At 37.7% G+C, this 1153433-nt stretch overlaps 1 protein-coding gene and 2 pseudogenes across 9 annotated transcripts; 2 read left to right on the top strand and 1 right to left on the bottom strand.

Moving 5' to 3' along the window:
• Nucleotides 1-8191: 8191 nt before the first annotated feature.
• On the top strand, nt 8192-699620 carry ROBO2 (roundabout guidance receptor 2). 9 transcript variants are annotated; one of them, XM_070406004.1, is made up of 29 exons: nt 8192-8913; nt 82642-82968; nt 501829-501986; nt 505219-505339; nt 517556-517694; nt 540771-540898; nt 545596-545607; nt 564796-564920; nt 569245-569416; nt 575117-575322; nt 580057-580138; nt 581000-581162; nt 582774-582940; nt 586062-586183; nt 596058-596289; nt 598764-598888; nt 602390-602561; nt 622546-622728; nt 634310-634352; nt 635788-635915; nt 644905-645186; nt 645608-645733; nt 650589-650745; nt 666593-666853; nt 671397-671602; nt 683696-683869; nt 691199-691471; nt 693555-693755; nt 695516-699620. In XM_070406004.1, coding segments are annotated over exons 1-29 (4548 nt in total). In that variant the 5' UTR covers nt 8192-8852; the 3' UTR covers nt 695518-699620. The 9 variants fall into 9 exon arrangements, with proteins under 9 accessions (XP_070262105.1, XP_070262107.1, XP_070262111.1 ...); XM_070406006.1 differs by having other exon boundaries at nt 693555-693661; XM_070406010.1 differs by lacking the exon at nt 691199-691471.
• A 117674-nt stretch (nt 699621-817294) lies between these two features.
• Nucleotides 817295-855233, bottom strand: LOC139002568 (nuclear prelamin A recognition factor pseudogene; annotated as a pseudogene).
• Nucleotides 855234-1090826: 235593 nt separating this feature from the next.
• LOC139002569 (zinc finger protein 830-like) lies at nt 1090827-1092923 on the top strand (annotated as a pseudogene).
• Nucleotides 1092924-1153433: the final 60510 nt, after the last annotated feature.

Genomic DNA, 1153433 nt, shown 5'->3' on the forward strand with positions numbered 1-1153433 from the left:
AATGCTTTCCACATAATAGTTGCTTTTAAAAGTTAGGTATTATTATAATATTAATCATGATTTAATATCCTGTAAAGAAATAACATTTCCATTCAAACCTTAGGCAATATTCAAAGTAACTGATTATATTTTTCAGGACAGGCTAAGTACTAAAACAAAGAATACTAAGACTTCTATAATTTCACACATTATAAGTTATTTGTTGTGCAACTCACATTCTAAAGCATTTGAGAGAGAGTGAGATAATCTGCTTTACACATTCATGCTGGGACTCATTTATTCCATCTAGCGGCTTGGTGCTTTCTACTCGAGTTGGCATTTTAATGAATGACAGAACAGTCAGAGCACTGGGATGATGTGGGAGGCATCTTACAGACCAACCTAAGTGCCTGCATTTCATTGACCAGATTCCAACATAGTCTATTCTAATACTACAAGGGAGGCTAGGAAGTTTTGCCAAGCTCTTTGTGGAAGAAAAAAAAAATGATTCTAGGTTAACATATAGCTTGTCACTGTCATCATGCTGTACACTGTCATCATTAATACACTCCAATGACCCAAGCATTGGAAACCAATTAAAATGTACAGTGTGCCAAGTTCTTTAAATGAATCATCCAAAAAACCCTTCTGAGTAGGTACTGTTACCTTTGTTTTATGGTGGTTAAGGCAGTTGGTCTGATCACACTGTAAGTAGCAGAACCAAGATTAGAACCCAGATCTACTTGATGCAGAGCTCTAGCTCTTCGTTAGTAGGCTCTATGATGTCCCCATTTAGTCACTCATTTATTTTCCCTTCTTTGGGCAGAGATAATGAAGTGAAATGCTATTCCTAGTTAGATTGGAGAAGACCAAAAATTTCCTGATGCCAAGTAAACAGTTTACTTAAGAATGTCAGATAGTCCCTAGAAATCTTTAAAACAAGTTTTCATCTTTTTAAATATAATTTAAACATGATTTAGAATGAAGGCTGAAAAATAGGTCTATAGCTTTGAGTTATAATGTCTTTTTAATGTGTGTGTTTGGTGAGGAGAAGGGAGAAACAAAATAATAGGTAAGTAATTACCTGGATTTAAGCCAACTGTAGAGACAAGATTAAATAACACACACACACACACACACACACACACACACACACACCAAAAAAACAAAACAAAACAAAAACCCTCAATGCTCATCATGTCACATAATTTTAATTGACCGTGTTTATAGCAATCAGTACTTCAAATAATCATGTTTGCCAAACTGCTGCTGAGTAGTCTTAGGAAAAAGAGAAATTAAAATATAGAGATTTGGTAAACTTTTCTCTCATTGCTAAAAACCATAATTTAATATGTTGTATATTAGATACTATGCAAATGTATTTACATTTCCTATTCCTACTGAATATAAGGAACTAGTCATTAAAATAAAGAAAGTATATTAAACATAAAAATAAGCCAATGAATGTAATAGGGAGTCTGTACAATTTGTATCATATTGTCAAAAACTGCACTAGCATTTTTCAGTCTTAACCATTTGGTCTCTATTTTTTACATTAATACTAGTACCCAGAGAACAAAGATGGCTTATTCCTATATTCCTTTTTGTTAATTAGTAGAAACTGCTTAATAGACAGATATCACCCAAATAGAAATATTTTGATATGAAGTGTTTTATATGTTATATTATCCCTTCATTTGCAGTTTGTCTATTAACTTGGATTATAATGATTTCTTCCACATATTTAATTTTATCATATAAGGTAGAAAATGTGTATTTACATTTCTCATTTTTTAAAAAATATATTTTATTGATTTTTTACAGAGAGGAAGGGAGAGAGATAGAGAGTTAGAAACATCGATGAGAGAGAAACATCGATCAGCTGCCTCCTGCACATCTCCCACTGGGGATGTGCCCACAACCCAGGCACATGTCCCTGACCGGAATCAAACCCAGGACCCTTCAGTCCGCAGGCCGACGCTCTATCCACTGAGCCAAACCGGTTTCGGCCATTTCTCATTTTTTAAACAAAATGATATTATTGAGATGCCTTCCTGGTATGTAACAACTAAAAAATTAGTATTTGTTGTACAAAGAACTTCAAGTACTCCACAGGCAGTCAAAAGTAATTTATCAGGCAGAAATAAGATCATTTGGATATTGGAAAAGAATCAGAATCTGTGCCCAAACACATTAGTTCTTCTGTATGATAGAACCATAGGCAGTTCAATCAGATTACATGTGTCCTTGGATTAATTCCACAGTATTACTGTTAGGAGGAATAAGCAACTTCTTTTTAATTTGAAGAATCCATTATTAACTATATCTAAAATGAGTCAGTGAGCAGATAAATTTCAAAATCTGGTACCTATTGATATGATGAGCCTTTCCCTGAAACTTGAACATTCCTATTTTTAAGAACAACAAAAGTTCTGTTTTGGATTTTAAAGAATAAATCTTCCTATTAGGATTATAGTTATGTGTTGCTAAAATTCAATTATACAAAGCCCAGATTAGAGCAGATGGACTTGGAATAGTTTGGAAAAGAATCAAAAGGATTTTCTTGGGTTTATGAAACTGTGTTGTAAAAATAGCAAAAAGTATATTACTTAACATCATTGAAATTAGGCTATATACTAAAATAAGAACAAGAAAAGCTTTAAATAGAGATGACGAAATAATGAGCAGAAAAAGACCGTTGGCACATATGAGGCCCAGCCTGTTTTAATTCAAGGCCACACGTATAGAGTTGCACTTGTAGAATATCTGTGTTTTTGTGAGGTTGACAACTTTGCTTATTTTTAAAAACACTTTCCCAAACTGGATGAGAGATTATCTTCCCTACCAAAGAGCTGCTTTTTAACTATGTGAGAGGTTAAGGTTTCTTTTGTTAGGATGGAGGGAGGGGGGAATGGACTTTCTCAGAATGAGGAGTACTGATGAAGAGAAAAATCTCATCAATGAATTGAGCTACCTTTATGTGTTTTTAAAAATTTCAAGTTTTAATGTATATGCACTTGAAAAAATTATGCCTAGATATTATGACTTATTATACTTTGTTATTTATTCAAAAGCTGTGTTAACTCTGAAAGTACCACTGAACTTCTCAATCAAGTTAGAAATTTTAAGAAAAAAAAATTGAATTTGATTATGTAGTCAGATTTGGATTCAAACTAATTTTAAGAAAAAAAAATCCTTTTGACCACAAGTGATGGAATTTGGCCAAAAATACTTTATTTTTGTGAAAGATTGCTACATTTTAGTCAACTTAAATCTCAGATCTCTATAAATAAAATATTTTAATAACTCCAGGTAATGTACCAAAGGTACTAATCATAGATAGGTACATTTATAGGCATACTTATTACACAGAGAAAAGTATTAAATGAATACTTGGAAATGAGTTGATTGAAATCAGATATTTAGAACATATTTCAAAAGAACAATATGCAGTTTATCTTGGCTCACTCAAATAATTTTTGGAACAAGGTGGAGTGTAATTAAAAAAAAAATAAAAAAATACCTAGGAGGGAATGACTCATCCTCCTCTGATCTGAATTTTTAATGCTTCACTTATTTTTATTGTCCTGTGTCCTTTGTAGATAATGACCCATACATTTCATCTAAATATGTTGTTATTATGGTGTTTCTAGAGTACGGTAAGGCAATCTTACTGGAAAATTCAAACTGAACAGATAATAAGTGATGATTTGGGGGATTTAAAAGATTCTTCAAGTTTGAAAACAAAAACAGATCACATATTTCTGTATATTTTGTTTTTTCAGGAGTTTCCTTAAATTGATCAATCAAAGTGATTCATTAGAGTGTTACAGTACTTTTACAATGTGGAAGATAGCCTGACATTTAGGAACATGGATTATGTGGTCAGATTTGGATTCAAAGGAAGATTGCATATTTTATTAACTTGGGTTAGATATCTAACCTCCAGTTTTCTCATCTGTACAATAGGAATAATATCAATCACATAAGGCTCTTACAGGAATCAAATGATATAATGAATTTTTTTTAAAACCAAAACAACCCCTGAAATATAGTAAGTGGTAGTAGATATTAAATTATCATGGACCAAACCTTTGATTTGCCTATATATATATATCACCTTCAGTTAAGAGAGCATGTTAGAAAGAACAAAAATGGTGGACTGGGTTGCTTGATTTATACTATATCCTTGGGGAATATGGTATGAAAAATAAATATCCAATATTGTGAAGATTGTCTTCAGATGATATTTTTTGGTTCTCCAGGAATGCCAATTCAGAAGTGTTATCATAAAGAAGACCATTTAACCACCTTCCCCAAATTAGGGTTAATTATAGTCTCTTACACACAGTCACCTTCAGATGAATTAAAATATACATTTATCTGGTAGGCACATTTTGAGCACATAATACCATTGCAAGTTTTACATAAAAGAAACTTAGATTTCCATGTACATTTCCCTATTTGGTGACTTGTTTAAAGAAGAAAACATAATTTATATTATGGAAAATATTGAAGCCAACTGCCCATTTAGTTTTCTCTTTCTTAAACCATGTGATTAGGCCATGGTGGGGCTTCACTGCTCTGAGCCATTTCTGGCCTTTTGTCTTCATGAAAACCTAAACAAAATGTTTACGCTAAAGCACTGCTAAGATTGAATTTTGAACTTCTACTACAATGTTCAGATTTTAAGGATTCTTTTAAACAGAAAAACTTAGAGTGAGAGATTCATTTCTTCCATAAACAATGCTCAAAAAAGTTTGTTCAATTTAGTTAAAAAAATACATATTTCTCTATACACATCTTATGAATCTCCCAGAAATTGTTTCCCTTGGACTTAATGTCTATATTACATTTCTGTTGACTCTTCCTAGTACTGTTATTGTTGCTGACTTAGTGTTAGAGTTTGGTCAGAATCTTAAACTATCACTTAGTATGAGATTCTTATAAAATCATAAGTTTTCCTTGAACTGATATGACATTTCATATCAAATGAGACACTTACCAATTATTTTTTGTTTATTTATTTATTTGTTTTGTTAATTCTCACCTAATGACATTCTTCCCATTGCTTTTTTACAGAGAGTGGAAGGGAGGGAGAGAGGGGGAGAAAGAGAGAAACATCCATGTGAGAGAGACACATGGATCGGAGGCCTTCAGCATGCACCCCGCTGGGCTGGGAATGGAACCTGCAATCCAGGTACATGCCCTGGACTGGGAATTGAACCTGAGACCCTCCAGGGGTGGTCCGATGCTCTAACTACTTAGAAATACCATTCAGGGCCAAAGTATTTTTAAACATCATTTATAAACTTATTTTCAAGAAAAGCATAGAACATAAACTCCAAATTATCTTTGCTATAGATATCCTGTGTAATAAAAGCATAATATGCAAATCAACTGAACGGTGGAACAACTGATGTGCACCAGGGGGCACACACTCAACACAGGAGCTGCCCACCGCCTGCAGGCCCCAGGTCAGCCAAGGCGGGTGCCAGCGGGGCCCCCCAGAATGCCCCGCCAGTTGCCCTACAGATTGGCCCTGATCTCCAGCCAGGCCTAGGGACACTACCCGTACATGAATTTTGTGCACTGGGCCTCTAGTTGTTACATAATGTAGGTAATACATGGAGAAAAGGTGGCACCAGATTGAAATCAGTGGTGTTCTTTGTTACTTTTAGTAGGTAAAGTAGGAAACTGATGATGCTTGGCCCCAAATACCAAATAAATAGTATAACCAAAGAGATGCCTCTTAAATAAACTTTTTTTGGGGGTCACTTGTCATACTCTACATAAGAACAACTGTAGTATATGAGACAGCATTTTTCTGCCCTAGGGCAACATTTGGTAGGTCGTTCTCCTCCAACCTAGTGCCCCTACTTCCTACACATAACACTTTCTGTCTCTAAGTGATTTTATAGTCAATGATTTGTTAATTTCTGCTTTACTTTATTAGGAAGACTATTTTCAGAATATTTTTAATGCACACTTCTAAGGAAATTTGACAGATAGAGATTGGGGTGTGGTGGTACATTATTTAAAGGAATAAGGTAGACTTTGTTATCCCTGGACCTAATCAGAATGTTTAAAATGAATGTTTTAACAAATTATCAGTTATTTTCCAGTATTACAGATAGATAAGAAAAATTTTAATCCACTGAATTTGGGTTTTGTTTTTGTGTTGTTTTTGAGACCATGGCATTAACTTAAACTTGGTCCTTTGAAGAAAAAATTAAGCATATGAACTTTAGTTGTTTTTTCATGGTGACAAAACAATACATTCAGGAATATTGCTGTGGAAATTCAAGTGATTTAACTTCATTCAGCACACTAATGCACGGTTTTTTGTTTTTGTTTTCCATAACCGAATAATCAAAAGTGTGGTGAAATTACTCTTAATGCTTCACAAGCAGAATGGCTTGTTTGATTCTTTTGCAGGACTGTTTCATTGCCGTAATTTTCAAGCATGCTGAGGTGTCATAAGAACTCTCCTGAGTGCTCCAAGGTAGCTGGCCATTTTTTTTTTAATACACAATATCAGGTACACAATAGGCAAGGGAGAGCTAAATTAAGTGGCAACACCAAAATGTATCCACCAAACAAAAGGTTCTTCCTCCAAGAACCTCAAAGGGCCTCATCAAAGAGAAAGTCTTTCCTAATATTGTCCAGTAGGGGGAACTAAAGACTCACCTTCTAGCATTTAGCTCAGCTCTGGGAACGGCATGAGTTCCTACAACCCGCCTTCTAATCACCAGAACCGGCATCAAACAACTACCAGGGAGCCTGTGATCACACGTGGGCCCGGCCGCACTGGCCACACCGGCGGCACCGCAGACTCTGGCATCCCTTTGATCCAACGTGTCTTTCCTCAGTCATCCCCGGTCCTGAATGGCATACACTGGGTGGGTGGGGGCAGGGTTGCCTTAATTTTCAGGGTTTTGTCATCTTTGGGCTGGAATCCGGTCTTTTTGAGCTTCTATTAGCTCGGCTGGGTTTTCAGCTTTCCCCATTTTTCGTTTTCGGATTCTTCTTTCAAGAGGTACCCTCCTTACTCTGGAGGGTAAGGGGTTTGTGTACCACCCCCCCCCCCCCCCCCCCCCCCCCGTCCCCACCACCACCGCCAAGCTCTCTGATTCCTGCTCCCATCTTAAGCGTCTTCGGTGCAACTCCCTTGCATCCCACAATCAGCATCAAACTCACCTTTCAGGGGTCAGAAGGCAACCGAGTGATAGAAGAGGCGATGCCATCCCTTCCTCCTGTGCTCCCTCCCCCCGGGGTTCCTCGAGGGGCCATAGATCTTGGCTAAAACAAGCCGGTAGAGGCTAGAGATTTCTGTACACCACCCTCCCTTTTCCTTGTACCTTTTTAATGACATAGGAAGCACCCACCCACACAACCTTTCCGCTCCAAAAGGTGGTTATATTTTGTTTCCTTTCCTCTTCGCTTGTAGCTTCCTCATTTTGCTAAAAGGTGAAGTGTACTTGTGCGATTTTAACCGGTAACGAGGCTGTGCCCTGGGTCCTGGAGGATGGAATTTTTCCAGAAAGCGCGTGCATCCCTGGCATGAGGAGAGCTGAATAATTAGGAAGGGCTTCCATGAAATCACTCACCGAGAAAATTACCTGCCCATTACGCGGGCCGCGCCGAGGAGCGGGGGCTGGAGCCCACCTATCCCTCCCGAGGCGGGAAGGAGGGGACGAGGAGGCCCAGAGAAGAGGAAGGAGTTGACCAGTGTCCGCGGCTCCGAATTTGTGAATTTCCGTCCCCCTCGGGCCCCGGGCTCCCGCGCTGGCCCCTTCCTCGGCACCGCGCGGCCGCTGGCGCCCCTGCACCGGAGGGTGGCGGAGTGTGGAGGTGGAGGGCTCACCGCACCCCTCACCCCCCGCCCCCCCGCCCGGGGGGCCGACTCCTAGCAGCTTTCATTCCTTCCCTCTCCTCCCGCCTCCTCGCTTCCCCTCCTCTAAGTCTTTCCACCGCCCGCAGCTGTAGGAGGAGGCAGACGCTGTGCTGCGGGTGGCGGGCGCGGCGGCGGCGGCGGGCGGCTGGACCGCGCGCTCCCTTTCTCCCGGCTCCGCTCCGGCTCCCGGGCTCTCCGGCCGCGCTCCGCGCCCTCCCGCAGCCGCCGGCGTTCCCAGCCGCTCCGAGGCGGCCCCGCGGGGTGGCCGCGGCCTCAGCCCTGCCCCTCCCTTCCTCCCTCCCTCCCTGCCGCCCTACCACGTAGGAGTTCACCTTCTCCACCGAGGCGTCTAGATTTCCTTTGCTTCTCTGGAAACGAGAGAGGTGGAGGGAGGCGACGCGGCTGCAAAGGAGAGGCTCGCCCAGGCGGCCCGCCTGCAAAGTGTTGCGTTGACACCTCCTGGCTGTGGAAGTTCAGGGGAAAAACTCCGGACGCGGAGCTGCTGCCCAGAAGGAGACCGGGGAGGAAACCAGTAGGCAGGCCAATGGTTTTCCGGCAGCGCGCTGGCAAGTTTGTGGAACACTTTCTAGGAATTAGATCTTCTTCCTCTCCCTTCCTCGTCCTGACTTCTGAAGAAAGAACTTGGTTTTGGATTGCAATGGAGCCCGAGGAGTGAGGGTTAGACACACTTGAATAATCCCTCCGACTGGGCTGCATTTGTGGGAATTTAGGAAGCCCGAGTGGAAATACAGCAGCCTTTGGTGCACCGTCTGTGCATTTGGATGAATCTAAATGTGCCCCATCCAGCACCGCTCCACTAAGCCCTCTCATCTTGCGATTTGCTCTCCTTGACTTTTATTAGCATCTAGGAAAGTCTGAACTTTGGACCTACCTCTTCTTTTGATACTTATTTTTGTACTTTTGCTCTCTGGGATTGGTTTCTTAAAACAATCTGGATCCTTTTTAATATGTCAAAATGAGTCGGCTGATGTTTACACAACTACTGCTCTGTGGATTTTTATATGTTCCCGTTGATGGTAAGTTAAAAATGCTTTTATCCTCCCCCACCAAAAAAAATACACTTTTCTTTCTGAGGGGGATGTGGGCTCTAAATAAAATGACTTTGTATGTTTAAGTCCCTTTTGGCCAGGTGTGGGTCTTTAGGGGGACAGTGATTTTAAGTCTTTTGTTTCTAAACAGCTGCAAGTGGAACACATTAGTAGTGCCTACTGTTGTTTTTTTAATTAATTGAGGAGTTGGGCAATAAATGATGGGATCTTAGTTTTGTTAGAAGAGAATTATTAAAGGAAATCTCTCGAAAGAGTCTAATACTGTGGTACTGCTCTGTTTGGTGTTTGTTCTTGTATCTGAACTTTGACTTAGACATTCAAGTGAAGAAAATTAGTAATGGATGTTGCACTGAAGGTTCATTGAGTTAGGAATGTGGGACGAGGTCTCTCAGGGAAAAGTGTGTATCACCTTCATGCCGGCCAGTGCCCTCCTAGTGTGAAATCAGAATGAAGAATTTAGATCATAGGGAGGAAACTGTCAAAAGGGGACTGGGCCAGACTCCAAGGGGAAACATAAGCTCCGGGCCTGCTGGGGGCAGCTCTGTCCCCTGTGGCAGACACAATGGGGATCGGAAACAGGTGCTGGCTGTGTCTCCCTCTAGGTTGAGTCAGTGTGTCAAGCAGCCAGCATTCTGCCTCTGATTCTCCTGTCTTTTGTTCAGATTTGGTTTCCTGGTACATTCTCTTTGGATGTCAGTTTCTTGTGAGAGAATTGCAAAATCCTTTTTAGGAGCTGTTTTGAATGACAAGTGGAAGTAATCATTAATATCTTTTATTGTTTGTTCAAAGAAGGAAATCCAGAGGATATTTGGTATTAACCTTCCAGGGACTTTAATTTTTACATCAATGGGAAGAATTGGTCTAAGGAGAAGACTGGAGCTTGCCACCTCCCCCTCCCGAAAATGGGGGTTATAGTACTTTAGTTTTTTAAATACTGTACTTGTAAAGAATTGGAGGTGTATTGGTCCAAACATTTGAGCCATCATAGTTGTTTGTTGCTACATAAACTTTCCTCCAGCATATGCATTGTGGACAAATTCATTATTTGGGACACTGCCTATTTTTGCCCGCCTATAGGAGCTAACTTTGTTCTTGGCAGCTGCGGATGCACAGAACCCAACATATTGGACTCAGAAAGGAAGCCTTTCTATAAAAATGAGGCAAGACAGATGAATTTACCTACTGTCAAGTGGCAGTTTTCAATCCTGGACTACATAAGTACCTTTGCCTCCCAGCGATAGTAGGCAAGGCATTCATGCGGGCACACTGCTTCTCTCTTCCCGCTTCTAAGTAGTAGATGTTTAGGAATTAATCACTGAATTATAGTGTGGCAATATCTATAGTCATATCTAATAATTCACCATGCATTTTCTTTAATACATTTCCCTCTACAATACATTTACATCTCCATTACAAAAAGTTTTACATATTTTTTCCCAAATGTGTTTGAGTATTAGGATGAGAAGATTTGGATATAAGTTTTTGGGTAATATGTTCTCATAAGACATGAATTTACATTTTTCAATACCAGAAATACATGTAAAAGCTATATATTAGACTACAGGATTATTGCCAAGTTTTATTGTTGTTGTTTCTTATTTTTTGTTTTGAATCAGTGTGTAGCTAGGAGGAATACAATTAAATTGCTCAGTGGAAGTGACAGAGGGAATCAGAAGAGCTTGGTGTTACAGAATGTAATTAATGTACCACAGTGTTTGGAGGTATATGAAACAAATGCAATTAACCAGCTCGCTGGAACAGCAGTAGCAAGACATCATTTCTCTCCTGTCCTCCCTCCCTCCTGTCCTGCCTCCCTCACTTCTTTTCCTCTCTCCCTTCTTTCCTTCTCCCCCACCCCCACCTCCCGCCTTCCCTAGGGACACATGTAGGACTTTCGTTCTGATATAATTTTATAGGATAAGGGCGGGGGGATTTGTGTCTGGCCCACAATTATGCAGCCAAATTCATAGTAACGTAGCAAAAAAATGCCTAGGGTAGAGAAATTAAAAAGGTAACATTCATTTTTTTCTATGTTAAACTAATTTTTGTATTTAGTATCTAATATGTCAAAAGCAAATAAAACTGTGGACACTTAGTGAGTTCCTATGTAAATCATACTGTTGACATTGGATTGCCTTTGGTTTACTCCAGAATGATGACAGCCTCTCCATGGGGACTGTTGGAAATTTGGGATGTAGACAACACTGCCCTCTAGGCTATTTCAACACCGGGACTGAGTGTTCACATGTATAATGAGGGAGTTGGCTGCTCGGCTCTTTAAGCTTTCTTACTCTTCCAGGATTCCAGGATTTCTATTTGCTTATTATCCTTCTTATAAGTGTGTGCTCATTCTCCCCATGAATTTCAAATTTAGAGAGGCTTGTACCATTTCAAAGATATACTGACTATCCATGTGCTAGACACAAAAATTAATTTTATTCAGTGACAAATGATACATAGATTTGCATTGAAATTTGCTTGGTGGGTTATTTATATGTGCATTTTTATGGCATGTGAAGAATGTTAGCGTTTTGCCTTCTCATAGAAGGTACATGCTAATATTTATGATTGTTCAGTATCATGTGTCTGTAGGAATCCATAGAAAATAAATATTAAGTTAGCTGATAACTACATGCAAACTTTTCTATTTGGGATGTCGATGCAGATTTTCTCATTTGATAGAGATTAATCAAATGCAGATTTTCCTTTACTATTAATAGGAGATTATGTAATGAACTTAGCCTTTGTTCTTCAGATTTTCTTTATTTTTAAATAAGGATATAGTTTCCCAGTCATTTACAGGAAACTAATATAAACCATCACAAGACTTTTAATTATATCTATATCCCATACATTCTGTCAATTCAATAATTTTATGATACTTTAATACTTGTAAAAGGATACTTTTAAAATGAGAATAGTTTTCTTATCTAAGCCTTAACTAGTTTTTTTTTCCAGTGTTGTTTCTTTTAATGAACCCCATCTCCCTGAAGGATGATGCAGATAGCTAGGTGGTGGCAAGAGGTGTTCACTTGAAGATTCTGCCCTGATTGAAGGCTTTGCCCACATGCAGCCTTAACTATTCCTAAATGGAAATGACACACATGGTATTTGGGGAGATAAAGATGATGTGTGTGCACAGTGCAGATATATAATCTCATACAGGTTTATACATTTTGCTAAAGTGCTTCTTTTAATAATAGGCTCATTATTGTAGCCATATGTAGTCCATTTCAGAACTTAAATTGCATATAAGTAACCTGAAATTTGTTCTTGGGACTCTGCAGTAATATGAGGTTTGAATTGGCTTTGTTTGAATAACCTTTGTGTCTAGGCAACATGTGGACCATAAACCAAAAGGATTTCTTAAAACATCAAAAAAGACTATCTTAAAGCAGGGGAAAAAAGTCATGGTTATACAAAGAACAATTCGGGCCATCTCATCCCTGAGCAGCCTGTATAAAATAGCATTTTGATAATGAAAATATGGATATGTAAGCACATTGAATACATTTGGATGCTTATATGATAATGAAGGGAGCTCATGTATGTGGGATGAGTGTCCAATGAAATCTGCTTCGGTAGTTCCTGCATTCTGTAGGAGATACGTTTACTTCCTATGTGCAATTTGGTTTTGAAGAGTATTTGGAAGAAAAATTTTCCTTTTACTTATTTCTTCTCCTACTCTTCCTCTTCTCCTCCTCCTTCTTTTTTGAACCTGATGTAAGGAATTATAAAAGTATTTGAAGAGTAAAGAAAATAAGTGAGGTTGTTTCTTAAATAATAATTTAGAACATCTGCATTTAAAAGAGATCTGTTAATCATGTTTTACTTTTGGGTATATCCAATTGGGTCCTCAACTTTATCATTTTTATTTTCTAATACCATATAGCTTTATGGAAACTTATTTTGTATAGATCCTATCTTTTTTCAGTTTAGACAGACAGAAGTCTACAGATTGGAGTTCAAGCAGACAATGGAAACTTATAGAGTATCATTTTATAGATTAATTTTTAAAGAAAATATTGTTATGTTTCTTATAGCATCTCCATGTATGGACCTATCAACCTAAATCAATATATTAATATTGATTTTTTTCTTCTTTTTAATTATTGACTAAAACATAAAGCCTTTTAGGGGAAATTCCCATATACTTTTTAAAATGTGCCAACAGTGTGATATATTATAATAGAGCTCTAATATAGCATTTAAAGTGTGTTCGTCTCAAAATAAATAAAGTGAAGCAATCTCACCCAAAATACATATCCGTAACTCAAAACAGCATTACTCCTAGAGAGAGAAGTAATCTAGGCCTCAAACCTTAGTGTTTTCTTCTGCATTTGCATCTAATACTTAAGATCGTTCATCCCATTGCTGATACTTCTTACATTGCCCAGTCACTGTGTGGAAGAATCTAAGTTCCATGAGTTTGGCTCTTCTACCATTGTAGTTCCAGTGCCTGGAACAGTGTTGGACACATCTGGCTGACTGTTTGACATCTTTGCATGATAGCTAATAAGAATATATCAAACTGAAGCCTGGGATAGAATCTGCTCCTTTTTCTTGTCATCTCCAGCTCAGTAAATGGCATCACTATTCCCAGAGTTTTTCATGATCCCAAACCAGGGATCATTCTTGGCTGGTACTCACAGCCCATATCCAAATTGTTAGTGAACTCTGTTGACTACAAACAAACTCAGCCAGATACTTCTTCAGCAAAATGGGTTTATTTGAGAGCAACTAGAAATTTCAATCTGGTACATGCAACCACAGTGAGGCATGTGAAAGTTCGCTAAAACAAAGAAGGGGAAATCTTTGATAGAGGGGGAAAAGGAGTTAAAAGGCCTATTACAAACAGTTTCCCTTGTTGTGCCTCATGATTGAGTTAGGGTGGGAGAGCTTCCCATTCTGGCCTCTCTACTTCACTTTAAATGAGGTTTCTGTTATTAATTTTCACAACCTTTTGAAATATATTCTGGTACCAACAATTTTATTTGTGTGTTTGTGATTTTCAAATACTTAGCAACATTGAAATAATTGTACAATGAACACTAAGGTTTTCCCACTTTCCCAGCTGGTGTGGCTTAGTAGTTGAGTGTCACAGTTCCATTCCAGTCAGGGATCATGCCTGGGTTGCAGGCTTGATCCTCTGTGTGGTGTGTGCAGGTGGCAGCCAATCAATGATTTTCTCTCATCATTAATGTTTCTATTTCTCTCTCCCTTTCTCTTCCTCTCTGAAATCAATAAAAATATATTGTACATATATTTTTAGAAAAAAGATATCCTCACCTAGATTCTACCATTATTTGACTTTACTTGATTGCCATCTATTTATCCATTTATCCAACCACTCTTTTATTGCTTTGATGCATTTTCAGATAATTAGATACCAAATGTTTCTTACTAACTCAACCACTACAATCCTGGGCAAAACCTGGATTATTACATTAGCCTGATAAATGATCATTGGTTTAATTCCTGCTTGTCCTATCCCTGCATCTTACCCCATCCCAGTTTCTTCTCTACACAGTAGCCAGAAGGACCTTGTAAAAGCATGTAAGAGCATGACAGCTCTTTGCTCTCAACTTTCTAATGGCTTCCATGCAGAACCCTTCACAACAGTCTACAAGGCAGTTCAAGTTCAAGCCCCTCTCTTCTTACCTAACCTCATCTCTTCACACTCCCTACCTAGAGCCTAGATTTAGAGCATTCTTTTTTGATGTTCTGTTTCTGACTCAGGGCTTTTGCATTTGTTCTTTCATCTACTTGAAATGCACTTCCCCAGATCTCTGCATGGCTATGTCCTTTAATTGATTTAAGAAGTCCCTACCCCAAAATCATCTCTTCAGAAATATGGGCCATCCTATCTAAAATTGCTCCCCTTACAACACTATTGGGCTGCCCCTATTACCTGTCTTAATTCTTTATAGCACTTGTCACCTCCTAGAAGTGTTAGAGTACCTGTGTGTATGTGTGTGTGTTGTGTGTACATCAACAACTGTGAAGGGATTGACATCTTATCCTACTTGCAAGCTAAGAAGTTAGACTGCCACAACTGGATGAGTGCTGGCAGGAGACATGAGATTCCTGGGTGAGAGATGATGGACTTCATTAGTCATGCCACAGCAAGCAGCATGACTTTATGTGTGTATCGATTTACCTTGACCCTGAAGTCCATTGGGGGCAATATATTGGGTCCCAAGTAGTCATAGTGGGTTAGCCTCACAGCTGAGGAACCAACCATGAGTGTGGGAACCCAGATATTTTATAATGGGAAATGAAGAAGCTTGCCTAATCTTTACCCTGGGGGAAAACATTATCTTGACTATATTGGACAGTAAAAAGTCTGCTTTCTGCTCTCAACGGGAGACTACCTCTGTTACACAAGACTGCTTGCTATATACATAGCTTTGAAAAGGTAGTTTGGAATGAAAGAGTAGTTAGTGCCTCTGCTAGCAAATCATGCAGAAACATGAGCATCCCATGGAGAATTTCACTCAGATATAGACAGAGATGTTTGTTGACTGTCTGACTCTAATACTGAGCTTCTATAGCAGGGACTTAGCTTTGTTTGTCATGTTTACCAATGTTCTAACAGTGCCTGGAGCACACGATGACACATAATAGATATTCAAATATTTGTTAAGTGTATGAAAACGTGCTTATGGAGTACTTTTGAGATGTTTGTTTTCATGCCCTACCCCAACACAGGAAACATTGTTCATTTGAACTAGGTTAATTTATAATCTGGGGTGTGTGCGTATATAAGTAGACAGGCAGAAAGTCAGACAGATAAAGAGGGTTATCAAACATGCATATTTTGACACAAAGGACATCATGATTCCTGGTGATTTAATATTCTGCCTTTCACCTGTCAGGAGGTATAGAATTGTTGATATACTTTAATATGCCTCTCTTATTCTAACCAAGAATATTTTCTATAATTGTGGTTTTCATGGTCACTCTCCCCCAGTACCCACAAACACTGCTGTGCTGTGCTGTGCTTTTTATCACACAGTTGTTGGGGTGTATGTTTTGACAGGGCGCTCCTTCAGATGATGCTAATGTGCCATGACAGGACCACTGCACTAAGGAATGCTGACTTATATGATGATATCCAGCCCAGAAACTAATACTCTTTCTACATTTAAGGCAGCTTTCCCTTTCAGCTTTAGCAACAGGTAAAACTGATTATTCTGGTACCAAGATAGAATTAAATGGCTTACTTCTAAAATTAATCTCCAAATGTATGGATCTCTAATAATTGACAACTAAGAGGAGGATTGAAAGTAGTAATTTTGCAAAACCTACCTGCTGTTGCAAACATCGTGGCCAGGCCCTGTTTATTATCACTGACAATAAAATGAGATAAACTCAGGAATTTGGCAGGTAGGACTATCGTTATAGACCTACTTTTGATTTTAAGAAAATAGCTTAAAGCAGTGGTTGGCAAACTGCGCCCCCTTGAGTGTGGCTCTTCCACAAAATACCACTTGCAGGCGCGCACATACAGTGCGATTGAAACTTCGTGGCCACACTCAAGGGGCCAAAGAGCCACATGTGGCTCTCGAGCCACAGTTTGCCGACCACTGGCTTAAAGGAATCAACTAAAAATATATTTATATTTTTAAAAACATTGAGATAAAGGTCAACATACACATTCTCTAAATTTTGCTACTTAAATATTTTCTCCCAATTACTTTATTGAGATATAATTCACATATTATACAATTTGCCCATGTGAAATTTACAAAGAAGTTTTTTTCATTGTTGTTGTTAATCCTCTCCAGAGGATATTTTTCCATTGATTTGCAGAGAATGGAAGGAAGGTGGAGAGACAAAGAGAGAGAAACATCATTGATTGGTTGCCTCCTGCACTGTCCCAACCAGGGCTGGGGAATCAAATCTGCAACCAAGGTAGTGCCCTTGACCGGAATTGAACCTGGCACCCTTCAGTCCTCTAGCCAATGCTCCATCCACTGAACCAAACCTGCTAGGGTACAAAGCAGTGGTTTAATTCATGGAGTTGTGCAGCCATCACTAGAATCTAATTTTAGAACTTTTTCATATCAAAATAAATAAATAAATAAATAAATAAAAGCCTGTATCATGTTCCTTATCTATTACCCCTTCCCAGCCCTAAAAAACCACTAGTCTATTTTCTATCTCTATAGATTTGTTTATTCTGGACATCTTATATAATAAAGCCCTAATATGCAAATCAACCGAATGGTGGAACAACTGGCAGAACCACCGGTCGCTATGATGCACACTGACTACCAGGGGGAAGATGCTAAATGCAGGAGCTGCCCCCTGGTGGACAGTGCACTCCCATAGGGGGAGAACTGCTCAGCCAGAAGTCGGGCTCACTGCTGGCAAGTACAGCAGGGGTGGTGGCGGGAGCCTCTCCTGCCTCCACTGCAGGCAAGGGGTAAGGAGCTAGGAGTCCTGCACTGTGAGAGGGCACAGGCTAGGCTGAGAGACCCCCCTCCCAGTTCACAATTTTCATGCACCAGGCCTCTTGTTTCCTATAAAGAGAATCATACAATTTTGGTCTTTTTGACTAGTTTTTTCCCCTTAATCTAATGTTTTTAAGGGTCATCCATATTCTACCATGTATCAGTGCTTCATTCCTTTTCATTGCTGAATAGTATTCCATATCACTTATCCCTTGAATTATCAGTTTATGGGTAGTTAGGTTGTTCTTAATTTTGGTTATTATAAATATTTCTGCTATGAACATTCATGTATTAATCTTTGTGTGCACATATGTTTTTATTTCTCTTGAGTGGAATTGCTAGGTCATTTGGTAATACTATGTTTAACCTTTTGTGGAACTGCAAAACTGTGTTCCAAAGTAGATGAATCATTTTACATTTCCACTTGCCAGGTATGTGGTAAATTTATTCTTTTAAATCAACTTGAAAAGAAAACATTGAATAACCTTTATGAGTTCAATGTGTTTTGTAGTGAAGTCATTTTATATAATAACTAGAGGCCTGGTGCACAAAATTTGTGCAGTGGGGGGTGTCCCTCAGCCCAGCCTGCACCCTCTCCAATCTGGGACCCCTCGGGGGATGTCCAGCTGCTGGGTTAGGCCTGATCCCTGTGGTAGTTGGACATGCCTCTCACAATCTGGCACTGTTGGCTCCCAACTGCTTGCCTACCTGCCTGCCTGATTGCCCCTAACTGCTTCTGCCTGCCAGCCGGATGACCCCCTAACCACTCCCCTACCAGCCTGATCAACGCATAACTGCTCCCCTGCCAGCCCAATCGCCCCCAACTGCCCTCCCCTGCTGGCCTGGTCGCCCCTAACTGTCCTCCCCTGCAGGTCTGGTCACCCCCAACTGCCCTCCCCTGCTGGCCTGGTCACCCCCAACTGCCCTCCCCTGCTGGCCTGATCGCCCCTAACTTCCCTCCCCTGCCGACCATCTTGTGATGAGAAGGAATTGATGTATTTCCAGCTGGCGCAAACTGGGAAGGGTCAATTCTAAATGGGTCACTTAACCTAGGCCTTCAAAGATGAATGGAGTTTTATTAGCGAGGGAGATTGGAAATTACCTTTCAGGAATAACAGGATAAATGGCATGGAGATGACAGGTATGCTAGGGGAAAGGCAAGAAGGCTAGTTTAATAGTAACATAGTTTGTTCACAGGGGAAGAAGTGTGAGATGATTATTGAAAGGCAATCAGTCAATGAACATTGCTGAACAAGTTTGAGCAAGTAATTTAATGTTTCCATGCCTCAGTGTCCTTATCTGTTAAATGGGCATGGTAACATTGTCTTTCTCATACAGTTGCTACAAGGGATAAATTAATGAAAAATATATGTATATATGTATTACACATATATAGAAATAAATTCTTATATGTAATATATCTATTCTATATGTAAATTATATATAAATACTCTGAATAGTACCAGGTACTTAATAAGCACCACTGAAATATTATTTGTCTCTATATTAATTATTAGTAGTAATTTTACTATTATTTCCTTCAGAGTATAGAAGTAAAGTTTAGAGGAATTTGGAAATCAGGTTACTTATGTATTACATGATAATTTAATTATAATTTTCATATAATCTTTCAAGCATGAGACTTCAGGTGATTGATTAAGAACTTTTGCCTCACCCTAGCTGGTTTTGCTCAGTGGATAGAGCATCGGCCTGTGGACCTAAGGGTCCCAGGTTTGATTCCAGTCAAGGGCACATGCCCGGGTTGCAGACTCAATCCCCAGTAGGGGGCATGCAGGAGGCAGCTAATCAATGATTCTCATCATTGATGTTTCTCTCTCTCTCTCCCTCTCCCTTCCTCTCTGACATCAATAAAAATATATTTTAAAAAAGAACTTTTGCCTTTTAAGGGGACTCATCTGTGGCCACACCTATGCAATTGTGACAAAAGTTCTATGACATGTGTGTTTCCATTGCATCATATGCTGGTTACAGAACAAATGGGAGTCCCAAGTGAGTGGTATTATGAATTAAAAGAGTAAAAAGAGAGGCATACTACAAATAGAAATTTGTTAACAAATAAAACAGGCTTGTTAAGTCTGAATTCTGGTTTATGTTGACTGATTTACATTTTATCAAGAATATATTTTATTTGGTGCTCTTGATATAAAGTGCCATGAAGATAAATCTTGTATAAGACAAACTTAATGGGTTCTAAGTAAACATTACTAATTTTCTAAAAATTGTATAGACTCCACTCACAATTTTTCTAGATAGTCCACTTAACTTTCTTTCATTCAATATAGACATGGAGTTTAATAATTGTTATAATTACCCATTAATAAGATTTTCATGAGTGGTTGTGTATATCAGAAAAGATAACCCAAATACAACAATATCATTGCTACTGTAGAAGGAATACCCATTAGGTGGTCAGAAGCTCTGGACTCCAATTTTAGCTTTTCTTTTTAATTAATTATATAATTTTAATCCTTATAAAAACAAACACACACAAAAACAAAAAAAGCATAAAACACTAAAATGTAAGATTTGACTGTAATCTCCAATGTCTCATTCAGCCTTAAATTCTATTGTTGTAAGTTATTTAATTAAATGTCCTATCATTGATTATTATGTTTGAGTACAGTTGAAGGAGAAAGTTTAACCTTGAAAAAATTATAGAAAACCCTAAATGTCCATCTCTGAACACAATAATTCTTCATTGTCCAATCTGCATGGGTTATATTTCTGTATTTTCTGTGGGCTTAATGACGTGAATATGGCTGACAAGCAACATTCACTAAGTCTCATGATTCACATCCACTTTCATTCATTAATGACCAATGGTGCTTATTGTTACTTTATGAATAAATGGAATTTTAAAAAAATAATACTAAGAAAATACTAGTCTTAAGCCAATGTACTTAGTTTATGGCCACTGTAACTAGAACCATATGCAACATAGCAATTTTAACTCAGGAGAGGGGGTTAATAGCCACTTTTTAATTTCTGTTGTAAAGATTGATGTGGGATTCCTTTCCCTGGTTTTTGGTCCCATGCCTTTTTGGACATGAGCTGGAGGACATGGAATATAACTCAACTGTTCCATTACACTGCTTTTCAAGTTTAAACAAGGAACACCCAGTTGAAATCATTTGGAATTTAAAGGATTTGTCCAAAGCCTGTGTGGCAGTTATAACCAACTAACATATTCATAAGATCAAAAAAGGGAGAACTTTTGACTTGTGTTTTCTTTATAAAGAAAAGGTTGTAAATCAAGGTTATAGCAGACTTTGAAAGTTTTACAATATTTATTTCCAAATATTAGCAAATGCTATGATGTAGTTAATTTGTTTAGGTGTATCTGATAATTATGGAATGTAGTTTTCAGGGTTATATTAAATTAAGGGAAATTCAGGATGAACCTAGCCAAAGACATTCTAATTTGTGTTTTATATCTTAAAACTAACTTTAATGTATTGACAAATAACAGTGTAGTTATTGAAAGCGAAGTCCTTTGTTGATTTGTTAAACTAGGGAAGGCATTTTACCTTCCCCTTCTAAAATGAGCAACAGCTGTCTGTTCTAACATACCTTTGCATAGCAACAACTTCAGGAAGAAGCCATCACCCAAACAGCAATTATGTGAACCCCTACACACGGTGCCACTGACTGTAGGAGAAACTGAGGAAGAAAAAAATGCCTGCTAACTTAACGCTCCTCAGCATCCCCCGCCCCCATGCAAAATGGACAGTGAGGAGTTACAGCAGCAATTTTCAATCTTTTAATTTCATGGCACACTTAAACTAATTACTAAAATTCTGAGGCGCACTAAAAAAACATATTTTTTGCTGATCTGACAAAAAATTGGTCTAATTTTAATTCATTCACACTAGATGGTTATTGTTATGTTGGCTGTTGTCTTTTTTTTTTTTGACAATACTGACTAAATAGTCAGGTATTGCATGAGTTAAAAATTCTTGTGGCACACTAGTTGAAAAATCACTGAGTTAAAACATTGAATTTGATGGTGTCAGAACTACTTTTTTCACTGCAGTGATAATGTCAAGAGTTAAAAACTAATAGCACCTGATTCTTGTACTTTAAAATCTTCAAGCTGTCATTTAGTTGAGATTTATAGCCTCTTTTCTTCTCACAAATGCTGTTTAATAACTTCACCATAAAAGAAGTGCTAACACATTTAACTGGCCAGTTCCTCACTGGCTATCATGAAAACATGTAGGTGATTTTGTAGCTAAGTATGTTTTTAAGTGTTTCAATCCGCCTTTGTGATTGAGAGCCTGGATCACGTCAACTTGTAATACAAAATGAAAGAAAAAAGAATGGGAAAATATGTACAACATGTAGATACAAATTTGGGGCAAAGATATGTCTTACCCCCCACACCATACACACATGGCTGTAAGATATACATAAACTTCTGAGTTGTTTGATGCCTGCCCTCCACTCACAATCCAACTGACAACTTTTATTTTAAGAAGAACATTTCCCAGGCTATGAATTATTGTACTTTTATGTTAAACTGTAACACCTGTGATGTTCATCAGTTGGGTCTTATGAAATGCTCTCCAGATTTTTGAAACACTCAGTAAATGTGTGTCATCGTGTTAAATTTAAATTCTGAGTTTGTTCAACTTTTCAGAAAGCGTTTTTATCTCTCTAAGCAGCAGCAAAATATGGCATGCAAATAAGACAGCCAGAGGATTGCTTTTATAGTCTTAGAATGCAATTCTAAGCTTTTTCAACATGGATGGTATAGGAGTTTGTGCATAATCTTTGCATTCAAAATAGTCCAGGAGGTGCAAAGTTCTGCCTGGGAGGGACACTCTCTATGAACAATAAGCAGGATGATGTTGGAAAAGTGAAAAACTGAATGTTTGAATGAAATGAATTGGACCAGCATTTTAAATTACTATATATACCAAGTAGACAAGCTAATATTTAGTTCTATGGATTGTTAACATTCACATAAAACAGAATGATTTAGCATTTACTGAATCCTTTCAATCCTAATCAATTTGGGATCAAATGCAAAAGAACATGTGTCTGGCTTTGTATGACCCCAAATTCTTCCATTTTCCTTTGAGCAGATGACATGCCTTTTTTGCTGACTGATATTGGTTGCTAGGAGAAGTGCACTGGTCTGGTCTCCTCTTGTCCAGCAGTAGAACTAAAGAGTGTATTGAGTAAGAGAAAGAGAGGCAGAACACAGTACAGGCCATGAATCATGACTTGTCTCCAGTATGTCCACCTTCCTCCCATTGCTTTTCCCTTTAAAAACTTTTGTTTTTACCAATGATGCTTTCTTTCAGCTGCTATCTATAATCCTTTTGAAGCCTGAGGGGATGAGGGTTGCTAAAGGGAGGCTGTGCTGCTAAGAGTCCACTCAGAGCAATAATAAAAGCCTTGAGAGTTATTCATGGAGCCACATTAGTGAGAAGGCCCTACCCAGTGAATAGCATCAGTCAGCTGCTTTTGAAATCGGGTGATTAATACCTTCTGTTTTTAATGGGGGGAAAAGGCAGACAAGAAAGGTCTTCATACTACTTTGGCTCTTTTGCAAATTAGCTCTTATACATTGTCAAAGCTTTTGACAAAGAACTCGCTAAATTTTCAATACCTGCAGAAGTCTTTTTTTTTTTTTAAGTGTTTCATGAACTGTTCACTGTGGTTACTGTCAGATAAAATTGAAATGGTATGAAATAACCCAAATGAACATATAAAATATTAGTTAGCCATTCTTATATTTTGGCAATATTTGTGATCACTAGGAAGCTAAAAACATGATGTTAGCGAACATATTCAAAATGTGTCTAAGCTGATCTATTTCACAGCATCCAAATCACATTTTTGTGTGTGTTTTTTAATAAAGAAACCAATTACAATACTCTTGAGATTTTAGAAAAGCATCTAATGAGAAAGTGTTAAGGGTGGCAGGTGTTTATTTCCCACGAGCACTTCGATGTAAGGGACAGTCTGTAGTTTACAAATAAGGTGTCATATATATACAGGTTTATATCTATAGTCTAGTTTAGCATAAGGAGTTAGAGATACTACATTTATAATCCCCATTACCTCATGGCATATCTTTTTTTTCTTGTTAATTTTCACCCGAGGATATTTTTCCATTGATTTTTACAGAGAGTGGGAGAGAGAGGGAAAGACAGAGAGAAACATCAATGTGAGAGAAACACATCAATTGGTTGGCTCCTGCAGGAGACCCGATCAGGGCCCAGGCCAAGGAGGAGCTTGCAACCAAGTATGGGCCCTTGACCAGAATCGAATCCGCGACCCTTTGGTCTTCAGGCCAACACTCTATCCACTGAGCCAAACCGTCTACGGCTCCTTATATCTCTTGATTACATTAGGTACTTGTCATAGTTCAAAGAAAATTTCTTAAGGTTTCAGAACCTTGTCAATCATCTGAGATGCATAGATAGAAAAACTTCCTGTTTGAAAGTTTCAAAAAATATAAGATGATGCTTTTCCATACAGCTTGTCAACATGATTCTAATGTCATCCAGGCATATTTAGATGGTAAATTAAGCTAAACCTTGGTGTTCTTTAAAATTATTCTTATTCTGCAGTTCATTTTACATTTATTTTTGATATTGCTGCCTAGTTGTCCCTCTGTCTATACCAGTGATGGCGAACCTTTCGAACTCGGCGTATCAGCATTTTGAAAAACCCTAACTTAACTCTGGTGCCGTGTCACATATAGAAATTTTTTGATATTTGCAACCATAGTAAAACAAAGACTTACATTTTTGATATTTATTTTATATATTTAAATGCCATTTAACAAAGAAAAATCAACCAAAAAATGAGTTTGCGTGTCACTTCTAACACGCGTGTCATAGGTTCGCCATCACTGGTCTATACTCATGTTCACTGAAAAGGCTTTACTATAGTCAGAATATGAGAGCAAACATTTAAAGGACTCTGCGTGAAGCCTCCTAGAACCTGTTTTTCACTATGTGGAAGTGAAATATCTCGTTAAGAGGTGGTAATACCCAAGGGCAATCAGAGATGAAAATGTAACGATTTGGTGGGTGCTGTCTAGAGATCAGCTTCAAGTGAGGTCTGATTTAACATCTTTATTAGTGATACAGCAAAGGGAACAAAATGATGAAGAAATCACCTATCCCAAAGTTAGAAATCTATCAAAATTTTTTTCTTTATACACCCGCCCCACCTCCCATGAACATAGACATAATTTATAAAAAAAAAATTAGGCAGCAAAAAATCTTAGCAGAGTAAGAACAAATGCTTTATCTGGTATATAAATGTTAACTAATTCTTCAGGGAAATAATCTGAAATCTAGATATCTAACTAGAGGGAGAAGACAGCAAAGCAATAAAACTGAAAGGGCCCAAGGGATAAAGGTGTGAGTGGGGCAAAGAGAGAATGTGATTCAGATTAGGAGTGTTATGCCCAGTTTAAAGGTCAGGAGATTTTAGTACTCATTTAGGGAGTATTGCACCAGTGACTAGAGACATCCTCTTCCAGTGAACATGGCTTAAGCACAATTGATTTTGCACTTCATTGTCAGAACATGAGAGTGGGGGCAAGATTTTGGCAGAATAGAAGCAGGAGTGAGTACAGAAATTCATTTGGAAGATACTTGTCAATTTAAAGCTAGGGAAGGGTGCACTTACTGTCTCTGTATACCTTGGCCTATACAGATGAGAAACAATATTAAGATGTACCCTATTAAACCTTTTTAAATATTAAAAGACACAATTGACAAAAATGCAACCATGTTTAAAATATTTCACCAGCCAGTTTTCATGACCGAGTCAGAAAAACTTGAAGCAATGAATTGTGTTTAGGTGTTCTTATTTCAAAAGAATTGTTGCCTTAAATTATAGGAGCTGCTTAATATAAAGTTGCATTATATTTCAAAGGAAAGGTAGTAAACAATATGAGTCTGCTAGGTAAGTTGACAAGAATTATAACAGACTCAATGGCTGAACAGGGTGCAGAACATATTCCTCTTACTACTTTCAACATTAGTGATGTCTTACTAGACATGCTTCTTTTGGGGCTATACAACTTAAGGGAAATGTGAAAAATTTGATAGTCTTTGTTCTGTAGAGAGCTCCAAAATCATAACAGGAGTAGAAAATAATACCTAAAACTGACTACATTAGTTTGAGTACTTTTTGGTGTGTTTTTCTTCTAAGTTTATTATTTGAAATAAATTATTTGTAGAGGGCAGAACAATATCCTATCATTAGATTAAAAAAATTACACTTCTTGATTTAAAACATTTTCAATTGTTTGATAGGCATTGCATGCAACTGAGAATCTGAAATTTGGTGATTATTTTATTTCCTTAATAAGAAGCCCACGAAAACAGAAAGAATGCAGAACTGCTTGCCAAGGTTCATCAATGCCATTTCATTTTGCAGGCTCCTGGGACCTCTCCGTTAGTTAGTGAAGGGAGTGTAATGCTATAGACTGGGTGTCCCAAAACTTTAAGGGCCAGATAGTGACTATTGCTGGCTTTACTGCCCATAGGCCTCCTGCTTCACAACTACTCCACTTGGCTTTTGTAGGAAGAAAGTGGCCATAAACAATATGTAAATAAATGAGCAGAGCTGTGTTTCAATAATATTTTATTTATGTACACAGAAATTTTTATTTTTATAATTTTTGTCATAAAATAGTTTTCTTTTGAACATTTTTTCTATGATTTAAAAGTGAAAAAAGGTCTTATCCATAGGTTATAAAAAGCAAGGTGTGGGCCAGATTTGGCCTGAGGGTTATAGTTGCTATAGAGTATAAAATATTGCCTTTTTATTAGAGGAGCAAAAGAAAGAATGTGCTAGGAGGGGCAAGCAACAGATGGAGCAGAAGATAGATATTCTACACCTACACTACCCCCAAATATTATTTCTCTATCAGTCTTCATCTATTCATTCAGTATACATTTAGGGTGCATCTACTATGTGCAGTTAATTGAGCTCTTTATATAAGGTCATGTAAATAAGGTCATTGTCCTCAGTGCCGCTACCATGGAGGTATTTGTGTACAGTTTGTTGAGAACATGAAAGGCTCTCTAGATAGAGCCTTGTCAGAAAACTTTATACCTGGCAGGTAACTTGAGCAGAGTTTTAAGTAGAGAAGGAATATTGTGACTGCCATTTGGACAAGTGGTTGTCGTGCTAGCTAGGCATAAGATAAAAAGGGTATTTAAGGCATGAATTTAATAGATACGGTGTTTCTGGTTGAAGTACAGGAACAGGGAGGAGATTCCTCTCTGGGAAATGGGGTTAGTGTTTCTTGAGAAAGATTCTGTCACAGAAGGAAGGCAATACAAACCCATCTAGAGGTTTTAAAGTGGGTTAATGTTATTAAAAATACAATAGGTGGCATCTATGAGGGTATCATTAAAGGCAAAAAGACCAAAGGCAGAGAAAGGCAGTTTAGGGATAAAATGGTGAGGGTATAAACAAAGGAATTGTCAGTAGATGTGAAGAGAGATAGACTAATTAAAAAACTGTAATGGAGGTAGATTTGACAGAATTGGACTTGAATTGGGAATTTCAGTTGAGTCCAGTTAAATTACTGTCAAATGTATTTGTCTTAATAATTTTTCAGACTGTCCAAGGGAAGATTTTTCTTCATGTCCTTCCTTTCTGTGTCTCTACAGTTAAAGAAATTGGCAGTTCTTTTGCCATGTGTGATTTCTTGTTTGGTGGGTATATATTTGAACTCAGCTCAAGATTTGTATATAATTTTGAAGTATGATATCAGCTTCTATATACATGTTTTCCTTTGAAAAGTTCAAACAGTACCATTTGTATGGAGAATACAGCATCTTCAACATCAAAACCAAATTCACAGAGCTTTCCAAGAGAAATCTCTACCTGTCAGTATTCAGCAAGGCCCATCTTTATATCTTGGTCACTTTATATCTGCTAAAAGAAAACGTATGGCTCAATTAATGTTGGATGAATTAAACTTACCCTTTATAGACAGGTTCTTAAATTTAGAAGCCAACACAATTTTTGTTATCTGACCCCAAATATGTTGAAGAGTAAAACCTCTTGTTGAAGTCAGAGATCTTGCTTCCTTCAGTAAAAGAAGAAATTGTTGAATGAAGGGAGGAAGCCTGAACAATGGCTCCTTAAACTAAACGTGTCCTCTGCAGAGACTCGGTGGGGAATAAGCCACTTGGCCTGAGGATTAAGCTGCAGGGGAGACTGTACAAGTGAGATTCTCTGCTTTCTGTACAAATATGTGCTTACTCCATTCCCTAGTCCTTGGACTTCTCATGTGAGAGAGTGATAGAAATAGAGCCAGTATCTCAGTAATATGAAAGTAAAGAATAAGTTAAGATAGACAGTGAGGTGATAGAGGCCAGTTCCTAGAGTTTCTAATTGGTTCTATTTTGTTAATCTTTTGTTTCTGTCATGCTTTAGGGGCACATGATTGCTAATATTTGAAAGCATATGGGCACTGTGCCATAACTCATTGCAACTGGAGACTAAGTAGTCTAACTCTGCAAAATTTGGTCAAAAATATCTATCTATATATATAAAAAGCCAGTGACTGGAACGCCTTAACGACTGGAAGGACCAGTCGCTATGATGCCCACTGTAGCCAGCGAACCAGCCCTATCAGGGGGTGGGGCGGGCTGGCCAACCTCTTGCAGCCCCTCCCCCTGGCTGGACCCACCCCCGATCGGCCCCCACCACCCCAATCAGTCCACAGCCCCTCCCCCCAGTCAGCTCCACCTGCGATCTGCCCCCCCACTCCAATCAGGGGCAGGGCCGGCCGGCCAACCACCCATGGCCCCTCCCCCAGGCCACTGGCCCCCAATTGGCCCCCCACCCCCTTTGGGGGCGGAGCCGGCTGGACCACCACCCACAGCCCCTCCCCATGGCAGGCGCCACCCCCGATCAGCCCCACGGCCCCTCCTCCCAGCCAGCTCTGCCCCCGATTGGCCCCCCATACCAATTGGGGGTGGACCTTGCCAGCCAACTTTCCATGGCCTCTTCCTCCTGCCACTGACCCCCAATCGGCCCCCCTACCCCAATCGGGGGTGGGGCCTGCCGGCCAATCACCCTCAGCTCCTCCCCTCAGCCAGCCTGACCCTGATCGGCCCCAATCAGGGCGGGCTGGCTGGCCAATCTCCCGCCATCTCCTCCTCCCGACAGGCCCAGCCCCGATCTTTCCTGAGTAGGGCCAGGCCAGCTGGACCCCACCCATGCATGAATTTGTGCACTGGGCCTCTACTATATATATATATATATATTGTATATATATACATATATATAATAATAATAATAATAAAAACATAACATGCAAATGGACCAAACTGCTGAACAGCAGAACGACCATCTGGACGACCACTATAACATGCACTGGAGCCAGGCCAGCCAAGGCAGGTACAATGCGATTGGTCAGGGGGCCCACCATCGCCCCACAATGGCCCCACAGAGGGAGGCCCAGTCCAGTGGCTGGTGGGGCAATTGATTAGGGGGGTTCTGTGATTGCCCCAAAGAGGGAGACCCAGGCTACCTTCTGTAGAGTGATCAATTGGGGGGCTCCACGATTAGTCACCCCAAAGAGGGAGGCCCAGGCCACCTATTGATGGGCTGTGGCAGGTGGGCAGGGCCTCCCTCTAGGGTGAGCAATCGCGGGGCTCCTGGACTGCGAGTGGGCGCAGACTGGGCTGAGGGACCCCTCCCCTGAGTGCATGAATTTTGTGCACTGGGCCTCTAGTCCTATATAATAAAAGGGTAATATGCAAATTGACTCTAATAGAGGAAATACCAGAATGACTGGTCACTGTGACGCTCACTGACCACCAGGGGAAGGCGCTCAATGCAGAAGCTGCCCCCTGGTGGTCAGTGAGCTTCCATAGGGGGAGCACTGCTCAGCCAGAAGCCAGCTCATGGCTGGCTAGCACAGCAGCAGTGGTGGGAGCCTCTCCTACCTCCACTGCAGCGCTAAGGATGTCGACTAACGGCTTAGGGGAGTGGGCCTAAACCATTAGTTGGACATCCCCCGAGGGATCCCAGACTGCCAGAGGGATGTCTGACTGCTAGCTTATGCCCAATCCCCTAGGGAGTAGGCCTAAGCTGGCAGGTGGACATCCCCTGAGGGGTCTCGAACTGTGAGAGGGTTCAGGCCAGGCTGAGGGACTCCCCCCACCCCACCCTGTGTTCACAATTTTTCGTGCACCAGGCCTCTAGTATACATATATTTGCTTAAAGTATACTAGTAATATATTGGTAATGAGATAAGTGTTCTAATAATTGAGTGCCTACACATTAAGTTAGAAGTTATGGAACAGAAATAACTAGATAGGCATTTGTTCTCTTTCAGGAATAACATATGTAAGATTATTCACCTGGAATTCACCCTTCTATAACTTTAATACACTACTGTATAGTTTCTTTCTTTTTTTTTTTAGATTTTCTCTTTTATTCAACTTCCACTGCTTCTTTTCACTAATATTAAACGCTTTTGCATGTAGTAACACAGAGCCCATAATATTGAAAGGGATGACCCTGAAATGAGGAGTCTTTGCATAAAGTTAATTATCCAGGTTTTGTTATTGGGTCAATAAATCATGCATAATATTAAGGAAGGGGCTTTCATTCTTATAATAGTCTTTAAACTCAGGAAGGGCTACTTTGCTATATAAGTAGAAGGACTAGAGGCATATATAAATCACTAGAAGTATAGAAAAATCTCAAAATGAATCTAGAATAAAAATATAGATAAATACAAAAGCCACAGAAAATATGGTAGAGTTATTCTACATTTTTTCCCTCTGCATCATGATTTCCTAACATGCTATCCTAGTGTGATATTTTGAGTACCTTTAATTCCATGTGAAGTTATAGTGAGTTGAAGAAAAAGTATATTTTGAGGAGTTATTTAAAAACAATGTATCTATGTATAAACTGATAAAAAGTAGGATTGGGGTGTAACATGTATGATATAAATATAAGTAAACTACATTTTTGTACCCTTAAATAGCTTCTCAAAACCAGTAGGTAACTTTATTGCACACAATCCCAATCAGTTTATTTCTGTAAATTTGTATAACTGCCAGGTCATTTTATACTTTTCCTTCTGTAATTTCAAGTTTTAAATTAATCAAAATAATGTTTATAACATGAACTTCATTTGGCAAAATGGTGACTGTTATAAAACACAACTTTTAAGAAGCATGAATGCATTAAATTAAAAAGGTAAATAGAGCAGTTGAACTGTCTTTATAACTGAGAAAATGTCACTAATAATGCCTTTAGGGAGAGGATTAGGACATATTTTGTAAGCATTAATCTCACACAAAGAGGAAAGTTTCCTTCTGTGGGAAAGCATTAGATCACAGGAAGGCCTTAACTATGTGGGTAACAACTTTGGGAAGCCACACTCAGTCTAAACAAGTTCCAACAGGACAGAGTCCTAGAAGGAGGAAAAAGGATGATAGCCACAAAGACCTACCACTTTGTTTCCCAGTATTTTCTGTAATGTAACTAAGATGGTCTTTGATTAAGTCGTCCTTTCTAGATCCATCTAAGCAAAAACTTATTCTCCCTCTCTCCTTTTTTCAAGGGAGGTGGTATTTAGCAAAGTTGATAGAGCTTATAAAGACCCAGTTTTGTTTGATGAGATTCATTAGGATTAGGCAACAAAAATGAAGATGTATATTTGTAAATAAAAGTTCCTACTGTGTATTGTTAATAGGTTAATTGATGATGTGCTTTTATTCTTAAGATGTGAATGCCATATAACATTTTAGTTAGAAGTAGGAGACACTAGTAGTCTCTCATTTCTTGAAATTACATGGGCAACTTAAAAAATTAAGGACCGGAAAATACTGGGAACGGAACATGGAAAAAATATGGTATATTTGGAGAAATTTTCACAGTTCTAAATATACAAGTAACTCAAAACTTAAAAGACGCAGTATCTCTGACAATTGTATTTTGTTGTAGACATGATAACATAAAAATAACTAGTTATTTTTTTCAAATATATTTCTTTTTTTTTTTAATTAAATCTTTATTGTTCAGATTATTACATTTGTTCCTCTTTTTTCCCCCCATAACTCCCCTCCTTCCAGCTCCCACCCCACCCTCCACCCTCACTCCCCACCCACTGTGTTCATCCATAGGTGCATGATTTTTGTCCAGTCACTTCCCGCATCTCCCACACCCCTTTCCCCCCCAAGAATAGTCAGTCCATTCCCTTTCTATGTCCCTGATTCTATTATAATCACCAGTTCATTCTGTACATCAGGTTATTTATTCACTTGATTCTTAGATTCATTTGTTGATAGATGCATGTTTGTTGTTCATAATTTGTATCTTTACCTTTTTCTTCTTCTTCCTCTTCTTAAAGGATACCTTTCAGCATTTCATATAATACTGGTTTGGCGGTGATGAACTCCTTTAGCTTTTCCTTATCTGTGAAGCTCTTTATCTGACCTTCAATTCTGAACGATAGCTTTGCTGGATAAAGTAATCTTGGTTGTAGGTTCTTGGTATTCAGCACTTTGAATATTTCTTGCCATTCCCTTCTGGCCTGCAAAGTTTCTGTTGAGAAATCAGCTGACAGTCGTATGGGTATTCCCTTGTAGGTAATTGAGCCTCTTTCTCTTGCTGCTTTTAAGATTTTCTCTTTGTCTTTTGCTCTTGGCATTTTAATGATGATGTGTCTTGGTGTGGTCCTCTTTGGATTCCTTTTGTTTGGGGTTCTCTGCGCTTCTTGGACCTGTAAGTCCATTTCTTTCTCCAGATGGGGGAAGTTTTCTGCCATTATTTCTTGAAATAGGTTTTCAATATCTTGCTGTTTCTCATCTTCTGGCACTCCAATAATTCTGATATTAGACTGCTTAAAGCTGTCCCAGAGGCTCCTTACACTATCTTCACACTTTCGGATTCTTTTTTCATTTTGCTTTTCCAATTGGGTGTTTTTTGTCGAATCTTTTGTTTGATTATTGTGCTCCTCTGGTCTGCTATTGGGTATAATATTCTTTATTTCAGTCCGTGTATGCTTACTTTCTAATTTCTTTATCGTAGCATCGAGGGTCTCATTAGTTTTCGTGAGGTTCTGCACAAATTTATGGCAAGCCCTCAAAATTGCGATTCTTAGCTCCATATCCTCCATTTCTGTCATGTTTTTTTGTCTCCGCATCTTTTATGCTTTCTTGGTGCACCCCCTTGTGGTCTCTGTGCGCAGTCTTGTTCTAGCCAAGACTTAATTGTTGTAGTTAACACTAGAGGGGTTTGACCACCAGGCCGACTGGCTATAGGAATCAGCTGTATGGAAAACGTCTGCCTTCTGGGGAGGCGCTAATCCAGCCTTTGCCTGAGGCGATTGGCAAATGGCTGTGCTCAGGGTTTGGGCGGGGCGGGATCAACAGGGCGGGCGGAGGGAGCAGTTATGGCCACGCTCAGTCCCGTTCCCAGAGGCTCTGCTTCTCAGAACCCCGGCAGCTGCTGCAAACTTCGGAGAGAAAGCTGCCCTCAGGTTCCAACTGATGCCGGATAATCCCGCTTCTCCCGTTTGAGTCTGGGTCCCTAGAGACTCGCCCGGATCTGGAGCCCAGAGTCTGAGACTCACTCCCGACAGAAAACGACAACCGCGCCCTCAGCCACCAGCCCGCTTTGCGCGCGCACCTCGGTACCTTTGTATTTTCCACACTGCGCCGCCTCTGAGCCTCGATTTGCTGTTCTCTTTCCTTCTAGTTGTAGAGTCTCTCTTCAGCCAGCCTTCCTGTGGTTCTGGGTGATGTCCGTTCAGTCTTTTAGTTGTATTTTTGAAATGGTTGTTTGCGGCAGCGGTCTCCGGTGTTTACCTACGCCGCCATCTTGGTCTCCCTCAAATATATTTCTTAATATCCTAACTTGAAACATAAAATAGTTGAGTTGAGGTCATAATTGTAATCAATAATATATGCAACATGTTTTGTAGATTAAGGAATATACATGTACCCTATGTTGATAATATATGTATATAGACACATATAAGTGTGTATAAAAACACACATAGATACACTTACATGCATGTATGCATACATACACATAAATGCTTATAATTTAGTTAAAATGTACACAACCAAGTTAAAAGGTTTTGGCACTTCTATCCTTTTGTTTTAATATTTCTATGAGTTAGTTAATAACCTGCAAGCCATCCTTTTTTGCTTTGTATTTTATAATTTTTTTTAAAGTTATGTACTTGGATTAGGATTATAATTGAATTTTGTCATTAGATTTGTCTGTGCATGTGTGTGTCTGTGTGTGTTGTTTTTATCATCAGAAAAATCAATACTTACATTTCTTCCTAACTTGATATTAAGGAAATTCTATTACAAAATCAGGAACAAGGAATATCTTCAATATCTTTTATTAAACTTTCAAATATCACCTAAATAGAATATGTGAATAAAAAACTTTGGGTATAGATGATTTTAGCTTTATAGTATATCTTTATTCATTTCCTTGAGGCAAAACTCATACGGAAATTAAAGCTACAATGCTCTAATGTTTATTTACCTGGGAAATTCCTACTGAATGTAATTAATACTCACAATAGATTTGTTATTGTGATTTAAAATATATATTGTATTTATCTTATATAGCCTGCTCCATAACATCCCCAAGGATAAGTTTACAACTCTTCTCAGGGTTAGTGAAGACCTCAAGATACCTAGTTAGTACTCTTGAAAAAGTAAAGGAAAAAGTGAATCTGTGGAATATGGCACTAAAGGATAAATTGCTGTAGTTTTTCTTTAAATTCATTTTATTTTGCTATTTCCAAGTTTATGACTTATGAGTAGTTCAGATTGTAGCACAAATGCACATTCATTTATTAATTCCTCCAAAAATATTTGTGAACATCTGTCTTGTGCTTGTAATTGTGTGGTGAACTTTCAGTTTAGTGGGAAAGATCTTTATATATAAAAGGCTAATATGCAAAGTGTCCCCTTGGGAGTTTGACCAGGAGACTGGGAGTTTGATAGTTTGCAATGACATGCCCTGACCACCAGGGGGCAGTGCGGAATGAAAGAAGGCCCTAGCTGGCAGCCAGCAGATGGCAGCCAGGGAAGGCCCTGGCCAGCAGCCAGAAGGCCCCAATCAGCCCCGATCGCCAGCCAGGCCTAGGGACCCTACCTGTGCACGAATTTTATGTACCGGGCCTCTAGTAGATAATAATCACACTGAATATATTAGTGCTCATAACTGAATTTCAGCCTTATAAAGCAAAAGTATAGGATGTCATGAATAGATTTAAAGATCTACAAAATTTAGATTGTTGGACCTGGAGGCCTGCAGAGGAAGTAATATCTAAGCTGAGGCCTGTGAGATTAGAGATAATCATCTAAGCGGGGAGGGGGATCTTGGAAGAACATTCCTGGCTGAGAGAAGGTCCTAGAAGGAGTGAGTAGGGGAGAACCTGGGGATATTTTGGGCTGAGTCCAGAGTAACCACAGACCAGTTACATTGAAACAGCTGGGAGCTGATGCTGGGTGTGTGTGTTATCATGTGGTTTTGATGTGCATGCAGGGTGATAGTGAGAATTTAAGGAATTAATACAGGAGGAAGGGCCCAAGGAATTGGAAGTCAATTGGTGAGACTGGAGCAAAGTGGGCAAAGACAGGATGAGTTAGAGATATACCTAGGAGTTCGGCAAAAATTAATGAATGAATGACAAACATGTTTCAAATATATGCTGCAGTTAGGGAAACGAATGAAAGCTATCTTTAAACACTTCTATTTCATTAAATCCCATAACTGTTTCTTCCTCTTCCTGGATTATATTTTACTTTAATTGAATTGCAATAATTTATGTATGTGCTTTATGAATCACACTTATGTGAGGCTACTTTATGTCAGAAGCAGTTTCCTCTTTCCTTGTTATTTCTTGTTGTGGACAGCAGAGAACCTAACACATAAAAAGTGTTCAATAACTAAATACAGTGGGCCACTTAATTCTGCTCTTCTTTACTTTTTGTAGACTCAGCAAAATCTGCTTTTTATCCTCCTTGGTTTATCTGAATTTATCAATAATGTGGGCAGATTCAAAATGATATATTCATCACTTCTGGAATATATATAATTTATATAATACATACTGAATTTGATTAGATTAACTCTTATCTCTATTTATGTGATTAAATCCAAGTTCTCAGTAATATTCACAATATACACTTTGTATTATAATTGTAAATTTGTTTACCTAAATAGAAGTGCAGACCTATTTTTATGTTAATTTTAAAGCCTGCAGAAAAATTAATATGTTTACATTACTGTTGTTAAGCTTTCTATTATGTAATGTCATAAAGGAAAGTGCCTGAGTTCACTGTTTTCATTTATTATCATTTTTTTAAATAGTTTATTTTATTTAAAAATTACCTTAAAAAGAGAATGTATTAAACTATGTCAGTTTACTTCTTTCAAAGAAAGGCGATTAAGGTATAAAGATTAGTTTATATAGTTCATAGGTTAGTTTATGAAGAGTTGACTATATTTTAAATATTACCTCTAAGGACAATATATTAGAACTTCATCTAAGAAAGAAGGTTAAAGTATAAAGATTAGCTTGTAAGAGTTGGTAAAATAAAAGTCAAGCATACGAAACATTAGTAGTAAAATACATTTTATATAAATTTCAATTTCATATTAACATAGTTTAATCAATTAAATGGTTGAATGCTAATGATATTTCAAAATATAATAAAATATACTTTATTCCAGAATAAAAGTACATTTGTAACAATTTAAAAAATTGCGACATAAGGACTTGAATCAGAAGCCAATTTATATAATAATAATTTGTGATTTCTCAAACAAATATTTTAATTTTTTTCCTGAGGAAAAAGGGAGGGAGGGTGAATTATTTTCTCTGAACAAATATTTGCAATAATGATTCTCCAGTGTTTTCATTTTCCATTTTTCCATAAGGTCAAAGACCACTGGACAGATATGGAGGTCTTGATAGCATTAATACTCAGCTGAAGGAAAGGAATGGGTTTTCTGGGAAGTGACCAGAATTGTGTGTTTTCCCATTTGGGGTGCAGGGGTGCTTACAATGTATTTTTTTTTCAGTGATTTAAATGCAAGGTGGATCTGTCTTAATCAAAGTCATCAAATTCATTTAGGAAAGTAACATTCAAAGTAACTACATGTAAAAGAATAATTATCACAATAATGTTTAGTATATTATCCCACTCTTTCCCTAAGGAATTTGCAGTGCTTGGCAATCATCTCATTAATTCTCAGAAGCTCTCTGGGAAGTAGTGGAGCAATAAGTCACATGTTGAAGAGACCTATTTAAAATAGGTTTATGTAGGAATAGTTGCATTCTTAATACATATAGATTGGTCAACAAAGGTTGCAACTCATTTGTATAGAATAAACATAATTTTTCATTATAAGAAATGAAAGCCCAACCAAAAAATTTCTTCAAAATTAATTATAAAAAACAAATAGCTCATAGTTTCCCTATGTATTTTCATTTAAACCTAATTAGCTGTCATTCCTATGACCTATTTTCAAAATTCCATTAAAGTCAGCAAGTAACAAGACTCTTAGTAATCTTTAGTCAGGTGTCATTTGACTATCGGTGATCAAGATTGAGAGCAACTTAAATGAGGAGCTTCAATCAATGGCCATCAACCATACTATTGATTAAACACTTTCTTACCTTAGCAATGGCCTAAATTTTAAAACATTTATTAGAAGTTGTTAATCTTAAGGCATAAGTAGAATAGTAAAATAATATCACTGTTTGCAAAATTAATTGAAAATTAATGAATGTGAAGGTAAATATATGTTTCTCTTTGAAAATAGTGCCTTATGCTATTATTGCATATACAGATGACCTTTCTACTTTGAGGTCAGAGTTCAAATTAAGCCTTAGGTCCTAAGTAAATTGAGATGAATGGTTTGGCCTTTGTCCCTGATGGAAAATAGTCCATATCACAGAATCTTCATACATCTGTTTTTGCAAAATTGCCATAATTGGCATTCTCTAGGGATTTTGTTGGCATTGAAGTTGAAGCTATTTCCTACTACATAGAAAGATTCTTGTTCAGGTCATGGGCTTTTTTAAATGTCTATAAAAAGTGGCCTAGAATTTGACCGTTCACTTTTGAAAAGGGAAAATTATGTCTTATTATAATCAATTTGGTAATTGATAATAGTAACAATCCAGTAAGCTAAGAACACCTCTGGGAAATGACAAGATAAAAAGTTGGAATAATTTTGAAGAGGCTACCTTTTTGATTTTTTTAACAGTTTTATAACTACTTTCACTGAATTATACTGAGAAAAATAAATATTACCTTTATATTTTAATAAATATTGTATTTATTATCAAATATAAATGCATAGGTATGATTTTATATGTCAAAAGAAACTGGACAATAATATAAAAATACAAACTGACAATATTAATTGCAGGAGGGGATAATACTGGTTTCAAAATCAACTTTTTGTTCCATAGTTTGCTGTGTTAATAATAAATAATCTATAATTTCTCAAAACTTTTTTTTAAAATATATTTTATTGATTTTTTACAGAGAGGAAGGGAGAGAGATAGAGAGTTAGAAACATCGATGAGAGAGAAACATCGATCAGCTGCCTCCTGCACATCTCCCACTGGGGATGTGTCTGCAACCCAGGTACATGCCCTTGACCGGAATCGAACCTCGGACCCTTCAGTCCACAGGCCGACGCTCTATCCACTGAGCCAAACCGGTTTCGGCTTCTCAAAACTTTTATTATGCACATTAACATATACCAATTTAGAAAAGTTCCTTAGCCAGAAAAATTCTGTGTCAATAAGTGTTTGTATATAGTGTCACACTGTAAATCATACAACAATGTGTATACAATAAATTAAAGGACTAAGAACAGGGAAAATAAGCAAATGTATAGACATGTATACATAAATGTTAAAGATACTCATATTTCCATTACATAGTTGAATTAATTGTGTTAATCTAGATTTTGGGGGGGAATGGTTGTTATTTTTGTTTTTAAACAGTTTTTGATGGTACAAGCAGGCAATCTAATTTGTGAGGAATGATTGCTTAGTGGTACATATTGAAAAGTTATAATAAAACATACAACAGTTACCCCCATTATCCATCCATTTACTCAAAAAAAACAAACACATTATTAGTATCCTTTCAGTAATTTAAGATATTAACACTCATGTTTGGGTTAGCAAATTTTTTAAAATTTTATTTTACAAATATTTTTATTGTTGATAGTGTTACAGATATCTCTCATTTTCTCCCCAGCCTCTACTCCCCTCAAGGTTAGCATTTTAAACTCTTCATTTTCTTTAGGTTTCAGTATCATTTTTTTAAAAAAATAATCTCTTCCCTCCCCCCTCACAACACACACACACACACACACACACACACACACACACACACACACCCCAAAGCAAAATCACAAAACAGCTTGCATTTCTTGTATGCAAAGATTTCAGGTATCATCTCTGCTTTCTTATTAATGACTACCAAGGTTGTAGTATTAGTTTAATCAAGCATCATTCCCTTTGCAAATCATACTGACTGAAGCCAGGATCCTTCTAAACATATACAAATAATAGGAGAATTTCTAGCATGGTGGGCACTAGTTCTCTCCTAAGTTGAATTATATACTCACTAAAAGTTTTTATTCTCAAACTTTTTTTTGATTTCTAATCAATATTTTATCAACCTTTTAAAACAAAGTAAAGCCAATGAAAAACTATGAGTAAAAAAAGGAAAAGTTTTATCCATATATACTAAATTTAAAATAATTAATATATGAATCTCTAAAATAAGCTACTTTTGAGTTGGATAGGAGTTATAGGCTACAAAGATATGAGATGTCATGGGATTTTTGTGAGAACATTAACCAAGGTAACACAAGGCAAGTAGAAGGATGTTTGGTATAGACTCAGTGCTGAATTAATATTTGTTTCTTCTTTTCATAACTTATTTGAGGAAGGTCATCTGTTATTTACTGAGATAGTATCTTTAACCCAAGTATATAAACCTTTAGAAAGTAGGTAGAAAAAATGAGACTTCTGTTAATATGAAATTTCTGGGAATTAATCCTACATGTCATGTTTTCATTCACAATTGCCAGATTATCTCAATTTTAATGAGATAGAAGTTGCTTCAAAACTTTTTTTCATTTTATTGACAATGACTTCACATATTAATTTGTTATCATTACTAACTTCTTACAAAGAACACCTGTTGAAGAGATATTCTTCAACTCTATAAACAAATCTAAATCTTTGATTTACTTGTGTTTCTCTTTGTGTTAATTTTCATTATGTCTTTTCTTGACACTTTTAGTTCTCACAATAATGATGTGTGCATTTGCTAAATTTTCCACAGAGATTCCATTAGCTTCGTTGTTAATGTTATGGTGTCATAACTAGAGAGACAAGGTGGTCCTGTATTGGAGTTCTATTTTTTTTTTCTCAGCCTTGGGAATACACAGGCTTCTTGGTTAGTATTTATATTAAGGGTGTGAACTTGATTTATATGAGAAAACATATTTTTATAATGAAAGAAAGCTGTCAGTCTTGTGTGTTGGAAACAAAGAGTGAAATTAAGACAGCATTGGCAAAGATGTTTCCTTCTGTTGTGCCATTATTTCCCAAGGGAAGGATAGAAGCCATTTGGTTTTGCCTCTTTAAAATGAGAATGAACAAATCACCCTATTGAGGGTAACCTTTATTTATATGAACATTGTATAGAATAAAGCATAATTGTTTCTTCCGTTGCTAATTTCTGAAACCTGTTACCATCCATCACTTAATAGTCAAGTTTAATATTCACTCTAAAAAGAAATATATGCTGAAAATACCATTTAAGTACATTATTCATTTGTGAGAGATAGAGAAAGGCATCAAAACAGCATGAGAGAAGGTAGAATTGGAAGTCAACTATGCAAATAAAGCCTTTAATGTTTTTTTGAACATTAAATTCAATATAATTCCACAGTATGATACACAACTCATTTCTACAAGCTTTTGTGTTCCTCGGTTTATCGACCACATTATTTGCTGTATAAGTGGGTACATTGCCGCCTGGTCAAAGCCAAAAATATTCACTGTCTAGCTCTTTAAAAAAACTTTGCTGACCTCTGATTTAAAATAAAGGAGGTGATACTTGTGCTCTAGTGTGTACTGTTAGACTATATACAAAAGTGATGAATTTTAAGACAGTAATGAACAAAATGTAATTTATTTAAGGGGATTGCTTAGGCGAGAAGAGGGGGGCTGAAATGGGTTTTAAACATGGTATGCACAATGATTGAAGAATGATGACACCTTGTCAGAAAAAGAAGTTGATTCATATAACAGTAATCTTCAAATATCCACTATCATGTGGGACAATTATTAGACTTACTGTATTTAATGCAAAGGTATAAAGTTGGAGTTAGATATCACCATAACCAGTATGACCATATCTCCATCCATACCTTAGTTATTTCTGCAAAGACTTTTTTTTCCAAATAAGGTCACATTTGGGATTCTGGGTGGCCATGAATTTTTTTGTGTGGGGAGGGACACCAGTCCATTCATAGAGAGCTGATATGCCCATAGAGTTGCCAGCAAGGGGATGGGGTGATACAAAAGGAAGGTAGAGAAGGCAAGGGATGGCATAGACAGGGTATTATAGATTCTGGTGAGAAGTTTAGAATATATAGCAAATCCCTTGGGGGGTTTTAAGCACACAAGTAGCATGATTAGATCTACATTTTAAAGGGGTATCTCTGGATAGTGTGTAGAGGATAGGCTGCAATGGGACAAGAGTAGAAATAAGCAGAAGCTTGTTTGGCCTGTGGATAGGAGTGCCAAGGTGCTCAGCACTAATGGGATGCGGGGCCTATTTTGGAAGACATGTTGACGGATTGGATATAAATCAAGATATTCATGAGAGGTGTGTTACAGAGTGAGGAGAAATCATGGGTGTTTGCCTTATTGTTTATTTGCTTATTTGTTTACTAGAGGCCCAGTGCATGAATTCGTGCACCTTAAAAGAAACTGTGGGCCGTGAGGCTGCGGTGGGCACTGGGGCAGGTCTCGGCCCATCCTCCACGTGCCTGCCCGGCCCCTACCGCCACGATCCCTGGTCCCCTCTCTACTGTCAGCCCCACTCTCGCCACCACCGCTGATGGTGCTGGCCCCGCTTGCACCCGCTGACAGCGCAGAACGATTGGGGCTGGCGCCATCAACCAGTACGAGCAGCGGCTGCTGCCTTGATCACCCCTCAGGAGCAGGGGGAGGTGGAGAAGCCCTCAGGGGCGATCAGGGCTGGCAGCCGCCGCTTGCACCAGCTGACGGCACCAAGTGATCAGGACCAGCACCAGGCGCTGGCAGTGGGTGCTAGCGGTAGCTCTCGCACTGGCAGCAGGTGTGAGTAGGGTCGTCGCCAGCAGCGGGTGGGAGGGGTGGCTGCCAGCTCCGATCGCCCCTCAGGAGTGGGGAGGGGGGGGGGAGAGAAACCCTGAAGGACAATTGGGACCAGCAGCCACTGCTCACACCCACTGATGGTGCCGGATGTTGGCAGTGGGTGTGAGCGCCAGGCGGTGCTGCAGCATGTGCAGGAGCAAAGAGTTGTCAGTAACCACCAAAGGCTCACCCCAATGATGGCAACCAGTGCTCCACCTTGGTCTGGTGCCCCCACTCACCTGCTCCACCACCCCGCTGCTGCCGATGCCCACCATCTTCCACACACACCCTCTGGTGGTCAGTGCGCATCATAGCGACTGGTTGTTCGGTTGTTCCACCATTTGTTCTATTTGCATATTAGTGTTCTATATATAGACTAGAGGCCCGGTGCACAAAAATTTGTGCACCCGGGGGGACGTCCCTCAGCCTGGCCTATGCCTTCTTGCAGTCTGGGACCCTTCGGAGGATGTCCACCTGCTGGCTTAGGCCTGCTTCCTGGGGGATCGGGCCCGAGCTGGCAGTCAGACATCCCTCTGGCAGCCCGGCAGCCCTCAGAGGATGTCCACTTGCCAGCGGGGAGCAGGCCTAAACTGCAGTCAGACATCCTTAGTGCTGCTGAGGAGGCGGGAGAGGCTCCCACCACCACTGCTATACTGGCAGTAGTCAGCCTGGCTTGTGGCTGAGCAGAGCTCCCCCTGTGGGAGTGCACTGACCACCAGGGGCAGCTCCTGCATTGAGCGTCTGTCCCCTGGTTGTCAGTGTGTGTCATAATGACCAGTCATTCCCAGTCATTCTGCTGGTAGGGTCAGTTTGCTTATTACCCTTTTGTTATATAGGATAGAGGCCTGGTGCATGGGTGGGGGCCAGCTGGTTTGCCCTGAAGGGTGTCCCGGATCAGGGTGGGGGTCCCGCTGGGGTGCCTGGCCAGCCTGGGTGAAGAGCTGATGGCTGTTTGCAGGCTGGTCAGGCCCCCCCAGTGGGGACCCTCACCCCATAGAGGTTTGGCCAGCCTGGGTGAGGGGCTGATGGCTGTTTTTAGGCTGGCCACACCCCCTTTAGGGTGTGGGGGGGTCCCCACTGGGGTGCCTGGCCAGTCTGAGTGAGGGGCTGAGGGCTGTTTTCAGGCTGGCCAAGCCCCCTGGTGATGGAAGCTCCTAGCCTCTCCTTTTTTTTTTTTTATTCTGGGATTTATTTACCTTCTATAATTGAAACTTTGTAGCCTTGAGAGGAGCTCAGAGCCGGCCAGGGTGGGCAGGAGGGAAGCCTCCTGCTTGCTCCAGCTCTGTGGCCATGGCCAGCTGAAAGCAGGTATCTGGGGTTTATTTACCTTCTATAATTGAAACTTTGTTGCTTTGAGTGGAGCTCAGAGCCGGCCATGGCAAGCGGGAAGCTTGGCTTCCTCCATCATTAGGGCAACCAAGCCTCCTGCTTGATCCAGCTCCATGGCTGCCGTCCGCCATATTGGTTGGGTTAATTTGCATATAATCTCTCTGATTGGCCGGTGGGCGTGGCTCAAGGTGTAGTGAAGGTACGGTCAATTTGCATGTTTGTTTTTTATTAGATTAGATAATAGTACTAGCAGACTATAGATTGTTTGGAAGCAACAGAAGGTTATACTGAAAAGAAACACTCCCACCTCACCCTGGATCCCAGTCTCTACTCTAGGAAAAAAAACAGTTAGCAGTTTTATCTACATCCTTCTGAGGATATATTTCTATGTTTTTTCCTTCTAAAATGACATGTATCTCCTACTAAACTATAGCTATTCCTTTTCCATAAAATCCAGTTAGTGATTAGGTTTCCAGACCAGAAAATATATTCTGGAAAGTATACTTTCCAGAATCACCTGTTCATTCAGTAACTATATGTCAGTATACATTAAAATAGGATGCAATTTGCCCTAGCTGGTTTTGCTCAGTTTATAGAGCATCGTCCTGTGGACTGAAGGGTCCTGGGTTTGATTCCAGTCAAGGGCCCATGCCCAGGTTGTGGGCTTGATTCCCAGTAGGGGGCATGCAGGAGGCAGCCAATCAAGATTCTTTCTCATCATTGATGTTTCTATCTCTCTCTCCCTCTCCCTTCTTCTCTGAAATCAATAAAAAATATACATATTAAAAACATAGGATTCAATTGAAGTGAAGCCAGTAGTTTTTGTATTAAGATCCTTTGTATTTTTGCATAATGAACATATGTGAAGTTGCCTAAAACTTCATAGCCTAGGCTTTCCCCCAGAAATAAGAACACCTCCTCCCCCACTTGCTAAACTCATAAATGAAAAATGAAATGGATTCTCTGATCCATTGTTCCTCCTCTCACTTTGAAATGAGTGATGGCGTTTTGGAAAGCATGGTCATTAAGCAGCTTGCCCAAGGGACAAAATGAGGCCCCAGCAGAGTCCATTTGAGGTGACGGCGAGGGTCGGTGGTGTGTGTAGATGCTCCCTTCTGAGAGCTACTGTTGTCTTTGTGCCCGTTTCAGGGTCTTTCCAGGCCGTTTAAAAAATAGTTAGGAAATCATTGGCTTCCTGTGGCAAAGGGATTTCCTAACATGAAACTGAGATCTTTGAAAATGTGAACCAGATTATGTTAGTTTCCATAGATGTTTAAAATACTTCAATGGTTTTTCTTAAATTTATGATAAACTTCTAATAATTAATATGGCCTTATACATTCCTACATAGTCGTGGCCCTTCTTACCTACTTTTAAAACATTCATTTATTCTTTTTGTTGCCCTAACTCTACCTCGGTTGATATTATTTCAGGTTTTAGAACTGTCAACCAGTGGTTGTTGGCACCAATTCAACACCAACAGGAATCCCCAATTCAGGGTGCAGTGAAGGAAACTATTAGTGCAAATCACTAGATTTTGATACAGCAGAGCTGTGAGGAGTCCCTGGGGTAAGCTCCCTCTCCAGCTAGACAGCTCTGCTCTGCTCTGGTCTGTCTGGTCTTCTCCCCTCCACTTTGTGCCCATCTGCTCCTGCTCTGCCTTGCTCTGCTCCACCTGCTTTTCTCTGCTCTGGACCAGTGAGACATCTTTGGTGTTTCAGCTCCATCCAGGGAAATAACCTTCTCCGAAAGGGAAAGTGCTTCCTGAGCCAGAGAGGAGCTTGCTTACTTAGAGAGAAGTCCCTGTCCAGTCTATAATTGGTTGTCTTCATGCATCTTGATTGGTCCAAAAGGCACTCTGATTGGTTGGTGAAGATGCTAATGAGGATATAGCTGCACAGCTCCAATTGAATGGAGAAAGTCTCAGTTCTATTGGTTGAAATACAATTCCAGGAACTCCTTTATAAGGACTGGCTCAGATTTCAGGTACACAGTGCAGGAAGGCAGTTCAGTTCAGGCTCTTCTCTAAAGTATGGCTTGTATGAGTGCAGAACCCCTGTTTAGAAACAACTACATACCAAGGCCTTTCCCATTTAAGAGAATGCCTATGTTGGATACTCTGCCAGGAATGTTCTTTCCAAATTCTTACTTTGGTGAGCTCCATTCATTTTTCAGGACTCTGCTTAAGAGTTATTTACTTAGAGAAGATTTTTTGCCAATACTCCAAATTAGGTATTCCTGTTACATTCTTCTCTATGGCATTTACATAATTGTAAACATATTTGTATATACTACATACATTTTATACCACCAATGAAATGGTAATTTCCAATGTCTCTGATTTGTTCACCAGTGTATACCCAGTGCCAATCTGTTAGTAAGTGCTCAAAGCATATATTTGTGAACAAATATATTTGATGCTAAATGTGTACTAGAGATTGTAAACATTAATAGTCCCTAAAGTTTGTGTATTTTGAGGCTGTGTCCCACATGAATCTGTTATTATTTAAGTTCTGGATTGAATTTATATTTATTTGCCATAAAAAAAAACACACACAGTGAAGTTGTTTTTTTTTTATTTTATTTTATTTTATTTTATTTTATTTTATTTTATTTTATTTTATTTTATTTTATTTTATTTTCATGGAAGAGCTGTTAGGCCATCATGATTTAATTAAATGCAATGATTACCAGAAGTCAAAAGGGAAATCATTTTTAAAAACATGATCAGGAAATGAATCTGCTAAGCTTTTATTATGTTTGTAATATTGTAGCTTTTGAGTGGTTTTGTAGATAGGTTTTGAGAAAAATGCTTAATAGATATGAAAACAATTGCCCTTTAAAATTACTTGAACAATATTTAATCCAATGGGGGTTAATAAATTGCTCAAGGGAAAGGGGTTGTAATTATATTTAATCACTATCATTAAAGATAGTCTTTAATAGGTTGGATGCTTTTAACTCAGCATTCTGAATACCAGGTAAGCATCGACCATTATTTTTCTAATGTTTACTTTGTCATGAAAAAATGAGCAGAGTGAGAGGAACAAATTTTTATTTGCTAAGAGAAAAAAAAAAGGATGCTGTTTCTGAAATCGCCTATTGGGTGAAGTAAATATGAGAGGATATATTCTTTATAATTGTTTAAAATTCATTGAAAAGATTGCTTTTCTATACAAAAGTGGGGAAAAGGTTTTAAGAGTCACATTACAGAAAACAAAGATCAATGGGACAATATGATTAATTTGAAGTTAAAGTAAGAAAGGTCTCTCATTTGTCACCCAGTGCCACTTTGCAGTAGACCTTAGCATTTCATCAAAGGCTTGCTGCTGAAGTACTTTACAGCAGTCAGCTTTCCTGGAACTGGGACCTAGGGCCTTCCTGAGTCCTCTTGGAGAGCAGAGACCCCATGATTAATCTTCTCTTCTGTCAACATGAATATTAAGTGATTTCCTCCCTAATGCATTATTAAGTTGTCTTATTTAATGTTACTTTCTGAGGACTACACCGCTTGACCCCCACACTGAGGGTGAACAGATAGGTTGTCCTGTGGGCATGGTGTTCTTTTCTTTAAATGTGAAATTATGCAGTCATGCACCTTATGCCTACTTGGAGATGATGTCCTGAAAAGATATAGAGAAAGGGAGAAAATGGAGTTTGTTAACTAGTTCATACATTTTAACTTATTTAAAATGAGTTATTTTGATAACCATTTTTGATATACTGTATATTGTTTAATGCAAATGTAAGTGTATAACATTACATAACAAATTAAAATCCTGTGTAGTACAAATGAATATATTCTCATTAGATAGGTAATGTTAATGTTTCATTTTTTCACTAGCACTATGAACTTTTATGAAATTGTAAATACAGATTTAAATGTAGCTATAGCATAAAATTCACGTATGTTCTTTTTTTTCTACAAATATTATTTTGAATGTAAAAAATTACATGTTCTGTTCTCCACAACTGTGAGGACTACTTTTAAAATGTTACAGTATCATCCTAATTTACATTCTTTCATTTTTCTTTTCTTTGATGATCATTTTTAAAATAGGTCCCACCCACCTATAACTGCTATAACTGTAGGATATATTAGAATTAGTTAGGAACACATGAGTTTTATTTTATTTTTTAATGTATCTTGTATCCTTGCAAATGTCTACTAAAGCAATTAGTTCCATTCCTGAGAGGGTTTTTGTATCTATTATATATGGAACAAATCAAGCCATACTCTTTTCTAACACATTAAGGTGTTTATTAGTTCAGCTGCTTCACTGACAGATGTTTCTTTTAGGATGAAAGAAGAACTAATAGAGCTAGTTCAGTAAAGAACACCAAAACAAAGTTATACCCTGGGCAAGTTGATGGCTTTGTCTTACTCTCTAATTTTTAGAGTAATCCTTCTTAGAGAAAGCATCACTTTTATTGTTTTTGTTCCTTCTGTGATGTGTATTAGTCACTGGAACATTACCCAGGAGTAAATATAGGATGAATGAATGAATAAATACAATTCTTTGAAGAAATAATGTTATTTTGGCACAGGATAAATGTCCCCAAGGACAGGATGAGATGATGGTGTAGCAAGCTTAACTCCAAAAAAAGTACTCCTTCTGAGTATTTAAACTGCTGTATTTTTCTTTACTCGATCTTAAGAAGAAACACCTAAAAATGTCAAAATTTGTATTTTCATCATTTTCAAATAAAGGTTGCTGTTATGTTTCCATAATACCACTTAAATTTTCAAAATTGGAAAGTTGAATACATGCAAGTCTGGCTTTTGGAAAACAAGCCACAGTAGAAGGGAGAAGTCATTTTGCTTGTGGTCAGTGAAAAATACACAGGCATATAAGTAAAAATGCATTTCTTTATGTGGTAGCATTATAATTTATATGTTAGCATTCTATATTAGCATTATAGAGTGACCAGCCAGGCTTATTAGCAGTCTTTTCTTTCCTTTATAATTTCACCTGAGATTTTTTTCTGGTGGGGGTTCATGAAGCTACAGTAAATGGAGTGCTGTGTAGAAATAGGAACACCCCAGATGAGCATACTGATGCATTTCAGAAATAAAGGAAACTGTGAACATCAGTAATATTTTAAAGTTGAGGGTATTGCTTTCCCTCTCTCATCAAGGCTGGCACTACCTGCTGAGATAATTTGAGATTCCTACTCATGTGTTAGGAGACTTTGACCTGGAGGTGAGTGGGAGGGGTGCTCTGAGATGGTCACTGTGTCAGGGTTGGGACTTATTCTCTGTTTTTTTGTTTTTTGTTTTTTTTTTAATATATTTTTATTGATTTCAGAGAGGAAAGGAGAGGGAGAGAGAGATAGAAACATCAGTGATGAGAGAGAATCATTGATTGGCCGCCTCCTGCACATCCCCCACTGGGGATCGAGCCTACAACCCAGGCATGTGCCCTTGACTGGAATTGAACCTGGGACTCTTTAGTCAGCAGGCCAACACTTTATCCATTGAGCCAAACCAGCTAGGGCTGTTTCTTTTTCTTTCTTCCTCCCTTCCTTCCTTCCGCCCGCCCGCCCTCTTTCTTTCTTTCTTTCTTTCTTTCTTTCTTTCTTTCTTTCTTTCTTTCTTTCTTCTTTCTTTTTTTCTTTCTTTCTTCTTTCTTTTTTTATCAGAACCCTTTTATGAGAATAACTAACAGAAAAAGTTACTTCCTTTTGCATTGCTATGGTAAAATATGTACTATATATTTTCTATAAGAGGAATGCTTTAACTATGTACTACTATTTTTTCTGGAAAGCTAATGGAATTTAAAATTACTTTTCTTTGTGGAGGTTAGAAAATGGCAATGGTTTGACAGCAGTTTGAAAACTCAAGCAGATTTTGTTATTTTGCAGTTTTATTTATGAGCTCACTTTATTTTTATAATTTTCTGACTGTATCATAAGATATAATATATAAATTCTATATTACTTTTCTTATAATATGGTTATTGTACCCATTTTATTGTGTTTTCTTCTGAATTCTGCTTTGTTTTATGAATGTTATAATTTTAGAGATTAAATTAGACTTAAATATAGCATAGCATATTTTAAGTTCTTAAATACTTAATATTTATTTGGGGGAATGGACACATTTCAGCACATATAGTAAAAAAGTATCTAACAAAAAGTTGTGTGTGTTTTTGCTTAAAGTTTGCTTTTCTAACCCTAGCTGGTTTGCCTCAGTGGATAGAGTTTGGCCTGCAGACTGGGTTCGATTCTGGTCAAGGGCACATGCCTGGGTTGCTGGCTGGATCCCCAGTAGGGGGTGTGCAGGAGGCAGCCAATCATGATTCTCTCTCATCACTGATGTTTCTATCTCTCTTTCCCTCTCCCTTCTTCTCTGAAATCAATAAAAATGTATTTTTAAAGTTTGCTTTTCTAAGTGATAAGAGATTTAAACCGTAAAGAAAACAAGTACAACTAGAGGGACCACCTATATTTTTTTTCAAAATGTAGCTATGTAAAATCTTTACAAATTATTGCCTTAAAAACTAAACTTCAAAAATTAATTATTTCTATTATAAATAATGTAGCAGTTTGAATCACGTATACCTCACTATCATTTACAGATAAATCTACATGAAGCATTAATAATTTGCCTTAATTAAAGCTATAGGTTTGGCATTTATAGTGAATTTTGAGTTTTGAATGCATTTGTTCTCTGAAAAAGAATTCAAAATTCTGAGCTTTTAATATTGGCTTAAAGGTTTCTGCAAACTCATAGTTATCAATACAAATTTTGTGTCGACTATCTAGGAGAGAAAACTATTTTTTTCATCTACCCTTCCTAATTCTTGGCTGGGCCTCCTTTAACAAAAGGTCAGTTGAAACAGGCTCTAAAGGAAAGGGTGGGGAAATTCAGGCAGTTAGCATGAAAGTGGAGATAAGTTCTTCCAGAATATGGAGGCAGCAAAGTAGTTCTAGACATCAAGGATTATTTCTTATTTAGAGATGGTGACATTCTTGGAAAGTAGGCTGAAATAAATCACCACTGAAATGGTATCTTATGAAGCTGCCCATTCCACTGAAGTTCTGCAACATCCCATGGTGTAAATAATACATATGTCCCTCTTTTATAATAAACCAATGACACCAAAGTAGTGACACTCAGTGTCTCTTTTTTCCTTTCTTTTCTTTTCTTTTTTCCCCCATCACCTTTTATCTTCCCTATGCCCTCTTCAACGCCCCCGCCACCGCCTCAATCACCACCCTATTGTCCATGTCCATGAGTTCTTTCTCTTTTTCTTTTTTTTTTTAACCACCCCCGCCCCACTACATTCTTCCACCAGAGCTATCTGCCTGTTCTCTATGAGTCTGTCTCTATTTTGCTTTTTAGTTTGTTCATTAGATTCCACGTCTGAGTGAAATCATATTGTACTATCTCTGACTGGCTTATTTCACTTAGGATAATGTTCTCCAGGTCTATCCATGTTGTAGTAGAGGGTAAAATTTTCTTCCTTTTTACAGCTGAGTAGTATTCTATTGTTTAAATGTACCACAACTTTTTTATCCATTCATCTACTGATTAGAGTGATTCTAAATCTTGGCTATTGTAAATAATGCTGCGATGAACACAGGGGCGCCTATATTCACTAAAGAAAGAAACTGAAGAAGATACAAATATAAATGTAAACATATACCATGTTCATGGATAGGAAGAAATAACATCATTAAAATATCCATACTACCCAAAGCAACCTACAGATTCAATATAATTATTATCAAGATGCCAATGGCATATTTCACAGAACTAGAACAAATATTCCAAAAATGTATATGGAATTACACAAGTCCCTGAATAGCAACAGTGATCTTGAGGAAGAAGAACAAATTTGGAGGTATGATGATACCTGATATCAAACTATACCACAAGGCCATAGTGAGCAAAACAGCATGGTTCTGACATAAAAACAGATATATAGATCAGAACATTGGAACAGAATAGAGAGCCCATAAAAAACCCATGCCTTTATAGTCAATTAATACTTGACAAAGGAGGTAAAAACATACCATGAGTTAAGATAGTCTAGTCAATAAATGGTATTGGAAAAACTGGACAGATACCAAAAAAAAAAAAAAAAACCGAAAGAAAGAAAGAAACTAAACGATCTTCTTACACCACACACAAGAATAAACTCAAAACGGATTGAAGACTTAATGCTAGACTTGAAACCATAAAAATCCAAGAAGGAAACATAGGCAGTAAAAGTTCAGACATTTCTTGTAGCAATATTTTTTTCTGATATATCTCTTCATGCAAGGAAAACAAAAGATAAAAATGAACAAATTGGACAACATCAAACTAAAATGTGTTTGCACATAAAAAGAAATCATCAGCAAAATGTAAAGACAACTCACTGAATAGGAGAACAAATTTGCCAATAAAAAGAATTTATAAAACTCAACACCAAAAACAAACAAACAATCCTATTAAACAATAGGCAAAGACTTGAATAGATACTCTTCCAAGAGGACATACAGATGGTCAGTAGACATATGAAAAGATGCTCAACTTACTAATTATAAGAGAGATGCAAATTAGAACCACAATGAGAGATCACCTCACACCTGTCAGAATGGTTATCATAAAAAAATCAACAAGCAGCCAGTGCTAGGAAGATGTGGAGGAAAGGGAACCCTGTGCACTGCTGATGGGAATGCAGATTGGGGCAGCCCCTGTGGAAAGCAGTATGAAGTTACCTCAGTAATTGAAAGTGGAACTGCCTTATGACTCATTCAGTTTATTGTAAAATTTAGTTTCATTGTACTGATACAAACATTTTCAAATACAAATATATGTTAAAAAACAAGAGAAAAACATAAAAATGTATTTAATATAGTTTTATGTGACACGGGGCACTTCATAAGGAAATGAAGACCCAAAAAAGCAGCTCAGCTGCAGTATTTCCAGGCTAGATACGATGAAGAGTGGAAAGTCATAGGACAAAGGGTATGAAGTAGGTGTAAGAAACTAGAAAGCTTGGCAAGGCCTGTTTGCTCCGATTCCTCTCTCTTTGTCCCTTAGTTGCGCTAAGGATGCTTCCTTCCTCTAGGAGGGCCTCTCCCACATGAGGGTTTTGTGACCTGCTTCAGGGGAGCAGGGAAAGGTGAGAAAGTCCTTCCTTGCCTACCATTTCTAAAATTTCTTCAGCTTGAAATAGTCAATATGCCAAAGTGTGCCTATTTTCAGAATATCCTGACCCCCATCAACCATTTAGAGTTGTCAGTGCTCAGGTTTTTAAGGAAGGAACTTAATTGTGGGGGGGCTTCCAAGATGATCCTGCAATAGCTCACTTAAACAACCCAGGGTTCTCTACTGATAAACATATGTCTCCAAAACAAAAATCTTCAGCAAAAATGCCACACACACAATGATCACACAGCACATGTGAAATATATACTCCTGCTTTTTGAAAAACAGGGTACAGAAATTTTCTATTACGTTTGATAACTTTGAGTACTGTGGATATGTATTACATACAAGCTATGAAATTCTTACATTCCAAAAATATAACAGAAGTTATGCTGAGGATGAAATGAAATCATTTTTGTAAAGCACCCAGTGCCTACAAATCAACAAAATATAGCTATAGCGCTCACTTCTGTTATTATTAAATGTTGTATCATTGAAAATGAGTTAATGTTTCTTAGACATGCACACATACCAGGGTACTATTCTAGGCACCAAAAATACTTAAATATTGCAATAGAAACAAGACCTATAGAGAGGTAACCAAAATTCCAGAAAATAATTGATAAAATACTTCTTTTACTCATATATACAAATTACCAGCAAGTCTGGTCAATTCTGGTTTCAATTAGGGCAGATGATTGCTAGGGTGGGGCTTGGCACCAAGATGTCACTGGTAAAATGTTAGAAATGATTGCATCAGCTGGGACTTTGATAACAAGAAAGCGGGGCCTGTGGTTTTTCCTCAAGTAGACCCTCCAATCTTATCTAAATTGTCAAATATTTTATTCTTCAGAGGAGCAGATGGTCTTTTAGTTATTATTATGTATTATATGATTATAATATAGACAGGGGTGGGCAAAGTAGATTTATAGTTCACATGGAAATAAGTCAAATAAATAACTCAATAATAAGTAATAATACAGGAATAAAATCTTTCACATACTCACGACTCCAATCTACTTTTACTCACCCTGTATTATGCTGTTATATATTTGAGGCCAGTATATATCAGGGGCCATATAGTATATGCTATATATTAGGGGCCATCATATATGAAGGGCCATTATTCGCTGTAGTAGAGATGTCGCACAGACAGGGTATTCTTTGAGATTACAGGTGGCCAGCCGCGTGTAGAATTATTCCTCCATGGTCGAGGATCTCTGCCAGTTTCTCTAACTTTCTCCTTGAAGCCAGGATTAGGAGAGTGGGCTTTTGATCAATACTTTTACAATTCTGAGACAGTTATGAGTCTCCTCGGCAGTGAAGAAAGCACATGGCTCGTCTGCTTCGGAAATGTTACTGCCCAGAAGGGAATAGCTGTTTAATCAAAGTGCCAGGGCACGAGACTCTGAACTCGTTGTGGTTGGAACTCCCTCCCTCTAATACGGCGCCTGGCGCATGGTACACAGGTGTGTATTTCAGTAATTACTGATATGATTAGGTCACTGTGTTTTCATATGAGAGCCAATTAAAAGTACTTTATAAACCATATTTTCTTTCTACTCTATAGATAGACCTTATTGCAGCACTTGAAATAATTATATTAGTACTTAGTTTACTTTTTTTTATTTTTATATTTGTTTATTTATTTATAACTAGAGGCCCGATGCATGAAATTCATGCAAGAGTAGGCCTTCCTTCCCCTGGCCGCCGGCACCGGCTTCCCTCTGGCACCTGGGACCTGGGCTTCCCTCCAGGCACCTGGTACCTGAACTTCCCTCGCAGCCCAGGCTTCATCCAGAAGGTCGTCTGAAAGCTACATGCAGTCTAATTAGCATATTATGCTTTTATTATTATATATTTTTATTTTTTAAAATTAAGAGAATTTATTGTCAACAGTCCTGCACTATAAGAAATGTGAAAGGAAATTATTCAAGTAGAAATTTGAATCTATATAAAAAAAAATTTAAAAATAAGAACACTGGAAATGAATAGATGAAAGTAAATATAAAATAATTTATTTTTATTTTTAATTATTCTAAACATAACTGACTGAAGCAAAGATAGTGCATTTCATTCTATGTTTATACCATTTGTAAAAGTAAATATGTATGACCACATCAGCACAAACAATGGGAGAAAGGCATTGGGAGTATACTTTTACTGTAGGGTCCTTACATTACAGATAACTGATATAATATTATTTGAGGGCAGAATATGATTAGTTAAATATGTATACTATGAATGCTATAGTATCCATTAAATTTTTTAAAGAGTACTTTATATCTTTTGGATATTAACCCTTTATCAGATGTATCCTTTTTTTTTTTTTAAATGAACACCATTGAGAACTTCCAATACAAAGACAACTTTGTTAACTTTTATATTTTAGCTCTCACATGTTTGCAGGGCACACTTTATCCCAGCAATGCATGTAAGCATATCATGCAGAGTAACTCATTTTCTTCTTGTAACATAGGGCAGGAGATATCACCCTTTTATACTGACATACTGAGAGGGTTAGTAATTTGCCCATGGTTATCAACTCCTAACTCCAGATCTCAAATAGGGTTCATGTTTTTTTAAAAATATATTTTATTGATTTTTTTTACAGAGAGGGAGAGGAATAGTTAGAAACATCGATGCGAGAGAAACATCGATCAGCTGAGCTGCCTCCTGCACACCCCCTATTGGGGATGTGCCCGCAGCCAAGGTACATGCCCTTGACCGGAATCGAACCTGGGACCCTTCAGTCCACAGGCCAATGCTCTATCCACTGAGCCAAACCGGTTAGGGCTTAGAGTTCATGTTTTTAATGGCCCTGCTGCACTGCCTGGTATTCACATGGGGCCCTAGAATTTGAAAAGGTGGTTTACGTGTACAATATGTTTCAACTTTAACACAGTGTGTAGAAGCAGATGTAACTTTCAGTGCACTTCATAGAGGAAATAACTGAGGCTCAGAGCATCAAATGTGACTGAGTTGAGTTCATAGATGATTGGCTTTACCCAGGGGTCAGCTGTGTGTCACTCCCTCTCTTCCTGCTGAGATGGCGAGATAGAGCAGTGTCTCCAGCCACTCCTGGGTTCACCAGTTCTACCAGTTTCCCAGGAGGCCCAGTGGCATTGCCCTCTGACTTCCACTGGGTTTCTCTGTCTAATTTACATACCCAGAGCCTCATCTTATATATCTTTAGTCAGAATTATAGAAATAGAGTCTACATTCAGTTATTTAATCCAACTGTTTACACTGTATGTTATGCTTTATGAAGGCATTTTGACATGTTCCTGGTTCATAATGTTAGTAAGAGTTACTTATTAAGCTTTCTTCATACCAGGATAGACCATGTTCTAGATGAAATGTTTTTCTAGGCTAATTTTTTCTAGTTTTCCTAATAGCAAAAGTCTTCCTGAGGCCAATTCCTTATGTGGCTACACTGAACACTTTAATATTTCTATTTATAATGCCTTGAAATTTGGAAAAATATTTAAATATATTATCAAGACACACTGTGTAAGAAGTATGGCTATAAATTAATAAAAACCAATTTCACATGACGATCACCTTCATCTCAAAGTAGTTCTATATAGTGTTTGTCTATTTGTCCTCGTCCTTTATTTATTTACATTCTTGCTAACTACTGTGTTCAGTCTGTTCATAGGAGAACATGTAAATCGTGATATTAATTAGGGATCACAGTGGAACTTCTACAGGAGTGAGTGTCAGTGCAGGCCAGGGGTTGTGCTGGGTATAGCACAAATTATGCTCCAGTGGATACATCAGAGCATAGTTCCCGAATTCAAAAGGTTATTTTAGGAGTATATTTGTTAACCAAAGTTTGGTCTCAGTATCACTTTAATGATTATACAAAAAGGTTCTAATCCCCTAGCATTCAGAGGGTAGCTTTTTAGAACAAACAATATTAAGTAATATTCTCACCCTGTGTTTGTTAACCTAAACAGGAGACAGATGGAATAGTAAGCCCCTTTGACAAATGAGCACATTTTATTCTCTTCCTGTAGTTTTCTTCTCTAGGCTTCTGGGTCCAGTGTTCCTTCCCAAGCAGTGTTATGCAAATGAACCAATTAGTGATAGATAAAATGGTCTTCCTCCCTGGCTGAGTTTGTAACTGGAAGGGCAACACCCTGAGTCACGTACCTATTCAGCAGATCCTGTAGGCCACTGCGAGGTCTGATTAGCTTGACTGGGGAAGACAATCACAGAGGCATCTGCTCTGTTAATTCTGAGAGAAAATTTACCAGATGGAGGCTGAAGATTTAAGTGATTAGAAGGTAGTAGATTGGAATACAAATTGGATTAAAAGAAATTAGATTGATATAAATCGAATTGAGTCACAACAGTTTGTGTTGTTCGTACCAAGGGGCAGTGGATTATGGGAGAAGCAGATGCTCCAATGAGATAGGAATTAATGTGGCTTTGACAGTCCATCTGCGAAGGTCTGAGTATCGAGTACATCCCTAATCTCTCTCTCCATTTATCAATGCCATGATGTTAATTAGTACTTCATTCATTAAGTTACTTACAGAAGAAAAAATTCTCACCCCCATCCCCTCTCTGCTTGAGAATTTGTTGTTCTGCCAAGAACTGGGAAGCTCCCGTTAGCTGACTAGCTGCAGTTGACCATGAGGGTAGACCCGGGTCCCTTTCCTCATGCGCCCAACTGCCTTTGACACAAGTGCGGTAAGCTTGAAAATCTGCTCATATACTTCCCTTCATAAATATATAGCTATTGGAAGTCTTGCATTACTGACTCAGCACAGTTCCAATAAAATGAGTGATTATATTAATCCAACAATTATGGTTTTTATAAGATATTTACTGGAGTTATATGCTTTGTTTAATGACTCAAATATTTGGCATTAATGTAGAGTGGTAGATTTCTCCTTAAAGAGAAAAATGTGAAATATTTTTGTACTTACAATTCTGTGACTGTGTTTGTCCCTGTGTGTGCGTGTGTGTGTGTGTGTATGTGTGTGTCTCTGTGTGTGTGGGGGGAGGGGGTTGGGGAATGTGTACTAGTTCATGAAAAATTGCAGATTACTGACTCTATGGTCCATTCTGTTGGTATATAGTGTTTGGACCTGAGTGTTAAAGAAAAAAGTTGAATAAAACAAAATTAAGAGAAACCCATCTTTTTAAATGCTTGAGCTTAGAGTGGGACTAAGACCCTTTGAAATCCAAGGGGTATTGCTTTGGGAACCTTATTATTACAGCCTTGGCCACACCAGTGAAATCCAGCATAAGGCAGCTCTGTCTTGGACCACATCCAAGGGAACTGAGCCAGGGGAGATCCAAAGGTGATCTCACCTCCAAGGCAGCCCACGGTGTGGATTCTGAGCACTGCCATACAGGAATGCCCCTGTGTATTAGTAATAATCAGGCAAATGCAACTCCTGGAGACTAAATGATGAGGTAGGCAAAAATGGAACATCGAATCCTGTGATGCAAGAAGCATATCGTTAAAGGTTGTGCCAAGTCATTCAGAAATAATCATAGTACAGGAAAATGTGGGCTGCCTGCCAGTATGCAAGCAGGAAGAATTTCTATTTTTATTATGTGGTGGAAGGCAGTGGCTTGTGCAAAAGTGTATTAAGTGTTTTAAAAAGTTTTTTTTATCAATAAAAATTCTATGGACAATGAGTTGTTTAGGCACTGTTCTTAATATAGGAATACAATCCTATATAATAAAGATGTAATATGCAAATTGACCATCACACCCTCACAGAAGATAGCTGCTCCCATGTGGTCAAAGATGGTCATCCCCATGTGGTCACAAGATGGCCGTCAAGGGAGGGCAGTTGGGGGGGGACCAGGCCTGCATTGGAGGCCAGTTGGGGGGGACCAGGCTGATAGGGGAGGGCAGTTGGGGGCAACCAGGCTGGCAGGGGAGGGCAGTTAGGGGTGACAGGAACGGCAGGCACGGTTAATAGGGGGCAAATGATCTGGCAGGGGAGCAGTTAGGCATAAATCAGGCAGGCAGGAAGAAGTGGTTAGGGGCAATCAGGCAGGCAGGCAGACAAGTGGTTGGCAGCCAGCAATCCCGGATTGTAAGAGGGATGTTTGACTGCTGGTCCTAAACCCGCAGTCGGACATCCCCTGAGGGATACCAGATTGAAGAGAGTGCAGACTGGGCTAAGTGACCCCCTTCCCCACTGCAGTGCATGAATTTCATGCACTGGGCCTCTAGTATCATATAATAAAAGCCTAATATGCAAATTGCTCCTTTGGGCGGGAGTTTGATCAACTGGAAGTTCAACCATTCGTTATGACGTGTGCTGACCACCAGGGGGTGGCATGGAACATGGCGGGCATCAGCGATGAGGTACTGGCAGCTGGCAGCAGTGGAGGCGCTACCGGCCCTGATGGGCCCCGACAAGAGTGGGACTGTGGCAGGATGGTGGAGCAGGTGAGTGGGTGGTGCCAGGCCAGGGTGGGTGTGAGCAGGGGCCCGGCTGTCCCACCAATGGCCCCACAGATGGAAACCAGCAGTGGCGGTGAGGGGTGGGGTGAGCAGGCAGTGCCAGGCCAAGGCGGGGTGCAAGGCGGAGCTGTGGGGCTGCACGGCTGGGGGCGTGAGCTAGGGCCTGATCTCCACAGGCCACCCTGAAGGACCCCTCCATGCACAAATTTTGTGCACCGGGCCTCTAGTATATGATACTATATGAGTGTCATATAGTATGACACTCCAGATCACTCCTGCTGGGGTGCTTGGCCAGCCTGGGTGAGTGGCTGATGGAAATTTGCAGGCTGGCCACAGCCCCTTCAGTGTGGGGGTCCCTGCTGGGGTGCCTGGCCAGCCTGGGTGAGGGGCTGAGGGCTGTTTGCAGGCTGGTCACACCCCCCAGCAGGGACCCTCACCCCTTGAGGGTGTGGCCAGCCTGGGTGAGGGGCTGATGGGTGTTTGCAGGCTGGCCACAGCCCCCAGCCACCCAAGCTCCCAGTGGAGGCTGGCTGGAAGCAGGTATCTGGGATTTATTTATCTTCTATAATTGAAACTTTGTTGCCTTTAGCAGAGGTCACAGCCAGCCAGGGCAGGCAGGAAGCTTGGCTTCCTCCATCACCAAGGGCAACCAAGCCTCCTGCTTGCTCCAGCTCCGTGGCTGCCATCTTGATTGGATTAATTTGCATATAGTCGCTCTGATTGGCTGGTGGGCGTGGCTTGGGTGTAGCAAAGTTACGGTCCATTTGCATGTTTCTATCTCTCTCTCTCTCTCTCTCTCTCTCTCTATATATATATATATCCTGTATATGGTATATTTATATAAATGGCCACTCTATTCCCAGGTTGACTGACCCGGGGGTTCTTCTACATCCTCTCCAGACTCCAATACTAGGATTACTTTTGTAGTCCCCCCTAATACTGGCTGAAGAATCTGATTCCCATATCTTCTACTGCAGACATAACCTGCCCTCTAGGAGCCAGGATTGAAACTGAGGTCTGTCTGAATCCAGAATCTATGAACTATCTGCTTAGGTCCTATAACACTGTGTGTGGCCTACCGTATATCTCTAGTATGCACTCTTCAATACAAGTTGACCATAATGAGAGAGTATATCAAGTTATATCTCATTCAAATTTAGAAGGGGAAAAAAGCTAAGATGTAAGCCTGGGACATAAAGTGTAAAGCAGAATTTCTCATTTCAGTAAAGAGCAATCATTTGCCTTTTGCTCTTGTAAGAGTGGTTAAATGCCACCTAAAAATAATTTAGTATTCAGGGGTCAGTCTCTTGTTCCTGTTTTGACAATTCAGTTTTCGACATAATTGTCAGTTGTCTAATTGGTGGCTGTTGTCTTCATTAAGAGCCATCAGTACATCAAGGTGGTACTTATTGAGCCTGCCAAAGTCAGACACTCTGCTCTTATTCATGCCTTTGTTTTTGTGACTTAATATCTTGTTGAGCCCCGAGGAGGATAATTAAAGAAATCACTAGGTTGTAAACTAATGACAGCAGATATACAAACACCTTATTTCTTGGTTGTTGACAGGCTTTAGACAATGGACATAATTTTGCTGCCAATTGTGTTTACGTCTTTTTGTGCATTTGAGTTCAAATTGCACATACTAGACATATAAACACTGAGGTCGGTGAATGTGTTTTAATTACATCAATGTTACCACACTTTTTTTTGGCTAATCATCTCACAAGGAATGTTCAGATATTTATTGAAGACCCCTATTTACTAGATAATATTTCTTTATTTTACATTTAAAGGCACTGATAAGCCAAATATAAAAAAATCAGCAAGATTTTATCAATGCTCGCATCATCATTTCAGGATTCATACAAGGCAGTTGTTGCACAGGTCTGTTTTCAATGTGGGCACTTTAGATAAATATATCAGGTGTAAGCTACCTCAATAAAAGGGAGCATTCTGCATCTCATTTATCCCCATGCTGTCAACATATTTTTTCACATTTTCAGTGAACTCAGAAAATGGAGAAATAGGGCCAATTTTGAATGTAGGAAGTGATGTTCTGGCACCCTTGACTGTAAATAAGTGTTTCCAAGACGTCACAGCAGCGTGAGTAAATGAGGTCTAAGTAAAGGCTGAGCCTTGGCGTGATGGTTCCGGGTTTTGTGCTTCAACATAAGACTCACGAGGCAATTTGCTTAATCCTGGCTACATAAGCTGGATGTATAAAGGCACAATTTGTAATTCAGCCTGCTGAATAAATGGATTTCTGCTGGCCAAGGGAGTGAGAAGAAGTTAGAACACTCCATGACAGTTTGAAAAAAATGTATTACTTACTTCTTTGTTTGTTTAAAGAAAAGTTGCATTTTGCTCTCTAACATCCATGTATATTTTTTTCCTAGGTATGGAGTGATGAGGGAAAGGAATTTAAACTAAATTTGGAACAGAAACTGAAACTTTTCAAATAATGATAGTGTGAAATTGAGTCTAGGGAGGGATGGAACTAACAGGCAGACATAAAGTGAAAGAAGAAAGAATCCATAGGAATCTGTTCTAAAGGGATATGAAAGAAATCAAAGAGTTAAACTGTACAACTGCAATTTTTAGTGCTAGGGACCTGAAGAAAGATGGAATTATGTTGGGAAGGAGAGAGGGATGAGGTATGGAACAAAGAGAGAGGTGATGGATCTATTTTGAGATCTATTTTGAGGTTATGACTGAACATTCAAGTGGGCACCTGATCAAGCCTAGAGCTTTCCATAACTGGAGCCACTAAACTAGAGATTTGGCTCTTGTTGTCACAGAAATAACTGGCGCACACGAGGGGATGAGTTTCCTGCGGATAGCACCGAGGAGAGCAGCAGAAGTCTAAAAGCAGACCCCTTATGGAGTCAGACATTGTTAGATTTAATTCAAACTTCTAGTTCAATAGTTTACATATAGCTCAGATATTTTTCCTTTCATGTGTTATTGAAACTTATAACAAAAATAGCAATGATTTTTATTTTTTCATGTTAACAGAAATTTTATACCTCTTAAAAACAAAACGCCGTTATTGTCTCCTTTGAAAGTAGTATACCTACATTGAATATTAAGCACACATCATTATACTTTTTAAAATTCATATTTTTTTATTTTCTTTCTTATTTTTAGTTGTAGCTTCTTTATAAAACCCAGCTTGTCAATTTCATGTTTTATGTACTTGACTGTAAAATCAACTTCCTACTTTAAAAAAATACCACCCTATTCTAAGCTATCATTATACTTGTCTATTAGGATTGCTCTAACTCTATACATTTGAATTTCCCCATTTGTCAGCATTTTCTTTCCCTTTGGCGTCATCAGAATAATTCTGTGAGTTCCACTCTTTTTGCTTGGCGACAAGAAAGCACTGCATTTTGAGAGTGGCTGGCTGGAAGTTAATTCCATGTCACATGGTAGGAACCTGGGAAAACCCTGGGATGATTGGTTCATTTGATCCCTCATCTGATAAGACTTCCAAGTAAATGAACTGAGTGGAAAATAAGTTTTATAAGTTTTTTTTAAAAAAACCTTCAGTATTTTTTTTGAGAGACCTAAGGAATTGAGTCTTTGACATATTTTAGTGAAATGTAATTCAAGCAGAAAAAGATCATTTAAAAACATTTATAGCACTTCATTTGCTGCTTTTCTCCATTCAGCAGAAAGAAAGCTCTTTTTTTTTCTCTTTGCAAACAGAATCTTTTAACTGAAAACTACACTCAGTATTTGTTGCAGAAATGATGTTATCTGGGGGTCATTTTGCTCTGAAACAGAAGACATTCCTTGAAAGCAAACTTAAAGTTGTATTAAATCATTCACGTTTTAAAGGTAATAATAGAGCCAGATAGCATAAGTAGACAGAAATGAACGCAAAATAGATCCCCAAATGAAAAGTATCCTGAAAATTAATGTAATTCATGTTCTTTATTCACTAGACTAAAGCAACTCTGATTTTCAGTCTAAATTTAGCCAACCATTTGCAGAACCTGAGGGCAGATGTCATCTCACAATTATTGCAATTTATCAAATAAAATTAAATGAAATGTATTTATTAAATCTATTAAATTATCAATTTTATTTTTATCTTAATGCCTTGCATAAAGTGAGGGCAAAATGTTAAAATTGAAATTTTTCTACAGTATCCTAAAAATTTTTAAACAGATTTAATTCCAAGTTTTAGAGCTATTTGCAGCTGATAAAATGTGGCCTCTTTTTCAGCTTATTCTGGATAAAAATCTTGTCTAAGGTGCATTTAGTGGAGTAAATATTTTTAAAATACATTTAGGTGTGTATCCTGCAAAGACCTCCACACAAATGTGATGCTGTCACTTCCGTTCAGTTTGGTCAACTGTGAAGGCCCATTCATTCTAAGCATGAAAATCAAAGACAAAACAACAAGTACAAGTTGTATTCAGCTACTTTATAAACCTCCTTTACTCTCCAAGGTACAGGGTTGAGAAAAAGAATTCCAACATATCATTATACGATATAAAGAAAACTAAATACAATATGGCCGTCCCACTATTCAAGAGAAAATCTTGTTTTTCATCTTTGGGATCCCTATACTCATCTTTGACGTGGGTCTTTATTGTAAGAAATTTAGCCTTATTTAATTTTTTCCCAAGTAATAGCCATTTTAATATATTTACTTTGCAATTTATTCTTACCTATATCCTGCCAAACCCAAGCAAAAATAAATTGGAGGAATATAAAGAACATATAATTTTACAACCTGCTTTTGTACTTAACAAAATTATGAACATGTTTCATATACATAAGTGCTTTTTACACTATAAATCCATAATTTAGAAACTTCAAAGAAAAACATGTTGCTTTAAAAGGAAAAAAATGATTTTGTTATCACTGAGTCCTTAAACTAATAGTAAAAGTTAATCTCAGACAGTGTTCTGATAATTCTCTTGTTCCTGTCATGTCATTTAACTTGTTAGGATAATGTGCCCTCACAATATCTCTTCTTATATTCTTTAATCCTTTTTCAACTTATAATGGAAAAGCAACAAAAAAAACTCGAAGCTTCCAATGTATTCATTATACATTGGTTTCAGGATTTTTAAAAGAAAAATCGTCACTATTAGTATAACCTATTTCAATAAAATATGTAGGTGGATAGAAAGAGTTTTTAAGCATCAATATTTGATTAAGTTCCAGTGAATATAATTTATGAATAATTTCTTATGCATGCATAGAGTAGTGTCTGGTATTAAAGTCCCACACATTCAATTTGTCATGAAGCACAGTAGACTCAGTCTTTAGCTGTTATAGTGTGTTTTTTTTTATAGTGTGTGTTTTTAATAAAAAGGTTAGCTACCTATTACTCTATCAACAGAATAAAAAAAGTGTATATATTCATAAATTTTTATATAATATATTGGTTGAGCACCTAGTATTGTCATCTTTGGAACTTAGAGTATGTGGCAAATCTGACTAAGTTGCAGAGTTGTTGAAAACATGAAACCTTCAGAGAAATGTAAGGTATATCATACAGAATGACTTTTACTTTGCTAGGTAGGAGCAGGCAGTAATAGAATATCACAGTAGAGAAATAGGCAGAAGCTGTATTTTGAATGGCCTACTATCGCATAAAAAGACTATCTTACAGATGGTAGGTAGTCCTTTATCCTTATAGGGTCAGAGTTCCTGTGAGTATAGTAGTAGAGGTTACACAATAAAAGAATTGTACATTATAAAGCACTAGTAGTAGTGAATATTTACTGCGTGCTCAGTGCATGGAAAAATCTCATTCAGTCATCACAGCAATATTATTGGCTTAGTACTGCTATGTTTGATAGATAAGTAAACCAAGGTGTGAAGCAGGTAAGAAATTTGCCAGCATTTGGATAATACCAATTTCAATTCACAGTGTTCTTGTTCACAAAGAATCTATTAATTGACAATGATGTAACTTATCATTTCTTAAAAAGCCCCATGCACACATGGCCACAAAATATAACATTTAATTTCTGAGGTGTTATTACTCACTTCCATTCCACATGAGCCAATCCATGGTTTAAGGATCACATTTAAAAAAAGATGAAGTACTGCAATGAGATTCATATGTTAGGTCAACTTCTTAAGTAGCTGAATGTTGATTGTAAACAAGCCTAAAATTAGTCATTGCGTGTATTACTACTTAGACATGATTGAGCTAATGTATTTGGTTCGTGGCAGTTACGATTTTTTAGCTAATGTTTTAGCCCATATTCTCTTTAAAAACTTTCTGGACTAACATTTTCAATTCTTTAAAAAAAAAATCCTTTATATATATATATATAATATATATATATATATATATATATATATATATATATATATATATTAAAAAAAAGTTTGACTACAATTGTAACTAGGGTCATTGAATCTCAATTTAACTATAAACAAACTAGAGGCCCAATGCATGGATTCGTGCACCAGTGGAGTCCCTCAGCCTGGCCTGCAGCCTCTCACAATCCGGGACCCCCTCTGGGGATGTCGGACTGCCGGTTTCGGCCCGAATCTGTGCACTAGTATGCATATAAGATTTTTGGTTACTCTCTTCCCACCCTCCCCACTTCCCTCTGAGATTCATCAGTCTGTCCCATGTTTCCATCTGCCCCCTGGTGGTCATTGTGTGTCATAGCTACTGGTCGAATGGTTGAATGGTCGCTTAGGCATATATATATCAAGAGTTCTAAGAAAATTTATCAAAAGCTAAATGTTTAGCAAAGCTTAGCACACATGTGTAAAATCCTAGTGCTGGTAGGAATGGTGTTTTGACACTGACACTGGAACCTTTGACATCTGCAGTTACTAAGATTAATGCTACTACAGTATTTTCAGAATATATTCTTTCATAAATAGAAGGTCAATATGTTTCCACTCCATTAGGAGTTTACATAAGTAGAATGCCATTTTTTAGAAATCCATTCATAATCTCTACCCAATAAATGTGGATGATTTTTAGAAAATTAAACATTGTAAAACAATTAAATGAGTTTTAAGATTGTTTTGTTTAATCATCTTTTGTAAAGCCAAATGCAGTATATCAATATATTATAAATATGGCAATAAGAAGCTCAATTTCAAAGATATCTTCCTGGAATAGAGAGTGCTTTTGTCATTATAAGGCAGATCTGCATAACCCATGAAAACTTCTGATTTGGTGGCAAATCACTCTTTAAAGAATGATTTCAACCATGGTAAGGTATAGCAAATTGATTTGAAACAGTATTGGATGAATGTCCAGGTTAATACATTGGTTCCTCACTGAAGTGTTGAAAACTGAATTTATAAAGTGGGAAATTAATTACTTATTCAAGAGGAAAAGCATCTAAAAATTTACTGGAAACCTTTCAGATTTGCAGTTTCAAAATCTCTTAGATGTTATATAGCTACTAGAGGCCCGGTGCACAAAATTTGTGCTCTTGGCGGGGGGTCCCTCAGCCTGGCCTGCACCCTCTAGCAGTCCGGGAGCCCTGGGAGGATGTCCGACTGAAGGCTTAGTGGGCCTAAGCCTTCAGTCGGACATCCTTAGCATTGCTACGGAGGCAGGAGAGGCTCCCACCATTGTCGCTGTGCTCGCCAGCTGTGAGCCTGGCTTCTGGCTGAGCGGGACTCCCCCTGTGGGAGCACACTGACCACCAGGGGGCAGCTCCTGCGTTGAATGTCTGCCCCCTGGTGGTCAGCAAGCATCATAGTGACCGGTCATTCCACCATTGGGTCATATGCATATTAGCCTTTTATTATGTAGGATACGCTGTAGATGAGGCTCCCTAGAACCATAAGAAATGCAAAAATTTCACTGTTAACTCATTCTCGAATTGCCCCCACTTAAAATCAAATTTCCCGCCCCCCCCCCCCCCCCCCCCCCCCCGCCCCATGGGGCATGTGCTGCACCTTGGGAACCACTGGGCTTGACACTCTTCCTCTCTGAGCTTCATTTCTGAATACATATGCATATACCATGGGAATTGTAATCTCTTCTCTGCCTACCTCACTGGGTTGTCATGAGGAGGTTCTGAGCTAATAAACCTAGAAATGTTTCATCCAGTAAGTGATGTCTAAATGGGAAGGGATTGTTATTTTTAAGCCCACGGGTACCCTCACAGGTAGCAGGTGCTGATTAGGGGAGGAGGGAATGATTGTTTCCTGGGACTGTAACTATGGTAGCTTGCAGCGGGTACAGCAGGCCTCGGAGGGGTGGGCTCTAGCCAGCAGCCCTGTAGTGGTGGTCGTCCCTGGAGGCGCTGGTGGGGGGCAGGGAGTTGGGGGGGGCACTAGGGGGCGGCAAGGCCAAAGGGGGAGTAACTGTCAAACCTTCCCGCTTGGCACCATTCTTTAAATTGTACGTGGCTGTTTCGCAGCTGTACCTGCTCAGGGCAGGGCTCCAATCTCCTGGAGCGGGGTGGGAGCCAGGCCAGGGTGGAGCCAGGCAGGCTAGGAGGGCGGATTTAGCCCGGCCCCCAGTGAGGTTCAATGCACTCCCTCTGTGGAGACAGCACTGCTGCTGTGGGGGGTCGGGGGGAGGGTCTGACCCTGGGGGGTGGCTCAGGCCTGCCTCCACCTGGGTCTGGAGTTGTAGGGAGGAGAGGCGTGCCCAGCCCCAGTGGAGGGGGCCCAGCAGCGGCAGGCCACGGGCCTCGGGTGCCTCAGGTGCCTCGGGGGTGCTGAAGGGTTGTCACAGGCGTGCTATTGTTGTGGGCGCCCCTGGCAGGGGGTGGTGGGGAAGAGATTGGGAGTTGGAGGTGTGGGCTGCAGCTACCCCCAAGGCTGGGTCTTCTCCCCATCCGGTCAGCCTCCCCGTCCCCCCGGGGCTGCAGGGGCTGGGATAGGGTGTCCATCCATCCCCCTGGGAGTACGGGGGCTGGGGTAGGGTGTCTGTGCAGGGGGATTGGAAGAGCTCCCCGTGGCCACTTCCTCTTTCTTCTTTGCAGTCCGGGCTCCTGCCAGGCGCTCTCCTCAGACCCCCAGGAACTTGGCTCCAGCCGCCCACCCCCTGCTGCATGTGTATCAATATGCAAAGTGGTCATTACGGGGACACTGTAACGGCAATTAGCATATTACCTCTTTATATGTATAGAGTTCCATGTGTCCATCCCTGATTTTGATTGCTTTTGGTTACTGGTTCTAACCTACCTAAAGCAGTACTGCCCCCCTGGTGGATGCTGGTATGGTCTCCTGGGCACACCTGTTCAGGTAAGGTCAGTGTCCCAGTGAAATTGATGTAGGCATCCACAAAATGAAGTATTATAAAAAGTAATTAAAACTTAGTTAATTAAGGTACTGAATAAAATAGGGGAAAAAAAGAGGGAAAGTGTGTTCAACTTTTAACATTTCAGCAACTTCTGTTAGGCTACAGAAATAAAGGTCTGAAATACAATTGTAAAATTCTGAGAAAGTAACTTTTATGAAACTGTTTTAATTACCTTCTCCTGAAGTAGTAACCTGCTCACCCTGGAAAAGGAACATCTAAATATCTTGACTAATGTTATATAATAGATAAAATATTTACTTTTAAGATCAATATCTATGCATTGCTAGTTGACTGTAAAAATATTTTTATTGACTTTTAGAGAGAAAATAAGGAAGAGGGAGAGAAAGTGAGAAAGGTCATTGTGAGAGCATAACATCGATCAGCTTCCTCCTGCACTCCCCCTACCAGGGATCAAACCCACAACCCAGGCATGTGCCCTGACCCGGAATCAAATCAATTACCTTTTGATACATGGGATGATGCTCAACCAACTGATCCGCACCAGCCAGGGCTACCAGTTGGACTTTGGTTTAAGTGATTTATAGAACTGTGTACTTTTTGGCAATGTGAATGAATTATATAGAAAATTAAGCATAAATTCCAAGTATTACATGAGCTATTTTTTAAACAAAAGCTTTTAAGTGTTAAATTTTGGAGGGTTCTCCAAGAAGGCATTTTGATAACCTTTGCTTTTGATAGTAGACACAAGACCTATCAAGGGCAAACCCTTGTAATGAACATTAATAGAAAATATGTATCTTCCAAAAATTTGCTCTTTTAAGCAAAATAAGTTAGACAGAAAAAGACAAATACTGTATTACCTCACGTATATGTGCAATATTAAAAAAAACTCATAGAAAAATGATCAGACCACTTGTGGTTATCAGCTTTGGGGATGGTGGGAGTAGAAGGGGTTGGGAGGGGGAATTGGAGGAGGAAGGTGGTCAAAGGTACATCCAGTTATAAGATCAGTAAGTTCTTTGGTTCTCTGTTTGTTTGTTTTTCTCTTTATCTATCTGTAAAATGGGGGTTTGGAACAAGAGGATTTCTGGTAGCTCAACCTTCTGTCTGTTGTGCCTGGAGGACTGGGCGATAGGGGTGCTGCTAGATGCATGTTACACAACTGGAACTTTTGGAATCAAAGCTGCCTGTTGGATAAGACACATCTTTTATATTTGTCCATTGCCTTTCATAGCATTAACCCTTTAGTTTTTTTTACATTAAAAAGCCATGTAGAAAATTGTAATAAGTAAGTAGTAATTCTAGGCCTCAATTTTGATGTCATTTCTAATTTAAACTTATTTTTAACATGGCACTGCCATGCTTCCAGAAGGAATGAGAATCTTATAAACTTTCTAAGCCATTGTCAAATTAGATAGTCTGCTGAGAGTTTCACTAAGGTTCACGTGAATGAAATAGTCTGTGTTTTCCAAACTATGGCTTTCTCACTATATCTGATTATATAATGGGACCTCTATAGGGGGAAAATGTTGTCTCACAGCCGTTTTCCGTCCCCCCTCCCTCAAAAGGAAAGTACACTAGAATATAGTCTTCATGAAAAATTCAAGGATGGAAACGTTGTAAGGACAGACTTGATGGAGTGATTGATTAGTTTCATTTTATCACAGATTATGTTAGCTCAATCATTGGTAGCAGCACTGAGAAAAAAAATTTCATGCAGAGCATTTTGAGTAGGGTTGATTTTGGTAAAATAAAAACTGGTGACAACTTTCAAACATAAGGGGAAAATTTTGGAAAGTATGTTTGTGATCGTTTGTAGGAGGGAAAAATAAGATATACTGAATGTTTACTACATGTATATATGGTGATCTGTATATATGATTCCTTTTCATCATCTAAAACAACTGATGAGACATTGGTGTTAAGATTTGTACCCGATAAAAGTGAGGCATAATATTTGTTAATGAATAACCCATATCCATTATTCCTACCAGACTGCCCTCTTCTTATTCTGACGGGTCGAGCAGCTTACATTTTTCATATTGCTCTGTGTGCCTCTCACCTGGGGGGAAGTGGGGGGAGTGATAACTTAGGGAGCTATCTGGTCACATTCAGAATTAGTGTCATAGATAATCTTCCTGGCTTAATTTTTCTAGGAGATTTTTTTGTTAAAATATACATAGTTATGATAAACTAGTTCACAGTATTTATATACATTTTTAGAAAAAGAAAAACTGACACCACCTAGATATTTTGCTGAGGGGGGGGGAGTTGAGAGGGGGCATTGTATTGCACACGGTCTCTAATTAATTGGCCAAGAATTTCTTCTGCCCTTCAAAAAATTCAGAAAAGTGTGAAGTGTATTGCTTAACTTAACCAGATATGGTTATCTAGTATGTGAATCAAAAGTAAATCTTAGTTGAAAGAAATACTACGTTCTACTGAATAATGAGACAGGAAGAGTTTACTTTGAAATGAATTATAACATTAACAAGTGTTCTTCTAGGTCAGTGGTTCTCAACCTTCTGGCCCTTTAAATATAGTTCCTCATGTTGTGACCCAACCATAAAATTATTTTCGTTGCTACTTCATAACTGTAATGTTGCTACTTTTATGAATCGTAATGTAAATATCTGATATGCAGGATGGTCTTAGGCGACCCCTGTGAAAGGGTTGTTCGACCGCCAAAGGGGTCGTGACCCACAGGTTGAGAACCACCGTTCTAGGTGCTTTATCCTCCTTAATTTTATTACTAGAGGCCCAGTGCACAAAATTTGTGCACAGGTAGGGTCCCTAGCAGCTGCCAGCTGCCGGGGGTGGGGAGGTGGATCCCTTCCCCAGGCTGTCTGCTTCTGCCACTGGCCAGAATGGTTGGCCGGACAGCCCTGCCCCCTGGTTGTACTCTTAGTCAAACACCCAGTTGAGGGGACAATTTGCATATTAGGCTTTTATTATATAGGACTAGAGGCCTGGTGCACAAAAATTTGTGCACTTGGGGGTCCCTCAGCCCAGCCTGTGCCCTCTCGCAGTCTGGGACCCCTCGGGGGATGTCCACCTGCTGGCTTAGGCCTGCTCCCCGGGGGATTGTGCCTAAGCTGGCAGTGATACATCCCTTGGGGGATGTCCACTTGTCAGCGGGCCAAAGCTGCAGTTGAACATCCATAGCACTGCTGAGGAGGCAGGAGAGGCTCCAACCATCGCCGCTGTGATGCCGTCAGCCTGGCTTGTGGCTGAGCAGAGCTCCCCTTGTGGGAATGCACTGACTACCAGGGGGCAGCTTCTGCATTGAGCATCTGCCCCCTGGTGGTCAGTGTGTGTCATAGTGACCAGTCATTCCCAGGGTCAATTTGCACATTACCGCCCTATCGGGTTTGGCTCAGTGGATAGAGCATCGGCCTCAGGCTTAACACCTCTGGCCAAGGCATTAGGCCTGGGCAAGGGACCACCAGCTCCCCACCATCGTCAACTCGGCCCCTGCTCCCTGCGATTGCCGGCTCCGCCCTAATGCCTCTCACCCAGGCATTAGGCCTAGGCAGGGGACCCACAGCTCTCCAAGGGATCTCCTGCTCCACCCCTTCCCAGGCCTAACGCCTGTGGCCAAGGCATTAGGCCTGGGCAGGGGACCCCAAGCTCCCACCATTGGCGACTTTGCCCCTGCTCCCCATGATCGCTGGCACCGCCCCTGCCCAAGCCTAACGCCTCTGGCTGAGGCATTAGGCCTGGGCCGGGGACCCCCCCAGCTGCAGCCACCCCGTGATCGCCGGCAACGCCCCTGCCCAGCTGCAGCCACCCCGCGATCTTGGGCTCCACCCCTGCCCGGGCCTAACGCCTCTGGCCGAGGCATTAGGCCAGGGCAGCAGCGACCCGCAGCTGCAGCCACCCCTGCCCAGCTCCCATCGCTGGCTCCACCCCTACTTCCCGCTATCACTGGCCAGTTTGGCAAAGGTGCCTGATTCTCCGATCATGGCTGGGGGGCCCCCCTGGCTCTTAGCTCCCCCCTGGGTTTCCGATCACTGTCAGTGGCAGGGGGCTTCTTCCGTGCGTTCCCTTTCGCCTCCCTGCATTGTGCCTACATATGCAAATTAACCGCCATCTTTGTTGGCGGTTAACCGCCATCTTGGCTGGTGATTAATTTGCATATCTCGATAATGAGCCAATGGGAAGGGTAGCGGTCGTATGCTAATTACCATGTTTCTCTTTTATTAGATTAGACTAGAGGCCCAGTGCATGAAATTCATGCACGGCACTTGGCCCTCGCAGTTGCATCAGCTTGCCTCGGCCCTTGCAGCCCTGGCTTCATCAGGAAGGTCGTCTGGAAGGATGTCTGGAAGGTCGTTCGGCTGTACAGTCTAATCAGCATATTATGCATTTATTATTAAGGAGATGTAATTGAAATGACTTTCTGAACACAAGTTTCTGTACCACTCACTGCTGATGGAAGGTTATAGCTTAATACAACTACATTTAAATACATTCACAAATTATGATTTTAAACTTCACCTCCAAATCTCTAAAATTTGAAGAGCTAGCATACTACTCAATTTGCTTTCTTATTAAATATTTTACCAAAAATCATTACAAAATCATTGGGAACCTCTGAGAAGCAGAAGTAATCCATTATGTAAATTTGGGTACTTAGAACATTAGTGGAAGATGCATCTGCAGGCAGCTGAGGAATTTCATATTTCTGTGGGATGCTTTCATCTCACCAGTCTAAGTGCATGACATGCTCATGGTGCAGCTTCTTAGACCCTTCCCCTTGTAACTTCCAATGCATCTGGTTGGTTTGAGAGACCAAGAATCTGAATTTAAAGTAATATTCCAAGTGATTCTAAGACATGTAGTCTGAGGGTCATATTTTGACAAAGAAGGAAGATATTTTCTGGCTACATTATGACAGGAGGCATTCATTTGACTCATTTTATGGAAATCAACTTAGAAGAGGGTTTAGGAATTAGCATAATGGTAATGTGTATTCTTTCTTACTCTTCCATCCATTCTTTTAAAGTGCCTGCCACCTTTTGGATTAAAGGTCTTGAGTTCTAATTCTGCTTCAACTAGCTATTCTGTTATGGACAAGTAACTTTACTATTTTATAGCTTACTTTCTTGGACAGTAAAAATAAACATTTGGATGCTCATCTTTAGAACTGTGTGACTGATTTCCATTGTCTTTTTATAAAATAGCTAAGGGCACTTGAATAAAAACAGGGCAGTTTAAAATTAAAACTGGACTATCTGATGGCCCAGTTAATAATTGAGATATAAAAAGAGGTTTACACTGTCAGCTGGGAGAAAGGATATAATTGCAGATAGTAATTTTGATACCTTGCTTAGCTTATGTGTTCATATAGGAATCCTGAATATTTATTACACAAACAATATTAAGATTGCTGTCAAAGCTTTTTTTTTTATTTTTGTTTTGTTTTGTTTTTTTCTTTTTCATCTGGAATCTGGAGAAAACAGTTTTGTAGTCTTATAAGAGGGATATAAGTTTAAAAACTGAAGTTATTAATGTAAAGTGATAAACAGGTACTCTACAGCAAGACTGGCAAACTTTTTCTGTAAAGGATCAGATAGTAGATATTACAAGCATTTTATTTTTTTATTTTTTATTTTGTTTTATTGCTTAAACTATTACAAAGAGTATTACATATGTCTCCTTTTTATTTTTTTCCCCAGTGACCTTCCCCCAGCCTCCCCTACCCACCAGTGTCTTGTGTCCATTGGTTATGCTTATATGCATGCATACGAGTCCTTCGGTTGATCTCTCACCCCCCCCCCCCCCCCCCCCCCCCCCCCCGCGCCAACCCTCCCCGGCCTTCCCGCTGTAGTTTGACAGTCTGTTTGATGCTGCTCTGCCTCTGTCTCTATTTTTGTTCATCAGTTTATAATGGTCTTTATTATCCATAAATGAGTGAGATCATGTGGTATTTTTCTTTCATTGACTGACTCATTTCACTTAGCATAATGCTCTCCAGTTCCATCCATGCTGTTGCAAATGGTAAGAATTCCTTCTTTTTTACAGTAGCATAATATTCCAAAAATTGGACAGATACATGCAAAAAAATGAAACTAGATCACCAACTTACACCATACACAAAAATAAACTCAAAATTGATAAAGGACTTAAATGTTAGATGGGAAACCATAAAAATACTAGAGGAATCCAAAGGCAACAAGATCTCAGACATATACCGAAGCAATTTCTTCACCGATACAGCTCCTAGGGCATTGGAAACTAAAGAGAAAATAAACAAATGGGACTACATCAAAATAAAAAGCTTCTTCACAGCAAAAGAAACCATCAACAAAACAACAAGAAAGCCCACTGCATGGGAGAACATATTTGCCAATGTTACCACCGATAAGGGTTTAATCTCCAACATTTATAGGGAACTCATACAACTTAACAAAAGGAAGATAAACAATCCAATAAAAAAATGGGCAAAGGACCTAAATAGACACTTTTCAAAAGAGGACATTCAGAAAGCCAAGAGACATATGAAAACATGCTCAAAGTCACTATTACAAGCATTTTAGACCACATGGGGTCTCTTTATTTTTCCCTCCTTTTCTTGTTCCTCAGTCTTCTAACATTTAAAAAATGTGAAAACATTCTTAGCTCAGGGCAAAACAGAAACTGGTCAGAGCATTGCTTCTCAGACTATAACAAGCACATGCATTCTTCAGGGGAATCTTGTCAAAATGCTGATTCTGCTTCTGCAGCTCTCGGGTTGGCCCCGCATCCTGTATTTCAAAATATGCCTTTGGGTATCCAAGCTCTTGCTGTTAAGTTGTTTGTGGGCACTTCATGTGATGGACAGCCCCCTCTACTGTTGGGATTTGAATTCCCAATGAGTTTGGTTGAAAGTTTAGCTTTTTTGTTTGTTTGTTTAACCAAATGATGGGGTTGTTTTGGTCCAATACCGTAGTAGTTTAATAATTTAGTGGTCCTTCATAATTTTATGGCCCAGAACCTCTTTGGAAATTTGATAAAAGCTACGGTGTTCCTCACCACTTCTTCATCTGGCTCACACATGAATACACATTTTTATACATAATTGCAAAGAATTCAAGGATCTACCTAAGGCCTATCCATTCTAAGCATCATTGCTTTGCTATAGTTGTGTAATTTTCCTATTTTATTCTATTTATCTTTATTGCTGAAAGTAGTACAAATGTACCCTTTTTTCCCCCATTGACTCCTTCTAGCTTGCCCCCCTCCTCCACCCCAGGCCTTCCCCACACTATTGCTGTGTTCATGGGTTATGCAAATATTCATACATGTTCTTTGGTTAATCTCTTCCCACCCACCCACCTTCCCTCTGAGATGTCTGATTTTAAAGGAGCTCATAATTAATCTCCTCACTTTGAATAACATCAAAACTTTTAGATTATAGCTTTATTTTGCTCATCTATCATCTATCTATCTATCTATCTATCTATCTATCTATCTAATCTATCAACAATCATCTGGCTAGTAAGACCTTTCAACTTTAATTTATGCCCTATGGGTAGCTATTGCTGGCCTCAAGATTAAATCGAAAATCTAAAATTATAAAAGAGGAAAATAACCTAACTGTTGGTTAGCGTAAACACAGATTGTTACAACGCCTTGTATTAAATTTGTTCACAGTGCTTTGACCATACTTTTTAAAGACTTCTTTATAGAGATATAATTCATATACCATACAGTCCACCCATTTAAAGTGTATAATATAATACTTTTTAACTTCATAGCACTGTGCAACCAACATAATCTATTTTAGAATGTTTTCATCACCCTGAGAAGATTCCCCAGTCTCCCTTCAGCCCCGACCCCATCACCCACCATAGAAAACCACTAATTTACTTTCTGCTCTAAGGATTTTCCTTCTCTGGACATTTCATAAGAATGGAATCATATAATATGTGATCTTTTGTGACTAGCTTCTTTGACTTAACATGTTTTCTAGGTTCATCTATGTTGTAGTGTTTATCAGTACTTCATTCCCATTTATTGCTGAATAATATCCCATTATGTAGATATGCATCATTTATCTATTCATAAGTTGATGGACTTTTTTTTGACTTTTTTGTTATTATCAATAATGCTGTTATGAACATTATATTGCATTCATGTACAAGTTTTTGTGTGGACATAAATAAGGTTCATTTCTCTTGGATATATACCCAGCAGTGGAATTTCTGGGTTATACATTAATTCTAAAACACTTAGAGGAACTCCAGATTATTTTCAAAAGTGGCTGCAAACATTTTATATTTCCACTAGCAATGTATGAGACTTTCAATTTTTCCACATCTCTGACAATATTTATTTTACATTTTTTCATGATTGCCATCCTAAAGTTATAAAGTATATCTCATTATGGTTTTAATTTGCATTTCTCTTATAGCTAATGATGTTGAGTATCTTTTGATGTGCTTATTGGCTATTGGGTTAGCTTTCTAGGATAAATGTCGATTTACATCATTTGTCCAACTCTACATTTGGTTACTTGTATTTTTATTTAATTATATGATTTTTAAAAATATAATCTAGATATAAATCTCCTATCAGATATATGATTTATAAATATTTTTCTTGATTCTGTGGGTTGCCTTTTCATATTTTATCTGTTTTTTTTCAAGCACAAACATACTTAAATTTGATGAAGTCCAGTTTATCTATTACTTTGTTTGCCACTTGTAATTTTGGTGTAATAACTACGGAAGTTTTCTCCAACTTGAGGTCATGAAAATTTACTCCTACAATTTCTTCTAATTGTTTGATAGTTTTACCTCTTACATTTAGGTTGTCGATGTTCTTTTGAAATTTTTATAATAATAGAAATAAAGTTAATAAAAATTATCTAAATGTGACAATACTAAAATAGTTTATATATCCTTAATAATAAAAGGGTAATATGCTAATTAGACCGGACGTCATTCCGGATGTCCTTCCTGATGAAGTTGGGGCCTAGGGAAGCCAGCCCAGGTCCCGGGTGCCTGCGGGCAGCTGGAGGAGGAAAGCAGCTCGGGTCCCGGGTGCCAGAGGAAGCTGGTGTTAGCAGCTGGGGGAAGGAAGGCCTACTTTTGCACGAATTTTCGTGCATTGGGCCTCTAGTATTATAGATAAATGAGTAAAATTCTCTGAGTTGAATGTACTAGATTCAGTTTGTCTATTTTGCCTCTTTTTCTCTTATAAGTATACTAGAGGCCCAGTGCACGAATTCATGCACGGGTGGAGTCCCTCGGCCAAGCTGGCTATTGGAGTTGATTGGGGTCATCTCCCCCATTCCAGGGGGAGGGACTGTGGGAGGTTGCCTGTGGGAGATCACTGACCACCAGGGGCCAGCTTCTGCGTTGAGCGTCTGCCCCCTGTTCAGCATGCATCATACCGACTGGTCTAGTAGTCATAATGTTCGCTTAGGCTTTTATATATATACTAGAGGCCTGGTGCATAAAATTCGTGCACAGGGGTGTGTGTCCCTCAGCACAGCCTGCACCCTTTCCAATCTGTGACATCCCTCTCACAATCCAGAACTGCTGCTTCCCAAATGCTCGCCTGCCTGCCTGCCTGATTTCCCCTAACCACTTCTGCCTGCCAGCCTGATCACCCCCTAACCACTCCCCTGCCAGCCTGATCAACGCCTAACTGCTCCCCTGCTGGCCCGATTGCCCCTAACTGCCCTCTCCTGCCAGCCTGGTCATCCCTAACTGCTCTCCCTTGCAGGCCTGATCACCCACAACTGCCCTCCCCTGCTGGCCTGATCACTCACAACTGCCCTCCCTTGCAGGCCTAGTCCCTCCCAACTGCCCTCCCCTGCTGGCCATCTTTGACCACATGGGGGCGGCTATCTTTGTATGTTAGAGTGATGGTCAATTTGCATATTACCTCTTTATTAGATAGGATATTATTTAAAATGTTATTTGATTAAGTATTAATAAGCAGAGGGGCAAATGTAGATTTGCAGTTGTGAGTATGCTAAACACTGAGTTTATTCTTGTATTTTCATAATTATTGTACTATTTTTTCATATGAACAATTGAACCTACTTTTTCCAACCCTTGTACTTAAGGTCTTACCCAGGCCTTACCCAGGCCAAGTGCTTAATAAGGTAGGGAACTACTTGATATAGTAAATAACAGTCTTATAACATGGACGATTGACTTTCTTAGTTTTAATAATAGAACAACTTTGACAGGAGAATGTAGATGACACCATATGGGAGGTTAGAGAACAAGGAAGCTATCTAAACAAGATGATTGCAGCCTACCATATGTCTAGTACATGAAAAGCAACATACAACTCTTGATGCATTTCAGGATTAGAGTCTATGGCTGTGTGTCCAGACATTTACATTTGGGAATATGCTACTATTTGCAAACTATGATTAGCCCTTTATATTTAAACTAGAGGCCCTGTGCACAAAAATTTGTGCACTCAGCGGGGGGAGGGGGGGTCCCCCAGCCCGGCCTGTGCCTTCGCGCAGTCTGGGACCCCTTGGGAGATAACAACCTGCTGGCTTAGGCCTGCTCCCGGGTGGCAGAGGGCAGGCCCAATCCCTAGGTGCAGCCCCTGGTCGGGCTCAGAGCAGGGCTGATTGGGGAGTTGGGGCTCCGCCCCCTGTCATGCACAGAGCAGAGCAGATTGGGAGGTTGTGATGCCACCCTCAGTCATGCTCAGGGTAGGGCTGATTGGGGGGTTGGGGCACCGCCCCCTGTCACACTCAAGGCAGGGTCAATGGGGAGGTTGCGGCGCCACCCCCTGTGATGCACAGAGCAGGGCCAATCAGGGGATTGGGGCGCTGCCCCCTGTCACACACAGAGCAGGGCGGTTCAGGGGGTTGGGGCGCCACCACTGTCACACTCAGGGCAGGGCTGATGGGGAGGTTATGGCTCTACCCCGTCACAGAGCAGGGCCCGTGGAGGTGGGGGGTTGGGGTGCCACCCCCTGTCACACACAGAGCAGGGCCCGTGGAAGGGGGGGGTGTTGGGGCGCCACACCCTGTCACACACAGAGCCGCAGGGCGATCAGGGGGTTTGGGCGCTGCCCCCTGTCACGCTGATCCTGGTGCTGGGAGGCATATTACCTTTTTACTATATAGGATAGAGGCCTGGGGGCTGGCTGGTTTGCCCTGAAGGGTGTCCTGGATCAGGTTGGGGGTCCCCACTGGGGTGCCTGGCCAGCCTGGATGAGGGGATGATGGCTGTTTGCAGCTGGTCACACACCCTTCAGGGTGGGGGTCCCCACTGGGGTGCCTGGCCAGTCTGGGTGAGGGGCTGAGGGCTGCTTTCAGGCTGGCAGTTTTGACTGAAGCTCCCAACCGCTCCTTTTTTTCTTTTTTTTTTTTTGTTCTGGGCCAGCTTTAGCTCTGGCTCTAGCTCTGAGGCTTCCGCTGCTGGTTTGTTTGCCGTTCTATAATCGAAACAATGTATAACTTCAGCTCTGAGATCCCGGCCTATATTTGTTACAAAGTTTCAAACTGCCAGCTCAGAGGCCTGCAAGTCAGGCGGGGAACGTTGGAGTCTGCAGTCACTGGAGCAAGCAAGCCTCATGTTCGCTTCCAGCTGCCTGGCTGCCAGCCGCCATCTTGGCTGACAGTTAATTTGCATAAGGATATGCTGATTAGGCAATGGGAAGGGTAGCGGTCGTACGTTAATTACCATTTTTCTCTTTTATTAGTGTAGACTAGAGGCCCAGTGCACGAAGGGTTCCTAGCAGCTGCCAGCTGCCAGCCAGCTACTCTCTCTCTTCCTCTGGCAGCCTGCTACCACCAGGACCTCCCTCCCTTCCCCCACCTGCCCCCTCCCCCCCACCCCCAGTAGAACTCTGTCCTTTCAGTTGAAGGGACAATTTGCATAGAGTACTATGCTTTTATTGTATAGGATACTTTGAGATATTTCTTGATTATTGCTTTTTAAAATAATTCTTATTTTTTATAGACAGCAAATTCCTCATGTGCTTTAGGACCTCAGTACTTACAATATGTGTTTTTCTATATTACTGTGTTACATGATGTACCTGTCCATATTTAAATGCTTTGGGGTTCTTTAGTACTTTTTTGTTTTTTAATTCTGACCTGTGTATGTGTGCTGTGAATTACTCTTTTGCTGTAGGTACCTAGCACTTTCAATGTATAAGTTCCTTCTTGGATCTGATGAGATTATAAATGGTAATCAGCAACCTTTAAATGTTAAATCTCTTCAGAAAAGAAAATGTTTATTTACTACCAAATTAAATTTCCTCTGTAAAAGTAAAATATTAAATTTTAATTAATATTGAATATAAATAAACACTATTGAGGAATAAATATTACTTCTGTGCATTGGGCAGAGATGTGCTAATATTAGGTGATTGGCTGGAAAATTTTAAGAACAAACTTTTAAAATCCCATATGTACATTATCATTGTCCTCAGATGTCGTTATTTCTTCCGGCATCTCCTTTGGATTTATTTTGCAGTTGCTGGTAGGACCTTTCCACAGATAATGGCCATTGGCACTTTATAAATTAAAAATATTCAAAACAATATGTTATTTAAAATATTCATTTAAAAATACCAACAGGACTTTGTCTTATTTTCCTTAGTAGCCTTACTTTCATCGCAGTCACAAGGAAATTGTTGGTACCTATCACTCTTCCTTGCTATATGGTGATATACCAAATTCTACCTAGCATTTATACCAGTGATGGTGAACCTTTTGAGCTCGGCGTGTCAGCATTTTGAAAAACCCTAACTTAACTCTGGTGCCGTGTCACATATAGAAATTTTTTGATATTTGCAACCATAGTAAAACAAAGACTTATATTTTTGATATTTATTTTATATATTTAAATGCCATTTAACAAAGAAAAATCAACCAAAAAAATGAGTTCGTGTGTCACCTCTGACACGCGTGTCATAGGTTCGCCATCACTGATATATACTAATAAAAGGCTAATTAGACCGGATGTCTTCCTGACATCCTTCCAGACAAAGCCGCAGCAGCTTCAAGGTCTGAGGGCCAGTGGTGCGGGAGAGGTAGCAGTGTGGGCCAGTCCAGCACCACGGCCCCTTTGGCAGAGGCAGCGGGAGAGGGGGCTGCACGGTCCCAGTCCCAGTGCTGACCCTTCTGCAGAGGCAGCGGCTCGGGCCTGGCCCTGGCGTCACGCCTCCACAGAGGCTGGACAGGTTGGACTTGCTGTGCCTCAACTTCCCACAGCCCCTCCCCCACCTGACCTGGCCCCAGATCGCCCCCCCCCCCCCCACCAGCGGATGGGGGCAGGGCCAGCGCTAAAAAGCGAGGGCTGAGTGCTGGCAGCTGCGGCAGCCGGCATTGGCAGCAGCAGTGGGGTGATGGGGGTGGCACCTTCCCCTGATCAGCCCTGTCACATCCCACCGAGGGAGGCCATCAGTAGGACTCCCCTGAGGGCCCCCAAACTGTGAGAGAGGGCAGGCCGGGCTGAAGGATCCCCACCCCCAGTGCACGAATTTTCATGCACTGGGCCTCTAGTTGTTTTATAATATGCCTTATATCTTTCTCTTTTTTATACTTCAGCATTATTTCTCAAGGTCAGGTTTTTTGTTTTTTTTTGTTTGTTTGTTTTGATTGTTCTCTGGAGTATTTCAACAACTCTTAACTGTCTTTTTGCCTTCGTTGCTACCAATCTTTTACACTACAGACCCTGAGTGTCTTTCTAATACACAGGTAGTCAAGGTACTGTTCCTTCAAAATCTGTTAGTCTTATAGACTAAAATTCACACTCCTTAGCATGGTATTTAAAGCCCTTTTGTCTCAGGCTCCAAGACTACCTTTTACACTCACCTACCACATCAACTTTTTCCCTGATTATGAAATGTACTGTAAATGTGGTCTAATTTCTCTCTTCTTTTGCTTATGTTGTTTCTTCAATCTGAATGCCTTTCTCTCATATTGACATATTTTTATTCTTTACAGCTTAATTTAAATGCCACTGTTTTTGGGAAGAGACTTCTTAATATGTTCTAGTTAGAGTTAACATTTTGCTTCTAATTTTTTTCAATAATGCATTTCTTGGACCTTTATGCAATACTTATTTCATTTTAACATAGTGATTTATGCTTGAGGTCCTCAGTCAGACAAAGCTGGATGTAAATCCTGCCTCTGCTGCTTATTTCCTCTACATTCTTGGGCAATCAATTTAATTTTCTAAGCTTCTTCCTTGTCTGTTAAATTGAGCTAATATTTGTACCTAATGTGTGGGTCTCTTTTTATGTTAAGTCAGATAACAGCATATCAGCATGATAAACGGTATCTATATATGTGTTCTAGGTACTTGGGCACTTGTCTTTCTTCCCAGGAGATAGTAAGCACTTCGAGGATGGGAATTAGTTTTACTTGTACCCATCCAGCCTGCTCTCTTTTGGTTTTGTTGGTCATGATTCATGGGACATTAACTATAACTTATTAGAATTAACATTAAGTTATTGTTATATTGTCTCATTGCACAAAGGAATGGGGATGACTTATGAGATACATAAAGAACAAAAGAGTGAAACAAATAAAATAGTAATAAGTGCATTTTGAATAAAGAGTTCCATTTCACCATTGTCAACCTAGATCAAACAAAAGCTATCACTAAGAAAATGTCAAAGCTTGTCTTTATTCTGTCATGTTTTTAGGATCTCGTCTTCGTCAGGAAGACTTTCCCCCACGGATTGTGGAGCACCCCTCAGATGTCATTGTTTCCAAGGGAGAGCCCACCACACTGAACTGTAAGGCAGAGGGCCGGCCAACACCCACCATCGAGTGGTATAAAGATGGTGAGCGGGTGGAGACGGACAAGGATGATCCGCGCTCCCACAGGATGCTGCTGCCCAGCGGATCCTTGTTCTTCTTGCGCATTGTGCACGGTCGCAGAAGTAAGCCTGATGAAGGAAGCTACGTTTGCGTTGCAAGAAACTATCTTGGTGAAGCAGTGAGTCGGAATGCATCTCTGGAAGTGGCATGTAAGTGAACACAACGAACTTCATAAATGGCATGCGCAGTTACTTTGATTTATTTGTAGTAAGCTTTGTTCCCATGGATGCTTAATACCCAAAGAATAAAACAATTAAAATGCTCTGCATAATTTTACTTTGTCTTCTCTAGAGAAAGCTAGTCAAAATAATGCCAAGCCAGGGTGTTGCAGTAAATTTATTTAGATCACAGCACCATGGTGATTGTTACTATATTACAGCAAGGTGGCGATGCTACTCATATTTAAAATTTGAGTTATTACTGAGAGATGTAATCAAGTACTAAAGTTGGCAGTGTTAAATGAAAAGTTTGTGTCTACCATGTCAGCAAATACAAGGGATGCATTCAATATTATACCAATTTCTGTTACCTATTTATAACTAATATACTGTATATATGTATAAATCTAAATTTTATCAGGCAATTTCTGATAAAGGAATCATTACTCTAGGCATGCCTGGAAGAACACACCAACAATAATTCCAATTATACTTTCTTTATTTAATAGAAAAGTCATCATAGAAGATATCTTATTTCTGTAGAGACAGAATGTTCATACATCAGAGGGTCTAAGTCTTGGGAATCAGCAGTAGCTAAGGATTTGCCCTGACTTTGACATTGAAAAATATATTTATTAAGCAGATAACCCAAATAACACTAGTAAATCATGATATCAATGCTTTGTAGCAATTTTTACATTAATTCCAAAACTTCATGAATTATTTTCCAGAACAAAATAAAAAATATGATAGATTTTTTTTTCTGGTTTACAGCGAGGATTTGGAATGGTAATTTAAACAGCATGATACATTTTTTTATATTATCTATTTTGAGGAAATGTTTTATCTATAATTAATTGTAAAAAAGATGGAAACAGTTGGATCTTTAAAAAGTTTGTACTTTTCAACTTTCTGCTTGTACCATAGGTCTCACAGATAAGAGAATTTAGGCATGAGTCTTATTTATATGTCTTGAAGGGTAGTGCTAAATAAGCTCATGGTCTCATGTGTGTAATTAATGTTGATATTTTTACTTACATTCTAAATTTATTATACTAGATTATAAAACTTGTGTATTTGTGTACTAAAATTCTCAACAGTATATCGCTACCTGTTATCATTACTTTTAGACATGAAAACATCTTTTAGTAAACAAAATCATACTATTTCTTATTCAGCTAACCCGATGACAGTTTTTGTTATCAAGTGTCCAGTCTTTTTTTTTTTAATTTTTTAAAAAATATATTTCTTTATTGATTTCAGAGAGGAAGGGAGAAGGAGAGAGAGAGATAGAAACATCAATGATGGGAGAGAATCACTGATGGCCTGCCTCCTGCACAGCCCTTACTGGGGATCGAACCTGCAACCCAGGCACGTGCCTGTGGCCAGAATCGAACCTGGGACCTTCAGTCCACAGGCTGACGTTCTATCCACTGAGCCAAGCCGGCCAGGGCAAGTGTCCAGTCTTTTGATTTATAGCTCATACCAGGAAATCTGGAACCCACAGATGCTTGAAATGTGTATGTCCAATAGGAACAGATTAGAAGAATCCTAAACCCGAATTTGTATTGTGAAAGACCTCAATATATGAACATTAGAACCTTAGCTAGCAATGCCATTTTGCCTGAACACCAGGTAATTTACTTTTTATAAATTATTTAAAAAAGCAGTTAAATTAAGTTTAGTGAGATTTGAAGCATACACAAAACCTTAAGGATGCAAATATTCCTAACTTCCATTTTTATTTTGAAATATCTTATTTCTGGAACTTTCCAAAAATATTGAAATAATTCAATGTCAAATTCTATTGATCTTTTTTCTACCAGCTCCCTTTATAGTAAATATAATAGGCATTATTCTCCCTTTTATAGATAAAATGAAATCTTAGTTAACTAACTGAGATTTAAACAAGTTAATGGGGAATTCAAGAAAAGATCTGGGTTCTTTTAATTTTCAGTTTTAGAAAATTGTGCCATATTTGGTAAAACTAAAATAAAATCTGGACTATTTTATACAAATAAAAAATACAAATTTTGAGTTTTTAAATTTTTTCTTTTATCTACTTAACAGCAAATAACTATTTTTATTGATGTTTAGAGAGAGAGAATGGGAGAGGGAAAGAGAAAGAAATATTGATGTGAGAGCAAAACATTAATCAGCTGCCACCTACACTCCCCTACCAGGGATCAAGCCCCTCAACCCAGACCTGTGCCTTGACTGCAAATCAAACCAGCAACCTTTCAATGCCCGGGAGAATGCCCAACCAACTGAGTTCCACCAGCCCAGGCAGCAATTAACTATTTTTAACCTTAACTAACCTTTTTTCTCAATATTAAAATTTATCAAAATTGGTCAGTCATTTTATTGTTGGGCAGATATAAGGTTATAATTTCTTTTTCAAAGCCGTAGTTTTGTTAAAATTGCTCTCAATAAACATGCATCTTGTATTTTTATTTAGTAACCTGAAGGATTGTTTTCTTTCCTAATTCCATCATTAATAATGAATCAAACTGTTTTAAGAGGAAGATTTTAAATAATGACTTTTTTCCTGTAATATGACAGTAGCTTTTTAAAAAATTTTAAATCAATGAGCTTTGAGAAATGCTAAAAATATTTCTGACCTAGAGAGGAAAACACAAGTCTTCAAAATTGAATTTAGCTAGTGAATAAAATTCTTTCTTCTAATGCCATGTCAACAGTTCATGCCATTTGAGGCAACACAAGATCAAATAGTATTCATTTATATGCATCTTTTTCGCATTAGCTCATAAGTATTCTGTCTTTCCTTGTGTTTCATAAAAAGTATTAATATGGAAATTAGGGTCAAAACATTGAGATTTTTCAATAATATTGTAACCTATGTATTTTTATAAAATGGTATAAATTATATATGTTCCTCTACCAGATTATAAAAATTCTTGATCTTCATATTTTTGAATGCCTAACATAAAGGCTCAATTTTAGAACATCATTTTTTTTTTAACATTAAAGGAACGAGTGGAAACCAAAAAACATTGTGTATTTGGAGAAATTCAGGTGGTTTGATATGAGGTTGGTGGGCAGCATAAGTTTGAAAGGTAGGCAAGTGCTGATTCATAAAATCTAGTCATTTTTGTTCTGTAAAATGAGAGACTTTGAAATGAAAGAGAAATAAAGATTGGTTTAAAGGAATGATGATTGAAATCAGAGAGGAATTATGAAGCTGCCAAATAACTCAGAAGAGGGTATATGTTAGATTTTAAACTGAAAGTAGCAGTGAAGATTAAAAGAAGCAAATAGTTTGAGTCACATTAAGAAATTATAAATCATATCACTTTATGGTCAATTTGTGAGATGATATATATGTTTGGCAGATTGACTGTATATATTGCTACCATCTCTAGGAATGGCAGCTACAGGACAAATAACTAGTAGGAACCGGAAGCTGAACTTACTTTGGCTGTGTTATTTGCCAGAACAATGACATAAGAAGGTGAAACTACCTCATGTTCCATTTTTTAAAAAAGCTTCTGGAATTGAGAAGAAAGGTCTTTCCCAGATAGAGGTCGAAGCCATGGGAGTATGTAGAAGTAGACATGATTGCCCAGGCAGGCTGTGTACCCAGTGGTTAATAAGAGCCAAGACCACTTCCACTGCCTGGAACCCCGATATTTAATGAGCAAAGGAAAGAAGTGCCGGTGCAGGAGGCTCAGAAGAGGTTTCAGAGTTTATGGGGTATCAACAGTGAAGTGACAAGAAAAGGAAGGCAATAATTTTCAGAATGAAAAGTCATTGGCAATGTAAATGCCACATGATGGTCAAGTAAAAGGTGTCTCTGGGCTCTAGGAAAATGAGGAGGTGTTGGGGTTGGAGTGCTAACTGCTACCTGTTCTTCCAAGAAATTAGCTCTGTAGTGTGTGAGGGATCTGGAGCAGGTAATTTCTTTGTGGTGGAGATTTGTGCTGTGCATTGTAGGATATTTAGCAGCATCTCTGTTGTTTGCTGAGGACCCTCCAACCCCACTATGACAACCAAAAATGTCTCCAGACACTCCCAAATTCCCTGGGGCAGGAGGGTAAGAGGACTTGAATTCAGTTAAGTATTAGAGATTTAAGTGCATCTGGCTTGTCAAAAATATATAGATAAGTAGGAAACAAACTTGTTATGACTTTAATTGTGAAATGATTAATTATAAAATTATGATTTTTTTTTTACACTCTTTGCTTCACCTTGGTTTTCATTTTTAATTTAAATCTTAGTTTCTGCTGTCTTGGCAGGTTGTATGGAAGTCCCCCTGTTCCTCAAAAAATTAAAAATGGAACTCCCATTTGACCCAATAATCCCACTTTTAAGAATATATCCCAAGAAATCAGAAACACCAATCTGAAGGATATATGCACCTCTAGGTTCATAGCAGCACAATGAACAATAGCTAAGATTTGGAAACAGCCTAAGTGCCCATCAGCAGATGAGTGGATTAAAAAACTTTGGTACATCTACACAATAGAATACTATGCTGCTGTAAAAAAGAAGGGACTCTTACCATTTGCAACAGCATGAATGGACCTGGAGAGCTTTATGCTAAATGAAATAAGCCAGTCAGAGAAAGATAAATATCACATGATCTCACTCATTTGTGGAATATAATGAACAACATAAACTGATGAACAAAAATAGATCCAGGGACATAAAAGCATCGAATAGATTGTCCAACCTCAGAGGGAAGGCGGTGGGGGGAGGGCAGTAAGAGATCAACCAAAGGACTTATATGCATGCATTGAAGCATAACCCATGGACACAGACAGTAGCGGGGGTAAGGCTATGTGCTGAAGGGTGGGAGTGGCTGGAGAGAGGCCAATGGGGGTGGGGGGAAGGAGACATATGTAATACTTTTAAACAATACAGAATTAAAAAAAAAAGAGTCCCCCTTTTCTTTACCATACTGTATTCTCATCTTTGTTTTTCTTTAGTACATACTTCAATTTTGTGTAAGGGAACAAGATAGTGGAGGAAAAAAATATACAGACCCAATCATTGTAATGTAGATTTGAATCACTTACCTCATATCTGCTTTCCCTCTTTGGTTTTTCTTTGGTGGGGGGAGGGGTTAGGGGCGGCAGGAAGCAATCCAGAAAGTACTTTTCAATAACTTGAACTGAAGGAAGGTCTCTGGCAAAAGTTTTACATATTTAAAACAGAATCGCAGGGTCCATAGTAAGGCTTGAGGCACCGAAGAAGTTAATGCAGTTTTCCAATGGGATCACCAAGAGGGCCCAAGCTTGGCTAGTGCAGATAGGATTTCAGTTTGAACCCCAGTGCGCCTGTGTTTGGAGCAGAGGGAGCACCGGGCCCACACACAGATTGTGGCCGCCTGTGATGCAGCCTGAGTCAGCGGCAGCCCCCAGAGATAGCAGCTGTAGCCCCAGGTGGTAAATATATGACAGCAGCTTGATCTATCGACCAGGGTGAAAGGGAGTTCTGGCCTAAATGAAAATTCATGAAAAATTGATGAAGTCCCAGATTATTTTTTCCGTTTTCTTTCCTCAGCACTCTTCAGAGAGAAGAGATTAAGGTGCTGCCTGCTTAGTGGCAAGGAGGTTGTGGTGTTGTGGTTCAAAGTTCAGGGGTCACATAGAAACTGATCTTTTCTTTTTCTGCTTTCCTTCTAAAGCAAAATACAAGAGTTTTTTATATTAGCTATGATTTACCTTTGCTTTGATAAAAATAAAATAAAATAAATAAGATAAAAATAAAATGGCTAAATATCTAAAAGTTGGTTTTTGATGCAACTACTAAAGAGAGGGTAGATGGGATTCATAATGTAATTGGGAACTAGAAATATATTAAATTCCATGACTGCAGGGTGATTTCTTTTCTTTTCTTTTTTTTCTTTTTGGTTTCCATGTATCAAGACTCATGTTGCAAGAAAGTCATTTAGAGAAGGAAAAGGTCTTGCATTATTTATAGGTCACAGATTGCTAGAATAGCAAAGCTATGGGACACCCTACAAACATAATGATCTTGTTTGCTTTAAATCCCAAACTAAATTGATGTTTTATCTATATCAGGAAGGGAGGTTACAAAAGTAGACTGACTTCAGTAAACAGAGGTTACAGGTGGCATTAAAAATGAACACAAAGTAAATAGTTTCTTTGATATTCCAACTTAATAAATATGTATTTTTCCTTTCTAAAAAATATTTTTAGCTATAAATGAGTGTTATACAGGGAAAAATACTTTTATGTTTCATAAAAATAAAAGGTAAATTAAATTGAAAAACAGACTGAGAGCCATGGAGAGCTTTTAAAAAATGTTTTATTGACATATAATTCATATGCCATATAATTTACCCATTTAAAGTATACAATTCAATGTTTTACAGTATATTCACAGAGTTGTTCAACTAACGCCACAATCTAATTTAGGACATTTTCTCTATCCTAAAAAAAATCCTGTACTCATTATCATTCAATTCCCATTCCCTTGGAAACTTTCCCAGTCCCAGGCAAACACTCATCTACTTTCTGTCTTTATACATTTGCCTCTTTACAAATGGAATCATATAATATATAGTTCTCTTTGACTAGTTCCTTTTCCTTAGTATAATGTTTCCAAAGATCATCCTTGTAGCATGTATCAGTACTTCTTTTCTTCATATTGCTGAATAATATTGCATTGTATGTATATAGCACATCTTATCCATGCATTCATCAGTTAATAGATATTTGGGTTGTTTCTACTTTTTTTCTACTATGAATAATGCTGCTATCAAAATTCCTAAACAAATTTTGTGTAACTATGGTTTAATTTGCAACTTTTCTTGGTTATAAATTTAGGAGTAGCTTTTCTTTGTCATAACATAATTCTATTTAACTTTTTGAGGAATTTATATGTAATTTTAAGTATAGAATAAACAGTATTTATTATTGGCATTGAATTAACTGTATCTAACTTCCCTGTCAGTGAAAAGCACCACTAAGAAACATTGACAGTGTTTGATAAAATATTATATGTTACACTACCTGTGTCATATGTCCATATCCTATATAATAAAAGGCTAATATGAAAATTGACTGAATGGCAGAACGACCGGTCACTATGACGTGCACTGACCACCAGGGGGCAGATGCTCAATTCAGGAGCTGCCCCCTGATGGTCAGTGTGATCACACAGTGGGTCACCGCTCACCCAGAAGCTGGGCTCACGGCTGGCCAGTGCAGCATCGGTGGTGGGAGCCTCTCCCACCTCCTCAGCAACACTAAGGATGTCCAACTGCAAGGAGCAGCGTAAGTCATCAGTCGGACATCCCACGAGGGCTCCCAGACTGTGAGAGGGCGCAAGCCCACCTTGAGTGCATGAATTTCATGCACCGGGCCTCTAGTTTAAAAATAAGATTAAATTACTAAAATGTAAAATAATTAACTATATGAAAATATAGAATTACCACAAAGTCTCTATTTTTTGGACCCAGTTATTTAATTCAAGTAGGTATGATTTGATGGAATAAATTCCGAAATTACGTCTACTAGAACATGTTGACTTTGGCCCCATTTAAGTTGAATAATCTTGCTGTTTTAGTCTTTACTCCATAGCATATTTTTATGTAACAAGTTTTTTTCTACTTATCTATATACTTCTGTCTTATTTTTATTTGTCCTAAAAGGAGGCAATGTTCTGACATCTCAGGAGATGATAATACCTTTCCCTAGAATAGCTAACATCACCTTTTCCTTCACAGTTTCTTATCCTTCCAAATGTCTTAGTTGTTTTTGTTTTGTTTTCTTCTTCACTTGTAATGTTTACAATAAGAAATTAATGATAAATTATAATAGAAATTGAGTTAAGTAATTTTAGGAGTGGGGAATCAGACATGTCATGACTTTCCTAAAACACATAAACATGCTAACAAATCTGTCCATTGAAATGCATACAAGATCATGAGTTGAACTGGAACTCATGGTCATAGATTTTGACCATAAAGAACATAGAAGCAACTGGCTTTTTCATGATTCCTGTAGTTGTATTTCTAAAAATTTTAAGAGAAAAATTCAGAGTTTTTGTTAGGATGAGTCAGATATACAAACAATTGTAAAAAACTTATAGCTCAAGGTACTTAGGCCACATGATGGGCTGAGTTCTGCCCTGTGAATTTCATATGTTGAAGCCCTAATCCCTAGTACCTCAGAATGTGACTGTATTTGGACACAGGTCCAAATGGTAAAATTAAAATGGTGCAATTCTAAATTTAGGTTTTAGGGTGGGCCATGATTTAACCTGACCCGTGTTCTTATAAGAGAAAGTTTGGACATATAAAGAAACAACAAGGATGCATATGCATAAAGGAAAGACACAGGGAGAAGATGGCCATCTGCAAGCCTGGGAGAGAGGTATCAGAAAAAACTAAATCTGCCAACTTTAAACATGGACTTCCAGCCTCTAGAACTGAGAGAAAATAAGTATCTTGTTTAAGCCACCTAGTCTGTGATACTTTGTTATGGCAGCCCTAGCAAGCTAGTGCAGGCTGTTAATTTTCCAATGTGAGTAACACAAAGTCATAGCTTGTGTTAAGAGGGAAGTAGATGATGAGTATCATATATTGCTTGCCCTCAGCAGATTTTGTACTTCCCTGCATCTACAATGTTGGTCTGAGGCTCTTTTAAATAAAATCTGTAAACTCAATTGAAAGCATTATAAGCCATGAATCTGTCAGCATCAAGGAATCAATCTAAAACATATTTACCTGTAAACAAAAGACCAAGTGGAAAAAATTTTGGTATTAGAAAACAGATAATCTTAGAAGATATGTATGTATTCTCATGCACACATCTGTGTTATTTGGGTTGTTTTGTGTGTATACCTTTTAATTTTGTGATACTTCATCACATTATTTTAAATACAGGCTTCTATTTTAGTCTTTACAACTGAAGATGCAAAGTTGCAATGCCTGGGGAACATGTTTGAACTTATGATCTATCCTATATAATAAAAGCCTAAGATGCAAATCGACTGAATGGGGGATGACTGATGGAAAGACCAGTCGCTATGACGCACACTGACCACCAGGGGCAGACATTCAATGCAGGAGCTGCCCCCAGCCTGCAGGCCCCAGGCCAGCCAAGGCGAGTGCCAGCAGGGGCCTCCTGGTCATCCTGCCGGTTGTCCCACAGATCAGCCCTGATTACCTGCCAGGCCTAGGGACCCTACCCATGCATGATTTTGTGCATTGGGCCTCTACTTTAAATATATATTAGGCTGAATTTTTATATCAGATTTCTGTTGATTGAATAAACTGTGTCCAATCTTTCTTAGCACAAGTCTCAAGTTACTATTCACTCAAATTAGCCTGAACTAAGTCTGATTCCAAAGAAAATACATAATGAAGTGAAATCTTGATGTTCTCTACTTTTCAAAAGATTGTTTCCAAAGACAGTATTATCCTGATCTCTGCAGACTTATAAATTCTATCCATGGAATGATAGACAAAAATATCCATAGTGTTACGAGGTGTATCAATACAAGACATTTTGAAGTTAGCTCTTGTTTTCAACTCCAGAAATCGTTTTTAGATAAAGTTAAGAATATTCAAGGTTTTGGAGGGTTTCTCATCTACAAACCTTCAATTCTATTTCAATTGGTGTATAAATAGAAATTGATTTTACTGAAAATGTACACAAGTTGACATTATTATTAGGAATTGTAATTTTGTGCTGCAATGTGTATGTTTTTCTCAAAAATTGTGTTTCAGCAAAATGACAGGTCTCCTATTTTAGTTCTTTAGTTTGAATTTGTTTCTGATAATTATAATAAACATCCTTCAATTTTTCTTGCAAGACCCCACAAGGTTTCTATAATTACATGAAGGAGTTTGTCATTATTTCATGCATAAATCTGTGTATTTGGTAAGCTCTTTGCAGGAGTGTAGAAGTGAAAAAAAAGTAGGTGAAATTTTGTATAATTCTGGAAATTTCTTTTTGTATAGAAGTTTCTAACAGCCTGTGGCTTAACTGTTGAAGGGTGAGGCTCAATTTTCTTTCCAATCTATATCATTGAAATTGTTTCTTTATTTCACTTAGGAGATGTTAAAAAGCAAAACAACACTTCCAACCACCCATTTTTTTTTAAAATTAGAAGATAGGCATACATTTCTGTCAATGGAATACACATTTAAAAAGAAAGAATCTGGGAAAGCAATATTGGGAACCTGCTTGGGGTGATTTCTGTAAACTCATTGAAGTTCTCTAGTAGTACCCTCCTGGGGCTGCTCAGACATCAATAGTTTGTTGTCTCTGGCCTTGGAAAGAAGTCAAGCAAGGATTGTAAGAGAGGCAGGTGTTTTCATGATGTGACAGATATATAGCCCCAGAACTGGTGAATGCCAACAGGATTTTTGTATGTATATTTTCTTTTGATTTTTTGTTTTTGCTGAAAGTCTACCAGCCAAAATAGCCATTTCTTCGTTGGTTGGTCTAATCCTATTATTCAATTGATCCTCAAGAGGCCAGCAAACAAGGCTGTCAGACTGGGTTATAGGCAGCAAAAAGAGTCTGATTGGCTGATGTCATTGGCCCATTCATTGACATAGCAAGTAGAGCCTGGAAATTGAGCTTAAATTGACATCTAAGAAGACAAGTACTTTTTTTTAAATCACCCATATCAGTGATGGTGAACCTATGACACACGTGTCAGAGGTGACACGCAAATTCATTTTTTTGGTTGATTTTTCTTTGTTAAAGGGCATTTAAATATATAAAATAAATATCAAAAATATAAATCTTTGTTTTACTATGGTTGCAAATATCAAAAAATTTCTACATGTGACACGGCACCAGAGTTAAGTTAGGATTTTTCAAAATGCTGACACACCGAGCTCAAAAGGTTCGCCATCACTGGCCTATATGTTTGTTTGTTTGTTTCTGAGCATCAAGGTATTTCCCAATTATAAAAGTACTTCTTAGTATTTAGAAAGGCAATCATTAAGTTTTTTTAAGTTGTCATCTAACATCGAAATCTGTACCAAAAACATTTAGGTCAGACTTTACAGTGTGTGTGTGTGTGTGTGTGTAAATATAATGTGACTATTTCCAAATATAAGTCACATTTAATATAGTTTTATATATATATATATCAAACTGCCTCACTTTCCTCCTTATTTTCTTCTTCTTGGCTTATTTACATTGAATGAGGACATTCTATGTTTTGTTCTTTAAATCAATTTAAAGTCTTTATTGGGTTTCCTAGTTATTAGGAATAAAAAGTGGCTTAAGAGATTATGCCTTCAAAGTTGCTTGTGTTATGAGTGGAAAACCCTGCAGCCTCATCAAGTGACAGCTAACCTTCTACTGTGCTGTATGGTAAGGGTCTCAGATAGGACATGCAGCAGGAGTTAGAAAGAGTGGCACCAAGTGCTTGTGGATGAATATGATTGAAAAGTGGCCGTAGGAAGCTGGAAATGAGTATAAAAGCAACAGCCTGAGACTGTGTTTGGCCAGTTTGGGGTTACATGATTATATTCATTGAATGGAGACTGTAAGTAGGGGGCCAGAGATTGGAAATGACTAGATAGACTAAGGAGCTTGCATGGTATCCTAGAAGACTGAAGGAAACCCTTCATTTTTTTTTTTATTTGGGAATGTTGCTTATAAGGTATGAAAGGATACATGATAAACACAGTGTGAGGTGTATTGGAGCATGGAAGAATGTGGAGGTAAGAGATCTATTACAAATTAAAGTATAATAGGATGAGGGTTGAGTTAATTTGATGAGTTCATCTGATATCAGAAAAAGAGGAGATGGCATGAAAAATGAAATTTATAGGAATTTAAGAAATGAATTTGTGGTTCAAGAGATGATATAAATTTAGTTTGCTATATTTTTGTACAGTACCTTCTAACTGCAAGGTACTGAACTTCAACTAGGTGCTGAGGATACCGATACTTAGAACAAGGTTGCTTAATGATATAGAGTTTCAGTTTTGCAGCATGAAAAAGTCCTTGAGATCTGTTGTTCAACATTGTGAGTATACTAAATACTATCTAACCACACACTAAAATGTTAAGATGGTATATTTTATGTTATATTTTTGACCTCAATTAAAAACAAAAAAATCCACCCATAAAACAGAGTAAGACATGACTCATAACATCAAATAGTGTTCAACAGGATGGAAAAAAATGTGGTAAGTTCTAAGGCAAGGAACAACTTACATGTAGTAGAAATTCAGAGGAATAAGAGGTTGATTCTGCCAAGGATATTGTGAAACAAGTAAAATGATTTCCGTAGATAAGGAATGAGTAATAATAATCACGGTGTTTACTAAATGCCAGGCTTCTTATGTGTTTTATACATATGGCTTATTAAATTTTTTAAATAACCCTATTACTTTCTCTGTATTGTATCTGAGGCCCAAAGAGCAATTTTTACACAGCAAGGAGAGTTAGGATTTGAACCTGGTCAGCCTTCTTCTAGAACCTGCTTTCTTAACCACTATGCTAAGAGTCCTCATAGGTTCATTTAAGTAAATGAGAAAAATCATTTCACCCTTAGAAGAAATTATTAACATTTCTTCTAGGTATTTTACCAAGAAGTAGTTATCCAATTGTATATACACAGTGAGGATGCTGGACTAGAGGAAACCTAATACTTTGTTGCGGTGCTAAAATTCTGTGATTCATGGGGTATTAAAGAAAAGAAACAACAGAGTTATCTTTTTATTTTTTTATTTAGTTATGTATTGACATTTGAGAGCTCATTAGTTTATTCAAGTAATTTGATTTTCTCTGTACAGTTCCTAGTTGTCAAATATCAGTATCAGAAAAATCCATCACTTTCAGTTCTTATTGACATGTTTCTAGGCCAAAGCAGCTTGGAGATTAAGAATCCAATTTGTAGGACAAGTCATCTGTCATCTAATAGCTAAAGATAACTTGACTAAGTTTTATGGACAGGAGTATGATAATATCAATGATACCTTTATAATAAGTTCTAGAGTTTTTTTAAATTAACTTATTTATGTGCATTATCTCATAGTATATGTATTTGTAGACATTTGCTGACTTTGATAGTTTATTTCAAAGTTCAGTACATGGTATACTTAACATTGATCAATTTGGCTTTGAAATAATAATTTATTTTTAATTTATACATGAATTAAAAGAGGAAGAATAGTCTTTCAACAAATTATACTGGGGCAATTGGATATCCATAGGCAAAATAAGTAAATAAATAAACTTTGACTTAGACCTCACACATTATACGAATATGAATTCAAAATGGGTACAGAGAGTGTTTCTCTCTCTCTCTCTCTCTCTCTCTCTCTCTCCCTCTCCCTCCCTCTCCCCCTCCCCCTCTCTCTCTCCCTCTCCCTCTCCCTCTCCCTCCCTCACTCCTTTCTGTTCTCTGAAAAGCAATGAAAAAAATATCCTCGGGTGAGGACTAACCAAAATGGGTACAGATTTAAATGTAAAGCATAAAACTATACAATTTTAGAAGACAGGAGAAATCATTGATGCCTAGGGTTTGATGAAGAGTTCTCAGACATGATGCCAGAACACAAACCAAAAAAACAAAAATATAGATATAAATTCATCAAAAAGAGAAACTTTTATTCTCTTAAGGGCACATGAAGAGATGTCAAACATCAGTCATCATGAGAGAATGCCCACTAAGACTGTGATGAGCTATCACTACTTATCTTTAGAATGGCCAGAATAAAAAAAAAGTGTCATTACCAAATGCTGGTGAGGATGTGGAGAAACTGGAACTCTCATATATTACCTATGGGACTGTACAACTGTACAGCCACTCTGGAAAAATATTGAGAGTTTCTTAAAATGCTAACTATACACTTAACATACAGTTTCATTCCTGGCAACTTATTTCAGAGAAAGGATAACTTATTTCTGCACAAAAACTTGTGTATAATTTTTAGCAGCAGTTTTATTTGTAATAGGAAAAAATGGAAATAACTACTAAGATGTCCCTCAGTTGGTGAATAGCTAAACAAACTATGCTACATCCATACTTGAAACAGTACTCCACAATAAAAATGAATGAATTCCTGACACACACAATGACTTGAATGGACCTCAAAGACATTATTCTGAGTGAAATAAAAACTATTTCAAATGGTCACACATTGTATAATTCCATTTATATAATCTTCTCAACATGACAGAATTATAACGATGGAAAACAGATTTGTGGTTGCTGAGGGTTAAAGATGCTGGGAGAGAGAGGCGTGGTTGTGACGACAAAGGGAGAGCACAGGGGTGAACTTTGTAGTGATGAAGTAGGTGTGTGTCTTTATTGTGATGGCGGTTACACAAATGTGCACATGTGATAAAATGACATAGAACTACATACACACCTTGTATCAATGTCAATTTCCTGCTTTTTGAATCGTACTATAATTACATAAGATTGTGGGAAACCTGGGTAAAGGGTACATAAGACATCTCTATATTAGCTTTACAACTTCCTATAAATCTATAATCATTTCAAAATAAAAGTTCAAACTAGTGAGCTGTCTAACTATGTTAAGTAGACATTAAAATATAAATTAAAATGTCTTATTAGGAACGGAAAAATTATTTTATACCTTCTTAATATATGTGTTTTGCTTAAATGTTGATGAATTCATATTTTTTTAAATGTCCATGATTTGTTAACATTCACTTGTTCAGATTCACAAATGCATTGCTTGAAATTCATAAGTTCAACTTGAGGTGCATTCTAAATACAGTTCTATAGATTTACCTTTTTAACTTTTGCCTCATCATTGTTTTTGAGTTTAATAATAGGCTTCTTTTTCTAAGGCAAAGGAGAGGTTAAAGTATAAGGGGAGTGGTTGTTCATGGGAGTAAAGTCTGAGTTCTCAATACATGACCTAATGAATAGGGTCCATTATATAACTCTAAAAATTATCTTACTAAACTGCAATAATAGTTCAAATTAAGAAATTAATCCAGTTTGGTTCTTTGCTGATAAAACTGTGTGTGGAATATCAGTAGTTCTGAGTATCTGTTTAATTATACCATCATACTGGAATACCACCGTAAGAGAAAGATCAAAGATTTAAGGCTGTCACAAGTAGGAAAGTGGAAGAAATTGGTATTATTGAGCTAAGAGTGATTGAAGACATTGGTATTTCTTAACAAACATATCAAGAACAGTCATGCCAAAGAGAAAACATTTTTGTTTCATGTGACCTTAGAGAAAACGAAAAGACCACTGGATAGAAGTTAGAGACTTTGTCTCAGCAGCTGAACAATTATCATGGTGTATGTGTTCTTTCTTGGGATTTTAAGAAATTATAGGCAAATCAAAACCAAGATGATGATGTAATCAGAAAGGAACCTTAGAAGTTACATACAACAATATGTTTAAGTATAGATTTGTGTTACGTTTTTCCCTTAAAGGAAAAATCAGTATCCATGCTTAATGTAATAGGTAACAAAACTTAGTACTGGTGACTTAGTCAGTTGCAAAAATAATTCTCATCACTTTCCTATTCATAAGGAATTACATAAATTGGAAATGATTTTCTTAAATTTAGTATTGTGTTTCATAAAAAGTCCTTGGAAAAATCCCATTTGTGTATATGTCTTACATGTCTTATGTTAAAATCCCTTGAGATTATAAGCAATTAAATTAATTTCATTTTGTAGTCTATCCCCTCATTTATAACATATAATTCCCCAGGACCCATATGTCCATATTCAAGAGCAGCTTGATAGAAAGGCTGATTTATTTTTGTTTTCTTCCTGGATCTGCTTTGAATATTCTTTAAAGAGGGAGAAAAATGCTGTGTTTAATATTCATATAGGATTTTATTTTAAAAGCAGCTTCTCTCAAAAGCCTATTTTTAAACAAGACCATTTAGAAAAGGGTCAACTTGCAAAATCCTTCCTAAGTACTTGTTTGGTTCTTTTGGATTGATGGATAAGCTGATAGAATCTAATCTTCAAATGTGTGTGTCTTTAATAGAGATGTAAGAATCTCAATTTACTTTGTCTTTTTCTTTTCTATCACATCATAAGGAAAATCTTTACTAATGAAGTGCCCAATGGTAATAACCCATTATATGCTAGAATCTCTCTTTATATCAGATGACATGCAAATGAACTATTCTATTTCTATGGAGATAGAGAGACAAGGAGTGATCTAGTTAATCATACTTGAGGGCTGCCATCCTTGTCTTCTGGGAAATATTATCATTATTCATTCTTATTTAAGGGTCCTTATCCTGTGCATAAGAAAATCTCTCATTCATTCCATTTGGGTTTGATGTTAATTACGGGGGCATTAATGGAAGCTTTCTCATAAGAAATGAATGCAGGATTAAGTAAGCGGGGGGAGCAAGGTTTGGCTGAATCAGTTCATCATAAAACTGTGCCTGTGGAAGCTGGCAGGTGGGAGGAACCTGAGAGACCCTCAGACCCCTTGTTGTTCAGATGTAGAAACTGAGGCTCTGAGACTTGAATTTACTTAATCAAAGCCTTCAGTTGATAAGAGGGAGTTTGACATGAGGAATGAAGGAGCCAATGTCACCAGACAGCAATGTAGGGAAAGATAGTCCTGGGAATTTCCTTTACCCGAAAGGACCAAGGTCTGGACCTTCTCTACTGTTTAAACAGTTCTGTGATTTTGGGAAAACCTTTAAACTCCGTGGGTCTGTTTTCTTGAATTTAAGGTAAGAGGAATAGACTAGATCACTTGTTCTTCAGAAAAGTGGGTCTCTAATTGAGCTAAAATAGAGGGTCAGTGTGCAATTAGTTGATGAAGTGCATTTCAATAAAGATATTCCCAACATATATATTTGACATCTAGAATCTGAAATATTTTTCACTAAAATATTTTCAGCTAACCTTGGATATCAAGTAAATTTAGTGGCAGTCTTTTTAACTGGCCTTTCCTCAGTTTGTAAATAATGCACCTGTTTTGTTTTGTTTCTTTCAATTTTTAAATATGAATTCTCGATGACAGCAGGTAATTGATAATATTGCTGGTAAAATTAGGTTTTTCCTTAATATTCTATGTTTTTTAAGGAATTAACTGATCAAATATCCATGTCTATGAAGTCCCTCATCACCTTCTCACCATATAATTAATTTTTTTTTTTTTTATTTCAAGGGGATATTCCCGTCAAAGGAAATTTTTTTTTGTTTGTTTTAAATTAGGTACATTTTAGGTCAGGATTCTGGTATCTTGAAGTTTATTGTAAGCAAGTATAATTTTCTAGTCCATAAGATGTATCTCCTTTTATTTCTCTAAAAAATGCATTAAGTAAATAAGCTAACTTTTGACATATATTTGACTTAGTGTGTGTTTTATTAGGAAAAATGTATACCTGCTACTTATCAAAATAAATTCATTCAAATTTTATAATTATGCACATAAGCAGTCATATATTAGACCAACATTACATTTCTCTTTTCTTTGAATTTAAACTACCATAATGACTACTGTATATGTCTTTTTGTTTATTGTTTTACTTTTTAAATTTTATCTTTTATTTCTATATAGTTTTTGTTATATGTTATATATTATTATTTTAGGAATGTTTAAAGCTGTAGAAGAGCAAAAAAGAAAAATCACTACCAGAAATAAACATCACTACTCTGTGTTTTTTTTTAATTGTCAGCAGTATCACTTCAATAATAGACAATCTGTGAAGTATTCAGTTTTGTTTAGAAATTAAATAAAATAAAAGATCAAAATACTACATATGCAAATAAATAGTTCTACAATTTTGTCAAATTGGATAAGCTCTAACATAATTTAAGTTTTTATTTCTTCAAAGAACATTTAGAAATCTCATAATAATGGCTTGCACATTATTCAGGAAATAGAAATAACCTATATTGCAAACATGATTATTAAGTCCTTCCAAATTCTAACATTGTGGTTTCTTGAAAGTTTTCCTATAATAGTCTTAGTGCCAAATATTTTATATTATCTCTGTAAAATAAGTTAAAATCATTAATTTTTCTGCCACAAAAATCTTGTCTTTCAGCTTCTTATTGCAGTGATACCTTTGTGAATACTAACTAGCCCTTCTTCCACCATTTCAACCAACTAACATATGTACAATAGGCCAGAGTTTCCATGGTAAAAATCAGTAAAGTGAATGTTAATTTATGGATTAACTAGACTATTATGGCCCCTTTTAAAATGTTTATTTTTTTCTTGGATGTTTAGAGATAGTTTAGTCTTTATTTCTTAAAAATATTTATTTGAATACATAGATGTATTTGGGATTAGAGAGCAAAATTACAATAGTTTTGTATTTATATGTGATGTCAGTTCTGAGAAAAATCAGTTTATTTCATCCAACTAGTTTTCCTTTACCTATACCAGAGTCTCAGTTGCAGTGACCTTTGGAGTGACTGGTGTCTTGAGTGATGTAGTTAATTAGATCTAGTGACATCATGACCCTGACCCCTTCATGGCCTGGCTCCTCTCATTCATCTTCTTAACCCCACAGGCTGAGTCAGTGTGTAGAATCAAGATTAAATAAGTGTGAATAAACAAGTTCAAGAGTATTCTGTCATGGCTGCCAGCCACACGGCAGTGGCAAATTTAGACACAGAGAACTTAATACTGTACCTGCAGGAGTCCTGCTGGAGAAATCACTACTGTTTGGGATCAGTGCAGTAATGTGGTCTACTCTTCTCAGTTTGCTCTATTCCTGGACAGTGATGGCAGTTGGCCTTTAAAATCACATAGCTGTTGGCACATTTAATGGAAGGATGGCTGATCTATCACTTACCCAATGTCACACGTTACTAAAGCTTTTATCTCATTAACAATGATTAATGTTTGTATGGAATGGGCTTGTCATGTAACTTCATATTCAGCAATTTTGAATCCCTTAGCTTAGTGGAATGCTGAAGGGTATTTCTCTTTTCAGAGGAGAGCCTTATCTGAGGGACCGAGAGAGGCCTTATTCACAAATCACTATTGCCACACGGCTTTCCCCGTTATTGGCATTTAGTGTGTTCTCTGTCATTTAACTTGGTATCTTTATATAACTGCATTTTAATTGAAACACATGAAGAGTTTGGCTTACATAGAAAATAATAGAAGAAATGCAGTAAAACTTTAAGGAATCATTTGTCTAGTACTTCTTAGCATCAGCCTAAAAGTCTTTTCTAATATGATTGCCACTTAAGTCTGTTTTCTCAAAGTGAGATATTAAAGGCTAGAGGTAAAAGATGCAGTTACTCTTTTGCCCAGGGCTGTGGTTCTTGCTTTATCTGTTCTACATTTGACAAGTTCTTCACCTTAGCCCAGGGCAGCATTTGATAAGTTGACCAGTCAGTGATTAAACATATTTATTTAGTTCAGTGGGTCAGAGCTATTGCGACAGATAGAAAATTACTGATGGATTATCAATTTTAGCACTTCTGACATCTGGCCTCAGTGTAGTCCATCATCTGAGAATTCATAACACATTTGCTTGAACAATAATATGCTCAGTTACCTGTGTGACCACAAACTGGATATTGGAAATATTTTGTCCAGAATTAATAACACAGAAGTTGCTAAAATTAGAAAAGTTCTACACCCACACTTGCAAACCTAAAACACCCAGTAGTTTACACTATTTCAGGCTGGGATGAGAATTGACTTGTATTTTAAATATGCTTTGCTGAGTTTGGTGGTGTTTTTATAATTTCCTTAACAAGCACATTTTAAAACTGATGAGATAGGTATATGAAAATACTTTGGAAATAGTATTACAGGTAAAAAGATTACTTATGTCAAAACACACTATTTAAAAATTGTAATGAATTAAAATAATGGCCCTAAATTTGTGATCTACTGAAGTTATGAAATTACCAAAATAATACCCCAACTCAACTACCTAATTTTCTACCAAGTTCTTTTGTAATTATAAATAAGACTTAAATAGGATTTATAAAAACCTTTTTTCTGTGTATTGTTACTGTCAAGTGGTTCTTTTATCCTAAGTGAATTCTAATAGTAAAGAATAAGGGCCTTGGAGCAAATGTTAATCTAACATGGAAATGTATTCTACTCCTCTGTCCATTTGACTAAAATTATTCCAATACAATTTTCTTCACCTCCTTATTTCAAACTTTTACATGAAACTTAATAATAATCTTGTGATTAGTTTTTAAGATAAACGTGAATTAGGCGAGCAGTTTGTTTTATGTTCATACTAGTGGCCCAGTGCACAAATTCATGCATCGATGGGGTCCCTCAGCTTGGCTGGTGACCTGGGCTGATCAGACAGATCAGGGCTGCTGGCCAGGGGGCGGGACTGCTGGAGGTTGGCCAGCCGCAGGAGGCTGGCTGTGGGAGCACAGTGACCACCAGGGGGCAGCTCTTGAATTAAGTGTCTGCCCCCTGGTGGTCAGTGTATTTAGGGACCGGTCAACCAGTTGAGCAGTCGATTGGTTGTAAAGGTCACTTAGGCTTTTATACATATATAGATATTTTAAAAACTGGCCACATTTGTTGAAAAATTAATAGATCATCACATATATTAAACTTTAACTTTTTTTTGCCTTTACTTTAATTGGTAAATATTTCATGTGCTTATCCTTATATCTTTATATCCCATGTGCCTAATGCCCTACTTTATAGTGATCTCACATTTCATATTTATGTGTGCTGTCATAAAAATATTCATGAAGCTGAAAATGGTTCTGAATCTTCAAAGAGCTCATTTTTCACAATAGAAATGTTATCTCTCTTCACAAAATAAAGATTGAACTCCTTGACATTATAGTTTATATTTATTTGTTAAATCCACACCAGAACTATTTGACATAAAACTGACAGGCCCTTTGGAATGTCCAGCTCTTTTATAATGTGAGATAACTTGGCAAAATTATAGGTAATAATAGGTCATTTTTATAGCTAAAGATTTCCTGATTTGTCTTAAAATTAATGACATTTCTTCTATAAATCTTGGGAAACCCCTATGTAGTTGACTGTAGCATTTAATTAGCCCATCTTTCCTTAGACAACTCTGAGTTGGCTTGGAAATTTCTTGGATGAATCGTTATGGCAGGATTCTATCTGGAATGTATATGCGTGAATCAGAAAAACTGTCATGGATATTCAGTTAAGGCACAATTGGGACATCTGAATGTGATCTGAGGAATTGTTTTGAGCAGCTACAGGGAACCCTTTTTTAACATTTCCTTAAAGAACATTCCTTCTAAGTACCAGAATATTCCACATCTGTCATTTGCTTTAGTCCTTACATATGATGCCCAGCACTTAATGCTTCTTCAGACATATTACACTGTGCCTTTTAAAATTGGGTGTACTCACTATGTGTCTATATTTTTATTAACTTAAATGACTGTTTGTCTTTCTCTTTTATTCTACATCACCTACTTCTCTCGGAAATAACATAAAAATTTTAAGTTGTAATTTCTGGCATATAAACTGTATATAAGTTGCCAGGAGCACATCAACGTATATTTCCTAATAAAACAAGAAAGTGACAGTGGAACAGTGATTTTGGATTGATGATCACATGGATCAATCAAAATTTGTAATTCTGTCTAAATGAAATGAATCAGTTTAGATGAAGATATTCATTGATATGAGGTGTGTGTTCAAGTTTCTTTGGATAAAGGACCATTTGTATCTTAGATTGCCAGGTGCTTTCAACTGTTACCTCACAGCAAGACTGAGACATTAAGCCAAGAAATGCATGTGAACATGCCTTATAAGCTATAAAGATATCTAATAATGTGAAATATGTTATTTTAATGTTGTGTGCATTTGTTGGAGCAGAGATAGTAAGAGAAAAAATACATAATGACCCATTCTTAGATGCTTCTTTGACAACAGTCTAAGACTTATGGCTATTCAGAATTCATATTGACATGTTATGATTTTTCATGTAAGAACATTAACATTGGCCAATTTTATGTACTGACATGTAATGCAAAAAGATGCCCAGGATCACAGTTTTAATAATACTGCCTTCTACATCGACCTTGTAATCATTTGAATTAGTAATTTGGAATGACTTTCATCATGGACCATTATCCCCCATAAATTATTTTAAGAATCAGTAATATTTTTCACTTTTTTACATTGTTGGATTAGTACTTTGCATCAACAATCTTGTTTTCTGCATTTAAATTTCATTACTAAAGCATGGTGATGAAAAACGAAGGTAACACGTGGATGAAAGAATGATTTATTTGAACTTGTGACATGCATTGGCACTTATTCTAATGAATCCAGCATGTACATTTCTTATAAAAATGTGAAAGATATTTTGGGAAAATATGGAAAAGAACTAAGTCAATGATGTTGATACAGTGATCTAATAACTGTACTTTGGTGATTTAAAAGGATGTAGGCACTGGGGAAATTTGGCAAAAAATAAATCTTCTAAAATGTATGCTGAAGGGATTCAAGCTAAATCACATTATAACCCTGATTTGTATAAATTCATAGTTAATTATACTATGAGTTTAATATTAACATACTAAATTGATAGTTGAAGGTTGATAGTAAAATTTTACATGTGGAGTAGCTACATGAAATATGGAAGGAAAGTTTACCTTTATTCTGTGATTTTAGGTTTAGCCAGGTATGATTATGATTTCCAGCAGTTACAAAGATAGAATTTGATGGAATAACTGGAATTACGGTGACAGCATTGACTTTGAAACAGCTAACTTTGCCAGCTAAATATATTGCCCTCCTCTGCATTCAGAATATTATACAGTTCAGCTAAACTTGAATACAGACTTAAAAAAATACCTAAGAAAAAGCAATTAAGCAATTTTGATACTGAGTTGAACAGACAGTTTAAAACTTAGAATGATAGCCATCATTGCTTGGCACATTCCTTATTCTTAGGAACCCCAAAGACTTCTGATTAATCAGTGCTTGGGCAAATTAATAGGGGAGACATTGCAGATGTTTAGCATTATTATGCCAGCATGGATATATGCTCAGGTTTTGATATTTTCCAGAGTTTTTTGATATTCTATTAGCAGAAAATTTGACCAATGTCAATTTCACTGTCTATCCATATAAGTCCTTCATTGGTTGAAATTGAGTGAGAAATGGGACATTCTGCTTTAAGTATTTTCTAGTTTACTCAGTTAAACCCCATTTCTTTGATTTGTTTTAGCCATAATATTCTGTTAAAAATCATTTTTAAGTTTTACGTTATGTATTTGTTGGAATTTTTTGGGTAATTAAAGTCTTATCAGCATAGTAATTGTGACCATTAGTTCTCATATTTTAAAACCTCAAAAATACTGTGGTAGTACAGTGAAAATTTCAGCCTTCACATAAGTTGAACACTAAATGTATTTTGGAAACTTTTTATATACCATGTCATATTCACTTTAGGCCACTGATGTTTAGGATATCATTTTCTTTTTCTCTTTGTGAGGAAATTAAATGGCAGAAATCCTTCTTTTTTACAACTGCATAGTATTCCAAGGTGTAGGAAGGGGTCAATGGGGAAAGAAAGGATATCTGTAATATTTACAACAATAAAGATAAATTTAAAAATATAAATGGAAAGTTAAATAAAAACCTTGCTCAAAGCCAGACAGCTAGCCAGAGGAGATTTTTAAATTCCTGTGTGTCAATTCAATGATCTGGATTACTTTGCACTTAAAACAATAGTTAGAGCACTTGACTAAAGGAAAATTCTTAGGATTGATCTCTTTGTGAATATGACCTGCAAGGAGCAATTCTGATTTGGTGAGAGTTTGAGGATCACAGTTTATTGAGGTGTAATTCTTTCTATGTAGATGAAGGAGGTAACTGTTCCCAATGCTGGAGTGTTTGTGAGTGTATGTGTATGTTTGTGTGTCTGTGTATGTATGTGTTTATATGTGGGAAGCAAAAGCAAAAGTTTATTCAATTATAACCTTCTCCCCGGGGCTATTTGCGTTGTAGTTACAAATAAGGACACTTTTTGTTTGTTTTGAAATTTCAGACTAGTGCCCCTTGCTACGTAATGCTGCAGATATAAACTTAGTGGCTGCCCATATGGATATATAAATGAATAAGCATTAGCCCTGGCCCAGTAGCTCAATTAGTTAGAGCATCATCCGGATATGCCAAAATTGTGGGTTCGATTTCCAGTCAGGGCACATTTGAGAATTAACTAATGAACGCATAAGTAAGTGGAACAACAAATCAATGTTTCTCCCTAAATTATTTTAAAAATGAATAAGCACTACCTAGGCAAAGAGTTGAAGTTATAATTTAATTGTCACTTGCCCTTTCCTTTAGTGTGGATTAAAATAGCAAGCACCATATACATTTTTTATAGCTTTTGTATTCAAAGAATATTTAGAAATCCACCAAGTTTGCTAATTTAAACTCAGGTTATTGCCACACCAGTACTAAACTCACAGAGAATGACCACTTGTGAAGGCTGAAGTCCAGTCAGATATCTTTTTTGCAGTGATGACAACATAAAAAATGAACCTATGATGCTTTACTCAGAGCTTCTTCCTCAGAACTATTCCACATGTGATGTTGTGGTAATATTGTGAGCAGTGAAGTATTAAAACAGTTTTGTCTTGTGTTTTTTCATTCTGACAGGCCAATGGCATAATGTTGACAAGCCATGTCTGATAGATTCAGAATTAAAAGTGCATGCCCTGTCTCTTTTCCTAGCTCGTGCCTAATGGCCTTTGAGGCAATGTGCCATTTCATTGCATCTAACATGCAGTCTTCCATAGCAAGTTTGGGAGTAGAATATAAGGGCCTTTTCTCAGGCTGCAAAGGATGGTTTGATCTAAGCCATAATACTTTGCTATTAAAGAAGAAGAATGGAGAGGAAACAGCAATAAAAACAAAGGCTAGTTCAGGATCTGAACTCTGAAAAAGTGCTTGGTTGATGAAGATATAAGCTATCTATATACAGCTTAATACTTAGTAAAACATAAATAATGCTGTAGGGCAGTAGGGGTTGTTTCTTTCTTGAATCTTCAGAGTTCAAATGGGTAGAAACCATTTTCATAGGATACCATGGAGGCCTGAACTAAATGTGGGCTATGAGTTAGAGAAGTTGAAGCCTTCTTTATTAGAGCAATATTTTTGAACTAAAAAAAAAATGAAAAAATTGAAGAAGGGAACACGGGGCATAGCAGAAAGGAAGAACCTTGTGATGACAGAAACCTGGAGTCAGGAAGAAATAGTAGTCTTTGAGGGGCTGTAAGAAGACCAGCCTTGCAGAAGCAGAGTTTATTGCATTGATTTATGAGGTCCTAGGTCAGGTGGAGCCAAGTTAACAAGAGCCAGAAATCTTAGGCAGAGAGTTTTTGGTCTATCCAGGAGGTAATATGAGTATTTTTAGAACCTTTGAAAATAGCCATGACACAATGAAATCAGTTCATTGTTTATGTTCTATGATGTAACATTTGGTGGAGTTGTAGGAATGGGTTATTGTGCAAAATAAAATTGAAATAGAAGAAACTGGAGGTGCTTGTTTGATTCTTGTGTTCACTGTTGGTAAAAGGAATATGGACTCTGGGAATAGTAGTGCAGTTACCTTTCTTTTTTCACTGTATGTTAGTCATAAAATAAGTGTATACCCAGCATATATCATATTTAAGCTATAGTTTTCATGCCCAGTTAACAGTACCAAGTTGATTATTCATTATGGATACTTACAGCTTCTAAGGACTTACCTTTCTCCTTCCTTCCCTTCCTTGATCTTTTCTCTCTTTTTATTTTCTACTAGAGGCCCGGTGCACAAAATTCATGCACTCAGGAGGGGGCGGGTCCCTCAGCCTGTCCTGTGCCTTCTCACAGTCCAGGAGCCCTCCGGAGGCTGCCGCCACCCCCGCTACACTTGCCAGTCATGAGCCTGGCTCAGGGCTTCTGGCTGAGCAGCACTCGCCCTGTGGGAGCGCACTGACCACAAGGGGACAGCCCTGGTGGTCAATGAGCATCATAGCGACTGGTCCTTCTGCTGTTTGCTCGATTTACATATTAGCCTTTTATTATATAGGATAATTATTCTCCTCCTTTCTTTTCCTTCTTTTCTTCTTTCTGTATCTCTGCCATACAGGATATTGGCATTTTAATTATTATATTATAAATATTAAACTTATATGATAAGATATCCTCATGATACAGGAATATCAGTGTTGAAAAAGGGAGAATCCAGGCACTTTTCAAATTTTTAATTTAAAGAAGGACAGGTCTCTGCTTTTATTCCTTTTCTAGTCAGTGGTTAAATGCCACCTTCATTTGTTATGAAACCTGGGATTATAATAAAATTGAGGCCAGATATCCACACTTAGTGGGAAAGCATCTTAACTGTAACAGCTATGGTCTGTCTGCAAAATGTCACAATTATGGTCACATGAGTTTTTCTGGTTCTCTAGCTCTCAGGGGGCTGTTTAGGTAGATCCAGGTGATTATGTTGAAGGAATAGATGTGCCTTTGAAATGTAAATTACTACTACTTTGACATTTCCAGGAACTTAGATGATCTATTGGTGTTGGTTTCATTAATTACTTTGCATTTAATTCGGAAATTATGCTATTGTTTTAATATGTTAATACTAGAGGCTCTCAGCCTGGCCTGTGCCCTCTTGCAATCAGGGACCCCTTGGGGGATGTAGGACTGCCAGTTTTGGCCTGATCCCCAGTTGGGCTGAAATCGGCAGTCTTATATCCCCCGAGGGATGTAGTAGTGTGCAAAGCTTCAGGTGGCCGGAGAGGTGCCCAGACACAGCGCCTGCTGCTGCCACTAGGTAACAATGCTGCCACAGAGGCGGGATAGGCTTAGGCGGGAGAGGCTCCCGCCACTGCAGCTGTGCTCGCCAGCCAGCCTTGAGCCCAGTGTCTGGCGCCCTTGGGTCAGCTGAGCGGAGCTCCTGCTGTGGGAGCACACTGACCACCATGGCGCAGCTCGTGCATTGAGCACCTGCCCCCTGGTGGTCAGTGTGTGTCATAGCAACCAGTAGACCCTTCTTTCAGTCACTTAAGCTTTTATATATATAGATGAATGCTGATTTTGGAGCTCTAGGTCTCTGTCCCTCGCTTTGTTGATATGCATTTACTTCTCTCTTTAACAGACAAAAGATTTAGAAGGGAAAGAAAACAGATACTCTTCAAGCTGCATTTGTGTGCTTATGTCATCACATATAAGATGTGATGTGAATAAATCTAAACTTTTCACTACAAGGATACATGCAAAAATATTTCGGATATAGAAAGAGTTTCCTTTGCCATAATTATAATTTTAATAACTGAATTTACCAGTTATTTTGTGTATAATAATTTTTATGAAGTTTTTCTTATGTGTAAAATGATTAGCAACTGATTTTACAGAGTGCAATTGTTAGAAACTGACATCACAGTATAAAATGTATACACTTGTCATAACAATATGCTTACATTTAGTTCATTACTACTTCTGAAGTACTACTAGTTGTTTGGCTTTCATAAGTAAAGGAAAACAGGTTAGCTAAATCTATAGCCTACAAATTCAAAACAGGTTATTATTATTTATTCAGCTCCCAGCGATTGCACACATTTGACCCTAAATGACAAAGTAAATGAAAGCTCTTTTTCAAAGTAATACAATCAGTTCAAAAAATATTGTGCTAATAAAGTTATATATTTTAATGGAAAGATTGATGGCAATCCATTTAGTTGTTACTAGGTTATTTGTGACAGACAGATGCAGAGTAACCTCATTACAGTTAGAATTGTGATGACTTGTAGCTGAAGAGAGGAATAAAGCTTTGAACTACTGTCACAGTCCATTTCAAAATGTAGTCAGAAGATGATTTAAAAGAAAATATTCCATCATTAAATATAAGTTTGTATTAGTTACCTAGCAGTATTTCTACAGAAGGAATGAAGTAATCATCTGTTTGATCTGTAATTGGCTTACTTAAAATTCAAAAATCAGATTTACAAATTGCTATTTATATAAGAGAAATGCAGAAGAAAACACTGGATTAAAAATATTATCTCTTGTGGTTTGATATTTCCAGTTCATATTTTTAGTTGTTTTGTTCTTGATCATTAAGTCTCTATTTTAGACATTTCTGCCCACAATTAACAGTTAATGATAAATATCTCATCATTTAAAAAAAATACTATTTTTATTGATTTCAGAGAGGTAGGGAGCAGGAGAGAGCGATAGAAATATCAATGATGAGAGAGAATCATTGATCAGATGCCTCTTGCACACCCCCTACTGGGCATTGAGCCCACAACCTGGGCATGTGCCCTGAACAGGAATCATACCATGACCTCCTGGTTCATAGGTTGGCTCTCAACCACTTGAGCCATGCTGGCTGGGCTATTAAGCACTTTTCGTTTGTATGTTACCCAGTAGTTTAATGTCAGCCTTTCAGCACAAGTACTCAAGGGGATTCTTATCAACATTTTAAAGTTATGTGGTGTGGGAACCATGCCAGAGTTGCCAGACAGCCAAGGCCACTCAGAGTGTGAAAGGCCCTGTTGATAGTATGTCGAATGGCCAAGTCCACTCTGAACACAGCTGCAAGCCACAGCGATCTCATGGTACGCTGTGCCCTTCTATAGCCCAATATAATTGATGTGACTATTGTCAGGAAGCCTTTGTCTGAGGAGTAATATACAGGTTACTGACCAGCTAGTCTGCTAGAGTGAAGAAGTATGCTGGAGAGAGGAGCTGAGAGCTGGTACTGCTACAGTGTAAGTTTAAGAGCTCATAGCGACCTCAGATATAGCCACCATGTTAACCAGTTAGAAAGTGCTGGGCAGGAGAGACAGGAGAAGCTGCTGAGCCAGAGAGCTCAGATACCTCTATAGTGTAAGGCAGTGAGTTTAGAGGCAGCGTGCGGCTGCTCAGATAATAGCTGTGGGTACAGAGATTAATGCTGCTTTTGTAAGAAAGATATGTATTTACCAGCTGGTGTACAGCTGCCAGTATGGACTTTGTTGTAAAGAACTGCTTTGTCTGATGGCTGTATGGCCACTGACTTCTGAATAAACACTCATTCTTATATACCCACAACTTCTTATGGCTTCTCTGTCTAAAACCCGGCGTCCAAGAATGTCCAGTCCCTAGGCAAAGGGGCTCAGACCCAATACCTGTAACTAGTGAGCAAAGAATAAAGGAGGAACTTGGACTAAGTTCCCAACAATTAATACAGTGGGCAGGGTTCGAGAAGGAACCTGCCCTGAGGTAGTCGGAATAAATTTAGAAGAATATATAGACTCAGAGCAACTCGGAGCAGCAGTGCTGTGTTGTGTTCGGGCAGAGCTTGAGCTGTCTCTGACGCCTGGTTGAGAGAAAGATGGAATATAGATGCATGATATTTTTTTTTTCTTGTGCAAGATGTTGAAATCTTTGTGGGTATATTTACTGTATATTTGATTTTGAAACTTCTTTTTCTTGATTAATTAATAATAATGTGGCAATTTTAACCTTAAGAAAGTGCTGTCTTCCTTTTATAATATTAGCACATCTCCCTAGAATTCTTTATATTTAGAAGTATCCTAAAGACATGTTTTTGTGTTAAGTGCAGTAGTCTGGTGCTATGTCTCGCACATAAACCCATTTTATTTTATCACATCTCATTTCTGTTACGATATCATGCACAGTTGTCCTTGCTTCTCTTACATCTCAGCATTTGCACTTTCTCTTATTTTTCTGCATCCTAAACTTTTCCTTGGGCTGCTTATAATCAATGTCATGTCTTTGTCACAGCTTATATTTCATTATTAATTTTAAAATTCTCTTATATTGACAGAGATACTCTTTTGGAAAAACTGCATTTAGAAAAGTAACATTTTTTATTGTTTAGATAAATTAAGTATGTGTTGGATATCTTTTATCTGCTAATATATTTAATATGATATTTCATATAAAATAGTGTCTCTACATAAAGTTGACATTTTACCTGTCCTAAAAAAATTCAAGGAAGCTTAGGATAGTGCTCCTTCTTAGGTTGTGTCATCAGTTTAGGCTAAAGTTTTGACTTGCCCAAACAAGTGAATTTAATATAAATATAAATATAAATATATAAATATAAATATAAATATAAATATAAATATAAATATATAAATAGAAATAGAAATATATAAATATAAATACAATAAAATAATAACCAGCAGAACACCAGTTAGTTGATATTGTGTTGTTCAGGTGATATGCTAAAGGTGAAGTGAAAATAAAGGTCCTTCCTTCCAATCCTAGGTATAGGTCACTTACATTGATTACCTATTAGCTATGTAATCTCAGTCAAATTATTTAACTTCTGAGTCAGTTTTTGGTTTTTACCTTCTGTTGTACTTATACATATAAAGTTATAGGTATATAAGATTGATCCATTTGTGACTCATAAAAATTGGAAATGCTTTAAAAATTATACACAGTTTTAATTCATTTAAGCAAATGATTATAGAGTACCGAATGTGTAGCAGGTTCAGGGCCAGGTGTTAGGTATATGTCATTGAATAAACCAGAAAAAGGTTATGGCTTCATAGAGGTTACTAGTATACTCTCAGTGTTTTCATATTCAGTACAGAAGCTTGAAAAATATATGAATGTGAATATACAAACATGAAATACCCAGAAGTTCACTGTTATTGATTTGTAGAAAACTATACTTTTTGAATATTTGTATGTATACATGTGTTTTGCAATTTTTTTTTCCAGACTACCATTGTAGCCTGTGTCTTCTAGCATATTTTTATCTCATAAATATTTTCCCATAATTCATTGCCATTTTTCTTGTTTTTTGAGGAAGGCCTGTAGAGATATGAACTTCCCTCTCAAGACTGCTTTCACTCTGTCCCATAGATTTTGGATTGTTGTGTTTTCATTGTCATTTGTTGCCGTGATGCTTGCACATTTTATTTCTAGTGAGGTTGAACCTTTTGTTTGGTGAATATTAGCTTATTTTCCTCTTTTTGTAAATTGCCTGTTCATGTTGTTTATGTGTTTTTCTTATTAGAGCATTATTTTTATTGACACTTGAGAGCTTGTTATAAAGTGCATCACCCTCTTTTCATGTTCCTGTTTGTATGTATATGAGAATTTTTTCATATACATTTTTATGTCGAAAAACTCTTAGTGTAACCTTTGTGATTTTTAGTGATTACTTCAAAATCTACACATAAATTGTTTTTCATTATCCTTTTACTAATATCACTTGTAGGTAAACTTCTTATGTTAACTAGTTCTATAAGAAGACATTTTTTCTTATTAAATTACCATTATTTCTTATTTGTTTTGATGCATATTATTGGAGAAGTTTTAGACACTGCTAGCAAAAAGAGAAGATGACATTAAAAGGGCTGAGATGTACAGATTCAATATATTCTTTACATGGGTATCATTTCTACCTTTCTAATTCTATTGATTTGGTGGAATGCTAGACCTACACTGAATTTTTGTTTTTTTAAAATACATTTTTATTGATTTCAGAGAGGTAGGGAGAGGGAGATAGAAACATCAATGATAAGAATCATTGATCTTCTGCCTCTTGCACACCCCCTACTGGGGATCAAGCCTGCAACCCAGGCATGTGCCCTAACCAGGAATCTAACTATAACCTCTTCTTTCATAGGTCGACACTCAACCAAACCACTGAGCAACACTGGCTGGGCTACACTGAGTCTTTGGATGAAAGATATATCCTCCCAAAACACACACACACACACACACACACACACACACCTTTTCCCCTGAGATAAGTTAGACATATCTAAACTCTCTGTCTTATTTTTTGTATTTTAGAAAGGTGGTCAATGGCTAAATATAGACAAGGTCTGTTAGCCCTCACAGTGTTTTGCTATTGTGTTATAATTGCATTTATGCTTTTAGATGAGTCTTCTTCACACCAGATCTCCACGTGTTCTACCGCTGAAATTTATCCACACCTTAAATGCTTTACTCATGTAGATTACTTTGTTGGAAACGGTTTGCATGTAAGTTTAAGAAAACTGCATTTATGATTATAGACAGGTAAAAACAACAACAAAAGTCAATGGCTAAGAGATTTAAAATCTGATGCTATTGAAACCATAAATAAGAAGGGAAGCCCTAGCGGGTTTGGCTCAGTGGATAGAGTGTTGCTTGCGGACTAAACAGTCCCAGGCTCAATTCTGGTCATGGGCACATGCCCGGGTTGCAGGCTTAGTCTCCAGTAGAGGGCATCCAGGAAGCAGCCCATTAGTGATTCTCTCTTATCATTTATGTTTCTATCTCTCTCTCACTCTACCTTTCTCTCTGAAATCAATAAAAATATTAAAAAAACAAGGAGAAATATGTAATCTTCAGAATCAATAATTATGAAAAGTAATTTGTTGATAAGCTCTAAATTCAATAAGGGTAGAGCTATATATTTCTTTAGCTTTTTTATCTATAAAAGTCCCTAAGAGAACTGTAAACTATCATTAAAATTTGTTGAATGAATATAATATAATTCCCACACTATTATCATTTATTATGAGACTAAGGAATTTAGGACCAATTCTTCAATTTCCTAAGTTTCTATTAGATTTGACCATTTAGTAAAGGAAATGTTAAATTAATTAGAAAATAGTTGCTACCACTTTTTGGTAAAATATTTGTATATTTTTGTATGTGACTGTTTTTAAAAGAATAATATTCTAACAACTGGTCAGTAAAGATAGAGAAAACATTAAATTATTAGATTATTCCCTTTGAAATCAGTTATTTAAAATAGATTATTTGAATGCATATTTTCCTTTAGAATAGACCTTATATTTCCATGGCTCATTCATAAAGTTATGACAATAACGATAAGTATATTTTAATTGTCACTTACAAAATACATATGATTTATTATAGGGTTGTGATTGTTATTCAATGTCCAAGTATTGAATGATGGTGTGTAATAATACTGGAATACTGTATGTCAGAAATTTATTGTAGTTTTAATTTCTCTGCACCAGGAGATAGAGTACTTGAATGTGTTTGGTGATTATTGACTGATAAGCAATAAAATGATCTTACGTAGAATTCAGTGGCAAATGTTTCTCCAACTCAACTCCCTCTGATTAAGATGGTCTTTTTGGTGTAATGTGTCAATTTTATCAGATTCGAATTTATCATTAAACTAGCTATAGTACTTTTAGGTCTTGAAAAGGGCTATTTCTCCCAAACTATCATCATATTCACAAATTAAATTGTGTATAACTCAGTGAAAGTTCTTATGAAAAAATACGTATTGATAACTTCCTGAGCAGTCAAAGCTACCTTTGTAAACATTAGGTGAAATAAATGAGCTATGAATCTGTGGATTTTGAAAATTTTAATTATTCTTAATAGGCTAATGGAAGTTTCCTTCCAGTCATTAAATTTCTTGATCATTACATTTTTAAGCACAGCAATCTTTGTCCTCTTGAGTATGAAAATGGCTCAAATAATTAGAAGTGCTGGAAAAATGAGGAGTACTAGCAGAAATGAAAATTCTAAACAGAGAAAATAATTCATGTAAACCATGTTAGATATGTTTATAGTATAACTGAGTTTAATTCAGAAAATACCTTTGAACATCTTTTACTAGTATATATTAGGCTGTGTGCTAGCTTGCAGGGTTACAAAATTGTATATGTGCTAGGAGAGATGAATGGATAGATGTTTATTAATCCTTTATAGAACAGTCAAGAAAGAAAGGTTGAAAGTCATGTGAAATAACAAAGAATGGAAGTATATAAATCATGTAACTTTCTGTTTTATTTTTTCTTGCAATGTACCATTGTATTTATGGCGTTATTTGGTGAAATGCATAATTGGGACTTTGCGTGGCAATTATGATTTGTATGTGCAACTTCAAATTTTTCTGAGTCACTGAGACAACAAATTCATTTAAATGAAAGTTGAAAAATAAAGGAAGATTATAAATTTTCCATTTTTGTCAGGTAATTTTTGAGGACACCGTGATGAAGCCACTTGAGAGAAAGAATTAAGAATGCACGTGTGATTTTCTAGGTAACAAAGGATTATGGAATCCAAAATGTCATATTTCTAAGCATTGCAGCATTCCTTTGTTAAAATCCTAGTACTAGCAATGAAATTTCATAGGAAATCAAATAGCAACTCTACGATCTTTGAAACCATCAAAATAAATATTGCCCTTATATTTATCAAATATTTGAAATGTAATATGTATGAGCACAATTGTATGATTAGTAAGGGAATTGTGTACATCTACTGGATTGCATGTTTTGCAAAAGTCAAAGATAAAAGCATTTTTAGTGCTCTGCTAAACTAAACAATATTGTGTCTTGGGATTTCTTTAGTTTTTATGCTTGCTCCTAACAAATATTCAACCAGATATTTTACTTGGCATATTTAAACATAATTACTAAGAAAAAGTGTACATATCCAGTTGCACATATGAACAATTTCTAAAATGGAACTATTTTCAAAGGATAATAATTTACTACTCAGCCATACTTGACTGTTATATATGTTAGAAGAGATATCACTCTCTTATTTCTTTATTTTATTCTGAGTGAAATTACTGTAAAATTCCAACCAAAGCTGTTCAGAAAAATGGAAAACAACTGAAATTTATTCAATTTTCTTTCCCCAAAGTTGCATCAGAAACACATATAGGGGAGAAATGGTAGTTCTTGTGAGAACATGCTTTAGTTATTTCCACAGTATCTTCTTCACTTTTTGTCCTTTGGAAATCCTGGAGAGTTAAAAATATAGCACACATTTAACTTTTCATCTTTCTACTACTGATTTTGGTTAAAGCATTCTTTAAAGATGAAAACATATGTGTAACTTTTAACCTACTGATCTGTTTCTCTCAGACAGCATAACAAGGTACCTTGCTCTTCAGGTGTCTGAGACTGTGGTCTCAGAAACAGGACAGGGAAACTAAAGGATGAAGGTTAATTTATGATGGAGTTCTTTCAGGAAGGGTCCATTGTTGGCCCTGGCATATGCTCTATCTACACCCTTTTGATTAAAAAGCAGCAGCTCTGCCGTGAGATATTATGAGTGTTCACATCTCTCCCTGTCAACACTTCTGAAACCTTTTCAGCACCCCATTTCTCAGTCTCTTTTTGATCAAAGCATGACCTATTCACTAAGGCTTTCATAAGATAATAATTAAATAACAAACTCTGAGGCAGAAGACAAAGGAAAAGACCGTGTAGGAGGCCACTGCTAATTTTCCTCCCAACATAATCAAATCAGTACAGCTATCCAGCCAGGACTCATAACCCTTAATAAGTCACTCTACTCGATTAAGAGAAATTGATTTTCCTCTACCGTGGATCATAGTGATTATGATAAATATGGTATCTGCCACTGCCTGCGCTCCCCCTTTGGCTGCCAGTGTCGATATGTTTGCAGGGCGGCAGGTAAACGAGCTGGAGGATGACGCGGTGTCATTAACTGCAGTTGGTATCAGCGCTTTGACAGCTGTGGAATTGAGCGGTCCCATAGATCAGCTCGAAGCCCCGCGCGGCAATTACACACTCCGGACAACACTACCAGCAGCCCTCAACGTGCAGCACTCCTGGGTCATGAGTCTTAATTGGAACCGTGAGAACAAAACGGAATTTCTTGCAATGATGGAGTTTAGTATGAAAGCTTATGTGGGAGCCAGTCAGTATCCTGGCACTTCTCCAAGAGCCTACCTTGATCCTCAGGTTATTTGAAGTCTATGCGGGTGTATCTTAGTTTTTGTGTCTCTGATCAACTCTAGATATTTTGATAAAGCAGCATCTTAATGGTGGCAGAACGTGTGGCTTATCCACCCTCTGCCCTTTCCTATTACTCACAGGGAGAATCTTGTACTGGTGGTTGTTTTAAATTTCCGTCTCTCTACTTCATGTGATAACTCTTGGTGCTCCATTTTAATATCAGTGGAGAAAAGGAAAGGACAACATTGTCTCAGAGCAGACTTATTATAACTTCTGGGAGTTTTCAATATAAACTTTCTATGGTACATAGCATGTAGAATGTTTCTGTAGTTAAAAATGCATGAAGTTAACTTGGTGCCCAAAATGTAGTTCATATAACACAATACATCGATATTAGCAACAATAATGATGTGCTTTTTACTACTTTTCCTTTTTTTCAAATATGTTGGGTTTGGAACTTTGTGTACATCATTGACTTCCAACAGCTACCTCCTATTTCTGTGTCCTACACAGGCCGTGGTATTACAGAGTGAGAAATAACAGAAAGATGTGAAAAATTAGTCTTATTTACAAATGCATTTAACTGCAAGAGACATTGAAAAGAGACCTCAGAGTTCTTTCCATAAAACTAACAGATTGATTTATTTTGATTAAAGTTTTATCTTGACTTGAGTTAGAGTTAGGGTTTTTTTTAAAAAAATTAGCTTCTTTTTTTAAATCTTTAATTCTTCATCATTAAACATCATTAAACAGTACTACTTTTCATTAGGCTACACTAAATTGTTGCTTCTTAATTATTGTTTCTTTTTATTCTAATATATTCTAATTCTATTAAGGAAAATTAGTTTAATTCATATCTTGATAAATTTTACCATTTTATATAACCAAGAAAGGACAGGAAAATATGCTTTTTTCTAGTTTTAAAAGTTCACTAGTGCCCTGACTGGTTTGGCTCAGTGGATAGAGAGTCAGCCCATGGACTCAAGGGTCCCTGGTTCCATTCTGGTTAAGGGCATGTACCTTCCTTGTGGGCTCAATCCACAGTAGGGGTCATGCAGGAGGCAGCTGATCAGTGTTCCTCTCTCATCAATGTTTCTAATTCTCTATCCCTCTCCCTTCCTCTCTGTAAAAAATCAGTAAAAATATATTTAAAACTGCACTGGTGAGTTTCACTTTATTCTGGACACCATTGCTACAGAGTCTACTGCTCTTTAAAGGAGGGAGGGGGGTAAGAGGTCAACTGAAGGACTTGTATGCATGCATATGAGCATAACCAATGGACATAAGACACTGGGGCGTAGGGGAAGCCGGGGTATTGTCAAGGGCGGGGAAAAAAAAAGACACATATGTAATACCCTTTGTAATGCTTTAAGCAATAAAAAATAAAAAAAAATAAAAAATAAAGTAACTTGACAATTATATTACTTCTTAGCATTTCCCAAGAAAAGAAAGCCATGACAATGGGATTTAATAATAGGGTCTTGTTAGGTTTGATCAAATAATTGAATTGATATCCCTCCCCTGGAAACTGACCTTTAGGCCACTTCACAATGGACATTCCCCTTCGCTTAGACCACATTCCACTTGCTAAGACCATTATCTCTCCCCTCCGGACCTGCCCCAGGATCCGGACCTGCACAGAAAGTTCTCTGCCCAGATAAAACCTGCCTAGAGTCCTTTAAAACTTCTGACTCCTCGCTTGTGGGCCAGTGCCATTTTGGGGCTCAGCCCATCTGGTTTTCCAGATGACCTAATAAATTCATAATTCTTTACCGCTTTTGGCCTTGTGTGTCCTCCTTCATTGACCCTAACAGGTATATGTAATATTGAAACTAATTTAATGTTGCTTTTAAGCTTTTTGTTAATGAAAAATAACAAATAAAATAATAATTAAAGTTGTTAAAACTCTGACTCTATTCCCACCAATTTTGAGGGGAATTCTCCTCCTGTTATCCAGGGAATTCTAACTGTACAGTCCAGTGACCACAAACAAGTCTGTGCCTGATAGCAACTTTCCAAATGGCTGTCTTTCCATAGAGTCAACGATCTATTGAGGAAATATGGAGGAGATGGACTTTGCTCAGGAATATCTGCCTCAGTTGGAAATTTAATAAATGAAATGCAACCAATATATTCAGATTAATTTCTCTCAGGCAATCCATATACCTACAGTGATCCTGTTAGAGAGGGTCCCTGCACAGCACTTCCAAGCAAAAGCAATTGAATTTAACAAAAGTTGTTTAGCATTCACAATATTCAGACACCGTAGAGAACTTGGAATACAAAGATGGCTTAGATGCCCATTTGAATCTGACATACCATCACAAGCTTTCCTTATTATCACCCCCAAATTTTCCCTTGTAATGTATAGTTTCTTAACTTTTATAGCAATGATAGATTATTGAAAGATATTATCCAGTTCTTCAGATCAGTACTATAGGCAGTTCTAGTTTCTGAAATACACAGAATCTATTAAACTATCATAACCTCTTTTCATTGTGATTCTGCTTTGTGAAAATACCATTAATTACTCATACTATCAATGATATAGTACAGTGTATTGTATCCTAGTGTCTACTGCATACTCTGAATTCATCAAACTACTCAATTCTGGTTTATATAATTTCTTCTCAATAATAATTTAGATACCATGATATTTTTAAGATGATGAGGGAATCATGAATGGAGAATTTCTTTCTGAATAAAAAAGCAACTGCCTCAGAATCCCTAGTGTATCTAGTTTAGAATATTCAAGAACATATTTTCATATTAGAGATACAGCATGCACTATGATTAGCAGGAAACAGACCAATCATTATATAAAGCAACAGATAAAAATATGTTTTAAAGCTTTAAATGAACTATGTGGAGTTAGTTTTTAAGCTCTTTTCATTGATTACCCCTTGAAATTCTGTTTTAGTTCTGAGTCAGCAGTAGAACTTATAAGATAGATGAAAATACTTGGGATGATTTTCTCTATGTTCTGCTTTAGGACAGAAACTGGCCAGAAGCAAGCAAGCAGAATGTGAAATAGCAGGAGGGACTTGGAGCCTACAGAGGCTTAGGCCAATCACAGGCTTCCACACTTAGTGAGGAGAAAAGCATAGGAATATCTAGCTAGACCATGAGGTAGCATCTGAACTGTGCTTAAAAGTATTTGTCATATGAGACTTTATTTTATTAAAGGAAAAATGCCTGGATCCTCTGAGCAGTTCTAATTTCTCAATCTATAAGAAAATATGATTGTGAGTAGAGAATAGGCAAAAAGAGCAATAGCGGAAAATGTTAAAAGTCCACTTTTAAAATATTATTGGGAGTTAATCTGAAAATTCTCAAGAGTATGGATTGGGGACAATTTGTTTCCCACTATCCCAATACAACACATACACATTACATAGATCTATATATAAATCAAATTTTCATATGAATAATTTCCTGATGTTGAAAACCGGGTTTAGACCAGAAAATCTTCTGAATATTTAATAAAATAAAAAATCTCCTTCCCTGAATTATATTTCATTAACAATTTTATTCACATTTAAAAATTATTGAATTTTAAATCCACTAATGGATTGTACTTGGAACTGTATTAAAAACCAAAACTTACCTACAGTACATTAATACTAAGCAGTCTTGCAAAAACATGTACCAACAGTTTAGGAGTTTAACAATGAAAATATGATTTACTGCCTAAAGTTTATTTTTGAATTCTGCATTACTTGAGTGATTTGGAAGTGTGTTTTATAACACAGATATGGAACCAGCTCAATAACTAGCAGTTCCTGGCTATGAAGATCAACATCCTTGTGGAACACTGCTTCCCAGTACATCAGTGTTAGTGCCACTTGGTACTTTCCAATAAAGCTTTGTGTTTTGTGTGGGCTGTGTCTTCTGCACTCAGTCTAAAAAGACCTCTCTGGTACTCAGTGTCTCTGAAGTTTGACAGCAGCTGAAGTAGCAATACCTCCTCGTCACTTTCCCCCCTCCCCCTTGTTTTGATAATTATGAGCAAAGGTCAGTCACTTTCCCATCAAGGCAAACCCTAACAACCCCACATGTCAGCGCTTAAGTTATAGATGACATACTTGTCAACTGCAAAAAAGCACACACACAAAAAAACACAGGAGTGTATCTTGACTTCTTTGTGACCAGCTGAAAATCAAAACCCTACTGAAACCAGAGGTGGGAGGGGGCTGAGGAAGGGTGGCTGTATGGCCTGCCTTTATCAATAGAGGACAATTTTAAAAAATGTAAGCTCCACAAATGGACTATTACATTCCGCTTGTTAAGCATGAACTATGAGCACCCTGCCAGAATGCAAAAGCTTATCTTAACAGCATGACCTGCAGTGCTTTAGATATACAGGCCTTTTTTGTTGTTGTTGTGGCATTTCTTTGAAAAATCACTTTTATATTTTAGATGATGATGAAATGATTAAAGCAAGGCATGAAAGGGTCAAATAATGCTCTTTTTATAACCAGATTCTGGGTGAAGTAAAAATTCTGAGACCATTATACAGATAAAGACATGGCTCAGTTTGTAAACACTGAAGGGGTAAGGAGGGAGATATGTCTTTATATTATGAAATTTGACATTATATTTCCACTGCTCAGATTGTCAGAGATTCATTTACATTTAATTATACAATATCTCTCAGGCTTCGTGGAATCAATATGCATAGAAATATGCATTATTGAGTCTTTTGGTAATGGTCCCTGAATTCGTAAACAAAGCGAATCACAGAACATCAGCAATTGAGAGCTTGTGCTTGAGTGGTCTTTGGGTATTAGAGTTCTTGCCAACATGTTAAGATTGCACACTTTTAATAGTCCCAGCACTTTAACTTAAGAGAATATAGTGTGAAGTTAAAATTTCACCCAAGGTCCCAATTTAGTACCTACTCATGGTGTGCATTCCTTTATAAATCTAACATTTTTCTAAAATTATGTGGATCCTTTTATTTCAATACTTTAAGGGGCTGTTTGAAGGAAACCTTTAGAAACTCCTCTTTTTCTTCTTAGTAGGACATAAATCCTTCTGTACAGTAAATCATTATTATCAAGTCATTATGCTGTGCACCTTAGACTTATACAGGGCTGTGTCAGTTATATCTCAGTAAAACTGAAAATGAATCATTACCTTCTCGCTTCTCACTTGTTTAAATCAAAATTTTATTTACTGCATTCCACCAGTTACGTAGTGAGTTAGCTACAGGTATGCTATGAGAGATTGTTAATGGCACTTTCAATCTCAGAATGAATGAAACTCACATTCCAAGAAAGCTATGACCCAAAGTGATAATTTAGGATTTTAAAAGAAGTGATTTAAGTATTTTCTGAAATGAACAAATCTAACCTAATCTTACAGCAAGTAATATCCCAGATTCTTAAGAACTGAAGTTTCTGTACAAATATAATTAGTTGTGGATATATAATTCTATGTTCTAAACAAATAGCACTTGCTCTTTTCTTTATACACTAAGGTACAATATATAAGCTTGTTTTATCATCAGTCATTGTCCTTAGACATATATGTCTTCAGACACAATGATATGTTTTTGGTGATACTCTTGAAGATCCTTGATTTTATTTTCTTTCTTTTCCATTGCCTGGTAGTCTAGATTCCAGTTGTTCACCACCCATGATACCCCCAGGAGGAGGTCAAAGACTGGCAAATACATAGGTGTTTTGTTACCTTTTTTATCCCCTCCACAGTTATTCATTATGGTAATGGCACTTTGTGATGTGCAATTTCTGGATTTATGACCCATTCTCGATAAGTGTGAATCCAGACTGCGTGTGCATCTTTGATAAGGTTCTAATTGAATAGTGGTGACCTTTCTGATTGTAATTCAGGGAGGAAGATTAAAAAGCAGTCCAGGAACTGACAGGTTTGGGACAATAACATATGAATTCGGCTCTGCTGGCAGGCAAGAGATGTAAGCCCTGATAAATTAGAGGCAGACCAAACAGGCTTACTGAATGATTTTTCATTTTTGCTGCATCCTTGGGTAAAATGCTATTGCAGAAATTGTGTTAACACTACTATCTACCCCCTACTTTTGTGTTGTACTACTTGTTTACTCATTGCAGAATCTATCCAATCATTCAGGTAATGTAGTATCAAAATAATTGAAGACCACATACTCAATTAAAAATACAAGGCTCCTGTTAACACCCAGGTGAATTCTTATAAATCAAAGTTGGTGAGTATTTGAGAGAGCTACCAAAACTCAGGGGGAAAAAAAACTGTCTTTCTCTCTCCTTCCATCTTTCCCTTTTTCACATAGGAATGTATTGTGTCTCGAACATATCTATGTGTATAAACACACTCAGATCCTGAGAACAGCTCTATCCAATTTTAAAGATTTAAATCAAAATTTTAAATTAAACGTAAAGATGGATTCTAGAAGAGATTCAATCTAATCAGGATACACAATTAATATTCTTGTATTTGATAAAGCCTTAAACTTTCCATGTATCTTCTACTTTGAATAGTGGAAATATACTTGCATAAACAAGTATATTTAATTATATATTTAATTAAATATCTTCACATGCAAACATATATATGTCTTCAGAGAAAGAGAGACTGAGATTTTTTCCTACAAAATAAGAATCTCTTATCCTTTGAGACAACACTGATGGACCTGGAGAATATTATGCTAAGTGAAGTAAGTCAGTCAGAGAAAGAGAAGTATCACATGATCTCACTTATGTATGGAATATAATGAGCAAAATAAACTGATGAACAAAATAGACCCAGAGACATGGAAGAGTGGAACAGACTGACAAATCTCAGAAGGAAGGGGCAGGGGGGGGGGGGAGGGTAGAGATTAACCAAAGAACTTGTGTGCATACATGTATAACCCATGGGCACAGACACTAGTGTGGTGAATGCCTAGGAGGGGCAGTGTGGGTAGAAGGGATCAATGGGGACATCTATAATACTTTCAACAATAAAGATAAATTTTAAAGTAATGCTTCTCCTGAGATATGCTAATATATGATAAACAAATCTTAAGTTTATTACTTAAGTTTATAATAAACATGTTAATAAAATAGAATTAACTTTTTGAAAATGAAAAATTGTAAAGGTTACCATGTAGCTTCGTTATGTGATTGTATAAAGTCTACCTTCTTTGTTATTGGAGCCTGCTGCTTATACACATGGAATGCAAAACACATTGTTCAAGCAGCAGGCAAGTCAGTTCCTGGGCCTCCCTACTGGGATTAATGGAAGAGGAGCTCCACACATGGCTGCCTTCAAGGAGCTCAGGGCCTATCAATTCTGCACTTGCCTTTAAAAGGAGTCCTCTGGGTTACCACAGGAGGAAGGGGAGACAACTACCTTTCCGAGGGCCTGATGTTGCTTGAATTCCAAGTTAAGCTTATGTATATGAAGAATTGTGCTCTGGCCTCACCATAACTCAGGTGTTGCTATTGGCACTGTTTACACAAGTGAGACACGTGTTTCCCAACACTTCTCACAGGGCTTGGCCCCAGCAGTCACCATATAAGTGGAAAACAAGCTGAGTAAGTCCAGGAGAAATGAAGTAACTAATCTAATGTTACACTAATTGAAACTTGGCAAAACCAGATTTGAATTTGGGCTCTGAGTATCTTAACACAAGCAAGCAAACAGGCAACAGGAAACTTCTAGCTGTATTGCTTTATGACAATTTTGCAACTCACCTCCCAGACTCCATATTTTAAAAAACAACCTTTTGAAATATACTTCATATACCATGCAATTCATTCAAAGTGTCAGATAGCACTTTATATTTTATGCCTATTATAAAATTAGCACAACACAGTGCCTCTTCTTCAGCTGTGGACTGAAGACTTACTTGATTTTAACTTAAGGAAAATAGGAGGTAAAGCATATTTTCCCCTCTTCAATTGATTAGTGAATATTTGTGATAAATTCTCCATACATAAATATTGGTATTCTTCCAGGATTTCATTAACATTCAACATTTCCTGTCATATATAATATATATATATATATATTCACTGTCTTGGTGCCCTCTTATGACAAACATTTAGGCTATTCTTAAAAGCACTTATTCACATTCCTTCTATACATCTTGCAACTCCATTTAATTCTATACTTACTGACAATTAAATATTTCTAAAAATTTACTTTCTCCATGACACTTTGCCGTCCTAAAAGCATGCTGTCTGTCAGATTAAGTTAAAAAGAGGGACCAGCCTTTAATGATTGACTTTCAATGCCCTTCATGATCTGAGCTCACATTACTTATATAATCCTTACATTTCATAATTGCTATCAGGAAATACCTTCTCTAAGGAGACCAAACTGCTTAATCTCTTACTTATGTTAATGTTTATTTATGACTCCTTGGCTTTTCTTCCTTGTTCAACCACTTTACCTTTGTTACCGGAAAGGGGACCTGGCCCTTGGCGGGTCTGCCTAGGGCCAGCTGGTAGTGTTGGGTTCTTGACTTCATGCATGAAAAATTTCACAACACAAGTACAGGTGACTATGAGGGAACATTTATTAAAGCTGGGTATGCAAAACAAGAAAGGTCTTAGCATAGAAGAAACAACAGCAGAGGCCGAGGCTGGGCTGCCATAGCTCTCCGGGAAGTCAGAGTAAAGGGGGCCTTGGGATCAGGTTCAGGGGTTAGCCTTGGATGAGCTGCTGCTGCCCATTGCTCCCCTGGTTGCAAGCCTCATGGGGTCCTTTAAGGTTTAGGATAGGCATGCCTGGGGAGGAGGGGGAAGAAGCGGGCTAAGGGAATGGATGGGGTTGCTCCCCAGAGGGAGAGCACATACTGGGCCCTTTGTCTTGAGGCTTTATATCTTTCTCACAGGCTGGAATCTTAGGGGAAGTCTCAGGGGAGAGTTTTAGCAGAATATTCATCAGTTTTCTAGATGTGCTCCTCAGGGCTATGGTCTCCACCAATTGGTCAGTGTCAGGGCAGGGGCTAGTGAGCCATTGTATCTGGTCCTGGTGTCACCCACCTGGTTTTGCAGCTTTTCTGGGTCTGGAACTGAAATACAACTGAGGCCTAGATGTTATTTCTAGGGAGGGGCCTTCTGTATCTGCTATAAATTGCTCTGTAGTTTGCTCAGCTCTCGGTCTCAGTTTTCCTATTTTGCTTATCCTAGTTTACTGGCCTGTCTTCCCTCCTTTTCCCTGACTTCATAAATATGACAGAAGATGAAAATTAAATTGTGATTCCTTTATCTAGCCATCCTGTCCCACAAATCCAGATCATATTGATCCTTTCCTCCCTTGAAATCCCATTAAATTTAGTTTTTCCCACATAATTTAACTCTTGATAATCAATGGTCCCATACATTTTTCTTATAAGTATTTCATATGTGGAAATCTTGTCTTTCTAAATTTTTTAGATTTCTTAAGAAGATGTTTAATATATTATTTCTCTTATGGCAGTTTTATCTCCAGCATGTTCTGCTTAAAATAATACATTTTAATTTTCTCTAATATATATATAAATATGCATGTACATATACACAACATCTTGTTTATAAAGCAAAAGAGTTTTAAAATGATTTATTTAAACTGTAAATTTTGAAGGAAATGTTTTTTTTATTATTTTGATAACTGATAAATTTTTATGTAATTTTTTCTTTATTGATTAAGGTATTACATATGTGTCCTTATCCTCCCATAGCCCCCCCCCCCCCCCCCCACTGCCCTCTCATGCCCTCACCCCCCTGGTGTCTGTGTCCATTGGTTAGGCTTATATGCATGCATACAAGTTCTTTGGTTGATCTCTCCCCATTACCCCCACCCTCCCCTACCTTCCCTCTGAGGTTTGACAGTCTGATCAATGCTTCTCTGACTCTGGATCTGTTTTTGTTTATCAATTTATGTTGTTCATTATATTCCATAAATGAGTGAGATCATATGATATTTATCTTTCTCTGACTGGCTTATTTTGTTTAGCATAATGATCTCCAGGTCCATCCATGCGGCTGCAAATGGTAAGAATTCCTTCTTTTTTACAGCAGCATAGTATTCCATTGTGTAGATGTACCACAGTTTTCTAATGCACTCATCTGCTGATTGGCACTTAGGCTGTTTCCAAATCTTAGCTATGGTAAATTGTGCTGCTATGAACCTAGGGGTGCATATATCTTTTCTGACTGGTGTTTCTAGCTTCTTGGGATATATTCCTAGAAGTGGGATCACTGGGTCAAATGGGAGTTCCATTTTTAGTTTTTTGAAGAAACACCATACTGTTCTCCACAGTGGCTGTACCCGTCTGCCTTCCCACCAACAGTGCACGAGGGTTCTTTTTTCTTCACATCCTCGCCAGCCCTTGTCATTTCTTGATTTGTTGATGATAGCCATTCTGACAGATGTGAGATGATACCGCATTGTCCTTTTGATTTGCAACTCTTGGATGGTTAGTGACTTTGAGCATGTTTTCATATGTCTCTTGGCCTTCCTTATGTCTTCTTTAGAAAAGTATCTATTTAGGTCCATTGCCCATTTTTTGATTGGGTTGTTTATCTTCCTTTTGTTAAGTTGTATGAGTTCCCTGTAAATGTTGGAGATTAAACCCAAGAACATACAATGGAGTCAAAAAAGTCTATTCAATAAATGGTATTGGGGAAATTGGACAGATACATGCAAAAAAAATGAAACTAGACCACCAACTTATACCATACACAAAAATAAACTCAAAATGGATAAAGGACTTAAACATAAGACGGGAAACCATAAAAATATTAGAGGAATCCACAGGCAGCAAAATCTCAGACATATGCTGAAGCAATTTCTTCACTGATACAGCTCCTAGGACAATGGAAACTAAAGAGAAAATAAACAAATGGGACTACATCAAAGTAAAACGCTTCTGCACAGCAAAAGAAACCATCAACAAAACAACAAGAAAGCCCACTGCTTGGGAGAACGTGTTTGCCAATGTTTTCACTGAAGGAAATGTTTAATTAAATTTATATTTGAGTGGACTCTACCGATGAAAAACATGGCAAGATATGTGGCACTGGCGTCCTAATATGAAGTTGTATTACTAATTTTTAGGAAGTATAAAAAGCTAACTTGTGGAAGTAAGTAGAATTTTCATTAATTCCAATATGCATGCTTTTATGATAAACTTAGATGTAATTTGGTTCTCAATTAGGGTCAGGCTTCAAATACCAGAGATAGTGTAAGCCTTTGGAGAAATTATTTATTAATGCCTTGCTCAATGAGGCATGATGATAAAAATGGCAGGAGATACTTCTCTGAGAACTTGTTTTGTCTTATTTTAATCTCTCTCAATGTAAATGTATGGACAATGATAGGAAGCAGTCCGTCGATCTGGTACATTATCTTTTGCATTTTGCTTTTAAATATTAAATGGTGATGTAAGGAGACTTGACTTGGTGTGGTGAACACACAATACTATATACAAATGACTATTGATAAATAAATTCTCTCATAAAAAGAATAAATATTAATATCTGTAATGAAGGTAGTTTGATTCAAACTGAATGAATAGGGGAAGTTTGTCTAATAGAGTTTGTAATCTTCACTATACTTATCTGCAGAGCAGTCTGGGGAACATGGGCTACTTGGGTAATGTAGAGTCTTCATTTCCCTAGGGGCTGTGGAATTCAAACAAAGCAGTTCTAAGTAAAAGAGATTCATGATCTCAACATCTAGTGAAAGAAAATAACATGAATACTGACTCTGGGGAGACATGTGTGAAAATTGAACATTTTGGCTCTAACAATTATAGATGTTTGAATTTTGAAGGATATTACTATGATTCTTGTAGCTAATTTTCTAAACTTGAGGTACTGTGTTTTAGGATATATACATTTATGTAACATAGAAATTAAAAACTTTAAATCGCTTTTGTGCTAAAATAGTGAGACACTATTTTAAAATGTTAATAGGTCATTGCTTAAATTTTATGTTTCAAAATATTCCCACATGCTCCCAAATCAGGAAGTTATAGAACCATGATGGATTTTTAAAACTAAATATTACAAGGTGATACTTTACATGGTTTAACTCCTGAAGGAAGTTAATTTTCCTTCTTTTTTCATCCATCAACTGAATTAGATAATTGATGAGGAGACTTGAAATAAATATGACATCGAGTTGTGTTAGCTTGAGTTTTGGTAGAAAAGCTGACTTCTACATGTACAGCAAGTGGCCTGACAACATTCTTAATTTCTAATTCATACTCTTTCACTGTAAATATTTAAAAACCTAGTAGCATGCTTATCCACTTGTTTATGTGTACAGTGTGGCATTATTGTTTGTTTTATGAACATTCTGACAAAGGACAGTGGTTTGAGACTTCGGGTATCTTGAGTTTCTAAGGTAACACTTTTATGCATTTATCTGTTAACAATAGTGATTAGAAAGCCCAGACTACTGCTCTTCAGGTCATCTAACAATGTGATTCCTGCTACTTAAATGTTACAGGGTAGAGAACACTAGCTCTTCTACAGGCTGCAAAGTCCCAGCCCGCACCAATGTCAGGGAGCCAGAGAAATCAAAGGGCCACCTACTGACCCTCCCTATTGTCTGGGCTTGTCTTCTTCTGTCAGCAGCGTGCCACAATCAGCAAGATACACATGTACCTCCTGCTTGCTCTGGATTTGGCAGCTCCCTGATCCCTGCACCTGTTTGCTTATACATGAGCTGTGCATGTTTGAATTTTAAACAGGTGCAGGGTGGGTGTTGCAAAAGGAAAGGGAGGGCCATGGCTGTGTCAGAAGCAGTTCATTACTGTATGCAGTAGAGCCCAAACCAGCTTATAAGGAATTGGGGAGGCATGATTAGACAGTACTGGTTGACTAAAGATGAGTTTTCTCTGTGGAAATAATTTTTCTTTTCCTTCAGGAGTTAAATCGGGGGAGGGGTCCAGTTAAAACAAGATTAATTCTCATTTTGATTATCATCAATAAGTGATATCTTCAACTACTTAGAGAATTAGAAATACTATTATGAATTGGGATACCTGGATCCTTTTTAACATTAGTTTTCTCTAAAAACATCAAATGATGTTATTGCAAAAAAGTATATATTAGGATTTATTAGACTAATATATCCAAGGAATAACACAAAAATCAGGCATGCATACAGGTTAAATACTTAACTCCTATCTATGCTTATCCAATGTACCTGTTTATATTAGGATGCTATTTACCCATCAAGAAACTTGCTGTTGGCTTTCTTTTTCACTGTTTGCTGAACAGGGGCTTATTTAGAATTTATTTCTACACTTGTTCACTAGCTGTGGCATCGGGCGTCTATTGTTTTTCAAATCAGAAGAACCAAAGCTAGTGGCTGCCTTTGGTGCTTCTTAGTTCTGTGATCCTTGGGTGGGTTATTTAGTCTGTACTTTCATCTGGAAATAGGAAGTTCTGGTGCCCACTTGAGAGAGCTCCAAATGGTAGAAATGTATTAATATTATAATCGTGTGTGTGTTTTTTTTAAACCATAATACATTAAATAACTTGTGTTAGGTAGTATTACTGTTACTATTGATGTTGTATGATTAGCCACTGTCTCCATAAGATAAAATGCTGAGTTCCATTACTAAATAAACTGTTTTTATAAGGACAAACTACTTTCAAAAACAAAGTTGTCACCATAATACTAAAAGTTTCATGGACATATTTTCTGTGTAAAGCACAGTTTTGTATTTTAAAATACTTCTGTGATATACTTTCCTATCATATATAATTGACAAAATAATGCCAGATAATAGAACTAAATGGAAATTTAATATAATACAATTGTTGATATCACACTTCATTCTAATTTTATTATGCCAAGAATTAGTGCAAAAGTTATAGAGACCGATGTTCCTTTTCTCTATGTGTTTTCAGCATTTAGTGTAACAAAAAAAAGTTGAAATAACTTAGGGAGAGTATTTAACATTTATAAATACACAGTCCTTCCCCCTACACACTTGCATGCCTAAAAGTTATGAAAGATGTTGAATTGGGGGGATTCCTTGAAAGACTTAAAGCTGTCAGCATTTTCTACCCCATGTGGTTTGAGCAAATGAGCAGCCTTGAACTTGGCCTGCAGAGTTCCAGGGCTTGGGCAGAAGGCAGTGCATCTGTGGGTCTTTGCATGACTAATTTCCTGTCAGCAAGTGATTTTATTATCATTTAAATAAGAATTTATAATAATAGCAGTAAACTTGCCAGATGGCTGAATTGGTAAATTTTAAAGAATATATATAGGTCTAAAGCACTTCTGTGCTTCCTCCTTTAATGCCTTCTCTCACTTCTCACCCCATTTGGGTTACTACTTTGGATTTGACCACTTTTATCATTGGTGTTGATTAAAAGAATTTTAATAAGTTTTTGCCTTTTTTAGCAGAGGACATACTGTGATTCATTGCTAGCTGTTCACACTGGATTGGGGAAACCCAGTATTTCCCAGGGTCTTCTGATAATCTCTGCATAAAAATCTTGTTTCTATCTCTGCTTATTAATCATTTAACAGAAAAGAAAAACTACTTCTTAGTTTTTATTCCTTGTACTAAGTTAAAATAATACCTGAAAAGAACTCCTGTGTATTCTTTTCTCATATTCTCTGTCCTCATTGAACATATTTTTAATGCAACAAAAAGTGAGGATAATCTTAAGGAGAAGTGGTTATGGATATTTCAGCTTGCACAACTTTTGCTCGAGAGTGCAGACACCATAATAATTCATATCAAATGAGATCTTAGAAAAATTAAACATCATTATGTCAAACAAATTCCCCTAAATATGAAACAAATGTTGACTGTTTCATAATATAGTTTATCGTTAAATAAATTTAATATGGAATTTTAAACTACTGATTTAGCTTAATTAAAAGGTACAATTTCCTCAATCCTGATTAAATAAAAGTGAAAGCATGTGTTGCCTCCTCTCCCTCTAAGATTTTTTTAAAGATGGAATATTTGAGAAAGTTCAGTGCTGGAGTTAATAGTTACACAACAGTGTTTCTACTGAATCCTTTTGATTTAAGGTATTAAGAGCACTGCTAACCAAAGTACATTGATTAAAAACTTGGAGACACAATATATTCTATTGATATTTTGCAAATATTGTGTAATAGTATCTAATGTAGACTAGTGACAGTGCCTGGGGATTAGTTCCTGCCTGCTCTCACTAAGCCATCCTAGTAGCTATCTCCTGCTCAGAAAACTCAACCTGCAATCTGGAAGAGCTCAGTACTTGTCGCAGAGGGTTATACCGCAGGTACTGACACAGGCCGGTTTAGGTTTATAGATGTTCGTTGGCATTAGTCAGCTTCAAACATCCCTCTCATCCAACTCACAGCCTAAACTTCCTTGTCTACCAATATCTGTGTTGGTTGCCCCAAAAGCAAACTATAGAATGATCACTCTAAGGAGAATAGATTATTGACGGTTCCATTCACTCTCGTCCCAGGTGTGATCTATATTAAATGTTTTGGAGATTATGCCTTATTCTTAAATTGCTTTCTTTTTTATTTTGTGATCCCACTGTCAATTATTTCTCTGGTTCTCACTTTCTTTTTCTCTAAATTCTGCATATTTTATTCTTAATTGTGAAATAAAAGGAAAATTGTCCAAAAAAAGCAAAGCAAAGTGTTTCCTCAGGAAAATGTCACAACTGAATAATTGTTTCATTTCATTTTTCTGTTCAGTAGATATATAATTATATATTTTTTCAGCAATATGAAATGAGAATTATACATGGAGGTAAACTCTAAATAGGGACCATAATAGTCTTTTAAAATGAAGAATTTAACGAAACCACTCTAAACTCCCCTGCTGGGCTCAGGCAAGCTGAAATTAATTCAAGAAGGCAGATAAAATTTTTAACCAGGCCAAGTGGAGATGACGGATATGACAGCTCTCAGTTAAAATGTCTTTTAGTGGCAAATGCATGCATATTAGTCAAGAGATGTGACACAACTCTCCAGTGTGAGAGAAAATGAACCAATGACCATTTGCATTGAGAACAAAAGAAAAATTCTCTATAGCAAAATGTGGAGGACAGATGAGTAACTCCAGTTTGAGATCATGTTTTTTAATCTTTAAAAACAAACCCATTGAAAGTTAACAGGGATATTTTATCTCAAGTGGTAGCCCTTTTCTTTCTTTTCTATGTATCTAATAAAACAGAAGATTTTTTATAGAATGTGTATGGCAAAGAAAGGCAGGTTGTCCTTTCATTTCCCTTTTCTGCATAGAACAACAGAAAATTGTCTGTACATAATCATACTTCAAAGACAGGCTGGAGAAACCTTATAAATTATAAACCCAGATTTATCTATAGAAAAGAAATTCTGAAATGAGACACTTTTTTTTCTTTTCCACTTCCCAAGGATAGTTTATTATGAAGCAATGCAAACAAACCAAAAATGGATGTGTTTCTATTGCAGAGTATCAAAGGCAATGAACATTATTTGGAAGCTAAGGTTGGGAGGATTTGACCATGTGAAAGGCAAGTTTAATTAACTTTAGGAACCGATGCTTCAAGACATAGTGAAAGCTGCAAGTATAATTAAGTTTGGAGTGGTATACATCTTATTTACCCAATTCAAATCAAATTGCATTATCATAACTTTGTTATTAGAAGATAAGACAATCTGTGCTAAAAGAGACACTCAAGTGTGAACCTAGAACTTACCATCCTTTTATCAAAATGAAAGAATCAACCTAGATGTGTATTAAGTCTCAAAACAGAAAAATAATTTGCAGTTTAGAAGTTAGTTGTTATTTACTTGAATAATATATTATCCTCAAAAGAGTATATAAGAACATAAAATGTTATTACAATACTTTATGAGCCAAAGTAGAATTATGCATACAAAATATTCAGTGAAGCTGAATGTGTTAAGAACAAATCACAGGTATAAAGTAATAATTTATCTGGGCTTTGGGAATAAGTGGGAATTCCTCAACAAAAGAAGATTTCAAGATTGCTCTTGTATACCAGGTTATTAAAATTTTGGATTTCTTAAAGATCAGTCCTTTCTCCTCACTGCCTATACATGCTCCCTAAGCTATTTCATCCCTACAGATGGCTTTAATGGTAACCTGGGTGCCAATTACTACCAAATGTATGTGTCTGAGGCAGACTGTTCTGTGAAGTATTTCACAAGTGTTCTTAAATGTGTCAGGGGCACTTCAAGCTCAAAATGTCCAAAATCTTACTAATGAGAGCTCTCAACACCCAATAGGATCCTCTTGAGGTACTGCTAGCCCAGGGAATGACATTCATTTAGTTATGCCTCCTTCATTCTTCCCTCTGTTAACCCCCACATCCAATCCAGAACCAAGTTCTATTGATTTTACCTTTCAAAAACATCTTTTCTAATTCCATTCTCATTTCCATCACACAGCTATCACATCTCACATGGACCACTACAATTTCTAATTTTTGTTTCCCATTATTACAATCTCAATTTACCAAAATGAAATCCGGCCATTTTCTGGATGAAATACCTTCAGTGGCTTCTCATTGTTTCAAAGAACTTACACATTGGCTGATTTCTACCTATTTTCTCATTAATATTTCATCTCCCCTTCTCTCTATGGTTTAGCCTTACATTTTAAGTTCTGGAAATTGGTCAAGCTTTCTCCTACCCACAGGCTTTGCACATCTGTATATTTTGCTTGTAATATTTTTCAATTTCATCCACACCTATGTAACTACTCGTCTTTCAGATGTCAACTAAAAGTCACACCAGGGAAGCTGCCCACCCTGTCACCCCATTTAAATTAAGTCACATATTATATACACTCAAGGCAGCATACTTCTTCCTCACATTATCAGTTCTCATAGTGGAGAACTGATATGTTTTCACATATTACTGTCATTAGTTCCATAATGACTAACTGCTTATTAAAATAATTTTTCCAAGTGTATCAGGATAGCATAATACACCAGTGATTTGAAGGGCCATTCTTTTTGTAATGAAATTGATTAGTGAATATGCCCTATACATGTTAATCATTGAATTAAAGTGCACACAAACTTACAAGTCATTGTTTTCAGTTTGGCACTGAAAGTTATGAGGTGCTGGCTGTAGCAGTAGCAACATTTTATTTTATGTGTTTAGGTATTGTGTTCTCTTCAAAATGGTCTTAAGTCTCAGAGAAAATGAAAAGAGAGAGAGAGAGAGAGAGAGAGAGAGAGAGAGAGAGAGATGAATTAAAGTTCTAATTAACTTTGCCTGGTTTTCCACTTTTTTTCCTGGCCCATTTTGACATTCACAAAAGTGTGATCAGTCACAGCCTCAGCTTGCATTCATTCCCTTTGCCAGAATGAATCCTTTGTGAATCTTTTTTTTTTTTTTAACATAATTTTATGTGGACAGCTACCTACCAACATACACTATTTTTAAACTACAACTTTGAATTGCTGTTCAGGTTGTCTTTGACTAAATATTTCTATTTTATGCTTATTTACTAGTATAAGTAAATAAGAGAAAAAGACTCATTTACTTTATTTTCCATTCCCAGCTGAGCACCAAAAAAATGCTATTTTTCTCTGTCATATATTGAAATTTGCATTCTCAAATGACATGTTTAGATGACTTTGAAGGAATTAAGCAATAGCGATTGTACCTTTTCATAGTGCATATATGTAAAATTTCTCCTTTGACATGAATCTATTCTTGGTTACCATGGAACCTCTCCCACTTAAGTTCTATTTTTTTAGTACTCCAGTATACACTCTATACTAGTGTAACATCAATACAACCCTCAGTTACATCACATTATTTAAAAATGTGCGTTTTTAACAATTTCCTTCTGTTGTTCTGCTTTTGATAACACTTCATAAGATCACTATACAACAATATTTTAGGTATATTCCTGTTACCACTGTATATATTCAGGAGAATGCATTTGTGCTGCAATTATGGCCTGTTTTCAGTGGATGGCAATTAAGAACCTTTGAAGCTGATCATGTCTAGTCCTTTGTAGTCCAGCAACAGGGTTTGCTGGTGATACTGAGAAAATGCACCAGAATAGCAATGTCTTAGAAATGTAATGTAAGCAACCTAAGTAATTTAATGTTTTCTAGGATCCATATTTAACAAAGGTAAAAAGAAATAGGTTACATTAATTTAGTATTATGTGTAAAACTATATTCAAAAATTTATATTACTATAAATGCTAGTGAGATATTTAATTCCTGTTTTTCATGCTAAGTCTTTGAAATCTAGTGCATACCCTACACTTGCAACACGTTTAATCAAACTAGCCACATTTCAATGATCAATAGCTACATGTGGCTGATGGCAACTACATAGCACATTGCTGCCTCCAGAAATTTGCTACTGAAAGTGTGCTTTTTTTTCTTTCTTTTTTTGCACTTATCTAAATTCCTTTTTTCTCTTCAATATTTTTATTTTTTAATTACAGTTGATGTACAATAGTAAATTATTTCAGGTGTACAACCTAGTTATTGGACATTTATATCTTATGAAGTGATCACCCAATAAATCTGGTACTCATCTGATACCAGATGAGTTATTACAATATTATTGGCTATGTTCCTTATACTGTACTTTACATACCCATGACTGTTAAAAGTGTGCCTCTTTAACAAAGAGAATCCACATGACCTCTATGAGCATATTAGAGGTCTAGAATATCATGCTCCACCTCAGACATCCTTGATCAGAATCTTCATTTTAACAAGATGCCCAGGTAATTTTATGCATATTAAAGATTGAAAATCATTGTTTAGAATTGTAACATTTCTAGTTTCCCAAATGTATAGGAAATTAATATAGGTATTACTCTTTGTGCTGTGGAATATTTTTTGTAACAGCTTTATTAAGATATAATTCACATACAAAACATTGACCCTTTTAAAAGTTTTTTTTTATATTTTTAGTGGTTTTTGGCATATTCAAAGTTGTGCAACCATTATTACTATCTAATTGTATAATATTTTTCTCATCCTAGAATGAATACTTATACCCATTAGCAATCACTTCCCATTCCCTTCTGGCCTAGCAGCTGGCAACCACTAATCTACTTTCTGTATGTATGGATTTATCTATTCTGGACATTTTATGTAAATGGGATCATACAATATAAGGCTTTTTTTTTTTTTTTGGTCTGGCATCTTTTGCTTAACAAAATGTTTTTAAGGTTCATTCAGGTTGTACCATGTAAGAGTACTTTATTCCTTTTTATGGCCAAATAGTATTCCCTTGCATGGATATACCACCTTTGTTTATCCATTCATCAGTTAATGGGAATTTGAGTGTTTTACCTCTTGTCTATTGTAAATTATTCTCTATTAACATTCATGTACAGGTTTTGTTTGGACATATATTTTCAATTCTGTTAGGTAAATATCTAGGAGTTGAATTACTGAGTCATATAATAATTTTATGTTTAATTTTTGAAAAAAAATGTCAAACTGTTTTAAAAAGTGGTTGCACACTTTTACAAACCTACAATTTATGAGGGTTTCAATTTCTCCATATCTTTGCCAATGCATATCCTTGTCATTCTTTTTTATTCTCACCATTATATTGGGTGCATTTGGTTTTTATTTGCATTTCCTAAGTACTAATGATATTGAACATATTTTCATGTGCTTGTTGATCAATTGTTAATCCTCTTTGGAGAAATGTTCATTCAAATCCTTTGCCAAGTGTGTAGTTGAATTATTTGTCTTCTTATTGTTGAGTTCAAAAAGTTCTTCATAAATTCTCTATGCAAATTTCGTATTAGATACATGATTTGTAATTTTTTTTAGCTGTGCATTGTCTTTTGATGGAATTATTCAAAGAAGAAAGTTTTAAATTAGAAATCTATTATCTATATACCTATCATCTATCTATCTATTTTGGCTCTTACATTTAAGCTGCAATAAATTTTGAGTTAGTTTTTGTGTATACTGTGAAGTAGGGGCCCAACAACACTCTTACACATGTGGATATTCAGTTGTGCTGGCACTATTTGTTGATAAACAATTCTGTCTCTTACTAAATTATCTTTGTACCATTGTCTAACATCAAATCAACATCAATCAAAGTATTTATTTCTGTACGCTTTGTTATATTTCATTGATCTACATGTCTGTTCTTATGCCAGGCCACTGACTTGAATAGCGTACCCTTGTAATAAATTCTGAAATTAGAAAATCTGAGTTCTCCTACTCAGTTTTTCCTTTTCAAGATTGCTTTCACTATTCTGGCTCCATCGCATTTCCATATGAATTTTCAGATTAGCTTGCCAATTTCTGTAAATATGGCAGCTGGAATTTTACAGGAATTGTGTTATATTTACTAGTATAGGTCAATTTGGAGAGTATTGCCATTTTAAAATATTGTTTTCCAGTATTCTATGAATACGGAATATTTTCCCATTTATTGAAATTTTTAAAAATTTATTTCAGTGATGTTTTTAATTTTCATCGTACAAGTCTTAGACTTCTTTTGTTAAATTTACACCTATATATTTTATTATTTCTGATGCAATTGTAAATGTAACTTTATTAACATTACTGATTATTCCATTTAATTTGCATCCTTATTTAACTTGTTTGTTACTTCTAATAGCTTCTTCTGAGTGTGTATGCTTTCCTTAAAATTTTCTATCTATAGGATAATGTTATCAGAGAGTAGGGATAACTTCACATCTTTCTTTCAGTTTCTATGCATTTTCCTAATATCTCTCTATATAAAAGGCTAATATGCAAAGTGTCCCCTTGGGAGTTTGACAGGGAGAACAGGAGTTCGATCACTTTCTATGATGTGCGCTGACCACCAGAGGGCTATGTGGAACATGGCGGGCGACCAATGGTGGTGGTAGGGTGCTGAGGGAGTGAGGGAAGGAGAAGGAGGGGAGGAACTGCATGGTGGCAGCACACAGGTTGCGAGGGAAGGAGTAGGCAGGAGGGCAGGGAACCTGATCGGCCCTGATCACTGGCCCTTCCTACGGACCCTACCCATGCATGAATTTTGTGCACTAGGCCTCTAGTTCTTTTATAATTGCCCAGGATAGACCTCCAATACAAGGTTAAATAGAACATATGAAACCAGACATTCTTGTCTTATTCCTGATCATAGGGATAAGATACTCAGTTTTTTTTACTACTAAATATGATATTAGCTGAGGAATTTTCCTACATGACCTTTATCAGGTTAGTAATGTCCTTATTTATTGAATATTTTTTAGTTTGAAGAGGTGTTGGAATTTGTCATTTTTTTTGCATTTATTACAATGATCACGTGATTATTATTTTTGTTATTTATTTTTCATTTTATTTTGCAAATAATTTTTCACAATATTATATTAGTTTAGGGTATACAACATAGTGATTATATATATATAACTTATGAAGTGATGACTCCAATAAATCTTGTACCCATGCATCATATATAGTTATTACAATATTATTAATTGTATCCCATGTGATACACTTTACATCCCCATGACTTTTTTTTTTTTTTTTTTAAATATATTTTATTGATTTTTTACAGAGAGGAAGGGAGAGAGATAGAGAGTGAGAAACATCGATGAGAGAGAAACATCGATCAGCTGCCTCCTGCACACCCCCCACTGGGGATGTGCCCGCAACCCAGGTACATGCCCTTGACCGGAATCGAACCTGGGACCCTTCAGTCCGCAGGCGGACGCTCCATCCACTGAGCCAAACCGGTTTTGGCCCCATGACTATTTTGTAACTATTAATTTGTGCTTCTTAATATCTTCTTTTTTTTTGTCACCCATTTCCTCAAATCCACTCCCATCTGGCAACAATCAAACTGTTCTTTGTGTCTATGAATTCATTTCTATTTTTTTAGTTTGTTTATTTTGTTTTTTAATTACACACATAAGTGAGATTATGTGGTATTGTCTTCCTCTGTCTGAGTTATTTCACTTAGCATAATACCCTCTAGATCCACCCATGTTGTTGCAGGTAGTTAGGTTTCACTCTTTTATGGCGGAATAATATTTTATTGTATATTTGCACTACTTCTCTTTTATTCATTCACCTTTTAATGAACAGATGGCTATTATAAATACTAGTAATGCTGCAATGAACATGTTTACAGTTGAATTGATAATGATACCATTGTAAAGAAGCTAGTTATTAATAATAGGAAAGGAGCAAAGGGAAGGCAGACATTTTAGGCATGTCATTTAGGCAGCTTCACTGGGAAGCTGCAATTCCATACTACCCAGGGAGGGAGAAGGAATTCAACAAAGATAGGTGCATGCACAGTAAAGATAGGTGACATAACAAGGGTACTTGTCTGTCAATCACATCTAGGAACAGAGATGGTTGGCAGGAATGGGCATGGCCACTGCAAAAGTGCAAACATTTGGGAATACATAATCTCCTAAAGAAATAAGTTTGCTTTCTTGGGCTCTTAGGACTCTTGCTGTTCATGGGATTCTTGCTCCTACTCTCTTGCATTTGCACATATGGCCCATGGCTATGCAGACCACACACACAGTAGACTAATGTACTGCAGTGGGGAAATACAAGCTAAGCTAGCCTGATGCTGACCTGGACCCTGCTCCAACATGGAAAGGAACCTCTGGACACTAGCTCTGATTTTAGCTCTACTGAAGCCACAACTACACTTCTATGCCTGGACTAAGGGAAATGGGACTTTGGAAACCCAGGGGTGTAATTCCATGGAAATAAAGCTTTCTACTGTATCTCACCCTCCCCTGGGGTCCTCCAGAAATGTTTATCCCAGTGTTACTCTAAGAACCCCACTTCCATGAACAACTGAGGGAAACAAACCCTTCTCCTGCACTATAACAATGTCAATTTTATTTATGACAATTGGTATCAATTGAAAATTTAATTGATCCCCAAATATTAGCTGGCTTTGCATTCCCTTTCTGGTTGAGTTGTTACATTGGAAATCCATTATTAGTTAAATCAATTGTCACAGATACCAACAATTAGAAATTCAGTGGAAAGAACGTTTTCCTATCTGTTGCAGGTTGATGTGATATATTATAACAATTGTTTCAAAAACTTTATCAATGCTTGTGCAATAAATTCTTAACATTATTAAATTCTTATAATATTGCAGGTATTTTATTTGATAGCACCTCATTTAATCTTCACACATTAGTGCCGGTGTTCGGTATCCATTTTTATTGAGTCATTAGAACTTAGAAGTATTAAGCTAACTAGTAAATAAAACCTCTAGGATTTGAATAGCGTTGTTCTGTTCTTCAATAATAATGGTTCCAAGAGTGTTGTGATTCCTACACCAGCAGTATCACTTGGGAAATTGTTAGAAATGTGAATTCTTGGACCCCACACCAGACATCCTGAATCAGAAACTCTGGGATGGAACTCAGCAAAAGATGTTTTAATAAGCTCTCCCAGATTATTCTGACGCACATTAAATACTGAAAGCCCTGCTATTATTCCTCTTCTAATAGATAGGCATAACAGGCTCTTAATATTTTTCTTATTCTTCTTTAACTCACTAATTTTTGGCCACTGAGGCAATGTTTTATTTGAACTCACAAAGCAAGAGACAACAGACTTAATAATTAGTGCCCCCAGTTATATTTATAATAGCATATACTTAAAAGGTTCAAATGTCTAAAAGTTAATTGAATGTTTTCATTGTAAAGTATATTTAGCTTCAATGTCCTGTGCTAAAAGTTTTATTTTATTTATGATGGAAGCCTAATGACAGTCCAATTCCCAAGTTGAATTGCCAAGGAGAGAAACTTATAACAAGTTTACACTTCGAGGAGAATTGTTTTGTTTTCTGTGTGGGAACAGAGCAGTTCTCTTTAGACATCTGCTCTACTTTCGCTGGAAAGGTAAAGGTAACCCTTAAGGCTGTTGGAGTGCATGTAGTGGGAACTTGTTAGCAATTAGTAATGGGTGAACAGGCTGTGCATCCCTGGTCTTTGGCAGGATGATCATGAATTGTTTTGAACATCTTTACTGCACTACATTTTAGGTGGAAACGAATTATTGCTTATGAAGATATGCATTCTATGTTCTGAAACCACAAAATGAGTTTTGGGATACAGTTTGTTTCTACATTAGACATTAACTGTATTTGATTCTGGGGGAATAATCACTGCTACTTAAATATTAAATTTCAGTGAGGATATACCTATGAAAACTCTTATGTGAGTTGTGGGAGTCAGGTGATGACAGTACACAAAGGAAATCCTGAAATGTAGCTCTTATTGCCCTTGTTATAATTCAGTTGTTTGATGTAAAAAAAAAAGTGTGGGAGAGAAACATATGAATTACAATTCAAAGTTCTCCTATGGAATTAAACTGATTCAAGTTGCCTAGCCCCTAAATGCAGTCACTGAAAGTGTAGTTCCCCTGCAGGCTGACCCAAGGGTAAAAAAAAAAAAAGAAAAAAAAAGGTTAGCAATGAACATTTTGAAGGAGATGTAAGTTGACAATGTGTGGTGTGTGAGTTGTACACATGCCAGGACCCAGTAAATGCCCAGTTCCAATGTTAGTAAAGCTTATTGCTAACCAACAGTGCTTAGTAGAACCTTTTTCAGTGAGTATTGGTCTATCCAGCTTACATGGCAATGGTCCTAGCTCTTGAAGAGTGAAGGCTATTACTTGCCCTTAAATAGCTATGATTTAGAGAGCTACCACTCAGACACTAATGTAGTTCAGTGTGTAAAAAACAGAAGGCTCACCATCCTATATAATAAAAGCCTAATATGCTAAGTGTCCCATCATCCGTTCAACCAATCAAAGCATAATATGCTAATGATATGCTAAGGCTGCTCAACCTCTTGCTATGATGTGCACTGACCAGCAGGGGGCAGATGCTCTGACTGGTAGGTTAGCTTGCTGCTAAAGTCCAGCTGATTGGGACTGAGCGAGAAGGACCGGACATAGCCCTGGAGCCCTCCTGTGGTCCCTCCCCAGCTTTTGGATTGTGCACCGGTGGGGTCCCTTGGCCTGGCCTGCACCCTCTAGCAATCCAGGACCCCTCAGGAGATGTCAGAGAGCCTGTTTCAGCCCAATCTCGCAGGCCAGGCCAAAGGACCCCACTGGTGCACAAATCCGTGCACCAGGCCTCTAGTATGAAATAAATTAATGTATGTAATTGGGGATACTGCAAGTTAAATTCTTTGTTGGAAAATGATTTACAAATTGAATACATTAATAATGAACATCATTACTAGTTTACTCTATTTTTTTACTAGTTTACTCACAGGAGGATATGTTTTTAAATTATTCTTTTGAGAGAGAGACACACACACAGAGACAGAGACAGGAAGAGAGACATCCATGAGAGAGAGAAACATTGATTGGTTGCCTTCCATATGCACCATGACCAGGGATCTAAGCTGCAACATATGCATGTGTCCTGACAGGGAATCAAACCCACAACCTTTTTGGTGTCTGGGATGGTGCTCCAACCAACTGATCCACCCAGCAGGGCACTTGTTTACTCTTGATATAAAGAATAGGGTAGAGGGATAAAAATTCATCTGTGGTTTTTGCAACCCAAGAGAGGTTTTCACATCTTAGATAATAAATACTTCTAGCAGGTATTAGCTTATAACTAGAAGTATGTGCTCAGAGACTCCCCCAGAATAGTTTGTCTTCTGACATGCTGCATTGCCCTGGGGTGGGGGGGGTGGTGGCTTAATAAAATAATGTACGTGTTCAGTGTGGAGCTGTTAAGTTATTTATTCCTCTTCTGATACTGCATGCATGAACTGCCACCGCTTGATGAATTGCTGAAGAGAATGGGAACTGACAAACAACTCTTCCTTTAGCGGTTGGTCACACTGACAGCATCAATAGGAAAACACATCATGGGTTCTAAAATGCCACATTTTCACCATTTACCCTGAATAAGACATGAAGCCCTTTACGGAAAGCTGTAGTATGTTATCATTAAGGGCCAGATGACAGAGAGAAGAGTGTGCTTTGAACTCTCTCAAGTCATCATTCTTAATTTCCATGCTCCTTAGATGGAAGGCCCACCCACATGGGCTCTGAGCAAGGCAGGGACTATTGCACCTTTTAAAACTGCATTGATAGATTGGCTTCATCAACACCCATCCTGGCTTTTGCCCATTGGGAAAGGCTCCTATCCTCATTAGGGTCCTGTAATGTCTGTGGCTGACATTGTTCTAATGCAAATAGAATGACAAAGAAGATAAGTGCCATGAAAATTTAATCCTCCATCCCCACGCCACCATCATTACCCTTTTCCTTTTAGTTATTCCCACTTCAATCTGCAGGAGGTAATGTATGCAATCTATTGGTACTTTTGCAAGATGATTACTACATTTTAGAAATGAATTTCCCAGCTATTGCACTAGGGGGGTTTTAACAGGGTCCCTGGTTTTCCTGCGAACTTGGCAGCAATCTTTGCCCAGGTCTTCCACAGTGGATCTTCACTATGGGGAATTCCTGGTTAATAGAACTTGTCTATTACTTTCCATTTCAGTGACCAACAACACTTGTGAAGTAGAGCTGGTGATTGGTTTAATGTTGTCTGGAAAATAAAAATAATGTGTGTTTACCTGTCCAAATCAAAGAATAAAAACTACTATTAAAAACGAATAATAATGTTTCTCTGTAGTCTATGACCAAACTTGGACTTTTTTTTTTTTAACCCTCACCAGAGAATATTTTTCCATTTATCTTTAGAAAGAGAGTGGAAGGGAGGGAAGGGGAGAGAGAAAGAGAAAGAGAGAGACATCAATGTGAGAGAGACACATCACCTGGTTGCCTCCCATATATGCCCCTACCAGGGGCCAGGGATTGAACCTGCAATGAAGGTATGTGCCCTTGACCAGGAATCGAACCTGGGACCGTTTGGTCCATGGGATGACACTCTAACCACTGAGCCAAACCAACCAGGGCAAACTTGGACAATTTAATAAAAATGTAAATTTAGAGTAGCTAATATAAATATATTGAAAATATAAAACTGTATAAGTTAAATAAAGCATATTTTAGAGCTTTGGAGAATTCCTACTTGGACTCAGCTGAAAAGAAAGAACCAATAGAGTATATTTCAAGTTTTCATACTTAACCCTATGTTTTATACATATTTTAAGTGTCTTTAATAGTGGATTAGATATATACATATTTTATCACCAATGATATGTTGTAGTAATTTTTTATGTCTTCTAAAATTACCCCCCATCTTTATTAATCAAGAGTTATTGGTAAGAAAAAAGAAAAGAGAGACAACATAGAGATTAAAAAGAAAAATGTAGATTTACCAGAGATGACAGATTTGTGAGTGTGTCTTTCACTTCGAATATAGATGTGGATTATACTTTCTCTGGTGATTATTCTAATAGTAATTGTGAAATACATGTATTTCAATGTCTTTTATAGAAAATGCATTTCCTAAATAAATAGAAATGTGCTTTCTCAGTGATTAGAAAAAGCCTTTCACTAATGGTAGCATTTTATATATGAAGGGGACTAAAAATTTTCAGAATTTTTAACACTTGTTTGAGACAACATTGGCATGGTTATTGTCTATAAAGCTTATCTTGGCACATTTCTTTTCTTACACACTATGAAGCTATTGAGTGAATACATTTATGTTATTATATTTACACTAGAGGCCCAGTGCATGAATTTGTGCACCAGTGGTGTCCCTCGGCCTGGACTGTGGGATCAGGCCAAAACCAGCTCTCTGACATATCCCGAGAAATCCTAGATTGCAAGAGGGCACAGGCCAGGCCGAGGGACCCCACCATTGCACGATCCACGATTGATTCTGGGGAGGGACACGGGAGGTTGGCCAGCTGGGGAGGGACTGCGGAAGAGCCCCAGGGCTTGTCAGGCCCATCTCGCTCAGTCCCAATCAGCCAGACTTCAGCAGCAAGCTAACTAACCAGTCGGAACATCTGCCCCCTGGTGGTCAATGCATGTCATAGCGAGTGGTTGAGTGGCCTTAGCATATCATTAGCATATTACACTTTGATTGGTTGAAAGGACTACTGGATGACTGGACACTTAGCATATTAAGTTGTTATTATATAGGATGCTCATGAGATATTTTTATTGGATTGATTGATTAGATGCTAGACATTTCTTTTATTAATGAAACACATTCATTTCTTAAATATGTCTCAAAAAGCTGAAGATGGTGGTACAATGAAAATAAAAGAGACATCAAGTTATTTCTTTACCTTAGTTATCTCATTGTATAAACTGATATATGTAATATAGTTCAGTAATTAGAATAAAACTGTTCAGCATATCTTTAGGCCATGCTATGCAGTTTAGATGTGGACAGTTGCTAACACATGGCACAGAAAATTATATGTGAACTACAGTTTTAGTACTGCTACTTCAAGTTGGATGCTGAGCATATAATTACTGCATTCTTGGCATGTAATTTTACAGGAGTTACTGTTTATGTTAACCTTGAAAAATACTGATACTGTAATTTTAAGCTAAAATGCAGAACTTGAATGTGAAATTATATGTCGATTTTGAATGATTTATAATGTGAGTTTGGTCTTCTGAAGAATAACTTGTTACTGTGATAACTTCCCCAATTTCCTATGGAATTAAAATATGTAAAGTGTTGTTAAAACATCCTGTGTGACTGAATAGTTAACTAGCTACATAGATATGTAAAAGGAGGGGTATCAGTGAGTTGGAAGAAGCTGTTAATTACAACCCTCTCTCCCTGTAAGTTTCATGGCTGCAATTCCCAGACAGATACAGACAATGGAGCATGACTGCACAGGACACCTCTGTCCCAGCAGCTCTCAGTTGTTTGTTTAGGTGTGAGGAAAACACATTATGACCCTAATAATAATTATGTATTTGGAATTAGATTTTTGCATTTGCAATACAAAGTTCCATCTTTCATAAAATGCAGCCTCAGCACCATTTGTATTTTGCTTCATTTGCATATGGCACCAGGACTACTCAAATATAGGCTTCATTTGAAGATGGTGATACTGTTTTTATTTGTATTTATTTTATTATTATTTTCTTATCCTCACTCAAGGATATGTTGACTGATTTTAGAGTGACAGGAAGGGAGAGAAAGAGTGAGAAACATTGATTGGTTGATTGGTTGCCCCCTTACATGCAACCTAGGTATGTGCCCTGATTGGGAATTAAACCTGCAACTTTGTGATGTACAGGATGACACTCCAAACTACTGAACCACCCAACCAGGGTAGTGACACTATTTTTAATTTAACATAGTATTATATGTTTCCAGTGACCACTCTTCAGGCAATGTTTTAACTCTTTATTAAGGACAAAGGTATATATACAGTCTTTAGTTGATATTAAAAGTAAGGCTAAAATATTATAAATTATTTTCTATTTTAGAATAGTATATCATCTTCATTTACTTTTGCATGACATGACAAAAGTAATGTAACTGAACTTTTAAAATTTAGATAATGATTTTATACCAGTTAGTTTTTGTTTTTGGAAATATATCCCAAAGATCCTATTTTTTACTCCCCTTAAGAAATCAGATTTAGAAATTAAAAATTCAATTAGAAAATTTAATAAGTTGGCTTTCATTTACTTCCATGTGTTTTCTGAAAATATATTTTCTTCTCTTTGTCTCTCTGCGGTGATCAGGAATCTTTGTTTCCCTTATGCTGTTCTTCTTCCTTTCTCTTCTCTCTTGTCCTATTCTTTGTACAAGAGAATGTTTCTTTATTGAAACATGCAGTTAGTTTTCTTTCTGGACAAGAGGTTTCCATATAATTATCAAGTTCGTAACTTCATCCAAATTACATGCAAGGTCATGGTCTGAAAATAATTCAGGGACAGAACTTGTCTATTGCAAACTTGATGGCACCAATAATGTGTCTAAAAAGGAATCTTTTTTTCTAAAAAAGATATAGATATAATTCAATCCTCCTTGAATTCAGTGTGTAAAAATTTGATAGTTAGGCTCACCAAATTTTAGCTTGGGACATTTATAAACTTTCTTAAGTCATAGCTCTTTAGTATTATAAAAGATAGGACATATAGCAGAAAAGAAATCTCTATAAAACATGACAGCTAAAAAAAGAAAGAAAAACAGCTTGAAATAAATTTTATGTCCATACCAGTAATGACGACATGATATATATTTACACTATGCTTTACTTTCACCCTGTAAGTTTCAAAATAGTTGGAAACTTAAACATATATAATTCCAATAAGAAAATGTATATTAAAATAATACATGGCTTAGAAATTATTGACCTTCACATTTAAATGTCCTCCATGCAGTGAATGAATGTAAAAGAATTGTGTTAGGGGAAAAGCCACCATTGTCTTCTGCACTTAATTAAAATAACTTTCAAACAGATAAACAACAGTGTTTCCATAGGCAGGATCCAAGAACTTCCATCTTATAGATGCCAAGTTTAGTGTCTAATGAATTCTTGAAATATTGCTAATGGAAACAGTATACAATTGCCTGTGTGTCACTTTCTCCCTGATTAAAAGCTATATGGTATAGAACATTAAAACCAATCTTATACCTATGTGAACTACATAACTTTTACTTTATAAACAGTATGCATTACCCCTTTCCTCTATTAAGCCTACAAAGGATTTAAAGCATTAGGCTAGAAGGTGTGTGTGTGTGTGTGTATGTGTGTGTGTGTGTTGGCACTAGCAGTGGGAGACACTCACAATCCTTCAAGTCAGGATTTAAGAGCATTACCTGAGAGGTTTCAGTAAAGTTGGTGTTACAAATTTTGTTTCTTTTGTATCTATGCAACAGTTTTACATTTCCCCATGTCAATGATCTCCATTAGCTTTGAAAAATACATAATTTAGATATTCTTCTTGTCATGTAAACATGCCATAGGAATAAAGAACCCCTAGATAAATTTTAAAAATGTTACTTTACATTATATGAATCATTCACACATTTCTGTGAATTAGTGTTCATGTGCTGCTGTAAGATAAATACCTGGCTGATTCTGCCAATGGCCCTGCTAATGATTTTTATTATCCTGTGGTTTGCATTGTGTTCTAGGCCACTCATTTCACAACGCTGTATGTTTTAAATCCCCATAATCATGGCAATCAAATGTACTTGCTGGCATTTTTTAGGGTTCGTTTGCTATTTTCTTTTATAGTACTCTGCCAATTTATGTTATAGCACTTACTATATTTTGAAATCATATCTGTGTGTTCATTTGCTTATTGTCTGTTTTCTCAACTTGACTGAAAATTTTATTTTTTTTCCACCAACTTACATCTAATACTTAGACATGGTCAGTACACATAATAAGAGCTCAAGAAACTTGTGTTGAATTTGCATGGTTTATAATAGTTTAACTACATACGTACAGTTATTTAAAATAAATCATCTATCTTTTAAACTTGTATTTCTGGCATAGCCCCAAATGGTTTCTTTTGAAGGATGGACAGATAGCTGGATAAATATATCCATATGCACACAGAGTTCTCTTCTCAGGATGTAACATATTTGAATCAACCAGATACTTTGTCAATTCCACATTGTACAGAAAAAGTCTGATAAAAAGAATCCACTGTAATGCAGAAACATATATAGGTAAAATGGCATGTGGATGCCAATATCCTGGTTGCAATATTGTACTATAATTCAGCAAATTGTAATCATTGGTAGAAACTAGGTAAAATGTACATGGCATCTGTATATAAAGCAGCTGGCCTGGACTTCTTAAAATCTTCTGTGCTTTGAAAGATAAAAAAAATGTTGAAAAAGTTTTAAATTAAAAAAGGGAGGTTAAACGGACACAATAATTAAAAGCAATGCATGGTACTGAATTGGATCTTCTGACAAAATAAAATTATAATGAATATGGATTGAATTTATACTATAAAAATTCTATACAGCTTGTCTAATTTAAAATTCCAAGCTATTAAAGCTCTTTTTGAAGAGCTAGCTGTCCTCACTGCCAAGCAAACTCTTTGTCTTACTCTTCACAGCCTAGTTTGGAACTTTTCTTTTTTGCCCTAAATTCCAATCTGCGGAAGGGCTATTGGAGTGGCGGTTAAATCTATATATGCATTATTTTGCTCTGTGTTTAGTTTCATAAATATATAAATGTTTTGCTGTACTCTTCAAAAGTCATTTAAGTTTCTGTGTAATATTAGGCCTTAGGAAAGTACAATAGAATAGATAAAATTAAAAATACACATTTTCTCTTGTGAAGTACATTATCATTGTTACAATAGCGGGTACTTAAAAAAAAAACACGACATATTTGCCCTTGGAACTTGGAACTTCACAAATGTGTCATATTTTTATGGAAGGCCCTATGCCACTTGCATCAGAATTATTGGAATATGGAACATTCTCTCTAATTGTCTGCCAGTAAGGACGACATAATGTTTCTCTGCATTAACTTAATTGTTCCCTGTAAAACATTAACATGGCAAAACTCTGAGCTTGTAAATGTGGGACTTGTCTTCATCTTGATCAGAGAAATGAATTTTTAATTCAAATGAGAAAAGGTAATGAGATTAAAACAGAGTCTGGAAAAGTGTAAGGTGCCAATTTGGTACTCATAAGGTTAATTACAAACATCCCCACTAAGGTATTGATTGCATCTGTTTAGTGAAGCTGAGGGTGCAGCAAACCTCGTATGGCTGGCACCCCATCATTATAACAGGGTCTCCCCAACAACCAACCTTCCAGCATTTTACTTAACATATCTTCTGCCCCCACTACACAATAAATTTACTAGCCCTGGCAGAATGGCCTTGTAACAAGAATGGGTTTTGGTTTGTCTTGTTAGTCTTGGTCTTAATAAATCTTACTATAAAGGAGAACATCATGGCTGTGTACAGTTAAAAGAAATGTCTCTATGTAATCTTTTTTTAATGGAGTTCTCGGATGTCCATGGGAAGTATTCATCTAGTTAATTACATTTGTACAGTTACAAACCTTAAAAACTAGCAGGAAGAATAGGAAATATTAAGTGTGATTTTAAATTTTCTCAGTTTTTTCATATATTTTCCTCTGGAAACCCCAACAATGGAGCTATTGGACTGGCTACATCCTTCCCACTTATGCCCATCTACACTAATAAAAGAGAAACATGGTAATTGGCGTACGACCGCTACCCTTCCCATTGGCTAATCAGCATATCCTTATGCAAATTAACTGTCAGCCAAGATGGCGGCCGGCAGCCAGGCAGCTGGAAGCGAACATGAGGCTTGCTTGCTCCAGTGACTGCGGACTCCAACGTTCCCGCCTGCCTTGCCAGCCTCTGAGCTACAACTCTAAGAAACTATGTTGCAAATATAGAAGCTAAACAAAACCCCAGAAAAAAGCTTTCAGCCAGCCAGGATCTCAGAGCTAGAGTTATACATTGTTTCGATTATAGCAGCGGAAGCCTCAGAGCTAGAGCCAGAGCTAAAGCTGGCCCAGAATAAAAAAAAAAGAAAAAGAAAAAAAGGAGTGGTTGGGAGCTTCAGTCAATTGCCAGCCTGGAAACAGCCCTCAGCTCCTCACCCAGACTGGCCAGGCACCCCAGTGGGGACCCCCACCCTGATCCAGGACACCCTTCAGGGCAAACCAGCCAGCCCCCAGGCCTCTATCCTATATAGTAAAAGGGTAATATGCCTCCCAGCACTGGGATCAGCGGAGCCGCGAGGCCTCCTGGCACCGGATCAGTGTGACAGGGGGCAGCGCCCAAACCCCCTGATCGCCCTGCGGCTCTGTGTGTGACAGGGTGTGGCGCCCCAACCCCCCCTAGCCCCCCCACAGGCCCTGCTCTGTGTGTGACAGGGTAGAGCCATAACCTCCCCATCGGCCCTGCCCTGTGTGTGACAGAGGGCGGTGCCCTAACTCCCCTATCGGCCCTACTCTGTGAGTGACAGGGGGGAGCTCCCCAACCCCCTGATTGGCCCTGCTCTGTGCGTGACAGGGTACGGAGCCCCAACCCCCTGATTGGCCCTGCAGGGTACGGAGCCCCAACCCCCCTGATGGGCCCTGCTCTGTGCAGGGGGCAGTGCCTCAACCCCCTGATTGGCTCTGCTCTGTGCATGACAGGGGGTGGCGCTGCAACCTCCCCATAGACCCTGCCTTGAGTGTGATAGGGGGCGGTGCTCCAACCCCCCAATCGGCCCTACCCTGAGCGTGACTGAGGGTGGCATTGCAACCTCCCTATCCGCCCTGCTCTGTGCATGACAGGGGGCGGAGCCCCAACTCCCCAATCAGCCCTGCTCTGAGCCCAACCAGGGGCTGCACCTAGGGATTGGGCCTGCCCTCTGCCACCCAGGAGCAGGCCTAAGCCAGCAGGTCGTTATCTCCCGAGGGGTCCCAGACTGCGAGAGGGCACAGGCCGGGGTGAGGGACCCCCCCTTTCCCCCCCGGGTGCACAAATTTTTGTGCACCGGGCCTCTAGTAGTAATATAATCATGTTACATTATATTATTATTATTATTTTTTAAACCTTTATTGTTCAGATTATTACATTTGTTCCTCTTTTTTCCCCCCATAACTCCCCTCCTTCCAGCTCCCACCCCACCCTCCACCCTCACTCCCCACCCACTGAGTTCATCCATAGGTGCATGATTTTTGTCCAGTCACTTCCCTCATCTCCCACACCCCTTTTCCCCCAAGAATAGTCAGTCCATTCCCTTTCTATGTCCCTGATTCATTATAGTCACCAGTTCATTCTGTACATCAGGTTATTTATTCACTTGATTCTTAGATTCATTTGTTGATAGATGCATATTTGTTGTTCATAATTTGTATCTTTACCTTTTTCTTCTTCTTCCTCTTCTTAAAGGATACCTTTCAGCATTTCATATAATACTGGTTTGGCAGTGATGAACTGCTTTAGTTTTTCCTTATCTGTGAAGCTCTTTATCTGACCTTCAATTCTGAATGATAGCTTTGCTGGATAAAGTAATCTTGGTTGTAGGTTCTTGGTATTCATCACTTTGAATATTTCTTGCCATTCCCTTCTGGCCTGCAAAGTTTCTGTTGAGAAATCAGCTGACAGTCGTATGGGTATTCCCTTGTAGGTAATTGAGCCTCTTTCTCTTGCTGCTTTTAAGATTTTCTCTTTGTCTTTTGCTCTTGGCATTTTAATGATGATGTGTCTTGGTGTGGTCCTCTTTGGATTCCTTTTGTTTGGGGTTCTCTGCGCTTCTTGGACCTGTAAGTCCATTTCTTTCTCCAGGTGGGGGAAGTTTTCTGCCATTATTTCTTGAAATAGGTTTTCAATATCTTGCTGTCTCTCATCTTCTGGCACTCCAATGACTCTGATATTAGTCCGCTTAAAGCTGTCCCAGAGGCTCCTTACACTATCTTCACACCTTCGGATTCTTTTTTCATTTTGCTTTTCCAATTGGGTGTTTTTTGTCGAATCTTTGTTTTGATTCTTGTGCTCCTCTGGTCTGCTATTGGGTATAATATTCTTTATTTCAGTCCGTGTATGCTTACTTTCTAATTTCTTTATCGTAGCATCGAGGGTTTCATTAGTTTTCGTGAGGCTCTGCACAAATTTATGGCAAGCCCTCAAAATTGCGATTCTTAGCTCCATATCCTCCATTTCTGTCATGTTTTTTTGTCTCCGCATCTTTTATGCTTTCTTGGTGCACCCCCTTGTGGTCTCTGTGCGCAGTCTTGTTCTAGCCAAGCCTTAATTGTTGTAGTTAACGCTAGAGGGATTTGACCACCAGGCCGACTGGCTGTGGAAATCAGCTGTGGGAAAACTTCAGTCCTCAGGGGAGGCGCTAGTCCAGCCCTTGCCTGAGGCGATTGGCAAATGGCTGTGCGCAGGGTTTGGGCGGGGCGGGCTCAACAGGGCGGGGGGAGGGAGCAGCTATGGCTGCTCTCAGTCCGTCCCCAGGGGCTCTGCCTCTCTGTCCCAGCAATCGCTGCAAACCTCGGAGGGGCCGTAGCCAGACAGTCCCGCTTCTCCCGTTTGAGTCTGGGTCCCTAGAGACTCGCCCGGATCTGTAGCCCAGAGTCTGAGACTCGCTCCTGATTGAAAACGACAATCGCGCCCTCAGCCGCCAGCCCGCTTTGCGCACGCACCCTCACCACCGCACCGCCGTACCTTTAAATTTTCCACACTGCGCCTCCGCTGAGCGTCGGAATGCTGTTGTTTTTGCTTCTAGTTGAAGAGACTCTCCTCAACCAGCCTTCCCGTGGTTCTGGTTGATGTCTGCTCCGACTTTTAGTTGTATTTTTGAAGTGGTTGTCCACGGCGGCAGTCTCCGGTGTTTACCTATGCCGCCATCTTCGATTCCTACATTATATTATTTAATTTTACTTGTTTGTCCTCTAATTAGAATGTTACATCTTTATAGCAGATACCATCAGTTTTATTTTTTGTCCAAGCACGTTGTAAGTGTATAACCCATGTTAGGGAATATAAAATAGACAACATGTCGGCTCAATCAGGCAATGACTTAATGTTTGAATGAACAAATCAGTGTAATTTCCCGCTTGCAGAGGTCCCCTTTGCTTCCTGCCCCATGGAGTACACTTGACACCTCAGGAAAGGACCATATTAGTGCTGGACAGGACAAACTTGCTTGTCTTCGCCTGCTCTCATCTATGAGGATGTTTCCTGACAAGTTTAGGTCACTGCATTTTTGTGCCATGGTTGTTTGTCTTTAAGTGCCAACAGGAAAATGGGGAGTGACAGTGCTTCCATTTCCAGTGTTCACAGGAGAAAGCTGAGCACAGAAAAAAAGATTTTCTTCCTCCATTTGTACAAAAATTTGTTTGTGTCTGTGCATATACAAATGGAAAACATTTAGCTTCCAGCTTTTAAGAAATGTGAATATATAAAATATATGTTTGCTGAGCTTATGAATGATTCTTTAGGCTATGTTACAGGTAAAGTTTATTTAACATTTTGTTAGTTTAAAAACTACACTTGGCTTTTTTTAAATGTTCCTAATGTGTTGTTTTAAACACCTATGACTAAAGTAGCCCTCTGTTTCATCTTTTTCTTCAAATTTGTCAAGCTTTAACAAACCTTTATCATTAAGTACCATGCTCTAAGTTAAGATAAATTAAAACAAGATAATAAGGCTCTGACTTGCCAACTTCATATAAATTAATTTTACTAAGTGCAGAACTAGATTTAAACTACCCAAAAGAATGTTCCCATCAATGTTAATAAACATGTCATATGATAAATAGAATTCAAGTATGTAGAATTGGAATTTTGTGAATATTTTATCTGAAAAACTTTGCTCTCTGTAAGTCAATCCTACTTAATTGTATTATTTCAGTGAAAACTTTCCTCTGTATTTATGACTAAGTGCTTGAACTAGAAACTTGCTTTAGTAGCTGCCTTGATGTTCGTCCTTTTTATTTATTTTAAAGATAAAGGTCACTCTAGGAAGGTGGTTCAGGAGTTAACTGTGTTCCAAAAGGTTAGAGATCAAAGTGGAAACAGACAAGGTTCCCTGAAAAAGGAGAGGAGTTGAGCAGGAGCCTTCCCACTGAGGTCCTCCTGGAGGCTCTGGGGGTAGGATGGGGTCTGACAGTGATGGGCTTCCCCTGACCTGTTTCTTCCTTTGTACCTAACTCCGGCCCGGAAATAGAGCAGCACAACATGCTCCCAGACTGACACCAGGAAGCGTCATAAATCAGCAAGCGAGTGTTCCAGAATGGCCCTGCAGCCACTGCCTTCCCTCCAGAGCTGACACCTGTCACCTTTTAAAGAGTGTGCATTCTCTGTCACTGTAGCTGAATCCTGCTGTGTCTTTATCCACACTCACATTCTGCCTACTAGGTATTATCGGAGTGGCTGCTTTATATTAATAAATCACTTGTCATTATAAACTAGATCATTTTTTATGTGTACCTAAAAACTTGGAATTTACATGGGTAACTTGGAATTTACATTGGGTAACAACAAAAAACAATCTGTGTGTTTCTTTTGTAAAAGAAGGTAAGCATGTAAATGTATGAACACAGACCAAATTACATGTATTTGTAATCTCTGATAAAATATTGCACTTAATGGTCTTATATTATAGCTAATACTTCAGAACATTTTACATGATAAGAATCCTTAAGAATCTGTGAGTTAGGAAAATGAGCTTTGAACATAGCCAGTGACCGTTGCCATTAAGTAAGTAACCATTAGATGTTTTTATTCTTTTAAAAATATGTTTTCTCTGTGATACACATATCACTTTAGTAGAAAGGCATGACTGAACAACCTGTATGTTAACTGGTGTTATTTTTTTCTAATATGATTGATATACAAGTACTATTGTAGAATCCCTTAGCTTTTAGAGAGGAGTTATGAAAAAATGTTTGTAAAAATTATCCAATCAAAAGGTTGTTCATCAATGCATCATTTGGATTGATTTATGACCAAAAGAGGGAAGTGTGGATAAAAAAGGGGCCACATACTAAACCTGGCAGCTCAGGGAAGGCCTGCACAGTGGACCTTATGAACTTAGAGACCTAAAGTAACCACAAAGGATGGAAATTAAAACTTTCTAACTAGACTGAGTCAGGGGCATAGCCATGTCCTAGGCTAAAATCTTCCTTGACAAACGTCAATCTTTACCTTAACTGAGCCTGTCTATTCTCTTTTTGCAACTACAATAACATGGAATATCAGGGTTATTTTATTTTTCCAAACCCCTCAGGGCACAATCACTGGGCCAGAACCCCTCATTGTTGTTGTTATTGTATTAATTGTTGACTGTTAACTATCCTATACCCACCTATGCAAAAGAAGTAATTGTTTATTCCTTTTACTTTTTATCCAATCCCAGAGGTTCCCCCACTTTGCTTTCTCCCATCTCCCTAATGTATCACCAATGGATTTCATGTAACCCCTTTAGGTCTCCTCCTTTGATTGTAATGTATAAAATAAAGTGCAAAACTGCCATTCTCTGGAGCAGTTTCTCAATCTATTGAGATTTTGCTTCCTAGCAATTGTCGTTAGTTTGGCTCAGATAAACTCATAAAATTAATTTTAAAAAATTGCAAGACACAAATCTACATGAGCTGAAATTTATGTCTCTTTAATGTTTGCTTATTGATGACACTAAAAATAAAATATCCAATACACAATGGGGATTTTCTATTCGCTCTCAAATGAATGTTTTAAATCTTATTTTGAATTCTAGTGAAGCAAACAAGGACCACAAGATGTCTGTAATTGGAGGTATTAAGTGTGAATTATAAGTGGAGGGTGGTTAAAAGGGACAGAAAAAGTCACTTTCCTATTGATTGGACTGTGGTGGGATAAATGTGTGGCTTCTGCCCTTAATGGAAGCTGATTGTTCGGGGATGTGCCAGCAAGACTGGTCGATTCTTGAGCTGTTGTTTACTGGGAAGGACAATATCAATTTTCCAGAGGCGTGATTGGTGGGATGTCAAGGCTGTCACCCTTTTCTCCTCCTCATCACTGACAGACAGCCCAGTGACAACTGCCAGCGATGGGACATTGCCTGCTTTGGTATATACACTAGAGGATATAACTGGCAAAAAAAAAAAAAAAGGAAAAAAGGAAAGCACTTCTGTAAAAAAGATATAATCAGCAGTTGTCAGGACTGGTTACCTGCTGGTATATGATGTCTGAATAGTGGCCACAGTGCATTGCCTTTACTGGTGATCTAATGTGGAACCTGGCTTTCGTGCTTAGAAAATTCATCTTGGGATAATTTTAGGGGGTAGCTTTTATTGTTGGCATTTTTTTTCTACTGGAGATTTAATATCAGAACAAAAATATTTTATCTCACTTAATTTGTTCTAATTAAAATAGGCTTTGGAGAATTCAAATGGGCTTGAAAGTAGTATTTTTTTTAATAGAAATGATCACACTTGTAGTAAGTTTCCTCATGAGTTAAGTTAACTTTTGTGACTTTTACTTCCTGGGCTCATATTACTGGCCAAAGTCCAAGTACACAAGTAATGAACTGCATTGAATATCTTTCAGAATGAGACTAATTCCATCATTTTGACAGAAATGCAACATTTAAATTGTGATATATGTTCTGAACAGGGTTTGTAGTACTTGTACATATCTACCAGATTTTGTATGAAGGCTTATCTTCCAATCTCATGGTTTCCATTCTTTCTATTCTATTGTTTAATAATTTCAAATAAGTTTAGTGAAAAAGAACAGACTTTCCAATGCTGACTTTCCGTTATAGAGAAACTAATGCCTAAATTAGTCAGACCACCTGGAGTCTCAGAATTGTCAGTTAGCTGAATTTCTTTCTCAGCAAGATACTTTTCTTTATGTTAATTCATAAATGTCATTTTAAAATTAATTACACTCAGCTTAATCATTTCATAGATTCACTATATAACATCCTGCTGGGATTTTATTGGAAAACTCCATAGTGAATATAGTTTTACATAGTCAAACTTAACATGTATTTGTTTTGTAGAAATTAGATATCTTTCTTTCCTTCAGATTTTCTTAACCTCTAAGTGAAATATATATGTGCATGCATAGATAAAAAGATTTTTGTCTGATTCTAAACACGGATAGACTGGGAATGCATTCTATGCTTGTACTCAATTATCTCATGATGGTTGCTGTCCACAGATTTGGTCACTCTAGAGATGAAAATAATTGGCATATGATATTTGGTTTTCTACATCTATGTTCCATTCGTGACTTACATCAAATGTACTTTTTGCGATAAATATTTTCTTAAATGCCATTTATAAAGGAATGGGTTATTTTAAAGGAATATAATTTATTACAGAATTTGACAAACATTAAAAATTGCAAATAATGAAATAAAAATCACCTATTATTTAGAGGAAAATGTTAACATTTTTATGTCCGTTTGTTTGAGCTTTTGTCTTAAGATTTTAAGTCTTTGTGTTCTTTTACATGTTTTCAATGAGGCTGTTTTGAGTTTGGTAAATATATAAGCAAGTCTATGATTTTGGTGGTGTCCTTTTAATTTAAATCCATAAGTTATTATACTGCCAAGTGATTACATATGGAGGTTATTTCTGACCGGGCTTGTTAAGATGGCATAGGAAAGTTATCATCAATTTCCTACCACGAACTGCTGGCTAATTGATTTTCCATTGCACTCATTAAAAATAGATACTTAGCTTTTCAGAAGATAGTTTCAGAAAACCAAGGCAGGTCCAGGTCCTCTGGGATGCCATCCACTGACCATTCCATCAGGCCTAGAATAGTGTCCCTCCTACTTGTCAGACCTGAAGTATTTATCCCAGTTCCCAGCAGATAAACATTTGCAAGGCAAATAATAAATTAGCTATTAATCAGAAGAATGTTTGTATTGATGAACTCTGAATAGAGTGGAGATGTCAGGTAGATAGACAAGGCAAGTCAACAAGGCAGAATCAATCCTTAGGAAGAGCCACCTATAATTTAGAAAATATTGGTCCATGCATTTAAAGATGTTAGAAGTTAGAAAAGCTATTTAGCAAAAGGTATAGGTCGATTTTAAAAATAGACAGCATATTAACAATTTCTATATATTTAAGCCTCCAATGTAATGACACATTATTTAGAAGTTTGATTTTTAAAATGACTGTCTGATATTTATTTTGCAAAGCAATATGTACCCTAACATTTTTACAACCCCAGGAGAGTACTCATGTTTCATAAAAAGTTCCTATGCCTTATTCCCTTTTTTCAGGTTAACAATTTGGCAAGAAGTGACCTTGGTATTTTAGTGTTCTCGCCTCCTCCACCCCCGAATTATTTGCCCTTTCACATGCACACATGTGGTGTAAAGACTCAGATTTGGAGTCTGAGAAACTTTTTTTGGCCACATAATAATCATATGATCTTGGGTAAGTTACTTAACCTTTTATGATCTTCCATTTCCTTATTTGTAAAATAGGGATAATAATCCCCATCCCAAAGAGTCTTCTTAAGCAATGAAATAATGCAACACACACACATATACTTCTATAATCTATGTATTGAACCTAACATAGGCTTAGCACTGTTATTTTTTTTTTATGTAGAAGACATGTGTAAGTAATATACATTTATTTTAAAGCATTATTTTTATTTAATAATTGAAAATTTGTATTTGGGAAAAATGAAACCAAGATGGCGGCATAGGTAAACACGGGAGTTTGCTGCCTCGAACAACCACTTCAAAAATACAACTAAAAGACGGAACGGACATCATCCAGAACCACAGGAAAGCTGGCTGAGTGGATGTTCTACAACTAGGAGGAAAGAGAAAAGCATACTGAGGCTCAGAGGAGGCGCAGTGCTGAAGTAAAATACTAAGGTTCGGAGTGCATGTGGAGCAGGCTGGAGGCTGAGGGCGCGGTTGTTTTCAATCGGGAGGGAGTCTCAGGCTCTGAGCTCCAGTTCCGGGCGAGTCTCTAAGGACCCAGACTCATACGGGAGAAGCGGGACTGTCTGGCATCGCTCAGAACCCTAGGGCAGCTTTCTCTCCGTGGGGCTTGCAGCGACTACTGGGACACTGAGAAGCAGAGCCTCTGAGGGCAAGACTGAGAGCAGCCATAATTGCTAACCCCGCCCTGTTGATCCCGTGGGACCCGCCCCGCCCAAGCCCTGCAGGGAGGCTTTTGCTGGATAGCCTCAGGCAAAGGCTAGATTAGCACCTCCCTAGAGATCCAGGAGCCAGGAAGCCCAGAGGTCAGAGTGGGACCATCCAGCTTTAAGCTCCGTGGAACCATAAAAGACACACTCAGGAGGCAGACTCAGTGAGCACCAAAGCCCCATCGAAGCAAGTCTAGCCCCAGAGAGGTGTCTCCAGCACAGAAGTTCTCCCACTGCAGACACAGCTGATTCTCACAGCCAATTGACCTGGAGGTCAATTCCTCACAGTGATAACTACAACAATCAAGGCTTAACCACAACAAGACTGTGCACAAAGCCCACAAGGGGGTGCACCAAGAGTGTCTACCTTAGGTAATTGGGACACTTAGCACAGAAAGGCACTCTATTGACACAGCGAAGCATAAAAAAATGCCGAGACAAAGAAACAGGACACAAACGACAGAATTGGAGGAAAGCAAACTGTTGGATATAGAGTTCAAAACCACACTTTTAAGGTCTTTAAAGAACTGTTTAGAAGCCCTCGAAAAGACTGGTAAGACCACCGATAAATGTAGTGAGATCCTCAGGAAATCTAATGAGACCCTCGATGTTGTGATAAAGGACCAACTAGAAATTAAGCATACACTGACTGAAATAAAGAATATTATACAGACTCCCAACAGCAGACCAGAGGGTCGCAAGGATCAAGTCAAAGATTTGAAATACGAAGAAGCAAAAAACACCCAACCGGAAAAGCAAAATGAAAAAAGAATCCGAAAATATGAAGATAGTGTAAGGATCCTCTGGGACAGCTTCAAGCGTACCAACATCCGAATTATAGGGGTGCCAGAAGATGAGAGAGAGCAAGATATTGAAAACCTATTTGAAGAAATAATGACAGAAAACTTCCCCTACCTGGTGAAAGGAATAGACTTCCAAGTCCAGGAAGCGCAGAGAACCCCAAACAAAAGGAATCCAAAGAGGACCACACCAAGACACATCATAATTAAAATGCCAAGAGCAAAAGACAAAGAGAGAATCCTAAAAGCAGCAAGAGAAAGAAAATCAGTTACCTACAAGGGAGTACCCATACGACTGTCAGCTGATTTCTCAACAGAAACTTTGCAGGCCAGAAGGGAATGGCAAGAAATATTCAAAGTGATGAATACCAAGAACCTACAACCAAGACTACTTTATCCAGCAAAGCTATCATTCAGAAGTGAAGGCCAGATAAAGAGCTTCACAGATAAGAACAAGCTAAAGGAGTTCATCACCACCAAACCAGTATTATATGAAATGCTGAAAGGTATCCTTTAAGAAGAGGAAGAAGAAGAAAAAGGTAAAGATACAAATTATGAACAACAAATACACATCTATCAACAAGTGAATCTAAAAATCAAGTGAATAAATAATCTGATGAACTGGTGATTATAATAGAATCAGGGACATAGAAAGGGAATGGACTGACTATTCTTGGGGCGGGGGGAGAAAGGGGTGTGGGGGTGAGTGAAGAGATTAGACAACAATCGTGCACCTATGGATGAGGACAGTGGGTGGGGAGTGAGGGCAGAGGGTGGGGTTGGAACTGGGTGGAGGGGAGTTATGGTGGGAAAAAAGAGTAACTAATGTAATAATCTGAACAATAAAGATTTAATTAAAAAAAAATTTGTATTTGGTTATCAATACATAGTTTATTTCTGAAGTTACTATATCTAAAGGGATTAAAAGGTCCCAAACAGGCAAGATTATCTCCCCTAATTCTCTTAAGGTTAGAAACTACAATTTTTGTTTTCTTAAGAATTGACCATAAGGAAAATTGCTCTTGATTTCAAACACCTACCATATGGCCCAGTGTCTTCCCACTGTGATACCAATGCCTTAGGCATCCTAAAAGTTAACATATGTGATACATCTTGGACTTTCCACATGTTTATCTGTTCAAGTAAAAGAAAAAAAAAATGAGACTAAATGGAATAACTATAATCCTCAGCACTGCTTTTCTAACTCTTCATTTCACAGGTTGCTCATTTTTTTTGGGTAGAAATCTGTCCCCAAGTTAGGTTTCCTAGACTCGGCAGTTTATAGAGTAGCAACACCCTTCAACAAGATATTAACTGGGTCATTGGTGTCCCATACCAATGGCTTAGTTTGACCAAGAAAATCATAATCATAATTTAAAATCATAAGACTTGTATTGTTGATTAGCATTGCCTCAAATATAGGGAACGATTAAAATGTTTTAAGGAAAAATATTTCTTTATACAATCCTGAAATTGTTAAGTTAACCCCCACTAATAGATTTAAATTGTAAAGCATTGAAGTCATCACATTTTAACTTGATTTTCAATATTATTTCCTGGGGGTTTTCATTTTATATTTTTTTATTTACTCTTGTGGATCTTCCCTCCTCCCATTCCACCTTTTCTTTCAGCCTTGGAGAAAAAATGTTAACCTGAATTTCATAAAGAAATATGAAGCTGTCATATATTAATTATCTCTGTTTCCCTGTTTAACTCAAGATTGGTCCAAATTTTTCTTCATCCTTTTTTCTTTGGTTTCTGTTTTGGTGCTTATTCTAAGACTATCATATCAAGTTATGTTTTTATTAACTCCCATTCTGTACTTTACAAATATCCATTCCTTTTGCTTCATTATTATAGACTCTTTTAAAATAGAAACATGCCCACTCTCCTCCATTCCAAACACAGTACAGTAGAGATAAGTATAAAAATCCTATAGAATTTCATAAAGAAAAGATATTCATTAAGTTTTGGGAATTAAGAAGGCTTCATAAGGACAGTGGCATATCAATATATCCTTAAATACTAGTATTTTAAAGCCTATCATAACATAGATAATGTGTCATTATGAAGTCATTTTTCATTAATACACTGTCATTATAAAGTCATTTTTAAAGTAGAACTCACTTTTAATAGCTGACTTAAAATGAGTTGCATAATTTTCTTGATTTGAATTTATAATATATATTTTTCATAACAACCCTGTGAGCTAAATTCTATTACTATTCCCATTCTACAGGTATGAAAACTGAGCCAATGAAAGATTAAATAACTTGCCTGAGGTCACACCTAGTAATAATTGTTAAAGCCATTAGTTAGTTAGAGCCAACTAACTAATAATTGTTAGTTGTCCCTAGAGTCTGTTCCTGACTACTGTACTTACTGCCCCTCCACATAGTACTGATGCCTGATGGCACCTTGGAAGGCCAAGGGAGACCTCGACCTCATCCAGGTTCTTGTCATGGCCAAAAAGTAATTTGAGAGTGTGACAGAAAATGAGCAAAGTACAGTACATTTATTAAAGTGAAAGTATGCATTGGGGAAGTGAAAGCAAGCAACCTCAGAGAAGAAGATGCATGGATGGGGTCTGACTGAAAGTTTTTGTTAATTGTGGGCAAGGGTGGGGGGAAAAGGGTCGTCCTTAGCTTCTGGTACTGGTGTGGTGACTGCCTTCCCAGCTGGTTCTTGTCCTTCCTCTCCAGATGGCGATTTTTTTTTGACCTCTCACTTATAGGAAATTGGGGAAGAGTTAGTGGGGGGAGCAGGTGGTCAGTGAAGGTCATTTCTTAGATGCTCCAGCCACGACAGAAAAGGGGAGGTTAGAGCTTGAAGTCTTTGTTCCCTATTCTAACTTTCCTGCCTCAGTACTTGCAAATATTATTAACTCTAAAGGTGTTAGCTTTGTAAGACTTCCAGATCTATTTTCAGAATTAGTTGTTTCTTTGTGGAGCATCTGAAGGGAAGTAACATGAGATAGGAACAGAAATGTAGATTGTAAATATATTGAAGAAGTTCTTAAATTTATAGACTGAAGAGTTCTGACTTTCTTTAATTAATGTGCGATGAGTAGTGATCAAAGGTTTTTAACATGAAGTGACAATATCGGATCTACATGTCAGCAAACATGATAGATTGAAGTAGAAAACATTGATTAAATTGATCATTTGGAGCTATTGAAGCAATGTGGGTGAGAAACCCTGAGACCTAAACAAGGAGGAAGACTGTGGTATGGAAAAAAGATAAATTTGTGAGAGTTGTTAAGTAGAGTTTATAGAATTTGCAAGATGGAATAGTCATAGACCTTAGAATTAAGGACAAGAGGAGGGAGATGACACCACGATTTTAAAACCATGACTGAGAAGTTAGAGAAACCATTAATGAAAAGTGGAAAAACAGGAGGAAATTCTGATTTGGTTTATACTTGACTTGGTTCATATTAAGTTTGACATTTTAATGGAAAATGCAGAGAAAGTTTTGGAAATGTCATTCTAAAAGTAGGAAGAAAACTCAGAGGCAGACATATAATCTTCAAATAGTTAAAGGATGTTGAAAGCATTTAAGTAGGTGGAATCATTAAAGAATAAAATACAGAAAAAATAAGAGAGAAGAAGACTGAAGGATTAGGCTGGTGGCACATACATTAAGGTAACAAGTAGCAGGAACAGGAGGAGGAACTAGAAAATGAGAACTCCAAAAGGTTGAATGAGACCTAGAATTTGGGGAATCAAACAGCAACAAAAAAGTTTCAAAATGCAGGAAGTGGTCAAATTTCATACACTTGAGAGCTAACTGAGAAAAAGGGTTTTTACTTCAATCAAGGTTTGTAAAGAAAGCTTTCTGGTGGTGATCACTAGACCTAGAACAATGGCAGACATAGATTCCTTGCTTAAATATGGATTAGCCAGTAAAAATACCCAATTAAATACCCATTTGGATAAATTGTCCATTTGGGTACTTTCAGGTTTATATGGAAGACAAAATGATTTTTAGACTATTTGTTCATAAACACATAATCTCTAAAATAAATTTTATGGTTCTTAATTGATTTTTTGAGTAAATGTTCAAATGTATTTAAAATTATCATGGAATTCTACAGGTAAACATGACTTGGCATACAATATTTACGTTATATACTCATTCCAGAAGCATATATTATTATAAAGAAAGACTCAAATGCACTTTTATTTTCATTTTATGAACTTATTCTTTATCACTACTGTCAAAAATGTGTGACTCTTACTAAGTTTACACATTTAAATTTAAAATAAATTTTAGATTAATAAAAATAAGTGGTTATATATCTACACATATATATATATATGTATATATATATATATTCTTTAAACACATATTTTGATTGATTTCAGACAAGAAGGGAGAGGGAGTGAGAGGTAGAAACATCAAGGATAAGTGAGAATTTTTGATCAGCTGCCTCCTGCACTCCCCACACTGGGGATTGAGCTGGCAACCCGAGCATGTGCCCTGACCAGGAATCAAACCATGACCTCCCGGTTCTTAGGCTGATGCTCAATCACTGAGCCATGCCTGCCAGGCAGTGGTTTTATATTTTTTAGGGATAACTTGCATTATTTTAAAAATATATCCCTCAGGTCTGCTCTATAAGTCAGACAGAATTTTGGTCCAGACATTATATGACATCTAATTTATTGAACTTTTGTAATTTTATTGTGTAAAACTTCTAAGTTCGAGAATGAGAGGCTAACCAAAGCCAAGAAGCAAAATTGCAAATTTGTTATGCTCCATGTATAGGACAAAACCAAGAAAAATATTAGACTCCTTATTCACAAAATATAACTTTAGAAATTTCTTTAAATAATCTACAGATAATTTGTTTTGTGAATTCATTAAGGTTTTGGCTAAACAAATATAGAAAATACCAAAAAGTAACCCAACAGATGTCAAAAGGAATCTTAATTTGAGCCACTGCATATTTGTTTACCTGCCCTTCATTTTGTATTGAGATTTGGGGTATATCTCATTAATTAGAATAAAAAAATATAAAAATGCAGCCAAAATACTTCTAATTTTGCATTTTAACAACATTTCAAGTAAAACAATTCTGAAGATTTTGTTTTATTTTGTTAATCTGGACAGACAAGTATGAAACGTATTCTTCACCTTGTCCTTTGGTTCTAAGAATCTATCGGTATAAACACCAAATTATATTTTTATATTTCATATTATCCTATCTAATAAAAGACAGACAGGGTAATTGACCGTATCTTTGCTATGCTTCCCATTGGCTAATCAGGGCGATATGCAAATTAACTTCCAAGAAAGATGGCGGTTAATTTGCATACATAGGAGCAATGATGGGAGGTGAAAGGGGAAGGACGGAAGAACGGTGATCGGAAACCCAGGTGGCAGGCAAGAGCTGGGTGGCAGGGCAAAGGCGGCCCTGGGGTTCGCCTTTGCCCCCCCCCCCCCCCCCACCCCAGCCGGTGATCAGGATCGGAAAGCTGGGCCTCAGGCAAGGCGGCCCCCCAGGACCCAGGAGCCGCCTTGCCTGTGGCCGTGATCTTGATTGGAAAGCCGGGCCGGAGGCAAGGTGGCCCCCTGGAACCCAGGAGCCCATCGATGAGGTCTGCAGGCGAAGCAGCGATCAAGCTATGAGGGGGAGGGTGGGGGGCGGAAGGAGCTATAGGTGCAGCTCTGGCCGGAAACTGAAGACTCCCGCCGTATCAAGGAGCAAAGACTGAAGGCTCCAGCCACAGCGAACACTGTGTCCAGAGCGAAGATGGTAGGCAGTGGCCAGAGTGAAGGTCTGGGTCCCGGGTGCCAGAGGAAAACTGGTGCCAGCAGCCAGGGGAAGGGAAAGCCTATTGCACAAATCTTTTCATGCAATAGGCCTCTAGTCTTTTTATAAATAATTCATATTATCTTACTATTGATGGTAGTTTTCATTTTAGCTTTTTATTTTTCTAATTAATCACTTATGTTACAAATTCTATTTATAGCCAGTAGAAGAAAGAAATGTTTCATACCTTACAAAGACCATGGGTAAAACAGTAAATATCTTTTTTCTTTATGTTTCCAATGAATTAACACAAATGGCCTCTCCACTCATAACTATGTATGTGTATGTGCAAAAGCAGATTGTTTCCACCTCACACTTCTGGCAGGCACTTCTTTGATGTTTTCTAATTCATTTACTCACCTTGTCTCTATTGAGTATCTATAATGTACCTTGTGCTCTAGGCTTTGGGGAAGACGTAGATAATAGGGACAAAGTTTTATCTTCATGGAGTTTCCATGTAAAATAGGTAGACATAATATAAACCTGTAAATCACATAAGATTTAACATTAGGTAGGGAGTAGAGTTAGAGGATAGAAAATGCTGTGGGTCAGGGCAGTATATAAGGTTGGCTCCACAGAGACAGCAGTCGGGGAAGGCTGGCCTTGAGATATGTGCTGCTTCCTCTTGCAGTAATGTATAATCCATTTTTATCTTTTCTCTCCATTGATCATTTTGTCTTGTAGAGCTGGAGTTCCCAGCATACAGATTAGGATGTGATTGCAGAAAACCTCAGAGCTCTGCCATGTAGAAATATATGTTGATACCTACACAGTTGATTTTTATTTTTTTTGGAGAAAAAGTTGCTTTTCAATAAGTTTTCCCTCAAGTCATGCTCATTAGCATTGATCTAAAAACTACAGCCAACATGACACAAAATGCATACTCACAAACTGATTTCAGTGCTTCAGGTTCAATTAAAGGCACCCCACTTTATTAAACCATGGAGGGTGTTTGCTCAAGAGAGCCAATGGAGAGAAAATTTAAAATATCTAAGGCATTAACAGTGGTTCTCAACCTTCTGGCCCTTTAAATAAAGTTCCTCATGTTGTGACCCAACCATAAAATTATTTTCGTTGCTACTTCATAACTGTAATGTTGCTACTGTTATGAATCATAATGTAAATATCTGATATGCAGGATGGTCTTAGGCGACCCCTGTGAAAGGGTCGTTCGACCTCCAAAGGGGTCGCGACCCACAGATTGAGAACCACTGCACTGATATTTCAAATAACTATTATTTTTATTCTTTGAAAAAATCTTATAACCTCCTCAATGTATATACATTTATTTGTGGCCATCTATAGTAATAAAAGCCTAGGTGGTCCTAGTGCTCTTGTGCGAGACCCTCACGTCATCACAAGATGGCCGCTACAAGATGGCTGGCAGGGGAGGGCAGTTTGGGGCTATTGGGTCAGCAAGGGAGGGCAGTTGGGGGTGATAGGGCCAGCAGGGGAGCAGTTAGGCATCAATCAGGCCAGCAAGGGAGTGGTTAGGGGGCGATCAGGCAGACAGGCAGGCAGGTGAGTGGTTAGGAGCCAACAGTCCCGGATTGTTAGAGGGACATCCCCCAAGGGGTCCCAGATATGAGAAGGTGTAGGCCGGGCTGAGGGACATGCCCCATGCATGAATTTTGTGCACCGGGCCTCTAGTCCTATCTAATAATAGACAAACATGGTAATTAACTGTACCTCCGACACGCTTCCCATTGGCTAATCAGGGCGATATGCAAATTAACTGCCAACCAAGATGGCGGTTAATTTGCAAACATAGGCGCAATCCTGGGAGGCGAAAGGGATTGGAAACCCAGGCGGCAGGCAAGAGGTGGGGGGCGGGCAAAGGCTCCAGTGATCGCATTGTAGATCGGAGGCAGAGAGAGCCCGGGTGCTGGCTGGCCTGCTTGCCCGTGATCGCCATGGTGATCGGAGGCAGAGGGAGCCCCGGCGCAGGCCAGCAGCAACCCCAGACCCCCAGGGCCTGGGGTGCCGGCTGGCCAGCTTGCCCGTGATCACCATGGCGCCCAGGCCAGGGTGCCAGCTGGCCTGCATGCCCATGATCACCAGGGCACCCTCAGCACTTCAGCACCTGAGATGCAAAGGTTGGAGATGAAATGACTTTTCCTAACCACATCTGCAAATATCCTGGGGAAGGCATCAGGAAGAGTTCACAACAACTGTCTTACTTGGCAAGGAAGAAAACAGTTGGCAGTGGAAACAGTCCCTTACACCAAAGTTAAGGTCCCTCTGAGTAAAAAAGAATATTTCCAACGTAAAGGAGGGAGCAGGCAAAAATAATAGGTTCTCATGACTTCCACTGAAGTTTGAGCATATGACAGAGTCAAAATGAACATACAAATTAAAACAGACAGTGGACATTCAAATGACCCGAATCAACTGTCACTGTTTGTCCCAATAGCAGCAGTGCTTATGTGATAATATAGTTTAACAAACATACAAAACAAGTCACATGGTAAGAGATGTTCGGCTTCTAAAATAAATTGAATATGTTTTTTAAAAATTCTCATGTCCTCCCCTCTGACTATAATTCTTAATTTTCCAATCAGAAAATTACCCCAGGTGATCCAGTAACATGTAGAACTTCAGTAACCTAACTTATTTAAAAAAAACAACAAATATCCCAACCATTTTTAAAATATTTAAATTGATATTTTAGGTTTTAAATTATAGAAGATATTTAGATCAAAATATATTTTCTGAATAGAAAATATTTCAGTTTTTGATTTAAAAAAAAGAAACATAAAAAAATATATAAGTGACACATTTTCCTAAGGAACTCTGAATTAGTACCTTTCCCTCTAACTTTCTTCAAATTAAAAGAATCTATGGAGTTCCCTATACTGCACAAGTTTTAATGAAAGAAAATAAGACTTTCTAAGAGCATCAAATACATGTTATGGTGCAAACATATACACTCCTCTCTCTCTCTCTCTCTCTTTCTCTCTAAAATATATTCTTACTGATTCAGAGAGGAAGGGAGAGGGAGAGAGATAGAAACATCAATGATGAGCCCTGGCCGGTTTGGCTCAGTGGATGGAGCGTCGGCCTGTGGACTGAAGGGTCCCAGGTTTGATTCCGGTCAAGGGCATGTACCTTGGTTGCGGGCACATCCCCAATAGGAGGTGTGCAGGAGGCAGCTGATTGATGTTTCTCTCTCATCGATGTTTCTAACTCTCTATCCCTCTCCCTTCCTCTCTGTAAAAAAAACAATAAAATATATTTAAAAAAAAAAAAAAGAAAGAAACATCAATGATGAGAGAGAATCATTGATCGGCTGCCTCCTACACGCCCCTTACTGGGGATCCAGCCCACAACCCGGGCATGTGGCCTGACCTGGAATCAAACTGTGACTTCCTGGTTCATAGGTCGATGCTAAACCACTGAGTCACACTGGCCGGGCTCAATTGTAATTTATAAATTCATTCCAAGGACATATACAGCTTGAAAAGCTTTGGAAGTAGTTTAAAAAAAACTAACTTTTAAGTAACAAGAAAATAGTTATAGAAGAAAGTTAAATTAAAAAAAAAATTTGTTTTGATTTATTCAAGAGTGGGAACATCCTCCATGAAAATGTGTACCTTGACTGTGGATGGCTGGGAGGCCTTATCACACCTTAGGAATTCAAGTGCTTTTTACAATGAAAAGAGAGTTTCATCTCATTTCTCTACCAGGGTAGATGTCTGTCAATAGAAGGTGGACATCAATAAAAGGAGCACAAGCAATGCAGAAAGTCAGCAATCTATGAATAATCCAGAACCGAGTATTTATCTCCTCTGCCACACACCCTCCCTCCCAGCCAGTGAGTAAGATAATTACTCTAAAGTCAAGCTAAGTGCTCCCCAGTCACAGTGGCCCAATGCTGACATACAAAGCATACAAATAATTCTCACTCTGGCATAAATGTGACAACTTTCTTGGAAGAAAAGCAGATACTGTAAATTTCTCAAAGTCTTCCTGAAATATTTTTTAAAGTAATTTTTACTTCTTTCGAAAAAATGCCATGGGAAACCATCTGTAATAAAATGCCCATTCTATAAAATAATTCATCTATACTAATAAAAGGGTAATATGCTAATTAGACTGGGAGACCTTCCAGATGTTCTTCTGGACAAAGCCATGGTGGCGGGGCAGAGGTAGAGGCAGTTAGAGGCCAAGAGGGGAGGGCAGTTGTGGGTGATCAGGCTGGTGGGGGGTGGGGCCTTTGGGGGTAAGCAGACCAGCAGGGGGGCCAGTTGGGGACAAGCAGGCCATCAATGGGGGTCAGTTGGAGGTGATCAGGACAGCGGGCGGGGGCAGTTTGGAGTGAGCAGGCCAGCAGGGGGACAGTTGGGGATGAGCAGGCCAGTGGGGAGGGAAAGTAGGGGCAAGCAGGCTAGCAGGCGGTGCAGTTTGGGGTGATTAAGCTGGCGGGGGGGCATTTGGGGGCAAGCAGGCCAGCAGGCAGAGTGGTTAGAGGCAATTAGGCAGGCAGGCAGGCAGGTGAGTGGTTAGGAACCAGCAGTCCTGGATTGCGAAAGGGATGTCCGACTGCCAGTTTAGGCCCAATTCCTGTAAACTGGCAGTCGGACATCCTTCGAGGGGTCCCAAATTGGAAAGGGTGCAGGCCAGGCTGAAGAACATACCCTCCCCCGTGCATGAATTTCATGCACCGGGCCACTAGTGTATATATATAAAAACCCAGTTTACATAGGATTTTTTTTTAAATTCATGATTGTATTTAACTGTTTTCTTTGATATACTTTTTAATACACAGCTATCTATTCTCTTTTATTTAGTACTTTGAGGCTATTTAGAATAACAGCAAATTTAATCTTTTTTTAAAATGTCAAATTTGAATTTATATAGAATTACTTTTGTTCTCTTGATTCCTACTCTTATTTAGACACCACACTAATGCTAGGCCTGCTTGAATGCTGATATCAATGCAGATGACTTGGGTATCTACTGGTACTTCCGAAATAATTCATTATGATGCACTTATTAGTAGTGTACTTTAGGTACATACTGACACATCACAATGTGTGGCTACTTACTATATGTACTCCTTTTATTCTTAAATTAGTTCTTCTCATTATTACTAGCTACACAATATTCCTTAGAAATACTGAACATGACAGTCTTTATTTATTTATTTTTTTTAGAGAGAGTAGAAGGGAAGCAGGAGAGAGAAAGAGAGAGAGAAGAGGAGAGGGAGGAAGGGAGGGAGGGAGGGAGAGAGAGAGAGAGAGAGAGAGAGAGAGAGAGAGAGAGAGAGAGAATAACAATGTGAGAGAGACACATTGATTGGTTGCCTCCCGCATGCCCCCGATCAGGGTTGGGGATTGAACCTACAATCCAGATATTTTTCCTTGACCGGGAATTGAACCCAAGAATACCAGACCCTTCTGTGTGGGCAGACATTCTAACTATTGAGCCATGCAGGCCAGATTGAAAGACTTTTTTTTAAACTTTTGCATAATGCAACTTCCGAGAGCTTTAATATCTAGTGACAGCCTTTGGGTGCAGTTTGTCAGTGTCCTTTCTGTCCTTCACATTAGGCTTCAAAACTCCAGGTTACTTGCTAATAAATTTTCACTTCTCAGGAGATTGAAGTCCCATAGGCAAGTTTACTTAATTATGGTGCAAAGAAAAAAAGTAAATTTAGTAGAAGATTCATATATGTATTTCCTTTTCAGTTATTTTTTTCTACATTGCCATGCAAATATTTTGTTCTTTCACATAATGTTAGGATGTGTGTAAATACATACATATACGTGTTTAACAAGATTATGTTTGGGAAAATATAATGTGCTAGATTTTTAAAATTATAAATATTTTATGTGAAGATATTAGGAACAAGGGGAATATCTAATCAAAAGTAGAGAGCAGGAAAAAAGTCACACTTACATTTGTGCAGTATCAAGATAAAAATAGAAAAGAATAGCATTAAAAAGAATAGGTTGTCATTCTTTTCTGTTGCTATCCATACCCAGTCTATCCTGTACATAAACATATAATCTTAAATCTCCCATAAGCTAAGTTCATGTGGCTTTCCATAAAAACACAAATGAGCAAAAGTAAACAAAACTGAAAAAAAAATGATTGCAGTTAATAAGGAAATATGTATGTATGTGACTATGAGAAAATGTCTTAACCACTAAGTTGGTTAAATTGTCTCTTAACAAGTTGCTGTGCTGGGTGTACTCTGTTAAGAAGATACTTTCCTTGAACTGGAGCCCATTAGTAATTAGATAAGGAAAACTGACAGTCACTGTGAGTTAGTGCTCCCATGGAATGACAGGTATTGACAGAATACTGGGCTGTGTTTGAGCTGGTGAGGGAGTCGATAAAAGCATCAGAGCTTGTTTGGAGGACCACTGCCAGCAGTGCTTTAATTTGCAGCCTGGAAAAGAGCCACAGACATTCTTCCTCCATGTTTAGTGTTGATGAGATCTAACACTTATATTTAATCTTGTTTGCCACTAAAGACACTTGTAAGTGGTAGATGCACAACAGAGAGGAAATAAAACAGGGAAGCATATTTTGTATGAACTCCACGGTGCAGCCCAAGTTTAGAAAAGTAAAATTCATTTGAATCAATGATCCAAGTGTGAAAGGAAAAATTTAACAAATAAAAATAAAAGTCAATTGAGAACAAAAGTTTTCAATGATTTTTGGGAAGAGATAAAAAGTAGAATATGTCTCTAAATTATCTACAGGAATCCTTCATACATTTTGTCATATACCATCTCAGTTGATTAAAAGAAAATGTATTTTAAAAGAAATGCTATGAAATTTATGAACACTTAGGGATGTATTATCTCTATGTAATTAGAGATCTCATTTCATGTTTCAGTATAAAAGCAAATTCTTCAATGATTTCCAGTATTTTTGAAGCTTGTTAGAAAAAAAATTATATGAATATATTATGAAGAGATAAAGAGAAATTTTAAGATAAAAATATTAATATATACTTTTATATGTAGTATCTATTTTGACCCGTAATATCTACATGTAAAATTTCCAGAAACAGTCTGGCCGGTGTGACTCAGTGGTTGAGCAGCGACCTGTGAACCAGGAGGTCACTGTTCAGTTCCCAGTCCAAGCAGGTGACCAGGTTCAGGCTAGAGCCCCAGTAGAGGCTGTGCAGGAGGCAATCGATGGATTAATGATTCCCTCTCATCATTACCATTTCTATCTCTCTCTCCCTCTCCTTTCCTCTCTGATATCAATAAAAATATTTTTAAAACATTCACTCAAACTCCTATACTTTGAAACTGACCTTTATAGAGCTCTCAAGTAAAATGATCATTGAAAAAGTGTCTCTTCTGTATCAGATGCTACTGACTTGCATTTAACTTGCCACCAGAACTCAATAGACACCATTATAAAATTTACACATAGTGACTCTGGCAGGTTAGCTCAGCTGGCTGGAGCATCCTCCTGATACTCCAGGGGTAAAGGTTCATTCCTCTGTCAGGGCACATACAAGAATCAACCAAAGAATACATAAATAAGTGGAAAATGGATCTCTCTCTCTCCCTCTCTCTCTCGCCTCACCCCTTTCTTTCTCTAAAATCAATCAATAAACTTTTAAAAAATTTGCACATAATTATTACTACAAATTCAAATAATCCCCTGCATGTGACCTTCAGTGTCTAATTAAATAAGGGTAACAAAGGGTAACATGTATTTAAATCTTACTTGGTTGCCAGCTTTGATGTTGCCCACTTGTGATAGAGGAAATGTCAGAGATAAGCTGAAGTGCCTTTTGGTTGTTCCAGGAAGTTTTCACAGCTTGGGCTTCTGTAACAAATCCACATGAAACTTGTGTTAGGCTGGATTTGATGACCTGCCGAGATTACCCGACATGCTGTGGAGATAACAACTGTTTAGGGACTGAGCTAGAGTCCATGATCCAGGAGAAGCGCACAAGGGTCTCTCTCCTAATTTCCATGTCTATCTGTTCAAGGCTGTGTGCCCCTCCAGGGAATAAATCCACCATGATTGAGAGGGTAGGTATGAATTTATTAAAATAGGACTTATTCTGCCTCATTAAGCATTTTATCTCAGCATATATTTTTAAATATATGAAATTTTTAAAAATAAAAAATAAGGTAATATTTTCTCACATATGCCTGAGATCCCTAAGTTGTGTAAAGTGGATTCCACTTTCTAAAGTCTTTTCAGAAATTAATGAGGAAAAGGAATATGATTTAACCTGATCAGTTATAACATACAATGTTTAGGTTGAAAATGCATTTCTGAGTACTGTCATTGATAAGAAGAATAATGCACAAACGTGCTGGTTTATTATTTTTTCAGAATGTATTAATAATGTTTTTCTCAACAGTTTAGTATATATAAATTGTGAAATATTTAACTATACTGAAAACATTTTAAAATGCAAAGTCCTGTGTATATTGAATAACACAGTGTTTTAGTAAGCTCAATGAAGTTGATTAAATAGAATATTTCTTAAATATAAACAATTATTAACATCCTCTTTTTGGTACAATGATTGACTTTTAAGAGAGCCTTGAGTATTTCATGAACCACAACAATCAGTGCAGCATTAGTCATATGTATCTGACTATTCTGAAAATTTTCAGTCACCTTCTGATCTTTATAGATGGTTATTTAACCCATAGAGGTTTATTACATTTCTCTAAAATGACAATTCATATTAGGCAACTTTTGTTCCTATCCTTTCTTTACAAGACTAATTAATATTAAAGTTCTGCCTATCAAGAAATTTTCAACAGCTGGGACAGAATATGTGGGCAATTAATATTGGTATCTTATACAGTACTAACAATTTATATATTCATGATGGTGGAAAAGCCAGATTAATAATTCATTCATTCATTCATTCATTCATTCAACAAAGAATGTTTGAGGGTTGACAAAGGATGTTTGAATGTGCTTGGGGTTGGGACAACAAAGATATACACAGTTCCCATTTAACGTAGACCCTGGTCCAGGAGGGGAGAAAGGCATGCAAATAAATGATTGTAGTACAGTATAGTACAGTGTGATCAACACAGTAATAGAGGTGTATACAAGCCAGAACAGGAATTCTGAAGGAGGATGTGATTAATTCTGTTTGAGGCTGGATATAGGATGGATTGAACCCAAGCCCATTCATTTGAATAAAACATGAGGAGCAATAGTCCATCTTTCTAAACTGAGTAGTTTAGCCAAAGAGAACTGCCAAACTATCAACCAACTGATGAGCCAAGAGAACTTACTAATAGACTGGGCAGGCCTAAATTCATAGTGAGCTGACAGAAGCAGGGCTTGGTGCCATTTGTACCTTTCTCCCTGAAATTGTAGTGGGTAGGTTTGCTTCACAATCTCTCCATAAAGATGAGGTGGCCTCTAGGCTGAAGCAACTTCAAAAATGGCTGTTAGTGAAGAATGTTTAGAGATGTGCATAACTAAGCTGTGGATGACTCTATCTGAAATCTACCAAATACAGCACTTTTTGTAAATTATGTCACCAAATCTGCCCTTGAATAAAAATGTTACCTAAGCATTTATAAATGTTCTGTAAGATACTCTTTCTATTCTAGGAGGTAGACAAGATAAATAAAATAAAACAAAAAGTTAAAAAACAACAACAGTTTTTCTTGATCCTGCTTCCTCCCCAAGTCATTATCACCTACCTAATCAGATTTCTGTAACTCCGTGAGCCATCAACACCAACTCATTTCTTTTCCATACTAACCTATTAAGTGTTTTCAAGACCAAAAAGCAAATGAAGAACTAAAAACCTTATTTATTCTATCTAACCTCCGAAGTTGAAATGTTCTTTTCTTTATTTACTTCCCTATCACCTTTAAAAAACTCCTGGAGACTAAGGGTCCCTTCTCACCTTCTTTACCATAGAGATTATTTCTTCAGCTGAACACATAACCAGGTAGTATATATTGTTATGGTATGCATTGTCTTCACTAAAATTCATATGTAAAGGACTAACCCCAAGTACCTCAGAATGGAACTGTATTTGGAGACAAGAGTATTTAAAAAGGTAATTGATAAGGCCATTAGGTTGAGCTCAATCTGATATAAGTGATATCTGTTTAAAAAGAAGAGATTAGAACACTGGCATGTAGAGAGGGAAGACCACATGAGGATAGAGAGAGAAGACACCCATCCTCAAGTCAAGAAGAGACACCTAAGAAGGAACCAATTCTGCCCTCACCTTGATCTCAGACTTCTAGCCTCCAGAATTGTGAGATAATACATTTACGTTGTGTAAGCCCCCAAAATATGATATTTTGTTATGGCAGTCTTACAAACCAACTCAATAGTAATGAAAGGTATTGTTTGTGTATGTTGTCACTTCAATTGCCTTAATATTTCATATAGACTAGATCTTTTTGATCACTGCTAAAACACGATGTAGATCGCCGTTCACATCATAAACACTTAAGTCATTGTTGAGTTGATTAACTTTTTTATTTTCAAGTGATATGCCATGATTCATAAAATCTTCTGTTGTTATTGCTGATTTTTATTTTGCTTTTTATCACATTAGCACACAGTGTTAAATTTTTCTCTTTTCTTCACTTGTCATATATTTCTTAGTAGGTTGCATTTGAGATTTGCTCTCTATTCCCTTATGACCCTGGACATCATTAGATCCCATTAAACTCCAACCAAACTTACAGGATAAAAATATTTATAGATATGTTTACTGAATGATGAGGAGCATGTTTATAAGATCAGGATAATGAATGAAGGCTCTGGAGATTTTCTCACTGCTGGACAACACAACCTGAGTATCCAGAGATGCTTTTGTCTAATTATGAAGTGTATGTGTTTTATTTTTATAGGTCTTGCATCAGCTTCATTTTTAAATTTTGAGATTCATGAAATGTTTTATCTTTTGAACAGAAATTCAGAACTCAAAATTCAGCCATTCCATTGACAAAACTAAGAAGCATTATCTATGTATCAAGCACCATGGGAGGCAGGAAGATGGATTAAATGTAGACTTTTCCATTAATGATCTTGCTTTCTAATAAAGAGGACATCATGTGAACATAAGGCGCTACTATAGGGTGGGGAAATATGTTATCTAGAAGTGATATACATAAAATATTCAGAGTTCAAAGGATCCCTTCTGTCTGTGGGAACCAAATAGTGATTGATGAAAGTTGGCACTTGTAGGGTGTGTTGAAAGGATGGTAGCGTTTGGGTTTGCACATGTAGAAGTTGAAAGGGAGAGGACATTTCAAGCCAATAGCATAATGTGAATGAAAACACTGGTATAAAAATACATGTACTTTCTTAGATACATTTTTTGGAAATAAAGAAAATGTTGAGATAAGTTTCCTAAACATTAGGTAACACTTTAATGTCAACATAAAGAAATTATATTATTATATAGAAAATATAAATACTTCTCTGATTTCTAAATATGGGTTTGTCATGAAAATATTCATTTTATATATACTAGTACAATGAACTTGGAGAGAGAAGCTTTAAAGGGTATTTTCAGGCTCTGCAAATAGGCAAATAAGACTGAGATTATACAGTGTTCATTTTTACATCCTTAGATTCTAGTATAATGCCTGGCACTTAGTAATTTACATAACTTACTGATTAATTAATTATAGTCATAACTATAGTTAATTGAAGTAGACATGGAAAGAGACTATAATGAGTGGAGGAGAAATTTGAAAACATACCATGCAAAACATGACAGGTTTTTTGGTGAGTTCAAGACTGCCATGGATATAGGTCTCATAAAAAAGAATGCAGGCAGGGATAAGTCCATGTAGAAGAGAAGATGTTTATTTGGGGACCTACCCTTGGAAAAATACAGTAGGCACCTGTGGTTTAGATGTAGATAAAATGGAATAGGTATCTGTTAAGAACGGTGATGACAGATTACTAAAGAGAAAATTATAAGGAGACTATTTACTATAGTAAATTATAGTAAAAGCAATTCTGTAATATTTTAAGTTCTAAATTGATTGTTTCAAAAATAAAAAGTAAACTATGTTATGTTTATATTAATTTATACATTTGTAACTGATATATATATATGTATATATATATATTCTCTTTTATCATAAAACATAGATTTACATATGATTTGACTTATTCATTTTAAAACCTAGTAAAGGATGAAGTCAGTGAATTATTAAAATGTTAAATGTATTTTCTCTGATCCAACTATAAGAGTAGTGATCACATCATAGGAATGGTATAAAGTGACTTCCAACTTCTATATTACCATAAAATAGAGGGATAATATGTTCAAATGGGGTAAATGAGTAAGAGCAGAATTTTTACAACGTCATGCATGAGAAGTTTCAGGTCTACTATGCCTTGCTTAGATATAAATTCTCTTTGACATTATGTGAATTCTTCCTTTGAATTATCAGTGTTGTGAGAGAGAGAGACAGAGAAGACAAAGATTGATTAAAGGCTTATTCACTGATATATGATTTAATCTGAAGGGGAAAAACCACCTGAGTGGGCTTGCAAACATGGGAAATTAGTGTATATGATATTTTTCCAACAAAAAGGTTAAATAATATGAAGGGAAGCACGAATATTTGTGAAAAAGAGTTACCTTTGCCCTAGAGGATTTTAAAAGCCCATTTGCATTTTATATGCAAAATGTCCTGTCTGGATTATGAAAAACATTCTGACACCTGCCTTTTAATCAGCGCCCTAAAACAAAGATGAAGAACTGGGTTTCTGGACATATGATTACATTGCTTATGGGGCTTGTCAAGAATACATATGTTTTATGTGGCATTGTCATACTTATCTAGGAATCCTTCATTAGTTGAAGACATAAAAAGGACCACTAAAAATATAATGCACAGTACTCAAACAAAGTATACTTTCTTTAGAATAAAACTGGAAATATCATTTTATTATGTTGTAAGAGAACATTTCTATTATGTTTTTTTATTCCAGAATACCTTTATTTGTAATTTATATTCATAAAATTAAAAAAATATATATGTTCTGACATTGCAAAAATGTTTTTAGGTCTATAGTCTTAATGGAGCCAAAAAGCAATTTAGAAGAAAATTATTATTTTCACCTATTTTAAGCAGTGCTTAAGTGATAGAATTTCTAGTTTAAGTACAAATATTTAAAACTTGAAGCCAGAATACTTGTGTAATCATTGTGCATATGTGTTTGTGTGTGTGTGAGAGAGAGAGAAGAAGATAAGAAGAGAGGCACTAGCTTTCTGGTTCAAAATACAGACATTTTTTTTATATAAAACACAATTTTAAAGTAAACATATTCTATCAGACAATTTTTAAAAGTGACTTGTGTTATTCTAGCTGAATTATAATATTTTCATGGATCCTAACATTCATTTGATCTAATGATATTTCTGAGAATATCATTTTCCTGGCGTGACAAATTTTGAAAATGCTTCCTCCACTGATGGACTTTGATTTGCTATTGTGAACTCTTGTAAGTAGGTATAATAGGGTTAAAATGTGGAACATCTTAAAGATTATATGGAAACTGAAGAAGCTAGTTTGATGAAACAAGAACACTGAAGATAAGATTGGTAACAAACCTTCTGAGACGTGACCATGAGGAATGATAAATGATATTTACTCATGTGTCATGATAACTGTTTTTTCAAGAAGATATCAGTGCCTTTTTTTACTGAGGGGATGGGAAAATGTATCACTTACAAGCACTCCATCACTATGACATAAAGAAATACCAAACCTTGAATATGTCAAAACAGTGCCTGTCCATCCTGCTTTTTTTCTTGAATACTGTATTTATTTTCTACATCATATCTCCAAATAAGCAGTCTTTAAAATAGATGCTTATTTTACGGTAAGATTTTAAAAACCTATTAATATATATGTGAATATATATAATATATAACAATATGATATAAAAATAAGCCTTAGATTAAAAAAGATTTGGATAGGACAGCAATATTTGTAGTTGTATCATAAGCAGAACATAAAGGCATTCATTTAAAACAAGCTAGTTGAGTTTTGTGATATTGAAATCAGTTTGAGTTATTGATGTTATCATTCTTGTCCATGTTCATTATGACTCCATGAAAAAGAGGGAGTAGTTTAGGCTGATTTAGCATTTAATTTGAAACTATATATCTGTTCTTCTGTGGTCATGAAGTATTTTACTATGGAAAATTTGACCTTATTTTTCTGGAGAATGAATGAAATTTTTGAAAAGAAGGTTCATATCTCCATTAAATATTAATTATGTTCCAAATGTTTATGAAAGACTAAAATACAATTAAACTGGACAATTAACTAAAACTTATTGGAAAATTCTAGCTATGCTAGAAAATACTCTTCGTTTGTAGTCATTTGAAATTTTTTTCAGGTTGGCATAATGTATGTGTAAAAATAGTAATCATGAATTCTGCTCTGCTGATGTTTCTCAAAATAACAAATATTGTTTCTAAGAGCTAAGTAAATATATCCTGACTTAAATGCCTCCTTTAGCATTTCTTCCAATTTATCAGATAAAAAGGGCCATGGTTTTTTTTTCCCAGACAATACATATATAACTTATTTGTAGAGAAAATAGTAAAGTACTGCTACAATCTGTGAAACACAAGCAGGATCTTGGCTGGAAGCATCCACCAAGGAAGTATTATGTTTTGCCTGAATAAGCTTTGCACTTTTTGGCTAAAGCCTTTGAAAAAAAAAAAAAAAAAGCCTTGAAATAAAATTTGGTGCTGCTGTTCTATAATAGATCTTGAAAAGACGAGATTTATTAGCGGTTAGATTATTGGACCATAAGGAATGTGAAGTCTGTACACAAAATCATTTTAGTGATGTAACTTTAAGAAACGTCTGAAATAGTAATAAGTTTGTTTTTTATATAATTTATAGTGGTGTACAAAAAGGCTAAGTTAGCCCATCTTAAAGGTGAATGGCCCCATTGGCAAGAAACATACACATAACCCTCAGAAAAATGTTTATATCTCAGAAGTACATTTGGTATAGTTGCCTCTGGAAATAGTTTAAACATCAACATTTTTAAAATACAAGCAAAAATCAAACAGCCCGGTCCAGTGTGGCTCAGTGGTTGAGCTTCAACCTATGAACCAGAGGTCACGGTTCAAATCCGGGTAAGGGCACATGCCTGGGTTGCCGGTCTTTCCCCAGTAGGGGGCATGCAGGGGGCAATGGATTGATGATTCTGTCTCATCGTTGATGTTTGATGTTTCTATCTCTCGCTCTCCCTCTCTGAAATCAATAAAATATATTTTTAAAAATATCAAAAATACAACTTCAGGATGACAAAAATAAATTAACAACCTTGCCTTTCAAATATAGACTGTTACTAGAGGCTGTACTATCACATTATACATGTCTTGGATAAATATCTAAGTTTTTATGGTCAGTTAATAGTAATATGAAGTTAAAAAAGGTAATGAAAAGTATTGTAATATGAGATGCCATGTACTAATGACTACTGGCTGACAGGTATTGTGTGTTGAGTATATTATTTCACTTAGTCCTGAAACAACCCTAACAGGCCTTGTAAAACTACTGTGAGAACAAGTCAGTGTGAGCACCTGGATTTCTGGACCTGCTGTGCCACCAGCTAGACCAGTTGAGAGCCATAAATCGAGCACAGAGCCTTAAATGTTCAGGGACTCTGCAATAGGGCTAAATACTCCTGAGGGATTTCTGTGGATCATTCAACTCTTTATAAGTGTGACCTAAGACAGATAGGAACCACGATCTCCAGAGCTATGAGGTTAATGCATTAAAAGTGCACACTATCCTGCTTTTGATATTTACCATTTGCCCTTGCTTTTCCTTTTTACCTAATAAAATTCAAGGCAGCAGGATTTTTTAACCCAAATATTCTTGAAAGCTTAATCCAATTGGGCACAGACTACAATTTATGATTTGGTTGTTAATTAGACTTAAAGAACACAGCTAATGCCTTTCCATTTAGTGAGAAAGGCCTCCGAGGACAGAACTGACCAGTATTGCTCTCCTGCTGGGAAAACACTGTGCATAAACAAGTCCCCAGGGCTTCATTACTGAGCCTTTTAGACAAACACAGAATGCTTCTTAGTTTATTTGGAAATCCTTACAATGAAGCTTTATTGTATAATAAATTTTTTGCATTGACATGTGAAAAACTTATAAAACTATGCTGGAAAGAACAATAAACATTAAAAATAGCACATTTCCTTTAAATGTAAGATGATTGTAGATAGTGCACAGAATGGTCATAAAGTGAGTATGATTCTATTTGGGGAAGCAATTTTGGGAATGAGAGGTAATATCTGAATGGAGTGGTAAACTATGCATTGAAAATGTAAGCAACTTAACATTATTTTTAAAAGTTGGGTATCTAGTTTTTGATGTTAGCATAGAAGATGTGTCACTTGGGTATGTCATTTCCTTATTCTTTTTTTAAAGATAGCTTGAAAATAAAATTTAAATGCTGGTACATCCTCAATGCAGTTATGCAGTTATTCTATCCTTAAAAGTTTATAAAAAGTATTCTGTTTTGTAAGTATATTTTAATATATTGTCCATGCTTTTTAAAAAGAGAAAGTGTATTGTCCTAAAAATTTAAAATGAAAATCCTCCAATTTGTAAAGTTGGTGGGTTCACTGATTTCTCTACTTTGCTGAGTTATCTTTATATATTTATTGGAAGCAATTTCTATATAGAATAACTAGGACTTTAAATTTTGACTGCAGCTATTTATGTTTAATTGGAATTGTAATGTTAGCAATATAATTTATCTTCCCATCAATTTGAATCACTGGGTAACTTTCTTAGTTAATAATTTTTTCAAGTATTTCTACTGGTCATATAGATAACAAATGTGGCACTCTAAAGCCAATTCTTTCTCAGTACATTTGAAGGATTTCTTCCTTCTTGATTTCCATTGTGAGTACTGCCTGGTCTGTTCATGGGAGGCCAACCTTAAAAGGGAAGCATTCTTTTAATAAAGTTTTGAATTTTCACTTTGGTAGAGTAATCAAAGCTAGAAGGAGCAGAAAATGGCTCTCAGAACAAAATTTGTGATGTCATCATTACTTCTTGACTTCAGAGAAGATGCCAGTTCCCAGGACAGAGTCCCACCAAGCTTTTAGAGAAAATTTCACAGAAATGATACTTCATGGCCCTAGCTGGTTTTGGCTCAGTGGATAGAGCCTTGATCTGTGGACTGAAGGGTCCCGGGTTCAATTCAGGTCAAGAGCACATGCCCAGGTTGCTGGCTCAATCCCCAGTGCAGGAGGCAGCCAATCAACGAGTCTCTCTCATCATTGATGTTTCTATTTCTCTCTTCCTCTCCCTACCTCTCAGAAATCAATAAAAAAATAAAAAACAAATAAATAATACTTCATGGCGTGATGGAGAGCTTATGAAGATTACCAATAGGGAAGTTTTGATGAATGTGTGGACCTTTTGATCTCAATGTATGTAAGCCAACAAAATAATTTAATAAACTAATTTCATTCATTTTGCTAATTTGATCATGACCTTGGGGTAGCAGAAGGTGAAACCAGGTCATGACCTCATCAAGGGTACATAAAATTATATTATCACCCTGGTAGTCATCCTAGAAGCCTACCCTTTGAAAGATATCTTGTTTTAAGTGATTCAAAACACTATATATATATATATATATATATATATATATATATGTATATATATATATATACATATATATATATATATATAATTTATAAAAATATATAGGGCTGGAAAAATACAAGAATAAAAGTAAAGCTCGCCGAAACCGGTTTGGCTCAGTGGATAGAGCGTCAGCCTGCGGACTGAAAGGTCCCAGGTTCGATTCCGGTCAAGGGCATATACCTGGGTTGCGGGCACATCCCCAGTGGGAGATGTGCAGGAGGCAGCTGATCGATGTTTCTCTCTCATCGATGTTTCTAACTCTCTATCTCTCTCCCTTCCTCTCTGTAAAAAATCAATAAAATATATTAAAAAAAAAAAAAAAAAAAAGTAAAGCTCACCTGCCCCACTTTTTTAAAAAGTTCTAGTTTTTAGTACAACTGTGCTCTGATTTATTTATTTGTCAAATGTTTATGTGTCTGTTTTTGTTGTTGTTTTAATGTGGACATTGGGAACCTACATTTTCAGACATTCGTTTAGTTTTGTATTGTTTGTGAGTGTGTGTGTGTGTGTGTGTGTGTCCCCAAACAGTTGTCCAAAGCCAAAGCAAAAAAAAAAAAAGCAAAGACTAACTTAAGTTATGTGAGATGAAGTCTTATAACAAATCAGTGGGCATGGAATACTGATTCTATTGCTTCACATCCAATCCAGAAAAAAACATATCTGTCATAGCTAGTTCTTGTAGTTATAATTGATAGTAAGATTAGTGGTGGCTCAATCCAGTAGATCAGTTTACAGCCTTCTTCCAGATTCTCTGGGTATATTCTCCATTTAAGATCTTTTCTTGTCATTGGCCCCATTCCCTGCTTATATCTAATTGTGCTGTGTGGTTGGACTTGGGACTCTTCATGTAAGTTCACTTGTGCCAAACTTAACATGGTAATTAGTTAACTTTAGTAATTCCTTTTTTCAGGATTTTATTTAATCTCTTATATTCTCTGATTGCTCCCCACTCTAGACTCCTTCATACATTAACATTTTCTGCTTGGATGCCTTAGGGTCATATTTAAAATTTCTTTACTGACTACAGAAAATTGAGTTAATTTATTTAACTAAATAAGGTTTTACTGAGAACTTGTTAATTGCCAAGATTATATGCTCAGAGGATAAATCATCTTTACCTTTTTTTTTACTAATCTGAAAAAAACATTCCCCCAATTTTTGGAATCAACTTAGGTTAACTTACAGTATCTCTGACTTGAGTTACTTAGAAGTTCCCATAAAATGACAGCTTTTTGAATTTTATACCAAAATTGAAAAAAGTAAGATAGGATTATTGGGTTATTAGAAACATGGCATGGAAAAAAAGGAGTAATTATAGTGTGAAGCTTGATTTGTAATATTTGATTTACATGAGAAACTCATTTTTATAGTAGTATTGTAATTTCTTAGAAATTGAATATCAGTTGACTCTTAGAAGATAGAATTTCAGAATAAAGTGACAACATTTTTAGATTTTTCATGTTGGAAATGACATTAAAGTCCTTCACCATCTCCCCCTTCCTAAATCTTAACCTATGGCATAAATGTGTGGTTTATTTCAATGACAATGTATTTAAGTAAGTTTTTTTTCACTGCATTAAAGTCAGATAAACTAGGTACTATGAAAACTATCCAGGGCCTGTCTTTTTTCCCCTGTTACTTTTGCCAAATTAGCAATTTGTCCTTGTAACTTTTTATGTTATACATATTTGACTTGTTCATGTAACAGAATAATTTCTTCTTTTTTTTTAAAAAATATATTCCATTGACTTTCTACAGAGAGGAAGGGAGAGAGACAGAGAGTTAGAAACATCGATGAGAGAGAAACATCGATCAGATGCCTCCTGCACACCTCCCACTGTGGATGTGCCCGCAACCAAGGCACATGCCCTTGACCGGAATCGAACCTGGGACCCTTCAGTCCGCAGGCCGACGCTCCATCCACTGAGCCAAACCGGCCTCGGCAACAGAATAATTTCTTATTTTAATTTCCACAAGTTCATTACTTTGGTGAGTTGGAGAGATACAGAAAGTTGATTAATGAAATGTTAAGTAAGTATTCATGAATACAGAATGAAAGTAAACTTTTTAAAAGGGACTTAAAGTTGGCTCCATACAGTTTTTTCTATCTTTCAAATGAAAGGGAAGGAAAAGATGATCAAATTCAAGAAAAAAATATACTCTGACAATAATGTCATAAAGAAAAAGGAGTAGATAAGATAAAATCATTTTAAAGATTATATCCACTTCCTTTTGGGAATTGATAAGGGAGGCATTTAAGGTTTTTGGAAACAGTATAGTTAAGAGTAACTATTTTAAATGTCACATCTATATTAATAAACTATTCTAGGCTTATTTTATAAGACAGCATTTTGGAATGAAACAGCAGCAATTATAAACTTCCAGATACAGCTTTTAATAATTGGAGATACTTGCCTTGCAAATTTCCAAAACAAACACACTTGTTATAGAAGTGCTGAAATGGATACAACCTGAATCTGTCAAGTTAACTGTCTCCCATGACTCTCTCCCCACCTACCAGGCCTCATTAAATTAATCTGAAAATAACACTATCTCTTTAAGGCTGGGGAAGTATTGTACTGATGAGCCAGGGGCGGCCCATCAATTGGCAGACCCATTGGGTGATAAATGTCCAAGGACCTCTAGGCTGACGACACATTTTTCATCATTAATCCAGCCCACTATTACCAGGGCCACTCACATCGATTTGAACTAGGGGGCATCATCTGCTGTTAAGAGGGTGATGACTCGCTAAAAATGAAGGCCTGAACTAATCAAATATATTTAGAGCCTTCCCCGGCACCTTGTTGGAGAGCCGCAGTAGCGAGCTAATAGGAAACAAAGGACAGGTAGTGCCATGATCTGCTTGTTTTTTATGGGAATGGGAGAAATCCATTGGAAAGTCTGTTATGTACTTTCAGCTGCTATACCTTGTGGCACAAATGCGTGTGTGGATTCGTCCAATGCTATCGGTACCTAAGTGTTTTATTAAAAATGTAATCATGAAACATCAGGCTATCTGGAAAAACTGAGAAACTTAACTACATAGAATCAGAATTCTCAAACACACGTATCTTTGGGATTGTTAAATAGTTTTTATATTTTTGTAAGTTGGTAATAGATTGGTTGAGAAGAAGGGTAGTATTTATTTGACTGAATTAGCAAAACTTGGTGAGGAAAAGAGCATCTCTTTTTCCCCTTGCAGAATATAATACATTTGTTTAAATTTGGATCTCTTACATTTTTATTATTTTTACCTAATAAATTAATTTAGTATGCCTTGTGATAGTTCAAGATTGTACATGCATGTTATACATAGGCATTTTACTATTTATATGTGCATCATATTCATTTTAGGTCAATCTTTTAAGATTTTAATTTATATTGATGAAAATGGCTCTCACTAAATCATAACAAGATATTCAAAAGGCAATGGTTAAGCAAACTTAAGTGCCTCAGACAAACATAGAAAAATGTGGTTTTTATTTTCTGCTTGTACCTGATAGAGCTAAATCAGGAGCAAGTAGGAAATAATTTAAATGATTAAATTTATTCATTGAACATTTTAAATTATATACTGAGACTAATAACTATATGTCTATAATAATAAAAGCATAATATGCTAATTAGACTGGATGTCCTTCCAGACGACCTTCTGGATGAAGCTGGGGCTGCCAGGGAAACCTGGTTACAGGGTGCTTGTCAGTGGCCAGAGGGAAGCCGGTGCTAGCAGCTGGGGGAAGGAAAGCCTACTTTTGAACGAATTTCGTGGATCGGGCCTCTAGTAATAGAATAAAAGGATGAAGGACAAAATTTGGAAAGAATTTGTATCAATTGAAAAAGAAGCAATAGCCCTGGCCAGTTTGGCTCAGTGGTTGAACTGTCAGCCCTTGAATTGAAGGGTGGAGGGTTCGATTCCAGTCAAGGGCATATACCTTGGTTGCAGGCTTGACCCTGGCCCCAGTCGGGGTGTGTTCAGCAGGCAACCAATTAATATGACTCTCTCACATTGATGTTTCTCTCTCTTTATCTCTCCCCCTACCTTTCATTCTCTCTAAAAATCAATGGAAAGAATATTCTTGGGTGAGGATTAAGAACAACAACAAAAAGAAAGAAACAATAGAGATCTAATAAAATTCCTTGTTATAAAGAAGAAAATAGGTGACAAGAAAGGAAAAAGACAGAGAAAAATTAACTCAAAATATCCACCTGTTCAAATAGTTCTGGTTTTCACCTACATGAAACCATTGGCTATCTCTTAAAATATTTTATGGTATCATGAAAAAAAAAATACGTAGGACAGGAAAGCTTCTACATGATTTCTCTGGAGGAAGGTCATCAACTCTATTTAAAAATTATATTTCCTGCAAGTTCCTAAGCTGAAATTTCACACTTCTCATGTTTGCCAGTTTTCATGAGGACTATATATGTAGTTATCAACTGCTTCTAGAGTTTTTGGCTGAACTTAGGTAGAAAGCTTCATTACTGAGCAACAGATGACCTGACTTTTTCTACTTTGTGATGATAGGCTGAAGTTCCTCTTAACTAGGTCTGTATGACACAGTGCCTAAAAGCAGCTGGCTATCGAAGCCTCGTGTAGGAACATAAAGAGGCTGGTTAAATATTTATGTTCTTTAAAAACCAGGTTTCACTGTGAGCTTGTTGGTTCCAGTAAAGACAAAATGAACCCAGTGAAGACAAGTTGGAAGCTAATTAGAAAATTTGCCTGGAAAAAAGGACAATTGATTTGAATACCAATTTCTGCCATCAAAAAGAGATTGAGAGTAAATCAAACATCCAAACATCCAAATGCAGAGGAAGATGAGAAGTCATTCATTTAGTTGTTTTCTAGTATGCAAAATAATGGACTGCCAAAGAGAACATTTCCCTACAGTACTCAGAGGAGATGTGGCTATGGAAGGTGGGTCAGAGAGATGCAACATTACTAGCTTTGAAGATGGAGAAAAAGGCCACCAGCCGAGTATCTCAGTTTGTTTATATTCCAGCTTCCTGGCTAGAATGCAAGAAACCCAGGGGCCAGAAGCTTGTCTTGTTCAGAGTTGTATTCCTGGCACCCAGCACAGTGCCTGCCATATAGCAAGTAGTCAACAAATATTTGAATGAATGAATGAACTAGTTTACAAATGCATCAATGCTATAGAACATGTTTTTTTTTTTTTTAATTTTGATAACCCATAAATGTAAAAGAAATCTCATGATCCCCTAGTTACATCAATTATTTAGAAATAATGTATATTCATTGTACATTAAAACAAAGGGGAAAAGCCATTGATTTTTAGTCCATATAAGCTTTCCACAAGCTAGTCAAGAAGTCCCTCTTGACTTTGACCTGCAAGGGTCTGCCATTTGTTGCATTCAGAAGTCCAGCTGAGAGGGGAAGTGACATATAGAAAGATGTACATTGTGCGCCTGTAGAGTTAGTATTCTACCCTTAGTTTGAGTTAAGGCCTCAATGTTGGACGTACCTCCTATCATCCACTAAGGTTCATTTGCTCATGGAGCTAGCATTCTACTAGGGGAGATATAGAACAAGTGCAATCCATCTTCAAAAGAATTAAAGGTTTGAGCAAGTACTGGGAAGAAATTAACAGTGTGCTGCCATAGAAAATAGCAGGGAGGCCTAGTTGGTGCAGCCAACGCTGGGGAGCAAACATGTAAACTAAAACTTGAGGATGAGATAAGGAATCATTGTCATGAAAAACCAAGGAAGAAAATTCTAGGGAGAGAGAACCACCTGCCCAATGATCCTGTGCTGAAAACGCAGCTTGGCTAATTGGTGAACGGAAAGACCAGTGAACAAACGCTAGTTATCAACTGGGAGGGTAGAAAGGCTGGCTATGTGGCTTTTGAGGAACAAGGTGAAAAGTTTTTGATTGCTCATGACTTCTTTTGGTCAGGTCCCCAAATATTTCTTAGAAAGGCATTTCATTCTAAGTATTTCATTAAAATGCACTGTATGTTCAAGTGCTTGCTCTTCAATGACTAACTTTAAATGGTCCCTACCCTCCTAAAACCCAGACTCCTGGGAAACAGATCATCACAATGCAGTTGTATACATGAAAATGACTTAGTAATCAATAGTAATGATTCCCAGAAGGATGATATTAGCTGGTGGATAAAGTGAAGTGTGAGCTCTGCTGGTGAAAGATACCTTGTAATCTCTTACAGGGTTCTTTCCTAGGTTTTCCCTCCTTGTGGTAGTACTTATTCCTTGACTCTTTCTTTAATGCATTGCTTTTCCTCTTATTTGTGTTATGTATGCGAGTTTTTTATTCTATGGTGGCTTGAATCATAAGCTGTTTGCCTATCTCTCTTAGAAACTGAGGTAGAGAATCAGTTGATCACTAGTTGGGAATCCAGTGACAGCCTTTGAACTAGCTGAAGGTTTGAGTAGGTGCAGTAAATCACCAATCTCTAAATGGTGGTGTCCAGGGAGCAGACACAAGAGTATTCAGAAAAAAAATCACAAAGGCTAATTCAGCTGTTTTCATTATAGGTTAAAAGTCAGTGATTTCTTAGTCAAAACGGTTGACCTCTTGTTCTTTAGCTGATTCATCTCCTCGCAGTGAGCTGTCAGTGATGCAGGCTATTCTTATTCTGATGGCCTCAGTCATTCTTTACATCACATATAAATAGTGCACTTATAGACATTTATGAACTGAGTGGAATATTCCATTACCTATTTTTGATTATAAAAAGTGGAAAAAGAACATGATTTAATTTATATAAATTTATATAAATTTTTAAATTTCTATATATTTACATGTATGTGTATGTGTAAGAAACGGTATGGAAAGATTCACATAAAGCTACCTACTCTCAGAAGGGGAATTTCATTTAAGTGTTATAGATTGATTTCATTTGAACAACATTATTTCAGTGATTTACAAGAGATAGTAGTAATGAAACATATACCAATAATTTGGTATATTTGTATGTGTCTGTATGACCTATGTAATATATTATAAACTAGAGGCCCAGTGCACGAAATTTGTGCATGTGGGGGGGTACCTCAGCCCGGCCTGCACCCTCTCCAATCTGGGACGCCTTGGGGGTTGTCCGACTGCCGGTTTAGGCCTGATCACACAGGGATTGGGCCTAAACCGGCAGTCGGACATCCATTTCACAATCTGGGACTGCTGGCTCCTAACCACTCACCTGCCTGCCTGCCTGTTGCCCCTAACCACTCTGCCTGCCAGCCTGATTGCCCCTACCTTGCCCCCCTACCAGCCTGTTCACCCCTAACTTGCTCCCCTGCCAGCCTGATCACCTCTAACCACCTGTGTCTCTGCCCCCAGCCTAAGCTGCAGTCTGGCCTCCCTCTGCGGGAGGCAACCGGACTGATCAGGGGAAGGCGTTGCCCCCATCACCCCAGTGCTGCTGGCCACGGCAGCTGCGAGGCCTGAGCCCAGGGCCTCGCAGCCGCCGGGGCTTATGGCTGCCTGAGCCCCAGGCCTTGCAGCCACTGTGGCTTGTCCAGATGGACGTCCTGAAGACATCTACCCTAATTAGCATATTACCCTTTTATTAGTATAGATAATCTAATTGCTGTAAGTTAAGGGCATAAAATGGAAAACATTTCAAAGATTCCAAACATGGTTACTTTGGCAGATGTCCTTAGTATTAGATCAATTTCAGAGTCACAAGAGCAATACAATAATTGCAACTTAAAAAAGAAAGATTAAATCAGTATGACTCCCTCATTGGTCATATGAAAGTTTTTGAAAATGGTGATTATATTGTGCTGTGTTCCCACTAAGTTGTCTGCTTGTGTGGTGTGAAGATGCTCCCAGTCTACATGCAGACCAGCTGTTCCTTCAATTGAAGATTTTATCAGAAGAGCTATAGTCTGCTCCTTTCTTAGTTGCAAACTAACCATGGCTTAAGAAAACACACACAATCACAATAAGAGCCTTCTTAAAAACAAAAATCCCTGAAAGCCAGTTAATTTTCTAAAAATCTATATGGTATGTTTGACATATAGAGAAGGGAAAATTTTTTCTCTTCCCATCTTAGGATCTTGTCTGGGCCACTGTAACAAAAGACAAATTAGCAAGAGAAAAGCATACAAACTTAATGCTTTATAAGACATGGGATCCTTCATAGGAAATGAAGTCCCAAAGATGTGGCAAAACCCAAGTGCTTATATGTGAAGTTAAACAAAGAGAGGAAATTATAGAAAAGTAATTCAACATATGGGGAGACCAAAACATGATAAAAGTTATTTTAACAAGGTTTGTTTGTACAGAATTCTCTTGGCCGGGACTCCCTGTCTCTGGTGATTAAGAATGTTTGTTTCCTCCTGATCATCTTTAATATGGGGATTTTATCTCCTGCTTTCAGGAAGAAAAAGGAGGTCAGAGTACCCTTCTTATACATGCTGTTTTTCAAGTGCCTTTAGCTAAAAATAACCCCTATGCCAAACTGGCATATTTTGGGGGGCCCATATGATTGAAGCATGTTGTCTCTAAATAACATGTCAAATGACAAATGAGGGTCATCCCAGTTACTACAGGCTGAGCACTCCCTTCCTCCACCGAGACCTCAGATGCCAGGCAATCCGTAATTGCAGTTACAAGTCTCTCTGCTGTAATGAGTATGTATAATATGAATGCAGTTATTACACATGCAACTTTTGTCATTGCTCCTGTTCTCCTTGTTATCTTTTCTCAAGCACCTACTAGGCGCTTGTCATAACAAATGTTATGTCATTTGCCTAATTATTTTTATAATAATCTTGAAGGTTATAGTAGTATTATCCTCATTATGCAAACTGTGGGATACCAAAGCTATAAAGATTTTAAGTAACTTACTCAAACACTTCTCATAAAATGGAACGACCTGGAGTTGAGCCCAGGTCTTTCTGGATTCTGTGCTCTTTCTATTACTTCATATTCTCTTCCTTTGTTTGGCAAGGTAATACTTCACCATTTTACCATTAGAAGTTTTATGAACATCTGCGCTTAATTTGAAATTTGATCAATGACAATTACAATTAAATTTTTCTCGTTTTTATTGTATTTTATTTATTTATTTTTTTAATTTTTTATTGCTTAAAGCATTACAAAGGGTATTACATATGTGTCCTTTTTTTTTTCCCCGCCCTTGATAATACCCCGGCTTCCCCTACCCCACAGTGTCTTATGTCCATTGGTTATGCTCATATGCATGCATACAAGTCCTTCGGTTGATCTCTTACCCCCCTCCCTCCTGCCCCCCAACCCTCCCCGGCCTTCCCGCTGTAGTTTGACAATCTGTGTGAGGCAGCTCTGCCTCTGTATCTATTATTGTTCAAAAGTTTATAATGGTCTCTATTATCCATGAATGAGTGAGATCATGTGGTATTTTTCCTTCATTGACTGGCTTATTTCACTTAGCATAATGCTCTCCAGCTCCATCCATGCCGTTGCAAATTGTAAGAGTTCCTTCTTTCTTACAGCAGCATAGTATTCCATCGTGTAGATGTACCACAGTTTTCTAATCCATTCATCTACTGATGGGCATTTAGGCTGTTTCCAGATCTTAGCTATGGTGAATTGTGCTGCTATGAACATATGGGTGCATATATCCTTTCTGATTGGTGTTTCTGGTTTCTTGGGATATATTCCTAGAAGTGGGATCACAGGGTCAAATGGGAGTTCCATTTCCAGTTTTTTGAGGAAACTCCATACTGTCTTCCATAGTGGCTGCACCAGTCTGCATTCCCACCAGCAGTGCGCAAGTGTTGCTTTTTCTCCACATCCTCTCCAGCACTTGTCGTTTGTTGATTTGTTGATGATGGCCAGTCTGACAGGTGTGAGATGGTACCTCATTGTTGTTTTGATTTGCATTTCTCGGATGATTAGTGACTTTGAGCATGTTTTCATATGTCTCTTGGCTTTCTGAGTGTCCTCTTTTGAAAGGTGTCTATTTAGATCCTTTGCCCATTTTTTGATTGGATTGTTTATCTTCTTTTTGGTAAGTTGTATGAGTTCCCTATAAATTTTGGAGATTAGGCCCTTATCAGATATGACGTTAGCAAATATGTTTTCCCACGCAGTGGGTTTTCTTGTTTTTTTGTTGATGGTTTCTTTCGCTGTGCAGAAGCTTTTTATTTTGATGTAGTCCCATTTGTTCATTTTCTCTTTAGTTTCAACTGCTCTAGGAGCTGTATCAGTGAAGAAATTGCTTCGGCATATGTCTGAGATTTTGTTGCCTTCGGATTCTTCTAGAATTTTTATGGTTTCCTGTCATACATTTAAGTCCTTTATCCATTTTGAGTTTATTTTTGTGTATGGTGTAAGTTGGTGGTCTAGTTTCATTTTCTTGCATATATCTGTCCAATTTTCCCAGCATCATTTATTGAAGATATCTTGGCTCCATTGTATGTTCTTGCCTCCTTTGTCAAATATTAATTGAGCATATTGTTTCGGGCCGATTTCTGGGTTCTCTATTCTATTCCATTGATCTATATGTCTGTTCTTGTGCCAGTACCAGGCAGTTTTGAGAACAGTGGCTTTGTAATACAGCTTGATATCTGGCATTGAGATCCCACCTACTTTCTTCTTTCTCAGGATTGCTGCAGCTATTCGGGGTCTTTTTTTATTCCAGATGAATTTTTGGAGAGTTCGTTCTAGATCTGTGAAGTATGCCGTTGGTATTTTAATGGGAAGTGCGTTGAATTTATAGATTGCTTTGGGTAGTATGGACATTTTAATGATGTTGATTCTACCAATCCATGAACACGGTATGTTCTTCGATCTGTTTATGTCTTCCTCTATCTCTTTTTTCAACGTCCTGAAGTTTTCTGAGTAGAGGTCTTTTACCTCTTTAGTTAAGCTTATTCCTAGGTAGCTTAATTTTTTTGGTGCAATGGTAAATGGGATTGTTTTTATAATCTCTCTTTCTGAAAGTTCACTATTGGTGTATAGAAATGCCTCAGATTTCTTGGCATTAATTTTGTATCCTGCTACTTTGCCAAATTCATGTATTAAGTCTAGTAGTTTTTTGACAGAGTCTCTAGGGTTTTGTATGTATGATATCATGTAGTCTGCAAATAAGGACAGTTTTACTTCCTCTTTTCCAATTTGGATACCTTTTATTTCTTCCTCTTGTCTAATTGCAGTGGCTAATACTTCCAGGACTATGTTGAACAGGAGTGATGAGAGTGGGCATCCTTGTCTTCTTCCTGTTCTTAGGGGAAATGGTGTTAGTTTTTGTCCATTGAGTATGATGTTGGCTGTGGGCCTGTCATATATGGCTCTACAAACAAGTACCTTTCAATAATAACTTTAAACGTAAATGGACTAAATGATCCAACGAAAAGACATCAAGTGGGTGAATGGATAAAAAAACATGACCCATACATTTGTTGTCTACAAGAGACCCACCTCATTAAAAGGGACTCACACAGACTGAAAGTGAAGGGATGGAAAAATATCTTCCAGGCAAATGGAAAGGAAAAGAAAGCTGGGGTAGCAATACTTATATCGGACAAAATAGGCCTCAAAGTGAAGGCCATAACCAGAGATAAGGAAGGCCACTTCATAATACTAAAGGGATCAATACAACAAGAAGATATAACCCTGGTAAACATTTATGCACCCAATGCAGGAGCACCCAAATTCATAAAAAAAATCCTGGAAGATATCAAAGGAGAGATCAACAACAATGCAATCATAGTAGGGGACTTTAATACACCACTGACGTCTCTGGATAAATCCTCTAGACAAACAATCAGCAAAGAAACAGCAATCCTAAATGACTCACTTGATCAGATGGACTTAATTGACATCTTCAGAACACTTCACCCCAAAGCTGCGGAATATACATTCTACTCAAGGGCTCATAAGACATATTCAAAAATAGACCACATATTGGGTCACAAACAAAGTCTCCCCAAATTCAAAAAGATTGAAATCCTACCAAGCATCTTCTCAGATCACGATGGCATAATATTAGAAATGAACTACAAAAAAAAACAACCCAAAATACTCAAACACTTGGAAGCTGAATAGCATGTTATTAAATATTGATTGGGTTACCAATGAGATCAAAGAAGAAATTAAAAGCATCCTGGAAACTAATGACAATGAAAACACAACAATCCAAAACCTATGGGACGTAATGAAAGCAGTCCTGAGAGGGAAGTTTATAGCTCTACAGGCCTATCTCAAAAAGCAAGAAAAAATGGTAGTAAATCATCTAACTCTACAACTCAAAGAATTAGAAAGAGAGCAACAAGAAAACCCCAGAGTGAGCAGAAGGAAAGAGATAATAAAGATTAGAGCAGAAATCAATGACATAGAGACCAAAAAGATAATACAGAAAATCAATGAAACCAAGAGCTGGTTCTTTGAAAGGATAAACAAGATTGACAAACCTCTAGCCAGGCTCACCAAGAAGCAAAGAGAGAGTACCCAAATAAACAAAATCAGAAACGATAGAGGCGAAATCACAACAGACCCCACAGAAATACAAATGATTGTTATAAAATACTATGGACAGCTCTACTCCAACAAACTAGACAACCTGGAGGAAATGGACAAATTCCTAGAAAAATACAACATTCCAAAACTCAATCAGGAAGAATCTAAAAATCTCAATAGGCCAATAACTATGGAAGAAATTGAAGCAGTCATCAAAAAGCTTCCAGCAAACAAAAGCCCAGGACCAGACGGCTTCACAGGGGAGTTTTACCAAACATTCAAGGAAGAACTAAAACCTACCCTCCTCGGACTACTACAAAAAATTCAAGAGGAAGGAACACTTCCAAGCTCATTCGATGAAGCCGGCATCACCCTAATACCAAAACCAGGTAAAGACAACACAATGAAAGAGAACTACAGGCCAATATCCCTCATGAACATAGATGCTAAAATCCTCAACAAAATCTTAGTAAATTGGATCCAGCAGTACATCAGAAAGATCATACACCATGACCAAGTAGGATTTATCCCAGGGATGCAAGGATGGTACAATATACTCAAATCAATAAGCGTGATACATCACATAAACAAATTGAAAGAAAAAAAATACATGGTCCTATCAATTGATGCAGAAAAAGCATTTGACAAAATCCAAAACCCATTTTTGATAAAAACTCTCAGCATGGTGGGAGTAGAAGGATCATACCTCTTGTTTTTAAATTATATTTATTTTGTTGCTCTTTGTGCTTCTGACATTGATTTAAATTTAACAATAGGACCTTTGAAATTTGAATAGACCAAGAAACAGGATATTAAAAGTATTTTGGAAACTAATTTTTTTAAATAGCTGAGGCTATAATCCCAATTTTTCCATCTTTAAATTCTACTTAAAAATAGGTTGGTTTACTTTGTTTTACCTGTAAATGGCATCAGAACAGAGTTTTTATTTCTGCATATCTTGGAATGTTCATATTGAAATGAGCTCATGAACATCCACTGCATTTTTTATATCTATACTAATAAAAGGGTAATATGTTAATTAGACTGGATAGACTGGCCATCTTCCGAACGTCCTTCCAAACAAAGCCATGGGGGCAGGGGCTGAGGCCGAGGCAGTTAGGGGCAATCAGGCAGGCTGGCAGAGGAGTTAGGAGCAATCAGGCAGCAGGCAGGCAAGCGGTTAGGAGCCAGCAGTCCCGGATTGCGAGAGGGATGACTGATTGCCAGTTTAGGGATGTCTAAACTGGCAGTCAGACATCCCCCGAGGGGTCCCGGATTAGAGAGGGTACAGGCCAGGCTGAGGGACCCCCTCTCCCCTGCAACCCCATGCACAAATTTCGTGCACTGGGCCTCTAGTAGAATTTATATAATTGCTGGATCTTGTTTTTGAAGTCATATGTATTATTTTCATGAAAAATCTTACTGTATTCTAAATCTACAGTAAGAAACAATATGCTATAACTTCCAACAGACTAAATATTGTTTATTTTACAAATATACCTTGATCTTTAAGAACTTACCAATTATGGATGGCCTAAGGGGTTACTAACTTAAACTTGTATATCTAGATTACTCTCAATTCTTGGGATTTAAACAAATTACATATGCAAACTATGTATAGCTAATTGAGGAATGTGTCTGATTCCCCACTTAAACTCCATTTTAATTAAAGGAATAGCCTTGATTTTGGCATGCCCAGATAGGTATGCACATATTTGGAAGTCAAAGAGAGAATCAAGAATATCAAAGATTAGCGAGAAGCTAGCTGACTATGAAATTACTGGTCGCTGGGGCTTTTTCTCTGAGTTTGAACCATATATTCTAATGGCTTTAGACACGTTTTCTACAGTGTAGATGACTTCTGCCTTGTGGCACTTTATTCTCATTTTCTCCATCCAATTATATGTCTACCTTCTGGAATAGAGGAATGTTGTCTGACTTGAAGGAAAACAAATTAGTGCTATTTTGGGAGGAATGACAGAGTCAGCAACTACTGATGTTTTAAAATATGCCTATCATGTTGTCTTATCATTAAAACTCAGGGAAGTCACTTGGGTGTTGGGGTTGCTCTGAAATATAGTTATTCCTGTCCTTCTGACTCCATTACTACTTTAAAAATGATTCTCCATAGGCAATTTGGTTTTTCTTAGTATGAGTAATGGAATCAATCATTATGTAAGAAAGCCCTCAACTTATTTCTTGACTTCCTTTCTCCCTCACTTCCTCCCTTTTTCCCTTTCTTTCTTCCCTCTCTCCTTTGCTTCCTTTCCTTCTCTACCCTCCCTCAAATCTCCATGTCCATTCCCTCTCTCTGTTTATCTCACTCTTTCTTCCTCCCTTTTATTCATTCATCAAACATTTATTTGGTCGTCTATCAGGTATTTCCTTGGGTGATTGTAGCAGCCATATGAAGTCAAATTACTCACTTTCTCAGATTCCTATGGCTGAATTTAAGTACAAGGCCTCATGGCAGGCAATTCTCAGGATGGTTTCTAGTAGAACTCTCATTCAGAGTTTCTGCAAGGCAAGAGTGATGCCTTCATCCACCGTGCCTTTTAACATGTAGGAAAATAGAATTCCAGCCCCTCATAGGCATGCAGCTGTGTTAGCTGGCAGAGGATGGTTGTGAATGCCCAGTCATGCTGCGAAGTCAGTGGGGATTTGAAAGAAGACTCATCTTCCTTTCTTGGCATTGCATAGTGTAAGGTTGTGTCCTACTGTGTCCGAAGAATCAAATGAAGCAAGTAATTTGTTTCTCTGGTTCCACATGTGCTGACAGACAGAGCATTGCACAGAGAGGTGCTGCCCTAGCTGTGTGAAGGGTTTATGCAATTTGTAGAATAATTTTACTAGAAGGTCACCTCACCCACTTTCTGATTGTGTTGATTAACAAGGTTAAGCAATCCTTAGTGCAAATATGTCATTGGAATGATAAATCACGCTCAATTCTTGGCGGTGGGATACAAACTGTTTATGGCATTTTGAGAGTTTGCACATACTTTAGGTTAAGAATTTATTTTTCCTAGAATGCTTATAATATAAAAATAAATCAGGTTTCAAATTTCCTTGGGAGGGAGAATGAAGGTAAATAAGATTGGTGTGTCACTGAGGCATCAGAAGGCAATGATAGTGCTGACACTTAAAATGTCAGCTTCAGAGTGTTTGAACATACTTGCTGTGTAAAAGTTACTGAATCAAACTTGTCTATATTTTTCAAAATGTCAAATGACAATTTATTATTTGTATATATTTAATTTTTCTCTCTTATTGCTTTATGTTTTTATTGGAAGAGGCTTTGTGACTTGTTTATGAGATATTTTGGTGATGATTGTGTTGATAGTGACAGCTGAACCTGACACTTGGCATTGATTTCGCAGCATTTTCTCATTCTCTCCCTACTGTAGCTCTGTGAGACAGGAACTATAATCAGCCCTATTTTGTAGATGAGCAAACTAAAGTACAGATGAATTAACAAATCCTTCAAGGCCATATAGCTAATAGGTGAAAGAGCAGGTCCAAGCCCTATTCTTAACCATAATTCCCAACTACTTCTGCATGAAAAAGGCAACTTCAATAAGAGAAAGGTCTCTCTCTTTCAGCTACCATCTCTCTTAGGACAAAATATGACCCCAAATTTAACCTAGCCTTTACCTTACCTCCAAAAAGTAAATAGGAGGTGAATCTCCATTACAGTAGAAAGTAAGAATAACTAACTATACTATTTAAAAAATATTGGGGTCTTTGATTCAGAGCACCCAGATTAATTCTCCAGATCTCAGTAGAGCACCTACAGATGTAGGAACAGCAACCAAGCTCAGTGATTACTCTGGTGGTTACCAATCAGTTACTCTATACTCTACCTCTGCATCTGCTTCATAACCATTAAAAAATAATGAACAGCATTTTCCTACAGCCATACTGATCTTCCCATTGCATTCAGTGTATATAATTTAAGATATCATTCTTTTTAGTATACTATTTATGTACATTATCCAAATTGCAAGAATCTTTTACTTCAGATAAATGATCTTTGAGGAAAACTATAAGATAGCTTAGAAAAAGGAGCAATTTTCTCCCCAACAAATATATGCAATAATTTTTAGAAGGTATTAATAGTAATATCTTTGTACATTTAAGTACCATATTTTCCCCTATGGAATTTATAATTTTATTTATTTTTTATTTGTTTTAAATATATTTTATTGATTTTTTTACAGAGAGGAAGGGAGAGAGATAGAGAGTTAGAAACATCGATGAGAGAGAAACATCGATCAGCTGCCTCCTGCACATCTCCTACTGGAAATGTGCCCGCAACCAAGGTACATGCCCTTGACCAGAATCGAACCTGGGACCTTTCAGTCCATAGCCCGACGCTCTATCCACTGAGCCAAACCAGTTTTGGCAAATTTATAATTTTAAAATATACATATATTTAGTCTGTATTTTAAAACATTTTAGACTGCTAGACTTCCCTTCAATTCTAATAAAAGTGGGAAAATGTTTATATTTTCCTGGGTATGCAATTTTATTTTTAAAAATCTTATTGATGTTTCAATGGTCTACCTGATAGCATTTTTTATAATTTAGTATTTTCCCCCCTCTGTAACTATGTAAATAAAAACTAAAATAATCTCCAAGGCAGATTATATTTTTCCTCCTAGAAAAATATCTAATATCAACCTGTCTAAATAGATCTTAGGTAGGGAAGTAGGAATGTGTCAAAATTCATACCAGTAGTTCAGTTGCATGTAGCCTTAAAATACCTTCATACGATGTGCTATTGGAGGTATTATTATACTTTTTAATGTATAAGCAAAATAATTACTACGATTTTACTTCAAAGATGAGTTTTAAGGAATAATAGCCTCAAACTGACTGATGAGAAGGAAAGTATTAAAATCCTATATAATAAAGAACTAATATGCTAATTAGACCAGGCGGCAGAACAACCTTCCCGATGGCCTTCCAGAATGACCAGTGGATGGAGGCACAGGGCCCCAAGGCAGCTAGGGCCGCGAGGCAGCTGGGGCTGTGAGGGCTGAGCTCCTTGCAAGAATTTCGTGCATTGGGCCTCTAGTAAACTATATACAGAAGTTCTTCTTGGATCAGGGCTATGAAGAACAAGAGTAGGGCTACAATAACAAATTACTGAAAACTGCTTGGCTTAAAACAATAGACATTTTTTTTTAACCTCTTCCATTTTTTTTAAACTAAGAGATATACAATCCAAGACCTGCTCTGTCTGAATCTTCTAGGAGAGGATCTTCCTTGTCTCTTCTAGTTTCTGGTATCTCCAAGCATTCCTTGATTTCTGGCTGCACCACTCCAACCTCTCCCTGTGCCTTCACATGACTATCTTCTCTCAGTGTCTGTACCTTCACATGGTATTCTCTGGCTATGTATCTCTCTGAGCCTTCTTTTTATAAGAACACCAGTCATGTTGCATTGAAGGTCCACCCCACTCCCCTAGGACCTCATTTTACCTTGATTACTTCTGCAAAGACCGTATTCCATATAAAGTCACATTTACAGATTACTGGGGTTTAGAACTTACTTCAACACATCTTTTAGCAGAACATAATCTAACACATAATGATGAGAATATAGATTTTTTTTCTTAAATCTTGATATTATTTCCTTTTTGGAATAAAGTAATTCTGATGCTGGGCCTGCTTTAATAAAAAGTAATTTATGTAGCAGATACTCACTTATAAGAAAACTAGAGGCCCAGTGCACAAAAATATTGCACAGGGGGGAAGTCCCTCAGCCCAGGCTGAGCCCTCTCACAATTCAGGACCCCTCAAGGGATGTTCGACTGCCGGTTTAAAGGATCTGGCCTAAACTGGCAGTCAGACACCCCTCTCGCCATCCGGGACACTGCATGCACCAGTGACCATACTTTTCATAGTAGTGAGAGGCATCTTGCTGTTGTATGGACAGCTACATTTGTTTTGCCCTGATTTTAAAAAGCAGTGCATAACATCATCCTTCTGAGGCAGTACCATTTCCCCCATCTTATGGGTGGAAAAACTGAAGCAGAGAGAAGTTAAGTAATTGGCTTTGTCACACAGTTATAGTGTCAGGATCAGGGCTGACCACAAAATGTGCAAGCCATAGTCCATTCATGTCATTGCTGCATCATCCTGATTTTTCAGTGTTAGAGTAGCCTTACCAGGTTTTAATTTTTAAATCTAAGAGACTGTTCCCAATATATAGGAATGCATGCTCATCCCCATGTAGAATAAACAGGATGTGGACAGTTTGCAGATTCTTCTGATGAATTAGGTTTAAGCAGCCACAGATCTCTTTTTCAAATACTGCAGAAGCCGCCTTCCTTGTTTAACTATGTGTGGGATGTAGCAGTTTATAAGCTATGACATAGTCACTTGCAATCCGGGACCCCTCAGAGGATGTCCGGCTGCCAGACATCCCTCTTGCAATCCAGGACACCTCGGGGGATGTAGCTGTGTGCCAAGCAGCAGGCGGCCAGGGAAATGCCGCTCATCCCGGCCACTGCGCCTGCTGATGCAGATTGGTAGCGCTGCTGAGGAGTCAGGAGAGGCTCCCGCTGCCACAGCTGTGCTTGCCAACCATGAGCCCGGCTTGTGGCTGAGAGGCGCTCCCCCTGTGGGAGTGCACTGACCACCAGGGGGCAGCTCCTGCATTGAGCGTCTGCCCCCTGGTGGTCAGTACACATCAGGGCGACTGGTCAACTGGTTGTTCTGTTTATTCTGCCGTAATGGTCACTGGGCTTTCATATATATAGATATTTAAATCATTTTTATAGTATTTTTTTGACATGGGAAATCCAAATACACAACAATATTCTTTAATTGTTACATGATTGTGCATTATTCACTAATTGGTCCCACATAAAGTATAGCACTTGTTTGGGCTATTGTTTCTTTTTTCTCCTTTCAGTAATGGATTAGTAATTTGAGGTACTCTAGCTTCTACATAACAGACTATATACTATAAACATAGAATATAGTGTAAATAATTTTATTTAAATATGGACATTATATTAAATTACTTGATTTAGTAATACAAGCTATAGTTATAGAGAACATAAGGAATGCCATTATCTATGTGTGATTTTTGTTATTAGTTAAGTCTTGGTTCTCCAATCAGAAGTCTAAGATTTAGAATGAATATAGGCTATGAAAGGATTTAAAGTGAGAGTTATTACTTTATTTCATTTTATTTAATCAGAGTCATTCTAAAATATAAACTTTATAAGATATATAAAATCCATTCAGCAGTCACACTTCATATTAAGAATCAGTTTTTACCCCAATTTCATATTAAATAAGTCAGAATTATAGTTTTTATATATTTAGAATTTTATATATGTTTATATTATGAATTTTATTTTAGGCATTTATTTTTGAATAACATATTTTTATTTTACTTTATTTTTATTGTTAAAGTATTACAGACATCCCCTTTTTTATATTTAGGTATTTAAATACAATACCCTTTCATTAATTTTGAGTTTTGCTATTGTTTACCCCTTTATTTCACTGTGGCTATCATTTTATTTTTAAAGGATTCTTAGAAATATGCCTTAGCACAGTGTAATCTAAACATCATGTTTAGATAAAGGTAAAGTTAAAAATATGAGAGTATTATTCATATTTGATATTTTTTTATGTTGTGCTCATATGAAATCCCAAATTATTTTCACTGTCCAGTGAGGAGCATATATAGCTCCCAAAATGGAAATAGAGATAAAAGTTCCAGTGATCACAAAAGGACTGCTGTTCACTTTCAGTCTGCAGCAGTTTTAAAGTGTAGCCTTGGTTAACGTGAGGCAATCGCAGTCATTGGCTATGTGTTTAAACCTCTGAATACTTTGAGTGAAGTCTATTAATGATGTGCCTTACATGCAGCTGGCATGTTAAGATCTGTGCTGCTTTTTAAAAAGTTTGGGCATTAAAGATACCTTCTCACTTCTGAGAGTTGATTTCATACACAACAGGAGCTTATGATGGATTCTCTCCCACTGTGGGAATTGTCTGAATATATGAGGGCAGCAATTGGCTCAGATGAAGAATCTTTCATGAGCTCTCTCCTGTGAAGAATAAGAATTGTATATTAGAACTAGATGATGCTGAGTTTAATTCCTGGTTTCCTTTGTGATTCTAAACCATTTGACAAGGGTCTACCTAAGGTGAACAGACTGCTTAGGGAATGTATTCAACTTTGACTTTGTCCACTCATTTCTATCTCTTAAAAAATGTATCTCATCTAGAACACTGAGCTCACTAAGAATTCAGAAGTTGTGACTGTATTGCTCTCTTAACCTATAGAACTACATTTGCTTTTGATTTTGTTTTGATATGCGTGATCAAGCTCTACATTTTATCACAGATACATTCATCAATTGCTATCATAAATTTATATTTTCTTTTTGTTTAAATGAGCATAGAGACTGAACAACGCCAACAAATACAGTTTCATAAGCTGGCCTGACAGAGAGCATGTTGATAGCTGATAATGAACAGTGTTAGAATTGTCTATGTGTTTTCATTGATTTCTGACTTGTTAAAATTTAGCTCCTTGGGATCTATTAGGCTGGACAAAGCTAATAATAATAAGCAGAAACACTATTATTATACAGCCATGAATGAGAAATCAGACTCATATTTGTTTGAAGATGGACAATGGCTTTTGGCCATGTGACTTATGAGAAAAGGATTCGCTGATTTAGTTATTTGTGTAATCTAAAATTTGAGTTTGGTGTAAGAAAACCATTCTCGCTATCACAAGTTAAAATAAATACTTTCACATAATCAAAAATCTATTTAAAAATAAAATGTTGCCTACAATACTTTTCCCAATCTCTAATCTTACATATTCATTCATTCATTCTTACAACACCTATTTATGGAAAACAAACTGTGAACAAGAAAAATATAACCTCTTCTCTCCTGCAGTTATATTCTGGAGGCAAGATAAATAAAAGAAACAAATAAGTAAACAAATACACAAACAAGAAAGTAAGGCAAAACACACTAGATAATCACAATTGTTGTAGAGAATTGAAATCTGCTGCAATCGATGTTCATTAGTCGCCATTTTAGACATGCCTGTCAGGCGAGGTCTCTCTAAAGAGGAGGTATTTGCTTGAGAGAACCATGCTGATCTCTAGAGGAAGAGCATGGTACTCCAGAGGACAATGCTAGTTTCTGGACTCACACATGTGGAAGAGTTTGGCAGACTCAGAGAAGAGAAAAAGGCCGGCGTGGTTGGTTATAGTAAGTGGAGAGAAAAATTACAGAAAACCTCTTTAGAGAGAAAGCCATGTTCAGATGACATTGGGATGTGTAAGCTATAATTAGGCAATGCAACAAGAGGCCATGTAATTTTGAGAGCCTATTTTGACTCATATATTGTTATAAAAAAATTCAAATCCATTTTTGGTAATATATATATATATATTCTAAGAAATTGATCTCACATCTTATATATGTGTGTGTTTTTTATATTTTTATTGATTTCAGAGAGGGAGAGAGAGATAGAAACATACATGATAAGAGATAACCATTTATAGGCTGCCTCCTGTGTGCCTCGGACTGGGGATGGAGCCTGCAACCTGAGCATGTACCTCCAACTGGGAATCGAACTGTGACCTCTCTGGCTCATAGTTCCATTGTCAAGCACTGAGCACACTGGCTGGGTTCACATCTTTTTTTTTGAGAGGTAGGATGGTATTATAAAGTTACTAAAGATTTGCATGAAGATATATTAATCCATTATTTATAAACAACTTTTTGAAAAACATAATTTGGTATGTTAGTTTTATGCAGCAAATATGAGTAGTGGTAATGAAAAAAAGAACTTTATATTTTTATTTTATGTTCAATAAATGTAAAACCAAATAATATATAGAAAGCATAATTATATATTTATTTGCCTTGGACAGTTTAAAAAACATTCTCTGTAGTTCATTATCAAAATGTTCATATTTTAGCCGAAACCGGTTTGGCTCAGTGGATAGAGCGTCGGCCTGCGGACTGAAAGGTCCCAGGTTCGATTCCGGTCAAGGGCATGTACCTGGGTTGCGGGCACATCCCCAGTGGGGAGTGTGCAGGAGGCAGCTGATCGATGTTTCTTTCTCGTCAATGTTTCTAACTCTCTGTCTCTCTCCCTTCCTCTCTGTAAAAAATCAATAAAATATATTTAAAAAAAATGTTCATATTTTAGTGGATTGCTGCTGCATAAAGACATATTAACTGAAGGCAAGATTGTGTAAGAGTCTCTTACTTTGGTTGTTTCATCTAATTTTCAAAAAGTTCAAGGTTTAAATAAGCAATATGATCAAAATAGCAAAAAATAGGCTTCCTAAGGCATGTACTTTACTTTGTGAGATTATTACATAATCTATTTATTCTCTGATTGATCTTTTAATAGTAGATCCAGTGGGCTGATTATGCCATATTGACAACAATTGAAGCAAATTAATATAGTGGAGAGACCACTGGTGTGAGATTTAGAGGTCTCTCTATCTGCTGATGACTAGAGAGTTGGACAGACAACATCATGTTTTTGGAGTCAGTTTCCTAATCTACAAAATGAGAGGATTAGAATAGGCAGTTACATTCAAAGTGTTGGTCCAAGGACAAATGTCAGCCTGGCCACATCAAAATCATTAAGGAAACATTCAAATACCACTAATTCCCAGATTCCAAATTTTAGAAATGATTATTATATCTAGATTTATTATACATTTATTATTTATTATATAATAATGTTATTGTTATTATATCAGGATTTTTACATAGCATCTCCGGTGATTCAGATGTTTTAGAACAGCTGTTATACATGTGTACCCATGTTTTAGAACAATTGGAATATATGACTCCTAGAAGATCTTCCTTTTAAAAAATAAAATATTTAAATTCTATGTTTCTCAAAGCTATTTCCAAGAGTCTTTACAATATAAGTTAGGCAGCATTTATGGATTTGATGCTCAGACCCTCAGGACTTTTTGCTTTGGAAATAAGTCATTCTCTGTTTCACCTTCCCCCCTGCAATTTAGAAAATGGCCTTAACTTTCACAGTGCTTAAAGAGCAATTTTGACATAGGAATTGATCTTAAATTATGTTCAAATGTTTATGTACATGGATATTCTTCACAGAATATTTTTAACATAAATTATTTTAAAATACCACAGATATTCAAAAACAATAAATTGCTCAAAATGATTTTGGTATAACAATAAAATATTAGACTGTATAGAGATTAAAAATTCAGTTCCAGAACTCTATGTTATTGACATGGAAAAATCACTATGTATTATTTAGTAAAAACTACCAAATGACATGTTTTTATGTTTGGAAGTAAAACATCAAAAATAAAATTTTACATATGCAAGGAAAAAAAGTCTATAATGTAAAATACCCAAATATTGAGTTGCTATTTCTATCATAATGAAATGGAATTATTAAATATTATTTTTGTATTGTTTAAGAACATCATATTTTTTCTCCAAATACATTTTTTTACTCTATTATTTTTAAAATGCCTCATGACAAGTGGTGAGACCAGTAGCAACAAAATCTAAAGGTTCATTTGAGACACTATGTAACTGATATCAGACCTTCAAAGACATTATCATGTCAAGGGAAAACTAGAGTATGTAAAGCTCAGAATCAGAAGTAAACATCTGCATAGGCCCCTTTCTTTTTCTACTATCAGTTTGAAGATAAGCACATGTAATGGATGGTTTGAACCAGAGTAAGCCATGCACCACTGCATGGTGAGGCTTTCTGATGCCTCCTCATCTTTTGTCGATAATTCCTTATTTTGCCCCAATTTCATGATTCGATTTTAATGGAATTATACTTGAATAGTTCAAAATTAAATGCTTAATTATGTTCAGCTTCAATTATAGGTATTAATTGATCCAAGCTTATTAGCATGACACCTGAAGGGAACCAATTACATAAAAATTATAGGAGATAGTGCTTTGGATATTACACTCACATGAGCTAACAATCTTGATAAGTTTTCTTTTATTAATTGGATTAAGTTTCACAACTTTTGGGTTCATATTGGAAACCCAGGGTTTAGGCCTAACCCTACTTTGTAAAGAAGAACAGAAGACAAAAAGTAAATTAATGTTACTGGCAAGAGTAGTTTCCTATCAAAATGAGTTAATATCTCATTATTTTGCAATTAATTATCTTGTCCATTTTGGATACATTATCAGTTCCTGATTATCAATGCCAATCATAGTTTTGAGTTGCAAAAACTATCTTTTGCAAAAAAACATATACTTTCCAGATCCTAAGAAAATTATGAGTCAGACTTAAAAGTGTAGATATCTCTGGTTAAATTGATTTGTAAGGTCAATCATTATTATGAATGCATATATTTCCCTTGTCCTTAATAGTCTGCCACTGGACTGGGCATTAAAAAGTAAGTTCTTTAAACAAGGCCCTTCATGATCCATACCTCTACCATCCTCTTCCATACTTTCTTCTTTTTTTTTTTTTTACTTTTTAAAAAATTGTTGACACTATTACAAATTTCCCCACTTTCCTTGTTTTTGCCCACCTCCATCCAGCCCCTGGGCCACCTCCCCTTTGGCATCACCACACTGTTATCTGTGTCTGTGAGTTATGCATGTATGGTTTTTGGCTAATCCCTTCACCTCCTTTCATCCAGTCCTCCCCTACCCATTCCCCTCTGACTGTTCCATGTGTACTTGCTTTTTTAACATGCCACACTCCTTCTAACACAAAAATATTTTATATGCACTTTCATTATGCTTGAAATTTTCTCATCCCTAGTTTTTTCTTATCTAATTTCTGTTTATCTTTTAGATCTCAGCTGAAACTTTACATCTCTACAAACATTCTCCCAATTATCATACTACCCTATTCTTGTCCTTTATAATTTCCCTGCAACTTGTAGTGAAACATTTATTTGGGTTTGATTAATATCTGACCTCCTCCATATATTATAAGCTCTATGACATCAAGATCAATAAATTTTTATTTAATACTCCAACACAGACTATGGCACATTGAAAGTATTTTTAAAAAATTTTTCTATTTAAAATTTTTGAAAGCAAGTGCTTATGAATAAGCTAAGTTTCACCTTCGCCATATCGTTAGTATTGCATACAACTTCTTTTTGCACCAGGTATATATGGCCCATTATTATTGATTTTCATTTATCTTTCAGCTTTTCTTCCCCCAATTTGGTTAAATAATAATTATTATTATTATTTTTTTAATTTTTTTCATTGCTTAAAGCATTACAAAGGGTATTACATATGTGTCCTTTTTTTCCCCCACCCTTGACAATACCCCGGCTTCCCCTACCCCCCAGTGTCTTATGTTCATTTGTTATGCTCATATGCATGCATACAAGTCCTTCAGTTGATCTCTTACCCCCCTCCCTCCTGCCCCCCAACCCTCCCCGGCCTTCCCGCTGCAGTTTGACAATCTGTGTGAGGCAGCTCTGCCTCTGTAACTATTATTGTTCAAAAGTTTATAATGGTCTCTATTATCCATGAATGAGTGAGATCATGTGGTATTTTTCCTTCATTGACTGGCTTATTTCACTTAGCATAATGCTCTCCAGCTCCATCCATGCCGTTGCAAATTGTAAGAGTTCCTTCTTTCTTACAGCAGCATAGTATTCCATCGTGTAGATGTACCACAGTTTTCTAATCCATTCATCTAATGATGGGCACTTAGGCTGTTTCCAGATCTTAGCTATGGTGAATTGTGCTGCTATGAACATCGGGGTGCATATATCCTTTCTGATTGGTGTTTCTGGTTTCTTGGGATATATTCCTAGAAGTGGGATCACAGGGTCAAATGGGAGTTCCATTTCCAGTTTTTTGAGGAAACTCCATACTGTCTTCCATAGTGGCTGCACCAGTCTGCATTCCCACCAGCAGTGCACAAGTGTTCCTTTTTCTCCACATCCTCTCCAGCACTTGTCGTTTGTTGATTTGTTGATGACAGCCAGTCTGACAGGTGTGAGATGGTGCCTCATTGTTGTTTTGATTTGCATCTCTCGGATGATTAGTGACTTTGAGCATGTTTTCATATGTCTCTTGGCTTTCTGAATGTCCTCTTTTGAAAGGTGTCTATTTAGATCCTTTGCCCATTTTTTGATTGGATTGTTTATCTTCTTTTTGGTAAGTTGTATGAGTTCCCTATAAATTTTGGAGATTAGGCCCTTATCAGATATGACGTTGGCAAATATGTTTTCCCACGCAGTGGGTTTTCTTGTTGTTTTGTTGATGGTTTCTTTTGTTGTGCAGAAGCTTTTTATTTTGATGTAGTCCCATTTGTTCATTTTCTCTTTAGTTTCAACTGCTCTAGGAGCTGTATCAGTGAAGAAATTGCTTCAGCATATGTCTGAGATTTTGTTGCCCTTGGATTCTTCTAGAATTTTTATGGTTTCCTGTCGTACATTTAAGTCCTTTATCCATTTTGAGTTTATTTTTGTGTATGGTGTAAGTTGTTGATGGTCTAGTTTCATTTTCTTGCATATATCTGTCCAATTTTCCCAACACCATTTATTGAAGAGACTATCTTGGCTCCATTGTAGCAATTTGGTTAAATAATTATAAGCAAACTCACTAGTCTCTATTTTATAAGTAAAATTTTTTTGAGAATCATATTGCCTATCTAAGCATACAGAGTAGCGCAAAAGTAGGTTTATAGTTGTTATATGGAAAATGATATAATAAATAATAATACAAGAATAAACTCTGTGTTTCCTGTACTCACAACTGTAAGTCTACTTTTGTCCAACCACAATTATATATATATTTTTCACAGTGGGTGCTTTCATTTAGGGGTAACAGATTTGGATAAAACCAGTTTTGAATTGTGGTTCTGGGATTCACCATTGATCATGGACTTTGAGGAAGTCATTTAGCTACTGTTATCAGTTTGCAGATTTATAAAATAGTTAAATAGTAACATTTGCCTCATGTAATCACAGAGCTATTATAAAGATCAAATTAGTGTAACATTCTAAAATTCCTTATAAATGTTAAAGAACTTTACTAATTTCAATTCATATTAAAAGTCCAAATTGTGTAGGAATTGTTTAGATCTTTAAAACTTACTTTAAAATATTTGTGAAATGTTAAGGAGTTTTAGGTTTCAATTACTTTGAGACAAATCCTTTAGTAGTATGAGAACAATGATATATCTGATCAGAAGTATAGATGGCAATTGAAAATATTCAGAACATGGCTGCAGAATTTGCTTGTATTTCTTCACAAACTGACAAATTCTCCACAAACACCAAAAATGAAGTTCAAACCTCAACTGAAAACATATAGTTTCTCCTAGAAATTTTACAATGAAAGAGTTTGTCATAATGCTATTATTTAATTCATATTATTCATTTTAACTCAGTGTTTTATGTACATTAAAATGTGTTCATTTATATGTGTCATTTCTCCATAAACCTAAAATATTGGAATAGTATCATCTCTACTATTGCAATGTAGTACAATTAGATACTTTATAGAAATTATAAATGATTCTTTAAAAAAATAAAGGCACAGATCTGTCAAGATGATTAAAGAGACATTTTCCCTAATGTTCCAGTTGGACCATGGAATCTTGCAGTGATGTATACTTAAAGTCATGTAAATTCTGAACACACTTTCATGGTAGGTGTAACTAACCTCACCTGACTAATGAAGAAAGATTAGTATCTCTTTTATCATTTAGACATTAATGAACTTTGATTCTAACACAACACAGTTACCCATTCATCTTTTTGAAAAAGATTAATTATTGTTTAACTTGCATCCTAAGTATTATTATGTAATATAATAGGAGAAATCCTATTATTTTTCTGTTACAAAAATAAATAGGTGAAGTAGTTTCATAGGAAATATAATCCAAGAGGTAGAGTCAAAAGTTAGCATTTACCATTAAGTACAATTTTTAGTAGCCTTTATGTAGGCAATGATAATGCTTTCCTATGCACCTTGGATTTTATGTGATCTAAACATTTTGGCAAGAAAAACATCAATTACATGAGTCTGCATTCTCAGCTATGTCTTCCCGTGGCTCAGGTTCCCACCTTTGAGCACACTGGTTCTGGACTTGCTCGCTCTGCCAGTGTGGCACATGCTCCCCAGTGCTCTGCAGGGCAGCACTGTATGGCTCCGTAAGCTGGAATACAGGCAATTGGACCAGCATCAAGGTAGATAAAAGGTGTTTACTCTTTTGAAGTGACTGCTATAGGGTCATTGTATGACTTGGTAGTCTTTTGTTGTATAGCCGGTAGCTTGTTACTGATCGAATGCACTGGGAGGAAGCTGAGCCTAACACCAGGATTCAGACCCGGTACATCTTTTTGTGTGTCTGTCATATCTACCTCCAGTGTCTGTCTGTCTTTCTGTCTGTCTGTCTCTCCCTGTCTTCCTCCAGACTGATCTTCTTACACATCTTCTTATAATTCATCCTACAGAATGACCCTATAATAGAAATGAAGACTGCCTAATCCATTCACCAACCCACTCAGACATGTAAAAATATGGCTGTTTGGACATGAATTATAGACTAGGAGTTACCAAAAGAAGACTATTCCTGTGAAGATAGACAATATTTGTCCAACATACTCATTTAAAAAAATGAATAGTATTCAAAATATCAATATGCTATCTTACTTTAACCTCCTGTTATAAACCCTAAGTGGAAAAAGTTATATTGATTTAAATATATCTATCTATCTACATGTAGATAGATATATTTAAGTCATTTAAAATACATACATATCCTATCTAATAATAGACAAACATGGTAATTGACTGTACCTTTGCTATGCCTCCCATTGGCTAATCAGCACAATATGCAAATTAACCATCAACAAAGATGGCGGCTAATTTGCATACTGCAGGCAGGGCGGGACAGCGCAGCCGCCACTGCAAGAGCCGCCATCCAGGCCCCTGTGTGCAACCCAGAAGCCGCTGGCCTGCCGCCAGTGATCGGATTCGATCCCGGCCACAGGCCGGCCACAGAAGCCCCAGAAGCTGCCCAGAAGCCGGTGATCTGGGGGAGATGGGGGTCCCCTGCCCAGGGCTGACACCTCTGGCCGAGGCGTCAGGCCTGGGCGGGGGGGGCGACCCGGTGATCGAAGGGTGATGGGACTCAACGCCTCTGGCCCAAGCGTCAGGTCTGGGCCAGGGTGGAGCCAGTGGTGGAGAGGTCAGGCCTGGGAGAGGGCAGAGCCGGTGATCGGGGGGAGATGGGGGTCCCCTGCCCATGCCTGAATCCTGGGCCAGAGGCGTCAGGCCTGACCTGGGGTGCAAGCTGGTGATCGGTGTGAACTACAGAGGAAACACCTTTTCTGACCACTCATTGGGTAAGCTCCCTGTATGCCACTGGTAATATTCTTAGTAACTTGGGTCATAAGAATCCAAAAAGGTGATCTAGGGGTTTTCACCACACTCCTGGAGAAAAAAAAGAAGGTCCGCTGCTGGAGGGGCTAAGAAATGTCATATCCTGCTCTAGCCAGTTTGGCTCAGTGTATAATGCCTTGGCCTGCAGATGGCAGGGTCTGGGTTCAATTTTGACCAAGGGCATGTACCTAGGTTGCAGGCTCCTCCCTGGCTGGGGCCCAGGTCAGGGCTCATGCAGGAGGCAACCAATCAAAGTGTCCCTCTCACATTGATGTTTCTCTCTGTCTTTCCCTTTCTCTTCCACATTCTCTAAAAATCAATGGAAGCATATCCTCAGGTAAGGATAAAAAAATAATAAAGAAATTATTATTATATGAAAGACACATCTTGAAAATGCCTAAAGAAAGTTGTCATTTTTTCATGCTGAAGGGAGTGGAGTCCGTGTTGATGAAAAAACCTTGCTGGCTGTGGTGACTGGCAGTGGCTGCAGCAGCGGGGTGATGGGGCTGGTGCCTTCCCCTGATCAGCCTGGTCACCTCCTACAAAGGGAGGCCAGACTGCGGCTTAGGTCCGCTCCCCAAGGGGAGCAGGGATCGGGCTTAAGCCATCACTAGGACATCCCCTGAGGGCTCCCAGTATGTGAGAGGGGGCAGGCTGGGCTGAGGGACAACCCCCCCCCCCCCCCCATGCATGAATTTCGTGCACCGGGCCCCTAGTGTGTGTGTGTATACACACACACACACACATACATATAACTGGTAAAGAAATATTCTCAATATGAACATACTGTCAGAATTTGAACATTACAGATGATTTTCAAAGTGGGAAGCACTGGGTAAGAAAAAGATGAAAGATTTTTCTAATGGGTTTTCAAAATTTTTTTAAAACATTTTTCAATATAAAGGAGTAAGAATTTTCAAGTAAAAGTGAATTAGTTTGCAAAGTAGATTTTATTTTTCTTTCAGGTGATCTTTATTAGTTTATTCTTCTCAAATTTTGTAAGGTCTTTGAAAACAGCTACTTTTAGAAACTTTAATTTTTATATAAGTGATTTACAAGTTAATATTTTTCTATTTTATTTATGAGTAATTTTCCCACTTCAATTTTTTTTCTTTATTTTAAACTGATGATGAGACAGCTTGGTGAGAGGTCCATTTGCTCCATGCAATATGCACATTTATTCTATGGGAAAATGTGTTCTACTCCTAATTTCATTTTCATCTCCCAAATAAGAAGATCCATTAAAACAGCAGACATCTGGTGTCGAAAGCACTTAAAGCTGTAGTTCCCAAGGAGTGCTTCCCTTCCTCTTTAAATATGTATGAACTGTTGTTGTGGTAATACACTTCGCCCTGTCAAAATAGAATCAAATAGAATGTATGTGTGACCTCTTCCCCTTCTATCCTGGGAAAATGATTTCCAAGATCACTGAGGTATACAATACACAGGGCCTTCTGTTTTATTCACCATCAAAGCTCTTAACTTTACACAAGCTGAAAGTTTAGGTGAATCTACTTTACTGATAGCTATACTGTTTCACTTACCAAGATGATTCTGTGACCTTTAATAGTTGGAACTATAAAGAATTAATTTTTATTGATTTCAGAGAGAAAAAGGGTTAGGGAGAGAGAGACAGAAACATCAATGATGAGAGAGAGTCGTTGATCAGCTGCCTCCTGAATGCTCCCTACTGGGGACTGAGCCCACTACCTGTGCATGTGCCCAGACCAGGAATCAAACTGTGATCCTGATTCCTGGGTTGATGTTCAACCACTGAGCAACACCAGCCAGGTATAATTTGCTTCTTTTAGGTTTAGAACCACTTTCTTCAAAATTGAGTCCTGTAGAATACTAGTGTCCATACCTGCCTGTTCTGTTCTCTGTTCCTTGATAAAAGGGCTACTGGGATAAATGTTACTGCCTCTGCCTTCTCTTATAAATTCATGATGCAAATTTGCTTGTTACACTCTCTGCATAGCTTATAGGAAGGATATCTGTTCTGTCTTGTTTCAACAGAGTTGCACAGTACATTTCACCCTTGTACATTTAAAAGAATCACTTTGGGAAACTGAGGTTTAGAATTTGTTTATATGCAGATTATATTAAGAGTCAGTACAGTATTTCATTAAAGCCACAAAAGAGAAAAACCTCATTCTGTGTTCCTTCTAAGTTTCTTTGCTTATTTGTTTACTTCTATGTGTTTATATCAAACGGATTTGGTTAGCTTGGAATTTTATTTTGTTATTTTATGAATGGCTGCATTTCCCATAATAGTCCATATATATCATGTTTATATGTGGCATCCTCACTGCTGTTCAAATATTTTAAAGGAGATAAATGTATACTTTTGCTATTGGAATTGATTTACAAGTGCACCCTTCTAAATTTGTATAAATGAGGCTGCGCCGCTTCTATGTTTGAAGATGGTCTGTTATATTTTGAGTACTTCTAACCTATGATCTTCAAAGTAGCTGCACTCTGCTTGACTACTAATTGTAAACCATATCCTCTAACACTGGTTGTTAATGTGTTTTCAACCAAAGTGGTGCCTGTGAGAAAACAGCTCCTTCACTGGAAGGAGGTTAAAGGAGTTTTGATTCTGACACAAATTTCTGAATTTCCTTCCCATGCAGTCCAAATCCAAAGACAGTGGACATGGTTTTTCCCAAACCACAGAAGTTTGAAAATCAGAACTGGAAGATAGCCTAATTAAGTAAAATATAGATTTTATAGGATACTTGGGGAAAAGATACTTGGGTGATTTAAGACTATGATGAATGGAATTCTAGGCTTACCCACTTGCTAAGAAATCTTCATTGCTTTAGAAAATGCACTAAAATATAAAGAAAAATATTTGATGTTCTTTGGATGGTAGCCTTGTAATGTTTCAATACTATTATTATGGATAGTAATGATCATTGCACCTACTCTGTATATATATATATATTGATTTCAGAGAGGAACGCAGAGAGATAGAGATAGAAACATCAATGATAAGAGAGAATCATTGATTCGCTGCCTCCTGCACGCCCCTACTGGGGACCGAGCCTGCAACCCGGGCATATGCCCTTGACTGGAATTGAACGCAGGATCTTTCAGTCTGCAGGTTGATGCTCTATCTGCTGAACCAAACCAGCTAGGGCCATTGCACCTACTCTGTTGTTGACTTAGACATGTGTGACTTCTAAAGCTTATTCTAAATTTTCTTTTATCATTTGACTGATTTTTGTGGAAAGTATTTTAAAAAGCTAAACTCCACATGAGTTTATTTACTCATTTTAGGTGTTTTCCTACTAAAATAATGTAAAGGATCTTAGTTCAAGAAACTGTAGGAGAATCCATTTGAAATTCTTGACCATCTGGATTCTAGATAACATACACTTTATATTATTAGACACTTATTTTCCCCTAGGGAAGATTCCCATGATAGTGGCCTGCAAGATTAATAAATAGCATTCGGTTACTCAAGTTTCCATAAATATAGAAAAGGTTCAAATTTATGTACAGATTTAACATAAGTAGCCTAATTCATCATTAAAGTCTCTTTTTCTTGCTTTTTATTATGATAATTTTAAATATAAACAAAATGAGAGAAAATAGCATAATGATATGACATATTACCATCACCTAGATTTTACTGTAAATAATTATTTGCTATAATTTTTATTTATCCCTCTTTTATTCACGTTGAATTATATTAAAGCATTTCATTTCAGAACTGGAGATTTCAGTAGGCATCTGACTAAATGTATATAGTCTTTTATTTACAAAATTAATGAATTTTACTGTGTGCATGTTATTTTTTTAATGGAAGATATAGAATTATTGGGGCTACTGGGCCCATATTATTTTATTCTATTGAAAACAAAGAATGGATTTTTTAAGAATATTTCCCAAGTTTTGCTTTCATTAATGTACTAGAGGCCCGGTGCACGAAATTCGTGCACTGGGGGTGGGGGCAATCCCTCAGCCCGGCCTGTGCCCTCTCACAGTCTGGGACCCCTCGCTCCTTACCGCCCGCCTGCTTGCTGCTCCCTACCACTCGGCTCGCTGCTCCTCAGTGCTGCCGCGGAGGTTCCTGCCACCTCCGCTGCACTCACCAGCCATGAGCCCGGCTTCTGGATGAGCAGCATCCCCCCTGAGGGAACTCATTGTACCTCCAGGCCCTGGTTGGTGTGGATTAGTAGTTAGAGTGTCCTCCCACGCACCAAAGGGTCATGAGTTCGATTCCAGGTGAGGGCACATATACAGGTTGTGGGTTGCTTGGGCAACTGATCAATGTTTCTCTTTCTCTTTCCCATTCCCTTCCTCTCTCTCTAGAATCAATGAAAAGAACATATCCTTAGAGGAGGACCTAAAAAGAAAAAAAAAATGCTGGTTTGGTTCAGTGGATAGTGCTTCTACAGGCAGACTGAAGGGTACCAGGTTGGATTCCAATTGAAGGCATATACCTGGGTTGCTGGCTTAATCCAGGGCCCTGGTCGGGGATTTAGCAAGAGACAACCATTTGATGTCTCTCATATAGAGCCTGTTGGGGGCATGAGTGCTGGCTGACCTCTGCGGTTGCCCCACCAGCCCCGATCTCCCCTGCCTGAGGCCCCGCCCCTCACTTCCTGATCTCAGATCAAGAGACCACAGGCACCTCAGTACCCAGTCCCCTGGGTGCCGCCATGCCTGTGGCCCCGGCCCTCCCTTTGCCATTGCAGATCAGAGGGCTGCAGGCACGGCTGCACCCTGGGGCTGCACCCGGTGCTCAGGGTGCTGCCATGCCTGCTAACCCGCCCCTCCCTTCATGATCACATATCCAGGGGCCACAGGCACGGCTTCACCCGAACCCCAGGGGCAGCCATGCCTGTGACCCCGCCCCTTACTTCCCGATCTCAGATCAGGGGACCACAGGCACCTCAGCACCAGGTACTCAGGGTGCTGCCATGCCTGCTGCCCAGACCCGCCCTTCGTGATGGCATATCCGGGGGCCACAAGCTAGTTGGCATCCCTGGCCCCTGTGGTCCTGCACGCCGGCTCTCTCTTCTTCTGATTGCCATGGCGATCACCAGCACCCCTGACAGGGGTGTCACCTGGCCTGCTGGGCTTTCTGATGGCGATCACTGGCTGCGGGGCAGGCAAAGGCAGCCCACCCCCCAGCTCTTGCCTGCCACCATTCTTCTGTCTTTCCCCTTTTGCCTCCCATCATTGTGCCTATGTATGCAAATTAGCCACCATCTTTGTTGGCAGTTAACCACCATCTTCGCTGGCAGCTAATTTGCATATGGCCCTGATTAGCCAATGGGAAGGGTAGCGTTCATATGCTAATTACCATGTTTCTCCTTTATTAGATTAGATTCTAATTCAGTCAATTTTGCATAATATATAATCCTTATGTGGCCTTATTCTATTTTTTGACAGCTTTTGGATTCTTTTGCTCAGAGAAAACTCATCTTAGTATTTGCTCAGTATGTGAATTCTTCCTAGTTTCTTTTTCCTTTTTTGTTCTTCAAAGTGCAATTTCATTAGTATATGTGCATCCATGGCAACTATTTTTTTTAATAAATTTTATAATAACTTAAATAAAGCTCTCTGTTGGTCATTTTTTATTAACCTGGTTTTTTAAAAAAATTGATTTACTAAAAATAAAGAGAGCCAGGAATATTATGTGCCTCTAAATCAATTGTGGCATGTTCACCATCAGATGATTGTGTGTAATCATGTATTAAAATGCACTTAATGGTATAAAATATTACTTATTGAAACAAAATTAACAGTTATATGCTTATAATAGTATTTAGAAAACTATAAACATTTCAAACATTCCTTCACTTTCAACAAAAGTATAATGTCTGTATGTGGTTTTATGCTAGGAAAATTTCTTCATCAGATGTTCATGATATTTAATTTAGGCCAGCATTTCTTGGGGAGTTCAGATTTTATGGATAATCATTTTAGTAGAATAGAGTAATATATTATAAGACTCTGTTAAGCAGGTGATAGTACACATTATTGTCTTTATCACCTGGAAAATTACTGACATGAAAATTTGGAGACATAATTCTATTTCATTACTTGCAAGAAATAACATAATATGAATTCTTTTAAAATGCAGTGTTATACTCATGAAAACATTGATATATGTCTAAATAAACTGCAAATTCAATTAGATGATTTTGACTGGAATAACCACTTGTTTTTATTAACAAATAAACAAACAGGAAGTAATTACTATTCTAGTAAAACAGAGTGACTCTATCACAGTGATTTTCAGCCCATGTGCCAGGGCACCCCGGTGTGCCACAATAGTTTTTAAAACATGCAATACCTGGTTATTTAGTCAAGGGTAATGACCTCTTTTCCTTAGATTGCCAAATAAAAAATGACAACAGCCAACACAACAAGCCGTCTGGTGTCAATGAATCAAAATTATACTTTTTTTTTCAAATTCGCAAAAATACAATGTACTTTTGCCGTGCTGCATGATTTTAGTAATTAGTTTATGTGTGCCATGAGATGAACAAGGTTGAAAATCATGCCCTATCAGGACTGTTCTAATGAGCATTTTCTTCCTCCTGGTCATTTTCCTCCTCCACTTCCTCCTCTTTTTTAAAATTAGTTTCATGTTTTTTCTTTAATTTTCTCATGGGCACACAGTGTTACTTTTCATTTGATAGCAGTGTTTTTCACTCCCCCTGTTTTCTTCTCCTGCTGCTCCTCGCCTTGTCTTTCTCACACACAGCTCAGAGCTGCGGTGGACTCTGGTGCCTGCACTAAAATGTCCACCGGAGGAGCAGTGTAAGGGTCGGCTGAAGTAAATCTGCCTCCACACATGCTCCTTTGTCTCCTGTACTGCCTTGATTGACACTGACAAGATTACTCACTTAAAAATGAGTGGTGCTGACAAAGTTGATTTTGCTTAAACAGCCTGAATTGTGATGCCAGTGTAATTTTATTCAACAAACTCTTGAGCATTTTATGCAATGAAAAAATGTTTACCTTAAAAACAAATTTATTTTCTATTAAAAAGCTTTAGCCCTATAACTTTCTTCTTGTAGTAATGGAAAACATAGGTTCCAGGTTTCTTTTTTTCTTTTGTAGTGAACAAAGGTAATCTCTTAATCAAAGTACTTTCTTATCAGTTATGTTTATTTTATTTTATTTTTTAAATATATTTTATTGATTTTTTACAGAGAGGAGGGGAGAGGGATAGAGAGTTAGAAACATCGATGAGAGAGAAACATCGATCAGCTGCCTCCTGCACACTCCCCACTGGGGATGTGCCCGCAACCAAGGTACATGCCCTTGATTGGAATCGAACCTGGGACCCTTGAGTCCGCAGGCCAACACTCTATCCACTGAGCCAAACCGGTTAGGGCATGTTTATTTTATTTTTAAAAATTTTTTTGAAAATCAAATTTGTTTGGGTAACGTTAGTTAATACAAGTCAGTGTCGGGTCTACAATTTTGTAATAATCAATGTAGTTTAATTAAACATAATAAAATTAAAGTAAAAATATTGACTAAAATAACAATATTTTATATATTTAAGGTAGTCATAATCCTCAGTTAAAAATTTCTTTAAAATATTCATATAAGATTCTGACATACAAGTTTGTCTGTGTGCCTTATATCTCTGATTCCATTTAGGACAGCCAAGAAAAATTATGCTAAGCGAAATAAGCCTGTCAGAGAAAGACAAGTATCACATGATCTCACTCATATGTGGAATCTAATGAAAAAAATAAGCTGATGAACAAAATAGATCCAGAGACATAGAAGCATGGAACAGACTGTTGAACCTCAGAGGGAAGGCAGGGTGGGTGGGAAGAGATCAACCAAAGACCTTGTATGCATATATGCAAAATCTATGGACACAGACAATAAGGCCTGGGGTGGGGGGGGCGCTAGAAGGGGCCAATGCGGGGGGGGGGGGGGGGGCGAGAAGTAAGGGAGCACATGTACTTTCAACAATAAAGATTTCTTTAAAAAAAAAAGAAACAAAAAAAATTGCTTCCAGTAAGCAATCATTCTAAGTAGTCATTCTGTTGATGGCTAATCCTTTGAATTGTGTGATCTCCATATTGAGAGCTGGCAATATTAAATGACCTCCATACATATATAAATAAGTTCGAAAAAAAAGCCCAGCTGGGATGGCTCAGTTGTTGAGCCTTGACCTATGAACCAGGAGGTCACGATTCAATTCCTGGTAAGGGCACATGCCTCGGTTGCAGGCTGTATCCTGAGTATGGGCGTGCAGAAGGCAACCGATCAGCGAGTCTCTCTTATCATTGATGTTTCTATCTCTCTCTCCCTCTCTCTTCCTCTCTGAAATCAATAAAAATATATTTTTAAAAGTAAGTTAAAAAATAAAACAAAAATACTTTCAAATAGATTTCACTGGCATAAATGAGTGGGAACATGATTTTCAAAAAGGTAGTTATTAAAAAACTTTTTTGTGTATATATTTGAACTTTTAAAATAAGATTCGTGTTAAATAATTAGATATTTGATCCCCTTCTGGAGCTAATGGACAGCCTAGCACAGCACATTGCTAAAGAAAGGGTAAGTTAAAGATAATATGTAACAAAGAGTTGAAGATTTGTGATACTGGTACTCTTCTTTTTAAAAAATGGCGCTCAATAATTCTGCCACAGCTAAAGTCTACATGTACAAACTAGTTTGAATATGATGTGTTTGACTGACAGGAGGATCAAGTTGAGGTGGCATGTAGGGGTAGAAGTGGGAGAGGAAACAGGTTATACTATCCACTCAAGTCAATCAAATAACCTGATTGTTCTTTCAACTTCCTCACCCTGTCATTGACTGTCAAGTCAGTCAAAATAGTGAAACTAGTTTTGCATGTATGCAGAGCTTTTTTTATGAGCTATATTACCTCACTCTTGCAAACACAGACATAACAAATATGTTATATCACACGTTGAGAACTGTACACAAATGTTAATGGGTGTGTGTAAGAGAGAAACCAGACTGAAGTTAAATCCAACACTGTATTTTGAATACTTGACAATTTATTTGACAAAGACTGAAATAATTGGTAAAGCATACAACTAAAATGCTTCTTTGCAGAAACATCCAGCAATATTTTCTCTGTGCTGTTGGATTTAAATTAGCAATAATTCCAAGATTTTATTGATAGTTTGCAATAAATAACCTGGAAAGCAGATACTGTAATTCATCAACATTTATTTATTTTTTAATTTTAAAATTTTACTTGCAAGATTAAAAATAAAATCTGAATAAAATACAGAGAGGAAAAAAATGACTTGAACCAATAATAAACTTTGTGGATGGGCCATCCCTCACCTAAGACAGGAAGATGGTAGCCACAAAAAAGATGAAAAAGTTGCAGAAGTTGATCAACTTTAGGCTTGAAATGTAGAAAGTACATGTTATGAAATGTAGAAAGTACATGCTGGTGTATAGGCCGTCTGAAGATGATCAGACTAGGTAAGGCTAAGCTGGTTATCCTTATCAACAGCTGTCCAGCCTTGAGATCTGAAATAGACTACTACGTCCTGTTCACCAAGACTGGTGTCCATTACTACAGTGGCAATAATACTGAATTGTGTGTGGTGTGTGGAAAACACTATGGAGCATGCACATGAGCTATCATTAATCCAGGTGATTCTGGTATGAGGACACATATGTAATACCTTAATAAATAAAGAAATCGAATAAGTAAAAAAATAAATAAATAAAAGCATGCCAGAGCAGAATGGTGAAAAGTAAATTATGTAAAAATTCTTTAATAAAACTGGCTAGAGCTTGTTTAAAAATAAAACAAAACAAAAAGACCTAATTATCTCTGTTCTCTTGAACAGGTGACTTTGTTGACATTCTGAGGTACAGGTTAAACTCATCAATCCAATACTAGCTGATGGGAAACAAATTTTAAAATAGTTGGACTTCTCATTTTTACTCTTCATGCAATTTGTCCAACTGACTCAATATAAATTGTATGTGCTAGGTTCACCTAGCATGCTTTGTTGATAAGCTATATGCTAAAACAATAAAATTAATCTAAGAAGTTGTTTTCACATTTGAGAACTGATTGTATGAAGTATTCATCATGGTTTCTGTAATATATTACTCTCAAATGACAGATAACAATGCAAACACACCTATCAGTTAATATAATATGTGAGTGTGCGTGTGTGTGTTATGATATTAATCCATATTATGTAACTGTGTATTGTTTGGGATTGTTTTATTAACATTATCAGATTGCTTTTCAGAAGCATCCCAGAGAAAAGCATCATACGTATTATTAAAACTATTGAATAAATAAATAAACTGAGTCTTGGGAACACTAAATGAATTGGCTATGTTGGAGAGTTAGTACATGAGTAATTAGGTAGTGGAGTCCAGTGCTTGCTGTTCGGGGCACTCCCATCCTTACCTAGTGCTGTATATCTTTATGTCTTTCAAGTGGTGTATATTTCAAACAATTAAAATCAGGAGGTTACTATCTTTCCTAACAATTTGTACTGATAATTTCCTGTGTGATAAAAATTAGATTTTCTTTTTGCTTCAGAGCTATTGTACAAGAATAAAGACATTTAATTCTGGTCTTAGTTTTAGTGGTGAAAGTATAACATATTTTTTGTAATAGTAACACTATTGAGTTACCTGGTGAATAAAAATCTTGAACTTTATTAAGTGATTCCCCCCTGGTGGGAATGTTATACTTGGCCATGTCAGAGAACTCTAAAGTTAACTGGAGTTGTCCAAGTATGACTGCTTTTTAAAATATAACAACAATATAAACAGAAATTATTCTATAAATGTAATGTTAACTTGGAATTCTTTGAGGCCAAAAGTGAATGCAATAAGGCTCACAAAAGGCAATGGGGAAAAGAAAATTAAACTGATATTAGTATAGAATTGGATATGTCAAATGGAGTATTTATTAGAGTACATTAGTTTTTACATTCATTTGCTTTTCTATTAAAAATCTTCAAGCAACTCTTAAAGTACTTATCTAAAAACTGTTTTCTTTTTAAAATTCTGCTAATGAAACAACTGAAAGGTTGGCTGCCACATAAACAATAGAGAAACTAAAGTCTCTCTGAAGCACAAGCCTTTTTAAATCAAGAAAAAACATTGACTAGTTGATTGGTAAAAAGTATTTTAGACAACAAGTTCTGGTTTTTCTTAATACTAGGCTTTTTAGAAAGTAAAATCATTCTTTTCTTTTCTTTTTGATGAAAATCATTACATTAGGTGGAGATAATGAGTAAAATATCTTTCCAAAAGTTGGCTCTGAAATATAATAGAGATATGAAACTTCTTAAAAATGGGGATATTATGGCACACTTGTATGCGAAAGAGAATGATTCAGGACTGAGGGGACACAGATGATGTGGGAGGGTAGTAACTGGAGCAGAAAATGCCTGCAATATAGGTGTTCTTGGCTCCTTGCTCTCTCTAATGCTTGTCATTCTTCTACTGCTTCTAGTTAACTCCCTCTTGCCTGGTTTCTAAAGAGCCTGCCTTCCCTCCCAAGCATTTTGCATCCTGTGGATTCTATTTCATGTTAGGGGCATAACCATTCTCTCTTTTATTCATGATCCAAGTTCTATAAGGATATTTGGCTATTCCCTTTCATTCAATATTCAGTCAAGATCTCTTTCCATTGTTACCTATAATTACTCAGTAATCAAGGCTTTTGTCATTGATGTCACATCTGTCTCCTTTTCCTATTGGAACTGAAACTTCCTTGGTTCAGGCTTTCATTACCTTTGTCTGCCTTGCTCTGATATTCATTTCTCCAATCCATTTATATACTCATACCAGATACCTTAATTAAAAGACTTCACCAACTTCAAGTTAGCTGGAAACTCCAGCATAGACTTCCTAGCATGGCAATTAACATCCTCCATGTTCTTCCCATGCACACCCCAGGTACCAGTGAGCCACACCTTCTCCCTTGTACCATTATTTTGTTTTTGTTTTTAACTACTCTCACTCTTATCCTCCCAAGTGCTGGCCCCTCCTAGTTGAAAGAATTTCTTATTTTAATCTTATAGAGTATTATTTCACTACACATTAAATTCTTCCTTGGATTTTAGATAATTATTTATAGATATTTTCTTTCCCATTCATTCCTTGAGGGTAGAGCCTAGGTAATATTTATCATTATACCACCCTAAATAGTAAGCACAATGACTAAATGAAGTATTTGTTGATTGACTAGACCATGTTAATCATGCTCTTTACCTCCAGTGTCTATACCATGGAACTCTTTATAAATATGTAAATTTTCAATTGGCTATTCCTACATACATATACTACAACTATTTAATCAGCAGGTAAAGACTCCATGTATGATTTTTGACACACCCAATCCTACCTTTCCTGACTATTCCTTGTAAAGTTATCACTGTAATTAATGGCATTGCCATCTCTCCACAGCCTAAACTAGAACATTCAGAGACACTTCAATTGATTCAATTGCTATTTGCTTGATTTTTGCAAGTTTCTGGAATCTGCTCTCTTCTTTGTCTTCTCTCTATTATTGCCAAGTTCAGGACTCACAGAACAGTAAGGGTTTCATCATCTGGCAGCCACAGCTATCTGTAAGTTTTTTTATTAACTACATTTTGTGGACCTAGAGAAAAAGATTCATTTGATGTGAATCCCAAGAAGGAATCTATCTGCTGAGATGGACACCCATGGTCAACTGAAGGCCAACATTTTATGAATAATAAGAGTCTAGTGGCCATTTGCTGAGAAGGGCTCCTCTCATACTCTATTCTGGAAAGAACTTCAGAACTCTTGGCTTTCCACACAGTGATGGATTGTTTATGGTATAAACTTTATACCTTCTGAGTCAACCATTGCAGGTACATCCTGGTTACCTCTGTAACAATGGACTGATAACTGCCCCATCAAATTTAAGTTGCACAATTTGGATACCTCATTTGTATAAAATGGACCTAATTGAGAACCTGGGTGGGTATTTTCACTATAAAAGTGGCCTCCCCTTTTACTTGGGATCACAATTTAGGTTGATACTTGAATCCATGTCTCCCAGCTGCAGGTCCTTTTACTCAAAAAATGCTTTATACTCTTTATGACAATCTAAAATTAATTTTGATTTACACTTTAAAGCCTGGTCTCTGTATTTCTCTTTTTCAGCAGTAAGTGTAGTCATATAGTGCCCCTACATTCCCTCCAGAGTTTTCATATCGGTACTTGTCTGTCTCACTGTCTTTGTGTTTATTCTCTACTTTTTTTTCCTCATAAAAAGCCTCCTTCAACAATCATATTGATAATGAGATTTATTTAGTCCTTCTTGACTTTGGAAGGGTTTTTTTTGTGTGTTTTTTTTTTTTTTTGTAAATAATATGTATGTAGATGACATTCAATAGATTATAAACTCAAAGTATTTCTTACCATTCTTTGTTTGACTTATGTTTGTTGATTTGAATGGCTTTATAATTTTCAATATACTTTTGGATTTATGCTAGAATAATATATAATTTTTAAATTGAATATAATTTATTTTAATTTAAACAATACCTTTTTATTTGCCAGCTCTGACTGCATCTGACAACTTCCAAACCCTAGTCATTATGTTTGAGACTGGTGCTCGTAATATAAAGAAATAGAATGTATTTCCTCTACTTTTATAGAAAAATTAAAAAATAAAAATATGTACTTCAAGGTCATATAATAGCTTTTACCTATCTTCATGGTCAATTTTGATCTCTGCATAGCTAATCTGATTGATTGTTACCTCATCAATTAATATGTCTGAAAATTCCAAGTCAATAATACCAGGTACAGTTCAGTAATATCAATGAGGTAAAGCCTATTTGTATTATACTTGGGATGTGATTTTAATAACATGAAAAAAATCCTTGTATTTTTTGTCTTAGGCAGTTCTGTGGGTTACAGGTACTACATCTGAAATAGTTCTGCTTTGGTAAAGGCAGTGTGATTTACAAAAGTGCACTAGTAGGCCCTTGTCTCAGAGGACAAAGGTGAAATCTGCTTCATAAGCTTTCTGTGTTACATAAGGCAAGAAACCCTGCCTGTCATTATATTCAAAAGAACATTTTCCAGTGCATGGAATGACCATATTAAGGTCTAGAAGTTAATGGGGATTTACGTATTTCAATTTTAATATAATACTAGAATAATATTTTTGAATCACTATCCCATGTTAAGTATGTATGTGCATCACTATTTTTAATAATATTTAAGAATCAAAACCAAGTCTTAAACAAGTGTTTATATGAATTTTTGTTTTAAATTATTATAAATGACCAGGTATTTACATTATTATAGAAAATTTGAGCAATTCGTTCTTACTACTTAACTGTTTTTTCAAGAAAAACAATACTTAAATGAAACTATAATTCATTTGCCTCTTAATATCTATATAGAAGACAAGATATATCTTAGTGAATCCTCAGCATATAAACACATATATAAGTTAACATTTGCAAGGTTTAAAAATATGCATACTATACTTGTGTTTCTGTTTTCAAAAATAATTTTAAAAAGCACCTTGGAATTTATAAATATTCCTGAAGAAATTCCTTGTATTTTATAGTCAAATTAGTTCGGAGTTTGTCATTTACTCCTTACAGCCTAACTGGCAAGAGGGCCATTAGCTTTCCTGGAGCTTTGGGACCTTGGGCTTTGCCTTTGGAAATTAAATATTTAATATTGCTTTGTCTGGGTCAGCTTTGAACAGGATCCTTCCTTTATTCCAGTGCAATGTCAAAATTCACAGCAGAGCAACAACTCATATTGTCTATTGAAATCAAACTTGACTCCTGTCCCCTCCCTTGTCTCACTTCTGCCCTTGGGATTGTGGCATTACCATCACAGCACCTTTATGGTTGTTGTTCATGTTAAAATGAAGTGGGATTCAGTTTCCAGAAGAGAGAAGTCAAATATTTGAGTACTAATCATACCTAAATATCTGTTATTAGTTTTAAGGCAGTGGAATTCTTTTAGTTTCAATATTATACCTTAGTCATTTAATGTGAATGGGTACAGAAAAGAATATAATTAGATGAATCACAGAGACAATCTGCTTTTTAGAGCATTCTTTTAAAGGAAAGACGCATCTATTTAAAGGTTATCTGGCCTATGAAAGGCACACTTATCCTCCAAGGAGAGAAGGGAACTTAAAAGGAATAAGATTTTTATTAATATTCTTCAATTAAATGTTGCAATCTCTTTATTCTTTTTCTTTTTGTAATTTTCATGTTGACCTATGTAAGTCCTTTGTCTGTGTAATGTTCACTCTTTCTGGGCAAGTCATCAGATGGGACAAGTTTATTGAAAAAGAAACAGAATTAAAAATTCAATGACAAAGGTTCAAATAGTGTCTATTTAGAGCTTATCTTCTTAAAGTCAGGGCTTTCATGGTTATTGGTTAGGGACTTTTGGGATTGGTTCCCTGATGCTTAGGTGGTGGATGATGTCAGCTTCAAGGGAAGAGGTGACCTTACTTTAATTTTGGAGGTTTTTGGTGATAGCATGTATTTAAGCATTGTGGATATTTTTTTTTTTTTACTGAAACATTCAAAAGTGCTGCATTTTTGTGATCGAAGTGTTTTAATTAGAAAACACAGAATAGCTCAATCAAATAAAGCAGAAGGGGCTGTTATTATGTCTTCTACCCCCACCCCCACCCCCCAAAAAATAACCAAAGGGAAAAAAAAAAGACTATCATATTTGGATAGATTATGCAATCTATTATAATAAATAATGTTTAAATAAGCTTTATTAAAAAATACAACATATCAAGGAGAAAAATATCTTACATAAAATGACTAGACATAAAAAAGAGAATAGTATAATTACTAATTTTTTAATCTCTAAAACTGAAGAAATATTATATGTAAGTCCAGCTTTAAACTCTTATAAATTCAATAATAGAATTATTAGAAAAAGACATTCATGATGTGTGTAGAATTTACCTCAATATAAAATATGAACTTGAACCAATGATACTTTAAAATATTTTAATGTAGTACCAAAAACTTGTGATATTATATACCAGCAAAAGAATCAATTCAATATATATGAAAGAGCACATCTCAGAGATTTAAGAATATTTGTTTTTAAATATTTGTATCATGATTTCTGCCAAAAATAAAATGTAATTCAGAAGCATTCATTTGGATAATTAAACTTTTTTCTGCTAGAATAATCTGGTATTAGCATTCTGTCTTTCTGATAACATTTGCCCTGAAAACAAAGTCCATTTCACTATTACCACTTCCCTTTTTTGCCATTTTAATTAAAAATAATTATGGCTTAAAATTTTCTTAGCAATTTTCTTGTAAAATTAATATATATATTTTATATAAAATTAATAAATTATATATAAAATTAATAAATTATATATAAATTAATACACATTTAATATGAAATTAATAAATTATACATATAATTAATATATATATATTTTAATGAAAAATATTCAAGTGAAAACATTTACTGTGTTTCTAAATATTTGTTTTAATTTTAATGTTAGCCATATTTTCTAATTTTCTTTTTTAGAGATATATTTCATTCAGTAGACTAAGCTACTTTTCTATTACTCATTATAATCATAATTTCTTTTTCTTTCTAAAGAAAATTTGTTTTGCTTTGGTGCTTTTCAGGCAAACAGGTCACCTTTATCAGCAACAGGTACTTTCTACCTGTGTTCAGTACCCACTATGTGCGATGCAGATGTATACCAGTGACACAGACTTTTACACTAGAATAATCCCATTTTCCCTTCTCCCTGCAGATAGAGGAGGTTGTTGATAATCTGAGAAGGTCCATAACTTGCCTAGTGTCTCTAAAAATATATACTTTTAAATTAAATTTTTATATTACTGTATTGACTTTAATATGTCTATCTGTCTATAGAAAATGGGCTACTAATCTCTACCCAGATAGAACAGGGAAAATGAGAGCTGAATGGATATGTTTAGGGAGACTATAGAATATAACTTTACACAGCTGCCCAGGCCTCAAATGAAATTGTAAGCAAACAAACACAACCAAAAATTATCACCAGGCTGTAATTTTAAATTTCATCTGTGTCACTATTTACAAATGCTCTTTGACTTTTCTTGTGTCTGATTATTAGCTGAGAGGTCAGAGATATTGACAGGTCCAAAAATTCAAATGAAAATATTTTACAAACTCGATGTAAGCATATCTTGATAGTTTTAATAAGTAAATAAAGTGCTTTAATTTTATACATAAATAGCTGTACTTTATACATATTTGATCATTTGTGTATCAACCAACATTTTATAGACAGATGCATTCACCAAGGTCTTTACTGGTTGTCACAGATAGTAACAATACAATGTCAAAGGCTCAGTGAGGTGAATTACTCAAAAAGTCCTGTGTACTTATAACTCATATTTTAACTGTGCAACTCCTTCTAAGTCTTGTGAAATAACAGCACTGTGAAAACTTTTCTTCTTTTTAAATGGTACTAGCAAAATAACGATCTTATTTTTCTAATTTTGACTCAAACCATAATGTACAAATCAAAACATATAATAATTAAAATAAGAAAATAGCCACATTTTATTTTAATTTTCTTGTTCCATTCAAATTCAGTTTTTGCTGCTTATTGATAACACTGCTTTCATTAAAATATGCATTTTATGTGCCTTTATATAGTGTGTTGGCAGAAATGGTACTAATAAGCAAACACAATAAGCACTATCCATTTGACTTTCATCAGAGTGGAGGTAAATCGTTACAGGTCCCAATTTACAGAGGAGAAAATTGGGGTACAGACTAGTTAAGTCAGGTGGCAGGCTCACACAGGAAATAAATAGTGGTTAAGCCAGTATAAAAACATCAATCTTCTGACCTCCAATTCAGGGCATTCCACAATTGCAGTATGATTAATCAATACCAGGAAACAAACTAAGTATCAAGAAAAGATCAGCCATTTGTATCAGTCTTTCCTGCATGTAGTTGGAATCCAGAATACCAAGTGCATAAGGAGTCAGTCTGTAGCTTGGCCTAGTTTAGTAGCTATTGAACAGTCTTTTCTTTATTATTATCAGGAGATTTGATGATAAACACAGATATTTTACCAAGCCCAAAATGGTGAACTACTTTGTAGATATTTTGCTAGCAGGTGGAAAATAAGCACTTTCTTTCATCAGCTTATTTTGATTTCCCTTCATTTTTAAACTAAGAGAGCCCTCAGATCCATGCTGAAATATATATATTGCCTTATGGATTGCAGTTGGCAGGCCCTGTTAGTGTTAAAGATTCACACATTTCAAGCAAGATTGGATATATTTATATTTGTGTCAGAAAAAAAAAAAAGAATCTGAGAACTTAAAATGTAACCAAAAGACAAAATCATGACATTTGATCGAAGAGATAGCAGCGACCTTCCAGGTCAAGGTTCCTTTTTGCTAAAGCTTAATTTTCTAACCAAAGTTTTGGCAAACAAAAGTAAAAATCATGGGATATATTCTATTTTAAAATCTTTGAAAAAGAAAGATACTCATGTGGATAAAGCAGTTTGGGTCTCAGGTATGGGAAGGTATTTAGTAGAGGAGGGAACATCCCCTGTTGTTATTAATGAGGCTATCTTCTCTTCGGCAGTTTACAGAGATAATTTCTCCAGTGAGTGGGAATTTCCTCTGCATCAGCTTTGCTGGATATGACATCGTATCAACAGTGATGTGGCTTGTTTATGGGAGGGTGGCATAAACAACAAATGTTCTTTTCTGAACCTGATTTCTTGTTGAACTTTAACAGAAAAGGGAGAATAAATGTAGAAGGAAGAATAGAAGAGAGTGTTTAACATGCAGCATAAAATCTAAGGCAGAGGAGAGAGTAGCTGATGGGATCTTTGCTTTTAAAAATATTAAGTTTATTACCTTTTTTTTCATAAGTAATGAAGTACCTTCAAATTGCATGTGGTCTTCAATATGGAAGGATATATAGGGCTTATTATAGTATGCCTTAACATTTCTAGATGTTATGTGTTTTGAAATAATTTAATGGAATAAAGATCATCATATGAGAAGAGAGAAAGACAGAGAATGAATGAGAACCTACTCCAACCTGTCTTAAGATATTTTTGATCAACAGACACTGAAAGAATTCTAGTTATAACAAAGCCCCTCCCTTCTTTTTTATTTGTGTTAACCTTATTTCTATTTACAGATAATGATGGTTTGTATAACACATTTCAGATTACATCTGACCATATGCAAAATATTAATTTGTTTCTAACATGAGAAATATTATTTAGAACAATAGAATCATGTTAAAATAAAACAAGCTAAGTTTTCATGCTTTAAGTCATTATTTGGGTGATGATAGTTAGCTGTACCCTGGTGCTGATTAAAGACCTATATCAGGACCATTATTCCTAAGACTTGGGAAGCCTTAGGAGCATCTGTCAGCACACCTGGTCTGGGAGAAGAGAGCCCCGCCAGAACTCCCTGGAGCTGGGCACGGAGAGTGGGGGTCCAGCTCCTCAGACATTAGTGCATGAAAGAAAGTCACCTGGCTAAACAGAGTCAATGTTCTGGATACAGTATCATGGCTTTGCCATCAGTCTCTTCAGGTTCCTTGGGCGATGCATTTGTGCTTTGTGAAATTGTGGAGTAACTGAAGGTGCACAATTCATGGTTTTTGTCATTAACATACTTGAGCTTGAACCCCACATTATCACTATTGTCAAGCTTGCAGTCTTGAACAACTGATGTAACCTCTCTGAATATCTGTTTTCTATTCTATAACACTAGGGCTAGTATTGCATCTTTTATAGGAATATTTTAATATTAAATGATGCAGTAAAAGTTCAGGATATCCCCAAAAATGCATATATACTTTAACAACTGATAGCTGTTAAATAAAAATTAAATATACTTTATTAAACACTGTTTTATAACTATTCAAAGTGTGTGTATATATTTTTGAGATACCCTATATGTTATTAACACCAAGGTAATGTCAGTTATCATTGTCATGTGGAATGGGTCATGGAGGTTTTCCCAGCATTTTCCTCAAAGCCTATTTCCTACACTACAGATGAAAGCTCCTTGAAGTTAAGAACCAGATTCTGAAATTCTGCTGTGTTGTGTGTTTTTTTTTAAAGTACAGAATATACTCATATCAAGTATTAAAATTTGGATTGCTTCTTGTTATCAAGTCTCTAAATTACTTGGAACCATAGTAGTAAAACATTGAAGAAACAATAGTGATTGCATCATTATGAAATATATAATTGGTCATGTCTTCTTTGTTTTTAATATTTTATTGAGTCCATAATATGTACTAGATACTATAAGTTATGTAAGGATAAATAAGGGCTTCTTTTCTTCATAAAGGCAACCTGGTAGAATAAAAATGTTTCTAGTTGAGGAAATTAATTAACAGATGGGAGCACAAAGTGTTTTTTAAAAATGAAGTGTTAAATAGATAACAAGACACATATTGTAAGAAATTAGAAAGAGGAGTGATAACTTATGATGGTATGTGGAAGTGGGTCAATATCAGGAAACAATAGTAAAAATCAAACCGTTGGACCTGTGTAGGATTGTAATAATTTGAGAGACAAAGACTTGAATATGAAAATGTATAGCATTCACAAAGGCAGGGATCCATAAATGTCACTGGGTTTGCCTAAGGAACTGTCAGTAGATGGATGGGGGGATGTTAAAATATAGAGTGAGAAATCTTCCATGAATCTTTTTTTCTTAATCTTATTATCAGATATTGATGGAGATGTTTTTGAAAATTTTAACTTACATACATGAGAACAAATGAATAGCTAGTTTTTTATCAAAGAAAGAAAGGACCATTGGACTAATTTTACTTAATTTATGGAGCACATATTATGTTTCCATTTTTTATGTAAAATGATGAGGATGGTGGCTAACAATAAAATGAGCCAAGTTTTATGCATGTTACATTTTAACAAGTTGGATGTCTCATTGGAATGCACTTCCTTTTTGCTCCACATTTATTTTTGGAATTTAATAAGGCGCCTGTCATATCTGCCTCAAGGCAAAAAAACATCATGGGGGAGAAATCCAAAGTACTGTCATGTCTGAGTGACATGGAGCCAATTTTATTTTATTTCCTTTTCATGGGGAGGTGGCTGAAATTAGCTGGCCTCACTTCTGAAAAGGCGTAGCTATCCCATCTGTTCTAAAGGCCTAGTGCTGGTTAACTGGTAATGACATTGCCCAGTGACATTTGTCAGGTATACTTGACTGAGGAAACCAGTGGAGGATTTTCATTAAAAAATTAATTCTGTACATTTCACTGCAAAGCTCATTCTCATGATAGATTCTGGTAGAGAGCTGCACATCTCCAGAAGTGGGTCTCATTACCTGGGAAACTTGGGAAGGTAATAACTTCTTTATTTCTTCTTTGTGCTCCCAGAGCACATAATTAACATACTGACTTATTTAGCTCAACTCTCAGAGGATGAGGCTGTGTCAATACTATGGAGATACCAGAGAAACTGTGAAACAAGTATGGTTTCTAATTTTCATGCAGTGTGAAGGAAAAACTGCCATTTGCTGTTTCTTTCTTGTAAGCTGATACTCAGTACAATGTAACTTTTAAAAATAGAACCATAATACGATAGGATATAAGTGGAACCATAATATTTTTAAAATTTACGTTAGACCTGGTATCAGAGAATTATCCTATTGCTAAGTTATTTATTAAATTGCAAATTATGCTTTAGCTGAAGAACCTGTCTGAAGCATAAGAATAAATAGTATACCATTGAATAGTATGTTGCAATAAATAAAATCAGCACTGTGGATTTTTTGCTAATTAAATCAAAGTTAAGGCCCATAGTAACTATGGGTAGTAAGTTAACATGAACTTAAAACATGTAGCTATTAGCAATGATATGTCAAACACTATGGATAGTGAACAAAGTCAATGATTTCTAGCTAGACAGCTCTTCCCTCCTTTCATTATTTGGAATTTCCTGCCTCTTGGGTAAACAGAGAAGGAGTGGTGACTCTAAACCATGTTTTAAGGAGTGTGTGCCTTCTTGGGCACAAAGAGAGACCCCTGAGCTCGTCCCTGAATCCCAGAAGATACCTGAGGAAGGATTGCGAATTGAGTTTGGTTTCCAACTACCAAGTGTATATAGGTGGATGTTGGGTCTCTAAGAAAAGGGGAAGGGAGCCACTGCAGAAAAATTTAACCCTGAGATTCTGTGGCTACACTTACTCTAATCCCAACTATATGGGCTGGATCAATACTCAGTTATATAGAAGATAATTCAGTGGTAAGGCCAATACAAGCCATTAGCTACTGAGCCAAAATGTAAGACATAAATATGAAATTTGAAATAGAATTATGAGCTCTACCCCCAAGTCAAAGATGCTCCACACTTTAGCATTTTCAATGAAATGTGAATCATGAGAGGTCAACTGTCTTTTGCCATGTTGGCACCCAGCATTTTATTTTATTTTCTGATGAAATACCAACGCAATAGTGTATAGATTTCCTAACATATCCTAAAAGCTATCATGAAAGCCATTTAGCAATTTTTTAGTAAATGATGAATTTATTTAAATAAATGGCATTTTTTTTGAGAGAACATACCTCTTGATTATAGCTGGACTTTATCTTATTTTACACAAGCTATCCCTTGGGGGCATATTTTTTCAGTCAAAGACACAAGAAGATTTATTGGCTGTTTCAAGTAGATGTTTATTTGGTTCCCCAACACTTTATTGCGTAACTGGTCATTGACAAATGTGTTGAGAGTCAAAAGAGGGAGGGGTGAACTATGTTCAATTTCATGAAATATTTAAAGGAAACTCTCCTGAAGAAAAGAAAAATGGGGCAACTTTTAAAAATGGTACTTTTAGTAAACAATTGCATTTATTATTTGAGCGGTTATCTACCAAGACACGAATCATTCTAAGCAGATTGAAGGCTTTAGTCCTTGTCTCCAGTTAAAGAGTCCATGCTTAGAACTGCTTTATTTAACTAATTATATTGCTGTGGAAATGTGTAATGCTATTCCCAAGAGCAGCTTAGAATAGCTCCCCAGCTTCGAGTCTAGCCTTTATTCCTGGAGCTAGCAAGAATAGGTTGTCATGGAGCTAAGGAAGAAATCAGGAGACTATTTATGTTTTAGGTGAGAGGGCACTGTCTTTCTTTTGTAAAATTTTGAAATCCGGCTGTGTTACTAGGCTGAGTGTTTAACAGACAGAAAATAAATACTCTGTATGCGGAGGTCGGGCCGGGGGGGGGGGGGGAGGGGGGCCTGGATCAGGTTTGTTGAGAGTGATTGAGTGATTGCATATTCATGTCCTGAATATGAGGCCAGTTATCACCTTCAATTATTGTCTCACAATGCAAAGGCTTATCTTTGTCTCTTTGGTAAGAGTAATTTTACTACTTATAGAATATTAGGGATCCAGTGCATGAATTCATGCACCTTGAAAGGAACTGTGGGCCACGAGGCTGCGGTGGGCACAGGGGTGGATCTCAGCCTATCCTCTATGCCCCTCTCCAGCCCCTCCCACCATGGCTTCCGGTCCCCTGTCTGCCTGCAGCACCGTTCCTGCTGCCGGCCGCCACTCCCACCTGCTCACAGGGCAGAGTGATTGGGGCCAGCGCCATCAGCGGGTGAGAGTGGCAGCTGCTTCCCCTATCTCCCCTCAGGAGCAGGGGGAGGTGGAGAAGCCCTCATGGGTGATCGTGGCCAGCAGCTGCCACTTGCACCCGAGTACAGCACTAAGCGATCGGTACCAGCAGTGGGTGTGAGCGCCAGGCAGGACTAAGGTGCATGGGAGCAAAGAATTTTCATGCCCTGACCTGTTTGGCTCAGTGGATAGAGCATTGGCCTGTGGACTGAAGGGTCCTAGGTTCGATTCTGGTCAAGGGCATGTACCTTGGTTGTGGGTACATCCCCAGTTGTGAGTGTGCAGGAGGCAGCTGATCGATGTTCCTTTCTCATCAATGTTTCTAACTCTCTATCCCTCTTCCTTCCTCTCTGTAAAAAATCAATAAAATGTATTTAAAAAAATAAGAATTTTCAGTAACTATCAGAGGCTTGCCCCAATGACAGTGACTGGCACCCTGCCTTGGTCTGGTGCCCCCACTCACCTGCTCCACCATCTCACCATGGCCAAAGCCCACCATGTTCTGCACATGCCCCCTAGTGGTCAGCACATGTCATAGCAACTGGTTGGTTGGTTGTGCCATTCGATCTATTTGCATATTAGGGTTTTATACTAGTATATATAGATTTGCCATACAACCAGGAATTCTAAGTAATAGACTCATCTTCTGGGACAAAAGGCACTAGGCTGACTTAGCAAATGTTTTGTGCTCACTCTTTTTCCTTTGCATTGGATTTTTTTCACCATTTTCCTTAGTGTTTTAAAGTATCCAACTGATCTTGATTTGAATCGAGATCTGTTACTTATTAACTATTTGATGTAAAGCAAGTAAAATTATGTTGTTAAATTACTAATAACACTTCCTCAAATTCTTGTGAAAGAAAAATTACTCAATAAAGTGAGTTTGGAAAATCATTTAAATATAAGTTTTTCTGGAAGGTAAGTCAATTAATTTTATTCTCATAAGTATAAATGTTCCTTTTTACACTTTATTCTCATAAGGGTAAAAATTTTAAAGGTTTTTTTAAAAAAATATATTTTATTGATTTTTTACAGAGAGGAAGGGAGAGGGATAGAGAGTTAGAAACATCAATGAGAGAGAAACATCGATCAGCTGCCTCCTGCACACCTCTTACTGGTGATGTGCCCACAACCCAGGTACATGCCCTTGACTGGAATTGAACCTGGGACCCTTTAGTCCACAGGCCGACGCTCTATCCACTGACCAGCTAGGGCTTAAAGGTTTTTTAAATTTGGATTTTTATTTTATTGAGCACTGAAAAAAAGTGTTTTTGTGGGGTTCCCCCAAAATCACTTATGGTGAAGTAGTCTGCTGTGACTTCTCTGTCATTTTTTACAATTGGTACATGGGGCCAAAACCGGTTTGGCTCAGTGTATAGAGCGTTGGCCTGCGGGCTGAAGGGTCCCAGGTTCGATTCCAGTCAAGGGCATGTACCTTGGTTGTGGGCACATCCCCAGTAGGAAGTGTGCAGGAGGCGGCTGATCGATGTTTCTCTCTCATCGATGTTTCTAGCTCTCTATCTCTCTCCCTTCCTCTCTGTAAAAAATCAATAAAATATATTTAAAAAAAAAAACAATTGATACATGGGGGAATCTCTGGGACTCTGATTGTGGGTTCTTGTCCTATGATGTTTGAAGAATAAAACTCGTGGATTAAAAGATGTTAAGCAAAGTGTAGAAGTTTATTGCAAGCATGTACAGACCCCACCCTATGGAGGGATCCCCAAAGGGGAACATCCCCCTGGAAAGGAGTCCCCAAACCTGCTCTCTCTCTAAAATGGGAAAAAAACTAGTCCTTCGGGAGTCTATTTCTATGGGTTTATAAATGCTAGCAGCTCTTTGTATGTACATACACTCTCTAATTGGACCCTTCCTTATTTTATGTCCCCCGTGCTTTCCTAATTGGTCACTTTCCCCCTTATTCCTTATATGGTATCAGTTTCAAAGTTTCAAACTCACCTGGGGCCCCCTCTTGTTCTTTCCCTTATCTTCTAACATTCCTCTGTTCTCTGTGTATGTGAGGTAAACATTCTGGGGGCTTGGAGCTGTCTCTGCCCCTCACATATGTCTTCATCTCCCATGGACTTCTCCTTCCCTAAAATTGTCTTTCCTAGTTCTAATCTCCTATCAAAATTGCTTTTGTTTCAGATGATATTTCTTTAATGTTTCTGATCTAGAGAAGAATAAGCAAAGTTTTTGCAAGTTTTACTAGAACAGGATGTTTGGTCTTCACATGGTATCTGACAATGAGCGTCATATTCAAATTACAAGTGGTATTTAGTTTCAGCTGAATAATGTCATCTATCACATAAAAGTGAGGTTGTTAATCTAAATGTTAGAAATCTCATTGTTTTATACTTTAAAACTTTATAGTTGCTCATGAACATAAACTTATGAAACCTAATTTTATACTTAATAATTCATAGCTACTTAAGTAATATAAAACAAAAAATCCTATATAATAAAAGGCTAATATGCAAATCGACCAAACAGCAGAATGACTGGTCACTATGATGTGCACTGACCACCAGGGGACAGACACTCAACACAGGAGCTGCCCCCTGGTGGTCAGTGTTCTCCCACAGGGGGAGTGCTGCTCAGCCAGAAGCCAGGCTCACAGCCAGAGAGTGCAGCAGTGGTGGTGGGAACCTCTCCTGCCTCCATAGCAGTGCTAAGGATGTCTGGGGAGTGGGCCCAAGCCATCAGTCAGACACCTCCTGAGTGCTCCTGGACTATGAGAGGGCACAGGCAGGGCTGAGGGACCCCCCTGAGTGCAAGAATTTTGTGCACCGGGCCTCTAGTTATTAATATTAGGAGTTAGAGAACGTACGCTTTTAGATTTTATACTAATAAAATTTCACAATAGATAATATAGATGTTGATGATGATAATGATGATGATGATGACAGTGATGATAGTGATGATGGTGACACCTAGGACCTATTTTCACAACATATAACTAAGAGCTGCCTGTAAAGTTTCTAAGTGCTAGATTTACTGTTTTTTTTCTCCTGGTTTTCTATGTGTAAGTTTTACTTGAGGAAACCTGCCTTTATGGAAGCATTTCAAATAATTTGTATAAAAAGAGGAAAAAAACAGTGTTATATCATAGCACACTAATATTATACATGCAGGAAGTCAGATTATAAACCTTAAATATTGCTATTTTATTTTAAAAAGTCATAAGTAAAATGACTAGTCCACTTCAAAATCACTATAATGTAGAATACCATATTAATTTTAGATGTAGAAAGGACTAGAACTGAATTCTGTCTTGTCTTTTGGTTGCTTTACTTTGTAATCTTGGTCAAATTATTTTATGTGGCATTTTAAGTCTCCTCATCTATATAACAGAGGCCTTCACACTAGTGTAGAAGATCATTCTGAGGATTTTGTCTGGTAATTGTCAAAGATGCCTGGACTGGACTGTCCCATATTAGGCTTTCAATACAATTGCAGCCTCTTTCTATTCTGTATCTTTCTACAGGTGGAAATGCCTCCTCTTTTCCCCTTCAGTATCTGGTCCTCCTTATAGCTCCTGCAGGAGGCATGGTGGAACTGGGTGCTATATGCCTAAATGCAGTGCAGCTGAGAAAAATCTATCATAATCTTAGAGGATTGTTGGTTTTAATCTTCAGGTTTACACCTTTTTAAAAATCTTTTGTTAAAAGTCAAACTAATCATAGTACAGTTTTGGACAATATTACTTAGCTGTGCACATAAAATAGTAGCTGAGGCAGACACAAGTTTTTTCTTCAGAGTCAAACATTAAAGTAATAACTGACTGGATCAGCCACTCTTTTTGATATAATCCATTGTGTAATCAATAGATGGTTGGATAGAGATGTGATACAGATATTTAGTGGATATTACTCAGCTGTAAAAGGAATTCAATCTTGTCATTTGCAACAACCTGAATAGACTTAGAAAGTATTATGCTAAAGGAAATCAGTCAGAGAAGGACAAATATATGATTTCACTTATAAATGGATTATAAAATAAAATAAATGAACAAATGAAATAAACAAACTATTTATGGTTTGTGTATACCAGGTGCCTTCTATGTACCAAGCTATGTTTTTAGCAGTCTATTTTAAGTTGATGGTTGCTTCAGTTTGAACACATTGTAAAATCACTTTTTACCCACTCTCCCAATATTTATGTTTTTGACATTATTTTCTTTACTTTTCTGTGTGTGTTTGTGTGTATTCCTTAATTTATTGTTGTAATTATACATGATCTTCATTCTTTTACCTTTTAACCTTTGTACTAGTTTTATAGTTGGTTGTGTTTCTTTTTGTCACTGAGAATTTTTTTATTATATTTATATATTTATTATATATATGTGTATATATATATTTTAATATGTTCTTATTGATTTTAGAGAGAGAGGAAGGGAGAGGAAGAGAGAGGTAGACACATAGATGAGAGAGAAAGGTCATTGATTGGCTGCCTCCTGCATGCCCCTGCTGGGGATCAAGCCCGCAACCCATGCACATGCCCTGACCATGAATCAAACTGGTGACCTCCTGGTGCATGGGTCAATGCTGCTCAACCACTGAGCCACAAGGGCTGAGCATATATTTTTTTATTCATGTGTTTTTTCTTTCCTTTTCTTCTTAAATAATTTCTTTTAATATTTCTCGTAATACTGGTTTAGTGGTAAACTTTTTAAATTTTTTCTTTTCTGGGAAACTCTTGATCTCTTCTTTGATTCTAAAAGTAATCTTAGTTGTAGGTCCTTGCTTTTTATCACTTTGTATATTTTGTGCTAATCCATTATGGCCTGCAGTTTCTGTTAAGAAATCAGCAGACAGTTTATAGGAAGTCACTTGTAGGTAACTAACTGCTTTTTTTCTTGCTCTTATTAAGATTCTCTCCTTGTCTTTAATTTTTCACATTTTATTTATTTATGTATGTATTTATTTATTTTATCGATTTTAGAGAGAGGAAGGGGGAGAAACATCAATTTGTTGTTCCACTTATTCATGCATTCATTGGTTGATTCCATATGCACCCTGACCAGTTATCAAACCCTCAACCTTGGTATGTCGGGACGATGTTCTAACTAACCAAGCTACCTAGCCAGGGCAACCTTTGACATTTTAATTATGATGTGTCTTGGTTTGGTCCCATTAAGTGTCTTGGTTTGGGCCTCTTTTGGTTCATCTTGTTTAGGACTCTCTACCATTCCTTGCTTCCAGGTAAGGCAAGTTTTCCAACATTATTATTTCAAATAGGTTTTCAGTTCTTTGCTCCCTCTCTTCTCCTTCTGGCACCCCTATGGTATGTTTCATGTGGTATGTTTCATGTTGCCCCAGAGATGCCTTACACTATTTTCACTTTTAAAAATTCTTCTTTCTTTTTACTGGTCCTATTGTATTTCCCTCCAACTTATCTTTTAAATCGCCAATTGGATCATTTGCTTTCATCTAATCTACTGTTATTTTCTCAAATGTATTCTTGATTTTAGTTATTGTATTTTTTACTTCTGACTGGTTCATTTTTATGTTTTTTATTTTTATGTTTTGTATCTCTCTGTTGAAGTTCTCATTGAGTTCATGAATTCTGCCTTCAAGTTCATTGAACAGCCCTATAACCAGTGCTTCAAACTTCGTATCTTGGAAATCGCTTATCATAATTTTGTTTAGTCCTTTTCCTGGAGTTTTGTTCTTTTTTAGTTGTGTGTTTTTTTCATTTGTTTGTTGTTGTTGTTTTTTTCATTTGGGGCATGTTTCTTTGTCTCCTCACATTGGCTGCCTCCCTGTGTTTGTTTCTATGTATTAGGTATATCTGCTATGTCTCCTGGTTTTGACAGAGTGGTCTTATGTAATAGTTGTTCTGTGAGGCCCAGTGATGCAATCTCTTTGGTCACCTAAACCAGGTGGGGCAGGAGTTTCCCTTATGTGACTTGTGTGTGACTTCTCATTATAGTTGGGCCTTGATTGCTGTTGGCACATCACTGGGTGGGACTGACTCTTTAGCTGATTGGCTGTGAGGAATGACTGTAACTATAGCAGACTAGAGGCCCAGTGCACGAATTCGTGTACAAGTGGGGTCCGGCTGGCCCGCCCCAATTGGAGGGGAGCGATTTGGTGTGGGGCTGGCCATATTGGGGTAGGGGGTGCGGTTAGGGGTGGGGCAAACAGGGGGAGGGGCTGCAGGAGGTTGACTGCACAGCCCCACCCCCTATTGGGATGGAGGGTGAGATCAGGGGCAGGCTGGCAGGGGAGGGGCTGTGGGCCTATCATGGTGGGGCGGGCTCAAGGGGGGATGGGAAGGAAGGGGCATCATTTGGCCGGCTGGCCCCGCTCTTGATCAGGGTTGGAGAGACCAATCAGGGACAGGCCCGCAGGGGTGAGGGGCCTCGAGGTTGGTCGGCTGGCCCCACCCCCGATCAGCCCGTTCGCTGGCCACAGTGGGCGTCATAGCGACCAGTCATTATGGTCATTATGGCTGTTTTGGTCGCTGGCTTTTTATATGTATAGATGAGCTTTTAGCAGAAGCTGACCCTACGGAGTGGGATTTGCTTTAGCAGGCCTTTGTGCCTGCCAAGTTCACCCTTTGGATATGTCACTTGTGGAGCTGGTTGGGTGGTACTCTGCTGTGTTCTAATGCCTGCACCATGTGTGTTGGTTCTGGGGCCTCATGGGAGGGGCTCCTGGGCAGGCCAAGTTCAGCTGTTGCCAGTGCCCAAATTGAGGCCACCTGGTGGAAACTACAAAATGACCTGCTGTTAGTTGCCAGCAATGCTGGGCTTGGAGGCACCTGGGGGAGATTCTAGGCTGCAAACTGAGTTTGGCTGCCACCAGTGCCTGGTTTGGGGCTGCTTAGCATTGCTATGGGGCACACTGAGGCCAGCCAGTGATTGTTGGGGTTTATGGACCTTTGAGAGATTTTAGGAAAGCCCACAATATCAGCTGCAACAGGTCTTTTTCACAAAAACCTACTGGAAGAGGTTCTGACAAAATGCCTGAGTTAGGGTGGGTCATTGTCTCCGGAAATCTGCAGGGCAGGGAGAATGGTGTTAGCTGAGTTAATGGAGAGCTCAGATTTGCTGCTTGCCTGTGCCTGACAACTGGGTGGGAGAAGGCTCAACAAAGAAACCGTGGTGTCTGCCAGTACTATTGTCCCTGGAGAGAGCTGCCCTTTAATCAGTCCCTCCTGCCCTTTCCCTGAAGCTAGTCCATTCAGTCCTCCCATATGTCCCTTGTGGTTTTTGAGCCACTACCCTAGCATTGGAGCTCAGAGAGAATTAGTTTGTGAGCAAATGAGTTTGTGTGTGGTCTCTTTTAAACTTAAAGAGCCTGGGTCTTCAGCAGGCCTTGGTTTCACTTATCCACTATCCCTGCTCGTTTTCACAGCCAGATGTTATGGTGCTTTTGTTTCCTGGCACTGGAACACAGGACTGGGGGGCTGGTGTGGGTCTGAGACCCTTCCCTCTTCCTGAGATTCCCCTTCTGTTTCTTAATCTCTGCACTGTGGGTATGGGACCTGCCTATTCTTTGTCTCTGCCCCTCCTACCTGTTTTGATGGTCAGCTAGTTTTCAGCTAATCTTCAGGTGGTTATCATGATGGTTGTTCAAAAATTTATTTGTAATTTTGATGTGAAGGAGGAGAGCACACCATTTATATACTCTACTATCTTAAGTGGAAGTCTTCAACTTTTTAATTTAATGAGAATATTAGGCAGATAATTGTGGTTCTTAGGAGATATTTTTAAAACACGTATTTAGAAATTAACAGTAGAAGTTCATATAAGCAAAGGAAGTATTATAAGTTAAATCAAGTACTTAAATCTACTTGTGTGGGAATAGAATTTTAAAACAAATTGAGTAGAGAAAAATGATTTATCTAAAAGTCATTCACATAAATAGCTACATAAGATAAACTGCAGATATGTTTAATATTCATTGTATAACTCTATTAAAAAATTTCCTTAAGTTTTATTTTAAAAAAAACCTAAAATCTAGTATCAAGGTATTGTGAGATGTGTGTTCTGAAATGAAACAAAAATTTCCCTGAGTAGGTATAATCAAAATCCAGTTGGGCAATGAAAATGATACAATGAGATCAGTAGGTCTGGATGAGCTTAAAATGATAGAATATTGAATTTTTTTCTTTTTTTTCCCACTGATAAATAGTAACATATATGAGAAACAGGCCAATGGCATATTCTTCCATTCTAATATTTGGGTTTTAAGAAGATTATAGTTTTTTATACATACAGATGTGGATTCTAAGCTCTAGATGCTGATATGTTAAAGCAGAAATAATGGTAATGAAATAACCTAGAACCATGAATATAAGTTGACATTTAAAAGAATCCTTATCTGCAATAGTTGAAATATATTTTTAAAATAAAAAAAGACATATAAAAGGCATAATTCTTTTTAGAATATGGGTTTTATTTATTTATTTATTTTTGCTTTATCACTATATTTAAGGAGAATGTAGCTAAGTAGTTACTTTTGATTTTGTTTGAGAGATAATGAAATATTGTTTTGTTTTTTCTTTAAAGACAATTTTCTGCTATTCTAATGAATAGTGATTGCTATATTACATCAATGTATTTATGTTTTAATTGGATCAATACAGAGGTTAATTTGTGTAATGTGATAGGTGTTTTCCAGGTAGTAAAAAGAAGATCAAACCTTTGAAGTATTTTTACAATGTAGTTAGTAATTAAAGCATTTCCTTTTTGCATTTTTGAGAGAATGATGATTTGGACCTCTTTCTCTAATTTGGGAACCTAAAATCTGAAAACTAAACCACCAAAGATTCTTATAGTCTTTGTAGGGGCCCAGTGCACAAATTCGTGCACCTTGAAAGGAATCTTGAGGCTGTGGTGGGCACAGGGGCAGGTCTCAGCCCATCATCCTCCACACCCCTGCCCAGCCTCTCCTACTGTGGCCCCCAGTCCCCTGTCTGCTGGCAGCCCCGCTCCCACCACCACCGCTTCCATCCACTGATGGCGCCAAACTATCAGGGCCAGCGCTGGGTACCAGCAGCAGGTGTGAACAGTGGCTCTGGCACTGGCAGTAGGTGCAAAGAATTTTCAGTAATCACCAGAGGCTTGCCTGATGACAGGGACCAGCACCCTGCCTTGGTCTGGTGCCCTAGCTCACATGCTCCACCATCCTGCTGCGGCCAATGCCCACCATGTTCCCTGCTCTGCCACCTCCTGCTGACATCAGCCATGTCCCGTGCATTACCCCTGGTGGTCAGTGCATGTCATAGTGACTGGTTGTTCTTTTGTTCTGCTATTCGGTCTATTTGCATATTAAGGTTTTATATATATAGACTAGAGGCTCAGTGCACGAAATTCATGCATGGGGGGGGAGGGTGATCAGGGAGGTCCCTCAGCCCGACCTCCACCCTCTCCAATTCGGGAGCCCTCAGGGGATGTGCTACTGACGGCTTGGGCCCACTCCCCGTGGCTCTCTGCTCTCTGCGGGGCCTGCCTGCTCCACACCACAGGGATGGGCAAGCAGGCCCTGCTGGGTGCTGCCTGCGGACCCCCATTGCCTGCTCGCAGGTTGCCATGGCGACTGCCCATCAGGCCCTGCTGGGTGCTGCCTGTGGGTCCCCTTGCCTCCTGGGCTCACGTTGCCGGGGTGATGCCGCCAGTGTCCTGCCCAGCCTCTATGGGCACTGCCATCTTTGTCATGGAGTGATGGTTAATTTGCATATTACTCTTTTATTAGATAGGATATGATGTTAAGGTTCAACACTTTCCAGAACTCTTAGAAAACAGAAATTTCTTTTATTTTTTAAAGTTTGCTTTTATTCATAATCTTTTTGTTGGTTGTTAAATTAGAGAGAAAAATTAAAGCAGTTCTGGAATAATATTCCTTAAAGTCCTAGTCTGTTTTAGGCACTATTTTCATTTGCTTTTATTTAACTCTTATTTTTTTTATTGAACCACCATGTCCACTTTACAGAAAAGGAAACTTATGGTCATAGGGGTTAAGTGTCAAATTCAAAGTCACCCAGCAACAAAGTGCCAAAATAAGAATAAGGTCCCAGATCTTCTGACCCGAGATCTAATGGCCTTTCCATTAAGCTTCAATTGCTAATTTTGTGTGCCTAGGGAAAGGCTATGATATCTTTTCCTAGAGAGAGAAATATATTGATCAGTAAACTTTATACTGTACTGTTAAAGCTTGAACTAGAGAAAGTTAAGAGTTTTCACTAAGATCCAAACTATTTAGGGAGGTAGAATTTAGATGAACACTGGGGAGATTAGACTTTATTTTAGTAAAAGAAACATACAAATGTGATATTACCCAGTGGCATATGAATTTGGGAAACCAAAATCTTTTTAGAGGTTTCAATTCAAATTAATTTATAAAAAAATATATTTGATTCTGAAATGATCAACTCTTGAAGCTTAATATGTGAGAGCTAATGTGTGTATATCATTAACCCAAGGATGCCACCTGATTGTCAACTGTTGATCTATATTTTATTTGTATTTAGATAATTTGTCTTTTGGTGCCAATGATCAATACTCTTGTTTGAAGTGCACCACCAGAAATGGGAAATAGTAGAGATGACAATAAAAGAAAAATGTAAAATTTTTTCTATTTTAAAATCCTAGAAATATTAAAAACTTCAATACTTAAGAGTCTAAAAGTAAAAAAAAAAAAAAAAAAAAAAAAAGCCTTTCTTAAAGGCACATGTAAATTTAAAGAAAAGTGTTGGCAAATTTGTAATAATTAATAAAACAAGTCCAGTGTAAAGCATTCCATGTTTTAAAAACGATCAACTAGTAGATGTAGTATAGACAATGAATATGGTTAAACCTTATTCTTTGGAGTTCCTAACCATGTGACCACAAATCTATACTGCCACCATGTGGTTGTATGCATATTGCAGATGTAGTGGGTAATCTCTGAAGTACTAAGAAGTAATAAATTATATCCAGCGGTAGCTAAACTCTTAATTTCTGAATCAGGAATCTAATAGTTTAGGAGAGTACAGTATACTTCTAGATTCCCCAAACTCTTACTAAAGCAAATCAGGAACCCTATAGATTTGAAGAGCAAAGCTATTTTACAGACATCACAGGATATAAGCCAGGACTAAGAGTAGGAACTAAATTTCATTTCAGATTCTTTTGTGTTCATGGTCAAACAAGCCATTCTGTTTTTAACCAGATCTTAAACACCAACACAATTTTTATCTGGAAAATACATTTAATCAATTCTGTAGAAAGCAATGAGAAAACAGGCTTGCCAAAGGAAATCCAGTGGATATGTGAGAATGGAAGTTTTCCACTTCTTCACATTTAACTGAATTCATAAAACTGACCAGCAGTATTTGTGTCTGGAGATTGATTACTTACTGTAGGTTGCAAGCCCGGTGTTGTCAGTCTTGAGGATGATTTTAAATTATCACATAAAAAATATATTTGATTCTGAAATGATCCACTATTGAAGCTCAATATGTGAGAGCTAATCTGTCTATATCATTAACACAAGCAGGCCACCTGATTGTCAACAGTTGATCTAAATTTTATTTGTATTTAGATAATTTGTCTTTTGGTGCCAATGATCGATACTCCTGTTTGAGGTACACCACCAGAAATGGGAAATAGTAGAGATGACAATAAAAGAAAAATATAAAATTCTTTCTATTTTAAAATCCTAGAAATATTAAAAACTTCTAAGTATTACCTACTTAGATTATATAATTTTATAATGTTTAAGAATGTGTAATATATCTTTGCACTAAAAGCAAGTCTGTACTAATTATAAGGTATGTAATTTGGGAAAATTATTTAATATCTTTCCCTATGTGCATGATGGGGATGATATCAGCATCATAAAAAATTCACAGAGGTTATAGGATTAAAATGATAGTGTGTTGCTCAATAAGAATGGTGTGTGTGTGTGTATGTGTGTATGTCTTTGTGTTAAAACTATAAGCAACTATTTTATTCAGCATAAACATCTTGATATCTCATATTTTTTTAACTTAATGGTGGGAGGCTTCAATGTTAGTTTAAAAACCTGTTGTCAAGTACTTTATTTGTGGAGAATACTTATGGAGAATAAAGAGGAATAAGCTAGTCCCACGAGAGCCTTTTGCTAAGAGCAGGGTATGAAACCAGGACTCTCAAGGAACACCAAAACAAACAAGTCTGAACGAGCCAGCCAGCTCTGCCTCAGTAATTTTCATTGTGCACCAGTGATTTCTCATGCAATTTTTTGAAAGTGGTCCCCAAATTATGTACTAATATGGCACTGCTAATGAAAGCCCTCTTAGAATATAACCTCATTAGATCTCACTGTTTGTTTGTTTGTTTGTTTTGTTTTGTTTTTTTTGCTAATCCACACATTCTGTCTTTCTTGCTGGACACCTGGTGGTCCCCCTCCCCTTCCTATATCTCAGCAGAGATGTAATTGCCAAGGGGTGGCACAAGGTTTCATATTACCTAGATGTGTGGCTTATGCAAACTCTTCCACTAGACTGTCATTAGTAATTAGGAGCTATCAAAACACTTAGCTCATTTACACTTGATAATCTGAAATGAGAGTCCCTGTGATCCCCAGCTTCTGTTTTTTTAGTTAAATGCACAGAATGCCCAAAGTAGACTGGGCCCTAAGCAATATCATATCAGGAAAAAGATTGGCTTTTCATTGAACAGGATGTAGCCCACAGGTTATAACAAGGCAGAACAAACAGCCCAGTGAATGGTCTTTATTGCTGAGGAGCTTGAAAGAGCAGGTGGGACTTTAGGAGCTCTTGAATACTGAGATGACTGGACCAAGCAAAATTAATTGGCAAGCTGTTGTGGGCAAATGCAGAGACCATGAAAATGGGCGTGCATTTTGGAGTTCATTAGGGGAAAAAAGTGTTTCAAACAGAATGATTGCTAGAAATAATAGCAAATTGCTATATATTGCTTGAAATAAATACAAAGTGTTAACTTTTAGAAAAGCAAACTCAGTAAAATTAAGGACAATTAAGTCTGTGTGTAAACAGTGGAAAACACTTGGTAAAACATAGTTGAACTTATATTTTAGTTTTTTTTCTTTATTGATTAAGGTATTACATATGTGTCCACACCCCCCTTTGCCCCCCAACCCCCCACTTATGTCCCTCACCCCCCCAGTGTCTGTGTCCATTGGTTAGGCTTATATGCATACATACAAGTCCTTTGGTTGATCTCTCCCCCTCCCCCTCTCTTTCCCTTACCTTCCCTCTGAGGTTTGACGGTGTGATTGATGCTTCTCTGTCTCTGGATCTGTTTTTGTTTATCAGTTTATGTTGTTCATTATATTCCATAAATGAGTGAGATCATGTGATATTTATCTTTCTCTGATTGACTTGCTTCATTTAGCATAATGCTCTCCAGTTCTATCCATGCTGTTGCAAATGGTAGGAGTTCCTTCCTTTTTACAGCAGCTTAGTATTCCATTGTGTAGATGTACCACAGATTCTAATCCACTCATCTGCTGATGGGCATTTGGGCTGTTTCCAAATCTTAGCTATTGTAAATTGGGCTGCTATGAACATAGGGTGCATATATCCTTTCTGATTGGTGTTTCTAGCTTCTTGGGATATATTCCTAGAAGTGGGATCACTGGGTCAAATGGGAGTTCCATTTTTAGTTTTTTGAGGAAACTCTATACTGTTCTCCCCAGCAGCAATTCTGAGAAAGAAGAACAAAGTAGGAGGGATCTCACTACCAGATATCAAGCTATATTACAAAGCCACTGTTCTCAAAACTGCCCGGTACTGGCACAAGGACAGACATATAGACCAATGGAATAGGATAGAGAATTCAGAAATCGATCCAAACCACTATGTTCAATTAATATTTGACAAAGGAGGCAAGAGCATACAATGGAGTCAAGACAGTCTCTTCAATAAATGGTTTTGGGAAAATTGAACAGATACATGCAAAGAAAAAATGAAACTAGACCACCAACATACACAAAAATAAACTCAAAATGGATAAAGGACTTAAACGTAAGACGGGAAACCATAAAAATCTTAGAGGAATCCACAGGCTGCAAAATCTCAGACATATGTCATAGCAATCTCTTCACCGATTCAGCTCCTAGGGCAATGGAAACTAAAGAGAAAATAAACAAATGGGACTACATCAAAATGAAGAGCTTCTGCACAGCAAAAGAAGCCATCAACAAAACAACACGAGAGACCACTGAATGGGAGAACATATTTGCCAATGTTATCTCCAATAAGGGTTTAATCTCCAACATTTACAGGGAACTCATACAACTTAACAAAAGGAAGATAAACAATCCAATCCAAAATTGGGCAAAGTACCTAAATAGATACTTTTTGTAGAGACATACAGACATACAGAAGGCCAAGAGACTTGAAAACATGCTCAAAGTCACTAATCATCCGAGAGATGCAAATCAAAACGACAATGAGCTACCATCTCACACCTGTCAGAATGGCCATCATCAACAAATCAACAAAGAACAAGTGCTAGTGAGGATGCGGAGAAATGAACTTGTATTTTCAGCAGCATGAGCTTACCATAGGATTGACTACATAACTACTGTGACTATTTGGACAGAATTCGGGATTTTAAGATTTTATAATTCCAATTTAGGACATGAGAAATCAGTAGTATAATTGAAGATATTACCAGTACTTGCAGATTATATTATTGGTTAAGACACAAATGGCACATCTTGAGAATAAATCAAGTATAATAAGGAACAATGCCATAATAATCGTTTGATAATAATATGTCAGGATAGATTATGTGAATCTTTTTTACAATAAAATGCTTTGTTATAATGCCATTTAAGCATTTCTTTGGCTGACATGTCTTGAGATGAATCTGAGGCAAGTAACTTCTATTAAGCTCTTGATAGTAAGTTTATGACAAATGTCAGAAATTTTACAACTTATTCATGAGACACATTCTATAAGTTTGCAATAATGTGCTAGCACATCAGAGGGGGCATTATGCCCTGATAAGTATGTATGAGAGGTCCCAAGGGCAGATCTCATTCAAATTCACTGTACAGATTTCAGGTGAAAATAATGCTGGAAATTTTAGGTTAACTCTTAAGTTAGAAGCAGGATCACAGCTCTTTTAAGTTATAACCTAACTAATTAGAAAATATACTTAATAACACAATGGGAGAACATGGCTACAAATGAAGTTTCAGTCTGTTACATTTTACCTACTCATATGTTCTTCCTCAATTTTCTTAACTTTAGAAGTTGAAAAAGTATTCTGATTTTCCTCAGAGAAGCAGATCATTTTAAAAGACCAAGTAAGCCGAAACCGGTTTGGCTCAGTGGATAGAGCGTCGGCCTGCGGACTGAAAGGTCCCGGGTTCGATTCCGGTCAAGGGCATGTACCTGGGTTGCAGGCACATCCCCAGTAGGAGATGTGCAGGAGGCAGCTGATCGATGTTTCTCTCTCATCGATGTTTCTAACTCTCTATCTCTCTCCCTTCCTCTCTGTAAAAAATCAATAAAATATATTTAAAAAATAAAAAATAAAAAAATAAATAAATAAAAGACCAAGTAAAAGTTTCCATTATTTCAATGTTCTCCTTGCTGAATTGCCCATGATCCTCTTCTCTAAAATTCTACCTCTGCATAAATGTCTAGCATAAATGCCTCCTCAATGACCTTCTGGCTGTAAATAAGCTAGATTTCACTTTTCAACTTCCTAAATATCATTCTTTGGGAATTTTCCCTTTTATCCATATGCAGATATTTATGTATCTAGAGATTCCCCATTCAGGTTGCCTTGAGGACAAAATGTCTTTCAGTTCATGGGTATTTTGCAAAAGCCCTTCATGACTGGCCATTGCTGCCCACTCCACCTTTACCTCTTCCATATTCTCCCATTTTATATTCCAGTTCTTTAAACAACTGGCTGAGCTCTACCAGTTCACACTCCATTTTCCTTTCTTGGGTTCTTTTTTCTCTGCCTATTCTCTTGGCTAATTCCTTCTAAGCCTTCAGTTCCCAGGTGAGGTCTCCTATGCTTTGTGGAGACCTCCTGATACTCTTCTCATATTCATGTCCGATTGAATCACCCTTCTCTGTGTTCTCAGGACATGATCTTCTGCTGTTATAGTTAGCATTTCACACACGTGTTATTGCCTGTTTCTTGTCTGTCTCTTTGAACAGAATTTCCTCTCTCCTGGAGATGAGAATCACAGGGCATATGTCAATGTTCCATAAATAGTAGGGAATAAACATATAAATTAGCTTTAGTGGAATGTAGCCACCATGAGAGTTAGGAGTTTGTTTTGTGTATTCTTTTTTAAAATTTATCTTTATTGTTGGAAGTATCACAATACTTTTTTTTTTGCCCAATGACCCTTTCTAGCCTGCACCCACCCCCCCCCACCCTAGGCCTTCACCATACTAATTTTGTATATTTTCATATCTCTGATGCTTGGAACAGTGCCCGACCCATAGTAAATCATCAATAAAATAGTTGCTACATGAAGAAACCAATAAATGAATGAAAATATTGTACATTTTAAAAAGAAAACAATTGGTTGCTAAGAGGTTGTCTCATATGCGATAATTATAGCTGAAAGGAAGTACTAAGAATTTAAATGACAAACAGATTGGTGAGAGTAAGGAGAGCTTAATATTTGGAAGGAGGTAAAATAAAGAGCAGGAACAAAAAAGGATGATTGCATATGAGCTGCATCCTTTGACAAATACACCCTTATTCGCCGAAATTTCACCTTAGCATTTCAGCAGCTGACAATAATAAAAGGAGTAAGATATATGAAAAATCACATGCCATTTCACAATCACTTCCGTGCTTTGTCTGTTTGCTCCATTGTGATGGTTCAGATGGCTCCATTTGACCCTAACCCCTAGCTGTTCCAGCCTCAGAACCAATATTTATTGCCACATATGGGCTGTGCATGGCAGCTGCAAACTCCAGATGCCAAGCTTTGGAATGTATTTTTATGGCGGCACCATCTGGGGCTCTGGCCAGCCTTCTTTATTGTCTCTTGCATGGTTATACTAATAGCTTTGCTGGGCCCTGGTGCTACCTGTGGGACATGCTGAGGGCCAGGCCATTTATGAGATTTTCTTGTCATTCTGGTTAGAATTTCCCTTTGAATGACTCTCACATACTATCAACTTATTCCTTTTTAATGTATCTGCAATGTCTTACAGAAGTAATAAAACAGGTGGTCACTGAGACTAGGAAAGAAGGGGACTGTTGTCACAACACTGACTTAGGATGTTTCTTACAGATCCGTAGCAGCCCATTTGTGGATTTGGGGAAAATATGAATATGTAATTTATTACATATATTTATTTAACACATTTATCATTGAAATGAAATACATACTTTTATCCAACCTATTGAAATACCATATTGATCTCTATTGACGTAAAAGTGGTGCACAGCACAACTAACCACCATTTTAATTTCTGTGTAATTGGGAAAAAAAGTGTTATTTCTCGGCATTCACTAGACTGAGTGATTTGAAGATTCACCTGCAAATCAGGACCATTTGTAATCCTTAAAGCTGTGATTAAAGAAATTTCTCAAAGATGAAACAGATTGATTCACTGTTTTAAATTGCAGTAAATCCATCATTTTAAATTTAGCAATATAGCACAAAGAAGATTGAGCTCAAACAATAAGCTAATGTGTTATATCCAGCAAAAGGAATTGGATCTGGGAGTTTAACGACTTACCCAAGGTCACACAGGCCATAGAGACAGAGTGGAAGCGAAGATGAGGTTGGTACAATTATTTGAAGACAGCATGACTGTCAGTAGGATCAATCACAATAATCGAGTCTCTGAAATGATGCAATGACCTAATAATTGTGTGATGCCCCCTCCACTTTCACTGCACTGACATTTGTGCTGCCCCATTGGGTAACCTCACCTTGGGTGGTGGCTTTGCGGGTAGAGACTATGGAGCAAGGCCGCAGAGCATGGCTGCAGACAGGAAACTGCATCTGTTTGACCTCTGAAACCTTGTTGTGGTATCTGGGCTTCCTGGGAATGTCACTGACAGGCTGCCACCCAGATGAATGAGGCCCAAGGTCCTAACTGGCCTGTTACATATCTGAAGAGATATTTCAGGGTGAAGAGCGTGTATGGGAAAGTAATTGATTTGAAGCTCTGCCTCTGCTCTCTATGTCTGGGGTTGAAATGGGTGCTTCATTTCCAATAAGGCCAGGTAGGGAAATAGAGACAGAACTTTCATACGTGCCAGGGCCAAAGTGGCAAATGTGTGCTTGCTGAAAACACAGGAGGTTCGCAGCGTGGAATTACAAGTTATGGAACCACTTAAGAAAATGGCTACAATTAGATACAAGGGAAGGCTGATATTGTCTCCAACGACACTTTAAATAGAAATGAGTTTGTATAGCTTTTCTCTACACTGAGAAGAGACCTTTTCAAATGATGTTTAGCCTTGGAAAGAACAAGACATACACTGTGTTGTCAATTCTCTGAGGAAATAGCATAAAAGGGAGCTTTTATTGTGGCTTAATATTTTGTTCTGGGGAATCTGCTTTTATCTATAATGATATATTTTAATAAAAAAAGTAACACGATTACTATTTATATATAGGCAGTGAAATGCTAAGATAACAGACAAATGTGGCAATAGGTGTGTGTGTGTGTGTGTGTGTGTGTGTGTGTGTGTGTGTTTGTAAAAAATTGGTTTATTGCCTCAAATGGAAGAAAGTTAGTGCAACTATGGCAAAACTTCTGGATGCTTTGTTACCTAAGGAAGACATTTCCAATTTTCACATTTAGTGTGAATGATATGGGGAAAAAGTTATAGTACTCTGAAATATCCTTGTACTGATTGACACATTCTAGATCCCCTGAAAAACAGTGTCTTAAAGTACCCACCTAGTACACCATTTCACTTTTGTACATTCTTTTTCTTGTTGGAAAGTAAATAGTTTACAAAACTATTCTGGTTGGAAACAAACATATCACCAACTAAATCATTTCATTTAGTAGCTAGAAAATATCTTTGAAGTGAAGCTCAGACAGATATTCCCAAGTGAAGCAATAGGTTATACGTAGTAGATAATGTTTAGTGAACTAAAAGCACAGCAGTGGCTGCCAATAGTTTTGTTTTGAAATCTATGTTTTGAAAATTGAAAAATGGCAACATTGTATTATTTATATTTCTAAAGATCTACAAGAGGTGAAAAAAGCAGTGTCCAAATGATCAATTGGAACCTGGTTTTTACTGCACAAAGTACTCACTAAAGGGTACTGATAGGTGTACTGAGTGTATCTTCACAATGACAAAGCTTTCTCTCCATAAAAGTCTTCAGGTGGACCTTGGTTAGACATTTTTGTAAGTAACAGATTACTGGAGGGACAAGCTTCAAGTTGAACCTGGAAATAAGCTTACTTCACTTGCGCGCGTGCGCGCACACACACACACACACACCACACACACACACAAATCCAAAATATATATATCAAAACCTCCCTAGATAATGTAATTAAAAAAATCCTGAAAGTCTCTAGGAAGTCATGAATTTGTTAGCATTGTTACTTTGCATTATAAATCAGTGTTGGAATATTATAAAATAGGCAAGTGATTACAGTAAATCTTTGAGAGAGCCAATGAGGTTGTGGATTATGATGATGATGATGATGATAAAGAATGTGATGAATGTGATGATGATAGCTAACTTTTCTATGAACTAAGTGCTACTCTAAATATTTTAGTTATTACTGCATTTAATCATCACAACAATTCTGTTATCTTCATTTTACACATACAAACACAAGACTCAATGCTTAAATATATTATCCAAGGTCACACAGTTGCTAAATGGGAAGATTCTGTTTCTTGTGTTGTAGTGGGTCTCAGTGGAACCAGTTGCAAAATGATTTGTAAGGCCATCTAATCAGGTATAGGAATGTAAAATAATGAATTATGATAGAAGTTAAATAAAAGGCCCATTCCAAACAGAGGCATGGCTTAAAGGCCAAGTTTTAAGCCATTTACCTGCCATTATAGATTTAGAATTTCTATGGAAACTATAGTCATAATTTTTTTCCTAAAAGATATTTACTAAAATTATATAAGTGGTTATAATAACAGAGGATATGTGTTTACTTATTTATGGATCCTGGTATGGGTCTAAATTGAAAATTAAAAGGTTCAGGAGCAAATTTCAGTTTGCGGCTTTATTCTTTGAATCACTAACATTGACTCTTTGATTGTTCATTGTTGGTCAGATTTATTATCAGCTTCTTTTCACACCAAACTGATTTTGTAGTAATTGCCATGTCACATGCATTTCTAGATTATCTTTTCTCTCTGCATCTGGACACTTTGAGAAAGGTTGTAATTTCTATCCTGATTTATTCTGCTTTACTCAGATTTATTCTCAGCCACCAGAGGAATGTTAACTTTCATTTTTATGATTTCCCCCCTCCATTTTGAAAAAGGCCTATGTCGTCTGGGAAGAATATGCTTTATTTTCTCAACTAGTTCCTTCTAGAGGATCCCATGCTTTTTTGTTTCTGCCATGATTGTTCATCACCATTCACATTCTCCCAGAATCATAGTTCTACACTCTGGCTATTTCTAGTAGATAGTAAGAAGAAGGCTTTTCTCTTTGTCCCTTTAATATTCTCCATTTATTTTATACTTTTATTAGTCACTGTAATATTTCCGACAAGGCTGAATAGAAAGCTGTTAAATAAATGGATATTGTCATTAAGATATTATATTTTAGTATTTAAAAATTTAAATGGCAGATAAGACAGACTAATACTACGCCAGGTATACCACTACATAAAATTTTCTTATTCCTTTTCCTTAAGAAATACCTGAAGAATTATAAAGTTGTCTGGATTGACACTTGCCTGTTAAATATTGAATGTGGTTACTTAATCTGATGGAATAAGGTATCCGTTAATAATTGTTACATCTACACAATGGAATATTATGTTGTGTTAAAAAAGAAGGAATTGTTACCATTTGCAGCAGCATGGATGGAACTGGAGAGCATTATGCTAAGTGTAATAAGCCAGTCAGAGAAAGATAAATATAACATCATCTCACTCATTTGTGGAATATAATGAACAATATAAACTGATGAACAAAAACAGATCCAGAGACAGAGAAGCATCAATCAGATCAAACCTCAGAGGGGAGGTAGGGGAGGGTGGGGGCAAGGGGGAGAGATCAACCAAAGGACTTGTATGCATGCATATAGCCTAACCAATGGACACAGACAACAGGGAGGTGAGGGCATGAGTGGGAGGGGGTAATGGGGGGATAAGAACACATACATAATACCTTAATCAGTAAAGAAAAAATAAAATAAATTTAAAAAATAATAATTGTTTTAACTCAAAAACTAATGTTTTCTAAAGTGCTCCAAAAGCTTCATTTATATTAACTGATATTTACATACCTATGACATAAAAGAAGGGTAGGCATCAAGTTATCTTCATTTTCCAATTGCAGATTCAGACAGAAGGAAATAGAGCCACTTGCCTACAGTTACAGAGTATAGCAGAGGTCTGAGTAGCAAAAGATGCTACGTTTGCTCACTGCCAATCCACTGTTTTTCCATTAGTCCCAATCCTCCTTATTCCTTAAGGTATAGACCATTAGGAAATTGTTCTTGCAGGGGGAAAACATCTGTTTTAAAATTGGATGCATTTTACAAGTTTATGTGCTTTGATATAATTTTAATAAGTGTATCAATGCCTGCTTTTCTTTATGAGAGATGATGTAAAGTGAAAAAATACACTTACAGAAATGAAATGAAAATAATAAATAAAGCTCTCTTCCATTTCCATTATTCTAAGTCATGCTCCTTGAAACTTCAATCTCAATATGATGTTAATAGAACCATTAGATATGATTCATACCATACATAAGACACTTCTATTGACAATTCCATCTTGACCAGGGGTCAATGGATCCATTACAATGCAAATCTTACTACATACTTTCCATCTAAATCAAAAGAATTTGGTCTTGTGTCCACTCTGATATGTTTCATGAACTAGATTCTAATCTCAGATGTGAAGTTCCACATCTGTGTTTCTCATACTAAATCATGCCTGTGTTTATTTGCTCTCAATTTAAAAGGTAATTAATTAACTTTTACATTGATAGACTACTTTGGAGTATTTGAAGAAATACATAGGGCTTATGGGAATCCAAATATGCCTTTTTAGTGCATATAAAAGAAAAAAGTCTTTCATGGATATGTATTTCAATTTTTTTGTATATATAAAGGTATTTTCCATATTATATAAGATATACAGAATCAGGAGATATTCCAAAAAAATACACAGAGCCAACCTTGTAAAGTATAAGAATGAACTGAGGTTTCAACTAGTTTTTCAGATAAGCTAGATAATAACTCCAGCCCAGCCTGTGTGGTTCAGTGGTTGAGCTTTGACTATGAACCAGGAGGTCACGGTTCAATTCCTGGACAGGGCACATGCCTGGGTTGTGGGTGTGCAAGAGGAAGTCAATTGATGTTTCTCTCTAGTAGATGTTTCTATCTCTCCATCTTCCTTCCTCTCTCTAAAATTAATAAAAATATATTAAAAGAAAAAAGAATAACTATGGCACAGGATTTCTTTAAAATTCCTCTTTTCCCTCATGCTATTTATTTCTAAGCTGTTCTATCTTTGTCTCTTTTTCCTATTGACCTTGGGCATCTCTCAGCGTTCCAGAAAGCGATTGGACCCTTTCCTTGATCTGCATAATCACCAAGCCTGTTTCTGGCTATATCTCAGCTGCAGAGCTGGGCTGATCTCCAGGTCGCCCTTCTCTCTTCTTTTCTTTTTAAAAAAATGTATTTGTTTATTATTTTTCATTGATGCATAATATAATATTACCTTTGTGTCAGGTATACTGCATAACAAGTTGATATTTGTATTTATTGGTAAATGATCACAATAAGTTTAGTTAACATCTGTCACCATACATAGTTGCAATTTTTTTTCTTATGATGACAACTTTTCAGATCTATACTCTTAGCAACTTTTAAATATACAACACAGTATTGTTAACTGTAGTCACCATGCTGTCCATTACATCCCCGGACTTATTTATCTTATAACTGGAAGTTCGTACTTTTTGACCTTCACCCATTTTACTAACCTTCCTCTCCACCCATCTGCATTGATAACCATCATTCTGTTTTCTGTATCTATAAATTTGTTTAATTTTAGTTTTACTTGTAAGTAAGGATATATGGTAATTGTCTTTATCTGCCTGATTTATTGCACATAGCATAACGACCTCAAAGTTCAACCATGTTATCATAAATGGCAAGATTTCCTTTTTTCTTGTGGCTGAATAGTTTTCTTAATCTATCCATCCATTGATAGAAACTTAGGTTGTTTCCATGTCTTGGCTTTTGTACATAATGCTTCAATGAATATGGGGTGGGGTGGAGATATATCTATTTTAGTTAGTGTTTCTTGTCTTCAGATAAATACCCGGAAGTGGAATTGCTGGATCGCATAGTAATTTTAATTTTTTTGAGGAAAGTCCATACTGTTTTCCATGGTGGCTGCACCCATTTACATCCAACAATGCATTTCTTTTCTCATCAGTTACTTTTCTTCTTGTACTCAACTACTGTTCCCCCCCCCCCCCCCATTTCTGCTACCTGTGAGGGCTTTTGTGCTGAGATTACAGTAGCAGAGAAGTGGTTGAAGAAGATCCTACATAGGGCTCTCTTTCTCCTAGGTCCATGATTACACAGCCCCACTATGGAAATCCCAGCTCCTCTCCATCTTCGTTTCTCCGTTTTTAGAAGATTGTGTGTGTGTCGGGGGGTGACTTTTGGACCAGGCTGAGCTGTCTATAAATCCCCGTTCTGCCTCTTCTCACTGTGTGATCATGGGCAAATCCCTTAACATTGCCTAGTCCTCATTTTGTCACCTATAAAATAGTGATAATAATTACTCACATCAGAGCATTGCCTTCTTTTCTTTTACATCCCTCCTCCCCAAAATACCTTGCTTACGTGAAAAAGTTTGGCTTTTTAAGTGTACCATCAGCCAATCACCTGGCTACAAATGGTTGAACTTTTCAAACATTGATTCTTTTTCAGAAGTGTTCACTTTTTTGGGGTGCCAAATACTATCTATCTATCTATCTATCTATCTATCTATATATATATATATTGTTTTTTCAGATATAAAAGGTATTCTCAAATGTACAACACTTTAATTTTTGTGCAAAATCACTGAAACATAAAAATATGCATTAAAACTAACAACTGAATTTACACAAAATGAATCGTAATTGAGATCTATTTTACATACCAGCATCAAAAGTTCTCTCTACATGTAAGTGGTAGTAAAACACACACACACACACACACACACACACACACACACCACACACACACACACACACACACACACACCACACACACACACACCTAGTTGCTTTAGTGCTGACAGTCTTATTTGTAAATGGACCATGTCTAAAAATGCAAAGTATTTCTTACAGAAAGTTTTCATTAGCAAGCAGCTATTGGGCATCACAGGGAAACTCAACAGAAAAATAAATAAGATAAATGAGTCTCTTGAAATGTTTCATCTTCACAGGTTGTTCCTCGTGGGCATTCAAACCTGCTTTCCCTGCACCTTAGTTACGCTGTGGGACATGTTCCATCACTCTGGAAAAGACAAATGCATATTGTAAAGAATTAGGGCCTTTATTAGTCGGTTGGCTTGATTATGGGAGGAAATTATAGTGTCGAAATGATAGGTCGCAGTATGGCACTAAAATGAACAAGAATAAATAAAACAGTTTATTTGTAAGTGGGGCTGATCCCTCTTGCTCATGCATTAGTGCCTGGCTACAGAAGAGTAGTAATTTATTGATGCAGATGGCTATGTAAAGTGCATGCAATTTGTGAGGGGGCTTGACCCTTGACTGATGGGCCATATGTTGTAAAGCCCTAGGGATGTCATTTGCCTCAGCTCTCTTCCTCTCTCTCTGTCTCTGCACCTATGGTCCTTGTTCAATCACCACATATTGAACTATAGACTTACTAACTCCCCCAACAAATCTCCAACGAATGGCTCACAAAGGACATACTTTAACCCTTTCTATAAAGCACATTATTTTGCATCATGATCACATTCAGTGAAACGAAAGATAAATATTATATAACCTGCATAGAATAAGAAAGCAAGTTGTAAAATGCCATTCTCTTCTGGGTATTCACTGTATTTGGATGCAGAAGAATTGCTTTGAGCTTGCTGAAATATATTATTATTCTACATGCTATAATTACAGCTTACTGTTATAACATTTTTTTATTTTCTTTTTTAAAAAAATAGTTCATTGATTTATAGAGAGAAAGGAAGGGAGAGGTTGAGAGAGAAACATTTATGTGGGAGTGAAACACTGATCAGCTGCCTCTTGTACGCCCCTTCTGGAGCTTAAGCCCTCAATCCAGGCATGTGCCCTGACCAGGAATCAAATCAGCAACCTTTAGGTGCATAAGATAACATCCGACCAACTGAGCCACACTGGGAAGGGCCATAATTCTTAAATACTAATGTATTTAATACAATTTTCCTAATTTTATGGTAGGAAAGTCAGTCAGTTGACCCATGCTCCTGCCCCTCACTTGGATAAAGAAGGAGAAAATGTTTTCTTTAGAATTCTGGGAGATTGTAATTTCAGGCAACAAGGATGCGTCCTTTGCTAATGCAGAGCCATACATCCTTGGCGAGACCTCTGGATATCCCCAGGCATCACCTGTCCATACAAATAGTAGTAAGAGAAGAGTTTATCTGGTTATATTCTGTGCTTGTAAAAGTAGATTTCCCATATAACAATTCATCTTCTAGATAACTTGCCATTACAGAGTTCATGATGTGTGCAAAATGTATTTTATATAATAGTTCTATCATAAATTAGGTAGGCATATAATATTTTCATTTTCACCATATTTGTTTTCCCTTTTGTATAGGTATGAAAAGAATATTTTCATAATTTTTTCTTCTAACGTATATTTTTCTCACACAACAGTGAAAATCTAGATCTTAGAGTCAACTAAAAGACAGATGAGAGGAAAGTTGCCTTATACATACAATACATGAATATTTTTTTTATTTTTGAGTCACTGATGTATCAACATGGACAAGTGATGTAGAAAAATATTAAAATATACAGAAAAGAAGTCATTGTGTTCTGTCCTAAACCCAGTAGACTTGCAGTATATAGTGCAGCCAGAAAGCAAATCAGCATAAATAAGCCATGCATCCATAATTGAGTTTCAATAATTTAAACCTAAATCCTTTAGGCTTTGATACATCCTTGTTCCACATGGGCTTTCTTTTGGATGTTTATACTCCTGGTATTCACTTAGGATTCATTTGCAAGTCACAAGTATATAGGAGGCCTAGAAACCTCTAATAAACAATCCCCTTTCAGGTTATTGTACCGTAATTTAAGGAATTCTAATGAAACATGGTTGGCAAGGGATTTTCCAAGATAGGGGAGTCAATTTATCTGCCTGTAAAAGGGACCAACATTTTAAAGCATAAATCGCCAACTTTCCTACATGTGGCAATGCACAAGGGATGGTCATCTGTAATATATATGAAATTAATAACAAGCAAGGATGAAGCACTGCTATTCTGGTTCTCATGCATTAAAAATGTCAATAGTTTTCAGAAAATGTCTTGGCAAAATAGCTTTCGCTGGCCTGTGTGATTTTTCCTCAATTAAAACTTGGCAGCTAGAATTCATCTGTGTGTTTTAAAATAATCAAAAGTTACATTGCAAATTATATTATTTTTTTGTTTCTAAAAGCCATCTCATTAAAATTTAAACATAACAACAAATGGCACATGAAACATTTCAAAATGTAAAATTATGATTTAGTTGAATGTCAGGCTTTAGGAAGTTGAAGTACCAACTATAGAGTGGATACAAATAAAGATTGAGATAGTAGTTATTTTCATTTATTCCATGTTTTATATCACCTTTCTTCTCCCAGTTCCTTATTTAGTTAAATAATGTAGCTGTAATAAGTTTGTACTTGCTAGAAAAAAAGCAACAGGATACAGAAATCAATACCATTTTCCAAATTAAACTTTTTGGCTCAGATTAAAAAGACCTGTGACAGTTGACTTTTCATTATGCTGGCCCATGAAATACCAAGTAATCTTGCTATCACCAGAGCAACACCAACCATATTCTGGTGTCATCATAGTCAGTAAGACAATGGAGTCAATTCTTCCTGTGTTTATACATTCAGCTAGAGTTTGCTTCTTAGAATTGTATGATTATCTGATGTTTATGAAGTTATAGCATTGAGCATATTAGTGTAAATACCTCAATGGTTCAAATTATTTGGCTAATACATATAAATAAGAATCCCTAATTATTGATGTTTGAAAATTGCTGTTGTCTATTTATCAGGACAAAAACTGCATAGAAGATATAAGGATAGTTACTTATGATAGAAATGACATGCAAATTTTTTAAGAAACATTTAGGTTTTATTTTCTTTTAAAAAATAGAGCTTCTATATCATAGTTATAAATGATAAAATTATTATGTTTTACCTTTTATATACGAAATATTATTTTATTAAGGCACATATAGGATACATTTTTACATTTTCAACACCCAGAATTTCACAATCTTTGTATACAAAATTAGCATTATGACAATTATTTAATACTAGAGGCCCAATGCATGAAATTTGTGCAAGAGTAGGCCTTCCTTTCCCAGGCTGTTGGCACTGGCTTTCCTCGGGCACCTGGGACCTGGGCTTCCCTCCGGCACCAGGGACCCAGGCTTCCCTTGCAGCCCTGGCTTTGTCCGGAAGGTGGTCCAGAAGGATGTTTGGAAGGACATCTGGTCTAATTAGCATATTATGCTTTTATTGTTATAGATCTTCTATTTAATATGCACAATGACTCAACAAATATTTATTGAGGGTTTACTCTGCACTAAGGGTTGGGAGATACTGTTGATTAAGATTTCCTCCTCTATCTATAAAAACTTGCAATGGAAACTACAATGATACTTACCTGAATAATTTCAACATTTCTTTGTTAATTACTAACAATAAGAAGTTTCTATAGTTGGAGGGTTTCCATAAGCAGAGGGAAATGTACTGGTAAAATTATAGTAAGGTATATGTATTTTGGAGGGTGAAATAATTAACTTGTTTTGTTTGCTTCATGTTATGTTTTAAAAACATGGCAGCACCCATGACAGAAGTGAATGTGTCAAACATTAACCTAAAGTGTATTTAAAAATAACAGCTGAAGCATGGAGGAAACATCAGCGTTGAGTGAGGAAGTAAGCATAAGCTGTGATTAGAGCCTTTGTGGCATTCTATTCTTAGCCAGTCTTTAGCTACAAAAGCACATCAGTAATTTTTATAACATTTTTATTGTTCCTGTATAAGAGATAATAAGTAGAAGAAAATAGAATAAGAAGTGAAACAAATCCAAGTACCATTCTGACTGTTCTCTGACTGTTGGTATTGAGTGCCCTATATTACATATTAACAACTGCCTTGCAGCAAATTTAGATACCCCCATGAGTCCTGACTTTGCCTTTTTCATGTTGTTTCATCATTTCAAGCTTTTTTTCCTTATGGCTAACCAACAACAGCGAGAGGGTTTAGTGCTATTCCTGAGCCTGCCTGCTTCTGTGAGTGGTGCAGAGCAGCTTCTTTGCCTGCTGTATGTCACACTGTCCTGCAGAGCACGGAAGGAAGTACTTAATTTTGAGCTTTTCATTTGGGTTAGTAACGCTGCAAACATAGCACAGGTGGCTATAATTTTACACCATCTGAGTGAAAACATTCATTTTCTTTTCCCATCAACCTGCTTGTTTTGCTGTCTCAAACTCATAGATGGGGTATTAGAGCAGTTGATATTTTAAATTGATGAACTAATTTGAAAGACTCTTTGAAAAGGAATTTAAACTTTCTAATCAAAATGTAATATTTTGGGAGGTTCTTCCTCTTTATGGCTCCTATTCTTGTCCAGACTTTTAGTTTCTCATCTGCCATATTGGTGTGTCTATTTACTCTTATTTACCTTGTTTCAAATGTTTAAATCTTTTAAAGCCTGAATTTCTATTTATTTGGTATGTCTGCTCTTTTTGAATCTTCAACTTGGCCATAATGGGTACTTTCTCTTAAGCATTATATTTGTTTTCTTCCTAAATATGCAGGTGGATAATGGAAATTTTAAAGACATGCTTGATAAGAAGCAAAATAAATCACATTTTGTAAAAATCATAATAATGACCACAAGTTATGAGATATACTGCTTAAATATTGAGAAAGAATAATTTTTAAATGACTGTTAGAACACAAAACTAGTGAGGAAAATGATCAAATTATTTAATGTACACAAGATATAATACCATTAGTGCTATATTAAAATTAATTTCACCAGCTATGATGGAGTAATGGTTCAAATTTATCCTGTCACCATAGACAACCAGACAAAATAAAGGAAGTGGTGGTTTTCAAGTATTGAATAACAGTCATTTCAAGACAGTGATGTCTGAGATAGGGGAAGCAAACAGGTGAGTCTTACATTTGTTCTAACTCTTCTTAGAGGCACCTTCTAGGCTAATATTAGAGGAAGTGGAGCCCAAACAGAGCCTGGTGGTCTCACTGAGATGACATATCTAGAATTTGCAGGGCAAAGTACTGGAGGAGAAGGAGAAGGAAGAGAGGGAGGAGGAAAAGAGGGAGGAGGAGGAGAGAAAAGAGAGGAGAAGAGAGAGAGAGAGAGAGAGAGAGAGAGAGAGAGAGAGAGAGAGAAGAGTGCATGAGCACTAGAGAATTGCAGAGATGACCCCTGACATCTTTGGCTATTGATCAGTTTATAAATGAAAGGAAAGGACTCAGTACCAGAAATCTTGGCGCTCACACAGAGCAGGAAGGGTTTATGTTCTGCCAATGGTAGGGCCTCAGAAGAGTATCACGTTATTAGTGGGGATAAATTAGCCTTACACTAATTTTATCTGAACTCTGAATTTTTCCAAACAAAGCTTAGAAACAAAATCAGAAGGGTTCAACTGACTCACTGTAACTTAGCTGCACACCACATCAAAATCTAACATTTTAAAGGAATACAACAAAAATTTAGCAAGGGTTAATGTAAAATTTAGAATGTTTATTATTCACTAAAAAAATCCCTGGCATGCAAAAAAGCAGGAAAATATGACCCATATTTAGGATAAATATCAATCATTAGAAGCAATCCTAGATATAGCAGAGATGGTAGAACTAGCAGACAGTGAAGTTAAAACAGTTATAAACAGGTTCCATATGTTCTGCAAAGTAGACAAAATATGAGCATAAGGACAGACATGGAAGGTATAACAAATATCTGTCTTGTAGAGAAGAAAATATGACTAAAATGGAAAGTACACAGAATGGGATTAGAATGTATTAGACAAAGCAAAAGTAAAGGTCATCAAACTTGAAGACTATTAAATGAAAACATTAAGCATGGAAAGAAACCAAAAATGGGGCAGAAATGAATAGAGCATCATTTTATAGGGGGACAGCCCTAACTAAGCAGTCTAGTCTATGTATAATTAGGGTCCCAGAAGCAGAGAAGGGAAAGAATGATTGAACAAATATTTGAGAAAATAATAGCTAGAAAATTTTCTAATTGACAAATTGTAGGTAGCTCAACAAAGCTAAAGAAGAATAACCATAAAGAAAACCATGCAAAGGCATATCATAATCAAATAATTTGCAACCAGTGATCAAGAATAATCTAAATCATCTATATTGACAATTTTCTGAGTTTTTCCATAAATTAAAGCTTTACTAAGAGTGTATTAATGAAGTTATTTATGACATGATTTATAGCCCTAATATATTCCTAGCTATATATTAGAATATACCTCTAGTTTCTATATCAGTGTTTGAGTAGAATAAATTGAGGTATAAAATTTTAACCCAAATTAAACACTTTTTCCAAGAAACATTTATCACACAAGTGCATATAAAATACATGCATTTCATATTCAAATTTGCATATAAAGTGTTGTGGGAAAATTAGGAAGCATATGGTCTTTTTTTATTGTCTAAGAAGCACTAAAGCCAAATAACTTGGCACGATTCTTCTGGTTTCACTCTTTAAATGGCTTTACTGTCAGGCAGATGGGGAGTGCTAGCCACTTATTAAAATTACACTGGTATATATTGTTAGAATGTTTTATATTTATTCATGAAAATAAAAATTTTAGAACTGGCATTTGAAAGTAGGAAAACCTATCTGTCATAGGGCTAAATAACAACTGTACCTGTCATTCTCAACCACTTAGAAATATGTTGCAGTGTGGATGGATGCCTAATGAATATTCTGCGATCCAGATTCATTTTAATGATGTTTTCAAAAGCTCTCTATGTTGGAACAAAAAAGAATATTAAAGGCTAGGAATTGGAAAAGATGGAGAGTATGAATTTCAAGACAGCATCTCTTCCAAATTGTTTGGGGAAAATAGTGGTGGGAAAACATTATCTTCTTAATAGATACTTTCCCCCTCTCTATAAACAATTTAAAAATTAGTACTCAAAATGGAGAGACCACAAGAATCATTTTGTACAGGGATTTTCAAACTTTTTCATCTCAAGGCACATATCAACTAATTACTAAAGTTTTGCAGCACACCAAAAATATATTTTTGCTGAACTGAAAAAAAATAGGTATAATTTTGATGTATTCACACCAGACATCTATTGTTGTGTTGGCTGTTCTCATTTTTCTTGACAATCTAAGGGAAAAGAGACCAGTGCCCCTGACTAAATAGTCAGGAATTGTGTGTATTAAAAATTCTTGCAGCACACCAGTGTGCCTTTAGTGGCATACCAGTGTGCTTTGGCACACCAGTTGAAAATCGCTGATTTTGTGGATTAATAAACTGAGTCAGATAGATGATATTAAAGTCATATGTGACACAATCCATAAACAGTAGACAGTTCAAATATTCTCTTTTAGATTAGAACAAAAGAGAGGATTGATTTAAAATTCCAGTTGGATATCTGTATTCATCCATAAGGATTTGGACTTGAAGGTATGAATTTGAAGGAGTGATGGTTAATATTATTTTATATAATTACAAATATATTGCATTGAGACAAATGTTTTTTCAATTAATTATCTAAATTACTAATACTTCTCTTAGAGTCATATTGCAGTTAGAGATGTTACAAAATCATTTCAGAAAGAACATTTTTTAAATGTAGAATTTCCTATTTGAAACATGAAAATATACCTCATAATTCAATAAATACATACCTATAACATACATACAATAATATACATACATATCAGCCTACTCATATGTAATTGACTTTGAAAACTTGATTTGTTTTAAAGACAAAACTTTTTGACAGTTTTGAGGAGACATTATATATGATGAGGCAAATTTGATAAGTGAAGTAGAAATTAAACTTTCATTCAAAAACATCATACATCAATGCCTTTTTAGATAAAACTTTAGATACAGTGTTACCATCTCATAATATCAGGAGCTTGAGTGTATGCAAAGAACTTATCAAAATATGATAAGTGATTGACTCCATAATCACTACTTTTGTGGCTAAAGATATTCCTCTCCTACTTATCTCTCCAGTAGAGTAGCTCTGAGTCTAGAGTTTATCTTTGCAATGTGTACAGCTAGTGAAGAAATAGCAAGCTTGAAAATGATTGAAATATCTTTATATTTTTATGCATCTCTTTTTTGTTATAGTTAATTCTTGTATTAAATAATAGGTTTTCTCCCCATACTTACAGTGTTGGCATTATAATTTTTATTAATATATAATCATAATAAAGTTTTATAGTATGACCCTCCCCCCCTAAAATGGTGCAAGATGTTGCCAAGTCCAGAGATTGGTATGTGGTACTGTACAAAATATGTCCTAAATTTTACTTTCTCTAACTTGGGTTGTTGATGAAACACCAGAAGTGATGTGGTGTTTGGGAGGGCTGTGTTAAAATCCATTTGTTTTTTGGAACTTTTGACTTTGTCTACATAATTCTGTTTAAGCAAATTGAAGCATTAATTCCCTAAATGGTAGCACCCATGGTTTGCCTCTTATATATGGTGCTAGGAAATACTCTATGAGTTGTGCATACATACTACCTAATGATTTACTTTTTAATTTGGATGGATTTCACAACTGATTGAGAGATCACAAAAATTCCTAAACATGCCATATAAAAGTTATGAATGCTCCTCTCCATTTTCTGTACATTAAACAATACATACTTTTCTAGGTATGTCCTCTCATATTAATAGTTAATAGATTATTTAAAAAAACAAAACACTGTGATATATACAGCATGGAGTTTCTCTGTCTTTTCCATTATTGCCCCTTAAAGAAGTTTTTTAAACATTATTTCTTAATTACTATCTAATGAACTTTTATGCTACAGATAAACTCCATATCTGTTTGCACTTTCATACATGAAAAGACTGATTTTTGTGCACTCCCCAAGAATCTGTTTTCCTGTTTGTCCCTAGGGATTGATTTTACCCAAGCTCAGAATTCATGCTGTGTCAGTATTCGGTTATCAGCTAGACTTAGGACACATTCTCATGAATGGGGATTTTTTTGGCTTTTCTTTATGTCCTCTTCTGACCTCCACCTGGAAATGCTTCAATGATTTCATCATTCAGAGAAATGCAATTTCTTTGTTTCATGAAGGATGGGAAGAAATTAGGATAAGTTAGCCCCTGCCCCACTAAACAAAGAACTTAGATTTTGATTCTCATAAATGGCATGCTTAGAATTAATATTTATTCCATGAGTGAAATACCATGTGAATCTATTGAAAAGGACATTTGGTGGACTGAAGTTGCCTGTTGTTATCAATTTCACTAGCTCATGTAGACTCCCACTCTGTTAATGATGATGTTTGTTTGCTACATACAACCTCAACTCTAGCCTCCTAATACTGTAACTGATATCTTTCTAAACCCTGTAAATTGTTGTGAGTTCAGGGATTATATTCTGAGCTGAGGTACAGTTTTAATAAGAAATACATATGATGAAAAGATACATATACCAATTTTATAGATTAAGCCAATTTATACAAAATGTTGATACATGGATGATTAGAATTTATGAATTATTATTATATATGTTGAGTTCTTACTAGAAGTCAGGTACATTGATTTTCTAATTTTATCCTCTCAGAAACCTATAAGATCAATACTTGTATCATCCTTATCTATAATAATAAAAGAGTAATATGTTAATTAGACTGGACGTCCTTCCGGACGATGCCAGGGCTCTGAGGGAAGCCTGGGTCCCAGGTGCCAGAGGGAAGCTGGTGCAGGGGGAATGAAGGCCTACTCTTGCACAAATTTTGTGGATCGAGCCTCTAGTTTAATATATAAGTAAAACCAGAGGGAGGCCCAGTGCACAAAATTTGTGTACTGGGAGGGTGTCCCTCAGCCTGGCCTGCACCCACTCCAATCTGAGACACCTCGGGGGATGTCTGACTGCAGGTTTAGGCTCAATCCCTTTGAGATCAGGCCTAAACCAGCAGTCAGACGTCCTTCTCATAATCTGGGACCACTGGCTCCCAACCGCTTGCCTGCCTGCCTGCCTGATTGCCCCTAACAGCTTCCACCTGCCAGCCTTATCACCCCCTAACCACTCCCCTGCCAGCCTGATCTACGCCTAACTGCCCGCCGCCCCTCCCCCCCCCCCCGCTGGCCCGATCGCCCCCAACTTCCCTCCCGTGCTGGCCCAATTGCCTCTAACTGCCCTCCCCTGCAGGCCTAGTCCCCCCCAACTGCCCTCCATCCCCTGCAGGCCTGGTTGCAACCAACTGCCCTCCCCTGCCAGCCTGGTCACCCCTAACTGCTCTTCTCTGCCGGCCATCTTGTGATCACATAGGAATGGCCTTCTTGTGACCACAAGGGGGTGGCCATCTTGTGACCACATGGAGATGGCCATCTTGTGCAAGAGTGTGATAGTCAATTTGCACATTACCTCTTTATTAATAGGACTTGTGGCCCGGTGCACAAAATTTGTGCACGGGGGGAGGGGTCCCTCAGCCCACCCTGCACCCTCTCCAATAGAGGACATCCCTCTCACAATCTAATACCATTGGCTCCTAACCGTTCACCTGCCTGCCTGCCTAATTACCCCTAACGGCCTCTGCCTGATTGCCCCTAACCTCTCTGCCTGCCTCCTTGATCTCCCCTAACTGCCTCTGCCTGCCTGCCTGATTACACCTAACTGTCCTCCACTGCCAGCCTGATCTCGCCCCCAACCTCCCTTCCCTGCCAGCCTGATCTCACCCAGTCTCTGTCTCTCTTTGTTTTTCTCAGCAGTCCTCCAGGACTTCCTGCTTCCCTGTCTGCCTCTTCCTCTTTCCTGGCTGGGAGGGGGCTGGGCCAGTGGGGGCCGCTCCACCCTCTGCTCGCCCTCCCTTCCATCCAGGCCTCTTCAGGCCCAGCCTGTTTTGTTTCCATCTCTCCATCCCAGTCTCTGTCTCTTTTTTTTCTCAGCAGTCCTCCAGGCCTCCTTGACTCCCTCTTCCTCTTTCCCAGCTGGGAGGGGGTAGGGCCAGTGGTCTCTGGGCAGGTGCTAACTCTATTGGTGGGGTCCTCCCAGGCCCTCAGCACACAGGGAGCCAGGCTTCCCACCATGATGCCAGTGGTGCCACCCGCTTCCTCAGGAGCCAGGCACGCTCGGAAGGCGGGATCTTCACAGAGGCCTCGCCAGAAACAGGTTGGGGAGGGCTCCTCAGGGCCAGTGGGACTGAGGGAAGTTCAGTGGAGGGGCAGGGGGAACGTGCACGCGCCATGGTCTGGGACTGTTCTGGGCAGGCATGGTTGACAGTGCACTGGGGGACATTCACACATGAGGGTGAGGGAGAGATGTACTCAGCAGATGCCTGCGCAGATCTGCAAACCCACATGGCATGGCCAGGAGGACATCAATGTGGCCCTCCATGGTGGCTGTCCCTGCAATCGTGCACCTTCTGGGCCAGGAGGCTGCACCCAGGATCAGCCAGCAGTGAGGGCAAGGGCAAGAGAGAGGGTGGTGTCTTAGAGGGGGACGCTGCCACTGCAACTGCCTCCTTGCCGGGCAGTGCTACCTCTGTCTGTGGGGTCATCCCAGGCCCTCAGCACACAGGGAGCCGGGCTGCCCACCGCGATGCCTGTGGTGCTGCCCACTTCTTCCGGAGCCAGGTGCACTCGGAGGGCGGGATCTTCACAGAGGCCTCGCAGGAAACAGGTCGGGGAGGATGTCTCAGGGTCAGTGGGACTGAGGGAAGTGTGGCGAGCCAGCAAGCGGGCCCCGCAGAGAGCAAACAGCAGGGCCTGCTTGCAGGTCATTGCGGCGACCAGGCGAGCAGGTAAGTGAGCCCTGCTGTCTGCTCTCTGCAGGGGCCCTGACAGGACTGGTGACAGGAGGGGCTGCCAGGACCGGGGACTCCAGCAGGGCTGAGGAAACTAGGCGCTGCCATCTTGTGTCTAAGGGCGCTGCCACCTTTGTGACTGAGTGATGGAGTGACGGTTAATTTGAATATTGCCCTTTTATTAGGATAATATCGGAACTGCATTTTAAACACCAGTTTTGTAACCAGACAAGCAATGGGTCCAGGCTGCCTGTCACTACTTGAGCCAATTAAGCAGAGACAGGGTTGAATCACATATTAGTGTTTATTCCAATAACTCTGGCAGTATTAGAGAGCAGCAGGTCATCCACAAAAATCTGCTCTGTCTCTCCCCATAAGCCAGCTCCTGATATTGGGTGGAATGACAAAGATTACATGGGGAAGTAGGAATATAGTCATGGAAATAGGCAAGGTGTGAGACTGGGTCTGAGAAGGGGGGCTTGGGACAGGACTCCATTATTTCGTAGACAAAATGGGCTACATGCTAACCTGACAAGCTCAGGGGAGGCCTGCATGGTGGTCTTGCAGACTCAGAGACCTAAAGTAACCACAAAGGATGGTCTGAAATGGAATTTTAACTAAAAGCAGTATGGTGGGTAGTTACATCCTAGGCCTGTATCTTCACTGACAAGGTCAACCTTTACCTTAACTGAGACTATCTGTCCTTTTGCATCTATAATAACATACCCTTGAAATTTCTGAGTAACTTGTAACTTCCCTTTTTCTGGACTCCTTGGGGCACAACCTAATGTGCCTGGGCACCAGGACAGATACCACAAATCCCTTCATTGTTATCATGTTAATTGTTCCTGCACCCACCTAAGTATGTGTCCATCATTTTACCTTTTATCCAATCCCAGGGGTTTCCTTGCTTTGTTTTCTCCCACCTCTCTAGTCTATCACCAATGGATTTCATGTAACCCACCTACATTCCTTCCTTTGATTGCAATGTATAAAAATAGATGAGAAACTGCCATTCTCTGGAGCATTATCCCAATCTATTGAGATATTGCTTCCTGGCAATTGTCTACAGTTTGGCTCAAATAAACTAAAAAAAAATTCTTTACAGGTTTGAATGTTTTTTACGTTAACAGTTTGGACAACAAGGTTGTTAATCTTTCCCTGATAGTAGGCATTTCTTGAATGGGGATGGACCACATTCCAAGGTTGACTCCCAGGTCCTAGGTTGACTCCCAGATCCCAGGGGTGTAAAACTCCAGGTTAGAATGTACTTTCTTTAATCAGAATAAAACAATCATGGTTAACAGAGCATGATTAATATTTCTTATTTTGTTTCTTATAAACTAGTGGCCTGGTGCATGAATCCATGCACATTGAAAGGAAATTAATTAGAAGAAATATTTTAATATTGTTGTTCGCCCTTTATAATAGAAGTGTCAACCAACTTCACAATTGACAATGACAGATTGAAACACACGCGTGCAATTAGCGGCAAGAGCTTTATATGTATCGCTCATGAGTGAGTCAACTTAGCCTTTTATAGATATAGAATAAACTTGCTTAATTAGGCTTTCTTTCTGATGTAGTTAAACTTTTTCCTGCCCAGTAAAGCACCCCAACTTCTCTTTCAGGTTAATTGTCAGCAACACAGCAGTAAATATCAACACAAAGCAGATTATTATTGTAGATCACACAGGGAGAACAAAGGGTAAAATATTTAACTGCAGCAGTGTTTGACTATATTCTGCACAGTGAGAAAACCTGAATTCATCTTCAAGGTCCACTATTTCTTACTTCTTTTCAGTTGGGTCAAGTTTCTAAGCTTTCTAAATCTCCGTTTTCCGGCTCATGTAAAGAAAATAGGATTCCATCGAGTCTCCTATCTACCTACTCCAGGACTTCTATGAGGATCAAATGAGATGAGGCACAGGAAAACACTTTACAGACATTTGGTTAAAGTGTAAAATGTTTCCACCTGGCTATAAAGCAAGTCGTGTTCCTGGGCTGAAGAAACTGCAAGGAGGCTAGTCATCACTAGAGAGAGGAAGCTGGGCATTGCTACTGTTTCCGGGCTGGGCTGGGCTTGGCTGTGGGCTCCATTTTGTGCCATGGGGTTTTGGCAGCGTTGGCTGTGATTTGGTGGGGTATCGTCTGGGGTGGTGGTGGGGCCTCTATCCCAGTTGGGGGAAGCCGAGTGTTGCTTTGTGGGCACCAGGTCCATGGTGCCATTTCTCTGTAAATGGCCAGTGCGTGTCATAGCAGCTTCTGCCCCCTGCTGGTCAGTGCATGTCATAGCAACTGGTCGGATGGTTGGACACTTAGCATATTGGCTATATAATATATATTAGCCAGTTCCCAATATTCTATTTCTGCACCTAACAATTTTAGCAGCTAATTTTATTGACAGTTAAAATAGAGGTTATAAAATAAAAGTTGAGCCAAAGCCGGTTTGGCTCAGTGGATGGAGCGTCGGCCTGCGGACTCAAGGGTCCTGGGTTCGATTCCGGTCAAGGGCCTGGGTTGCCGGCACATCCCCAGTGGGAGATGTGCAGGAGGCGGTTGATTGATGTTTCTCTCTCATCGATGTTTCTAGCTCTCTATCTCTCTCCCTTCCTCTCTGTAAAAATTCAATAAAATATATTAAAAAAAAAATAAATAAATAAAAATAAAATAAAAGTTGAGTAATTTATGTTGTACTTCCTATATGGTGCTCATTTACCTTCCCAGTTTTGGAGATGCTAGCAATACATAAAAACAAAATAAACACCAGTACAGTGGGGCCTTGACTCACGAGTGTCCCGACTAACGAGTTTTTTGAGATACCAGCTGTCTCTTGGCTGATTTTTTGCATTGAGTTGATAGAGTAATTTGAGTTAACGAGCTCCGTAAGGAGCTCCTTAACAGCTCGGTCTCAGAACGAGTTAAACTCGTAAGTCAAGGGCCCACTGTACTATAAAAGACAAACAAGGAACCTGACAAACTCAAACTCAGTGCTTCAGAACTGGCTGACTTGGAATTAACAACTGTCATAGTCATAAAGATGATAACAGCTGGCATAAGTTAACTACTTACTAAATCATCATTACCCTCACAGCAGCACTTCTATTTTTACTAAGGCACAGACAAACGGTTAGAGATGCTAATCATATTTCTTAGTGGAGTCTAGAGTGACCCCATTATTTTATTCTAGTGATGCTCTTGTTAACATAAGAAAACATTAAAATCTGTAAAGACTTTTTGTGAGTTTATTTGAGTCAAATTGTGGACAGTTACTGGGAAGCAGAATCTCAACATATTGGGATAATACTTGGGAGAATGGCAGCTTTTTGCCTTGTTTTATATATACAGTCAAAGGAGAAGCTGTAAGTGTGTTACATGAACTCCATTAGTGGTAGATTAGGGAGGTGGGAGAAAGTAAAGTGGGGAAACCTCTTGGATTGGAGAAAAAGTGAAATGATACATACTTCTTTTACTAGTACATAGGTGGGCACAGGATAGTTACCAGTCAACAATTAATTAAGATAACAATAACAATGGGACTCTGATGCATTGGTTGTGCCCAGAGGGGTCTGGAAAAAGGAAAGTTGCAAGTTACCCTGACATTCCACAGGTATGTTATCTTAGATGCAAGACAATAGGCTCAGTAAAGGTGGGAGTTGATCTTTGTGGGGAAGATACTGGTCTAGGACATGACTACTCACTATAAACTGCTTTTTAATTAAAAGGTTTTAATTTCAGACGATCCTTTGTGGTAACTTTAGTTCTCTGATTTTGCAAAACTGCCAAGCAGGTCTTCCTTGAGTTAGTCAGGTTAGTATGTGGCCCCTTTTCATCCACACTCTGGATTGTTTGTTGGTGTGAGTTGTGAAGGATAAATAAATAGTAACTCTGTGAAAACTGAACACATCTTACTTACCTTTTCGTTTAAAATTTTTCAGCAACTTGATGGCATTGCTTACACAGGAGACATTATGCAAATGATTTCAATGAAGTCTATGAGTTTAGTTAAGCTTGATAAAAAGTTTGTAATTAACAAATTAGCATTTGAAAAAGACATTTTGAATATGCATAGTAGAAAACTCTACTTAACTTGGGGAATGTGTTCATAATGATTATTTCAGAATTCATGCATATGCATTTTTTAACATGCAAATAGTTGAAACTTTAGTGGACTAGTCCAGAGCTGGCTAGTTTTTTTATTTTTCAATTAAATAATCAACATTATAAGTAAGCCATCAGAAATACACATTCTAAAATTTGGAGTCTTCTTTACTTATATTTTTATGTAGCATTTTCTTAAATATTAAGAACACAAAATTAAATACTTTTTTATTTATTATGACTTCAATGTGTATGAAAATAACATTAAGAAAAAAATCTTGGCATCTGCCTTTTCCCACCAAATATATGCTCTGCACTAGAACTGTGGTTAGGGCTTAATTTATTTTGTATGTTGAATTGTGCTTAGGGGTTTGTTTAGATTTTCATGTGTGACACACAGACATTCGATTACTAATGGAGAGTGAAAGAATATCCTGTATATTTGCCTCAGTGTAAAATATATTTTCTTAAGTACTTCTTTATGTAGGTCATGACCTTCCTCTGTTTAAGAGACTACTAATTCTTGATCAACTCTTACGTATGATCTCAAATTTTTAGCATTGAGGACTTTTCTCCAGTGTAACACATCTCTCTTACTGCTCTCCAGATGTTCTGTTCTCATTTGATTTCTATACAGTTTCAAATGCTTTCCATAAATGTATGATCGTTAAACTACTTTTGCCACCACCCAAATGCTTGGATGAACAAACAGTCTGCCATAAAACCTTACCCAAATTGTTTAGTCCACAATGGTACATTCCATTGCTGAATTCATATAATATTTATGATTATTTCATTATATTTACTACAAAATGGCTATATAATCAGTTATAACCAATTTAAATCTATAGCTGGTAAATATGTGAATATTTTGTCTTTGCAGCTAGAGGGGAAAAATCATTTTTTCTATTTATTTGGTCAACCCCATAAAATCTAGTACACAGCTAAGTGCAAATTTGGCTTGACTTGGCTTACTAAAAGGATTAATTTACAGGACCATTACCATTTGTAATCAAAAGGAACAGTCAGACCTATAGACTCATAAAATGAGTGAAATATATTTTTTTCTACACTAGTATGATCATAACCCTAAACTAGAAAATAAAATAATTAAGCCATCTTATGAAAGCTTCCCAATAATGATTCCATGTATTTTAGGTTCTTTTACTTGCTTTATAAGTTTATTTTGATGACTCTACTTTTTCAGTTTATTGATAATCTACCTAGTCCCCGGTACTCTTTTGGTCACTGATGACATAAAACCAATCAAAATCTATCTTGGAAAAACAGAGTAATTAAGAATCAAACAAAGGAGTGCCTAACACTAGCTCCAAGGACTAGGCAGGTGACACCTGAACATGGAAGGAATATAACCATGAGAAGTACTGTAGGCATAGGAATCAACATGCAGAGGTATAAAACAGTAAATGTCTCTGGGGAAGTCAAGTGATTATACAGCTGCCTGGATCATCAGGTGGCAGGTTAGCAAGGGCATCATGGTTTGTGCTTACCCTTTCCAGTGTACCCACCACAGAAGCAGCCATTCATTGGTGGCATACTCAACCTCACTTGATGCAGTTTTTCATTTTTCTACAAGCATGACCTCAGTGGACAGTGGCTGACTTCCAAACCTGTACTTTGTAACTTCAATTGCCCAAATTAGATTGGCTGTTTAGTTTTATTTCCAGAGAAAATTTCAATTTCCCTTTTTTCTGTTAAATCCCATACCTTGACTTTTTAAAAAAATATATATTTTCACAAAAACAAAAGAGCAAAAGGTTTTCTTATAGACAGTTTTAGTACATTTTTTTCTGACTTCAATATAACAAATTTCCAGTTGGATAATACTTCTTCTATATCTCTGTACCAGGATTGCACTTTGCTTAAATATATTTTTAAAATAAAGAAAAAATTACTAGAAATATTTTTAGAAGTGCATGTATTTTGTGAACTGTTAAAATCAACTATTGGAGTCCTCATATTTCTATTGTTTCCCTCCCCCCCCTTTTATGACTGAATTTATTTTTAAGTAACTGAATTAAAACATAAAATATAATTATTTTCATATAATGTATAAGCATGTATAGTCTGGAATATAGTTATTAGTTGATAACTGACTGGCATTATAGATGAAATTTGACTGAGTGGTCAGAAAGACATGACTTACTCCATGAGCTGCTGCCTTTAGAGCAGCGGTTCTCAACCTGTGGGTCGCGACCCCTTTGGGGGTCAAACGAGCCTTTCACAGGGGTCGCCTAAGACCATCGGAAAACACATATATAATTACATATTGTTTTGTGATTAATTACTATGCTTTAATTATATTCAATTTGTAACAATGAAAATACATCCTGCATATCAGATATTTACATTACGATTCATAACAGTAGCAAAATTACAGTTATGAAGTAGCAACAAAAATAATTTTATGGTTGGGGGTCATCACAACATGAGGAACTGTATTAAAGGGTCGCAGCATTAGGAAGGTTGAGAACCACTGCTTTAGAGACTGTACTCTTAGTCTTTAATACTTACCGTGCTTTCGTAACTATTACTATAAGTAGAGAATAGATCCAAATGAAGAGCGCAGATTTTTCTGTAAAGTAGATATACACACTTTGTAGTAAAGGTTAAGAAAAAGAAATATGGTATTCACAAAGCTATCTACAACCATTCATCCCTTATAAAATGTAAGTTTACTATCAGATAATTGAATTATTGAAGCACTTAGTAAAATACTGTAAGTATATCTACACAGATAAGGTCATAAGTTAAATAAACTTTAGTATGTTTTATTATAATCATAATTTGATCTGAATCAATGTTAGGTTCAAATCATATTATGATAAAAATTTGGGGTCTAATCAATTTGTAAATCTGCTATAAAATTAATTTTTAACTAGAGCGAATGCTTTACTAGCATATGAAAAACAGTCTTTTATATATGAAATGTAATATAAATATCTAATTTTTTGGATGTTTTTCATTAAATTATTGATGGCAGTGTAAAAAGCTATCTGCTTAACATTAATTGTTGTAAAGTTGAGAATCTAAATGACAATTATGGTGAATCGAAATATTTCCTTTATAATATTTGTAAAAACATTATCAATACAACTTCTGTATCTTAATATTTCCATCTATCCTGCAAATCATTGGTGAGATTATTTTGGTCTGCATCTAGTACAACCAGAAAAAACACACATATATAATATATGTATCTAAAAGAGAAATGAAAATATACAATTGTGTATACTGTTAAGCTGGAGAATTAAACATGATAACTCCTTTTGACCATTTAGCAGAGCATGAAAGAGCAAGAGATTCTAAACTTCATTAATTGCTCTCAGACATCATTACAGGCCACCTGCACTTGGAAGAATTTACATTGGAGCAGATGGATTACTAAATGCCATATTAAAGATTTTCAGAATGTTTGTTTTAAAACTAAACTGGACTCTAAGACAAGGACAAGCAAAGCATACAATTTTAAAGATGATGGAGCTTTTATTATTGGGATATTTTAAATATGAATAAGGGCACATTTTTATCTCTAAAATAAAAATATACACACAAAACTCTTTAAAATGATGAAACTTATGTTATTTAAATTTATAGATGACTAGAGGCCCAATGCATAAAGATTCGTGCAAGAATAGGCCTTCCTTCCCCTGGTTGCTGGCACTGCCTTTGCTCCAGCCCAGAGCCGCCTTTCTATATTCGCTCCAGACTAGAGCCGCCTTCTGCCTTTCCACGCTGCCTAGAGGCCTGGAGTGGCTGGGGCAGGGCGCTTGGCACCTGCACGTGTGCACTGCTCACAGGCCTGTCATCTTTGTTGGGTTAATTTGCATATTCACTCCTGATTGGTTGTGGGCATCACAGAGGGATGGTCAATTTACATATGTGTCTATTATTAGTATAGGTAATACATTCATGCATTTTAATTTTGTTGTGTTTATTTGGGGCTTTTGAACCTCCTTGACTGGTTTTCTTAACTAATGCCTAGATCAGTGAAATCCTTTGCCCAAAATAACAATTTTCAAAGCTCTGTTTATTGGAGCCCTTGAATTAGGATTGTTCCATAATGTCAAATAAGTGGGGAAAGGTTAAGGTTAATATTTTGTTGAGAAAACTCATTTTCGCTTGTCATTTGATTCTGGCTTACACGCTGCAATTGCATTGATAGGTCAAGTCACCTCCTGTGAAATAAGTGAAGATGGCATAAAGCTAATTAATGCTTCCGCATTCAGATAAATTATGCATTACTTTTAAAACATATTTTCTTTATTATTGCAAGTGTTTCTAAGTTTCACTGAGAATTTGCATTATGACCCTAACTGGTTTGGCTCAATGGATAGAATGTTGCCTGTGGACTAAAGGGTCCTGGGTTTGATTCCAGTCAAGGGCACATATCTTGGTTGCAGACTCCTTCCTGGCCTGGGCCCTGGTCAGGGATTGTGCAGGAGGCAACCAATTGCTGTGTTCTCTCACATCAATATTTTTCTCTGTCTTTCCCTCTCTCTTCCACTCTCTCTATAAAAACAATGGAAAAATATCCTTGGGTGAGGATTAAAAAAAACACAGAATTAGCATTATGGTTTCAACTATTGTATGAATATTCATAGGCTAAGAGTCAGCAAATTATATCTACTGGGCTGAATCTGACCTATGTTTTTGGAAACACATTTTATTGTAATACAGCCATGTCCAATAATTTCCTTGAAGTCTATGGATATTTTTGTGCTATGATGGTAGAGCCACGGAGTCATAACAGAGATCATATGGCCAAGCCAAAAATATTTACTGTCTGCCCTTTATGAGAGAAATTTACCAACCCACATATGCTAGCACATGATGTGACATTGCGCATGCTTTCTTAACCTATCTGGGAATTAGTTTTTCTCATCTGAAAAACAGGGATAATGATGGTACCTACTTCATATGCTATTTATGATGATATAAGCTTTTAGAGAAAGGCCGGACCCATAGTAAACCTAATATAAATACTACCCAGCATCAGCATCAGCATCACATTTTCTAAGGAGTAATGCTAGGCCAGACAAGATGAAAAATAGATGTTAAACTATATAACTGTGGTGCTTACATTTCCTGTCTTCAAATAATAATGTAGATAATCTGGTTTTGTACAATGATCATGGATTTGAAGGTGGGTGCCCTGAGTGTGAATGACAATTAACTCCTTACTTGATGTTTAAATAAGGCCTTTCAGTAAGTAATAAAAACTCTTGAATTCTCACTTTCTTATCTGTAAAGTAAATGATAGTAATAATAATAATCACATCTACTTATATCCTATATTATTATAAAGGACAATGAAAAAAGGAACATATAGCAGGTTAAATTGCAAGGTGCAATACAAATCAAAGTGTTCATGCCTAATTGACCTTCCCTCACTTCCATGCTTTGCACATAGGGGTAATGAGTATGTGGAAGTGTTTAGTAAAGGCGATTCAAGATTAACTCCTTGTGTTACATATTGCCACATGTGTGAACATGGATGAACTACATAAATGTAAGGAGTGAAAGAAACCAAATCCAAAAGAGCACATACATCATGGTCTCCTTTATTAAAAGTTTCTTAAATATAAAAACTAATATTTGGTGATGGAAAAGACTTAATTATTTTTATGTGTGTGTGGGGTGTGGGGAGGGTTTGAATGATAAAGATATTGTGGGGCTGGTAGTGTTATACACTTTATCTAGCTACAAATTTCGTGGGTATGTCCACTTTGTACATCTTCACTGACCCAAATAGCACTTCACTGTAGATACATTTATAAATTAAATTTAAAAATGATTACCTGAAGAATAAATGAGAGAGAGAGAGAACCAAATAAGTATAACCACTTCTGCTTTGAGAATCATAAAAAGAAACTCTTTTGTCATCTGATGTAGTCACCTCATTCTGGCACTTACACACTTACATCCACCTTTGTCTTTAGAGACCCATGCAATACACACACACACACACACACACACACACACACGGACACACACATGGACACACACTTCTACAATTATGCTTTGAATATGTGATTTTGACAGAACTGGCCTTTCATTCTCTCTATACAAGCCTTGCAACTAAACCTTTTGTGAACTGTTGAAGGCACTGTGACCTTTATGGGACTCGCAGAAAACATTCCCTCTATATCAGTCACTCTTTGTTGTGCTATTTTCCTAACTTTTGTTTTAATTTTATTTTATTTGTGTACATATCACTCGTTTTTCCAAGCTCTATGCATACATGTTCCATAAAGACAAGACCAAAAAATGTCTTAATCAAAAGCTAGGTTTATAGTGAAAATTAAATATATTTTTAAAATTAAATTTTAGTTTTAAAGGATACTGATTTTTTAATACGAAATCAAAAAGTATAATAACTGTGAAGTGAAAAATTAAGTCTCTTTCTATCCCTAACTCCTAAGCATGCCCTTCCCTTCTCAGAAGTAATGAATGTTGCTGCTTTCCTTGTTCAGACCTGCAACTTCATTCCTCTCAACCTGGTTCATAGGTTGAGAGGAATTAAGACAACTTGGAATTCTAAATTATTAATATCTGTGACCCCTATGCACATAGTTTTGTGTTTCACAAAAAAAGGTAGCTTGCTGTAGACATAGTCTTATACCATGTTTTATTGAGTGAGTCATACTGAAGCCAAAATGTGGTGGTCGGGTCTGAGTTCGTTGTCTCACAAAATCGACAAATGAATTATTGGACAAAAATGGTTAGTGGAAGCAAAATTTATAGAGAGAAGCCAGTTCTAGAAAAGGTGCAGCTGGGGTTCCAAAAGCAGGCCAGTGTCCAGAGCTTCCGTTCTACATTGCAAACGTGTGTAGTTCAGCATCCAAGACAATTAAAGTCCATTAGTCCATGTGTGGAGGCCCACATGGCCACAAGCCACGTGGGCAAAGGGGAACGAATCCCCTGCCACAGGAGAGCCAGGAACCCAGTGCTAGAGAGAGAGAGAGAGTGAGAGAGAGAGAGAGAGGAATAAGAAGGTGTGCTTCTTTGACTAGGGGTAGATACATGCTTCACTGGCTCCTGATGGGTCGTTCAAAGAATCCTGCCTTAGCAACATCCTTTGGATTGGTATATGCCTCACTGCCTTGTGATTGGTTATCTGTAAGCTGCCTGTCTTAGCAACATCCATATATTGTAAAGCTCTCAAGTCTCCCATGGGTCCTTCTTTCCCCACCCAGCTGGGTTGCCTTAGCAATTTCACCTAGCTGGGTTCAGTTCTAGGTCCTTTTGTTTGTCTCTGTGGTGCAGTCTCCAAGCTACATTCTGTCCACCTCTGCAATGCTCCACTCCACCCCTAACCCCCCGCCACCAGGGTCCTGTCCAGGACTGCCTAGCCCTTCTTTCTCCTCAATACATCTTGAAGACCTTTCATATTGACAAATAAAGTGAATTTAAAACATCAGTAAAGTTATAGAAGCACAGAAACATGAACTGATGGGACAAAGTATTTATTTTTTTAACTAAATAACTTTGCAGCACTACAAATTGCTTTCTATTTTTTTAAAATATATTTTATTGATTTTTTACAGGGAAGAAGGGAGAGGGATAGAGAGTTAGAAACATCGATGAGAGAGATCGATCAGCTGCCTCCTGCACGACCTCCAGTGGGGATGTGCCCGCAACCAAGGTACATGCCCTTGACCTGAATTGAACCTGGGACCCTAAAGTCCGCAGGCCAACGCTCTATCCCCTGAGCCAAATCTGTTCGGCAAAATTGCTTTCTTGATATAATCAGTGTAGTCTATTCTGAAAATCATTTTTATAATTTTGAAAATAACTTTAAATATATTTTTGATTGATTTCAGAGAGGAAAGAGAGGGAGCGAGAGAGAGAAACATCAATGATGAGAGAGAATCATTGATTGGCTCCACACTGGAGAGTGAGTTTGCAACCTGGGCATGTGCCCTGACCAGAATTGAACCATGACCTCCTGGTTCATAGGTTGAGATGAATTAAAACACACACACACACAAAAAAAAAACACACAACAAAAAACAAAAACAAAAAAACAAACAAAAAACCACACCAAACAAACAAACAAAACAAAAAAACCCAGACAATGTTACATACTGAACTGTGCTGAATATTATTTTTCCACTTTGTCCATGTGGTTTTCTCTTATCCTTCATATAAGTGTACTGAATAAATATTTAGTCTATTGTTCTAAAAGTCTACTTTGAAAAATATGTGAAAAATTCCTATTATTTTTTTTCTTATTTGTTTGTTGCATTCTAGCCAGGAATTTGTTTAAATTATATTTCAGAACTTTGGACCTTAGCAGATGTTGAGTAATATGCTGCTAAGACATAAGAGCAAATGGTTTCACTCTTGATTCCTTTGTACCAGTGAGAGACAACTTGGAATTCTAAACAAATTAAAAATAGAGGTTGCTGTTTATTTGGGCTCTCTCAGAAAAGAAGACTCTCTTTGACAAATCCCTCTGCTTATTAGACAAAGTGCAAAAGAATTACATCTGGAGTTCATATGCCATTGTTTTATAGAATTGATTCATCATGTAAACCCTCTACTCTTGAAATAAACCCACAAGACTTTGTTAACTAAGATGCTATATGCACACTTACACACACATTCCCTCGTACACATAAACACCCACAAATCCCTCTATGCACACATGCTTCCTTTGGAGACTTGTGCCCTAATATATGTGTGTGTGTGCAATATGAAATTGCAATATGCTTTTCCAACTGGCAGAGAATGTTTTAACATCATATTTTAATAGATTTCTGAATCCAGCTGCAGGAATTATTCTTATTCATGCAAACTGATAACTCTTTATTTTTAAAATTCAAAATACTGTTATGATACATATTCTTTTGATGAGAAAAAATTAAAGCTGGAACTATTTTTGAATCACACTATTGCCAGATACTGCAGACTTTATTTACCTTCATCAGATCTTGAAGCACATGTTATTTTTTTCACATCTTTAGACTGTCAGATTTTAAATTGTTCAATCTGTGAGAGTAAAATTTAAGGAAGCATTTAGCACATGACTGTATATGTGGGACATGGCTTTTTGTAGGGTCTTAGCTAATTGAGAAAAGCTGCTCATACTCTGCTGCCTTTAAAATTGCTTAGGATGCCATTCTAAAAGATGACTGCAATTCAGATCCTGAAGTGCTTTGATGTCGTGTTTCTTCTTTTGTAGATTGTAATCCACATGTTCAGGAGGCCTCTCCCTAGAGTATAATTTAATGTAATTGACAGTCATTGTTCCTTGAAAAGTTTGAATTAAATTAACATAAGTATGAATGAAACTGGTCAAATAACTACAGACAGACTTTATTATTATTTTTTCCTTTAGTCAGTGCCAATATTATGTACAAAATTGGTATTTGGCTATTAGATCCTCATTGAATCATTTCAAATTTGATTAAAAGTGAACATCTTGGTGTATAATAATTTAGGTTCAAGAAGAACTGTTAGGCTTCTCATATAGTTCTTGGGTTTATTGAAGAACAGGGTATTTTATGTGTGTAGTGATGAATTTTGTTCTTTCTCTTTTTATACTAGGATCAAATATAGACTGCAAAACTGATCAAGCATGTAATTGTTTTTAGAAATTGTGGGAGCTAGTTTAGATGGGAAGAATCAAACAAACAGTTGTTAGTAAAAATGTGTGTGTGGAAAGGATGCTGGTAATGGATAGGTAAGGATAAAAGTAGAGATTTATTAGTGCAGAACAAAAACATTCAAGTGGCAAACATCTCAGTAGAGTATTTGTGTGTTAAACCAACATCCTTAAAAGCATACAAGCTTTTGGAAAAAACATAATTGACATTGTTCTGAAATTTTCTTCCTGGGAGAAAGACTGGTATGAGTTTTGGGTCTTATGGTAACAACCACCACAAGGCAATTAGACTTCATTAAAGCTGTGCTTATGTAATACTAATTAACATGCCTGTTGTGCTGTTTTTTTTATTTGACCATGTGACAGCCCACAGGTCTGACACCCTCTGTGAACCAACAGCTGAAGAAATTTTCACGTGGCAGCTTTTTTACAAAATACACCCAAACAAAAATGTAATCACACTTTTCCTGAACAACTGCATTAACAGACTGTGTTACAGCAGGTCTACAATTAGTGGATTGCATTCATTTGTACTGGGGAAGAACTAAAGAGGAGTAGACACTAGTGAAGCCCATGCATACACATTGTTATGCCTTGGGTCCATAATTGAAAAGTGTAATAACACTGTATTTTAATGTCATGGAGAATATCATTTTACCAATAAAATCAGATCTAGTGAAGTTATTATTAAAAGTTAGAGGCAAAGTTGTCAATTTATTTATAGCATCATTATGGATCTCTGATAATCAGCTGAATTATTAAATGTGTGCACATTATGAATTCTGGATATTGGCAAATTTTGTTCTCGTTCTTTGTTTTTGTTGTGGGACGAGTGATACTCTGATTAAGAAAATCATATGAATCACTGGTTACACAGATTGTACAGGATGGAGACTCTAACCTCAACTAATAAATATAAAATTAGTTATGCTAAGAGGGAAGCTACTTGATACTGTGAGACAATAAATAGAGGGATCTGGCCAGATTGTGAATATAGAAAAGTTTTCCTTGGGAAGTGAAAATTAGCAGAGAACTTAAGTCAAATTGAGTCAAATTGGAGTTTAAGCAGATGGGCTGAGAAGGTTAGAGCAGTGGGCTGCACAATTTGCTGCACATCCGAAGCACCTGAGAAGTTTTGGTTTTTGTTTTAAATTACTGATGCTGGAGTCCCATTTCTGGAAAATCTTTAATTGCAAGGGGTTTGGCCAGGGCGTTGAGTTTTAGAATACTGTCAGATGACTTTAATGCGCAGCAGAGTTTGAGAACCACTGGGGAGACATTCCAGGCGACAGAAGAGGCCTGTGGGAAGGTGAAACCTGCCAAAACCTTAGCAAGGCTGGAAATGTTACTGCTCCTGGAGGGCAGAGAGAGGGGGGTCCGGAAGGGGCTTGTGCAACATGAGGTTAAAGAGCATAGGAATAAGCAACCAAGCTGCACAGGGCTTTGTAGGCACTGATACAGAGTTAAGTCTCCACTGAATAGTAAGTAATAAGAAGCCATTCAAGTCTTTTAGTAGACATGTTACCCACCTACTTTTAGCTGTTTTTCCCAGAACAGTCATGAATAAGGTTAACTTTGGTTTTCTCACATATTTGACTTGTTGACCTGTCTGAACCTTTAAATGAACAGGAGCATGCTTTTGGGTCAATGAGCAATGGAAAAACTGAAAGTTTTGTTTTCTAGTCTTAAATTGTCACAAAGCTAGAAAATGTATAAAAGATCAAGATGGTTTTGAAATAGTCATTTGTAAACCTCTAACCTTTCTTCTCTCACAGCCAACCAAGGTGAATCTGACTGGAGCTGGACTGAGGGCTGTGGCACAGATGCAGGGAAATTCTCAGAACGAATGGAACAACATTCATGGAAAATTAGAGCTTAGAATGAGTATTAGAACCTTAAAAAGTAGCACCAGGGAAAACAGAGGGCCTTAAATAACCCTTATTAGCTCAAGCATGCAAAATGATTTTCCAAAGGTCAGAGTTTGTAGATTATGCCTTTCTCCTCCAAAGCTGCGAAGGACCTCCCAAAATATCCTGTCCAAACCCCTCATCTACCAAATGAGAAAACAGAGGTTAAGGGATTTGCCAAACGAAGAAATTTTTGTGAGTTAGGCCCAGAATCCAGACTGCCTCACTCACAGACTTTTCATCTTCTCACTTTATCATGCTGCCTTCAGACCAGGGCAAAATATACCAAAAATGAGTTGCAGTGGGATATTGTTTACATTAGGCATGAAAAATTCTAATGAGGGTTGTTTGATACTGTGAAAATGCAGTGCTGAAATAGGTGTATTGTAACATTCATAGCTAAGTAATAAGCCAGCATCAGCAGAGGAGTGAATGGAACACCTTGTTTGGGATTCAGTAGACTTGAGTTCACATGGTTTTCTGTTACAAACAAATATATTATTCATTCATTCATTCATTCATTCATTTATTCAGTGAGTCAGTCATTCATCTGTGCCTCCTATGTGTATGACAGTGTGCTTGGTACTGTAGATACTGCAATACATGATTACATTTATTATTCAGTAGGAAAATCACATTTTTTGTTATTGCTCTTATTCAAGCTATGGACTCTTCTTAGAGTTTACTTGCAAAGCTTCCTTTCATATTCCAAAATGTATTCTAAGAAAAAGTTATTTAGAGAATTAATTTTGTCTATAGAACAGCTACTCAAAATTGAAGATAATCAATAGTAGTTTAAGATTCAGGCTCTAACTAGATATTTAGGCAGAGACTCAAAGAGATGGTTATCTATTCTAACTTAATTCAGTACAACGTGGGGAGCAGGAATGTAGCAGCCCAACACATCTGTTCTTTTTCCTAATTTTAAAGAGGTTATTTTTACATTAGTTTTTTGAATTTTTAATTTTCTCTCTACTGTGGTAGAAAAAATACTGATAACAGGCCAAAAGAAAAAAAAATTGTTAATAAGAGGAACTAGAAATTGTGGTACTTTAAGTCTAGCTATTTTCCCATGGATGGCATTCATTAATTTTCAAATTAACCAAATAACCTTTTATTTTTCTCTTTCTCTCTTCCTCATTTGTTTTCATTAAAATCTTAACATTTTGGATAATGGGTGCTTCAAAAAATTTTTATTGCAGAGTTCGACCATTGTGGGTAATATAATCAATTAAATTGGCAAAATGCAGTTTATGACATGATACTCAATAATGGCTCTTGTGTACTTGCATATAGTCCACATTCAGTCTTCTGTATGTACATTTGCACATATTGCTTCAAAATGATAGGATAATATAAGTATATTTTGCACAGAGATTCATGTATTTATTTATCAATTTATTCACTCATCAAATACTTAATGCGTCCCTATAACACATACAGATTTGCATATCTAAATTTACATGTGAACAAAATAAAACTGAAGTTTAGTAGGCCAGTCATTTGCAAAATAAGCATAAATAGTAAACTGAAAATTTATTTTTTGTAGCCCTTCTTGTTCTCAAAGTAATAATTAAAACTATTTCCTTTAGTTTAGAAGCCAACCTTCAAGTACTAGAACTCTCTTACTAGAGACAAAGTTAATGTACTGGTTAAACATGACTCTGGAGCTAGACTGCTCTATAATGTCACATATAGCTGTATTCTGTGTGCTCCTCAGACAAGTTACTTGACCTCTCAGAGCCTCAATTTTCTCATTAGTAAAATGAGGGTATTAACAGTACCTAACTCAGGGTGGTTGTAAAGATTGATTGAACTAATACATGTAAATTACTTAGGACAGTGCTTCGTCCATAGTGAACACTTAATTTGTTTTAATTATTTTTATTCTGATTAAAGCCTTACCTCTCTTTATTAGGCATACATAGGTATTAGGCTCAACTTTCCCACTTTCCACAGTCACTTATAAATAATTGTGAGTTGTACTAGGTAAGAAAATAAAACCAATAATTGCACTGTGTATTTGTATATATTTGACTTGCATTCTTGGACTAGAGATTCTTAAAAATTATAGTGATGTAGACACCAAATCTAGGTGATAATACTATATTCCTAAATCTCTTCTTCACCATGCCCAGCCCACTGTATTATTTTGAAAGTTTGAAAATTAACTGTAATTTCAAATTCCTATTAGAAAACATATTAACTATCCTGTAAATGATAGAAATAGAAGATTGCATTAATATTGCTAAAATATATACTTGAAGGCAGCAATACCAGCTAGCTCTGACCTTTTTTATTGAGAACATGACCCAGAAAATGGCCGAGGAAATTACATCATTTATTTCCCACCTCTGAACAGAAGTCTCAGATGCCTGTAAATTGCCATCCAATAAAGTAGACTTTATATTTTGCATAAAATCCAAATTGAGTAAGGGAATAGTTTATCTTTTCTGTTAAGACTTTTTTTTAAACCAGATCTAATAGAAAACAGCAGTAATATTTATTTTTTCATAATGAATAAAAATCCTTTAATTGTAATCCCTCCATGGCTGAGATTCATGGGACTTAATATGCTACCAAATTGCAAGATAGATCCTGCTAATTTCCTCAGACTATATTTGTTTTAGGCATAAATGGGCAACAGTACCTCCATGCCATGTTTTTCATGTTGCTACAAAGCAAAATAGGTTAAATTGCATGTACAGAGTGTCATGTCAATTTGAAATTTTGAGCCCTAGAATATGTTTGAATTCAGATCTTACAGAATGAGCACTCAGTGAATGAGCTGTCAAATGCATAACAAAAGAGAAGACAAATGAAGCTTTTTGATAAACTGTGAAGGCAAATTAACCAATCCATATGTTTGATTTCAGGATAAAGTAGAACGATTGTTTTAACATCATAGTTATTCTTATGGGAAATGTAAATATTCCATATTTATAACAGAGAAAAATATATACATTTATTCACACAATTAATATTAGAAAGCACCTACTATGTGGACGGATGAAATAATCCACATGATGGCAATTTAAATATAGGGGCAAGAGCTAGGGATAACCTGAGGTTTCCCTGAGGGCAGTGAAGGTGGCATTTTAAGATCTTTAAATGTTTTGAGAAGAATTAAATCTCAACTCCACCATTGTCAGGAGATGTAGTGCTGAGTTTTCTTTCCAAATGAAATGATGAGTGAGAGAAAATTGATGGGGATCTCTTCAGTGGAAGGGCTTTCCTTCTCAACACCGAGTAACATGTCTTCTAGGTGTCCTTAAAGTTGAAACCTATAAATATCCTACCTCATTAAGCATAAGGACCTGTCATGGACATATGCTACTAGTGTCCACTTTCCTTCAGAGATTTAGGGTGATGAGAAGATAAAGGGTCTGCTTACCAGATGGAGCTTGTCAGATTAGCAATTGGAGCAGAGTAAATATCACTGTCATATTGTTTTGTGAAGGACAAAGAACCCCATTTGTAAAATGCATGTGCATATTTAATAGTTTAAAACAAAACAGCTCAGCAGAAGGTTGGCTGGTGGTTGTACCTCGAGCTGAATGGCCATTGCCTGAAGGCACGTTCCTACTTTCCTCATAATAAGGATTAGCAACCAGTGGTTCAAGGAAGGCTGAGTCAAATAAATCTCCTGGGGCCCAGTCAGCCACGTGAAGTGAGAGTCTTTAGACAGAGCAATGAGATGACTGCTCCAGAAAGGGTTTACCATGTATATTACCACATGGGCTTTACAAGGCTGCCAGCTCTCTCAACTTAGAAAAGTCGAACATGATTTAAAAGGTTATGATACTATGAAGAGGAAAGGAGGACGATTTTCCATCCTGGAAATTTCTATTTCATTTTGTTGCACAGACTGCATCTCACAAAGTCCAATATTGTTAAATAACCGGCTTTTATCTTTAATAAGTTTTTATGGACTTTAAATTGGAAGAACCATTTGCACTTTATTTCTATTAGAAGATTCGATCTTTTCTGGTCCAATGAGGTGATAAATTTAGTATGTGTGTCTATGTATTGTGCTTAGAAGATTATTCTTACAAGGAGAGTAAATTTGTTTATTATGTGCTAGGGAGAGGATAGTAGGCAAAACTGTAGTTTTTGCAAATGCTTTTAAGTGTACAGTATTTCACACTGCAATGATCCGATGCAGTTCTCTATATTGTGTTATGTGTTTCTCTTTGGGTTTTATTAAAACTGGTCTTCAAAGAGTTTACTTTCCCAGCTTTTTGTGTCTTTGGGGGATATTTATTTACTCCATAAGAACTCTATTGGTTGCTCTCAAGGAGTTAATTTAAGCACAGTTATATTTAAAAGTTGCTCAATAAAAGTAAATGGCTGTTTTTCTTTGATTTTAAGGAGATTTTTATCTCTTGTTTTACAAGATTTGAAAAATAACTTTCAAATGCAGCTATTCAAATATACAACATCAAATTGTCAATGTGGAATTTTTAAGCACTACATTTATAAAAGAGGTAAAACAAGGGATTTCAGCTGCCCTTGCAGAAGTATTCTTCACTTAATTTCATAGAAAATCACCCTGGCTTCTTTTTTCTGAGTATGAGGCCATAAAACTGTAGTTTGCCTGCACACATATCCAGTTCCAGAATGTTCAGGCACAGCAATACGTCAGCATTATAAGCTGACACATTTGGAGATGGTATTCTCAGGTGGGTTATAAAAAGGATAGAAGAATATAGTCTGGTGTGAGTTTATGTCGGTTTCTCCCTTTATCTCCAACTCTGAAACAGTAATTTAAAACCTTTGAATGCACTCATGGTCACATGGACTTGTCAAAATCAAATTAAAGCCTATGGCACTCTTAGCCTCACGGATCACACCTTTGTTCTAAGTACAGTACCTATTTAAAAATGATCATTTGCCATAAATGCAAAAAAGGGTCACAAAAAGGGAAAGGTTAAGAAAATACTTTGAATTTTGAATAAAATTACTGTATTTCATATAAAAATCATCAAAAATTGAAAATTTCCAAATTCTTCTACATGAAATATGAAATTATCTTTATAATTTGGATGAGATGAACCTTAATATATACCTGAGTATTAATGTGTGTGTGTATATATATATATATATATATATATCCTTTATTCTGCATCAGAAACCAAAAAATTGAAGATTTTATGTAGTATATTTTTATATCAAGTAAAATCTTTATTGTTATAAAATAAATCAATAAGATATGGAAATATTTCAGGTTTAGGAAATATTGAGAACATCTCATTTTACCCTTTTCTTTTACATAGTAACAATAGAAATCCAAGAATCATTGCCATCTTATATAATAAAAGCATAATATGCAAATAGACCAAAAAGCCGATCACCAGAGCAACCATCCGGGACCATGCTATGACACCCACTGGTGCAAGGCCAGCCAAGGCAGGTGTGATGTGATTGGTTGGGGGCCCAACCATTGCCCCATCATCGCCCAGCAGAGGGAGGCCCAGGCCACCGATCAGGGGGGCCTCCCTCTGAGAGGGAAACCTGGTCCCAGGTGCTGGTGGGAAACCTGTGCCGGCATCTGGGGAAAGGAAGGCCTACACTTGGACAAATTTCTTGCATTAGGCCTGTAGTTGTAAATAAGATTCTTTCATCAAATCATAAGTTCTTGAGAAGCCAAAAGAAAAGCATTTCAGGTACTCACACATAGGATAGTTTGACATACCTTGACATGATTTATTCAGGCAAAAACAAAGCAAGGGTTTAGGTGCACTGACTTATCTACCATGAGGTGGCTCAGTTCCATCTTACTGTGAAAGAAGTCCAGCCTTTGGAGCTGCAGGCCTGCACTCAGGACCATCAGGCCAGGAAGGCCAGGACCCAGAGATGCAGAACTTTTTTGTGTCTTATTTCCCCATCTGCACTTCTGTTGTCAAGGCTTGATGGCACCTGGACCACTACCGGTGTCCTGCCTTTGGGCCAGAGTTTCCCCTTTACTATTTTATCTTCCTCTCCGAACCCCCCTCCTCCACCCCCACCAGGTAATCTATGAGAAGGGCCTGGTTGTTCTCTTGGGCAATTGGAAAGCCAGTCCTTTTTCCCTGTTGGTTTGAGGGGTAGGGAGGGAGGGGGGACGTCAATTCTCTTAGTGGGGAAATGCCACTATACCCTGGGGTGCCGGTGAAGCTACCCCTTCCTAGTTAATCAGGCTTAATGTTTAATTTCATTCGCTTCCTTCCTTTGTTAATAACTAACTAACTACCTACACTAAGAATCACTTAAATAATAATTGAAAATAAATGTTTTTTCATTTCAATTTTGAAGTTTGCTCAAATAGATTTACTACAACATTGCATTCATATATCAGTGGCCAATGGAATATTTATGTTAATATTGTATTTTAAAAGGCTCCTGTTTAAAAATTTCAAACATTCATATATTCTAATTGGATAAAAACTCACAAATCTCTCACATGGTTTGTTTTTGTTTTATATATGGAATATAATTTTATTAATACAATATATATATCCATATACACCTTTCATATTGATTGATTTTAGAGAGAGAGAAGAAGGGAGCGAGAAAAGAGAGCAACAGAGAGAGAAACATTGCTTTGTTGTTCCTCTTATTCATGCAGTCATTGGATGCTTCTTGTATGTGTCTGCAGCCTTGGCTTATGGGGAGGACGCTCTACCCAACTGAGGTACCCAACCAGGGCCCATATACACCCTTTCAAATCATTCAATGATTGGGGCAAAGCTAAGTAAATTCAAAGTTATAAAGTGTGATTATTAATATGATAAAAAATATCTCACATTAAAGAATAAAATTGTTCCTGTTCGAGTAGAGTATATGGGGTGTTATCCAAGGCGTCCCTTGAGATAAACTTATCTGTGCAGGTGTTCGGACATTAAGTAGTTGCTAGCGAAGAGGCTACTCTAAGCAAGCAGGACCGAGGGTGGACATTATCATCTGACTTATATTAATATAGTTAAGGCTGCCGGAGGAATTACGCCACACAGAATATGCAGATGCAAATCACACAGCACACTTTAGAAATCACGAGGTTCCTGGTGCCGTGGGCTCAGACTTAACAGGGTCCCTGGGGAAGAGTGGCATCCTCTGCAGGCAGGGGCGGATCCGTCTTTGGGTGGCTGGCCGTCTGGTTGGGTCGAATCAGTGGGAGGAGGGCGACCGAAGTCTCACGATTGGAGGTTCGTCTGTTCTTCTGCCATCCGGCGTGGAGCAAGACAGCGTGGAGCGTGGATCAGGAGAGGATGATCCATGTCTTAAGTCGGGGACCCGTTTTTAAGCCTGTTTTGACCCATGCAGTCCAGGTGGCTATCAGTAACATACGTCATCACACAAGTGTTAATCAGAGTGCAAGCTGGTTATCAATCACAGTGTCACTCAGAAGGTGTCTATCAGGTTTACGTACGTCATTCCTAAGGGTAGCATTCAGCTATGGTCTTATCTATATGGTGCAGCTAGGGCTTGGCCAGAGTGGTCATTCCCTGTGCTCTTTAATATTTCACACAAGTATTTCACAAAAAATATTTTTCTACATTTTCTATAACACTCATTAATTATTTTCTATTACTATAACATTATAACACTCTCTTCTTATTTCCTATCATTATCACTATTACTATGACAGTTCCTTTTATAGAAAAATCTTAGCTTCTGCTTCTGTTAAAAATAAATACATTTGGCTTGGCCAGGTGGCTCAGTTAGTCAGAGCATCATCCCATACACCAAAAAGTTTGTGGATTCGATCCGCAGTTAGACAGGTGCAGGAGGCAACCAATTGATGGTTTTCTCTCACATCTCTCTCCCTTCCTCTCTCTCTCAAATTAATTTAAAAAATACATTTTAGAAGTGCAAGGTGACACTATGGGAGGAGGTAAGTTCACTAATAGACCAATGAACTATTTATGAAAGTCAAATTGAGTTTTTAAAATAATTCATTATTTTAAGAAGATGGAAACTGAAACCAAAATTTTCAAATGCCTTTGCAATAGTTATTTAGAAACCTTTGCTTGAAAATCAAACATCATATTGATGTTGACTTGCTCCTATCAGGAGCAAAGACATCTTGTGTGAAAGACATTATGTCTGCTTTTGATGATATAGAATGTAACTTTCCATTCTAGTAATTCCTCAAAAAATGCTCAATAATGCATCCTTGCCACCTCTTCTCCAACCTCAAAATGGATACTTATCACCTTAAAATGTAACCTAACACTAGTATTATTCCTTAATATTAGAAAATTATAGATTAGAAAATATTGTCTGGAATTTAAGCCAACTATTTCTAAATAGAGTTTATTATCCTGGCTAATGGGTAGGAAACTCAAAAGCTTACATATACATCCTAATAGACCGAACTGAAGAGCACCTGCCTGGGAAGAGAAACAGAGAAGCCTGAATAACTACAGTATCTGCTTGGGAGTTTAAATAGTGCTACTCCTGGCCATTCTTGAGATAGCAGAACTTTATGGAGTATGAGAGACTAATAAAGATGATCAATGCCTGCCAACTTGGGTGACATGGGTGGAACTAGGGAATTATATAATTTTGATAATATTTAAAATGCCTATATTTGGATTCAAATGCATTATTTTATTCCATCCTGTTCAAAATTTGTAGGTAATTTGGAAATACTGTATTCTTCTCAGATTAAGAAACTCATACCTGGGAAGTGAAAATAGCTGACGATATGGCCACACAGATAGCAAGTGGATGATTTGGGATGGGATCCAACGTCTTTTTAGTTCAGTACTTTTCCACCATAAATCAGGAGGATAAGTGAACACTAGATCCTAAAAATGACTCTATTAATGCAACCCATAGACATACCTCAAAGGTAGGCAGGCATTATTTTCTGCAATAGTTGTTCTTAATCTTCATTGCAGGTTAGAATAACCTGGGGAGCTTTAAAAAAAAATCAGAGTCTCTGAGGCTGGGAACAGGCCTTCACTTTTTTTTTTTTTTTTTTTAACAAACTATCTTTTTTAAAAAAAATATATTTTATTGATTTTTTACAGAGAGGAAGGGAGAGAGATAGAGAGTTAGAAACATCGATGAGAGAGAAACATCGATCAGCTGCCTCCTGCACACTCCCTACTGGAGATGTGCCCCCAACCAAGGTACATGCCCTTGACCAGAATCGAACCTGGGACCTTTCAGTCCACAGGCCGACGCTCTATCCACTGAGCCAAACCAGTATGGCGACTTTTTTTTTTATTTCAATTTCTAGAGGGGATTAAAAACCACTGGGTTAAGAATTTGAAAATCAAAATTTGTTTTCTTTTTCTTTTATTTTTATTTATGTTCTAATATATGTTGGTGGTTTTTAGGCCATATCCTATATATTGACAACATGTAAATATATGCATGCATCATTCATATAAATACAGTTTCTGTGCTAATTATCTTTGCTAAATACAGATTTATGAGAAATGCAAAATATAAAACCAATTAAAAGAAAAAGTAGGAAAGATGCTTCTTCTGTGTTTTGTTTTTTTCAATTTTGTTTTATTTATTTACTATAGGCCCAGTGCATGAAAATTCATGCGCTGGAGTGGGGGGTCCCTCAATCTGGCCTGCCCCCTCTCACAGTCTTGGAGCCCTCAGGGGCGGGAGGCGACCTGGCGCTCAGGGGAAGGCGACACCCACCACACCTCTGCTGCTGCCACTGCCGGCAGCGCAAGCCTCAGCCGGCCCTGGTTACCTGAGCCTCAGGCAGCCACCGTCTAAGGCTTGTCTGCACCTCAGGCCCACCCTGGGCGACTGGGGACCTGAGGGTGGGTCTGGCCACACCACGCACCTGCCACCCCCCCCCTCAGGCGGAGCTGAAAGGATTGGGGGACTCCAGCGGGCTGAAGGGACTGGGTGCCGCTATCCTGTGGCTATGGGCACTGCCATCTTTGTAATGGTGTGATGGTCAATTTGCATATTCCCCTCTTTATTAGATAGGATTTTTTTTGCTAGAGTCCAGTGTTTGAATCTAGAGGGAGAGAGAAAAAAGCTTCTGTTGATTGTCTACAATGTGCCTAGTGCTTCATGCTCATTTAGAGCGACTCCTGCATCCAACTCCCCTGGAAGAAGCCACTGTATGAAAGACTCAAAATTAGGATTGCCAGATTTAGCAAATGAAAACTCAGAGTGGGACAAAAGGAGGTTTGCAGTTGTTTATAAGGAAAACAATACAATACAATAATGAATAAATAATAATACAAGAATAAACTCTAGCCCTGGCCGGTTTGGCTCACTGGATAGAGCATCAGCCTGCGGACTCAAGGGTCCCAGGTTCGATTCCGGTCAAGGGCATGTACCTTGGTTGTAAGCACATCCCCAGTAGGGGGTGTGCAGGAGGCACCTGATTGATGCTTCTCTCTCATTGATGTTTCTAACTCTCTATCCCTCTCCCTTCCTCTCTGTAAAAAATCAATAAAATATATTTTTAAAAAAAGAATAAACTCTGTTTTGCGTACTCACAACTGTAAACTAACTTTTATCCCACTCTGTATTTGTATTACATACAAATATGCTGAAAACAGCTGGCAACCCTACTCTTAAGGGCATGGCTATCAAATTAGCCTCTAGACCAGTAGTTTTAGCTTCCTTCCCAGATGAGTGAAGGCAATTTCCCTGTCTGCAAAAGACGAACTGTCATCCTTTTCATCTCCAGAGACAGAAATAGTGCCCTCCCTCTGGACAATCTAGGAAGAATCAAACATTTATATCAGCAAGAACATGTGTGTCTGCAGTTCTGTTGAAGGGTCCATAGAGAGATGATTCTGATATTTAAAGCAGTGATACTTGAAAAATATCAAGAGTAAGGCTTAGAAAGTAATGCTAAAAGTGATTTCCCTCATTCCTTAATGCAAACTCTTCCACTAGACAACTCATAGTAAATGAAAACAGGGAAAGGTGGCATCATATATTAATTACCTCTTCATCCCATTAAAAAAGTTTGAGGAAATGTTTATTTTCTATGCACTATCTATAATGGCCAATAGCTGGTTCTTCATTCAGAGTAAGCTGTTTTGTCCTGTGATTTTGATGACTAAGAGAAAAAGAATATTTCAAAGTTCTTTAATGTATCACATACCAATTTTTAAATGCACATAAATACTTCATGGCAAAATTAACTTCTCTTTGTAGGAAGCTAAATCTAAACATTAATAAAATTCAGTCCCTATTTAAAGCCTGATAATCTCTGAAAAAAGTTTTAGGTTAAGTTATATTCTCTGCATTTCTAAATAGGGCATTGCAGCCAGTTGAAAACCTATGAGAAATTTAATAGAGAAAGATATTGTTGGAGACCCTTTACAAGAGAGATGGATTTCTTTTTTGTATTTTGAAAACACTAAAGCACATAGGAGAACAAGACAAAAGTTCTAGTTCTGTTTGGAGTATACATCTCTGCACTTGAGGATATATGGTGTGTGTGGGGGAGAGGGAAGATTGGTCACTGGCTATTCATTGTGCTGTTCAGTTCAAATTCCATTCTATAGAAAGGAAAACTATGAATTTCCAGACTAAGCCATTGTGTTTTTCAGAAGAAAAGAACACTGCATCTCTTTCCATTTGAGATGTCTCAAAGTTAAATGGTATTGCAAAAATTTATATAATCTTGTTTCACCTGAAACTCATGCTCTGTTATCAGAACAATATTCAATGTCCTGAAATATAAAATAATTTAGAACAATCCCGTATTATATGAGCAAGATTTACTGTTTTAATGTCTTAGCATTTAAATATAGAATTCAATGTGGATAGTACTGATGAGCTTTAATGGGTAGGGGGGGAAAAGGTCCATAATGGATTAGGTCTGATACAGCCTTTTTGTCATGAGTGAAGAGGCTAATGTAATATAAGCACTCATGAGTAATCAGATGTCTTCTGATGACTGAATTGAAATGTCATGGCAGAAGTAATCCACCATACATTTTATTATGAATTTTTGTGGGTAGATTTAAATTCATTTTCTGACTCATTTAATTTATTTAATCAAAACAAAATCTAAGATGCATGCAAAAATCAATTTTAGTAATATGAGATTTACCCCAATGTATGTATTCATTTCTAATTTTTTTCTTTCTGTCATCAGTTGACTGAGCTGTAATTTGTGCAATTATTCTTTGCAGCTTTGTTTCTCTTTTTTTGCCAAAGGTCACACAACTATAGACAGCAAACATTTCAAACAATACTGTATAATTGTGTGTGCCTAGAAATGTCTTAGTGTTTTCAATAACCCTGATCAAATGTATCATTGACATGAATTCTCAGATTCCACAGATGAGCCATATTTTTGCACAACTGAATTTTACTAGATACAATTAGAAATACACGTGTCTATTTAATTGGCTTCTGTTTTCCTCTTTTTTCCTCTGGCCAAGGTCATCATCATCTTTGGTGAGAATGTAATTGCAGGCAATATTTGGAATCAGTAGGTCAATGACTAAGAACAAAAAGGAAAACTTATTTAATGAAAGTCCTCATATGGGGGTCATCGTGTCCATCATTGCTCCCCACAGGATACTGGAATTTAACTGGCTTCTTTTGAATAAAACCAAACTCCTTAACTTCTCAAGGTTCTTGTTTTATATTAGATGATAGGATATACTTTAATTTAGATTACAGTTCTTTTCCATTTAATTGTTCTCTAAAACTATCTCACTTTCTCATCTCTCAAAACAAATGATTCAGAATATGTTTATAGCTTTCAAATTTTACCTACCTTTAGCAGTTATTCAAATGTATGAAAACCAGTTGAAATCCAGATATTTTCTGGATTATTTCTATAACATTTGACACTATATAAATAAAACCAGGTGCAGAAATGCTTTATTTATTGAATATGTATGTACACTTTTTTCAATTTTTAAATCTATTTTTATTGAGGTATAATTGACATATAATATTATATTTAGTTTCAAGTGTACAACATAATGATTTCCTATTTGTATACACTGAGAAATGATAAGTCTAGTTCACATCAGTCATCACACATAGTTATAAAACTTTCTTTTTCCTTGTGATTAGGACTTTTAAGATCTACTTTCTTAGCAACTTTCAAACATGCAGTAGTCACTGTGCAGTAAAATACATGCCAGCGAATTATTTATTTTATAGCTGGAAGTTTGTACTTTTGATCCCGTTCAACTATTTTGCCTTCACCCCATGCTTAGGTCATTTTTAAAACAACTTGATAGTGGCTTCAGTTATGCTTTGATCCCCATTGTGTATCATAGCATTCATGTATTATTTACAAATGGTAAGACTTCATCTGAATTATCTGGAAGCATTTTATGAAGCCAAATTTATAAATGCCCTTGGAGAAATAGAAAAACTCACATTCCTGTATCTAACTCAAAACTCAAGAGAAAGTGGATTCGCTATTTTTTGTCTTACTGTTCAATTTAAACATAAACCATTATGGAATACGTAAAATATAAAACTGTACTGCTTTTAAAATTTTGAGTGAGTGTGCCTAGAAAAGTCAGATAATTCATTATTTTTGTTCTCCAGCCATAAAGTAGAAGATATTTTTTTTCTCATAAGCTGAAGAGTTTGATGACTATGTTTTTTTTTACATTAAACTATAATCGTCTTAAGTGAAAAGTACACAGTTTTTGTATTATTTGTGAGTGAAAATGTCCACAGCGAGCAAAGAGAGGAAACAACCCTTTCTCTATCATGAGAGCAAAATAGAAAACTGCACTTCAGAATTCAATGTCAACTACTCATGGAAATGATTCAGCACACACAATTTTAAAATTCAGAAATCTTCATTACTACCAAATCTGAAGTCTACGACCTTGATTCATCTTGCCTGATGGCTTTTAGAGTCGTGCTTAATTTCACAGCCGACAGTACAAAGCGTATCTTCATTTTTAAAAAATGTCTAATTGGAACCTAGCATTGTGTTTTCAATAAAAGAAAATGCCTTTTATGGGAAAATGGAATAGCTTACTCCACACACATCAAGGAAGATTAAAGGAGCAAGATAAAGTATAAGATCTGTGCATTACTTCAAGTACCAGTTTTTATTGTATCAGTCAGGATAGGTTAGCAATTCTGTAGTAACAAGCAGTCCGAACCTTTCAGTGATTTTAAAAGCAAAATAAGATTTATCACTCCTTTGGGCTACATGCCTATTGCAGGTTGTCTGGGGCCTTGCTCTGGCATAGCTATTAACTTTCCTCCACCACCCAGAGTGAAGAAATATTGACACTGTGGTGACAGTGGCATAGGCTGTTGCATCAGCATAAATGTTCTGCCTAGTAACACATGTCATATTCTCTCACAGCTCATATGCTGCAACAGGTCACTTGGCCACACAAAACTACAAAGAAGTCAGTAGGTAACCACTCACATAACTGGATGGAGGGGACAGCCAGAAACATTTGGCAAACAGTGATACTGATTAGACAGATATTAAATATGTCTCCAACCACAGTATAAACCCACTGATAGCAGCTGTATTTAGTCTAGATGCTGATTAGACTTCATATTTGAAGGATTGACCTTTTAAAAGCTGCATTTTGTATTGCCTCTTTTTCTTTACCAGGGTTCTCATCTATGTATTATTGATGTGGTGGTTTTTTTAAGGTGTTTTGTTTTGTCTCAGGTCAAAACAAACACCAGTGAGTATGACATTAGAAACTAAGCCCAACTATTACGGCATTGATTAAACAGGATTGATTTAGATTTATACATGAGAGTCAGCTATCAAAAAGCTCAGGAGTCCCAGCAACGACAACAACAACAACAACAACAAAATCACAGATATTCCAGAAAACTGGGAACTTAAACCAGCCAGAGGAATGACATTTCAATTTTTCATTTTTATCATTTTATTATTATTTTGTTAGGGTTTTTTTTCTTTTTTTTCTTTTTTCTTTGTTCTTTTTTTTTTGTTTGTTCCTTTATTTCCTACTTCTTTTCATATTATTTTTTCAACCACGTGAGCAGCAGACACGTGAGCGGCACACTCTTGTCCAGGGAGCATCAGCCCCATGAGCAGCCTGCCTCCAGCCTAAGAGCAGCAGCCTCATGTGGCCTGCCCCTGTCCAAGGAGCAGCAGCTGTGTGAGCGGCCCGCTTCCCCATCCGAGGAGGAGCAACCATGTGAGCAGTCCGACCTGTCCGAGGAGCAGCAGCCGCAAAAGCATCTTGCCCTCGTCCAAGCAGCAGCAGACGCACCAGCAGCCTGCGGAATCCAAGGAGCAGCAGTTCTGGGAGCAGCCCGCCCCCATTCGAGGAGCAGCAGCCACATGAGCAGACCGTCCACGTCCGAGGAGCAGCAGCCCTGCACAGCACATACCGGTCCGAGGAGCAGAGCCACAACAGCCTCCACCTGTCCAACAAGCAACAGCCAGGTGAGTGACATGTCCCCGTCCGAGGAGGAGCAGCCATGCGTGCAGCTCACTCCCGTCCAAAGAGCAGCAGCCTCTCAAGCAGCCCACCCCCATCCGAGGAGCAACAGACTTGCAATCAACCTGTCCAAGTCCTAAGAGCAGTAGCCCCACAAGCAGCCCATCACATCAGAGGAACAACAGCAGCGTGCAGCCAGCCTCCATCCAAAGATCAGCAGCCACGTGAACAGTCTGCCCCAGTTCAAGGAGTAGCAGCTAAGTGTGTAGCCCGCCCCCATCCAAGGAACAGCAGCCTCGTGATCAGCACACCCTCTGTCTGAGGAACAACAGCTGTGTGTGAAGCCTCCCCCCACCAGCCAGAGGAGCCACCACAGCTGTGAACAGCACCCACCAGAAGAGCTGCTGCTAACTGAGGAGCAGCTGCTACCACAACCGCCTGAGGAGCAACCACAGCCCAAGAAGCCACTGCCACCCAAGGAGCAGCCCCTGAATGACTCAACATCTAGATATGTCGGTGAGATCAAACATGGGTAGACAAAGAAACCCCCAAAAGAAAGAAAAAGAAGACTTGCCAGAAAAGCAGCTAAGTGAAACAGAAGCATTCAGCATGACAGAAAAAGAATTCAGATTAAGGGTCCTAGAATGCATAAACTGGATGGAGGAAAAAATCAACAATTTATGCAAGAAGCAAGAGGAAACGGATGAAAAAAATCAACAACTTATGTAAGAATCAAAAAGAAACGGATGAAAAAAATCAACAAATTATATAAGAACCAAGAAGAAATGAAAAGTGATATAGCTGCGATAAAAAACACCATTGAAAGTTTCAACAGTAGACTAGGAGAAGTGGAGGACCGAATTAGCGAATTAGAATACAGGGAAGCAAAACATACCCAAACTGAACTGCAATTGGAGAAAAAAATTAAAAGACAGGAGGAGAGCCTAATGGAGCTATGGGACAACATGAAATGAAACAACATAAGAATAATAGGGGTGCCAGAACAACAGAAAGAGGAACAAGGGTTAGAAAACCTATTTGAAGAAATAATATCAGAAAACTTCCTTGAGGTGGGGAAGAAAAATGTCACACAAGCACAGAGAATCCCAAACAAGGTGAACCCGAAAAGAGCCACACCAAGACACATCGTAATTACCATGGCAAATGTTCAGGACAAAGAGAGAATAGAATCTTAACCGTTTGAGTCCCAAGCAGCGTGATTGCGCTGCTGAGATTTTATGTCGAGAAAATATATGATTCGTTTGAGTCCCAGGGGGTATTGAAAAAACACTGTCGAAGAATCCCAAACAGCGCAACCGCACTTTCTCTAAATGAGTACGAAAAGATCCAAACAGGGTGATAGCGCTTGTTTTATTTTATGTCGAGAAATACCAAGCAGCGTGATTGCGCTGATTGGGACTCAAACGGTTAAAGGCTGCAAGAGAGAGACGGAAAGTTACATACAAGGGATCTCCCATTAGATTATCAAATGATTTCTCAATAGAAACACATCAGGCCAGAAAAGAATGAACGGAAATTTACAAAGTGATGCAAAGCAAAGGAATGAATCCAAGAATACTCTATCCAGCAAGGCTATCATTCAAAATTGAAGGGGAAATAAGAAGCTTCACAGACAAAAAAAGGCTAAAGGAGTTTATAACCACCAAGCCAGCAATGCAAGAAATGCTAAAGGGACTGGTGTAAAAAGAAGAAATAAAAAGCGAAGAAAGAAAACAGGCACAAAAAATAGAAATGGCTACAAACATGTACCTTTCAATAATAACTTTAAACTTAAATGGTCTAAATGCTCCAATCAAAAGACATCGTGTGGCTGAATGGATAAAAAACCATGAGCCATATATTTGCTGTCTACAAGAGACCCACCTCATTAGAAGGGACTCACACAGACTGAAAGTGAAGGGATGGAAAAATATCTTTCAGGCAAATGGAAATGAAAAAAAGCTGGGGTAGCAATACTTATATCGGACAAAATAGACCTCAAAGTGAAGGCCATAACAAGAGATAAGGAAGGCCACTTCATAATACTAAAGGGATCAATACAACAAGAGGATATAACCCTGATAAACGTATATGCACCCAATGCAGGACCACCCAAATACATAAAAAAAAATTCCTGGAAGATATCAAAGGAGAGATCGACAACAATACAATCATAGTAGGGGACTTTAATACACCACTGACATCACTGGATAAGTCCTCTAGACAAACAATCAACAAAGAAACAGCAATCCTAAATGACTCACTAGATCAGATGGACCTTATTGACATCTTCAGAACATTTCACCCCAAAGCCACGGAATATACATTCTTCTCAAGTGCTCATGGGACATTTTCAAAAATAGACCACATATTGGGTCACAAACAAAGTCTCCCCAAATTCAAGAAGATTGAAATCATACCAAGCATTTTCTCAGACCACAATGGCATAATATTAGAAATAAACTACAATAAAAACAACCCAAAAGACTCAAAAAAAAAAAGCTCAGGGTTATTTTCTTACTATTTCCTGAGATTTAACAGTTTTTGTGTTTCCAATGTCATTATACAAATATTAGAGAGAATGGACTGTGAATCATAGAATCCTAGCATCATAGGGCTGACAGGGAATTGTTAAAAATATATAATCTATTTCTTATATTCCAACAAGATTACACAGAAAACATCATATAATGAGACCACTTAGGATGGGAGGGCAGACAGAGAAACTATCTTGAAGTTGTTTTATTTAATTCATTGGACAATAAGGCTATCACATGACATTGCTGTAAGGAATTTGGCTGTATGTTGTTTTGCTAAAAATAAACTTATCTTTTAATTTTTTTGGCTATATTTTAGTAGCATATTTTTCTTTCAGAATATTTTTCCGATCAATCTACTTGGAAATTATATATTTATTTGCTTATCTCAACCATTACATTATTTTGTAAGCTCATATATATCCTGAAAATTAATAATAATAATCCTATATAATAAAAGTCTAATATGCTAAGTGTTTGGTCATCCAGTCGTCCGGTCAACCAATCAAAGTGTAATGTGCTAATGATATGCTAAGGTGGCTCAACTGCTTGCTAAGACGTGCAATGACCAACAGGGGACAGTCAACTGATCCACCAGTCACTATGATGTGCACTGACCACCAGGGAGCAGATGTTCCAACCAGTAGGTTAGCTTGCTGCTGGGGTCCAGCCAATGGGGACTGAGCAAGATGGGCCAGACATGCCCTGGAGGCCTCCCGCAGTCCCTCCCCAGCTGGTCAACCTCCCACGTCCCTCCCCGACCCCAATCGTGCACCAGTAGGGTCCCTTGGCCTGGCCTGCACCCTCTCATAATCCGGGACTCCTCAAGGGATGTTAGAGAGCCAGTTTATACCTGATCCCACTCAACACAGAAGCTTCCACCTGGTGGTCAGTGCGCTCCCACAGGGGAGCACCGCTTAGCCAGAAGCTGGACTCATGGCTGGCGAGTGCAACGGCAGTGGCAGGAGCCTCTCTCGCCTCCATGGCAGTGCACAGGATGTCCGATTGATGGCTTAGACTCCCAGTGGGGAGCAGGCCTAATCCAGCAGTCAGATATCCCTTGAGGGCTCCCAGACTGCGAGAGGGCGCAGGCTAGGTTGAGGGACCCCCCCAAGTGCACAATTTTTGTGCACCAGGCATCTAGTAATCTATATTAATAAAAGCCTAGGTGGTCCTCATGCCCTCGTGTGACACCCTCACATTGTCACAAGATGGCCCCCCTCATGTCATCACAAGATGGCCACCAGAAGATGGCCACTGCAAGGTGACCAGCAGGTGTGGGCAGTAGTGGGCAATCAGGCTGGCAAGGGAGGGCAGTTGGGGCAACCAGGCATGCAGGGGAGGGTAGTAGGGGGCAACCAGGCCTGCAGGGGAAGGCAGTTGGGGGTGACCAGGCCTGCAGGGGAGGGCAGTTAGGCATCAATCAGGCCAGTAGGGGAGCGGTTAAGGGGTGATCAGGCTGGCAGGCAGAAGCAGTTAGGGGCAATCAGGCAGGTGAGTGGTTAGGAGCCAGCAGTCCTGGATTGTGAGAGGGATGTCTGACTGCTGGTTTAGGCCTGGGGGATTGGGTCTAAACTGGCAGTCAGACATCCCTCGAGGGGTCCCAGATTGGAGATGGTGCAGGCCAGGTTGAGGGATACCCCTCCATGCACGAATTTTGTGCACCAGGTCTCTAGTAATAATAATAACAATGAAGAATGTGATACAAGGAGAAAAGTGCTAGCCCACATTATTGTGACTCATAAAGGTTACTGAGTGTCTCCAAAGCCTCAGTTTCCTTTTTTTGTAAAATGGAGAAAGCAATATGGATCTTTTACAAAGTAATACTATGAAATTTGAATTACACAAAGGACTTATTTGCAGAACAGTCTTAGCATAACTGCATAAATAAAAGCATTATAAGTGTGATTCTATATAAACAAGCATGCAATTTTAAATGAAAATTAAATTTCATTATTCAGACCACATTGATTTTTATCTGATCAAATTGCCCTCACATATTTCATTTGCAAGGTCTAAGGGCAAATGGCATTCTGTGATGAATTCTAAGAAGCGTGAGCTTTTCTTAATCAAATTCTGCAGTGTTGTGCCAAACAGTAAATACTTATGAAGTTGAATTGTTTCTCTCACCTTATCTTTGGGATGTTTAATCTAATAAAATTGTAAAATGTAAGAACTAGAAGTGAGTTTGAGTTTATGTCCTTCAATCCCTTCAGTTACATTTAAGAAAAAAGTAACTTAAGTTCAAACCAGGGCCCTACCAGTTGCACAAGTTACGTAATATTTTAAAACCCCAGTTTTCTGTAAAATAAGATGGCACCTATTTCACAAAGTTTAGTCCTAAGTTAGGTAATACATGTTAAGTGCAATGCTTAAACACAATGCCTGGGATATAGTAATCATTCTGTAAGAAGTTGGTGCTGCCACCACTAGCTAATATTCTTTTCTACATTTTATGACTGAGAAATTAATGATTGATGTTTTATTGAAATCAATGTCAAGGTAATAATAGTTATCAAATTATTGTACTTCTGATTATCAGAATTACTTTTTGTGCATTTTAGGTTCTTCTGTAAATGACAGTGGTTATTATTCATTTATCAATCTCTATCTTTTTCTATTTATAACTATGATCCATCTTCTACAGACAGGAAGAAGTTGATGATTCTGATTAGCCTGTGCTTCTTATCCAATATTATAATTAATGGAAAGTAATTAGATTTCTATTTTTCATTTTACTCTGGTCTTACCACATTCACATGTGGGTATTGGCCAAGATCATTGTGAGCTTAATTGTTCATGTGCTAGGCATTCGAAAGTCCATCCTTTGAATCTAAAGAAAGCAAAAGATGAAGCCGCAGGACTCTAAAACATTTTATACATACATTTCCTAACTATGGATAGATTAATCACTGTTATTTTATATTCTACTAGTAGCTTGGTGAAAAAATTCATGCACATTGAAAGGAAATTAATTAGAAGAAATATTTTAATATCGCTATTTGCCCTTTCTCTATAATATAAGCGTCAACCAAATTCATGATCGACAATGACAGATCAAAACACATCCATGCGATTGGCACCAGCAAGAGCTTAAGTAATATATATATATATATATATATATATATATATATAATATATATGTAATATATATATATAAGCTTGCTTAATTAGACCTGCTTTCTGATTTAGCTAAACTTTTTCCAGCTCAGTGCAGCACCCCAACTTCTCTTTCAGGTTATTGTCAGCAACACAGCAGTGAATTTCAACACTAGTAGATCAACAAAGGGTAAAATATTTAACTGCAGCAGTGTTTGACTATATTCTGTGCAGTGAGAAAACCTGAATTCATTTTCAAGGTCCAACATTTATTACTTCTTTTCAGTTGGGTCAAGTTTTTAAGCTTTCTAAATCTCCAGTTTCTGGCTCATGAAAAGAAAATAGGATTCCACCAAGTCTTCTATCTACCTACTCCAGGACTTCTATGAGGATCAAATGAGATGAGGCATGGTAAAACGCTTCAAAGACAGTTGGTTAAAGTGTGAGATGTTTGCACCTGGCTATAAAGCAAGTCGTGTTCCTGGGCTGAAGAAACTGCAAGGAGGCTAGTTGCTATGGAGAGGAAGCTGGTCGTTACTATGCGACATCATTAACAGGCACCCACAGCCACTGTTTCTGGGCTGGGCTGGGCTGGGCTGTGGGCTGCATTTTGCATCACAGGGTCCCAGCAGCATAGGCTGTGATTTGGTGGGGTATTGCTCCAGGGTGGTGGTGGGGCCTGTGTTCCACTTGAGGGAAGCCGAGTGTTGCTTTGCGGGCACCAGGTCCACAGTGCCGTTTCTCTGTAAATGGCCAGTGTGAGTCATGGCAGCTCCTGCATTGAGTTTCTGCCCCCAAGTGGTCAGTGTGCGTCATAGTGACTGGTCGGATGGTCAGACACTTAGCATATTAGCCTCTATTATATAGTATAGATATTTTAAACTTCTATGCCTGGAAATGTGGATTTTTATTTGAATCACTTCAGTCATTGATTGGGTGTACCTACAGAAATTTCCTAATTTAAGTAAGAGAAAGATTTATCTTTGGACCTACATAAAATTGCTGTAAAGGGATAACCTAATTGCCCATGCCTAGTGATAGAACAAGCATCAAATATCTATGTTGTCTAGGTCGTCAGTCATTGGGATTTATCCAATTGAGGTCTGTTCATTGGCTGGCAAGTTGGTACTACAACTGATTATTCTGTCAGTAAGACAGCTTTAATTTAAGCCGTTAAAGTGTAAAGGAAAACAGGGAGGAAAAAGACTCTCTAGCATCTTTACCCACAATCAGTAATGCCTGGGGTTGACAGTTGTTGTGAATGGCAATATTGAACATGTCTTTTCTTTTATGTGAAGTTTCAATATGAAATTATTCATATTATACTCTAGCTATGACATACTGTCTGCATTCTCCAGGTATATATGACACAGATTCAAATGGAAGTTTAGTGGCTTTAATTCACCCACTCAGATTTTCAAAAGCCCTTAGAAAATTGTTGAGAATGTTGCTTCTCCTCCCCTTCCTGTTGCTACTTAGTCTACCCCCACTGGTGGAGAACCTAAGAACTTGAAATGATAAAAAACTTGGTCAATCTATGACTGATGGCTGCAATTGTGTGCCTGGTTGATTTTTGTTGGGAATAACAGCTGAACAATTTGAAATTTATTTTACATGTAATATGACTTTACCTGCTCAAATCATAGTAGTATAATAATTGAAAAAATGTATTAAATATACATTTAATTCAATGCACTGAGTAAATAAGCTTCAAGGCATACAGCTCTGCTTTATGAAATATATTTCTAAAGGTTTTATTTTGGGATCATGCTCTCCTACTTCCTTCCCTACATGTTTTTAAACCCCTCTTTCCTCTATGGGCTTATACTGGAAGATATTTTTCATTTTGATTTTTAGCCGTTGCTAGCTGGTAATATTGGGTTTTAACATTCAATATGATTCAGAACTCTTACCTTTTTCTTAGGAGCTCTCTCTTGTCTCATTTTAAAACATGGCCTTTGGGGACTGACAGTGATTGTGACAGATGGTAAAGGAATAATGCACTTTGGTGCTGTTTCTGTCTTTGCCTCTTGATCTCTCTACACCTTCTCAAGGCACATTATAGATTTCCTTTTGCCTCTAGAGAGATGCAAATAGCAATTGCCAATTATATGGTTCTTTGTTTCTAGCTATTAGAATAAAAGGACTCTTGTTTAATGAGACATTATTATTGCATTTACTGTTAATGAAGGATACTGATTAATATTTTGACCAACTACCTGACTAGACAGAAAGGTGACTTGTTGAATCACAGGGGGAAAAAAAATATTTTTCTTTGGTGAGTTTGAAGGTATATTCCCTCTAGTGGCCAAAAATGGTATATTGCATATAGTCTATTATCTAAACATTTTTTGAAAATGTCCTTCCATTATTTATTTTTAAATGTTACCTCATAGGTACTCTCCCTCCTGGGAACAAGCCCATGCCTTCTCTGTTTCTTCTCCCTCCCCAGGCACTTTACCATTACCTTCCTCACTCCCAAGCTCTCAGGGCCCTTCCTTTACCTTCATAACTTGTTTCCTAAGGACCATTTCTTCTAGGAATTACTTCTTCTCCCAAAGAAAGAAAGACAGAAAGAAAGAAAGACAGAAAGAAAGAAAGAAAGAAAGAGAGAGAGAGAGAGAGAGAGAGAGAGAGAGAGAGAGAGAGAAAGGAAGGAAAGAAGGAAGGAAGGAAGGAAGGAAGGAAGGAAGGAAGGAAGGAAGGAAGGAAGAAAGAGAAAGAAATTACCTCATATGTGTAATTTATATATTTTATATATTAATGAATGTAGCTTGCAACTAAAATTGAGCTCCCAAAAAGAACATAGAAATCTTTTCAATTATTGAAATCATGATTTTAAGTAGACAAAGGTAATTTTTTATAACTTATATATGTGTTTGAAGGAATTAAAAAGTATAAGTATAAAGTTGGGTGATAAGTATATTTGGTATTCAGGTATATTTGAAATATCTCATAGTGAGAAAATTTTAGAGAGAGGTAATATAATTGTAGATAGTCACATTTTAAGCATTAGAACTTTTTAAAATGTATTTTTCAATTACAGCTTAGATTTAATATCATTTTGTATTACCTTCAGATATACAGCACAGTGTTTAAAATAGCATATACTTTACAAAGCATTTCCCACCAATATTTTGAGTACCCACCTACCATACATAGTTATTACAATAAGCATTTGAATATAAATGGCGCTAGAGGTAACCTGAGGGTTGTAGTTTTAGCGAGGTTATTTGTTTGCATTCATTTAGCCACTTGGAAAGTATTTATGCAATACCAAGAATGGGCTACCCTCCAGATGATGTGGAGAAAATACAAAAACAAACAAGATATGAAAGATGCCAGTGAACAGATTAATAAGCAATGAGGCAGTGCTAGTAGAACTATGAATAAAGAACTACGGGAGTATGCTAAGGACAGAGTAGTCACTGTTCTGAGGGCTGGGCAGGACAATTAAACACAAGTGGATGAAATGATTAAGATATTGGGCACGGTACAACCCTGGCCCCTGTGGCTCAGTTGGTTGAGCAGCACTGTCTGGTGTACTGGAAGGACGTGGGATCAATTCCCAGAGTGGGCACATGGTTAGGTTGTGGATTCGACCCCCCTTTGGAGGTGTATGATCTATATATCTCTCTCACATCAATTTTGTCCTTCCCCCCTCTCTAAAAAAAAATCAATAAAATGTTTTTGGTGGCAAAGTTCACACTGATTTGAAGGCACATGAAACTCTGAGGATAAGATCAGAAGAAAATCTAGCAAATTGATGACCAAGTTCTAGGCAGACATAAAAGTAAGAAAATGGGGAGGTCAGGAGATATATGAACAGTTATTTCAATAATATTTTAATTGGTTTATTAGCTATATTTTGTACATATTCTATATTTTCAAGCTTGAATATTATAGCATCTCTAATATCTTTATTATGAAACTGGTATAATTGCAGCTATAGAGTAAAATATGTATTATATAGTGTATATATATGTGTGTGTATATATATATATATATACACATATAAATTATATAAATGAAGTATATATTTTATTTTTTCTTTATTGATTAAGGTATTACATATGTGTCCTTATCCTCCTATTGCCCCCCACCCCCCTACTCATGTCCTCACCCCCCTGTTGTCTGTGTCCATTGGTTAGGCTTATATGCATGCATACAAGTCCTTTAGTTGATCTCTCCCCCTTACCCACACCCTCCCCTACCTCCTCTCTGAGGTTTGATGGTCTGATCGATGCTTCTCTGTCTCTGGATCTGTTTTGGTACATCACTTTATGTTGTTCATTATAATCGACAAATGAGTGAGATCATGTGATATTTATCTTTCTCTGACTGGCTTATTACACTTAGCATAATGCTCTCCAGGTCCATCCATGCTCTTGCAAATGGTAAGAATTCCTTCTTTTTTTACCACAGCGTAGTATTCCATTGTGTAGATGTACCACTGTGTTGTTGTTTGTGTGTGTGTGTGTGTGTGTGTGTGTGTGTGTGTGTGTGTTTTACTGTTGATTAATTTATTGTGGCCAGCAATAGATGTTGACAATGAGCATAAGTAAGTCACCCTGGATATCACTTATCAAATATATATTGAGAACTTAGTGTCCAAATCTTTAGCCAAGTGCTAGGGATACAAAGATGAATATGACCAAGCTCCTCTTCTTAGAACTCAAAATAGAGTACTTTAAGACAGGCATGAATTTGAATAATAACATAGTATAGTATTTCAAGTTCCATGTTTTTCACAGTAACAACCAGAGGCTGGGTGACTGTAGTAAAGAGAATGAGAATAATGATACACATAAGATGTTTTTGTTTCCCAAAGTAAACCTATAGAACATTTCATTTTAGTATGTTCCTGGACTGTCTCCCACATTTATTTATTTATTTATTTATTTATTTATCTTTATTTATTGATTCATTAAGGTATTACATATATGTCCTTATCCTCCCTTTACCTCCCACACCCCACTCACGTTCATGCCTTCCCCCCCCTGTTGTCTGTGTCCATTGGTTAGGCTTCTATGCATACATACAAGTCCTTTGGTTGATCTCTCCCTCTTACCCCCACCCTCCCCTACCTTCCCTGTGAGGTTTGAGCATCTAATCGATGCTTCTCTGTCTCTGGATCTGTTTTGGTACATCAGTTTATGTTGTTCGTTATAATCCACAAATGAGTGAGATTATGTGATATTTATCTTTCTTGACTGACTTATTTCACTTAGCATAATGCTCTCCATTTCCATCCATGCTGTTGCAAATGGTAGGAGTTCCTTCCTTTTTACAGCCTTGTAGTATTTCATTGTGTAGATGTACTACAGTTTTTTAAACCACTCATCTATTAAGGGCACTTAGGCTGTTTCCAAATCTTAGCTATGGTAAATTGTGCTGCTATGCACATAGGGATGCATATATCCTTTCTGATTGGTGTTTCTAGTTTCTTGGGATATATTCCTAGAAGTGGGATCACTGGGTCAAGTGGGAGTTCCACTTTTAGTTTTTTGAGGAAACTCCATATTGTTCTCCACAGTAGCTGCACCAGTCTGCATTCCCATCAGTAGTGTACGAGGGTTCCTTTTTCTCCACATCTTTGCCAGCACTTGTCATTTGTTGATTTGATGTTAGCCATTCTGATAGGTGTGAGATGGCACCGCATTGTCATTTTGATTGGCATCTCTCGGATGATTAGTGACTTTGAACATGTTTTCATATGCCTCTTGGACTTCTGTATGTCCGTATGTGTCTTCAAAAATTATCTATTTAGATCCGTTGCCCATTTTTTTGATTGTGTTGTTTATCTTCCTTTTGTTAAGTTGTTTGAGTTCCTTGTAAATATTGGAGATTAAACCCTTATCAGTGATAACATTGGCAAATATGTTCTCCCTTGCAGTGGGTTTTCTTATTGTTTTGATTATGGTTTCTTTTGCTGTACAGAAGCTTTTTATTTTGATGTAGTCCCCTTTATTTTCTCTTTAGTTTCCATTGCTCTAGGAGTTGTATCAGTCAAGATATTGCTATGACATATGTCTGAGATTTTGCTGCCTGTGGATTCCTCTAATATTTTTATGGTTTCCCGTCTTATGTTTAAGTTCTTTATCCATTTTGAGTTTATTTTTGTGTATGGTGTAAGTTGGTGGTTGAGTTTCAATTTTTTGTATGTATCTGTTCAATTTTCCCAACACCATTTATTGAAGAGACTGTCTTGACTCCATTGTATGTTCTAGCATCCTTTGTCAAATATTAATTGATCATAATGTCTTGGATCGATTTCTGGGTTCTCTGTTCTGTTCCATTGATTTATATGTCCGTTCTTGTGCCAGTACCAGTGAGTTTTGAGAACAGTGGCTTTTTAATACAGCTTGATATCTGATATTGAGATCCCTCCTACTTTGTTCTTCTTTCTCACGATTGCTGCAGCTATTTGGAGTCTTTTTAAATTCCAGATGAATTTTTGGAGAGTTCCTTCTTTGTCTGTGAAATATGCCATTGGTACTTTAATGGGGAGTGCAATGAATCTATGGGTAGTATGGATATTTTAATGATGTTGAGTCTACCAATCCATGAACATGGTATGTTCTTTCATCTGTTTATGTCTTCCTCTTTCTCTTTTTTTAGTGTTTTGTAGTTTTCTGAGTACAGGTCTTTTACCTCTTTATTTAAGTTTATTCCTAGGTATCTTAATTTTTTGGTGACATGGTAAATGGAATTGCTTTTGTAATCTCTCTTTCTGTAAGTTCACTATTGGTGTACAAATATGCCATAGATTTCTTGGCATTAATTTTTTATCCTGCTACATTGCCAAATTCATTTCTTAAGTCTAATAATTTTTTGATCAAGTCTCTAGGGTTTTCTATGTACAATATCATATCATTTGCAAATAATGACAGTTTTATGTCTTCTTTTCCAATTTGGATACCTTTTATTTCTTCTTGTCTGATTGCTATGGCTAGCACTTCCAGTACTATGTCAAACAGGAGTGGTGAAAGTGGGCATCCCTGTCTCATTCATGTTCTTAGATGAAATGGTTTTAGTTTTTGCCCATTGAGTATAATGTTGGCTGTAGGTTTGTCATATATGGCTTTTATTATGTTGAAGTATGATCCCTCTATTCCCATTTTACTGAGGGTTTTTATCAAGAAAGTGTGTTGGATTTTGTCAAATGCTTTTTCTGCATCAATTGATATGACTATGTGATTTTTATCTCCCAATTTATTTATGTGATGTATTTCGTTTACTGATTTGCAGATATTGTACCATCCTTGCATCCCGGGATAAATCTTACTTGGTCATGGTGTGTGATCTTTCTGATGTAATGCTGGATCTGATTTGCTAGACTTTTGTTGAGGATTTTGGCACCTATGTTCATGAGGGATATTGGCCTGTAATTCTCTTTCATTGTGTTGCCTTTATCTGGTTTTGGTATTAGGGTAATGCTGGCCTCATAGAATGAGCTTGGAAGTTTCCTTCCTCTTGAATTTTTTGGAATAGTCTGAAGAGGATAAGTTTTAGTTTTTTGTGTTTTTTTTGAATATTTGGTAAAACTCCCCTGTGAAGCCAGCTGGCCCCAGGCTTTTGTTTTCTGGAAACTTTTTGATGACTGGTTCAATTTGCTCCAAAGTTATTAGCCTATTGAGATTTTTAGATTCTTCCTGATTGAGTTTTGGAAGGTTGTATTTTTCTAGAAATATGTCCATTTCCTATAGATTGTCTAATTTGTTGGAATAGAGTTGTTCATAGTATTTTTACCAATCCTTTGTATTTCTCTGGGGTCTTTTGTTATTTTGCCTCTTTTATTTCTAATTTTGTTTATTTGGGTCCGCTCTTTTTGCTTCTTGGTGAGCTTGGACAGCGGTTCATTAATCTTGTTTATCCTTTCAAAGAAACAGCTCTTGGTTTCATCGATCTTTTGTTTTTTTGTTTTTTTTTGGTCTCTATGTCATTTATTTCTGCTCTGATCTTTATTATTTCCTTCCTTCTGCTCACTCTGGGCTTTTATTCTTTCTCTCTTTCTAATTCTTTAAGTAGAGTTAGATGATTTACTACCATTTTTTCTCTTTTTTTGAGGTAGGCATGTAGAACTATAAACTTCCCTCTCAGGACTGCTTTCATTGTGTCCCATAGGTTTTGGATTGTTGTGTTTTTATTGTCATTAGTTTCCAGGATGTATTTAATTTCTTCTTTGATCTCTTTGGTAACCCAATCATTGTTTTATAGCATGTAATTCAGCTTCCAAGTGTTTGAATTTTTTTGATTGTTTTTATTGTAGTTTATTTCTAATATTATGCCATTGTGGTCTGAGAAGATGCTTGATATGATTTCAATCTTCTTGAATTTGGAGAGACTGTGCCTGTGACACAATATCTGGTTGATCTTTGATAATGTCCCATGTGCACTTGAGAAGAATGTATATTCCATGGCTTTGGGGTGCAATGTTCTGAAGATGTCAATTAAGTCCATCTGATATAGTGAGTCATTTAGGATTGCTGTTTCTTTGCTGATTTTTTGTCTAGAGGATTTATCCAGTGATGTCAGTGGTGTATTAAAGTCCCCTACTATGATTGTATTGTTGTTGATCTCTCCCTTGATATCTTCCAGGAGTTTTTTTTATGTATTTGGGTGCTCCTGCATTGGGTGCATATACGTTTATCAGGGTTATATCCTCTTGTTTTATTGATCCCTTTAGTATTAGAAGTGGCCATCCTTATCTCTTGTTATGGCCTTCACTTTGAGGTCTAATTTTTCATATATAAGTATTGCTATTTCAGCTTTTTTTTTTTTCATTTCCATTTGCCTAAACGATATTTTCCTATCCCTTCACTTTCAGTTTGTGTGAGTCCCTTGTTCTGAAGTAGGTCTCTTGTAGACAGCATATATATGTGTCATTTTTTTTTTTTATCCATTCAGCCCCTCGATGTCTTTTGATTGGAGCATTTAGTCCTTTTTTATTTAAAGTTATTATTGATATGTACTTGTTTGTAGCCATTTTTATTTTTTGTGCCTGGGTTCCTTCTTTCCTTTTTATTTCTTCTTTTTACACCAGTCCCTTTAGCATTTCTTGCATTGCTGATTTGGCAGTTATAAACTCTCTTAGCCGTTTTTGTTTTTGTTTTTGTCTGTGAAGCTCCTGATTTCCCCTTCAATTTTGAATTACAGCCGTGCTGGATAAAGGAAAGTATTCTTGGATTCAGTCCCTTGCTTTGCATCATTTTGAAAGTTTCCTTCCATTTCTTTCTGGCCTGATATGTTTCTGTTGATAATCTAATGGGAGATCCCTTGCACGTAACTTCCTGTCTCTCTCTTGCAGCCTTTAAGATTCTCTCTTTGTCCTGAATGTTTGTCATTGTAATTAAGATGTGTCTTGATGTGGGATTTTCAGGTTCATCTTGTTTGGGACTCTCTATGCTTTTCTTCCCCACATCAGGGAAGTTTTCTGACATTATTTCTTCAAATAGGTTTTCTAACCCTTGTTCCTCTTCCTGTCATTCTGGCACCCCTATTATTAGTATGTTGCTTCATTTAATGTTGTCCCAAAGCTCCCTTAGGCTCTCCTCATCTCTTTTAATTTTTTTTCTCCAATTGCAGTTCAGTTTGGTTGTGTTTTGCTTTCCTGTCTTGTAATTTGCTAATTCGGTCCTCCGCTTCACCTAGTCTATTGTTGAAACTTTCCATGATGTTTTTTATTGCAGCTATATCATTCTTTATTTCGTCTTGATTCTTTCATACATTGTTGAATTTTTCATCCATCCAGGTTATGAACTGTATGACCCTTATTCTAAATTTTTTCTGACATATTGCATGTCTCTATTTCACTTAGCTGCTTTTCTGGCAATTCCTCCTTTTCTTTCCTTTGGGAATTTCTTTGTCTCACTATTTTTGCTCTCACTGAAGGATCTAGATGTTGAGTAATGCAGGGGCTGTTCCTCGGGTTGCAGCAGCTCCTCAGGTGGCAGCTGCTCCTCAGTCGTGGCAGTGGCTGTTTTTCAGTTGGCAGTGGCTCCTCTGGTGGACGCTGCTTGCAGCAGTGGTGGCTCCTCTGGCTGGCGGGGTCAGGCTGCTCGCACAGCTGCTGCTCCTCAGATGGGGACGGGCTGCTTGCACGGCTGCTGCTCCTTGGACAGGGGTGCGCTGCTGGCAGGGCTGCTGCTCCTCAGACAGGGGTGGGCTGCTCACGTGGCTGCTGCTCCTCTAATGGGGATGGGCTGCTTGTGGGGCTGCTGCTCCTTGGATGGGGGTGGGCTGCTCATGTGGCTCCGCCGCCACTCTTTGAAATGTCAGAGTAATCTTTTCCAGGTACCTCAGGACACAATCACACCTCTGGGTGGCCCGTGGTTTCCCTGCACCTTCTGCCATTTTCCCTAATGTATATATTTTATATGTATGCATGTTTGTATGTATACAATAATTACACGTATAATTACTTGCATCAAATAAAACTTCAATCTGATGTCCATAAACATATTCCCTATTCTGGAAACCATAATGCTTACCACCACATTCACATATCTAAGATCTCCATCTTCCCAGGACCATGGCCTTCAAGCCCCAAACACTTCAACCCTTCCTTACAATGTCCTCATGCTCTTGACTTTTCTTACCTGCTCTTCTGAGTTTAAACTTAATTATTTCTTACAACTGTTATCTCAAGCTCCTGATATCAAGTATCTGATGAGATCAAATATGTGATCTGAGGAGCTATGCCATGGTAAATGAGTAACACATTTGCATTTTAATCTGTGCCTTCTCACCAAATTAACTGAAAGGAATAGCTTTTCTATAAAAAATGTATCATTCAATTGAGAAAATATCAAATACTAGTAATTTTAGGATCGCTTAATCACACCAAGTGCATACTATTGAACTCTACTTGTTTATAGAACTAAACCTGTACCTGATAAATATTTGAAATACTAATAACACATTTTTTAGATAATTGAGCCATGCTATACTTTAGTCTGTTTTTATAGATGAAATTCCTGAAAATGGTTAAAAGCCTATTGTTTGTTTCATCTCACAAACACAAACACACACACACACACACACACACACACACACACACACACACACACTTTCGTTCTTTGTAAGGCTCATGTGTTAGAAAAAGGATGTTGTGAGAAGACTTGGAAGTCACTTGGTATTTTTAAGATTTGCCAAACAGCTTGAGATATTTTAAGATATTTTTGTTCCATCAAACCCCAAACATGTTTTTCCAAGTACTTTTTTTAGGTCAATTTTTATAACCATGTGTAATTTCAAGGAAATTTAACCCATATGTTTATTTCTGTTACCATATATTCAAATTGATTTATAGCACACATGTAAGTATTTCTTCTGACACTGGTGTATGAAGAGGGTGAAAGAGACTTGAGATTTGCTGTGCAGGAAAGTGCACAGTGAGACTTTAGATTAATGACCATAGGCTGTAACCCAGTTCTAACCCCAACACTCTCTTCATGATAAAAGTCACAGGGGACTGTCTTAAGTGTCAGCAAAGGATGAGATGCAGGTACTGCAGCATGTTGATGAATGTGTGTTCCTGGCATGGACTCGAAAGATGGAACTCTGAGAGGTGATTGTGTAGCACTATGGGATTGAAGCCCTTAGGTCTTCACCAACTGTGATGAAAAACTGGATCTTTGAGCAGTCATATTTATTGGAAAAATAAGACTGGGAACAGCCAGCACATTTTATTATTTTTTGTGGGCTAGAGACTATAAATGAGCTTTTTGATGGGAAGTTGAAACACTAAGTGCTACCATACTTTACAAGAATAGCAAAAAATTGAATCTTTTGAACCAGTATATGTATTACCTGTAAACTATTCTTAAAATTAAATAGAAATAGAAAATCTCTAATAAGACCTTTGGATTTAACCAATGGGCCTCCTTAAAAATAAAATATATTTGCCACAGCAAAGATGCTGAGAGTGAGAATGGATAATAGCAGACATCAGAGTCAGTGCCAAGGGGATGAAAATTATAGTGCAGTTACAATGTATGAGGACAGACATAACTATTGTTAAAAACCAAAGTGTTTAAGAAGTAAAAAGTGGTTCATAAGCATTGAAAAGCATAAGTCAGTTATTACATGTATACTGATATCTAGCTCTATACAAATTCTTATAACATTTGCAGGGAGCTATGCTCTCTGATCCTAATGTTGGGCGTACAAATAGAGAGAAAATGTCCCTGTCTCCTGAAGGGAGGATTCCCAGTGATTGAAAAGATAAACAACTTCTTGAACTCTGAGAGCTACCTTGGCTATTCTGCTTCAGGGTTGTTGGCAACATAACAGCATCTTTATGAATGTTACCTTATAGAAGGTTAGTTACACCAGGGCAGACACAATCAGGGATTTGACAACCCCAGCATGCTTTGACTGGACTGACATTTCCTTAGCAGTAACAAGCTGCCACTGTCTGGTGCCATGGGGCCCTTGGGCTTGATTTAAGAGTGCTGACATTGACTGCTTGTTATTTCATATCTTAGAGCTGTCAGGAGACAACTGATGTCAGCATAAAATTATTTGATAACTCTATGTCTTGGGCAAAATGAAAAACCTATTGATGTCTATAAAGTAGCCATCAAAGTCTTGGGATTGTGATTGATGATAATTGAGGATACAAATTCACCTGGTTGATTATTACACAATCCTTAGTTTTAAATTTGGTTTCCATAAATACCAGTTGTAACCCTCTATGGGGTCCATAGTGCTTGCATTCATTAACTATGTGCTTATGTAATCCTCACACAATTTCACAAAATAAAGAGATCCTCATTTGACAGGACAGATTACACTCCTTGAAGGCAGTGGAACGAGGAACCAAATGCAGACAGTCTGGTTCTAAGGTCCATTCTTTTACCTTGAGTGATATTACTTTTCCCATAGAACTGAAGTCTCCAGATTGATGGAGTTCTTTCATTGAGCCCCAAGTGGTTTTTCTTCATTGGTTTTAAGACAAAAAAAAATAATTGTTCATTTTATCAAAGAAAAATAACAATTGATAATCAGTGTCTCCTGATAAATACTCAATGAAAGAAAGTTAGGTAATTTTATCATCCTCATAGCTTTTCCGGAGTAGTATGTATCTAATGGAATGATTCTAATCATAAATAGAATTGGTCAATGACAATATATAGATTCATATGTTATTTTTTTTCCTTTTTTTTTGAGAATATTCAAAACTTCTAGAGTAGAAAATAATTGTGTGGAAAATTTTGTGTTTGACCCAGAATCTTAATAATGGACAAAGTAAACAATACATAATTATCTCATTTATTAATGGTAGCTCAGTTTGCCATTGTTTTTCAGATCACTTATTTTTAACCATAGTGATCTTCAAATTAACTATTTTCTAAGGAATGTGTTTCCTTGCTTCTGGAAATCACCTCTACACTCTAAAGCATTTGCATGCATAATATTTTATATGTACATTGATCTTGTTTTATGTTGTTTAAAAATATAACCATTTTATATTTTCTGATTAACCTGAACAATGACAGATGAGAATTCAGTTTCTAGAATGTATATGTGTGTGTGTGTGTATGTGTGTGTGTGTGTGTTTCTTTTTCAACCAAGTTGCAGAGCTCTGGGGGAATTCTGATCCTCTAATTCTAGCTCAGTATATAGCAATTCAAAGCATTTAGTTGTGATTAAAACAGATTGAAGGAGATAATCCCTCTGAGAAAGCAGCTTCAAAGAGTTTAGCGGAGATAAGAACACAACACAAGCTAATTCCTGCTCCTTGGTGGTGCTGGAGACATACCCCTCATTTGCTGTTTTTCTTTCTTATTGGGTTCCATTCAAATTCCTCCTTAACATGAATTCTGCTTTGAAGACTAATTTATTCTGTTTTCTAAGAGCCAACAATTAGCCTTTTGCTTTAATTGAGACAGTGAGATATACTTGACATCATACAGGAACAGAGTATACAAGTTTCCAATTTACAATTGAATCATATTTTAAAAGTCATGGGTAAGTTATAGAAAATTTGGAACTTAGGATGCCAAGTATCATAGAAGCATTGTTTTATAGGAAGATTACATATCTTGGTCAGCTCTCCAGAGTCTATTTAACCCATAATGTAGCTGAATATATTTATAACGAGTACTGTAAAAGTCTAATGTCTTTATATAATAACTAGAGGCCCAGTGCACAAAAATTTGTGCACTTGGGGGGGGAGTCTCTCAGCCCGGCCTGATGACCACCTGCTGGATTAGGCCTGCTCCCCGGGGGATTCGGCCTAAGCTGGCAGTCAGACATCCCTCTGGCAGCCCAGGAGCCCTCGGGGGATGTCCACTTGCCAGCAGGGAGCAGGCCTAAGCTGCAGTGGGACATCCTTAGCGCTGATGAGGAGGCGGGAGAGGCACCCACTACCACCGCTGTACTGGAAGCTGCCAGCCTGGCTTGTGTCTGAGCAGAGCTCCCCCTGTGGGAGCACACTGACCACCAGGGGGCAGTTCCTGTATTGAGCGTCTGCCCCCTGGTGGTCAGTGTGTGTCATAGTGACCAGTCATTCCCAGTCTTTCTGCTGTTATGGTCAATTTGCATATTATATAGGATAGAGGCCTGGTGTATGGGTGGGGGCCGGCTGGTTTGCCCTGAAGTGTGTCCTGGATCAGGGTGGGGGTCCTGCTGGGGTGCCTGGCCAGCCTGGGTGAGGGGCTGAGAGCCGTTTTCAGATTGGCCACACCCCGTTCAGGGTGGGGGGTCTCTGCTGGAGTGCCTGGCCAGCCTGGGTGAGGGGCTGAGGGTCGTTTTAAGGCTGGCCACACCCCCTTCAGGGTTGGAGGTCTTGCTGGGGTGCCTAGCCAGTCTGGGTGAGGGGCTGATGGTTGTTTTCAGGTTGGCCAAGCCCCCCAGCTGGGACCCTCACCTCATGAGAGTGTGTCCATCCTGGGTGAGGGGCTGATGGCTGTTTGCAGGCTGGCCACAGCCCCCAGCCACCCAAGCTCCCAGTTGAAGCTGGCTGGAAGCAGGTATCTGGGATTTATTTATCTTCTATAATTGAAACTTTGTTGCCTTGAGCGGAGGCCTCAGCTGGCCAGGGCAGGTGGGAAGCTTGGCTTCCTCCATTGCTGGGGCAACCAAGCCTCCTGCTTGCTCCAGCTCAGTGGCTGCCGGCTGCCATCTTGGTTTGGTTAATTTGCATATAGTTGCTCTGATTGGCTGGTGGGTGTGGCTTGGGTGTAGTGGAGGTGTGGTCAATTTGCATGTTTCTCTTTTATTAGATTAGACAGTTCAGTGAGAGTACTTGTTGCAGATCCATTATTGGAGGGAAAGACCCCTTCTTTATTTGGGAGGGCTCTCAGATTGATTTCAGTCACAATGTGTTATTCTTAAGATCAGAGAGGCAGACAGATGTGTGCCTTGTGAGTGGTGTGCTGGAGATAGGAGAAAGAAAGAGAAGTGGTTTGGGGATGATTTGTAGATTGAGGTTTTCTTTAATTCCTTACTCCTTCCCATTGCTGTAACCTCATTCTGCAAATTAAGAGCATCCCCTTGAGAATAGGAGTGATGCCTCGGGAAGGGAAGAGGGGGGGCTTGTTCCTGGACCTTGGCTGCACATGGCTCAATATTTCTGAAACTGCTGAGTAGCTACCCTTATACTTTGTATTAAAATGTAAAAAAATCAAAAACGTTCCTGTTGTTCCCACCTCTTTCTGCTTCTCTTCCTCCTTCTCTACACATCCCTTACTCCCACAACTCCCCTCCCCAAAGGCCAAAACTGACATAAGCCTTCCTCTCTGGTATACCCATAATGCCACGGTGATGAGACACATAAAAGGCCACTATAAGGACTCATTGAATTGAGTAATTAACTACATGCTTCCATTGATTTTATTAATAAAGTTTTGGCCACATTTTGAAGGGAGAATTAATCTTTTAAAACACGGAACACAGTTTGCTGTGTACATTTTATAAGCTGTAGCAACAATGTATCAACTCCTGTCCTCTAGGGCCACACTATTAAGCTGGAGCGTATTGACAGACAGCACTTAACCATATCCAAAGTTTTAATCTAACTTTTCTTATGAATCGCCTGCCAGCATGTCATCATTTTTCTGTATACCCTTTGCTATGCTATTATATGGCAGTTGATCTGCTGTTTAATTTACAGTAATGATGATGGTCTGCCATTAATAATAATGGCATATGTTAAAAATGTAATGGGGCACCTCAATGCAATAAAAGTGATAGATATATAGTTTAAAACCTTTTAACACTGCATTGCCCCTCCTAATGTTTCACAACACTTTATATTCTGGGGGAAAATGGCATAAAAATAGCATGTAAAGTGTTATTCCCACATGCTGTTCTTGGTCTTTGGCATGCCTGTTTTCTCTGTGTTTTCCAAAAATGACAAGAATGCATCCCATTTGATACATCCTGTGAAAAATTTAAGAGCATATTTGAAAACACAGAATACTGTTTTCATAAACTGCAGAAATCTGTGATAGTTTGGCAGTCATCTCAGGAACAATGCCGGAACTCAGTTCTTTATTTTTCCTTTCCCTTGAATTCTTCTGTCAAACCCACTGAATTCCTGTCTGCTGTATTGCTTTCTGATGTGTTGATCCGAATCTCCCTAAAACCATGTGTGTTAGTGCTAAACAATGTTTGGCAGTTGGATTTTCCTCATTAATTAATGATCTAATGTTGATATTGATGCAGTCTTTCTTTTAAGAATAAAAATAGTCTGAAGCTAATTCAGCATTGAGTAAATTAGAAACAGAGCTTTTAAGAAAAAGAAGAATGATGGAATGGGTAATACCAGATGTAAGACTTTTCAGACTGACACATGTGCATAAAATTCTGTTGAGAGAACAGGCAGAACTCTGGGAACTTCTGTTCCTATTTTTATTCTCCTACTCCTTGAGAATTCACTCCTTGCTGCATGGCAAAATAGAACAAATGTTTAGGTTCTGACTAATAGAATAACGTATTAACTTTTGTTTGTGTTAAGAGTGATCCCATATTCATTATGAAATATAGGGTGTCCCAAAAATGTATACACACTTTGAATAATTATTAATCCCAGTGGGTTAAATCTGAAAATAAACACCAATTGTGCCATCAGGGAAAAAAAGCGTGTATACATTTTTTGGGACTCCCTGCATAAAGATCTGACCAGGCTGCTTTTTTTGCCAACAAACAATTCCAAAAGGCAGTTTCACAATCTGGTGAAAGTCATGTTACAGTGAGTTGTGGGGTTTTGTTTGTTTGCTTGTTTGTTTTTTAGCTATTTTCTCCAGGTATTTAACCTTACTTCAGATTTTCTATTGCCCGTGCCTTTTAGTGGATCTACACTTTTCACAGTGCTTAACAGATGTGCATTCATCCATTTTTTACAGTCAATTTAAGGAGTCAAAGAGACCCCCTAATTTGTCCCTATACACTGACTGTGTTAACCAGATTATAATAAACCTCTACTGTTAGTGTCACGTGAGGGGAAGCACAATGACATAGCAATGGCAGCTAATACTTACATAATTTTTACTGTGTTTGAATGTATTATCCCATTTAAGTCTCATAGCTCTGGACTTTGAATTATGAAGGAAGGATTCATAGAGATGATGGAAGTTCAGTTAGGCTAAAGTACATGAAATTTAGCATCAAACAAACAAAATGAATCTATTCTTCACCACTTAGTAATTTTGCAATTTTTGTTTCCTTCTCTTAACATAATTTAAACCACTGGTCCCTCTACTTCACCTCCAAGTCAAAGTGTAAGGCACGTTAAAGCTACCACTTATTTGAAGTTTCAGTGTCTATACTGTGTCAGGGAATGACCTAGAACTGGGCTTGTTTTATGTCTAATAATTACTCAGCACACTGTTAAGGATCGTATTTAGAATTGAGTGGCAGTCAGTTATGATTGAGCTCAGGATTTGCAGTAATAAGCACATATACACAAATGAATAAAAGTGGAATGTGTTTAGGGGGTTATTAGAGCATCAGTTTGAAGTACAGAAATGAAAATGGAAAATTTGGTGGGAGGTCTTAGAAAGCCTTAGAAGACCAAAGAAATTTGGACTTTGATCTATTCATGTTGTAAACTTGCTGAATTTTTATTAAGATATATTTACTGAATACTGTCTCATTCCTCTTCAGTAATATTTTTTGTTTATTTTATAAAGTATTAGTGTTTTTTGTGTTAATGATTCTAAATTCTGTATGAAATAAGTAGCTATATGACATTGTTTCTCAATATTTGATTGACTTAATCCATTTAAAAAAGATAAATTGTATGGTATTCTATATGATGTGAACTCTATCACTCAGGCTGAAAACGTTAGCTGTGTCTCTGTCATTGGAGTGTGTGCAGTTGAATCTGACAAAGGCCCTAGGACATCCGGAATACACTTTCATCTAAATTTCAAAGTGTGTGGTCGATGTTTGGGGTCTGACAGAAAAAATATTAAGCCCGCTAATATGGTGATTATCTAGAGTGTTTCTTTGCTTCCCTGTACACTGCAGTGATTGCCACATAAACAGGATTTGAAGTAGAAACTTTTGAGTTTAGTGAAAGTGCCAATGTCTGTGTCTGAATTCATAAACACCGTCTTAGGAACCAGGCAATTTCTGTGTACAGCCCAGTGCCTTAGGGAGGCTGCTTAATGAGGAGATGTGAAGCCTCTTGCAGTTTATTATTGCTGACATTTTGAGGACACTTGCAGTTGCAGCTGGGTAGACTGAAGACCAATAAAACTGGTCATTTCCTTAGATGTGGTTTATGTGCCCCAGAGGTTTATATCATATTTTACCTGTAATCAAATTTCTACTTGATAGCGATAAAAATTCCTTTAGCAACTAAATTTCAAATATTTTAGGCAAAGGAAAAAAAAGACACTATTGCAAACCTGACATCTAGATTTTCTGAGATTCAAAGGATCCCAATGCTACTAGTTATTCAGCTGAATTGAAGGTTACTACCAGCTTTTACAAGCTTGAAATGGCTGCTTTTCTGAATAGATATGGTATTGTTATAGCTGTTGATATTTTTGTACTCTGTGTTTAAAAGCACAAATTACTTGAGACATTCCTACAATACAAATTGCTGTTCAGAGAACAACTCTGTAGTTGAACGAACCTCTTTATTTGTATTCATAGACATAGAATATGTATATTCACATTTGTTGCCTCATACTTTTAACTAATAAGGTAATATATTTGTTGTTGCTTTTGCTTCCATTTGAAGTTTTTCTGAGCAACTTGTATTTGTTAAAATGATGGACTAACACAAAGGTATGGTGGAAGTTGAGCCGGTGAATCTGTCCAGGTGGGAAGTGGAGATGTGGCTTCATCATCTAGCCTATTCCTCAGCCATGAGGATAGCTGTTTCAGGGATGGTGTGATATGATGAAGTGTGCAGATAAAAGTTCTGGAATTGAACTCTGTGGCCTTGGATCATGATCCCATCAGTTTCTTACTATGTATCCTTGACCTGGTTTTGTCCCCTTATTTGCCTTAACTATAAAATAAGGAGGTCCTCCCTACTCATACCTTCTTGGGTTATTGTAATGATAAAAAGAATAATATATGATTGAACCAAAAAATCTAAGGCTATAACTCGTCTAAGCTAAGGGTATTTGCAATGTGAATACCTTAGCTCTCAAGTATGGTGCAAAATTAATCATCAGTATTAGAGGCTATAATTGATATTGGCATTAGTATAGTTTCATCATCAGAAATGTGCTTGTGAAATACTAAATCAAAACAGAGGGAGAGTCTTAATGCAAATTTCACCCAGACCATGAACAACTTCCTTGTTTTAATCAGGAAATGTGTCTGATGCTTTGCTCTTCCCCATTTCTATGTGGTGTTCAGTGAAACCTACTAAATTTGTTCTCTTAGGCTCTTCATTTCCAACTGTGTATAGACTCTCTCTCCAAAAAGATAATTATTTGTCAGAATACAAAGCATGTGATTATAGTTCTGCTAGCTTAAGCCAGTTTATTATAATGTATTCAGTTGAATCTTATTTTCAGTTATATTCTAGCATCAGCCATTTTATTAGCCATGAAGAGGATATAGCTTTAGGTTGGTTGATTCAATCATGCATTCTTAGATGGCATTTTGGACACCTTAATTAAACTTGGTGGTTCCTAAATCTGCTCAGACACTTCTTCCACTGAATTCCTAACTTTAGTCTGAGAAGGGAAGCTGTCTGCTTCCATACTATTGAAAAGGTAAAAACCCTAGCTGCTACTTTTATTGCATTGATTACTATGACAGAATCCAAGGATACAAAGTGTTTAAGTGAAAAGATCAACATGAGAAAAATATATACCTATATTTTATTATAAATTGATGATTTGAATTTTAGTGCATCTTTTCATAAAAATAATTATATTTGTTATTATAATAAACAGTGACAAACTATTGTCCACATGGCTCTTGAAAATAAACCTGGCCAGGAGTTTTATCTCACATGTTCAAGTCCCACCATCACAGATGCCTAAAATGTTACGAATGTGCGTCCACTAGGTTGTTATTATCATCTGCAATCAAATATCTTATGTAAATCAAAGATTAATTTGTATAATGATTTCCCTTTCTTCAATAATGAAAACTATCATATTATTTTTTTTTAGAGTAATTACCTGTAATTTGGGATGAGGTGGACACTTTTCAGAAGTGTATACATTGGGGACAATTTCTTCTAAAGTATATATGGAAAGCATATTAATCCAGCATTGGCAATGGGAACCAGCAGGCTTCTGTCCCTTTCTACTGATGAATTCATTAAGAGTTTGCAATCTCTTAAAAAAACAAAAAAACAACTCAATCTAACATCCATTTTCCTGCCCACACCTACTACACCTTAGGGTGAATGTTCTTGGTAAAAACTAAACTACTTTTCTCCTAATACCTAGATGAACTCAGTTACCCCAGAAGAATGAAAGTTTTGACTGATAGGTAGAAAGTGATAATCTCAGAACTTTTTATTGTACTTAGATTCTACCGACAGCAAAAGAGAAAAATAAGAATATTGGAATCAAAGTGTGAAAGAATTATGACTGAAGAAGACCCTGCAAGGACAGAGGTAGAACAGACAGTGTGAGGAGGCCAAAGGAACACTTCAGCTCTGCAACTCTGCCTCAGGTGCTGTTGACCCACATGAAGCCGAACATCATCTGCAGTGACATCTTTGGTGAACCTGGCCGGATTGCCAGTGCTTAGCTTCAGGCACTAACTTTCTTTCCCCATACAATACAATCCATTAAATGTCTGCTCCCATTTTTCAGGCCTGAAGAGGGATTTTGTGAGTTTTTTGTTGTTGTTGTTTTGTTTTTAATTTGACCCAAACCCAGGATAAGATGAAGCATTAATTACCCCATTCATTCAAACATCACAAATACGCTTCCCTCCCACCCCCACTTCCACATTTCCAAGCACATACAGGGCACTGCTGAAACTTCACTTCTTCCTTAGTGTAGGACAGGATTCCTGGCAGAAGAGGCAGTAGCTCCTTGGTAGTGCTCAGGGGAGTGACAGAAACTTTTAAGCCCAGTGGGGGAAAATTGATAAAAGTGATTTTTCAGGAATTGCTTTTTGATGATGTATGTCTTAGTGAGACACAAACCTGCAGCACAGGTGGCGATTATGAAGTCCTATAAATCACATTTACTTGTGGTCCTGGAAACTCTACACATCCCATAAGAGGATTTCCTGTAGGATAGTATGGGCAAGACACATATCTATTTTGTAAAGTTATCTCTGTCATTACATTTGACATTTTCAAGTCTATGGCAGTAGGTGAGAAAGATGGACTTTTGCAAAGATACTGATCACACACAAAAAAAGGTGTTAAAACTTAAAGAAACAATACAATATTCTCTTCATAGGTTGTTTAACTACACGTATGATTAATATTAACTTACCTTATGCTTTTAGTTGCTCAAATTTTTCATGAAAAAAATTATAAAATAGAGGCCAAAATACCTATTCTTTCATCTCTCTCTATCTCTACCTCTGCTCTTTAATTTAGTTGCAAAACAAACATGATGGTATTTAGTTTTATACTGGGGTATGAAGATTTTTTACCTCTTTTTATTTGCTTAGCTTCTGTACTCCACATCCCAATCCCCCTTATAACTCACCTGCCTCCTCACTCGGTCTACACTTACTGAGTTATTGTTACACATAAACCCACTAAGTACTAGGCCATTGTCTGTTTTAGAAAAGACTGAGATGAAGGAAGAACAAAGGAAAGGTTTCACAATCACTTCTTCAGTGGTAACCGAGCCTATCTGTATGCCTGATAAGACAACATTGGCTTTAAAGTACAGACACTACAAGAGAGAAGACATACATACACCAAAGATAGACCATGCAACATCATAAGTGCTAAAATTCAGTTAATTAAAACTCATGCTTTAACGGGGAAAATGGCCTCACAAATTGTGGAAACTGTTTTAATTGAGCAGTGTGCAAGACACTGTAGAATCACAAAACAGAAGCTCTGTTAATAGTCTGTCAAGAATATGATTGACTATAAAGAATGGGGCTTCTGATGACTCATTCAGAAAGACAAGAAAGGCGTCATGGTAATGGCATTTAAGATGGGTTAATGAATGAGTAGGAATACTCCTGGTGAAAAAGAAGAGAGCCTGGCCGGTGTGTCTCAGTGGTGAGCATCGACATATGACCCAGGAGTTCACGGTTCAATTCAAGGTCAGGGCACAAGCCCAGGTTTCGGGCTCGATCCCCCGTGGGGGACATGCAGGAGGCAGCAGATCAATGATTCTCTCTCATTATTGATGTTTCTATCTCTCTCTCTCTTTTCCCCTTCCTCTCTCTGAACTCAATAAAAATATATTTTAAAAAAAGAAGAAAAAAAGAGAGGAGGATAGACAGATCCTCAAATGCAGAATTCTCTGAAGGGTCCCAGTGGGCTCTGTAGGTGAACAGAGAACCAGTCTGTCAGGAACATGGTATGCAGAGTGTGATACTGAATGAAGGGCAAAGGATCTTTTAGGTCAAGCAAAAACTTGTGGGTTTTACTCTATAAGCAACAGGAGGTCAAGGGAGAATTATTGCCAACTATTTTTCTCTGTATCACCTTTCTTCTTCTCTTCCAAACTTCCTTATTCCCTTTCTTATTTCTTTTTTCTCCTCCTCATACTTTTCCTCTGTTTTTTTTCTTTTGTTTTTAATTCAAGATGAATTTGCCTAGTAGCAGTATGGTGGATGGACTAGGATTGGGAAGACAATCCTAGTATGTGAAACAATTAGAAAAATTAGCAGTAGTTCACCAGGAGACTAATAAGGGCTTTCCATCAGAATATAGCTGACAGGGGACACAGTGCATTTACTTTGCAAACTTGGCTAACAAAAAACTTGATTTCCCTCCCTAAACCTGATATATAACAGCACTGCCTTACACAATATGGGCAGTCTGTAAGGTTTATTGCTGGCAAAAAATAATAGTGTATAAAAGCATACTTTCCATTTTGTGATAATGAATGAGTTGGTGGTACCTTTTACCAAGGTCAAACAAAAGGTGTGGAAAATGCTTATGAGGGGAAAAGAACAGACAAGTTTCACTTTTGTTTTGCTAAGTGTATGTAGCATGTCTCCAGGGCAAGATTATGTCTTTGTCCAACACATACTTGAAAATACAAGTTCTAGAAAAAGGGAAATGGTTCCCAAGAGATGAAGTTTCATCATAAGTTTATAAGGGACAAATAATTTAAAAGGGTCGATTTTATGTCTGGGAGAAAATTTTCACCTTCAGAATGAACATCAGTAGTTTCTAGCTGTTAGAATGTCAAATGCTATTTCTAAAGAGGCACTGTAATGAAAATAAATTTGAGAGCCTTACATGTCTCTTTTTATTTATTTCAAACATGAGCAGTTTACCTTTTGCATCCATAGGGCAGGCACAATTATCATAAGGTACATCACTTTGTTTCTCGGAAGGAAAAACTTTGCTATGAGAAAGATGATATCCCTTCCCCAGGAGTAGCCCCCAAAATATTAAGCTAGGAACAGGAGCCAACTCTGTTCATGCTTATGACCAAAAGGGAAATTAGAACACTTTAAAATATATATACTATTCATGTTCAAATGTTTGTGAGTTTGAACCACAAAATTCATTTTTATGCTGAAATATATTGTTACCTGAACTTAAGTTGAGTTCACAGTACTTTTTATTTTATTTTATTTATTTTTTAAAATATATTTTTTGTTGATTTCAGAGAGGAAGGGAGATGGAGAGAGAGCTAGAAACATCAATGATAAGAGATAATCATTAATCGGCTGCTTCCTTCATGCCCCGCACTGCGCATCGAGCCTGCAATGTGCCCTGACTAGGAATCGAACCCTGACTTCCTGGTTTATAGGTCAATGCTCAACCACTGAGCCACACCGGCAAGACCACAGTACTTTTTAAAAAGACTATAACAAAAAATACCTTACTTGAGATGTATTGTGCATTAATTATGTTTCCTGTGTTGTTACTTTATTTTATTTGAACTTAACAATTAACTTGTAAAATTGCATAACCTTACAAATAAACTACCCCTTTAAGATCCACACAAAATATTACATAAGAAAGAAAATTAAGCAAATTTTTTCTGAGATCACATAAGAATTTACTAATCTTGGTGCTAAATTCATTTTGTTTGGAACATGTTGCAAAAATTAGGGGAAAACAATCTTTGTATAACTTTCCAGTATGAAATAGCAGAATCTTTTATGTGAATGCATAATCAGTAAAAGGTGTTTATCCCAAATGATTTTATTAGTTAAGTTCCCATTTCCTTGCCAGAAAAACCTTCTAATGTGACCCCACAAACCAATGTAATAAAATTTGTTTTACTAAAAGATAAATCTATAAGTTTTGTTTGAGATTTAATTTCAGCGTCCTTGAAACATTCCACTGAACTTTCAGAATGCCAATAAACAATTATGGTCAGTACTATTATTCTTGGATAAAACAAATAAACTGTGGTTATTTACAATTCTTAAGCTAAGTGTTAGAGAACAGGCATCAGAGACGGAGGAGGACCTATTTGTCATGTTCAAACAAGCTAGAGCTCATAATTTATTTTGATCAGGAGGAATAAGAAAGATGTTTGGAGGAAGTATTCAACTTCAGCATTCCCACATTAGGTTTCTTCTAGTTCTCATTGTTGGGGATGTTTTTATGGAAATGCGCTTTGCTTTTTATCCACCATCTGCTCCTCCCTTGTTTTGGTCAGACCCCCACATCTGGTTGTTCTGGAATTGTTCATGAGATCTCAGACAGGATCATCATGACCTCACTAGAGTGGCTGAAAAAAGAGCAGATGAACATCAAGAAGATTAAGCTCATGTTGTTCAGATAAATGACTCTAAAGATAAAATGCAGAAAGCAAAACACATGAACATGGTTGATACAAAGCAGTGAGCCAATGTTGTGGTGATTATTTTTAAATAATTTATTATACTTTGTAAAATGAAAAGAGGGGGAAAAAGCAGGTGAAGATTTGAAAGAATCACAGAACACAACTATTGAATTAAAATATTGATTTGAACGTGCTTAAAATACCAAGTATCTGCAATTATAAGTATTCAGTATTTTTAAGTACTAATATATGAAATTATAGATCAAGAAAATTAGTACAATTAGGTGTTTGACACTAGCAAAACAATGCTGTTTTCTCTAAATTGTTGCTTTTCTATTTTAAATTATTTAAATAATTGTTTGATTCCATATTTCACTGGTATGAGAGGCTAGAATAATGAAACTATTGTATTGAAAGGATTTAATTTGGAATTGCATATCTAATAGATACAGCTCTCGAGGTGAGTCTTAGTACCGTCACAAAACATTCCTATAATTTTCCATTTTAGAAGAGTACCTGGTAGAAAGAATACCAGGTTACTTAATTATTTATAATGTTTTTACTTAATCATTCATTAGTTACTTCATCATTTATAACGTATTTACTTTTTCCTGAGGGGGATGAAGACACAGAGACAGTTTTTCTTTCCTTTGTTTTTCTGGCAAATGATTGGGGGATGGGAAGCACTAACAAACAAAACTGAAAAACTTAATGCCATTTAAAACCATTCTTTATTTTAAACATGAGTGCGGTCCATATTGTTAAAGTAGACATACCCAGAATCAGGTTAGGGTTAAAAGACAATCTACAGTTTACCTGGTAAGTGTTGACTATGATTCAATGAGCACAGGAAATTTGAATGTGAGTGCATAATCCAGATAACTTTGTCTCTATAGCTCATTTTAGTTCAAAAGATGTTGAAATGTTCAGATAATGAAGAAAAATGTGGTGAACTTGAAAATTCCAGATGTGTTTCCCTGTCCTCCTCGTGTGGAAACAACATTAAGTACTTGATCTCAAAATTATCAGAAATAGACCTTTGGAATAGTGATAATGTTTGGAATAGGAATTGTTATTGAAAACTACATTTGTGGATAACATCAGAGTGCCTCAAAGTGCAAAAAATACTCTTGGTCAGTCTAGCATTAAATGAAACGAAAGAAAAAAAACACTTTTGAGTTTTCTTGTATGTTTAGGTAGTTTTTTAACATCTGTGTAATTTTTAGGTCTGCAAAAAGAAACTGTGTGTGTGTGTGTGTGTGTGTGTGTGTGTGACCTATTCCTGCATTGCTGGCTTTAGGCATTATATTATATATTAAAGAAAGAATTGGAGAGGCAAGCAAGCAACATGCAAACATTTTCTAGGTTTATTTTTCTTTCCTCTTCTATGCATTTATTTGAAAACTGCTTATTTGCCTGAATTTGCCTTGCTGGCAAAAATTTTATACCAGATAGCTACTTTTTATTCTTGCTGCACATCATGAATAACAGCTTTATTTGATGGCAAATGAGGTACCCCAACTTGCAAGCTTTCCATAAATATATCTGAATTGTTCAATTTCCTTCTCATTGTATAATTTCCACCCTGTCCCTTTGCCTGCTGATACTCAGATAAAGATTTCATTCAAGTCATTTTTAAGACTGTCCTATGTTGCTTGCTACATAAGTGTTAAGATTGCTCAATTTCTTATTAGCTTTACAAGGACTGTACAGCTTTTAATCAGATATTTCAAAAATCATTTATTTGTAATGAGTGGTAATGAGAACAATAAAAGAATGCCTTTAGTTGTTTTTCCAAACAGTGGTATTTTATTAGCAATAGACTTAGTAATATGATGTCTGGAAGTTACTTTTCTGAAGAAAATATCTTAATGAATTATTCTGTTTCCTTTTTTTTTCATGTCTTCTATCATGGATTTGGAAACTATGATTGCTGATTGATTCCAAATGACTTGGCTCTTTGTTTCCCAATTAGGTAAGTGAATTTAATCATTTGATACTAATAGTAGTCCAGGGTTGTATTTTTAAATCACTGTTTGTTGCCAATAGGGACTATTGAGTTCTCTGGCACAATGAGGTAAAAAGTGGACATAAAAAGACAAAGCACCATTTTCAGAAATGTGTTTTAAGGTCTATTTCATTCACTGGCATAGGATACAAACTAATAAGAGTCTGTTGGGATTGTTCTTGTTCACAGGGACCATATGTTCAAATCCATTTACATCATTTTTTAGCTACCTTTTTAAAAAACAAGCTATCACATATTTCCCAGAAAGTTCCAGATCATACCAGACTAGTTATTAATCATAATACTAGTTACCTGACTATAAGAATGCATTCTATATGGTAGGTAGTGACAGTTTGACATAAAATCAGTGGCTAAGTGTTTTGTTTTTCCTAAAGGAATCTAGGCTTTAAAAAAATCAGCTTTAGACTCTGAGTTATTGTCCCTATTCAGAGCTAGAATTAGGATCAGCAAACTACAGACTGTTGGCCAAATTTGGCCAACCATGAGTTAAGAATGTTCTTTACATTTTTTAATGGATGACAAAAAAATATTAAAAAAGGATAATATTTTGTAAAATATAAAAATGATATGAAATTTAAATTTTGGTGTCCAGAAATAAAGGTTTGTTGAAATACAGTGACACTACTTTACATATTGTTTATGGTTGCTTTCCCATGCTACAACCATATGGCCCCCAAATCCTAAAATATATACTATCCAATGCTTAACAGAAAGTTTGCTGACTTTATTGCTTAAGTATCAGCATAGAAGTGGTAAATTCCCAAAGCCTCTCATTTTGAAGATATTTATAAGAACAGAAATTATGAGATATCTGGCCTTTCCTTCAGTCACAAGGGAATCTACCATATCTAAAATGACCAGATCAGAACAAATGGAAGAACAAATCTTGACTGTAGATTTATATTTTTCTGAAACAGCCCTTTACATAGTTATATTTCTTGTACCTTTTAAGCCCTAAAACATTCAACACATTAAGTTTAATTTCTTTTTACTGCCTGTGGTCATTCAAAGCCCAGTGGCTGATGGGAACTTGGGAAGTGGCCTTTTGTGGCTGATGAAGCAACAGCACCTCATATGATGAAAAATAATTTCTTCAAACTTTCAAATATTTCTCAAGGACCTGATTCACCTAAGAGAGAACTAAGATGTTATACGTTCTGAATTACATATGACAGTGTTGGAAAAGTATAATATTGATCATTGCAATCTAGCTTAGCACCTAAAACAATACAAGTAAGCATGAGTGTGACAAGTGAAAAACATTTAGCAGAATTTTTCAGATACAATGTGGAATATAAGTGGCTATATGCTTATGCTGAGTAAGACAATCTTAAAATAACTGTAAATATATTTCTAGTTCTTTTCATTATTGTATTTATCAGAAACGGATGCATTTGTAGTTTGAGACAGAAAAAAAATAAAAGAGAACAAAGAGAGAATATTCTTGGAATATTTCAAGAGAGCTCACTGTAGAAATTGCTGAATATTAAGAATATGCATTATCTTCTAGGTTTAGACCACTGGGAAATAAAGCTTCTGTGCATGTATTTGATATATAAAGACAGGTGCAGAGAAAAAAGCAAATGCACTATGGGTATTCTGGTATGGTACAATTATACAGTGTTTTCTAACCCTTTTCATGAAAATTTGACATTACTACACCTCAGCTAGACGCAGCAGGAATCACCAGGGAAAGCACAGCTGGATACTTTATTAGATTTTATGTTGTACATAAGGAGACCATGTTTTCCATTGTCAGTGTGTAAAAGGAAATGAAAGCTCTGGGCATCATTAAAGTCTCGAAAGCGTGGGCTGTGTCAGTTCTGTGCGCTCAACACCTGGATTGAAAGCGCAGTGTGAGGTCACTGGAAAACAACAGCAGACCCTCAGCTCTCCTTGGACTTTTTAGAGTTGATTTAAAAAATAAAATAGTGCATAAGTTTTAGAGGGAATTATATCTTTGTAACTGGGCAGTTACATGTATGAGAGGGAGTTTATGTATCTTCTCGATCGTGTCTTCTATATTATTGCACCTGCATTCCTCTTTGCTGCACCCTGAGGACACTCGTTGGACTCTCCATTTGCTGCTTCTAATGCTTCTAATGGAGTCACACTCTTAATGAACATTTCTCCCTGATTCAACATTTGGCCCCTTTTGTTGGATCATAATTGTTGATACCCACCCCCAAACACACTTTATTCTTGTTATGTAGTCATTGTATCCTTCTTGGTAAGTGCCTTTATGTTGGGGCACTTTATCACATATCTGTTCCAGAAAGCCCATCACTGTGTTCCTTAGACAGCATTAGTCTGCTCAGACTTCCATAACAATTACCTTAGACTGGGTGGGCTAAACAACAGAAATTTACTCTCTCACAATTCTGGAGGCTGGAAGTCTGAGATCAGGGTCGGATTTTGGTGACAGCTCTCTTTATAGCTTGCAGATGGCACCTCTCCCTGTGTCTACACACAGTCATGTCCGAGGAGGACTCTACCCCATGATCTTATTTTAAATTAACTCCTTAAAGACCTTATATCCAGATGCAGTCATATTGGGGGTTATTGCTTCAACAAATGGATTTGGAAGGAATACAATTCAGTCCATAACAAGTGCCTTTGACACAAATTGACTTATGTAAGCAAAAGGGAGGACCGGCATTTTATTTTCACATGAAGCTATAAGAGATGTTTGTCTGTATACCTTGGCTACGTGTATCTCATCCACCAGTTAGAGTATTTTTAAATCTTCATCATATGCTCATATCAAACCTAGTAAATTACAAAATGTGTTTTAAATGTTAAAGGATGTTGTTATTTTATCATCTTAAAAACATATAACAGATTGAATCCTGATTTTATTCATCATCCATGAGTCCGCTGGTTTACATATTTACCATTACATAAAGTGCCAACCATCTGCAGGGTACCAACCAAGGGACATAGGATTTAAGAATAGCCTGGCAATGCTCTGCTATTTAGGAGCTCATAGTTGGCAAGAAAGATGTTTTAGAAGCAACATTTTAGTGCTTATCATAATTGGCTATCAAAATAAAAATAAAACAGTGCCTAGAATCCTTGGCAAATTAGATACTTTCAATGGAAATAACATCTGATCATGAGGATGAATTTGCAGTTGAAAAGAAAAGGAGTAGACCCCAGGAAAAGAGGATAGAAAGTACAAAGCAAATATATGAGTAAATAAGAGCATTACCACAGTCTGAAAACCAATCTGCTGAATGAGAAGAGGACAATGAAATGGTCCTAAGTTATTTTTTTACTGAGCTTCTACTAGGTTTTCATGTTCCAGGCTATGTAGTTTTGTGTGGGGTGGCAAATAAGAATAAAATCTGTTCTTGAGGGGAATGAAACAGTTAAGTGTATAAGTGATCCAGAGTTGTAAATGCAAAGAATATAAAAATGTCTGTGATAGAGGGATATAATGATTCTCCCAGGGTGGTCAAAGAGGTGCTTCTCAGAGCACACTGAGAAAGTGATGGTTGACTTAACATTGGAATGACAAGACAGAGTCAGCCATGTAAAGATCCAAGCAAACAGAACTGTTCCTTCATACATTAAAAATGCTCTTTCTTAAAAATAACATGACATGTGGGCCTTGCTTTAAAATACTAAAGAAAAAGAGAGGGAATAAAAGAGACGAGATTATTAAGTGTGACTGGGGAGATGTGGTACTAGATCAGAAAGAAATTGGATGAGTGCTAGAAACCCCTTATATGATGCTAATTTCATGTACATTTGAAAATGTTCCCATTAAAAGATTTTTAAGTACTTTACTAATATTCTGTTTAATATTATTTCTTACTCACTAAACTTACATGAAGAAATTATGATCATTTTTTCTTGAGTGGGGATGCATTTGTTATTGATTGCATCTTGAAAAATAACCCCAAGCTTAGAAACAAACATTAATAATCAAACATTCTTTGTCCTTAACAGTTTGTATGGATCAACAATTTGGGGTTTTAACTTGGGACCCCCTCTCAAACAAACAAACAAAAACGTTGTGAGGCCCTGGCCATTGTGCTCAGTTGGTTGGAGTGTTGTCCCATGCACAGAAAGGTTTCAGGTTTGATTCTTAGTCAGGGAACACACCCGGTGGGGACATGTACAGGAGGGAACCAATCTATGTTTCTCTCATACATGGATGTTTCTCTCTCTCTCTTTCTCTCTCTCTCTCTCTCTCTCTCTCTCTCTCTCTCTCTCATCTCTTCTCTCTAAAATCAGTTAAAACATATCCTTAGGTGAGGATTTAAAAATTATAAGGTTTTACTCAAGATATCACCCAGAGCTGTGGTCATCTAAATTGGCTTGGCTGGGTGGAGGGTCAGTGTCCAAAGTGGTTTACTCATGTGACTGGCAAGTTGATCTGGCTGTTGACAGGAGGCCTCGGTTTTTCCCTTTTGGGCCTCTTCATAGGGTGTTCCTCACAACATTGAATCTGGCTTCACCTGAGGTAACCCAAAATAAAGTGAAAACAACCATGTCATTTATAAGTTAGTATTGGAAGTCACATACCCTCACTTCTATCTTATCTATTGGTCATTCAGGTCAGCAGATTTAATTTGGGAGGTGATATATAAGGATATGAATACCAAGATACAGAGATAATTGGTGGCCATCTTGGAGGCTGACTACTACAAGGATAAAGTATTTTTAGTATTTAAACAAATAATCTTGATATTGTACTGACAGAATTGACCCCCCCCCCAAAAAAAAAAAAGTCCTTGTGGTTTTCAATCTGTAACTGACATGATTATCTTTGAACTGCAATATCCATTTTGGCTTCTAGAGTACACACTTATATAATCATGTCTCCTGATCAGGAACTTAAATTAGTTTTATTTAGTGGAATAATGACATTAAGTGACTTTGTAAATCAAAAGGTCCAAATGTATGCCAAGAATAAATTATCAGTACTTTGTCCAATGTAATTGATGGTGATTATTTTCCAGTGTTCTCATCAATTCATTACTATAATAATCTTTTCAATCAGTTAAGAGTAAATTTGGTCTGTTATGTTAAAATGTTAGCCACATTATTTGCCTGTTAATGTAGGTTAAATGTTAATTATGCTGTTCTATAGTGGCTAACTTGGTACACCCTGAAAATGCACATACTATTGGTTTGTTCCTTGGTTGTCTTATATTAATGTGCCTCATTATTATTGTGCTAATTTTAATACCAATCACATCATATTCTGTGTCATTGTATCAAAACCAGCAGTCTTATAGGGCTTTCTACCAAACATGAAATACTTTTGTTTAGGAATATTTTACATGACTAAACAATTAATGATCTTCTTTAAATCTTAGCTTTCATTTGATATATTTAAAGTGTATTGTCAACATATTTTAACTATTTATAGGTCAAAGTGAAACCTCTTTTACAACAAATGCAAGTCATAATTTTAAGGTAAATGTTCATTTTAGCTTTGTACTATAATTATAGACAAGATTATGATTATTCCTTCAATTGTTCTAATAATGGAATGAAAAATCAAGTTACTTCTTGCATCTGGTTTCATTAGCTCTTATTTCACTTTTACATCAGCTATTTTTAAATGCCACTGAGCAGCATTTGGAAACTGTAGCTGCATAACACATTAACATAAACTTAAAACAACATCTATTTATTATTTCACAGTTCTGGAGGCCAGAAGTCCAGGCTCAGGTGGTTCTCTTCTCTGGTTTCACATGGTTGAAATCAAGGTGCTGACAAGACTGCATTTCTTTTTGGAGGCTCTAGGGATGAATCTACATTTCGCTCATTCAGGGTTCTGGTAGAAATCAAATACAGTTTCTTGCAGTTGCATGACTGAGCTTCTCATTTCCTTGGTGGTGGTTATTGACTAGGGTTGGGGATAAGAGGGTGGTTTAGAGGCTGCCAGCATTCATTGCCTTGTGGCCCACTTCCTCCATTTTCAAAGCCAGCAACAAGGGTCTGAGTCCCTTTCAAATTTAAAATCTCTCTGAATCCCCTTCTACTTTGTCTTTTCTGCCTTCAGGCAGAGAAAAGTCTCTCCTTTTAAAAGCTCTGTGATTAGGTTGGAGCCACCTGTGAAATCCAGGGTAACTGCCCTATTCTTAAGATCAGTTGATAAATAACCTTAATCACCTGCAGAGTCCCTCCACAGCACTGCCAGATTGGTTAGCCAGTAGGATGAAATCTTTAAGGGCTACCCTTAGAATTCTGCCTCGTACAGAGTCATTAGTTGGTTAGAAGCTTTGAGTGATACAAGGTGAGTGAGCCCCTCAGGAAAAGTTACGTTTCGGTTGAATCCTCAGCAACAGAAAGAGTCAAGGAAGATATGGAGAGAAAATCCAAGAAAAGATTGCCTTAATTCCAAGTGCACCACACAACCTTAAGTTTCATATTGAACTTATCTTATGCCTGTCAAGAACAACAGACATGGGCAGAAGACCTGAATAGACATTTCTCCAAAGAAAACATACAAATGGCCAAGAGACCATGCTCAAAGTCACTAATCACCTGAGAGGTGCACATTAAAACTACAAATAGATATCACCTGACACCTGTCAGAATGGCTATCATTAAAAAAATCAATAAACAACAAGTGCTGCCAAGGATGTGGAGAAATGGGGACCCTAGTACACTGCTGGTGGGGATGCAGACTGCTGCAGCCACTATGGAAAACAGTATGGAGTTTCCTCAAAAAAATTAAAAATGGAACTTCCATTTGATCCAGCGATCCCACTTCTGGGAATATATCCTAAAAACCCCAGAACACCAATCAGAAAGAATATATGCACACCTATGTTCATAGTAGCATTATTTGCAATAGCTAAGATTTAAAAACAGCCCAAGTGCCCATCAGTAGATGAATGGATAAAAAAAGTTGTGGGATACTATGCAGCTGTAAAAAGGAGGACTATCTTACCTTTGGGACAGCGTGGATGGACATGAAAAATATGCTAAGTGAAATAAGTCAAACTGAAAAATACAAATATCATATGATCCCACTTATTTGTGGAATCTAATAAACAAAATGAATTGACCAACAAAATAATACCTGAAGCATGGAGGCATGGAACAGACTAACATACATCGAGGTGGGGTTGGGAGGACAAGAAGAGATAAACCAAATAACTTATATACTTATATGCATAGCCCATGGACACGGGCAATAAGGTAGTGAAGACCTGGGCGGGGGGATGAGTAGGGTCTGGGAGGAGCGGGGTACAGGGAAGGAAAATAGGAGATATCTGTAATACTATTAACAATAAAAATATATTTAAAAAAAGAACAGCAGACACAACTGCAACAATTGCAATATAAATATTTTATATTTCAGAACTTTTATTAATAAGGAAACAAACATAATTTCCCCTTCCTTGCTCTTAAAAGCATTGTTGTAGCAAAATTGTTCCCATCAGCATATGATTATGGTTATTTTTCTTATTTAAAACACACACACAAAAGAACCTCTGCTTTATCGATTTCCCATTGTCTCTCCTTATCTGTCTTTCTGTCTGAAATTAATTTCTAAATTTTTCTTGAACCCACTCTAAAATCAAGCATTTCTTCTCTAGTCTTGCCACCCAAAATACCCTATTATGAACCATGGTGACTTCCACATTACTAGTCTCATGGCCATGGCTAAGTATTCACCATTTTAGACCCATAATCTATATTTGATCCAAATGATTCCTCCTGCATCCTCCATACCCACACTTTATTGATGGCTTCCAGGAAATCATCCTTACATTGTTTTTCTCCTGTCTGCCCAGGTATGCCTTCTTTGATACATATGCTTGTTCCACCTTCTTGCCTAATCCCTATATTTTGTAGTGAACTTGCTCATGTCCTTGGATCTCCTCATATTCTATCCAAATGTACTTCCTAAATGATCTGAACAGTTCTAATGGCCTAACTGCCCACTCTCTATGCTGATAATCACCACAATGACTGCTGAAACCTAGACTTCTTCCCTGAACTTCCAAACTATCAACTCAATAATTCACTTGAGATTCCAACAGGAATCTCAAAATGAACATGCTTCAAACTGAACTCCTAATACAGTTGACTCTTAACCAACACAAGTGTTATAGGTGCCAATCCCTCTGTGCAGACAAAAATTTGCCTATAGCCTGGCTGGAGTGGCTCAGTGGTTCAGCGTCAACCTATGAACTAGGAGGTCATGGTTTGATTCCTGGTTAGGGCACATGCTCAATTATGGGCTCAATCCCCAGTGTGGAGCATGCAGGAGGCAGCCAATCAATGATTCTCTCGCCATTGATGTTTCTATCCTTCTCTCTCTTTCCCTTCCTCTCTGAAATCAATAAAAAAAGGCTGCATATAATTTTGATTCCCACAAAACTTAATTAGAAATAGCCTATTGTTCACCTGAAGCCTTAACCATAATATAGTCTATTAACAGATATTTTGTATGTTATATGTATTATGTACTGCATTCTTACAATAAAGTAAGCTAGGGCAAAAAAATGTTGTAAAGAAAATCAGAAGGAAGAGTATGCATTTACAGTATTTATTGAAAGACATCTACATATAAGTGGACTCCTGCAGTTCAATTCTGTGTTGTTCAAGAATCAACTGTATTTCTATTTCCCTTCCTAAAACCTGTTCTATCTACAATTTTCTATTTAGGCCCAAGATTTTTTTATTAATTTTTTATATATTTCTCTAATTTCTTATCCAACCCACGGTGAAATCTTGTCTTTCCTATTTTCAGAATATATCCAGACTATATTCATCTCCTTTGCCACTTCCCAAGGTTAAGCAACCACTCTCACCTGAATTATGGCAAAATCCTCCTGACAAGTCTCTCTATTCTGCCCTTGCCTTCACTTGGTATATTCTCACATCAGCATCAGCACCCACCACAACTCTGACCTCTCTCCTAATAGTTTTTCCCTTACCAAGTCATCACACAATTTCTTAATTTTTCTTGCAGGTGATTCTGGTTTTTACCCCAGAGTCTATGCACTAGCTAATGGCTCTGCCTCATTAGCTTTCCAATGGATATCCATTTGGCAGCTGCACCTTTCACCAAACTTTTCTTCAAACAGCTTCTCATGGAGACCTTCCAGTGTTCCTCTAAATTTAAGTTGCCCCATCCCCACTTGACATATCATGTTCCTTTTTCCTGTGTTTTTCTCCTCCCCCTCCTCCTCCTCCCCTCCTCCTCCTTATCACTTACCTGTCATCAACCTAGACTATAAACTCCATGTGGACAGTTATTCTTGTCTGGATTTTCCCCACTACTTCAGTGCCTAGAGCAGAGCTTGGAATATAGAAGGTAGCCAGTAAATGTTTACCGGTGTGGAGGAAAAGATTAGATATGAAATTCCATTGATATATAATATATTTTGTGCTGGCTACAACCATTTGAAGTAGATAGAAAAGGTCTTATTTTCTTTATTTTCCAAATGAAAGCAATTATATGTCTTGCCCAAGGTCACAAAACTAGTTAAGTGTCAGAGATTAAACCATGACTTAACTCTCTTGACTCCTAACCTGGTTTTCTTCCCACTACAATAGGTGCTAAAAATATAGCATTGTCTGTTCTTGGGAGCTACAGTACAGTGTCCCACAAGAACCTGAAAATAAAGAAATAAGATTGTCTTCTGAGAGTCACACTATGAAATCAACATATAATGAATTAGTTATCTTAAAGGGCTAGAATTGCTTTTAAACCAAAGGGACCCTTCTTGATTAAATGGCTTGACATCTTTAAAGAAAGAAAGTTTTAATAAGAAAAGTCAGACTCAGAAGCACTTCAAAAGAATACTCAAAAGCAAATGTTAGTAAAATGCATCCAAGGGGAGGGAGCCTCATTCAGTCAGTGAACTATAAGTCTGGGCCCCTGCGTCCATGGATGAGTCAGACTCTCTTAGCTGATGCCAATGAACATTGATTCACTAACAATGTTGAACATCTCACTAACTCATTTCTCTATCTGATTCTATAATTCCCAAACAACCTTATGATTAATAATTGATTTTCCTTGCGGCTCTGCCCTTCTATAGAAGAAAGACCCTGGCAAAATGTGCTCCCTGCAAACTTGTGTTGATGTTAACTATTACTTTTTGAAAGTTAAAAGTTTGACCTTTTGGTTATGATTTGACTTCTGTGAAGTTTGCTTTTGGGAGAAAAACATGCTAATTCTACTGGTACACACATTCTGATTTATCTGCCAATTATATTCTAAGCATTTTTTTTTAAAAAGCAGATTGTAATTTCATATCTCAGTTGCCTTAACCTGATTGGAGTTGGTATTAACCTCTCAGCTGTGAAAAAAAATCAACCAGAGATTCCTTAGCCACCCTCTACTTGAAATTGCTGGGCAAGGGAAGACTCTGAAAGAGGGTCTTAATTCGAGAAGGAGGATGGCCTTTTTTGTAGGCCTTTAGCAGAAAGTGTCACCTGCAATTCAGCTACTTCAGGACTAAGAAATGAAGGAGCTCTCTCTAGTTCCACAAAGAGGGAAGAATTCCTCTTGCAGATTTAGCAGCCATTGTTTTGGCAATTTGGATGTTTATCTAAAGGGTAAGGAGTTTAATTTGTGGCTAAAGTTACCTGCAAAATGGAGTGGAGAGGAAGAGCTGCAGGGACTGGACACAATAAAGGTCCGATTAAAAATTCTGTCTTTCTGTGCTTCTAACACAAGAGAGCCAGGTTTCTTGGCCAGGTTTAAGCTAAACTCGCACTTGTCGATTTTCTGATTTACCAGCACAATTGGCCACACATCGTTTTTAATGATTACATTTATACATTTTTATATGTTTCAATAAGTTAAACTTTGGAAGCTTTTCCAATTGAAGTATTAAATAATAGCTAACAAAACATTCAGGCAAAAGATTTTATTTTTAACAAGAAAACTTACTTTCTTTTATTTGTTTGTTATGCTCCTTACTTGCCTTTATTGTAGAATATAAATCTTTGGGAAGCTTATTGTGACAGCTTCACATTTCTATTATACCATAGTCAGATCTAGAATAAATAATTAATTTTAGGGAACAAAGAGCAGCATAAACATATCAAAACATACTGGCATTGTGATTCAGTAAGAACACCTGAATTTTAGTCTTAGAGCTAAAAATATTTCTTTAAGGTCGAGGCGCCATTCAGTTATCACAAAAGTAAAAATGAGTGGTGGAAAGTGAGGAGGGAAAGTGACATGACTTTGATGGAGGGGGCATGGAATGAATTCTGATAGCAGGTGAAGGGATTAATGATGTGGAGAAGGAAGGTTATCTCCAGGCCCAACAACTAAGGCTGGAGAGAATGGAGGGGGGGGGGTGAATTGAGGATGAGTGCAGTTGAGAATATTAAGGCACTTCATAGTCATCATGGTTATTTTCCTCAAAAAGGCTGTAGAGTCATCTGTGTTTGAAATGCAAGGAGATGGAATACATAGGCATCAGGAAGGTTGCATTTATCTGCATGTAAAAAGGAGGATCATTCTAATAACCATTTTTCCTTATTAGTCTAAAGTCGTTAAGATTGAATAAGGAAGGATATGTTATGTCAATATTATAAGTAAAGAGCACAACATAATCTGGGGTCTCCAGCAGCAAAAATTGCAGGTATTAGCATTTCACACTAGTTTTTAGGGGAGCTTGTTTTAAACTAAGGCCAAAATACAGCCAGGCTTCATAATGAAAGATGTAGGCTTTTTAAAGTATTGATCTGAACCTATGGGCAAGCATAATTATAGACACATTATGGCAAGGGCTTCATTAAAATTTTTGAATCATTCTGTATTGTAGAAGTTATTCTCAAATGGGCTGTTTGACATTTTAGGTCTATGCACAGCTATGTCACCAAAATGAGAAACATCATTACAGGAAACAGTGCTATTTTCCCCCAGAATCTAAAGTGAATGACATCCTGATGGTAGAAATTGTAAGGCTATAAAGTGCTTTGTTCATTCATTTAGTAAGCCTTTAAGGAAATAGAACATTATTTTTTTAACTGAAGAAAATTATGGTATGGATTAAATAATACAGAAAAATTTAAAACTCTTCTTTTTTTAATGGACAAAATATTGGCTTTTTTCCTTACCTTATTTTTTGTGGGTTTAACATCAGTAGCATCAATGTGTCAACCAAGAAGTCATCAGTGGGAATGAAGTTATTTTGTTGAATTGATTATAGTATAGATATTGGCTGTTGTAAGTTATTTCTTTCCATGACAAGATGGCTACGTTGGGAGGTCAGGAAATGAGGATGCAGAGTATCTGAATTTAGACTGCTCATTGCATATGTTCCATCACAAATCCTTGTAAATAAAATAAATTGTGTTTTTTCTCATCATACCTATTATTTTGAGTCTTACATTACCTGTATTTGATTAGATCTCTTTGTTTATAGGTTACCAACTGAATTCTTTTCAGAACTTCTCCTTTGAATTCTGTGATGAAGGGAAAAAAATTCTTATTGGTTCAGGCTTTTTCACTGATCATTATTAATGTTTATTTTTATTTAAAATAAAAAGACTATCTTCTAAAATCCCTTTTGTGAACTCCAGGCTCAAGTGCATATTGTAGCTTTGCAGTCTCCTCTCTAAGAAATTTCTTTGACAAGGTGATATAGTTCTGAAATGTGGGACACAGACACTTTTGGGGTTCTGTTAATGACATGAAATGCTTGAACAATGACAACTGATTCAGAAAATGTGGCTTTATCGCAAGTCCTCATTTTAGGTAAAGCTTGATGGGAAGAGACCATATTTCTGGACACAGTCAAGAACCAGAAAGAGTATGGTACACTTCGGCTCAAATCCTTCTGTTTTATTTGATGTGGGTGAGGACAAAGAGGGCAAAGGAGTAAAATATTTGGTGATAGACGTGTTAATGGGGTGCCCTCTGTGTCTCATATGTTAGCAGTGGAAGTGGAGTTCTTGCTATGTCTCAAGGAAGTGAATTTCCTGATACTCACATGGGAGGATGAGTGATCTTTATTTGCATGGAATTAAACACCTAAGTTTCCAATGCCTTATTTCCCTCAGTCCCATCATGGAAAAAGTCCATTTCAGCGGGGCTGAAATTAAGGCCACTGCCCAGAGTGTCTGCTCCATATTAAAGCACAGTCCAGTCCAGTACCTGGCTAGCTTAGCTTATATCCCCATCTGGAGTCCATTGTGTGTGGGGTCTGCATAGCCATGGGCCAAGCAGCTTCTAAGGCCACATGGCTAAGGAGAGAGAGAGGGTGAGCGGACCAGTGCAGATCATAGAGCAAGAGCACCAGAGACCAAGAACAGAAAAAGAGCGAGAACACTCTTTGGGGATTAAGTATTCCCAAATGTTTGTGGGTTTACCCTGGGGTCCACCCCCAACCCCATTGTTCCCAGGCTAGACTGACAGGCAAGTGACTTCCCTACATCATCCCAACTTCACAGCACATTTGTCCATTTCCCCCTTTGTTTGATCCCTTTCCCTAGTGATCTGCAGGGATGGACTGGTGGTTCTCTAGGGAGTGTGAAGTGGCAGGTTCCTGGTGAAGCTGTCCAGATGACTATGCTCATAATGTCTAGCCTCCTCTTTGCTTTCTAGCTATCTATATAAAAGGCTAAGTGACTGATGGTCCATCCATCCGACCATCCAACCGACCATCTGACCAGTATATATGACATGCACTGGCAATTTAAAAATAAACATTGACTCATGCGTGTGTGATACATATGAAGCTCTCGCTGGCACCAATCACATATATGTGTTTTGATCTGTCATTGTTGATAATGAATTTGGTTGTTTTTGTTGACATTCAATGTGAATCACATCACGATTTATTCAACTGTCCAACTGACAGACCGGCCAGTACATATGACACACCCTGGCAATTTTAAAATAAATGTTGACTCACACATGTATGACATATATAAAGCTTTCACTGGTGCCAATCCACACACATGTTTTAATTTCATAATACTATATTATATATAATATTTTGACATGCAATTTTTTGCAGTTACATAATTACCACAAGGATCTTTCTTCTAATTAATTTCCTTTCCATGGAATATGTGCACCAGGCCACTGGTATATATAAAAGGCTAATTGACCAACTATACATATGTCTGACCAACCGACCAGCTGGTACATATGCTGTGCACTGGCAATCCTATATAATAAAAGAGTAATATGCAAATCAACTGAATGGCAGAATGACCAGAACACCCACGGCCCCTCTCCCCAGTAGGCCCTGCTCCCCAGCAGGCACCCCCACCCCAATCAGGGGCAGGGCAGGCCAGCAAACCGCCTGTGGCCCCTTGCTTAGGCTGGCCCTGCCCCCAACCGGCCCCCTGCCCCAGCCAACCCGCCCCCAATGGCCCCCATTGGAGGTGGGCCAGCTTGACACCACCAGTGCACTCAGGCACTGGGCCTCTAGTTTAAAAATAAATGTTGACTCTCACATTCGCGATACATATAAAGCTCTCACTGGCGCCAGTTGCATGTGTATGTTTCGATCTGTTGTCGTTGATCATGAATTTGGTTGTTTTTGTTGATTTGTCCCCTTCTGACATAGGCCTCCCATTTACATTAATTCGAAGACAGTTTCCTGTGATGCTAGCATTTGTGATGACTATTAATAAATCACAAGGACAAACTCTAGACAGAGTAGGAATATTCTTACCTGAACCCATTTTTGGTCAGGTATATGTTGCTTTCTCTTGAGTTTGAAGAATGTGTGATATTATTGTTAAAGTGGTAAATACTTCATCACAAGGGAAATTAGTCAAGGACTTTGAAAGTGTTTTTATTCTTAATGTGGTATACAGGAAGATATTAGAATAAGTTTAATCCATTTATCAGTCATTGTTTTTAGCAATGTTTTTATATCATGTCTTTGTTGTTGTTATATCATGTTGTTATTGTTTATTAATCAATTTATATATATTATTTTCATATACATTTTACTAATTTTCTTTTATCTCTGACACTTCTATTATAGAGAAAGGGTGAATAGTGATATTAAAATATTTCTTCTAATTAATTTCCTTTTGATATGCATGAATCCATGCACCAGGCCACTAGTTATTAATATTAATAACTAGGTAATAATGACAATAACAGAAGGAGACAACACTTTGGGTGGTGAGCAAACAATGGGATATACAGATGTTGTAAAGTTTTACAACTGAAATTTATATAATGTAATTGATCAACCAATGTTACCCCAATACATTTAATTTTTTAAAAAAAGATTGATCCCTACCCAGTTTGGCTCAGTGTATAGAGTGTCATCCTATGGAACAAATGGTCCCAGGTTTGATTCTGGTCAAGGGCATGAACCTTGGTGCCAGCTCCTCCCTGGCCTGGGCCCTGGTGAGGCACCTGCAGGAGGCAACCAATCAATGTTCTCTCTGTTTTTCCATCTCTCTTCCACTCTTTCTAAAAAAAAAAAATCAATGGAAAATATTCTCAAGTAAGGATTGACAACAACAACAAAAAAACACACAAAACAAAACAAAAAAAGTATTGGCAACATTGAAGCAAAAATAGGGAAAGTGTTTGGCATCAAATTCTTTAGTAAGCTTCAGAGTAATTATTTTATGTCTAGGGTAATTTATCATGCAAGCTTAAAAAAAATCAGTAACTGTTAACAGATTGCTGAGAACATACATTGGAAAATATTGCTTTAGATCAGTTGTTCTCAATCTCCTAATGCCGCAACCCTTTAATACAGTTCCTCATGTTGTGTTGACCCCCAACCATAAAATTATTTTCGTTGCTACTTCATAACTGTAATTTTGCTACTGTTATGAATCATAATGTAAATATCTGATATACAGGATGTATTTTCATTGTTACAAATTGAACATAATTAAAGCATAGTGATTAATCACAAAAACAATATGTAATTATATATGTGTTTTCCGATGGTCTTAGGCGACCCCTGTGAAAGGGTCATTTGACCCCCAAAGGGGTCGCGACCCACAGGTTGAGAACCGCTGCTTTAGATAATCTGAAATCTCTTCTTAGATTAAACTGTAAGCACAGAAAAATGTGTAGATGAATTTCATTCACTGTCTGTTACACTGTCTCTCTCCTGAAACTTCATGCCTGACTTGTTTTTACAGAATTGTATTTTGGAATTATGCCCTTGGGCCACATTGAGGATCATTAGAAGGAACAGCCCTGAGAAACTCATTACATTATTTATTGTAAGAATTTTTTTGAAGATGTTGTTTTCAGCATTGCCCAGTGGATACCTTGGGCAAACCCCCAGGAGAAATATATCTTCAGGATCAGTACCAAGAATAGTTTTCTTATTCCTGAGCAAGTGGTTATTTACCTCATGGACACTGAGGGTTACAAAAATGATTGTTTTCCCATTTATTGGGGACTAGAGAAATTAAGGGCACTAATACAGAATATCACTGCTTTTTTGTTCTGGTCCCACGACAGGATTTTTCTTATTTTTCTGGGTTAATTTTCCTTCTCCAAAATGCATCCATCTACTTAGTTCTGTTGGATTTGTAAACCATCTAAAACCCTCTTTAGAAAAAGGCAGAGTATAAATAAGCCAACAACCTTTATAATCTGAGTGAGACCAAGATGTGTCTGAGAAACTAAAGGCCTGGTCTTAAAGGAGGAACTTGGTTGTCACTTAAAATAGCCATATCTCCAGGGAGTCTCTTAGTGTTGAATGAAGGTGTTGTTTGAATCAGAATCCTTTGGGCCAATGCTTCTTTTCATGAGCTGGAAAATGGATATTTAGAAAGCTTAGAAACTTGACCCAACTGAAAAGAAGTAAAAAATGGTGGTAAAAGTGAAAAACTTGAAAATGACTTCTGGTTTTGTTACTGCGCAGAATATAGTCAAACACTGTTGCTGTTAAATATTTTACCCTTTATTCTCCCTGTGTGATCTACAATAATAATCTGCTTTGTGTTGATATTTACTGCTGTGTTGCTGACAATTACCTGAAAGAGAAATTGGGATGCTTCACAGGGATGGAAAAAGTTTAGCTACATCAAAAAGCAGGTCTAATTAAGCAAGTTTATTCTATCTATATAAAAGGCTAAGTTGACTTGCTCATGCACAATACATATGAAGCTCTCACTAGTGCCAATTGCACCCATGTGTTTTTATGTGCCTTTGTCAATCATGAATTTGGTTGACACTTCTATTATAGAGAGAGGTTGAATAGTGATATTAAAATATTTCTTCTAATTAATTTCCTTTCACTGTGCACGAATTCATGCACTGGGCCACTAGTTACAAATTATATGATATGTATTTCTATGAGTTTTGATAAACACATAGAATTATGTAATCATCTTCATCATCCAAAGAAAATATCTGTCACTTCAAAAATTTCATCATGTCTCTTTGGAGCCATCCCTTTCTCCCACTCCTAATTCCTGGCACTCTTGACTGTGCTTTCTGTCCCTATAGTTTTATCTTTTTCAGAATATATTTTAAATGAGGTCATACCATATGTAACCTGTAAAGTCTGACTTCTTCATTTGCTATTCATTCATACTGTTGCATGTATTGAGGGCTTTGAGCATCAAAGTGATACAAACTGCTTTATATTTTATAGAAATAACTCAATTGCTGGGATGCGAATCATAGTACCATGGTTGTTAAGAGGTAATGTAGCAGGTTAGGCAAAGGGGAAGATGATGTTCATGGGTGGCAGCAGCAGTAGAGGCCTTGAGAAATGGTTGATTGGGAAAATATTTTGAAGGTTGAACTTACAAGAGATCTAGTGATTTATGTATGAATAGGAAGGAGATCCCTGACCGGTTTGTCAGCCTGCAGAATGAAGGGTCCCAGGTTCGATTCCAGTCAAGTGCATGTACCTTGGTTGCAGGCACATCCACAGTAGGGGTGTGCAGGAGGCAGCTGATCGATGTTTCTCTCTCATCGATGTTTCTAACTCTCTATCCCTCTCCCTTCCTCTCTGTAAAAAATCAATAAAATATATTTTTTTTAAAAAAAGGAAGGAGAATTATCTACTTGGAAAAAATAAATTCATTAAAAATTTAAATATAAAAAACAAAGAAAGTTCTAAAATAATTCTTAGGAGACTTATTTAATACTAGTGTCATGGTGCACAAAATTTATGCACTTGGGGGGCATCCCTCATCCCAGCTTGCACCCTCTCACAGCCCGGGAGCCCTCAGGGGATGTCTGATTGTGACAGAAGTAGGAGAGGCTCCCACCACCACCACCACTGCACTCGCCAGCTGTGAGCCTGACTTCTGGCTGAGCAGCCCTCCCCCTGTGGGAGCACACTGACCTCCAGGGGACAGCTCTTGCATTGAGTGTCTGTCCCCTGGTGGTCATTGTGCATCATAGCAACCGGTTGTTCCACCATTTGGTTGATTTGCATATTAGCCTTCTTTTATATAGGATATCTTAGGATGAAAAATAACTTCTTAAGCATAACATAAAATAACAAAACTTAGGAAAATTTTCCAATTTAAAAAAATTGAAATTTGTATAAGTTGAAAGACACAAAGTTGTAAAACTAATGCCTGTCAGAAACTTTTGTAGCATGTATAACTAAGTATTGATATGCATGATACATCTATACATATAAAAGCCCAGCGACCGAAATGGTGGAATGACCAGAACAACCAGAACAACCAGTGGCTATGACATGCACTGTGGCAGCCAACAAGCCTGATCTGGGCCCTGATTGGGGCCCTGGCCAGCCCAGCCAGCCAACCACCTGCAGCCCCTCCCCCCCAGGATGGCCCGTCCCAATGGGCCCCCATCAGGGTGGGCTGGCTGGACCCCACCTGTGCACAAATTTGTGCACCAGGCCTGTAAAATTATATACATATGGAGAGGGAGAGAGAGAGAGAGAGAGAGAGAGAAAGAGAAAGGGAGAGAGAGAGAGAGAGAGGAGCTATGAATCTCTGAGACAAACAACCCAAAAGAAAAATGGTCAAAGCAGAAAAATAAATTACTAAAAAAATACAGTGTCCAATATACATATAAAAATATGTTTACTCTCATTACTTTTCGATTCAGCAATTCTACATTTGGGACTCCATTATATAGTAATACTTATGTATATGGACATAAATTGTTTTTTCATCAATAGGGAAATAAATTTATAAGTTTTGGCCCATTGGCACAATAAAATATTATGCAGCCATTAAAAAGAATTAGCTAAATCTCTATGGTGTCATGGAAATCCTATGTTAAATGAATAACTTGCAAAACAGTTTGTTCAACATGATTCTATTGATATCTGACTAGTGAAATTTTTGCAATTGTGTGTGTGAGAGAAATATAGATAGATAGAAAAGGGGAGGGAGGGGAGACACAGAGAATGAGAGAGACAGAGAGACAACAGAGAGAAAGAGAGAGAGAGAATAGGAAGAAGAACAAATAGATGCACACCAAACTGTTAACAGCAGTTCAGTTCCACATAAGATATGGGGTTGGGTATGATTATTAAAAAAACCTTCCACTTCTTTCTTCATCTTGACTATTTTCAAGATTTAAAATAATGCTCTTACAAACACTGCTGCAATTATTATTCTAATTTATTTACACTTGCAAATATGCATCAAGAATTTATCTCAGATATTTATCTGAAAGTGAAATTGTAGAATTTCAGATATATGTTTGTTCTCATTTACTAGATATTAACAGTGAAGAAATGCATAAACAGTTGGAATAATCATACAATGGGATTCTTTACAGCTGTTAACATAAACTAGAGGCATGTATCAATGTAGACAAAAAAATCACAAAAACATATTGAGTGAGAAAAGTCAAGCAGTCTCATAATACATTGTTTATGAACATTTTAAAGAAAACATAAATAATTTTATATAATATTTTGGAAAAATACATATTAATAAATTGTTATAATTTGCAAGAAACAATAGCATTTGACCTCAAGTGTGTGATTAATCCTGGAGGAGATGGTTATAGTTGAAGCTTTGTCTCGATAATATTTCATTCCTTGATAAATATAAAGAATATATGACATTATGTTTAATGTGTGCTAAGTCTGGATGCAATAAATGTGGTGACCTGTTACATCATTCTCTATTTTCTGAAAGTTTAAAAGTCTTCACTATTAAAGACAAAGATAGTCTGATCCATGCTTCTCTGTCTCTGGATCTGTTTCTGTTCATCAGTTTATGTTGTTCATTATCTTCCACAAATGAGTGAGATCATGTGATATTTATCTGCAATGGGGGGATAAGGACACATGTAATATCTTAATCAATAAAGAGAGAAAAAAAATCCCCCCAAAAAGACAAAGATGATTTTTTGTTTGTTATTTCTTAATTGAGATAAAGTTCACATATAACATGATATTAGTTTTATGTATGCAACATAATGACTCAATATTTCTATGTCTTGTGCAATTCTCACCACAATAAATCTTATAAACATCCATAACCATACATACTGACAAAATGTGTTATTTGTAATAAGAATTTTTAAGATCTACTCACTTAGCAACTTTCACATCCACAATACAATATTAAGTAAGTCCCATACTGCGCATTACATTCCCAGGACCTATATATTTTGTCACTGAAGTGTATACCTTTTAACCATCTTCATCTATTTTGCTCACCCTCACTGGTGACAGCCATCAATCTAAATTCTGTACCTATGAGCTTGGTTGTTTTGTTTTGTTTACTTTTTGATTTTTTTTTGTGTGTGTGTGTTTTTGTTTTGTTTTTTTGTTTGTTTTTTTTTTAGATTTTACATATAAGTGGGATCATATTTGTCTTTCTTTGTCTCACTTATTTCACTTAGCATAATGCCCTGAAGTTGTTGCAAATGGCAGGATTTCCTTCTGTTTTGTGGTTTAATAATATTTATACATATACATGTATAAATGCCCATCGTCTTTAAATTTTGCTTAGATGGGGACTAAAGAAATTGGGAATTAGTTTGAGGAAATATGATAAAGACATTGCTGAAAACTGGAGGTGAGGGGAGACATGTTTAGTGTGGAATGAGGTGATACTATTATGGAGGAGGACCAGTCTGCAAATAGACTGGTGTGTGGTGGGAAAAGCATTTCAGGGACAGTCGAGAAGGAAGATTTGAGCAATAGTGGCAAGATTTATCAGTGTGCAAAAGTACAGCCTGAGAGAAGAATGGACGCACAAAGTACAGATGCCCCTTGTAAAGGATTCCACGCTCAATGAGGTGCTTCCCTGGTTGGTCCAACAGCAAAAACTGGTCATCATTGTCAGTCTGCCCCCAGATACACCGCACCCAATGTCTCGTCCATGACCATGTAATTCAGTTCTGTCTTGGTGCAGAAGTCTAGCTTTTGGGGCTGCAGGTCTTAACCTGTGCCACCAAGCCTAGGAGGACCAGGGCCCAGAACTGCAGTGTCATCACCCCTGGCACCAATGGCTCCAGGAGTGCAGCTCAGTCTCTACTCCCAGCTGGCATCACAGTTCTTAGGTGTGTGACCGTGGGAAAGGTACTGGACTTCTCCCTGCCTCATTTCCCTATCTGAATGTCTGCTGCTCTGGCCATGTGGCTGCCACCTGGAGACAGCCTTCCTTGGGTTTAGGGAGAGAGCAGGCTTTCTTTCAAACTACTCAATCTCTTTCCTGGTTTTTCCTGGTTACCTTAGTTCCCTCTTCTATCTCATCCCTTTCCTGGACCTCCTGGGGTTTCATGACCTTATCCTATCCAGTCCTTTCCCAGTTCTTCCCAGGGCAGTCTGTTCCCCTTTTGGTCTCCATTTTGGCTCCTACCTAATAGTTCTGCTTAGTCATTTGACATCTACTGCGCATGTGCTTAGTAAAAGGGCTTCCCCCTGTGCCATTTCTCCCTTTCCTTATTCATGATCCTGGAGGCTGACCCCCCAGGATGACTGTATAGCTGCCTCTTCCTACTTAATCAGGCTGGCTTCATTTGCTCCCTTCCTTTTGTTAATAACTCATCCCCACTGTAACAATACCATTGTGATTCCTCTTGCACTATCAATACAAACCATAAATCACATTGATTGAAATATACTGTATACTAAACACTTTGCAAATGTCTCATATGCATTTTATTATTTACATACTCACAATTCTATGAATCACAGATGTAGAAACAGACCTAGATGGGTTGAGAAACTTATTTATGATCACCCAGTAATCAAGTGATGGAACCAAGATTTTAACCCACAGAATTCTGATTCCTTCCACAGCCCCAACTCTTAACCTCCACGTACTACCACAAATGCAGTTTTTCTCTTGGCTGAGGAAATGTGGAGAAGGCTGGTGCTTGCCCTAAATCAGATGAGCTATTATGAGATGAGATTGGAACATGGAAAGCAAGAGAAAAGTAGAGAGGAGGTCTAAACGAAAAACTACCTTTCCTTATGAAAAGAAAATCACCATTGAATTAAACCTCTGGAAGGTGTAAAATACTTGTATTTCCACTTTTGAACTTCTAGTTCAAGCATAAGAAAGAAACTATATTCTCAAAAAGATCCCCACTGGAAATTTTGAAGAATGAACAGGAGTATTTGTTTTAAAAGGCTGTCATAATAAAGTGCTACAAAATGGTTGGTTTAAAATAGAAATTAATTTTCTTAAAGAATTCTGGAGTCTAGAAGTCTGAAATCAAAGTTTTAGCATGGCTATGCTTCCTCTAAGACTTCCTCGTAGAATCTTTCCTTGCCTCTTTCTGGCTTCTGGTGGCAGCTTTCAAAGCTGGGGTCCTTGATTCACAGCTGTTTTCCTCCCATCCCTGCTTCCTTCTTCACCTGGCAATCTTTCCTTGTATCTTCAAATCTTTTTCTGACACTGACCGTATTAGATTAAAAGCCCACTGTACTCCACTATGACCTCATCATACTAACTACTTCGTCTACAAACCTATTTCCATATAAGGTCACATTCTGAAGCACTTGGATTTAGGGCACAATTCAACCCACAGCAACATGAAAAGAAAATAAGTCAATATTTGTAAGTCTCAGGTTTCATATTTAATCTTCGTAAAAAGCAGCATTAAAATATTAAAATAATGTTAAAATATAAGTAATTAAGGGTATATATCCACATGCATCTATATATGCTATGCTTTAAATCTGAATCGAACACCATTTAAATCATTAGAATTTATTACATACTGAAATTTTACATCTAGATAACAATCTCTTTAGAAAAGGGGAGCTTTAAAATTTCACCCTAATGAAACAAAACTGTATTACTGTCCTTCATATTCTTTGTTCACAATAGCTTGTAGTATTCAAGTCAAACAACTTACTGCATAAATAATCTTTTGGTGAAGTAAATTCTTATAGTAAGCTCACAAGACATGCAAAATCATTGCAGGAAAAACTGTTGCTGACTATGTTTTGTGTTTCTTTTTATTTAGTTGTTCCATTTGTTTTATTTTTTGTTTGTTTTCTTCTCTTGCTGAAAGACATATGGAAACAAATTGTTTTTCTCATGTTAAATGATTTGGTGGTCTTTCTCACCCTGACTTCCTGCCCCATCTTCTATAGGAAAGCAATATACAAATATCTAAATAGGAATCAAATGTTTTTGAGAAAATATGCTAAAGAAACAAGAGGACAACTGGATTTTATTCTCTATTCAGGGTCAAGTTCATTGAACTGCAAAAGCTGAAGCATCTGGGAAAAACTGCCTAGGCAGGCAGGTAGTCAGGGCTGTGAACATAATAAAAAATGCATATTTGTATCAGCTTAGAGGGCTGGGAACTATTACACACTGGTTGGAGTGTGATCAAGTGAAATTCATAATAGAGAGATTATTGTAGAACCTTCTAGCATAACAATAAAATGCAGAAAACAGATGAATCCCTGTGTCTGTCCTTTCTGGCAGAAAGCGTCTCTTTCAGAAAAACATAATTTACCTGTGCTGATTTAGAGACCTCGGATGTGCCTTTTCAGAGGACTCTGCAGTCATCTTTGTCCAGTGAGCCTTTAGAAATCAAGGATTGCCAGAGAATACCATTACCTGGAGAGCTTGCCTGTGTCGTGGGTTGCCATCAGAACTGAGACTATGGAAAAGACTACTATAAACTACTCAGAAAAATAAAAAGTTTTAAATACAGCTTTCCTAATTCAGTCCTTTATTCAGAAATAAGAGGATAGATAGGTGTTAAGTGTAGGATTGCTGCATTTGCATCAGTGCTAGGGATGGAATGCCCCAGTTTCTATATGAGAACTTAGGTAATATTCACTAGAATCCAATGGCCAGACCAACTCTTCCTTAGTCATCAACTGTAGGGAATGGGGTGTTGGTGAAGGGAAAGTGGATCAGATATTCCATTGCAAATATACTAATTTGCAAGAAATAAAAAGTAAATAAACGCTACCTAAATTTAGAAGACCTAGAAGTATTTATTTTACCCTTAAATAGCCATGACTTTGACACCTGAAGAATAGTAGTTTGGGTAAAACAAAAATTTATTGATCACATATTTTGAATTTTTTTTTTAAATGAAGGGTAGAGAGTGAGGTAGTGAGTAGATAAAAAAATATATCCATCTAGGTAATTAAAATCAATAAACTTTGTCAGGATGTATTATTATTAAAGGCTAAATATGTTGGCTTGACTTATACAGATAATGACAAGTGTCTGTATTTTATCAGTAAATTCTTTTGTGATGAATTTAGTGTAAGCTTATATACTAAGCATTGAGCATACTAGGAGCCTTTTGTGTGTGTTTTTCAAGTCATAGACAGAAAACTCTGACCTGTGATCTATTAGCTTTCATTTTAAGCTAAACATACGTGTTAAGTGATGTTTATAATCACCGAGCTTCAGGACCTCCTCCCCTAACTTGTCGCCTTATCTGTCTCCCATCTTTACTTCTCAACTTAATTCTTTGCACTTTTATTTTGCCACCTTTTATATTTTCAGAAGGATCCAAATTATAGAGACTCAGAGCTAGTGGCTAAAATATTTTTATCTGGTCCTGGCTGGTGTGGTTCAGTTGGTTAGTGTCATCTGTGCACCTAAGGGTTTCAGACCCAAGCAGGGCTTTCAATCTTATTCTAAACTAGAGGCCCGATGCATGAAATTCATGCAAGAGTAGGCCTTCCTTCTCCCGGCTGCCTGCACAAGCTTTCCTCTGGCACCCGGGACCCTGGCTTCCCTCTCAGCCCTAGCTTTGTCTGGAAGGTCACCTGGAAGGATGTCCGGTCTAATTAGCATATTATGCTTTTATTATCTACACTAATAAAAGAGAAACATGGTAATTGGCGTACGACCGCTACCCTTCCCATTGGCTAATCAGCATATCCTTATGCAAATTAACTGTCAGCCAAGATGGCGGCCGGCAGCCAGGCAGCTGGAAGCGAACATGAGGCTTGCTTGCTCCAGGGACTGCAGACTCCAACATTCTCCGCCTGACTTGCCGGCCTCTGAGTTGCAACTCTAAGAAACTATGTACTATGTTGCAAATAAGAAGCTGAAACCAGCTTTCAGCCAGCCGGGATCTCAGAGCTGAAGTTATACATTGTTTCGATTATAGAACGGCAAACAAACCAGATACGAAGCCTCAGAGCTAGAGCCAGAGCTAAAGCTGGCCCAGAATAAAATAAAAAAAAAGGAGCGGTTGGGAGCTTCAGTCAGCCTGAAAGCAGCCCTCAGCCCCTCACCCAGACTGGCCAGGCACCCCAGTGGGGACCCCCACCCTGAAGGGTGTGTGACCAGCTGCAAACAGCCATCATCCCCTCATCCAGGCTGGCCAGGCACCCCAGTGGGGACCCCCACCCTGATCCAGGACACCCTTCAGGGCAAACCAGCCGGCCCCCAGGCCTCTATCCTATATAGTAAAAGGGTAATATGCCTCCCAGCACCGGGATCAGCGTGACAGGGGGCAGCGCCCAAACCCCCTGATCGCCCTGCAGCTCTGTGTGTGACAGGGGGCTGGGCCACAACCTCTCTATCCGCCCTGCTCTGTTCGTGACAGGGGAAGGTGCCCCAACCCCCTGATGGGCCCTGCTCTGTGCGTGACAGGGGGCAGCGCCCCAACCCCCTGATTGGCCCTGCTCTGTGCGTGACAGGGGGTGGCACCACAACCTCCCCATCGACCCTGCCTTGAGTGTGACAGGGGGCGGTGCCCCAACCCCCCAATCGGCCCCACCCTGAGCATGACTGAGGGTGGCATTGCAACCTCCTGATCCGCCCTGCTCTGTGCATGACAGGGGGCAGCACCCCAACTCCCCAATCAGCCCTGCTCTGAGCCTGACCAGGGGCTGCACCTAGGGATTGGGCCTGCCCTCTGCCACCCGGGAGCAGGCCTAAGCCAGCAGGTCGTTATCTCCTGAGGGTTCCCAGACTGCAAGAGGGCACAGGCCAGGCTGAGGGACCCCCCCCCCCCCCCCCCCAGTGCACAAATTTTTGTGCACCGGGCCTCTAGTTATAGATAACAGTGAGAAGACTTTCAAAGCTCTAACAGAGTAATAAGACTTATATTTAAAGATGAGTCTAGCTGATTGAAGGAGAGATGATTAGAGTGGACTAGGTTTGTAAACCATTTTCTAGGTAGCTACTAATTTAGTTCCTGTGAAAAGATTATGATAGTCTACAACAGAGGTTGGTGGTTTTTTGTGTGTAGGGCTATATTGTAAATATTTTAGGATTTATGGCACATACAGTCTCTGTTACAACTACTCAACACTTCCATTGTAGTGAAAAAGTAATCATAGATTATATGTAAGTGAAGAAACATAGCTGTGTTCCAATAAAACCTGATTTATTAATACCAATATTGGAATTTCACATAATGTTCATGTGTCCTGGTATAATAAGTAGTCTTTTGATATTTTAAAAGCACATCAAGATGGAAAAAAAACACATCATTGGCTTTCAGACAATACAAAAACAGCACTTGTCCATGTTTTAGCTGCTGAAGATGTTTTTGTGGAGAGTAGCCTGGTTTTGAGGGCTATTCTGCAAGGAAAATTAAGAAAATGTTAATGGCTTAAGTATTAAGGTTGAGAAAGAGGTAGATGTTCAAAGGTCTTGAGTTTCTGATCTGTATAAGTAGGCAGATAAATGGTAGTGCCATTCACTGAAATAGGCAAAGAAGTTTGAAGGGAGGAATCATAAATCAGGAGACATCTTGTTTGGGCTTTTCTCATGGTTTTGAAACATCCAGATGGAGATATGAAAATGCATGAGAAAATATTTTAGCTAGCACTAAAAATGATAATCACCAGATAATACTAGGCAAGAGAAGGCTACAGGGACTGATTTCTTTTCTATAATACTTAAATCCTGAAGTCTTTTTAATATCTCTTTATTCTGGATAGGTCCTGAATTTTTTTCACCTCTCTTTTCAGGTATCCTAGTCTCATCTTTTTAATATATACATATTAAAAAAGGGTTATTCCAGTGTTTGTTTTTTTCTTTTTCTTTTCTTTTCTTTTTTTTTTTTTTGCTACAAAACTGGGCTTCGTTATTTTATTTTTATTGAGTTTATTGAGGTGAAATCCTATATAATAAAAGCATAATATGCAAATCAAAATCAACTGAACAGTGAAATGACCGGTCGGCGGGGGGGCGGCGCCAGCAAGCAGGCAGCACCAGGTCAGCCAAGGAGCATGCCAGAGGGCAGAGGGAGGGGACGATGATGGCGGGTGGTGGCAACCAGCAGCGGCAGAGGGGTGATTGGGGGGTAGGGGGCAGGGCCAACTCTGTCCTCTGATCAGCTTGCCTGGTTGCCTCCCGCAGAGGGAGGCCAGACCTCGGCTTAGGCCTGCTATCCGCAGGGAGCAGGCCTAAGCCATCAGTTAGACATCCCCTGAGGGGTTCCAGACTGCAAGAGGACACAGGCCAGGCTGAGGGACCCCCCTGAGTGCACAAATTTTTGTGCACCGGGCCTCTAGTTGGTTAATAAAATTATATAGGTTTCAGGTGTACAATTCTATAATGCATCATCTGTATATTGTATTGTGTGTTTACCACGCAAAGTCAAGTCTCCTGTCACCATTTATCCCCCCCTTACCCTCTACTACCTCCCCCAAACCTCCTTTCCCTCTGATAATCACCATACTGTTGTTCATACCTATGTTTTTTGTTTATTTGTTCTTACTTAATCCCTTCACCTTTTTCACACAGCCCCTAATCACCCTCCCTTCTAGCAGTTGCCATTCTGTTTTCTGTATGTATAACTCTGTTTCTGTTTTGGTCTTACTGCTACTCTCCAGGTTCATCCATGCTTTCACAAAAGGAAAGATTTCCTTTTTATTTTTTTTATTTTATTGTTTTGGATTTCTTCGGCTATATTCTCAAAAGTGGAATCACTGGGTCATAAGGCAGTTTCATTTATAATTTTCTAAGGAAACTATACTGTTTTCCACAGTGGCTGCAACAATCTGCATTCCCACCAAGAGTGCACAGGGTTCCCTTTTCTCCACATCATTGCCAGCACTTATTTGTTGACTTGTTGATGATACCCATTCAGACAAGTGTGAGGTGATATCTCATTGTAGCTTTTAATTTTTTTAAAAAAATTTGTATTGATTTTAAAAAGGGAGAGGGAGAGAGAGATAGAAACATCAATGATGAGAGAGAATCATTGATCGGCTGCCTCCTGTGCACCCCCTACTGAAGATCGATCTCATAACCCAGGCATCTTAATTGGATTGTTTCTTTTTTTGGTGTTGAGTATTATAAATCCTTTGTAATTTTTGTATATTCACCCTTTATCAGATGTATCATTGGTGAATATGTTCTCCCATTCAGTGGTTGTCTTCATTTTGTGGATTTCCTTTCCTGTGCAACAACTTTTTAGTTTGATGTAGTCCTCTTTGTTTACTTTTTCTTTTGTTTCCCTTGCCTGAGAAGACATAACAGAAAAAAGTATCGCTACAAGAAATTTCCAAGATTTTACTGCTTATAATTTTTCTAGGATTTTTTTTTTTTTGGTTTGGGTCTCACAAATTTATTTTTGTGTATGATGTAAGAAGGTGATCTAGCTTTGGTTTTTACATATATTTGTTCAAATTTCCCAGCACTGTTTATTGAATAGACTATCTTTTCCCCCCATTGTATGTCCTTGACTCCTTTGTCAAATATTAATTGACCATGAAGCTGTGCTTATTTCTGGGCTCTCTATTCTGGTCCATTGAGCTATATCTCTGTTTTTATGCTAATACCATGCTATTTTGTTTACTATGGTTTGTAGTATAATTTGATGTCAGTTAGAGTGATTTCTCCAAATTTATTCTTCTTTTTTAGGATTGCTGAGTCTAGCTCTGGCCTGTGTGGTTCAGTTGGTTGAGCATTGTCTCGTGTACCAAAAGGTGTCCAGTTCAATTCCTGGTCAAGACATATACCAGGTTGCGAGTTTGACCCCTGGTTGGGATGTGTATCAGACCCCACCAATTAATCTCTCTCTCTCTCTCTTTCTCTCTCTCTCATCTCTCAAATCAATAAAAACATATTTTAAAAAATGATTGATGAGGCTATTCAAGTTTTTTTTTGTGGTTCCAAATTTTTAGAATATTTGTTCTAGTTTTGTGAGATACACTATAGTATCTTGATAGCAATTTTGCTGAATCTATAGATTGCTTTGGGTTGTATGGACATTTTAATGATGTTAATTATTTCTATTTATGAACACGGTATATACTTCCACTTATTTGTATCTTCTTCAGTTTCTTTCTTCAGTGTCATATAATTTTTTGAGTACAGGCTGATCTTTTACATCCTTGGTTAAATTTATTCCTAGGATTTGTTTGTGTTTTTGAAGCATTTGTGAATGGAATTGTTTTCCTAGTTTCCCTTTCTGATAGTCCATTATAGGTGTTTAAATGTGTAATCTGTATATTCCCATTTTCTGATTCTTCCTGATTCAGCTTTGGAAGATTGAATGTTTCTACCAATTTATCCATTTTATCCAGATTGTCCAATTTGTTGGCATACTATTTTCTTACAATCCCTTGCATTTCTGTAGAGTCCGTTGTGACTTCCCCCCTTTCATTTCTGATTATATTTATTTGGGTCCTGTCTATTTTTTCTAGATGAGTTTGATTAAAGGTTTGTCAATCTTGTTTATATTTTCAAAGAAATAGCTCTTGGTTTCATTGATCTTTTGTGTTTATTTTTAGATTCTATTTTACTTACTTCTGCTCTGATATTTACTGTTTCCTTTCTTCTACTCATTCTGAGCTTTGTTGTTCATTTTCAAGTTCTTTTAGGTGTAAGGTTAGATTGGTTACTTGAGATTTTTCTTGCTTCTTGAGGTAGCCAGCAATGCTATAAATTTCCCTATTAGGACTGCTTTTGCTGTGTCCCATAGATTTTGGGCTATTGTATTCTCATTTCCATTTGCTTCAAGGTATCTTTTTATTTCTTCCTTGATCTCATTGTTAACTCAATCATTGTTTAGTAATATGTTATTTACTGCCATGTCCTTGTGTTGTTTAGTTTTCTTCTTGTGATTGATTTCTAGTTTGATACCATTGTGGTCAGCAAAGATGCTTAATATGATTCCAGGATTCTTAAATTTATTGAGATTTGTTTTGTGGCCTTAAATATGGTCTATCCTAGAAAATGTTCCATGTGCAATTGAAAAGCATGTATAATCTGCTGCTTTGGGGTGAAATGCTCTTAAGATATCAATCCAATCCATCTATTCTGGTTTGTCATTTAAGGCCACTGTTTCCTTGGTGATTTTCTGTCTGGAAGTTCTACCTGTAATTGTCAATGTGGTGTGAAAATCCCCTCCTATTGCTGTATTATTATCTATCTCTCCCTTTAGGTCCATCAAGATTTGCTTTACATATTTAGGTGCTTCCATGTTGGGTGCATAAATGTTTACAAGGATTATATTCTTTTGTTGTGTTGTTCCCTTTGTCACTATGCAGTGTACTTTTTGTTTCTGACTCTAGCCTTTGTTTTGAAGTCTGTTTTGTCAGATATATGTATTGCTACATCAGTGTTTTTTTTTCTTTTCCATTTACATGAAATACCTTTTTTCATTCCTTTACTTTTAGTCTGTGTTTTGTTCTGTGGTGGTATCTTGTAGATAGCATATATATTAGTTCTGTGTTTTTATCTGTTCACCTACTATATGTCTTTTTTTATTATTATTGATTTCAGAGAGAGAAAGGAAGAGGGAGAGACAGATAGAAACATCAATGGTGAAAGAGAATCATCAATTGGCTGTCTCTTGCATGCCGCCTACTGGGGATTGAGCCCACATCCTGGGCCTGGGCCCTGACAGGGAATTGAACCTTGATCTCCTAGTTCATGGGTCAATGCTCAACCACTGAGCCACAGCAGCCAGGCCTATGTCTTTAAAAAAAATACATATATACTTTTTATTGAATTTTTAGAAAGGGATAAGAAGGGAGAGGAAGAGAAAAAGAAACATAGATGAGAGAGGAACATCAATCGAGTGCCTCCTGTACACCCCTACTGGGGATTGAGCCCAAAAGCTGGGCATATGCCCTGACCGGTAATTGAACCAGCAACCTCTTGGTGCATGGGACAACACTCAACCAATTGAGCCACACTGTCCAGGATATACCCTATGTCTTTTGATTGAAGGTTTTAAGGCATTTACATTGAAATTGATTATTATAGGTATGCATTTATTGCCATTTGATTCACTTGACTCTGTCCCTCTTTTCTCCCTCCTCCTCCTCCTCTTCCTCCTCCTTCTTCTCCTTCTCATCTTCCTCTTTTCTTTTCTCTTCTTTTCTTTTCTCTTCTCTTCTCTTCTTTTTTCTTTTCTTTTCTTTTCTTTTCTTTTCTTTTCTTTTCTTTTCCTTCTCCTTCTCCTTCTCCTTCTCCTTCTCCTTCTCCTTCTCCTTCTCCTTCTCCTTCTCCTTCTCCTTCTCCTTCTCCTTCTCCTTCTCCTTCTCCTTCTCCTTCTCCTTCTCCTTCTCCTTCTCCTTCTCCTTCTCCTTCTCCTTCTCCTCCTCCTCCTCCTCCTCCTCCTCCTCCTCCTCCTCCTCCTCCTCCTTCTCCTTCTCCTTCTCCTTCTCCTTCTTCTTCTTCTTTCTTTCTTCTTTCTTCTTCCTTAAGCAAGCCCTTTAACATTCATTGAAATACTGGTTTGGTGGTAACAGACTTCTTTATATTTTTCTTGTCTAGGAAGCTCTTTTATTTATCTTTCAATTTTAAGTGATAGCTTTGCTGGGTACAGTAGTCTTGTCTGTAGTTCTTTGCTTTTTATCACTTTGAATATTTCATGCTAATCCCTTTTGGCCTGACATTTTTCTGTTGAGAAATGAGCTGAAAGACTTTTGAGAACTCCCTTTATGTATCTAAGTGTCTTTCTCTTGGTTTTTAAGAATCTCTCTTGTCTTCAATACTTTCCATTTTAATTATGATGTGTCTTGGTGTAGACCTCTTTGGCCCATCTTATCTGGGACTCTGCATTTCATGGACTTGTATATCCTTTTCTTTCACCAGGTTATGGAAAGTTTAGGTAATTATTTCTTCAAATAGGTTATCGATGCCTTGTTCTCTCTCTTCTCCTTCTGTTAACCCTATGATGTAGATGTGTTTACTCTTCATGTTGTCCCAAAGGTCCCTTAAACTATCCTGATTTTTTAAATTCTTTTTTTTATTGAATTGCTCTAATTGAGTGTTTGCTGTTACCTCTTCTACTGAATTTCTGATTCAAGTATCTGCTTCATCCAATCTACTGTTTATTTCTCCTAGAGTATTCTTCATCTCAGATATTTTTATTCTTCATATCTGACAGGTTCTTTTTTACAGCTTCTATGTTCTTTTTAATGCTTGCTATCTCTTTGTTGGAGTTTCTTGAGTTCTAAGCACTGTTCCCCAGCACTATTATTTGAAGTATGTACTCAATGATTCTTAATATTAGCTAGTCTGGTGCTTCCTTTGTAGTTTGCTGATCTCATAGGTGAGTTACATGTTATGTTAAATAGGTGATGCCGGGACAAAGGTTTGGTCAGGTTTTGGTCAGACTAGCCCCAGTCATCACATATAGCTACTAGTGGCATTTTATATTTCCCTTGGAATGGGCATTACCAATATATTATCATTTTCTATATGTGCTTTAAGTTGTTGAAGTTTGGAAAGTACTGATAAATAGTAAATGATAAAGTCATTAAGAATCATATCAGAAACTCTATGGATAAGGTAGTAGATATTGGAAAGAGAATCATTTTGGTGTCAGAATACTGGTTTTACCATGTACCAGCGCATATAACCTTGGGCAGTTTCTCTAACATTCAATTTACTGAGTTGTAAGAAGGGAAAAATGATGTAAAAAATAATAATTTGTTTATATTGAGATTAATGATATCCCCTTTAATTCTTTGCATAGTTTTAGGGGAAAAAAATTTTCCTCCAACAACTTAGGTCAGAGAGGACATGGACCTGCAAATTAACTGACAAATGATTATCAGGAGAAACATTTTAATTCACACTTTGCTGAGCAGCCATTTTATATACCAGAATACCCAGGGGTAACAGTTTATGTACCAGTTTGACAAAAATGATTTTGGGCTTCAGTATGGGAGGCTTTATTGGGCATTTTCATCCTGAGGCTAATGGGCAGGATGAAAGCTCCTTACTGGCTCAAAGCTTCCACAGAGGGGTGAATTCATACTGCCCAGTGCTAAGACTCAATTTTCTTTTAAGCGGGGGACTCCCTTGGAGAGGAGTTAATGGAAGCTGTATTTTCAGAAGGCTTTGATTAAGTGTAAGTAGGTTTCGTTTGTTTGTTTTCTGTAGCTGTGGTATGGTCAGATGTATTCAGTTTAAATAATCTTTATACTATTCTGATGGGTAGTTATTCCCTTCAGTGGCTACACTAAACCTTTGTCTATGTAGTTGTCTCATCCCTGCAACTAGACTGAAAGGATTGTCCTTTCTTCTTAGACTGACCCATTGCTTTGTGGAACATTCACTTTATGTAATACCTATGAGGTTCCGCAGGAAAGTTAGGCATGGAAAGGTATTCCAGACTTACTGGCTACGTGTAAAACATTCACCTGAGCACAAACAATATTCATAGTGAATTGTGAATCCACTTTTGCATTTTTGTGCTAATCTGAGGATGTTCTCATGCTAGAGGCTGGACTCAGTTAAAATGCTTTCAGTGAATTATTTTAATCAATCCAAGGACATGGATATTTGGGTAGAAGCTATGGACCAAATATTAGACAATATATTTCATTGGGGAGGAGAGAAATTAACAAAATTATAAGTATTTAAAATCTAAGGGAGTTGCAAGAACTAGAAAACTACTTCCGAGTGAGGAAAAAAATATTGTTTATTTCATTTAAAATAACAGTTCAGCCTGACACAATCAGATAATGCAGCAGTCCATATGATTATATTCTGCTATTGTTATGATACCCAAAATGAGAGTACATCAAATATGATTTGTTTCTCTTGAGCTTGTGGAAATAAACATATAATAATTTTCCTCATCCACCCATGGAACTTTAGAAATAGTTTCAGGAAACTTGTAAATTTTCTAGAATATACAATTCATCCGGTGTGGGAATTTCTGCTCAGGGTCCTTCCTCACCTTGAAACCCTAGGACTTTTCTGATTAAAATTGTATTGCCAGCTGTTGATTCTGTGCATACATTGCTCTTTGCAGTTCAAGGAATACTAGGGTGCTAAATGATCACGTTTCTGTGAGGATATGTTCCTTACAAACTACAAGCAAGAAATCTGCACACAATACTTATTGAAATGGTGATTAAACAAAGTGAAAATTAATGATTCACATGTCCATTTTCTAAGAAGATAACTGGTGTATTTCTTTTTGTCTGTATCCTTGGAGTGTAGCTTTCCTTACTCTGATTTCTTCCCCCACTTCCCACTTAATAAGTGGTGGTTGGTTTCTAATATGCACTCTGAGAATCATCTCCCAACTTGAAAATATTCATAACTCTTCATACTTTCCTTAGATGAGTAATAAAAAAAGACATTCAACATAAAATTTAAAGGTGTTGTGAAGATGCCAAGAGACATTTTCTTCATTTTACTATGGAATTATCAGGAGGAGATGAAGTCTCAACCTTTACATACAGCAATAATAATTTTCTGTGGTTCTGTGAGACACACTATGCTTAGCGATGAAACTATGTAATAAACTCGATGGTTGAAATATTACCTCCAGATTGCAGAACTTTATTCTGTTTATCTTCTCAAAGGGATTCTGCTCTCATGTTAACTCTTAAAGTGCTAAGATTTGCCAATATGTAACACTTCCAGTATATCACTTGTGTTTTTTATGTGAATATTTGACTAGTGAGCTTCATACTTTTATAAAAGTCTTTTGTAGAAATTGAAAATGAGTTTCATTTAAATTTAATATTTTCCAATTAAGAATATCCTATATAATAAAAGCATAGTATGCAAATTGTCCCCTCGACCAGAGTTCTGGGAGTTCCACCAGGGGGTGGGGGCAGAGCCGGCCTGGGGAAGGGAGGGAGGCCCTGGCCAGCAGGCGGAAGCTGATAGGGACCCTACCAGTGAATTCCATGCACTGGGCTTCTAGTTAACCTATGAAATTATAAGATACAAAAAGTGTACATTTTATGAAAAGCTTGGAGTTTCAGTGTAATCTGCCTTATCTGATAGTTCTCTTAGGGCATTCTTGACACATGTATTATGCATCACGTATCAGGAATCAACAGATTCTTTATTTATGTTTTGCTCATATTCATACTAAATTTCCACCATTATTTTTTAAGAGCAACCCTTTCTCTGTGAAATGAATTTTGTTCTTTATCATTTTAAAAAAGAATACCAAAATTAACATGTAAGAGCACATATAAAAATTTATTATTTATTGAGATATGTTTATATGTGAATGTACATGTAAGTGCTCATGTATTTGAAAACTTTGTTTGCATAATGACAGGCTTTGGAAATCTGAAGTGAGTTTGTCCCTGACATTAGGTTGAAACAAAATGAACAAAACATAGCATTGAATCTACTCATCAGTGGCCAGCAGCTACATGGAATTCCAGGGATCGTTTGCCCATTAACGAATACTCTGGATATACTAGATTCACTCTTATACTTTGCCAAATAGATTGATGTTCAATAAAAGGATTACATCAAAATACTAGATAATATGCCCACTTGAGGTACAAACTCATTTTACTTATGCCTGTGCATACATTCATATTTATGTATTCATTTTATGCTTTATTTATGTGTTATGTCCTATAACTTATGTGATAATCTTAATACATTCACCTACTTATACTTAAAATCTGAAGATCCTCCTTTCCTTCATGAACTGACCATTTGATATCACAAAAGGTTTTCAGTGCTTACTAGTGATATTAAAGACAGGTCTTTATCTTATAGTTAACAATACCCATTTTTGTGGATATATATAATCAATCTCAGTGTTCAGTGTCACAGAATACTCATGAAATCACCTTAAATTTTTTTATTAATTCAAAAAAGATGTATTTAATACTTACAGGGTATTAAAATTTTATCTTACATTGGGTTTATAGATTCTGCCTACAAGTTTCCAAGACACTGGTGACATTATGGTTTATTTTATTTTATTTTTTTAAATATATTTTAATGATTTTTTACAGAGAGGAAGGGAGAGAGATAGATAGAGAGTTAGAAACATCGATGAGAGAGAAACATCAATCAGCTGCCCCCTGCACATCTCCCACTGGGGATGTGCCCGCAACCCAGGTACATGCCCCTGACCGGAATCGAACCTGGGACCTTTCAGTCCGCAGGCTGACGCTCCATCCACTGAGCCAAACCGGTTTCGGCGACATTATGGTTTAATATATAAAAGATACAGCATATTATTCACTCAAGAAATGTAATTAGAGCAATGTTGTCTAAGGTTCCTATTTGAGAATGACCATGGCAGGGCGGGGACCAGAGTGAGGCGATTGTAGTACCTGGGATGCTGTTTTAAGGAGTCATATAAGTACCAACAGTATTGTATTCCTGGACAGTTCTGAGAGTGAGTGCCTTCTTAAAGTGAAGTGCCTATGGTGCAAAATATAATCAAAGGCTCACTCTCACAGTCTCTAGAAGACCATAGAATGAGTGTCTCTTTAAATTTTGCACACTAAGTCCTTCATCCAGGTCCTGGACTGTAGCAGGTTTTCACAAAATGTGTTCCCAAGGAGATGCTGCCACACCCTGAGTCACTGGGCTGCCTCAGCAGTAGTTCTAGGAAATAAAAAGGAACCTTGAAAATCAAGAGATAGTAATGTAAAATCTTAAGTGAGTATAGTAGAATATGTGGATATAGGCCATAACTGAGGAAGTTGCATATTTTCCTGAAAGTATGAGCTCTTTTCTGTTATCTTTCAAGGGAAAACTATCAACTATTTATGGATAGAAACAAAAGATTTTGCCAGAAGACACAGGGGAATAAAGCATCACAGTACTAATAACTGACACGAGGCAGTCACTTTTACAAGGTCGTGCTCATCACTATTCGATCCCATAGAGCTGTGCTCACCTGTGGGAATTAAGGGGTAATATGAATGCCCAATCCAATTTGTTAGGAATTTTGATATTTATTCCTTGCAAGAAGATGCTAGGCTGATTAGGTTTCCATAGATAGCCTTAAGCCAAATGAAGTATGAAATCATCTAGTTAGCAAATAGTGTAGGGTTTCTTCAGCCAAAGAAATTGTTCACTGACCTATTTATGTAGATGAAAAGATGGGCAACTGTAGTTTATAATTTGAGGTAAATGTTAGATGATACTAATATTTGAAAAAGGTCATCCACACATGGTGAAACCATTAATAATAGGCATTTAATGAATGAATTCAGGCATTTGCAGAACTACCTAAAATTCTCTGTTTGAATTGTTTTTGCATATCCAGAAAATAGTAAGGATTTTGATAGTTCTAGATAATTGTTTTGTATTCTCTAGACAGTTTCAACCTTTGTATAAGGAGCAGAATATTCATCCTGCATCACTCAGAAAACTGAGTTCACATTTTTGGTATATCTCACATTATAATAGAGTCTCTCCAGTGGTATGAATGGAGCCTGATCACCTTTCAGCACACTGATGAAAGGAATTGCTGTGTATGCAAAAATTAAGTTCTGAATTTGACCCACAAAGACATTGAAACACTTTTTTTTAAGCACTTAAACATTTTTCCATTGATTTCTTTTTTTTAGAGAGAGAGAAAAGGGGAAGGGAGAAAGAGAGAGAAACATCCATGTGAGAGTGAAATATCAGTTGCCTCCTGCACACCCTTTCTTAGTTGCCACCCTCTTCCTTATTTTGCTCCTATTTCTGAAGCTTTTATGTTGCTTTCTTCCTCTTATGGCTCATTGATGTTGGATTCCTTACAGTTTGATGTATTGGACTGTACAGTAGGCACATTCCAACTGGGTTCCTATGGAAGTCTGTGACTTAGAAATGCCAAGTCCAGCTCACTGCCATTTTTTTTTGCATGACCTATGAGTTAAGAATAGTTTTTACATGTTTGAGTGAATTAAAATAAGAATAACATTTTGGAACACATACAGATTTGATGAAAGTCAAGAGTCAGTGTTCAAAAAGTTTTTTTTTAAATATATTTTTATTGATTTCAGAGAGGAAGGGCGAGGGAGAGAGAGATAGAAACATCAATGATGAGAGAGAATCATTGATCGGCTGCCTCTTTCATTTACCCCACTGAGGATCAAGCCTGTAACCTGGGCATGTGCCCTTGACTGGAATCAAACCTGAGACCCTTTAATCCGCAGGCCAATGCTCTATCCACTAAGCCAAACCAGCTAGGGCCATAAAATATTATTGGAGCACAGACACACTCATTTATTTCTGACTTTTTTTCCCCTATAACAGCAGAGTTGAGCAGAGATAAAATTGGTAACAGATTTTATGGCCCACAAATCCTAAAATACTTGCTATCTAGATTTTTAGGGGAAAATTTTGTGGATCTCTGCGTTAATCAGTTCAGAGAAATGGGCTGGGATTGTCCTGAAAAGTTACAGCACATTTGTAGCTGCAGTGCAATTTCAGCCAGGAGGGCATTGACATGGTGTGGCAGTAACTCCTTCTATAGAGCAGATGTCCTGAGGAAGTAAAGGGGAAAAGGAGCACATAGTGTTTTGTTTTGTTTTTTGTTGTTTTTTTGCTTTATATTTATAATGGTAAACTAATCAAGAATTAAACTTCAGAATTCAAATTAATTTAACAGCTCTTAAAGGCAGTTTATGTTTCATGTTTTAAGCTTGGTGATTTCACAGGCATGATGCCATATGAGGTTGATATTGATGGTATTGATATTGATAGCATAAAGCCATTCATAAAAGTCAGCTAAAAATAGAACCATGTATGTTTCCAAATGATTATTTAACCGTTCTGATGGATGTCTTCTCTACAACTGCTTTCTTAGGCGTTATAGGATAAAGCCTACATTCTTAATCCAAGTCCATCCTCTCTGCCTCCTCTTTTCTCTTTCTGTCTCTGTCTCTCTCTTCCCTAATGTGATGAAAATATTAAAACATAAACTTTAAGAACATAGACATTGGAATCAGATGTTCTTGGTCTTCAATCCTGGCTTTCCTCATACTAAGTGTGTAAGATTGATCCGATTACTTAACAACTGTGCAGTAGACCCCTCTTTATCCATAGTTTCCCTTTTCACAGTTTCACTTATACTCTAGTTCAACCATGATCCAAAAATACCAAATTAAAATTCTCAAAAGAAAACAACAACAATTCGTAAGTTTTTAATTGTGCACCATTCTGACAGCATGACAAAATCTTGAGCTGTCCAGTTCTGTCCCACCCTTGACATGAATAATCCCTTTGTTCAGCATATCCATCCTGTATACATTACCCTCTGTTAGGCCCTCAGTAGCCGTCTTGGTTATCATATTGCAGTGCTTGTGTCAAGTAACCCTTATCATCAGAAGGTAAATAGTAGCCTAAGGCTACTTCATAGTGCCAAATTCATTCACCTCACTTCATCTCATCATGTAGGCATTGTATCATCTCACATCACAAGAAGGGTGAGTACAATACAGTAACATATTTGGAGAGAGATAACACAATCACCTGAGAGAGGGAGGAAATAAGAAAGAAAAGGAGCATTATTAAAAACTGTCAATTTATGATAGTCAATTGCAAATTGAGGAAGAATATATTAAACAGGAAAGAAATGCACAAATCAGTATTGAACTTACTAAAAGAAGCCTCTTTCCAACTCTGGGTGTGATAAGATTCCTCCTCAAATATTACATTTTAACTGCACTTCTATGCCCTTTATAGTTTGTAGGCAAGAAGGAAATAAGTGGTAGAGCCCCATTCTAAAGCTGAAAAGTATTCATCTCTCGGACAACAGAAAATATTCTCATTGTGCATAAAATATAACCATCAGTAGCAAATTTATAAAGCTAAATTGCTCACAACTACAGAATAATGGCTTCCTACAAGTTTACAAAGGAACGGTATATTATTCTTACACAAAATGTAACTTAAAGTTGAATTTTTATCTGCCTTGAATGGAAACATGCAATTCTCTCTCAATAGAGGGAATCAGTGGAGCCTTATAGGAAAATCTTGCTGGTTGCTTGTAGTTTGGGTGAAAATTGTTATCATTGGATTTGCATTAAATGCAGTTCCTTCTTCTTAAAATAGGATGATTGGCAGGGATTAAGACTTTATTACTAAAGGACTTCTGAACCAAGATTTTCATGAATAATATCTACTCCCTTGTTTATTAATGGTGTTTTTGAAGTGCATGTGCCAGTATTAACTATTGAAGTTCTCAGTTTATACGAAATGGACTTAGCATATACTTTTCCTGCTGAGCCAAACACTTATGTTAAAATCATAGATAAGAAATTAATTTGTTGTAATAAAGTCATAATTAAAATAAGACAACTCATAATTTTAGATTCTTTTTTTTAAAATTTGGAATGGACAGGGCAGTATTCATTAGAGGAAAAATTTGCAGAGATTATTCAAACCATATTTAATTATACCTTTCTCAGTACTAGTCCATCTTAGTGATTTATGTATGTATTAATGATGAATCAACTAGATGAAAATAATATTGCTTCTACAGGTCATTTTAACTTCTATTGAACTTAAATGGTTCTATGTTATTCTGTGTCCATGTATCTTTCTATCTATTCATTTTTTTAAAAAATTTTAAATGCATTTTTTATTGATAGTATTACAGGTAATACTTTCTATCTATTTAATTTGCTTACTTTTTACTTATCAAGAAAAAACTTTGGCCTTTACTTTCTGTTTATTAATGCTGTATATTCATTGTACTTGTTTCCTAGAATAGATAGAAATTATACTCCTTAGAATAATAGTATTAATAACAAAATTTAAAAAATGGGTAATGGAGCATCATGCCACGTGAATGACTTCTCTCCAGAACAACTACCTCCTGGAGAAACTGGGAACTGAAAGAAATGTATGTTTTGATTATATGTATCAGAGAAATTATGACCGCCAGCAGCTCTTAATCCAGGGAGAAAATTCATAATGTGGGTTTATCGAAAAGAAGAAGAAAGAATCACCTCCTCTATCTTGCTCTTGTCTGGGCCTGCACTTGGCATTCTCATTCTCTCTCTCTCAAGAATGGTTATATCAGACTTAGCACCAAAAGTGAGAAAAAGTTGGACTGAAAAAACAAACAATTTGAATACCTTCTTCAATATTATGAGGCCACTTGTGTGTTCAACTATTCTCTAGATGTTTTTTGTTTTGTTTTGTTTTTCTTGGCTGATTTTGGGGGCCAAATATATTTTTTAATTGTTTAAGTATTACATATAGTATTACATGTCTCCTTTTTCCCCCATTGACCGCCCCGCATCCACTCCCACCCCCCAGCACATGCCTTCACCCCACCTAGTGTCTTTGTCTATTGGTTATGCTTATATGCATACATACAAGTCCTTTGGTTGATCTCTTACACCTCCCCCGCACCTTCCCACTGAAGTTTGACAGTCTGTTTGATGCTTCTCTGTCTCTGTATCTATTTTTGTTTATCAGTTTTTTATATTCCACAAATGTTTTTGACAAAAATAAGACTAGAAGTTTGGGTTTGAATTAATCTATACTAATAAAAGGATAATATGATAATTAGACCAGGTCAACCAGCCATCTTCCAGATGTCCCTCTTCCTTCCAGACACAGTCATGGTGATGGGGGCTGAGGCAGAGGCAGAGGCAGTTAGGGACAAGATCAGGCATACAGGGGAGAGCAGTTACGGGCAAGATCAGGCTGGCAGGGAGTTAGGGGTGATCAGGCCAGCAGGGGAGGGCAGTTGGGGGCAACCAGGCCTGCAAGGGAGGGCAGTTGGGGGCGACCAGGCTGGCAGTAGAGAGTAGTTGGGGGAATTAGGCAGGCAGGTGAGTGGTTAGGATCCAGTGGTCCTGGATTGTGAGAGGTATGTCTGACTGCCCCTGAGGGGTCCCAGATTAGAGAGGGTGCAGGCCAGGCTGAGGACACCCTCCCCCCGTGCTTGAATTTCATGCACCAGGCCTCTAGTAAGGAAATAATAAGTTAGAATGACTAAAATTATTTACATGAAAGAAAGAAACTGATAGATTTTTTTAAGGAAATATTGTTCTTCAAAAAGAAATAGTTATTAAAATTTGTGTGATGTGATTGTAATGTTAGGGATTCATTTTTAATTAAGGGTCTGTTGATCTTTTTGGAGCCTTAAATAATCGTGTTGAATGGAAAATATTATCATTTAAACCATTCTATAGATTCCTGCTACATTCTCTATAAACCACTTGTTTCCCTAAAGTTTCTCTGAGTTTATTTTCTGGAAGTTTTCTGTATGGTCTGATTCTCAATTTAGTCTGACTGCTATTTTCTGTTGCTATAATAGATTTTACTCTATTGGTTTAAATGTACTTTGCTGCCAGTTGACTAATATAGTAGCTGAGATGTACTGGCAATTAGTACTAACTTTATTACTTTTTACTATAAATGTTACATATATATGTAACATTTTGTAAATTATATATATATATATATATATATATATATATATATATTCTGTTTTCTGTTCCCAATAACAATAGGATGTCTTTTTTCTTTTCTCACATTAATTTTCCTTTCTGTCATATCAAGCAGCTGTCATATAAATAATTAAGGGCAAAACATGAAAAGGATGCACTTTTTAAAAATTCTAAATGGTTATAATTTTAGCAAAGAGTAGAATTTTACCTTTAGTTCTTTCCCAGATGATGATCATGCTGATTTAAGTTTTTCTCTTCATGCTGATGACTTTACTTGTGATGACTAGCAATGTTTGGTTTAACCCTTTAATCTCTAGACCTTTGGTCTGAAGCTGTTTAAACTAGCAACATGCTTGGGTTTAAGCTATGTTAATTATAATGAAGAGTCATCAGGTATTAAATATGCAAAACATAGGTTCTTAACTGTTTTCTTGTTTTTTTCTTTAGGAACACACATTTATATGACAACAATTCCAGTGCATTTATCTAGAAACGTGGTCTGGACTGGACTGTGGTCACACCCTTTTCTTCAACTGCTCACACTCCCTCACCCCTCAGCACACAGGAATAATCACACTGCAGTGCTCTGAGGTAGCACTCAGTGAAAACAGCTGTTATTACAGTACTATCTTCTAGCCTGGGAAGCCAATTTAGACTCAAGTAGGCTATCTTGTTTCTGAAGATCCCAAGGCTCTTTGACACCCATTTTGAAGGATTCAGCCACAGTCCAGGAAATATTTCCTTAGAGTTATTACCTTATAGACACTGGTAGTGGATCCTGCTATAAATAGATACTACTGTAGAAAGCACATCAGCATTAAATAGGGATTGTTTCATTTTATAACATTTATGTACACAAACTACAATTCCTTCTGATTTTGTATCAAGGTTAAAATATCACAAGAAGAATGGTCTGTGAAAAAGCCTAGGTGTGTGGTTCCTGAAGGCCACTCTAAAGTCCCTTTTCCAGAAAGTCTTTCCCTTGTCTCCCTAGGCTGGTTGCATATCCTTGCTATGTGTACCCGGAACACTCAACATTTAACTTGCCTTAATCTTGCTGAATTTTAATTACCTGCATATTTATGCACCTCTTACTACCTCTCAGCTGCTCCACCCACATTAGACAGTGCTAGTAAATGCCTTGTAGACATATTCAGTGCTATCATACAGCTGGGCATAGAGCTGAATTGCTATAAACACATACTGAGTTTGGCTATCATAATATCCAAAGACCTCTCACTTGACAGTTCTATCATTCCATTAGTATGAAAATAACTAATAACATCCTCCTGAAAATAACCTTACTCTATGCATGAGAAAGTGTCACCCCAAGTTAATCCCTTATTCTCATTAAGCTGGGATTCCTAAACTCAGTTTACTCATTTATCAACCTAATATATTTAGGATAAAAGTTCTTGTTTACTAAAATCATAATTTTATGTAGTTATTTATGAGCTTGACCAGAAGCTGATTTTTGTATCTTATTTTTTAATTAATTATATCATATATCTATAGCCCTTTTATTTTTGAATATAAAATAAGTTGATGTGACTCAAAATTCCAAAGTATAAAACAGTAAATATTATCTTGTGAGCCCATTTAGTTCTTGTTTCCAGAATTCCTGGTTATTCCTCCTAAAATACTTGTGAATATATAAATAAATACATATATAAAAGATAAGTTAGTTTCTCCCCTTTGTTATACAAAAGTCAATATACTATATGTGTGTTGTTTTTTTACCCTTGAAATTTTTACTTAATTTATTATGGTGAACCTTCTATATCTGTACCAGAGAGTATCCTCTTTCATTTCTACAACTAGAGAAGCGTTATATGTTGCACACAAACTGAGTTTTGTTTGTTGAATTTCATTTATGGAATACAAATCTGGTAGGCATTTCCACATGTCACTTATTCCCCACGGCCATATGAGAGATACTAGATTATGATCCATGGCAAGTGAGTCTGGCCATTGTACCATGTTGTTAAAGTGACTGACGGCTATTGACTTACTGTAATTGGAGTCAGATATCTGATTTAGTTCTGTATATCCATTTCAAAAAGAAAACCCAAGATTTTGGTGTTTAATTCTTTGTGTACCTTGCCTTAACCCTTTGCCATTAGGTTGAATGGAAACAATACTTAATGTTGGTGACTAATGGCAGTAGTTCTTCAGCCTGGTGGCAAAGCAAAGCAGTTCAGAACTAATGAGATTCAATCAGGTATATGCCAGGGGTGAGGGATACTTTTTATTTTCTTTACTCTGGCTCTCTGGAGTTTTCTCTTTGTAGCACTTTAGGTGGTGTCTACGTTTCCTGGAAGAAAGCTTTATCTGTTGCATTCTTTAAATGGTGGCACCAACTAAATCTCCTTATTAGCAAAGGACTTCAGGAAGATGAATGCATCTTATGCTTTCTTTTTATGACATACATAATACGTCTTTCCTTATTGGAAGTTAGAAGGAAAATAATAGTTTTGAAAATTACCGATCTTATTTCAAATTAAAAGGTATTGAGAATTTTCTCTTCACTATGTGTTATTATAAAAGCCCTAAATATACTAACTCTTTGAGCCCCTTTGAGGTAGATAACATTATGATATTAATTTTACAGAACAAGAGAACAGGGGAGCATAGAACTTAAGAACTTGCTCCAGAAAAGAGCACAACTAGAATACAGTAGAGCCAAAATTAGAATAATAACAACAATAAACAGGAACTGTAGCTCCAGTGCCAATACTCTTTTACCACTGAACTTATGTAGCCTCTCCAATAAGGAACCTATTCCAAAAAGCTCAGTCATGTATCTACTAAGTGGAAGACTAGGGTCAGAACCCAAGTGTGACACTGAAATCTACACTGAGTGGCCAGATAATTATGACCACCTGATGTTGGTAGGCAAATTAGCTATAATTTCGCACTGAAGTTGCTAGAGGGCCAGACCACCATTATAAATAGGGAAGCAGGTTCTTTACCATGACAGTAGAAGTGATGTTTTTCTGAAGATATGGGTAAACAACTCGATTTAACAGCCTTTGAACGTGGTATGTGTGTGTGTGTGTGTGTGTGTGTGTGTGTGTGTGTGTGTATTCATGGAACAGATACAGATAAATACAGGTGTAGATCTATACTAATAATAGAGAAATGTGCAAATCATCTGGGAGGCCATCACAGTAATGGCCAAACAGCAGGCTGCTTGGGGTGACCAGGCTGGCACGGGGGTTAGTGAGGGATGACCAAATGACTGAACAGCAGGCTATGTGGGGTAACCAGGCCAGCGGGGGGCGGGTGTGGAAGTTTGGAGCGACCTGGCCTGTAGGGGGGCAGTTGGGGGTGACCAGGCCGGTGGGGTGGGGGGGGGGAAGTTGGGGGTAACCAGTCGGCAGAGGGGGGCAGTTAGGGGCTTCCAGGTCAGCAGAGGGGGGCGGTAAGGGGTGACCAGGCTAGTAGGGGGGAATTAAGGGGGAACCAGGCCAGTGGGGGGGCAGTTGGGCATGACCAGGCTGGTAGGGGGGGCAGTAAGGGGTGACCAGGCCAGCAAGGGTGGCAGATAGGGGTGATCAGGCAGGCAGGCAGGCAGGTGAGCAGTTAGGAGACAGCGGTCTCGGATTGTGAGAGGGATGTCCGACTGGGCTGAGGGGACCCCCCCCCCCCCGCATGAATTTCATGCACCGGGCCTCTAGTATAATGATAAATATAGATATAGGTAAAGATAGTTGAAATAGGTTGTGTGTTATTGATGTGAATTAATTTTCTCTTTGTCTCCATGGAACTTATCCTAGATTTTTGAACTGTTTTATTATAATCCCACATCATGCTCAACTATGTAGTTGCTTCTGCATAGATTCCTGTAAAATCTCTACCTAATATTAGTTCGATTATTGTTTCTTCTCTGAAGCCTTTTCTGGTCATACCTCTCCCAACCCACTTATGTGTCTTTTTTTTGTTGCTTAGTTAGTGTATTTACCAAACCTTTATCATTTGTGTGTGATTGCACATGTGCATCTTTTGAGTAATCTGTGGTACCTTTAAGTATAGTATAGTGACTTGATTCTGTATCTAAAATATGTAGCATGTTGTCTGGCCCCTGGTATGCCAGTCAATAAAATAACTTAAAAAGTTGATGACTCTTATGCTGTCTTAAATGTCTCACTTAATATTTTCTTAACTGTAATGAACTTGAGGCATATAAATAACTTGAGCAAATGTGATATTGTTAAAAAAATAAAATATGTAATATCTTTGTACATTCTAGATTTGGATAAAAGTTTAAAAATACCTTAGCTGGCTGTGATGGCTCAGTGGTTAAGTGTCTACCTATGAACCAGGAGTTCATGGTTTGATTGCCAGTTAGGGCACCTGCCTGGGTTGCAGGCTCCACCCCCAGTAAGGGACATGCAGGAGGAAGCTGATCAATGATTCTCTCAAAGCATTGATGTTTCTATCTCTCTCCGTCTCCCTTCCTCTCTGAAATCAATAAATATATATATATTTTTAAAAATAAAAATTATACCTCAAATGATTTTTATCTTTCATAACTATAGGTGAATGAAGCCCATTATGCCTCTAAACTCTGGTAACTGAAACCTCCACTTGACCCACTACCTCTTTTCTTCATTCCGGTGGAGCCTGTGCTTTGCTACATCAGGATCTCTCCCTGTCCTACACAACAGCCCCTCTCTGGCCTTGCTGCTCTCCAATCATCCCCTAAATGAGTCAGCTCCAGGTTCCCACTGGCTTTTCTAGGTCCCCGGAGAGGAACCCAATCTTGTGTTAACTCAGTTGTTAGCTTTCACCACCACCTCTCCCCCCCCCCCCCCCCCCCCACACACACACATACCTCTCAACCAGGCAGATAGATCCTCTGTCTCTTTATCCCCAGGGAGAAGCAGAGTTATTTGGATTGCCCTAAAACACTCAGGAAGGGCTTAATGGATAGTCTCTGGGAACACACGTTTTTTGTTTTAGCAGAAAACGTGTTTGAGCATGTGTGTGGTAGAAAAGTGAGGTTACTAATATTCAATGTATTAAACAAGAAACATTAATCCAAATAAATGCCATCAGGGAACCACCTGAATTTGAACTGTTTTTCCTATAATCAAGATCAAGCCCCCAAATCATACTTTTTAAAATAAATAATCAAATTAATGCAAATTTACTTCAGAAGCTGGAAAGCTAGCAAAGTGTTTAAATAAATGTATTTTTCTTAATTACTTTCCTATTGGAAGTATGGCAGTGACTTCATGGGATGCAGGCCAATTACCTTTCCTCTCTGTCCATTATAGGGAAGGAGGGGAATGGAGAGCTTGAGGAAAAGGTTAAAAGACAGAGGACCAAAATGAGGTATCTCGTTAAATGTAGCAACTTCATAAAAATTTTCAAATTTATGAAGAAAAATTAATACAAAAGGAGAAAAATTAAAATAATAGCGATAATAAAGATAAATTGCAGATAGTAACTTTTTAGAATTTAATAATTAATAGGAGTGCTTTATTTTCTTATAAACACTTTCTTTGAATCTTAGGCTAAAACACTCCATAGCATCCCAATTAATAAAAATAAATAAATAAAATGACCCTTTTCTTTTTCTCTCTCTTTTCCTCTCTGTTTGTTCTCATTCCCTTCTTTCCTTCCTCCCTTTCCTTCCTCCCTCCTTCCGACCCTCCCTCCCTCCCTCCTTTTCTCTTTCTCCCTCTGTCTCTCTTTCTTTCTTTCCTCCATCAGAGCTCTGGGTACTACAGAAATTATTTCAGTGATGCATCTGTGTGAAAATATATGTTTCTCTTATTCTCTCCACTGATTAATACAATTTCAAATGGAAAGTGTGATAAGCCCCAATCTTTTGGTGCAATTCCTGTATCCCTGTTCCAGCCCCAGTTTCAAAGAGAATAAGATCAGAGTGTTCTTTTTCCTTTTTCCCTTGAAAAAGAAACTGGCATTTCTCCCCATTTCTTCTTACAGCCGACATTTAGGATAATTAAAACAGAGTTCTTACATTTCCTGTTTCCATGGAATCTGTAGGTCTAAAGTTTCCAGGATGCTCTGTTAGTCCATAAAAGCATCATCAGATTTCTAGTCTCTTGAGCTTAACTTAGATCTTCAGAAATATAATGCAGGGGTCCTTTCAACAGAGAAAGTCTGCATGAAGGGCCTTTTAAATGATTGCTTCTCAACTTTCGGCATGCCTTTCATGATTTCACACTCTGACTATTTTTTGCATCTTACTGACATTTGCAGTTCCCTTGAGGCATGTATTACAGTACACACACTACTCCTGGTTAGATAATCACAAGTTTAGATATTTGTGAATGTTTAGGTTCTAAAGAAGGAAAGTGCCTTCAGGCAAACATACTTGTTAACATAATCATAGAAAATCTCAGAAAATTTCATTTGGATATATATATATATCCCTCATGATTCTTTATATTATTTATTTTTGCTATTGTTACTTTGTTTGGCTTGGGATGTCCCTTTCTGTTGATTTATTTTTAAACTAGAGTTAATATATCAGTGAAATTTTCTGACTTGTTGGAGTGAGGAAGGTGTGGAGATTATATGAAACTTGATGCTATTTTGATATTAAATTTATTTATTTTTTCTAGAGATAAATTCTATGTATTAAGAGATTTTACATTTAATTTTGTTTCCCCTTGGATAATATGCATTAAATGCCCAAGTTAAGTTTGTTCTTAATGCTTTGCCAAGAACTCAGAATTCCTGGTGGAGTCAGGTGCTTAGGGAGATACCAACAAATGAAGTCATTTTAAAGTAAAGATATTTTAGTTCTTTATCTTATTTTCTAAGGGGAGGCGTAAATGGCAAGGATGCTGATTGAATAGAAAGTTACATGTGATAAGATTTAACTTGGAAATGGATATAAAAATTAGAATTTTAGGTTAAACAGATTAGACATTTCTAACATTCCCATTTTACATTCTGATATAAATCTAAGATTGTTTTTATTAACCTTCACTTGTGAAGTCTTCTTTATTTAATCTTACATCAAACTTTATTGCATTTCAAGGCCCATTATTAGGACAGCTTAAAATTGGGCCAAAAGTTAACTAGTTTTTTGTTTAGGTTTCTAAAGGTAGTTATATTGCTTTTGATCTAGAAGCTTTTAACTCAGGAACTCTCTTCCATATTCTGCCATGGAGGAAAGGATGATGCAGCATCTATGTATGCTAACTTTACGATTTGAGATATTTTTTTCCCTTATCATTCACCCATGCTTCTTTTCATGTATTATAGAATCTTAAGTATATCATAGATGTTTATCATTTTAGTTCTTATAAACTTTCATAGACAAGCTCAAATAAAATCACTGAAAACTTTCATCTGTATGTGCTTAGGGAGGAAAGAGCTTATATTTAGAACTCTTACCTAAAAAGATTCTATCACAAATTTGAGAGGTATTCTAGAAAGAATTGGTCAATTGGCAAAAATAAAATACATTCTTCTCAGTGTTTTCACATGTAAAATGGCTGGAAAAAATCAGAACTGGTGCTACTTTTTCATATACCCTCTTTATGCATGCTGTTATGACAAATCTATGTGCCATTTGAGTGGAGATTAGTGCTACATTATTTCCCAGAGTGCTAAAACCTAAATATATATCAAGTGAAATTCTTTAAGTAAGGTATTTTTATGAAAAACAGAAATGTATTAATTAATATCTCCTAGACACTCTGATAATACTCGGTCCTCAGTGACTATGTAATGGCATACACTGAGTTATTAACCTAAGAATCTTTCTAGCAAATTCATCTCTCTTCTGATGTCACAATCTGTGGAACTTTCACTATTGTTTTATAAAATTTGTCCAAGGCTATATAAAATAGTCCTGAGGCCCATTTTCCAGATAGATAAATTGATCTACTTAAACAAGAAAATAAATATCTCTCTTCAACTATAGTTACCAATTACTCAGAAGATTATACATGTCTTAAAAGCAAAAGTAGTATATTATTCGTCTACTAGAGGCCCGGTACATGAAAATTAATGCACTGGAACGGGGGTCCCTCAGCCTGGCCGGCTCATAGTCTGGGAGCCCTCAGGGGTGGGAGGAGACCTGGCCATCAGGGGAAGGCAATGCCCCCATCACACCTCTGCTGCTGCCACTGTTGGCAGCGCAAGCCTCAGCTGGTCCTGGTTACCTGAGCCTCGGGCAGCCTTGGGCGGCTGGGGGGCTGAGGGCACGTCCGGCCACACCATGGGCCTGCCACCCCTGGCAGGGCTGAAAGGACTGGGGCACTCCGGCGGGGCTGAGGGGACTGGACGCCACCATCTTGTGGCTATGGGAGCCGCCATCTTTATGATGGTGTGATGGTCAATTTGCATATTTCATCTTTATTAGATAGGATATGGCCTTCTACCCAGTACTTTACCTGAAGCAAGTGATAATAAATGACATTTTAATACATAAACTAATGAATGAACAAATATTCTATATAATAAAAGGGTAATATGCAAAGTGACCAAATGGCAGAACTACCGGTCAGTGGGGGGTGGGGCCAGCGAGCAGGAGGTGCCAGGCCAGCAAAGGCGCATGCCAGAGGGCAGAGGGATGTGACGGCAATTGTGGGGCAGCAGTGACCAGTGGCAGAGGAGGGGTGATGGGCGTGGGCAGGGCCCGCTGCTCCCTGGCCCCGCCGTCCCCTGATAAGCCCGCCCTGATCAGCCCGCCTGGTCACCTCCTGCAGAGGGAGGCCACTGGCGGCTGCGGTGGCTTCGGGGCGATTTTGGGGTGGCTGTTCAGCACCTTCCCCAAATCAGCTCGCTGGGTTCACCTCCTGCAGAGGGAGGCCACAGGTGGCGGCTGCAGCAGCAGGGGTGGGGGAGGTGGCTGCTCTCCAGCTGGCTCCGTCTCCTGATGAGCCTGCCAGGTTGCCTCCCCTCCAGGGACCGGGCCTAAGCTGTCAGTCAGACATCCCCTGAGGGCTCCCGGACTGTGAGAAGGCGCAGGCCGGGCTGAGGGACACACCCAAGTGCATGAATTTTCATGTACAGGGCCTCTAGTAGAACTTATGAAAATCCACCGCATAATTTGCATGTTCCTTTCAGAATCATGAGCCATAGATTAGATGCAATTAAAATTTGAGTGATGAGAATTTGAGATATTGAGATGTAGAATATGATTATAGATTCCATTTATGGACATAACTTAAATAGTATCAAACTTCCTTTTTCTACCTTTATCTCTCAGATATTCCAACAATTTCAAAGATATTGGGCTTATTGAATTGTTAACCCTTTCTAAGAGATAACTTCCATTCTCTCATAAATAGAAGTGCCTACTATGTTTTGTTATAATCCGGGCTCTATGGTTTCAAATATCATTTTTTTAATTTGTTTGTTTTAACGTTTATCAGATCATCTCAGTGATTTTATTAGTACTGTGTCTTAACATTCACAATTATAATTTTAGATCTTTAGACTACCCATTGTAATGTCATCCATGTGACCTTTTAGGAAAATGCGTTTGCAGACAAGTAACGGCAAATTTTAGCAATAATTAAAGGCTAGGTAAAACCTAACTACCCACCTTGGTATATCTGAGGAAGTCCCTCCTCCAGATACCCTTTACATTCATTACATTCTATTCTTCTATGAAAATTGAGTTATGAAAGTTTTCCATTCCAGGAGATCTTTTGGATGAATCCTCAGATGAAATAGGGCACCTCTATTCACAATCCTATGAATCAGCATATGAAATTCTTACCATGTAAGAGGACTTTGCTGTATTCTCCTGTCTCAAGTAACAGTGAGGACACTGCTGCAGAGTTGACAAGATTCACTCCCAACCCCCCAAAAGTGACTAATAGAGCTTAGAACACAAGGATCCTCATTCTCAGCCCAGGTATTTCCTATCAATCTTTCTAATCCTAAACCTAAAAGTAAAATCTAACAGCAGCAGCAACAACAACAACAACATGTGAAAAAGATAAACAAAAACATAAAATCCTGTTCTAAAAAGTAAATTTGCAATGCCATTTATATCTATTATTTTAAGGGTGATGCTTATCCAGTGCTTTCTAACAACAAGCAGTATGTACTATGCTAAACATTTTACTTGCATTTTATGATTTTATCTTTATAGACACTTAAAAGTGGACATTGACATTATCCTCATTTTATAAATAAAAAATGACTTAGAAAAGTTAAATAACTTTCCCATCTTTGCACAACCAGTAGGTATCTTAACTGGAATTTATTCAATTTTTATCTGAATTCAGAGCTTGGTTTCATAGCTGAAACAATAGTGAATGTTTACCGAAGAGCTGTCTCCTCTTGAAAGAAAGAAAGAAAGAAGAAAGAAAAGTATACCATGGAAGGCTTAATTTGCTGAAGCACAAATGGGACACTTTAATATATTCAATTATAATTTATACAACAAAAAGTCTGTTATACAACTATTGGAGCAAAATTTCTTTTAGTATTATGTCAGGTACTTTTCTAGTAGTATTTGAGGGTCACAAGATGTTTTCTATAATATGGTTTCTTAACTGTTAAAACACACACACACACACACACACATACACACACACACACACTTTTCCTGTAAAGGTGCCATTCTATTGAAATGTAAAAAGATTTGGGGTTACATTCACAATTTACGTTGAACAAATGAAAATGTTTTTGAGTTCCCTTCCACCACCATCCTGCACCTCCTCCACTTGCCTTTTCTCCTCCTCCTTCTCTTCTTCCTCTGACAATTAATACCAAGTTCTAGTTTGGTCTGGGAAGAAGTGATATGTCTTGGGTACTTAATGACACACTTCAATTTGTGTCCTTTTACTATCATAGTTAATTGACTGTGAATCAGGGAGGAACTTTAAAACACCAATAAAGTCTATAAATTTGTCTTAAAGAACAATGTTCTCTAAAAGCAATTATTAAATGGAAAGAGGATTTTGGATTTTTAAGTATATAATGTAGAGCAAATTCAATTTGTAGCTGAGATCTTTTGTTTTTCAAAATTTATTTACCCACCTATCCTGGGATACAGGCTAGCAGTTCAATAGCCACTATCTCCAGGTGCCTATTTACATGCAAAGTATTTAAAATTAAGTAAAATTGAAAATTCAGATCCTCATTCGGACTAGCCACATTTTAACTGCTCAGCAGCCACATGTGGCTGGTGGCTATGTCTAGACAGCGCAGATCACAGAAAGTTCTGTTGGACCACACTGCCCAGAATATTTGGAAATTTAACAAATCAAGAAAGTCAGAGAGAATTAGAGCAATCATTCCAATATGAGAATATTCTTTTTCCTTCCTTTACTTTTTTCCTTTTTAATTTCTCTATTTGAATAATTTTAATCTTGACCTAAACCATTAACATTTTTTGATATTTCAGCAAGACCACATTGGCTTAGCCACTTTATATCCACTTCAGTGTGTGTTTATGATATCACTTGTAGAGATATGCTCCTCTAAGCCATAGAAGCACTGGGTTGTACTATTGCCTTGTGCTTCACAATGTCAAACACTATAAAGGAATAAGGAGAGGATTACAAAGTTAGAATGTTACCTGATAGTGTATACTAAATGCAATTATCTATATCTAGGACAGAGGAAGTGGGCTTGCCCAACTATCTGCCTTGGGGTTGGGCCACCTGTAGTGTAGTGACGGTTAGTGGGATGATTAAGAGTTAGGTCCTCAGGCCAGCCTCTGCACCCCTTCTTTCACACCAATTATGTAGCTCAGAATGCATCCCAGGTTTTCTATTTTACCTTATCTATAGGTAATTTGTAACTGGTCAATATCCTTCTAGAAACTCTAAAATTATTGTTTAAAAAAATTTCCCAGTTAAGTACTTTGTTTTTTTTTTCTTGGTTTATGGCATCTATATTAAATTGTATTGTTGAAACAGTAAAATACTTTACCTGTAAGTAACACTTGAACCATTTACATTTAAAGACACATGGCAATCCAGACTATGCATTATTCCTGCAATCATTACATTTAAGATACACAGTGTCTAAAAAAATTCTTACTGGGGTGATGGTCCTGGTGTTTTCAGTATCCCAACCATTCAGGAGGTCTCTCTAGTCTCAGTCTCTTGTTAGAACCTTCTCCAGTTTGCAAATAAGTCTCCTCCATTCCCAACACTTTCTGCATGGGTTCTAGTGCCTTTGGATTCCAAGGCTGCCTTCAATTAGACACTATCCTCAGAGTTTCAAGTCCAATGTATTTCCCCAAAAGATATCCATGCCACCTTCTAGAATGTTCCTTTTGGAGCCAAAAAGGAAGAGTCTGTGCTATTAGAGGAGAATATTATTCTTTTCTTCTTTATTCAGAGTACCAGGTATTATACTAGCAGTTGAGGAAGAAGCAGGTATAAGACAAAACATCTTACTAGCAAATTGCTCATAACCTCAACTACTTGTTCAAATCTGAATTTCCATTATAATTCCCTGTATTTGTATTACAATATGATATATAAATGTCAAAATGAAACACATTCCTTTTTATAAGGTGAAATGTATCTATACCTCATTGTGTTTGGACCACCTCTATCCCTTCTGAGATCTATTGCCCATATCTTTTCTAAACCCTTGAGATTTATTATTTTGGAAAACTTAATTTTAGCTAGGTCATGCATAATTAACATTTTTATCTATGGAAGAAATTACAATGTAAAATAAGAACTGTCAAAACAGTGAAAGCTAAAGAAACTTTGATGTCAAGTTGAAGGTTGGCACTTAGCTTAGAAGTATATCAATCTATTCTTTTATTCATAAGCTATATATAAAAACTAGTGATTTCTTTACTGTGGATTCTGGAAATGAGGTATTTCTAGAGTGGTATAACGTATACACTGAGTGACCAGATTATTATGACCACCTGCTGTTTATAGATAAAGTTACTAGAGGGCCAGACCATTATAAATAGAGAAGCAGTTTGTTTACCACGACAGTAGAAGTGATTTTTTTCTGAAGATATGGGTAAACAAAGCAATTTAACAGCCTTTGAACGTGGGATATATATATATATACACACACACACACTGAGTGGCCAGATTATTGTTTTTATTTATTTATTTATTTTTTATTTTGTTTTATTGCTTAAAGTATTACAAAGAGTATTACATATGTCTCCTTTCTTTCTCCCCTTGACATTCCCCTGGCCTCCCCTACCCCCCAGTGTCTTATGTCCATTGGTTATGTTTATATGCATGCATACAAGTCCTTCGGTTGATCTCTTACCCCCCCCCTCCCCCCATCCCCCAACCCTCTCCAGCCTTCCCGCTGTAGTTTGACAGTCTGTTCGATGCTGCGGCCAGATTATTATGACCACCCCATCAGTACTTTGTTGGGCCACCTTTTGCCTTCAATACTGCGGCGATTCTTCTTGGCATTGACTCTACGCGATGTTGAAAGGTGATGCGAGGAATCTGACCATGCCTGATGAATAGCACTGTCCAGTTCTGTAAGATTTGATGGTTGTGGAACCAGCTGCCTTATGGCTCTTTTAACTTCGTCCCACACATGCTCAATTCGATTGAGATCTGGTGATTGTAGGGGCCACCTAAGCAAGGTAAAGTCTCCCTCATGTTCTTGAAACCACTCCTGCACAATACGAGCACCGTGGCATGGCACATTGTCTTGTTGGAAGAAGCCATCTCCATTGGGATACGCCATCAACATGATAGGATGAACTTGATCAGCAATGATACTTAGGTATGTTGTGCTATTCAGATGTTGTTCCACATGAATTAAAGGGCCCAAATCATGCCAGGTAATCATGCCCCAAACCATAACACTGCCCCCAGAAGCTTGAAGGTTTGTACTCATGCATGTGGGGTGCATGCTTTCATGCTGTTTCCGCCAAATTCTCACTGTGCCATCTGCATGATGCAACTGGAAACGTGATTCATCGGACCACATGACTTTTTTTCCAATGCTTGACTGTCCAATATTTGTGTTCTTGTGTGAATTGAAGACGTTTTATCTTGGTAACTGCAGACAGCAAAGGTGTTTGAACAGGCCTTCTATTGTTTTGCTGATACTCGCTCCATGGATCTGAGTGCTAACAATCATCCCACGTTCAAAGGCTGTTAAATCGCGTTATTTACCCATATCTTCAGAAAAACATCACTTCTACTGTCGTGGTAAACAACCTGCTTCCCTATTTATAATGGTCTGGCCCTCTAGCTACTTCAATGCGAAATTATAGCTAATTTGCCTACAAACGTCAGGTGGTCATAATAATCTGGCCACTCAGTGTATGTTCAATAGCTATTGTTTTTGAATTACTAAAATTTCCACTTCTGGAATATATATGAAAAAACCTAATATGCACGCCTATGTTCACTGTACCATTATTTACAATAGTCAAGGTTTTTTGGAAGCAGCAGCCCAAGTGCCCATTAGTAGATTGATGGGTAAAAGAAGCTGTGGTACATTTACACAGTGAAATACTACTCAGCTATATATATATATGAAATCTTACCTCTTGCCACAGAATAGATAGACCTGGAGAGTATTATGCCAAGTGAAAAGAGCCAGTCAGTGAAAGATAAGTACCATACAATGTCACTTATGTGTGGAATGTAATGAACAAAATGAACTGGCAAACAAAATAGAAACAGAGGCATGGATACAGAGAACAGACTGGCAACTGTCAGAGAGGATAGGGATTGGGGGGCTGGGTGAAAAAAAGGTGATGGGAGTAAGCAAAAAAAAAAAAAAATGCAAGGAAAAAATAAACCTCATAGGCACAGACAACAGTATGGTGATTACCAGAGGGAAAGGAGAGTTGGGGGAGGTAGAAGAAGGTAAAATGGGATAAATGGTGATGGAAGGAGACTTGACTTTGGGTGGTGAACACACAATACAATATATGGATGATATATTATAGACTTGTACATCTGAAACCCATATAATTTTATTGACCAATGTCACCCCAATAAATTCAATTAAAATAAATAAACAAACAAAAATAATAAAAGTAAAATAAAATTCAACAAACCTGACTGTCAGATGAGCTTTAATGTCCTTCACTGTGCAAACTTTGTTTCTGTGACCCTGAGAAATTTTAATAGGGATCAATTTAACTACTGGTGACAGAATAAGCTGTAGCTGTAATCCAGTATGTGTTGTGGATTCAAATTAGTTATGAGTTGTGTTTTTCCCTCTATAGACAGAAACTTTGCTACATATACAGTGGACACAGAATACTTGCCTCTTCTGTCACTTGTTCATATTTAGCATTACCTCTCTCGCTTTCTTGTGTGGCCAATTTGAAATTACATATTATGGAGGTATTTGAAATTGTAGTAATAAATATGTGTTCTACACATTTTTAATCACTTGCCAGTCTACATTAGCCTTTTAATTATTAATAAAGTGAGATCTATTGATTTCCTCCAGTTGTTCTAACATGAATCTGACCTAATCCTGCCTCAGGCTTGAGGGATTCTGAGATGAACGGCAAATCCTTGAACTAAACATTAATTTTGCGGGATTTAAACATAGTACTATATTTTTATTCCTAAAGGAGGCTACTCCTTTGTCTTCTCGCTTCTGAATTTGCAGAAGTATTAAGAACTTCATCTATTTCATATTACATATACAAAGTAAATCTTGGACAAAACACGTTTGTGATGCCACTAAAATTTGACCTTTCTTATTGTTTTGTGCTGATACCAGTAATTTTACCTAGAATGCCCATAAGACAGGGGGTTCAGAAGACTTTAATACCATTTTTAATTTAAATTGAAACCCATTTATTAGCAGAGCTTTTTTTTTTTCTGTGTTAAGTAGAACACTATTTTTTTTTAGTTATATTTCAAAACTTCTTCAATAACACATGTGGGTTTGTTGCAAATGTTCTTTATGAAATTTCATTTTCAGTTTTCCTCTTTTCATTGACATAATATCAGTTAACAAATTTTTATTTTGTCTACCTGTATAATTTGAATGATATTTCAATTTTTCATATTAATATCTTACTTGTAAGAGTGTGTTTAACCAGGGTGGCAAGATTTGCTTTTAATTAGAAAGGTATATTTGGTCTGTTTGTCTATTTAAAAAAACACACACCACAGTTTAGAGCTTTAAAGCTGTTGCATAGCAAGAACTAAAACTTCTAGAAGACAGAGAATAAGTGCAAATGATCTATCTTATTTTATATGCTCAACTTTCATTTCTCAAGGATAGAAGAAAAATTGCCTCTCACTAGAGTATCACACAATGACTTGCATGTAAGTATATTTACAAATACATGAATTAATTTGTGAATGAATTAACTATTATATTCAATGGCAAGTTTCTCAAACAATGATGTTTGATGTTGACAGCTCTTTAGCCAAAACAGTTTCACATAGTTCAGAATATTCCTATTTTAAGAAAATTTATTATAGCTCATACTGATCAAAATGTCATCATATTATGATTAAATATATAATCATTAATTTACTATCCTACATAATAAAAGCCTAATATGCTAAGTGTCCGACCATTCATTCGACCATTCGACCAGTCACTATGACTTGCACTGACCACCAAGGGGCAGATAACCTATAGGTTAGCTTGCTGCTGATCGGGACTGGGCGAGATGGACCAGAGATGCCCTAGAGCCCTCCTGCGATCCCTCCCTGGCCCTGATCATGCACCAGTGGGGTCCCTCGGTCTGGCCTGCACCCTCTCACAACCCACGACCCCTTGGGTGATGTTGCAGAGCCGGTTTTGGCCCAATCCCCACAGGCCGGGCAGAGGAATCCCACTGGTGCATGAATCCGTGCACCAGGCCTCTAGTTTATATTTACATATAAGCTGCTAAACAGTTAAGTTGATCACTTTGGTTGTTCATTGCAATCAAATTTAGAGTTTTTATCTTTATTTTTTCAAATATATTTTCATTGATTTCAGAGAAGAAAGGAGAGGGAGAGAGAAAGAAACATCAATGATGAGAGAGAATCATTGATCAACTGCCTGCTGAATGCCCCACACTGGGGATCAAGCCTACAACCTGGGCATATGTCCTGACCGGGAATTGAACCATGACCTCATGGTTCATAGATTAATGCTCAACCATTGAGCCATGCAGGCCGGGCATGGAGTTTTTATATTAATACTAGAGGCTCAGTGCACAAAATTCATTAATGGGGGTGGGGTGGGGTTCCCTCAGCCCGGCCTGCACCCTTTTGCAATCAGGGACCCTTTGAGGGATGTCTGACTACTGGTTTAGGCCTGATCCCACAGACAATCACACATCCCTCTAGCAATCCAGGACCACTGGCTCCTAACCGCTCACCTGCCTGCCTGCCTGATCTCCCCTAACCACTCTGCATCCCTGCCTCATTGCCCCTAACCACTCTGCCTACTTCCCTGATTGCCCCTAATTGCTCACCTGCCTGCCTAATCACCCCTAACTGCTTACCTGCCTGCCTGATTGCCCCTAACTGCCTCTGCCTGCCTGCCTAATCACCCCTAACCATTCGCCTGCCCACCTCATCACCCTTAACCACTTTGCCTGCCTGCCTGATAGCTCCTAACCACTTGCCTGCCTGCCTCATCACACCTAACTACTCTGGCTGCCTGCCTAATCGCCCCTAATCACTCGCCTGCCAACCTGATTGCTCCTAACTGCTCACCTGCTTGCCTGATTGCCCCTAACTGCCTCTGCCTTGGTCCCTGCCACCACGGCTTCATCTGGAAGGACATCTGGAATGACGTCTAGAAGGTTGTTCTGCTGTCTGGTCTAATTAGCATATTACACTTTTATTATTATAGATAGTAAGCCAATAGGATATAATTTAATGTTTATATTATATAGAATATAATTATATATAAACTAAAGGCCTGGTGCACAAAAGTCATGCACTGGGGGTGGGGGGTGGTCCCTCAGCCCGGCCTGCCCCTTCTCACAGTCTGGGAGCCCTCAAGGGATGTCCTACTGATGGTTAAGCTGCAATCTGGCCTCCCTCTGCAAGAGGAGACCCTGCAATCAGGGGAAGGTGATGCCCCCATCACTCCTCTGCTGCTGCAACTGCCGGCCGCGAGGCTGCCTGAGCCTCGGCCATCGCAGCCACTGCAGCTTGCCTGAGCCTCGCCCTGGCCCTCATTGCCTGAGACTCCGGCCCTCGCAGCAACCTGAGCCATCGGTGGCGTGCCTGAACCTGGGCCGGCCCTGGGCAAGCGGCAGTGGCCATTGGGAGTGCTCACAGTTGCTGCCGCCCCTTGTGGGGAGTACAGGCCTCCCTCTGCTGGGCCCCGCCTCCCTGCCCACCAGAGCCTGCTGCGCATGCAGCCTGCTGATCTGTCATTATGTGACAGCGTCCTGACCGATTTGTATATTGCCCTATTACTAGGTAGATTATTCTGCTTATTTATTAAAATCTACAGTAGAATTTACTAAACTCAGAGTTAATTTGAGTATTTACAATTAAAAACTGAGAAATGGAAGGTTATGTTTATTTGACTCAAGTGGCAAAAAAATAACAAAATGTTGTTTTGATGTGTGCAGTCTTCCCCTATATAGTGATCCCTATAACTGCTTCTGATCCCAAATCTCAGGAAATTTGTTTTGAAGAACATAATAGTTTTTCAAAAGCAACCATGATTATAGTAACTTCAAAGAAGCAAGCATCTGTACTTTAAGATAGGCCAATGGATGCTAGCATCCGTCTTCCATGAAAAAGCAATTGTGCTTTTCCCTGCTGCCACTTAGAGGGGCTTCCTCAGGGACCTTGTTAGATGCTTTCATGTGAAGACCGTTTGACCCACTTCTGATTAGTGTGCAAGTTTTCACGGCAATGGCTGCTGGGAGGGAGATGCCTTTGGCTGGTTACCTCTCTTTTCTTGAAGTGAAAGAAAAGTCTCAATGGAATATATTAAAGATAATAAAGGAAAGAAAAGACACCAGTTAAAAGTCGGTAGAAATATTGAACTACTAATAAAAAATTCTAACATAAACATATTTCTATACCAACTGTTACGAGGATATAACAGTTTTCTATTTTGTGTTCAGAAGGGTTTTACTTCTGCATTTCTTTTTCTTGCAATATTTTAGAAATGTGTGTTTTAAGAATGCAAAGAGTCAGTGCCTCTCTAGCTCATTTTACCTTGAGTCAGTCAGTTTTCCTTTTTCTAACTGAATACTCATGCCTACATTTGAATAACACTAAAATATTAAAGTGTTTTTAAAAGTAACCAAGGAAATACCAAGAATGTTTGGATTGTTAAAATTTCTAATAATCATCAGTATAGTTTTTATAGCCTTAGATAAACTTTTCACACAACCAAATTATCTGCATGAATATCAGCAACAGTTTTGACATCAAGAGATCAACAAGGTCATAACTATATTATACCATCTTTAAAATCCAATGCCAATTTTTTAGTAATAACTATTATTCATTTTAAAACTTAAGGCACTGCTTACATAAATAGACCCAATATTTTTTTTATTTCTTGTGTTAATAGGATGCTTACATGTACAAAAGCAAACTTTGGAGAAACTAATTTATTTAATGATTTCTCTTGGTATTTTAATTCATTTGTATATATAGTAAATAGTTTACCACATAATCCAACATTTTCTCTCTTTACACTTACTCAAACATATAAGATTGCCACAGTCTAATTTTTCATTAGGATATGTAAATTTTAATGTAATTTAATACATATCACAGTACTTTCCACACATATTGTTGAAGTGCTCTTCTTTTTTATTTCTACTGCTTTATCCCTTTAAAAACTACAGCTGTTACTAGGCTCACAAAAGTGATGTTGAATAACTGCTTACTTTTTCATTCTCCCGGAGGGGTGGGAGAACAGCAGGTACCATAGTCTTATCCCAAAAAAACAGATGTTACTTTATTAAAAATTGAATGTTTTGGAAGGAGTAGAAGGAGATTTATGCTTGAGAGCAGCAAAATCAGGATAACAATATGAGATTCTCTAATTCAGATATGCAAGCTTTGCTTATATTTTATTGTCATATTTAATTTTAATCATATTTTAGATATGTGTGGACTAGCAAAATGTCCAAAGTGTAACCTGATACTAATTGTTATCATAGTTTATCAACCAACAAGTTTTTCTGGAGTTTTACTATAAAATGGCATCGGTATAAGTTCTGTAAAGAATCCAACTGTAACAGAATTTACATAATACAACCCAGTTCTTTCCTTATGAGAGTTTGTTAATAACAAGTCACTAAATTATTTAATTAGTAGAATTTTCAAAGGAATTTCATGGGTGTTTTATGATATACTAATCTACCATTTAAGTTTGTTTCACTGTAATTTTGTAGGATTATATTTTATATAGATTGATTTAACTTCTTTAAAATATGAACTCTTTTTCTCTTCAATTCATTTTGGAAGCTTGCTGAAAATTTCAACTACTAGGAAATCATTCTGCAATGTCTTAGCCTTTGGACATCCAAATAAATAATAAAATTGTGTATTTTCAAATCTAGCAATAAGGTTTAAAAATTACATCAGAAACTTTTAAAGAAAATGTTTTCCCATCTTTAATTTCATTCATCTATTCCCAAGTTAAAATTCTGAAGATTTTTGTCAGGTCTACTTTATGGGTTAGTGTTTACATTTTTACATCCTAAAGTATCATGATAGGTAGTGCTTTTTCAAATACCATTCAACCATAAAAGATTAATATTTGTAGGAAAATAATAGAGGAATGGATTAAAATTCTAATGTGAGGTAGTATGTTATTTACTTTAGATAATATTTATTTCTTGCTATGTTTCTGAGTTTTATTTTTATCTTTGAAATAATCAAATTACTAAGAGCTGCCTGGCTGGTGTGGCTCAGTGGTTGAGCATGACTCTTGGACCAAGAGTTCACAGTTTGTTACCTGGTCAGAGTATATGCCCAGGTTGCATGCTGGATCCCAGTAGAGGACATGCAGGAGGCAGCCAATCAATAATTCTCTCATCATTGTTGTTTCTATCTCTCTCTTTTTCCCTTTCCCTTCCTCTCTGACATCAATACAAAATATAAACAAAAATTACCAAGCCTACTCATCACATTCCAATGACAATGTAGTGACAAGATAACTACATGAAACACTTTGACTTTTAATATCATTAAGTATTACTATCATAGTTACTAAGGCCAGTAGAGACTAATTGAGAATGATTATGCAGAATTATTGATTTTTAATTTATTTTTAAGCACTTGTATCTACTTGCAGGTGTTGATATCTATTCAGTACTTTTCCCTCTACAATGCAAAATATCTTCTGAACACCATTCTTTTAGACTCTGCCATGATTAGATTGCTGTTGTTGAGTTTCTAGTTACAAAAGTCTGTCAACTGCCAATGAGGATAGATAGTTTAAATCTTGCAATTAGTCACTCAGCAAAAGGACAACATGCCATTTGTCTTAATATTGTCAGTTTCACTTTATATCATTAGGCAAACAAAGAAAAGGAGCACACTTGTCTGGTCAAATTATTCCATAATACTGTGGACCTACCAGTAGAACAATGTTTAGGAAGTACATCATTCTTTGAGGTTTATAGTGAAAATGAATTCATTGAGAAAGTTGTGGCAAATTTAGATTAAATATAAACATAAGTTAAAATTTCCTGGTTACAAATACTCTAAAGGCATTTGAAGGTAAGACATATCTGAACTTCAGAAAAGATCTGACTGGGTGAATACTCCCCATATTATTATAGTATCTGATTTATCAAAGGAAATATGCATAGTGTTATTATAGATATAAATCATGTATCTGGAAAAAAATTATTGGCATCTTCATCCAAAAGAGAATCTATCAATGCATAGTGGGGAACTTGTATGTGACCAAAAGGCTTATTCGTGAGACTGATCATGACCTGTTTATCTGTTGCACCCTGTCTATCAAGAGATTCTGTGAATATTTAATCTAAATGCATAAATATTTACACAATGGAAACTCTCTTATGAAATGCATTAAAACAAGTCATATCTGAGAGTAATAATCAAAGAGTTTAGTTTTTATTGAGGAGTGGAAGTACGTTCTCTATACCCATCCATCTTCAGGAGTTTCATCTCAGTATCCATTTTTATCTAGAAGTTCCTGTCCATCTTCTGGCTGACAGCCCATGTTATAGGTGAGAATACAATCAGTGACTTTGTTGTTTTAATTTATTTTTATTGAATTTATTGGTAAACAGTCAGTGAGTTTGACTAAAAAAAAAACATGAATAAGAAATCTCTTCATGTAACCCTGTGAATTTAGTAGCCACACCATTTGGCAAATATGCATGTGTTCCTTTAGGCAATGCATATATGCATCATATTTATCTATTCGTGAATGGCTATGAGTCATTCTATATTATTTTTAAAATGTTTATTAGCAATAAGTTGTGGTTTTAAATTGCATTTGTTTTTAAGACTTTTTTAACTTAATGCAAAATATAAAATTGTAGGGCTCTAAATTATCTTGGAGAAAACTGTTTCACTTTTCTAATATAATCTCTTTGTCACTTACATGTGTTTTTAAATATATTTTTCATTCTGTGGCTTACCTTTTCAGTCTTTTAAGATGTCTTTTGATTCATAGAAGTTTTAATTTTAAGTTTAATAACCTCTTGCTTTATGGTTCCCACTTTCTAAATTTTGTTTAAAAAGTCTTTCCCTACTCTTTCCCTATCATCTGTGTCCATGAGTTATGCATCTATGCATATAAGTTCTTTGTTTAATATCTTCCCACCCACCCACCCAACCCCATCTTCCCTCTCTTTAACATTTCTTTTCTGTTCAAGGTGTTCTTGTTTATTTTTCTAGTCCTTTATGGCTTTAAAATATAATTTGTCTATTATTTTCAAGGAATTAGGGTAGAAATTATGATGTAATGTATGTCCTTAGTTTGTAATTTTGATCCAACCTTCTTGTTTATAATAAAAACTAGTGACCCAGTGCACAAGTTCATGCACATTGAAAAGACATTAATTAGAAGAAATATATTAATATCATTATTCACCCTTTCTCTATAATAGGAGTGTCAACCAAATTCATGATCAACAATGACAGATCAAAACATGTGTGAGATTAGCACCAGCGAGAGCTTTATATACATAGATAAACTTGCTTAATTAGACCTGTTTTCTGATTTAGCTAATTTTTTTCCAGCCCAGTGAAGCACCCCAACTTCTCTTTCAGATAATTGTGAGCAACACAGCAGTAAATATCAACATGAAGCAGATTATTATTGTAGATCACGCAGGGAGAACAAAGGGTAAAATATTTAACTGCAGCAGTGTTTGACTATATTCTGCGCAGTGAGAAAACCTGAAGTCATTTTTAAGGTCCACTATTTCTTACTTCTTTTAGTTGGGTCAAGTTTCTAAGCTTTCTAAATCTCCGTTTTCTGGCTAATGAAAAGAAAATAGGATTCCATCGAGTCTCCTATCTACCTACTCCAGGACTGAGAAGTTAAAGTCACCATGACAGGGGGTTAGCCTGGGATGAGCTGCTACTGTCCTGGTTGCAAGTCTCCTGGGAACCCTTAGAGTGTAGGAGAAAAAGAGCAGAGATACCAGGTGTTAGAGCTTTTTCTAGCTCTGTGTTGGGTTCTAAATTTACCTGAAAAACACTTTAATTACTTATTTTCATTAATATATGCTATTTTAGAAAATTTAGGCAATTAGAACAAACAAGAAGAGAAAAAACATACAGACATGGACAGAGAGAGAGAGAGAGAGAGATATTTTAAAACATTTTAAAATCCTAGTACCAACAGAATGTTTTTAACATTCTATATAATAAAAGGCTAATATGCAAATTGTCCCCTCGGGAGTTCAACCCCTCACTATGATGCACCCTGACCACCAACGGGTGGCTCAGAATGAAGGCAGCCAGTGGAAGGAAGGCCTCTATCAGCCCTGATCGCCAGCGAGACCTGGAGACCCTACCTGTGCACAAATTTTATTCACTGGGCCTCTAGTTTAGGTTACTAGCTATCATTATATTTTCTAAGCATGTAGAATTATATAGTATAAGTATTTCATTTATATATATAATATATTTTATATATAAACTAGAGGGCAAGTGCATGAAATTCTTGCACAGATAGGGTCCCTAATCCAAGCTGGTGATCAGGGCTGATCTGTAGAGTGATTGGTGGGGTGATCAGGGGGCTCTGTTGGAACCAGCCTTGGCCAGCCTGATGCCACCCACTTGCCAGCCCTGCCCCCCACTGCCGCCGCTGATCGCCTCCCTTTGCGGGGTGACCAGCAGGGTGATTGGGGGCTCCCACTGGCACCTGCCTTGGCTGGCCTGGGGCCTGTGGGCTGGGGGCAGCTCCTGCGTTGAGCATCTGCCCCCTGGTGGTCAGTGCACATCATAGCAAGTGGTCGACCAGTTGACAGTCTGCCCCCTGGTGGTCAGTGCACATCATAGTGAGCAGTTCAGCGGCCTTAGCATATCATCAGCATATTATGCTTTGATTGGTTGAATGGATTACCAGAAGACCAGACACTTAGCATATTAGACTTTTATTATATACTAGAGGCTCAGTGCACAAAACTCATGCAAGGGGCTCAGCCATCGCAGCCATGGTGGCTTGCCTTGGCCCTCGCAGCTGCAGAGGCTTGCCTCGGCCCTCGCAGCTTCAGCTTCATCCAGACAGTCATCCGGAAGGATATCTGGAAAGACGTCGGAGGCTCATTTGGCTGTCTGGTCTAATTATCATATTACACTTTTATTATTATAGAGGAGGATTATATACATTAATATTTATTTCAATAATTGGATGACAATTCATTTTTTAAGTCAATTATATGACCTTCCCTTCACACTTAAATGGGCTTTAGACATATAAACAATCTCTTTCAACTTGGGGAAATAAAAATACAGGATTTTCAGAGAACATGCAGGAATATGCAGTTTGTTTGGGATGTAGGCAGGGAGATTAAAAAGATTGGTGTGGGAGGTTTTGATAGCAAGTTGAAGAGCTTATCTTTAATTTTTTTAACTTTGTCATTGATATTTTTCTGTTTTTGAAATTTTAAGAGATTAAGTCCAGCTGTCTATACTTTGTTTGTATTTTGTACAATGTAAGATTATCTATGCAAAAAGAATTCTTTACTTTGGTAAAGAACTTTTTCTGGGTCAAATTTATAGACAACAAGGATTTTTATTAGGCCTCTTTCTAATGACTATTAAATCCAAATCTTGTGAAATATCCTAGAGTTAACAGTGATTTTTTTTCTTCTTTCTGAAATTAATAAGACTCAAGCTCCTGTTTCAGAAACTATTAAAGATTGGATATCACATCTTAGTAGTTTGCTGTTATCAGGTGCCCTTGAGAGTGTCTGGCAAAAGACTAGTCAAATTGCTAGATTTGTTTATTTTTTATATTTCCTTTCTTCTAGTTCTCATTAGATGTAGATTTCAAGAAAATACGTAAATGAACTGTAATGCATGATTTTAGGCAGGCACTTAAACTGTCAATTGCTATAATAACCTAGTTGAATACTTTGAATGAATGATAAAGACAGTTACGTTCATTTGGCACATTTATTCCCTTGATATTTAGAGTTCCAAAGAAAAGCTCAGCAGACAGGATGCCCTCATGAAAACATACTTTGGTGAAAGATATATTTTTATTTTGGCTTTGTAATCAGGATATGTGTTATAGAAATCTCTTAGTGATTTCTTCACAATGTGTGGCTTGACAAACTAGTGTTTATTTTTCCATTGAAAATCAATAATTTAGTTGATGAATCAGGAATCTGAAACCCATGCTGTTTGGCATAAATTTCAACTTATTCCTTTTAAAGCCAAACTAAGTTTCTATGCTTCTAAATTCACCAAGGATTAAACCATATCTTAATGAGAATTTGACCATTGCTGGGGACTGAACATTTGTGCCCCCTAAAATCATATGTTGAAATCCTAACCCCACAGTGGGATGATATTTGGATGTGGGACCTTAGGGAGGCCAGTAGGTAGTGAGAGTAGAGCCATCATGATGGGATTAGTGCCCCTATAAAAATAGAAAGGAGTGCCTGGCCGGTGTGGCTCAGTGGTTGAGGATGGACCCAAGAATCAAGTGGTCCCCAGCTCAATTTCTGGTCAGGGTTGTAGGCTCGATCCCCAGCAGGGGGCGTGCAGGCGCCTGGTGATGGATGTTTCTCTTTCATCTATGTTTCCATCTCTCTATCCCCTCTCCCTTTCTCTCTCTCTCTCTCTCTCAAAACAAACAAAAAAATGGAAATATTTTTTCCTATGTGTGAAGTTACAGCAAGAAGATGCCCATTGGCATTGCCAGGAATCTGGCACCCACCAGTAGATCTGCTATTACCTTCATTATGGACTCCCCAATATTTATTCAGAACTGTGAGAAATGAATATTTGTTTTTTAAGCCACCCAGTAATTTGTTTAGCAGCCCAAACTGACTGAAACAATCATATGCATATGTTCAAAAATAAGTTTAGTTACTGGCCATGACAATGATTTACACTTATATGGTATTTAATGGTACTAAATATAGTTTATGCTTTTATGGGTATGAATACATATGATGTGTGTGTGCATGGGTGTGTATGCATATCCATATATATCCATGTATCCTTCAAATTCTTTACATCTGTCAAAAATAGAAACATGTATTTTGTCCAGAAAACTGAGTCCTAAATAACCTGCCAAAATCACATAACTCTAGGAATCAAGGTGATAAAAATGACCCCTAAGCAGCCTGACATCCATAGAGTGTACTTCCTAGGGCTGGTTTTTCCTGGGCTGGGTGGAATCAGATGGGAAAGAGAGGTAGTAGGGTAAGTGTGTGGAGAGACATGACAAGGAAAATGGTTAAGCTGTTTGAGAAAAGGATGGAATTAGAAACAGACACATTAAAATTAATTTTTATTTATTTACTAGAGGCCCGGTGCATAAAATTCATGCACTGCAGGGGTGGGGGTGGGGGTTCCCTCACCCCGGCCTGCACCCTCTTGCAGTCCAGGACCTCTCAGGGGATGTCCCCTTAAGCCGGCAGTCAGACATCCCTCTCACAGTCTGAGATCCCTCATTCTTTATCACCCGCCTACTTGCTGCTCCTTAGTGCTGCTGTGGAGGTATGAGAGGCTCCCACCACTGCCACTGCGCTATCCAGCTGTGAGCCTGGCGTCTGGCTGAGCAGCACTCCCCCTGTGGGAGCACACTGACTACCAGGGGGCAGCTCCCGTGTTGAGCGTCTGACCCCTGGTGGTCAGTGTGCATCATAGCAACTGGTCGTTCCACCAGTTGTTCTGCCATTTGGTTGATTTGCATATTAGGGTTTTATTATATAGGATTTTTTATTGTTTTTTAAATTTATTTTAATATATTTTTATTGATTTCAGCAAGGAAGGGAGAGATAGAAATATCAATGATGAGAAAGAATCATTGATTGGCTGCCTCCTGCATACCCACCACGGGGATCTAGCCTGCAACCCGGGCATGTGCCCTGACCAGTAATTGAGCCGGTCACCTCTTGGCTCCTGGGAGATGCTCAATCCCTGAGCCACACCTGGCTGAGTGAAAATAATTTTTAAATGTGACTTCTTAAAATTGTCATTTTGTGATTACTCTCACCATGTAGCTTGACTTTTGTATAAAGATTCTTTGTTTCTGGCTCAGGGTGTTATTATACATTCAAAAGGGCAGGCCTTCAAAGTGAGAGTTTAAGCTAAAAGGGGAATGTATAGGTGATGCAAATCATCAGATTCTTGGTAAATTCTGATCAGTCAGAGCTATTAAAATATTTAAGAATATCTTGAATAATTACCAATAGTTAATATTTCTGAGCTGCACTTGGTTTCTTTCCTGCAGCTTTTATTAAGGATTGATACTGTGAGATGAACCAGGGATTAGAGTGATTTTATAGGTCTTGTTCAGAAAATTCGACATCAGGCAGCAGAACCCTACAACACCATTCGATTTTTCACTTTAGATATTAAAAATTACCCAGGGCATTTTGTTCTCGTATACATATCACTTTACAAGTAATCATTTTAAAGATTTAATTTGCATATCTGTTTTAAGTGAGAAAGATCGGGTTCAACTTTTTTTTTTTTTTCTGATGAACATGCCTTTGATAAATTATTCCTGTTTTGCTTTACTATTGGTTCAAGATGCTTTTATACTGGCTAGTAGATGGCTCACTATACTCAAGAGTGAGATACATGTGGATATATTTAATTCTTACAACAGCACTATGAGGTCCATATAAAGATCTCCTTTTTCACAGATAAGGTAAAATGAGGTAGAGCCCAATTAAGTACATTTTCAAACTTCATACCTAGTGAGTGGCAAATTTCTAATTACAATTCAACATTTTTCTAAAATTTCTGTTGCTAATTCCTGTGTCTTATTCTGTTTGAAATAAGTTTTAACTCATATGAACAATTTTTATGATCTTTCTTTCCATCTCTGGGAGGATTCTTGCAAGAGTAAAATATAGAACTCTGTAAGGTTTTCTGATTGTTGTTTGGATTCTTGGTTACTTCCTCCATAAAATCTGTGGTCATTGTGGATATAAAATCAGCATAGAAGGAATTTGAATATGTCCAGAAATGTTGTGCATTTGGTTAGATTACATCTTCATAAGCCCCTGCAGTTCATTGAAAACCCAGCTTTGGGTGGATGGATTCTGAGTCTATAGTTCATGTCATTTCTACTGGCCATATACTATTTCAGAGTTGTTTAAACTATTATTTTTTTAACTTAAGAAGGGAGATTCCAATCTTTTAAAGACAAGAGGACTTTGTTTATATTTTTATAATGCCATACTTACTTATCCAGTGTCATGGAGCTTTTTATGAATCAAGTATCCTCTTCACAGCTAAGTTTTAAACTTCTTCAGGGCAAGAACAGCATATCAATCTATGAGAACAGTGGAGTTTGAATCAGACCAAAGGAACAAGCTTTTGCAATTGGCACTAGGATAGCAGACCTCAATTGCCTGGAGCAGTTCAGTGTTCCCATTTGGCACTATGCTTAAAAATGGTTGGCTTTTCACTTTGACAATTGCTAGAATAAACAACATGAGCAAGTGGGTTCATCCAGCTGAAGATGCCCAAGTACCCGTTTCTTTACAATTATGAAGAAAGAATTAGAGGATAATAACTTCTATGTACATTGAGACTGAAAAGATTTCATGTGACAGTCTCTATATACAATATCATTACTCATGGGTTTTTGTTTTTAAAATAAACGTTGGGCATGGGGAAATCATTAACAGCGAGCAAAGCCTTATGAAATACAATAGCTGATGTGTAAGTGTATGCACATAGCACCTCTATATAAACATTAACTCTGTGTATATATATATGATGTACGGAGTCAAAACAGATTTTCAGTTGTGTTTATACAAAACAGATAATTTCATGATTACATCTCTTATTCTGTGTGTCACTTATAGTATTTTTTCTTGCAGTTGTTGGACAACAAGGTTTGACATTTTAAGAGTCTACAGATGTCATAATTAAATTTAGTAATCAGTCTAGAAGTAAACACATAAATAACAAGTGATCATAAAGGTCAGCAATATGGCATGACATAAACATGGATTCCCATTGCTTACTTCTAATATAAAAAAGAAATTCTGCAGTTCAAAGCATGTCATTTTTGCACATGTTCAAATGAAATATGAAAGAAGAAAAACTTTCTCTAAATGATTAATGTAGCATTTTACAAGGACATAAGGATGTCCTTAGAATTTAATGGGGGAAGGGGGACTTACCTGGAATCAATTATGGGAAATTTGGCAAAATATAAGTAAAATATTTTTTCACTCTTCTTGTTACAATTACTTGACATGTGTTATAAGAATTTTTTTAAAGTCCCCAAAAATAAGATGAGGGTAATTTCAGGCAATGGGAATTAATTGCATTCAAAAATAGCACGACAAAAAGATATCCTCTGTTCTTGGAACCGATTTTGAAGGGCAGATTTAAATGTGTGTTGAGTAAAGCTTAAGCATGGGCATTGTTTCTGCCCTGCAATTTTCTCAGACCCACCCCAAGCAATGTTGTTTCTCACAGGTCTTGTGTTTCTTTAATCCACACACATCCACATTTGTCTCTGAGAGCAAAATTTACAGAATTGTTTGTTTACCCATCTATTCCACCAGACTAAGAGTTTCTTGAAGCAATATCCTTTGTTATAATATATCTCTGCATCCCCAGTTATTTCTGACATCTCAGGTAATTCCTGTTTCTTATACCGATAGGTCAGGACTGAGAGAACACAAAAAGTGATGGATAAGGTCTATAATTTAATTTAAAAAATAAATGAACCAATGAATATGTTAGTGCATAAATGTTGCACAGATATTGACTTATTTTCATTTAAGACTTTCCATTTTAATCACTAGAAAATGTGGAAATTGTACATTTAATAAGAATAAAATAATTTTTTAAAACATTTTTGTAAAGGAATGTAATTTATTTCCATATTACAGATGGAGTTAACAAAAAATTGAGATTTCTATAATACATTTAATATCCTCATATTATCCATACAATTAAACATTGAATAAAGGTTAAGCCTTTAGAGTAAGTGTCTGGGAGTGTTCTGCCCTAACTAAAAGTTAAAATTGCAGGTAAAATTAGGCAATGGTTAGGAATATGCAGAAACCAGCTAAAGGATTAGAGATTTGTAGGAGTTTAAGAATTAAGAGGAAAGAGGGGAAAAACACAAATGTCGTTGGAATGCAACAAATACAATTTAATGGTGCTGAGGTCAGCAAAAAGGTCCCTAGGGCCAAATCCAGCTACATCTAAAGCTGAAAATATTTACAGGAAAAGTTTTTCGAATGGCAAAAATTAAAGGTCTCTATACTTGTTATTCAATATACTGACTTTTACCTTTGAAATTAAAGTGAGAGTTAAAATGAGAGTCAAAATTTAATGAATCAATTATTTTTCTTGGTTCCTATAGAAGAGGTATGAGGCAACAGGTTTATTTTGTTATAAACATGGACTTATATTATTTCTGCTATAATATAATTTTGTATGAATAGGATTTTGACTGGAAAAGTTATGAATAGTAATAATTAATTTGATGCTAAGCATAGGTCTTGTCTTATTTCATTTATTTTCCAGGATTTTAGAATAATATTTATGTATGAGTTGAAGAGAAAAAGTATGATCGCAAGCAGTTTACACGTTTTAAGTCCTAGGGTTCAATGTCACCCCTTGTCCCTACTCCGTGCTTTTGCATTTGTAAAACCAAATCACAATTTGTAATTATTTTTTTTCTCTGGGTTATTTTATGCTTTGCAGCAGGTTGGGATCTCTGAGGGAAATGCACAGTACTGCATTTCTCAAAGTTGAAATTTTAAACTTAGCAAATATTGGAAACTTATTTCAAGTGTATGTTGCAAGGCGATGAGTTCTCAGTGATGATGCATCCTTAAGAGGAAGCAGAGAAGAAACGGCTTTATTGCTTTTAATACCTCCAAGGCCTTTTATCAACCCTGAATGGTGAAGGAACAGGAAAGGTACACATCTCTGTGGCACAGCTAAGCACAGTGCAGTGCGTGTCCACTAGTTGATCTTTGGGAGGGATTAGAGGAAATTCTTAAGGAAGACTATCATGTGCCAACAATGAGAGCTTAGATATCTTGCCATTGGCCTAAGGTCTTACCATCATTCCTGCAGCGTTTACATTTTGTAGGAGAAGTTAATTAAGGTGAAACATGAGGTAATTAGGGCTAATCCTCCTGGCCTCCTGCTGGCCTGTTGTCTCCGAGGTTATAGCCTAAACCAAACTATTTTAAGAGGGAAAAGCAGATTTTTGTAAAAGTGATGCTCATGTTATTTTTACACATGAAACTTAATCTTTCAGGCTATTATTATTTTTTAATAAGACTTTTGCTTGGAAAAGGTGTAAAAAATGATCATGCTCCTATTAAATTTTTATTTTAAATAAAAAACAAGACTATTATATTCTTACATACCTGGTCACTGACAGGATTAGGGAGTTACATTTGTTCACTTTACATGTTACAAACAGATTAAATAAATTTGTACTAATTTAAATCCTTAGTCTTGATTATGCTGGAAAGTTATGCCCTTCTTCGAAAAATTTTATTCCATATACAGATTTGCCAATGAACTATGCATTTATAAATGTACTAGAGGCCTGGTGCATGAAATTTGTGCACTGGGGGGGAATGTCCCTCAGCCCAGCCTGCACCCTCTCCAATCTGGGACCCCTCAGGGGATGATCGGCTGCCGGTTTAGTCAGACATCCCTGGCAGCCAGACATCCCTCTCACGATGCAGGACTGCTGGCTCCTAACCACTCGCCTGCCTGCCTGACTGATTGCCCCTAACTGCTACTTCCTGCCAGCCTGATCACCTCCTAACTGCTCCCCTGCAGGCCTGATTGACACCTAACTGCTCCCCTGTGGCCCGATCACCCCCAACTGCCCTCCTCTGCAGGCCTGGTTGCCCCAACTGCCCTCCCCTGCTGGCCCGATCACTCCCAACTGCCCTCCCCTGCCGGCCATCTTGTGGCTGCCATCTTGTGGCGGCCATATTGTGGTGGTCATCTTGTGGTGGCCATCTTGTGATGACGTGGAGGTGGCCATCTTGTGATGACGTGGGGGTGGCCATCATGTGATGCTGTGAGGGCGTGAGAGCCACCTAGGATTTTATTAGTATAGATAAAAGTATTTGGGTGGGGGAGGGAGAGAAATGGGGGAAAAAAAGCAAATATCTTCTCTGAACTGCATGCAGGTGTTTTATCCTTGAACATTTACCCCTTGTTATGCAATAAATAAATCTGCTAGGTAGTAACTTACACTCCTTAGAATGAATACACCTCTGTGTGTTTTAATATGTTAGTTCCATAATAAATTCTTGTGCAAGTGTGTGTGTTGTTTTTATATTTACTTTTTCAATAAAGGAAAGAATAAAAAGATTTAACACACTTGTTAAAACTCTCTAAGTTGAAAGCACTTTATAGATACCCTAGCTTTCTAATTTAGCACCCAGAATAGAGTCTGTACTCTTGCCAGAAGGCGTTTTATTAGGATGTTAAGAGTTTAGAATTGACAGAGCCCTATATTAATTAAACAGCAAGTTGCTAGTAAGCAGTCATGACATTTCTGAAGGAGGGCACTTATAGAAGGAGTAAAATCTCTTTTGTCATATTTTGTTATATCCTCTCAGGTCCCAGATTAAAACACATTCTAAAAAATTGTTATTGCCAATTTTTTGTTTGTTTTTCCAATTGCTATTAGAGTTTAAGCTTCTATTTCAACTACACTGATTTCTTCTTTTCTATGTTTTTATGTGTGCTTTAGAAGAATTGTTTGTGTTCTTTACTGCGATTAAAACCACTCCTATGGAGTAAACCAGTAAGGATTGCAGAGCAGCTATACTGCATTAAGGTGCTAATTCATATCGTCTGGTTGAGACTCTGCATCAGTTAATATTTATATTGCCAGATATGTGACCAAATCATAAACTCTTATTTAGTAGTCAATTTTAAAACCTGCAATTGTCTGAATATTACTCTTTTTTAAATGAAGGAAAAGCATCATTTTTATCCTAGGCTTTAAGACTACCCAAAGCTCATGGTAACATTGTGTTTATTTAGTGAATTTTATGTCAGTCCCTTAAAGTGGAAGTGGGTCTTTTCTTCTGCAAAATTGCAAAGAGAGCATTCACACCATGGCATTTAAGAATATATCAGATGAGATTTTCTATTGATCCCAGTGGCGAGGATGAGTGCCCGGAGAGAATAAATGAGTTGCCTTTATGAGGCTCCTTGTCATCAAGGATTTAGCTGTTTCATTTGCAGATTCCTGTAAATGTTCACCAGATTCATGACCAGTAATTTTCACTGGAGAAGGACTGGACTGTGGGTAAGCAAATGACTCTTCATCATTAATGGTTTCGAATAGCATTAAAAATGTCTGGCAGCTCAATTGATTCTGATGAAGCTTGGTGCCCAATTGCAATGTGTCTCTAGCTAATATTTCCAATCATCAGGCCAAGTAAAGGACATACACACAAATTCTGATCACATAGTTTTTCAGTATGAAGATTTAAATTGAAATCTACAGATGTTCAGTTCTAGAGAATAGCACACAAAAAATACATGTAAACTGAAATGATTCCCTATGTAATTACCTTTATATCTGTTAATTTTCACTTCCTTAATTAGGTTATATTCTAAGTGATCAGTAAATTGCATGCATTAACTAATTTACATGCCCTGTTAGAAATGGTAGCTGCCTGATGATTTTAAGTATAAGTTCCTCCTAGTGTACCAAAATTGGTTTTGAATTAACATGGAAAGCAGAAATCTTCAAAAACTCTTGAGACATGGATTAGTGGATTAATGCATCTGTCTGTGGAATCTGTTTGTCTGTATCAAAGTTTTTAGTATATGTGCTATTATTTAAATTATCTACCCTAATGCAAGGTTTCCATTTCTAAAATTAGTATTATTAGTCTTAAATTTCCATTTAGAAGTGCATTAGAAAAATGCATAGTTCATTTTCTTGGCCTGTATTTGTTCTGGTATGGGTTGACTCACAAAGATGAGTGTGCTACATACAATATACTAAAGTGTTCAGTAATGTGTAGTTTCTCATATGCACAGAGCAGAAACAAAAATAGTTAGCACCACTCCTAGGGTTCTTCTAACTCCTGTTTCCCTTTTATGGCTGTCTTCCCAGGAAAGAAATACCCTCAGGGTATTTTCATACTTGTCCAAACTCACTCCAGAGGAGTGCAAATTAATAAAAACTTTATTGAAGACAATTTAGCAACATGAGTTAAAATTATAAAATGCCTGTAGTCTTAGACCCAGCAAAAGATTCCATTTGTGTAAATGGGTATTTCAGATAAATTTGTGTCTGTGTCCAAAATAGAATTATACATTTACATTTATGCATTATAGCCTTGTTTTAAACAGCAAAAAATAGACATCAACTGAAATTGGATCAAATCAATAGGAGACTTGCTAAATAAGTATGGCATATCCTATTTTGAGCCTTAAAAAAGAATAAGGAAGACTTCTATGCATTGATACAACAAGGCTTCCAAGATAGTTTATTAAACAAGAAAAATAAGTGTGCTGAATTGCACTTTGCCACTTTAAACTATTGTTTAAAAATGGGAAAAATGAATGCATAGGTTTACAAATATGCATATCTATGCATATTAGCTCACATCTGCATAAACTGTATCTGGAAGGACACACAAGAAATTAACAATGATTGCTTATGGGGATGAGAACTGGGTGAAGCTGAAGAATAAGGCTAGGAATAAGACATTCTAAAAACATCTATAACTAGTCTATAATAAAAAAAAAGCATAATATGCTAATTAGACCTGACAGCCGAATGACCTTCCGGACGTCATTCTGGATGAAGCCGCAGAGGCGGGGGCTGAGGCAAAGGTGGTTAGGGGCAATCAGGCAGGCAAGTGAGCAGTTAGGGTGATCAGGCAGGCAGGCAGAGGGATTGGGGTGATCAGGCAGGCAGGTGAGCAGTTAGGGGTGATCAGGCAGGCAGAGTGGTTAGGGGCAATCAGGCAGGCTGGCAGAGGTGGTTAGGAGTGATCAGGAAGGCAGGCAAGTGGTTAAGGGCAATGAGGCAGGCAGGCAGAGTGGTTAGGGGTGATCAGGCGAGCAGGTGAGTGGTTAAGGGCAATGAGGCAGGCAGGCAGAGTGGTTAGGGGTGATCAGATGGGCAGGCAGGTGAGCTGTTAGGAGCCAGTGGTCCTGGATTGTGAGAGGGATGTCTGACTGATCAGGCTTAAATTGGCAGTCGGACATCCCCAGAGGGGTCCAGGATTATGGAGGGAGTGCAGGCCGGGCTGAAGGACCCCCTCCCTCGTGCACGACTTTCATGCACCGGACCTCTAGTGTTTTATAAAGATGTGGTACATATATACAATGGAATACTAGTTTGGCTCAGTGGATAGAGTGTCGTCCTGAAGACTGAAGGGTCCCAGGTTCGATTCCGGTCAAGGGCATGTACCTTGGTTGTGGGCACATCCCTAGTAGGGGGTGTGCAGTAGGCAGCTGATCGATGTTTCTCTCCCATCGATGTTTCTAACTCTCTATCCCTCTCCCTTCCTCTCTGTAAAAAATCAATAACATATATTAAGAAAAAAATAAAATAAAGGCTCTAGAGTCCCTCTCTCCTCAAGATCCACAGAATCAAACTTTGTACAGAAGAACCCACATTTCAGCACAGCTTTTCCATGAATAAATCTTCTGATCTACTGCTTCCCTGATTCCTGTTAACTGGTGAGAGTGGTTTCTCAAACCAGAAATGTCAGTTCCTGAAACACCCAAGCCCCAGGGAGTCTTTCAGCAGCCAAGCCCAGGATTCTCTGTTAAATGTCTGAAAATCTTTGAAAGAACTTAAAAGCCCCATCCTAAGGACTGATCCCAGGAATGCTTTCTTAATCTATTACCTGGGGGCTTGTCCCAGGCCCAGCTCCATACTCCTGCTTTATACCTAGCTAGCATCTGCCCTGGGGCCCTGGCTAGTGAAGTGTGTTCCTTTCCCCTGCTGGCTAAGGCCCTTTGGCTTTTGGGGCTGAGTCAATACATGTGACTACTAAAGTTTATTCATATATATATACTAGTAAATCTACATGACTTTGAACCCAGCACTTCTAAGGATATTGAGAATTCAGAAGGGAACAAAGAGACAAGAATATATTCAATGGAGCTTCCTTTCTAGAAGTGGATACAGGCAATAGACAAAACAAATAAAGAAAATATATCCTTCAGACTATCAAGTTGCATAACAAGAAAGTGGAAACAATATGTTTGTGTGTGTGCAGGGGGGTAAGGTGGTAGGGGGCAGATGAGGGGGTTACCATTTCAGATGAAGTGGCCATTTCCCAGAGAGGTGAATTTTTAGTGAAGCCCTAAATGGAATTAAAAACAAACAACAGCAAAAACTAGCTTTGTGGGAATGAGGGGTAGGGGTGGAAAGGAAATTGTTCTAGGAACAGAAAAGAGCAAGTACAAAGGTACCAAGTTAGGAAGTAGCAGGAGATTAATATGGATAGAGCAGCAAGAGCAAGGATGAGGTAGGCTAAGAAGGGTGAGTTGACTGTCAGTGGTGAGCAAAGAACAGGCCCTGAAGTCCCTGTGGGGACTTTGGCTTTTATGCTAAATGAGACCCTTAAAAGGTTTTTCAAAAACAGAAGAGACAAGATTTGTCTTACATTTGAAAAAGGATCACTCTTGCATTTAGTTGAAAATTTTCCAAATGGAGCAAAAACTGAAACAGAGGATGTTACAATGATCCAGGTGAGAGCTAAGGAGGGGGTGGCAGTGGAGGTGGAGTGAGAAGGATAAGAGTCAAGAATGACTCAACTTTTATTGGCCTAACTGGAAGAATGGAATTATTTACTGAGATGGAAAGACTGAGAGGGGTGAAGGATTTATGGGCAAGTCATATTTGACATGACTAACATCTGAAAATGGATACTTCAAGTAGGTAGTTGAGTATGTGAGTTCAAGGAAGAGGTCAGGCTTGAACTTATACTTTTGAAATATGCTAATGCATGTAGTAATTAAAGTCATGAGATTGGATAAACTAGAAATGGAGTATGTGGGGCCAAAAGAAATCCCAAGTCTGAGCTTTGAGTCACTTTATTTTTAAAGGATGAGAAGATAAGGAAGACCTTTGTTTTGTTTTGGGGGACAATATTATGTTCAGAGACTGAGTTTGTATTTGCCAGAAATTTATTTTACATGGGTTCACTCCAAGAATTTCACAAGCCAATAGCATACAAGATAATATCTTTTAATCCTATATAATAAAAGGCTAATATGCAAATCAATGGAATGGTGGAATGACCGGTCACTATGACACACACTGACCACCAGGGGGCAGATGCTCAATGCAGGAGCTGCTTCCTGGTGGTCAATGCGCTCCCATAGTGGGAGCACCACTTAGCCAGAAGCCAGGCTCATGGCTGGTGAGCACAGGGTTCCTGAACTGTGAGAGGGTGCAGATCGGCTGAGTGACACCGCCCCCCCCCCCCCCAGTGCACAAATTTCGTGCACCTGGCCTCTAGTAAACTAATAAAGATATAACATATCCCAAAGAAATGATAGATTAATGAAACTGTTACTCCAGACAAGGAGAGATAAAAAGAATAAAGTCCAAATTTAGCAGAGGTGTACATTTTCTGTGAGGTTGGTTCTCAGGAGAGTCATCTTCACCAACCGGGAATTGACTTCTAGCTGCCAGTGGAAAAACAGAAGTCTCTTCTTGCTAGGGCACATAGCTACACAATGAGGGCATTGGCCTTAGTGGGCAAGCTGATTTCCTTTCAGGGGCAACTACAACATGTAACACCCCCACTATCCCATAAGGGTAGTCTTTACCCTGCCAGGAGCTAATGCCTCGAAGGTCTTTGGAGGGTTGTCTAGATCAGCAGAAGCTTTTCCAAGATTGAAACTCTAAAGTAGTCTTTACAAACTCAGGGTTTGCAGTCCAAATGTCCCTTTGCTTTAGATGCTTCTCCAGATGTTTTCCTATTGATAAGATCCTTCTGGCATCCCCAACTGCTGAGTGCTTTTCAACCACAGCACATGAAATGATGACATCCTGACACATCTTACTTTGTTCTTATATCAAAATAACTTTACTCTTAAAAACAACTTCATTTTGTGTCATAAACAAGTAGATTTGAAATCATCACAAACTAATATGCAACAACCAGCCAAGGAGAAAACTGAGAAACACTGTTAGATAATAGGCAGAATATTGAATGTATATGTTATCCTAATATTTAAACATGGAGAAAATGTTCAACTGTGTCAGATGCTACTAAAGGGTCAAGGAAGAAGAACAACAAGAACTGACCATTGGATATGGCAATGGGGAAGTTATCATCAGTGACCACTGTAGGAGAAATTTTGCTGGAGTAGTAGTGTCAGAGGGAGTCTTTAGTCTTTATTGAAAGGTTTAAGAGAGAGTGGGAGAAGATAAATTAGAGATAGTAAGTAAGGGTGGAACTCCCAGAGTCCTGTAGTACAGAGAAGAGAGAAATGGAGAGTATCTAGAGATAGTTTCTGTCTGTTTGCTTGTTTGTTTTAAATGGGATTTAAAAACCATGTCTGCATCCTATGGGAATCCTCTAGTAAAGAGAGAAAAATTGATAATACACAAGGGAGAAGGAAATTGCAGAAGCAGTGTTCTTGAATAGGCAAGAAGAGATAGGAGATAGGCACAAGAGAAGTTGCTCTAATCTAGACACATAGCTCATGCCTTGTCATGAGAGAAGGTAAATAATGGGCCCAGATGCAGTCATATGGGTAAAGGAGGTAGATAATTATATATATTTGATTTTCATTGAGTGTAATTCATGATGCAAGATCATTTTTTCACTTGTAGAGGAACAGTGCATTGTGTTGAAAGAGAATAGATTTCCAGACAGTGTTGAGATTTCAGGGAATCTATTACATATGGCTCCTTTTATAGTCAACTGGTATAAATAGATAATTCCTTTTCCAGTTTGGTTTAATTAAACAATGATTACTAAGACCCCACCCCTGCCTTCAGGGAGCTGCCTATCTGGTAGGACAAGCCACAAGGTATGATGACAATATTTTCTAAATAAAAATCAGGACTGATCACCCCACCCATGGGCTGACAAAAGGGAAAATATTTAACATGAGGGCCATCCAGAAATATTCAGAGCATATGTTAACTATTATTGTAATTAGTATCAGATGTTTACAACCGCTGAACCAGAGAAAAATAACACTATTACAGGAAAACAGAAGAGTAAGTGCTCAACTTTGCCAGGGAAATGTTAGGGTTTTGAAAAGTACTAAAACCAAGGGAGAAGCAGGAGTTATTCCTGGAAAAGGAAATTCGTGTTGTAGGGAATGAATCTTATCCTAAGGAGTGTGGATATTATTCTATAAACATCAACAGTGACAAAATCATGTTTGAAATACAGAAAGCTAAATGATATAGTTCAGTGGAGCAGGGATTGGCCAAGATTGGAGGTCATAAAACATAGGTATCTTCTGCAACAATTCAAGAAAACATATTAAGAAAGTGACAAGGAAATGGTAATAGAGATTGAGAGGAGGTGGTAAATTCTAATATGTTTTCTTAGGGAAAGAAAAAACAGAACTTTGAGACTTACTTGGAAAGTAACAGAATGACTATGATATAATGTTTTGGATAAAATTTATAAGTTGATGTTGCTTGTCAAGATAGAAGATACTGAGGACAAGTGGTTTTGGTAAGGAAGTGGGAAAACGTGAGTTCACTATGTGCATGTTGAGTGTTAGACAATTTCAAGCAGCTGGAAAGCCTGGAATTTTTTTCTATGACATCTTTTTCTTTAGTGGACCTTGGATTCATCAATGGTGAAGAACAAATTCATTATTTAATAAGCAACATCAAGGATCCCCAATATTTTTAGTATAGGGTAACCACATTTTCTTGATCAAAGTATTTTTCTAAGTTATAAAATTTTCCAGAAATATTTTACTTTTTTTCTTTACTACATATATTCACATTTAATCAATCCATTGATTTTTTTAAAAAGCTGGAAAGATGGTTAAAAAGGAAGTGAGGAGTAATTTATCATAAAGAAAAGAAATAATCTACTTAAAGATAACATTTCCTTCCTAGGTTATGTGTCCAGTGAAAAATGCTTTGGAGTATAGTTTTAAGATTTCCAAGAACTTCATTAAAACATACATAATAAATGCATCAAGTTCCCTATTGCATTGACCAAGTAATTAATTATATACAAAGACCTTTTAATGACAGAATAAAATGCTTATTTGACCAGTCTACAAAGACCACATTGATTCTTTCTAGTCTCTGGATTTGATATGTTGTAAAACTTTAAAAGTTAGTGCATTCATTCTAACTAAAAAAATGCCATGCTATGCCATGTTTCTTGGTTTTTTTGTAGATGTTTTTCTGTTTTCTAAGTCTACTATTACTAGAGGCCCGGTGCACAAAATTCGTGCACTGGATGGGGAGGGTCCCTCAGCTCGGCCTGCGCCCTCTCACAGTCTGGGACCCCTAGAGGGATGTCTGCCTGCTGGCTTAGGCCACCCTGGGGATCAGGCTTAAGCCATCAAGTTGACATCCCTCTCACAGTCCAGGACTCTTGCAGTCCAGGATTCCTCGCTCCTTACCACCCACCTACAGCAAAGGCGGGAGTGGGTCCCACCACTGCCTCTGCACTTGCCAGCTGTGAACCCGGTTTCTGGCTGAGTGGCGCTCCCCCTGTGGAAGTGCATTGACCACCAGGGGGCAGCTCCTGAGTTGAGAATCTGTCCCCTGGTGGTCAGTGTGCATCATAGCGACCGGTCGTTCTGCCATTTGGTCAATTTGCATATTAGGGTTTTATTGTATAGGATACTATTCTCATACTCAGAAAATAGTACCAAAAGCAGGTAGATTATAACATGAATTTATTATGATTAATTTTCATTGTGAAATAATATATACTCAGTGCAACCCAACCCCCTGCTTACCCCCCAGAAACTTAGAGCTAAATTTAGTGTGTAATCATGGTAACTACCTGGGCATTAAAGTGGAATTTTTTTTTAGCAGGATAAAAGAAAGAATGAATGTACAAATTGAACTAACAAGTAATCCCTGTTGCACCTCAAGTTTTTTTAAAAAAAAAATTTATAATCTTACCTTGATCAATGTTAATAGTCCACTGAAATGAAAATTCTTATCTGAATTTCTCACCTGTGTAGAGGTGTATGAAAAGTCACAGCAGCCTTTTGACAACTCGAGTGTCTCTGAAACAATGCCACCTTGGTCTAGCATGGAATGGGTGTAGTACTTGAACAGTTTTGTTGATACTTTTTGAGTCAACATCTCATTTTGGGATCTATATTCTTATCATGACACCATACCTTTACAACTTATTAGTTATGTCCATATCCCAAAGCAAGTGTATATTTTTATTGCAGATATAAATAGTTACCTTTTAAATTATAATGCCCAGGTAGTTAGCTCAGTGGTTGAGCATTGACCTATGAACCAGGAGGTCATGGTTTGATTCCTGGTCAGGGCACATACCCAGGTTTTGGGCTCAATCCCCAGTGTGGGGCTTGCAGGAGGCAGCCAATCAATGATTCTCTCTCATCATTGATGTTTCTATCTTTCTCTCCCTTCCTCTCTGAAATCAATAAAAAATATATTAAAAAAGGAAATTTATTTTCTCTCAGTTCAGGAGGTCAAAAGTCCAAGATTAAGATTTGATTCCTTCTGGCGGCTCTAGAAGGAATGAAATTGTTCTGTGCCTACTCTTGAGAAATGACAATTTTTCAGTATTTATTGTTTTTTATTTATTTCTGAAAAGAAAGAGGTAGAGACTGTAAAGGTCTTCTAAGGCAACATAAACTCCTATGTGTGGTTTCAGTAATATCCTATCATCAAAGACCTTAAATCACACTTTGTCAGCTGACAGAGCTACACTGACCTATCTAATAGAATAATAGAAAATATTATTAACAATAGCTTTCATGTATTGAACACAAATAGGTATTTTATGTATATTATCTCATTTAATCCTCACCTTAATGGTAGTACTAGCATGATCTTAGTAGAGATAAGAAAACTGAGATATAAAAAAATGATGGTATCTGCAAACATGTACATGTGATAAGCAGAATAATAATAAAATAAATTGAACATAAGAACATATATTACTATGAAAATTTTAAAAGAAACAAATAATGCCTGGGTATTAATACTGTAATGATAGTGTGGTATGTGATAGAAGAAGTAAAACTCTGTGTTATCAGCAACAATTTGTTTTTACTTTCTTCTTCTGCCTTCTGCAACAATACCCATTACACAATATAAAAATGTTATGTGGCCATTTACTATGATAATAGAAGTAAAAGCTGTAGTAAACATATCTTTGAAATCCTACTGTTTGACATTGAAAGCTTTATTTGGTAATGTAGAGTTTAATATGAAATACCATTATAAATAAATGAATATTTGTTAAAAGGGAAATGCTCAGTATTCCTCTAAAATAACTTTATTTCCATGCTAAGACTAAAGTTGTTATGTTGCCTTGTCAGGCTGGTGTTTCTTAAACCTGATTTCCATAGGGTCTTCCTAAAAATGGTGGTTGGAGGAACAGTATAAATGTAAATAAGGTCACTGTGTCCAGCCCCACATCTTCTGAATCTAAGTCTCAGGGAACAGTCTGAGGCGACCTTTATTTTAAACAAATATCCAGGAAAATCCTTTAACACTAAACACCTAAGAACTATTGATCTAAGTTAAAAATGGGTATTTAAAATATCACTCTGCCTTAAAAAACATACACACAAAACAAAGTAAAGAGTGATCCCAGTCTGCAGTGGCTTAATAAATTTGCAGTCTAAAGAATTGTATTAGGTAAATATCTAAGGTAATTATTTTATAGCCTACTTCTTGTTAACTGAATCAATATGTTTGAAGAGTCCTTGTTTTAAAATCCTTTTTAATAAGTTTAAATATGTAAATGTATATGGTTTTATCATGTGTCTCTCAAAATTAAATCAAATGGAAAGATAGAATTTGGTCTGTCTCTTGCTATTCAGAAAGAAGCCTTCACATTTAATGGGACTGGATCTACCAATAGGGCCAAATTTCCTGGGCACATATCTTTCTAGGAGTGTCTGCTCTCATTGCTTCCCATTTAGCAGCTGTATAACTGGGAAACATCCAACAGAATGAAAGCCACCTGCTCCTCTAATGATTTCAGCCAAATGGGCGGGATTGAAGCTTTACCAAATGTGTTGTCTGTCACTCTGATTCCATCTTTAAAAAGAAATTAAACTGGTCAGATATTCATATAGAAAATATGTGCCATTAGTTAACTCCTGCTGTGCTTGAGGTTCCTTTTAAACTACCACATTCCACTGCTTTGAAGATGCCCTTCTAAAATGAAGAGTGGAGATAGTTTAGAGAGATAAGTTTGAAACTGAGGCATTCTAGATGATTTTCCTTGTTGCAGGACACATTGCTGTACTCTAAGGCTACATGACTGCCTTAGCCTACTCCGAGTAGATTTAGGTACATTTTTCCCCCATTGGCAATTTACCTTTAATGTGTGATTATATGGTCCCCAGTCAAACTAAATGTCAAACTCCTATTAGAGTTTCCAACTCACCCCTTTTCCACCCCAGTCTCTATAATTCTTTAAATAGTCTATAAGACAAGACAGTATAATATAGAAAGAAAAAAAAAATCACAGGTTTCTAATTACATAGATGTAAGGTGGAAGATGTCCTTCTCCATAATTTGCCCTGTGGGCATGCTCTTTATCCCGCTGGTGCCTTAGTTTTGTCATCTGTAATATAGAGTTATTTTGTGGATTAGATATGTCTGGGAATATTATGGGCTATTTGTTTTTATGTAAATATTTAGTATTATTTGCTTTTTAAATGTGTTATTTTTATATATTTGTGTTTTACATAATTAGCCATCGCATTGATATATACATTATGACAAACACAGAGAAGTTTCATTTTAAGTTTTCACCTAAAGCTGACCATATATAGCATCTTTATTTTCTGTCACCATTTTCAACATTATGCTGTAATATTATTTGACAGAGAATAATGCAACACCAGTATGAATGTATATGTAAGAATATTTCCATAATAATAGGGATTAATGCTTTATAAGGATTAAATCATATAATATCGTAAGAATAAGTGGGCAGAAAGTTCACAAAATTTTGCTTAATAGTTTCAAGGAAATGCTCTGTGTATGCACTTTTCTTATTGGGACTTAGGTTTTACTCTTCAAAGTGACAGAAAATGACTAGACTTCTTGTGGTGAGCACAAAATACAGTATACAGATGTCATTTTACACAGTTGTGCACCTGAAATGTATATAATGTTATTAACCAATGTTACCCAAATCAATTTAAATAATAAAAAAATGAAATAATAAACAAAGCATTGAACTAGTGAGCACCTTCAGTGAACATAATACTGTAAAAACTATCCTTTATAATAAAAGCCTAGTTGGGTTGCATGATGCCCTCGCATGACGCCCTCACACGATGGCCACCACAAGATGGCCGGCAGGGGAGAGCATTTGGGGGCAAATAGGCCAGAAGGGGAGGGCAGTTGGGGCAACCAGGCCGGTAGGGGAGCACAGTTGGGGGTGGCCAGGCCTGCAAGGGAGCAGTTAGGCATTAACCAGGCTGGCAGGGGAGTGGTTAGGGAGCGATCAGGCTGGCAGGCAGAAGCAGTTAGGGGCAATCAGGAAGGCATGCGAGTGGTTAGGAGTCAGCTATCCCAGATTGTGAGAGGGTCCCAGATTGGAGATGGTGCAGGCCAGGCTGAGGGAACACCCCCGCCCCCCATGCACAAAATTCTTGCACTGGGCCTCTAATATAGAAATAGGTTAATTGAAGTAGAAATAAAAGAGAAAAATGACAAGTAGAAATCTGTAATAATAAAAAAGTAATATGGTAATTAGACCGGACATCCTTCCAGATGACCTTCTGGATGAAGCCAGGGCTGCGAGGGAAGCCCAGGTCCCAGAGGGAAGCCAGTGCCAGCATCCAGGGGAAGGAAGACCTACTCTTGCATGAATTTTGTGCATCGGGCCTCTAGTAGAAAAATGAAAGTGGATCAGTAGGGTTTAACAATAATTCATTGGTTGTCTTATTTTAAATAGTTTAAGTAAATTTTTTATTATAATGAGCAAATATAGTATATAAACTTTAAATTGTTTTAAATTAGGAAAAGAATATTTCCTGATAAAAATATTATCTTCTTTATATATTAATTAGAGGCCTGGTGCACAAATTTGTGCACCAGTGGTGTCCCTCAGCCTGGCCTGTGGTATCGGGCTGAAACTGGTTCTCTGACATCCCCTGAGGGGTCCCAGATTGCAAGAGGGTGTAGGCCAGGCTGAGAGACCCCATCAGTGCATGACTGGGGCCGAGGAGGGACGTAGGAGGTTGGCCAACTGGGGAGGGACTGAGGGAGGGCTCCAGGGCATGTCCAGCCCATCCCACTCAGTCCCTATTGGCCGGACCCCAGCAGCAAGCTAACCTAACAGTTGATTGTCTGCCCCCTGGTGGTCAGTGCACATCATAGTGAGCAGTTGAGCAGCCTTAGCATATCATTAGCATATTACACTTAGATTGGTTGAATGGCCAACAGGACGACCAGACACTTAGCATATTAGGCTTTTATTATATAGGATGACATCAATATAGACTTCTCTAATTTGGACTTCATCCAAATTTATTTGAATGGGTTAGAAATAGTATTGTGAAAGATTAGATCAATGTGCTGATTTGTATTCTTGCATTTAATGGGCACTTTGCTTTATATTCTTCTGGGAATTTTAAATGCTGAGACAATACCATGGAAAGTACCAACATTGGCTGACTAGTAGCAAAAGTCAAGGAGCCATTTACCTAATTGCAGCATCAGTCTTAAGCACACAGTAACTGAGGTTTCATGGTATTTGTTTGAAAGTGAAATCAAACTGGTGTAGAATGAATAAAGGATTAGAAGGTGCTTATATTTGACATTTTACACCTTTCACTTCCCCACTATAACTGTTAGTGTCAAGACAACCTTTCCCAGAAATAGACATGAAGGCTAAGAAAGCATTTCTAGATAATACATACCTTTCTGCTATACAAGGTGCTATGTAGGTAGTGGTTAAACTGTTTCTGGCATAAATTGTTGCATATGGTGGGCATTCAGCACACATTTTTTTACACGTCTTTGTCATGTCCTCCTAAGATAGAAGTGTGACTCTGGAATCAATCAGTTCCCAAACTGCTGTGTCAAAAATTACAGTCAGCTCAATGATATTGAACCACAGTATTATCTAAGTAGAACTGCATTTCAAGCATGGATTAAAAATGATTATCTTAATATTTTCCTGCAACCATAGCTAATATGTTTCTTTACATTTATCTGACCTCCTCTCATTGAATTACTCCATATTTATTGCTGAAGTATGCAACACGCTTGGCCACTCACAGTGATTTGGACCTATTTTTCATGGATGTGTCAGCCTATGATTATATAATTATATGACCTTTTTATAGAAGTGTAGAAAGCTTAGGAAATAATGTGCCCTCATTTTATGAATACTCAAGTACCCTTTGAATAAAACACTTTGTTCACTTTTAGAGATCTGATATACCACTGGAAGGCAATCATTGGGTCTTTTATGTAAATTACTATTTTTCATTATTTACCAATTCCCAGTTGCACTATATATAGTGTAATTATATTCTCTGTGGCAGTCAGAATTGTACAGTCTGGAAGTTCAGTGATTAAAAAAGCATATTTCCTGGGATTAGTTGCAATATAATACTGTGCTGATGTAAATAACTTTTTTTCTATTACTTATGAGGCAAAAAATCATCAAAATGTATGGTAATTCAGAAATGAGAACCTAGCCTTTTTAACCAGTTTATGAAAAAAGGTTTTTTAACCTTACTGATGTAGTTTCTATTATGCTATTTAGATAAATTACTTTTAAAGTCTAAATCAGTTAGCATATAATTAATTATATATTTATTGAGTAGGTATTATATCCATTTCGATGACCTTATTATATAAGAAATGGACCTTTCTTGCTACAATCTTTCAAAGTAATTGAAGACATAAATGTGATATACAGAACAACAGATACTGTTAGTAAAATTTTAAATAAATGCTAAGTTGCTACCAGTTTGAAATATATGAAATTGCCCATTTTAAACTGTTATTAACCTAATATAACTACAAATATAATTTTACTTACTACCCTACTCCTCCTCTGTGCCTCTCGCCTTGTTTGTCCCTCTTCATGGAAAGTCCTCCCTGACTTTGTCTGAAGAGAATACCTGTTTTTCATCTGTACAGTCTCAGCTAGAGCACTATATGCTCTGCATATCATCCTTGAAATTCACAGGGTGAGTTAGACACTGCAGTATTAATTACACACCATTTAAAATTTAAAATACTTCAAGGTATGGATACTTCCTATAGTATGTGATTTCATATACCCTTACCCTACCTTGCTCTTCCCTGAAATGTAATTCCTCCAGAGTAGTATTATAACATATAATGGCTTAGATGTTATATAAGCCAACATATATGGCTTGAGAGTTGATACCATAACATACGTGCATCTATAGAGTTAATTGACATGATTGCCATCTAACAAGAACTAAGCAAGTGTTGAATGAATGGGTGTGTGAATCTGTTAATAATTCAGTAACAACATGTTTTGAACTGGAGTAGATCTTGTGGATTTTCTACTTATGCTCTTTATTTTACAGATGAGAAAACTGAGGCTCATAAGAATAGCTTGCTAGCATTCTTTAAGAGTTGGCTTAGAGCTGGATAGTATAAGCAAAATATTAATCATTATCTAAAATTAGGCAGATATACTGTAGTTCTTTGCTTCAATATCTGTGCCCCCAAATCTCCTATCTTATTCTATACCAACTTGATTTCCCCATCATCCCTCCTTATCCTTGAAGAATACATTTCAAGACTCCCAGTGAAAGCCTCAACCCTCAACCCTAGGATATATATATATATATATATATATATATATATATGTATATATATATATATATATATATTTGATGAAGTTTAATTAGGCACAGTAAGAGATAAACAATAACTGATAATAAAATGAAACAATTATAGAACAATTATAATAATACACTGTAATTAAAGTTAAAAAGTTTTATGAATGTGGTCTCTCTCTCTCTATTTCTCTTTCTCTCTGATAACCAAGTTAATAGACATAGGCTACTGACTAATGGGCAAGGAGCATATACAGTATGGATATGTTGGACAAAGGGATGATTCATGTCTGAGGAGCGATGGAGTGCGATGGTGTGAGATTTCATCTTGTTACTCAGAAGGGCACAAAATTTAAAACTTATTAATTGTTTATTTCTAGAATTTTCCATTTAATGTTTTTGGAAATTATCATTTAACTGTAGGTAACTGAAACCACAAAAAGACAAACCACAGATAAAGGGGGACTAATGTAGTAAGTCTGGGGTAACTCTAGGCAGCAATAATCAGTAGATTTTGTAGAACTGGGATTTAAACTGAATCTTGAGGGATGGGGAAGACTTCAAATAGGCAGAGGAAATGGGAGAATGCATGTGGAATGGTATGAGCAGAACATTGAGGATATATGCCTAAAATATGTGGAGAAGAGTGAGCAAAGAGAATATTAAATTAGTCAATGGTTGTTCTCATGTCCTTAAAAAGTATATGGTTTTAGCCATCTGATATGTACTTCATGGCTTTCTGATTTTGACTATATAATACATACATACATACATGCATACATGCATACATACTAGAGGCCCAGTGCACAAAAATTAGTGCACTTGGGGGGTCCCTCAGCCAAGCCTGTGCCCTCTCCCAGTCTGGGACCCCTCGGGGGATGACCACCTGCTGGCTTAGGCCCACTCCCTGGGGGATTGGGCCTAAGCTGGCAATCAGACATCCCTCTGGCAACCCGGGAGCCCTCAGGGAATGTTCACTTGCCAGCGGTGACCAGGGCTAAGCTGCAGCCAGGCATCCTTAGCGCTGCTAAGGAGATGGGAAAGGCTCCCACCACCACCGCAGTACTGGCAGCCGTCAGCCTGGCTTGTGGCTGAGCAGAGTTCCCCCTGTGGGAGCGCACTGACCACCAGGGGGCAGCTCCTGCATTGAGCATCTGCCCCCTGGTGGTCAGTGTGTGTCACAGTGACCAGTCATTCCCAGTCATTCTGCTGTTAGGGTCAATTTGCATATTACCCTTTTATTATATAGGAGTGCCTGGCCAGCCTGGGTGAGGAGCTGATGACTGTTTGCAGGTTGGCCACAGCCCCTTCAAGGTGGGGCTCCCCCTGGGGTGCCTGGCCAGCCTGGGTGAGGGGTTGATGGCTGTTTGCAGGCTGGCCACAGCACCTTCAGTGTGGAGGTCCCCACTGGGGTGCCTGGCCAGCATGGGTGAGGGGCTGAGAGATGTTTTCAGGCTGGCCACACCCCCTTCAGGGTGGGGGAGTCCTGCTGGGGTGCCTGGCCAGTCTGGGTGAGTGGCTGATGGCAGTTTGCAGGCTGGCCAATCCCCCCAGCGGGGACCTCACCCCATGAGGGTGTGGCCAGCCTGGGTGAGTGGCTGATGGCTGTTTGCAGGCTGGCCATAGCCCCTTCAGGGTAGGGGGTCCTGCTGGGGTGCCTGGCCAGTCTGGGTGAGGGGCTGAGGGCTGTTTTCAGGCTGGCCACACCCCCTTCAGGGTGGGGAGGGTCCTGCTGTGGTGCCTGGCCAGTCTGGGTGAGGGGCTGAGGGCTGTTTTCAGGCTGGCTAAGCCCCCCAGCGGGGACCCTCACCCCATGAGGGTGTGGCCAGTCTGGGTGAGTGGCTGAGGGCCGTTTGCAGGCTGGCCACAGCCCCTTCAGGGTAGGGGGTCCTACTGGGGTGCCTGGCCAGCCTGGGTGAGGGGCTGATGGCTATATATATATATCCTAGAGACTTTCCCATCTCAGTTGAAAAACAAATATCAATTTATAAAACTTCATTAAAAGTAAGTACAGGGTAGAAAATTAATTGTAATCTCAGATTTGGTTTACACATAAATCCATTCCTACTTTTACTAAAACAACTGGCCTTGCACACTTGGTAATATAAAGGCCTTTATTCTTCTTTTTCTTTTAATTCCTATTGTATTATTTCATCAACTTTAGAAAATATTGAGGAGGTTTAGAGAGCTTAGTTCTCCTGTATATTTCTTAGAGATGAATATGAACACTATGCATGTATGTGCTTTTGTGTGTGTGATGTCATTAGAAGGGGGCTTGTGGGGGAGTTGGTAGAAAGGAACATCCCGTTGACAGTGTAGTTTCAGGTTTGTGAGCTCTTCCCATGTACTCAGCTTTGTGCACAGCATGACATCCATAGCTAATAGAAGCTTAGAGCCATGGCTCTAACATTCTTCTAAGAAAAGTCACCAACAGATATCCTTCAAATTACATATATATACCTATCTATTAAACTCATATGCATGGTTAATAGGCTAATATTTGAGTGAAGGGCAAGTTGGTAAATGATTCGCTAATGAATCATTTTTAATTCACTTAACCATTTATTGAGTTATTGAGTGCTCACCACATGTAAGGCAACATGCTAGCTATCAGGGTTTTGATGACAAGAAAAAATAAATAAAACACAGGCATGGTCTTTGACCTTATGGAGCTTTGAATTAGGGGGGAGATAGATACAAATAATTATATAATAAATGAATCCATACATTAAAATTTGTTGAAATAATTTTTAGAAAACTAAACAGATGTAATAAAGCATTGTTTATATTTTGGAGAAGGTGGGTAGAGATGTTCTGTCTGCATGGGTAACATATAAACTGAGACCAAGGTGAAAGATGAAGACACCCATACAAATAACAGGGTGAAAATGCTAGGCAGGGAGGTAGGATTATATATGTAGTAGTCCTGGGTGAGACTTTGTAAGCTAAAAGAACTTGTGGTAGAACAGTGAGAGGAACTCATGAGTGATGGATGAGGGAAGAGACTGATGTGAGGAAGATGGGGTAGACAGGTCATGCAGATGTATGCAGACCATGCTATGGATTAAAATGTTGGGCTTTTTTTGGATAAAAAATAAACAAACATGAAAGAGTTTTATCCAGGGGAATGCATGAGTAGGTTTATATTTTTCAAAAAATATCTATGATTATCATATTGAGAATGGATTGGAGGGGAGGAAGAAAGGAGTAGGGATGGCAGTTAGGAAGCTATTTAGTTGTCCAGACAAAAAAATAATGGTGCATTGGGCTAGTGTAATGACAGTGGAAATGAAATGAGAAGATTCTAGAAAGCAATGGAAGAAAGAGCCTGATCAAGTGCTGGCTTTGTGATGTAAGGGAAAGGGATTGATCCAGGCTTATAGGTTTCTAACTTTAGCAACAGAGGAGCCATCAGCAGATATGGGGATGATTATGGCAAGCAGTTTGAGGGAGTAGAAGGAGACTCAGCTATGTATGCTTTATTTGAGGCACCTAATCATCAGTTGTGTTGACACTTCATACTGTTTAGAAATCAGGAGTGAAATGTAGATGGCATATATAGATTTGAACAATGGGAATGTATAGACAAGTTAAGTTATAAAACCCCTCTCCTTTTCTTGATCGTAAAAAGAAAAAACAAACTTTTAAATGTGTATATAATGTAATAAAAATGTGTATATATATAAAATGTAAGTGTATGCACACACACATATGCACATACTAATAGAAGGTAAAAGAATAATTGATACTATTTGGATAGGATAAAGGAAGGGAGGGAAAAAAAAAGAGAGAGGAAAATTTTGCTTTCCTGAAGAAAGCTGCATTCAAACCAACTCTAAAAATTCAAATAATTTACTAAATTAATATATTCCCCCCCAAACAAAGCTGTGTATGAATGTAAAAAGAAACTAAAAAAAATAAGAATATGAATAACTCAGCTTCCAAAGTTCATATAAGGTAAGGGTTTGAATTGAAATTATGACAAACATATTTGAACTCTGCTCTCTTAAGAGTCCTATTCCTTTCATTATTTACTAACAAACTTCACATTTTAACTTAAACCTGACCTAAAACCTTTAGAAATGTCATTGGTACAAAGAAAGTGCATGGGATAACTGGACAGGTCATACACAATGTGTGGAATATGTAGGACCAATTTGAAGGTGTGTGGAGGCATTGGAACAGTAACAAAATTAATCCTAAAAATTTCTGGATTTGGGATTAGTTAGAGTGGCTAACTCCTGCCATTGTTCATGAATGTGTATCTAATAGAAAAATTGTCAGACTACAGACTGTTTCCTACTCAAAATACAGGGCCAAATTAATAATAAAAATACCTACTTCTAGTCAAGATGGTGATAATAATAAAAATACCTACTTCCAGCCAAGAAGATTGTGATAGGTAAATGTGGTACTGGAATCCTCCCAGAACCACATCAAAATTACAACTAAACTACGGAACAACCATCATTCAGAACTGCCTAAAATCTAGCTGAACAGAAGTTCTACAACTACGAACATAAAGAAGAGGCCACATGGAGACTGGTAGGAGTGGTGGAGACACAGAGCAGGCTGCTCCCACACCCACCTGTGGCAGATAGAAATCAATCTTGGCTGCAGAGATCCCCCTTGAGGAGCAAGGGTGTCCCCGACCCACAGCAGAACCTCTGCCCAGGGTTGTAGTGCCAGGAAGAGAAGTTCCCATAACTTCTGGCTATAAAAAGGTTGTAAAAACCAGTAGGTATTGAGGCTGAGGAAGACAGGGCTTCTGGAGTCCCAGATGTTCCCCTTAAGGGGTCCACACAGGACTTACTCAGATTCCCTCCCTCTGGAGTCCAGTGCTCAAAAAGCCTCAAGGACCTTCAAGGAAGAACTGAACTCTCTGGCACCAGGGTGAGACTGGTGGGGGAGGGGGCAGCTTTCTCCCAGACAGAAGTGCTGACAGAGGTCATTGTTCCTTATTTCAGCCTTCCCAGACAGAGCTAACAGGCAGATACCCTATGAGTCTCCATTAACCTGGTTCACACTGTTTACCCCGCCCTTGTAGTTCCAACCCACCCAACTTTTGTGCCAATCCAAGATGATTTCTGTGGCTTTTTTATATGAACAACTTGTCTTGGCTCATGCTTCATACTTACCTAAAATCTCTTAAACAAGCAGCATCTGTCCTCAGCATTCCTGTTCCTCTCACTAAGTGGTCCCAGGACTGACACTAGCAGCAGCTGGCCTTGGTTTACAGCTTGGCCTCTCCTAGGCACCTCCAAGGCCAGCACAAGTAGCAGCCATCTACAGATTACTTTGTAGCTCATGTTGGGTGGCCCCCAGAAGAACACAGATGGCAGCTGACCTTGTCCTGAACCTCCTAAGAGGCCCCAGAGGCCACACAAGGGGGTGGAGAGGCTAAAGGAGTTCATCATCATCAAACCAGTATTACATGAAATGTTAAAGGGTCTTCTTTAAGAAGAAGAAAAACAAAAACTAAAAAACATGAACACTGAACAATAAAATTGCAATAGATACATATCTGTAAATTGAAATTAAAATATAAAATAAACAAACAAGCAGAACAGAAACAGACTCATAGATAAGGAGAACATTTTGATGGTTGCCAGATGGGAAGGGGGTTGAGAGGATGGGTGAAAAAATGAAGGAATGAAAAAGTGCAAATGAGTAGTTACAGAATAGTCATGGGAATGTAAAGTACAGCATAGGGAATATAGTCAATAATATTCTAATAACTATGTATGGTGTCAGATGCATATGAGATTTAATGGGATGATCACTTAGTAATTTTATAATGTCTAGTCACTGGGGTGTACAACTGGAACTCATATAATAATGTACATTGACCATAATTGAAAAATAAATTTAAAAAATAAAAAAGAATGTATTTACTAGAAAAAAATCTAGTACATATGTATTTATCATGTGCTAGGTAGTGTTGTAAGTACTTGATGTGTTATCTCTTAATCCTCACGATATCCCTGAGATGGGTGTAATTATCTCTGTTTTATCCATAAAGAAATTCAGGTGAGCTTAAACAATTTACTTAAATTCACATAGTTTTCATGTGGTAGAGCTGCAGTTTTAACTCCTGTGTGCATGAATAAATGTTTGTTGATGGAGATGAGTGTGTGAGGGAAAAATATTTTGTCTCAGAAGAAAGAAAGGCTGGAGTGGATGGCCTGCTGGCTCCCAATGGCAAAAAATGGAAAGAAAAGGAAATAACAGCAAGTTGTTAATTCATAAACCATAATTTTCACAACTGCAAGGCTTGCAGTTTCTGCACCTGGTACATTGCTGACTCATCTCACCTGAATCATTTAGTCAGCTTCATTGTGTTTGCAAGGATTGCTAATTACCTCACTGGAATAATTTCAACTATCAATAGAGAATGCAATAAATCATTAAAGATAATGGTTAATAAGGAGAAATAATTTCGACTATTCAGCTTGCATTGATCCTTGATATAAAAAGATTAATTTTATATTCTATTTTTAACCTTACAGGCAGCCATTAGCCAGTTCTTTTGGCAGTGTTGAGCTGAGCTGGTTTTTCATTAAAAATCTTGGCATTTATCTTATCATTGAATTCTTGCTGTGATGTCTCATTCCAGGAATAGAAAAATACTGTGACTTACCAAGAAAGCACAACAAGACAAATGTTACCTTTTTAATAAAAACAATCACAACATAGCTTTGAAGCACATGCAGTTTTAATGCTATTATTGGGTTTTAATTTTTTTAATCTAACCAGGTACATATACTCCTTATTAATTTAGATCAATCTATTTTCCTCTGTAGGAAGTGTGTAAAATATAATGGGAATACAGTATCAAAATTATCTGATGTGTAATACATAACATTAGAAATGTTTTATGTTTCAGGCATTCACATCACAGCTTAGATGATATTTTAGTGGTAATGTCCATTTGAATATTCTCACAACAGCGCTCAGTTTTCAAGCTTTTAATTAAGTTGTATGTTTTTGTTATGGCTGGTTAAAGTTGTATAACAAGAAATACTTATGCTTTCTAGTCATGTTAGACCACTTTACACCAGGATTATATTGTATCAAGCATAGATGCATGAAATAAAAAAATTTTAATGCAAAATTTTTCATATTAACATTATAATAAGAACAATGCATTTTGTGTCAAAATGCATATCTGTGGAAGAGAAAATTAGAATCATACTATAGAACTGTGACTTATTTTAAGACTAGAGGCCGGTGCATGAAATTCATGCAAGAGTAGGGTCCTTAGGCCTGGCCAGCGATCAGGGCTGATCAGGTTCCCCACCTTCCTACCTTCCCTCCTCCTCCTTCCCTCACTCCCTCAGTGCCCCTCCAATGCAGCTGGTCACCTGCCATGTCCCGCCTCACCCCCTGGTGGTCAGTGCACGTCATAGCAAGTGATAGAACTGTCCTGGTTGAACTCCCAAGGGGACACTTTGCATATTAGCCTTTTATATATAGAGATTGAAGCCAAATGAATAATAAATACTAATCTAAAGTTATATCAGCTAAAAAAATTTTATCTATGATAACATTTTTTTTTAAATATTTTATTGATTTTTCAGAGAGGAAGGGAGAGGGACAGAGAGTTAGAAACATCGATGAGAGAGAAACATCGATCAGCTGCCTCCTGCACACTCCCCACTGGGGATGTGCCTGCAACCAAGGTACATGCCCCTGACGGGAATCGAACCTGGGACCCTTGAGTCCGCAGGCCGATGCTCTATCCACTGAGCCAAACCTGTTAGGGCTATGATAATATTTTGATAATCTGAAAACATTAGAAACCTATATGACAAAACAACAAAGTAAATTTTTGAGTCCTATTCTATCATGAAGGAAATGGGCTATTTAAACCCAAAGTATGAATTTAAAAGTATTCTCTACTACTCTTGAGTTTGAGACAATGGAAAGTACAATGCAATCTGTTTCATATGTTTTATTTCTTCATTCACTGATTCTGGGACTAGGCCAGGAGCTACATGTATCACCACTTCATAAATGAACCTGACTTGCTTCACCAGCTTTGCCACATAATTTTTAGCTGTCATTGTGGTTCCACCTTCTACCTAAGTGGTCAGAAAGCATAGAATGGAAATGGAGAGTAGTGAACTGGTATTTCTCCCCTCTCTCAAAATTGATGGGAAATTCTTTCTATATTCAATCAAGCAATCAATAAAATTCTACTCTGGTGGAGTCTGAGGGGAATCGAATGAAGTACAGAGAACCAAATACATTGCTGTTTGTTTCTGTCCATGTATCTTTTGGTCTCAAATAATAAAAATAATTTTAAAAAGCTCATATTATTTATTGCAAAGTCACTCCCATTATTTCATGAAATTCAAGGACAGAAAGTAGCAAAGTTGAAAAACAAGGTTGTCCGTCTTCTCTAAGAAACAGTATTCTCTTTGCACCTTGTTTTCTTTGCATGTTGGTGCCTCTTTCCTCTCTCTGTGTATACACCTTACCTGTGGTTTGAAATGGCCCCATCCAAGTCATAACTTTATGGCCTCTTACCCTACAGTGCCCACTAATAACTGCTAAGTTCCCACAGTTTCTGGAGAAGGAGGGAGGGAGAAAGAGAGAGAGAGAGAGAGAGAGAGAGAGAGAGAGAGAGAGAGAACACACATCTGGACTAGCATAACAGAGCCCATAAGTGAGAGCCTTTCATGGACCATTTTGCTGTGACAATGGGCTAGATCATGTATCCAGTGAGTCTTTTAGTGGAATAGACAGTGATAGGCATATTTCATATAATCCCACCATCTATGCCTGTAAGCATGACATGGGCACTAAATGATACCCAGATATCCAAGCTAGGGTTGATTAATAGTTATGAATTAATTCTGAGAGAAAGAAGGACTTGAAGCAATTCTTGAAGGATGAGTAGAAAGTGGCACATGGGGAAGAGGACATATTAATTCAGACCAGGGAGTGTCAAGAGCAAAGGTTGTGAGGGAACTGTGCTGAATGGTGACTAAAAGAGAAAGGGAGTGGAAGGTCTATATGAAGATATTATGGGAGCTTGGAAAGGAAGATTCTGTGGAAAGCCTTGGATGATAAACTATGAAGTGCTGACTATTTATGAGGACATCTTTGAAATTTTGTTTTTATTGCTTGTGCATATCAGCCAGGAGTGACTATTAATCAGAAGTGTGCTGCAAAGGATATGAAACACATAATTTACAAATAATAATAATACCATGTATAATACTCTGCATTGGAAATCTCATATCTCGGAACGTTTTCATTGATTTTTGCCATGGAACTGTATCTTTAGCCATGGTTATAATTCAACCATGATATGCCACATGGAGCTGCATTCCACTATGCTAATTATTTCCCCCCAAAATTTGTTGTCATTAAATCTAATATATGATATACTGTTAAACTATTTTTTACTCTTATATCAGTTACATTCTCCAAACTGAAACTTTTCAGCTTCAGTACCCATTATAAATGTATATAATTTGTTAACAGACTCACAGAATACCTGAACATCTATCAGTCGGTTCTCATGACCCAGGATGAGCTGGCATTCAGCAAATAGCTTCTTAGTCTATGAGTGGTGATGGTAATCTCAATGTCAATGGAAATTTGCATGTGGGAAATATGCAAATGAATCAATGGAATTTGATTGGACATGCAAACAAGATGGAGCTAAAGGCAATTTCAAAAATCTATGCTTAGCTGAAGGAATTATGATGATGCCATGACAGAAAAGGGATGTAAAAATCTATCCATGGAGCTCCAATTGTGTAACCAATTAGCATGTGGTACTTTTATGAAAATCCATTTATTCAACAAATATCTATGGAAGAAGTAAATGCTAATGGGGGAAAAGCTAAACAGTCTACATACTCTACAGGCTAATTTTCTAATAAATTGTTGTAAGTCACTTACAGTTCAAAAATAGATGTAAATAATTATTGATTCCTACTGAATTAAGCTTCTCTTCTCAGCTTTTAGTGATGACCTTACTTGTACATTCCTCCTGAAATGGTACCCTCGCTGGACACTGAGCCATCCCGAAGAGGAATCTGTTTTGCTTCCATCCTGTGTTCCCAGCATCTAGCTCAGTATTTGGCTCATACTGTTCAATAAATGTGGGTTGCATTAAGGAATAAAGAATCTATAATTGGCTCCATAAAAGAGAAAGGTGATGAAAAGGGGCAGACTAGTTGACTTCAAGCCTTAGCCTGGCCAAGAGAAGATGGTGACCAGTGCTATATCTAGAGAGGCAATTATTATTCCTGTTAAATCGGAGGAAAGTCTGTCTGTCTATAAGGAAGTCTATAGGGAAACTTCAACAATAAAATTATGTGGTTTGGCACTGATGTTTCACTGTTCTCCCAAGTGAAAACTCCAGCAGTCATTGGATATAGAGATACCCTTAAATTCCAAACCCTGGAATTAAGAGACTTGTGTTGGACATTGATATAGCTATAAATATTTAGCTTAAACTAGGCAGAACAATTCCCTCTGCAGCATATGATATACACACAATATGCTTTCTACTTTTTTAAAAACAATTTGGAATTAAATATTTGGAATTTGTTTCAACTCTTCTGTTTTTATTCATAAATAGAGTCAGAAAAAGAACAAAGGGAATTATAAATATTCACTAGAGCAGTGGAATTTACAGAATTTTATAAGAAATGTAAGGAATGTCATTTTATATACAGGATATTTTTCATTTAAGCAAGTATAAAGTAAACTCTATATGAGGAATTCAAGATGTTGTGTTCCCAACATTCATTTGTCAATAATCTTTTGCATATAAATAATATTAGATGTAGTTTTTAGTTACTCCACACCTGTCTGCAGAACCTGGTTTACCACAGTACCTGAGTCTGTGAAGGTAATTACAGATATTATACCCCAGGGCATGACTCACTATGGTCTGTGTGCCAAGTCCAGTACACCTCTCTGAATTTTGTAAATATAATTTTATTGGAACACAGCCATGCTCACTCATTAGCGCATTCTCTATGGCTGTTTTAGGGCCACAGTGGCAAAACTAAATAGTTGCAGCAGAGATCTTTTGGCCTGAAAAGCTTATCTTTTCAGAGAAAATGTTTGCCTATCCTTGGATAGTCCTTAATGAGTCCTTAACACTACAGGGAAGTTTGTGGGGAATTTCATTCAGAGTTTTGACTCTGAAGATCAGGAATGGATCTTCCTCTACCAGAGCAGTTTGCTGGCTTATTGTGGCTTATAGCTCCCTCTTGTATATTCCTTCTTCTGGTCTGTGATTGGTACAACTTCATGGGGCAGAAATTGATTCACAAGGTGTAAGGAGGGGACTCTAGCATTACATAGAGACTTAAGAGAGTCAGGCAGTGTTACATCTTCTGTTATTTCAAGTCCATTTGAGAAGTGAGGACACGTGGCTACATTTGGGGACATTGACTTCTATTGAGGGCTAGTGATAAAGAGTAACTTACAGGACTGAATGTCCTTTGTGTCCTTCCTTCCCTCTCCTCCTCCTCCCACTGTTAGCCTCTCTGCATCTCAGATCCTGCTCATGACAGCTCTTGTGGTGAAGTCCCATGGAGCCAGTAGAGCAAAAATAGGAGAGAGGAAGAGGATATTATAAGCAACTGTGAGAAGAAGGGAGTTCCTGAACCACTAGGGCAGTGTTCTCAACCTGTGGGTCGCGACCCCTTTGGTGGTCGAACGACCCTTTCACAAGGGTCGCCTAAGACCATCCTGCATATCATATATTTACATTACGATTCATAACAGTAGCAACATTACAGTTATGAAGTAGCAACGAAAATAATTTTATGGTTGGGTCACAACATGAGGAACTGTATTTAAAGGGCCAGAAGGTTGAAAACCACTGCACTAGGGTATCTCAGTTTATTAGGTAGAAGAGATAAACATAATATAAGAATTCCCTGTCCTGTATTACACTTTCCTAAGGTATTCTGTATCATGTGTATAATTCTGTGTTATACTGGAAGTATCACTCTACATCATGACACTTACATCAGGTTTGTCATGGCCAGCTAGGGAGCTTGGCATTCTTGTGTACTGCCCTCTGAGGAGCTTCTCTCTCTCTGGCAGCTGCTCCTCCTTATTCTTAAATATAACCCTCAAAATCTAATATTTAAATGATAGAGTTCCTATATACCTAGTTGTGTGTGTTCTTTTACATCCCATTCCGATAAACTCTATAGATCAGCGGTTCTCAAACTGTGGGTCGCGACCCCTATGGCGGTCGAACGATCCTTTCACAGGGGTTGCCTAAGACCATCCTGCATATCAGATATTTACATTACAATTCATAACAGTAGCAGCATTACAGTTATGAAGTAGCAACGAAAATAATTTTATGGTTGGGTCACAACATGAGGAACTGTATTTAAAGGGCCAAAACCACTGCTCTAGACAATTACATCTACCTCATGATTTCAACTGCCTTCTATTAACTCATAACTCAATGTATAAGTCTTTGGACCTATCTTCTAAGCTTCAGACCTAGATATCCAACCGCCTACAGGAAAACATTTCCATTGGTCAACTCTTGTTCTTGTTTTTGTTTTTTATGCTACTCTTCCATCATAACCTCTCTTAGTGAATATGCCCATCATGATGAAATTTCTCAGTCCAGGAAATCCTGTGTCAATCTTGACCCTTTCCTATCCCTTATTCGCTGTATCTAATCATGGAATCCAGTAGATTTCCTCTCCTAAATATCATTATAAATCCATCTACATCTTTCTATTTACACTGCAACCATCCTAGTAAAAGTAGTGGCATTTCTCACCAAGAAAATACAACAGCTTATCACTTGGTCCACCTGAAGCCACTTTTAGCTCTAATAAGCTAGTTCTACTTGAAACTTTTTTTTTATTTCTTCAATATTTAATTATGAAAAAAATTAAACGCAGAAAGTTGAAAGAGATGAACAATAAGGTCACATATGCCAACCATCTAGATTCAAAAATTATAGTTTTATAATTAATGTTTTTTAATCATACATCTCCCTATCTCTCATTCCTCTAGTCAAACATATTATTTTTAATTGAATTTTTGGGTGACATTGGTTAATAAAATTTTATAGGTTTCAGGTATAAGATTCTACAACACATCATCTGTGTATTATATTGTGTGTTTCCACCCAAGTCAAGTCTCCTTCCATTATCATTTATCCCCTCTTCATTCTTTTTACCTCCCCAACCTCACTTCCCTCTGGCAATCACCATACTGTTCTTTGTGTCCATAACTCATGTTTTGTTTTGTTTTTTTCCTTTGCTTAATCCCTTCAAACGTTTCAATGACCTCATTTTGGGGGGCAAGGAGGTGAGTCCAATATCATTAATGTTACTTATAAGGCCCTACCTTATCCTTTTTCACATCCTCAAACATATTGTTCTTCTATCTTTGCTTATGTTGTTTCTTCTACCAAGAAGGCTCTCATTCCCTTATCTTTGGCCTAGATAATCTCCAGACACTTTTCTTTGCAGAAATGAAGTCATATCTCCAATGTGAATGTTTCGAGAATGATTAGACTTGGTGAAGTATCCAAAACTTTTCATATGCAGCTGTAATCACAATTGTAATGAAGTAAATTAGTACATATTTATGTAAAAAACTGTCATCTGTACTGAAATGTAATCGCTAGGAGGACAAGGGCTATCTACTCCTGAATTAGGGCTATGTATAATTTTATGTCCTAACACAACAACTCTATAAATATTGAAAAAATTAATCTACTGACAGACTGAATGAATGAGCTCATTTAATACATACAATCTATAATAATAAAAGTGTAATATGCTAATTAGACCAAACGTTCTTCCGGACGTCCTTCCAGAAGACCTGCATGAATCTGGGGCTGCAAGGGAACCCCGGTGCCAGCAGGAAGCCAGTGCCGGCAGCCAGGGGAAGGAATGCTTACTCTTGCACGAATTTTGTGCATCAGGCCTCTAGTCTTATATAAGATAGTTATTGATATCACCATTTATGGTAACTAAGTGAACCTGAGTTTTAAATCTAAGCTACTAGACAGTGGTTTCCAACCTGGTCCACATGCCCCACAGGGGGGCAATTTGATTTTTAAGGGGGGCAATTTGAGAATGAGTTATTAACAGTGATTTTTTTGCATTTCTTATGGTTCTAGGGGCTTCATATACAGTATATAAATATATATTGTGACATATTTATGCATTTTAGTTCTCTGTTATATGTTTTGAAGCTTTATTTGCTATTTTTTCACATCACATCATATTATTATTATTTAACAATTTCTTCCTCAGTACTTCTACTGTCCTTTTGTTCTTTGATTTTTCTGTTCATTGGATGCCATGTTTTTTTGAAACTTGTTTAGACCAAGTTAATGGCCTTTCAGGCTTCCTCCACATGAATAGGATTTCACTTTTTGAATAATAAGAATTATATGTCACAGGGGGCATCAACATTTTAGAGATGCTTAGGTGGGGCATGGCCAAAAAAAAGGTTGGGAACCACTGTACGAGACCTTGAAGCCACGCACTGCAGTACACTTCAAAGAAGGATTAGAGTTCATTTGTTCTTCTCCTTGTTTCCCATTGCCATGTATAACAAACACTTGATGAGGTCCAGCTACTCGGTCCAAGGTAAAGGAAGGACAAATCAATATGTAACAGTGTTTTGGGTGTTAAGGGTCAAATTGAATAAATTGTGTACCTTATTAACCTTACATAGGTAATGGCTTCACTGGATATTCTTTTACTTTAAGGCCACTTCACAGGGTATTATTATTTTTAATGCACTCACACATAAAATAAAGAAATGGCCTAATAATGAATACTTGATCTCCAAATCATGAAATCAATTTTAATATGCTTGAAAGATTTAATATTTTCTTAGTGCAGTGAGATTGATGAAGTCCTGCTAATGAATATATTGATGAGATTGAAGGAAAATGGGCTCAATTGTCTTTCGTCATCAGTAAGATGAACCCTGCAATACAAACTACAAAGTGGGTTAAAAAGTTAACACTCTTTTTAAAAAAAATAAGAAATGTGCATTTTTACATAGATAATAAAAAGTTATTTTCCTCAGAAAATTTAAAATTGATTTTTAACTATCTCAAAAATACTCTATGAATCTGTTTATATTTTTATAAATCAAATATTATAGACAAAAATGAACTCCTTTCCTTGATATATCAATGAGAAATATTTTATTTCAAATAATTTATTAGAAAGCTGACTAAAATGTCTTTTTAAGCCAAGTAAATACTTAAGAATGTTAAAAATAGCTGCTTTTTAAAGAAATTAATTTTTATAAAAACATTCATATTTAGAGGCAATTTTAAATACAGATATAATAGTTTCAAAAGATGTTTTCCTCCTAAAGTCTACCTATAAAGCTGTATCCCCGTGTTAACTAGCTTGAAGACAGATATTAATAGTATGCTCAATCTGTAATGCATCCGTTTAGCACTATTGATCTGCTAAAAAATGAAGGTAAACTAAGCAAAAGCCAGTTTCGATATCAAATGAATGATGTATTGATTCCATCTGACAATGCTTTGTCCACAGATCAATGTAGATGTGCAGCACAGAACAGTTAAGAATGAAACAGGGTTGGCAAAGGTCATGGAAGCAATGGGACATCCCAGATTACTGGAGACCATAAAATGAACATATCTTTAAGTTCATCTTAGAGGTGTTTATAAAGGAATTCATTAGGTTTAGAGAGCAAAAAAATTCACAGCCTAAGTTAACGACTGAAACACCATACCGGATTCATAGGAACCCCTTATAAGAAGTCAAGACTCACTTCTTAATCAAGAATGACTTTATAGTGAGTTTGTGAGATAAAGGCATTATATGAACTCAGTCTTGCTCTCATTCCACCATATCTTTTCTGTTGAAAACCTTTTTCCAATTCCATTGTCATTTTCAAATGTCCTCAGGTATATAATTCTCTGGGAACCAAAGGGCTTGTATATTTTTTGGTCGCCTTCAAGTTTTATTAGACTAGTCATACATTTTTTCAAACTGACAAGAAAATTTAATGTGGAACATGTAATGGCCTATTAATATATCTCTTGTCTTTTGTGATATTGGCTACCATCAAGTTGACTCCCTTCCAAGCAGAACCATTTCTAGAACTTATAATCCAATTAGCTCTATATAGATCTTGAACTTTTAAGTAGTTATTTATTTATTTATTTATTTATTTATTTGTTTGTTTGTTTTTTTGTTTATTTATTTAATTATATGTGAGAGAAACATTGATTGGTTGCCTCCTGCAAATGCCCCTACCAGGGCCCGGGCTGGGAAGGAGCCTGCAACCAAGGTATGTGTCCTTGACCAGAATCAAACCCTAAACTATATAGTCCCCAGGCCAACATTCTAATCACTGAGCAAACAAGGCTCGGGCTTAATTCTTCCTTTAAAGTATTTTTTCTTTATTACTTTGAGCTTATGCCTGTATTATGACTTTGGATTTAATTCTTCAATTAATGTGTATCCTACAGCTGTGCTTGGTTTTAGAGAGCCAAATGTGATTCATAATATAGTTGCTTCTTAAGTTTGAAAATCCACATTTTTATATATTACCTTCAGATTTTCTTAAGTTTCAGGTTTTAAAAAATCAAACATATCATGCTGGGTTGATGAAAAGTTGAGAGATGGAAGAAATACTTCCTAGCATAATCATAAAGTAGTAATTCATCAGATTGCCAACTCTTCCCCCTATGGAATAAAATTTAATATGCTGTAGTGAAATATATAAATATGAAAAAAATTATCATTACATAGACTTAAATACTACTTCATAGAACCAAAAAAGGCTATCTGCAGCATTATAGCTTTGGAAAAAATACCTACCACAAACTTTCTTTCTGCCCCTTCCCTAGATTTTATTTTCGAGGACCTGTTACATTTCAAGAGCAAAACTAGGTGTCAGCCTGTATCAATATTGCTACCTTTAGAAATAAAAACACTATACTTTATAAATTATTCAAATAAGCATGTCTTTGGGGCGTTTTGAAGTTTTTAATATGATCACATGTGATCTTTTGAGGTGACTCAAAAGGAACATGGAAACTAATGTATGTATAGAAATTCTGGATTTCAGAATAAAATCCTATATACTAAAACCCTAATATGCAAATTGACCTATTAGCTGAACAACCAGCAGAATGTCCAGTTGATGATGTGCACTGACCACCAGGGGGCAGATGGTCAATGCAAGAGCTGCCCCAGGTTGGGCGGTGACTGGCGGCAGTGGACATCCCCCGAGGGCTCCCAGGCTGCCAGAGGGATGTCTGGCTGCCAGCTTAGGCCCAATCCCTCAGGGAGTGGGCCTAAGCCAGCAGATGGACATCCCCCAAGGGGTCCCAGACTGTGAGAGGGCACAGGCTGGGCTGAGGGACCCTCCCTCCCGCCCCCCGAGTGCACACATTTTTGTGCACCTGGCCTCTAGTGTGGTCAATAAAAAGCCTAATTTTTCATAATGATGGCTGTAATATACCTATTAATCCATGGCTTTGTCCCTCTGATTACTTTTATATGTCGTTTTACATCTTTCTTTGTATTGAATACCAAAACTCATTGATATTGTCTAGATCTAAATAAAAGTTAGATACCAGCACTGCCTATTGACTATTCTTCAAATAAATATGACAATTTTACATTTAGAGTAATAAAGATTTCTTTTTATAATGAGCTCAGCATGATAAAGGTAAGCTTTCTTTTTATTCTATTAGAAGATAAATGATAAAAGGATAAATTCACTGAGCTATAGTAATGTAAACATTTGGCTGTTTCCTGTGTTGTCTAATTGGATAAAACGTCTTAAAATTTTCCTAAACCTCATTGCCTATATGAAATCCCAATTTTATTTGCTATTTATTCTTTCCAGCGGAAGAAGGAAAGTTTCAGCCTAGTGTACAATCTGATTCTGGTCAGTTTCTTCTGGACCCATTTTTTTATTTCCACTATTGTGAATTCTTCAGGAAACTCCCTCTTGAGAAATATTTGAGGTAGTGGGAGCAGTTGGGAGAGGAGGCCCTTGAATTGAGGTCCCAGATCCAGGAAGAGCCCTAAATTTACCTTCTTTTCTTCCCATTTTCCCCTTAACTTGCCATAAATCTTTTTATGTTTTTCAAAATCTGTGCAATTCTTTTTGGCAAAGATTTTTTTATGGAGTCTGGAAAGTCAGAGTTTAATGGAGATGACAGTGAGAGGCGTGGAGAGGTGGATTGAGGATTATTTGGCTTGTCATCCTGTCTGTGTACATGTTCTCTTTCATTCTGGGGCCTGACCCATGTGACCTTCATTGTTTAACTAGTTGATAATAGAGCAGCTCTTTCCATTTTTTTCTTTGGTTTGAGAATTGCATCCTTAAATTTAATTCAAAAAACATGTTTTGACTTCTGCTGTGCAAATCATAATGTTTTCAAGAGTGACAGGAATGTGGGTGCATATGTGTGTGTATATGCCTGCATGTGGCATAAAGTAATATATAGGATAAAGTAAAAATAGGATTACAATTGTATTAAAGAATACCAATACTTTTCATTTAACACTGTTGTAAGGCAGACCTTAAAAGCATTTTGGAGGGATTAAAAATAAGAGATACTAAAAAAATATGTATTTTTATGTATGAGTTTAAATAAGGAAAGAATTCCTATATAAAATGAGTTGCACTGCATAAGAAATCAGTATTCCAAGACATCTGTGTGAGCAAGGCCTTTGGGATCAAACTGAAGAAAAATGATCACCAGGAGTAAAAGTTTCAAGATTAATGTCCTTGGTAGAGGTTTTCAAAGTGACATTTTTTTTACTCTTGCAGAAAACTAACTTATAGTTTCTAAACTTTAAACATTAATTTTGGTGTATAAGATGAAACATACTAAAAGAATGCTACTTTATCCTACTGTTTATCAATTAAAAGAAAACACATTTTAGAATGATTATTTTTGCTGATGCTTATGAATATTTGTTTATGGGTTAAGGAAAGCTTTAAAATATTTTAAATTTGAGTTTTTATTAAAGTTTAAACACAAAACATTTTATAATTGATTTATAACTATTAGTCAAAATATGAGAATAATATAAAATTTGTAATCATGTACTGCTGCATTCTGCTTTTTCCAGTTCAAATATAGGGTATGGCCATTATGCAAGACCATCCCATAATATAAGAGATAACACTAATTTTTAAACATTTTTAAACTAATGAAAACTTTTTCAAAAGCAGAACTCAAACATATAAAATATAATCAGCCAAAACCGGTTTGGCTCAGTGGATAGAGCATCAGCCTGCGGACTGAAAGGTCCCAGGTTCGATTCCGGTCAAGGGCATGTACGTGGGTTGCGGGCACATCCCCAGTAGGAGATGTGCAGGAGGCAGCTGATCGATGTTTCTCTCTCATCGATGTTTCTGGCTCTCTGTCTCTCTCCCTTCCTCTCTGTAAAAAATCAATAAAATATATTTAAAAAAAAATAAAATATAATCAAACAGTATTTTAAACCATATGATTACAAATGTATGATAGTAAGAATCCAAAATGAATGGATATCCAAATAGTCTACAGTACAACTTCATGTTGATATGAATGTTCTGTCATTTGGTTTTGGTAAAATAACTTTAGCACTGTAATGTGTTATTATTCCATGTAGCACATATTCCTAATCGTAAACTGACCTTACCAGAGTTTAGATGGTAGCATTCTCATTTGTACCATTATACAAATGAATAAAGTTCATGGTTTTTTTTTTTTTTACAAGTGAACAAGCTTAAACAAACAAACTAAAGATCATAAAGGTAAATTACAAGCCCCTGATTCAAGATTCATGATAATATAATGTGTATGAACATCCTGTATCCACTGTCTGAAGTAGTTTTGCTAACTTTACAATACTATACACATATTAGCACTACTAAGCACTTTAATTTTACATTCAATTCTTGGGAAGAGTTTGAGACTAAGCTCTGATGGAGGTCAGTTAAAGGAGCAGTACATAGAGTGATTTTCCAATTGGGGTTTAGGGCTGTATCTTAGTGCATAATATTTTAATATACTTAAAAAATAAAATTCAAATCTAATATTGTTCAAACTGTTAGATACTTCTGTGGAATGCTAGCATTTGAGTTGATAAAGCCAGAAGAAAAATAAATGTAAATTCAAAGGTCTCATTTTTGCTTTAATAATATTTTTATAGCTCAGAACTGTTTATAGAACCATTTTCATACATTATGTTTTATAATCTTTCAAAATATTTATCAGATATATAAGCTAGGGTGGTTATTATCATTCTTTTTGTCAGAAAAGGAAACAGTTTCAGAAGAAAAATTAATTCAGCTTGACATGGATTTTTCCTCCTTTGAAATCTAAGATTTTCAAAACCTCTTTCTATAAGGTACATCATTTGCATATTTTGGTCCATGAAGTAGTCTAAGTTTCACTGTTAATATCAAAGCAGTACAGTTCCACTCAATTTTGTAATGATCAAGCACGCTCTCAGAATAATATTGGAGGATAAATATCTGTTCTTTTGGAGTTCCTTTGTTCTTTTGGAACGCCAAAAGAACAGACATTTGAATTTTATGAAATAAAAGGGCATTTTAAGAAAAAATAGCATTTTTCTCTTCATTTTTCCTCCAAAACATTTTACAATGTTCTTGTAAGACACTAATATATATATAATTTATAATTTAACACCTTAGTAATTTTTCATATTAAAATAATTTAGGTCCTCTGACTTTATTTGGAGAATCCCTCTCTCTTTTGTCCATACAGTTGTAGCCATGTCCCTGGCAGGCAAACATAGCATTAAGATAGCATGTTGGACAAAAGAAGGAATGAAGGTAATGCCATGAGTTTTTTAATACAGAGCTCCCCTCTTACACCAAATCTTAATTTCTTTCTTTAGTCCTATGTCACTGTTACCAACTTCTCAGACTTCTAAAATATTCTGTGTATAGAATCCCAGGCTGTAAACGTCTGAAATCAAAATAATATTCCTTATTATTTTCACCACTTTTCTCCTGATTATTTCTGTATTTACTTTTAGTTATTATTGTCTACACCTTCATCTTTGATTTTAGGTCTTCTATGTACTCAACATTTCCCTCTAAACTTGACATAAATTCAAGAATACAGCTGAGTAGAATTTTAATATTCCTATTTCCCCTTCCTATACATGTATTTGCATAAATTAGTTTAGGTTCATGCATTTATATACTTTATTAGAAAAACTAACCTCCTAATTAATACAGAAGATGAGGTTTTTAAGAGATTATGGGCTTTTTATGGAGCTTGATAGATCTGAGTATGTAATTATTCACTTGCTCTGATTAGGTGGATATGTGAGCATAAAACTTTCATGTTTTCAGGATGTTCTGTATACATTAACTCATGTCTCCATGCAAGCATCCTTAATAACTCCTGAGCGTTATACAACTTTCTGCCTGTTGGTGTCTATTAGTCTCCCCTTTGACAGAAACATTATATTTTGTTATGTTCAGTTAATTGAAACTAACACTTTGATACCCAGAGAAGTTTTAAGGAGGAAGAAAAAAGTGAGAGTATTCACGGGAATTTTTATTTAGCAACATTTTCTTTCCACAAACATTTGCTACTTGTATAGTAAAGTCTCTGAATGAATCAAATATAAAATCCTATTTTGGAAAGAGGTGGCTGTTACTCTTGAGAAGAGCACATCTCTTCATCTTGAGCTCTGGGAGTGAGGTAAGAGCTTTATTTAAGTTGTATAATGTACAGAGGAAGCACCTGGGTTTCATATCTGATTCGCTAGTATCTCTAGTGAGGAGTTGTCAGCTGAACCACCACCTATGTCTGCTGTGTCAGGAGATCCTTACTAAGTGCTGTGACTGAATCAGGACAGGCCCTGTCTGCCGTGCAGTGCTTTTTAATTCCCAAAACTAAGCTGCTTTGTCATTCTCATGCTTTCACTGGCATATTGCCCTTTTTTTGGCAAATAAAAATCAGTAAGTGATTGATGTGCCACACCAGCCTGATGACACCTCCTGCTGTACCGCTGGCATATTTTGCTTCTTCCTTAGATACAGCCTTTTCAAGGACTCAAATAATTGAGTGTCTTAAGAGGACTGATGTGAAAGCAGGAAGATGGGCACCTGGCTTCTGGCATCATTAGTCACTCTGCATTGATAGTGGAAAGATACATTTTCAAAATTATAATCCTTTTTTATTTAAAAAATATTTTAAAATTAAAACTATTTCAAGACCACTAGAAACCAGTTGAATGACCATAATATTCAATATTTATTTGGTTTAATGTGAGCATGTTAACTGCCCACAAAAGATTCCCCTCCCCCCAATAATTATATGTGTTGTTTCATACTCTCAACCTTAAATGTTCATACAAAAATGTTCATATATGCTACCTAAATGTGATCTTTAACCAAAACTCATAAAAGAAAAAGAAGACTCTTGTAATTGTAAATAATTTTGTAAAACAGGATTAGGTACTTCCTAAGTTTGTCCAGGAAGTCTCTCAATAAGATGAATACACAATTTAAGTACACACATAAACTTAACTTGGTAACTGGGAAGCTAGTGTTTCCATGGTAAGTTTCTTAGAAAAAATAAAGTCATGTTTTGGTTAATTAATTGCACTAGAATAGAAAGGTAACAGTTGCTTTTCAACAATTTAAAAGCATGCTTTTGCAAATTTTAAAATATCAAAACTAACTTTTCTTTGAAATATAAGCCATAGGAACATGTGAGACTATGGCTAATATACTGCACAGATAAAATAATTACTGAGGATGACGTAGTAATTGGGTCTGTAACTCCAATTACCCCAAGGCATTGACTCATGTAGACTTATGCCTTTATTCATCAGGTATGTGAGTTAAGCTTTTCTGCAGAAATAAATCCAGGGTATCTTCCCTTGAATTCAAGGATTCCACAAACTCTCCCCTCTAGAGAACCAGCAAGAAATCAGTAGGTTATTTGCTAATTCTGAGCAAAATTTGTATTGATTTTTTTCTGTCTCTCTAGTTGATGTTAATAGCATCATACTTCAGGCCACTAAATACTTTTAGCTCCATCTAATTGTCAAAGAATCACTTACTAAGACAAAATTGTGGACATCAAAGTCACACACACACACACACACACACACACACACACACGTGAAAACATACACAAAGAAAATGGTGGCACAGGCAATTAATATTCTATTGCTTCTCCATCTCCTATAGTAATATTTTCCCATGTGTATTATAGAATTAGAAACCAATAATAATTCTAAATGGTATTTATACCACTATATCACTATCTTGCCTTGTCTGATTTAATTTCTGGGCAAATATTAAGTTCTCATTTCACCCCAATGTCACTGCCACAAAAAAGCATAACAAAAAACAAATGCATGTCCAAATCTGTTCATTATGTTGTAACATTTTTTGAAGTATAATGTAAGGAGCATAATTTTTGTGGGGTTTTTTGTGTTTTTTTTTTTTGTTTAAAACAGAATGTAAAAACAGGCATTGCATATTTTTTCATGTGGTTTTTAGTAAAACCAAACTATTTCCATATATTTTCTACTATTCATTAGCAGAGTATTTTAAATTAAAGATGCATGTCAGTTCTCTGCCCTGATACACACAACCATTGCTCAATAAATTTGACTAAATTTAGTGCAATATAGCTGTGGAGGAAAACAGAAAACAATTTTTTGGATGCTCATGATAAGCTCTTACATGGGAAAAGCTAATCCTCTCATGGCCCCTAAATAGTTGTTAAAACCAATGTACCTCATCTTTGACATCTGTTTAAGCAGAATTAATCCATTTTAAATTCCAAATCATTTTCCCTGTGACAGAATGTACTAAATGAAGCAAAATGGTTTGGGGAAATGAGGAAGTGTAAACAAGCCAATTAGATGCCCTTTAAATTCATGGAGAGGAAGAGTTTTCTCAAAGAAAAGTGAGATCCAACTTTGAAAAAGGAAAACTTGCTCATCCATTGCTATTTGAAGGAATTTCCTCTAAAGTATATTGAGATTTAAATTGACACTATGCCCAGAAATCTTCCATAACAACAGCATGGTCGCTTAGCAGTATAGCTAGAGAGCCGATGAGTAGTATCTGTTCTTGTATGTAATGGGTGAGGGCACCATTAATATGTTTGATGAAGCTTGTGGTACTGAGAAACATGGTGTTCTGATTGCCATGTGTTGGAATAGTCTACATTTGTGCTTTTGTTTCTGCCCATTAATAATGATGAGGTTCTTAAGTATTATCGTTGGATTGTTAACATCTGTTAAATTCTGGGAACATAGAAAAATAAATTTTTAAAACAATGTTTTTATACACTAAACTCAAGTTTAACATGATAGACTTCACTTAGTTCTATTACTCTGCAATATAAACCAATATAGTCTGCTTATGGAATATCTGGAGAGACCAGTAGATCACAAGTGGACCTTGTAAATTATATTTTTAAAAATTGGCATCACACCTTGCTTGGGTAGGCGTTTGTATCATGGGTAGTATTCCTTTGAACTAATGAGCAGTTTTCTTTAAATTAAAAGTAAAATTGAGACCTGCTGGTTCCAAAATTAAATTTCACTAATTGAGAAGTTCTAGTGAGCAACAATACAATAAAGAAAGAGAGAATCCATGTTGTTAAACCTTTATGTTTTGGTTGTCTTATTTTTAATTATTTTTTAGTTTTTCCTATGGAAAACTGTAAGAGATAGAGAAAAGTGCCTGCAATGTTGAACTATCTAAATTGAGTATGAGAGAAATATCCTGTTGAATATAAACTCTTGCTTATTGTACATAAATATTACAAAGTGACACATTAATTTTTTAAGTGTGGTGGAGGGTTTGCGAAGATGGGTATAATAATCCTTCATCCCTATATTTATACTCCTTACAAGGTGACTTTGTCACTTCTATCAAGAGGAGGAATTCATTTATCTTGAATATGGGCTGGTCTTGTGACTTATTTTGACCAATAGAATGCACTAGAATTGATATGCTGAACCAACACCTCTTGGGGGCCCTGCTGTTTCAACATTTGACTTTTTGGAACATTGATGCTACCATGTGAAGTAGCTTGGCCTACAACAGCAATTTTCAATGGGCGTGCCACAAGAATTTTAGAACATTCACTACTTGACTATTTACTAGTAGACAGGGACACTGACCTCTAGTTTGTAAAAAACAAAACAAAAAATCCAAAAAAATGACAACAGCCAAACACGACAAAGAGCTGCCCCATGTGAAAAAATTTAAATGATAGCTTTTGGTGTGTCAGGTTCACAAAAAATATATTTTTCGGTGTGCCACAGAATTTTAGTAATTAGTTTATGTGTGCCATGAGATGGAAAAGGTTGAAAATCACTGGCCTAGACCCTTGAGGTTAAGAGGCCAAGTGGGGACAGTTACCCAATCATACAGCTATATAGCCGTCCAGTGACCACAGCCAGCACCAACTACCTAGAAATGTAGATGAGACCATCTTTGACCATCCAGCCTTATTAAAGCCCCTAAGCAAAGATCAGAAAAACCACTCAGTGAAGTTCAGCCCTCACTATTGACCTCACAACTATAAGCCAATGAAATAGTTGTTGTAAACTATTAAGTCAGCTTTTTTTAAGTCATTCAGTTTTGAGATGGTGAGGCAGCAGTAGTTAATTGATGCACATACCTCTTAAGGAAAAGGGCAGCTATTGGTAATGGTTATGTGCCTTATACCCAGTAGAGTAAGAAAATCCAATGAAATAAAATTAGTTGAAACTTTGGTTCAAAAGAATGGCAACTTCAGTGGGCAATTGGGCAACAATTAAAACCTCATCACTTACTGAACTTTAAGTCACTTCTATCCTCTGACTGAATTCTGGGCTTAAGACCAGCATTAAGTTTTTCTTCATAAAATTACTTATAGCTGACAGGGTTTTTACCTGTTTATATGCAGATGTATGTGAATATAAATCATCTGAGGAAATGTGAATAAAGTTCATCTATAATATATTTCATTTAATATGGTTATATCGTTTTATTTAAAGTACCAAATCATTTATGACTATTTAAAGATATCTATAAAATGTTAATAAGTACCCTAGCTCTCTAAAGTAAGTTTTGTGGTTTTATTGGTCATCAAATTAAATGTAAATATTTCTAAGAATATTGGGCATTCAATCATATATGTCAGTTGATTTAATAATAAAGATATAATAATAAACATACTAAGTACTATTTTATGATTGTTTTAGAATTAACATTGATTAAATATTCTATTCTGTAACTCAAAATTTATTAAAATGTATAAAAGAAAATTTGAGCTTGAAGTTCATAGCTTGTAATCACTTTTAGTGACAAGCAAATAGTTAAGATTATAAAAACAAAATAGAGGTAAGAAGGAAGAAAGGGTATATGTTTTTAATTTTCATCTTTGAATTAAAAAATTAAGGTGAATGAATTTTTATGTTGTTGGATACAGAATTAGATTGTCAAATACATTTTTAGAGAGGTGAAGAGATAATATGTGTGCTGTAAAGTTTATAAGTATTTGAAATATGTTGAAAGGGGCTTTTTCTTTATTTACCAAAAAAGTGTTAATTTTAATCATAGAGAGGACGGTTTTCATTGTTTTATTCAAAAAAGAAAGAAAGAAATCTGCATTTTTCATTAAAATCTCCATCAGCCACATTTCCATTAGAGTTCACTGAAAAAATGACTCATAAAACCAACAATTTTATGCATCAGGTGACAGGTTTTGACAGAAACAGCACTGCAGTTTTTGCGATATGCTACGTTCTGAATGCTTAAACTGTGTGATTAGGTGTGCTTTATATGACTTCCACGTGCTTAGCTAGCAAAATCTGAGTTTATTTGTACAAAATTATTCAAGTGAAAAGAATGGTGTTTTCATGTAAGGAAAGTCAGACCTCAAAGAGACCAGAGGGGATTGCTGGCCTTTTGTTAGCAGGTGAGCAGCTCTAGCTCTGCTCAGAGCAAGGCACAGACCTTCTTGGTAAGCACAACAGGCTTTTTCTTTTCAGCAGACACAAAAATAAAAATAACGAATCCCACCATTTGACTGAGTAATTGTGTTTGTTTGTTTCAGCTTCTTTTAGTTCAGCTCTAGTGAAAGAAAAATCTTCAAGTCTCCTGTGACTATATTTAAAAAAATGTTCTAAATTAGTGATGTGTGTGTCAGAGCTATTGTGTCCTCATATGAGAAATATCTGGTTGCTAATTCTAGACACTTTTCTCTGGGCATATTTTAGAATAATGGTTTTGAAGAGTAAGCTACTTTTTATTTGGAATTGAGAATCCAGTGTTAACGTGTTCAAACTGACTTTTCACACTTTGTTGTTGAATGAGACAACCCACTCCTTGTTGTGAACATGGAATATTAATCCTGTAACTTAAACTAAAATAAACCATTTTCTTGTAAGGGAAGTGAAAAGAGTACTTTCTTTAGAGAGAAAGAGCTCTTGATTTCCAACTGTAAGCTTCATGACATTAGAAAAGTCAGTTTCTGAAACTCAGAAACATAAGTCTTTGAATTGGAGATAATTTCTTGAAAAGTGATGTGGGTTTTAAAGGTTAAATACCCAGTATGGTGCTTATTGGATAATAAATATCCCCCAAATTATTATTATTTTAGAACTGGTATGTGTAATAAATTTTATTTTTTATTTCTTTGATCTCAGCAACTAACATGAAAACTTTAAATATTATTTGCGGATACTTACATATGTGATTTTTAGTTTTTCAGTATCAAAGATAACAGATTATGTATAATAAGTCTAAAGGCTTTATCTTTTAGAGGGGTTAGAGATTTCCTTGTGCTATTCATACACTGAAGCAAGGAACAGGTGAATATGCTGGAAGGAAAATACCTTTGTGTTTTTACATCTTTAGAATCGCTTTTGAAATAATAGATGGCATTCAACCTGAGTAACAAGAGAATCTATTTTTGATTCTTGTTAATTAAAACAGAGAGTATTGGGAAACATGTTGAATTCACATTTGAAATTCTACAAAGTTAAAGAGGAAGTTCCAAGCCCCATAGTTGCTTTTTATTAATTATTACATTCAGCATTGAGTTTCAATAGTTATATTATTTAGTGTAATTCTTTTTCAAAAATTCTAAAATATTTGAGAATAGTTCTGAGTCTCAGAGGACATTAGAACAGATGCCATGGAAGTGGATTTCTATATGTTCTAATTCCCAGTTATATCAACATGTTCTTCATTGGCTTGAAATTCAGTGTAGAAAACTTTTACTTACTAACATTTATAATTTCTGATTCTCTCTGTTGAGTTCCTTTGACTTTTGAAGTTTTGAAAAGATCCCTAGCTATAAAAATTAAAATTTTCAATTGCTATGTTAAAATGATCCTCCAAAGTTTACACACACACACACACACACACACACACACACACACACACAGAATCTGTCACTTCTGTTCCTACTTCTGTCCTAAATTATGATCTCATAGTGCTTTTCTCTGAACTCCTGTTTTTTACTCTCTAGGTCATATACTCTTGGCCTAATGTCCTCATGATAAGAGAGTATAGCTGTTCCAATGAAAGCCTACAGGGTCCATGTATGTTTTGGCTCAACATTGCATTCCCCAATACTAGCACAGTGCTTGCACACAATTGGGTTTTATTTACTATTTGTTAAATGGATAAATGAGAAGATCATCATAAGATCTCACTCTTTGAAATTTGAGAATTCCCTGATTCTCAGTCAAGATGTGCTAAGTCTATTTGATTTCTTTCTTCCCTCCCCCCTTATTTTGTGTCTTTCTTCCATGCTCCCTCTTTCCTCCTCCTTCTTCCTGCCTTCCATAATTCCCCCTAGAAAAACAATAGACAGCTTACTGAATTACATTTTATGGGAAAACTTTTTAAAAGTTAATTCATAGGCAAAAGAGTGAAGAAATCATCCTTGAATATCCTTCAAATCATCCATAAAGTATCATACTGATTAACAAAATCAGAATAGTGAGATGTTCACATTACATGTGGAAATGGAGACTCAGAGAATAGATTTCTAAACCCCATTTCATAGGAATAGTGTTTGAAACTGACTGAATTGTGGAAATACAGTAGAGTCTCTCTTTCTTTCTTTCTAAGTATATATAGTTAAGTTCAGATAATTTAAATGTGTTTATATTTTAATCTTATATAGTGAATATAAAGAGCACGTCTTTGGGTAAAACAGACAGATTCCTTTACTAACATGGAAAAAGTGGGCAAATATTTAGCAAGTATATATTTGAGTGGCTAGATAGTCTCATTTGCAAGGTGACAATTTAACAATATGTATCTTTAGGACTGTTTTTTAGATTAAAACAAATAATGCCTGCAAAATATTTAAAACAGTAACCAGTATATATAGTAAGTGCTTAATAAATGTTAGCTGTTATTACTAGACCCAGCTTATAGATGATAACATTAGTTTTTAAATGATTAATTTGGTAAATGTAATTTTCTGTACCCTAATACTGTTACTGGGAAATTCCGGGTGGGCTCGGGCTGCCTGTCTCTGTGTCCAATAACGAAGGCAGGGTTGACTCATTTAAAGTGTTTATTGAGAAGGCCAGCCAACCAAGAAGACAGGGTGCTTATAAGCATTCAAATTCTGTCTTACAGCAAGGTGCAGGGGACAGGATTATAAAGGGGAAGGGGCTAGTATGAGGCTCAGAATGAAATGCAACTATGTGCAGCCCTGGAGGTCCACACACTTTAACTATTGTCCTTAATCATCAGGAAATAAAATGATGTTGATGAGATGATGTTTTGACTCCTATTGGGTTGGTCTGAACATGCTTATCGGGTCTGCTTACTGGATTCACAGTTGAGTCACTTCCTTAATCGCTTTGCATAGGCCTTGAAAAGGAAACTTAAGAAAAACTTAACCCCCTATTCACATAAGTATATGTGTACTAAGATTTAAAATAATATGATTATTTTTCAGATTAGCCAGGTGCTCTATCAGATTATAAGTCCCCCTATCAATACCAAAGCATATTTTTCTATAAAAACATGAATTAATTACAAAAATAAATCGAAAAATATAGTCAGTTTGCAGAAATAGGTTTGACTATCAAGAGCACATATACAAGTCAATGTTAATTAAATTGCAGTATTCTATATTTTCCACTTCTTCAGCTCGCTCTGTGAAGTTGGTATTTCCTGAGCTCTCTTCCAGGGCCTCTTCGAAATCCTTGAGAAATGCCTTTTACTCTCATGTGGTTAGTTAATACATGGGTGCTGACATTTCCCAAGTGTTTATGTATAACCTAGCTACACAGATCTGCATATCCAAACCTACTTATATCTGACGGCTGACAGATACCTTATTCTGTGATCTCATATGTCCCAAACTACATGTACCATATTATTTATTCAATTCCTTCCTTCAAAATTTTGGAAATACTTATTAAACAAAATAAAAATATTACATTTGCTTCATAAATTATCTCCTATGTCATCTTTTTAATTCAGTAACCATTATAGAGCAGCCCCCCTGAACATTATATTAGAGTTTGGGAGTGCAGACTTTAATAAAGGATCGTTTCTCCCCAAACACTCATCTATGTGATTGACTCTGATAAATTATAATTGTAAAGGCTGGCTCTTCTTCTCATATTAAATATAAATTTCTACTCAGATCCGTTAATTGGAACTTATAATTTTACATTTGCTGACAATACTTGATGTTTATTACAGTTTTATTTATGTTATTGGATGTTGGGGCTAAAAGGAATTGGGGATAATCTAATTTGTAAAAAATGGAGGGTTTTTCCCCCCTTGTCAAACAGCTGTGCAACAAGGCATGTAAAATTTAGTTAATATTCCTGTATATTTTTGAAAATTATTAAATTTTGTAACCACAGTTTTCATTAGACTCCAAGATCATTGAGGAGAGAAACTATATCTTTTTAACTGCTATTTTCCAGGCCTCATTTGAGTACGTGGCATGGAGTTGTAATTTGACAAATATTTTATTAATTTACATCAATTAACTCTGAAAAAAAAGGCAAATAACCAGTTGATCTTTTTAACATGAGCTTCTGGGAAGAAAGAGAAGAGGAGTCACTGGGAAATGGGAAGATTTGTGATTCATATCAGGCTTCATAATTAGGCCCCTTTTTATGTAGCGGTTACTTAAAGGCAAGATGATGGGAATGTTTATATTTATCTTCTGTGCAACAGTTTATGCTATGACATCACTTTTTGTCTGTATTGGTATTACCTGTAGAGAAAATTATTAAATTCATAGTGTATCTGAGCTATAATATTTCACAACATGACATGTTGGAAGGTTGTCCTTTGAATATTTCTTTGACATTCTTCTAAGTTCATAAGACATTCCTTGACATTCTTCTAATTTTCATATACCCTTGAAAAATGTATTTGTTTATTCTACTTTTTTTCTACTCTAAGTACTTATGCTATTTATAATAATTTGTTTATATCCATTCATTTATGATAGAAGTTGACATACTGCTAATTCAGTTTGTTGGGACAAGTTATGAATCATCATGATTTGGAAAAGTTAGTTTTGCCTTGTAGTATAATCATTTCTATACTCAGGCTATACTTGTAATTTAGTCTACCATTTTCTAAGTGTGTAAAAGTGGCTTAATCCTAGGAGATGGCAAGAGAAATTGCTTGAGTAGTTTACTGTGGCTAATATAAAGAAGATTTTTTATTTTATTTTATGACTTATTGCTTAAAAAGATAAAATTATCATGGGACAACAAGGAGCAGAATGAAACTAATGCTGACCACTTGAAAACAACCAATTTAATTACCTCTAAAGTGAATTGATCTTCTATTGTCATTATCAAAACTTACATATCATTTGATTAAGGACAACATCTTTTACACCTTTGAGAATATCACTAAATAAAATTTGAAAAAAATTTTGTGTAGTTACAATCATTAATGAAAAACTTTTTAAAGTTATATTAACTAGGGGAAAGAATGTATAGAATATTCAAAAATATGACATAAAAAGATTCTTACAGTAGTTGACATTAATTAAGACAAAATGGTGAATATAAATGTAAGGGAGAGTAAAAAATCCTTTTTTCTTTTAACAAAAATGTTGGTGGTAATAGCCAATATGCCCTTTTTATTCATCTATTAACAAATATCAAATACCATCATCATGTACATGATCTCATTAGCAAAGCGATTTTCACATAATATTTCACTTTAATAGAAGGTCCTTTGAGGTAAATGGTAATGAAGGAACTTGGTCAATAAAGTGTCTCTAAATGTAGAAGGAATAGGTGAAGTAAATGCAAATGTTTATTTTCTTTCCATTTATAAAAAAGATAATATCAAGGCTGTTCATGTGTTATAGTAGAGTGACAGAGGAATTGTTCATAAAATATTATTAGTATTTCCATAACAACTCTAATTCTGAACATAGTCTTCCGTATCCTGCTTTAAATATATGGCATAATATCAGATTGTATTCTATATAGAACTACAAATAAATAGAATTCAATTGCAATTGCATGCCAACCAGAAAATAAACAATAATGTTAAAGCCATTTTGTATTACTCCTACAGTGAACTTTTTCAGTTAGACACAGTAAGCAAATTAGTCATTGAAGATCCAAAACTAAGAGTGAACAGGAGTTGCTCTCTGAGAACATGACACATAATTACACATGTTTCGTGGTGACAGGAGAAATCTCAAGGCTTGGCCCTGCTTCAAAGTCAAGAATCTTAGCTTGGTCGAGAGGGGGTAGGGGACAGTCTGGGCTGATGGGCAGACATTCACGTAAAAATATGATGTTTTCAATAAAAGCTAAAAGAGACACAACATGCTGAGTTTTGTTACAAAACTTTCATTCTGTTCCAATTAAATATCAAGTTCTAATGTACAGAAGTGAGAAATTCAGTGGCAAAACAGAAAGAAAACAAACTTTTTTATCCTGATGCCAGGCACCCAGGCAGCAATCCAGGCAGTGGATCTTAGGCACCATATGTGCTGTACTGCCCTCCCTGTGGGCACGGCTTCTTCAGCTTCACTGAAATCACTGGGTTTGTCTGAATTTTGCCAGATCCTGTTGCTTCATCTCAACATAAGATGGGTCTTCCCAAAAGCACATGTTCTCAGAAGACTCAACATCAATTGTCAAAAGGAAGGCTCAGTGTCCAGTGTCTTTTTCTGTCATTTAGTTTCCATCACAATCTAAGTGTGGTGGTGATGTGAAGTACCTTTAGGAAGTCTGCATTTAGGCACCAATTTCCCTGGCTCCCCATTGCATCTTCCTTCTGTCTTGAGAGTGACGAAGCATTATTTGTTGCTTTTTAGATAACCCTTGATTCTTGCTCCCACTTGGAGTGGAGCTTATGCTCTCCCTCCAGCCCTTTAGAGTCCAGCACACCCAGATTTGCTGCATGCGAGCAGTCTGCAGGCACGATTAGCCCCACTTGAGTAGCTCTTGATAACACCCTCTAGGAAGTCAATTAAAGATGTCAGGGGGTGGGCTGGACTGCTTTTCTTTTACTAACAGGCATTCAGAGAGTGGAAGATGGAGCTGTCAGCAGCAGGTGATTTTTAGTTCTCCAAAAACTACGAGACCCCTGAGTTCCCTTGTTTTCTTCCTCTGGCTATTTCAACTTTTTTGGTTTGTTTTCTTTATGTGATCTGGAAATAAATGACCTAGTCTCATCATTAATATTAGCAATTGCTACATAATGTTGAGAATCAGGTACTCAATCTAGTAAATGATGAAAATATTTGTTCAACAACTAAAGGAAATATAAAGAAAGAAAAAATGACTTACAAACTTGAGCCTAGTGAACATCTGATTTGAGGTGCTAATGCTTGTGTTTGAATATCTGCAGTTAAGCTAAAATTAATGATTGTTCATTAAGAATTAGGCATAAAATTGCTTGGCATTTTAGTAGCCATTCTTTGCTCCTGCTTGCTACACATTGTGATTCTTTTGCTAAAAATCTTGACCCACTTTTTGTCTGTGTTTTTACTGTGAAAAACTACCCAAAAAGTAAATAATTTTTAATTAATATAAAGCAAAATTAAAGTGTTGCAATTTTTTATCCAAATTAATTAATGTAAATATTTAAACAAAATACTGTCACAATAAATTTTATTTTCCTTAGCAAAATATTATCCTATGTAATTAAATATTACAATATTAGATTACCAAAATGATAGAGAAATTTCTACTTTTTTTTAAATCTGTGATTTTGTTATATATGTGCTTAATCAGGAGAATTATCATTGTAGGGAACTATATACTTTATAAGGGAGAATAGATAACTTGAAACATCACTGTCTATTTGATTATGCATAACCATGATAGTAACTGCTTCCTCGTTGTCATGTATGTGCTAAATGTTGAACGTGTTTTTATTGCATCCTCGTTGCTACCTGGATAATAGATACCATTATCCCATTTTGGAGGTGAAGAAGCAGAAGCTTGGTGAGATTAGATAACTTGGCCTGAACCCATAGCTAATAAGCAGTAATGTCAGGAGTTAAACTAGTCTTTCATTCACCAAAACCTGTTAGACTAACCTGCAGAGGGCAAAAAATAGCTGAAGATGCAAGGTTCTCTCTGTATTTGTAATTACAAAAATATATCCTCATAATAATTATCTCTCTCTTAGAAATAACCCATCGCCAAAATGATTATATATATTTTCTAATGTACTGTTTAAAATAAATGAGAATATCCCAGCTAGTGTGGCTCAGTGGTTGAGCATCAACCCTTGAACCAAGAGGTCACCAGTTCAATTCCCAGTCAGTGCATATGCTCAGATTGAGGGCTCAAATCCAATATGAGGCATGCAAGATACAGCCAATCAAAGATGTTTTTTTCTCACCGATGTTTCTATCTCTCTACCCCATCCCTTCCTGTCTCTCTCTAAAAATCAATAAAAATATCTTACCTAATAATAGACAAACTATTGTCTGTCCCTCTGCTATGCTCACCAGCCAATCAGGAGAGTATGCAGATTAATCCAACAAAAATGGCGGTTAATTTGCATATGTAGGCGGGAAGTGCTGAAGCGAAGACTGAAGGCTCCGGCCGGAGCAAAGGCCTGGGTCCCAGGTGCCGGAGGAAAACTGGCCGGCAGCCAGGGGGAGGGAAGGCCTATTGCATGAATCTCTTCATTCATCAGGCCTCTAGTCTATATATAAAAGCCTAAGCGACCAAACGACCAGTCACTGTGATGCGCACTGACCAACAGGGGGCAGGCGCTCAATGCAGGAGCTGCCCCCGGGTGGTCAGTGTGTTCCCACAGCTGACTGATGGGTGCCAGACTCCGTGTTCACGGCTGGCGAACACAGATGCAGTGGCGGTGAGCCTCTCCTGCCTCCACTGCAGAGCTATCAGATGGCAGGAGCAGAGGGGCCAGGATGAGTGGGAGTGGCGTGGCACCCTGTCCAGGCTCCGGTTCTTACCCGGCTGCCTGCTCCTTCGTGCACTGCTACATCCCTTGGAGGATGTCGGACTGCCAGTTTTGGCCCGATCCCAGGATCAGGCCGAAACCAGCATTCCAACATCCCCCAGGGGTCCCAGATTGTAAGAGGGCACAGGCCAGGCTGAGGGACCCCACTGGTGCACGAATCCGTGCACTAGGCCTCTAGTATTTAATATAAATGAGAATAAAAGAAACCAATGAGGATAATTTTTCCAACCTTCTGAATATATCTTGCCACATTTCTTATTACCATCTTGCCCCAGTCACTGCCATCTGGAGCCTGAACTAAAACACTAGTCTTCCTGCTTTTGCCCTTTACTCCTTTGGTGGTCTTTTGCCCACCAACCTAATTCTGTTAAAATATAAGTCAAACCATGTTCCTCCTCTCAGAATTACTTCCCTTCTCACTGTGAATACAATCCATAGTCCTTATCATGGCCCTCACCACCCTGTGTGGTCTGGCCCCTGAAGCCTCTCGGAGCACATCTCTTCTCCCTGAACGTTGCTTTCCAGTCCAGCACTAGCACTGGTGGCCTCCTATTGTTTGTCATATGTGCCAGGCGGGCTCCTGCCTTAAGGCCTTTGCACATGCTATTTCCTCTGCCTAGAACTTTCTTCCTGATTTCCATGTGGCTCACTAACTACTTTAGTAATTGAGTATCTGTTTAAGGGTCACCTTAACAGAGAACGTTCGTCCATTAGTCATCCTATTGAGATGTAAGTCACATACCATAAGAATCACTATATTTTTTAATCCTCATCCCAGGATATGCTTTTATTGATTTTTTTAGAGAGACAGCAAGGGAGAGAAAGAGAAGGAGAGAGGGAGAAAAGGAGAGAAAAATACACACACATAGATATAAAGAGAAACAATGAGCAGTTATCTCCCATACACACCCTGACCAAGACTAAACCCAATACCTTGGTAGGTGCCCTGACCAGGACTCAAGCCTGCAACCTTTGGTGTACCAGATGATGTTCCAATCAACTGAGCCACCCGGCCAGGGCAGATTCACTATTTTAAAGAAATATACAATTCAGTGGTTTTTCCTAAGGCTCCTTGAATTTTGGAGTGAAAATGTTTAGGAAGAACTTTTGCTAAGTGGAACCTGGGTACTTTGGGGCTGCAGACAGGTTAGTATGAGGCTGACCTTGAATCCAACTTCTTTCAACTATTAATTTCATTACAGAGAAAGGATCTTTTGTACATTGACAAGATGTTTATGGTTGTGTGAAAGACAAATAATATGTTAGATTAAAACAGTTGTCAATGAGATTTGCAAACATCCTATATAATAAAAGCCTAATATGCAAATTGACCTAACAGTGGAATGACCTGTGGAATGATCGGTCGCTATGATGCACACTGACCACCATGTGGCAGACGCTCATTGCAGAAGCTGCCCCCAGCTTTCAGGCCCCAGGCCAGCCTAGACGGGTGCCAGTGGGGGCCCCCCCCCACGCCCTGCTAGTCGCCCAGCAGAGGGAGATGACCAGTGACGGCAGCAGAGGGTGGGGCCGGCGAGTGGGTGGAACCAGGCCAGCCAAGGTGGGTGCCAGCAGGGGTCCCCCCATTGCCCCACTGGTCGCCCCACAGATCAGCCCTGATCGCTGGCCAGGCCTATGGACCCTACCCATGCACAAAGTTTGTGCATCGGGCTTCTAGTCCTATATAATAACAGGCTAGTATGCAAATCGACCGAACGGTGAAACAACTGGTCAATACAATGTGCACTGACCACCAGGGGGCAGACACTCAACCACTCAGCCAAAAGCTGGGCTCATGGTTGGTGAGCACAGCAACTATGGCAGGAGCCTCTCCCACCTCCGTGTCAGTCAGACATCCCCCAAGGCTCCCGGACTGTGAGAGGGCGCAGGCTGGGCTGAGGGACCCCTCCTACATGCATGAATTTTGTTCACTGGGCCTCTAGTTAAAAAATAAATGAGAATAGAAAAAAGAATGAAGCTGACTAAAGGTTTGCTTTTGCTGAAAGAAGAGATTGACTTATACATTAAGAAATAAAATAAAATAAAATAGCCTGGCTGGTGTGGCTTAGTGGTTGAGCATTGACCTATGAATCAGGAGGCCACAGTTCCATTCCTAGTCAGGGTGCATGCCTGGGCTGTAGCCTTGATCCCCAGTGTGGGGCTGTGCTGTGGGGCATGCAGGAGGCAGCCAATCAATGATTCTCTCTCACCATTGATGTTCCTATTTTTCTTTCCCTTTCCCTTCCTCTCTAAAGTAAATAAAAATATATTTAAATAAATAAATAATAACTGAAATCCTGAGACTTAAGCATACCATTAGGAAAGTTGTAGTGGTTCGTTATATAGACAGCAGTGTAACTTATTGGCAATTCACTCACTATTAGCTTTTGTTCTCTAGTTATTTTTCACTGTTTCTTTGTTATCAATGAAAAAAGCAATTCTACAGAATCAAGCTCATATCAGAGATTTATGCAAAGAAGCAAGGTTCATTATGAATTTTGAATTAAATATAGATTTAGCCTAATGTTCGAACTCACCATCTCACAGCATGATACAATAACTGTTATGATGAAGACTTTAGTTACCAAGTTAAATTATTCTTAGTATACTTTATTAGGTGGGGTTCATAAAGTGTCTTGATATGTCTAAATTTCTATCACAGCACTCTCAATTGTAGGCTCTAGATTAAAGAAAGAAAAGATCTATTTTTAAATCCTGGCTCATCCTCTTATTAACTGGATGTTATTGGAATCTTGTGAAGTCTGTCTTTTCTTTCATAAACCTACTTATCTCACAGGGTCACTGTGAGGTTCCCATTGACCTTACAGGCAAGAAATCTTGACCATTATTAGACAATGATTTATTCTATCCTACTAGACAACTGAGATATTTCAATTTACATTCAGAACATGATCTTGACATGAATTTCTAACTTTTAAAGTAATGTGAAATTTAAGTTACTTTTTAAACTTTGAAAATAAGAAACTATAACCATTTCATGGAAGATTATGTCACAATAATGCTTCTATATTCTTTACTAATAATGCATACTATATTCTTTACTAAAACAAAAGGTAAGCAAATTCTTACATATTAAGTGAAATCATTAAACTGGTTTAGGGAGCATTCTACTAAAATTTATATGCAATAATCAACTATATCCCATGTAGGTGATGACAAGAATTGAAATTCTTCACTCATCTATTCATTCAATAAATATTTACTCTGTACTTATTATATGCCAAGAATACCATTTTAGAACCTGGGGAGACAACAATAAACAAAATAAACATCATTCCCGATTTCATGGAGGAGCTAGCTTACATTCTATTGAAGGCAGATAGATAAGGAACAAATAAACAAATAAGAATAATTTCACATATTGATATGTGATGTGCATGAGGAAAATTCCAGAGAAATGTGATATGTGCAGTCTTGTTGCTTCTTTAGTTTGGGTAGTCATAGAGGGGAACCAAGAATAATGTACCTGTGAACTGAAATTTGACAGACAAGGAGAGGAAAGCCCAAAGGAAGTTTTAGGGAAAGAACATTTCACAGTGTATAGTGTAGTACTTGGACCTAAAGAAGTCACAGCCTTCCTAGAAGAAGAGAAGGGCCAGTGTGTCTAGGGGAGAACAGAGCAAGAGGAATGGGTACTGAGTGAGGAGATGCCTTATTGGCCATAGTAAGGATTTGGAGTTTTTTGTAAATGTGGTGAGTCCTTCTAAGAATTTTAAGCAGAAGGATGGAGAGATTTGTTTTATAATTTTAAAACAAATCTGCTGTCTGCTGTGTAGAAAATTGACTATAAGAAGTGCATGAACAAAAGTAAGATTGTTAAGACTCAGCTGTAATATTCCGTGAGAAATGATAGTAAGTCTTACCAAGTGACAGGAATGAAGAAGGTAAAGAAAAATAGACAAATAGGTTCTGGATAAGTTTACAGTCATTGGACCTTACTTATGGGCAACACGATGTGTGTGTGTGTGTGTGTGTGTGTGTGTGTGTCCATGGGTAATAGAAACGGAATAAAAATAATAACTCCTTGAGCAAGTTGTATACAATGGTTCCACATAAAAAGACACAGAAGATTGGGGAGATAAAGATTTGTGTGAAAAAATTAATAATTCAATTTTGGCCATATTAAATTTAAACTATTCTTAAACATTCAAGTGTTGATGTCACACCTTCAGGTAGATGATTGTCTGAAGTTCCAGGAACTTCAAATCTGTAGACATTCATTTTAGAGTCATCAGCTTGGAGGCAGGACTGGCAGAGATTACATATGAAGAATGTGTCTGAGGTACTCCATTTTTAAGTGGTGTTGACTATGTTTTAAGAGCAGGAGTTTTTGGTAAAGTACTTTCAAGTGTAATGGCTAATGAGAGAAAAATTAGGAGAGTATCCTGAACACAAGATAAGACATACACATTTCAATGACATATAGTTCAGGCAATGTTTTAATGGTAATTGTTTCATGTAGGATTTGGGGGAGAATATAAAAAAAAGAACTATAGAAATTTATCACATCTTAACTCTCAGCCATATTACTAAGCACTTACCATGGCTAAGCTACTAAGGGAGAGAAAAATAAAATAATTATATCTTCATTGGCAATATAGCTAATTCCCTATACAATTTCTATCAGACTCTGTTCAAGGCACTGATATAATATCTTCATACAAAGTCCTAATACATTATCTAGTGAATACAATTAACTGTGATTTGATTAAGCCAAATGGAAATATTATTAAATATGGAAATATTATTAAAAAGAAACCTTATAAATATTGAAAGAGAAATAAAGATTAAGTTAATATATTTAAGTGTTATTTCAAATTATCTTCTAAGGCTACCTTTTAAACTATAAAAACAAGAACAACCAGGTATCTACAGTAACAAAATTACTTTTATAAAATGAATTTTTAATTATCTATCTGCTTAATTTTTTAGGGCTATTGAAAATATACAGTGACCCTTTCATTGTGCAAATATATTCAGTTTTGAAAACAACTGAATGATAAACGTTCTCTTTTTCTTTATATTATATTACAGTAATGAAACTATTACCTCTCAGTATGCATTTTAACGAGTTTTAACTAACATTGTAATGAGCTGACATTATCTTGACTCAAAGGATTAAATAAAATTTAATTTACTGGTCTAGAGAAAGGAAGGTTCCTTAAGAGTTAATTATAATGTTTAAGATGGAGTATAATTAATTTGAGGATATACCACCAATGATCATTCTATAAGAAAAAATATATAAACAGATTGAATAACATCAATGCTTTTTCCTGTACATACATGCATCATTTTTCCTCACTTTTACAATAATAAAAATAGCTAATGATGTTTTATGTATTCAAATCATCCTAATATATAAAAATCCAGGGTCCATAACATCCAAAACGACCAAAGGCTTGACCTACTGGAAGTCAGTGCTGGGTTGCCATGGCAACCCAGCACTGACTGCCCCCGCTGAGGGCGTTCAGACCCAGCACTGACTGCCAAGGGGGCTGTGGATCATGCCCAAAGAGAGGCCTTCAGAGAAAAGCAGGGTCTGATCCGTAGCCTCGGTGGCAGCTGTTGATCAGCAGTTGCCTCTCTCTTTCACTCCCGGCCTGGCCAGTAGCCACGCCTCTCTTTCTCTCCAGCCTCTGCTGGGGCTGCTGATCAGCCCTGCCTCTCTGATCAGGCCCATTGATAGGCCCGGAGACGCTGACTGGCATAGAAACCGACCAATCAGAACCAAATCTGGGTGAAGTGTGAGGAGCCAATGGCTGCCTAGGAGGCGGAGCTTTTGACACTGACTGGAATAGAAACCGACCAATCAGAACCTAATCTGGGTGAACTGCGAAGGCAGAACCAAAGGTGGGGGCTGAGGAGGGGTTTTAAGGGCAATAGCTCTTTGGTGTAAGGTGTAAGAAAGTGGTTCCATTTTTTAATGACCAGTTTGTCAATATAGTGCATATGGCTGGCTATCAGTCCAGATATAGGGATTATGTGTTTTTGTCTGCCAAGGGCATCTTCTTCTGATGAAAAAGCTTCCCCCCACCCCTTTTAAGCAATCCTATCCTATATAATCTATCTATACTACTAAAAGGGTAGTATACTAATTAGACCGGGTTGACCGGCCATATTCCAGACATCCAACTTCCTTCCAGACAAAGCCATAGTGGTGGGGGCCAAGGCAGAGGCCATTAGGGGTGATCAGACTGGCAGGGGAGGGCAGTTGGGGGCAAGATCAGGCAGGCAGGGGAGGGAAGTTGGGGATGAGATCAGGCCGGCAGGGGAGGGCAGTTGGAGGTGAGATCAGGCCAGCAGGGGAAGGCAGCTGGGGGCAACCAGGTCAGCTGGGGAGGGCAGTTGGGGGTGAGATCAGGTTGGCAAGGGAGGGTAGTTAGGGGCAATCAAGCAGGCAGGAGCAGTTAGGGGCAATCAGGCTGACAGGTGAGAGCAGTTGTGGGCGAGATCAGGCCAGCAGGGGAGGGCATTTAGGGGTGATCAGGCAAGCAGAGGCAGTTAGGGGTGAGATCAAGCTGGCAGGGGAGGGCCGCTGTGGGTGAGATCAGTCCAACAGGGGAGGGCTGTTGGGGCAACCAAGCTAGCAGGGGAGGGCAGTTGGGGGCGAGATCATCCAGACAGAGGCAATTAGGGGCGATCAGGCAGGCAGGCAGAGAGGTTAAGGGTGATCAGGCAGGCAGGCAGAGGGGTTAGGGACAATCAGGAAGGCAGGCAGAGGCAGTTAGGGGAGATCAGGCAGGCAGGCAGGTGAGCAGTTAGGAGCCAGCAGTCCCAGATTTCGAGAGGGATGTCCGATTGGAAAGGGTGCAGGCTGGCCTGAGGGAACCCCCGTGTGCATGAATTTCTTGCACCGGGCCACTAGTGTGTAATATAAAAGTCATAGATACATCATAGAAAATAAACCAAAATTTTTATAAAGTTATGTAAGGGTTTTTTTTAGATTTGAAAACTCGGTGAAGAAAACCTTTCAAATGGAGATAATGTTTTTGGGGTTTTATTTGGAGAAATAATTTATAATTCTCTTTGTTCATATATTTAAAGCTTGTTTATAGACTCACAATTTATAATGTGGGAGAGATGAAGAACTTTCTAAAAGTAAGTGACATTTTGGATTCTATATTGACAGTAAATACATATGATGGTTTAAGCCTCTTTCAACCAGAGAACAGTCACCACTGCTTGCTCTTTTCTCCGTAACTGAGGGTTCTCACTCTTTACCCAGACATCTGCTGAGGTGCTTACAAAGCCCAGTCCAGATCACAAGGTTGTCATCTTACTCACCTTTATACCTCTTCCACCTAGCACATAGTAGGCCTTCAATTTATCTTAAGTGAAGAGACCTTCTCAACACTAACGTGTTCCGGATTTTTTAGTCTATCTTAGAAAGTAACTAGTTAATCAAGTTATATATTTTGATCTCTAAGGTGATCACCATCCTACAGATATGTTGTTGACATACTTCAAAGCACCATTCACCTGTAAACTTGCAGTCCATGTCACTGAGGGACTGACTCTGGTGAGAACACGGGTTTCCACACCCTCTTCTAACTCTATGTTGAATTCAGTTGGGATAGACAGTATAATCTGAAAACATGCTTAGCCAATATTATTTTATTGATACATTGATAATTATGCATATTAATAAGTAATTAATACATTTATAGGGTTTGAAAATCAAGTAGTATAAAGTCGATATAGTGAAGTCTCCCTCTCCTATTGCTTAGTTCCCAGTTTTGTTTTTCTCACAAAGACATCTGTTATTATTAGTTTCTTGTGTGTTTCTCCAGAGGTTGTTTTATGTGCATGCAAGCACATTCCAGCATGATCCTTTTCTTCTTGACATTAATTACAGCATGCAATGCATATGCCACACCCAGCTCTTGAAGCTGGCTCCTCTAAAAAGCCTTCTTTGTTGAAAAGAACGTTTCCCTATTTTGTACCTTAGAGCATTGTCAATGGACCACTCTATGCAGTTGTCTGATATGACATGTTCTTTTACTTTCAGGTTGTGGCTTTTGAATTATATCTGCTAACCTTACTAAATTTCTTTAGCACCCTGAGGGCAAGATTTCTGCTTGCAATATCTTGTACTCCTGAGTGTATTATATAGTACGTTGCACCAACAAAAGATGCAGTACATACTTGTTAAATAAAAAAGTGAATATTTTAAAAACCCTTCTGTTACTCACCCCCCCAAAAATAGTTGTAGAACTGACTGAAAAGAGAAAAACATTCTATTTATGTGGTATCACTTAAACAAAATGAAATTAAATGACATGTTAAGATTACCTTTTAAAAATGAACTGGGGAAAACCAGGCAAACACATTTTTTGATTGGGAGGAACCAATGGTATTTTATTGTCCTATTAATATTTTATAACATAAATAATAACATTGAAATGTATTTCACTTTAGGATAATACTATAGATAAAAATCCAAACTCCTATAGCACTCACTTATAGTAATTATTACCATCTAGAAGCAATTACATAGTGTTTGACTGTCTAGCTCTCAAGATGTTAAAGAAAGAAATATTTTATGCACAAGATAGGTTTCTTGAAGGTTATTAACTATTTGACAGTCAAAGGAATTAAAACTTAACCACAATTAAACTCATTTAAAATCAAATACTAAAATAGAACAAGATCCTTCTTGTTTACTAGTATTCCTAATTCCTAACAATAACCATTCTCATTTATGAAGTGCTTTTTTTACTTGCCACTGCTTTACAAAGATCACCTTGTTTATTATTTATAACAATCCAAAGACATACGCTTTATTATTCCCATTTTATGGGGAAGATGCTAAGGCTCAAAATGTGACTGGCATGAAACCATCCAGTTCATAAAGCAGCAGAGCTGAGACCCACACTCAGGCCTTTGACTGAGCCCGATAGCTTAACCACCTTGTCATATTGCTCTCTGCAAAACAGTAATACTTCCAGGAACATTTATTAAATGGAAGTTCCAGGTCCCATCAAAGGAATGGGGTAACTGGTGGAGAGGGATTAGAGTGCATTTCAGGATAGAAAACAGACTGTGTAAAGGCCCTAAGATGGCAAACAGCCGGCTCTGTTCCATGACCCAAGGAAGGGCTCATGCAGGAACAGTATCATGACTGCAGGACAAAGATGAGGCCGTTGAAATTTTAGAAGACAGATTACCTGGAAGGCTTTTTAGAGAAGCCAGAATAAAATAGGGGGTAGGGGAAAATTCCCTCTGGATTTCCTGGAATTGTCCTAACATAATTATGAAGAGTTCTTCCTTTTGTAGCCCAAAGTGTATAATATGCAGGATAAAATATGTGGTGTCCAATTTATACATAAGGTTGAACATTTTCGATTTTAAAAAGAGTCAATAAATCCCCCCTACACACTACTTGAGATATTATAAGAGAAATTGGAAGGCTTTTAGTCCCAACTACATACCCCAAACTCTTATCAAATGACAACATCCACAGGGATTTATTGAAGCCACCTTGAATAGAAGCTCACTGAAGCAAGATCTTCCTTTTAAGTAAATTTGGAAAACACATGACAAAGGCCACATTAGCCACATGCTTTAGGCACTATTGGATAAATATATGTGGCATTTGGTTATTTGGAACCTACTAATTTATTTTGAAAATTATCCAGTTTGCCAACTTCAGGTTTTCCTTTTGTTGTCCACATTTTAGACATTTCCTCCTATATTCAGTACAGTTATAATTTGACTGTTCATTGCCAGTATTGAGAAAACCAAGTTTCTAATTTTAACATTTGTAGGCGGTTTTGGGGAAGAGTGGGGTGATGAGGTTGATGAAAATGGCCGACATTAGGAATTACAGTAATCAGTGATTTTAATAATCTGGTATCACAAATATCCTTGACTAGGACAAAATAGTGAAGATTTGGTAGACTTTCTGATAATCCTACAAGTTTTGGTACCCTCCCAGGTAGAGAAGCTAAGGCAAATACATGCAGCTAAGTAGCTATCTCTATGCATGGAGTTGTTGCCCTCCAAGCAAGAAGGAAGTGGCTCTGCCTGTTCATTTTTGTCTCTGACTGTTTGGGGGTAAAAACATATTGAGTCCTTGTCCTAGGAATGGCAGTTGAACACAGAAAATAAAAATATAGCCAGAGACTCAGAAGGCAATTTGATTTATTCCCTCATTACTGAGCATATACCCTGTGGATAGCCATTGGTGACTCCAGGGTATGCCAGATAAAGAGAATGTTTTTTTTTAAAACATTTATGTTTAAGATGACTTCTTTCTAGTTTTATACAAAATATGAAGGTCTTATTAAATGTATATGAATTTCAAAATATTTAAATACTTTTGATAAAACACACCAATGTAAGTTTTCATTCTGAAAACTCAATATTTCTTAGACCTAAACAAGATATTTGCCCTGGCTGGTGTGGCTCATTTGGTTGCGTGTTGACCTGTGTACCAGGAGGTTGCTGGTTCAATTCCTGGTCAAGGGCACATGCTCAGGTTGTAGGCTGGATACCTGGTAGGGGTGTGAGGGAGGCAGCTGATTGATGTTGCCTTCTCACATCTACATTCCTCTCTCTCTCTCTCTTTTCCTCTCTCTCTCTAAGAATCAATAAACTATACAAAATTTATCATTTGTTCTTTGGCATTAATTTGTTTTCATAGAGTAGATGGCAAAATTGGCTGAGTGGGGTAGGGGAGTACATATTTAACATCAAGAATAAAGAAATTGCTGAACCGGTTTGGCTCAGTGGATAGAGCATCAGCCTGTGGACTCAAGGGTCCCAGGTTCGATTCCAGTCAAGGGCATGTACCTTGGTTGCAGGCACATCCCCAGTGGGGGGCGTGCAGGAGGCAGCTGATTGATCTCTCTCATCGATGTTTCTAACTCTCTATCCCTCTCCCTTCTTCTCTGTAAAAAAATCAATAAAATATATTTTTTTTAAAAAGAAAGAAATTGTGCTTCTTGTGAAAACCAGGTGATAACCCAAAATTGTCAAACACATTGTTTTTCAGTTGTCAATAGTGCAATGTGAGTTTTCTGAAATAATTTAACTGTTGTGTTTAGCACATTTGCATTCACAAAAAGTGCTTGGATATGCTCCTTGCTTCCTCTTCTCTTGCTTAGCTGTCAAAACCTGGTGATGCTTTTGAAGATTTATGGTAGATGGGTAATGAGATTGCTGAATGTTAACTGCAGCATTCAGAATTCATTTGGTGGCAAAAAGAAAAAGAAAAAAGAAGAAGACGAGAGAAGGTTACTGGGTCTTTGGGATAGAGTAGAGAATTGATAGAGATTTTTAAAAATCCACCAATTTAAAAATAAATATGCTATATTCTGGATTAGGAGAATCCAGCTATATTTCAAGCTTCCTGTCATGTGGCAATCAAATAGAACACTTACTGAAGAATATAGGATGTCAGATTACATCCATTTCAACAAAATTTGTGACAGCTCAGAGTAATGTCCATATTTTGTGTTGTGAACATATGCAAATTTTAGTATTAGATGGGAAAGACCAAAGAGTCCACAGACATGTTGGACATTATTTTTTTTAAAAAAGGTCTGTTGTTCCATTAAAAATCTAAATAAAGTTTATGGAGTTAGGCTTTGGTCTATGTTCCTGGATACAAGATAAAAAGGAAGAGTGTCCTTGCAAAGTGATCATTTTTTAAACATTATTATTTATTTCTTACTTTGACCATTGACTATAATTAATTGAAGCATGGACATTTATATATCTAGAATTAAAGAAGGTTATCGAAAGATCCCTCCCAAATACCCTGGCTTCTTTTTTTAATTTTAAATATTTTTTTAATTTTTATTTTATTTATTGATTAAGGTATTACATATGTGTCCTTATCCTCCCATTGCACCCCCCGCCACACACACACACATCCCTGCTCATGCCCTCACCCACCTGGTGTCTGTGTCCATTGGTTAGGCCTATATGCCTGCATACAAGTCCTTTGGTTGTTCTCTCCCCCTTTCCCCCACCTTCCCCTACCTTCCCTCTGAGGTTTGATGGTCTGATTGATCATGGATTACAGTGGATTCATCGTTACTCTCTTAAATCGGACCTGTAGTGATTATGGTTAAGAAATATATTGTTAAAATAGGTCAAATGATGGAAATTGTCAAATCAGCAGAATTAATGTGAAAACCTATAGATGCATTATAATGTATATTCCCATTATTCATGGATTTGTTGAGTTTCAGGTAAAGGGGGGAAAAAAGGATAAGGCACCAGTAGTTTCCAGTAACTGGCATTCTTGACAAGGAAAGTTGACCTTGACCTTCTTTGCCTTCCAACCATCATTTCATCAGCAGGGGTGAGATTACTTTGAGACCCTGCCAATAGATAATAAATAACACATAAATTCCAGGACACCCTTGCACTGCAGGGTGCCCTAATGTGTAATAATCCTTAGACTATTGAGTTTATAACTCATGACATCTGGCAGTTACTTGGCATTGTAATTCATGTTGATCATGCACATCAGAGTATACCATGGGCGAGAAATATCAGAGCAATAGCCTGGTGATGCTTGGGGAGGGTAGCATGACAGGAGGATGCTGCTGAGACTGTGTACCTCTGCAAACTGTGCAGTGTTATAATGCTGTAAAAACCAGTGTCTCCAGATAAGGACTAACAAGGCAGGGGGATAGGGTAGTCTATTGGGGTCCAGAATAAAGAAGCACATTAATATTTACTTGATAGCACTCTTTATTCTTTATTCAAATTGACAGATGGAACTATAGGCAGTAATGAATTCTGAAGTTTGAATTTAAATATATACTCATATATATTTTAAATTTAAGTGTGCACTTAAATATATTGAATTAAAATGTTTACAAGCATGTATGAATGATATTTGATCCCCTCCCATTTTTATTATCTTTTGTGCAATAATGAGGGCTAAATGAGGAAGAAGAGAAAGGCAGGGGGTGGGAGAAAAATGGGAAAGTGGGCAAAAAGGCTCTCTGAACAGCACCTGTAACAAGCCTTCCTGATAACGCACAGGCTCACTGTGTTGGCTGAAGACTTGAGGCTCATGGGAAATGAACCAGATTGAAAAGCTAGAAGCAGACAGATGGCTATTTTGTAATCATCCTGTTAATGTAAATCTTACGAAGAAGTTGTGATTATTTGTGTGTTTGTTTATTTATTTATAGCCAAACCCAGACCTAGAGAAGAAAAGGGATAGTGTTACAAGCTTGAAATCATTGGTGTTTTCCCTTTGTAAACATTTTGAGAAACATTTAATTTTTTTTAAATGCCAGCTTGTGCAATTCTGAATTTCAAATCCAATCTATTATTTCTTTTAATATCCAGGGTAATAGGCACCTCTTTGGCCAAGATTTGCAATTAGCTCTGAACTTTCAGGTGCTACAAGGCTGTTTGGAGAGCAGAGTGGAGTGTTTGGAGGTTGTGGAGAATAGCTTTCTCCTCTGCAGGAGAGGATGGCATTGCCTTGATGTTTAGGCTAAAACCCGAATCCTAGCCACCACCCTCCTCACATACTGTGTTTGGGCACAACCTCTGCGTTGTCCTCATTCCCTCGGGCTCTCTGTGATTCCGGGCACATCAATTCCACGTGAACAATTTTGTGGGCAATGGCACTTTAAGAAAGAAAAAAAAAAGAGGAACTGATTAAACATTAATTAGCCTCAATCCCCAACTTCCTCCTAAACTAATGGATAGGGTATGCATATTCCTGTCAAATATCAGATGCTAGGCTTTGCCTAAAATAGGACTTCCAAGTGTTGAAGGTATGCCAACTGCTGGCTCCTTAACATAAACCAAAGGAAATGATTGCCAGAGAAAGGCCTGGCGTCTGCTTGGTCAGATGTCACCAGTTTGCAGTGCCACATATGATCCAAGAGTTTATGAATGATCTCAACACTTGCTCCCCAAGGAGAACATATGCATTACAGAGGTTACGGATATGAATTACAGAGAGCATGGATGTTTCCATGCGATTTCTAAGAACCCTTCAGCAAGTTTTAAACATTAATGGAAAACATTAAGGAAGACTTGGCACTCTTAGCAGGACTTCAAATTATATTGTGGGTGAGGACAGAGCAGGGCTAAAAAAAGGATTCCAGCATAAAGGCTTGGCTAAGACTTGGAGCTGGCCGTTCCTCTTGCATGAATTGTGTGTTTGTGTCTTTTATTCCCCGCAGAAAACCAGGCTTCACAAAATGCTATGACTTTAAAAAGAACAAGTCACAGGGCATCCTTGTTTATTCAACATGCTCTAATGTATACCACTGATTTATCTGGATCATTTGCTGGGTGAATTTGCTTGCACAGGGAGTCTTAGTGGAGACGGTGAGAGCTTCTCATTTTTGGAATTGTCAGCACCAGGCAGAGGTGCCAGAGTGTCAGCTTGCACAGCAGTAGCCGGATGACTCCCTGCTGAGTTATATCTTTCCCATTCCCCTTCTGTGCTGAAGAAACCACTTAGGATGTGTTCCCTAAATATCGGATTTCATTGTCTGTTTAGCTGGTGTCTGTCCTGCCCATTCTGACATCGTTTGTTGGATGTACCAAAGATAATACTCTGTGGTGAATGATGATTCCTCTTTGGATTTATTGGTCTTTCCAGCCATTGAAACTGCAGGAAAAATACAGCTCATCAGTGGGAGATTTCAGTTGAAAGGGGAAACTCATTTTAAACCGGCCTAATTGGGAAATAAAATGTATTTAGATCACATAACTAGAAAGCCAGTTCAGCATAGTCTTCAGGGTTGATTTGTCCAGTTATGTCATCAGGAACTCAGACTTTTTCCTGGTGCTCATCTCAGTTTCATCCTGAAGCTGTAGCTCCCCCTGGGGTCACAGCAGGGCTGCTGACAGCCACTTAGTGCAGCGGAAGACACTGCTCTTCTCAGCAGCAGATGGAGATCTGCACTTCAGGTGGTTGGGATTATACCTGCTCACTCCCTATGATGGTAGCTGGTGATGGTGTTGGTGGTGACAGGGTTAAGGAAAGAGCATGTAGCAGTTATAGGAATGACTGTCCCTTTTTCTAGTTCATTGTAATATTTACTTTGATACACTATCATTTGTGCTAATAGTTTTAGTGGTTGCACATAAATTTGTTTATTTGAGTGATTGATTCCTGACCTTCTTGAACTGCCTGGCTTTTATTTTAGAGATCTATGAAGTTGTAGGTAGGCAAGTCAAATACACTGTCTCTTAAATCCAACCAAATTTTTTACAAATGGCATTTTAAAATCGAATTAAAACATTGTAGCCTATTTTATATAATAAAAACACTGTAACACACCTCTTGAAAAGGACTTCATCAATTCATCATCACCCCATTAAGAACACTTGATGAACGTTTCTGATGCCCTTCAAGATAGGCATGCTGTGGGGTGGGGGAGGGGAAGTTACTGAGTATAAGTGCATAAGGAAAAATTTTTCACATGAGTGAGTCCGAAGTTGACACCAAAGGAGCAGTAGGTGTCTGATGGAAAGAATAGAAAAAAGTAAGGGAAGAGCCCAGCCAGTGTGATTTGGTTAAGCCTCATCCCATGAACCAGGAGGTCATAGTTTGATTCCCCATCAGGGCACATGCCAGGGTTGCAGGCTTAATCCCCAGTAGGGGGCGTGCAACAGACAGTGGATCAATGTTTCTCTCTCATTGATGTTACTATCTGTCTCTTCCTCTCTGAAATCAATAAAAACATTTTTTTTTAAAGTAAGGGCATAAAGGGGTACCTAGTAGAGATTTTCAAGCAGAAATGTACATTGATAATTAGATGTTCCTGTGTGTGTCTAGAGCAGGATGGCTGCAGAAATGTCACTGACAACCCTGGAAATATCAGCAGGGACCTGATTGGGAACATTTGAAATCAGATTAAAAAGAGAATTTCACATGAAGAACCATTTAAAAAGTTTTAAAAAATGAATTGACAAGATCAAATTTATATTTTAGCAAACTCATAATAGCTATAGTTGTGTTTAAAAGAGAAATCAGAGAAAATGTTCAAATAGGACATTCTTTCAGTAATTCAAGAAAGAGATAAGGACGTTTTGAACCAGGACAGTGGGGACAAAATAAATGGAAGCAAGTGATATTACAAGTCAGTGTAGTATAATGACTATGCAGAGTCTAGTATCAGACACACAGAGATCAAACTTCACATTTCAAATGACCTGTTACAGATCCATGGTGCCAGATTTTCCACATAGTGTGTACTCATTAAATATTAGCTTTTATTGTAGGGCAGTTATTTTTAAAAATAGGAATATCAAACATCTCTTTGGGTGTACCTGCTAACCATCCAAAAAAGCTTATTGTAAGTCAGAGTGGCATCTCATATATTCTCTACATGCATGACTAAAAGCTTCTGAGTATTCCTCTAAGTATCAAGAGTTCCTCAAATTTTGCTTTCAGAAACAAAAATGTGCACCATATAGGCATCACTTAGCACCAGTGATCAATTTTCTGCTGAGAAGTCCCATGCTTCACAGCTCTGTCAACTCAGGGCACATACAGAGAGAGGGTTTGTCATCACAAAAGCCTTTTGCTCAGAGTTCCTTTGAGTTGCTATCACTACTCCTGCTTTTAATTACAATTCCTTTTTAGATACGTTCTCATGATCAGTTTAGTTTGCTATGGATGGTTTTCTTTATCCAATAGTATATGTGGACATTGGTCCCAATAATATTGTTAGGCTCTACATTTTTATTATGATTTTTTATTGTTTAAAGTATTACATATGTCTCCTTTTTCCCCAATTGACCCCTCCCTGGCCACTCCCACCCCCGAGGACAAGCCCCACCACCCAGTGTCCCTGTCCATTGGTTATGCTAATATACTTGCATACAAGTCCTTTCTTTGATCTCTTACCCACATCCCGCCCCCCCCGCCCACACACACACACAGACACGTATACTTTCCCTCTAAGGTCGGAAGGTCTGGTCAGTGTTTCCTTGTCTCTGGATCTATTTTTTTTTCCATCAGTTTATGTTCATTATATCCTACATATGAGTGAAATCATGTGATATTTACCTTTCCCTGACTGGTTTATTTTACTTAGCATAATGCTTTCCAGGTCCATCCATGCTATTGCAAATGGTAAAAGTTCCTTCTTTTTTTATATCAGCGTAGTATACCATTGTGCAGATGTACCACAGCATTTTAATCCACTCATCTGCTGATGGGCACTTAGGCTGTTTCCAAAACTTAGCTGTTGTAAATTGTGCTGCTATGAACATAGGGGTGCATATATCCTTTCTGATTGGTGTTTCTGTTTTCTTGGGATATATTCCTAGAAGTGGGATCACTGGGTCAAATGGGAGTTCCATTTTTAAGTGTTTGAGGAAACTCCATACAATTTCCCCAGTGGCTGCACCAGTCTGCATTCCCACCAGCAGTACACGAGTGTTCCTTTTTCTCCACATCCTCTCCAGCACTTGTCATTTGTTGTTTTGCTGATGATAGTCATTCTGACAGGAGTGAGATGGTACCTCATTGTTGATTTGCATTTCTCAGATGATTAGTGCCTTTGAGCATGTTTTCATATATCTCTGGGCCTTTTGTATGTCCTCTTTCAAAAGGGATCTATTCAGTGGTTCTCAACCTTCTGGCCCTTTAAATATAGTTCTTCATATTGTGACCCAACCATAAATTTATTTTTGTTGCTACTTCATAACTGTAATGTTGCTACTGTTATGAATTGTAATGTAAATATCTGATATACAGGATGGTCTTAGGCGACCCCTGCGAAAGGGTTGTTTGACCGCCAAAGGGGTCGTGACCCACAGGTTGAGAACCGCTGATTAGGTCCTTTGCCCATTTTTTGATTGGGTTGTTTATCTTCCTTTTGTTAAGTTGTATGAGTTCCCTATAAATTTTGGAGATTAAACCCTTATCAGATGTATCATAGCCAAATATGTTCTCCCATGCAGTGGGCTTTCTTGTTGTCTTATTGATAGTTTCTTTTGCTGTGCAGAAGCTTTTTATTTTGAAGTAGTCCCATTTGTTTATTCTCCTTGGTTTCCATTGCCTTAGGAGCTGTATCAAGTAAAGATATTGCTATGAGATATGTCTGATATTTCGCTGCCTATGGAGTCTTCTAAGATATTATGGTTTCCTGTCTTATGCTTAAGTCCTTCATCAATTTTGAGCTTATTTTTGTGTATGGTGTAAGTTGGTGATCTATTTTCATTTTTTGCATGTATCTGACTAATTTTCCCAACACCATTTATTGATGACACTGTCTTGACTCCATTGTATGCTCTTGACTCCTTTGTCAAATATTAATTGAGCTTAATGTCTTGGGTCGATTTCTGGGTTCTCTGTTCTGTTCCATTGGTCTATATGTCTGTTCTTGTGCCAGGACTAGGCAGTTTTGAGAACAGTAGCTTTGTAATATAACTTGATATCTGGTATTGTGATCCCTCCAACTGTATTCTTCTTCCTCAGGATTGCTGTGGCTATTCGGGATCTTTTTTATTCCATATGAATTTTTGGAGTATTTGTTCTAGGTCTGTGAAATATGCCATTGGTATTTTAATGGGGCTTGCATTGAATCTATAGATTGCTTTGGGTAGTATGGACATTTTAATGATGTTGATTCTACCAATCTATGAACACAGTATATTCTTCCATTTGTTTATATCTTCCTCTATCTCTTTTTTCAATGCCCTGTAGTTTTCCAAGTACAGGTCTTTTACTTCCTTAGTTAAATTTACTCCTAGATATCTTGATTTTGTTTTTGTTGCAGTGGTAAGTGGGATTGTGTTTTTAGTTTCTCTTTCTGTGAGTTCATTATATATATATATGCGACCATTATGAATGAACAACTGGAACAACCAGAACGACCAGTCACTATTACAGGAAATGACCACCAGGGGGCAGACACTCAATTCAATGCAGGAGCTCTTCGCTGGTGGTCAATGTGCTCCCACAGAGGGAGCACCGCCCACCTGACACATCCATCCCAGCAGCCACTCACTCCTTCAGTAGTCCTGTAGGTCCAATTTCTAGAGAACAGGCCAGGCACCGATGGATCATTGCCATCGGCATAATCCCCACAGCACCACCGGCCTCCTGAGAGTTAGCTTTGGGCACCATGTTCACTTTCCCTCCCTAGATGCTCCACAAGGAAGAAAGGCTATAAAATTGGCATGGGTGGCTCCTGACAACCGGCTCGAACGTCAACAGGACAGATCCGAATCCCGGGCTGGCAAAGGTGTTCCACTACCCAACCAGAGGACCGATTGCATCCTGGCCCCCACAAACCTCCTGGGCTCCCACCCATGCACAAATTTGTGCACTGGGCCTCTAGTTGGTGTGTAAAAAAGCCATAGATTTCTGGGTGTTAATTTTGTATACTGCTACATTGCTTAATCATTTATTAATTCTAGTAGTTTTTTTGATGGAGTCTTTAGGGTTTTCTATGTACAATATCATGTCATCTGTGAATAATGACAGTTTTACTTCTTATTTTCCAATTTGGATGCCTTTTATTTCTTCTTCTTGTCTGATCGCTATGGCTAGCACTTCCAGTACTGTATCGAGCAGGAGTGGTGAGAGTGGGCATCCCTGTCTTGTTCCTGTTCTTCGGGGAAATGGTTTCAGTTTTTGCCCATTTAATATGATGTCGGCTGTAGGTTTGTCATATAAGGCTTTTATTGTTTTGAAGTATGATCCCTCTCTTCCCACTTTGCTGAATGTTTTATCAAGAAAGGGTGTTGGATTTTATCAAATGCTTTTTCTGCATCAATTGTTATGACCATGATTTTTATCTCTCAGTTTGTTTATGTGGTGTATCACATTTATTGATTTGTGGATAGTGTACCAACCTTACATCTCTGCAATAAATCCCACTTGGTCATGGTGTATGATCTTTTTAATGTAAGCTAGATCTGATTTGCTAACATTTTGTTTAGGATTTTAGCAACTATTTTCATCAGGGATATGGGCCTGTAGTTCTCTTTCTTTGTGGTGTCTTTATCTGGTTTTGGAATTAGAGTAATACTGGCTTCATAGAAAGAGCTTGGAAGTGTGCCTTCCTCTTGAATTTTTTGGAATTGTCTGAGGAGGATAGGTTTTATTTCTTCATTGAATGTTTGGTAGAATTCCCCTGTAGAGCTATCTGGACCAGGGCATTTGTTTGCTGGAAGATTTTTATTACTGCTTCAATTTCATCAGTAGTTTTCAGTCTATTCAGATTTTTTTATTCTTCCTGATTGAATTTTGGAAGCTTGTATTTTCCTAAAAATATGTCCATTTCATCTAGGTTGTCCAGTTTTTTGGAATAGAGTTTTTCATAGTATTCTTTTACAATCCCTTGTATTTCTGTGGGTTCTGTTGTCACTTCATCTTTTTCATTTCTGATTTTGTTTATTTGGGTCTCCTGTCTTTGTTTCTTGGTGAGTGTGGCTAGACATTCATCAATCTTGTTTATCCTTTCAAAGAACCAGCTCTTAGCTTTATTGATCTTTTGTAATTTTTTGGGTCTCTATGTCATTTATTTCCACTCTGATCTTTATTATTTCCTTCCGTCTATTTACTCTGGGCTTTTCTTTTTGCTCTCTTTCTAATTCTTTAAGATGTAGGGTTAGATAATTTATTACCATTTTTTCTTTTTCTTTTCTTTTCTTTTCTCTTCTCTTCTCTTCTTTTCTTTTCTTTTCTTTTCTTTTCTTTTCTTTTCTTTTCTTTTCTTTTCTTTTTTTTAGGTAGGCCTGTAGAGCTATGAACCTCCCTCTCAGGACTGCTTTCACTGTGTCCCATAGATTTTGGATTGTTGTGTTTTCATTGTCATTTGTTACCAGGACTCTTTTTATTTTTTCTTTGATCTCTTTGGTAACCCAATCATTGTTTAATAGCATGCTATTTAGCCTCCAAGTGTTTGATTTTTTTCATTGTTTTTATTGTAGTTGATTTCTATAGATTGCTTTGGGTAATATGGATTTTTTGATCTTTGGGAAGTATGGACTTTATGCCATTTTCATCTGAGAAGATGCTTGATATTATTTCTATCTTCTTGAATTTGAAGAGGCTTTGCCTGTGTCCCAATATGTGGTCTATCTTTGAAAATGTCCCGTGTGCACTGGAGAAGAATATATAATTTATAGCTTTGGGGTGAAATGTTTTGAAGATGTCAATTCCATCTGATCTGGTGAGTTGTTTACGATTGATGTTTCTTAGCTGATTTATTTAGATCTATCCAGTTGTGTCAATGGGGTATTAAAGTCCCCTACTATGATTGTATTGCTCTCAATATCTCCCTTGATATCTTCCAGAGTTTTGTGGGGGTTTTTTAAAATGTATTTGGGGCCGAAACCGGTTTGGCTCAGTGGATAGAGCATCAGCCTGCGGACTGAAGGGTCCCGGGTTCGATTCCGGTCAAGGGCATGTACCTGGGTTGCGGGCATATCCCCAGTGGGAGATGTGCAGGAGGCAGCTGATCGATGTTTCTCTCTCATCGATGTTTCTAACTCTCTATCTCTCTCCCTTCCTCTCTGTGAAAAATTAATAAAATATATTTTTTAAAAAAATAAAATAAAATGTATTTGGGTGCTCCTGTATTGGTGCATATATGTTTATCAGAGTCATATCCTCTTGTTTAATTCCTCCCTTTAGTTTTATGAAGTGGACCTCCTTATCTTTTATTATGGTCTTCACTTTGAGGTCTGATTTGTCAGATATAGTATTGCTACTCCAGCTTTTTTTTCATTTCCATTCACCTAAAAAAATTTTTTTTTCAATTTCTTCACTATCAGTCTGTGTGAGTCCTTTGTTCTGAGGTGGGTCTCTTGTAGACAGCAGATATATGGGTCATGTTTTCTTATCCATTCAGCCTACCCTATGTCTTGTAACTGGAACATTTCATCCATTTACATTTAAGATTATTATTGATAGGTACTTGTTTGTCGCCATTTTTATTCTTTATGCCTGTGTTCCTTCTCCCCTTCCTATTTCTTCTTTTCTATAGCAGTCCCTTTAGCATTTCTTGTATTGCTTGTGTGGTCATAATAAACTCCTTTTAGTCCTTTTTTGTCTGTGAATGATTTCACCTTCAGTTTTGAATGATAGCCTTGCTGGGTATAATATTCTTGGATTCAGTCCCTTGCTTTGCATCACTTTGTATATTTCATTCCATTCCCTTCTGACCTGATGTGTTTCTGTTGAGAAATCAGTTGATAGTCTAATGGGAGATCCCTTATAAGTAACTTTCTGTCTCTCTCTGGCAGCCTTTAAGATTCTTACTTTGTGATTGGTGTTTGCCAATTTAATTATGATGTGTCTTGGTGTGGGTCATTTTGCATTCATCTTGTTTGGGACTCTGTGTGCTTCTTAGACATGTGTGAATTTTTTCTTTACAATATCAGGAAAGTTTTCTATCATTATTTCTCCAAACTGTTTTTCTATTCCTTGCTCTGTTTCCTCTCTTTCTGGTTCCCTTATTATGTGGATGTTGTTTTGTTTTGTGTTGTCCCAAAGTTCCCTTAGGCTCTCCTCCTGCTTTTTAAGCTTTTTTTTCCAGTTGTTGCTCTGCCTGTGTATTTTTTCCTACTTTGTCTTCTAGCTCGCTGATATAGTCCTCAACTTCTTTTAGTCTACTGTTGATATTTTCCATTGTGTTCTTTATTGAAGATATGTCATTCTTCATTTCCTGCTGGTTCTTCTTCATTTCCTCTTAATTTTACAGATGTTGTTGAATTGGACTTTCATCGTTTTTTTAAAAATGTATTGAGCATCTTTTTTTTTATTGCTTAAAGTATTACAAAGAGTATTACATATGTCTTCTTTTTTTTTCCCTGCCCTTGAAAATCCTTCGGCCTCCCCTACCCCCCAGTGTCTTATGTCCATTGGTTATGCTCATATGCATGCATACAAGTCCTTCAGTTGATCTCTTACCGCCCCCCCCTCCATCCTGCCCCCCAACCCTCCCCGGCCTTCCCGCTGTAGTTCGACAGTATGTTCGAGGCAGCTCTGCCTCTGTATATATTTTTGTTCAAAAGTTTATTATGGTCTTTATTATCCATAAATGGGTGAGACCATGTGGTATTTTTCCTTCATTGACTGGCTTATTTCACTTAGCATAATGCTCTCCAGTTCCATCCATGCTGTTGCAAATGGTAAGAGTTCCTTCTTTTTTACAGCAGCATAGTATTCCATTGTGTAGATGTACCACAGTTTTCTAATCCATTCATCTACTGATGGGCACTTAGGCTGTTTCCAGATCTTAGCTATGGTGACTTGTGCTGCTGTGAACATAGGGGTGCATAGATCCTTTCTGATTGGTGTTTCTGGTTTCTTGGGATATATTCCTAGAAGTGGGATCACAGGGTTAAATGGGAGTTCCATTTTTAGTTTTTTGAGGAAACTCCATACTGTCTTCCAGAGTGGCTGCACCAGTTTGCATTCCCACCAGCAGTGCACAAGTGTTCCTTTTTCTCCACATCCTCTCCAGCACTTGTCATTGGTTGATTTGTTGATGATAGCCATTCTGACAGGTGTGAGATGGTACCTCATTGTTGTTTTGATTTGCGTCTCTCAGATGATTAGTGACTTTGAGCATGTTTTCATATGTCTCTTGGCTTTCTGAATGTCCTCTTTTGAAAGGTGTCTATTTAGGTCCTTTGCCCATTTTTTGATTGGATTGTTTATCTTCCTTTTGTTGAGTTGTATGAGTTCCCTATAAATGTTAGAGATTAAACCCTTATCAGTGATAACATTGGCAAATATGTTCTCCCATGTAGTGGGCTTTCTTGTTGTTTTGCTGACGGTTTCTTTTGCTGTGCAGAAGCTTTTCATTTTGATGTAGTCCCATTTGTTTATTTCCTCTTTAGTTTCCAATGCCCTAGGATCTGTATCGGAGAAGAAGTTGCTTCGGCATATGTCTGAGATTTTGTTGCCTTTGGATACTTCTAGTATTTTTATGGTTTCCCTTCGTATATTTAAATCCTTTATCCATTTTGAGTTTATTTTTGTGTATGGTGTAAGTTGGTGGTCTAGTTTCATTTTCTTGCATATATCTGTCCAATTTTCCCAACACCATTTATTGAAGAGACTATCTTGACTCCATTGTATGTTCTTGCCTCCTTTGTCAAATATTAATTGAGCATATTGGTTAGGGCTGATTTATGGGCTCTCTATTCTATTCCATTGATCTATATATCTGTTCTTGTGCTAGTACCAGGCAGTTTTGAGAACAGTGGCTTTGTAATACAGCTTGATATCTGGTATTGAGATCCCACCTACTTTGTTCTTTCTCAGGATTGCTGCAGCTATTCGGGGTCTTTTTTTATTCCAGATGAATTTTTGGAGAGTTCGTTCTAGGTCTGTGAAATATGCTGTTGGTATTTTAATGGGAAGTGCGTTGAATTTATAGATTGCTTTGGGTATTATGGACATTTTAATGATGTTGATTCTACCAATCCAAGAACATGGTATGTTCTTCCATCTCTTTATGTCTTCCTCTATCTCTTTTTTCAATGTCCTGTAGTTTTCTGAGTAGAGGTCTTTTACCTCTTTAGTTAAGCTTATTCCTAGGCAGCTTAATTTTTTGGTGCAATGGTAAATGTGATTGTTTTTTTAGTCTATCTTTCTGCAAGTTCACTATTGGTGTATAGAAATGCTATAGATTTCTTGGTGTTAATTTTGTATCCTGCTACATTGCCGAATTCTTTTATGAAGTCTAAAAATTTTTGATGGAGTCTTTAGGGTTTTTTATGTATAATATCATGTCATCTGCAAATAAGACAGTTATACTTCTTCTTTTCCAATTTGGGTGCCTTTTATTTCTTCTTCTTGTCTAATTGCAACGGCTAATACTTCCAGTACTATGTTGAACAGGAGTGGTGAGAGTGGGCATCCCTGTCTTGTTCCTGTTCTTAGGGGAAATGGTGTTAGTTTTTGTTCATTGAGTATGATGTTGGCTGTGGGTTTGTCACATATGGCTTTTATTATATTGAGGTATGATCCTTCTATTCCCACCTTGCTGAGAGTTTTTATCAAAAATGGGTGTTGAATTTTGTCAAACGCTTTTTCTGCATCAATTGATATGACTATGTGGTTTTTTTCTTTCAATTTGTTTATGCGATGTATCACGTTTATTGATTTGCGGATATTGTACTATCCTTGCATCCCTGGGATAAATCCTACTTGGTCATGGTGTATGATCTTTCTGATGTACTGCTGGATCCGATTTGCTAAGATCTTGTTGAGGATTTTGGCATCTATGTTCATGAGGGATATTGGCCTATAATTATCTTTCATTGTGTTGTCTTTACCTGGTTTTGGTATTAGGGTGATTCTGGCTTCATAGAATGAGCTTGGAAGTGCTCCTTCCTCTTGAATTTTTTGTAGTAGTCTGAGGAGGATAGGTTTTAGTTCTTCCTTGAATTTTTGGTAAAACTCCCCTGTGAAGCCGTCAGGCCCTGGGCTTTTGTTTGCTGGAAGCTTTTTGATGACTGCTTCAATTTCTTCCATAGTTATTGGCCTATTGAGATTTTTAGATTCTTCCTGATTGAGTTTTGGAATGTTGTATTTTTCTAAGAATTTGTCCATTTCCTCCAGGTTGTCTAGTTTGTTGGAGTAGAGCTGTCCATTGTATTTTTTAACAATCATTTGTATTTCTGTAGGGTCTGTTGTTATTTCGCCTCTATCGTTTCTTATTTGGTTTGTTTGGGTCCTCTCTCTTTGCTTCTTGGTGAGCCTGGCTAGAGGTTTGTCAATCTTTTTTATCCTTTCAAAGAACCAGCTCTTGGTTTCATTGATTTTCTGTATTGTTTTTTTTGGTCTCTATGTCATTTGGACTTTCATCCTTTTCAGTGTCCTTATGATCATTGCTCTGAATAATTTTTCTGACAAATTTCTTGCCTCCATTTCCTTTACTTCCTTTTCTGGTGATTCCTTCTTTTCTTTCATTAGGTAGCTGTTAATTGCTTCCCCATTTTTGCTGTTTCTCTGTGTTTTTTCTATGTATTAGATCAAACTTCTACATCACCCATATTTTTTTGAGTTTTTGTTACATAGTAAATGTTTTGTGGAACCCAGTGTTGCAATCTCTCAGGTCTTCTGGGCTGGGTATTCTCTGGATGCCCCGTCCTTGGGATATTTGGATTCTCTTGGTGTAGTTGGGTCTTGATTATTATTATCCTGTTTGTGGATGGAGTCTCTTCTCAGGTTGTTTGCTGCTAATGTGGCTCACTCTCTACCACATTTACCAAAAAGCACAAAATACAACTCAACAAACCCAACACAGAAGGAACAAAACATGAACGTATTCACAATACCAATAACCCCAATAAAAGTTACCACCAGAGAAAAGAGCATTAGGAGAGAGAAAAGAGAGCAAAAATTATGGTGAGAAAAGAAAAAAGGGTAAAAGAAAAAAAAAGAAAAAAGAAGGGGAAAAATATACATATATGTGGAGAAAACTCCCCAAAACAAATAAATAAAAAAATTCAAACAACAAATATCCAGAAAAAAGGTGGGGGGGGGGGGGCAGGGACAGAATCTGTGGAGTCAGACCCTATTTCCAGTAAGTAAGGTAAAGGAATTGAATGAATAGGGGAATGGCCACAGTTCAGTATAGAGCATGTATAAAGATAATGACTGGATAAGAATAAAAGTAAAAGAAAAAAAATCAATAAATTAAAAGCCAAAAAAAGGAAAAAATATTTTCCTTTAATGAACCTATCTATATATTCATCTGGTTTTGTAAAAGGAGAACAGAGGAGAGAGCAGATAGGCTTGAGTTTAGTGAATGAAACTAATTAAGCAATTAGGAGAACAGAGTAAGAGAGAAGAGAAAAAACAAAGCATAAAAAATTGGCTAGCAAAGAAAGAGAAAAGAGAAGAGTGCATGGACATGGAGCAGGGGAAAGGAACTTAGATATATGAGAAAACCTTCAGAGACTACAATAATAATAATGCATCAATAAAGCAGATAAAGAAGATCAATTTTTTACAAGGAGTAAAAAGAAAGGAGAGAGAAAAACTAAAGTAGGAACAGGAAAAGAGAAACAGGATGAAAAAAAGGAGAAGTGAGGAAGAAAAGAAAAGGGTTGCAAAAAAGAAAAAAAATAACATAAAGTAAAATAATGATAAAAAATAAAAAGAGAATGAAGAAAAATAATCCAAAAAATGAAAGATTAAAAAAATAAAGAAACAATTTTTTTTGTTTCTTAAATAAAAGATAAAAAATAAAAAAGTGAAGTGTCATTCACTTCAACCGAGTTTTATTGTCCTGTGGTGGCTGGTTTAAGACCCCTCTCTAGTGTTCTGTCTGCCACTTCTCAGTTTCCTGTTAGGTAGTTAGCATCTCGTTTAAGTTACCAGCCATTCGCCGCTCCTCTGTGTCTGTCTCCATAACCTTGGTTGCAGGCAGGCAGGACCAATCTGCCAGCTTTGTTTGTCTGCCTACTTTCAGTTGTATTTACAGAAGCATCTATTTCTGACACGGGCTTTAGGTGGGGGTGTTGCTGTATTAATTTCCGGGACCAAACAGTCCCTCAACCTAGTCCCTGAGGCTATTCAGATTCTTCGTTTCCTCTGCCAAGCTCGATGCCGGGTGTAATTGCCCATGGATGCTGGGACGGGCTGGCTCTTCAGGAGAAAAATGGCTGTGCAGGTTTGGAGGGTCCAGAATGTCCCAGTGCTAGATTCCTGGTCACCTCTCCCTGCCCTGCTCCTCTCCACAGCCTCTCCCCAGCCTCCACAAAACTATACCTCCACTAGCATTGCAGCCTCGGTGAGTGTTTCTAATTGAAAGGCCTATGAACTGGGTTTAGCAAATAAAAGTAAGGAAAATGTAAAGGCAGAACAGCTGTGCCACTGAACTTTTCTCTCCCCCTGGTACTGTGTGGCTAGGGCAGTACTTCAGGTTGCCTTTTTGGGTGCAGCCGCTCGTGGCTCTGGACTTAGGTCTAGATTCCCCAGGTTCCAGAAGCCCTGTGGACCCCCTTCCACAGTCTAGTGTTACGTGTGTCCCCAGTGGATGCAGACTTGGTGCAGCACAGGTTCCTTCTGACCCTTACGTTCTGGTAGTCAGGCATCTCTCTCTCCAGCCCAGATCCCCGATCCTGCTGTTCTCCAGGTGTCCTCTGTCCTTTCTGGCCACAGATTGTCTCACCAGCTATGTCTAATTCACCAATTCTGGGTGGATGTTATTCGATGTAGTTGTTTCTTCTATCTGCTCCATGAGAAGGTGCAGGACACGTCCACCTATTCTGCCACCATTTTGTCTCATTAGGCTATACATTTTTAATAGCCCTTTGCAAGCATGTGTATCTTATAATTCATAATATATCTCTTAGAAACCTATAAATTATGCATTCTCTTCTCATGGTTATTGCTAATTTCTTTTAACAAATTAAAATGGGTAAGTCTGAGTAATGATTTACCTTGCCTTTATTTATTGACATAAAAAAAATCTGAGAAGTACTGATTTAGAACAAAAGACTTGGTGAGAAGACATGAAAGAATGTGGGACTGTGAGGGAGCAGGAATGAAAGATGTAAGCTCTAAAGGCACAAATACACGTAAAGCTTGTTGAGGGCACTAATTAGTTACCTATCACTGTGTAACCAATTACCATAAACTTAGGGGTCTAAAACAACACCCATTTATTCTCTCATTGTCTGTGGTCAGGAACGCAGATACAAGTTAGCTTGGACCTCTGCTGTGGGACCTCTCACAAAACTGCAATAATGGTGCGTGTTAGGGCTTTGTTGGTCTCAGGTAAAGGCCCAGCTGGGGAGTTTCTGCTCCCAACCATGCATATGTGATTGTTGTCAGGATTTGGTTTTTGAGGGGGACTGAGGGCTTCACTTCCTTGCTTGCTGTTGACTGGAAGCTTCCTTCAGATCATTGTCAAATAGGTCTCCAATGAGTATCTTATGTGAGTAGAGGAAGCACATTTGTGGAAGGACACAGAGAGACAGACAGAAAGATAGAGAGAGACAAATAGATGAAAGTTGCAATTTTTTATAAGTTAATATTGAAAGTGACCTTTCATCACTTTGTAATATTCTCTTCATTAAAGGCAAGTCCCCAGTTCCAGCCCACAGTAAAAGGGAGGGGATTATACAGGGAGGGAGGAACCATTGAGGGGCATTATCAAAAAAGATAGCCCTGGCAGCATCATGTTACTCTTGTTTGACATTCCTTAACCATTTTATGACAGTGCCAAACACATTGTAGTGTCCAATATGTGTCTGCAGGATTGAATTAGTTATAAATCTTTATGCCATAAACATGAACTATATTTTATCAAATATACTTAGTCTTTAAGAAATTTCTGATCTTCCAGAATAACTTCCCAAGTCACAGTGCATGTCAATGTAAAAAGAATCTCATCTAATCCAGGTTATGACTAGCTGAGTGAGCTCTCATTTACTATTTTTAGCTCATATACAGAAATAAATATCCAGGTTCTAGCCAATTAGACTTTTTTTTTTTACCCATGGAGATATGAGCTCTTGCATTCTAAACTTAGATCTGCAAGCAAATACTATGTCAGTAGTATACCTAGTACATATTTTACCTCTTTTTTTAAATCCTCACCCAAGGATATTTTCCCCCATTGATTTCAGGGAGTGTAAGTGGAAAGACAAGAGGGAGGGAGGGAGGGAGGGAGAGAGAGAGAGAGGGAGAGAGAGAGAGAAAAGAGAAACATCAATTTGCTGCCTCCTGCATGCACCCCAAACAGGGCCAGGGATTGAACCTCAATGGTACATGACCTGACTAGAACTCAAACTGCTGACCTTTCAGTGCATGGGGAAGATGTTCTAGCCCACTGAGCCACTCCTGCCAGGCATTTTGTTTGTTTGTTTGTTTTAAACTATAACTTACTGATACCCTCCCAGCTGTTAACCATATTGTTTTTCAGTTCATCAGGTTTATTCTTCTTCACCTTATTTGAAAACCTGTTTGGAACTTTAGGTAATACCTATACCACTGTATGCTCTTGCATTAGCTTACTTGTCAAGCCATATTAAAAATGAAACCATAGCCCGGCCAGCATGGCTCAATGGTTGAATGAAGAGCCAGGAAGGAGGTCATTGTTCGATTCTCAGTCGGGGCACATGCCTGGGTTACAGGCTAGATCCCCAGTAGGGGGCATGCAGAAGACAGCTGATCAATGATTTTCTCTCATCATTGATGTTTCTATCTCTCTCTCCCTTTCCAGTACTCTCTCTGAAATCAATTTAAAAAAAATTTAAAGCAAAAAAATAAAAAATAAAAGAAACTATAGGCAGCAATATCTCAAACATCTCTCCTAACAATATGTTTATGGATACATCTCCTAGGGCAAAGGGAACTGAGGAGAAAATAAACAAATGGGACTACATTAAAATAAAAAGCTTCTGCACAGCAAAAGAAACTATCAACAAAATGAAAAGGGAGCCCACTGCATGGGAGAACATATTTGATACATCTGACAAAGGTTTAGTATCCAAAATATATAAGGAACTTCTACAACTTAACAAAAGGAAGACAAACAATCCAATAAAAAAAATGGGCAAAGGACATAAATAGGCACTTCTCCAAAGCTGACATACAGAAGGTCAAGAAACATATGAAAAAAGGTTCAAAGTTACTGATCATCAGAGAGATGCAAATCAAAATGACCATGATGTATCACCTCACACCTGTCGGAATGGCTACCATCAACAGATCAACAAATGACAAGTGCAAGCAAGGATGTGGAGAAAAAGGAACCCTAGTACACTGCTGGTGGGAATGCAAACTGGTGCAGCCACTATGGAAAACACTAAGGTGTTTCCTCAAAATATTAAATATTAAACTGACATTTGACCCAGTCATCCCACTTCTAAGAATATATCCTAAGAAACCCGAAACACTAATCAGAAAGAATGTATGTACCCTTATGTTCATAGCAACACAATTTACAGTAGCTAAGATCTGGAAAGAGCCCAAGTGCCCATCAATAAATGAGTGGATAAAAAAGCTGTGGTGCATTTTACCATGGAATACTATGCAGCAGTAAAAAAGAAGGCTCTCTTACTCTTTAAGACAGCATGGAGGGACCTGGAGCATACTATGCTAAGCAAAATAAGCCAGTCAGAGAAAGACAAGTATTGCACGATATTACTAGTATATGGAATACAATGAACAAAATAAACTGATGAACAAAATAGATCCAAAGATATAAAAGCATGGAATAAACTGTGGAATTTCAGAGGCCAGGTGGGGGAGGGTGGGTGGGAAGAGATCAACCAGCGAACTCGTATTCATATATGCATAACCTAAGGACACAGCCAATAGGGTGGTGAAGCCTTGGGGTGTGGAGAAGGGTTAGAAGAGGTCAGTGAGGGAAAAGGGGAAACATATGTAATACTTTCAATAGTAAAGATTTTTAAAAATGCAGCTTTCAGTTCTTTCTATAATAAGAGCTTAAAGAGAAAAAATTAACATAATTTAGACTTGCTCCCTACATTTACAAGACCATTTTAGTTCCTTTCATCCATATAATCCTTTACTATAGAGAACACCTTCTATTTCTTATCACTTGCAACTAAGCACAGGGCAAAATCCAGGACAGAAATGAATAATTAATTCAAAATTTGAAAACAATAAATATTATTTCATTTTACTTTGCTTACATTTATGAATGGATATACAAACCTCAGAAACATATAAACAAATATCAGAACACATATGTTCTTCATAAAAATTTGAGGAGAGTAAAAACGACTTTGCTTTTTCCTAAGAGCAAGTTCTCTGTTTGCCATGACAGACCCTGCTGAAAAGGATGTTTTCTCTTCATTTTATTTGTAAGAAAGAGAGAAGTAACATTTTATTATCCCAAAGATTTAGAGTAAAAAAAATAATATCAATAAGCAAAATGAATTAACTGAGACTATGCAAACCCCAAAGAGCATTTTACAAGTGGGTACAGCACCAATTATCTTATTATCTCACCCTACTCTCTGGGTGAATAGTCTAAAAGCCTAAAATTACAGTTGATATTTGATTTCTTGGCTTCATTTGCAAAATGGAGTCGTTTTCTCTTTTGTGGATGCCATAAACACATGTTATATTGTTTAAGAGGAACAGACCTTATTTTGTTACGGTATTTTTCTCTTTTTGTCCCCCAGGTCAAAGGACCTTTTTTTTCTTAATTAGTTTTGTTGCAAATTGATGTAGCACACCGTGTTTCTGAATGATTTGCGATGGTCCTAAGTACCATTTGAGTAGAGGCTTTTTGGCATGTCATTTGTTAAGAGACCAGTTCTGGAGAAGGTCCTTCAACTGACCAGATGTGTCATATTGAAACAGATTGAGGGCCTGCCAAAACACCATTTGCTGCCAGCACTGTATATTGTAGGGGTGCTCACCACCCTGTTACCATATTTTTGCACGTCTTAACATTGCATAAATAGGCAGCTGTTCTGTATTTAGAATATAAATGAGTCACCAGCTTGCTCTCCCTGGAGGATTTACCTGGAAGAAGGAACCACAAACCTCTTCTCATCCCCCTGCCAGAATGTCACATTGAAATGCACACTTCTCAGCTCATTCAAAAGCAAATCCTTAGGCAAATAAATCACACCTTTCCTGCCAGTGAGACAAGAGAACCTTGCTAAAATGGAACACATTTCCTTAGCAGTGAAAGCTGCAAATTAATCAGCTTATAAACTGAGAGCGAGCCATTTGTGCTGAACACTTTCTTACTGCTCCTTCAATAGGAGACAAGGTTCTCTAATCTTCTAGAGAGTCCTGACTTCATTAAGATGGAAAACCCTGTTAAAGGAGGTTTTGCAAGAGACAAGAAAAGCACTAAAGTCACTCAGTTGTCTCTCTGCAGTTATTCTCAGGACAGGGGATTTCTATTTATTTGGAGAGTGACAATGAGCCTGGATACATGGCCCAAGCAAGAAGCAGAGTGATGCCCAGCTAGAGTTGCTCAATGCTTGAGCATTGACCTATGAATAGGGAGGTCATAGTTCAATTCCTATCAGAGCACATGCCCGAGTTGTAGGCTCCATCCCCAGTAGGGGCCATGCAGGAAACTGTGTTAATTTGCATAGTCGTTCTGATTGGCTGGTGGGTGTAGCGGAGTGGCAGAGTGATGGTTAATTTGCATGTTTCTCTTTTATTAGTGTAGATATATATAGTAAAGTGCTGGAGTGGGCCTCATTTCAGGACACCAAAGCTGGTTGGTCTAATCCACATTTACAGCAGGTGATTTACATAACAGGCTAGCACAAGGTGACTCATTTTTATCTCAAATAGCTTGGCCAATATATAAGTATACACATACATGTGCATACCTATATGTATGTGTGTGTATAATATATATATATATATATATATATATATATATATATATATGTATATATGTATATATGTATATATATGTATATATGTATATGTATGTATGCGATCTATACTAATAAAAGGGAAATAAGCTAATTAGACCGGACATTTTATGGATGTCCTTCCAGACAAAGCTGAAGCCCAGTCTCAGGTAAGCCGCAGATGGCGGCTGCTGCTGCAAGGGCTGGACTGAGGCTCAGGCAGCCACAGTGGCTGGCAGTGGCAGCAGCAGCGGTGTGATGGAGGTGTTGCCTTTCCCTGATTGGCCTGGTCACCTCCTGCAGAGGAGCTGTCAGTAAGACATCCCCTGAGGGCTCCCAGACTGTGAGAGGGGGCAGGCCGGGCTGAGGGACCCCCGCCCCCCTGCCAGTGCACAAATTTTCATGCACTGGGCCTATAGTATATACATAAACACACATCTATATTTGTGTAAGTATATGTATTTGTTTTACCCATAGGCATACTTGTCAGTGTTGGAATATCAAAGAATAAAAAAGTCAAGGGAGTTAGGGAAAAGAGAGGCAGTTGAGGTATGTGGTATATTAACTGTTATCAACTATTTTTGTGAATGTTTGCCCTTATTTGCTAAATAAACTCAGCATCCTGCAATCTGATAGGAGCAAGTTATTTCTCCAGGCTTTTCAGGTTGCCAGCAGAAGGAAAGTGCACACGGATAGATAGGTGACATTTGGAGAGCCAGGCATGCCAGATTTTCAGAGGTTATAGCGGAGGTCCAACCTGCTGTTCTCCTAATGAAAGGAGGGAAATTCAGGCTGGCAAAACTGCTATAAGGGATATCTCTGCTCCGAATGTCACGCTGCCCAGATGTCGCTCGGCAGGTGGAGATGCAGAGAGAATGAAAATGTAGCCCTGTGTGTGTGGGTGCTAGTGTGTTGCAAGGGTGAACAATGAGTCTATCTTCTGAAGTGTAATGAAAACAATGTGGATCATGTCCATATTCATGTCAGGAGAAAGGCCTTTCTCAAAGATTTCTCACTCACTTCCCCTCCCAGACAGATATGCCTTCATGTTCACAGACCATGTGCACACAACTTGTTCAAGGTTCTAAGTATAATTTGAACATTTATTTTAATATATGTATATACACATATGTATGTGTGCTTTTTAAATAGAAGATAGGATCATACCACATAAAGTTTTGTACTTTGAGTTTATTATAAATAGTGTAATTATTTATGAATTATATCATGAAGATTTCTCACCCTATTTTCCTTAGACTTACCTTATTTTTAAGTCAGATTTTATAGCAAAGGTGCATTGTCACAGTTATTCATTTTCCTGTTGATGAACACTTAGGTTGACTCTAGGTTTTGTAAGTTGGGCATGCTTAAGTAGTCACGCTGGCAACTTTTTTAGGACCAAGTAAATGAGTCTTTAGGTTACCTTTGTAAGAGATGTGACTGTCATTGAATTTTCTTTCACTACAATTGTTTTCCTCCAGTGTTACGAGATGACTTCCGGCAAAATCCCACAGATGTTGTGGTGGCAGCTGGAGAGCCTGCCATCCTGGAGTGCCAGCCCCCCCGAGGTCACCCTGAACCCACCATCTACTGGAAGAAAGACAAAGTTCGAATTGATGACAAGGAAGAAAGAATAAGTGTGAGTGAAATTAAAATGAATGCCTAAAGAAACTGAATCTCAAGTCTTAAAATTGATATATTTTATTTTATTCTGTGAATAAAATTGTTGAACTGCATTTGAATACTAACTACCTTTTTCACTGTATTGAAAAGGATGAAAAAGGGAAACCAAAAACAATAACTTTGGAATAAGGTTTCAAAGACAAAAATTATACAAATCAAGTGTACATAATAGATCCAGAGACATAGAAGCATGTAACAGACTGTGGAACCTCAGAGGGAAGGCTGGGGAGGGTGGGTGGGAAGAGATCAACCAAAGAACTTGTATGCATATATGCATAACCCATGGTCACTGACAATAGGCTGGTAAAGTCTTGGGGGGTGGGGCTAGAAGGGTCAATGGGGGGAAAAAGGGGGATATATGTAATACTTTCAACAATAAAGATTAAAAATAAAGTAATAAAAAAATGAACAAAACAGTAAAAAATAGAATTGCACCAACTTGAATTTGTAAATAGATATTTGCAGCTCAATATTGCAGTCTCTGCTCTTTTTAAGATCTTCAAATGCATCCGTTGCTCATGCAGCATGTGATTGTTAAAGTATAAATGATGGCCATAAATCATATTAATTAGGGTATTTATTTTTGCATTATTTTAAAAATTATAAAATGAAATAATTTGAGGTGATAAATATTTCAAGCACTTTTCCAGTTTTTCCAATTTAATGATATTTATAACTAAACTTTCATACATGAATTCATTTAAAAGTTTAGTGATATAAAATAAAATCAAAATAAAAATGACTGACTGGTTCTGCAGTTTAGCCCTTGTAGAAAAATAGTATATTTTTAAGGGAAACTAGTGATTAGTTTATGAATATTCAAAATAAAACACCCAGAAAATGGTAAACTGGTAGATAAATAGCATACAATTACTTTATTTTTTCAGAGGGTCTACTCAAGATTTGTATATGAATTTTGTGAAAACCAGCCTACTGAAATAATAGACAATGCCTCAACCTTCTGACATTATTTTTAGTGTAATTTTTGAGAATTATACTGAGTATAATACAGTGGGGCCTTGACTTACGTGTTTAATTTATTACGTGACGGAGCTCATAACTCAAATTAATCGTATGTCAAATCATAAAGTGAATGAGTGAGACACGTGATGCTGGGCTGATGTTGTGGCGTTCACTGTGACGTTCGCTGCACCAACTAGCGGTGGGGTATCTGAAGCTGGCTCATAACCCGAATTTTAGCTTGCAACTCAAAGCAAAAAATCGGCCGAGAGAAGGCTCGTATCTCGAAAAACTCGTTAGTCGGGACACTCGTAAGTCAAGGCCCCACTGTAATTGAGAATGAATATTTTAAAAATAATATCTCATTTAACTGAAAAAAAAATGTTCTATTTCTATCAAAAGTCCCTGTAGTCTGGGTGTCTATTATCTTTAAAAATATCTAGTAAATGCTTCTTTTCTTATGTGTACATTGTGATTATATCATGAACAGAACTAGATAGGCCATGTAGGAGATCATAACATGTGTTTATGTTATTCTGGCTTGAACTCTGAGGATCTACATTGCCCTGGAGAACTGGTTTGCTAATGGTCTCTGCTAGGGTACCAAGTTATGAAAATGTGCTCCTGGTGATGGAATAAAATCAATGTTCAAGGGTTTCTAGCTCATGTTTGTGTCATTTAGCTTTAGCTTTGAAACAAACCACCTCAAACGCAGTAGCTTATAGTAACCATTTTATTTAGACTATGATTCTACGGATAAACTGATAGCTCTTCACTCTGGCCCAGCGTAGTTGATGTTTGCTAGGCTTCCTCATGCTTCTGTGGCTTGTTTAAAGATGTGTTGACGGCTGGATGATCTGGGATAACACACACGTCTGGCAATTGACGGACTCTCAGCTGGGCACCTTCATCCTCTCATGGCTTCTAATTGTGCAGCAGGCTAACTCAGGCTGGTCCCCACGGTAGTCCCAGGGTTTCAGCTTCAGCAAGAAAAGGCAAGTCGCAATGTCCAAGCACTTCCTTCTGGTGAAAAATTGCTTTAGTTCCATTGATCAAATCAGGTCATATTGCCAAATGCAGCTTCAAGGGGAGAAGAAATTGCCTCCATCATCATTTTTATAACTTAGACTTCATTACGCTCTACTGTATATAATTGAGAACATGTTGAAAGTCTTCCCAGGTAAAAAAAACAAAGTAGGAAATTCCTTTCTATGACATGACAGGTTTTAAAGCCAGAAATATCTCTAATGAGAACATACCTATATTAGTGTTGTTTGCCTATGAATTTAAAAATCAACAAAGGAAAAGACCATGTTCTTATCTCATATCTCTTTAAAAACACTCAGTCATTGTCAAGTGAAGATTGTTGGATTAGGGAAATACCAAAAATAAAAAATAAAAAAATCACCAAAATTGGAAAAGAAACTATGAGTTAATGATACACTTACTGAAAACCTAATTCTCCTTTAGCATCTTCTTTAACAAACACACATTTAAACAAGATTACATATGTTTATTCAGTCAATAAATGCTTCTGACTTAAGACATCTAAAGAGAAGCTGTTTAAAAACAATGAGTTGTAACAACTCATAGTCATTATTCCAAAAATTTGAATTGTTTTTATCCATACCACTCTATTCTTCAAAAATTATCCCATAATTAAAATTAAGATGGGACAAAGATAATACACACAATTTAAAAGTAAGCTCCAGGAAGGCAGGCATTTTTATATTTGGATTATTACTGAATCCCAAGTGCCTAGAAAACTGCCCAGCCTGTGGAGTTAGGTATTCCATAAACACTTGTGGAATCCCTCTGAGTCCGTTGGATTTATTTTATTATCCAAAGCAAATATCTAGTGCTCCTTTCTGATGACAAATGTCAATAGCAGTTCATCCAACCAAATCACAGAGTGAAGACCAAACATCGGGATTGGATGGGGGCCATCACAATGCACAAAGGAGGACTAGGCAGGAGATGAAGACTGCCTTAAAGAAGCATTCTATGGAAAGGGAATTGGGAGCTTATTTTGGAGGAGAATTTAAGAGAAAATAAGGGCACATGCAGATGTCAAAATAGTGGGAGAGTTTTGAGTGCTAGTTCCAGAGCTATTTCCTTTAGGAAAAACAAATGTGCTTAATTATTCAAAATTATTTATTAGTGACTTTTCCTTTCGATTCTGTCTCTCTCTTTTTATTCTTCCTTTTTTTTAAAAAAAAAAATTACAGATCCGTGGTGGAAAACTGATGATCTCCAATACCAGGAAAAGTGATGCAGGGATGTATACCTGTGTTGGCACCAATATGGTGGGAGAAAGAGACAGTGATCCAGCAGAGCTGACTGTTTTTGGTAAACCTCTCTTTTAATTACAACTTGCTATTTGTATCATTTTTCCCTTTGTTTTTAAGTGTTTTTTATTAATACTAAACACCAGGCCATATAGAGATAGTTTTTATGGCTTATGGTAAGCAGTGACAGGCTGGAATTGTCCATTTTTTTGTTTGTTTGTTTCTGTCTCCAAGATGAAATCTTTGATGGGAAGAAAAAGAAGACATTTGAAATGTTAATCCACCTACTCTATTCATGTATTTATACAGGTTTGCCTTTCATCATAATATAAATAATTGTTCTTTTTCAAAATCTATTTGAGATATTATATCCTAAAGTTTATCACTTATTCTACTATGATGCATTTAACAAGTATCTATTATGTGCAAGACAAAGGGTGTGTTTCTTTTAAGTTAGAGATTGTAATACAAAGACTTTTCACTTTTTTCCTACTTTAAAAATTTCAAATTGAGGTATTTGGAATTTTACCTGATTATTGAAAGACTAGCTAACCATATATATGCCCACAATTAAAATTAGAAAGAAAAAAATCTATTTTGTTATATTTATGTTTCTTCAACTTTAAGCACCAAAGGACTCTTTAGCTGAAGTTTTAATTAGTCAGTTAAAACCTGATAGATATGTATCACAGAAATAGTGGAGAAAACATTAAGAAGGAGAAAGTTGTGGATAATAAAGATGGCCAAGTAAACAAAAGTAAGAGAAGTACTACAGGGCAGCTGTGGAATATTGTAAGAGAAAATGATGGAAAACTGGGGAAAACAAAGATTCTAAACACTACGGTGTCGGGTGAATTTCCCGCCAAAATATAAGATGGCGCGGGCAATTATTTAGGTTTCCCGCGCAAAATCAGGGATTTTTATGATACCTATTACCCCAATGGGTATGAAACGGTTCGCATACGCAGGTAGGTATCTTTGTGAACGGCAAACAAACAAATATTTGGTAATACGCAGTTACAATCGGCCCGAGTTTACACGTTTCCCGCATTCCACCGCAAATCTATATGAACCGAGTTAAGACGGCTCCCGCGGAGTACGCGCAATTCACGCGAGCCGACTTAACTCGTTTCCCGCAATCCAAGTGTAAAGATACAAGAAAAATGAAACATTCCTTTAGAAGACAACAAAATCCCATTCGAATCTCTGTATGGAGATATATATTATGAATATACGCACTCACAAATGCACACATGCACGTGCATATGTATATGCACACATGTACTTAAGCATATTTATGTGTATGAATATCTATATCTAAATAAAAATTCACTATTGCAAATATATGTGATTTTCTTTTCAACATACAAGAGATAATTGTGATTTTTAAAGTACTTTTTGTGTGCCAGTAAAAGAAACTCCTGGTTCTATGCACAATATGATAAGATCTTTTTTTTTTTTTTTTTTTGCCATTATTCCAGAACACCCCTGAGGGTAGCAACAGAATCCTGAATAAGTCCCTAAAGAAACTTCTTTTTAGTTTGGGAAGTGCCACCCCATGGTGTAAAGGAGTGCCATAATGCAAAAATGGACCATGTTACGATTGCAATTCCATTTTTAGCGTCAGGGTGTGCTTTATGAATATTCACCAGAGTGCAAGCCCCTCTCTTCAATCACTCTGAATACAAGTAATCTCTGGTAATACTCCTTGCAGATACTAAGCAGCTTGAAGTCCCAAATGACAAAACCAGGAGAAATCTCATCATCCACGAAAGGAATTGAAGAGTAAAATAAAATTATTCAAAGTATGCATGTAAATTGCTATGCTGCAGAGCACAGACAAGCATCAGTTTTTCGTTAAATTTCATGCAGTCACCTATGAGTCCCAAAACGTGTTCCACTCTGTAATGAATAAAATACAGTTTTTCTGGCAATATATAAAATTAGTGGTCACTGAACATGAGCATTGAAAACATACAAGAAACACTCATGCTATTTTTCCATAACTACCCAGCTTTGGTTCAAAAAAATGTTGCATTACAGCAGTATTTACTGCCTTCAGAAGGAATTTGAAAGTGTTTAATCTCATTACCTGAGTAATTAGACTTACCAGACTGTGATTATGTTATAAAATATTTACCTAAAGATGTGATGAGAAGTACAGGAGATCCCTAAACATGTCAGGAGTTACAGGGTAACTTCTAAATTATTTTTAAAATAGCTATAAACCAAAGAGATTGAATTTGTCTAGAGGCAGTTCCTTTGGAAGAATTGATTTAGGAAGCTGAGAAACATTTATCTGATGGTGTAAACTAGTCAGAACTGACCTGAGGGGCTATAAGTACAATATTAAGTTGTGGGGGAAACTAAAATTCCATTATTGATAAGAAAACAACATCCAAACCAAGAAATAAAAGATAAAAACAGTAGTGATGGTCTAACCAAGGATGTGACAAGTACTTCCTGAGATTCCCCAATTCTTAGAGAAAATAAAATAACCAGTGTGCTCTGTATAATGAGGCCTTCTTTATTTTATTTTGGTGCTTTTGCATCTAGGACAGGTTTACTTTTAAACCTCTTTATGGTTCATCATTGTTAGAATTATCATCTCTGATCTATGTTTAGAAAAGCAAAACTGGTTACATTCTCTCCCTCCTCTCTCTCAACTTTATTTCCATGTATTAGACATTCTTCTTTTAAAAATATCTGTCTATTTCCCTGGCTGGTGGTCTCAGTGGTTAGGGCATTGACCTGGTCCAGGGCCAGTTGGGGTGCATGCGGGAAACATTCAATTGATGTGTCTCTCACATCAATGTTTCTTTCTTCCTTCCCCTCTTTCTCTCTCTCTTTCTCCCTTCCATCCTCTCTCCTTAAAAAGAAAAAAAAAGTCAATGGAAAAAACATTCTCGGGGGAGGATTAGCAAGAACAACCAAAAATCTGGCTACTATGACCACTGTATTATAGGAAGTTTTTGAATGTCCTTTGCAACCCCATATTTACTTTACGATGTGTACTACAGAAAAAGTAACTGATAATATTTAATTGTTCCAAAATATGATTCACTTATAAATTGCAATAAAAAAACAATGAAAAGAATAAAGGGTCTTTGCCAATATAATAGCCATCTGCAAGTATTTTGATTCTCTATTAAGTGGTCTTGGACTTAGACCTTTTGTAGCTTGAAAATTGCAACTAATATTTTAAAGATCTGCACTTTAAACAAAAATATTATCAATGTAATGTAATGTTCAATATGTTACTATTCCATACTCCACGGATCATTTATTCTGTTTGTTCTTCTTTAATGTAAAATAGCATCCTAGTTAAATAGGAAGTACCAAGTCTAAAAATTATAAATAGACATCATAGTGTAAATGCTAAAATTGATGGGAGAGTTTAGATATATTTTTTATAAAGAACACTCCCCCCAGGTCTGGTGTTGCGCTGTTGGTTGGACTATCATTTCATACACCAAAAGGTGGTGGGTTCAATTTCTGGTCAGGGCACATACTTAGGTTGTGGGTTCCATCCCCCATCAGGGCACCTGCAGGAGGCAGGAGATTGATGTTTCTCTCTCTCTCCCTTCCTACATCTAAAATGAATTTAAGAAATAGAATACTACCTAGCAATCTAGCAATTTATATATGTCAATTAAATTCCCAAGATCCTGACCCTGCCAGTGTGGCTCAGTGGTTGAGCATCGACCCACGAATTAGGAGGTCATGGTTCATTTCCCCAGTCAGGGCACATGCTTGAGGTGCAGGCTCAATCCCCAGTAGGGGGAGTGCAGGAGGCCTTTGATGGATGATTCTCTGTCATCATTGATGCTTCTATCTCTCTATCCCTCTCTGAAATCAATTGAAAAACACACAAAAACATAAATTCGCAAGATCCTGAAGACAGAGAAACTAGAGTTAAATTATATAATTAAGTTTAAAACAATGGTTAGGTTTGGGATATCTGTTATCCAAAATTTAACCAGTATTAAAAAACAACCAAAATTTTTTCCCAAATGATTTTTAAATGTTTATCAAAGTAATACATGAAAAAATATTTTATATGTCACATTTCTAGTAGACCCAAAAGTATTATAAACTAATAGTGAAATAAAGAAAAATTTTGCCCCACCTTACTTTCCAACACACACACACACACACACACACACACACACACGCCTCATCTTTAAACATTTCTTCTGGGATTTATTTCCTTACTTCTAAATATGTACTTATTCCACGACTGTGTACATTATTTTGATTTCCTATTTTGGAAGATGATGATTTGCCCCACTTCTATCCCCTGCCCCACCCTCTCTCCTCCACTTTCCCTTCTGTTGGTCTTTCCAGTATAATGACTTCAGAAACATTGGTTATGTTAAGATTCAGAATTTAAATTGTTATAACCATGCAAATATAGACTGTGGCTGTGTTATGTTATGATGGCATTTTTTTTCTGGTACAATATTTGTTCTCTGAATTAGTAATAATTTTTCTTTTACTTATGTTTGTCTACACCTATCATGAATTATTATTGCAATTTCTAACAGAATGTTTAAATTCCTCTAAATTTTTATTTAGGTATGAAGTCCACCCTGGCTACAGCCTTCCTGGAGGCTTCAGGCTACTGGCCCCATCCGACTGGGCCGGGTGCTCTCTAGGCCTCTCCACAAACGTCATCCTCATGCCTCTCTTCCCTTTGCTCTGATAATGGATGCCAATCTTTCTGCATCCTGTGTGTTTTTCTTGGGTAACTTCTATATTCAGAAATGTTTCTCCTTCTTTCTACATAACTTGAGCCTAGAGCTCATTCCAGACCAAATGCCTTTATTCCATCCAAAATTTAATTGATACTTTGGCTGCTTATAGAATTATAGTTTAAAAACAGATATTTTTACTCATAACATTAAAGTGCATCTCCAATATTATTCAGCTTCCACTGCTGCTATTGAGAAGACTACTGTGCTTCTGATGACCTGTGACCAGTTTTCCTTTTTTTCTTTTAGTACTGTCTTTTTATCCCAGCGTTCTAAAATGCTTCAATACTGTGCCTTGCTTTGGCACTTTTTTAATTTTAGTGGCTAGACACCTGGTAAGCAATCTCAATCACAAAACTCTTTATCCAAATAAGTCAAGGTAATATCCTATCCATTTTTCTATTCCATTTCTCTGTCAAATATGTATTTACTAATTAGATGATAAACCTTCTAGGCCTTTCTTTCCTCTAATTCTTTCCTATTTATGTCATCTTGTTCTTGTTTCATGGATGTTTTAATCTCTCATATTTCTCCGGATTTTAAAAACACGTTTTTTAAAAATAAAACTTACTTGTGATGCTTTCCTGCTTTTATTTCTTCTGGGTTTCTTCTCCCTGCCCCACCCTGCATTGTTCAGTCTTTCACACTGGAGGCTTTCTTCAAATGTCAAGTTATCTACTGTTCATTTGTATTTCATTGCTGTTCACTAAGAACACTTGGAAATTTTGTCAACCAATGACTATCAAGGTAGGATGATCATATTGGGAACTAGCCAAACTATTGGGGCTGAGGACACAGGTTTGGGCTGGTAGTGTTGATTTTAAGTTATTGGATGAGAAATAATAGTTGATGGCCTAAGTATAGTTGAACTACCCAGAGATAAATCTATGAGGGAAGATATCTCACAGCCAACCTTTAGGAATTATCTAAGTTTTATTTATAAACTATGGCCTTCATTTAAGAATTCTAAACATAGGCTATTAAAACCCAGGTGATTGTTGGGAACAATATAGTTTAAACAAATAGTGTTTACTTGCAACTTTTAAAACAGCAAAATGTTTTCTATCTAGTCACTTATTTAACAAATATCTCGTGAGCACCTACTATGTGTCAAGCCCTGTTGCAGTGTGATGAGATAAATAGACATGTACTCTGCTGTCAGTGGGCTTCTCATATCATGTTATCAGCAATAACATAAAACTGTGCCTCTAAAACAAGCTGAGAGAAGCATATTTTTTTCTCTTGAGAACATTTACTTATGTTTACTTTTACTTCATAGGATGATTTCTCTTATAAAAAGAAAATTCTTGGCAAGAAAGTAAATTAATGCAGCCAGGACTTAGTTAATCACATTCAGACAGACTGATAATTATCATTCAGTCTATTCTAGAAGGGCTCATAATTTCACACTAAATAGCTCTCATAACACATGTTCTTTTATATATGCCCAGTTAAATAAAAGGAGACATATTTGGGCAGACCATCTGACTTCCCAAGTTACTAGACACTGCAGGGTGGCAGTTCCTTCTGGGTCAGCTGAAGTTAAAACAGGTTTACAAGCAGTGGCCAGCTCTAATGTATTTTTATTGCATATCATTGGTCTTATAGGACTTAAAGGACTCTACCTATGTAATTACTTCCATAACACTACTTTATAATGATGAGCAAAGTTTATTTTAAAATTGTGAAGGTTATTTTAGTACAGTTGTCACAGCACTGACATTGACAATTTTACAGTCATATTCAATGACTGAATATGGATAAAAGAGAAATCTGTCCACTGGGCACTTAATTTTTTCATTGTAGCATATAAGTAAGAAACTTAAGAGATTATGCGACCACATTTTAGATTCATAGTATTGTGTATTATATTGAATACTAGAGGCCCAGTGCATGAAATGCGTGCACTGGGGGGGGGGGGGGTGTCTCTCAGTTCAGCCTGGACCCTCTCCAATCTGGGACCCCTTGGGGTATGTCTGGCAGTCAGACATCCCTCTATCAATCCAGGAATGCTGGCTCCTAACCACTTACCTGCCTGATCACTTCCTAACCACTACCCTGCCAGTCTGATTGCCCCCAACTGCCCTCCCCTGCTGGCCTGATCGCCCCTAACTGCCCTCCCCTGCTAGCCTGGTCACCTCCAACTGCTCTTCCCTGCCAGCCTTGTCACTCCCAACTGCCCTCTCCTGCTGGCCTGATCACCCACAACTGCCCTCCCCTGCCAGCCATCTTGTGGCTGTGGGCGCCGCCATCTTTGAGAGCATGGCAGTCAATTAGCATATTCCCTCCTTATTGGCTGTGGGCGCCGCTATCTTTGCAGCCTGCTGCTCAGTCGTTTGGTTGTCCCTCACTAACCCCCTGCCAGCCTGGTCGCCCCACACAGCCTGTTCAGTCATCCATTCGGTTGTGATGGTCGTTAGGCTTTTATATGTATAGATTTTTCTTTCTATTATTTACATAATTACAATGAAACTTAGTATTTGATTTTAAAACAGCCACATACAAAGTTGGATTTTCCAGAATACCAATTTGGACCTAAATTGACCTGACTACTTGAGAGCTGTGCTTTACATAGTACCACACTGCAAACAACACTAATGTCTCTAGGGAGATTAACCTTGTAAGCAAGTTATGCAGGTGATTCAAAGCCAGTTAATCTCACATAAAAATGTTAATTGCATTGGCAAAGACATTGCCTCTGATCACTCCATGGCTATATAATTAGGGACCTGGCCATTCAGAGGGACTTTAATCTAATTGATAAGCAGTCAGCAAACAGCCTTTGAGATTTCTAGCCCTATTTTTCAATGTGATAAGACATAAGGTGATAATATGGAAAAATCAGTGACCTTATTTTGACATGCCTTAAAATGGTCTGTTCATTATATAGTAGTTCAAGATGTTTCATATATATGTATTTTAATTGTGCAGAGCTTCCTGGGATACAAACTCCATTGGGCATTAATGGGTATTAAATGTGATCATTTATCAATTTACTGTATGATTCTCATAGGAACTTAAATTTTTAATCCTTCTAAATTTACATTTGTTTGCAGATGATTTTTATACAAAGCAGTAAACCCCAAGACATTTCCTTGTAATTTTTATAAAGTGTCTGAAAGGGGTGTGGCCTGTGTTTTGTTTATGGTAATAGTAGCCACTACAAAGACAAAGCACTTAAAATACCTTTCTGCCTGTACAGATTTTTAAATATTTAATATTTATGTTACTGATTCTCATATTTTCTGGAAATAAAATCTAGTCAAAGAAACTAGAAAATAATTTTTACAGAAAAACTATTTTCATTTAAATAAATAACAAAGAGGTTTTAACATATAGTTATGTAGGCAGTTAAAATTGCAAAGTAGGTAAACTTAGTATAATTATCAGAAAACAATTGGAAGAATGAGTAGTATGATTTAGAGATAATTGCTGTAATGAGTGCTATGGAAATTCTCAGACTAACACTTCAAAAGTTGTGACCAAAATCCAATGTATTAGTAAATTTCAATGTTACTTTGTTGGAAGGCACAACCTAATATATTCAGGTATAAAACCCATCTGAATGTACCATGCATATGCAAGTCACTTTCATCTAGGTTATTCTTTGCATTGTCTTCTTTTAATTAATTGAATTATATTTTTACCATGACCCAATGTTAGGCTTCCAAAAATTCTATACCACAAACTCTCCTGTGGTGTTCCAGTTGCTAGGCAACTAGACTCTGCTTGAGGGCAGAAGAGAATAGAGCAGGTTCCTTGCAATGTCCTCCATCCCTGATGAGTTCATCAGAACAGCAGCAGGGAATCCTATATCTTGCTTCTTCTTGAAATTAAAAATTAGGTGTTTCCATGTGTCTCCATATAAAACAATGTGACTTAGAACATGTATGATAACTAACATGCCCTCAAGGATTCTGATGGTGTCCCCTGGATGAAGAGACAAGTTTAGGTTTGTGACAAGTCTAATGTGAAATTTGCCCTTCTGATTATACTCAACTGTTGCCATTTTGTGACTGATTTTATGTTAAAGGAAACATACAAAATCTTTGAATGAAAGTAGGCATGTGTGTTTTAATGGAATCAGTCTCAAGTAGCATTATGCAACTTATTTTATAGTCAGCATCATGCCATGAAAATTTTCCATGATGACATGATAGATAAATAGATAGCTTTAACATTACAATGACTTACTAGTTTTTTAATGTATGAATTTGCCACAATTTATCCTAAAATTTTCCATTTTCCAAGATTGTTATAATGACCATATGTAGTTCTTATTTTTTGTTGCATTTATCAATTATCAAGTTATTGTTCTGTATTTGTAGTGTCGGCAAGAGATTATTTTGATTCTTCTCCAATATGCATACTTTCCTTCTTTTTCTTATTAATTAGTAATGTCTATCTTGTTCCAGATTTTCATTGGCATAACTTTAATATATTGCTTTAAAAATAATGTCTGCATTTAATTTCTGATAAAATATCTTCATCATGCTTAAGAAGTTTCTTTAGATTTTATCTTTATTTAGATTTTTTAATCCAAGAGTTTTACTATACCTACAAAAATGATATTTTTCTTTCCCCTTGTATTATATAAGTCTCCTTTGTGTTATTAATTGAGACTGCATTTGATGTCAAGTACAGAAACCTGAGTAACAATGGTTTATTTTTGTCTTATCTACCATTTCTGCAATGAAAGGATCTGCACACACATACACGCACATGCACATATACACATACCATATCCATACTTTACCTGAAAGTTTGTACCAATTGCTAAATAGAAACTTGAGAATCTTTCTAGACATTGCTTCTTCACCATCTACTTCTGACTGATTACTCAGTTCTGATATTTCTTTATTCTGTCCCCTTTTCCACATCCTTAGAAGCACTGTGTCAATTTAAACTGAAACAAGTCTTAAAATGATAGTTTGACCTAATTCACTGCTTCATGTTTCACTTCTAATTCATCTTTCTCAGATCTGTCAACATGACCTTTTTTCATAGGCTTATTAAAAGCTAGGGGCCCGGGACACAAAATTCGTGCACAGGATAGGGGGTGTCTCTCAGCCCAGCCTGTAGCCTCTCGCAATCCAGGACCGCTGGCTCCTAACTGCTCACCTGCCTGCCTGCCTGATCACACCTAACCACTCTGCCTGCCTGCCTGATTACCCCTAACCCCTCTGCCTGCCTGCCTGCCTGATCACCCCTAACCCTCTAGGGAAAACTCATTTTTCTTGACATGGCATACAAGGTTCTTCATGGTCTTGACTAACTTTATCCCCTACCAGTTTTTTTTTTTCTTTTTTACACCAAAATGCTGGCTATTCACCAGCTACCAAACTCAAAGCCTGGCATAGGAGAAGCTGTATTAATATGATCTGAATAAATGAGTAGATGAGTGAAAGACCTCCTAACTCGCTCAGCCATATACCAGATTGTAATAAAATATCCCCATTAAAAACAACAGTGGCTTAGCTCTCTTTTAACTTGGATTATTGCAGCTTTTAGATGAATTGGATGGACATACCAAGTGATGGGGAAGAAAAAGTCAATTCCACATTTTATGCTAATGATTTATTTCTATTATTAACATTCCAAGCACTCCTAGGGAGATACTGATCTTATGCCTGTTTACTTCCAGAAACAATAGCCCAATATCAACTATGCCAGCATCATTGTTAGGAGCACATAGTGTCCAGAGTTCAAAAGTATAACACTAAATCCTTCCATCCAGCATACAGATTTGTTCTGTTGTGAAGGGGACACACTTAACTGCTAATTGATTCTACTACCTGAAATCATTAGAAGCAATCTTTGTTTCTCATTTTTTATGGATTATTTCTAAATTATGCATTTAAAAAAAAAAACCTCTTTGTGATAAAATCCTATTCACCTTGTTTTATGATTTGGGGTTTGGGGTATTGAAGAACAAATAATTGAACATATGTAGGTTTGTGTTTAAAAAAAACAATTTTGTCCCAACTGTCACCTTCATGGTGGAGCGATTTAGTTGCCTTCCTGCTGAATACCAATGATGGTTGAGTTTATTGCAATAAAATATGATGTTTCCCTGGCCAGTGTGGCTCAGTTTGTTGAGTGTCGTCCCATGCACAGAGGGATGGACTGTGGGATTCCAATCAGGGCACCTGCCTGGGTTGTGTGCTTGATCCCTGGTAGTAGATAGATGTTCCGTTCTCACATTGATGTTTCTTCCTCTATTCTTCTCTCTAGAAATCAATTTTAAAATGTTTTTAAAATATTATCTTGTAATTATACATTTGTTTTATGAATATGGCTCTTTAGTCAATAAAATCATGTATTATCACTCTATTCTCTTAACATGTAATTTGAAGTGATTTATTTTCTTTAAAGTTTTCTTGCTAAATATGTTTTTTTTTTTTTTTTTTGGCAATATAGTCACATTCTTAAATTGCATTTGAAACTAAAGTCCTAATTGACTAAATGTGGCCATATGACCAGATAAATTGTGTCAACTTCCTATGGATTTCATTTTTCTTTTCTTTGACTTCTCTTTCTACTTCAATAAGTAGCACTATTTTGGACTTTTCTATTATTTGTAGGCATGTGCTAATAAAATTTAAATGGTAATTTAAATTATCATAATTTGACCATTATAAAAAAAAAGAAATTAGACAAGGAATTGAAGTGTGTAGAAAAGTGTAAAACTACTTTTTGTTTTATATTTCTCTTTCATGGTAAGATTCTATGGACAGCTATTATTTTTTCCTAGATTTACGTAGAAGAGTTTTCGAATGCAGATTAACAGAGCTAAGTACAGATTAAAAACATAAGGAATAAAGGAAAGAATGCTAGAGAAATAAACATAAAAGTTAAGTAAAGAGAAAATGGGCAAACTTTGGGAGTGGCCTTAAAAATATATAGGGCAATAAATAGTGTAAAATAATTAAAACGAGTAATTTTTATTTAAAAAAAACAAACAGATTCACAGCATTTTTATTTAAAGAAAAACAGAAATAAGGCATTCAGCTATCCATACATGAATTGAAAACATTCATGGAAGTATTGGGTCAATGATAAATGATAGCCTAAGCACAACTTTTGTTTTCTCTAGCATTCCTGATGGGATATTAATATATGTTTTCTTTTGTTTTGCATTAGTTTCAACTTTCAGTCTTCCAATCTGAGCCATCCTAATAAATTGAACTAATCATTTTTATTTCTTTCCTCATTTATGTGGAATTCCATGTCCAAATTTTTTATGACAAGATTTACATGATGTAGCTCAGGAATTCACTGAAGAATCAATGTAATATCTTTTCCAAAAGGCTCTATGCTTTTATATACAAAGCATAGCTCTTTCTGCATTTCAAAATATTTTATTTTATTCAATTACATTGTATTTATAAGTATCAAGATATAGCTGAAATACAGTTAAGTACCTATGTACCAAAAATAAACCATAATTTTTCTACGCTTTTTCCAGAATATACTTAAAGCATGCAGTATATTCATTTTATTTTACTTTTTTTTCTCCTAAGAACGACCCACATTTCTCAGGAGACCAATTAACCAAGTGGTGCTGGAGGAAGAATCAGTCGAATTTCGTTGTCAGGTCCAGGGAGATCCTCAACCAACTGTGCGGTGGAAGAAGGATGATGCAGACTTGTCAAGAGGAAGGTAAAAACGTCACATACATGGAAAATTGTTAGATAATCAGTGACTAATTAGAAAGAAAAAACACCCCGATTGTATCACCAAACACTCTTATATTTTGGTGTATTATTTTCACATACCTGATTTTCACACATGCAAGTCACATAGCTGCTCTTTTATACACTGAAGTCTTCCAGGCTGATCCCCCACTTCATCTATTACCCCTGAATATCAAGGATTCCTGAGATGTTTTCTTCTTCATGATCCCTGTTAGTTTTGCCATTCTATCCCTGCCCAATTCTTAACTACCATTCCAGTTGCGTCCTGCAGCTACTGCTCTGTTGCCCTGATGCTGCAGCCCACACTGGACACTGTGTGCCTTCCTTTGTTGCCCAGAGCATTGCTAACAAAAGGCTACTGATTTTAGCTGACCGTAAGGTCTGGAGTAAAGGAGATGCCTTGTTTGACACAGTTCTGAAGAGGCAGCAAGTAGTTGACATCACTGTCCACATAAGGAATTTCTCACTTAGGGACTCTGCGTCACTTTCTCACTTGCCATATCTTCATGGAGAATTTCTTCTCCATCTCTTCTATCTTATTCTTATTACTAATCCCAAAACCACAATCTTTCAGCACTCTAGGTTAAGTTAAAAATGCTTGTCATCCTATATAATAAAAGGCTAATATGCAAATCGACCAAACGGCAGAACAACCATTTGCTGTGATGTGCACTGACCACCAGGGGACAGATGCTCAATTCAGAAGCTGCCCCCTGGTGGTCAGTGTGCTCCCACAGCGGGAGTGCCACTCAGCCAGAAAACGGGCTCACAGCTGGCGAGCACAGTGACTGTGGCAGAAGCCTCTCCCACCTCCACTGCAGCGCTAAGGATGTCCTACTGCTGGCTTAAGGCAGCGGGCCTAAGCTGTCAGTCAGACATCCCCCAAGGGCTCCCAAACTGCTAGAGGGTGCAGGCCGGGCTGAGGGACCCCCTTGAGTGCACAAATTTCATGCATCCGGCCTCTAGTGTTTTATTAAATATTTTTGTCTAAGTGTTTCCAAGACTTTGCCTTTTATGATCAAACTATAGGCCTGGTGCATGGATTCATGCACTGGTGGGGTCCCTCAGCCTGGCCTGCAGGGATCATGCCGAAACTGGCTCTCCAACATTTCCCGAGGGGTCCCGGATTGTGAGAGAGCAGTTCTCACGTGATGCATCCTGGAATCGGGCCCTCTCCTCTCAGGTTCTGGGTGCGTCACCGAGAACCACAGCTGCCAGGTCACCGCAGCTTGGCAGCTGCTGTGTTGAGCATCTGCCTCCTGGTGGTCAGTGCACCTCATAGCTACCAGTCAGACAGTCAAATAGTTGGCTGGTCGGCCAGTTGTTTAGGCTTTTATATACATAGATAAATCATTCAAGTGTTTTTTTCTATATAATGAGCAAGTCTAGCTTTAATATTTGTTTTGCTTTCCTCTTAGTCCTACCTTCTGAAACTACAGCCATCACATCTTCTATAATCATAAAAGTTCACTCCCTGCTTTTTTTTCTACTTTTTTTTCATAAAACAAGAAATTCGTTTTCATTCAACTAAATTAAACATGATTTCATGGAAGTTATTTGCCTTTTATGTATTTTCACTGGCATTGCTATCAATACTTTCCTGAATTTATATACTGATTTCAGTATCTCAATGTTATATATCCCAAGGTCTATGATGTTATACTTTCTAAAGCATATCATCAACAGCACTAGCTTCAAATTGACCAAACATTTTAAATAATGAGAGGTTCTTTGGAAACTATGGGAATAAAACAAGTGAAAAATTTAATTCAGTTAATTTTTCAGCTAAATTGTAGGAAAAGTTTCTTCTATGTTTCTTTTGTCACTTTGCTGTCAGATATCTCATTTTAAAGGATTGTTATCAGGTGAAGTCTGTGAATGTGAGGTTCCTCAAGCCTTATCAATGGAAGAGCAGGTTAAAAAGGATTAAGCATTTGTGGAGTTTAGTTGTTTGTGTTTGTCTGCCATGTGTAATCAGTACTTTTCCTCAAATTTGAGAGCACTTAATGTATAATTTTAAAATGTTGATGTGATATAAGATTTAGGATAAGAGATTAATTATATAACAAAATTTAACCTATTCTAAACAAAAGTCAGTTTTTATTTACTGGAAGTAAATAGCCTTGTTCAAAATGACTTAACAAATAACAATAAAATCACTCACTTTGGAATAATTTTGGATTTGTAGAAAAGTTACAAAAATAATACAGAGAATTCCCATATACCCTATACCTAGTTTCCCCTATTGTTAACATTTTTAATTACTATGAAACTCTTCCGACTCCTAATTAACAAATGCTAATATATATTACGTAATTTTTTACATTATTTTGTTTTCACCAGTTTTTCATTAATGTCTTCCTTCTGTTCCAGGATTCAGTCTAGGGTTTTTGTTTAGTTGGATGTCATAAGCTATAGCATTTAATTGGCATGTTTTCCCAGTTTCATCTGGTCTTTGACAGGTTCTCAGTATTTCCTTGTTTTTATGACCTTTACTGACTTAAGGTGTACTGGTCAGGTATCCTGTAGAACATTCCAGAAAGTTGAATTTGCCTAGTGTTTTTTCATGATTAAACTGGGTTTGTGGAATTTTAGGAAGAAAGTCACAGAGAATGTCATCACTTGATACCAGGTTTATGTGATATAAAGGGTGACATAATATCAACATGGTGATCCTGCCATTTTTAATTCTTAAACATTATCCAGTTAACAAAAGTTTTAAAATTAGAAAGTTGTAATAGTGTATAGCATTTTAATGGGCATATTTCTTTGCATTTTAATGGGTATATGTCTTTGCATTAAAATTTAAGCCCAGTTTGATTTGTTCCCAGATCAATATAGGTCAGCAATTTTCAACCCATATGCCCCAAGGATTTTTAAAACATGCAATACCTGACTGTTTAGTCAGGGCCACTGACCTCTTTTCCCTGAGATTGTCAAACAAAAAATGACAACAGCCAACACAACAATAGCTGGCTATATGAAAAATTCAAAATTATACCTATTTTTTGTCATAGAGGCAAAAATGTAATATCTGTTTTGGTGTGCCACAGAATTTTAGTAATTAGTTTGCATGCCATGAGATGGAAAAGGTTGAAAATCACTGCTCTAGATGTTAGGTCATAAATCTGATAACTTTAGTTGCTATTATATTTTCAAAACCTTGCCAAGTTCATTTGCTACAAAGTTCAAATAATGCATACAAATCAACAACAGTATTAAAACTATGTCTAGAATGTGTGATATATAGCCCTCTAAAGATAAGGTTGAAACTTTGAGAAATCTTACCTCTACTACTCCCTTTAAAACACTTTCATAGGTTCAACCTCTTGAATCTTGTGTTACTGGTATGAGAGTATTACAGAGTTTTGTGTGACCAGATAAATATTTTTGAAGTAGTAAGCAAATGGTACTGCTGTGTAAGCTTTAAATTGTACTTTAGAAGGGCTTAAAACAAGGATCAGTGAGATATAGAAATTAAGGTTAGTATTTTTATCATGCTAGATGGCATGTATTTTCCTTGAATTCTCAATCTTTAAATGTTATGTCAAAGAAGCGTATTCTTTCTTACATTTGGATGCATTAGCATAAGCTTCACTGATGCATAAGGAAGGGAAAGAGACCTCTTTACTGGTGAGGAATAATAGTAATGACTTTTAACCAACCATAGCCTAAATGAGCAACATTGATTCTATTACATTATTTAGGTTTCAGACTAGGGAGATGGCCATTGTTCCTGTGTAAGCAATTGTAGTGGAGTGGTGTGGAGGCTGGCATTTCTTTGGCATAACATTTAAAGCAATTTGAATAAGGTTTGTGTAGTGGTTCGTGCTTAACACATTTATAGTAAAGCTTTGTAGGGCAGCTGCATAGCCTGTAATTACTATGTAAGTAATATGTGACTATTTTTCTTTTGGAGACAAGAAAAGCTTTTCAATTCAAGTTTAAATATATGAAATGCTGTGATAGCTATTTAAACCTTCACTACAGAAGTTATTTGTGCCAACCTTTCAGTAACCAGAGATGAATTAAGGGAGTATTTTTTTTTTCCTTTTCCACAAAAATATTTTTTAAGTAGTACCCATGTGCCTCTTTGATTTAGCCTAAAGCTCTTAACCTTTCTCATTAACCATCTTTAATGAAATTATAACATACCTTAGATGAATACTATTAAAGACAGTTTTTTGACTAGATGAATATTTCAGTGAAGTGGGAAAAGTATTAGTTACCAAGACTAACAATAATCCTGATGACCAACCAGAAAAAATTATTATTTATTTGGACATTTTCTCTATGACAAAGGGACAAAATAGTAAGGAGCCTTCATTTCATATATGCTATCATTAAAATATTAAATGCTTGCAGAAACTTTTAAAGGTATTACTATTTCACAGTTGAAGATTTCAGAAAGAAAAAAAAATATTTCTTTTTATGATTGTGTCAAGTATCAGTATCTTTTTTCCAGAGGGTTTCTATATATGTGTCCTCAAATAAATCAACACAGACTCATCTTAGTGACAAGCATTTTATAAACCAATATGAAAATAAAGTGGGTGTGGTGAACAAAATGAGGAGATAAGGGGATTTACATTTAGAGTTCATAATTCTTATGCTTTTTAGAAGCATATTAACTTTCTTAAAAGAGAGTTCAGATTGCAGAAGATGCATTTTTGCATTTACTTACATTCATTACTATGTTTGTCATGTTCATTGCTAAACTGTAAAAAAGTCATTCCAAATAAAGTAAATATGCTGTTAATAATTATATTTTTGTTATATGTTAATCAGATTGGGTGATGTAGAAAAAATGTTTACATACTGAATACATTAAAGAACCAAAGTAATCCTAGTTTCTTCCTTGGGTACCACGTCTTCCTTTTTCAAGAAAACTTAGTGCTTTTTGCTAATTAATACTCTTAGGATGATCAAGTGCCTTCAGCAAATCTTTTCATATAGTGTTTCATTTAAGAGAAGTTGCCAGAATTTATAATAACTGGCTCATATTACCATCATATGCCAATTCCCATGATAGCATAAGGATCTTTACTGTATTGTTATACCCAAATAAAAAATACATACTTATACATATGCACAGATATGCTGAAGCTGTATGTAAAATATCATATTATATTGACATAAAGGAAACAAAATGCAATAAATTTACAACCAAAGAAATAAAATTGAAATATAGAAACCATATAATATTCTGTCCAATCTAATATTAGGAAAAAGAATAATAATTTCCCTTCTCAGAATATAGGTAAGAAGTAGTGTGATGAATCTAATTGCGGTTTCTTATTTGGGCTTGTCAGTGTAGTTTGCATTTTAGTTAATTATTAGCAGTCTTTTAAAAGCCTTTAAACAGGAAATTTAACAATCTTCATTAATCATGTGATTTTCAGTATATCATGACTAGTTAGTTCCATGATATTCCTTATATCATTTTTATTTAAGTTCTAAACTAATTCTAAAGTGATACCAACTTCCTTAGTAAGGATTTTGAGTACAGAAAGAAATGCTCATAATAGCTTGTCAGAGAAAAAAGAAAAGAAAATGTGCCATTTACATTCCTACATATGCCTGCAAATTCTAAATGCAGTAGATGGCTTACACACAGTGAATATAATTCATGAATATTTCATAAAAATATAAAAGAAACTGGAGAATAAGAGTTTCAAGATATATAGTGTAAAATTCTATCAATTTCCCCTGAACCAGCTAATAATTCCTTTTTCTAAAGTGCAAGTCTATTTTAAGAGAGACTTTTTAGAGTTCTTAGTTGAATGAAATGTGAGATTCACCTAAATATATGATCCTTAAGAAAAGGAACTGAATAGAACCACTTATAATTCCTTTTTTTACACTAAGTGGCTCTTTCCACTTTGCCCTGGAGAATGTTCTTGTGTTAATTGACTGGAAGCTCCATTGTTTAGAGCATGTGCTTCTGGGATGCAGAAATGCTGAACAGGTGCTCAGCCACCCTGCCGAGGAGATCAGCTTCTTCACACACAGTGTGGGCTTCAAGGACATGTGGTAATTTGGGCTCCTGATAAATAACCATGCTGATTAGGTTGGCTGGTCGAGATTGGTCAATTAAAATGGGTTTTGAAAAAGAAGGGGGGAAAAAACTGAGAGCAAGTGAAAAGCAATATATATAAAACAGTATATGTGACACCTGAAAAGTAAATCAGTCCTTAAGATTCAAAAATATAAAGAAAAGGGTTACTGAATATTCCATGAATTTTCCGTGATACCGGTGTCTTAGCCATTTCTGTCTGAAAAAATATAGAACTGCCTGGACAATTGCTGTGAGATATGTACATACAGCTATCACTAACATAAAGACTATTTAAGCCATTGCCAGGAATATTAGACTTTAGCCTTGTTTTGACACTTTTTGATCATTTATCCTTATAGTTACACTCCCATGTTCTGAAAATGATGTTTGACAGATTTCTCTACAGTTCTCTAGGAGTGAAACCTTGAAGAAGCTGTTTAAGCCCTTCATGTTTTACATCCCGTTGATATGGACCAGCGATGCGACAGGACTAGTGATTAACCTATGTCCTGACACATTTGCACAGGGTGAATAATGATGCCGTCTATTCTAGCTCAAAGGGTTATTAAAATGATATAACTAATTCAAAGCACTGTAAACACTTTGAAATGAATGCACATAGCAGGTGTTCCAGTTTTATAAATTTAACTGACTGATGGCATGTAATTATATATATATATATATATATATATATATATATATATATATATATATATTTAAGGCTGAAAAATATAGAGTATACAATTTTTATGGATACTCTCTTTTGCCAATTGATTTCCAAAGAAATGCGTATAGTATTTTAGATTTAATAAATATAACTTTTTTCTTTTAAATCACCTAGATTTATTTATAAATTTTATGAGACAGTTTGCCAAGCCTGGGAGTTAACACCTATTTTCCTATCTCTGGGAGATTGTCCATGATCCAGATATTGTATCCCAGCCCCAGTGCAAGAAGATGTCTGGGCTGGGACCCTCAAATTTCACACATTATAATGTATTGTTTGCTGGTAATAGGCAAACGACTGCTTTTATATGAAGATTATGTAATGATAAAAGCAAGCAATTTTTGCAGGATTTAGTTTGCCATCCACTCTTCTAAATGCTTTTTGCATACATTAATTACATTAGTTTAAAAAATAGTGTTCCAGCATAATATTAGTCTCATTTAAGGCTTATGGAAATAGAAGCCCCCAGAAGTTCCCATAGTCACACATTCATACATTCTGGGTCAAGACTTGATTTAGAACCTGTCCAACATGAAACCTGCATTTGAAACTAATGGGCTTCCTGATTACATGGTTATGACTTATGGACTTGAGCCACTTAGAAATTTTATATTTTAGATAATCAGCCCTGGCCGGGTAGCTGGTTGGTTGGAATGTCGAACCATACCCCTAAAGTTTGTGAGTTCGATTCTCCCCCAGGGTACATACCAGGTTGTGGGTTTGATCCCTAGTCAGGGCACACATTCAGGAGGCAACTGAATAATGCCTCTCTCTCTCTCTCTTCCCCTCCCCCCCCTCTCTCCCTTTCCCTTCCTCTCTCTAAACATCAATACTAGTAAAAACATATTTACTAGTCCTCAGATGAGGATTAAAAAATTAGATAATCAGTTATGAATAAATAACTTTATAGGCATATTATTATAGCATTACTGTTAAGAGTAATTTTTAGACCAATTCCATAAGCCACACATAAACTGGCTTGGCATTTTGAAAATCTAAACTTGAATCAGGTCAAAGTTACTGTGTTGGAAGCAGAAGATATAGATTTTGTTTACAAACAGGATTAATTAGCAACTTTTAGAAAGATGCCAAAGTGGTTCTTTTTTCTATGTTTTCATCAAATAGGTGCTAATAGTTGCTGTTAACACAAAACTAATTGCCACCTCGCATGGGGAGTGCAAGTTGCCTTGTCCTGTGACTACACTGGCCCATCTGTTGAGAATCTCAGCTCAGAAGCAATACAGGAACTGGCATCCAATTTGGGCTCTGGCCAGTGGTCAGCTAACAAGCTGGGACAAACTTGGAGTAGGAAATACCTTGAAGTCAAAGATGCTTTCCTGCCCACTAACTGGCAGCTCTTGTGTGAGAGCAGAACCAAGACCAGGTGCCAGTTTGCAGAGCAAAAGGATCTGCCTAAGTGCCACTTGTCATTGGCATGTGGGTATTGTCCCACATATAAGCTATGGTGTGTGGCATGTTACATATGAGAAGTTGGGACCTGGCCATGTTACATGTTAGAGCATTCAGCTAGGTTGAGGTTGGTCTAGGGTAGCATTTTCCTTAAACCAAACTGTAGGAAAAGCCAAAGGCTTAAAAGGAGATAGTCACATGTCACACCATATCCCACAGGTGGCTATAGTGTACATTTACCATTGAAGACATTCTCCTACCTAGATTTTTACCTTTACTATAAACAAATTTTAAAAAGGAAAAAGTTTTTTAATTGACTTTATTAACACCAATCCTTGTCTTCACAAGAGAATTTGTGGTTAGAATCACTTAGTTAATTTTTAATCACCCTTAAGATATATTTCTGATTGGTTTTGTTCTTATTCAGATTAAGTTGAATTGTGATATGGGAATGCAAGGTAAAATGGAATTTAGGAGATCAGCATTCTTATCCCAACTCTGCCAAAATTTGCCATGTTATTTTAAGCAATTTGCATGTTTGACTACCAGAGTCCATGTCTGCAGAATGTGTGAGTTCAGTTGGATGGCTTCTATGATTAATTAAAATTATAAAATTTCATGATTCTATGAATGGTATCAACTCATATGAAAAGGTATGATAACACATTTTATAGGAGTATAAAACCACAGCAAATTGAAACAGGTGGGCCTAAAAGGGAAATTAAAATTACACATAAGCTCATTACTAATGAAAATTACTTTTTATGTTTTGTATACAGCTTGTCAGATATACAGAAAAATATTTTTTAATTCAAAAAAAATTGACCCTAAATGTTTATTTAGGTTTTTATAGGAAAAAATCTAGTACTGATTCAAGAGTTGTTTTTAGGTATTTTCCTTTTTTATAAACATACTAGAGGCCCAGTGAATGAAATTTCGTGCACTGGTTGGGTCCCTAGCCACTGCCAGCTGTCAGCCGGGGCCTCAATCTCTTCCCCAGGCCAGCCTGCTCCCTGGTTGAACTCCTGGTCGAGGGGATAATTTGCATACTAAGCTTTTATTATATAAGACTAGAGGCCTGGTGCATGAATTTATACATGGGTGGGGTCCGGCCACCCACCTGCCACAATGGGAGATGATGGGGCCCAGGCTTGTGGGGGGGAGGGGCTGTGAGTGGTTGGCCAGCTGGCCCTGCCCTTGATCGGGGTGAGGGGGGCCAATCAGGGGCCATGCCAGCTGGGGGGAGGGTTTGTGGGAGGTTGGGGGGCCAATCGGGGCCCCGATCAGGCTGGTTGGCCACCACAGTGAGACAGTGAGTGTCATTGTGAGCGGTTTTTCCAGTCATTCTGTTGTTCCAGTCGCTTGGCTTATATATATATATATATTATTTTTTTAAACATATAATAATATATATAATATAGATAGATAGATAGATAGATAGATAGATAGATAGATAGATAGATAGATATGTTTATATATATATATCTATATAGGTATATAGATATATATAGATAAATATAGATATATAGATAGATAGATATAGATTACATAGCACTTAGTCTATACCAGATACACTCTAGGCAATTTATAGTAATGTATTTATCTATAGGAAAACTTCATTAAATGCTATTATTCTCCTTGTATTATAAATGAGAAAAATAGAACACAAAGAGAGTAACTATGGCAAAATTCATACTTTTAAACAATACTAATGGCACTGGGTAGGGACAGTTCTTTTCCATTCTTCAGTTGGGATCGAAGTTTAGGAAAGAACAGCTTAGTAAATGCTTGCCTAGATCAGTTATGTCTATCAGAGAGTCATAAAATACAGCTGTGTAATAAAGTATACATTAAAGATTTTATAATATTTATCATAATGGCACTTATGTATAAATTTATTATGGCATATAAATCAGTTTGCATGTTTTAAAAGGTTAGTATTATTTTCCACTGCCTGTTAAAACAAAGTTCAAAACAATTCTATAATTATTCTTACAGAATAGTTTAACTTAATATGTTTATGTGCTTTTCTTCTTAACATTGAATCTGGAAATAAAACTATTTCAGAAGCTAAAGAAATGCTTGCTGAGAGAATTTAATAGTATTAGTGTATAAATCTAGAACTATGAACTCTTTTAGAGCATGATAATTTAATTTCTCTTTTTTTATCTTTGTTGCCTAACAGTGCTCATAGCACAGTTGAATTTACTGAGAGTACTCTTTTACATTTTTTTAAAATATATTTTATTGATTTTTTACAGAGAGGAAGGGAGAGGGATAGAGAGTGAGAAACATCGATGAGAGAAACATCAATCAGCTGCCTCCTGCATACCCCTTGGGGATGTGCCCGAAACCAAGGTACATGCCCTTGACCTGAATCAAACCCAGGACCCTTCAGCCCGTAGACCGATGTTCTATCCACTGAGCCAAACCAGTCAGGGCTACATTTTCTTGATAGTATTTGATAACAATTGTATGGACACTTATGAACTGGTAGGCAGGACTGAGTTCCAAGCTTCATATTATCTACCTATATGGTGGTATTATTATTATTTCTTTTTGCAAAGTTGCTGTTCAGCCCAGCTATTCTAGTCAACTGTTATGAAAAAAAACAACAACACAGAGAATAATTTGAGACTCAGTATTACAGTGGCATGATGAATGAGGGTTATATATTACTTAATGTGTGAAGAAGATACAATTGTCAAAATAAGAGAAAAGAGAACAAGTACTTTCAAAGTATTGTAAGAATGTACCACTCTCCATACAGTAGAATCAATTATTGGTGAACTCTACTTCATTTGTTACATAATATTAACTCATTGGTGCTTCATTCTAAACACCTATATTTAGAGGTGGAGATTGCCCTAGGGGCACTTATCAAAAAATTAAAGTACTAGAAGTCCCTTCTGAAAAGGTGAATCATCGTGTGACAAGAACTCAATGTAGAAATTTTGCTGATCATTCTTATTAGCAAGACTGTTACAATCACAAAAGTTACCATAAGAGCTTTTCAAGCCACAATTACCACATAATTTGTAGTAAGATGTCAATTATCTCAATTTAATATTATATTTCAATAATTACTTCAAAATAATTAGACATATTTACTGGGCATTTCTATGTATTGATATTACAGCACATAAAAAAAAGATGAGTTTGTTCTGGAGTAGAGGGTAAGATAGTAGAGGGTATGAAATACATATTCCCTTAATTATTAAATAATGAAAACTACATTGAAACTATGACATATAAGACTCTTTTGGGTTTTAGAAAACAAAAGCAACTTTAGTCCCATGTGACCTGGAGATGGGTCTGGAAAGGAGAATAGAATTCCTGTAAGTGGAACTGCAGAGAAGACTGTTTAAAGAGACAGAGATGGAAGCAAGAGGAAAACGCTTTAGTGATGGAATACATAAGCCAGTGATTAGTGGTTCAGTTTGCCTTCACTGTAGTGGAGTGGCACTTAAGGGCAGCAAAGTTAGCTGAGGCTTTATTATGAAAGCCTCTAATTCCAAGTAATTTGCTTACACTGAACACACTATGAAATGGGAATTCAAGAAGGACATTGAATATAAATGTATCTTTGCCTCTATGGTTAGAAAATTGAATCTCATACTTATATACAGGGTAGCTTGGAGTAGAGAAAGTTTGGAGGTAGACATTCATATTAGAAAGTTATTTAAAAGGTTGTTAGGGAATGCCGTTGGGATATTTCCTGTGAATATGCAATCATGCTTAATAATTAAGTGGCAGTACAATGGAAAGCTTTATTTTATAGGTGGAAGTTGATTGCATATCAGGGTTTATGTGAAAAAAGAGGTTAAAAGTAATACTGAAGTTTATCATTTGAGTGACTGGATGAAAGGTGTTGTATTTAATAAAGAGAGAAATACAAGATTTGTTTAGCTTAATTATTTCTAAACATATAATAATATCATGTCACTGAATCCAATTTAGAGTTCTTTGTGAGATCCTACATTATATTTTCTCATAGTTAAGGAGAAAAAAATGGCAAATCAACTGTGATATGCCATCTATGAAGAATGATTTCTAATTTCAGATATTTTGAAATATGAACAATGTGTATCTTAAAATTGATTAACTATGGAAGAAATAGCTAATACCTATAAGTGCTTCACATGCAAGCTGATTTAATCTTCACAACTGCTTTATGAAAGTTTCTCTTACAATCCTTATTTTACAAATGAAGAATCTAAGGGGCAAATTTAAGTGGTAAAGAGAGATTTGAATCGAAGCATTTTAGCCCTGAAGTCCACTCTCTTAACTATTAGTACACTGAAATAATTAATTTTAAAGGACATAATATTAAAATAATAACAAAACTTTAATTTTCTTGAGGACTCCCTAGTTTCATGTTAGGCATTTACTTGGTTTATAATTAATCTTTCCAATAACCTTGAAGTATGAATCCATTCTATAACAGAGGAGGAATTAAAGCTTAGAAACAATGAGCAACATGCTTAAGGTCACAGGATCTGTGGTTAGCAAAGCTGGATTCAAACCCCAGCTCTCTCTGTTCATTGCCCGTTTTGAACCTGGAACACCCTACATTCCCTCTACAGCCATTGCTATTTTATTTTTTCTATGTCTGTGTAATAGAGAAAATAGTGTTTAAATTATCATTGTTGAATAATTTATTTCTGTCTCTTCAACATTTTTTGCCATATTTATCTTTAATCTCAAGTATCCAGCACTCCATCTGGAATGTAGTGCTCACCAGATTTACATTTAGGGCAGTAGTTCTGGTCTGGAGCTAATTTTGCTACTCCCACCCCCAGAGAGACTTATAGCAATAACTGGAGACATTGTCAGTTACCACATTTGGGGATCAAGTGCTACTGTCATCCACTGGGGAGAGACGAAGTATGCACAGGACAACTTCCATAGCAAATAATAATCTTTTCCCAAATGTCAGCAGTACTGAGGTCGAGAATCCCTTATCTAGTGGAAGATATAAGCCTGGGCATCACTCACCTGAAATAATTAAATATAGTTAAAAAATCAGACTTTGAAGATAATAGTCTTTTTTATTGCCTTATCTAGAAAGGGATATCAGTGAGATAGATAAATAATATCCTGATTGGATGTGACATAACTATGTCATCATTGAACACAAGAAGAAAGCCCCTTGTTTTATTAATGACTAGAGTTGAATGTATACTTTTTTGCATATTTCTAGAATACACGAGGCTGGGATTTTTAAAAATATTCCTTGCTATTTAAATAGTTGCTGAGTTGATAAAAGTAGTTCAGAGTCGCTAAATTAGAGAAGTGCCTGAAACTACATTTTCAAATAGACCGACCAACCCACAAGTTATGTGGTACACCTAATGATGACATTTCCCCTATGGAGCTGTGTTGAATTTCTAAATTATTTCATAAGCACATTTCATGAGGAGGTTTCTGTGGGCAGAAGGAAAGGGAAAGAGCCTCTCGAATCTTCCCTGGCATGGTCCAGACTGAACATCTCTCTGATAATGCAGAATCCACCCCAATCCCAATAACTCAGTGAGTGCTTGCTTTCAATGCCAACGAACGCGACTTCTTAAAAGTTTGTCTAGCAAAGAACTCAAGTCCACTAAGTAGCTGGCATGTTCAAAAATCCATTTTACTCCAAACTTGCAGTCCTTTCATTCAGAGTTCATTCCCAATTCAGAGAGTGCAAGAAGAATGGAAGCCGCCTATCAAAAAAATGTGTGATAAATTGTGTATTCTGTTGAATCTCATGCATTTAATTCCTAAAGTCCTTTTCTAAAAGGATTTAAGTTAAGATTAATTGCTAGCCTTAGCTGGTTTGGCTCAGTGGATAGAGCATTGGCCTGTGGACTGAAGGGTCCTGGGTTCAACTCTGGTCAAGGACACATGACTGGGTTGACAGCTCGATCCGCAATGTGAGGCATGCAAGAGACAGCCAATCAATGATTCTCTCTCATATCTCTCTCTTCCTCTCCCTTACTCTCTGAAATCAATAAAAATATATTTTAAAAAAGATTAATTTCCAACTAAAGACACTACTGTGAAATATATCCACATTTCCAAAAGTGATATTGCAATTCTAACTCCTGTTGTAAACTAAATTGTCTTAAACTAATTTAAGCCAATAAAATAATTATTTCTAAATTGAAGAAAATTTAAACGGTCTTCACCACTTTATTCTAAAATGTTCTTTTTAATTGTGAAATAATTGTATTTTTTTAAAATATATTTTATTGATTTTTTACAGAGAGGAAGGGAGAGAGATAGAGAGTTAGAAACATCGATGAGAGAGAAACATCGATCAGCTGCCTCCTGCACACCTCCCACTGGGGATGTGCCTGCAACCAAGGTACATGCCCTTGACCGGATCGAACCCGAGACCCTTCAGTCCGCAGGCTGACGCTCTATCCACTGAGCCAAACCAGTTACGGCAATAATTGTATTTTTGACATAAATTTTTATGCTCTAATTAGTTAAAAAACTAATTGGAAATAATATGTGTAATATTCCAAAAGTATAAAAAGTAATACATCTAAGTGATTGCAGATATTTTATTTGAATAATCTATTAAATCTTAGTGAAAAATTTATTACAAAGAGGGTTGCATAATAAGGACAACAATGAAAATTATTAAATATTCCTTTCTGATATTATGAACTCAAGGAAAATCCTAGTATCTCTACAATGGTTTGAATTTGATCTTATGTCATTGTGGAAGGAATAAGGACTTCACACACAAACACACATGCACACAAGCACACATACACACATATACATATACACACTCCTATTTAATCTTTAAACTTTTAAGAGATTTAAATTTAGTAAAAATCAGGGTAATTATGGGGGATATTAAAAGTCCTTTGAAGTTCTGAAAGCAGTAATGTAATTTTCAGTGTCGGGTTTTTACCCTATCTGCATATAATACAAAAAAATAATAACAATACAGTCTAATCTAAAGCAAACAAACAAACAAACAAAAAAACTCTTTGCCAGGAAAATAGTGAATATTATATCAATGATAAAAATTAGAAATTGTGCTTTATGTATCATTAAAATCATGTGAATGAGATGGCGGCAGAGTAAGTGGATGCTGCACAAACATGCTCCCAGGAACAAACTGAAATTACAACTAAAATACAGAAACACTTCCTGAATAATCAATGGAAGACTCACAGGAGAGAACCCTGATACCCAGGGTCTGAAAGTGGAGAATGCAAAGAGACTAGTTGGAGGGGCGGAGGCTAGAAAGGGCTTGCCAGGAGCCCACAGACAGCAACAGAAGTTCCAGAGATATATCTCAGCTGTGGGGGGTTGCTACTGAGAACTCTGGGGTCTAATCCTCAAGCTGGGACCCCCAGCAGAGAGCACCAGAACTGAGAAGGATACCCACATAACATCTGGCTGTGAAGAGCAACTGGGTTGCTATTGGCCAGGGAGTAACAGCTGAAAATTCAGGTACTCTCTTAAAGGGCCAATGCACAAAATTCCCTGTGGAGGCAACCACATTGTGGTCTGACAGAGGGAGAGGGGAGTGGACTGGAGCTGTGTGAGCAGAAGTCAGGATTAGGGACTTGAGTGTTAGAGCTCAGAAGGCAAACCTCCCCCCCAACCCCCACCCCAGAGTTTGCTGAGTCATTCCCTAACCCAGTGGAGGACATCTTTCCCACACAGACATTTGCCTTGCCTGGGGGGAAGACTATTGGAAAACACCTTGCCCTGAGGCCACTTAAGAGACTAAAAATGACAATTAGCTTCCAGGCAGAAGCAAGGGCCCCACCTTGTTGAAAAAACTCTCACCACACCTGAAGACAATTGGCTGGGGACAATTCAAGACAGAATCCTTTCAATCTGTAGGCAGAGGTGGTCTCTGGAACCTTTGAATCTTTGCCTGATCTACTTAGTCAGAAACTGAGTTTGACACTGTTCTGCACTAGAGATTGAGAGGCATAGAAGATCTACCTAATACATAGTCACAAACCAAAACAGAGTGCCAAAATGAGAACACAAAGAAACAACCCCCAAATGAAAGAACAAGAGAATTCTCCAGAAGAGATAAGTGAAGCAAAGATAAGAAATTTATCTGAAACAGACTTCAGAGTAATGATGGTAAAGATGCTCAACAACATGAAAAAAGATATAGTAACTATGAAAAAAGAACAGTCAGAAATAAAGAGTGATATAACACAAGTAAAGAATACATTTGAGGGAATACACAGTAGATTAGGGGAAGCTGTGGATAGAATCAGTGAATTAGAAGACAGGGTTGAAAAAAATCACTCAATCAGAGAAACAAGAGAAAAACAATTGAAAAACAGGAGGACAGCTTAAGGGAGCTGTGGGACAATGTGAAACATAACAATATTAGCATAGCCTGTGTGCCAGAAGAGGCAGAAAGGGAGAAAGGGATAGAGAATGTGTTAGAGGAAATAATGGCAGAAAACTTCCCAACCCTGGTAAAGAAAAAAGTCACACAAGTTCAGGAGGCACAGAGAACCCCAAACAAGAAGAATCCAAACAGACCCATGTCCAGACACATCATAATTAAAATGCCAAAAGACAAAGAGAGAATCTTAAAGGCAGCAAGAGAAATGAAAGCTGTTGCCTACAAAGGAGTTCCCATAAGGCTGACACCTGATTTCTCATCAGAAACTCTAAGGGCCAGAAGGGAATGGCATGAAGTTCAAGGTAATGAAAAGCAAGTATCTGAAACCAAGATTACTATATCCAGCAAGGCTATCATTCAAAATAGAAGGTCAAATAAAGAGCTTCACAGACAAAATAAATAAATGAATAAAATAAAGGGCTAAAGGAGTACATCACCACCATGCCAGCATTGCACAAAATGCTAAAGGGAATGCTGTTGATATTTTAATAGGGGTTTCATTGAATCTGTAGATTGCCTTGGGTAGTATGAACATTTTAATGGGGTTTTGCTAGCTAAATACAACAGAAAAGCAATGGCAAGTGACTTATGGATCATAGAATTTAAGTAGGATAGAGAAATAAGTAATGGTGTAAGGTTGATAGAAATGGTGGAAGAATTCTGTTTGTAAATGAATAAAAACAGTAGGAAACATTCACGGTTATGGTAGGATCAGGCATTCAAAATTCAGATTTTAAAGGTAGAGCCATTCCAGTTGAGTATAAAGTCTAGGATCCTGCTATGAGACAATGGCCGAAGGGAGATGGAGACAATATCACTGGAGGATGAAAATAATTGAAGTGAGGTGCAATTATGGAAAATTTCAGTTGGCATTTATTGGGTATTTATTATATGCCAGGTTTAAGTCTCAACACTTTAAAATTGTTAACTCATTTTAATGCTTTAAAAAGCCCTATGATGAAGGTCCTATCAGTTATTATATTTTCTAAAGAAAAATAAATTGTAAAGAATCTATTTAAAACTAGATGGCATGATAGGAATTTAATTGAGACTTTGTTTCATTTTGCTTTGTTTTATTTTTTGTGAGAGAAGATAAATAACTTACTTAAAAATATGTATTTGCTATGTCTCAGGCACTGAATAATTGTTTGTAATAGCTGGGAGTTTTCGTTCACCTCCCTTTACTCCCATCCTTCCATAACCCTCAGAAAAGAGCCAGATTTCCAATAAGGCATGGAGGTGAGGTTAAAAATCTGAGAAGAGAGGATGGGGAAGGTTTACAAATCAGTGAGCAGATAGTTCAAAGGGCAGAGTGAAAAGTTTCGTAGAAGTGACTGCAAAAATTTTGTGAGCAATTATATGAGAGGTGATGAAGCTCACTGCAGAAAAGGTGAAAAATGAAAGAAGATGACGGAAGATGAAAACAGGTAGTGACTAAGAACAACAGGCTGTGAAGTTCACAGCTGTCCACAAATTTGCCAAGAGAATGAATCCCTGGAGTCTCTATTGCCTGTCATAGTTGTAGAAGATGGGAGAGACAGTGACACACAAAAGATAGCCACAGCCTACACTGATTAAAACTCACAGGCACTTTTAGTTTCTGGGTGAGCAGGATGCTTTGGCCTTTCTGGGAGGCTCAGCTACAATTTGGTTTAATTTCTCAAACTCCAAGACAGGCTCTGGTTGCAAGGTGGTGGGTGTCCTGCTGTCTGGTTGTTGTCATTGGGCCTAACTACCTGGTGATCTGAAATCTGCACTTCATTATGTCAATCATTGTTATCCTATTGTGGATGTCTTAAAGCATCTTTTTCGCTTACTTGTTTTCTCTTAGCTTTTTAGTTGGAAAATGTCCTGCTCTCTCAGTTGTGATAAAGGGAGATAAAGTAGAGGAGTTTTCCATCTATGAGTCAGGCTGGCAAGGGTTGGAGGTAGCAGGGTAGCATTTAAGGAAAGATATGAGAGTTAAAGGAAAGAAAAAGAGGAATCACCAGAAAAAGGAATCAAATGTAATGGAGGCAAGTACTTTGTCAGAGAAAGAATTCAGAGTAATGGTTATAAGGATGTGTAAGCGACTGGATGACAAATACACACAACTCAATGAGAATTATGAGGAGTAGCTTGGTTATTTAAGGCAGAGTCAGAGTATCATCAAGGTTCACTTTGGCTTACAGTAGAGGCTTCCAGAACAGAACAGCACGTTCTCTTTAGAGACTACCTTGCCTCTTGTTATTTCCATACAAATCTCTCCCAAGATTTTTGTTACCTTTTTTTCAATGAATATTACATTAATTGTCATTTTTAAAGGAATATCTGTATTTTTATATTGCTCTTAGTTGCCCTGCCCAGAAATGCTTGTGACCTAACTGAAAGAATAGGTAAAGATTTCTTTTTTTAAAAAATATATTTTATTGATTTTTTACAGAGAGGAAGGGAGAGGGATAGAGAGTTAGAAACATCTATGAGAGAGAAACATCGATCAGCTGCCTCCTGCACACCTCCCACTGGGGATGTGCCAGCGACCAAGGTACATGCCCTTGACCAGAATCGAACCTGGGACCCTTTAGTCCGCAGGCCGACGCTCTATCCACTGAGCCAAACTGGTTAGGGCGGTAAAGATTTCTTTACCCAAATGGTAAATGCTAACCTGCATTATAACTATAGATTAAAAAAAGAATGTGACCCAGGTTGGCTAGAATGTATAGTAAACTTGACTCAGTATCCCTTCACCAGCAAAATACTAATGGCTGGTTTTGGCTATTTGAAGATCCCAGACCTCAATTGTAATTTAAGAGCTTCACTTTAGGATATACCTTAAATATTAAAGATTAAGAAAATATCACTTGATATTTAGGTTGCCAAGAAGCACTTACATGAGTTTTGGTAACAAGTATTGTCTGTGGAAAGATTTTGATTGAAAAACTGTGAGCAGAAAAATTGTTTCAGGAGAATTGACAACTTTTTCCTATTTTCAGCTGTCAAGACTGAAAGAGGCAAAAGATTTAAATTTCTCTGAGAACGTTTATGTTATGTAGAAGAGTACCTCGATTCAAAGTTGTGAATTATTAAAATGGACTTTTTTGACTAATAGAAATACATCATCACTGACTTCTAAATGGATGCATCTCCATATCTACTATAATCCACACCATGGCCTCTATTAGTTTAAGGGTGTGTCTTAAATGATCAATGAATGATTTTATAAGATTAATATATGATCTTTATCCTAAAAATTATTCTGTTTAAGATAGGCAATAAACATTGTGACCTTTTCATGTAAAGCTCCATAGTTAACTTTTTATTGAATTATGGAACTATGTAATGCCTATAACTGCAGGCATTTATTGTTTGAAAGAGTGTAAAAGGTAGAAGGTGATCTTCAGCTCTTTGGATTGACTACAAGTCTTTTGAAAATTGAAAACAAACTTCTCAAGTCTCCCTAAAAAATAGACACATTTACTTGCATAGACATTAAGTATTTCCTAGTTAAACTCATACTTTTTCCTATTGGCCAACTTAATGATTAATAGGAGTCAGGCATCTTATAGCAAGAAGTAGTAGGTAATTTCAAAAACTAAAAATGTTGAGAAAATAAATTTACCTCCATGAAAAACAAAGGTGCTTTTGAGATGAAAATGGTCATTCAGGGAGATTTAATAGTGTAGAGCTCTCATGGAATCCAAACAAGGCAATGAGATACACAGTCTTGAACTGAGCATGTTATAAAATTTTGCCATTTTTCAAATCTTGTTTGATATTTTCAAAGTAAATTTAGATTTCTAAGAAACATCCCCAAGAGAGAAAGTTTCTTTAGGAGGAAGAATTACAATAGATTATTTCATTTCAATTTGGAAGTGATTTTAAAATGTAGTACTCTGTTTCTTTAAAAAATGAATAATATTTTCTCTTTTGAAACACTTTTAAGAAGATCACACACAAATAGAAACTTGCATTCAAAGTGTTGTTTTAAGTATTAAAATAAATTTATTTTGACTTATTTTGTTTTGTTTATTATTTAGCTGAACAGATGGTAATGGTTTTGACACAATTCAGTTTTCTTTTTCTTTTTTGCATGGGGCGGGGGGGTGGGGGCACACAACACAAAACCAGAGCTTCCTTTCCCACTTTGTCACAGCTGGTTACCAATCAATCTCCATTCACGGTACAGTGATGATGGCACATGTTGTCCAGTGGCCAAATCTGATTGGGTTGCATTTTTCAGCAGTGTTTCATATCAGGAAAAAAAGGTATCTTTATGGTGGGGACTGTCAGCACATGATTGTACAACTGTCATTAATCAAACCTGGCAACAATGACTGCATTTATACAAGTCTGAGACTGGCAGATTTCACAATCAAAACCACCCCGTTTCTATTAGGATTTCCTCACAAGTAATGTTTTTTCATCTATTTCTTTTTTTTCCCTATTTTTAATTAAAGTCAGATGATACCTCCTACATGTTGAACATATATAACATTATACCATTTATCAAAAGTAGCTGTTTTCTACCAAAGTATAATCCAATTATTTAAAATTCATTCTCGATTATGTAAAAACAGTATAAGAGCAAATCAGGGCAAAGTTTTTAAGTACATTAGGTTGTTCAATAACATAATAATTTTAAAGTGTGTCTGTGTTAGTTAACACATTATGAACCTCTAAGGATTACATTTGGTTTTAGATTCATATTGAGAAAAATATTGATACAGTGTTTTCTGGAGTTTTTGAAACTCTGAACACAAAATAGAGAAATGCACACCTGCTCAGTGCACAGGCAAATAGAACAGTAAACACACACGTCAGCTGGGAGGGGTGCGTTGCTCTGTGTTAGAAAAATAAATGTCCTTGTCACAGAAATACTGTCACAGTTTTTTTTGAAACTCAAGACAACAATCTTGCCATCTTCTATAAAATGGTGGCTGGGAGTAGGCATTATCTCTAAGTCATTTATTGTTGTGAAATCGTCTAAATTCTGTTGTGAAATGTAAAGAACTCTTGAAATATAAGAAACTATTACTCAAATTTATCATACTACTCAGTCAATATTTGCTCTCTGGGGAAAAGGCACATTTCTCCAAATACCCAGAGCAATAGTGTAAAGCATCAATGAGATTACAATTGAGCATATACCAATTTATCCAGAAAGAAATACAGGAAAAAAGGCCACATTTACTGGACCTGTGGAGATATTTAGCATCTAATTGCTTGTGCAATATGTAGTTTTAAGGAAAAAGTAATTGTTTCAGAGGAATTATGATCCATTGGAGAAAGAGCATGTGCGTTTTCAGGATCACTCCAGACATGTTGATATTTTAAGAGTTAATGTTGATGATTTAATAAAAGTTCTTAATTCTTTTAACCAATGCTTATTTTGTGAGTTTGCCAACAAATGAGAAAATGAATTTCCCCTTTAAATATTTGAGCTATCTTATACTCAAGATACCTAAAAACATAAACCATACATTTGAAAGCTGTGTAACCTATAAAATGATAGGATATAACTCACCAAGAAACTCAAATATGAACTACTTGTTGTCTAAGAGTAACCAAAAATAGTGCTGGTAGTGCATTTGATAATTTGTTGTTGTTATTTTAACATAAATTTTATTTCTTCTTATTAATTAAACATTTAATATTTTTGTGGATTTTTTTCTTTTAAAAAATTTATTGGGATGCCATTGGTTAAAAGGATCATATAGGTTTCAAGTGCATATTTCTATAAGATCTGTATATTGCATTGTGTGCCCACCACCCAAAGTCAAATCATCTTTCATCACCGTATATTTTGCCCCCTTAACCTTTACTATCTCCCACTCCCTTCTGTCTGGTAACCACCATACTGTTGTCTATGTCTATGAGTTTCAGTTTTATACCTCACCTATGAGTGAAATCATTTGGTTTTAAGGTTTACCTGACTAACTTATTTTCCTTAACATAATATTCTCAAGGTCCATCCATGTTGTTGGAAAAGGCAGTATTTCATCTTTCATTATGGCTGAATAGTCTTCCATAGTATATATGGACCACATCTATTTATCCAATGCTCTACTGAAGGATACTTTAGTTGTCTCCATGTCTTGGCCACTGTGAATAATGCTTCAATGAACATAAGGGTGCATTTATCTTTGTGAAGAAATGTTTTTGAGCTTTTTGAACACATTTGATAATTAGGATGTGGCAAGGGTTGTGTATATATATAAAAATAGGTAATTAATAATCAAGCACCTGGAGATCAGATATGAAATTAATGATCATATTAACAATACCTTTAATCTAAGCATTACACTATATGGCTGAATGGGGTGTGTGTCTGTGTGTGTGTGTGTGTGTGTGTGTGTGTGTGTTGTGTGTGTTTGTGTGTGTGTGTGTTTTATTTTATTTCAGGCAAATCAGAGTACAAAAATGAACTGTTATCTAAATATAACCAAAGCTATTTAATAAAACCAATTAATATTCTACACAGATATGACATCAAAGATGACTACACACTGAGAATTAAAAAGGCCTTGAGTATAGATGAAGGCACTTACATGTGTATTGCCGAGAATCGGGTTGGAAAAGTGGAAGCCTCTGCCACCCTGACTGTTCGAGGTAAGAGACCGAAGATGTGTAACATGATTGGACCAGCAGGCTAATATTTAGTTACATGGGTGAGTGAACCCACCATCAAAATAATAGCTTACCCTGTTTTATTATTATATTAAAAGGCATAGATTTTGTATACACTGTATTATTAACTGAGGTAAAATTACTTTCAAATTTGTGTTCAAAGGGATGATTATTTGAAATAATTAATTTTTAAAAATAAATAATAGCTAACATGATTTTAAAATAAATCTTAAAAATAGATATTTATATTTCCATTGCTTTGAACTATTTGTTGCTTTTAAATGTGGCTAATTTCAAAATTACTTTGTGTTTCAGTTTAGTAGTTTGTCACTTTATACTTGCAGAGTATTGTTTTGAAATTCTTTTTTATTCCAGCATTCAAAAAGCAATCTGGAAAAAAACACACACAAAAAAAACCTAACACTGCTTCAAAAGGTGGAAAATGAATACAAAGGAGCTCCCACGTTGAGAAAATCTGATTTAGAGAGTGATTTGTGAAGTTCACTGGCCTTAAATAATTGAAATAGCCAGCGCTCCTCCTGTAATAACTTTCACTTTCTGGGTGTCATGCACTTTCTCAGTCATGGGATAATGTTCGTTTATAGACTCCCTGGAATTGCTTATAAGTGAAGGAAAGCATTACTTAACCCTACGGTGAACTAGAATGAATTAACTCTCTTCCTGGTGGTGCACACTGATCCATATGAGTAAATTACATAGCCCAAGGTACCAAGTAGTACCAAGCAGACAGCCACACTAACTCTGGCCAAATAGACATTATCTGTGGTATTGTTTACTCTCAACGAACTTTAGACAGAAACAGGCAAATGCATCCCCTGCTCATTCTTTTAATCTTTCTTCCACTCCCCTGACACTTTCTCCTCTCAGCCTTCCGATGAGGAGGCTGGCTGCACACTCTCATGCAGGTCTCAGCTACTGCTCACCCTGTTTAGTCATACCTCTTACTCTGGCAGCTTTGCTCCCAGAACTTTTCATGAGATTAGGAGAAAGGTTTAGAGGAACTTGGGTTGCTTGTTCTCAAATTGTTTTTTGTCAGACCTATAATTTGGGCATCAAATCATAAAGAAAACCCTCACCTTCCTTCAGATAATTATTAGGAGACATACGCACTCTGGATACCTGGAAAACATTGGTAATTTCTATAATTTCCAATTGCTCCATTTCTATTCCATCTACTTTAATTTTTCCCCCAGTTTGTTGTGAACTGATATACAAAACACATTAGGCAAAATTGGCAAGCTAGTTGCTTAAAAATATTTTCATGTCTCATTAGGCAACACATCATAAAAAGTTATGATTATATATCAATTGAATGTACATACTGATTACTTATGGTCAAAACATGAGCCTCTATAAGCCTCTTTACTATATTTAACCTGAATTCTCTATAGCTGATTTTATATTTATACATATGTTTGTTTTTCTCTAGGCAGTCCTTTGCAAAAATAATTCACTCCACCAAATTCCCCCCAAAGTTTGTTTGTTTGTTTTTTTCTGAAGTGAATGGGGGAAAAATAAACAAGCAACAAAGAAATGTTCCATTCAAAAACTATTTGCTGACTAAACAAATGGTGAGAAAATGTGAGGAGTTGTTTGTTTGTAGAAGCAGCAGGGTTCCTTTATACTTGAATGCCTGGGTGAATGAGACTTGAAGTGTTCTGTTTGCTTTAAGATCTTTCCAAGCTAATTGCTTTCATAATTTGTTGAAAGTTTCAGGTTTAACATTTCATTTAACAAAGCATGCTCCTCCTGCATGGACCTTTACATTTGAAGCTAACTTACAAAACTAATAGAAAGAGTTATTCATTTTTAATAGGATTTTTTTTTTTTAAATCAGCAAACCTTGTGGATGGAATAGAGAGTTTAATCTGTGTGGTGTATATTTATAACTCATCCAACACTGAGTCCTCAAACTGGCCACAGAAAAAAAAATCTCCATAATACAATAGAAAGTAGAATAGAATATTATTTAAATATTTTAATCATTAGAAAAAGCAGTTGGGATTACTCATGCTAACAGGTTAACAGGAAAAAAATATTATCTATGACATTTTTTCTGTGCTCATTTTTCTGTGCACATAAATGAAATGTTCAGTCCTTCCTTTGCTTGTTTTATTAGAACAGGGTCAACTCTGACCCAATAGGCCACATCTATTTTCATCAATTTAATGCAGGGACACAGTTTATTTTAATTTGCTGATTTTGACAACATTCACCTATTGGGGTTTTGTTTTGTTTTTGTGTTTGTTTTGTTTTGTTTTTCTGGGATTAAATGCTGATATGTAACAAAGACAAGAGATTTTATTGTGATGTTTCTGCTAAAATTTTATCACAATGTTCACTTTAGCCAAATGGGGAAAAGGAAAATAAATTTTATAATCAAAATCTGCAAGAGTGACTTAGTAGTTGGTTTTCCATTTCAAAAATATGGTGAAAATAGTCTATACAATTTAACTTGACAGCAAGTAGCTTCTTTTGCTGACTTGACAAACATAAAATTTGAAAGAAATGATGGTGGACAACAAACCTCGTAGCATTTATATTCTAATCAAATAATTCATGATCTAACAGAACTTTTAAGATTACCTTCAAAATGTGTTAACTCAGACTGCATATTTGTAAACACAATGTTTCTCTATTTTTCAATTGCTCAAATTGGCTTTGCATAAATTAAGACTTCATTGGAATAACCATTTTGCTTGTAGGGCAATATTTCCTTAATTTTTTTTGAAACTTACTTAGTTAGACTAAGTAAAAAACAAATGTGTTTTTTTTTCTTAAAAAAAAATGATTTCTCACCATGGTTTCTTCTTTATCACTGTTTAATAGCATAGAATCAAAATGCTGCTTTGTTTCTATGTATAGGAAACATTATGTTTAAGATTCAGCTTAGGATGGCACATGAAAATACAAATTTAAAAATGAAAGACAGGCCAAAACCGGTTTGGCTCAGTGGATAGAGCGTCGGCCTGCGGACTGAGGGGTCCCGGGTTCGATTCCGGTCAAGGGCATGTACCTGGGTTGCGGGCACGTCCCCAGTGGGGGATGTGCAGGAGGCAGCTGATCGATGTTTCTCTCTCATCGATTTTCTAACTCTCTATCTCTCTCCCTTCCTCTCTGTGGAAAATCAATAAAATATATTTAAAAAAAAATGAAAGACAGTTATTTTTCTGTTGGACATTGGCAAAATTAATCGAAATCTTGTCAGTGAGAATAAGCCACAACTTTATGATGTTAGTCTGTTGTCTTATTCTTGGTTATTATTTTCATGTGTCCCCTACAACAAGAAAAAACAAAAATAAATTGTTATACATTGGGCAAATTCTTCTATTCCTGTTACTATAGTAAACCCATCATAGACTATGGAGCACGCTAGAGTTTTCATACTGCTACTAGAATTACTTTATTTTTCTTTGAATTGTCTTAACCTCCCCTTTCAATTGTGAATATTACAAAACCATGGATCTCACATAAGAGCAGCTCTAGTATTGTTCAGAGATTGCACAATGTTTGTGTTATGATGTGTGTGTTGAGTGAATGAGTATCTATAAACACGGTTTGAAAGGCCATATGCATCTCATCATTCCTCATGAAACATCATCAGGATGGAACTAGCCATCAGTTCTAGAGTCTCATTTCATATACATTAGAGCTTCATTCGCTAGGATATGGGTGAAATGCTTGTCTAGTAAATTTATATTTTTAATGTATGATTTTGTAAAAGTTCAAATGCTACTACATGTATTTCTTCTTCATTTAAAAAATGGGGCCATATGTTCTATATTTGCCTATTGCTTTTTATATAAAGTGGTTTACTATCTAAGTTGATTTAGCATTGTTCATTTTTTAAAAAATGTTATTAAGCTCATGTGTGTCTCTTATAATTTCTGTGCATTAATAATAGAGGCAACTTATTACTACTGATTTTAGTAATTGAAAGTTACAGTAAAATAAAAATAACAATTTATTGAAGCACCAGTTTGAAAGCCATTTTCAGTGTGAACAGGAATCAACTTGTCAGTCATTGTTTCCTGCCCTCTGCCAAAATAAGAAAAAGCTTAACAGTAGTTAGGGAGCTACTCAGCTGAAATCTTTAAAGATGTTCCAACCTATTCGTTATATTTTCATCCGCCCTGTCCAGGGATGAAAAGTGATGTGATCTTAACTTATTATTGGCTGAAAAGCAGTGTCCTGGGCTTTTCTGTAGTCCTATAATGGTTCTGACTAACCATGCTTAAAAACCAATTGCTATTTAAATCAGACAGTGAGGCCTTCTTTTATTGACATGACATTTGCTAGTCTGTGACTTGAATAGTTAGAGTAATCAGATTCTTAACTTTATAGTACCACAAGGCTTTTTAACTCTAAAAACACCATTGAAATTATAACTATAGTTAAGTGATGAAGATATGACTTTACATAAAATTTCTCTAATTGCTTATAGTTAATCCTGGCATGCAAAAATAATTACTTTCTTAGAATTACATTATAATGTTCAGTTTTATCAAACTCAGACATTCTGTTCATACTTGAATTATGACTAGAAATCATTCTACTGTCCATACTTAAATGTAACATTACACATCATGCATTCTGATAATTTTCTTTTCTTTTAATTTCTTTTTTATGTTCTCACCACACCATTGTAATGTCTACAGCTCGCCCTGTTGGTAAGTAGCCATCCTTCTATCCATTTAGCATGGCTTTGTACAGTTCTTCATAACTCATGCATAGTAGAAATTGACAGAATGAAATATATTCATCCCTGTAAATATATTGCTTGAGGGACTATCTTCTGTAAAAGTTATTTCTGATCTTTTCATCACTTTGATAAACAATTTTGTAGTGACTTCTGCTATTTTAACAATGAATAGGTAACAATTTTCTTCTAAAAGAATATATGAATGGTTAATATTATAAACTGCAAACTTTTCTTGAGAAAAATACAATACTCCCTTTTCTGGTATGTATAAAATAATCAATTATTAGTTATGTTTGATATTCAAAAATTAGTTATGTATGAATAAATTAAGAAGTTAGATCATTTTGTGTACTTCCCTTATTTTAAGCTGTTTGGGTTCTTTGCTTTTTAAGAGCATTTTAACTGCTGCATACTTCTTATCTGCATACCTATTTAAATACATTTAGTAGAATGCTTCAAGTTATTATAAATAGTTATTTAAACTAAGAGGAAAAGAAAGTAATGAGCTATGTTCTTTGGCATGAAAAGTTTGTGGTTTCAATATATTTCATCCTTCATTTGGCTTTGCAAAATTGAAGTGAACAGCTTTTGCTTGCAGTAATGTAAGTGGCTATTATTGGTAAATATTTGGAAGATAAATTATTTTTAAATTCATTAATTTAATAACCTATCTGCATTTTTTGAAAGTTTAGCTTAACCTACCAATAAATGTGTTTAGGTAAAAGAAACCTTGGTAATCCTATATAATAAAAGTATAATATGCAAATTGACCAACTAGTGGCTATGACACGCACTGACCACAAGGAGGCAGGTGCTGACTGCAGGAGCTGCCTTCTGTTGGTCAGGCGCTCACCCAGAAGCCGTCTCACTGCTGGTGAATGCAGTGGAAGTGGCAGAAGCCTCTCCTGCCTTCGCTGCGGGCAGGCCGTAAGGAGCAAGGGGTCCTCGACTGTGAGAGCCCCAGACTGCAAGAGGGATGTCTGACTGCCAGCTTAGGCCCAATCTCTAGGGGGATTGGGCCTAAGCCTGCAGGCGGACATCCCCTGAGGGGTCCAGGACTGCGAGAGGGTGCAGGCCAGGCATGAATCTCGTGCACTGGGCTTCTAGTTATTTTATAAGTAAATGAATAGATATATGCATAAATGGATGGATGGTTGAATGAATGAACGAATCTAATACACTGCTTCTTTATTACACCAAGATATCTCAGTAATTTACTCAATTCAACATAGCTTTATAAATGTTCCATCTTACTTTAAAAGCTTTCTTAATATACTGGCTTGTCATTCATTGTTTGATGCATATTGGTCCAAATTTATAATCTTCTTTCCCATTTGTTGAAACATGACAAACTTTATTATTATATTAAATTCTTGCACTCGGGGGGTCTCTCAGCCCAGCCTACACACTCTCTCAATCCGGGACCCCTCGGGTGGGGTCCAGTCCCATCACAGCATGGCTCTGTTTCCCCAGAGCCTGCAGGAGGGGAGAGGGACCAAGATTTCCAGATCACAGCATGGCTCTGGTTCCCCAGAGCATGCAGGCGGGGAGAGGGACCAAGATTTCCAGATCACAGCATCGCTCTGGTTCCCCAGAGCATGCAGGTGGGGAGAGGGACCAAGAGGCCAGTCCAATGGCAGCATGGCTCCATTCCCACAGCTTCCTCCTGCCGCCACGCTGCAGGCCAGGACTGAGTCCCGCTGCGGGCAGCCAGGACCCAGGACTGACTCCTGCCATGTGAGGCCAGGACCCAGGACTGACTCCCGTTGCGGGCGGCCGGGACCCAGGACTGACTTCCACCGCACCCGCGGGACCCTAGCCTGGTGTTCGGTCATCCATCCAGACGTTTAGGTCGTGACGGACCCTGCCTCTTTATATATTAGGATAGTATATACTTACATGGATAGAAAGTATAATAAAATCAAACTTTGGTTTCTCAACCTGAATTTTTGCTCTAGTATTTCTGAGCAGTAATTTCTTTGTCAGTTATCTAATATCCTTGATTCTCAGATTCTTTGTCTATAACATGGGGAAAATAATACTGACTTATAAAGCTGCTGTAGGAATTAATTTAGTTCAAGATTGATAATTTATGTGAATTTTTTATGCCAACATTGGTTAACATATTCCTAGTTTCTGAGAAACATTTTTTCACATTTTAATATTTTTGAAATACGGTTATGGCTTACAGTTAATTGAACATAAATGGCAGACTTTTTTAAAACACAATTATTAAATTGGTCATGCTTTTTACTATTGATGTTGTTAGAAAAATGAGGAATAGATTATAGTTTTAAGCTTCATTTTTTGTATTTATAAGAATTCATACTACTGTGATAACTTTGCACATTATGATATGGCATCAAAAATCAAGAAGTGAATGGGAAATAATAAAATAATAACTACAAATTAACAGGAAAAATCACATTTAATTTATAGATCTTTATATAGAGTAACCATTTGCCAATGAACCATGGCCACTTGATTTATATTATTTCTAAACTCCCCCCAAATAGAACAATTTGTTAATAATTTCAAATATATTTTAAACTCATAAATACAAAATATATTGTTTAGAAACTATTATGCACATAGAGTAGTATTAAGATGCATTTGTCATGTCTAAGGCACTTTACAAGTTATTTCTGTCTTTTATTCTGTTTCAAATGATTTCTTAGATTCCCATTGGACTGGAACTAAAGAATAGCTTCTTGACACATTATACTTTATTCTGGGAAAGCCTGTCATTTAATAAATCTATTTCAAATGACGTATGACAATGTTCAGAAATATGAAGAACTATACTTTAAACTTGACAACTACTATTAATTTTGAAAACTGAATGATGGATATGCTGTTATTGGATCACCAAAGGAGAAACTGATAATGAAGAAATTAGCCTGCTTTTTCTTTACATCAACTTTGTACATCAATTTTAATTTAGGAACTCTAGATATGTCACCTTTTATTGAAAGGTCCAAAGATACAAATCAAATAAAATCTGCAGCAAAAATCTAATTAAATATTGAAATAATAGAAAACTACATACATTAATGTTAATATTTATTAGTGGGCTATGTAAGTTTTTCAACTTTGAATCTCTTACCAATAACTTTAAAGGTAAAAACTGCAGAAAGGGGAAAAAAACAGCTGAAGATTTAGGTACCAAGTACATAAAATTTATAAAAAACTTCAGTGAGTTGTTCCTATCTAAAGCTTTCAAATGAAAATTAGAAATATATGCAGATTCCAGAATACTAATAGATTCAGGAACCAATGCCTACATTGTATGCCAGATGCAACTTTGGTAGTCTGTGTGGAAAGTACATTTAGAAATCATTATAAACCTCTAAATCGGGACTTTTGTCCAAATGCATGACTCCTGTGAGCTGTATCTGAGTTAAAGAATTGGCAAATCTATGTACTTTACAACTGGAATAAACTCATCTGGACTGTGCTTTTGAGAGTGTAAGAATAAGTCTTGATGTAGTAGAGGATCCTCAGTGTGGAAAATATTACTGAAAGCCGACAATCACACGCTTGCCAATGGAGGATAGCATTCTCCAGATTTCACTTACTCGTCTTCTGTGTGTTATAAACTTCAAAATGAGCCCTTTAATCCAAGTCCTTATTCACTGGTTACCACAAAACCTAGACCAGTGATGGCGAACCTATGACACGTGTTTCAGAGGTGACACGCGAACTCATTTTTTTGGTTGATATTTCTTTGTTAAATGGCATTTAAATATATAAAATAAATATCAAAAATATAAATCTTTGTTTTTACTATGGTTGCAAATATCAAAAAATTTCTATATGTGACACGGCACCAGAGTTAAGTTAGGGTTTTTCAAAATGCTAACACGCCGAGCTCAAAAGGTTCGCCATCACTGCCCTAGACAAATGCCATTTAGGTCACTAAAAATTCACCAGTCCTTCCTATGGTTTTGCCCTTTTACTGTCCCAGAGGCACTCTTTATATGAAGAGCAACAGTACATCCAAGGACACAGGTAACTGTAAATGCTGAAATATTCATTTATTTAACAAACACTTCTGATTAGGTAATTGATAGAAGAAAATGATCTAAATAGGGACAAATATCTCGCTTCCTATACCCATCTGTCTTATTTTCAGTTGGAAGTCTTTCCCAAGCTTAAAAATAAAAAAAGAACATCTATTTTGGAGATGGGCAACACATTTTTTCCAGCAGCAACTCAAAACATGATGAGTAATTTGGAAAAGAACCGGCAAATCTACCAGCTGCCTTGCTTGTGAAGCTGAGCCCTGCTTCGTTCAGCATCTCAAGCACCATATGCTAGGTGCTGATTGCCTCCAGTGTGGAAACTAAAAGCTTCACTTGTTTCAAATATCAAAAGCAAACTGACAACACATAACTTTAGAGAAACTTCCAAGTATTTCCTAATTTAGTGACTCAAAAGTATGTTTCCTTTGGTTAGAAGAATATAATTGTCCACACATACTTATAAACATGAGTTTATAAGTATTGAGAAAAATGTTTCCTTTGGATATAAGAATATAAATATCCACACATGCTTATAAACAAGAGTTTATAAATATTGAGAAAAATATGTTTTGGGCAAAATCCTCATATTTTATTATTATTATTTTTAAAGAAGCAGCCACTATTCTAAACAGAAATCTACAAGAACATATATTTTTCAAATTTTTTAACTGCTCAAATACAAAAATTAAATGTATATTAATTTTTGAAAGTTCTATTTGAAGTGCAGTTTTGTTTTAATATGCTCTGAGCATTTTATTGAGGCCACCAAGAAGTTCAATGGAAAAAGAGTGTTTAAAAACTCATTTAGGGAAAATTATAAAACAGACATTACTCTAAGTCTTAGAGTAATGCAACTGATATTTTCCACACCACCGCACTGCACCCCGCCTTGAAAACTAAAAAAATTGGGAAACACGTAGGTATCTTGTAGGAACCCTTTCATGCCGAGATCCACTTTTCTGCAAAAGACATCCTGAGTCTTAGGTGGAAACCTATATTTTCACTCCCTGCAGAAGTTCTTCTTTGGACAAGCTGCTACCCCATGACCTGAGGTAATCATCTCCCCCCTACAAGTACTAATGTTTCCTGCATCTGGCACTAATTAGCTACTTTATGCAGAGTCCCATTTAATTATTTTAAGCATCACGTTGTTCATTGCTCCTTATGTTTTGATTAAATAGCAGTTTAGAACAACAAGAACATTCTGTTTTGTCTTGTATATTCCAACAGAGTTTCCATAACGTGAAACATTCAACATATCTTAAGTTAATATTCATTTTTGAAGAAAAAACAAGTACTGGTTACTTCACATGCTTAGCTGGTTTTAGCCACTGACGTGATTCTCTTGGAAGGGCCTTGTGTGTTTAACAATGTCTGCTCATTGCCTCTAAATTAAAGAATAGGTATGACATTATTGAGTCAGACTTTCTTTTCCTGACACTTTAGTGAAAATGTTTCATTGTCTTGGTATTGACTGGTACTATAACGAAGTCTGGGGCTTAAAGAATATTTTTATCCTTGTCCGGGATGCTCTTTACTAAATAAATACCAATGTAGTTCCTTCTTCCACAACTTTGTTGGGTTAGATCTTGGTCCTGGTCATCCTGGATGCAACAAGCCATTTGAATCTGCAGAGCCATGTTTTAACTTACTCTCTTTTAAGAATATTTTCTCCTGTTTATTTCTGAATATGTTTTTTGTCTTTCTTCTTTTTTTTTCAAATACATGAGTTAAATTAACTTTCCTTTGTCCCGATTCCATATTTATTAACTTTTCTATAATAGCTTTAATAATTTTGAATTTTATTAATTTAATTTTATTTATATATGTGTCTTGATGCCTATTTATCAGCTCCCCAACTTTTTAAAGGGCAACTATCATTTCTTCATGTTTCTAAAGTAGAGTTTGCTTCTTTAATTTTATCTTATCTTTTGTTCATTTCCTAGTTAAATTTGAATACAACATTCTTAATCTCTTGTGTTTTAGTCTCTTTATCCTTTTTTTAGTTCTTTGTTTCTCATTTTTGAGAGATCCTGTTATATGTAATTTCATTTAGATTATGAACAACTATTTATTCTAAAGTATTTATGTGTTTCCTTGGGTAATTATTGGAAGATACAGATTCTTTATCTCCAGGGGGGAGGGCACCTTAAAATCTTGAAGCACGCTTGTCTTTTTCTTTCCTTGAATACCTTCTCCCCTGACTTTTAAATTTCAACTGTTAATCTATAAAGCTGTGTCTCAGATTTACCAAGTCTCTCTCTTGATTCCTGATGCTTCTTTCTCATCAAAAGATTGTGGAATGGGCTCTCACAATGTTGACAGATAATTCTTGTAAAATCAGTATTGATAGAGGATTGTGTATTGAGACTAGTTGGTGGTCACAATGTTTTCTCATTTTCCTCCAGACTTGACTATGTTTGGAAGGGGTACTTCACAATTTGGGTTTGGAGATTTGGGCTATGGTAGTTTTCCCATTTTATTCATTTATTTTATTATATTCAATAGAAGAAAGTTGAGCTATAAGTCTTTACCCCATTATCTTAACCTAAATATATAAAAAGTTAAATATTCATTAATTTTGGAGTCTATTCAAGTCAAATAAAATAAACATAAAGCATGTTAACTTAGTAGTTAAAAATCAAAGTTTTATAGCTCTGGCTGGACGGCTCAGTCGTTTGAAGCATCATCCCATACACCAAAAGGTTGCAGGCTTAATTTCCATAAGGGCACATACTTAGGTTGTTGGTTCAAACCCCGGTTGGGGCACATATGGGAGGCAACTAGTCAATATTTCTCCCTCACATTGATGTCTCTCTCCCTTCCTCGCTCTGTAAAATCAATAAACATTCCTCAGGTGGGGATAAAAATTTCAAATTAAAATATTATAAATAGTAATTATTAGAAAAATGTAAATTATCTGGCCAGAAACAATATTATGAAATTAGTTTTATGAGATTTTACTACCTTTTTCCAAAAAGAAATAGCATTAACATCACACCTGTAACAAAGTAAAATGTTTTACTTTTATGAGTAATTTGTAAACAGAAAGAACTATCATGATATATATTATAATATAATTTTATAGTATGTGTGTCTGTGTATATATATTACATATAAAAATGCATATTATATGGATATATATTATGTATACATTAGGCCTATACATTATGTATATATGTACAGATATACATACTGTAAAATATGATGTGCATTACACCTGAGTATTATATCATGACATTTAAGTTACTACATTACTTATTTAAACATATAAGTGTTACTCAAGAGAATAGTACATAATTATATTCATTAGAAAATATTAACCAAATTAAATTAAAATTTGAGTTAAATATATCTTAATGCTGTTTTAAATCTCTCTCATGACATTGCTTCTCAGATTTATTCGCGATGTTATTTTCATCTGCCATATAAAACGATTAGCTCTTTGTCAATAAGTACATTATTATATTTATCTTTCTGCTGCCTCTAGGTCTAGCATAACGCTGTATGTGGTAGGGGCACGTCAAATGTTGGTGCAGTTAATTGATACACACATATGCATACATAGGTAATACTTGCCTAGAAAATGTTTATGCAAGCAGCTTTAAATAGGGCTATAAAAAGATTAAGCAACGTTAATGGTAACAGGCCAATCACATAGTCCTCATTCTGCTAGTAAGAGATAAAATACAACAAAAAGAAGGCACTAATGAGTTAGGATGGTGCCTTACTAAGCGTGTAATTAATGTTATTAAGAAACATTGCAGTTGCATATTAAAATTCCGTTAACTAAGCAGCCCTCAGCATCAGTACATTTGTTTCTTGGTTGCAAGTTTTTTCCCCTTTTTTTATGATTGGCATCTTCATGCAATCTTTTTCTAAAAATATGAGATAATGGGATGTGATCAGCCCTCGTGGTTTCCCTGGATGCTGACATTACAGTTCTGGCAAGTTGACAGGTTAAGTTAGTGAAAATGGATGTAATCTCTCACCATTTTCTTGAAAAGCCATTGTTAAGCTATAGATTTTTCCTCCTCACCTCCACACTTACATCCTCTTCTACCATGATATGAGAAGTTTTCCCAATTAAGGATCAAGAAATATTTTTTTTATTACCCTTTGAACTATTCTTCTGCTGGTAAAAAAATAAATAAATTAAAGATTAATAAAAATATCACTTTATTTAATAATTTACTAGATTATAAGCTAATACTATTTTTCTTTAGAATCAATAGTTCCTTAAAGAAAACAAAATTTTATTATTTTATAAATTGTATTTCTTCTTATAGTATCTTAGTCAGAAAAGTAAGTAGAAAAGTAAAGCTACTATTAGTAAAAGACAGAATAACCTGGAAAAAATGAGATTTGCAACTCAACTCAGAATTTGTTTAAAATTCTGACAGATTTTCTAAGAAGTTCTCAACTTATAAATTTTGTATAATTCAAAATTTCTATGAAATTTGCATGTTGCCTCTCAAACTGGTTTCCTATATTTACATGATTTTTTTGTATTTACCTATAATTAAAGTGAAATATATTTTAGTAATTTGAAATATAATATATTTCAAAATTACATATATATATATATATATATATATATATAGTACTTTATGAGTTAACTTTCACATTTATTGCAATTTAACCTTTAATGCTTAAATTGGACTTGCTAAAGCCAGGAAAGACCATTTTACATAAAAAAAAAAAATACATGGTTTCCCTAACATAACCTTATATGGTTTCACTAACGTGATCCTTCAGTTGCAGAAACTTCAATTGGACCGACCAAGAGCAGTGAAGCCAGGTGAGGGTAAGGGTGCCCCGGTGCACTGGAAACCTCCTATCTCTAACATAACATATGGAGTTCCTCTGTGAGGAATAGCCTCCCACCCTTCCTTCCTTACCAAGTCAATGTCTAGCTCGCTTTTTCTCTTTCTCAATGCCTTCCTGACAGTTGGAGATAGACTGAGTCAGGTTACTCTCATAATGGTGGACATCCTGAATTTCAACACTTAGCATGTTCACCCTGTTATGTCATGTTTGATTGTTTTTATGTGAGTTTCCTCTGGTTAGCAGTGAGTTCCAAAAGTCAGAGATCTAAGTACCATCAGAACCGGACACAAAATAAAATCAATAAATTTCTGCATAAAATAATTAATTAGTTATGAGTTAAAGTACCAACCAATATCTGAATTTATTTCTACCACAGTTTTATTACCATTATGTTTACCAAAAGTTAGGGCCAAGTACAAAATAGCTATGTGTGTATAGCTATTTACTCTAATAGTGATTTTATATGCTTGCCTATGAGATCCAAGAGTGCAAGATATTTTGAACCTGATTTGACTTTATTCTTTTCAAAGGCATTCTGTCTGCTCTCTAGATTGCAATAGAATCATTTCATTTTGATATTCTCAGTGTACTTTTCAGAGAAGAGCATATTATATGTAAGTATAAATCAAAGAAAATGATTTTAACTGCTATCACAGAATGCTTGCAGGTTGTTTTGTGTGTGTCACACGTACCACCAAAATTCAGTACGTGTGACCCCTCCTTAAAATTGTTTTCACAGTTACTGTACATGTCAATACAGAAGGCCACTTATAGTATTTTATAGTACACTATGTGATATATTTGACTAGTCTGATGGCCTACGTTAGTCATCAGATTTTGAATAACCAGGAATACTTTTAGTTTAGCTATTATATAAACCCTCAAATTAGTCTTCCCACAATCAATAAATTTCATTAAAAGTGATTTAAAAATGTAGAGTAACAGCTGCATAGTTGCAAAACATCTCCACTTATACAAGGATTGAGTGCAGTTTATATATGTGAGACTTCTCATGGTGAAGAGTAGAATGGGAAGCTCAAATAGGTTGAAGAATCCAAGGGCTATGATTCACTGTAGTCATTCTACTTCCTTTGACCACTTATTTGATTTTCCATATTTATGAAAGCAGTAAACCATTTAGTACTTTTCTTTTTTCATTTCAACATCAAAAAAAAACAATTGTTGAGAGAAAGTGAAAGATATAGATATTGTTTTTATTATGGAACAAAAAGTTTTTAATATTAGCTAAATATAAGGTTCTGGCTAAGAAAGAAACATATCACTCATTTAGAAGAGTTATTGCTATGAACCCAGTAAGAAAATAGTTAACTGGAAAGATAGGAATTTTAGCAATTTAATCATTTGTATTCATTGAATAGTGACAAGTGAATAAAATGTGATTAAATTGGCTTTATAAAAATAATCATTTAAAATCCTATATTCCTAAATCATATTTTCCATTATAAATATATTGCTTCCTGTGAAGTGAATTATATGTTAATAAGTTTCAAATAAAATATTTTATGACATTATGCATTTCCAATATTATTAACAGAAATACTTTTGAAATCAAGTGAAGTGTTAAATAGTAAAAACTAAATAGAATTAAAGAAGTTGAAGAAACAAATAATCATTTATCAATTAGAAGCCACACTGTTCTGATTATAAACTGAGTAAATATTCATCTCTCACTCTGGATCTATATTGCATTTTAATGAAATGACTTTTTGTTAGCCATTTTTTTTTTCCGTGGGATATGCCTATAACTAATTTTGGTAGGACTTCCTAAACTGTTGTTACACAATGTCTGTATTTTTCTATATTATTTTTGTCACTCTGGAATGATTACTACTCACTTTTAGTATTTGTGGCATAAATTTTCAGTTTGGGGTGGGGGAAACTTTCTACAGATGGATATATCAGAATCAGTTAGAATATTTTTTTCAAACAACATATTTTCTTTGACATCCCTCCACCCAAATTATTATAATAGTGAGTCACTATCACTGGTGGGAATGTGTCATATCCTTCCGAATGATGAGATGGGAAAAAAAAACACCCACAAACATTGAATATTTGTTTTAGATCAATAATTACTTTTTAAAAAACTCCTGTTCTAAGGCATTCATTTAATGTTCACTGTTTGGGGCTTTGTTCAGGCCAAATGAAGGCACAATTCAATGCAGAATGGTAGACAGCATCCCAAACCAGTAAGTGCTTACAACCTGAACTGAGGAAGTAAAACACATACGGGGAGGGAGGTGGGAATAGAGAAACAAGGCAATGCAAAGCGAGGACAAGTACCTGTAAGTAGGAAGAACACAAGGAAGTACAAGATAAGAGTGTGTTAAGGTTAATCATTGTGGACAAGGTGGATCAAAGGATAATGGATATCAAGATGGGTTAATAGCAAGAGCAAGCAAATACATATGTGAGCGATTGGAAGTAGACTGGCCTGCTGTAACCCTGGAGTTAGTTTGGGGACAAGTGAGTGCCAGGATGGTAAAATCTTGGGTCAGTTGATGGAAGCCAATATGCTACACTGAGGAAAATAATTTGCAAGCATTTCAATGACAAGCAATAGAAAAAGGACTGTCAGCTTTTGAATCAAGAATTACTGGTAATAAGTATACTTAAGGAAGGTTGTACTTACAGGTATTACAGAGGGAGTAAGATAATAGGTTTTATGCTTTAGTAATGAAAGCAATTTCAGGAAAAACATAATGTTATGATTTTAACAATATTATACCATATTAAAAATCATACCATATAATTTTCATCCTTCTTTTCAGAACTAGATACAACAAATTCTCAGTCAGATTATGGTTTGAAATGAACAAAATTAATGTAGTAGTTCAGTGTTTAGGAGTTCCAACTATGGCATCAGATGGACCTGAAATCAAACCTGACTTCCAACCTATTGCTTTAATCTTTAAAAACACTGTGCACCCTTTATAAGACTCAGTTTACTAGTCTTCACAACACAATGGTAGCAGTTAAGACACGGGGCTCTTTGAATATTAAATTGTCTGGGGATGTTTTAGTACACTCGCTGGCACTCGCTGGCACTTAATAAACACTCAATTGATCTTAATTATTGTTATTGTATTAAGCAATTTGTGACTCAGCAAATCTTTCACACAAGCAAATGATGGAAGAGTGTACTTTCTAATTTTCCTTATAGAATGTATCAGAATTTAACAATAAAAATATTAAATAGCACAAGAAGTTGTTTTCTACTTGAGTTTAAGATACAAAGTGCAAAATGTTTATTATTACAAAATAAGAAGCCATTCACTCAGGCACGTTACAGTCAAAGAAAGAGAGCCTCTGCATGTGTCTGCAACCATCCTGTCACACATTAATGTATGCAACTGTGCGTGACTGGCTCCGTGTTCATGCTTGCCATAGAAAGTCATATTTTCCCATAAAGAACAACTCTGAACATGATGTGATTAACCTTTAGGCCCTCCATCCCCTCATCTCCAAGCCCACCTCATGCTTGGCCTTGCTTTCTACTCATGTTCAGCCAACTGATTTCCATATCACCCACTCACTCTCACCAGTGGGAATTAGCATAACAGAGCTGTAGCGTGACTTTGATTGAAGCCAGCTTGGGCTGAATGCAGCATTAAAGCATAATTTAGTAGAAATCAAAACTAATTTACTGCGCATTGTATTTAAATCTCAAAAACCATTTCAAGGAAATGATACCAGACCTCTGATCTTAATTGACCTTTTCATATTTGGGTCTACTTCTCTAGAAATCACACAGCATACTTTTTAATAGAGGTATTGTTCTTAAGTTGTGGTGATTGAACACTGAATTGTGCTACTCTGTTTTCTTCATCTCATTTCTTGTTATGGCTGCAGCAATAAGATCTAATCATTTAACAGATTAAGCAAGTAGGTTATTATATCATTACAAAAGATTCTTCTCATGTTTGGGGGTTTTAGAGAGGATATAAATATGTATTTTATAGTCTTTTGTCTTAGATGTACATAAGAGAATTGCCATTTCTGTAACTGGCATATTCTTCTGGAGCTATAACTCAACCTCTGTAATTCACATTGGGTCTAAATGTGTGTTTTGAATTGTCATCATGAGGACCTAATCGTGTTTCCTTATAGTCAATGAGAGCTGTCTCAGAAACTCCATTTAATGTACAGCACACTTTGTGTCCTTGAGCTGTGTTGACAAAATGCCACCTATCTGCCTATTCCCTCCCACTGGTGCTATCAGCCAAGTACTGCCTTTCAAACCATTTTTGTGCCACCTGGCAGAAATACTGGAACTGTGAAGTGTTTTCAAAAGAATTATTGACGCAGTTTTCATTTCAAAACCTCAAAACTAAATTCCTCCAGCTGATATCCCATCACAGAAGATTGCAGAGAGAGTCTATAGAAGTAAAAGTGATTGATGCGATCTGTTTTGATGGCCGCCTTCAGAAGACAATAGGAAAGAATGGACATTTTCTGAGGTTGAATACTCTGTAAATCTTTTGCTATGTCAAATTATTTAATATCTTAATTTTTAAATGATTTGGAAAGCATTTGTTCTTGAAAAGCTATTCGAATTTTGGGTGAGAACAGCAGGGATATGTGATCTTCTTGCCCCACTTGGTTGGTAAGAATTGGAGTTTTGCCAGGGCTGGGAGGGCTGTACAACCAGAGGCTTTGCTGCTGGGGGAGTCACTCAGTTCAGATGGTGCTTGAAGGGTGGAATGGGGAGCAAACACCCACAGTTTTTCCACCTAAAAGCGATGAGCAGGGAAAAGCCAGCAGCTAGCCAGCCCCAGATTGCAGTCTTAGATGTCCTGGGTAAGAGCTGAAATAAACTTCCCCCACACACCTCAGTGGCTACAGATCTAGGGACTTGTGCAAGGGAGATCCCTGGAGACAAACCAAGGGAGATGGGAGAACTGGCTGCAAGTCCAAATGACTTCCGGATCCACACGCAGGTCCTCCAGGGCAGGCGAGCCTGGCACAGTAGCACAAGCTCTGCACAAATCCCGGCTGACCACTCAGCTCTGCAGGCAGAGGGATGATCCTTAGGCAGCCAAGATAAAAGTTAAAACAAAAAATAATTAGGCAGATAACCTTAGTGATTACACATCTTAGGAGAAACCATTTCTCCATGTACCCACCATTCAAGTCATCAGCCTATTTAGAAAATACAGTGCTAGTGGAAATGAAAAAGGGTTACAATCATTTTATAAACTATTTGGCAGTTTCTTCAAAATTTGAACACAGAATTAAATGCAGTCAGCATTTCCACTCTGGAATATCTATCAAAAAGACATCAAAATATATATTGACCCCCAAATTTATACACAAATGTTCATAGCAACATTATTCACAATAGTTAAAAGCTGGGAACAATACAAATGGTAAGTAAATAAGTAAAATATGGTGTATCCACACAATGGAATACTATTCAGCAACAAAAAAGGAAAACTCTATGGTATTGAGAGGTGAAATTAGACAAGAGGAAATTTTTGGAGGTGATGAAAGTGCCCCCAAATTGGATTGTAACAATGTTTGTCCAGTCATAAATTTACTAAAACACATCAATCTGTATATTTACAATAAATAGATTTTGTGATATACAAATTATACTTCAATATAGCTTTTTAAAAAAATCATTCAAATAAAAAGTCAAGTTACAGATTAGGAGAAGATAATTGAAATTTATACAATCATGGAAAATTATAATACAGAATATATATGTCCGTAAGTAAATATATGTGCATCTGTATGTGTGTTCGAACTCTTATAAATCAACTATATATAGAAAACACAATTTTAAAAAAGGGGAAGTGGCAAAAATTATGAACAAGCAATTCACAAAGAAAACCTGAACAGACAAAAATAAACATCTAAGAGATAACGTATCTCATCATAATTAAGAACATATAAATGAAAACCACAATAAAGGAGCAAATGCTGGCAAGGATAGGGAGCAACAAGAATTCTTAACCACTGCTGGGGAGATCATAAGTAAGTACACTCCTTGGAGAGCAGTTTGACAATGTTGAAGATGCACTTTCCTCATCACCCAGTTATTCCATTTCTGGACACCATGTAAATTCTCACACACATTTCATAATACCTTAATTTTTTAATTTAAAAAATTATACAGTGATTCCAGTTCTAGGACGCTTAATGTGGCTTCAGTTCTGGTGACAAGAAACCATATGGTATATTAGAAATACAGTGTATTTATAATAACTTGGAATAAAAGTACAATATAAATAAATATCACATGAAAGGCTAAAAATTCAAGAAACTATAATTTCCTGGTGTTTTTAGATTATGTCATTAGTGGTAAATATTACAATATGATATTGCAGAATTTCTTTGTCCTTTAGAAGTTCTGATGCAATGTTATTATGAATGGTAATTTTCAGTGGAATATTTTGCCCATCTTAATAAGATTTTCTAACCTGTACTCCTTTAAATAGCATTTTTTCTAAAACATGTCTTTCTATATCTTTCTTGCATAAACATCTTTGAACAAATCTCCATACTTTTAAGGACAAAATTGAAGGTCCTTTAATAGAAATTATCTGTTCCTACTTACATCACTTTTGCACCCCTGATTTTATTCTTACACTCCCCCAACACATCCAGATCCAGTGGCCTTATGTCTATTTCTCTTTATCCCAAGCAGTCTTACTTCTGTTCATCTAGTGAACTTTTGAAAGTGCATCAAAACACAACTCAAGCATGGCCATCTCTCGACATCTTTCCTCTTCTTTCCTCATTACCTGTTCTAGCTTGCTACTCTTCTGCGCTTTCCTCCCCAATGCCCTCTGCATTTTTCTATTATATAAATCATACTCTACTGTATTTTTTTTACTTATTTATTTACTTAGAAGTCTCTGCCATTGGCCAGAACATTATATGTTTTTAATTGGCTTTTATCACCTGTATCAAGCAGAATTTCTCATAATTTGAGTCAATTAATCCATTTTGAATGAATAAATGGATGAATCATATTCTTTAAAATAAGTAGATGCATAGATGTGATCTTTCCCAGTTCATATTTTGGGGGATGTGTTTTAAATGCTGTGTTAAAATTGTAGGATCTAAATTCCAAAACCATTTTGCAAAATCACTCATCTACCATAAAATTTTTGAAAACTTCAAAAATCAAATTTAAGGAAGACTCTAGTTATATTTATAGTACAGATGGTAATTTTACTATGATAGATGCAGAGTAAGCATGGCATACTTAAAACTATAAAATAGCTCTAGCTGGTTTTGCTCAGTGGATAGAGCATCAGCCTGTGGACTGAAGGGTCCCAAGTTCGATTTCGGTCAAGGGCACATTCCCAAGTTGCAGGCTCCATCCCCAGTAGGGGGCGTGCAGGTGGCAGCTGATCAATGATCCTCTCTCAACATTGATGTCCTATCTCTCTCTCCTGATCCCTTCCTGGATGAAATCAATAAAAATGTATTTTATAAAACTATAATATACGTTTGCATTGTTTTAATTTGCTGTTTCGTTTGGTTATTTCAATGTGTATTACATTTTAAAAATTAAATAACTAGGACTTTATAACTCCTCTGGGCTCTAAGATTTTAATGATGAGTCATATGAGACAATTTAAATTGTTTCTTATTCAGAGCAGTATAAATGAACTAATAAGCTGAATATGTGACTGTTATTAAAGACTATGAACTGATTTTGACTATACTGACTTTTTAATTTTTTATGAGATAGAAGACATATTACTCAATACTTCTTGCTGTCTGTATTGTCACTTAACTTGTTTCCCATAGGATTACTAAGAAGTAAATAACTATACATTAACTTTCAACTATTTTTATCTTCATTTGAGGACATGTGGCTTGTTTAAATTGATTTTAGAGAGAAAGAGGAGAGAGAGAGGAGAGAGAAACATTGATGTAAGAGAGAAGTCTATCAGTTTGCTTCCCGTAAGCACCCCAACCCAGAACCAGCCTATGGGTATACGGGACGACACTCCCAATGCTTGAGCCCCCAGCCAGGCTTAACTTTTTCTTTATAGACGTAATTTTGTTGGATATTATAGATGATAGAGACCCATCTTAAGTCTTTTTTGGTATAAATATCTGGTGGCTTCACACCTCTACTGAAAAAACGGGTCCTGTAGTGTTTAAGAGTTATTCCTAACGTAGTTTTGTAACACTGATTTAAGCTAACATTCTTGTTAGAAAGCATAGAACAACAACAAGAAAATGTATCTGCTGATTCAGTGGAATTGTGTGGAAATAACAAGAAGATTGTAAGAAGCAAGCAATTTTCTGAAAATACAAGACAACATAAACCACATGTTCAAATAGACCCTAAATCTGAGTTCTTCATCCTATTAAACAGTCTTCTGTTATCTATATTATTGAAAATTTCACTTAGTAGATGTATTCCTTTTGTCCCTGAGATATGTTGAATGTGGTGAATTAGGAGGCAGTATATTGAACACCAAAAAATAAGTTACCACAGCTCTCAGTGACTTTTCTGAAAAAATGCTTAGCGCTCTTCTACGAATGAGTAATCGGCTGTGTGTTTGAGGCTGCCCTACATTTACTCTGTTCTTGGACCTGCACATATGTGTTCCTGAAGGACTGAAAGAATTCTGAATAAAGGCCTTTACTGAATGAATGTCGATTATTGTTAGACTTTTTTAGAGTTCAGATTTCAGAATTGTTGCCATGTACACCAGGTTCTAAAAACTAGAATTGATTTTAAAGTGTTTTCTTGGTCTTCAGTTTTCAAACATAAGCAAAGAGTTAAAGTGGAAACAGATGACCAGAAAAAAACATGTGATGAGCATGCTGTTTTTTCTGCAATAGGAGTGGTTTTGGTGTGAAGAAGATGTCCTCATGGAAACTTCCAGTTTTACTGTCTACTTTACAATTAGCCCCCAATTTAAACCTAAATTTTCTTGGTATTTTTACCCCCACACCCTTATTTTCTTTTCTATTGAAGTTACTTGTGTCTAGGTCTTCTTATCTTCACCTACACCATTTTACTAGTCTTCCTACTTTATTGACTGATGTATTTCCCTCAAAAGCCATCCTATGTTTATTAGAGGGTTAAAGCTCCCAAAAGTTTTGCTTTGCATTTTTTACTCCTCGGTTTAGAAAGAGTCAAAAACTAGTTTGGCTTCTCAGGACATTCTTAGACTGGGTCCAGATCTGATTTTTGCAGCCCATGAGGTTTGCATATCTGGGCCGCGTGCTCCTGCTGTATACGCACTACGTGTATTTTTTATTGCACTTTGCTCAGGAAGCTCTTAGCTTGGAACGTGTTCATTTCTACACTTACCTAAAAGCAACCCTTTCCTCAAAACCCCCGCCAGGCTTACTTCCCACATAAAGCTTTTCACAGCCACCAGAACAAAAACGGCTCCCTCCCTCCTGAAACGCTGTCACGTGTATTGTGTTCTGTAACGTAAGTGCTCCTCTGCTGTCCTCTGAGAGCACCTCTGCCATAGAATTTACCGAAGGCTTAGATAATTGTTGTTTCAGGGTTGCAGTTGTTGTTGACATTACGTTTTATATTTTGTTTTATATTTTTCATTAAACTATGAGTTCCTTGATGGCTGTGTTACCAGCGCTTTTTCTCTGTGCATCTTTAGTGCCGAGAAGGGGAACATAGTAATTATCTGACTGATGCTTACTAGAAATGAATTAAGTAGAATCAACCACTTATATACATTTATTTGTAATATTTTTATCTTTGTATGTAACCTTCATCTCATCAAATTTTTAATGTCTTCGACACTTCAGTGCTTCAGTTCTGTAATATAAACACTTGGAGAATAAATCTCATAGTTAATCCCTCTGGTATCCCTGTGCCTAGTACCATGTCTTGAAAATATTACCCCAAAAAAAGGAATGTTTGTCAATAGACTGGCTTCACAGAAAGGAGATATCTGAGTAATGGAGTGAGTCGTTTCTATCTCTATTCAAAACACAAAACCAAATTGGGAAATCATATTTTTCCCTAAAACAAATTTTGAAAAAAGTAATACTATCATAAAAATCTATATTTCCATACAACCTTATGGCCTATGAATTTATAATGCACAATATTTCAAATGTGCTTACTAATACGTTTACTTCTTTCCTCACATGTGATAGAGTGCTCTCTTCCTCTCCCCATTGTTTATGAGAAATGCTTAAAAATAAGTCAAAAACTGTAGCCTCTGTCTGGCACTGAGCCATCCACCTAGTACCAGATTGTCCCTTTGGTTACATTTTTCTTTCTCAACAGTTTATATTTACACACTTTCTTTCCATTTAAATTATAGCTCCTCCACAGTTTGTGGTTAGGCCAAGAGATCAGATTGTTGCACAAGGTCGAACAGTGACATTTCCCTGTGAGACTAAAGGAAATCCACAGCCAGCTGTGTTTTGGCAGAAAGAAGGCAGCCAGGTGAGTGTGAGCATCGACTGCTTCTGTGAAGCCCCTGCCTTTGGTGAGCCTCAAAGTTTGCTTTGTCTTCCTTGTTATCAATGTTGAATTTACTTTGTTTCTAAGAATGGAACCGATTCATTTTAAAATAAGTGGGAATTAGATGTTCTGGTGTTGGTTTTCTAAAATTCTGTATCTTATATAGAATCAATACAATTCCATGTAACAAACGATCTTTAATTCTAACCAAAAGCTGTCACTATTTAAACTTTCTGAAAAGAAAAGTCATTTCGTTTTCTTGCACTGAACTACCCTGGAATGGTGAGACAACATACAGCACTTAGAACATCCCGTTAATATACATTTCCATTATTAAATTGCCAGGAAACAAATTTCAGTTACCTTCCTAGGTAAATAGTGTAAATAACTTTTTCTTTATCATTAAGTTAAGCATGCTTCCATTTAAGTGTGGGAAAAATATTTTGTTCCATCATCCTTTCTAGATTCCTTCACAGTAGGGTTGGACAGACAATAATACATTACAAACTGGAAGCAACTAACACTTTGGTCTTTGCTGTGCACTGGTTTATCTTCTTTAAGCAGCCGGTTTCTCAGATTCTCTGCTAAAATTCAATTGGATGCACAATTTTTCTCATTTAAGACTTGGTCCAAACTGTGATGAACACTCAGCCTCGAGGTGCTAAGGTTATGTTTGGAATTTCCAGCTTCAACCAGATCAGAAATTGGGTTCTTTGTCTAAGAACTTATCTATACATTCCTGAAGGACCTAGAGATATTTTTTTCTAGATGTTCCAGGACCATCGCCAAGGAGACATGTAGTTCTCAGGAAGAAGCCTATAGTGCTCCTCCTCAGCACCTTCTGCTATTTGGCCAAGTCCTGGGAGAATTTTCTGAGGAACAATGAAAACCACGATTATCAGGAAATCGAAAAACTTTGATTTTTAGATACGTATGGGGAATTGCCATAACCTTTATTAAGAGAACCTGTTGCTCAGAACTCAGGCATGATCATCTGGGTAGAGAGGCATCAGGAAGTTCCCTCAGTGGTCTTTTTAATTCTTGTGAGCTCCTATCTATTCCCGTTACACCCCAAACTAGCAGTTTTATAAAACTTGACCTGGGTGGACAAATTGTCTCTCCTCCCTTCCTGAATGCACCTGATGCAGTCACTCCCCTATGATCTGTGAGGTGTAAAATTAGTGATGGGAAGATAATACAAAGTGCTGACCACTGCCTTATCTAACATTGGAACTGTTTCAGGCCTTATTTCCTATCTTTTTAAAATCACTTTGTAACTATAAAATTGATATCTACACATAGAGTTCCTCAATTCTTCACTTAAAAATTGATTTTGGATAAAAGCATCACACACTCTAAACTCAGTGTTAAACAACATGACCTTAGCTATAACACACACACACACACACACACACACACACACACACGCGCACACACGCACGCACGCGCGCGAGCGCGCGAAAAGGAAAGAATTCTAAAGCCATTTTCCCTCTTGTGAATGTACAATCTTTGCAGCACTATTCATCTTTACTGAAATTTTCTCAACCTAAAATATGAGGATAATACATTTTACTTCACATAAGTTATGGAGATGTCATAATTTAGTTTATATAGAAAAGTGCCTTACATATTATGAAGGCCAACATGGTATTATTTCTAACATCTGGTTAGAAATGGGAAAATGCAGAATGCACCCGCTCCCCACTGAGTCCTGGCTACGTGGCAAGTTCATGCTTCTGCTCAGGTGAAGGCTGCAGGGCCTGAGGTCTTCCTCCGCCCGGACACTGTTGTCCAAGACCAAGGAGAGGCTCAGCACTGCTCCGGTACCCTCTGCCCCCAGACCCACACAGGCCTGGGAAGGCTGGGGCCAGGAGAGAAATAAATATTATTTATTCATAAACGATGCAGGTAACATGATGTAAAACAATTTGATTGTGGCAAATCTACACTGTAAATCCATGTATTGAGTCAAGCACCATTGTAGCATGTTTTGTTATTATATAGATACAGCTATATCATGTGTGAATCCCATGCCCTGAAATAGCTCCAGGTTATAAGATATTGCAGAAAATGTGCTTTGTTCCCATGGCCAAATAAACATGATATTTTAATATGCTACATGGTGTTTTAATGGTGCTGAAAAAGTAATGATTAAATAACTTCAGAGCATTTCTTCTTCTGTTATTTGACAAATCATTATGTAATTCCATAGATGTTAAATTTTCCAGTTAGATGATATGATTTGCTTATAATCTTAGGTCTGTTTTTTTTTCCTTCTCTACCTGTCTTCCTCACATCAGAGAGAAAGAGAGAGAGAGAAGAGAAGTGCTGGAGCAGATTGTAAAATTTTAAATCATGAATTGGGGTATCAGGAAAAATAAATTGGTTTTACTATCTCCAGTATCCAATTTTTGCAGTGATCTATGACAATCCTTCAGAAGAGAGAGTTAAGAGGCCTGGACTTAATGGTCCGTATTCCTCAATATGTGCTGATAATGCCAATTAGCACTAATAGGATACCCAGGCACTTCAAAGCAAGAAGAGCTCTGTAAAATTCTGGGTTTTGCTTGTAATCCATTATCTTTTGCCTAAGTCATACAAGCAGGGAATAAAAGATGATGGGTTAACCTCAATCATATGTCATTTTCCATGTCAACGAATCATTTAGAAGGTGGACTGATATTACACTGTAGAGGAAGAGATCCCAGAGAGAATTAAACCCATCTAATGTATTAGTGCTATGTAAATCAGTATTCTAATGGCTAATTGTAGGAAAGTGCACACTTTGAGTTATTGTATCATTTTCAAGTGGCTTTAAAATTTAGACCCTTCTCTTTCAGATGGTTTATTTCAGTAATATATCTGGATTCCATGGGAGAATTAGCTTGTTCGCAAATGATGTTTCATATGATAAAAATGTCTATCCTTGTATAGTAATACAAATTTTATAACAGGGCAATGGCATTTTGAAATTATGCTCCTGACATGCTAGCAAACATCACTTCTTTTAGAAAGGGTTTAACAACATGGTAATGTTTATGTAAAGTGGGCTTATGGTGTCACACTTGAATCTAATAAAGTGGACATCCATCATGTTGCAATAAAGAGAAGAGCTTCTAATTAAAGTAGGACATCATTCTCAGGATTAAAGTCATTTAGCGTAATTGAAAAGTGTTAATACCCTATTTTATCCTCTTCCATTGGTATTACTTCAAGGGTAAAAAACATTTTAAGGTGAAATGTGTCTTATGCCTTTAATTGAATGTTATTATCTTCTTATTTTAACGTATTGAAACTGTTTAATTACAAACCTGGAAAATTAATTACTATATTGAGAAACAGATCGCATAGGGTTATAATGTCTGTTTTGTAAATAAATACAACATAAAATTGATATGTTCTTATTTATAATCCATCTTGGAAATATATCTCAATATAATTTATGACACCCAAATGTTTTTCTTAATTGAGTAACAGTAAAGCAACATAGGTCATGGCAGTTAATATCCCTGCTCTCATATGAAAACATTTTAAAGATTGTGATTAGTCTGCTTATATTTAATATGAGATAGATAGTAAACTAACTTAAGAAAGAGTATTATTATGAAATTTTTTTAAGATTGCACACATACTTCAGAAAGTCTTTATCTTCTCTTTATTTTCTTTGATTTGCCTATTAATCCTGCTTGGCCTACAGCATTTGTTCATAGTTCACTTTGAGGCTCTTACGATACGTAGAAAACTTACAGCACAAGTGGACTGGGCTCTGTGTCAGTCTCAGTAACACATTTTTTTTCACATTGTTAGGAGAAATTTTGATAATATCATGTACTAAAAATGATCAGCAGAAAATATATTTTCCATTCTTTAGTAATGTGCAGCGTATAAAATGTATGCATAGTTGATGTTTCATTACATAGCCTCACTTTCTTATGAGTTGAGTCAGATAAGCATTATTATGCCCATTTTACAGATCAGCAAACCATCTTTCAAATATATGAAGTAATTATCAGAAAGTTAGGAAAAGATGAAACTGCTAAGATACTTATTTTTTAAAGACGATTGTGCCTTCAACTAGAGCATGCTGGCTTTTTAGAGCATATTATTTTTCCATCATTTGCAAAAAGTTTCTCAGTGAAACTCACAATGTGCCATTAAATTATTTCAATACTATGTGTTTTTTTTTTTATTAAACCTACGTATTTTCTTTTCCAACCATATTCCCATAACTGCAATAGCTATTGTTAGTGTAATTTTCCTTCCAAATGGGAAAAGAATATTGATGAGATTGTGTTTGCTTCCACAGAACCTGCTTTTCCCAAACCAACCACAGCAGCCCAATAGTAGATGTTCTGTGTCACCAACTGGAGACCTCACGATTACCAACATTCAACGTTCAGATGCGGGTTACTATATTTGCCAGGCCCTAACTGTGGCAGGAAGCATTTTAGCAAAAGCTCAACTGGAAGTTACTGATGGTGCAGTATTATTAGATTTGTCTTATGGAAATAATGGTTTTTAAAAAATGGTTATTCGTTGATTTTTAGAAAGAGAGAGTAGGGACTGGGAGAGAGAGCGATCAATTTGTTGTTCTACTTATTTATGCATTTATTGGTTTATTTTTATATATGCCCTGACTGGGGAATGAACCTGCAACCTTGGCATATTGGGATGATATTGTAACCTGACCAGGGCATACTTTTTAGTGCAAGATTCACGTTAACATGTGAAATGTTCTGATTTGTTAGTTAAATTATTTTAATAAATTCTTATCATTTTAGTTTGGATCTAGATAAAATAACATTTTTAATAGTTTATAATTCTCCTTGATTTAATACCATTTATTTTCCCAGAGAACTTCCAAGATAATCTATTTATTGTTAAAAACATAGCGATGCATTATTTTAAAGACATGATACCACTGTCAAATTGTACAGACATGTTCTCTGTATATTTTAATTAGTTTTGTGAAGACATGTTTGCTTCTAATAGATAATAATATTATTTTACTAGAGGAGAAATATAGCATCTTTAATATTCAGTGGAAATGGAGATGGGTTTTTAGTTAGCTAGTGACATCCTATGACTTTTTAATTATACATTCACTGTGTTAAATTAATTAAACACCTCAAAACTGCTGTTGGATGCTAAAATTATTATTTCTTTATTTGAACAGATGTACTAGGAATCTTAAACGAAGCACCTATACTCATAGCAAAAGTTGGAAAAGAGACAAGAGCTTTAACTGATTTTTCCCCCAACAGCTTGTCACAAATGACAACTAGGGAGTTTTAGATACTTTTTTTAACCTATGAGCATGAATTTAAGCTCTATTTTTTTGATGCCTTAAATTTTTTTCTGCTCTCCTATATTTGTGAATTTGTGGGTAGTTTTTTTTTTTTTTTTTTCTTGACACTATGATTCTGAGACACAAGAGCTTCTGTCTGAGACCTCTCTGATTCTCTTCTGGTGGAATGTGCTTTCATACAATTCACATTTACATGTAGATTAAAAGGTCACTTAAAATTAATAGGAAGGCAATGCTTTGTAATGTTCCTGCTATTGCTTGATTCAGCACATTGGCAGGAATGGAAATAATGTAAATAGAACAGACAAACATTGGCTGTGGTGTCCTGGGTAGTGAATGGTTGCACTTGCTGCTGCTGCAGAGATTCGCTGCTGCCAAACGGAAAGAAGCCAGGTTTAGGAAGGATCGGTGCTGAGCTGTTCCTGTAGCTGGACATGACCTTTTACTCTTCATGAGTCCATATTTCCTTAAACTAAATATAATTGTTCATCTTTGTTAAGATTTTAAGTTTTCTACTATGAACAAAAATGTCCAGGTACATATACTTGGAAAATCTGATATTCTGGCCAAAGCCAAGTTTTAGTCTACACTATTACAAAACATTTGAAACAACACGTAAGATCTCTATTGCAATCCTTTGAAGATCTCAGGTTATATTATTTTACAAAAGACAGACTCTAAAATATTATTAAATGAAGAAAATTTTATGGAAAAACATATTTGTAGAAAATAAAATTGAGGAATTAGAAAAGTTGGTTTATGGTATGACTGTGGTTCATGAAACAGGTGGATATTCAGAATTATGATTAATATAATGGAACAGAAAATTTTTGTTTTCAGAATTTATGTTAGTTGAGGACATGATCACACAAAACGCAGTACTTATTCTAACTGCGTTTCTAAGGTCAAAATTAAGACAGTGATAAACAGTTTTAAATCTGGTGAACAAAATGGCTCTGTACATTTTCCTACAACTGGCTTGAACATTAATTACTACATTGATTTTTACTTAAGTAAGCAATCTCAAAATCAAGATCCTTTTTCAAAAACATTGAATGAAGGTTATAGAGTTATTGATTCTTAGAGTAAAGAAACTTAACTTCAAGGCTCGCACACACGTATTATTATTGTAAACAACTCTGTCTCCAAATTTTAACTCGCCACATTGGTTGATGACTTCAGCTTTAGTGTTTTGAATTTTTTTAATTTGGTTATCAATTTAAAAATATGTGATCCATTATTTTTATTTTCAACATTTTTTGTGAGCATGATTCAGGGCCATTTAGAGCCGATTGAAATTCCAATGAAGAATGAAAGCATATGCCATGTTCTGAGAAACAAGCAAAACATCTATAGCAATGCTCCTGTTGTTATGTTTTTACACTTAGACTTCTTTCTCAGAAATATTTTTAGCTCAAGTGTTCATATAAGATGAGATTGCTAATGGTGATGAAAGGAACTTTTAAATGATAATTTTACTGATTATAGATTGAGATAAGATGCTTCAATATACTTGAGTTTTAAAATATCCCATTAAAATACCTCATTAATTCATTGCTACTGTTCTTCATTTCTTCTTTTCTTCTACACCTTGTCTTTGAGAAAATTAAAATATTGTAATGAGAATTCTATGAGTAGAGTCAATAGAATCTAAAAGGACTGATGGGAAGACATGTACTTATATCTTATATTGACAAAAATGTTACATCACAATCTTATATGACTGATTTATTGGAGATTTATAATGCATAGTCAGAGAAAACCATGGAGTTGTTCACAGATCACTGCAAACCCTAAGTGTTCATTTAACCATTGTCCTTAATGTGATGGAAACCTGTGGTCATCTTTCACCCATAACACGATTGAACTGAAAATTCCTTCTGGCCAGGAGAGTTTTAATTACTTTATTGATCAAATTCATTTAAAATAAGATGAGTGAAATATTTGGGAAGTAAAAAATAGATAAATAAATAAATAAATAAATAAATAAAGTAGATGCATTTTGGCTATATGTAATGATTTCAAGAAAATGAAAATAAAACTAGGTTATAAGAAGTTCCCTGAATTCTATATAGATATTTAATTTGAAACAGTTATTTAAAACTCACTAAATAGTATCTACTCTGCTACTACAGAACTATTTTTCTTGCTGAATTTAAAAATTATAATGTTTTATGAATTGCCTTTCCTGTTTTGGTCCATGAAGTAAATAAATTCTATGGAACTTCCCATTTGAATATCTAATTGCCCAATTATCGCCAGAGGTGGCATAATTGATATGATATTGTACGTTCACATTCTCTGATGATTATTTTATTTACTTTTAAAGTAAATAATTTGATTAAGGAAATCAGTAAAATAATAGGTCTAATTTGTTTTGTAAAGAATACGTGAGCAGTATTTTATTGTTTTTCTTGAGTTTTTATAAGATTTTCTACATACATACATGCCTGCACACAGATTTTAATGTATATTTTGATGTAGTAGGCTTAGGTTGGTTGAAAATCTACTACATCTTTCCAGGCAAGGGACCAATATAATAACTTGCATCTTTAATTAAAATTGATTGGTTTTCTCATGATAGGCTCTAAAAAGGCTGCTTACTGTATTGCTTTTTTCTCAGGACTGTAAAGAATAGAAAAAAAGATGATGCATATAGGTTGAGAAATAATCATATACTGGCATTTATAGAAACTGATAGACAAAATGATTAGAAGATTGATAAGCAATAAGACTATTTTATTATGAACATTGTAATATAACATGATCTTGAGAAAAACTCTCTTCACAATTGCTTAGTGGAAATAGAATCCACTATAATTTTATATATAAACTAAATAATAGTTCTCATAGTTCAAGGGTCAACAGTGTATGTGTGTATTTTGAAGAAATGGCTAAAATTATATAAGATCAGCCTGGAGCATCTTCTAGTATCAGAAAGTAAGGAAGTACTCAGAAAAACAAAAACAAAAACCCACACGTTGTTGGGGGTTGGAGGTAGATGTCAAAGGAGCACAGGAGCCAAATAAATGAGCACCCAAAGGCCAATGTAGAAATTTGAGCAGCAAAACAAATGAAGTGGTATTGGAGTATAAGTCAAAATATAAAATAAATATGCATGAGTACATATTGATAAAAATATTGTTAAATAAATTAATAAGTGGAGAAGAGACAAACCTTCTGTGCACGATAGTTCCAAATGTTTGTGTAAATACTCTGCCCTCAAGGAAGTGGAGCATAACTCCCCACTCTTTACGTGTGGACTACTTAGAGGCATTCCTCCCTGAGGGTACAGCTATGAAAAGGGGTAAATTTAACTTTATGGTGGAGAAACCTAACAAACAGTGAACATCAACAGTGGTATGTCTTTTTTATAAATTTACAAAATATGTCTCCCTCACCCATCTCTCCCATACCCAAGCACTTCCCTGCCTCTGGCAACTGTCATCTTCTGTATCTATGGTCTTTTTTGTGTGTTTGCTTGCTTGTTTGTTCTAAATTCAGGTACAATTTAAAAATTGATATTTATTTTTTCAATTTTAAAACATTTAATTTATTATATATATTTTTAAAACATTTAAAAATATGTTTTTAAAACATTTAAAAATACACACATTATATATATTTTTAAAACAAATAAAAATATGTTTTTAAAACATTTAAAAATACACACAACACACACATACACATACACACACACACAGTTGACCCTTGAACAATGTGTAGGTTAGGGGTACTGACCTTCTTTGCAGTTGAAGATCCATGTATAACTTTTGACTCCCAAAAATTTTAACTAATAACCTACTGTTGACCGACAGCCTTACAGATAAAATAAATAGTTGATTAACATATGTTTTCTATGCTGTATTATATATTGTATCCTTACAATGAAGTAATCTAGAAAAAAGAAACTATTATTAAGAAAATAATATATATGCATGAAATAAAAAAAACATATCTTGGATAATTAACCAAAATCTTTGTTTAAGTTTATAGAACTTTCTCTTAATTCTAAGAATCTTTCCTTTGACCTGGACATGTAAGCTTGCCTCCATTTGACTCCATATTTTCATTACCCATTTAAATAATACTATATATTCTGATATATTTCCTAAATCATTACAAAATACTTCTAAAAACACTGAAGATAAAATTTAATTAAAAACACACTGAAATAAAAGTTGAGATTATGGAAAATTTATCCAACAAATACAGGAATTGATAGATATGTAAACACTATTGAAAACCCAATGTTTGTCATACCATAAATAAAGTCTAATTAGATTGCTTATCTTTGCTTAATTGTAAGGACCAATTAAGTTATATCATCCAAATTATGTTACTATAATTTAAAGACTCAATAACAATTTTGGATATAATTTATTTATAATCAAATATTTTGACATCAGCAGAAATACTATAGCCTATATACATAAAGCATGTAACTAGTGATAGCAAGGGTGAAATTATGTATTAGGCATATATTTATAATAAAATAAAAGTGAAAATTGATTCTACTCATGTATCCTCCACTGTCTTTCTTAAATATGCATATGAGAGATAAAACAGACATTTTATGATGGCTGTAATAAGCCATCCATATTTTCATTTTAATATGATTAAGCCTTTCAATAACAGTAAGCCTTTCTAAAATGTTAGAATTTTATGCCATTAGCATCTTAATCATAGGTAATTCAAAGTTATAAATAATAATATGGCCTCAGTATAGTGTGTACAGATGATAAATATTTGATGGATACAGAATAAGTTATAAGTAATATTGATTTGGGGGCTTTAACGTTACTTTCTATATCAAGACTACTGAACTTTATAGCAGTTAAAATGTTCTGAAAATATCTTTGTCCTTTAGTTTTAACAGATAGACCTCCACCCATAATTCTACAAGGCCCTGCCAACCAAACACTAGCAGTAGATGGCACAGCATTACTGAAATGTAAAGCAACTGGTGATCCTCTTCCTGTAATTAGCTGGTTAAAGGAGGGATTCACTTTTCTGGGTAGAGATCCAAGAGCAACTATACAAGACAAAGGAACATTGCAGATTAAAAACTTACGGGTAAGTAATGTTCAACTTGTAAGTATCTTTATCCCAACTTATGTACTGACCTAGAGAAAACTGTGTGTGAACTTAAAACCTCATATCCCTGCACATTGCTCTACATTTTATTATGGTCCATGTTAGTTCGTATTGTACAAATGATGAATTCCAATTAGAGGGAATATCATTGTTCTTATGTTACTCATAATTTTTAAGCAGACTTAGAAAGTTTTTACTCCTTCATCCAAATCCATCCTATATAATGAAGAGCTAATATGAAAATGGTCATCACACCCTCACACAATCATGCCTTAATGGCTCAGACACTCAACACTAGGGAGAGAGGAATGGGGACCAGGCAGGAACAAATGAGCTTGTGAGAGAGGACTGGGAAGCAGCCAGGCTGTGGCTCGGGAGAGGAACAAGCTGCCTGCCCCGCGGTCCCTGGCGCCAGTGGCTGGGCCTGCACCTGTGGCCTGGGAGAGGGACAAGGCGCACACCTCATGGTTCCAGGCACCAGTGCCTGTGGCTGTGGCCCGGGAGAGGGATGAGCTGCCTGCCCCATGGTCCCGGGTGCCTGCAGCTGCAGCCCAGGCAAAACCGCCTGCCCAAGGTCCCCTGCAGCTTCAGCCAGCTTGGGCAAAGCCGGCCTAGGTCCTGGGTGCCTGCAGCCATCCAGAGGGAGGGAAGATCAGGTCCTGAGTGCAGAGGTGGTTAGGGGTGATCAGGCCAGCAGGGTAGCAATTAGAGGAGATCAGGCAGGCAGAGGTGGTTAGGGCGATCAGACAGGCAGGCAGAGGGGTTAGGGGCAATCAGTAAGGCAGGCAGGCAAGCCATCAGGAGCCAGAGGTCCAGGATTGCTAGAGGCAGTCGGACATCCCCCAAGAAGTCCCACATTGGAGAGGGTGCAGGCTGGGCTGAGGGACCCCTTCCAGTGCACGAATTTCATGCACCAGGTGTCTATATAATAAAAGCCTAAGCGACTTTTATGGCAGAACAACCGGTCGCTATGATGCACACTGACCACCAGGGAGAGATGCTCAACAGAGGAGCTGCCCCCTGGTGGTCAGTGAGCTCCCACAGGGGTAGCGCTGCTCAGCCAGAAGCTGGGCTCAAGGCTGGCGAGTGCAGCAGTGGTTGCGGGAGCCTCTCCTGCCTCTGCAGCAGCACTAGGGAACAGTGAGCCCAGCAGTAGGGAGCCTGCTGCTAAGGAGCAGCGAGCCAAGCAGTAAGGAGCGATCAGGCAGGTGGTAAGGAGTGAGGGGTCCTGGACTGCAAGAGGGATATCTGACTGCCAGCTGGGGATCGGGCCTAAGCCGACAGGCGGACATTTCCCCCAGGGGTCCCATACTGTGAGAGGAAACAGGCCACACTGAGGGACCCCTCAGTATGTACATAATCCATGAAATTGAAAATCTTAATTACATAAAGTTAATGATAGGAATAGAATATTTAAATAATTTTAAAATGACAAATACAGCTGATTTAAACTCATGAACAAAGGACATTTATAAGGAAATGTGGATAAATTGGCTTGACCAAACAGCTGTGTGGAAAACATAAAGAGATGAGACTGAATAATAGGAGACAGGTTTAACTAGTTCATAAAATATCTTACATTTTAGGTTAAGTTGCTATAGAGTTTAAATGTAAGCCTGTGGACAAGAATAAGCCTTGTTGGTCTTTTAACAGAGGATGCCTGTTCCTGCCAACTTAAGTAAGTTACACCTGCTTCAGGATCAACTCAATCAAAATAAATGTTTACTTCTGAGTATTGTATTAGCTATGTACTACTGTGTAACAAATCAGCAAAAAACATAGAGGCTTAAAGCAATACACATTTACTACCTCACAATATCTGTGGGTTTAGAAGCCTGGGCATGACTTAGTTAGGTTTTCTTCTTTAGGGTCCAAAAGTCTATAATCAGGTGGGTCATCTGAAGATTGACTTGGGATAGATTTGATTCCAAGCAACATGATAGCAGCAGCACTCAATTACTTGTGACTGATGACTTCAGAATCTTTCTTACTGTTGGCTGCCTTTAGTTCCTTGCTATATGGATATTCCCAATGTGATTTCTTGCTTCCTCAAAGTCAACAAGAAAGAGAGTCTCCTAGCAAGAGAGGCATTGCTGTTCTAGCAGCATGATCAGAAATATGACATCCTGACACCCTTGCTTAATTCTGTTGGCAAGAAGTAAATCAACAGGCCTTCCACAGGCAAGCTGAGGGATTATACAAGGTGTAACTACCAAGAGGATATATCATGGGGGTGACCTGCCCTTCAAAAATATATTCAATTTTTATGCAGCAAGAGAGCCTCCCTTTATGCAGCAAGCGCTATGCCAACACTTGAATGTATATTATAGTAATCAAAAGATTGGGAATGAGAGCCAGCACTAAGATGGTTGACGTAATAGTGCACAAATAAAAAATCAATTGAAAATGATTCAGTGGAAGAAGAGTTAGTAGAATCTGGTCTTTGGGGAGAAATTAGGAACCAAGATGAAGAAAAAAACAAAGCAAAAAAACCCAAAAAACAATGTTGAATTTTCCCTTTTACAATGCTCATAATGTTCACTTACAATGCCAAATTATTTGCAATCATATACTTACTTTGTATTTATCAGTATATCATACAGATACATATACAAAAAGGAAAATTTTATCTATTTTTACATTGTGTGTGCACACACAGACACACAAATATTCAATATATTAAATGCATTTTTATTTTAAGGCACAAGCATTAATTATTGCTCAAAGTAGGAAAAAATGCTTTTTAATTCAGTTAAAAGAAAAATAAATTAATATAGATTTTAGCCTGTCTTTTTATTGATTGTAAATTAATTGTTAACCTTCTATGAACAAAATGGGAGTTATTAAGAAATTAATGCCAACTCCCCTTGAGTAAACATTTTAACCTCTCTCTCTGTGGGCTAAAGGCAGACTTGGGCCATGGAGGTTAATGCAGTTTGACTGTACTGCTGAATTAGAGGTTGTGCTTGAATGGTCAGGATCCCAAGTAATGTTTGAAAAAAGCAATTAAAGGTGGGTGCTTGATGATGTCAAACTCTGAGCCCTCTGACAGACTCCTGAGCAGTCTGTCTGAGATGCAGGCTCCTGGGGGCTTGTCTGCAGCCAACTGCACAAGGAGTACAGTAGGTGACGGAGGCTGACAGCACATGAATCTCTTTTTAAAGCACTTGCTTAAGGATAAAAGGAAAAGGGTGGGAAAGCCTTGAAATGCCTGTGATCAGAAATGACATTATTTAAAGTTGAACGAATAAAAATGAATGCGATGATGATGATGACATAGGAGTGACTTTTAGCAATGAGATTTAGGCTTTTGATAGCACTTTTGCTAAACTCAAAAAAATGATTCTCTTTCTGTAACATGACTGTCTTTAAAGGGAGATAAAAATGGGTTTTGCAGTACTTCACTCATATCAAAAGACTTTCTGTAGGTTATATTCTTTTGTGTCTCACTATTTTTTTGATACTTAATGCAAGAGGGGAAATAGAATGATGAACATTGTGTTCCTATAGTTCAGCTAATTGGTTGCTGAATCTGTATCTTTTGAGAAGTAGAAAATTTGAACACTCATTAAAACATATCTACCACAGCTAATGTCAGACTTGTATCTCCCCACAATGACAAGGAGATCTGTTAAGAAGCTTTACCTACATACCCTTCTTGTAGCATTTGCACGTAATAACAAGTGCTACATTTTAGTTCAACAGCTATAATAAAATGCAAATTCTTCACTCTTTCAGAGACCATATTCAAATGAACATCCCATTAAAATCCAACTCAGCTCATTATATTTAGTTTGTGAGTGATGCTTCTTAAATGAACAGATTTCTAATGACTAATGTGCTCAGCCACATCTGAAAGAAGAGCTTTTCCCACAAAGGCTCTCCCCCATCATCACTTCCATAATGGAAGATAGTTGTATGGAGATAATATTGCAAAGAATGATGTTCCAGAGCAATTTGAACCTTAGGTTAAAATACATAATGACATGTAAAATAAATTAAAATGGAATCACAGTAACATCCATGAACTAAAGATTTACATGAGAATCAATTCTGAAAAGTTCAGTCATCCACCCGCTTACATTTTGAACCCAGCAGGTAGTATATTCTATGACCTCCCATATTTCATCAACAATTAGATTCATGTTCACTGCAGAATTTTGATTCTATATTTAACTTGCCTTATTCTGTGTGGTCATCAGTTTCTCTTTCCAGTCTCACTCTTCCTTTAGCCCTAAACTGATACCAATTAATGTTTGCAATGTAAGCCCACAGGGTTCAACCACACATCTTATTTAATCTTGGGGCTTTTGTCAATGCATGATCATAGAGTATTCTTCATTTTACATTTATAAAATAGAACTTTTGATTATATTATTAATTATTCCTAAAAGTCTTTTGTTATTCTTCAACAAATAGCAGAAATATTTTAAGTGATTAATAAAATGGCTACTTTTATGTATACTTATAAAATGAGTTATGTATTAGATTATTTCTGTGGTCTCTTTCAGCTCTAAAATTGCAATTTTCCATTGGCATGATTTGTTTATTTTTTAATGATATAATTATATTCCATTCATTGTTATACTGCTACAATTTAAATATAGCTGGATACTGATCTCGTTAAAGGGAAATATTTAGTATTTTTAATTTTTTAATATTTCCAACAAATTATTTTAAACACTTTAATTCTCTCCCCACCTTGCTCACTAGATTTCTGATACTGGAACTTATACTTGTGTGGCTACAAGTTCAAGTGGGGAGACTTCCTGGAGTGCTGTGCTGGATGTCACAGGTGAATTCTTTGTGAATTATCTTCCCAGAATTTATCTTCTCAAGAAATCTTCTGTTAAAAAGAAGGAACTCCTACCATTTGCAACATCATGGATGGAACTGGAGAGCATTATGCTAAGTGAAACAAGCCAGTCAATGAAGGAAAAATACCACATGATCTCACTCATTCATGGATAATAAAGACCATTACAAACTTTTGAACAATAATAGATACAGAGGCAGAGCTGCCTCAAACTGATTGTCAAACTGCAGTGGGAAGGCCAGAGAGAGTTGGGGGGCAGGAGGGAGGGGAGTAAGAGATCAACCGAAGGACTTGTATGCATGCATATAAGCATAACTAATGGACATAAGACACTGGGGGGTAAGGGAGGGTAGTGGTTTGTCAAGGGCGGGGGGGGGGAAAAGGATACTTATGTAATACCCTTTGTAATACTTTAAGAGGAAAATAAATAAAAAAAAAAAAAAAAAAAAAAAAAAAAAAAAGAAATCTTGCATGCATTTTAGTGATTACCTCATTATCAAATACCAAGTTAAGAAGAGATCAATATTTTAAATTCATTAAATGTAAAAATTGTCATGCCACTTTTTAATTCCTGCACTTCTTACACATAGCATCGCAAATATGCAATTTGATACATTTTTTCTTGACAACCTTATTTTATTTTCTCAATCTAAAGAGAAAGCAATCCTAATGATCATGTGGGAAAGCAAACATTTAGTAACATGTAGGAAAAGCAAATGTTCACTTATATACTTTTGTTCACTGACTAGGTCACTTATGTAATATACGATTTTTCTTTTTTAACCATAGTCGTCAGCATATGCATTCAGGAATGAAGCTTTTTCTGTTTGTCCTCTACAGAATCTGGAGCAACAATCAGTAAAAATTATGATTTAAATGACCTGCCAGGACCACCATCCAAACCACAGGTCACTGACGTTACTAAGAACAGTGTCACCTTGTCCTGGCAACCAGGTACCCCTGGGACCCTCCCGGCAAGTTCATATATCATTGAGGCGTTCAGGTATGGGATATTTCCTATGTTCTCCATTGGGTTTTGCTTTAGTTCATATGTTCTCAAATCTCCTGCTTTTTTATTTTAAGGACGGGATCAATCAGTACATTTTAAGAATTTACTTTAAATCTGACTTTATTCAAGAATAGACTTAAGTGTGTTTCTTTTTCATTTTAACCTTAATTATAAGATTAAATATGTATTATCCCTGCCTAAGTTTATAGGAATCTAATTATGACATAATCACGTAGCTCCTTTGTTTACCCTGTCCATTATAAGGATTTAAGATGAGAATTTCGGCATTAGAAGTAAGCAGAAAATAATTTAATTAGGCACAAGGACCTTTTAAGTTATGCAATGTTTATTGAGGCACAGAACCTGGAATTTTGTTTCCTAATACCTACAGCAGAACTTAAAATAATTCCATTTGAATACATATTTAAATACATCTATTGGTTATGCTTAAGAGAAAATTAAAAACTACAACTAAAAAATTATTGTATGTATCTCTGGTTGCTGAAAGTAAAAGATATGTTTAGTTGTTACTTGAAATAATTGTCATCAGTTTAAGGATATAAACTATAAGCTAGCAAATGTCATTATATTAAATGTCTTATGGGAATTTAATAAAATACAAATAGGAAAATGTAGTTTTGTATTCAGTTTCAATGTGCTTTTATTTGCCATTATAAAGATAGTGATGGCCACTGTCCTTTACAAGCATTAAGACAAATGCTTAAGAATGCTTTCATTTTAGTTTCTTATAGTCCATTTAATGGAATTATGAGCACCTAGTTTTCAAATTTCAAAATACATTTTTCTTTATAATTCCCATGCTTTGATGCAAAGGACTTACTTCTGAAAAATTAATGGAAGGTGCTGAAAATTGCATTTTCTCTTCATTTTAAACAAAAGGAATACTTGATCTCAGACAAAGTGCTGTATACGGGCATGCTGACTGTAACTGGCTGTAAGGGGTTCAGAGATAGCTCCTCATTCCAAGAGGACCTGTCATGTATGATTTTATTAAAAATGTGACCAGTGGAAAATACTCATCCAATGCTTCCTTCCTTCTTTTACAGATATGTAGTTTTAGAAGGCTTTATTATAATATTGCATGTGGAAATGATCAAAAGAAAACACACCTTGTAACAGGAAAATGTATTGGCATAATTTACTCTGTAGTCCATTTATTCTTTCTACAGGTTAATTCTTTTCAAAGTATATATATATATATATATATATATATATATATATATATATATATACATTTATGAGGACCATATTTATTGTATAAACTTGATGTTGTGATCTTGGCCTCTGTTCCTTTTACAGGTATTCATTTAGTGGGCTGCTGTGCATTAGCAAAGGGCTGTTACATCTCCTGGGCTGAGTTTAATTTTGTTGTGCATGGCACTTCCGTTAGGTGGGCTTGGCTTTGTTGTTGTATAAATTGAAATCATCCAAATGTTTCATTTATTGGGCTGAACACTCCAAGTGTTTTTTGTGTGTATGTGTGTGTGTTTAATTTTCAGCCATTAACCTTTGTCATTGATACCCAATTCCATTTCCAGTACCTTTATGACTGCACCTTAACTGAAATTTCTGTTCTTGTTTCAGCCAATCAGTGAGCAATAGCTGGCAGACAGTGGCAAACCATGTAAAGACCACCCTCTATACAGTGAGAGGACTGCGGCCCAATACAATCTACTTATTCATGGTCAGAGCGATCAACCCCCAAGGTCTCAGTGACCCAAGCCCTATGTCAGAGCCTGTGCGCACACAAGGTAATTTCAAGAGCTGTAAATATGACTGGCTCTAGAAGGAGGCATTAGCACATCTGTAAGAACAAAGGGATTGCACCAGGAAGATAAATGTGTCGGTATTACTTGTTATAATGATTCACTAGAACTGAGCCAGTCTGCAGGGAACATGCTGTGCACCTTGGTGAGTGTATTCTCTTTCTTGAGGTGTCAGGGTCTATTTAGTACCAAATAAACCAAATAATTGAATATATTCACATAGTAAGAGTGAATAATCTAAGGCTTTACTATATTTCAAAAGAAGGAAAAATATTTCTCCTTTTTTTGAAATTAATTATACAGTGATCTGGAATGGATAAGATGCCCAGATAAAGACATCATTACTCCCTACTGTTTAGAAATTCTGCTTCTATAGTGCAGTGGGTCTCAAGGTGTGGCTTCCATGGAAGCAACATCTCATCACCTGAGACCACGTTAGAAACACAGGTGCTCAGTCCCCGTCTCAGATGCTCTGGGAGTGGGGCCCAGTAGTCTGTGTTCAGGTGCCTGGCAGATGTTTCTGATGTTTTTGACAATTTTGACAACCATCGCTACAGTGTATTTTATTAAACCAGAGATTTAAAGGAGCAATTTGTTTCAGAAAGGAGTAAATCAAGTTTTCTTCCAGAGGTATGTAATTCTTTTGACTAATTAAAAAAAAAAAAAACCTACCCAGAACATTATAACAAGATGAAATGGAAGGTATCTCATTTCATTTTTAGTAGCCTGTCTCTTCAAAATGAAAAGTCACTGGAATCTAAGGATTAATATAAATGGTGGCATTCTAATTTCTCTTCCTACTAGTAGGCAAAGAGAATTAATAAAATAGAAATGGTTGCTTTATTATTTGTTAAAACCTATTCTCTACAGAGTTCTTGAGAAAGGGTTAATCATTTCTTATTTGTTAAAGGCTTTGAACAAGATATAATTCAAAGTAGTATTTTTATACTATGAAAAGCACCATACAGCCATAAAATATTATTATAATTATAATGTAGTTCAGCAACAGTTACTAGCATGCTATTATAACAGAGAAGGGCACCTTAAAGGAATCAAGTGAAATAAAGTTACCACGTGATTTTTGTAATGTTGCTGACATGATGACAGTCAAGGGAGGGGGAATGCCACTTGCTATTGTTCTGGAAGCAGTAGTGTGATTAATTTTCCATAATGATAAAGGAGCTGTAGGTAAAGAACCTGTCTCAAGAGAAAGAAAAAGCACAACAAGGAATCTGAAGACCTGAAACTGGTTATATTTTACCTTGCCTGGATCCAATTGCTCTTAGTGTGTCTAAATTTAATGAGTAAACGAAATTAAATTATTGAACTTAAAGAGGATAAGGTGTATGGTTTAAATTCAGAAAATAATAATACCTAGATCATTTCACCTGTGTAGGTGAAAACGGGCAGTTTCTGTGTGCAGCGGTGAGGGAAGGTGGAGAGATAACAGAATGTGGAAGCTTGTGGTGTGATTAAACCCGCAAACCTGCATCATTCAATATCTGTGCCAGTCACTAATTCTCGACTCATAAAATAATTTCTTGGTGAAAAGTAAAACAAAACAAAACATTAATGAAAAGGTGTTTGTGCTCTGACTTGTTCCAGCTGAGAGATTATATGAAGAAAAAATGCTTATATTCTCTTAACAGGTGTTTAATAGGAAAACACGTTTTGGGCCTGAATATCAGGATCATTTTTGATACCACTTTCAGCAGCTTTGCTATTTGAAAAGCTCTTCTTTTCAAAGAATGCTTTGCTGTATGCGCTCTTATTTTTAAAAGATATTAAATACCATATAAATAAATAAATAAATAAGTACCATAGAATTTAGAATTATTTTAGTAAGGCAGCAAATACTTGCACCATCAACATCACAATAATAGACCATAGGTTAACATTATTGACCTAATATAAATATTTTTTGTTTTAAATAAAACTTGCAATGCTGTTTATGTTAAGGATGAAAAAAATGGAACTGGAAAAATGTCACCAAAGTTCAGGTTCCAATTATTGCTGCCCCAATTTAAGTTAGTGCACCCCGTTTAAGTTATGACTGAGATATGTACTTAAAAATGTTTTTTTCAAGAATGTGGTATTGTGTCCTGAGAAAATAAAAAAAAAAGAAGATTAAGAAAATAAATCAATTAAAATTGGACTTTCTTTCTTAAATAAGGTAGCTGGAGAAAAAAATAAATATTATAGTGCACCAGTTAAAGAAGCTGATTTGAGTGTGTGTAAAATTCAGTGTTTGATATCAATTTGATGGACTTGGATGTCTATCATTTATATATTTTAATGGACATACACTATAAGCCATTATATATATGGGACAATAAAAGAGTATTTAAGTGAATGGTAAGTAAGGGGCCAGAACAATGTATGGCTAAAGATATATCATTCTAAACATCGGAAATCTGTTTTTTCTTCTTTCTTCCCCTGGGGCCTATCCCCTGCAATAGTTTCAAAAACCTTTTCTTGGATATTGGAGCACTGCTCAAACTTTATTACTTTAGAACATTTATCAGTATTTTAATTGTTTTGGTCAAAAGAATTGTTGTGAATATTGGAGGCTTCTTCCCCTTTTCCCCTCACTTTGTTTACCTTTAATAATATACTTCAAGTTTCCAGTCCCTCTGATTACTTTTCTTCCCTAGTCTGAAGTAGGTCAAGTAGTAAAACACACAATTTACTAATTGGAACAAAATATTAAATAAATTCCCAAACAGCAGTTTTCAGATATTACCCATTAACTACTCAAGAAAATCTTTTAACATCTATATAAAACTGATGTTTCCAGAGAAGTCTTACAGCACATTCTTTATTCTTTAATAAGAAAATAATGAGACTTTCCACAACAATGTATTTGAATGGGGTGAGGGATTGCATACACTCTTTTATTAATATTATTATAATGAAGATAAATATAATCCTTTAAATTATATTTTAGCATGGTGGTAGTATATAAATACTCTTTGTTTTTGTCACAAAGATTTTAAAAAATTTTTCCCCTGTAATTATTTCTAATGGCATATTATTAGCTTATATAATATACATTGGAATTTTGCTATGAATTTTTTAAAATTTGGGAATGATTGTCTACCTGTAGATATCAGCCCTCCAGCACAAGGAGTGGATCACAGACAAGTACAGAAGGAACTAGGAGATGTCATTGTTCGTCTTCATACTCCGGTTGTATTGACACCCACGACTGTTCAAGTCACATGGACAGTAAGTTCTGAAAGGCTATGTTAATAATAGTCTCTTGCCGAAACCGGTTTGGCTCAGTGGATAGAGCGTCTGCCTGCGGACTGAAAGGTCCCAGGTTCGATTCTGGTCAAGGGCATGTACCTGGGTTGCGGGCACATCCCCAGTGGGAGATGTGCAGGAGGCAGCTGGTCGATGTTTCTCTCTCATTGATGTTTCTAACTCTCTATCTCTCTCCCTTCCTCTCTGTGGAAAATCAATAAAATATATTTTTAAAAAAATAAAATAATAGTCTCTTTTTTTTTCTTTAAGAAAACAAACCAAAGAAGAAAAAATAAGTCAACAACCCAAAAAATGGTAATAAAACTCTTACCATTTAAAAATCAATGTGTAACCAATCACACAAAAAAGAAAAGCATCCAATAGATGAAAGAATAAATATAGGAAGGAAAGATTGATTGCAGTATAAATGAAATATGTTCGGTCTTCTGAACTTTAACAGGTTTATTGAGATAGAATTTATATACCAAAGTTAAAATGTACAACTTAATGGTTTTTAGTATACTTACAGAGTCATACAATCATCACCAAAATCTGATTTTAGAACATTTCATCATCCCAAAATTAAATCTTGTGCCCATTAGCAGTCCCTTCTCCACTCCCTTCACTTGAGCTTTTTGCAACCACTAATCTGCTCTCTGTCCCTATAGATTTGCCTATTGCTTTCATAGGAATGAAATGCAATATGTGATCTTTTTAGCCTGGCTTCTTTCACTCAGCATAATGTTTTTGAGGTCCATTCATGTTATAGCATGTATCAGTATTTTGTTCCTTTTATTTCTTAATAGCATTCCTTAATAGCATACAGATACCAGCATATACATCTGTTTGTCCATTCATCAGCTGATACACCTTTGAATTGTTTCTACTTTAGGCTATCATGAATAATGGTGTCATGAACATTTGTGTACAAGTAAACATACATTTTTATTTCTCTTGATATTTACCTAGAAGTTATTGAGTAATACAATAATGCTGCGTTTAACATTGGATGAACTGCCAACATGTTTTATAAAGTGGTTATACCATTTTATGTTCCCACTAGCAATATTTTAAGATTCCAGTTTTTTCCACATCCTTGCTAATTTCTCTCATATACTCACCAACACTTCTTATCTTCTGTCTTTTTATTATAGCGATTCTAGTGAATGATGAATGGTATATTATTGTGGCTTTCATTTGTATTTGTTTCATGACTACTGATGTTTTGAATCTTTCATTTGCATTTGTTTCATGACTACTGATGCTTCATGTGTTTACTGAGCAATTATATATCTTCCTTAGAGAAATCTCTGTTTAAATGATTTGCCCATTTTTAAATTGGGTGTTTGTCTTCTTATTACAGTCATGTAATAATTCTTTATCTATAGAATACAAATTGTTTATCAGATATATAATTTGTAAGCATTTTCTAATCTGTAGTTTGTGTCTTACTTTCTTAATGGTGTTATTGAAACACAAAATACTTAAATTTTGATGAAGACTTCTTGTAAATTTAAATCAAACATCTTTATATTCTTTTAGCTGAACATCATCCAGCAGCACCAAACATGTACATATATAATTTTAATAAGTTGACATTTAAGTTTAAAAATTAATGGGTTTTAAGAAATAAATTAATATTTTAATATATGCTAAAGTGTTCAATTTCATCCTATATAATAAAAGACTAATATGCAAATCGGCCAAACCACGGAACAACTGGTTGCTATGATGCTCACTGATCACAAGGGGGCAGACACTCAATGCAGGAGCTGCCCCCTGGTGGTCAGTGCGCTCCCACGGGGGGGAGGGGGTCACCGCTCAGCCAGAAACCAGGCTCATGGCTGGTGAGCTCAGCCGTGGCTGGCGAGCGCAGTGATGGTGGCGGGAACCTCTCCTACCTCCTCGGCAGTGCTAAGGACACCTTGGGGAATGTCCACCTTCCAGTTTAGCGGGTGGACACTCCCCAAGGGGTCCCGGACTGCAAGAGGACACAGGCCAGGCTGAGGGACCCCCCCTTAGTGCATAAATGTCGTGCATCAGGCTTCTAGTGCATTAATAAATGTTAACCTGCCCCTGTCATTTCAAAATACAAAATGTTTTGACCCACATAGTAGCCACTTCAGTGGAAACAACAAATACTATAAAAATAGCCATTAATCACATTAGAAAATGCTAACACTTGTGCATGTGCTTGAGTCTACATGTGTGTCTGTTTTGTGAAGAGAGAGGTAATCTTCCCTGAGCCTAATACAGTTAGTGCCAACTTCTCCTTTCTGTCAAAGATCTCTCTGTTACAATTTCTAAAAATCCATAAAGGCATATATCGGGATGATAGAAGGGCATGCATTCTTTCAGTCTTCTGTGTTTGTGATAGACTTTGTATGTTATATAAGTAAAGGATATTTTAGTTAGACATTCCTAGAAGAGTTTTCACTTTAATTATAATCTTAATTAGAAAGTATTTATAATTATGTCTCTATTGTTTTTTTTTGTTTTGTTTTTATTGTAGGAGAATGACTGTAAGTAAAATAAATAAATAAATAAAAAAGACCAAAAAAACTGAACTACCTTTCCTCCAAGTTTCTTTGGGGAAATAACTGTCTCACTCATTCCCATTAATTTCATCAACAAAGAAAATTGAGGGGAAAAAATGATTATTTTCATCAATCTTAATTTATTATATTTGAAATATAGAATACAATGAATAGAATTCTTCCAGTGTCCTCTCAATAATAAATTCATTGAACAAATCCAATCCAACAGCCTTTTTTGAGAACCAATTTTGTACCCAATGTGTGTGTGTGTGTGTGTGTGTGTGTGCGGGGGCTATAAAAAGAGACACAAATAATGCAAATTCTTTTTTTTAATATTTTTTATTGATTTCAGAGAGGAAGGGAGAGGGAGAGAGAGATAAAAACATCAATGATGAGAGAGAATCACCGATCGGCTGCCTTCTACGTGCAAATTCTTAATGACAGTACACAGGAATAAGTGCCATAACAGTATATATGCTCCCTATAGACAGGTTTTAATCAAAGAGGAAGTGAATGATTCCATCCTCAAAAAATAGAAAAGATATTACCTCTCATGTACTTTTCTTTGAGGAAATATGAAGGTCTTACTTATTAGAATGGCTGAAACTTAGAGACATTAAGGCTTTTTACTCTAATTTTATAATTTTATGAAAGAAAACCAATACAGACAGATTGAATAATGTTCCTAAATTCCATGTATATTTATAGGTAAGAATAGCATTAGAATTTCCTTACTTCAAATCTGACACATACATAGTGGAATATTTAATGGTGAATTTCAATATATAATCCTGAATGGGGCATTTTGTTGCTTCTTAAACCACACCATCTGACTGATCAGTCATGGTTTTGTCCCCTAAGTACAAAATTGAGTAATACTTTAACAAAAATAAAACTAAGTTTATAACATTTTAAGAGTAATTATGACTAGGATTACATTGTTTCTAATTTTATTTTTATATAATTTCACATAGACATTCTATTTTCTGCATATAATGGTTTCTATTCTTCTGTTCCTATGAAGGGAACATAATGACCTCATCTTTTTTTCCAATGGCACAGTAGGGTGATTATCTGCCATGCCTCATCCATTTTCTGTAGCTTTGACTAGATACAAAACTAACAAGGACAAGGATATAGTTGTATTTTTAATAGCATATTTTTACTCATTATCAATTGAAAAAGTCTTATCTGCTCTATTGGGAGTATTGAAGGGACTTTTTTTTATTTTTATTTTTTCCTTTTTTTTTATTAAATCTTTATTGTTCAGATTATTACATTTGTTCCTCTTTTTTTCCCCCCATAACTCCCCTCCTTCCAGTTCCCACCCCACCCTCCGCCCTCACTCCCCACCCACTGTCCTCCTCCATAGGTGCACAATTTTTGTCCAGTCTCTTCCCGAATCTCCCACACCCCTTTTCCCCACAAGAATAGTCAGTCCATTCCCTTTCTATGTCCCTGATTCTATTATAATCACCAGTTCATTCTATACATCAGGTTATTTATTCACTTGATTCTTAGATTCACTTGTTGATAAATGCATATTTGTTGTTCACAATTTGTATCTTTACCTTTTTCTTCTTCTTCCTCTTCTTAAAGGATACCTTTCAGCATTTCATATAATATTGGTTTGGTGGTGATGAACTCCTTTAGCTTTTCCTTATCTGTGAAGCTCTTTATCTGACCTTCAATTCTGAATGATAGCTTTGCTGGATAAAGTAATCTTGGTTGTAGGTTCTTGCTATTCATCACTTTGAATATTTCTTGCCACTCCCTTCTGGCCTGCAAAGTTTCTGTTGAGAAATCAGCTGACAGTCATATGGGTATTCCCTTGTAGGTAACTGACTTTCTTTCTCTTGCTGCTTTTAAGATTCTCTCTTTGTCTTTTGCTCTTGGCATTTTAATTATGATGTGTCTTGGTGTGGTCCTCTTTGGATTCCTTTTGTTTGGGGTTCTTTGCGCTTCCTGAACCTGTAAGTCTATTTCTTTCACCAGGTGGGGGAAGTTTTCTGTCATTATTTCTTCAAATAGGTTTTCAATATCTTGCTCTCTCTCATCTTCTGGTATCCCTATAATTCTGATGTTGGTACGTTTGAAGCTGTCCAAGAGGCTCCTTACACTATCTTTGTATTTTTGGGTTCTTTTTTCATTTTGCTTTTCTAGTTGGGTGTTTTTTGCTTCCTCGAATTTCAAATCTTTGACTTGATTCTTGCGCTCCTCTGGTCTGCTGTTGGGAGTCTGTATAATATTCTTTATTTCAGTCAGTGTATGCTTACTTTCTAGATGGTCCTTAATCACACCATCGAGGGTCTCATTAGATTTCCTGTACATCTCATCAAGTTTATCAACAGACTCTAGAAGCCTCTTGAGAGACCTCAAAAGTGTGGTTCTGAACTCAATATCCTCCCTTGATAGTTTTGTCCTGTTTCTTTGTCTCCGCATTTTTTACGCTTTCTTGGTACACCCCCTAGTGGTCTTTGTGCGCAGTCTTGTTGTAGTTAAGCCTTGATTGTTGTAGTTAATACTAGAGGGATTTGACCTCCAGGCCGACTGGCTATGATAATCAGCTGTGTCTGCAGTGGAAGAACTTGTGTCCTCTAGGGAGGTGCTAATCTAGCCTTTGCCTGAGGCTATCTGGCAAATGCCTCTGTGCAGGGCTTGGGCTGGGCGGGTCCCACAGGATCAACAGGGCGGAGGAGGGAGCAGTTTTGGCTGCTCTCAGTCCGTCCCCAGGGGCCTCTCTGTCCCAGCAACCGCTGCAAACCTCAGAGGGACCGTAGCCAGACAGTCCTGCTTCTCCCGTTTGAGTCTGGGTCCCTAGAGACTCGCCCGCCCGGATCTGGAGCTCAGAGTCTGAGGCTCCCTCCGGATTGAAACAGACAACTGCGCCCTCAGCCACCAGCCCGCGCCTTGCGCACTCCGCACCTTAGTATTTTACTTCAGCACTGCGCCTCCTCTGATTCTCGGTTCCTCCTAGTTGTAGAACTTCCACTCAGCCAGCCTTCCTTTGGTTCTGGATGATGTCCGTTCCGTCTTTTAGTTGTATTTTTGAAGTGGTTGTTCGAGGCAGCAAACTCCGGTGTTTACCTATGCCACCATCTTGGTTTTTCTGAAGGGGCTTTTTAAAGCTGCTTCTAAATGTGGAAATTATTTGGATAAGAATCAAAGTCATTATGTTCATGAAGTCAATCACTTTAAAAGTCATTGAATTAAAAAGAATACATCAAATCAGATCAAAACTACAGGTCAGTAGTCTGGGAGTTCGTTCGTTCAGGAAAGGGACCTTATCATAGTCATCTTTATATCCCAACAAGATTGTCATTTCTGGTTTTCATATCTCACTCCCTCGTGAGCTTGACTTCTGAGAGTCTGGCTATATTTTTAATTTCTGTTTTTTTCAGAGCAAAGCGTCATTTATGAAATACCCTTTCAGTAACTGTCTGCTACATGATCAACTCAATTATTTCATACATGTTTTTATTTTAAAAAAGAAAATGTTTAATATATCACAGAGTATTGCTCCCCATGAGATATGCATGTAGTTGAGAGGTAAAACCCAACTGGGGGTGCGGTTGGTTATTAAAGGAATTATGACCAACTATTTCATTTCAATGTCCTATTTTCAACTTCCTAAATGTGCATGTCTTTTTAAAATTATTACATTGTTTGAGTTACAGATGTGTTGGGCTTAAGGGGGCAACTATATTCCCCAGCCCATGTGTTTAGATTTGGGACCAAGTGAGAAGGTATCTATAATAGGTGGCAGGATTCATTTACCAAACATACATGACATTTGTACTAAAAACAAACAAACAAACAAACAAACAAAAAAAACACATGCCCCACAAGGCTAATCTTGAAACAGCAATAGTTAGCAAATGCTACATTCTAAAAATGACTATTTTTATAATGAAGGTAGGCATAAATGATAAGAAAATGGCTGTTTCACAAAGAAATGGCAATAATTATTACATTTAAAAATATCTATTCTAGTGTGTGTGTGTTTGTGTGTGTGTGTGTTTGTGTGTGTGTGTGTGTGTGTGGTTCAAGGACAAAAAGATTCACAGACTCATTGTCCTTAAATATTACAGCTACAGGAGGTGAAAGAGTGCCCTGGAGAACCAGGCTCAGAATTTAGCTAAGTACAGACCAGTCACTTAGCAGACCAAGCCCACCTAATAAAATTTGTTTTGACTTTTGAGTTTAGGTGGATTTTTTTAATATTGAAAAGATAAATATTAAGCATCTTACTTAAACATTTTAATGCAAGGGATGATATGAGGGACACATGTGGACACCTGTTTTTTAGTATATTGTTTACTTAACAATGATGCTTTATCATTGTGCATCTTTAAAACTTGCAAGTGTTTTAAAATGTCCAATTTAGAAAAACACATGAAGTTGGTAAAAGTAGGCATGTGTGTTACTATGTATAGCTAGTAGTCCTTTAATTGTGTGTGTGCCCTTGTAACATGGGTGTTATTTGAACAAATTAAGTAACTTGAGACTCAGAAAGTTTGAGACTAAGCTATAACTCAACTGAGACTGAACCTCTCTTCATCATTTCACTTTTTCCTTAAGACAACTCTTTTTTTACTCATATTTCAGAAAATACCAAATTTTAAATTTTTATAAACCCATGGAATTGTGTCCAGACTCATAATCAGAATGGTAATAAAGTTAGTAACAAGCATATGATTTAACCTGAAAATGACCACCTGTCAAAATGTGCTTCAGAAGTCAATAGCGTAGAATGCATAGCCAATAAAAATCCCACCTAGTTTTTTAAAGGAAGTGTTTAGCATTTTCATTTTTGCTTCCACCTGTAACAACATTTTTCCCCAGAAAAGAATGTATTGCAACTGCAAATAATCCAGTTAGACTATTTAGTTATTAAGTGGGTCATTAGAAAATGCTGGCTGAAGGCATGTACACTGAAGTGAGGAAGGCAATGTTGTATAGTAAACATTAACTTCATAAACTCCCTAAAACACTTAATTAATGAAAACCAAACATGGATAAAACCAATTTACCCTGATTTACAGGCTCCCTTCATCTGGAAACAGCTGCTTAATGTGCTTCTTAAAAACACAGCTTGCTTCTTTCAGTATTAACAAGCTATTATTGTGAGTTATGTCTTTCTTTCAGTATATAAATTCACTTAAAGTGAATGCAGAGAATTTTATAAAATGCAAGTTTAATGTTGTTTTAACATATGCTGTGGTGATATTTTGGAACACTGACAGTTTTGATGAAGGGTATCTCTCTGTGGCTCTCATAAATTTAACTTTTGGCTTTTTAGTTGCCTTGTTTTTTAATGTCAGAACAACTTCTGCTTTTCAAAAATATATGTCCACTGGTGTAAACACAAACTTGTGGCATGGATGAGGATTCAAAGACTATGGCTTTGGCATCAGAACAGGGCTGACTTTTTCATAACATAACCTCACACAAGAGTAGCACCAATATCAGAAAATCATTGAGGGTTAGCAAGCTGTCGGGTGGATAAAGGAATTCTTACTCGATGAGACTCATCTGTGAAACTGGAGTTAGCTATACATAGTAACACACATGCCTACTTTTACCAACTTCATGTGTTTTTCTAACTTGGACATTTTAAATACAGATAAAACTGTTCCTTTGTTCTGTGGTATTTTGACTGTGATTCTGTAAATTTTTTTGAATGCTGCAACTCAAGAGGTTAGATTTTAATACATGAAAGAATAACATTTGTTTATAACGTGTTCACAGTTGAATAAAGAAATTTTAACAAGCTGAAATAACCATTTTTATCATTACATATTCTATTTCATTTCTCCTCAAACTTCATAAAATGAGGTCTTCCACCCCTTCTCCATTAAATTTTACACATCCTTTGACTGTGAAATATGTCAAGTGAAAGGACTTTTAGAATATGACTAGCAAACTATAATATATGAAATGTTAATTGGAGAAGGTGCTATGGTATTTATATTTGTCAAGCATTTCTAGAAACATGGTAAGACATTTAAAAAAGCTAGATGTCTTCTCCCTGAAAATGAAAAAAATGGTAGTATTCCAGTAAAGATTGTTTCATAAATGTATAAAGAGAATATGTTTCATTTTTAGCTTACATTTTTATGTATTTGGTTTTATGTAATTATTATGAGTGAACTTATTTTTTAAATTTCTATTTGATGTCAGTTTTGAGATTCAAAATCTCAGATTTTCAAGAACAGCTGCTTATCCTCATTTAAGAATGAAAGGATCAAGAAAGTTGTCAAATTGTGTCAGTAGTGGGACTACTGGTAAATTAATAAAAGTCTTTAATATCTGTTGAGGGCTATAAGCTGTTTTATCCATTTAGAACAGATGCTCTAGCAACACAACTTTTGGACTCTCACATGCTTCCCCATCAACAGGAATTGGACACGTGCCAATCCTGCTCTTCCACTGGATAGATCCCACTGTCCTTGTAGATCTTAGCACTCCTTCAGGGAAACTTCATCTTCTCTTCCTGATCCAGCCAATTCTTCTCCACTCCAGGCTTCCTTAGCTCCTTGTACATCTCAATCATAGCATTTGTTCATGTCTATTTGTTATCACTGTGACTGGACATTGTTTGGGTGATCATTAGACAATTCCCATCTTCCACTTGGGCTCTAAGCACTATGAAGTCAGGGACTGGCTCCTTTCATTCTCTTTTTATCCCTACATTTTCATACGCTTCTTACTTTATTGATTAAGATATTACATATGCGTTTTTATTCCCCACCCCCCCTCATGACCCCTTGTGTCTGTGTCCATTGATTAGGCTTATATGCGTGCATACAAGTCCCTACATTTTCAAATTCCTGGTGCTTATTAGTAGGAACTCAAAAACTATTTTTGATTAAGTGAAGGTGTTAGTGAATGGACAGAGATGAGAATGGAAATCTCTAACAAACTATATATGCAACCACAAAGACAGGAATTCTTGAATATAGAAAAAGGACAAACAGATAAGAAATGGAGCTAGAAAAATTGGCAGGTCTAGGTCTTGACAGGACTTTGTGTTACTCCAACGAATTTGAATTACGTAGTATCTTGGATACCATGAAGTATTTTAAACAGGATAGAGAGTTGTTTCACTCTTCATTTTTGAAATAATAACTTAGGAACAATGTGCAGTCAGATTTAGAAGAGGGTATAAGATGCTGGGATATGAGTTAGAACGCTGTGGCATCGTCTGATGATAGCTGATGAGGACAGAAACAGGGACAAGAGAAATGAGGATGGAGCCACTGTGGTGCCTAAATTACTTCCCTTTGGTTTCAAAAGCTTTTTGCTTTGTTTTTCAGGTGGATCGGCAGCCCCAGTTTATTCAAGGCTACCGTGTGATGTATCGCCAGACCTCGGGCCTGCAGGCCACACCAACATGGCAGAATTTAGATGCTAAAGTCGCAAATGAGCGAAATGCTGTCTTAGTCAATCTGAAAAAGGGGGTAACTTACGAAATTAAAGTTCGACCTTACTTTAATGAGTTCCAAGGAATGGATAGTGAATCCAAAACAGTTCGTACTACTGAAGAAGGTCAGTATTCAGATCCCTAACATGAACCTAACTTAGACCGTAATGAAACCAATTTCTGTTGAAGTTGTAGTGTATCATCTTTCTTAGAAGAGTAGCAAGAGAGACGCTAAAAGTGAATCCAGGAAGGAGTATTTTTCTCTTTTTGTTCTGAGAATTCCATAAAATCTGACAACTCAAAAAAAAAAGACATTCAAATAATTTGTAAACATTTGTCCCAAATCTTCTTTGTCAGTACATTGGAACTTGATTATAATATTTCCCCATATTTTTTTTCCATGGATTAGACTCACTTGGCTTCATCAAAACAGGCTACTGGGAACTCAAGAGCACAGGCTGTTCATTGTCACGCCTCTTAGAATGACATTTTCTTCTTGAAGTCTTCTTCCCTGTGGCCTCTGCTGATCTGACTCATAATTTCTAATTTAGAATGCCACACGCATGTTTGCAATAGTTTTCTTCTTACAGTTGTTTTCTCCCTTCCCCATTTTGGAACTTTTCTTGCCTGAACTTTAAAGTTAACCTGTGAGAGACATAAATAAATGTAGGTCTCAACCAGTCCATTTACTAGTGTCTTCTTTATTTAACTACATGCTTATAATAAATTCTATCATAAAACTAAAAAAACATCAGATGCCAAGTAAAATAAATTTCCTCCCTTTTATGTTTTGTACTAATTTTGTGTATATGCTCCATTAAAAAAAGCCTTTTTTTCTAAACTTACTTTATATAAATTAATATACTAAACTCAAGAAAATGTATATAGGTTGTTCACACTAATGTGTAAATGCTCATTTGTCTAAAGAGCTTTTCAAGTATGCTTATCTTATAATAAGCAACACAATGAAAAGGTTATCTTGACATTGGTTTGCAGTGTGATACACTGACAGGCATAAGTACAGGCTTTTAAAGGCATCACTAATATATGTTTAAGATATGTAAAGAAAAAAGTACTAAAAATTAATAATAGAGTCATCACCATTACATTTTACTTAGGTTGAATAGGTATAGTACTAACAAGTGGGATAATTCAATACAGAATCCCATGTTGAAGTATACTTCCAAAATCAATTCCACTGCACTTAGACCTTTCCCCTGGATTAGACATTTGTCACCATCGCAGTATGTTCATCTCCGACTTCAGAGACCTTGTGAAGGTAACAAATGGAACTCAGCTAACCTGTGCCTGGGAATGATGAGTGGTGATTTAGGTTCTTTCACATCCATAGAGAAGCTGGGCACAGGAATCATTGACCCGTAAGGAAGCAGGCATGGTGTTCTCTCCACGCCAGCAGAAAGACCAACGAAAAACTAGCTCTCAGAAGTTATTTTTCAATACAGTCTACTTAATAACGACAAAACTGGTAGACGGTGGTGGGATTTATGTCATCGTGCCACATTTCAGAGCATTATTGTCACACAGAGGAATAATAAAGGGTGGTATTGTGGTATGTGTGTGTCCTGCTTCTTAATGTAAATATGACCAAACTTACCAAACATGGGAGACTTTATAGACAGGCTTTAAAATGTATTTTACAATTCAATTGTATATATTTTCAAAGGGCTAAACCATGTAGAATTATGAAAGCATTGACCCTTTTACATAATAATCCTTTGAATTTTGTTTTAACTGTAAGGATTTTTATATTGATTTTTCTTTCTTTGGTTTAAACTCAGAGATTCACTGAGAATTCATGCTTTCCATCAGAATTAGTATTTGTTACCTCTCAGATACACTGTATGGGACACTGCAGTATAAAATCAGAAATTCTTTTCACTCACCTTTTCTCAGTGGGATTACAGAGAAACCATAAAGGAAGCAAATGTAAGAAGTTAAAATGTGTCCATGAGACATTTGACTCAACATGAACTGTTTTCATTTCTATCTTTAGAGTTCCTTGCCCATCAATATAAAATAAGTCTGAAATCTTAAATTATGAGTCAATTTAGAGCAGTAAATTATTTTCCCAATATGAAAAGACAAGTATTTTCCATTTGTTGGTATAATTTATAGCTGTATCACTGTTTTTATTAATTAAAATCAAACTAAAATAAATAGGTTGTCAATAATGCCATCACTCAGAGATAATGATTAATAAAATTTTAGATCAAAGTTTTAAAATTAGACATACCTGTGTTTAAATTCTACCCTATTGCTTTTACCTTCTGAGGTTATTGTGAGAATTAAATCTGACACTTAGCTCTGTGCTGGGTATATAGAAAATACTCATCAGAATGTTAGCTGATAAAATTTATTGTTCAGTACATAGTACTACAGCTATTGTATTTGCTTTAAATCCATCCGTTATATTTAAAATATATTTTATAAAAACTGTCACTCTTGAATACTATATACACAGTTAGAATACTGGAAACCAGAATCTCCTGCTTCTTGTCTTCAGATTTGTATTCTGCAAGCACCATTAATGCACACCAAGACTTACAGTTTGTGTTTATTCTAATTGCTTCTTCTACAGCCCCAAGTGCTCCTCCACAATCTGTCACTGTGCTGACAGTTGGAAGCCACAACAGCACAAGTATTAGTGTTTCCTGGGACCCTCCTCCTCCAGATCATCAGAATGGAATCATTCAAGAATACAAGGTAGGGCCTGCATGAAGGAAGGTTCACAGAGCAGGCTCCCAGGGGAGTCTCAAGAGCATAAGAATGAGGCACATCTTCAGTGTCTTTCTTTTTGAATTTGAATGTAAATTAATATTTACATACTAGAAGCCAGGTGCACAAAATTCGTGAATGGTAAGGGGTCCCCTCAGCCCAGCCTGCACCCTCTCCAATCCTGGACCCTTCGGGGATGTCCAGGGGATCGGGCCTAAACCGGCAGTTGGACATCCCTCTCACAATCCGGGACTGCTGGCTCCTAACTGCTCACCTGCCTGCCTGCCTGGTTGCCCTTAACTGCCCTCCCCTGTCTGCCTGGTTCCCCCCAACTACCCCCCTGCTAGCCTGGTCACCCCACACAGCCTGCTGTTTGATCATCCATCTGGTTATTTCGGTCATGACAGCCCCTGGCTTTTTATAATTAGGATTTGAGTGACAGGTAAAACAGTGGTTCTCAACCTTCCTAATGCCGCGACCCTTTAATACAGTTCCTCATGTTGTGGTGACTTATAATCATAAAATTATTTTCGTTGCTACTTCATAACTGTAATTTTGCTGCTGTTATGAATCATAATGTAAATATCTGATATGCAGGATGTATTTTCATTGTTACAAATTGAACATAATTAAAGCATAGTTATTAATCACAAAAACAATATGTAATTATATATGTGTTTTCCGAAGGTCCTAAGCGACCCCTGTGTAAAGGTTGTTCGACACCCAAGGGGGTCGGGACCCACAGGTTGAGAACCGCTGAGATAAAACAACAAATGGATAGGGGATTAGAACCTAAACCTAAAGTCACAGATAACACAAACTCAGTTCCAAAAGTAAACCATAATGGTGGAGCAGGGTTTTTTTCTGATTAGATTGTTGTGTAACACACCTTATAGCAGAATTTTTAAATTGTGTTCTCAGAAAAAGATGCTTCCGGGGTTTAGAGTCCTGGGGTGTGAATAGAAGGGTGGGCAGCACCAACTCCAACTCTGCTTTTATCTGCTTTTGTTAATGTACTGAAATCTTGCAAAATATATCATTCAAAAATGAAAGCCATTAAATACATTTTGAAAAAAAAAACCATGTTACGAACAAATGGCTGATTATCTTATTTTTCAGCTGAACTTTTTGCTATTTAGAAACAGTATATATCTATTGTTTCTTCATCATTTGATATTTAAGAGACACAAGATATATAACTGATAAATAAGATTCTGATTAGGTGATGTAATTAGACCACATTAAAACTTGCAAAAATTTTAAAACTATAATTTTTGTTATTAGTAAATATTTACATAATTATGACAACAATAACTAGACAGTTCTATTAGAATGGAAAACTAGACACCCTACTTGACCCCAGAAATTAGTATATGGCATGTGAAATTAAGCTGAATTATTTCACACAAAACATTGCAGATTGAATTATGTTATTTCTAAGAAAAAAATGATAAAATTAAAATATAATTTTTTAAATTAATGGTTAACTTACTGAAACAAATGAGAAGAATGTTCATAAGCACGTAAAATTATTCCCATTACATTATAAAAACACGGGCATAAGAAATATGGGAATAATGCACTTTCAAATAGGAGAAATTATACAGATTTTAAAGGTTTTTAAGTGTTAGGACACATTGTTTTAAGACCAACAAAAATCTACTATGGTGTGCATGTGCGTGTGTGTGTGTGTGTGACTTTTAATAAGGTTAGCATTTTACTATTGTATAACCTGAGACTAAATATCTAAAGTTCCATCTACTTAAAATTGATTTTTTTACAACATGAAAAATTGTGTCACAAATTATAAGCTTTCTCAATTATATGAGATTGCAATATTTTGGTGACAATATATATTTAGATCAGGACTAAATATTCCTCCAAAGTAACACAGGTATCATAGTGTAAATCAAAAAAATATACAATTCACAAATATTGTTTTAAAGAATTAGCTTCAAGAAATTTACCTATGTCAGAAATAAACCCTTTATGTTCTTTATGTATCTAAATTGTAAAATATTATATAATAAGAATACAAATATATAGAGAGAGCACATTTCTATTTATAACACTTTGCACAGTAACAGATTTCCATATCCAAGAAGAATGTATGCCTTACAATTTTATTATTACTAGAAGTAAAAGTCCAGCATTCATCACATTAGTATTTAAAGACTTCCCAACACTTTGTTCTCATGCATATGTACTTGTGTGTGAATATATTGATCAATATTAAGATTTATTACTGTCAATGTAAATATTCACTTTAATTTCATCTCAGTCAATACCTATAACTTAAGTCAATTAATCTTGTTAGCTACTTCTGTGTAAGTTAATATTTTCTTAAGTGAAATATAAATTACTTAGATGTGCACCTACGTACTTTGAATATTACAACTTACAATCATCATATTTTAATAGATTATATGTATAATAAATCTTGAAAAGTAAATTAAGAAGAGGAATTTATGTTTTAATCCCTATGCAAATGCTCAACCAGGGACCAGTGTCTACAGGCATTAAGGAAATTATTGTGTTATGAGCATTCAATGTTGATTATTAGTTATAAAGGAACATGACATAGTTTCAGCTTTCCTTATTGTTCTTTCCTTAATACACACATACACACAAAAACACACACTGCATAAATTAGGCTTTAAAAATGTCAATAACAAATCCTATATAATAAAGAGCTAATATGCAAATGATTGTCACACCCTCACACTATGATGCTGTAATGGCTCAGACACTCAACACTGGGGAGAGAGGAATGGAGACTAGTCAGGCACAAATGAGCTCATGAGAGAGGAATGGGGACCAACCAGGCTATGGCCCGGGAGAGAGACAAGCTGCCCGCCCTGCGGTCCTGGGCACCAGCAGCTGGGGCTGCGGCCTGGGAGAGGGACAAGCCACCCACCCCACAGTCCTGAGGGCCAGCGCCTGCGGCTGCAGCCCAGGCAAAGCCACCCACCCACGGTCCCCTGCAGCTGCAGCTGCCCCAGGTCCTGGGTACCTGCGGCTGGCCAGAGGGAGGGAAGCCCAGGTCCCAGGTGCCTGCGACCAGCTGGAGGAGGGAATCCTGGGTCCCAGGTGTGGGGCAAGGCAGAAGTGATTAGGGATGATCAGGCCGGCAGGGGGGCAGTTAAGGGCGATCAGGCTGATAGGGGAGAAATCAGGGTTGACCAGGCAGGCAGGCAAAGGTGGTTAGGAATGATCAGGCAGGCAGACAGGTGAACGGGTAGGATCCAGTGGTCCCAGATTGTGAGAGGCAGTTGGATATCCCCTGAGGAATCTTGGATTGGAGAGGGTGCAGGCTGGGATGAGGGAACCCCCACCCCCGTGTACCAATTTTGTGCACTGGGCCTCTAGTACTTCTATAAGCCTAGGAAGTATTTGATCACTACCTAATATATTTGATCTACTATATTGATCTAATTATGAGAATGGATAAGTCTATCTTCTTTTGTTATTCACTTTACATTTCTGTAGATCTGGTGTCTGGGAAATGAAACACGATTTCATATCAACAAAAGTGTGGATGCAGCCATTCGATCTGTAATAATTGGAGGATTATTCCCAGGTATTCAATACCGGGTAGAGGTTGCAGCAAGTACCAGTGCAGGGGTTGGAGTAAAAAGTGAACCACAACCAATAATAATCGGTGAGTACCAACCTATGTAGTCTGTGTATAATCAGTTAGCTGGTGGCACGTAGATTATTTTTTGAATCTCCTTCCTGAGAGTGGATATGCAGTAATGAAAGAGAGGGTACACACATCATACAGGCAAATGGGTTAGCTGACTAGAGTTTCTTACAAAAATGATTAGCCATTGCTCATACTGTTAAGACTTCCATAAACTTCTTAAAATTATAATTACTGAGTTTAACTGGTGAAAGGTTGTTTGAAAATTATTTTTAATCAATAGTTTCATTAGTAATGTTGATACCAATCTATATATATAAACCCTAAGTGACTGGTCAACTGGTAGCTATGACACGCACTGACCACCAGGGGGCAGGTGCTCAATGCAGGAGCTGCTCCCTAGTGGTCAGTGCACTCCCACAGCAAGAATGCCAGTCACCTGACCAATCAACGGCGCCAGATGCCGGGCTCATGGCTGGTGAGCACAGGTGGCGTGAGCCTCTCCCACCTCCATGGCAGCACTACTGAGCAGCAGCAGGAGGCAGCAGCAGGCACAGCAGGGCCGAGATGAATGGGAACGGCTCAGTGCCCAGCCCAGGCTCATGCTCCTACCTGGCCGCCTGCCGCTTCACACTCTACTATATCCCCCGAGAGGTCCCAGATTGTGAGAGGGTATAGGCCAGGCTAAGGGACCCCATCGGTGCATGAATCCGTGCACTGGGCCTCTAGTGAAATATAATAAGAAATGAGGCACTTATGGAAGAAAGTGCATTATACTTCAAATCTATATGCTTTCTCTTAGCCAAAAAAAACCAAAGGTCAAAATTTAACGAGAGACAGGCCAAAATAAACTTTGTAATCTATATATACTATCCTGAAGAAGAAATCCCTATTAAATCTATCATTATTACAGAAGATTGTTCCCAATCACTATGGATATGTTTGCCTGTTCTTAAGATATATATAAATGGAATGGTACAGAACATAATATTTTGCATCTGGCTTCTTTCACTAAACATAATGTCATATATATATATATATATATATATATATATATGGCAATTAATATGTTTTAATTCTGAGCAGTATTAATTTGTGTGAATATATCATATATTATTTGTTTTCTCTTCAGAGAATGAACATTCTTGTGTAAGCTATGTTGAGAACATTTTTTTTATTTCTTTGAGAGAAATAACTAAAGTGGAATGTCTGGGTAACAGGATTGAAATAATTTGATTTTATAAAAGACTTTACACAATTTTTTCCAAATTGCATACTTTTATAGAATCACTAGCAAAGAATATTATTTCCAATATTTCCATATTGTACCAACATTTGATGTTGCCAGTCTGTAATTTTAGCCATTCTTGTGAATGTAAAAAGTACTCACTTCAGTTTTCTTTGATGACTAAAAATGGTGAACAAGTTTACATGTGCATATTAGACATTCACATTTTTTTGTAAAATGTCTAAATCTTTAACTTTTTAAAAGTATGTTGTTTGCCTCCTGCTACTGATTAGAAGGAATTATATAACCACTCTGTATACAAATTCTTTGTCATGTATTTGTATTGCAAATACTTTTTTGTTTATGACTTCTCTATTCATTTTTTAAATAATCTTTTGATGAGCAAGTTTTAAATTTTAGTGAATTACAGTTGATCAAACTATTTTTTTATGTTTAGTGCTTCCTAGGAAATTGTGTCCTGCTTCTAGATAGTGAAGATATTTTCTTATATTTTCTTCTACAAGCTTTATAATTTTAACTTTTATGCTTAAGTATATAATTTCTCTTCAAGTAATTACATGTGGTGGGAGGGTTGAGGCTTATTTATTTCCAAGTATATATCAAATTGCATTGGCATCATTTATTAACTTGCCTTTCCCCAGTTAACCATATATGTATGGATCCATTCCTGGATTCCCTGTGCTGTTCCATGTCTTTATATATCTGTCCATCTGCCAAGCCACTGTTTTGATTACTGTAGCTTATAGAAAGTCATGAGATCCGGTAATGTGGATACTCCATTATTTTCTTCTGCAAAATTGTTTTGGCAGAAGAACTGTTTCAAAGCAGCTTGTCAGTTTCTACAAAATATTGTTTCTTGAAAACACAGTGAATCTATACATTAAATTGGAGAGATTAAACTTTTTTTATTGTTGAGAAACTAAGCATTTTATTAGTGAGTCATTCTCTCCAAAAATATGATGTATCTCTTTAACATTTACCTTTAATTTCTCTCAACAATATTTTGTCATTTTGAGAGTATGGTTGTGTTAAACTTTTTTTCTGATTATTTGATTATTTTTACACTAATTGTGTTCATAAAATTTTCTCAACTATTCTATGTTATATATAAATTTAATTTAATATGTTGTTCTGTTATCACTTTATTAACTTCACTTATTTACTTTAATAGTTATGAACTACTTCTTATGCATATATTTGAAAAATCATCTGTTTTCTTTCTCCTTATTTGTGTTAATATGGTCAATTCTATTGACTGGTTTCAAAGATAAACTTTGCTTTGCAAACCCCAATTGGTCAGGATATATTATGCTTTTTACATATATTACTTAATCTGATTTGCTAATATTTTATAAAGAACTAGAAAGCCTGTGCATGAAATTTGTGCACTGGGGGTTGGGGTTGGGGGAGGGTCCCTTAGCCTGGCCTGTGCCCTCTCATAGTCGGGGACCCCTCGCTCTTTACCACCTGCCTGCTCACTGTTCCTTATCTCTTTGCTCACTGTTCCTTAGTGCTGCTACAGAGGTGGGAGAGGCTCCTGCTACTGCCTGCTGCTGTGCTAGCCAGCTGTGAGCCCGGCTCCTGGCTGAACAGCGCTTCCCCTGTGGGAGGGCACTGACCACCAGGGACATTTCTTGTCTTGAGTGTCTGCCCCTTGGTTGTAAGTGCACGTCATAGCAACCAGTCGTTCTGCTGGTCCTTCTGCAGTTCGGTTGATTTGCATATTAGGCTTTTAATATATAGGATTTGTGTGAGCTCTTATATGTTAAAGACATTAAGTATTAATCAAATATTTGCTGCACATACATTTTTCCCAGTCTGTCTTTTAAAATCTAGGCTCATTAGCATTTTCCCCTGTAGCTACATGGATTCCTTTAGATGCCTGTTTTCTTCCTCATTGGAATTCTCTGTTATTTTTATTGCTATAATTTCTTTTTTTTTAAGAGTCTCTTATTCTCGTTGAGTTATGTTTTCTTCTAGTTTGCAGCCATGGGACCATAATGGCTTCACCTCTAACTTTATTTTTTAAAATATGTTTTCATTTATTTGAGAGAGAGGAAGAAAGAGAGAAACATTGAGCCCACAATCGGGGCATGTACCCTGACAGGGAACCTAACCAGCAACCTACTGGTATACAGGACAGACATCCAGGCCTGGGCCTCAGGCTTTTTACTCTTCGTTGTTAATGCTTATTGGAGTCAAAGGTCCTTCACAGGTGGTTTGTTATGTTAATGAGCTCACAGTTTCTGAAAGAGGCTGAAGATTCTCATTCAGGGTTTTCACAGGACAGTGGTACCTCGCAGAACCCCTACTCCTAGAAGACTCGCCTTTCAACAGTAATAACAGAACAGCTGACCCTGCATGGCCACTTAAAACAGGCCCAGCACTCTTCTAAGCGCTTCACCTGGTGACCTGGCTTGATCAACAACCCCAGGAGGCCGGCACTATTATTCCCAGCTTCCAAATGAGAAAACAAAGGCGCCAAGTGATTAAGTGATTTGCCCAAGTACAGGGCAGAGCTGGGAGGCACACGGAGTGGGGGCTGCTGGGGAACAGATGTGCACACGGATGACGCAGGGATTCCCATCATGAGAGACAACTGAGGCAGGACAGGACAGTGCCGGGAAGAGAGGGAAGGCAGCGGTATTGCCCCGGAGACCCAGGGAGCACATGCTGGGACCCGGCTGGACTTCTGACCCTCAGGGGTTTCATATTGCAGAGCCATCTTGCCCGGGAATCTGGAATCTGAGTTCTCACAGGGACCCCAGGACACGGAGCAGGCAATTTCCACACCTGCCTACATTGCTAGTTAAACACGGGTTCGTAAGCCCAGGGAGGGCAGGGGGCAGATAATCACAGCGGCAACATTGAGTGCTTAGCACCTGTCAAGCACCGGGCTGAGAGCCTTATGTGTATAATCTCATGCACACCTGTAACATTCCACTGAGGCTGGTACTATTATCATACCCATTTTCTAGATGAAGAAACCGAGGCTCAGAGAGGTTGCACAGGTCTAACTGGCGGAGTCTGTGTGACTTCAAAGTCACCACGTCCCTCTGCTACCCCCAACCCTTGTGTGGGTGGCATTGCTAATTCCAGCTTTTCTCTCCCTCTTGCTCTGGGACACCCGATGATCAGCAGGGCTGAGCAGAGGAGGAGAGACGGGGCTCCGAGGGATCCAACAGGGGACCTGGCCATTATTTCTCTGGAGCCCAGCGATAAAGAATCAATATGGAAAAAGACTTGCGGTTTCCAGGCTGTTCTATTGTCTCTTCTTCCCATGGAAACTGGTTTGCCATGGGCAATGAGAGCCTGTGGGCCGAGGGTAAGGGACCAAGAGGTCGGCCATTCTCTCCCTCGCTGGCCTTGCCCTTGGCGCTGGTTGACCTCTGTGTGTGGGGTGATTGGGGGCGGGGCCTTGGCTTGGCACCTTTGCATGCCCCACCCCCCACCCATGGTTCCCCCAGTTCCCCATTCACCATCAAGGATGGGAGCCTGAAGGCCAGGGGGAGGGACCGAGAGGTCAGAGAGGTCCCGCCTTTCCCACACGCTGGCCGACCCACCCCAACCGAGGGTCGGGGGGACTTGCAGGGCGGAGGCCTTGGCCTGGCATGGCCCACGTCCCCTGCCACTCACCCCTGGCTCCCCATTCGCCATTGGGGGATGGGAGCTGCCAGCTAGGGGAGGGACCGAGAGGGGGAGTGGTTGTTCTCGAGGCCACCCCCCAGTGTCCCGGGACCCACTGTTAGGTCGTCCAAATGGTCCTGACGCCCCTAGGCTATTATTAGTATAGATTTTATATCTAGTCATGAGGGGTATTGATTGGTAGTTTTCTTTCCTTCTTTGTAAGGATTTGGAATCAGAGTTGCTAGCTTTATGAAATAGGTTGGAATTTATTCCTTCCTCTTCTATATTTTTTTGTAAGAGCTTTTTCCGGCCTTGTATTATTACTCCCTTAAATACTTCCTAGAATTCAGCAATGATATCTGTCCCTGGAGTTTTCTTTGTTTTTATAAATTTAAACTTAATTCGAATTTTTATTTCTTCTACATTGATTGTGATAAATGGATTTTTGGTTTTTGCTCACTAATAAATCTGTCTCATCCATCTAAGTTTTGAAATTTATTAGCATACTAGTGGCCCAGTGCACGAAATTTGTGCACGGGGGAGGGGTTGTTCCTCAGCCCGGCCTGCACCCTCTCCAATCTGGGACCCCTCGAAGGATGTTTACAGCTATTGGGCCTAAACCAGCAGTCAGAGATCCCTCTCACAATCCGGGACTACTGGCTCCTAACTGCTCACCTGCCTGCCTGCCTGATTGGCCCTAACCACTCTGCCTGCCAGCCTGCTCTCCTTCAACTGCCCCCCGCCACTAGCCTGCTTACCCCCAAATGCCCTCCCGCCAGCCTGATCACCCCCAACTGCTCCCCCTGCTGGCCTGCTCACCCCTACCTTTCCTCCCCTCCCACTGGCCTGCTCGCCCCCAACTGCCCCCCTGCTGGCCTGTTCACTCCAAACTGCCCCCCCCACTGTGCTGATCACCTCCAACTGACCCCCACTGATGGCTTGCTTGCCCCCAACTGCCCCCCCTTCTGTTCTACTTACCCCCAATGGCCCCGCCCCCCACCAGCCTGATCACCCATAACTGCCCTCCCCTCTTGGCCTCTAACTGCCTCTACCTTGACCCTGCCACCATGGCTTTGTCCAGAAGAACGTCCGGAAGGTCTCCTGGAAGGTCTCCCAGTCTAATTAGCATATTAACCTTTTATTAGTATAGATAGAGGCCTGGTGCACGGGTGGAGGCTAGTTGGTTTGCCCTGAAGGGTGTCCCGGATCAGGGCAGGCTGGGCAAGGGGTTTGTGGTGGTTTGCGGGCCGGCCACGCCCCCATGGGGTGAGGGTCCCTGCAAGGGGGGCATGGCCAGCCTGGGTGAGGGGATGAGGGCTGTTTGCAGGCTGGCCAAGACCCCAGCGGGACCCTCACCCCATGAGGGTGTGGCCAGCATGGGTGAGAGGCTGATGGCTCTTTGCAGGCTGGCCACACCCCCTTCAGGGTGGGGGTCCCCACTGGGGTGCCTGGCCAGCCTGGGTGAAAGGCTGATTGCTGTTTGCAGGCTGGCCATGGCTTCAGGCAACCCAGGCTCCCAGACCCTCCTTGAGTGGAGGCCACAATGGTTGGAAACAGGTATCTGGGATTTATTTAGCTTCTATAATTGAAACTTTGTAGTCTTGAGTGGAGCTCAGGGCCGGCCAGGGCAGGCAGGAAGCTTGGCTTCCTCCATCGCCAGGGGCAACCCAAGCCTTCTGTTTGCTCCAGCTCCGTGGCCACAGCCATCTTGGTTTGGTTTATTTCCATACTCGGTCCTGAATGGCTGATGGGCGTGGCTGGTGGGCGTGGCTTGTAAGTGTAGCGGAGGTACAGTCAATTTGCATGTTTCTCTTTTATTAGATAAGATTAGAGGCCCGGTGCACAAAAATTTCTGCACTCGGGGGGGGGGGGGAGGGGGGTTCTCTCAGCCCGGCCTGTGCCCTCTCGCAGTCTGGGACCCCTCGGGAGATAATGACCTGCTGGCTTAGGCCTACTCCCGGGTGGCAGAGGGCAAACCCAATCCCTAGGTGCAGCCCCTGGTCAGGCTCAGAGCAGGGCCGATTGGGGAGTTGGGGCGCTGCCCCCTGTCATGCACAGAGCAGGGCGGATTGGGAGGTTGCGATGCCACCCCTAGTCACGCTCAGGGTAGGACCGATTGGGGGGTTGAGGCACCGCCCCCTGTCACACTCAAGGCAAGGTCGATAGGGAAGTTGCGGCGCCAGCCCCTGTCATGCACAGAGCAGGGCCTATCAGGGGGATTGGGGCTCCGTACCCTGTCACACACAGAGCAGGGCCCGTGCGAGGGGTTGGGGCACCGCCCTCTATCACCCACAGAGCAGGGCCCATCAGGGGGTTGGGGCGCTGCACCCTGTCACACACAGAGCAGGGCTGATCAGGGGGTTAGGGCACTGTACCCTGTCACACACAGAGCCGCAGGGTGATCAGGCGGTTGGGGAGCTCCCTGCTATCAGGCACAGAGCAGGGCTGATTAGGGGGTTGGGGCACATGTCCCTGTCACGAACAGAGCAGGGAGGATAGGGAGGTTGTGGCCCCGCCCCCTGTCACACACAGAGCCGCAGGGCGATCAGGGGGTTTGGGCGTTGCCCCCTGTCATGCTGATCCCGGTGCCGGGAGGCATATTACCCTTTTACTATATAGGATAGAGGCCTGATGCACAGGTGGGGGCCGGCTGGTTTGACCTGAAGGGTGTCCTGGATCAGGGTGGGAGTCCCCACTGGGGTGCCTGGCCAGTCTGGGTGAGGGGCTGAGGGCCGTTTTCAGCCTGGCGGGTGACTGAAGCTCCCAACCGCTCCTTTTATTCTTTTTTTTTTTTTTTTATTCTGGGCCAGCTTTAGCTCTGAGGCTTGGCTCCAGTCTGAGGCCTTGGCTGCTGAAAGCAGGTTTCTGGCCTTTGTTTACCTTCTGTATTTGAAACAATGTTGGGGTCCTGCTGGCTGAAGCCTGGCTGACTAAAGCAGGTTTCTGGGGTTTGGTTTAGCTTCTATATTTGTTACAATGTTTCTTAGAGTTGCAGCTCAGAGGCCGGCAAGGCAGGCGGGGAAGCTTGGCTTCCTCCGTCACTGAAGCAAGCAAGCCTCCCTGTTCGCGTCAGCTGCCTGGCTGCCGGCCGCCATCTTGGTTGGCAGTTAATTTGCATATCTCCCTGATTAGCCAATGGGAAGGGTAGCGGAGGTACGGCTAATTACGATGTTTCTCTTTTATTAGATAGGATGCTTATTTTCAACTAGAGGCCTGGTGCACAAATCCATGGGGTCCCTTGGCCTGGACTGCGGGATCGGCCAAAACCAGTAGTCCAACATCCCCTGAGGGATGTAGTAGTGTCCAAAGCAGCAGGTGGCCTGGGAGGAGCTGGAGCCCAGGTTAGGTGCTCAGCCACTCCCACTCATGCTGGCCCTGGTGAGCCTGCTGCCAGCACTGCTGGGTAGGCTCAATGCCACTCAGCTGCGAGCACTGCCACAGCTGTGCTCACCAGCTGTGAGCTTGGCATCTGGCACCTGTCAGTCAGCTGAGCAGTGCTCCCGCTGTGGGAGTGCACTGATCACCAGGGGGCAGATACTGTTTTGAGCGTCTGCCCCCTGGTGGTCAGTGTACATCATAGTGACAGGTTGATCAGTCAACTGACTGGTTGCTTAGGCTTTTATATATATACTAGAGGCCCGGTGCACAAAAATTTGTGCACTCGAGGGGGGAAGGGGGGTCCCCCAGCCCGGCCTGTGCCCTCTCACAGTCTGGGACCCCTCGGGAGATAACGACCTGCTGGCTTAGGCCTGCTCCCAGGTGGCAGAGGGCACACCCAATCCCTAGGTGCAGCCCCTGGTCGGGCTGAGAGCAGAGCCGATTGGGGGGTTGGGGCACCGCCCCCTGTCACACTCAAGGCAGGGTTGATGGGGAGGTTGTGGTGCCACACCCTGTCACGCACAGAGCAAGGCCGATCAGGGGTTTGGGGAGCTCCCCCCTGTCACGCACAGAGCAGGGTCGATCAGGGGGTTGGGGAGTTCCCCTCTGTCATGAAGAGAGCAGGGCCCATCAGGGGGTGGAGGAGCTCCCCCCTGTCACTCACAGAGTAGGGCCGATAAGGGAGTTGGAGCACCGCCCCATGTCACCCATAGAGCAGGGCCGATCAGGGGGTTGGGTGCCACCACTGTCACACTCAGGGCAGGGCTGATGGAGAGGTTGTGGCTCTACCCTGTCACACACAGAGTAAGGCCTGTGCGGGGGTGGGGGGGTTTGGGGCGCTGCACCCTGTCACACACAGAGCAGGGCCAATCAGGGGGTTGGTGCGCCATCCCCTGTCACACACAGAGCCGCAGGGCGATCAGGGGATTGGGGAGCTCCCCCCTATCAGGCACAGAGCAGGGCTGATCAGGGGGTTGGGGCGCCTTCCCCTGTCAGGAACAGTGCAGGGTGGATAGGGAAGTTGTGGCCCCGCCCCCTGTCACTCACAGAGCCTCAGGGTGATCAGGGGTTTGGGCGCTGCCCCCTGTCATGCTGATCCTGGTGCCGGGAGCCTCCCTGCTCCGCTGATCCCAGTGCTGGGAGGCATATTACCCTTTTACTATATAGAATAGAGGCCTGGTGCACGGGTGGGGGCCGGCTGGTTTGCCTTGAAGGGTTTCCTGGATCAGGGTAAGGGTCCCCACTGGGGTGCCTGGCCAGTCTGGCTGAGGGGTTGAGGGCCGTTTTCCAACTGGAGGCTGACTAAAGCTCCCAAACGCTCCTTTTTTTCTTTCTTTCTTTTTTTTTTTTATTCTGGGCCAGCTTTAGCTCTGAGGCCTCTCTGCTGAAAGCCGGTTTCTGGCCTTTGTTTTTCCTTCTGTATTCGATACAATGTTGCGGTTAGGCTGGCTGAAGCCTGGCTGACTAACGCAGGTTTCTGGGGTTTTGTTTAGCTTCTATATTTGCAACATAGTTGCTTAGAGTTGCAGCTGAGAGGCCGGCAAGTTAGGCGGGGAACGTTGGAGTCCGCAGTCACTGGAGCAAGGAAGCCTCCCTGTTCTCTTCAGTGCATGGCTGCCGGCTGCCATCTTGGCTGACAGTTAATTTGCGTAAGGATATGCTGATTAGCCAATTTGAAGGGTAGCGGTCGTACGCTAATTACCATGTTTCTCTTTTATTAGTGTAGACTAGGGGCCCAGTGCACAAAATTTGTGCACTGGGTGGGGGGGGTAGTGTCCCTCAGCCCAGCCTGCCCCCTCTCACATACTGGCAACCCTCAGGCATTGACCCTCATCACCCTCCAATCGCAGGATCGGCCCCTTGCCCAGGCCTGATGCCTCTGCCAGAGGTGTCAGGCCTGGGCAGGGGACCCTCATTTCCCCCCGATCACTGGTTCTGCCCCCCGCCCAGGCCTGATGCCTCTGGCCCAGGATTCAGGCCTGAGCAGGGGACCCCCCCTCTCCCCCCCGATCAATGGCTCCGCCCTCACCCAGGCCTGATGCCTCGACCAGAGGCGTCAACTCCCATGACCCTCCAATCGCCTGATTGGCCCCTTGCCCAGGCCTGACGCCTCCGCCAGAGGTGTCAGGCTTGGACAGGGGACCCCCATCTTCCCCCGATCACTGGCTCTGACCCCCACCCAGGCCTGATGCCTCTGGCCCAGGAATCATGCCTGGGCAGGGGACTCCCATCTCCCTCTGATCGCTTGCTCCACCTCCCGCCCAAGCCTGACACCTCTGACCCAGGCTTCAGGCCTGGGCAAGGGGACCCTCATATCCCCCCAATCACCGGCTCCGCCCCCCACCCAGGCCTGATGCCTTGGCCAGGAGTTGGCCCTCATCACCCTCCGATTGCCGATCACTGGATCGGCCCCTTGCCCAGGCTTGAGTCCTCCGGCAGAGGTGTCAGGCCTGGGCAGGGGACCCCCAGCTCCCCCCGGTTGCAGGCTCCGCCCCTGCCCAGGCCTAACGCCTCTGGCAGAGGTGTCCGGCTCGGGCAGCAGGGACCTGCAGCTGCAGCAGCCCTGCGATCGCGGGCTCCGCTTTAGGCCCAGGCATGGGACCCCTAGCTCCCAGGACTGCCAGCTTCGCCTGTGCCCAGCTCCCATTGCTGGCTCCACCCCTACTTCCCGCTATCACTGGCCAGGGTGGCAAAGGCGCCTGATTCTCCTATCACGGCTGGGGTCAGGGCAAAGGCGGCCCTGGGAGCCGCCTTTGCCCTGCCCCCAGGCTCTTAGCTCCCCCCTGGGTTTCCAATCACTGTCAGTGGCAGGGGGCTTCTTCCTGCTTTCCCTTTTGCCTCCCTGCATTGTGCCTACATATGCAAATTAACCGCCATCTTAGTTGGCAGTTAATTTGCATATCACCCTGATTAGCCAATGAAAAGGGTAGCGGTTGTACGCTAATTACCATGTTTCTTTTTTATTAGTGTAGATAGATATCTCCTTATTTGTAATTCTTTATTGTAATGTTTGCAAGTTGTGTAATAATACCTCCACTTTTATTCTTATACTAAAGGCTCAGTGCACGAAATTTATTCACTGGTAGGTTCCCTAGCAGCTGCTGACTGCCAGCTATTGGCCAGGGACTCCCTCCCTTCCCCTGGTATCCTGCTGCTGCTGCTGCAACCCCTGCCACTCAAAGCCTCCCTACCTTCCCCTGGCCAGCCCTGCCCCCTGGTAGAACTCCCAGATGAACTGCTGGTCAAGGGGACAATTGCATATTATGCTTTTATTATATAGGATACTGGAGATTTATATTTTCTCTCATCTCCTTTTTTATTGTCCCTACCCTTCCTTTCTCTCTCCTATTTTAACCATCCTGGACAAGGTTTTATCAGTTTTGTTATTCAAAGTATAAACTTTTAACTTTTTTAGTTTTATTTATTTGTTTTCTAGTTCATCAATTTCTGCTATTTTTTTCTTCTACTTACTTTTTTGTTGCTTCTTAAGATAGAAACTAATACCAATTATTTGGACATTACTTCTTTCTAATATGAATATTTAAAGTGGTAAATTTCCCAAAAAAGTGGTAAAGTTCTCTATAAACACTTCTGCAGCTAAATCTTTTAATTTAATATTTTATGTTACTTAATAATTTTTAACATAACTTTTGATATTTAGTATAGAGTTGAAAAAATGCTTTTAAGGATTTCTGTTTTTTTAGAGAGGTTATTTAGAAGTTCATTGTTGAATTTCCTAATGTTTTGGGATTTTTTAGATAGCTTTTAATTACTGATTTCAAATTCAATTCCACCAAGGTCAGAGCATGTATTTTGTAAGAATATGGCCTTTTAAATATGGAGATTTATTTTAATGGACCAGCATTTGTTCTTAATGAATGTTTCTTATGCACTTGAAAAGTATGTGGATTTTTCTCTTTTAGAGTAGGATGTTAAATAAATGTCAGGTCAAATTAGTTGGTAGTATTATTCAGGTCCTTAATGTTTTTCTGTCTATTCTTTTAATTAATAAAAAAGAGACTAGGGATTTATTATAATTGTAAGCTTGTTTATTTCTTCTTTCTGTATATAAGGTATTGTTTCATGTATTTTGTTACTCTGTTTTAAGTGAATGCATTTTAAGATTGTTATATCTTATTAATGAACTTATCCTTTATCATTATGAAATGTCTTACCTATTTACTAGTAAGATTTTTGTCTGTAATTTACTTTATCTGATATTAGGATAGCCACATCATATTATAAGTGTTTACTTGGTTTGTATTTTTTCAATCCTTTTAATTTCTGTTTCTCTGTATTTAAGGTATATTTCTTTTTAAAAAATATATCGTTAGCTCTTTCTTTTTTTACCCAATATGACAATCATTGCCTCTTAATTGGCTTATTTAGACTATTATCTTCAATGGAATTCATTTGATGCATTGGGGCTTAATATTATAATATCACTATTTATTTTCTAAGTTATTCCTATTTACCTAATTTCCTGATTTTTTTTTTGGATGAATTAAAATCCTTTCTATACTATATTTTATGTCTAGTATACCTCTTTTTAAAAATATATATATTTTGATTGATTCCAGAGAGGAAAGGAGAAGGAGAGAGAAATAGAAACATCTGTGATGAAAGAGAATCATTGATGGAATCATTGGCCGGCTGCCTCCTGCACACCTTTTACTGGGGATTGAGCCCACAACCCAGGCATGTGCCCTGACAGGGATTTGAACCATGACCTTCTGGTTCATAAGTCAACACTCAACCATTGAGCTGTGCTATACCTCTTTTTTAATGGTTCCTCTAAGATTTGCTTATAGGATAAGGATCTAAAAATATATAATTCCATTTTCCTTCCTCTCACTCTTTCTGCTATTGTTATGCCTTTTGCTGGTATACTAGAGGTCTGGTTCATGAATTCTTGCATCGGTGGGGTCCCTTGGGTGGCCTGCAGGGATTGGGCCAAAACCCGCAGTCCAACACTGCCTGCAGCTCCTACCTACTGCTCCCGCTCATCCTGGCCCCACTGTGCCTGCTGCGGGCTCTTGCCCAATCAGTCCCAATCCAGAGAGGCTCATGCTGCCACAGCAGTGCTTGCCAGCCATGAGCCCTGCATCTGGCGCCCTCCCAAGGGGAGTGGCCTGTGGGATCAAGCTGAAACTGGCACTCCAACATCCCCCAAGGGGTCCTGGATTGTGAGAGGGCACAGGCCAGGCTGAGGGACCCCTCAGGTGCACGATTGGGCTGGGGAGGGATTGAGGGAGGGCTCCAGGGCATGTCCAGCCCATCTTGCTCAGTCCTGATCAGCCGGACCCCAGCAGCAAGCTAACCTAATGATTAAAGCATCTGCCCCCTGGCGGTCAGTGCACATCATAGCGACTAGTCAACCAGTTGACTGCCCTCTGGTGGTCTGTGCACATCATAGCAAGTGGTTGAATACCTTAGCATATCATTAGCATATTGCTTTGATTGGTTGTTCAGTTGTTCTGCTTTTCGGTCTATTTGCATATTACCTTTTTATTATATAGGATATGTAACAAATGCCAGTATGCAAACTAAAGTGTTATTATTGGTTGTGTTTTAAATTGTCTACAGATAGAAAGCTATGAAAATGGTAAGATCAACCTTGTTTATTTCTCTTTTTTTACAATCTTGCCCTTTGTTTCACATATTTTGTCTAGTATTCTACTTGTTTATGGTGGGTTTGCATGTCCATAGCTGTTACTTCTTCATGGCAAGAAATAGAAGTATCCTGTGAATTATTTATTTCATATAGGACACTCTTGTGTTTTAGAATTTCCATTTGTTATCTTTTATATTTTCCACTTCCTCTGAAATTTCCCCTTTTGTTTATTGATTATAACTCTATTAAGTTCATGAACATATTGTAGTAGCTACTTTGAAGTCCTTGTCCCTAGTTTCAACATTTGTATCACCTAATGGTATATGTCTACTGATTTATTTTCTCTTGATCTTGGGTCTCCTTTTTCTAATATTTTGTTAATATTTTTCTTGTTTTTCTATACCCGCTAATTTTTTTACTGTACACTGGACATTGCAGGTGACATACTATAAAATTTTGTTATCTTCTGAACAGTAGTGATTTTGTTCTAGAAACAGTTACATTACTGGCTGACCATCTTGATCCTGTGTTGGCTTGCTTTTTTACATTTTGTTAGTATTCTAATTGTTTATGGTGGATTTGCATGCCTGTAGCTATTATTTCTTCATGGCCAGTAATGGAAGTATCCAGTTAGTATGGAGCTGTTGATCTTTTGATTTTATTCTTAAGTTAAAAGTTCAGTTTGATTTTTACTTCTAAGGCATAGCCCACTTGAGGTTTCAGTGAAATGTTTAATATGTTTATCTAGTTCCCCTAAGTTGATTAAATTAAAACTTCAAACACAATTTTCTCAGCAGTGGACAGATGCAGGAAAAGTCTGTTCAGACTTTTCACTCTTCTAGCTTTTGGTTCTTACCAAATCCTTCTTTCTCACCATATGTCTTATTTCTGTATGCACAGAGTTCACCCCAGGACAGAGGGGGATATATCTACAGGTTTTGGAACATCACTCTCCTGTGGCCTCCTATTTCACGTGGTTTCTCTTTTAATTTTCAGTCACTCTGAAGCTTTGAACACTATCCTCTTACACATCACATCAGTAAGATTAAAGTTTTCAGCTTGTGTTCTAGCTGACTAGCCCTGCAGGTATTGAGGTCTCCTAGGGAGAAAAAGAACCTCATAAATTTAGATTTTCCCTATTGTGGTCCTTTCTTTCAAGAGGCAATATCTCCAGTTCTCCCTGCTTTTATTTGCTTGTCATAATCTTTAACTTTTAAAAAATATCCTACCAAGAATTTATATATTTTAAAAACACTGTCTAGTGTTTGATGCAAGCCAATTTGCCATTCCACTGTCTTCTGTTTATTTTTTGAAATGATGCACAGAGAGTATACTGCTCATTTCTGGAAATCAATCATTTCTTATTACAAAGTATTTATTGTATCTGAAGAGATTTAGCATTCCTTTGTAGTGGCAAATATTTTTAGATTCTCCATTGTAGTGGTAACTTTTTTTTTTTTTAGATTCTCCAAGTTTCCCTTCTTATATATAATAAGGAATCGAAGAGAAAAAGTTATAGTACTAACTTTCCTCTAAATTGCCTTTCCTTTCTTAATTAGTCATACAGACTGAATTAATTTATTAACCTGAGGGAAACCTACAATCTTGCCCTTCTGAGGTTTTTTTAAAATAAATTGGACCAAGAAAGAAATACAGGTACACCCAAAAGAATTTAACTGACATATATATTCCATTTATAGTATTTAGAAATAAGTTAATTCTTAACTTAATTTAGATATGAGACACATTTAAAAGATATAGTTTTCTATGAGAGCTCCTAGAAGACTAAACGAACCTTGTTTTCATTTTTGTACTGTCTCTCTAGCACATATATTAAATGGATTGAATATAATTGTTTAACTAAAGATAAGGAAGATTGAATATCTATATTTTCCTCTTTATTTTTCTATAATATTTAGTTATAAATATAATTTTCAAGCATGGCAACGTTTTGTTATTGTTTTATAGTGACTACCTGTTTGTTTCCCAATATTTTGGGGATTTATAACACTATGAGGCAAGTAAATAATTGCAATAATATCATTTTACCATGTTCATGTCATGACAGTTAAGAAATGAATGAATGTATAGGGCTTGAAAATGATAAAGTGAATATACAATTATTTTAAAACAAAGGGAAAGTTTCACTCAACTCATATTATTTTAAGAAGACTAAGTCTTTAAATGCATAATGAGTACCTTTTAATTTATAGTTTCATGTATCATGCAAAAGTGTTAGAATCTTTCTATGAAATAAAAGTAACCTCCTAAATGATAGTTTTATCTCTCATTCAATAGGTAGAATATGCAATATTCCAATTGTAATCACAGAAAATGGAATATTTTTTCACGTGAAATGAAAATATGTGCACACACCCATATTCACACACACACAGCAAGCAAAATTCAACCCAGAAAAGGCTATTTGTCCCCAATAGACTTATTTCTTTTTAATAAATACTGTTGTACTAAAGAAGCCCTTAATTGTTTCTTTAATTACCGCTGCATATCTACCTTAACATCTTGTCTGATAATCTTATCTACACAACTATTATTCCTTGGTTGAAAAGTGATTGTGATGTTTAACTTCCTGTTCTGTTTCAATTTATGGTTCTCCTATTGTCTGTGTAGCACTGGAAACAGCACTTAAAGTGACTCAAGCTCTACCTCATTTTCTCTCTGCTTTAATTAAGTCATGTATTGACATTTGATGTAATTTATAGCTGATAAATTCAGATTTGTCTTATGCCAGACCATGTACTGTTTCATCTATTCCTTCTCAGTTCAGTTTTCATTCCAGAAAGTTCCATTAAGAGGCCATTAATTAAAATGTTGTGTAAACATAATAAACAGTCTTACCCAGGCTTAAAAGTAAAATTGGTCTTTTGTATGTAGCTTTCACTGGTAAGATGACTTTTACATCAATGTGTCCATAGTTCTATATATTGGTGCACTCACAAACACATAAATGCTACCAAATGCATTTATATACATAAGCATCTGACAGTATGCCTTATAACAATGTGACATTGACTTAAAATTTTTAGTAATTGTGCTTTATAATATAGCTAGTATTTCTTTAATCATTTGGTCATTTCACACTTACCTTACATAGTTGGTAATAATATATGGAACAGGTGCAAACTTTCACAATAATAGGTACTCTTGAATCTGATGTGTATAATTAATTTTTAGTGAAACAAATTAGTTTTGTTCTTCATTACTCTCCAATAGAAGGAAGACATTATATTTCACTATATTTTTTGTCTGCAAGAACAATGGAGCATTACAGGTCACACACAACAATCTTCTCTATGCTATAATTAGTGCAACTGACAACATTGTTTCAAAAATAGCAGCATAAGGAAGAGTAATACACCTATGGTAACAAATATTGCACTATATTAAATATGATATTTTATTAACCTTTTACACAAATGAGGAAATGTTCTTCTCTTTGTTCTGTGAGGTATTATTTTCTCTTTAGTAGCTAAAATAAATCATTTTAAATACATTTTGACTATATTTATATATAAAATAATTAAGGGCAGATAAATTGGGAAAAATTAACTAGGTTTACTAACTATAAAAGTGAATCTGTATTTTGTCTTAAATTAAACACAAAAGACATTTTAGAAATAAAATATAAGTACGTATAAAAAAGGCTAGCTGCTATAACAGAGAAGCCTGTATTCTGATTGGCTTAACAAATGACAAGTTTCTTTCTCATTTATAGCCCAATCTAAAATGGGGTAGCAAATTTTATACAGTTATTCAGGATATTTCAATCTTTCCAGTTAATGGCTCTCCCATCTCTTAGGGAGGCGGTGTCCCCTAAGTATTGTCACAGCATATGGGTCAAGTCTGAAGGTAGTACCTAGTATGCATCACTTGTGCCCATGTACCATTGGCCAATACTCATTCACTTTGTTACACTCAACTATAAGGCAGTCTGGGTATTGTGGGCTGATTTCTTATCTGGAATAAAGGAGAAACTGCAATAAGCAAGTCACCTGTGGTTTGCAGGACTCTCACATCTAGACAGTTTACAACTTACATCCTTGAAGTTACCTGAGTGGCTCTTAAAATAAACTTTAACCTTAAGTAGGCCATAATTTTGAGTCACAAACTACTGTGTTTCTATTAATCTCTTTACATGCAACATCTAAACAACCCTCGTAAATAGAAGGCACTGTTGCCAATGAACAAAAACTGGTTCTCAAAAAGTTTCAGTGCCCTGCAGAAGCTCACTGCTTACTTAGCTAGTAAGTGGCAGAGATGGTATTCAAATACAGAACCTCAAAGTCCATGATCTTTCTAATATATTTCAGTGCCATGATCACTAATAAAAATTAGTCATTTCTTTGATAATATATGCTAAAATTTGCCATTTATATTTGGATTATAATTTACTTATAAATAGGATTTGATTAGTCACTAATAAGGTATAATATTGACATTGGAATCAGTTCCAGTGGTCGGCAAACTCATTAGTCAACAGAGCCAAATATCAACAGTACAACGACTGAAATTTCTTCTGAGAATCAAATGTTTTAAACTTAAACTATATAGGTAGGTACATTGTTATTAACTTAATTAGGGTACTCCTAAGGCTTAGGAAGAGCCACACTCAAGGGGCCAAAGAGCCGCATGTGGCTCGCGAGCCGCAGTTTGCCAATCACGGGTTTAGGCTATCACAAACAAAGCTTTTACAAACATTCATGTATTAGTCTTTATATGAACATTTGATTCCAAGTTGTAGTAATTACATACCACAAGTGGAATATCTCTTAGTAATAAAATAGAATAAACTACACACAGCAACATAGATGAATCTCAAAATTATTGTGCTGAGTGAAAGCCAGATAAAACAGAGTACATACTGTAGAATTCCATGTATATAAAAATCTAGGAAATAAAGATAATCTACAGTGACAGATAAATGGTTGCCTGGGAGTTAGCATGGAGAGGTGGAAAGGAGGGCTAATAAATGGGCAGGGGAAACTTTGGGGACCAAAGGATATATTCATTATCTTGATAATAGTATTGTTTTCAGGCCTGTCTGCATATGTCAAAACAATTAAACTACTACGTTATATATGTCAGTTTATTATATGTTTAATATGCATCAATAAAGCTATTAAAATAAAACCTTAAAAAAGAAAAATCACTTAATTCTCAGTGTTTAAATTTCTTAATCTGTTAAACACCTACATCTTTGTTCTTCAGTGATATTATGATTATGCCTATTTAAAAATGTGGATTAAGACTTCTAAAATTACCTCTGAGAGGTCTAGATTATCAAAAACATGACTACTTCTAGAATAATCTTAGTTCAGGTTTAAATGTATGCTTTAGTTATGTAGACCTTAGAATTATATTTCAAGTTGTCCTTTGAGCTCAACTTTTAAGTGGATTTTCAAGTTGGTTTCATATACTTTATGGTAATATACAAGTTTTATCTTTTCATGACATTTTAATTATAAACACTAATCTTTACGAAAGGATGTTTACATAATCCCATTGTTTTATGCATTGATTTTAATACATTCCTGAAAATTAAGTGGTTTGACCAAAATAAGTTCCTTGGTATGATATTAAAGACAGTATTAAGTCCCATATTTTTGAATCATGAACATTTGAATTTGGACCATGCTGTAAAGGAAAGAGAATTTGCAAAGACCCTGTGCTGAATGTAGCAGTTGCACTTTTTTATTGTATGAGACTACATTAAAAGACTCTTTACCTAACTGAAGAAAAGTTGCCATTATTTCAACCCTTAGTAATTGTTTTAGTACTCATTTATAAGGTGGTAAACTGAGAAGCAGTTCTGAATCTATTCATAATAGTAAACCAATCATAAGAGAGCAATGTGGGGTTTTTTGTTTAATTTAATTTATTTTCTTTACTGATTAGCAATGTTTTAAATCACATTTCAAACTCATGATTTGATTATTCTTCTGTAACTTATAAAATATTCTCATCAATAATTGTGACAGGTTCAGGACACAACCAATATTACTTGCTTCCAAAGGAATTTTCTATTTTTGTGTGTGTGTGGCTTTAGAGCACCATGTGTATTGTTGTGTTTGTTTTTGTATTGATATTTACTAAAACTATTGTTTCTTCCGTAGGCGGACGTAATGAAGTTGTCATTACTGAAAACAATAACAGCATAACTGAGCAAATCACTGATGTTGTGAAGCAACCAGCCTTTATAGCTGGTATTGGTGGTGCCTGCTGGGTAATTTTGATGGGTTTTAGCATCTGGTTGTACTGGCGAAGAAAGAAGAGAAAGGGACTCAGTAATTATGCTGGTAAGAGACTATTTCCAGCCAAGAAAACCTCTTATCTTTAGGAATGTGTTGAAATGAAAAAGGATGGAATGGGATGGAGTACTAGAAGAGGGAATGAATGAATCTTTTTGGCTTGTTTTAAACATCTGTTCTGTAAAATGCAATTATAAAAGACATGCTTTAATGCATTGCTATTCAGTGTATCACATTATGACCGTAAGGCAATCTTTTTGCTTGAATTTTCAATGAAGCATAACGAGAGTGCACAATGATAAATGCTTAACCATTTTTTCAACTAGTTCTTCAAAACACAGAAATACACAGACTTTGCATGCGATGAAGCCGTTCCTTGAGATTGTCCTTAGGCAAGAGGATTACTAAAATGCTCAGGAAAAAAGTCTTGACAGAATTAATAAGACTGGTGATGCATGAATTAAGGATTCACTAGTCACTTAAATAGATGTCTGGTTCAAGGTGATGAATCAGCATTTTTGAAAGGAGAAGGAAAAGAAGCAGCAGAAGAAAAAGAAGGTCCTATGTGTTCTACCTGCCTGAAAAGATGTTTTGTTTTAGAATCCAAAACAGAATTTCAAGGTTTTCAAAATTGTGGGCTCTAAAATATTTACAAGATGTGTGTGTGTGTGTGTGTATGTGTGTGTGTATGTGTGTGTGTGTGAGAGAGAGAGAGAAAGAGAGAGAGAGAATCATCGTCAGTGACTAAAAGAATGAACTCAGTAATGAAGCTTAATAACAATTTTGACTGCAATTCATTTTAAATGTTTTATCTAACAACAATCAAAGAAATTGTCTCACAGTATTTTACACTTTTAGAGTTTATAAGCTAACAATTTTGATTTAACATCATTCTACAAACACTTTAGAATTTTTTGAGAAATTTTATTCAATCTATACTAATAAAGAGCTAATATGCTAATGGTTGATACGCCATAACGGGTAATGACCGGGTCATTAGCATATTAGCCGGGGCGTTGCTCTGGAGATGGGCGGAAGTGGGGAGGAGCCGGGAGGAGGCAGGACCGTCTCGTACTGGGGAGGGCAGGAGTGAGAGCGCATAGCGCCCCCCTCACCAGTCCTTCGCCACTCACCGCTCACACTCTGAGTGTCCTGCGGCCCACCTGCCAGGGGAAGGAGCACAGTGCAGCAGGCAGGAGGCTTCCACTCTCTTCTGGAGCCATGGTGGGGCGGAGCCACAGTGTTGCTCTGGACATGGGGCAGAAGCGGGGAGGCACCCAGAGAAGGCAGGACCAGCCTTAGGCCACTGGAGGGACTGAGTGCGGGGCTTGAGGCGGCCAGAGAAGGCCAGAGGGTTTGGGGGCTGGGCCAGGTGCGCTGGAGCTCTGCGTGGACAGGTTTGGGTGTGAAGACAGGGCTGCAGGTGGGTGGGCCGTGCTGGGCTCCTAGTCTTCTCTAACCTTGGTAAGAAGCATAAATACCTTAATAACTGATTTTGACAAGAGTTTCATTGCTTATTAAGCTTATAAGCTGCTGTAGTTTGTAGACTTCTAAACTGCTGAGAATGTCTAAATAATGAAAATGAAAAACCACAGCACCCACTTGTTGTCTGGTCAGTTATTTTACAGCATTTAAATATGATCATTTGATTATAACATTGTGGCTCATGTCCATATCTTATGAAAATAAAGGTTATTACTTACTGGATAGAGTAATCCCCAGCACTAGAGAAAATATCGTAGTGTCTCCATTGGAAAGGGGCTTCCATGCTTTGTGATCTGCTGTCTTTGTTATTGATTGCTGACTCAGTCTTGCTTATGCTTTGAGCGCCGACCCACCACACCAGTGAGGGATTCTTTCCAGAAAGGGATGGCAGGCAGTAACTGCTGAGTGTCAGTCTTGAACCTTGATGATACTTTAATGTACCTTCCTGATTTGCAATGCAGTGCTCCACCTTCATTCCTGGAAGGTACTATCAACCCATGTGTTTAGTCACTTACAATGTTACATTTTATCTCTGTGATACCTTCATAGACTAGCAAATCTTATAAAGCATATGGAAGAACAGATTTCATTCAAGGACTACTTTGTGTTTATCCCTTTGCTTGGCTTTAGTGAAAACATTAAAATATTGACTACACTAGTCACTTCAGTGCAGTGTGGCAGTTTTACTCTCTACACTTCTTCATTCACTCATGCCTCATAAATAACAAAGCTCTCATAATTAGTAGGTTTGTGCTTTAGTAAAATTATGTTAGATATTTTTCCTTTTCTTTTCTTTTTTCAACAGCAGGTTGTGGGGTTTTTTTGTTGTTCATTTTGGTGTTTTGTTGTTGTTTTTTGCAAAATCTATGTATTTGATTTGAAAATTTCTGTTGGTCTTTGAGCTTGACAAGAATAGTCCATTTACTATTATCATTTCTCATAGTGATTGATATCCATCTGCTTGTAGAAGAACTGCTAACTCAGAAGGTGTATGCCCTTCAAATATTTTGGAATAAGGCCAAACCAGAAAGCAGCCTTTCAAAACCTTTATACTTAATTGATAGATGGCTGTCTCTCAGAATGGATTCACCTTCAACTAGTAATTTGCCTTCCAGCAACTGCTGTTCCTTTCTTGTATGTGAGAAGCAAATGAAAATTGAAACCACAGGTACCTAGTATTGCATATCTGACTTGCTGATATTTTCTACACATTTCCCTCCAGAAATAGCCTATCCTCTACCTGTTAAAGTGTTCATTCTTGCCCTTATACAATGTAAAGAATATGGGGATTTTAAATAGGAATGATTAATGGAATATATATTTTTCATGGGTTTAAATTCTGATATTTCATGCATGAACTAATGATCTATTTTTAAGAGCACAGAGATTTCACATAGGGCTAGTTTTCTCTGAAGTGTGTTATGAAATTATATTGAATAAGTTCTGTACTGGTTCTGTTTATATTTTTATTTTCATAAACATTTCTCTTGGGATCATAAATTTCACAAGAAAATGAGATTTTACTTGCAAGATGTAAAGCCTAACATTTCTACTTTTTCACTACAGTGTAATGTCTGTATAATCTCAAAACTTTATTGTTAACATGATAGCAAAATAATTTTTCCAAATAAAATTTTGGATACTTATTTAAATTAATTTACATTATAAGATACTTACTTTATTTCAAGCCCTAAGTGTGATATGGTAGTATACTTAAATATCTGCTATGTTACACATATTAAGAAACATATATTTTAATGAAGCTGAACCGATCTGAGTAGAATTGCACTGTAGGTAGAATTTGACTTCAGCACTCCCCTTTTCCTGCTCCTTTCCAAGTCTCTTCATCCACTAGAGGTAGAATAAGGGAGATTTTAACTAGTGGGGAGACATGTAAATACCTTTCAGGTTGGAAATTCTTACTCTTCCAGGATATCTCCCACTCATCCTTTTTAGGCAAAAACTTATTCAGGGACTGTTATTGCTGCTCTTCTTTGACGCTCCATCATGTGAAAAACTGTATTTGAATGCTTAGAAGGAAGGGAAAGAAAACCTGCCACTCAGTACTGATATTTTTCTTATATGTCAGGTTTAACATATTTATCAGAGAACACTGGCAGTTTAACACTTTAGATTATAAAGACAACTATCAAGAATCAAATGCAAACTTGTACCTTTAAATGACCTGAGAGAATTTCACTGAACATGTTTTGCTTCTTTACGTAGTAGAAATTAGAGATTTCCTCAGGGCAATGTAACACACTAACTTTCTATTCATATTTTTCCTCTTTATCCTTTATTTAAATTCTTCAAAAACAAATATGCACTACAGGTTTCCACGTGGCACAAAGAAGGGCATCTACATTTGAAAAAGCATCCTCAGATCTCCTATTCTACATGAAGTCATTTTAGATTTTTCCAGGGCAACATGCAATGTTATTTATCTTAATCTTCATTTGAGCACAAACAGTCTTCTTGTCACTGCACCTGACATCCCTGACTGCTATAATAATTTACCAACCTAGTTGTTAAAGGGTGAAATGAGATTATAAAGAGATTTTGGCAGAAAATATTAGGTTATTTTTGAATCTAGAGTAAATGTTTGATCATATGTAAAACAGTGTTCCTAAATAGAAAAATGAACAACATAAATTCAAATAAAATCCATGTAGCTTTGGTGAGGATTCTATATAACTATATATATATACATATATATGTATACGTGTATATATATATCATATGAAACATATATGTTCATGTATTTTATATATCTGTATTATAATCCACATGAAGGTTACATGATTCCTTTCAAATTTATGTTGCTCATTTTCTTATTCATAATTTTAAAGGATCAAATTTTTAATGTAATAAATATATTTTTACTTTTAAAAAGGTGATTTTATTTTATGACTATTACCTCTGTAGATAACAGATTTTCTGAAACTCAATAAGTATTAACAATTGAGTGAGCAAATTATGAAATATTAAACAATTCAAGCATAGCTTTTAAAACTGTTCCTGAGATATACATTATTTGACAAAACTATCCAAGTACCACTAAAAGATTGGATGGAATTTTTATACTCTGATTATCTGGGCTGAGTTAATGCTTATTAAAAAGAGGATTAATCTACATTCATATTTGAGAAATAGCTTATCAGGAAAGGGACCAAGGCTTGGCTGGCAACATTAAAGTTTCCATTTGGAGTAGGAAAACGTGGCCTACTGGAGATAGGTGCTCTGAAAGCTTCCTTACCCCCAAATAGCAATTTACTGCATAGCCATGCTTTCCTATCCCCTCACTCCTAGCAGGCATGAGATTAGGGTTAATCCTGTCAGATAATAGTGCAGGTACTTTGTGTATGATATAAACTTGCAGAATCTTTCTACCATAAATTCTTTGTAAATATTGTAATATATTCAAAATATTTAATGGCATTCTAAAACATTTAAGATTGTGATTTCTGTAGATTTTTTTAGAAACCTTAGCATTATTTAGTTAGTTTTAGCTAAAAACGTCCGTACACGGCTTGCTGAAAGTTCTCAGTTTAATATGTTAGCAGAAAATCCTTATAAAGATTCACACCTATTTCAAATTTATGTCTGATAAGCACAAAATTACTACACTGGGAGTATCAAAATCATGACTAGAATGAGATTGTCCAATCACCTATGCTCTCCCCATCCTCTTTGCTTTCAGCTTCAAAGTGTTTCAACATCTCTGAAATGATAGCTACTTCAGAACAGCTTTCAATTTGCTGTGGAATTTATTTTTATGTTTCTTTCTCTTTGCACACACACAAAAAATATTGATCAAAATATCAAATGACTTCCATTTTAGGAGTTTTAATTGTTCATTCTCATATCTAGTCTGCATTTAATCCCATGTTCTAATAGAATTCAGTTAACTTTTCATTGCTATTCAAAGTAGAATAAAAGTTTTGGAGCACCTTTTCAAGGTGTCCTCTTATTTCCCTTGCTTTAAAAAGACAAGTAATTTTATTAAGATAAGAGTTTTTTCTTTTTTTTGATACACATACAAAATAGAAAATTCTCATTATACTAAACTAGTAGCCCGGTGCACGAAATTCATGCACATTGAAAGGGAATTAATTAGGGGAACGTAATTTGGACTCACTATCTAATATCAATAATATGTGAGTGTGAGGCAATCCACGTTTCTGAAATTCAATGACATGAATTTTAGCTATTACTTTGCCAAATAAATGGAATTTACAGATATCATTTAAAAGAGCATTCAGCTTAATATTAAAAACTCTGGCTACCAAGTCAGTTCTGTTTTCAACTTTTTGCCAGTGTTGTAAATTGTTTGCAATATCTGCCCATTTGGGGTTGCATGTCATGGTTATGAATAAATCGGGCTTGCCATACTTTGTTACAGTTACCATAGCATCCTGATATCGCTGCTGCATATTTCTGGGACTACCTTCAGAAGATGATGGAAGTATTATCATTTTACCAATCAGCACATTGTCATTTTCAGATCTAGATTTGAGATAATCTATCAAACCACTGTATTTTTCAACTCCCAACATAGATTGGTTTGCTTTGATGAAATTTATCTGATTGACCTCCATTTTTTAATATGAATCCATGATAAACTGTTGAGTTAATTTTCCTGCATTTAAAATAGGATTGAAGTGTCCCGCACAGAGAGATGAAATCTATAATACTGCATTTGTGTGACTCGTGTCCTTACATTTTGTCTAGTATTATTGTCGATTACACTATTGTCTCTGAGTCTTAATGCAATATCTGTTCCCCAGCCTTTTTCACCATGTGGAAAAAGAATAGGATATGTCATTGCATCTAATGTAGGAAACAGGATATTGATTTGTTTCATTTTAGTGGCATTTGGATTATTGGGATCTGGTTTACAATGAATGAGCAAGTCCCTTTCAAAAGGAGGTTCTCCATCTGTGTTTCTGAATATGACACCAACCTTGGATACACGGGAAGAATTATATCTACCTGGATCACTGCTACGATCGTATTTAATCGTCACTGTTACTTCTGTGGGAGCAATACCTTTTGCTGCTGCTTCAGATTGGGCTTCCTTTTCTACCTAATGTAGCATCTTGTACGATTTTGTTAATTCATTGATTTCATGCATGAGGTTGTTGATGTTGACCATGAGTCTTTCTGAGCAGCCCTGTTTTTCTGGCATTGCTAATATTTTACTTGTAGCTTCGGCTGTATCTGAAATATAGAATTGAGCAAACTTCCGAGAAATACCATCTGAAGGATGTAAAGTTCCAGTACGGTGATAAACTTCTCCATGTATTCTAAAACAGTATGGCCCATATCCTGATGGTGATGCAATATTTGCACCCATGGAAGCAAAAGCAAAAGAACTATTTATGGAACAAATATTTTCCATGAAATTTTTACTGTCAGAATCTTCATTTGTCATTAATCTTTTTAAATATGCCGGATAATCTGGAAAATGTATATCATTTGGACAGACTTTCCCTTTGCTACAACATCGAGTAAATTTCCCATCGGATGGTTTTTCATCAGAGAAATTTAGTGATAGGCAAAATTCACATCGAACAATCATTCCACCACAACTATGTTCGAAAATTGCATCCTCATGTACTCCATTTTTGCTGAGAAGGCAGTTCCTACCGGTATTGGTAGTACTTGTTGATGACTGTTCTCTAGACATATTCTGTCTTCGCCAACGCCTTCTTTCAACTTCAAATCACGTTTGTCTTTAGACATTTTCTGTTGATAACGCCGGTGTTTTTAAGCATCAGATCAACGTTTTTCCAGTAGCTGGTGGTCAGATACATCCTGTCGCAGGCGCCGCCTTCTTTCAAGATCAGACTCACGCTGCTCTGCAGACATTTTCTGTCGATAATGCCAGCATTTTTCGGCTGCAGAGCTACATTGTATCAACAGTTGTTCTTAGACATAGTCCCACCTCTCTACTGTCACAGTCTGAAATGCAGGTGAATGAGAGTCCTGACTATCAGGCCGCTGAGAGCTGTCTGACCATAGGGTGATTCTGGCTGATTCTGTGGGGGTGGGACTTCCTCCTCCCTGCTGTCAGTTTCCACAGCTGTGATGAGGAAGCTGGGGTGACAGAGGGAGCTGCGCCCTCCAAGCTACCCTCTCTCTCGCTCTCTCTATGTCCAGTGGTCTCTTGCTCTGTCAAGTACTCCAAACCTCCCACTCTCCGCCAGCAAGGTCCCAGGAGCCCGCGGGCTTGGCTAGGCACAGGCGGCCTCACCTCCCAGACCGGCAAAGGTCCTGGGAGTCCGCGGCCACGGGCGCCATCGCCTCCTGGGGCGCCTGACACCTGAGTATGCAAATTAACAGCCATCTTTGTCAGGTTAATTTGCATAGTCTCTTTGATTGGGTGGTGGGCGTAGCTTGTGAGCATGGCTTGAGCATAGCAGAGGGATGGCTAATTTGCATGTTTCTCTTTTATTATATAGGACTAGAGGCCCGGTGCACAAAAATTTGTGCACTGGCGGGGAGGGGGAGGGGGTCCCTCAGCCCATCCTGTGCCCTCTCGCAGTCTGGGACCCCTCAGGAGATAATGACCTGCTGGCTTAGGCCTGCTCCCGGGTGGCAGAGGGCAAGCCCAATCCTTAGGTGCAGCCCCTGGTTGTGCTTAGAGCAGGGCCAATTGGGGAGTTGGGGCGCTGCCCCCTGTCACACACAGAGCAGGGCCCATCAGGGGGTTGAGGAGCTCCCCCCTGTCACTCACAGAGTAGGGCCAATAGGGGAGTTGGGGCACCGCCCCATGTCACACACAGAGCAGGGCGGATCAGGGGGTTGGGGCACCACCCCCTGTCACACAGAGAGCAGGGCGGATCAGGGGGTTGGGGCGCTGCTCCCTGTCATACACAGAGCAGGGCCCATCAGGGGGTTGAGGAGCTTCCCCCTGTCACTCACAGAGTAGGGCCGATAGGGGGGTTGGGGCACTGCCCTCTATCACCCATAGAGGAGGGCCGATCAAGGGGTTGGGGCGCCACCACTGTCACACTCAGGGCAGTGCCGATAGGGAGGTTATGGCTCTACCCCGTCACACACAGAGCAGGGCCCGTGGGGGGGGGGGGAGGGTGGGTTGGGGCACCGCCCTCTATCATCCACAGAGCAGGGCTGATCAGGTGGTTGGGGCGCCTTCCCCTGTCACGAACAGAACAGGGCGGATAGGGAGGTTGTGGCCCTGCCCCCTGTCACACACAGAGCCACAGGGCAATCAGGGGGTTTGGGCGCTGCCCCCTGTCAGGCTGATCCCAGTGCCGGGAGGCATATTACCCTTTTACTATATAGAATAGAGGCCGGGTGCACAGGTGGGGGCCAGCTGGTTTGCCCTGAAGGGTGTCCTGGATCAGGGTGGGGGTCCCACTGGGGTGCCTGGCCAGTCTGGCTGAGGGGCTGAGGGCCGTTTTCAGGCTGGGGGGTGACTGAAGCTCCCAACCGCTCCTTTTTTTCTTTTTCTTTTTTAATTCTGGGCCAGCTTTAGCTCTGAGGCCTCGGCTGCTGAAAGCCGGTTCCTGGCCTTTGTTTTTCCTTCTGTATTTGATACAATGTTGCAGTCAGGCTAGCTGAAGCCCTACTGACTGAAAGCCGGTTTTTGGGGTTTTGTTTAGCTTCTATATTTGCAACATATTTGCTTAGAGTTGCAGCTGAGAGGCCGGCAGCGGCAGGTGGGGAACGTTGGAGTCCGCCATCACTGGAGCAAGCAAGCCTCCCTGTTCGCTCCAGTGCATGGCTGCCGGCTGCCATCTTGGCTGACAGTTAATTTGCATAAGGATATGCTGATTAGCCAATGGGAAGGGTAGCGGTGTACGCTAATTACCACATTTCTCTTTTATTAGTGTAGATGCTGTGTATAGGCCACTTTGAGTTAGTTATGTACTTACACAATGTACTATGTATTTTTGCTTTTGTGTAGTGGGTATGCAGAGGTGCATGTTATGAAGAATTTACCATTGGTTAGTATGTGCAAGTTGACTGCAACTCAATTCTGTGCCTCATCAGTTGTCCTCTTTTCTCTAATGTCATTTATTTTTCTGTCACTAACAGAGACTTCGGGTGGGGAAAAAAGAGAATCTAAATTAGGGAGAAATACTTAGCTTCTCCCTATATACCTCCTAACAGGTATTTTAAGGTGTAGCCCATCGGTGCCTGCTTATTTCCATATTCACAATGATATTCACGCCACTTTCTTAACTCTATTTTAGCAGAGTAAAACAGTCACTTAGAAATCATGTAACTAGAAAGTCACATCAGATGGAGAGCTGATTAGCTGTACAGTTTTCACATTTTGTTGGGGTTATTTCCCTTATTAGGCTTCTATTTAACACCTCTCATGCTCAGTTTTTTTCACTAAATGTTTCAGATTAATTCTTCTTTTTTTGTTGTTAAATGCAGTTATTAGAGGAACCCAATGAGTGTTGGACACACTGCCCATTCCTGATTCCCAGAACTTAAGTGAGCCACTAGAAAACAGAGTAGCAGTATTCCTCGATCGAGGCAAAGATTATGTTACGATTGTTTTATAATGCATTTGAGATGTTACCTCAAAAATTCATAAGGTGGTATACTCCAGGTGCCAGCCGGCATCCCTGAAAGCACTGCTTCACGCCATAGTGCCTCAGAAAGGTTCTGATGGGCCTTTGGGAATATGATCGAAAAGCCTTAATGTCATGAGACAGATGCCATTAGACGAACATAAGGAAAGGACTGGAGAACTGTTTTTGGAAATTTAAAAAAATGTATAGCGTGATCATATTTGATAGTGGAAATTCGGGGGACAGATGAATTACAGAGAGATTGTACAAAAGTATTTAGTATGTGTATACTTTGAGTAACAATAGGTTCCTCAGTTCACTTAAAATATGAATCAATTCATATATTTTCATTTATTTTTATTTTTACTCACCAAGTTAAAAACACACATTGTACATAAAATCAATGTCTTCCAAAAATAAGATATGTTGGGTTTTCATACATGAAATGCTATTTTCCCTTCATTCCAGGGACTGGTTTAGCTGATCCATACTAATTTGAGGCATAATTTTAATTTTGATATCCACAAGTTTCTAAATACCAAATATTTTGCATGATTTTCAAGTTAAGTCATTTCATCCTAAGTAATGTGAAATTATTTGCAGACTTTATCCTACTAATCATGAATATTCACATTTCCCTGCAAAATTATTAAGTATTGTTGACTATAATTTGTTGTCTAGACCCTCTCCATACAATGCAACTTAATACCTTTCTCAGATTTGATATATTTTGGATTTCAAATATATTTGGCTGCAAAGGTTTTGAACAAGCAATGATGGACCTGAACTGATATTGACATTCTTTGGCTCATCCCATGAAGCCCACTTTCATGCTGTTAGTTGTTGAATGGAATCTGGTGACTGGAGGGAGTGGCTTCTCCAGCTGTGATTCTATTGGATGCTTGTTGGTGTTGCTAATATGTTCCACAGTTTTATAAAGAACTTGGGTTTGTAATCATTACATATAATTGGAATATATTCCGGATTAATTATATGAAAACATTTTTATGAGTGTTGGATGATGAAACAAAGCACTGAGTACATCATTCTCTATTAAATACAGTTCATATGTATTGTAACTATAGCTGTTCAACTCACAGTGCTTATCAGTGCTCCTAAAAAGATGTGATGGTGAGGAATATGTCCTCAACCTGTGTCACCTATATCATTGGACTATCTTGTTTCACTTTCCATTATTTGCATTCTATGCATTCCTTCTAATTAGGATACTCATATATTAATAATAAAAGTCATGATTTCATAATTCTCCAGTATAACTTCTCAGTTTTTAATGCTCCTAAATATATACAACAATTGTAACATCTGTAACATTTGACATCCAAATACAACTTGTCCCTTTGACTTAACCATACATTTGGCTTAAAGAATTTTTAAATGTCTTTTTAAAGTTGGAGCAAGTGATTGCTTTGCCCTGAGCCAAATCATTCCTTTCTACTCTCTGTACAATTACGTTAATTATATTTTATTAAAATTCCCAGAGGCCTCAGCTCTAAACTAAAGGCCAATATGTACTTTTTATTAGTTGTAATTAATATTGACTACGTGTGTGTGTATGTGTCTTTTTTTTACAGTTACATTTCAAAGAGGAGATGGAGGACTAATGAGCAATGGAAGGTATGCTAAGGAGATTCTTTATTTTATTATTATTATTCCCATTTGTAATCAGGATGAGGGAAACTATAGTAAGAGGTTTTATTGTAATAAACGATCACTTACACGTCTGAGAATTCTAGGAGGAATTAAATGGCTTACCACAGGTTTAATGATCTATCTGTTGTGCACTTTAGAGAAATCAAGTCCAGATGTTTCATATCTCCCAGATGTCCCTGAAGAAATTAGTAGTAAATATCACAAGGAATGTGTTCATTTGTTAGCAGGATTTTTATTGCATTAATTAGACATTAGCAAATGAAGTTGCTGTTGTTTAAGACTCCTTATTGGCTCTCACTAAATTGCAGTGAGTGAACAATTACACATAATCGATCACAAAGTAAATGATTCATATATGATGAATAGACTGTAGATTGATAGGACTGGATTCCACAACTTTAGATACTCAATTGAAATTGATAAAATCTGATAACAAACTCATATATCCTCATCTGTTTTCCCTTTGCCAATATGAAGATTGTAATTAGGCTCTGGTAATAACTTCCAATCTCCCATTTAATCAATATTTTTGCAAAAAGAGATTAGGTCTAATGAGACTACTGTATGTAGCAAGAAAGCAGTTGGATCTTCTTATTGCAGTTTCCATAGAAACTCGTGTTTTTCTTAGGGATTATACCAGAATTTCTATCCAAAAAAAAAAAAATTACAATGGTTATAGATGTTGCTATTTATTTGTAAATAATTTAATATTCTATACAGGAATTTAAATCCCCATCTTTAATATTAAATATGTGAATTCTTTATTAGCTATGATGAGAAGAAAGTTTTCTTCATGGACTTTATGCACATGCCGGATGAGATCACAGTAGATCTTTTATTACCTTAGAAGGAAACTGTAATATATACCCCTTATATTTTGCAATTTAGAAAACCTGGAAATGTGCTATTGATGGAACAGTATAAATACTATTCATTAATTTTCCTCAAGTCCTTTGCCCTAAATCAAGCATGAGACTCATAACAGGGGTTACAGCATTCAGGGGACAGATAAATATGGGGCTTGCAAGAATCAAGGCAGCAATAGCCCCAAGTCCTGGAAATGGCTGATACTGAGCAGTCACTCTGAGCAATTGTTCCCTTGAGGTGCCAATTCATCATCAAACCTCATTTGGGGATCCTGCTATGTTACTGATCCCCACCAGTTTCAGGGCAGATGACAGAATTCACTTGGATGTCAGCAGAATCCCAGGCAGGACCCTCTGCTTCCACTGACATCTATATATAACCTAATGAACTGCTAACATTACTTAATTTTAGTAAGTGTACACATTTTAATTTGAAGTAAATTAAAATCTTAAATTAATTTCAGTGCATGAGACTGGTATCCACATCTCCCCCCGAGCTTCACCAGCTGATTTCTTTTTAATTTCTGTTTTAGCCGTCCAGGTCTTCTAAATGCTGGGGACCCCAGTTATCCGTGGCTGGCTGATTCATGGCCAGCCACGAGCTTGCCAGTCAACAACAGCAACAGTGGCCCAAATGAGATTGGGAATTTTGGGCGTGGAGGTAAGTAATGTTTTTCAAAATTTTGTTATTTGTTTTCTTGGATTTTCTAGATTTTTTAAAGATATACCAAAGAGTATTTTTGATAATTAAAATGAGTGAAGCACATATACTAATAGCATAATACATGTGCAGAATATTTTATTATAAAACTATTTTGCTATATTACCTTGAGTAAAACTAAGTTTTTAAGGAAGTCATTACTAACCAAGAAGATAAATATTCATAATATATTTTGTTTTTAAGACTATTAGTACAAGATTACTAAAATCAGGAACTATGCTGCTAAACAGGGCTTATAATTTTGGTCTAGTTATTTCACTTCTCTCATTCATTCATCATATATTTATTGAACATGCCCTTTGTACCTGGCATTGTGGCAGACAGTAAAAATATAATATCAATATTAAGAGAAATGCTCTTTATGCTCATCTATCTAATAATAAGGTAATATGCAAATTGGTCAGGACGCTGTCATGTAATGACCAATCAGCAGGCTGTGTGAACAGCAGGTGTGGGCGGGGATTTGCAGCATCAGGGATGCGGGTGGGGGAGGTGGGCCCAGCAGAGGGCAGCCTGCACTCCCCACATGGCAGTGGCAACTGTAAGTGCTCCCGATGGCCGCTGCCACTTGCCCAGGGCTGGCCTGGGGTTCTGGCAAGCCACCAATGGCCTCTGCTGCTTCAAGGGCCCGAGGCTCAGGCAACGAGGGCTGAGCAAGACTCAGGCAAGCCTCAGTGGCTGTGATGGCTGAGGCTCAGGCAGCCTTGTGGCCGGCAGTGGCAGCAGCAGAGGCATGATTGGGGGCATCACCTCCCCCTGATTGGACGGTCACTTCCCACAGAAGGAGGCTAGACTGTGGCTTCGGTCCACTCCCCGCCGGCTCCTGGACTGTGAGAAGGGCAGGCTGGGCTGAAGGACTCCCCTGCCAAGTGCATGCTCTCACAATCTGGGACCCCTCAGGTAGGGTCCAGTCCAGCCGTGGGCAAACTACAGCCCGAAGGCCGGATCCGGCCCATTTGAAATGAATAAAACTAAAAAAAAAAAAAAGACCGTACCCTTTTATGTAATGATGTTTACTTTGAATTTATATTAGTTCACACAAACACTCCATCCATGCTTTTGTTCCGGCCCTCCGGTCCAGTTTAAGAACCCAGTGTGGCCCTCGAGTCAAAAAGTTTGCCCACCCCTGGTCCAGTCCCATCACAACATGGCTCTGGTTCCCCAGGCCTGCAGGCCAGGGGGGCAGGGATTAAGAGGCCAGTCTGATGGCAGCATGGCTCCGTTCCCATAGCTCCCTCCCACCACCATGACATGGGTAGCCGGCTGAGGCCCACAGCTCCCTCCTGCTGCCGTGCTGCACGCAGCGGGACCCAGGACTGACTCCCGCCACAGGTGGCCAAAACCCAGGACTGACTCCCACCATGGGCAGCAGGGACCCAGGACTGACTCCTGCCACGCCGGCCGGGACCCTAGTCTGGTGTTTGGTCATCCATCTGGATGTTTAGGTCATGACGGACCCTGGCTCTTTATATATTAGGATAATGAGTATACACTTAAAGTTAACATGTTGAATGAGAACTTTCCTGTAGTTCTGTAATTGATATCTGGTACCCCAAATAAAAGACAAAAAGGTGCTAAGTAGCTGACATGCTGAAGTGTTCAAAATTTGGTGCCAGGGTTCTTTCCATAGGTCTTTATAGGGAGACAGGATTGGACCTACTATAAATATTCACCACTCTCCCCCCTCCATCTTTCCATCCAGTCAATAAGAGATCAGTGGGTTTAGAGAAAGACTTGATTAGAGAAGTCTCTGGTCCCAGTGTTTAATTTGGCACATATATATGAGTTTTCCATTGGCAAAAATTTGTGCAGACAGCAAATGGACTTGAGCTGTGCTGCCAATACCCCCATGAAAGCTGCCCATTGGAAGTAAGACAGTTCTATGAATGGAGTGTTATATCTGAAGCAGAGTTAAGAATTAATCAAAAAAGTGACAAAAGATGTGTGGAGAATAAACTATCATAATTTAAGGTACAGATATAAGGTAGATATTGACCTATTGGAGAAATTAATTATCTAGTGACTTGAATATAAAGTGCAAGACAGCAGAAGTGGTAAAAAATCACAGAGTGCCTTCTAAGCCACACAGAGACTTTAAACTTTCTTCAAAGCATGACCAGAAGCCACTCATAGATTTCTAAGAGGAGAATTCTAGGTTCCAAATACTGCTTTAAGTCACCCAGCTCATTGCTGGGTGGAGAATGCAGTTACAGTGGAAAAATGAGGTGATTAATTAAGAAGGTAGTCCTGTAATTCAAGAAAGTTTGGATAAATCCACTGGAAGATTTCTATATTTCTAGGTAGATTTACTGCAGGAAACCCAGGACTAGATTCAACTATTCTGAGTCTATTTGCCTTAATGGTGGATTTCACATGTATGAGTATATAAATATATTGAATTAAAAGAATAATCATGGATGCTGGCTTTTTCTCTTTAAAAATGGAATACCACCCAGCCGATGTGGCTTAATGGTTGAGTGTCGACCCATGAACCAGGAGGTAAAGGGTCCATTTCCAGTCAGGACAAATGCCTGCGTTGCTGGCTCAATGTCCAGCAGTGGGTTTTTTAGGAGGCAGCTGATTAATAATTAGTTTTCATCATTGATGTTTCTATCCCTCCCTCCCCCTTCCTCTCTGAAATCAATAAAATAAATAAAATTATTTAAAAAAATAACAATGGAATACCAATGCCAGTTTGAATATCATCAAAACAGTATTTCAAATAATAGTTATTAAGTATTGTATACGTATGCATTCTGTTAATACCAACTATAAGAAGGCGAACTCCCTCCTATTCTCCAAATAAAATACAGAAAATAATCATTCTTAGCTCTTAGGTGTGTAATGAGAATTAAATGGATGATACACACACACACACACACACACACACACACACACACACACACACTGGTTTAGCACAAACCTTACCATACAATCAGTGGTCAATATCCATCATTAGAGTAAATAAGAGAATAGAAAGTAAGTTTTCAGACCATTCCACTTCTAGTTTACTTTCTATAATTTAGTACACCCTGTTTAGGATTCCTATATGGCCAATGCCTCTGAAAGTGGCTGCCTTCTCTGCTTGACCAAACTCTGAGCCTGCACTGTAGGCTATCACTCCACCGTGGGTATGTTCTGTACTTGAGTATCTCCTCACCAGGTAGGCAGAACATGCCCCCTTGACCTGCCCAGACTGCCTGTGTCAAAAGAAATTTTGTTCCCAAAGCTCTTTTTAAAATTTACCTTTATTGTTGAAAGTATTAAACATGTCTAAATTTTTCACCTCTTGACCTCTTCCACCCACTTCCACCCCCTCTCCAAGCCTTCCCCACACTATTGTCTGTCCATGGGCTATGCATATATAAGTTCATTGGTTAATTGCTTCCCACCCACCACTTCCCTGTGAAATACATCCATCTGTTCCATGCTTCTATGTCTATGGATCTATTTTGTTCATCAGTTTATTTTGATCATTAGATTCCACATATAAATGAGACCATATGGTACTTGTCTTTCTCTGACTGGCTTAGTTCACTTATCATAGTACTCTCCAGTTCCCTTCATGCTGTTTCAAAGGGTAAGAGATCCTTTTTACAGCTGCATAGTATTCCATTTTGCAAATGTACCACATTTTTTAATCCATCCATCTATTGATGGGCACTTGAGATATTTCATGATCTTAGCTATTGTAAATAATGCTACTATGAACATAGAGGTACATATATACTTTCTGATTGGTGTTTCTGGTTTCTTAGGATATATTCCTAGAAGTGGGATCACTGAGTCAAATGAAAGTTCCATTTTTAGTTTTCTGAGGAAACTCCACACTGTTTTCCAATATGGTTATATCAGTTTGCATTCCTACCAGCAATGTACTGGCATACCTTTTTCTCCAAATCCTAGCCAGCACTTGTTGTTTATTGGTTTATTGATGCTAGCCATTCTAGCAGGTGTGAGGTGGTAACTCATTGTAATTTTAATTTGCTGTGCTAAAGCTTTTTCTTTTGATGTAGTCCCATTTGTTTAGTTTTACTTTTGTTTCCCTTGCCCTAGGCCAGCGGTTCTCAACCTGTGGGTCGCGACTCCTTTGGGGATCGAACCACCCTTTCACAGGGGTCACCTAAGACCATCGGAAAACACATATATAATTACATATTGTTTTTGTGATTAATCACTATGCTTTAATTATTTTCAATTTGTAACAATGAAATTGGGGGTCACCACAACATGAGGAACTGTATTAAAGGGTCGTGGCATTAGGAAGGTTGAGAACCACTTCCCTAGGCAATGTATCAGTGATTATTCTGCTAAGTGAGATGTCTGATATTTTGCTGCCTATGTTTTCATCTGGGAGTTTTATGGTTTCGTGACTTATATTTAAGTCTTTTATCTATTTTGAGTTTATTCTTGTGTACAGTGTAAATTGGTCTAGTTTTATTCTTTGAATGTACCTGTCCAATTTTCCCAACACCATTTATTGAAGACTAGAGGCCCAGTGCACAAAAATTTGTGCACTCGGGGGTGGGGGGTCCCTCAGCCCGGCCTGTGCCCTCTCGAAGTCTGGGACCCCCGGGGGATGACCACTTGCTGGCTGAGGCCTGCTCCCTGGGAGATTGGGCCTAAGCTGGCAATCAGACATCCCTCTGGCAGCCTGGCAGCCTTCTGGGGATGTCCACTTGCCAGCGGGGAGCAGACCTAAGCTGCAGTTGGACATCCTTAGCGCTGATGAGGAGGCAGAAGAGGCTCCCACCACCACCGCTGTACTGGCAACCATCAGCCCGACTTGTGGCTGAGCAGAGCTCCCCCCTGTGAGAGCACACTGACCACAAGAGGGCAGCTCCTGCATTGAGCGTCTGCCCCCTGGTGGTCAGTGTGTGACATAGTGACCAGTCATTCCCAGTCATTCTGCTGTTAGGGTCAGTTTTCATATTACCCTTTTACTATATAGGATAGAGGCCTGGTGCATGGGTTGGGGCCGGCTAGTTTGCCCTGAAGGGTGTCCTGGATCATGGTGGGGGTCCCCACTGGGGTGCCTGGCCAGCCTGGATGAGGGGCTGATGGCTTTTTGCAGCTGGTCACACCCCCTTCAGGGTGGGGGTCCACACTGGGGTGCCTGGCCAGCGTGGGTCCGCGGCAGGCCGGGAACCTTAGCTTCCTCCATCACTGGAGCAAGCAAGCCTCATGTTTGTTTCAGCTGCGTGGCTGCCGGCTGCCATCTTGGTTGGCAGTTAATTTGCATATCGCCCTGATTAGCCAATGGGAAGCATAGTGGAGGTATGGTTAATTACCCTATTTGTCTATTATTAGATAGGATACTGTTTTGACTCCATTGTATGCTCTTGCCTCCTTTGTCAATTATTTGAGCATAATGGCTTGGGTTGATTTCTGGGTTTTTTGTTCTGTTCTATTGATCAATATGCCTGTTCTTGTGCCAGTACCAGGCTGTTTTGATCATAGTGGCTTTGTAGTATAGCTTGATTCCTCCAAAGTTATTCTTTCTAAAGTTTGCTGTGGCTATTCGAGGTATTTTTTTGGTTCCATATAAATTTTTGGAGTATTTTTCTTGATCTGTGAAATATGCCATTGGTATTTTGATAGGATTTTTAATCAGCCAAGGAATAGTTTCCTCTTTTACTTTTTGTGTTTGTATTGGAATAACACACCATTCAATTTTTATATAAAGGAATAAATACCTAATGATGGAGGAAAATAATTATTTTTCAATTTCTAGCAGGCTACACTAACATTTAAATTTTCTCCATCTAATTTAGCCAAAGGTTTCATTTGTGGGTTTTCAAGGTTTTGCTTATATTTCTACCTCATTTCCATGACATGACATATATTACAGATGGACATCAAGGCCAAGCCAATGTTTTTGCAGGGTCTACGGAATCTATTTTCAGTAGTAGACATTTTAGGCATTTACTATGTACCAGAAATAGTGTTGGGAAGTTTTGTACTATTTTTTTTTCATTTTCTTCACACAATAAATATTTGAGATAGATAAACATATTTCATTTTTAAAGGTAAAAAAAAAAAACTAAGGTTTTCAAAATGATTAATTTGGGATCTGGGTTTAGAATGCAAGTCTGCCAGATTCAAGAGCCTAGGTCCTAAAGACAGGGCTCACAGTTAGGATTGTAGTACAGCCATATTCACTGAGAAGAATTATCATGTACACTGACATTTCCCTTTAAAAATGGAACACCAATACATTTGGAATGATAAAGTTTCTCATTGTTGCATAAGTCTTCATTTTGGCAATACAAATTATTAAAAATATATTTAACCATTAAGTGAGTGCTTATACTCTGTAAAATACTATATGAGGAAAATATGGGAATACAGATATAAATCTTTTATATTTCTGTCCTCAAGTAACTATGATACAGTAATGGATACAGGCATTTATACAATTAATTATGCCAGGACAAAAAATATATAAATTCATTTTTATCCAAGATATTAGAAAACTATAGAATGATTCATGAATGATTCCAACTGGATGAAAGGTTTTCTGTCATTCATAGGTTTCAAACTCAAATGTTAACAAGTGCCAGTCAGCCAACCTGAAGTGCTAAGGATGGTAGATGTGACTTGTCAAAATGGAAAATAGGAAGCCTGTCTAAAGATGGCAGCACCTATTCTGGTGCAAGCTTTTGTGGGGAAGGCTGGCCAGGTTCCAAAGCATCTGATGTTAGAGGATTTCCCCCACACCTTGTATTATGCATATGCTTCCAATTTTTCAATGGTAGGATAGAATTCAAGTTATTTTTTGAAAATGTAAGAATGATCAAATAACATTTGAAGGTAATATGCAGCCCCCCAAAAATCAATATAGAAGCACTTGAACTTGAAGGCTGACTAATTTCATCCAGCAGAGAGAGATATTTTGTTTTAGAGCCACAGCCTTAGCTTTTGCAGAATAACATTGAACACACAACCACTTCCAAAGCTTGTTTTTGGAGTGACTCACAATTTAAATCTTAAAACTTTGGAGAAACTCAAGTTCAAGGTATTGGGAAGTCGGGTCCCATACTAGTTAATATTTTTCAGTAAAAGACTTTGTGGAAGTGGCAGAAACTGATAACTTCCCCAGAGTGAAGGATTTATTTCCACAATCATTTTTTATATATTATTAAATATTAAAAGTTTTGATAATAAAAATGGTAGTGGAACTTGAGAATGAAATATGCTGCTTCATCATCAAATTTTAACTCAGTTTATAACTAAGAGCAAGAACAGCAAGAAAGTAGTTGTGAAATTCTGAAATTACAAAATGATTTTATTTGCTTATACACTTTGATGAAATGTTTAAATTTGAATATGTTTAACAATCTGATATTCATTTAAAATATTTACTTCAATAAAGTATATATCCACTTAAATGTAAAACAGGCTGGAATTTCAGGCTTCAAAGTCTTCAGAAATACCTAAATTATACAGTATACAAAATCTCTCTATATAAAAGCCCAGCGACCGAACGGCAGAATAACCAGAACGACATGCCAACCAGTCTCTATGACATGCACTGACCATCAGGGGGCAGATACTCAACACAGGAACTGCCCCCTAGTGGCCAGTGCACTCCCACAGTGGGAGCACCGCTCGGCTGATGGGATGAGCAGCTGCTCCCACAGCGGGCTGATTCCCACAGGCCACGCCCCCCACCAGTGCACGAATCTGTGCACCAGGCCTCTAATACATTATAAATGTCTTGTTACTGTTGTAAAGAAGACAAATTTTAGTTTTTTTAAAATATGAAAACAAAATAAATATTTTTATATTTCAAATACTGTTAGCTACCATTGAAAACTTTGAGGATATTTTGACTAAGTTCCTACGTAAACTTCCTCCTTGTGATGATAAATTGGTTTTTGGCACTAACATGATTTGGTTTATTATTTAATCTTACAGTACTATAACTAGTTGAAAATTTCCTATAATGAAAAACTAAAGTTGGTTGATGACCTCAAGTTCTATGAAGTGTGGCTTTTAGAATATAGATTATTAAAAAACATATAATTAGATTCACTTTTAATTCTCCATGATTAAAAATGGTGTTATTTAGTGATTTATTTATTTTTATTTTTTTAGATTTCAGGAGAGAGATGGTAGTTCTGAATTATAAAGCATGACATAAAGCTAATTTAGCACACCAAAATAATAAATAATAAGTGGACTGTTCGATATTCAGTGTAGTTCCTAAAGTTTAATTTTACTCTTGTTGTATTACAACTTGAAACTCTAATTCTCCACTGCTAAGAGGTGGTAGCATAAATTAAACTCTGACCACTCAGATTACTTTTTATGGAGTTAAATCCTGCTGCATTGTGAAAATGACATATTCATGAAAATTTTCTTTTGTTATCCAAGAAAAAGAAATTGCTACCATAACTTACACTCCATTTCTGAAGCTGTGAAATCAAATCAGATAAACAGCAAATTGAAACTTCAGAAAAATGTACCTCATAGTTCCATCTTATAATTTTGGAATTTTTTGCATCTATTCAGCAGTTGTACTTTATGTCCTTTGGAAAAATATATTTTCATCCATTGTTTGTATATTCACACTTATCATTGCTTCTGAAAAGAGGTAATACTTTTATTGGTTCTAAAACAGAGTGAACAATTGAAAGCATTTTTTAGTAGTGGAATATCCCAAAATTCTCATTCATAGTTGAAGAAAATGGGGAAAGATGTGTGGTAAGCAGCGAGACATGAAGGACGAGCGGTAGGCCTGCCTGTCACCGGGCTGACAGCTTGGCGAAGGTTGTACATCATCTATCCTTCATTGGCTCATGAAACCCATTTCAGCTGAAATGCAAACATGCAGGATGACACATATATTTTTCATCTTCAGTCCTGATAGTTCTGGGCTTCCTGTGCATCATTAAATTGTTTCATTTTCCTATGTTCACCACAGATGTGCTGCCACCGGTTCCAGGCCAAGGGGATAAAACAGCAACGATGCTCTCAGATGGAGCCATTTATAGCAGCATTGACTTCACAACCAAAACCACTTACAACAGCTCTAGCCAAATAACACAGGCTACCCCATATGCCACGACACAGATCCTGCATTCCAACAGCATTCATGAATTGGCTGTTGATCTGCCTGATCCACAATGGAAAAGCTCAATTCAGCAAAAAACAGATCTGATGGGATTTGGTTATTCTCTACCTGATCAGAATAAAGGTAACAATGGTGAGTCAGGTTCTTATTTCTTGAGGTTTTTTTTTTACATCATTTGTGCATGAGATAGAAATTAGTATTTGTTGTTCAGTTCAGTGATTCATTACCAGGTTCACTAAACTAAAAGCATATATCAGCATGTATTCAGTACCTTGCACAATTCCTACCACCACCACTACTACCAACCCACCACCACTGTCACCACCGCCACCGTTGCTACTACCAAACACCGATACCGATCGTTTTCATCCTTTTAGCTCTTTATCAATAGTGATCAGTAATCCATCTCAACTTCCATTAGGCAGGATAGGCCAAACATTCCTCCACTGTCCTCCAACATCTGCTTCTGAGTTGCTAACTGCATGTTCTGCATGGGCTTGTGCTGTGAACTAATCACATGATGCCACTGTGACCTCTGCCCTTTAACCCTTAGCCTTACTTTACATCCCTGACTACCGATTGGCTGAGGGATTGTCTAATAGAATGCCACACAACCAGTCACAGGATTTCAGCACCACCAGCTCTCACAACAGCTCAGAGCGGAGTGGCAGTCTCTCAGGTTGGTCTCATCGCAGTAAGGAGAAATATTTGTTTGTCACCAGCATATGACCTGTGTTCCTAACAACCATGAGGAAAACTGAATCACAGTCATGATCAGGCATTTATCTTTCATGACAATAGCAGTTTATCCTAATGAAACCATGCTTGCCTGTAGGGGTAAAAATCACTGTCACCCCTTATGTACTAAGTGTATGAGGATATATTTACTGAAAAGTAGTGCCATTTTACTGAATATTGTTCATTAAAGAGTGAATGTATTTGATCTGCCTAGAACCCTACTTAAGCCTCAAGAGAACTTCACAGTAAAATGATCATAGGGGAAAGTCAACTACATAGTGTGGGCACTAAAAAATGAGTTCAACTGAAATGCAAATAATTTTGGAGATTTTCATATTAGGATTTCAGTGATATTTTTGGACAATCTTTACAAAATGTTATGTAATACATTTTTTGTCTATTAAATGACATTATTTAAAGTAAGGTGCTAACACCATACTAAATAAGAATGATAATATGGGACATTCCCTTCACATTTAATTTCCCCCCAAATATAGTCTCTCATATTGATAATTTTTTCTATACTGTAAATTTTAATATATATTTGAGATGTATTAGCCAAACTACAACTATAATGTAGGTATTGTATAGGGGAAAATATATTTTACTGGGCAGGAATATATACCTGTCATAAGTAATATCAGTGATACCTCCAGGCCAAAGGATCCTCACATCTAAAATTCAGAGGTTGTAGTAGGCACACTCTAACTTCCAACCATAACATGTATGTTGTATGACTGATGACTTTATTTGCACATTTCTAATTAATTCCATGACCTTACTTGCTTAATTTTTCATATTCATGATATCCCATATTTTACAAAGGTGTTTTTTTTAAACTACAGGCTTTTTAGTAAAGAAATATAGTGTATTGTATGTTACACAACTACCAGGCATCAAGACCATAAAGAGTTAATTCTTTACATCATTAGGGTAACATTTACTAAATGACTTTTCCTCAGGAGAGAGAACCCTTTCAATTTGAAAATGTTAATGCTCTTTTTTTCCCCTCTACAATGGGCCATTTGCTCTTCTTACCTCTTGGTAGAATTAAATACATTATAGAATCCAGAAAATTTTAAACATCTGTTATGAAGTGAAACTGGCTTAATATAATAGCAGACTTTTTTGAATATCTTTATGTGTCATTTATACTGTCACTTATTTATAATGAGTTTCACAATAGCCCTGAATAATTAAAAAGTAATTTATCTTAGGCTTATTTTATTGAAGATATGTAGTCTCAAGCAATATAGATATAAAAGCTATCTATATGCTGTAACCCATGGAATACATAAGTCCTTCTGTGAATTCTTCATAAAAATATTCTGTATATGTTGATTGCCACTGAGTTTTAGAAGTTATCTTTTGAGTAATTGTAAGCTGAACATAATTCACAATAGTGCTTATTTCTTTTTGAATACATTAATTTCCTGAGTGACATTTACATATGTCTATGCATAGTAGTAACTACTTCATCTACATTTGAATGTAAAGTCACTTAAATCAGTGATAGAAAGCATTCTTTAGGAGGTGGAAGTGAATTTAATATTCCCTTTTAGTTCAGTTCAATTGAGTTTAATATAGACTTTGTTTTATTCTTATAATAATGAGTATGTTTCCTAAGGCTCAAGTTTAGGATCAAACTGCCCTATGGATATCTAATCATATCATATTATAAGATTTTTTAAATTTGTGCATAGTCATGAAACCAATTTAAAGTAATTGCAGTAATAAAGAAAATTGGACATTTCAGAATTATTTGAGTGAATTTCTCATCCTCTTTGGAACTTTTATAATTTATTCTAACATAAATTATGAACACTTCTATAAACAATCCAACTATTAAAAAAATATAAAAGAAAACTCAGATCTTTCAAAATAGCATCTGTATCATAATTTTATATATGTAGGGTATCCCAAAAATGTATACACACACTTTGAATAATTATAAAGGCAGTGTTTATTAAAATACATTTTATTTTTAATATTTAAATATCAGTTGTTAAAGTGTGTATACATTTTTGAGGCTTTGCCCTGTATACATGTGTATATGTAGTTCAATATCAGCATCAATAACTAAATTTTTTATACAGCAGTATTTTAAAAATAGACTATAAGTTTAATTTGAAAATTAGCTGTATTTGTAGTTTTCTCTGAATAGAAGGCATTTGTTTAGCATACATAAATGTAAATCCAAATATTTACATTTTGCATTGAAGAGAAATTGGTCAAATATATTTGCAAAATATGTTTTCCTAAAATGTAACGCAGGCAGTTCTTCACTTTGAAATGCTTGAGGACCTTTCTTTGCAATTAACAGCAACAAACTATGGCTCACTTAGTTCACGTTTTAGATCTCAGAAAGAGAATTTGATTTCCTTAGTTTATGCCATATGCCCACCACAAAGAACACACCTGTCCTGGCTCATTGCTATAAGAAGACAAAGCATGTTGATTGATAGTGCTATGAAGACTGTCCACAATAAGAGTACAGAAATTTCCCCAAAGAGGGAAATGCGATATTGGGTGGAAAGTCCTTACAACTTCCCTTAATGAATCTGTTTCCACAATTCATTTTTAAGTCTGTTGTTTGGATAATGGCTTTCTTGACCTTGGATAAGGACTTCAACAGATTTGGGTTAAGAAATACTAAGTTCCACAAAAGCTGCTGCATTTTTTTTAATTTTTCTTTTACTGTGTGAATATGGGCCATACAACACTCAGAAAGCAACTATACCAGTGGTTCTCAACGTTGGCTGCATATTAGAATCACCTGGGAATCTTTTTAAAATCCGATTTCTGGGCCTCATCCTCAGGAAATTCTGTTTCTTTGTTATGGGATGGGGCCACAACATTAGTAACAAAGAAACAGAATTTCCGGAGGATGAGGCCCAGAAATCAGGATTTTAAACAGATTCCCAGGTGATTCTAATGTGCAGCCAAGGTTGAGAACCACTGATCTATACCTTCTCATTTATGAAATGGAGCTGTAAGAACATGCCTATTTGTGTCACTCAGTTCTGGTGGTGAGCATGTTGCATTTCTAAAAGTGCTATGAAAAGTGAAAAAGCATTGTACACACATAAATATAAAGAATAAAGGAGGCACGACTAGGGGAAAAGCTATGGGCCTTGTGTCCCAGCCCATTCCTTTTTTAAGTGAGATATTGTTCTGATACCACAGAAAAAATGTACAGTCCCTGTTTGGGTGGGTTATCAGGAAACAGAGGGTTAAGGCTCACGATCTTAAATAAAAATAGCAGAGATGTGAATTCAAGTAGGTTTATTATTCTTATCTGAAAATTAGGCTATTCTGGGGATACTCTTTGGCTTAGAGGAGTTGGGTGTGGCAAAAGCAATCAGAAAATAGTAGGAATGATTGACATTTACTGGGCATTCTTTACATTCTGAGTCCTCTACATGCATTATCTCTTGAAACCCTCAAAATGCCTAAAGTAGCAACTGTATATGTTTTACATGTATGGAAATCAAGGTGGTATTTATTGAGAAACTTACTGAGTAATTGAGAAACTAGTCTTCAAACCCAGAGATCAAGCTCTTATCCTTGAACCTGAAGATCGCTGCTCTCTTTGCTCCAAATATATCTCATTCTGCCAAAGATAAAAGTGAAAGGGAAGGTGAAAGCACTTTATTTGCAGGAATGCTTTTTTACATATGTGTGTTTTATACACACTACCTAGAAAACATAGTAGTTTCAGCACTTTTTGGCACTCAAATAAATTATTAAATTACATAATTTTTTGATTTGGTGGATGCAGATTAGTAATTGAAGAAAGCAATATCCCTTGCTAGATAACCATGTTGCAAATATTTGATTCTTACAACTTTTAGTTCCAGAAAGATAAAATCCAAGGAGTCAGTATCTTTTTTTTCTTCTGCATAACTACAGACCGTTGCAGGAGTGATAAAAATTTCTTAGCTTCCCCTTAATCATTCTTTGTCATTCTGCTCAAGAAGTATTCATTCTAGCATCTACCCATAGTTCATTTAGGAAGAAGCTTCATTTACTTAATTTTGAAAGAGTGAAAAGTCTGGCACTATAGAAATGATAAATTTTCTTTTATATTTTATTAAGCTCCTATAATTCCACATATGGCCTGTATGCCGCCATGTTACTTTCTGCTCATGTTTTGTGCATGAATTCATTTGTATTACAATAGTAGTGAAAATGATTACTGTATTTCCATTCATCTGGGAACTATGTTCACTATATGCAAAAAAAATTGTGTTGTTCATTAGTTAAAAATTTCTATAAAACATGTTATTGTGAAAAATTTACAACTTATCCTCTGGTACAGTTGATTGATTTTAAAACTATTATTCTCCTGGATTAATTAAATTGAGTAAATTCTAATGTAAAAGTTTAGTCTGTATCCGTAGGCAACGCATTTTCCACTGAGAGAGATTACGCAAAAGAGCATTATAAACGCACTAAAATCTGACATTTGAAAAAAGTTGTTATGGCCCATTGTTTCCTCTAACAATGAAAATGTGGAGGCAGCACACATGCATAAATCAATAACTGTGCTTTTCCTACTACAGCAGCCATATTTTTGTTTACTCAACTCTGTAGTTAATGCGATGGGAAAGAGACAATACCATTTTGAGTGATTTATAAAAATGTTTTCTGATTAAATAATGTCATTGTTTATAGCTTTTAACACTGAGACATACCTATTCTGGTGTTTTGAAAACATAAATACATATGCCCAACTGATGTCTTTGTTTCTTCTGATATTTGTTATGTCTGAATAAGTGCATTGTTACTTTTAGGTGGGAAAGGTGGAAAAAAGAAGAAAAATAAAAACTCATCTAAACCGCAAAAAAACAATGGATCGGCTTGGGCCAATGTTCCTCTACCTCCTCCCCCTGCCCAGCCCCTTCCTGGTTCAGAGCTGGAACACTACGCAGTGGAACAGCAAGAAAATGGGTAAAAATGTTTTATAGACTAAGAGAATGCCCAGGCTTCACTCCCTTTCTATTGTGCATGTTTGTCTTTATCGTGTATGCTCTTATTGTTTTCTCTGCCCCCTTCCCAGCCTGTTCACTGCTTCTCCCCTCTTTTATTGTTTGCACCATCTATATATTTTTAGCTGATAAATACAACATAGCACATACTGAGGACCTAGAATCCTTGGCCTTCAAGTGCCTTAGATTGTCTGCAATCATGATAATGCAACCTCCATTTATAATATTGCTTGTTAGTTTGAAAGCAAGTACCCACAGCCCTGTGAACTAAAGAGCCACTCCTGAGAAGAGCTGAAAAGGGAATTAAAATAACCTTCTTCGTCATTCCTCACAGTTCTCTAATGACTTAATGTCTGGCCATAGCAGGGTGCCCACTGTTGCGCTCCCTCACAATGGGCTAATTGCAGAGACCTGGCCAGTGGTAGAACTTTAATCATCAGCTTCAGCTTCGATGGGATCTTAGGGGCCTGAACAAGAAAAGAGGTTCAAGCCAATACACACTCTGTAACAAAACCTTTTTAAGTTAGAAAATGTCCTTTGAGGGCCTTTAAATGTGGCCAGTTTCCTTATTTTCCCCTAAACATCTCACGAGAATTAGATTGTTTTCTTCTGTTACTTGCGTTAATAGATTTTAAAGCAGGAAACATCAATACACTGTATTCACTAATCTGGAAACAAATAGCAAGGCAGAAAAAAACATACTCAGTCTGGTTTTCTTTCTTAATCATGGTAACTGCTCTGTCATCTTCACAGTTTCTAAGGTCACCATTGCTTTTGAATAGAACTGAAAAATACAGAATAAAGGCAGTTTTCCTTTTTCTAAGTTTTTCTTTATTTAGAAGTTTTTAGATGTTAAAATACTATTTGTAAATATTTAATTACAGTTATTTTAATAATGTCTATTTTCTGTCTTGTTTCACATAAAGATCACATGTACATGCTTATACATTGTTTCTCCATATTTTTTTTACATACCTGCTTTCTTTGAAGTCTCTAGATTAATTTTTTCTGTCACAATGTTTGTATCCAAAAAAAGACCTATTTGCCTTTTCTTCCAGTTATGTAATATGCATATTTCTGTACTTTTCTCAATTTCTTTCTTTCCATTCAAAGGGCTTCATTTGTTTCTATGGAATTATAGTTCCATACATATACATATCATTATTATTTTACTTTTAAAAAATGGGTTCACATTTGAAAAAAGAAATTAAGAGCATACCCCTTTTCTCTGACTTAAATAAATAAAACTCTGCATATGATATTATGCAATTCATATTGGTAACATAAATGTGTTAATGTTACATGGATCCTGGGCAAAGAAAAAGCAGAGATGCATTATTCCATGAGAAAAGATTACTATGGGGCTTAGAAATCTTCCTTTTAAAGGCTGTACTGAGAAAATGGGGAAATGGAACATGTAAACTGAGAAAAGAATGCTGTTAAACATTTATAAGCATGAAGTTCTGAATCATGAACTCAGATCACATGAAGCCTGTAGGTAATTTGGAATCTTTGTATTTTTTCACACTAAATCTACTCTGAAAATGCATACACTATAAAAATACTTATTACAAATTGAGAAAAAATGAATTCATTACAAATAAATGATAAAATTTTCACATTAGTTTGTTGCCAAGCAATAGAGTTAGAACTATCCATTTGGTGAATGAAATAATTCACATTCATGGAGATTTTATTTTGTAATTCAAATTATTTTAAGAATATTATGATATAAAATATAAATTTATTTTGCTACTTTGGGATTTTAAATTATTTTAATATTTAACCAGAATGCATTATATTAGAAAAAATTTTTCTGAAGATTGCTAAAAATATTTGATATTTTTTAAATTAATTAATTTTATTTTTTAGCTACCCAGCCCAGGCCAGGCAAGTTCATTTATTTTATTTTTTCTTTTCTTTTCTTTTTTAATTTTTATTGCTGAAAGTATTACACATGGCCCCCTTCTTTCCCCATTAACCCCTTCTAGCCTACCCCCAGTCCTCTGTCCCACGCCTTCACCACCCTATTGTCTGTGTCCATAGGTTATGCATTCGTTTGATCTCTTCCCACCCACACAACAACCACTGCCTTTAGATAGGTACATAAATATATTTCTTGATTATATATATTCAAAGTATTTGTGGCATGCATGTAGTTTAGTTCTAATATACCTTTGAGTTATTTGCCATAAATACCTCATATTTCCTGAAAAAAAAACCCAAAAAACTTATTACTCTTAACAAAAATAGTAGTTAAGTTTTAACCTATCAGTAAACTGACAGCAAAACTCAATTTCCTTGCTTTTGGACTCAGTTTTTTTTTTTGTTTTTTTTTAAGGAATACTTGAAAGTACTTATTTCAATTGTTTGTAATGAGAATGCATTCAAAGTCAATATGTAAAGAATATATCAAAATGAGTGTATTTGGGAAGGCTTTGTCTATTTCCTGTTCTACTCATTATACTTTTTTTTTCTAATGTGAAAATTATAATACTGAAAGGGAGAGATGTTTGAACACTTCCTAGTTTATTTATACTCTGGAATTCATGATGTTAACATTGACTATTTTGCAGAAGAGATCTATAAAATTGTTTAAATGCCTTGATTTAAAACTTATGCAGATTTAAGGTGTTCTTGAAATTCAAACAAAACCTTAGAACTAATCTTTTTTGTTTTTAATAGTTTTTATTTTTAACAATGAAGGATTCTGTAATTATACTTCTTATGGTGATATATTGTTTTCGTTGTTTTAAACATATCATTATACAGAACTTATTCAACATATTTTTTTCAAGTACATAAAATTTGCTTGGCACTGTGTTAGAAAGAAAAGCCACAGTGATGAAAGAAACTATAAAATTAATAAGGAAGATCTTATCCCTGATCTAGGGAGCTCACAGGACTTGGGGGACATAAAAACCAGAAACCACACACACTCCAGCACATTATATTGTATGACAAGCCTTAGATGAGTGATGTGTATCTATATATATAAAACCCTAATAAGCAAATAGACCAAATGACAGAACAATTGAACAACTGGTCGCTATGATGTGTGCTGACCACCAGAGGGCGCATGTGGAACATGGCAGGCATTAGCAGCAGGTGGCAGAGGGTAGAACATGGTCAGCTTCAGCCACGGTGGGATGGTGGAGCAGGTGAGCGGGGATGCCAGACCAAGGTGGGGCGCTGGTCGCTGTCATCAGGGTGAGCCTCTGGTGGTTACTGAAAATTCTTTGCTCCTACACACCACAGTCCCACCTGGAGTTTGCACCGGCTGCCAGCGCTGGCCTTGCTCACACTTGCTGTCAGCGCTGGAGCCGCCACTTGCACCCATGCTAGCACCTGGCACTGGCCCCAATTATTCCTGAGGGCTTCTCCACCTACCCCTGCCCCTGAGGGGCAATTGGGGCAGCAGCTGCCACTTGCACCCACTGCTGGCACCAGCCCCAGTTGCCCCACGCTGACAGCGGGTGCCCATTGCAGCGTCGTGGCCCACAGTTCCTTTCAAGGTGCACAAATTTGTGCACTGGGCCCCTAGTGCAATAATAATTTGCATGCAGAAAGTGATAGTCAAGCTTGCCAGGTAGGGCTGATTGAGTTTTGAAGTGATTCTTGAATTTTTTATTTACAAATAATAGTGCCCAGAATTGGGTGATTGTTGCATGCCAGACTCTAAGTCAGAAGCAAATAGACAAAAGTGGTGAGAAATAGTCCCTAACATAAAGTAACCTGTGTGCCAAGATAGCTTGTTAACCAATGACTACAACAAGATGTTACTAATGTTGCCATTTGCTGTGTAGATGAAAAGAAAATTTTCTAGCCAAAAGTAAACATAGATATAAAATTAAAAAGGAGGAAATAAGAAAAAAGAATAGCACATTAGTCTTCCTTTGGTACTTTCCACTCTTCCCTTGGAAACCTCACCCTATTATAGTTAAAGTTACTTGCCTTTCCTTTATTTTTCATTATTCTTTAAGCTTACTTTCCTACTGTAGTACTTATCACATTTCATTCTAATTGCTTGTGTGTAACCTTCCACAATTGCTAGCTGCTCTATGAGGTTTGTTGAATTTGAAACATGTGTAGTGTAGGAGATATCTGAGGAGGTGTCTTGAGGACAATTCTGAAACCTTGCATGTCATGTAAGGATTCTGACTTAGGAAACAGATGATGCATTGGAGGACATGAGGCTGGGGATTAATAAATTGTATATTGCAGCAGAATGGCCACTATCATGAAAGTGATAAGGGAATAAAATTAAGCAATGGCAGTGGGATGGAGGGACAGGGATAGATTTTGGAGATATACCTAGCTGAGAATAATCACAATCTTGAAAAGAGAGTCTCCTGTTTTATATTACAATTTTTAATATTGTTGCTAAGAATTTAGTTATTATCAATTTTTCCAAGCCTTTCTTGGTCTGATCCCCTCACTATACTAAATATCAAAAGTATCAAATCATTGTCCAAATAGAAAATGTATTTAATTGTTAATTTAGTGCCATAGCAACAATGGTAAATGTTCTTTCTCATCAATATGCCTCTCTCAACTTGACAAAAATGTTTCCAATATATCCTTTTTTTTGCTAAAAATATAATATATTTGAATATAATCATATGATGCTAGGAAGAATTTAGTAGTAGTTCAATAGAAAGCATGCTCAGCTTTATTACTGCAGTTAGAGATTGGCAAGCTTCTATGGGTGTTGAACTTTATTGTATTTTTATTAGTAATATGATATTTGTATTTGGCCTTTAACAAGTTAGTTCACAGGCAACATTGATTTGTTGTCATCCTTCTTATTTGTGAGCAAGGCAGTAGTGTTTCCTCCCACTTCACTGCCAATGTCAAAGAACAAACACTTCTTCAGGAAAAGTTGCCCAAAAGAAATTTGGTTGGTAGTTTAAGCGTTTTCACAGTCTTTCTGATGTTACTGTTGAAATTTCAGCACTCAAATAGGATATATCTGTAAATGTGAAGGAAACTCTAAAAACAGAGCTACACTTTTCATAACATTTATAGAGACATCTGTTACTTTCTTGCCCTTCCTCAGAAACTGCATGAAACTTAAGTGTCCATTGTTCTATAATAGATTAATACAGGAATACATAGAAATGATGAACAATGGTTAGTTATCCCCATCATAAGATATGCACCATGTCCCATATTTCTTTCATCTAGCCTTTTATGTTCTTACCCTAGTCTTTCACTTATTCTTTATATCTCTATTTTCCACTTCCTGCACAAACCATTGACTGACATGAATCCATGGACTTTCCTCAGCTCTGCTTATGTTCTGCAGTGGACATTGTTTGCTCACTCCTATTCTAGATTACCTTTGTAGAAAAGACTTGGAACAATTGATAAAAAATACCCATTCTAGTTCAATGAAATAGCTAGTGAAAGGCTTTTCAGTCATGTAATACATTGTGCATTGTGTGTGTGTGTGTGTGTGCAGAGAGAGGAGAGTCAATGTCAAAGAACAATATATATATTATATGTAATATATATATATATATAGTTAAAATATATATATTATATGTAATATATATATATTGTTAAAATATATATATATAATGTTAAATTATATATATATATAATGTGTAATTATATGTATATAATGTTAAAAATAATATTTATACAGATAGGTCCTATGCCTTATGGTATTTGAATACTAAAAATGAGGAAAACTAATTACACTCAATGCATGTGACACTCCTTCTCCCTTCTCTTATATTTTCTATGCATTTTTATTCCACATGTATGTTCCCTTTAGATTATTGAAAATAAGGATAGTTTGCTACTTATAAAGTAGGGAAATTTTAAGAGGTAATTGACTTCCTCCATTTGAAAGATTAAATATTCTATAAACATCTTCAAACATGTTCTTTCTTTATTCAAATGTAGGATACCCTTAGAAATAAACTAATGTAAGCAAACAAAGTACAGGAACTAAGTTTATGGGAAAATTGTGCTATTCTGTAAAACAGAATGAAGTAAATTTTATTATAACTAGTCATGAAGTATAACAGCACACACATTCCATATTGAAAAGGGGTAGCTTCACTTAAAATCAGATTTACTATAGATATTTCTGTTTGACTTACTAATATAGCATTTAAAGTCAAATAAATAAGAGAAGAATCTTAACCAGCCCTGGCCAGGTGGCTCAGTTGGTTGAAGAGTCTTCCAGTACATCAAAGGTTTTGGGTTCCATTCCCAGTCAGGTCTCATATGGGTGGCAATAGATCAATTGATGTTTCTCTTTCACATCAATGTTTCTCTCTGTCTCTCACTTCCTCTCTCTAAACATATCCTTGGGCACCAGAACTGAGAAAGGTGCACACATAACATCTGTATATGAAAAGAAGCAGGGTAGCTGTCTGCCAACCAGAGACAGCAAGAAATGCAAGCATCCTCTTAAAGGGCCAATGACTGGAGATGTGTGAGCAGAAGCCGGGGTTGGGGGCTCTGGGTTAGAGTTCAGAAGGCAGACACCCCAGTTTCATGTGTCTAGTCATTCCCTCATGCTGCAGAGGTCATCTTTCTCACGCAGACAATGCTATAAGCTGGCTTTGCCTGTGGGGGAAAGACAGTTGACCCAACCTATTGAAAAGCACCTTGCCCCACTGTGTGGAGTTTCTGAGGCCCATTAAGAGATTAAGAATAACAATTAGCCTCCAGGCAGAAGCAATTGCCAAACCCTGTTGGAAAAACTCTCGCTACACCGATGGATGATTGCCTGAGGGCTACTCAAGACTGAATCCAATCAGTCTACAGGCAGAGATGGTCTCTGGAGGCTTTAGGTTTGTGCCTGCTCTAATTAGTCAGAAATAGAGTTTGACACTAGAGATTAGAGAGGCACTGCAGATCTCATAATACATACTCATAAACCCAAACAGGCAGCCAAAATGAGGAGACAAAGAAACCCACAAATGAAAGAACAAGAAAATTCTTCAGAAGAAGAAATGAATGAAATGGAGATAAGAAATTTATTTGATATAGAGTTCAGAATAATGATGGTAAAGATGCTCAACAGTATGAGAAAACATATGGTAACTACGAAAAAAGAACATTCAGAAATAAAGAATGACATAGCTCTAATAAAGAACACATTGGAAGGAATACACAGAAGATTAGAGGAAGCTGAGGATTGGATCAGTGAATTAGAAGAAAGGGTAGAATAAAAAGCACTCAATCAGAAAACCAGAAAGAAAAAACAATTAAAAGACAGGAGGACAGCTTTAGGGAGCTGCGGGACAACAGGAAATGTAACCATATTCACATAGTAGGTATGCCAGAAGGAGAAGAAAGGGAGCAAGGGATAGAGAACATGACTGAAGAAATAATGGCAGAAACTTCCCTAACCTGGTAAAGGAAAAAGTCACACAAGTTCAGGAGGCACAGAGAGATGCAAGCAAGAAGAACCCAAACAGGCCCACACCCAGACACATCATAAATAAAATGCCAAAAATTAGAGACAAAGAGAGAATCTTAAAGGTGGCAATAGAAAAGCAAATTGTTATCTGTAAAGGAGCCCCCTAAAGCTGTCATCTGATTTCTCATCAGAAACTCTATAGACCAGAAGGGAATGGCATGAAGTACTCAAGATAATGTAAAGCAAGGATCTGAAACCAATATTACTCTGTCCAGTGATGCTATCATTCAAAATAGATGGTAAAATAAAGAGCTTTGCAGACAAAAAAAGGACAAAGGAGTTCATCACCACCATTCAGCATTACAAAAGATGCTAAAGGGACTTACATAATGAGAAGAAATAGAGAGAGAAACCTAGCCATACAGAATTAAAATGGCAAAAATAATTACCTATCAATAATAACCTTAAATGTAAATGGATTAAATGCTCTAATCAAAAGATATATGGTAGCTGAATGGATATAAAAACATGACCAAACTATATGTTGTCTATAAGAGACCGACCTCAGAACTAAAGACTCACACAGGATGAGAGTGAAAGGATAGAGAAAAATGTTCCATGCAAATGGAATCGAAAAGAAAGCTGGGGTATCAATACTCAGATCTGATAAAATAGACTTCAAAATGAAGGCCATCACAAGAGACAAAAAAGGTCACTACATAATACTAAAAAGGTTGATCCAACAAAGAATATAACTCTGATAAACATATATGCACTCATTATAGGAGCACCTAAATATATATTTTAAAAAGTTCTAGAAGACTTTAAGGGAGAGATTAACAACAATACAGTCATAATAGTGGACTTTAACATCCCATTGACTTCACTATATAGATCTTCCAGACAAAAACTTAACAAGGAAACAGTTACTCTAAAGGGCACACTGTATCAGATGAATTTAATTGACATTTATAAAAATTTTCACTCCAAAGCTGCAGAATATACATTCTTCTCAAGTACATATGGGTCATTCATAAAGATAGACCACATGTTAGGAAACAAAACAAGTCTCCACAAGTTCAAGAAGACTGAAATCATATCAAGCATCTTGTGCAATCAGAGTGGAATGAAATTAGAAATCAACTGCAGTAAATACACCCCAAAACATTTAAACATATAGAGGCTACATAGCATGTTATTAAACAATGAATGGGTTACCAATGAGATCAATAAATAAACCCCAAACTCCCTGGAAACAAATGAAACTGAACACAAAACAACCAAAAATCTACTGAACACAACAAAAGCAGTCCTGAGAGGGATGTTTATAGTACTATAGGCCTACTTCACACAACAAGAAAAATTAATAATAATTTATATAACCTACAAGTTAAAGAATTATAAAAAAGAACAAAATGAAAAGCACAAAGTAAGTAGAAGGAAGGAAATAATAAAAATTAGACTACAAATAAATGACTAGATACTAAAAACAATACAAAAAATAAATGAAATCAAGAGCTGGTTTTTTGAAAGGATAAACAAGATTGATGAACCATTAGCCAGACTCATTAGGAAACAGAGAGAGGACACAAAAAAATAAAATCAGAAATGAAAGTGAAGTAACCATTGATACTATAAAAATGCAAATTATTTAAGAAAATACTATAAACAACTATATATGCCAATAAAATGGACAATGTGGATGAAATGAACAAACTCCTAGAAAAATACAAACTCTCCAACCTGAATCAGAAAGAATCAGAAAATCTGTACAGGCCAAAAAGTCCAAGAGGAAGGAACACGTCCAATCTCTTTTTACAAGTCCAGCATTATCCTAATTCCAAAACCAGATAAATATATGACAAAGAAAGAGAACTACAAGCCAATATCCCTGATGAACAAAGATGCTAAAATCCCCAACAAAATATTAGCAAATCAGATATAGCAATATATTAAAAAGATCATACACCATGAACAAGTGGGATTTATTCCAGGGATGCAAGAATGATACAAAATTTGCAAGTCAATAAACGTGATATATCACATAAATAAATTGAAAAACAAAATCACATGATCATATCAATAGACACAGAAAGCATTTGACAAAATCCAATATAGATTTTTGATAAAAACTCTCAGCAAAGTAGGAAGAGAGGAAGCATATCTCAACATGATAAAAGCCATATATGACAAACCTACAGCGAATATCATACTCAATGGGCAAAAACTATCACCATTTCCCCTAAGAACAGAAACAAGACAGGGATGTCTGCTTTCACCGCTCTGATTCAACATAGTACTGAAAGTCGTAGCCACAGCTATCAGATAAGAAGAAATAAAAGGCATCCAAATTGGAAAGGAGGAAGTAAAATTGTCATTATTTGAAGATGACATAATATTGTACATAGAAAACCTTAAAGACTACACCAAAAAATTACTAGATTTAATAAATGAATTTGGCAATGTAGCAGGATACAAATCAACATCTGAAAATCGATGGCATTTTTATACACCAATAATGAATTATCAGAAAGAGAAACTAAATAAACAATCCCATTTACCATTGTAAATAAACTAAGATATTTAGGAATAAATTTAACAAAGGAAGTAAAATACTTTTACTCAGAAAAATAGAGGATGTTGAAAAAAGAGATAGAGGAAGATATAAACAAATGGAAAAATATATCATGTTCATGGATTGGTAGAATAATATCTTTAAAATGCCCATACTCCCTAAGGCAATCTACAGATTCAATGCACTCCCTATTAAGACACAAACAGCAAATTTCACAGATCTAGAATAAATATTCAAAAAATGTATGTGGAACCAAAAAAGACCCAGAAAAGCTGCAGAAATCTTGAGAAAGAAGAACAAAGTCAGAAGAATCAAATTTCCAGATATCAAGTTATTCTACAAAGCCACCATATTCAATACAGCCTGGTACTGGCACAAGAACATTCATAGAGATCAATGGAACAGAACAGAGACCCCAGAAATTGACCCAAACCATTATGCTCAATTAATATTTGACAAAGGAGGCAAGAGCATACAATGGAGTCAAGACAGTGTCTTCAATAAATGGTGTTGGGAAAATTGGACAGATACATTAAAAAAAAAAAGAAAAGAAAAGAAAAGAAACCAGACCACCAACTTAACCATACACAGAATAAACTCAAATTGGATAAAAGACTTAAGTGTAAGTTGTGAAACCATAAAAATCCTAGAAGAAACCATAGATAGCAAATCTCAGACATCTCTCATAGCAATATGTTTATGGATACATCTCCTAGGGCAAAGGAAGCTAAGGAGAAAATAAATTGGACTACATCAAAATGAAAAACTTTGCACAACAAAAGAAACCATCAACAAAATGAAAAGGGAGCCCACTGTATGGGAGAACACATTTGGCAATGATACATCTGATAAAGGGTTAATATCCAAAATATATAAAGAACTCCTACAAATCAACAAAAGAAAGACAAGCAATCCAATTAAAAATGGGCAAAAGACCTAAATAGACATTTCTCCAAAGTGGACATACAGATGGTCATGAGACATGAAAAAATGCTCAAAGTCACTGATCATCAGAGAGATGCAAACTAAAATGACAATGTGGTATCACCTCACTTCTGTCAGAATGGCTACCATCAACAAATCAACAAATGGCAAGTGCTGGGGAGGATGTGGAGAAAAGGGAACTCTAGTACACTGCTGGTGGGAATGCAGGCTGGTGCAGCCATTGTGGAAAACCGTATGCAGTTTCCTCAAAATATCAAATATGGAACTGCCATTTGACCCAATGATCACACTTCTAGAGATATGTACTAAGAAACCTGGAACACCAATCAGAAAGAATGTATGAACCCCTATGTTCATAGCAGCACAATTTATAATAGCTAAGATCTGGAAACAGCCCAAGTGCCCATCAGCTGATGAGTGAATAAAAAAAGTTGTGGAACATTTACACCATGGAATACTCTGCAGCAGTAAAAAAGAAAAAAATCTCTTACCCTTTGAGACAGCATGGAGGGACCTAGAGAGTATCATGCTAAGTGAAATAAATCAGTCAGAGAAAGACAAGTATCACATAATCTCACTTGTATGTGGGATCTAATTAACAAAATGAACTGATGAACAGAGCGGATCCAGAGACATGGAAACATGAAACAGAATGCAGAATCTCGGAGAGAAGTTGGGGGAGTGTGGGTGTGTGTGAAGTGATCAACAAAAGACCTTGTATGCATATATGCATAATCTATGGACACAGACAATAGGGTGGTGAAGGCCTGGGGCAAGGGGTAGGGGCAGGCTAGAGGAGGTCAATGGGGGGAAATTGGGGACATACGTAATACTTTCAATAATAAAGATTTAAAAGAATAATAATAATAAACATATCCTTGGGTGGGGATTAAGAAAAACTGAAGAAAATAAAATAAACCTAAGCATTTTTATTTTTTTATTTTTTATTACATTTTTTAATTCTCACCCAAGGATATGTTTTTATTGATTATATATATATATAGAGAAACATCAATGAAAGAGAGTATCATTCATTGATTGCCACCTATACACACCACTACCGGGATCATACCTGCCACCCAGGCACATTCCCTAAGAAAGAATTGAACAAGTAACCTTTTTGGTGTTCAGGATGATGCTCCAACCAACTGAGCTACCCACCCAGGGTCTAAGCATTTTTATTAATGAAGCAATTTATGTATTTTTTAAATTAATAAGTATGCTTATCACCTACTATTAACATGTGAAAGGTTAAATAATAAAATATGTTAGACAATTAAAGAATCCAAATTTCAAAAGGGGCCCTAGTGGTTTGGCTCAGTGGATAGAGTGTGGGCCTGGGAACTGAATGGTCCTGGATTGAATTCTGGTCAATGGCATGTACCTTCACTGCAGGCTCTTGGCCCTGGCCTGTGACTTGTGGGAAGCAACCTGTCTCTCTCTCTCCCTTCTACTCTTTCTAAAAATCAATGGGAAAAAATATCCTCGAGTGAGGAATGAAAATAAATAATGATGGCATGAGACAATATATAATCAATTTTCAGGGAAATGTGCAAAAATATTATCAGTGTAAGTTTAAAAGAGTAATGTATCAGTGCTTGTTAGCCACATGAAGGCAATATTTATAAAATATACAGGATTTAACCTATAGCTTAAAGGATTTTTAAGATTAAGATAGGTGAAATAGGAAGAGTGCAGTTTATTTAAAATAAGATGAATTATTTAAACACTGCACCAGGTGGAAAAGTACAAAAAAAAGAAAGAAAAAGAAAACAAACAAATTCATTTTAAGAAGGAGATTTCTGTCGAGAAACTTTAAAAAAATCATCTGAAAGGTAGTTTGAGACTTAGACATTTAACAGACAGAAGGGTGAACAGTATCAAATATTTTATTCAAACAATTCTAATGTTTTCATAGACCAATTTTTAAATAGAGTATAGGATTGATTAAAGATTGAAAAAAAAATACAAGCAAGAAATCCAAATGAACAGTGGGTTAGAGACTTTTTACTCAACAGAATATTTTCTTCAAATGAAATCTAACTGATTTCCAACATGTAAAACAGGAGAAATGACATTGTTTTAGAGCAATAGACTTCCTCAGTCAGGTTGGTATCTATGTAGACAATTAATGGCAATACAACTTTAACCAATGCTATTTCCTAGAATATGAAAAAGTTTTAGTAACATATTAAAGTGTGCTTGTTTATACTAAATTATAGATGATATTTCTAAACAGATATTCCAATCAGGGCTTCTGAAACAAGGTCTTCAGGTTGCAACACATTGAGATAGAAGATTATTTAGGTAGCTTTAACAAGAGAGGAAAATTGAACAGCCAAAGATAATATCATTCCCTGTATAAGACCTCTCAGTAACTATCCATCACCCACAGGCAGACTTCCAAACTCCTTGTCAGAGCTGATGAGGCCCTCTGTGATCCGGCATGTCCTCCCTCCCTTCTCCTGCTCTTCTGGGGCCAACCTTCTTCATTTGCCAGCTCTTTCCAGCCAGAGAACTATTTGAGTTCTCCAAATATTTTATCTTTTCTCTTTCTCCAGACATGTGGTACTTAGAATACCCTCTTTCCATTGGTCAGCAGATCGCTGCCAAGCTTAGGACTAGTTCTAGCCTCCCTGCTCTCTGTTCCTACAGTATTTGATATTGTTGATTATTTGCTTAATATTGGTCTTCCCATTGGGTTCATGCTCTGTGAAAAAATACTGTCACCTGACACATGATTGTTGAATGAAAGGATGATAAATTCAGGTGTTGCTGTTTTTCAATAGACTTTATTTTGTTAGACCGGTTTTAGGTTAACAGTAAAATTAACCTAATTGATTTTCTGCCCTGACTCCCATGCATAGCCTCTGCTACCATCACGTCTCCCACCAAAGTGGAATCTTTTTTGAAGTGATGAACCTACCTTGACACATCATAATCACCCAAAGTCCATGGCTCTTGGTGTTGCTTATTCTGTGGTTTTGAACAAATGTATAATGACATCTATTCATTATTATGGTATCATACAGAGTAGTTTCACTGTCCTAAAAATCCTGTGCTCTGCTGTTCATCTCTTCTTCCCCTTAACTTCTGGCTGCCACTGAACTTCTTGCTGTTTCCACAGTACTGTTTTTTCCAGAATGTGTGTTATAGTTGGAATCATAGTATGTAGCCTGTTCAGAATTGCTTCTTTCACTTAGTAATATACATGACTTGATGAATAGGGCTGCTATAAAAACCTATATGCAGGTGTGTGTGTGTGTGTGTGTGTGTGTGTGTGTGTGTTTTCATGAATTCAGTTTTAAACAGGATAAGTGAAAAGACACACAAGTAAAAATATTCAAAAATCTTCTGGACATTTTCAAGTTAGCATTTGTAAGAGAGATAAAAACTAGATATATACATTTGTAGTATTCATCCTTTTTTCAAGTTCTTTAATGAAAACTGTCCATATGCCACTTATTGTACTTAGTGCTGGAAATGCAGAGTTCAGAATTACAGAGTACTTTAGTTTAAGGATCTCACAGAATCTTGGGGAAAAAAAGAGACATGATACAAAATAAGTATTAGGGAGTTATGATCCACTCCGTTGATGGAGCAGAGAAAGCTTCACAAAACTAACAGCACTTGAATTGAACCTTGAAGAAGCACCTGGAGGTTACAGGCAGATGATTTGAGCAGAGTCATATAAAAATTTATACTTCAAAAAGGTGCAGCGTAGGCTGGTGTTGTGGAAATAAACTATAAAGATAGGTTGATCAGCTGGAGAATTGTTTTTATGTCCTGCTAATGAGTTTGAACTTTTTTGCATATTAGCCATAATCACTGAGTGATTGAAGCATAGGTGTGACGTGAATGAAGATTTTAGAAATATAATCTGTTTGCCTGTATGGAGGACAGTACAGCACACATAAATATGACACCCCAAGAGACTAGGAAAGCCAGTGGGACAATTCACATATAAAGGAGACTGATCTGAGATGTGGAAGTAGTAGTCAAGTGTGAGAGAAAGATTTGGAAAGTATTTAAAAAGTTGAATTCATAGGAAAATTACATCTAGTATTGCTTATTTTATGCTTATACCTCTTTTTAAAAGTTCATTAAGATCTATTTGATTTATGAAAATAATGGTACTACAAAGGAAGTATAAATAGATATACTACTGATTTTATGTCACAAGAAAAACTTTTAGAATTAATTTTCTATATTCCCTAACCAGAGTCCTCAAAAAATGCTGTTTCAAAAAAATGTTATTTTTCTTTTTTAATGTACATTTGATAGGACTAGGTTTCTGTTTTATAGTTTTCAGATGTCAAATATAAGGAGGCATGCGTTTCTGCAAAAAAAAAATAAATTGAGACTTAAAAGAATCAAAGGGCTATTGAATAGTTTTGTAGCACAGTGTCCTAATGATTAACATGTGACATGTAATCAAAGGTTGGGATAGATCTAGAATAAAAGTAAATAAATTTCTCAAGCACTTCTCAGATGATCAATATTGGCGTATTCTCTTGGTACACGAGGATGAGCAGAAGAGGTTAAATCTACAAGGATTAACTAATTAATTGTCTTTAATTAGCAATTTGGTTTTTCCACATGAGTAACTTTGTTGGAAAGTTATTGCCTTTTGTAACTGCAGGGTAACAATTCGGTAATAAGATCCTTTAAGAATAAATTGAGATATGGAGGAAATAGATGTAATTATGATTAGAAATTAAGACAACAGCCAGGTGATTTACTATGGTAGCATTGATAACCTGAAAGCAGGCGGAAATAAACTGAGAGAACAGTTCAGATACTATTGTTGCCATTGTGGTTGTTGCTTATTGCCAGAATCATTGTGTGTGTGCGCTTGCGCGTGTGTGTATATGCAAATGTGCTCTTTTTCTCTTTTCATTTCAGCTATGACAGTGATAGCTGGTGCCCACCATTACCAGTACAAACATACTTGCATCAAGGCATGGAAGATGAACTGGAAGAAGACGATGACCGTGTCCCGACACCTCCTGTCCGAGGAGTGGCTTCGTCTCCTGCTATTTCCTTTGGGCAGCAATCCACCGCAACGCTCACTCCATCCCCACGGGAAGAGATGCAACCCATGCTGCAAGCTCACCTGGACGAGCTGACAAGGGCCTATCAGTTTGACATAGCAAAGCAAGCGTGGTAAATATCATCAGCAGGTCAGGGGGACCTGGCTTTCAAAACATGGAGAGAGGAAATGTGATTTCCTATTAAGTTCACGAGAGGTTTTCATGGAACTATACTGCTGAGGCTAGAAATGCTTTTGTACAACTTTTCAATCATCTAGATAAGGAAATTGACTGAGGAAACATTAGATAATTTGACCAAAGTTTCATAACTAGTTAGAGTGAATCGGAGCAAGAAGTTAGATCTGTTGAATTTCAGGTGAAGGTGCTTTTGGCTACACCAGAGTCTTTTCTAATTTATAGTTTAAATTTAATTAGCTTATCCTTAAACTCACTTCCAATACTATAATAAAGATTCCTTTCTAGATTATTTAAGGTGCCTATAATTAATTCTGTATGTGGTTGTGAATATATAAATGTAAGCTTTTGCAGATCACATATGGTCAGTGTCAGTTATTTAAGACCTTCTTTGGGGTGAATTAAATGAGACAGGAAAAATTACAATATTAGTAACAGTAAGTGAATTAAAAAAAAAACAGAATAATTACAACTCCAAAATTGTTTTCTTTCTAATCAATCTATACACTTGCATAAGGTATAAATGGAAATCTACTTAGATGCCCTGTGAAAATACGACAGGAATACAAGTGCACCAATCCTAATTATTTTGTGCAGTTATTGTTCTCATTTGCCCTCTCTTCTCGGCTTTTAAAATGATATCTTAATAATATACCTTTGATTATCTTCTGTTAATTTATACCATGTGCTTGAAATTAGAGTAAATTTTTATGACAGATTATTTGCTTCTTTTTCCTAGTTCTGGCTACTGAAATAAGTTGATAATAAGATAAATCTTATTCACAGTGTTAATGAACTTTTTTAAATACAACTAAATACACAAAGATACACTAAAACCAGGAATATCACTTAAAGCTTATTACAAACATAAGGTCTTTTCTTAGAAATAGAGGTTCTTGAACTTTCACAATTATCAGATTTTTTTCGAATTTTAAAACAATCTACTTTTAAACAGTGTTATATTACATCAGACTGCTTTATAAAATAACAGTTTTTCAGGTGAAGCCGGAAAATTTCCTTCAAGTGAACTTATGAAGCTGTGCAGTTTAGTTACTTAGCACAGATTCCAGCTCTGGGTTCTCAAATATGACTAAATTTGAAAATCACCTGGACAGCCTTAAACTATGTTGATACCCAGGCCCTGCTCTGGAGAGTCTAAAGGCTTGGTGTGGTATTTGACTGAGGGTAGCCAGGTTGGGGCCACCACCACTTGTGAGTTGTATGACACTGGGCAACTTATTTAACGTTTCTGTGCTTCAGTTCACTAGAAACCCCACAAACTCACAGGAAGCTGTTACACTCAGTTCAGTGTATTATTGTGAAAAGATACAGATTAAAGTCAGCCAAGAAAAGAGATGCATGGGGCAGAATCCAGACAGCTCCAAAGACACACTTCCAGTTGTCCTCTCCCAGCAGCAGTGTGCAAGGAGCATTTCCCACCAGGGAAGCTCACTTGAGCCCTGAGGTTCAGAGTCTTTATCGGGGCTGTCACACAGACATGGTGGACTACCTGCATGGCTGACCTCGATCTCCAGCCCTTCCAGAAGGCAAGCTGATACCTTGTGACTCAAGGGTCCCACCATAAGTCTCAATGCTAGACTTTCTGGAGGAGCTGAAGGCCTCCAAAAAAACACACAACAACCAAAGACATTTTTATCAGACAGAACATTCTAGAGTTTAGAGATTACCTTCCTGGAGCACAGGGCAAAGGCCTGACGTCTCTTTAGGCAAGGAAAAGCTTATTACTATGCATCATAGTTTTGTAGGAATTAAATGAGTTTGCACTTGTGTGGTTCTGGTAAAGAAACTAGCTATATGACAGCTGATATTTTTCAAATGGGCTTGGGTTTCCACCTGAATTGTTCACTGCTATCTCCTACACTTAGAGGAGGGCCCACTTAGTGCATGCTCCACAGACATTTCCTAAATGAGTTCACCTCCACCTGCTCCAAGTGTCCATAGAGCAGACCCTGCTTTCCCAGTATGTTTCTCTTCTGTCCAGCAATCCCAGAATGTCCTTGCTGACTCCCATGCAGGGATATGAGACACAAGGACATAAGACCTTGCCCTTCTGGAATGGAAATGCCTCTTGTCTGGGCTGCACGTCAACATCACAGGAAAAACATTTACAAAATAGTCACTCCCAGGCTTAAACTCCAGGGATTCTGTTCACATTGACCCCTGAACTGCTCAGCATAGTGCCTGCAATGAGGAGATATTTATAATGTGTATACCCTCTTTCTGCATTTCAGTATATCTCCTAATTCTGCTAAACTCAAAGTACAATTTCACCCCTTAATGTAGCTCTGGCTCATCAAGAGATGTCAGCAGTGATGTAGGACGAGTGTGTTAGACTGTCTGGTCCTCCCCAGGAGCCAAGTGTCCACCCTTAAGGAGAATGAATTGTGTATATAAATGGCATCTTATATTCACTTGCTCCTGACTGGGCTCACTTCTTCCTTGATTCACAAACAGGATTCGAGGCCACACTTCCAGGAAGGTGTAATCATCCACACTCATGACTTATTGTAGAAATAGTTAGGGAACCACCTGACTTTTCAAAGAAGGCTTTGTTATGAATTTCAAACAATCATATGGGACCTCACAGTCCTGGTCTGTTAAATTAAAGATGTGGGCCTCATGATATACAGGTGGCTACCAGAGCTAACATATTAGGTTTGCTTTTTAAACTGAAAGATCTAGATTCTAGAATCTTGTTAACATTGGAGTTGGCTACAAATTTAAGAATGCAGTTTCAAAAGGAATAGTAAGCAATGAAATATTTTCCTCAAAATGAAAATATTAAATAAAATGATCTTACATCTTTAAATAAAAAAACTATCAGTAAAAATGCATAGCACTTGTTTTATATCTCCTTATATAGCAGATGTCTTTTAAATATTTTGTATAAAAAAAGACAATGTGCCCAAGCATGCAGTATATTCACTCTTTAATGACAATAACAAATGCAGTGTGATTTCATTTAGCATTTCATGGTTTACAGGGGAAGGGAACCCTTTTCCTGACAAGAGCCATTTGGAATTTTATAATGGCATTAGCGGGCCATACAAAATTATCAACTTAAAAATTAGCCTACTATATTTGGTCAATCATTTAATTAACTCACCCCTAATGCTTTGGCAGGGCCAGATGATTTCAAAGGCCTTGTACAACCCAATGGGCTGGACATTCCCCACCCCTGATTTAGAAGAAACTCTTAAGTACTCAAAAAGTAAACCAATTGGACCCCAGCATCCAGCTCTACATTTTACCAACCATGTGATTTGAAAAAATCATTTAATTGGACTTCACTTTAATAATGTTGAAAAGAGAGTTCTATCTGCTTCACAAGGTTGAGATGAAAGGTATTCATTCATTCAAAGGGTTTACTTATTGAGCACACCTGAGGGCTTAAACTCAGTGCTGAGAGGAGTCTCTTCTGCTTTCAGGTGCTTAGACTTTGGTGGGTGGGGCTGATGCACCAATAAGTAGCTAGAACACAAGGTGGTCATTCCTCCTCTAAACTGGTTTAAAGTGAAAACACCTGTCAGCCTGATTCGGGGCTGGTGCAGGATGAAAGCTTGTAGGGCAGGGACTGTGTTCAGGGTTGGGGACAGGGGCGTTAGTATTAGGCCTTTACATGACACCTCTTCTTCCTAAGGGCCAGCAGGTCACATAGGTTACACAGGTTGAGTAGAACTCTGACACTAAGCTGGGAACAAAATTATCATATTCTTTTTGGACCAAAATACAGTGGGGCCTTGACTTACGAGTGTCCCGACTAAGGAGTTTTTTGAGATACCAGCTGTCTCTCCGCCAATTTTTTGCATTGAGTTGATAGAGTAATTTGAGTTAATGAGCTCCTTAACGAGCTCGGTCTCGGAACAAATTAAACTCATAAGCCAAGGCCCCACTGTACAGTCCACTTTATTTTTTTAAGATATATTTTTATTGATTTCAGAGAGGAAGAGAGAGATAGAAACATCAATAATGAGAGGGAATCATTGATTGGCTGCCTCCTGCACACCCCCTACTGGGGACCGAGCCCGAAACCTGGGCATGTGCCCTTGACCGGAATGGAACCTGGGACTCTTGAGTCTGCAGGCTGATACTCTATCCACTGAGCCGAACCGGCTAGAGCTACAGTCATCTTTAAATAGATATTTGTGATAAATATGCCTATTCTCCTTTGGAAGATTTTTTATACTAAATAGTGCTGAATCTGTATTCTTTTTCTCTGTGGATCATCCTATAAATACCAATTGAAGAATATTATAATCTAAATTGTTGTTGTTGTTGTGTTGGCAAGTTACGTATATGTAGCCCATTGCCTCCGCTGAAATGTAAGAAAGGAGTGTGAGCTTCAAAATTAGTCAAAGGAAAACAAGAAGAGAAAATTAGTTACCATAGCATGCTGTTTAGTTCTAATTACAATTTTGTGGAATGCTAACAAATTTATTTCATCCCCATTTAAATTCTAGGCACATTCAAAGCAATAATCAACCTCCACAGCCCCCGGTTCCACCATTAGGTTACATGTCCGGAGCCTTGATTTCTGATTTGGAAACAGATGTTCCAGATGATGATGCTGATGATGAGGAGGAGGCTTTAGAAATCCCCAGGCCCTTGAGAGTGCTAGAGCAGACGCCCGGATCCAGCATGGACAATCTGGATAGCTCTGTGACAGGTAACAGAACGAATTTATTAGGAATAACTGATCTATTTGTAACATTAAATGCATCAAAAATCAAATTCTTTTTTATGTAAGATTTATTCCACTCCATTTATCTCAGTAACATTTTAAATAGGCCAATATTAAACACAGAACTCAAAAAGGATTTGAAAGTATTTTTGCTTTGCTGCAAAAATGATAAGAAAATTTCATGAATTTTAAAAAGCTTTAAATACATGAAAGAAAACTCAATTATATCCAGGGTTTTCATGAAAAGTTCACTCTACTGGAGAACCAAGTCTTTTATATAAAAACCTTGACTTTTGGAAATGATATATTTTATGTAACAGGAACGACATACAAAGTGAATGCAATCTTAATATGATTTTTGATATTTTACTCTGTAAAATCATTCATTGATGAAAAAAAGCAAGTGTTCAGAATAAGTATTTCTAAGGTTGCAGGGGTATTATTTTTTAGAGTGAAGAAACTGTATAGAGAGATAAACCACACATTTATGCTTTTCATATTGTTGGAACCAATAACTGCTTCTCTACTAAGAAATGTATTGCTGTTTACTCCTCTGGCTTCCTCTTGCCTTGTTCACCAAGGGGAAGGCTGCAGGTGGTACTCTAGTAGGACGCTCTCAGTACTGAAGCCTATTTCCGAGGATTAAAATTTATCAAATTTTGTCAGAAAAATTTAAATTCTAATATATGCACAATGAATATGGAGAAAAGTAAAAACGTCTTTCTATTCAAGTAGGTACCATTTTTTACACACACACTCACACACGTCTCTTGCATGAACATAAAGATGTAACTGCTAAATATGTAAGTTTGTCTTTGCATGTCATTGGGTCTTCTCAAGTAATCACACAGGCATGTACAGTGGGGCCTTGACTTACGAGTGTCCCGACTAAGGAGTTTGTTGAGATACCAGCTGTCTCTCGGCCGAGTTTTTGCATTGAGTTGATAGAGTAATTTGAGTTAATGAGCTCCTTAACGAGCTCGGTCTTGGAACGAATTAAACTCGTAAGCCAAGGCCCCACTGTACATGCACATGGTAATGACCCTCAGGTAAATGTATGTAAGAACCAAAAATTATAGAAATCAGCATGCTAATGAATATTATTCTAACATGTTTATGTTTCCTTCAAACACATGGCTAGTTTAAGGGTGCTAAGTTATGTGGGCAATATGTTTTTAGTAGAGGATACTGATCTTACCAAAAATTACTGTGAGTTCTAAATTTGTGTGTGGTGTGAGCAAATTAGTCATTACTTTCACTTGAATTCTCTGTTAGAGATTTTCATTTTCATGAAATTAATGAAATAACAGTGATATTCCCTTCCCTGAAATTTTAAAGTCAACCAAAATGATATTCCAATTATACCATAGAGGTGGGCTTCTAAGCCTGTACATAAAATTATTCAGCCCTAACGGGTTTGGCTCAGTGGATAGAGCGTCGGCCTGAGGACTGAAGGGTCCCAGGTTCGATTCCAGTCAAGGGCATGTACCTTGGTTGCGGGCACATCCCCAGTAAGGGGTGTGCAGGAGGCAGCTGATCGATGTTTCTCTCTCATAGATGTTTCTAACTCTCTATACCTTTCCCTTCCTCTCTGTAAAAAATCAATAAAAATATATATTTATAATTATTCAGGATTGTGGATATATTATATTCCAACATCTGCTATGTTAAAGAATACCAGCAGTTAACAAGATATAGAGCCCATATTTATAAATAAATAAGTATATTAATTTCAAATATTTTCATAGCAACTAAGACATTTCTGAGGAATTTCTTAAATTTTGACATAAAGTTTCATAAATGGAAAAAGCAAAGAAAAATGGAAAATATCAGTAGTTCCATATTTTATGAACTCGGTGTCTTAGTCTGGTCAGGCTGCTATAACAAAATACCATAGAGTGATTGGCTTAAAGAGCAAACATTAATTTCTCACCATTCTGGAGGCTGGAAAGTCCAAGATCAAAGTGACAGCAGATTTAGCTCCTAGTGAGAACTCTCTTCATGATTCGAAGACCGCTCTCTTCTTTCTGTACCCTCACATGGCAGTTAGAGAGAGAGCACGCTCTCTGGTCTCTTTGTAAGGTCACTAATCCCATCGGGAGGTCCTCACACTCGTGACTTCCTCTAAACCTAATTACCTCCAAAGGCCTCTCCTCCAAGTGCCATCACATTAAGGGTTAGGGCCTGAACATACACATTTTAGAGGGATACCAACATTCAGTCTGTAAAATTCAGTAATGGAAAATGTATTTGCCAAATTGTTATATCATTTAGAAATTCTCACAGCAAACACTTATTAAATGCCTAATTCTTCCAACCACTCAGCTAAGAATTGAGATTTAATAATGATATAATAATAATAACAACAATTTGCACGTATATAACCCTTAGTAAGGGAAAGGCACTTTTCTAAGCAGTGGCCTGTGTTTTTGTGTGGGTCTTAATGAGCTAACAATATGTCTTACATTTTTAAATGGTTATAAGAAAATAAGAGCCCTAACCGGTCTGGCTCAGTGGATAGAGCGTCCGCTTGTGGACTGAAGGGTCCCAGGTTCGATTCCGGTCAAGGGCATGTACCTTGGCTGCGGGCACATCCCCAGTGGGGGGTGTGCAGGAGGCAGCCAATCGATGTTTCTCTCTCATCGATGTTTCTAACTCTCTATCCCTCTCCCTTCCTCTCTGTAAAAAATCAATAAAATATATTTTTAAAAAAAGAAAATAAGAAACAATCAACAACAAAGACTATATGGCAGAGAAGGCAAAGCCTAAAATATTTAGTGCCTGTTACTTTATATAAAAAGTTTGCTGACCCTTGTTCTAAACTTTTAATATATATTAACTCATTTAATCATCATTTTATTTTTTTATTTTCAGAATTGATAAACTACATACCTATATTTATTGAATTTATTGAGGCTACAACAGTTAATAATATAGGTTTCAGGTGTACAATTCTGTAATACATCATCTGTATATTGTATTGTGAGTTCACTACCGAAGTCTAGTCTCCTTCCATCACCATTTATCCTCCTTTTAGCCTCTTTGACTTGTCCTCAACCTCCCTTCCCTGTTTATTCTCTTTTTATAGAAAAGGAATTGAGTCACAGATGGGTTTAAAGTCCTTTTCAATGTCACACACTTGATAAGTTGTAGAAGAAGATTCAAAATCAGTCAGTCTTATGCTAAAGATAAGTTATCATAATCCCTGCTCTGGAAATGCCCAACTTTTTCTAATGTCTGGCTGTAGCATATTTAAGAGGAAAATTATTTTCCAGTCTATTACTTAACATCTCTCTCTCTCTCTCTCTCTCTCTCTCTCTCTGAAAAACATTAGTTCTTACCTTTATACACTAAATCAAGATAAAAAAATAGTAATTTTTAGAAAAAACATTATTTTTCTCATATTTATTTCTATATTCAAGAATAGTTACTCATTCTAACAAAATTCAACTCTATGAGCACTCTTTTAAAGAAATCACATTTTTATAATTTTAATTTATACTTAGAGTTTAAACCTGTTTGGTTGTAGAAAGTATAAAGATGTGTTGATCACAGCACAGCGCACTCTGGGGTTGGAATGTGAACATGCAGGACTGTGTTAGTCTTCAGGAATATGCTTGAAATATTTCTTCATAAACGCCAAACCCACATTTGGGTAACAGGATGGGAAGCCTTCAATACCTCTTTCTGTAATGTTTATGGTGGGAGTCCAGTGTAAGTGTTTCCTGAATTTAATGGCTCCACCACAGGCAAAAAGAAACAGAAGGCAATGGGAGAGGAGGCAGGAGGAAAATGTCCTAAACGTGGAGCCAAGATTGGAACTGCCACGTTGAGCACAGAAAGTAACACTGAGAGCGAGTGCTGGGAAGGGAAATGGGAAAAAAAAGTTTCCTTCTCTGCTGGACCCCACAGAAATACCGCAGCTGAAAGGAAATGGTGACTCTATATTTTCTGTATTTTATGTCTTTTGAGGTTTTACTTGAACTCCCAAACCAGATCATTTTGAAATCAATAAAACCTGGCAGCCTCAACATCTTATTGGACCACACAGCTTTTAGAAAATTGGTCACTTAAATGTGTGACCTGACTCCTTGCTTTTGTTGAAAAAAATGTAAGAAAAATACTTCAATATTAGGGACATTTCAGAAATATTGCTAAAAGTAATTGTTGTTTTCTTAGACTACTTCCACAGCTTTGCTGTATTATAAAAGAAATTAAATATAAACTTCAAAACGTAACAGATAAAAGGGGAACATCATCTATTCAGTTTTTATCTGAATGGAACAAGTTAGCAGGTGTGAAATGTCCAAAGGAAGATATTTTATAATTACTTATTTTACTTTCTGTATGTATTACAGATATTTTTCTCTCTGAGAAATATAGGTGGAATTGTTGCATGTTTACTTTTTTTTTTTTTTGAGTGAAAGTGGAACCTCTAAAGATTAGACATGCTTTCCTACATCTAGGTAGAGATCAATATTTGGATTCATTTGTCCAAACACAATTATAACTGAAGATTTTATTTAATAGACTAGAGGCCTGGTGCACAAATTTGTGCATGAGTGGGATCTGGCTGGCCCGCCCCGATGGTGCCAATTGGGCTGTGCCAACGGGAGGGAGGGGCCACGGGCAGTTGGCCAGCTGGCCCCGCCCCCAATTGGGGTGTTGGGGGCCAATTGGTGGCCAGGCCGGGGTAAGGGGGCTGATCAGGCTCCAGACCAGGCTGGTTGGCTGCCGCAGTTCGTGTCATAGCCATTGGTTGTTCTGGTTATTCTGGTTCTGCCATTCCGCGCACTGGGCTTTTATATATAGAGATAGTTAGACAGATTGTACTTAATAGGAAGATTTTCTGGATTAAATATTGACTGAAAAAAATGGAGGAAGCCAGTTTTTGTATCTCATAAAAATGGAATGCAACAATTAGCAGGGTGATATTATAAAGCACAGACTACTCTAGCATATTGGATCTAAGGATAAGCATTTATCAGCAAGCAAGGATTTAGCATAAAACGACATGTAAATGAATTGATGACTGATCATAAATTAATTTTAGTGCTGAGCTGTACTAGAGACACAGCAAGATACCACTTTATCATGGTATTTTACTGCTCAGTGACATTTGAGCAACAACTTAATGTCCTGTATGCAGTTCTTCAACAGCTGGAATAAATATGAGGGGTTATTTTCTGTTTTTTGTTTCTTTTTTGCCTTTCAGCAATTTTGAACCTGAGGTATTTGGAAAGGTTGACAATGTAAACACAGATAAATTTGGCTATGTGGCATAAATTAATTTTTCATTAAAGTTTAAATATGTATTATGTTTGGGGCTATAACATGTCAAGTTGCTATGGATTGGTTGTAATTTGTAAACATTCTCCCCCTGAGTTGTTTCACTTAGAATCATTTTAATTTTTATATTTACATTAACATTTATAAAGAAAACCAATTATGCTTGCTTTCTAATTCATGAATCAATGTTTCTATTTTCTTCCAATAGTTGTCTTTTTTTTTTTTTTTTGCTAGTTCATATAAATCTTCAGGCCATTTTTGGTGTTTTAAATCTAAAGAATGGGAAAGAATGGTAACCACAGGGAGGTGAAATTGCCCAACATGGCCAAATGCCCGTGGCTCACATCTCTTCAATTCTGAAATTATCTACTTCATTTCTTCGCTCTTACAGAGAATAAGAACTACTTCATTTCCTCACTCTTACAGAGAATAAGAAGGAAAGAATAGCTAGTGTTCTTTCTATTTTCACAAACACTCAAACCCATGTCTTCCATGCTACTCTTTCTTCCCAAGAAAGGGAACAAAATCAGGGAAAACTTCATGAGTAACTGGAATTTCTGAGCACATGGCAAGGAGTATTAACATTGAGATAAATTCAGAGCAAGAACACAGAGGCAGGAGAGTAGTTGCTTTGTTTAGGGTTTGGCAAATTTGTACATGGAAATCCTCATATAGAGAGACTCACTGTCGTGGGGAGATGAACAGGGGTTTATTGAAAAAGACAAACTAAAATTTATGTTAAGAGATCTCAGAAGGTGGCATTTTTTAGTGACACTGCTGTGGTGAAGGATTTTTCCTAAGTTTTACATGTTCAGAGACTAAATTTGTCAAAATGCTAAATCTTTGGAGTAGAACCACACAGCAAACCAACTTGAACAACAAAAAACACCAACCAACCAACAAACAAAAACAGACCCAACTATAGTGGAGAAAGAAAAATTTTGAAAAAGAGGGGAGAGGGCTTTGTACATTAAGATGAGTGAGTATGGATAGAAAAGTCAGAAGAAAATGTAAATTGCTACTTAATGTAACATTGTTGTCTTAATTTGAATAAGATACTGGTAAATATCAATATTCAAGTTATCAAATCATAGTCAAGATATATATATATATATACATATATATATATATATTAGGGGTCCAATGCACAAATTCGTTCACCTTAAAAGGCACTGTGGACCGTGAGGCTGCAGAGGGCATAGGGGCAGGTCTCGGACCACCCTCTGTACCCCCGCCTGGCCCCTCCCGCTACAGCCCCTGGTCCCCTGTCTGCCAGCAGCCCCAATCCCCCTGCCGCCGCTCCCACATGCTGCCGGGCACCAGCCCCGTTTGCACCCACTGACAGCGCAGCGATTGAGTCCAGTGCCAGCAGCGGGTCCAGCGGGGCTGGCACCGTCAGCAGGTGTGAGCGCTGGGCAGGACCACAGTGCACGAGAGCAAAGAATTTTCAGTAACCACCAGAGGCTTGCCCCAGTGACAGCAACAGTGCCCCACCTTGGTCTGCCGTCCCTGCTCACCTGCTCCACCATCTTGCCACAGCTGATGCCTGCCATGTTCCGTACTCTGCCGCCTGCTGCCGACACCTGCCATGTTCCGCATGTGCCCCCTCGTGGTCAGTGCAAATCAGGATAACTGGTTGTTCTACAATTTGGTCTATTTGCATATTAGCCTATTATTATATAGGACAGTGATGGTGAACCTTTTGAGCTCGGCGTGTCAGCATTTTGAAAAACCCTAACTTAACTCTGGTGCCGTGTCACATATAGAAATGTTTTGATATTTGCAACCATAGTAAAACAAAGACTTATATTTTTGATATTTATTTTATATATTTAAATGCCATTTAACAAAGAAAAATCAACCAAAAAAATGAGTTCGCGTGTCACCTCTGACACGCTTGTCATAGCTTCGCCATCACTGATATAGGATGTTTTTTCGTCTTTTAGGTAATTGCAACACTGCTTTTTCCATTGTCCAAGTAATTGACAAGAGTTGACTACATTGTATTTCTTATTTAATGTTTTCTAGGAGTTCCTATAAGCACATTCTTTCTGTAACTAAAATAAGGTAATTGCTAGGAAATTACACATGGAATAGAATCAGAAATAGAATTTATAGTGAATAATGAAAATGTTGAAGATATTTAATTTAATATTCTTGATGTTTATTGAAATGTCTACTGTGCAATGTTCCTGTATAAGAGATATAAAAATGAATGAGACATTGTCTAGAAGAGGAAACATATATGCAGCAAACTGTAGTTTGTAGAGACTGGTGTGCTACTGTGTGAATACTGTTTGAAAAACACAGGAGGCAGAGAGATTGATTCTCCTTTATATAGGGTTGAAGGAGAGGTGGAATCAGGGTGAGAAAAGAGATGATATTGATTTGGACTTTAAAGTTTCACAGTGGTTAATAGAGTCAGTTACAATCCAGAGGTGTGTGAGTAATGTTATATGGGTGAGGCAATAGGACTACACAGGCTGTAAGAGGAAATGGGGCTGGAGAGGGAGGCTGGGCTCAATACTGAAGAATCTCAAATACCTAGTTTGGTGTTTGGATGTGGCATTGGCAAACTAGGTAAGCCTTTGAGTGTGATAAATGTTTCAGAAAATTAATTCAGGGACAATGAGGAACATAGAGGGACTAGAAGAACATCAGTTGGGAATGAAATTGAAGATGTACAAAAGGAGATGCTTGTTTGGAGAGTGAGTTTCAGATAGCTGACACAGATGTGTTCACAGATGTGGCGTAGACATTTAGAAACATGGAAAACAGAACATAGAAGGGACTGGCCTGAGCTTTCATGGGTTTCAAAACTATCCTCGGTTCTAGGGTTTCAAATTCTTTTGTGATCACTGACTGAATCACTTTGATATGTTTCTTATCTACTGTAACATTATATTGCAAAGCCTATTGCATCATTTCGGACTGTTGGTCCTTGACTTGTGATTATTAACTCAGAAATGGTTCTCTTGGAGGAGGCTCAGTTGCTGGTGTTATCTCGGCTTCCTTTCAGTGGCCTGTGTCAAGGGAATTTGTTTTGAAAGTAAAAAGTGTATCTCTGTGCTTTTGGCAAATAGAATCAAAACTCTATCTTTTTCTGCTACACTTAACACCCTTTTAACTTCTCAAATCCGTCTAACCTCTTCGGTTTCTGTTTTCTCTTTCTCGAAAGTGCATGAACCCCTGTGATTGTATCCTGGCACCTTTACTAAAAAAAGTACAAATGCTTCATCATGGCAACACTCCTAACTATACTTTTGTCTCTTAAATATTGGAGAAAAGCAGAAAAATATATGGCACTTGACTTTAATGTCTTGTATATAAATATGTGTTTGGTTTATTTAGAAACCTTAAGTTAGTGTTCCGTAAATATTTAGTTCTTCCTTTTTAAAAAATTTTGAATAAGCAACATTTGGTACTTTATTTTGTTATAAATTAATGGTATACCAACTAAAATAAAAATTATAATATTAATTGTATTATGTAATAGATTCATGTTTTGATGTGTTTAGTCTAAGAAAAATAAATAAAATTGTAAATGACTTGATAAAAACTAAGAATAAAGGTTATTTCTCAGTATTTTCATATCTTTGCAGCTCTTTACACATAAAGCTGAATTTTTTCCTCTATTGCCATGTTGCATTTTGCAGAATGCCAGTGATATTCTTCATAATGGTTAACTTTCTAAAATAAAAATTAGTTCTAAAGAGAAAACTAAAGTTCTTAATTAAAAAGCAGAAAAGTATACTGAGTTTTGAAATTAATAGGACTTTCCAAAGATACATATTTCTTATTTTCTAAGTCTATTTGCTCTGGTATTATTTATAAATGTTTTTGTTTATGAATGTTCACTATACTTTCTGCATAATTAAGTTTTTACCTTAAAATCTTGAAATAATTCTAACCCTTCTATAGTGTACAAGTGTAGATTTCAGGCAAATTATCATTAGAGGTTGCATTAAATTAAAAATATATTCACACTATTTCTTCAACTGAGTCCTTGATATGTTTACTTTAAATACACTATAATTTAGTTCATCAAAAGTGATCTTCTCTGAATTGTAGACTTAAAGTATACATGGCAATTCTTTCCTGGAAAATGACCATGTGTAATAATTTTAACAATGTGAGAATGGAACCATGTGGAACATGTTTTTTTCATGTGTTGCAAACAGATACAGGTTTTAAATGAGCCTCATTCTTCTGCAGTGGGAATACTTAAAACATGTGTGATGCTTGCATGTGACTAAAGAAGTCAGATGATACCAGATTTATGTCAAGGAAGACAGGAGTTGAGGAAGCCAGCTTGTTCATTCACATAGTGTGTGTACAGATGAGCTCTCCAGTATCTACAACTCACTAGACAACATTTGTTTTTAGGTTCAATGGTAAATGGATGGGGCTCTGCATCTGATGAGGATCGTAACTTTTCTAGTCATAGATCTAGCGTAGGTAGCTCCTCAGATGGCTCCATCTTTGCCAGCGGCAGTTTTGCACAAGCTCTGGTGGCAGCAGCAGATAAAGCTGGCTTTAGGCTGGATGGAACCAGCCTTACAAGAACAGGTTGGTAGACTCAGACTCTGGGTCAACACTCTGCATGACAGAATCTTGTCCTTTGGACACTGAGCTCTTCTTCTGTCCTTTCTCCTCAGTGAGTCTGATTGAAGGGATTTCTTTAGTATGCATGACCACAGTTTGGATGCTTAATTACCAGAACTCTCTTCTGATGCTAGTTTTGCAGAGCCAAGAATAGGCTCCTACTCATCACTTTCCAACCTTTATTTCCCTTTCCCTTCACGGTTCTGCTGATTAATTGGGATATGCTTCCTTTTTATATTACAGCAAAGCTGCAACTAAGATTGCCATTAAATTTTCAATAACTCACACTTTGCAAAATTCTCACAGAATCAATAATGTACCCAGTGATTAAAATTATTCAGCTTTTATCTTCATTACTTTCCTTTGCCCCATTTCTTTCTGCAAATGCCTTTTCTGGGAAGGCTTTCTCAGCATGGGGTGAATTGGTCTACGGCTGTCAGTCTAACAATTCAAAGGGCTGGTGGTATTATTACTTATTTGGCTGTTAAAATGTTAATCCAATAGCATTGTTGTTGTTTTTAAGGATGCTAATAAAAGATACATCCGCTGCATTTGCAAGTTGAAAAAAATTATGACTATATGTGTGTTGGTTTTTAATATAATCTACTTTTGGTTTCTGATAATAATAAGTAATAATATAAAAGACCAATTATATAACCTTTCATATAGCTGGTCATCCCTCCAAATAACTGTGGGATTCACTCTAATAATAGGTTAGTAATTTGTCATTTGTTTTACTGAAACAAAATAACTTTGGCATGATGCATGTTATTACATGACTATGTATACTTCTTAAATGAATATATAATAAGGTCCTAATAAATAAATTAAACTTAGCTACCTTACAAAAAACTAATAAAATTCTAAATCCATTTTTCAAATCTTAATAGTACCCAAATAATAAAGTAAAAATGATTTTGACCTTGCACTAAATTCTCAGGTTATAAAAATGAGTCTTGGAAATTGTCTTTGAAATATATCAAGACTATTTCCTTTGAGTATGCATTAGGTATCTTTGAATGAAATAAAAAGATTATCCAAGCATTGCAGAGGTTTATTTTTTATATAGCATCTGTACTAAAATATGTTGTAATGTAATGGTTATTTGAATTTTCTTGCTTTATAAGGCAGTAAGTCAGAAACTTTATGTTGCCTGAGTGATTTTTGTGGCAGAGCTATAAGCAGAGCAGTGAGAAAGTACAAGGAAACTAATAATTAGAAGGCCAAGTGCATTTCTTGCATGTATGCTAATAGCTAATAAAACATTAAGCAGTATTATCTCATACTGACTTAAAAATATAACTACATTAACTAAATTTTATGCAACAATTTTGTATAAAATTAAACATGCACAAGAGAATATATATATGCACATAAGCCAACCCTATCTTACCATAATATTAAAATTAAAAGATGTTAAAAACGGATAGCTAACCTTTTCCCAGAGTAAATTTCCCTACACATGTACACTAAGCCACAAGAAAAGGGCATAGCACATTTCATTTATCAATGAGAATTTGGAGTCTGCTCAGGTACAATATTATCCATTAAAAACACCCATTGTACTGTGGATATACAAGGTAGTTTTAATCTGCTCTCTATCCTGTACTATACACTAACGTTATTGAGTTTCTGCTCAAAGAAGTACAATTCATCATGTATGTGTATGGGAAGTAAGGTCAATTTAATATATGTGTCTGAGCAGATCTTTCATGTGAAATTTTAGATGTGATTACAATAGGACATTTTTCTGTACTCAAAGAGAGTTTGTGGGACTCAAGGGTGAAATTTGATTAAGCAAATAAGACAGCACATATTTATTTCAGCTTCTTTAATTTTAAGAAATAAAAGCTGCATGAATTTGCAAATACCTATGAAAATATTGCTAAGATTATCAAGGTTAAATAAAAATACAATCACATAAGATTATGTGGATTTGTTTTATATTTATTTGTTTTAATTTTTCAGTGGGTAGAATGTTGGTTATTAAAAATTGGTCAAGACAAATGCAGCAAGGCACACATTTTTCTATGGAGATGCACCAGCATCTGGAATCTCCAAATAGCGTCTCCAGGCAGGTTTACAAGTTAGAAAGAGCAAAAACTACAAGACAGTCAGAATTAGTGTCTTAAAATAACATTCTCCATATCTCCTTCCCTTTGTTTTTTGTTTGTTTGTTTTTAGGCAAAGCCTTTACCTCTTCTCAAAGGCCTCGACCAACTAGCCCATTTTCTACTGACAGTAACACCAGTGCAGCCCTGAGTCAAAGTCAGAGGCCTAGGCCGACTAAAAAACACAAGGGAGGGCGAATGGACCAACAACCATCATTGCCTCATCGAAGGGAAGGAATGACAGATGGTAGGTTTGATTCCTTCTCTCCTGTCTCCTCACTGAAGAGCTATGCCATGTGCCATCACTGATTGAGATTAAAGTAGCTATGGTAGATTAGGCATTCCTCATTATATATCAAGGCAAAAAAACCTGGAAATGTGGTCTTGTTTAAATTAAACACCCTCTTTTTTTTTTTTTTTTAACAACCTGGAATTATTTATATATTACCAAGCCCAAAGAAGTAGATGCCATACTACTTTTCAATGTTGATTTTTCTACCATTCTGGCATTACCCATTAATGCTTTATAGTGAATATTCTCTTATAAGCTCAGGGGAAAAACATCAGTAGCATGTGCATTTGCCATGTTGTTGGAACATTTCTATGTTAAGGTAAGCTATTTTAGATTATTTCACTTCTGAAAAAGACTATTATTTGCAATTTAGGAGTTTTTTAGTTTTGTGAATTTTAGGACTTAAAGCATGCTGCAGATTATCCAGTTGATGGGTCAGCAAACTTTTTCTGAAAAGTCCAGCTAATATATATTTTTTTGGCTTTACCAGGCCATATAGTCTTCTGTTACAACTGCTCACCCTGACATAGATGCCCTGTTGCAGCCAAAGAAAAAAGTTACTGAATGGATGTGACTGATTTTCAATAAACTTTACTGACAAAAGAGGAAGTGGCTGAATTTGTACAATGGCCCATAGTTTGCATCTATTTTTGAGTATTTGCTTAACCACTGCTAGTTTCAAAGAAACACAGTGGAAAATGTCCTTGCTCTTTAATGAGTAATGCATGAGGTCTGCAAAGCAGGAAGTATTTCCCATATATTCAACTTAATTCTCATATTTTAAAATAGGAATAAAATATTCATTTTAAAGTTTTATTTTCAGGAATATGTATGATTTATTATACTTAGTATAATGTTGAACCCAAAGGTAAATTTCTTCCTTCTTCTCAACACTACTCCCTAAAAAAGCACATAAACTTTGTCATGAGATAGTTTTACTAAACACAAAAAAGGATAACTCTAGCTAGGCTGCACATCAGACCATCTGGGGAGCTCTTAAAATATATCCCAGAGATTTTGATTTAATTCTTCTGGGATGAAAAGCAGCTATGAGTATTTTTAAAGCTCCACAGGTGAATCCAATATGCAGTAGGCTTTGAGAAGCTATGACCAAGTCCTTAGCATTAATTATAGGACTGAATAAGGCTTAGTTGGAAAAGAAGTACTTGTTCTTTATTAGTTTTGGTGGAGGAAGGGGTGTCTGACAGCAATTTTTGTGCTTTCTATTGTCATCTTATAATGTTAAGATTTTAAAGCTAAACATAACTTGTTTTAAGAGCTTTCAGGTTTACTTATCTATCTACTTTGATTTCATTGGAAAATATTTCTATGGAATCTGAGGGTAGGGGTACAATTGAGATTTTGATTCTCTATAAATGGATATCCTGTGGTGAGGAAAAATGCTCACTGACTGCCTTTCTACCTCAGATGTTCTGAAGATTAGTTGAGTGCTCAAAGCAGCCTATAGTGTTGATCTTATTCCCTCTGAATAAGAAGGATTACTCTAACTGACATGCTAGTTATAAATCTCAGAATTTGTGTCATTTTTCTGCTATGAATGTTATGGAAATAGAAAAAAATCCAAGTATATGTTTTTTTCTGTGACTTTTTCAAATTGTTTGAAGACCATATCCAGAATATGTGGAAGATACAATATAAATCAAGAAAATAGAGATCTCTCTTCTTTCTTCCTAGAACACTTTTCTTGCAAGCTTTTTTAGAATGTCTGGTTAAAGAAAACTATCTCCTAGTTAAAGCATGCTCAATATATGGCTTAGCTTTTTAAGAAACAAATAGCTCCCTAAATTTTCAAATTTGTCAGCCTTCCAAAAAGGGCTTATTGATTATGTGTTCTTAGTGAATACTTTTTAGAAGTAGTGATATTGAAAAGGAAATATTGGCTCACATGTCTTCCCATGTGTTTGACCCAATGACATTTTAGTTATGATACAAGAACATTTATTTTGTATGACACTCCACAGATTATCCTGAAGGATATTGGTATTTTACAACTAATGTATATATAATAGCATTTATATGCTATGAATCCATGTATCAGTAATAATTTCATAATATCTAATCTAATAAAAGAGAAACATGCAAATTGACCATACCTCTGCTACACTCACAAGCCATGCCCACAAGCCAACCAGGAGCAAATATGTAAATTAACCCAACTAAGATGGCGGCAGCCATGGAGGTGGAGTGTTGCCCCCCAAGCTTCCCGCCTGCCCTGCCGGTCCTGAGCTCTGCTCAAGGCTACAAAGTTTCAATTATAGAAGATAAATAAATCCCAAATACCTGCTTCCAGCCGCCGTGGCCTCCTCTCAAGGAGGGGCTGAGAGCCTTGGTTGCCAGGGGCAACCCAGGCTTCCAGGACCTGGGCTCCGCTCAAGGCTACAAAGTTTCAATTCTAGAAGTTAAATAAATCCCAGATACCTGCTTCCAGTCCGCAGCTGTGGCCAGCCTGAAAACGGCCATCAGGCCCTCACCCAGGTTGGCCAGGCACCCCAGTAGGGCTTCCCACACTGAAAGGGCCGTGGCCAGCCTGAAAACAGCCCTCAGCCCCAAACCCAGGCTGGCCAAACCCTCAAGGGGTGAGGGTTCCCACTGGGGGGCTTGACCAGCCTGAAAATGGCCCTCAGCCCCTCACCCAGGCTTGCCAGGCACCCCAGCTGAACCCCCACCCTGATCCAGGACACCCTTCAGGGCAAACCAGCCGGCCCCCACCCGTGCACCTGGCCTCTATCCTATATAATAAAAGGGTAATATGAAATTGACCCTAACAGCAGAATGACTGGGAATGACTGGTCACTATGACACACACTGACCACCAGGGTGCACAGGCTCAATGCAGGGGCTGCCCCTTGGTGGTCAGTGTGCTCCCACAAGGGGAGCTCTGCTCAGCCATAAGCCAGGCTAATGGCTGCCAGCCCAGCGGTGGTGGCAGGAGCCTCTCCCGCCTCCTCAGCAGCGCTAAGGATGTCCGACTGCAGCTTAGGCCTGCTCTCTGCTGGCAAGTGGACATCCCCCGAGGGCTGCCGGGCTGCCAGAGGGATGTTTGATTGCCAGCTTAGGCCTGATCCCCTGGGGAGTGGGCCTAAGTCAGCAGGTTGACATCCTCCGAAGGGTCCCAGACTGCGAAAGGTCACAGGCCAGGCTGAGGGACCCCCCCACCCCCCGCGAGTGCACAAATTTTTGTGCACTGGGCCTTTAGTTTGTATATAAAACCCAACTGTCCTTTTTGGAAAGGTTAGTGTTTAGTAGCACTTAGCATATAGATATTTTACACTAAAATGTTTGCATTATTTACAATAGTGTTTTATGAGAATATTCATCAGAGTAATTATTGCTACCTGCTATGCCAAACAACTTACATTCTTCAGTGGCTTGGCACAGTAAAAGTTTGTTTCTCCCAGACCCAATGATTTTATAAAGGTCACATGGCTCTCCTCTAAGTAATAATGTAAGGATGAATGCTTCTTCAATGTTGGGACACCATTATTTTTAACATGGGACCTTTATGGTTTCTGAGTGAGAAGAAGACAGAACATGGGTTATTCACTTGGGAGGTTCCATGGTCAGGCCAGCAAGTGGCACATATAACTTCTCTTATTTCTTGGGCAAGGACTTTGTCACATGGCATCACGCTAACTACTAGATTGGTGAAGCAATATTTCTTTGTGTTCAGTAAGAGTAATTGGGAATGGTGGGAAATGTCAGTCTCCATTCCAAAGGCTATGCAAACACCCACACACATATTGAGTGTTCTTCTCCCTTGAATAAAGTCTATCCTAAGCTGGCATTGTTCAATTCAAATGTTCTATTTCATTTACATAAGCCCAAGAATACCCTGTAAAGCCAATACCTGGCCCACTGCTGAACAAAAAAGGTAGAGAAGGTAGTTCTCTCTTCAACCTTTTTTCCTAGATCATCTCCTCCCAGCCTGTTCACCACTCATTCCAAATACCCCATTCAGATAAGGGGCTCTTTCACAGACTAGCTTTGACAATTGAGAAAATTTATTTATTTATTAAACTATTCATTCAAATGTTTATTAAGTTCATACCAAATGATAGGCAATGGGAACCAAACAAAGAAAATGCCCTGCCCTTCTGGAACTTGTATTCTGATAGGAGAAGATAGATAATTTCAACATAAATGCCCTCTAGGTGAAAATAAAAATTTTAAAGTGTATGTAAAATGGTAGTAAGTGTCATCGAGAAAAAATATACAAAGATAGGGGGGCAACTTTTAAGTAGAGGGCTCAGAAAAGATCTTACCAAGATGACATTTGAGAAAACATTGGAAGATTATAAGGGAAAGAGCAATGTTTACATGGGGTGGGGGGAGTCATTTCAGAAAATGAAAACAGTAAGTGAAAACCTTATGCTTACTTGATTAAAAGCAGAGAGAGCAACAAAATAGAATACAAAGTCAGACAAGTCAACTAGGGCCAGAATTTGTAGGACCCTTAAGCTTCTATAAGGACCTTGGCTCTTACTTTGAATGAGAAAACCCTGGAGGTGCATGCAAGTGGGTGGGTGTGTGTGTGCGTGTGCATATTAAGGCAAGCGGAGTGACATGATCTTACTTTTGTCTTTATAAAATAGTCACTCTGGCTGTTTTGTTGAGGTAGGCTGAATGTGCTTCTATGTGGAAATGCAGAAACCACATAGGAGGTTATAGGAGTTATATAGGGAGTAGATGATAGTGATTCACACTATGGTAGAATCAGTGGAAGCAATGATAAAGGTTGAATTCTGGATATAGTCTGCAGATAGAGTCCACAGAATTTGTGAATAAATTAACATAGGCTGTTAAGCAGGGAGGTCAAAGATTACACCAAGTTTTTGGTAAACTTATAGAATGGAATGGCTACTAATTGAGATGAGGAACACTGCAGAGGGAGCATGAATTGTAGAGGAAGATCTAGAGCTCAGGTTGGGTATATGAAATTTGAGAAGCCTTCTAAACATATAAGTCTAACTATTGAGTGTGGACTTGGTTATCTGAGTTGGGAGTTCATGGGAGGAGAGATACAGGCTGTAGATATGTAATTTTTCCATGTCTCCTTTTTTTTTCTAAGAGAGAGAGAGAGAGAGAGGAGAGAGAGAGAGAGAGAGAGAGAGAGAGAGAGAAAGAGAGAGAGAGAGAGAAAGAGAGAGAAATACTGGCATATATATCATTGGTCTGCTGTACTGCTATGTGCCAAACAATAGCAAATCTTTAGTAGGCCAGTAAGAGACTCTTTAGCAAATTGATTCTGTTAAAATGAATCAACATAGACATGAATAATAAAATTAATTTAAGTACATATATTTGATTACATACTTTTATTTTTTCCACAGCCATTCTCACTTCTGTTTTTTTTCCACTTTTTTTTTTATTTCAATGTGTATGAAATGCTCTTTCTCTTTAGGATATACAAACTCCAAGGGTTTTAATGATGTAGCTGTATAATTTCAGGTTAAATTAAATAGTGATCAGAATTTTAGCTAACATAAGCAGATTCCATTTTGGCCATTTAAAAAATTAAACTGCTCTGATAGAGAATAAAAATCAATGACAAAATATGTTGTTTTGGAAGAAATTACAATAATTTCTTTCCCACTGGCAGTCTTAAATCCAATAACTCAAAGGATATAATGAATTAGAATTTATAATAATACATACTGAAGGAAGTCAGCTTTGAAATCAAAAGAAACACCAAACTCTTTGGTGGATTATTTAACAAACAGATATCTCAATATTAGATTAGCTCTTCCTTTTTGGAAGCAAGATTCTAAATGCAACTTGATTCTCCCAGACAGAAACTCTGTCCCCTCAATAATTAGTATTCATCATCTAACAAGAGGAAATGCATGAGAAATAAAAGCTCTGCTCCAACGTGGGAACTTCCTGAGCAGATGCTGAGGAGACCATTGCTATCAGTTCAACAAAGGACAATATCACTTTCCTCATAAAGAAAGTATAATGTTTCTTAAGAAAATCTTTACAAGGAGCAGCTTAGATTTCCTTAAGGAAGCTACCTATGGTCCAAAAAAATTATACCTTACCCTTTTAATTTTACAAATAATACTATTAGAAACAAGAGCACAATTACAAAATTGTATGGGTATTAATTACCTATATTATATACATTATCCTCTATAATAAAATAAATATGTATATTATATATGATATTTGATCTTTATGGGCAAATAATATTATTGATATTCTAAGGATGAAAAAATTTTTAATGGGATGCCAGAAGAAAATAATCCATAGAATATTAAAAATGTTTAGATTTCAATTACTTCAATGAAGTAATTTCAGCACTAGTATGACTAGTATAACAGAACTAGTACAGTACTTAAAGAAATATGAAAGAAGGTTTATGATGTCACAACTGAAGACCTTAAAAATATAAAAGTAATGACAATCTAAAGAGCTAATAAAAAGACAATAAAAAATTAGCCAAGTCTTTGAAGTTTTAATTTTTTCATATCTAATATGTAATTTAAAGAACTTTTCTGAAAAATTATCTATGCCACTATATCTCAAATTTTCATGATACAGTGTCTACTCTAGTACCATGAAGCATATTCTATCTGTGCCTTGAACACTGGTTATTACTTATTAAAATTAATACATTGGAAGAGTATAACATATTAGTTGTAACTCATTAGTTAACTCATGAAATGAATAGCTAGTATTGGTTGTCAGGCAGAATGTTAATTGCATTTCATAAGTGTTAGCTTAAACCTTTTGTTGCTAAATGTGCCACATACATGAGTAAAGGCAGTCATATGTTGCATATGATACCACATAGAGTTCTTAATTTCCCAAGGGCAAAATTTCCTATGGAGATTGGCAGGACAGCATATATTCTTCCCAGAGCCTTTTATTAACACAGCTGCTAGAATTTCTAGTCATTTCGTGTCATGGTATTTCTACTCTGGGAAGTGGGGGTGAACAATGGATTAAATATGGAGAAATCATAAACTGCCCTTTGCACCTTAAATGTTAGCCTCAATGTGCAATTGAAAACATTTTGCACATATAATAGTTGAATAAAGTCATTTGATTTTATTTCAAAGACACTGTGATCAAAAGATAGCAATGAGATCAATAATATGCATTTGGATGTAAACAATTTGCCTTTTTCCCCCCAAAAAAATATTTTTTGCATGGGTGATACTTTTAACAGGGCAGGTTTTGTTTTTTTCTTCATCTTGAACTAAAACCTGTATTTTTTTCATTAAATTTTAGTCCATTCTAAACATTATTCAAAATTTTTAGATCTTCCACCACCACCAGACCCCCCTCCAGGTCAGGGTATAAGGCAACAAATAGGCCCGAGCCAGCATGTTGGTAACGTGGAAAACTCAACAGAGAGAAAAGGAAGCTCTCTGGAGAGACAACAAGCATCCAACTTAGAAGACACAAAGAGCTCATTGGATTGTCCAGCTAGAACGTCCCTAGAGTGGCAGCGACAAACCCAGGAATGGATTAACTCCACAGAACGCCAAGAAGACATACGGAAAGCCCTACACAAACAAGGTGTTGGACCAGGTGTGTTCTGCACAGTCCCAACAAAGTGTGGACTTTTACCATTTTTTTCCTACCAGGTATTTTAGAAATGGCAGTTGTTTAAGGCTTCTGAAATGCATTTGCCTTGAATCACTAATTGAATTTGGAATTCCGAAGCAGAGCTCACTGGCACATCCCTAAGGGCTGATCCCAGTAGGGATTGTTCCTCAAGTTACCTCTGCTAGGGTCTTTGAGCCTAGAGACTTCCAACCTCCATCTATAGTGCTCATGACACAATTTGAGGTTGTTTTTTTTTTCTTTTTAATGTTTATATTGAGTACTTTTAAGACCACAAAATTTCACCTTTAATGTCGTTTTAAACTCTGCCTCCAACCAATTTGTTCATTTTGACTGAAGTAACTAGTCATTTTGAAAGAAGAACTCACTTCAGTCAAATTGCTGAATTGAAATAATCAATAAAGTTACGAATCAATGCCCAATCACAGAATCCTCAGGTTAGAAAATTTTAAACTGAGTCTATACTTTCTCCAGTTGATTAAATTTTGTTAATTGTTAACAATTTAATGGGGGAATGTTCTTGTTTATATACCAAGTTTCCTGGAAATATCACAAAATAAATTTAGTGGTTCATAGTTGGATTTTTTTGGTGAGGGGTGGGGGTGAGGAGGTTGGTGGTGAGCCTGTTCCAGAAATGCATTTTCTGGATTACCTCTTCTTATGTCAGGATTCCTTGGTTATTAAAATACACACACACACACACACACACACACACACACACAACATTTGAAAGAGTTTCCTTGTACATTCATTTATTCATTTGGACTGAATCTGTTCTAGATATGTCATCTTCACATGCATTTTTAATATTATATTTTGTCACAACTTGGTACTCAAGGTTTTAGAAATATAGTTTATGCAGTGGCTAAAAAATGACAATATTAACATCTAGGTTTAGTGAAACATTTAAGAAGGTTAAGCATTAAGACTATGAGAGAAGAATCATGTGATCCTTGTCATTAAGATTACCTAAAGAAATAAATACTAAATTCAGTCAGCAATTTTTTTAGTTTTATAACCATAGTAATAATGATCAATACCTAGAAAAAGAAAAAAAAAAAGGTAGTGGAGAGAGAAGAAAAGAGAAGAAAGGAAGAAAGAAAGAAGCAAGAGCCCAGCCCAGTGTGGCTCAGTGGTTGAACACCAACGCAGGAACCAAGAGGTTTCGGGTTCGATTCCCACAGGGCACATGCCCCAGTTGTGGGCTCAATCCGTAGTAGGGAGCATGAAGGAGGCAGCCAATTAATGATTCTCTCTCATCATTGATGTTTCTATCCCTCTCTCCCTCTCCTTTTTCTCTCTCCAAATGACAATAAAAACATATTTTAAAAAAAAGAAAGAAAGAAAGAACGAAGAAGAGAAGGAAAGAGGGAAGTGAGGGAGAGAAAAAAGGAAGAAAAAGCATTTCAAAGTATTAAATATCGAGTTATGTACATTATTTGTAGAAAGATGATGCATAAAGAGAATAGACACGTTATTTATTAAAATGTATGAGTGTCCCCTTTTTCTGTTAAGGGAGAATACAGGCTTTCAAATAATGTACTTCTTTCTCAAGAAACAATAGAAATTTAAGAAGCTTATTTTTAATAGCTGATATATAGTTCTTTATATAATTTGAGAAAAAATGTTTTCATAATTTAAAGTCAAAACCATGTTCTTTCAATCTTAATAGAAATATTAAATTGGAGCCTCCACTAAACTACAGAAATTATTCTCAGAAATGTTTTAGTTAAATAATATGGTTCATTGTATGCAGGTCTCTTATAATATCTTTAAATTTTGCAAATGATACGCAACATTGTATATGTATTCCAACACATCTTTTAATTTAATTCTGCTTTAGTTCCTATTGTAGGAAATGTTTGTTGTACATGGAAATTTCTTTTAGTTTTCAAGCCTTATTAAATCTCATATTTTTAATTTTCCTAAAATTCAAAATGGTAAAACAGTTCATCTTGAGCTAAATATTTAAAGTTAAGTTTGTTTGTCAACATGCTGCTGTTTAACTTAGCACTTTATGTTTCTTTTTTTTTTCTTTTTTTTCCAGAGGAGACCTTGGTGCCCTACAGCAAGCCCAACTTTCCGTCTCCAGGAGGTCACAGCTCATCAGGAACAGCGTCTTCTAAAGGATCCACTGGACCCAGGAAAGCTGAGGTGCTGAAGGGGGGCCACCAGCGCAATGTCAGCGACCTTCTTGACATAGGCTATATGGGCTCAAATAGTCAAGGACAGTTTTCAAGTGAATTATGTAAGTGCTGTAGGAGATTGAAAAGGCTACGGTGATCTAGAGAGAATATCTGCGTAGTAACGTAGGGGAGGAAAACGTTTTACTCAACCCGCTTAGGTTCCCTGGCTGTATCTGAAATTTAAACTGACAAAGATTAACAGGAAAAAAATACATTTTATTAAGTGTTTGCATATACATGGGAACCTTCTCAAGAGGGTGAAGGTCTAAAAAAACTGACAAGAGGCGGAAACTTTTCTACCTTTTAGACAAAGAAACAATACGTATGTAAAGAACTGACCACATAGAAGGGTTTGAGCTAAGGGTAGTGAATGGTGAAGAAGTAACTAGGATGATAAGGGTTAGTTTTACAAGGTTTATTTATACAGATTTCTCAGCCCCAACTCTTGTGATAAGAATGTCCTCCTTCCTCCTGGCACTGGGGGCAGAGTAACTGTCACAGGGCAGTTGTATAATCTGTTTGAGGAAACAAGGGTGAACGGGGGAGGCCAGAGTGACCTTCCAGCTTCTGCTGTGTCCTCAAACTCCTTCACTTCAGATATAAAATATTCCAAGGTGCTGTATTTTGGGGTAGCATGTCCTGAACGCCATCAATAACATTGCCACAATAAACAAATTTCACAATAGTAGAAAACTTGCTCTACTATGAGATCAATTATAATTTTGAGCAGGTTTGTTTATAACTTAGACCATTGCTATTTACAGTAGTCAATTTAATAAACATGTCCTTTCTTTCAAATTTGATTTATATTATACAAAAATCATCTTAACATAGGCAATTAGTCTTAATACTTGTAAGTTGATTAAATATGGTCCACTCTGTAGCTTTCTTTGCCTTTATAACTGAGTATTAGCTTTTTGGTAGTTTTAAAAAACTTCCTTAGGAATTCTTTTATTTTTTTTTTTTAATTTGGTGAATCAACCTTAAAATGTTGATCTTTGATTTTAGTTAACTTGAAATACTTTTACTATTACAGCATAACTTATAAATAAATTTCTCTTTTTGAATAAGGAACCAACATTGCTGCCTATTACAACTAATCTGTTTTCTAAATATAAAGTACTAGGAAATAGAGAAATTTAAAATGTTACTGTATGTCACAGTAGAAAGCATTGAACTCTTGTTAATTTCATCAGGAAAGTTACCAATTTTCCTATTCTATTTCAGAATAATAGTTGCTGAATATGTTGAACTGCTTCTTTCAATACAGTTTAAAAACACTGCTAAGGAGCAGCCCTGGGTTCCAATCTCAACTGCTTACTGATTATGTGAAAAGAGAAACTAAACTGCCTTCCTAATCTTTTTTCTTATCTAAAATTTTACTTGCTATTATGCTCACCTGGCAGACTGGGGATGACATGAAATAATGAAAACTAAAAATACTTTCAAAACTTTAAATTATTTATTGATATGAGTTATTGTTTCATATTACTAACCTGATTATTACTAAGCTATGTTTATAATTTTTATTTTGATTCATGAGTACTTGGATTTTTCTTTAACTTTTATTTTGGAATAATTCTGGATTCAGAAAGGTGCAAAATAGCTCCAGTTTAATTTTAAATATCCAAATTCCACAGGGTTTCTTCCCCCCACCCCTTCCCATCTCATTTCAGTAAAATTTCTTAAATTCACAAACTCATGGACTCTATTTGATAATGTTACTTTCACTTATTATCTGTGCCTCTGGTTTTTGGTATGCTGGATAAAGGATACTGCACTTAAATGCAAACTTACTTCTGATTTGTTTTTCTCTTTATAGAGTAACTGAGATGAGACATGCAAAGCTGCTCTGAAGGACCATCAGGTCTGAACTCACGGAAGTGGTGACACTCAAACAGTGCAATGAACAATTCCTTTATTTATGTGCTATTCAAAGAACTGTAAATGCAATGTAAAGACACACAGCCACACATATCCCACAGATATTTTCCTTGTGTTCTTCTGTTACGTACACCACCCACCTTAACTCTTTCTTGTCAGGAGTAAACAAAAAAGAAAGAAAACAAAGCTCGCCCTCCAGGAAGCAAAGGATTTCCTCTGTATATAATTTCTTTTGTGCATTGCTATGCAAGCTCACTCTTTTTAGCTCTGTTCACATTATTGTCTGTTCTTATTGGTCTGTTGTACTATATGTGAATTAATAGGCTGTGGTGCCATATATTAACTTTTAATTGTGTAACTTTTATGTTTAAATTTTGCACTGCAATTTTATTTGGTGATAAGCACAAATCTCTACTCCTCGTGACATGAAGAAAAAGACTGAATGTGAAGGGAGTTGCTGTACTGTAAGCTAGGTTGGATAACGCTGATTGTAACCAATCACGTTGGATGGTTTTTGGTTGGGGTATAGAAATAGGAAGATGTGAAGGACAGTGGTGTTAGTGAAGTCTTCTTTGAACATCAGGGACAAAGTCAATAAAAAATAAAAATAAAAAAGCAGAATGGTGGCTTTTACTGTTGATAAAAGTGTGGGTCAAAAGAAGGAAGTTTAAGACTTAAGACTGAGTAGGCATTAAACTATACAAGTAGCAAAGATATACTAAACTTGCTTAAAGACATAATAAGGAAATTAAAGCTATATTTAGAATCAGCTTTACCTTTTGTTGTAATTGACCCATCTGAGAATTGCAATAAGCAAAAGGAAATTAAGGTGTTTCACAAGAGCTGTATTTATATTACAGTTTTGTTTTTTTTTAAAAAAAGCATTTTCTGAATTAACATAATTAATCTCTCCAACTCATTAAGTCAGAATATAATATGATGTTCCCCAAGGAAACAAACCAAATGAACTCTAGAATATCCAGCAAATAGTTAAAGAGGCAATTTATTGTTAGGACATACTCGGGCTGCTTCGAAATACAAAAACTCTATTGCAATATCTTGTTTCATCTTTCTAATACATGTACAATACACACTAGAGGATAGAGCTGCATCACTTCAATTCATGACTTTTAAAATAATAATGCAGTCTATATGCAACTTTGTGTTTCATTTGATGAAAAAGTGAAGTTTATGCCACCAAATGTACAGCCAACTTGTAAGTGCTTAAAAAGCAGTGCTCAGAGTATGTTCAGTTCACCGTCAGTAGACTTATTGGAATAAATATTTTATGGTACACTTTCAGAAATGGGCTACCAACTAAAATATGTTTGACCCATTTTGAATGAGTAAATTGAAAAAAAAATTGAAAAGGAGAAAAATGCATGTTTATACACTTTTTAAATAAAACCGAACCTGGTAAATGGACATTAATAACAGTGTCCTGCCTCATTTGTTTTCACGACATTGAGAACAAGCATTTCCTGAATATCAGTCATGTATGGTCAAAATGAATATGACTTTGAAGTATATGTTAGCTACTGTACATGTATAGTCAGTCAAGTAGAAGAGAACTTTCCACTTGTGACATTTCCCGTGTGCTGCCTACACAATTGTAAATTCTCTCTCTAGTTATACTTTCTCATGTTTTTCCTATGATGTGTTCAGTAGTTGATACTTTAAAGTATATTCAATATAATGATAAGTAGGGATTAATTCTAAAATACAGGACCCATTGGAATGACAAATCATTGGTAACTGAGCATTTTTGGCTCAGTCATCAAATGTATGTCATATTATTACAGTAATGGCAAAATTAAATGTTTCCATCTTTTATGTCACCTGAGGCTGCATCGACACAGGCACGCATACAGGAACTCAGTGTTCTTTAAGGGCCCCAACTCCTGTCATGCACTTCATTTCTTCATGGAGAAGAAAATTCTGAGACACACATATTAAATACGTCATCAACTTTCTCCCATAAGTGTCTGAATTTTAATTCAGTTTGACTTCTTTGGGACAAAGAGACTGGGGAGGATGAGAAATTTCTTCTCAGAATGAGTGCATACTTAGTCACAACTGTAGAATGTGAGGAATTTAAATTTTTAGTTATGCAGTTCCTTACTTCATCTCTTTCTATTTAAAAGCAAAGTTTTGTTCATTTGTATTTCCTTTTTACATTCCTCTACAACCCGATGTAATCTAAAACCTTAGTTCATTACACATATTACACATAGCCTTTTCCCCCTGGTAACTGGCAGGTGTATGTGACTAATAAACCATGACTTCAAAAACAGAGTATATGCACACAGGTGACTTCTGGAATAAGATTGGGCATGCATCGTACCTAATTGTCTCCACTACATAAAATTCACTGTTATGGTTATATTATGTCAGGGTGGACGTTATGGTGTCTTGGAATATTCTTTTAGAATAGTCCACCTTGCCTATTAAATCTAGTTTTAAATAAATTGGTTGGTCAAATATTGCACATAAAATACCATCCTCAAGTAGATACAGAGCACAATAAATAGCTGTGGCTATCCACATGAGTTCAGGAGCACTACCAAAACATCAAGGCTTTGTCAGCTTGCCATAGGTAAAAAGCTTTTAATTCTTATAGGTCAAAATATCATTAAAAATGAAAGTATGAGAAGTATCATGAATTTTCATTTTGTAGCCAATTGAATGACTCCTTAGAAATTCACTGAGCTCACTCTTCTGCAGATCTAAACAGAGACAGGCCCACATACGCTGTTAGTTAGAAGGAACTCTGGGTGGGAGAGGATGTAATCTTACCTGCACAAAAACAACACTGGTATGCAGTCATACCCCACAGCACAGCTCCATTCATAACAGGCAAAGTCTCCACTGGGGACATAGAATCAGTGCCCAGCTCAGGCATTCCTCAGTGTATGCAGGCAGAGTCAAACAACCCCTTCTCCAAAAATTTTCCATGCCATATTTAATGTAAGGTGGGAGAGTACAGGGACATGGAGACAGTCGATTCCTTCACAGGATTGGAATCCAGCTCAAGAGAGAATATAGGAAAATCAAGATCAACATGTATGCAACCAAAGGAAGAAAAAACATCGCAAGTTTACTTGCTTTAGGTAACAAAACAGATTAAATGGTTTTCTATGCCATGGTTTAATGCTCTGGGTATTTAGATATATTTTCAATGGGGTTTGAGTTGAAAATTTGTAAAAGCTTGATAGAAAACCTCCAAATTTCTATTGAACTAATTTGTGTAATTGTCCACTGACAACATAATGACAACAATATCAATGAACTCTAAACTGGTTTATTTTCTCCACTAGAAAGTGATTGTGTGTCAGTATTAAAAAATGCAAACCATGACATTCACTAATTTGTTCATCTGTTTCTGTATATTGTATTTATAGAATTACATGACAAGAATTGGTGTAATGCAACATGTCTTTCCACATTACCTTAGAGGTAAAATTACTTTTATTTTACTTCTCTTTAATGTGTACTTCAAATGAAACACCATACATTTTAAATGAAATTCCATTTACTAAGTTTTCTTATCTCATAATTTTTAAAAGCATTTATTGTGACTTTAAAGTGTTGCAAGATAAGGGTTTTTGTGGCCGTGGGTAGACTTTTTATATTTTGTTTTATAGGTGGATTCTTTTTTAAATGTACTTTGTTTACGTCACCAAGCAGCATTAAAGATCATAATGTTTCATTTGATGTTGTTAGATCAGAAAAGAAATTGGCGTAACATTGATTAATAGTATTGTCAAAGAATTGTGTATTGTGTACTCACTGGGAAAAATAAAATATATTCACATTTCAAATTTGTTAAAAAGCCATTTATGTAAAACAAACTTGCTTATAGACAAATTATGAACAGACAATACTATCACTTTTAGAACTCTGTATTAATATTTTGTGCCCAAAAGCATGATCTTCTTTTCTCATTTGCTATGGGTTGGGCAATGATAACTAAAAATTGGCATTGATATAAAGTAGTGACTAAAGGACATCAATGAAGAATGTAAAAAGCATTTGAAATTAAAGTTTTCATTCTATTTACCACTAATTTCCAGATCTGATCTTCCTCACCCCCAAAGACCTTCATGTAGAAAGAACAAAAACTTATCTACAAAATTACTTAATAATTTATATATATATATAATTTCAACTAAGTGTGAGAATTGGACAAAAGTGGATATTAGCTCTAGAATAGCTAGCAATAGCTTTTTTTTTTTTAAAAAAAAAATGATGTTTATGTTGAAAAGTTACCATAGGGACTGGGTAGAAAACATTTCCTATTTTGTATTTCATAAATATTTCATTATTTTTTACTTTTAAGTACAATTATATGACCATTGTCTCTAAAAATAATTTATGTGTTCTTTAAAATAATAATCATAGTAATAGTATAAATAAAAAAGGAAACTAAATTTGAAGCATTCATTTAAAGTATCTTAAAAACACATGATAAAGGGCAATACAGTTTTATTTAATTTAGATTAACAATATGAAAATAAAATAGTATTAGAATAATCACAAATAATGTTGCATTAATAAAATACAATGGTAATACATATATATGGTTAAAGACAATATATTAATTACCAATATGATAAATGGTAGAGAAATTTAAAATTAATCATCGCTTTATAGAATTTAAGTATATTATGGAAACACAAATGGAAAAAGTGAAAAATTTTCAGAAGCTTTATTAAAATAAGAATATACTATCTCTCTTGATTATTCTACCTTAGCTAGAAAAAGCATGCATCGATATTGTAAGAGAGCATTTAAACAACAAATAATAATTAATGTCTTCAATTTGTGAAAATAGAATTTATCTCTTCCAAAGAAGAGCTTTGTAAAGTTCATGCTAAATTTCACTTCATGGTAGAGATGTGAGTAGAGACTGTAATAACAGAAAGCCAATTTGTAAGATTTCAAAAGAAAAGACGAGTAGAAATGCTAGCTAGAAGGGGAAGACACTATGCTATCTCCAAAAGGTTTCAAGAACTCTTTCACCTTGGTGAATTTGGTGGTCTTGGTTTTGGTCTTCAACCTCAGAAGGAATTTTCTCAGGCCCAGAGAAGGTGCACAAGAGTGTTAATAAACTGTCAAGAAACCCAGAGACAGAGGCAAGAAATCTGCATGGTTGTGTGTTTAATTTATAAAGGATTACAAAGTTGACCTGCTTTTGCATCGTTTAGTCAACACATTTTCCACATTTTCTCTTTGCAGTAGTTAAGTTATAAGAAAAAAAAATTATATCTATCTATATATATATATATTCAGAAGTTTTAGTAACTATCCAAGAAAAGTACGTCTGTGATTCAAATACAATGACCGTGGGATCCAGGCAAATGTCAAGGACAGGGAATTTGTAGGTCACTCTAACTTCCCTAGATCATAGCACCCTAGCATCCCTTCCTGTAAAATGCTTTGACAATGAATACAAGCTCTAGGTCATAGACATTTTGCTTGACAACATTTAGTGTTCTTCTAGACATTTGTGAATAATGTTTCTGACCAACTGGCTTTGGGGTTTTTATTTGTTTGTTTGTTTGTTTGTTTATTCCTTTTGCAAACAGGTATTGAAACATTATGCTAAGAATTAAATTTTCAGAATAGTTAAAACAGAAATAGCTTTTCCTTCATAAATTATTAGTATCTTCTGTTTAATCTGGCCTCGATCTCTAGTAACATATCTTTTTTGATGAATGTTTGTAAGCTAAGAGGAAAGAGGCAATGAGCAAACAAGTGTTTCAAAAACACTTACAAACAATACAATCTGCATTAGCTTCATTTATACCCCCACCATCAATTATCATATTCTAGCATTTCTCAAAATAGTCTATATGGAATTTTTTAATAAAATTTTAACCCTCACCTAAGGATATATTTTTATTAATGAGAGAGAGAGAGAGAGAGAGAGAGAGAGAGAGAGAGAGAAACATCTATCATCAAAGGCACCCAGACTAGGAATCAAACCTGAAACCTGGCTATGTGCCCTGGCAGGGAATTACGGTAAACTCATGACCTTACAGTGTATGGGATGACACTCCAACCAACTGAGCCACACCGGCCCATAATATTTTAATAGGTATTTTAAAAATAAAGGAAAATATAGATGAGTGGAAGTTCCAGGGTTGCTTAAGTATGTAAAGAGATTTCTTTACTACTTGACTCCTTTTCAGCTCTGTTCAAATCTTATATGGCATTATACTTTTTGCTCTGGGTCTCTTGTGAGACTAGTCCTATGAGAAACCCATGAGAAATACTCTCATGGAAACTGTCCTCCCTCATTCTGGCCCTAGGCCCTACATTAGTGGTCCCAGAGACATTTCTGCCTGGCCTTCCTTGCTGAAGTTTTTTAAAGTCAATATTAAGTCATGAGGAAGAAACATGCGAATCTCAAGTGTTCTGATTAGATGATAGAGAAAAAATGTGCAGTGAGGTAAAATTATATGCATTCTCCCCATTTCTGAGAGTTTCAAATAGTTAATTATGATCATGATCAGCACTTTAGCAACAAGTACGATTGCATTTTATTTTTTAGGTTTTCTACAATTTTTTTGTTAAAACTCCAAATCCTTAGTCATAAAATATACTCATTATCTCCCCCCACCCAGTTCCCAGCTGTCACAAAATTCATTCATTTTTAAAAAGTACTGTCTGATTATTACTAGGTTTTACTTCAAGTGGAGCAGTGCAGGAAGTAATAGTTAATATCACAGAATATACAGAACCAAGTTCTTTTGGGGTGGGAAATATAGCTAATTAGTAATAATGAAAATCAGTGTTCTCAGAAAGGGGTAAATATAAAAGTACAAAAGGGAAATGGGGAATTACCATTACATGAACTTTCACTGGCATTAAGTGTAAAAGAAGACGATAATGTTAAGAGGAAATTAAAGTGAAATGAGGGAAGTAGGGATTTAGATTTACTTGATTAATTTTGAATGATGGTAGATAAATGCAATCAATAACTTCAATGCCCCATCATAGCTGATTTGAGAGTAGTTACCTTTGGGTAACAGTTACTCTAATATAAAAGATGAAAAAGACAAATGGAAGCAGCCTGAAAAAACAAAAGGACACGTGAGGAGAGTAAGCCTTCAGCTTAAGAAAAGGGATTAAAACATTTTTAATAAATATGCAAGCATTTCTTAGGCAAGTAATTATCCACCAAAGATTAAATCCCTGTTTCCATAATGTCAGTGATGCTAGTTTTTTCTAGCATTTCACTGGTTTTTTAAATATATTACAATTATACCTAAAATGTATGGCTCCAACATATATATATATGACAGTAAAGCATAAATTTAAAAGAATACATGTTAAATGCACAATATCATCTATTTTATTAACTGTTTTAATCATGAAATCTTAATTGGAAAGATATTTTGGATCTATTCTAATAACATTCCAAATAAAAGCAATTATTATACTTAAAATGTATTATGTAGCCAAGAGATATTTTAGGTGATGCACACATACTCACACACACACATATGCATACAAACATCTATAAATATAAAAGCCTATGTGGTCACTATGACGACACACTGACCACCCAGGGGCAGATGCTCAATGCAGGAGCTGCCCCCTGGTGGTCAGTGTGCTCCCACAGCCAACCTCCCTTGGTTCCTCCCCCGCAGCCAGCCAACCTCCCGTGGTCCCTTCCCCTGGCCAGCCAGTCCCAGCTGGTCCTGATCAGCCCCAAAAGGCCCCAATCGCCGGCCAGGCCATGAGCTCCCACCCATGCACGAATTAGTGCACTGCGCCTCTAGTCCTATCTAATAAAGAGGGAATATGCTAATTGACCCTCATGCCATCACAAAGATGGTGGTGCCCACAGCCAATAAGGAAGGAATATGCTAATTGACTGCTATGCCCTCAAAGATGATGGTGCTCAGAGCCACAAGATGGCTGTCAGGGGAGGGCAGTTAGGGGTGACCAGGCCAGCAGGGGAGGGCAGTTGGGGGTGATTGGGCTGGCAGGGGAGTGGTTAGAGGGTGATCAGGCTGGCAGGCAGAAGCAGTTAGGGGCAATCAGGCAGGCAGGCAGGCAGGAGAGCAGTTGGGAGCCAGCAGCCCCAGATTGTGAAGGGGATGTCCCCCAAGGGGTCCCAGATTGGAGATGGTGCAGGCTGGGCTTAGGAACACCCCCTCCCCAGTGCACAAATTTTGTGCACTGGGCCTCTAGTATATAAATAATTTTCAATTTGGTAGAATCCAAGAAGTGATGAATACACTTATGGAGTAGAGGAAAAAGGCACTAAACAAATATTATGAGGACCAAGGTAAGTATCTCAGACCAAATAATGTTTCACAAAATCTCTCTCTTTTAAAAATTATAAAAATATATTTAATTATAAATAAATGCATTTATATTTATATGCATGAATCTATACACATGCACATTTGTTTATGTGTGTTGTGTGAACACACTCATTTTTATATGTATTTATATTTATATATATGTATGTATATACTTATATATAAATATACATCATATACATCACATACATAATACTCATATGTATACATGAAGGAATGGATATATTCTTGCTTGAATGCTAAATGTTATTTTTAAATGAACAAATGTATACATAGTATTGTGCTTGGCACAATGTAGTGGCAGGCAGGTGATGATAAATAATAGGATCTCATTATAAACTAGGCGGAGGTGTTATACAGCATAGAACAAACATTAGACCAGATGTAGAAAGTGAAGCAAACCTCATAAGACTATTAATTTTACAGAAATCAATTTTAGGAGTTAACAGGTGGGAGAGAACACTAAGGTTTGGTATGGGCAGGTGAGATTTAGTGATAAAAGGGATTGAATTTGGTTTTGAATGGGAAGAAGCGATAGAAGATAATCGGGAGAAGAGGACGTAGGTAAGATATAGTCCCTAGCCTACATGAAACAGCAGTCTACTGAGCGAGCCAGTCAACTGAACCAATATTTCCAATTGGTACAATCCATGATATGATAAACACACTCAGCAAAGTATAGTGGAGAATGGAAAGTGTGTACCTAACTCAGATTCTAGAATTCAAGTTAGGCATCCCAGTCTGAATAATGCTTCTGAGAGTTTATATTCCTCCTTGACAAAGGATTTAAATGAGGGCTTCATGTTCCCTATGCAAAATCACTGAGCCTTGAGATAGCATGGCATAGTAAATACAGAAGAGTAAATGGAATACTCAATGAACAGAATCTTTGGAAAACAATAACAGAACAAATATATAGTGGAGAAAGAGTGAATGGAATAAAAAGTGTTAGATTGGGAATGCCTAGACTGATTGAAGATGGAAAGGAACACAGATGAAGAGTCATATTCTAGCTTCACATGCTTCTTTTTCCATTTTGGAGATGCAGGGACATCATGTCCTCAAAGGGGATTTCAAGTTCTATTAAAACTTACCAGGCATGTGGTAAGTTTCCACATAAGAATTGTTATAAAAGTCTAAATCTGTAACCTAAATAAATATCATAGTATAGTAGAGTGGAATATGCCCACTTAGAAAGTGTGCATTTTCATGTAAACAACAGAAATACCAGACAGAAGCAGCATGAAATCAATTGTTGTGAACACAATCCCAAATGGGGCAGAGAGACTTTTACCCACATGCAGTTGAATGCAACAGAGCCAAACAAGACCCCAGGGCTCAAATAAGAACTTCATTAGGGAAAATTAAAAATCATACACAATGCTGATAAACCTTGCAACAATAATCTGCCTGAGGAACAACTACAAAAAGAGCACAAACAAAACTGCAAAAAACAGATGAATGAAAACAAACATAATGATGTGCAACAAAACGTAGTAGAAAAAAATGAAATTGAAAGCAAATTTTGGTCTTCCCTCTCCCACCTCCCATTCTACCTTCCCCCAGGATCCTAATGAGTTGTTGATTATCTCATATTAAAGACCAACAGCAGAAAAGCTTAGAAACACAAAAAATAATTAGAGCATAAGACTAAGTGTGGATAATTATGAAATGGCAATATATAATTAATCATCCATTCCCTGAAAATGTCTCTTTTAAAATGACTCCATAGTTTTAAAATACATAAGAACTTCAGTTTTGTAATACACACACACACACACACACACACACACACGGCACACAAAGCAATTTGTGACTAAATAAACTTGCTATGAGACTTAGGAGCAATATTCAAAAGATTTTTGAATATGTGTTTGCTAGATTAGCTCCCCACGCATAAACTATACCTCTTCAATACTTTATTTGATATATTTCTCTGGTTATAGCCTATCCTCAGGGATTTTAAGTTTTTTGTGTTTAACTTGAGTGCTATTAATTTTTCCCTTGAAAACATGTATATTTTTCCCAATTATTTAAGATTTGAGAGAAATTTTCTAAATAAATATTGTGAATTATTTTTAAATGAGCAAGACTAAAACCCCATGTCTTATACTCCCTTTGCAACTGCCAATTCTGACACAACAGTGAATTGAAGGGCTGCCTGAATATTGAATTGATTTGAATATCCTGGCACCCACTGAATTACTTCACAACATTAAGTCGAATGGCTTTGTGGCTTTTCTTGTACAAGCATTCATTCCATTTGGCTAAATACCCTACCTAAAAGCAAACATTGTAAATATATTGCAAAATAAGCTAATTAGTAGTAGAAGCCAAATAGAGAGCAGCAAAAATGTATTTACAAGCTGTTAACCACTTGGTTGTTGAACAGTAAGTTTGGGGGTTAAACCCATCTAAGAAGAGGAAAACATAATAAGGCATCATTTTGCCTTTTCATTTCAAAGTAAATAATGGGAAATTCCTCTGAAGAGAGAAACATCTCAGGCAAGCAAAATCTTACCAGAAATTTTTTTGTATGAACAGTAGGTAAGCCAGTAGCACTATCTTCAACTGCAGCTTTGCAAAAGTCAGAGCACTATTTTTCAAATAGATCATTTTAATGTAAACCTTTTATAAAAGCTGAGGATTGAAGTCACAGTAAATATTACCTCATTCAAGGAAATTTTATTGGTGGTTTTAAAGTCTAGGCAGTAGACTAATATTGTCTACCTGGAGAGGTCAATCCACTTAAGCAACAGGTACTTATAGAGCAAATAAAGTCAATATTTTCCTGTGAGAAGATCCTTGCATTATCTTTATATTTATTACTAGAGGCCTGGTGCATGAAAATCATACACGCGGGGGGGTGGTGGGGGCCTTCAGCCCAGCCTGCACCCTCTCCAATCTGGGACCCTTGGGGGATGTCCAACTGCCTCTCGCAATCCTGGAATGCTGGCTCCTATCCGCTCACCTGCCTGCCTGCCTGATCGCTCCTAACCCCTCTGCTTACTTGCTTGATCACCCATAACCCCTCTGCCTGCCTGCCTGATCACCCCTAATTGCTCCCCTACCGGCCTGATTGCCCCGAACTGCTCCCTTGCTGGCCTGATCATCCCTAACCACCTCTACCTCACCCTGCACCCAGGACCCAGGATTCCCTCCTCTGGCCAGTCGCAGGCACCCAGGACCTGGGCCTCCCTCTCTCTGGCCAATTGCAGGCACCCAAAACCCGGGCCAGATTCACCCAGGCCAGCCGCAGATGCAGGGGACCATGGTTGGGCAGCTTCGCCCAGGCTGCAGCCGCAGGAGCCCGGGGATCGCAGGGAGGGCAGCTTGTCCCTCTCCTGGGCCACAGGCGCAGGAGCAGCAGCTTGTGCCCAGGACCATGAGGCAGGCGGCTTGTCCCTCTCCCAGGCCACAGCCTGGCTGGTCCCCATTCCTCTCTCGTAAGCTCATTTGTGCCTGATTGATCCCCATTCCTCTCTTCCAAGCCCATTTGTGCCTGGCTGGTTCCCATTCCTCTCTCCCCAGTGTTGAGTGTCTGAGCCTTTGCAGCGTGATGGTGTGAGGGTGTGACTACCATTTGCATATTAGCTCTTCATTATATGGGATCTTTATATTATATTTAACCAGTACCTGAGCATTGTGTTATATGGGAGAAATCGCCCTAGCACTAAAAATGATTTCTGCATGTGCTCCCACACAAGCATTTATCCCTAAGGAAACTCAGCTATGCTGTGGAGAATGTGCTTCAATCTGTTAAGCCCAACAGAAGGCACCCAGTATAGTCTTATAGAACAAATACCTCATCAATTAAATGAGTGCATATAGGTACTCCACACAGGTGTTGATTAATTTGCAATATAAACACTGGTTTACATTGCTCAGGGGCAGTTATCAGGAAAAAAAAGGCATCAGAGAAATGCAAATTAAAACCGCAATGAGATATCACCTCACACCTATAAAAATAGCTATCATCAGTAAATCAACGAACAGCACTGTATTGGCGAGGATGTGGAGGAAAGGGAATCCTCGTGTACTATTGGTGGGATACAGATTGCTGGGCCAATCTGGAAAGCAGTATGGGGGTTTCTCAAAAAATTAAAAATAGAACTACCTTATGACCCAGTAATTCCACTTTTGGGTACTTATCCAAATTAACTCAAAACACTAATTAAAAAAGATATATGCACCTTTGTGTTTATTACATCATTATTTACAATAGCCAAGATATATAAGCAACCTAAGTGTCCATCAATGGACATTTGGATAAAAAAGAGGTGGTACATATATACCTTGGAATATGTACATACATACATTGGAATATTACTTGGCCATAAAAAATGAAATCTTACCATTTGCAACATGGAGGGATCTAGAGAGTGTTATACTAAGTAAAGTAAGTCAGACAGAGAATGGCAAATACCACATAGTTTTACTTATATCTGGAATCTAAAGGAGTAAATAAATGAACAAATCAAACAGGAACAGACTCATAGATACAAAGAACAGGTTTCACTCATTAACATTTTGATTTTATTGTTTACTGTAATAAGATAATATAAATTCATTTGTTTTTTTCTAATTTTGATAATAATTATTAAGGTTTGTATTAAAAACAAGGGGTAAATTATATATGATTTTTATTAAAAACTTGGCTATCATCAACAAATTAAGAAAAGACAAGTGCTGAGAAGGATTCAGAGAAAAAGGAACCCTCTTGCACTGCTGGTGGGGATGCAGACTGGTGCAGCCATTGTGGAAAACAGTATGAAGTTTTCTCAAAAAATTAAAAATGGAACTTCCATTCGACACAGTAATCGCCCTTCTAGGAATATATCCCAAGATACCAGAAACACCAATCAGAAAGTATATATGCATCCGTATGTTCATAGCAGTACAATTTACCATACCTAAGATTTGGAAACAGCCTAAGTGCCCATCAGCAGATGAGTGGATTAAAAACCTGTGGTACATCTACACAACGGAATACTATGCTGCTATTAAAAAAGATGGAACTTTTACCATTCGCAACAGCATGAATGGACATGGAGAGCATTATGCTAAGCAAAATAAGCCAGTCAGAGAAAGATAAATATCACATGATCTCACTCATTTGTGGAATATAATGAACAACATAAACTGATGAACAAAAATAGACCCAGAGACAGAGAAGCATTGAACAGTCCGTCAAACTTCAGAGGGAAGGCAGAGGAGGGGAGGGGGATGTAAGAGATCAACCAAAGAACTTGTATGCATGCATATAAGCATAACCAATGGGCACAGACACTAGGGGGGTGAGGGCATGTGCTGGGGGTTGGACGTGGCTGGGGAGAGGTCAATGGGGGGAAAAGGAGACATATGCAAAACTATATGTAATACTTTAAACAATAAAAAAATTTTAAAAAAACTTGTCATTACAATACAATCTCTATATCTATTAAAGCTTTGGGATGCAAGAAAAAGAATATGCCACAAAGAAAATGGTTTAAAAATACTGACTTAATATAATTCAGTAAGCTGCCAATGAGTAGAGTTCCAGAATGGTTGCAATGAATGAGTTGGCAACAAAATAAACATAATTAGTTGTGGAAGTATTTTGCCCTAATCCTACCTATTCTTTCTAATTAAATTTGTTCAAGAAAAAATAGCATAGAGTTTTAAAATTATTATTTTAAATATGTTCAAAATTATTATTGTTTTCATTTAGAGATATTGTTGAACAGAGAAGACTTAACTGTGATGTTAATTACTTTTCAAGAAATAGCGCTTTTCTGTATTTTTTGAAAAATTCTGATGGACATAGATATCTTGAGATCTTTTCAGCTTATCTGAATCATTGGACATTTTAAAAAAATATGGAGTTAGTTGGCTCCAGATTGGACAGATGAGGAACAATAACAATAAAATAAAGTGTATTACATGGATAACCTAGTGGTTCTCAAACTATCTTCCAGTCCCCTAGGTATCTTTAAGACACTTTCAGATAAATTGTAAAGTCAAGACTATTTTCATTAATAATGTCAATAATTTAATAGTAATGAATGTAATTTGTCTTTTTCACTGGGTTGATATTTGAAATGATAGTGTAAAAAATAAAGGCGAGTCAAACTGCTACTCCTTCAGTACAAATCATGAGAATAGCACCAAACCATACTAGTAGTCATTGTATTTTTTATTGTATTCATTGTATCAGTTTGCTGGGACTACCATATAAAGTACCACAAATTGGGTGGCTTAAAAATAAGAAATTTATTTCCTCAGAGTTCTGGAGCCTACTGGTCCAAGATCAAAGTGTCACTACGGTTAGCTTCTTTTGGGACTTCTCATCCTGGCTTGGAGAAGCTGTCTTCTTCTTGTGCAGATACATGGTCTTCCTTGTATCCTAATATCCTCTTCTTATAATGACACCAGGCATATTGAATTAGAGCTTATCCCAATGTCCTCATTTTCACTTAGTTACCTCTTTAAAGATTCTATCTACAAATTCAGTCACATCCTGAGGAACCAGAGCTGGGAATTCAACATATAAATTTTAGGAGTACAAAATTACATTCATATCATTCACTATCAAACACCCCTCCCTCCTTTTTTTTTTTTTTTTTTTTTTTACAAACATTCTGATGAAGTAGTAAAAATATTGACTTTTAAAAATCTCAACTACCGAGTACATGTATTTTTAACGTTCTGTGTAAAGAAGTGAATAGGAAATTCCCATAAAGCACTTCTGCTCCACCCCAACATGTGAATGGGAATCCTAAGAAAAAACATGTGTGGGATAGAACTAACCACATTTTTTAATAGAACATATATACTTAGAATAGCTACTAACAGAAAAATGATAGTTATTCAGATTTGGGCACTTGACAGATTTTTTTTTAAATGAAAAGAGTTGACACTTCAAACAAAATACTTGAGTACATTATTAATGATAAAATTTGAGCTTTTAAGCAAAAGTTAGAATTTTAAAAACTTACATGTGTCATCATGAGCTTGACAACTTCCTAATATGTAAAGGCTTTTTTTCTGCTAAGACTGATGACGATATTGGCAAATGTGATTTTTTTATATTATATAGCAAAAGGAGCCAACAATGGAAAGCTCTGCATAACTCAGTGAATCAATATTTCCCAAATGGCCAATGCATAATCTTTAAAATACTGCATAGACAATGGATCTATTCAAAGTGCATGATAGGCTAATGGATTTTAAAGTACAGAGTTTTAAAAGTTTACTGATATAGTTTCCAATTTTACATTGCAACTTCATTTTAGAAAATTCCACTTAAGTTTTACATAGTATCTATATCTATATATCTATATCTATATCTATATCTATATCTATATCTATATCTATCTATCTATCTATCTATCTATCTATCTATCTATCTATCTCCTATATAATAAAAGACAAAAAGGGTAATTAACCGTACCTCCGCTATGCTTCCCATTGGCTAATCAGCAAGATATGCAAATTAACTGCCAACAAAGATGGTGGCCAGCAGCCACGCAGCTGAAGCGAGCAGGAGGTTTCCTTGCTCCAGTGATGGAGGAAGCCAAGGTTCCCCGCCTGCCGCGGCCTGCTCTAAGCTCCAAAATCAACAAAGTTTCAATTATAGAAGCTAAACAAACCCCAGATACCTGCTTTCAGTCATCCGTGGCCTCAGAGCTGGGAGCGCCAGTGAAGGCAACAGAGTTTCAATTATAGAAGGTAAATAAATCCAAGAATTAAAAAAAAAGAAAAGAAAAAAAGGAGAGGCTGAGAGCTTCAGTCACGCGCCAGCCTGAAAACGGCCCTCAGCCCCTCACCCAGACTGGCCAGGCACCCCAGTGGGGACCCCCACCCTGAACGGGGTGTGGCAAGCCTGAAAAAAGCCGTCAGCCCCTCACCCAGGCTGGCCAGACACCCAAGCAGGACCCCCACCCTGATCCAGGACACCCTTCAGGGCAAACTAGCAGGCCCCCATCCATGCACGAGGCCTCTATCCTATATAGTAAAAGGGTAATATGCAAACAGACCCTAACAGCAGAATGACTGGGAATGACTGGTCACTATGACACACACTGACCACCAGGGGGCAGACGCTCAATGCAGGAGCTGCCCTCTGGTTGTCAGTGCGCTCCCACATGGGGGAGCTCTGCTCAGCCACAAGCCAGGCTGATGGTTGCCAGTACAGCGGTGGTGGTGGGAGCCTCTCCTGCCTCCTCAGCAGTGCTAAGGATGTCCGACTGCAGCTTAGGTCTGCTCCTCGCTGGCAAGTGGACATCCCCGGAGGGCTGCCAGAGGGATGTCTGATTTCCAGCTTAGGCCCAATCCCCCAGGGAGCAGGCCTAAGCCAGCAGGTGGTCATCCCCCAAGGGGTCCCAGACTGTGAGAGGGCACAGGCCAGGCTGAGGGACCCCCCCTCCCCCCAGCCTGAACAAATTTTTGTGCACCGGGCCTCTAATATATATATATATATATATATATATATATATATATATATATATATATTCACCAGTATCTGAAAAGGCTAGTAAAATATTCCTTTTCCAAACTACATATCTGTATAAGGAAGGATATACTTCAACCAAAATAACGTATCTCAAGAGATAAAAGTAGAAGTATATATGAAAATCTAGCAGTCTTTCATTAAGTTAGATGAAGTTATGTAAAGTGTTTATTTACTACTGTTATTTTAACCCAATCAATATTTAATAACATGCTATTCAGCTTCCAAGTGTTTGAGTATTTTGGGTTGTTTTTATTGTAGTTTATTTCTAATATTATGCCCTTGTGATCTAAGAAGATGCTTGGTATGATTTCAATCTTCTTGAATTTGGGGAGACTTTGCTTGTGGCCCAATATGTGGTCTATTTTTGAATCTGTGCCATGAGCATCTAAGTGGAATGTATATTCCGTGGCCTTGGGGTGAAGTGTTCTGAAGATGTCAATTAAGTCCATCTGATCTAGTGAGTCATTTAGGATTGCTGTTTCTTTGCTGATTGTTTGTCTAGAGGATTTATCCAGTGATGTCAGTGGTGTATTAAAGTCCCCTACTATGATTGTATTGTTGTCGATCTCTCCTTTGATAACTTCCAGGAGTTTTTTTATGTATTTGGGTGCTCCTGCATTGGGTGCATACATGTTTACCAGGGTTATATTTCTTGTTGTATTGATCCCTTTAATATTATGAAGTGGCCTTCCTTATCTCTTGTTATGGCCTTCACTTTGAGGTCTATTTTGTCCGATGTAAGTATTGCTACCCCAGCTTTCTTTTCCTTTCCATTTGCCTGAAAGATATTTTTCCATCCCTTCACTTTCAGTCTGTGTGAGTCCCTTCTAATGAGGTGGGTCTCTTGTAGACAGCAGATGTCTGGGTCATGATTTTTTATCCATTCAGCCACTCGATGTCTTTTGGTTGGAGCATTTAGTCCATTTACATTTAAAGTTATTATTGAAAGGTACTTGTTTGTAGCCATTTCTTTTTTTGTGTGGCTGTTTTCTTTCTGAGCTTGTTATTTCTTCTTTTTACACCAGTTCCTTTAGCATTTCTTGCATGGCTGGCTTGGTGGTGATAAACTCCCTTAGCTTTTTTTGTCTGTGAAGCTTCTTATTTCCCCCTCAATTTTGAGTGATAACCTGGCTGGATAGAGTATTCTTGGATTCAGTCCTTTGATTTGCATCACTTTGTAAATTTCTGTCCATTCTTTTCTGGCCTGATGTGTTTCTGTTGAGAAATCATTTGATAATCTAATGGGAGATCCCTTGTATGTAACTTTCTGTTTCTCTCTTGCAGCCTTTAAGATTCTCTCTTTGTCCTGAACATTTGCCATGGTAATTATGATGTGTCTTGGTGTGGGTCTTTTTAGGTTCACCTTGTTTGGGACTCTCTGGGCTTGTGTGACTCTTTTCTTCCCCACCTCAGGGAAGTTTTCTGATATTATTTCTTCGAATAGGTTTTCTAATCCTTGTTCCTCTTTCTGTTGTTCTGGCACCCCTATTATTGGTATGTTGTTTCGTTTCATGTTGTCCCAAAGCTCCCTTAGACTCTCCTCCTGTCTTTTAATTTTTTTCTCCAATTGAGGTACAGTTTGGGTGTGTTTTGCTTCCTTGTCTTCTAATTCACTAATTCGGTCCTCTGCTTCTCCTAGTCTACTGTTGATACTTTCAATGGTGTTTTTTATTGCAGCTATATCGCTCTTCATTTCTTCTTGGGTCTTACTTAAGTTGTTGATTTTTTTTCTGTTTCTTCTTGATTCTTGTATATGTTGTTGATTTTTTCCTCCATCCGGTTTATGCACTCTAGGACCCTTATTCTGAATTCTTTTTCTGTCATGTTGCATGCCTCTGTATCACTTAGCTGCTTTTCTGGCGAGTCCTTTTCTTTCCTTTGGGGGTTTCTTTGTCTACCCATGTTTGATCTCACCGACATATATAGATATTGAGTCATTCATTGGCTGCTCCCTGGGTGGCAGTGGCTCCTCGGGCTGTGGTGGTAGCAGCTGCTCCTCCGTTGGTTGTAGGTCCTCTTATGGGTGCTGTTCACAGCTGTGGTGGCTCTTCTGGCTGGTGGAGGGAGGCTTCACACACAGCAACTGTTCCTCAGACAGAACGTGTGGTGATCAGGAGGTCGCTGTTGCTTGGATATGCTGCTTTGATTTAAAGGCACAAAATACAACACAATAAGGCACAACGTACCAGGCACTGAACACAAATGAATTTATGGTATTAATAACCCCAAATAAAGGTGGCCACCCGAGCTAAGAGAGTTGGGGGATAAGGAAGAAAGAAGAGAAAAAGATAGAAGAGAAAACAGAAAAAAAAGAAAAAAGAAGTAAGAGAGAAAAGAGAATGAAGTAGAAGAGGGGAGGAGACTAGTCATATGAGGAGAAAACTCCGAGAGAACCGCCACTAATCCCAACAAATTCCAGCAACGGATCCCTGGAGATGAATACAAACTACAAACAACCAATAATATCAAGCGAGGCAAGGGAAAACAGAAGCACAGAAATAACCAGGGGTGGGGGGGGTGGGGGTGGGAAACAGAAAAATAAAAAGAAAAAGCAGAACAACCTCACAAACAATCCTTAAAAAAAAAACAAAAAACCCCCAATATACTCAACAATCAAGCAAACACCAACGAAACAATAGAGAAAAGAAGAAAAAAAAAATTTGGATAATGAAGAAAGGGAGAGGTGTATAAGGATTTCGAGCAGGTGATTGGAAAAGAGATATATAAGTAGGGTGAAATTTAGACAGGGGGTAAAAAGAATAGGGAAAATCTAAAGCAGGAATAGGGTAAGAGAAATAGGACAGCAAAAGGGGAAAAGTGGGGACGAGGGTTTTAGCACAGAGGCAAAATTGAGGTAGAGGAAAATGATGCTAAAGGAACGATGAAAATAGAATGGAGAACATTAGTCCCAAAATAAAATAAAGACAAAATAAAATGACACTTTAAAAAATGGTAAAATGGTAGCAGTAATAATACTGGTTAAAAATAAAAATGTAGTAATTAAAAGGGTAAAATCAGGTGATGAAAAAAGAAAAAAAAAAGATTTCTTAGTTAAAAGGTGAAAAAATAATTAAAAAATAATTAAAAATGTGCAGTAATGAAGGTGCTTCAGATCTTCTACTCTTCTTTTTGGCATGCCAGGTATTCAGGAGAATGTTGAGTTTCCTTCTGAGACACTGTTCCTCCGTGTTGTAAGCCACAGTCCTGATTTTAAGGCAGGCCTTATTGGTTTCCCAGACAGCCTTTATCTGTGTTTACAGAAGAGTCAGTTCGTGGCTCTGCCTCTGGGTGGCAGTGTGTCGGGATTGACCTCCGAGGCTATAGGTCCTCTCTGACCAGGTGTTCTCTTTTGTACCTGAAACTGGCTTGGGAAAGTCCTCCGCCCAGAGCTGGTTCCCTAGTCGTCATTCCCCGTTCTGTTTCCCAGGCTCCCCAAAAGCAACCTTCCCTTACAGGCTCTGCGACTGACCCCAACTGGCTAATCCCATGCACTGGGTAAAAACAAGAACCTGGGAAGTTGTGCAAACTTGCAAGGCTCCACCTTCCAGATCTGCCCGGAGTCGCTGCACATGCTCTGGCCCCTGGCACCAAGTAGCTGGCCGACTGGCAAAATCTGAGGCTGCCCGTTTGCATCCAGTCCAACTGTGGGCTTATTTATAGCGTTCCCTTCTGCCAGCAGCCCTGGGGGAGCCCTTCCACACTCGTGGGTCACACTGGCTCCAACGGCCACGTACTTTGTGGGGTGCAGGATCCCCCCCCCCCTCCCCCGTGTGCATTCCACTCTCCAACCTAAATTGCAAACCGCACCTTTGGGGGAAGTCTAACTTTTCTCTGGGGAGAAGCAGGGCTCCTCTGAGTTCACGTAGTCGCGCTGCTTGAGAGTCATTGCTTCTGGGTTAGTAGCCAGTCTCTGGATGCTGGGAACAGCCACTCAAGATGGCGCGGTCTCGCGGCTGAGCCGGCGCCCCGGGGGAGGTTTCAGCCTCAATCTCTAACCATCCCCTTTTTCTAGGAGTTCTCTGTCTTTCCTGGCTGCAGACTGTCTCTCAGCTGAATCTCCTCTGCTTATTTGGGTTGTATGTTACCCGTTTCAGCTGCTCGCCCTTATCTGCTCCAGGACAAGGCACCTACACGTTCATTTAAACCTCCGCCATTTTTCGAATCTACTACTGTTATTTTAAAACAGGGGAATGTTATTTTAATTCCTTAGGTAAATTTCTAACACGGTAAGTATCTATAGTTATAACCTGCATAAACAAAGCTTTTTGGCTTTTCTAAGGGTATATGGCAGCTATTTCTACTTTCTTTAATGGTGAAAATGTTCTATATCTTTTGTGTCCAATGTAGTAGTTGCTAGTCACAGGTAACTGTTAAGCTCTTGAATTGTGTTAGTGTGATTGCAAGGCTGATTTTTTCAATTCTATTTAATTTCTATGTAAACAGCACATGTGGCTAGTGACTATCTACTGACTAGTAGGATTGAAAGCACTCAGAGCAGTAAGGTAAATGACTGAAATAAACCATTACAGGAGTTTCTAGTTTATTCATTAATTCCATTAAATTTGTTGTAAAGTCATGATGGTTGGTTTTAAGTGACCACTTGACTGGGCAAAGGGATGCCCAGATAGCTGCTAAAACATTATTTCTGGGTGTGTCTGTGAGGGTGTTTCTGAATGAGATTAGCATTTGAATCAGTAGACTGAGTAAGGAAAATCACCTTCACTAGTGTCACTAAGTATCATCCAATCTGTCAAGGACCTTAATAAAGCGTAAAGGTGGAAGGAGGCATATCTGCTCTCTCTGCTGGAGCTGAGTCATCTCCTCTTGTCCTTGGATATTGGCTTTGGGTCCTCAGGCCGTGGGACTCAGACTGAGACTGCACGGTGGACATGCAGACTCTCAGCCTTCTGATTCCAATGAAATTACATCACTGAGTTTCTGTTTCTGTTGCAGATGGCAGATCCTGGTGCTTTATGGCTTTCATATCTGTGTGAGCCAATTCCCATCATTAACATATGACCAGTATTTAAACAGAATAGCTGAATCTTTATATCTACCTCCATCTGAAGATATGTGTCCTATGGGTTCTGTTTTTCTAGAGAACCCTGATTAATAGAGCAACATTATTTTTCAGACCCTGACTGAGGTGCTCAAGGCAAAAATAGACCCTGTAGTCGCTCTTATGCTTCAAAACATCCACTTCAAAACAATGACGAAGGAAAATAATATGGTGTCTGGAAGTTTCTGATTGGGAAATTTGACATAATCATGGGGTGTGATAGAGATAGTAACCTTGAACATCTTTTCTTATGTCTATTGGCCATGTGTAGGTCCTCTTTGGAGAAGTGTCTATTCAGATCCTTTGCCCAATTTTTAATTGGATTGTTTGTGTGTTTTTATTTTTATTTTTATTTTTGGTGTTGAATTATATACGTTCTTTATCTATTTTGAATATTAACCTCTGATCATATATATCATTGGCAAATGTGTTCTCTCATTTGGTGGACTGCATTTTCATTTTCTTGATGGTTTCCTTTGCTTTGCAAAATCTTTTTGGTTTGATGTAGTTCCATTTGTTTATTTTATTCTTTTGTTTCCCTTGTATGAGGAGATATATTTAAAAAAAATATTGCCATGAGAGATGTCTGTAGCTTAGATTGCTTTATATATCTGAATGCCCCTTTCTGTCTCTGAACCTCTCCTGCATCAGTTTCTCTCATGTATGCAAAGTTCCCATACATATGTACTATTAAATTTGGTTATTTTCTCTTGCTAATCTCTCTCATGTCTATTTGATTAATAGAGCAGCCAGAAGATACTTGAAGGTAGAGGAAAGTTTGTTCTTTCCTCAGATGAGCAATAAAATTGGCTATTTACCTGAGAAAATTTTCAAGCAAAGTATTAAAGAAGCAGTCTGGTTCCTCCTGACAATGTATAGAATTAAAAAAGACATTGTTAAACAAAAAGGAAGCAGAACATGAAGATTTGGAAAATTCTCAGCATATTCATGTTAAAAAATAAGAAAGCTTGTTCTGAAGAAAACACTAAGGGTGTAGCTAAACAACCATTAATAAGAAATTAGTATGAATGTGAAGAATGATTTTAATTAGCCACCTCAGTACAAAGTAGAGATGGGATTGATGAACACTGGACAAAAAGAAACAGAAAAAAACATCAGAATGCAGGAAGATTTATAAACATGTATTTCTTCCAGAAAAGGAAAGAATGGCCCAAAGTTATTTCAAAGTTCATCAAGGATGCCATTCCCACCACTGGCTTAGAGGGTAAGGCTGCTTTCTCCTACTTTCCAGTGGACAAGGAAGCCACCACAGATAACTGCATGAGCTGGGCCCTCACAGGGAGCAGGATGGGTGGAGCCACCCCACAAACCAAAAGGGAGGGCTGCCCTGCAAAGCCGTGGCATGATGCTGCCCCAGTGGGCCTGAAAGGGACAGCATCAAAGCAAAAAGGATTATTTTTGAGCTTTAAGATCTAATTAATTTTTTCCTATTGGGTCTCAGACTATATTAGGGCCTGTTACATCCTTCTTTTTTCCAATCTCTCCCTTCTAGAATGAGAATGTCCATCCTATACCTATCCCACCATTGTATTTGAAAGCACATAATTTGTCTTGTTCTCCAGGTTCACAGCTGGAGAAGTTTGCTTCAGGATGAATCTTACCTTCAGTCTCATTTAAACCCAATTTAGATGCTATTTAGAGAAAACTTTGGACTTTAGAGTTGATGTTGTAATGAGCTAAGAATTCTGAGGCAGTTGAGGTGGAATGATTGTATTTCCCATGTGAGAAGGACATGCATTTTAAGGTATGAGCTGAATTATCAACCAAATTCATATACAAAAGCCTAACCTCCTATGTGACTGTATTAGGAGATAGGGACTTTAGAATGTAATTAAAGTTAAATTGGGACATATGGGTGGGGACCTAATCTGATAGGATTGTTGGCTTTCTCCGAAGTGGAAGGGATTCATTTCCCACTCCATCCCCAAGCCACAGATGAAGGGCCATGGAGGACAGGGAAGAAGGCAGCTATCTGCAAGCCTGGAAGAGAACTCTCACCAGGAACCAAATTGGTTGGCACCTTGATCTGGGGTTTCTCAACTTTATTTCTGACTTCTCAGAAAAAAAAATTCTATTGTTTAAGCCACTTAATCTAGGGCATTTTCTTATTACAGCCTGAGCTGGCTAACACAAGCCTCATTTAAATATTTACATAAGAGAAAGAGTAAAAATTTCCTATTTCCCCTAACTTAGTACATAGTACTTAGCATTTTTTTTTAATGGAATCTGAATCCTCGGTTGGAAGGAGGATGTGGAGTAAAGCATGAACAAAATAATGCAATGTCTTATTACTACCACTTTCTCCTGGATACAGGTGCTACTGCAGGACTTAGTGAAGACTGTTATTGTTGTTAGGGGGATGGATTGTGATAGTAGTTGGCTGGAACACTACATAGATTTCTCATGATTGGAGTAAGGGGTTGAAGCAGCATGATTTCCCCCAAGAGACTGGTTGGAGAATGCATGAAAGTGGTCCTGTTGAGTGACTTGGGAGGTAAAAGCTGGTCCTGAGGCTGCCACAGCATCACTTGTTTGTTTTTTCTGCTTTTCTGGGCCTGGAGCTGAAATACAACTGAGGCCTAGGTGTTATCTTTAGGGAGAAAAAGATCAGGAGTCTAAGCTGCCTGACTAGTGAAATGAAAGGGGAAGATAGGTTACCCTGGGGGCAAGGTTCTTGTTTTCCCAGTTTTACCCATTTCTAGGCATCTGGAGCTTTTAGCCCTGCTGAGTTTCTGTACCTGGCCCATTGTCCTTGCTCTGGGGGTCAGAGGGACAATGAGGCCTGGGCAGAAAAGGTTGTGATGGTGTCTAGAGGTGGTATTTCCAGAGCAGAGGTAGGGCTTGTAACCTGGTGGAGACAAAATGTTTTATAAATTTTACTATTATTGAGGCAAAAGCTAGATGAACAAGAATTATGACAAATGATCTGGTGGAAGGAAAGAGGCATTTTTTGGAGGGTTGTAGTCTCATGTATCAAAATGAGGTTTATTCTCTTAACTTCATTTGTCCTTGGGTGTGGTTGACAAATGGCACTAATTGGGGTTCCTGTTAGCTGTCTCCCCGGGTAGGTTAATTTAAGCTATTTACCCTCTGGTTGGGGAGAAATAGTACAAAGTGTCCTTGGTTTAGGGAAGATAGGATTTTCTAGATGGCTACAAACTGCTGTTTAACTACTTCAGTTTTCTTACTTTACTTGTCCTGGCTTACTGGCCTGTGTCATTTATATAACTTAACCTTCTTACAGCTTTAACTCTCTTTTTCCTTCAAAATGCATGTCCATGCCTCATGCCTTCTATTACCAAAACCATAAAATTTCTTTCCAAACTAATTAGAATTCTTAACTCTTAGAAACCTTAATTTTCCAATGATAACCAAAGAATAAACAGCTAGCATTTCTTAAATTGACATTTATGAACACTCTCACTTTCAAGAAACACACCTTCAACAAAGACAAAGACATTATACTAATAGTTCGAAATCCACTTTATACATTTTTTGTAACAAAAACTAAAATCAGGTGATCTTAAAACTTGTTGAAATATTTAGATGTTTATCATTTAACCCAGCAATGCTTCAAAGCCTTTAAATTACCACAGACTTTGGAAAATTATGTATAGGCATGTGAGCTGGAGAAAAAGAGGAGGGCGGGCTGGGAGCAGGCCCTGCAGCCTGTTCTAGGACTGCAGCTCCCAGGCCTCCAGCCACTAGATTTAAAACTGCCACATTTTCCCTTAGAGATAACATGCTAAGGTTTGGGTAATAATGAGTTCAGCTTCTGATAGACGCAGGACTGTTCAGTAAGCATTTGCAGTTTTGCAGTAAAGAAACTGTTCTTTGGGCAGGGGGAGGTGAAAAGGTGCTGAGGTGAGAGCAGTTTTTAGAGCATTAAAGGGGTGAGAATGCTGGCCTTGGGATCTAAAAGCTCAGTGAGGGGTCTCATCACTCATCATACATAGAAAGGCTTTGTGAGAAGACTAAAGTTGGGAGCCCAGAAGTGAAAGTACCCAGTGAGCCTGAGAAAGGGGAGTATTTGTTATCTAGAGGAGGGGACAGTCATGGAGGAAATAACGTGTTTACCGGCTAAGGCAGTGGTCGGCAAACCGCGGCTCGCAACCACATGCGGCTGTTTGGCCCCTTGAGTGTGGCTCTTCCACAAAATACCATGTGCGGGTGCGCACATACAGTGCGAAGTTGACTTAAAACTTTAAGTAAAGTTTATTAAGTTAATTTTAGGGAATGTTGGGGAGTGAAAGAAGATGTAGTGTTGAGGATTGAGAAAGGTATGTTGAGATGGTTTGGACATATAAAGAAGATGAACGAAAGAAGATAGATGAAACAAGTATACAAGATGAGTGTGGATGGGAGAGTTGGAAGGGGTCGACCTCAGCGAACTTACCTCAATCAGATTGAGGACGTTTTTAGCAAAGGCCAGCTTAGGAGTACCCTAATTAAGTTAATAACAATGTACCTACCTCTATAGTTTAAGTTTAAAAAATTTGGCTCTCAAAAGAAATTTCAATCGTTGTACTGTTGATATTTGGTTCTGTTGACTAGTGAGTTTGCCGACCACTGGGCTAAGGTAATGGCTTGACTTTGTGGAGTGAGAATGAAACCGAGGTAGGTAAATGTGGTTCAGGACAACTGGGCTTTATGAGCGGGATGAGCTGTAGCCCCAGTTGTGTATTGAGGTAAAATGAGAAAAGAGTGGATAAAGGGGGTGTTTAGTAAGATGCAGTGTAGAGGTGACGTGGCTAATGGCCATAAGACTAGTCCATCAACCCCCATAATAGAGACTGAGGAGGGGACAAGGGTCCCAGTGAATTTGGGGAGGGCAGAATAAGTGGCCCCAGTGTCAATTAAAAAAGAGTTCGGCTTACCTGCCACCACAATCATTACCCGAGGCTCTGTCCTGGTGATGTAAGTCTGTGGGGCCTTGTCAGGGCCTGGGCAGCTTTGGTCTTCAGTGGCCAGTCCCAGGAAGTCTGGGAGCTCCAAACTGATCCAGAGGGTGGCCTTGCTGCACTAGCTGAGGACTGACCTGGAGGGGCCAGACTAAAGTCTGATTTCCAGTGGCCTTCCCTTCCACACCATGGGCAGGACCCAGGCAGGGCTCTCGGGTTTGCGCAGGACTTGGCCCAGGGTCCTTCCTTGTTGCTTTTGAAGCATGGGCCTGGAGGAGGCTCACCCCTGACCTATCCTTGGTTGGAGGACTGGCACTTTGTTTGGGGTTCATGAGAGTGGTGGCTAGGAGCTGGAACGCCTCCTCTGGGCCTCAGCCTTGGCCTGATCTCACCTTCGTTTTTGGATTTGGATCTCCTGGTCTCTATTATTAAAGACCTTAAAGCCAGGTTAACGAAGTCTTTTTGAGGGTTTTGCGGACTTGTGTCTATTTTTTGAAGTTTGCAGCATATGTAGGAGGCTGATTGGGATATAAAGCTGGTGTTCGGAAGAAGGGTTACCTCTAGGGAGATGGGGTCGAAGGAGGTAAATTTCTGTAAGGCCTCCTTGAGGCAGGAGAGGAAGAGGGCTGGGTTTTCCTCAGGGCCCTGAGTGATTTCACTAAGTTTGTCATAGTTGACCACCTTATGGGCAGCCTTTTTGAGTCTGGCAATGAGACAGGTGATTATATGGCTACCGAGCCGTCGCCCTGCAGAAATTAACCTCCCTGTTTTGTAGCTCCCCCTCTCACCTTCCATCACAAAGACTCTATGTGTCATATGTAATTTTTCCCTATTCCTGATTGGTTCATTCTTTTATTCTTTCTAATAGACAAGAAATATGTTTCCTTTTTTGAAGAAACAAGTTTTCCACTAATAGTGTCATTGATTCTGTTTTCACTCTGCTCTAAGCTCTCTCTAAGGTCATCCAGGGGAATAAGTGTGTGGCTTGGAGGACAAAGACATTTCTAGGTCTGGCTCTGTCACTGACTAGATGGAAAGTTAGGACATTGTCATTTAGCTTCTCTGGGCCTTACTGATTCGTTAAACATTGTTTCAGGACCCATTATATCTCAGATGCTCCGTGTCCCACTGGAATTACAGTCTTGTAGAAGGTGCCTATGTGAACAGCAGTGTGTCAGGTGTCCAGCTGACATCCACCTGGAATCACAGCCTACCTATATGCCAAATGTGTGATCAGCGATCAATGATCACGATGCCAGGTGTGCATTCTATGGTAGTGGTAAGGGAAGAGGCCAAAAGGTTTATGTCCAAGTCACAAGGATGACCAGGAGAGAGGAGGGACAGAGTGTCTGGGCTGTAAGCTGCCACCTGAAGGAGTGTGAGGAACTCCAGCAGATGCTCTGACTCAGGGGCATCATGCAATCTGTCACTTCGGTGGTTTTGCACCTTTTGGCTGCCCTAAATTTCTGTTCCCAGAACAGAACATCATTTTCCTAGAAGGAGGGAGCCTTTTTAGCAGGCAGAACAGAGAGCTGAGATATGCATCAGACTGAACAAGTGTTCAGCAGATAGAAAGGGTCGCTGGTAGGGGCTTATGGCTGGGGCAGCAGCACTCAGAGGCAGGTCTCCTCTTTGCATACAGGAGGCCCACGGTGTTTGAGAGGTGGGTGGATTACTTTGCAGAAACTCCTTGTGTTTGTAGTGCCATAAATGTGGAAGAAATGGAGGTAGCAAAATTAATGACTATTAATGCGAATAAAATTTGAGTCTATGGAACCTGAATGGGGACGGGCAGGTTATAAACAAAATTATAGTTAATATAAAACAAGTACCTAGTAAATGTTGGTGCAAATAGCTACGAGGACAAATAAAGATGAGAAATGAATAACTTATCGAGGGATAATTCAATAGGAAAAAGAAGATGTTAATTTTAAAAGGACAGAATATGAAAAAAAACTTGGAAGAATAATGAGGACACCTTCAGAGAATGTAGTAGTTAGGAATGTAACCCATTGCAAGTAACAGAAAACCCAGTGACATTCATTTAAACAAAGAAGAGTTTAGTTTTATCATATAAGAACACTCACAATAGATAATTGCTGGATATTTTTCAGGGAATCAACTATGTCTTTCCTTCCTTGTTGCAATGTGGCTGCTGTAGCTCCATATATCATACATACTTTAGTCAGGAAGAAGAAAAAAGGCAAAATGTCCATGCCAGCCATCCTGTTTTCCCTTGAAAGATAGACCTTTGCTTGAACCCTTTCTCCCATCCCCCATGACTTAAGCTAGATCTCAGCCTGGATGGTATCACATGGCCCTCTTTTACCACCGCTCCCCCCACACCCCCATCAGCAACAAGGCAGTTTGAAAGAAAATATTTAGCTGAGAACATTGCTCTACTAAAACAAAACAACAACAAATAGTTCTGTTAGAAAGAATAAAATAATGAACCAACCAAGAATAGGGAAAAAAATAACATATGACTAGAACATACAGTCTTTGGGATAGAAGGTGAGAAGGGGAGTGTCAAAATGGAGGAGGTTTTGCAATTGAGTTCCGGGCAATAAAAGTGAAGTTGTGGTCTGATTTTAAAGGCCCTTTTGACTATATTTATGCCTTCGCCTTTTGTTCCCTGAAACATGGAATAAATTAATTTCCTTTCTGCTTTAAGATTCTGTAAGATCCCTTGAAAATAATTCCTAACATTCTCTAGAAAGTCTTTGTTTGAATATTAGCAACTTTCTCTTAGTCATAACCTTCCTGCTTGTCCTACTTTCCCTAAAGCCCAATGGATGTAGCACATAAACCCTTCTTCCAACTCTTCCTCCCTCATCACCATCAAGGCAGGGACTTTGGCCACGTAAAGATCAGTGCAACCAAAAGTAGCCTCTGTTTAAGAGATCAGCATCTGTGAAATAGCCGCATTAAAGAGGAGCAATAGGACTGCAAAGGACCCAGAGGCAGGAAATTCTGTTCAAGTCCTGACTGTCACAGATGAGCTATGGCTTTGTGTGCCTCAGTCTCTGGACTGGTTTCATGGCGAAAAAGCTAAAATAAAAGAATTTAACTAGTAAATTTCTAGAGTTCCTACTGGTTCTCTGATTATTTGTTGATTTATTTTCTTTAGCTCCGTTTTACATGCACTATGGCTGTATTTTTTTTAAGGATTGATAGAGTGACATTTAATGGGGGGGGGAATCAAGGCAAATTATTTCTTTATTAGGAGATATATGACTCTCTAGCTTAGCTAGATTTACAGTCTTTGTGCAGCCAACTATTTTGATATAAAGGAACCTATTAAACAATATCCCATTAGTTTGGGGTCCCATATTTCTATGAATTCACTGTCTCTTATTTCGCTGTCAGAAGTTTTAAAGTCTTGGGGTTTCGGGTAATTCTCTTGTTTCCTTCGGAGCACATTTCTGACCATTAAGCTTAGTGTTGCAGCTTCATGTTCCTAGAAAGTCACAAATATCTTTAAATGTCTTTCAGGCATGACTGTGCTTATAAAAACAGGGAGGTTTTACAATTGGGTTCAGGGGAATAATGACCTCTCTGTCATTTATCATCAATAACCCTTGACAATGGCACATGCAGTCACTCTGTTGGACACAGATGCCAAGCCGGGCCACTCAACAGCACCAGGCTCTGTTGTTTATTTCTCTTCTTGCATCATTTCCTTTATTTAATTTGGGCAAGTTACCAGAGTAAAAGAAGATGTTTGCTGCTGTTGGTGCTGAGATCAGCCCACCTGTCAAACGGACTAATGTTGAGATTCTAAGAGAAACTTCTTAGTGCCAGGGACCAAAGACAACAATGTTCACTGATGGAGAAATCTTCATTACTGTGAGCACAGAGCATGCTGCTATTACAGGAGAGTGGTGACATTTTTCTAACTGGATTGCATCTGTACTTTTAAAAGACAGACAACTAGGGTATCACTGGAGATAATAGGATCTGGGACTGGAAAGCCTTCATATTTTATTAGGGCTACATTGATCCCATTTCTTTAAGTCACTGGAGTGTTATTTCATATTCCAGTGTCTGCATAACTGCCTTCCTTTTGTTTCTCAGTTCCATTTAAAAGTCCCTGACATATCAAGGCTAGTGAATGTCAGTGAAGATAACTATCAACATGTAATAACTTCCAAATACAGGAACGTGTAGCTTGAAAACACTTAAATGAGCAAGACTTTCTGTAGTAAGTGGGAGCCAAGGGAGGACAAATGAACTCCAACTACTCTGTGCATATGTCAGATTTCATTTGAGTTTGACTGTGCATAGGCACAGACATTCATCACAGATGGTCAAGGAACTGGAGTGTGTTCCAGTGAGTAATAAGGCTACATAAACCAAATGAGAGACTAATGGTGTACATCACAGAGAACCTTTATATCAACCAGCTTCAAAACCTGCAGGAACTAGGAAAAAGATATAACTCAAATTGCAAGCATAAGGAAATCCTGCAGTGAGAACTTAATTTAGTAACTTGCTTAGGATTATGTTTTGGTTTTCTATTGGTTCATAACAAACTGTGACAAACTTACTGGTTTATTATTTCCTCTACTGGTTCTGTGAGTCTTCCATTAGAGTGCAGTCAACTGTTGGAAGGGTCTGGACTCTTTGAAGGCTCATCTAGCTGGAACAACAAGATACCGTTTTCAATCACAGGTGGTATCATCTGTCTGAGATGGGAGAACAGGGCTTCCCAGGCACCTTGCTCTCCATGCCACCTCCTCATATAAGTACTTTGGGTGTCCAAAGAGACGGGGAGTCTCAGGGAGTTGGTTTTCTCTGGAGCAAGTGTCCCAAGAGAACAAGATAGAAATTAAAGCCGTTTTTATGACCTCGCTTCAGAAGTCAGACAGTGTTATGTTTGACACATGTTTTTTGTTACAAGTGAATCACAAGAGTCAACTCAGATTCAAGGTAAGAGAACTAATGGACAAGGGCATGAAGATGGGAGGGCTTTTACTTTGAGGTCCATCTTTAGACAATAGCTACCAGAATTTTATTAGTTTACTAGTTAAATGAATTGTTGCAACACTATGTGCCAACACTAGGGTAAGTATTTTTAAATAGGTTTTCTCTTTTAATTTTTGTAATAATCCATTAAGTTACTAGTAGGTGGTATTATCTTCATTTCATAGACAGAATTCTAAAATGACTTTCCTGATGTCTGTCCCTTGGGGTTACTCTCTTGACTATGTTATGATACCAGGCCAAGGGGATTTTGCATATTTAATTTAGTTTCCTAATCAGACCTTATTATTATAAGGAGATATTAACCCTAACTACGCTGTGTGTATATTATATCAATTTGAGTTTTGACTGTGCATGGCCATAGAAATTCATCACAGATGGTCAAGGAACGGGAGTGGGTTCCAATGAATAATAAGTCTATGGAAACCAAATGAGAGATGGACACAGAGAGCCTTTCTATTAACCAGCCTCAAAATCACATAGGAACTAGAGTTAATTCCTGTATAACATGAATGGGTGAGCCTAACCTAATCACACAGGCCTTTTAAAAGCAGAGAAGTTTCTCTGGGTGGTAGCAGAAGGGAAAGTCAGTGATATAAAACATATCAAAGATTCAAAGAGTTGTTGCTGGCCTTAAAGATAGAGAAGACCACATACAAAGGCCATACAGCAGCCTTTAGGAGCTGTGAGTGACCCCTGGCCAATAGCCAATAGAAAACAGGAACTTCATTTCTGCAGAAAGAATGTATGCTGCCGAGGACCAGAAAGGCCTTTGAAGCAGATTCTTCTCACAAAGTCTCCAGAGGAGAGCTCAGCTTGGTTGACACTTTGATTTTGGCCTTGTGAGCCTCTAAGCAGAGAACTCAGTTGAGCCTGCCAAGACTTCTCACCTACAGAACTGAGGTAATAAATGGATGTTATTTTCAGTTACTAAGTTGTGCTAACTTTCTATGTAGCAATAGAAAGCTAATTTGGTACCTGTGGAAATTTTCTTAATATCACACCCTTGCTTGACCTCCATATTTTCCAAATTTAATTTTCCCATATCTGTACATATTTTTTTTTCAGTGAATTCATTCTAATTGATTCATTTCACATAACCCTTGTTTCAGAATATAATTCTGGGGAATCTAAAGAGTTGTTAACAATGATGGTTTAGGAAATACATTGTCAAAATCAAATTCTGGAGTGGGGTCACTTAACCAGATGGCAACAGGGATGCAATTATTAGTAGAAATTGGATGGATTGTCACTTCTGGCACAATAATGCCTTACAGTTGTGAAGACCTTCCCCTCTGGTAAATTGGGAAGGGATACAGTTAGAAGAGCAAGTCTTGGCATATGCAATCTCTAGCATTCAAATAACGTAGGAGAAATGGTTACTTTTTAGCATTGTAGAGGTGATTGTTTCTTGTGTTACTAATGAGCTAAAAAAATGGCAAACAAAGGTCAGTTGATCACCAATTAAAGGTATGACATGACAGTAAAAATCCTCCATGAAGGCACCAACAGACTCACATCACTTGTAACTAGAGAGGGGGCTGTGCTGAGGATCAGGCCCAGAATGCAAGGGTGAGTATAGTGGAACTACGAAGAATGATGAGTTCTGACTTAACTGGTTTGGCTCAGGTTCGATTCCGGTCAAGGGCATGTAACTTGGTTGAGGGCACGTCCCCAGTGGGGAGTGTGCAGGAGGCAGCTGAATCGATGTTTCTCTCTCATGGATGTTTCTAACTCTCTATCCCTCTCCCTTCCTCTCTGTAAAAAATCAATAAAATATATATTTTTTAAAAAGAATGATGAGTTCATAGCTTTGGCAAATGTCTAATGTTAGGAAGGGAGTGGGATCCTATGACCTGTGATGAAGATATCTGAGTGAATGTGTTATAATACATTGAACCTAGGATTACCCTCTGTGTCTGCAGGCGTGGCTAGTTACTATTGCTTGAGGATAGCAACATCTCCTTTCCTAAAGACCAGCCAAAGGCATCTCTTTGCCTGAGACCACCCTGAAATATTTCCCTGAGGAGTACACTTCCTGGCCAGAACAGCAGTAACTAGGGTCAGGTCTTAAAATGGCCCAACCAGGAAGTATTGACTCTAATGAAAAAGAAATAGGGCTTATTCAACAAAGGGAAAAATAGGACCTGCATAGTATGTAGCAGCTAAAGTAAAAAAAAAAAAAAAAATTAGCTGAGAGTGGACTTTAGGGTACTGGACAAAGTGAGTTTTACATAATATGGATTGGGTAGATTGAATACTATGGGGACTCTCCCATGATTCTGATACAACAAACTAACAAGGGCTTGATCTTAATACATCATTGGGGTGGCTCCTGAAAAGATGAAAATTGTGATGGGCCACATTAAAGTACCTCAAGATGACAAAACTACATTTGGCAGAATGTTGAGGAAGGAACAAAAATACTCAGAGAGTTAAATATGCAAGAATAGATCTATTGTGTTAGTCCAAACAACCCACCTAATAGCTATGTTTCCTGGGAGTGCTTTTACTAAAAACAGCACTTAGTAAAAGAGGAATCAGCAATATGAAAGCTTGGTGGTGGAATGATGGCTATCCATAGGAAACCAATATTAATAATAGGAAACACTGTTGTGAAACTGCACTCCATTATGGGGATGATAGGATTACAGAATAGCAGAGGCCAGGTGGTAGCATTTAACTATAAGACATAACGTGAGTGTATTTACCATTATGGTATGTAAGGTTTTAATGGAAACCAGTGGGCTCTGACCATGACCAATAGGGATCTATGGTGATGGCTAATACACCATGGTATTTTTATGAACCAGATAAATGGGCAATCCACAAGGTGTAGCTTGATATACTAGGTGTATTGGTTAATAATGGCGGATTTTGTAATCAAAGAAAACACGATAATTTCAAGAGAAACATCAAAAGTGTTTTATTCAAAGTAATGTCCACCACTAGCTACACATTTCCTCCATCTTTCAGGTAATTTGTGGATACCGTTCCAATAGAACTTTTCTTGTTTTGAGGCAAACCATTCAGAGACCCAATTTTCCACTTCTTCGTACGTTTTGAAGTGCTGCTCAGAAAGTACGTGTGTCATTGATCAGAACAAGTGGTAATCTGAAGGATCAAGGTCTGGTGAATACAGCAGGTGGGTTAATACTTCCCAGGCAAGATCGTTTAATGTGTCTTTAACTGGTTTTGAAGTGTGTGATGGTACATCATCATGAAGCAAAATTACTTTGCCGTGTCTTCTGGAATACTTTGGTCCTTTCACGATCAAAGCGTGGTTCAAATTGATTATTTGTTGTCTATAGCGATCAGTATTAATGGTTTTAGAAGCTCATCATATACCACACCTTTCTGATCCCACCAAATGCAGAGTATTGTCTTCTTTCTGAAGCGATTTGGCCTCACAGTCAATGTTGACGGTTGAACTAGATCAACCCATGATTTTGTGCATTTGGGATTCTCAAAATAAATCCACTTTTCATCACCAGTCACAGTTTGATGCAAAAAAGACTTTCTTTTGTGCCATTGAAGCAGCATTTTAGTGATGACTTTTCAGTTTTCCATTTGTCTTTCGTTCAGTTCATGTGGCACCCATTTTCCTTTCTTTAATATATTTCCCATTGTTTGTAAATGACCAGAAATTGTTTGCTGAGCAATGTTTAATTTTTCTGCAAGTTGTTTTTGAGTTTGACATACATCTTCATCCAATAATGCTTGTAATTGTTAGTCTTCAAACTTTTTAGGTTGACCTGGACGTTCTTTGTCTTTCACATTGAAATCATCACTTTTAAAGAGTTTAAATCTGTGTTCACAAGTATCTTGAGATGGAGCATGTTCACCATAAGCTTCCCAAAGTATACGATAACTTTCAGTAGCACTTTTCTTCAAAATAAAGTAATGAATTAAGACTTCCCGCAAATGCTCTTTTTTTGGCATGAAATTCGACATTTTTAAGCATAAAAATGTCTATGATGTTAACACCTTCAGAAAATTTGACATATGAAGTTTTGAAGCTTGCTGTCAATACAACAAAATAGCATACATATCAAATCGCATATATATCAACATATGTGTAACTCCATCTATTGAAAAAAATTTGCATTATTAACTGGTTCATCTAGTATATTATCAAAAAAAGACTGAAAACATAGTGAACTGATATTATAACAACCACAGTGGAAAATCGTTATTTCTCATTCAGTTTCCAGACCTGAACTTGATTGAAGAAGGTGCAAGTGCATTTGAGAAATGAACCTGTAATGCTATAGCAATTCAATATTTTCCCCTTGGAATCTCTGTATATTGGACTATGGAGAATATCCAAAAATTTTCAAAGAAGTTTTTGGTTAAAGGTTCAAGCTAGTATAATATGTGACCCCCACCTGTTAGTGGGCAGGTGGGGGTCACCCATGATAGTGGAATGTTAGGTGAAAAATGGAGTCCTTGTTCAATTCCAGAAGAAACATAGACTTGTGTTGTGATCATTTCCCAGCCCCTGAGTTTTTAACTAGAATGGAGATACTACAGATACATTTCAGTCTTGACCAGGGCAATTTTAACTCTCTTGCTCTATGTCGTGATATAGTCCAAGGCGATCTCGATGGTCTGGAAATTCTTGCCACATCACATCCCTCTGCATAAGAGGTCCTAGAAGATTGTGGCAATAAAAAAAATCCTTTTGCCGAAACAGGTTTGGCTCAGTGGATAGAGTGTCAGCCTGCGGACTGAAAGGTCCCAGGTTCGATTCCGGTCAAGGGCATGTACCTGGGTTGCGGGCACATCCCCAGTGGGAGATGTGCAGGACGCAGCTGATTGATGTTTCTCTCTCATCAATGTTTCTAACTCTCTATCTCTCTCCCTTTCTCTCTGTAAAAAAAAATCAATAAAATATATTTTTAAAAAAATCCTTTCAGTGGGCAGCATTTCTGTAGTGCTGAATTCTTCTATCTCACATGGGGAAATAAGTTGTCTGTAATAAGAACATACTCAGATTTCTGGATAGTGGCACATGAAATCTGGTTGATTAATGGCTTGGAAAGAGCAATATTGGAAGAGAAAGTCTAGAGCAGGGGTCCTCAAACTACGGCCCGCAGGCCACATGCAAATACAAATATTGTATTTGTTCCCGTTTTGTTTTTTTACTTCAAAATAAGATATGTGCAGTGTGCATAGGAATTTGTTCATAGTTTTTTTTTTTAAAAAAACTATAGTCCGGCCCTCCAACGGTCTGTGGGTCAGTGAACTGGCCCCCTGTTTAAAAAGTTTGAGGACCCCTGGTCTAGAGGAAAGGCATATGGGTGGGCTTATAGGAATAGAAAGAATGTGTGCAGACCTTTGTAGCCCACATTAATGCCAATAAGAGAAAATGCATTGCATAGAGACACTAAACAAGCAGGTGGACAGGAAGACTTACCTAGTATATGTCAGCTACCCTCTGTGCCTGTGCTCACAGAGTAGACACACAAATGGACTAGCCCTGGTAAAAGAGATGATGGTTATATATGAGTCTACTAGTATGGGCTTATTCTAGCAAGTCTGATATAGCTATTATCATTCCTAAATATCCAAATTGTTAGCAACAGAATTTGATTCTGGGTCCTTGATATGTTATTGATTCTCAAGACCGATCAACCACTTGGTGGCAAGTTGATTACTCCAGACCACACACATTCAGGAATGCACAGTACTTGACAAATATATTGGTATGTGTTTTCCTTCCTGCCCTTAATATCTTGTTCCATATTTAAAGGCCTACAGTGTATCTGATTTACTGACATTTTGTCCTATATAACACTTCTTCATACCAAAAGACACATTTTGCACAAAAGGTATAACATTTGGCATGACCCAAGAGATCCCTGTCCCTACTATTTTCCGTGCCACCCAGAGCCTGCCAGCCTAATATAATGCTATGGCCACTGAAAGGCATGGGTAAAGTTCCTCACTTGCAATGAACACATTGCTAATTTGAAGAATTGTTTTCAGATATGGTATACACCCTTAGCCAATGGTAATTTTTCCATAAGTCCATGATAATTAGAATATTTAAGTCCAGAAATAATGGGATGGAAGCATAAATGACCCCTCTCACTACCACTCCCAGTGACACATTTAGAAAATTGTGCTTCTTGCTTGCAATTTTAAATTTGGCTTGTCTGAGTTCTAAAATTATGTCTCCCTCCTGGCCATTTTGAGCTCCTTATGCCAGCAGACCAGCAGAAAAGAATGCAATCATATTGGCAGTGGTATTTGGCTTTGATCACTCTGAGGGGATAGAATGGATTCTATACAAAGGAGCAGAAATAATATGTCTAAACCTCTGGAGAAATATTATTGCATCCTTGGTGATCTCAAGCCTTGTATTGACTGCAAACAGACCATAGCCAAACAAGGGCTCAGTCTCTTCAGGTATAAAGATCTGGGTCACCCCACCATTTAATTAACCCAGAGCATCAGAAATGTTGGCCACGAGTGAGGAAAAGGAAGCTGATGATGAATACCATGTAAGCCTCAGGACAAACTACAGCAGTGAAGGCTGTAGCTTAACCTGCTGCTCCTTCTTTTGAGTCTTTTTCCCCCCCTAGAAAAGTTACCAGACAGCATCCTAAAGAATCAGCAGAGAGGATGTAATGTGAGGGTTGGATTGATTTCACAACTGAAATGAGTGGATTATAGCTGACTTTGTGCTTCACACGCATTCTCTGAGATTACCAATTCTATTTATTCTGATTCAAACAGCTAATACACATAAGTTTTGTTCATAGAGCTGTCCTCAGCATGTTGAGCTTATTCTACACACACAAGTAGAATGGAATTTCTCAGAACTTATTTGCTTCCCAGCACAGCCCTTCACTAGTAATTATGGTATAAATATATGAATTCTCAACTTTTTTACATCTTGATCAAGACAATATAGGTGTGATATACTGTCTATCAAGTAGCCTTTTGAGATTGAGCTAAGATTACAGTCTGTAGGACTTTGCTTACCACATACATGTAAGCTTGACCTCCTCCCATTATCTGTGCACCTTTTTCTATTTTAGAGGTACTTACTCCTGCCCCAGTTAGGTAGAGCAATTCTATCTTCTCATGATGTTCAGGGTAAATAGCTTAGCCAGGATTGTTCTGCTGAAACCCCACTATAGTAAGTATTTAAGACTTTATTCTAAGTGAAACAGAATGAAATTGAAGAGATTTAAGCAGAAAATTGATATGATTTTACTTTACTGGGTATTTTGTAAAGTCCTACAGGACAAGAATGGAATCAAGGACATTAACAAGAAGACTATTGCAGGTAAGAGACAATGACAATTTCGGTGAGAATGACAGCATTGGAGGTTGCTAAACTGTGGTCAAACTCTGGATACATTTTGACAGTAGAGCTCATATTTGTTAATTAATTGAATGTGTACCAGAAGCAAAAAAAAGATGTCAAGAATAACCCCCAAATATTGGCACAGATAATTGGAAAAAAGAATTTGCCAGGTGATGAGAAGACAGTAGAAACTGAGTTTTTGTGTTGTTGCTGTTGTTGTTTTAATGCATTGTAGTAATGCAACTGGCACTAAGCTAAAAGCAGGTCAGTGAAAGGATCTAAGATGTTTCTTTTCTCTTTTCCTCTCTTGTTTAGAGGAAAATCAGAACTAGAACATGTAGCTTCTGTGCTTCCCCATACCTTTGCAGCCCATTCTTACTCTCCTTTAAACCAAAAATTCAAGCCTTTTTTTAGGAAAGATCCCACCTCCATACTCAGCCCTCCTTGGGCTGTGTCTTGTTTAGAGTGGCAGACTCTGGAGTTAGACTGGGTTAAAAATTTGGCTCCATCATTCACTTGCTTGGGTCAGTCCCCAAAACTCTAAAGCAACTCATCTGTAAAAACAGATGATAATGTTACTGACATCATGGGATCAAGCACCAAATAAAAAATAATATGTTATGTTTAAGTGGTTTAGGCTGTGGTATTCTAGTAAGTGTTTAACCATCAGATGTCAAAGTTTAAATAAAAAGGAGCTGCTTTGTAGTGTGGTACAGTCACTGAACGAAGAGTTGAAAGGGTATGCGCCAGGTTTCCTCGTGTGTGCAGATAAGAGCCAGCCCCAGCACACACTGCATTTGGCACAGTGCTTCACATATATGTGTTCATACATATTAGCTGTTAGTGGCACTATCTGTACATATAGAACACTTAGGACCCTGTAGTACATTGCATGCTTACCTGTCAGTCTTTCTTCATACATCATGCACTTCTAGAGGGCAGGGATCGTGATGACATGGCTTGAAAAACCTAACAGGATACTCTGAACTTTCTCTTTTGGTCCTTCTCACCCTGTTTCAGAAATAAACATCCATATCTTTATTATTATGTTGGGATATAATCATCCTGTTTTCTCCATATCTTCCAGGGCTGAGCTAAGTTATCTTTGCTACCCCACTTGCCCCCTTTCTTCTTATTAACCTAAGCCTCCTTTTGAAAAAAAATTAACTGAATTAACTAAATAAATAAATTGTCAAACTAATGAGCAATGGTGGGGGAATATGAAAATGATGTTAATCCTGAGAACTGGTGCATGCACCACAACATTAGTTTGGGTGATACAGAGGCACCCATCATTAGGCCCTGAAAGACAATGCCTGAAAATAATTAATAATAACAATTATAGGAAGAAGACAAGTAATAAGTATAGATATCACTAATAAAAATAATAAATATAGATCACTATAAGTGTAATTTGCTTAAGCATTTTCTCTTCATTAAAAAATCAATTATCACAGTGGCCCCCTGAGGTATACAACATTATTTATATTATACAGAAATTATCAGCAAGGGACACTTGGGAGAGAAATAATGCCTGGACCCTTAATGATAAGTACAAAAACATAACAATTCAAAGTCCCATTAGATTAGGTTGGAATTAAGGAGAGAGTGGTATGGCTGCTTTGGGAATATATTCTGGCTCAATTGGGATTAATTCAAGAAACTTGGTTATGCTGATTCTGTATATGGAAAACCAGTGGATCTATCTATGAATAGTTAAAGAATATGGAGGAGAGGAGGTAACAGACAATGGTGCATATAAAGATTCTAAATCAACACAAATATAAAGAATGATACCAGGATGGAGAAAAACTTCACCTACCCTTAACATACAGTTAATGTAGTACTTTCTTTTTCCAAGACAATTTCCTGAATCTGAATTCCTTTTATATTCACAATATAAGTGATAAATAGGTATTCTCCTCTCATCTCTCTCTGTGTTGTACGAATTTTAGTACACTTTATTGCACTAAACTATGAGTTATATCTTCAGTGCTTGCTCCATGATAGCTGCTATATCACTGAATCTGAACAAAAAGCAGGGCAAAATACCATAGAAATTGTTCTGCAAAGAGAGAATTCAATTTTTTCCCATTTTTATTTTGCCATTTTTATTTTTATTTAGTTCTCATCCAACTAGCTGTGTACTAATTTTATATGGAAAATCTACAAAGAATAAAGAGTAATCTACACTAATAAAAGAGAAACATGCAATGCCAAAACCGGTTTGGCTCAGTGGATAGAGCGTCGGCCTGCAGACTGAAGGGTCCCAGGTTCGATTCCGGTCAAGGGCATGTACCTGGGTTGCGGGCACATCCCCAGTGGGAGATGTGCAGGGGGCAGCTGATTGATGTTTCTCTCTCATCGATGTTTCTAGCTTTCTGTCTCTCTCCCTTCCTCTCTGTAAAAAATCAATAAAATATATTAAAAAAAAAGAGAAACATGCAAATTGACCATCCCTCTGCTATGCCCACCAGCCAATCAGAGTGATATCCAAATTAACCCAACAAAGATGGTGGTTAATTTTCAAACACAGGCATGGAGCGAAGACTGAAGACAGCTAGAAGGAAGCCAAGCATTGTAGAAGGGAGCAAAGTGGCAGAGAAGGGAATGGAGCCGAGGCAGCGGAGATGGGAGGGAGCAAGGCGGTGGAGACAGGAGGGAGCGAGGCAGCGGAGAAGGGAGGGAGCGAAGCGGCAGAGACGGGAGGGAGCCGAGGCAGTGGAGAAGGGAGCGAAGCCCACCTTGGTGGGCTTCGTCCCCTTCTCTGCTTCACTCTGGCCTCAGGAAGCCCTATTCTTGCAGGAATCTTTCTGCAATGGGCCTCTAGTGATTTAATAAATTATATCTGACATAATTACATTATGAAAGGATTAAAATTGTGTTTGAGCCTGGCCAATGTGGCTCAGTCGTTGAGCACCAACCTATGAACCAGGAGGTCATGGTTCTATTCCCAGCCAGGGCACTTGCCTGGGTTGTGGGCTTGATCTCCAGTGGGGAGCATGCAGGGGGCAGCCAGTCAATGATTCTCTCTCATCATTGATGTTTTTCTCTCTCTTTCTCTCTGAAATTAATAAAAATATATTTTGAAAAAATTGTGTTTGATAATTTGTGTCACACTAACTATTAAAAGCTTTTTAGCATTATTGAATTCTTGAAATGTAGTTTATATAAATGATTTTATTAAGAAAAAATAAATTTTGGACCCGGCCACTGTGGCTCAGTGGTTGAGTGTCAACCCATGAATCAAGAGGTCACTGGTTCCATTCCCAGTCAGGGCACATGCCCTGGTTGCAGCCTCAACCCCCAGTAGGGCTGTGCAGGAGGTAGCTGATTGATGATGTTTCTCTCTCATCAATGTTTCTATCTCTCTATCCCTCTCCATTTCTCTCTAAAAATAAATTAAAAAAAAAAAAGAAAAATAAATTTGGGTCCATTCTAGACACAAGTCTTGTACCATAAGTTTTTATATACAACATAGTTAATACATTTCAATCCTTTCCAGGAAATCTAAAAATCATGGAGTTTGGAAATTATATTATTGAGGACTCCTGGTTGCAAGTGACAAAATCCCAAGTTGAATGAATTAGACAAAACAAGGAATAGTTTAGCTCAAGAAATATAAGGTATAGATGAATGTCCAATACATAAGAAAGTCGGGGGTGCAACTGATACTTTGAAACTCTTAGAAACAGGGCTTGAGAGATTCTACATATTTATTGAGCTGCCATTTACCTACTTATATAATTTTCTCATTAATATGGTTCAAAATGGACCTTGGGTGCCAATTCTCAGGCTGCAGTAGATTCTTTTTACAGGTCAAATCTATGAGGCCAAGCCAATTGTTATTCTTTCTCACAAAAGGAGCACTCTTAGTATTCACAGCACTTGATAAAATAAAATCATTTATTTACTCAACACCAAAGGCAGTGTTAGATACTAATTAACCCTTATTGTTGCTATAGAAAAATAATAACAACAATAGTTCTCCATTGTTTCATTACTGAGGTTGTAATTTAGCAGTAGTTCCATTCTCGAGACTCTTCCTTTAATAGGCACTGACCTTTGAAAAATATCTAAAAACAACATTAATATTTTCTTCTTAATCTTGGCTCTCTTCACCCATTGTCTTCACTCTGTCTTTCAAATCACAGTGGGTCATACAGAGGACACAGGCTAGATGTTCAGATTCCAGATTTACAAGCTTCACAGACAATTTGTATTTGCATAAAATCGGACTCCTTTTTTCATACATTAGACACACATACGAGCACTCAACCAGCCAAGTGTTCATTTCAACATCTTACAGTAGCCCTTGCTGAAAAGTGTAACATAAATCTCCACAGTGTAAAGGTAGTATCCCATAATCACTCAGCAAATAAATAAGATGTTATGTTATTCTATGAGTCACATCAGTGATGAGGTACTTGCTAGACAAGTTATGATTTGGAAACAAAGATGATAAAATATTATTCAATATTTGAACCAGGCATCTTGAAAGATAAAAGTAGAACACAAGGGAAAAAATATAGACCTTTCATGTTGGCAGGAAGTGCTATAGGAATACTATCAAGGCACCTGGGTCCAGGTGTGGCAGCAGAATGAAAATGCTTGAATGAGAGGAGAGTAACCTGTATGTTGTAAAATGAGCAGATACAAAGACACACTCCATACATAATGTGTTTACATTTTAAGGCCCATTCTGTGATTTGCTGAATCAACTAATGTGTTACTTCATATTTGAAAATTCACGCTAAGCCTTTTTTTCCCAGTTTCCCCTTGTGAGCCAGAAGTTACTGATGCTGATTGAACTCAGTGGCTCAATAAACAACTTTGCTATCTCAAAAAATACACCCTTTTTGCCAGCAAGATGTTTGGATTCATTCCAAGACAAAGAAAAAAAAATTCTGATCAACAGAAAGAAGGGACCACATTGGAACATATGCATTCCTATTTTTACTGTGGTCATTAATCATTATCCAAACTGGCATTGATTAATTGGTCTTCTTCAAATCCTCCAGAATTTTTATGAAAATACAGGATAAAGGACAATGACAATATTAGCAGCAGACAGAAAGGAATACATTTCAAAACATCTGGAGCTGACAGTGCGTCGCCAAAAACATGCCACATTTGAAGCAGCTTTTGGCTATTTACATTTTTTAGGTGATTTAATTTCTTTTATTAAAGTCTTTATTCATCCCCTTTCTTTATCTCAGATCTTTAACCAAAACTGAGAAAGGTGAGGATGACATGCTAACGATCAAGTTATGCATTAATAATTTAAGATTATAAGTGGGATAAAACAGTTTTCTGAATGTCACATATGGTGGGTATCACAGAAATTAGAATTGTCATTCTAACACGAGTTTCACTTTGAAAATTAATAAGCATTTCATTGGAGGACTAATGTTTGCTGGTTTCTGCTTTCTGATTATCCACTTTCTTCTTGCCCTACTTCATTCCTTGGTGACTGAATTTCTTTCACTTGTGTGTTTTTAAACAGGCTACTTGTTACTCTTGGTGGTTACCATCCTAAGTGACACATATTGCTCAGTAAACAATGGCTATTCCTATAAATTTATAAAACTGAAAAGTGTGGTAAGGCACAGGAAAAGAAAAAGAAATAGACCAATGAATCACAATCACAAGAGCCCAAATATTGACCCACATACATATGGGCTCTTGATATATGTCAAAGATATGGACACTTTTGTATATGGATGGCTTAAAAGGTGGCATTGGGAAAATTGGCTATATATTAAGCAATCCATATATCGCAGCTCACCAATGTAGCCTTGTGGCAAAAATCCTTACATCTTTCTATGATTATAATATGTTTCCATTTTTACTTCTCTCAATATTTCTGATTAATTAATTTATAATTTCATAAAAATAGAAAAATAATTGTTACCTTCCTCAAACATGTAAAATAGCATAAAGGAAAATAAAATAAATAGAAAAATTAAGTAGGATGAAAATAGAATTGGAAGAATTTTGCTTAGATGAGATGAAGCATATAAGGGCTCTTAAGAAATATCAGAAGAATGAATCAATGGTAACATAAATGTATGCTGCAGATCTCAGTCTCTCAGATAAACAATTAAGAAATGAAATAATATAATACTTAAAATTATAAATATATGTATAAATTAGCAGTCTTGGAAGCAGGAACCACAGAGAAGTATAAGTGATATGCTATAGGAAAGACCATTATTTATCATAAGCCAAATACATAGCCTTTTCAAGTCATAGAATCATAACATAATGTTGTTGGAAAGATCTTTGTAGATCATCTAGTCAAAAGACCCATCCAACCTTATACTCCCTGATACTATACTCCTGACAAGTAGGAGGTCATGCTCTTTAAAGAGCTCTGGAGGTAAGGGAAGGAAGACTTCCCAATGAAACGGAGTAGTGGAAACTGAAGTTGACTAAGAGTCAGGCTTCCTTGGTTCTAGTTCTAGGTGAGTCATTAAGGAGTAGAGAAGCAAATCTTTTAACCTTTCTGAGTCCACATGTCCTCATCTGGAAAAAAAAAGAATTGAACACTATAAACTTAAGGTATGATTTTATCAATAATAAATATGCTCATTTTACGAGTATAGTTTTATATAGATTTTCATCTTTAAAGTTTTTAATATAATCCACCAAACATACTAGTATAGTGATAACCCTTTAAGAAACAATTGCTTTTCATTCAAATATTTCTTGCTTTGTACCAAATCACCACAAAACTCAGTGGATTAAAATATCAACATGCCCAGCTGGTGTGACTGAGTGGTTGAGCACCAACCTATAAACCAGGAGGTCATGGTTTGATTCCTGGTCAGGACACATGCCCCAGTTGTGGGCTCAATCCCCAGTAGGGGGCATGCAGGAGGCAGATGATGGATGATTTGCTCTCATCATTGATGCTTCTATCTCCCCCTCTCCCCTCCTCTCTCTGAAATTATTAAAAATATATTTTTAAAAAATCAACATACTTTTTGATCATAGATTTGCATGTTGGTTAGAGCTGGGTTGGTTATCAGAATGTCTCTACTCAGCTTTAGCTGAGACAGTCCAACTGGTTGCTAAAGTATTGTCCACTCAGATAACTGGTGGTTGAAGCTGCCTCTAAACTTGAACTTTTTTAGCCTGTACTGGTGGCCAGAACATTTACACGTTGCCTTTGCATGAGACCTGAGCTTCTTTCCTCAGATAATGGTGGTTAGGTCTTAGAATGATTGTCCAGAAAGAAGATCAGGCAAAATCTATCATCTTGTATGACTTAGCTGTGGAAGTCATTCAGTGTCGCTTCTTCATCAATCTATTTATGAGTAACAAGTCACTAAGTTTCCACTGAATTCAAGAGGAGAGGAATCAAACTCCACCTTTGAATGAGAGATGTGAGTCTTTCATGTTAAGCCCTTTAAATATTTGATTATTAATATCACATTTCCTTAAAAATTTTCTCTTTTCTTTGTAAATGTAATTATTCATTCTCTTTAAATTTTTCTCAGACTACATTTTGGATTTCTTAGATCATCTTTCCTATTTTACTTTTTAAAATCCCTTTTATTGGTTGCGTTAACTAAAATTACTCATCTAAAGATTGTAAAATAGTAGATCTCAAAATATGATTCTGAGATCCCTGGGAGGTGTCTCCAAGACCTTTTAAGGGGCTTGCAAGGTTAAAACTACTTTTTTAATGATACTATGGCATTATATTGGTTTTTCATGCTTAGTTTTTCAAGAGATACAGTGAAGTTTTCTAGTCCTTCATAACAAGTGATTTCACTATCAAAAGATAATTTTTTTTTAATGGTAAAATCATGACTCTCCTTTGGATATAAAATGATCACGTGTTTACGCTTTGACTCTACTCATTAACTGAGAGGAACAGGCATATGAGGAAAGTGGCTTAAGACAAAAGTAAAAAAAAAAAAAAGCCCAAAATAAATTGAAGTAAAGGATGTTGAAATGAATTGCAAATGGAGAGAGAGTTTATTTTTTTCACTGGGTTCAAGAAAAGACATGTGAACCACTACCAGAAAAAAAAAAGAAGCATTTGTGCAACTTTCAGCTACTTACAACTACCTACAGAGTGCTCAGTAGTTCCCATAAAATCAGAACCTGAGAAGGTAGACATATATTATAGACAATGTATAGTGTTCTGTTGAAGGACATTTTCCCTCAAGTCACAAAAGATTAAGTGCACAAGCAGGTATGAGAATCTGGTTATCTTCCATGCAGTCAAACATCACAGTAATGTGCAAACATGTAAAAAAAGACTCCCCACTAATTTTTTTTTACATATGAGTTTCTTATTGTTTCAAGTTTTAATTTCTAATACAGTAAATATTGAAAAATATAACACACATGAAAAAAAAGTCTATTTATCCTCAATTGCTATTAATAAAATAAAAGATCCTGAGACAAAAGATTTTGAGAATCACTGCCTTAAGATTTGTGGTTAAGAAGGAGATCAGAATATGTAACCCCAAAATATGCCACTTTGGTATAAAGATTATTTTGAGCTGCAAGTAGTTGAGATACAGAAACAGAATCTTAAAAGTAGACCAGGGCATTCACTGCCCTTTTGAAAATGTTCCTCCCATTTTCATTCTTAATCAGGAAGAGGACAATCAACTCCATGACAAGATTGCATAAAGAGACCTCCCTAAATTAACCCTTATCTTCCATTAATCCCCCCATATATTTCTCAGTCAATTATCCACAGTTCATTGTCCCTTGAGGACCAAATCCCTTTTCCTTTGTTAAAATGGTATACAAACTTCCAAGTCTAGCTACTATTTTGAGTTTCAGCTCTTTATTTTTGTAGGGTGAGACAATGTATGTATGTATGTATGTGTGTATACATATATGTATGTATTTATTTATTATTTAATTTTTTTATTGTTTAAAATATTACATATGTCTCCTTTTTGTTAAACTCCCATGTCTGTAAAACATTAATACAACTTTATGGCTTTTCTCTTGTTAATCTTTCTTTCATTATTTTAATTCACAGAGCCTATAGCCACTGAACCTAAAGAAGGTAGAGGAAAATGTTTTCTTCCCTGACAGTTAACTGTTTCCTTTATTCTTTTTCATAATAAATCCATGAACAATTGAACTCCTGACACATTGTATGTCCAGTTTTCCATGATTATCTAAAATTTACCAATCTAATAATTCTACCAAAATCAAAAATATAGTCTGAGTTGTTCTTAGGAAATTAATATAGGTTTCCAATGAGTACCATGTTTTTCATTAACTTTTTAGACATCCTTTATTCAAGATTCCTTTTAATAATCTCTTTTGAGATTAACATCAAGCTTCACTGCTCTATACCTGAAAGAATCCATTTGGTGATGGGGGTATTTTTTTTTTTTTTGTCATTTTTGCTCTTTAAAGAAAAATGGGACTTCATTTTTTTTTTTAATTGATTTTAGAAAGATAGGAAGGGAAACAGAAAAAGAAAGAAACATTGATGTGAGAGAGAAATATCAAACAGTTGCCTCTGACATGTACTCCAACTGGGAATGGAACCCACAACCTGGGTATGTGCCCTGACTTGGAATCAAACCAGTGACCTTTCAGTGTACACGATGATGCCCCAACCAACTGAGACACAATGGGCCAGGGCAGGACTTCATTTTTTCATCTTCTAACTTCACTTATTTCATTTTCTGCTCCTTTATCATGTTACCAATTGTGGTTCAACCATCTTCCCTGATATCAGTAATTTTTGTATTTCTTTTAAATTTCATTCACTCCATTATAGAATACTAGAGGCCCAGTGCACAAAATTCGTGCACTCGGGGGAGGGGGTGTCCCTCAGCCTGGATTGTGAAAGGGCACAGGCCAGGCCAAGGGACCTCACCAGTGCATGATCAGGGCCAGGAGGGAAACAGGAGGTTGGCCAGCTGGGGAGGGACCACTGGAGGTCTCCAGGGCATGTTCAGCCTGTCTAGCTCAGTCCCAATCAGCTGGGCCCCAGCAGCAAGCTAACCTACTGGTCAGAGCATCTGCCCCCTGGTGGCCATTGCATGTCATAGTGACTGGTCGACCGGTTGACTGTCTGCCCCCTGGTGGTCAGTGCACATCATAGTGAGCAGTTGAGCAGCCTTAGCATATCATTAGCATATTACACTTTGGTTGAACGGATGACCAGAAGACCGGACACTTAGCATATTAGGCTTTTATTATATAGGATTATCATCAACTATTTATAGACTTATTAAATAATTTTGCTTATTTTAGGCATATTTCTTATATTTAATTAAATTTATCAGGATAACATTGGTTAATAACATAATATAAATTTCAGGTATACAAGTCTATAGCATTACAGTATAGGAGAGGGGCCCATCTCCCCCAGTTACTCGTGAGGGGGTTTCTTGGGGCACAGCTGGAATAAGAATTTCTGGAGGCCCCCACAGGAGGATGAGGCATAATTGAAAGCTTTATTTCTATGGAATTAAATTTTGAGTTCTGAAGTCCCATTTCCTTTAGTTCAGTCATAGAAGAAGGATAGCTGGTGCTTTAGCAGAGCTAAAATCAAAGTCAGTGAGCAGAGTTTCCTTTCCATGTTAGAGCCAAGTCCCATCCAGCATCAAGCTAGTTTAGACTGCTGGCTTCTGTTTTCTGCTGCAGTCCATTAGTCCACTGTATGTTGGGTCTGCATGGCCATGGGCCACATGGGCTGATGCCAGGAAGCAGGAGCAAAAGGGCACCATGAACCAAGAGTCAAACACAACATGAGAATGAGAGCTCCTTTGTTTAGGAGATTATGTATACACCAATTTTTGAGGACTTGCAATGGTCACACCCATCTGTCCAATGATCTCTCTTCCCGGGTGTGACTGGTGGGCAAGTACCTTCCCTATGTCACCCCAGCATTACTGGGCACGTGTCTATCTTCCCTATGTGATTCCCTAGGGAATGCAAAGTGGCAGCTTCCTGGTGAAGCTTCCCAAATAACATGCTTATAGTGTCAGGCCTTCTCCCTTTGCTCCTTTCTTATTATTAATAACTAGCTAATTACAACCATATCAATACGCCATCTGTATAAGTACTGAAGTTTCATTCCCATCTTCCAGATGATTTAAGATCTTGACCCTCACATTTTCTATCACCTCCTGCCTCTCATTTTTTTAAGGTCTGTGGACTATTCCTTGGCCCCCGGAATGGTGGTTTTTGGAGTGTAATTCAAATGCCATTGATATCAGAATTCCTGTTTTGCTTGCCAAAATAAATGCACATTTTTAGACAACAACCTACTCCTACTTTGTCAGTGGATTGAGTTCGATTTCTGTCATTTGAAATAAAAAGATTTTTAACTGACATTTAAAAAAAATAGTAAACCTTTTAAGAGTTTTAACTAATATTAATGTAAAAAACCACTGAAACCTGTAAAGAATTTTTGTGAGTTTATTTGAGCCAAACTGTCCACATATGCCAGGAAGCAGAACCTCAACGAATTGAGGTAATGCTCTGGAGAATGGCGGGTTACATCTGTATTTATACATTGCAATCAAAGGAAAGGGACATAGGTGGGTTACATGAAATCCACTGGTGATAGACTAGAGAGGCAGGAGAAAGCAAAGCGGGGAAACCCTGGGATTGGATAAAAAGTAAAATGATAGATACATACTTAGGTGGGTGCAGGAACAATTAACATGATAATGAAGGAATTTGTGGTATCTGTCCTGATGTCCAGCACATTAGGTTGTGCCCCAAGGGGTCCAGAAAAAGGAAGTTACAAGTTACCCAGACATTTCAAAGGGTATGTTATTACAGATGCAAAAAGACAGATAGGCTCAGTTAAGGTAAAGGTTGACCTTGTCAGTGAAGATACAGGCCTAGGATGTATCCCACTATAACTGCTATACCCACTATAAGTGCTATACCCACTATAACTGCTTTTAGTTAAAGTTTAATTTCAGACCATCCTTTGTGGTTACTGTAGGTCTCTGAATTTGCAAGATTGCCATGCAGGCCATCCCTGAGCTTGTCAGGTTAGCATGTGGCCCCTTTCATCCACACTAACCTATTCATTTATTTAGTCCTCATAAAACCTTATTTTATGGTTAAGGACACCGAAGAACTAGCACAAGGTCACAAAACTAGTAATTGTTAGAGCTGTGAATCAAATCAAAACCTTATTTATTTTCTCCCTTCTAATAACTCATAGAGAGATTAAACACCTGAGAGTTACTGGGAAGGGCTTGGACACACACACACACACACACACACACACACACTCTCACACACACACACCTCATTGGCTCTGCCTCAGACTCTGATATCCTCAGCATTCTCCAAGTCTTTCAAGTCTTTCAGTTAAAGGCAGCTGTTTAAATGCAAATTGTATCTGGGAAAGTTGTCACATTAATAGCTACTACCAGCTATTAACTCCTAAACACAAATCAATGTTGTGTTCTCTGGACTAGATAGAACTCTGAAAGAATATACTGTTTGAAGAAAATTCCTAACTGAGAATGAGGAAAATGAGAAAGGATAGGAACATAAAGGTGCTGTCACCATGAGGGCCATGGACAAGTGAGCATGAGACCAGGACACATGTTAAAAGGAACGTTAGAAGGGGTGATAAAAAAACAAAGCTTACTTGTCTTACGTTTGTGCACAGAAAGATTCCAAATTCTGGCATCCATTTTGTTCATGCTTTAATCTTTATGATAAAATATAGGAAATCACCCCTCCCCCCAATGTGTGATATGCTAAATATGAAGAATGAATCCAAGACTGCCAAATCTGATCACATCAGGTCTCAGCATGAGCTCACTTTTTATGATCATTTACATCCATAAAGTGTTCTTCAATTTCTTAGAATATAGGAAAATTGGGCTTTTTTCTTTGTGTCATATATACACACAATGTAAAATATGACATTAAAAGGGTGAAATCATGTAATGAACAATACCATGTTGCTTTGTTGTCAGAATCATAACTAATGGAATGATGTTAGAAAGATATTGCAGGAAAAGCTCTAGATTTATATATTTTCCCATAAATTACTCATAAAACCTCTCACAAACCAAATAAAATTATTCTAAGGCTGTATAAATTACTAAACCACTTGATAAGTTGAAAAAATAAGTGACAGTGTCATTTGTGCCACAGTGGCTAATGTCTGTGACTAATAAATTTGTTATAAAATGTTACAGGTTTTTTAAAAGTGATCATCACTTAGACTTGGATTAACAATAAAAAAAGCAGGAGCTTTTCCTAAAGCTGTAGGTGAACAATAGCACTAGAAAATGAAGCACTGGCAAATTGCCCATCTCCTATGGGAAAAGGAGGAAGGAGTCTGCATCCTTGTAAGCAATCACACTAGAGAAGGCAGGCTTCTTCCTGGGGCATTAACAACATCTCAACAGGACTCAGAGGTTTTTGTCAAGAGCAACAATTTACACAATAATTACACCCATTGGAGCAAATACTGATCTCAAATTGCCTCCTACTTCTTGTCCTTTCCCTAAATCAAATGTTTTGTTCATGTACTGGAGTTATTTTGAAGGATTAATTTATTCATATGTTCATTTAACAAATATTAGCTTTTGTATGTGTTTTAATTCTAAGCAATCAATTCATAAAGTAAACAGCATTTTCCTTTCTATCAATGTACTGAAAGAATATATATGTATTCATATACATATACATATACATATACATATACATATACATATACATGTTTGAAAGTTTCTGATAGACCAAGCATTGACTCTTCCCTTTTTTTTAAGTTTGGCTAAGCATGCTAATCATAATTTATTAAGAAACACAACCCAGCCAACGACATGGCTCAGTGATTGAGTATCGACCTATGAACCAGAAAATCACGATTTGATTTCCAGTTTGCAGGCTCGATCCCCATTATGGGGCATGCAAGAGGCAGCTGATCAATGATTCTCTCTCATCATTGATGTTTCTATCTCTCTCCCTCTCCCTTCCTCTCTGAAATCAATAAAAGTATTAAAAAGAAAAAGAAACTAAACCAAAGGTTGTAAAAGACAACCCAGATTTAGTGGAAATGGCAACGATTATATTGTGCATTTTACAAGACAAAGATATTTTTTCCAGATTATTAGTTGCTGGTTTTTCAAGGACAGATGTAAAGCTATCATTTTCCAGATGAATAGGATGAGGCAGAAATGTACACTTGCTGTGGCCTATGCTCCTTTGGTTACCATTGGTCACAAAATATGCACCTATGTCTGTCTTGACAACATGGGACTTCAATGAACAGATGATCAGACTCTGCCTTCATGGTGCCATGAGAGAGAAGGGTAATTTTAGTGGACTACAGCTCAAACTATTGATGTCCAAGCTCATTATGCATTATTAACTTCTTTATGGTGTTGAGACACCAAAGAGAGATCCTGTTAAGAAGCAAAACAAGATCAGTGGGATATTGTAATCAGGTGGAGGAGCTGCTAAAGTGCCTGGGAAAAGCCCTCCAGATGGTGATGAAAAAAAGATGACCTCCAGTGGGTCATCACAAAGTCCTGCAGGGGAGTCTCAGGGCCTCAAGCTGGGAAGGGAACATAAAGAAGAAAGAGCAGCCAATTTTTCCTTCTAGGTAGAGATCAGGGCAAAAGCCTCCTTGAGGATAAAGTGCAAACCCTTTGAGCAAAAGAAGTTTGTTGATGATCTGTAAATTTCCACCACTGATACACACTCCCTAATCCTGGCCAGTGAGAATTCGGTGTTTCCTATATGCATGAAAATATCCTTGCTTATCAAGTTTATGAGTGTTGATATCTTTCTCTGATATTCCTGGGCTCTGCTGTTTTTTCAAAGCTCTAAAGAAGCAAACCTAATTTACATTGCAGAATTCTCATTCTGAGGTAAATTGAATGTTTTTACATGAGAGGTTTTTTCATTTCTGCTACTGAAAGAAACAGGACAATCCATCTATTGACTTTTTTTTCTATCCATAAAATTGTGAGAATGAAATAAATTAATATTTTAATTATTTAATTAATCATTTACTAACTGAAGCTCTAATGTGACCAATCCTATCCAATTACAAATACATAATTACATGCAAATGTATAAATACAAACAAATTTAGATATAAGTACATTTAAACAGGAGAAAAATGTCAAGTGACAAAACAAAGACAATTTAGTAAGGGCTATGATGTCCTTTACCTAAGGTAAAACACTGGCCTGCGGGAGCACAGCACTTCACAAGCAGTGGATTCCAGGGGGGTTTGGGGAAAAAGGGTCTTTTACAAAGCACTGCAGGGGCAGGGTGAGGGACAGAGTGTGATGCGCTAGGAAGTCGGGGATTTCCTTGCAAGGCCAGCAGGTACTATATTCTAGGCAGGGTGAGGTAACTGGCTAAAGTTGATTTGGGACATTGTGATTGGTATATGTTAGGTTTCCTTGACAGTTAGGCATTGATAGATCTGATCAAACAATCAAATTGATATCCCCTCCCCTGAGAAACTGTCCTTTAGATCATTTTGCAACTGACATTCCCTTTCACTTAGACCATATTCCATTTGCTAAACCAGCAACTTTCCCTCTGTATTTGCCCAAAATCAAACTGCCCAGAAAATTCCCAGCCAAAAAGGCCCACCTAGAGTCCTTTAAAATCTCTGACTCCCCATCCCTGGGTGCTGGTGCATTTTAGGGCTCAGCCCATCTGGTTTCCAGATGATCTAATAAATTTATAATTCTTTACCACTTTTGGCCTCGTGTGTTCCTCCTTCAATGACCCTAACATTTGGTGCTGAAACATGGAGGGTTCCACAGGGAGGGAGGAGCCATCGTCTCAGAGAGCAGTAGGTAAGGCACTCTTCCTGGGCTTCCCTCTGAATCCCACTCAGGTGGCAAGATCACTGGCCTCCATTAGGCCTTCCTCTCTCATGGGCCCTCCCAAACCAGCCAAGGAGGGTGCCAGATCGGGAACCTCTCCTCCCCATTGCTGACTCCGCACTCCACACCAGCTCATTTCATCCCTGGTAAGTAACAACTGGATCACCCCTCCAGATTTCTGATTTGCTGTTTTCCATCTCAAAGACCTAGCGACAGGCCAAAAATCCTGTAAGTGGGGCTGACTTAGGTTTCCACTTGTGACGTTGGCTGGGCAGGCCATGGGGACAGTCTCCATTGTGGGTCCTGATATATGAATTACCTTTGTCTCAAGTTACAGGCATGTTGCAGAACCAAATTAAAATTGAGTCACTTATGTCAAGGACAAAACTGGGACAATCATTGCAGGTGCATAAAAGAAACTTATCCTAACCTTACAGGAATTTACAACTCTTCTTAGAAATCAGCCGAGGACACCAGCTAGTCCCCAAGTGCTAAGTCTGTTCACTCCATCTCTGGACCCCCTTGTTCTCCTGTCTCTTCTACCCTGACCCAAATAAAAAAAGAAGACCACCAGACAACCAATTCGCAGAAAAGCCAAATAACTTCTGCACTTACTTCGTAAAAATCCCTTAGTCTGTGAGCAACTTGGAATATAATTTATTGTGCCTGTAGCCTTGAGTTCCTAACTTGCAGGTCAGAAGCTTTGCACTAAACTCATCTTTCTGCTTTGTTTTATTCAGTATGCAGTTTGGCTTTGACAATATGAGGTGTGCTTGAATGATCACATTACTTACTAAAAAAAACCCAGAGTGAAGCATGAGGTAAAAAATTAATCTAGACTAGCCTTTATTGTTCTAACAATGTACAGGTTGAGATGAGAGAGAGAGGAAAAGAGAGAGAGAGAGAGAGAGAATGTGTGTGTCTGGTGGTGTGTTTCTAGAGGTAGGGAAACAGTGGAGGGATGGTTAGTAGGAGTAATTTTGTCCATTATATCATGTAATATCATTGGGAAAATTGAAACAAGTAACGGATGGGAGGAGTGAAACACCATGTTATGTTTGGGAGAGCAGAACAACTCAGATTATGCCAGACTATTAGCTGTGAGGTATCATGAGAATGCAGGAGAGGAGGAAAGGGTACTTTATTTAATTTATTATCCTATTGGAGAAGCAGGCAGCGGCATTTCATCACTCTGCAAGCAGATCTTACCTTTCCATCTTCACAGTATCTCTTTTAATATTTACTTATGTTACCGATGAACAGTTGCAACTATTGAGTTGTTTTTTGAGAGCACACATTTTCTTATTCATCTCTAAATCTTGGTCCTACGGGGCACCTGGTAAAACCTGGCACTCTAAATATGGGAAATAACAGGGGAGAGAGGAGAGAAGGAATCACAAACTCTGAGACCAGCTTTTGACCTGCCTTGAGAATTTGACTCCTTCTACCAGGATCCATGCTAAAGGCATTTCTCCATCTCCACCTTCAAGGCAGTGGCTCTTTGGCATAAGAGGAAGGCACCTAGAGATGCATCATGGGACCAAGCACAGGATTAGCTGTTTTCAGGTATGGCTGCTTAACACCAATCAACAGAAAACACATGGCACCTGAAAAATAAGGTGAGGTGGTGCCTGACCAAATGGTTTCAAATTTCTAACCTCCTGCCATCTCTAACATTCCAAGACTATATCCAATTGTATATTGGTTAGGTGCAGACGACACTGTTAATGCACAATGATTTCATTAACAACAGAATTCTCATTAGAGCAAGGTGCTAAAAAATAAAATGCACTATTCCTTAATAACCAGTAAAAGAATCTGAAATGGGCTTAATTTAATTTAGAGCTAAGGAACTGTAGGGATCTGTAGCCAGATCTGAATAATCTGTTTTAGGTTACTGGAGAAAGTGTTGTGTTTCAAGTAGGGGAGAGCGATCTTTTCGGTCCTTTCAGTGGGTATAGATTAGTGTGGTCATTAGCACGACTTTATAAATCCACCAGCTTGGAATTAGAGAAGGCGAGAAGGTCATAGGCTGACATTTCTCAGAGCACAGCCCATTACAGACATTTCAAAAACAGTTTTGCAATTTCTCCTTGAACTCCTGTGCTTTCTGCATTAGACTGTTTACATTTTGACACCCATCATGTCAGTCAAGTAAGAGAAGATAGACGTCAAGTGCTCCGGGGCACTAACATACCACTTAGGAGGGAGCCACCAGCTGTGGCAATGAAAATGGGAGGGAAGAATACAAGGTTTTGAAACCCTTTAAAACATAAAAGAAAAATTACAGTGTTCCTTGCTGCTTGATTGTCTCCTGTACAAAGGCAAGTGACACTGACTGGAATCTGTGGCCTTGCAGCCCACGTGCCTTCCAGATGATCTAAGTTACTCAGGCTTGAAATGAGAAAACTTGAGGCCTCGTCTTGTATGTAGACTGATGCAGGCATTTGGTTGTTTTCAATCAAACTTCAATATGAAGTATCTCTCAGTCCCCCCTCCCCTCACTCTCCTAATACAAAAACAAAATCAAAACCTGACATGAAAAATGTGGTCTATTGATTCTTGTTGAGCACTGTCAGTTGAAAACTATGTCATGACTTTTATAAATAAATGAGTACTAGTATGTTCCTGATGATCATAATAACATTGATATTGAACCTCGACAGTGCCATTTCTAAGTTGATGAGTGGAACATGCCTTCCTTTTTAAGGATGTCACCAATTCTGAATTTAGAGCTGGATATAATCAAGTATTGTGACCTGAGTATTCCTTGAGGTTTTGAATGTTCTGAGGATCTGTGTTCAGCTTTTAGATGGAGAGAAATACATCTACCCACACCCTGTTTAATGCTAGTAGCCAGCTTCTCGGAAGAAGGAAGATGTAACAGTTGAGTTTGACTCAGAGCACACATTTATAGAATGATAGTTCATTTATTACCAAATCCTACATTTCACATATTGCTTCACTGACTAAATAGATTAGCCCAGATAAGCCTCACATGTTACTTTTTTTCTGCCAGAGGCTTAGGACCAATATCTGAATTAGAGATACTTTGCACATTTTAATGGAAATCTATGGGACACAGGTAATCAGCATTTATTGAGTGCCCATATAGTGATCCAGGCATCACACTGTTGGGAGTGCTCTCAACATTTTGTGTGCATCAGATCTCCTGGTGTGTTGTTTGTTAAGAATGCATGTGAGTTCTTAATTCCATATCTACAGACTCAGCCTCAGGAGGTGGGCCTGAAGATGCATGTGCAGGGTGTCACACCATGCAGATGGACCTGGTATTCATATTTTGAAAATATTGGTTTATGATCTCGATAGAATTTACCAGTAGGTAACAGTGAAAACTCTGCTCTCTTTAGAAGCATATTGCCTTAGTTTCTTGGTTTGTTGTATTTTTACTCATTAAGTTAGCATTTATAAGCCTTAGTATTTCCTATCAATAAATTCAAGGAGCACCATTTTCATCCTAAAGGTTCCATCTAGCAGTATAACCCAACTCACTTTTAAATATTGTGCTTTTTAAAAAAATTAGTTTTTAGGTTTGTTTTTTTTAAAACTGGTTTTAAGGAAAAGAAATCTAGACTAGGATAGTATTGAGAACATTTTCAATAAAATAATAATGTTCATCTTATAATGCTCTTTGAAAAATTATAATTCTAAAGTAGAGATACATGAAAATGAGCTCCAGTTTTACTTAGACATATTTGTGTAGTTCAACAAAAGCAATATGTTACAAGGCCAAGAATGGGTTCTGGTACTAGTGAAAGAAAGAAACAAACAAACAAAAGAAAATGAACCACCTTAGGCCTGTTAACCTAAAAATAAAAGGCCAATGTGAGAGGCAAAAATATTTATTTGATATTAAAAAAATATAGCTATTTGAGAAGTAATGATTCAGGCAGAAATTCAAATAGTGTTCTGATTGGAAGGCAAAGGCAAGGCATGTTTATGAGAGAGGGGAGGGGAACAATTACATCAATGAAGGAAAACATTTTTGCAAGTGCAGAAAAGCTAACATAGCAATGCTAATTCTAAAAAAAATGTTTTCAATTTTCAGGCCAGTAGTTATAATATCTGTTTTCTTCCTTTCCAAAATTATACTCTTTAAACTTTTCCAAAGTAATACTAACTCTGGAGTCAATAGCTTATTTCTTTCCTTACTATGAATAAATTATTATTATGTATTTAGCCATTATAGTTGTTGCTGGGTGATATTCATGTATACTGCATGAGAAATTAAGCTTCTGAAGACACTCCTATTACTTAAAAAAAAGAAAGAAAAAAGAACATCCTTCCCTGGCCCATGTCACTCAGTTGGTTGGAGCGTCATCCTGTACACCTGAAGGTCGCAGGTTTGATTTCTGGTCAGGGCACATACCTAGGTTGCAGTTTGAATCACTGGACTGGGAGCCACCAATGACATTGTCTTTAGAACCAGGGAGTACAAGACTAGGCATTTGGCATTTCATCTGTGGATTCTTTTGCACCTGCACAATTCCTTTCTGAGTTATGAACTTCAAAGCCTAATGCCATGCCTCAGGGGTAGATCAAGGTATGCCCTGGCAGCAACTACCTAAGTAAATTTCGCAGCACCTGCAAATATTAATTGTTAGTAGAATTTAGACAGCTGAAGTAGGTAAGGGCTGCCCCCCCACCTTTTTTCATGTGGTTCCAATCACAATTATGAATAACTAAATGGTGTTTGACATTAATAAATGCAAATGCACTTCTAGGTCAAGTTAGTTTTTACAATATTGAAGAGAGGAAATGATATTCTCTTTAACTAGTGACTAATACTAAGATTTATTATAACTATCAAAGAGTAAAAATTACTGGGTTAAACATGAATGATGATACAGTGTGTAAGAAGGAATTAAATACTAAAACTCATATGTAAATCTCTAACACTGGTAAGACTTTCAAGTCAGGGAGGAGATTGAGGTGAGGAGGCCAGAAGCGAATTCTGCAAGAAGAAGACTAGAAATATGATGTTTGCTTCGGTGGCTTGAATGGTCCCTAGGTGCCTGCCAAAGTCAGTAGACTGTTTAAGGAGCTGGAGACCATACCTGCACCAATGCTATTTTTAAAAAAATCTCCTATACTCAGTACAGTGATTAGTACAAAATTGAAACCCCATAAAAATATGTTAAGTGAATGAATAAGTCAATAAAGTATTTATCACATTTCTTTTCTGAAGATGATACAGTACCTGAAGGTATGAAGATGTGAAAGATTCTCCACCACACTAGAAGCATCTGAAAATATTCTTCAACTTCAGGGCGGCAGGTACATTTTATTGCCAAATTCATATATAACAAGAATTTTTGAAAATTAGTTTTCAACATAGGAATGAGGAGAGGAAACAAATAGATTTTCTGGAAACTACACTAGACATGCTTTGTACACTCTCATGAGATAAAGATTGTAATTCCCATTTTTCAGATTGTGAAACTGAGGCTTGAAGAAATGGACAAGCTGGTCAACTGGTACCCTGAAATTAAATGATAAAAATGATTTAATTACCTTTAGATATAGGACACCTAAAAGGCTGAAAAACAAACAAACAAACCCCCCACACACTTTTTTAGAGTGGCTTTTTTATATATTCCGTGGTAGGCTATTGTTTAATAAACACATACCCCCATATTCTGTTTTTTTAATTTTATTTTGTTTTTACTCCTGACAATATATTAAATCAGTGTTCAAAATAAAATATAAATACACATGTATGTATAGACATAAATGAAATGAAGATGCAAATAGGTTTGTAAGCAAACCCCATACATTTCATTCAGAAACATTCACTGAAATAGCTATATGGAGTCCCAAATGAGCAAGACTCAATGTTGGACTTAAATAAATGAGGAAGAGAAATAATTAGGACAAATTACTTGGTTATGTTGTAAGGACTGTCATGGAGGTATATCAATGGTCCACATAAGCAGGAATAATGGACAACCTTTTCCTTAAGGGGAAATGTGAGTGGAAAAGCATTTTTCAGTGGAATAGCGAACACACATAGACACATACTCAAAATTTTGTTTGTTTAGGGACATTTATTACTTCCTAACTGCGCTCAAACCCATTAGAAATTTAAAACAACATTGCTTTGTTATAAAGATGGCAAATGGAACCCTTTTATAAGACTATGATAAATAAAAGTTCGGATAAAACTGGCAAATAGTTAATATTTTACAATACTAAATCACAAAATAATTTACATAAAGGCTTTTATAAAAAGACAATTTGATCAAAAGATAATTCTCTTATCACTGTGAAGAATGATCTGGAAAGGAATGCAATGCATCCTAGATCTGTGGCAATGAGCAACGGTGCCAGTAAGAGAAGATGCGGGTCTCCTTGGAGCAGACAGGAGGGGAGAGTATGGTAAGGATGAGTCGTGAATTACAGCACAGTTTTACATGGGTCGGAAGAAAAAAAGTCACTCTAAGGGACAAAGCAAAATGTTCCAAGACGACACACAAAGCCTTCGGACTACAGCACCAGATCACTTTATTTTGCCACTCTCACTTAAGGAATCTTAAAGGAATAAAGTTTGAAGATATAGTGTTGCAAAATAGGGCATTGCCACTGCGTAGAAATATTTTCAAACGTTGTACATGCATGATGCATATCTTCTCCCCCCATCCTGCTCTGCTTTGTGCTCCATGAGGCTGACCTTTATGGGTAGCCCGGCCCTCTGCACCAGGCCCAGGATATGGGCCCTACATCTGCCCCATTGCCTAGCTTTTTCTCTGTTGCAGCTCAAGCAAAGGTGAACATGGTTCCAAAATTGTGGAGTAGATCTTTCCTTCTACTTCAGGCCAAGAGAACTTCTGTCTTGGTGACGCACTGTCCTTCAGACTGGTCATAGGCATGACCCACAGAAGTTTGGTTCATGCTTCATTCCTCTTGCTCACACCCGGTAGCTTTCTCATTGCTGCTGTGTGGGAGGCACCACAAAACCATTCAGTGTCCATACTTAACACAATCCAGATCAGAGGAGTTGACACTTCCGAGGGCTATTAACAGCCAATGGGACCCTCAGACTCTCCAGAGACATCACAACTTTAAACCCCTTCTCCAGAGATGTTTTGTGAAACTGAGCAATCTGCTGGCTGTGGAGATGGGGCCAGCTCAGTAAATCACTTTTTCCCCCAATTACAGTTAATATTCAATGTTATTTTATATTAGTTTTCAGTGTACAGCACAATGGTTAGACATTTAGATAATTATGAACTGATCACCACAACATTCTAGTACTCACCTGGCACCATACAGTTATTACAATACTAGAGGCCCAGTGTATGAATTCATGTACCAATGGGGTCCCTCGGCCTGGCCTGTGGGATTGGGCCAAAACCAGGTCTCTGACATCCTCTGAGGGGTCCTGGATTGCGAGAGGGTGCAGGCCAGGCTGAGGGACCCCACTGGTGCACGATCGGGGCCAGGAAGGGACACGGGAGGTTGGCCAGCTGGGGAGGACCGCAGAAGGGCTCCAGGGCATGTCCAGCCCTTCTTGCTCAGTCCTGATCAGCCAGACCCCAGCAGCAAGCTAACCTACTGGTAGGACCGTCTGCCCTCTGGTGGTCAGTGCACATCTGAGTGAGTGGCTGAGCAGCCTTAGCATATCATTAGCATATTACATTTTGATTGGTTAAACTGGTGACCAGATGACTGGGCACTTAGCATATTAGGCTTCTATTATATAGGATTATTGACTATATTCCCTAAGCTGTATTTTACATCCCTGTGACTATTTTTGTAATTACCAATTTGTCCCTCTTAATCCCTTCACCTTTTTCACCCTTTCCCCCAACCTACCTCCCATCCAGCAACCATTAGTCTGTTTTCTGAATCTATAGATCTGTTTCTGTTTATTTTGTATTTAAGATTCTACATATAAGTGAAATCAAATAGTATTTGCTTGTCTGACTTATTTCACTTAGCATAATGCCACTTGGTTCTAACCATGTTGTAGCAAATGATAAAATTTCATTCTTTTTTATGGCCAAGTAATATTCCATTGTACATATGTACCACCTCTTCTTTATGCAGTCATCTATAGATTGACACTTAGGTTACTTCCATGTCTTGGCTATTGTAAATAATGCTGCAATGAACATAGGGGTGCATATATCTTTTCAAATTCATTTTCTTTATTTCTTCAGATAAGTACCCAGAATGAAATTGCTTGATAATTCTATCTTTAATTTTTTGAGGAACATATGTTTTCTATAGTGGCTGCACTAATTTGCAATCCCAGCAACCATGCATGAGGTTTCCCTTTTCTCCACATCCTTGCCAACACCTATTGTTTGCTGATTTATTAATGATAGTCATTCTGACAGGTGTGAGGTAATATCTCATTATGGTTTTAATTTGCATTTTTCTGATGATTCATGAAATTGAGCATTATTTTCATGTCTATTGGTTATCTGTATGTTCTCTTTGGAATAATGTGTATTCAACTTCTTTACCTATATTTTAATTGGATTATTTATGTGTTTTTTATGTTAAGTTGTAATCAAAACAGCATGATACTGGCATAATATAGGCACATAAATCAATGGAACAGAATAGAGAGCCCAGAAATAAACCCATGCCTATATAGTCAATTAATATTTGACAAAGGAGGCAAGAATATACAATGGGGTAAAGACAGTCTCTTTAATAAATGGTGTTGGGAAAATTGAACAGATACATGCAAAAAGAGAAAAAAGAAACTAAGCCACCTTATTAGACCATATACAAGAATAAACTCAAAATTGATTGAAGATTTAAATATAAGACCTGAAACCATAAAACTCCTAAAAGAAAACAGACAGTAAACTCTCTGACATTGCTGAGAGGTTTTTTGGTTTGTTTGCTTTGGGGGGGAGTGATATATATATTTTCTGACATAACTCCTTGGGAAAGGAAAACAAAAGGAAAAATAAACAAGTGAGACTACATCAAACTAAAGTTTTCATGCAGCAAAGAGAACCTTCAACAAAACGAAAAGCCATCCTATTGGATGGGAGGAGACATTTGCCAATGATACATCCAATTAGGGGATTAAGGGTTAATAGCCAAAATTTATAAAGATCACATAGGATTTAGCACTTTTTAAACATTTGCACTCCCTTTGTTGCCTCATTCACCTTTTATTCACTTTTATTTCACTGGAATTGTACTCCTAAACAATGTGTTAGCATAGACTCTGCTTAAGAAAACACTGGGCTGAGAAACTTGGTACAATGGGAGGTATGCCATACTATTGGTAATCCAGAAGAAAGTGGGCTTTAGTTCCCTTCTCTTCATCCTTGCAAATTCCACCCTAGCTCTCTCCTAGAGCTAGTCTCTTTGGGTTTTAATATCAGCTCCTTCCCCTGGTTTCTCAGGCCTAGGATACTTAAAGACTCTAAGATGCTGCATCATCTTTATTGCTTTCTCTTAAGCTTGTCCACACCTTAGTAATTAGTTCATTTATAACACATCCCCAATTACTTTGATGATTTATTCAACATTTTACTTGAAAAAAAATTATAATAGATGCAGAGAATGTACCTCATAAGTAAAGTTAAAAAGTGACATGTTGATAACCTTAGAATAGGAACAATAGAGAAAGTGTACTAAGTTTATAGAAGGTGTAAGTAAAAGAGAATTTGGCCTACTCCTATTGGTATAGGAGTTGAACTACATTATCACAGATACTTTCCAGGTCTAACATTCTGTGATCCTACCTCAAGAACCAGCACAATTCTTAATGCCAATAATATATATTGAATGAAATAATAGAGGGGAACATTTTAGTATTTTTTCTTATTTTGAATTGGGTTGGTAAATTATATAAAGCAAGCAGAAAAGGTGCTATGATAGACTAAAGTAAACAAACAAAAAAACACACACACTTGACTCAGAATCAGAATAAATGAGATAGAGCTATTGCAGATGATGGCCTATTAGCTATATGACAATGGACTCTTGAAATTCCACACGAACTCTTGAAAATTGCGTATAGTTGAATTCAACATAATAAATAAATATCTGGGTTTTCATTTTCTTACCCTGAGTCTTAGTGTCCTAATATGTAAAATGGTGATTGAAATATCATGCCAGCCCTAACTGGTTTGGCTCAGTGGATAGAGCATTGGCCTGTGGACTCAGGGGTCCCAGGTTCGATTCTGAATAAGGGCATGTACCTTGGTTGCGGGCACATCCCCAGTAGGGAGTGTGCAGGAGGCAGCTGATTGATGTTTCTCTCTCATCGATGTTTCTAACTCTCTATCCTTTCCCTTCCTCTCTGTAAAAAATCAATAAAATATATTTTTTTTTAAAAAGGAATACCATGCCATATGGCTCATATCCTGTATAATAAAAGCCTAGGTGGTGTCACATGACATCCTTGCATGATGTCATCACAAGATGGCCGCTGCGACATCATCACAAGATGGCCACTACAAGATGCCTGCCCTCACATCAACACAAGATGGCCGCCATAAGATGGCCACCACAAGATGGTCACCACAAGATGGCCGGCAGGGGAGGGCAGTTAGGGGCGACCAGGCCAGCAGAGGAAGCAGTTGGGGGAAATCGGGCCTGCAGGGCAGGGCAGTTGGGAGAAATTGGGCCAGCAGGGCAGGGCAGTTGGGAGAAATCGGGCTAGCAGGGGAGGGCAGTTGGGAGAAATCGGGCCGGCAGGGGAGGGCACTTGTGGGTGATTGGGCTGGCAGGGGAGCAGTTAGGGGGTGATCAGGCTGGCAGGCAGAAGCAGTTAGGGGCAATCAGGCAGGCTGGTAGGGGAGTGGTTAGGGGGTGATCAAGCTTGCAGGCAGAAGCAGTTAGGGGCAATCAGGCAGGCAGGCAGGCAAGCAGTTAGTAGCTAACAGTACTGGGTTGTGAGAGGAATGTCCAACTGCTGGTTTAGGCCCAATCCCTGTGGGCACTCGGACATCCCCCAAGGGGCCCCAGATTGGAGAGGGTGCAGGCCAGGCTGAGGGATACCCCCCCATGCACGAATTTCATGCACCTGGCCTCTAGTGTGGTTATAAAGAATAAAGAAGTGCCCTAGCCGGTTTGGCTCATTGGATAGAGCGTCGGCCTGGGGATTGAAGAGTCCCAGGTTCAATTCTGGTCAAGGGCATGTACCTTGGTTGCAGGCACATCCCCAGTAGGGGCTGTGCAGGAGGCAGCTGATTGATGCTTCTCTCTCATTGATGTTTCTAACTCTCTATCCCTCTCCTTTCCTCTCTGTAAAAAATCAATAAAAAATATTTTTTTTTAAAAAAAAAGAATAAAGAAGAGCCTGGCCAGTATGGCTCAGTGGTTGAGCATCTACCTATGAGCCAAGAAGTCCCCAGTTTGATTCCCAGTCAGGGCACATGCCCCAGTTACAGGCTCCATCTCCAGTAGGGGGTGTGCAGGAGGCAGCCGATCAATGTTTCTATCTCTCTATCCCTCCTTCCTTCCTCTTTCTCTAAAAATCAATAAAACACATTTTAAATAACACACAGACATACTGCATAATGTAAAGGCAGGGGAAAGACCCATTTCACATTTTTCCAATAAAAAATTTAATTTTTCTGGCCATTATTTTACAAAGATGTTTTTCCAGTCAATACATCTTAATTTTTTTTTTTTTCTGGAACTCTTCCAGTTATCCAGTGTATTGGAAAAAATGTCACTTTCCCAAAGAAAATATTTGCCTTCTAGGAAGATAGCCACAAGCATAGACCAAACTGCAAGCAAAGTCTGGTCCAGAGGTAAGGCTGAGAGCCAATTCCTCTGCCTCCACAATGTTTCGTCTCATTCTGGGGTTACCCGGAGCAGCTCTGAACCACTATCCATGGCTTCCATGCACACACTCTGCTGGAAGCCACAGCATATGTTACCACAGGCATCTGATTCACTCTTATTCCTGAGACTGACTCAGAAAGGGCATTTATCAACTGTTCCTGCTTTCTTTGGTTCGTATGCTGAGGTTTTGCTGACATCCACTGTAGAATTGAAATCAGATTCAATGTCCCATCAGTTTTCAGCATAGCGCATTTCAGCTATGTCACTGCATCAGCAGTAAACGTATTTAATAATGTCAATTACTGACTTCAACACTTCCATGATCTGGAAAAACATACAGCCTCATAGAGATAGAATCTTTTGCAACTAAGAGAATAATGCATTCATTATAGCGTACAGGGCAAACATTTTCAGTGGGAATTGACTATGCAGCAATAGGAATAGCATAATCTTTTGTAGTTCTTTATTTGGGGGAATAGAAAACTAGGCCAAGTGCTACATAAATCATCTAACTCCTCCAGATATGGTTCTTTAAGAAATCATTGAATTCTTTTAGAGGAGTTATAGTTAAATATTCCAGAGAAAAAAATCTATTTGAAATTCCACATGGACTCTTGAAAATTACATATAGTTGAATTCAACATAGTAATAAATATCTGGGCTTTCATTGTTTATCAGGATGATCATCATACTCTTTTAGTAAATTTCTATGTTTACTCACTTTATTAAATCAATAATTATATTAAGTCAAAATTAGTATAGCCAATTTATAAAAGAAGAAATAAAGACTCAGAGATGGTAAATAATTTAGGGCCAGCAGCTAATAAATAAAGGGACATATTTGAAACCATTTTTTGCTAATTTAAGACTAACTTCTTCCAACTATGTTCTGCTGCTATTTGTTCCACTCAAGAAGTCACTTGGGATTTCTTTCTATTAAGTATTGGTTTCTAATACTATCAGCAATATTCTTTCCTAGAAGTAAAAATGCTCACATCCCTCTCTTTGTCACCTTGCTTATAATTCTACTCAATTCAAGAAACTCTTTGTTATATTTTCCTGTAGATTGTAAGGGGGAAAAATGCCTAGTTCTACAGTTCTTTCTAGGATCTAATATTCTTAGCTAAGGATCATACTGTGAATGGTTCACCTTATAGAGGCAATACCAGAATATGAGGGTTCAAACACTTAAGAAAGATTTTTTTTAAAAAATATGACTTTTCAGAAGAATGAGAATGGGCACCACACTCACAGAAATGGCATCCAGGAGTAGCCAAGGGTGATCCATCTACTGAAGTGTCAGTTAAGTATCCCCGGATAATGGGACTGTAGGACTACTCTTTGAGGTCCACAGAACTGAAATAGAACCTGGTTGGTTCAATTTCAGCTGGAAGAAATGGTATTATCAAAAGCAAAGCCTCTATCTACTAGTGTCAGTAAGACAAGAAAAGCAATAAGGGATTCTGGCACAATGCAGAGGCGAGAGGTCAGAAGCCAGGCTCCTGGGTTCTTGGAACCTATTAAACTCCATCATGGGAGAAGAACCTATCCACCTGGTGCGGAAAATGAGGCTAGAGGTGAAAGAATGAGCCAGTTCTTTGGCTTGACATGACAGAAAAAAACTGCAACAACCCTCTAGGGCAGATTCCTTGCGGATGGCCACAGCAATGCAGCCTTGGGAAGAGGTTTCTTCGGGAGACCAGACTTCTTTCTAATGGAAGGGGCCTGGGATCCATGCCACTGGGACAGAGGACTTGCACCAGAGCAGAGGAAAGCTGGTGTATCTGGTTCCCTTGTGTCTCCAGAGTTGCTCATTAACCTTTTATGGCAGAATGTCCTCAGTTCTACTTACCCTTTCGCTTTTCTCCTTACTCTTTCCACATACTGTGCATTAATTTCATCTTCAGCCAATGTTATGGGGAAAGTAAAGACATCAACTACTGTCAGAGCAGAGCTGTCTGGCTCCAGAACCCGTGAGCTTGACCATTTTACCATACTACCTGACTTTTCCCAGGGCTGCTGGGACAATTTTGTATAAAGAAACTTCCCAGCCCTAGCCGGTTTGGCTCAGTGGACAGAGCGTCAGCCTGTGGACTGCAGGGTTCCGGGTTCGATTTCAGTTAAGAGCATTTACCTTGGTTGCGGGCACATCCCCAGTAGGGGGTGTGCAGGAGGCAGCTGACCGATGTTTCCATCTCAACAATGTTTCTAACTATTCCTCTCCCTTCCTCTCTGTAAAAAATCAATAAAATATATATTTTTTTTTAAAAGAAAAGAAACTTCCCAGAGAGTGTGGAGGTGCTGGTGCTGAAGTACCCTGATAGAGAAAGAGGTGTGCTATAACTCTCCATTCTGGAGAATCCCAAGAACTGCAGCCTGTGAACACCCATAAGGGCTTATGGCCACCTTTCCAGCCTGGAGCCAATGAAGATCCAGAAAGGTACAGGGGGTCCATAAGTCACTTTAACATTTAAACATTTAATTACTGTTTTGGCACTTAACATTTTTTGTTTGTTCAGATCTTGAAAATGTGTTCCTTGGAAATTTATTATGGAAAAATTCACGATGGAGCAGCTCGTAAAAATCAACGAATTTTATATCGAAAATCAGCGCTCCATTGTTCTAATACAGAGCATACACGCGCTTCTTCCAGGTTAGGAATCGCCCGCAAAACCAGCAGTAGGTCGCTTGGTTCAACGTTTCCGGCGCCAGAAGAATCTTGGTGATTTGACAGCGGGGTAGGGGGCGGGATGGGGGGGGGGGGGGGGAGTGAGGAAGAACCGGGTTCGGTGCCAGCGCAGGAAAACACTGAGCTTGCGCCGCAGCGCTCTCAGGGAGACCTGGGACGTCCAGGCCACGATGTTCTGCAGAGCTTGGAAACTCATGACTTCCTGGCAGCGCATGCAAGCAGATTTACGCAGGGACCCCTTCAAGGTGCAGCTGGTGCATGGATTCAAGACCAGGACTGTCCAGCAGCTTAAGGGCAACGTTCAGGAAGAAATTCAAGCGCTGGAACCAGACATGTTAAGAGCCATCATGGAAAATGCCATAGAAAGAGCCCGTGCTTGCAAAGCAGAAAATAAAGTCATTTTTGTTGCATCATTTTTCATAAAAGTACAAAAACTGGGTCACCCTGTAGAGAAGACCTAGAGAAATGCAGTCAGAAAGAAGAGGAGGAGAGAACAGCCAGGGGGAGAAGAGACACCCCAGGGCCATCTGAAAAGGTCTCTAGAGGGAGCTTTTTCTGATGAGGAGAAGCAAGAAAGGTTTTCTGTCATATCTTTGACTTTGTTTTGACTCACAAAAGGTTAACAATAAGATTGATTTCTTTCCATTAAGGGGCATTTTCTTCTGCTTTTCCAGATAGTTCAGCCACAACTAAAGAGTCACATATATTAATTATTGTAAAGTATTTGTGTATGCATCGGTCTCCCTCCATGGACTATGAGTTCCTGCCGGCAACCCCACCCATATTGGTATCATTCCTGTCCCCTGCCCCTGGATCAGTGCTGTTCAATGAATGAAAGGAAAAAAATGCTATGTTGGTGCCATTATTCATCTTGGCTCTTTACGCTCTCCACCAGGCAATTCTCTGGCTCTGGGATGATTTCACACCATCAAAGAAGTTACCCATGACCATCTTCTCTACTAGGACTTTGAAAATAATAGCTATTGGAACATCCTTCTGTGGACTGCAATCTCTTAGGACATAATCTAGTCACTATCAGTGCTGGTGGGAGATTTTTAAAGTCCACAGAAACAAAGGTGGGCCCAATTTTACTTAAAAATGAATGGGAACATTGGTGAATGTCAGCAAACACAAGGAAAGACACAAAACTCCGAGATAGAGGTTTATATGACTCCTGCGTCTACTCTGGGCCACTGAACTGTTTGTACATTTAGGAGTCAAACAACTACCATGATTTTTTTTAACTTTTATAAACAAAACTTATCACTTAAATTTTAAATATACTGTGATTCCTCAAAATAAACTGCTATAGTTTATCAGATTTTATTTTGAGAATGATGTACAAAACTTGAGGTAAAAAAAATGACTTTTGTATATTTATTTAAAACTCAAACTAGTTAATGGTTTGTGTGTGTATCATATATTATGAAGGTAAAAAGAAAAAGTCACTTGAAAAATTGTCATCCAAAGGACCAACTAGAAAAGTTTTTTAAAGCTAAATTATTTACTGTCAGAAGCAGCTTAATTTATTTTATTATTTGCTTAAAAGGGGCAAAGATAATAGAGGCCATTCAATGTAGTTATTTGGATGCTGTATTTTTCCCAAATTGATCAAATAATCAACATGACAACACATTACTTTGTTAAGTTTTTATTTTTATTTTGTTGTGTATATGTGCACATGTATATGTGGGGTGGGTGAGAATGTAAGTAGAGCTGGGTGAAACAGGCTCTTCTATTATAAAGGCATGCCTGCTACATGGGTTGTATTCAGAGAGGTAAGCCACTTGTCTAATTTAATAGATTTAACTCCAAATTAGTTATTTACTTAACTGGGCAACTTTGCCATTTTTTAATTTAGAACTATGAGATCTCTTTACCTAAGTGCAAACCCCTCTTATTAACTATTTCTTCCCTCCTCTGACTACCTTATGCACTTTCTCCCATTATCTTCCTCTAGCCCGGTTACTGTGCCATGTGGTAGGTGGTATTCTGCTGACAACTAATCGCCTTATATTTCAGTGCCTCCACTTGATTTGCTTCTGGACATTGCCTTAAATCTGGTTCTCCACCCAGGATTATTTTCGTGGTCCTCCTTTACATGGGCTTCTTATTCTTCCCTGCCATACATATTGATAGGACATAAGGATGAGATGGCATTGTCCTATCTCACAATAGCAATTGTAGTCATTACACACCTACCATCCCAGTTTTCCACCCCGACTACTACGATCATCTTGGAGAATTTCAACATTCCTGCACAGGATTTTCTAACATCCTAGTTTCTTATGTAGGTGGGGGACATTCATTAGATCTGGTCAGGGGTGGGCAAACTTTTTGACTCGAGGGCCACAATGGGTTCTTAAACTGGACCGGAGGGCCGGAACAAAAGCATGGATGGAGTGTTTGTGTGAACTAATATAAATTCAAAGTAAACATCATTACATAAAAGGGTACGGTCTTTTTTTTTTTTTTTTAGTTTTATTCATTTCAAACGGGCCAGATCCGGCCCGCAGGCCGTAGTTTGCCCACAGATGGATCTGGTCATAATCTTGAAAGTATTCACTTTTGGAAAATTAAATATCACTATTTCTGAATATTATATTCTGTGCTTCTAAACTTTTATTTTGTTATTTCCACTAAATCGCTTTGCTTATTTTCAAGTGATAACAAATATCTTGATTTCTCCTTATTTCCCAAATATATTAGTCCCTGACTCAACTAATGCATGGGGATCTTTAGCTTGATGTCTTACACATTAAAAATATTTAGGGAAAACTACCTTATTGTTAGTATTGTTATTATTTTTATAATTAATGTAATTTTGTATTAAAAGGACCCCATTGTTTGTCTTTTGGCCATTTCCTTATTAGTTCTTTTAGTTCTCTGACCTTGTTCTTTCTTCACTGTCCCCACTGGGCGAGTTCCTGCATTGTTTAATCTAACCAATTCCTTTCCTGTTTCACTCCCAATGTCCCATTCCCTTTAACAAAGTGCTCCTTGTGTCTATTCTCCAATGCCCCTAACAACAAATTTATCCCAATCTTAAACTTGTTTCTAGTTCCTGTTAGGAAAAAAAGATATAAATTCTGACAATGAAATAATATTCAGCAATTAGGAGCAATTGACTAGCTGTGCACGCATCAGCACGGCTAGATCCTGGAAATATATTGCTGAGTTGAAACAAAAAAAAAAAAAAGAAAGAAAAGGAGGTGTACAACACAATAATAACATTTGTGCTAATTAAAAATACCTCAATATAGAATGACACTAAATAATTTATAAGAAACAAAGCTTCTTCGATCGTATTTACTCTGGTTTGCTGCACTACTCTATTGACTGGTCTCCCAGGTTTAGCCCTTAGCTCTTTACAGTCAATTTACTAAAGTTCTTCCAAGGCTTCTCAAAACCTCAAAGCAAAAGCTGAAATCACAGGGGCCAACAAAACCCAGCATGATTTTCCTACTGTCCTGCTTTCCTCTCTAAGTTTGTCTATTCCAACTAGAGTGGCCCTTTCATTGTTTGCTGAACAAACCAGGAACACATTCCTCCAGTACACTCCCCTTGGACATGTTCCACATGCCTTCCAAATATCCCATGGTTTGCTACCTAGGCTCTTATGTTTCAGAAATATTTTTTCAAAGCCCACTTTTCTAGGTACTACAGGAAGGAAGTGGGTGGTCAGTGAACACATCTATAATAATAAAAGCATAATATGATAATTAGACCGGACAGCCCAACAACGTTCCGGACATCATTCCGGATGTCCTTCCAGATGAAGCCATCACAGCAGGGACCAAGGCAGAGGCTGTTAGGAGCGATCAGGCAGGCAGATGAGTAGTTAGGGGCAATCAGGCAAGCAGGCAGAGGCAGTTAGGGGTGATCAGGCAGGCAGGCGAGCAGTTAGGGATGATCAGACAGGCATGCAGGCAAGCAGTTAGGGGCTATCAGGCAGGCAGAGTGGTTAGGAGCAATCAGGCAGGCAGGCAGGTGAGCGGTTAGAAGCCAGCAGTCCTGGATTGTGAGAGGGATGTCTGACTGCCAGTTTAGGCTCAATCCCAAACTGGTAGTCGGACATCCTCTGAGGGGTCCCGGATTGCGAGAGGGTCAGGCTGTGCTGAGGGACCCTCCCCTCCCCCCACTGTGCACGAATTTCATGCACCAGGCCTCTTGTTTGTTAATAAAAGAGAAAAGAAATACTCCTCTCCCTCTCCCCAAGACTTACCTTCTAATGTGTGGGCCTGTGGGTGTGTGAGGGGGAGGGAGTAAGGAGGGAAGTAAAGAGGAAACAACAATATGCAAAAAGAGCAATTTGTATAGCACACTAGAAAGTGACAACACTTTATGGAGTACAATTAGGCTGGGAAGAGAGATTGTAGGCATGAGGGTAGAGGATATGTTAACATTTTATTTATTTATTTTATTTTTGGATGCTCCAGTGGCTTTATTAACTCCCTCTTTCTGGAGGTAGCAGGACTTTATGGCTGGAGAGCTGGAAAAAAAGCTTCTGTGATCTCAGAATGGGTCATTAAAGGGGTACTGAGGGTGGCCTGCATCTCTTGGGACCCTCTCCCCATACACTGTAAGAATGGGCTTGATGTATCACCAACTTCATTCAGGATATCTCACTGTTTCACTTTATTTTTTTTAATATATATTTTATTGATTTTTTTTTTTTTTACAGAGAGGAAGGGAGAGAGATAGAGAGTTAGAAACATCGATGAGAGAGAAACATTGATCAGCCGCCTCCTGCACACCTCCTACTAGGGATGTGCCCGCAACCAAGGTACATGCCCTTGACCAGAATCAAACCTGGGACCTTTCAGTCCACAGGCCTATGCTCTATCCACTGAGCCAAACTGGTTACAGCATCACTGCTTCACTTTAAATCATGCTCAGAAAGGCTTTATTAGGAATGTGACAATTACACAAAGACTAGGAAGAAGTAAGGAGGTGAGCTTTTTGGATATTTGGAGGAATTGGATTTTAGTTAGAAAAAAAAAAATGAGTACATAGGCTGGTGTGTTCTAAGCTGCACAGAGTCTATTGCTTCTAGGTGATGTGGGAAGTTGTTTGAAAGTTTTTTGTAGGGAAAAAAACAGGATCTGGCTTCATGTACTTTCTGAGTGAGACTGATTACCCTAATCAGAACCCCACCCTCACCTTTCCTGGACTTGCCTTATTTTTATTCCCTGATTTCTTTTTTCTTGATACCACTTATGAGCATCTTGGCCAAATGCTTTACCTATTAATTTCATCTGTTCTTCTGGCTTCTCCTAATATTAGAATGGAAAATCCACAAGAGGACTCCTCTCCCGCCCCCCCCGCCGCCCCCCGCCCCCGCCCCCTGCCTCCCATTTTGTTCACTGGTGCATTTCCTAACACCATCTACACATGCATGTGGTAAGAATAATGCAGTTGGAGAGATTAAAGATCAGAGGTAAAAGACATATGAATAAGTGCCTACAAGAGAAGAGTCGATGTATGACAGTAGAAAAATGGAGAAAATTGATGAATAAATGAAACAAAAAAGAGAAATACATGAATTGCTTTTGATAATGTATCACAAAATATTGAGTAAAATAAAAATGCATGTCTAAATAGAGAGGAGCTCTCAGGTATACATTTCTTTAAACTAGTAACCTGTGTGATAAACTTTACCTCCTCTCTCTCCATTTTCACATCCACCTGCCCTCAATTTAAAGACAGAAGCTGTTCTCTTAGGTAAAATGAATCCTTTTATGTTTGCTCAAAATTATATTCCACTTATACTTCTTGGAAACATTGCTTCATAACTTATACCCTATATTTTGAGATTTTTAACTTTTTACTCTCCATAAAGCTATTTCCTTCACTATATTAACATGCTTATGTTTTTTTCCCATTATTGAAAAACTAAAATGAAATTCAAGCAATTAAGAGAACTCCCGACTCTGCATACCAAATTACCACACCTTGGTAGCTGAAAATATCAACCATTTCTTCTTTCATAGTTCTGAAAGATGAAGTCTGAGTTCAGTGTATAAGAAGAAGCAGGACTGTTGTCCCCTCAGAGACTCTAGAGGAGAAGTTGTTCTTTGCCTCTTCGTATCCAATGACTTTTGGCATTTCTTTTGTTTTGTTTGTTTTTAAATATATTTTTAGTGATTTCAGAGATGAAGGGAGAGGGCTAGAGAGATAGAAACATCAATGATTAGAGAGAATCATTGATTGGCTGTCTCCTGCACACCCCACACTGGGGATTGAGCCCGCAACCTGGGAATATGCCCTGACAGGGAATCGAACCATGACCTCCTGGTTCAGAGGTCAACGCTCAACCATTGAGCCACACCGGCTGGGCGCTTTTGGCATTTCTTAACTTTTAGCCTCATCATTCGAATCTCTGCTTCCATATCGTAGTACCTCCTTTTCTGTCTCAAATTTCCTTCTGCATTTCTCTTAGAAGAACACTTATTGGATTTAGAGCCCACATGAATAATCCAGGATGATCTTTCACCTCAAGAGCTTGAATTACATTTGCAACGATTGTTTTTGCCAAATAAGGTAACATGTACAGGTTCTAGACATTAGAAAGTGTATATAGCCTGGGATGGAGGTGGGGGTGGAAAGTAAAACCCATGTTCATTAACCTTTCTACTTTGCAGGGTCCCTCCTGTAGGAGGAGATGGAGTTGGAGGCAAAGCATCTCTTTGATTTTTTTTTTTTTGTGGGGGGGGGGGGGTAGTGTAGTAGGGTTCTACAGAAAAACAGAACAAACAGGATGTGTGTATGTGTTATATATGTGTTGTGTGTGTGTGTGTGTATGTATGTGTGTATAGAGATATATAGGGTGTCCGTGAAAAATGAATTCACACTTTAACAGCTGATAACTCACTTAATTTTCATTCCTTCTCAGGTTTAACTAACTTGAAATAATGGGTGAGTCTTTTTTTTCTTTCTTTTTTTTAAATTTCTTTATTGATTAAGGTATTACATATGTGTCCTTATCCCCCCACAGCCCCCCACCCCATCCCCCACCCCCCACTCATGCCCTCACCACCCTGGTGTCTGTGTCCATTGGTTAGGCTATATGCATGCTTACAAATCCTTTGGTTGATCTCTCCCCCTTACCCCCACCCTCCCCTACCTTCCCTCTGAGGTTTGATGGTCTGATCGATGCTTCTCTGTCTCTGGATCTGTTTTTGTTCATCAGTTTATGTTGTTCATTATATTCCATAAATGAGTGAGATCAATGGATGAGTCTTTGAACAAAGAAACTTTATCCTAAAGTGTCACTAAACCTTTTTAATGGGGATACATAAAAGATAAAGTTTATGTTTGTTTTTTTTTGTTTTTTTTTTTTTTAAAAGGCAACGGTCGATGAATTGAGAGTGCACAAACACCAAACAAAATGATTCTTTATGTTTGTGATCCCATTACCTTTATGTTATTAGCAGTGCTTGGATCAGAATAGTCATTAGTTTGAAAATAGGAATTGACCAAAAAAAATTATTCATTTCCATAGATTCTTTTAAATTTTGAAAATGAACTGTATGTTAATAATCCCTGACTTTATAATTATTCAATACATTTTTGGATAGTCTGTATATCTCTATATTTATTAATATGTCATATTTATTTTAAGGAATTGGCTCATTAGATTGCAGAAGTTCAAATCCAAAATCTTCAGGATAGGCCAGCAGGACGGATACGTTGGGAAGACTTACAGTCTGAATTCAAAGGCAGTCTGTTGGCAGAATTCCTACTTACTTGGGGGAGAGTCATTTTTCTGTTCTATTAAGACCTTCAACAGATTGGATGAGACTCACCCATATTATGGAGGGGAATATCTTAACACAAAGTACACTGATTAAATGTTAATTTCTCAAAAACACCTCAACAGAATGATTCTTGAGGTTTGACCAAATATCTGGGCACTTTGGTCCAGCCAGGTTGACACACAAAATTAATCATTAAAGATAAGGTGGTTCTAAAATAAAGGTATATTATCTTAGAAATTTCTGAAGTCAGGGATTCCTTAAGGTATACTGTCTAGAATGGCTTGGGGACATGTGTTTTGTTTAGGTAGGAGAGCCTGGAAGACACACTCCTTCACTCCTCTTTTCCCCACCAGTTGTTTTTGGATATCAGTGTGAACAGAATATAGCCTAGTGGGCACCTGTGAATCTGAGAGGAGCCTGAGTCTGAAGTCACTTAGCCAAGTGATGAGGTGTAAGACTTTCTGATTGTACAGAGCTTGGTGCTGATGAAAGTCAGAAAGAGAGAAACTGAGAATGTTCATAAAGGAGCAGCTAAATCAATGGCATTAGGTCCAATGAAATCTAGAATTGAGATAATTTCTTTCCATTTTTCAGTGCTAAATTGAAGATGAAGCAATCATGGACTCTACCAGCACCAGGGACCAAATTGGGGGAGAATACAGGTAGTAGAAAGGAGTTGGCTGTGGAAAACCTTCCACCCTACACCATGCTCCTTACACCCACCATGCATAACTTTGCCCTAATACACAGACCCACCCCAAAAATCTCCAATATGATAAAAATTTCATCCAAAGCAGATCCAGTTTCCTTTAATTATGAGATTAAGATTTGCACTATCACTGAAAGTTGAGGTATCCACGTTAGGTTAATGTTAATTGTTAAGATGTGTTATAATCAATGGAGTGGCAAAGCCACATTAATTTTGTTAGAAGTATATTTCATCATATCAACAATTTTTATTAAATAAAAACTTCAAGTTGTAAAATAGTAGATATGTTAGGATATAATTTTTATTAAAATAATACAATATGTAAAACTATTATGAAAGGCTGGAAAGACATATTACAAAGGGCTATACACCTAATTTTTATGTTCCATTATCTGTTCATCTATATTGTCTAGATTTTCTATATGAACGACTTCTACATTGGTAATGAGAGAAAATAAATTCTTTCCCTGCCACATGCCGGGGTCCAATTAGTACATTGACATTCAACTTTACTTTGATATCCCCCTTTTGAGTTTGTTAGTTGTAAATGTCTTTGAATCTGATCACTACTTGTGAAAATGATAAACATCAATTCTCTAGAAGTGAAAATTATTTTCTGAAGTGTTTACTGGTAATAAATAAACTGAAGCACCTGCACTTCATAGAAGAAAATACCGACCAGAAAAAGCAATTTTCGAAATCTATTTTGAAGGCTGAGTTGTACATATCTCAGTGACCACAGGCTTTGCATTGGATGGAGTTGCGTTTAGAAGACTGCTGAAATGAAATTTTTTAAAAGGTTTTTTGCTAAGTCTAAAATTACTCCCCATTTTTAACAGAGCTATTCTAAGATGTCCAAATCTATGATTTAGTGTATCTTCTTGTTAGTTTTATTTTCATAGCTGTTTCCTATATTAATGGCTATTGCATTTTTTTTTCTTTTTCATTTTATCTTAAGCTGCTGTTAAGGATGGAGTTGTATGATCTATTATTCCTAGGAATGACTTTAAATTTTCTCATTACTGCAAGACATTAAGTTGCCAAGATATGATTTACTTTAGTAACTGCCTTTTATGTAATCTACGTTGAAGAGTTTTTGTGACTATCATTTAAATTTCATTTCCCTGCCAATCTGTCTCAGTGTTAAAAAACAAAGGAGAGCCTAGAGGTTGGAATCTACTAAGATACCTAAAACATTAAATAACTGCTACTGCCTCATTAGGCAGACACCACCACGACAGACCACACACCACAGGAAACTGGAGCAGCCACATGGAAAAGACAGAGGAGAGGGCGCTCCTTGGCACTGCCTTCTCCAATGTGTTCCTAGCAACTGCACACATTTCTGAATATGCTGGAGCAAAGAGAAGACCACAGAAGTGGAAAATTGGAAGGCAGAAAAAAATCCCCTCAGGCAAAGATTTAAAGTTAATTTTCAAGAACGTTTAGGTGGAGAATGCTTGCTGGAGTTCGATAAAGGTACAGAACACAATAGAAGGCTTCTGTTTGGAGGTTGAGGGACTGTGTTGAATTGGCTGATAAGAAAATGAAATTGTGTAAACACATTTAAGGTGATGATGAAGGAGTTCAGTCATGCTGAGGATTTGCTAAGCAAGGCTCGGAAAACTGTCACTGTATCCATGTGAGAAAGTGATGTTTTACATGCTTGGACTCAGTGCAATATTTGGAGTAAAAAAAAAAGGGGGGGGGATTGATAGAAATAGTCTATTTTAAACCACCCCTCCATTGGATAGCAAAATATTTAAATATTTTTATGTAATGTCTTAAGCAAGAGTAAATAATTTGAAATATCAGGTTAAAACAAATGTTTAGGAAAAGCAAAAACAATAACACTATATAGTGTTAAACATATATATTAGTTTAAAACTTAAACATATATAATAGTTTAAAAGTTACTGGGATAATTTGGTACTTATATTTTATTTACTGGTAATATCTATGGCTATTATTATTATTCCTTTGATTTATAATGTACACTTACCTCTGCCTCCAGGCACATATAAATTACAAAACTGTAAATTATTTAAACAATGGTGTAACTAACAATGACACTTAAGAATTGTATACACACTACAATGTCACTGTTACTCATCTCAGCAGACCTTAGGTATATTATCTCAGAGGTTACATTGTTGAAATTATTCCTATTCTTGTCATCATATATATTACTGTTTGATGGTATTACCTTAAAAACCATTTAATTGTTAAGAGTAAAACTTTTAAGAAATATTCTTAATAATAATTTTATAGCTGGTGCCAGTTATTTTTTCCTCCAATGACTCTATCATCAGAATTTACCTTCATTAATAAAAATAATGACAAGGTAGCATGTGCCATATTATGCACTTTATATGCCAACAATCTTATTAGATAAGACTATCATTGTATCTGTTTTTACAGAGGAAGGAAATCAAAGCACAAAGAGTTTAAATATTTTTTTCTACAGTATCATATTCTAATCACACTGCAAAGCTCAAACATAAGCTCTTTGGCTCAGTTTTGAAACAAAGAAACACATCCACTTTCCTCAGTGATTATTTCAGGTTTATTTAATGGGATTTGTTCTGATTTTTCAGAGCAAGTAATAATAACTATAAAATATTTATTGGTGTTACCCATGGCATGAGTTATCGATTGCCAAACATAAATATTTGGAAACATTTGTATTTTGGACCCAATTTTTAAACCTGCTGTTTCTGTGTTTCCTCTTTTCTGTTGGACTCCAGTTGGTAGTTGGCATAAGAGACTGAACAGAACAAAAATGATGAGTCAGAAAATCAGGAAAAGTTCCTGAAATAGGCAATGGAGGAAGATAAGGCATCTAAAATACCCTGAAGTCATAATAACACAGATGTCCTGGCAGAAGACACAGTTTGGCAACAGAGTCCCATAAAGCCATTAACATAAGGAAGATATGTTCAAAACTATTGCAATCCCAGACAAATGGTATTCAGAGGCATGTCTTTGGAAATGAAACAGGATAATAGTGCAATTGATAGAAAACCAAAGCAAATAGGAGAGTGGGATCCAATGAATAAGAACCTGGGATTTGGAACACAGACGTCTTTGGAGCAGGAACAACATGTGAAAGTGAATATTAATCCAACTGATAAGACTATGGTATTCCTAAAGGAACATCAACCATTTTTCAATGGATGAAGATCAAGGCTAACAAAAACAGCATTGCTATCAGAATCATACCCAAGGCCACCACAGCTACAAAATTACTGATGATCAGTTCCGCAGAGTGATTGTTACTTTCTTAACATCCGCAGACATTTTTCATTTTCCCAGTTCTTGGACAAAAATTATTGAAACTACCAATTGCAGAACTGTTCCACTTCTTGAATGGAACCACCTCATAATGGCCCCCCACGTCTGTGAATCAGCTTTGAATTAACCAGTAGAAGCCAAAACGCTGTAAGACATTCTCTTATGTCTCATCCCCTTTTCCAAGTTGCCTGCACAATAGGTTTGGTGTATGTTCTCCTTTGCTTCAGGAAACTACTAAATCTCATTTTGTTTCACTACATCTGTTTTCTTGGATATCTTTAGTCAATGGGCTTTGACAAAAAAAGACACCAGTTCTTAGAATAAACATGCTTGGACATTAAACTGGCATATGGCAAACATGAGGAGAATCAGACTGGTTCAGAACCTTGAGAGACGCTAATTCATGAAATTAAGGGGCCCAAACTACAAATTTCAGAAAGATTAAGGGATAGGAAGTCAAGAAGGGAACTATAGCTAAAGATTAGTTATACCGTAGATCCCTAATTTATTTTTTACCCTAGAATTTTAGAGATTTGAGATTAAGGTAGTCTTTTAGGTATATAGTATGGTAGTCACTCTATTTTATTTGAATGCTTATCTTAATTTCCATTTTGTTGTATACATATTAAAAAAGATATAAGACTATATAAATGGAATTTTAAAATTTGTCTTTGTTTCCTTCTATAACAAAAGTGCAGAGTTCATAACCATTATCTGAAAGATTCTATCTTTGACCCATGGGCATTTAGGTTTAATATACTTTCCCTTAGGCTTTCATGAACTGTAATTTAGGGTTATCATGAAAACGGTATGAGCAGAAGAGATGCATGGCTTTACCCTCTATCCCCCCAAAAAAACTTATTAAGAAATATAAGTGTTCTACAACATAAAACACACAGAATGCAATCCACTATAAAGTGTAGCCTTGAAGATGTTTATTTACCCAACACCTCCTCAAAAAAGTGAAAAGAAAAATGGTACCTAAAGCTCATTATAAATTCCTGACTATGCAGGAAAGGTACAGCTGCTAGCTATTCATCACCTAAACTTTGCTTTGTTTCCACTGACAGATCATTTTAATAACCACAATTCTCTAGTTGATGTAAAATAGTCCACATGTCTATGCTCTAACAATTTATTTTCTAACTGGCTAAAATAGGAAATTTTATTTCTGCACTTCTCCCTGGTGAGGTGCAAAATTTTTCTTCTTCCAAGTACATTTATTTTTCTCATAAAAATGCACCTGAATGAATAACGATGATTGCCTTCTCAAAAAAAAAAAAATTGTAGTCTGACAGTTTAGCCAGACTTGCTAGATAATGTAAAACTATTTAAATAGAAAGCATTCAGTGTCATGTGACCTACTGTACTTGAGACTGTTTCCTTTGTTGGGTCACCCAACTATTGATCTTTGCTGTCTGAGTTTATAGAAGGTTTGAGTTACGTATTTTTTTTAAAGTGGAAAAACTAATATATATCAGAGACAATGCTCAGTGTTGTGTAGAATAGAAAAAAAGACTGATGACGGATGTGTGTTCACTGCCTAATATTTAGTTGCTTAATGACATTCCCAAGCCTTCCATACCTTCTGCTTAGTCAAAGATAGGAAACTAATTTGTTTTTATTACGATTGGTCTAAGAATCAATACTACAATGACATTATTTTGAACAGTAAAGCACATCTCCCAAAATCATTAACTTAGTATTTTAGTTAGAGTTTTACTCTAAGTTACTGATTTTGTTATCAGAGAATTGTGTGGATGGAATTTCTCCTTTGCTTGTGGGAGTAGGGTTCTTGGGGCACAGTTGGAATAATACTTTCCATAGGCCTCCATGGGAGGATAAGATGTAGTAAAAAGCTTTATTTGCATGGATGTACATCCCTTGGTTTCCAAAGTCCCATTTCACTTTAGACCGGTCTGGAAAAGGTGCAGCTGGGGATCCAGCAGAACTAAAAGCAAAGCCAGTGTCCAGAGTTTCTGTTCCATAGTGGAGCTGGGTCCAGCACAGCACCAGACTAATGCCAGTCCGTTAGTCCGTGGTGTTTGGGGTCCACATGTCTGGGAGCCAAGCAAGTGAGAGCAGAGCATTAGAGCCCTGCAGCCAAGAGTCAGGAGGGAATAACAAAAGCAAGAGAAGGGGGCGTGTTCCTTCATTCAGGAGCTTATGTATCTTAGATTTCTAGCCCTTGCAGTGGCCACACCTATTCTGGCCAATGCCCTGTTCCCAGGTATGATTGACAGGCAAACACCTTCTTTACATCACCTAGACTTTACTGGGTATGCATCTATTTTTTTTTCTTTTTAATTATATTTATTGATTGCAGGGAGAAGAAGGGAGAGGGGAAGATAGAAACATCAATGATGGGAGAGATTCATTGATCGACTGCCTTCTGCAAGCCCTATTAGGGATTGATCCCACAGCCAGGACATGTGCCCTGACCGGGAATTGAATCATGACTTTCTGGTTCATAGGTCAACACTCAACCATTGAGCCACACTGGCTGAGATCTCTAGTCCCTTTACCCAGGATCTTCTGGGAACAGACCTAGAGAGTGTTAAACTGCAGATTCCTGGCACAAATGCTACCAAGTCTTCCCTTTGCTCTTTCCTATTAATTAATAACTGAGTTAATTATAACCATATCAATGTAACAAGAAAATACACTTCTGTTTTGTTTATGACAACAAGTGAAGCTTGGCTTGTCAACTTGTTTACTTTAAGTATTAAACTAGAAGCTGAAACACTTACACAGTGTTTTCCAGAGATGAACTTCATCATGTCTCTTTTATGCCATCAAACTATCTGAGTACAAACTGGTTTGAGAACAACCTCATAAAGTATATATTTTTAGTCTTAGGGAAAAGTAAATTATAGCTCAAAAGACTATTTCATAACCCTTGATAATTTTGTCCTTTATTGCATTTCCTTATTTCTTGCTAAAGCTATTTTGCCAAAGGCTACAATATACTGAGAATTAGAGCTAGTGGAGTGGAAGTAAGTCAGCTTTGAAGCTAAGTGGCTAGATGGCCTTCCTCCGGCAAAAATGTTTCTTATGATAAAGCAGAATTCCTTTATAATAGCCCTTGTGAACTGCTAAGAGATTACCTAAGTGTCTGGCCCTGTTTAGAATGTGCTTAATGCCATTTTGAAGGAAGAAAATGCCATGTTTGTTCAAGTAAGTCTTAAAACTAACACTCTAACTTTACTTACCTTTCCCACCTGCAGGCAAGACATGATGAAGTTAGGGAGAAGAAAAAAAAAAAAAAACTATAACCAGCATATGGAAAAGTGTTCTTGACCATACATCTTTGCAATTTAATAGAGTTTGGAGAAAAGAACCCAAATAATTAATATATCTTGCTTTACCAACTTCAGGCTCTAATAAGGTTATGTGCCCTTTTTGCAGTTAAATCACTATGGCTTTAAGCCTGCTCTGTGAATTAAAAAATCTTATCCTCCTTAGCTTCTCTCCCTGAGGTATTCTTACAAGCCAACTAGATTTACTTTTTTTTAAATTAAAAGTATTTTTTTATTGATTTCAGAGAGGATGGGAGAGAGAGAGAGAGAGAGAGAGAGAAAGAGAGAGAGAGAGAGAAACATCAATGATGAGAGAGTCATTGATCGGCTGCCTTCTACATGTCCCCTACTGGGGATCGAGCCCGTAACCTGGGAATGTGCCCCGACCAGGAATCGAACTGAGACCTCCTGGTTCATAGTCTATGCTCAACCACTGAGCCATGCCAGCTGGGCTGAATCTGGAATTTTTTAAAGAAATATTTTAGCTAATATAGTCAGCTCATGAAAACATATTTATGGGGTTTTTTATCATTTCAGTTAGGAAAGTATCTCCTTGATTATAAAGTTCTTCACCATGTATTAAAAGGTAATTAAATAATTTCTAGCTGTTTAAGGTGCTATTTGATGGGTGTTTAAGGCCTGTATTTTTAATTTGTTTGATTCTAACTAACTTACCAGTTCTGATTAAAATTTTTCTCTCTAAACAGACAACCAAACATGAACCAAGGTTGCTCTGACCTTGTCCTACCTTAACATCAAGACATGGAGAGTGAAATCAGGCGGTGACATTTTTAGTTGCATTGTAGGCTGGGTTAGGAACACTCATGTTAGTTCTATTTTCTTTTCCACTCTGAGGGCAGTGTTTACCATATTTAAATAGAGTTTCACTAAACCTTCCAAGTTTTCAGTCCTGTGAAGAATAAGGCGTTACCTTGACTTTTTTATTCTTGTCATTAAAACACTTCTTCATAGTGAACAGCTCTCAAAATGTCTCTCTTGCTCAGAATTCAGATGGAGTAGGATATTCATAAAATGAGAAAAATCATTTTTCATATCACTCATGAGTAGACACTTTCTAATTGTAGTGGGATGTACTGTGGCTATTAAAGTGTCCATCCGGGTGACACAAGTCTGCTCAGCTTAGGCTGTTTAGTTATGAAAACAGAACATCTTGGAGCAGGTGTACATCTAAATGCTTGCCCTTCACCTGTTTTGAAGGACCTTGAAGGAGAATAGTCATGATTTCTAAAGTTGCTAGACCACCTTGGAAAGGCAGATTTAAAATGTGTCTGTATGAAACAGGATGATCAATGCTAGTTGCTATAGAAAATAACCTCCAAATCTCAGTGCCTTAACACACACACACACACACACACACCATGCAGATTGCCTGTCTCTCCTTGGCCAGCTTTTTCTCAAAGGTTGTCATTAAGGGATTCTGGTGGTTTTTGCCATGTGACACAGTCATATCTGAGTCTTATGGATGTAGTTGATTATCTCTGAGAGATTTTAACATACAAGACAGAAAGAAGCAGATTCCCACCCATTCCATTCACATTTCATTGGCCAAACCTTATCACATGGATCTTCACACTAACCTCAGGAGAGGCTGTGAAATTTTCTTTCAGCATGCTCAAGCAAACAAACAAACAAGCAAGCAAACAAACAGTGGGGTGGGTGAATACCTAACCAGGGTCTGCTACAATGCTCTGAACAATAGCCACTTTCTGCTGCATTTTGGTAAAGTTTGTGAAACTCTTTATAACCAACTAGGGGTGAGCAGAAATCCTAATGTGATCGCTGCCCTCATCACAAATCCTGTATAACTCATTTTACAGCCCTAAAGACATTGTGGGGTTTCAGCAAGTATGATAGGCCAGTTATTGAAACTATACCTGGATTGCCAAACTTCTCACTGATTGGACCTGCGCCCGGAGATGCTGGGTATCTGTTCAGTGAGCAGCAGCCTGAACTGGAAAAATTTATGTGAGGGGCATTAATTGGCTTGAGCTTGAGACTCTGACCTTTTCATGAACAGTCATAGGACTTGTGACTATTCCCCAGCACTAAGAAGCAATTCCTTGAGAGGGGATGTTTTCTATGACATGTTTACCCAAATCACTTCAAAAATAAGATGAGGCTATCATACTTAGTTTTTGTAACTCTGAATATTTTCGGGTCTTATCTCTGTCACTTGAATTAACCTCATGTGCTAATGAGAAGTAAATGGGAATTTCAGACACATCATATACTCTGAGGTTGACTATTAGCTCTTGGATATAACAATCTCCTTTCAAAAATTACCCAAGCAATGCCTATTCCCATGCTGCTCTTGTCTTCAATCATTCATAGAAAATATATAAGAAGCATGTTAACTATCATTTCCCAAGTGGTTAAAAATTGGAATTTTCTTTACTTGCTCTCACTCTTTTTCAAAACTGCTCACTTTGAACAATAGATAGGTTAGGAGGGTGAGGCCACTACAAGCTTGCAAAATCTTGGAAAGGTAAAAACCCCAAAGAGTTTCCTCTCTCTTGCCTCTGGTTCCTTCTTACTCTCTCCTGCTGCAAGACCCACACTTATCATGAGATCACTGTTCTCTCTCCATAGCCATGTGGCCTTGAGCAGCCACAAGGCCCATGGCCATGTGGACCCCACACGCAATGGACTGCAGCTGGGAACAAGCTAAGCTAGCCTGGTGCTGGCCTGGACTGGACTTTAAAATGGAGTGGAAACTCTGGGCAGTGGCTTTAATCCTGTCCCTGCGGAAGACAAGATTGGACTGTTTTTATGGAGTGAAGGATGGAGATGGATACTGGAGGGGAGCTCCTTTAATTATAGATCATCAATAAACCTTTCCATGAAACCCCATTCTCCCTATTGGGGCCTCAGGGAATTATTTTTCCTGCAGCACCCCAAGAACTCCACTTCTATCTATAACAGTTACATCCAAAATAGACTACCCTGCCTGGCCTAATACTAGTCCCAAACCATTGGTCTAGGACCTCAAAGTAGCCACAAGTGAATTTATGTCTGTTAGGTTTGTTTACTAATACTTTGCATGAATCATTTTTTTTGTGCTCAAAGTGATACAGATATAGCCTTACATGCCCCTTTACAGAACATGTCCTTTGGCATTTTCAAGAAGGTGTCTCTTGGGAATTACACTTAGTAAATTTATGTAAGGCATGGTTCTATCTTTGTGGTAGTATTCTCATTCTGTGCTTTGGAGGCCACATTCTATTTTCTCTCTGCCTCTTTTTATCTGCAAGGGTATTGTGACAAATAGTGGGCTCTCTATAAATATTTATTAGATAAATTCATGTCAAATACTCAGTACACTTTTTTATACCTTATATTGATATTTTACTTGTCATAGTGGTGATTTGTCAACCTGGGTCTTATGGCATAATTTGGTTAAGGCAAAACCAAATATTTTGTCAGGGTATAAGAATATCAGACAGTGCCTCCTCCAAATTATTAAACTTGTAGATAGTGTTGTTTCACTAAATGCAGGCAATCATAGAAAATTTAATTATTTTTTAGGCATAAATATTTCAACCCAAACACCAAGTTTCACAACGTGGTGGAGATATAGTTTATTCTGTTTGTCCCTTGGTTTAGTCCATTGACACAGAAGCCTCCCTCCTAAAATTTCAGAAGAGACTGTGTGGATACTCCATGCTCAAGAGAGAGCATTCTTTTTGGACTCTACATTTTGTCCTCTCCCAGCATAAGTTCTTGGTCCTTTTGTTCCTTTTGTTAATATTCTCACCAAGTTTCTACTTCCCCTTCTGAAGGCTCATTGTGGACAAGTCTGAGAGTAAAACACTCCAGAGTGACCCAGACATCAGGAGGCTCCACATTGCTGTGAGGTGTACCTCCAGGTAAATATAGAAGAAAAGTCCCCTTCTACTACTAGCAAAGAGAGGAGAAATGGGCCATTTTGAAACACACCAGAGCACTCTGTTCTTCTTCTCTTCTGTTAGAGAATGTTTAAAAAAATCTTTATTGTTGAAAGTATTACATACTAGTGGCCTGGTGCACGAAATTCTATACATTAAAAGGGAATCTATTAGAGGAAATATTTTAATATTGCTATTTGCCCTTTCTCTATAATAGAAGTGCCAGAGATGAAAGAAAATTAGTAAAATGTATATGAAAATATCCTTCCTGTCAGAGTTTGGGGCACGCTGCAGGACCCAGAGTCAAGTTCCCACCCACCTGCATGCACCTTGAAATCGCACGAGACCCAGACCCGGCCAGCCCCACCCCCATCAAATCCCACAGGGCGGGCAGTGCAGCCTCAGGTCCCCTGGCCCAGTGCCAGGAGGGGGATGCAGCCTCAGGTCCTCTATCAAGCCCTGCCGGGTGAGGGGCACAGCCTCAGGGCTCTCGGCCCCGGGGCGGGGGGCGCGGCTTCAGGTCCCACCGGCCTGGCCCCAGTGCAAGGCATGAGAGTGTGAGGGCATGACAACAATTTGCATATTAGCTATTATATAGGACATCCTCCTTTCCCCCCCATTCACCTCTTCTAGCCCACCCCCACACTCCACCCCAGGCCTTCACCACAGTATTGCCTGTGTCTATAATTTATGCATATATACATACAAGTTCATTGGTTGATCTCTCCCCCCCCCCCCTCCCTCCCCTGCCTTCCCTCTGAGATTCAACAGTCTGTTCCTGCTTCAGTGTCTCTGGATATATTTTTCTCAACAAGGCCTGGCCTCAGGCCAAACTATGAACCAGAGCTTAAACTGTAATATCAGAGCCCAACTGACCTGAAGAAGGAAAATAGCCAATGCAGCCCACTCCAGCCCTCCAGTTTCACCTAAGGACAGAGAACAACACTAAGAAACACTTAGGAAGCCCACAGTTCTGGGGCACAGGCTCACTATAGACTGCTTTTCCTCCCTCTACACCTTGCCACTTCATTTCTCAAGACCGATTTACAGCAATTTATCTCAGCCATTGTAATAGGCAGCTACCAAGAAAAAATTACAAGGCAAACTGAAAGGCACAAAACACAATTTGAAGAGATGGAACAGCATCAGAACCAGACATGGCAGGATGTTGGAATGATCAAACTGAGTATTTAAAACAACTACAATTAACATGCTAAGGATTTAGTGGGTAAAGTAGATGGCCCACAAGAAAGGATAAGCAATGTAAACAGAGAGATGGAATCCTAAGAAAGAATCAAGAATAAATGCTAGAATTAAACACAGTAACAGAAATGAAGAATGCCTTTGATGGGCTTAATATTAGACTGGACATTGCTAAGGAAAGAATATTTGAGCTTGAGGATATATCAATAAAACTTCAAACATTGTGAAGCAAAGAGAACAAAGATTAAAACAAAGAGTAGAATATCCAAGGACTGGGGCAGAACTACTAAAGGTATTCCTACTATGCAAAGGTGCAACATATGCATAGTGGGAATGAGAGAGAGAGAGAGAGAGAGAGAGAGAGAGAGAGAGAGAGAGAAGAGAGAGAAATATTTGAAGCAATAATGAATCAGAATTTTCCCCAAAATGAATCTCAGAAATCAAACCATAATTACAAGTAGCTCAGAGAACAACAGCAGGATAGATGCAAAAAAAAAAAAAAAAAGAGAGAGAGAATCACACCTAGGTATATTTTCAAACTACAGAATATCAAAGATAAAAAGCAAAATCCTGAAAGAAGTCAGAGGAAACATTGGGTGATATTTCCATTACTAACTTTGCTATGTTTTTGTAAGTCTAAAATCAGTTTAAAATAAAAGCTTTGAAAAATTCTGTGGGTTGCCCTCACCAATGTTTCTAGTCCAGTGTTTCTCAAAGGTTTTTCCCCATTATTATACTTCTCTCAATCCCCCTCAAGAGCCCTTTGAGACATTTTCCCCCTGATTGTCCTTCCTATGGATTTCGACTATGACAGATAGGTTTTGCATGTTTATGTATTATATGCATATTTCTGCTTTATATACAAAAATTAAGTTTTCTTGCTCTCCATCCCCAGAACCAATTTTTGCTACCGTTGACAACGCCTATTCTTGTCAGAAGGAGTGATGCTCTCCTTAACCTCCCATGACTTTTTATATCTATTGTTAATTATCAAATGTTGCTTTGCATTTTAGTAAAAACAATGTACATGTATATGTGTGTCTTTTGTCCCAGATCCATCGGCTTCTTAAGATCAATGGTGCTGAATTACCGCATATCCCTCCCACAGTGGCTGATACACAAGGTGCTCAGACACTGTTGCTTTAAAGCAGAGGTTAAGTTCATTTGAAAGGGCATGGAATTAAAATAGGCATAAAACACAGGAGGTCAAATTTAAAGTAAAGATAATAAGGTAGCCGAAACCGGTTTGGCTCAGTGGATAGAGCGTCGGCTTGCGGACTGAAGGGTCCCAGGTTCGATTCCAGTCAAGGGCATGTACCTGGGTTGTGGGCTCAGCCCCAGTAGGAGATGTGCAGGAGGCAGCTGATCGATGTTTCTCTCTCATCGATGTTTCTAACTCTCTATCTCTCTCCCTTCCTCTCTGTAAAAAATCAATAAAAAAAATATATATATATATATAAAGATAATAAGGTAAAAAATAAATAAAGCAAGTCTGAAAATAGTGATAATTATTTGACTCAAAATTTATTTGGGGGAATAGTGAGAAAATACATTGAAACATGGGTGGGTGAATTTGCAGAAAATTCACTTACAATACAATTTATTAAAAAAAACATTTTTGTGAAATTAAAGAAGCAAAACACAGCTACTGGCTATGTGACTATGGACAGAATTTTAATGTTACCTTGATTAGAAATATCATGTATGTAACCTAGTTAGTAAAATGAGTTGGTAATTTCTGTTATTTTAACAACTACAATCCCATTCCCTTTTTTTGTTTCTTATCCTGCATAAAAGTTATTCAAGATAATTTCAGGAAATAAATGTACAGCCCCTTTTCCTAGTATTCCAAATCTAGTCCAGTATCATATTCAAACTTCTAACTTCACCAATTAATATTTCTTCATTCAGCCAGCTGGGCCTATTTTGGGCAGGCAAACTTACCATGGGAAGAGTCATTAACTCTCTTTAAATTTTTAATGGGTGAATCAGAGGCTAGGCCCTTTGTCTATCAATATCCAGATAACAGCCTGGCCAGGGTGGCTCAGTGGTTGAGCATTATGATTTGATTTCCAGGAGGTTATGGTTTGATTTCCAGTCAGAGCACATGCCCAGGTTGCAGGTTAGATCCTCAGTAGGGGCATGCAGGAGGCAGCGATTGATCATGATTCTCTCTCATTATTGATGTTTCTCTCACTCCCCCTCTCCCTTCCTCTCTGAAATTAATAAAAACATTTAAAAAATATATATCCAGGCGACATACACTATGCTCTCCAGCAGTCCTCATGAAGCCATTCTCACTTGGCTTGAGGGAAGGGAAGTCCCTGCACCATGGAAGGGAACAAAGAACACTAACCACTCTGTCCAGATTAATCCTCATCACCATTGCCCTTAACGCCTTGTCCCCTTTGCCTCCCCGTGGAGAGGCTGGAGGTAGGTAATGGGTTAATGCTGGCAGAAGCAAGCATGCAAATTCTGCAAAGATGATCTTCTATAATAATAAAAGCACAGTATGCTAATTAGACCAGAAGTCCTTCTGGATGTCCTTCCTGACAATCTTCTGGACGAAGCTGGGACTGCAAGGGAAGCCCGGGTCCCCGGTGCTGGAGGGAAGCCAGGGTTCCCAGTGCTGGAGGGAAGCCCCGGTCCCGGGTGCCAGAGAGAAGCCGGTGCCAGCAGCCGGGGGAAGGAAAGCCTACTCTTGCACAAATTTCATGCATCGGGCCTCTAGTATAGAAATAAATTTAAAACTGAAAGGGTACTGGCACCTACTATATTTTTTCTGACCTTAGAGATATTGGCTAGAAACTCTGAGGTTATCAGCAATATCTTAGTATTGGTTATATTTTAAGACATAAGTACCATATCTGGCACATAATTGGTATCTAGGAAATGCTAGTTCAATTATTTCTCATTTATCCCTCCCTGTCTCTCTCTCTATCCTTCCTTGAACTACATTGCTTTCTAGTCCATAATTTTAATACTATAAATGTCCTCTTGTGTAAATACATCACATTACTGATTTATGTTCATTTTTATCAAGCCATCTGCTTTCCATAGCATGGAAAAGAAAAAAATAATTAGATTTATAAGTAAATATCATTAAAGAATGCTAAAGTATTGAGTATATGGAGACTTGAAAATTATATTTCAAGTGCTTAAAACAGTGAATAACAAAACAAAATAAATATTAAATATTTCCAGATATTTCTATTTGTCCCTCAGTTTCCTCAACCATAATGTAAGTTTAAGACTAGATAATGTTATCCTATATAATAAAAGCCTAGGTGGCATCAAGCATTATGTCACCACAAGATGGCCACCACAAAGTGGCCCGCAGGGGAGGGCAGTTGTGGGCGATCAGGCCGGTAGTGGAGGGCAGTTGGATGCAACCAGGCAGGCAGGGGAGGGCAGTTGCGGGTGACCAGGCCAGCAGGAGAGGGCAGTTGGGGGCGATCAGACTGGCAGGGGAGCAGTTAGGTGTCAATCAGGTGGGCAGGGGAGCAGTTATGGGGCGATCAAGCTGGCAGGCAGAAGCGGTTAGGGCAGTGGTTCTCAACCTCCTGGTCCTTTAAATACAGTTCCCCATGTTGTGACCCCCAACCATAAAATTATTTTCGTTGGTACTTCATAACTGTAATTTTGCTACTGTTATGAATTGTAATGTAAATATCTGATATGCAGGATGGTCTTAGGAGACCACTGTGAAAAGGTCGTTCGACCCCCAAAGGGGTTGCAACCCACAGGTTGAGAACCGCTGGGTTAGGGGCAATCAGGCAGGCAGGAGAGCGGTTAGGATCCAGCAGTCCTGGATTGTGTGAGGGGTCCCAGATTGGAGAGGGTGCAGGCTGGGCTGAGGAACACCCCCCCCCCCCGCCCGCCCCCCCATAGAATTTTGTGCACTGGGCCTCTAGTCAATTTATAAGTGAGACTAAAACGATGTCACACTGGTTGGAAATATGTTTTATCTCCTCAGTCCTCCATCTCTGCCCACTTAGGGGTTTTCCATAGGAGGGCTTCTAACATATTAACAAGTAATATTTGTCTTCTTTCAATGGTTAAATATTCCCACAGACTTTAATAATTTTATCTATTCCCAAAAATGTAATGGCTTTAATATAAAATTTGTTGATCTTATTTATGGTCCTACAGTCTACCATTTACAGGGTAGCTTCACTGTTGCATAGAGAAATGCTTCTCATGTTGTTTTTGTTTGTGTGTTTGTTTGTTTGTTTGTTGTTGTTTTAAATAAAGTCACTGCTTCAAGGTCCAAGAAGTTTCCTCTAACAAACATAAATCACTGACCAGCAAGAGCTAAGGTGACCTGGAGGAATGTCAGAAGCTGATAAGCTGAGGTGCCTGAGCAGTTGTCAGTCAGAGATCAGATAAGCAGAAGATATCAGGACAATATCCATATCAGTGACCAGGGGAGTAAAGAGTGTGCAAAATCCAGTTAAATAATCTGAAACTACTGGCAGCCAGTGAAAATAATTGAAGAGAGCCCCCTTTGGAAGGGTGATGAGGAAAGGTGATTGGGGATGGAGAGTGCTGCAAAGAAAAAAATTGACAAAGAGCCAATGCACTGTCTTGGCCTCCACTGTCTTTATATTCCTCTCACTGGGTGGAGATTCAGTGCTGCCTGAACCTGGCTTGGAAGGAAACTGTTGATAACTACAAACAGCTGCCTGCCTGAGTAGCAGACACTTATTCTGCATTTGCTGGGGCAGAGAACAGACATATTTCTCCAGCATAGGCAGTTCCCCGACATTAATATCAGTGAACATGCTCTCAGTGCCTCTCACGATTTTATAAGCTTTGATCACAGTTGCTTCATCTTTCATGTTTGCAGGCAGAATGAGCCTGTAGCCCTTCCACATGTGGCAGCCCCTCTGAGCCCCCCTCCCCCCAACCCACCTACCCAATGATCTGAGTTTATCATCCTTCGGACTTTCTTCAACTCCATTATTTCTTAGTGGATCAAGGAAATTTTCCAGGTGCAGATTCTCCATTGTTTAAACAAGGACAGACAATGATTTCTGTTTTATTCTTAAAAACTTTTTTTTTCTCATGTCTCAACACGCTTTGAGATCTAAATGCTCCTTCAACAGCTGTATTTGTGGAAAAATACAGTACTTCTTCAATATCAATGTGTGCAGACACCAGCTGGAGTCTTGTTAAAATACAGATGCTAATTAAATAGGTCTGAGGTGGGGTCGAATTCTGCATTTTTAGAAAGTTCCTAGGTGATGTTGCTAATGTGTAGACCATACTCTGAGTAGTGATGTATTAGTACAACAACCACAGAGACTTTTTGTATGACAGAAGAAAAAGTTTTAAAAGGAATGTGGATTATTTCCCTCATTCCACTTTCCACCCCCAAATCATGACTATATTCTTCCAAATTGGCATATAGTTATTGATTTTTCCCATGAAAACAAATACATAGTATATCACTGCAATTTATTTATATAAATTTAACATTATAAAATTCAGAAAGGTTTAATGTTTGTCCAATACACTTCAGTGTAGTTATGTGCTTTTTATGACATCATAAAACTTATCATCAAGGTATATACATATGTAATGAGACATGTTGGCAAAGAAAAACTGGGATGATGCCAAATTGGAACTGACATAAGGTTATGTGACATAAGTTTATTCAAAATGACATAAATGGTAGGCAAGGGATTTGACTACCATTTAAATAGTGGTGTCAGGTGCCAAAAATATGTGCTACCCCATTATATGGATAAAGAAATGAGGAATTTGATTCATCATTAAAATTTCATTCCAGGGTAGGGGATTGTGATTGGGGCATAAGACTAATTATTACCTTAGAAACTCAAAACTAGGAACAATGGTAAATAAACTCCCCTTCCCAGTGCAGGAGAGAGGAACACAACTCACTTAAAGCTAGTTCTAGTCGGTAGGTAACATTAAGCCTCATCAATAAGCTGCACACACCAGAGGGGCAGGAGGTTGGGGATGTGGGGGTGAAAAAGAAAAGGGTTTGAGAAGTACATTTTTGTAGTTTTTGTAGTTACAAAATCGTTATGGGGCTGTAAAATACAGCATAGGAAATATAGTCAATAATATTGTAATAATGATAATATGGTGTGAGTTCGGTATCGGCAATTTTGGGGGGAACACTTTGTAGAGTATGTATATGATTGTCTAACCACAATGCTGTACACCTAAACTTATACAAAATAATATTGAATTTAAACCAGCCGTGGGCAAACTACGGCCCGCGGGCCGGATCAGGCCCATCTGAAATGAATAAAACTAAAAAAAAAAGACTGTACCCTTTTATGTAATGATGTTTACTTTGAATTTACATTAGTTCACACAAACACTCCATCCATGCTTTTGTTCCAGCCCTCCGGTCCAGTTTAAGAACCCATTGTGGTCCTCAAGTCAAAAAGTTTGCCCACCCTGATTTAAACTGTAATTTAACAGCAATAAAAATAAAAAAATAAAATAAGCTGCACATTTTCTTCTTCATATCTATTTAAAAGATTGCAGAAAAATCAGGTATCACACACCTTTATATATTATTTTTAAAATAGGTCAATGAGGACTGCGGGTCCAGCAAAAATACCATATTTTTTGTGTATAAGATGCTAGTATTTTCTAAAATCGTTAGACTGAAAATCAAGGGGCGTCTTATACATCGAAGTTAGCTGAGGAGGGAGTTGCGTGGGTGCATAGCTGCCCATACCTTGTCAATCAGGCTTCCTCCAATCACGAGTCTTATTGTTACTGACATCAGCTGATGCAGTAATTGGAGGTGGAGGTGGAGAGTATGCAGATGCAATAGGGGCTGGAGCATTCTGACCCTATGAAGATGTAAAAACATAAAAAGATAAATACCGGTAAGTGATTATCTTACTCTGCAAAATTCAAACTGAATATAATCAGCTATGAAAAAGAGCATGGAAATAGAGCTGCAGAGAGACAATTTGGACCTCCTCCCACTGAGTGTGTGATCAGACAGTGGAGAAAACAGGAAGAACAACTCCTAAAGATGCCAAAAAGAAGAAGGCTTTAAGAGGAAAACCAGCAAAGTGGGCAAACTTGGAGCAGAGGCTTACGACTTGGATTATGGAGCAGCACCAGAGTGGCTTATATGTGCCAACCAAGCTTATTCAATGTTAGGCAAGAATGCTTGCAAGTGAATTAACATTGTTGATTTTACAGGAAAGGCAAAATGTTGCTTCGATTTCATGAGGAGAGAAGAGTTGGCCATGAGAACACGAACAAAGTTAGCTCAGAAAATGCTGCCAGTTTATGAGGATGATCTCACATATGTAGACAGTGACTCAGAAGATAGCAGTGATACACTAGGAGTTGAAGAAATTGATATGTCTGGAACTAATAGTGATGAAGAAGACAGCAGTGATGCAACAGAGGCTGAATAAAGTGATATGCTGCATAATATCATAGTACTGGTATGTAGCATTACTTGTGGTAATTACTAAATAAAAATGTGTTGTTTTATGTTTAAAATATTGATTTCTTAATTTTGGGTTGGAAAAATGGAGGGTGTCTTATACTTGGGGGCGTCTTATACACAGAAAAATATGGTAGGATGCCACTCTGTCTCATTTGAATAAAATATTTAACTGTATTCTAGGACTTCTATATTCTTTCATTAGCATTATTTTTTGCTTACTTTTGTGGCAAATGTTGACATTATGAATTTTTGAAAGCCTTCTTGAAAATCTAAATAGCATTCACTTATTTTGTCTATATGCTTATTTAACACCTATTTTAGGGAGAAGAAACATTTCTTCTCCACTCCTGTAGTTTGTTTCTTCCATGGGGGAGCTCCACTAGTTAACAGTCCTGCCTCTTGCCACCTCCTCACTCATCTAATTGTCCATATTGGAATAAGCTAGTGTGGGAAATAACCTCTTTATTGTTCCTTCTATGTGGGATCCGCTTGCCTACAGAAGTCAGCTGCTATTAGTTATGGAATCAGTTTTAAGCAAAGGTTCTGCCCCACGGAAAGGTTCTTAGTGGTCCAGGGCTGTGGGTGACTGGGAAGTTATATTTCTGATTTTCTGGGGTCATTAGTAGGAAGCCCATCATTGTCATTTACCCAAACCAAATTCTCCAGTGCTAACTTTAGTAGCAACAAAGCTAATATTTTGCTTCATATCTGTATAATCTTTTGTCTTACTTCTCAGTTGTTTCAGATTTTGATATAGAAGGGATATAATATTTACTTGGCATATCTTTGAACCCAAACATTATTCATTATTATCACTCCTTCAGAGAATTCCAGAAGGTTAATTCCAACCAAAATATTGTTTCCTGCTTATGCCTAGTACGCATGGCTTCTAATATTTACTAGTACCTAAGCAAATATGAAGATTTTGGGAAGTTGGCCTCAGAAATTTTGAATTCAAGCTTCATCGTTTACTTTACCATAATTGAATAAACTTTGGAACTCAGCCTCTTTGAATCTCAGTTATATAATCTATAAAATGGAGATCAAAATGTCTGCTTTTTACCTTGGAGAAATGCATGTGAAAACGTATTGACAAACATAAATGTGCTTGTCAAGCATAAACACAAATGTGCCATATTGTAAGAACTCTCTATATAGGTGTATAGAGGTGAACACACATTGAAATATATATGACATTGCTTTTGATTATATTCAAATTTATTATCTTTCTAGAAAGCTGGGATTTGAAATTTTTTCTGTATATACTATTAACCCTTATTTATTGGGTCAAATTCTTATTGCATACCATAATATACACTTTGCTCTAGAGTTACTTTTTGATACATACATGGATAAAAAATGCTGTGATATATTTACACAATGGAATACTATACCATTATAAAAAAGAAGGAATTCTTACCATTGCAACAACATGGATATACCTGGAGAGTATCATGCTAAGGAAAATAAGCCAGTCAGAGAAAGTTAAGTATCACATGATCTCACTCATATGTGGAATCTAATGAATAAAATAAACTGATGAACAAAATAGATCCAGAGACATAGAATTTCATAGGGAAGGCAGGGGTTGGGGGTGGGTGGGAAATGACTAACTAGGGAAATTATATGCATAGTCTATGGACACAGACATTAGTGTGGTGAAGGCCTGGGAGGGGCAGGTGAAGGGGGTCAATGGGGAAAAACAAAGGGGAAATCTATAATACTTTGAACAGTAAAGATAAATTTAAAAAATAAAGATTAAAAAATTAAAAGAAAGAAAATTACATATCCATTAAATCATACTTATTAATGTTAAAATACAATGGATAATTTTTATATCTAAGCACTGTGATTGAAAGTATTTCCTTGTGATGCAAAGGTGTTTAAAAGTTAGTTATGTTTATAGTACTCAGGTAGTGTTTTTAAATTATGTAAATATTACCTTGTCTTATTGTTTCACATTTTTAGATGTATTATTTTTAGTTATATGAAGTGTCAAATAACATTTGTTAGCCTATTTCAGTACAGGCACCTTTAATTTGTCAACCAAACAGATGTTCTACTATAAACATGAATAAAAATGAGGACATAGTAAGACTAAATATAAGATATTTTACTGTTAAAATTACTTAAGATTCAACAGTAATTAAATTACACATAATTAATGAAGATGACAAGTAAAATTCACAAGTTTAAATTCTTTTAAAAATATGTTTGTTTGTTTGTTTTTATTGATTTCAGAGAGAGGAAGGGAGAGTGAGAGAGAGAAATATTAATGATTGCAGGCATGTGCCCTGACCGGGAATCAAACAGATGATCTCCTGGTGCATATGACAATGCCCAACCAACTAAGCCACACTAGCTGGGTGCAGTTTACAATTCTTCATAACTATGTGCTTTTTGTTTATTTTTCAAGATTAAGAAGTGATTTAATAATGTTTAATAGCAATATTATTAGAATAAAGTAAGACTTATTCCAGTTATTTTTTCTTTCTGATTCTGATACTGATGTATGTCTGATTCTGATTTTCTGATCTGATTTCTGATTAATTTTAATTCTAATTTTAATAGTGCTCAATCTACTAACATAAATTTTTTCACTTTATTGTCAGAAATAAAATCAATGTTGATAACTTTTTTGACAAATTTCCATTGCAACAGAGGTCTTCTACTTTAGTTGTTTGGAGATATTATCAAACACAAACTCTAAAATTTATGTCTATTAGTTTCTTATTGCTATGGTAAAATTTCACAAAGTTAATAGCTTAAAACAAAACATATTTTTTCTCTTATAGTTATGAAGGTCATAAATCCACAATAGTCCATAAAGGTCCATAGATGGAAAAGATTTTTGCCTCAGGATGAAATATATCTGGAATCTTTCTTATTCTAATTTAGATATTTTAGATGGTGGTATTTGGGAAGTTCTAGCTGATGAGATTTACATGAGATTTTGAACTTGAGCTGATGTACTAGTTTGATATTTGGAAGAACTTGGTTGGGTAGGTGAATGTACTTTGCATGTGGGATGAATATGACACTTTGGAGGTTATAAGGTGCCTTTTATTGAGATGGCTGAGGGGATCCATAGTCACATGCCTGAACTCTTCAATGCCCTCTATATGAATGAAAAGTTTAACTTTGGATTCTTCAGATGCACTAGCAAAAGTTTGTCAACCACACACTTGGCTTACTCTCCAGAGCATGTTTCCTGACAGTTACTGTCCCATGTAGCAATTATTGGAATCTGGATTGGCTAAGAATTCCCCCAATTAGCAAGCACTAGTTCTCCTCCTCCACCTTCTTCCTCTCCTTCTCCTTCTCCTTCTCCTTCTCCTTCTCCTTCTCCTTCTCCTTCTTCCTCTCCTTCTCCTTCTCCTTCTCCTTCTCCTTCTCCTTCTCCTTCTCCTTCTCCTTCTCCTTCTCCTTCTCCTTCTCCTTCTCCTTCTCCTTCTCCTTCTCCTTCTCCTTCTCCTTCTCCTTCTCCTTCTCCTTCTCCTTCTCCTTCTCCTTCTCCTTCTCCTTCTTCTCCTCATTGTTAAAAATATTACATAGGTCCTCCTTTCTCCCCTATAAACCTCTTCCAGCCCACTCCCATCCCACCACCCCCCGCCCAGGCCCTCACCATCCCATTGTCTGTGTCCATGGGTTATGCATATATGCATATAAGTTCATTGGTTGATCTCTTCCCACCCACCCTCCCCTGCCTTCCCTCTGAGATTCAACTAGTTCTTTATTTTGCTTATCAGTTATTACCTCAATCTCTCTTTTCCACTTGCATTTTGCTATAAGTAGCAAGGATAAATCAGTCTGCACCTCCATCGCATTCCTTGGATATTTCCTCAGCTTATTTCCAAGTTCATCATTTACAAATTAGGTTTTCTATATAACTGTAGAACACAATTCAGTAAAAGTATTTTGCCACTATATAATAAAAATACCCTTTCTTCCAGTTTTTAATAATCTGTTTTTCTTTTCCTTATGAGATCTCATAGCAGAAACTTTACCCTCTATATTTCTATCATAAATCAAAGTTTGTTTCTGACAATTTAGGTATACTCTAGATCCGTGTTCGGCAAACAGCGGCTCTCGAGCCACATGTGGCTCTTTGGCCCCTTCAGTGTGACTCTTCCACAAAATACCACGTGTGGGTGCGCACGCACAGTGTGATTGAAACTTCGTGGCCCCTGCGCAGAAGTCGGTATTTTGTGGAAGAGTGGTATTTTGTGGAAGAGTCACACTGAAGGGGCCAACGAGCCGCATGTGGCTTGCGAGCAGCGGTTTGCCGAGCCACAGTTTGCCGACCACTGCTCTAGATGATCTAGGTTTGTTTCTGTTTTTTTAAATCCTCACCTGAAGATATATTTATTGATTTGAGAGAGAGAGGAAAAGAGAGAGAGAGATGAGAGAGAAAGAATGAGAGAGAGAGAGAGAGAGAGAGAGAGAGAGAGACATACATCAATGTCAGAGAGAAACATTGATCAGTTGTCTCCCATACATGCCCCGACTGGGGAATGGACCGCTACTTATGTATGTGCCTTCACCAGATTGAACTTGTAACCTTTTGGTGTAAGGGACAATGCTCCAACCAACTGAGCCATCCAACCAGGGCTAGGTTTTTTTTAAAAATATGATTCTCACTTCCTTTGAGTTTTCATTAGCAGAGGCATTAACATCCATATTTTTAATAATAGTTTCTTCAAGGCAATTTACATTTTTTTCTTATATGCTGTTAATAATTTTCCCAGCCTTTTCTCATTACCCAATTCTAAAGTAACTTCTGATCTGAAGGTTAGAAGCCCAAAATGAGTCTTTATGGGCTAAAATCAAGGAGTGAGCAGGGCTGGTTCCATTGGGAGATTCCACAAACAAACAAAAAAAGTTTATGTTTTCCTTGCTTCTTCCAACTTCTACAGACGGTCAGCACCATCTCCCACCTCCCTTCCTTCTCTTGTCACATCACCTCCTGCTCTTTAGTCAGATCTCTCTCTGCCTCCCACTTATAATAAGGACACTTGTGATTGCACTGGGCACATTCATATAATCCAGAATAATCTCCCATCTCTAAGTCTCTTACTTAATCATATTTACAAAGTTTATTTTACTAAATAAAGGAATATATTTATAAGCTAAGGATTCACATGGTGACATTTGGGTGGGGTAGGGGCTTTGTTCAACATACCACAGCTTGATATCACCTGCATTGATTTTTGCCTTATTATTTTAGTCAACTTTGAAAAGTAATTATATTTTAGATTTTCCAGAAACTTAATATTAGAAGTTTATTAATAACAATTTATTCAAACTTTCTCTTATTTTTAGTGATGTAATAATGCTCTTATATAAGAGTATTTTGTACAATACAAATTACTTGGAGTTACAAGAAGTTGTGACATTGTATGGACAAAGCTGACTACATCTTAAAAAACTGACTCCATTCTGATGCTAATCTGCCAGCTTTACTTCAGAGTGAATGAGCCCAGATGGACCTCCTCTGACCTCCTCCATTTCCTCCAGATAGACTCTGGAATGTGTACAGAGGTTTCGGGCTAATCCTGACCTTTCCATTACTCCTTCTTCTGGGGCAAGGAGCCCTAGATATTCTCTATCTCTTAGCTCTCCCTGGCACCAGGGCCTGATTTTCTTCTCCCCCTGACTTCTTACACATTCTTTTTCTAGCTGAAGGGGGATCTAAAAGGTGAAAATTGCAGAGATCTGAATGTCCTATGACCACCCATCCCCGTTACTGTATGCAAGTTCTCTGTTAGACCCATCACCCAACAAGCTCGTCCTTTGGTCTCTTGGCCCCTTTGACATTTGGAGGCCACTTTGCATACATGGCCTTTTCACAGAACAGATACTTAGATTGTGCAGAAAATGTTTCTGATAGTCAAGATGTGAAATCATCATGTTAAAGATGATTCATTATGTTGCTTTTCCAAGTACAACTTGTCAGAGTGCCTCATATTTTGTTAGATAAGGGAAAATAAAGATGTGGCCAAAAAGCTTTTGTTAGAGATGAGTTACTTGCTTCACTGTTGAACATTGACCTTCATTAAGAAAGATAAGGCCATTGTGTAAGCCAGCTTCACTTTTTATAAATGTGGAGCTCACACTCTATATATGCCTATGTTGAGAGAAGACATACTACATACCTACAAAGGAGAAGTTTGAAGACTTTTTTCCCCCCAGATTTTTAGGAGACCTAAAGTAAGTTTCAAAAAATACCCTCAAAGCCAAATAGTTTTCTCATATATGTAGTACAATCACAAAGTTATGAGTCTGGTTCTAAAAACTACAAAGGAATATTAGTTTCATTTCTTTTTCGATGCCAGAAAAAGTTAATGCTTTAATTATGTTGGTGATTTAGTGGTAACAAAATACAGCCAGCTTTTAAATCAGCATCCTCACAGTCAAACTCTGATCCCCACCTATCATATCCAATTGCCTACCAATTTCTGTTCCATCCCATCCATATCCACTTCCACTAACCTGATTCAGTTCAGTGAAACTGTTCCCAGTATGTATTCAATAGCATCCCATTTAGCCTTCCTCCTCAGTTTTGCTCAGCTTCAATCCATACTCTGCATAGGGACTCAAATAATATTTTCCTGAAATGCTAATTTAATTATTACACCTTTATCCTCAAAAATTTACACGATAACTTCAAGTCCAAACTTCTTAATTTAGCATACCCTTGGTGGCGCACTTAACAAGGCATGGATTAAATTGCACATTTAGGAAAGGAAATTTATCCAAAGATGGCATATAACATTTCCTTTGTCAACAGAGTTGGGATGTGAACATGAACACATTAAACTCTTTCTTAGGCTTTCTGCTCTACTATTGTCCCTGAATCACCCCAAAACTTTGTTTCTATCTATTGCAGTACTTAGCATACTTCTTAGCTTTCCCCCACTAGATATTGGCTTTTTAGGGAAAGAATCATGTTTCCAAAGTATATAATATTGTGTCTAGCACAGAGTTAGGTCTTCACTTAATGTTTGTTGGATAAATAAAGACTTTCCGAATTTGTTTTTTCCTCTAATACAGTGTAACCAGACAGCAGTGATTTGCATGCTAAGAATTAGAAGGCAAGTGAATAAAAGGATCAAAATTAACAAGAAGAACCTAAGTGCTAAATCCATCAATTATAAAATTTAGGTTTAGGAGTCAAGTTTTATAGTGGCTTACAATGTTTTCCTAGATTCTGTGTTTTAAAATTGTTTAAGGAGCCCTAACTGGTTTGGCTCAATGGGTAGAGCGTAGGCCTGTGGACTCAAGAGTCCCAGGTTCAATTCCAATCAGGGGCATGTACCTTGGTTGCGGGCACATACCTACTGGGGAGTGTGCAGGAGGCAGCTGATCGATGTTTCTCTCTCGTCGATGTTTCTGGCTCTCTATCCCTCTCCAATCCTCTCTGTAAAAAATCAATAAAATATATTTTAAAAAACTTGTTTAAGGAATTGTGCCTTAAATGGGTAGTCTGATTTAATTTAGGAATTGATAACTGAAAAAGCTTACAATTACATATTTTTAGCCAACTGTGTGTGTGTGTGTGTGTGTGTGTGTGTGTGTGTATTGTGTAATAAAGAACATAAGATAACCTCCCGACCGAGGAGCAGCAGCCACACAAGCAGCCTGTCCCCCATCTGAGGAGCAGCAGCTGTGCAAGCAGGCCACACCCATAAGACGACCAGTATTCCTGTAAGCAAACTGCCCCTGTCCAAAGAGCGGCAGCCTCATGAGTATCCCACCCCATCTGAGGGAGAGCAGCAGCGTGCAGCCAGCCCCGATCCAAGGAGCAGCAGCCACGTGAACAGCCTGCCCCTGACCAAGGAGAAGCAACCGCGCTCAGCCAGCCCCCATCTGAGGAGCAGCAGCCTCGTGATCAGCCCACCCCTGTCCAAGGAACAGCAGCTGTTCAAGCAGCCTCTCCTACCAGCCAGAGGAGACACCATTGCTGTGAACAGCACCCACCAGAGGAGCCGCTGCCAACTGAGGAGCAGCCCCTGCATGACTCGAAATCTAGATCAGTCGGTGAGACCAAAAATGGGTAGACAAAGAAACCCCAAAGGAAAGAAAAGGAGGATTCACCAGAAAAGCAGCTAAGTGAAACAGAGGCATGCAATATGTCAGAAAAATGATTCAGAATAAGGGTCCTAGAGTTCATAAACCGGATGGAGGAAAAAATCAACAACTTACGTAAGAATCAAGAAGAAATGGATGAAAAAAACAATAACTTATGTAAGAATCAAGAATAAATGAAGAGTGATATAGCTGCAATAAAAAACACCATGGAAAGTTTCAACAGTAGACTAGGAGAAGCAGAGACCAAATTAGCGAAATAGAAGACAGGGAAGCAAAACACACTCAAACTGAACTGCAATTGGAAAAAAAAAAATTAAAAGACAGGAGGAGAGCCTAAGGGAGATATGGGACAACATGAAACCAAGCAACATACGAATAATAGGGGTGCCAGAACAACAGGAAGAGGAACAGGGTTAGAAAACCTATTTGAAGAAATAATGTCAGAAAACTTCCCTGAGGTGGGGAAGAGAAAAGTCACACAAGCACAGAGAGTCCCAAACAAGATGAACCTGAAAAGACCCACACCAAGACACGTCATAATTACCATGGCAAATGTTCAGGACATAGAGAGAATCTTAAAGGCTGGAAGAGAGAAACAGAAAGTTACATACAAGGGATCTCCCATTAGATTATCAAATGATTTCTCAACAGAAACACATCAGGCCAGAAAAGAATGGATTGAAATTTACAAAGTGATGTAAAGCAAGGGACTGAATCCAAGAATACTCTATCCAGCAAGGCTATCATTCAAAATTGAAGGAGAAATAAGAAGCTTCACAGATAAAAAAAAAAAAAAAAAGGCTAAGGGAGTTTATCATCACCAAGCCAGCAATGCAAGAAATGCTAAAGGGACTGGTGTAAAAAGAAGAAATAAAAAGCTAAGAAAGAAAACAAGCACAAAAAATAAAAATGGCTACAAACAAGTACCTTTCAATAATAACTTTAAATGTAAATGGGCTAAATGCTCCAATCAAAAGACATTGAGTGGCTGAATGAATAAAAAAACATGACCCATATATATGCTGTCTACAAGAGACCCACCTCAGAATAAGGGACTCACACAGACTGAAAGTAAAGGGATGGAAAAATATCTTTCAGGCAAATGGAAATGAAAAAAAGCTGGGGTAGCAATACTTATATAGGACAACATAGACCTCAAAGTGAAAGCCATAACAATTGATAAGGAAGGCCACTTCACAATACTAAAGGGATCGATACAACAAGAGGATCTAACCCTGATAAACATATATGCAGCCAAAGCAGGAGCACTCAGAGACATATAAAAAATACTCCTGGAAGATATCAATGGAGAGATCAACAACAATATATTCATAGTAGGGGACTTTAATACACCACTGACATCACTGGATAAATCCTCTAGACAAAAAATCAGCAAAGAAACAGCAATCCTATATGACTCACTAGATCAGATGGACTTAAATGATATCTTCAGAACATTTTACCCCAAAGCCGCAGAATATACGTTCTTCTCAAGTGCACATGGGACATTTTCAATAATAGACCACATATTGGGTCACAAACAAAGTCTCCCCAAATTCAAGAAGATTGAAATCATACCAAGCATCTTCTCAGACCACAATGGCATAATATTAGAAATAAACTACAATAAAAACAATCCAAAACACTCAAACACGTGGAAGCTGAATAGCATGTTATTAAATATTGATTGAGTTACCAATGAGATCAAAGAAGAAATTAAAAACATCCTTGAAACTAATGACAATGAAGACACAACAATCCAAAACCTATGGGACACAATGAAAGCAATCCTGAGAGGGAAGTTTATAGCTCTACAGGCCTACCTCAAAAAAACAAGAAAAAATGGCAATAAATCATGTAACTCTACAACTCAAAGAATTAGAAAGAGAGCAATAAGAAAAGCCCAGAGTGAGCAGAAGGAAGGAGATAATAAAGATTAGAGCAGAAATAAATTGCATAGAGACCAAAAAAAAAAAAAAAACTATACAAAAGATCAATGAAACCAAGAGCTGGTTCTTTGAAAGGATAAACAAGGTTGATGAACCTCTTGCCAGGCTCACCAAGATGCAAAGAGAGAGGACCCAAATAAACCAAATCAGAAATGATAGAGGCGAAATAACAACGGACCCCACAGAAATACAAATGATTGTTAAACAATACTACGGACAACTCTACTCCAACAAACTACACACCCAGGAGGAAATGGACATATTCCTAGAAAAATACAACATTCCAAAACTCAATCAGGAAGAATCTAAAAATCTCAATAGGCCAATAACTATGGAAGAAATTGAAGCAGTCATCAAAAAGCTCCCAGCAAACAAAAGCCCGGGGCCAGACAGCTTCACAGGGGAGTTTTACCAGCCATTCAAGGAAGAACTAAAACCTATCCTCCTCAGACTATTCCAAAAAATTGAAGAGGAAGGAACACTTCCAAGCTCATTCTATGAAGCCAGCATCACCCTAATATCAAAACCAGATAAAGACACCACGAAAAAAGAGAACTACAGGCCACTATCCCTCATGAACATAGATGCCAAAATTCTCAACAAAATCTTAGCAAATCGGATCCAGCAGTACATCAGAAAGATCATACACCATGACCAAGTAGGATTTATCCCAGGGATGCAAGGATGGTAAAATATCTGCAAATCAATAAACATGATACATCACATAAACAAATTGAGAGAAAAAAAAAAACATATAGTCATATCAATTGATGCAGAAAAAGCATTTGGCAAAATCCAACACCCATTTCTGATAAAAACTCTCAGTAAGGTGGGAATAGAAGGATCATACCTTAACATAATAAAAGCCATATACGACAAACCCACAGCCAACATCATACTCAATGGGCAAAAACTAAATTCATTTCCCCTAAAAACAGGAACAAGACAGGGATGCCCACTCTCACCACTCCTGTTCGACATAGTACTGGAAGTAATAGCCATTACGATTAGAAAAGAAGAAGAAATAAAAGGCATCCAAATTGTAAAAGAAGAAGTAAAACTGTCCTTATTCGAAGATGACATGATATTGTACATAAAAAACCCTAAAGACTCCATCAAAAAACTATTAAACTTAATAAATGAATTTGGCAATGTAGCAGGATACAAAGTTAACACCAAGAAATCTATGGCATTTCTATACACCAATAGTGAACGTACAGAAAGAGAGACTGAAAAAGCAATCCCATTTACCATCACACCAAAAAAATTAAGCTACCTAGGAATAAACTTAACTAAAGAGGTAAAAGACCTCTACTCAGAAAACTACAGGACATTGCAAAAGGAGATAGACATAACAGATGGAAGAACATACCATGTTCATGGATTGGTAGAATCAACATCATTAAAATGTCCATACTACCCAATGCAATCTATAAATTCAATGCACTCCCCATTAAAATACCAATGGCATATTTCACAGACCTAGAAAGAACGCTCCAAAAATTCATTGGGAATAAAAAAAAGACCCCGAATAGCTGCAGCGATCCTGAGAAAGAAAAACAAAGTAGGTGGGATCTTAATACCAGATATCAAGCTGTATTACATAGCCACTGTTCTCAAAACTGCCTGGTACTGGCACAAGAACAGACATATAGATCAGTGGAATAGAATAGAAAGTCCAGAAATTAGCCTGAACCAATATGCTCAATTAATATTTGACAAAGGAGGCAAGAACATACAATGGAGTCAAGACAGTCTCTTCAATAAATAGTGTTGGGAAAATTGGACAGATACATGCAAAAAAAATGAAACTAGACCACCAACTTACACCATACACAAAAATAAACTCAAAATGGATAAAGGAGTTAAATGTAAGATGGGAAACCATAAAAATACTAGAGAAATCCAAAGGCAACAAAATCTCAGACATAGCCAAAGCAATTTCTTCACCTATACAACTCCTAGGGCAGTGATGGCGAACCTATGACACGCATGTCAGAGGTGACACGCAAACTCATTTTTTTGGTTGATTTTTCTTTGTTAAATGGCATTTAAATATATAAAATAAATATCAAAAATATAAGTCTTTGTTTTACTATGGTTGCAAATATCAAAAAAATTCTATATGTGACACGGCACCAGAGTTAAGTTAGGGTTTTTCAAAATGCTGACACGCCAAGCTCAAAAGGTTCGCTATCACTGTCCTAAGGCATTAGAAACTAAAGAGAAAATAAACAAATGGAACTACATCAAAATAAAAAACTTCTGCATAGCAAAAGAAACCATCAACCAAACAACAAGAAAGCCCACTGCATGGGAGAAATATTTGCCAATGTTATCACCAATAAGGTTTAATCTCCAACATTTATAGGGAACTCATACAACGTAACAAAAGGAAGATAAACAATCCAATCAAAAAATGGGCAAAGGACCTAAATAGACACTTTTTGAAAGAGGACATTCAGAAAGCCAAGAGACATATGAAAACATGCTCCAATTCACTAATCATCCGAGAGATGCGAATTAAAACAACAATGAGGTACTATCTCACACCTGTCAGAATGGCTATCATCAACAAATCAACAAACGAGGTGCTGGAGAGGATGCGGAGAAAAAGGAACACTTGTCCACTGCTGGCGGGAATGTAGACTGGTGCAGCCACTATGGAAGACAGTATGGAGTTTCCTCAAAAAGTTAAAAATGGAACTTCCATTTGACCTGGTGATTCCACTTCTAGGAATATATCCCAAGAAACCAGAAACACCAATCAGAAAGGATACATGCATCCCTATGTTCATAGCAGCACAATTTACCATAGCTAAGATTTGGAAACAGCCTAAGTGCCCATCAGCAGATGAGTGGATTAGAAAACTGTGGTACATCTACACAATGGAATACTACGCTGCTATAAAAAAGAAGGAATTCTTACCATTTGCAACAGCATGGATGGAACTGGAGAGCATTATGCTAAGTGAAATAAGCCAGTCAATGAAAGAAAAATAACACATGATCTCACTCATTTATGGATAATAAAGACCATTATAAACTGATGAACAAAAATAGATACAGAGGCAGAGCAGCATAAACAGACTGTCAAACTACAGGGGGAAGGCCAGGGAGGTTGGAGGGGGTGGTAAGAGATCAACCGAAGGACTTGTCTGCATGCATATAAGCATAACCAATGGACACAAGTCACTGGGGGGTAGGGGAGGCCGGGGGAAGGTCAAGGGGGGAAAAAAAGGAGATATATTTAATACTCTTTATAATACTTTAAGCAATAAAACAAAATTTTAAAAAAAGAACATAAGATAAAAATTCAACAAACAATATGTGTAGAGCTAATTTAATTTAATTTGAAATATAAAATTATCTATATAAAAATACCAATACTATTGAATAGATTTTATTGATTGATTATAAGAGAAAAAATATACTTTGAACAGTTAGTAAGTTTAAAATAGGTAGTCAATGCAGCCAGGAAAAAAGCGTGTAAGACTCCAAGAATTTGTGTTGAAACAGACAAATTATGAAAGAACTATGATATGCCTTAATTTTTTTTAACTGAACCTTGTGAAGTTATTCAAGATTACAATGGGAGTTTGTATAGTGGGGTTAAAGTTTTAGCAAGGGTTACATGACACACATAATCCTCATGATTTATTGATGCAGGAGCAGTGCTTTATAGAAAATGTATTATATTATAATGAGAACAAGTAAAAGAAATCAAGTAAGTAGTAAGTAATAGTTGAGCCATATATTGTCTAGCTAGTTCAACCTTTGTTGAATATCTGAGAGAATTTGGGAAAAGCTTTTCGCTATGTTATAATTCATTATATATAGAAATTTCTTTTGAACCCACATGCTTGAGTTTCTAGGTAGAGCACATACCCATTTTTTTCTCCCAATAAATTTGCTAAAATCAGGCATTGACAATTTTTTCATATAGTTACCTAACATATATTGTGTGTCCTATCCTGCTGGTGACCACCTCTGTGAAGATGAATTTGGGAGTGGGAAAGTAACAGGCGCTCATTCTCCTGGGCGTTGTGCAAGCAGGCCTGTGATGGGCAAAACTATAGAAGCCAATGCTTATTATTACTCAGGAAATTAGGAGCCATGTAGAGAGGGCAATGGGTCCTATTCAGGGAGCCAACAAAGACCTATTACAAATTATGATCAGTTTGTCATTGTTCAAGATAATCCCAGTTTACTTTCTATGCCTAAATTAGATCCAGGTCTTAGAGCCAGCAACCATCCAGATGGTAGTAGTTCTTTGGGACTTGACATTATTTTAAAAGGTCACCACAGGCAAATTATAACCGGCACCTCATTCTTATCACAAACAAAACATCTGTGATCTTGCTCCAATTTTGAATCATTGATGAGGCAGTTTCCCAAGACAACTTCTTGCCGATTTTCTAGATGAACTATGTGAACTATTACTTTTCCTATTAAATACTCTCACATGTATTATATATACAGGCCCATAATGCTTCTAAAATATTGTCACTTAAATTTGAGTGAAAAGCTCTTTTTAGAAACATGCCATAGATTCACTTAGAGTAAAATCATTCAAGAAATATTTCCTATGTAAGATGTATTTTCTTCCTTGAAGTGTCACTGCATCTCTGCAAGCTTACAACATTTACTCTGGTGCCTCAAAAGTATTTTATGTCAAATAATAAATAAATAAGTGTGATATATAATGTTTAAATTATGTTTCAGAAGTTGCTTTCTTTTTTCAACTACAGAGTAAAATATTTATTAAAAGTGTGAATTAGTGACACACTCTGTCATTGTATCCCCCATGTACTTTCATACACAAAATATATATACATATGCAAATATATATACAAATATATATATTTGCATATATTACATGTGTACATAATGAAAATACTTTGTACTGACATATGTTACATGTATATATTGTGGGAAGAGACAGGTTGGGAAATGAAAATGTATCTTTTATTTCACCATCTTAAGATATTTGCTACTATTTTGCCAAGCCAGTAATAACTGATGTTCATACTGAAGATTTAAAGGCCATTTATTATTAATTAAAAGTTAAATTATGCCCAGTGTAGGTTTGTGACTTCCTGGTTCACAGGTTGATGCTAAACCATTGATCCACACTACACTGGCTGGGCTAGGCTTGAATTTAGTGAATTTTATTCATTTATTTAATTGCTTCTTTCTATATATCTATTTGAGTAATTATAAAACTCCATGATTAGTGGTAAGTTTTGTTCTGAATCCTAGCCCTATAACTAAAGTCTGGCTTCTTTGTTTTATTTGTGCTAATAAACTTTTCCACCACTTCCAAAGAGATGCTGGGAGTTTATATTATTCCCCAGTAACATATTTTCTTGATAGGGACAACTCATCCACTTGGCTGCTGGTATAGCTCCTACAGTAAAGATCATTCTCTGTTCCTCTTTGATGACTGTCATTGTAGTTTATTTTATATTAAAATTACCAGAGGCAACCCAATGTCTGTCTATAGCAAAAACTGAAATTTTAGGAATCATCTGGATGTGTGGTAAAAAAATATGGATGTCTGAAGTGGAACCTGGGAACCATTTTCATTTATGCAGTCTAACGTGTAGCCTCATTTGACAGCCACTAAGTACTTCTAGAATATAAGCTCCCTAAAGGACACACATGAATTTAACCTCCAGGTGGAACTCAATTTCCCATTTCATAACTCCAACCTCAAGAACATAAATAGGCCATAGTAAAGGGCTATAGTTTTTGGACAAGAGAAATGAGGAAGCCTTCCATATCAAGTGCCATTTTTTTGTTTGGTAAAATTCTTTCATTACTTTTCTGTCTTGGAACTCTTAAAATGTAGACAGCATCATCTTCCACTTCGAAGGTGATCTTCAAGGCACAATTGGAATTGAGACCTATCAGAATTATAGTATATCCAGATGGATTGAGACAGACAGTAGATTGGTTAGGTTAGATCTACTTTGAATTTTGTGGGAAAATGTTTTCTTTTCTTTATTTGTGACTGATTCTACTACTCATTCAAATGGTAAGATTTTGAGGATTAAAATTATTTTGGAGACTGAGGATGTTAGTCTCTTGCTGAGTGTCAATCTGATCTCACAAATGGTTAAGCCCAGGGTGTTAGAGTAAGAGAACACAGAGATTTAGGCCAAAACCTGGTCGATAATCAAGTTTTCCCTGAAGTGTCTTCCACATAAAGATATACCCATTGGGAACTAACTTTGCAGTTGCATGATGATTTTAAGAATCTGGGATTTAATCATCTTTGTCTCTCATAGACATTCAGCTAATCCTTAACATACTGCCTATGCTTTAATGGATACTTTTTGAATGAATGAAAAAATCATTTTCTTTATTGACTCTTTATGTGTAATGTTTCTGACCTCTTTAAAAATTACTTCATTTATTGAAAAAGTTTGAAATCATAATTTCCTCCCTAATTGGGCTCATCTGTAATTTGCAGGCAAATAAGTTTCCACATATGCATTGTGACAGTTATGAAAATAGTAAATCTTTTAGTGTTTGGCATTTGCCCAACTTGATTTTCAAATCTGATTAAAAATAAAACAAAGCACAGATAGCTGGATAGCTACATAGAGGCCAACCTCCTTAGCCTAGTCATAAAAAAAAAGATATTTGAGAACATTTTGGCCAAGAGTTCAGATTCTTGATTAAAAACAGACATATTTTCTGTTTATGCATTAGTAATTTTTGTTGTTCACAGGGAAAAAAATGACTCACCATGATATTTAATTGGTAAACAGACGGAGAAGACTTTTCTGCACTCCTTTGTTTTCTTTTTAAAGAAGTAAAAGAACATTTTCTTCTCCAACTTAAAGTGATTGAGAGCAATATAATAGATGTGGTTAATTTCATCTTTTGGAATGATATTGTTTGAAATAAAAAGAAGTGAAGCAAGAATATTTGGACATATATTTCACATAATCTCTCTCTCTCTCTCTCTCTCTCTCTCTCTATATATATATATATATATATATATATCCCACATTCAAAGGCTGTTAAATAGCGTTGTTTACCCATATCTTCAGAAAACAATCACTTCTACTGTCATGGTAAACAACCTGCTTCCCTATTTATAATGGTCTGGCCCTCTAGCAACTTCAGCGTGAAATTATAGCTAATTTGCCTACAAACATCAGGCGGTCATAATAATCTGGCCACTCAGTGTATATACTAGAGGCCCAGTGCACAAAACTTGTGCTTGGGGGTGTGTGTCCTTCAGCCCGTACTGCACCCTCTCCAATCTGGGACCCCTCGGGGGATGTCGGACTGCAGGTTTAAGCCCAATCCCGCCTAAACTGGCAGTTGGACATCCCTCTACAATACAGGACTGCTAGCTCCTAACTACTCACCTGCCTGCCTGCCGGATTGTCCCTAACCACTTCTGGCTACCAACCCAATCGCCCCAACTGCCCTCCCCTGCTGGCCTGATCACCCCCAACTGCCCTCCCCTACCAGCCCAATTGCTCCCAATAGCCCTCCCCTGCCAGCCTTATCACCCCCAACTGCCCTCCCCTGCCAGCCTGATCACCCCCAACTACCCTCCCCTACCGGCCTGATCACCCCCAACTGCCCTCCCCTACCAGCCCAATTGCTCCCAACTGCCCTCCCCTGCCAGCCTTATCACCCCCAACTGCCCTCCCCTACCAGCCTAATGGCCCCCAACTGCCCCTCCTTGCTGGCCTGATCTTGCCCGCAACTGCCCCCTTGCCGGCCTCGTCACCCCATGTAGCCTGCTGTTAAGTCGTTTGGTCATCCCTCACTAACCCCCCCTGCCAGCCTTGTTGCCCCATGCAGCTTTCTGTTTGGTCATTACTGTTACTATGATGGTGTCCCAGACAATTTACATATTCCTCTACTATTGTATAGATATAATGGCCAGAACATAAACTAAAATAAATTTCAAAAATCTCCAAAACAATAATTTGAATATTTAGGATCCTGATCTCATTAATATGTAGTAAATGAATAAATCAGAATTTCACAATGTGTATTCTCTGGAAATGTCATTTTTAAAAGTAGCAACAGGTATTATTTAAGACAGAAGCTCTGTGGTCAAATATATTTGGGAGAAACTAGTTTAAACAAGTCAGACAAATTTCTTTGTTGCAGTACTCTTCAGAACATTATAAATGTAATTTGGATGGTGCTATACAGATAATATATTGTCATACAGTATACAAATATACCAGATTTCAAGTGCATCTATTTTATTGCAAGCAAGGTTCTGTAGACCATGCTAAGGAAATATTTGTCAGTTCACACATTAAGTCCTCAAGATTGCACTGTGCATTGGTATTCACTAATAAGTAGTATAAATAGTATTTAACTTGTCTGGAAATATTAAACAGTCTCAGCAAATGAATCATGTACTAGTTTCTATTTAAATTCTAGTTCACCTTTCTCTTTTGTCTAAATTGTAGAAGAAGGTTATCATTAAAATGTGTTTTAACTTTAACCTAGAAAACTTTGTCAGCAGGAGAGAGAAATAAAGAGCTTCATTTTCACCTTGAAAGTATACTAGGGTATAACTCTGGTTAATAAAATACTTAGATCCTTGATGAAAGAAATCATTGTAACAACAATATCCATCATCATTATTATTTCTTCAGAAAGAGAATTGGCCTCTGGGTATTCTTAGACTAATCCCATCTGCCACCACAAAATTTGGTCTTTGAAGCAAATGCATTAGGTATTTCCTGGTTCACATCCTCAGATAATAAAGAGCTTCATTAAATATAGAAATCTCTCTATACCCTCTGCCTCACAGTGGTTTAATATATAAAAGCTTGCAATAGACACAGAAATTATATTTACATTATCAAATCCACATTGCTGTATAATCGGTTGTGTGGGAAAAACTTAAGGTCAATCTCTACCCAGCAGCTGACAAGGGATAGCGTTTGAATTTGACTCCCTTCTTTACTTGATTTTATTTAAAAAGAAACAATAGCAACAACAAAAATGACACATAACATTTCAAAGCCAATTTTCAAGTAATAATAGCTTGCATTTCTGCAAGAGCAAAGATGTTCCAGCTGAAAGCTATGCTAACATCAGCTCTTATGATCTTTCCTATCCCTGCAAGGCAGACAAAATCACCTATCTAACAAGGCACACACTGGAAAATGAACTAGATACCTGGGTAAGCTGACAGGGAACATTATCAGACTGCATAATAGTAGTAATACATAAGTAGGATTAATGTGAGAAAGTTAGTTCAGGCAAAATGCTATTCTGGCTGTCTGCAAGTCTAGTCTTGTTCCAAGGCTCTGGCACTTAAGATCAAGGGAAGATATAGATGCCTACAACGGCATCATGCCTGACAATACTATTTCACTGTGTTTTCTTAAATGGGGACTCTAAAATTGCTTTTAAAAATTTCTAATAACCCATAAAACAGATAAAATCTACTGTGGGAATTTTAATTATCTATTTTTTTTTTTAAAAAAAGCATTTCTCCTGACCTATGTAAAAAGTATAAACCTTGACAAGGTTTTGTCAAAGAATCTGAACAATTGGACAAAGTATATATATATATATATATATATATATATATATATATATATATACATATCAAAACATGATGTGAAATTGTTTATTTTAGTTTTATATTGCTTAAGGTAATAAAAAAATGGAAACTAAATGTTATAGTGAATTACTACTACAAACTGAAATTTCATCTTTTCTTTTCATCTAATTTTTCATCTCTCATTTTCTGTATCTTATTGCACTCCACTAAAAGAGTCGAATCACTTATCAGCACTCATTCCAGAAATCACCCTACTGACAAAACAACACATCATCTGGTTATCTTTTAATAAAAGAGAAAGAGTGCTTTCTTAAGACAACAAAATAATGGACATGTTTTGATAAATTTTACTACATTCAATTAAAGTCATCTGTATATCAAGGCAATCATGAACAAAGTTATAAGACATGTGATTGACATTGAGAAAAATTTTGCAACTTGTAGACTAGACAATATAGCAATGTATCTATATATACTGGTATAAAAGGCTAAAATGCAATGTGTCCCCTCAGGAGTTCCACTGGGAGACTGGGAATTCAATCGCTTGCTATGATGTGCACTGACCACCAGGGGACAGCATGGTATGAAGGAAAGCCCCGGCTGGCAGCTGGCAGCTAGGGAAGGAAGGCCCCAGCCAGCAGCTGGAAGGTTCTGATTGGCCCTGATTGCCAGCTAGGCCTAGGGACCCTACCCCTGCACAAATTTTGTGCACCAGGCCTCTAGTCTATATATATAAAAGCTTAAGTGAACAGAATGACCAGAACAACCAGAATGATAGATCACTATGATGCACACTGACCACCAGGGGACAGACACTCAATAATGCAGGAGCTGCCACCTGATGGTCAGTGTGCTCCCACAGTGGAAGTGCTGCTCAACTGACAGTTCTGTCCTGGTGGCCCACCAGCCTTGTGGTAGCCACTCACTCCCTCAGTAGTCTTGCAGGTCCAATCTCTGGAGAAGGGGCTAGGCACCAGTAGACCAGCTCTGCTGGCATGATCCTGACAGCACCACCGACCTCCTGGAAGTTGACTTTGGGCACTGTGGCCACTTCCCCTCTCCAGATACTCTGCAAGGAAGAAACAATATAAAAGTGGCCACCAGGTGGCTCCCGACAACTGGCAAGAATGTCAGTGGGACAGATCTAGATCCCAGGCCAACAAGGGCATCTCACCTCCTGCCTGGAGGACCAATCACATTCCGCCTCCCTCCCCCCCCCACACACACACCCCTTGGGACTCCACTCATGCACAAATTTGTGTACTGGGACTCTAGTTATTAAATAAAATGTACAAAAAACTACAAGTTAATAAGTAAACCTAACAACTTGATAGAAAAATGGACAAAGGATAAGAAAATTAAGTCACAAAATAATAAATACTAATGTTCAATTCCATAGTTGCCATAACAAATTACTACAAACTCAGAGCCTTAAAACACATTTATCATGTTACTAGAGGCCCGATACAGAAAATTCACGCAAGAGTAGGCCTTCCTTGCCCTGGCTGCTGGCACCGGCTTCCCTCTGGCACCCGGGACCTGGGCTTCCCTCTGGCCACCAGCAGGTACCCCGGACCCAAGCTTCCCTTGCAGCCCTGGCTTCATCCAGAAGGTCACCTGGAAGGATGTTCGGTCTAATTAGCATATTACGCTTTTATTATTACAGATAGTTCTGGGGTTAGAAATCTGACACAGTTCTCAATGTACATCGTCAGCAAACTGTATTCCTTTCTGGCGGTTCTATGGAATAATCTGTTTCCTGTACACTGAGTTGTTGGAAGAATTAAGATTCTTGATGTTGCAGCACTGAGGTCTTCATTTTCTTGCAAGCTGTAAACTGAGAGTCATTCCCAGCTTCTGGAGGATGCCACATTCCTGGACTCATGGCCCAACTTCCTCCATTTTTAAAGTCAGCAATTATAGGTAAAGTCCTTCTCTCATTGCATTTCTTTGACTCTTCTTCCATCTTTTATGCCTTCAAGAGTTTATGATATTGGGTTAGAAGAACCCAGATAATTCAGGATGACCTTCCCATCTCAGTCTTTAAGTTTAATCTGCAAAGACCCTTTCTCTTTATAAAGTAAAGGTAACATATTCTTAGGTTCTGAGGATTGGGATAGGAATATTAGTGGGCATCATTTGGTCTACTACAACCAATAAAAAGGATAATTAGTTTAAATTCATTTGTAATCAGAAAATGTAGATTTAAAAAATGAGATGTGATTGAATTAAATTGCATTCAATTGTCAAAGATTAAAAATTAAATTTTATGTCATCCATTAAATGGTGAAAATTAAAAAACATAACAATATCCAGGGTTCCCTAAGATTTGGGGCTACATAGACATGATACACATTGGTGTAGGTAAAAAACAAATGACAGATGGCCATTTGGCATATATAAATAAAATCTATATATTTTATGAATATATTCTTGATAAGTTTATATTATAGAAATATTTTTAAAATCCAAAAAAATATCCATCAAAATTATCACAATGATTGCCTCAAGAAGAGAGAATGTAAAGAGAATGTGATTGATTGGTAGTCAAAATGAGCTTTATTTTATCTGTAATTTATATTTCTTCTTTATTTTCTAAAGCCTAGAAGCTTAATATGTAAAATAATAAAGTAATACTTCTTTATTGTGGGAAGTGGGGTGAAAGGTTAATTTTTATTTATCTATCTATACATTTGGATTTTTTTTTACTTGTAAAATAAGTATATTTTAAGACAAGAAATATTTAAGACACAAAATAAGATATCTCTTTACACTATACACACATACTCACTTATGTATCTTCTAATAATTGTTTAAACCAGGGTTGGCAAACTGGAGCTTTTGGGCCAAATCATGCCTGATGTCTGCTTATGTCAATAATATATATTGGAAAACAGCCATTGTTAATGTATTTTCTATGGCTGCATTCCTGATACAATGACAGTGTTGGGTCACTGCAACAGAGACTAAATATTTTAGGCCTACTAAGCCTAAAATATTTACTGTCTGGCCTTTTTAACCTCTTTGCTTATAAGTGATGCCTCATTAGAGCTGGCCAGGGATTGTAGATGACTAGAGCTCATTGTTTAATCATGGGTAAATGGTTACAGAATTATTCATCATCAAGTAAATCAACTAGCTTCTTAAAAGCTGAGAGATCACAGTGTCTGGTTAAGAAAAGTGCTAATAGAATTATTAATGTATAAATCACATCTTTGTTTTCAGCCACAAGACTATTATACTTAAAGTCATGTACTGAAGGGCAGACTTTTATTTGCTTCTTGATTCGAGACAGCTAGTCAATCAAATAATTATGCCCCACTGTGTTTATATAGAGCTCTCTATCCAAGGTGTTTTTTGTTTTCTTTTTAATAAATATTGTCTCATTTAATCGTTTCACCATGTATCTCAATGATAGTACTAATATTCTCATTTTATAAAAGAAACTGATTTTCTGAGAAATTAGATGAAATTATTTGTTTAGTTTATTATATAGATGACTAGACCCCTCACTTCTTGCTGCCTGGTATGAATTTGTTTCAATGTTTTCTTCTCTCTTGAATGAATCTATAAGTAAGATAAATATTTGATAGCTTAGATTGCTGTTTCTTAAAAAGATACAGAATCCTATATAAGAATATGACTTAGTTCCAGGGAAATGAAAAAAAAAACCTGGAAATAATGTACATACACTTGGTAAAACCAAATTTCTCCAGGCCATTTTAGCCTGTGGGTGCAGTTTAAGTCATATTTATGTTATCACTACAGTTCCTCTAGCTTCAAGCTCATAGTTGTTAAAATTATATATATATATATATATATATATATATATATATATATATATATATGATTCCTATCACAATTCCCCACTAGTATTGCTGGTATGCTCCACATTGATCATGAATCTGTCAAGGTTTCTACTTACACGGTTTTCTAGGCACAAATCTTTCTCTGGCCCTTTGGGCATCAGTTCAGGCGTTAATTGCTCTATTGTCCTCCTTTATTCAGAGTCCCACTAATGCTTCCAGCTTTCATTTTTCCCTTCCAATTCCAACACAGCATGGCAGTCTCTTGAAAAGGGAAAACAAGAGTTTATCCTGCTCTCTTTTGATGTTCTTGCAGTAGGGTTTCTAAGGTGCCAAAATAAAAGCTTTTTCTGTGTACTTAGCTAGTCCTTTTTCTCTTCAGGGCTTGTACAGGCCATCAGCTGGTCAGACTGCAATATATTACTGTGTTCACCACCTCATTGCACATGAGTCCACCATGCTTCTAGTGCCCAGGCCTTGTAGGTGAGATAGTTGATAGAAGTTCTTATTTCTCTGTTGATTAATTTCTCCTGGGGCCCATTCTAGTTTTTCTTGAAATGGTTCTGTTATCTCACTTGAATCTAATAGTCATAACATGTAAATCCTAATAGCAAATATGAATAAGAATTAACTTTCTATCCTCTCATCAGAGCTAACTAAAAATTACCTTTCCACCACCTCTGAACTGAATGAGCCTCAGTTGAATTACAAATTAGCGAATATAAAAAGATATTATTTTGGGAGAAATATTATTCATCATGCTCCTTGCTCAGAAAATGATGGTTAAGCCCTGGCTGGCATGGCTCCAATGGGTTGGAGCACAGTCCCAGTATCATATAGCAGCAGGTGTCAGGTTTGATTTCCAGTCAGGACACCCCCCCAAATTGTGGGTTCAATCCCAGGTAGGGATGCACTCAGGAGGCAACCAATCAATGCCTCTTTCTCTCTCCTTCTTCCTCTCTCTAAAATCAATATTTTTAAAAGTGGTTAATGGCTAGGCCATGGTACCTGGGCATATGGTTAAATACTATTCTAGGTGCTTCTTTGAGGGTGTTTTTGGATGAGATTTACATTTAAATTGTTGTACTTTGAGTAAAGCATATTGCTTGATTTAATGTGTGTGGGTCTGATTTAATCAGTGGAAGGTGTGAATAAAACAAAAAGACTTACTTCCCCCAACAGGGGCAATTCTACATAAGACAGCCTTCAGGTCTTGAACTGCAACACTGACTGTCTTCTGTTTACTCGGTCTCTAGCTGGATGGCCTTTGGTCTTGATCTGGAACATTGGCTCTTCTCTGGGTCTTCAGCCAGCTGGCCCATCTTGCAGACTTTTAACTTGCCAGCTGCTATAATTATGTGAGTCAATTTCTTAAACATCCGCCTCTCTCTTTCTCTATACAGACACAGACACACATCTTATCAGTTATGTTTCTCTGCAGGACCCCATCTGACACATATGACTCAGAAAATATGTAGCTAATTAAATATATTTACATTTAAATTACATTTAATTATGTTTACATTTAAAAATTCATATTGAAATATAGGTACTTAATACGTTATTAGGATACAACCTTTAAAAAGAAACACATGATAAATATTATCTTGTGATCTTTCAATCATAATAGTAGTTACACTCCGATATGCATCCCACTGATCCCAGTTTCTGAATGGTATTCATATATTTGTGTAGTTTTTTCAAAATTGTAGCAGGGTAGGTGTATATGACCCATAGAACTCAGAAAAAGCAATAGTATGCTACTTCTGTCTTACAATGAACCTTACATCTTGATGGCTTTCTGTGTCTCCCTCAGATTATTTTCTCTGAGAGTTGTAAGCAGACCTTTAGGGATACCCATGTGGTAAGGAACTAAGGCCTCTGTCTAATAGACAGTATTGAACTTAGGATTCCTATCAACAGCAATGATAGAAAGCTTGGTGGTATACCCTTTAGCCCCATTCAAGGCTTCAGATGATTGCATCTTAGGTGAAATTCTTGGTTGCAATTTCATGAGAATCCCTAAGCCAGAAACATCCAGTTCAGTTATTTCTGGATTATTGACCCTCTAAAAATTTGTGTGATAATAAATACTTTGGCTTTAAGCTGCTGAGTTTGTAGGTAAGTTTTTACACAATAATAGATAACTAACAGGTTTTACTATAAGCTCTGTGTTGTTATAACAAATACATAAAAATGTGAGTGACTTTGGAAAATGAGAAGTGGACAGAAGCTGGTAGGATTTTGAACAGACCATTATTGGAAACTAATGTCTCATGGCCTTTGAAAAGGCTGCCAGCGATGGCCTACAGGAGGCATGCATGTTTTTACTGGACACTAGTAGATATCCTTATTAGGCAGTGGCAACACTGATGCTTTCTAGTATGGATGGTTCTCTACTTAGGATTTTTTACACTTTATGATGGTGTGAAAGGGATATGCATTCAGTAGAAACCATACTTTTGATTTTTTTTTCCCCCAGGCTAGCAATATGTGGTATGGTACTTTCTCATGATCCATGTGATCATAAAGGCAAACAACTGATCACTCTACACCATACTTTGTTGCCAGCATTTTTTGGATATTATGTTTTGTATTTTCATATTCCATTATGTCTTCCAAAAGTTTCATCTATTTCTCGTGCTTCTGGTGAGAAAAAGAGGGAGACAATTACTCTTGAGATAAAACTTAACATAATTGCCCATCGGTAGTGTTCTAAGTACATTTAAGGTAATTGGGCTAGGCTCTATTGTTGGTAGGTTAGGCGTATTAAATGCATTTTTGACATCATATGCTTATAGTATTGTAACTTGAGAAGCATCTGTAAAGCATAAAGTAGACAGTGACCTATGGAACTGTGTAGTTTAGAAAAGGAGAGCTGCAGCCTGAGTGTTGAAGATGCTGCCTGATATGTTCTTGAACTTATAATAAAATGCAAGAAGAAAATAATAAGCCAAAGAAAGTATCTGGATAAATTTCAGAACTGCTGTGGCGCAATGTCCTCCTGTTTTCCCTTTTTGAATGGGAGTGTCTATAAAAGTTCTCCTATGCTTGTGTTGATTGTGTGTTTGTGTGGATGGGGGAAGATCACAGGATACCAGAATAAGAGGATCTGGATTCAAGGAGCTTGTCTTAGAAAATTACACACAGACTTGCCCACATCTAGACCTCATTAGATGATGAAATTCTAAATATCATACTGTGAAGCTGGAATGGAATGAGGCTCCAGGGTCCTTGGGAGAGGGTGAGAGTATTTTGCATGAAGGACAGATATGAATTATTGGTGGAGAAGGCAGACAGTCTCTAAGTAGCCCTCATGTCCTGGAATTCAGACTCTATCATAGTCCTTTCCATATTGCAATAGGGTTTCACTCTGTGACAAAAATATTAAACATAACGGAGTGCACTTGAAAATTGGTCATCAAGTCTTGGTCAAGCTTCCAGCAGACTTTAGACTAAACTTTGACTGTAACCTTCTGAGAAACTCTGAGTCAGAACCATTCAGTTAAACCACTCTCTGATTTCTGATCACCAGGAACTGTATGATAATATAAATGTTTCTTGTTTCAAGCTGCCAAGTTTTGGAATAATTTGCTATACAGCAAAAAATAACTAATACAATAATCCAAGTGCTTATTGATATCTTACCAGCTCCCTTACTTATATAAGGACCTGTAAAAGAAAATGATGAAGCACAATATAGTATCTGATCTCTATATCAGTCAGGACTCATGCTGAACAAATAAATCACTATAGGAATTATTAACTGGAAGAGTTCTAATAGAGGGAAATAGATGCTTAGAAAAACTTTGGAAAGCTTCAAGTGAATGGTTAAGGCAGGGCCTTTAGGAGCAACTGATTTTGAAAACATTACTGATTGCAGGAGTTCAAAAACACACCCTTATAGCTGAATGAGGCAGATGGGGTAAAAACAAAACAAACAACAATAAAAATTACCACCATAGCTACTGCTGCTGTTATGAATGCATGTGTGTCTAGTATGCTGGAGAATGGACACAAGGATATTATTGCAGAAAAACAGCACCATGCCTACAACATTGCTTATCAGCATAATCAATAAGGTGTAAGAAAATGGCTCTGCCTCAATCCCAACCTTTCATGTCTTCTCAAAGTAAATTTAGCTAGTGGAAATGGATTCTCTTCTAGAAATGTAGGGGCCAGGAAGTCTAGGAATATTTTTAGCTTCCTAATTTCTTCAACTTGAAAGGAGATAGAATAGAGGTTGAGAAAGCTAATTCTCACTCTTCACCATAGTGTATATTTACAAGGGATTTACAAGCTTAATAGGATGACAAGATTAACATAATGTGACAAGACTAGAGATGGGGCATGTGCTAAAAGGCGTGTTACAGCTTAAATTCAATAGAAGATCAGAGAAAAAGGAGATTAGTGTAGGATGGAGAATTCAGAGAAGTTTCATGGAAGATTTAGCTTCCATTTGGGGCTTAAAATGAAGGTAGACATTGAACAAATATAGAGAAAGTAAGAGTATTTATTGCAGGTGGACAGCAATAGTAAAGACCTAGATTAATGCAGGTGACAGCAGGCAGTTACCCTGACTCTTGTAAAGAATAAGCAATGGAAGGTAGTAAAAATAATAATTCCTTAAAATATAAAGGAATTTAAAAATTGAAGTAAAAGTTCAAATATATTGAATGTGGACACACATGTACTAAATATCTAAACCCACCTTTATATAATTATGTATAATTGTGGATGTTATTGTCACTCAGTAAATCTGCTCTTTGTCAGATGATGATGGATCTAGACTGAACTACAAAAATATACATGCCCACAGATATTTCTATATTTCCTTCCCTCCAACCCTGGTCATATTTGTGTAGTCACTGTGACAGTCTTCAGCCTTGTTTTGATTCCATTATTACAAAAATAAGCTTTTTCAGAAACCCCTCACTATTCCCACTTTCTATCCTGTTGAAGGGCTATTTTTGTGCTCATAATTTCCTAGCTATTGCCTGTGTCCTGTTTCTCAATGGACACTTTTTTCTTACATAAAACTGTCTAGTTTTGATTACTGTTCATATCTAAAAATTGCCTGCTACTATGACTTCTCAATTAGATTGTCATCCATTTTGAATCACTAAAATTAACAATAATTATCACTTATTGAGCATGTGTTATAGAGGTACTAGAAGACTTTCAAATTTTTTTTTTCAAATTCAAATGATTTTTCTCCACTTCATACATGAAGGAACAAATGAGGTTTATGTATTTATTTATTTAATTAAATCCTCACCAAGGAGGTATATATATAATTTAGAGAGGGAGAAACATCAATGTGAGAGAGAAAAACATTGATCAGTTTCCCCCCATATGTGCCACAGCCAGGAATTGAACCCACAACCTAGGTATGTGCCCTGCCTAGGAATCAAACCTGCAACCTTCTGGTGTACAGAACAATGCTCCACCAACTAAGCCACCCATCTAGGACTGAGATTTATTTAATTTGAGAGCCTTTCCACTATATCACAAATATCAAAACATAAAATATTTCCTTTATATTATAGTATCTCTGATATCACAGTCTATAAAGTGTTACTGTTGTTCATTATTTCATTTAATCCTCAAAATAAGCCTGAGTGATGAGAAAGTTAGAGAATTACTCTTCCTTTCTTATTTTTAAAATATATTTTTATTGATTTCAGAGAGGAAGGAAGAGGGAGGAAGAGATATAAACATCAATGATGAGAGAGAATCATTGAATGGCTGCCTCCTGCATGCCCCCACTGGGGATTGAGCCTGTAACCTGGGCATGTACCCTTGATCAGAATGGAACCTGGGACCCTTCAGTATACAGGCCAAAGCTCTATCCAAGAGTCCCCTAAACCAGCTAGGGGACTCTTCCCTTCTTATAGACTAGAGGCCCGGTGCATGAAATTCGTGCACTGGGAGGTGTGTCCTCATGCCAACCTGCACCCTCTCCAATCTGGGACTCCTGTGGGATCGGGCCTAAACCAGCAGTTGGACATCCCTCTCACAATCTGGGACTGCTGGCTCCCAACCACTCGCCTGCCTGCCTGCCTGATTGCCCCTAACCTTTTCAGCCTGCCAGTCTGATCACCTCATAACAACTCCCCTGCCAGCCTGATCAACGCCTAACTGCTCCCCTGCCAGCCCAATTACCCCCAAATTCCCTCCCCTGCTGGCCTGGTTGCCCCCAACTGCCCTCCCCTGCAGGCCTGGTCTCCCCTAACTGTCCTCCCCTGCCAGTCTTGTCACCCCTAACTGCCCTCCCCTGCTGGCCATCTTCTGGTGGCCATCTTGTGCCCACATGGGGGCAGCCATCTTGTGCGAGGGTGTAATAGTCAATTTGCATATTACCTCTTTATTACATAGGATTACAGAAACAGTGAATTTTTAAGTCTTTTGCTCTAGCAAGTTGAGTGTCCAATAACCACTATTATATATTCTTCAAGTCTTGGATGAAGGAAAACTTTCTTCACTATATACTAGATAGACACATACACTCATATCTGATAGATGACAAATAGATAGGTTCACTTAAGGTTTTGAAGCTATATATACTCTGTTATAGTATAAACTAATAAAATATAGTTATGATAAACCTTTTATATACATACTAGAGACCCAATGCACAAAATTCATGCAAGTGGCTTGGCCCTCACAGTGCCGGCTGCCTCATGGCCCCACTCCCCTCCCTCGCCCACTGGTCATTCCAGAGTGTAGTCCTGGAAAGTCAGAAGGTCATCCTGGAAAGTTTTTCTGGAAGGTCGTTCTGCTGTCCAGTCTAATTAACATATTAGCTCTTTATTATATAGGATATGTATATATATATTTAATTCCATCTTTTTTTTTTTTAATCTTCACATGAGGATACTTTTTCCATTGCTTTTCAGAGAGAGTGGAAGGGAGGAAAGAAGGGGGAGAGAGACAGACACACACACACACACACATTGGTTGCCTCTCACATGTGCCACAATCAGGGTTAGGGAGTGAACCCCAAAGCCGAGGTATGTGCCCTTGACAGAGAATCAAATCCACAACACTTCAGGTGTACAGGCTGATGCTCTAACCATTGGGAAACACCAGCCTGGACTATTCAATTCCATCTTGATTCAGTTATTCATTATCCCCACCTGTACCTGAATGAAACATATCACATTTTGGACAAAGAAAAAAAAAATTAAATATCAATCATATTTCTGAGCCTAATTAATCTCTAATGTCTTTTGCTAACTGATTACTTTCAATAGCAGAAGTGTCAAAAGGACATTGTTGATTTTTCTTTTGTCTTTTTTTCTGTTCAGCTCCTTATTGCTACAGACTTCAGAAAGGTGTGCTTCAGCCTACTCATACATGTATGTTTACATTATGTTGGAAGATGAGTTTTCTATTGATGTTCACTATATATGTAGATGGTTGTTTTTGAAAGTGTTAATGGATGAGGTAACCTCAGAAAATAAAGTTTAACCTCCATTTTTAAAAACTGGAATATTAGTTATTTGTCAGGATCTGAGAAAGAATTATAACTTCAGAATGACCTTTAATTCTCAAATTCCATCTTTCATCAATTAGACTCCACAACCAGCCTCCTTTTTCCAATCAAGAAACAAAAATTTATGTCTATGCAGCATCAAAAATTCCTTGGTTATAATCAAGAGGAACATAAAGGTGAACATTTTCATTAGTGCATGTCATGAACATTGTAGAAAAAAGAATTATAATACACCCCAGTCCAATCCATCTTCCCTGAGAAGCCATTTAAAGGAAAAAAAAAAAAATAACCTCTTTGGTGGTTTAGTTACTCTAACTCCTTGAAATAAGTTTTAAAGCTGCATAGGAAAGTTTTCAAGGAAGGATGCTTCATCTCACCTGGAGCTATGTGGGAAAAAAAAATCCCTAAGTTAGAAACTAATGACTTTACAATCAGGAATAATAATGCTTTTTATTCTAAAATTAGTATTATTGATTTAAATACAAGAGATAGAGGTAAATATTAAGCCTTTAGAAAGAGAGGCTTAATATTTTTATACATTTAATACATTTTTCCAAGTTTTTAGTCAATCATAGTCATTAAAGAACAAATAATTAAAGATAATGCATCATTTGTCTAGGCTTTATTAAACATTTTAGAATTACATCACACTTATATGAAAATTCAAATATTTTTCTTTCATATCACAGGGAATAAATTTTGTAATTAAACCCTAAAAATGTTTAGGGGAAAAATCAGTTGTTGCCTGTATAGTATATTATTAATTCTGTAAAGACACAGAATTACTTTCTAAAATAATAGACTTATTAATAGATATACAAGTTATTATCATGTATATCATGTATTATAATGTATATGACATTTTCAAGTTGTCAACCTCCAAACTAAGCATGTTGAAGAAAATCAGATTTTCTTAACTTGTGAACTAACTTAATATAAATCTAACTGTGCATGGTGCAAAGCATTCCAGATCACTATTTGCTTATGCATATTGATATCTATAATTCTTATTACACTAAAATAATTTACAAAAGCTGACAAATAATATGTTTTAGAGCTCAATGTTTTGTAGAATAATACAAGTTATTGATCAACTTTGTGTTAGACATTTCACACATTTTGCATTATCTCATTTAATCCTCATAACCAAACAAATGACCTTATTTGATAAGCATTGCTTTCCCTGCTTGTAGTTGGTGGAACTGAACTCAAGATTACATAGCTGGAATTAGGCTGGGCTGCTAGTTATACCCTGTTTTGCTAATTCACAGTCTTTGCATATCTAACTCAAGATCTTCATATCTTTCTGAACCCACTCCTTTTATAGTGTCTCTTACTATTGTTTGGTGACCTGCCTTTATACATTTGACTTGTTTTGATCATTGGAATTTCAGAAATAACAGAACTTGATTTTTTGTGCCTCTATCTTTGTTCATGAAAAGATGATATAGATAGATAGATAGATGATAGATAGATTGATAGATAAAAAATGGACTAAAAACCAGATAAGCTTATCCTAGACCAGTGGTCCGCAAACTGCAGCTGGCGAGCCACATGTAGCTCTTCAGCCCCTTGAGTGTGGCTCTTCCACAAAATACCACGTGCGGGCGCGCACGTACAGTGCTATTGAAACTTCATGGCCCATGCGCACAAGTCGGTATTTTGTGGAAGAGCCACACTCAAGGGGCCAAAGAGCCGCATGTGGCTCACAAGCTGCAGTTTTCTGACCACTGTCCTAGACCAACTATGTCAGTTGTTTACAGATGTGTAAGCTGAAAGGGTAAACAATTGTTTTGAGTGGTAAAGTGGTTTGTTATACTATAGTGTATAACCTATACAAAAGTGTATGCTCTTTCTTTTCATTTTGTAGATGAAAAATAAAACACAATATCTGATAGGATAAACTTACAGAAGTGTTGAAGTGTCTTTGCTAACCTTGGGTAAAAAAGTTTAACACTAATGTTATGAGGCAAGAGGGGAAGGACCAAGATGGTGACATAGGAGGCTTCTAATCTTCCAACTTTTATAAACATTATACAGCTACACTTGGAGAAATTTTCTCTGAAACAAATCCAAAACTAGCTGAGTGACTTCTATATATCAGGAGAATGAGAAAAATACCCAGATCAAAACAAGAAGGAAAGGCTGAGATACATTTTCACCATAACTGCCCCCCACTCCCAACACAGTGTCATGCAATCAGAAGGAAACCTCCAAATTCACAGCTTCTCCTTAAGAAGCAAATGATTTGGACTGTACATATAGCACCTAACTTTGAACACTCTTACCTGGCTGGTGTGGTTCAGCATGTGAGTACTGACCTATGAACCAGTAAGTAATGGTTTGATTTCTGGTCGGGGCTGCAGGCTCGATCCCCAGTAGGTGGCCTGCAGGAGGAATCCAACTGATGATTTTTCTCTCTCATTGGTGCTTCTATCTCTCTATCCTTCTCCCTTTCTCTCTCTCTAAAAATAAATAAATTTTTAAAAGGCTATCTTTCAAGGAATAAACCCCCCAAACATAACTCTGAAAGCTAATGGTTGTATTTATGAGACTCACAGGACTATAGCAAATAAAGAAGTGGTTCTTATTACCCCTCAACATATATACACATGGGCTTAGTGAAAAGGGAGCAGACAAAAATGTACATCTCACAGTTTTATTTTGGAAAGGACTTAAATACATAATTTTTAAGCTGTTGCCTATATCTAGCTACTGACTGAGATCCTTTAATTTGGGACACTGATGGGTTTGGGAACATACAATTATTGGGAAGCACTAAGAGCTAAAACAGTAGCTCAGATAATTACAAAGGTTTGGGAGACAATGAGGAGCTCAGGTCAGGCTAACAGACAAAGTTCAAAAGTTCATATCTTAAATAAGACAAGTCTGTCACGATAAAAGCTGGCTCTTTTATCTAATGTGCAGAAAGCAACATAGAAAATCAAGGAAAATTAAAACACAAGGGAATGTGTTACAAACAATAGAAAAATATAAAGCTCCAGAAACTAATCTTAATGAAATAGAGATTCATGATTTACCTGATAGGAAGTTCAAAATAACAGTCATAAAGGTGCTTACTGAGGTCAGTAGCACAAAGAAGTAACAAAGTGAAAATTTCAACAAAGAGAGAAAATGTAAAAAAGTATCAAGCAGAAATAAGAGATTAAGAATGCAATAACTAAAAAATTCAATAAAGGGGTTTAATATCACACTAGATCAAGCAGAAGAAAGGATTAGCAAACTGGAAGACAAAGGGGTGGGATTCATCAAATCAGAGGAGCAAAAAAGGAAAAAAAAAGAGTGAAGATAGCTTAAGGAAGGTTTACGACAGTATCAAATCATCCCATATGTACATTATAGGGATCCCAGAAAGAGAAAAAAAGGCAGAATAATTATTCAATGAAATAATGGCCTGAAATTTTCCTAACTTGCAGAAATAAACATACATCCAGATCTAAAGAAACAATTCCAGCAAAGATAAATCTAAAGAGACCTACATTGGAAAACATATTATAATTAAGTTGTAATATCTTGACAGTAAAGAGAAAATCTTAAAAGCATGGAGAAAAAAACAACTTTTTACTTAGAAGAGAATGCCCATAAGATAATCAGCAGATTTTTCAACAGAAGCTTTTTGGGATAAAAGGAATGATATATTCAAAGTGCTGAAAGAAAAAAAGATCTGACAAGCAACTTACTCTCTAAGTTGTCCTTCAGAATTGAAGTTTTTCAGTCTAACAGAACCTGAAGGAATTCATCACCACTAGACTGGCCTTTCAAGAAAAGTTTTTTAAAAAGTTCTTCAAACTGAAATAAAAGGATGCTGATCCTATCTAACAATAGACAAACATGGTAATTGACCATACCTTTGCTACACCTCCCAATGGCTAATCAGCGTGATATGAAAATTAACTGCCAACAAAGATTGCAGCTAATTTGCATGTACCAGCTGGGAGTGAAGACTGAAGACACTGTAGAAGGAAGCCAAGCAAAGGAGCCGAGGTAGCGGAGATGGACAGGGTAGGATCCGCAGAGTTTGGCAGGGTGGGATCCACAGAGACGGGCGGGGTAGGAGCTGCATAGAAGGGTGAGGTAGGAGCTGTGGAGACAGGCAAGGTAGGAGCCACAGAGAAGGGTGAGGTAGGAGCCATGGAGATGGGAGCGAAGCTCTATTCTTGCAGTAATCCTCCTGCAATGGGCCTCTAGTTAATAACATAAAAACACATAAATGTATAAAGGTAAAGGGTAAATATATAGTTTAATTCAGAATAACATTGTGATGATAATGGGTAAATCACTAATAATTCTAGCATAAAGATCAAAAGACAAAAATATTAAAAATAATTGTAACTATAATAATTTTTTTACATATATACAATATAAAAGTATGTTAATTGTGACATCAAAAACATAAAATGTTGGGGGATATAAAAATGGAGTTTTTGTATGTGCTTAAAGTTGTTATTTTAGCTCAATATAAACTGTTATAATTTTGTTTTATATAAGCCTCACAGTAACCACAAAGCACAGACTAATGGTAGATACACAAAATATAAAGAGAAAAAATATCTAAGCATGCCACTACAGAAAAATTATCAAATTACAAAGGAAGAGAGCAAGAGAGAAAAAACAAAGGACTTACAAAGTAGTCAGAAAAGAATTAACAAAATTGCAATAGTAAATTTATATCCACCATCAACTACTTGAAATGGAAATGGAAAAAATATCCAGTTAAAATACAGAGTGGTTAAATGGATAAGAAAGCAAGAACCAATTATATACTGTGTATAAGACTCGCTTCAGCTTTAACAGCACACCTAGACTGAAAGTGATGGGATGGGAAAAGCTATTTCATACAAATGAAATTGATTAAAAAAAAAAAAAAAAGCAGGGAAACTATACTTATGTCAGACAAAAATGTACGTTAGGTAAAAATCTAAAAAGGGACAATTCATCAAGAGCTTATAATAATTGTAAATACTTATGAACCCAACATAGAAATACCTAAATATTCAAAGCAAATACAATACAATAATAGTATGGGACTTTGATATTCTACTTTGAAAAAATAGATAAATCAACCAGAGAGAAAATCAATATGGAAACATTAGACATAAACTACATGTTAGACCAAATGAACCTAGTATATAGATTATTCCATTCAACACAAGTAGAATATACATTTTTCTCAAAAGCACATGAAACATTCTCCATGATAGATATATGTTAGGCCAAAAATTAAATCTTATTAAATTTAAGATGATTGAAATCATATCACATAGCACAGAATCTTATATGACCACAATATTATAAAACAAAAAATCAATTATAAGAAGAAAACTGTAAAATCCATAAATATGTGGAGATTAACAATATACTCCTGAATACCCAATGAAAAAAAAAAAAAGTCTTGAGACAAATTAAAATGTAAACACAACACACCAAAACTAATGGGATACAAGGATGGACCTGGAGAGCATTATGCTAACAGAAATAAGCCAGTTGGAGAAAGATAAATATCACATGATCTCACTCATTTGCAGAATATAATGAACAATATAAACTGATGAACAAAAATAGATCCAGAAATGTAGAAGCTTCCAACAGACCGTCAAAACTCAGAGGGAAGGCAGGGGAGGGTAGGAGGGAGTGGGAGTAAGAGATCAACCAAAGAACTTATATATATGCATATAAGCATAACCATTGGACACAGACAGTTGGCAGGGGACATGAGGGCATGTGTTCCGGGGTGGGAGCAGCCTGGGAGAGGTCAATGGGGAAAAAAGGAAACATATGTAATACTTTAAACAATAAAGAATTTAAATTAAAAAAAAGAAAACCTGATAGGATAATGCTAAAACAATTCTAAGAGCAAAGTTTATAGTGATAAATATCTACAATAAGAAAAAAAAAGATTGAAATAAACAACCTAATTTTACACATCAACAACTAAAATAATAATTAAAAAAATCCAGTCTAAAGATAGCAGAAGAAAGGAAATAAGAGTCTATAAGTGAGTACTATAAAAAATTTTACAATCACAAACTGGAAAACCTAAAAAATAAAAAAAAAAAAGAGGATAAATTCCTAGACACATATTACCTATTAAGACAGAATCATCAAGACCAATTTCTATTACGAAGATTGAATAAGTAATCAAAAATCTCCTAGCAAAGAAAAGTCCAGGACCAGATGACCTCCTGGTGAATTCTACCAAATATTTAAAGAAGAATAAATGCCAATTAATCTCAAACACTTCTAAAAAATGGAGGAAGAGGGAACACTTTCTGAGAGGAAAGCCAGACAAGGACAATAAAAAAAAAGAAAATGACAAACCAACATCTCAGATTACAAAGATGCAAAAAACTTCAACAAAATATTAGCAAACAAAATCCAACATTACATTGAATAGATCACACATCATGATCAAATGAGATTTATCCATGGTATGAAAAGATGATTCAACATACACAAATCAATCAGTGTGCTAAATCACATTTAAAAAAATGAAGAATAAAAATAATAGAATTATTTTAATAGATATAGAACAAGGATTTGGCAAAATTCAATATATTTTAATGATTAAAAACTCCTCAACAAGAGGGGTATAGAAAGAATCTTTCTCAACATAATAAGTGCCACATATAACAAGCCTATTGCTAACATCATACTCATTATAGAAAAGCTAAATGCTTTTATCAAAGATCAGAAACAAGACAATAATTTCAATTCTTGCCATTTCTACTCAACATGGTACTAGAACTCATAGCGCAATTAGAAAGTAAAAAGAAGTAGAAGGCATCCAGATTGGAAAGGAAAAAGTTAAACAATCTGTATTTCTAGTTGGCATGATATTATACATAAAAACCTAAAGACTTCATCAAAAAACTAGATGAACTAAAAAATCAAATTCAGTAAAGTTGCAGAATACAAAATAAATATACAAAGCTAGTTGTGTTTCTATACACTAACAATGACCTATTAGAAAGAGAAATTAAGAAAACAATCCATGTACAATAGCATAAAAAATACTTAGGGATGCCAAAATGGTGGCCAAGTAAGTGGAACCTACAATGACATGCTCCGAGGACCAAATTGGAATTACAACTAAAATAGAGAAGAACTACCCTGAAAAATCAACTGAAGACTAGCTAGAGAGAACATTGATGACCAAGGACAGAAAGTGGAAACAACATAGAGACTAGTAGGAAGTGCAGAGGCATGAAAGGGCTGGCTGGGTTCCCACAGAGAGAACACCAAAATTGAGAAAGGGGCCCACATAATATCTGGCAGTGAAAAGCAGCAGGGTTGCTATCTGCCATCAAGAGATAGCTGGGAATGAAGGCACCCTCTTAAAGGTCCAAAGCCACTCACCTTGGGCTCCAGCAGAGGGAGGGCAGAGTGGACTGAAGCTGTGTGAAAAGTGTACAGGGTTGGAGGCTCTGAGGTTGGAGCTCAGAAGGAGTCATTCCCTCACACTGGAGAGGTCTTTCTCCCACTGCAGAACTTTGCTATCCAGGCAGTTTATACCTAGGGAGAAGGCAGTTGTCCCACCCTGATGGAAGACATCTTGTCCAACCTGTGGTCCATAGACTAAGGCTAAAAGAATCTGATTGTAAATGGAACTGCAGGCAGAGGTGGGTCTCTGGAGGCTTTGAACCTTTGTCTAATCTATGCCTGGCCTGGGACTAGGAAAAGCAGACCTGGTGCAAAATCTTGGTCCTTTCCAAAGGCACCCAGCCCCAACAGAACGAGCCACAAGCTGTGCATTCCTGAGAGCTCCAAACAGGTTACTAAGGGCCAATCACAAACAGCATCTGAAATTGGCCTGCACTAGAAATTGAGAGTCATAACAAATCTATCTAATACACAGACACAAACTCAAAAAGGCGGCAAAAATTGGGAAACAATAAAACAAGTCCGAAACGAAAAACAACAACAAAAAAACAAGAGAATTCTCCAGAAGGATACCTAAATGAAATGGAGATAAGAAATTTATGCCCTAACCGGTTTGGCTCAGTGGATAGAGCATCGGCCTGCAGACTCAAGGGTCCCAGGTTCGATTCCGGTCAAGGGCATGTACCTTGGTTGCAGGCACATCCCCAGTGGGGAGTGTGCAGGAGGCAGCTGATCGATGTGTCTTTCTCATCGATGTTTCTAACTCTCTGTCCCTCTCCCTTCCTCTCTGTAAAAAATCAATAAAATATATTTTAAAAAAAAAGAAATTTATCAGCTATAGAATTCAGAATAATGATGGCAAAGATGCTCAACAGCATGAGAAATATGAAGAATGACACAGATCTAATAAAGAACACAGGGAAGGAACACACAGCAGATTAAGGGAAGCCAAAGATTGTATCACAGAATTAAAAGACAGGGTAGAAAAAAAATCACCCAGATAACTAAAAAGAAAAAAAAAATTTAAAAAACAGGGTACAGCTTAAGGGAACTGTGGGACAGCATGAAACTTAACAATATTTAAATAATAGGTGAGCCAGAAGGGGAAAAAAGTAAGAGATAGAGAACGTGTTTGAAAATATAATGACAGAAATTTCCCTAACTTGGTGAAAAAAAAAAATAGTCTCACAGAGAGTCCCAATCAAGAAGAACACAAAAGTTAAGTAACAAACGTTAAAGACAAAGAGAGAATCTTAAAGGCAATAATAAAAAAGCAATCTGTTACCAACAAAGGACCTCCCATAAGGCTGTCATCAGATTTCTCATCAGAAACTGTAGGCCAGAAGGGATTGGCATGAAGTGTTCAAGATAATGAAAAGCAAGGACATGAAACCAAGAATATTATATCAGGAAAGCTATCATTCAAAATAGAAATTGAAATAAAAAGCTTCTCAGAACAAAAAAAAAAAAAAAAGGTAAAGGAGTTTATCAGCACTAAACCATCACTGCAAGAAATGCTAAAGGAACTGCCATAATGAAAAGATATAGTAAGAGAGAGAAACATAGGCATAAATAATTGAAATGGCAATAAATAAGTACCTATAAATAATAACCTTAAATGAATACGGATTAAATGCTCAAATAAAAATGTAAGGTAGCTAAATGGACATGAAAACATGACCCACACAGGATGAGAGTGAAGGGATGGAAAAAAACATTTCATGCAAATTTAAATGAAAAAGAGCTGTCAATATTCGTATCTGAAAAATGGACTTCAAAATGAAGGCCACCATGAGAGACAATAAATGTCACTACATAATATTAAAGGGATCAATCTAGCAAGACGATATAACCATGGTAAACATATATGCACCCAATATAGGAGCACTTAAACATATAAAAACCTTCTGAAGGACTTTAAAGGAGAGATTGATAGTAATACAGTCCTAGTAGGTGACTTTAACACCCAGTTGACTTCACTGGATAGATCTTTCAGACAAAAAATTAACAAGGAAATGGAGATTCTAAATGACACACTGAATCAGAGGGATTTAATTGACATTTATAGAACATTTACCCCAAAGCAACAGAATATACATTCTTCTCAAGTGCACATAGGTTATTCTCAAAGATAGACAGAATGTTAGGACACAAAACAATTTTATAGAAGTTCAAAAAGATTGAAATCATATCAAGCATCTTCTCAGACCACAAAAGAATGAAATTAAAAATTAACTACAGTAAAAGCACTCCAAAATATTCAGACACACGGAGGCTAAATAGCATGTTATTAAATGAATGTGTTACCAACATAATCAAGAAAGAAATAAAAAACTTCCTGGAAACAAATAAAAATGAACACACGACAACCCAAAATCTCTGGGACACAGCAAAAGCCATCCTGAGAGGGAAGTTCATAGTACAGGTCTACATAAAAATAATAAATAAATAAATAAATAAATAAATAAATATTTAACCTTAAAACTTAAAGAATTAGAAAGAGAACAACAAGAAAAGTCCAGAGTAAGTAAAAGGAAGAAAATAATAATGATTAGACCAAATATAAATGATATAGAGGCTAAAAACAAATAAACAAACAAAACAATCAATGAAACTAAGAGCTAGTACTTTGAAAAGATAAACAAGTTTGATGAACTGTTAGCCAGACTCATCCAGAATCAATAAAATCAGAAATGAAAGTGCTGAAGTAAAAACCGACACCACAGAAATACAAAGGATTCTAAGAAAATACTATGAGCAGCTCTATCCCAAAAAGCTGGACAATATGGATGAAATAGATTAATTCTAAAAAAAAATAAAGCCTTACAAAACTGAATAAGGAAGGATTAGAAAACCTGCATTGGCCAGTAACAACTGATGGAATAGAAGCAATAATAACAATCCTATATAATAAAGAGGTAATATGCAAATTGACTGTCATGCCCTTGCACAAGATGGCCGTCCCCATGTGGGCACAAGATGGCCACCACAAGATGGCTGGTAGGGGAGGGCAATTGTGGGCAATCAGGAAGCAGGGGAGGGCAGTTGGGGGCGATCAGGCCAGAAGGGGAGCAGTTAGGTGTTGATCAGGCTGGCAGGGGAGTGGTTAGGGGGTGATCAAGCTGGCAGGCTGAAGTAGTTAGGGCCAATCGGGCAGGCAGGTAGGCGAGCGGTTGGGAGCCAGCAGTCCCGGATTGTGAAAGGGATGTCTGACTGCCCATTTAGGCCCAATCCCTGTGGCAGTTGGACATCCCCAGAGGGGTCTCAGATTAGAGAGGATGAAGACTGGGCTGAGGGACAACTCCCCCCACCCCGATGCACAAATTCCATGCACTGAGCCTCTAATTAATAATAATAATAATAATAACTCCCACCAAACAAAGGCCCTGGTCTGGAGGGCTTCACAGGGGAGTTTTACCAACTCTTCAAAGCAGAACTAACACTTATTCTCCTCAAAATATTCCAAAAATTCAAGAAGAAGAAACACTTCTAAGCTTTTGATGAGGCCAGCATTATTTTAATTCCAAACCTTGACAAAAATACTATAAAGAAAGAGAATTATAGGCCAATATCCCTGATGAACATAGATGCTAAAATCCTCAACAAAATATTAGTAAAATCAAATTCAGCAATATATTGAAAAGAACATGCACCATGACCAAATGGGATTTATTCCAGGGATACAAGGCTGGTACAATTTTTGCAAATCAAAAAATGTGATACATCACATAAACATATTGAAAGACAAAAATCACATGATCATATCAGTAGATACAGAAAAAACATTTTACAAAATCCAACACCCATTTTTGATTAAAAAAAAAACTCTCAGCAAAATGGGAATAGAGGGAGCATTCCTCAACACAAAAAGGTCACATATTACAAACCTACAGCCAACATCATTCTCAGTGGGAAAAACTAAAACCATTTCCCCTGAGAACCCTCTTTAAAGATAGACCCAGATATATATTTAAAATATCATGTGTGTGTGTGCGTGTGCTTGTGTGTGTGTGTTTAAAGGTATTTCTCAAACATTATCCAAATAAACATATGTTTGGATCCAAGTTAAAGTGCATAGTTTATTACAAGGCATATGCTGTCTGACCATATTTAAGGGGACCATGAGTTGTTTATTTCTTACATGCAACCTTCAGCCCTGACAAATCTCTAAGCACCAAATGCTTTTGTCTACCTCAAAGTTCCTCTGAGTTCTTACTGTTCAAATTGCAGTGGTAGCTAAATTCTCTCTTTCCATTTGCTTATCCTTTGTCTGTTTCACATCCTACTGGCTGTGTAATCACTCATTCTCTCTCATTTATCACAGCCTTTTCTGGTCCTGACTACACTATCTCCCCATTTTTGTCATGGTGCACTGGTACATTACAAATACAATTAAACCTTTTACGATACTACGGCTTTTGGCCAACACATCCCAGCTTCAAGGTTGAAAGAATTCTGATATTACCTCTGATATCTCTTCTTCCCCATTTATCGGCAGTGTCCAACTAATGCAGTAGTGTTGCATTAATTAAAGGAAGCATCTAGTAATACTGCTGTTTTTGCTAGTCTGACACTGAATCGGGAGCCTGATGCCTGCTCATGTTTTAAGAATCATTTATCACCCATGTCATCCCAAAGCAGCCAGCTGTCTGAGCCAAGCTTCATTTGCATTTCATCAACCACAGGCTCTATTTCTCCATCTCACTCTCATCTTTGTATAGCAGCTCCATTTTTTTTAAATCAAATTTTTCAAAGAAGGAGCTTAGCTAAAATTAGTATGCTACATAGAAAGATGATTTGAATACCAAACACAAGTCTCCATACTGATTGTGGCAAAAATAAATACCAGAAACAGCATTGGGTTTGCTCTTCCTCTTGGTGGGATAGGGGTGGGGGGAGTTGTAACTGCTACCCCACTCCCAACATCACAACATGAATTTCATCTGTATTCATACTCAATAGTAAGCATATTCAATTTAATTTCTGATTATGAAAACAGTTTTTACAGCTACAAATGAAGTATATTAAAATATACCCTTCATCTTGCACTCCGCCCTGTGTTCTTCCCACTCTCTCCACTCCCACGTTATATAACCCTCTCCCTTTTAAAGACATATCAGGAGAGTGGCTCAAGCTAGAGGAAAATCATCTTACAAAACTGTGATGTTTGAAATTATCTGATAATTAGTTTTGTACTTAACTTCGTCATTTCAAAACCTGTGTAATTAATACACACATTTTCCTTTTTCATATGTAAGTCTTTGATATATTACTTTTTTTCTATTTATCCAAATCTTAACACCTTTTGAGAAAATTTAGCTTTTACCTACCTAATGTAAACTAATAATTCTCCACTTCCCTGAATCATCTTGACAATAAATACCTTCTCATAAAACTTATGAAGTGTGTGTGTGTGTGTGTGTGTGTGTGTGTGTGTGTAGAAAGAGGGAGAGAGAGAGAATGTTAACTTTTGCTGTGGACGTGTTCACCCTCAATATTTTGCCTAAACTAAATTTCAGAAGATCATTTTTAGGAGTAATCATACTCTTTTATGTTCTTGCTTCTTAATCCAGATAGTCAACAACAGTGGACACCTGTCTCTCACTGAGACCATATGATAAAGGTCATTTAACAGGTTTCGCTGATAATGACCTTTAGTCCCTACGGATTTGATTTCAGATTCCATTCAGTGACCTAGAAACTTGAAAGCTCTGTACCCATAACTAATCTTTTGGGATCTGTAGGCCTCAATAAGTAATTAGTTCAACAAGTTTCTGTCTGAAAAGAAAGTGGTCTTTTGGAATTTCCATTAAATTATATAGGAAAATCATATATAATTAAATTTATATATGTATTAAATTTAGTTTACCTCCAAAGTACTTTTTAAGATCAATATAATTTAAAATGTAGGTAGATACATACCATTTACTGCAAAAGAACAAATACTTTTTAATAAACTATAAAAGAAGTTTTAAAATATTAGAATAACTGTAGTTTATTAGTATATATTTGATAGTCTTTCTAATCTGTCCTCAAAAATCCTTATATTTTTAAAGCAGAAAAATATTTCAGTAGAAAAAGTTATAGAATCTCTTTTAACTTAATAAGGATACTACAAATTATTGCATAAATAATATGACTTATGTTTCATTGACTTGAAAATGCTATGTTGATATCTCTGTGCTCACATTCATTCTTCAAACAGTAAACTGGTTTTCTATAGTTTGTATGTTGCCATACATTCACAAAGAGTCATGAAAGAGACATTTATTATTTCATATTTTTTCATATCTTCCTCTGATGCTTTTATTTTCTACCCATTTCCCTTCAGATTTATGAAGTAAGACCTTAATACTTATAGCTAAAACTTTTCCCCTTGGTGTTCATACATATAAATCTCTTTTTATATTACAACTTTTTTTCTGCCATATCCAAGGTTATTAAAATATATTCACAATTGTGTAGTTGAATGGTTCCATTAATAACATTTTTGTAAACCTTTTCCCTTTGGCTACTTTAATTTGCTTTCATATTTTGATGATCCATGCAATATCATGGATTTTAAGAGTTATAATAAAGGCTTCTGGCATTTAGAAGAATGGATTTAATGAAAGCAGCTCTTTTTGTTTCTGAGTTTAGTATTATGTCCCTCTCTAGCAAAAATAAAATCAAATTGCAATGGAAGATTTCTGTTGGTAGTAGGATTGTTTTAAACACTGGGTGTATATGAAGCCATTGTTTTAAATAAAATTTTTATCTTAGAATATATTTAGATTTATAGAAAGTTGTGAATATAGCACAGATAATTTTCATATACCTCACACCCAGTTTCCTCTCTTATTAATATCTAACATTGATAAGGGTATGTTTGTCACACTAAGAAACAATAATGATACATTATGTTACCTGAAGTGCATACTTTATTCAAATATATTTTCTAGTTTTTACCAAATGTCATAGAACTATTTTGATCATAGAAAAAAATTGTTTTTTATTTATAGGTTGACTATCTCCAAAAAAGATGGGGAACAGGGTGACTAGAGACCTTTCTGTCTCAGGTATAACTTTGAAGTTCATAGTTTTCCTAACCTAAATTCTTTAGCTATATGACCTTAGTAAAGTTATTTGCCTATCTAAGTCTTAATCCTTTTATGTATAAAAGCGATTTTAACCCTTGTGCCCAAGCAGGCACACTGGTATGCTTCAAGAATTTTTAAAACATGCAATACCTGAACTTTTTGTCAAATAAAATAATGACAATAGCCAACACAACAATAGCCTTCCACTGTGAATGAATCAAACTTATATCTATTTTGTTGTCAGATCAGCAAAACATATATTTTTGGGTGTGCTACAGAATTTTAGTCATTAATGTCTGCCATGAGATGAAAAGGTTGAAAATCACTTATGTATATGTAGATAAAACAATAATGACTCTCTCATAGAATGGTGGTAAGAAATTAATTAAATGTTGGAGATGAAGTTCTCAGTGCAGTGTCTGTAGTAAATTCTCAATAAATGTATTTGATAAATGTTGCCTATTATTCACTACTAGAGGCCCGGTGCATGACATTTGTGTACTGGGGGGGCCGGGGGATGTTGGGGATCCCTCAGCCCGACCTGCATCCTCTGCAATCTGGGAGCCCTCAGGGGAGGACTCCTCTCCAATCTGGGAGTTTGTATCTGTCTTTGCAATCATATGAGTGAATTGTCTGAGACCCCAACTCAGTTTGGTTTGTTGCTCAGAGAATAATAGAGGCATTTTTTTTCTTTGCTTCATTGGTGGAGATTTCCTGGAAGTTTTAGGATATCTTCCCTTTAATTTTTCCTAGACCAGCGGTTCTCAACCTGTGGGTCGCGACCCCTTTGGGTGTCGAACAACCCTTTCACAGGGGTCGCCTAACACCATTGGAAAACACATATATAATTACATATTGTTTTTGTGATTAATCACTATGCTTTAATTATGTTCAATTTGTAACAATGAAAATACATCCTGCATATCAGATATTTACATTACAATTCATAACAGTAGCAAAATTACAGTTATGAAGTAGCAAGGAAAACAATTTTATGGTTGGGGGTCACCACAACATGAGGAACTGTATTAAAGGGTCGCGGCATTAGGAAGGTTGAGAATCACTGTCCTAGACACTCTGATTTTAATTATGTCTCTCACCTTTGCTTTCCCTCCATCCCCCACTGCAACAGTAACTTGCTCCAGGCTCACTTTGCTCTAGTGTCTAGGAGATCCATATGCCACCAGAACTATGATTCCCAGCATTCCTGGTGCTCCCTGCACTCTGGGCTTCTGCTTCCGGTCCTGAGGCTGCCACCAAAACTACTATTCCCAGAATTCCTGGTGCTCCCCACTATCTTGGTTTTCCCTTCCTGTTCTGTCTCCATCCCATGGCCTCCTACTCTGCCAAGCTCTCCCTCTCTGCTCTTCATTTTGTGGCTTGGGGAGCCAATTTCCCCAAGGCACTCCACTCTCCGCTGGCTCTCCCACTTTGCATACTCACTCCTGATTGGCTGATGAGCTTAGTGGATGGATGGTCAATTTACATGTTTCTCTTTTATTATATAGGATTATTTCCAATAGTAAGATTTTTCAAATTGTACATTGGAAATGAAGATTTATAAATTAAGAATTCCAATCTGCAGCCCAACCTAGGATAAATGCTGCTCTGATTGAGCATGGCTTTGGGCTTTTTCAATGACAAAGGGTGATAGAAATAATAAGAGTATGCATGAAGCACTGCAGTGATGATACTAGCAAGAGCAAAAGAAAGAAAATTACTTTTAACTGAAATCTAATGTATCAAAACACCTAATGGGCTAATTCATATTTAGATTGTATAACTATACACCTATAGCTATAAAAGAAATATATACTAGTATGTTATTTAAACTTCTGCAATTAAAAAATCATTTGTTGCCGAAACCGGTTTGGCTCAGTGGATAGAGTGTCGGCCTGCGGACTGAAGGGTCCCAGGTTCGATTCCGGTCAAGGGCATGTACCTTGGTTGAGGGCACATCCCCAGTGGGAGATGTGCAGGAGGCAGCTGATCGATGTTTCTCTCTCATCGATGTTTCTAACTCTCTATCTCTCTCCCTTCCTCTCTGTAAAAAATCAATAAAATATATTTTAAAAAGTCATTTGTTATTACAAGTTGGAATCTCTCTAGTCTGTAGATTGATTTCATATAAGCTGATTTTTTTATAGCATTGAATAGATTTTTTGTAAACAGAAGTGAGGGCACTATGATTTAACTGTAGTATGAGATCCATCCTTTCTTTACATGTGTATCTTTTCTGTCCTTCCTTATAAAATTATTTCTCACAAATCAACACAAATCTTCTCCACAAACTCTCCTCGGAATACCACCCATTCAATCAATGACCACAAACCTCAGATATGGGATATTAAATTACTATTATCATTTGAAAACCCATATAAGTTATTCAATCAGAAAGAATTTCAGGAACAGTGAGCACCACATGGACCTAATTATTAAGACTAGGGCATTAAAAATTATCAGTAGCCGAAACCGGTTTGGCTCAGTGGATAGAGCGTCGGCCTGCGGACTGAAGGGTTCTGGGTTCAATTCCAGTCAAGGGCATGTATCTGGGTTGCGGGCACATCCCCATTGGGAGATGTGCAGGAGGCAGCTGATCGATGTTTCTCTCTCATCGATGTTTCTAACTCTCTATCTCTGTCCCTTCCTGTCTGTAAAAAATCAATAAAATATATTTTTTAAAAAATTATCAGTAGTTTATCCTATATAATAAAAGCCTAATATGCAAATCGACCAAACAGCAGAACGACAGGTGGAACGACCAGTTGCTATGATGTGCACTGACCACCAGGAAGCAGACATTCAATGCAGGAGCTACCCCCAGCCTGCAGGGCCCAGGCCAGCCAAGGCAGGTGCAGTGGGGGCCTCCTGATCACACCCTCCGGTCACCTCCAAGGAGGGTGCCAGTGGGGGCTCCCTGATCGCCCCACCAGTTGCACCACAGATTGGTCCTGATCGCCAGCCAGGCCTCGGGACCCTACTCATGCATGAATTTCATGCACCTGGCTTCTAGTATAATTTATAAATTTATAAATATTTTGTTAATGAATATGAGCAACTTAAAGTATCACTTTGATTTATATATCTTTGGGAGAACAAAAGAATACAATGATATAATAGTAACAAGCATATAGTCACCTTTTATTCATACTTGTCAATTTTTAAAGCACCTATCTGTTCATTGTGTCATGTGAATAGGTGATAGCAAGTCCTCAGGACTTCAGACGTCACATAGAGAGGAGCTTCTTTTCTATACTCCTTACTTTTACCTTACTTTATGTATATTTAACTTTTTATTTCTCTTCCTCCTCTCTCAGTACTTAGAAATCCCAATCCTGGATTCTAAATCACAGAGACTTTTATTCATGTGTAGTTGTGCCTGAAAACAAACTGTATGCCATAAATCTGTCTGTTGAATGTGTGGAGGGATAGACTTAAAACCATTAACATTGATTACCTTAGTGCAGGTGGGATTGGAGGAGGCAGAGATGAAGGAAAGGAGATTACTTTTTTCTTTATATAACTTTACCTTATTTGGGCTGGTATAGGGCATATGCATTATTTCTTATTAAACACCAAAATGTACTAAAAAGCTCATATGTTTAATGTACTGTAAAGGAAGTATAAAAACATAAAGGCAAACATTTATTCAATTCCTTAGATTATTGATCCTGATAAAAGTCAAACCATTCAGAACTTGCATAGAGATATTTAAATAGAAAAGATAAAAATTAAATGTATTTTTCTTTATTACTTAACTAGAGGCCTGGTGCACGAATTCATGCACAGGTGAGGTCCCTCGGCATGGCCTGTGGGGATTGGGCCGAAACTGGCAGTTCAACACCACCTGCAGCTCCTGCCTGGTGCTCCTGCTCATCCTGGCCTCGCTGTGCCTGCCGTGGGCTTGCACCCAGTCAGTCCTGATCAGAAGAGGCTTGCGCTGCCACAAGGTGCTCGCCAGCTGTGAGCCCTGTGTTGGGCGTCTGTCCCAAGGAGGGGGGAATGGCTGGGATGCAATTGGCCCTCCAGGTGGGCGGTGGGATACCCTTGCTGGCCTGGCATCTGGATCCGTACCACTGACGTTTGTGCTGGTTGTCGGGAGCCACCTGGCGGCCGCTTTTATATTGTCACTTCCTTGCAGAGTGTCTAGGGAGGGGAAGCAGCCACGGTGCCCGAGGCTGACTTCCAGGAGGCTGGTGGTACTGTCCAGATCATGCTGGCAGCAATGGTCCGTTGGTACCTGGCCCCTTCTCCAGAGATTAGACCTGCAGGACTACTGAGGGAATGAGTGGTTGCTGCTGGGCTGGTGGGCTGCCAGAACTGGTCAGTCAGCTGAGCGACACTCCCGCTGTGGGAGCGCACTGACCACCAGGGGGCAGCTCCTGCATTGAGTGTCTGTCCCTGGTGGTCAGTGCGCATCATAGCAACCAGTCAACCAGTTGTTTGGTCATTTAATTGTTTTGTCGCTTAGGCTTTTATATATATAGATCATTGTTGATAGATAGAAAGCAACTAATTTATAGTCTTTGAATTAAATCTGCCCTTTTTTTGGAGAGCAGTGAGGAGTGGTCAAGGTAGCTAGAGAACAGAGTGTGTTTTGAAAGATATAAATTTAGAGAAGCTTAATTTAAAAGGTCTTTGTGTGTCAAACAGTTAGTAAACATAATTGTAATATTTTAACATAAATGAATCTGAACTACCATATGGACTAAGTTTTTTTTAAGTTTCATATGGGTTTAAAATGTAGGGGGAAAAGATCAGTTGGCAAATATGTTTTAGTTTTGAAAAACTTCCAAATGTTTAAAAAAGTCATTTTCAAATCAATCATATCCATATGCATCTAGATTTTCTCATCCTCACTATTGAAGGATGAAACAGACTAGAATTGGGGCAAAATGGTTTAAGATCTAATACATATGCTGTAAAACTTAAAATTAGTTAATACTCCAAGGAATTGGCTAAAAATATAAATTTGGTCCTTCTGGCAACTTTACCAAAAGAATCTAGCACTTTTATTCTTAGCGATTTAAGGTCATGGATGAGATTAATCTGTCACAAAATGATCTTATGACCATTTCCAGAAATGGGAAAATGTAGAAATAAAAAAATGTGTATGTTATTGCTATTTTATTTTGTTTCAATTCTTGTTACAATCTATGAAAAGCAGTGTTGCAAGGGAATGAATATTTAGATGAATTATTATATGAAATATCATTTCAATTCTGTATGCATAATAAATTGATAATAACTGAACAGTTTGGGCATATGGCTTCCATACACACTGAAGTTTCCCTCATAACATCTAAAAATTAAATATATGTGTAGGCATACCTTTTAAAAATATAAAAACATTAAGCTTTGTCAAACAGTTATTTTAAAAATAAAAAGTTACACTTTAATTAAAAATTTAAAATAAGCTCTATTTGGGCACTTAGTTACCACTTGTTTTTTCAAATAATGGAAAAAACATATTTTGTTTTTATCTCTTAGATGAATTTATGTGTATAGATGCAAAATAAATCAAGTAGTGCTACAAACAAAATATAGGTAGTGTCAATAATTCCTAAATATTAAATAGCATTCCATGCAATTTCACACATGCATTTGGAGGGCCATTATTGGGTTAAGAAGTAAATGCCCCATTTTCCTATCCTTTTAGCTTTTGTTGGTTTCTTCCATTTTCACTACCTACACCAAGTAATCCTATCTAATAAAGAGGGAATATGCAAATTGACCATCACACCATCACTAAGATGGCGGTGCCCACAGCAGAGGCAGGGTTTCCGTAATACAAGATGACTGCACCCATAGTGGAGGCCAGTTCCCTTAACAGGCCTAAATGAGCAATCAGCAGGTACCTGAGGCTCCATGGCACTGGGCTGGGGCAGGGGACCTGAAGCTGTGCCCCCCTGCCTGGTGGGGCTTGACAGGGGACTTCAGGAAGCACCACCCCCCTCCCAGGCACCAGGCCTGGGATCTCAGGCCGTGCCCCCGGCCTTGGAACCAGGCCAAGGAACCTCAGGCCATGCCCTCCACCCCGGCGCCGGGTCGGGTTACCTGAGGCTGCAACCCCCACCCGGTGGGGCTTAACGGAGGACCTGATGCTGTGCCACTCGCTCAGCACCAGGCCAGGGGACCTGGGCTGCACCGCCTGCCCAGTGGGGCTTGACAAGGGTGGGGCCAGCCGGATCTGGATCTCACCCAATGGGGGTGGGGCCAGCTGGGTCTGGGTCTCGGGATGATCTTGAGGTGCCACGGGTGGGCAGAGACTTGACTCTGGGTCCTGTGGTGTGCCCCTGACTCTGACAGGAAGAAGATTTTCATATACATCTTATTAATTTTCTTTCATCTCTGACACTTCTATTATAGAGAAAGGGCAAACAATATTAAAATATTTCCTCTAATTAATCCCCTTTTAATGTGCATGAATTTCATGCACCAGGTCACTAGTAGATGATAATGACCAAATACATTTGGTTTGTTTTCCAATTTTTTTCAGCAAATTTCTTTTTTTTGTCATTTTAATTATATAGACATTTTAGAGGCCAGTGCATATAGATCCTATAGCGATACTCATATGTATATTTAGGAAATACAAAATTGTTATCTTTTACTTGTCCAGCATCAAATGTGTTGGCAGGTAAGTTTGATGAAGAAAGTAGTATTTTAGTTCAGGAATGAAATTTTATAAAAATATATTTTATATTTTCAGGTATCTGGCCTTTGTGCACTCATATTTTGATTATTGCTATACTTTTTTTGTACTTACCTTTTGGGAGAGTGTAAATAAAAGATTCATCCTCACATTTATTAATTGTATATTTTCTTGCAGAACCTGCTACAAATACATTTTCTAGAATATATTAAGGAAACTAAAACCAAAGAAGCAATACACAAAAACAAAATACACATAAGTGACTAGGAGGGTGAGAAATTAAATGTAGTGCAGGTTAAATTGGATACTGTACAAGTGGCCCAAAGTAATGCTTTTAAATAAACTTGCTTTGGATAAAGAGAGTGTCCAATGATGTATTTTTTAATCTTTTTTTTTTTTTTTTAAGCAACACATACATGGATCTATCTTTGGGAGAAAGGCATGAAGTACAGTAGGCTCTCTATCTTAGATTTCTTTTGGGGTTTGGGGAAAGTGGATTTATCTAAATTAAAGTATAATTTTTCTAAAATTTATCTTGGTTTCTGTCACATTTATTTATATGTTTAAATTTTATTTATCCCACAAATAGATATTGAGCACCTCTATGTACTAGATAGTATTCTGTGAAATTGGATATATTTATTAACAAAACATATAAAATCTGCCTTTGTAAAGATGTGAGAGTATCACTCAAACCTAATTTTTCTCTTCCATCTCATTATCTCTTCCATTACTCTTTTTCTGGTCTTTTTGGGTCTCCTAAATAGTAAATCTACTTTCAATGTTGCCTTTCCAATAGAACCCAACTACCAACATTACCTTCACTGTCCTAAAGCATGACTCTGCTAAAAAACAAACAAATAAACCTTCAGTAGTTTACATTTTCAAGTAAAATTTTAAAATATATATTCTTATACTAAATTTTAAGACCCCCTTCATTCACTAACAAACTTACATTTTTCAACTAATGTTCTACCACATCTTAGTCTCTTCCATACCTGAAGCCCACTTTCAGCCACACTGCACAGGGCTGTGAGCTCCATGAACAAAGGACAAACTTGTCAGTTTCTCTCCTATGTAAGGTGGGCTTGGTAGAGTTCTAGTATGTAGACAGTTGTTCTATTATCTATTGATCTTGCAGAATGTTACCCCAAAACTTAGGAGTTTACAACCAAATCAATACTTTATTTTTCTCATTAATCTGTATTCAGGAGCAGATAGGAATTGGTGGGGTTGGCTCATCTCTGCTCCATTGGCATCAGCTGGTGCAGTGGATTGGGGTTGGTGTGTACACGTCAAAGACAGCTCACTCAAGCAGCTTTAAGTGGGTTCTGGCCATCAGCTTGAAGCCAAGCTGCAGTTGTTGACCCTCGATTCCATTAGGGTGTCCTCACATTGTTACCCGGGCTTCCTTACAGCCTGGGAGCTGGGTTCTAAGAGCAAATATTACAAGAGACAGGAAGTCAAAGCTGCTAGTCTCTTAAGGCCTAGGCCCAGAAACTAGCACAAAATAATTTTTGCTATATTCTATTAATCAAAGGAGAAACTCTTACTGGTAAATTCAAGGGAAAGAATATCCAAGATTTTGTACCCATCCTTATTCTGTGATAATGGTGCTTACAATTATTGAGTTAGTGATTATTTAATGCCCCCTAATAGTTTTTGCATTTCCCTATTTCTCCCTTAAGGGATGACTACATATTTATTTCTCTTTCAATCCTTCAAGAAATTTCCTTCTAACATCTTTACATGCTGATGTCTTACGTATTACCACCATGGAAATGGTTTCCTTTCCTTTATTTTCTTTGTATGTGTGTTTGATTACTTTAATATCATTAATCACTATGCTTTGCTAAATTATTGAGTATGTGGCTGTTTCTCTTATACTTGAGACTTTCTGAGATTAGAAACTATATTTCATTCTGTAGATATTAAATAAATGGAAAGATGGAGCTTTTTCAAACAGAATATAGAGAAACAGAGTGAGTCTGTATACAATATGTACAATTGTATGAGCAGTTGAAAGTAGAATTCCTACTCTCTGTTTAAAAGAGGTAACTAGGTCAGGCAAATTCTGAAGACTCTTCTATTCTTTATGGTTAAAAATGAGATACAAATAAGCTTTTCAAAAATTATTTAATGGTTTTAAATACTTTCAACCAAAATCTTAATGTATTATAATTCTTTGAAATGAAGGTAAATATGGAGACTTTGAAGAATAACATGCTTACTTTATCTCTATTGTTGTAATGTTTAAAAAATTATCTTTTGAGAATGGACTTTCCCAAGCCATGGACTCACGTGCTTGCCTAGAACAGTTGATCAAATCCAATTTTTCACAGATGAATGAAGATCCATCACATGGTAAATGGACAAGGTGACTCTTAACCTACAAGGCAGCAAATTCCAAGAGTCATGTGTCACAATCAGCCATTTGTAGACAGTCAGTCTGTGACTTTATTACACAAGTTACTGGAACAGGAGAATCTAAATCTTTTGACTGAGAGGGGCTAAGGATGAGGACGAAAGACAAACAATTATTTTATTCCTATCTCAAATTTGAAGTAAGGTGTTTTAATTATAGAGTTGAGGTGAGATCCTCACTGAAAATGAAATACAGGCAGTCTTAGGGTTACATTGGACTCAAGATACATCATTTCGTGGTTACGTCACCATCTACTATTTACAGTATTTATAAAAAAAAGGTTCCATCATTTCGACGTATGTACATATGTGCTTTATGTTTTTTATTATTTATTTACCACAAGTAAAGGTCAGGAATTGTTATCTTTCTTTTAATTTTTTTTTTTTACTGTTTCACTTCATTACTGCTGTGTATGTGCTCCATGTGAGTGACGTGGGTGCTTACGTAGGTGGGTTCTGACTTATGGCGAAAATTGCGTTACGTCGAGCCATAGGAACAGATCTCTGAGGCAACCTGAGGATGTACTGTAATATTAGTTGTAGGTAAAATAAATCAATAACAATATTTAAAAACTGGCAGCCATCCCTTTCAATCCTATCGATTTACCTATCTATCTATCTATATATCATCTATCTATCTATATCTATCATCTATCAATCATCTATCTATCTATCTGTATGTCTCCACCATCTTCCACCATTTATTTATGTCTACATTTACCTTAAAAATAGAAAATAAAATGAAAATAAGAGGATTGTTGTTCATTTCTTAAACTCTGCTGACTTAGTGGAAATACTGCGACAAATGGTCTATGAAATGAGAGCCCGTGCACAATCCAGTGAGTTTGTAAGCACTGGCATTGACATTCCTCTCTGCAATTCTGCACTTTACTATGTGAGGAGTCTGTGTTTCATAATAACAAGAAAAATCCAATTGTGTTCTTTCCATTTCTAATTTTTCAGTCTATATTGTAGAAAAAGCATGTGCTGCTTTAATTTGTCCCTGAACTTCCTCTGGATGTTTGGATACAGTACAAACAATGTTTACAAACACATGGGCTGAGCATAGCAAATGAAACCATTAGATAATTGGTTAATTGCAGGTGAAATTGGCCACTCACCTCTTTTACTGAAAGAACAAGTGACTGCATCTGTGAATGGTCTAAGAGAACAAATTCAATTATGGAATAACATAGGCTTGGTGGGCATGCAGAGGCTAGGTGGGAAAGAAAAGAAAAGGCATAATATTAATACACATACTGACTAGCTCTGTTCACTGAGAGCACCAGGAGACAATAATAACCCAATGAGAATGGTGGAAGTGTGGAAATGATACCAGGGCAGGGAGGCAAAGTACACGATGAACCTGGAATATGCTATAATGCCAGAGAGCAATGACATAATCAAAGAATGATAGGGGCCGAAACCGGTTTGGCTCAGTGGATTGAGCGTCGGCCTTCGGACTGAAAGGTCCCGGGTTCGATTCTGGTCAAGGGCATGTACCTGGGTTGCGGGCACATCCCCAGTAGGAGATGTGCAGGAGGCAGCTGATCGATGTTTCTCTCTCATCGATGTTTCTGACTCTCTATCTCTCTCCCTTCCTCTCTGTAAAAAATCAATAAAATATATTTAAAAAAAAGAAAAAAGAATGATAGGGACATCAAAGTAACACAAAAGCCAACTCCAAGGGCTCCCCCTGAACAAATAGGGGACACATTGAGTGTCAAAATAAATGACATCATACATATGGCCCAATGAATACATTAGGATCTAATATCTCCATACTGATAGGTTAAATAAGTAACCTAAGAAGTGGATGCCCCTATGACTTCAATGATAGCAAATCCCTTCTCTGGAAAATCCCTGACATGACCACTCTCAGGAGCGAGGAGCAAGGCTACAATATGGCCAGACAAGATCAGCTGTTTGTTTCTAAATAAAATCTCTTCTTAAGTGGTAGCTGAAAATTCTCACACATAGTTCATCTGATGTGTTTCAGTTGAGATCTCTTTGAGAGGCCAGGTGCATTGACGGTTAATGTCCTAATGGTGAACATGTGCTTCTTGTTGAAACAGGGCGCTGACTATGATTTCCTAATTATTTTCAAAATGATTTCAAATTTATATGTTTAGAAAGAAATTATTTATTCCAAGATATTTCTCTTCGCTCTCAGAAATATTAGTGCTATAAAATATATGGTCTTTTTGGATAGCAAACCAAAATATATTAAACGGATTTAAACTGTGTTTCTAAAGATGACTCCAATATCTCTCATTTTACTCCCACATCAAGCTTTGGAACCTATTTTCCCTCCCCTTGAATCTACCCTGGTACATTGATGTTGGCCAAGAGAATTCAGCGGAAATGATGCCGTGTAAACTTTTTGGCCAAGCCTTTTCTGCAGCTTCCTATTCCTTTCTATTTGAGCCCTTAGCTGTCAGGCAATCGTTCAGCAACCCTACTTGAGAGACAACATGGAGAGAGAAAGAGAGAAGGCCAGGCAGCACCCAGCTGTTCCAGCCATTCAAAATAAGACACCATTCAGGTGAATAAATTCTTCTTGGACATTCCAGTGCCTGCGGGCCCACTGCCCCAACTGAACCTAATCTCTAGCTGGTAATCCTGTTGAATGCAGCCAAATGAGTAACCCCAGGATATGGCATTAGAAACAGAATCAATGCCGTTGGCACATCCACTGCCCAAATTCCTGGCCTACAGAATCTTAAGCAAATAAAACAGTACTAATGTTTAGCCACTAAGTGTTAATGTAGTTTGTTGAACAACAATAAATGACAAGACAAGCTTTACCCTAATTAAATTTCATAATGATCAATTATTCTACTACCTACATTTTAGATGACTATACACAGCTTATCATCAAATAACTGCTCTGTGATAAAAAATATTCTGAAATCTGTAATGTTCATACAATATGTCTTTCTTTTTTAAAACAGTCAATTCTCTTTAGGCAATATTTCTTGCTGGTTAATATGATTAATGCAGAATGCAATGCAGCTAACAATGAAGAAACATAAAATTTTAAATGATCTATAATAAATTTACCATGAATTATGTTTTTTATTAGAATTAGGTATTTGATTATAATGCCAATAAAAATGCAATTACACTGTTCTGTGGAATGTGGTGTTCATTCTCTAAATAAATATTATTTAAATAATAGTGAATTAGAAAAATATTAAATTTTATTAAATTCACATGTTATTGAGAGAATTTTTCTTAATGTGGAGGTAAAGTCACATTATGTAAAACTTTATTTATAATGGCTTAATATATCAGTTTTTTTTTAATTATAGCTTATTTGAGGTTGGTCTAATTTTTTTGATGCTCCCCATGCCCAAAAGAAAAAAGGGAGTAGCCACTTAGATGGTAACACAAATTAATATTAATAAATTAGTACATTCAAATAAGAACCCAAATTTACTGCCAAAAACACACCTTTATATGCAGCATAATGCAGTTTAAAAGGCACACTGATAAGTGCCTGAATTCAAATCCATTGCTGTGCCCTTTGTGTTCTTATCTTCCCAGGGCCAGCAGACAATCCAGCTTTTCACTAACCTTTGGCACTCCCCCATCCGCAATAAACTGTGCCCCTTCAGAATCCCTGAGCTTCCTTAATTAGCATCACCTGTGGTAAGCTCCATTTGGAGCTGCCCCATCAGTGGCACACACCTGCTTTGCTGCCTGCAGGTAGAACAAGGCTCAGTGTCTCAGGGCTCTGGGGAGTCCATCTGTGTGCCCTAAAGCAATAACAAAATACCTATCATCTTCAGCAAGCTTACTGTAGCCTCTAATCCTGGTAATTGTGCCTCAATTATGTAGAACTAAAGTGACAAACAAGAACCTGAGCAGATCCACAGTACAGTGTCTCAACAAATTAGGTAAAACATTTCTTCTCCATTCCCTAACCAAAAAATATTTGTCTTTATCCAGCAAATTAAATCAGATAATTTTCTACTCATTTCAAGAGGAAATATGTTTGTTTTTACATTTATATTTGATCTAAACCTTCTCTCATAAGCCATGGAAATTGCAAATATTTCCTTTTTTGTCATAATGTATTTTTTAATCACAGATTTTGAAGTACAACATCAAAAACATTCAAGGTCATATTTTTTCTTAAAATGGAATGTCAAGTACAAAGAGTTTCACATGTATGTTTGAAGGGTAAAGCTGACACACTTAAAACATTTAACATAAAAAATATATACAGCAATGAGTTATAAAAATGGGACTGCATCAAAATAAAAAGCATTTGTACAGCAAAAGAAATTATCAACAAAATGAAAAGACAACACATTGAATGGGAGGACATATTCACCAATGATACATCTGATGAGGGGTTAATTTCCAAAATTTATAAAGAATTTATGCAACTCAACACCAAAAAGCCCAAATAATCCAATTGTAATGGATTAACATTGTAATGGGCAAAGGTCCTGAATAAAAACTTTTTTAAAGAAGACAAACAGATGATCAATAGACATATAAAAAGATGTTCAAGATGCCTAATCATCAGAGAGATGCAAATTAAAACTATAATGAGAGCACTAGCTGGTTTGGCTCAGAGGATAGAGTGTCGGCCTGCAGACCAAAAGGTTCCGGTTTGATTCAGCCGAGGGCACGTATCATGGTTGCAGGCTTCTCCCCAGCAGGCTTTTCTACAATGGCTGCACCAATCAGCATTCCCACCTAAAAGGCCAGAAGTTTCCTTTTTCTTCACATTCTAGACAATACTTGTTTGTGATTTATTGATGATAGCCATTCTGGCAGGTGTGAGGTAATAGCTCATTGTAGTTTTCATTGCAGTTTTTTTTTTTTTTAATTCTCACCCGAGGATGTTTTTCTATTGATCTGTATTTTTAATTTTTTTCCTCAAAAAATTAAAAATGGAATTGCTTAGCCCAGCTGGTGTGGATCAGTGGTAGATCATTGACCCATGAACCAAGAGGTTGCTGGTTCTATTCCTTGTCAGGGCACAAGTATAGGTTGCAGGCTTGATCCCCAGTAGGGGGTGTGCAGGAGGCAGCCAATCGATGTTTCTCTCTCATCCATGTTTCTATCTCTTTATCCCTCTCCCTCTTTACCTAAAAAAATCAATAAAAAATATTTTTTTAAAATGGAATTGCCTTTTGAACCAGTGATTCCACTTCTAGGAATATATCCAAAGAAACTGAAACACTAATTTGAAAGAATATATGCACCCCTATGTTCATTGCAGCTTTATTTACAACTAGAGGCCTGATGCACAAAATTCATGCAAGGGCGTTGGCCCTGGCCTCCACCCACCGCCACCACTGCCAGGGACCTCTGCCGCCTCTGCTGTGACCCCCAAAAGCTGCGGCTTTGTCAAGAAGGAAGGGCGTCCAGAAGGACGTCTTGTCTAATTAGCATATTACTCTTTTATTATTATAGACTAGAGGCCTAGTGCATGAAATTCATGTACTGCAGGGGGGGGGGGCCTAAGCCCACCCTGTACCCTCTCGCAGTCCAGGACCCCTCAGGGGATGTCCGCCAGGGGGAAGGGGCCTAAGCCAGTGGTCAGCAAACTGCGGCCCCTTGAGTGTGGCTCTTCCACAAAATACCACGGGCAGCCATGCATGTACAGTGCAATTGAAACTTCGTGGCCACACTCAAGGGGCCAAAGAGCTGCATATGGCTTGTGAGCCGCAGTTTGCCAACCACTGGCCTAAGCCGACAGTTGGAAATCCTTCTCATCGCTCCTTACCGCCCACTTGCTCACTGCTCTTACCACTCAACTCACTGCTCCTTAGTGGTGCCACGGAGGCAGGAGAGGATCCTGCCATTGCCACTGTGCTCACCAGCCGTGAACCCTATCTTTCTGTGTAGTTGTCTGTGGGCCAACTGCTCTCTTCCTTCTCACTAAGGGCGAATAGCATGTGAGGGTAGAGTGCACTGACGTGGAATGCAGAGGGCTGCCCGAAGCTGAGGGGAGTGGATGGGCCCACGGGGTGAGAGGTGGACACAGTGGACACTATCTCACCCAATTGTGTGGTGGGCTGGCCGGCCTTCATCTGCCTGACCCCACCCAGGGAGGGACTGAGCAGGATGTCCACCTCTCCATTCTCCATTCTTCCATCTGTGACACTTGTCACCCTTGCCAGACCTCCCCCAAAGTGAATTCAGCTCAATCCCTGAATATAAAAGGGCCCATGGAGGGGGCCTCCACTCCAGTGTCCCCCGATTTCCAGCAACAGGACCTGGTCAACAGGACCTGGTCTCAGATCGGTGGCCACAGCTGCAGAACATAGATCTGTTTCAAGAAAAGTTGGGAATGAAGACTTTCCTATGAGCCCCTTTTCCAAAAGGTGGCAGTTTATTCACATTGTGGCAAAGACACCTTATAGAGCAACATAAGTGGGTAAAGTCGGGGCCATTTTCTCATCCAATCTCTCTGAGGCGCGTGGACAAAACCAAGTCTCAGCTCTTTGCAGGACACTTCTGGAGTTTTTTTAAGCCTAAAGGACAGTTGTCTGTCTCCATTCTTGTTCTTTGGGATTTTTTTCATCGTCGGATAAAAGGATATGTACATTGGGGCAATCCTCTCGAGATACAATATTCCAGTTGCACCCATGTGACAACGACAGTACCCCTCAGAGGGAAGGAGCCGACAGATAGGAAGCAGGGAATTCTGAAAACCAAAGCGATGACAGAGATGCTAAGCCTTTGTTTCACGCCTCTTCAGGTGGCCTGCAGGCTGGGCGTCTGCTGGACCTTTACTACTTGATGTCCTGGCAGGCTGCTCTGGGCCCTGCTAGGCGGTGTGCAGGGCTGCCTGGGCCCGGGGCGAGTCACCCCCCCCCCCCCCTGCCCGCCCCCCACTCCTGGTACAGCTCCTGCATATGGGCTATGGTCTCCGGGGGCCACACTGGGATGGCAGCGTAGATGCCTTCCATCTGATGCAGCAGTACCCTGTCTGCATATGCATCCTCCACCTGGGCCTGGCCCCTGCCACTTAGGCATCCCTGGCGCAGGCCAGGACCTCCACGAAGTGGCAGGGGAACTTGCCCCTCTACAGCTTCAGGACCACTTCTGGATGTTCCGAAAGCCATAAGCAGCCTCAAAGCATAGCAGAACCTCTCTGTCTCCTTCAAGGGTGACCTCCTGGAAGTCTTTGTTCCTCAGGGAGCAGTAGGTGAGCACTCTCACATCCCTGTTGAACAGCTCCTTGGCCATGTGCCTGAAGATGTGCACCAGGTACCCATCGGAGCTGGCACCTTTGTGGAGCCTCACCTTCTTCTTCATGTCTCCAAACAGAGTGTCCACAGTGTTGTCATTCGAGGCGAAGTCACTTTGCTCCATTATCTGGACAACTTCAGCTGAGGTTAACATGCAGTCAGCACCCTGTGAACTATGTAAAGCTGTGGGAACATCTTCTCAAAGGGCCTCCAGTTTATTGTCATAACATGGGGCCACAATGATGTGGAAAATCTTGTCTGGGGACAGGTTCTGCCATCTGGTGAAGTAATCCTTCACCAGAGAGCCCATAATCTGCTGGGGAGACTTGGCCATGCAGAGGTGGGGGTGATGGGGTGACCCGGCACACGCTCTGCATATTGGTCCCAGCTGGGGCAGGCGGAGGTCAGCATGGGTAGCCGGGTCTCTTCCTCATGGTGCTGGCAGTACCGACGCACAAATTCCTTCTGACTCTCCAGGATACTGAAGTCCACAGCTATCTTGATGTCAAAGACAGTGCGCCCCAAGGCTTTTGAGAATGTCACAGAGCCTTCTGGATGCATCAGTGACACAGGCTGAATTTAGCAGCAAAATAAGGCAGAGACTAAGGACACATGGACACTGCCAGCACTTGAGCTGTGAGATATCACATTTCTTATTAAGGTTCAGAACATGGAAGAAGTCCTTGGTGTTCTGTTGAGAAACTTGGACTCCTTCCTCTGTGGTCACACAACTGTCACACGCAGGCAGTCACTCAGAAATATCTTGGCATCGGCCAACTTATGGAATTATTTCTTCTCTCCGTTCTCCTGAGCCGGACTCTGGATGTTGACTGCAGCATTCTCTTGGTCATAGGTTTTTGTTTTTTTACTATATTCCTTCCATGTGCAGTGATCACACTTCATCTGGAGCGGGACAGGTGGGGACCAGCTTGAGTAACCTGGAGGAAGCATGGGGAGAGCAGTCAGTCACTGCTGGTCGCCCCTGGTGCTGCTGGCGGTATCCTTTCTTCCTTGTGGAGTGTCTAGGGAGGGGAAGCAGCCACAGTGCCTGAGGCCAAGTTCCAGGAGGCCGGCAGCGCTGTCGTGATCATGCCAGAGGCACTGGTCCATTGGTACCTGGCCTGTCCTCTGGATATTGAATCTACAGGGCTACTAAGGAAGCCAGTCCCCAGTTCCGCCCCACATCCACCACCGATTGATTGGAGTCTGAGGGCCAGGAGGAGGGACCAAGAGGCCTGCCTTCCAATTGCTCGCCAGTCCCTGGGCGACTCACTCTGGTTCCCTGTTAACCATCCCCTGATCAATGGGAGCCTGTGGGCTGGGGGATGTACCAGTCATCCATTCAGTCATTACGGGCCCTGGGTTTTTATATATTAGGATAGCCAAGATATGAAAGCAGTGCAAGTGCCCATAAGTAGATGAGTGGATTAAAAATGTGGTACATTTACACAGTGGAATTCTACTAGTTGTAAACAAGAAGGAAATCTTGCCTTTTGTGACAGCAAGAATGGACCTGCAGTTTATTATGCTAAGTGAAATAAGCCAGTCAGAGAAAGACAAACACCATATGATTTCACTTACATGTGGAATTGAATGAACAAAATAAGCTAACAACCAAAATAGAAACAGACTCATAGATACATAAAACAGACTGATAGCTGTCAGAGCTGGGGAAGGTGTTTTGAAGGCTGGGATTAAGAAAAAACAAAACAGATGCAGAAAACAGCATGGTGATTGCCAGAGGGAAAAGAGGGGAAGGGAAGGTGGAGAAGGGCAAAGGAGGGGATAAATGTGGCGAAGAGACTTGTCTTTGGGTGGTGAGTGCATGATGCAATGTGCAGATGATATGTTATGGAATTGTACACTTGAAACCTGTATAGTTTTATCAACCAATGTCACCTCAATAAATTCAATAAAAAATTTAATGAATGTCTTTTACTGAACAATGGGTTGAATGTAGGTTTTAAACCAAAAGAATTTTAAAAGGCTTAATTTGTGTTCTCACGATCTCACACATCTTCTTTTTAGGCTTTTTTTTTTTTTTGCTATGACCCTTAATGGGTAAATTTTGTTGAAGCTAAGTTCTTTTAATGTCAAGTCATTATATCTTCTACATACAGAAGAAAAATGGTGCTAAAATTTCCAACAAGCAGGTACATATTCTTCTTGAAACAGAAAGGCACTAAGAAAGCTTTGTGTTGGTAGATTGATGTGTTGAAAGATATGCAACTCAATTCTGAATCTATTAGACTAAAGACTCCTTCTGAGAAAAAGCCTATAGATTAATACTCATGCTAAAAACAAGTTTCTCATCTCCTTGCCTAATTTGTAATAATACATACTTTACCTATAATCATTTGACTACAAGAAAGGGCAGAAGTTTTGCCTTAATGATATAAGGTTTTACTAAACAGGATTAGAATATCATAGTCTATTTCTATTTATATATTTTTAAGTAAACGTAAAAAAATACAATTATAGTGTATAATGATTTCCATTTATAATGGCTAAAGTGTATAAGAAAGGAATAGCTACCATAATTTAATACTTATTAAGATTTGATTTCCCATTCCTTTTTCAGAATGAGAAACTGAGACCTTGAAGGTAAATTGCCTATGGTTATACTATTATTGGTGATTAAACTCTGGTCCCTGATTCTCCATTTAGTCCTATTTCCACTATAATATGCCACCTTCCTTCACTGCCTTTGAGTCTCTGGATGTCAACTGCAAAGAAGCAAGTAGATTTTAATAACTATCAGCTAAATTAAAGCTAAAACCTGCATATACTTTTACAATTTGTAATGGGTGATCTTTTAGAAACTGGACAGGAAATGATGCAGAGTTCTAGATTACAAAGCTTATTCCACACAGGTATAGTTATTAAGGAGTTGTTAGTTCCTTTAACATATGTCATTTTAATCACTGATGGTTATAATTTATTTAGAAGTTTTTCAGATAAATAAGTAGACAATATAGACAAGGTTCTAACTCTATAGAGCAGCAGAAGGAAATGAAAGTAGAACCTGTAAACAGAGAGAAGTTTTATAGGTTGTAGCATTGCACTGTATCAGAATATCAACAATAATTATTAAAACACATGAAATAAATACAAAATCAAAGATTTTTTAGTTGTGCAACATTGAAGCATCATTTTTTTTCAAAGCACGCTTGGCATCATGTCAGTTCTTCAGGATATCAATAGGTTTTAAGTAAAAACAAAAGTTTTCAAATTCATATACACTTGGGAATAACTGAATACAATACACCTTTCTTGATATTTACAATGCATGCAAGCAAATGAAAGGCCCTGCGATGGTTTATAATAAAAATGTCTACTTACCCTTATTTTACCAAGTATTTCCAAAACTTGTTTGACCATAGAACCATTTTTAAACAAATAATAGCATTTTTAGAACACAATAGGAAACACTGATGTTGTGTATAGCGTGTGTTCTAAGAAGTTGAAGCAAAGAGTTCTATTATCCGTTCTCTAGCAGATGTTGTTTCAAATCTCTTCCCTGAAAATGAAGCATATATAAAATATCATTTTATGATGAACATTCTCCTTTAATTTCATGTTTCCTTTTCTGAGCCAAAAACAAAACAAAACAAACACAAAAACAACAAACCCACAAAAGATTAAAGAAACATTAAATGTGGCTACTTCAATAGCTAAAGATGGACCCCTACATCTTAGTTTCATTTGCTTATAAAGGTCACTGCTTCTATCTAGAGGGTCAATCACTTTAAATAAGATTATAGATTAACCCCCATCCCTAACACACACACACACACACACACACACACACACACGCATATACACACATGCACACAACACACAGTCCGCTTTATGGCTATATAAATTAAATGTGGGAGGACATTTACTTTATTTTTGACCCTGTCTCTCTCAGTATGGGAGTAGAAGAGTAGGTTTCCTGCACAAAAGGTAAAAACAAACAAACAAATCTCAAAACAGAGCCTGCTATGAAACAGAAGTTTTCAAATGCAAAAGAACATGGTAAATCGAATGTTAATTGGTCATAAGAGCTGGTCATGGAGTTGTTCTTACTAGTTGCTAGCAACTCAGAGGAATTTCCAATAATCATTCTTATTATTTGTTGCTGTGAGGCCCATGAGGACACAGCATTTTATCTTATTTTGTACAGAGCAGATTTCTGTTAGATGATGTGAGGATGTGTAAAGTATGGCTAGCCGTAATTTTTCTCTCCTATGCAAACTGCACAGAACAAGAGTGCAAATGAATATATGTGTCCGTGTCCTCTGGAAGTTCAAGGCTCCTCTTGTTAACCAATGGCAGAATGGAAAGAAGAGCTAATATTTGCTGGGTATTGCTTTATATCCTAATGTTTCACTTCAAATGTAATGTTCACGTATAAGATTTATGGGCTGATACTAGAAATGTGATTTAAGAAACATTACCAAATAATTTAGCATTGCTTTATTATTGAATAAACTTTTACAGTAAACAAAGTCTCAAAGATAAAACCATAAATAGTTTCCCTCTGTCCTCAAATATATATATTTGCATTTTCAACATTTCACGGGCAGGGAGCTATAGCCCAGTTTAATGCAAAATCTGGCCCTGTGGAAATTATGGGCACTGAAGCGGAAAATATTTTTGCATTCTTCTATGCCAGTGTTGCCCTTTTCTGTCAAGTTGCACATGCATGAGTCCACAATGAGAGCAATATTTACAAGCTGTATTTTACATAATTCCAGGGAATGACTAGCTGCTCTTCCCCTGAAGAGAATTCCCTTGGCACCGCTGCTTGCCATTCCATCCTGCTGGTCCGTTTGTTCTATTGTATATCCTGCAGAGTGATACATTGCAGCATCTTTGCAAGTTGTAGCTGAAGTGGAATCATCCATCATCCCAATCACTGGAACTGAGGACCTTATGGACTGGGAGTGAATTATGAAGCTATGAGGAAGGTGATCATTTTTGCAGAAACAGCTATTTTATGTTACGATTCTCTATGCCATCCGTCCTTTCTTATTTGGAAAAATGAAAGAGTAAAAGCCACAGGACCAGTTTTTGTTCTTTGGATTGGTGTTGAAGGAAGAAAACACAATCAATGAAAATGCACTTAACACACCCAAGATTGACTGGTCTTTTTCTTGTTTGTTTTGAATTTCAGATGTGATTTTCTGTTGACCTGTTAATGCCATGTAGCTCTGGGTTTCCCAGATATAAGTGCATTATAAATGGATAAATTTCACCATGTGGGATGATTTAAGCTAACTGATTTGAGGTCCCATCTGGGCACAACAAAGGGAAGGTTGTCAATTATCATAGCAAATTTCAGTCATGTAGAGTCAAACTAGGAAAGTTATTCCTCTACCACCTTCTCATCCCTCTCCTTCTCCCAAAAGTGCAAGCATCAAGTAGTGGCTGAAAACTTGCCCTTTTGCTTCAGGTAACTTACTTAAGTCTTTATTTTATCCTAATAAACTTAGAATAATTTTAACACTCAAAATATAGGAAAATATGAGTAGGTAATTTCAATAAAAAGTGACTTATTTCCCAAATATTACCAAGGGACACAGAAATTGAAGATAATTATTAAACCTTAAAATTGAAATAGTTCTAATATATGACCAATTTGACTTAATATTCATCCTCCAGTTTTTCTACAGTTATAGTTTGATCTTGTAAAACCTGCTAGTACTGATCGCTTTAATTTACCTTGATTACATACACATTGACTATCTATCTTCTAATAGAAAAGTGCTATAATGTTATCATGGACATTTCCTATTCTTTAATAACACTTTTAATTCTAAGAAGGGATTATTTTATTTGCCAGGGGAAGGTAAACAGCCCCACTTTGAAAACTGATTTTCTTTAATATAAACAACTAGAGGCTGGGTGCACGAAATCCGTGGACGGGTAGGGTCCTTAGGACTGGCCAGCAATCAGGGCTGATTGGGGCCTTCCTTTCCCTGGCTGCTGGGAGCCAGCCAGGGCCTTCCTTCATTTTGCACCACCCCCTGGTGGTCAGCACACCTCATAGCCAGCGGTTGAACTCCCAGTTGGTTTAACTCCTGAGGGGACAATTTGCATATTAGCCTTTTATTATATAGGATGTGGTAACACTTTACTGCCATTGCTTTGAAATGGCTTCACTGATGAAACATATCACATATAAATCAACAGCACAGTCAATGTAATCAAATTAATATTTTAAATTTAGAAAGTTCATTTTTTGTGGAAAATAAGACATTGAAGTATTCCAATTAAAAATCAAAGCTGGGAGGAAGCTAAACCTATGTTACATCTAGTTGTTGTACATGAGAGATAAATATTATATTGCACAGATTAAACTAATATTTTTGAAACAAATATTTACCCTTAATTTAGAATGACCACACACATACCTTTGTACTATAGCTACTTAACGTTCATGTAAAATGCCAACAGACACGGTAGTAATAAAGTCTAATGAAAATAAAAGTTGGAAAATAAATTAAATTTCCTTTGTACAGGGAGAACGTGTTTTTACACGCAGTATAGCAAAGGAAGCTAATCTTACCATGTTTGAATGCAGATTTTCTTGAGACAAATCCAAGGCCATGAAAGGTAGGCATAGTAGTTTCCTTTTATTTTAAACCACTTTATTGGCTCCAGCCGATGTTTCTGGATGAAGTCAGTCTCTCATACTTCATCAACAATGGCCTATGCCCGGCCAGTCTTGCACTAAAGAAGAGAAGGTTCATTAAACTGAAGAACCCTTCCATCACCTTTTCTTGCCAACTTACTAAAATAATGAAAAAAGACCTTGTAAAAATTATGTTTATATATTTTTAGTTAAAACATTGAAAATTTGAGTGTTTTACAGGAATGATAGAAGCACTAATTAAACACAGATTATTCCTGAAGCACTCTTCAATGTTGCATCCATCATTTTCAGTTGGGTGGAGAAGGCTATTCAACCCAGGGTATTCTGGATGGGGTTCTTAAAATTTGCACAATGAGCCAAATTCATGGTGAGATCGACAGACAAGGTTCTAAAATTTCACACATCCTTGTAATAAAATATTGTGACTCTAATTTCAAAGATAGATTTATGGGCTTGGATGTAACCTAGGTTGCTCAAATTTCACATGACTATCCAACACCAGATTAAATTCATATGGTTTTCTGTATGGGATAAAAAACAACTTTGGATGTACCACCTTCTTGTGTCTGCTTTTACTAAAAGCTAAATCGCATAATCCATAACTAGTGGCCTCTGATGCTTAGGGAGTGCTTTTACTGTTCTTTGTGAGACAGTTTCTCAGGCCTATGGTATAATTTAAAAACAATTTATGTGATTGACAGAGCAAGTGATTCCCATGTCATATATTAAGCAGTCATTTGGCTGAGAAGCACTCTAACAAGACTAAACTCTTCCAGTAGTGCATTATTTCACTGCATAGAGAATTACTAAAATGCCTTATTGAACTAGCTGGAGCTAGTGAGGCAAGTTAGTCTAATTCTCGGCATACATAAACTTCAAATACACAAGATTACAAAGTATTGCATCCTCATCAGATAATGTAATAACTTTAACTATTACTAGTTTTGAGCCCTATCATTCACTTAGAAAGTACTTTTTACATCTAAACTAAAAGAGCAAATTTAAAAATTATAGAAATATGACAAAAATATGATGTTCACATCAAAAGCAAACAAACAAAAAATACTGTTGCTCAGTATTTTCTGACTTTTTATTGCCTGCTCAAAATTTAGATGTTTCACTTGAAAATATCCTTACAAAAAGAGCCTTTAATTATTACAAAACTTGATTTTATGTTCCCAAGAGGAACCTCATTTTCTATCTGAAGAACATCAGAATTATTATTTCATAGAAAGGCAATCATTATGGTGCCTTTAGCACCTGTGACTGATTTTCTCTATTTACATGTGCCTACACATCGTTAATCCTTCCCTTGTGTACTGAAAAGCCATATGGCATTAGTCAGCAGTAAATTAAAGATCTTCCGTTTGCTTCAAAGATAACTTAAAAAGCCCTATATTCATAATGTAGAAAATGCATGATTATTCATTTTTAAAACTTGTTGTGTAATTTACCTAAGGTTATTTTTCAAAATTAAAACATTAAAATACATAAAACCTGAGATAGGAAATAATATTAACTCTTGTGCAGCTGTACAACAACAAAGAATTTCTTAGTTGAAATGATGCTCAATATAACATAACTTAGGTAAGAATTGGTTCATTTTATCAGACATGCAGCCTTTCCAGCCCATTTTTACATTTGATATAGTCACCAAAAATATAATAAAAATAAACTAGAATGACATTTGTGCTCGAAACCTGGATCACATTAACATAGAAAAATAATGTCAGAAGCCTAGGAATATTTTGGGGACATCTCAAAACGGCCAAGAAGTTTCTGAATACCCTGTGTCCAACAGCATGCAAAGAAGGCCTTGTTTTAATCAAGATAAGTCACAGTGCTTAGAATCCCAAACTAAACTTTCCTCTTGATATTTCTTATGCTTTTCGTGTGGTCTCCTACTTGTAGCACTTCATAGCCACAACTTTTGTGAGAAGTAGAAATAATCCGTTTCATGTATCAGGGAAATAGCTCCATAGCACTTCTTTCATTTTTATTTCTCTTCAGTGACTTTTACAACTTATAGAGCTTAAACCAATGTCAAGACTAGGTCAGTTGTTCCCATCGGTTTGTAGCAGACAGGGCTGCAAGGTATTGAATACTGCCAAAGAATTTTAGAGTTCAGGTCAGAAAATCAAATCAGCAACTATGAAGAAATCAAGACACCAGCAATATCCTGAGTCAAGATATGAGTCAAGCAATCACTAAAATTCAAGTTCTATACAAGCAGGGATTTTTGTCTGTTCTGTTCACTGCCAGAGTAGAACACAGTAAGCACCCAAAAGACGTTCATTTAATAAATTGGTGAATCAATAATATGTAAAACACAAGAGCAAACAAAAACAGAGAAGATAGTAATAAAGAAGATGAGGTAAAGGAAGAGGCACTAGAAATCAAACTAATCAATGAAATAAAAATCAAGCAGTCATATCGATGGTAATCAGGAAAATCCCAAATATGATTGCAAGGCAGCAATAAAGACCTTTATAACGAAGTTTACTTTTTCTTTTTGAGTACTTACTGTACTCCAGGTATTGCTTTAAGTTTTACCTCTCTTTGCTCCTTGTGGTTTTCTATTATCATCATGTTGTAGACAGGAAAACAAGGCACAAGAGGGTTTCATTTTGTTCAAGGTGTTGATTTTAGAAAATGGTAAAAATTGCTCCAGAACCTAGGGTTTCTGTCCCTAGACACTTTTCTATATTGCCTCTCTTTGAGTTCCTTGGAGATAATAAATATTAATGGGGTCCAACACAGCAAGGAGAGCAGTTAATGCACAAAACTAGGAAGAGAACTTAATTCTGAGCCAAACATGTAGGCCAGCCAGGAAAATTAATAAATCAGATTGCTCTTTGGTCAGACATCAACCCTGAAGCTTAGCTGGCAGAGGACTTCATGTTGGAATGACGTGTTGGAAGCACCTGGAAGGATATGGGCATGTTATATAGCTAGTGTTTGCCTTTTATGGCATACCTTATCCATTTTAATTTTCCTAGTCAAATAATTTGCAATATGTTTTAACAACAAAACATTTTATGGACTACCAAAGATTAGTATTTATATTTTAGCACCTGATCTGCTGGTTGGTGATACATATATATCTCAAAACACCTCTAAAAATATAGTAATGCTTTTCAATGTATTTTCATCTTAGACTTTATAAGAGCATCTAAATAATTTGAAAAATAGAAAGCCCAACATTAAAAACATTCTTTACTGAGTAAGTAGGCATGCTGTTGTTGACCCACTGGATAAAATCAAATAGTTATATAAATTCAATATGAAGAGTAGATTTTTAAGTTATATTATGATCACTACCATTTTATTAAATTTATATTTGTTATTTGTTTATATTAATTAGTGCAGGTTTTCTCAACCTTGACACTACTGATATTTTGGGTAAGAGAGTTATTTGCTGTAGGGGACTGCATTATAGGATGTTTAGCAGGATAGCTGGCTTTTATCTATAAGATACCAATAGCAAATTCCTCTTGAGTGAGGTGCTTAGGGTGTAGAATTCAATGTTCTCTCAGGTGACACCTCATCTTACTGGTCCCAGCCCTGACATATATTTTCAAATGCTCCCTCAATGGGAAAAATACTAGTCAGTGAAATGCTGAGAGGAATACTAACAGTTTTCACAAGTACATTACAAAATGTATAAATGGGCTCAATAATATAGAAGTTTATTTCTGATTCAAATACATAGAAATTGTCTTCAAGAGGCTTTTTCAACATGACCATTCAGGAACTGCTAGAGAAGGTCATAGAGAAGATATGACCACAGGTTTACCCATGAGCTGGACCCAGGCAATTAGAGAGGCCCCTCACCCCTTCCCCTGTCCTTGGAATGTATGTTTTGGTCATCATTTCTACACTAGGAAATGTTTCAAGGATACAGTCTTGAGAAAGTAATGTGTCTATGTGACCATCTGGACTGAATAGGTGACTAAACCCAGTTAAGGCCTCTATATAAATGATTAAGGATCTGGTGGGTAGATGCAGGGTTCTACTCATCTTATGGTTGTCCAAGACAAGTAACGTATATAAGTTTCCTTGATTATTAAACTACCACCTACCAGTTTGGAGTGGTCTGCTTTTTTCTTCTGTCTCTCCTTGTCCTCCAAGCGTGAGACAGAATTTTGAATTTCACCCAAGGAACTCCAAATGTTGGAAATCAACCTGGACTTGGGTTCTTTCTATATTGAGCTTCCATCATCTTCTAAAGCCTCTTATTTTCTGTGACTCATTGACAGAAGGGAAAAGAGAGAATGGAAAAAGCAAATGCACTTCTTAAAAACTGTATGCCAGATGTAAAATACTTTGACTCATACTCCATTGGCCAGAACTCAGTCACATACCCATGTCAAAGCAATCTGGGAAATGTAGCCTAGCTGTGTGCCCAGCATAAAAAGAAAAATATATCTGATGAACAGTCTGTACATCTACCTGAGGAAACTTAGAAGCAATGTTTGTAAGGATAAAAAAAAAGAAGAGTGAGAAAAAGAAAGCCATGTATCCCTAAAATTTGAAATAATTCAAAATCACATCAACAGGAAAATGAATCAACAAATTGGGATACATTTACACAATTGATTACAAAACAGCAATAAAAAGAAATGAACTACAGATAATATAGCAACAGGGATATATCTTGGCAAATATATCATAGCAAAATAACAAGGCCTGGAAGACAACATAAATATTATATACTAGAGGCCTGAAGCATGAAATTTGTGCAAGGGGCTTGGTCCTCACAACCACAACCCTTGCAGCCCCAGCTTCGTCTGGAAGGTCGTCCGGAAGGACATCCGGAAGGTCATTCAGCTGTGTAATTAGCATATTATGCTCTTATTATTATAGATTAGAGGCCCGGTGCACGAAATTTGTGCACTTGGGGGGGGGAGTCCCCTCAGCCCAGCCTGCATCTTCTCCAATCCGGGACCCCTTGGGGGATATCTGACTGCTGGTTTAGGTCAGATCCCCTAGGATCTGGCCTAAACCAGCAGTTGGACATCCCTCTCACAATCCTGGACTGCTGGCTCCTAATCACGTTTCCCCTAACTGTCACCCCCCCCCCGCCAACCTGATCACCCCTCACTGCCTCTGTGTGCTGGCCTGACCACCCCTAACTTCTCCCCCCGCTGGCCTGATTGCCCCTAACTGCCCCCCACTGCCAGCCAGTTTGGCCCCAACTTCCCCCCTTCCAGCCTGGTCACCCCTTACTGCTGCCCCTGCTGACCTGGTCTCCCCCAACTGCCCCCCCTGCCAGCCTGGTCACCCCACACAGCCTGCTTGTTCAGTTGTTTGGTCGTCCGTCACTAACCCCCCTGCCAGCCTGGTCATAGGCAGCCATCTTGTGAGGACATGATGGTCAACTTGCATATTACCTCTTTATTATATAGAATTTAAAAACAAACAAAATCCAAAAATACATTCTTTAGGCACAAGATAAAACTAGAAAGTCTATGCAGTGATGAACACAGAATGTTGTATAATGATTATCTCTAAAGATTACACAATTTGGGTGGGATAGGAGAATGGCACAAAGGCAGATGCAAGTTACTGAAAATGGTGTAGCTTGGGGATTGGGTGGTGGATTCAATGTTATTCTTTATATTATTATTCTTTATAACTTACATATAATATTCTTTATGCATTAAATAATGTATTACAAAATTAAAGATTGGAGCAAAAAGACCAAAATAGAATAATCACACTAGTATTTGTTTATTACTGAATCTTATGTATTTACTGAGCATTTGTGAGTGGCAAATTTAAGCAAATGTTATGGCTTTAGGACTTGTCCTACTAGTAATTTTAGATATCTTCTTAAAGCAGGACAAAGCAGCTAATTATACTTCTGTAAATTTCTGGTACTATGTTACATTTTGCTTTAATTACTGTTATTTTGTTATTTATTTTTATTAGTTTAACATTAATATTTGTAAGTACCCTATTTTGAATAACTTAGGGGAAATTGTGTTTTACTCTATTATCTATTGGAAAATGTAATTTTATTATTTCATGGCCGAGTTAGTATTTTTAATATTTCAAATTTCTAATGGGATCCAAGAGCAAAGAAGAAGAAAATACAGAAATATGTGTTATATTAAACTCTATTAGCATAATATATTTCATTAAATGAAGAATATTTTTGAAAATTAAACAGCCTTTTTGGAGCACGCTGTTAAAATAGCCTGGTTATGCACTGGAGAGTTAATTCATATTGGAATGAAAAACCTAGATAAATGCAGAGAAATTACATAAATACAGAGAAATGACAACAATTTACCAAAATCAGTGTTGCTTAGTCTGTGGGCCAATTAGTTAACAGAACTTTATTATATTCGAATACTCTCCTCTGTCAAATTGGATATACAAATCAGAAGGTAGACTTGGAAGGTTTCTAAACTTAAAACAACTGCTACTGCCTGAGATCCCTGTTCTATGTATTTTTAAGCCTTCATTGTGGGTCTATCTAGATCAGCGTTTTTCAACCTATGCGTCCCGACCCCTTTGGGGGTCGCCTAAGACCATTGGAAAACACATATATAATTACATATTGTTTTTGTGATTAATCACTATGTTTTAATTATGTTCAATTTGTAACAATGAAAATACATCCTGCATATCAGATATTTACAATTCGATTCATAACAGTAGCAAAATTACAGTTATGAAGTAGCAATGAAAATAATTTTATGTTTGGGGGTCACCACAACATGAGGAACTGTATTAAAGGGTCGCAGCATTAGGAAGGTTGAGAACCACTGATCTAGATGATGATCACAGAAACTGAAAAAGTGCAGGGCCCTGGCAAGAAGAGAAAAAAAATGTAAAATATTTACTTAATCTTCCTTTTCTCTGTTCTCTCCAAGTATCTTAGGGTTGCTTGTAGGTATACACTTAAGGTGTAACAGCAGAGAAATATATCATTATGTAATTAGCAATGTATGATTGGTGAGATTATACTGAGAAATTAATGCATTTCTAAAGTATTTTTTAAAAGATTTAGTATGGAAGATGGTAAAGGTAAATACCTGTTCTTGCTGCCTCCCACAACCACATCAAAATTACAATTAAAATACAGAACAATCATCATTCAGAACTGCCTGAAAGCTGGCTAAATGAAAGGCCTATAACTAGAGAAGTAAAGAAGAAAGCACACTGAGACTGGTAGAAGGAGGGGAAGCATGAAACCGCCTGGTCTAACACCCATTGTTTTTCATCAGAAGGGAGTTCTTCTCTGAGGAGGCCACCCATGAGGAGCAAGGGCCCACAGCCCTACACCTGACCCCCAGGCCAGCTTTCCAGAGCTTGTATGCAAAGTCCCCATAACTATAGGCTGAAAAAAACAGTGGGATTGTGACTGAGGGATACAGAAGCTGCTAGAGAACTAGGTGTTACCTTTTAAAGGGCCAGCACAGGAACTTGGACTCCATCCCTCTGAGCTCCAGCACTGGGTGGCTTTGAGGAACCCAGACACATATGGGGAGTAACTAGATTGCCTGGCAGGCTATCTCCCAGACAGGGGTGCTGGCAGGGATTATTGTTTCTGTGCTGTGACCTCTCCTATCTCAGCCATATCTGAGTCTATATCAGTCTTGAGCACACTGTTTGCTCCACCCTGGGGATTCCTTGAGACCCTGCCCCATCCAATTTGCAGCTCCACGCAAGCTGTTTGCAGCAGATTTTCTATATGAATGGCCTATCCTGGCTCAGGCTTCATAGTTTCCTAAAATCTCTCAAACAAGCTGCAGCTGGTGACAGCATGCCCCAAACATATCAATAAAAGGCCCAAGACCCTGCACTAGCACCAGCCAGCCTTGTTTCATAGCTGGGCCTCACCTGGGGACTTTTAAGCCCAATACAAATAGCAGCTCTCTGCAGATCCCTCTGTAGCTCCTGCCAGGTGGCCCTAGGCTGTGACTGAATTTGCACCTCCCCAGAGGCCCTAACCAGTGTGCCCGGTGGACACCTTCAGACCACAGAAGATTACAACTCCATACATCCACAAGTGACACACTCAAGAGGCAGACTCAGTGAGCACCAAAGCCCCACTATAGTAAATCCTGTCCCATAGGGTTATTTCCTGCACAGCAGCTCTCTCACTGTAGTCACAGCTGGTCCTCACAGCCAATTGGCCTGGAAGTCAATTCCTCCCAGTGATGCCAATAGCCATCAAGGGTCAACTACAAGAGTCTGCACACAGCCCACACAGGGGCACATCTAGAGTTCCCAGGTCAGGTGACTGGGGAGGCTGAGCCACTGGACCCTACAGGACACCTACTACACATGCCACTCTACCAATTCCAGGAGACATAGTAGCTCTCCCTGATATATATAAACAAACACAGGGAAGCAGCCAAAATGCATAGACAAAGAAACATGTCAAAAATGAAAGAAATGGAAGTAAGCAAACTACTGAATACAGAGTTCAAAACTATGGTTATAAGGTTACTCAAGGATCTTCATGAGAGCTTCAAGGATCTTAGTGAGAACGTCAAAGACATGAAAAAGTACCAATCTGAAACTAAGCATACACTAACTGAAATAAAGAATAATTTTCAGGGATTCAACAGTAGAGTAGAGAATTCTGATAATCAAATCAATAATTTGGAATATGAGGAAACAAAAACACCCAATCAGAAGAGCAAAAAGAAAAAAGAATATGAAGATAGTGTCAGGAGCCTCTGGGACAACTTCAAGCATAACAACATTTGCATTATAGGGGTGCCATAAGGAGAAGAGAGAGAGCAGGATATTGAAAAACCTGTTTGAAGAAATAATGACAGAAAATTTCCCCTACTGGTGAAAGAAAAACTTTAAAAGTCAAGAAGCCCAGAGAGTCCTAAGCCAGAGGAATCCAAAGAGACCCACACCAAGACACATTGTAATTAAACTGCCAAGGTTAAAGACAAAGAGAGAATCTTAAAAGCAGCAAGAGAAAAACAATTAGTTACCTACAAAGGAGTGCCCATACCACTGTCAGCTGATTTCTCAACAGAAACTGTATAGGCCACAAGGGAGTGGCAAGACATATTCAAAGTGATGAATAGCAAGGATCTACAACCAAGATTAATCTACCAAGCAAAGTGATCATTTAGAATTAAAGGTCAGATAAAGAGCTTCACAGACAAGTAAAACCTAAATGAATTTACAACCACCAAACCAGTATCACATGAAATGTTGAAGGTTATTCTTTAAGAAGAGGAAGAAGAAGAAGAAGAAAAGATAAAAAATATCAACAATAAAATGGCAATAAATACATATTTATCAACAATTGAATCTAAAAATAAATGAGTAAGAAATCTAATGAACAAAATAAACTGATGAATAAAATAGAGTCAGAGACATGGAAACACGGAACAGACTGATGAGTCTCAGAGGAAATGGGGAGAGGGGGGCGGGAAGAGATTAACCAAAGATTTACCTATGGAAACAGACAGTATGGTGGTGAAGCCCTGTGGTGTGGTAGAAACCAGGCAGACTGGAACAATCAGGAAAAAAAGGGAGACATCTGTAATATTCTCAACAATAAAGACTTTTAAAAATGTAGTATGAAGCCAAAAATGCTTATTTTTTTCTTTTTTTAATATTTGAAAATTCTTAGGTATGCATATTGTTTAAACATCTTATTTTGGCAAAGGTACAAAATCTAAAGCAAATAAATTTGCCTGGGGGATAGTCATGATATTTTGACAAATTTAGAGTGGCTAAATTTAAAACTGATGCAGAAACTATGAATGCTTGAGCGACATTGGTGTTCGCTTCATTATTGTCATAGAAATTTTGTATAAAAATAAATTTGACAAGTTTTGTTATGTTGGGTGAAATCGGAAAAGTTGTTTGTATAATTTCTTTGATGATTAACTGGAGTTTTAATGATGCCATTGAAGAGAAAAACAAGGAAATATCATTCCTAGCTACTGGTACCCAGCAGCATAGAAAATGATTCACATTTGGCAAATTTACCTTAAATACAGCTATTAGAGAAACATTACATTTGAGTGGTTGGAAGAAAATTGAGATATGGAGCCTGGCATTTTTACTGAATTATCAAAGTGAGTAATTTTCAAAAAATGTTTTGAGGTCACTTCATACTGCTTTCCATAACGGCTGCACCAATTTGCATTCCCACCAACAATGCACTAGGGTCCCCCTTTCTCCATATCCTCACCAGCACTTGTTGTTTCTTGGTTTATTGATTTAAGTGTGGATTAAGGGAACTAAAAATCTTTTCTCAAATCTCCAAAAATATGTCCAGGCAATAAATAAGTTATACAAAGGAAAAAGACAATTCTTGGAAAATAGAACTCCCAGGATGGTACATCATTTTTAGGAGTGCTTCAAGGCTTATCTGGATCTAACAAGCTGGGATAGATTACTTTCAGTAAATCTCTAGTATTCAAAACCAGTCATTAGGGGGAGTCTGAAATGGCTTTAATATTGTGATTTTGGGATTTCTGAGGCCAGATTATAATAATTAGACACAAATATCACCCACCTGGCCAGCTATGTGTGTCTAGGAATGTAAATATATGTATAAAACCATAATTCTAGAAAAATGTATACATATTTCATTTCTTTAGAGAAAAAGGCAAATGTTAAGAAAATAAATTTCTGTAAGGGAATAAGTTCAGTAATTTAACTATCTTCTGATATTTAAATATATATTCTGGATTTAATACAAACCTTGAGCAATGTCTTATATAGTGTCTACATTTATATCTATATTTCTAAACAGTAAAAATTAGTGTTTGCTTGAGTGAAAAATTGTGAACTAATTAAATATGTATTTTCTTTACTGTATTTCACCAAGAAAATATGTCAAGTTCTAAAAATTTTAACAACATGGATGAAAAACGTAAGCCTGAGAGAGTAGCTGTGGTCACAGAACCATAGCATTCCCAGATGTAATAATCAAAACTTCTCTCTCCTCTTTTATGACAATAAAATGGTTACAAAATTTATTTTGGAATTTTTATATGTAATATGCCATTTTAGTCCCTAATTTACATACTTGGGAAGAAAAATTTAGTTTATCTTTGCATTGGTTATTATGACTATTAGTTTTTTTTTTGTTTTGTTTTTTTAAATATATTTTATTGATTTTTTACAGAGAGGAAGGGAGAGAGATAGAGAGTTAGAAACATCGATGAGAGAGAAACATCGATCAGCTGCCTCCTGCACATCTCCTACTGGGGATATGCCCGCAACCCAGGTACATGCCCTTGACCGGAATCGAACCTGGGACCTTTCAGTCCGCAGGCCGACGCTCTATCCACTGAGCCAAACCGGTTTCGGCAATGACTATTAGTTTTAAATAACAGGCACATGCACTGGCTTCACCAATGTGGGGTATTGCTATAATAATGCAAAAATAACTTGTAGAACTGAAGAGTAAGTGTAAATTTAGTTCTCAGAATCTGTCTGGAAATAGGAGTTGGAAGGTGTTATGCTTCTCTTTGTTCCTGCTTCAATTTTCTCTCTGAAACATAAGCTTGTCTTTATTTTCATACCCATTTATAGTATAACTCTAAGGAACACAAACAAAAACCCACTAACAACAACAAACTAATCAACAACAACAACAACAACAACAAAAACTAAACCCAAACCAAAATACTCCTGATGACCCCCGAGTTGAAATGTGTGGCAGCAGATTTTTCTTTCTCATTTCCCAAATTTAAATTCCCAGGGCGCCTTTGGGGAACGGAATCCCAGGGCCCTGCCTGGACTGCTGAGAAGACAAGGTCATGTACAGAAGAGCTGCCTGACTGATCCCTGACATCCTGTGGTGGAAAAGGGAAAAAAGTGCCAAATAAGGGTGGAGAGACGGGGGCAAAGACTGCTCTCGAGGAATCCATTATCAACATAAATACTCTATTTTAAAACTCCAAAATCACTTAATAGAGAAGCCACTGAGTTAATAAAGATCTTGCTTTGCCCCTAACATGCATTCTTTACTAGAATGCATAACCATTTACACTGATCCTTTCAAGAAGCTTCAGAATACCACCCATGTCTGTATTGGTCTTGTCATGTTTTGTTCCTTTTGCTGGCTACACAGTTAGCAACAAAGGATTACTGCCTAGCAGTCTATGTGGTGACTAAGGGAAGAGCCCCGCCTATGGGGAATGTCCTATGCTGGATTGTGGAGTCTAACCTTCAAGATACACCTTTTTAGGTAAGTTTGAATTCAAATTGCTTGCTCTGATGTGAGAGTCGGTTTAGGTGCAATAGGCTTAGCAGGAGCAGCTGGGTGTTGCATAGGCAGAAACATTTCCCTAGAGCCCAGGCAATACCTGTGTCTACAGAAATCACCAGTAGAGGTGTTTCTGAGTCAGCACAGCTGTCAGCAGATCAACAGAAGAACAGTAAGAAACCATATTTTAGGTCTGGAGTGGTTTCTAAGACCATTTCCTATTTCCCCAAACTTCCCTATATATTGTAAATGTCAACCCTGATCAATTGAGGTTGAGTGAGTGTGATTCTGTGCTGTGGAACTGAAAAGAGCCAAATTGAACACTTTTAGGATATAATTAGAGGTACTGACAGTGAGACTCGAACGATGCTCAGATTAACAGTGAATAATTTTGAAGGTTGTTTTATTAGCAGTACTAATTTAAAAAGTGGTAGTAAAGATGACAATAATACTAGCTATTTCTATTGAGTGCAATGTTCCAGTGGATAGCACTTTATAGTATTACCTTAATCTAAACCAGAAATTTTCAACCTTATTTTTATCTCATGGCACACATAAACTAATTACTAAAATTACACAGCATACCTAAAAATATATCTCTTGCCAATGTGGCAAAAAAAAGGTATAATTTTGATTCATTCACACCAGATGGCTATTGTTGTATTGGCCATTGTCATTTTTGTTTGTTTGTTTGTTTGTTTATTTGTTTCATTGTTTGACAATCTAAGGGAAAAGAGGTCAGTGTCCCTGACCTCTTTTAAATAGTCAAATATTGCATGTTTTACAAACAGTCAAGTATTGCATGTTTTACAAATTCTTGCAGCACACCATTGTGCTGTAGAACACCAGTTGAAAATTGCTGATCTAAACAACCCAATTGTTATCATTCTTATTTTACAAATGGTGAATCTGAGGTTCAGATAGTTAAGTTTCCTAAGATCCCATAGCCAGAAAATGATGAAGCCAATGTGGCTACAGAGTCTGAGCTCTCTGCCACTTTGCTAAACTGCCTCTCCTATGGAATTTATATATATATATATATTATTGAGAACAGATTGCAATTTCATTTTGAGAAACCAAGTAAAGTGCAATATAAAGACACTCTCTTAGAGGACTCCCAGTAGCAAATGTGTGGTTACCTTTCCACATATTTTCTGAGATATTTGTCTTTAGATACTAATCCTAAGTCATTTCAACATCTGGTTCAAATTATGCATTTTGCTTTATCTATAAAACTGCAAAACATTATATCATTAGCACTAAGCAAACATGTGTTCTTCATTATGTTTTATTCTATTCATATTGAAATAGTTATTAAAATAGCACCACAGCTTCTCTGTTCTCTTTATTTGTACTATTTTAGTAGCAAATAAAATGTTTTATTGTTAGCATAAAGAACCACATGAAAATTTGAGGGTTCTTATTCTTTATTTTGTTTTTGCAAATTATCAACCGTGATAAAATATTAAAATGTTGTAACTCAGAGTTTTTTAAAAATAACTCCCACTCTAATAAAAATATATCTCCAAATGTTTAAGAGAAATTGGAAAGCTTCTTTAAAAATAGCTTGTCTCCTTCACCATTTTAGGAACTTAAGACATGGGTTCACCCCCTTTTCTCCTAAGAGCATTTTTCCTTTTTGATTTATGTGATGTTTCACTAGGTTTGTCTACCTCTCTGGCTGCTCCCTTCACTTACTCTACCTTGACACATTTGTTTGGCAAAGCATAGTCTGTTATACTAGAGCGTTTATTTATTTATTTTTAAAATCTTTATTCTTGAGAGTATTATAGATGTCCCCTTTTCCCCACCTCACTGCCCCCATGTACCTACTTCCTGTCCTGCCCCAGGCCTTAACACCCTATTGTCTGTGTCCATAGGTAATACATATATGTATATAAGATCTTTGGTTAATCTCTTTCTCCCACCCCCTTACCTCTGAGATTCATCAGTCTGTTCCATGTTTCCATGCCTCTGGCTCTCTTTTACTCATCAGTTTATTTTGTTCATTAGATTTCTTCTTCATTTATTTTTAGATTCAATTGTTGATAAATATGTATTTATTACCATTTTATTGTTCATATTTTTAATCTTATTTTTCCCGGCTTCTTTTTTTCCCTCTCTTCTTAAAGAATAACCTTCAACATTTTATGTAGTACTGGTTTGGTGGTGGTAAACTCCTTTAGGTTTTACTTGTCTGTGAAACTCTTTATCTGACCTTCAATTCTAAATGATAGCTTTGCTGGGTAGAGTAATCTTGGTTGTAGGTCCTTGCTATTCATCACTTTGAATATGTCTTGCCACTCCCTTCTGGCCTGCAAATTTTTTGTTTAGAAATCAGCTGACAGTCATAGGAGCACCCCCTTGTAGGTAACTAACTGTTTTCCTCCTGCTGCTTTTAAGATTCTCTCTTGTTTTTAACCTTTGGCATTTTAATTATGATGTGTCTTGATGTGGGTCTCTTTTGGGGAGGTCCTACCACAGGAAGAATGGCTCTATGAGCACCCCTGTCTGGGAGAAGCCTCACCCAAATTCCTGTCCAGATGCCAGACAATTCAATTCCTCCCCATTTGTCCCTGGTTCCCCTAAAGCTGCCACTCACTGCTGGAACTCAGAGGGAGCAGGACCCTGTAATTTCATGTGTCAGCCCTTTAAGTGGAACTGCCTGGGACTCCAGCAGCTTCCTTGTCACTCAGCTATAATCTTCACTAGTTTTTACAGCCTGAAGTTACAGGGACCTCTCTTTCCCAGTTCTGGAACCCTGGGCTGGTACTCTGGTATGAGATTGGGACCCCTTGCTCCTCACAAGAGGCCTGCACAATGGAGATATCCTTCCCTATTAAGAAATGGGCGTTGGAACAGCCGTTCTGCACCTCACCCCCTTTTACCTGTCTTGATGTGCTTTCTTCTTTGCTTCTCTAGTTGTAGGACTTCTATACAAAAGTTTTTGATATTTTATTCCTCCAGAAAAACAAAAGGTGTCATTTGTAGTGGTTTCAATGATTCTGTGTAGTTGCAAGGAGCATAGACTCAGACATCCAGGATTCACATCTCTGTCCACTTATAAGATGCGTGACTTGGGTGGGAAACCGAAGTCTTCACATCTTCATTTCTTTATCAGAAAATTTTGGAAAATCATAATGCTTTTCCCTTAGGGATACTGAGAGGATTAAAATGACATAATATGAGTAAAAGTCAGGGGGTAACCTAAGCACCTAATTAACATAAGCTGATTATTTTAACCCTAACCTTTCAACCACATTCCAATTCCATATTTCCCTTCCTCAATCTCCAGATTTGGTATTTCGTGGTTTTTAATAAAGACTCGGTGATTGAGTCCATGTATTTTAAGGTGAATAGTGAAATGAAAAGATATTTTGGGCTTGAAGGAAGGAATACCTGAAAGATGGCTTCTGTGGTTATTCAGGCATAAAACAGGGGGTCTTAGCTAAGAAAATAGTAATGGGCATGGATAGAATGACCCTTTGGAAATGGAGCTTGTATGACCTCAAGACTGACTGTATGTGTAGGACACAGGGAGAATTAACAAGTAGCATAATTTTTGGTGATTGGAATACTAAATGAATTGACAATTTATTAATATAGAGAATTGAGATTGTTGACAGTGGCAATGAAGGTAACAGTGAAAAGGGGTGAACAGCTTGGTGTTGGAAGGTCTATGGGTTAACTTCCTATAAGAAATTCAGTTAGGTCTGCTCAATACATATACATATATTGGTCATACACATATATGGTCATATTACACATATGTGGTTTAAAACTCATGTAGGGGTATAGATATACATTTATAAGTTATTAGCACACAAATGTGCATAAGATCACTTAGGAGAGTTTGAAGAGTGTGACAAGAAAATTGAACCAAAAAAGGGATGGTATGCAACACCAACTATAAATAAGACATGAAAGAAAAGAGACCAGCAGAGTAATTGAGAAAGAATGTCCAGAAATATAAAAGAACAATCTTGAGATACTGTTTCATGAGACACAAGTTTCATGGGAGCCAAGAACAAATGCATTTTAAGAATAGGAATATAATGCAATCTAACAGCAGTATATGACATCTAGAGGGGATGGTCCCAACTTAAAAGAATCCCTGAGATTTGGGAACTTAGACGTACTTAAAAGTTTCTAAGAGCATTTCCACTTGAATAGTTGAATTGGAAGGCATGCACACTTCAATGGATTGAAAAATAAAGGGAATTGGAATGTGAAACAGGAAAATAAAAATACTATGTTTAGAACCTTGGTTGTGAAGAAGAAAGATGGTGTAACTATGGTAGGCTACAAGTAAACAAAGGTCAAGTAAAAGCTGTTTGTGTTTATTTTTGGAGATGATGGAAATATTTACTTTATGAGGGGAAAGAAACAATAGAGTGAGAAATTTGGAGTCACAGATGAGATAGAGGATGATCCATGAGGCAATCCATGATAATGGAGGAGTTGTAAAAAGATCCTCTCACCAAAAATGTTAAGTATTATATTTGGCACATCCCTGCAAGTGAAAGATCAGAAGGTAATGATCGGTCCAAATACAGTAAGTGTATAGACTGAGACGGGGAATGTGAGAAGTGAAGACCTCTCTTCTCCTATATTACTGCTATTACTACTACTAATCTCCTGTTCTTCTCCTTCTCCTTCATGATATTGTTCTTGCTCTTCTTGGTCTCCTCCCTCACCTTATTCTTTTTTTCCTGTTGAGTAAAAGGAGTGAAAAAGCTTGAGAGCTACCAGCATAAATATAACCACGTTTCTCATATTGTTCCAGTAGAAAAAATATATAATACTTATCATCTAAAGCACAAACAACACACTTCTGGAAACATGAAGATATTGTATTTTAGATTTCTAGATTGAAAAATAATATAATGTTATAATTTATGAGATGTCAAGAGAGAAAATATAATGGATTAAAAACTGGGTTGAAAAAACCTTTGGCAGAAAAAAAAACCAACAGAAAGCATATATTTTCTTGGTTTCATAATATTTTTTCAATTATATTATGGTAAATAAGCAATTAAACAAACAAAACTTACTGGATTGACTTAACAATAGAAAGCTTACACCCTAGTGCCATGGTCGGCTAACTGCGGCTCTCGAGCCACATGCGGCTCTTTGGCCCCTCCAGTGTGGCTCTTCCACAAAATACCACATGTGGGCGCACATACAGTGTGATTGAAACTTCGTGGCCCATGCACAGAAGTCGGTTTTCGGCCTGGGCGAGTCTATTTTGAAGAAGTACTGTTGATATTTGGCACTGTTGACTAATGAGTTTGCCGACCACTGCCCTAGTGCATTATCCCCTTCACCTGGGACCTGAGACCTGCCCTCTTGAGTGAAATAGGTGTCAATAGCTACTCATTCTTTCTATCAGACTTTACTTTAAATATTCATTTTTTTTAGTAAAAATTGGAAACTTTAGTTGGTGTTAATAAATTAGCAACTATGTCTATTTTTTTGTTAGAGCCGCTGTTTTGGGGTTTATTCTGACATAAAAGGACTTGACACATTTTCAGTTTAGTTTGGGTAGAGAAATAAAAAACCAAACACCATGGTGAATATGTTCTTTGAAATCCTAAGCCACTTAATTTTTATCCCCTGTGCTTTTGAGGTCTGTATAAAAAAGACTGATGAAAAAAATGGCAACATTTTGTCAACCGTGGGAAAAAGTAAATCAGACACTTTTGTTTTATCTGAATGTTTCAGGCCAAGTCGCTTTAGTTAATATAATTAACTTAATTATACATTAAAGAGATTTAAACCGAATTTTTTCATGTTTGTGGCTTCTTCTTCACTTTTTGTTAACACTATTCTAAGTGGTAACTCCCACATCTGAACATGTCTAGAAAGAACATAATTGAAGGGAAACAAACATTATGTTTCTTTTAAGACACTTTTCCTAGAAGTATGAATTGTTCAAATAGCCTTTGTATTCCATGTTAAACCACTAGTTAGGCAATTGTTAGTAGGACAAATGAAATATATTTAAATACTAGAGGCCCGATGCATGAAATTTGTGCCCTGGCGGGGGGAGGGTCCCTCAGCCCAGCCTGCACCCTCTCCAATCTGGGAACCCTTGGGGAATGTCCGGCAGTCAGACATCCCTCTCACAATCCAGGACTGCTGGCTCCCAACTGCTCACCTATCTGCCTGCCTGATTGCTCCTAACTGCTTCTGCCTGCCAGCCTGATCACCCCCTAACCCAGTGATGGCGAACCTATGACACGCGTGTCAGAGGTGACACTCGAACTCATTTTTTTGGTTGATATTTCTTTGTTAAATAGCATTTAAATATATAAAATAAATATCAAAAATATAAGTCTTTGTTTTACTATGGTTGCAAATATCAAAAAATTTCTATATGTGACACGGCACCAGAGTTAAGTTAGGGTTTTTCAAAATGCTGACATGCCGAGCTCAAAAGGTTCCCCATCACTGCCCTAACCACTCCCCTGCCAGCCTGATTGATGCCTAACTGCTCCCTTGCCAGCTCGATCGCCCCCAACTGCCCTCCCCTGCAGGCCTGGTTGCTCCCAACTTCCCTCCCTTGCAGGCCTGGTCACCCCAAACTGCCCTCCTCTGCTGGCCTGATCTCCCACAGCTGCCCTCCCCTGCCGGCCATCTTGTGTCTGTGGGCACTGCCATCTTTGAGGATGGGGCTGTCAATTAGCATATTCCCTCTTTATTGGCTGTGGGTGCCACTAACTTTGAGGGCGGGGCAGTCAATTAGCATATTCCCTCCTTATTGGGAATCCTATTATACATTAAAGGCATGTGGTTGCTCCCAACTTCCCTCCCCTGCAGGCCTGGTCACCCCAAACTGCCCTCCTCTGCTGGCCTGGGGAGGGAAGTTGGGAGCATATTCCCTCTTTATTAGATAGGATTCTGAATAATGCTAGATTTAAACAATTCAATTAAGTATGTTTATAAAGTTTTTTATATTGAATGTATCTAAAGGTAATATATATATATATATATATATATATATCCTATATAAAAAGAGGTAATATGCAAATGAATCCTCACATCCTCACAAGATGGCTGCCTACAACCAGGCCAGCAGAGGGTTTAGTGAGGGACGACCAAACAACTGAACAGCAGGCTGCTTGGGGTGACCAGGCTTGCGGGGGGGGTGGGGGGTGGGCATGAGGGGTAACCAGTCTGGCAGAGTGGGGCAGTTGGGAGAGACCAGGCTGGCAGCGGGAGCAGTAAAAGGTGACCAGACCAGTGGAGGGGGCAGTTAGGGGCAACCAGGCCAGCAGGTAGGGTGCAGTTGGGGGCAACCAGACTGGCAGGGGGTCAGTGAGGGGCAACTAGGCTGGTGGGGGTGATTAGGCTAGCAGGGGGCAGTGAGGGGTGACCAGGCCAGTGGGGGGGGGCAATTAGGAGCAACCAAGCTGGCAGGGAGAGTGCAGTTGGGGGCAATCTGGCTGGCAGCCAGGGGCAGTTAGGAGTGACCAGGCTGGCAGGGCAGGCAATGAGGGGCAATCAGGCTGGTAGGGGCAATCAGGGTGGCATACAGAGGCAGTGAGGGGCAATCAGGCTGGTTAGGGGAAACCAGGCAGGCAGGCAGGTGAGCAATTAGGAGCTAGCGGTCCAGGATTGTGAGAGGGATATCTGACTGTCAGTTTAGGCCCAATCCCCAGGATCGGGCCTAAACCAACAGTCGGGCATCCCCCAAGGTGTCCCGGATTGGAGAAGTTGCAGACTGGGCTGAGGGAATCCCCCACCCCATACACAAATTTCATGCACTGAGCCTCTAGTGTGTGTGTGTATATATATATATATATATATATATATATATATATATATATATAATTAAGTGTCTTCTAGACACATTGGATTGTATGCCTAATGTTCCTTTGTAAATGTTATGATTCATCAAATTGTTTTTGTTTGTTTGTGGGTGTTTTTTGTTTTTTTTTAGTTTTGGAAATAATTTTAAACTTTCTTCATATCATTTTTTTCTAAGTTTCCTAGGATTAAATACCTTAAAACAAATTTAAATGAGATGTTTTGAGAGTTCTGTGAGCTGAGTCAACATTCATTAGAACCCCTTTATAATTAAATTTCTTACAATGAAAACGCTGATGAACTAAAAAAAAAGATAGAGAAATAGATGATTGGTAGATAGATGATAGATAGATAGATGATAGATGATAGATAGATAGATAGATAGATAGATAGATAGATAGATAGATAGAAGATAGATAATATTTTCAAATTCCTTTTCAGGTGTATTCCCATGAAACTATGATCCTTCTAAGCATGTGCAATTACATAGTCTCAGAAGGAAGAAGTGAACAGTGAGTAGAAAAAATACTCAGGGATTTGGCTCATTTTGAAAGCATGGGGACAGAGGCTTAATAGGATGATGCCTTGTGTTCAGTCTAGCAGAAGTTCTCATATTCAGTTTCTAGCATTCTAAGTGCCTAATGCTATGATGAGTAGCATTGGAGCTTTTATTAAAAGAGACAAATATAATTGAGCATTTCCTACATTTTATTGTTGCTAGATGTCTTGAAGATTCTTTTAGCTCTCTAAATAATTGCTTTCTACTCCACCTTGCTAGGGGAAGATAAACAAACACAGCAGCCAATAATTAAAGAGAAAATGATAGGTTAAAAGCTACATGTGGATAAAAGGATTCTCCAAATTGATCACCAGGGTCATGGGGGTCAGGCAGAGGAAGACCAGAGTCTGGAAGGAAGAGGGGGTGAAAGAAGAAGAAAAGGCTGAGAGAAGCAATGGAAAGAGCATGAATTGCAATAGTCTCAGAAATGTCATTGAAAACTTTCCAAATACTTAACAATAACAGGCTGGTGGTAAAAGCATCCTGGCTTTAAATTCAGTGCCACACATTATTAGTAGACTTTACAAGATCCAGGTACCAACCAGATCACTTGTATTCTCCATTACCACCTACAGTGGCAAATACTTAGGTACCCTACCCAGCTCACTACTATCCTGCCAGTGTCCCAGGACTCCCCAGGAATGCTCACTCTCATTTCAACAAGAGCAGTTCAGGTGTATAAAAATACCCACCTGGAATGGTGTACTTCTTAAGTTTTATTTATTTTATACGAGAGGCCTGGTGCATGAATTTGTGCACAGGTGAGGTCCTGAGGGGGTGGGGAGGGGCTGGGACATGATCAGCCCTCTGGGCGGGCAGTGGGATGCCTTTGCTGGCCCGGGATCTGAATCTGTCCCACTAACATTCGTGCGGTTGTCAGGAGCCACCTGGCTCTATCCCTTTGTCCTTTTCTGCCTCTCTGGCACACCTGCTATTCGAATATTGTTATGTTTCACATTGTCCCACACCTCTCTTAAGCTGTCCTCTTATTTTTTAATTGTTTTTTTTTCTTTTTGGTTCTCTGATTGAGTGATTTTTTTTCAATCCTGTCTTCTAATTCACAGATTTGATCCGCAGCTTTTCCCAATCTGCTTTGTAATCCTTCCAATGTATTCTTTATTTGTTTTATGTCATTCTTTATTTCTGTTTTCATAGTTATTTTATCTTTTCTCATTCACCATGATGATTGAAAACAAAGATACCAGAACCATATTAAGTATTAGGTAATTGTATTCCCAAAGAAATCCCAAATTTTTGTCTCAATGAGGTATGACAATTCAATTAACAAAAAAATGTAGGCCTTTAAAAGTATAGCAGTGGGAAGTGGGCTGTGCATGTTGTATATTCCCCAAGGTTTAGGCTCATCTTGAATATGAGCAGCACATGCTGAGAAAGAAAAATTTCAAAGCCTAGATCTCAGAGGAAAATGAACAGTGGATAATCTGGTCAAGAGATTAATTAGCGTTTGTCAAATTGGTTAACCAAAGCACATAGTCCACTGCCAGAGTCAGGCCTCAAGGCTGCTATATGAGGTGACTACTATGTAGTTCTCATTCTTCTCTTCTAGCTTTTAGTCTACAGGTCACAAAACCCACACCCAGATATGATGTGCACAGATCTTCATGTAACTTAGAGATTAGGGGTCTTGAACTCTATGAAGAAATTCTGTGAGACATGGGGGTTCTTTCCATTGAGGAAAGGTTTTTTATCCATAAATGGGGCAAAAGTTGATGTTAGTGGGTAAGAACAAAACTGATTGATGGTCTAATATTCATTCTCCTTTTCTTGACAATAGAACCATGCCCATTGTTCACAGATGAAGATTAGGAGGAAAACAGATTTAAACAAATGTGTGAGCAGTCAAGTTTTTGTTGTTTTGTTTCTCTCCATATGCATCTTCCTTTTTGATGCCTTTTAAAGGAAAATATCATATTGTGACAGGATCCCCCAACCACCCTCAGATTTGTTGATTTGCCAGGATCATTCACTGAATGCAGAAGTTCTTATTTTCATGGTTATGGGTCATTACAACAAAATGATATAATACAGAATCAGCAAAGGGAAGAAGTTCATGGGGCAAAGTCTGAAGGAAACCACTTTCAAGCTTCCAAAATTTTTGTTCCCAGTGGAGTTGTATAGGATGTTCATAATTTCTATAGCAAATATGTGAAAACATGTGCAATGCATGTTCTACCAGGGAAGCTCCCCTGTTTCTAAGACTTGGAGTCCACACTTTTAATGGAAATCAGTCACATAGACATACAATGCCTGCAGAACTTACCTCAGTCCCTCCAGATCCCCAAAACAAAGCAGGTGTTCCCTATAAATCACACTTGTTTATACAATTTATCTAGAAAAAAAAAAAAAACAGTACAACGTGGTTAAGGGATTCATGCCTACAAAGTGCTCTTATAAGAACATTCGAAGACCTCAATTCCTAGGAGTGGCCAAGGTCCAGTCCTGTCACAAAGATGACCTACTATTAGAAATGTGCAAAGTCTGAAATACTCAGGCCTGCTGAGCTAGTTCTTTCCTGTAGTGATAGCTGATGCACTAGCAGCAATCTTGTGATGTTGGGTGTGGAACGATCTAAATGGGTCTTTCTGAACCCACTAATCCATTCCTAGCCAGCCAAACTTTTCATTTATTCTCTCTCTCTCTCTCTCTCTCTCTCTCTCTCTCCATCAAGAGAGAGAGAGAGAGAGAGAAGCACCAAAGCTACTGTTAATATTTATCTTCATTACTATGGACTGAATACAATTTTAAATTCTTAACTGACACTAAAATGAATGCTCATGATACTTCATTTCCTCAGTGTAAAAATAAATATAAAATGTTCTTTGAATAAGGTTTTATTCATTAATAGTAATCACCGAGTTGAAAATTAAAGAAATATTTGAATTTTTAGAAAATATTCCATTAGTACAATCTCCAGGGCTCACCACTGCTTGCTTTAAGCTGTGAGAACAGAAGAAAGAGGTCAGGAGTTACTCTATTGGGAATCTTGAAAAGCTCAAATTTTCAATTTTGCTTTATGAACGAAGGTTGGCTAATGTGGATTTTAGGTTAAAAGGAATAAAAAATAATGTATATATGATTCTGAATGAAAGCTTATCCAGTATTATCTGTTTGCTCTTTTTTCTCTCACCCTTTCTTCCTCATGACATACCTTATAAGTCCGAGGTTCTGCTTTATTCAGAGAACTTTGATAACTACAGTGATGACTTGCCTACATTTTCTCAGTAATATCATTGGACTTCAAGGTAACTAACTAGCAAACGAGGGCTCCAATTGATCATCCAAATCCTGCTCCTTCTTCCTTAAACTTTGCTTTAGGAGGAGGGTCACTTTGAGTATCAGCTCAAATGATGTCAGAAGTAAATTGAGAAACAAAGAGATTTATGGATTTAACATTTCCTGGGTGAGTTATCTTAATAGGATTCTCAGAGATGGCAAGCTATTTTAAATAGTTGTTCAATAAAAAGTTTATAAATAGGTGCATTAATTAAAAGAATTATACCTTGGTTGTTATACCTGATAATAGCAATTAATAATATATAGCCATATAAATATATTATTTTTATTTTCAATATTTCTTATAATATAAATTTCTACTCTTAAATATATATTTTAAATGTTTATGGTATTTTTCTTTCTAAAACAAATTTCTGACTTTGATTATCTTTTCTAATTCTCTTGAGCATAATCAAGTTTGATTTTATAGAAGTGGCAAGAAAATGCTAGAAAAGTAAAAACAGTAGCTTTAATTATCAATCAGGTGAATATTATGCATAAAGTACACATTCTGTCAATTAGCTTCTATTTTAAAGCTCTACTGTGATGCAATGGAAAACATACGGTCTATAAGTCTCAGGAATATTTTTTTATTGCACCTAAAATCTAAAACCATAAAAACTTCCAGTGTCTAAAAGTATGAAAATTCCAAATATACAAAATAATATAATATAAAGAAACAAATAAGGAGAGCTTAGCACATAAAAAGTGCTAAATTAATATGTTTAAATAAATGATCAGGTGATTAAGACATTTTTCTTCTTATTATGTATTATAGAAAAGTACTTCCAAGCTAGTTACTAACCCAGGGCTAATATGAGCAACCAGAATATAGTTTATTGAACTGCAGAAATGCACTCAGTTTTTCACATTGCTCCAAAGGTTGAGGATCTTGAATTTATGATAATTTTAAAATAAAATTATGGCAATGCCTCTGAATTAGTAGCAAATAATTATATTGCCTTCCAAATATCTTTCTGAATTTTTATTCAATTGATGATACAATTTCATATCTTCACTCATTCTTTCCCTCTAAATAAATGTGCTTAGTTTAATCAAGCTCTAAAATATAGTTTAACCATGCTTCAAAAACTTATCTGTATTTGAACTACCTCTGCTCAATCATAACATTAAAGAAAGTTCCATGCAAAATGTATGCCTTTCTTTGTGGAGCACTCAATACAAATAAAAAAGGAATGGGATAATATGAAGTTCAAAATATGGTTTTAGCCTTGAAATGGCCCAGTTCCTCAAAAGATGTAAAGACCAAACTGTACTGTCATGATGATGTATTTTGTAAAATATACTGAAGGCACTGCATTTAGAAAAGCTAATTCATGAGACAAAAATTGTGACAAGAACAGAGTTTGGCACAAAAATCAATACATTCATGGGACAGGCATTACAATTAATAATAGAAATAAAAAACTGGGTGAATGTAGCCCAATTTTAGTATAAAGTGAGATTAATATCCTGTGTTGTTGGCTAAAAGTAGGATGCCCAGAAATTGCAGAAAATTACAAACTGTACTTTAATTTTTTAGTACATATCTTTTTTATTTTTTAATCCTTACTGTTGAAAGTATTACATATGCCCCTCAATTCCCCCATTGATCTCTCCCAGCCTGCCCCAGCCCCAACCCCAGGCTTTCAGCCCCCTATTGTCTGTGTCCATGGGTTATGCTTAAAGCAAACAAGTTCCTTGGTTGATTTCTTCCCACCCGCCCACTCTCCCCTGCCTTCTCTCTGAGGTTTGACAGTCTGTTGGACGCTTCTGTCTCTGGATCTATTTTTGTTCATCAATTTACAAACTGTACTTTAGATAACTTTAGTGCTTAATCATTCTCAAAAATGACAATTGAAATATGTGTCTGATCTTCACTTTTATATGTGAGGTATGATACCTGCATGCATCTATAAATGGGCTTGGTTTTACATAACTTGAACATGAGTGGGCCGTAATATACATAATGAGAATCACTTCCCATGCACATCACACTTGATCATGTAAACCCTGCAATGGCTCTGCCCCAAGGGACCAGCTTTATTTTCATATCACATTTCATAAAAAAAAAAACTGAGACATAAAACGATTAACCTATTTGGCATAGAACACAAGAAATATCTGTGGCAGATATCAAATTAGGATTCTTATTTGCTGGAAGCAGGATTCAAAACCACTTAGTCTTTAATCTGCTGAATTTTTCATTTCTTGGGTCACGTCACCGTGGGTATAATTGCTGATGTACAGTGGCTAAGGGATTTTCTGTCAGGGTAAATTTCCCTATTACTCTGAGGTTTGCAGCTATGAAAAACTAGTTTCAGTTCCAAGAATAGCATTGGAGACATATGGGTATGTACACAAATATATAGATGTGCATTTTTCAAAGTTAAAAACAGTTAAGTGTGTGAAAGAGGAAGCTCACATAAATCTAATTCAGTGGACTTTTTTTGTGTGGGGATATGCAGTCACTGGAACATCTAACCAACCATAGACATGACTACTGTATATTCTAAATTGTCTAGAACAGTCTTAATATAACATAGTTGCATTATTTTTTAAAGATAGCTTATTGTATATATAAATGAATGCGATTTATTAAAACTTAAATGCCTTTCTGAGATTTTCCATTTGCATAAATTCATAAATATTAACATATATTTGACAAACAAGATGTCTAAATGTTAAGTTTATTATCAGCATCAAGAATTGAAGCCAGGGAAATTATATATGCATTATCCACACTCCCCAATATAGCAACATGAAAGGCAATTTAAAGGGATGTGGGTGGAAGGGAGAAAAGATTGCCTTTATGATACTTTTGCAAGATAATGTGATAATTTTATTTAGCAGCCACTATCTCTTTAAATATGTTATGATGTCAGAAATAATGAGTTACATGTATTCCAGGATCAGAATATTCACTGCAATATGTTACCAAAGTTGGTTCTGTCCTGAATTTGACAGTCTTCCTTATTACTAAAAATACATTAAAATTCTGAAAAATATTCATATGTTTATAGAATTTATATATGAATATGATTTTTTCCTAGGAAAACCTATACATAGATGAGTGTGGATAAATATAATCAACAACATACACATTTAAATATCTCTGCATATTAAAACATACGAAATCTTATTTCTAGTTCACATACAGTGCATAGTAATTACTCTGAAGTTTTTATCTTTTAGGTGCACTTAACAAAATACAATGGTGATGATGTTGACATATGCTACTTGAACTGACTTAAGCATATGGAGAGAGAAAGAAATAAAAACATTAATAAGAAAGGCTCTATGTTTTCTAACAATGAGTAAATGTGAAGTCTTGACTGTTTTAAGATTCAGCAACAGATGTAGTCTGCTAACAGCAAACTTACTTATTTTGTGATTTACTAGGTGAAGGTTGAATTATTTATTTATCTATTTACTCAGACTTTAATTAAAGAAAGTGCTTTATTTATTACTTGGTCAGTTACAGTTCCTTACTCCCTGGTTCCTAATGAGGCTGTGTGAAAAGCCATTTCAACACCAACCATTGACTTAGTTATACCCATCCTCTGCTCCAACAAAGGCATCTCCCTTTCTCACTCAGAAGAAGAAAACACTGTCAAAATCAAATGGACACAAAGTCCTCTCCCATTCTCTATATTCTCCTCTATTGTTTCTCCTTCACCTCCCTTTCTCCTTTTCTTCAGTGATCCCCTGAGGCCCAAGAAAATCCAAGAGGCTGGAAATAGAAGCCATATTATTAAGTGATAATGTGGCCTGGGAGGAAACAGACCAGATGCTCATATAGGGCACAAAATTAAAGAGAGAGTCTGCTGTTTCATAGCAACATCTGCATCCCTGCCCCTGTTCCATACACTTGGGCTGTGCAGCACCTCTTTGCCTACAATTCCTCTTTAAAGGCCATGGTTTTCCCTTTAATCAAATTTCACTATTGTAAGCACATACACTTTTATATTTCCTTGAGATTTTCTCCTCAGTAAAAATCTACTTCCTTCCCACCCATCTCTCTCTCTCTTATCCTCTCTCTCTCTTCCTGTCTTTCTGTTTGTTTGTTTGTTTGTTTTAGTTTGGTTTTTGTTTTTTTCAATCTCCCACCTTTCAGATTTGGGAGTAACCATCCTCTTTAAATCATAATCACTCCACAACTTCTGAAATCCATGAATATTGGGCCTATATAAAAGTGCATTACTTTGTACTAATTAATAATTTTTTTCTATTTTACTTTGTCATATGAAAACATTAACTTCTATTAAAGTATCACACAATAATGAATAGTAGACATTACTGTTGAGAAAACATTGCATAGTGTTATAATCCTGTTACTTTTAGAAAATAATAAATATGCAAAATTATGATTAAGAAAATATTTGAATTTTATTACAATTCACTGGGGATGTACCCTTGGCCAGAATTGAACATAGGACCCTTCAGTCTGTGGGCCAATGCTCTATCCACTGAGCCAAACTGGATAGGGCTATACAACTATATTTTAATTAAGATATAATTGACATTCTTTTGTCAAAGTCTTACAGTTTTTTTTAAAAGTACTCATTTTATTTTATTTTATTTTTTAATATATTTTATTGATTTTTTACAGAGCGGAAGGGAGAGGGATAGAGAGTTAGAAACATCTATGAGAGAGAAACAGATCAGCTGCCTCCTGCACACCCCCTACTAGGGATGTGACTGCAACCAAGGTACATGCCCTTGACCAGAACTGAACCTAGGACCCTTTAGTCTGCAGGCCAACGCTCTATCCACTGAGCCAAGCCCGTTAGGGCAATGTCTTACAGTTTTCATTGTACCAGTCTTTCACCTCCTTGGTTAAATTTATTCCTAAGTATTTTATTGTTTTGATGCAATTTCTTGTTTTTATAGTTTCTTATTAGCATATAAAAATGCAACCGGTTCTTTTTTAAAAAAATATATATTTTATTGATTTTTCTTTTACAGAGAGGAAGGGAGAGGGATAGAGAGTTAGAAACATAGATGAGAGAGAAACATCGATCAGCTGCCTCCTGCACACCCCCTAATGGGCATGTGCCTGCAACCAAGGTACATGCCCTTGATCAGAATCGAACCCGGGAACCTTCAGTCTGCAGGCCGACGCTCTATCCACTGAGCCAAACCGGTTAGGGCAACTACAGGTTCTTTTTTATTGTTTTAAATATTACATATGTCTCCTTTTTCCCTATTGACACCCCCCACCACTCCCACCCTGAGGGCAAGCCCCCACTGCCCCAGTGTCTATGTCCATTGGTTATGCTAACATGCATGCATACAAGTCCTTTGGTTGATCTCTAACCCCCCTCCCTTCCCCTGCCTTCTCTCTGAGGTTGGATGATCTGTTCAGTGCTGCCTTGTCTCTGGATCTATTTTTGTTCAGTTTATGTTGATCATTATATCCCACATATGAGTAAGAACATGTGATATTTATTTTTCTCTGACTGGCTTATTTAACTTAGCACAATGCTTTCCAGTTCCATCCATGCCTTTGCAAATGGTAAAAGTTCCATCTTTTTTATAGCAGCATAGTATTCCATCGTGTAGATGTACCACTGTTTTTTAATACACTCATCTGCTGATGGGCACTTAGGCTGTATCCAAATCTTAGCTTTGTAAATTATGCTACTATAAACATAGGGGTGCATATGTCCTCTCTGATTGGTCTTTCTAATTTCTTGGGATATATTCCTAGAAGTGGGATTACTGAGTTAAATGGCAGTTCCATTTTTAATTTTTGAGGAAACTCCATACTATTTTCCACAGTGGCTGCACCAGTCTGCATTCCCACCAGCAGTGCACAAGGGTTCCTTTTTCTCCACATTCTCGCCAGCACATGTCATTTGTTGATTTGTTGATGATAGCCATTCTGTCAGGTGTGAGATGGTCCCTCATTGTTGTTTTGATTTGCATCTCTCGGATGATTAGTGACTTTGAGCATGTTTTCATATGTCTCTCGGCCTTTTGTATGTCTTCTCTTGAAAAGTGTCTATTTAGGCCCTTTGCCCATTTTTTGATTGGGTTGTTTATCTTCCTTTTGTTAAGTTGTATGAGTTCCCTGTAAATTTTGGAGTTTAAACCCTTATCTGAAATAGCATTGACAAATATGTTCTCCCATGCATTGGGCTTTCTTATTGTTTTGTTGATGGTTTCTTTTGCTGTGCAGAAGCTTTTTATTTTGATGTAGTCTCATTTGTTTATTTTCTCCTTGGTTTCCATTGCCCTAGGAGCTGTATCCGTAAAGATATTACTATGATATATTTCTGATATTTTGTTGCCTATGGAGTTTTCTAAAATATTTATGGGTTTCCATCTTACATTTAAGTCCTTTAACCATTTAGAGTTTAATTTTCTGTATGGTGTAAATTGGTGATCTAGTTTTATTTTTTTGCATGTATCTGACCAAATTTCCCAGCACCAAATTTCCTTTATTAATGAGACTGTCTTGACTACATTGTATGTTCTTATCTCCTTTGTCAAATATTAATTGAGCATAATGGCTTGGGTCGATTTCTGGGTTCTCTGTTCTGTTCTATTGGTCTATATGTCTGTTCTTGTGCCAGTCCCAGTGCCAATATATTACCGGTAGCTTAGTAATATAGCTTTGATATCTAGTATTGTGATCCCTCCAACTTTGTTCTTCTTTCTCAGGATTGCTGTGGCTATTCATGGTCTTTTTTTTATTCCAGATAAATTTTTTGGAATATTCTTTCTAGGTCTGTGAACTATGCCATTGGTATTTTAATGGGGATTGCATTGAATCTGTAGATTGCTTTGGGTAGTATGGACATTTTAATGATGTTGATTCTACCAATCCATGAACACAGTATGTTCTTCCACTTGTTTATGTCTTCCTCTTTCTCCTTTTTCAATGTCCTGTAGTTTTCCAAGTACAGGTCTTTTACATCCTTAGTTAAGTTTATTCCTAGGTATCTTAATTTTTTTGATGCAATGGTAAATGGGATTTTTTTTTAATTTCTCTTTTTGTGAATTCATTATTGGTGTATAAAAAGCCATAGATTTCTGGGTGTTAACTTTGTATCCTGCTACATTGCCGAATTCATTTATTAAGTCTAGTAGTGTTTTGATGGAGTCTTCGGGGTTTTTTATGTACAATATCATGTCATCTGCGAATAAGGACAGTTTTACTTCTTCTTTTCCCATTTGGATGCCTTTTATTTCTTTTTCTTGTCTGATCGCTAAGGCTAGCACTTCCAGTGCTATATCAAACAGGAGTGGTGAAAGTGGGCATCCTTGTCTTGTTCCTGTTTTAGGGGAGATTGATTTAGTTATTGCCAATTGAGTATGATGTTGGCTGTAGGTTTGTCATATAAGACTTTCATTATGTTGAGTTTTTTTTGCATTTACTGAAAGTGTTATAATATCTTTATTATTGATTTTGTTAGTGTGGTGTATAAAATTAATTGATTTCTCTATGTTGAACCATCCTTTCATCCATAGAATAAATCTAACTATATCATGGTGTATAATCCTTTAAATATGCTTCCGTGTTTGATTTACTAATATTTTGTAGAGATTTTTTGCATCTATGTTTATTTGGGATATTTACCTGCAATTTTATTTTCTTATAGTTTTCTTGCCTGGTTTTGTTATCAAGGATAATGCTGACTTTATAAAATGAGTTGGGAAGTATTCCTTTATCTTTAATTTTTGGGATGAATTTAAGAAGAATTGATGTTAAGTGTTCTGTAATAAATGTTGGTCAAATGCACCAATGCAGCCATCTTGTTCTGGGCTTTTCTTGATTGGGAGATATTTGTTTACTGCTTCAATCTCCTTTCCAGTTATAAGTCTATTCAGCTTTCCTATTTCTTCATGACTTAGTGTTGGTATATAATTGTTAATAGAAACCTCATGATTATTTGTATTTCAGTGGTATCAGTTGTAATATATTCACTTTCATTTCTGATTTTATTTATTGGAGACTCTGTGTGTGTGTATGTGTGTGTGTGTGTGTGTGTGTTTGTAGTCTAGCTAAAGATTTGTTGGTCTTGTTTATATTTTCAAACAATCAGCTCTTAATTTCATTGTCTATTGTTTTTCTGATCAATATTTTATTTATTTTTGTATTTGTCTTTCCCTTCCTTCTGATAACTTATTTTGTTCTTTTTCTAGTTCCTTAATGTGTAAAGTTAGTTTGTAACTTTAAAATCTTTCTTTTTTCTCAATGTAGACATTTGTTATTATAAATTTCTCTCTTAGAACAAATTTGCAGCATCCTAGATATTTTGGTATGTTGTGTTTCCATTTTCATTTGTCTCATTCTTTTTTTAAATTTCCCTTGTGACTTCTTCTTTGACCTTTTGATTGCTCAGAAGTTTGCTAATTTCTAGAATTTAAAAAAAAAATTCCAGCTTATCTCTTATTATTAGTTTTTATACCATTGTAGTTGGAGAGTGATTGTGATACTCTCTATTGCATTTTTCATTTTATTTGTGTTCATCAGCTCCAGAATTTCTGTTTGGATTTGTCTTATAACTTCTTTCTCTTAAACTTCTCATTTGTTCAGGCATCTTTCTTTCTTCTTTCTTTCTTTCTTTCTTTCTTTCTTTCTTTCTTTCTTTCTTTCGATTTTGGTGAGTTGTCTATCTGTATTCTTTTGTATATTGCTGGGCTTCCTTAAAACAATATCTTGAAATCTTTGTACAACAAGTTTTAGATCTCCATTTCTTTGGAGTTGGTTACTGGAAATTATTTTGTTTTTATGATGGAGTGCTATTTTTTTTTATTTTTGTGTTTCTTGGAGTCTTGTGTTGATGTCTGCACATTTGATTAAACAGTTACCTCTTTCAGATTTTACAGGCTCGTTTTGTGAGGAAAAACCATGGAAGGGTGCTGGCTGGAACAACTGCCAGTTCCAGCTCCAGGGAACATCCAGACACACAATCTCATGCTGCTTTTTCAGCCTAGGTCAGAGTTGCTGAAGATTTTAGGAATCCTCAATGACCTAAGCTGAGGGAGTTTGCAGTAGCACTTAGGGTGGTCGGGGGTCCACTTGATCTCCTTTTTTCCCCATGAGAAATGTCATAGCTGAGATTATCTCTGTTGGTGCTGGGTCCTGCTTGCGGGAACTCATACTTGCAATGTGACCGTGGCTCCTCATTCTGGGGCACTGGCTAGCCCATGGCAGTGATGATGTGTGAGATGGAGGTACACATCAAACAGCCATGAATCTGGGGTCTGGAATGGCAGTGGTTCTGGGGTCCAGGATTCTGGTTATACTGTAGCAGTGTGATACTGATACCTGAGATGCAGTTGTGCATGGAGAAGCTAGAGGGCTGTGTCTGGAGTGTGGGTGCCAGAAGAGAACTGGGATCTGGAGGCCAGGTGGACATATGCTATTATTTAAGTAGGATCTGAAGTATGGGCCTGGAGCAGCTACAACTATGGGTCCTGGGAGCATGTGTAGGTTGGAAAGCTATTAATAGCCCTGGTTCCTGGACAGCACAACAGCAACTTCTTTTGGGAGGGCAAGCACAGCAGTGTCTCCCATCATGGGATGTCAATAGTATTGCTGGCTGTTGATTACCTCTATGGTAAATTCTTCCAGTGTCCTGCAGATGAAGCCTCTGTGGGCCAGGCTAGTAAACACTGTGGGGCCCTCAGTTATAAAAGCTACTAGTGACCCAATGCACGGATTTGTGCACATTGAAAGAAAATTAATTAGAAGGTGGCCAGCGGGGTAGGACTGGGCAAGAGGGGCTAGACACGCCCTGGAGCCAACCCCCCACAGTCCCTCCCCGGAAGGCCACACCTGACACCTGGGGTGGCACTGCGGCTCGAAGGGCATCTGGGAATGAGCACAGTCCATCCAACAGGTGGGGTCCTCGGCCTGGCTTGTGGGAATCAGGACGAAACTGGCTCTCTGATTTCCCCCGAGGGTCCCAGAGTGTGAGAGGGCACTCTGCAAAGTTGCTGTCATACAGGATGTGGAACACAAATGCAAGTGTGCAGTAAACCAGATTCAGGGCCAACAGTGCCCCAGCAACAACATAACCCATGGCCAAAGGTGAAATCACATGGTCCCCTGAGGAATCAGTCTCCCTCCTCTCTGGTTCCAGGGTATGTCACTTGAGAACTGCTGCTGCCAAGTCACCGCAGCTTGGCAGCTCCTGCATTGAGTGTCTGCCCTGGTGGTCAGTGCACATCATACCTACCAGCCGGTCAGACAGTTAGATGGTTGCTTAGCCTTTTATATATAAAGATGGGGAGTCCACAGCTGTCAAGGGAGCCATGGAGGCTGTCAGCAGAAAAGGCTGCTGACATCCTCCACAGAGCAGACCCCTGGGAACAGTGATGGCACCCATTATGTGGCTGATACAGTTAGCTCCACCTTTCTCCTTTGTTTCTAACCATCTCCAGATATTTTAGCTAACCAATTTCCCTTGTGATCCTTTCTGTGAACTTATTCTATATTTTTCACTCCATGATTTTGCTGTAGGTTCTTAATCTAACCTGTGAGCTCTCCCAGCACTATTTTCATTTGTGAATAAGATGTCTTATTATTATCTTTTATAGGGGACAGAAGCTGGCATCCCTGACTCTGCCATCTTGCTGAATCCCAAATATATATACATATTTTAATTACTTTTTAAATAACCTTTAGGAATAAATATCAATATTGTGTGAACATTCCATTTCAATGTTAACATACTGACAAAAATTCTTAGGCCTAAGTTAAATTCCATTTAAGTCATCTTGTCTCTAGTGTTTCTTTTCTAAAGAGAGAAAAAGGATTGTCTGTAAATCCTATAGCAAAACCCTCATGTGTCTTTGCCAATTCCGATTTTCCTGCCAGAAAGAAAAAATGCCTCTTCCCCAACACACACACACACACACACACACTATAATATATTCACTCACCAAAACATACATATATAACCCATAGTTAAGAATAACTCATTTTTAAAACTTCAGTTTAAACATTAATCATTAAATTTTACCTTAGACAGATCACCATTCTGGTCTGTTTAGTTTCTTACTCTCTGTTGTCTTATAATGCCCCGCCATTATAAGACATTTGTCATATATCATTGTACTTATTATTTTATTTTTCTTTTCTTTCTCCATCTGCTTCTCATTCTTTTTTTTAAACTGGGCTCTTTGCTCCTTCTGAGCAGTGTCAATGACTCACGCATTACTGTATTCTCAGTTCCTAATACATATCTGGATACTAGCAAAAGCACAATATGTGCCATCTAAATGAATAAATTAATAGAAATGAATAAATGCACTTCAATCATCTGTTGCCACTTGAATTTTTTTCAAGTCATTAATTCATTTAACAAATATTGCTTGAAGGCTTATTAGTTGCAAAACATCGAACAAGGGGATGTGAGTAATTTCTTTAGAATAAAAATACCCACCCTAACTGGTTTGGCTCAGTGGATAGAGCGTCGGCCTGCAGACTGGAAGGTCCCACGTTCAATTTCGGCTAAGGACATGTACCTTGGTAGTGGGCACATCTCCAGAAGGAGGTGTTCAGGACGCAGCTGATCAATGTTTCTCTCTCATCGATGTTTCTAACTCTCTATCCCTCTCCCATCCTCTCTGTGAAAAATCAATAAAATATATTTGAAAAAATACCTGACATATTAATTTTTATATTTCATCAATTAACATTTGCCAGGTATCTCTGTGCTACCCTTTTTAAATAAAAAAAAAATAGAGAGAAGCAATGCTTTAATTAGGATATACCAGGAATTGTGGATGTGCATTATAAATTGGACTTCTGTTGTAATTCATAGTAGTCAGTAAAGACGTTCTCTTGTCTTTAGTTTTTATCTATTACATCTATGCTAGTATGGCAGCCCTTAATACTAAAACAGCTAACGTTCAGTCCCTAAATATAGAGGGTGTATCCCTATAGTTTAATTCACACTTTTGCTGTAGCAGTTCCCAATTAACCAGGGACATTGGAATTCCATATGTGTGCCCTGCAGTGTTGGCAGTCTTCCAAGATGGGAATAGACAATATGCTTACTGAGCAGGAGGATGAGGTAATTTTCCAAATCATTGATAAAATATATGATAAAAAATATTGGGCCTTAGAACTGACCACAGTGGGAGAGCTCTTAATATGTGACCCTAGTTTGTCACATAATCACTGATTATCACCTATAGGTATCAGTTTTTCTGTAGTTATAGATTGCCCTTGTGAAATATTCCAAATTTCTTGGTGAAAATGGCCTATGAATCTATATTAGAGGCCTTATTAAAACTTCTATATATTAAAAGTCTTGCTTTTTCTAAGCCATCACTAACAGAAAGAAATTAAATTGTTCCAGGATGATTAACACTTATAAACTCATATTGTTATAGTTGAACACCTGTGCCTTTCTAGATATTGGCTAGATAATAACTTTATGATTAAATCTAGTAGCTACCCAAATATCAAAATTAGTCTGAGTAATCTTGACTCAATACAAATTTTAATTATGTTTCTTAAATTCTACATTTTCATTTTCTGTTGTAACATGTCCATCCCATATCATCATACTCCCCAATCCCCTCGTTCCCTCTTTCTGCTCTTGTTGATGCCTCCTCCCCAATATTGCCTTCTACATGATCACAGCTAGTTCAGGCTTACTCTCATCTAACTTGCCAAATTTGTGTCTATCTCTTTATTTGCTTCTTAATTGTTCCATTTGGAATGCTTATTGTTTTGAGAATAGAAACAATTCTATATCCATAGTGCCTGGCAAAGAGACTAGTGTAGTGTAGGCACCTTAAAATTAAACACATGTTGAAGGAATTTATTCTCAGACTTGTCCTTAAATATCAGTTGTCACTTCCATTTCTTTGCCTCCCTTGCCCTTCAGGTGGTACCTGGGTGTTTAATATGCTCCTCAGGAATTCATAATGACAGAAGCATTTGCATATCTCTTGCTCCCTCCCAGTGGCCAGAATGCAATCATTCCACCTTTGTCTTTTCTTCAGTTCATATTAACCAGGTTTGCTTTTTTGTCCTTCAATACAGCTATTTACTGAGCTTCTCAGACATTCTTCCTCTTTCCTTAGTGATTTCAGCAACTGGTCTACATTTTACTCTCTGCCTTGTATCTTGTGAAGTTTATGGCTATAGAACATAATTCAATCACTCCACAGTTCCTCAAATTCCTCAACTTTAGTAATTTAATTTTTACCAGCCACAAGCACAATCACATAATCCTTCAAGTTCATAAACACTGACATTTTATTGTTTTCCATATATGACATGTTCTTACTGTGCATCTAAGCATGCTGATATAAATATTACTACATTCAGAAAGTGATTTTGGACATCCCCTCAACATGAAGAATATTCAAAGAGGGATCTCATGGTCCTCTTACAGTCAAGAAGGCAAAAATGTGTAGGAGATTTGACCAGAGAAAACTTAACAGTTTGATGCCAGTGAGGGCTTCAAAAATTCCTTCATATATATAACTTCTGAATCTTTTCCCAACTTCTGCCCTAACTTCCACACCTAATAAATGCAAATTGTTTTCTCTGAAAGTAATCCAACTCCAATCATGTTTATTGGGCATTTTTTTATTTACAAGATACAGTTCTAGGAACTTGGCATAATATCAGTAAACAACACAGATAAAGCTGCCTGCCTTTTTGGCATTGAGTCTTTTGTTTGAATTCTCTCTGAGAATGTATCCCATTTTGTATTTTATTATACACTAGAGGCCCAGTGCATGAAAATTCATGCACTGGAAGGAGGCATTCCTTAGCCCAGCCTGCTCCCTCTCACAGTCCCGGGAGCCCTTAGGGGTGGGAGGTGACCTGGCAATCAGGGGAAGGCGATGTCCCATCACACCTCTGCTGCTGCCACAGCCAGCAGTGCAAGCCTTGGCTGGCTCTGGTTACCTGAGCCTCAGGCAGCCCTGGGCAACTGGGCAGCCACCATCCGAGGCTTGCCTGCAGTTCTGGCTGGCCCTGATGGCTGGGCAGCTGCCATCCGAGGCTTGCCTGTGCCTTGGGCCAGCCCTGGGTGGCTGGGGAGCTGAGGGGACTGGGGGACTCTGGAGGCAGGTGCACAGAGTGGCCAAACCTGCCTGGGTGCGGGCCTAGCCTTGCAGTATGCCTACCACCCCAGCAGGGCTGAGGGGACTGGGCGCTGTCATCTTGTGGCTGTGGGCGCCGCCATCTTTGAGGGCGTGGCAGTCAATTAGCATATTACCTTCTTATTGACTGTGGGCGCCGCCATCTTTGCTACAGTGTGAGGGTCAGTTAGCAAAATCCCTCTTTATTAGATAGGACTAGTAGCCTGGTGCATAGATTCGTGACATTGAGAAGAAATTAATTAGAAGGTGGCAGGAGGGATGGGACTGGGCGAGAGGGGCTAGACATGCCCTGGAGCCAACCTTCTGTGGTACCTCTCCAGCCAGCTGCACCAGGGGTGGCGCAGTTAGAAGGGCATCTGCGGAGTGAGTGGGGTCCCTCTGGCAGGTGGGGTCCTTGGCCTGGCATGTGGGAATCGGGCTGAAACTGGCTCTCCGACATCCCCCAAGGGGTCCTGGAGTGTGAGAGGGCACTCTGCAAAGTTGCTGTTGTACAGGGTGTGGAATGCAAATGCAAGTGTGCAGTAAACCAGATTCGGGGCCGACAGTGCCCCAGCAAGAACATAACCCATGGTCAAAGGCTGAATCATGCAGCCCTGTGAGGAATCGGGCTCCCTCCTCTCTGGTTCCAGGGTGTGTCACCTGAGAACCACTGCTGCCAAGTTACTGCAGCTTGGCAGCTCCTGTGTTGAGCGTTTGTCCCTTGGTGGTCAGTGTGCATCATACCTACCAGCTAGTCAGCCGGTCACTTAGCCTTTTATATATATAGACTAGAGGCCCGGTGCACAAAAATTTGTGCACTCGGGGGGGGGGGGGGAGGGGGGGTCCCTCAGCCCGGCTTGTGCCCTCTCACAGTCTGGGACCCCTCGGGAGATAACGACCTGCTGGCTTAGGCCTACTCCTGGGTGGCAGAGGGCAGGCCCAATCCCTAGGTGCAGCCCCTGGTCGGGTTCAGAGCAGGGCTGATTGGGGAGTTGGGGCGCTGCCTCCTGTCATGCACAGAGCAGGGCGGATTGGGAGGTTGCGATGCCACCCTCAGTCACGCTCAGGGTAGGGCTGATTGGGGAGTTGGGGCACCGCTCACTATCACACTCAAGGCAGGGTCGATGAGGAGGTTGCGGCGCCACCCCCTGTGACACACAGAGCAGGGCCAATCAGGGGGTTGGGGAGCTCCCCCCTGTCATGCACAGGGCAGGGCCCATCAGGGGGTTGAGGAGCTCATCCCTGACATGCACAGAGCAGGGCCCATCAGGGGGTTGAGGAGCTCCCCCCGTCACTCACAGAGTAGGGCCGATAGGGGAGTTAGGGCACCGCCCCCTGTCACACACACAGCAGGGCAGATCAGGGGGTTGGGGCGCCGCCACTGTCACACTCAGGACAGGGCCAATGGGGAGGTTATGGCTCTACCCTGTCACACACACAGCAGGGATCGTGTAGGGGGTGGGGGCTGGGGCACCACCCTCTATCACCCACAGAGCAGGGCCAATCAGAAGGTTGGGGAGCTGCCACTGTCACACTCAGGGCAGGGCCGATGGGGAGGTTATGGCTCTACCCTGTCACACACAAAGCAGGGCCCGTGGAGGGGGGGAGAGTTGGGGTGCAGCACCCTGTCACACACAGAGCCGCAGGGTGATCAGGGGGTTTGGGAGCTGCACCCTGTCATGCTGATCTGGTGCCAGGAGGCCTCGCGGCTCTGCTGATCCCAGTGCTGGGAGGCATATTACCCTTTTACTATATAGGATAGAGGCCTGGGGGCCGGCTGGCTTGCCCTGAAGGGTGTCCTGGATCAGGGTGGGTGTCCCACTGGGGTGCCTGGCCAGTCTGGGTGAGGAGCTGAGGGCTGCTTTCAGGCTGGCAATTGACTGAAGCTCCCAACCACTCCTTTTTTTCTTTTTCTTTTTCTTTTTTTTTTATTCTGGGCCAGCTTTAGCTCTGGCTCTAGCTCTGAGGCTTCTGCTGCTATAATCGAAACAATGTATAACTCTAGCTCTGAGATCCAGGCTGGCTGAAAGCTTTTTTCTGGGGTTTTGTTTAGCTTCTATATTTGCAACATAGTTTCTTAGAATTGTAGCTCAGAGGCCGTCAAGTCAGGCGGGGAACGTTGCAGTCTACAGTCACTGGAGCAAACAATCCTCATGTTCACTTCCAGCTGCCTGGCTGCTGACCGCCATCTTGGCTGACAGTTAATTTGCATAAGGATATGCTGATTAGCCAATGGGAAGGGTAGCGGTCGAACACTAATTACCATGTTTCTCTTTTATTAGTGTAGATGTTATTTATAATTTTATGAGATGTTGTGTTCAGTAGAATCTTGGAACCAGACAAATCCTACTACTGGTAGCTTAAGTAATATCTCTTTAAGTCTCAGTTTCCTCTTTTATGATAAGATCATGTAACCTCATAAGCTTAGGGACAAGTTAAACAAAATGATGCTTAGAATGTCTTAGATGGTGCCTACTGCATAGTAAGCATTCTAAATTTTATTATTATTAATAGTAATATTTATACTATAGTGGTAGTAAAAGTAATGGTACTGTACTTAAGTGTGCAATAAATTGTAGCTATTTATATTATCAATATATTTTACATGGAACTATTCTACTGAACAGTAAGCTCCTTAAAGCTAAGGATTCTCTCTCTCTCTCTCTCTTTCTCTGAACATCTGGGTGGATAGCATATTGTCAAAATTAAAAGAAAATTCTGCTGTATTGAATTTAATTTAAAACATATAATTTCATCTTAATAACTTCCAGGTTTTTATTTGTTTTAAAATTTCTCCAAAGTAGTTTGTTTTTAATACCTACCAGTTCCTTAAAAAACAAAACAAAAAAAACAAAAAAAACAACTAGACAGCAAATTATAAGATATTGTGAATCTAAATATTAATATATTTAGAAAAGAATTTCAAATTCCATTCTCCTGTTAAGAAAGTTGTAATTGATTTATCTGAGCATAATTGATATTTACTTAAGAGATAGACAACTTATAATACATATAAAAATTTCAGCACTGTTCATTGAAATGATATGTGAAACATATTGTCTAGATATAAATTGTCATTTATGGGGAAGCAAGTCTGAGAAATGTACTCATTGGAGGTCATTATGACATTTTTTTTAAAAGGATACAAATCATACTTTGAGGACAGTGAAACCTAGCATCTAACCTTTTCAAAGCCAGTATATTCCATATTTGGTATGCTAATGACTAATCAAATGACAATCAGTATGCATTTTAAACTACAATGCAAATATGGAACTTCATTTGATGATGTTAATACATGAAAATAATTATGGAAATTTCCTTGGGTGAAGGGCAGCAAATATTAGTACAACTAATATGGCACTTATTTGATTAGATCCTAACTGCCTTAATCTGCCAAATGATGCTAAGAAATCTGCCACCTAGTGTCACATTTTCATCCTCATTGCTAAAATATTAGAAAATAGCAATATTCATTGTAAATGTGGCAACTTCCTTTGGACAGTCCTTCACAGTTTAGCTATGCTTTTCTGGACACATTTATGACAACTAGATCAAGTTTTAATAGTCTAAATTGTCAATATGGATATTCAGTAGTGTCTTACATTTGGATAATGTATTTTAATAAGCAAAGTAAGAGTCAGATGGCCATTTTAGGTTAAGAACATTTTTTAGATTTTTAGCAACATGGAAAATGAGTTTTTGTGTTTGTTTACTTGTAAGTGTGAGATTTACTTTTACAATACTGACTGATGACAGAGGTGAACCTGGCTTCTAAACAAGGCAGTGTTTCATCTCTGCATGAATCATTGCTGCACTCTCTTCCACCTGGAATCACAGGTGGGCATGGTAATCTTATCCATAGTTCAAAGCAAATCCATCTTTAGATTTCAAATTATAAGATGACACCATACATTGCAGAATGGTCGCCCATGCATTTTGAATAATTTCCACAATTCTATAAAATAGATAAGTCATTTGTCAGATGAGATAACTGAAAGATATAAAGTTAAAATACCTTGGTTATTTGCCTTAATGGCTAAGCTCTCAAATTATTTTATTTATTTTAGTCATAAAATCATATTTTATTATAGATTATATTAACATATAAATACATGGAAATATAGAATATAACACAAAGTCAAAATTAGAGGAAGAATAAAACTCCCATAAGCCACTTCCACCTCCAAAAACTATTTCAGTTCACCTTCTAATATTTTCTATACACATTTTCCATATATATTTTTTATTTTTTACTATTAACAAAATGTAGCAATAAATTGATTTGTTTTCTACATACTCTGAAAAAATTTGTTTCCCCCATTTCTAGAAATTTTTTTACATTTTTCTCTGTGTCTGCATATGAATCTGTATTTGTATTATTTTTTAAATTTCACAACAAAAACACTACAATAATAATTCTTATGTATATATTTTTAATTGTCAGGTAATAAAATTTTTGTTTAATTTAAAAATATATCTTTTCATTAAAAGTGATAGTATATATGTTGAATAATTCTATATAATAAAGAGGCAATATGCAAATTGACTGTCACACCCTCACACACGATGGCTGCCCTCATGTGGTCAAAAGATGGTCACCCCCATGTGGTCAAAAGATGGCTGCCACAAGATGGCCAGCAGGGGAGGGCAGTCATGGGTGATCAGGCCAGCAGGGAGGGCAGCTGGGGGGGACCAAACCTGCAGGGGAGGGCAGCTGGGGCCGACTGGGCTTGCAGGTAAGGGCACTTAGGGGCAATCAGGACTGCAGGGGAGGGCAGTTGGGGGCGATTGGGCTGGCAAGGGAGCAGTTAAGCGTCAATCAGACTGGCAGGGGAGTGGTTAGGGGGTGATCAGGCTGGCAGGCAGAAGCAGTTAGGGGCAATCAGGCAGGCAGGCAGGCAGGCGAGCAGTTGGGAGCCAGCAGTCCGGACTGTGACAGGGATGTCCGATCCAAGATCAGGCCTAAACTGGCAGTCAGACATCCCCCAAGGGGTCCTAGATTGGAGAGGCTGCAGGCTTGGCTGTAGGACACCCTCCCCCCAGTGCATAAATTTCGTGCACCAGGCCTCTAGTCTATACTAATAAAAGGGTAATATGCTAATTAGGACATCTTCTATATGTCCATCCAGACGTCCATCGGACAAAGCCACAGTAGCTGCTAGGGCCTAGGGCCGGCTGCATGGGAGAGGTGGGCAGTGTCGCACGGGAGAAGCAGGCAGCACTGTGGGCTGGTCCAGCACCACCAGTCCAGTGCTGTGACCTCTTTTGCAGAGGCTGTGAAAAGGCGGCACCCGTTCAAGAAGGTGGCGCCCACACAAGAAGGTGGCACTGCGCCCCCTTCCGAGGAGGTGGCATGAGACAGGCCACGGTGCGGCCCAGTCCCAGTGCTGCCCCTTTTGCAGAGGCAGCCACAGAGGTAGCAGCACAGGCCTGGTGAAGGCACCATGCCTCTGTAGAGGCTGGACAGGGTGCAACGTGCTGTGCCTCAACCTCCCACAGCCTTTACCCCAGCGGGCCTGGTCCCAGCTCTCCCCCACCCACTGGTGAGTGGGGGGTGGGGCCAGCACTAAGAAGCGAAGGCCAGCAGCTATGGTGGCCAACAGTGGCAGCAGCAGTGGAGTGATGGGGGCAGTGCCTTCCCCTGATCAGTCTGGTTACCTCCCACAGAGGAGGACATTCCCTAAGGGCTCCCAGACTGCAAGAAGGTAGGAAATGGGAAAATAAGGCTTATTTCATCTATTTTGTTCCAATCACTGTTAGACTTTTTTTTCTGCAATTTAAGTCTACAGACAATTCCGTACATTATGCCTTATTATTTTTACATAGAAAATTCTGCTGTATTGAAAACCTGATGCTTAATTGGTCTCTATGTCATTTATTTCAGCTCTAATCTTTATTATTTCCTTCCTTCTACTTCCCCTTGGCTTTTCTTGATGTTCTCTTTCTAATTCATTTAGTTCTAGGGTTAGATAGTTCATTAGTTCTTTTCCTTGTTTCTTGAGGTAGGCCTGTAATACTCTGAACTTTCCTCTCAGGACTGCTTTCAATGAGTCCCATTGGTTTTAGGTGGTTGTGTGTTCATTTTCATTTGTTTCCAGGAAGCTTTTAATTTTTTGCTTGATGTCATTGGTAATCCATTCATTGTTTAATAATGTGCTATTTAGCCTCCATGAATTTGAGTGTTTTTGAGTGTTTTTATTGTAGTTGATTTCTAATTTTGCGCCACTGTGATCAGAGAAGATGCTTAGTATTATATCAATCTTCTTCAATTTGTATAGACTTGCTTTGTGCCCTGACATGTGGTCTATTTTTGAGAAGAATGTATATTCTGTTGCTTTGAGGTAAAGTATTCTGTAAATATTGATTAGATCCATCTGATCTAGTATGTCAATTAAGGCCTCTGTTTCCTTGTTAATTTTTTGACTGGAAGGTCCATCCAATGATGTCAGTGGGGTGTTAAAGTCCCTCACTATGCCTGTATTTCTACCAATCTCTCCCTTAAAGTCCATCAAGAGTTTTTTGTTTACTTGGATGCTGCCATATTGGGTGCATATATGTTTACAAGGGTTATATTTTCTTGTTGAATCATTCCCTTCAGTATTATGAAGTGGCTTTCTTTGTCTCTTATTATGGCCTTTGTTTAGAAGTTTTTTTTGACTGATATGAGTATTGCTACCCCAGCTTTTATTTTTCTTTCCATTTGCATGGAATATATATTTTTTATCACTCTCAGTCTGGGTGTATCTATTGTTCTGAGGTGGGTCTCTTATAGACAGCATATGTATATGGGTCATGTTTTCTTATCCATTCAGTCACTCTATCAGCGGTTCTCAACCTGTGGGTGACGACCATCGGAAAACACATATAGCATATCAGATATTTACATTACGATTCATAACAATAGCAAAATTACAGTTATGAAGTAGCAACGAGAATAATTTTATGGTTGGGGGTCACCACAACATGAGGAACTGTATTAAAGAGTCACGGCATTAGGAAGGTTGAGAACCACTGCCTACGTCTTTTGACTGGAGCATTTAATCAATTTACATTTAAGGTTATTATTAATAGGTAATTATTTATTGCCATTTTTATTTTCTTTATGCCTGTTGTCCTCTCTCTATTCTTTTCTTTTTCTTAAAGCAGTCACTTTAACATTTCTTGCATTGCTGGTTTGGTGGTAATGTACTCCTTTAACCTTTTTTTTGTTTGGAAACTTTTTTATTTCACCTTCAATTTTAAATGATAGCCTTACTGAACACAGTAGTCTTGGATTTAGGCTTTTCATTACTTAGAGTATTTCATGCCTCATCTGTGGTGATTTTCTATTTCCTTCATTTCTTCTACTTTTCTTAACATTAGTATTCATCTCTAATGAAGAGTTGCTCCTTGTCCCCAATTTATTTCAACTTTTTACATTACTGTGGACTTACAAATATTGTGGGAGGTTGAAAACGGATCCACCAAAACAAACAAACAAACAAAAACGACCAATCCATGTCCTAATCCTTGGAACCTCAGGATATTATCTCAGGGGGCCAAAAATGTGATTGAATTAAGCTTTGAAATGAAGAGATTATTTTGGATTGTTCAGACATATCCTAATGCAGTCACATGCATCCTTATAAAAGAGAGGCACAGAGAGAATTTTGTTTTCCACCACTTTCCCAGCCACCTACTATTGGTAACAAATTTTTTGAGCTACCTTTTATTCCTTTCAATATCTATTTTGCATAAACAAGAAGATAAGTGAATTTTCTTATATCCCCTCTTTATTGCAAGAAGGGTAGGAAACAATTTGCTTTTTTCATGTAACAGTATAGCAGAGAAATGCCCTCCATATTATTTCACAAAGAACATTTGTATAGTGTTCCAAAGTGTAAATGTAACACCTTATTCAATCATTCTCCTCTATGTGTATTTAGATTGTTTCAATATTTTGTAATTACAAAAACAATGTGGGGTTAATAACTATGTGTATATGTACATATTTTTAGTTCTTTGAGACTTATCTCCAGGATAGATTTTTAGAAGTTGTATTGCTGGGTAAAAGGGTAATTGCATCATGTGTAGTTTTATTAGGTATGGCCCAAATTCCTTTCAGGTAATCACGCCCCAGAGCCCATGCTCAAAACCATCAACTACTTTGTGTAGTTTGATTTTCTGAAATACAGAAGATTATTTATCTGTAAACATAAGAAACATCCAAACAGCAAAATAAGTTTCTAAATGTCTATTCACTTTTTTCAAAAAGACCATTGTGATAACTTAATAATGACTTGCAACATTATTCAGTGCGTGATGATGTTGCTTATAGTGTACCAGCCTGTGAGAAGTTGTTGAATGGACCCTTTGAAAACTAAGTACATAATATAGACAAATGTGTGAATCAAAAGAATGACAACAGTTGTCTTCCTGTTATTATGAGTTTCAATGATTCTTGTTTACTTAAATATTTAGAAAGCAAAAACTCTCTGATAGTATTAAATTGCAAATAAGTTAATATAAATAATATATTCGATATCTTAGCCACTATAATGTAATGAACCCAAGAAAGTGTATTCAGAAGATAACTTATGCAAGACTTCAAATATTTATTTCTTTTGTATTTAAAATCTCTAAGTTTGAGAATAATTAATCAATGAGATCCAGAAAGGACCTGAATAATATAGATAAATTATTCATAAGTGCAGTAAATGATTGGATCATAACTGAGAATGAAGCCCTCAGGTTCCACTAATTATATTTCTTTTGCAGCACCTGAAATGCAGAGAGAGTGATATGGAGAAAGACAACATCCATCTCAGGAGACCAAAGTCAGGAGCATCCTGGGATTAAAAGAAACTCAAATCAAGTGAGAAAGCTAGTGTGAAGGAAATGCAGCATGATAGTGGGAAGTCAGCAGGCTGTGTTCAGTAGAGTGAAACATCCCCTTTGGTGTTTCAGAAGTTATCATGAATAATTAAAGTGATCTCCAGGTACATATATTGTGGCTCTTACTCTCTAGAAGAGTGTTTATTATTTGAACTGTTGTAGAAGAAATAGAAATGACATAGCCTGGAGAAAATGTTTATAATATGAATGTCTGAACATATGACCAATTATTAACTGCTAATAGCTAAGATTCAGATATTGTAATAGCATGTACCATAAAACATCTTGAAAATTTTCCTGGACTACCCCTAGGGCTTAAAACAAATATAAATATACTAGGAACCCAGCGGGCAATTCAAAATCGCATGGCGTCGCCCATCCTCTTGTCGGTGGTCCGGCCCTGCTTCCGTCTCTGGCCCTTGAAGCAGCCGTGGCCACTGCTGATCAGGCCCTCCCCCAGCGCAGGTGTGCAGAGGCCCCTGCTGCCCTGCCCCCGACACTGCGTGCTCAACCTCCTCCTGTCCAGGCGACCCGTTATGGCGTCCTGGTTAATAAGCATATTTCTCTATTATATGTATAGATAGTTTGAGTTCCCTACATATAATAAACAAAATATGACTAGTAAAATATTAATTTTTTATCACCATTAAAATCAACCTGTAAAATATTATATTGACTCTACTGCTGGTGGTCAAGTAAATTTGTATAATTACTATGGTTATATTTCGAAATAATGAAGATAAACTTAATCTGGACCAGCAATTCCATTTTCAAATATCCCAGATATGGCACAAGAATCCACTATAAAAACATCTGTATGGGAATTATAAAATAAGGGAATGTTTGCCTCTAGGGAGAGACAGAAGAAAGGGAATCTAGTTCATTAGGAGCATTTAAAGGGTGTCAGTTTATCTCCATAATTTTATTCATTAAAATATCTGATGATTATGAAAAAATATGAAAGAATAGTAGGTGGTGTTTGTTATAGTAATAATAATCCTTAAAATTACTCTAGTTAAAATCTTCAAAATAAAAAAATGTTCTTTTAATTCCCTTTAGCAAACACTTTTGATATATTCCAACATGCCCAATTCATTTTCCATTAAAATTATTGGCTCCAAGTAAAAGGCAGAAACACTTAACTAACAAATTTTAGGTCTCATGGAACTTGATTTTGTCACCAGTTAAATTTCTTTCTATGAAAACTATGTAAAGTGCTATACAAAAATTATTCTTTGTGGGCTTAAATTAAAAGGTGGAAATATCTATTTTTTTGTATATTATATTCTCTTCATTGATGGTAGATAGTAGATAATCTACAATAACAGATAAGTTTTATAATAACTGTATTCAGAAAAAATGTTGTGTGATTCAACAGGTTGATTTAAAAATGATAATCTACCATATATCTATGTGTCTAGATGTGTATGTTTATTGCCAACCAGTGTTCTTTGACTACCTAAAAATAAGTTTCAGGGTAAAAAGAAACCAAATTCTTCTATTTAAAGTATAGATAGTACACAAAGATGATAATTAAGAGAGTATTGTAGCAATATATAAAAAAAGATTTTAAAAATGAAAAAAAATAGTAGAATTTTCAAGATTTAGAGCTTTATTCAGTAAGAACTTTTGTTAAAATTGTGTCCAGGTGGCTCAGTTGGGTGGAACATAGTCCTTTGCATCAAAAGGGTTGCAAGTTTGATTCCAGGTCAGGGCACATACCTAGGTTTCTGGTTCAGTCCCTGGCTTCAGTTAGGTCATGTGTAGGAGACAATAATTTAATGTGCTTATCACATTGATTTTTCTCTCTTTCTTTCTACATTTATATGTATGTATATATGTATACATTTATATATGTATTTATATCTGTATATATTTATATATACTTTAATAATGTTTAAGGCAAAAATTTGAAAAAATAATCTTTATAGAATAAATTTACAAACCCAATTAAAAAGGAGAGTTACAAAATATGAAAACCATGCTGCCATGCTTAAGTGAAATTTGACACATCTAATTATAGTAATGTAAACCTGTTAAGTCATAAATTATGTGATTATATTACTCCTCTTAATAAAATTATTGCCACAGATTTTTTAATATAAATTACATAAATTTATTAATATACCTGAGACTTTACACTTGATATTGAAGATCTTATGGAAATAAATTAATTTTTAACATTTAATTGTATATTTATATAATTTAGTTTGCTATTTGGAATTGGCTGCTAGCAATTTTTAATCATCAATTTATAATTCAATGTTGGATCTAGCCATTATGTTTAAAAAATGCTATGCTTCCTTTGTCTTTGTTTCATAGTTGAAGGAGCTGAAATATTCATCCCTACTGAGTCCCATATTTTGAAGTATATCGATGTGTATTTTAGTCCCTAGAGGTTTTTACAAATGCATTTTGATGATAAATGCCATTTATATATAGGCAATACCCATTTCACTTAGAAGTATAAAACAGAATGTAAACTGTTTTCAATGTATAAAAGGATATTACCAAAAGATAAGGAAAATACTATGTGGATATTAACATGTAGGTGACAATGTGTAGAAAATAAATGCCACATGCACAACAACCAGAGTATAAAAATGTATGGAAGAAATTCAGCCAAGACGGAGTAATGTACCAGACATACACTCCAGTGTAAACAAATAGAAAACTGGACACATTTATGAAATAGCTGTTTTCAGATATTGGAAAACAACATAACACTATATTCATTATGAAAAGGAAAATGCTCTTTAAATTCAAACACATAGTAAGTGAACAGTGGAAAAATAGAAATAAAAAAAAAAAACACTATACCATACAAACACTAAACATATGAGAGCTGAATTGAATATGCTAATGCCAAAGTCAAATTCAGGAAAAGGAACATAACTAACCAGGGATAAAGAGAGACATTTTACAAAGATGAAATGATTAATTCATCAAGTAACCAACAATCCTAAATAGTGTGCATGAAAAAACATCTTCAAAATACTTGAAGCAAAACCTAACAGAGCTGAAAGGAGAAACACACATATTCACAATTAGAATTGGAGACCATGGCACTCTTCTCTCTGTAATTGACCAAACAAGTAGAAAAAAAAAATTGGAAATAATCTAGAGGATGTGACAACATTATTGCCTAACATGACCTAGTTGACATTTAGAGAGCACACCATCCAACAATGACAAAATACATGTCCTTTGCAAGTATACACGGAGCATTCACTATAATGGATATATATGAGGCCATAAAACACAGAGAACAAATTTAAAAGGGTGGAAATTATGCCAAATGTGTTCTGTGACACATACATAAAAGGAATATAAATTGGAAAGAATGTAGTAAACTGTCTTTATTTTCAGGAAACATAATATGAACACAAAATCTTAAGATATCTAGAAACAAATCTACTCGAGCAAATATTTGAGTTTAGCAAAGATACCAGAAAAAAGAAAAGGCAAATAGACAAAGCTGAATTAGATTTTTATATTCTTGCAATGGAAATATAAAATATAAAACTTAAAATACTGATATTTAAAATAATATCAAAAATCAAATTAGATATAAGTAATATAAAAGATATATAAATTCCTCAAATATTTGGAACTGAAGTATTGTAGTTCTATATAATTTATGGATAAGAAGATAGTACAAGGGAGATTAGAAAATATTTTGTAATGGGTAATATTGAAGACACAGAATACTAAAATGTGTGTGATATAGCTTGTAAAGTAGTGCCTAGGAGAAATTTATATATTTAAATGATTTATTAGAAAAATGAAAATGCTTAAAATCAATAGTGTAAGCTTCTATCTCAAGAACTAAAAGGAAAAGCAAATTAATCTCTGTGTAAATGAAAAGATGGAAATTATAGTGTGTTCCATGGAAAAAAATAAACCCAACATTAGGTAAACAATAAAGCAAATTCATGAAACAAAAGCTAGCTCTACACACAAAAAAGTAAGTTTTACTATATGCCTAAAAATAAATAAAAATTCTAATTCTTGAATTGATACTATTACAATGTATTTTGTAATAAAATTATATTTTATGAACTATCATACAAAACCCATGTTGGACTTTTCACTTCTTTCTACCTTCTCACATTGTTGCAGCGTGGCACATACAACCTGTTGCCACATGTTTGTAGGTGGATGTAGGCCAGCATGATTATTTCTGCCAGCTCCCCCCAGTTGGATTCAGGTACAGATTTGGCAGAAAAGGACAGCTGGGGATTATGTTACATTTCAAGATTTGAGTCATAAAAGTCAGTGCTTCATTTATTACTAAAACTAGAGGTCCAGCGCACGATTTCATGCGCTGGTGGGGTTCCTCGGCCTGGCCTGTGGGGATCAGGCCAAAACTGGCAGTCTGCTGATGCCACTCCCACTCATCCCAGCCTCGCTGCACCTGCCACTCCACTGCGTTTCCGCATACCCATGACCAATAAGTGGCAGCGGGCTCGCACCCAGTCAGTTCCCATGCTGGTCCCCATCTGGTCCCAGTCCGGATGGGGGAGGGGGGTGCAGGGGGAGTGTCTGCGGGAGAGGCTCACACTGCCACATCTGTGCTTGCCAGTCGTGAGCTACCTGTCAGTCAGCTGAGTGGCACACCCTCTGTGGGAGCACACTGACCACCAGGGTGAAGCTCCTGTGTTGAGTGTCTGCCCCCTGGTGGTCAGTGTGCATCATAGCAAATAGTCGAACGGTTGCTTAAGGTTTTATATATAGAGATGTCTGTAAAGAATTTGTTGGATTACTAATAACGAAGTATTTCTGCACATGCTTTTATTGAACCACTGTATTTCTACATAGAGTAAGGCAAGTAATATCCCCACTTGATGGTAAATAAAAGTGAAGCATAAAGAAATGAAGTGACTTAATATTGGCCTTAATATTAATACCTCATCATTGGTCTTTAATGCCAACCCTAGGTTTTTCAACTTCATTCAGTGGTAAAATTCTAAAGAATCATGTCCATTAAAGCCAGGTTAATGAATACTTATTGAGAATTAACCAGATGCTCAGGACTTTGTAGATATATCCTCTAAAGTTTTAGAATGTAATTGGATTTTTTTTACAAAAACAATATGGAAGGATGGTGGGACAAAACAGTTCATAAGAAGACAGGAAGCCAAGGGACTATTTTTAATTCATTTACTATTTTTCCCTTGGGCAACTTAACTACTGCTATGCAAAATAATATGAAAAAATCTCACAAATATGTTGAGCCAAAGAACCCAGGCATATAAAAGTACACTTTTTATTATTCCATTTATATAAGATAATAAAACAGGTAAAACTAATCAAAAGCAGTAGGAGTTATAAGACTGGTTAACTTTGGTAAAATATTGACAGGATGATAATATCAGGAAGGCTTCTGATTGCTGATAGCATTCTATATCTGAACCCGGTGGTAGTAATATGAGTGTATTCATCAAAAATATCCCTGAGACTATGCTTAGGATTTTTGAACTTTACTGTATATATGTAATACACTAATTTTTTTGAAAAAGGTTGCAGAGCTTCTGGTCAAAATGGTGGAGTAGGTGAATGCAGTGCTCGAATTCTTCCATGACAACATCAAAGCTACAACTAAACTATAGAACGACCATCATCGAGAACCCCTGATATCTAACTGAACAGAAATCCTATAGTGGAGGATTTACAGTAGAAGCCATGTGGAAACTAGTATGTGGGATTTTTATATATAATGAATTTGTCCCACACCCAATTTGAGGTGGTTAAAAATCAAAAAGGACACCTTGGCTGCAGAGATAACCCCTGAGGAGTGAGGCATCCAAGCCCCACACCAGGCCCCCCAGCTCAGGGTTCCAGTGCCAGGAAGAAAAGTCCCCAGAATTTCTGGCTATGAAAAACTGGGGATTGCAGCTGAGTGAGACAGGGTGCCGTCCCAGGAATTCTGCTTAAAAGGTCCCTGCATAGACTTGGACTCACTCCCTCTGAGCTCCAGCACTGGGGCAGCAGGTCAAAAGGCACCAAAGACATACAGGGAAGAACCAAACTGTCTGGCTTCAGGGTGAAGGCTGGAGGGACAGCTTTCTCCCAGACAGAAGTGCTGATAGAGGCCCTTGCTCCTTTGCTGATCTCTCCCCTGCAGGTGCAGACAGGCCACTATCACAGTCTACATCAAGCTGGCTAACACCCATTACCTTGCCCTGAGACCCTGCCCCAACCAACCTTTGGGCCCACCCACGTCATTTCCAATGGCTTTTCCATACCAATGGTCCATCTTGGCTCAAGCTGCAGACTTTCCTAAAGAACCCAAGAATTCCACTTCTGGGTATTTATCCAAAGTCATCCAAAACACTAAATCAAAAAGACAAGTGCATTCATATGTTTATTGCAGCATGAATTACAATAGCTAAGATAAGGAAGTAACCTAAGTGTCCATCAAGAGTTGGATGGATAAAGAAGTGGTGAATATTTATAATGGAATATAATTCAACCATGAAAAAGAATAAAATCTTGCCATCTGCAACAACATAGATGGATTTAGAGTGTAGTATGCTGAGTGAAATATGTCAGAGAAAGACAAATGCCATATGATTTCACTTATATGTGGAATATAAAAAACAAAACAAAAGAAAATAAACAAGCAGAATATGAACAGCCTCATAGATAGAGAACATTTTGATGGTTGCCAGATAGGAGGGAGGTTGAAAGGATGGGTGAAAAAGGTGAAGGGATTAAAAAGTACACATTGGTAGTTACAAAATAGTCATGGGAATGCAAATTATAGTGTACATAATATGGTCAATAATATTGTAAGAACCCATGTATGGTGTCAGATAAGTACTAGTTTTATCAAAGTGTTCACTTTGTAAGTTATATAAATGTCTAATTACAGCACTAGGCTGTACACCTGAAACTAATATTATATATATCAATTGTAATTGAAAAGTAAAAATTAATTAAATTTGAAATTTTTAAAAATAAAAATATAAAAAGGTTGCAAACCTGTTTTTTTTTTCTGAATCAATAGATCTGATAAACATCTACCGACTGATTAAGAAACCAAAACATATACACATCATCAATATAAGAAGTAAAAGAGGGAACATCACATAGTTCAAGAAAGTCATTAACAATAGTTAAAAAATGAAAAAAGTAATTGTTAATAATTTAATAAATTATTTGAAATGAACAACATCCTAAAAATAAATAAATTCATAAATTATTATAACTGACACAAGAAAAGCAGAAAAACTTAATTTCCCAAAATCTATTAAAGAATTTGATTTCATAACTAAAAACACCCCATCTCCTAAAGATAACTTTATGCACTGATGGCCTCAATGTTAAAATTCCATCCAACATTTATGAAATAAACATCAATTTATACAGCTATTTCAGGAAATAAGATAAGAGGGAGTACTTTCCAACTCATTTTATGTGCTCAGCATTACCCTGATAACCAAAACAAAGCACATGAAAATAAATTTTTTTTTTTTGGACACAGAACCAACATGCTTCATGACATATTAGCAAAGCAAATGAGTAAAACATAAGTTTGTTATACATTATGACCAAGTGGGATTTACCAAAGGAATACAAGATTGGCTCAAAATTTAAAATGTGTTGTAATAATATGTATTAATACAATAATAAGAAACATCATATATTTTTCTCAATAGATTTAGCAAAATTTAATTCAACTTGGATTTATAATAAATAAATAAATAAACTTCATAGCATATTCCCAACTTGATGAAGAATATCTATTGAAAATCTATAGCTAACATCCTACTTAATGATGAAAGACTGAATGCTTTTCTCCCTCAACACTCCTATTCACAGGAATAGGAAGAAGGCAAAGAAGTTCATTTTTTCCAGTTTTATTCAGCAAAGTGCTTAAATTTTTGTTATAAAAAAAGAAAGACAAAGAAGGGCATATCGGAAATAAAATACACTTGCTTTTATTTCCAGAAGACATAATTGTCTACATAAAAATTCTACATATCTGCAAAATAGCTACTGTTACTGAAACAAATATTTGAGATTAGCAAATTTGCAAGATTAAAGTTTATTTTACTAAGTTTCAAGAGACAAGTTTATTATACAAAGTTAATTGTTTTTATATATAGCAATGAACAATTAAAAATAAAATTTTAAATGCAATACTATTTACCATAGTATCTAAAACCATGAGATACTTATAAACTTAAAATGTATGTTAGACTTGTCCACTGAAAACTATAAAACACTGCTTAGAGTAATTAAAAGTCTAAATAAAATATAGACAAAAGACCATGCTGATAGATTAGCATATTCAGTTATTAAGATGTCAATTTTCTCCAAATTGATCTATGGATATATTGCAATCCTAAGCAAAATTTAAAATAATAATAAGGATTTTTTATTTTGTAAAAATGAACAAATTGCTTCTAAAATCTATGTGGAAATTTACAGAACTTGGAAAATGCAAAATAATTTTGAAAGAGAATAAAGTGGGGAACTTACACTACCTGATATTAAAACATACTATGAAATTACAAAAATCAAAACAAGAGAGAGACTGTATAAGTATAAACATATATATCAATGGGGTAAAATAGAGAGTCCATAAACTGACCCACTTGTGTATGGTCAACTGGTTTTTAACAAATGGATTCAATGAGAAAAAGGATAATCTTTTCATTAGATGATATTGGAACAATTAGATATCCATCTTTAAAATATAATCCTTGTCCTAGCAAGTTTTGCTCATTAGATAGAGTGTCGGCCCACGGATTGAAGAGTCCTGGGTTTGATTCAAGTCAAGGGAACGTACTTCAGTTGCAGGCTCCATCTCTAGCTCTGGATGGGGTGCCTGTGGGAGGCAACCAGTAGATGTGTCTCTTTCACATCAAAGTTTCTCTTTCTCTGACTCTCTCCTTCCTTTCCATTCTCTCTAAAAATCAATGAAAAAGCCTGGTCAGCATGGCTTAGTGGTTGAGTGTACCAGGAGGTCACAATTCAATTCCTGGTCAGGGCACATGCCTGGGTTGTGGGCTCGATCCCCAGTTTGGGGTGTGCAGGAGGCAGCTGATCAATGATTCTCTCTTATCATTGATATTTCTATCTCTCTCACCTCTCTGAAATCAATAAAAATATATTTTAAAATAAAAGTAATAAAAAGCAATGAAAAAATATCCTCGGTGAGTATTAACAAACAAGGGTTAAAGACAAAGAGAGAATCTTAAAAGCAGCATGAGAAAAGCAGTTAGTTACCTACAAGGGAGCAATCAGACGACTGTCAGCTGATTTCTCAACAGAAACTTTGAAGGTCAGAAGGGAGTGGCAAGAAATATTCAGAAAGAAGAACCAAGATGGTGGCATAGGTAAACACCTGTACTTGCTGCCTCTCACAACCACATCAAAATTACAACTAAAAGATAGAACAACTATAATCCAAAATCATGGAAAGCTGGCTGAGTGGAAGTAGTACAAAGAGGCAAAGAAGAAAGTGCATTGAGACTGGCAGGAGGTGCAGAGGCGCAGAACAGGCTGGCACCCAGGTGAGCTGCTTTTTTAATGGAGAGGGAGATACAAGCTCCTGCTTGGTCTGAATTCCAGTTCTGGATGAGACTCTGGGGGACCCAGACACATAACAGGAGAAACTGGACTGTCTGGCATTGGGGCAGGAACACAAGGGTGGCTTTCTTTCAGACGGAGGAGCTTGCAACAGTCATTGTTCCTGCGCTGGGACCTCTCCAGTGCAGAGCTGATTTACAGCCATTGCTGTTTGCTCTGCCCTGGTGATTCCCTGAGACTTCACCCCACCCAATTACAACCCCACCCAAGCTGTGCGCAGCAGCTTTTGCATATGAATGGCCTGTCCTTTCTCAGCCTAAAACCTGTCAAACAGGGAGCAGCTGGGTCAAGGAGACCCAAAGCTATCAAAAGAAGACCCAAGGCCATCAGCAACAGCCTGCCTTGCTTCACAGCTGGGCCTCATCTGGGCACTTCCAAACCCACTACAAAGAGGATGAATCTGTAGATCTCTCTGTAGCTCCTTTTAGGTGGCCCCAGGCAGTGGCTGACTTTGCACCTCCTTGGAGATCCAAAAGCCAGTGTACCCGTTGGTCAGTGTGAGACCATACCAGATTACAACTCTTCACATCCATAAGTGACACACTCAAGGGGCAGACTCAGTGAGCACCAAAGCCCCACTGAAGCAAGTCCTATCCCATAAGGGTGTCTCCTGCATAGCAGCTCTTCCGTTGTAGACACAGCTGGTCCTCACAGCCAATTGGCCTGGAGGCCAGTTCCTCCCAGTGATACCAACAGCAATCAAGGCTTGGTGCATGACAAAAGGGTGCACCAAGAGTGTCCACCTCAGGTGATTGGTGAGGCTGAGCCACTGGGCCCAATAGGACACCTACCACATAAGGCCACTCTATCAACTCAAGCAGACTTAGCAGCTACCCAGTACATAGAAACAAACACAGGGAAGCAGCCAAAATGCAGAGACAAAGAAACATGTCACAAATGAAAGAAATGGAAGAAAGAAAAATACTGGATATAGAGTTCAAAACCACAGTTATATGGTTATTCAAGAATCTTCTAGAAACCTCTGAGAAACTTAATGAGACCTTCAAGGATCTTAGTGAGAATGCCAAAATAATAAAAAAAAGAGACCAGTCAGAAATTAAGCATAAGCTGACTGAAATACAGAATAATATATAGAGATTCTATAGTAGACTAGAGGATCCCAAGAATCAAGTCAAAGATTTGAAATACAAGGAAGCAAAAAACACCCAACTGGAAGAGCAAAAAGAAAAAAGAATACAAAAATATGAAGATAGTGTAAGAAGACTCTGGGACAACTTCAAGCATACCAACATCTGAATTATGGGGGTGCCAGAAGAAGAGAGAGAGCAAGATATTGAAAACCTATTAGAAAAAATCCTATATAATGAAGAGGTATATGCAAATTGACCAAAACACCCTCACACAAGATGGCGTCCCCCATGTTGTCAAAGATGGCTGCTCCAATGTGGACACAATCAGGCCAGCAGGGGAGGGCAGTTAGGGGTGATCAGGCCATCAGGGAAGGGCAGTTGGGGGTGACTGGGCATGCAGGGAAGGGCAGTTGGGGGCAACCAAGCCTGTAGGGGAGGGCAATTGGGGGCTACCAAGACTGCAAGGGAGGGAAGTTAGGGGCAACCAGGCCAGCAGGGGAGGCCAGTTGGGAGGGACCAGGCTTGCAGGGAAGGGCAGTTAGGGAAGACCAGGTCGGCAGGGGAGGGCAGTTGGGGGTGAAATCAGACCAGCAGGGGAGAGAAGTTGGGGGTACCAGGCCTGCAGGGGAGGGAGTTAGGGGCTACCAGGCTGGCAGGGGAGGGCAGTTGGAGGTGACCGGGCCAGCAGGGGAGGGCAGTTATGGGCTACCAGGCCAACAGGAGAGGGCAGTTGTGGGGTGACCAGGCCAGCAAAGGGGACAGTAAGGGGCGACCAGGCCAGTGTGTGTGGGGGGGGGGCAGTTGAGGGTGACTAGGCCAGCAGAGGGGGCAGTTAGGGGTGTTCAGGCAGGCAGGCAGATGAGCAATTAGGAACCAGTGGTCCCGGATTGTGAGAGGGATCCCGGATTGGAGAGGGTGCCAGCTGGGCTGAGGGGAACCTCCCCCTTGCATGAATTTAGTGCACTGGACCTCTAGTTACTTAATAATATTGATTTAAACTACATAGAAAAATAAGACAATATAGATATTTTCACTTAAATATAAATAAAATTGTATGATTTTTAATGTATAAGATAAATACTATTTTTATTTGTAAACTATATATTTTATTCATATTATAATTTATATTCTACTATATCTCAAAAGTTAGTTGACTGTGGTTTGTAACTTTACTAAAGGCCATCAATAAACAATTTACCTTTGATTTGTGTTTTATTCATACACCTGAATATAAAGCTAAGAACAATAATTTTCAAAAAATATTACAGTAATTGTGGACACATTTCTAAAGATATTAACTTGGTACATGAACAGGAATTACAGAGATCACTAACTTATGAAAAATATATTTGACCATCTGAAAAATGAATTCAGTAGTGGCCGACTGAAGTTGTCCTTGCTAAAACAGGAGACAAAAGGTGTTATACCTAAGTCCTTCCATGTTTTGGCTCTGTTGGCAGTCTTCAAGGAATTGAGCAACCTTATGAAATCACAGTAGTTTTCTAGGAATAAAAATTTTCCCTCTCACATAATATGTTCACAGCCTTAGTTTTATTCTGAAACACAGTCAACTTTAGGATAGTGCAAGAAGGACTTTTAAAATAGCTTTGAAACTGGGAGCAAATCAGTGTGGCTAAATATAATTGATTGTACCAGGTTAGAGAAATAATTGGTTAAGAAATTAAGTAATGAAACCAAACGGGATATATTTCAAGCAACAGCCAACCCTAACAATGGAAGGTTGAATTCGACTTGTGACTCTATGGTTACAATTAGTTGTGTCTGCATTAAATGCAGGTGGGTCACTGTGCTCTCGGAAAAGACGGAAAGCTTTGCTTCTCTATAACAAATTTCATCAAATACAACAGAGTTCTTATTTTAAAATGGGGTGGGGAGAGTAACATAAATTAAACCAAGGAACAGAGTTTAGGGGGATGAGAAGATAATATAGTGGACATAGGGATGAAAAAACATAAAAAGAACCACCTCCATTAGAGTGGAGGCTACTGATGATAAGAAACAATGCTTTAAAGCACAAGCTATGTGACAATCACTTATATGCATTTTGTGTAATTTAACAATCATCACAAGCACCCTGTGTGGTTATTGTCACCATCTTATTATACAGAAAATGTGAGTCACTTGCCCCAGGTCACATAGCAAGTAAGCTGTGAAACTGAGATATGAATCTTAACAGTGCAGCTCCAGAGCCCATTTAATTACCACCAGACTTTTTTTTTTCTTACATCTTCCTACACTTCTGTTCCTGCACAATGAATAAGGGGTCCTCTTAAAAAGCTCTGAACATCCAGAACCCAGCTGAGACCAGGGACAGAGTCAACATCAGAGAGGAGAAGGTCAGAGGGGGAACTGGGCTCTCCTGACAAAATATGTGCATAATTTTTCTGGGCATTAGGGTCCACTTGGGAGGTTTAAATCAACTTGTTACTACAGCCAGCAGGTAAAACATCCATTGTAATTAATAATGATTTGCTGTGCGGACAATATAGAGGGTTGTAGTTCTAAACTGACATGATCAAGTAGAAAGGTACCATTGAAAGAGAGCATTTATTCAAAGTGGAAGGAAAGTATGCCCTTACTTAGACTCTTTTCACCATCTACTTAACCATTTATACTGACTTATGTGGGAACAAGTCCAGGGTTATAGGAGGACAAGGATGCACCTTAAAGGATTTTGAAAATAAATTATAAAATAAAGGCCTTGAAATCTAGAAGAAATTTGTAATATTATAAAAAATTGAATTATGTATGTTGGTTTATAAAAACAATAAATGACCAGGAAAGAATAGCATCTCATTAGACCTCTCAAATAATATTTTCACTTAGATAATAGCTTACTTCATTTAGACTAAAATATGATGACTTAAATAAACATGTTATTTAAAAACCTAGACCTATTAAGATAGGAGGCAAGAGTCAAATATATCAGGCAGACATAATCTTATAACTTTCTTAAAATTTTAATGGTAAGAGAAAATATGGGTGAAATTAGAGTGAAATAGTGGAGGAAATGGATGGGGTATTTATTTCTTGGTATAATTTTTTAAAAATAGCATTCACTGAACACTTATATGGACCATAAATTGTTCTAGATAATTTGCAGAGAATACCTTATTACTTTTTCAGTTATCTATTGATAACAAATCACCCCAAATTTAGTGTAGTGAAACAACAATTTTTTTTGCTTTTCTTTTAATATATCTTTATTGATTTCAGAGAGGAAGGGAGAGGAAGAGAGAGATAGAAACATCAATGATGAGAGAGAATCATTGATCAGCTGCCTCCTGCAGGCCCCCCACAGGGGGTCGAGCCCACAACCCAGGCATGTGTCCTGACAGGGAATCAAACCATGACCTCCTGATTCTTGGGTCAATGCTCAACCACTGAGCCCCACTGGCCAGAATTTTTTTGTTTTCTGCTCATGCATTTTGCGATCTCTGCTCCAAGGTGTCTAGGTCCTCAGCTAGGGAGACCTAAGTGACTGAAGACTGCAGTCAGAGAAGCATTTTTACTCAGATGGAAGGGCTCAACCACTGGGCACATTGAAACTGTCAATGGCAGTGCATACACAAGACCCTCTTCTCGGCATTGAAATCTTCAGGGTTGTCAAACCTCGTTCACTGTGGCTTAGGACTCAAGCAGGGAGTGTGCAAACAAGTAAAATCATAACCTTTCATTCACTTCAATTAAATCCTAAACAGTTTTCTGTAACATACTCATATTCTCTGACCCTAATTCTTGCCTTCCAGAGATATCCAAGAACATGTAGTAAGTGTGGAAATGGTTTTCATAACAGAAGTTATGTCAGAAAAATTCATAAAGTCTTCCTCTTCTTCAACTTTATGATGATATTAATGATAAATGAAGAGAGAGCATCTTGAACATTAAAACATACCTTTAGAAATTTAACTTCTAACATTGTTCCTGAGCAACATTGTATCTTGGCCCATGGTATGGCTTCATTAAATAATAAATTTCATTAAGTTTATTATTAAGTTGTATTTATGGGGGTAAATTGGTTCCCCAAACCATATAAGTTTCAAGTGTACAACTCAATAGAACATCATCTGCACCCTGCATTGTGTGCCCATAATCCTAAGCAATGTCTCTTTTGGTTCTCATTTTATCCCCTTTGCCCACCTCCATCTACTCCCCACTCCCTTTCCCTCTGGCTATCACCACACTATTATTTCTGTCTATATGCTATGTAAATATGTTTTTGTTTTTTATTAATCCCTTTACCTTCTTTCATCAAGTCCCCCAAACCCCCTCTCTTTAATGTCATATTACTTTAATGTCACTTGGCAAAATCTTATCCTTCTTCAAGACACAGTTTAAATGTCACATTTTTGGTGACATTCGCCACCCCTTCCCAGCAGACATCTTTGTGAATATGGCTCTGTCTTTTGAGTTTGGTAGCAAGCTTATTAAAAACAAGAAAATGGTCTTATTCATATTTTGTTTCCAGAATCATGCATAGTAGATATTCAAATATATCTAGCTTATATACTCATAGAAATGGTGAGTAAATGGTGGTTGTCACCTGCTGGGGAGTGGGGGAAATGGTGAGATGGTTGATCAAAGGGTACAAACTTGCAGTTATAAGATTAATAAGTTCTGGGGATCTAATGTAAAACATAATGATTATAGTTAACAATTCTGTATTACATACTTGAAAGCTGCTAAGAGAGTAGATCGTAAATGTTCTCATCTCTCTCATACACACACACAGACACACACACAAAACGTTAGTTATGTGAAGTGATGAAGGTGTCAACTAACCTTATTGTGGTAATCATTTATATATAAAAAATCATCAAATCATGTTGCACAGCTTAAATTTAAAAGTATTTATATTTCAATTAATCCAGGAAAATAGGAAAAAATACATATACCTGGCTTAAAATGATTTAAAAAGTATGAGATAAAAAATAAAATGGTTCACAAATTGAAGACAGAAATTCTTGAAAAGCCAATTAAAAATAATAACAACAACGAGAAAAACACATCTCTTTTTAAAAGGGTAGAGGCCAGCCATATTCCCTTCATGTTAAATATAACAAATATGCAAGAAGTCTTTGGGTTATGATCCATACCTAGAAGTAGTATGTTATAAAATACATCAGCAAAACTGAGTCTGTCGTGTAATACTACAGAAAATGTGGAGGTAACTGAGACAGACCAAATGCAGGAAGGGCCTTTAATGAGGTACAGTAGAGAAATCCACAAAGAAGTGGATTTGGTGGACTTAGTGTTGTTGCTGGCAGACCTGCGGTAACGCCCCCCAGGAGCTTGTTACAAGTGCAAAATCTCAGGCACCAGCTTAGACCTATTGAATCATAATCTGCATTTCAACAAGGTCATACAAGTGATTTATCTATGCACTAATTTTGCTAAGTACTGAGCTAAAGTTATCAAGCCTTTTTCAAAAGGTCCTACAAGAATCTTAGATCTGGTGCTTAACTTTCAACTGAGGAAGCTAATGTACCACCCTACTTGTTTGTCTGACTAAATCACATTAATCCAGAGAAAATGACAAAATTCCTAAACTAATTCACTCAGAGTCATCAGTTTTTAATGGTTAATAAAAAGAATTCAAATAAATTTGAAAGATTTGTTCAATGTCTCAGTAATAAATTCCCCAAATCATAGCAGTTTTCTGATACTGAGTTTTTCAGACTGCAAAGATCCAGTTGTTGGATTTAGATCAATTTCTTTGTTAGCTTTATTCAGTTTCATCAGCTGGTGAAGCAATCTAAAAGAACTTTTTATTTATCAGGACTGGTCAGCTCCAAAAAGCAATGGAGATGCTTAAAGGTGCTATTTGCAATGGGCATAGAGTAAGAATTGCGGCTTGTTGCTTTTTGCCTGAAGACAAAGTTTCTTGGAAGGATATTTCCCAACTAAATGCCTCTGTAATATCCTTTAAGCAACTTAGTTTTCAAAATTTGTGAATAATCTTATTTTTTGTTATCAGTTATATTTATGAATCACATCAATGTTGATGAGTACTATTTTAAATGTTAAAAGGATGCTCTTATGTGTCTTAAGAGAACCTAAAATTTAAGTTTTGCATTCTGCATAGAGTAACTGACTTTCACTTATCCTTTTTGTTATGTGTCATAAATACATCAATCAAATAGATTTCCTTTCTTCCTGAGGCTTGAAAGGAAAAGCTATAGTCCTTTCCTCTTTTTGATCTGATGAAAGCCCCCAAATAAAATTAATATTGATTTCACTTAGTCTTTCACACTAAGAAAGGACAGATGTTTTAAGTGTGTATATATGTTTATAATAAGCCATTTATTGATGGACTTTAGACACAAGGACATCACTAGAAAGTGGAATTATGATGCATTCATGAAATAAGAAAGCAATGATTTAATTTTGTAAGGCTTCAGGTCATAACTAAACCAAATTGCTTTTCTCAACAAGAATTCAGAAAGCACAAGCAATCAGTATGACTATTGAAATCACATATCCAACTTTGTCTCCATTTGAGTAAACTAAGCATTGCTTATATCTGTAGTTATCTGTGGTAGGCAGAATGGTCCTCAAAGTTGTCGACATCCTAATCCTTTGAAGCTGTGAATATGTTAGGTTACAGCTGGAATAAAGATTGGTAATAAAATGACCTCAAATACAGAGATTATCCTGAATTGTCTGGATGGGCACAATATAATCAAAAGGATCCTCTAAAGTGGGAGTGGGAAGTAGAAGTGAGATAGCAGCATAAAAAGGACTCAGCTGCTGTGGCTGGCTTTGAAGATGGAGGGAGAAGGCCATGAGCCAAGGGATGCGGGCAGCCACTAGAAGCTGGAAAAGGCATAAGTATGGATTCTCTCCTGAAGCCTCCAGGAAAACCACCCCATGTTGATACACTAATCTTACCCTTATGAGGTCTGTGCCACACCACTGATATTCTGAAATAGAAAATAAAGAATAAAATATTGTATTGTTTAAGTTTCTAAATTTGTGGTGTTGTCATAGAAGCAGTAGTATAAAATTAATACAACCTCCAAGCATAACTCCTACCTTCACACTGCACCTACAAAATAATAATAGCTACTGTGTAGTATACACTGAGTGGCCAGATTATTATGACCACCTGACATTTGTAGGCAAATTAGCTATAATTTCGCACTGAAGTTGCTAGAGGGCCAGACCATTATAAATAGGGAAGCAGGTTGTTTACCACGACAGTAGAAGTGATTTTTTTCTGAAGATATGGGTAAACAACGCAATTTAACAGCCTTTGAACATGGGTTATATATGAATGTGAGTGGCCAGATTATTATGACCACCCAATCAGTACTTCGTTGGGCCACCTTTTGCCTTCAATACTGTGTCGATTCTTCTTGGCATTGACTCCATGAGATGTTGAAAGGTGATGCAAGGAATCTGACACCATGCCTGATGAATAGCACTGTCCAGTTCTGTGAGATTTGATGGTTATGGAACCAGCTGCCTGATGGCTCTTGTAACTTCGTCCCACAAATGCTCAATTTGATTGAAATCTGGTGATTGTGAGGGCCACCTAAGCAAGGTAAAGTCTCTCTCATGTTCTTGAAAACACTTCTGCACAATAAGAGCACGGTGGCATGGCACATTGTCTTGTTGGAAGAAGCCATCTCCATTGGGATACGCCATCAACATGATAGGATGAATTTGATCAGCAACGATACTTAGGTACGTGTGCTATTCAGACATTGTTCCACATGAGTTAAAGGGCCCAAATCATGCCAGGAAAACATGCCCCAAACCATAACACAGCCCCCACCAGCTTGAAGGGTTGTACTCATGCATGTGGGGTGCATGCTTTCATGCTGTTTTAACCAAATTCTCACTCTGCCATCTGCATGATGCAATTGGAAATGTGATTCATCAGACCACATGACTTTTTTCCAATGCTCGACTGTCCAACCCTTGTGTTCCTGTGCGAATTGGAGACATTTTATTTTGGTAACTGCAGACAGCAAAGGTGTTCGAACAGGCCTTCGGCTTCCATATCCCATACGATGCAGTGTGCAGCTTAGTTGCCTACAAACGTCAGGTGGTCATAATAATCTGGCCACTCACGTTCAAATATATCCCACATTCAAAGGCTGTTAAATTGCGTTGTTTGCCCATATCTTCAGAAAAAAATCATTTCTACTGTCATTGTAAACAACCTGCTTCCCTATTTATAATGGTCTGGCCCTCTAGCAACTTCAGCATGAAATTATAGCTAATTTGCCTACAAAGGTCAGATGGTCATAATAATCTGGACACTCAGTGTATATTGAGCACCTGACATGTGCTAGGCTCCTAAAATTTATTCTTTTAGTTATTACAAATCCCCTCAAAAATTATAAATTTATGAATGAGGAAATAAAGCCTTATGTAAAACTAGGGGCCCAATGCACGAAATTTGTGCAAAGAACTCGGCCCTCCCAGCCCCGGCTGCCTCGGCCCTTGCAGCCCTGGCTTTGTCCGAAAGGTCGTTCTACTGTTCTGCCATCTGGTCGATTTGCATATTATGCTTTTATTATTATAGATTATTATAGATAACTGGTCATCAAGTAATGGTAGAACATAGGAATTTCTGTTTTTTATAATTTTTTATTGTTGAAAGTTTCACATATGTCTCCTTTTTAACCCATTGACCTGTCCCTGCATGCTCCTGCCCATCCAGCCCATGCCCCCTTATTGTCTGTGTCCATTGGTCATTCTCATATGCATAAATATAAGTCCTCTGGTTGATCTCTTACCCCCCACCCTCTCCTGCCTTCCCTCTGAGGTTTGACAGTTTGTTTGATGCTTTTATGTCTCTGGATCTATTTTTGTTCATCAGTTTATGTTGTTCATTATATTCCACAAATGAGTGAGATCATGTGATATTTATCATTTTTCAACTGGCTTATTTCGCTTAGCATAATGCTCTCCAGGTCCATTCATGCTATTGCAAATGGTAAGAGATCTTTCTTTTTCACAGCAGCATAGTATTCCATTGTGTAGATATACCACTGTTTTTTAATCCACTCATCTGCTGTTGGGCACTTAAGCCATTTCCAAATCTTAGCTATTATAAATTGTGCTGCTATGAACATAAGGGTGCACATATTCTTTCTGACTGGTGTTTCTGAGTTCTTGGATTCTATTCCTAGAAGTGGAATTACCGGATCAAATGGAAGTTCTATTTTTAATTTTTTGAGGAAACTCCATACTGTTTTTCACAGTGGCTGTGATACGAAATTTTTGGACTGGAACCTGGATTCTTTGTCCACCAGAGTCAAAGAATGAATCCACGGACAGAGGGTAGTATAGCAAAGGTGGAAATTTATTGAAGAGTAAGTACATACTCCCACGTGGGGAGAGGGAAAGATTCTCACAGCACAGACTCCCACATGGGGAGGGGGAAAGAGTCCCACCAACTTCCTGTTTCCATGGTTTGTAAAGGCTGTAGTTCCTGTGTCCTGATATCCCCTCTGATTCATCAATATTCCCTTTCAAATTGGTTACTATAGTGACTCCTGAGGCCCTCCTCCCTCATTGTCTTTCTATTCCTTCTGGGCTTTCTTCCTTCTTCTTTATTTTGTAAATATAGACTTTTTTTTGGCTACTTCTAGTTCCCTTGTCTTATGGAAATATACCTGTTGCTGCTTCCTTGTCTTATGTACTAGTAAATGCAACTGTTGCTGCTCCCTTGTCTTATGGAAATGTAACTGCACCTGGCTTCCTTGTGTTATGGAAATGTACGGTCTCCCCATCTGTTCCCTATGTTTTTTTATATGGACCCCAACTCTAAAAATTCCCTAAATCTGCCTATGTTCCCCTAAAATTCCTGTTTCAGCTGTACCAGTCTGCATTCCCACCAGCAGTGAACAAGGGTTCTCTTTTCTCCACATCCTGGCCATTACTTATCATTTGTTGATTTGTTGATGATAGCCATTCTGACAGGTGTGAGATGGTACCTCATTGTTGTTTTGATTTGCATCTCTCAAATGATTAGTGACTTTGAGCATGTTTTCATATGTCTCTTGGCCTTCTGTATGTCCACTGTTAAAAAGTGTCTATTTAGGTCCTTTGCCCATTTTTTATTGGATTTTTTTTATCTTTTGTTAAGTTGTATGAGTTCCCTATGAATTATGGAGATTAAACCGTTATCGGATGTAACTTTGGCAAATATGTTCTCCCATGCAGTGGGCTCTCTTATTGTTTTGTTGATGGTTTTTTATTTGTTTGTTGGTTTGTTTTTTGCTGTACAGAGACTTATTTTGATGTAGTCCCATTTGTTCATTTTCTCCTTAGCTTCCATTGTCTTAGGAGATGTATCAGTAAAGGTATTGCTATGACATATATCTAATATTTTGCTGCATATGGAGCCTTCTAAGATTTTTATGTTTTCCTGTCTTGTGTTTAAGTCTTTTATCCATTGTGAGTTAATATTTGTGTATGGCATAAGTTGGTGATCTAGTTTGATTTTTTTGCATCTATCTGTCCAATTTTCCCAACACCATTTATTGAAGGGACAGTCTTGTCTCCAGATCATAGGCATTTCTAAGTTATTTTAACATCTGAATACTTTCCACTATACCCACTGCCTCTCAGACAGTAAGCTTAATCCTGCTTTAGTTGAATTACTCAACTAACTGTCTGAATCATCACTAGATAAGAACTACAAACAGGAACTGTATAGCTATGTGTTATTATTTAAAAACAATCCAAAAATCTCCGTAATTAAATATGTTTATTGTAACAGAATACAGTGACAAAAATCTTTGTAGAGAGAAATTGAGTAAATGTGCACCTGTCTTTGGAAAGACATACTTGGGCTACTTTTATATGAATTATTATTTGTGTTGACCCAAAACAATTATTTCAAGTTTAAAGCCATTGACCTGAAAGGTCAAATTTATGGCTCAAATACTGTTTTGCAATATCACATATACTTCTTTCACCAGAGGACATTCTTTTCTAAATAATAGAGTATAAATCCATTTCCTTGGGAAAGATCTGCTATTATGATTATGTTGGAATAATCATAATCCACTGTTATTTAGATTGGCATGTGTCCCCTCAAGCATTGTTTTGTCCACAATATTACAAAAGTATTTCCTAGTACTCTTCTGCCTTATGGTGGCTTTACTACGTGGTAAACCTACAAACCTCTCTTTACAGTCTGTGATGTTGCTCTGTGTTTTCCATTTACACCTTCTTGTTCCTTTGCTGGAGGTGAGGAGGGGGAACAGGCTAAGGGAGTGATACAGTGCTGTCTTGATTCCTGCTCAAAGCAGTAGAGATAGCTGCAATTTAAAGTTGCACACTCATGTTTCCAACATTACTATTTGTTATTTATTTATTTATTTATTTATTTATTTATTTTTATTAATCCTCACTTGAGAATATTTTACAGTGATTCTTAGAGAGAGTGGGATGGAGGGAGAGGAACAGAGAGAGAAACATCCATGTGAGAGAAACACATTGATTGGTTGCCTCCTGCACACACCCCACCAGACTGGACCAGGACCAGGGTTGAACCTGCAACGTACCCTTGACCAAAATAAAAAATAGGACCCTTCAGTCCGAGGGCTGATACTCTATCCACTGAGCCAAATCAGCTAGGGCTCAACATTACTGTTTCTAGACAGCTGACTCAGTAGCTCAGCAGGCAGTTTTAGTGCTGTCTTGCCAGGTATATGATTTTCACTTGATATGTAATTTAGATCTCTGCCTCTCATTTCTGTATCTGTCAGAATGTGGGCCTCCTAGAGCAGCAGATTGCTAGATCATAGAAGGAAAAGACTGACTTCCATTCTTCAATAGAACATTAAAGAAGAAGTTCCATCTCATATCCTCCAGAGCTTTCTATGTTTCTGTTTGAAGCAGGGTGAAAGGACATTATAGTGGTGACAAAATTAAGGAAGATTTAGTAAGAATAAGCCTTTCAATGATAATTAAGGACTCACTAGAACTGTTTTCTTCTGCTGCAGAAATAAAAAAAATTGAATGAATTTAAATTTAAATAAATTATTATGCTTATTCTTGAATATGTTGGCTTACAGAATATGTATACAGTGGCTAATTTTTTCCTACTTCTTTTTAGACCAAAAGAAATATGTATTACAAATTATTTTTCAATATTTTTGATTCAAGAGTCCCTTTTTACTTGATTCTAGAGGGCCAAATTTTATTATTCAAATGCAAATGTTTTATAACCAAAACATATATTTAATGATATAAACAAATTTTAAAAGTATGTCTATGAGAATCATAGAACTGAAATTTTTGAGTATTAATATGAAACCCAAGAAATAAAATAACTCTTTCTGCCACATTAAACAAAAGTAATAATTATATTCTATGGTGTGTTAATATAGGTATGATAATACCCAAATCTTTCTTTTTACATGATGTTAGCATATTTGAAACTAATCAAAAGATTTTGGAAGATATACAAAGTCTTCCAGTTACCACTGCTCGAATTTATTTCTTTTGCAAATTAAGAGCAAAGATCTACAAAGGTACTCACATATCTTACATTTACCAAGAGTAATTTAATGAGAGAAACAGCTAAATCATTATATTTTAATATCGACTTTAGTGATATTACAGAAAAGTATTTTCTAATTGGCCTGCCAAGTCAGAATTTAAATTCTCAAGGCATAGGTCATACCCTAATATGTTCCTATTAAAATGGTTTCCTTACTTGAGAAGTCAAAAGAAAAATGAAACTAAAACAATGTATGTTCTATTGCTCACCCATAAAAATGTCTGGATATCCCAGGCTCTCAAGTATCTTGGAATCAGATAACAAGTCCCCACAGCTGTGTACCACTTTGTCCACATCTGCTTGGAAATTGTCACTTCACCACCACTGTCTGCTTGGAAAATTTTCATCATTAGTTCCCCACAGTATTTATGTTGATTGTTTTCAAACCAGGAATCATTGTTTTCTTGGCTTCGTTTGCACTGTTGATTTGAAATCTGATTGTCTACCTGCTTCCATTGTGGTGTCCTTTGGCAAGTTGCTTGGATATTTGGCTCTCATGGTTTCAGGCTGCTTAACTCCAAGTTTTGATGTTCTGTATACTGCCCAAGCCCATGAGGACACTCTCTATCCAGACCCTTTGTGTCTGATGAGAAGGAACAATTTACTGAAAACTCATGCTTATGTTTGCATTTGCCTTAATGACTTTGTGAGTAAATTGGAAAATAATGCCCCTAAAGTACTGTTGCTAGGAGGATATTTAATGGCGTAATGCAGGAATTATCTCAGGACAGATTCCATGTTCGGGTTAGGTGCAGAAGTGCAAATAGCTCCCTCTGCTAAAGATAAGAGTAAAACACCATCTTTCCCACAGGCAAAAGTAAGGCAGATTGTCATCAGGATACATAGGCACAAAATGGCTCAGATTTAAAACTAAGAAAGCCATTCTTGCAATAATAAGACAGGTAAATAGGGGTATTTCACACACCTAAAAGAAGAATATGATTTCTAAGACTTAGGTCCTGAAATGCAGCCTAAGAACTAGTAATGAGAGCATTTTAACAAAGAATTGCAATCAAGGAGTGCAGGTTTGAGGTAACATTTCCTGGGCGAAGAAAAAATGGGATGCGGTTTCTATTATCCCTGTTGGTTAAAAGTCTTCCACCATTTCTCTAATAAAAGATCACCCCAGTTTTATACCAGAATTCCACAGTACATCCTTTATGGGTTTTCTATATAGCTATGCTCAAATTCTCTGTACAGAAAAGTATAGAATTCACACCCAAAATTGTTGGATTCTTTCATGTTCAACCAATCTTTTTCTTGTCACTGTGGAGTTGTAGGAGAATACTTTTTTGAGACACTACATAATAATGTCATTCTCAGCAGTCCCTTCTGGGGGATTGCAGATCAGACTCCAGTGCTCACTCTTGGAGGTGAGGAAGAACTGTCAGATGAGCAAACAGAGATAAGTGACATTGCTGGAGGAACACTGCCTTTAAAGAGCTAAGTTTTCTTTGTGTCTAGAGTACACTGAGAAGGGAGTGATCTGCTTTTCTGCTCTCAACATAGCGTCATCTCTACACAACAGTAACTGACAGGCCAAGGAAGAAGAACACACTGCATTGGCAGCTACACATGTCCTTTGTAGCACAGCAGCATTAGTACGGCTGTGGGCTGTGGAGTGAGCCTGCCTGACCAGGAATCCTGGTGGTGCTTGTTTTCATTACTTCCATTAGTGAGGCTAACTTACACTAGTTTTGTTGTAGATGTTGTCTATCTGTCTATTTTTATAAGGATGGGGGAGATTAAAAAACTATTTCACAATTGCTATCTTCCCAGAATTCTCTGTTTATTTTTAAAAACAGAAAGTTTTCTTATTGCATATGCTATTTCTTGCCTAAAAGAATATAACATATTGAGTATTTCAAGGAAGTTTTTGGAAGGTAAAGTTTTATACTAGAAAATTAATTTTTAATGGTATTTAGAGTTTTTGTGTCATAACCCTGTGTGTGTGTGCGCACACTCTGTCTAGCTGCTTTTGAAAGGTAAGAGTCGAGAGCAGTGGTTCTCAACCTTCCTAATGCCGCGACCCTTTAATACAGTTCCTCATGTTGTGGTGACCCCCAATTTCATTGTTATAAATTGAACATAATTAAAGCATAGTGATTAATCACAAAAACAATATGTAATTATATATGTGTTTTCCAATGGTCTTAGGCGACCCCTGTGAAAGGGTCGTTCAACCCCCAAAGGGGTCACAACCCACAGGTTGAGAACCGCTGGTCTATAGGTTTCAGTTACGGGACCACAAGATGTTGGGGCCAACAGGCTTTTGTCTGAGGGATCAGGACATCTTTCTCATGTGACAGAAGCTAATATCAAGTGTGGCCTTGACTGTGCTTGGCCACATGGTGGCCCGTGTCAGGTTTAGACACAGACTATGACATGGTTTCTCCTAAATATTGAAGCAGGAGTGTCATAAACTTTGTGATTTATTTATTCTCTTTCACCTTGGAAGAAATTTAAATGTTTAAATACAATAGAGGTTTGTTGAATTATTTTATAGATTCTTCTAAGTTTAGATTTTTATTTATAAAAATGTTACAATGGATATATTATCCTATATAATAAAAGAGAAACATGCAAATTAACTGTCCCACCGCTATACTCAAGCAACGCCCACCAGCCACGCCCACCAGCCAATCAGGAGCAAGTATGCAAATTAACCCAACTAAGATGGTGGCAGCCACAGAGCTGGAGTGAGCAGGAGGCTTGGGTTGCCCCTGGTGATGGAGGAAGCCAAGCTTCCTGCCTGCCCTGGTCAGCCCTGGGCTATGCTCAAGCCTACAAAGTTTCAATTATAGAAGATAAATAAATCCCAGAAACAAAAAAAAAAAAAAAGAAAAAAGGAGAGGCTGGGAACTTGGGTCGCCAGGGGGCATGGCCAGCCTGAAAACGACCATCAGCCCCTCACCCAGGCTGGCCAGGCACCCCAGCAGGACCCTCCACCCTGAAGGGGCTGTGGCCAGCCTGCAGTCATCAACCCCTCACCCAGGCTGGCCAGGCACCCCAGCGGAACCCCCATCCTGATCCGGGTCACACTTCAGGGCAAACCAGCCGGCCCCCACCTGTGCACCAAGCCTCTATCCTTTATAATAAAAGGGTAATATGCAAATTGACCCTAACAGCAGAAAGACTGGGAATGACTGGTCACGATGACACACACTGACCACCAGGGGGCAGATGCTCAATGCAGGAGATGCCCCCAGTGGTCAGTATGCTCCCACAAGGAGAGCTCTACTCAGCCACAAGCCAGGCTGACAGCTGCCAGCACAGTGGTGGTGGTGGGAGCCTCTCCTGCCTCCTCAGCAGCGCTAAGGATGTCCCACTGCAACTTAGGCCTGCTCCCTGCTGGCAAGTGGACAGCCCCCGAGGGCTCCTGGGCTGCCAGAGGGATGTCTGACTGCCAGCTTAGGTCCGATCCTCCGGGAAGCTGGCCTAAGCCAGCAGGTGGACATCCCTCGAGGGGTCCCAAACTGCGAGAGGGCACAGGCCGGGCTGAGGGACCCCCCCAAGTGCACAAATTTTTGTGCACCAGGCATCTAGTATGATATATTCAAATCATAAAACATGCATTATTAGGATAAATATGTTGCTGACATATCCTATTGTCTTTGGAATGAAAGCAGCCAGATAGAAGGTAACAAAAACATTTTATTTATAAGGAAAGAGGGATGATTCTGAATTTATAATAACAGAAAAATATCCAACACTCATACTGCTATTGGATGGGCCTAGAAATAGGTATTCAGTAGCATAAATCTCCCATAAACAATCATGTATTCTCAACAGTATGGGGATTTAGATTAGTTCTTTTTAGTTTTGTTTGTATATTTTGTGTAAAACATTTTATTTTTTCAAATATTATGTTTGTGTTCTCTTTTAATTTTTCACTAAAGAATAGAGAGGTATCTGCACAGTGACACTGTCACAAATGAGGTCATAGAGCTGTGATTGGGTATCACCATGCCTCATAATTTATTCTCCTGGGTGTCATAAAAAATTGGAACAATGTTTGCATTTTAACAGAGTTCCCTGTTGGTTATACAGAGCTTTTGTGACAAGTTGGGGAGGAACTCTTTGGTGGCTCTTTAAGACCAAGTGAGCTGTGCCATTTGGTAATTTCTCCTTAAATAACAAGGTGTCAAATACTAAGATAATATCATAATGTTGCTTGGTATTTGTGGCTGAAACTATCATGTTCACTTATATCCATGAGATCCTCCAGTTTGGTTGGCCATGGGATGGAGTGGAACTTGTGAAGTGATTGACAGGCCCCTAAAACCTCCTCCTGCACATTTGTCTCCCCTGTCAGTCCTCTGAAAACCAAGAATTCTGAAGCTGCAGAACCACACAACGGAAGGAGCATGGTTATCTGAGTCCCTGTTTGCAGAAAACACACAAAGGGTAACTTGACCAGCACTGTCTTTGATAAATCCAAGAAATAAATTTTCTTTGTGCTAAAAGCCATGAGATACCAGTTTATTACAATGGCATGAGCTAGCCTACCCTGACTTACATAGCACTATTTTATGAAGAACAATGGTATACTTGACTGGTCTCTGCTTCTTGATGTTGTGAAACTTCCTATAGCTCAGAAAGGTTATTTATACCTGATTTGGTACAGCTCACTTGATCTTAAAGGGCCACCAAAGAGTTCCTCCCCAACTTTTCACAAAAGCTCTGTATAACCAACAGGGAACTCTGTTAAAATGCAAACATTGTTCCAACCTTTTATGACTCCCAGGAGCATAAATTATGAGGCATGGTGATACCCAATCACAGCTCTCTGACCTTTAAAAGTATCCTTTAAAATATACAAAATTACTACCTTTTATACCTATGTAACATGTATTTAAAAATACTTCATAAATAACTTTCTTAAATAGGTCAGCTTAATTTGTTTCATATTTAGTCTAAACCTGCTTGTGAGGATGTTTTTTCTGTTGTTTGTAAAGGTTTTTCATTTTTATTAACAAAATATATTATAAGTTCTTTATCATATTACTAAGATATCCCATCTTTATAAAAAAACTTTTTGGAGAGAAAGGAAGGGAGAAGGAGGGAGAAGACATCGATGTGAGACAGAAAAAAGAACAACTGCCTCCTGCATTCCCCCGCATTGGGGATTGAGAACACAACCCAGCCATGTGCCCTGATCAGAATAAAGCCAGCAGCCTTTCAGAGCACAGGACGACACCCAACCAACTGAGCTACACCAGCCAGGGCAAGCTATTCCATCCTCTTAACCACAAATTTTATTTAACAAAATTTACTTCCTGAAGACACACTTCTCTGAAGCCCTTGGTTATAATTTGTAGGATTTCACTACAATTCAGGCTAATTGCTTTTTTTTTTTTATTTCTTTATTGGTTAAGGTATTACAAATTGCTTTTAACTTTTCTATGTCTGCTGCATAACAGGCATTCCTAGTTTTCTTGTCAAGGGTTAGATACACATAATTCCTTATACTTTATGCTTTCCTCTTTTGGTATTTATTTTGCATTTTCCAGTATATATCCTTTAGTAATTTTTTTAAATTATTCAGAGGAGATATGTTTCTTAACTTCTTATTCTTCTAAAATTATCTTTATTGGAGGTCTTGCATGGGTTCAAAATCATTTCTTTTAAATCTTTGGCAACATTGTTCTATTGATTTCTAGAATTCACTGTTGCTAATCATAGTCTGCTGTAATTTAAGTTTCTTCCCTTTGGAAATAAGCTGTCCTTGTTCTCTAGAAGCTTTTCAGACCCTCTCTCTAGTGTTAGTATTCTATAATTTCACAATGATGTGTTACTGTTGGGTAATTAAAAGTTAATTTTGTTTGGCACTTGGTAGGTTATTTGATCTGAAACTTCCTTTTTATCTCTGGAAAATATTCTTTTATTTTCTTGAATAATTTCCTTTTTAAAATTTTTTTAAACCTCCCTCACATCCCCACACCCTTGAGAACACCTCCTATATATGTGCTTAATATCTTAATTGCTTTTTCTGTGTAAAAGCATTTATTTGTACTAATGTTTAGAATACAGGGAAGAAAGAAAGAAGGGAAGGAAGAAAAAAAGAGGAAGTTAATACCCTGGTTAGATGTTTCATATCTCATTTTCTATTTATGTGCATCCATGCTATTAACTATGATATGATACTGCCTCCAAAATTCATTTTCTTAAAATAAATAACGACATTCCTGACTTTTCCATCTCTAAACAATTCAGAATCATTGAAATTTTACCCCATCTTTAAAATATCTTTTAACATACTCAAAACTACTATCTTTTATGCCTATTTAACATGTATTTAAAAATACTCCATAAATAACTTTTTTTTAAATAGGTCAAACTAAGTTAATTTTATATTTTTCCCTTTCATATATCTTATCACATTTTAATTTTTCTTTTGCATACTCTAACCTTGCATTCTGGTGAAAAAGCATAAGGGACACATATGCCTGTTGAGAAGGAATCTCACACCACTGGATCATAAGTCAGAACTTTCTAAAACTATAACACTCTTTTAATCAAATGATATTGGATGCATCATATCGTGAAGATCTGGAAGAAAATTGACCCTTAGATTCTACCTTTCTTCCTGAAATCTCCCATTGATTAGAGATTCTCAGTATATACTCCTAATATTCAGAAATTTCTAAGTAAAAACTTTTCCACTTCCATGATTATGCCTCTGAAATGACAGTATCTCCCAGGTAACATTTTTCATATACCTGTATATGTTGTGTTTTGCTTTTATGTCTTAGAATCTATCTATATAAAAGCCTAAGCAACCATTGCAACTGAACGGATGACCGAACAAGCTGCATGGGGCTACCAGGCTGGCAGGGGGGGTTAGTGAGGGGCGACCAAAGACCAAGCATCAGGCTTCGTGGGGAGACCAGGCTGGCAGCAGGCTGCGTGGAGTGACCAGGCCGACAGGGGGAGCCATTGGGAGCAGTCAGGCTGGTGGGGAGCGGGGGGGGGGGGGGGGCAGTGAGGGGTGTTCAGGCCACAGGCAGAGGCAGTTAGGGGTGATCAGGCTTGCAGGGGGGGCAGAGTTATGGGCAATCAGGAAGGCAGGCAAGTGAGTGGTTAGGAGCCAGTGGTCCAGGATTGTGAGAGAGATGTCCGACTGTCCCCGAGGGGTCCTGGATTGGAGAGGGTGCAGGCTGGGCTGAGGTGACCCCCCCCATGCACAAATTTTGTGCACCAGGCCTCTAGTTAAGTAATAAATTTCTATGGGACTAGAAACCTATTATCTTTGTACTGCATTTTTCTACATCGCCTTGTTTTCAAGTGTGTGTGTGTGTGTGTGTGTGTGTGTGTGTGTGTGTGCGTGCGCGCGCGCACATGCGTGCATCTTTGGGTCACTATGGTTAGAATAAACTATTTGATGGTCATTAGGTCCTAATGCTAACATGTGATAAGAACTCTTAGGTATACCTTAGTAAGTGTTGGGTTCAGTTTTTAGTTATATAATGTCGTTTCAGGTGTACAGTATTTTCCTAGACTCTATGACTCCCAAACAGCTGTTTCTTTTTTATTGATTTCTTTAGCATCATTCCCTCCATTCTTTCTTTCTTCTTGCAACATCTCTTTAGATTTTGAGAGCACCAACCTGCCATCTGGTCTCAGATGACCCAAATTCTTACTCCCTCTTTAATACTGATGACAATCTCCAACGTTTTTCTTAATCTACACTGCTACAAACAAAAGTTCCTAAAATTTCATTTTCATATTTTGACATAAAGAGCTACAGTTATAAAATATTATCACTTTTATATTCATGCTGAGTAATGTGAATACTATTTTGTAATACCAACAAAGGATTTTCCAAAATTCTCTTTGGCATTGACACTGCACATGGCTACTGTTAGTAATCAGTATTATGATGTAAGCAAGGCATCTACACAGAAACAAAGAAGCAGAAAAGCTCTAGTATCTTGGGTTTTTGTCCTCTGTTATGTATGTATATGTAGGTATGTGTGTGCTTTTCAAATGTCACCCACATCTGTTTGGAGGGGGGTTATGATGGTAGGTAGACAAATCTTTAATAAATATTTGTGATTAGTTGACTAAGAACATAATTTATGTTATTTCAAGTCCATATTATCATGAGCTCCTAATTTCGTTTTTTTAAAATATGTTTTTATTCATTTTAAAGAGAAAAGAATGGAGAGGGAGAGAGAGAGAAACATCCATGAGCTGTCTCCTGCACACTCACCACCCCTCCACCTGGGATCAAGACTGCAACCCAGACATGTACCCTCTCCAGGAATCAAACCAATAACTTCTCGTGCATGGGACAACATCCAACCAACTGAGCCACATGGACCAGGTCATGGGCTCCTAATTTCAAGTTCATCTCATGATGAGTTTCTACTTTAGACTTCTTTGAGGTGAGATATAATATCATTAAATAGAAAAATAGAAAATGACATCATTTTCATCAGCTTGTGTATAAATAGAAATACTATGCAGGTCAAGTTTCTCAGGCTCACAGACTATCAAAGCACCTGTTTTATACAATACTGCAAGTGATATACAAAATTTAGAGTGAGGACAGACTGTGATACCCTCATAATTTGAAATATTTCTTTTAGTAATATCTGAAATTAAAATTTAAAAGCCCATAGTTTTATAAAACAAGAACTATTTTGTACTTATTAGTTATAAAATATATGCATAACAGCCCTAGAAAAAAGAAGCCCAAAAGACTCTTATTTACATGCATTATAGATTTATAGATGAGAATATAAAACCTGTCTATAAATCAGGTTTTGAATTTTACTATAATTGTGCTTTTCAAAGTAGATAATTAAATTGCTATGTCTTTGGGAAAAGGTCAGCTTGTTGGAATAGCACAGATTAATCCCTCTAGGGCATTTGCTCTTAATAATCACGAATCGTTGCTGCATAAGCTTGAAGGCTTGGCAAGATTCCATCAAGCCTAAAATACTTTGAAAATGACAGAAATTCACTAAGAGGCACTCTAATAGTTTTATTTAATCAGCAATTAACCTGTAGAAGAACCTCTGTATTATCATCTACCACTGAACCTACACTATGATCAGATATTTAGGAAACTGAGTACATGAACCCACAGGGTTTCTTTGTTCATTCCTGTTGGTGTTGGTGACCTGAGCTAGAGGTAGAGGTCAAAAGATATGAACTTAGATTCAGAGAGAATAAAACCTGTAATTCTATAAATTATTCTTGAGTACCTGTCATCTGATTTTCCATTTCTATTATAACATTTTCATGATCTACCTTTATATAATTATTGACAATAATTTCTGGTACAACTTTTAAGAGAGTCCTAAAAGAATAGTAAGATACAATGACAAAGTCTATGTACAATAAAAAGTAAGGTCTTTTTTGAGAAAATGTTAGTCTTTATCTCTCCTAATGAAGAAAAAATAACCCCAGCTACTATCCACCATGAAAGTTCTCATGTTGAGGGGATATCTAGCACCCCATTCACATAGCCTAAGAGAAAAAGAACAAACTGATAATAAATTATAAGTGAAATGTTTCATTTTCTAAAGCACAACTATTAGAGACATGAATATATTTCATGTATCATTTTAAAGTTTTTAAATTAAATTCTGCTAAATTCTACCAACATAATTTTAAATTAGCAATAGAATATATAAATCCCACTGGGGGAAAACGTTTTCATATGGTTATTATTAGTGTATGTTTGATGTAAGAAATTATTTAATAAAACTAAGATCTCCATTGCTTAAAGTAGGGCTAATTTTCTAAAATACATACCTGTCTTCAGACTGCCCTTCCTGGCCATTAAACAGCTTGTGCTTCCTAATAGCATTCTCTGACTTCTCTGGGATAGTAAAGAAGATTTTCCTTGTCTTGTTATTTGAAGAGAGGAGTCTTCCCCTCATCCTAACACCTTCAATATGTATGTTGGCATCAACAGTTTGTACTCATAATGGAAATGTCTTTTATAACTTGAAATGGCAGCATTAATGGGGATGCAGCAAAAATGGAGACTATTTCTATGAAAAAGATCACATTTTTGGGGGGGAGGTTGTCTTGATTAATGAGATTTATAATAACAAAAATATGCTTGTAATTGTTTTCTTCTCTGGGTTAGTCAGGACTCCTTTCTTGACACCCATATTTTAATCTTAAAAATAATGATGTCACCCTGTCCAATTTTGCTCAGTGGTTAGGGCATTCATCCTGGGAATGAAGGGTCACGGGTTCCATTCAAGATCAACAGCATGTACCTCAGTTGCATGTTCCCAGTCCTGGTAGGGGTGTGAGAGGGAGGCATCCAATCGATGTGTCTTTCTCACATCAATGTTTCTCTCTCTCTCTCTCTACCCTCCCTCCCTCCCTTCCACTCTATCTCTAGAAATCAATGGAAAAAAATATACTCAGGTGAGGATTAAAATTTTTAAAAATATAATTTTGTTAGTTGATTTTTATTTAATCACTTTTCCTGTGACCATTGACTGTTGAGCATTGTGTGTTATTAAAGTTAAAAAATGAAGGGATAACTTGGATAAACCTGGGGAACATTATGCTAAGTGAAAGAAGCCAGTCAAATTGAGTGGAATCTCATAAGTGGAATCTAGTGAAGAAAATGAACAAGCAAAATAGAGATGGACTCATAGAGAACAGGATGACAGCTTTTAGAAGAGGGGTGCTAAGTGGGGATGAGAAGAGATTGAGCAAAAAAGAAAAAACTCATGGCCATGGACAACCATGTGGCAATTGCCAGAGGGAGTGTGTGTGTCTTGAGGGGAGGAGGTGGAGGAGGTAATAGGGGGAATAAATGGCAAAATGGCGATAGATGAAGACTTGACTTGGGATGGTGAACATACAATACAGTGTACAGATGATGTGTGTAGAATTGGGCACCTGAAACTTGTATAAGTGTATTAACCAGTGTCACCCAATCCTATCTAATAAAGAGGGAATATGCAAATTAATTGTCACTCCATGACAAAGATGGCGGTGCCCATAGTGGCCAGGCAGGAGACTGGTGCTGTCGCCCGGGCAACGAGGTCGATGGTTTGCCTGCTGTATCTGCCTCCCAGGGGCACACCAGCACCAGCGGCTCCTACATGCGGTTCCAATCACTGAGGAGTGGTCAGACACCAGGGCCACCATCTCTGCCAAGAACCAGGAGGCCACTGCCCCAAGGCCCAGGTGAGAGCATGGCTCTGCCTCCTGCTTTTCAGACCCACCAGAACACAGGAGCAGAGCCCGGCCTTCACCTTCTCTCTAGAAGCAGCCTCCCAGGGCAGGTGAGCGGGCTGGAGGTCATGCCTCAGGCTCCACACCTTCCAGTGGGCAGGGAAGAGGCAGCTCAGTTCCTCCTCCTCTCCCCAATCCCCTCTCTTTCTAACCATGGGCCTCACTGGGAACTTAACTTTCTTTGTTAAACAAGGGTATTCTGGACAACAATTGTCCGACCTCTGCGAACCCAGCCGAAGAACATGTCTGGGGCCGGGGTGCCCCCCACGCCCCTCCCGCCCAGGGCCAGGCAGTGACTGTGCACAAGCACACACCTTTCTTCCCGCGGAAGATGGACGGCTTCTCAGAGAACTCTGTGGAACAGCAGGGATCCCCTGAGCAGTTCCTGGGCATCCGGTGACGAGTCCGCCTGCAATGAGGTTACTGGAGAAGGGTATCTCTCTGCCACAGGTGCTCCTGGCCAACCCCTCTGACACCCCCAATGGAGAGGTTTCCCATGGAAACCACAATGCAGGATGAGACCTGCATTTCCTCACCACTGAGCTCTCTAAGAAACTAAGAAAGAGGTTTCCAAGGCTGTGACTGTGAGCACTTCACAAAACCCACAGGACCACCTCCCCAGCCAGCACCCGGCGCCTGCTATCACCCAGGGGTCTTCCATGTTTCGTTCACCCAAACCTATGACAGCACACCTCCATCACTGCAAGCTTAGGGGACCATGACAGACCATGACTGCTCCGGGGATGCAACAGTGGGGCGACTCAGGGTGCAGAGAACTGGCTGGATTCCCAATGTCCTGATCTGGTTACTGCACGGGATCAAGGCTCCGACTCCCCAGGCCATGCCTTCCCCGTAAGCTACGCACAGCCTCGATGGGCACCACACTGCTGGGCAGCAGGGAGCAGATGCATGAAACCCCCCAGCCCAGGAACGAGCCAGTCTCAGGCAGCTGGTCATGAACTGGCCACTGCAATGATGGCCTTGCTGGCTGTCCCCACACTCAATTGCCTGCCAAGGTCCTGACCCTATGGTTATGTTCACTCCTCTTCCTCCCCAGCCCCCTCTAGAAACCCGAACTTGTATATATATAATAATCTGAAGAAAGAATGATTCAAAAATTTCCAAATGTGGCAAAATATAGTAAAAAATATAAACCCACAGATCAAAGAAGCTCAGTGAATAGCAAGCACAGGACATAAAGAAAACTAAATTAAGACACATAAAAATCATATTGCTCAGCACCAGTAATGAAAAGAAAAATCTTTTAAATAGAAGAAAAGAGATACACAATACACAGGAATAAACATAAGGATTACTAAAGATTTCTCATCAGAAACAGTATAAGGGAGAAGATAGTACAGCAACATCATTAAAGTACTCACAAGGGGGGAAAATCCTCTCAATTTATAATTCTAGGTTGAGTGAAAATATTTTTTACAATAGTTAAAATATATTTTTCATATATAAAAGATTGAATTTTTTTATTACCAGCATATTTGTAGTGTAAGAAATGTTAAAAGAAGTCCTGCAAGCAGAAATAAAATTTTGCCACATAGAAATAACGATCTATGCCAAGAAATGGAAAACACCAAAGACAGTAAATTCATAGGAAAAAATAAAATAGAAGTTTTTTTTATTATTTAAATACTAGAGGCCTGGTGCACAAAATTCATGCATGGGGGTGTGTGTCCCTCAGCCCAGCCTGCACCTTCTCCAATGTGGGACCCCTTGAGGGATGTCTGACTGCCTGATCGGGCCTAAACTGGCAGTCGGACATCCCTCTCACAATCCAGGACTGCTGGCTCCCAATCGCTCGCCTGCCTGCCTGCCTGATTTCCCCTAACTGCTTCTGCCTGCCAGCCTGATCACTCCCTAACCACTCCCCTGCTGGCGTGATTGATGCCTAACTGCTCCCCTGCTGGCCCGATTGCCCCTAACTGCCCTCCCCTGCAGGCCTGGTCCCCCCCAACTGCCCTCCCCTGTGTTCTGGTCCCCCCCAACTGCCCTCTGCTGGCCTGGTTCCCCCCAACTGCCCTCCCCTATTGGCCTGGATCCCCCCAACTGCCCTCCCTTTCAGGCCTGGTCCTTCCCAACTTCCCTCCCCTGCAGGCCTGGTCCCCCCAACCAACTGCCCTCCCCTGCCGGCCATCTTGTGGTGGCCATCTTGTGTCCACATGGGGGCAGCCATCTTGTGTGTTGGAATGATGGTCAATTTGCATATTACCTCTTTATTATATAGGATATTTAAAGATAATTAACTATTTAAACAAATAATAATGTAATGTCAGTTTTATAACATCTGTGAAAGTAAAATACATGACACCAATAGCACAAAGATTGCCCGGGAAAAGTGAAATTTTGTTACAGTGAAGTTTCTATACAATATGTGAAGTGGTATAATATCCACTTGAAGATAGACCATGACAAGTTAAAATCCTATATAATAAAGAGCTAATATGCAAATAGCCATCACCCCCTCATGCCATCACTCCATAACAGCTCAGACACTCAACACTGGAGAGAGAGGAATGGGGACCATCCAGGCTGTGGCCCAGGAGAGGGACAAGCCACACACCCTGTGGTCCTGGGTGCCTGAGGCTGCGCCTGGGTAAAGCCACTCACCCACGGTCCCCTGCTGCTGCGGTAAGCCTGGGTGAAGCTGGCCCAGGTCCTGAGTGCCTATGGCTGGCCAGAGGGAGAGAAGCCCGGGTCCTGGGTGCAGGTTGAGGCAGAGGCAGTTAGGGGCAATCAGGCCAGCAGAGGAGCAGTTAGGGGCGATCAGGCCGGTAGGGGAGCAGTTAGGGGTGATCAGGCAGGCAGGCAGAGGTAGTTAAGAGTGATCAGACAGGCAGGCAGAGGGGTTAGGGGTGATCAGGCAGGCAGGCAGGTGAGCGTTTAAGAGCCAGCAGTTCCAGATTGAGAGAGGGATCCAACTTTGAGATCAGGCCTAAACCAGCAGTCAGATATCCCTGAAGGGGTCCCCAATTGGAGAGCATGCAGGCTGGGCTGAGGGAACCCCCCTCTGTGCACGAATATTGTGCACTGGGCCACTAATAATTTCAATAAAAGAAAAAAAAACTGCATAAATGTGAGCTGTTTTTAAAATAAAACATTAAATCTGAAGAGGTATTGTATGAAAGAAACATAGCAATAAAATTTAAGAAAAATAAAAGGAAAAGAAATGGAGGAATGACTACTATTGTTACACTAGAGGCCCGGTGCATGAAATTCGTGCACGAGGGGTGTGTCCCTCAGCCCAACCTGTACCCTCTCCAATCTGGGACATCCCTCTCACAATCCAGGACTGCTGGCTCCCAATCGCTCACCCACCTACCTGCCTGATTGGCCCTAACTGCTTCTGCCTGCCAGCCTGATCACCCCCTAACCACTCCTCTGCCAGCCTGATCCCCTGCTGACCCGATTGCCCCTAACTGCCCTCCCCTGCCGGCCTGGTCGCCCCAACTGCCCTCCCCTGCAGGCCTGGTGCTCCTTAACTGTCCTCCCCTGCAGGCCTGGTCCCTCCCAAATGCTCTCCCCTTCTGGCCTGATCACCAACAACTTCCCTCCCCTGCTGGCCATCTTGTGGCGACCATTTTGTGTCCACATGGGGGCAGCCATCTTGTGTGTTGGAGCGATGGTCAATTTGCATATTACCTCTTTATTATGTAGGATGATTATATCAACTTGAAATCATTTGCTATTTAGTAAACTGCTGACTAGTAGAATATGTGTTCTTAATCATCAAAATATCCATGGAACAAAGCATAGCCTAGGATTTTTCTTATCAGTAATGGTTCAGATCATTATCATTTAATATTTCTATATTTTATTTTTATTTTTATTATTAACATGCCTTTTTATCACTTGCTGACAGAAGAATTTTTTTAAGTTAACATTTTTTAAAACTGATTTTCTTGGTCAGTTGTCTACTTTTTTCAAAATATTCTAAATAAATGTGAGAGCAATTTCAGCATAAATATACTGAAGCTAATAGACAGAATTTGTAGCAGCAAATAAATAGCTGAACCATAATTTTTTACCTATTTACTGGATTCCTAAACACTGATGGCTAATATTTTATCCATTTTAGTATATATTCTTTTGCACTAATAAATGACATTTAATCTGTAGTTCACATTTAATAACACCTCCTCAAATTTATCTGTGCATCAAAAGGAGGGTTTCTAAAATAAAATAATCATTATTTCCACTGGCCTTACAAATCACAGGTGTTGTAATTATTACATGTTCATTGTTAAAATGTACAAAAAGGTCCCAACTTTTGAGACGTTTTAGATATTTCATGATTACCCATATGTGTGACTTTAATGTTAAGGATAATTTTTAAAAATTTACGTTTGTTCACTGTTTATTTAAAGAATTTAACTATTACATTCATTCTAGTTTATAGATTCTAATAATAGAGTGAAATAATTACTACACCTAAGGGCTCTTTATATCTGAAATTAATTTTATTTCTCTGTTAGATCCCTTAATAATAATTCCTTTAAATGTCCCCACACTGTTTCAGATCATGTGTTTCATTTGCCACTAATAAACTCATTAACATCAATAATTATTGTTTTCAACTGTGTTTTCATATGATAAAAGCAATCCAAAAATCATTTATTCATTGTTCTGTCCAAAATTCAGTTATTAACAATGAGGCAATCGCTCAACTTTTAATTATGCTGCCTATAAAGGCTTACAATAACTTTGATTCTGAACAGAACATTCCTTAAAAGCAATTCACCTCCAACTATTAAACTGTCCACCATGGCTGTTTCTGGCAGATTACTTGGATAAGATAAAGTTTTCCATAAAGCACATTCTTTTTCCTTTGTCCTTGGCTTGTAATCTATCATGAAATTTGATGACTGTCCTCTAACTCATCATTCTGATCAAACTTTCCCCACTTGCATTAGTCACTTCTAGTGTTCTGCATTTTAGTTGAGTGTGTGTGTGTGTGTGTGTGTGTGTGTGTGTATGGGACGGAGAAGTTGTTACATGAAGAATAGTGTCTTGCCCTAACCAGGGGTGGGCAAACTTTTTGACTCGAGGGCCACAACAGGTTCTTAAACTGGACCGGAGGGCCGGAACAAAAGCATGGATGGAGTGTTTGTGTGAACAAATATAAATTCAAAGTAAACATCATTACATAAAAGGGTATGGTCTTTTTTTTTTTTTTAGTTTTATTCATTTCAAACGGGCCGAATCCGGCCCGGGGCCCGTAGTTTGCCCACGGCTGCGGCCTAACCGGTTTGGCTCAGTAGATAGAGCGTCAGCCTGCAGACTGAAAGGTCCCATGTTTGATTCTGGTCAAGAGCATGTACCTTGGTTGCGGGCACATGGCCAATAGGGAGTGTGCAGGAGGCAGCTGATCGATGTTTCTCTCTCATCGATGTTTCTAACTCTCTATCCTTCTCCCTTCCTCTCTGTAAAAAAAAATCAATAAAATATATTTTAAAAAAAAAGAATAGTGTCTTAAGGAATCATATGACAACACTAATGAGTGAAGATATTTGTAAAATAAAAATAAACCAGCTCTGTGTCTCTGTATTTTAACCATGTTTTTCCGACACATGCCAAGAATATATTTAGTCCTCCTTGCATGGTCTACCACAGAAAGGAATTTGATGAATTCATTCATACTGACATATAAAAGATGAAGGGTTCAAATTTACTAAGAAACTGGACATTTGTAATGTTTTCAAATAAATACCACTATAAGTAAATATTTATGCTTATTTAAGTAGAAGATTAGTATTGCTTTTCAAAAATAATAATGGCAAATATGGTCATAATATACAGTTTATGGCCGAAACCGGTTTGGCTCAGTGGATAGAGCGTCGGCCTGCGGACTGAAAGGTCCCAGGTTCGATTCTGGCCAAGGGCATGTATCTGGGTTGTGGGCACATCCCCAGTAGGAGATGTGCAGGAGGCAGCTGATCGATGTTTCTCTCTCATCGATGTTTCTGACTCTCTATCTCTCTCCCTTCCTCTCTGTAAAAAATCAATAAAATGTATTTTTTTTTAAAAAAAAATATATACAGTTTATGTTAAGAAATCCATGGGCAACAATCAAATCTATGAGTTTTACATACATTATATTTTATTAATTAACAATTCTTTGAGGTGGGAATATTATTATTCCTAGTTTGTATATATGCATTCTTAAATAAGTCTCCCTGAAATTTCTGAAATCACATTGCTCAGGAAATTAGTAAAATATTTTAAGCCATTTGGAGAGTGGAGAGTTCTTCTCTTCCAGGATCATACTAAGTATTTAAAAAGAAAAATATTCTACAAAGAATACATTTATATATCACTTAACCTCAAAATAATACGAATAAAGGCTGAGAAAAAAGAAAACTCTACTTGCAGGCACTGGAGAACAAGCAAAAGAAGGCAGAAATTAGATGGAAGTTTACTGATGGATAAAAGCCTAAGGTAACTCTAGCAGATGTAATTGATGCCCTAAAGAAGAGAAAATAAATAATAGGCCAAAAAAAAAAAAAACATTAAAAAATAATGGCAAAAAATTTTCAATGGTTGATGAAAGTCAAATTGCTGAAAACTAAACAAAAAGACACAAACCTGAAATTAGCCAGAGGAAAAAATGAGGTATTAAAAATAGAGGGAAACTTTTTATAAGAAATAAAGGAGGGCATAAGATAGTGAAAAGACATTTAAAAGGCAGAAAGAAAAACCTGTCAACCCAGAAGTCTATACCTGTTGAAAATAATGTTCAAAAAGAAAAATGAAAGACAGACTTTTACAGATAAGAATAAAGTAAGATAATTCATCATCAGTGTAACTGCAATATAGGAAATTCCTCAGGCTACAGGGTATATTGAAACCCTGCTCTTCAGGAAAGAATGAAAAGCACTGAAAAGAGTAAATATGAGGGTAATATTAAATATACCTTTTACCCTGGCTGGTGTGACTCATTTGGTTGAACATCATTACATGCACTGAGATGTCTCTGGTTCAATTCCTGGTCAGGGTACAAGCCCAGGTGGAGGGCTCGATCCCCATTAGGGGTTTGCAGGGGGCACTGATCCATGTTTCTTGCATTGATGTTTCTATTTCTTTCTCCCTTTCTCTCTCTGTAAAATAAGTTTTTTTAAAAAAAAAATTCTTTGTGGAGATGGTTAGGTGGGGGTCCAGAGTGGTTTGAAGCTGGCTACTGGCTTTGCTGGCTTTGGGGCCTCCCAGGAGGTGCAAGTCAAGGTCAGCCAAAAGTGTGCCCTGCCTGGAGTTGTCCAGCATGAGCTACAAAGTGATCTGCAGGTAATTACTAGTTGTGCTTGGCTAGGAAGTGTCCAGGAGAGGCTAAGCTGAAAACAGAGTCTGGTGGCCACTAGTAATAGGTACACACCAAGACACAGCATAATTAAATTGCCAAAGGTTAAAGAAAAAAAGAGAGAATCTTAAAAGCAGCAGCAGAATGCCAGTTTGTTACCTAAAAGGAAGCTCCCTTAAGACTATCAGCTGATCCGAGGCCCGGTGGTTCAGCTGGTTGCAGCATTATGCCATATACCAAAAGATTGAAGGTTCGACTCCAGTTGGGGCACAGTTAGATCCCCAGTTGCAGTTAGATCCCCAGTTGGAATGCATATGGGAGGCAACCAATTGATGTTTCTCTCTCACATCAATGGTTCTCTCACACATTTCTCTCTCTCTCTCTCTCTCTCTCTCTCTCTCTCTCTCTCTCTTCCTCTCTCTAAAAATGACTATTCTATAACTACCAATTTGTACTTCTCAATCCCTTTGCTGTTTTCACCCATCCCCCATCCCCTACAATCTGGAAACCATCAGGTGAGGATGGGGGGAAAAAAAGACTGTCAGCTAATTTTTCAACAGAAACCTTTCAGGCCAGAAGGAATTTGCACAAAATATTTAATGTGATGAAAGGCAAGAACCTACAACCAAAATTATTTTACCCAGCAAAGCTATTATTTAGAATTGCAGGACAAATAAAGAACTTCCCAGATAAGAAAAAGCTAATGAAATTCATAACCACCAAACCAGCATTACAAGAAACTTTAAAGGGTCTTTTTAAGAAGAAAAATAAATAATTAAAAATATGAAAAACAAAATGCAATAAATATGTATCTATCAATAATTACTTTAAATTCAAATGGATTAGATGCTCCAATCAAAAGACATACAAAGGCCGAATGGATAAGAAAACATGACATTTACATATGCTGTCTACAAGAGACTCGTTTCAGATCAAAAGACACACACAGACATAATGTAAAAAGATTGGAAAATGTTGTTTGAGGAAATGAAAATGAAAAAACACAAAACGATCTGAGATAGCAATACTTACACTAGATGAAATAGACTTTAAAACAAAGGTTATAACAAGAGACAAAAATGATCCAGCAATTCCACTTCTGGGTATTTATCTGAAGAAACCCAAAACACTAAATAAAAAAGATAGATACCTCCATATGATCAGTGCAATGTCACTTACAATAGCTAAGATATGGAAGCAACTTAAATATCTATCAAGAGATTAATGGATAAAGAAGAAGAGGTGAATATGTACCATGGAATAAAACTCAGCCATGAAAAAAGAATTAAACCTTTTTATCTGCAACAACAAATGTGGACATACAAGGTATTGTGCTGAATGAAATAAGTCAGACAGAGAAAGACAAATGCCATATGATTTCACTTACATGTGGAATCTAAAAAACAAACAAACAAACAAAGAATATACTATACAGACTCACAGATACAGAGAACATTTTGATGGTTTCCAGATTGTAGGGGATGGGGCATGGGTGAAAACAGTGAAGGGATTGAGAAGTACAAATTGGTAGTTACAGAATAGTCATGGGAATGTAAAGCATAGCATAGTCAATAATATTATAATAACCATGTATGGTGTCAGATGGTTACTAGTTTTATCTGAGTGATCTCTTTATATGTTATATAAATGTCTAATCACTAAGTTGTATACCTGAAACTAGTATAATATTGAAAGTCAACTATCATTAAAAAATTAAAATTGTTTTAGAAAAAATTTGGATGAGTTATATACTAGCTGACTTTAAGACTTGTGCTATATCTACAGTAATCAACAAATTACATTACTAATCTAAAGATAAACAACATCAATTGAACATATTAGAGAGCCCAGAAATAGGCCTACACTTCTATTAATTCTAACTGAAGGGATAAAACAATATATTAGGAAGAGAATATCCATAATAAAAAACAATTCAAACTGAGACTATACTTAGAAATTAATTTAAGACAAATCATAGACTTGAATATAAAAGTGAAAAATATAAAGCTAAATCTATAAATCATAGGAGAATATTTTTGTGACTTGGTTGTAGGGTAAGCTTTAATATAGAGGACATAGAAAGAAATAATTATTTAAAAATGATAAATTAAATTTCATCAAGTTGTAAAACTTTTGTCCCTTCAAAGGTTCTATTAAGAAAAGTAACAGATAAACTACAAATATTCACAAAAATATTTTCTGTCAATGGATTGTTATCCAGATCTTATAATAAAACCAGAGGCCTGGTGCACAAAAATTTGTGCACTCGGGGGGGGGGGGGGGGTCCCCCAGCCCAGCCTATGCCCTCTCACAGTCTGGGACCCCTCGGGAGATAATGACCTGCTGGCTTAGGCCTGCTCCCGGGTGGCAGAGGGCACGCCCAATCCCTAGGTGCAGGCCCTGGTCAGGCTCAGAGCAGGGCCGATTGGGGAGTTGGGGCACCGCCCCCTGTCATGCACAGAGCAGGGCGGATCGGGAGGTTGCAATGCCACCCTCAGTCACGCTCAGGATAGACTGATTGGGGGGTTAGGGCACCGCCCCCTGTTACACTCAAGACAGGGTCAATGGGGAGGTTGTGGCGCCACCCCCTGTCACGCACAGAGCGGGGCCGATCAGGGGGTTGGGGCGCTGCCCCCTGTCACTAACAGAGCAGGGTCCATCAGGGGGTTGAGGAGCTCCCCCCTGTCACTCACAGAGTAGGGCCGATAGGGGAGCTGGGACACCGCCCCCTGTCACACACAGAGAAGGGCGGATCAAGGGGTTGGGGCGCTGCACCCTGTCACACTCAGGGCAGGCCAATGGGGAGGTTATGGCTCTACCCCGTCACACACAGAGCAAGGCCCGTGGAGGGGGGTTGGGGCGCCACCCTCTATTACCCACAGAATAGGGCCGATTAGGGGGTTGGGGCGCCACCACTGTCACACTCAGGGCAGGGCTGATGGAGAGGTTATGGTTCTACCCTGTCACACACAGAGCAGGGTCCGTGGAAGCGGGGGGTTAGGGCGCCTCACCCTGTCACTCACAGAGCCACAGGGCTGATCAGGAGGTTTGGGCGCTGCCCCCTGTCACGCTGATCCCGGTGCCAGGAGCCTCGCTGCTCCGCTGATCCCCGTGCTGGGAGGCATATTACCCTTTTACTATATAGGATAGAGGCCTGGTGCATGGGTAGGGGCCGGCTGGTTTGCCTTGAAGGGTATCCTGGATCAGGGTGGGGGTCCCCACTGGGGTGCCTGGCCAGGCTGGCTGAGGGGCTGTGGGCTGTTTTCCCGCTGGCAGTTGACTAAAAGCTCCCAACTGCTCCTTGTTTTCTTTTTTTTTTTTTTTTATTCTGGGCCAGCTTTAGCTCTGAGGCCTCACTGCTGAAAACATGGATACAATGTTGCAGTCCGGGGTTGACCGAAAGCCGGTTTTGTTTAGCTTCTTATTTGCAACATAGTAATAGTTGCGTAGAGTTGCAGTTGAGAGGCTGGCAAGTGAGGCGGGGAACATTGGAGTCTGCAGTTCCTGGAGGAAGCAAGCCTCATGTTCGCTTCAGTGCATGGCTGCCTACCGCCATCTTGGCTGACAGTTAATTTGCATAAGGATACGCTGATTAGCCAATGGGAAGGGTAGCGGTCATATGCCAATTACCATGTTTCTCTTTTATTAGTGTAGATATTTCAATTAAATAATAAAATACCAAACAAGTCAATTTAAAGGACAAATTATTGGAACAGCCATCACATATAGAAATGTGCAGAAATGGACACAAACGCATAAAAAATTCTCAAAATCATTATCAGGAAAATGCACAATAAAACCACATGGGATGCCAGGGCTGACCAGAAGACCCTGAGCGACAGATGAATGATTACTCTGACACACGTTTGCTGTGAAAGAGAGGGCTAAGGGACTGCCTGGCTAAAGAAACCAGGCAGCTTCAATCGCCTGCCTCTTCAGGCTTTTATTGCAACAGCAGTTTGAGACAAAGTTTATCTTTTAGATACAATCAGTAGGGTTAGTAATATTGGGAGGACACGTGTCTGCAGTGTCCTTTATGCATAAAGATTCCAGTAAACATCTGAGGGTCCACATGTGCACAGACTTGTTTGGAAAGGTCAAGGAACAATTAGGGTCAGTTGCCTTTGGCCAAATCCCCTAAGTCAGAATTCTGATAAACAGGGATGGACCACCTTCAGCCAACTTCCCTTTTTGAAATTTCCACCTTACTAACTTTCCAACCAAGTCTCCCGTGCTTCCCTCCAATGGGATACCATTAGATTACTGCTAGAATAAATAAAATTCAAAAGAATGGAAACACCAAATTTTAATGAGGCTGATGAGCAACAAGAATCATAGTACATTATTTGTGATATTATAAAATGATATGACTACCTTTGGTATTATAATATTGTACAACTACCTTTGGCAATTTCTTATAAAACTAAAAAGAGTCTACAAACATCCTGAATTACCAGACTGGGAAAATGAGTTCATATAACTCTTTTTTAAAATCCTCACTAAGAGATTTTATATATATATATATATATATATATATATATATATATATATATATATATATATATATATAATTTTAGAGAAAGAGGAAGAGAGAGAGAAAAAAACACTGATGTGAAAGCCAAACATTGATCAGTTGCCTCCCCTACATGCCCCGACCAGGGATGGAACCCACAGCCTTTTGGTGTACAAGACTATACTCCAATGAACTAAGCCACCTGGCCAGGATGGTCAGTATAACTCTTATTTTTTTATTGCTGGCTTAGAATACTTTTCATTACTGTTACTCAAAACTTCCTCTTCTGAAGTTCATAATGTCCTCCATATTTCTTCACCTCTAAATTTTGTGGCTATCTTTACTGCTGTCCAGATGTACCTTGATGATTTCATCACTTGTTTTCTTCCTCATATGATTTTATGCCTTTGTATTAGGTGTTTTTATCGTTGATTTTGATGACTTATATGTCATCCTGGAACCATAGTTTCTTGACTTCCTCTACTGCAATGACTTACAATTAAAAAGTTGTCATCTATCAAATCACCTCAGAGTTTGCCTTGAATAATAAATAATTCTTGAATCATTTTTCTGTGCTCTAGTTTCAATTATCCCACATTTTCCACTTTCCCATCTGTTCTAAGGTTTTTTGACTCTTTGCTCTCATTGTGACCTCTGATCCTTCATCACCTGCTCATTTTCCTGGTCTTTTTCTTTCTTCACTTATTGGGACCTAGCACTGGCCTTGAAACTGGAGACCTCTCATAAATGTTTGTCAAATTGAATTCAATTCTTTTCCCTCCCTGGTTTGGCTGCATATTGTGATTTGTCATCTCAAAATCTCCTTTAAGTCACCCTAGAATCACTCATCTCCTTGGTCTGTATTGGATTCTTAAACCCTTATTCACACGTACCTGTGGTTTCTTCTGTTCTTTTTTCGACTTGTTGAAAATTCATGTGTAAAGTCCGCACACATGGCTAATTACATGTAATAATTACTATAACTATGCTCAGAGAGCCCTAGCTATACCTCTACAACCCTTATATCCATCTTCTGTTCTATTCCTACTCTATCCTTTACAGTAACTTTTCTAATATTCTTTAATTTCTCCAAATATCTTCTCCTCACAAATTTTCTTTTTGGAGGAAAATAATGACTCTATTCTTTAGTGATTTTAATATTTCAATGCTGATCCCTTTTATCAATAACTCCCCGACCCCTGCTCAATGCATTTCAATATAGTTTGCATTAGCTTCTTTCTGTCTTTCTATAAGGCTATTCAAATCTCCTATCTCAAAAAACAAATGTCCCTTTATTCCTCTAAAAATATTTGTCCATGGTACTTCACACACTATTATCTCGAAGGAGTTAATAGGCAAGTCTGCATTTACTGCTTCTATTTCTTCAACAATTGTAAGTTCTTAGCCATTGGCCCCTTAACTATTTAAGCCACGCCATTTGTGGTAGCTGCTTTCAGGAAGCCCATCTGTGACCTTTTCATTAAAATAAAATATCTTCCACTTCCAGTTTTCTTTTTCTTTGCATTTCCAAGACAAGTGATACTCTTACTCCCTATTTCAAAACCTTATCTTTGACATGGCTTCTGTACATAGATTTCATTCTTTCTTTCTTTTTTCCTTTTTTTTTTTTTTGTCTTAAATATCTTCATTGATTTTTTTCCCTTATTTTCCTTCTTAAAGTTATATCCCATCTGGCTCCACTTTTCAAAAGTGTAAATGGCTTGCCATAGAAGTTGGGCTCACTAAATTAATAAACCTCTCCCTAAAAATAAATGAAGATCTCTTTTTAACAAATAACATATTAAAATGTAAGGATAAATCAATTAAAGATTTAAAAGACATACATTCTGTTTGTTTTTATGGTTAATACCTCACTCTCTCTCACCTTCTCTCTCTCTCTACACACAAGCAAATAGAAATTGAGTAAGTTATACATTATGCTTGACCATAACAATCAAGTAATTCAGTTGTTGACAATATATTTGTCCCATATTGGTACTGGTGAGGTCCTTCATTACTAGTATATGGTTTTCAGTTCTTCTATATCTCCATCTTCCGTTGTCCTGTTTCCTATATCTGTTCCACTTTGCTACTTCTAGGACCCATATGCTCTACCTCATTTGGAGTTCTCTGTCTGGAATTTCTAGAAATTCAGTGCCTTTTCCTCTGTGTCTTATAGAGCCTAGTAACTATGCTTCTAGTGTGATAACTATTTCTGTTTACGGTTGCTGTTGCACAAGTCCAAGGAATTTCTTCACTGTGGTTTCCTATCTTTCACTTTCAGTTCTTCTCTGGCAGTAGAAGCTAAAATTAAGAAAATCCCACAAACTTATTATTTGCCAATAATATAAGGATTAAACTATAATTAGGTTAACTTGCTGCTCAGTGAATCCCATTTGTTTCCTTCAATTCACCATATCAACTCTAAATTCTTCAAAGTTTTCAAAAGTCTTCATAAACTTGACCAAACATATGTATTAATACTATTTTTATTACAACACACAGTGTTCCTTTCACCACTTTCCCTGACACAGTATGACCATTCTTATCAGCACACCTTTTCTAATGGGGGCTACTTCACCTCAGCTGTTCTTCCCTCTTGCCTGCACCATGTATTATTCATTGCCAAACTCAAGTCTCAATTAATTAAAAAGCCATTCTCCAATTATTATGTCTTTCTGATCATCACTTTCTCTGGTGATAGTTCCTTTGCACATCACGGAGTATTGTATTTTTTAAGTGCATTGTACATTTTCTACTGTGAGGTGCTTTATTAAATAAAAGTATGCATTAACTAAAGGGAAGTATACGTATGTAAGTGCACATTTAGAGCCCTGAAATATTATATATTCAGAGAGTTTCCTGGGTGCCAGATGCTATCCTAAATTCACTTAATCCTTACAACCACACTCTGCAGTTGTTGTTATTAAATTCATTTAATAAATGAGAGTTGAAGTTCAGAGAGTTTAAATCTCCAAGGTCAGATAGCTAATCAAAACCAGCTATGTTTGATTGCAAAGCCCATAATCCTTCTATTATACCTGGAAGATTCTACATACTTGTGAAGTGATTGTTTTTAAATGAAAAGACTGAATTGGTTTAATATAATGTCAAGTATGTATATGTAAATATTCTGACTAACTTTAGTCTATACTCTGAAAAGAACCCTATCTGGTATATTTGCTGGCAGTCAGCATCTTTCCTGGCCTGGTCTAGTCCTGCCCCAGAGTGCCATTTCAACCTGTGAGGTTCCATAGAATTGAAGTTCAGGTTTGTATTATTTAGTAAAGAAACCTAAAGATCAAATGATTGATAGGAAACTTCAAGAAAGTGCTGGAAAATGTTTATCTCATAATGACAAGCAACAGAGAAACAGAACTAGAATATCTTGAAAATCTGTTAGTATTATTTGGATGAGATGAATAAATTATTGGTGTTTTAGTAATAACATTCTTTCAAATGGAACATTGCAATATTTGCCACATAGGAAATGTGTGGAGAATAGAAAATGGGAATAAGGTTTAAAAAGTCATATAAAAACTTCCAGTTGTTCTTTGTGCAAATAAAGTATGTTCTCACCCTTATGGTGGAGATAAAATTGAGAGAATTTCACAAGACAAAAAAATATCATGTAATCAGAAAAACTGGGTCAGGGAGGTACTATTTATTTTACTACATCAGCTATAACTATTCCCGAGAGTAATACATTGAAGAAAAACCTTGTAGAATAGAAATAGTGTAACTATGAAGTTATTAAGTAGAAAACCTTAAAAGACAATCAAATTACATCAGTATATTTGAATGACATTTAACTTCCAGAATGTTAAACGGAAGTTCAATGAATAAGCAAAAGAATTTAGAACTTTTTGGAGACTGTGTACAGCTGAGAAACCCCTGGTGTTTCCTAAGAAAAGTTGATATCATTATGCAATGTCATCAGAGTTTTTAAAAAGAGTACTCTGTTTCTCTTCCCTGTTAACTGCTTATCTCTTGTGTTATTAGAAAAACAGCTTGAATTTTCTTTTCCTAACCCTAGTTAAACTTTTAAGGGGCCTGTGTGAATATTGTTTATTTTGTTTGGAAACATCCTAGATCTGAGGGCCTATGGGGTCTTCCAACACCTGAAACATTGGCCTCCAGCTCATGGTACCAAGGCACATTACCAGATCCCCTATTGTTTTTTGTTTCTGATGACTTTCACAGCAATCCAGACATGATGAGCTGCTTACATCTGTCATCCTTTGTTGCCTACATCATTCTGTTGGCTACAGAAGATTTTTTTTTTAAGAAGAGAGGGCCTCAAGTTAGAAAAAGAAAAGAAACTTTGCCAATATCTTAAAGAAACTTTAAGGCAAATAAGGACTTTCTACATGAAAATAAGAAAAGAAACATGACAGAGATAACAAAAAGGCATATCTCTCTGTCAACAATCTCACTTTAGTTCTGCTGAGATCCATTAGCAGCTGTGAAGTGTGAAAATTAGGAGCTAACACACAGATGATATTTTAAGGCTGAGAATGAAGTAAGCTTTCACATTTTTTCCTCATGTCCCTTTTATTCCATCAAATATGTCATTTGTGCTATTTTTAATGATTTCTCAACAGATTCAAATATTGTCTCAAAAGGCTAATGAGGAACGACCTGGTTCAGAGTGATAGCATCAGGGGCCTATTTCCCAAGAGAATCTTTCAAGGGGACAAGGAAGGAAGCAGATGTTTTCCATCAACAACTGATGCTGGAGAACTACCATTACTCCCCTCTGACCACATGCTCTAGGCCGCAATCATATACTCCCTTCTTCTGTTTTCATAGACACAGCAGCATGTCATAATTCAAATCCTGTCTTGTTGACACAGCTTGTTTCAGCTGTTCACATAGCAAATTGTTTGTTCACTGAAACTGAAGACACAGCAACTCTTTGTGGAGTGACTAGGAGGAGCTGCAGATTTCTGGGTGATGTTTTCAGTCAAGTAGATTGTTGTGTGGGGGTCCAGGATCGCTCCACAAATATGTTTACATCACTGCTATTCACATACCACACGTTGGCTAAAATAGGGCCTGTGCATTATTTGAAGAGCCATTACCAAAGCAACTTAATCAAATTTCTCTCTGCACCAAAAATGTAGCCTTAAAAACAAATGTGAAGAGGCAAAGGAAATGAGGACTATTATGAGAAAGATAAAATCAATCTATCAATAGAGCATTGTCAATCACAATATATCATTGGTAATACCTTTCAGTGAATTGAACACCTACTGAACCATTTTTATTCACTTATTACTAAGGGCAGCTGACTCAGGTTATTTACCACCAATATATTATTTTATTTGGGGTATGAGGTTGGCATTAGTTAGCTCATGGCAGTAAGGCTTAGTGGACAGAGACCTGACATAGATATTCATATCCTTGCCATGTCCCAGCTGCACACAAATCATGTAACCTGAACAAATTCACTTTAAGACTTAGTTCTCTTATCTACAAGGAGAGATCTAAAGTATATAAAAAACTCCTTTAAGTTTTCAAATTCCATTTTCACTAAGTTAATGCTTGGTAATCAAAGCTGCAAATCAGTACAATTGCAATCTAATCATCATTATGAATGATTACAAATACTTTTCCAAGACAAAGTCCATATGCCTAATTTTCTCTGCTCTTCTAAAGGTTATATGTTCAAATATTTTCCCATGAATAACGGACAATTTTACATAATCAGTTCACTTTTTTCTTTTCCCTCAGGTCTGATTGTTCAAGTCCAGGACTCTACAGATATTCAGGTTGTTATTTCTGTTCTTGAATCTGCCTGCCTAGCCCCCAACCAACTCCTTTACATCTTTAAAAAAATCTATTTCATAATTTCATTCCTCCTTTCCAAAAGGTATGAAACATTTCTCTATTGCCTGTCAAATCAAGTCTAAATGATTTTGTCTGGCTTTCAAAGCCTTTATATTTTTATGATCAAATTTTAAAAATGCCCCAGCATTATGCACCAGAGCCAGGTCAGTGTCCTCTGACCTGGTTCTGGTGCATATGTCACTTTCATTTCTCTGTGGTTCTTTTTTCTCCCTCATGTCATTTACATGTGTTGAGTTTTTTTTCTCTTACACTTGACTTTGGTACTGCTCATTCTTCAAAAGCCCAGATTAAACTACTTCAGGTCACTCTCCTCCCAGGATTTCATAGGTCTCACCCACTTCTCTTACTTCTCTGTGCATTAATAGTCAAAAGTGGCATTAGGATGAAAATGTTAGTGCTTCTCTTTCTCACCCAAGTTTGGAACCAAATGAAAAAAGTAGAGCTTGAAATATCTTTATTATAAGGAAAGTCTGAATTGAAAACTGTAGCCTACACAAAACTAAGGCTGCAGGGAGTTTGGCATACATCATTTAAGCCCAAAATTGGACAACTAATAGTTCACTTACAGCCTGGCAGGTTGCTGCCTGGAGCTTATGCTCCTTGCACACAGGCAGATTGGACAAGATAAGATGAGGAGGAAGAAGCTGAGCTGCTTCTGCTAAATTTCCCAGACAAGCCTCTCCTTTCCCCCAGGAATCAGAGAAAAATCAAAAACACAACAATCTATGTGAAGTTATTCTTCATAGAAACTCGATGCATGTACATTTTGGTCAATATAAAAGATCACCTTGTTAGTGTTTTACATGCAGAGCGGGTCCTTGAATAAGGTCATTTCATTTAACATCATTTCAGTATAGAGGTACCATATGAACTTAACTCTTGCTTACTTCAATAAACCTATGGTGAAATTGTTTTTGCTATAAGCCATTTTGCTTAAAATCACATGACCTATTGACAACATTAAATGAGGATTTACTGTATTAAATGTCTCCCCAATTAATCCTAAGCCTTAAGAAGACATGAATGTGTAATTATCTTTCATTCCTTATAGTGCTAGGAACATAATATTGGCTAAAACTAATTGTTTCTTGATGGGGTAAGAAATTCAGCTATCCTTTCATTGTTTTTACAATTAAAATGTATGTTGTGGACTTATGTGCATGTTGATCATAAAAAAAAATATTTGCAGGTGGCAATATTCTTGAGGACAGTTATCATGTGTGCCTTTCTAGGAGAAGTGCATATACAGGAAAATGAGTCATATATGGATAATATTTTTTTATTAAAGCATATGGTTTTATTAAGAGATGTAACTACTGAAGCTTGTTTTATTTCTGATAGAGTGTCAACGAGCACAGCTAAGGGTAAAAACAACAGCAAACAAAAGCAACCATATTTTGTTGGCTCTTTGTGTGAAGGAGGGAAGTCAAAGTCTTTATCATCTGCCTTAATCCTATATAATAAAAGCCTGCTAAGTGTCTGGTCATCCGTTCAACCAATCAAAGCGTAATATGCTAATGATATGCTAAGGCCACTCAACTGCTTGCTATGACTTGCACTGACCACCAGGGAGCAGATGCTCAATGCAGGAGCTGCCTCCTGGTGGTCAGTGCTCTCCCACAAGGGGAGCACCGCTCAGCCAGAAACCGGGCTCATGGCTGGCAAGCACAGCGGTGGTGGCGGGAGCCTCTCCCCGCCTCCACAGAGCACTAAGGATGTCCGAATGCTGGCTTAGGCCCGCTCCCTGCAAGGAGCAAGCCTAAGCCAGCAGTTGGACATCCCCTGAGGGCTCCCGGACTGTGAGAGGGTGCAGGCCGGGCTGAGGGACACCCCCTGAGTGCGTGAATTTTGTGCACCAGGCCTCTAGTGGGATATAATCACACAGTCTACTGATATTTCTGAGGAAGGGGGGTGGTCATTTTTAAAAAACAACATTGCAGACTTTCCTGGTATCAAAAACTTGGAATGGTCCTAGCTGGTTGGGCTCAGTGTCAGCCTGTGGACTGAAGGGTCCCAAGTTTGATTCTAGGCAAGGGCACATGCCCATGTTGTGGGCTCAGTCCCCAGTATGGGGCATGTAGGAAGCAGCCAATCAATGATTCTTTCTCATCATTGATGTTTCTATCTCTCTCTACCTCTCTCTTCCTCTCTGAAATCAATAAAAATATATTGAACTAAAAAAAAAAACTTAGAAAAAATTTGGGGAGAGAATACAAATGTTTAAAGGATTACACTAAATTTTTAAAACTTGTAAGTTAGATAATGCCACTTTAACATAATCACAGGATTCCAAAATGGCAGTGGAGTAAGTGGAAGTGACACTGGCACACTCCCAGGACCAAACTGGAATTACAACTAAAAGAGAAAATAACCATCCATAATAATTAACTGAAGACTAGCTGGAGAGAACCCTGATAGACAAAGATGAAAAGTAGGGACTGCACAGAGACTGGTAGGAAGGGCAGAGGCATGAAAGCACTGGCCAGGCTCCCACAGACAGCAGCTGAAGTTCCAGAGGGATACCTAAGCTGTGGAGGTTTCCCACTGAGAATTCTGGGGTCTAAACCACAAGCTGGGCTCACCAGCCCAGAGCACCAGAACTGAGAAAGGTACCCACACAACATCTGGCTGTGAAAAGCATCAGGGTTGCTGTCTGCCAAGGATAGATGGCTGGAAATGCAGGCAACCTCTTAAAGGGCCAACCCACAAAATTCCCTATGTAGCTACTCACCTTGGGCTCCCGCAGAGGAAGGGCAGAGTAAATAGGAGCTGGGTGAGCAGGATCCAGGGTTTGAGGCTCTGGTGCTAGGGGTCAGAAGGCAGACCCCTGGTTTACTGCACTGAGTCACTCTTCCTTTATGCTGCAGAGGACACATTTCTCCTGCAGACCTTCATAATCTAGGCAGATTTTGCCTTCAGGGGAAGCAATTGCTCCACCCACTTGGAAAATACCTTGACCCATCTTGTAGACTTCTGAGGTCCTTTAAGAAGTGAAACTAACAATCACCCTGCAGGCAGAAGAAATTGCCCCATCCTGTTGGAAAACCTCTTGCCCCACCTTGTGGTCCATAGCCTGAGGCTAATCAACACTGCAAACAAAGGCGGATCTCTGGAGGCTTTCAGTTTTTAAATTTTGCCTGACCTAATCTGGGTCCAAGAGCTAAGAAAAGCATAGCTTAGTGAATCTTGGTCCTTTCCAAAGGCACCCAGCCCCATCAGAAGGAGCCACAAGCTGTGGATTTCTTATGGCTTCTAACAGAGTACTCAAGGCCAAAAACAGCATCTGATGTCCTGCACTAGAGATTGGGAGTCGTAGCAGATCTACCTAATATATAGACACAAACCCAAACAGGCAGCCAAAATGGGCATGGAAAAAAATAAGCCCCAAATGAAAGAACAAGAGACTCTTATACAAGAAGAGCTAAATAAAATGTAGATAAGAAATTTATCAGCTATAGAATTCAGAATAATGATGACAAGGATGCTCAACAGCATGCAAAAAGATATAAGAACTATGAAAGAAGACCAGTCAGAAATAAAGAGTGGCATAGCACTAATAAAGAACACATTGGAAGGAATACACAGCAGACTAGGGGAAGCCAAGGATTGGATCAGTGAATTAGAAGACAGGGTAGGAAAAAATCACACAATCAGAGAACCAAAAAAGGAAAAAACAAAAAACAATTAAAAACAGGACAGGTTAAGGGAGCTGTGAGACAACAGGAAACTTAACAATATTCATAGCATAGGAGTATCAGAAGGAAAAGAAAGTGAGCAAGGGGGGGTAGAGAAAGAAAGAGAGAGAGAGAGAGAGAGAAAGAGAGAAATTGTTTGAAGAAATAATGGCAGAAAAGTTCCCTAACTTTGTAAAGGAAAAAATCACACAAATTCAGGAGGTACAGAGTCCCCAAATAGAAGAACTCAAACTGACCTATGCCAAGACACATCATAATTAATATCCCAAAAAAATTAAAGACAAAGAGATAATCTAAAATACAGTAAGAGAAAAGCAATTTGTTACTACAAAGGAGCTCCCAGAGGGCTGTCAGCTTATTTCTAATCAGAAACTCTACAGACCAGAAGGGAATGGCATGAAGTATTCAAAGTAATGAAAACCAAGGATCTAAACCCAAGACAAGGCTATCATTCAGAATAGATGGTAAAATAAAGAGCTTCCCAGGCAAAAGAGGCTAAAGGTGTTTACCACCAAACCAGCACTGTAAGAAATGCTAAAGGGACTGCTGTAATGAGAAGAAAATATATATAGAAAGAGAAACATAGGCATAATAATTAAACTAGTGATAAATACATACCTATCAACAATAACCTTAAATGTAAATGGATTAAGTGCCCCAATTAAAAAACATGGTTGCTGAATGAAAACAAAAACATGACTCAACTATATGCTGTCTACAAGAAACCCACCTCAGAACAAAAGACTCACACAGGACAAGAGTGAAGGGATGGAAAAAAGAGTCCCATACAAATGGAAATGAAAGAAAAGCTGGGGCATAAATACTCATATCTGTCAAATTTGACTTCAAAATGAAGGCCATCATGAGAGATAATAAGGGTCACCACATAATACTAAATGGATGGGTCCAATATATATGCATACAATACAGGAGCACCCAAATGTATAAAAAAACTTCTAGAGCAGTGGTTCTCAACCTTCCTAATGCCACGACCCTTTAATAAGTTCCTCATGTTGTGGTGACCCCCAATAATAAAATTATTTTTGTTGCTACTTCATAACTGTAATTTTGCTACTGTTATGAATCATAATGTAAATATCTGATATGCAGGATGTATTTTCACTGTTACAAATTGAACATAATTAAAGCATAGTGATTAATCACAAAAACAATATGTAATTATATATGTGTTTTCCAATGGTCTTAGGTGACCCCTGTGAAAGGGTCATTCGACCCCCAAAGGGGTCGTCACCCACAGGTTGAGAACTGCTGTTTTAGAGCACTTTAAGGAAGTGCTCAGCAATACAGTCATAGTAGGGGTCTTTAGCACCACACTGACTTCACTGGATAGGTCTTCCAGACAAAATATTGAAAAGGAAACAGGACTCTACATGACGCCATGGATCAGATGGATTTAATAGACATTTATAGAAAATTTCACCCCAAATCTGCAGAATATACATTCTTCTCAAGTGAATATGGGTCAATCTCAACGATAGAACTCATATTAAGATACAGAACATCGCTTCTCGGCCTTTTGGCTAAAATCAAGTGTAGGATACAGAACAAGTATCTACAAGTTCAAGAAGATTGAAATCATATAAAGCATCATCTCGGGTCATAATAGCATGAAATTAGAAATCAATTACAGTAAAAACACTCAAAAACATTCAAGCATGTGGAGGCTAAATGGCATGTTATTAATAATGAATGGGTTACCAATTAGATCAAGAAATAAATAAAAAATTCCTGTAAACAAATGCAAATGGATACACAACAATCCAAAATCTCTGGACACATCTAAAGCAGTCCTGAGAAGGAAGTTCATAGCATTGCAGGCCTACCTCAAAAAACAAGAAAAATTAATAATAAATTATTTAACCCTACAACTTAAAGAATTAGAAAGAAAATCACAAGAAATGTCCAGAGTAAGTAGAAGGAAGAAAATAATAAAGGTTAGAGCAGAAATAAATGACATAGAACCTTAAAAAATGAATGAAATTAAAAGCTGGTTCTTTGTAAAAATAAACATGATAGATTTTTACCCATACTCATCAAGAAACAGAGAGGAACACAATAAATAAAATCAGAAAGGAAAGCAGTGAAGTAACAACTGACACCACAAAAATACAAAGGAATATTAGCAAATTCTATGAACAACTATATACCAACAAGCTGGAAAATGTGGATGAAATGGACAAATTCCTAAAAAAATATAATCTCCCAAAACTGAACCAGGAAGAATCAGAAAACCTGAATAGGCCAATAACAACTGATGAAATAGAAGCAGTAATAAAAACACTCCCACCATACAAAAGCCCTGGTCTGGACAGCTCCACAGGGGAGTTTTACCAAACATTGAAAGAACTAATACCAATCCTCCTCAAAGTATGAAAAAAATCCAAAAAGATGGAATACTTCCCATATCTTTTTATTGCGGCCAGCATGATCCTAAATCCAAAACCAGGTAAAGGCACTACAGAGAAAGATATTACAGGACAATATCTCTGGTGAACACATATGCTAAAATCCTCAACAACATATTAGCAAATTGGACCCAGCAATATGTTAAAAAGATCATATACCAGCGGTTCTCAACCTGTGGGTCGTGACCCCTTTGGGGGTAGGGGTTGAACGGCCCTTTCACAGGGGTTGCCTAAGACCATCAGAAAACACATATATAATTACATATTGTTTTGTGATTAATCACTATGCTTTAATTATGTTCAATTTGTAACAATGAAATTGGGGATCACTACAACTCGAGAAACTGTATTAAAGGGTCACAGCATTAGGAAGGTTGAGAACCACTGTCATATACCATTACCAAGTGGGATTTATTCCAAGGATGCAAGGCTAGTACCATATTCACAAATCAATAGGGTAAATGTAATACATAACATAAACAAATTGAAAGACAAAAATCACATGATCATATCAATAGATGCAGAAAAAAGCATTAAACAAAATCCAACACCCATTTTTTATAAAAATCTCAGCAAAGTTGAAATAGAGGAATCATACTTCAACATAATAAAGGCCATATATGACAAACCTACAGCCAACATCATACTCAATGGGCAAAAACTAAAAGTGTTTCCCATCAGAACAGGAATCAGACAGGGATATCTGCTTTCACAACTCTTATTCAACATAAGATATTAACTCTTTATCAGATTTATCATTGCCAAATATGTTCCCCCATACAGTGGGCTGCCTTTTCATTTTGTTGGTGGTTTCTTTGGCTGTGGAGAAGCTTTTTATTTTGATGTAGTCTCATTTGTTTATTTTCTCCTTAGTTTCATTTGCCTTAGGATCTGTATCTGTAAACATATTGCTATGAGAGATGTCTGAGATTTTGCTGCTTATGGTTTCTTCAAGAATTTTTAGGGTTTCATGACTTACATTTAAGTCCTTTATCTATTTTGAGTTTATTCTTGTGTTTATTCTTGTAAGTTAGTGGTCTAGTTTCATTTTTTTTGCATGGATCTGTGCAATTTTCCCAACACCATTTATTGAAGAGACTGTCTTGATTCCTCTGTATGCTCTTGCCTTCTTTGTCAAGTATTAGTTGAGTGTAATGTCTTGGGTCAATTTCTGGGGTCTCTGGTTTATTCCATTGATCTATATGCCTATTCTTGTGCCAGTACCAGCCTGTTTTGATGACAGTGGCTTTGTAGTAGAATTGATATCTGGTATTGTGATCCCTCCAACTTTGTTCTTCTTTCTTAAGATTGCTGCTGCTGTTAGGGGTCTTATTTGGTTCCATATAATTTTTTGGAGTGTTAGTTTTAGATTGGTAAAATATTCCAACTATAATTGAATAAGGACTACATTGGATCATTGGATCTATAGATTGCATTGGGTGGTATAGCCATTTTAATGATGTTAATTCTACCATTCCATGAACACAGTATATTCTTCCATTTCTTTCCTTTTTAAAAAATATATTTTATTGATTTTTTACAGAGAGGAAGGGAGAGGGATAGAGAGTTAGAAACATCAATGAGAGAGAAACATCGATCAGCTGCCTCCTGCACACCCCCTACTGGGGATGTGCCTGCAACCAAGATACATGCCCGTGACCAGAATCGAACCTGGGACCCTTCAGTCCGCAGGCCGACGCTCTATTCACTGAGCCAAACTGCTTAGGGCTTCCATTTCTTTATATTTTCTCTATATCTTTTTTCAATGTCCTGTATTTTTCTGAGTAGAAGTCTTTTACCAGCTTCCTTAAGCTTATTCCTAAGTATCATAATTGTTGTGTTGTTCTTCTTGTAAATGACATTGTTTGTTTAGTTTCTCTTTCTGAGAATTAATTATTGGTGTATAAAAATGCTATAGATTTCTTTTTTTCCCCCGGTCTTTCAATCTTTCTATTTTACTTATTTATTTATTTTTATTGTGTAAAGTATTACATATAGTATTACATATGTCTCCTTTTTTTCTCCATTGACCTCCCCCCAGTCACAAGGGGAGTGAGGGCAATGCCAGAGATTTCTGGGTGTTAATTTTGCATCCTGCTATGTTGCTGAATTCATTTATTAAACCTAGTAATTATTTGGGGAGTCTTTAGGGTTTTATATGTATAATATCATGTCATCTGTGATTAATTAATGACAGTGTTACTTCCTCCTTTCCAATTTGGATGCCTTTTAATTCTTCTTTTCTGATCACTATTGCTAGGAATTCTAGTACTACTGGTAGATACTTCTCCAAAGTGGACATACAGATGGCCAAGGGACATATGAAAAAATGCTCAAAGTCACTGATCATCAGAGAACTCCAAATTAAAATCACAATGACATAATACCTCACTCTGTCAAAATGTCATGATCAAAAAATAACAAACTCTGGCGAGGAAACAGAGAAAAAAGAACCCTAGTACACTATTGGTGGAAATGCAGACTGGTGTAGCCATTATGGAAAACAATATGGAGTTTCCTCAAAAAATTAAATATGGGACTGCCATGTGACCCAGTGATCCCACTTCTAGGAATATAACCTAAGAAACCTGAAACACTGGTCAGAAAGAATATATGCACCCCTGTGTTCATAGCAGCAGAATTTACAATAGCTAAGATCCAAAAATAGCCCAAGTGCCCATCAGTAGATGAGTAGGTGAAAAAAGCCGTGGTTCATTTATACCATGGAATACTATGCAACAGTGAAAAAAGAGGGATCTCTTACTCTTTGTGACAGCATGGAGGGACCTGGAGAGTATTATGTTAAGAGAAATAAGCCAGTCAGAGAATGACAAGCATCACATGAATTCACTCATATGTGGAATCTAATGAACAAAATAAATTGATGAACCAAATAGATCCAGAATTATAGAAGCATGGAATAGTCTGTGGAATCTCAGAGGGAAAGCAGAGTTGGGTTGGTGGGAGGGAAGAGATCAATCAAAGAAATTGTATGCATGTGTGCATAACCCATGGACACCTACAATAGTGTGGTGAAGGCCTGGGACTGGGGAGGTGGGGGCAGGCTAGAGGAAGTCAATGTGGGGGAAAAGTGAACATATGTATACTTTCAACAATCAAGATTTAAAAAATAAAATAATCATCACAGCTAACACATTTTAAAATAATAAAGGCAGATATCTTTCAAGGTGTAATTGCTTTTGCCTATCTTTATATAATATAATAAATTTTATTTTATAAAATTTTAAAATTTTATTTCCCTTCCACTTGTATTTAGCCATATTTTTCTTTTGTTTATTTGTTAATTCTCACCTAAGAATATTATTCCATTGATTCATAGAGACAGTGGAAGGGAGGGCAAGAGACTGAGAAAAAAATCAACATGAGACACATCAATTAGTTGCCTCCAGCACACACCTTACAGGGGCCTGGGAAGGAGCCTTTAATGGAGGTATGTGCCCTTGACCAGAATCAATCCTGTGACCCTTCAGTGCAGGGTCGACATTCTATCCAATGAACCAAACCAGCTAGGTGCCACCGTTTTCTGATGTTTGTGAATTGCTTTTCTGGAGAAAGGTGGAATTGTGCTTTGCTTTCAAAGTTGTTTCTGTCTACTCAGAGACATTGTAACTAACTAAAGACTCAGCTGCCTACTTGTAAGACATACAGGAAGTAGTGGAATATTGCATTCTAACATGTAGTTCTCCAGAGGAACCTCAAGTCTCCTATATCCTTAGGCCTTTCTCATCTAATAAAAAGGTAATATGCAAATTGACCATCACTCAAACACACAAGATGGCCGCCCCCATGTGGTCAAAGATGGCCGGCAGGAGAGGGCAGTTGGGAGGGACCAGTCCTGAAAGAGAGGGCAGTTGGGGGTGATCAGGCCTGCAGGGGAGTGCAGTTAGGGGTGACCAGGTCTGCAGAGGAGGGCAGTTGGGATGGAGCAGGCCTGCAGGGGAGGGCAGTTGGGGGAAACCAGGCTGGCAAGGGGGGGAAGTTAGGGGCAACCAGGCTGGCAAGGGAGGGAAGTTAGGGGTGACTGGGCTGGCAAGGGAGGGCAGTTAGGGGCAATCGGGCTGGCAGGAGAGCAGTTAGGCATCGATCAGGCTGCCAGAGGAGTGGTTAGGGGGTGATCAGGCTGGCAGGCAAAAGCGGTTAGGGACAATCAGGCAGGCAGGCAGGTGAGCAGTTGGGAGCCAGAAGTCCCAGATTGTGAGATGGATGTCTGACTGTCCATTTAGGCCCAGTGGGATCGGGCCTAAACAGGCAGTCGGACATCCCTCGAGGGGTCCCAGATTGGAGAAGGTGCAGGTTGGGCTGAGGGACACACACACATACACACACACACGCACACACACACACACACCATACATGAATTTCGTGCACCGGGCCTCTAGTATATGATAAAGTGGTCTGTGGGGTGATGATCTTCTGGCAAACATAACTCAGTTTTAGGTTGTGCTATTGAAGAAGAAAATATAATGTTCCTTATATACTAGTAATTGGGCAAAAATTGAGTGAAATATTATATAGCTAAAGGGATAATAGGTAATTTTTTTTCTTTGTTTGCTAGAGGTGTTAGAATGCTGGCTATGGCAGGCTTGCCCTAGCCCTGTTGTCGGCAAACTGTGGCTCGTGAGCCACATGCAGCTCTTTGGCCCCTTGAGTGTGGCTCTTCTACAAAATACCACTTGCGGGCACGCACGTACAGTGCGATTGAAACTTTGTGGCCCATGCACAGAAGTTGGTTTTCTGCCTGGGAAGTCTATTTTGAAGAAGTACTGTTGATATTTGGCTCTGTTGACTAATGAGTTTGCCGACCACTGCCCTAGCCCAATGATGTTGATACCCTAATCCCAGGAACCTGTTAGTAGGTTATTTTTCATGGCAAACAGACTTCACAGATGAGATTAAATTAAGGACATTGAGGTGGAGATTATCCTGGATTATCTGGGTGGGCTGATGTAGTCACAAGGGTCCCTATAAGAGGGAGACAGAAGAGTTGGAATCAGAAGATGTGACAATGAACAAAAAGTCAGAGTCAGAGAGTGATTTGAAGATGCTGTGCTGTTGATGTTGACCATGAGGGAAGAAACTGCCCACCAAAGGATGCAGGTTGACTCTAAAAGCTGGAAAATATAACTCCTAGCTCCTCTGGAGGGTACTTGCTTCTGCCAATATTTTTATCTTGGCCCACATGAACCCATTTCAGACTCTGATCTTCAAAACAATAAGATTATAAATGTGGGTTGTTTGAAGCCAATAAGTTTGTGGTAATTTGTAAAAGCAGCAGAAAGAATCCAACACACTGACACTTCTTTAGAAATGGGGGAAGACCCTGTTATAAGCTAACTTCACATTAATTAAATCATCTTATATTAAAGAAATATATTAATCTTTACAAAGGGTTTAACACATTTAAAACAAAGGTTATAGCATTATATACATTAGAGGCCTGGTGCATGAAAATTTGTGCACTGGTGGATGGGGGTCCCTCAGCCAGGCCTGCCCCCTCTCACAGTCCAGGAGCCCTCAGGGGCAGGAAGCAACCCAGAGATCATGGGAAGGTGATGCCCAATTACACCTCTGCTGCTACCACTGCCGGCAGCACAAGCCTTGGCCAGCCCTGGTTACCTGAGCCTCAGGCAGCCCTGGACGGCTGGGCAGCCAACATCTGAGGCTTGCCTGAGCCTTGGGTGTTGGCTGGGCAGGCACCATCCAAAACTTGCCTGCACCTCAGGACAGGCCTGGGCAGCTGGGCAGCTGCCATCCAAGGCTTGCCTGCAAATCTGGCTGGCTGTGGGTGGCGGGGGTGTTGAGGGGATTGGGGGTCTCTGGAGGGAGGCATGCGAAGCAGCCAGGCCTGCCTGGGGGCTAGCTCAGCTTTGCCGTGTGCCGGCTGCCCTAGCGAGGCTGACAGAACTGGGTGCAGCCATCTTGTGTCTGTGGGCACAGCCATCTTTGAGGGCATGACAGTCAATTAGCATATTCCCTCCTGATTGGTTGTGGGCACCGCCATATTTGAGGGTGGGGCAGTCAATTAGCTTATTCCCTCCTTATTGGCTGTGGGCACCACCAACTCGGTGATGGTGTGAAGGTTAATTAGCATATCCCCTCTTTATTAGATAGGATATATATTAAAAGCCTAAGTGACCCTCATGGCAGAATGACCAGGTGGCAGACGCTCAACACAGGAGCTGCCCTCTGGTAATCAGTGTGCTCCCACAGGGGGAGTGCTGTTCAGCCAGAAGCTGGGCTCACAGCTGGTGAGCACAGCAGTGGAGCCAAGCGGTAAAGAGCAGCGAGCAGGCAGGCAGTAAGGAGTAAGGGGTTCCGGACTGCAAGAAGGTGCAGGCCTGGCTGAGGGACACCCCCCTCCAGTGCATGATTTTTATCTATATATATTATAGATATATATATAGATCTATATATATAGATCTACACTAATAAAAGAGAAACATGGTAATTGGCGTATGACCGCTACCCTTCCCATTGGCTAATTAGCGTATCCTTATGCAAATTAACTGTCAGCCAAGATGGCGGCCAGCAGCCAGGCACTGAAGCGAGCAGGGAGGCTTGCTTCCTCCAGGGACTGCAGGCTCCAACGTTCCCCGCCTCACTTGCCGGCCTCTCAACTGCAACTCTAAGCAACTATTACTATGTTGCAAATAAGAAGCTAAACAAAACTGGCTTTCAGTCAGCCCCGGACCGCAACATTGTATCCATGTTTTCAGCAGCGAGGCCTCAGAGCTAAAGCTGGCCCAGAATTAAAAAAAAAAAAAAGAAAACAAGGAGCGGTTGGGAGCTTTTAGTCAACTGCCAGCGGGAAAACAGCCCTCAGCCCCTCACCCAGCCTGGCCAGGCACCCCAGTGGGGACTCCCACCCTGATCCAGAACACCCTTCAGGGCAAACCAGCCGGCCCCCACCCATGCACCAGGCCTCTATTCTATATAGTAAAAGGGTAATATGCCTCCCGGCACCGGGATCAGCGGAGCAGCAAGGCTCCCGGCACCGGGATCAGCGGAGCAGTGAGGCTCCCGGCACCAGGATCAGCGTGACAGGGGGCAGAGCCCAAACCCCCTGACCAGCCCTGCTCTGTGCCTGATAGGGGGGAGCTCCCCAATACCCCGATTGCCCTGCGGCTCTGTGTTTGACAGTGTGCAGCGCACCAACCCCCTGATCGGCCCTGCTCTGTGTGTGACAGGGTAGAGCCATAACCTCTCCATCGGCCCTGCCCTGAGTGTGACAGTGGCGGTGCCCCAACCCCCTGATCGGCCCTGCTCTGTGAGTGACAGGGGGCAGCGCCCCAACCCCCTGATCGGCCCTGCTCTGTGAGTGACAGGGGGCAGTGCCCCAACCCCCTGATCGGCCCTGCTCTGTGCATGACAGGGGTGGTGCCGCAACCTCCCCATCGACCCTGCCTTGAGTGTAACAGGGGGCAGTGCCCCAACCCCCCAATCAGTCTACCCTGAAAGTTACTGATGGTGGCATTGCAACCTCCCGATCCGCCCTGCTCTGTGCATGACTGGGTGGCCCCCCAACTCCCCAATCGGCCCTGCTCTGAGCCTGACCAGGGGCTGCACTTAGGGATTGGGTCTGCCCTCTGCCACCCAGGAGCAGGCCCAAGCCAGCAGGTCATTACCTCCCGAGGGGTCCCAGACTGTAAGAGGGCACAGGCCGGGCTAGGGGACCCCCCCCCCCCAGTGCACAAATTTTTGTGCACCAGGCCTCTAGTATATATATATCTAGTATATCTACACTAATAAAAGAGAAACATGGTAATTGGCGTACGACCGCTACCCTTCCCATTGGCTAATCAGCATATCCTTATGCAAATTAACTGTCAGCCAAGATGGCGGTCGGCAGCCAGGCAGCTGGAAGCGAACATGAGGCTTGCTTGCTCCAGTGACTGCAGATTCCAACGTTCACCGCCTGCCTTGCAGGCCTCTGAGATGGCAGTTTGAAACTTAGTAACAAATATAGCCGGCTGGGATCTCAGAGCTGAAGTTATACATTGTTTCGATTATAGAACGGCAAACAAACCAGCAGCGGAAGCCTCAGAGCTAGAGCCAGAGCTAAAGCTGGCCCAGAAGAAAAAAAAAAAGAAAAACAGGAGCTGTTGGGAGCTTCAGTCAGCCTGAAAGCAGCCCTCAGCCCCTCACCCAGATTGGCCAGGCACCCCAGTGGGGACCCCCACCCTGAAGGGTGTGTGACCAGCTGCAAACAGCCCTCAGCCCCTCATCCAGGCTGGCCAGACACCCCAGTGGGGACCCCCATCCTGATCCAGGACACCCTTCAGGGCAAACCAGCCCGCCCCCAGGCCTCTATCCTATATAGTAAAAGGGTAATATGCCTCCCAGCACCGGGATCAGCGGAGCCAAGAGGTCTCCTGGCACCAGATGAGCGTGACAGGGTGCAGCGCCCAAACCCCCTGATCGCCCTGCGGCTCTGTGTGTGACAGGGTGTGGCATCCAACCCCCTGATCGGCCCTGCTCTGTGTGTGACAGGGGGTGGCGCCCCAACAACCCCCCCCCCCACGGGCCCTGCTCTGTCTGTGACGGGGTAGAGCCATAACCTCCCCATTGAACCTGCCCTGAGTGTGACAGTGGTGGCACCCCAACCCCCTGATCCGCCCTGCTCTGTGTGTGACAGGGGGCGGTGCCCTAACTCCCCTATCGGCCCTACTCTGTGCGTGACGGGGGAGCTCCCCAACCCCCTGATGGGCCCTGCTCTGTGCGTGACGGGGGGGGGGGGGGGCAGCGCCCCAACCCCCTGATTGGCCCTGCTCTGTGCATCACAGAGGGTGGTGCCACAACCTCCCCATTGACCCTGCCTTGAGTGTGATAGGGGGCTGTGCCCCAACCCCCCAATTAGCCCTACCCTGAGCATGACTGAGGGTGGCATCACAACCTCCCAATCCGCCCTCCTCTGTGCATGACAGGGGGCGGCGCCCCAACTCCCCAATCAGCCCTGCTCTGAGCCCGACCAGGGGCTGCACCTAGGGATTGGGCCTGCCCTCTGCCACCCAGGAGCAGGCCTAAGCCAGCAGGTCGTTATCTCCCGAGGGGTCCCAGACTGCGAGAGGGCACAGGCCAGGCTGAGGGACCCCCCCTTCCCTCCTGAGTGCACAAATTTTTGTGCACCGGGCCTCTAGTATATATATATCTAGTATATATATATATATATATATATATATATATATATATATATATGACAAAAGAAGTAAAAGGAAATAGTTATTTGATGTCACTAAGACAAATGTGATAAAAATAGAACAAAACATTTGTCGTAAAGTCCAAGGAAAGAGAGAGACCTAAAAAAACAAAACAAAAACATGATTAACTATGTCAAATGCTCATCTTTAACTGAGTGAGGGGAAAGTAAGTATGTAAAAAGGCTATTGGACTTCTTGATAAAAACACTGTTAGTGAGCAATAGTTCAATAGTCTTGTGGAGTGGAAGCCTGATGTCAGGAAAGTATACTCTTATATTTGATTTGAATTTGCAATAATTTCCCAAGCATTCATTAATTCAAAAACAGATGTGTCATTTAAAAATAGGCATACATTATGTACAACTGCATAATAATTTGATAATTGATATGCAAAGTTAACATTTATTTATTTTAATTTGTGCCTTTTGTCCCCAAATTTTTAATTGAATTTATGCAAAAATGAAATTTATTTTAAGATATTTTTCAAATTATCTTTCTCCCCTATAATATTTTCATCAAAATATGGACATGATTGTTATATCCAATTTTTTTTCATTTTTTTCTGAACATATGATAAAAACATCTTGAAAATTTCTTTGTTCAGCCTTAATCGGTTTGGCTCAGTGGATAGAGCATCAGCCTGCGGACTGAAGGGTCCCAGATTCGATTCCAGACAAGGGCATGTTCTTTGGTTGTGGGCACATCCCCAGTAGGGGGTGTGCAGGAAGCAGCTGCACCATGTTTTTCTCTCATCAATGTTTCTAACTCTCTATCCCTCCCCCTTCCTCTCTGTAAAAAATCAATAAAATATATTTTAAAAAAATAAAAATGAAAATTCTTTGTTCAGGTTGATTTGCTTGGAGTTTTATTTGCACAGGCTTACTTCACACGAGAGGCCTGGTGCATGAAATTTGTGCACGGGGGGGCGGGGGGGACAGTGTCCCGCAGCCTGGTCACCCTCTCCAATCCAGGAGCCCTTGGGGATATCTTACCCCTGGTTAGGATGGGGCCTAATCCAGCAGTCAGACATCCCTCTCGCAATCCAGGACTGCTGACACCTAACCGCCCACCTGCCTGCCTACCTGATCACCCCTAACTGCCTCTCCTTGCTGGCCTGGTCACCCCCTAACTGCGCCCCTGCAGACCTTGTCACCCCCTAACTGACCCCCCGCCAGCCTGGTTGCTCCCTAACTGCTCCCCTGCTGGCATGATCACCTCTAACTGCCTCTGCCTCAACCCCACTACCGTGGCTTTGTCCAGAAGGAAGTCGGATGACTGGAAGATGCCCAGTCGACCTGGTCTAATTATCATATTACCCTTTTATTAGTATAGATTCTTTGCATAGCCAGGCATGTCTTTAATTTCTATTGGAATATTGGCCACTCAGAATCACATTATAGTTCAGTGTCATTTGTATGAATTCTTTTGGTTACAGGATTATTTATAATAAATTAAATAAAAGCAGTGAAATTTTCAGCAATATTGAGCTTGAAAGAGTTACTTTTTAAGGCTTAACTGTTCCCACAGTTCCCACTATAATTGTTGCTAATTATTTTTGTGTTGTAATAAAGCAATAATGATCAAAGCACAGGGCCTTTCTTAGGGATTCATGACTGGCTGGCTTTGCATTGGGCCATTAACTCCAGTTATTAATTCCCTTGGAAATGCATTGTGCTGAGGTCATTATTGCTAATAACAGAGATGTATGAAAACATTTTTACACATTCTGAAGTAAAACTGTTGGTTATTTTCTGCCTGTAAAAGTTTTGTGATTGAAAAATCTAAGAGTGATCAAGTTTGGCCAAAAGAGAAAAATAAAGTGTATTTCAGTTGAGAGGAATATAATATGCATTTTATATATATTAATATGATATCATATGTGCATATATGTGTACACACATATCTATATAAATGCTTTATGTGAACACATGAGCAAACATTATCTTTATTTTTTATCCTTGCACTGTATAAACATACTTACCTTGTGAATCTGTACTAATAATAGCCTAGGTAGCATCACTCCCTCACACGTCACAAGATGGCCATCACAAGATGGCTGCATGCACAGTGGAGGTGGGGCCCAGTGGCTGCTCTGCACTGTGAGGCCTGGGAGTCCTGCAGCTCTGTGCAATGCAGAGGAGGCCGGTCCGGGCATCTCTGCCACCTTGCGTGGAGGAGGCAGGTCCCGGAAGAGGAGGCAGTCACTGCAGGGGAGGGCAGTTGTGGGTAATCAGGCTGGCAGGGGAGGGCAGCTGGGAGTGATCAGGCCAGCAGGGGAGGGCAGTTGTGGGCAATCAGGCTGGCAGGGGAGGGCAGTTGGGGGCAATCAAGCCGGCAGGGGAGGGAAGTTGGGGAGATCCAGCCTGCAGGGGAGCGGTTAGGTGTCAATCAGGCTGGCAGGCAGAAGTGGTTAGGGGCAATCAGGCAGGCAGGCAGGCAGGCGAGTGGTTGGGAGCCAGCGGTCCTGGATTGTGAGAGGGATGTCGGACTGCCGGTTTAGGCCCGCTCCCAGCAGGGACAGGCCTAACCAGGCAGTCAGACATCCTGCAAGGGGTCCCAGATTGGAGAGGGTGCAGGCTGGGCTGAGGGACACCCCCACTCTGTGCATGAATTTTGTGCACCAGGCCTTTAGTATATTATATATAAGTTAAAGATTTTAAAGACTGCCATTTCTGATTGTAGCTATATTCTTATTTATGAAAAACAAATACTGAGCAAATATACTTTCCTTTCTCATATATAACTATTCCTCCTTTATATACCTGGGAGAATGAATAAAATTTTCTTCAAAAATTAATTTTTTTTATTTCGTAATCAATAAAAATTTATTTATGTTTTCTTCCAGTTATAATTCCTTAACCTAATGACAGTGGTGGCACTATAATTGTCACTCAAAATGTGTGTTTTTTAAATAAACATTTTCTTGTTGATAGTATTACAGATATCTCCCCTATTCACCCCTTTAGCCCTCCTACCAGCCCCTATGTGTCCCAAGTCTTCACCACCTTATTGCCCATGTCCTTGGGCTATGCGTATAAGTATATAAGATCTTTGGTTTATCTCTTCTTGCCCCCACAACCCCACATCGAGGTATGTCAGTCTGTTCCATGCCTCCATGCTTATTTTATTTTTTAAAATATTCTGTATACACATCACCAAAGTTCTCACCAAAAGAAGAGCTACAATGTGATATATAAGATTGTTTGAGGATAATTAAATAGCAAACAAGTTAAACTGTGTCTTGAAGTTCAAGGGCCCAATCAAAGAACTATAGTTGAAAGTTTATTTTAGTTAAGCTTTCCTAAGGGGAACAGGTTATCTTCAAAAAGAGTTGAGAGACAAGGAGAAACAAAATATTCAAATTGGAATTGAGCAAAACTTAAGAAATTGTTTTTCTTTTACTCCCTTGTAAATGAAAAAAATCAGTTACTGTTAGATTTAACTTATTTAGAAAGATAATCTTCAATTTTTAAATTTTAAATTTATACTTTTAAGTACAAATTTGAATATTATATGCAATTGCTATTTAGTTTTTGCTTTTTATATTCTCCCATATTTAAAACTTAAACACTGAGGACAATAAACAAAGGGGAAAGTGATATGGCTAATGGAGAATTTCAGATAATTTTTAAAATAAAATTTACTCTACCCAATGGAATTGGAAAGAGGAAATATAACTGAAAACATCAGCTACCATACAAATGCAAACTGGAAAAAAAAAAAAAAACGAGCAAAAAACAACTGGGATATAATGCTTTTAACTTTAAAGATAGTAGAAAACTAGTAATTCAATCTGTATTTCTCTAAGTGCAAATCAATAAAATGTGAATTAGTAGATAGATCTATCTTCATTTTACAGATGAAAAAAACATGGCTCATGTAACAAATTTAATGGAGGTAAATCATTTGCAGAGCAGTAGAACTAGGATTTAAATTACTCACAAGCATAATTTTTTGCCTTATTCCAGTTGGTCATATCACAGAGAAACATTTACTAGTTTCTATAGATAGATAAGTGACAGTAACAAGATAACTGTTTTCAGTAGATGATATGATAACTTAGCTGAGTCATGGTGCCCAAATATTTCATAAAAAAATTATTCTGGATATTTCTGTGAAGGAGATTTTTGGTGAGGTTAACATTTAAATAAGCAGACATTGAGTAAAGCTGGTTATACTCCATAATATGGACGGACCTTACCCAGTCTGGTAAAGGCATTAATAAAACAAAGACTGACTTCTCTTGAACAAGAAGGAATTCTGCCAGTAGACTGTTTTTGGACTCTTATGATACCTCTTTTCTGAGTCTCCAGCCTGCTGATCTGCCTTGAAGATTTTGACTTTACCAAGCCTTGACAATCTCATGAGGCAATTCCTTACAATAAATTTCTGTCTCCTTAAAATATGTGTGTGTGTGTGTGTGTGTGTGTGTGTGTGTGTTTATCCTGTTTGTTATGTTTCTCTGAAGAATCTAGGCTAATACAGATAGGTAAAAAAGGAAATAGGAAATGGTGTGAAGAACCAAAAATATGTTGAAACAAGTGCAGATATAGAAAACATAATATGAGTCTGAGAATATCTTTGCATGCAAGTTCCAAAAAAATCCCTACCCCTACTTTCAGAAACATACAACCAAACAAAACAACACCAAACCTCTGGGCAGAGTGTGGGCTTCACATGAGGATCTAGTGGTATTTTAGTGATGTTTTCTGGCACACTGATATGCTAAAACTCCGTATTTGATATACCTACACTTTTATTTCTCTTTTTAAAAATCTAGGTTCATATACAGTTTAAGGTTAAAAATTCTTAGGAAATTCTTATTAAAATAATTTTTGAGGGGGGAAAAAATGGCGGAGGCATAGACGGACGTGTTGTTGCTTTGTCCCGGAGCAGATAAGGGCGAGCAGCTGAAACGGGTAACTATCAGCCCGAACAAACAAAGGAGTTTCAGCTGAGAGACAGTCTGCAGCCAGGAAAGACAGAGATCTCCTTGAAAATGGGGATGGTTAGAGATTGAGGGTGAAACCTCCCCCTGGGCGCCAGCCCAGCGGCGAGACCAAGGCATCTTGAGTAGCTGTTATCTGCATCCAGAGATCAGCTACTAACCCGGAGGCAACAGCTCTCAAGCAGCGCAACTACTTCATGAACTCAGAGGAGACCTGCTTCCCTCCACGGAAAGCAGATCCAAGCAACAGCGGCCTCCTGATCACCACACACTCTGTCTGGGGAACAGTTGCTGTGTGTGAAGCCTCCCTCCAGCAGCCAGAAGAGCCACCACAGCTGTGAACAGCACCCACCAGAGGCCCTGCTATCAACAGAGGAGCCGCTGCTAACCGCCCAAGGAGCAACCACAGCCCGAGGAGCCACTGCTACCCAGGGAGCAGCCACTGCCACCCAGGGAAGAGCCACTGAACGACTCAACAACTAGATATGTCAGTGAGATCAAACATGGGTAGACAAAGAAATGCCCAAAGGAAAGAGAAGGAGGACTCGCCAGAAAAGCAGCTAAGTGAGACAGAGATATGCAACATGACGGAAAAAGAATTCCGAATAAGGGTCCTAGAGTACATGCACCGGATGTGCAAGAAGCAAGAAGAAACAGATGAAAAAATCAACTACTTATGCAAGAAGCAAGAAGAAACAGATGAAAAGATCAATAACTTTTGCAAGACCCAAGAAGAAATGAAGAGCGATATAGCTGCAATAAAAAACACCATTGAAAGTATCAACAGTAGACTGGGAGAAGCGGAAGACCGAATAAGTGAATTAGAAGACAAGGAAGCAAAACACACGCAAACTGTACTGCAAATGGAGAAAAAAATTAAAAGACAGGAGGAGAGCCAAAGGGAGCTTTGGGACAACATGAAACGAAACAACATACGAATAATAGGGGTGCCAGAACAACAGAAAGATGAACATGGATTAGAAAACCTATTCGAAGAAATAATATCAGAAAACTTCCCTGAGGTGGGGAAGAAAAAAGTCACGCAAGCCCAGGGAGTCCCAAACAAGGTGAACCCGAAAAGACCCACACCAAGACACATCATAATTACCATGGCAAATGTTCAGGATAAAGAGAGAATCTTACAGGCTGCAAGAGAGAGAAGGAAAGTTACATACAAGGGATCTCCCATTAGATTATCAAATGATTTCTCAACAGAAACACATCAGGCCAGAAAAGAATGGACGGAAATCTACAAAGTGATGCAAAGCAAAGGACTGAATCCAAGAATACTCTATCCAGCAAGGCTATCATTCAAAATTGAAGGGGAAATAAGAAGCTTCACAGACAAAAAAGGGCTAAGGGAGTTTATCATCACCAAGCCAGCCATGCAAGAAATGCTAAAGGGACTGGTGTAAAAAGAAGAAATAAAAAGCTCAGAAAGAAAACAGCCACACACAAAAAAAGAAATGGCTACAAACAAGTACCTTTCAATAATAACTTTAAATGTAAATGGACTAAATGCTCCAACCAAAAGACATCGAGTGGCTGAATGGATAAAAAAACATGATCCATACATCTGCTGTCTACAAGAGACCCACCTCATTAGAAGGGACTCACACAGATTGAAAGTGAAGGGATGGAAAAATATCTTTCACGCAAATGGAAAGGAAAAGAAAGCTGGGGTAGCAATACTTATATCGGACAAAATACATCTCAAAGTGAAGGCCATATCCAGAGATAAGGAAGGCCGCTTCATAATACTAAAAGGATCAATACAACAAGAAGATATAACCCTGGTAAACATATATGCACTCAATGCAGGAGCACCCAAATTCATAAAAAAACTCCTGGAAGATATCAAAGGAGAGATCGACAACAATATAATCATAGTAGGGGACTTTAATACACCAATGACTTCACTGGATAAGTCCACTAGACAAACAATCAGCAAAGAAACAGCAATCCTAAATGACTCATTAGATCAGATGGACTTAATTGACATCTTCAGAACACTCCACCCCAAAGCCATGGAATATACATTCCTCTCAGGTGCTCATGGGACATATTCAAAAATAGACCACATATTGGGTCACAAGCAAAGTCTCCACAAATTCAAGAAGATTAAAATCATAAAAAGCATCTTCTCAGACCACGATGGCATAATGTTAGAAATAAACTACAATAAAAACAACCCAAAATACTCAAACACTTGGAAGCTGAATAGCATGTTATTAAATATTGATTGGGTTACCAATGAGATCAAAAAAGAAATTAAAAACATCCTGGACACTAATGACAATGAAAACACAACAATCCAAAACCTATGGGACACAATGAAAGCAGTCCTGAGAGGGAAGTTTATAGCTCTACAGGCCTATCTCAAAAAACAAGAAAAAATGGTAGTAAATAATCTAACTCTTCAACTCAAAGAATTAGAAAGAGAGCAACAAGAAAACCCCAGAGTGAGCAGAAAGAAGGAGATAATAAATATTAGAGCAGAAATAAATGACATAGAGACCAAAAAAACAATACAGAAAATCAATGAAACCAAGAGCTGGTTCTTTGAAAGGATAAACAAGATTGACAAACCCCTAGCCAGGCTCACCAAGAAGCAAAGAGAGAGGTCCCAAATAAACCAAATCAGAAATGATAGAGGCGAAATAACAACAGACCCCACAGAAATACAAATGATTGTTAAACAATACTACGGGCAACTCTACTCCAACAAACTAGACAACCTGGAGGAAATGGACAAATTCCTAGAAAAATACAACAGTCCAAAACTCAATCAGGAAGAATCTAAAAACCTCAATAGGCCAATAACTATGGAAGAAATTGAAGCAGTCATCAGAAAGCTTCCAGCAAACAAAAGCCCAGGGCCAGACGGCTTCACAGGGGAGTTCTACCAAACATTCAAGGAAGAACTAAAACCTACCCTCCTCAGACTACTACAAAAAATTCAAGAGGAAGGAACGCTTCCAAGCTCATTCTATGAAGCCAGCATCACCCTAATACCAAAACCAGGTAAAGACATCACAATGAAAGAGAATTACAGGCCAATATCCCTCATGAACATAGATGCCAAAATCCTCAACAAAATCTTAGCAAATCGGATCCAGCAGTACATCAGAAGGATCATACACCATGACCAAGTAGGATTTATCCCAGAGATGCAAGGATGGTACAACATCCGTAAATCAATAAATGTGATACATCACATAAACAAATTGAAAGAAAAATACCACATGGTCATATCAATTGATGCAGAAAAAGCATTTGACAAAATCCAACACCCATTTTTGATAAAAACTCTCAGAAAGGTGGGAATAGAAGGATCATACCTCAACATAATAAAAGCCATATATGAAAGTCCCACAGCCAACATCATACTCAATGGTCAAAAACTAACACCATTTCCCCTAAGAAGAGGAACAAGACAGGGATGCCCACTCTCACCACTCCTGTTCAACATAGTCCTGGAAGTATTAGCCATTGCAATTAGACAACAAGAAGAAATAAAAGGCATCCAAATTGGAAAAGAGGAAGTAAAACTGTCCTTATTTGCAGACGACATGATATTATACATACAAAACCCTAGAGACTCCATCAAAAAACTACTAGACTTAATACATGAATTTGGCAATGTAGCAGGATACAAAATTAACCCCAAGAAATCTGAGGCATTTCTATACACCAATAGTGAACTTTCAGAAAGAGAGATTAGAAAAACAATCCCATTTACCATCGCACCAAAAAAATTAAGATACCTAGGAATAAACTTAACTAAAGAGGTAAAAGACCTCTACTCAGAAAACTACAGGACGTTGAAAAAAGAGATAGAGGAAGACATAAAGAGATGGAAGAACATACTATGTTCTTGGATTGGTAGAATCAACATCATTAAAATGTCCATACTACCCAAAGCAATCTATAAATTCAACGCACTTCCCATTAAAATACCAATGGCCTTCTTCAAAGATCTAGAACGAACTCTCCAAAAATTCATCTGGAATAAAAAAAAGACCCCGAATAGCTGCAGCAATCCTGAGAAAGAACAAAGTAGGTGGGTTCTCAATGCCAGATATCAAGCTGTATTACAAAGCCACTGTTCTCAAAACTGCCTGGTACTGGCACAAGAACAGACATATAGATCAGTGGAATAGTATAGAGAGTCCAGAAATCGGCCTGAACCAATATGCTCAATTAATTTTTGACAAAGGAGGCATGAACATACAATGGAGTCAAGATAGTCTCTTCAATAAATGATGTTGGGAAAATTGGACAGATACATGCAAGAAAATGAAACTAGACCACCAACTTACACCAAACACAAGAATAAACTCAAAATGGATAAAGGACTTAAATGTACGACAGGAAATCATAAAAATTCTAGAAGAATCCAAAGGCAACAAAATCTCAGACATATGCCAAAGCAATTTTTTCACTGATACAGCTCCTAGGGCAGTTGAAACTAAAGAGAAAATGAACAAATGGGACTACATCAAAATAAAAAGCTTCTGCACAGCAAAAGAAACTATCAACAAAACAACAAGAAAACCCACTTCATGGGAAAACATATTTGCCATCGTCATATCTGATAAGGGCCTAATCTCCAAAATTTATAGTGAACTCATACAACTTAACAAAAAGAAGATAAACAATCCAATCAAAAAATGGGCAAAGGAGCTAAATAGACACCTCTCAAAAGAGGACATTCAGAAAGCCAAGAGACATATGAAAACATGCTCAAAGTCACTAATCATCCGAGAGATGCAAATCAAAACAACAATGAGGTACCATCTCACACCTGTCAGGATGGCAATCATCAACAAATCAACAAACGACAAGTGCTGGAGAGGATGTGGAGAAAAGGGAACCCTCCTGCACAGCTGGTGGGAATGCAGACTGGTACAGCCACTATGGAAGACAGTATGGAGTTTCCTCAAAAAATTGGAAATGGAACTCCCATTTGACCCTGTGATCCCACTTCTAGGAATATATCCCAAGAAACCAGAAACACCAATCAGAAAGGATATATGCACCCCTATGTTCATAGCAGCACAATTCACCATAGCTAAGATCTGGAAACAGCCTAAGTGCCCATCAGTAGATGAATGGATTAGAAAACTGTGGTACATCTACACGATGGAATACTATGCTGCTGTAAAAAAGAAGGAACTCATACCATTTGCAAAACCATGGATGGAACTGGAGAGCATTATGCTAAGTGAAATAAGCCAGCCAATGAAGGAAAAACACCACATGATCTCACTCATTCATGGATAATAAAGACCATTACAAACTTTTGAACAATAATAGATACAGAGGCAGAGCTGCCTCAAACTGATTGTCAAACTGCAGTGGGAAGGCCAGGGAGGGTTGGGGGACAGGAGGGAGGGGAGTAAGAGATCAACGGAAGGACTTGTATGCATCTATATAAGCATAACTAATGGATATAAGACACTGGGGGTTAAGGGAGGGCAGGGGTTTGTCAAGGGTGGGGGGGATAAAAAGGGCACTTATGTAATACCCTTTGTAATACCTTTAGCAAAAATAAAAAAACTAAAGAAATAATTTTTGAGAAGAATATGTATGATTTCATTTGTATGTAATGATATATATGGAAATTATTATTAGCTAAATAGGAAAATGTAGAGGTTGAGAAAATGTATCTTTTGTGATACATAAAAATTAATTTGCTTTATAAAAATCTTGATACACCTTTAGTAACATATCATCTCTCCTGGAGGGCTTATATTATTTTAATTTCATTTAACCATATATACAGGTATATATATATATATATATATATATATATATATATATATTCATGTTTGTATGAAGAGTGGCCCATTTGCAAAGAGCTTTATTGCATACCTTGTTTTTTTTATAGACCACCCACATATACTTCAGAAATAATTATGCCTATGTAGCAGCTTAATACTTATTTCTCTGTAACAATCTTTAAAAATATATATATATATATATATATATATATATATATATATATATATATTGATTTCAAAGAGGAAGGGAGAGGGAGAAAGAGAGATAGAAGTATCAATGATGAGAGAGAATCATTGATCAGCTGCCCCCTGCACAACCCCTTCTGGGTATTGAGCCTGCAACCCAGGAATGTCCCCTTGACAGGAATCGAACTCGGGACCCTTCAGTCCACAGGACAAGCTCTATCCCCTGAGCCAAACCAGCTAGGGTTCTCTGTAACCATCTTAATGGTGGGGGAGGTTTCCTCCAGAGCAGAATATCATGGGTAAGGGCGTTTGTTTGGGATGGCAGCTTCTAAAAGAAATTCAGGGGACTCCTCAGTAAGTAAAGATGATTCCTTCTTTTTTAAAAATTATTTTTCAAATGCAGTTTACATTCAATTTATTTTGTATTAATTTCTGGTGTACGGAACAGTGGTTAGTCATATACTTTACAAAATGATCCCCTCGATATTTCCAGTACCCACCTGGCACCATACATACTTATTACAATACTAAAGGCTCAGCGCACAAAATCATGTGCAGGTAGGGTCTCTAGGCCTAGCTTGCAATCAGAGCCATCTTCTGCCTGCTCGTCAGTCCCCAGTCCCACCTCACCACCACCCCCCAGTTTGCTGTGGTTCCCCCATTTGCCATTCTGCAATTGGAGCCTGCGGGCCGGGAAGGGGGAGGGATTGAGAGATGGTCAATGCACCTCATAGTGACTGGTAGAGTGTTCATTCCAGTCGTTACACTTATGATCTCTGGCCTTTTATTATATAGGACTAGAGGCCCGAAACAGGAAATTTGTGCATGGGGGGGGGGGTGTCCCTCAGCCCAATCTGCACCCTCTTCAATCTGGGACCCTTCGAGGGATTTCCGACTTCTCGCAGGATTAGGCCTAAACAGGCAGTCGAACATCCCTCTCACAATCCAGGACTGCTGGCTCCCAACCACTCGCCTGCCTGCCTGCCTGATTGCCTCTAACCACTTCCCTTCCAGCCTGATCTATGCCTAACTGCTCCCCTACCGGCGCTATTGCCCTTAACTGCCCTCCCCGGCAGGCCCGATTGCCCCTAACTGCCCTCCCCTGATGGCCTGGTCACCCCTAACTGCCCTCTCCTGCTGGCCCTATTGCCCCTAACTTCCTTCCCTGCTGGGCTGGTTGCCCCTAACTGTCCTCCCCTGAGGCCCAGTTGCCCCCAACTGCCCTACCCTGCAGGCCTGGTTCCCCCCAACTGCCCTCCCCTGCAGGGCTGGTCCCTCCCAACAGCCCCCCCTGCTGGCCTGATCACCCACAACTGCCCTCCCCTGCCAGCCATCTTGTGTCCACATGGGGGCTGCCATCTTTCACCAGATGCAGGAGGCCATCTTGTGTGTTGGAGTGATGGTCAATTTGCATAATACTCTTTTATTAGGTAGGATTGTTGACTATATTCCCTATAATGCTTTCTTTTTGAGGGAAATGATACTTATACTTCTTGTTATGCTTATGTATTTAAACTGTTGTAATATTGCTGAATTGTATCTCTAAAATATTTCCAGTGGTGACAAAGTGGGTAAAAGTAAGATAAATGGGAAAAAAGGGTGAAAACTGAGGAGGAATAATTAGGGATTCTTTTCACCCTAGGTGCTATCCTTTAATTCTGTCTGTATAGGATGACTTTTATGGATTTAATGGGAGGTATATTTAGACCCACATCTTGAAGTACCTGTGGGGCAGAGAGCTTAGAAAGTGTTCTCATTTGTAGGCAGCCCCTTTGGATGCTGCCACTTGGCTGACCTCTGAAATTTCTCCTCCATTAGAGCATTTTCAGGATGGGACCCTCTCCTTAGGAATAAATACAGATGGACAGTGAAAGTCTGCAGATTGATACTGCCTCTGAATCATTTCACAGACAGAAAAGTGGCAGGGTTCCATCTACATTATTTTATTTTGCATAATCACTTTCACAAGGAGAGCTCAATTTGTTAATTTGATAATGAGTTATGATGATGATCAATTAAAAGCAAAGTTTTATTCATGGTAGTTAAGGAATTGAAATGAAAAGTTTTCATTTCAGAATGATGCCAAAAGCAAAATTATACATAAATAGCATTATCTATGCTCAGCTTAAGATGCTGGTATTCTTTCCTATGAGAACAATTTTTAAGTAATATTTTTTGGTTGCTATTAAATTTACAAATGTAACAAAACCATCCATAATCTTGCCACCTTGAAATAAAGCATTCTTCTTTCTCTCTTTTTTTTCCTAAATTTTGCTGAAACCGTAAGATTATCTTATATGTCTATAGGTTTTTATATTGTTCAAAGTATTTTCACATTCATTATCTCAAGTTTTCAGTGTTTCATAAAGATAATACAAATAATTATATCCTAGTTTACAAATGTATAAATTAAGTCTTGTGTGGACTTGCTTAAGGTTTTACAAGTAAAATTATAGTAGTTGACCAATGACTAAAACCTAAAATCTGGTTCCAAAAAAGTCATATGTATCATGAATTATTAAACTTATTCATATTAAGCATCAACAATGCCTTAATAATTGGAGCATAATTTAAAATCCATTATTTTAGGTCACTATTAGGTCCCTCTGCTTCATCTTCACTCCACTGGACACTATGGGTTTCAGGACCTTTGATCCATGCCACCATGTGTGTGTCATCATCTTCCTGCCCCCAAATGAGTATTACAATATAAGCAACTCCTAGCCTCCAAATTAATACAGTCATTTATTTTCTTACACATCCATTAATTTAGTGCAGCAAAGGTTCCAAGCAAAGGTCCTAAGCTGAATAGCCACTGGAAATCCAAACAGATCAGAGAATGAATGAGCTAAATTTATAGGAAGGTGGCAGACAGCAAGGGTAAGAGGCGAGAGGGAACAATAAATGTCCTGGAGGATAATTGGATTGTCACATTAATCTAAAACTTTAGGCCACTTAACTCCTTGGTACAATGATTAGAAATGAATTCCCAATCCAGTGGGATCAAATCGGGCTCATGATGTATTTCAGTTATCCTCAGATTGTCTTTTGGCCCATCTGTTTAGACAAATGCTAGAGCCTTCGGGATAGAGACAATAATCAAATTTGAGGGCAATGAAATGTTTCATTAGTAGAGTTCCTATATAAAATTAAGATAAGTTTTGTGTGGAGTCAACAGGGTATAATACAGAAGAGAAAGTTGTTTCTCATGATCAACTTCAGCATCAATATTTCCAAACGTAAAGGCAAGTGGGGATAGATAAGGCACAAAAGTCAACATAATAGCCCACCAGCAGCTCTAGTCAAAGACATTTTGAGTAGCAGATATGCCCTCCAGGTGGTGGTTATAGGACTAAAAAGGAACTCATCCTTTACAGTAAATGAGGAGGAACTTTGTAGACTCATCTGAGAGGAAGAACTTGATGTTTTAGGGCAAAGATAAGTATGGGAGTAAAGTAATTTTACCCTCTGTCTCTATTCTACTATAGCCTGGGATTTTCTGTTATATGGGAATTAAGTATTTAACTCTACCTCTGAACAAGGCACTATGCCAAACTTTTGGGGAATATAAATAAGAATAAAACAAATTCCTTTGAATTTAAACATATGTTCTTAGACTCTATTTGTCAAAAAAAAAAAAAAAAAAAAAAAAAACAGGGAAAAAACCAGAGAATCAGACAGGAAAATATGTATGGAAAATTGAGGGGACAACATAGAAATGGTAATCTATAGATGGAATATTGAAAGGGATAAATTTTACCAGACAGTAAAATAATTAGGCACCTGGGCTAAGTCAGATTGACCCATAGCATTAATTGTTTCATTGTACTGAGATTTGGGCAAATCCTCAAGTTATGTGGAGAATAATTATAAAAGTAGTTTTATAAAATATGACGTTGAGTTTATTGTAGATTCTGGTTAATGATTTTGTTCTTTATAACATCAGGTCCCAAGATAAATTGTTGTGAGAACTCAGTACCAGAAAATATTATGCTTAATAATTGGTTTTGTTGTATGGATTCTAAATTGTGTAACTGACTGAATTTGAAAGAAAATGTGTGGTATATCCAGAGTTTTGGCTTATTTTGATAATCCTATTTATTTACTGTATGTATTTACTGTATTTACTTATTTTTCCACACTCTCAAGTCTACTTATTAAATTTCATTTATATTGCCTTTTATTCTTTCTGGATGATGTAAAAACTATATTGTTACATGAAGTAATTCTTTCATGCCTTAAGAAAAAACAAAAAAGTAAAATGGGCAAAGTGTAGTTACAAAGTGTACATTTTAACATAGAGTTAAGCAGAATTCTTAGCCATGATGTAGCTAAGGGTCTGTAATAACCTTTAAAACAACATTTCTGCCTACTTCTGAAGAGGCACTGTCCTATGGTAGTGGATCTAGAAAGCAGTGAAGTCCAGTTTGGAGTCTGGAGGATACTGTTGAACCAAATAAATGATAATCACTTGAGATACTCAGCTCAGTGACTGTATGCAGAATTGGAAGAAAGTTATTCCTCAGCTTTTCAGGTTGTGGTAAGAGAACCAAGATGATACGAGTAATTACTAGTTTCCTAGGTGAGCCATAAAAAATACCACAAGCTGGGTAGCTTAATACAACATAAGTCTATTGGCTGCCAGTTCCGGATGTGGGCTAGAGACCTGAATTCAAGATTTATGCAGAGCCATGCCCCCAACTGAAGGCTCTAAGGAAAAGATCCTTCCATGCCCTTCCTACCTTCTTGGGGTTGGCATCCTTGGTTTGTAGACACATCACTCAAATATCTGCCTCCATCTTCACATGGCCTGTTTCCCTAAGGATGTGCCCAAATTTCCCTTCAATTTCCAGATTCACTAGTAGAAAGAGAGCACAGCTTTAGAAACAAACAAATGTTGTATGTATTAAAGGTCATTTACAGACTTTTATGAACAACATATTAATTCAGAATTCTGGTTATTTCTATGCTAAAACCTCCAGTGACTACACATTTCCTACTTTTTCTTTTTCTGTTTAGGCCTAGTCCAGTCCAGCATGATCTTACCTTAACTTGATTATGTCTACAAAGACTTTATATTAACACTAGAGGCCCAGCACACGAAATCGTGTGGGTAGGGTCCTGTTATGCCAAGATTTCAAGATCCCCACAGACCAACAGGGAGCCATGTTCGATGCAAAAGCAAAGGATCCTTTATTATTAGTAGTACAGACCCTGGTCTGGCTCCCAGCCCCCTCTGACCCAAGGCCAGAATGGGGGGAGAGACCCCGTGAGAAAAACCAGGGTTTTAATAGGGGGTGGAGTGAGGGGACTGTGGGCCCTGCCTATTGGCCAGGTGCAAGCCGGGTCTTGTTACATAGGATGCGGTAATTCTTATGGCGCGCACATCCCTCAACTGTCATTGGTTAGTTTAAAGAAATCCCAGGCGTGGCCAGCAGAGGCCTGGGCTTCCGGGAAGAAGGGGGTCTGAGCACATGGCTCCTACCCCAACATGGAGGATAGGGGCAAGACGGAGGGCATAGCCCTCACCCTTTCAGGTCCCTAGGCATAGCTTGCAATCAGGGCCATCTTCTGCCCATTCACCAGTCCCCAGGTTGAATGCCGCCTCCACCACCAGGGCCAATAGGTCACGGGCACACCTGCAGCTTCGTCAGTGCCACAAGCCCCAGCAGCAGGAGCAGTGGCTCCTGCGTGAGCAGCCCCGAGTGGGCACTAGCACCTGCTTTCCTGCCAGCCTGAGCCCCCAAGCAGCCGCATGCACATGGAGGTGAAGTAGCCCGCATCTGCTTTCCCTCTGGCCCAAGCCCTCAAGCAGCCAGGAATGAGATGGGGATCCCAGTGCCTGACAGCCAGCCTGGTCCTCCTGCCACCCACCCGATTCCCAGTTCACCATCGCTGATCCATCGGAGCCTGCAGGCTGTGGGGAGGGACCAAGAGGTCAGCCATTCGCCCGCTTGCCAGTCCCCAATCACTCCCCGCTGCCACCCACCCACTTCTTAGTGGTTCCCTGTTCACCTGCGGGGGTGGGGGGTGGGGGATGTGGGGGAGGGGAGGGACTGAAGGTGGTCAATGGACCTCATGGCGACTGGTCAAGCAGTCGTTCTGGTCTTTATGCTTATGGTCCCTGGCTTTTATTATATAGGATAAGGTCACATTTACAAGTACAGGGGGTTAGAACTTTAATTTGAAAATTTTGGAGACATAACTCAACTCAAAACAATAACTATAGTAATAATACAGCACAGATTATACTTAAAGCCAGGTTTTGGCCTCCCACTCCAATAACTGTGTTGTTACAACTACTTACTGTTCATCTCAAGTAGTTGTACAAGTTTATGTTTGCTACATTAACCTCCCGATCTTTTCACTTTCAGTAGCACCTGGTACCTGTCTTTTTTTTACTTGAATTATCTCTCACTGTATAGTGCCTTCAGAAGAATGATTCATTGGCTAGGACAACCAACTGATTATTTAAGCTGCTAATAATATTTCCTCTTTCAGATGATACACCCAGACTCCATTGAGCAAGTGACACCACAATTCCTTATAATCTCAAACTCCTGAAATGCTTATGTTACCACTTATCTCAGACAGATAGGCCACCTGGCTTAACAGTAAGTCGTTGCTGATCCCTACTCCAGTCTGAAACATTTATGAACTTAACATGCATGAAATTTGGAACTAGACCGAAATGAGTTAAAACTGATTTTGCAAACACTGATGTGAGGGCAGACTGTTTTGTGGGTCAGCTGGGTTTGGAGAGGCACAGAATTGAGTCCTAGTTTTCCTGACACTGAGTCTAAATCCTAAAGGGGAAAAACAGTGAATTCTATAAGACTTTCATAGGAAACATGCCAGTTCATCGAAAGAAATAAATCATGTTCACATGCAATTCTAGAGTAATTGAACAAAATATACATTCTAATCATGCCACTTCTGAGTTGTGTGAACTCATACAGTAATTTATTTAACTCTTTAAATGTCTTTGTGCATAAAATGAAGGAAAATGTATATTAAAGTTTGGTTGTGACAAGTAAATAAAACAATATTAAAATTGCTGTCACTGTTCTGGTATATAATACATGATTAATAAATGTTAATTGCCACACATTTAACATAACAGTAATAGAGCTCACAATGTCATCAGTATCACTTTATTATGCTTTGGGACAGGTTTTATGGGACATTTAAATTTGTTTTGTCGGAGAATCGAAGATGGCGGCATAGGTAAACACCGGAGACTGCGGCCGCAAACAACCACTTCAAAAATACAACTAAAAGACGGAACGGACATCAACCAGAACCACAGGAAGGCTGGCTGAGGAGAGACTCTTCAACTAGAAGGAAAAACAACAGCATTACGAGGCTCAGAGGAGGCGCAGTGTGGAAAATTTAAAGGTACGGTGGTGCGGTGGTGCGCGCGCAAAGCGGGCTGGTGGCTGAGGGCGCGGTTGTCATTTTCAATCAGGAGGGAGTCTCAGACTCTGGGCTACAGATCCGGGCGAGTCTCTAGGGACCCAGACTCAAACGGGAGAAGCGGGACTGTCTGGCTACGGTCCCTCCGAGGTTTGCAGCGGTTGCTGGGACAGAGAGGCAGAGCCCCTGGGGACGGACTGAGAGCAGCCATAGCTGCTCCCCCCCCCCCCCCCTGCCCTGTTGATCCCGCCCCGCCCAAGCCCTGCGAAGAGCCATTTGCCGATCGCCCCGCCCCGCCCAAGCCCTGCGAAGAGCCATTTGCCGATCGCCTCAGGCAAAGGCTAGATTAGCACCTCCCCAGAGGACTGAAGTTTTCCACACAGCTGATTCCCACAGCCAGTCGGCCTGGTGGTCAAATCCCTCTAGTATTAACTACAACAATTAAGGCTTAACTAGAACAAGACTGCGCACAAATACCACAAGGGGGTGCACCAAGAAAGCATAAAAGATGTGGAGACAAAAAAACATGACAGAAATGGAGGATATGGAGCTAAAAATCGCAATTTTGAGGGCTTGCAGTAAACTTGAGCAGAGCCTCACGAAAACTAATGAGACCCTCGATGCTACGATAAAGAAATTAGAAAGTAAGCATACACAGACTGAAATAAAGAATATTATACCCAATAGCAGACCAGAGGAACACAAGAATCAAACCAAAGATTTGAATTTCGAAGAAGCAAAAAACACCCAACTGGAAAAGCAAAATGAAAAAAGACTCCGAAAGTGTGAAGATAGTGTAAGGAGCCTCTGGGACAGCTTCAAGCGGACTAATATCAGAATTATAGGAGTGCCAGAAGATGAGAGACAGCAAGATATTGAAAACCTATTTGAAGAAATAATGGCAGAAAACTTCCCCCACCTCGTGAAAGAAATGGACTTACAGGTCCAAGAAGCACAGAGAACCCCAAACAAAAGGAATCCAAAGAGGACCACACCAAGACACATCATCATTAAAATGCCAAGAGCAAAAGACAAAGAGAGAATCTTAAAAGCAGCAAGAGAAAGAGACTCAATTACCTACAAGGGCATATCCATACGACTGTCAGCTGATTTCTCAACAGAAACTTTGCAGGCCAGAAGGGAATGGCAAGAAATATTCAAAGTGCTGAATACCAAGAACCTACAACCAAGATTACTTTATCCAGCAAAGCTATCATTCAGAATTGAAGGTCAGATAAAGAGCTTCACAGATAAGGAAAAGCTAAAGGAGTTCATCACCACTAAACCAGTATTACACGAAATACTGAAAGGTATCCTTTAAGAAGAGGAAGAAGAAAAAGGTAAAGATACAAATTGTGAACAACAAACATGCATCTATCAACAAGTGAATCTAAGAATCAAGTGAATAAAGAATCTGATGTACAGAATGAACTGGTGATTATAATGAATCAGGAACATAGAAAGGGAATGGACTGACTATTCTTGGGGGGGAAAGGGGAATGGGAGATTCGGGAAGAGACTGGACAAAAATCGTGCACCTATGGATGAGGACAGTGGGTGGGGAGTGAGGGCGGAGGGTGGGGCGGGAACTGGGAGAAGGGGAGTTATGGGCGGGGGGGGGGGGGGGAAGAGGAACAAATGTAATCTGAACAATAAAAATTTAATTAAAAAAAAATTTGTTTTGTTAAATAAGTGTGACCATGTTATTCCAAGGAATTTCACTTAACTTTTTTCAATAATATATATTTATTTACATACTTACTTTTTTCTCCAGAACTCAAATTGGTCACCTATGTTTGAACAAGCTTTGTGAGCCAGATTTCTGAGATAAACCTTTTCTAACCTAACCAGCCCAACATTTTTTAAGTTAACAGAATGAGACAGTGCATAGAATTAGAGTAGGCTCCATGAGCACCTAGTGTGAAACAACCCAGCGGCAGAACATCATCATTTAAAATATGCAAGGTCTCTCCAACTGCTGTCCAAACCTATAATTTCATGACAAAAGACAAGAGCAGCAAGGCCATAACAAAATTCAAGTTCATTTCAAAACATTAATTGAAGGAAAACTTTTTTTTTCATGCATTATCAAAGGTTGACTGTGTAATTCACAGAGTGCATATAATTTTTAAAAACACAATCATGTACAAGTGATGGTCAGTATGTCTCATTTGTTTATAATTTTAAAATAATAATTTCAATGATACATACACTGAGAGGCCAGATTATTATGACCACCTAATGTTTATAGGCAAATTAGCTATAATTTTGTTGCTAGAGGGCCAGACCATTATAAATAGGGAAGCAGGTTGTTTACCACGACAGTAGAAGTGATTTTTTTTTCTGAAGATATGGGTAAACAACGCGATTTAAAAGCCTTTGAATGTGGGATATATATATATACTGAGTGGCCAGATTATTATGACCACCCCATCAGTACTTTGTTGGGCCACCTTTTGCCTTCAATACTGAGGCGATTCTTCTTGGCATTGACTCCATGAGATGTTGAAAGGTGATGTGAGGAATCTGACACCATGCCTGATGAATAACACTGTCCAGTTCTGTGAGATTTAATGGTTGTGGAATCAGTTGCCTGATGGCTCTTTTAACTTCGTCCCACAAATGCTCAATTGGATTGAGATCTGGTGATTGTGGGGGCCACCTAAGCAAGGTAAAGTCTCCCTCATGTTCTTGAAAGCACTTCTGCACAATATGAGCACCTTGGCATGGTGCATTGTCTTGTTGGAAGAAGCCATCTCCATTGGGATACGCCATCAACATGATAGGATGAACTTGATCAGCAACGATACTTAGGTATGTTGTGCTATTCAGACATTGTTCCACACGAATTAAAGAGCCCAAATCATGCCAGGAAAACATGCCCCAAACCATAACACAGCCCCCACCAGCTTGAAGGGTTGTACTCATGCATGTGGGGTGCATGTTTTCATGCTGTTTCCACCAAATTCTCACTCTGCCATCTGCAGGATGCAACTGGAAACGTGATTCATCGGACCACATGACTTTTTTCCAATGCTCGACTGTCCAACCCTTGTGTTCCTGTGCAAATTGGAGACGTTTAATCTTGGTAACTGCAGACAGCAAAGGTGTTTGAACAGGCCTTTGGCTTCCATATCCCATACGATGCAGTGTACGGCTAATTTGCCTACACGTCAGGTGATCATAATAATCTGGCCACTCATAATAATATATATCCCATGTTCAAAGGCTTTTAAGTTGCATTGTTTACCCATATCTTCAGAAAAAAATCACTTCTACTGTCGTGGTAAACAACTTGCTTCCCTATTTATAATGGTCTGGCCCTCTAACAACTTCAGCGTGAAATTATAGCTAATTTGCCTACAAACATCAGGTGGTCATAATAATCTGGCCACTCAGTGTATATTTTTTTTAAATAAGAGACTAAATATCTATTCATTCACAATTTAAAGCAGATGACTTACCAGAATTTATTTTTGGGGTACGGAAAGAAAGTAGGAAGAAGAAAAACTTTTCAAAATTTTGACCATTTAAACATTGCTTCATTGCTTGGAAAAATAGTGTAACTGCAATGATAAAAGGATAATGACATAACAGTGAATGTTTATTTTCTTATAATTTTCCATTCCTAATGGTTACTGAACTGCAACTACCCATAAACTGAATTTAGTACCCAAGGATAATGCTATAGCACCCTTATCATTAACACAAATGTGATTGTAGAATTTATATTTCTTCAAGTTTATAATGCTGTATGCTTTGGAAATCAGACTAAAATGATTTTCACTGGTAAATTTGTTGTGTTAGGGTCAAGGCAAGTGGAGACTTAGAGTGACAGCTTCTGAAGAGTTAAACATACATTTCATACTTTAAAATAACTAACCAAGGCATGTGTGCTTGGGAAACACTGGACATGTCACAATAATATTGATATATGCTTCTCTAAATTGTTCTATATTTTTAGTAAACTCCTCAAAAATATTTTTCTTTCTCTAATTGGCATTATTTCTATTTTCTGTCTTGCATTTTATTCAAATGAGGAACAGCTAGTTTCTTGTTCTTTTATGAACGTGCACTACATTTGGACATGTGAAGAAGGTAAATTAGCTGTAGACTATATAAAAGAAGCATTACCATCAGGGTACATTATACACTTTTTTAGAATGTATTCATTCATGTGTTCACTTCACAAATGTCTACTCTGAAGTATCTGAAGTAAATAACAAAATCCTTGTTTCTAAAAAGTGATACTATATTTTTCATTGTTTACTTGGGAATAATTTCAAACACAAAAAAGTTTCAAGAAAGTAGAAAGAATTCCTATATATCATTTACCCAGATTCATCAATTTTATATATACTAGAGGCCCAATGCTTGAAATTAGTGCAAGGGCCTTGGCCCGGGCCCCCACCCACCGCCGACGCAGCCAGGGGCCTCTGCCACCTCTGCCTCAGCCCCGCCTGCTGCTGCTTTGTACGGAAGGACGTCTGGTCTAATTAGCATGTCACGTTTTTATTATTATAGACTAGAAGCCCATTGCATAAAATTCATGCACTGGGGAGAGAGAATCCTCAGCCTGGCCTGCTCCCTCTCCAATCCGGGATCCCTCTCGTAATTCGGGACTGCTGGCTTCTAACCACTCACATGCCTGCCAGACTGATTGCCCCTAACTGCTCTCCCCTGCTGGCCTGATCCCCCTAACTGCATAACTGCCACCTTCTCCCTTCTCCTGTGGTGCCAGCCTTCTCCCTTCTGCCTTATCCTGCAGTGCTGGCCTTCTCCCTTCTGCCTTCTCCCTTCTGCTTTCTCCCACATGCACCTTTTCCCATGGCCTCTGCAAAAGGGACCATGGCACTGGACTGGCCCTCACAGCCGCCACACCCCTTTCAGCAGCCCTTGCAGCCTCTGTGGCTTTGTCTGGAAGGATGTCCAGAAGGACGTCTGGAAGACGTCTGTTCTAATTAGCATATTACCCTTTTATTAGTATAGATATATATATTTATATTCCTGTATATTTACCCATATTTTTTCACCCTTTTACTCTTAAGTGCTGAGGGTGTAGTTCCTAAAAATATGAATATTCTTTTAGAACAATTGCACAGTTAGAACTTTAGAGAATTTGATATTATCACAATCTCTATGTACATAATCTACTTATCATAGAGGAAATAAATAGAATACCCATTGCTAAGAGAGTCACTTGAAATAGAATTTGGAGGCTATTAAGGAAGTGGGGCCTATATACATACTGAACTTCAGTTCTCAGAGCTGCTATTAAGTTGCTAAACTTTTGCTTAAATTAGCTCAAGCCTGGGCCATAAAAATCCTGGAACAGCAACTGCTGTGTGGATATATATGGACTTTACTTTCTCCTTGTGGTGATGGCCTCCCTCATTTGCATATTGGAGCTCATCAATCTCTGTTAACCTAGCCAATATTTCTTTATTGGCATGGAGAAGCTAAATTTGAATTGCACTTGTGGTTTTTGTCTTTATATGCCCTGCCTATCTTTGTTCTCTTCAGAGAACAATTTGGGTTGCTACCTGAATCTGTGTCTCCTGGATTGTAATTCTTTTTGCTCAAATAAATGCTTTTGTTCTTTATTACAGCCTAACCCAGTGATGGCGAACCTATGACACGCATGTCAGAGGTGACACTAGAACTCATTTTTTTGGTTGATTTTTCTTTGTTAAATGGCATTTAAATATATAAAATAAATATCAAAAATATAAGTCTTTGTTTTACTATGGTTGCAAATATCAAAACATTTTTATATGTGACACGGCACCAGAGTTAAGTTAGGGTTTTCAAAATGCTGACACGCTGAGCTCAAAAGGTTCACCATCACTGGCCTAACCCCTTCTTGGTTAACACTACTGTGCATATTCCAATTTTGTCAATAATGTTCTTTATAGCATTTTCCCCTTCCAGTCCAAGATCCAACCCAAAATCACAGACTGCCTTTAGTTGCCATGCTCTGGAGTTTTCTTTCATCTGAAACATTTCCTAGGTTGCTCTTTTTTTTCATGACTAACAGTTTTGAAGAATACAGACCCACCCACCCCTTTTTTTCTTTTTAATAATGTGTTTTAATGGGATTGTCAGAACTTTCCTCACATTTACAGTCAGATTGTATACCCTGGGTCTGAATTCTATACAGTGTCCTATTCAAGGTGTCATATTAGGAGGTTCACGTTTTTCTGTCTGTCCCTTAATGGTATGTCAGTACTGTCTGGTTTCTCCCCTGTAGAGTTAGCATGTTTCCCTTTGCATCTTATAAGCAACCTGTAGAGAGACATTTTAAGATTTAAAGAGACCCTCTAAGACAAAATTTTGGTCCTCCTCAAAATTCCCCTTCAGACTGACTGAAAAGCAAAATTTTAATAATGACTGCAACATAATGGTTTTGTAATTCCTGTACTTTCTCTACCTTTACTGATCAGCATTCCATTTTAAGGAAGAATTCTCTTCTTCCTTCTTTCCTTTACTTATTTAGTTATTGATTAATTAAATATCAGTAGGGATTCATGTGTGTGTTTTTTTCCCTTAACGGTTTAAAATTCATTATTCTTCCTGCTTAATTATTTTGTTCCAGGCATGGTTAATGGGATCAACCTTCAAGAGGATAAATGTATCCCTTTAACATGTCTCCATTATTTCTTTCTGCACAATTTTACCTTCTGGTATAACAAATTATTCTAGACGCATCTTAACTTACCCTGTTCCAGACCATGAATTAGTAAAATATCTTAGTGTAATAGAGGTGTGTGGGTTCTACATATGCTCATTGACATTGGAGTTTCTTTTCTTCTTAGTCTTTGCAACAGACAGAACTCATAATTTACAATATAAATTCATACTTTCACTTCCAACTGAAATCCATCTCACCTTGGTTCTTTCTTCTCTTCCTTCCCCCTCCATATTTATATTTTCCTTCATCCAAAGTAAGAATTCCAGTTCACAGCAATATAAAAACACTTACTCATTGGCTCAAACCTACAAATCACCTATAATAACTTAAGAACTGCTTTATTCATAACACTACAAAAATAAGTTCTACTAAAAGTTTCAGATTTATTTGCATTTTCCCCTGAATACTAATATCCCACCCCTGGACTGAGAATACATTGTCATATACTATGTTCAAAAGTTAGCTTCATTCAATTTTTGTTTTGTTTGCCTTTGATTTGATTTTATCTCTTTGGTGTGATTTATTATACATTTGAAATACAGTTGAATCCATTTGTTTGAGTTTTAGTTATTTTTTCCTTCTCATTGTTGTTGACATTTTTAATTTTTAAATATGTAATACATTATGATTCTGAGAGTCAATGTTATATAAATAGGTACATTTAGGAAAGTGTGATTCCCTCTCTTTTTCCTCCTGCCCAACATATCTTGTCAATAATAACTTTAGTTTTTCAGTTTACCATTCTTGCATTTTTTCTTGTTAGAGCATATACATCAGATACATACACACTTCCTTATTTGCCCTTCTTTCCATATAAATAAATGTAAATATATATATATATATATATATATGAATATTCTTTTGTCCTTTGATTTTTCATTTAACAATGTATCATTATGGGAAAAACAGATATGTTTTCCAAGATTAGTTATATGAAATGTGTAAGTAATAGTACAGAGCAGTATACAGACAGGAGAGTCAGTGCACAGAGGACAAAGTGTAGAGGGTGATCAGGTTCCTCCTACATTACATCAGGCACAGCCTATGCCAGGCCACATTGAACTACATGTTTCCTTCAGCTTCCCACCACCGAAACTAAAATCTATCTTTTCAATTTTGCCTTCTATATTTCCAAAGGGTTCTCTCTTCTTTTCTCATAGGCTAATCTTTATGTTCTTTTAAGACTTTGTTTCTTCCATGTCCTGCTAGTTTTCCTGTTTTATTAATATGGTTTTCTCCATTGGATTATTTGCCTTATAATAGAACCACTTCGCATCATATGCCATAACTTAAGCAGCTCCATTATCCTGCAGCTCCTTCTGGATATCTCAGCATTTCACTCCCATACTTCATTGCTAAAACTTCTCCGATAAAGGATCCATGGTTCATAAATACTTGCTTACTTTCTAGTTGCTGTGTAATACAGATCAGTGTTAATTCTTCCCCATCTCCCCAATCAAATTTTTCTTTCAAAGATCACTGGTGATGACAATGATGAGCATGATATACTTGCTATTTAAAGTTTGGTAAAAAAGACAGAGTAATCAACATTACTTAGGAGTATTAGAAATGTAGCACAGATACAAGGAGGGGAAATGAAGCCTCCTTTTTGATGGGAGAATTGTAAATGTTTTTGAGTGTTTAATCTGCCACTGCCCAAGTTAGGAGGAAAGAAATAATGAAATCAGAATGCATTCCTTCTGTTAAAGATAGTTCTCAATGTTGAACTTTCCCACATATGCTTACGTGCTAAGTCATGTGGCCACATCTATTAATGCGGTTTGGAAATGTAGTTTTTCTTACAGGTGGCCACATGCATAGCTAAAAATTGGAGATCTATTAATTTAGAAAAAAAGAGATAAAAAATTGGGGACAACTAGAAATCTCAAAATCCTGAAGTATCCAGAATGGAAAGCTTACGTCTTCTCCCTTACACATTTAACAATACAAAATTTTTTTGATCCCAATCCTTCCATCTCAGAAATTTGCCTTAAGTCTCAAGCCTATTATTCATTCTTTTTTTTTTTTTTTTTTTGAATTTAAGATTTTTTTTTAATATATTTTATTGATTTTTTACAGAGAGGAAGGGAGAGAGATAGAGAGTTAGAAACATCGACGAGAGAGAAACATCGATCAGCTGCCTCCTGCACATCTCCCACTGGGGATGTGCCCTCAACCCAGGTACATGCCCTTGACCGGAATCGAACCTGGGACCCTTCAGTCCGCAGGCTGACGCTCTATCCACTGAGCCAAACCGGTTTCGGCCTATTATTCATTCTTGATTATTTTCTTTTTATCCTCTTTCCCAATGTATCAGAAAGTCCTAATATCTTATATGTTTTGAGTCTATATTATTCTAATTCCACAGTTGCTTTTGTGGCCTATGCAAATATCTTCTCATTTTGGTTCTCTGTAGTTCCCCTTTCTTTGGTCTCACTGCCTACATATTTGTTCACCTACTATTCAGTTTCTATGTAGATGTCAGAGTGATATTTTAGATATGGAAAGCACAATATGTCATCCTTTAACTTAAAGTCCCACTGAAGGCAGAGTAAAATCCAAATCTTTTATTCAACTTTTCTGATCTGCTTCCTCTCACCCTTCATCCTGTTTCCTGTCCTTATTGACCAGACTTTAGCCACTTAGGCTTTTTGTTCTCTTCCTCAAATATACAGGACACTAATCCTTGAACTTATTATTTTCTCTGCTTCATAAAGTGATTTTTCTCTTTTCCTTTTCTCTCTTAGCACCCTGCATGATAGGGTCATTCTCATCTAACTGAAATGTTATCTCAAAGACATCAAATCACCTCCTCAGAAAAACCTTTCTGGATAAACAGCTCTAGCAGAGTTCAGCCTAGAATTACTTTATATCACATCTGCCTTTTGATATCCTTTGAACATTTATCTGATCTATAACTATTCCATGTAATACTTTTTTTGTTTATAGTTCATCTAATCCTGTGTATAAGGCATAGTCCTTATCTGTCTTGTTTACAACTTCATCTCCAGCATTTAACAGATTTCCTAGCATATAGAGAGGCTTAACAAATATTTGCTGAGTGCATGGATAAATAAGCAAACAGGTGTCCCTTTAAAAGAAATTCCAGTTAGAACTATTGTGTGGATGTCAGTCAAAACTGCAGTAGAGCTGGACATTGCAAGGTGAGGAACAAAGACCTCAATGGTTCATAATCACTTTCTTTAATCAATAAGTTCAAGATTCTCCTAGAGGGCATTATTACTATTAGCATTATTACCAGAGACCCAGTGCACGAATTCGTGCATGGGTGGGGTCCGGCCAGCCCAGCCCCAATCGGAGTGGATCGGGGCTGGGCCTGTTGGGAGAAGGAGACAGCTGGAGGTTGGCCGGCTGGCCCTGCCCCTAATCAGAGTGGGGGGAGTCCAACTGGGGGTGGAGCTGACTGGGGCTAGGGGCCATGGGCCAATCTGGGTGGTGGGGCCTGATTGGGAGTGGGGTCAGCCGTGGGGAGGGACTGTGGGCAGTGGGCTGGCCAGCCCCACCCCCAAATAGGATGGGCAGGCGATCAGGGGTCAGTGGCCTGGGGGTGGAGCCATGGGTGGTTGGCCAGTTGGCCCTGCCCCTGATCAGAGTGGGGGGGCAAACAAGGGTGGAGCTGACTGGGAGGAGGGGCCAAAGGAGTTTGGCCGGCTGACCCCGCCCCCTATTGGGGTGGGGGGGTGATCAGGGTCAGGGCTGGCAGAGGGGAGGGGCTGTGGTCTGATTGGGGTGGTGGGGGCCCATCGGGGGTGGGGCTTGCTGGGGGAGGGGCTGCAAGAGGTTGATTGGCCTGTCCCACCCCCTATTGGGGTGGGGGGGTTATCAGCATCAGGCTGGCTGGGGGAAGGATTGTGGGGGGGTTGGCAGGCCAGCCCCACCCCCCAATCAGGCCAGTTCACTGGTCACAGTGAGCATCATAGCTACCAGTCATTCTGGTCGTTCTGGTGTTCTGGTCACTGGCTTTTTATATATAGAGATAGATGATGATGATGATGATGATGATGATTATATGGAAATTGCAAACATTTCTCAAAATTTCTACCAGCTGATAATATCTCTTTATCCCCATAATCACTGCTGTAATACTTTCCTTCTACTTCTGTAATTCTAACTCCCTCTCCTAATCTATATCATTGTCCTCATCATAATCCACACCCTCAGGTATCTTTTCTGTCATTTCATGGATTTCTATTACTCTAACTAAAATTTAATATTTTGTTTCAAATGTAAATTGCATAGATTTAAAGATAGATTGAACAACCTTTAGGAGTTCAGGTCCAGAAACACAGAATTCAGTGTCTTTACTGCTTTGAGTATAGAAATTACCAAATTTGGCCTTTATGCATAGAAGCTTTCTAAAGTCCATTTTTGACAATTTGTAGAAACATATGATACTGAATTTTTGGACTGGAACCCAGATTCTTTGTCTGCCGGAATCCAAGAATGAATCCACGGACAGAAAGTGGTATAGCAATGATGGAGATTTATTGAAGAACAAGTACAGACTCCCACATGGGGAGAGGGAAAGAGTCCCACAGAACTGACTCCCACATAGGGAGGGGGAAAAGGGTTCCACTGAGTTCTTTTTTCCCCATGGCTTATAAAGGCTGCAGGTCCTGTGTCCTGATAATCCCCTCTGATTGGTCAATATTCCCCTTTGAATTGGTTACTATAGTGATTCCTGAGGCCCTCCTCCCTCATAGTCCTTTCATTCTTCTAGGCTTTCTTCTTTTCCATCTGAATGAAGGGCTTCCTTCTCTTTATTTTGTAAATATAGACCTTTCCTGGCTACTTCCAGTTCCCTTGTCTTATGTAAATGCACTGTTGCTGCTCCCTTGTCTTATGGAGATGTAGCTGCACCTGACTTCCTTGTGTTATGGAAATGTACCTTTTCCCAGTCTGCAGCCCCACGCTTTCCTATGGACCCCAATTCTAAAAAACCCTAAGCCTGCCTATGTTCCCCCAAAATTCCTGCTTCACATAAAGCTAAGAAATACTTTTTGTTACCATTTCTAAATGTGCTTCGGTTCTTTAGTGAACCCTGCTTTTCAGAATGTAATCTCTTTTAATCCTCACCAGAGGATATTTTCCCCATTGATTTTTAGAGAGAGAGGGTGGAAGAGAGGGAGGGGGGAGGAGGAAAGAGAGAGAAACACCAATGTGAGAGACACACATACATTGTTTGCCTCCTGCACACATCCCTGCCAGTTTGGAAATGAAACTACAACACAGGTATGTTCCCTTGAGTGAGAATCAAATCCACCACCCTTCCATGAGAGGGCCAACACTCTACCACTGAGCTACACTGACCAGAACAAGAAAGTAAAATTTTTATAACAGCAAACAATGCAATAAATTATTGCTCATAACATATTTGTTATAAAGGAGGGCCATATATCTAGGAGCAAATCTTTAACCCTAGCAAATGAATTATTCCAGTGATTGCAATCTTCATTATATTATCTCTAAGTAGAATAACAAGACATTCAGAAAGCACATTTACATTACAGTATAAACCATTTAAACATTTTAAAAGGCAATGACAACTTGCTTCTAGCTAGTATTGCAATTTGAAACTGATACAACAAATATCATCTATATTCTGCTGCTAAATCCTCCCACTAGCTTCACCACTCTCATCATAAATATTCTAACTTTTTATTGATTTAAATTAAATATCAGGAATTAAAAAAGAAAAAAAAATTAGCCCACTTTGGTGCTAAGTACAAAACAGACTTTTAGCCCTAGCTGGTTTGGCTCACTGGATAGAGAGTAGGCCTGTGGTTGGATTCTGGTCAAGGGCACATGCTTGGGTTGTAGGATTGATCCAGGTGTGCAGGAGGCAGCCAATCAGTGATTCTCTCTCATATTGATGTTTCTATCTCTCCCTCTCCCTTCCTCTCTGAAATCAATAAAAAATATTTTTAAAAAAACAGTTTTTAAAAATTTCAATGTGAGTACTATAATTTAATAATATTTCTAGCTTAATTCATTCCAAATAGCCTATGTTTTCCTTTCAATTCTTATATTAAACATTTTAAAACAGGGGTCCTCAAACTACGGCCTGCAGGCCACATGCAAATACAAATATTGTATTTGTTCCCGTTATGTTTTTTTACTTCAAAATAAGATATGTGCAGTGTGCATAGGAATTTGTTCATAGTTTTTTTTTTAAACTATAGTCCGGCCCTCCAATGGTCTGAGGGACAGTGAACTGGCCCCCTGTTTAAAAAGTTTGAGGACCCCTGTTTTAAAATATATAATTTGTGTTAAATGCAAAATTAATGGAAGATTTATTATAATTCTATTTTTCTAACTGAAATTAAGATTTATATTAAATTTTAAAATAGATTTCTGTACCTTATGCAACAGTTCTCAACCTGTGGGTCACGACCCCTTTGGCGGTCGAAAGACCCTTTCGCAGGGGTCGCCCAAGACCATCCTGCATATTAGATATTTACATTACAATTCATAACAGTAGCAACATTACAGTTATGAAGTAGCAACGAAAATAATTTTATGGTTGGGTCACAACATGAGGAACTGTATTTAAAGGGCCAGAAGGTTGAGAACCACTGCATTGGTTTCATATATTTGCCATCATATATTTTATTTTATTAAAATATGTTTTTATTGATTTTTAGAGAGAGAGAGAAAGAGAGGGGCATAGAGAGAGAAAAACATACATCAGAGAAGAATATCATCGATCTGCTGCCTCCTACACATCTGCACCCAGCATGTGCTCTGACCAGGAGCTGAACCAATAACCTCAGGGTTCCTGGGTTGTCACTCAACCACTGAGCCACAATGGCTGGGCACCATCATATAGTTTAAATCACTAACAGCCAAATGTGGTTCAGAGAAACTCTAAACTTAGACTTTGAAAATGTTTTATTTTTCTGAAATCATATCTTCAGTATCACAAATTGGTATAAAGAAATGGAAAATGTATCATCAAATTTGGGTGTAGCTAGAAACCTAGATATGTCTGTATTAAGACCATCTTAATTAATTACTTTATCTGTCCCATTATTTTAGAATATTTATGGAGCTCTTATTTTGTGCCAGGCACTGTTTTAAGTGCTATGCAATAGTGAAAAATGTCTCGGCCTTTAAGACACTTAACATGGAGCTGACAGATAATGCAAGAGGAACAGTGCATGAACAAGAAAAAAAATAATTTTAAATATTAAAATAGTGTTATGAAGAAAACAAAACAGGTGATGTGAAAGAAACTCAATATGGGAGTTACTTTAGATTATGTAGCCAATGAAGGCATAAATAAGAAAGTAACATTTGGTCTAATTAATGAGAAAAAGCCAATCAAAGCCAGAGTGAAAGCATCCCAAGCAAAAGAAAGAACAAATATAAAGGTCCTTAATTAAAAGCGATTTGTTTGGTAAAGAAAAAGAGAGGCAGTGTGGCTGATACTTAGTGGGTGATATAGACAGTGGTTGGCATTAGAGTTGGAGAGGTAGGTAGGGGCCAGATCATATAGGCCTGAATAAGCCATAATGGAGATCTAAACTTTACCTTACAAGTAATGAGAAACCTTTACAGGAATATATTATTTCATTGTCACTGCATCTGCTACACTTCTTTCTCTTGATATCTACGTAATAGTGCCCCAATGACTTGATAGCTGCCTCCTTCTCAAGTACTCTCCTTCAAATTCAAACAACCAAAGAACATATATTAATATATGCATAACCTATGACACAGACAATAGTGCTGTGAGGGCTTGGGGAGGGGGTGGGAGCAGGGTGGAGGGAGTCAATGGGAAGAAAAAGGGGACATCTGTAATACTTTCAACAACAACGATAAATTTTTTTTAAAAAAAGAAACAGAACATAAGCCTAGCTAGTGTTTGTCAGTTCCCCAATTCATCAAGCTTTGGAGTTAGTCCTAGATATGTAATCAATCAGGACTGATCACAAATCAAAATTTAGAAGTGTGTCCTTTTTTTAATGTCATTCCTAATCTCTTGCTTTAAAATAAAAACAACAAAAGTATAATTAAGAATATTAGGTTTTACGCCGCCGCAAGGAAAAACTGTGAGTCCAAATAGAGACCAGATTAAACAGGCTTTATTGGGAGCACACGGGCGGATTCACCAGCTCAAAGAGGGGAGCAGGAGAAGCCGCGCCAGACTGGAGCAGGGGCAAGTTTTTATGCTGGCAGAAATTGGTGGCAGTGGGGGTTTTCCGGGGTCAGGTGTTTTGCGGTCTGTCCTGTGGTTTTGGCCATTTCCAGGAGCCGTTTGTCAGGCAGGGACTTTCCACCGGGGTGGGGCAGTTTCTGGACGTCAGTGTGGTGAGGTCAGTTTCTCACCGGCCCAAGAGAGGGAGGGGGTCTTTTCGCACCCGGAGCAGGGTGACAAAGAAATTAAAAGTAAACCTAAAATATTCCTAGTAATCTATGAAAATATTCTTATTTTAAGAACTTAAAAAATGCAGTAGTATCAAAAGAAAAAACCAGAAGTACCTTCCCCCTCACTTTCTACAGTTTGCACATTATTCTATACCCATTCAATGCATTTGTAAAGAATATTTGCTTATAAAAATGTGTTTGTGTTTGATATGTAAATTCCATATATATATTTATAGCTTGCTTTGATTCAATTTGAAGTGTATCTTGATGGTTGTTTGAAAGTCTTATGAAAATATGTAGACATGCTCTTTTTTTAATGACTGTATAGTATCTATTACATAAACTGCCCATTATTTATTTAACTTTTTCAATTGATGAGCATTTGCTTATTTCTTTATTTTTGTTTTTCTAGTAAAAAAAAAAAAAAAAGTGCCTAGTGAATGAAAGTTAAATACAAGTAACAATTAGTAGAAAATATCTGTAATAAATAGTTATCACACTGACTACATAGACAATATTGATAAGTAGAAAAAATATGTACTAGAAAATGTGTAAATGATGTTAATAAGCAATTTACAGACTAAAAAATATATAAATAGGTAATATAATGTAAAAGATACTAATGAAAAAGAATGCAATCTTGCCACACATGATAACATAGATGTTGAGGACATTGTGCTAAGTGAAATAAGTCAGATAAAGACAAATACCATATGATCTCATTTATGTGTGGAATTACATTTTCATAAAGGAAGCTTATAGATACAGAGAACAGACTGGTGGTTGCCAGAGGTGGGAGGTGGGAGGTGCATAAAATGGGAGAAGGCAGTCAAAAGGTTCAAAACTTTGTTATAAGAAAAATATCAGACGTAATTTGGTGTGGTGACTATTTTATTTATATAAAAGGCTAATATGCAAAGTGTCCCCTTGGGAGTTTGACCGGGAGTTCAATTGCTTGCTATGATATGCGCTGACCACCAGGAGGCAGAGCAGAATTAAGGAAGGCCCTGGCCAGCAGCTGGAAGCCAGGGAAAGGGGGCCCCAGCCGGCAGCCAGAAGGCCCCAATCAGCCCTGATTGCCGGCCAGGCCTAGGGACTCTACCCGTGCATGAATTTCATGCACTGGGACTCTAGTAGTTAATAATACTATATTGAATATTTGAAAATTGCTAAGAGAATAAATCTTAAAAGTTATCACACAAAAAAACTTGTGTGACCATAATATGGTTACGAATGTTAACTAGAATTATTGTGCTGCTTATTCCACAATATATACAAATATTAAGTTATGTTGTACACCTAAAACTAATGTAATGTTATATCTCAATTATACCTCAAGAAATAAAAATTAAATACATACCAAGACCACCATTCATTGAAGTTCTTTTTGGTATAACCCTAGTTTACTATGTGAATTTAAGAGTAAAATTTTTCTTAAAAAATATGAAACTTAGATTATTTAAAACTTATTTTCTCAAAAATTAGTCAAGTAAGGTCTCATTATTATTAGTGGTCATATAACCTTGAATACATTACCCTCCCTATTTCCAGAGCATTTTATATTATAAACTTTTAACCATAAATTTTTTCTCTGCTTCTTTGAGTTGTAATTTTTTTATCCTATATAATAAAAGCCCAGTGACCGAATGGCAGAACGACTGGTCAACCAGTTCTATGACATGCACTGACCACCAGGGGGTAGACGCTCAATGCAGGAGCTGCCCCTGGGTGGTCAGTGCACTCCAACAGTGGGAGTGCTGCTCGGATGACCTGGATGAGCAGCACTCCCACAGTGGGCTGATCCCCACAGGCCACGCCCCCCACCAGTGCATGAATCCCACTCACTGGGCCTCTAGTATTAATAGAAATTCATGCACTCTGCGGGGGGTCCCTCAGCCTGCTGCTGGGCTTACCAGCCGTGAGCCTGGCTTCTGGCTGAGCGGCACTCCCCCTGTGGGAGCACACTGACCATGAGGGGGCAGCTCCTTCATTGAGTGTCTGCTCCCTTGTGGTCAATGTGTGTCATAGTTATCGGTCGTTCTGCCTTTCAGCAATTTGCATATTAGCCTTTTATTATATAAGATATATATACACACTTTTGTAAAACTAAAGCCAGGAATGTAGAATATTTTTTACTAGGCTCATGCTTTAAATTTTCTATGCTCTAATGTTTTATTTCAAGAATAAAACATTTTAAAGAAAATTGAGGGCTGCCAAAAAGTTTGTGGTTGCTTATTCAGAATAATAGTTACTATGAGATACATTTACATGGAAAAAGGCTTAGCTTCAATATAAACATGCATGTACATGTATCAAATTAAGCTTTCATTTCCTTGAGAAATGGCCTAGAGCACATATAAGGCTAAATTACAAATGGGGCATTAAAGAAATTTGAGCATTAGCATTATTATTTGTCATGGAGCTACCTAATAGGAAATACACAATAGAGTCTTTTTAATTGCAATTAAACTTTAAAAATTTTTGTAACTAATTGTATCATCATTAATAAACTAAGACTTTGACATTTAGACATCTAAAATGCATGCATATATATATTTTTAAGAAAAATGTAGGACTTTTAGTTTCTGGTCCAGCATGTAAGGAGCTTAGAAGTTGCCACTTCATATTAACAATAAGTAAAAAGCAGATAAACTGAAAAAAATCAACAACTTTTATTACATCTGTTAGAAAAGTGAGGTCATAAAGCAAACTGCTTCTCCAAAAATCAGAGAGACAGGTAGATAAGAGAATCAGTACTTACTAGAGAAAACATTCATGAGCTGAAGCCTTTGGTTTTTATTACCACAATAAAAAAAACTTCTGAGTTCTAATAATTGATGGATTGTTGAAGGCTCATATGGACAGGTCTAATGGTGGGAAACTCCAGGGGTACCCAATCATAGGAAATTCCCCATGATTTTGTAAGTTTAAACTCCAGGAGCTCTACCATGTATTTACAATGAATGATGAAGACACCCCCAACCCCCCCATCTCATGCTTCCAATAGAGGAAATAAAAATTGGCCATTTTGACATACACCAGAGCACTCTGTTTTCATCAAAGCCAACCCTTAAGAGAAACTACTTTACTACAGTTTAATCTACCTTCTGGAAAGGAAATACTCAGCTTCAGCCAGCTCTAGTGTTCTAAATGGGGGAAGAATAATACTTAACTCCAGCTCCCTCTCGCCTCCCACATAGGAGAAGAGAAATACAGAAATCTAGTCCACGCTAGCCATTAAAACTACACCATTACAGATGGATTTACTTCAGTAGTTTTATGCAGTACCTCATGTTCATTTCTCAACAAAAATATTACCAGGCACACAAAAGTCAAAAATACTTGCCCTAGCCAGTTTGGCTCAGTGGATAGAGAATCAGCCTGTGGACTGAAGGGTCCCAGGTTCGATTCCGGCCAAGGGCATATGCCCAGGTTGCAGGCTCAATCCTCAGTAGGGGGTGTGCAGGAGACAGCCAATCAATGATTCTTTCTCATCATTGATGTTTCAATCTCTCTCTCCCTCTCCCTTCCTCTCTAAAATCAATAAAGATATATTTTTTAAAAAGTCAAAAATACAATCTAAGAAGACTTAACAAGCATCAGAACCAGTAGGAGATTGCCAAAATGACAAAAACACTGTAACAGAAATGAAAACTGCCTTTGATGAGCTCATTAGAAGATTAGACGTGGCTGAGGAAAGAATATCAGAGCTTGAGAATATGACAATAGAAACTTCAATAACTGAAAAGCAAAGAGAAAAAATACTTAAAAAACTCAAAATATACAAGAACTATGAGGCAATTACAAAAGGCATAACATTTGCTTAATAGAAACTGTTGGGTGATTCCTTCCACGTCCAGCGTGGAGTAGGATTTGGTACCTGAAAGAGGAGCCGCACAGCAAATGAGAGAAACAGACACGAGATAATTTTGCAATATTGGAGGACCAGGCGGGCAAGTCCAACTCAAGGAGAAAGACTTCCACCCATGCTCAGGCTGCTCCAATCTTTTATTGATCTGGAGTAGCCCCTAAGAAAAGGAAGTTTCAATGACACACAGATCAGCAATTTCCAGGAGTAGACAAAAGTATCTGATTAACTCATCAATAGATTTCCAAGTGTAGGCAGAGTAACTGATTAGCTTATCAATAGATTTCCAAATGTAGACAGAGTAACTGATTAACAATAATCAACAAGGATCTACATAACTATCTAAGGAATTAAGGGAACTAAGGTGGGGATGCTTCAACTATTATTACCTAAATTAACTGAATGGTTCCTAGATTAACTGGGTGGTGCACAGCCCTGACCTTTACTAGGACTTTCAATGGCTACTAGCTTTTGGGGGGGTTTCTGTCTAAACTCAGCTAGTGAAGACAATGAATGGACTCCAGCAAGAAACACCTTAAGAGAAAAGAAAAAAGAAATAGAAGTGATATCTAAAGCAGCAATGACTAATAATTTTTCATAAATTAATATCAGACACCAAACAACATTTCCAGAAAGGTCAGAGAAAAAGAAACAAGATAAATACCACTCCAAAAATAACCCACTTAGGCATATCATATTCAAACTGCAGAATATCAATGATGAAACATCTTGAAACAAGCCAGAGAGAGATACAGCTCGCTTAGAGAGAACCAACAATCAAAATAACATCAGGTTTATAAGAAGTTGGCTCCCATGATTAGGAAGACTGAAAGTCCCAAGATACTTAGTTGGCAAGCTAGAGACACACTGATGGTGTAGTGCCAGTCCAAGTCCACCTGCAAGTCTAAGACAGGAGAGGAACAATGTCCCAGTTTGAAGACAATATGGCAGACAGAGAGCAAATTATTTTATACTCAGCCTGTTTGTTCTAGTCATGCCTTTAACAATTGTATGGCACTCACCTATATTGGGTAGGCCAATCTGCTTTACTCAGATGTTAATTATCCAAATTCAAATGTTAATCTCTTTTAGAAGCATCCTCATAGACACACCCAGAATAATGTTTAACCAAATAGTTGTTCATCCTATGTCCCAGTCAATTCACACATAAAATTAACCATCACAAGCCCACCCCTTTTCAACTTGGCACTTATATGCATCTCCTTAAACCATATTTAATCTCCAAATAAAAATAACAATAGGATCAAAATTACACATAAAATGATACAATTATAATGCATACAACTGAAAACATGCTAGCCCCTTCCCCAGAAGAAGGGTAAAATCCTTGAGTGATTTTTACCCTTTTCTAGGATATCCCATAATTAAAATACTATAATATAAAATTAATAAAACTTAATACTATAATATAAAATGCATATATCTTATGCTACATGATAAGGGAATAAGAGAGAGAAGAAAACAAAGATATTTGCTTCATGTATATATTTATTAGTATATATGTGTGTATATATATGTTTACACACATAATCTTATTCATAGCAAAATATGGAGGAAATACTCATTAAAATTACAGTCTTTATTTTTGTAACTGATGACATGGTCATCGTTGTTATTTATGATTATCTTCTTCTACTACCCAGTGTGTCCCCTTTGCATTCATCAAACAACTCAGGTGGGTCTGTTTTTTACCAGATGGAGTGATCTAAGCCTTCATTCTTGAAGGCTCTGGGCCACTAGCAATTCTGACTGGACAGGGTTACTGTAATCTTCCACTGACCTTAATCACAGAAGGTCAAAATATTAAGAGATGCCTTAAGGAATCTCGTATTCCAGACATAATCTTCCCTAACTTCATTGGGGAATAGCAGTCCAATTCCCCTTGGTAGCCTAAATAAAGCACCTCAGCCAACACAGTAATTCCCATCTTTGCCTGTTGATTCAGTTGCATGAAAAGCCCAAAGTGTGCTACAATCAGTCTTAACTTCAAGTTCAATGGAGTCATTGTTGTGTCTCCTTATGGAAACATTTCTTCCTTTGGAACTAAGTCCTCTACCCAGGAGAACATAAGGTAATAGCACCAGGAAGAAAAATTACTGTGGGTCACTAGGAATAATAGTGAGTTGAGTCATTCCCATTTCCACTCCTTGATTTCTGGATCCCTGAATCCTGGCTACAGAAGAAACAGGACCATATATTGGATACTAATTCCACCATTCTATCAAGTCAGGTTTTAATTTTTTAGGATTGTGGGGAACATGTTAAAAACAGTAAATTATATGAACATTGGCCCATTGCTGCCCTGCTTTTGCCATAAAGTGAGTTTTTTGATCAGAAGCAATGCTGTGTGGAATAATATGACATGGACAGGGATTCAGGAAGTCAGTCCACAGATGCCATGTTAGGGACTCAGTATTTGTTTCTGCTGCTGTTTGGGTACTCAACAGTAGCTAAAGCCAGGTCAGCCTTGATGAGTGAAAGTCCATGTTACTGAACCCATGCATAACTTTTTTCATTGCCCATGTCCACTTTGTTCATGAGTCCACTGGACAATGACAGGGTGACTAGAAACATAGTTTGGTTAGTATCCATAGAATGGGTCATTCTATCCACTTGATTATTAAAATGTTCCTTTGCTGAGGTCATCCTTTGATAAGCATTCACATGGATGCATTATCTTTGGGTTTTTTGCCCATTCAGATATGTCTATCTAAATACATCTTCTCCAAATTTCATTGTCACCAATTTTCTATTTGTGTTTCTTCCAAGTCCCTGATCATCCAGCTTAAACATTGGCTACAGACTGTCAATTGGTATATAATTGCACATCCGGCCAATTCTTTTTACAAGCAAAATAAGTAACCAGGGGCATCACTTAAAGTTCTGCCCACTGGGAGGATCTTCCTTCAGAAATGTCCCAGAAACAGGCTGTAGTGCTACAGCTGTCCACTCAGGTGGTACCTGCATATATTACAGAACCATCTGTAAGCCAGTCCTGAGACTTTTCTTTCTCTGTTAGTTGATCATAGGGAACTCCTCATTAGGCCATAGACTAAACCAGCGGTTCTCAACCTGTGGGTCGCAACCCCTGAAAATACATCCTGCATATCAGATATTTCCATTAAGATTCATAACAGTAGCAAAATTACAGTTATGAAGTAGCAACAAAAATAATTTTATGGTTGGGGGTCATCACAACATGAGGAACTGTATTAAAGGGTCGCGGCATAAGGAAGGTTGAGAACCACTGCTAGGTGCATGCTGGGACCACTGGCCTTTGGGATACTGCATCATGAAACTTAGTTGTGTCTTCAGGGCTTGTTCAGCCTGATCCTATACATATACACCACTTCTATTTGTTAATGGAGTGTAGCTATACACACACAACTTTATCTAGCTTCGTGGATCAGATAGCACCCAGTGCTGCTGGACATCCCTGGTCACATGTAACGTGGTAGTCCATGGTTAAGTGTTTGTTTTCTACTAAGGCCCTATAGCAGGCCAAGAGCTATTCTTGAAGGGGAGTAGTTAGCCACAGGGATGGCAAAATTTTGCTGCAAAACCCTAAGGGCCTCTACCACAGTTCACATACAGGGACTTACCAAAGGCTCCAAACAGCATCCTTTCCTCACAGACACTTTAAGCACTATTTCATCTGCTGCATCATGTGGACCAAGTGGCAGAACTGGCTGTGTAACAGCATGGACCTGTTGCACAGTCTTTTTTTATTCTGAGCCCAACTCAAAATGAGCAGCTTTTCAGGTCACTTGGTAAATGGGTTGGAGTAACATACCCAAGGGAGGAATGTGTTGCCTCTAAAATCCAAAGAGGTACACCAGGCATTGTGATTCTTTTTCAGTTATTTGAGGAGCTAAATGCAACAACTTATTTTTCACCTCAGGAAGAATATATTGACATGTCCCACATCATTGGATCCATAGAAATTTCACTGAGGTGGAAGGCACCTGAATTTGTGTGTAATTTATTTTCCACACTCAGATAAGCAAATTTCTTAAGAATACGTCTAGACTAGTTGTTACTTCTCACTAGGTAGGTGTGATAAAGATAACGTTATAAATATAACGAGCAAGTGTGATAGCTTGTGGAGTGAAAAGACAATCAAGATCTCTGTAAACTATTGACATAGAGCTGGAGAATTGCTATATCCCTGAAGTAGGATAGCAAAGATGAATGTCCGGCCTTGCCAGCTAAAAGCAAATTGCTTCTAGTGATTCTTATTGAAAAGAATGGAGAAAGGGGCATTTGTTGGAGCATGATTTATGCTTATGAAAACAGTTAGAATTTGGTCCTTAAGGGAAGGAAAAGGATTATAGCAGGCAAGTTCTTACCTTTTGAGGGAATAAATGTGGATCTCCCAAAGAAAGAATAAATCTGTCCCCTTCCTAGAACATTCCTCTCAACTTGATAGCATCATTTAAGAATATTCGTTTCAATTAAACACACAATTAACAAGCAGCTACTACATACTAGGTCACTCTTGAAGCTATGTGGAGAGCTAATTAGGTGATAGAACTACAAGACAGACTGTGAGCAACTCAAGTTTGAAAGGCATTCCTTTGTAATACATTGAAATGTATACAGTTAGAAGTTGGCAGAGATCACATGAATCTAGTCCAGAGATCTTGCCATTGAACTATCTGCCTCAGCCTCTGCCTATACAAGGAAAGTATTCTCTTTGAAGGAGGAAGGAAAGTGAATTATAGAATGCTTTCTTTTACAACCAATACTCCTGTGATCAGAAGCTGTAAGGATGCTATTTGATGTGGAGTTTTCACTCTCAGCAAGAGGTTTTCAGTTAACCAAACTCTCAGGCACCCTGCTATTGCTTCTTATTGCTGGAAATAAAAGAGTACTCATGTGTTTTGTTTTGTTTTGTTTTGTTTTGTTTTGTTTTGTTTTGTTATTCTTACTTCTTTGTAGCATCTTCTCATTCTTTTAATTAGCAAATATTTTTAATGGTCTATGTGGTAATTGTTATGGCTTTTCAAAAGTATTCTGGTATTCTTTTTTATAGGTATGGTAGAATTTCACACCCTTGACCTAATTTTGAAGTTAGGTGGGACCATGTGACTTGTTTTGAACTAAGTAAATGTGAGCTAAGCGATCCATCTCATTTCCAGAAAAGCAGCCAGTCCCCATGTTCTCCTTCCTGCCATAGCAATCAGGGAAGCATCTGAAAAGAGAGCTTAATTCTGACTAGGTTTCCTAAGTGGGACTTGCGTGGGATTTGTGATCTGAGTAAGCAATAAACCTGAAACTCTGGAGATATTTTTTACTAAAAATACTAAATTTTGAACTTTGAGATGTGATAATGAAGTAACAAAAACCTAAAATGTACAGCACTGTTTATAGTGATCAATTGAAGAGAAATAAAAAATACATATATATTGGAAGGTAGAAAACAATAGACAGATGTTTTAAAATAATAAAAGATTTGATAAAGCTTTCTTCTGTTTTAATTTAGAAAGGTCATGAGTCTAATGAACTTGTAGCTCCAGAAGAAGTCTTAACACAGACAGAAAATCTGCATTTCATAATATGCAGAGAAGCGCAAAAAAGATTTGCGCTTTCAAAGAAAGAGAAGCGCAAAAAAGATTTGATCAGTTTGAGGAATTAAAGGAATAGGGAGAGTTCCTAAAACCAAGGCCTTTCAGGGTTGCAAGAGAGAATCACTTCTCATCCCAACACAAATGAGAAGAATATTGACCAACAAAAGCTTATTAAAGTTCTACATTGCAGCTGAATTAAATCAAGGAAAAGCCAACATACTTAGTGGTAAATTTTCTTACTTGATTATGGTATCACAGAGAAAGAATGCAGGATATGATCGTGAGCAAATACTTTCAATTAGAAAAGAAAAATTGCTATAGGAAAATCAACAAAGTATTTGGCTTTCCCTCTTAAAAAAATACTAAGCTCAAGGTACTCACTACTAGGTTAAAGAGAGAGGAAGGGGTTAAGAAAGCAAAGACATATCACAAGTATACTATCTGGAAAAAAATGCTGTTTAGGAAAGAACTGTGAGTATGAATTTTTTCACATGGATGTCAGCAAAATAAGCTAGAGAAGGCTAAAAATATTCAAGAGAGTTGTTCTGTCAAAGAACCAGCAGTCTAGACAAAAACAGACTGTGTCAGTTTACAAGTTAATATGACCTGTGGGGCCTCATCGAACTACAGGCAGGGGTTGAGCTGAGAAACAGCTCAGGGTCCAGGAAGAGCAAATTCATCAGTGTCTATTCCAGTTATGGTTATGATCATAATGAAAAACAAAGAGTTTCCTAGAAGGTAGAGCAAAGAGCTATGGAGAACACTGGACAAAGAGAGTTGCACTAGGAAGTGTACTTAGGGGAGGTAGTCTACTCGAGGGTAGACTCAAAATATTCTCCATCCAGGGGTCCATCACAATTGCCACCTTTCAGGACATCAAAATTGCTGCTGCCACTGTTTCAGTATGTCTCTCTTTCTTCCTCTTTCTGAATGGGAATGTTTACTATGGTTATTTCATCTTTTATCAGATGTGTCTAGCAAGTACAATATTTATTAGGCTATTAAATCTACCTATCCACTCCATCTACCTAAATGCTTATTATCGGTGGGAATAAAAATACAAACACATTTGTTAACTGATCTAACTTAAAATTCAAGATTACAAATTTCAGTATTACTCCACAATGCCGATTGAAAAACATACTCTTCTTCCCTAGTATGCTCAATTTTGTACTCTATCAAATCATTATTATTTCTCCACTCATCTCAAATATTACATCCTTCTACAGCTCCTCACTGTCAGCTGGGGATAAAACCAACACAAACAGAACTCCTTTATCTTGCCATCACAAAATCAACTGAACAGGATTTTTTCTCACTCTCACTTTCCTCCATTCTGTTATGACTGATACATTTTCTTCCTCCTATCAAAGACTCCAACTCTTTACTGGATCAGAAATTTCTCTCCTTGCACTAAATCATTCTTATAAGCCTTGAAATATCTAAAATACTCTAGTATTTCCACTGTGCACATTTTGAAGGTACTATTAACAGTAAAAATTTTGAAAAGTTGTCTATAATTCCTCTACTTGCTCATTTTACATACTTGGCTCAAACTATTCAGGCCTTCACTCTGCAGAGACTGCCCATATCAAAGTAAATAATGAGCATCATGCTGAAAAATCCAGTGAACTTTTTTGCTTTTACCTAGTTGAAATTTCAATTACACCCAACATAGTTTACATTAATTCTTCCTAATAATGTTTCTTCTCTTGACCTTTGTCACATAATACTTCTCAGACCTCCCAGTTCATGGCATTGATTCTCAGTCTCCTCTTCCTCAGTTCTGATTCTCTGCTTGATCACTAAGTACTGAAGACCCTCTGGCCTCAGTTTTGGACATTTTTCTTATCTATTTCTATACTTTGAATGTCTCATCTAATCCATAGCTTAAAGTAACAATGATATGCTAATAACTCCCAAATGTATACCTCTAACCCAAGCACTTCCCATGATCATCAGAGTGATGCATTCAACTACCTACTTGATTTTTCTGTTTTTCTAATAGCATTTGAAATTTTAGGTTGACAAGAGAAAACCTTATTTTATTTCCTAACCAAATCAGCTTCCCCAACTTAATCAATAATACTACCAGGTAGTGATCTGTACAAAAGTCAAAGAGTTTATCTTGAGTCCTTTTTCTTAGCCTGTAGATATATTAATCAACAAGACTGACTATGAGCCATAAACATATTTTAAGCTCATCTATCTCTTCTTCCCACTATCATCCAAATCCAAGCCACCATCAACTTTTGCGTGGTCAGTTGTAGTGGTCTTCTAACTGCATAATTATTTCCTTCGTTGGCTTTCATTACAGTTGCTTTGGCTTTTAGAGCCTTCCATTAAATTGTTCATATTCACAATTCCATCTCTTCTACCTTCACCACTTTTTTATTGTTTTTTTCTTCTAATTTCTTTAATATACCAAGTTGAGTACCTCCTCTGGGCCTATGTACCCACTGTCCCTCCTGCAAGAAATGATTTCCTACTTTCCTTCTCATCATTATTCAATTACACTGCAATGCCAATTTTTCAGAGACTTTACTGATAATCTTAACAAAGCCCCTAACATGGAAGTTTCTATCACATAAACATGTTTTTGTTTTTATTAAATGTATTGGGTTGACATAGGTCACCATGATCATATAGGTTTCAGGTGTGGGTTCCTATGTTGCAATATCTGTATATTTCACCATGTACCCACCACCCAAAGTCAAATGTTTTTCTTTTTTTAAATATATCATTTCACTATTTAAAATTATCTCTTTTTTTCTCTTTTCTTTCCTCATGTTTGATTTAACTCTCTACATTTCCAAGAAGGCAAAGACTTCATTCCTTTTCACCAAATTTCTTCAGTGTCCATGTAGCTGGATTTTATTTTAGGTGCATATTTTTCCATAGCTGTTTTTCAGTCATATGATAATCTGTTTTCAGTCCTTAGATTTATCACAATCATGGGCCTTTATCTATGTACTGACTTCTTCTAGACTTCACATTGCCCTTCTGTCTTCTAACTCTACCTTTGATAATTGCTTGTATGTGCATAAAAGTGATTTTCATTGAATATTATACATCAAAATAAAAAGCACAGAAAAATAAACCATCAACAAAACAACAAGAAAGCCCACTACGTGGGAGAACATATTTGCCAATGTTATCTCTAATAAGGGTTTCATCTCCAACATTTACAGGGAACTCATACAACTTAACAAAAGGAAGGTAAACAACCCAATCAAAAAATGGGCAATGGAACTAAATATATACTTTTCAAAAGAGGACATAAGGAAGGCCAAGGGACATATGAAAACATGCTCAAAGTCACTGGCCATCTGAGAGATGCAAATCAAAATGACAATAAGATACCATCTCACACCTGTCAAAATGGCTATCATCAACAAATCAACAAATGACAAGTGCTGGAGAGGATGCGGAGAAAAAGGAACACTCGTGCACTGCTGGTAGGAATGTAGACTGGTGCAGCCCCTGTGGAGAACAGTATGGAATTTCCTCATAAAACAAAAAATGGAGCTCCCATTTGACCCCGTAATCCCACTTCTAGGAATATATCCCAAGAAACCAGAAATACCAATCAGAAAGGATATATGCACCCCTATGTTCATAGCAGCACAATTTACAATAGCTAAGATTTAGAAACAGCCTAAATGCCCATCAGCAGATGAGTGGATTAAAAAACTGTGGTACATCTTCATAATGGAATACTACATTGCTGTAAAAAGGAAGGAACTCCTACCATTTGCAACAACATGGATGGACCTGGAGAGCATTATGCTAAGTGAAATAAGTAGTCAGAGAAAGATAATTATCACATGATCTCACTCATTTGTAGAATATAATGAACAACATAAACTGATGAACAAAAACAGATCTAGAGACAGAGAAGCATTGATCAGACTGTCAAACCTCAGAGGGAAAGTAGGGGAAGGTGGGGGTAAGGGGGAGAGATCAACCAAAGGACTTGTATGCATGCATATAAGCCTAACCAATGGACACAGACACCAGAGTGGGGTTAGGGCATGAGCGGTGGGGTGAGGGGACAATGGGGAGATAAGGACACATGTAATACATTAATCAATAAATTAAAGAAAGCACCCTAGGAATCATTTCTATCCTTTAAAATAGTGAGTGAAGAGTGATAAAATTCCCATTTTCAAGTGTTACTCCTAATTTCACTTATGCAGCAAATAAGAGGTAAAAAAGTAACAAGGACAATTGAGGAATTAGTTTGTGAAAAAGCAAATTAGAATGATCAGAGTCAATAATAAAAAAAAAAACTTGGAAAAATATTTAAAAGAGTTTGTTTAAACTCAGATGTTGTGTTATATGTAACTATTAATGTTTCTGAAACTCTACATTATGATTCTCTTTTATCTCAATAAAGTTAATAATTTAAAAATATTTAATTCTGGTTTCATGATTAAGTATATAAGCATATGAAAATGGGAAAGCACATGAAAAAATTACAAAAATATGATTGCGTAAAATGATTACATTACCAAATAATAGCATGCACATTATATGTTGTTTATTTCCAAGCATATAGATATTTAGCCAAGCCTATGTTGTCATCAGGAAAATGATTATAATAATATAGTTAATCTTATAATTTTAATCTTATTTTTTATCCATCTACATGATAAACAAGGTAATGCAGTGGGACTGAGTGTAGTTCCACTGTAAATATATCCTCATCTAAAGGTACCTTTAGAATATATTTTAAATTAAACCTGTATGCTTGTTTTTATGTCTGAAATAAACCGCTTCCATATTGACCTTGTCAGAAAGATAGAGACTCCAGCACAACTGTGAAGTTAGCCTCAGGATCACTTATTTGAAGAAAATATTTTCATTAAATGCTCTATTTTTTCCAACAAATGTGCATCGGCTTATTTCCTTATGGAGCACCTGTCCCTTTAAAATCTTTTTTGATTCCCTGACCAAAATAAGGACATTTGGTCCAGAGCAGCAGCACACAGCTGTGTTTATAGGTGTTGTTGACAAGAGAAAATACATCTTGTGCACCGGGACCAAAGCAGAATTGTTAGAGAGAATAGGATAGGTGATTAATTTTGGTATGAAGGAATACATTTAACCATTCTCTACTTGAGATCTTATTTTCTGAGATATTAGGAATAAAGTAGCCTAGCCATATTAAAGGCAATTACAGCAGTCCTCCTTTGGGAGCCACGCCAGGTCCCCAGATAGTCAAGGCTAATGGGAGCACAGAGGCCTTGCTATCAATACACTAGAATGGCCAAGGCCGCTCTGGGCATGTGCCTAAATGGGATGCTCAAGGATTCTGAGCCTGGGAATCCTAATCAGGCCAAGATACCATGAGCGGATGCAAGGACACAAGGTCCACTGTGCCCTTCAGTAGCCTATATGACTGGTGTAACTATTGGCACAAAGCCTTCTTTGTCTTAGTAGTGTAAGAGTAGGTAACTGACCAGCTAGTGGGTTAAAGTGGAGTGTGTGAAGAAGTCTGCTAGAGAGAGCAGCTGGGCAGGGGAGACAGAAGAAGCTGCTGAGCCAGAGAGCTCAGGTACCACTACAATGTAAGGCGGTGAGTTTCAAGGCAGCATGCAGCTGCTCAGATACTAACTGTGGGTACAGAGATTGATGCTGCTTTATGGGAAAGATATGTATTCACCAGCCTGTGTCTGGCTGCCTGCCTATATGGACTTTGTTATAAGGACTGATTTTGTCTGATGGCTGTGTGGCCACTGGCTTCTGCAATAAAGACTCATTCTTATACACCCACAACCTCTCATGGCTTCCCCGTCTGCTCCACCGCCAAGAATTGACCTGTGTCTAGTGAACAGAAGATAAAGGAGGAACTTGGACTAAGTTCCCAACAGTTAGTACAGTGGGCAGGGTTCGAGAAGGAACTGCCCTGGCATAGTCGGATAGGAGAATTTAGAAGAATAATACATGGACTCAAATTCATTCACAGCAACTCAGAGCCAGTCAGACCAGCAGAGCTGTGCGGTGCTCTTGCTTCTGGCTCTGACAACCCCCCTTACCCACAAAGGGATATATGTTCCCAGACCTTGGTGGATGCCTGAAAGCATGGATAGTAAAAAATCTTATGTAAACTTGTGCTACCTTTTCCTCTTATACGTGCAGACCTGTGATAAAGTTTAATTCATAATTAAGCACAATAAGATTAATAAGAATCACTAATAATAAAATAGGACAATTACAATAATAAAAGTTATGTAAATGTGGTCTCTGATAACTGAGACAGCCATGAATGACTAATGAGCAGGAGCGTACATGTCAGGGATAGGCCGGACAAAGGGACGATTCACACATCAGGTAGGACAGTGAGAACAATATTTCATTACACTATTCAGAATAGCAAGCAATTTAAAATTTAAGAATCATTTATTTCTAGAATTTTTCATTTAATATTTTTAGTATGCCTTTGACTGAACCCACAGCAAGTAAAACCAGTGAAAAGGGGGGATTATAGTATTTTAAAAAAGAACATTTAAATATATATTTTTAATTTAGGTAATCATACTGAAAAAAAAGTCAATATTGTCTGAAAAATAATGACCATGGAAGAAGCCAAGAACTGAATTCCAAAAGGAAGTATAGGAGTAAAATAAAATCAGGATAAAATATAAATAAATTATTGGAGTATAGAAATGAATTACAATGATATCTAAAAGCAAGATAGATAATATAGAAAAAATGAAATGCTCTATGTAATTAATTATACCAGACAGATATAAGAAAATAAATTTAAAAAATTAAAAACTATCATATTTGTTACTAAAAGATCAGCGACAATTTATTTAGATTTAAGAAAGACACATTAATAATCAAAAAACAATTTAAAAATTTAAGAAAAAGGAATATTAAGCATACAGATGGAGTGAAAATGGTAATGGGAATGATATAATATTGGACATATTAGTTCAATTCCAAATTAAGACTGGGAAGTAAGGGAGAGCAAGCTGATATTCACAAAAAATGAAAGTGAGATTTTCAAAAGCTCTTTAAAAAACTCATGTGTTATTTTGATACATAGTTTATGCATATAAACTGGCACATCTTTTGGAAGATAATTTGACAATAACTATCTAAAGATGTAAAACTGAACAGTTCTCTCTTTACAAAAAGAAAACCATTAAAATATTTTTAAAGTAATTTTCTCTCCAACACAATATTTTCATCTTTGAGATAAAGTGTATGACTTTAGTGGTGATTTCATCTAAAGTATTAAAAATATCACCAGGCTTCCTAGCTAAGAGGGATGCAGAGGAAAAGTTATCATTCCTTTGAAACATTCCCCTTTTACTATAATACATCTTTCCTTTTAAAATCTCTACAAAACCATTATCACTCTGAATGTACTTTGTCTTTCACCACAAAAATGAGAGTTAAATGAGGAACTAGCTTGTCACAGGCTATAAATGAGAATGAATAAACAGTCATGCTTCCCTTCTCTCTTTCTTCTTTACTCTATTATCTTTCTATGTTGTCCCCTAGGCTCTTCTGAATTGGCTGGCCCAAATCTAAATTAGACTGAATTTGTGTGGTAGATGTCTATGCTTAGTCTAAAGATCATATAAGTAAATATATTTCATGTTTTCTCTGCTCTGTCCATATAAAAATACCAAACCAGCACATTTGCCACTATCCCATTGGATAAAAACAAAATGACAACATAAAACTTGGAAAGGAATAAATTCATAAATGTCAATGCCACATTTCCTAAATTTGGAACTTGCCTTTTATTTATTACTCCTTCTCTCTCCTCTATCAGAAACATTATATTATACGAGAGGCCCGGTGTATGAAATTCGGCATGGGGGTGGGGAGGGGTCCCTCAGCCCAACCTGCACCCTCTCACAATCTGGGACCCCTTGGGGGATGTTCAGCTGCTGGTTTAGGTCCAATCCCACAAGGATCCCTCAGATCTGGCCTAAACTGACAGTCGGACATCCCTCTCACAATCCAGAAGCCCTGGTTCCTAACTGCTCGCCTGCCTGCCTGATCACCTCTAACCTCCTCTGCCTGCCTGCCTGATCTCCCCTAACCACTCGCCTGCCGGCCTGATTGCCTCTAACCACTAGCCTGCCTGCCTGATCACCCCTAACCACTCACTGGGGGGGCGGGACCGGCCAGGACAAAGGGCTGTGGTCGTTCTGGTCTCTGGTCATTCTGGTGGTTTCGTCATTTTGGTCTCTGGGCTTTAATTATATAGGATAGAAACTAGCAAACATTCTTAGTTTTTATCCCTACCAGTATATATTTCTCTGCATTAAGTAGTTGATAAGGATGTTTTAGAAGAGGTAATATGTAAATTGAGAGAAGAGAAAATAGGGAAGCATATTGAAGAGAAAAGTTTCTAGAGAGGATAGAACATATTGTTTAATATTTAATTTATTAGTGATTTAAAGATTATTGAATAACAATTAGGTACTAGAAATTATAATAAGAATATACGTGTTAGTTGTTGAATAGACACAGCTAAGTCATAGAGTACCTGGAAGCTAGTGGTAGAAATAAGAATGTAAATCAGCAAAATGATTCATTTAATATTTATTGAAAAAAAGAGAAAATAAATTACTTTTACATATTATTTATTATATTATATTGTACTTGACATTATAAGAGAGGTCCACCAACTACTGACTATGGGCTGATTCTTGCCACATCAAGCTAAGAATTTTTTGTATATTATTCAACAGTTAAAAAAAATATTTAATGACATTAAAATTGTATGAAATTCAAACTTTGGTATACATAAATTAAGTATTTTGTAACACAGCTATAATCATTCAATGATGCATTGTTTATGGCTGTGCCAATACTGCAATGGCAGACTTGAGTAGGTGAGTAGTTGTGGTTTGAGGTGTTTACCAATAGATAGGACCAGTTTTTTCCTCCATTCCAGTTCTAGGCAAATTAAGTAATGAACTAATAAAGTACATGGCAATATAAAATTATATCTCTATTAACTAATAAGCTAATATTAGAAAATGAGTTTTATATCTGTGGGCTAGTGGATCTCCTAATAGTGAGATTCATCTATTAAGTCTAAAGAAGTACTGGGTAACTACAGGCTCCTGTATGGGGCTCAGTTCCCTTTTACCATCTGACACAGAACAGAGGAGGTTACATACTCTCTACAGGCAATTATCTACTGAAGATGAAGATAGAAGGAGTGGAGGAGTTTCTTAAGACAAACTCACTAATCAAATAAGTAAATCCTGATCTCTAGAAGAGTAATCACAGAGGTAATTTGTAGCCATTAATGTTTTCTTCTCATAGAAATTAAAGGACTGGGAAATATATGTTCTACCCCAGCTGTTCCCAACACTTTTGTTTTCTTAACCCTCTGGCCTTAAACAATAAGTCAACCAGAGTTATGACAGATCTCTTCAGAGAAGGCATTAGCACATGACAGTCCTGCCCTTACTTTCCTTGATTCCAAGCTACTGATCCTTGTGGCTCTTCTTGGGATCACTGGTGTGGAGCATAGATGTTGCACTAAGAGGGCTCTAAAATATCTCAGAACAGTATATTAGCAAACTAACTTCAAATCCACTCTAACTAAAGCTTCACATTTGAATCTTACATTATTTACCATTCAAACAGTTTCTAAGCAAGTTGGTTATTACAGCCTACTGAGCTACTATAAAGAATGAAATTAAGAACACCATTAGAATATTGCCATAATAAAATAAATAACACAACTTCAATAATAAATTGCCAATAATAGAAAGGTATGCTAAATTTCAGTACAAATATTTTCTTCCCATTTTCAAAATCCCAGAATTTAGGGAGAACTTAAATTCTGAACTTAAAATTTCTCCCTGGGGGAACGGGCCTAAGCTGGCAGTCAGACATCCCTCTGGCAGCCTGGGAGCCCTGGGGGGATGTCCGACTGTGGGGAGGAGGCCTAAGCCGCAGTCAGACATCCTTAGTGCTGCAGAGGAGGCAGGAGAGGCTCCCATCACTGCTGCTGTGCTCTCAGCCATCAGCCCAGTTTGTGGCTGAGTGGAGCTCCCCTTGTGGGAGCCCACTGATCACCAGGGGACAGCTCCTGCATTGAGGGTCTGCCCCCTGGTGGTCAGTGTGCATCATAGTGACCGGTCATTCTGCCATTAGGGTCAATTTTCATATAACCCTTTTATTATATACTAGAGGCCCGGTGCACAAAATTTGTGCACTGGGGGGTGGGGTTCCCTCAGCCCAGCCTGCCCCTCAGTCCGGGAGCCCTCAGTGGATGGCCTACTGACGGCCACAATCTGGCAGCAGAGGCTTGGAGCAGGCGTCGTGTGTGTGTGTGTGTGTATGTGTCTGCTGGGGTCTGCCCCCAGCCATGCCATGTAGGCTCGGAGCAGTTACTGTGTGTGTGTGTGTGTGTGTGTGCGTGTGTGTGTGTGTCTGGTGGGGGCCTGCCCCCAGCCACACCATGGAGTCTTGGAGCAGGCGCCCCTCTCTGTTGATCTCTCAGGCTCCTGGCCTCCACTGCGTGTTGTACTCTCCCTTGAGCTGTGGCCAGGGTGGGGTGCTGCCTGCAGGCCACGCTTTCCTGCTCTGGGATCGCCGCGGCCACCCAGTAGCAGGTGCACACGGGGGCTGCCTGCAGGCAGCCCTTTCCTGCTCTGGGATAGCTGCAGTGACCCAGGAGCAGGCCTTGTTGGGTGCTGCCTACAGGCCGCCCTTTCCTGCTCACTGATCACCATGGGGTCCCAGCTGGGGGCGTGGCTTAGGCGGTGCGGGGCTTAGGCAGCACATGGTGGTCCTGGCTGGGGGCGGGGCTTAGGTGGCACACAGGGGTCCCGGCTGGGGGCGGGGTTGCACACAGGGCCCAGATGGCAGCTCACTCTGTCCCGCCCTGCCTGCGGTATGCAAATTAGCCGCCATCTTTGTTGGCGGCTAATTTGCATATCTCGCTGATTAGCCAATGGGAGGCATAGTGAAGGTACGGTCAATTACCATCTTTATCTATTATTAGATAGGATGATTCCAAAACCAGAATATTACTGTGCATTATTTATGTTATTAGGAAAAGCAAAGCAATTTCTGGAAATGCAGAATATAACAGCAATATAGTTAAAAATGGAACATCTATGCTAAACTATGTAAAACCTGGTCACACATTCTAGTCACTGGTCTTTCTGTTGCACTGGGTCTGAGGTGGTAAATTTCTTGGTAGAAAGGTGGCAATGGACAAGGAAAAGTGCAATCAGAGATAAAGGGGCAAAGCCAGAAGACATTTGGGATGGAGAAACAAAGAAGTGACCCATTTTAGCAAATAAAAGAATTAAAGATAACTTAATCATTTCTATTTTGACAGTACTGGTGATTTATGATAGAAATAAATGGTTTAAATATGAAAGTGGCATACTTTTTAGGTGATATTTTTATTTTCATATTAACCTGCTATGTTTGGAATATGATAAGATAATCAGGTAAAGATATTACATATGTAGCCAGAGTCAAAGCTTTAATAACAAAATTTAAGGTGGGAGATTTGTTTTTTTATTGTAAGTATTAAGGGAATAGTTGGATCCATGAATCCTTGTGGGGAAGGAGCAAAAAGAGAGAAGACCAAACAGCTGAACACAAACCATCCTATATAATAAAGAGGTAATATGCAAATTAACCCTCACACCCTCATAAGATGGCTGCCTATGACCAGGCCAGCAGGAAGGGTTAGTGAGGGACGACCAAATGACTGAACAGCAGGCTGCATGGGGCAACAAGGCCAGCAGGGGCGTTGTGAGGGGTGACCAGGCCAGCGGGGGGGGGGGGGGGGGCAGTTGGGTGCGACCAGGCCAGCATGGGGGGGCAGTTAGGGGCGACCAGGCCAGCAGAGGGGGAAATTAGGGGCAACCAGGCAGGCAGGCAGCGATTAAGAGCCAGCAGTCCAGGATTATGAGAGGGATGTCCAACTGCCAGCAGTCAGACATCTCCCAAGTGGTCCCAGATTGGAGAGGGTGCAGGCTGGGCTGAGGGGACCCCCTCCCCATGCATGAATTTCATGCACCGGGCCTCTAGTTATAAATAAGTCATGAAAGGAACTAAGAGGTATCAATGAAAATACAAGACACAAAGCATAGTGGAATGTACAAAAGACTCAAAGGAAGAAAATATTGCAAGCAAAGCTGGGAGGTAGTAGTCTCTGATTTTATAGATATCAAGGATGAGTAGGGCCCTAGCCAGTTTGGATAAGTGGATAGAATGTCGACCCTTGGACTGAAGGGTCCCAGGTTCGACTCCAGTCAAGGACACATACCCTTGTTGCAGGTTCCCCAGTCCTGGTCAGGGTGCATGCAGGAGGCAACCAATCAATGTGTCTCTCTCACATTGATGTTTCTCTGTCTCCCTCTCTCTAAAAATCAATGGAAAAATATCCTCGGGTGAGGATTAACAACAATAAAAAAGGATGAGTGGGTATGAAAAAGTCTTTTGCATTATACAGGAAATAGCTATTTGTGACCTTGGAAAGAAAGATTTCTATAAGTATAGCTTTCCCTTTTAGAAAAAAAAAATATATTAAAATAGGCTATACTGCATGAATAAATACATGGTACCATATTAAACATACATTCTGTGAGAAGAAGCTAATATGCACAAATGATATAAAGAGATAATAAACAGACAGTTAAACACAAATAGCTATCAAGTATATGAAGAGATCCTCAAACTCATTTGTAATCAGAGAAATGCAAATTAAAGTAAAGTAATTTACCACTTTACAGCCATCTGACTGATAGAAATTAGAAAGTTGAATAGTGGTAATTATTAGTGGGGATGTGGAGAAACCAGACAAGTTTAACCTTCCTCAAGAGCACTCTAGCAATATAACTCAGATTTAAACCGCATACCCCTATGTTCTGTAAGTCCTATTCCTGGTTATATAGCCTCAATATATTCTCACACAAGACTGCTGGGAAGGGACATCCATGATGACTGTATGAGTCAGGAGAGATTAGATTATGCTGTGCTAGCCTCCAAACCCCTTCCCTACAATCACACAGGTTTGGATTTTGTTCACATTGTGCGTCCATCACAGGTTGCTAGGCCAAGAGTTCAGCCATTAGAAACAAGGAACTAGAATATACACAGAAAAGCAGACAGATGATAAACATAAATGCTGAGTGTCTAAATTGAACATATATACTTAAACATCAGACAATAATACAAATACATGCAAACCTGAGGATACATATCCAACACATTCAAGTTAGTTGACTATGAGGAAGAAAACAGAGATTGAGAGATAAAAAAAAGAAAGCAAAAAGTTATAAATTAGATAAATGAAGGGAAGGGGCATCCCATACTGTTCTATGATGACAGGTGCCTTGAATGGAGGAGTATGATTAATTTGATACTATGCGTGAGGTTGTACACAAAGAGTAAGCAACCTATACATAACTGGAAGCCTGATGCATGAAATTCTTGCAGGGGCTTGGACCTGGCAGCACAGCGGCTTGTCTCAGCCCTTGCAGCCCCAGCTTCATCTGGAAGGTCGTCCGGAATGTCATCCAGAATGTTGTCCATTAGGTCGTCCAGAAAGTCGTTTGGCTATTTGGTCTAATTAGCATCTTCACTTTTATTATTATATATAGGAGATGTGAAAAACCTGAAAGGGCATCTAAAGGAGCCTGAGAAAAATCAGAACCTAGTAGGAAAGTTGAAACACTTTAATAAAGTCCCATTTGCTTATTGGAGTGAGATAACATTTTGAAAATATAAGGGAAAATTCAGAATGTCATAGAAATAAATATAGGCACCTATGATTGTGGTAAAACAGACCCATAGAGTATTTTAGTTGCTGAGATAAGGAAAAATGATGGAGTGGGAAAAGGGACAAATCAATCTGTTTTTAAGGGAATACGTGTTTGGGTCAACCTTTGTGGAGGCTTCTTAGAATTATAAACACAGGAAAAAAAATTCTAAGGAGGATAGCTCAGGATATGTAAAATATTATTAGAAACTGCTTATTAGAAATTTTAAATTATTAAAGAATTGCTGCTCTTGTGTTTCAAAGAAACTATACTTGTTACCGTAGACAGATGTAACAGTGCAACACGTGTCATACATGTTTCCTACAACATGACAAAAAAGGCAGACTCTTCTTAGTGATGTGGCAATATCTTCTACTTTTAGATCCAATTTATGTTTACTGTTGAGGTTCTTTGCCTTCTGGGATTTGTAATGGTTTTCGTCAAAACAAGTCACCCTGTCTATGATTTGACTAATGGCAGTATGGCCCATCTACTTCTGTTTACCTAGAAGTTAACAATTACATGGTGCTCTTGATGAGTTTCAGCCTGACCTTAGACTAGAAATGTCCATCCTGTCAGCATGTGATGCCTACATATCACTGCCCCGTGCCCCCTAACCTTTGGACACACACACAGAACTACCTACAGATACGCCTAGGGATCTTGTTTCTCCTCTTCTTCTTGTGTGTTCTAGTTGGAAGCTGCAGTGAACATGAATATCATGCTGATGGACTGCCATAAATGCATAACCACATCTTTAGAAAGTTTACTGGTAAAGATTGTGCCTCATATTACCTTACTCCAGTGATGGCGAACCTATGACACACGTGTCAGAGGTGACACGCAAACTCATTTTTTTGGTTGATTTTTCTTTGTTAAATGGCATTTAAATATATAAAATAAATATCAAAAATATAAATCTTTGTTTTACTATGGTTGCAAATATCAAAAAATTTCTATATGTAACACGGCACCAGAGTTAAGGTTTTTCAAAATGCTGACACGCCGAGCTCAAAAGGTTCGCCATCACTGCCTTACTCTTATATAAGGTTGAGTCATTTTCTAAAAAATGTTTTTGCATTTGCATTTAGGATCTTTCTAAATTTCCTGGCCAAATGAAAGAATGCTAAAATTAGTGAGTCGATAAAATTGCAGCGTCAAAAAAGCTGGAAGTGATTTTTGAGGTTAGTCAAAATTTCACAGTTCTCTTTTGGGGAAAACATGACCTCTATTTTATAGATCCAGAACATTATGCCACATGGAAAATATATGCAGACAAAGACAGAAATAGTAATGAGAGGAAGAAGGGCAAAGGGACAGAGTTAAAATTGTGGCCACTTGTAAAAATAGCTTATATTTACTTAAATTTTTAGTAATTCCTCATTGTACCATTTGAAATAAAATGGCTGAGTAAATTCTAATATTCACATTACCTTAATGAGCATTTTTGAACACTTTCTTCTATTTATAACTCAAAATACTGACATCAGAAAATGTTATTGGCTGGAGATGCATATGGCTTACAGATGTTATAATAAACAAACATTGATTTTTGCTAAGCTGAAGATCAACATAAAAACTAATCAATATTTTTACATTTCAATAAAATCTTAAAATTACCTGTATCAAGGTCTGATGAATCTGATTCATCACTCTTTCCACTGGAGAGCTTATGGGAAATTACAGCATCCCCTGGAAAACTGTTCCTCTGGACCCTTCTTGTATTCCTCTTTAGCCATCTTCCTGACTCCAAATGTATACAATCTTGTACATACTCCTTGGCCAGGAATGACATTACTAGGTAATAAGAGAGGGATACCTCTTCTTTATGTGCTCCCTACTCCAAATTGAGGAATTTCCTCTTCAATAATAACAAAAAATTAGGCTTTGGTCAAGGTGGTCATGTAGATAAATGGTACTCACATCCTTCCACAACTGCATCACAATTACAACTAAACTACAGAGCAACCATCATTCAGAACCACCTGAAACTTAATTGAACAGAAGTCTTACAACTAAGGATATAAAGAGGAAGTAACATCAAGACTGGTAGGAGGGGTGGAGATGCAGAATGGGCTGGTCCCACACCAACATGTGGCAGATAAAATCAGGATGGAACAGACTGTTGAATCTCAGAGGGAAGGCAGAGATAGTGGGTAGGGGGAAGAGATTGCCCAAAGAACCTATAGGCAGATATGTATAATCCATAGACACAGACAATAGTGTGGTTGGTGAAGGCTGGGGGGCTAGATGGTGGGTGGGCTAGAAAGGGTCAATGGGGAAAAGGGGGACATCTGTAATACTTTCAACAATGAAAATACATTTTTCTTTTAAATCAGAAGGGATTTCTGGGCAATGGAGTTACTCCCTGAGGAGTGAAAGTCCCAGCCCACACCAGGCCCCCAACCCAGGGTTCTAGTGCCATGAAGAGAAGTCCTCATAACTTCTGCCTGTGAAAAACCAGTGGGGTTGCCCTGGGTAGTTCATCTGTGAGAGCACTGTCCCAGTATGCCAAAGTTGCAGGTTTGATCCTGGTCAGGGCACATACAAGAATAACCCAAAGAATACATAAATTAGTGGAACAACAAAAATTGGTGTTTATTTCTCTCTAAAATCAATTAAACAAAAACACAGCAGGGTTTGTGGCTGAGTGAGATGTTGGGCTGCTGGAGACTCAGGCATTCCTCTTAAAGGACCCATATAGGGACTTACTTGGACTCAATTGCCCTGAGTTCCAGTGCTGAGGCAGCAATTTAAAAAGCACCAGGAACACAAGGAGAAAAACTTCATTGTCTGGCATCATGATGAAAGTTGGAGGGGCAGCTTTCTCCCAGACAGAAGTTCTGGGAGAGGCCATTGTGCCTTTTTAAGGCCTCCCTCTACAGAGCTCGCAGGTGGGTGCCATATCTGATACTCTATAAACCTGGTTCAAACTGTTAGCCCTGGCATGCTGGTTCCCTGAGACCTCGATCCACCAAACTTTCAGGTCCACTCAAGCTGTTTCCAGCATTTGTTTTTCCTATAAAGGGCCTGTCTTGGTTTATGCTTAACTTCTCTAACATCTCTCAAACAAACAGCATCTGAACTCTGGATACCCCATACATCTTACTAAGTGGCCCCAGGCCTACCACTAGTGGCCGTCAGCCTTGGCTCACAGCTTGCCTTCTCCTAGGCACCTCCAAGCTCATCACAAGTAGCAGCCATCTGCAGATCACTATGTAGTTTATGCCAGGTGGCCCCAGGTGGGGCACAGGTGTCAGCTGATCTTGGCTTGCCTCCCATTAAGTGATTACCTTAATAATCAGAACAATTTTTTTACCTGTTTTTAAGTTTTTCTTTCTTAATATTTACATCCATAAAATCACTCAAATTTCCCAGAAAAAATACATCTGTCAAAATATGCAAAATGCACACATATACATACATATATACCCACAGCCTAAATGATGAGCATTCCAATGAAAAACTATAAGGCCTTACTACATGAAATGTGTTTTCCTTTCTCAGTCTTTCCTTTTCACCCCATTTAAAAATCAATTGATTGTGAAGGCATATGCTGTGACCAGATGTTAATTACTTCATTAATATAAGAATTAACATAAGAATGAAATCACAAGATACTTAAAGTTGGAAGTTTCCTTATACACCAGTTTCACCTGCTCCTTTTATAGATAAGAAAGTTGTTCAGAAAGATTGCTACAGTCAGAAAGTTGATGGGACAGCTTAATATAGGAAGAAGGCCTCTGGTAAGTAGCTTATAAAAATAAGATCTCCAGCTTGTGCTTTTTATACTGTTCCAAACATGAGATTGAACTTTGAGAAGGTTCTGCTTTTATTAAAGGGAAATTTTTAAAAGTGGAAAAATGTTAAGAATGGAGAAAGAAGAAAAAAAAACACAAATAAGAAACTATTGAATATCTTGATTGCAATTAAACTTTCTAAAATAAAATAAAAAACTTGTTAATAGTTTATATACACTGAAACTATTGTTCAGTCCCTGTGTCCATCCTACCCCTTGTTCTAAAGTTCACCTTCCCTCCACTCTTCTCTTTATTTTTCTGACATTGCCACAGTATTTGAAGTGGCTAACACAACTGGACTGCCTTTGCTAATAAGTAGGGGACTGGCAATTCCCTTCTTAGTTTTTACTTTGGCTCAAGGAAGCTATAACATAAAGTGCTGTGAAAGAACTGAGTTCAAAACTATACACTCTCCTAAACTGCCTTAGAGTCTAGTTCTAGTAAGAAACGAAGATGGGAAACCATAAAAATCTTAGAAGAATCCATAGGCAGCAAAATGTCAGACATATGTCATAGCAATATCTTTACCGAAACTAAGGAGAAAATAAACAGTGGGACTACATCAAAATAAAAGGCTTCTGCACAACAAAAGAAACCATCAACAAAACAACATAGGTTTGGTTACATGGAAGAACATATTTGTTAATGCTATATACGATAAGGGTTTAATCTCCAAATTTTACAGGGAACTCATACAATTTAACAAAAGGAAGATAAACAATACAATCAAAAAATGGGCAAAGGCTCAAAAGTGGACATAAGGAAGGCCAAGAGACATATGAAAACATACTCAAAGTCACTAATCATCCGAGAGATGGAAATCAAAATGACAATGAGGTACCATGTCATACCTATCAGAATGGCTATCATCAACAAATCAATAAACAACAAATACTGGCGAGGATATGGAGAAAAAGGAACCCTCCTGCACTGCTGGTGGGAATGCAGACTGGTGTAGCCACTGTGGAGAACAGTATGGAGTTTCCTCAAAAAATTAAAAATGGAACTCCCATTTCAGCCAGTAATCCCACTTCTAGGAATATATCCCAAAAAACCAGAAACACCAATCAGAAAGGATATATGCATCCCTACGTTCATAGCAGCACAATTTACAACAGCTAAGATTTGGAAACAGCCTTGTAGTGACCATCAGCAGATGAGTGGATTAAAAACCTGTGGTATACCTATACAATGGAATACTACGCTGCTGTAAAAAAAAAAAAAAAGAAGGAACTTTTACCATTTGCAACAGCATGGATGGACCTAGAGAATATTATGCTAAGCTAAATAAGCCAGTCAGAGAAAGATTAGTATAACATGATCTAACTCATATGTGAAGTCTAATGAACAAAATAAACTGATGAACAAAATAGATCTAGTGACATAGCAGCATGGAACAGATTGACAAATTTCATTAGGAAGGTGGGGGTAGGGGAGATAAGTGGGGAGTGATTAACCAGGGAACTTATATGTATACTAGAGGCCCGGTGCATGAGATTTGTGCACTGGCGGGGTGGGTCCCTCAGCCCGGCCTGCACCCTCTCACAGTCCCAGACACTTCGGGGGATGTCTGTCTGCTGGCTTAGGACCGATTCCCCTGGGGATCAGGCCTAAGCCAGCAGTCAGACATCCCTCTTGCAGTATGGGGCTCTCATGGTCTGGGACCTCTCCCTCCTTACTTCCCACCTGCAGTGGAGGCGGGAGAGGCTCCCTCCACCACTGCTGTGCTTGCCAGCCATGAGCTCGGATTCCCCCTATAAGAGCACACTGACCACCAGGGGGCAGCTCCTGTGTTGAGTGTCTGCCCCCTAGTGGTCAATGTGCATTATAGGGATGTCATTCCACCATCCGGTCAATTTGCATATTACACTTTTATTATATAGGACTAGAGGCCTGGTGCACAAAAATTTGTGCACTCGGGGGGAGGGGGGTCCTTCAGCCCAGCCTGTGCCCTCTCGCAGTCTGGGACCCTCGGGAGATAACGACCTGCTGGCTTAGGCCTGCTCCTGGGTGGCAGAGGGCAGGCCCAATCCCTAGGTGCAGCCCCTGGTCAGGCTCAGAGCAGTGCTGATTGGGGAGTTGAGGTGCCGCCCCCTGTCATACACAGAGCAGGGCGGATTGGGAGGTTTCGTTGCCACCCTCAGCCACGCTCAGGGTGGGGCCGATTGGGGGGTTGGGGCACCTCCCCCTGTCACACTCAAGGCAGGGTCGATGGGGAGGTTGCGGCGCCACCCCCTGTCATGCAAAGAGCAGGGCCCATCAGGGGGTTGGGGAGCTCCCCCCTGTCACGCACAGAGTATGGCCGATAGGGGAGTTAGGGCACCGCCCCCTATCACACACAGAGCAGGGCGGATCAGGGGGTTGGGGCGCCGCCCTCTATCACCCACAGAGCAGGGCCAATCAGGGGGTTGGGGCACCGCCACTGTCACACTCAGGGCAGGGCCGATGGGGAGGTTGTGGCCCCGCCCGCTGTCACTCACAGAGCTGCAGGGCGATCAGGGGGTTTGGGCGCTGCCCCCTGTCATGCTGATCCTGTGCCAGGAGACCTCGCGGCTCTGCTGATCCCGGTGCTGGGAGGCATATTACCATTTTACTATATAGGATAGAGGCCTGAGGGCCGGCTGGTTTGCCCTGAAGGGTGTCCTGGATCAGGGTTGGGGTCCCCACTGGGGTGCTTGGCCTGCCTGGATGAGGGGATGATGACTGTTTGCAGCTGGTCACACACCCTTCAGGGTGGGGGCCCCCACTGGGGTGCCTGGCCAGTCTGGGTGAGGGGCTGAGGACTGCTTTCAGGCTGGCGGTTTTGACTGAAGCTCCCAACCGCTCCTTTTTTTTCTTTTTTAAATTTTATTCTGGGCCAGCTTTAGCTCTGGCTGTAGCTCTGAGGCTTCTGCTGCTGAAAGCTGGTATCTGGTTTGTTTGCGTTCTCTAATCGAAACAATGTATAACTCCAGCTCTGAGATCCCGGCCAGCTGAAAGCTGGTTTCTGGGGTTTTGTTTAGCTTCTATATTTGTTAGAATGTTTCAAACTGCCAGCTCAGAGGCCGGCAAGTCAGGCGGGGAACATTGGAGTCTGCAGTCACTGAAGCAAGCAAGCCTCATGTTTGCTTCCAGCTGCCTGGCTGCTGGCCGCCATCTTGGCTGACAGTTAATTTGCATAAGGATATGCTGATTAGCCAATGGGAAGGGTAGTGGCCGTACTCTAATTACCATGTTTCTCTTTTATTAGTGTAGACTAGGGGCCCAGTGCATGAATTCATGCCCTTTGAAAGGAACTGTGGGCCGCGAGGCTGCAGTGCGCACAGGGGCAGGTCTCAGCCTATCCTCTGTGCCCCCACCCGGCCCCTCCTGCCATGGCCCCCAGTGCCCTGTCTGCCGGCAACCCCACTCCCACTGTCGCCATTCCCATGTGCTGACCGCGCTGGCCCTGCTAGCACCCACTGACAGCATGGAGCGATTTGGGCTGGCACCACCAGTGGGTGCGAGCAGGGCTGGCGTCGTCATCAGGTGTGAGCAGCGGCTACTGCCCTATCACCCCTCAGGAGCAGGGGGAGGTGGCGAAACCCTGAGGGGCGATCGGAGCTGGCAGTTGCCGCTTGCACCCGCTGACAGTGCCTGCAGTGGATGTGAGCAGGGCCTGCACCAGCAGCAGGTGTAAGCGCCTGGCGGGAGCAAAGAATTTTCACCAGAGGCTCTTCCTGATGACAGCCACCGGTTGTTTGGTTATTTGGTTGTTCTGCTGTTCAGTTTATTTGCATATTAGGATTTTATATATAGAGATATGGACACAGACCATAGAGCAGTTAAGGCCTGGAAGGTGTGAGATGGAGGGTGTCAATGGGTAAAAACAAACACAGGGGACTTCTATAATAAGTTTAACAATAAAGCAAAATTTAAAAAAAGGAATTAAAGAAAGAAACAATGCCCCTAATCAAACACTTAAGTTTGATTTACATTGAAATTAGCAGATATTTCTTGGCAGGATAGGTAGCAACATCAGTTGCTGGTTCAGACAGGTTCAAATTCTGCACTTTGGAATATGGCACCTTTCTCTCCTTCAGATGGTTAATTTTGCCATGCTTTCTTCCCACTGAGACCTATTAGAATTCTAAAGATGTCATCAGATACATGATAGAGTCATTCATATTAAGGCACCATTTTTAATGTATTTTCTATATGCTATTTTCCAGAGGTTTAATTATTATTATTTTTTTAAATATATTTTATTAATTTTTTTACAGAGAAGAAGGGAGAGGGATAGAGAGTTAGAAACATCGATGAGAGAGAAACATCGATCAGCTGCCTCCTGCACACCCGCTACTGGGGATGTGCCCGCAACCAAGGTACATGCCCTTGACCGGAATCGAACCCGGGACCCTTCAGTCCGCAGGCCGACTCTCTATCCACTGAGCCAAACCGGTTAGGGCCAGAGGTTTAATTATTAATATCAATCATTGTCCCCATTTCATAGATAATGCAACAAAGACAGGGCAGAATTTACATCACTGATAAGTATATTTCCTGGATCTGAAACCAAATTTGGCCAACATTTTTCTCCATGCTGATGTCTTTCTCACTGTGTTTCTCAAATTCAGGCTCTGCCCTGACCTCCAACTCATGTATTCACTGCCAACATGGCATCCTGGTTTGTATGTCTGATGGGAATCTCAAAATTAATATATCTGCACACACGAGGCTCATACTACTACACTCTCATTCTTACCCCTTTCGTCTACTTTATTAGTAAATCTTACCACTATCTACTTAGCTGATCAAACTAGAACCTTAAAGGTCTATCTATGAATTTTCCCTTCCTTTTAGTCCCACCAAGCATATCCAATTAACCAGGGAGTCTGATCACCTTTACCTCCAAAATATGTATCTCATATGTAATTTCCACATTTCTCTCTAGGTACCAAGATACCATGATATCTCTCCAGACATATTGCATCCTAACTGATCTCCATAATTTTTTTCTTTCCCTGCTATAAGATTTTTCACAAAACAATTTTAAAAAACACAAATCAATTAATATCACTTTTTTGCTTAAAGTGGTTTTTCCATTCCTCTTAAAAGTCCAATTTCTTTAATTAAGTCTTTAAGGCTGCAAGATCTAACTCCTTCCCTCATCACAAACACTATTCATTTTTTACTGTGTTGTATTTATATGGATAAATATAAATTTCTATTCTGTTAATAAAATTTTTTTCAACTCTGTGGCTTTACATATACCACTTTCGGGGTAGCCACACAGCCCTGGCCAGCGTACTCAATGGTTAGAGTGTCAGCTCATGCACCAAAGGGTCTCAGGTTTGATTCCCTGTCAGGGGCACGCAACTGAGTTGCAGGTTAGATCCACAGCCCCAGATGGGGCACATGCTGGAGTCAACCAATTCATATGACACATCAACGCCCCCCCTCTCTCTCTGCAACCCCTTCTTCCCTCCCTTCCACTCTTTCTGAAATCAATGGAAAATATACTTGGGGGAGGATTAACAAAACAAAAATTAGGAAAGTAAAATGTTATTTAATAATGTTAATAATGCTAACTGGCCAACACACTGGTGGCTCTGTGCCTTTGTGTCATCGTCTTAGATATGTCAATGAAGTAATAGGAAGGGCATTTCTTAAAGTCATCTCACACTGGGATAACTACCCATCTATTCACAAGATGACTGCAAACCACATAAATATATCCCATGTGACCTAAACTCAATTTGTCCTCAACTCAACTTCCTCTCACCAGATCCAAACACTGTCAATAACCACTAGAATTTGACTTAATAAGAGGGAAGGTCTAACAGAGGAAAATTTAAAGTAGAAAGAAGCCATAATCTTAACAATTTATAGTTAAAATATCCCACTTCTGCAAATTTTACAAAGACATACAATCATGTGACCACCTCAATAAGGTCTCTTACAGTAGCATGAAAGAAGCCTGTATTAGTGATGGGTGCTCAAACTTAATCTTCCTTAGTTTCATAGTAATCAGACAATTAGTGGCAGGACTGGGACTAAAACCATACCTTCTTGTTTTTCACAAAATTCTAGTAATAGAGTAAAAAGGATAGTGGCAAAGGTATATGTATTTGTGTGTTTCCAGCTACCTAATGAAGGATCTATTGACAAAACCTAAATAATGGTTTTTAATCCTAAAAAAATGTGGAAGTTAGCTAAAGTATACAAAGGTAATTTGTATTCATCAGAAAAAAATACTCTATGGTTTATGGACAAATAAAGCTGTAATTGAATACTATATTATAAATTATATTAAGAAGGAAGGTTGGAACTTTTTAGTTTAGTTTAGTTTTGTTTTGTAAATTAATTTGGCAGGAATATGCTTCTTGGGAAACCAGCCATGTTTTGGAACAATACTCAGGCTATGAATCATTGTCTGTTGACAAAATATCCAAAATGTGATATCATCTCATTAATAAATCCATGTACAGACATGCATGGATGTCCCATTTCTCTCTATCTACTTCCTCCCAAATCCTTTCATTCCTGCTGTCTTAAATGAAAGAATATCTCATTACAGACAATTGGTTATGTGCAATGATAAGAACCCATGAACAGAGGCCTGGGAAGAGCCATAGGAGGTAGGTTAGATACTAAAATAGGGATAAGAGTAGGAGAACAGGGAGGAGAATAAACTCTTTAGCCATATGCAATGACCTGGAAAGGCTAAAGCAAAATCTTCAGTGTTCTGAAGGTCATGAACAGGATTAATGTGGATAATCCTCTAACACACAAGCTTCCACCTAAAATCAAATGAGTACACAATCAGAGGCTCTCTTCCAGAACTAGATGGGGAGCATTACAGAAGTGGACACTGAGGAACTTGTTTGCTCCACATTTGCGATGGCATTGGGAAAGATTATAGGCTATCAGAGTATCACCTGCTGTAAGAATTTTATTGTAATTGAATGATGATTTTATATCATTCCTGGGAATTTGAGTGTTGTACAATCAGGCTCATTCTGAGTTTCTGTAATGTTAAATTGATAGCTGAGAAACACTCAAATGAAATAGAAGGAAGGTGACTTGGACATCCAGGTTTTATTAAGGATAAAAATTCTATCTTTTATTTTCAAGGATAATCAGAGAATGCTGATTGTTCTAATTTTCTATTTACTTCTTCTTGACAATATACATGGGAGTACTTTCCTTACTATATGACTACAAACATGTGCTCAATTTTTGGTGTGTGGAAAGAGCTCTGATTGTTTGGTGTGTTTCCCATGTCTTACACTTCTTTTCCTTCTTATTACCTGCACATAAATTATCTAATATAAATAAATTGTATGAGTGATTGTTAAAGACTCTTATATTTTAAAAGATAGAGATTAATCTGTAGATTTTATTTTATCTTTTAAAATTTCTGTCATCTAATGAACTATATTATGTACATTTGTTTCTATATAAATTGTAATGTTATTTCTATTACTAATTACACTATTGCTTATTTTAAAATGATGAATAATGCAATTGTTTCATTTAGTTAATTATATAATATATAGTTAAATAAATTAACTATAATGACATTTTTTTCATTTAGTATTTCATGTCAATAAGTTAAGTCAGAATTGTATCTTTGTTACTTATTCTCTGGTGGTTTTTAAACAAAAAGAAAAGTAAATCTAAATCCAACCTGTGGGAGGAGTCCGGAAGATGGCGGCGATATAGGCAGACGCGACCCAGGCCTTGTCCCGGAGCAAACGGAGTAAGCAGCTGAAACTAATAACACCCACCTCGAATTGGCGAAATTACACAGCTAGTGAGACGGTTTGCAGCCGAGAAGGGCAGAGCTCCCCTGGAAAGGTTAAAAACCAGGGATCTGGGCAGGAAAGTTTGCCAGACCTGAGCTCAGAGGGTCGGAGGGAGATCGCATGGCAAACAGCCGCGTCTCTTGGGACAGACACAGCCCCTGACTGGGGAAAGGAGTTCCGAGGGTTTGCGGGTGCTGGGAGATTTGAGATTTGGATTTGGTGATTGCGGTAAAATGAGACTAACGGGGGCATCCTGAGGAACTGACCGGACCATGCAGTGCCTATAAGAGAGGAGATTTTCCCAGATCATGCAGTGCTGGTAAGGGAGGAGCTTTTCCCAGACCGCAGATCCAAGCAACAGCAGCCCCCTGATCACTGCAGCCTCCTGATCACCACACCCTTTGTCTGAGGAACAGCAGCTGTACATGAAGCCTCCCCCCACCAGCCAGAAGAGCCACCACAGCTGTGAACAGCACCCACCAGAGGAGTTGCTGCCAACTGAGGAGCAGCTGCTACTGCAACCACTCAAAGAGCAACCACAGCCCAAGGAGCCACTGCCACCCAAGGAGCAGCGACTGAACGACTCAACATCTAGATATGTCAGTGAGATCAAACATGGGCAGGCAAAGAAACCCCCAAAGGAAAGAAAAGGAGGACTCGCCAGAAAAGCAGCTAAGTGATACAGAGGCATGCAACATGACAGAAAAAGAATTCAGAATAAGGGTCCTAGCTTGCATAAACCGGATGGAGGAAAAAATCAACAACATGTGCAAGAAGCAAGATGAAACAGATGAAAAAATCAATAACATATGCAAGACCCAAAAAGAAATGAAGAGCGATATAGCTGCAATAAAAAACACCATTGAAAGCATCAACAGTAGACTAGGAGAAGCGGAGGACTGAATTAGTGAATTAGAAGACAAGGAAGCAAAACACACCCAAACTGTACTGCAATTGGAGAAAAAAATTAAAAGAGAGGAGGAGAGCCTAAGGGAGCTCTGGGACAATATGAAGCGAAACAACATACGAATAATAGGGGTGCCAGAAAAACAGAAAGATGAACAAGGGTTAGAAAACCTACTCGAAGAAATAATATCAGAAAACTTCCCTGAGGTGGGGAAGAAAAAAGTCACACAAGCACAGAGAGTCCCAAACAAGATGAACCCGAAAAGACCCACACCAAGACACATCATAATTACCATTGCAAATATTCAGGACAAAGAGAGAATCTTACAGGCTGCAAGAGAGAGACAGAAAGTTACATACAAGGGATCTCCCATTAGACTATCAAATGATTTCTCAACAGAAACACATCAGGCCAGAAAAGAATGGACAGAAATTTGCAAAGTGATGCAAAGCAAAGGACTGAATCCAAGAATACTCTATCCAGCAAGGCTATCATTCAAATTTGAAGGGGAAATAAGAAGCTTCACAGACAAAAAAAGTCTAAGGGAGTTTATCACCACCAAACCAGTAATGCAAGAAATACTAAAGGGACTGGTGTAAAAAGAAGAAATAAAAAGCTCAGAAAGAAAACAGCCACACACAAAAATAGAAATGGCTACAAACAAGTACCTTTCAATAATAACTTTAAAAGTAAACGGACTAAATGCTCCAACCAAAAGACATCGAGTGGCTGAATGGATAAAAAACCATGACCCATACATTTGCTGTCTACAAGAGACCCACCTCATTAGAAGGGACTCACACAGACTGAAAGTGAAGGGATGGAAAAATATCTTCCAGGCAAATGGAAAGGAAAAGAAAGCTGGGGTAGCAATACTTATATCGGACAAAATAGACCTCAAAGTGAAGGCCATAACCAGAGATAAGGAAGGCCACTTCATAATACTAAAGGGATCAATACAACAAGAAGATATAACCCTGGTAAACATTTATGCACCCAATACAGGAGCATCCAAATACATAAAAAAACTACTGGAAGAAATCAAAGGAGAGATTGACAACAATACAATCATAGTAGGGGACTTTAATACACCACTGACATCTCTGGATAAATCCTCTAGACAAACAATCAGCCAAGAAACAGCAACCCTAAATGACTCACTTGATCAGATGGACTTAATTGACATCTTCAGAACACTTCACCCCAAAGCCACGGAATATACATTCTACTCAAGGGCTCATAAGACATATTCAAAAATAGACCACATATTGGGTCACAAACAAAGTCTCCCCAAATTCAAGTAGATTGAAATCATACCAAGCATCTTCTCAGATCACAATGGCATAATATTAGAAATGAACTACAAAAAAAACAACCCAAAATACTCAAACACTTGGAAGCTGAATAGCATGTTATTAAATATTGATTGGGTTACCAATGAGATCAAAGAAGAAATTAAAAGTATCCTGGAAACTAATGACAATGAAAACACAACAATCCAAAACCTATGGGACACAATGAAAGCAGTCCTGAGAGGGAAGTTTATAGCTCTACAGGCCTATCTCAAAAAGCAGGAAAAAATGGTAGTAAATCATCTAACTCTACAACTCAAAGAAGTAGAAAGAGAGCAACAAGAAAACCCCAGAGTGAGCAGAAGGAAGGAGATAATAAAGATTAGAGCAGAAATCAATGACATAGAGACCAAAAAGATAATACAGAAAATCAATGAAACCAAGAGCTGGTTCTTTGAAAGGATAAACAAGATTGACAAACCCCTAGCCAGGCTCACCAAGAAGAAAGAGAGAGGACCCAAATAAACAAAATCAGAAATGATAGAGGCGAAATAACAACAGACCCCACAGAAATACAAATGATTGTTAAAAAATACTATGGACAGCTCTACTCCAACAAACTAGACAACCTGGAGGAAATGGACAAATTCCTAGAAAAATACAACATTCCAAAACTCAATCAGGAAGAATCTAAAAATCTCAATAGGCCAATAGCTATGGAAGAAATTGAAGCAGTCATCAGAAAGCTTCCAGCAAACAAAAGCCCAGGACCAGACAGCTTCACAGGGGAGTTTTACCAAACATTCAAGGAAGAACTAAAACCTACCCTCCTCAGACTACTACAAAAAATTCAAGAGGAAGGAACACTTCCAAGCTCATTCTATGAAGCCAGCATCACCCTAATACCAAAACCAGGTAAAGACAACACAATGAAAGAGAATTACAGGCCAATATCCCTCATGAACATAGATGCCAAAATCCTCAACAAAATCTTAGCAAATTGGATCCAGCAGTACATCAGAAAGATCATACACCATGACCAAGTAGGGTTTATCCCAGGGATGCAAGGTTGGTACAATATACGCAAATCAATAAACGTGATACATCACATAAACAAATTGAAAGAAAAAAAACCACGTGGTCATATCAATTGATGCAGAAAAAGCATTCGACAAAATCCAACACCTATTTTTGATAAAAACTCTCAGCATGTTGGGAGTAGAAGGATCATACCTCAACATAATAAAAGCCATGTATGACAGGCCCACAGCCAACATCATACTCAATGGACAAAAACTAACACCATTTCCCCTAAGAACAGGAACAAGACAAGGATGCGCACTCTCACCACTCCTGTTCAACATAGTCCTGGAAGTATTAGCCATTGCAATTAGACAAGAAGAAGAAATAAAAGGCATCCAAATTGGAAAAGAGGAAGTAAAACTGTCCTTATTTGCAGATGACATGATATTATACATACAAAACCCTAGAGACTCCGTCAAAAAACTACTAGACATAATACATGAATTTGGCAAAGTAGCAGGATACAAAATTAATGCCAAGAAATCTGAGGCATTTCTATACACCAATAGTGAACTTGCAGAAAGAGAGATTATAAAAACCATCCCATTTACCATGGCACCAAAAAAATTAAGATACCTAGGAATAAACTTAACTAAAGAGGTAAAAGACCTCTACTCAGAAAACTACAGGACATTGAAAAAAGAGATAGAGGAAGACATAAACAGATGGAAGAACATACCGTGTTCATGGATTGGTAGAATCAACATCATTAAAATGTCCATACTACCCAAAGCAATCTATAAATTCAACACACTTCCCATTAAAATAGTAACGGCATACTTCACAGATCTAGAACGAACTCTCCAAAAATTCATCTGGAATAAAAAAAGACCCTGAATAGCTGCAGCAATCCTGAGAAAGAACAAAGTAGGTGGGATCTCAATACCAGATATCAAACTGTATTACAAAGCCACTGTTCTCAAAACTGCCTGGTACTGGCACAAGAACAGACATATAGATCAATGGAATAGAATAGAGAGCCCAGAAATCGGCCCGAACCAATATGCTCAATTCATATTTGACAAAGGAGGCAAGAATATACAATGGAGCCAAGATAGTCTCTTCAATAAATGGTGTTGGGAAAATTGGACAGATATATGCAAGAAAATGAAACTAGACCACCAACTTACACCATACACAAAAATAAACTCAAAATGGATAAAGGACTTAAATGTACGACAGGAAATCATAAAAATTCTAGAAGAATCCAAAGGCAACAAAATCTCAGACATATGCCGAAGAAATTTCGTCACTGATACAGCTCCTAGGGCAGTTGAAACTAAAGAGAAAATGAACAAATGGGACTACATCAAAATAAAAAGCTTCTGCACAGCGAAAGAAACCATCAACAAAACAACAAGAAAATCCATTGTGTGGCAAAACATATTTGCCAAAGTCATATCTGATAAGGGCCTTATATCCAAAATTTATAGGGAACTCATACAACTTAACAAAAAGAAGATAAACAATCCAATCAAAAAATGGGCAAAGGATCTAAATAGACACCTTTCAAAAGAGGACATTCAGAAAGCCAAGAGACATATGAAAACATGCTCAAAGTCACTAATCATCCGAGAGATGCAAATCAAAACAACAATGAGGTACCATCTCACACCTGTTAGACTGGCTATCATCAACAAATCAACAAAGGACAAGTGCTGGAGAGGATGTGGAGAAAAAGGAACACTTGTGCACTGCTGGTGGGAATGCAGACTGGTGCAGCCACTATGGAAGACAGTATGGAGTTTCCTCAAAAAACTGGAAATGGAACTCCCATTTGACCCTGTGATCCCACTTCTAGGAATATATCCCAAGAAACCAGAAACACCAATCAGAAAGGATATATGCACCCCTATGCTCAAAGCAGCACAATTCACCATAGCTAAGATCTGGAAACAGCCTAAGTGCTCATCATTAGATGAATGGATTAGAAAACTGTGGTACATCTACAGGATGGAATACTATGCTGCTGTAAAAAAGAAGGAACTCTTACAATTTGCAACGGCATGGATGGAGCTGGAGAGCATTATGTTAAGTGAAATAAGCCAGTCAATGAAGGAAAAATACCACATGAGCTCACTCATTCATGGATAATAGAGACCATTATAAACTTTTGAACAATAATAGATACAGAGGCAGAGCTGCCTCATACAGATTGTCAAACTGCAGAGGGAAGGCCGGGGAGGGTTGGGTGCAGGAGGGAGGGGGGTAAGAGATCAACTGAAGGACTTGTATGCATGCATATGAGCATAACCAATGGACATAAGACACTGGGGGGTAGGGGAAGCCGGCGTATTGTCAAGGGCGGGGAAAAAAAAGGCACATATGTAATACCCTTTGTAATGCTTTAAGCAATAAAATAAATAAATAAATAAATAATAAATAAATAAATAAATCCAACCTGTGGGCAAGAGGCAATTTGTTGTAGGGGAAAGATCATCGGTGGGGAGAGGCGGGGGTCAGAACTGGGTGCTGTATCCACAGGCTAAAGTGTCTGAAAGAAGCCTCACATTTTCTTATTTGCTTGTATTGCATTTTAACCTATTAATAATTAATGACCAATTAGATTATTTCTTTTCAGGTCTGATAATTATGTAAAAGAGGCAATAATGACATGAATCCATAACAGTATCAAAAAGGCAAGTACCCAAACATTTCAGCTGTGAGTGGTTGGATTCATGAACTGCGGCAAGAGTACACAAGCATTTCATAGTTGCCTGCAGAGCAACATGTTCAGATGATATGCAAGCAAACACAAGTGAGCAATAATATATCAAAACTGTGACAGGTTGTATTCTTGGTATGGAATTCTAGTCAGCCATGTCCTGGAATAAGAAATCAAGATGATATGGTCATATCTGAAAAGAAATTTGGCCAAAATAATCAACAATGTATACAAATGGAACCACCTACTTCTCCCTGACCAGCTGTTCTCTCACTCAATCTACAGAGCTCTGTAAAGACAGAGCCTAGGAGGCTTTCCCTAACTCTTCTTAATGACAATGACTCTCATTGCATGGACATAAATGCTGGAACAAAAAGGCGGGAAGCAGGAGAAAAAGTCTGTGATTATGTTTCCTGAAAAAGTTTGAATTCATGATCCTGACAAAATGGCCCAAGTTACATGAGATATTGGTGGTAATGAATGCCAAAGTAGGGCTGATTTATGGAATGAGAGATGAAGGGAACCATGGATTGCTGAGTAATAGACTCAATTAGATTCAGTAGGAAAATATACATGTAAAGATCACCTTTAGCATTTATGCATAACTCTTTAAGTTTATAAGACATTTTGATGGTTGATAAGGAGTTAAGGACATGAGATCCTAGGAAATTGTCCAAGGATAATTTGGGACCTAGAATGATGAAATAATTTAGAAATCTCAGTGAAGGTCTATATAAAAGTACACAGCAGTGTTCTAGGAAAACAGAAATGTCAGTTAATATTCTAGTTTTGAAACAGAGTTATAGACTATTAGAGGAATTTGACATAGGGTAGCTTCTGGTTCACTAATTTTTATTATCATAAATAGCTTTGGCCTATTTGGGGGTTAAATTGTATTTTCATAATCAATGTTATCAGGCCTAAATTAAAAAATAAAAACATTGTTTGTCTCATTCCTTGATTTTTTTCAACTGTAATAAATTGATGTGTCTGATTTAACTATTTGATTACCATGGAGGAATCCTAGCCAGTATTTAAAGCTATATTGGTTTCCTATGGATTTTTGTCATTTGAGCAAATACATAATTTCTCTCTTGTGTTATCAATCCCACACAACTCTCTTAAATTTTTGAGCTTTTAAGTAAAGCTTCATGATTATTGTTTTGAAATTTAAATTAAAGCTATAATTTTTGACAATTATGTTTTTGTTTTCATTATGTAAAAATCTGTCAGCTTTGTTGACTAGAAGTGATTTGTAAAGCTGCATCCTCTAGTCTTCTATTTTTATTCATGCTTCCTGCCTCTAATCTCTCTGATTTATAAAAGCAATGATTATGAAACCCAGAAGAGAATAATTATGTTAAGTCTAAAAATAATGTCCACTCTCCCCTAAATATCTTAGTAAGTCTGAATCATTTTGCACTTTACAATGATGACATGTTGTTCTTATTTTTTATATCATTTGCAACATTTGTTTAAAATAAAGATTCCAGAGCCCACCATAATCAATTTCCCATATAATTCTCAGGATGAGCTAAGTTTGGGAAAAACCACTTCATAAATCACTGTCTTACTCTATATACAAAGACAAAATAAATTAGTAGGATACATTTTTCATATGTAGACTGATGTTGAAGAATCTATTTTATAAATAGTGTATTTGGGGACTTGATTTGCTTAGAAAATTTACTCTAGGGATGAACCTTTTTGAGAATAAGTATCAATGGTATCTGTTACATAACTCTGTTATCCACTGTGAACACTTTAATTTAAAATCTTTAGTAAGTAGAAGTGTCCAGATGGTGAATGATTACAGCTATGAATTATAGTTGCACCAGCTCAGTATTGAGACAAGAACTGAAGGACAACATGCAGAAAGACATTTGACAACTTTCATGTAAAGAGGTTAATTAGAAAGTATAGTTGAAAATGTCCTGATGTCCTTCAAATTAGATTAAGAGATTAGACTATAAATATATATATTTATATATTTATACTAGAGGCCCAGTGCATGAAATTCATGCATGGGTGCAGTCCCTAGGCTTGGCTGGTGATGGAAGTGCAAGCATCTGGCATGGAAGGGCAGGTCCCAGTTGACCTCTGGGACCTGGGCAGCACCTGGGCTTCTGGGCCCCTCCACACCTCCCTCTGCCTGAGTCCCCATGTGGAGATGTGGTGAGCGTGGCCGGACACCACGGCCGGGGTGCAGCGTGGGCCTCTGCATCACCCAGAGGTGCTACACAGAAGCTGGGAGGGCAGCGCACTTTCTCCCAGCTGGCCTTGCAGACCGGCTCCTGCACCCAGTCTCCTGGCTGAACTCTGGGTCAAACGACTGCCTGAGGGGACAATTTGCAAATTAGGCTTTTATTATATAGGATATATAAAATTGCATCAAGAGGTTTAATGAAAGGCTAAGACATGGTATCCTTATTTATTTTTTTATTTGTGTATCCTTATTTATTTATTTATTTATTTATTTGTGTATCTCAAATAAATGTGCTTTTCTCAAGTTGAAGAATATAATATGGACTGCTTATTGAGTTGGCTTCATCATATATCATCATCCCTTGTCCACCCAAACCCCAAGATAATCTTAGAACAATACATGTTTGAAATGTTCAAGATAAGTTGAGCTGAATCAGAACTTAGACAAATTGCTTACATTGATAAGCTCCCCAAAGTCCATATTTCTACTATTGGTTTCGTTTCTTTCTCTAGCACTTTCCTACTTTTTACTGCAACCTCTCCCCTAACCCCCAATACTTGAGCTAACATATTTATAAATGCAAAAGTGAAGAGTAGCTTCTCTCAAAAATGTGTCTACAACAAGTGGACTAGCAGCCAATACCACACCCAGTTTAGTATATGGGACTACTTTTTCTTCTCAACTAAATAAAACTTTGCTGTGGCAGGCAGTAGAAAGGTTAAAAGGCTTATGGATGGCAGTGGTTTTAGGCAATACAATCAATAGAAAGTAAGACTCCCATAAATTTGGAAAATTTCTGTCTATCAACATGGTCTTTTAGAGCCTAGATTATTTTAATAAAAGCAGTGTTTACTGTATGTCAGTCACTGTTCTAAGTACTTAATAAATAGCAGCATTCAATTCTAAGAACAAGCCTATGTAGTAAGTAACATTACTACCATCCTTATTTTACAAATAAGGCAGAAAGACTTAAGAAAGTTGACCAGCCTGGCCAGTGTATCTGTGGTTGAGCATCAACCCATGAACCAATAGATTGTGGGATTTGATTTCCAGTCAGGGCACATGCCTGGGTTGCAGACTTAATCTCCATTGGGCAGCAGATCAATGATTCTTTCTCATTATTGATGTTTCCATCTCTCTCTACCTGTCCCTTCCTTTCTCTGAAATCAATATATATATAAATTTAAAAAATAAAACAGGTGTCCAGAATAACAGAGCGACTAAGTAATAGAGCCAGGATTTGGCCCCAGGAAAAAATGGCCTCCAGTCTGAGCTTTTACAGTCACAAAATGCTGCCTCTCATGAGATTATTCAGTTCCACACAGACTTAATGGCACAGATCTCCCACCTGTCCATAGAGGTGATATTTCACCAGGGTTGAATGTCCTTCTATAAGCTCAAGGTATGCTCAAGATATCAGGTCACTGAGTAAAATATGATGCACACCCCCATCTTTCCCCTCTACACAGCATGAAACCACACACCGGCTGCAGATCATGTCATGATGATTCTCTTTCTCCACAAACTTCTTTTAAGAAAAATCACATGCTGAAAGAGAAAATTTCCCAAGTCACAAATCAACCAGCTAACCTTTAAGAAGGCTGTCATAATAGGGACTTTATGGCTGTCTGGAGCATACTATAAAAGTCCTCATTATGATCAATTTTGTGGGTTTTGAAGGAAAATTAGAACAGGGGCTCACCAATAGCCATCTAGTTCCTGCTGAAATTAGTACTTGTTACTACTTCTTCTGTCATATGATCCCTTCCTCCAGATATAAATTTACTTGCCACAATCCAAGAGCATGGTTTTCTTACCATTTAAGGTCTTGGCCCCGTTTAAGAAACAGATAAAAAGTATAGATCCTCTCTCCAGAAAGAAGCACATAGAGGGCAAAATTTTTCTGCAATGTTTATAGACACCACTTCCACCCCTTGTCATGCCCAGTAATGAAACCCTTGAGTGCCATGAACTTGCAGTTAGACATTTTCACTCCAGCAAAATTAGGGAATGTCTCTTTAGGTTGTAATTGCAATTTGAAGACTTTTTTATACATAACCTTTTACTTCTTTTGTCAAGATGTCATTGACCACTGGTGACTCTAGAGATAAATTTCAATAAAGGTGTTTTTGTTCTTTCTCAGGAAAGTTACTTTAAACTAATCGCTCTCTCTCTCTTTCTCTAAATCACCTGAATATCACAATCTATATGAAGTGATAGAATACGATATATAAAAAATGACTTATTTGGAATTGAGTGTGAAGTGGCAAAATAATTAAATATCTAAGTCGCTGTACCTAGAGAAGATAGTTTTCAAGAAGCATATGGGTTTGCCCAATTAGATATCAGTTTTTTTTAAAAATATATTTTATTGATTTTTTTACAGAGAGGAAGGGAGAGAGATAGATAGTTAGAAACATCGATGAGAGAGAAACATCGATCAGCTGCCTCCTGCACATCTCCCACTGGGGATGTGCCCGCAACCCAGGTACATGCCCTTGACCGGAATCGAACCTGGGACCCTTCAGTCCGCAGACTGACGCTCTATCCACTGAGCCAAACCGGTTTCGGCAGATATCAGTTTTTAACTCAGACTATGAAAGGTCCTTTTCTCTCCAGAAAGTAGAAAAATTAAATATATGTTCAATCGCTAACTATGGAGAACATTGAAAACAAATTGGAAATTGGACTGAAAGAGCTCATATTAAGACATTCCCCCAATTTAAAAAAATTGTATTGAGCACTTAAAGTATATGTATATTAGTACAAGAGCTTCAGTATGATGCAAAATAAAGTAGCCATTAGGTCATATAACTTGCTTCTGTTATGTATTTCCAAGGAAACCTATGCTTGGTTTATCATTATATTTATACATCCTTATGGTTTTATTGTTCAATTGTGTGACTTTCCTTCTAAGCCAGAAGATTCAAGGAAGTAAAGATCACTGTATCATCTTAATGTCTGCTGAATACTGCTTATAGTTTTTATTAGAGAATAAATACTTTAATCATTAATACTAATAAAAATAGAATTCTATGTAAGTGCCAAGCACTGTACTAAGTCCATTCTCATATATGTCTTATAATTGCAATAGCCATGACAATGTTTTGGTAATTTGAAGTAAATATAGTAATAAATAGAAGATCTATGCATTAATACATATCTGTTGACTGAATAAATACATTGATGCATTTTCACAATTTATAGCAATTTAACTTAGTGATGCTACTTTAATTTAAATAAATTTCAAACAATAATTATTTTGCAATTAGTAATGGGGATCCATATATGAAAGCTTTGTAAGTAAACCTATGGCTGTTGCACAAGACAAACATGAAAGATAAACTAAGTAAAACAGAATGTAAGAAAAGAAATTCGGTCTGATTAATCTAAAGCAGAGGTTATTCTCTTGGCCATATCTTGCTATGTATTATCACCATTTTCTTGGTGATGAAATGAAAAGATAATATAAAATCACCTGGACATCATCTATATTTTAGGCAAATAATGTTTGCTTTGGTTAATTACATCATAAATTATACCCATTTCCCAATCTAAAACAGGTATATTTGTTCATAACCAATCTCCTGATTGTTTTTATAATCTCAAGTTAAGAAACTTCTCTATAAAAAACAAAAATAAAAACATTGATTAAAAATGGGCAGAGAATCTGAAGGGACATTTTTCCAAAGAAGATATACAGATGGCCTGCAGGTACATAAAAAGGTACCCACATCACTAATCATCAGGGAAATGTAAATCAAAGTCACAGTGAAACATCTCCATACACCTGCTAGAATGGCTATTCTAAAAACAAGAAATAGCAAGTGTTGCTGAGGATAGAGAGCAAAAGAGAACCTTTGTGCACTGTTTTTAGGAATTTAAATTAGTGCAGCCACGTCATATGGTCCTGGTGGAGACCATCCCATCTATAATACTTTGGTCCTGGTGGAGACCATCCCATCCATAATAAATCTGAGCACTTATGTGAATAAAATGAAAACATTAAATTGAAAAGATAAATGCACACCCATGTTCATTGCAGCATAATTTACAATAGCCAAGATATGGAAGCAACCTAAGCACCATGAATGAATAAAGAAAAGTGTTTATACACACACAAAAAACACACAAGTGCACACACCAATGCAATATTATTTAGCCATTAGTAAGAAAGAAAACCTGCCATTTGCAACAACATGGGTGGAATGTGAAGATATACGCTAAAGAAAATAAGTCAGAGAGAGACAAATACCATATGATCTCCACTATATGTGCAATCAAATAAAATACAAAGCTCATAGATAGAGAGAAGAGATTGGTAGTTGGGTGAAATGGGTGAAGATGGTTAAAAAGTACAAACTTCCCATTATAAAATAAATGTCATGGGGATGTTAAAAAGAAAAGAAACTGATTTCTGCATAATTATAAATTAATATTGGAATAGGATGGACTCAATTATTGCACTGGGTTTCTGGGCCTTGAATGAATAGAAGTGAGTACTTATTCCAAGTGCTGCCTTAGGTAAGTTTATTTCAGCTTATCTGTGCCATATAGTACACAATTTAGAAGCTATATAGAATGTTCTTACACCTAGAAGTGGCCATCAAATATTTTCACATTGTTCTATTCATCATAAAGATATACACATCTGCTAACCTGCTTTATTTTTTCTCACATCAGAAGCTGTTGGGAGATATATTTTTCTTAGGCAGTTGTCTTCTTGTGGACCTATCAATTCTTTTGATTTGAAATTGAAAACCTAAATATAAGAGAAATATAATTAAATATTCTTCAGGTAGCTCTATAAATAATCATGCAAAATGTAAATGTCAAAGAGAGGTCTTTCCACCTTCAGCACTTAATGTTAACCCAAACCCTCCTACTACAATGACATTCGTCCAGTTGCTCCACTTGCCCTGTCTCTGATCCTCTCACTCTTTTTTTATCTTCTAAAAAGCTGATTACATAATGGAAGTGTAGCTTTCTCTCCATCTGCTGACAGCATCATTGCAATTCCAAAACCCCACCATGATGTTGAGCCACGAAAGAGAAGGGAGACAGCCAGCCACATTACAGAAACAAAATTGACTTCTGAGATCAATAGAAATTATAATTAAGCTGTACATAGTTATCCCTGTTAGAGCTTTCCATTTTGCAAATATTTAAATGATGACTTAGCAATACAACTTTCACTTCATCAACGTCTCTGTGGAAATTGGAAATTACAGTATGTGATACAATTAAAATGTATATCCACAACCACTCAGAATAATCATGGCTAATTAGAAATTATGAATCATTAAAATGACAAGGTTTTCTGTCAGTATGTGTACACAGCACATTCATGACTTCTAACTTCCCAATCCAATCTCAGTGAATCTAAGGAGGTACATTTGTTTCAATATTTCTATTAAGCCCCTCCATTAAGTAAATTACCATTACAACCAAAGTTTAAAGGTTATCTGGGCTAGCAAACTACTCAACATAGCTAATACATATAATTAGCTGTGGTGAGATTCCACATTAAACTTTTCCACTGCTATTTAGTAAATTTTCTAAAATAAATCATTTATTCAGGCTTATCAAGATTGCTGCAGTGCTCCTGATGGGATTTAGGATGTATTTATCATAATAAAATCCTAATGTCTACTTTTTCTTGTATACATCATTAATTTTAAGGCTGCTTGAAAAGGCATCCAAATATTTAAGTTCAGTATTTCTGAGACAATGTTTGTGATATTCTCTGGGAAAAGTGGAAGTATAAAAGAAGAAAAGAAAAGCAAGAAGAATTGAATTAAAACTGATTTTTCGGGGACAATTACAAATCATTTGTTGTTGTTGTTTTACAAAAAATTTCAGAATAAACTTAAAGGAAAAAATAATTTCTATAAAATGTTTATGTTCACATAGGCTAGTTTTAAGCAATATTCTCAGAGGACTTCAATGGTCCAGTTTTTATATTAAATTCTCCATATATGAGAGAGATTAAGGCAAAGAATTCGAGGAAGTTAACCACAGATAGGTCTTCTCTCCAATTGCCAACAGATTCCACATGTTCTACTGTCTCAGTCAAGCCAGAGTACCGGCAGAGACCATGCTGGTGCAGCTCCGTTTAAAGATGGAACCATCGAAGCAGAGGGAAAATTATTTGAAGGAAAATGATGAACCTAGACCTGCTCTCTCAGAAGAAACTGCTGACAGTTCCAAATCATAATCCAAAGAAAAGCTTCAGACACCTCCCTCCATCAAGGGCAGTAAACATACTCCGAAGACTAGGTAAAATATAGTTCTAGAAATCTCCAACTTGAGTAGAAAACATCATAATGTAATACTGCAAAGTTTTAAGAAACTAGTGGGTAGTGAGATGGGGACTAAGTGCACAAAATGGCTGGTGCTAATTTTCACTTACATGTGTATGTTTCTCATTATTATTGTATCCATACAGACAAAATACCATTGCTAGTGAATAAAATATTACCCAGTTGGTGCACAATTGATGCTGCCATAATTAAGCTGTTGTCTCTCAGTCAAATCCACCCTTTCAATCTCTTCTTTGTGATGCTGAGGCTGGGACTCTATAAACTTCATTCTGCTTTGCTGGCAGGAAGCTTGGTAGGCTCTGCCAGTAGGAGTCACTAGAAGGAGACTGGAAGGCTCAAGGAAGAAGGAAGAAGTCACTCCTCATTGCTATGTATAATTTTTCTTTCATTGTTACTTTAGCAATTGGTCTTCACCCTTGGAGTGGCATCTGGCACACCTGCTTCCAGTTTACATTTCCACATCCAAAGAATAAGCCACATTGTGGCTGCTCCTACACATCAGCACCTGGGGGGTAGGGGCAGCACTCCCTTTCCAAAGAGTAGGCTCCCAGCAATGCAGAAACCCCTGCCAACCTTCTAGGTTCTAATAATCCCAAACTCTTTTTTGGGAGGATGCCCGAGACATAGAGGTGCTAGGGGCTTTTAGAAGCTACCAACCCTGATACACTTTAGTGTTGCATTTGTCTGTCTGGTCTTCCAAAGCCTGTTTAATTAATTCTGTATCTGAAATTCTCTCTGTTAAAATAACTGGTGTCATTTTCTGACTGGACCCTGACTAATAAAGAAGTAAACAACTCTTTTAATATTGACGTGTGCAGATTCTGTAATTCATGATTCTGGCTTAATGAACATAAACTGTTTGTCCAGTGCCCTTTACTCTGAAGACCCCGCCCCCCCCCCCGCCCGCCTCCTTCATAATACTTTGGTCTTGATGAAAACCACCCTATCAATAATACTTTGGTCCTCGTGAGGGTGGTGCTAACAAAGATGTGTCCTGTCCTCATTACAGCCTTGAACTCAGGACCAAGGTTGACCAATCAGATCTCTCTAATCTTCTACTACAAAGATTGGTTTAGGGATAGGCATAAGATGTAGTTTGACCAATCACAGTATTCCCTGGGCTTTTTTAAAATTAGAGTTGGTGACGTTATAGTCATGTGAGGAATAGAAATTGTGGAAACTAGCTTTCAACTTACCTCCTTGCATGAAATTTCCATATATGGTAGATGAAAATGAAATAACCAAGAGAGAAATCCAGAGAAAGAGAGAGAGAAAAAGAGATAGAGAAAAAATAAATTTCATTTGAAAAATTAGATTCAATCATTAGGCTACTGGACCTCCTGAGAAATGTCTATAACTTGAAAACAGAAGTTGTTTGTATGGTGGGAATGCATACTGGTGCAGCCACTTTGGAGAACAGTATGGAGTTTCCTCAAAAAATTAAAAATGGAACTCCCATTTGACCCAGTAATTCCACTTCTTGGAATATATCCCAAGAAACTAGAAACACCAATCAGAAAGGATATATGCACCCCTATGTTCATAACAGCACAATTTACAATAGCTAAATTTGGAAACAGCCTACTGCCCATCAGCAAATGAGTGGATTAACAAACAATGGTACATCTACACAATGGAATACTACACTGCTGTAAAAAAGAAAGAGCTCTTACCATTCACAACAGGATGGACCTGGAGAGAATTATGCTAAGTGAAATAAGCCAGTCATAGAAAGATAAATATCACATGATCTCACTCATTTGTGGAATATAATGAACAACTTAAACTGATGAACAAAAAGAGATCCAAGACATAGAAGCATTGAACAGACCATCCAACCTCAGAGGTAATGCAGGGGCAGATGGGAAGGGTGGTAATGGAGCAACCAAAGGACTTGTATGAATGCATATAAGCATAACCAATGGACACAGACAGTAGGGGGGGGGTGAGAGCATGTGCTGGGGGGTAAGAATGGCCGGGGAGAGGTCAATGGGGAGAAAAGGAGACATAAAAAATGCTGAAATCTGCAGTATCCATCAGCAAGGCTCACAGCAAAGCCATTGGTGTGAATTCTAAAAGCCTTCAATGGACTGCAGTAAAATGACTTGCACATCCTATCTAATAAAGAAAGAATATGTTAATTTACCCTCACGCTGTTGCAAAAATGGCAGCACCCACAGCCAATAAGGAGGGAATATGCTAATTGACTGCCCCACCCTCAAAGGTGGCGGCGCCCACTGGCACAAGATGGCTGGCAGGGGAGGGCAGTTAGGGGCAACCAGGCCGACAGGGGAGGGCAGTTGGGGGCGACCGGGCTGGCAGGGGAGCAGATAGACGTCGATCAGGCTGGAAGGGGAGTGGTTAGGGGGTGATCAGGGTGGAAGGCAGAAGTGATTAAGAGCAATCAGGCAGGCCAGAAGGCAAGCGGTTGGGAGCCAGCAGTCCCAGATTGTGAGAGGGATGTCCAACTGTCTGTTTAGGCCTGATCCCTGTGGGACATCCCCCGAGGGGGTCCCAGATTAGAGAGGGTGCAGGCTTGGCTGAGGGACACCCTCCCCCCCCAAGTGCATGAATTTCGTGCACCGGGCCTCTAGTAATAAATAAATAAATAAATAAATAAATAAATAAATAAATAGCTGAATGAATGAATGAATGAATGAATAAATAAATAAATAAATAAATAAAATGAGGGTATTAGAAAACAGAAATTGTTTAATTAATGTGCATCAGCAAAAGTCAAGCAAAGACCTAAAGGAATATTAGTATTGGACAAAAAGAAAAATACTTTTGCTAAAATGGCTAGAAAATATACATTTCAGGTTTATAGTGCCTGCAATCAAGCTACATTCACTTTTATTATTTAAAAACCAAGCAAATTCCAACAATGTTTGGTAGGCTAGTGTATGCCTTTTTGCTCACAATTAAAATCAGCAGAAAATACACTGTATTGTCATTTGTTTTGCATGTTTTAGAAGTGTATTATTAATTAATACTAGAGGCCTGGTGCATAAAATTTGTGTGCCCAGGGAGGTGATCTTTCCACCCAGCCTGAGCCCTCTCACAGTCCAGGAGCCCTTGAGAGTTGTCCAACTGATGACTTAGACCCTCTCCCCCTAAGCTGGCAATTGGACATCTTTAGTGCTGCCACAGAGGCAGGAGACGCTCCCACCACTGCCGCTGGCTCATCAGCAGTGAGCCCAGCTTCTGGCTGAGCACACTGACCACCAGGGGGCAACTCCTATATTGAGTGCCTGCCCCCTGGTGGTCAGTGCGCATCATAGAGACCAGTTGTTCTGCAGTTTGGTCGATTTGCATATTAGCCTTTTATTATATAGGATATGCAAAAGTAATTAAAATTCTGTCTTACTTAAGAACCCTTATAAGAATAATAAATTCATAGTTATGCATGCCTCATGTGACCCACTGCTAACCATTAGAGAATCACATCTTTTTATATCTGTTTTCTATATTAATAAAAGGGTAATATGATAATTAGACTGGACATCTTCCAGACATCCTTCCTGACAAAGCTGGGCCTGGGCAAAGCCGCCTGCCCCACATTCCTGGGCACCAGTGTCTGCAGCTGTGGCCCGGGAGAGGGAGAAAAGCCTCCCACCCCACGGTCCTGGGTGACTGCAGCCGGCCTGGGTGAAGCCGGCCTGGGTCCCAGGTGCCTGTGGCCGGCCAAAGGGAGGAAAGCCAAGGTCCCAGGTGCTTGAGGCCAGCTGGAGGAGGGAATCTTGGGTCCTGGGTGCGGGGTTGAGGCAGAGGTGGTTAGGGGCTATCAAGCCAGCAGGGGAACAGTTAGGGGCGATCAGGCCAGCAGGGGAGAAGTTAGGGGTGATCAGGCAAGCAGGCAGAGGTGGTTAGGAGTGGATCAGGTAGGCAGAGGTGGTTAGGGGCAATCAGACAGCAGGCAGAGGGGTTAGGGGCGATCAGGCAGGGAGGCAGGGAGGCAGGCAGGCAAGTGGTTAAGAGCCAGACATCCTGGATTGTGAGAGGCATGTCCAATTGCTGGTTTAGGCCCGATGTCACAAGGATCTGGCCTAAACCAGCAGTTGGACATCCCCTGAGGGGTCCCAGATTGGAGAGGGTGCAGACCGGGCTGAGGGACCCCCCCCCCCTCCATGCACAAATTTCATGCACCAAGCCTCTAGTCAGATAATAAACAAGTTAGAACAACTAAACCAAATTTTAAAAGCACCAAGCTTTAGAATTCCCTCCAATTTTTGAATTTTCAATACAATCTCCTGTCAAGTAAATGGTTATTTTCTATAAGCCACTCCTCTTAAAAGCTGATGGTCTGTTTCCTGTCATTGGACCTAGGCAACAAAGAAACCAAGAGAAGCTCAGAATTGCTTTTGATTTCTCTCCTGGAATAGTGATTTCTTTCCTGGTCTCAGGAAGGAACCTACTTCATCCATGAGAGAGGCCTCTTCTGCAGTGTAAGCAGATTGACAGTAGATTTCTATGTCATTTCAGAGAAAACTTCTAGAAGTTGGACTTCAGTTCTTTTTGCTCTTTTCACTAATGGAAAAAGATCCTGTTCTGACAGAATCTGAGACTTGGTCCTGCAAGATCTTTAGCTTAAAAGTCAGGAGGGGTTTTGTAGGCAACAGTAATAACACATTTTTTGATTTTGGGTTAGAAATGTGACAATCAGATTCCCATTTTTGAATAAAATTTCCAACCTCCCCAACACAGATATTTACTCTCTCAGATGCTTTTTTTCTCTTTGAACATTCACTAAATATTTGTCTTGCAATTTATTTATTAAAATATTTAATGTAACCAATATTTACATATAAAATAATACATCTATTTGCATCCATCAACTGTGGCATAATCGGACTTGAAATCTGTAATTCTGTGCTTATGTCTTCCATCCCTCCTGCCCATGCCTTCACTCCCTATTCCTCTCCTCCAGTTCCCACAGACTGTAAACAAAACTAATATGACTGCTTTGAGCTGGCTTGACTGAATCTTATATTTTCAGTTTCTGCTATGGTCATAAAAAATGGGATTTTTCTTTAATCTTAAAGGTATTCATGCCAATTTTCTGTTCTCTAACTGGGCGATGAATATATTTAATTACTCATACCAGCTGATTGATTTTAGTTATTATTCTTTTATATTTTTTTCTGTCATTACAAGAGAAAGCTTCATCATAGCTCAAACTTATCCTACCTTCATGACAAAAAAATATTTTCCAATGATTTTGCAATTAACTGAATGCTTGAAATTTTTGTTTATTAATTTAAAAGTGTTAAGAGCCACAAGAAAGAAAAGACAACTATCAAATTAAATAAATTAAATAGGCCATTTATTATAGTTACATAACATTTTCAAGTATTTAAAAATATATGAGTCACCTTTTTATGCAATAATTTTTTTTTCTATTGCTATTGAATAGGTAGGATCATAATCAATTACATAAAATTAAATAGTCAACGCAAAGTGCTAATTGTTGCATAAGTAAGAATATAATGTCAATTACTAGTATTGCTATTACTAATATGTTTATTTAGGATATCTTTAAAATGTGTAAACATACAAAAATGATTACCGACAAATAATGAAAAGTGATTGTTTTCTTTTCATAATAAAAATTTTATATGTCAACTATAGTTAAATTTTTCTATAATGCCTTTATAAAGTTAACATAAACTGTTCTTAGCATTACACTGGGAGAGTTCATTCCATAAAAAATTAAGAGACATACCTCAAATAAATCATACAAGTACTATAGAACTGATTTTAAAGAAAGAGTATCTTTTAAGTTTTCTGCATTATTTTACCCATTGAATTATCTCTTCAGCATAGTAAAATTGCCTTTCTAATATCCAGGCTCAAACATCCACTCATATTATTAAACTAGAGGCCCAGTGCACGAAATCCGTGCATGGGTAGGGTCCCTAGGTCTGACTGGTGATCAGGGCCAATAAGGTTCCCTGCCTCCCCGCCTCCCCACCTCCTCCTTCCTTGCTCCCTCAGTGCCCTGCCATCCTTGCTGGTCACCTGCCATGTTCCACGCTGTCCCCTGGTGGTCAGTGCACATCATAGCAAGCGATCGACTTCCTGCTCTCCAGGTTGAACTCCCAAGGGGACACTTTGCTTATTAGCCCTTTATATATATATACTAGAGGCCCGGTGCACAAAAATTTGTGCACTCAGAGGGATCGGGGAGGAGGGGGGTCCCCCAGCCCAGCCTGTGCCCTCTCACAGTCTGGGACGGACCCCTAGGGAGATAACGACCTGCTGGCTTAGGCCTGCTCCCGGGTGGCAGAGGGCAGGCCCAATCCCTAAGTGCAGCCCCTGGTCAGGCTCAGAGCAGGGCCTATTGGGGAGTTGGGGTGCCGCCCCGTCATGCACAGAGCAGGGCGGATCAGGAGGTTGCGATGCCACCCTCAGTCACGCTCAGGGTAGGGCCGATTGGGGAGTTGGGGCACGGCCCCCTGTCACACTCAAGGCAGGGTCAATGGGGAGGTTGCGGCGCCACCCCCTGTCACTCACAGAGCAGGGCCAATCAGGGGGTTGAGGAGCTCCCCCCTGTCACTCACAGAGTAGGGCCGATAGGGGAGTTGGGGCACCGCCCCCTGTCACACACAGAGCAGGGTGGATCAGGGGGTTGGGGCGCTGCACCCTGTCACACTCAGGGCAGGGCCCAATGGGGAGGTTATGGCTCTACCCTGTCACACACACAGCAAGGCCCGTGGAGAGGGGTTGGGGCGCCACCACTGTCACACTTGGGGCAGGGCCGATGGAGAGGTTATGGCTCTACCCTGTCACACACAGAGCAGGGCCGATCAGGGGGTTGGTGTGCTGCACCCTGTCACACACAGAGCCGCAGGGCAATCAGGGGATTGGGGAGCTCCCCCCATCAGGCACAGAGCAGGGCCAATCAGGGGGTTGGAGCACCTTCCCCTGTCACGAACAGAGTAGGGCAGACAGGGAGGTTGTGGCCCCGCCCCCTGTCACACACAGAGCCGCAGGGCAATCAGGGGGTTTGGGCGCTGCCCCCTGTCACGCTGATCCGGGTGCCAGGAGCCTCGCTGCTCTGCTGATCCCGGTGCCGGGAAGCATATTACCCTTTTACTATATAGAATAGAGGCCTGGTGCATGGGTAAGGGCCGGCTGGTTTGCCCTGAAGGGTGTCCTGGATCAGGGTGGGGGTCCCCACTGGGGTGCCTGGCCAGTCTGGGTGAGGGGCTGAGGGCTGTTTTCTGGCTGGCGAGTGACTAGAGCTTCCAACCACTCCTTGTTTTCTTTTCTTTTTTTTTTTTTTATTCTGGGCCAGCTTTAGCTCTGAGGCCTCACTGCTGACAACATCGACAAAATGTTGCGGTCTGCCTGGCTTTCAGTCCGGCTGGTTTCTGGGGTTTTGTTTAGCTTCTTATTTGCAACATAGTACATAATTGCTTAGACTTGCAGCTGAGAGGCCGGCAAGTGAGGCGGGGAACGTTGGAGTCTGCAGCAAGCAAGCCTCATGCTCGCTTCAGTGCCTGGCTTCCGGCCGCCATCTTGGCTGACATTTAATTTGCATATACTCACTGATTAGCCAATGAAAAGAGTAGCGGTCGTACACTAATTACCATGTTTCTCTTTTATTAGTGTAGATAGACAAGTTATGCTCCCTCTGAGCACAATGATTTACCCAATTACCTATTAACTTCATGCACACAAATGTAGTGACATCATGTAATTTACTTAGCAGCAATAATGCAGGATACACATCTCTAAGCATCATGTCTGTGACTGATACACTAGAAATATACTTAGTATGTCAAATTGTATTGCATATTTATTTTACTTGTATATTACCTAATTTTAAGATACAAAGATTGATAAAAAGGATTTGTATGTAACAAAAACTGAATGTCATATTGATTTTGCTAATGATCTCAAATATTGATATAACCTATAGATAATAAAATGGTTACATATCTACACTAATAAAAGGCAAAGATGCTAATTGACTGTACCTTCACTATGCCCTCAGCCACGCCCACCAGCCAATCAGAGCAACTATATGCAAATTAACCCAACCAAGATGGTGGCCAGCAGCCACGGAGCTGGAGCAAGCAGGAGGCTTGGTTGCCCGGGTGATGGAGGAAGCAAAGCTTCTTGCCAGCCCTAAGCCGGCTGTGGCCTCCGCTAAAGGCAACAGTTTCAATTATAGAAGATAAATAAATCCCAGATACCTGCTTCCAGCCAGCCTCCACTGGGAGCTTGGATGGCTGGGGGTTGTGGCCAGCCTGAAAACAGTCATCAGTCCCTCACCCAGGCTGGCCAGGCACCCCAGCAGGACCCCCCACCCTGAAGGGGCTGTGGCCAGCCTGCAAATGGCCCTCAGCCCCTCACCCAGGATGGCCATGCACCCCATTGGGGACCCCCACACTGAGGGGCTGTGGCCAGCCTGCAAACAGCCATCAGCCCCTCACCCAGGCTGGCCAGGCACTCCTATATAATAAAAGGGTAATATGCAAATTGACCCTAACAGCAGAAAGACTGGGAATGACTGGTCACTATGACACACACTGACCACAAGGGGGCAGATGCTTAATGCAGGAGCTGCCCCCTGGTGGACAGTGCGCTCCCACAGGGGGAGCTCTGCTCAACCACAAGCCAGGCTGATGGCTGCCAGTACAGCGGTGGTGGTGGGAGCCTCTCCCGCCTCCTCAGCAGTGCTAAGGATGTCCGACTGCAGCTTAGGCCTGCTCCCCAATGGCAAGGGGATATCCCCCGAGGGCTGCCAGGCTGCCAGAGGGATGTCTGACTGCCAGCTTAGGCCCAATCCTCCAGGGAGTGGGCCTAAGCCAGCAGGTGGTCATCCCCTGAGGGGTCCCAGACTGCAAGAGGGCACAGGCCGGGCTGAGAGACCCCCCCTCCCAGTGCACAAATTTTTGTGCACGGGGCCTCTAGTATTTTAAATAAAGAAAAGCAAGTAAATCCAGTGGTAGAGTTAGGATTACTAATAATCTATATTACAAAGAAATTGATAGTTTTATTACAGTGAAATTGTATTGCAAATATCATGATAGTGGAAATTTAAGAGGGTTGTGAATATTGTCTTATCAGAAGTGAAAACTGTACCTGAGGACTAACAGAAAAGTTCATGGAGAAAAATATATTGAAGATAAAAATCATTTTTATAAATTATATTCATTTGTTTACTCTGTAATTGGTAAGGCATAGAGTTTTAAATATGTAAGAATATTTTAACTTCATACTTTATAAGACATGTAGTTAATTTGAACCATAATATTTATTTTATAATAGAAGGAAAAGACGTTTTATAGAATGAGTACAATTTCTCTTAAAATTGTTCTCAGAAAATAAGGATGTCCTACTAAAAACGTGTTCTTCCCTTTTTTTAACCTAGTACATTTTGATGGATATATTTAAACTTCATTTGAACATTTTTATTTGCAGAAATTTTTGTTTTAGCACATTATATTTTTTATCATATTTGATTACCACATTCATAAACTCTATGAGTGAGCACTTTGCCCAATATATTACTCCAAATAAAAATGGAATGTTTCATCATTTGTAGGACTAAACTGCATTAACTTTCTTTTATATCTGATGTAGCTATCTTATGCTGAAATAGTTGTTTCCTCACATGAAAATTTAATTCAGGTAATAATTGTATGTAAAAAATAAAACATAAAAGAAAAATTCATTTAAATAGAATACATAATTCAGTACTTGGAAATCAACCGAAGCTTTGAGTACATATAAGTAGATGCCTTTGCTTTTTATTTATTCAAAGCTATAGAGCTCAATAGTGAGAGTAGACCTTTCCTCTAATTAATTGGATATTTTCTAATTAAAAATTATAGTAAATTTGGGGGCTTCAAATATTCTTTAATTATGTAAGGATTTAACATTTTCTATAAGAACAAGGAAACAGAATAACTGTATTTATTACTTGCATTTATATTATTTTCTCATTAAATTTATGAAAACAATCAACATCATTTTAGTAGAAAACCACTTATTTTTTGGTTGCATCTTGAGTCTACTATGGGGAAAATAAAAGTATGATTCTAATAAGTACAAAAACACTGACCTAACAAACATTTTAGAATCTAATAAAGATTATTTTGAATCATTATTATAAACTATATTTTTTTCTAAAAAGTAAACCAATCTAATTTAAAAAACACTTGATATAAAAGCAAGAGCCAGTTATCCAGAAGTAATAAAATTTGGAAGAAAATTATTTAAATAAATTATCAATATTACTCAAAAATTACATAAAAGTAATACCTTTCCATGAATCTCCAAATATTGCAGGAAGGCAGTAGATCATAATTTAGGATCAAAAGAAATAAGAATTAGGGATCTATATTGATTTCTGGAGAACTGATTGCAAATATTTGTTTCTTGAAATACAGGAATCTAAGGATAAGAATGAATAAGAAATATTACTGCAGACATTTCTATGTCTATATTATAGTGTCAGTAGCATTATAATAAATGCAAATAATTTCATACTATTATATAAAGGTTGTGTAGATAGTTACTGAACATTTCATGTTGAGAAATAAATGAGAAAGTTAAAAGCCCCAAATTACCTTATTTTAATTATTATGGCAATGAACAAAAAACTGGTTTAGGGAAAGAAATAATTTCTCTCTCACAATGACCAACATTTTACATCTACTCATCAATAAATATCTGAATAAAAATAATTGAATGTGCACATAAATGCAGCATTTTTATGATGTCATTTTAGAAATGATTTTTTGTGTGCAATCCATGGACATAATTTTAAATGTTGAATAGCTGTCCTTCATGACTCTTTAAAAGAGTCAAATATTTTTCACTTCCTCATAGTTTAGCTATTCTTCTGATACACATATAGATATTGATAACTGGCATGTTTTTATTGCTTTTTCTTATTTGTTGTTTTAACCCCAATCTATTGACCTTCTAATAAAGAGGATAAATATTTAGCTCTCATTCATGGTCCATATTTTAGGCACAAACACATGAACAAATATGCTGACACACATATGCACATAAAATCTCTTTAGTCCTATTTACTACCAAATGTATTATGCTATTATTCTTTCTGAATGATAACTGAGCTTTATATTATTTTTCCTGTGTTAATGCTATTTATATAGATAACCTATATAATTTAACATAATTACACTGCATTTTATAATGTTTTTTCTTAGAGTTGATAATTGTATTAATTTCATTTACTAGTCTTCTTATTCAACCTGAAAATCTTTGTTAGAGTTTAAACTCCTAATTCCTCACAATCTATATACTTGGGGTGTTTGTTAGTTTTTTGGGGGGAGTGAAAAATATCATTCTTTAAATTCTCTACCCTTCTGCTCCAATTTTGAAATGGTTGATTGCCTGGCATGCTGCATGCGTGTTTTATTGATTTCCTTTCTTTAATTTCCTGGGAACTCCTTCATCTCTGTTTGGGTTGGACTGTCCATTTCTGGGTTCTCCTATCTTTCTCTTTCTTAAGAGCAATTTTGACAGAATATAAGAAAAATAATGAATCATTAAACTAAGTTCTCCATAATAGTTAGTCTACAGCAGTGGTTCTCAACCTTCATAATGCCGCGACCTTTTAATATAGTTTCTCATGTTGTGGTGACCCCAAACCATAAAATTATTTTCTTTGCTACTTCATAACTGTAATGTTGCTACTATTATGAATCGTAATGTAAATATCTGATATGCAGGATGGTCTTAGGCGACCCCTGTGAAAGGGTTGTTTGACCCCCAAAGGGGTCGAGACCCACAGGTTGAGAACCGCTGGTCTAGATTAGAAGATAGTAAAAGGGACACAGCATAATAGCAGGACACACAGTGGCAGTTTCATATACTGGCAATGTCCTCTTTCTTAATGTGATTGATAAGAATTTGAGAATTATTTAATTGTTAAATGTTAAATGCCACATATACATGTATATATTTTAAATCATGTCTTTAATATATACTATATATCACAATTTTAAAACAAAATTTATTAAACATGTTGTCCAGACTATGTGAGAGAACCTAAAACATAGGAATTTGGGTAATCTCTATGATATACACTTTTCTCAGGAATGGAGAAGTGCACTAGCTTCTCAAACTCCAATTTTATATCTGATTCATATCCTTTGAAAATTTAGCCAGTACTATAGGGAGATAATCTTAAATCGTAAAATGTTCTTAACATAAACTCATTTTCTTTGAAAACAAAGAATTTCCTAATTTTTGTAACTAGTTTTATTTTATTTTTTAAAATAAGTCTTTATTGTTCAGATTATTATAGTTTTTCCTCTTTTTTCTCCCCATAGCTTGCCCCCACCTCGTTCCCATCCCACCCCATGTCCTTACCCCCCATTGTCCTCATCCATAGGTGTTCGATTTTTTCCAGTCTCTTTTTGTACCCCACACCCCCTCCCCGCCGAGAATTGTCAGTCCACTCTCTTTCTATGCCCCTGATTCTATTATATTCACCAGTTTATTCTGTTCATCAGATTTTTTATTCATTTGATTTTTAGATTCACTTGTTGATAGATATGTATTTGTTGTCACTTTGTTGTCCATAATTTTTATCTTTACGTTTATCTTCTTCTTCCTCTTCTTAGAGAATACCCTTCAGCATTTCATATCATACTTGTTTGGTGGTGATGAACTCCTTTAGCTTTTTCTTGTCTGTGAAGCTCTTTATCTGATCTTCAATTCTAAATGATAGCTTTGCTGGGTAGAGTAATCTTGGTTGTAGGTTCTTGCTATTCATCACTTTGAATATTTCTTTCCACTCTCTTCTGGCCTGCATAGTTTCTGTTGAGAAATCAGCTGACAGTCATATAGGTACTCCCTTGTAGGCAACTAACTGTTTTTCTCTTGCTGCTTTTAAGATTCTCTCTTTGTCTTTTGCCCTTGGCATTTTAATTATGCTGTGTCTTGGTGTGGTCCTCTTTGGATTCCTTTTGTTTGGGGTTCTCTGCACTTTCTGGACTTGTAAGTCTATTTCTTTCACCAGGTAGGGGAAGTTTTCTGTCATTATTTCTTCAAAGAGGTTTTCAATATCTTGCTCTCTCTCTTCTTCTGGCACCCCTATAATTTGGATGTTGGTATGCTTGAAGTTGTCCCAGAGGCTCCTTACACTATCTTCATATTTTTGGATTCTTTTTTCTTTTTGCTATTCCAATTGGGTGTTTTTTGCTTCTTCATATTTCAAATCTTTGACTTGATTCTTGCGATCCTCTAGTCTGCTGTTGGATCTCTGTATATTATTCTTTATTTCAGTCAGTGTATGCTTAATTTCTAATTGGTCCTTTTTTATATCCTTGAGGGTCTCACTATATTTCTCGGAGGTTTCTAGAAGATTCTTAAGTAACCTTATAACTTGGTTTTGAACTCTATATCCAGTAGTTTGCTTTCCTCCATTTCTTTCATTTGTGACATTTTTCTTTGTCTCTGCATTTTGGCTGCTTCCCTGTGTTGATACACTGACTTTGTGTGCTAGGTGTCCTATAGGGCCCAGTGGCTCAGCCTCCCCAGTCACCTGAGGTGGACGCTCTTGGTGCATCACTTTGTGGGCTGTGTGCACAGTCTTGTTGTAGTTAAGCCTTGTCTGCTGTTGGTATCACTGGGAGGATTTGACCTCCAGACCAATTGGCTGTGAGGACCAGTTGTGTCTACAATGGGAGAACTGCTGTGCTGGAGACACCCTTATGGGGCAGGACTTGTTTCAGTGGGGCTTTGGTGCTCACTGAGTCTGCCCCCTGAGTGTGTCTCTTATGGATCTGAAGACCTGTAATCTGGTGTGGTCTCACTTTCACCACTGGGAACACTGGTTCTTGGATCTCCGAGGAGGTGCAGTCAGCCACTGCCTGAGGCCACCCAGCAGGAGCTACAGAGAAATCTGCAGATTCCTCCTCTTTGTTTCAGGTTTGGAGGTGCCCAGATGAGGTGCAGCTGTGAAGCAATGCAGGCTGCTGATGAGCCTTTGAGGTTCTTTGACCCAGCTGCAGTTTGTTAGGTTAGGTTGCAAAAGGTGAGGCCATTCATATGCAAAAGACTCTGTGCACAGCTTGGGTAGGGTTGTAAATTGGGTGGGGTGTGGTCTCAGGGAAGTACAAGGCAGTACAAACAGCAATGGTTGCCCATCGGTCCTGCCCTGGATAGGTTCCTGTGTCCCATGGCCCCGTGAAGAAACAATGAACATTGTGAGCACCTCTGCATGAAAGCTGCCCTCGTGTTTTGGCCCAATGCCATTCAGTCCAGTTTCTCCCCATATGAGTCTGGGTCTCCAGAGCCTCGCACGGAACTGGAGTTCAGAGCAGTCGGGAGTTTGTTTCTTCCTCCCGATTGAAAAAGACCCTAGCATACCCAGTTGCCAGCCCGTTTCACGCACCTCTGTACCTCCGCTCTTCCACACCTCTGCACCTCCTAGTAGTCTATATGTGCTTCCCTCCTTCCCTCTAGTTGTCGAACTTCCACTCAGCCAGCCTTCCCATGGTTCTGGATGATCTCCGTTTTGTCTTTTAGTTGTAGTTTTGATGTGGTTGTGCGAGGCAGCAAGTTCAACTGTTTACCTGTGCTGCCATCTTGGTTCCTCCTTACCTCCTAGATTCTTGCACAGTACTCAACAGTGTGGAAGCTCCATGATCCACTCAACCAGCCTCTACTGATTTATTGTGTTTGTCACTAGTTTTATTTTTCATTTCTTTATTTTTTATTGTTTAAAGTATTACAAATAGTTGTACATATGTCTCCTTTTCCCTCTGATTGACCTCCCCCCTGGCATCCCCTCCCCCCCAGCACATGCGCTCATCCCACCCAGCGTCTATATCCATTAGTTATGCTTATATGCATGCATACAAGTCCTTCCATTGATTTCTAACACCCCCAACCCTCCCCTGCCATCCCACTGTAGTTTGACAGTCTGTTTGATGCTTAAATATATTTTAGAATTAAGGTACAGAGTGATTAGAAAAACAATATGAAGATCAAGATTTAAAAAATGCTTTTCATCTTTGGATTACCAAGATTTAGACACTTAGAATATTTTAAAAGTTACTTTAGTTAGTTTGAGTATATAAATAGGATGCAAGGTGATAATGTTTGGAATATGTAAACTACTTACAACATAAATGATTCAAAAGACAATGAATATTAACCCACACTAATGTAATAAAATAAAAAGTAAGTAAACACAGACTGAAGTTGCAATTGAAATAAACCTTCATGATTTTTAAGAAAAATATCCTATCTAAAAAAGAGGGAAAATGTTAATTGACCATCATGCCCTCACAAGATGGCACCACCCACAGCCAATAAAGAGGGACTATGCTAATTGACTGTCACACCCTAAAAGATGGCAGTGCCCACAGCCACAAGATGGCGGCGCCCAGTCCTTTCAGCCCTGCTGGGGTGGCAGGTACACAACACGGCCCAGCCCACCCCCAGGTGGGTCCGGCTGCTCTGCACATCTGCTTCAGGAGTCCCCAGTCCCCTCAGGCCCCCGCATCACCCAGGACCAGCTCGAGGTGCAGGCAAGCCTCAGATGTCAGCTGCCCAGCCACCCAGGACCACCCGAGGCTTGTGATGCTGGCAGTGGCAGCAGCAGAGGTGTGATGGGGAAGTCGCCTTCTCCTGTATCCTCCTGCCCCTGAGGGCTCCTGGACTGTGAGATGGGGCAGGACAGGCTGAGGGACCTCCCCCCACTCCAGTGCATGAATTTTGATGCACCAGGCCTTTAGTATATTTATAAATAATAAACATTTAAATATGAAGTATTGTCAATCTTTTTTACCCAGCATAACAAATAACAGTAATATCTTTAAAAGGCATTAATTCATATTTTGAAGTCGTAACTGCCAATGTGACTATATCTAGACATAGGATCTTTAGAAGGTAATTAAGTTTACGTGAGGTTATGGAGTAGAGCTCCTATCCAACAGAAATGTAGCCTTATAAATGGAGAGACACCTGGGAAGTTTGAGTGTTTTGTGTATGTGTATATATAATATGTTTTCAAGTTGAACAAGATTTAAGCACATACTACAGGCTAAAATCTCATTTTAGAAGAGAAAATAAAGGAAATAATTTTGTTGGATATAATTGAGATACTATTGGATTATACAAAATATTTATGTGTAGTTAGAAAAATAACAAACTAACATGAAATTATAAAATGATCTCTTCTATATATTAACATGTGCATAAATTTTATTATACTTAAAAACATGTCAGAGTATATATAGAACTATAAACTAAGACCATTAGAATATAGAACTATAAACTAAGACCATTAGAATAATTTATTAATTATTTTATGTTACCACTTACTGAGTTCACACTATGGGCAAGAAATAAACTATTATGTCAGTCTAATCTCAATGAGTTCATGGAAGCCAAAGAAGGAGACTTTTAAGCTGATAAAAAGTCAAATGTCAAATGCCATAGAAGAACATGAAAAGAGGATGTTAAAATGACAAATGAATTTGGCATGTAGGTCACAGATGACATTTGCCTAAATGTTTCCTTGGAAAAGTGAGATAGGAAGCCTGACTTCAGTCTCCACCAGTGGATAGGAGGAAAGGAAAGGAAGGAATTGCATGATGATATACACAACTTCAAGCATTTTAGCCTTGAAAACACATAGACATTAAGAGACACAAGGGAAGTTTGAGTGTTTTGTGTGTGTGTGTGTGTGTGTATGTGTATGTGTGTGTGTATAATATGTATTTCAAGTTGAAGAAGATTTAAGCATATTCTACAGACTATTTATTTTCTTTTTTATTTAGTTTTTTAAATTTTTTCATTTTTATTTTTCAATTATAGTTGAAATACAATATTATATTAGTTTCAGGTTTACAACCCAGTGATTAGACGCTATATAACTTACTAAGTGATCATCCTGGTAAATCTCATATCCATCTGACATGATACATAGTTATTAAAATACTACTGACTATATTTCTTATGCTGTACTTTACAGTCCTATAACTATTCTGTAACTACCAATTTGTACTTCTTATTTTTTAATCATCACCCGAGGTTATTTTTTTTATTGATTTTCAGAGAGAAGGAAAAACAGAGAGAAACACTGATGTGAGAGAAACACATCAATTTATTGCCTCCTGCATGAGCTCTGACCAGGGCCCAGGCCAGGGAGGAGCCTGCAACCTAGGTACATGCCCTTAGCTGGAATCGAACCCAGGACCCTGTGGTCCGCAGGCTGATGCTCTATCCACTGAGCCAAATCGGCTAGGGCTTTACTTCTTAATTGCTTCAACTTTTTCACCCATCCTGCATCCCAGCTCCCATCTGGCAACCATCAAAATGTTTTCTGTATCTATGAGTGTGTTTCTGTTCTGCTTGTTTATTTATTTTGTGTGTTTTTTGTAGAATCAATTGTTGATAGAAAAGTATTTATTGCCTTTTTATTGTTCATATATTTAATCTTTTTTTTTCTCCTTCTTCTTCTTAAATAAGACCCTTTACTATTTTGTGTAATACTAGTTTGGTGGTGATGAATTTTTTTTAGCATTTTCTTGTCTGGGAAGATCATTATATATCCTGTGAGTCTAAACCAGGGGTGGGCAAACTTTTTGACTCGAGGGCCACAATGGGTTCTTAAACTGGACTGGAGGGTCGGAACAAAAGCATGGATGGAGTGTTTATGTGAACTAATATAAATTCAAAGTAAACATCATTACATAAAAGGGTACGGTCTTTTTTTTTATAGTTTTATTCATTTCAAACGGGCTGGATCCGGCCCTCGGGCCGTAGTTTGCCCACAGCTGGTATAAACGATAACTTTGTTGGATAATCTTGGTTATACTAGTAGGTCCTTGTTTATCATCACTTTGAATATTTCTTGTCACTCCCTTCTGGCCTGCAAAGTTTTAGTTGATAATTCATCTGACAGTTTTATGGGAGTGCCCTTCTAGATAAGTAACTGCTTTTCTCTTGCTTCTTTTTGTCTTGACCCTTTGGCATTTTAATTATTATATGTCTTGGTTTAGGCCTCTTTGGGTTCATCTTGTTTGGAACTTTCTGGGCCTTCTGGACTCATATGTCTATTTCCTTCACCAGGTTAGGAAAGTTTATATCATTATTTTTTCAAATAGTTTTCCATTTCCTGCTCTCTCTCTCTCTCTCTCTCTCTCTCTCTCTCTTTCTCTCCCTCCTCATTCTGGCACCCCCATTATGCAAATGCTGGTACGTTTGAAATTGTCCCAGAGGCTCTTTATACTATCCTCATTTTTTAAATTCTTTTTTTCACTTTGCTGTTCTGACTGGGTGTTTTCTACTGCCTTATTTTCCAGATCACTTATGTGATTTTGGCTTCATCTACTCTACTGTTGATCCCTTGTAAAATATTCTTCATTTTAGTTAGTTTATTCTTCATTTTTGATTGGTTCTTTTTTATGCTGTTGAGGTTCTCACTAAGTTGATATACTTTTCTCCTAAATTCATTGACTATTCTTATAACCAGTGGTTTGACCCATGCTTCTAGAAGATTGCTTAGCTCCATTTTTTTTCTTTTTTTTGAAATTTAGTTCTGTTCTTTTATTTGAGACATGGGTCTTTGTCTCCTCATTTTGGTAGCTGCCCTGTGCTTGCTCCTAGGTATTAGATCTGTTACATCTCCCTGGATAGAGTGACCTAATTTAGAAGGTGTCCTTTGGGGTCCAGTGACACAGCCTTCCCATTCATCTGAGATGGGCACTCCAAGTGCACTCCTCTCCACCGCCACATGGGCTGCATACATCATTCTATTGAAGTTGAGCCTTGTTTACAGTTGGAATATTGATGGGAGGGATTGCCTCCCAGGGTGATTGGCTGCAAGGACTGGCTGTGACCTACATAGACGATCAGCTGTACAGAGGCTCACCACACAGAGCAGGACTTACTTCAGTGGGGCTCTGATGCCTGCTTAGTTTGTTCCTTGAATGTTACACTTGTGGAGGTGGTTGAATGGTGACTTAACATGGTCTCAAGTTGTCCACCAGCAATACTGGCTCTAGGGCCTCCTGGGAGGTGCAGGCCAAGATTAGCTACAACTTTTACTCTGCCTGGGGCCAACCTGCATGAGCTACAAAGCAATCTGCAGATGGCTGCTACTTTTGCTGGGTTTGGAGGTGTTTTAGAGAGGCCAAGTGGTGAACCAAGGCTGGCTGATGCTAGTGCCATGCCTGGGGCTACTTAGCAAGAGGTATGAGGCATGCTGAGGCTAGATGCTGCATGTTTGAGAGATTTTAGGAAAGTCTGAATCATGCCCATGAGAGGCCATTTGTATGGAAAAGCCACTGGAAATAGGTTGAGTAGGTTTAGGGCTGGAACACCATGATCCTCAGGGGACACCACCACAACCTATATGTCCCTCCTGATTTTTATCTGCCACTCTTGGGTATGAGATCAGCCTGCTCTGCGTCTCTGACCCTCCTACCAGTCTCAATGTGGCTTTTTCTTTAATTCCCTAGTTGTAGGACCTCCATTCAGCTATATTTCAGGCAGTTCTGAATGATGGTTGTCCTGTAGGTTAGTTGCAATTTTTATGTGTTTGTGGGAAGATGTGAGTACAGTATTGTGTTTACCTGCACTGCCATCTTGACCGAAAGCTCCTCTTTATTTTTATTAATAATGTTTAATGCAGGGATGGGTTTTTGTTTGTAAAAATATTTTTGATGTATATTACTAGCTGTAACATTTATATAACTCTAACATATTTTACTATTAAGTGTTAATAACTTAGGTACTAGATCTCCCTGATCTCTACTACAACCTCTTTTAATTATAGATTATTTAATTGAGTTTACTGATTAGACTAAAAACCTGTGTCTGCTCTGCAGTACCTCCCTGTAATCCTAATCAGAGTGTTTTGATAAAAGTCAGAAGGTGGTGGTAATTGAGTGGAATGGTGTGAGTTTTCAACAAATATGCATGTCAGGTTACTGAGAGCAAAAGTCTATGCCCACAATTTTCTTTTTCCTCATTGTCTTCTTGTACTTTTATCCCAGTATTTATTCTCTAGGTCTTGTGATGATTTAATTCTATTTATAATATTAAGGGGAAAATTCACTATGACAAGATACCTTTTCTTTCTTATAAAATAATTAATGTGGCAACTCAAGCTTTTCTAATCATATTTAGAATCAATATAATTATTTTGCTTATTAAGGAATAAAATTTAAAAATTAAAGTTGAGAATGAGCATGAATAGGCATATATCCTACCCCAAACAAGATCTTTCTCCAATGTATGGACAATTTGAAATACAAAACCAGCAAGGAAGAGAGACAATGAAGGGCATATTAATTTCCCAAGGCTATTGTTACAAACTTATTTATTTTTCCACAGTTTTGGAGTCTAGAAATTCTAAATCTAACAGGACTGTGCTCCCTTTTGCAGCTTTAAAGGAAAGTCCTCTCCTTGCCTCTCAGCTGTTGCTGGTTCCAGGCATTCCTTGGCTGTGGCCACATCACTATAATCCAGGGGTGGGCAAACTTTTTGACTCGAGGGCCACAATGGGTTCTTAAACTGGACTGGAGGGCCGGAACAAAAGCATGGATGGAGTGTTTGTGTGAGCTAATATAAATTCAAAGTAAACATCATTACATAAAAGGGTACGGTCTTTTTTTTTTAGTTTTATTCATTTCAAACGGGCCGGATCCGGCCCTCGGGCCATAGTTAGCCCACGGCTGCATAATCTCTGCCTCTGTGGAGATGTTGCCTCCTCCTCTTCTCTATGTCTCTCAGAACACCATTTGTCTTTCTCTTATAAGGCATATGTGATTCTATTTAGGCCCACTGGGATAGTACAGGGGAATCTCCTAATTCAAAATCCTTACTGTAATAACATTTACTAAGATCCTTTTTTTCTAAATGATGTAACATTTACAAGTTTCATTGATTAGTACTTGAAATCTTTGTATGTTCATTACCAAGATTTTTTTAATCTTAAAATGTGAAACATCTCATAAAAGGCATGCTCATAAATGTTCATAGCAATAATAGCTAATTGAAAACAACACCGTAGCCATTAAAAGGAGAATGAGCTGAAGTCGGTTTGGCTCAGTGGATAGAGCGTCGGCCTGCGGACTGAAAGGTCCTGGGTTCAATTCTGGTCAAGGGCATGTACCTGGGTTGCGGACACATCCCCAGTAGGAGATGTGCAGGAGGCAGCTGATCGATGTTTCTCTCTCATCGATGTTTCTATCTCTCTATCTCTCTCCCTTCCTCTCTATAAAAAATCAATAAAATATATATTTTTTTTAAAAAAAGGAGAATGAATAAACTCATAGTGACATAGCCATATAATGGAATACTACTCAGCGATAAAAAAGTGAACCTCTGCTAAACATATTGATTATACCACTGTATCGGATCATACTGATAAAAAAAAAAAGCAAGACACAGTAAATACATTATACAACATTCCATGATATGAAGTTCATGGAAAGGCAAAATAGATAAATAAATGTAGAAATCAGAACAATAATTAGTTGGAATGGTGAAGCAGATAAGGAGATTGAGAGGAAGTGGTTTTGACAGAACATTCTAAAATGTAAAAATTTTCTGTATTTTGATGGGAGTGTTGATTAAATATGAATATGCATTTCTCAAAACTCATAACGCTGTATATATATTTAAGATTCATGCATTTATCATACATAATTATAAATCAACAAAGTGAAGAAAGAGCTGAACTGAGATGCAGATTTCTGAAGAGAGGTAGAAGCCATCAGCCTACTTCCACTGCAGGTGCCTCTTCAGCTGTGTGCCTCTATGGCCATTCTCCACACTCCACACCTGGAGCATGATCTCTGGCATATGATAAAAAAAATTACAGCGACAATCACAGAATACATCTGGATTTCTCTGTCTTATTAAACATTTCACTTCCGTGCTTCTCTTTTAAAATTGCTGGCTCTTCAAAATATTCCAAGAAGCCATATTCTATTGCTTTTATTGTTGGCAGTTTATAAAACTGCTGGTTATCCAATATATGCTGAGAGTTTATATAATCTGTTTACTGCCGGGAGCCGGTCCATCCTTGCCGCTTGATACAGTCGCTGCAGGGAAGAAACATGCTGTGCAGATGTTTCTTCCCTGCAGCGACTGTGTCAAGCGGCAAGGATGGACCGGCTCCCGGCAGTTTACAACTGATTTGAAGCAAACCACAACCTCACTCCCCCATAATATCCTGGTAAATTGATAGTTGACAGTGGTTGTCTCATTGAATCCATCTCCTCATATTTCTGACAAAATTTACATAAAAATCCTATAGATTTCCATTTCATAAAATTATGCTTTCACTTCTTTGTACAAAAATTTATAGTCTCACTTGTTTTCACCCTTCCTAGTCCTATGACCCAGAATATGTCTTTCATTTATTTTCATCACATTATTTTTGATATAAATTCAACATGTTGTCAAGTGACCTTTCCTGCCCGAGTCCTCTGACCCCAGCACCAAATAAGATTCCTTTGTGTACAGAGTACCATTCTTCTTGGTTTTATTGCAAATGTTATAATTTTTTATTTAGAATGGACAAGTCAAGGCCTAATTTTTTTTTTTTTTAAAAAGAGAACTATACTGTTTTGTACAAAAAAAAGAGATGTCACCAATAACAAAAGAATTAAGAAATATAGAGTATACTGAGTTTCAAAGAAAACATATATAGTAAATAAGATTCAAGTAGCTATTAGAAAACATAATTCTAAAAACAACAAAAGGATTAAAATTATTCCTTTATATTGTGTGGGGCTGGAGGATTAGGAGTGATTAGCTAATAGAAGTTTGTTTTGAATTGCTTGCAGTAAATGTTTTAGGGAGGATTCAGAGACCCACCTCTTTATTCATTGTAGCAACTGAAAATCTGTGTGAGCTCTGAATTATACACTGAGGAGTATCTACAGGGATTTAGTTGGGTTAGTAAGTGACAATTTCCCAGGACTATGAAATATGCTGGAAATAATTTGCTAAGAAGTTCCTTGAATATGAAGTGGCTTTAATAAGAGAGTTTGATGAATAAATGAATCAGAAAATTGAGGGCTAAATTTTCCTTATATTTCAGACATATTTTCAGTGATGGTAAGGTCAAAATATTTGGATTATAATTTGAGAACCATCAACTATTGAGATAAAGACTATCTAAACCAAGTCATTGCCAGGCACTACACTATAATCATGAATCCCATTAGTCAAATGCAATTCATGGGTCTTGAGCTCACATTTGAGAAAGAAAAACTGAGTTACACTTTTGTTCATACTCCAAAAATGTGTAGATTAGCAAGAACATTGTGAGATTAACTATAAAGTGTGCAGAAAATCATGTCTACTAAAAATCAACTAATCAAATTATTTTAAGTAAGATCAAATGAATTTAAAGTTTTTATAGAATGTTATATAAATTTTTATGAAATAAAATAGGTTTACAAGAAGCATATATATTTTCAAATAATTGAAGACTATTTTCTCTCTGGTAAGATCTTGTACTTCTAATTTAATGATTGCTGTGATCATAAGTTGTTGTAGTTTTCTATTTTTTTAAATATATATATTTTAAAATATATTTTCACTGGTGTCAGAAAGGTAGAGAGAGAGAGATAGAAATATCAGTGATGACAGAGAATCACCAATCGGCTGCCTCCTGCACGCCCTACACTGGGGATTGAGCCTGCAACCAGTGCATGTGCCCTGACTGAATCAAACTGCAATCTCCTGGTTTATACAAGGTCGATGCTCAACCACTGAGCCATGCTGGCAGGGCTTAAAGTATATTTTAGAATGATAATATTAACATATATCTAGAGCAAGTTATTGCCCTTGTAAATGTCATCCATAATAGGTATTTTAGCTGCAAAAGTGTTGGCATCATCATATATACATAATATTTTTACATTATATTTATTCATACATGCAAGTCTTTTGTGTACTACTATGTCACATGCACTCTTCTGGGCAGTGGGCATAAAATAGTGAATATAAGAGATAAGGTATGAGTCCTGACTCTTCCACTTGAAAAAACCAATGCTCTCGCACATACAAACATACGACATATATGAAATAATGGTTTACATGAGGATGATGAAAAACCCACAAACAATTTCCTCCTTCATACTTACTTATTGTTTATTTATTTCATTCTATCTGGTAATATTGTGTTGACTTAGCCCATCAGCCAAACTAGATGCTTCACATTCAATTTTGATAGTAATGCAGAAATATAGTTTTTGTTTGTTACATGAATTCACATACTATCTTCTCTTTTCCTTTCAAATAGCCCGTTGTGTGTATAACAGTAATCACTTCACCATTTTTGTCTCTTCTATGTCTTAGCAGAGTAAAAAATATGATTTAGAGGTGCTCACCTAAAATACAAGTTTATTATCTGGAAACCTTAACAAGTACCTGCCATCTAAACATAATCCATACTCTAATATTGGATCTTGTCTTTCCTCTGGCCCATTTGCCTTTATTTCTGAAAGCAAATTCCTACTGGAGGTGCACCAAGGTGAACACTTCCCAGGTGAAAACACAAGATTATGAAAGGAAATCACATACCCTACTGCTCATTTTTGCATATCTGAAGGTTTATTTGGCTCTGCATGAGTCATCTGGTGCAGAAAAAAAGACTATTGAGTAAAAAATGTTTTACATTTTATATGTAAAATATAATGTTTAGAACAAAGTATTCTGTAATTTTGAATTTTATTTTGTAAAATATAAAACATTTACTCAGTTATTCCCTATTGGTGACTTATCAAGTTGACCTTACCAGACTTCTTTTTCCCCATATTTTCATAGTAAAAATTAACAATAACGAATATTGAGAGGTCTTAAAAATTTTTAATCACTGGTTATCATGGCACTGACAGTAATCTATATATATAAAAGCCTAAGTGACCAGAAAGCCAGAACAACTGGAACGACCAGAATGACTAGAATGACTGGTCACTATGACGTGCACTGACCACCAAGGGGCAGACACTCAATGCAGGAGCTGCCCCTGGTGGTCAGTGCACTCCCATAGCCAACCTCCTGTACTGTCAACCTTCCCTATTCCTTTCCCGCAGCTGGTCAACCTCCCATGGTCCCTCCCTCTGTCTAGCAGGCCCCCCTGGCTGGCAGCCTACCGCCAGCAGGAAGGAAGGCCCCAGCCAGCAGCCAATAGGAAGGCCCTGGCCAGCAGCCAGAAGGCCCCAATTAGCCCTGATCACCAACCAGACCTAGGGTCCCCACCCGTGCACAAATTTTGTGTACCAGGCCTCTAGTTAAAAATATAAACATGTTCTGTCAATCTTTTAGTTCTTGTAAATTCAAATACAGAAACTAGTTACACATACATTAGAATAAAAATTTTCACAAAGTAAATTGACTAACACTTCATTAATTCATTGAATATTAGAAAATTTCAATTTATTGACTGAACATTATAGTAAGGTACATTAAGATAGACAAAAGTAGTCTTTTAAATCACATAAACATTTAGGTTAATTTACTTTCAAACCATAACATTTATGCAGAAGAAAAGGAGAAGAGAGGGAACTATTGGTAGGTTTGCCAATGAGTATTTTTTAATATAAAAACAAATATATTTGAGAAAAAAAATTAATATTTTCCTTTGCATTAAAAATAACAATGCACACCAGGAAGTTCATTTATACATAGGAGTAAATAAAAGTTTCCAGGTGAAAATACTGTAGTAATTATCAGAATTTTCCCATGTAATTATTAACTATTATATCAGTTTGGATGCTTTCAACTGTAAATAACAGAAACTCTAGCCAAAAATGTTTTTAAAATCATTAGCTCTCATTACAGGAAGTAGAGAGAAAGACAGATGTCATAGATTATTGATTCATTAGCTTAATGATGTCATCAGTTTTTCCCATCCTTTTGCTCTGCTGTTCACATTCTGGCTCTATCCTAAGTCTGGTTTCTCCTGGGATCATAGGAAGCCTATCAGCAGCACATGAGAATATATCTCCTTACTAATATCCAGTGAAAGTTTCTCCCTCACCAGGGAATGTGGTCTTTCCCCTGAGTATGAAGAACTAGGATTTCAATAATGAGGAAATGTGTTTGGTTGGCATGTGATTGTTGATTTAAAAAGTATAAACCACCATTGGAACTGAGGATGGAACCAGTTTCTATGAAATGGGCTGACTAACATCTGAACATCTGAACAAATTGAGGTTGGTTAAGAAGGAGAAAGTGGGAATTGATTCAAGCTAAGCAAACAATCATGCTTCCACAACTGTGGGTCTGTCAGTGATCTGAAGTACCTGCCTCATCAGCAGGAGAGCTCACATGTGGTTCTTGCTAAACAGATATTTCATTGTCCACCTGATGGGGAATTTGAAGTACCCATCCCTACCATAGATAAGAAATAAGGAAAATTTGAGTAGTGAAGAGTAAGTATTACCGTAAAATGCTGGCAAAAACTTCCTTGTGACCTTGGATTTATTAATGGCCATGGTGGGCACAATCAAAATGTGTATGAGAAGCATAAGCAAATAATGTGTTCAGTTTCATAGAGGTGCTGTGGACCATAAAACATAATCCATGCAATCACAAGTAATGTCAACATACTAGTACATCAAATCCTTTATTTACACTTGTCAAATACCATGAAGAAATTATAATCTCTAAAAATGCCTATCATGTTTCCCTTATTTCTCTCTGCCGTCCTCAGCCTTTATGTACTTTGTCACTCTTGTCTTTCCCATCAAACTGACAGAATTCTTCTCCTTCCACCAACCTGTGGCACTTTTAGTCTATCCTTTCCTATTCAGGCCTTTACACATGGACATCCGATTACTGTTTATTTGGAAGATGGGGAGAGATGTCTATACTTTTACATTTAAAATTTTTGCTATGACAAAATGATTAAAGGGTAATTGAATTGCAAGAATGCGAATCACCAAAAAATTAGTTCCATGCTTCCTGTTCACCAATAAGATATATCCCAAAATAATGAAAGCAGATGAAATTTCTGAACCGTTATAAGTAGAATGAGATAAATTATGCAGAATGAACATGATGTCATACTGGTGGAAATTATGTAATTAGCATACACATACTCATGTTTTTATAATCACAGGTGTTTCTTCCTTTTAATTACACTCAAAGCTAGTGAGGGAATGAGAGAGCAAGCAGGACAGGCCCTCTCATATCCAGCTGCTGAGAGGATGAGACTGTTTGTAGGTTAAAGCCTTAAAGTTGTTCATACCTTTTCACCAGTACTTTCACCTCTCTGAATCTAACTTTATAATGTGAAAAGACCAGTCCACCTTTTTCTTAATGGCATTCATAAGTGTAAATTGTCTTAATAATCTAAATATATAATACAAAGCTAATTATTAAATATAGCATAGTAGCATAGTACATTTGTGGAATAGAAAATAATTTGGCTATTAAAATGGTATTTACAACCACATTGTAATGATGGTTAGAGTAAGGAGCTAAAATAACCTGAGTTCTTAACAATAATATTGAGCTCATAACTCATCCAATTCTTAAGTCCTACTTGGACTTCTTGTTTTGTGAGCTAATAACATTTTCTATTTTGCTAAATCTATTTGAATGGGAACTTGTTGATACGTTCAGCCTAAAATATTTTAAATGATTAATGGACCTAATCCACTAGTATATTAGAAAAATACACATTATGACCAATGGATTTACCCAGGAATTCAAGGAAAGTTCAATATAATTCTCCCAACTAAAAGAATAAGAAAGAAATGAACCTATGATCATTTCAACATGTAATTTTTTAAAAAAATATATATTTTATTGATTTTTTACAGAGAGGAAGGGAGAGGGATAGAGAGTTAGAAACATTGATGAGAGAGAAACATCGATCAGCTGCATCCTGCACACCCCCTACTGGGGATATGCCCGCAACCAAGGTACATGCCCTTGACCGGAATCGAACCTGGGACCCTTCAGTCTTCAGGACGACACTCTATCCACTGAGCCAAACCGGTTAGGGCTCAACATGTACATTTTTAAAAATTTTTTATTTATTTCAGAGAGGAAAGGAGAGGGAGAGAGAGTAGAAACACCAACGATAAGAGAGAATCACCGATCGGCCATCTCCCATACGCCCCACACTAGGGACCAAGCCCACAACCATGGCATGCACCCTTGACCAGAATCGAACCCGGGACCCTTCAGTCTTCAGGCTGATGCTCCATCCACTGAGCCAAATCAGATAAGGCACATGTAAAATTTTTAAGTAATTATTCAAGGCCCATTCCTAAAAAAAAAGAAAATTATTGTAGTAAGTTACAAATAGAAGAATTTTAACGTGATAAAAATGCAGCAAATATTAGAAACATTTTCTAATATTTTAATAGTCTCTAACTTTCTAATAGTTTTTAATTCTAATCTTTGGAAGTTTGACATAAAAGAAAAATATCTCTATTATTTTAAAAAATTAGTTCTAAAATTGTAAAGATTGAGATATAACTATCATTTTCATGGGATATAATTATGAAGTCAATCAAATGGGAAAAACACAATATATATTAAGAATTCAAGCTATGTGTCTAGATAAAGACACAAAACTAATGCAACAAAAACGTCAATGAAACAATTCAGGAATAACAGTAATAAAACTAGAAGGCACTTTTGATCTACGAAAAGTCATATTTAAGGTCTCTATAAAAAAGTAATTGTTACCCTTAACATACAGACCTAAATAAGGACATTTTTAAAAATGAAAAGGTAAATCATGTCATAGAAAGATAAGAAACAACAGTTTATGGATATCATTTCCCCCAAAATTAACTTTAAATTAAATGCTTTCCCAATCAAAATCTCTGTGAGAAAATAAGATACTAATTTTAAAGTTCATCTGCTGCAAAAGCAGTTAGGGATTTTTTGAAGTAAACATTAAATTATTATTATATAATAAAGAGGTAATATGCAAATTGACCGCTATATCCTTGCACAAGAGTGCCGCCCCCATGTGGTCACAAGATGGCTGCCCCCATGTGGTCACAAGCTGGCCACGTTCATGTCATCACAAGATGTCTGCCACAAGATGGCTGGCAGGGGAGGGCAGTTGGGGGCGATCGGGCGGCAGGAGAGAAGTTAGGCATCAATCAGGCAAGCAGGGGAACGGTTAGGGGGTGATCAGGCAGGCAGGCAGGCGAGTGGTTGGGAGCCAGAAATCCAGGATTGTGAGAGGGATCCCAGATTGGAGAGGGTGGAGGCTGGGCTGAGGGCACTGGGCCTCTAGTGCTAAATATAAAAGATAATGGAAGAAAAATATGTCATCATGCTAAAAGTAATAATTACTGGGTAGCAAGAGAATGAATGAGCCTTGTTTTCTTATAAAGATTTAGATTTTCACCTAGCCAGTGTGGCTCAGTGCTTGAGTATCAACCCATGAACCAAAGGTTGAGATTTGATTCCCCATCTAGGCACATGCTTGGGTTGCAAGCCCAATTCTCACTAGGGGGCGTGCAGGAGGCAACTGATTGATGTTTCTCTTCCATCGATGTTTCTCTCTCTCTATCCCTCTCCCTTCCTCTCTAAAAATCAATTAAAAAAAGATTTAGATTTTCTACAGTATATACATATATGTATAACTTTATTTTCAATTAAAATATTATTAAATATTTTCTAAAATCAAAAGATACAAATTTAACAAATTTACTAAAACTGTTAAATAAATTTTATAATGAATTGCTATGTAAAAGTGAAGCATTAAAACTAGCTACTATATTTAGAGCACCTACTGTGTCAGATATGCCCTTACATTGATATGATACTTCCACTAATCGTGAAATTTTACAATAATTTTTTCATATAGAAGAAAATAATAGATTTATCTATTTAAAATGATTTCAAATTAAAAAAAAGACAATCATCTAACACTAATGCCCGCAATGTTTCTAGAACTCTATTAGTGGTTAAAGTAACTCATGTAGATAATCATATAAGTCTGTATAAGATAAAAAAATGATTTCAAGTTTATAGGAAGTTATATCAAAACACCTCCACATTAATTAGTGGATAATTAATACTCTCTTAGAAAGTACAGTTTGCCAAATAGATTTATTCAGAATTTACTCACATCTTTCTTTAAACTCTATAAACCTTTCATGTTTGGACAATTTGCAAAAGTCAAATTAAATAAGGAAATTAATTCAGAGTGATGTCATATATAATGAGAAAGCTTACTCATACTATTAATATGCTCCTTCTGCTTTCTATTACAGTTACTAATAAACCTTCAAATACCTTTGTTCACTAAACACTTTTAGACCACTTTATAACTAAAAATTTCATATAAATATAAATAAAATGAGATATCCCTCCTATCATCTTCACCACAAAATTAATAGCCTCATAGAAACAAATGAGTGAAGACAAAAATTAATTATATAAAGATAAGAGATATACTTTAAAGGGGGCAAAGCTAAAATGCATAGTGAGAAAGATAAAATCTGCAGATTTTAAAGATGTAGTAGATTAATTTAATAAACATGAGACTGAATCTGAAATAAGCAGAGACAATGGTATATGAATAATGGGCTAGGACCATGGAAGTATTCAGATATTTAAGGCTAATCAATTTATTTTTCTAATTATACCTCAGTCTGACCTCCTGGTCTAGTCAGATTCCTTTGACAAACTATTAGATTTGCTCTCAAATACTCCAAAAGGTATCAGTGGTTTTTGAAACCATCAGAAGACAATGTTAATATCAAGAACCAATGGAATCTATCATCGCTAAATTATGTTACAAGACTTAGGAAATAAGGTGCTGACAAAAGTGTTGAAATAGACAGCAGGCAAGATCAGATGCTTGGACTGAATAATCCTATATTTTATTCAAAAGTTCCAGGAGAATATATGCATATCCTGAGCAGAAACAATAGTCCCCTGAAGACTAATTCAGAGCCAAACCTCAAATATATTTATCTCAAAACACAAAAACTTAAGTGACAGAAACACAAGCCAGTGGTCAAGAAATCCTTCCTGCTTACTTTTTTTTTTTTTAATATTTTTGGGGGTTATATGCTGACATATGAAAAAAAACCCAAGCTTTTTTTCTCCATGTTTTTATTAAAGAAAAGATTAAAGAAGGCAAGAACTCAGATCTGTTTCAGCCACCAATCATGAGTTGCTTATCTGAGAAAGTGTGGATAAATCATTTGTTGTGACTATATAGCTCCTAACTGACAAAGTTTTGATTGAATACTGATGTGCAGGAAATACATAAAATTCTTAAATCCTTACATTTATGCAAATATTCAATCATTCATTTCTTCATTAACATAAGTATTTTTCAAGCATCTACTGTGTTTGGCCATGCTAATACAATTTAGAACAAGAAAGTAACATTTCTGCTCACAGATTATGTAAGGACAGTTTCTAAGAGTATATAAGCAATTAAAATCCTAATATATAAAAACCCAGGGTCCGTAACAACCGACCAAAGGCTCAACTGAACACCGGAAGTCAGTTCTGCAGTCAGTGCTGGGTTGCCGTGGCGACCCAGCACTGACTGCCAAGGAGGCTGCAGATCAGGCCCAGAGAGAGGCCAGGAGAGAGAGGCAGGGTCTGATCCGCAACCTCCGTGGCAGCTGTTGATCAGCTGTTGCCTCTCTCTTCCTCTCCAGGCTTCGCCAACAGCCGCACCTTTCTCTCCGCAGGGGCTGCTTTTTAGCCCAGGCTCTCTGATCAAGCCTGGAGATAGACCCAGAGATGCTGACTGGCATAGAAACAGACCAATCAGAACCAAATTGTCTGACAGGGAAGAGCAGTTGGGGCGAGATCAGGCCAGCAGGGGAGGGCAGTTGGGGGCAACTAGGCTGGCAGAGGAGGGCAGTTGGGAGTGAGATCAAGCCAGCTAGGGAGGGCAGTTAGGGGCAATCAGGCAGGCAGAGGCAGTTAGGGGCGAGATCAGGCCGGCAGGGGAGGGCCGTTAGAGGCTATCAGGCAGGCAGGCAGAGAGGTTAGGGGCGATTAGGCAGGCAGGCAAGCAGAGGCGTTTAGGGGTGATCAGGCGGGTGAGAGGTTAGGAGCCAGTGGTCCTAGATTACGAGAGTGATGTCCAATTGGAGAGGGCGCAGGGTGGGCTAAGAGAACACCCCCTCCATGCACAAATTTTGTGCACAGGGCCACTAGTTAAATCATAATTGCAATGAGAGGGGTCCACAATCCCAGGTCTGGTAAATCCTTCCTAGATGAGTTTATGAGTAATGGAAACCTGTGATCTGAACGTAGTGACCATCATGGAGGTAAAAGGGTTTTCTTCCTGATGGGGATTAGAGTGGGCAGAACCGGTATGCCATCAGAGTATTGAAGGCAGATGAAGGTCACATCTACAGTGTCAGAGATAAAAGGGGATGTGATTGTTTGTGAGATAGAAATTCTTCACTCTGGCTGGATCTGAGTTTGACATGAGTGATAAAATTTAAAGAGGAAAATAAAGACTAAATACAAATGGCTGTGTACATGCCTACTGTACACCTGAGGAGTTTGGACTTTTGAAATCAGCGGGAAGCCATGGAAAGGTTTACAGTCAGAGAGAGCTGTGACCCAGTTCTCACTTTAGAGCAACCATCTTGGTTGTAGGAGGACGGGTCACCTGCAAGCAGGTGAAGATGGAGTCAAAAGACCACTGAATGGAACCAACAATAAAAAATAATTGTACTTTTTTAGTCGGTATTTAAAAGCTGGATTATTTTCCTGCTTGGTCAGGCATCACCTTTTTAATGGTCTTCTAACTGGTTTCCCACATCCATCTCTTCCGGCAACCCCTCAATTAACACCGAAGACAGTTATATTTAAAAAATAAAAATAAGAGACTCGCCTTGGCTCAGGTCGCAAAGATGGCATCCTCCGCTTCTGCTTGGCCTTTGGCCAGAAAGCAAGTGGTGAGTCCGGATGAACTGCGGTGGTGGACCAAGGAGAAACAGCGTCTGAGCACCAACAGGAAACGCACAGAATCTCCATTTGCGAAGCGCAACCCTCTGGGCCGCTGAGTGGTGCCCGGGTAACACCCCGGTTAAGAGCGAGCTCCCGTGGTGGACTCCAGTCCCTGGAACACAGCCCCGGGAGAGAGTGGCCGAGCGGAAAGGCTGGAAAGAGGCCGCCCAGGGCCGACCGCGGGCGCCCGGCCTCAGGCGGCCCAGAGGAAGGCACGGGCTCCACAGCCCGGACACCAAAAGGCCTGGGGCCTCGAAGGCGCCTCGGCACAGCCCTCAGCACCCGCTTTGTCACCCACGTTGACACAGCAGGGAAGGAGCCCACTAGAGCGACCCGGTAAGGCTCAGGGACTCGGTTTACTCCCTGATTATGAAGATGGAGGAGGAGAAGGGGGAGAAGGAGGAGAGGGAGGAGAGGGAGGAGGAGGAGGAGGAGGAGGAGGAGAGGGAGGAGGAGGAGGAGAAGGAGGAGGAGGAGGAGAAGGAGGAGAAGGAGGAGAGGGAGGAGGAGGAGGAGGAGGAGGAGAGGGAGGAGGAGGAGGAGGAGGAGGAGGAGAGGGAGGAGAGGGAAGAGGAGGAGGAGAAGGAGGAGAGGGAGGAGGAGGAGGAGGAGGAGGAGGAGGAGAGGGAGGAGGAGGAGGAGAAGGAGGAGAGGGAGGAGAGGAAGGAGAGGGAGGAGGAGGAGGAGAAGGAGGAGAGGGAGGAGGAGGAGGAGGAGAGGGAGGAGAGGGAGGAGAGGGAGGAGGAGGAGGAGGAGAAGGAGAAGGAGAGGGAGGAGGAGGAGAAGGAGGAGAGGGAGGAGGAGGAGAGGAGAGGGAGGAGAGGAAGGAGGAGGAGGAGGAGGAGGAGAGGGAGGAGAGGGAGGAGAGGGAGGAGAGGGAGGAGGAGTTGGAGGAGAAGGAGGAGAGGGAGGAGGAGGAGGAGAGGGAGGAGGAGGAGGAGGAGGAGAGGAGAGGGAGGAGAGGGAGGAAGAGGAGGAGGAGGAGAGGGAGGAGAGGGAGGAGGAGGAGAGGAGAGGGAGGAGAGGGAGGAAGAGGAGGAGGAGGAGAGGGAGGAAGAGGAGGAGGAGGAGGAGGAGAGGAGAGGGAGGAGAGGGAGGAGAGGGAGGAGGAGGAGGAGGAGAGGGAGGAGAGGGAGAAGGAGGAGAGGGAGGAGAGGGAGGAGAGGGAGGAGGAGTTGGAGGAGAAGGAGGAGAGGGAGGAGGAGGAGGAGAGGAGAGGGAGGAGGAGGAGGAGGAGAAGGAGAGGAGAGGGAGGAGAGGAAGGAGGAGGAGGAGGAGGAGGAGAGGGAGGAGGAGGAGGAGGAGGAGAGGGGGGAGTAGGAGGAGATGGGGGTAGGAGGAGGAGAGGGGGGAGGAGGAGGAGGAGGAGAAAGACCAGAATGGGCGCCAGCAGGCAGCCTCAGACACACAGGGCAGGGAACACCCACTGTCCTCACGGAGGCAGCAAGTAGTGGCTGCCAAGGGATTTCTCCACTGCACATCCTCCCAGGGCCCCTGCAATTCTTCATCCGCGGTCCATTGCGAAAGCAGAACTACATGGGAAATCGTGGAAAGGAGAAAAAAAACCCTGCAGAAGCGTTAACAGGAGGGTTTTTTGACGACCCTGAGTTCGATGCCAGGGTGAGGAAGGTTGATGCCCCAAAGGAGCAGATGGACAAAGAGTGGGACGAATTTCAAAATGAGACAGGTCGACAGTTTCCGAAGCCATAGTTGCCAAAGAGGATGAGGAGGGACGGTTGGACTGGCAGATTGGGGAGACCGATGAGCAGATAGAGGGCTACCGTCGGGTGGAAAAACTACGGAATCACCAGGATGAAATAAAAAATAAGCTTAAAGAGGTCCTGACGATAAAAGAACTGCAGAAAAAGGAAGAGGAGCATGTTGACAGCGACCATGAGGGAGAGCTGCAGGGTTTGTTGCCTCAGGATTGGAGGGTGAAAGGGGCTTTGTTACAGGATTTCAAGGAACCAATATTTCTAATTCCTTCTGCGATTGTATAAAAAGCGCTGTCTCTCCATATGCCCGTTACTCCATTCCTGGGGGCTTGATAACCTGACTAGGTTGTTGCAGTACAATATGAGCCTGTGAAACTAGCACTTTGGAAAGTTGGTGTAAAATACTTCTGAGGTAAAGTTTTGAAATTTTTTCAGTATTACATGTTAAAATGACAACTTTTTCACATATTTAAGGATTTAAATGTGTAATTTGGGGTTGGAAAATCTGTAAGCTGTAAATATTGTACATAGTTAACTATACTTAATTCTGTTTTGAAATTTACAAATTATTAGAGGTAGGACCAACAGACAAGCTTTTAGATGAATACCAAGTGCATTGGGACCCCCCAGTTCAAATTCAAGAGGGTGGGAGAGCTTTGCATTTTTGTTTTTAAGAACATTACTCACAGCCCTAACTGGTTTGGTTCAGTGGACAGAGCGTCGGCCTGTGGACTCAAGGGTCCCAGGTTCGATTCAGGTCAAGGGCATGTACCTTGGTTGCGGGCACATCCTCAGTAGGGTGTGTGCAGGAGGCAGCTGATCGATGTTTCTGTCTCATCAATGTTTCTAACTCTATATCCCTCTCCCTTCCTCTCTATAAAAAAAAAATTCAATAATATATATATTTTTTAAAAAGAACATTACTCACAGATTCATAAGTCATTCACGGCTAATCAGTTCTGTTTCTGTTTCAAACACATGCTGAGGAGAACATGGTGAAAAATATATGCCAAACATGACCAGCCTCCTTGACCCAAAGTTTCTCTCAAGTAAACCAATGATTCTTGGATGTAGATGCACATGAAGATCACCTAAGAAGCTGCTTTTTAGAAATGTTTTTATTGATTTCAGAGGAGAGGGGAGAAGGAGAGAAAGATAGAAACACCAATGATGAGAATCATTGATTGGCTGATTCCTGCACGCCCCTCACTGGTGATGGAGCCTGCAACCCAGGCATGTGCCCTTGACTGGAATTGAACACTGTCAAAAATGAGTAGTAATAATAATAGCAAAGGTGTATATACTTCTTACAATATAGGTGAGGCAGGATTCAAAGTGCTTTACATAAATGCAGCCTAGTTTTCCTAAAGCCCAGGTATTATGGAGGAGAGGAACAAGAGATAAGGTTTGAAAAAGCTTTGAATGCTAGATGAAAGAATTCTTCCTGTAGGCAATGTGGGAAAAGTGGAAGTTTTTGAGCAAAAAATAATATCTGCTAAAAACTTATGGAAGATGACTCTAGTTGCAGCATACACTATAATATCATATATAGTAGGGAATATATATTCTGTGTAGAATAGATGAGCATAGGGAGGGGTAAAGGAAGCTGGTAAACTACTTCGACACTAGGTTTTTAAAGTATAATTGACTGATTTAGTATGGATTGAGAGAAAAGGAATACATTTGAAAAAATTTCACAGGAAGGGCTAACATTTCAGTGACTAGAAATGAAAAAAAAACACACAAAACAAAACAGGAGAGATAAAGATAGAATTGAAGGGTTTGGGAGAGTTTTTTAGTGTATATGCCTAAAATAAGTTATCTAACACTTATTGAGAATATTCATTATTTTATTGCTTTTGGTAAAAAGTCTTTGCTTTCTTGAGCTGTCAGCTGATTGGTGATAGCAACTTCAGTTTGATAACATAGAATGAGCATGCCTGTCTCAACTGTATGAAAGAAACCACTTACTTGGGGTTTTCTATCATTTATTGTTTATTATTTCAAAAGATGAGAAATTACAAAGATGGGCTTGAATGGTTGGCCCAGTTCTATGTTGGCTTAAGAAGAGAGGCTAATGATCTAGAGCAGGGGTCCTCAAACTACGGCCCGCAGGCTACATGCAAATACAAATATTGTATTTGTTCCCGTTTTGTTTTTTTACTTCAAAATAAGATATGTGCAGTGCGCATAGGAATTTGTTCATAATTTTTTTTAAACTATAGTCCGGCCCTCCAACGGTCTGAGGGACAGTGAACTGGCCTCCTGTTTAGAAAGTTTGAGGACCCCTGATCTAGAGGAGCACTGTCCATTTAAAAATAAAATGCAAGCCACATATATTTTTTAACTTTTCTAGTAATTGCATTAAAAAAGAAATGCTAAATTATTTTTAATAAATTTAATCCAAATATATCCAAAATAAAAAACAAAAAAATAAGATTGCTTTACTTCCTTATGTAAATTATTTATTGCCAACCCTATACTCTCATTATAAAGAGTAAATTCTTTTTTTAAAAAATATATTTTATTGACTTTTTACAGAGAGGAAGGGAGAGAGATAGAGAGTTAGAAACATCGATGAGAGAGAAACATTGATCAGCTGCCTCCTGCACATCTCCTACTGGGGATGTGCCCACAACCCAGGTACATGCCCTTGACCGGAATTGAACCTGGGACCTTTCAGTCTGAAAGCCGATGCTCTATTCACTGAGCCAAACCGGTTTCGGCAAGAGTAAATTCTTAATTTGCCCTTCCATCTGCTGGATCATATCTAATTCTCCAGGCTCTCTCATTATAATTTATTAGAGGCCCAGTGCACAAAATTTGTGCATAGGAGGGGGGTGTCCCTCAGTCTGGCCTGCACTCTCTCACAATCTGGAACCCCTAGGGCAGCAGTTCTCAACCTGTGGGTAGTGACCGCTTTGGGGGTCGAACGACCCTTTCACAGGGGTCGCCTAAATACATCCTGCATATCAGATATTTATATTACAATTCATAACAGTAGCAAAATTACAGTTATGAAGTAGCAACGAAAATAATTTTATGGTTGGGGGTCACCACAATATGAGGAACTGTATTAAAGGGTCTCATCATTAGGAAGGTTGAGAACCACTGCCTTAGGGTATGGTCCCTAGGCCTGGCCAGTGATCAGGGCCTATCAGGGCTTTTCTTCCCCCGGCTGCCAACAGCTGGCCCCACCCACACCGCTGCCACTGCTTGCCATCTGTGCAGTACTGCTCCCCCTCCCCCGCCACCAAACACCTCCCTCTGTGGGCGACAGGAATGGGGTGAGATCACTTGGCTGGCTTGGGCCTCCCTCTGCTGGGCGATCAATCACCTGGCTGGGGCTCCACTATCGATCACCATGCAGAGGGTGACCTGGGCCTCCCTCTGCGGGGTGATTGTTGGGCGATGGCCGAGTCCCCTGACCAATCGCATCACACCCGCCTTGGTTGGCCTGGTGCCAGTGTGTGTCATAGCATAGTCATCCAGAAGGTTTTCCAGATGGTTGTTCTGCTATTTGGTCGTTCAGTCGATCTGCATATTAGCTTTTATTATTATAGACTAGAGGCCTGGTGCACGAAATTTATGCATGGGTAGGGGGTCCCCTCAGCCCAGCCTGCACCCTCTCCAATCTGGGACCCCTCGGGGGATGTCCAATTGCCCGTTTAGGCCCGATCCCTAGGACCGGAGCAGAACTCCATACAAAACCTCCTTTTGGGACATTTGTAGAATCTAGGATACAGGGACTCCCATGAAATTAATATACCCTTTTTACCAGATTAGTATGTGTGTGTGTGTGTGTATATATATATATATATATATATATATATATATATATATCTTCCAGATTCAGTCTGGCCTCTCTGCTAGCTACTTGGGCCAGTTGATTGTCTCAATTCCTGGATGAACAATCCTAATGATGACTCTTAGTATTCTCATAGTTAAAAATCTCTGCTACAGATACCAGGCATACCTACATAGACCAAGATGACACTCTTACAACACCAACTAACAAAAGGAGACTGTCACACCATCACATTGGCCAGAATGGACTGAGGAAACTCTGCCTCTCCCAATAGCTCCTACGTGGAAGAGGACATCTCCCCTGGGGGAAGAGTTGGATCCATCAGAGATTGGGAATTGGAAGAAACCATCAGATATTTGCTCTCTGGTTGTCCCTCTACCAATCTCCTTTTTCAAAATGCATTGTTCCTTGGAGGTTTCTGGAGGTACCAAGCGTGACTGAGCACCAGCTGTGTTTTGTTTAAAAAATGTGGACAGCTCAGTAATGCCTTATTTTCTATTTGCTCCTAATCCTTCCCTGGCTCACCTTCCTTTTTCCTTATTCCTCCTTTCCCCTATTTTTTTGTTTGCCCTCCAGTATAATGTTAACATTTAAGCTTTTGTCATAGACCTTGCTTTCTAAAGAATCTGATCTGTTATCCCACAAAGAAACAAATCATTTAGCAAAAACAAACAAAACATACAAGAAAACAACCAACATGATTTTCAGAAAATACTTCAGTCAACACCAGTGAAATAAAAATATGAAAATTGACAGTAAATACATATCATTAAAAATTTAAAGAATAATAAGAAATAAAAGTTATACAGAAAAAACAATAAGCATGAAAAAACAATAAGCAAATATTAAATAAAGAAAACAAGCCAAATAGATTTTCTAGTGAAACAACAATAATCACTAAAATAAACAAAATATCTTTAAAATCTTCAGCTAATTAATCAGCCGAGATAAGTCGAAAAATTAGTCAGCTTAAAAGGATAGAGATAAAGAGATAAAAAAACAAAAGGGGAATAACTGGTAAAGGATACTGAGAATAGAACAAAAAGTTTCAAAAATAAAGTTATAGGTATTTTGTATTAAGAAAAAAAAGGAAAAATATGAAGTGACACATGTTCAGTACATTTCAGACCTGAAGAAAGCCTTTGTTCTTCAGATAGGGAAAGTAGATACACTAAGACTCAATACTGACAAATAAAAATAAATTCACATCATGATAAATTATGATGAAATTAAAGGAGTTCAAAGACAAAGAAATATTCAAAGCAGTAAGAAAAAAAGCAAGTTGCAGACAAAGGAACAACTACTAAATTTACAGATGACTTTACATTAGCAAGATTGACTTCAGGCAACAACACAATAATATCAAATTGAGAGAAAAATAAATGTCAACCACAAAGTATACACACAGTTAAACTGCTGTTTAATTTGACTTATATAAAAATATATTCAGACAAATTTTAAGAGTTCAATATTCTCAAACCTTGCTGAAAGAACTTCTATAACAGTAAATTCAGATAGACTAGTAAGAAAGGAAAAAACTGATCCCAGAGTAAAATGTTGTTGCAAGAAATATAGTGTGCAAGAAAATTTGTGTGAATAATCCTATATAATAAAAGGCTAATATGCAAATTGACCAAACGGTGGAGAACGACCGGTCACTATGATGCATACTGACTACCAGGGGGCAGACGCTCAATGCAAGAGCTCCCACAGGTGGAGTGCCGCTCAGCCGGAAGCTGGGTTCACGGCTGGCGAGCACAGAAGTGGTGGCAGGAGCCTCTTCCTGAGGGCTTCCGGACTATGAGAGTGCCCAAGTCGGGCTGAGGGACCTCCCTGAGTGCATGATATTCGTGCACTGGGCCTCTAGAAAAGATAATAATAGAAATTTTCTTTGGGTTTAAAAATGATGTAGAATTAATAGACAATAATGAAAAATAAAATGTAGGACATTTGAGATAAATTCTTGCAACTGTAGATTAAATAAATTATGCAAGTTATCAATTTAAGGGTAAACATAAGTAATAGAAATGTGATTAATATATTTATAAAATAATTGACAAGTAAAAATATAATTATAAAACATCAATCTAACAGGAGGCAAAAGTGAGAAAAATATCATTATAAAACATCAAACTAACGGGAGGCAAAAAAATTACATAAATCTTTTAAAGCAAAGAGAAATATTGAAAGACGCAAATAGATGAACACCTTCCACAAATAGAAACCCAAATCTGGGTCTATGTTATTTACTATATATGCAGCTAAGCATTATAATAAATAAGAGAAAAGTTTAAAGTAAAAATGTAGCACAAATATAATAAGTAATCATTAAATAAGTAAAGATGTCATACAGATATTAATGTCAGGTAATATAATTTGGGGCATAATAAATCATTAATAATAAAGTAGTATTTCTAATTAAATTAACAATGTACTAGGACAATATTATACTTCTGAGTATGTACTTACCTAGTATTATTGCCTGAACATATTTGGGTATTTATATATATAGTATACATATGCATAAATTTACATTTTTAAATATAATTTCTATATTATACATAATATAATGTGCAATGTAAAAATATATGTACACACATAGATGTATGAACCTACATATACACAAGGCTTAAGTTAAAAGACATACATAGACACTTAACAAAATACTCATGAACAAACATTTTTTAAATACACACCTAAAATATTTATAAATATGACTATATAAGTACTCAAATGAGAGTAGTGGTGGTTCCCATGGATATGACAGAATTCAGCTGACAAGCAAGAGAAAGAGGACATTAATGAACAAGAGGACACTGCAAAATGTTGAGGGAGGGGAATAAGCATTAATAAGTGGTAGACAGTAGGTTGACCCATTTGTATTCTGTTTGTTAAAATGTAGTTACTCATTTAAAATACGTGTTGACTATAAAAATAAGAAAATGAGTTGTGTAAATCATCAAGGAACAATCCATATTATTTCAAATGTCAGTTACTTTCAAATGAGTTGCAGAAATAATAAGGTGACATATGTGTAAGCACTGTGTGGGTATTTTCTGAATACTTCCTGAGGTACAATTTACATACAGAGATATGGAGCACCAAGACATATCAATGTATCTTTTAAAAGTTAGCATTATAGCTGAAGGGGAAAAAAACATAGAAATTGTTATTTTTCTAAAATAATATTTGAATGTTTCTAATAATTATTTTAATTGATTTGCAATTTTATGGCATTTTTATTGGTAATCCCCCTTTGACAATGTAATCATGAGCACATATCTTATTGTTCAGACATGTAACAGGCTATATTGCCCAAATATATTCAATTGATTACCTGTCCCTATTAGAACACACAAATGTTTCCTGCCTAACCCAGTGAATCCTAGTGATGTATCAATAAACAGAGTTATGGAGCAAATTAAGACAATAATCCTAATAAATCTTTCAAAAAGTCACTTTTTACCTGGAATACTGGATGAACAAATAAAATACATTGATATTTATAGCATGTATTTAGGAAAGCTACGCTCAAGATTGCTTTGTATAGTCTATTTGGTAAATGAGCCTCTACACAAATTAATAATGTAAACAAGTGCATGAGTAAAGGACAAATATATATATATATATATATATATATATATATATATATATATATATATATATGAAGGGGGCTAATATGTAAAGTGCCCCCTCAGGAGTTCGACCAGGAGACTGGGCATTCAATTGCTCGCTATGAGATGCGCTGACCACCAGGGCGGGTGGCTTGGAATGAAGGAAGGCTCTGCTGGCAGCTGGAAGGCCCCGATCAACCCTGATCACTGGCCAGGACTAGTGACCCAACTGTGCACTGGGCCTCTAGTCCTCGTATATTTGAAAATCCAATTGAGGAAGAATATTTTTGTACACTCAGAGAAATATATTTTGTCATAAAAATATAGTATTAAAGGAAAATTAGATTTGCTAAGAAACAATTCATTCCATTGCCCTATCTTTATTATTTTATTTGAATACACTAGTGTTTTATAGAGTACGATAAAATGTCAGTGGCTAGGAAAGAAATTGTAGCCATTATTACTCATCTTTTAATTTTCAATGTCAGAAGTTTTCATGATCTAATTGGTAGCCTAATAAAATAAATTAATAATTTTTTCTAAATTTAATTTCTTCTAAATTTAAATAATTGCCTCATATGTGGAACTTACCAGTTCATATAATCCAAATTGAAGTTTACATGTCTGCTGCATGAAGTTCTAAATCTGTAAAGTAGGTATGTAAAGGAATTTTTTTTTATTTATAATATTGTTTAAAAAACCAAAAACCCTTATTCCATTGAAAGGAATCCTCCATTTATCATTTTTCTATCTATCCATACATGTCTTATCAATATACATATTTAGCTAACTACCTAGCTATGTCTCCCTAACTATAAATTAGTTCTAGCATTAGTCCCATTTCACCTGTTAGAAAACCCCAATTCAGAAATGTTAAGTAACTTGATTAATGCCACACATCTAATAAATAGAAAAGCCAAGAGCAAAGCTCAAGAATGTCCAACTTTAAATCAGTAGTCTCTGTACTGCTACTCTGTGCTTTCTTGAGATTTCTGCCATAGCTATTCCTGAATTCTTTGTCCAATTTCTACACTCTGTTCTTGCTCAGCCTGTTGTTCCATATTCCCAGAGGTTGTCACTTCTATTATCCTTTTGAAATTTATAAATTCTTTATATCTTGTTAAAATAAGATAATATGCACCAGGCCTTTTTCAATTTTTCTCAATATAAAGTGATTTTTCTTTTTGTATGATTCTCAACCATTGAATCTACATATTCCCCTGCTATGTCACTTGTCATTATTTGTCTGTATTCTTTTTTTATTGTTTCAAAACTATTCTCTCTCCAACGAATTTATGAGCTCTTAGATAATAAGAACTGCCTTGCTATTTTTTCAAAGCCACTATAATTTGTTATAGTTGCTTGCTGAAAAACTGAAAACATAAATAAGTTATCATTTTGTTCATTTTGAAAACTAATTTTCACTATATGCATATTTTAAATATTAAAACGTAATTGTTCTAAGAATTTTTAAATTACAAAATGCATTTACATATATATTGTGAATAGTTTCATAAGTTAAACAATAATTTATATAGTACTATATCAAAATGCAAATACCATTAATAAAGGTCTAAGTTGCAGAACAGGGAAGGAAGAGAATTTGCGTCAACACTGTGATAATGGGAGGAATAGGGTGGATACAAGGGTTATCTTGAGGGAAAAATAGGAAAGAAAGGTTTAGACTTGATTCTCAGGTCCTGAGACATGAGGTGTACACTTTCATGAAGGAGAGAGTAGAAGCTCCTTTGTTGTCTCAAGTGAACAATAAATTCACAGGAGTAGAAAAGACTCAGTGAGATGAGTTGATTTTTGGGTGAGAAGAATTATGTTAGATTAAAATTCTTATCTTTGTATGCAAGTCTGAAGCAATTGGACACAAGTTTCTCAAAAACAAAAAACTATAAGAAATGGAGATATAAAAAGGAACAGGGTGAATATAAATGTTGCAACATTTGTAATATTGTTTAAACAAACAAACAAAAAAGAAAACACAAGAACTTTTATCCCATTATAGGGACCCCAAGCATGGTTCTAATCCATGTATAAATGGAATCTTTTTTGTTTTTGCAGGAGAAACACAATTAGCGACAACAGTAGGCAGATCACTACCAGTAATTATGAAAGAGGTCACATCACTGTGAGAGAAAACTATCCCAAGATTGGACCACATAATGGGAAGCTGCAGCAGAGGAGTAGAACTTGGCAGTGACATAGTAGAAGCTGATGTCCACAGGTTACAGAGGAAATTATCAAAATCTGCTAAGGAGAACCAATCAGTAACCCAACTCCCTGCCCAGAAATGGGAGAACTGGAAGAACTTGGAATCCCAACAAATCTGTTTGGTAAGACTTAGAGACAAAGGTATGTCATGTCTGCTATGGTTATTTTTACTGTGATCCATATCTTCCTGATTGCTCTCCTGGCTAATGCAAAAGCATGTACTTTACATCATAAAATAAACATTAAACGTCTCTTGGCCATTTGTATGTCCTTTTTGGAGAAATGTCTATTTAGGTCTTCTGTCCATTTTTTGATTGGGTTGTTTGTCTTCCTTTTGTTGACTTGTATGAGTACTTTATATATATTGGATATTAACTCTTTATCAGATGTATTATTGAAAAATATGTTTTCTCATTCAGCAGGTTCCCTTCTTATTTTGATGCTGATTTCATTTGCTGTGCAGAAGTTTTATATTTTGATGTAGTCCTATTTGTTTATTTTTCCCTTTGTTTCTTTTGCCCTAGAGCAGTGGTTCTCAACCGTGGCTGCACATTAGAATCACCTGGGAATCTTTTTAAAATCCTGATTTCTGGGCCTCATCTCGGAATACTATGCAGCTATAGAAAAGAAGGATCTCTTACCCTTTAAAACAGAATGGAAGGACGAGAGTATTATGCTAAGTGAAATAAGTCAGAGAAAGACAAGTATCACATGATCTCACTTATATGTGGAATCTAATGAAAAAAATACAGTGGGGCCTTGACTTAGGAGTTTAATTCGTCCCGAGACCAAGCTCGTTAAGGAGCTCGTTAAGGAGCTCGTTAACTCAAATTACTCTGTCAACTCAATGCAAAAAATCAATGGAGAGACAGCTGGTATCTCAAAAAACTCGTTAGTCGGGACACTCTTAAGTCAAGGCCCCACTGTAAACTGACAAACAAAGTAGATCCAGAGATGTGGAAGCATGCAACAAACTGAGGATCTTCAGAGGGAATGGAGTAGGGAGGGAAGAGACCAACCAAAGTCCTTACATGCTTATATGAATAACCCATTATCACAGATAATAGTGGGGTGAAGGCCTGGTGAGAGGAAGTGGGGAGGTGGGGTGTCAATGGGGAATGAAAAAGGGGACATCTGTAATACTTTCAACAATAATGATAAATTAAAAAATAAATGTGCAACAAAGATTACTATTGCCATTATTAAGTTAATAATTTTTTAAAGATTTTTAAATTAATTTTTAGAGAGAAAGGGAGAAGGAAGAGGTAGAGAAAGAGAAACATCAATGTGAGAGAGAAACATTGATCAGGTGCCTCCTGCATGACCAGAGATTGAGCCTGCAACCCGGGCATGTGCCCTGACCTGGAATTGAACTGGCAATCTTTCAGTGTATAGGATGACACTCAACCAACTGAGCCACACTGGCCAAGGCTTAAGTTATTAATTTTCAAGTATTTTTCTTTCAATTATTAGGAACAAAGTAAGAAACTGTTAACTGATATGAGCCATAAATTTGGTAAAAAAAAAATAACAGAAGACTTCTGTTATGTTGTGACTTCTCAGAACTTCGTGCATAAACTCCAGGCCCTATACACTCCTTAGAAAACATGCCTCTCCAGGAGAGTGCACAGTATATCCACAATGTGACGTAGTGACATTGACCAAGACTTTTGCCCATCCTTTCAGCTAGGGCTGGAGTTTATCTCTAGTCTTCTCATACCCTTTTCTAGTCTCCACACATTTAATATCACCTTCTAAATACCCATCAAAACAAAGAGTACCACCTGTCTCTGTTTCCAAAACTAGTTTTATTGGGCAGGGAAGGGTCAAAATCATATTTTCATCCGGAGTGAATATTGTATCCAGATGCTAGTAATCATGCCTAATGTGATTATGAAGAACTTAAGGTACATGTATCAATTTTAGATGAGATTATTCATTTCCAACTACACCCTACCATCCACCCCTCTCCTGTGTACCTGTTTGGTTAATTATTTCTCCCTGCAACTCTATAAATTCCACAAAGTAGTACTGCAGCATTTTCCTTGTAAAATAAATCATTATATTTTGTCAAAGAAGTGCATAATTGCAGCAAAATAACAGTTCAAAACTGCTTACAATTGGCTTTTTACACTTGATAAATACAGAAGAGAATAATTGCCTAAAGACAATGTATAACCTTGATTTAAATGACTTATTATGCACACTTTGAATATATGCAGCAAAAATAATCTTCCTCACTCAAAGCAGTATCCCCTGATGACAAATGAATTTGTTTAGGCTGAAAGCAGTACACATTTATAATTCCCTTGTCTGTTTTATAACTTCATGTATCTTTCATCCACTTCCTTTTCAACTCATTGCTCTAATTTTTAATCCAACAGATCATTTTTCATCAATGTTAATTTTTAAAAATAAAGTTCAGTGCAATTCTGAAGAAAATAAAGAATTAAATCAAACAAACAGGGTGGATAAAAAGACAGTAAAAGTATATTCACGTTCTCTCCCTTCTTCTAAATGTATCTGCCATTAATGTTGCAGTGATAGTGACATACAGGGGTAGACAATCACATAGCAAACTACTACCAAATAGCATTTAATGTCCTATAGACCCTTAGATCACATACATCTCAATTAAACAAACTCTGGTTTTGACATTTTTTCTTTCACAGCAGGTAATGATAATTCTCTGAATGTTTTGAGAAGGCATTTTTTGGCATTTGCAAGTAATCTGGAGGATTAGATTCCTCGTATACTTTCAAGTATTCCTGCTTTAAATGTTGTCAGATTACTGATCAAAATGAATAGGAAACCAAATGGGTGATGAGAGTGGGATGTCTTATTCCACTTGAAAAAGAACACCATTAAATAAGGAAGGGAAACGCTAATAAAAAAGAGGAGAGACCATTGAGATTTAAAAATATTTGAGAAGGTCTATAATGTGTTTTGATATTATTAGTTGCCTATCCTTTAGTAAAATGTAGACTCCAACCATTTTTAAGTTGTATTTAAAGCTTTGCAAATAGTGATCAATTGATAGATGCTTACTTGTATCAAGCTGTTGAAACGTCCAAAGTAAAAATTGCTCAGTGATGAGACAGACATAAGTAGAAAGGAAGGTTCCAAGTGTTCTGAAAAGTTTGACATATGCAGAGAAAAAAAGCCAAACAATTAAGGATCAGAAATAAAGGGCAAAAGCAGCTGCTCAACAGGAAATGCATCTGGGCCCTCTGTGGGGAGACATTGATATAAATAAAATGTGAGCCTTCTAGCATTGAAAGATGGAAAATTGGTTCTGCGTGCTCAGTGTTTTCCAAACAAAAATCTGTGAATGAATACCTGACTATCTCCACAGGATTCTGCAGTATGTGTGAGAGGGTTTTAAGAAATATACGAATTAACAATATAGATATCATAAGCATATTCTCGATGACTTAATCACTTAACAGTAAAGTGAGTTGCTGTGAGATACTTTGGAGCTATCCATTCATCATTCATTTATATATATACACATGCAAACACATATATAATTTCTGCTACATGCCAGGAACTTGTCTAAGACTGAGCATATAGAAGTAACAAGACAAAATTTTTGTTCCCATAGTGCTTCTATATTCCATGAAAACATCTGAGAAATCCGTGATATCTGAATAGGAGTACTTTGGATAGCAAATACTATCAAGAAAATTAAACAGGGTGAAGTGGTAATAGAGCATGCTTGAGTATCAACTCTAGATAAGGAGTTCAGCAAACACCTCTATGAAAACATAGTATTTAAAGTGAAAGATTCATGATGAGAAGGAGAACACCAAGGAAAAAAATAGAGCAAAGAGAAATCCAGGCAGACTAGTTAGTTTGAGGACCATCAACACCAACAAGTTTTATATGTTTGAGGAACAGAGAAAGAATGCCGTAGCTGAAACAAGGTAAGTGAGAGTGTTGATATTACTAGGTTAATAGGTGAACAGAAACCAGGTCATGTGAGGCAGTGTGGTCCAGGACAAAGAGTTTTGTATTATTTTAATTGCAATGAAAACAAATCCGCTTTTTAAAAAATATTAAATCCACATTTTTAAGCTCCAATATTGCTATTAAAAAGATCTCTCTGGCTCTTAAGTGGACAATGGATTATAGAAAGATTTTAAAAAGACTCAAATAGGGGGCTTGTAGAAACTCATTCAAAAATGAGTATGGCTTGTATTACGATGAATATGGAAAGATGTGGATGGATTGACTTGGTGAATGATGAAGATGAGAGAAGATGAAACACAGTGGGGGAAGGGTGATGGGTACTGGTAAATCTCTGGTCATATAGATAGGCAATGGTCCTATATTCTGAGTAGCAAAAACTCAAAGTTAAGTAGTTTGATGGAAAAAAGGGTGCTAGAAATAAAGAGTTATGGTTTAAACATTTAAATTTTGAAGTGCTTATTGGTCATCTAAGTGGAAAGTCAAGTAGGCAAGGAGAAAAGGGGTCTAAAGTTTCAGGGGAAGACTCAGGACAAATCAATGACAGAAGAAATGATAATGCTGTGAATGTTTTAGAAGTGTTTAAAAGATTGAGAGATGCTCTTAGGAAAGTAAATGATCTACTTTATGATCATACTGCTAACATCCTATATAAAATAAAGGGTACTGTATCATCCTTTAAAATAGCTTACTCAATGTAAAAATTTAAAAACCCCAAAACCAAAGGAACACTTAAATCATTTCTTATCCAATTTAATAAATTGCACATTTTTGTTTCCATAATTCAATGTTATCCTGTCTAATAATAGAGAAACATGGTAATTAGCCGTACCTCTGCTACCCTTCCCATTGGCTAATCAGTGAGATATGCAAATTAACTGCCAACCAAGATGGTGGCCGGCAGCCAGGCAGCTGACGCGAAGGGGGAGGCTTATTTGCTACAGTGATGGAGGAAGCCAGGTTCCCTGCCTGCCTTGCTGGCCTCTCAGCTGCAACTCTAAGCAACTATGTTACAAATATAGAAGCTAAACAAAACCCCAGAAACCTGCTTTAGTCAGCCGGGCTTCAGCCAGCAGGACCGCAACATTGTTTCAAATACAGAAGGTAAACAAAGGCCAGAAACCTGCTTTCAGTAGCCGAGGCCTCAGAGCTGGAGCCAAGCCTCAGAGCTAAAGCTGGCCCAGAATAAAAAAAAAAGAATAAAAGGAGCAGCTGGGAGCTTTAGTCACCCGCCAGCCTGAAAATGGCCCTCAGCCCCTCACCCAGACTGGCCAGGCACCCAGTGGGGACCCCCACCCTGAAGGGTGTGTGACCAGATGCAAACAGCCATCATCCCCTCATCCAGGCTGGCCAGGCACCCATGATCCAGGACACCCTTCAGGGCAAACCAGCCGGCCCCCACCCGTGCACCAGGCCTCTATCCTATATAGTAAAAGGGTAATATGCCTCCCGGCACTGCGATCAGCGGAGCTGCGAGGCCTCCCGGCACCGGGATCAGCGTGACAGGGGGCAGCGACCAAATCCCCTGATTGCCCTGAGGCTCTGTGTGTGACAGGGTGCGGCGCCCCAACTCCCCAATCGGCCCTGCTCTGAGCCCGACCAGGGGCTGCACCTAGGGATTGGGCCAGCCCTCTGCCACCCGGGAGCAGGCCTAAGCCAGCAAGTCATTATCTCCCAAGGCGTCCCAGACTGCGAGAGGGCACAGCCTGGGCTGAGGGACCCTCTCTCCCCTCCAAGTGCGCAAATTTTGTGCACCGGGCCTCTAGTAAAATATAATAAACATATAATTTTAAATTTGTATTTTTCTTCAGGACAATTCCAATATTTTGACATTTTAGTATTCATTTATACAGATTCACTGCAATTGATCAAATTCCACTTCTAAATTTCTTAGTATAATTAGGACCAGTCTGTGCGACAACTTATTTATGTATTCCCTTCCTGTTGAATTGTTATATTTTATCCAAATTTTGCTATTTTTGTAGGCTGTGTTAGATGTTCTTAACATTTAAATATATGATTAATTTCAGGTGAAATGCTACCAGAAAGATTGTCCTCCTTTTATTAAATACATTTGTACTATGATTATTTTGCATCAAAATATAATTTATTCTCCCCATTTTTCTCTCCCTTTCTATAGAAATTGTAGTTAAGCTTTCACCAGCTACTTAGCAGTTAAACTGTTTCTTGAAACTGATAAATTGACTGGATTTATAGTGCTGGTTTTATTTAAATAAATTCCTTGTACTTTTTTCTTCTTCAATGAAAAATATGGTTTTATTTAGCTTTTGAGCTCTTGAATAAAAATGTTTGGAACATAATTCATGAGTTCAGTGCTTTGAACAAGTCACAGTACATTATATTCTTGTTCATAGAATATAGGGAAAGACGGAAAGGAGACTTTTTCTATACTATTTTTAAAGTGTGATTTTTAAAAAATCAAATGTATAGCTGAATCCAGGAAATATTTTAAAATAAGATGACATTTTTAACAATTTTTTCTGAGGATGCTCAAAGATGATTTGATGATAGTCTCCAATAGGAGAAAAAATCCCTTTTAGTAAGCTACATATTTCTTTGTTTAATATTAAGCCATGGTTTTCTAATCAGTTCTTACCAATGATTTTCCAGGCTCACTCAAGGGGTCTTCTGGGAAGAAGATGGTCCTTATGAGCTGGTGGACGCTGTTGCCCACACCTGTGCCCTATCCCTCCCAGTTTCTTCAGAGAATTCAGAATGACTTTTTAAATATATGCATTATACTATCTCAACCCTCTGCTTTAAAATTTTCAGTGTGTGTGTGTGTGTGTGTGTGTGTGTGTGTGTGTGATGGTTTGTTTGTTTGCTTTTTTTTTTTTTTTTTTTTAAATATATTTTATTGATTTTTTTACAGAGAGGAAGGGAGAGGGAGAGGGATAGCAAGTTAGAAACATCGATGAGAGAGAAACATCGATTCAGCTGCCTCTTGCACGCCTCCCACTGGGGACGTGCCCGCAACCCAGGCACATGCCCCTGACCGGAATCGAACCTGGGACCCCTGAGTCCGCAGGCCGACGCTCTATCCGCTGAGCCAAACCAGCTAGGGCATGTTTGCTTTTTATTTAACATAAAATTCAACTCTTTACCAGGACCCATAAAATTTTATACATTTTGTTTCTTCTCCCTTCTCAATCTTACCTTCTATCAGTCTTTACCTCAGTTTACTGAAGCTCTGTACACATTGGCCATCTTCCTATTAATTGAAAATAAATAGACTGGCTCCTGCCTTGAACTTGTTTTCCCTTCTGCTTGGAACTCTGTGACAGACATTCTATCATTAATTGTCATCTTCTCAAAGAAATATTTCCTGACCAATCATATCCAATGTAGATGCATTAGCTTTCACTGTTTCACAAAAGTTTATCTTGAGAATATTATGCTAAGTGAAATAAGTCAGTCAGAAAAAGCTAAGAACCATATGATTTCACTCATATGTGAGATATAAAACTGAAACTCATGAATACAAACAGCAGTGTGGTGGTTGCCAACGGAAAGAAGGTGGAGGGAGAAGGAGTTTCTAATATATGGTGACAGGAGATTTGACTTTGGGTGGTGGGCACACTGTGCAATGCTACAGATTTTGTAAAGTAGAAGCCCACACCTGAAACCTATATGATCATGTTGAACAATGTGACCCCAATCAATTTAATAAAAAATAAAATTAAAAGTTTATATGTTTATTCTAGTTTTATTTGCCTTATACTTATCACTATCTGAAATTACTTTGTTTTGAATTTTATATTTATATTTAATTAAAATTTTATATATGCCTTCATTGTCAAAACATACATTTTATAACTGGTGCCTAAAACAGTGCCTGCCACATAGAAGGGAGTCAGTAAATATTTCTTATACTAATGATTGATGGATAGCTCGAAGTACATTAAAGCTCTTAATCTTGGTAAATCTAGTAAAATGAGTGTTCATCACCTTCAACTCACAAATGTCAAAAGAATTCTCACATGAAAACTTTTTTTTTCAAAATTGCCATTAAAATGTTTATTTATTGCTATTTTGATTTATTGCTATGAAGTAGATAACTGGCTAGTTAGCAAGGAAATTCTCAAATAATTGTCAGAAAGAGAGAAGAAGAGAACTATATTAAAAGTTAATATTTTTCCCTTAAAATAGTACTATGTCTTCCAATAGTCTCTAAGATAAAATCCAAAATACTTTAGAATACCTTTGGAAGTCTTTCATTTTCAGGGACCTATGTTCTGCTCAAACGCCACACAACTATCACGGCCTCCAGCCATGTTGCATTACTACAGTTCCTTATATATGCAATACTGCTCTCAGTTTCCATTTTTAATACTTGTTGTACCCTCAGCCTACATATCCCATCTTCCTGACTCACTTCTGTTCTTTCAGTTATCAACTCAAATGTCCCATCTTCAGGACCTCTGCATTTGAACTTGAATTCTATTTTCTGCTCCTCTTTACCTGTGAATAGCTCTTTCCCAGCATTTATATACTACACTAAGATACATAAAACAGTTGAATAAAGTATAAAAATTTGAGGGTTTTCTTTCAATTGTTTGCCCCGAGATCCCAAGTACTAAACACAATGCTTAGTATAGAGGCTCTTAATACATTTTGACCAAAAGCATTACAAAGTGAGTGAATGAAAAAAAAGTACTTTTTCCATAATTCACAATTTGCCTGGGATCAGCCTTAGTAGGGAAAGGAAAGTCACTGGCTGAGATCATCATTCTGGTTTTGCTAAATCCTGTTACCTTTGCAGTTACCTCTTAGTTCAAATTCAACTGATTTCCTGGTATTCTATCTGCACCTTCATTTCTGTTTTTGCTATGTTCTTCCTTAGAAATAAGGCTTCCTAAACTTTATGCAACATCCTCACAGAATCTTGGGTCTGAAGGCATTATGAAGTTGCCTAGTCCAATCTTCAAAGGGCCTGAATAATCTATTTTGACAGGTGTATTATCTAATGTATTACCTATTTGTAAATGTGCTGTGACAAATTTTAAGGAAGTAATGAAATTTTTGTAATCTAAGACAGCTCCACTATGATCTCTGCAATGAAATCTGTTTTGTTACTGATAGAAAACCCAGGGAGAAGAGATTAAAACCACTATTTTAATGAGATTAGAGAAAACTGTTCAGATTTATGATATGATAATAAATTGATTGCAAATAAAAAAGGAGGAATATATGAAAATGGTTGTTAGAAAACAGAACTGGAGTAAAGGATTTGCTAATGGTTTTATCATTGAGTTTTTTATCAAGGGTTCTCTTTTCACATAGAGATTGTTATAATAAAAACAAGGTAGAAAAAAAAGGTAAATAATCCATTTAAATAATTGAAAGGTTTTTTTTGTTTGTTTTTTGCTATTTCTAGTCTCTAACTTGGTAAATGGATTTTCTTTCTTTTTTAAAAAATTATTTATTAATTGTTAAAAGTATTACATATGTCCCCCTTTTTCCCAATTGACCACCTGCCCCACTCCCTCACCCCAGGCTGTCAGCACCCTATTGTCTGTGTCCACGGGTTATGCATATATGCATACAAGGTCTTTGGTTGATTACCTCCCACTCCCCCACCTCCCCCGCCTCCCTCTGAGATTCTGCACTCTGCTTCTTGCTGCCATTTCTCTGGATCCACTCTGTCATCAGTTTATTTTGTTACTTAGATTCCACATATGAGTGAGACAATGTGATAATAGTCTTTCTCTGACTGACTTATTTCACTTGGTGTGATACTCTCCAGGACCCTCCATGCTGTCTCAAAGAGATTCCTTTTTTAACTGCTGCATAGTATTCCATGGTAAAATGTACCCCAGCTTTTTTATCCATTCATCTACTGATGGGCACTTTAACTATTTCCAGGACTTAGCTATTGTAAAATGTGCTTCTATGAACATAGAGGTGCATACATATTTTCTGATTGGTGCTTCGGGTTTCTTAGGATATATTCTTAGAAGTGGATCACTGGGTCAAATGGCAGTTCCATATTTAATCTTTTGAGGAAACTCCATAATGTTTTTCATATGGTTGCACCAGTCTGCATTCCCACCAGCAGTGCACCAGGGTTTCCTTTTCTCTACATCCTGGTCAGCACTTGTCATTTGTTGATTTGTTGATGGTAGCCATTCTGACAGGTGTGAGATGATACATCATTGTTGTTTTGATTTGCATCTCTCAGATGATTAGTGACTTTGAGCATTTTTTCATATGTCTCTTGGCCATCTACATCTCCTCTGTGGAGAAGTGTCTATTTATGTCCTTCGCCCATTTTTTAATTGGATTGTTTGTCTTCCTTTTGTTAAGTTGTATGAGTTCCTTAGATATTTTGGACATTAACTCTTTATCAGATGTACCATTGGCAAATAGGTTCTCCCATACAATGGACTTCCTTTTTATTTTGTTGATGGTTTCTTTTGCTGTGCAGAAGCTTTTTATTTCGTTGTAGTCCCATTTGTTTATTTTCTCCTTAGTTTCCTTGCCTTAGGGCATGTATCTGAAAACATATTGCTATGGGAGATGTCTAAGATTTTACTGTGTTTGATTTCTTCTAGGATTTTTATGGTTTCACAACATACATTTAAGTCTTTTATCCATTTTGAGTTTATTCTTGTGTATGTTGTAAGTTGGTGGTCTAGTTTCATTTTTTTTGCATGTATCTGTCCTATTTCCCCCACATTATTTATTGAAGAGACTGTCTTATCTCCATTGTATGCTCTTGCCTTCTTTGTCAAATAATAATTGAGCATAATGGCTTGAGTCAATTTCTTGGTTTTCTGTTCTGTTCCATTGATCTATGTGCCTGTTCTTGTGCCAGTACCAGGCTGTTTTAATTACGGTGGCTTTGTTGTATAACTTGAAATCTGGTATTTTGATCCCTCCAACTTTGTTTTTCTTTCCCAAAAGTATTTGGGGTGTTTTTTGATTCCATATAAATTTTGGAGTATTTGTACTAGCTCTGTGAAATATGACTTCAGTATTTTAATAGGGATTGCATTGAATCTGTAGATTGCTTTGGGTAGTATGGACATTTTAATTATGTTGATTCACCAATCCATGAATATGGTATATTCTTCCACATGTTTATATCTTCTTTTATCTCTCTTTTTTTAATGTCCTGTAGTTTTCTGAGTACAAGTCTTTTGCCTCCTTGATTAAGTTTATTTCTCAATATCTTAATTTTTTTTTTTTCCCCAGTGGTAAATGGGATTTTTTTTTTTTTTTAGTTTCTCTTTCTGGAAATTCATTATTGGTGTATAAATATGCTATACATTTCTGGGGATTAATTTTGTGTCCCACTACATTGCCAAGTTCATTTATTAAATCTAGTAGTTTTTCAGTGGAGTCTTTCTGGGAGCTCCTTTGTAAGTAACAGTTTTTTTGTTGTTATTGTTTTTTCTGTTGTTGTTGTTTCTATGTACAATATCATGTCATCTGTGAATAATGACAGTTGTACTTCCTCCTTTACAATTTGGATGCCTTTTATTTCTTCTTGTCTGATCACTGTGGCTAGGACTTCCAGTACTATGTCGAATAAGAGTGGTGAAAGTGGACATCCCTGACTTGTTCCTGCTCTTAGGGGACATGGTTTTAGTTTTTGCCCATTGAGTATGATGTTGACTGTAAGTTTGTCATAGATGGACTTTATTATGTTGAGATATGCTCCCTCTATTCCCACTTTGCTGAGAGTTTTTATCAAAAATTATGTTGGATTCTGTGGAATGCTTTTTCTGTGTCTATTGATAATGTCATGTTATTTTTATATTTCAATTTGTTTATAGTATGTATCATGTTTATTGACTTGTGAATATTGTACCAGCCTTGAATCCCTGGAATAAATCCCACTAGGTCATGGTGTATGTTCTTTTTTAATATATTGCTGGATCTGATTTACTAATATTTTGTTAAGGATTTTAGCATCTCTGTTCATCAGGGATATTGGTCTGTAATTCTCTTTCTTTGTAGTGTCTTTATCTGGTTTTGGAATTAGGATAATACTGGCCTCATAAAAATAGTTTGGAAGTGTTTCTTTCCCTTGGATTTTCTGAAATAATTTAAGAAGTATAGGTGTTAGTTCTTTGAATGTTTGGTAAAACTCTCCTATGAAGCCATCCAGATCTGGGCTTTTGTTTGCTGGGAGTTTTATGATTATGTTTCTATTTCATCAGTTGTTATTGGCTTATTCAGGTTTTCCTGAATATATTTAGGTGCTCCTATATTGGGTGCATATATATTTACCAGGGTTATATCCTCTTGTTGGATCAATCCTTTTAACATTATGTCCTTTGTAATGGCCTTCATTTTGAAGTCTATTTTGTTGGATATGAGTATTGCTACTCCAGTTTTTTTTTTCATTTGCATAGAAAAATTTTCCATCTTTTCATTCTCATTCTATCTGTATCTTTTGTCCTGAGGTGGGTCTCTTGTAGACAGCATACATCTGGGTAATGTTTTTGTATCCATCCAGCTACCCTATATCTTTTGTTGAAGCATTTACATTTAGGATTATTATTGATAAGTACTTACTTATTGCCATTTTATTTCTATATGCCTAGGTTTCTGTCTCTGTTTCTTCTTATTATTACAGCAGTCCCTATAGCATTTCTTGTAATGCTAGTTTGGTGGTGATCTACTCCTTTAGATTTTTTTGTCTGGGAAACTTTTTATTTGATGGTCTATTTTGAATGATAGCCTTGCTGGATATAGTAATCTTGGTTTCAGATCCTTGCTTTCCATTACCTTGAGTACTTCATGCCATTTCCTCTGGCCTATAGAGTTTCTGATGAGAAATAAGGTGTCAGCGTTATGGGAGCTCCTTTGTAGGTAACAGAGGCATGCAATATGACAGAAAAATAATTCAGAATAAGGGTCCTAGAGTGCATACACTGGACGGAGGAAAAAGTCAACAACTTATTCAAGAAGCAAGAAGAAACAGATGAAAAAATCAACAGCTTATGCAAGAAGCAAGAAGAAACAGATGAAAAAATCAACTACTTATGCAAGAAGCAAGAAGAAACAGATGAAAAAATCAACTACTTATGCAAGAAGCAAGAAGAAACAGATGAAAAAATCAATAACTTATATAAGACCCAATAAGAAATGAAGAGCGATATAGCTGCAATAAAAAACACCATTGAAAGCATCAACAGTAGACTAGGAGAAGCGGAGGACCAAATTAGTGAATTAGAAGACAAGGAAGCAAAACACACCCAAACTGTACTGCAATTGGAGAAAAAAATTAAAAGACAGGAGGAGAACCTAAGGAAGCTTTGGGACAACATGAAGCGAAACAACATACGAATAATAGGGGTGCCAGAACAACAGAAAGAGGAACAAGGATTAGAAAAACTATTTGAAGAAATAATATCAGAAAACTTCCCTGAGGTGGGGAAGAAAAAAGTCACACAAACACAGAGAGTCCCAAACAAGGTGAACCCGAAAAGACCCACACCAAGACACATCATAATTACCATGGCAAGTGTTCAGGACAAAGAGAGAATCTTAAAGGCTGCAAGAGAGAGACGGAAAGTTACATACAAGGGATCTCCCATTAGACTATCAAATGATTTCTCAACAGAAACACATCAGGCCAGAAAAGAATGGACAGAAATTTACAAAGTGATGCAAAGCAAAGGACTGAATCCAAGAATACTCTATCCAGCAAGGCTATCATTCAAATTTGAAGGGGAAATAAGAAGCTTCACACGCAAAAAAAAGTCTAAGGGAGTTTATCACCACCAAGCCAGCTATGCAAGAAATACTAAAGGGACTGGTGTAAAAAGAAGAAATAAAAAGCTCAGAAAGAAAACAGCCACACACAAAAAAAGAAATGGCTACAAACAAGTACCTTTCAATAATAACTTTAAACGTAAATGGACTAAATGCTCCAACCAAAAGACATCGAGTGGATGAATGGATAAAAAAACATGACCCATACATTTGCTGTCTACAAGAGACCCACCTCATTAGAAGGGACTCACACAGACTGAAAGTGAAGAGATGGAGAAATAAGGTGTCAGCCTTATGGGAGCTCCTTTGTAGGTAACAGTTTGCTTTTCTCTTGCTGCCTTTATGATATCCCTTTGTCTTTAATTTTGGCATTTTAATGATGATGTGTCTGGGCATGGTCCTGTTTGAGTTCTTCTTGCTTGGGGTTCTCTGTGCCTTCTGAACTTGTGTGACTCTTTCCTTTACCCAGTTAGGGAATTTTTCTGCTATTATTTTTTCAAATATGTTCCTATGCATTTCTCCTTTCCTGCCTCTTCTGGCATGCCTGCTATTCTAATATTGTTATGTTTCACATTGTCCCATAGCTCCCTTAAGCTGTCCTCCTGTTTTTAATAGTGCAACCCCCCACAGCTAAGATATCTCTAGAGAACTTCAATTGTTGTCTGTGGACACCTGGACAGCCCTTTAGTGCCTCCACTCTTCTTACCAGTCTCTATGCATCTCCACTTTTGGTCCTCTGGTATCAGGGTTCTCTCCTGAGAGTCTTTCATTGATTGTTCAGGAAATTTTTCTGTATTTTAATTGTAATTCCAGTTTGTTCCTGGGACCATGTCCATGTAGCATCTACTTAGTCTGCCACCATTTTTAATCTCCTTAAATAATTGAAAGTTTAAGGAGATATTAAATAATAAAGTTTATAATCTTTTCTTAATGAGATTTTTTTTTTCAGTTCAAGACCCAGAGAGGTAAATGTGATATTTCCAGCCAAGTACCAGAATACATCCCAAACTTTTCTCAAATTTACCATTCTTCTTAGCTATTCTTTACTCACCATATTTTCCTCTTTCTAATCTCATATGAAAACCATTAACTCGTGTTGTTTATATACTTCAGCATTTTTTTAAATTTTAGTGAATAATAAATTAGAAATAACACATTTAAAAGGTCAATACAATTTCTATAGTTAAAAGGCTTCAAAAAAAAAGAGTAAAAATGTTTTCATTCTGATTGCAAAATATTTGCTCCAATTTCACAGCTTTATATGGTAGAGTTTCTTCTTGAAAGAAGAAGATAACAGGAATAATTCTGAAAGTTATTCCAATTACCTGGTTTTCTCATAATCTTACAACTCTATTGCCATTGTTAAAGTTCAGACTCTCATAATTTTCTATCTGTACAAATACAATGTGAAATCTCACATCACGTACCAAAATATATACTGTATCATGTTAAAAATACCACTTTCCGTAGCAATACATTTTCTTTTCCTTTTTTTTCCCCTTTTTTCTGCTTAGGTTTCTTTATGGGAAGACTTTTATTTTATTTTATAGTTTTACTTTAACTATTTTTTTTTTTATTTTTCATTTACAGGTGACATACATTATATTAATTTTGGGTGTAAAAACCTACTAAGTGATCTCCCAAATAAATCTAATACCCATCTAACACTATACATAGTTATAATAATATTATTGATATATTCCCTATGCTGTACTTTATATCCCCATGATTTTTTGTAACTACCAATCTGTACTTTTTAATACCTTCACTTTTTTCATCCAGACCCTTGGCCTCCTCCCATCTGGAGACTGTCTGCATTTATGAGTCTGTTATGTTTGCTCATTTATTGTTTTTTAGATTCCACATATCTATATATATATAAAAGCCAGCCAGCCAACCTCCCACAGCCCCTCCCCCTGGTTGTCCCAGTCCCCGATCGCCCTCTCCCACCCCCATCAGGGGCAAGACCAGCTGGCCAACCTCCCACATCCCCCGCTCCCTGCTGGCCTGTCCCTAATCAGCCCTGATTGGGGTGGGCCTAGCAGATCCCACCTGTGCACAAATTCGTGCACCAGGCCTCTAGTGTTATAATAAATGGCATTTGTCTTCCTCTGACTTATTTATCTCAGTACAATACCCTCTCAACCCATCCATGTCATTTCAGATGGCAAGATTTCATTCTTTTACTTTTTTAATGGCTGAGTCATATTCCACTCAGTATATAGCCAGTGTTTTGAACCCCACATATAGTAGATTGCTTATTTTTTTGGAGTTTTGTTCTTTCATTTGGAATATGTTTGTTTATTTTTTTCCTTAATTTGGCTGCCTTCTTGTGCTTATTTGTACTAGTATGTATTAGGTAGGGCTACTATGTATCCTGAGTTTGAAAGAGCGGTCTTATGTAGTAGGTGTCCTGTAGGGTCCATTGACACAGCCTTTCTAGTCAACCAAGGGGGGCACTCCTGATGTGCCCTCCATTTGGGCTGTGCACAACTTCCTGCTGTAATTGAAATTTGATTGCTGTTGGACCATCAATATGAAATTTACCCCCAGGTCCTCAGGGAGGACTGGCTATAACCACCTGCAACCACCATGGAGGATCAGGTGTGCAGGAGCTGACCCCATGGAGGAGGACTTACTTAACGTAAGGATTTACTTACTTACTTAACTTACTTTGTTGCCCACTGAGTTTTCCCCTTGAGTGTGTCTCTTGTAGAGGTGTTTGGGTGGTGCTTCAACATGATCTGAAACTGTCCATGAGGTACACTGGCTCTGGGGCCTTCTGGGAGGTCAAGGCCAAGGTTAGTCACTACTTGTGCCCTTCCTGGCACCATTTGTCATGAACTACAGAGCAATCTGCAGATGGTTGCTACTTGTCTGGGCTTGGGGCCATTTAGCAAGAAGTCCAGGGCACACAGAAACCAGATGCTGCCTGATTGAGAGACATTAGGAAAGTTTGCAGCATGAGCCAAGACAAGCTGTTTATATGGAAAAGCCACTGGAAACACCTTGGATGGGCCCTTAAGTTAGGTATGACTGGATCTCAGAGAATCTCCAGGGCAGGGTGAACAGTGTTAGTGAGGTTGACGGGGAGTTAAATATGACACCTGCCTGCCTGGCTTTGTGGGGGGAGGGCTCAGAAAAGGAACAATGGACTCTGCCAGCACTCTGTCTGAGAGAAAGCTGCCTCTATCTCTCCCCCTAATGTCAAACAATTCAATTCCTCCCTAATGACCCTGGAGCCTTTTGAGCTGGTGCCCCAGCAGTGGAGCTCAGAGTGAGTGAGTCCAAGTAAGTCCATGTGTGGACACTTTAATATAAATGATTGGGAATCCAGCATCCCTCAGCCATAATTCCCATGTATATTTTACAGCCAGAAATCATGGGGATTTTCTTCTTGGCACTTGAACCCTGGGCTGGGAATCTGGTGTGGGGCTGAGACACCTTGCTCCTCAGGGGGAACCTCCACAACTGAGATATCCCTCCCAATTTTTAACTGCCACATATGGGTACAAGTCCAATTTTTTCCAGGTCTCTGACCCTCCTACCAGTCTCGATGTGGCTTTTTCTTCAAATCCTTACTTATAGGACTTCTGTTCAGCTAGCTTTCAGGAAATTCTGAATGATGGTTATTCTGTAGTTTAGTTGTAACTTTGATGTGGTTGTGGGAGGATTTGAGTACTGCTGAAAAACCACTTTCTTATTTTCATATCTCATTAGCTCAGTAATTGACAGTGAATAGTAAGTTGTAAGTGCACTTTCTGGAAATATTTAAAGATAATAAAGCTTGTAAATGCACACTTTTGTCTTGATTCTAAAATGTTTTCTGTCTGTGATCACATCTGATAATTTTACCTTATTTGGGGCCTTAGACAACTTCTCTCATATGGAGAAACGTTAAAATGATTTAGTACTTCCTATATTTTAAAAACAAGGATATAATCTTGTTCATTTCTTTTTTTCACAGAGTTAAGCATTAATATTTTGGTTATCAAAATAGTATATATCCTATATGTAAAATAGGAAAAGCTGAAGGAAACTATTTCTATGGTTAAGGGGAAAACAAATTACCACTAGTTGTCCCTATTGTCTCATTTAAAAAAAAAAAAGGCCTGGCCAGTGCTCAGTGGACTGAGCTGTTGTCCCATGCACCAAGAGGTTGCTGGTTCAATTCCCAGTCAGGGCACATGCTCAGATTCCAGGCTGGATTCCCCATAGGGGATGTGCAGGAGGCAGCCAACTGATGTTTCTCTCTTATCAATGTTTTTATCTCTCTCTCCCTCTCCCTTCCTCTCTCTCTCTAAAAAAATCACTAAAAACATATAAATAAATAAATAAATAAATAAATGTAAAATGGTAGAGGACAGTATAGCAGAGATGAGAAAGATTTACCTAGGATAGATTTTTCTAAGCACCCTATACTTTACACTGGCTAATCAATTTCATTTACCTTAAGTATAAGTACACATTTAAGCCTCCCTGATAATGTAAATTCTTTAAACAGATACTAAAAATATTTCTGATTTTTATTATGATATAAAACTCTTTGTTGTTCCAACTGAGCTGTTATCCAAAAAGAAAAACAAGAATCAGTTACTAAATACTGTAGAAAAAACACACAGCAATTTTTGTTCCTTTTAATTTCTTATTTTCTCATTTATTTATTAAGACCATAAATGAAGCCAGTGAAAACTTATATCAGACTGTTTCTCTGACAGTGTGTTCTTAAATGCCAAAGACCTAGGCGTAAACTGGTGAATTAGAAAAAAGTTTCCCGAAATGCCTGGTCATGTGGGGTAACTATTTAGTTGTTCTTGCTTTTCTCATTAAAACTTTCAAGGTGAATGAATACGTGCTCCTAAAATATCACCGTTTTAAATCCTGCTTGTCTAAAACATTTCACAGTCAGTCCATTGATACCATCTTAACGGATACACAGCTGGAACTTTTCCCATATGAGTTTAATGACTTTTTCCTTTAATACTCTACCTCCTTTAGTTCCGCCTTTCTAGACAGCGCAGCATACTGAGTGTTGATTTATACCAGGATACAGGCTGTTCTTGCCTTTTCTTTGTCCTGATTTTATGAAGGTCACAGTGAACAACAACTTCTCTTATGTACTTATGCAATAGTACAGAAGCCAGGGCTTCTCTCAGCTTGAGTTTATTATTTGGAGATTTGAGTCCTGACTTCTTTAGCTGCCTGATTTATTTTTGCCTTCCCCTAAATTAAATATTCTATGGGTTCCTACATATTTCACTGTGTTTTCATCAAGTTTTTAAGTTTTATTTGCTTTTTTACATTGCTTCTTCCATGACATTAAGAGAAATGTAAATTCTACTGGGTTTCTTTACCATATTAAATAAATATTATCCTTATGTTAAACACAAATTCAGTTCTTCTTCCACCAGGTTTCTTCTATCTTTCTCTTTAAGAAACATGAAAGTTCAAAATTGGAAGGTAACTAAGTATCATCAACCTCAGGCTCCATTTATTGCTTGAACATCTGGAGTTCTGCTCAAACATGCCCTGTTATGCAGAACTCATTTCCTCACTAAGCAACACATTCCATTTCCCAAAGGCTCTTATTATTAAAAAGTCTATCTTCCTATCAAAACAAAAACCGTTACTTTAATTTACTGTGTTTTTTTTTGGTACCTTTCAAATAATATAGAACTTTTTGCATTCTCTTCTCCAGGATACCCCTTGAAGATAGTTTTTATACTTCTTTCCTCTAACTGCTCCAAATACTTACTCACCTCCACCTCAAAATTATCAAGCAAACTTCTTAGTGTTAAAACATTCTCTTCTTAATTTGCTCTAGATTGTCAGCCTTCCTAACACACAAAAATCAACAAGTTATGCAGTTATATGTAGAATAGAACAGAATTTTATCATCATTTCTTGTGTGCTACATAGCATACTGCCATTTGTATAAGCTAAGCTTAGAATTACCTTTTTTCAGGAAGCTATATCATGTTGTAATTTCTAGCCAATTAAAATCATTAAAATCAAATTACACAACTTCTATTTTATGGAATATAAGTAGGGTTCTACCCAAACTAGAATGTTACATCTATTTTAATTACATTTCACCTTGTTGGGTTTGACCTAATCTTTCCCAGAGATGCACATCAGAGTATCCAATTAATGCATAGTGGGAACTTGGGTGAGATATGACTTAAGTTGTGGTGCTAAGAAAGGAAATAATAAATAAATAAAAAGAGGAAGAAAAAAATCTTTCATAGCCTTTAAACTACAAAATATATGCTCTTTTGCATATGGTAGAAAACAGTTAAATATAGTGTGAGACACTACAATTTAATTAAGTTTGTGCTAATTATTATATAAAAAAACCTATTAAAATTTAAATTCTGGTCCTCATAATAAAGTTATTTATGAGTCAGAAATACAATTATTAAATACTAGAGGCCCGGTGCATGAATTCATGCATGGCTGGGGTCCCTTGGGAAGGCCTGCAGGGATCAGGCTCTAGCTTGTGCCTCCAGGCTCAGAGCCCTGCCTGGCACCCTGCTGTGGCCTGGCACCACCCCTTCACCTGCTCCACCATCTCATCTGTGGGGCAATGGATTGGGGCTGAGGCCCCTGCCCAGCTCCCTCAGTGCCTGGGAGCTGGGCAGCAGCCCCAACCTTCCCCACCACCACTGCTAGTGGCTGTCTGTGGGGCAATCAGCGGGGTGATCAGGCTCCTGTTCGCACCTGCCTCTGCCTTGGCCTAGCACAGCCCGTTCACCTGCTCCACCACCCCACCATGGTCCCGCTCTTGTCAGGGCCTATTGGGGCCGGCAGTGCCTCCACTGCCACCTGCTGCCAGTGCCACATCACTGACACCTGCCCCCTGGTGGTCAGTGCACGTCATAGCAAGTGGTCAAACTCCTGAGGGGACAATTCCCATATTAGGCTTTTATTATATAGGATAAAATTAAAATATTTAATCATGGAGTTTGTTACTTCTGTATGTTGACTAACCCAGGGAAGACAGATTACATATTTCATGTAGCATTTAGATAACATTACCCATATGCAAACTTGGGTCTTTCTGTACACTTAAGAAAATGAAAGTAAAAATAGTTTGACAATGTGTTTGTAAATAATTAAAGGAATTTAAATTTTCTATTTTCATATGCGCTAAGATAAGGTGGATATGATTCCAATTATTTACTGAGAGAAAAAAACAGAAAAATTTCTTTAAAAACAATTTATTGAGCACCTACCATAGAATGTACCAGGCTCTATTCTAGTCCCTACCAATTAGAATAGTCAGTAACTCTTCAGAGGGGAGAAACAAACAAATTAAATAATTAATGTTGTTCAAAGTTGGGGAAGGGGAAGCAGGGAATGTGGAAAAAGAAATCCAGGTAGACAGGAAATTCAATTTTTAAATAGGGCCATATAGCCAGAGTGAGAAACATTCACGTATTATTTGAAAGAGATGAAGGAGCAAGTCAAGCTAATATCTGGGAGAATAGCATTCCAAGCAGAAGGAGCAGTCAATGCAAAGGTTCTAACATTCCTGGGGTTTTCAGAGAATTGCAAGAACTCAATTGTGTATTGAGCATGATGATCAAATGGCAAATGATAAGATGTCAGAGACTTGATAGTGCCCCCAATCATAGGGCTTTGTGGGCCTTTGAAAGGATTTTGGCTTTCATTCCGAGTAAGGTGAGGAAGCACTGAAGGGTTTTGACAGAGGTGTGATATAATTTGACTTACATTTTAAGATTACTCAGGGTGCTCTATCGAGTTTACATTGTAAGAGGATAGCATGAAAATGGAATCTGTGAGAAAAATGAGAATAAGATTGCAAAAATCTATATGAGCAATAGTGGTGTCTTAAAATAGGATAGTAGTAATAGAACTGCTGAGGAGATATCTGGAAATATTTGTAAGGTAGAACATATATTAATACAAGTTACATTGGAAAGCTTTGGAGAAAGAGAACAAAACCCATGTAGGTTTTCACTCTCTAAATCTTATCCTCAGGTTAAGTTAAAAAAATCAATATATGGAATAGAACAAACTTCAAAAGAATTAGATCCAGGAATTCAGCTGTATTTTTTATAATATTAGTAAAGCAATCATTGATCAAGAACAAATAGAGTTTATCTCTTTTCTTGTCCTATGCATTATTTATTTATAACATGCTAATTATTGCCTTGATATTATAATTATGTGATAGGCTAAACTAAACTAACCCAAAAATCTCAGGTAACATAAAAAAGATAAAGCAATTTCATAGTTATTAAATTGAATATATGAGTCTTAAATATGAAATTTTACAGTCTTGTCCTTTTAGGGGATCAATAAGGCACAAAAAACAAACACTACTCTTGCTCTCTTTTCTTGTTTTCACTATAGTAAAATATGTCTGTTTATTCAAATAGGGAAACATTTATCATTACTTGTTGTTGGCACATTGACTGACATGATAAGCTTTATTTACAGTCCAAGTAAACTACAAACAATCAAATCAAGTTTTGCTTTCCTAGAAGTTATAAACGTATAGCTCTGGTAGAAAATTATCTCAATTGGTTCCCAGTGACTCTCCACTGTTCAATCATACACACACTCATGTCATTCCCTCACCTTGAGTGTGAGCTGGACCTAGTGACTGAATTATAATGAGCAGAATATGACAAAAGTGATGGGATGTCACTTCTGAGATTAGTTTACAAAGGACTGTGACTTTCATCTTGCTTGCATTTTTTCTTGCTGTAATAGTGTATGAAGATCTATGCCGAGAACTGACAAACACCTCTAACACACAGCTCATGAAGAACCGAAGCCTCAGCACAATATTACATTTGAGACTGGATCTTCTATGGAACATGGACTAAGATTCTTCACACAATAGTCTGGAGAAGTCTGCATCTTTGTGATATTTCTCAAATCAGAGCATCCAATAAGAGAAAACCTGGTTTCCTAACTCAGGAATCTGTGAGATAATAAATGTGTATTATTTTAAGCTGCTGTCGTACAGTGATAGACAACTAATATACAGCTCTTTTAGTCCCTGAGTGTTTTTTTAAAATATATTTTATTGATTTTTTACAGAGAGGAAGGGAGAGGGATAGAGAGTTAGAAAAATCGATGAGAGAGAAACATCGATCAGCTGCCTCCTGCACACTCCCTACTGGGTATATGCCCGCAACCAAGGTACATGTTCTTGACTGGAATCGAACCTGGGACCCTTCAGTACACAGGCTGACACTCTATCCACTAAGCCAAACTGGTTAGGGCCCTGGGTGTTTTTAGTACTGTCAAAGCAAAAGAGAAAAACAGTTTTCAGGAGATCATCTATTAATTTAACATCCTTTTTATACCATTCTTGTGATTATGGTAATCTATATAAGTTATAACCACAAAAGCTGTTTTTTTTAAAATAATACATATACCCAAATATATAAAGTTGAAACAATGACTTAGTCAAAATGAGACTATACTCAACACCTGAAATGTAAGCTATAGCTTTCCATTTTACTTAATACTTATGAATATGTAATAAAATAATGACAGCAAGTATGAATTCATATGATTCTGCACTGTTAATCTGCTTCTTGATCTCAAGACTAATTAAACTCAGAGAAGTATGTTATTCTCCATCAAGAATTTAAAAGATGGAAAGAAAGTCTTCCTATTTAATATTTCTTCTATTTTTTCCCATTTCCATCTATTAATTGCTAAAATTAACTGGTCACATTCCAAATTCTATTAAACAAAAAGAGTGCCATTCTAAGAAGCGATGACTTTATAGCAGGCAAAATACCTTTTTATATTATATCTTCAGGTTATCCAAGTAATATTTCATAAGGGAAATTTAATATATATGTTGACTAAACATATCAATAACATGTGAGGAGCCTGACCCATCTCTAGTTATACCCAACAACAGGGTTATAAAGATGGGTTTCTACTACATATTTGGTTTTTACAACTTGTAAGATGTTCTTGCTTTATATACAACTAGAGGCCTGGTGCACAAATTCGTGCATCAGTGGTGTCCCTTGGCCTGGCCTGCAGGATCAGGCTGAAACCAGATTTCCGACACCACCTGAGGGGTCTCAGATTGCAAGAGGGTGCAGGCCAGGCAGAGGGACCCCACTGGTGCACGACTGGGGCTGGGGAGGGATACGGGAGTTTGGCAAGCAGGGGAGGGACCATGGAAAGGATCCAGGGTGTGTCCAGCCTGTCTCACTCAGTCCCAATTGGCCGGACCCCAACAGCAAGCTAACCTACCAGTTGGAGCATTTGCCCCCTGGTGGTCAGTGCACATAATAGCAAGCGGTTGAGTGGTCTTAGCATATCATTAGCATATTACACTTTGATTGGTTGAACAGCCGACTGGACGACTGGACACTTAACATATTAGGCTCTTATTATATAGGATTTCCTCAAACAGTGAGTTCTTATTTAAGTTTAAAATAGAACGGTGTTCTCAACGCAACTAGCTAGCACCCATTAACAGTGGAAAATGGAATAATTTACTAGTTACATCTCAAGCCTGGTTTTTTGTTCAGTCCAGCTTCGTTTTCCCACATTAGCTCTTCTAGCTATAATTCTCAAAATTTAGAATCCTTCTTTATGCTATAGATTATTCAAAAACCTGTCACTTGTTAGCAATGTGATCTTAGGAAAGTTACCTGATGGTTTGGAACATTAATTTTTTTTATCTATAAAATGGGTGTCATACATTATAGCACATGCAGTTTTATTTTTTCATGATCATGCTAGATAATAAAAATGAGAATTAACTCAATTCTTAATTGAAAAGCATAAAAGAATTAGTGCCATGTTTTGTAGTATATTCCACTACAATAGAGTAGGAATGATTATGTGAACATTTGCTTTCTCTTGAACTCATATGGTCTTCACTTGATGAAATAAAATAGATTATTATAACTAGTCTGATTAGAGTTATTAGTATAATAATCATTATAAAATTCATCTTCCACTCAGATATTAGAACATATGGAAATTTAATCCATTCTAATAAAACTATTAGCATCAACTAATATGAGTTAATGTTCCCTACAATTGAAAAGTTAACAATAAGTGGTTCAAATATGTTAAATTAAAATAACAGCTTGTGTTTCTTGTATTCCTGACTTTAAATTCAATCTCAAAAGAAATAATAAAATAGAAATATTTGTGGTTTTGTCATGGAGCTCACTAAACCTTTAGCCTTCAATTATCTGATAAAATGCAAAGTTTTCTCTGCATTCTATCACTCTTTCACTGAAGATAAAAAGACTAAGTAGTCATATTCAAAGCATAATTTTTCTTGAGTGAACAAGGAGGAGAGACTTCTAAGATCCTTGTATTCTGCTTTTTACATGACCCAGAACAGGTATATATAATCAAAATTTGAATTTGCTTAAGAATGATATCTAAGTAAAAATGAACTCACAAGTATACAAGAATCCAGGATCATTAAGTTTCTAGCACTGTACACTCATTTTGAATATTATTAAACTCATCACTTATTACAGAGAGTTAGTGCTAACCAAAGCCTTCCATATTGCCCAATTAGTCTTCATAATAACATTTTCTAAACAATCATGCCCTTATGGTGTCAATACAAGGACCATTAAATGAAAAAAAGACATTTTAAATAAGGTATTTTTGTTCAAAAATTGTAATACACACACACACACACACACACACACACACTGAGTGGCCAGATTATTATGACTGGCCAGATTATTATGACCACCCCATCAGTACTTTGTTGGGCCACCTTTTGCCTTCAATACTGAGGTGATTCTTCTTGGCATTGACTCCACAAGATGTTGAAAGGTGATGCGAGGAATCTGACACCATGAATAGCACTGTCCTGATGAATAGCACTGTCCAGTTCTGTGAGATTTGGTGATTGTGGAACCAGCGGCCTGATGGCTCTTTTAACTTCATCCCACAAATGCTCAATTGGATTGAGATCTGGTGATTGTGGGGGCCACCTAAGCAAGGTAAAGTCTCCCTCATGTTCTTGAAACCACTCCTGCACAATATGAGCACCATGGCATGGCACATTGTCTTGTTGGAAGAAGCCATCTCCATTGGGATACGCCATCAACATGATAGGATGAACTTGATCAGCAATGATACTTAGGTATGTTGTGCTATTCAGACGTTTATAATGGTCTGGCCCTCTAGCAACTTCAGTGCAAAATTATAGCTAATTTGCCTACAAACGTCAGGTGGTCATAATAATCTGGCCACTCAGTATATATATATATATATATATATATATATATATATATATAGAGAGAGAGAGAGAGAGAGAGAGAGAGAGAGAGAGGCTTATGGTTAGAGCTGACAGTGTAAAGACATTGCTAGGTGGGATAATTGGTGATGGACAGAGACTTGACTTGGGGTGGCAAACACACAACAGATGATGTGTTGTAGAATTGTGCACCTGAAACCTGTATAATTTTGTTAACTGGTGTCACCCCAATAAATTCAATTTAAAAATAAAAAACAATAAAACTATAAAATGCATGAAACTCAGATAAGAATATTATATCTTCAATTAAAGCACGAAAAGCCAACTCAACTTGAAATCCTAACCTATAAATAAGCTGCCAAGAACAGTGATATAAGGACCAATTTGTGGCACAACACCTAGACTATGTTTATATCTATGTCTGTATTTGTTATGTGTGTTAATACATAGAAAGCAGGTAGCACATATCTAAGATGCCTATGACCAATACAATTGTTGATTAATTGCTTATTTGAGATTATAAGTTTAAGAATATGAATGGGTTATGGAAAAAGGGCGTGTGCCTTCTTCCATCCACACTACAGAGTGACAAAGAGTGAGGCCAAACAAAGAACAAATAATCATATAAATAGGCTACAGTATTAGTTGGGCAGGACTGCAGCAGACAATGTGTGTCACAATAGCCAGTCACAGACCACTAAAGAGACTTTGAAAAATACAGGATCATCTAAAACAAAAGACTGGGGAAGGCCTGGAGGGGGGCAGGAATGAGGTGGGAGATAAAAAGGGGACATCTGCAATACTTTCAACAATAAAGATAAATTTAAAAAGAAAAGCTTATGAAAGAATGACTGTCTCTGGTCCAAGCTTACTTTCTCTTTGCCCAAAATGCTCAGAGCATTTTGAGTGACTGATACTGTTTACATACGCTCACAGTAGATGGGGTAAAAAAGTACACTGAGAAATATTTTCTCCCTATCTTATTTTTAAGTGAAGATGTGATCCTAACAGATTAGTCCCCATTAAAAATCATAAGGAATCTACACCCAAACTAAATAAAGATATACAATATAAAAGGAGCAAAGTAACACAAAAAAATGGAGAGTATAAAAATATCTATTAAAATAAGGATTTATATAAAAATTAAAATAAATTCATATAATTACTATCAAAGAAAGCTTTAAAACTTGTCTTAAGATAAAATAGAAAAGAGAAAAAAATAAGACAAAAAGAAATAAAAAGTAAACAAGAAAACAGAAAAGGAAAAAAAAACAAACATGAAAATAAAAATCTTCTTACAAACAGCAAGAACTATAATAAACATAGCTGAAAACATAGGCTTGAAAAATAGAAAAATTTGAGAAACATGAGCCAAGCAAAAGTGTATTTAAATATCCAGTAGCAACAGGGAGCTTTCAAATATATTGGCCTTGCCTACGATTTGGACTTGCACCAGAACCCTGGTACAACCCAGGTTCTGGGAAAGATTCAAGAGTTGCTGAGGATAAAGTTACCAACAACAGGGTAAATTGGAAGCTATGAGTCTAAGATTGATATAGTGGGATTGAACTATTTATTCATGCCATATCAAAAAAGCAAATAAAATAAAGTTTTTAATTTCCTATAACTTGGTGTGACTTTTTCTCGTGTGTTTCCCAAGCTGTTCAGAAATGGAGAAACTTTAATTTATCCATTTATTTTTCTGTCTCTTTTGGAAAGTGCAGAGTCTTTTCAGTTTTAAACAGACCCTTTCAGGTAAATGCTGACTCTCACTTTTCTGCTTTCATTCATCATGTCCTTCTCAGATGCAGTCTTGCTGTATGAAAGAGTGTGTTGTATACCTTTGTGGAGGTGGAGCAGGGAACCTGGCATTCACATGAGAATCCCTTTGGTACTGAGTCTTGGCTATGCTCCTCAGGGATGGTGGTCCATATCTTCATGGTTATAGCTCATCCAAGGTCAGTGATGTCACACAGCCCAAGTGTGAGGTGGACAAAATTGTGGCCAATATTATTTTTAGACTCAGAAAAGAAAGGCCTTTGCCTTAGTTTCTGCAATTTAAAGGTTTCCACTCTGGCTTTATTCTAACTGTGCCTTTCCCCTGAGCTGAAGAGTCCTCTGAGCCAAAGGACTAAGACAACAAGGAGCCCATGTGTTCACCTTCCAAAACTTAGGCCAAGTAAATAGGACCCCAGTATTAGTTGCCCAAATGCACCCGGAGACTATATCCAAGTTGTGCATAGCCTCCTCTCATGGTCCATCCTTCTGAGGGCAGTCCATACCACATGTATATGTGCCTGGGGCAGACACACTTTGAAATGGCCCAGTGATCAATGTCTCCTAGTGCTATCACTTTATATAATCCCCGATCCTCACCTTTGAGTGTAAACAGAACCTATGAGTGCTTCTAAATAATAGAATATGGAAAAGGTAATAGGATTTCAGTCCTCTGACTACATTATGATATATGATAAAGGCAATGAAACCTCATTTCCATGATTATGTTGTGTTATATAAGATTCGAAAGCCTTGCTAAAAGGAAACAAATTGTGCCAATATGCTGAGCGAACGTGAAAGCAGATCCTTCCCTATTCAAGCTACCCTATGAGAAAGTTCTTAGGCTAACACTTTATTTTATTTTTTTTTAAAATATATTTTATTGATTTTTTACAGAGAGGAAGGGAGAGAGATAGAGAGTCAGAAACATCGATGAGAGAGAAACATCGATCAGCCGCCTCCTGCACACCTCCTACTGGGGATGTGCCCGCAACCCAGGTACATGCCCTTGACCGGAATCGAACCTGGGACCTTTCAGTCCGCAGGCCAACGCTCAATCCACTGAGCCAAACTGGTTTTGGCAAAAGTTCTTAGGCTAACACTTTAATTGCAACCTTATAAGATCACTAGAGGCCTGGTGCATGACATTTGTGCACAGGTAGGGTCCCTAGGCCTGGCTGGCGATCAGGGCCAATCTGTGGGGCGACCATTGGGGCAATCGGGGGGCCCCACTGGCACCCACCTTGGCTGACCTGGGGCCTGTGGGCTGGGGGCAGCTCCTGCATTGAGCGTCTGGCCCCTGGTGGTCAGTGCACATCATAGCGACAGGTCATTCTGCCATTCGGTCTAATTTGCATATTAGGCTTTTATTATATAGGACTAGAGGCCCGGTGCACAAAAATTTGTGCACTCTGGGGGACGGGGTGTCCCTCAGCCCGGCCTGTGCCCTCTCGCAGTCTGGGACCACTCGGGAGATAACGACCTGCTGGCTTAGGCCTGCTCCTGGGTGGCAGAGGGCAGGCCCAATCCCTAGGTGCAGCCCCTGGTCGGGCTCAGAGCAGGGCTGATTGGGGAGTTGGGGCGCTGTGCCCTGTCATGCACAGAGCAGAGCAGATCTGGAGGTTGTGATGCCACCCTCAGTCACGCTCAGGGTAGGGCAGATTGGGGGGTTGGGGCATCGCCCCCTGTCACACTCAAGGCAGGGTCTATGGGGAGGTTGCGGCGCCACCCCCTGTCATGCACAGAGCAGGGCCCATCAGGGGGGTTGGGACTCCGTACCCTGTCACGCACAGAGCGGGGCCGATCAGGGGGTTGAGGAGCTCCTCCTTGTCATGCACAGAGCAGGGCGGATCAGGGGGTTGGGTCACCGCACCCTGTCACACTCAGGACAGGGCCGATGGGGAGGTTATGGCTCTACCCCGTCACACACAGAGCAGGGCCCGTGGGGGGGGAGGTTGGGGCGCCGCACCCTGTCACACACAGAGCAAGGCCGATCAGGGGGTTGGGTGCCTTCCTCTGTCATGAACAGAGCAGGGCAGATAAGGAGGTTGTGGCCCCGCCCCTGTCACACACAGAGCCGCAGGGCGATCAGGGGGTTTGGGCGCTGCCCCCTGTCACGCTGATCCCAGTGCTGGGAGGCATATTACCCTTTTACTATATAGGATAGAGGCCTGGTGCACGGGTGGGAGCCGACTGGTTTGCCCTGAACGGTGTCCTGGATCAGGGTGGGGGTCCCGCTTGGGTGCCTGGCCAGCCTGGGTGAGGGGCTGATGGCTGTTTGCAGCTGGTCATACCCCTTCAGGGTGGGGTTCCCCACTGGGGTGCCTGGCCAGTCTGGGTGAAGGGCTGAGGGCCATTTTCAGGCCAGCGGGTGACTGAAGCTCCCAACCAGTTCTTTTTTTCTTTTTTTTTAATTCTGGGCCAGCTTTAGCTCTGAGGCTTGGCTCCAGCTCTGAGGCCTAGGCTGCTGAAAGCAGGTATCTGGTTTGTTTGGGTTCTATAATCGAAACACTGTTTCAACTCCAGCTCTGAGATCCCGGCTGGCTGAAAGAAGGTTTCTGGGGTTTTGTTTAGCTTCTATATTTGTAACAATATTTCAAACTGCAAGCTCAGAGGCTGGCAGCGGCAGGCGTGGGACGTTGGCTTCCTTCGTCACTGAAGCAAGCAAGCCTCCTGTTCACTTCAAGCTGCCCTGCTGCCGGCCGCCATCTTGATTGGCAGTTAATTTGCATATCGCCCTGATTAGCCAATGGGAAGGGTAGCGGAGGTACGGCTAATTACCATGTTTCTCTTTTATTAGATGGGATACTCAGAGGACCCAGCTAAATGATGACTTGGCTCCTACTCCAAAGAAACTATGAGATATGGCTGTTTTAAGACACTAAATTATTGTCATAAAAGCTAATACAGCACCCCTAGATCTAAGGGGTAACAATGGGGATGGTGCTTGGGAAAACTGAATTCAGTTTAAATATGTAGGCTTGCCCTAGCCAGTTTTGCTCAGTGGTTAGAGTATTGGCTTGCAGACTGAAGGGTCCCAGGTTCGATTCCAGACAAGGACACATGCCCAGGTTGTGGGCTTGATCCGCAGTAGGGGGCGTGCAGGAGGCAGCCAATCAATGATTCCCTCTTATCATTGATGTTTCTATCTCTCTTTCCCTCTTCCTTCCTCTCTGAAATCAATTAAAAAATATATTTAAAAAAATAAATAAATATGTAGGCTGGTGTCCTCAAGAATTGTATGAGGCTCCTTGTAGAATGTGAGGGTTCAAGGATGGTATGCAGAAGAGAGCTGAAAGGAGTAGTCTCACACTAACTTCTGCATTGCTGTGGTCTGATACAGAACTCCAATGGTCCCACAACTATAAATCTAAACCTATCTTTCTTAATGTGGTGGTAGGGCAATGGAACATACAGGCAGTCCTCTGGTTACGCTGGACTCAATGTACATCATTTCATGGTTATGTCACCATTTATGTATAAAAAAAAATATTCTGTCATTTCAACGTATGCACAAATATGCTTTATGTTTTTTATTATTTATTTACCACAAGTAAAGGTCAGGAATTGTTATCTTTCTTTTAAATTTTTTTTACTGTTTCACTTCATTACTGCTGTGTATGTGTTCCATGTGAGTGATGTAGGTACTTATGTAGGTGGGTTCCAACTTATGGAGAAAATCATGTTACATCCCACGGTAGGAATGGATCTCCAACATAACCTGAGGATGTACTGTATACTCTCTAATGATTTGTTACCATTATTTATAACTTTTAAATATATGAAGAATATGGGATGTGGGTCTTCATTTGTACTTGTGTCTTGGGCTTGTTTAATCTGTTCTCTTTTCCTGTACAGTTTCTTATCTTAGCAATAATAGGCTTAACCTCGTAAGGTCTAATCCTTCTATATAATAAAAGGGTGATATGCAAATCAACTGAATGGTAGAACAACCGGTTGCTATGACACACAATGACCACCAAGGGGCAGACGCTCTACACAGGAGTTGCCCCCTGGTGGTCAGTGTGCTCCCACAGGGCGAGCGCCACTCAGCCAGAAGCCCTGAGCTGGGCTTATGGCTGGTGGGTTCAGCGGCAGTGGCGGGAGCCTCTCCTGCCTCTGCTGCAGCACAAAGGAATTTCGACTGATGGCTTAGACCCACTCCCTGGGAAAGTGGGCCTAAGCCGGCAGTCGGACATATCCCAAGGACTCCCAGACTGCGAGAGGACTCAGGTTGGGCTGAGGGTCTCCCACCCCTGAGTGCACGAATGTCGTGCACCGGTCCTCTAGTATATAACAAAAGGGTAATATGCAAATCGACCGAACTGCTGAATGACCAGTAACTATGACATGCACTGACCACCAGGGGGCAGACGCTCAGGGGGCAGGAGTTATCCCCTGGTGGTCAGTGCACTCCCACAGGGGGAGTGCTGCTCAGCCAGAAGCCAGCTCATGGCTAGCGAGCACAGCAGTGGTGGCAGGAGCCTCCCCTACCTCTGTGGAAGCGCTAAGGATGTCCAAAGAATGGGCTTAGGGAGCAGGCCTAAGCCTTCAGTTGGACATCTCCCGAGGGCTCCCAAACTGCAAGAGGGCACAGGCCAGGCTGAGGGACCCCCCCCTCCCCCGCCCCGAGTGCACGAATTTCATGTGCAGGGCCTCTAGTTGTAATATTTTTTGATTCCCAGGACAGTACCCTGCAAAGTCATATCAACAAGGCACAATGACCCAGCCAACACCCCTGCCCATACACATCCTGACAGTGACAGAGTGTATCTTGCTGAAGAGTGTGGGCATTTTTGAGACCTTTAACATCAGAGGAGAGATAAAAACAACAAAGACATTCAATCTCTCTCTCTCTCTCTCTCTCTCTCTCTCTCTTTTTTCCTAACTAGGGATAATTAATGTTTTACTGTGATTCTGCTTCCCCAAGTTGGAGTAAGAAATGGTAGCAGGCAGGTTTTCTGCATATAGTCTCCTCCAATAGTCCTCTAAAGGCTGCTGGATAAAAATCCCTTTGCTGTAGATGTTCTCAGCAAGCAAGATAACGTCGCTTCTTTCTCTAGTACCTTAGTTCAGAAAAAGGGGATTAGCATACACAGGGCCTCCTTCCATTTCATCCCTTTTGACACATACTCTCAGAACAGAAGGGCAGGGCTTTCCATCATCTCTACATGATGTCAGGAATTATTCAGGCCACCAGTAAAGCTCTGTGTGTTTGTTTGATAGGAGTTATTTTTCATATGGTGTATAGGTTATGGATGCTGTTGATTTTCTTTGACTCATAAAAGTCAGCTGTGAAACAAAGCCGAAAATGACCTCTTTGTTGTAGGAAGTATTCTCCTTTCCTGGGGCTCAACCTTGTAGTTAAACTTCAAAGCTAAAATGCTAGAAAGGTACATGAAGGAGAAGGAAAACTGGCTTAGTACCAACCAAATGAAACAAGAATTAGACTTATACCACCAAAATATTTTCCTGTTACTTCAATAGAAAACTTTTAAAAATGAAAGTTTGTATGCCAAGTGTAGCATTGCTAGATGCAATCATTATAACTCACAGTCTTAGCTAGCATTCCACCAAAATGTCATGATTTCAAAAATGCTGTATAAATAACTTTGGGAAACACCAACTTTGATTGCCATGGAAACAAAGACATCCTGGGGCTGTGAGTACAACAATAACATTAAAGCATATCTTGCTGTTGCAAAAAAGTAAATCATAGTTAGACTATGTGGTCTAGCTGCCAACATGTAGGAAGAAACATCTAGCTACATCAAAGTAATTGAGACTTGTTTTCTTCTTCCCTTTCCAAATAGTACTGGGCAAGAAAGCAGGAGAGGAAAAAGGAAGAGGGTGATACATAGGTTAGTGGAAGGAGGTCATTTTTATATGTAATTAGTATATTTAATTCTGAACATAAATTATATTTATTTCAAGTGTCAGAGAAATCTAGACATGTCTAATGTCCTGTTGAGGCAGTGTGTTTGTGTACAGAGCTTGTTTGTGGGAGAATCAGTGTAGCCCCATGGAGAACTCTCTTCCTAAAGGGAAAGAGAATCAAACACAGAGGCAATGGCCAACCATGATGCTCAAGATATGTAGGAATCTTCTGTACTGCTAATTACAAAAAGAAACCTCAAGTACCATGATTTAGTGACTGACTGAATCTGGACAGAAGCGCAGTGGTTGGCGAGAGAGACTGTGAGAAACCAAAAGGAGAATCCGTGTCTTCTCAGGTCTGCTGAGAACACTGCACATAGCTTTGCTGTGCTGAGGGCCCAGGGGACCGCCATGCTCCAGGGAAGCATCAGTGCCACAAAGCTGCATCTGCAGGCAGCAACCAAGGTCCTTAGAGGGCATGGTGGGGAAGGAGAGGAACTAATCGTGAGGAAGTATCCAAAAGCTTCTGGTTGCAGACTGAATGCTGCAGCTTTAGGTTGAAGAGGGACTAAGAAGACTTGCATGTGACCACAGCTGAGATAACACATATGGACTCCAAAAGATACCTGGAAAGATATTGCAATTCAGGCTAAAGCAAAACTCCACAAAATAAGGTACATGAATCTTAAGGTGACCCTTTTCGTAAACCCAAAATTAATGTGTCCCAGGAACATGGACTAAATGGTCAAATGTAAGCCATATTTAGAATCTGGCTTATAAATGAAAGTTCATTTTTACTTACAAAATCGTACAGCCTTTTAATTTTCCTTGGTTGGAATTTCATATACAGTGTAATACCATGTGCATAAAAATATTTTATGTGCTTATATTTGTTTATGCAAACATATCTCTGGAAAAGGCATGACTAGTTGATAACAGGAACTGCCTCTAGGGAATCTGGGAGTTGACTTATTTTTAACTTTTAAATGAGTGTAACTTTCGAATATTTCTACCATGCACATGTTTTCTATTCACAAAACCCCATAAAGATATAATTATAAATAGAACCAAATAAATCTTAGTGTTCTTAAAAAACATTTTTAGCAGCTAAAAAGTCTTTATACCTACTGTCAATAAATGAGTTAGAGCAGCCAATTCCTGGATGCTTTAGATAGTAGTATAGACTATGGTAGATGTGTAAACATATATTTTTTGAATAAAATACAGTGTGATTGTAAAGATTCCAAAAGTCTTAAAGGCCAAAAGCAATTTTCTCATTAGCCATCTGAATTCATTATGAAAAAAATAATTTGATCTGATTATGAGATGATATCTTAATGCCTTATATTTCTTTCATTTTTCTCTCTGTGCTATGGAACTCAGGTATGCAATGCTAAATTATAGTTTGAAGAAGTTATTTCCCATTTCCTTCCTACCAAGTCTTATCTGTACTTATCTTTATGTCTATGCATCTATTTTACACCATTGTTTTTATTAGTAACCCAAATATGTTTTGGCAGTAAGAACTGCTTAAATTTAAATAACCAAAACCAAGTGTAACAGATTAGACAACCAATATCAAAAAAATATTTTCAAAAAACTCTTAGGTAAAATTATATGTTAAACTTTCTGGAGTACAATATGGCAATGCACAGGAACTCTCGTCAGAAAAAGAGGGTGTAGTCCTCTGTAATACAAGTTCAGTCACCAGAGAAAATTGCTTTGAAAGGCATTGGTGATTAGCACTAAAAGAAAACAAAAGACTTTCTGGCAGGATAAATAGCAAGCATATCTTGAACAGATATTCAGACCTTTCCTACACTAGAAGCTTGCTCACCTGGGAAGTTATAAATTAGCCTTCAAAAATTATTAAGAGAGGCTGAGCCAGGCTCAATATTCCAGCAGAATGAGAACAGGAAGCTTGTTAAGGTTGTTGAAGGCCCAATCTGCCAGGTTATATGTGGTTCTCAAGTGAGGGTGCCTTTTCTTCCTCTCTCCACTCCAGGGACATTTGGTAATTCTGGCTATATTTTTGGTTGTCACATTTGGGGAGGAGGGTGATATTGACATCTACTGGGTAGAGATGAACATTGCCATCAAACAACTCACAGTGCACAGGACAGCTTCCCGCAACAAAGAATCAGTTGTTCCAAAATCTCAATAACACCCGGATGGAGAAATTCTGGTCTGTTCTCTTCTTTTCTTGGGTTTTTCTATCTCTCTAGGGCTGGTGCCAGGCAGTAGAGCACAGCTTCTTCTCTTGTTCAGCTTGATAGTAAAAAGAGAGTGGGAGGCCAATAGTGGAAAAAATTCTCTTGTTTTCTGTGTTCTTGTCAATGCCACACTGTGTCTATGCTCAGACATATTTTTATACTCTGAGGTTGAAGTACTAGAAAAAAAATTATATACTTCATTTTTCCAGATTCTTCCACTGAGGCAAGAAGCTGTCAGCAAATTATTTCCTTGAATAGGGATAGAGGATGAAATGCAGAATAAAATACTAATTAATAAACATTGTTAACAAAATATTGTTTTTTTCTCTTCTATATTACGCAGATGTGAAAAAGACTCTGAGAGAAGGGGCAGAGTCCTGGTTTTATCTGGAAGATAAAGAGCCTAAAAATGTAAGAATAGAATAAATGTAAGACAGAATCATTAGTCTGGATGGCAGGTTGAGGTGATCATTAAGTCCTTGGCTAGCATATGGAAAACCCCAAATCTGGATAATTAAACTATGGATTTTTTGCAAACCAATTTTTTATTAATTAAGGAAGGGATAATATTTAACAGCAATTTTTAATTTTTTCCTGCCTTGTACTTTTCTAGAGACAAATACTGATATATGCAAGGAATAATCAAGAAAAGACACAGATATATAATTCTCATATTTGTTAAAGCATTCTCTAAATAATTGCACATTAAAAATTCATATCATCTGTTTCCAAAGACCAGGTAAATATAGATACAAAACAGAAGATGAACAGATGTCAAAAGTCTAAAATATTAGCAGTCCACTTTTTTGCTAACCTTCATATATTTCATCACTTTAAAATTTAATTTAATTTAATTTAAACTGATAGACAAATATTTAGAAACAGTCTGACATTTGCTTTTTTGCATATTATACATCTTCTTATGGGTAATGATAAACAATATTTCAGTGCTATGTGTTGGAAAATGAAATTCATTGATGTGATAAATGGTAGTCACTTGAATGGTAACAGAATATGCCACCCCAAAACGTCTCTTTAGCATAAGGATTATTTTGAGCTGAAATTTGAAGAAATAGTAAACACAGGAAAAGCTCTGAAACATAGTATGAGTTACCCTTTTGACTTTAAAAATATGTTTTTATTAATTTCAGAGAGGAAGGAAGAGAGAGAGATAGAAACATAAATGATGAGAGAGAATCATTGATCAGCTGCCTCCTGCACACCACACACTGGGGATTGTACCTGCAACCTAGGCATATGCCCTGACTGGGGATCGAACTGTGACCTCCTGGTTCATGGGTTGGTGCTCGATCACTGAGCCATGCCAGCCAGGCTGAGTTACCATTTCCTAAAGGAAACTTCCATTTGTAAAGGTGTCTCCCTCTGTGTACCAGGTAGGGAAGTATGACTGTAAATCATAAGAATTAAATGTGTGTAATAAACCTTATCCTTGCTTTTCCTGGTAACTGGCCGTAACTAACCACCCCATCACCACCATCACCACCCGTCCACCCACTCCAACCCCTTCACACACACACACACACACACACACACACACACACACACACACACACACACTTTTCTATTTTTTTTCTTTAACTGAAGATGGTACTTAAACTGGTGATTTAGGCCACCTCAAGGAGTTACTCATTTTTCCCTGAGTATCTCCTAGGTGTACAAAGGTATATATGCTAATAAACTTCTGTTCTTTTGTTGTTAATCTTTTATTATAGGGCTCTCAGCTAAGAACTCAGAGCATGGAGAAAAAATATTTTTCTTCCCCTATACTCTAAAAAGTTACAATATGGAAATTACACAGTTATCAATTGAACTGTGAGCTCTAAGGCTGAAGAGCTGAAAATACATGATAAACACTAATGGCTAGTATACCTCCTAGATCTTCAAATACTCCCAGATTCTACTTGACTCAATCTTTTCTCTTTCACTTTCCCACAGCAGCCATTTTCAATCTTCTCTATATTCTTCAAACTTCCTGCTAATCACCTCAAGTATCTAAAATGTCCTCTTCCCCTCCTTCATGGAGAAATGGAAGCTCTCAGCCACTCTGGGGGTGTAAGCTCTGCGAGGACAGGGAGATAACTCTCTTGTTTGAAATCACATCCTTTCTGCCCAGAATTGTGCCAGCACATAGTTTTCAAGTAAATATTTATTTATTCCATAAATCTTTTCTATGAATATCAGGTCTCTGGTTGACATTTGTGCAAAGCTGAAACATAGTCCCCTAAAAGGTATCCATATTCTTATGCTTAGAACTTGTATATGTTACTTTATGGGGGTGTAGAAGGCTAATTGTAGATGTGATTAAGTTAAAGATCGTGAGTTTATTATTCTAGATTACTTGGCTGGACCCTAAATGTAGCCTGAGTTGTAAAGAACAACTGAATGATTTCCGTAGTTATACTCAGTCCTTATATTTTGCAAAGGTCAGATTTCTATGTTATTATAGTAATGGCAATATATGTAAGAGCCATTGGATTTAGTGTATTTTGAAGAAAAATAAATTAGGAGCTGATGCAGAAGAAAAACAAGTAGAGACTGTTATTAGTTTGTAAAAAAAAGAGAAGAAAAGAACAGAGAGTTGACAGCAAAGCAATAAACAAACACATAATTTTGGTAATCCTCAATGTTACCACAACTACTGAAATTTAACCAGATACAATTTTACCTCCATAAACCACAGTAATTATAATGAATATATTTTAAAGCATCCAATTTTGAAAAACAGTCAACTACATACAAACAAAGTATAATTTTGATATCTTGAAAATTCCACCTTAACGTTGATAAATCAACTCACTTCAAGGAAGTAGAACACTATAAGTGATGTAACTTCTCAGATGTAGGACATGTCTTTTTCACATATGAAAGCAAATGGTATTTTCACATTAAAATGACAGAGTCTCATCAATACTAAAATATCTAAGTACAATTTTGTTAACTTTCGAAAATGGGCTATTGAGGAAATTAAAACTCATTATTACAATCTATATACTGTCTTAGATACCTGAGTACTGATTTTAAACAATCAAGGCATATATCTCTACAGTATTCTATTACTATATAATAATGTTTACCTCTTAGGCAAATTACTTACTTTATAATTCTAGTGTATATCCACTTAGTCTTCATTTATTTTATTACAACAGGATTTTATTTTTATGAAATAAAACTCGACCACAACAGACTTCTATTTTTTTTAAATAATGCAATACCTCTTTGTTTTACTGTACATGTATTATATATGTATAATTAGATACACTTGTAAGCTATATCATAAAGCCATAATAAAATAATTTTCTTTTTTATTGTTTAAAGTAATATATATATATATATATATATATATATATATATATATATAATCTCCTTTTCTCCCCATCGACCCTTCCCTGGCCACTCCCACCCACCCCCCCCCCCCAACCAGGACAAGACCCCACTGCCCCAGTGTCCATGTCCATTGGTTATGCTAATATGCATGCATACAAGACCTTTGGTTGATCTCCAACCCCCGCCCCCCCACACGTCTCTCCCCTGCCTTCTCTCTGAGTTTTAATGGTCTATTTAGTGTTTCTCTGTCTCTGGATCTATTTTTGTTCATCAGTGTATGTTGTTCATTACATTCCACAAATGAGTGAGATTCCACCATTTCTCTGACTGGCTTATTTCCCTTAGCATAATGCTCTCCAGGTCCATCCATGCTGTTGCAAATGGTAAAAGTTTCTTCTTTTTTATAGCAGCATAGTATTCCATTGTGTAGATGTACCACTGTTTTTTAATACACACATCTGTTGATGGGCACTTAGGCTGTTTCCAAATCTTAACTTTGTGAATTGTGCTGCTATGAAAATAGGAGTGCATATGTCCTTTCTGATTGGTGTTTCTGGTTTCTTGGAATATAGTCCTAGAAGTGTAATTACTGGGGCAAATGGGAGTTCCATTTTTAACTTTTTGAGGAAACTCCATAGTGATTTCCACAATGACTGCACCAGTCTGCATTCCCACCAGCAGTGCAGGAGGGTTCCTCTTTCTCCACATCCTCGCCAGCACTTGTTTGTTGATTTGTTGATGATAGCCATTCTGACAGGTGTGACATGGTACCTCAATGTTGTTTTGAATTGCATCTCTCAGGTGATTAGTGACTTTGAGCATGTTTTCTTATGTCTCTCGGCCTTCTTTATGTCTACTTTCAAAAAGTGTCTATTTAGGTCCTTTGCTCATTTTTTATTGTATTGTTTAACTTCCTTTTGTTAATTTGTATAATTTCCCTGTAAATTTTGGAGATTACATCCTTATCGGAGATAACATTGGCAAATATGTTCTCCCATGCAGTGGGATTTCTTGTAGTTTTGTTGATGGTTACTTTTGCTGTGCAGAAGCTTTTTATTTTGACGTAGTCCCATTTGTTTATTTTCTCCTTTTCCATTGCCCTAGGAGCTGGACCAGTAAATATATTGCTATGAATTATGTCTGATATTTTGCAGCCTATGGAGTCTTCTAAAATGTTTATGGTTTCCCATCTTATGCTGTCCTTTATCCATTTTGAGTTTAATTTTGTGAATGGTGTAAGTTGGTGGTCTAGTTTCATTTTTTTTCAAGTATCTGACCAATTTTCTCAGCACCATTTATTGAAGAGACTGTCTTGACTCCATTGTATGCTCTTGCCTCCTTTGTCAAATATTAATTGAGCATAATGGCTTGGGTCTATGTCTGGGTTCTCTGTTCTATTCCATTGGCCTATATATCTGTTCTTAGGCCAGGACCAGGCAGTTTTGAAAACAGTGGCTTTGTAATATTCCTTGATAGCTGGTATTGTGATCCCTCCAACTTTGTTCTTCTTTCTCAGGATTGCTCTAGCTATTCAGGGTCCTTTTTATTCCAGATGAATTTTTGGAGAATTTTTTCTAGGTCTCTGAAATATGCCATTGCTATTTTAATGGGGATTGCATTGAATCTGTAGATTGCTTTGGGTAGTATGAACATTTTAATGGTGTTGATTCTACCAATCCATGAACACAGTATAATCTTCCACTTGTTTACGTCTTCCTCTATCTCTTTTTTCAAAGTTCTGTAATTTTCCGAGTACAGGTTTTTTATCTCCTTAGTTAAGTTTATTCCTAGGTATTTTAATTTTTTTGCTGTAATGGTAAATGGGATTGTTTTCTTAGTCTTTCTTTCTGTGAGTTCATCATTTCTTTTTTTTTTAAATATATTTTATTGATTTTTTACAGAGAGGAAGGGAGAGAGATAGAGTTAGAAACATCGATGAGAGAGAAACATCGATCAGCTGCCTCCTGCACATCTCCTACTGGGAATGTGCTCGCAACCCAGGTACATGCCCTTGACCGGAATTGAACCTGGGACCTTTCAGTCCGCAGGCCGACGCTCTATCCATTGAGCCAAACCGGTTTTGGCAAGTTCATTATTTCTATATAAAAAAAGTCATAGATTTCTGGGTATTAATTTTATATCCTGCTACATTGCCAAATTCATTTATTAAGTCTAGTAGTTTTTGATGGAGTCTTTGGGGTTTTCTATGTACAGTGTCATGAAATCTGAAAATAAGGACAGTTTTACTTCTTTTCCAGTTTGGAGGTCTGTTATTTCTTCTTCTTGTCTGATAGCCATGGGCAGCACTTCCAGTACTATGTGGAACAGATGTGGTGAAAGTGGGCATCCCTGTCATGCTCCTGCTCTTAGGGGAAATGTTTTTAGTTTTTGCTCATTGAATATGATGTTGGCTGTAGAATTGTCATATAAGGCTTTTATTATCTTGAGGTATGATCCCTTATTCCCACTTTGCTGAGAGTTTTTATCAAGAAAGGGTGTTGGATTTTGTCAAATGCTTTTCCTTGCATCAATTGATATGATCATGTGATTTTTGTCTCTCAATTTCTTCATGTGACGTATCATGTTTAATAATTTGCAGATATTGTACCATCCTTGTAGCCCAGGAATAAATCCCACTTGGTCATGGTGTGTGATCTTTCTAGTGTAATGGTGGATCCGATTTGCTAGAATTTTGTTGAGGATTTTAGCATCTATGTTCATTAGGGATATTGGCCTGTAGTTTTCTTTCTTTGTAGTGTATTTATCTGGTTTTGTAATTAGAGTAATGCTGGCCTCATAGAAAGAGCTTGAAAGTGTGCCTTCCTCTTGAATTTTTTGGAATAGTCTGAGGAGGATAGGTTTTAGTTCTTCTTTGAGAAAATAATTTTCTCTGTGATATATTTGTTTTTCTGTAAGAATTATATTGACCACTTTTCAAATCTTTTGTTTACATTCTGAAAGCCATCATTGCAATGGGTGTTACAGCTCACTCTTCCTATTTCTGGCTGGTCCCAAAATCAGCAACACAGAGAATATGAGTTAGTTTCCATTTAGATTGTGAATTCCTTATGCATTCCAAATATTAATCAGTGTTTATTTCACTTCTGGATCCTCCCTTTTTTCCACATCCTGTCCTCTACAGTCTTCATACTAAATAATGAGACACGGCTGATGCTGTTTGTTTGTCCCTGTTGGGATATTTTTAACAGCAGACATTTTCTCTATTATATTCAGCTTTGTCAATTCTTGCTGAATATGAGTCTTATTTCTCTTTGGCCCCTCAGAGAGTCTCATCCATGCACAACACACCCTTTGAAGTAAAAGGGATCTTCCCTCTTTAATGGTCTTTCTTACCCAGGATGCCAAAAATGAGTAGGTCCCTCCCAAACAACTGAATAGAGGGGCTGTGTTGTCTCGGTGTTTGACAGGACCCCATCTCCACATTTCTTCCAGAATGTAGAGTAGTGCCAGTACCCACCTCCCCATGTTCCTTAAATGTTAAATGGATGGATGAATGTGATACAATAAGAAAACATATAAAACTAAAAGTTAAGCACAAGCATTCACATTTTCCAGTTGTATCAAAAGCAGGATGTTTCTGATCAAACACTGAGGCATTTAGCAAAAAGAAGTAATTACAGATGGAACCAGTAAATGATCCCAGAAGAGTAACTGACTTCAAACAAAAGGATCCATCTCATTCTTACTGTGTCTGCCTCTTCCAAAAAAGCAGAACCCTTGTTTTATTTGGAAACATATCATATGTAATGCTCCTAGAGTCTTTAATGTGCTATAAACCAGCAAAGAGTTGTATCACAGAAAATCTACCAGGAAAATAAAAGGTGAGAGTGGGTGGCTGGTAAAGTAAAATGCTGAAGAACTATTGAATGCAAATTTGTAAATGCTACTTAGGTTTGTGTTCACTTTTTTGTTACCATAGCATTGTATACTTTTTAAATGTCCATGAAGCAAGTATTATTAATAAAAAGGTTCCAGACATCATAATATTTCAAAATGTATTGAGAAAATGACAAACTAAAACTAGAAATAGTTTAGAAGTACAGCAAGACACAAAGAAACAAACAATAATCTGAAGATAACACTTGGAGGATAGAGGCTTTATTGCTCTACTTGAAAAACACTGAAAAGAATAAAACAAAAATCTTATTTATGGCATTCATTTGTGTCACTCAGTGCATGCACAGTAATAGCAGAATAATGGAGACAACTAAATTCTGGCCATTGTCACAGGAAAGAATGTGATCAGCAAATAAAAAAGCTGAATTTTTATCACAATAACATTGATGTAAAAATAAAAAGATGTTTCCAAATCCAGGGGCAGCAAATCTATTAATAAAACTGGGAGCAAAATCTGGAGGTGGTGTTTAGCATATGGAACACACAGAAAAAGCACTCAGATTCCAGAATCCCCTTCTCTCACCAATCTTTGCCACAGTAACTGACTAAACAATGTGTTTTGTTTGTTTGTTTTATTGCTTTAAGTATTACAAAGAGTATTACATATGTCTCATTCTTTTCCCGCCCTTGACATTCCCCCAGCCTCTCCTACCCCCCAGTGTCTTATGTCCATTGGTTATGCTTATATGTATGCATACAAGTCCTTCGGTTGATCCCTTATTCCACCCCCTTCCCGCCCCCCAACCCTCCCCAGCCTTCCTGCTGTAGTTTGACAGTCTGTTCGATGCTGCTCTGCCTCTGTATCTATTTTTGTTCATCAGTTTATAATGGTCTTTATTATCCATAAATGAGTGAGATTATGTGGTATTTTTCTTTCATTGACTGGCTTATTTCACTTAGCATAATGCTCTCCAGTTCCATTCATGCTGTTGCAAATGGTAAGAATTCCTTTTTTTAAAAGCAGCATAGTATTCCATTGTGTATATGTAACACAGTTTTCTAATCCATTCATCTGCTGATGGGCACTTAGGCTGTTTCCAGATCTCTGCTATGGTAAATTGTGCTGCTATGAACAGAGGGATGCATATGTCCTTTCTGATTGGTGTCTCTGGTTTCTTGGGATATATTCCTAGAAGTGGGATCACTGGGTAAAATGGGAGTTCCATTTTTAACTTTTTGAGGAAACTCCATACTGTCTTCCACAGTGGCTGCACCAGTCTGCCTTCCCACCAGCAGTGCACGAGCATTCCTTTTTCTCCACATCCTCTCCAGCACTTCTCGTTTGTTGATTTGTTGATGATAGCCATTCTGACACATGTGAGATGATACCTCATTGTTGTTTTGATTTGCATCTCTCGGATGATTAGTGACTTTGAGCATGATTTCATATGTCTCTTGGCTTTCTGAATGTCCTCTTTTGAAAGGTGTCTATTTAGGTCCGTTGCCCATTTTTTGATTGGATTGTTTATCTTCCTTTTGTTAAGTTGTATGAGTTCCCTATAAATGTTGGAGATTAATCCCTTATCAGTGATAACATTGGCAAATATGTTCTCCCATGCAGTGGGCTTTCTTGTTGTTTTGTTGATGGTTTCTTGTGGTCAGTTATCCTGAGGGCTCATGTTAGAAAACTTCAGGTGCTTCTTTACTAAGGTGAATACTGTCATACTGCGGTGGACATAGCAGTGGACGCTCTAACAGAAAAGAGCTGTGAAATGCCAACTCTCTCCCTGCTCCTTTGTACTCCTCACTTAGTGTGGCAAATGCTCATTCCTGACACAGCATAGTAACTCACTTCCCTGCCCCAACAGTTAGACAAGGGGACATTAACATCCAAAGTTTAAAAAAGTAAGTCCCTGATCTTTTTGGTTGTTAGCAAAGCTGCCTCCTATTTCCAGATGGGAATCTCATTCATCTGGATTCTGGTGTATTCTCCAAAGAACCTTCTCATTCCTGCAACTCTATCATGTATAGATGGTTTCTTGTCTTTCTGGAGTGATGATCCCTATACTTCAGGAGTAATCCCTACTTAGGCCATTTTTCAAGGAACTCCCTGATCTGGTACCAGTTTGTCGTTACACATGTATAATGCTCCTTTTTAAAGCCCTCCTGTCCCATTACACCCACTATATGCCAGGCTGGAAAATCACTCGGGTCATCTCTGGATGGCCTAGTAGTGCCTGTCCTATAAGACCTAACTCAATTAGCACGTCTTCCAGGGACCTTTCCGTCATCCTCTGACTATGTCTCCCATTACCACCACCACCACTAAGCTCCCTCAGGATTTAGTATCCTTATCTCCATCTGTAGCATTTACAACTTCATAATTTAGACCAGAGATAATTACATAAGAATATTTTCCCCACTAAATAATAATTCTGAAATGAGGATGAATGAGTGATTTACTCTTATATGTACTTTATAAAAAATGAATAAATGTTTCCTGCATTACATGTTCAGTGACATTGTATCAATGCTTCAGTACTCAATACCAGGTCCATTGAAGATACAACTGTACGCAGCCTGGCAATCTCATTTCAGTAGTTAACAAATGGTTCATTAGTAGAAGATCTGCTTCCTTTTAATGTAAATACTTATTCAGATCTATTATCCTTCCCTCTGCATCTTTTAACATTCTCCCCTTTACTCTGTGACTTCTATATACACTGACTATTTTTTAATATATTTTTATTAATTTCAGAGAAGAAGGAAGAGGGAGAAAGAGATAGAATCATTAATGATGACAGAGAATCATTGATCAGCTGCCTCCTGCATGCCCCACACTGGGCCAGCAACCTGGGCATATGTCCTGTCTGGTCCATGGGTCAACGTTCAACCACTGAGCCACACTGGCTGGGCTACACTGACTATTTTTTATTCCAAAATATATCAAAGTTATATTTACAAATGCTATTCTTTTTTTCCTAAAATTTAACCCCCAGTTTTATTTTCTGCTTTTCGTCTGTTTAACTCTTACTCAACCTTCAGATATCATCACTATCTCAGAAAAGCCTTCTCTGACACGTTGATCTCAGTTTCTTTTTAAATATACTTTTATAGAATTGCATTTCATTCCTTCAGAGTACTTTTTGTATTCAATAATTAAATATCACATATAGTTAATACCAAGATTATTTGCTGAAAGTCTGACAGTCCACTATATCATAAGCTCCCAGACAACAAAGATCATTTCGGGGTTTTGCTTACTTATTCAACCTCTAGCATCTTCCAAATTACCTAGCAGATAATTGCCAACCAGTAAATGTTGAAATAAAAAGTGGATGAACTCTTTATACCATAAACTAGAGGCCTGGTGCACAAATTATTGCATGGGTGGGTTCCAGCAGGCCCAACCCAATGGGGGCCAATCAGGTTGGGCTGGCCAGGGGGAGGGGACACAGGAGCTTGGCTGGCTGGCCCCACCCTCAATCAGGGGAGCTGATTGGGGGCCAGGCCATCCAGGGGGAGGGGCCACAAGAGGTTGGCGGGGGGCCATTCAGGGCCCGATTGGGCCGGTTGGCCACTGTAATGCTCATCATAGCGACTGGTCATTCCAGTCATTCTGGTCACTTGACTTTTATATATATAGATGTTGACAGTACCTCTAGGGTGATTCATTTCAGTATCATGGTTTGAGGCTCTTGGATTGAATACAAGCTCTTTACTTACCATCTTTTTAACTTGGAAAATCACTCAATTACTCTAACTCCCAATTGGCCCAACTGAAAAAGGAGGAAGGTAATGCCTACCTCACAGAGTTGATGTACACACAAAGCTGATATTTACTGAGAATAGTAGGTGCTCAATGAGAGCTAATTCCCTTTTTCTTTCCTCAATTAATTCCATTTATTGTGGCTATGACTTATTTGACTCCATATAATCAATTACCAAGATCAGAAAAGAGAATCAGCAAACAAACTTTATACTCAAAACACCTTGTGTTTGTTTGCTTTTGTTCATTCAACAGAGAAGTGTAGGTTAGATCATGTAAGGCTTTGTAGGTGATGAAAATGAGTTTTGGTTTTATTCTAAGGACACTGAGAAGATATTGAAAACTTCTTAAGAGCTGAAAGGAAGTTTTCTACTATTCAGTTTTGTTCTATAACCTGGAAAAGGCAATGAGATATACAGAGCTTTTATGACATTAGACTTCTTAGGACAGAAACAAAGAATCTAGAATGTATTAGTCAACCATTGATAGATTAAATTCTTAAGAAAATAGAATAGGAAAAAAAAATAGCTAAAATGATATCACTTGGAAAACTAACTGCAAATATTCCCTGAAAGTTCCTCCCAAATTGGGAAAAGGCTAGGTCAGTGGTGTAAATAGTTAAATATGTCCAATATCCAGTTTTCCAAAGCTTGATGGGCCTATAGATTTTTATCACAATCCCAAGGATTTCATTTCCTTGCAGCCTTCTCTCTTCCCTTTCTACCTGCAAACCATGGAATTCCAGAACAGACTTGCAAGTTAAACAGAAATAGCCATTTTAAACTATTCAGTGAAGAAACAGTAATAATTTAGGCATAAGATGCCTATTCTGTGGGATTTGAGGGGTGTTATGAAAAGCTATTTGCCTACATTTTCTCTTCTCAGGTTGACTGGATGGATTTAGTTCTTTGAATCCAATAAAAAAATAAAGCAACAATAATAAAATTTCAACTATGAAAATGACTGAATTGACTGGAAGCTACTTAAAACAGTTGTCCAGACCAGGTGTTCTCCACCCTTAAATCTGGCTAAGAAATAAATATTTCATAGGGGAAGGAAAAGTTTCATAGGGGAAGGACCCTCTTATGGTCCCTGAATGGGTCTAAAAAAGTAAAACCTAGACAGATTAACATGAGTAAAGCATGTAGATTTATTTAGCATAAGTTTTATGTGACATGAGAACCTTTACAAGAAAATAAAGACCCAAAGAAATGGTTAGACCTGAGTATTTATGTAAGGTTTGATGGAGAGTGCACAGTCATGGAGAAATATGACAGATTAAGGAGTCTGAAGTAATTTCAATATCTCTCTCTATATAAAACCTTAATATGCAAATAGACCAAACGGCTGTACAATGGAACAACTGAACAACCAAACAACCAGTCGCTATGACATACACTGACCACAGGGGGGCGCATGTGGAACATGGTGGGCTTTGGCCACAGCAGGATGGTGGAGCAGGTGAGTGGGGGTGCCAGACCAAGGCAGCGAACCGGTTGCTATCATTGGGGAGAGCCTCTGGTGGTTACTGAAAATTCTTTGATCCTGCATGCTGTGGTCCCCCCCTGCGCTCACACCCAATGCCAGTGCCAGAGCTGCCGCTTGCACCCTTTGCCAGCCCTGACCACCCCTCAGAGCTTCACCTCCCCTGCTCCTTAGGGGTGATCGGGGCGGCAGCTGCCTCTCGCACCTGCTGCCAGAGACAGCCCTGCTCACACTTGCTGCCAGTGCTGAAGTCAATGCTTGCACCCACTGCCAGTGTTGGCCCCACTCGCACCCGCAGCCAGTACCGGAGCTGTTGCTTGCAACGGCTTCCAGTGCCCAGCATTGGTCCTGATCACTTGGGTGAAAGCTGCAGCTGCCGGCCCCAATTGCCCCTGGGAGCACCAGCCCCAATCGCTCTGCACTGTCAGCAGGTGCCAGCAGGGCCAGTGCCATCACTGTGTGGGAGCAGCAGCAGCGGGAGTGGGGCAGCAGGCAAACAGGGGACTGGGAGCCATAGTGGGAGGGGCCGGGAGGGGGCGCGAAGGATGGGCTGAGACCTGCCCTTATGCCCAATGTAGTCTTGCGGCCCACAGTTCCTTTCATGCTGCATGAATTCATGCACTGTGCCCCTAGTACTAAAATAAACTCAGCAAGGCCTATTTGCTAGGATTATTCTTGCTATTCCTTCATTTTCAGAGATAAAACTTCTTCTTTCCTCTGGGAATAGGGAAAGAACCTCTCACCTGAAGATTTTAAGACCTGTCTCAAGGAAGAAGGGCAATGAAGGGAGGAGATTAGAGTCACCTTTCTTCTTTTGTTGTTGTTTTTCATTTTTTTGTTTTGTTTTATTTTTTGTTTTCCCAAAACTCTTTCTGTTTAAACTATTCAACTTACCAAGGCACAATATTTTTGGGTAGCAAGTCCTGAATCCCATCAATAATAGTTATTAAAGCTAAAAATGAGCAAGTTGTGTATTTATTGCATATATTTTTAAAGACATCTCTGAAGTCAACTGAATGATCCCTCTGTTGGCAAAGTCTAGCTTGCTTCCCTAGTTTCATGTTTGAATAACATTTTGTTTCCATAAATCCTTAAATGGTACTTCCTATTCAAGCACCTTTTTTATTGATATAAAATTAAAACTAATTAATTTACAAAGGAAGATTAAAAGTACGAAATATGTAAAATAGAGCTAATTACTAAGTGAGGCACAGGATAATGATTGTTTACAAGTGTGTAAAGGTATAAACAAAGACTAAAAAACTACTTAACATATAACAAGATTCTGGTGAAATTAAGAAACTCGAATAATATTGACAGGATCTGGACCATGAATAAGATTTCAAAGAGCAGAACTATTTTTGGAAATGAGATTGAAAAATTTCCTCTCCTAATTAAAAGAAAAGATACAATACAAAAGTTCTCTTTGGAGTCAGAAGGTCCTGAGAGGATTGAGCTAAACAAGTATTAATAGTTGCTTAAAACTTGGCAATAAGCCATTCCTTTTCCTTCTGATCAGGGATTCTACACATTATTGTTATTCTCAATAGCTCATAAGATCTCTTAATAACCTTTGAGGTACAAGAAAATAATGTCAAATAAAACAGCTCTGTACTATGTACTTGGCTCACTGGGAATGCCCTTGTATACCAATTTTCCAGTGGAGGCTTAGCCACACCAACAGTGTTTAACACTCTCCCAACACTATACTTTTGTAAAATGTAGTCAGGAATGGAACTTAGAGCTATGCGTGACCAGGGGTGGCACCCCAACCCCCAATCGGCCATGCCCTGTGCGCGACCGGGGGTGGCACCCCAAACCTCTGATAGGCCCTGCCCTGTGCGTGACCTGGGGAAGCGGGGCAGGCACCTAGGGATCGGCCTGCCATCTGCCACCCCGGGGAGAGGGCCTAAGCCAGCAGGTGGTTATCTCCCCAGGGGTCCCAGACTGGGAGAGGGCACAAGTGGGGCTGAGGTACACCCCCCACACACTCCCCACCTCGTGCCAGTGCACAAATTTTTGTGCACTAGGCCTCTAGTAGATGAATAAATAGATAAGTTAAAAACACAAAAATATTTTTTCTTTTTATATTTTTTAATTTATGATTATTTTGTTTTTTACTTTTCTTCTTATCCACTCATTCTCTTTCTACCTCCTCTATACTGAACCATGACCATTCCCTTATTCATTAAATTCCTTTATCTTACTTTCTGGAAATAAGCTCTGCCTCTACAGATTTGGTCCCCCCCTTTTTTCTGGGAGTTTTTTTTTTTGCATTTTTAGGTTTATTTGTTTAGTCTGTGGAGATTTCTCCCTATATATGTATATTTGCTCCTTATTTTTTCTTCTTTTTCTTTTCTATCTTACATTTTTTTTTCCTTTCCTCAATATCATTTTTTGCTCTCTTATCTTTCTCCTAATTCTCTCTTCTCTGGTGGTCACTTTTATTGGAGTTATATGTGTCATGAATACTTTTGTGTTTTTTTCCCTGTGTCATATCTTATCGTTTTGTATTTTGTGCTTTTTTGTCAACATGGTAGAGAGTGAGCCACATTAGCAGACACCTTGGGAAGAGACTCCATCCATGAATGGGACAATAACTCTCAAGACCCAACAACACCAAGAGAAGCCAAATATCCCAAGGGGAATCCCTAGAATAACTAGCCCAGAAGACCTGAGAGACTACACCACTGGGTCCCACAAACATCTAATATATAAGAAAAACTCAGAAAAGTATGGGTGACAGAAGTTTGATCTAATACATAGAAATAACCACAAAGAAACAGCAAAAATGGAGAGACAAAGAAACCACCCCCATACAAATAGGAGGGATCACCAGAAAAGGAAGTAAATGAAATGGAGGC

The sequence above is a fragment of the Myotis yumanensis genome, unplaced genomic scaffold, assembly GCF_028538775.1.
Source record: "Myotis yumanensis isolate MYYU_CA2020_CCGP unplaced genomic scaffold, mMyoYum1.0.hap1 SCAF_2, whole genome shotgun sequence".
In the NCBI taxonomy this organism is placed as follows: domain Eukaryota; kingdom Metazoa; phylum Chordata; class Mammalia; order Chiroptera; family Vespertilionidae; genus Myotis; species Myotis yumanensis.

Excerpts from the sequence above, each read along its gene's own strand:
- ROBO2 (XM_070406004.1), top strand. The coding sequence starts at position 8,853 with ATGAGTCGGCTGATGTTTACACAACTACTGCTCTGTGGATTTTTATAT. Across the intron at positions 8,914-82,641 it reads TTTATATGTTCCCGTTGATG|GATCTCGTCTTCGTCAGGAA; the intron begins GTAAGTTAAAAA and ends TCATGTTTTTAG. Across the intron at positions 650,746-666,592 it reads GTGGAACAGCAAGAAAATGG|CTATGACAGTGATAGCTGGT; the intron begins GTAAAAATGTTT and ends TTTTCATTTCAG.